This window comes from Caretta caretta, chromosome 6 (assembly GCF_965140235.1).
Source record: "Caretta caretta isolate rCarCar2 chromosome 6, rCarCar1.hap1, whole genome shotgun sequence".
Lineage (NCBI taxonomy): Eukaryota > Metazoa > Chordata > Testudines > Cheloniidae > Caretta > Caretta caretta.
The window spans coordinates 25,690,073-26,843,505 of NC_134211.1; the positions used below are offsets into that span (position 1 = coordinate 25,690,073).

Here is a 1,153,433-nt window from a genome sequence, read left to right on the forward strand (position 1 = left end):
TACGGGGCTGCTCTAAAATGCACCATTGACAAAGAGCCTTTAATGGACCCAATGCCAATGGAGGATTGGTTTGTCAAAACAGAGTTCCACAACACCCTGTGCACCCCCCTCTCTACCATCCCAATAAACCTACTTAGTTGGACTGGGAGTGGGCACAGACGTAGGACCTGGCTACCATGCATTTGCACCAGCAGGGATTTCCCCTCAGGCAGGGGACTGCTTGGCATTTTGTGGCCTGGGGTCACATCAAGGGGTTGTTATGCCATTGGGAATCTGGCCCAAAGAACACAATACAAGTTTCAGTTACAAGTTGTGTCTGACAAAAAGATAATTCCAAGTAGAGCAGGAATTTGCATATTAAAGCAGTTAGCACAGACAGACATTTTAGAAGTTTGTCTTTTTGCTCTTTTTAAAAAAAACACTTTTAATTATGCTCTTCAGCACTAAGTTCTGCTTCCCAGTTCCCTTTTGACATGTGGATCTTGCTCTTTAAGAACCTGATTCCTCTAGCACTTGTACATTCCTAGCTAGAATATTAACAAGCCTCTCTCAAACCAACACTTGGATATGCTCCTATCATAATGAATGGATTCAGTATCTTGGTTTTCTTTCAGTAACAGAAGTTTACATGAATAGGAGGGAGTCGGGCCAGTGCTAATTATGAAAAAGCTATTTTTCATATGTCATACTTATGCCATGTCTTCTTATTACTTTCTCAGATTCTGACACTGAACAATGTTTTGCTTTGTTTTTGTAGGTAATGCAAATGGACCAGAAATTGAACCTCATTACAGATATGCTGCATCACCTGGTTTCCAATCAGCAGGCTGGCCAAAGCAGTAATGAATCATCTCAGAGAAGCAACCCTGTTAACTCAGATCACTTCCTCCCTAACAACACCCTCCCCACTTATGAACAACTGACAATACCAAGAAGAATCCAAGACGACATATCCTGATATGGTAGAAATACAGGTGGTTGTTTTTCCCCTTTTTAAATGGAACTGAAGGTTGTGAATCTGGAAAGAGTTAAATTTCTCAGCCACATGGAACACACATGACTACTGAATCAATGTTTCTAGCCTCCGAAACACTCCTTCCAATGACAGTCACTCATATCAGATGAAGGTTTATCAACCTAACACACCTCAAGGCCTCTGTGCTGTGTTGTACAGCACAGTACACTCTTAAGTTCCATTTTTATTTTGTTCAAGAACAGTCGAGTGCAATTTATCATGGCACTGCAAGACCAAAACAATATAAAAGGCAGGCAAAATTGCAAGGAATTTGTGGCTCCTTTTAAAGAAAAATAGTAATACTTGAACTTAGATAGCAATGTGTGCATTCTGTTTATGAATCTACTGATAGCAATATAGTTTTACTAGTTAGATTTTAAAGCAAAATGGGGTAACATGTTGATTTTATTGTATAAACATACCACTGACATTCTAGAGAATGACAAACCGCACAGTTAATTATTTTCTTTTTCCTGTTACATGAACACTTACCAGATAACAACTAGATTTTGTTTTTAATCTGTTTTTCTTCAGGGAAGAAGTAGTGGTTAATCTGAAACAATACTATTTATAGAGGACAGTGCTATAGATTTTTTAAGATACGAAGTTTTCATGGGAGAAGGATAAAATATTGCAATGAAAAAAAATAATTATGCTTTCTAGAAAACTGCTGCCAAAGAGTTTATATATAAATGTTAACACAACTATCTAAATGTGCTTGTCCAGAAAGATCTTTCAAAAACGAGTGTTCACTGCTTTTATATTTTTCTATATCTAATTTCTGTAGCATTATTTCCAAAAATGTTACAAGTAAATACATGCAAAAGTCTAAAGCAACTGGATCTTGCTGGTCAAGTGCTTGAATCCACCAGTTATTGGGCATCCACAGCTTCCATAGGAACCAAGGCCCCAATCAGAAATGCATCTCTAGTCGGTACAGCATGTAAGCACATACATTAAATCCTTAAGCATGTTTTTTCCTGACTAGGGATAGACTTAAGCACATGCCTAAGTGCTTTCCTGAATCAGGGACTCAAATCACTCAGCTCTCAACAGGAAATACTCAACACCCCCAAAGCCTTAGGCCATAATGTAGGGGACCACGGCCATTAAAACCAAAGACTCACATTGACTTGGTCATTCAGGCTCCAAATCCCGCTTGTCACACTCATACAAGTAGTCCCTGCTGAAGTCAGTGGGCCAAATTCTGCCCTCATTTATGCCAGTGTAAATCTGGAGTAACTCCACTGAAGTTAATGGAGTTCCTCCACATTTATTTTTGTATTAATGAGAGCAGAATTTGGCCCACTGTGACTACTCACATGAGTGAGGTGAGCAGGATTTGGACTTAGGTGACTTAGAGTGAAATTCACCCCGTACAGAAAGCCAGCACAAAGCCTATCCACTTTGAAGGCTTCAGTAGGACTTAAATGGTGCACAAGTCTTGTATTGGCTCTCTAAATATGGATGAAGTTCACCCTGGTTGAGAGAGTGACCAAAAATGGTGATTACAAAACAAATATTTAGGCCAAATTAATGACTAGGTTTATTGCAGGTAAATGAAGAGGAGGGTAGATGGGTCACAAACTCTTCTACTGTTGTAGCAATAGATATAAAAATCAAAGATCTGAATATTTAGTCCTGTACATTTGAAAGGAATTGGACTGTATTGCAAAACTGATGCCCCACTTAATATTACATAGTTAACCTCACCACACTTTAACATATGAGTAATATGAAATACTTGTGCATATCAATTGAATTGAGCTCACAGGGTAGTATAGGTAATAGGTCTGGGTTTTGTTTTAAACATTTCATCTTCTAATATGTTTTATCTCAGTTGGATTATAGAGCAAAGCATACTGTATCTCCTTATACCGATTGTTAAAATTATTCAGTCTTGCTGCTATACAGTAGATCATTTTAAGGGTTTAGAAATTTACAGATGTAAACAGGGACTATTTCTGGGCATTATGTTTTATAGAAATCAAAAATAATTGTGATGATTTTGAATTTGTTTTTTTAATGAGGTTCACTGTGTAATTTCAGGTTATTAATCTGACTGTTAATTTCCTAATAAAATACAGGACAGAGATGCTATGCCTTTGATTTGTTCTGAACTCCACAGACTTGGTACATTCCAGAAAGACTGGTATTTTTTCTGGGTCCGTCACCATGGTGTGTGCATGCCTTATTTGAAACACAAGATCTCAGTAAGAGTGACCAACCTCCATCCTCCTGTTCTGCCTGCATCTTAAGTAGAGAGCTGTGAAAACAGGATTTAATACGTTGAGAAGACACAGGCAAAGAGACGTGTCCTGTTGCTCTTTCTAAAAGCAACCAGGTTCGTGCTTACACATATTTCCAGAGGCACAGGGCTGCTACCAAGGAAGCTCTGCCACCAGCACCCAAACCTTCCAAGATCATATCTTCATTTTCTTTCTGGCAGGTAAACCTCAGTACTAATAACATTGAACACAACACATTTCATGCCAAAGGATCTAAAAGCCATCACTTTACACACTGATGTGTGAATGTATATATTTCAGAAACCACGTTCACCAAAATCCCGTTCTAAACTCTTCCTAAAAGATTTCAAACCTTGCAGTGGTTATTTCTCAGGTCTACAACTAGCTATTCCAGATCTGGATCCAGTCATTCCTTTCAGAAACACGGTACCAGCTCCTAAATCCTTTCTGACTTAACTCTTCATTCTGCAGGAGAGTGTGTCCTTCTAGGAGGAAGACTGATATCTTTTCCAAAGGAAGCATGGGGTCAAATAACCATTGACATTTAGGGTCCTAGTCATTCTTGAAAGATTGCTCTGCCACTGTAAAGAGGCCTTAAAGGCCGGAGGCAAGTAAAGGGGATTAGTGTAAAAGAGGATCATGTCCAATTTCTCCTCCATTTTCCCCACATCTGATTTTTTTTTTTATTCCTTCAGAAGAACCACCCAAGAAAGAAGAGATCATATTTTGCTGTCAGTTATGCCAATGTAAATCTAGAGCAACTCCTTTTCAGTGAAGTTACTTTGGATTTACACTGCTGTAACTGACAGGAAAGTGTCGCCTGACAGTTCAGGATAATTTGGATCTCTTTATGATTTAAACCATCTATCTTGGTTCTTGGGCCAAAAAAAAAGGTTCAAAGACCCAAACTCATCATTGAACTTCGTATAGACCAAGTATTTTGGAGAATTGTCTTCATGTTGAAAGGGAGTAGCAGGAGCAGATGAACTTTTATGAAACAATTTGTTGATATCTTTAGTAATAATAAGGAAAATTACAGGCAGTACTCTAATCATATAATTGCATATAATCATTGAGACGTCTGAACTGTTTTTATTAATGATTTGATAACTTGAAGTGACTTCTTTATTTGCCATAGTTCATACATTTTCTGATAAGTCCCCAAGATCAGTATTACAAACTACTCTGGATAACAAAAAATACACTCAGATTGCTTAGAATTTGTATAGGACCTTATGCTTTTTCAAAGTCCAAGATGAGTTTCCTCCTCAGGAATGGGCCACATTCTGGCCAGTCAGAGTCCCCTTTTGTAAAGATGGTCAAAATTGTGACAAGTTGTTCCTGAAAAGGGCACATTTACAGGACTTGTGATCCCAAAGATAGGCACTGCAGTTCTTACTGAAGTATACTACAGTTGCCCCGATCCACCCATTATTCTTAATTCAGAGCCACAGTAAACGTGATTTTTATGCCCACTGGCCAGCTGTACACATTCTGGATGGGAACCACTTTTCACTTGCCATGCATAACTTATTCTAGCTGTGGTTTGGAATAAGGAAGTGAGCATCCTGACGGCAAAAATGGACTCACCAGATGAGTACTTTCACCAATGTTATTCATGGTATGGTTGGAGAACGCAAGTGGAGGATGGGCATGGCCTTCAGTAGCTGGCCACAATCTTCTGGAGTGCTCTCTCCGATACTGAGACCTCTGCCTCAGATCTCCAGCTGAAACAGATAGGTAAGTGGCAAAGCAGGAAGAATGTGAGTGTGTGGAAATTCCTGTACTATCCACATTGGTTCTACATATTCAGGGAAAATAGCACCACTTGAGCAGAATACAAATGCGTTATGTCAGAGGGTTCCACCACTATTTCATTTATAGGTGTTTGAGGTGCATACAAATGAAAATTTACCCGTGGTTTTTAGGTCGTGTAAGAGTTCTTCACCTCAGCCATGGCTCTGCCCCAACCTTTCCCTTTTCAGAAAGCCTCTTTGTCACTTTGTGTTCAACTGGCCAAAATTCAGGACTGATTCTAATTGGGAAGATTTCCAACATAATCTTCCCTATCTGACATGACTATTGTTGAATGTGATTTATTTGTTTCTGAGCAAATAGTGACAGATTTTGAAAGGACCATGGATATTAGTTGAAAAAACACACCTGAGCCACACCTCAGACCGCCCTGCGAACTCCAGCAGCAAGGGGAGCCAGTGCCAAGCCTCAGACTGCCCCGCGAGCTCCAGACGTTACTGGAGGAACCAGCCCCGCAGCCACGGGAAAGCACCGGGCCCTCATCGCCAGACGGTCCAGCATGGCCCCCGAGTCCATTCTGCGGGACGCTGCCTACGGCAGATCTCACGCTCCAGCAGCAACCGCCCAGGCAGCAGCCACTCATAGAAGGACCAGCGGTGTCCCAGCAACCCCCGAGCCGGACCGCGGCTCTCCGACCACTAGCAACGCCAGCATCCCACCAGAGATCCCACCCCAGCACCCACCTGAAGGGAATCCCGACTCATGAGATAAACGGCAGGCCGACCACGCAGGCTTTGAGCCAAAAGCTGTACCAGGCAAACCTCTCCAAAGCCATGAGGGAGATCCTCGACGGGCCCTCGCCCTACTGCATGATCCCATCTGAGCGTCTCTACAGCTACTTCAAGGATGTATTCGACCGCACAGCCCAGAATGATGCGCAGCGCCCAGAGTGCCTCCGCCCCCTGCCCCGTGTCAACGAAGCAGGTGTCCTGGAAACTGACTTTACGCCCAAGGAAATGATGGCCAGACTCTCAAAAACAAAAAACACAGCTTGTGGGAAAGACGGCATCCCCTATAGCCTCCTGAAAAAGTGAGATCCCAGCTGCCTGGTCCTCGCCACAGTCTTCAACCAGTGCAAACAATTCTACCGGACTCCCAGCTCCTGGAAGAAGGTCATGATGGTACTGGTGTACAAGAAGGGTGAGCAGGATGACCCCAGCAACTGGAGGCCCATCTCCCTCTGCTCCACAATGTACAAGCTCTATGCCAGCTGCCTGGCGTCGAGGATCACAGAGTGATCGGTGAGAGGGGAGCCATCAGCTCCACCCAGAAAGGCTTCATGTCCTGCGAGGGCTGCTATGAACACAACTTTGTCCTCCAAACCACCATTGAAACAGCTAGAAGGGCGTGGAGGCAGTGCACTGTAGCATGGCTCGACCTGGCTGACACCTTTGGGTCCATGTCCCACCACCACATCTTTGCCACGCTCCAGGAGTTTGGGATGCCAGAGAACTTCCTCCGTGTGATCCGAGAGGTGTACGAGGGATGCAGCACCACCATTCGCTCAGTCGAAGGGGAGACCGCCGAGATCCTGATCCGGAGAGGAGTTAAACAGGGCTGTCCTCTCAGCCCCATCATCTTTAACCTCGCCATGGAGCCGTTGCTGTGAGCGATCTCCAATGGTGCAGATGGCTTCTCAACCTCCATGGTGAGAGGGTGAGTGTCCTGGCTTACGCGGATGACCTGGTCCTGACCGCGGAGGACCCAGAGAACCTCCAACATATGCTAGATGCCACCAGTCGAGCTGCCGATTGGATGGGACTCCACTTCAATGCAAAGAAGTGCGCATCTCTCCACATCGACGGCAGCAAAAGGGACTCGGTGCAGACGACAGGGTTCCAGATCCAGGGCGAGCCCATCATCCCCCTGGCAGAGGGACAGGCCTACCGGCACCTCGGCACGCCAACGGGTTTCCGTGTCCAGCAGACACCCGAGGACACCATCCAGGTGATCTTGCAGGATGCCGCCAAGATCGACACCTCCCTGCTAGCACCGTGGCAGAAGATCAAACGCCCTGAACACCTTCCTGATCCCCCGCATTTCGTTCGTCCTAAGGGGATCCGCCATGGCGAAGGTACCCCTCAACAAGGCAGACAAGATCGTCCGCCAGCTGGTGAAGAAGTGGCTGTTCCTTCCCCAGAGAGCCAGCAACGAGCTGGTCTATATCGCCCACAGGCATGGCTGTACCAATGTCCCCCGCATGGGTGACCTGTGTGACATCGCGGTGATCACCCACGTCTTCCACTTGCTGATGTGTCCCAACACTATGGTAAGGAACATTGCAGCAAACGCCCTCCATGACGCAACAAAGAAGCGGATCGGCAGAGCCCCCTCCAACCAAGACACCGCCAGCTTCCTGAGCAGTTCCCTGGATGGCGAATGGGGACAGGACGGGCACAACATCGCTTCACTGTGGTCCCGCGCTCGCAATGCCACGCGTCGCCTGGGGAAGCGCATCGGCTGCCGCTGGGAGTGGTGCGAGGAGCGCCAGGAGCTGGCAGTCCTGGTGCCGCAGATCAGGTCTGAGGACAACACCATCGTCACCCCGAGCACCAGGGGCATGCTGGAGAGGACCCTGAAGGCAGCCATCCACTCGCTGTACATGGAAGCCCTGAAGCGTAAACTGGACCAGGGTAAAGCCTTCGAACTGACCAGCAAGTGGGACGCTAGCAACCACTTCCTTGCCGGTGGCGGCTTCACCCGTTTCGCCGACTGGCGGTTCATCCACCATGCCCGGCTCAACTGCGTCCCACTCAACGGAGCCATCCGCCACAGGAACCTAGACAAGCGAGACCCTGCCCCACGTCCTGTGCAGCTGCAAGCCCCATTCCGGAGCCTGGCAGCTGCGCCACAACACCATCCAGACCCACCTAGTGAAAGCCATCGCACCACGCCTAGGAGAGGTCGCCGTAAACTGCGACATCCCCGGTACTGACAGCCAGCTGCGACCCAACGTGGTAGTCACCGACGAGGCCCAGAAAAAGATCATCCTCATTGACATCACAGTCTCCTTCAAGAACAGGACCCCGGCCTTCTGCGAAGTCCGAGCTTGTAAGCTGGAAAAATACGCCCCCCTGGCCGACACCCTGAGAGCAAAGGGCTATAAGGTGCAGATGGATGCCCTGATCGTCGGAGCCCTGGGCGCTTGGGACCCCTGCAACGAGCATGTGCTGCGGACCTGTGGGATCGGTCAATGCTACACACGGCTCATGCGGCACCTCATGGTCTCGGACACCATCCGATGGTCCAGGGACATCTACATCAAACACATCACCGGCCACCGACAGTACCAGGCGGTGTGAGCCGGTACGACATCGTGCATCCACTATGGGAAAGGGACTGAGTGGCTTTTTCCATTGGACCATATGAACTGGAACCATAAACTCACTGAATTTTAAATCCCACCAAATGAGGGTAGATCCATCCCCATCATCATATCCGCTCATTATACTCCACACCTGAACATAGCCATTATATGGACAGCGTATCCCCATGTCAAGGTTCCTCCCCCACTCTGAACTCTAGGGTACAGATGTGGGGACCTGCATGAAAAACCTCCTAAGCTTATCTTTACCAGCTTAGGTCAAAACTTCCCCAAGGTACAAAATATTACACCCGTTATCCTTGGAATGGCCGCTACCACCACCAAACTAATACTGGTTACTGGGGAAGAGCTGTTTGGACGCGTCTTTCCCCCCAAAATACTTCCCAAAACCTTGCACCCCACTTCCTGGACAAGGTTTGGTAAAAAGCCTCACCAATTTGCCTAGGTGACTACAGACCCAGACCCTTGGATCTTAAGAACAATGAACAATCCTCCCAACACTTGCACCCCCCCCTCTCCTGGGAAATGTTGGATAAAAAGCCTCACCAATTTGCATAGGTGACCACAGACCCAAATCCTTGGATCTGAGAACAGTGAAAAAGCATTCAGTTTTTTACAAGAAGACTTTTAATAAAAAATAGCAGTAAATAGAAATAAAGAAATCCCCCCTGTAAAATCAGGATGGTAGATATCTTACAGGGTAATTAGATTCAAAAACATAGAGAACCCCTCTAGGCAAAACCTTAAGTTACAAAAAAGATATACAGACAGAAATAGTTATTCTATTCAGCACAGTTCTTTTCTCAGCCATTTAAAGAAATCATAATCTAACACATACCTAGCTAGATTACTTACTAAAAGTTCTAAGCCTCCATTCCTGTTCTGTCCCTGGCCAAGACGACTACAGACAGACACAGACCCTTTGTTTCTCTCCCTCCTCCCAGCTTTTGAAAGTATCTTGTCTCCTCATTGGTCATTTTGGTCAGGTGCCAGCGAGGTTACCTTTAGCTTCTTAACCCTTCACAGGTGAGAGGAGCTTTCCCCTGGCCAGGAGGGATTTCAAAGGGGTTTACCCTTCCCTTTATATTTATGACACCCCATATCTCAATGTCTGTACTTTGACCAGTTAAACTTTTACCCCCAATCAGGGAGATTGCAGATTATGTATTCCTTACGCCACCAGCTCCTAAACCGAATTTCGCACCCCTTGATAATCTGTACCTTATTCCCTGATAACCAGAAACTTTTATGCTTGAACTCTGTACCGTTTTCTTTTTATTTCAACATTATCTTAATAAAATTATTAAATCTGAATGCAGGGGTAGTGAAATGTTTTTATCAGTGGTGTTGTCTTTATTGTCTGAGTAAAGGGAAGCAGAACTGTGTTGTCTCAAATGAGGAGGTCACCCTCAGCTAAAAGGGCCTCATTAAGCCAGGGGCTTGAATGCCAGACCCTTGTGAAAGTAGAGAGGGGTGGGAACAGGTATCCCAGCCAGGAGGAGTGGACTCTCCCTAAGGGTTCCCAGTCTGGTTTAACCTGTTCTTCCCCACTAATCAAAGATAGAGATAAATAGGCTCCATTAGGAGTCTTTTGTTATTTTAAGTGCTCAAAAGACCTGATAATCACTTGTGGTGGGACAGTGTCTCTGTCCAGCCTCAGAGCTGAAAATCACTAAGAGACTGACCTGCAGAGGTCACAGCAGAGAGACAGGTGCAGAAGGTGACCAGTGAGTTGAACAGTGGCTGGCGAGGCAGCCAGCAGAGAAGAACCGTGGCTGGTGCAGTGGTCAGCCAGAGTAAGTGCTCAGATGGCAGAGCAAGCAAGATGCCTTCTTCCCCGGGTCGGAGGTGAACTCACACAACTGCACCTCTGAACCCTGGGTCCTCACTGACCAAGGACAACTGCCATGAGTGGGGTATGGTGAGGGAGCAGAGGGGGGCACAGAAAAGGAACTTTTGCTGGTAGAACTCAAGAACACAAGGCCATACATACTTAGTCTGGGGTGGGTGTCCTGCTCATAGTTTAATGATTATGAATCTTGCTTGTGGCATTTCCCTAATTAATGTTGGCTGACTTCCCTCCTTTCATTAAAAGTTTCTTTTCTAGACTCGGACTCTGTGCTTGCGAGTGGGGAAGTATTGCCTCTCAGAGGCGCTCAGGGGTGGTGTGTAATTTTCCCAGGTTACTGGATTGGGGCTCGAACTGGTTCTGTGTTGTATTGTTGAAAAGGAACTCTTAGATATTGAACCCGGCCCTGGTTGCTGCCGACTCCACCTGGCAGAAGGGTAACATATATAATCTATGCTACCTATAAGAGACCTTTGTTACAACAAAAAGCAGGTTTAGATCTATAACACTATATCACACTTTCCTCTTGTTTTTCTGGCTGCCAAGGCATGCCATATTCCTCATCAGTAAATTTGTTGATTAATCTTAGATATGCTATAGAAAAATGCACTTTTTGCAGATTCAATTACAAGGAAGTAGCACCCAATGTGATTAAAACATGGTTTGATCCTTCATATACTACAAAACCGAACCATGTTTCATAAATTCATAGAGTTTAAGGCCAGAAGGGACCATCATATCAGCTTGTCTGACCTCTTGTATATCACAGGCCATTATATTTCACCCAGTTACCCTGCATTGAGCCCAATAATATGTTCGACTAAAGGTTGTCTTCCAGAAAGGCGTTCAGTCTTAATCTGAAGACATGAAGAACTGGACAATCCACCACTTCCCTTGCTCATATATCTTTCCTGCTCTCTGTTAGCTTGATTTTTTAACGTATTTCCAAAGAGTGGTTTTTAAAAATAAGAGGGGAATGAGTATAGAGACATTTCATAGTCTTCTGCCCTATGTTTGAACTCTGTTGGCTGCTGTCTTGTTGTAACCGACTCCCATAATAGATGGGGCTGAACAGCTTGTGGTTGTAAGGGACTCTGGGTCCTTATCTCAACTAGCGATCAGTAATGACTGTGGTTGAACTAATTGTATAAGATTGGTTTAAGCAAAAATGGTTCGTTGCATTCATGCTAGCCAAAGTGAATTGTGTTAAGAATGCTTGCAGATTTGCCTCATGGCTACACTAGCTCTGTCTTAAACCATATTAGCTGAAATGCCCTGTGGGTTCTTATTCCACATTTCTAGCTCAGTTTCAAGAAGCAATGCATGGTGGAAGATTTTCAAGATCACTGGTGCATTGTGGGACAGTAGTACATAAGAATAGCCATACTGGGTCACACCAATGGACCGTCTAGCCCACTATCCTGTCTTCTGACAGTGGCTAATGCCAGATGCTTCAAAGGGAATGAATAGTACAGGGCAATCATTAAGTGATCAATCCCCTGTCATCCAGTCATCCCCTGAGCATGGGGTTGCATCCTTGACTATCTTGGCTAATAGCCATTGATGGATCTATTCTCCATGAATGTATCTAATTCTTTTTTTAATCCAGTTATAGTTTTGGCCTTCACGACATCCCCTGGCAATGAATTGCACAGGTTGACTGTGTTGTACTTTCTTTTATTTGTTTTAAACCTGGTGGCTCTTGTGTTATGTGTAGGGGTAAATAACACTTCCTTATTGGCTTTCTCCACACCATTCATGATTTTTTATGAATCTCTATATCCCGCCCCCACTTAGTCGTCTCTTTTCCAGCTCAATAGTCCCAGTTTTTTTAATCTATCCTCAAATAGATGCTGTTCCATACACTGAATCATTTTTAAAAAGAAAAGGAGTACTTGTGGCACCTTAGAGACTAACCAATTTATTTGAGCATGAGCTTTCGTGAGCTACAGCTCACTTCATCGGATGTAGCTCACAAAAGCTCACGAAAGCTCATGCTCAAATAAATTGGTTAGTCTCTAAGGTGCCACAAGTACTCCTTTTCTTTTTGCGAATACAGACTAACACGGCTGTTACTCTGAAACCTGAAATGAATCATTTTTGTTGCCCTAATCTACCTTTTCTATTTCTGATGTATCTTTTTTGAGAAGGACGTCCAGAACTGCATGTAGTATTCAAGGTGTGGGCATTCCACAGATGTATATAGTGGCATTATGTTGTTTTCTGTCATATTATCTATCCCTTTCCTAATGGTTCCTAACACTCTGTTAGCTATTTTGATTGCTGCTGCATATTGAGCAGATGTGTTCAGAGAACTATCCACAATGACTCCAAGATCTCATTCTTGAGTGGTAATAGCTAATTTAGACTCCATCATTTTGCATGTGTAGTTGGGATTATGTTGTCCAATGTGCATTACTTTGCATTTATCAACATTGAATTTCATCGGCCATTTTGTTGCCCAGTCAGCCAGTTTGAGAGATCCTTTTGTAACTCTTTGCAATCAGCTTTGGACTTAGTAGAGGACTAGTTGAACTGTGGCAGCTAATCCGTCTCCATGCTGGCACTGAACCAATGGCAGTTCAATCATTATTAATCCCCGTTGAAGCATTATTAGAATGGTAGTTAGTGCCCTTGTAAACTATTTGGAGCACTTTTTGTAAGTGGACACAACATGTTTTAAAATAGTTTGGGGAAGTAAATGTTACATGGAAAGCTGCTCTAGTGTAGACAAGGCCTTGGTTGTATACTGTTCTTCCCCATTTTTTAAAGAAATTCAACAGAAAGTTCATACATGACAGAAAAGAGTGGTTTTGGTTTTGTTTCCCTTGAAAAGGTAACAGTATAATCTAGCAGATGGGGGACTATACTTTGACTCAGGACACCTGGGTTCTATTCTTGGTTTGACCACTGTGTGACTTTTGGGGCAAATCATTTTGTTGTTTACCTTTGTTGCCCTTCCCACCCTTTATCTTGTCTGCTTAGATTGCAAACCCTTCAAATCAGAGATTGTTTCTTACTATATGGTTATTCAGTGTTTAGCAAAATGAGGTCCTGATTTCGGCGCTTTTACGCACTACTGTAAGACAAATAATAAAGCAAAAGGCAATTCAGGGCCTTGCTCCATGCAAAGTCCCTATTATTTTGAGATTTGGTAGTTGCAGAGTTAGAAGTGCTTCTGTCAAGATGACCATTTTTTCCCCTTCCCTTTGACAGAAGAATCACAAAAAAGAACAAAATCTAGACATTTTCACCTGGAAAGTTTTCCCCGTTATAAACTGGGCCCATCTCAAATAAATTAATGGGCAAATGCAGTGTTCAAATACTAGAAACAGCAGAAATAGCTTGATATATTAGTCAACAGATTAAATAGCCATTTGACTGCAGCAAGTTAACACCTATTGTTGCTAGCAGGCACCTACTGTTGTTTTATCATCAGTTCTGAGGAAGATGGAGATATTCCAAGGCCTCCACTCCCACCGCACCTGGCTGGAAAGTTTTGGGCAAGCAAATTGCTTCTTAAAAACAAACAAAAAAGGTAGAACAAAGGAAGAATTTTTTCAGGAATTTTAAGAGTAAAACTGAAAGTAGTTTTAAAATAACTAATGCTCATATCCCCCTGCTGAGGTAGATAAGTATTATTCTTTCCAGTTTACTGATGGGGGCGGTGTGAGGGGAGAAAAAAAGATGCAGAGAGACTAAGGGCCTGATCCAATTCCTGTCTGTGGCCCCAAATCTGCAAAAATTTAAACATGTGCTTAATTTATTACGCTTGCGTAGTCCCACTGACTTCAGTGAGATTATACACAAGCATAAATTAAGCATGTGTGTAAATCTTTGCAGTTTCAAGGCCTATGACCACAGGCACCGGCTTCTAATTTTCCCTGGGGGTGCTCACCCCCCGCTCAGGCCCAGGCTCTTCCTCCACTTCACCCCTTCCCCCAAGTCCCCACCGCTGCCTCTTCCTGCCCTCACTCCACCCCCCAGGCCTGCCCTATCCTCCGCCCCACCTCTTTTCGTCCCCTCCCCTGAGTGCATCCCATCCCTGCTCCTTCATCTCCCTTCCAGTGCCTCCTGCATGCCACTAAACAGCTGTTCCGCAGCATGCAGGAGTCACTGGGAGGGAGAGGGAGGAGTTGATCAGCAGGGGCCAGCAGCAGGTGGAAGTGGGGGGTAGGGGGGAGTTTGGTTGCCAGTGGGTGTTAAGCACCCACTAATTTTTCTCTATGGGTGCTCCAGGTCTGAGCACCCACTGAGTCAGCGCCTATGCCTATGATGATAAGTGTCTTTCCATAGATTTAATGGAAATTGGATCTGGCCCTACATGACTTCCCCAAGGCGACAGAGAGATGTGAACTCATAAGTACAGTAACTCCTCACTTAACGTTGTAGTTATGTTCCTGAAAAATGCTACTTTAAGTGAAACGATGTTAAGCTAATCCAATTTCCCCATAAGAAATGTAAATAGGGGAGGGGGGTAGGTTCCAGGGAATTTTTTTTCACCAGACAAAAGACATTATATACATATACAGTATAAGTTTTTAAATAATGTTAAACAAACAATTTAATACTGTACTCACCAATGATGATTGTGAAGCTTGGTTGAGGCAGGGGCGTAGCAAAGTTGGGGCACGGGGTCTTGCCACGCTCTCCCGCCCGGCACTCCTGCTGGGGAGTGGGGTCAGGGGCTTGCCTGCTCCCTGGCTGGAACGCCAGGCAAGAGGAGCGGGTCAAGCCCCCGAGCCCTGACCCCGCTCCCTGGCAGGAGCGCCGGGTGGGCGGATGGAGAAGGGCAAGCCAAACAATCTCATAACGGAACATTGCACAACTTTAAACAAGTATGTTCTCTAATAGATCAGCAACCTAATAACGAAACAATGTTAACCAGGATGACTTTAAGTGAGGAGTTACTGTATTTGGCTCCCAGTCCTGTGTTCAGACTATTAGATCACACCACCCTCATGGACCTTCAGCACTCTCAAGCTGTGGCAATTAGAAGCACAGATATTTTCTTTCCAGCCTCCCTGATCTCTCATTGATCCATTCAAGTCTATCAAAATAAACATGGGAAAATAGATCCTCTCAAACTAACTTGATACCTTTTTTTATGAAATTCCAAGTTTGACTGATAAAAGTAACAGTGTTGACATAATAGACTTCTGTAAGGCATTTGACTTTGGTACCATATGACGTTTTGATTAAAAAGCTAGAATGATATAAAATTAACATGGCACGCATTAAATGGATTAAAAATTGGCTAACTGATGGGTCTCAAAATGTAATTGTAAATGGAGAATCGTCATTGAGCAGGTGTGTTTCCAGTGGGTTCTGGAGACATTGGTTCTTGGCCGTACGCTATTTAATATTTTTATCAATGACTGAGAAGAAAACACAAATTCATCACTTATAAAGTTTGCAGATGACACAAAAACCGGGGGAGTGGTAAATAACGAAGAGGGCAGGTCACTGATTCAGAGTGATCTGGATTGCTTGGTAAACTGGGCACAAGCAAACAATATATGTTTTAATATGGCTAACTATAAATGTATACATCTAGGAATAAAGAATGTGGGCCATGCTTACAGAGTAGTGGAATCTATGCTGGGAAGCCGTGACTCTGAAAAAGATTTGGGGATCATGGTGAATAATCGGCTGAACATAAACTTCCAGTGTGACGCACTGGCCAAAAGAGCTAATGCAATCCTGGGATGCATAAACAGGGGAATCTCGAGTAAGAATAGAGAGGTTATTTTACCTCTATATTTGGCACCAGTGCAACTGCTGCTGGAATACTGTGTCCAGTTCTGGTGCCCACAATTCAAGAAAGATGTCGGTAAGTTAGAGAGGCTTCAGAGAAGAGCCACAAGCACAGGCGCTGACCGTGGGCAGTGAGTATAATAGGCCAGGGGAAGTTCTGCCTCCCCTGGCACTGCCACGGCCACCGGACGCCAGGTTGCAGGGTTTTGGGGGGAAGTTTTTGCTTTATTATGCCCTGTGCAGGTTCCGGGGTGGGTGAGGAGGTGATATGTGCTATTCAGCTTCCCAGGTTCATCAGTAATCTCCCTGGACTCCAGAGAAATTACTGATGAACCCAGGAAGCTGAGTAGCAAATACTGCCTCCTCAGCCACCCTGGAACCTGGATGGGGAATATGAAAAGCTTCTTCGGACGAGAGCGAGAGGCTTTTCCCTGCAGCGGCTTGGGGTCTGGGGTGGAGAGGCGTGCCGCGGCTGCAGCTGACCCAGGGCTCCTCCGGTGGGGGGGGGGGGGCTTGGGGCACCTCCGAGCGGGGAGGCTCTGGGCTTTGGCTGGCCCAGGGCTCCTCCAGCTGAGGGTGCGGGGGTGGAGGTGCTTGGGACTCCTCCAGGGGGTGGGACTTTTGGCCCTAGCCACAGGGGAGGGGTAGTAAGTCTCAGGGCTTCAGCTGCGGGGGTGGGGTTGCAGACGGAAGGGGTAGAGCCAGGGCCTAGCCTCTGTGAAGGGGGGCTCCACCTGACACCCATGGCACTGACTTTTGTTTTTGTCAATGGGTGCTCCAACCCCGCTCTGCCCTGAGGCCTCGCTTCTGCTCGCCCTTTTCCCCCAAAGACCCCACCCCTGCTCCGCCCCCACCCCACCACCGCTTGCTCCTTTCCGCCCCCTCTCTCAAGGCCCCTCTGCCTATCGCTCCTCTCTGCCCCCTCCCCTGAGTGCCTCATGCCTGCTCCTCTCTGCCCTCTCCCCCAAGACTTTCCCCACCTGCCCACCGCTCGCTCCTCTTCGCCCCAAAGGCCCTGTCCGCCCACTGCTCGCTCCTTTCTGTCCCCTCCTGCCTTAAGGGCAAGTGACAGGGGAGGGAGTGGAGAGGAGCAAGTAGCAGGGGGCCTCAGAGGGAAGAGGCAGAGTGGGGTGGGGGTAGGAAGAAGTGCGGCATGGGTGGGGCCATGGGGAAAGAGGCCGAGTGGGGTCAAGGTGGAGCATGGGTAGGGCCAGAGTCCATGAGTGCTTGAACCCCAGAGCACCCATGGAGTTGGTGTTTATGGCCACAAGAATTATTAAAGGATTAAAAAACATGTTTTATGGTGATCGACTAAAGGAGCTCAGTCTATTTAGCTCAACAAAGTGGTGACTTGATTACAGTCTATATGTTTCTACTTGGGAAACAAATATTTAATAATGGGCTCTTCAGTCTAGCAGAGATTATCCAGTGGCTGGAAGTTGAAGCTAGGCCACTTCAGACCAGAAATAAGGCATACATTTTTAACAGTGAGAGTAATAAACCATTGGAACAATTATCAAAGGTTGTAGTGGAGTCTCCCTCACTAATAAGTTTTAAATCAGGATTGCATGTTTTCTTTAAAAATATGCTTTAGGAATTATTTCGGGAAAGTTCTATGGCCTGCATTATGCAGGAGGTCAGACTAGATGATCACAATGGTCCCTTCTGGCCTTGGACTCTATAAATGACTGGAGTGCACACAACAAAATCCTTCAGCACAAAAGGGAGGTATTTTTAAAACTGCTTAAAAATTCATCCAGAATCAGGCAATCTCCCGCCAAATCAGTGAGATGAGCTAATCTGCACCTTGCCTACAGGGGTACGTAACCTTAGGAACCTTCTCTTCCCAGGAAACATGAGCACTAAGCAAAACGAATGTCCAACTGCCCTACTGTTAAAATCCCTGATCAACCTATTCAGCTCTAAGCCTGAGTACTAGCAGGACCGGCTCTAGGCACCAGCAACACAAGCAGGTGCTTGGAGGGGCACATGTCTAGGGGCAGCATTCCGGCACCGGCCATGCTGCCCCTAGAAATGTGCCCCCGCCGCCCCAGCTCGCCTCCGCCCGCTCCCCTGAGCACGCCGCCGCCGCTCCGCTTCTCCCCCCTCCCTCCCAGGCTTGCTGCGCACCAAACAGCTGTTTTGCGCAGCAAGCCTGGGAGGGAGGGAGGAGAAGCCAAGCGGCAGCGCACTCGGGGGAGGCCGCAGTGGTGGAGCGGAGGCGAGCTGGGGCGGGGAGCGGTTCCTCTACCCGCCCCTTACTTCCTGCGCTCCCCCCAACCCTCACTCATGTCCGCTCCTCCTGCTCCCCTGAATGCGCTGCCTCTCCCTCGTCTGATAGGCAGGGGGGAGAAGCGGAGCGGCAGCGTTTTTCAGGGGAGCAGGCGGAGCAGAGGTGAGCGAGGGCAGGGGGGGTTGCGGAGCCGCAGGAAGCGGGGGGGGGGGAAATGTGGCATGCCCGGGGAAGGAGGCAGGGCTGGGGATTTGGGGAAGGGGTTGGGAAGGGGTGGAGCCAGGGGCGGGGGGCACAAAAAAAAAGCGGGGGCGGCCAAAAATTTTGTTGCTTGGGGCTGCAAAAATGCTAGAGCTGGCCCTGAATACTAGACCATCCCTCTTCTCCCCAGCCTTCCTGATCTCACATCACACTCCCTTCAAGTCTATCAAAAGAAATCAATGTGAGTTTGGTGCCTAGGTGCTTTTGAAAATCCCACTATGCACATTCACTCATTAAATTATGTGCATAAAATGTCACACATTGAACTGCATAGAACATGGCAGCTGTGACTAGGGGACAGTCATTGCACATGAAAGGAGGCAAATTCAAAACTGGTGAAAGTACTTTTTCCACATAGCTCTCAACCTGGAACTCATTGCTCCAGGATATCATTGAGACTTAGATTCAAAAAGGGATTAGCCACTTACAGGAGCCATAAGAATATGCAGAAGAAGAATAGAAAAAACTAAAATAAACCTCCAAAAATAGAGGTTTGGAAGGGATGCAAACCTGCATACTTCAGGGCATAAGCCACACTCTGGATACTAGGGGTTAGGAAGAAACTTTCTGTTGTGGGAGGTTAGCCCATGGCTGTCTACTGCAGAATTTCTTGCACCTGCCTCTGAAGCATCTGGTGGAAGACACTCATCTAGATGGCCGATAGGTCTAATCCAGTATGGTGGTTCTTACCCCTTTTTGACACAAGTGGCTAGGCACAGTTCAGGGCCCCAGGGATGTTCCAGTTGGGAGTAGAAATTTATGATGGAATCTGGCATTTTCTTTGTTGCAATCTTGTTTATTTACAAGGAATGTATGAAGTCCTGATTCTCCAAATGCAAGAGATTCCAAAATCAGGATAGCTGCTTTGCTTACAGCCCCAAGCTTCTTTAGCCAAAAGCTCTCTTTAGGCTTCTCCCAAAGACACCCTACGATTACAGGCTCCTGCTTAGCTTTCTTGCTCTCCCTCAGTCTCTCTGTTTGTAGTCTGCCCTCCCCCAGTAGACTTTTCTACACCCATAGACACCCCTGCCCACCTGGGCAGAACAATACCCAGTGGAACCCCTTGCCTATATAGTGCTAGTTTCTGGGCAGACTCCATTATGCCTTGTTTTAGCTGTGACCCTCAACTGTCTCTTACAACTATCTTAAGTGAAAGGTCTGTTCACACATCAGTTTTAACAAGGTTTTAACTCAGCCGACAACAAGGTTTAACCCAGATTGGAGCACTATGAATGACAGTGTGCTAAAAGTGGACATGGCACTGCTAGGAGTTCCCGAATCAAAATGGCTATGCTAGCAAGAAAGAAAATGGAGGCACGGGTTAGGCATGTTAGACATGTCCATGCACATTATCCTAAAACAGTATGTTCTTCAGTGTGAAGACACCTATATTACTAGTGATGGAGTGCTGCCAGAGAAAGGAATTGGCCCAAAGAAAAAGCATTGTCCAAGGTAGGCAGAATGCTCACATAACTCTCACACTGGCAAACCCTATGGGGAAAAGCTTATCAGCTTGACATGAGGCATTATACTCTCTTCCCATGGTTTTTGAACATAGGAAGAACGAATACATAGAACTGGTCCTGAAATCATTCCGGGAAGTTCCATTTTCTTCAGCATAAGCATTGCTCTGGCAAACTGCCCAGGGATTTAGAATCAGTTAATCCAGCCTTGGCTCTCCATGGCAGGCACCCATGGAACAAAGAAAATAAAGCTTCCACGACCCTGTCAAGTTTCTGGTAAATCACTCAGCCAGGTGCAGAAGTAGAATCTGCAATCTTCCACAGGCTTTGCTTGGAACAGAGAGCAGCAAATCTTTCAGGGGTGAATAATAAGAGTCTTTAGTAATTTCCTTGCCATAATTTACCATATGCATAAATATAACTAAGGCTCTATTGTCTCCACATTTTGCCTAGTTTTTTTAAAAGCCACTTGTGCGGAAATATTTTGTAGATGTTTTCTATTCCTAATAGTTTATCGTGTCAATATGTGGCAGCTCTAAAAGCTTCTGCTATTCAGCAGGGTTTTTTGGTACATTCATTTCCTTGGTCTAGCTTCCAGAACCAGAAAAGTTGACATCTATCTTTTGGGTTTTGCTCTGAAAACAAACTCTCTATCATTCCCCTGGATGTTATTTGTCCGTTTTATTAATTATAATGGAACACGTTTTATTATTATTAACTATTCTATTCAAACCAACTTAACAATTCCTCTGCACATTGTTTTCATTTGGGAGGGGAGTTGGACACTGACCATCTTGTGGATGGTGTTACAAAGACGTTGCTGGGAGGAAAAGCCATTCAGTTTAGTCCCACTTTACATTTAGGCTTGAAAATATATTTTTATTGGTAAATGTGAGTAAATTTCACCATACACATGCAAACCGAGAAAATATTTCCATCAGTGATCACTGAAATTTACAGATAGGCAAAGTAAGCGAAATGCTGCTTGAGAACTTAGAGTTTGATTTGAGGATATTTTCTTTATATATTTTGACATGTGATGTTGACAATTTGTGTTTTAACAGTTATAATGCTTAAACTTTTTGAATCTCAACATTTAGTGTCATTTAATAATTATTGTCTCACTCTTTCCCCCACAATTTCCCATAACTGAACATTTAAATAAATAAAAATCAAAAAAGCTTAAAATCCATAATTTTGCACAGTTGTGAACATTTTAATTGATAACAAAAAGTGCTGACATATAAACATCAACAGTATCTATCAAAATTATACAAAAGTAAAAACTGAATTCTGCTAAGCCTATTTATATTAAGCGTACCCCGATAAATGATTTAGAAAGAGTTAATAAATAGGAAATAGATGATATAAACATACTATAGACATGAGCAGTGTTATAGTTGTCCCTAAGCACATGAGTCGAAAGTGCTATAGATGATTATAAACCATGATCAAGAGCAATCTGTAGGATTCTACCATCAATTACTATAGATTAGCTGTTTATTAAGAAATCTGTTAGTTTCTAAAAGTTTAATAAATGATATCTATAAATGTATTCTCCATAGAAAGTGTGACCCAGTTTTTTCTTGTGGCCCTTATGCTACACATCCAACCATTGCCCTCCTTAAAACTCTCCTGTGATGCCTACAAAAAACTTGACAGCAGTTGGGTTGCTGGTGTGCAGAGACCACTGCCCATCATGCTGACCAATATTGTCTCATTGTTTTCTTGTACTCCCCTGTCTGTCTGTATCCTTCTGTTGTCTCATGTCCTATACTTAGACTGCAAACCCTGTGGGGTAGGGGCCATCTTTTTGTTCTGTGCCTATGCAGCAGCACTACGAAGTCCTGGTCCATAGGTGCCAACTCTGTGGGTGCTCTGGGGCTGCAGCACCTGCAGGGAAAAAATGATGGGTGCTGAGCACCCACCGGCAGGCCCCCTATAGGCACCTCCCCCTCTCTCCAGCACCTCCTGCCTGCCGGCGAGCCCCACCATTCAGTGCTTCCCCCTCCCTCCCTCCGCAATCAGCTGTTTCGCAGCGTGCAGGAGGCTGGGGTAGTGGGGAAGGAGCCAGGATGCAGTGTGCTCGGGGGAGGGGGCAGAACTGGGCAGGAAAGGGGTGGGAGCAGGAAGAGACAGCGTGGGGGGTGGAGCCTTGGGGGAAGGGTGGAGTGGGGGCGGGGCCTGGGGCAGAGCCAGGGGTTGAGCGTCCCCTTGCACAATGGAAAGTGGGTGTCTGTGTCCTGGTCTATGACTGGCGCTATAGTAAATGATAATTTCATCCCATTTCTCTTTTTTTATCACCTCATAGATGTTATTTCCCCATGGTGACTTTTTTAAGTGTTAATTCAAAATATTCCTTCTCGTCCTGGCTTATCTGGGTAGTGTAATGCATAGTATATAAGTGGAAGAAAATGCTTAACCTACATGTGTGTACAGTAATCATAAATAGCTGGATGAAGATTTGCCAAGCTGTATGGGTCCAGGTGAGCACAGCAGCCATGCATAGAAATGGCACATGCATAAAAGCGTGCATGGAAATCAAATAATTGTGCAGGATGCTCCCCTGCCCTCAGGAATATGGAAGCTTCACAGGCATTAGATGGAGCACAAAGTAGAGCAGACAGCAGCAGCTCTGAAGTACACACCTAGGCCACCTTTGCACTAGCAAACCTCGTATCTGTAATTCTCCACCAGTGGTAGCTAATGGAAGCTGTAGTGTAGATAGGCAGCGTAATGTGGCTGCGGCATAATGGTAGCAGGTATAACTGTAGTGGAGATAGGTAGTGTAGCGTGGCTGTAGTATAGTGGTGGTTGATGCAGTGTAGATAAATCATGTTGTGGTAACTGGTAGAAACTATCGGGTAGATAAATCTCAGGCATTTTTCACTACCTACAGAACTTCAGGGTCAATCACTCTCATGGAAAGGAACAGCAGAATGCCACAGGGGCAGTTGCAACCATGCAGCGTCTCCTCTATCTCTCTACAACCTAAAAAGAGGGCTCTTTCCCCTTTAGCCCCTGTGGAGATCCCCAGCATGCAACCCAGCCAGCCAATGTATCCAGGGTCCAGGATTTGGCCGATAGTGAGTATATAGAAATTTTAGATATTGAAATGTCCACATTTCCAGACATAAGCAAAACAGAGGTTGAGGATATTAATTATTGTAAGTTAGTGGTTAGTGAAAAAGAAGTTAGTAGAAATGATGAGTTGATACTACTGCAGTATTGAGGTCAGTTCCACAACAGTCAAGCATTAGCAGCACATAAAACTTGTGGTGAACGAGGCCTTTCGAGTCAGATTGAAGTTAAGCACATGCATAAGTGCTTTGCTGAACACAGATGGATTTAAGCATGAGCTTTACTGCTTTCCTAAACTGAGACGTTTCACTTCTGTAGGGAATGTTGTAGGTAGGGCTGAGATGGTCTTTCCATAGTAAATCTGACTTTCAAGTACTTGGAATGTTCTTAGTACATTTCCTTTGGGGCTGCAGTTTTTCAGGCTCGTGTTCTCAGACCAAAGGGGCTTTTGTTTTTTAATGTTTGGTAAAAATACATCCAGATTTTTTTTTTTAATCTACTGAGTTTGGGGCGTGCAAGAGGAGACTTCCGTGATTTAAAAATTGTTCACGCTATTTTTGTTGTTGTTTTTGATGTTTGAATAACACAAGAATGGTTGTGTTTTAAAACTTCACACTTCACATGTGCATAGTCCTCCATGAGGAGCATTTGTTTAAAAAAATATAGCTGAGAAATAAAGACGTTTTGGGCCACTAGCACACATTGGGCCTGGTATCACAAGGGGCCTTGATCGAAAGCCCATTGAAGTCAATGGAAGGATTCCAATTGATTTCAGTGAATCTTGATGTTCAGATCCATTTTGTCATGCACACTACATTCCTCATTGATAATTAAACAAGCATGCTGTGGGGAGCAAACCCTGTCCCCAAAGGCTTTGCCTGCAATGGAGCCAATGTGATCAAGCTGTTCAGGAGGAAACAGAATATAGGGGTTGTACATCCCTTGTCCACCATGAGACCTACCTCTGTCAGGGTTCCCTGCTCACCACCATGCAGCAGGGATAAGGGGACAGCCCAGAAGAAACATGTGGGTATGACCAACGGATCCACTTCTGTGTGGATCCAGTGGCTCTTTCCCTGTCCAGAGTACGAGGAGTAGGAAGTTTTACAGAGACTACTGTAGTCTTGAGGCTAGCTGTGGATTCCTCCCTCTCCCACCCCTGGAGATCTCCAGTGTACACAACCCAGCTGCTCAGGCAGGGTCCAGGGAGAGGACGTGTGGCAGTTATCCAGATGTAGGAAGCTGCATTTTTCTCTCCTGGGCCCTGATTATATTCTGCTGGGTTATTAATCATAGTTGCTGCCTTTTAAAGTCCAAATCACCCGAATGTACATTTATTCAAACCCAGAAGTCCTTCCATAAGGGCCTGCATGCAGCTCCAGACTCATAACTGCCCCAGCCTGTGTGCACCTGCAGCCATTATTTCAAAGATTTTAAACACATTTATTTCAGTGGTTTCAAATGTGTGTCTGTTATTTCAATGTGCAATCCAGCAGGCATTTTATTCTCCCAATTTTTTCCATATTTGGGGGGAGGGCAGTGTATGGATGGGTTGCATATATATAAATATATCTCCAGCAGGCATTTTATTTGAGTTATAGATAGCCTGATTAGATTAGATACACCCACCAGAAACACCTAAAATGTAAGTTATTGCAGCCTTAAGGCAAAGAATGTCAAGGAGAAAATATAATTCACTTTTTGTAAGTTAAAGGTCCCACCCACCAGCACAACCATAGCGTGGCGAAGCTGTGTGCTGGGGATCCCTTTGGGGACTGAGAAAAAGGATCCTCTCCTTCCAGGATTCCACAGGATCCACTCTGTGGTTGCGACCTCATCTTCAGAACTGCACCACAACTGGCATAACAGCTCTGGAGGACTTTGTTAAATGGTATAATTTACAGCAGCCCAGGGACTGGGGTCAGAACTGGGAGGCAGAAAGGTGGTTTTAAGTCCCTTTTCCCGGTCCTCTTCCTCCACTCAACACAGAACCAGAAGAACACAGAATCTGGCCCACAGAGAAGAGAGAAGGATCTGCTGCATAGGATTTTTAAGAGTATTACAGACCACTGAGAGCTAAATTTCGTTCTAGGATGACTTGTGTGTGATTAACTCCCACTGAGTGTGTCAGAGGGCAAAAATGCCCCGTATTATGTGAATATGGAGCCAAATTCAGGTTTCCTACAACTTTCCACTGTCCTGACTTCTTTGCACTGAAGCTCTCAGCTTTACTGTAACATTAAAGCACATTTTAAGTACTGAATCTTAATTTTCCTTCAGGTTTCCCCACGCCCATGAGTTCACAGGGACCTGATCCTTAGCCCATTGAAGTCAGTGATTCTTTCCATTGACTTTAGTGGGCTTTGGAGCAGGCCCATGTGGGATTATTCCTCTGCCCACGCCTATTTGCACCTTACCTACCAGACATGTTAGTCATCGCTGCTTGGTATTACACATACCCTAATTAAAATTTCCTTCCTCCATCAGTCACCCAAACTACGATTCTGATTTTTTTGTGTGCCTCCTCCCTCCCCCACCCTGCCTGCTCCTGGCTGAAATATAGAACAATTCCTGGAAAGGAAGAATTATTCCCCCCCCCACACACACACCATCACCCCGCATGTTGTATAAACATTGGTACACAACTAAAGGGAGGAGGAGAGAGACTTTAAAGAACATATGGCTAAAATTGTTTTGAGGGCTTCAGATAGTAAAGGAGTGATGAGGTCTCCAGAGGGTTTTATTTATAAATGATAGACTCCTGAGAGAGAAATAATTGCCGCTCTCCCATGCGTAAAAATGCAATTCACCTGACATAAAACCCAAGGATAAAATTAGCTAAATGAAAGTCAAATATGGTGACTGTATCAGGAATTTTTTTTTCTGAATAGTGAATCATTTTAAATGTGGTCTCCCCCCTTTCTTGGGGTTGGGGGGGGGAGTGCCTTCAGTCTGAAAGAACAGATGGTGCCCTGCTCTGCCTTCTGAAGTGATCTGTAGTGCACATTCCTTTACTCTGTCCTCTCAGATAACTGAGTTATACAGCACACGACCATCTGGTGTATGACACATCTTGTGTCCCACAAACAATGCCCCAGCAAACCTCTTCAGGGGAGAGGTTAGTTTCTACGGTAACAGCAGCATGTGCAGTTCTAGGCCTTATTCAGATTCAGGCCTCCTCACTTGTCTCTATTCTTTTCCTTGCTATTGTTGTCACTTGGGCTTTTGCTGCTTGGTTACTCAGAGACTGACAATATCCGTGAGTATTTTGTCCCCAGCCCAGATACTATTGTCTCCAAATTTTGTTTCATTATTTATGTTTTCAATATCCAATGGTTGACTGAAGCATCTGCTGTAGAGTGATAAGGCAAGTGCCTTTTTAGAACGAGGACTTTGCTGCTGCCTAATGACAATGCTTTGAATTATTTAGGTTGTGGTTGGACAAGCCTTTGCGAAAGGCAGCATTTCCATGAAACGCTGAGGTGGCTTATTTTAAAAACTTTTATTTGCTGTATTTTTAGGGACTTGCACTATTTATCCAGAACAAAAATAAAAGCAGATGATGTATTTTCATAAGTTTCCTGTGGAAACAGGTCAGTTCACTGACTATGAGGTCCCCAGATTATTCGTGACTCTGTTTGACACAGATTTTTTTTTCCTTTCTTTCTGTTTTTTTAGCTTCTTCAGAATAACCTTTTTTTAACGCTGTTATCCTTCGGTTGCTTAAATAACCAATCTCTAGGTTATCATCAAATGCAAACGCCATAAATAATACATGACCCTGCCCTATGAAAATCCAATTTTAGCAAAGTACTCCAGAAAGGTTTGCCAAAAACATTAGCGATAGCAAATAAAAGCTTTTGCTGTCAATAAGAGCCCGGTGTCCCACACTTTCCTTTATATTGTTGCAGATTAGTTGCATTACCATCATTGGCTGTCCCTAACTTGCCCCAATTAAGTAGACTCCAAGTAACTTCCTAAATCCAGATGGACTCCACTACTTATTTCATATGGCAAACTGAATGTAGTTGTTTTTAAAAAATTAAAACATTGGAGATGAGGCCTTGATTCAAGAAAGCACTTAACCTCATGTTTAACTTGATGTCAGTGGAACTTAAGCCTATCTCAAAGTTAAGCATATGAAATTATGTGCTTTCCTGAATCAGGGCCTGAGTGACTTTAAAAAAATATTCTATACTATCTGTCTCAGTTTAAGACAGTGCATATTAAAGCAAAGTGACTAAGTCAAGGAAATATTATTAGAAACCTAACAATGGAAGAGAGAGGTTCTCTACATCGGTGTTAAAGAATAGTTATCTCCATCCTCTATATAGATAGTACAGCAAGAGTGGCAGCTGTGTGCATACTGGTTCCATTTTAATTCCCTATTTTCAGTCATTCACAAATTTCTAAAGCTTTTGCCTCTCAAAGTGAGATGTTCACACTGGTTTACTTGCGTAAAGGCTTTACTTAATTTTATTTTTTAAAGTTTGGGCCAAAATGTTTCAGTCAAATTCTTAATATGAGGCGGGCAGAAAAAAAAATAATTTTCCTGTCAAGAAAAAATCTTTGCAATCCTGTTTAGAACAACTCTACAGCCATGAGAGTTGGGAGGCAGAAAGTTAGACTATGGTGTGGGGATAGTCTTCTTTGAAGGGAAGTGCCTTTGAGTATTCCAGTGAGATCTGGTTTTAATTTGATTAGTTTGGAGTCTTTTGGACATTGCATGTTGCACACATGCCATGCCTTTTTCACTCCTTTTGTTTTATTTTATTTTTATTTTTGCTAGGCTCACAAAACAAACAGCTAGGGAAATATTGTGGCAATTGAGAAAAGGCATGTGATCATGAAAGTAAAGACTGTATCAGAATGTATATGCAGGAAGGGGTAGAGATAAGTATGGACAGGATCTTTGTTTATGAGTTGATCAGAGATATTCAATGGAAGGAAGAAAGGGCTGGAAATATATCAGGCTTCTATAGAGTTGGACAGAATTTTTTATTTTATTTTTTTTGCTAATTGCAAAATGTGCTTAGCATTTGTGTTGATAAAGGGAGATTTGGAAATGTCCATGTAGGGGTGATGGCTTCCATATTGGCCAACACACCAGGGATTCAACGGGGGACCTACTGCTACCGCTTCAGCTAAAGAGCGAAGACTGTAGCTGGGACTGTAACAAATGTGTATCCTCTGTGGATTGGGCACAGCAGGGAACCTGGAAAACAAACTCACCAATGGGTTACGCAAGTACAGTTATGTCTGCTGGATGGTAGCCAGATACTAGAAAGGAATTAATTAGTTAGCAGAGTCTTCTCCTTCTCACTGCCTTGACTGTGTGTGTGTGTGTCCTTCCCACATCCTTGACTTCTCGGTAGGTGGGGTTGTCCTTCCCACTGCCTTGACTTTCTGGGTATGTGCGTGCATGAGAGAGGGTTCCGTACATTATCACAGTTCCAGTTTGAGCTGTGGACCTGGTGGTGCATAAGCGATGAAAGGTGAGTCAAAACAGAGCCTTTTTTGATCAACTGGTAGGAGCAGAGTCAGCCTTGACTTTGATGGAACCTGTGCCAAGTGAAATACAATGGGCTGAGCCAAACCCTGGTTCCAAACACTGGAAGGTTCAGAATCCAATTCCCAACATAAATGTTGCTGCTCAAGCCCGTTATTGTGTTTTGCCATAGTTTAGAACTTGTTGCAATTTTCCAAATTTTGATTTTTAATGGCACGTTTTGTTGAAATTTCAATGAAGAACAAGAAGAAAATGTCAGGATTTTTGTAAATGTTTTTTTTTTCCAGCTCTACTATTAGTTAATCACTGTGATTCTTAATTGCAGTACTTCACATTTGTAAATGACTGCAGTGCTTTTGCCACTCTTTACTGCCCTGATCTCTCTGAACCATACCAGTGTCTGAGAGACTGATTCTGATCTCACTTAAACCAGCATATGTCAAGAGTGGATCTGCTGGGGTTAAACCAGTGTGAGAGAGATCAAAATCCAGCCAAAGAGGTTTTTTAACACTGTACCTCAAATTGCTGCTGTTCTTTAAACTGTAAAAGTTTTCTGTAACCTACAGACTCATTTTTCATTCTTCCCAACTCCCAATTACTGCAATCTTAATAAAACGGAGAGGGGCTATTATCATTATTATTAATTATTCATAACACAGTTGCACTGATCAGTCCCAGCTAAGAATGAAGACTCCATTGTGATAGGCACACATAATAAGAGACAGTCCTGGCCTCTATAACTTTACTGTCTAAACAGAAAAGGTAGACAAAGGAATTATCATTATCCCATTTTACGGGTGGGGAACTGAGTCTCAGAGAGATTACGTGGCTTGCCCAAAATCACACAGTAAACCTTGTGGCACAGCCAGGGATAGAAGCCAGCTCTCCCAAAGACTAGTCTAATGCCTTAACCCAAAGGCCAACCTTCCTCACTCTTCCCAGGCTCTGGGGCAGATGATCAGTGTAGGGAAAGGAACAAGCAGCCTTTCCTGCCTCCTATGTGCCTTGTTCAAGGGCCAAGGACAATTGTAGTCCATGTACTCAGGAGTGCACAGGGACTGCCTCTTCTGTGCACAAATAGGAAGCAACTTGCCCAGTCAGGGACAGAGATATGATCCTGCCCCTCTTCCCTTAGCACTTTCCCAAATAATTAACATGGCAGAGGCGTGCATACGGACAATCTTCCTGAGGCACAATCCCTCCCCCTAGTTCCCCTGTGGCAGTGCGGCTCTGCACTGCCCTCAACATGGGCCTTTGTGTTTGGCACACAATGTGATTGGGTGTGATTATAAAAGTAAGTCCATTTTGGTCTCAGTTCAATAGAGAAGGAAGCTCCTTTGATTGGAAATCTGCTGCATTCTTCCTCTTCCATGAATATAAAGGAGACAGCAATAAACCATCCAGTATCAAATTAGTATGGTCATCTGATCTGTGTTCGTCACTAGGAAGAGGTGATCACTCAGCAAGATCAGGGTAATCCCAAAATGAATGCCAGATTGAGGGGAGGCGAAGAATATCAGAGAACTTCGTACATCACCCAAGATGCTTTGCCCATAATTATCTCTAGGATTAGAGAAAAGATGATAACTGGTAAGATCACTAAATTTTTTACCATGAACCTAACATATGCTTCTTTGTGGGGAACTGGCACCCTCTCCCTTTATCTGAAAGGGAGATATTAGCAATCTCCACCACCACCAGACCAAGCACCTCCCCCCATTTACTAGCCAGGAGGAGGATGGGTCTGACTTGCAAACCACAGATCAAAGCTTCCTCAGCACCTCTAGAACTTCAGTGCATGAAAGTGACTAAAGTGAATAAAGGTGACCTAGAGTACATGTTCCCTTTGTCCCCTCCAGATAAAGAATTGCCATGGTGAGGATGCTGTATCAATCTAGTCCGACTCGAGTTGAACTTGTTTCACAGTTCAATAGATTCCAAGACCAGAAGGGCCCATTTAATCTGATCTTCCTGTGTAACGTAGGCCATAGAACTTCTTTCCGTTAACTCTGTGTTGAGACCAATAATTTGGGATTGACTAACACATAACTTGTGTTCGTCTAAAGCATATTCTCCAGAAAGGCATTCAGTCTTGATTTGAGGACTACAAGAGAGTGAGAATCCATCAGTTACACTCTTGTTGCTAAAAATTTGTGCCTTATTTCTAATTTGAGTTTGACTGTCTTTAACCCCAGCCATTGATTCTGATTCTGGTTATGCCTTTCTCCACTAGGTTAAAGAGCCCTTTGGTGTAGGTAATAATCCTGTACTAGCAACAATATGGAGCATATAACCTAATAAGGGCATTGTTCTGTCTGCAAAGAATTCCTTGTGGTGAGAAAAAGGCAAAGGTAGACACATGATGTGATACAGTAAGATACAAGTTTAATTATCTCTTCTGACCGATATTGTACCTGCAAATTCTAGATGTCTGTTTGAAACCCTGGTAACTTTAGCCGCTAGGCCTTGTTATTGCAGAATCAGGTAGGTGTTTCTCACAAGGAACTTGCATTGGTAATTTTTTTTTGGGGGGGGGGGTTCAAGCATTGCTGATAAGGCATTGTGGTCCTTAAACTTTCTCCATATGTATTGAGGGTAGGGTGGGGTGGACAAAAGGGGAGCTTACACTGCAGTGCAGCTGCCTACGTTCTATACATGCAGTGCACAAAGGACTCCAGTGACCAGGGCTGTCAATCAAGCACCTTTTGCTAGCCCTAAATTCACTTAAAAATATATATATATATAAAAGAGTGTCGAGCAATCAGCTATCTAACAAGACACACCATGGGATTTCGGCATTAGAATGAGTCTCTTTGCTCTGTTTAAAGAAAAACAAGACTGGAATGGCTGTTGTCCCTGTTCACTGACCAGAGGAGGATGCTGCTAAGAGCACAACACTTGCCCTGCTCTTTTGTTTTGTGTAATGTTATCAAGAGTCCCTGGTCCACTTTTAAGCCAAGTATGCTTACGGAGAGTGTCAATCAAGTTGACTTAAACTTTGGCACCTAAGATAGTGCGGAGGGTCATGTATATCAGCTACTTCCAAAGAAGGCCAACTGCTGATCTGAGTAAGGTTTTTGTGATTTTTAACAAGAGGAATTTGAGAGCCAAAAAAAGAAGACTCAGGCATCAGTGTGGAAGAGAATCTATCTAAAGAAATCATTTAAAATTTACCTCATCTTTAGTACAAATGCTCATCTAGGTTCTGAGTCCAAAAATATCTATTGCCAATGGAAACATTTTTATTTCTCCTGTGGGAAAGGAGAGATCAGCTATTTTCCTGAGTCAGACAAATCCTGAATCTCACAGGTAAACTGTGGGGGCTTTAACAGTATGTTACAGGTCTGTCATTCTTATTTCTACATATATCATCCTAACAGCTTCAGATCGGCTGTTGAGAAAGTGACAGAGATGAGAGCCAGGTGCATCAGGCAAAGAACAAGAAATCACAATCTGAGGAAGCAAGTGCTATTTATTGCAAAACTCTTAATCCAGTGGGCTGAGTTTTCAGTCTGTCAGTACTGCATTGTGGGGCATCTGAGTTTCAGGGTAGTCTCCATCCCTAGACTCCAAGCAGGATGCTCATCTTTAGTGGAGTGCTTTGCTTTGCTCTTGAGTGGCCCCCTCTAGTCAGCTCAGGAGTGGTATTGCTGGCCTCTAGCTCAGTGGTTCTCAACCAGGGGTACGTGTACCCCTGGGAGTACGCAGAGGTCTTCCAGGGGGTACATCAACTCATCTAGATATTTGCTTAGTTTTACAACAGGCTGCATAAAAAGCACTAGAAAAGTCAGTACAAACTAAAATTTCATACAGACAATGGCTTGTTTATACTGCTCTATATACACTATACACTGAAATGTAAGTGCAATATTTATATTCCAGTTGATTTATTTTATAATTATGATAAAAATGAAAGTACGCAATTTTTCAGTAATAGTATGCTGTGACACTTTTGTATTTTTATGTCTGATTTTGTAAGTTTTTAAGTGATGTGTAAGACAAATCAGACTCCTGGAAAGGAGTACCGTAGTCTGCAAAGGTTGAGAGCCACTGAGTTAGCTCTTCTGGCTGGAGGAGTAGGCTGCCCCAAGCTGGAATCTTTGAGAGAAGGAATAATGGTGTAGTCTAGATTCAAGACTGCCCTTGCAAAAATCAAGCCCAACCATTTCTGCTGTAAATCCAATTCCAAAGAGTGTTTCTGTGTGCGCACTCTTTCTCTCTCAATCAAGGCCATAAGAACCTTCATGAGCTGCCTGTGAAGATAGCACAATTCTTAGCACACTCCACCTTCAAAGTGCTGCATAGACGTTACTCACGACATCTCTGCGAGGTAGGTAAGGAAGTGTGATCATCCCCATCATACAGACAGGAAAACTAACACACAAGGAAATTAAATGACTTACCCAAGGTCACATGGGTAGTCAGTGGCAAAACTGGGATTTGATCTCAGAAGTTCCCGGTGCTGTAATCAGTCGTCACTAGACCATGCTTCTGTTCACTTGACCAGACCACTTCTCACATGCAGATGAAATATTGGCCAGTTGTATATAGCATCAGCTTTAACTAAGCGCACAGCAAATGGATTCTAAGTAGAAGAGTTTATTTTTTAGGTTGTCTGGGGGACATGGATCACTGAAGGATGGGAAAGGCAAATTAAATTAGGGAGAACAAAACAGACTGCCATGCACAGAAGGCAGGAGAAGGCACTGAGATACATACATAGGGGACAGACTCCCTTTTTAAAAGCCAGATACACAATTTTATTTTTACAAAGCCTGAATGTTCCTGTTTTCATATTTACACCAAAGAGTCAAGAGCACAGTCTGTTTAATGGGGGTGGAGGGACAAGCCATGACATGAGGCAGGATGCAATTTGCATCTAAATAGGTTTTAGAGATGAGAACGTGTTCAGAGGAAAAACAGTTATTGCCAGTTCACAAGACTTATTTTCTGATATCATTGTGGGAACCAAATGAATTGCAAAACATCTGCAAGGTCCAAAGTGTCAATTATGCCTTTATGTACATGGGGGAAACGTCACATGATTGAGTCAGTCATTGGACATGGTTGATTGTAAGTTTTTATCCACTGCATAGCTTTAAAGCTTCAGTCAACAGTCAGGTTAGACAATGGGACTGTCAGAGAGAGATGGATCAGTTCGGCCACTCATAGAAGGAGTTGCTTATTGGCACAGAATACGTCCGCAGTGGTGGACAGCTTTGTCATTTTGTTTGTGCATATCCTGGCTGGCTGGTGCTTCTAAAGGTCTGTTTGAGATCTACACATCTGTAAGTGGCCAAACTAAAAGCTATGAGCACACAAAGAAAGCATAGATATCGCTTGGGATTTTTAAAGGTAATTGCCACTGGAGTTCTCTTTAGAAGATTCTTAATTTTATTAAGCAAAGTGCAGGTCCTTAATCAGATTTCTTTCCCAGTTCACTGGCAACAAATTCAAGGAGTAAAAACAAACAAAAAGCAAACCTCACAAAAGGATCTTCTAGAAACATATAAAACAAACTCAGATGACCAACTTTCATGTTTCATAGGAGCTCCCGAGCCGGAGATTGGTTTTGAAAGATCCATATGGGTACTGTATGTGCCAGACGATATCTTTGTTTGAATGGCTTGTGTGCTACAGTTTATGCTGAGCAGCTCAACAAGTCTCAACAATGTTCTTTCTGGATTTGCAAAACTTGCATTGCTTCTTAAGCAGACTTTCAAATCCAGCGAAGTATGAACCAAAAATAATTGTGTTACTACAGTTAGCATCTGCAACAACAAAAATCTGTAGCCTGAGAAATTGCATTGAAATACCATTGGCACATTTTCCAGCTGTGCATTGTGCTTAACTATTAAGTATTTTGATTCCTATCACCAGTTTTTGTTGCATTGCACTGCACTTTAGCTAATAATAGCAAAGTTCCAAAGCACATTGGCATATTCTGCAGAGTCCATGAAGCTCGGGTCGCCCTTCCTCAGCTAGGGGAAGTATGTAACCCACACACCTCCTGAGTGTCCCATCTAGTGGCACTGAGAGAGAGATTAATGAGTCTGCTCTACAGCTTTAGCTAAGGGGCACATGGCTTTTAGCTCATGCTGCAGAGGCTCATGCATTTAGCTCCAAAGGTCCCAGGTTCAATCTCACCCGCCGATAACCGGAGATCTGTCGGTGTTACACTACTGCACTTGATCCAACTCCCACAGCAGCCACTAATCTTCTTCTTTCACTGCTATATATTCCTGTCTAAAGTTTGAGACCTGCAATACACAACTCTAGGTGGACTGTCAGGATGCACTCTGAACTGGTATCCCATCCAGTAGGAATCACTTTCAAGTGCAGACTGGACTGGGTAAGAAAGAAAAAAATGACACTTTGAGATGAAGGGAGTACAGCTCTGTGTAAGCTTGAAAGCTTGTCTTTTTCACCAACAGCAGTTGGTCCAATAAAAATGTTACCTCACCCATCTTGTCTCTCTAATATCCTGGAACCGACATGGCTACAACGTTGTATATGGGCGGCGGGTATCATAGGCAGGGGAGGCCTAGGGGGGCCCCTACCCATGCTCCTCCCCCAAGCCAGACCCCTCCTGCAATTCCCAGCGCTCTGCCCTGGCTGGCTCAGGCTGGCTGGGGCTGGCCAGTCTGCGTCCCATAGAGACTCAGGGCGGCTGGTGCTGGGGCTGCGCTACCCACCAGGTGCTCCGACCGCGCTGCCCAGTGCTCTGGGGCTGGCCACCCGGTGCGCAGGGGCTGGGGACGCTGCGGCTGTGCCGCTGGGGGCATGGGTGCCCAGTGCACTGGGGCTGGGGCCCACGGTGGGGGTGCTCTGGTGGGGGGGGGAAGGGGGCTAGCCTCCCCCAGTGGCTGGGTCACCGGCTGCCCATTACACTGTATACAACGATTACCAATGTATTTGTTACCCAACACACATCTGTGGTAAAGATATAACTTAACTGTTAATACCAATGCCATACAACATTGTTTTTTTAAAATGGGGGGGGGAGCAATGGAAAATAAAACAATTTTATTTGTTAATACTGTTGTGCATCCTTAGGTCTTGGCCTTCTCCCCCACCCCCGACTCCCCTGACTCATTCAGCAGCCCCCACCTCAACTGAACTGGTACTCTGATTTGTTATTGGTGAAAGGCCGATGGTATTGATTTACTCTGCTGTATCAGCAATATCAGTGAATCAATGTAAGTATCAACGTTAACTATTTCACTGCTGATCACATAGCAGAAATAATGTGTTGATGCCACAAACCTAAACGGCCTGCCATGGCTTCCCAGCTGTCAAATGCCTCCAATTCTATCTGGCAATGTCTGCAAATCTAGTTAGGTACTGATAATATAAAAATATATGGTATGTGGAAAACTGGAAATGGGGGTGGACAGGGTAGGACACTGAATTTAATATAATAAAAGCACTACTGTAAATTATTTTATACTTTTTTTTCATCTCTAACTCATTGAAAACCTGCTGCAGAATTAAAGACCAGTTTGCTGTAAAGTGCACAGAGCCTTGATTACAACACACTGAGAAGCAATAGCTTGACTGTATGGAAACTGAAACAAATCAGTGCATTTCCCTTAAAAATAACTGTCCCAGTATGACATCCTTAGGGATGGAAATGTGGGTCATCACACAATTCTAGATGATTGGTCCAAGCAAAGAGACAGCTGATCTGAAAACTAGAGAGCCAGAGCAAGTGTCTTTAATTGTTTTAGAAAGTATGCAGCCAAAGCTGTAAATTATATTGTATTATAATTATAAAAGATAAAATCTATTATCAATTGCATGAACTTTCATGTTAGTTTAACCTAGTCTTTTGTGTTCCGTGGATATATAGATAGACAGATATATAGATAGATAGATATATTCATTAATGAAGTTTCAGATACACTTTCTAACAGATTTTATCTTTAGAGAAGCTAATGCCCATAATGAAATTACTGATGACTTTCCCCACCCTCCCACTCTGGACTCTCTCGTTATTGGCCAACAAGGAATTTCCTACCCTGCAAACCAATTATATACTGAAATATAATTCATGTGCACACACATGAAAACAAGACAGTTCATTCTGCATTAAAATAACAAGGGCCTGGCTTAAATTTATAAAAGTCAGGAAATTCAGAATAAAGGGTAGGACTTTGCCCTTACATCTGCTGTGGCTAGTTATCATGGTCAATGGGTTATGTATAAAGCCAACTGAAAAAAAGCTTTGGGGTTAGTTGTTTTGTGGCGACAAAATTAGCTTAAGAACCAAAATGAAATAAATCGCCTGCAGTGGGAGGGAGCCAAATAAATCTTCAAGACCGAGTAAAAAGATTGTACTATCAAAATGTAGAGGTAATCTATACTACTGAACAAAAATAGGTCACCCCAAAGCATATGGAAGCACTTGGGTAGATTGCACTCCCAAAAAAGCATAGACAGGGATTGTGTGACATGGATTTATGTATAGCATGCACTTATGTGTATCATACTGGTTAGGATACCATCATGAGATGAATACACTGGCTTAGTCTTTAGTGTGAGTCCATGGGCTTACACCAGTGATGAATTTGGCTCCTCATTTTCCAGGGGTTCCCAGTATCCAGAAGTCATAGCATCACTGTAGTATACTGTTCTTCAAACCAACATAGACCATGAAAGGTACCAATCCTGCTAATGTTACCTACTAGAAGTGATCCTGCTGAACCCAATGATATTGTTCGTGCAAGTAAGGGTGTTGAAGGACTGGGCCCTAATGCTGGATAAAAATCTAAAACTGCTGACAGTATTTAACAGTTAAAACTCTATTGCACTGACAGGCTTCTTAACATGAACAATTACCATGCCTTATGTCCATGTCCTGCCACCTATGAAAGGTCAACAGAAGTCTCCAGTTCTGGTGTGTGGGACAGTTTCCTGTCATGGACATGCTGTATGTAGGAATATAGGAGTTGCCATGTTGGTTCAGACCAGTGGTCCATCCACTCCAGTATCCTGGCTCAGATAGTGGTCAGTGCCAGATGCTTCAGCAGCAGGTGCAAGAAGCACCACTGTATGAGATTATGGAATAAACTGCCCATAGAGACTTTTTGTGATGATTCTCTCTGTGTTAGAGGTTGGCTTCTGTTCCTTCCATACTTTTTGTTTAATACTTCTATCTCATGTCCTGTAACTGCAAATGTTCTCATTATCCATATCCAGTGCCTTTTGGACTCCTGCTAAACTCTTGGCCTCAGTAGCGTAACATAGCATTAAATTTCACAGGCTAATTTGTGTTGTGTTTAAAAAAAAGAAAAGTGGTGGGGGGCGGGGGGAATCTGCAGCAGAAGTCTCTGTGCAGCTATGTGATAGTGGTGGGGTACAGTAGGAGCGTAGCCAATGGATCAACAGCTACTTAGATCCACTGGCCAAAACCCACTGTGGTGGGACGGTCAGGGATAGTAGCAGAGTGATTTGAACCTCTGTGACCTTCTGAATCACACAGTCAGCTAGATCTTAGTTCTGGATTCCCTGCATTAAGTGGGTGTTTTGACTAAGGTAAGAACTGTAGGACTGAGGGAACTTTGGGACACTTTCATCAGGAAAACTGGCAGCAAATTTTCCGTGGTTATTTTGCTCACTGAAGTCTTTGCTTTGGATGTGCTCTATTTTGTAAACCTACGTAATAAATAGCTTCTATGTAATAGGCTTCTCTGGAATGTGGGCCTGTGTTTACATTAAAATCACTTGCCTCTAACTAAACATACAGAGAAAATGCTGATGCCTGACATGTATAGACAATGACCCCCTGTTAACCTTTGTGCTTAGTTAGAGTTTCATTGGCCAGCTCATCTGTATGCTGCCTTAAGTACTACCATGGAAAAGGTAATAAACACATTAGTGCACCAGAGATAACGCATTGTCAGCAAAATAAAAAAAGTGACCTTTCCTGCTGCTGCTAGTTTAGCACTTGTCTGAAGGAGGAACATCTGTTTCCCAGTCACAGGTAACTTAGTAGGAAAGGGGAAAAATAGAATACACCTTTCAGTGTCAGTGCAATGGGGCTGGGGGTTCATTTAATTTATGAAAATGCAGCGTTGTTCACTATGGCAGTTTCCTCATCTTAATGGTCCTTGGGAGCTGTCCGCCAGGGATGTTTGCCCCAGGCAGTGCAGCTCATTCAGTTTCCTTAGGAGAAAACCACACTCTGGGATGTTAAAGAAGCACTGCTATCCCTGATGTCATCCCCCAGTAACCTAGTGTAGTATATGGTAGAATCACACACTTTGCCCTTAGGCAAGGGTTTGGTGGTCCCATAAGTGCGATATGAGCTGTTGCTGAGGGTGAGACTGTTGGTGAGGATCAGACTATGTCTCAGCAACTGCAGAGCAAAGCTAGGCCAGGCTGCAGGACAGGAGCAGGGTGATAGTTTGGTCTTTTTCGTAGAACTTCTGTTTTTCTAAATATTGGAACAGTATTGTAGTTAACGGTGCAACTATTTGATCCTTAATCTCGTATCACGATGAGTATATAATCCATCACTACCTGGTGCTTTACCATCTCCAGAAACTTGCTTCCCATTGGTTCAGTAACTGAAGGTTCCTCCAAGTCACTGTCATTAGGACACAGAAACGCTGTCGTCATAAACATATTATTAATATTTCTCCTTTTCATATCGAGATGCACAGATACAATTTAGGTCAAGATTTTCAGAAGTGACTAGTGATTTGGGGTATTTCAATTTTTGGGAGCCCAGCATGAGACAAATGATTTTTAGAAAGTGCTGAGCATGTACCCTCTGAAAAGCAGGCCAATTTGAGAAGTCCCAAATGAGGCAACCAAAATCACTGGTCACTTCTGAAAATCTAGGCCTTCATTTTTCCACCATTTCTTTGTAAATAACCAATTAGTCCTCAGCAATCCTGCTATTGGCCTCACTCATTCTCCGGTATTTTTCAGGCCTCTAATATGTTTAAAGAATCTCTTATTTTTTATCTTAATAGATTTTGCAATTATTTCCGCTTTATTTTTCTTCTTTATTCTTTGAATACCCTTTTGATATCCTCTCTTTTTACTCTCTTTTATTATCAGTGTCACTGTTTTTTACTCTCTGTTGTGTTATTGTTTTCTTTTCATTCATAATTCACTTAAGTGATCACAGATCCATGCTAGTTTTAGAAAATATTTGTTTCATTTTACAAAATGGTATATACTCCCCCTGGATCAACTCTGCTACCTGTCTTAAACTTTAGCCAGATTTAATCTGTAACACCTTTTACTAATAAATATTGTCTAATATAGCCTTCATTTTAACAAAATAGGTCTTAAAAGTTTAAAATTCCTGTATTTCTATCAAAATCCATCCAAAGATCAAAATGTGGAGTCTTATTAAATTGTGATAATTATTTCCCATATATCCATCATAGTATTAGCATTACATTCATTTCTAAGTCAATTCACTTATCTTCTCTAAACAACTAAATTAAATTTAAATTCTGAAGTTTAGGTATGACGAGACTCCCTCGCTATAATGGCATATAGCCTATCTGTGACTGCTAGCACAAATATCTCCAACGGCCAGTGATGGGACACTAGATGGGGAGGGCTCTGAGTTACTATAGCAGATTCTTTCCCAGGTGTCTGCCTGGTGGGTCTGTCCACATGCTCAGGGTCTAACTGATCACCATATTTGGGGTCAGGAAGGAATTTTTCCCCCAGGTCAGACTGGCAGAGACCCTGGGGTTTTTGCCTTCCTCTGCAACATGGGGCCTGTCTGGGTCACTTGCAGGTTTAAACTAGTGTAAATGGTGGATTCTCTGTAACTTGAAGTCTTTAAATCTTGATTTGGGGACTTCAGTAACTCAGCCAGAGGTTAGGGGTCTATTATATGAGTAGGTGGGGGAGCTTCTGTGGCCTGCAATGAGCAGGAGGTCAGACTAGATGATCATGATGGTCTCTTCTGGCCTTAAAGTCTATGAGTTGCCTTCAACACATATTTATATAAAAATGGATCGTCCCTAAGGGTTACTAATTCTTTTCTCTTTTAATTAGTAGATGCTTAAATATTCTACTTGATCTATGGCAAATTAAAGTCCTCAGATACTTCTGTGGTTTCTATACCAATGTGAGGTGCCCAATTATTTTTTCTGTACTCCTGAACTTGTCTGGTGGTACCAGTAGTTTCTGCAAAATTTAGGCTTCCAATAATCCATTAAAAAAAGAGGGCAGGGGTATTTCTAGCCCTGTAATTTGAACGTGACATTCCAAATATGAAATGAGTGTGAACCAATGTAGCGCTGTCTTGAGTCTGCTGAAGGCAGACAGAAAGAAATGGTTGAATTTTCAAAGTAGTCCAGGGGTCTTAGCCACACATCATTCACTAACGGTACAATGTGGCTAAGTCCCCTGGACTGCTTTGAAAATCTCAAGCAGTAGTTTTAATATTAATGCAGACTTGCCCCCTTATCTCAATGGTGAGTTAATTCTGAAGAGCAGTGGTGAAAATGTAGTGTTAACATTAACCATTTCACTGCTGATCATTTCAGCAGAAAAATCCAGCTACTGTGAGAACACAGACAGCACACGTACTTTTATTTTTCCCATTCTAATGGCACCAGCCGTTCCCTTCAGCGTTTTGTAACTGTTATTAAAATCCGCTGTGTTCAGGTCAGCACTGAAATAAAAACTATATCTTTCCAGCACCGAAAGGATCACCTAACCTGTAGTATTATATAGGTGTTTTAGGCATTGTGGCTCAGTTGAGAGACTGACTAATTATTTCTTTTTCTATGTTTTTGCCTGATGCACAACTTATACTGGATGATAATTGGAAGATCCTTAATAAAAGAACGGTTCTATTTGCAGATCAGTTACTTTTTTGCCTTGCTCATAATCAAAGGTAGCGTTGACTTACTGGAGGGGGTCAAGTCTAAAATGGCCACTAGTAACAACAACACTTAAACTTTTTTCTCAGACATTAAGGTCCCTAGTTCTGCAATTGACAGTTCATGCACAGACTGCAGGGCTGTGCATAGAACTCATTGAGAAGCAGCATGGTCTAGTTAGTGGATAGGGCACTAGATTGAGAAGCAGGAGACCTGGGTTCTATTATTGTTCCTGGCACTGAGCTGCTCTGTGATCTTAACAAAGTCACTTTTCCTCTCTCCCTCTGTTCTTCTGTTTCCCCTCACACTCTTTGCCAGTCTTGTCTGTTTAAATTGCAAGTTCTTAGGGGCAGAGACTGTCTCTCATTCTGTGTATATACAGTGCCTAACATAACGAGGCTCCAGTCTTGATTGTAGCCTCTAGGTGCTACTACAAAACAAATAATATTAAATAAATAACTGCTTGGAGCTCTGTGCAGGAGCAGCTGTCTGCACACGGGATTGGGGGTGGGTATCATTTTGTTTTTCTTTTCTTTTCTTTGTAAAGCCAACAGAAATTGCAATGTTTTCCATACTGAGTTTGTGCTCTTCCATGCTGCAAATGTTCCATTTCCCCTTATCTTCTGAACAAAGCTCATGTTAGCATTTGGGGACGGGGTGTTTGCTTTCAAATTCAGATGGCATTATTGTCTTATCTCCAAACACTGGGCTTCTACATCATCAGATGTCAGTGTGACTCCATGTATATTTTTAGACAGCTGCTGTGGCAGAGCCAGTAGAGGGAGCACATACAACATTGTGTTTTTGTGGACCCCGGAACTGCACTGGCATTTCCCATCTCAGTGATGAATCTGGTAGATTTAAATTTAAAATAGAAGTGAAATATTTTTAATCTGAAGAACATTAGTCTGTAACAGTTTTTGTAGGGGTCATATTTGGCCCTATAAACCTTAATCTATATATTTTATCTTTGTTTAATTTTCCATGATGTCTTACCTTGTGACGTAGTTATGATGACCACTCATATAACAGGATTCATCTTTTGTATTTTAGCTAAGAATTGAAAAAGGGATTTCTTTGTTTTCTTTAACTGCATTGAAAATATTTGTGAATAAACATGTTGCTTTAAATAGACTCTCCTTTCTAAGAATATTATTATGGAGGTTTGAATCCCGTTTTGTGTAGATAGGTTTACATTTACATATTTGACTTAGAATGCGATAGATGACATCACCATTGTCCCTACTTGACATGTATAGTAACACTCTAGAAAGTCTATCAAACTGCCTTGAGTGATGGGGAATGGGGAGTGCTAAACAACAATCTTGTGTCCAGTTCTTGTGTGCTCTTATTATAAATTGTGGCTATTGAATGCAAGTGAGAGTGATCAAAATAAAACCAGACCGGATAATACAATTAAAAGTTATTACTATAGACCTGGCTATTATCTATACATCTAGCAGTCGAAGTGGGGTAGGTGCTTTACAGACACAAAATAAGACCTGCCCCAAACAGTTTATGATCTGAGGCCCCAGACCTGCAAGCTGCTCCATGTGGGCAAACCCCTCTATCTGCACAGAGCCCCACTGACATTAGTGGGACTCTGCACAAATCCATTTTGCAGGATTAAGGCCTAAAAAAAACAATACGGGTGACATCATTTCTATTGCATTTGTCTGTTTTCCTTTATTATGTTCTATCCAGCCCTTATCTATTCTTTATTTTCTATATGCAATTAAAAAGTGTTAGTTGGGATCTCTCTCTCCAGAATACAACTCAGATTTTCTGGCTGCTTTCTGTAGAAGGCTCCAGGTGTTCCCCCTAATTAATTATGAGTGTGCAAGTGTCTTAATGTATAAATTGCCTGTCCTCCATTCTGACACTCTTTTCTCCAAGCAACTGCAGCTTGCAACAGTGAAAGAGCTAGAAGCAGGTAAGTCTAAATAAACATTTTAAAAGGAATAAGGAAAGAAATAAAAGAGGGAAGAGGGCAAGAGCTGTAGGGAAGGGAGTGGGCGTTCTTAGTGGTGGATTAAGACTAATGGGTTTTAGATCCAGCCAGAGTCCTTTTTCTCTTCCCTCTCAACAAACAAACCAAAGACTCTGCCTCCCCTGTCAATGCTAATTCCTGCTCTCTAGTTCTCTCATGTAACTCCTCACCCTCTTCCCCACCTCTCCAAATCTTCCTTTGTGGATTCAAGGGCCCTTTCTAACCCAGGCTTCAGACCCATGGATCCTACCATAATTTATTCCTCAACCAGCCTCCTCAGGCTATCCTGCTCACTCTCATATTAGAAAAAAAAGTAGTGATGCCATGACTCCATTATGATTTCTGAGATGGGAATAATTTCTGACACAGGAGGCCAAGGAGTGAATGAACATGGAGACTTCATTGGCTTGTACTGTTGCTGTCTTGTCCTGTCCTGTGGCTAAATAGATATCTTCAGTCTCCAGGATATCCTGGTGTCCAACACAGAGTGAGACAGAAATTTAATTCCTTTGGAGATGGTCTCCTACCACGGATCCCATTGATACTGTAATTCCTACTATGGTGTGGGTCTTGTTTATAATACTGTTCTCCTGAAGTAGCTAAAACACAAAAGTTTACACTATTCCACAGTTCAGGAGCCTAGAATCCTAGAAATGTAGAGCTGGAAGCATGGTTCAACCAGGGTTTGGGCCCATCTACCCTGCAAGACTGAACAGGTAAACACTATCAGGTTGTTACTGATGGTATTTACAGCAAAGATGGGACCATTCTGTCACCTGTATTTACTCTGGGCAGGAGTGCAAGCAGGTTGGGTTCAGATTTCCAATCTGTATTGGGAACAGAAGTAAAAAGAAAAGCTTTGAGGCACACTTCCACCTGTACAGTTTACCTTTAGAGTTTGCTGTTCAGCCCCTGTTTAATACTACAAGTAACACAGGATAAACAATGAACCATGTTAAACTCGATATAACTATACAGAATCTTGGAACGCTGGAGTTCAAATAGACTGCTGTATCTGTTCTCCCCCTTCTGCTTCAATTATTATTCAACCACACGTACACATCTTTGAACATTTCCTTATTGTTATAAAAAATCCAGATTCACCTCTGTCTAAAGTCTCTAAGTCACTTCTTTGTCAGTTTTACTGTAATTCTTGCCCTATTGTATAGTACTTGCTATTTAATAAGATGCAATCAACTAACTGGTTACAGGCTGTGTTACAAATCAGATTACCCAGTGGGTTAGTCTATAGCATTTCGCACAACTGTTGGGGGAAAAAAATCTGGTACATATTTGACAGATAAATTATGCTAACAACCATGCTGGCAAATAGTCCTCTCAGATCCGTGCTTGATAACTGGTCTTAGAAGTGTCTGTTGCTAGTTCATCAACAACTAGCATGGACAGGGCATCTAAGCCAATGCCTTCAATAAGGCGATCCAATAAGTGAGTAGCTACTGCTGTGTTTAACAACCCTTAACATTTGTCTTGTACAGATAGCATATTTTCTCATGCCCTTAGAATCAGTTTTTTTTTACACAAGAAAATTATCCTGTGTCCAACATAGTCAAAATCCCATCAGGCATACCATAGACCTTGCTGCACCCTCTTACAAAGAGACTACTTCTTTCCCCTTGCTATAGCCCAGCAAGGTTACCTAGCTTTTCTCTTGAGGGATTGTCAGCCTAACAGCTAACCAAACCATCTTAGACCTATTTTACATTAACATGAAGTAAACACAAGGACATGGTGAAAAGACAATTAAGATCCCATCCTCATTATGAAAAGCTACCAGGTTGTGGGACTCAGTTACACAACAAGCGGTAGTGCTCACTGTGGTTAAAATATTTCGACTTTAGTGTATAGAAAGGACCAAGCCATACATTTACCATGTTCCTGAATTGGGCTCTAGTCTTGGACATTGCAAACAAGGGCGCTACTAACATGGTTTCAAGTGTAGTACAGAAAGAGACTCAGAAAGGAAAAGCAGGAAAGAGAGCTTATGCTTGGATGTCTAGAGCCATCTGCCACCACAAAAGTACAATACTGGATTCTTGAAATGTAAAAATAGATCTCAAAAGAGACATGTTTTAATGAACTGAAGACAAAGAAACATGTTTGAAATAAACTGAAAACAGAAGCAAGGTTCAAGGATCTGTTTGTTAAATGAACACCCAAAGCCAGAATATGTTTTTACTGCTGGAGAATGCTGTCTGTCTGGTTTGTGCTAAAGACCCGGTCTCTCTTTGGGATGCATGTGGGAGAAGGAGGGGGTGAATGGCAGTTCTTGTTTGTCCTTTCTTGAGGAATCTAATTATGTATTAATTGATTTCAAAGACTGGAATAGTAATTCCCTAGCAAACACTGGCTTGGCGACATTGTTCAATTGTATCCTCTTTGTTCTTGTTTATAATTTATTCACCTCTGCGTAAAGCGTGTTTGTGATTTTTATTTCTATTTAGACTGAAAATCACAAGTATGGAGGTTTTTTTTTAAATGTAAACAACAAAACAAAGTTGCAGCACAAGAGGGAGGTATCTGGAGCACCAGGATGGGCCTTTGATTTTAGATTGTATGCTTATAAAGAAGGAAATGGGAAATAATAAATAGCTGGACTTGCATATTCAGCCATGTTTATCAGCATCTGTAACTGAAAGAATTACTTTTTAACTTGCAACTTGCTGCCAGAATGAATTGGAATAACCTGAAGCATAAAAGGTTTCCACATTGCCACTGTGTGCCTTAACCTTATTCATGCTTCAGTCTCCCCGTCTGTGAAATAGGAGTGTCATGAAGTTTAACTAACAGGGATGAAAGGCGCTAGATAAATTCAGGTGGTTATTTATTACTCTCATGGCTGGCCTTAGCAGTTTTTGCCAGACAAGCCTTTGAAATATTTTGCCACTCACCCTCTCCACTCCAGCAGGGTCATCATCCTCCACCTCAGATTTATCCATTTCTCTCTCAACTATCTCTTCCGCTTTCTTCCACAGCAGTGCGGACACCTGAAATACCCTCTTTATGTTGATCCCATAAGATCACTATCCTCTGCTTCAAATGCTTCCTCCAGACCTACTTCTAATGTGTCTATGAGCAATTAGCCAAGTTGGGGGGACACATTTATTTACGGGGGAATGGGAAATGTCAGCTGTAAAATTAGATCTGGGGTCTTCCTAAAAATCAAGAAACCTCTAGCAATGTTTTTTCTGTACGCCTAAGTCCAGCCTTTGGGGGGAGCACGGGAAGGTACAATGTGACCTCTTAGGAAAAATCAGCGCCAGGCTTTAAGCCTTGTGGATGGGTTTGTACCGGTTATGTTTTGGAGGCTTTTTATAGGGGGGGCTAAAAATCTGTTTTTAAATGAAAGCTGAGATTCTCTTTTATGGTTCTTGGTCCATCCTATTAGAAAACTTGGGGCAGAGGAGTGTGTGCCTGTGCTTAAACTCTAGGGCAAGCCCAGCTCAGATCAACCTGCAATGTGTCTGAACTGCTGCCTGGAGTAGTTCCTTACCCCGCCTCTGTAGGGCAGTGTGTACACACACACCAAGGCAGAGGAGTTTGGGGACTCGCCTCCATCCCCTTGCCTTTCCCCCTCCCAGAGCGGCTGAGCCACGAGTCTCCTGTCATTCAGCCTTCTGCCCGGCTGATCACTGTGAAAAGAGCCACCCTGGTGACAGAAACACATGAATATTGACTGCAAACAAACCCAGGGAGAGCGGCACCTGGGAGCGCCAAACACGGCCCCGGGGGGGGGGCGGAGAGAGCCGGAGAGGCAGTGACTGAGCGCTCCCACCTGCAGGGCGAGCCAAGGGGGCAGAGACATGCGGATCCCAGACCCATCTCCGTCGGGGGGTGGGGGACGCCCCAGGGGCTGCGGCACGCTGGCTGGGGCTTCTTGGGTGGAAGCAAGCTCGGTGCTCTGGGGGAGGAACCCTGCCTGACTAATAATCCGCGTGGAGCATTTCCATGAGGCTGCGAGTTGCAATAAGGCAGGGGATTGGGACCGTCTAAATCCAAACCTCCCGCTTCACAAGTGGAGGCGGCCTGCTTACGATCTGCCCCGTCTTACGGAGGCGGCTTGTTCCTGCCCTGCACATTTCTGACTTTCTCGAGATCTTTATTTTATCGATGAATGGCGGAGTGAGGGGGGGGGAGCCGAGAGCTGTCACTTTTTATTTCCTCTGTGTGCTCGAATCAGTGCTGGTAGCTGAATCTCAAGGCCCCTCCGAGTGATTGATGATTTCTATGGACGGCTCCTCTTGAATTGCTTGCAGGAGTAAATTGCCTGCTATGGCCATTTGCTTTTGTTTCTCGGCCCGATCTGGAGACAGACAGCGCTTCTGCCTCCCCTCCCCCCTCCTGTTCTTTAATCTACCTGCTGCAGCCCCGGAGTAACAGCAGCTGAGTATATATTGCTGATGGGTTATAATGGGGCTATTCCCCAGGGGGAGGAGGGTAATAAAGAAACACGTTGTATTTACAAGTTTCCCTCTTCTGGCCCCCTTCATCTCTGGGGAGAGGGTCTGTTTTGAAATTATTTTTCTCCCTTGCACCTTACCAAGTTGTCAGTGTCAGGAGCTTTGATTTAACTTTTGAAATAACTTAAAGGTTTCTTTAGCTTGCAGGCAGGAGCCATGGCGGTGGGGCAGTTGTTTGCCAGCCCTGAGGGTTTCAGACTTCTCTTTGGAATATGAAAATTCCCCGGCCCCCCTTTTTTTCCCCCTAGCTCCAGTTGCTTTTACAAACTTCCACACATTGTTCTAGGGAAATGATTCTTGTTTGCTTTAGAAATACACTTTCAAGCCACCACTACCCCCACAACAGATCAAAACTTTAATAAACAGCATCTGGAGGCTAATAGATCACCAACTGCCCTCCCACTTCCCCTCTGTCTCCCCCATTTGTATTGTTTGGTGGTGGGGCTATAAATTAGGCCTCGGATGGGTTATATTTTTCCTCTTGTAAAAATTAAATTAATTCCTAAAACCCAGCAGTATCCCAGAGCATTTCCCTGGGGGAGGGGGGAAGGCCCCAGGCTAGAAATTGTAGCAGGTTTATCAGAACCTTAGAGCTCATTTAAGCCAACCCACTATTAACCGCCTATTACAGAGAGGTTTAGTCTGTGTGTGTGTGGGGGGGGGGGTTAGTGCATATTTAAATGGTTGGCGTTTCCTCCCTCCCCCCAATCGCAGACAATTTTGATGAGTGGGTTTTTGTCCGGATGGTTTGTAATGGTGCCTGTTTTGGGGTGTCCCGGGGGGTCCGGGAAGCTTTAATTCGCTCACAAAGGCTCATTTGCAGGTCAATGCCATGGCACACTCGCCTCTCCCCTTTGCCTAAATCTCCTTTTGTTCCCCATCGCCTGCTCCTCATGCCAGATGGCCGCGGAAAATGCTAATTTTTTCTCTCCCCCCCCCCCCTTTGCATTTAATTGCGGCCCTTTGCAGATGGGGGCTCCGGAGTGTGTGCTTCATTCAAATGAAGTTTGCTTTTTGGTTTCCAGGCACATTTCTTAAAGTCCGATCCGAGTCAGGCAGGGATTAGTTTGACAGGGAAGTGACCAGATTAAAATCAGCACATGAGATCTGCTTATTCCCTCCCCCTTCCCTTTTTAGCCTCCCCCCCAAAAAAAATCCTCTCCCTGAATTGGTGCGGATGGTTGTGGTTGGGAACCAAAGAGAACCCAGCCGACCCTTGAAAGCAAGGCAAACGTCCATGAAGAATTCACCTTCCTGGGATGGGAAAAGTGAAACTTTTTTGCTTAATTTGTTTATTATTATTGGCACCTTAGAGACTGACCAATGCATCCGATGAAGTGAGCTGTAGCTCACGAAAGCTTATGCTCAAATAAATTGGTTAGTCTCTAAGGTGCCACTAGTACTCCTTTTCTTTTTGCGAATACAGACTAACACGGCTGCTACGCTGAAACCTTTATTATTATTATTTATTATTATTCTACAAAATTAGGTTCTGAATGAAAATAAATGATCTGGCTCTTTAAAAAATATTCTTCCAAGAAATAGGATTGTTTCTTTCCTCTTGCTGAGAAAAGGGAAGGATAACCAGCAAATTTGAGATTTTTAAGATTTGGGGTGCTTCCATTTTTGAGTGCTCAGTGTGAGACACTTTGTCTGTATCACAGGGTTGGAAGGGACCTCAGGAGATCATCTAGTCCAACCCCCTGCTCAAAGCAGGACCAATCCCCATTTTTTTGTCCCAGATCAACTTAACAGCCCCCTCAAGGACTGAACTCACAACCCTGGGTTTAGCAGGCCAATGCTCAAACCACTGACTTTAAAGCAGTGTGCTTCGCAGAGGGTGGGTGTTCAGCACGTACTTTTAAAAGGGGTGTAAATTTTCAGAATCTCAGTTTGGGCTCCCAAAATCACTTAGGCCCAGGTCTTCAAAGGTATTTAGGCACCTAACTTATATTGAAATCAACGGGAGTTAGGCACCTAAATATCTTTGAAGATCTGAGCCTTTCTCTCTTGGAGAATCTCAGCCATCCTTGTCCGCTAGATTAGAAACAGAAGGGTCAGGTCCTCCTTTTATGACAGTGTAAATGCACTGGCTTCAATAGAGTTGCTCTTGATTTATACCAGTAGAAGGGCCTGATCCAAAACCTTTAAGTCTTTCAGTTGACTTCAGGAGGCTTTGAATCAGGCCCTAAATGAGAAGACAACTGGTCCAAAGATGCCAGTGGAAAAAGGCTAAATTATGGCAGAGATTAAGGCTTGGTCTACACTACCAATTTGTCAGTATTACTACATAGTTATACTGACTTAACCCCCGGTGTAGACAGGGGGGCTTCTCCTGTCGACATAGGTACTCTACCTCCCCAAAAGGCAGTAGCTATGTTGACGGGAGAAGCTCTCCTGTCGGTGTAAGTAGCATCTTCACTGAGCGCTGTAGGTCGTAGGCAAGCCCTAACTCTCCAGTTTAGGTGCCTAAATCCCAGTTTGGGCTACACCATGAGCCACAAAACTCCTGTGAAACCGACAGATACCTAAACTTTCTCAGAGCCTACATTGTCAGAGTAAAATTTCTCTAGGAGCCTATGTTCCTGCCTCTGGGCATGCACAGTGCTGATTCCCTGTAGAAAGATGCCCATCTCCTGTCTAAGCCACAGAGCAATTCATGAACTAGGGGAAGATTGGAATTCACCTGCCTAAATTGTGTGCAGCCCAATCTGGTAGACCTGTTCGGAGGCTACCCAACAAATTGCACCCCATTCAAAATCTGGGGAGAGGAGGAGAAGGTGGTGATGGTGCCCATCTTACCACTCTTAGCTCGATGATCAGAGCACTCATCTGGAATATGGGAAACCTAGGTTCAACTATCCCCTCAGGCAAAGGGGAGAAAGGATTTGAGCAGGGGTCTCTCACCTCTCAAGAGAGTGCTTTAAGCACTGAGATATTCTCCTGTAGGGCTCCCTGAATCTCTCCTGTTGAGGCTATTCCACTGTGAATAAAGAAATGAAGCAAGGGGACCAGACCTGGGGTCTCCCATCTCCCAGGTGGCTGCCCTAACCACTGAGCTATAAATTGATTTTCACCCAATGAAATGCTTTCTTAGGTACCTATCTCTCCCCATTAATTGTATGGGGAATGTAGATGCCTAACTCGGCTTTGTGGGTCACAGTGTTGTTCCCGTGAATTTTTAGGCTCTTAAAAGTTAGGCACTGTGACATTCAGTTTTCCAATGCTTACGTTGTTTAGTGGATCCAAACCTTAACTTCTCTAAATTCTCCAATCTGAAATGGACTAATACTTATCTATTTCACATGGGAGTTGACTTAATTAGATCCTCAGCCTCAAAACACATAGGCAGGTGTTTGAGTATGAGTAGTCCCAATGACTACTCAGGCTTAAAGCTAAACACCTGTGCACATGTTTGCAGAACCAGGTGTAGTTAGTTTGTAAAGCACTTTGGATTCAAGGTCTAACAAAAGTGTAAAATGTTATTTGGTTCTACTATCATCCTTTGGGTACTAAAACTCCTGCTACAGTGATTTATGGCAATGGGTTGGATTTAAGAAAAATGGCAGTGATTCCATCATCCACTAAGAGGGAAAAAATGTACTTTTACTTCATTGGGGTAAGGATTTGGCCCAAAGGGACTGTTGTTTAGTGAGGTTATTGCTATGTAATAAAATTTTGAATCTTAGTACTAAAATATGTTGCCCTTGAGTGTAACCCCTCCCCCCGTCATCATCCTCATTGCTGCTAGTGGTTGAGAATCAGGCCTTCATTGAATAGATATGTTAAAAATGAATGTTCAAATATCATTCAATATTAGTGCTATGTATATGTATGTTTTAATGTCTAAATACCTATGCCCTCAAGAATAATTAACAGAAATAATTAAAAGCAGAGAAGTACAGCAAACAAAGTTTTAACCCTATGTTCCCCCAAATCTTTACTGAAATATTTTGCATTGATTTGTTTACTATTTCGTTTGGGAGAATACTGCTTATTTTAAGTTACAATTCTCTCTCTAAGAATTCAAGAACATTTATTTGCTTAAAGGCTGGCCGGTAAAAAGGCCCCAAGTCTAATCCCTTTTCTGCTACACACCAATGAAACTTAGCAAACTCTTTGACGATTGACTTCTTCACGTGGAAACCAATCTACTGCGACTGAAAGTGAAAAGAGACCATTGCTTGAAGGGGGGAAGGGGGAAAAACCTCTGAAACTCTGTTGTGAAGAAGTCGTTGTCCTTGGCCTGTGTAGTAGCGGCAACAGCAAAGGCTTTTTGATCCTCAGATTTGTAAACTTGTAGACATAATAATGCCATTTCTCTAGTGTTAGCAGGTGTCCTGTCTGGAAGTTGCTGCCTCAGCCTCCAGCAGAGCTGGGAATTAGAAAATTGTCTGTCTTTTCTGAACCGTGAAGTGCTTCTCTAAAATAAAGGCCAGGTCAGATGTTAAAGGGACATTCTTGTCTTCTGAAGCCGAAATAATCTACAGTCACGTAGAGAAATGAAGGCATCCTCCTCCCAAAATGGTCAATCTCTTTATCTGCCATTATATTTCCTTGAGTTGGGGAAAACTCTTTCCATTCTCTGCCATTTCAGAATATTTCCCTTCAACCAATAATCATCCTCCAGCTCGGTATTTATTTGTCATAGAGAAATTATTATTTTTCCTATTGGGCTTCCTCCATCCCTGGCAGGATATTTCACGGAATATAGACTGTGCTTTTATTTTTAATCATTTTTTTCTGTCTTCTTTTCCCCCTCACCAACTTCTATCGAATCCATGAAAAGATTTGTTTCATGTGGTGGTTAAAGGGATTTTCATAGTACATTTTCAGAGCTGCCACAGATAAACTCCAAAAAACTAAACAAAAACAAACCCCACCCTGTTATTTGCACTTAATTTAAGTTGCAACAAATGTTGTTTGACAAGATACCTTTGCCATAGGAAGGCTGCCCAACATTTTGCATCAGAAGACCCTGTTTTCAGCTGCTTATAAATTTGCTTTAGAGCAGAGACTTGAAATTTGGTGGTGGCCTTTGTGTCAAGGATGTACATTTTGCTGTCCTTATGAAAATGAAAGACTGCATCATAATGCATATGCACAGGGGGAGAAATTAAGGTTGCATGGACAACCTTAATTCTGGCATTTCCTAACTTTTAAGTGCTTGACTTTGCAACCTTAATAATATTCTTTTAATGTTGCTTGTTTGTGCATGTGCACTATATCATGCAAATAGGGTTGGCAGAAAAATCCATTTTTATAACTTCAATGGAAAATATCAATGTTTATTTTTAAGCATTTTTTCTATCTTTTTAAATGCACAAAATTATCAGTTTTAAGCTTTAATTTGTTTTTCTTTATTTTAAATTTTCACAGTTGTGGGAACTTATGCAGGGTGCCAATAATTTAATGACCAGACACTGAGATTCAAAAAGTTAAAGCATTATAAATGTTAAAACACAAATTGTCAACATCATATTTCAAAATATACAAAGTAAATAGCATTAAATCAAATGCTGATAAGTTCTGAAGCAGCATTTTTCTTTCTTTTCCTATCTGTAAATGTTGATGATTATTGATGGAAATATTTTTTTTGGCTTGTGTGTGTACAGTGAAATAGACATTAACAGATAAATATCTAATTCTTCCAAGCCTATGTATAAACATTCTCTTTTGGGTTTGCATACGTGAAGTGGTGTGGTTATCTCTGACCAAGGTCTTCAACTCAAATGCTGCAGAATCACCCCCACAAGGAATAGCTCAAAAACGCATCTGTAAAGAGCAACACAGCACTGTAGAAAAATACTTGACACTTTGCATACTGCAGTACCTTCCATCTGAGGATCTCAAAATACTTTGCAAATATTAATGAATTAATCCTCACAATACCCATATAAAGTCACTAAGTATTATTACCTCTATTTTACAGACTGGGAAATTGAGGCACAAAGGGTACTTCCAGCAGTAAAAATCTGGGGTATATCTATTTATTTTGAAAAATTCCTCTGAATGTAGCCCCTGGCACTGAGAAGTCACATGCACAAGATCATACAGAAAGTCAGAGCCGGGGTTAGAACTAGAGCTGAGTTAAATTCATTGACCAGAACTTTTTTTAGTGAAAAATGCAGATGTGGCAACACTAAAATGGTTTTTGCTGTATTGTTAGTCCTGAAAAGAAACTTTATTAACAGAAGTTGAAATATTTTATATTGACTTTTTCAAAACTAAACATTTCAATTTTTTTATTCAAAACTACTTTTTGTTTAAAAATTTCGTTTCATTCTATTCATTTGTATTTTAGTGCTAAATTGCTTGAAATCTAAATGAAATATTTGGGCTTGGGTTGAACAATTTTTTTTACTATTTTGAAGGGCTGTCAAGCGATTAAAAGAATCCTGATTAATCGTGCAATTAAAAAAATGCGCTGTTAAACAATAATAGAATACCATTTATTTAAATATTTTTGGCTGTTTTCTACATTTTCAAATATATTGATTTCAATTACAACACAGAATACAAAGTGTACAGTGCTCACTATATATTTTTATTACAAATATTTGCACTGTAAAAAAACAAAAGAAATAGTACTTTTCAATTCACCTAGTACAAGTACTGTAGTGCAATCTCTTTATCATGAAAGTTGAACTTACAAATGTAGAATTATGTACGAAAAAAACTCCTGCATTCAAAAATAAAACAATGTAAAACTGTAGAGCCTACAAGTCCACTCAGTCCTACTTCAGCTAATTGCTCAGACAAGCAAGTTTGGTTACAATTTGCAGGATGCTGTCTACTTTGTATTTACAACATCACCTGAAAGTGAGAACAGACTTTCACATGGCACTGTTGTAGCTGGCGTCACAAGATATTTATGTGCCAGATGCGTAAAGGTTCATATGTCCCTTCATGCTTCAACCACCATTCCCGAGGACATGAATCCATGTTGATGGTGGGTTCTGCTTGTTAACAATCCAAAGCATAGTGAACCAATGCATGTTCATTTTCATCCTCTGAGTCAGAGGCCACCAGCAGAAGGTTGATTTTTCTTTTTTGGTGATTCGAATTCTGTAGTTTCTGTATCTGAGTGGTTTCAGAGTAGCCGCCGTGTTAGTCTGTATTCGCAAAAAGAAAAGGAGTACTAGTGGCACCTTAGAGACTAACCAATGTATTTGAGCATAAGCTTTCGTGAGCTATAGCTCACTTCATCAGATGTTAGTCTCTAAGGTGCCACTAGTACTCCTTTTCTTTTTGTATCTGAGTGTTGCTCTTTTAAAATTTTTGAAAGCATGCTCCACACCTCCTCCCTCTCAAATTTTGGACGGCCTTCAGATTCTGAAACCTTGTGTCGAGTGCTGTATTTATTTTTAGAAATCTCACATTGTACCTTCTTTGCATTTTGTCAAATCTGCTGTGAAAGTATTCTTAAAATGAACACGTACATGAAAGGCTGTTACAAGGAGAAGAGAGAACAATTGTTTTTAACCACTGAGGATAGGACAAGAAGCAATGGGCTTAAATTGCAGCAAGGGAGGTCTAGGTTGGACATCAAGAAAAGCTTCCTAACTGTCAGGGTAGTTAAGCACTGGAATAAATTGCCTAAGGAGGTTGTGAAATCTCCATCATTGGAGATTTTTAAGAGCAGGTTAGACAAACACCTGTCAAGGATGGTCTAGATAATACTTTGTCCTGCCATGAGTGCAGAGGACTGGACCAGCTGACCTCTCGTGGTCCCTTCCAGTCCTACGATTCTATGTACTGGGTCATCATCCAACACTGCTATAACATGAAATATATGGCAGAATGCAGGTAAAACAGAACAGGAGACATACAATTCTCCGGCCAAGAAGTTGTCACACATTTAATTAACGCATTATTTTTTTAACAAGCATCATTAGCATGGAAGCATGTCCTCTGGAATGGTGGCCGAAGCATAAAAGGGTGTACAAATGTTTAGCATATCTGGCACATAAATACCTTGCAACACCGGCTACAAATGTGATAGGCGAATGCCTGTTCTCACTTTCAGGTGACATTGTAAATAAGAAGCAGGCAGCAGTATCTCCCATAAATGTAAACAAACGTGTTTGTCTTAGCAATTTGCTGAACAAGAAGTAGGACTTAATGGATTTATAGGCTCTAAAGCTTTACATTGTTTTGTTTTCGAGTGCAGTTATGTAACAAAAACATCTATGTTTGTAAGTTACACTTTCACAATAAAGAGATTGCACTACAGTACTTGTATGAGGTAAATTGAAAAATACTATTTCTTTTTTCATTTTTACAGTGCAATATTTGTAATAAAAAATAAAGTGAGCACCGTGTACTTTGTATTGTGTTATAATAGAAATCAATGTATTTGAAAATGTAGAAGAACATCCAAAAATATTTAATAAATTTCAGTTGGTATTCTGTTGTTTAACAGTGTGATTAATTGTGATTAATCTACAGCCGTACTGTTTTGACTTGCTGAAAATTTTGAAAAATTCCAATTTCAGGTTGACCCAAAAATCAATTAGTTGTGTAGCTCTAGTTAGAATCCAGGGACTAAATTCCACTCTTGATTACGCCAGTGCAAATGATTGACTTCAGATTTATTCAAGATTTCCAGTGTATGGAGATGAGGATTTGGTCTCCAGTCTCTCGACTCCAAGTTGTGCTCTAATCAGTTGACTTGATTTTGATCCCATTACACCACTGTAATAAGACTTCAATGGAAATACTCCTGATTTATCAGAGAGATCCGAATTAGGCCTTTCAGACCAGATAGACTCCTTTAAATCTACTTACACCCATTTTCCAATGTGAGTGCAACATCCTCTAGTGTAACTTGAGTTCTGCTGAGCCAGAAAGTGTTGGTTGCCTGCTCGAACTTACACATTTTTCCACCATCATTTTAGTTACCTTCCTTTTCTCTGGACCCTTGGATAGTGCGGCACACCAACTGAAAGAGCTGCTGAATCACACACAAAGCAGCTAAAAGATCAGACCTATGGAAAGTAGCTCATGTTGCAGAATCAGACTTGCAGAGGAGAATCACACCCAAGACAGGCTGTTCGAATGCTGTAGAATTGTACCAGCAGAATCAGAGCTGCAAAGCAGCAGCTCCAGCCCAAATGCTATAGAATCAGATCATTTGAAAGCTGCCCTAATACTTCACAATCTCACCCTCAATGTATCCTCTCTCGCGCCTTAGTTTTGCTTTAACACACAGTAAATGTACAATTAGAAAGTCTTTCTCATTATAATCTTGCACAACTGAGAGAACTTTTTCAAATCCAAAAAGTCTAGATAAAAAGAAATAATCCTCCCCCCCCCCCTCACACAGCTGAACTAAGAGCAATTATTTATTATGGAACCAATATGTAGACATAGGGGGTCAGATCCTCAGCTGATGTAAGTAGCTCTGGCTTTTCAGCAGCAGATATATCTTATTTAAGAAACAACATAAGGTATCATGTAGCATTTTGTAGCATAATTTTTATTAAAAATTGAACCATTCTTTAATAGTTTTCCCAATGAATTCAGCCAAAGCCGGGCTTCCGACAGCATCAGGCATGCATTTTCTTGGACAAATGTTGTGAAAACCCAACTTTTAATGATGTCTGAGTTCTTTAGCTGCACCCTTCTTGCAGGAACATGTTCCATGGTTCAGGACTCCAGTGTCATAGAGCTGCCATAATGCTCAGTAACCTTTTGCAGTGTACTTTGCATCCTCACTTGTTCGGATGAGGGACATCATTCTCTATTGCCAGGGAGCAGCATGTTTGTTAGCATACCTCACTGCCGGGACTATACGATGGCCTCAACAGAGAGGACGGATGGTGTTGTGTTTAAGAATTCGACTGAGATTCAGGAGATTTAGGTTCAATTCCTGCATTTGCCAGAGTCTCACTGTGTGACCAGGGGCAAGTTACTCAACTTTCATGCCTCAGTTCCCCATCTCTAAAATAGAGATAATGATACTTCCTTTTTCCCCGCTCTTTGCTTGCCTTGTCTATTTAGAGCAGGGATTGTCTCTTACTATGTGTAGCTAATCTCAGTTGGGCTCTCTAGTTGCTACTGACACTGTAATGCAAATAATGAGCGATTTTAAATCGAGAGAGAGATAATATGCCCTGAAACATGTTTCCTGATGTGGGTTAAAATGATTGCAACACAGCTAAGCTGGCCAGACTAGGAAAATGACTCATGTTTGGCAACAGGTGTCAAATACAGGTCCTATTGCACCCTCTCTGCCAGCTGTCAGGGTTGAAAAGTCTGGCCACTAATGTTTAACAGGTGCTGCAAGCGGTTTTGGTCCTGTCACAAAAAGGCTAGATCCCTTGTGGAATGTGGGATCAAGCAGGGTTATGCAGTGGGTGTTGAAAACAGTTTGGCTCAGAGTTTGTGGATAATAGTAATTCTGTTTCAAGGAAGATTTCAGTATTTTGACATTTGGTTGAGTTCTGATTAGGAAGGAAGACCAAAATTTTTGAAATTCTCAGTGAAAGGGACACCTCTGAGGTCCCCGATTTAGGGGCAATCCTCCTGGAAGCCCTGGGGAGGTGGGCCCTAGAACACCAGACTCTCCAGAAGCCCCTCCAGTGGATTGCCAAGAAGCTGGGTGGGTGAGCTGGCAAGAAACGAGGCAGGTTTCATAGGAAATTTATCAAAATCTAACAGTCTTTGTGGAACATTTGGATTTTGACAAATCAGTAAATTCCAACCAAAAAAAAAACCAAACAAACAACTTTCATCAGAATTTTACTGACCAGCTCTAATTTGGCTTTGTCTATGTTAATGGCCAAACCATTTTCAGCCATACTTGAGAGGTCTACAGTTGAAATCTGGATCAACTTCCTTGTGCAGCAAGGACTCCAGTATAGATGGGGAGGCGGGGAAAATATTCAAACATTTTTCAATTATTTGACATTTATAACATGCTTAAACTGTATTTGAGACTAGGTTTGTGCACCAGTAGTAGTCTCAGACAGTTTGTCCCACTCCACAATGGCTGGCCAAAATGTTAAAACCATTTAAAGGGGGTTCTAACTACTAGAAATCTAGTCAATTTAGAAAATAGAGCCCTGGGACTACTTGTGTGAGAGAAGGTTTTCAGAATCAGGATGCATGTTATATAACTCTGATGGGGGTAGGGACAATCTATAGCACCAGTTTGGCTACCAGAGTTACGGTTACGGACGGGGGGGGAGAAATCCCTGTCCATGATGTCAGGCTAAGCAATACTAAAAATATGCTAGCCATAGTCCTATTTGAATACTAGCTTGTTTCTGTTTAGTGCTCCAAGTAGAACAGTGCCTATACTGCCTTGTGCTGCATTAAACCAACTAGTTCCTGTTCATGGTGTTCTGGAAAAGGTGGCTGCTTTGTTGAAGAAAAAGCATGTAAAGCATCCAGGTCATGCTAATATGTATAAAGATCCCGGCATGATCCAAAAGGCATTATTCCCACACCCAGTCAGTCAAACCAGGCACTGGCATGTGGTTCTAAATTTTAGGGGGGTGTTTATGTAATATATAATAAAATGAATGGCTTGTAGATGCATCGTCCAGTCACCCATGCAGAGAATGGAGCTACCTGCACACATACCAAACATGTGAGCAATACTCTATATATAGTTTCTTTAATGTCCCAAATCTACTTAGCTTCTTCATGCTTGGCCCTGGGCCCAACCCCTTTCCTCTGTCTCTCCTCATAACCCCCACATGTTGGAGGTTGTTTATTATTTGTACTATGGTAGCACTTAGAGGCCCAAACAAAATCAGGGCCCCAATGTGCTAGATCCTGTCCTTACATGTGTTTGGGAGACAGTTCCCTCTCCCAAAGAGCTTACAGTTGAAGTAGAAAAGAGAGTGGGAGAAGAAACAGAGGCATAAAGAGATTAAATGACCTGTCTATGACCCAGTCTCCCCCCTGGCTCCTTATCCAATCTGTTTTTCCTCAACCTATAGGCTCCCACTCCCCCTACCTCATTTCCCTCCCTCTTCTGTAGTCCTGGCCCAGTCTCCTCATCCAGCCAGTTGCAGTCTCCTCCCAGATCCCAATTCCCAGTCCCAGTTTCTGCCTACATCCCCCGCTCTCTAGTCCTGGTTTCCAGCCTCCCCCACCGGGCTCCTTGTCCCGATCTTTTACTCCTGCCTCTCCACAGGTTCAGCTTTTGTCCCCTATGCATTTGAGTCAGGCAGCTTCTTCCTCTAATGTGGCCTGGGCCTAATTGAAAGCACAGGAGAGACAATCTCCCTGCTCTCAGTTCTGGTGCCCAGACATGGCACAGTTTATAGCAGCTCAGAGCTGCAATTGCAGGGAAAGTCAGTTCATTCCAGGGCTGGAGCATGCTTGGTGTAGATGAAATCTTTAGGGAATTTAGCTACTAAAATCTAAGTCTGTTGAACATATGAAAAATGTGATCTTTCAAAGGCTTATAACTTGGCCAAATTTGGGTGGATTTTCACCAGCAAAAGGCTGACACATTCCTGACACAAAGGCCATCCACCTACCAAATTTCAAGACCCTTCCTCAAAGCATGAGGCTGGTAGAACTTTTCAAAGAACAGTTAAACAGAATTTAAGATGAGCAAAACAATTTTTTTCCCCCAAGTCTCATTCTTGGAAATGGCTAATCTGTTTTGGTTTAACTTTCCCCAAAATATTCAGACTCGGACAAGGCACACAGCATGGAAAATTTCAGCTCAGTTAGTTTGATGAAGTCAAAAGCAACAGAAAACAGGGTCTTATTATGGGAAGTGTCAGGCAACCTTAAAAATAGGTGATGCTTTCTGCCATGCCCACACTAAACACCATTGCTTTGTATTAACTCCTTTTCTTTTAGGGCCTGAGCCAATGTCCATTGAAGTAATTAGTACTATTTATTTGTATTATAGTAGTGCCTATGCCCCCTCAAACTGAGATTGGGGCTCCATTTTGCTAGGAACTGTAAGAGAGGGACCCTGCCCCAAAGATAGCTTACAATCTAAATGGACAATAGGAGGGAAAATAGGTAGGGTGACTTGCCTGAGGTGTGTGACAGCGTGTCACTGTCAGGGTGTGGAATAGAACAGAGCTCTCCTAAGTCTAAACAGCAGTTACCTACCTATCCGTTGTTTTCTGTATGGGAGACTCTTCATTGGGAATCTCTCCAATTATCTCAATAGGGGGTGGATCAGGCCTTTACATATTACTATTTGTGTCTGTGAGTGGAGGAGCCACCTTGATATGTGCTCGCACAGTGGAAGAGTAGAAAGTAACATAGATATTACCCTATCCTTAGGGATCATCTTTATTGTCATTTTGAATTTATATTTAAATTTTGGGAAAGAAACACAACCTCAATTTTGTAAGAATGGGGCCAGTGAAGAAACATCTGGTGTTTACCCTATATTCTGTGGAAGTGCAGCAAAAGCTGGCTACTTCATTCAAGCAAATCCAGCTGCGCTCATCTAATTACTTCTTTACATGTAGGCAGCAGAACGGTTTTCTATACCTATTTCTTTTTCTTTACCTGATCATTAAATTTCCCTCTTGCCTCAGTTTTTTTAAATGCAATCAGCATGCCAAGAAATCTGTCACCAAGGCGGATGATACAGTTGGTGTGAACTGGATGCTTAGGAAGAAATTTTCTATCTTGATTCTTGAATGTAGGAAGTTTATTCTTTAAAAAATTGAAATTTTTTTGTGTTATTTATACTGAATGTTTCTTGCTCATTGAAGAGAGATGATTCTTTGCTTAAAGGTGGGGAAATGGCTTTTTTTTTAAAAGTGATATAAATACAACAAGGTTTGGGGAAAACAATCAAAGCTCTTCAATAATTTTGATGTAAAAGGAAGCTTTCTAGAGCCAACCATTTCCACTAACTGAAATATTTTAATTACTAATAGATGTTGCAATCACTGCTAAAGATAACGCTAATCCTTTAACCTAGATAGTTGGCTTTATGGGTGAAAGAGCGGTGTCCAGAGCTGGAGAGTCTGCCAATAATTGCATTTCATAAAGAATTTTCTCTAACGAGTTTCTCTTTAATTTCCCTGCAGTGCCGTTTCCCTTTCGCATTGCACTGCAGGATACTCACTTAAGGGTACTCTCAATGATCGAATCGCTGAGGTCTGAAAATAATAAACCCCTTCTCCCAGTTCGCATAGTAGTAAAAGTGCACCACCGTTTTAGGAAGCACGCAGCCCTCTGCACTGGAAACCTGAGCGATTTCTTTGGGTTGCTTTGCTCTTCGTTCTAGGTTCAATACAGCTCAGATAAGCATCTGACTTCGGCCAGGATTTGCACTGGATAAACAATTTTATGAAGAGCCTGATGTTTGTTTCAAAAAAAAAATCTCTCTCCTAGAATCCAAGCTGGAATGGTTTTTAGGGTAATTGTTTGGCAATGGGGATTAGAAATCTCCCCTGAATTTCCCCTACGTATCCTGGTGATAAAGGGCACTTTAAAGTCCCTCTCACAGTGAATGAGCTCCAGTTAAATATTTCAAGAACTTCTTTACATGGTTTCCTCTGATGCATGTACTGTTGGGACATCTGTCTTCTATACCTAATAAAGTAGTCTAGATTTAAAATGAACTTCATTGGATTGCTTTGAAACTATAGGCACATATGGCTCATAATTAGCTGGATATCTCTTATAGTTAAATGATTTTTTTCTCTCTCTCTGCCCATTCGCATCAATAATAGAAGCAAACAAAGTTCCAATTGTTCCCTGTTGCGGGACATTATGTGCCTGAATAAATGGATGTTGGCTGTGTCTACATGGATTTGCCATATGGCTACAAAGGCCAGAAGAATAGGGGCAGTGTGCTTTGTGATGGGAATAAGAAGAAGGCAGTGCCAAGCTGGGTGGAGCAGGAGATTCTAAAGGAGAAGCAGGGCTGCACACCTTCCAAAAGATAAGGACTGGGGGGGGGGGGAGCAAAAATAAATACAAAAAATATTTTCTCTTTTACCACAAACGCAAGACCAAGTCATTCAAACAGAGGGCCACTCTCACTGGTTGGGTACAGGCCCTGCCGGGAAATTAAAATTGCATGGTGGGGGGGGGGGAGGAGAGAGAAAGTCGGGACTGGAAAATTCATAAAAACAAAGACTGACTAGACTCAATTCTGTGTGCGCGGAGAAACGCTCTGTGGTGGATTCTGTACAAGTGAGCGGAGACGCTCATTGTGCCTCTCCCATTCTAGCGCTCCAAGCTTTTCCCAGCGCTTCCTGCTAGCAGTCCTTCGAAACAATTGCGTTGGGGTAAAGAAAATGAGCGTTTAACACAAATAAATAAACTCCCTTGAAACCTCCAACGCTTTCTGCCTTGGGGTGGGTTTTTGCACCTTTGTGCAAACTGTGGCTCCGCCATACGAGGTCTTTGAAGGCTACACAGAGTATGGATCTTTCATTTCAGAAGGTCCTATTATTAGTAAGACGCGGAGACAATGGAAGTCCCAAAGGCACCTGCTTCCATGAAAGCAAGAGAAAAGCCCATAAATCCTGGAGGATCCAGCTGCCTCCCTCCGTGTATTGCTGGCTTTTCATAAGAAAGGGAAAAGCTTTTTTTTCTTTTCTTTTCTTTTCAAAGGAGAAGATCGTTTTGAATCAGGACCCATTGATGCAGGCACCATAAAATCTAGTTCTGATTAAGTGATCATCTCGTTTTGAGGTAATCAATGTTACGCACGGGGCTCGCGTGATTGACTTTGAAATAAAGGTGATTGCCTTTCGGGCAAAACGTGCTGGCCGCTGGAAGCTTTATTCCTCCTCCCTGGCATCGTGAAATAGTGGCTTTGATCGCTAATAGGAGTCAGGGACTTGTCCGCACAACCGCTGCAGGAGTGCATGGCAGGAGGCTGCAAAGCATGTGAAACCGCAGTCCTCAGCCAGACGGACCGCGGCGCTTGTGCTATTTGGGGATTTTGTAGGGGGAAAGGAGGAGTGTTTGAACGGAAGCCGGGCCTAAACGGGGGCTGGGGGAAGGAATGAATCGGGAACGTCTCCTTCTCCTGACTGGGCAACCCGGATCCTTCTGCCCCGGATTCTCTCCGTCCTCGGCCCCTGGATCTCTTGCTCCTTTCCCGGGTCTTTGCCCTGTCTCCAAATCCTTCTGTGCTTCCCCAGCTCCCCACACAGTGGATCAGCTCAGCTAAAGCTTCCTTCACCGCCAGCCACTTTTCTCCCTGCCTAAGGTTAGCCCAGGATTTAAAACTGCGCCCCTCTCAGCTAGCGCTGAGACATTAATTGGGGAACCGCAAGTTTCAGCTCAGCGGTATAAATCAGCAGCTGGATTTAACTTGGGGAGAGGGGCAGGACAGAGATTTCAATTCGCCAGATTAAATACAGCGATGTTTAGAGGGGAGGAGTCAAAAGGGTCACTAAACCACTTATGAGTATTTTATAGGTACATAAAGGCTAATATAATCCAACCTCAGAAATTACCGTAAAAACCAAAGGAAATTCAGCTGCTAAAACTCCATGTAAGCGTTACCTTAAGAGCCTGCATTAAACCACATGGGCAAGAGATTTCAGATGGGAAATGTGGGTTGACTCCTCATTCCTACGTGTGAGTGAAACTGTTGGAAACCTGGCTGGCATTTGGCCGTCAACTCTGTCAGGTCCTTGGTAGTCTACAACGTTAAACCCCTGCCTTTGCAGCCTCTTCTATGCTATTGTGTTTGCTTGCACCGATATTGACAGTTTTTAAAAAAAAATTATCAAACGTTTACTAGGAAAACGTACTGACCACACACACCCACTTTCAAACTAATTTTTTGTATAGTTTACCTAATTACACTGAGCTACAACTTGTGTGTGTATATGTTTTCAAGTTATGTAAGTGCAGAAAATCCTGAAAATAATATCCAGCCATTCAAAACTGGTAAATCTAAATAATTTAAAGAAAAATTAGTGACAATTTATATATATATATATATATATAGTCACAGAATACTATGCCCGGAAGGCTTTTTAGACCTGCTTTACAACCTTCCTTCCCACCCCATATATATATATATATAGAGAGAGAGAGAGAGAGAATGCTAATGCTGCCTGGATTGTGAGTAATTTCCATGTGTAGATTTTAAAGTGGGGTTATTTTGGTAATAGTCCCCCATGTTTTCAACCTCATCAGGGCTGCAGAGGTAGTGTACTTAATTGACAATAGGTTGTGATATTTGTCCATTTTTGTGACAAAATAGGCAGTAAAATGTTAATACTAAAATGTTGATTTATGGCTTTTTAATAACTAGACCCTATGTTATAGTTAACAAGCACGATTGTATGTTACCATTTCTATTACAGACTATATTTTTCAGGATTTATAGCTGACTCATAAGCACATAGTCTCGATTTAAATTGCTATACCAGGAAGCACTTTCTTGCAATTAAGATGTTGTGTTCCAATACAACAGTGAATCAAATACAAGTTAAGGGTTTTTTGTTTTTGTAGTTTACAAAGCTATTGCTGGGCATGTGGTCTTTTGATGCATACAATACTGTGATGCCAGATAATGCTGTGTAAAATTTTTTAAATATATAAACTTTCCAAACAAGAGCAGAAAGGCTCCATCTATTGTGTCAAAGATTAAGAACTCCCTAAATGCATTGACACAGCAGAGGAGCCACTATGGTTTATCATGCTACTGATCTGTAAATAATGGGTCACTGGAAGATTTTTGAATCAGACCATTCAAATCCTTGCAAATGGTGTGTGGGTGTGTCAAAGCTTGGCACACGGTAGTGGTACTTGAAGCGCCTGACAGTGTCATCCTACAGTTGCACTTTGGGCAGATTTAACTGCAGCATAAGTGGGTTTAAAAAATAGCCATTAGAGCTAATTTTATATGGATGGCAAGATGCTTTACAAAATAAATATCCCTCCCCACAAAGAGGGAGCATGAAACAATGCTAAAAGGCATTGTATTGAACATAAATTCAGTCTTCTCCTGAACTAAATGGGCCAGAACTTTGTCTAGACCTGTATGTAAATGTTATCTATATGAATTATAAAAGCAAGGCTTGAGGGATTGTAACTTTTTGTTAATGTAGTGTATTTTAGATTCTGCGAATCAGATAATTGGTTCATGCTAACTCCAGCAGTGGCTACAACCCTACTGGTTTAGAGAAAGTTAAACTCCTCTATACCATGGACAGCTAATCAACTGTGTACTTACAGTATATGGGGGAATAGAATTGTGCCTCTAACAATCTTCACCACTAGAAAAAATCTGTTATGCTACACAATACGTACGGATGAGGCACTGAGACACAAAGTGTTTTTTAAATATTTATAGTGGCTGGTGGGGTGGTGCACATTTTTATCCTGAGATTCTTTGTACCACAATCCTTGTGTTCTTTGAGCACCTTACTTTACAAAGGTATGGAAATTGGCCTTGTTTTGTAGTGTCCCCCTGCCCCAGCAGCTGTGGAGTGTGAGAATGAATGAGTTAGTGGAATGGAAAGACAGTTTGAGTTCTAAGGAGTAACTTTAAGCTTACACAGGTGTTTTCTAATGTTTGCAAACTAGGGCATTTTCTGTCACTTGTGTTCCACTAGATGTTTCCTTAATACGAATTAACAGCAATAGATTTTGGACTCCTTTTTTTTTTTTTATTTGAACTTTGTGGCATTATTTGCAATGGCAGTGGTACAGACCGGCTCAGGAACCATTGAAACAGATGTCTTCAAGTAAAAACTAAATTTTTTGATTTATAGCTACATTTTGTGAATGCAAAAAAAAAACCCACTATAAAAATAAATTTACATTTTGTAAATAAAAGCAAATATAGTGCCCTTTGGCTTAACCAAAAGAAAAAAAAACAAACAGCCTATTGGGTATCAACCAACGTTATCCACATTTGACATAAATAGAAAATATAAGTTAGTATAACTCTTAAAAAAAATTTGTACAAATATACATTTTTTTTTTTTGCACTGAGAGATCAGCAAAGGTTAAACATTTCATATAAATGACTTTAAAGCTTTACACTTCTGGCCAGTGTACTCACATTAGGCATAATACATTTATATATAAAACGCAATACATTGCACAGTTGTAAATTAACACTGCTCCGTCCGTGGCTGTAGTCAGAGCTACTCTCACTACATGCAGTTCCTTGTGTGGGAGAGGGTGTAGGGAGCCCAGATCTTAATCCTCCTTGCTCCAGCTCCCTTGAGAGTTGCCCCTTGCCGAAGCGTGGGCAGAACAGCCGCTGGGCTCCGCGCCTCCAGAGACGAAGCAAAATCTCCCTTAGGGTGTCATAGTGCAAAATCTGAGGAGAAAAGGGGGGAAGGGAAGCGAAGCGAAGCAGCCCTATGAATTTCAGGAACATCCACTGAAAGTAACCGCGACTGCTGCTCCCAGCAGCCACAGACAGAGCCCCCGGCGGCCACAAAGTAACTCAGCCGACCCCGCCCCATCTGCCCCTCCATCTCGGCGAATGAGTCAGCGAAACCAGCTCCTTCCCAGCTCACCCATCAGCGGGGAGGGGCTTGCACAAGGGCGGGGCGGCCCCGGCTCCCCCCGGGGAAGTGGCTTCCCGTGTGCGTTGGCAGAGGGGGGCGGCAGCCTGGCCCGCCTTCCAAGGGGACCCGCCCCCCAGCTTTTGGTGAGATTCAGGCCCCGCTCCTGGGTTGGCGGCGCGCACGCCCCGCGGAGAGGCGTTCCGTGGGGCCCCGCTGCGCAGCGCCAGGCCGGACACGGCCCTCGCCCCAGGCCCGGCCCAGCAGCACCCTCCCGAGGCCCGCCCCGCCGCTGGGCAGCAGCAGCAGCCGCCCTCCTCCTTCTGCCGCCGCGGCTGGGTTTTGTGGCTCGGGGGGCCGCCCGCCCGCCCGCCGGGGGCTCGCTCTGGTCTCCGGGGAGGGCGCTCACCTGGTTCACCGCAGCCGCTTCCGGGGCGTCTGCTCGGCGGGCACGGTGGGCGCTGAGGCGGGACACCCGCCGGGATGGTCGCAGGCCGCTTTGGAGTCCCCCGGCCTTTTCCGCTTGACAAAGAAATCTAGGGACCCAAGGCAGGAGCGAGGCGTTACACACACCCACGCACCCCGGCCGCCGCCGCCGCCGCCTACCCCCCAGGGGCGGCCCCCGCGGCGGGGACGGACGGACACACGAACGTGTTCCTGCAGCAGCCGGGCCCCGCCCTGCCCGGGCCCCCGCATAACAGTGCGCACGGGAGGCCTGGCGGCTCTTGACTCCCCCTCTCTGCCTCGGGGGAGGGTTGCAGCTGGGTCGGGTTTGTTTACTTCGCCGGCCCGCAGCGCGCAATGTGCTGTGTAAGCGTTTCCCCGGCCGGGCGCCGAGCCCGGCCCCAGCGAGCTGCGCCGCGAGCCTTTTCGCGGAGCGAGCGAAGCCCGGGGCCCTTTAAACCCCAGGGGCAGGCAGGGGGATTGAAGCGCAGAGAGCCCGACAGGGGGGAGGGTTGCGCCCGTGCCGTGCGCGGGGCATGCCCCAGCCTTACCTGTGATGTGGGCTGCGCTGGAGGACGAGACCCTTTTGAGCGCCGCTGGCGCGCAGGGTGCGGGTTTGATTGTAATCCCTGAGTAGTTGTTGAGCTGATCGGATCGGTTCTCCTGGTTGAGCCGCTCTTTACCCCCCGCGATAGTGCTTTCCAGGGCTGCCGTCTTACCCTGGGGGCTGGGGGAGGAGGACGCGGACACCACCAGCTCCTGGTGAGGGTCCCTGGGGTTAACCCCCGCGGGAGTGTCCATGCCCCCCAGAGCTGGCTTGGACCTGACCAGCAGCACCGGGAAGCGGCACCTCCCGACCTGCAGCGTCTCCCGGTAGAAAGCGGGCACCGATCCTCCTTCCACCTCTTCCCACTGCAGCCTGCCCGGGCCGTCCAGCGGGGTGTCGGTCTGGAAGTTGTAGTCCCACCGCCTCTGGTCATCCTCGCTGATCTCCCGTAGTTTGCTCTTCAGCTCCCGGCTCAGCTCTTCGTGATCCACGGGGCCAAAGAGGTTCCGGCAGACCCCCGTGCGGGCGTGCAAGGGGAAAGTCCTGCGGGCGGCCAAGCGCTCCAGAGCCGAGGCGCTGGAGAGGTGCACGTTGGACATGATGGTCCTGCTGCTTCGCCCAGGGAAGGCAGGGACCCAAACGTGGTGCTCCTGGGGAGAAAGGGGCTGTGATTTCCACCCGTCCCCGCTCGATGGGCAGCCAGCACAACCAGCCTGGAACCTCGGCAGTCTGCTGGTGAGCCTGGGGCTGCCTCGCTTTTAAAGCCCTCACCAAGTTAGAGCAAAACATCTATTAGCATAATAGTATTTCTCTTTAATAACACTGCTGCCATTGGTGGAGGCTCCACTGTCCCCTTGGGTGTAATACCTCGATCTCCGCTCCCCATTGGCTGAAGGAGAAACGGTGGCGGGGCGCCAAAAGTGGCAAGATCCCTGCCATTGGTCAGCAGGACCTGCCAGTCTGAGTTATATAGTGGCGATTGTGGGGGGCGGGGGTTGAGATTTAAAGAGAAGGGAGGTTGAGTAACGTGATACCCAGCCTGCAAACAGGTCCCTGCCCCCTTTGTTTGCAGGCAGCGGTGGCTGGTGCTGCTGCTGTGTGATTGCTTTTTTTTTTTTTTTTACATTTAGGAGCCAGTCACAGAATGGAGTCGCTGGGTTTCCGGAGGGAGACGCTTAGATTTGTTTAATTTGGGCTTTTTAAAAAGGCAAGTGGGTTTAAAAGAAAAGGGTTTGAAGAAATCTATATGGCAGTATGATGGACAAAAAGTTGTCAGGAAAAACTAGTACAAAACAAAGCTTGATGTATGTAGATTTCAAAACAAGGGAAAGGATGTTTTTTAAAAGGCTTTTTTTATAGTCACTTGGAAGTAATAAGTTACTAGACATGTTTTTGCTTTACAGAGTAGAAGCATTGCATATGAAAACCACAGCTTTTTTGCCTGTCTTAACTTTAAAACCCATATAATACACACACGTTTGTGTGCTGTAGATGAGCTAATCTTACTATTGTGTTGCCAGGAATCAGCTGACTTGTCCTTTACATTTTCTGCCGATCGTTGCAATCATTGCTTTTTGTTGTGATGGGGGAGGGGAAGAGAATCTTACAAGGTGCTCCAACCAGAATGGGCTTTCTTTAATGCTCCTCTGCACAGAAGCAAACAAGGGAAAAGATCAACTTTACAGTGGTTTGCAGGTTAGGGAGCACTCTTCTCACTCCTACACATTGCTACTGCCTCTGTGAAGCCTGTGCTTTTGACTGGCTCAGGGGTGGCCAACCTGAGCCTGAGAAGGAGCCAGAATGTACCAGTGTACATTGCCAGAGCCACAGTAATACATCAGCAGCGCCGCCCCCCCCCCATCAGCTCCCCCACCCCTGCTCCCAGCACCTCCCACCCACCCACCAGCAGCCCTGCTGATCAGCACCTCCCCCTCCCTCCCTGCACGTCCTGATCAGCTGCAGGAGGCTCAGGGGAGGGGGGCGGGAAAGGGTGGAGTGGGGGCAGGGCCTGTGGCAGAGCCAGGGGTTGAGTAGTGAGCACCCTCCGGCACATTGGAAAGTTGGTTCCTGTAGCTCCAGCCCGGGAGTCGGTGCCTGTACAAGGAGCCGCATATTAACTTCTGAAGAGCCGCATGTGGCTCCGGAGCCACAGGTTGGCCACCCCTGGACTGGCTCATCTTTTTTTGCTGCTTTCATAAGAAGAGTGAGGAGGATGAATGTTTAATTGCATGTGAATGTGGTGTTTGTGAAAAGTGTCCATTTGAGTGAGCAATGGAGACTTGAAGTCCTGTCTCTATCCAGCAAACAGGTACAGAGCAGGAAGCAGTTAACTGTTGCCTCTCCACCCTGATAAGGGGGAGCATTCTTCTTAATGTGGCAGAAGATGATTCAGTTTCCATGTGCCCTAGACCATTGGAGAGCTGATGATCAGTACTGAGTTGGGCCAGACTGGAAATGGAAAACTAGAGGTGAAAGGCTCTGCATCTCATTATCAGTTCCAAGAGCCAGGCAGTGCCCTTGAGCAGAAGGAAAACCTTTTCTTTTAAACATTTTTCTACCCTTTAATCCCCACTGCTGTGAAGCAGCGGGCCTCAGATCAGCCATTGAGGCCACTGGGTTCCAAAGCCTTAGCAGTGAGGACGTTGGCCACATGGAGGGTGAGCAGACAGTGAGGTCATTGGTGGGTAATGCCTCCAGTGTCACTTTGAATGTGGAGACAGTTCTCAGATTGTCAGATGTCAAGGCAAGGCATAGAGGCCACTCATTGCCATATCTCTAGTGTTACATGATATCTGCATCCATAAGGAGAGGCTGGAAATGTCTGTTGTCCTCACTCAAGTCCCTAGACTCCTATGTAAAGAGAAATATTCAACATCCAAGTCCAGTAAGGGTCACAGATGTGATTTGAGCAGCACAGAGCCTGCCAAGGACATATGCAATGCTCCTCCTCAGGCTGAGGAGTAAAAGGAGGCTAAAGGCAATTTTGACCCCTTGAATTCAACATTTTCTGATAACCAAGGGACTGGCAACCCTGCTTAGTGATAAAGGTCAGCAGTTGTTTAACGTAAAGAAGCTAAAACAATTAAAGTCTTCAGACTGAAGACCCCTAATATCCATGTAGCAACTTTATTTACTATTTGGTTGTGCTAGTAGGTAATGTTGTCAGATGAAGACACAGATGACCTTTCCAGGACAATATAGGAATCATACAGGAACATGACCAACTCATGGTACATATGGATCAGTCCTGTTAGGATCACAGGAAGGGTAGGATAGTTCCCATAAGGGATACAAAGGTAATTTTTAAAAGATGTCTGAAGAGTTATGGCCTTGTCAGATATGCTTGAATGCTTAAGTAAACGAGTGAAACTAGCCAGCAGTAGTATTGGAGGAAATGTTACTTCATGGGTTTTTCCTCATTGAAGTAGACTCCAAGAAGACCGTATTCCATTTGGAAGATGGTCTGCAGGCCAAAGAGAAGCTGTTCAGTGAACAGTTCATACAAAGGCTATCTTGGTTCATTGGCACGAACAGTTCACCTCATTAGACAACATCGAAGCGTCAGAAAGGTTTTTGATAGGGAAGAAAGAAGCAGAGGTTGCTCACCAGCAAGGCCTTCAGTGGCAACAGATGAACCCAATATTATTTCCCTTTCCTTAGCAACCTTTCAGGGGAGCTTCATGAATGGGTTGATTGAAGCCAGTTCAGCCTCAGCCTACAGATGAGCATTATATGGGTATCCTTTTCATCATTAGTCCACTGGCAAAAAGGGGCAGGATTCATTCTCCCCCTCCTTCTCCTGCACCCCCAAGACTTGAAAAAAAACTTATCAGTGATTTATGAGCCCTGCAGACAGTAACCAATCTGCAGATCTTGTTCTCAGAAACCCTGCACCAGAATTCTTCCTTGCACTTAGTTTCACTAAGGCAGAAGCTAGTTTGCTCTACAGCGAGAGAGGTACATTCAGCAGGTGCTGCCTCCATTATAAACCTTTCTCAGCAACCTGTTTCTGCTTGGAAAGAAAACAGGATCATCTGACAGAATTACATATTCTGGTGGCACTTTAGAGACTAACCAATTTATTTGAGCATAAGCTTTCGTGAGCTACAGCTCACTTCATCGGATGTTTTTGCAGATACAGCCTAACACGGCTGCTACTCTGAAACCTGTCATGTACTGGTGGTGACCTATGTCAAGGGTAAGGATTCTTTCCCAAGGAAATTAGATGGTGTGCTTCATTCTAAAAGACCTATGCCTGGTATTTCTGAGTGAAGTACGCTCTGAAGTTTTTACAATCCAGCAGAGACAACAAAGGCAAGTAGTTCACTTGCTATAATTCTTTCTGATATTAGCCTTTTGGTGCTTCACCAAAAAAAAAAAGAAAGAAAAATCATAAAAGTGATGATGGTAGCCTGGGGTTGCACAGTGTATTTGCACAGATAAGGAACATTTTAAGTGGTGTTGTAAGTTACCTAAGGACTAGAGGCTTAGTTATAATTTACAAGCAGTCTCTCCTTACGCATTTCCAGAATGTAGTGTTTCGGAATGGGATAGTATCCCTTTAAATAGTTTGTGAGACCTCTAGAGGTCTCTGTGTTCTATATTTTAAAAACCAGCCACAGCAGCACGATGTATAAGTAACTAGACCTTCTGTATATTTAGTAAACATGATATTTGGAACCCCACTGTGTCTGTATGATTTCTACATATTACTTTGTTGTGCGAAGAGCAAAAGACAACACTGGAGTTAACATTTCTGGGCTTGTTGATTCCTCCCAAGGACTGCTAAGACTTCTGTCTTCCAAGGTGTGAAAAATAAGGAAACAATGAGAAGCGTGTTGCATATGGATTTGGTGTCAGAGAGAGAGATTACCAGATTCCTAGGCCTTCTCTCTGCTTCTGTCCAATCTTCCCAGGCTGCCTGTACCATCTTGAAGTTGGAAAGGGGTGTTTGGGTCAATTGGATAAAGTACAGGGAGAAAAATCCCTCTATTTCAGTGGTTCTCAAACTAGGGCCGCCCCTTGTTCAGGGAAAGCCCCTGGCAGGATGGGCCGGTTTGTTTACCTGCTGCGTCCACGGGTTTGGCCGATCGTGACTCCCACTGGCCGTGGTTCGCCGCTCCAGGCCAGTGGGGGCTGCGGGAAGCGGTGCAGACCAAGGGATGTGCTGGCCACCCTTCCTGCAGCCCCCATTGGCCTGGAACAGCAAACCGTGGCCAGTGGGAGCCGCGATCGGCCGAACCTGTGGACGCGGCAGGTAAACAAACCGGCCCGGCCTGCCAGGGGCTTTCCGTGAACAAGCGGCAGCCCTAGTTTGAGAACCACTGCTCTATTTCTTCAGACCAGAGAAAACTCGAGCAGTGCTGACAACTACATATTCAGACTTGGAATAAGGAGGTGATATTCCAGTCAGTCCAAGACAGGGGTCTTGGAGGGAACCCAGAGGACCGTGCTAGAACTCTTAGCAGATTCATTCAACAGTGTGATGGGAGAGGGCTGTAACTCCATTGTTGTTTTCTGTGCCCAAGGTTTCATACAGCTGAAGGAATCACCACACACTGTGCAGACAACCATTCATGGCATTTAGAAGATCTGGGAATTTTCTCTCAAAACCCAAATTTCAGCCAACATAGAAAACGTTCCAGGGTTATCTAACACAGTAGTGATTTACATGTTACTTCGGGGATGCTGATATTTACACCCATGAAGGGAAAGTGTATTCATCGATTGCCCAATGTTTGGGCCTGTGGGGGCAGTCTCTTCACCTTCCATTTCACCTGTCGGCTGAAACAATTGTATGGCTGGAGTCCAGATCCAGTGGCTCTGGGGGTGGATGCACACCTGCAATAAGACAGTTACCTTCCCTAACCCCGCTCCTCACATCCCTTTGTCATGTTGTCTTGCATTATGACACTCTCATTACCCACATGTATCCACATTATCCACATTAATGGAGAACATCCTGGCATGACCTGACACGCCCATGCTTTTCTCATGAAAGTAAATTTAGTTTGCTGAATTCATAGACTGTAAGGCCAGAAAGCATGATGATGAGCATCTAGCCCAGTGATTCTCAAAGAGGGATACACATATCCCTGGGGGTATGCAGAGGTCTTCCTGGGGTACATCACTCATTTAGATAGTTGCCTAGTTTTACAACAGGCTACATAAAAGGCACTAGCAAAGTCAGTACAAACTAAAATTTCATACAGACAATGACTTGTTTGTACTGCTCTTTCTGCGATACACTGAAATGTCAGTACAGTACAATATTTATATTCCAATTGATTTATAATTATATGGTAAAAATGAGAAAGTCAACAATTTTTCAGTAATCGTGGGCTCTGACACTTTTGTATTTTTATGTCTGATTTTGTAAGCAAGTAGTTTTTAAGTGAGGTGAAACTTGGGGGTACGCAAGACAAATCAGACTCCTGAAAGGTAGTCTGGAAAGGTTGATCTAGTCTAATTGTTTGTATAACATAGGCCATAGAATTTTACCCAGAAATTTCCTGCTATTAAGCCCTTCAATTTTGGTTGAACCACAGCATCTCATTTAGAAATTTCTAGTCTCTCTGTTTCAGGAGAAGAAAGTATTCATAATACTTAGAATAATTAAAGTGCAGTGATGGTCTGAACAACATCTAGGTAGGAATGGCACATTTTTACCACAAAGACCTGCACCCTGCGTGTATTCAGAGTCATAAACTGTGTATTTATGGGGACAAAAATACTTTTTTAAACTGGCTTTTACTTCTGTTAGCTGTGTTGGCTCTGGAGGGCTATGGGAGAGAGAGCTAGACTCTTTTCTGCCTCATGCATCAAAACAGTTGTGAATACATAACTTTTGTTACTTATGACTATTTCTGAGTGAGAGAGAACCCAGTTTGTCAGAACCCATGTTGAGTTTTCTGGGCTGGCAGTTAGGGGAAAAAACTCTTTACATTGTAAATCAAGGAAAATTGATGAGAAGTCATTAAGACAACAAATATAGAACACAGACCCTGTTATTTTAACAGTCGCTTTTTGTTACTAAACTGCACTTTAACCTCCTCAGTGGCCATTTTGACAGTATATTTGTATAAGTAAGATGAACAGATCCCAATGATATATTGTCACAAAACAACCAACCAGTCTTCCTCCTTGTGAAGATTCCAAAAGTAGTCATCTTAGGCATGAATGGTTTAGTTCTGGAGGCACAGTCAAATAAACAAGCAAGTCTTTAGACTGTCAAGTTTAACAGTATGTCTACGCAGCAAAGAAAAATCCAGGGCTGGCACGTGCCAGCTGAGCTGGGCTTGTGGGGTACAGGCTGCAGGGCTATTTCATTGCTGTGTAGACTTCTTGACTCAGGATGCAGCCTGTAAGGTGGGAGGGTCCCAGAGCTTGGGCTCCAGTCCAAGCCCAGAAGCCTACACAGCAATGAAACACTCAGCATGAGCCTGAGTTGGCTGTTTTTCTTTGCCATGTAGACATACCCTAAAATGCTTATGCTTCAAGCTACTTGTCAAGGGTCCCTATTATGTGTAAAGTTACTGTATTTATCCAAAATGCATTGTATACGAAAACTCCAAATATGAAATAACCTGACACACAATACTTTAATTTAAAATAATTGTATCAGCTAATGGAATAATAAATATTAGTTGTTTGTCTATCATATACTCTTTTAGCACTATGCATACATGCAGGAATAATTTGCAGTTATACATTTACATCAATAACATTTCATTGTACCCCTCTGTCTTTCTTGTCCTGCTTAAAGAAACCAGGCAAAACCAAAGTTCAAATACAAGTAAAATATTTAGTAGACGTGGTCAAAAACTTTTCATCAAAGGTTTTTTGAACAAAAAGATGCATTTGGAATTATACAAAACCTATCATACTCAAAACTTTCTGATTTTGTGATGAAACAATTAAAAATTGAATTATTTTGATTTGAGTTATATGGAATCAAAACAAAAACATTTTAGTTTGGTTTTAAAGTGGGGGAGGAGGAAAACCCACCTTTCCTTTTTGATGCCGTTAGATTTGAATTGACCCATTTTGTTTGTTTCAGATTGCTTTGTTGAAAAATTGGAAAATTTCATGGAAAAAATTCAAGCCTGATGAAGTTTTTCATTTTATTAAAAACAAAAAAAGTATGGCAAATGATTTCCTTTTAAGGTCAGCCCTGATATTTAATCCTATTGGAATCCACTGAGAAACCTCTTTGCTCTTTATTGTTAACTGGTTAGTTAAGCTGGTTTACGTCATCAGTGGAGAGCAAAGCAGCTAGTGAATCAAGCCTAGTCTGTTGCACAGTCCACTAATGCAGCTTTGGCCTTAGTAGGCTCCCCCTTCTTAGTAATACCTTTTCTTTTAGATTCATGACATTTAATAGATAGGAGTGATTGTTAAGTCCAATAATGCTCTTGCAACCTGGCCTGCAGCCATTACCTTAGAATCTTTAATAAGTTCCAGGATTCTCTGTGTAGCTTGTTTTTTTCTGTGTATTCAGCAAACCTTACTGGTATATGTTGTGAATTAGAAAGCATGATAGAAAGTAATAATTTATAAGCAATGCCTCAGACTTGTGGTATGTTTACTATGGAAGACGGCACTTTTTGTTGACTTCCTATGTAGTCATCTTTGACTGGAAATGAAATACTCCATTAATTATTAATTTGGTTCAGTCCTCCATTTGTGTCCTTCCTCACCAAGATGTCACTTTAAAATATACCTATATAATTTTTTGAATTCTGTTCAAAGTGGATTTGTTGCTTTTTTCCTACTATCTTCTGGGGTGAAAATAATTGACTCTAACCGTTACTGATCTTTGTCATTCCTCACACTAATCTATTTTCAATTCAAAATCTAAATTCTGATTTTTAATGTTCACTTTGGCCCTCTACTTTTCTTGTACCAAGAAGGTGTTCTTTTTTGGCAGAATTGTAGGATGATCATTTCTTGTTTGGAAGCATATTCTCAAGTTTAAGTAAAACACCATGTTTATGCCAGATGTGCTAGTAACTCAAAGTCTTGTGCCAGTTCTGCTGGAGACTTTTCATGTAATCTATTGTGTCAATTAAGCTTCTTCTTATTTATTATATTTCAGGTGTATTTAGACGCTCTAACTGAGATCAGGGCCCCATTTTGCTACTCATTATAAATTCTTATAGTGAGAGACAGTGCCTGCTTACAGAGCAAATAGACAACACAAGCAAAGGGTAGGAGTGGAAACATAGGTGAAGTGACATGCCAAAGCACTCACAGCAAGTCAGTGGCAGGGCTAGGAATAGACTCCAGGGCTCCTGGCTGCTAATGCAATGCCCTTCCCATTGGACTATGCTTCCTGCCTTTAAATTATACTCCTGCCAATTCAGCTTAGTGTCCATACAGTTGATTAGCATAGACTAATATCTGATAGCTTTTCCTGCCTACCTTTTCAGACATCATGGCTCCCAGTGCCAGTATTTACTAGGAGGTGGGGGATCTTGTTCTGGGAGGTTAGATTCAGCAAATGGCTGCTGCTTCTGGTTTTACATTATTTTTTGACCAGAAGTGTGAGCTCAGAGCAGGGCTTGTAAACTGAGCACGCATGATGTGCTCTGGCTCTGTTCCATCCCAGGCTTATAGTGGGTTCTGACATACTGTCAACTTTTAAAGATATCCTGCACTTGACCTTGTTTAAAAGGGATTTGCTGCTGACAAAAATACTGTCAAATGCAGGAGTAAAATCTCAGCCTGGATTCCAGCACTCTAACTGCCACACTCAAGGAAAACAAAATTTTGGCCTACCTTCCCCACTCCCCGCAACCCCCCTGCCCAAAAAGAAAAAAAAAAGGAGAGAGAGATATGAAGCTTTCTGAGAGGAATGTATGTGAAGAGGAATCCTGATAAATATTCTGGAGGGCAGAGATGTGCAAGAACTTAAATCAGATATCACAAAAGATCCATTTTATTTTAGTGCCTGGAGTCTGAAGTCCTTTGTTTAGTCACAAAACTAATAAAAAAGTGTAAGCTGTGTGCCGTTTGCATGCAAGGATAGAATTATAGCCACGAGCTGTTTATTTCCCTTGTCAAACAGCATCTATCGGTGTCGCCTTCTATCCCGGTCAGGTGGTTTAGATGGGTTATATTACACAGGTGATGACAAAATTTGGTGCCAGGATAGGAGGGGGAACATTCTGTGTGAAGGATTATGGTTAACTGGGCTGTGAGGGTAAGTGTCAGGATGTGCTTCATAGCCTTTGTCTTTAGGTAGTTCTAACACAAATTATGTAGCTTTCCTTTGTTACGATATTAATATTATTTATTCATTATTATTGTTTATCATTCCTATCAAAGAATTTGTGCTATGAATTGGTACAAGGAGCCTCCAAGGATTATGTCCCTGTTGTGATTTCTACCAGTGCAGCCGGCAGGAAAGATAGGGAGCAAGTGATCACCTTCCACCCTGCTCTGTTTGTTCTAGCTCAGCGGTTCTCAAACTGTCAGTCGGGACCCCAAAGTGGGTCACAACCCTGTTTTAATGGGGTCACCAGGGCTAGTATTAGACTTGCTGGGGCCTGGGGTCACATCCCAAGCCCCACCACCTAGGGTCAAAGACAAAGCCCAAGGGTTTCAGCCCTGGGTGGCAAGGCTCAGATTACAGCCCCACTCCACCCCCTGCCTGGGGCAGAAGCCCTTGGCCTTCAGTTTTGGCCCCACCAGGCTTTGGAATTGACACCCCCCCACCCCCTGCCCAGGGCAGCAGGTCTCAGGTGGGCTCAGGCGTCAGTCCCTCGTCCTGGTGTCCTGTAGTAATTTTTGTCGTCAGAAGGGGGTTGCCGTGCAATGAAGTTTGAAAACCCCTGTTCTAGCACCTAGGGTTTACAGAAGCTGCATGTCGACTGGGGGATCGGAGAGCTTCTCCTGCTTGAATCCCCCACACTGAGGCTGAGACGTCTCTGATCACAAAGCTACTTTGAGCGCCTGGACTGGTTCCATTCGGTTTCTGAAGCAGAAAAGAGAAGGGACTGCTCCTCCAGGGCACAGATTTTTTAGAGCCGGTGGATGATGTCATGTATCTGTGGGGCGATGGCGCCCTCTGATGTCCAAAGAACCTTTAAAGGGTATTCTCCTCATATACTGCTCTGAGTAGCTGTGCAGAGTAGAGAGAGGACACTGTAATAACTCACCTCCGAGTCTCTGTTACAATCCTGACTTTCTCTTCAGACCCCACCTGGCCACAATCAGTTTCACTTTCCTCTCTGTGTCGCGTGGCACCAGATTTGTCTTTGAACACATTTAAATGCAGCCATTTTTATTTGACCAGCACATCTAGAAAGCAAGAGGTGACTTAGAGGTGGAGTTCTGGATGCAAGTTATATTAGCTGTGCTGCAATAAGTTACCCTTTCCCAATGCAACCCTGGCACCGTATCAGCTGGTTGTCAAGAACAGCAAAGGGATACATTTGTTTCACAGTATTTCTAACACATGCCAAAAGTTCATCTCCGAGTCTTGGCAGGCTTCCCTCCAGTGTATTTCCCATCCCTATTCATTCACAGTCAGTGTTCCTCCTGCATATTAGAATTCTGGAGCATCTCCTTGGCTTGTGCAAGAACTTAACATGTACTCCTCTTCCAATCTCTTGTACAATTCCCACCGGTGTCAGCATGTAACTGCTAGAGGATGTCCTTAGATCTCATCAGAGGAGTACATGGATACACTGTAGGTATTGAAAAGGTAAAATTGTATTTCCATGGTCCTGTTGGAGTTGGAAGGGTCACCTCTTAAGCACGTAACAAGGAGCCCTTTCTAAGCTAGGGGGAGACAAAGAAGCAAGATAATATTTTAATGACTTATGCTTCAAAAGCAGTTTGAATTTTCTTCGGACTCTGCAAGCACATTCCCTTTTGCCTACAAAGCAAGTCTGGCAATTTTCAGGCCAAGCCATTTACCAAACTAAAGTTTGGGCTGTGGGGTGGTAAAATAGGGTTTTATAATGAAATCTGGTTTAAACCTTAACTAGGTTAAGTTATCGCCTCTTCACAATATATTCTGTAATATATACTGTACATGCATTGGTCTGTTACACACTACAAACTCCGAGTATCTGTCTATTCTGGGAACAGAAACCATGCTCTGTATGTGAGACGTCCTGTAAGTTGACCAATTATACCTGCCATCTAAAACAACAACAATTTTTTTAATAAGCCAGCTCAAGTGGTTTCCAACTGGTTCTAAGAAAAGTGAAATTGCCATATTCCTAGTTAAAACAGAGAGGAGAGAGAGGATACTATGAAGCCACAAATAATACTATATTAAACTAATGCGATGAGTCACTGTTTTAAACCCACAAATATTATTTCTGTCTGTCTGTCACACATCTTGGATTAGGCTAAGATGTAAAGGGCTCAGTTTTGAGGTCCTTGGGCCCTATTCAGAAGTGCTGGTGAGTGTAACCCTGATGAGGCATGTATATGTAATGCCTCTCAAGTAGGCAGTGGAATCCAGGAGAAACCTAAGGCTTTGTCTGCACTAGGAAAATGTTAGACAAATATATGTTTTCTTCCACAGTGGCCCATATTACACATTTCCCCAGCTGTTGTGCGATTTTCTGCACAACCTATTGCCAGTGTAAATTTCACGGAAGGCTAACTCCAGGCTTTTAGCCGCTGGACTTCAAATGGGGTTTTTGCCAGAGTAAGAACTACAGGATAAGGCACGAAGATGTAATCATCCCTTCATGCAGACATGAGATGAAAGGCACACGTTCTTGCCACTCTCTTATACAGGACTGCAGGTGCCCTTCTGTTCCACAGAGAGCAGTTTTCCCCACACAAACATACAGAAAGAACCTTTATTCATTGTACCTCTTCTGCAAGTAGTCCCACTGATTCACTTGAGGCAGTTTGAAGAGAAAGGCATGACTCTGTGTGAATAAGGGTGTCAGAATCTGGCCTAGAGTGGACTATAACATCCACAGTAGTCTTTTATAAAGAGAAACACACCTCCCACTGATACTCACACTTTCACTCACACACACACACACACACACGCAATAGCAGATTAAGACGTTTTAAGAGGATGTAGTAGAAAGACCTTTAACACAAACTGGATCCTTTATTTCATCATTCAGCATTACTGCACTGAATGTTTTTAAAATAAAAATAAAAGCAAAGATGACCCTATTGAGGTCAATAGCAAAAGTCCCGTAACTTCAATGGGGCCAGGATTCCACCCTAGGATCTTTAGAAAATGGTGGATCTGAATCCAGATCTTTCAGATTGGGCTCTTCTTTAAATAAAAGTGAGACAACTGGTCATTCTTGGTATGCTGGAGCCATAATATAAAACAGCTGAGATAATTTAAACTGATAGTTGCCTACTCAAAGTGAGTTCTAGTTTGAAAATGATTGTGTAAAAAATAACATCCTGAGGTTCTATGTTTATTGTGATTTCTGGATCAAATGTGCTCAGTTTGAAAATATAACTAAATATTTTTCTAACTGCCAGCCCTACAAACGTAAGCTGGATTCTTTCCTTTTATTGCATCATCAACAGTAAGCAAAGGTTCTGCTGGCCAAATTAAGAGCCTCAGAGATATCTATGCAGTTCTGCTGTCTTCATACTATGTCCCCAATGTCACCTGAGCTGTCAGTGGGTTGGCATGTGTGTTAGTGATTGGAATTTAGCAAGCAATTCTATAGATAATGCACATTTGGGAAAAGAATCCAGCTCATTTTCATGGTTGTGCTGGTTCTGCTGGGCTAACAGGAGTGAGAATGACTAAAACTTTATTTTTGTCTTTAAACTCAGCAGCTGAGAATCTGAACAGATGCAAGGAGCTGATCTGTTGAGTAAGGTGGTGTCATTTTTGCAGTGTAGCTGTTCAGACCAGAGTCGTACTTTAAAAGGTTGGTAGTGTTTGCATTTGAGCTCCCTCTTTGAGGCAGCTTAATGAAGCCAATTCTGAGGCTATCTTGAAGGCTGTCAGGAAAGTGAGCTACGTTAATACGTCTTGCACAGCGCTCTTTGCATGCAGCACTCTTTTTGTAGCTAAGGTATTTGCAAAAGATGTAGGTCCAGACCTGGTGTTTATGGGTTATTTGTAAAAAGCTAGCACAATTTGGACTGGACTTTGCCAGACTTGTTTAATTTCTGGGAAGTATATAGTACGCTACGTTTTGATTTTTATGTCTTTGATATAAAGATTTGTGTTACTGCCAGAAGACGAAAGACGGAATTGCAGATTTAAATGACAACTTTGCTGTATTTGTGTTATTTCCACCCGGTCCATGGTGTAAGAAAGTAAATGAATGCCAAGATGTACTGAAACTGGCAAGTTCAGCCCTAGCATGTGTATGCACCACTCCATTATACCAGCCTAGGATGTGGCCCTGAGAGTTTCCTTGAATTAGGCATTAGTAACAGTAAAAACCTTCCGTAAACAAATATCATAGCAAAAAGCAATTGGCACATCTCAGATATAACTGAATATTGTGAATTACAAGCCCTTCCAGTTGCTGTAGCCAACTTTGTTTGGGGCTAACAAATTCTTTTGCTCAGATCTTTTTGAAAGTCATATTTTGTGTGGGTTTTTGCTACAACACAAATGTTTGAATACTTTTATAACCCACAGTAAGTGAGTGTGGATCTTTTTCACCCTCTAGAGCAGGGGTGAGCAAACTACAGCCTGCGGGCCACATCCATCCCCCCAGCCGATTTAATCCGGCCCTCGAGCTCCTGCTGAGGAGCGGGGTCTAGAGCTTGCCCCACTCCTGCACTCCAGCCGGGGACTGGGGTGGGAGGGCCGCTCCGTGTGCACATGCTGCTGCTCTGCATGGCTCCAGGAAGCAGTGGCATGTCCCCTGTCTGGCTCCTACACGTAGGGGCAGCCAGGGAGCTCCGCACACTGCCTCCGCCCTAAGCGCTGCCCCCGCAGCTCCCATTGTCCGGGAACTGTGGCCAATGGAAGCTGCAGGGTCAGCGCATGTGGATGGGGCAGCACACAGAGCCACCTGGCCACACCTCCACGTAGGAGCTGGAGGGGGGACCTGCTGCTGCTTCCGGGAGCTGCTTAAGCGCCACCCGGAGCCTGCACCCCTGACCCCTCACACACCCCAACCCGCTGCCCCAGCCCTGATCCCCCTCCTACTCTCTGAACCCCTCGATCCCAGCCTGGAGCACCCTCCTGCACCCTAAACTCCCCAACCCCACCCCAGAGCCTGCACCCCCAGCTAAAACCTCATACCTTCCGGTACCCCAATCCCCTGCCCCAGCCCGGAGCTGCCTCTTGCACCTTGAACTCCTCATTTCTGGCCCCACCCCAGAACCCATATCCTGAACCAGAGCCCTTACCCCCTCCTGTACCCCAACCCCAATTTCGTGAGCATTCATGGCCTGCCATACAATTTCCCAACCCAGATGTGGCCCTCAGGCCAAAGGGTTTGCCCACCCCTGCTTTAGAGGCTGGTCCACATAAGCAGTTAATGAGTCTACTAAAGGGAATTCATCCTTTAGCTCAAAAGAGTGGAGAAAGAGGCAAAATTCACCCATCATAAAAGGGTTCATGGAGGGCTCCAGTGGCTGTTCTGCAGATTGGATGGGTTATGTGCTGTGGATCTGACATGCGAGGGAACTCTACAGTGGAACTTGCATAAGTCAGGCCACAAGCATCCCTGTTTCAGGGCATGTAGACTGTGCTGGACTAAGGGTGGTGACCACAGCAGGATTGCATAGCTGACCCCTGGCTGTGGGTTGAAGGACTGGGTTCCATTGTCCCCAGACCCTAACTAGCTCCCGTACACAGGGCCCATTTATTCAGGGTTTATGCTGGAGAGTTAATTTCACCCAAAAGTGACCTTGGATGCACAAGGATTTACAGCAACACATTTTGCAGTTCTTAATGACTTTTTGCAGAAACATATGATCAGAAACATTGAGGATACTTCCATAGTTTGTGCTCTGCATAGAGTATTGGGACCACTCACTGACAGAGAAATTCTTGTTTATATTGTTCTGTTGGTGGTTTTTTGAATGTTTATGTGTTATGAAATCAAGCAATTGTTTGATTCTGACACAGGAAAATTATTTTGCTAAACACGGGAGCCTCAAAACTGGCAGAAAATGTCTCAAACTCCCATTGTTTGTAAAATGAAGTGTGTGCAGAGAAAATCTACAGCATTCCTGCAGCAAACCACAACAAGGGTCTTCATACAGCCCAGATCATTTACAGTTCTCTTATAAATGATCATAATGGCTTAAATGTTATTTAAATGATAAACAGCTTTTGCATTCCAGACATTGCTGCAGTTCCAGAGAGGGGCTCTATAATACTAGTCTGATGAAATATTCGTATATTGAAGGAAAGTTTTTAGGTTTTATTATAGATCAGCTTTAGTCACAGTATACATACATCTTACACTTCTCTAGACTTCAATCATCAAAACTGGGCTTTCAGTATGTTGTGTGTGTATTCTGGACCCCATGGCTTCAACCAGTGTCTAGTTGAGATTGGGGTATGGATGAGAGTGAACTGACTGAAGCTCAACCCAGCAAGACTGAGGGGCTGGGGAAAGCAGCCAGAGGAGATAGCCGAGGAAATATCAGTCCCATTGATTGAAAGAGTACATCTGCCATTAGTTACTAGTGTTTGCAGTTTATTGGGGATTTTAGACCCCTCTGCCCAGCTGCTGTTTGACCATATTCAGCAGTAACTCAGTCAGCTTTTTGCCATCAATGACTAGCTAGGAGGCTGCAACTTTCCCTTTCAAATGAGGACTTTGCCACTGTTATCCATGCTTTTGTTAACTCTTGATTAGACTAAGACAATGTGGTCTACAAGGGGCTATGTCTTGAAACCATTCAGACACCGAAAGTGATGCAGACCACAGTGGGTCGTTTATTGAGTGAGGCATTTCAGTGAGAGCATGTAAGACCAGTGCTCCAGGAGTTGCACTGACTTCCCATCAGATTTGTGGTGGAGTTTATGATCTATAAAGTCATAAATGGCCTAGGATCAACCTACCTGAGACCGTACATGCAAATGCTTCTGTATGATGCCACACACATGAGTAGACCCATGTAAATTTACACACACACATAAGCATGTACAGGATCAGGACTATAAATAGAAGAGAGAAAAGGGACCAACTCATTTAAATATGGCGTAAGAAAATGAAGTAACCCCATTTCATACCAGAGCATATTAGAGCAATATCTGGCACAGTATGCAAAACAGAAACACTGAGCTAATTATTTTGTTGGCATCTAATTAAAGCTACTTATTCCTCCTATTAAAAGATACATACATCTTAGATTCAGACCCCTTTCAAAGCTATTTAAGTAGTTTCATCTTATACTACTTGTTTGTGATTTATTTTGTTTGTTTGTTTCTCTTTGCAAAACAGTGTTACATGGAATATGTAAGGCTTGGCAGGACACAAACACATCAATGGCTATCCACTGCAGCTAATGAAGTTCCCAGGTGTCACGACCCTTCATGCCACTCCCTCTTTGACTTCAGCAGCTGAGAGAGTGAGATTGCCTCCATGCAATGGTCTTCTCACTTAAAAATCTTTGTACACAGGCATTCATGCATCATAGAAAGGAAGTCCAGTGGCAATGGGGAGCATGTGTGGTGAAATGTCTGGTGTAGATGAACACTCACTCAAAGTCACAAACCTACATGCAGATGACCTGGGACTCTGGTCATTCATCTTGACTCCTGGGTAGCAAAGATATTCAGCAACACCCCAAGTGACTGACCAGCCCTTTTTCAGAACAGCACCATTCACCTAGTAAAAGAAATGGGCTAGAAAAGGTGCCCAAAATATTGCCATCCCAACTATAGTCTGGCCAGTTTACCTTGGTGTTAAATCATTCACACAAGTTGTCTTTCTAAGAAAATGAGTCTCACTGTGGTGACATGGAACATATGGACTCTAGGGGACACAGATAACAACACATCAAGACCTGAAAGATGCACAGCATTAATTGCAAGGGAATGTGCGAGGTACAGCATCAATATAGCTCCCTCCAGCAAAACCAGACTTGCACATGAAGGCTCCATAAAGGAGCTAGGAGGTGGCTATACCTGCCTTTTGGAAAGGGAAACCAGCATAGGAAGAGAAGATTTATGGCAGTGGTTTTGCAATTGGAAACAGCTTCCTGAAATCACTGAAAGACTTATCTGTGAGCAAAATGAATACCTAATGCCTCTACAACTTCCCATTGGAAAATTACGATTTGTGACTCTATCAGTTCTTATGCTTCAACCACGAACAGTATGGAAGACACAAAGAATGGTTCTGTTCTGATTGGATGAAATAATGAAACCTATACCCAGTGAAGACAAGTTCATACTTCTGGGAGACTTTAACAGCAGAATTGGAAAAGACTATGAGGCATAAATGGTGTAATAATGACCAGTGGAGTCAGAAGAATGACCAACAATGGTCTCCTCCTACTCAGCAAGTGTGCTGAGCACAAGCTCACTATTACCAGCCCAAGCTTCGGACAAGCCAACAAACATCAAATCTCTTGAATGTATCCAAGATCCAGCATAGTCACAGCAAAGGGTCATGAAGATCACAAAAGCAATGTGAGGAGCAAACTGTTGGACTGATCACAGGATGATCAGAGCCATTTTTAATTTACATGCTGTTGCCCCTTAGTGAAACAGTGCTGAACAGATTAAAATTGAATATAGTAAAGCTGAGTCATCCATTTCTTCAATAAAACTGAAGGGAAAACTTAGAGGAAAAATTGGACAGCATTTACATCATCACTCAGTAACATACTCAAAAAGTGGAATATATTCAGATCAGCCATCCTTCAAGCCTCAGTAGAAATGCTAGGCAAAAATCAAAGATAGCACCAGGACAGGTTTGATGAAAATGACGATGAAATAAAAAAAATCCTTAAGGAAGAGAATGATATATTTGTCTTAGCAAAATGACAAAGAATCAACATCAAAGATAAATCCAACTACCTGCAAGCACAGTCTCAGAGATGGCTTTGTGTCCTACAAGATGATTGGTGGGAAACGAAAGCAGAAGAAATACAGCATCACACTGCTAACAATACAAAGATGTTTTATGATTCCCTGTAGGCCGTTTATGGTCAATCAAAATTGGGACCAGCTCCACTGAAGAGTTCGGGTGCATCTATCTTAATCAACGACAAGAGAGGCACCTCTGAAAGCACTTTACTGAGCTACTCAACCACTCCTCTATTGTCAACCCACAGGTGCTAGAGGAACGGACCCAGCACCCCATATATGAAGAAATCACTCAGCCAACTATCACTGAGGAAGTGCAAAAAGCTGTCAAACAAATTGTCAGGCAAATTACCTGGCAAAGACAGCACACCAGCTGAAATCTTTAAACTCACAAGTCCCAAAACTCTCTGCTATCTACATGAAATCATTAAGGATATCTGAGAAGCCAAGGAAATTCCACAGGATTTCAAAGATGCAATCATAGTTACACTATAGAAAAATAAAGGCAACAGATCTGACCGGGGTACCTACCGGGGTATCTCCCTGCTATCTGTAGGTGGTAAAATCCTTGCCCATATTTTGCTCAGTTGGCTTGTCAAAATGGTATTGGAGCAATTTCTACCAGAAATCCAGTGTGGATTTAGATCAGGTCAGAGCCACACAAATATGATTTTTATTGTGAGACGGATTCAGGAAAAATGTATTGAACAAAACATGGAACTGTAACCTGTTTTTGTTAGTCTTAAAAAAAAAAAAAAAAAAAAAAAAGTTTAGCATTGTGCTAAGAAATGGCCTCTGGAAAATTCTTGAAAAGTTAGGCTGCCTCACCAAATTTGTTAACATCATATGTTAATTCCACAAAGATATGACTGGTAAAGTACTCTCAGAGGGTGCCCTTGTTAAACCATTTCTCATACCTAATGGGGTGAAACAAGGCTGTGGACTGGCACCTGCCCTTTTTGGTTTCTTCTTTGCAGCTATTCTGAATTATGCAGTGGACAGTCTTCTAAAGGGCATCTACATAAAGTACAGAACTAATGGAAAGCTCTTCAGTCTCCAAAGGCTTATTGCAAAGACAAAAAATTTTTAAGAACTCGTATGAAAAACCCTTTTTGCAGATGATTGTGTTCATGGTGAAAGTGACCTACAGCTTGTCTTTGACAGATTCTCAGAGACAACTAAACGGTTTGGGTTCTCACCATCTGCCTGGAAAAAACCTGAAGCCTTTTTTCAACCAGGTCCATCAACCTTTACTACTGAGCCAAACATCACCATTGATGGTGTAGAACTAAAGAGCATCAATCACTTAACATATCTTGGCAGTACCATCTAAAGTGATAGTTTCCTGACCCTGGCTCAAGAAATATCAAATTGAATACGAGAGGTAACCCAGCTTTTGCAAGTCTTCACCATTGGCTACTCAACCAGCACACCACCAACAGTTAACAAAACGATAATGTACTAGGCAGCAGTGATAGCATCCCTTATATATGGTGTGAAACATTAAGCAACTTGAAATTTTTCCCATGCATAGTCACTGCTCTGTTCTAAAGGTCCACTGGCAAGACAAAAATCTCACATATTAACAAAACCACCCAGCATCGAGGCAATAATCTTCAATGATCAACTTAGATGGACAGGTCATGTTATCAGAATGGGTGGTGATAGATTCCTGAAAAAAGTTGTCTATGACGAGTTGAAAATCAGAAAGCGCTAGGGGATGGTCAACGGAAACAAATCAGACACCACAAGCCGAATCGCATCTATTACAGTACAAATATTGATAACTTTGAAGATACAGCCAAGGACAGGCCTGAATGGAGAGCAACTATATCAGTAAAGGCTGTAAACACTTTGAGGAAGACAGACGCAAAGAACTGATTGAAAAAAGGACCAAGCGCCATCCCAAGTCTTCAGTGGGAGCCTGCACATTCTTATGTGACAATTGTTCACAATCTTTCTCCTCACAGATTGGACTATACAGCCACATGAGAACACACATGGTGCCATGATATCATTGTTGAATATGACAACAGCCATGCTTGGTGATTTTTGTTTCTCGCTGCAGTTGAGATTGTACCAAATGTCATTACTGAAAATGGGTTCCAAAATATCTTCTTGTTGCAAAGATACATCAGGCCCAGCACAGTTCTTATATATACCAATGCAACACTAGGGTCAGAGGCCCTGCCACATTTCCTCCTGCTGAGTTGTTCCTTACCTAGCGAGTTGTCCCACTGATTACAATTGAACTATGCACAGAGTAAATTATAAGTTTGTTTACCTGCTGCATCCGCAGGTTCAGCCAATCGTTGCTCCCACTGGGAAGCAGTGTGGGCCGAGGGATGTGCTGGCCGCCTTTCCCACAGCCCCCATTGGCCTGGAGCGGTGAACCGCGGCCAGTGGGAGATGTGATCGGCCGAACCTGCAGACGCGGCAGGTAAACAGACATACCTGGCCCGCCAGGGGGCTTACCCTAGTGGGCCGCGTGCCAAAGGTTGCCAATCCCTGGGTTAGGCTTTGGACTGGGACTTGGAAGAAGATCTGAGTTCACTTCCCAGCTCAGCTACAGACTTCCTGTGTGAGCTTGGGCAAGTCACAAAATCCTTTGTTCCCCATCTGTAAAATGAGGACGACAATCCTTCCTTTCTCCCACCCTTTGCTCTTGTCTAGATTATAAACTCTTTGGGCCGGGGACTCTCTCTCTTACGATGTGTTTTGTTCAGCCCCCAATGGAGCCCCAGTCTCAGATGGGGCTTTTGGGCTCTCCCATTAAAACGTTAATAATAATCATAGCTGAGACACAATGTGATTTGTAGTTTAATATGCAACGTAACAAAGGACTTACCGAAAGAATGAACAATAGTCGTTTCCATTCTACAAAAAATGTACAAGGCAGAATAAGCACACCAGTATTGTGTAAGAACAAATTATAAATAATTGCTCTTTGCAATTGAATACCCACATAGAAAGAGCCAAAAGAAATCTGCAGCCACTGGGAGTCTGATTTAATTGCCGATTTGGACTGTCTCTGTAGTTTTTATGAAAATCCCTGAAGCCTGTGTTTTTTTGTAAACTAAACATGGCTTTTCTGCTGGCCATGTGAGTTCTTTTTCCATTCATTAGTGAGCTGCCTTTTTTCTTTTTTAAACACAATTAGACGAATAAATCAGTCAACAAACATGGGACATAACTCTGGCAATATCAGACCATATACCCTCTTGTTTGCTTAACTATATAAATCTTTCACCATATTACAAATGAGACCATTTCAGTCAAAGATGGGGGGACTAATTTAAAGTGAGTAACAAGAGCTCGCTCTCACAGCATTCTTGGATGCTTATTAGGAGAATGTTTCTTGATGAGGAAGCTGCCTGTACTCTGTCCCCAGAGAGAATTGCAGAGGACCATTTCCTTTCTGCTGCTATTCTTAGGATGTGTATCAGACCAGACGAGAGCCCATGACTTTGAAGGACCGCAGAGTCAAAAACCTCCTTTTAGTAGTTAACATCATTAAAGCAGTTTAGCATATACTTTGAGTTTGTTTTGGGATATTTCTCCCTCTTGTCCCTTCCTGGGTGCTATCACATGGGATTTAAGGAGGTAGAACTTTGAGGATAAGTAACAATATAATTGTCTTCACTGAATCTTTTTACATCTAAACTGTATATTTGACAGTGTTTAAGCAACATACTAATATAATAGTTCCTTGACTACTGGTCCTTGCTCTATTTTGAGGTCTTAAATGGTGCAGGGGCGGGACAGCCAGAAGGGAAAGCAGCTTTAAGCTATTTTCACATTCCATGTATGCCCTGTATTTAGTGGTCCATCAGCATTTTTTCTGGCCCTCTGCATAGCGGGTGGATTGCACCCAACCTCCTCAGCGATGCTAGAGATAAGGCTGAATAGTTCCCGTACATGTTAAATTGACAAAGGAAACTTAACCTGCTTAATAAAAATTGCTATCTACTGCTGAACAGAGGAGACTGTTTACAGATTCCTCACAATTAATTTATTTAAGAATCTAAAGAACCTTCCCCCCCCCCCCCACCAACCCTTTTTAAGCTAACATTTGATTTCCAAGCAGTAGCTTTGCTGTGGACAGATTCCCATATCCCCAATACACTCTTTTAGAAAGCCTTGATTCTCACAAGAGACTTCAGTGGGAATTCTGCCTGAATAATAAAAAGAGTCATTAAGCTGTGAAAACCCTTGTTTTGAAGATGTGCTTTGCTTTCCCACTCTTTGTGTTCTTCCAGCAATTGCCAGGTAAACAAACATCAGGAAGGCGGCATTAGATAGACAAGTCATTCATCAACACTGTAAAACACATCTCAGATAGCTTTCATCAGTGAATACAATGAGGGATAGCAGTCAGCACAATCCGCGTAGTATTCACAACAGATTTGTCTTCTGTCTTTTCCTTCCCTCCACCTTCACCTTCTCAACCCATCCCACCCCTCTGAGTGTATCTGTTCGGTACTAGTAAGTCCTTTTCCGTTTGCTGTAGCAGTCCATTTATTCATGGATTAATGGCACTGTTAATAATAGAATACCATTTATTTAAATAATTTTCGATGTTTTCTACATTTTCAAATATATTAATTTCATTTATAACACAGAATGCAAAGTGTACAGTGCTCACTTTATATTATTTTTATTACAAATATTTGCACTGTAAAAATGACAAACAAAAGAAATAGTATTTTTCAATTCATCTCATACAAGTACTGTAGTGCAATCTCTATCATGAATGTGTCACTTATAAATGTAGATTTTTTTTGTTACATAACTGCACTCAAAAACGAAACAGTGTAAAACTTTAGAGCCTACAAGTCCACTCAGTCCTATTTCTTGTTCAGCCAATCTCTAAGACAAATAAGTTTGTTTACATTTACGGGAGATACTGCTGCCTGCTTCTTATTTTCAGTGTCACCTGAAAGTGAGAGCAGGTGTTTGCATGACACTTTTGTAGCCAGCATTGCAAGGTATTTAGCCAGATATGCTAAACATTCGTATGCCCCTTCAGCCACCATTCTAGAGGACATGGTTCCATGCTGCTGCTGATCGTTAAAAAAAATAGTGTGTTAATTAAATTTGTGACTGAACTCCTCTGGGGAGAATTGTATGTCACCTGCTCTGTTTTACCCGCATTCTGCCATATATTTCATGTTATAGCAGTCTCAGATGATGACCCAGCACATGTTGTTTGATTTATAAACACTGTCACTGCAGATTTGACAAAATGCAAAGAAGGTACCAATGTGAGATTTCTAAAGATAGCTACAGAACTTGACCCAAGGTTTAAGAATCTAAAGTTCTGTCCAAAATCTGAAAGGGACAACGTGTGGAGCATGCTTTCAGAAGTCTTAGAAGAGCAACACTCAGATGCAGAAACTACAGAACCTGAACCACCAAAAAAGAAAATCAACCTTCTGCTGGTGGCATCTGACTCAGATGATGAAAATGAACATGCATCGGTCCACTCTGCTTTGGATCGTTACTGAGCAGAATCCTTCATCAGCATGGATGCGTGTCCTCTGGAATGGTGGTTGAAGCATGAAGGGACATATGAATATTTACCACATCTGGCACGTAAATATCTTGCTACACTGGTTACAACAGTGCCATGTGAACATCTGCTCTCATTTTCAGGTGACATTGAAAACAAGAAGTGGGCAGCATTATCTCCTACAAATGTAACCAAACTTGTTTGAGTGATTGGCTGAAGTAAGACTGAGTGGACTTGTAGGCTCTAAAGTTTTATATTGTTTTGTTTTTGAATGCAGGTTTTTTGTACATAATTTGACATTTGTAAATGGTATTCTATTATTGTTTAACAGTGTGATTAATCATGTGATGAATTTTTTTAATCGCTTGAAAGCCCTAATCTTTTTTAAAGTGTGACAAATTAGTTATCACATGCTATCAACAATTATCTAGTCTACTAACTCTAGTAAGGTGCTTTCAGATAAAACTGCTATGCTTCTCCAATGCCAATTCTTCACTAACATTACTACTACAAAGGATCAAAGAATTAATTAACAAGATTTCCATTTTATAGTGTCATTGGCTTCAGTGGAAGTTTACAACTCGGTAACCAAGAGTAGAATTTGGCCCAGTGGTACATCTGATTCTGTAAGTTTCAGCCAAACATATTTTTCTCAAACTGCTGTTGACTCTCAGCTAAATTGTGGAACCAAATTCACCACTGGCATAAGTGTGTGCCACGCTACTTGGACTTCAGTGGAGTGGGGCTTTCTAATGCCAATGGTGAAGTTTGCCTTTTGCCCATAAATTCCACCGAAAGGTAGCAGTTCCAGGGTCAGGATTACAGCCATATGGAGAATGGGAAAAGAGATGCTGAGACTTTTTTGTCTCTGACTGTTTAACTGATTTAATCTCCCTCCCTCACTTCATCTTTTTAAATTAATACAATTAATTCTTTGATGTTTGAATATTGTCCTGTGTAAGGAAGTCTGGGTTAACTATAACAGAGATTCTGCTGACTTGAGCTATATACTGGATTTAGTTAGCATGCACAATAGATGCACTGGTTTTGGATGATGCATACCCATCATTCCAAGCTTGGTAAGAAGAATTTTTCCCTGGAAACAAGTTAGTAATCATGCAGTGTGGCCCATTAGCAGGGCATCTGATTTCAAAGGGGTAGCATTTTAAAAATTCATGTATAGGATGTAGTATGTAGGAAGTTGGAAATGTTAAGGTGGATAGGTTAATGAAATGTAAGGCAATCTTGCAAACACTTACTGACTCCAATAGGGCTAGTCACAGGAAAGCATATGTGTGTTTGCATCATCAGGGCAAAAAGCTTCACCACCAAAACTTCAGGTGGAAAAACAGTTTTTCTTGTACTTAGTTAACTGTAATCCATGAAACCTCCTTTTGCAATTTGTATTAACTAGAATGATTAAACTTGTTGGAACAAACTACCAAGGGAAGCGGTGGATTCTCCATCCCCTTTTTTTTTTTTTTTTGGTATGGCCTGTGTTATAACAAGGGGTCGGTCAGACTAGATAATCATAATGGTCCCTTGTGGCCTTAAGATCAATGAGAATGGGTCAACTCTGACCATGCTGAAGAAAGAGGAACCTTTCCTCCACAGTCAGCACCTACTATGGCTTCTTTAGTTCTGCAGGCTCTTCTTATAACAATGTTAATAATAAAGCAGCCTTTCCCCAAGCCACTTTTCTGCTACCAGGTGCTAGGAGCACTGTCTGATAATTCAGGGTAACTAGACTATGGAAGTACTGTCTGTCAGGGAATATAACAAAACCCACCCGCATGAGACAAAAGTGGGGTGAGGTTATACTGAAGAAAAAAGGGATGGAAGGAAAATGGCTTGCAATACCGTGTGTGTGTGCACACACTCATAATAAAACCCAGAGCTGGTTGAAAATTTTTGAATTAGTTGTAGGGGGAGGGGATTTTGTGGGGTTTTTTGTTTTATTTTAGTTGTTTTTTGCTGCTGAAAAATGACCTAGTCTTAAAAAATAAGAATTGCAATGAAAAAATTCAGGCCCAAATAGGGGGTTGGTTGTTCGTTTGTTTTTTAATGTTTATGCAAATGGTTATTGAAAGTTTTAGTTTTCAGAAATCAAAAAATCATAAAAAATTTTTTATACAAAAAAAATTCAATTGTGGTTTTCATTTAAAAATAATATTGGGGGAGGGAACCCATAAAACTAAAAAGGGGTTAATTTGAACCACTTTAAATTGAAAACAACTGTGACATTTTAAACAAAATTAGCTTTTCACTTTTTTTAACAGCTCTAATAAAAAATAAGTTTTTTGAAGGATAAGTTTTATATACTTTAAGTGGTCTGAGATAGGTGCCAAGGTAGACTGAGTCCCACATTATAAGGGCCAACATACTCAATGTACCATCGTGACATCCCTACAGAGGCAAGGCCCAAGGATAAGATCTGAGACAGAGCAAAAGACTTTAGGCCCTGATCCAAAGCCCATGGAACTTTTTCCATTTATTTCAGTGGGTTTTAGATCAGACCTTTAAAGATCAACAGAGCTGGTTTGAAATCAGAAAATTAATCTGCCACTCTGTGTGTAGCCACTGTGAAAAAGTGCAGAGTGGGAATAAGTAAAAGCAGGAAGGTTCAGCCTCAAATTGATTCAGCAAAGGCTTAACTTCATGCACCAGACTCTCCGCCAGTTCTTTAAGCCTCTTTGTCTCTCAACCCCACATCTCTACCCCAAGATCTGCTCCTTCCTTTCCCCACGCCTCTTTCCTCCTTCTCTGTTTTCAGCAAAAACTGATTTTGCTGAACCCTAAATAAGACTGTCTAGGGCTAGGCTGTGAATGAGAGGATAGGAGAGAGCAAACATGAGGGAAGCTACATAGAACTCTGAATGTAAAGATCCTGGGACTTGTGTCATCCTATCAGTTGTGTGGGTACAGCCCCTGTTGCACTTCAATAAGAGCTGGGTGTGCTTGTTTAACTGGCATGGTGCTCAGGGCCTTCTCCATTAAGGAAGTGTAGGATTATTATCTCTGCCATCTCCCTATTTGTCATTTACTACCTGGGTGAAGTGCTCCATCTACTGACAGTGTTCTAGGAAAAAAGAAAAGGAGGACTTGTGGCACTTTAGAGACTAACAAATTTATTTGAGCATAAGCTTTCGTGAGCTACAGCTCACTTCATCGGATGCATTCAGTGGAAAATACAGTGGGGAGATTTATATACACAGAGAACATGAAACCATGGGTGTTGCCATACACACTGTAACAAGAGTGATCAGGTAAGGTGAGCTATTACCAGCAGGAGAGCGGGACGGGGAGGGAGGAGGGGGGAGAAAACCTTTTGTAGTGATAATCAAGGTGGGCCATTTCCAGCAGTTGACAAGAACATCTGAGGAACAGTCGGAGGTGGAGGGGGGGAATAAACATGGGGAAATAGTTTTACTTTGTGTAATAACCCATCCACTCCCAGTCTTTATTCAAGCCTAAGTTAATTGTATCCAGTTTGCAAATTAATTCCAATTCAGCAATCTCTCGTTGGAGTCTGTTTTTGAAGATTTTTGTTGAAGAATTGCAACTTTTAGGTCTGTAATCAAGTGACCAAAGAGATTGAAGTGTTCTCCAACTGGTTTTTGAATGTTATAATTCTTGACGTCTGATTTGTGTCCATTTATTCTTTTACGTAGAGACTGTCCAGTTTGGCCAATGTACATGGCAGAGGGGCATTGCTGGCACATGATGGCATATATCCACATTGGTAGATGTGCAGATGAACGAGCCTCTGATAGTTTTCAGAGGAACAGCCGTGTTAGTCTGTATTCGCAAAAAGAAAAGGAGTACTTGTGGCACCTTAGAGACTAACCAATTTATTTGAGCATGAGCTTTCGTGAGCCACAGCTCACTTCATCAGATGTTTACCGTGGAAACTGCAGCAGACTTTATATACACACAGAAATCATGAAACAATACCTCCTCCCACCCCACTGTCCTGCTGGTAATAGCTTATCTAAAGTGATCAACAGGTGGGCCATTTCCAGCACAAATCCAGGTTTTCTCACCCTCCACCCCCCCACACAAATTCACTCTCCTGCTGGTGCTAGCCCATCCAAAGTGACAACTCTTTACATAATCAAGTCGGGCTATTTCTGATGTGATTAGGCCATATGATGGTGTCCCCTGAATAGATATGTGGACACAGTTGGCAACAGGCTTTGTTGCAAGGATGGGTTCCTGGGTTAGTGGTTCTGTTGTGTGGTGTGTGGTTGCTGGTGAGTATTTGCTTCAGGTTGGGGGGCTGTCTGTAAGCAAGGACTGGTCTGTCTCCCAAGATCTGTGAGAGTGATGGATCGTCCTTCAGGATAGGTTGTAGATCCTTGATGATGCGTTGGAGAGGTTTTAGTTGGGGGCTGAAGGTGATGGCTAGTGGCGTTCTGGTATTTTCTTTGTTGGGGCTGTCCTGTAGTAGGTGACTTCTGGGTACCCTTCTGGCTCTGTCAATCTGTTTCTTCACTTCAGCAGGTGGGTATTGTAGTTGTAAGAATGCTTGATAGAGATCTTGTAGGTGTTTGTCTCTGTCTGAGGGGTTGGAGCAAATGCGGTTGTATCATAGAGCTTGGCTATAGAGAATGGATCGTGTGGTGTGATCTGGATGAAAGCTGGAGGCAGGTAGGTAGGCATAGCGGTCAGTAGGTTTCTGGTATAGGGTGGTGTTTATGTGACCATCGCTTATTAGCACTGTAGTATCCAGGAAGTGGATCTGTTGTGTGGACTGGTCCACGCTGAGGTTGATGGTGGGATGGAAATTGTTGAAATCATGGTGGAATTCCTCAAGGGCTTCTACAGGGCAGGATGCTCCCTTCCCTTGTAAAGCTGGGTGGAAAGAGAACATGGACCATCTAGTCATGCCTCCTTGTGGGGCTGGAGGCTTCACATTGGTAAAGTGGGAATGATCGCAATGAGCTGCATTATCTGGAGATCTGTGGGAGATATCCATGAAGATCCCATGGAACTGAGGCCATTCTGATACCTCTCAAAAAGCTGAACCCACAGGGCCTCCTAGCGGAGGTGTGAAATCATACTGATAAGCAGTAGCTTTTGATGCATTTTGCATTGTAACTTACTCTGACTTCAAAGAGGAACAAGCCAGACAGAGCGGCTTGCTCCTCAATTCATTGACTCATCCAAAATTAGCAGTTTTGAATATTGAAAATCTTGGCCTCAGAGCTTAACTTTAGGTGTAACCTCTTCAGAGTCTTGTCCCTTCGGTACCTTGATCTACAGGCTAGACGCGAAAACTGGCCTCTCATCTCAGTTCCTTTCTTAGTGCCAGTAAACATCAGGTCAATCCAAAGTGCACATAGGGAGACTGCATACAGACTCCTTTTGGCAGTGCAGTATGGAGCACAGCTGTGGGAGGAGTAGTGGGGTGTGTGACCAAATTTCTTTGGTAGCCTTTACATAGACTGTTTTCAGCTCCAATTTAGACATGCTGATCAATCAACTCACTGAAGATTTTTAAGTGCAGATCGGCAGCTTTTCCTGTCAGCAGTAAGTAATTACATGTTCTTTGTCTGGACTGGATTTCTGATGGTCTCAAAATCTCTAAGACAGACTTTTGTTGTTAATTTTACTCGTATATTGAGTATTATAATTTGTTCACAGTCCCCTGTCCCATTATACTCTCAACCAGGAAGTTTGTTTTACGCTGTTTGCTGCTCTCTTCCAGGAAATTCAGCTGCTGAAGAACCAATTCTTTCATGCTCAGATGAGTTGAATGTTAGCACCAATCTTCCACAAAACTGTCAGCCTGTAAGTAATTTCCTCTTCTTCTGTGACAAATGTGACCCTGGTTGTATAGGGGTTTGACTCTACTTGAGCACGGCGTTTACAATATCAGAGTCAATAACCATGTCTCTTCTCTGTGTTGCTTTCAGCTCTTCATGCTGCAGCTTATTTGGCAAAATATGGTGTTGCTCTGAACTCTCTGACTATGGTAACACCTCCCCCTGTAACATGAAACCTCCCTATTTATTTGTATTGTGGTAGTGTTGGCTAAGACCCCTGTCATGGGCCAGGGCCCCATTGTGCGAGGCTCTGTACAAATACAAAAGAATGGTCCCTGCTCCAAAGTGTTTACAATCTGCCTCCCCAACAGTTACAAGAACCATGACACCCTCTATGGAGCCAACCCTGCAAACACACACAGGTCATTTTACAGATGTGCCATTGTCACCGTTTATCATGAGTCTTGCAAAATTTGGTATTTTTCTTAGAGCCTCAGCTCCTGGAGTCAGGTAAATGAGGTCAATTTCCAGCCTTTATTGCAGGAAAAAAGCTATAAAGTGTGACCCTACAGGTTCAGAAATCAACAGGTAAATAAAAAGAGGCCAAAATCTTATTGTTTTTAAAATTATGCGATTTTTTTAAAGCCAATCTTCTGGGCTTTTGGGGACCTGACGGGTGAATTTTGAACACTTGGGGTTGGCAATCCTGGACTAGTTTCACTGACTTCGGTGTCAGTGAAGTCACATGTGAGTGTTTGCAGGCTGTGTGTTTGTGCAGCTCCTACCACAGCGGGGTCCTGGCTTGCTGCAGGATCACCAGCTGAAGTTTTATGGCCTCTGTTCTGTAGAAGGTCAGACTAGACCAGTGTTTCTTAAACTTTGGAAAACTTGAACCACCATTCAGGAAAATGAAACCATTACCTGCCTTGCAATCTCCTCATGTGTTGTTAGTCCTCATCTCAATCTACGTGACATCCACCTGGCTCCTTCAGCCAGTCCTTTATGCCCCACCGGAGGGCTGCACCCCGCATTAAGGCTGGACTAGTAGATCACAGTGATCCCTTCTGGCCTTAACATTTATGAATACATCACTGATCCCAAATCTGGGCCTCTGGACCCCATGGTAATCTAAATATTAAATAATAACAAGCACACATGGCATATGTCAATCTACTAACTACCATAAATGGGCACAGCCATGACTAAGTTAATAAGAGAGTACCTGATCAGCCATTTGAAACCTTAAAAGCATGGAGTAAATGCACTTTCTCATTGGAGTCAAAGCTCTGAGTTGTTGGCTCTCTGTCTTCCCTCAAGATCACAGGTTGCCCTTTACGTTCCCTTTTAGAGCCCTAGGGTCCAGTTCTGCTTTAGGTGTAGCTGCAGATTACCTTCCATGTCTATGAGTGAGAGAGCAGGGCTTGGTCCAGTGTCTGCACAGATCCATTAAAAGTAGCACAAAGACTCAGGGCTTGAATGTGATTCCACATCATGTTTCATTTTCCACTTTTTAAAATCAATACTAATCATGTTTATTTTGGCTTGCCATTTTTTGTTTTTTAAAAAGGCAGCACTTAGAGAAGCCAAAACAGTCAGCTGAAAAAAAGTGGTGACTCAACATACCAGGGGTGGGCAAGCTTTTTGGCCCGAGGGCCACATCTGGTTGGGGAAATTGCATGCAGGGCCATGAATGTAGGGCTGGGGCAGGGGGTTGGGGTGTGGGGTGCAGGAAGGGGCTCAGGGCAAGGGGTGGGGCAGAGGAGGGGTGCGGGATGTACGAGGGGGCTCAGGGAAGGGGGTTGGGTGCAGGAAGGAGTTCGGAGTGCGGGAGGGGGCTCAGGACAGGGGTGCAGGGAGGAGTGCACAGGGGGGCTCAGGGCAGGGGGTTGAGGCGCAGGAGGGGTGCGGCAGGGGGTTGGGGTGCAGGAAGGGTTCAGGGTGCGGGTTCTGGCCCGACGCTGCTTACCTGGAGCGGCTCCAGGGTGGCAGTGGCGCGCACCGGGGCCAGGGCAGGCTCCCTGCCTGCCTGCCCTGGCCCCACGCCACTCCCGGAAGCGGCCAGCACCATGTCCCTGCGGCCCCTGGAGGAGGGAGGGCAGAGGGCTCTGTGTGCTGCCCTCGCCTGTGAGTACCTCCCCCAAAGCTCCCATTGGCCACGGTTCCCTGTTCCCAGCCAATGGGAGCTGCAGGGGGAGGTACCCACAGGCAAGGGCAGCGCACGGAGCCCTCTGCCCCCTCCCCCTTCCAGGGGCTGCAGGGATGTGGTGTCGGCTGCTTCCGGGAGTGGCGCGGGGCCCATGGCACCACGGAGGCGGCAATCCCATGGGCCAGATCCAAAGCCCTGACGGGCCAGATCTGGCCCACGGGCTGTAGTTTGCCACCCCTGCAACATACCCTTAAGGTGTTGACGCAGTAACAATTACAAAGTGAGGGACTGTTGTGCTCTATAATTTTAGCCCTTTGGTACTGAGTTCAACTGCAGCTGTGCTGGGATTCTAAAAATGGCCTTCTTCTTTAACACTACAACAGTTCTGTTTAATCCAATGGTTAAGTCGAGAACAAGAAACATGAATGAGATTCCTTGTCATTAAAGTGGTCCACTCTAATGTCGGGATCAAAGATAACACAGAAGGTCTCCATTTGTAAAAACGAAATAAAAGAAAAAGACTCAGCAAAACACAGTGACTCAGCAGCTTTCACGCCCTTAAGCCTCAAATTGCAAATGTGACTTTTGCACCTTGCATGTAAATGAGCTTATGTGCCTAGCTAAAAGTTCCCTTTCAGGTTACATTTCAGCCTGGGCAGTGTGCATGAATGAAGGGGCCAGCTCTGGAGGAGAGAAACAGAAACTGATATTCAAGAGAGTGATCTTGCAGGACCAGAACAAGCCAGAAAATATGATCCAAAAGCAGCAAGTGATCCGGCTCACTTATCTGATCACAGCCATGGACCTAACCTGCTTGTTCATGCAGATTGGGATCATTCCAGTGAGTACCATTTGAGTCTACTTTAATAGACCAGACCACTTTCTTTCAACACAGACTATTCAGTTTTTCAACAACATTAGAGGAGACTTTCTACCAGGAAAGAGGGGAGAAAGTTTAGATCTGACTAGAAAGTCAGATGTAAGTGAGTGTATTGGCCTTTCACATGGCACTCCATGTACATTCGGTGAATAGATGCACATAACTAATGACAGACAGACAGTACTTAATTTGTACCAGGGCTTATCAGGCTGAGCCCCAGCACGTCGAGGCTTGGCAGTTCATATCCCCGGGACCTTTGGGCTTGCCGTGTCAGTTATGAAATTGCTTGAGCCCTGGCACTTCTTTCATTACCAATTAAGCACGGCAGGCAGATGATTATTTTTTATATTGCAGTAGTGGCTAGAGGCCTCTGCCGGACGTGTGCTGCATTATGCTGGGCCCTGTGCAAACACAAAGTGCAGTCCCTGCTCCAAAGAGTTATAATCTAAAACACAAGCTGTAGTAGGTAGGTGAACTAACAAGCAGGCATGGGGAGGGAGCATAGGGTAACAATAATAGAATATATTAGCATAGACTGCTTTGTGCACAGTATGTATGTGTAATAAGCCAATCAGGAGCCTGTAATCACAACACGCCACTTGTCTAGTGGTTCTCGGGTGGCAGCTTTCTGTAGACACCATGCAAGAGGTGAATTTTAAGGAGGGATTTGAAGGTTGATAAAATAGTGGCTTTACAGATTTTGACAGGGCACTTTCCCCACATGTAAGAGGCTTTGTGGTAGAGAGAGCAAAAGTGTTTGTGGAAGATTGCAACTGGCCCTGTTGTCCAAGTAGAGGTGGGGATGGAGGTTGCATTAAGACAATAGGACGGATTAGTTATGGCAGGGCTGAATTGTGAAGGTGTCTGCATGGAAGGCCAAGAAATCTGTGTTTGATGCAGTCCAGGAGGCGGAGTCAAGGGTGGGTCTCAAAAGTGGTGTTGGTGTGATCAGAACAATGAGTCAAGAAGATGATCTCTGTAGCAGCAATTTCAATGGCCTAGAGGGCACAGAGTTGCAGATGCCAAAGCCAGACTGGAGGATGCTGCGGTAATCAAGTTGCAGGTCATTTTAAAAGGATATTATCAAGTAAAAATGTAGTTCCCACTCCACTCACAGCTCTGAGCTCTTCCTCTTATTTTTCTTTTCCTCATTTTTCTTCTCTCGCCTGCTATGAGAGCTCTCTCCCATCTCTGTGTCTCCAGAGACAGTGCACTCTGTGCCCCCCTTTCATAAACCAATCCAACAGTGGCTGCTCTGTTGCATGGTCTCTTAGTGCTTGTCTGTGGGTGACTGATGTAATCACGCTGGGCTATGAGACTAAGTAAAACTAACTTTCCACACAGAAGGAATTCTGACTATTCACCAAGCTCTCTCCAATACAAAGATTAAACCCACAGAAATACCTGTGCTAGATATATTATTTGCTTTACTCTTTCAGCGGCAGTATTCTCAAATACTGGTTGTAATAAATAGTGTGTAAAACTGTCCAGACAGTAAAATGTCTTGCATTTATAATGTCCCTCTAAATACCCAAGGATGGTGAACTCACACTGGAGTATTAAGTGTTGGCTGGCTACAAGTGTATAGGCTGGGCTACAAGAAAGAAGCTGTTTGCTGTAGTTTGAGTGATTTTCTACATATGTACATTTTTAGGCAAATTAATTTTATGCAGTGCACAGTATCACAGCATGAACAGTCCCAGGATATGCCATATGGCAATGCAAGGTGGCTCTCTCATTTACAAAATGTGTTTAGTGTATTTAGTGGTAGTGAAAGTGTCAGATTTATAGGGCTGGTGACTCTGTGCACAGGTGGTATTAAGTGCTTTGGAAGCTTCAAAATGTTACTTTTGCATTAAACATTACAAAGCAAAAGCCTGAGTCTGAGGCATCTGTCCCTTGGGCACAAGGTTTTTTAGGGTGCTTCCAGCTTTGGGATGTGGAGGGGACTGGTAGTACAGATGCCATTTTGTTTATGTGATATTTGCTGTTAATGCAGCTTGCTTGATTAAATAGGGTGTCATGATGACGTGATCCACAAGATCCTCCTGTGTGGTGCTCAGAGTGATGTGCACTTCATATCCAAAGGCAAACGAGGGGTAAAGTTAAATCATCCCCTTCAGCATTAGCTGAGTTGTTAAGAACTTCCTTGTCTGCCTCAAAATGCCAGTGTGAAAACAGAGAGACAAGGTGGGTGAGGTAATATTTTTTTTATTGGACCAACATCTGTTGGTGAGAGAGACAAGCTTTCCAGCTACACAGAACTCTTCTGCAGGTCTGGGAAAGGTACTCAACAGTGTCACAGCTAAATACAAGGTTTCAGAGTAACAGCCGTGTTAGTCTGTATTCGCAAAAAGAAAAGGAGTACTTGTGGCACCTTAGAGACTAACCAATTTATTTGAGCATGAGCTTTCGTGAGCTACAGCTCACTTCATCGGATGCATACCGTGGAAACTGCAGCAGACTTTATATATACACAGAGAATATGAAACAATACCTCCTCCCACCCCACTGTCCTGCTGGTAATAGCTTATCTAAAGTGATCATCAGGTGGGCCATTTCCAGCACAAATCCAGGTTTTCTCACCCTCCTGGATTTGTGCTGGAAATGGCCCACCTGATGATCACTTTAGATAAGCAATTACCAGCAGGACAGTGGGGTGGGAGGAGGTATTGTTTCATATTCTCTGTGTATATATAAAGTCTGCTGCAGTTTCCACGGTATGCATCCGATGAAGTGAGCTGTAGCTCACGAAAGCTCATGCTCAAATAAATTGGTTAGTCTCTAAGGTGCCACAAGTACTCCTTTTCTTACAGCTAAATACAAGCTGAACAAAAAGAAAAGGAGTATTTGTGGCACCTTAGAGACTAACAAATTTATTTGAGCATAAGCTTTTGTGAGCTACAGCTCACTTCATTGGATGTAGCTCATGAAAGCTTATGCTCAAATAAATTTGTTAGTCTCTAAGGTGCCACAAGTACTCCTTTTCTTTTTGCGGATACAAACTAACACAGCTGCTACTCTGAAACAAGCCGAACAGATTGTTTAGCATAAGTCGTTAACACATATTTCAAGGGACAATTCAAGGTGAAGTGACCCGTTAACGCCCCTGTAGTCAAGGGAGTTTGTGGGTTACAGATCGTTATTATTGGGGCATTTAGTGCACTGGGTGCACTTCATTTGTGGCTTTTTACAGCAATGTGCGTGAAACCAGGCAATCACTACACACTGAAAAATGATAAAAGACAAAAACACCCATATCCGCCATGGGGGAACATCCTCATCCTCAAAGGAAACCTTGCACAACACTGGGAGCTTAAATGTATAACTCTGTGCTAGACACTAAAAATCATGATCTTAATACAGGCACTGGATTTATGGCTTATTACAACAACTGATCCCCTCTCCCTTTTTGTCCTGTGACTATAGGGATGTTAACCGGCCACTTCACCTTGAATGGTCCATTAAAATATGTGCTCGCTACTTATGCTAAACCAGTGGTTCTCAAACTTTTGTAGTGGTGACCCCTTTCACATAGCAAGCCTCTGAGTGTGCCCCCCCTTATAAATTAAAAACACTTTTTATATATTTAACACCATTATAAATGCTGGAGGCAAAGCAGGGTTTGGGGTGGAGGCTGACAGCTCACAACCCCCTACCCGTAATAACCTCATGACCCCCAGTTTGAGAACCCCTGCGCTAAACTATCTGTTGGATCATGTATTTAGCTGTCACACTCTGAGTAGCTTTCCCAGACCTGAAGAAGAGCTCTGTGTAGCTCAAAAGCTTCTCTCTCTCCCCAACAGAAGTTGGTCCAATAAAGATATCACCTCACTCACCTTATCTCTCTAATATCCTGGGCCCGACTCAGCTACAGCAACACTGCATGCAATAGTGTAAAAATAGAGAGCCAGGTCCACAGCTGATGTAAATTGGTGACTTCAGTGGAGCCCTGTTGATGTACGCTGGCTGATGATCTGGGCCAGAGACTTTTGATTTTTATCAAATAACCTTTATATTCCTCATGCTATATTGTATCTGTGGGCAAGCAATGTGATTTTTATTTTGAACGGATGCACATGCTCACTTATTACTATAGTAGTCCTGTACTTACTAAGCTCTTTAACATTCAGAAATGTAACATACTTCACTTTTTCTCCGCTTTATTTAGTACTTGGCAAAGAGCCTGGGATTGGATTCAGTTGGATTTGGCTACCTCCAGACAACCTTTGGCGTTCTGCAACTTCTGGGAGGTCCTATTTTTGGAAGGTAAATAGGAACCAATCTTGTGAACCTTCCATTCCTGGGGAAGATCAGAGTTATTTATTTTTTTAAATAAATCTACTTCATTCCTCATTCTGAATCTTGGGAAATATTTTAAGAAGCTATTTGGATTTACTAAACAGGCTACAGAGAAATAAATATTAATTAAAACTATTGTAACATATAAATGGCTTTTGTATTAGTTATTTCTCTAAATTTGATTATTTGGATCCAGACAGTGTGCTTAGCCAAAACATTTAGTTTTGCAGAGCTTGCAATCTAATGCCTTAATCCTGCAATCATTTACGCATATAAGCAACTTTACAAACATTGGCAGGACTGGGAAACCCAGAAGATGAGTGTAACTTGGCCTTTTTTTTTTTTTCGTTATTAACCAATGTTATTAATAAATAGTTCTAGTGGAAATCATAGAATTTCTGTGCCTGATTCGGATCTTATTTATACCGGCATTGCACTATGTCACAGCAAATGACTTCAGTGCAGTTGCTCCTGATTTACACTGGTATCAGTGAGCTTAGAATCAGGAGGACTCTATATTTACAGTTTGAACAGCCCTAGCAAAAGGAAGGCAGGGGAAAGACTTGAGGATCTCCTGTGTTTCTGCCTCTGAGCAGTTGCAGGAAATTGCTGATATGGGATACGTACTCCTGCTCCAAATAGAAGAGGAGATGGCCTTGAAAAACCTAATAGATATGGAGAATATACAGCAGATAATAGATTATCCCTGTTCAGAGATGCACAAAAGGAGAGGCAGAGTAGTCCAGTGGGTAGGGCATTGGACAGGGATGCAGGCGACTTGGGTTACATTCCTGTCTCTGCCACTGGTCTGTTCAGTGACCTTGGGAAGGTTGCTTTTCTGAGCCTCTGTTTCCTTTACCAGCTCTCCAGGGCAGGGACTATTTCTTGCTTAGCACAGTAGGGCTAACAGGTGCTAATAGGAGAGCAATAATTATTATGAATAATAATAGTCAGTTTCCCTACCAATACAGCCCAGAAATGAATTCCTTCTTGTCCACAAATCTGAGGTGGTGTTAGTGGCATAATTCAAGTGATTTTTTTTCTATAAATGTACAAATGTATAGAAAGTAATTCTGATCTGGATCTGTGAAAAGCGGGTCTTCAGCGGGTCCTGAAGCTCTGTTCTTTCTCTGTGGGTGGAATACCTACTCATAGCAATGAGAGATGCATGTAGGGATGAGGGGAACAAAATACAGGGGTCTAATTAGAATCAGATCCTTAACTGTTGTAAATCAAAGTAGCTGTGCTGAAAGCAAAATTTGCTGTGCAAATCTGAGATTGAAACTTCACCCAGGGTGGTACTGTGAGAACTGTTTGTCCCAATGGGGAAGCAGATATATAAAGGGGAATGCCATATCTTAGCTAAAATGCAAAAATGAGGAAATAGAGATTCACAACAAATCCACTAACTGCATTTTTTTCAAACCTCAGAGTATGAGAATGAGTCAGTTTTCCTTGTATCTGGATGACTTTGCTTAAAACTAATGTGAAGTTGCAAGCACTGACGCTGCTAGATTTTTTTTTCTTTAAAAAAAACTCCAGATCATCTCATGAACTGGTCTCCTGGGATTACAAACAGCAAAAACCCAAATTTACTGAGGGCTTGTCTACACACACAAGTTGCACTGGTTTAATGTAAATCAGTTTAAAATCATCTCTTAGTGAAATCAATGTGTCTTTTTTTTAGGCCACGCCTTACTTGATTCTCTGCTTCCTTAGTTTAACATAACTCATTTTTGTGCCAGATCACAATTTTTTGATAACCTTAGTAGAAAACCCAAACAAAATGAAGATTAATTGAATCTTTTAAACAGACAGCCTAGTAGGACCTAGCTTGTGGTGACTTATGCCTAGTCACCAATAACTGTTTCTCCTGCACTCTCAGGCTTTGTCTAGACCAGGATTTAAAGGTGTGTGTGGTTAGGTTTAAAACATTTTAACGCACATGTCTGAAAACGCTAGCACCAAATTTTAGACTGCATTAGGCACTATGTTATCTGAAAGGGCGTAACACCACACTGCTAAATCCTAGTCCAGACAAAGCTTCATACTTCTCACAGGGCCACATTTTCAAGTGCTCAGCACCCACGATTGGGGCCAGGTTTTCAAAAGTGAAAAATCTGATCAATGTGGGTGGGTGGGATGACAGTATAGCATTGCCAGCCTGGATGTACTATATTTACAATTGCTAAAAAGTTCCATTTCTAAAATGCTGCATAATTTATATGCTAGGTTTGCTGACCAGTATGGCACCCGAGCTGCATTAACTCTTTCGTATCTCTCTGGATCTGCCTTCTTTCTGCTACTGTCCATCTCCACCAGCGTCCCACTTCTCTTCCTGTCCAGAATTCCATCCGTGTTCATGCATGGGCTACCAGGTAATGACATGATAAGATGACCCGAATATTGGGCTCTGTATTTTCCAATCCATTTGTAGAGCCTGACTCTGCAATTCTTTCTCACACGAGTAGGTTAAAGTCAGTAGGACTAATAAGGGTTGCAGAATCAGTCTCTGAGTAGTTGGGTTTTAACAACATGAGGCACCATGTTTAACGGTTAGAGGAGGTTGTTGGGATGCCTGACAACAAAATTCTATTCCCAGCTCTGCCACTGATTTCCTGTGTGAGCTAGAGCAAGTCACTTATGTGATCGGGTGCCTGGGATAGACCACACTGAGAATGCCACACTCAGGGCAGACTGCAAGAAATAGGGCAGACAATCCTCAAAACTGGTGGTTTATTCTATAATTAGGTTCTCCAAGCCAGTAACAAAAGAGCTTCTGCAGTACAACACTGGTTAACCAGAAGCCAAACACAGTTCCCTTTAGGCATTCCAGTCCTTGGCTCCCGTCCAGACAACCTAGTCTAATATAATGAAAGGTTATCGAAAACGAATTTCACCATGTGTGAGGTTCTTACTCATTCCAAAGGATGAAAGACATATCCCCAGGTCAATCTGAATCTCAGATCTTATCCAAATATCACATTCTCAGTAAACTAATTAAAGATTTATTCATAGAAGAAGAGAGTTATAAATGGTTAATAGATCACATACATACAAATGATTGCAAAGTCCTTATATCAGGTTTGTAGCCGTGATGGAATAGGCTGCTGGTTTGTAAAGTCTCTCTGGTAACGTCCAAAAGATTGGAAGGTCCTCAGACGGCAGTTCAAGATGCTCTTTTTAGTTGTAAATCCACAGTCCAGAGAATTAGAGCAGGAAAGAGGCAACATGGAGGTCTCTCAGAGGTCTTTTATATCCTTTGCCATGTGCATGGAAATTTACTGTCCCAAACAAAGCCTACAGCCAAGTTCACAGAAAGTTACTGGCCCAAGATGGAGTCCAGGGTCATATGTCCTTACATGCTTTGCTGACTCACAGGGGCAGCCATTGCCCATATTCTTTCTGAGGCATCCACTGGAAAGGCTTACTGGGCAGGATAAATTTCTTCAATGGCCCGTTGTGAGCTGTGTGTCTTTAATGGCCCATCAACACATAGCTGTCTAGTCCTGATGCAAATCTATTTGGAGAGTGTCACCCAGAAACAACACACATGTTGGAGATACACATATATAGCCAATAGTCATAGCTTTAGATACAAAGATGATACATGCATATAAACAGGATAATCGTACTTAATAAATCATAACTTTTTCCTTAACCCCATACTTTGTGCAAGATTTGTTGCAATTGTCTAACAGTAAAAAGAAAAGGAGTACTTGTGGCACCTTAGAGACTAACCAATTTATTTGAGCATAAGCTTTCATGAGCTACAGCTCACTTAATCGGATGCATACATCACGAAAGCTTATGCTCAAATAAATTGGTTAGTCTCTAAGGTGCCACAAATACTCCTTTTCTTTTTGCGAATACAGACTAACACGGCTGTTACTCTGAAACCTAACAGTAGTAACAACAATTATACAAATGGTCATCTTTCGTACACACAGCATCACAACTTAGTCTCTCTGTGCTTCAGCTTTCCCATTTGTAAAATGGAAGATGACAATGCTAACCTCCTGGCCTGACCTGGCCACACCACACCACAGTGTTATGAAGCTTAACTTGTTCGTGTCTGTGAAGTGTTCTGAGGCCCTCATATGAAAGGTGCTCTAGAAGTGCAAAGCATAGTTTATTATTTTTACTTGGGCTTGAAAAGTTTCACTGATATCCACTTGCTTGAGCTCTAAGCTATTTTACTATGCCCCCCCACCCCAGCCATGGATCTTCGTTCCCCCCAATAAACCAATTCACCCCCAGCACCTCTCCTTGTGCAGTTGCCATTTCCGCTGCTTTCCTGAATGGACGTAAAGCTCTCTGCTTCCCAGCATTTTCATCCATCTGGGCCCTATTCTTTTAGATTTCCTCCCCCACCCCATGCTTTTTAAGGAGCCACAGCTCACAGGCTATTTTGCTCCATGCCCACCACTAATTCTGTTAAAAGTATCGCTCCTCCAGCTCACACCCTCTTAGAAAAAGAACTAGATGCCTGAGCTGCTCTGCTCCCTCCCAGCCTTCCTGTTAAAGGAACAGCCGCACTTGAGCAGCTCCTCCCCCTCTACCCCAGACAGGAGGTCAAAAGCTCCCTGGCCCCACTCATTGCAACTTGCAGTGGGTGAGTGGGTTTTTCCATTCCCTGGTTTTATGACAGAGGTAAGAGCTGTGTCTCTTTAGCAGACCAGAATTCATTCCAATGGAATAAACCGTATCAATAAAATAAACGGCATATGTCCTTCACTGCAGTGCAGCCATTTCAAATGTCTCAGCTGCATTCACCGAAGCAAGAATTGTCCCAGAATAATTTTTTAGCAACATGCGGTCACACACGGCCTAGCAAATTGCACGTCAGCATTAGTGAGTACCTCAGACATGGCAAGCTGCATTACAGTGGCTTTCATTTGCACCATTCCATTCTGTTTTGCTCCAGCCATTTGCGTCCAGTAAAAACCATCAGGCCAGATGCTCTGCTGGTGTAAATCTGCGTTGCTGATGGAGTATCGCCAGTGGGGGTAACGTGTTCATGTGGATTACACCGTGTTCATGTGGATTACACACAGCTGGTTTAAACCAACGGAGGTCTTCACCCCCATTAGCAGTTGGTCCACATAAGAGGTTCTGAGTCTCTTCCTTCTCCTGACTACTGGACTCTGGGCTGAATCCACAAAGGGTTTTAAGTGCTTAAGGGTATGCCTACACTACAATTAAAAACCCAAGGCTGGCCCATGCCAGCTGACTCGGGCTGTGGGGCTATTTAATTGCAGGGTAGATGTCCGGGCTTGGGCTGGAGTCTGGGCTCTAGGACCCTGCGATGTGGGAGGGTCCCAAAGCTCAGGCTCTGAGCCAGAATTTTTACACTGCAATTAAACAGCCTGTGAGCCCAAGTCAGCCAGCATGGGCCAGCCACAGCTGTTTAACTGCAGTGTAGACATATCCTAAGTCTCTTTGTTGATCTGGCCCTCAGGCCTTAAGCACAAATAGTAGAAGTTTGTGCTTTTAGATGAAGAGGTCCTGGGGTCAGTTCCCATTCAGTGGGGCATTGCATGAGGATCTGGCTCAGTGTCACAAGGCCTGACCTCTGGGAAAGCTCTGTCATTTGCATTTGTGCATGGTCACCTCAAGGAATAGATTTATCATTCAGACACCAGAATACGTTTCTTTTAGTTCAGTGTTTCTTATTAAGTTTCTTCAAATATCTGTGTAGGTGCTCAGATGGTCATTACAGATCTGACTACTCATGCTGAGCGTGCAGATGCATTAGGGAAGCTTGGACTTTGCTTTGGAATAGGAGTAATCATTGGATCATCTCTGGGTGGGACACTCAGCACAAAATTTGGGTAAGTGGTTGAGTTGTGTTTTACTTCTGTCATGCAGTTATAACAATTCATTCAGCTGCTGAGGGGTATTTTGTTCTCCCCTCATTTGATAATGTACAAACATATAACTCTTTCCTTATTCTTTGGGTGCAATTTTCAGCTGCCACTGCCTGATCTTGGGGCCAAATCAGCCCCTGGCACCAGTTAGAGCAGCCACAGGGTTTCTCTAACTTGCACTGGCTAGAATGGTCCTGTATTTCACTGGTCAGGGATCAGCAGAAGGCAGTACACTCCAAATCTGCTCCCTATCCTAGAATGCTTTCCATGCCCAATGGTCCCTGTACCAAGGGTCAGGAAGGGTTGGCAGCTCTACACCACTCCAGGATAACCCTGTGCTGGGGAAATACTCAGCCCCTTTGTGCAGCCCTGGTGGCACAAAATATCTTAAGGGCCAAGGATCAATCACTTTTGTCATCTGTTCCACTGTGTGTCACTATTTCTTGTTTTAAATAAGCCTAGTTGTAAATCCCCATTTCTGCAAGCTGGGCTAATATCCATGTCTCAGTTGCTCTAGAAGCAGCAATTATTAAAAAGTTAGTTAAAAGCTACAAGCAATCCTAGTCCAGGCTCTTGTCTTGACCCCGTAACTCCCTAAGCACTGAGGGCTGTGTGCATTGTGGAGCAACTTTACCAGTGTATTAAGTGCTATTTAAAAATGGTGTTGGTATAGCTTTAAATCTCAAGCAGGGTGAGGCTCACAAAATCACAACATTCTTAGAGGGATGCTTCATGTAATGTGGGACCTTAGGGAGGAGAGCAGAGCTTAAGAGGGCCTGGAGAGGGGGAGTGCGACAAATGAGGCAGTCTGCCCCCTCCAAAACAAGGATGAGTGAGTGTAACCCAAACTTGTCAAGTCTGATCGTTCCCAGGGCTCCTTCTAGAGCTTCGGGTAAACCCAATAGACATCTTTAAAAGTGTGTCTACACTTGCTGCTATAGAAAACCTTGATTTTTTTTTTTTAACAAGTTTGATAGTCTCCATTCAGTCAGGACCATCATGATCATCTAGTCTGACCTCCAGCACATCGCAGGCAACAGAACCGTGCCCACCCACTTCTGTAATAAATCCCTGCATGTCCTTCGGAATTAAGCACCTAAATATGTTTGAAGATCTGGGCCTTAGTCTCTCTGGGCCTCAGTTCCTGCATCTGTAAAATGGGGTTCATAGTCCCTCCCTGTTTCATAGGGGTGTTGTGAGGCTAAGTGCACCAGTGATTGTGAGGTACTCGAATGATATGATAATGGGAGCCAGATAAGTACCAAAGATAGCTAGATAGTCTTCCAAGTGGGAAAATCCTTCTGGACCTATTCTTGCATTCTCCTCCCGGTATAGCAGCCAGCACCGTTTTTCCTCAGCATTGTCCTCCTCCACAGTCACAAAAAAGAAAAAGGCCTGTATTTGATAAGGCCTCAGACTCTTACCCTTCGCAGCATGCTTTGTTAAAAGAGGTTGACAGGCAGACCTCCCTTCTCCCACTGTTTCACTGGAGCAAATTATCTGTGCACCCGTGGTGTGAGTTCAGTTCCCAGATAAGAACCAACTTCTTGATCTTTTCCACAGAACAGACTGCTCTAGTCTGATAGCACTAGGGAGGTGAGAGGTGACTCATCTTTCTCTCAGGAGGCAGAATGACCCAAGTTCCCATGATTCTTCCACATGTATTCTTAAATATTTTATGTGGCGAAAGAGTTAACAGTAGTTGAGAATTCTTGTTACTAGAAGAAATCAAAATTGCTAATAAGTCTTTCGCAAAAAGAAAAGGAGGACTTGTGGCACCTTAGAGACTAACAAATTTATTTGAGCATAAGCTTTCGTGAGCTACAGCTCACTGCATCGGATGCATTCAGGGGAAAATTCAGTGGGGAGATTTATATACACAGAGAACATGAAACAATGGGTGTTACCATACATACTGTAAGGAGATCACTTGAGGTGAGCTATTACCAGCAGGAGAGCGGGGGGGAACGGGGACTTTTTGTCGTGATAATCAAGGTGGGCCATTTCCAGCAGTTGACAAGAACGTCTAAGGAACAGTGGGGGGTGGGCGGGGGAATAAACATGGGGAAATGGTTTTATTTTGTGTAATGACGCATCCACTCCCAGTTTCTATTCAAGCCTAAGTTACTTGTATCCAGTTTGCAAATTAATTCCAATTCAGCAGTCTCTCATTGGAGTCTGTTTTTGAAGTTTTTTTGTTGAAGAATTGCAACTTTTAGGTCTGTAATCGAGTGACCAAAGAGATTGAAGTGTTCTCCAACTGGTTTTTGAATGTTATAATTCTTGACGTCTGATTTGTGTCCATTTATTCTTTTACGTAGAGACTGTCCAGTTTGACCAATGTACATGGCAGAGGGGCATTGCTGGCACATGATGGCATATATCACATTGGTGGATGTGCAGGTGAACGAGCCTCTGATAGTGTGGCTGATGTGATTAGGCCCTATAATGGTGTCCCCTGAATAGATATGTGGACACAGTTGGCAACGGGCTTTGTTGCAAGGATAGGTTCCTGGGTTAGTGGTTCTGTTGTGTGGTGTGTGATTGCTGGTGAATATTTGCTTCAGGTTGGGGGGCTGTCTGTAAGCAAGGACTGGCCAGTCTCCCAAGATCTGTGAGAGTGATGGATCATCCTTCAGGATAGGCTGTAGATCCTTGATGATGCACTAGTTGGGGGCTGAAGGTGATGGCTAGTGGCGTTCTGTTATTTTCTTTGTTGGGCCTGTCCTGTAGTAGGTGACTTCTGGGTACTCTTCTGGCTCTGTCAATCTGTTTCTTCACTTCAGCAGGTGGGTATTGTAGTTGTAAGAACACTTGATAGAGATCTTGTAGGTGTTTTTCTCTGTCTGAGGGGTTGGAGCAAATGCAGTTGTATCCTAGAGCTTGGCTGTAGAGAATGGATCATGTGGTGTGGTCTGGATGAAAGCTGGAGGCACGTAGGTAGGCATAGAGGTCAGTAGGTTTCCGGTATAGGGTGGTGTTTATGTGACCATCGCTTATTAGCACCATAGTGTCCAGGAAGTGGATCTGTTGTGTGGACTGGTCCACGCTGAGGTTGATGGTGGGATGGAAATTGTTGAAATCATGGTGGAATTCCTCAAGGGCTTCTTTTCCATGGGTCCAGATGATGAAGATGTCATCAATGTAGTGTGAGTAGGGGTGTTAGGGGACGAGAGCTGAGGAAGCGTTGTTCTAAGTCAGCCATAAACATGTTGGCATACTGTGGGGCCATGTGGGTACCCATAGCAGTGCTGCTGATTTGAAGGTATACATTGTCCCCAAATGTGAAATAGTTATGGGGTTCAGCCACCAGGTTTGCCGTGACATCATCGGGGATACTGTTCCTGACGGCTTGTAGTCCATCTTTGTGTGGAATGTTGGTGTAGAGGGCTTCTACATCCATAGTGGCTAGGATGGTGTTTTCAGGAAGATCACCAATGAATTGTAGTTTCCTCAGGAAGTCAGTGGTGTCTCAAAGATAGCTGGGAGTGCTGGTAGCGTAGGGCCTGAGGAGGGAGTCTACATAGCCAGACAATCCTGGTGTCAGGGTGCCAATGCCTGAGATGATGGGGCGTCCAGGATTTCCAGGTTTATGGATCTTGGGTAGCAGATAGAATACCCCTAGTCAGGGTTCCAGGGGTGTGTCTGTGCGGATTTGTTCTTGTGCTTTTTCAGGGAGTTTCTTGAGCAAATGCTGTAGTTTCTTTTGGTAACCCTCAGTGGGATCAGAGGGTAATGGCTTGTAGAAAGTGGTGTTGGAGAGCTGCCTAGCAGCCTCTTGTTCATATTCCGACCTATTCATGATGACGACAGCACCTCGTTTGTCAGCCTTTTTGATTATGATGTCAGAGTTGTTTCTGAGGCTGTGGATGGCATTGTGTTCTGCACGGCTGAGGTTAAGGGGCAAGTGATGCTGCTTTTCTACAGTTTCAGCCCGTGCACGTCGGCGGAAGCACTCTATGTAGAAGTCCAGTCTGTAGTTTCAACCTTCAGGAGGAGTCCATCCAGAATCCTTCTTTTTGTAGTGTTGGGGTAGGAAGGTCTCTGTGGGTTAGTATGTTGTTCAGAGGTGTGTTGGAAATATTCCTTGAGTCGGAGATGTCGAAAATAGGATTCTAGGTCACCACAGAATTCTGTCATGTTTGTGGGGGTGGAGGGGCAGAAGGAGAGGCCCCGAGATAGGACAGATTCTTCTGCTGGGCTAAGAGTATAGTTGGATAGATTAACAATATTGCTGGGTGGGTTAAGGGAACCATTGTTGTGGCCCCTTGTGGCATATAGTAGTTTAGATACTTTAGTGTCCTTTTTCTTTTGTAGAGAAGAAAAGTTTGTGTTGTAAATGGCTTGTCTAGTTTTTGTAAAGTCCAGCCACGAGGAAGTTTGTGTGGAAGGTTGTTTTTTTATGAGAGTATCCATTTTTGAGAGCTCATGCTTAATCTTTCCCTGTTTGCTGTAGAGGATGTTGATCAGGTGGTTCCGCAGTTCCTTTGAGAGCGTGTGGCACAAGCTGTCAGCATAGTCTGTGTGGTATGTAGATTGTAAGTCTTTGTCCACTTGATGCCACTGTTGACCTGCAGTCATTCTTCTCATGCTGTAGTAGTTGGGTTCCATACATGACAGTTATAATCTCTGTTCATATTGTTTGGTTTTATTTTGATGAATCTGGGCACCATTTACTTAATTAAACATTTAAGCAATTTAATTAAAAATTCCATTTTCATGAACTTAGTGATTCTTCAGGATATTACTGAGGCAAATAGCTTAGAAAGATGCACGAAAGGTTTGACATTGATTTGAGTAGGAGCCATATCTACAGTTACACTAAATCCACTACGAGGGCTAGAAATCCCTTTTCTTCAGAACACTGAGGGGCTGATTAAATTCTCACTGAAGCCAGTGGAAGGATGGCCACTGATTTCAATCGGCATTGGATCAGGCCCTTAATAATCAACATCCGAAGTCAGGAAAATCTTTTCCCAGTAGTATAGCACTGCAAAACAATGTGCACTCTAATATGCTTCCCAGTGTCAAAGACTGGATACTCTACATGGGCCATGACCAGTTCTGGTATTGAAAATCCTATTTTTTGTCTACCTTCCTTTGGTTTGTGTTATGCTTCCATTTGTCTGCAGTTGGCACAGTACTATGAATTACTTTTGACCTTGATAATATATATAGGATGACAAAGCAGTAGAAAACATCATGTTTGATATTCTATGGTACGGTGAAAGTGCTGCTAAAATCTCTGTTCTGTATCTACATATTGGCAGCATTCATTTCATTTAAATGGCACAGTCAATCAGTGGAACTCATTGCTAGGGGATGTTGTGAAGGCCAAAATTATAATTGCGCTCAAAAAAGAATTGGATAAGTTCATGAAGGATAGGTCCATCAATGGGAATTAGCCAAGATGGTCAGGGATACAACCCCATGCTCTGAATGTCCCTAAGCCTCTGACTGCCAGATACTTGGACTGGACAACAGGGGATGGATCACTCAGTAATTGCCCTGTTCTGTTTGTTCACTCTGAAGCATCTGACAGCCACTGTCAGAAGACAGGATACTGGGCTAGATGGAGGGTCTGACCCAGTATGGCCGTTCTTATGTTAGATGGCTTTGAAAAGAACCTCAGTTGTGGCTTTTGCATCCTTACAACTTCAACCCTTCAACTTCTTAATTCTTTGTGGTCTTTGCCTATAATTCAGTTCTACGTATTTGAAGCTATGATTTAGTATGATCCATTGTTCAGCAGTTATACAGTTCAATTGAATGAAAATTGGGAAAACCTCTAATTCAGGGGTTGTCTGGATCTGAAAGGGCAAATAGTTGTCACTGGATATGGATGTGTGATACTCTTGCATGCTCATAAGTGGACTTTCTCACGCAGTGTGGTCAGTTTGTCTTTTCACAAGCATTAATTGCCAAAAAGCAAAAATTGTCATAGATTGTCTGCTTTAATCATGACTGTAGGTCATGTGCACTTATATAAACAGAATGCCAAATTTGGATGGAACCTTCCTTTAGGGGAAATTGGCAGGATTGTGGGTTTTTCATTTTCCTTTGGGTATCTCTCAGCCCATTGTTTTCATGTCATTGCAAGTGTGTATCTGGGGACATTGCTGGACTTATTTAACTAGATACTTGTGTGGCTCCCAGCACTTACTATACAAACACCTTTCCATCTTGTGCTTCAATGCCACTTTTTGTCTGTTTGTCAAAAGAAGTTTTCATATCTACGATGCTTTTCATTCAGCACTGTCAGCCCTGGTTTGAAAATGTCCCCTAACAATATACCAGCTATTAGTCCACATATTACAGTACAGAAGAGGTGTACTTTAAAAGGGAAGGGATTGGAACACACTTTTGCCATACAATGTTTTGCCGGTAATGCACACTAGAGGGCACCAATGTTTTGAAAAGATTGCTGGAATGCTCTGCTCTCTTGCCAATATGGGATGTCCTGAAAGGGCTGACTTCCAGGGTTTTCTGCTCTGACTTCAGACTCCTCATCCCTTTTGGATTCTGAGAGGAAAATTCTGTGATGCCTGTCCCTACTATTTGCTGTCATGTGTTGCCTGAGTTAGACTGTTTTCTCTGCTCATTTTGCTCACAATACGAAGATTTGAATCTTCAAGGTCAAGACTTTAAAAAGCAACATTTTTCAGGTCTTGGGTGCCCAACTTGAGACACTTTAAAGGGGCCTGATGTGCAGAGGACAGGTGCTCAGCACTGTCTGAATAGCAGGCCTCTGAAATGTGTCTCATGTTGGTCACCCAGAATCACTAGTCACTTTGGAAAATCCTTGACCCTTATTTTTTGAAAACTTTGGACTTATCTACACATGGTTATATCTGATTAACTTCCCCTGGTTAACTCCATGGGTGGACACTCTTATTCAGGAATACAAGTGCTCCCAGAGCAACACAGTGGCCAAAAGGGCTAAAGTAATCCTTGGATGTATAAACAAGGGACTCTTGTCTCTTGAGTAGGAGTGGAGGGGTTATTTTACTTCTATATTTGGCACGGGTGTGACCGCTGCTGAATACTGTATCCAGTTCTGGTGTCCACAGTTTAAGAAGTATGTTGAAAAATTGGAGAAGGTTCCGAGAAGAGCCACAAGAAAGATAAAAGGATTGGAAAACATGCTTTATAGTGATAGACGCAAAGTGCTTAATCTCTATGTGTCATAACAAAGAGAGTTAAGGGTTGACTTGATTACAGTACCTACGTGGGGAACAAATATTCAATAATGGGCCCGTCAGCCTAGGAGTTCGAGATTTAACAAGTTCCAGTGTCTGGAAGTTGAAGTGAAACAAATTCGGATTGGAAATAAGGTATACATTTGTAACCATGAGGGTAATTTAACCATTGGAACAATTTAATAAGGGTTGTAGTGGATTCTCCTTCACTGGCAATTTTAAAATCAAGACTGGGTGTTTTTCTAAAAGAGATGCTGTAGTTCAAACAGGAATTATTTTGGGGGAAGTCCTAAATTCTGTGTTATACAGGAGGTCAGACTGGATGATCACAATGGTCCCTTCTGGCCTTAGAATCTATTAATCTAGAGGGAGTTAATAAGGAATAATTCCGTGTGTAGACAAGCCCTTACACTAGCAAAGGTGAACTGGAGCCAGTTCTGGTAAAATCACTCCTCTTTGATTTCAGCTCTTATGGAAATCTCTTGAAGTTGTTGTTTCACCTCTATCCTATGGAGGGCAGCTTTGGCTAATAAGTCTGTCTTAGTAGCTGGCTGCTCCTTGGCATCTATGTGGGAAACATACTAGCAAGAACCTTATCCAAGGCCATAGGGTCCGTGACACTAGGAATAATAGTCTGATTTTTAAACAACATGTTTAGTGCCGGAGAAATGTGCTGAGAGACTGCCCTCTTATTTATTCACAGGCTAGCTACATCACAGGCTATAAGCATGAAGTATAAACTTTCCCACCCTGTGCCTCAATCCTGACCCAGATGTGTGCTCTAAAGATGAGAGAGTAGTCCTGCCTCTATGCTAATTCAATCATTGTCCCTGCAGCTGAGGTAGACGACAATTGCTAACTGTGGTGGTAAATTTTGCAATGTGAACACTTGTCCAGTAGCAACTGAACGAAGACCACCAAACAGCCTTCTAAAAATCACTACAGACCTCGGCTGTGTTTCAGCCATCATCTTTGAGGTGCAAGGCTCCATGTCCCATTACAAATAACACAGCCATCCATTACCATGGAAATACATCAGTCCAGTTAAATCCCACCGACTGGTTCCTAACCGTACCCCAAACCTCTTCACGCCTTGCTCTGGCAGTGAGGTTGTGACATATGCTAAGCAGTTCTAGTACACTGTGTCCTCCTAACACTCCCCGTTGGTAAGAGAAGGCTCCAGTTGTATTTTTATTGGCATAATCACTTAAGCTTTCACAAGCTTCATTTTTTAGAGAAAAATGAGCACAGTCCCCTTGCCATTAAGGAAAGTGCTTTGTTGTGATATCACAGAAGAAGAATGTAACTGGAGTTTTCTGCATTTCCCTCCCCAAAGCTCGCCAATGTTCTCTTTTTGCTGTTTACAATATTATTCATATTTTTGGTGGTTAAATATTTGTGTGCTAGGGAGGGAGATGGAAATAATTGGCCCTATTCCGCAACTCGTATAATCTGGGGTAGGTCCAGTGTAATCAATGCTGAGGATCTAGTCCATTATGCTTTATACTCCGATAGCAACTTCAGTTTGTGCTTCTCAAAGCACTTTACAAACATTAATCAATTTATCCTCGCAACACCCCTCTGAGATAGGGAAATAGTTTATCCTCATTTTGCAGACAGGGAAGTGGTAGCACAGAGAAGCAGAGTGACTTGTTCAAAGTCTCACAGGGAGCTTGAGGCAGGGTCCCGCTTCCTGACCCCCACCCCCACCCCAAGTCCTAAACTGGAGTCAGAAGCCCTGTGTCTGCTTCTCTGCAAAATGAAAAATTTGTTTACTTATCACCTAAACTGCATGAAGCTGTAGCCAAGGAGCTGTGATGGTTAGAACTGGTGGTGGCTTTCCAGTGTCATCTGGATGAATCTCTTGTCACTTAAGGGATCTGCTACTGTATCACTTTGCTGGGGATTCTCACCCCAAGCACAGCCCTTCCCACCCACCTGCATACAAACAGTATACAAACAGGTGAAGCGTGGCTGCCGTTTAGCAGCAGCCAACAATGCTGTACAACAGTTTGCAACAGGAACTGAAGAACGTTCTACCACTGGAAACATGGGACAGGACAGGGGTTGCTTTTAGAAGGTAATCACCCAAATGAAACGTTAGCTAAAAGACAGTGGTCTTTAAAACAGTGACTTGGGAAGGCCAGACCCTCAGCTGGTATAAATCAGCATAGCTTCTTTGGAGCTAGGAAGATTTACACCAGCTGAGGGTTTGGGCCAGGTTCTTTAATTACGATGAGCAGTCGAGCTTTACGTTCCTCAGAATTGTTTCATTTTTGTGTATTGTTTTTTGCTAAAGTCTTTTTCTGTTCATCTACCAACTAGATTAGAACTGAGTAAAACCAGGATATAAATGCCTAGATGGAACAGGGCAGGTTGGTTGCATAATATTTTGTTTCAGGGCTATTGAGTTAGTATGAAAGAATGAGGTGGGAATGGTTTCCAAAGGTGGAATGATGAGCCTGGGTAGTGCAATTACATGGACTTCATCCCTTCTTCTGAGACTGTAATTCATGATGACCAGTCTCTCTTTTAACAAGATCATAATGAATGATCTTTGTTTCATGACCCTGGATTTGTCTGCTTTTTACTGAAAGGGAGAGGTTTCTTAATCTTAGTGACTTGTTTTTAGACATAAATGTCTTGGAACAATTATTCTGTTGAATTCAGGATGTTCCTAGCCAAACCCCCTTGGTCTCTTATTAAATGTTATTGCAGTGGGATTTTGGCTTTTTTTTTTTTTTGCCAAGCTATTCTTCTTCTTCCTCAAGGGGGAAAGAAGGAGGTTGTTTGCCTGCAGTAGAGAATCATATTTCTTTCCCGTAACGCAGCTGAACAATGTTCCTATGGGGAATTTTGTGGAATTTCTCATTGCTTCTCGCTTGTGCTGGAGGAATGGAAAGTCTGTGGGTGGTTTAAACAGTTGAAGATGGGAACCAAGAATTGAACATGGCAAAGGGTCATGGGCCTGCACTCTATTTCTAGACAATAGTGACCATTCTGGCAGCTGGAATCTCTCTTGCTCACTTCCAATAGGAACCCTGGTATTTCTCAGCCTGGGATGATGATGTTGATTAGCCGAGCAGCTTGCGTTGGTGACAACTGGCACAAACATTCCTTTGTTCTTTGTCAAGCAACTTTGGAGGGTAAGTTCCTTGTGGCTGATGTCCAGTCTGCCAATAAATTGTATTGTACTGGCATCTCAGCGCAGGCTTGTCATAGTAGTTCCTGCTCCTTGCCACTGCACAGGAAAGGGGGAGTGAATAATGGGCTGTTTTGTCAAGTGGAACTATGATTGGAGTTGAAATAGAGACGCCTTTGGAGCTGAGTTAACTCTTCAGAGACTGCAAACACATGCAGTCTCTCCTCCACAGCATTTATTTGGCTGGCAATCAGGGCAAACCAGGATCCTAAGGGTTAAAGTAATTTGCACCAAAGTGCAAATCTCTCTCCCCTCTCTGTTCATTTTGCATGGTGATGATTTGAATTTTAGAGGCTGTGGTCTCAATATGACTTTGGGGGCCGCATTAGTCCTAGCCTTTTGGGGAAGAAAACATGAGTAGCGTCAGCTCTGGCCTCTTGGGCTAGGAAAAGGAGACGTGAGGGCCGACTTCTTTCGGGGGCAGTAAATGTCCTTGCTTTCGAAGCCTTTGCTAATTAGCATGGGGAATAATAGTACACCGTAATGGTTTAAAGTATCAACATCTGTAACCATGAGGTAAGACTTGTGTTTGATTAAAGCAGCTTAGAATGTAGTCATGGGCAGAGAGGGGCCTCCTGTCAACCTACTGCTGTCTACACTGAGGATTAGCTCAGTATAACGGTTACTGTCGAGTGTGGATGTTTCACCCCCTGAGCTACATAGTTGTACCAACCTAATTTCCTAGTGTAGAGCAGGCCACACATTAGAGTTGCCAGCCTGGCTGTGCTGAGTCTGAGGGGATTGCCTGCCTTCTCCTCTGTAGTCCACACACCTGCTGACAGGCACCCCTCCCTGTTTCATAACTGACATTTCAGATAAATGTTTCCTCTTTTCAGGGAGCTACCCAGCATGAATGAGGCTAAGTGCAAGATAAGAGACTGCATCATTCATTCATTAAAAACCTAGCTCCTTTGTGTGGCTGTTTAAGTTCATGCAATGAAAAACCCACATGCAGTGGCTGCAGAAACACAGCACCTCTCCTAGCAAGAGAGCTCACAATCACGGCAACATTATGCCTATTTCTTAAATAAGTCCCACCCTGGTGATTTTTACAGTCCCATCTATGTCTTTGATACTGTACAATACAATTCAGCTTTATTTCATACTGTGTCTTTCAGACTGCACCCCGAAAAGGCATCAAATGCTATCCAGTAATCCAGTTTGAGACAACAGCCGGTGAGGGGAGGAAAAATTAAGAGGGTGTAGGCAAGGGAGACAGAGCAGAGATGGAGTTGCAACATTTGGATGTTGTTCTGAATTTCAAACCCCCACATTCTGTCCAAAGTTCAGTTGCAGGGTTTGGTGTAGGCTCATCTCGGCTGGGAGGAAAGAGGTCGTCAACTGAGATTTTTAATAGCCCAGGGCCACAGAGGGAACCAGTGTCAGCACTGTGATTAGAGCTCAGGAGCCCTAGGTACCCAATCTTGTGGTCACACTACCCCTCTTGGTCTGGGTAACAGGTTTGAGTGGAAATACCAACCTGGCTGAACCAGGTCTGCCAAGCTGAACCCAGATATTGCATGGGTTCTTTTGGGCACAACATGGTGATGTGATGTTCGCTAAGAAGAGCCTGCTGTCTGGTGGGAGCGGGCAAGGAGAAGAGAGCAGGCCAACTCTTTCCTTATGTGGCTGGCTCTCTTCTGCCACCCAGGCTTCAGAAATGGGATACACCAGGGTGTGGGTATGTTTGGACTGGTGTCATCATATAGATCAGTTTGAGTTTTTCCATCCCTAGTATGCTTGAAAACTAGCACAGATTGTATGCCATGCTTTCCACATCTGTGAATATGTTACCTACCTAAGTGTATCTGAAATCATTCAAATGGTGCAATACCAGTCAACAACATGGGAGATCCCAGCCTGGCTCTCAACCCCTGGAAAGTAAAAAGCTGAGTTGTCAGTGAGTGCAGTCCTTTTCACTTCATCGCACGCTGGGTGTAGTTAAAGGATCTGTGTACCCTCGACCTATCCTCTGTCTGGGGTAAAGGTGTTGCATTGTAATTATATCAGGGGAAGAAAGATTAGGAAATGGAGAGAAATGTGCCAGGGAGTGAAGGGAAAGGAGAACCCTCAATCTTTTCCAGCCTAGGCCATGGGACAGGAAAGTCCTGCTTTGCAAAATGGGGGTGTCATGCTTGTATTCAGAAAGTGAGTGGATGGAGGATGAGTGTAGCAATCTTATTTTAGTGCAGAGGTGGGCAAACTACAGCCCGCGGGCCACATCCAGCCTGTGGGGCCGTCCTGCCCGGCCCTTGAGCTCCCAGCCGGGGAGGCTAGCCCCTGCTGTCCCCCCTCTCCCGCAGCCTCAGCTCACTGCGCCACCAGCGTTCTGGCCCGCTGCTCCTGTGGGGGAGCACGGTGGCTGCGAACTCCTGCTGTTCTGAGTGGCATGGTAAGGGGGCGGGGAGTGGGGAGGTTGGATAAGGGGCAAAGGGTTCCGGGGGGGGGGCAGTCAGGGGACAGGGAGTAGAGGGCAATTGGATGGGATGGGGAGCAGGGGAGGTTGGAAAGGGCGTGGGGTCCTGGGGAGGGTTGGGGGCAGTGATGAGCTGCCAAAATCTTAACTTCCCTCCTCACCCCATGAGGGGGTCGTTGCCCACCCCTGCCCCCCGGGACTCCTGCCCCATCCACCCCCCTCCCCTGTCTGCCCCCAGAACCGGGCAGGAGGGTCTCGTAGGCCATCATAGTGGGTGCCCACCCCACCCCTAAGAACCAGAGGTACCTGCCGGGGGGCAAGGTGGGGAGTCCCGGAGGTGCTTACCTGGGGCGGCTCCCAGGAAGCATCCAGCAGGTCCCTCTGGCTCCTTGGGGCGGGGGAGCGTAGCTAGGGGAGGAGCGGCCGCTCCCCCACTGATCACATCAAAAGTGGCACCTTAGGCGCCGACTCCCTGGGTGCTCTGGGGCTGGAGCACCCACGGGGAAAATTGGTGGGTGCAGAGGACCCACTGGCAGCTCCCCACTCTGTGCCTGGCCCCAGATCACCTCCTCTCCACCTCCGCCTCCTCCCCTGAAAGCACCGCCCTGCTCTGCTTCTCTGTGCCCCCCTGGCTTCCCACGAATCAGCTGTTCAGCGGGAAGCCGGGGGAGGCTGAGAAGTAGGCAGTGGCTTCCCGCTCAAGCCCAGGGAGGCGGAGGTGAGCTGGGGTGGGGAATGGTTCCCCTGTGTGCCACCCCCCCATTACCTGCTGCGGCGCAGGCGGCCCTCCTCGCCCCCCCGCCCCAGCTCACCTGCGCATCCCTGGTCCTGAGCAGGAAGCCGTGGCCTGCTTCTCAGCCTGCCCCGGCTTCCCGCGCGAATCAGCCGTTCGGCGGGAAGTGGGGTGGGGGGACAGATAAGCGGGGGGGGGGGGGCAGAGAAGCAGGCGGCAGCTTCATACTCAGGCCGAGGGTGGCGGAGGTGAGCTGGGGCGGGGAGCAGTTCTCCTGCACGCCCCCCCTCCCCTGGGGTTACCTGCTGCAGCACGGGCGGCCCTCCTCGCACCCCCACCCCGCCCCAGCTCACCTGCGCATCCCGGGACCTGAGCAGGAAGCTGGCGGCCTGCTTCTCAGTCTGCCCCGGCCTCCCGCGTGAACAGCTGATTCGCGGGAACCCTGGCGGGGCGGAGAAGCAGAGCGGGGGCGGTGCATTCAAGGGAGGAGGAGGAGCCAGAGCGGAGGTGAGCTGGGGCTGGGGGTGGGACAGGGAGCTGCCGGTGGGTGCTCTGCACCCACCAAATTTTCCCCTTGGGTGCACTAGGGCTGGAGCACCCGTGGAGGTGGCGCCTAAGGCACCACTTTTGGCCGGTTAAATTTAGAAGCCCTTTTAGAACCGGTTGTCCCTCGCAGAACAACCGGTTCTAAAAGGGCTTCTAAATTTAACAACCGGTTCTAGCGAACTGGTGCGAACTGGCTCCAGCTCACCACTGGTTGGGGGGTGTGTGGATGGGGTTGGGGCAGTCAGGGGACAGGGAACAGGGGGGGTTGGATAGGGGGTGGAGTCCCAGGGGGGCCTATCAGAGGGCGGGGGTGTGGATAGGGGTCAGGGCAATCAGGGGACAGGCAGCAGGAAGGGTTGGATGGGGGGGTCCCGGGGGTGGGGGTCCCGGGAGGGGGTGGTCAGGGGACAAGAGCAGGAGGGGTTGGATGGGTTGGGGGTTCTGAGGGGGGCAGTCAGCGGGTGGGAAGTGGGAGGGGGCGGATAGGGGGTGGGGGCCAGGCTGTTTGGGGAGGCACAGCCTTCCCTACCCGGCCCTCCATACAGTTTCGCACCCCGATGTGGCCCTCGGGCCAGAAAGTTTGCCCACCCCTGTTTTAGTCCCTAGACTCCAGCCAACAGTCAGTGTGTTTCGTAGGTTTCCTTTGCTGAGTAATTATGATATTTAAGCAGCCTCACACCTAGGCTTTGAAAATGTAGCGTCTCTTGGAGGTTATGGATCACACTCGGGTATTTATCTGGATATAGCTTTCAAGAAAACTATGTCGATAGGGCAGCAGTTGTGAAGCCTTGTTGTGATGGAAAGAGCTAGAAACCTGGAAATAATAAAAATGTAATTAGAGAGGATTATATGGAAAGACCAAAATACTCCTGGCTGGATTCTGGTCTGAGGTTGATGGGAATAGCATGCAAATATCAGAGAGTACTATTTAACCCTCGATATGCAGGCTGTGCAGTATTCCCCAGTGTCTACTCGTTACTCACTAGAGCTACATTTGGCCTTCTCACGAATGGAAAATGTCATGACTGGACTGCCACTCTGGCAGTGTCGCTAGGGCTCAAATGGAGGGGAAAATACTGTTTCTTTGTTAACGCAAAACAGCGAGGAAGGATGGCCTTGTGACTCAGGCACTGAACTAGGACTTGGGAGATCTTGGATCGATGCCCATCTCTGCCACAGACTTCCTGTGTAACCTTGGGAAAGTCACTTAATCTCTGCTTCCGTTCCCCACCTGTAAATGGGGACAATAATACTTCCTTTGTGTATTTAACTGTAAACTTTATGGTGCAGGGCCGGCCTTTTACTATGCATGTATGCAATGCCTAAAAAAATGGGACCTTTTTCTCAGTTGGAGCTTCTACATGCTACGTAATACAATAATTACTACCTGAGAGGGAAGGAGAGAAGTTGAACTGGGAGTCCTCCTTGTTGAACATTTAACGTTGGAGGCTCAGTTGTTAAATGGCAAAGCCTCCTTGCTGCTATCCAATTCTTCTTTCCCTTTTAGTCCACTTCTGTTCCCAGGTTAAAGGCACAGTAGTATTTGTATAAGAAAATGAGAAATGTGTGACCCTTAGTATGAACTGCATTCAGCTTGAAGGGCTCAGCAGAGGGTTTTGTTTCATCACGATTCCCTTGTGAAAAATTCCTGTTGACCAATACACCAATACAGCCTTTAAGAACTGTGTATACCAAAGGTATGTGAAACATCCAGACCGTGAATACTTTCTTTGCCGTTGGGGGCCAAAGAGGTTTCTGAATGGCTTGTCTCCAAGATCACCAGAGCGTGTAGTTCCTGTTGAAGCTTGTCTTTCACCTGAATAATGACATGTCAGACCAACAGGAGGGGGAAAAAAAGTGCTTGGAGGTGTCAGGAGAGACTCACTCAGTGCAGCGTTTGTATTGCAAAACCTCTCACTCCTGCTGTGGCCAAATCCTGCCCTAAGCTGAGCTGGTGCACTGTGGGGAAGAAGATGTAGGAAGTCTCCTCTCTTCCCCCAGTCACCGTGCATTCACATAGCAACAAAGACAGGATTCTCACCTAACTCAGCTACAAGGGGCGGTGAGTGGTATGGGCCCGTGGTGCCCGTGCTCCAGGAATATTCAGAGCATGGGGGCCTGGCTCCACCAATGTTCGGGGCCCGGTCTCTCCCCCAGCCCCACCTGCCACCCCCGCATGCCTCCCCCAGAGCGTCTGCTGGCCCTGCCTGCCTGCCTCCCCCAGAAGTGGCTGGCACGTCCCTGAGGCCCCGGGGGGTGGGAGGAGTATCCGTGTGCTGCCCCCACCCCGAGTGCCAACTCTGCCATTGGAACTGCAGCCAATGGGAGCTGTGGAGGCGGTGCCTACAGGCAGCGACGTGTGGAGACCTCCACCCCTCCCCCCCGCCTAGGAGCTGCTGCTACAGGGGTGTGCGGGTTGCTTTCGGGAGCTGCCCGAGGTAAATGTTGCACCACTCACCCTCTCGTGCACCCCTGCCCCAGCCCAGAGCCTGCACCCTGCACCCAAACTTCCTCCCAGAGCCCACCTCCTGCACCCCAAATTCCTGCCCCAGCCCAGAGCTTGCACCCAAACTCCCTCCCAGAGCCTGAACCCCAACCCTCTGCCCCAGCCCAGATCCTGCACCCAGCACCCAAACTTCCTCCCAGAGCCTTAGGCAGGTGGGGCGGGGGAATGGGACTTGGTCCCATTCTGGGCCCACCAAAAATTATACAAATCTGCCGCCCCGTCAGCTACTGTGGTCTCAGGGACATCATGGCCCCAAGGAAGTGGGATCCAGGTAGACTGTGTGACCATACTCTCAGCTGGCTAGCAGACCTGCTACTGTGCCATGCTCCCTTGCAGGAGCATACTGTTCTGTTTCCAGTGCTCCCTGACTTGCCCTGAGCTATCCTGCCCTGCCTTAGGAAGGAGGCTCTTGAACTATTCATTAAACCTCACCACTCCTCCCTGTGCTGCTGAAAGTAAGGGCCGGATATCACTCCTTACCCTCTGTCCTCTAGCGTATCGGGAATGGCTGGTGTTTTAGCACTGAGCATTACCCCACTGTGCAAGGGGTCTTCAAACTACAAGTGACTTGATATCTCGTGAATGTGGGAAAAGGCACAATGGAGTAGGGTGCAGTTTCAGGTTAAATTTTGTTTCCTGGCTTGTGTAGATTTGGGTTTAGCATAGTCTAAGGCGAGGGTTCTCAAACTAGGGGTCATGACCCGCCCTCAGAGGGGTGGCAAGATTATTACATGGGGGTTGTGAGCTGTCAGCCCCACACCTGGTGGGCTGTCAGCTGGAGCCCCACCACGTACGGGGCTGTCAGCTCGGGATCCCCTCCCCAGCTCCATTCCCAATCCCCCTTTGCCTCCAGCATTTAAAATAGCGTTAAATGTTTTTAAATGTAATTTATAAGGGGGGTTGCACTCATGTTGTATGAAAGGGTTTGCCAATACATAAAGTTTGAGAACCACTGGTCTAAGGGGGTGGCTGCCTAAGAAGCCACATATTCAAGCAAAGCCCTTGGATAACAGTGAGGTTATTCTCATTCTCTCCCTCCTTTGAGCCAGTATACAGGCTTCTGGAGACAACTGGGAATTTAAATGTACCTGCCTGAGATGGAAGGGACAGGGACACTCGGGAAGGAACTGGCACAAAGCAGGGATTGCCTGAGTTGCTGGCAGTGGCTTGGTGGAAGGATGGGTATGGAGTGATTATGAAGGCAGCAAATCCCAACTTTGCATAAGGTAGCATTACCCCCGTGGCCATCATTTTCCCACATTTGGAATTGCTGTCCACTTCAGTGCTGCAAGCATCCCGTCCCTCCTCCACATCTCTCTGCAAAACCCACTTCTCTCTGAAACCTTCCTTCACCAGTCTTTCCATTTTGGATAAATACAGTAGCTTTATACTCGTGTTCTCTCCTCTCTGTCAATGTGTGCATCAGTGATGGTTCTCGGGTCACTGGACTGAGTCACCTTCTCATCCCCCCTTCCTCCCACACCAGGAAGACTTGTTTGTGCATAACTGGGTATCCGCTTCCTGACACCGCCCGCCTGTGAGCCTCACAAGCACTCTCCTCTGGGCTTTGCCAGCCCTGACTTTAGCTTGCAGACTAACAATAGGTGTACCCCAGTCCCAGAGTTCCTTTGAGGCAGTGGTTTTCAGACTGGGGTACGCGAGCTCTCATCGGGGGTATGCAAGAAAAATCCTGTAATGGCGCACAACGCACTTTATTTAGTAAGACTTGGCAACCTAATCATAGGTGTATTATGACCCTATCTCAGATGGGGGTACACGGTAGACTACATTATTTGGAATGGGGCACACATCTTAAAAAGTTTGAAAACCACTGCTTTGAGGCATTCCTTGTAGCGTCCAACCTCTTATACACTGAACACTCACCCAAATACCAGGTTTGCTGCAGGGCCGCCCAGAGGATTCAGGGGGCCTGGGGTCTTCGGCGGTGGGGGTCCTTCTGGTCCGGGTCTTCGGGGCACTTCGCCAAAGACATGGAGCGGAAGGACCCCTCGCCGCCCAATTGCGGCCGAAGACCCGGAGCGGCGGCGGGTCTTCAGGGCAGGTCCTTCACTCTGGGTGTGTTTGGCGGCACTGAAGGACCCACTGAATTGCCGCCGTGGCGGATTCCACTCTGGGTCTGAAAATTCTCGTGGGGGCCCCTGCGTGGCCCGGGGCCTGGGGCAAATTGCCCCACCTCCCCCCCCACCGCCCGGGTGGCCCTGGTTTGCTGTCCCAAGGAAATACTGTACACACTAACTAATATGAGTCAACCCAAGATCAGCACTTTGCATGACACCATTGCATGGAGATATATTGATGGTGAAAACAAAAATAAGTTTATTATGAAAGATTCAAGTGATAGTGAGTTAGAATATTAGAAACAACAGGTTACATACAAAACAAAATCATAACACACTTTCTAGAGAGTCAACATAATTATCAAGATAACTTCCTGTCTAAAGAAGTTTATCTCACCCAACATCTTTTGTAGAAATAGCCACCAAGGTTAGCTGAGATCCCATTTTCATGAATGTAAATCATAGAATCAAAGAGTATCAGGGTTGGAAGGGACCTTAGGAGGTCATCTAGTCCAACCCCCTGCTCAAAGCAGGGCCAATCCCCGATTTTTGCCCCAGATCCCTAAATGGCCCCCTCAAGGATTGAACTCACAGCCCTGGGTTTAGCAGGCCAATGCTCAGACCACTAAGGTATCCCTCTCCATAGTAAATGCACCACCCATTTACTTCCTAGGAGCAGGATAAAAGTGGTGTGTCTTCTTTACCTTCTACTTCTATCCCCAAAGTTCATTGTTTGTACTCAGGGGCAGGCTTAACCACCTGTGGCTTAAATTTCCTGTGTGCTGCTTCCTTGCTGATTTCACATCTCTCCATTGACTTCATATGTAAATAGTATCCATTGTGTTAGTTTACAATGCTTAATTTACCTCTCGACAGAGATAGAATAAACATCTTTTGTCCGACAGGAAACCAGTTCGTCAACTCTGCCTTAACACAGACTTTAAAACATATTTGTCCAGGAGAGCTGGCTGTATTTTAAAGAATCCTTATTGTGGTTACAGGGACAAACCATCCTGATGTGTAGAAACAATAGTAAATATGGCAGGCGACCAGCTTGGCTTAACAGTGAAATCCTTGCTGATCTTAAACACAAAAAAGAGGCATACAAGAAGTGGAAGATTGGACAAATGACCAGGGATGAGTATATAAATATTGTTCGGGCATATAGGAATGAAACCAGGAAGGCTAAATCACACCTGGAGTTGCAGCTAGCGAGGGATGTTAAAAGTAACAAGAAGGGTTTCTTCAGGTATGTTGGCAACAAGCAGAAAGCCAAGGAAAGTGTGGGCCCCTTACTGAATGAGGGAGGCAACCTAGTGACAGAGGATGTGGAAAAAGCTAATGTACTCAGTGCTTTTTTTGCCTCTGTCTTCATGAACAAGGTCAGCTCCCAGACTACTGCACTGGTCAGCACAGCATGGGGAGGAGGTGGCCAGCCCTCTGTGAAGAAAGAAGTGGTTCGGGTCTATTTAGAAAAACTGGACGTGCACAAGTCCATGGGGCCAGATGCGTTGCATCCGAGAGTGCTAAAGGAATTGGCGGCTGTGATTGCAGAGCCATTGGCCATTATCTTTGAAAACTCATGGCCATCGGGGGAAGTCCCGGAAGACTGGAAAAAGGCTAATGTAGTGCCAATCTTTAAAAAAGGGAAGAAGGAGGATCCTGGGAACTACAGGCCAGTCAGCCTCACCTCAGTCCCTGGAAAAATCATGGAGCATGTCCTCAAGGAATCAATTCTGAAGCACTTAGACGAGAGGAAAGTGATCAGGAACAGCCAGCATGGATTCACCAAGGGCAAGTCATGCCTGACTAATCTAATTGCCTTCTATGATGAGATAACTGGTTCTGTGGATGAAGGGAAAGCAGTGGACGTGTTATTCCTTGACTTTAGCAAAGCTTTTGACGCGGTCTCCCACAGTATTCTTGTCAGCAAGTTAAAGAAGTATGGGCTGGATGAATGGACGATAAGGTGGATAGAAAGCTGGCTAGATTGTCGGGCTCAACGGGTAGTGATCAATGGCTCCATGTCTAGTTGGCAGCCGGTATCTAGCGGAGTGCCCCAAGGGTCAGTCCTGGGGCCGATTTTGTTCAATATCTTCATTAATGATCTGGAGGATGGTGTGGATTGCACCCTCAGCAAGTTTGCAGATGACACTAAACTGGGAGGAGTGGTAGATACACTGGAGGGTAGGGATAGGATACAGAGGGCCCTAGACAAATTGGAGGATTGGGCCAAAAGAAATCTGATGAGGTTCAACAAGGACAAGTGCAGAGTTCTGCCCTTAGGATGGAAGAATCCAATGCACCGCTACAGACTAGGGACCGAATGGCTAGGCAGCAGTTCTGCAGAGAAGGACCTAGGGGTGACAGTGGACAAGAAGCTGGATATGAGTCAACAGTGTGCCCTTGTTGCCAAGAAGGCCAATGGCATTTGGGGGTGTATAAGTAGGGGCATTGCCAGCAGATGGAGGGACATGATCGTTCCCCTCTATTCGACATTGGTGAGGCCTCATCTGGAGTACTGTGTCCAGTTTTGGGCCCCACACTAGAAGAAGGATGTGAAGAAATTGGAGAGAGTCCAGCGAAGGGCAACAAAAATGATCAGGGGTTTGGAACACATGACTTATGAGGAGAGGCTGAGGGAACGGGGATTGTTTAGTCTACGGAAGAGAAGAATGAGGGGGGATTTGATAGCTGCTTTTAACTACCTGAAAGGTGGATCCAAAGAGGATGGATCTAGACTATTCTCAGTGATAGCCGATGACAGGACAAGGAGTAATGGTCTCAAGTTGCAGTGGGGGAGATTTAGGTTGGATATTAGGAAAAACTTTTTCACTAGGAGGGTGGTGAAACACTGGAATGCGTTACCTAGGGAGGTGGTGGAATCATCTTCCTTAGAAGTTTTTAAGGTCAGGCTTGACAAAGCCCTGGCTGGGATGATTTAGTTGGGGACTGGTCCTGCTTTGAGCAGGGGGTTGGACTAGGTGACCTCCTGAGGTCCCTTCCAACCCTGATATTCTATGATTCTATTCTATGATTCTATATTTTCGGTATATATACATAAGTCCTTACATAGTATCTGCACATACATTCCACAATGCTATTACTGACCAGTATGATCCTGGCTTTCATTTAAGACCTCACATAACATTCTTGGTGAACCAGAATGCACGTACCAGAATCAGGACATTCCTGTAACACACTTTCAGCTGGCATGAAGGAGTTATTGGATCATAGCACCTCATCCCACCACATTGGAGCTGGGATGAGGTGGGCATGTGTTAGACTGTAACTTCATTAGAACAAGGACCTTTCATTTTACAGACTTGTAAAGCACAGTGCATCTCTATGCCCCACATAAGTAAAAGCAGTGCCCCGGGTTTTCAAAAGTGATTAGTGATTATAGCAGCAAAGAATCCTGTGGCACCTTATAGACTAACAGACGTATTGGAGCATAAGGTTTCGTGGGTGAATACCCACTTTGCTGGATGCATGTATTGGAAATTTCCAGAGGCAGGTATAAATATGCAAGCAAGAATCAGGCTAGGGATAATGAGGTTAGTTCAGTCAGGGAGGATGAGGCCCTATTCTAGCAGCTAAGGTGTGAATACCAAGGGAAGAGAAACTAAGCAGTTTCTCCTCCCTTGGTGTTCCCTAGCCTGATTCTTGCTTGCATATTTATACCTGCCTCTGGAAATTTCCATGATATGCACCCTACGAAGTGGATATTCAACCACGAAAGCTTAAGCGCCAATACATCTGTTAGTCTATAAGGTGCCACAGGACTCTCTGCCGCTTTTACAGATCCAGACTAACACGGCTACCCCTCTGATATAGTGATTACATGTGCCTCGATTTCTGGATGCCCAAATTAAGACACCTTAGAGGGGCTTGATTTTCAAATGGTGAGTGCCAGAAAGTGCTAAGCGAAATCAGACCCCTTTAAGATGTCTCAAGTTAAGCACCCAAAATCTGAAAACTACTTTGGAAAATGTTGGCCAACATACAGTTTTTGTCTCTCTTACATATAGTATTACTTAATGTTTGATTTGAATAGTTTTTTTCATATATAAATAATCCTTTGTGATCTGTATACGGTATTAGCTTCCACATTCCCAGAACATATTCCTTTGTTTTCTGATGTCCTAGACCAGTGGTTCAAACTTTTTTTCCTGCAGACCAGGAATTGAAAATTGCTGAGGGTCTCGGCGGACCACTTAATGATCTTTCCAAATGTTGTTTGTACCATTACGTAACTATTGTAAAGTGCTTTGGTAAAAGTGCTATATAAAAAAGCCCTTAATAATAATTAACGTTCTTTTGTTCTACAAATAAAAGCACACAGCTCATATTTCATATCAGTAGTTTTACCTTTCTAATGCGATGGATGTGCCCACTCTCCCCTGCCACAGCAGCCCGCGAGCTGGGGCTGGGGAGGAGGATCATCTCTCCCTGGCAGCCACAGCCCTGGAGCTGAGGAAAGTCACCTCTTTCTCTGGCCGCCGCAGCCCTGTACGTCACAAATTCCCCCCACCCCCTCTTCTCACCCCACTGCCCCCTCCCATCTACCTCCTATTCCCCCCAAGGCCACCACCTCACCTTACATGTGAGTCTTCTCCAGGGTCCAGGCACCTAATTAGTGGACCCATGCCTGTGCGGCTCCACTAATTAGGTGCGTGGCCCTTCATTGTCTTGTGTCGGCCACCCAGGCACGAACCTGAAAGGGAACTATCCGCGGACCACCTGAATGGAGCTTGCGGACCACTGGTGGTCCGTGGACCACAGTTTGAGAACCTCTGTCCTAGACGACAACATTTGGATTGAGATTGTGTCACTACAGAATGTGGCTTTCAGGCCTTTTGAGTGTGCTCCGTTTCATTTTTACTAGATTTGACTATTTTTTCTTGTTACCTACGGGCCTGATGCAAAGCTCATCGAAGTCAATGGGCGTGTTTCCTTTGACTGCATTGCACTTCATATCAAGCCCTAGGGAAACGAATTTGTGGTGTCAGGGATGAAACAATCCATAAGCTTTAGAAAAACTTGCAGTGTATTTTTAAAGAAACTATAGCAACAACAAAAGTATTGTGGCATTCCATGCTATGGGAGATGAGAGTCAAATACTGTCTCTGGATTTAAAAAGGACTTGTGCCACTAAAAACATTTGTGTCTTTAAAAGCTGAGCCAGTAAGAGAAAAAGAGTCTCATGCTTCAGAGCTGAACCTTATTTTCTGCAGGGGTCAGGAAGGAATCTTCCCAACATGCAGAATTGTGCAACAGATTAAGTGTGTCATGAGTTGTTTGGGGGGAGGGGGGGTTCTTTCTTTTTTGTGCTAACCTCTGAAATATCATGTGCTGACCACCATCACATGATGCAAGATAATGGATGGGCTGATCCTTTATGGCAAATCCTTCCTAATAAGATGCTAGAAATATCACCAATCTACCAGGACTTACTTTTCATGGTAGAAGGATACCTACTTCTAAAAGCGGTTGCTGGTTGAAAAGAAAAATTGAAACCATTTGGGGAAAACCTTCAATACATTTGAAAGAGTTTGTACTATTAATATGTCCACACCTTGTTGGTTGATGACATGTAGAGTACATCCATACACAGCAAAATAAGATGCTCAGCAACGAGTCTCAGCCTGGGTCAACTGACATAGGCTTGCACTGTGGAGCTAAAAATAGCAGGGTAGATGTTTCTGCTCAGGCTTGAGCCAAAGCTCTGAAACCCACCAAGGTGGAAGTTCCCAGAGCCTGGGCTCATCTGATCCCGAATGTCTACACTGCTCTTTTTAGCCCCTCAGTGCAAGCCCTGCTAACCTGAGTCAGTTGACCTGGACTCTGAGACTCACTGCCATGGGGTTTTTTTGCTGTGTAGATGTACCATGTCTCATGATTGATGACGCTCAGTCTCATGCCTGACACCACTCCCGGGTGTGTTCTTATTGCATAATTCTATGTGAACTTTTGTGTCTAATTGCTCAAGTGTAATTTGTCTATATTTCCAAAAGTTGTATCACTTACATTTTTCACCTCGGTATTGCACAACAAACTTTTCCATTTGCAGTCTACAGGTCTCAAAGACTCGGTGAAGACTTTCCTGTACATCTGCAGAGAGCTTGGATTTTCCTGAACAGGGGTCCATTGCAGATCGTTATCTAATACAATAACTAGAAATAGTCCTTGGTCTCAGAACATTTGGCACATAATGATGAATGGACCAGGTAGCCATGGAGCTAAAAAGGCAGAGGGCTTCAGCATATGCATCTGCAAAATTTGCAGTCACACGGCCTGGTGCATGCAAATACAAGCATTTGCAAACGCCCCATTGAGAGGTTGCATTCAGAAACTTGTGCCAATATGTACTAATGCTAGATCAGAGGGGAGTCTTGATGCCCAGTTGAGTGTGCTGAGAAACATGAAACTAAAAGAACAATAGAAAACTGAATTCAGCAGTCCAGTCACTAGAGAGCCCTAACTTAATTAGTGTAACAGGACCCAAGGTCCAATAACATAAACCAGATTGCCAATAAATCCACCACTAAATGTCTACAAGTCTGCTTTTACATAGATACATGACAGCATTTTGCCTGCCAGCCAGGAGCAGTGCTGTGTGAATAGAACACTACTAAGGATTTAAAATGTAATGCTAAATGGGTGGTGAAACAAATAGATGACAAACCTGGACATTTTTTAGCCCTGTATCATTATCTATTTTTAGACTTTGGAAATGAGCCATTCAAGCGTAAATATTTAGTCAGGCACTGCAAGCTCTCTGGAATGCCTGACTATCTCCTGACAGGAGCAGTTTTATGGCAGTTAGGCTAACTTTTATTTGCTAAATGTGACTTTGGTGTTTGAGAAAAATCTAAAATGCAGAAGAAAGGAAAACAAATGAGCTGTGGGCGAAGTTTAACAGCAGGCACGAGATTGTTTGCCTTATTAAACATGCAGAATGGTACAAAAGGAAGAGGTCAGTGTACTGATATCACATCCCTGCTATTAGTTTGAACTCAAATAGTGAGCGTTTCACATCTGGTGGGTATTGTGGCTCTGATACAGAGCTGAATCGTGGAGTCAAGATCCAACAGGCAGACCTGAGAGCAGAGTTTTGCCTTTTGCTTGAGGCAGGGTATTTTTCTTTGATGCGGAATTGAAACTAAAGCTCTCGTTTGCCACGTCAGCACATCTAAGAGCTATATATCCCTAGGTCTCCCATTTAAATCCTAAAAAAACAGTATGCAGAGAAGGCCTTATCCATCAGTTAATGGTTCATCCACATCTTTGAGGTAGCTGCATTTGAGCGTCTTATGGCCCTTTCAGACAAGGACACAGCCAGATTGAATGCCACATGGCAACTTTTATAGGACACATTAGGGTCACCTGTAGCTGTAGCTCAGACTCGTTGGTGTTATGGCACTTTCTATAGGTGCAAGCCCATTGTTTGTTACTGTAGGGCACTATTCCTCCTGTAAGGTTCAGCGGCCTCTTTCTGGGTTGTGTATTATGTGACATGTTTCTTTCATGAAAGTTTACTTAAAATATATATTAAAAAACACCTTACACCATAGGAAAGTGGGTGCACATAGCAAATAACTCATTTCAAAGGAAGGTATTTCAAAGGTGAAATACTTAGTCACAGCACCAGATCCTCAGCTGGTGTATCCAGTGACTCATAGGGTTGCCACCTTTCCAATGGCCAGTACCAGCCCTCTCCCCCTGCTCCACCTCTTCCCCTAAGGCCCCGCTCCTGCTTTGCCTCTCCTCCCCACCCCCTAGATTAAAGAAAAACAGACATCAGGGCTTGTCAAATGGCACCCGGACACAGCCGAAACCTGGACTGTCCAGTTGAAAACTGGATGGGTGGCAACCCTACTGATCTCAACAGAGCTATGCCATTTGACACTAGCTGAGGATCTGACCCAGATCTAATACTTTGAGGTACAGTGGGACAAAATAAAGGATGTTTGAGATAGTAGGTGGGCTACAAGCTTGAACTAGATCCCTAACTGCATTGATTCAGCAGATTCTCTCATTACCTGATGCATTATCAATAGCTTATTTTCATTCTTGTGACAGAGTTTTGCGATATAGATCATCATTTATTTTCCTGTAAGTTTTCATTAGCTCCTGGCCGCGCAAAGTGGATGTTAGGCAATGGAATCTTCTTACAATGAAATGATCCATTTCGGCCCCCTTTGCCCTCGTGGGGGAACTGTGTTTAAACACTCGGTTTAAAGGATCAGCGTGGTTGGGCCGAAATTCTGTTGAAAGTAGATTAAAGCCCAAAGCTCAAAACTTGGATCCAGATTTTGAACATCCAAGTTTTTGATGTTTGAATCCAGAGTTCTGGTTCAGCTCATTTGAGATAAGCACCAGTTGCAAAATTTGGTTCTGGGTTCAGTTTATGACCTGCTCACCAAAGCATTCCTGAGTGTACAGATACTTGGATCATCTCTAGTCAGACATACTCGTAGAAGCTATTTTTTCCCCTAGGCTCCTATGCCTTTGCCCTGCCTACAGTAGGCCTCTATGCTACACTAGAACATAGTTTGCTAGGCACCTTATTTGAACTGTGTCCAAACAACTGGTTTCTTGCAAGAATAGATGGGCTGATGTGAAAAGCACAACCGGCAGTAGTGAAACTCAGTGGGATTTGGGCACTGAACTCCCATTTGTGCTTTGGAAAATATACCTTGTACGCAGAGTTGCGCTGTATCTGGAGCAGCTACCTGTCTTCACTCTGCTAGGCTGAGGGAGCATCAGCAGCAGCTACCAAGTTAGGTCAACTGAGCAACAGCAACCACCACCTCCTTTTCATTCCCCCCACGTTAGCACCCTGTGAAGCTGGGAAGGGTGAAAACCAGTCCAGCTGCTGTCTGCAGCTGCATAGATCCAAGAAGAGCCGTAGAGCCATTAGAAGGGCAAGAATTGCATCTCTTCTCCTAAAACTGGCGCTTACGCACCTTTCACGCTGTCCATTTTGCCTCGCTTATAAAATATGCATGCTGTGGGAGCCAGACTGCAGCTCTGACAGCCTGTGGGACGTCTCTTCTCCCCCCCAGAGCTATGGAAGGGAGCTCGGAGTCGGGAGAGAGGGGGCTTCTTTTTATCCCCTGCATCTCTTCGCTGTCCCAGAGCCACAGCAGGGGGACTCCTTTCATCCTCTCTTCTGGCTGAAGGAGGAAGGTGCAGTAACCCGGTTGGAAACACATTACTCCACATCTGCCAAGTAGATGATGCCGTTGCATTATAAGCCTATTAACTTTGGAGCCCATTTGGAGTGGAATGAAACTTCGCTCTGAGCAGAATGAATGTCCTTTGATGTGGATTGTAGCAATTTGGGACTTACCATTTCACTTCCCTGTTGGCAGCATTCCACTCTGTCTGAGTTCCCTACAGGACATGGTGGATTCTCCATCACTTACCGTCTTTAAATCAAGATGGGATGTCTTTCTAAAAGAGATGGTGTAGCTCAAACAGAACTTATAGGCTTGGTTCAGAAATTATTGAGTGAGGTTCTTTGACCTACTGTATGAAGGAGGTTAGACTAGATAGTCATAATGGTCCCTTCTGGCCTTAAAAATCTATGAATTTAAGATCTGTCCATCTTTAATTTTAAAGGGTAGTCTTGGGTTTGGCAAGAAAAGAGGGACAGACAGAAGAGTAGCAACATTTTTCTTGCCTGGTGCTAGGCTGGATCTCTACTTCTGAGCCAGCTGATGCAGGAAGCATCGCAGAAGTGACCGTCTCTGTTTCTGGGGTATACCTGAGCAGCAGGTCTCCTTGGGGGAGTACACCCTCTTCTGGACCAATCTGTAGGTCGCTGGAATGTCTTCAGGCAATGTTGTGTAGTGCCGGGGTCTCAACCTTTCTTTCTGAGAGCCCCGCAACATGCTATTAAAAACTCCATGGCCCAGCTGTGCCACAACTGTTTTTCTGTATATAAAAGCCAGGGCTGGTGTTAGAGGGTAGCAAGCAGGGCAATTGCTTGGGGCCCCATGCCACAGGGGGCCCCGCAAAGCTATGTTGCTCAGGCTTCAGCTGCAGCTCCAGGGGTTTCATCCCCATGTGGTAGGGCTTTGGCTTTCTGCCCTAGGCCCCAGCGAGTCTAACACTGGCCCTTCTTGGTGGCCCCCCTGAAACCTGCTCACGGCCCCCCAGGGGGCCCTGGTTGAGAACCAGTGGTGTAGCGCAAAGGGCGCTATCCTCAAAGTCAGAGGGCTGGTTCTCTGCCAGTGTCTCACAGTGAGACTTGCAGAAAGTCAGTTCTCTGCACTTCCATTTCATCTGGAAAATGTTCACCCACCTCTGCAAACTGCTCTGAGATCCACAGATGAGGAGTGTTAAGTCCTATGATTACTTTTGTTTCATGAAGGAGATTGGTGTCTTCTTTTCTTGCTCAAAAGGATATTGATGTGCCAGGCTATGGAGTGGGCAGAAGTTAAATCCCCATTGTACTTCAGGTGAGGTTTCCAGAGTGAACTCCAGTAAATCTTCAGTTTGCAAGTGACCCTCGTACAGGCAGTACAGTAAAATCTCTCTGAGATAGAGTCTGGGCTGTGCCTCCTGGAAGGGGCCTGGGCAGAGCCCAGGGGGCGGTGGGGCAAAAGTGTTTGTAACCAGGCTTGTGCTGCACTGATTCTGAGCCAGCTGGGGACTGAAAGCACCCCCTGGTATAAATCAAAAGAGGCCCAGGAGTGGTCAAATTTACAGCAGCCTTACTTGGGCTGCGTGGACCCTATGCACTATGGAGGCTCGTCCTCCCACCCCAGCATGGCCTTTATGCCGGGGGATGTGAGCGTGACAGTAAAAAGCCACTTATGACAGCCCTTCACTGCTTGTGCAGGAGGGGCGTTCTCCTCCCAGCTCCTTTAAAGCCCCCTGAATGCTGGCAGAGTGAAGAACTGATTTGATCTCAGACTTTATATGCTGGCTTTGCATCCTATTTAGTCTTGCTTATATGCCATAGGCAACAATACAAGTGTGTGGGTTACTGGAAGCCATTCAATGAAAGGAGGGACCCCAAAGGACGAAGACTACAGGTGATAGGTGCTCTCTGCCAGGCTTATTACCGAGATTTTCTCTGAGGGGGCAGGAGAGGACTTACAGCATCATTCTAGTTCCCTTTTCCTCCCAGGCAGTCGTGCCTACCTGCCAAAAAGAAATGACTAACTTTTTTCCCTTGAAAGCTGATGACTAGCTGGATGCAGCATGAAGTGGCGCAATTGTTCCTGCTATGCTCTTGATTCCCGCTAATACTATCAAATCAAACAGGAAATTATTTCTGGATCAGCAACGCATGTTGAAACCCAGCAGATGCAGATGCTTACGTAACCATGGTTTCGGGAGACTTCAATCTCTATTGCTGCCAAGCTCTAAACTTCCTACACCAGTGAGACATGGCTTCCCCATTCCCAGAGAAATGAGCAAATACCCATCGGCTTAGGTGGCCAGTTTTGACTCAGAGGCCATCGCCTTTATGACGTCTGCTTCAGAGCTGCACAACTCCCTGGCCACTTTCTTTTGTAACATTGGAGGCCAAACTACCTGCTTGTGCCCCTTTAAGTCTGTGCTAAACTCTCTTTTGTTTTGTTGTTTTAAATAACGGCCAGCAATACACATACGCTATACCCGATTTCAAATACTATTTTGAGAAGGTCCACCTGAAAGGAGGCTTTATTCCGTAAGCTGTCTCTCCTGGCTGTGAGATACATGCATATTAAAAGCTAAAGGGGTATGCTGTATTTTTATATGGTTGAAATGTCTCCGTGTAATGGTGAATCATCGTAATTTTACACCAACAGCTTTAATCGCTATACTGAGTGTCCAAGTAGCAGCCAATGTGTTGGTTGCATCTGGTTGCCTGGCCCTCTAGCGGTAGCACAGCTTGTTTCGTGTGGATGTGGTTGCATCCCAGTTTGGCGTCTGCTTTGCTTCCAGGCCAGTAGAAGCTGAGTGAATCATGCAGCAATATTTAAAATTCCCTGGGGAAGGTTTAGGTTTCCCACATCAGTTTGTTGCTGCCACGGGATGTGGGGAGAAGAAAACGTGCTCCAGAGGAAACTTGACCTCCTCTTGCTGTGCAGTTTGTGTTTGGGTGCTGTCTGCCGTGCCTCTCGGCCTTTACGTTTCCCCCTTGGCTGTGCCCCAGCCATGCACAGGCAGCGTCTTAGCATCTGCTGTGACACATGAGTACCTCTGTCTCTGCACAGACTTGTCTGAATCCTTAGTCTGGTTTTCCTTTTTTAGCAAGATGGAACTGGGGCTGCGAGCCAGAGCGAACAGCCAATGAAATCCACAGTGGCCTAAATAAAGCAAAGTTGGAAAACAGAAACATTAAAGGAAATAACAGCCAAGTGATTTAGTTGGGGATTGGTCCTGCTTTGAGCAGGGGGTTGGACTAGATGACCTCCTGAGGTCCCTTCGAACCCTGATAGTCTATGCTTCTGTGATTAAGTGGAATAAAATACGACAGGGCTTAGCTTGTGCAGAATAAGGGCCTGATCCAAAATCCACTTAGCCCCGGGAGTCTTTCCATTGACTTCAGTGGGCAGCAGATCAAGCCCTAAGAGCCTCAGAAAACCCTAGCTCAGCATAATATAATGTTGGGGATCTGTGTACTGCTACATAGTTCCCGGTTTCAGAGTAGCCACCGTGTTAGTCTGTATCCGTAAAAAGAAAAGGAGGACTTGTGGCACCTTAGAGACTAACAAATTTATTAGAGCATAAGCTTTTGTGAGCCCTAATAAATTTGTTAGTCTCTAAGGTGTCACAAGTCCTCCTCTTCTTTTTACATAGTTCCCATTATTGTCTACGTCCTTTGATCCTTGGTCTACACTGTTGTGTTCTATTAGTTCTTAAACTGCTACTTTCTACCCTACACAATTCATTGTGGTACCTAGGCATGTGCCTAACTTTAAGTACATGAGTAGTCCCAATGGGTTAGATGTGTTTAAACACTGGGTTGTATCAGGGCCTGTAGTGGGGTGACTGCATTTCAGTGACTGGTGAAGTGATTCTGTTGGTCTGTAAAGTGTTTAGGGATACTTCGGAACAGAAGGCACTGTAAAATAGCATTATTAATATTGATGTAGGCTGTCTTTTTATTTGGATTGGATGTTTAAAAACAACAACAACACACAATGAGAAGTCAATCAGCTTGATGCAAATAGGTTTTAAACTCCTTTCACCAAACTACAAGTGAGGAACTGAGTCAGCTCTGAGAGATTTCAAAAGCAGCATAAGGATATAAAGCTTTTTTGTTTGCTGTCTTATTATGTCATCACTTAGGGATGCAAATGTCACCCCATAAGAAGAAAGACCTTTCACATTTCTGCCTTGTTCTAGAAAATTCTCCCTCTCGTTATTCATGACCAGGGACAACTTCATCTGTATGTCCGCTTCCTAACTGCCGTATAATGGGGAGAGAGTGAGAAATTCACTGACACTGTGAAGAGGAAAAAAAATAACACATGAATCGTGTAAAGTATTTACTGTCTTCTAGTTGGATAATTCAAACCTCATGCAACCAGACTATAATTAGAAACATTGTCAGTTTTACATTACTACAGTGAGAATTGGTTTCTCTCTCTAGTTGTTTAAGTTTGTGCCATTTTGCAATCTGAGACAATAGTTAAAACAACCCATTAGATCATCAAAAATCACTCCAAATATTGAGGTGGGCCTGCTATATCAAATAATAGTTTAATTAAGGATAAGAAAAGAAACTGTTGATTCACCTCTCACTTCTAGACGCCCACTTCAAATCCGGCCTGCCAGGTGAATGGCTGTGAGAAGATTTGTCCATAGGCTGTTCAGTGACCTGTGTCACGAAGGTCTCAGTCCACTTCCTACTGGCCAAGTATCCACAGCACAAAGCCGTTACCACAGTTGGCAGCAACTGGCATCCTTGTTGGCAGTATCAGCAGAAAGAGGCTCAGTATTAATGAGGCAGTGTGGAGAAACGTATGTGGTCGCTAACCATTCTCTATACTACTTGTGTGGAGAAACCAGGGGCCTTGCTCTGCAAGGCTGCAAAGCGAGTGCTTTTCAATGGGTTCTCTGCTTGGTGTCTCCCTCTAGATCACTCGTTTTGATCCTGTGACTTGCACCCTAGCCCGGTAGGTTCTGTCATTTGGTTGCCCGTAATCGGTTAACTCCAGGGTTCTCTGGCCTCTCCCCCATTTGAGAGGGTAAGCTTCTGTTGTGCAGGTGAGCTCCACCCACCATTCTGGGATTGAAAAAGGAAAATAACTTTCAAGGGACTCTGCTTAGTGTCTCCCCTGGATCCCTGTTTGGAACACGTGACCTCGCTCCTATTCCTGGTTGTTTTTTTAAATTATTATTTGTCACCTGCCATTTAGTTGCTCCTTGGGTGGGGAGGGGTTGTTTTGTTTTGTTTCCCCTTCCCTTTTGGTGGGTCTCCATCCACCCTTACAAAGGTGCCTAGTGTCTTTCAAGGGGTTCTCTGCTTGGTGTCCCCCACTGGCAGGCTTTTATTACATGTCTGACCTCGTCCCAGTCTATGTTTTATTTCTTCATTAGTGGATCTGTGTCTTTGTGTCCCTTCCCCTCTCCCTCTGCGGAGGAGGTCATTGTTGTTTAGGTGCTGGGCCTGCCCCCCTCCACAGAAGTCAAATAAGCCAGCACCTTTGAATGGGACTGAACTGACTAAAAGACAAAAAATCTTAACCCACTTTTTGGTATAAGTTTTATTAATAATTCACATTTTATTTATGGGTATTTCTATGGTGCTCGTCTCCATAGTATCTCAGACCAAGATTATTGATACCGAAACTTCATTGTTAAATTAGATATCAAAACTGAATTGGATCTTGCAACCCTACCGCCTAGCCGTAGGGTAATATTCTGTAGCCTTAGGGGACAATATTACTGTGGGTACTACAGTGGGAGAAAGTAACTACAAACTTTGATGGGGAGCCATGAATTAAATATGCCTTCCAGTTGAGAGGGATAACACCTTTCCTTGAACGCAGTATGAAATGCCTGAAGCAGAGCTTTTATTCCTGTGGTGATATATGACTAAAGAATAGCTGCCGTGGAGCGTTTACTTTCTTCCCTCGCCTTATCTCTTGGAATTGTTTCATTTCCGTTTCAAGGACGTTGCTGTGCGGCAACAGATTAAAACGGGTTTTCTTGTCTCTTTGAACTTTATCTTGGTCTGAGGAATGAGGATATAATTGTAATGTTGCTGGGGAGTCTGGACCAATCAGAGAAAGGGAGCTAGACATGTTGAGGCATATCCTGACCAGTCGCTCCCGCTTGGTTCTTTTCCTTGCAACCAGCAGCAATGACTGTGCTGTCTAGTGGATGCAGCCCCTGAGTTGGGGGGGTGAAGTTTCTCAATGATGGGAAGAGCGATTCATGTGCCATGCAGGGACAGAGCAGGAGGCAGCTTGCACCTCTCCTATTCAGGGGTTGTGGAGGCCAGTGAAGCCCCTGGCACAAGCTAGGGTAGATTAAGTTGTGACCCTTCTTCAGTAGCCCCTATGGGGCCTTGCTGAGGTACAGAATTGCCAGGGTACAGGTCTGCCCCGGCTATGCCACCTCCTGCCCCTGACATGCTGCCTGTTCCTCCAAGCTCCCTGAGCTGCATCTTGCGCCCAGGACTGCCCTGGAGGCACTGCAAAGCTGGCTGTGTGCCAAGTGTTAGGAGTCACCTGTGCTGTGGAAATCCCCTGAGGTGGGCCTTTCATCTGCCTTACAGCCCCTTTGTGCCAACATAGCTGGCCAGAGCAATGAAGAATGGGGATTAGCTATCCCCATATTCCCACCCCCATCCCACCCAGTACACCACAGCCACATTACGCCTTCGAATTGTGCAAGTCTCTTAGTCACATTAGCTCTGACCTTCAAGAGGTGCTTTTTTCTTTTGGTCACATTACAAGATCAGTTCTGCTGTGCACCTGACAGGGTTCCATCTTAGCTTGCTTGTCCCACTGACATACCTTTGTAACTTTGCTCTGTTTCCGTGTGTGGCATTCGGCCTGCTGCAGATTGAACCTCTTGGCAACTGTTTTTCATATTCCTCTGGATTAAGTTTTGTTGCCAGGTGGTGATCTTTCTGTAAAGCTCATTTTTATAGTGTTTCCACTTAACAACCTATAGATCTATGAAATGAGTTAAATACAAACATCCCACTAACTTAAAGCAACGGAAAAATAGCCTGTTGTATAACTTGTTGCTCCAAATGCTATGGCATTTTGCTTTAAGGCAATCTAATATATAGAGCTTGTTCCCCGTATCTGGAAATGCTGTTTGTTTTCATTTAATTGATGTTTGGTTTGTACAAAACTGCCTTTGTCTGAAGCCAGTTTAAATACTAGCTATGATTAAATGTAAAGATAAACTCATTGATATTAAACTTACACCACTGTACCTTTCTCCTGGACACCTTGTCTCCTGCTGCTAACTGATGATTTATTAAAGACAAACTGCTTTGATAAAATCTAGTACCTTCCTGACACTGATTAATATCACACCTACTGTATACGACTCCGGTGTCTGCCATTGGGAGCTGCCATTTTGTGGCTCCTTCCCAATAGGACGTCTAGTCTGCTGACACTGTGCCAGATCTTGTTAAGTACTTGAGCACCCTCAACTCCATTTGACTTCAGCCCCAGTCCTTCAGGGTGCTGAGCTTCTCGCACACAGAGTGTCTTCTGACCATGGTGACTCCTTGTCTCCCAGAAATGCGTGAGAGGAGCAGTGTTCATCAGGACTGGAGAGGGTCCTAAGGCATTTTTAGCGCATCCTCTTAATATTTGTAGGACTGGCTCAGACAGGAAGCAGAGAATTGTGAGATGCAGGGGCACACAGCCTCCAACTGATTCCAGGGGTCCCTAAGGTTTCCTTGGGATCATTTTAGATTTGTGAGCAGGCCTCAAAGCTCATTCTTCAACTCCACCCCTAAGAGGATGAATGAGGAACTCTGCAAGGGGAGCCTTATTAAGAAGGACTCCCCTTAACTGTCTCCTGCAGACTTTACATTACAAATGTGTTACAAGGCTTTAACCATTAAATGCATGCACTGCCTGTATATCTCATTAGCTTTGTGGCTGGGTCAAAATCTAAAATGGATTTTAATGAAGGGAAGGAAAGAATAGAGAGGAAGGCAGGGTAGGGCACTAACCTAGGACTTAGTAGATATAGAGGCTTCCTGTGTGACCTTGGGCAAATCACTTAGCCTCTTTGTGCTTCAATTCCCTATCTGTAAAATGGGGAATAATAGCACTTTCTACTTCACAGGACTGGTGTGAGGATAAAGACATGAAAGGTTGAGATGTGCTCAGGTACTTCAAATATGTTACAAGCTATTATAAAGAGGATGATCATCAGTTATTTTCTCTGTCTGCCCAAGGTAAGACAAGAAGTTTCAGCCTTAATTTTCAGCAAAGGAGATTTAGGTTAGATATTAGGAGAAACTTTCTAACTAGAAGGTAGTTAAGCTCCAGAATAGGCTTCCAAGAGAGGTTGTGGAATCCCATTGTTGGAGGTTTTAAGAACAGGTTGGACGAACCCCTGAGGCTGTTAAGGATCGTCTAAGGTTTACTTGGTCCTGCCTCAATGCAGGGGCTGGACTAAATGACCCCTCAAGTTCCCTTCCAGCCCTACATTTCTATGATTCTACTACAGTAATGGGGGCTGTATAAGTACCTAATAGAGCTAAGAAAGAAAAACATTGTACAAGGATTTTTGTGTTTATTGCTTGGAGGAACAGTTTTTCCCTGAAAATATCAATATAGGATTGGATAGTGTGGGCTCCATCACATGCTTTTCCTAGATCTTATCGCATTAAGTTGGTGTGGGGAAACAGTCCTGGAGAGCCCTGACCTAAGTTCACTCTAAGATGCGTGGCCTTGCAGCAGGCTATCAAGGGCTGCGCCTCTACCCCGGCCCCGGAGCTGCCCTGGCGGGGGACAGAGAAGGCTGAGGGGAGTCCTCTCTCCCCACTGCATCCCCAGGGCAGCCTGCACCCCCAAACCATCATCTCCAGCCACACCCCAGAGCCTGCACCTCAAGCCAGAGCCCTCACCCCCCCACACACTCCAACTCTCTGCCCCAGTCCTGAGTTCCCTTCCACACCCCAAACCCGTCATCCCTGACCCCACCCCAGAGCCCTCACCCCCCTACACCCCAACCCCCTGCCCAAGCCCTGAGCCCCCTCCCACACTCTGAACCCCTCGGCCCCATCCCCACCACACATCACCTCCATATTGGTGCACATAACAAAATTAATTCCGCACATGGACATAAAAATTTAGAGAGAACGTTGGCCTTGACATCCTTGTATTACTTAGCTACCCCTTCTCTTCCATTCTGTACAGCTGTACTTATTCCAAGCTCTTGGAAGCACTCTAGAGTCCAAATTTTCAAATAAATGCATGCTGACAAAAGGAGCAATTTCACTCACTGTGCCCAGAAAAAGGCTTGTGTGTAAAACTGTAGTGAATGTGTGGGCAAACAGGTGTGTAAGTGCCTGATCAGCCCATTTGCATTTTTCAGGCACAGTTGGTGCACCAGCCTTTAAAAAAAAAAAAAAATCCCTAGAAATGGCTGAAATTGGAGAGTTCACAAGATATCACCATTCACAAGCATCAATCTGTTATCATCATTCTGGCGCTAGGTTCAAAAAGAATGGCCAGTCACTGGCTTCTATGGTTAGTTCTAGATTCTACCCTTGTAAAGTACAACCATGTGATAGATGTGTGGTAAAGAAATATAATTCCAAAGTGGACATGTTGGGTCTCTGGCTCTTGAAACAACAGATTGATTGAAATGCAAATCTGATAAATACAGTGAAAGCCCGATGTACCTGAGGCTGATTTCTTTGATCGTGGACCCTATAGATATGTCCATTAGAGGCTTCCAAACTGTGCTGGGTGGAGCATAGTGCTCACCCCTCCTTTTTTCCAGCTGCTAAATTACAGTTAAAAACAACAAAAAATACTTCGCAAACATTTTTCCATATCAGCAATTGTTGCCACAGGAAGGTCATTTGAACATGAAGAGGATAGGAGTAGCTCCTCAGAACGGGAGGGGAGGTTGTCCATGAGGCGGTCTCGCTATTAAGATGAAAGAGGCTGACAAGTCCTCGTGTACAGAGTACTACAGCATAATGCAAATTACACTAAGTGGTGTCCTTGATGGGGTTGTCTCAGTAGAAGGGTCAAGGACTGAACAGGCTACAGAGAATGAGTGAGCCTCTTTCCCCCAAGAAATTGTACCTCCCGCTGAGAGTTAAGTGCATTGGTGTTATGGTTGAAGGAAAGATTGTAATGCCATTGCCTACTCTGTGTCACTCTGTGTCTGTTCTGTGCCTAGAGGATTTTAGTTTCCATGGCAGCACTGAAATCCACTTAAAAATACAGCAACAACATGCAGCAACTCTGCAATCACACCTTTGATTGCGGTGGACTTTACTAAATCTCTTCTCAGCTGACCTCTACAAGGTGTACAAGGTAACTTCAATGTGTGTGTGTGTGTGTGTGTGTGTGTGTGTCTGTCTGTCTCAGGGCTGTCAAACAATTTAAAAAATCGCAATTAATCACAAGATTAAAAAAAAAGTCTCAATAATCGCAGTTTTAATTGCACTGTTAAACCATAATAGAATAACAATTTTAATTTATTATAAATATTTTTGGATGTTTTTCTACATTTTCAAATATATTGATTTCAATTACAACACATAATACAAAGTGTACAGTGCTCACTTTATATGATTATTTTTATTACAAATATTTGCACTATAAAAAAGATAAACAAAAGAGAGAATATTTTTCAGACAATTCACCTCATACAAGTACTGTAATGCAATCTCTTTATTGGGAAAGTGCAACTTACAAATTGTCACTCCGGGCGATGCTCTGGAACTACTCCATATGAAGCCAGTCAGGACTCTGGAGGAGCATGCCTCCTCTCTGTGAGCATACTGTCTCCAGGGCAAGAAACTTATACAGCTTTGACCTTCCTGAGTCTGACCTCGGAGCATTCAGCATCCCCTTCCACACGATGCGCTTCCCACAGCGAGTCCACACAGGCAGGGCTCCTGGGGAAGCCAGTGGGTCCTGCACCCCAATTCCACAGTCAAACGTGACTCTCAGCCAGCCAGTAAAACAGAAGGTTTATTAGACGACAGGAACACAATCCAAAACACAGCTTGTAGGTACAGGAAACAGGAGCCCTAAATCAGGTCCATCTTGGGGCCAGGGAGGCCAAAGCCCCGTCTGGGCCCCCCTCCATTTCCCCAGCCAGCTCCACACTGAACTCTCCAGCCCTCCTCTGGCCTTTTTCTTTCCCAGGCCTGGAGGCCACGTGATCTCTTTGTTCTCCACGACCTTCAGTTGGCACCTTTGCAGAGGAGGGGCCCAGGCCATCAGTTGCCAGGAGACAGGGTGTTGGCCATTCTCTGTGCAGACAGCATCACACTGGCCCTCTAAGGCTCTGCAACAATCACACAGCTTATTCCACTGCCTAGATACTTAAGAACTGCATAGGGGAAACTGAGGCACACATACAGTATTCAGAGAAAACATTAAGAACATTCCTACTTTGTCACACAAATGGAGAATTATTATTTTTTTACATAGCTGCACTCAAAAACAAAACAGTGTAAAACTGTGGAGACTATAGGTCAAAGCATGAAGAAGCCTATGAATGTTTAGCATATCTGGCACATAAATACTTTGCAACACCGGCTACAACAGCATCTCGCATTTTCAGGTGACATTGTAAATAAGAAGCAGGCAGCATTATCTCCCGTAAATGTAAATAACTTTGTTCAGTCCATCACTAAGACAAAGAAGAAGTAGGACTGAGTGGACTTGTACTAGGTGATTAAAACTGTGATTAATCATGATGATTTTTTAAATCTAGTTACCGAATATACTCGTTCATTAGCCCGTTCGTTTATAAGCCGACCCCCAAGATTGATAGGTAAAAATAGTAAAAACCGTATGATCATTTCATAAGCTGACCCTATATTTCAGGGGTTGGCAAACTTTGGCTCCCGGCAGGGTAAGTTGCTGGCAGGTCGGGACGTTTTGTTTACCTGGAGCATTCATAGGCTCAGAGCCCCTCAGTTCCCAGTGGCCGCAGTTCACCGTTCCCAGCCAATGGGAGCTGCGGGAAGCAACGCGCCACTTCCAGCAGCTCCCATTGGCTGGGAACAGCGAACTGCGGCCACTGGGAACTGAGGAGCTCCATGCCTGCAGGCATTCCAGGTAAACAAAACAACAATATATTAGATATTCAATTCAATGATTTTATAGAGTTTAAAATAATCAAATTTTGGTGTAGACCCGTTTATAAGCCAACCCCCGCTCTTTGATGGTCACTTTTTTACCAAAAATATTCGGCTTATGAACGAGTATATACGGTAATTTGTTTTGTGTTAATTGCATGCATTAACTGTGCTTCATTGGCAGCCTGCCTATCTATCTATCTATCTATCTTATTTCATTGTTTTACTAGATATTATTATTATTTATTATTTACTATAATAAGATGGCCAAAAGGAAAAGATTCCGTTTGAGGTTCTTAGTCTTTCATTAAATAGAAAGTATTTATGCTACCAACTGGGGGAAAAGTAATGCTGAATTGCCAGTTGGCTAAACTCACAAATATCAAATGCAGAGCAATCTGCTTTTTGAATATATTTCACACGCAGTAGCCATCATCACTATGGAATCAGACAAACAAAATACCCAATTGGAAAAGCTCTGTAAATATAGTAACAGAAGGGACCCTTATGGCTAGAACATAAAGAACCTGTCCAAGCAGGCAAATCTTACACCTTAATTAATGGTTGCACTCTTCTGCTTGTTTAAATTAAATGACTCACTCTTTTTATGCAATGCCTGCTTCTGAGGTAAAACTGAAATGGCATCACCTGCTGAAAACACTTCTAAGGCTATGTTTTTGCCGCAGAAAAGGTTTTTTTATAACAGGTTAACACTCTCACTGCCAAATCCTAATGGAGACAAGGCACAGGTAGTTTTACCTTGATGTAGCTAATTGAGATCATCCCTAAGCGAGGGGGGTATAAGAATGACCTCAACTAACTAATCAAGGTAAAACTACCTGTGCCTTGTCTCCACTAGCATTTTATATTCAGATTGCTATCTTAGTGTAAAGTACATTGGTTTTGTTTGTTTGTTTGTTTTGTTTTTAAAAAGAGAAAACATAGTTTGGAAATTTTATTCACTTGATTGGAGTCCGGTTGAGAGAGAAAATTCAGATTTCAAAGAGGGACATTCAGAGGCTTCACAATGTACCTTTTAACCGTGGGGATCTATGGTAGGGGAAGAGCCATTGGCCATTATCTTTGAAAACTCATGGCGACTGGGGAAGGTCCCGGACGACTGGAAAAAGGTTAATGTAGTGCCCATCTTTAAAAAAGGGAAGAAAGAGGATCCTGGGAACTACAGGCCAGTCAGCCTCACCTCAGTCTCTGGAAAAATCATGGAGCAGGTCCTCAAGGAATCAATTCTGAAGCACTTAGAGGAGAGGAAAGTGATCAGGAACAATCAGCATGGATTCACCAAGGGCAAGTCATGCCTGACTAATCTAATTGCCTTCTATGACAAGATAACTGGCTCTGTGGATGAGGGGAAAGCAGTGGACATGTTGTTCCTTGACTTTAGCAAAGCTTTTGACAGTCTCCCACAGTATTCTTGCCAGAAAGTTAAAGTATGGGCTGGATGAATGGACGATAAGGTGGATAGAAAGCTGGCTAGATTGTCGGGCTCAACGGGTAGTGATCAATGGCTCCATGTCTAGTTGGCAGCCGGTATCAAGTGGAGTGCCCCAAGGGTCAGTCCTGGGGCCGGTTTTGTTCAATATCTTCATAAATGATCTGGAGGATGGTGTGGATTGCACCCTCAGCAAGTTTGCAGATGACACTACACTGGGAGGAGTGGTAGATACACTGGAGGGTAGGGATAGGATACAGAGGACCCTAGACAAATTGGAGGATTGGGCCAAAAGAAATCTGATGAGGTTCAACAAGGACAAGTGCAAAGTCCTGCACTTAGGATGGACAAATCCCATGCACCGCTACAGACAAGGGCTAGGCAGCAGTTCTGCAGAGAAAGACCTAGGGGTTACAGTGGACAAGAAGCTGGATATGAGTCAAGAGTGTGCCCTTGTTGCCAAGAAGGCCAATGACATTTTGGGGTGTATAAGTAGGGGCATTGCCAGCAGATGGAGGGACGTGATCATTCCCCTCTATTGGACATTGGTGAGGCCTCATCTGGAGTAGTGTGTCCTTTTTTATGCCCCATACTACAAGAAGGATGTGGAAAAATTGGAAAACATCCAGCAGAGGGCAACAAAAATGATTAGGGGACTGGAACACATGACTTATGAGGAGAGGCTGAGGGAACTGGGCATGTTTAGTCTGTGGAAGAGAAGAATGAGGGGGGATTTGATAGCTGCTTTCAGCTACCTGAAAGGGGGTTCCAAAGATGTTCTCAGTGGTAGCAGATGACAGAACGAGGAGTAATGGTCTCAAGTTGCAGTGGGGGAGGTTTAGGTTGGATATTAGGAAAAACTTTTTTACTAAGAGGATGGTGAAACACTGGAATGTGTTACCTAGGGAGGTGGTGGAATCTCCTTCCTTAGAAGTTTTTAAGGTCAGGCTTGACAAAGCCCTGGCTGGGATGATTTAGTTGGGGATTGGTTCTGCTTTGAGCAGGGGGTTGGACTAGATGACGACCTAAGGTCCCTTCCAACCCTGAGATTCTATGATTCTAAGAGCACCTAATTTTACATAAAAACTGCCATACTGAGTCAGATTTGGGGTCCATCTAGTCTGGTATCTTGTTAACAAAAGGGACCAATATCAGATACTGCAGAGTAAAGGTCAAGAAATCCTGCAGTAGGTAGATGTAGGATAATCTGTGTCTCAGATTGATTTAGCTGGTATAAAATTTGCATCCCATCCATACCCTTGTTGTGAGCTGGATCTTGCTTTGTACTGAATATAGTCCAAATCATTGTAGCAAAAACTCAACCACATTCCTGCCCTGCTGATATTACGAAGTCTGTAAGAACCCTTTCTCTGAAGCACATTACTTTTACGAGGTCTGTGATGGTTAACAAAAGTTTCACCTCATTAGTCGATCTTTTACCATTTACAGCATTTTATGAAGTCAGACATGTTGTAACATAATTAATCATTATGTGTTCGGTTATGAGTCACTGGATAAGCCATAGCTTACCTTCTAACCAGGCAGTACGTGGGAGTGCTTACACAATGGCACACCCAGACTATCTGAATAATGTGCCATATGGCTAACTTGTGAGAGTAGTTTGTGAGATTGTTAACAATAATAATAAAGGTTTCAGAGGAACAGCCGTGTTAGTCTGTATTCGCAAAAAGAAAAGGAGTACTTGTTGCACCTTAGAGACTAACCAATTTATTTGAGCATGAGCTTTCGTGAGCTACAGCTCACTTCGGAGGAGGTATTGTTTCATATTCTCTGTGTGTATATAAAGTCTGCTGCAGTTTCCACGGTAAACATCTGATGAAGTGAGCTGTAGCTCACGAAAGCTCATGCTCAAATAAATTGGTTAGTCTCTAAGGTGCCACAAGTACTCCTTTTCTTTTTGCGAATAATAATAAAAAAACTCCATATTTGCAAGTTGTACCATCCACTATGAAACTGACATCACACAGATAATATGACAAACCATTCCAGTCAGAAATGTTCTTGCATATAAAATATGTATAGCTAAATAGTAATAATGATTTGCATTTCTATAGCATCTAACGATCTCAAAGACGTTACAAATACTGACCAGTTAAGCCTTGCAATCTCCCTATGAATTGAGCCAAAAGAGTCACCTGAGGTGACACAACAACTGTATTGGATTTTCTGGTTGCACACAGGTACACTTTATTAATACAAATAAAATGTCTGCAGGGAAAGATGCACCAGGAATTTGAATTTTAATAATTGTAATAGTTGGAGAGTAAAAATAATCAGAATTCCAGATCAATATATTTTACCTTGGAATGCGTCAGGTCTTATTTAGACATCAACATTATTATTGTTAATTGTAGCACTTACAGAACCACCAAGCAGTGGGACCCATTGTGCTAGGCACTGTATAAACACTTAAGAGACACTCCATCCCCCAGAAGCCTACAGTGCGAATAGGCAAGAACAGACAAAAGGTGGGAGTATAGAAACACTATTATCTCCATTTTACTGGTGGGGAACTGGAACAAAGAAGCTACATCTACACAGTGATGCTAAACCCACGGTTCGCCCAGGTCAGCTGACTCAGACTCATGGATCTTAAAAATCTGTGTAGACCAGGGGTGGCCAACCTGTCGCTCAGGAGCCACATGTGGCTCTTCAGAAGTTAATACGCGGCTTCTTGTATAGGCACCAACTCCGGGGATGGAGCTACAGGCTCCAACTTTCCAATGTGCCGGGGGGTGCTCACTGCTCAACCCCTGGCTCTGCCACAGGCCCTGCCCCCACTCCACCCCTTCCCACTCTCTCCCCTGAGCCTGCCAGGCCCTCACTACTCCCCCTCCCGAGCCTCCTGCACGCCATGAAACAGCTGATCGGGAGGTGCGGGGAGGGAGGGGGAAAGCGCAGATCGGTGGGACTGCTGGTGGGTGGGAGGTGCTGGGAGTGGGGTGGGGGAGCTGATGCGGGGCTGCTGATATATTACTGTGGCTCTTTGGCAATGTACATTAGTAAATTCTGGCTCCTTCTCGGGCTCAGGTTGGCCACCCCGGTACAGACATTCGGGCTTCTGCTGGAGCCTGAGTTCTGGGACCCTTGGATGTTTACACAGATTTTTTTTTAGTCCCACAGCCCAAGCACCCGCAAGTCTGAGTCAACTGTGACTGGTCTTTTATCCCCATGGAGACATATCCAGAGAGACTGAGTGACTTGCCTAAAGTCACACAGGAAGCCTGTGGCAGACTTAGGAATTGAACCCAGATGTTGAGTCCCCCGTTCAGTGTCTTAACCACAAGACCAGCCTGTCTTGATCCTTGCTTGGTCTCTCTCTCTTCCGTACATGGAGGATGAAGCAAGCAGATATAACTGAGAGCAGAGGGAGGTCTTTGGTTAGCCAGCTGGGTAAAATTTCTTAGGGAGGGAAGTTTATTCTTCCGTTTGTTGTAAATGAATTTAAATGTGCAGGTGTTCTTCTGTGCACAGATAAAGAAACGAGCAGAACTGTCTAAGACACACCAGCGGGAAAAGCAGTAATAACACAGGCAAGTGCCAGCTTTGAATTAGCAAAGTATCATTTTCTGAAATGTGGTCTTTTACCAGTGCCGCGTGCATGAAAATAATTGACACTCAAGATTAATGACACTGGATTATGGGCAAAATGTGCAATCCACCCACATCTTATTCAAGTGTAACTGATATGCCTCTTCCTGCAATTAGCAGAGTTCCTCTGAAGAGCCCTGCTTTGGATTCAAGCAGTAAATGGGTTGGCAAAGACACGCTGCTCTCAGCTGCCTTGGGGAATAGCATTCTCCCAAGCATGCCACAAATATTTCATTCATTTGTCAGAAAAGCAGAGGATGTGTTATACTCAGGCTTTTTGCTACAGAAGAAACCAATTATCTCAACCTCTTTTTATTGTTTTGATTTCCTTTCTAGCAAATGCTTGTGGAAGGCATGCAGCCTCGCTACCACACCACCCCTAAGATACTCAGCCATTTATATCAATTCATACAGACTATCCTCCATGTAGAGAGAGCCTCTGATGAAAGGCCCTATGCGAGTGCCAGTGTATTAATTTAATATCCTGTACTGAAATATAATGTTCCGTATAGACACTCAGACACAATGGACCCAATCTTGGCCCAGGCTAGGACCTTTTTGTGCTGACAGCACAAAGGACACTTAAAGCTGCCCTTTAAGGATACAGCCCTGTTTAATACAGCCCCGTTAGTTGTGATCTAGTAACCTGTGTTGTTCCATTCCTGCCCCAGTTCTGCCACTCCACTTCAGTTCTAACTTGCAGCATCTAGTGTTTGAATCCTGTCTCTTCCCCTACACACACCACACTAGTGCACTACAGTGCTGATCTGTAACACCCATCCTGTTCCAGGTCTAAGCTTCTTATGAACAGAGGCCGCCAATCTTAGATTTTTAAGACTTTTGGGCAAGGCTCATGTCTACCTCTGTGTTTGTTCAGTGCCTAGCACAATGGGGCCTTGATCCTGATCTGGGCCTTTGGACGCTACTGTAAAATCAATATTGAATTATAATAGTGTCAGATTGCCTAAGATTATGAACAAATGGCTACTGCAAAATGAACCGGGCCATCTTTCGGTCAAATAAATATCCTGAGTAAGCTAGAATACGGCTGCCACCAGAAATAAAGAATTGTGTAGATATTCACCTGAGGACTGTGAGTAGCTCGTGGTATATGGGTGGGTGCTAGATTTCATAAGAGCCAGTCTTGGATGTGATCTAGTTCTCTTCATGTGCGATAAAAAGGCTTTTACTCCATTCACTCAAGGTGACAGCCCAAGCCAACAGCTGTTTTCTGGTTTTTTTGTTTTTGTTTTGTTCTTCACATCAGGTGAGGAGGAATTAACAAATCCCATCACTCCCTCCTGCTTCTGGTGACTGGGACAAGCTATGCATTGTAACTCTGAATTGGAGTTCAAATATAGCGCATGTGGCTGAGAGAGCTAATGGGGACATGTCTGTGGAGGAGTTGTGATGAAAAATCAAAGGGACCCTACTCTTGGGCAGCATCTGAAAAGTGGGCTGCAATGATGCAACGTGGGTAAGGCCATTGGAAAGGGGCAGTTAAATGCCCCCTGCCCTTGTGACAGGTCCACCACCACAATTTTCTGATGTGAGTTAGAAGGGAGATCCCTTTCTGTAGCAAGCCCCCACCCTCCCCGCAAGGCTCTGCATGGCACTTAATGCTGCTTTAACTAGCATTAATCCCCACTCTGTCTGCATGCCATTCTAACAGGAGCATTTGCTTAGGCGGGGAGGTCAGGAGGAGAACACATGCCATTTTCTAGTCTTGCTTTTGTGTGAAATTCTCCCTCTGGGGACAGCCAAGTCCGAGTGTCAGAATTTCCACTGCATAATCCCACCTAAGGGGGAAATTTGGCCATTAGAGAAGCATGAATAAAAGTGGTGTGAGTGCAACTGGCTGACCTGTACTGACACATTAGCATGAATCTGGCAGCCAGACTGGTTTTCCTCCTGCCCCCACCATCCCTCTGTGGAGAAGATACGTTGTAACAATATATGTACTTTGGATGGGCTAGCACCAGCAGGAGAGTGAATTTGTGTGGGGGGGTGGAGGGTGAGAAAACCTGGATTTGTGCTGGAAATGGCCCACCTGTTGATCACTTTAGATAAGCTATTACCAGCAGGACAGTGGGGTGGGAGGAGGTATTGTTTCATATTCTCTGTGTGTATATAAAGTCTGCTGCAGTTTCCACGGTATAACATCTGATGAAGTGAGCTGTAGCTCACGAAAGCTCATGCTCAAATAAATTGGTTAGTCTCTAAGGTGCCACAAGTACTCCTTTTCTTTTTGCGAATACAGACTAACACGGCTGTTCCTCTGAAATATATGTACATGATAGTCCCAGACATTGGGTGACATTTTCAAAAACAAAAAGAGGCCATCTGCATTTTTTTTTCTACCCTTAACAAAAAATTGGGGCTTTAGGTTCAGGCTTTGGGTGACGCTTTGTGTCGGTTCATTTGTCTGTCACAGGCATCTTAGCTATGGTGGGCTGATCTTTGAGGTTAAAGTTGAGCTACATGGACCAAAGATTGGCAGAGTAACAGCTGTGTTAGTCTGTATTCGCAAAAAGAAAAGGAGGACTTGTGGCACCTTAGAGACTAACCAATTTATTTGAGCATGAGCTTTCGTGAGCTACAGCTCACTTCATCGGATGCATACCGTGGAAACTGCAGAAGACATTATATACACAGAGACCATGAAACAATACCTCCTCCCACCCCACTCTCCTGCTGGTAATAGCTTATCTAAAGGGATCATCAAGTTGGGCCATTTCCAGCACAAATCCAGGTTTTCTCGCCCTCCGGCCCCCCATACACAAACTTACTCTCCTGCTGGTAATAGCCCATCCAAAGTGACCACTCTCTTTAAAATGTATATGATAATCAAGGTGGGCCATTTCCAGCACAAATCCAGGTTACACATTTTAAAGAGAGTGGTCACTTTGGATGGGCTATTACCAGCAGGAGAGTGAGTTTGTGGGGGGGGAAGAGGGCGGAGGGTGAGAAAACCTGGATTTGTGTTGGAAATGGCCTAACTTGATGATCACTTTAGATAAGCTATTACCAGCAGGAGAGTGGGATGGGAGGAGGTATTGTTTCATGGTCTCTGTGTATATAATGTCTTCTGCAGTTTCCACGGTATGCATCCGATGAAGTGAGCTGTAGCTCACGAAAGCTCATGCTCAAATAAATTGGTTAGTCTCTAAAATAACATCCTCTTGAATTAAACCTTAGTTTCTCATCCTCCACACATGCTAGTTACTGTAGTTTTCACTGATCATGGAGTCATTAGGCATATGCTTGGTCTTCCATTAATGAAGGGCTGGTCTGTCCCCTCTGTTTTGTAAAGAACACGGACATATTACTTGGAGAATGATGAAATTGTGACATTGTTACAGTGCTTTTTTTTTTTCCTTTTTGCTTTTAGCAGAGTGGATTTGTGTTCAGTGACCCTCTTTCACCTACAGCTGTCCCCTCGTTCAAGCCTTAAGTGTTTGAGCAGATAGTGCTGGAACACAATCAAAGGAGTAGTTAAGTCTTCTTAGAGCACTTCAACGAATTTGTAGCTGTCATGAATGAGAGCTTTATGCAGCATTGTTTTGAAGTAGGAGTGAGTCACTAAAAAACAATTTGAATTTTTTTCACACTCAGCTTTAACTTTATTAAGAAAAAAGGAAAGGGGAAAAAAATCCATTTTCTGGAGAGACATGCCTTGATCACTGAATCCTGAAATGATAAATGGGAACGGCAACCTTCTACAAAGAAATGAACTATGGCTCTAAAATTTAATTTTGCAGTGATACACAGATTATACACAGCACTTTGCATTCAGAGCCAGGAGCAGCTGTTGGAATGCTAAGCAGAAAGTGACTGAACTTACCTTACTTTACATGGACCCAGACTTCAGTGAGCCACATGCATGCTTTCGTTATCGACATATTTTTGATGTTGAAGCTATTGAAAGGGAAAGACTAAACTTTAGCCTACAATCCATTTGATTCCTTGAGGGATAGCGTACAGTACATCTCCTTCACTGCATCATCCCGGAAACTCGGTGTATTTTAGGATTTACTGTTATCTTAAAATGTTTACAGATGCTGCTGAGGCGTTACATGGAAAGGAATTCAACCATTTTCATACAGCATTGATTGATAATATTTTCTTTTGGGTTTAATTCTTTTACCATGACATTACTCCTTGATCGTAAATACGGTCGTCAGTTCTGTTTTCGAGCTTGTATAAGGACGGGGCTTCCAGATGGAAAACCATTTCCTCCCACCAATGGCGCATTATGAACTGCCCCAGGCTGCAAAACTAGTCATGTAATATAAATGTTTACAGCAGGCTGACTTAGTTTCAGCAGTTTACACAAAATATAAACAGTGTGTCGTACGTGCCTTGTAAAGGCGCTTTCCCCCCGGTTAGTTACTGCATGGCCGCTCAGCATATGCCTTGTACCTCACGCACACCTCTTACCACATGTTGAAATTATTATGAATCAGGCACTGAAGTTTATTAAAAGACGTCATCCCAGGTTGTGATGTAGGATTTCCACCCAGAATCCACGTAGGACACTGCAAAGACAGGATAGGACTTGATGGATCTGGTTTCTAAACACAGAGCGCTGCTTCAGATGGAGGAGGAACTGGTGGGGATGTATTCAGACATTTTGGGGGGTCTCCTTCCAGAAGGTTCTCCTTTCCGTCCTCCTCCTCCTCTCGCAGTCGCAGATACAGCAGAGGAGGGAAAATAGTGCATTCAAGATCAAAATGCCTACCTGTCTCAGGCAAGAAAGACCAGTTTTGTTGCACTATAACCATTGTTTTATGGACTGTTGGCCTTCAAGTCCCCTCACTAAGCATTGTTCCAGTTGAGACCAGCTCAGCGCTGCTCCTATTGGCTCAGCCAGGGTGAGGCATCTTTTGAGCTGATCTGGTAGAACTCATCATGCAAATCCCAAGAATCCTCCTGGCTCAAATGTAGACAGTGGTAACATAAGGGGTAAATGTTCAATGAGTCCAGTCACTGGACAGAGATTCCACTGATGGCTGCAGGCCTCCCACCTTCTCCTGAGGAGGTTCATGAAGGAGAGAATAATGTGTCCTCGCTTCCTCACAGGCCCAGCTCCAGTCTTCAAGTCCAGAACACTTCAAATTGGTAGGACAATAGGGCTTGTAATATCTCTGTGAGTTTTTCACAACATGATGTAGCTAAAGTGGAGGGAAAAGGCTTCCCTGACTCAATCACCATTCCTCAAGGAGCTTGCTAAAACAGCCTGTCCCCAAAGCTTCCGATAGGTGACCCACAAAAAGATCAAGGGTGCAGAGACAGGTGCTGAGACTTTCACAGGGTTGTTTGCAAATGGCCAGGAGGAATTAAGGCTCCAAAGGCAGCTAGAAACTTCATAAAATTACAGAAAACAGAGGTGGAAAAGACTTACTAGAACATCTAGTCCATCCTCTACTAATATAGGGGTCTTTTCTAGAGCATTTGTACCCTCACAGGGTGAGGGTCTGGTCATAGCCCAACAGAAAAATTATAAAGCATATTCTTAGTCTACAAATAATAGTAATTGCATCTTAGTTACTTACCTAACGTGTTGTTTAATTCCAGGGGCCAAATTCTCTGCTGGTGTAACTGGGCACAGCTCAGTGGAATTTTGCCCATTTCTGCCAACAGACAATTTGACCCCAGGACTTCAGTCCTGGTATGTTTGCAAAGACTATTTGTCAGTTCAGTCCCATGGGTTTTATGTACAATGCTTCCAGGAATAAGTGCACACACCCAATATGCCTGGGCTGTTGCACACTCTACCTTGTCACCTAGCAGTGTAAATAGTCGGGTATGTCTTGGTAGCCTGGTATTTCCATAATCTGCTCGGCTGCCTCCAGTCTTCACCTACATAACCCACAGAGCAATCATCACAAACTGTTCAAGCACAACGAAATAGCAGTCATTACCCTTGCACTGCTAAAAGAGAATGGAACCTTTCATGGGGATGAAAACTGTGCCAGGTGACTGGGGAAGCTGAGAAGGGTGTCAATATTTACTTCCCTGAGTACACAGCAAAATGCCACCCTGTGACTATTTCTCTTCCAAGTCAAAGGCTTGATTGAAACAAAGAACACCCACCAAGTGCCGAATTTACCAGCAAGCTGAAAAATTAATTCTGGAAAAATCTAAGGCTACAGCCAGAACTTTCCCTTCTGTTTTGTTTCTTATTTTCATAGTTCTGAGCAGACCCTGCATTCTGTGCACAAAGAGAGCTGTCACTCATGTTTATCTTTTTGATCCAGAGGTATCCAAAATGGACTCTGGATGGTCCATGGAGCACCGGCATGTCCCATGGTGCTGTTCTCAAATTTATCTCCAGTTGCTAAATTGCAATAAAACACAGCTATAAATACATTATGTTCCTTGTCTCACTTTTCGATTAAACCAGTTGTGGAAGTTGACACAGGGATGTGGTTAGATTGTGAATGGGAAGGGGAGACAGACTGTCAGATCATGGAATGGAAGGGGAGGTGGCCTGGCCGACAATTGCTCTGTTAAAATGAGGTCCAGTTCTGAAAAAGTTTGCTGATCCTTGGTCTAAACTATCTACTGTATCAACCCACATATTTACAGGGTGCTCACTGGAATGTTCTCATTTTGAAATAACCCGATCCAGCTACACTGAAGTAATTGGCAAAACGTCAATTGACTTCTGTGAGGCAGGATCAGAACTCTAGAGAATAAGCTCTTTGGAGCTGAAATGTCAACTCTGATTCTGAGGGTACAAAACACTGGTGAAAGGAACTATGCCCATCTTTTTCAAATGTGTAGATTTCGGCACCCAAATCCCTATCGAGGCACCTAAATAAGGGGCCTAATTTTTCAGAAGTATGGAGCAGCTGCAGTTCCTAATGAGATCAATAGATTCAGAGTACATCAAAAAATTAGCCCACTTATTTAAATGCTTAAATTTAGGCACTTAGGAATTAGGTAACAAGATATTTAAGTCTTTCATCTCTGGGTCACCAGTTTAAAGACCACCCAGATTGGTAAAAACTGTAGGTAGTTATCATCTGATGGCTGTTTTGTGACTTATGTGAAATGAGTTTGTGGATCTCAGCCTGGCTTCTAATGCCCAATCACTACAACTGGCATCACTGTTGTTGGTTTCATTGGAGAAGGCAAGGGTTGAGTGGGCTCTGAGACTGCTCTGCTCCTTTCTCCTCTAGAAGTCATCACCAGGTTCCTCTGTGTCAGGGTTATGTTAATGGTGTGGGTAGGGGAAGCTTTCAAAGCTAATGTCTTTCGGTATATCTTATGTTGGAGGTGCCAGTCATGGCTCCGCAGTCAAAGTTGAGTTCATGTTATGTTATGTATGAAGAATGCAGCCATTCCTCCCCAAAATTACAGTGCTTATCAAATTAATTTTCTGAAAATTTAGAAATCTGTTGATTTATTAATTAAAATCAATATAACTACATAAAGAGTTCAATCTCTTGATCTGTCGATCCGCCAGTCTTCATGGGCACTGAACTCACTTCCTCTTTTGAAAAAAAAATCTTACTTTATATAAGAAAAATAATGTGAGATGCATTATAATGCGCTCAAGAAATATGTTAGCTACAGTTATGGAATCCATCCCCTCCACATGAGAAAAAATAATGTAGCTATCAACAAGAATGGTGTATCTTCACCATTTTTTTCAAAAAGGGGCAAAGATACTTGGAAAATTAAAAAATAAAGTGCCAGAAAGAAGTTATGGTTTGAGGGTGATATTTTCAGAGGCTTCTAAGTGACTTAGGTATTTTTGGATAATCTTACTCCTGAGCTTTATATTTTCCTGAATGAGTTTTCAGTTTTTGCTACAGAACTCTGAAATCATTGAGTTTAGCCTTGTACAATTCCACTTACTCGTTTGCTTAAGGCAAGTCACTTTTTGAGGGGTGGGGGGATGCTGGTGTGTAAAATCTCTAGGGGTTTGCTTTTGTTTGGGGGGGGGTACCCCATCATCATGGCAAAGAATTGGTGGGTAGATTTGGTGCTTGAGTTGGTTTAGTACTTTGTTTACTTGATTTTCAGAGGGAAATCCTCCATTTTTACTGACTGGTACCTGTCTTGAATCTTGTTTGGAACTTGAAAATGGAACACTGGCAAACAAGATCTTATAAAATCTCTTGCTAAAATCTTAACACAGCAAATGTTTGATTTTGTGGTCCGGGAGAACTGGTTGACATAATAAAGTCAGTGTAACTCTCTGCAGTATGTCTGTTTACATGAAGATATTATTTGAGGTTGATATAACTAATAAATACAGAACTAAAAGATTTGTTTTATTTGTGCAGTTGCTACCTACAGTAATGCCTATGTAGAATTTGTTCTTTGATGTTTCAAGGATTCAGATGAATACACTGAGCTGTCCCATTTTTTAATTTTAATAATAACAATGGAAGTTCTCAGAATTATTCAGGCCACACTTTTGTCTGTCTAGGAAAAGACCTGAGACTTATACAATTAGTACAGCTCGTTATTCTGTGAGGGAGCTCATGGTTATTGCTGATATCTCATGACATCAGCAATAACTGGGCATTAATGTGGCTATCTACACCATCATAAAAAGGCATGCTTTGCAAACTACAGCTACTTCATGTTGTTTTGGCTCTTGTGTATTCTTTGGCAGAATATTCCAGTTACTATGGATGAGTCTTGCTTCGTACAGTTCATGTGTAAGTCTATGTAGACTATTACAGAACCTGAAAAGTGATCTAGGGTAACAGTCACTCCTGTTCAGAGGGCCAGCGCAATGCCATTGCATCAGTTAAGCTCTGTTTTCCTAGTTTCCAAGGCCAGAAGGGATCATGGTGATCATCTAGTGACACTGACCACCTGTATGACACAGGCCATGGAATTACTGGGTGAAAGTCTTGCATCAAGCCTACATCTTGTGGTTGGGTTAGAGCATATGTTTTAGACATCCAGTTTTGACTTAGACTTCAAATCATGGAGAATCCACCATATCCCTTGGTAAATTGTTGCAGGGGTTAATTACTCTTACTGTTAAAAATTTAGCACCTTCTTTCTAACCTGAATTTATCTAGATTCAAATTCCAGTCACTTATTATGCCTTTGTCTGATAGATTAAGGAGCTCTCTAGTATCAGAAATCTTCTCCCTATGAAGTTACTGTGACATTATACTCCATATGATTCTATGAAAATATGCTAATGTGTGTGAATATAATGACAGGTTTCAGAGTAACAGCCGTGTTAGTCTGTATTCGCAAAAAGAAAAGGAGTACTTGTGGCACCTTAGAGACTAACAAATTTATTTGAGCATAAGCTTTCGTGAATTTATTTGAGCATAAGCTACAGCTCAGTGAAAGCTTATGCTCAAATAAATTTGTTAGTCTCTAAGGTGCCACAAGTACTCCTTTTCTTTTTATGAATATAATGTAACTGGAATATGCTTTGTGCAAAAGGCTTCTTGTAAGGAATCATTACAAAGCTTATAATCTACTTAGTGTGTTCATCCTATTTGTATGAATGTATCATTCTTGTATCTGAAACTAGGAATATAAAATATAACTCTGAGGTCCCATTGTAGTTATGCAAAGTATGGGCTATTAATAGTGGTTTAGAATCTTGATGGCTCCCATCAACTAGGACAATTGACTGTAGATGGCTCTGTTTACTTGCAAGCCTTCCTGTGAGTCAGACCATGAATAATGAAGTCTTGCGGTCTCGCAGGACATATGACCATGTCACCTGATACTGGAATCCCTCTTAAACCTGGTGCTTTTCCATTTAGGAGGGGTAGGGACACAAAGAGACAAAAGATTCCCGCCTTGTGCCAAAGGTATATAAGGGGGTGAAACAAAACAAAGGAGGCTGCAGTCACGAGAAATCCCCTAGCTACCACCTGAGCTGAAACAAGGACTGTACCAGGGGAAAGGATTGGGCCCAGACTAGGAAGGAGTCTAGTCTGTGAAAGAAGCTTATTGGAATCTCTCTGAGGGTGAGATTTATCTGCATTTAGTTTCCTACTGTATTTGGCTTATACTTGCATGTTTTATTTTATTTTGCTTGGTAATTTACTTTGTTCTGTCTGTTATTATTTGGAACCACTTAAATCCTACTTTTTATACTTAATAAAATCACTTTTTGCTTATTAAGTAATTAAGAGCAAGTAATTAATACCTGGGGGAACAAACAGCTGTGCATATCTCTCTATCAGTGTTATAGAGGGTAGACAATTTATGCATTTACCCTGTATAAGCTTTATACAGAGTAAAACAGATTTATTTAGGATTTGGACCCCATTGGGAACTGGGTATCTGGGTGCTAGAGACAGGAGCACTTTCTAAGCCGCTTTCTGTTAAGTCTACAGCTTTTGGGGGACGTGATTCAGACCTGGGTCTATGTTTGCAGCAGGCTAGCGTGTCTGGCTCAACAAGGCAGGGTACTGAAGTCCCAAGCTGCCAGGGAAAACAGGCTCAGAGGTAATCTCAGCACATCAGGTGGCAGTCCCAAGGGGGTTTCTGTGACCCAACGCGTCACAGTTACTTAAAGATCAATCTCAAGTCACCTCTTCACCTTCTCTTCTGAGAGCTTAAGTGGTGCTTAAGCAAGTATTGTTGACTTCAAAATGATAATAATCAACACTGTCCTTCCCCAGCCACAGAAAGCTGTCTCAAGCGTTTCTCAAATGCGGCCATGGCAGCTGGGTGTGGCCACTAGGGCCTTTTCTTGTGGCCACAGTCTCCTGGCCGATGATTGGGGGTGGGAGGCAAAGCAACGGCCCCTCCCCTGGAGCCGCCAGTAGTGGTTGTCCCCCCATGGAGATACAAAAGCTGGAGGAGCATGCAGCCACTGGCAAGCTCCAGCCACGGGGCTTCAGGCTCCGTTCCCCAGCTGAGTGGTGGTGGGCTCTGGCCCTGAGCTCACCACCTCCCACCATCACCCTTGGCCCCCACTGCCTGCCCCAGTGCCCCATCGCCCCTGTCCCCCACTGCCTGCATACTGACCTCTCCATTTAGGACTTAATTTGTCCCCAGGCTTGCCGGGAGTGAATAACTCTGCTGTGAAAAGTGATATTAATGTACAAACTTAGTAGCTAAAAAAAAAAAAGCACCAAAAAAGCAAAAGAAACAAGAAAAAAGTCAAGAACATGCAAAGCACCTGATTTGTGTTTCTATTCTGTTTATGTCCAGTAAAGAATAGAGACAACTGTACATTATTTTTGAGTCTGCAAAAATCCGTACATGCAATTCCAATGATACATATGTACATGTGTATATTTATTTGTTTTGCCAAAAGTTAATTAAGTATTTTAGGGGAAAATGTCAGAGTGGCCTCCAGCAAGAGTTGGTAGCCACATTCTGAGGCCACCAAAAAATTTGTTGTGAGAACCGCTGGGGAGCAGTCCCTGATCTGTTAACAACATCCCACATCCCAGCAATATACGGGCAGATCCAAAATAACAATAACTTGGGCCATTGGTGGTTGAGTGGAAAATAGTTTTGCTTTATTTCACTCACTGGGAGCCTTTTAGTTGCGGGCATCTTAAGAGATGACATAGGGTACCAATCAAAGGTGGTAGTCTATACCTGTTTCTGGACAGTGAGTGACAAAGTGGTTACCCTAAGATAAATAGACGGTTGGTTTCTTTAAAATGATGTTTGTCATCTTACATGGATCCTATCTTGTGGTTTTGCATATCTAGTGTCCTAGCTTCGGTGTACTCGTTGGACTAGATTCTGCCACCATTACTCTTGTTCAGTAGGATCTTCCTCCTGGAGGATTCCCACTGAAATCAGGTGGGCTTCTTGCAGAATAAGGCGCTACTCGATGTTAATAAAGGTGACAGAATTTGGCCCACTGTGGGATTGGATTGATCATAATTAACAATTCCGTTGTTTCATTTGAGGATCTCTAAGCAGCTTTGCCAAGAAAGCAATTTTTTCTGAGCTTTACAAATTAAAAAAGCACTGTGTTAATGCCAGTTATTAATACTCTACTGTAACATGGTTTACACTAAAATCCATCTTTGAAGGAATTACATGGTCAGATCATGAGCATTCAAATAAGGCCTCAATCCCGAAAACACTTAAGCACATGCATAGCCTTACTCACCATGACTTCATTAGGACGATTACTATTATTCGTATGAGTAAAGTTAGGCACATGCCTAAGTGCTTGTAGGATCACAGCGTTAGTCCTGTGTAATTCAGTCCATAGTATGTATATCTTAATTACTCTTTCTGTTCACAGCACATACTTTCCGTCATATCTTGCGGTAGTGGCAAGTCTCATAAGTGCAGTGATAGTAATGACCTGTATCCCTGCTCACACCAAACCAAAGTTGAAGGAACAAGCTACACAGCAGCGTGAGTGTTTACCTTTTCTGGCAACTTTTCAGCGCTATAGGAATGTAGCTCGACAGTTTTAAATGCTAAGTGCTGATCCCTCACCCTCATCTGAGAAGACGTGGCCATGGTGCCAAGCATGTATCAAATGAGAAGGGTTTTCTTGACGATGATGATGAAACCATCGAACTGGTGTTCACTTGGAACCCATTCACTGCTTGAACGCAGATTTCCAGAGGCCTAAGCTTGTGCCATTATCATCTGCTGTGCAACTTGGCTGCTCAAACAGTTCAATGGCATGTCCCCCTCCGCGTAGGAGCTGGAGGGGGGACATGCTACTGCTTGCAGGAGTTGCTTGAGGTAAGCGCCTCCCAGAGCCTGCACCCCTGAGCCCCTCCCACGCCCCAAACTCTGCCCCAGTCTTGATCCCCCTCCCACCCTCCAAGCCCCTCAGTCCCAGCCCGGAGCACCCTCCTGCACCCCAGAGCCTGCACCCCCAGCCGGAGCCCTCACACCGCCCCCCACACCCATGCCCCAATCTCCTGTCCCAGCCCGGAGCCCTCTCCCAGACTCCAAACCCCTCAGTCCTAGCCTGGAGCACCCTCCTACACCCCAAACACCTCATCCCCAGTCTCACCCCAGAGCCCTCACCACCAGCTGGACCCCTCAGCCCCCCTCCCACACTCCAACCCCCTCCCCCACCCTGAACGCCTCATTTCTGGCCCAACCCCAGAGCCCACTTCCACAACCAGAGCCCTCACCCCCTCCTGCACCCCAACCCTAATTTCATGAACATTCATGGCCTGCCATACAATTTTCATACCCAGATGAGGCCCTCAGGCCAAAAATTTTGCCTACCCCTGTTTTAAAGAGTCCTTTGAAGCTCATAACACTTCTTAGGGTTTACAGTATTCATGTTTCCCCCCTAGAGATATGGCATACAATCCCACAATTATACATAAACATTTGCACTCGTGACTGCAATGAACTTCTAAGATACTTAAACGTAATTCAATAAGGTTTCACTTAATCCAGTAAGGTTTGTCCAGGATATTGCAGGAAATTGCCATAGCTCTAACAGTTGCAACCCAGTTTGTTTACAGAAGTGCTCAATTCTCCACTGACATACACCCAGCCTCTACTACCCCGTTAAACTTAGTTTTCTCTACTTCAGAACTCTCTTCAGAGGATTTTTTTTAAAACCCACTAATGCAAAAACAATAATTTCAACCATATGGATTACATTCCAGTAAACTCTTCAGATAACACGAAGGCCACAAAACCAAGAATATTTACAGCGCAGCCTGAAGCCCCATCCTGAGCACCGATTCCCCACTGTACATAGGTGACTCTAGCAAGGGGATTATTGTGCATAAAAGGCCCAATGTGCAAGACCTCCACACTCGCAACTCCCCTTGGCTGGAATGGGAGTTCTGTGCATGGTGGATTATAGAGTGGACAGCATCTTGGTCAGTAGTGTCAAGGGTGGAGTTTCAGTTGCTATAAATCAGTGACTTTGATGGCTTAAGGCTGATTTTATACGAGCTGAAGATCTGGCTTGGGTTATCTTTTCTTTAAAGGTGTCAGACCTTGTCATTTATTTCTGTGTGGTATTTTATGGTGCACCGTCTTTCAGACTTTGGTTCTATGTGCAGTCTTCACACACATTTTCCAAGTTGTACCAGTTGTGATACAATTTGGAAAATCTGTGTGAAGCTAAAATAAAAAAAGATTTGGGACAGGTGAGAAGGTGGAAATGTCATGAGAATGTCCCACCATGTGACCAATTATAAGGGCTGGAGGGAATGCTAAAAGGGAAAGGGCTATAAGTTTTTGAATCATATGCAGCATTGTCCTCTCCAATCAGCTCTGCCTGTCACTGACCCACACTGCAGATGTCTATTGGATATTCTGCTTTTGCTCTGCACACCAGCGTTGCCCTGGTGCTAGTGGGGTTCCATGCACATAGAACCAAACCCAAACAGGCAATGGAGAACCATGATGCAGAGAAGAAGGAAGAAATTTTCCCTGTAGAGAGTTGGTTGTGAGTGTAATAAGATAATGTATCGTTTCTTGTTTCCTGCTTCTTGTCCTTGTAAATAGACTGTTATTCTGTCTGTCATTTTCATAGGCACATCGCATTCCAGCAGTGTGTTTAGTCTCAAGGAAATCCTACGCCTGCTGAAGCTTCCGGGAGTAAAGGAAGTGTTCTTAATCAAGGTCCTTTCCGGACTCCCTACAGGTAATTCTCTGTGATCATCGCAGTATTTAAAATGACAAGTATAAAGCCAGTAGATTTGCTTTTCATGTGTATCTGAAAGCCCTTTATATTTGGTCATTGATGAAGGAGAAAGGAAGCAGGACTATTTTTTTTCTGCTGGAGCTATTCCATATTCAGCATTGCATATTCCAACACAGGCCACTCACAGTTATATAGGGTCCAAATCTGAAGTTGAATTTATAACAAATTTCCTGCCACGGGTTTTCTGTGTGACCTTGGGCAAATCATGTATTATCTCTACCTCACTTCCCCATCTGTAAAATGAGGATAAGGAAACTTTCTCTCTCCCATCCTTTGTTTGTCTTGTCAATTTAGTCTGTAAGTTCTTCAGCTCAGAGACTGGGCTAGACTGTTTGTGCAGCACCTAGCACAATGGGACTCTGATCTCAGCTGTGGCCTCTAGACATTGCTGCAATACAAATAAAATAATAAGAAAATAAAGATACATTTTCAACAATGAGAAGAGAGATTGCTGGACCAGCAGAATTCATTCATGACTGGCTGCATTCATTTATACATACGTATAGGGGAACTGACAGCTCTTATGACTTCCCCTACTGTTGACTGTGCTGTTTATTAATGTATATTCCCCCTCCTCACTGAATGGTACAACCCTTTCTCCTCCCATATGTTGTGTCAGGAAGCTGCTGTGCAAGTACAAAGAATCTGCTCACCCTACTACTTGAGATGTAAGGAGAGGGTCAGAATCTAAAGCAGTGGTCACAATCTTTTGAAGGGGACAGACCCGGAACTCAGGAAGTGATGAATTGAATAATCTGGTGTGCCTTTTTCACTTGGAGACTCTTGAGGGTTCTTTTTGCTAAGTGTGCAAATGATTAGTACCATCCCTCTGGACCACGCAATTTCAAGGCTTCACTTTTGTGTGCCGAAAGACTTTGGGAAAGTGCCAGTTTATGAACACAGGAACTGTGTTAGGTGGATGTGTGCACAACTTTTGCAAACTCTCAAAAAAGGAGGCGGCCCTTTTAAAAATGATTCTTGATGTCTAAGTAACATTAAACTTAACTTGCATATCAAAGCAGAATTACTAGGAGTGGCTGAAAGACAGAGATGGCATTTCAGCCTGTCTGGGCTTGATAAAATGTTTTTACTATTCCCTGGAAAGTGTCCTGGTAATGTAAGAAACAAGACTCACTGTCTTCTACAGGAATCTGTGAAGGATTTCTAAGTAAGGGGTTTCTGCATTTCTCTTTTTGCACGCACTTGGCATTGACTGGAGATGCTGAGTTCTGTGCAACTTAACACCCCTGTCCAAAGAAAACCCACTGGAGAAAAGAACGGTATGCAAGTAACGCCAAAGGAAAAATGCAATTCCCTTAACTCTTCCAAAAATATTACTTGCCTTTAACTACACTCACCTAATGGAAAATTCATAGAATTAATCTGTTTTACAAAACAGGCAGGACTGTAAAGTGATATTTTTAAGGGGATTCCTAATTTCAAGGTGTTGGCTCATGGTATTATTTTTAACTTTTAAAATGTCACTGTGTGACCCTGAGGCTATAATTCTGTACAATCTGCAACATAATGGCTCATATGTACCACATTTAGCAGCTTTCTTCCAAAAGAATCCCCAGATGCACTTTATATCTCGGTATTAGTCACCCACTGCCAAAATGCATCATCCCATAGGGTGGAACAAGCAGCAATGTACCATATTTACAGGGGAAAACAAAGAATAACAATGCTATTCAAAAACTAAAGGGGAAATGTTAGGAAGGCAAAATATAATGAATTAAGATAGGATTTGGACAGGACACAGTGGCTAATATTCTAACACTTAAAAAAAATATCATGTAAACTTTTAACAATCCTGAGTGGCCAGGGTCCCATCTTATGTTTCATCGGAAAAACTGTCCCTCCAGAAGCACAGTGCCACACTGGGAAAGTAGCTGGCTGACACAGAAGAGCTCTACCTATTAAATCTCTAGCAACACATGACTTCACTTTTCAGGTCTCGCATCAAGTTACTGACCAGGTGATTACAGCCTGAGGCGATTTGGCTGTTGTCCACTTATTCACACCTCACTGCTTGAGGCTAAACTCTCATTTACCTTCATCTCACTTCTGCAACCATATAATTATATTAGTTAATTCAACTAAATTACAGACCTGCTTCTATTTACATTGTAAACAAGTTTCTAATGTATATAGAGGCAAGTTGGCAGTGGTTACTCACTAAAATTAACTTGTGTGGGATCATAAGTACCTTCCTAAGTAAGGTAAATTTAAGGCAGGGTGGTGATGGACAGATAGGCTGATATAGTTTGGGTACCTCTAATAGTGGGACTATCTGCCAGTCTAAGAACAAGATGGGGTATTTTACTACATGACAGTGCTTCATTCTCAACTTAAGCGGGGGGAGGGGGGGGAAGAGGGGAGGGAATGCCCCATTAAAATGGAGTATGTAAAAGAGAGAGAAAGCAAAACAGATCAAGGGTAAAATGTTCAAAAGTGTCTTAGGGTCCAGATTTTCAAAGATATTTTGGTGCCTAAGCATGCAGATAGGCTCCAGTAGGATTTTGCAAAGCACCTGAGCACCTAACTCCCATTGAAATCAAAGGGACTACAGCACTTATTGAAAATCCCACTGTTTGCCTATCTGCATGTTTAGGCACCTAAATACCTTTGAAAATTTAGCTCTAGGTCATTACATCCAGATTTTCAAAGCAGTTCAGCTCCCATGTAGGCACCTAAATAAAGGTCAGTTTTTTAAGTTTTAAAAAATGTCTTCTGGAAGTCTGGCCCTGACTGTAGTGCTCAGCTCCGCTGAAAATTCTGGCCATAGTGAACACACCTCTCTCCCCACCCATAATGCTAGCCAATAGCTGTTAAATATACTGTCTAGCTTTACATCGCAAGCAGTGCAAGGTGGACAGTGGATGGAACTTCAGCAGCCATCTTAGTTCTGTTGGTCAGCCAAGACAGAGCACTGGAAAAGTTATGAACTGATGTGGTCAATAGGCCAGATGTTTATTTGTAGTGAATTGGTGTAGTTCCACTGATTTACACCTACTGAGGTCTAATATGTGTGACAGTATGCTCTGTACAAAATAGCCTTTAGTTAACGTCTCCTTTTTGTGGACTTCCATTGAAAAATATATTTCCCTGTCTAAATGCCTCTAAAGCTACAAGTGAAAATAATCCAGTTGTATGCTTGTAACAGGTGGACAAAATGAACCCCTGTGACTATACAGCATTATAGACAGATAATTATAATCCTTCTCAGCGTCACAGGAAATGTGGGCAAAATCCTTCTGCTGTAGCTGGGTTAGTGAGTTGTTGGTCAGCGGTGTGTGTGTGTGTGTGTGTGTGTGTGTGTGTGTGTGTGTAAAATACAGTAAATGAAAAGCAGGCCCACTGTGGCCTGAGGCCATCCATGCTTCTTTGACTGCCTCTCTGTGCTGACAACATTAGAGATGCATGAGAGACAAACTCCCCTGCCAATTAAGTCATTCGCCCTGTGCACAGTGAAACCACTGTATTTAATCTCCTGCCCTAGACTGTTTCTGGGACGCCAAATCCAATGGTGAAAATCTGAAGTTCGGCAAAAGGAATAAGGAATTATCCCCTGGTTACAATCTTGCCTGAACAAAAAATGTTTTTCTTGTGCTATCCTAAAGGTTAGCATGTCTGGCCTAATAAAACCATGCGAACTGCTTCCACTAATCAGCATGGTTGTATCTAACTTCCTCAGTGTTATATTTTTAAAGGTAATAGTTGAACTGGTTAAAGATTTTTTTTAAAAACCCCAAGTATATTTGTCTGCTTGTCTGCATTCAGCGTTAATGCAGAGCAACTCCACTGTCTTTACATCAATGGTAACTAAGCAGGGTCTGGCCCTTTACTTGCCCTATAAATATATTCCGAAACCCCTTAAAGATATTTTCTTTTTAATACACTCTGTAGGTTTGTTCCTGATTATGTTTTCCATCATCTCTATGAATTTCTTTGGGCTAGAGGCAGCACAGACTGGATATCTGATGTCATATTTTGGTGTCCTTCAAATGGTAAGTGGACGTGACAATATAATCAGACCTGCTGTATCTGTCATGTAGCAGCCAAGTGCTCTCAGGAGAACCTCCAGTTTTTAGCTAGATTCAATTAGCGCATACGGGCAGGTCTACGCTATCACTTATGTTGATATAACGTATGTTACTCAGGGGTATGGAAAAAGACACCCCCTCTGAGCAACGCCAGTTACAGCGACCTAAGCGCTGTCCACACTGATGCTATGTTGGCAGGAGATGCTTTCCTGCCAACATAGCATCCACCTCTAGTGGACGTGGAGTAATGATGCTGACGGGAGAGCGCTCTCCCGTCGGCACAGAGCGTCACTGGTGCAGCTGCGCTGATATAGCGCTTCTAGTGTCGGCTAGCCCTGAGACACACAGCCAATAGCAGGCAGGACTTTGCCAAGGCCTGCAAAAGCTCCAGGAAGTGAGCGGAAGAAAGTCCCACCTGCTTCCTAGCTAGTATCTAATTATGCACTTCATCACCTTTTCTGGTGCAGCACATTCAGAGTGCTTCAGGCAGAGGAGTACCATTAAAGCCATTTTGGGTAATACTTGTGAAATGTGATTCTTGGCTGTGGAGGGCACTGGCTAGATCATTTGTCTGGAACCCAGAAAATAATTATAAATAAGCATTGCTTCCACACTTTCCGATAGTTGTCGAGAATGGAGTGTCTCTAGAAAATATTCTTCCACTTGACGACTTTTGTCATTGAGTTTTAGGCCATAGTGTTGACCTGACAGATTGTCCTACAGCAAAAGTGTAGCTCTTGCTCTAAACTCGAGGGGCCACACCCTTAGCTTGTATAAATTGGCGGAGCTCCATTTACTTCAGCAGAGCTCTGCCAGCTTACGCCAGTGGATGATCTGACCCAGTATTTTTATAGGGGCCTTGAATACTGAGAGAGGAACCCTATCTACTCTGTGGAAATGAGCATGACTGACTAGTGCATTACAAACCCTGTAATGAGGGAGAACTTGTCAAGGAAATACAGCCAGTAGGAGAGGGGAGTGAAGAAGTGGGAAAATTCAGCTATGCTAGTTGGTAAAGGGGACAAAATCAAATGGTACTGTACTGTCCCAAAGTTTTCTCAGAAAAGAGGAAGAGACTTAAGCAACTGCAGAAATGTCAACAGTTAGTTTATAGGTAAAAATGAGAGTTAAGTTCTACCCTAAATTATCATCTTGGGGTTAAAGCATTGAACTGGGGCTTAGGAAATCAGAGTTCAATTCCTGCCTGTGCCACACCGTTCGTGTGGGACTTTGGAGAAGTAACTTAATTGCTCTGTGCCTCAGTTTCCCTATCTGTAAAATGGTGGTAGTGTAAAATAGCTATGATAGTTCTTTTGTCTATTTAGATTGCAAGTCCTTTGGCAGCGAGGACTGTCTATCACTGTGTGTCTACATGGTCCTTATGATAATTGGGCTTCAGTCTTGGTTGGGGTCTTTAGGTGGCACTGTATTTCTGATCCTGATAATAATTGGATTTTTATGCTAACCAAGGATCTGGTCCTGCAAATAATTACTGCTGGCTATAGTGCTTAATAATCAGGCATAGTCCCACCAAAGCCAATAAGACCATGTCAATTAGTAAACTCTATACCCAATAAGTATTTGCAGACGTTAATTTTTTTAACTGAAATTATGTTTAATCAGCCTTTTTGGTAATTATTTTCCCATCCATGAAATGGAACTATGCTGCTTCATTGAATGTATCCTTGAATGCATCATTCTATACATCACAAATACCATGGGGTTTGTGGGCTGCAGTGAGACTTCATTTTTTTGTGATGTCCCATTGTGGGTTATTGGCATTGAGCCAAAAGCACCAGGAAAATTCTCTAGGGAAGCAAGAAAATAATGTTAAAACTAATTCCTGTGCTTTCCCAACCCTACCCCTCCACCATCCTGATTAGTAAAAGAATCCTGTTCATAAATCTAGGAACAGCTCACGTTTTATTTTTTTACTTTGTAGCTCACTTTTACAAGTTTTAGATAAGTGGGACCAAATCTTAAGCTGATGTAAACCTGTGTAGCTCTACCACCTGAGAATCTGGCCTAAAATATGCTGATATTTAGCAAGAATTGTGTTTTCTCTTCAGATCAGGTCTTTAAATAAACCAGTCCAAAGGTATCTGATGTAGACAGTGGCCATAATGGAGTTAATTTTTTAATTACTTTCTACTGAGTTTATTGCAGGTGTGCTGTCTGTCCAGCAGAGCCCTTTTGTTTGTGTACCTGCACCTTTCTTTAGATTGGCATTTCAGATATATTTGTTTCTGTGGTATAATGTTGGTTGATACTGTAAGCATATGTGTGTGATTAAGGTGCAAGTGAATTCCACCTCTCTAAATGAATGAATGCTGATGAATAACTGCTGAATGGACTCCCTACTTCACTGAGTAAATTAAAGCTTTATTCATAACAAATGTAATGTACTTTTCAGTAAACCACATCGGTTTGATCCTCAGCTACAGATTAGATTTCTCATTTCCTTATTTTGCTCTCTATAAAATGTCTGTCTAACTTGCTTTGAGGAGCTCTGCAGATTAAAGATGATGCAGGAGACCCCTTTTATCCATATGTAGGATCTATGGACCTGTGCTTTGTTCATTTTCAAGGGATAGAGTAGAAAGGTAGATGCTGATATCACAGAAATGAATGGCAGGGGGGACGGAAATCAAGCAGTGTTTACTTTAAATCTCTCTGTGTATATTAAAAACAAAATGGTTTAGTTATAAGGAAAGCCAAACACACACACCCATTGTGTCTCAGAAACAATAAAGCAGCTGGTTTACTGGGAAGAGAACAGCATTTGTGGTTTGCTGTGTTCTTAGCACACATTCCACACACGCAGGGGCAAGAGAAGGGTGCAGATTTGCGGGAGGGAAGCAAGTGATGGTATGGCCCTTATCCACCCACCCAGCCCCCAAAATGCAATCAGATACAGCATTACCAGTTCTTGCAATTTTATTGTGAGCCTTGTGATATCTGAGGCCTTTCTTAAAGCCTCGGCTCTTGGAGTCTTGTGATTGCAGGAGAATCTCAGGGTTACAGGGTTTTTTTAAAGTAGTTCCTAGCTTTCATAGAATATGAGGGTTTGAAGAGACCTCAGGAGGTCATCTAGTCCAACCCCCTGCTCAAAGCAGGACCAATCCCCAACTAAATAATCCCAGCCAGGGCTTTGTCCTTAAAAACTCCTAAGGAAGGAGATTCCACTACCTTCCTAGGTAACCCCAACCTAAACCTCCCCCACTGCAACTTGAGACCATTACTCCTTCTTCTGTCATCTGGTACCATTGAGAACAGTCTAGATACATCCTCTTTGGAACCCCCCTTTCAGGTAGTTGAAAGCAGCTATCAAATCCCCCCCTCATTCTTCTGTAACCCTTCTGCCTGTCAGAGTTGGCAGCAACAAGGGCTGGGTTCAGTATCTAGGGGTTCCATTCCAATAACACAATGCAAAACCGGCTTGAGCCCCCGCCCAGTGACCTGGGACAAATATATACCACTCCCGCTGGGCGCCTCCAAGAGGCAATACTTCCCCTCTCGCAAGCACATAGTCTGAGTGTAGCAAAAAGCCTTTTAATAACAGAGAGAAACAATGTGGCATTATGTTGGGGAAACACCACCAACAGGATTCATAACACAACCCATGAGCAATTGGGGCATGTCCTTTCCCTTTGGTTCTAGAGTCCAGCAACCCAAAGTCCCAAAAGTCTCACGACCTAAAAGTCTCTGTCCCTGGTCAGGGCAGCCCCAGAGTTCGAAAGTTTATCTGCAGGGTTTTACCTCCCAACCTGGGTGGAGGTGGGGGGGAGGGGGGGCAGGGGTTAAGGGGCAGCTTACATGGTCCAAAGCTGATGGTCCCACCTCTCCATGGGGCGCTGCTCTGCCAGCTGCCCCATGAGCTGCTCTAGGCATCCAACAAACTGCTCTGCTCCACCAGCCACTCTGCTTGCCATCCTGCAAACTGCAATACTCGGCTCTGCTAGCTGCCCCGCAAACTGCTCCACCATATATCTTCAGGCTCCCCCACTACTTAATACAACACTCAGTGATTTCAGCTCTTAGTAAGTTTAGCTCTTTTGTGATTTCAGCTTGTAGTAGGGGAGCCTCAGTGCTGATGCACCATTAACCCAAAGTGAATTCAGCTCAGCAGCCTGTAACTGGACTCCTAATGGAATCAAAATTAGCTCTGATATTCCACAGTGGAGAGAGGAGGAAGTGCAATTAGCATGTAAGGCCCTAACCATGCCACCAAGTATTAATGCCTGTCTCCAGCCTCTCTCAATTCACAGAGTTTTGGAACCCATGTCCCTTGCCTAGCGAGTGCTACTTAGTTGATGGCGAGTCCCTCCATCATAACAAAAGGCCAAGTACAGTTCCACTGTCCTTGATTCCCATAATCAGGGTAATAATTTATTCTTCCTGCCCCAATAACAGAGACACCGGGGATCCCACAGCAGCCAAAGTGACCATTTGGGCAGCTATGGCCTCATTCTAGGCGGGGTGGGTGTGCCTATGCAAATGAGATCAGCCCCTAAAGTTCTTTTCCACAACTTGCCACACTTCACCACCAGATGTCAGGGTGGAGCTCATCCTGACTCTGCTTACACTTCTCTTTTGCAAACTAAATAATCCCAGTTCCCTCAGCCTCTCCTCATAAATCATGTGCTCCAACCCCCTAATCATTTTTGTTGCGCACCACTGGACTCTTTCCAATTTTTCCACATCCTTCTTGTAGTGTGGAGCCCAAAACTGGACACAGTACTCCAGATGAGGCCTCACCAATGCCGAATAGAGGGGAAAGATCACGTCCCTTGATCTGCTGGCAATGTTCCTACTGATACAGCCCAAAATGCTGTTAGCCTTCTTGGCAACAAGGGCACACTGTTGACTCATATCCAGCTTCTCATCCACTGTAACCCCTAGGTCCTTTTCTGCAGAACTGCTGCCTAGCCGCTCGGTCCCTAAAATATAGTCCTGTAAGGACCTGGGACTTAGAACCTGGGTCTGCAGAGCCTGCCGTGGCCAATATTCCCACAATGCCACCAGAATACCCTGGCTGCAGTGAAAAGTTTCAAAATATGATCCCCCATGGCTCAAAATCTGGAAGGCAAATAAAAAGAAGTAATGTTGAACTCAAGGTTTTTAAGCAAATCTCATGACTTTAGAGGTGTGACCCCTGGTTTTTGAATCCTGGTGGTTGGCAATACTGATATTTTTCCTCCATACAAAAATGATGGTTCTGCCCCCCCCCCATCACCTCCCACAGGGAGTGATGGTTATTGCCCCCAATCCTTTCAAAAACTGATAGGGTCCTCTTCCTTCCCCTCCCCCTACCTCAAGATATTATACTCCAACTGTTTATGCTGTCTTTTTTTTTTCTTCGAACATTTCTCCCTTTTTTAGCCTGCAGCAAGTGAGAAGTGGAGGCATAAATAAATACCCCCCCCCCTTTCTTGGCATCACTCATCCAGTTCAAGCACTGGCCTAAAGCATTAGGAAAGGAGATTTAAAAATAGCCTTGTGTCAATCTAGGGGGAGGATATTTGGCAGAAAATATTTCTCTTGTTGCCTATCTCTAAAAGAGCAATGAAGAGCGACTCAGGGTACATCTGCATTTGAACTGGACGGTGTGATTCCCAGTTCTCCTAGACAAGCACAAAGCTGACCAGCTGGTAAGTAATACGTATAGCACCTCTGTGTAGGTAGCTTGTTCAAACAGTGAAAGTGAATCATAGAATCATAGAATATCAGGGTTGGAAGGGACCTCAGGAGGTCATCTAGTCCAACCCCCTGCTCAAAGCAGGACCGATCCCCAATTAAATCATCCCAGCCAGGGCTTTGTCAAGCCTGACCTTAAAAACTTCTAAGGAAGGAGATTCCACCACCTCCCTAGGTAACGCATTCCAATGTTTCACCACCCTCCTAGTGGAAAAGGTTTTCCTAATATCCAACCTAAACCTCCCCCACTGCAACTTGAGACCATTACTCCTTGTTCCGTCATCTGCTACCACTGAGAACAGTCTAGAGCCATCCTCTTTGGAACCCCCTTTCAGGTAGTTGAAAGCAGCTATCAAATCCCCCCTCATTCTTCTCTTCCACAGACTAAACATGCCCAGTTCCCTCAGCCTCTCCTCATAAGTCATGTGTTCCAGTCCCCTAATCATTTTTGTTGCCCTCCGCTGGACTTTTTCCAGTTTTTCCACATCCTTCTTGTAGTGTGGGGCCCAAAACTGGATACAGTACTCCAGATGAGGCCTCACCAGTGTCGAATAGAGGGGAATGATCAAGTCCCTCGATCTGCTGGCAATGCCCCTACTTATACATCCCAAAATGCCATTGGCCTTCTTGGCATCAAGGGCACACTGTTGACTCCTATCCAGCTTTTCGTCCACTGTAACCCCTAGGTCCTTTTCTGCAGAACTGCTGCCGAGCCATTTGGTCCCTATTCTGTAGCGGTGCATGGGCATCTTCCGTCCTAAGTGCAGGACTCTGCACTTCTCCTTGTTGAACCTCATCAGATTTCTTTTGGCCCAATCCTCCAATTTGTCTAGGGTCCTCTGTATCCTATCCCTACCCTCCAGCGTATCTACCTCTCCTCCCAGTTTAGTGTCATCTGCAAACTTGCTGAGGGTGCAATCCACACCATCCTCCAGATCATTTATGAAGATATTGAACAAAACCGGCCCCAGGACTGACCCTTGAGGCACTCCACTTGATACCAGCTGCCAACTAGACATGGAGCCATTGATCACTACCCGTTGAGCCTGACAATCTAGCCAGCTTTCTATCCACCTTATCGTCCATTCATCCAGCCCATACTTCTTTAACTTACTGGCAAGAATACTGCGGGAGACCATGTCAAAAGCTTTGCTAAAGTCAAAGAATAACACGTCCACTGCTTTCCCCTCATCCACAGAGCCAGTTATTTCGTCATAGGAGGCAATTAGATTAGTCAGGCATGACTTGCCCTTGGTGAATCCATGCTGACTGTTCCTGATCACTTTCCTCTCGTCTAAGTGCTTCAGAATTGATTCCTTGAGGACCTGCTCCATGATTTTTCCAGAGACTGAGGTGAGGCTGACTGGCCTGAAGTTCCCGGGATCCTCCTCCTTCCCTTTTTTAAAGATGGACACTACATTAGCCTTTTTCCAGTCATCCGGGACTTCAGAGCAGTTAGTGAACAGCTAACTAGTCAGTATGAATGAGAGCCTCCCTGAATACTGTAATGCTGCTTCAAAGAACAGATCCAAAGATCCAAACTGGATTTAGTGCCACTGAATCACAGCATTGGCCACTTAGGGTTTGAATGCATCCGATGAAGTGAGCTGTAGCTCACGAAAAGCTTATGCTCAAATAAATTGGTTAGTCTCTGAGGTGCCACAAGTCCTCCTTTTCTTTTTGCGGATACAGACTAACACGGCTGCTACTCTGAACCTACTTAAGGTATGCTGACACTGTATTTCAAAACCTGTCGCAGCAAGTCTCAGAGCCCAGGTCTACAGAGGTGGGCTAGTGGGGTTTGGTCTAATGCTCTAAAAATAGCTGTGTAGCCAGCACTCTGAAGTCACGGGTCAGGCTGGAGCTTGGTTTCTGAAAGCCATCTTCCACCCCGGTCTTCAGACTCTGAGCCCGTATCTTTGCACAGCGCTTTGTAGAGCCGTAGCACAAGCCCAAGTCTCTGGACCCAGGCTCTCAGACTTACTGCCACAGGTCTGAAAACAGTGTGTAGACATACCCATAGGGCCACATCCAGGGACCCAGTGCTTAGCCCAGGGGAGAACATAATCCTCCTTCCAAGGTTGTAGAGCAGATGCAGAGCTATTCCTTGGAGCCTGATGGAGCCTCGCAGCACTCCTGTGGCAGAGGGAGGACTGTACTAGCCCCGTTCCATCCCTACCGCTTAGTAAGTAGATTCAAAGCCTTGATCAGAATCTTGTCATATCTTCAGCTGCTCCTTGGGTCACAGGGAGCCTCTGCAGTGCCGGATTTTCTCTGCTATGCAAGAGGGGTGCATCCCTTCAACAGCCCTGTGAGTCCAGGCTCCCCAAACACACAACTTGTGCAGTATAACTGCAGCCAGGGAGCCTCCCTCGCCTGTGGTGGTCTGACTCACTTTGCCCCTTAGCGTCACTCATATTTGTTTTACCAATGAACAAAACTTCAGCAGAGGCCTTACACTGTAAGTTTTAATGCAGCTTGTATCCAGTTGGTGGCATGATTGGCTCTGACCACAGATTGTGTCCTCACAATCCCATGTGGTTCATACCTGGTTAGTGACCATTGTCTGGTATGCTGCTGTCATCTTGCAATTGCTTTGGCACACCTTTTCTTTTACCATAGAGAAGGGAATTCCCTCCCAACACCATGTGAGCCTGTGCAACCAGTTTGGCTTAGACTTCCTTCCTTCCCCCTCTCTCTGTGCTGTAGAATATCAAAGAGTGCATGGGCCCAGGTTGTGCTGGTGAATGTCCTCTGGGCACACTCTCCCATGCGGAGACACTATAGGATAGCTGTCATGATTTTCCCACAATGCACTGATATAAACTACTTAGGCAAGTGCAATTCAGCCCCGGTTGCAAAGCAGAACGGTAGCAGTCTGAACTCAAACTGTGTTTGTTGTAAATGGGTCAGATGAGTGTTACACAAACACAGCTGGTCACATGCCAAATGGCTAGGGTCAACAAGTCTCATTCCAGCATTGTCTTCAGTGATACACTATTGTGAGGACTACTGATTCTCTTGCCTTATTAAGAAGCCACACTTCCAGGCCACGTTTTTAAATCCAACTGTCTCGCTATACAATAGTATCTTAAATTATCTCTAATGTATTGGGCCTCTTTTCTTAATCCATAGCCCAGGGCTCTGGTGCATCTTCATTCCGAGTTTTTCTTTAAAATGTTAACAAAATAGATTTATTTTAAAAAGGCGTCTTCTAAAACTTAATGAGGGAATCTGCCCCAATCCAGTACTTGCAATCTGATCAAAATGAAATGTTCCATGTCTCATAGAGCAACACCCATCAGAGAGACCTCTTTGGCGTGAAGCTTGTATATCATTAATTGGCTCAACAAATAAGTTAAGGTATCAAATTATCTCATCCACTTTTCCTTGGTGTCCAGCTACAAGAGCCAGAACCTCAGCTGGTGTAACTTGATGCTCCACCAGTTGAGGATCTGGCCCAGGAATGTCCTCTCCAGAAAACCTCAGTAATGTGGAGTAGTGGATAGGGCACTGGACGGGAGGAAACCTTCGTCCTGTTCCAAGCTCTGCCACTGACCCATATTTTGACCTTGGGCAAGCTGCTTAAATGTTCTGTGTTTCAGTCGCCCCACCTGTGAAATGAAGGTAATGATATTTACCCTCTTTTGTGAAGAACTTTGACATCTACAAATAAAGAGCATTATGTAGGCCTGCTCAATCCCCCATTGAAGAAGTCTTTCCACTGGCTTCACTGGGCTTTGGATCATGGTTTCTAACAGCTAGGGTAAGTTGGGTTGTTTTAACTTTTTTTTTTAATGGCAGCTTAGAATTTATTTTCAGCTACATCTGTTCCCAGTTAAGCAAAGATCACAGGTTAATAGCACAGGATATTGGAAAGTGCTGTGCAGCTGTAAAATAAAGCTAAGTGATGGGGGAAAGGGGGAGAAAGTTGAGGCCTGGGAAAAGGAAGAGTGAAATCAGATCAGAAAATGAGAAGAGGGTTCTGGAATGCAGTGTCTTAAAGGCAATGAAAACAAAGAATTATTTGACTAGGAGATGAAGCAGCCCCTCAGGAACTAGATATGACCAAAACTGGAATTGCTGAGGTCTGGCAATTAGGTGAAAGTAGCGCGGGTAGCTTAATGGAAGAAATCCAGGGGTCTAGAGTAATAGGGAAGTTGTGATATCCTGATGATGTGTAATTAATTGTGGTTATGCCAATATAAATCCAAATGGGAACTTCTGATCAAAGATAATGAAATGAGGTCAAGAGTTTTGCAAGCAGCCACCTCCACGCTACTCAGCTAGTGTCGGGGAGACTCCCTAAAACCTACAATATATTACAGCAGGCATAGAGAGCTGATCACTGTAGGCTATTTAGTCAAGGGCTTGGAGTGCCTTCAGTAACACACAACCATTCTCAGTCAGGACTGTGTAAAATGATTCTGATTTCAGAGTGGTCTCATCACAGAAAAGATGTGAACAAAACCCCCTTCAAAGTACATTTACTGAGCCCATGTCTACACTAGGAGTGCTTTATACTATACCGGCAAAGTGGTTCTAGTGGGGATGCAGTTTATACCAGCATATGCTGGCATAGCATATTCCACCCCTCTCCCCACCCCACCGAGCAAATTAAGCTTTACAAGTAAAAGCACACTTTTTTGCTGGTATAACTACATCTACAGCAGGGGCTTTTGCTGGCACAGCTGTGTCTATCATGAGTCATGTGCCTAACCGACACAGCTATGCCAGCACAAGTTTGTAATGTAGACCTGGCTCCTATGAGAATTTTTGCTTGAAGGTGTAAATTTTATCTCCTTTCTCTCCAGAGAGTCATTTTACACTGCACCATTGATTGCAGCTGGCCTGATAGGAAAGATGTTAGGCTCCAGTTTTCTATAGAGTTGTAAACATCAGTATATGGAGAAAGTCTAGGCAGTGGTTCTCAGCCAGGGGTCTGAGTTAGGCACCCTTTCCTTTCTGAGCCGCCCCCCCCCCCCGGGGGGGGCCGTGAGTAGGTTTCAGGGCGGCTGCCAAGCAGGGCCAACATTAGACTTGCTGGGGCCCAGGGCAGAAACCAAAGTCCTGCCGCACGGGGTTGAAGCCTGGGCTTGGAGCCCCGCCACCTGGGGCTGAAGCCGAAGCCTGAGCAGTGTAGCTTTGTGGTGACCCCGGTGGCATGAGGCCCCAGGCAATTGACCTGCTTGCTACCCCTAATGTTGGCCCTGGCTTTTATATGCAGAAAACCAGTTGTTGTAGCACAGGTGGGCTGTGGAGTTTTTAGAGCACGTTGGCGGTGGGGGGGGGGGCTCAGAAAGGAAAAGGCTGAGAATCCCTGGTCTAGGGCATGATGCTGTATCTGCTCTGAACATGCTGCATGAGGATTAGACAAATGAAGCACCTGGAGTTGCTGGCAAGTAACTGATATCTAAGCACCAGATGTGATTTTAAAATTAAAGGGTGGGGGGGGGGAGTTTACACATACAGACAAACTGGTCCTTTGACTAAATTTATCTCTTCTTGTCAAACAAATTGTATCTCCAACTACACCGCTTCGGGAAGCAAGAAGTTGTTACGGGATTATTCGAGAGACCGTCTCTGGGAGGAAAGATTTACATTATGTATACTCTGTCTGTCCCTCTAGCTTTCTCTTCTGGGCAACAAACGAGTAAAGGATTGGGTTTTTAATTATAGACAGGTACGCCTGCAGAAAATCTACCTGATGAAAGAGGGTTTTAAGAAAACAAACATGAAGTTCTTCAGTTTCCCCGATCTGAAGAATTTAAGCCAGTAGAAAAGATGAATGACACCCTGGAGCTTGCAAAATATAAAATATTCTGTATTCTTTCAGGCAAGATGCTATGGTCAGCAGTTTGGGACTCAATATGCGGACCTTCCCACCACCACCCAGCATCTTGATATGCTTCCCTCAATCTCACAAACATTAAGTAGCGGGTTCAAAGCAAAAGGTGTTTGTGACAGGAAGTTGTGACCATCTGATAAAGTAAAAAAGCAGGCTTTACTTACCGACATTCCCAGGGCTTTGTACAGACCCTGAAATTCAAGGGGCGGAGGGCCTGTACTAAGCCACACTTTCCTCTTTTTGTTTGTTTGTTGTTGCCCTGTGGCTGCTGATCTGGTTTGTGAATGAGTCGCACGTACACCCAGTGGATGTTCAGTGTTTTATAGATGACATGGTACCTGCTGATCTTCTGTAGAGTGCAGGTGGATGAATCCGTGATTGTACAGTTCTCCCCTCGATCCGCTGACAGAATTGGAGCTGTTCTGGAATAACTTCTGTATACTGTATGTTGACCTGATTATTGGGATGTCTACTGTATGAGCACAGTGGTTTAGTTAATAAGGAGAATTTGTTCAGAGGAACCAGACTAAGATGTAGGCAACCACCAAACTGTATGAAGAAGTTAGGCCTGCCCAGGTTACTATGGGGATAGTGAATCTTTAGGAAAGGTAGACATATACTTAGACTGTGTTGTTTTTTTCTAAATGCTCTGGATGGCATCCACAAAGAGGCTTAGGTGTTGCAACAGTGAGCATCATAGTTAGGGTTGCCAACCCTCCCAGTTTGGCCGGGAGTCTTCCGGAATCGGGCTTGATCTCCTGGAGACTACTGACGCCAATCCGGGAGATTTTAGGCTGCTAAAAAGTCCGGCAATGCAGCAGGGCTAAGGCAGGCTCCCTACCTGCCTTGGCTCCGCGCCGCTCTCGGTAGCAGCTGGCATGTCCAGCAGCGGCTCCTCGATGCAGGTGTGGCCAGGGCGTCTCGCCTGCTCCCCTGCCCTGAGCTCCGATTCTGCAGCTCCCATTGGCCAGGAACGGGGAACCACAGCCAATGGGAGCTGCAGGGGAGGTGCCTGCAGGCACGGGCAGCACGCAGTGCCACCTGGCCACCTCGAGCCTAGGAACCGCTGCTGGACATACCTCAGGTGGCTCCTGGAAATGGCGGCAAGTGCCACAGAGCCGGAGCCCACACCCCGAACCTCCTCCTGCGCCTCAACCCCCTGCACCCCTGCCCCAGCCCTGAGCCCCCTCCCCCCCACACTCCCTCCCAGAGTCCGCACCCCCTCCTGCACCCCAACCCTCTGCCTCAGGCTCAGCCTGGAGCCCCCTCCCACACTCCAAACCCCTCTGCCCCAGCCCAGAGCCCACACCCCTGCCCCAGCCCAGTGAAAGTGAGGGTGTGGGAAAGCGAGGAATGGAGGGAGCAGGGCTGGAATGAGCAGGGGGCAGGGCCTCAGAGAAGGGGTGGGGAAAAGATGTTTGGGTTTGTGCAAACCCCCTCTCTAATGCCCCTGCTTCCTATCCCCTGAGTGCCCCCCCACCTCCTGACAGGCCCCCCAGGACTCCCACGCCTTATCCAACCCCACTGTTCCCTGTCCCCTGGCTGCCCCAGAACCTCCACCCCATCCAACCACTCCCTGTCCCCTGACTGCCCCCCGACTGCCCCCCAGGACCTCCTACCCATTTTTTCACCGCCGCACGTGTGCTGCTGCCACCCCCTTAGCAGGGCGCTCAGCCCTGCTGCCCGCACGGCGGCATGGCTGCAGAGGAGGGGAGACAGCGGGGGAGGGGCCAGGGGCAAGCCTCCCAGGCCAGGAGCTCAAGGGCCGGGCAGGATGGTCCCGCGGGCCATAGTTTGCCCACCTCTGCACTGGACTCTGGGGGTGCATCTACACAGTGAGCAGCACTGAGTCCCGGAGCTACATCCTTGGGCTTGTGAGGCTTGTGCTATGGAAGAAAATAAAAGCTAGGTAGACATTCAGGCTCAGGCTCTGAAGTTTAGGGAGCGGGGTGGGCTAAAGAGGCAGAGTCTGAATATCTACACAGCTATTTTTAGCACTGGCCTGTAGCACTGCAAGCCCAAGTCTGTAATCCTGTGCTGAGACATGCTGCTTTGGGCAGCTGCTCGCTGTGTCCACCTACCTTGGGTCTCCCACCTCCCAACTGGGTGCCCTAACCACTGGACTAAAGAGTCATTCCCTCTCTCACCCAATGACTGTTGTACTGTGGATAAATACTTAAATTGCAAATGGAGCATGGAAGTTAGAAAGAGATTTCACTGCTTAAAAGTATTTGCTGGGAGTTTCCAGATCAATATTTCCACTGGCGGTTCAGCGGCTTATCTGTCTTTCAAGAAGAAAAGATAAAGCTGTTTCACCTATGGCATGTGTACACAGCCATGGGCGGCTCTTGTAATTTCACTTGCAAACTATTTCCTTCCTCTTTTGTTCACTGATGACAGACCAGATTTCTGCAAGGTCTCTTTTCACAGTACTTCAAAGGACAAAGGTTAGCACCATATGGGTGAGAATAAGCCCAAGAAAAACAGCCCACGGCATGCTCTTTAAAACAGAGGCTACATGCAAGGAAGGAGCTCAGAACACAAAGATTGAAATAATACTGACGTTCAGCTGCTGCTTTTTCAGTGCCATAAAGTCAGGTTTCAGAGTAACAGCCGTGTTAGTCTGTATTCGCAAAAAGAAAAGGAGTACTTGTGGCACCTTAGAGACTAACCAATTTATTTGAGCATAAGCTTTCGTGAGCTACAGCTCACTTCATCGGATGCATACTGTGGAAAATACAGAAGATGTTTGTTTTTATACACACAAATCATGAAAAAATGGGTGTTTATCACTACAAAAGGTTTTCTCTCCCCCCACCCCACTCTCCTGCTGGTAATAGCTTATGTAAAGTGATCACTCTCCTTACAATGTGTATGATAATCAAGGTGAGCCATTTCCAGCACAAATCCAGGTTTTCTCCCCCCAAACAAACCCCCACTCTCCTGTTGGTGATAGCTTATCTAAAGTGATCACTCTCCTTACAATGTGTATGATAATCAAGGTGGGCCATTTCCAGCACAAATCCAGGGTTTAACAAGAACGTCTGGGGCGGGGGGGGGGGGGGGGGGGGGGGGTGCTAGGAAAACAAGGGGAAATAGGTTACCTTGCATAATGACTTAGCCACTCCCAGTCTCTATTTAAGCCTAAGTTAATTGTATCCAATTTGCAAATGAATTCCAATTCAGCAGTCTCTCGCTGGAGTCTGGATTTGAAGTTTTTCTGTTGTAATATCACAATTTTCATGTCCGTAATCGCGTGACCAGAACACTTCAATCTCTCTGGTCACGCAGACTCCAACGAGAGACTGCTGAATTGGAATTAATTTGCAAACTGGATACAATTAACTTAGGCTTGAATAAAGACTGGGAGTGGATGGGTCATTACACAAAGTAAAACTATTTCCCCATGTTTATTTCCCCCACCTCCACCCCCCACTGTTCCTCAGACATTCTTGTCAACTGCTGGAAATGGCCCACCTTGATTATCACTACAAAAGGTCGTCCCTCCTGTTCCCCCCCCCTCCTGCTGGTAATAGCTCACCTTAAGTGATCACTCCCCTTACAGTGTGTATGGTAACACCCATTGTTTCATGTTCTCTGTGTACATAAATCTCCCCACTGTATTTTCCACTGAATGCATTCAATGAAGTGAGCTGTAGCTCAGGAAAGCTTATGCTCAAATACATTTGTTAGTCTCTGAGGTGCCACAAGTCCTCCTTTTCTTTTTGCCTTTTTAAGTAGATCAGCAAGTTGAGACAGCCCCTGCTGCCAGCACGCTCCCTCCGTCCTGAGTCCTGCTCCTGACCCCTGCTTACCCCATCTCCATAGAGCAGGGGGCAGGGGCACACCCTGACATTAGCCTCTCTCTTCCTGCGCTCCCCCCCACCACCAGCAAGCAGGTGGCTCCTGGGAGCAGCTCCAAGGCAGAGGGCAGGAGCAGCACATGGCAGTGGGGGGCGGGACAGCTGAACTGCCGGCAATTGGTAGTCTGCTGGGTGGCTGCTGCACAGGGAACTTAGGGGAGCTGATGGGGGGCTGCCGGTCCACCCTGGTTCCAAGCCCCCACCAGCTAGCTCCTATGGGCTGCTCTTCCTGCAAGCAGTGGACAAAGCAGGCGGCTGCCAAACAGCATTATAAGGGAGCATTGTGCAACTTTAAATGAGCCCCATGTGCCCTAATTGATCAGCAACGTAACAGCGTTAACTGGGACAACTTTAAGTGAGGAGTTCCTGTAGCATATTTTCATTGTGAGGGATGTCTCAGGTTCCATATACTAGTGGAAGACTTTGGGACAGGACAGCCTTTTAATTCTTGCTGTGCATTTAGCTCCAGTCACCACAGCAGGAGAGAGATAAGGAAGAGACAAACTGAGGCAGGGAATGGGCTGAATTTGTATGGTGTAACCCAATTAAATAAAGGCGCACTCTTGGTTCCAGTCTGAGAAAATTAAGGCTTGCATTGATCAATGTGAAAAAGTGAGCAGCTCAAATTTCTAATACTGTATTAGAAACTCACTGTGGCTGAGTCAGTCACCTGGAGATCAAACTCCAGATCTCATTACAATACCTGTTGGGTAAGCAGCTGTGACTCAGCAAAGCTGCAGGTCTAATCCAGCAGTGACAGGCCTTCGTGGCATGCATCTATCTCCTTGAGATTTGATTAGTTAGACTGGAATGTTGCAAAAGGCTAATGACTGCACACTTTTAAAAAGGTACGCCTAGAGAAGCATTACTCAGCCACTTCTCCTCCCTCCATTGAATGGTGCCACAAATTGGTTGTAGCACTATGATCACCTCACTAACCACCTCCTGCCATTGCACAGCATGCTTTGTAATTGGTCTCCCTCAGCCTCTTTCTAGTGAGTCATCCCTATGCCCGAGCTGGTGAGCACTGAGGTCATTCCCTGAAAGTCCTGTGATAGGCCCATGCCAATCAACTGGCATCCCCAAGCAAGGGCCTAACCAGATGACCCCAAAGAAGGTTCCTAATCAAAGCTGCAACTTTAGTCTGCTTGGTGGTGCTGCCTTGTTGGGAGAATTCCCAGCTGCCTGGTAGCTCTGACAGTGGTGGCTCTGACAGTGGTGTTTAAATTTTTTCCCTCCCGCTCGGGGTGGAGAGTAACCAACTCTCTCACTTTTTTCCAGTTTTAAAACCCATAGCAACACATTTTTTATGCTTATAAAAGACACAGGAAGAGAAGGAAAGGCAAGTGTGTTCCTCCTCCTCCCCCCCCATCAAAGTGAAAATTTCAGGAAAAAAATTGCAACATTTATCAAAATGAAAAATTTCAACCAAAATGAATTATATGTCGTAAAAATGTTCATGTTGGTATAAAAGGCATTTTACATCCCCCCCCCCCCCCAAAAAAACCAACTTCATTTGAAAGTTTTGACCAGTTCTAGTAATAACACAGTTTAATGGGAAAATCCACACCCTAGAGGATATCATGTATCTTTCTGGCAGATTTGTGTAGCTTTATCATTGGAATACAAAACTTTTAAACCCATTTAAACCCTACATAGAGGTCTTAAGTGACACACAGGTTTTATGCTGGTCCTCTGCGCAGGGTAAATTTAATCTAGAATGCATTTTATAATACAGCACTTTGAATCCCAAATGCCTTCCAGGTCCAAGTGCTTTACATACACTAATGAACTGTGTCTTGCAACCACCCACTGAGATAGTGACCTACACTTATTCCCATTTTACAGATGGGAAAACTAAGGCATAGGCAGTCAGTAGCTCACTTACGGTCACACTACAGAAGTCCTGACTCCCAGGTCCTTGCTTGAAACACTGGCAACAGTTCCACCCCTATAGCTTGCCTGATAAGATATTTCATATAGTACTTAACATATATGTGTGTTTGCTCTTTTTCTAGGTTGTCCAGGGTCTGGTAATTGGAAGACTAACAAGTCGCTTTACAGAGAGGAACCTGATCATGTTGAGTGTTTTAGTCTTCAGTGGAGTGGGCTTTGCTATGGTAAGAGAAGAGGTGGGATTTTTAAAAGATCCTTAGGCCTGGCCTACATTTAAAAGTTACGCGGGCGTAAATATATTGATGAGGGGTGTGGGTTTTGGGAGTTTTTTAACCAATATAGCTATACCGGTAACAGCTCTCGTGTGGATGCAGTTATATTAGTGTGATTAGTATGACTTATCAGCATAATTATCCCCCTTCCCCCTACATTCGTGGCTATTCTGACGTGAAGCACCTTTTTAACCAATATAGCCATGCCCATGTTAGAGAGGTTGTACTGCTTTAATGAAGTAAAGCAATATGGCTTTGTAGCCTAGACAGGCCCTTAGTGACTTAGGGTCAAAAGGCTCATTGACTTTCAGTGAAACTTGTATTCCTAAAGGGCTTGTCTACACATAAGTTATACTCTCAGCCTATACTGGTGCTGTTAACTCAGTACAACCCTTAGTGGATGCAGTTATAGTGGAATAAAGGTACTTCCTATATGGGAAAAGGAATAAGCTGTATTACTATAAGAAAACTTTATCCTGCTGGAAGGCCTCATCTACCCAACAGAGTTTGCTGGCATCACACGCACCCACCCATGCCTGCTGTTCCATACAACTATGCCAGCAAAATCCCCAGTGTAAAAACAACGGGGCTGACAGAAGTGTGCTTCCGTCCACTTAGCTAATTCAGGGACATTACCGTGCTGTCAGAACTACTGTTGGCTTATGCTGTGTCTACACTAGGAGACTATGCCGGCACAGGGATACCAACCAAGGCATTGCAATGTAGATAAGCCCTAACTGTGACCACGCTAGGGGTTGTACTGGTATAACTCTTTTGGTAAACAAAAACAACAGTAACAAAACCCCACAACACATTCCCCACACACCTAACCCAAAGAGTCATACCAGTACAAACCATGTTGAGAACAGGCCTGTGTAACTTGATGCTTTTGAAAATCTTACACTCCGTTTTTGCTTGGTTATGTTTCCTGAATGTCTCTGAAAGTAAGCGAAAGTTACAGGCAAAAAACCCACACTTCGACAAAAGTTAGCTGGTGATATTAGGGGTTGGTCATTTTGGTTCGTTGTTTTTAACAATCAAGATTAGTGCCTTTTTGGAATGAAACATAGAACACTTTTTGTGTACCTCAGTCTTGAACTGCCAAGACTCCAGGGTGCATGAAGTCTTGGATGAGGATAACAGAGAAAAATGACAATAGATTCAGCTGTCGGCCTTTAGAAATTCACTGAATGGTTTGGCCTTGAACCCTCTAACTAGCATTTGATTATTGTGTCATGTTGCAATGAAATGGCTGTGTTACAGTGGCAAAAATGACAAGTCTCTTTCACATACCTGTTACACTGTAACCTTGTATGTAGGCACAGAGGTTAAGTGACTTTTCCAGGAGGACATATCAAATCCATGCCAGAGTAAGGAATAGAATCCAGGTCTCCTGACATCCAGACCTATACTTGAGCTATTAGGCAACACTGTGTCCCCTATACAAGTTAGAACACAGAGCTATGAGCCAGGAAGTTCTGGAGTTTTAGTCTGAGAAAGTAAACCATCGTTTCACTGGGTGACCTTGTGCCAAGTCACCTGATTGCTTTGTGCTGACCTGTCCTTCCACCCAGAGACTGCATAAGAACCAAATTGGGTCACACAAAAGGGGTGCAAATCACCCTTTCCTTGCTCAACCCAGATAAAATGGCCTGTCTTAGTAAGGCTTCCTAAGCCCTACCAGCCAGAGAACTGAGGAATCAAAATCATGAGCACAAAATCCTACATGGGGTTGCATACTGTGCTGCCATAAGTCCAGCATACCATTCATCATCATCATCATCACACACAGCTGGCCTGAAACAAGCCTAATGGATGAACTTCAATGGCACCGCCAGAGATGCAGAACCTGAGTGGAGCCCAATTACCCGCCTTAGTCTTGCTATCTCAGGAGTGATGGAGCAGGTTGACGGAAACATTTTAACATTCCTGTCCATGCACCAGACTTTAATTACCTCAGAAGCTTGAGAAATGAGTAAAGGCAATAATGAGAACATCATGAGCCAAGCAAGACGGCATCTCTCATTCAGACTCTTTGTTTAGTGAATTTGTTAGATGAGGTGTCATTTAAAAGACTTGAAACCCATCCAAAGCAGTAGGAGTGGGATGCATGCATTTATTGGGCATGTTTTGAGTAATAATAATGAGGAAGACTAAAAAAGGAGTAATTTAAAGAGCATAATTTAAATTTCCTCTGGACAGATCACAGTGTTGTTGCAGGGCAGTGCACATAACTGCCCCACTTACTGTGGATTAATAAGCCATGGTTGGAAGAAATCCAGCCCAAAGAAGTTCTTACTAACTTTGTGGGGGAACTGTGCTGTGAATTCACTTCAGAGCTGGCAGTTAGGACATGCCTAGGGGGCTTGGGACATCCTGATGGACCTGAGAGACAAGGGTCAGGAATGACTTCCTATGACAACTATTCATAGGAAAATACAGCTGCAGTCCTTTCCACCCAGGAGAGCTTATTAAAAAGTGCTCTGTTCAAGGGGCTGCCAAGACAACATCTGCATGCGGGGTGGCTTTTCATAATGGAGGTCCCGACAGGGATGAGCCTTGTTGAGGCAGCTTGTCGCAGTGTCAGGAGGGCCCTGGCTGACCCCAGCACTCAGATTACAGATCTGGGCTCATAAAATGTTTATGACTTTAATTCCCCCTTCCTCCCTTCCAAGAATGAGCATTAAAGATAGTTCAACTTAATTTTTTCCTCCTACTATGTACTTGCTATTGTTGGCCTGCCAATGGATGCCACGTGTGCAAAACAAAGCCTTTTCCTCATGAGTGGAAGCAAGTAGAGAGAGCAGATGTTTGAAAAAGAAACCTAAACACCTCCCTGGAAGGGTTTTGGCATGTAGCACAGGAGGTGCTCTGTGGGGCTTTTCATGACCTAAGAGGATAATTTTGCAGCTTGAAAGGAGTCTAGATGATGGGTGCCTATTACCCGGGGGTTGAAGATGGGGCAGGGGTGGGCCAGCTGGGAGACGTGGGGAGTTTGAACAGCTGGGATGAGCATTCAGTGGTCAGAGAAGATGATGCTTCTCATTTGCAGGTGTGGGAAGGCTTACGCGTTAACAGGGGGTCTGGGTGGTGGTGCAAAAAGGTTTGTCAGTCAAATGAGGGATGTTTTCCTCTAGGGGGTGCCTGGTTTTGACTTGTCCTGCCCCTTCTCTCCTGTTTCCCATCCATTTGCCTTTGAGCCCCCATCCTGGGACCCCAGGCACAACCCTCCCTATCTGAAAAATAAATCCCAGGTTTGGCAGTCATGTTCATACTGGGGCCTTCCAACCCTGATTCCTATAGGGCCTCAGTGGGGGAAAGCACTCTCCCCAGCACTCCCTCTGCTTTTAACGGTCATTCCCCACTTTTGTTGTTTGTTATTGAAGGGCCCGTCCAGCATTTATCATCTAATGCAGGAAGCCATGGTTCTGCTCCATCTACTCCCTGCTGCCTCCACACTGCCCAAGTGGCAGATAATTCCTGTGGGTCAGGGGAGTGTTAAAGCTGCATTCTCTCCTGAGATCCCTGCATGAGCTCTGGAAGCATTTGCTCTAGCAAAGTAGCTCTTATTATCCATCCACTGGTCTGAATATTTTGTGCACCAAGGCTATATTCTGTAGCCCTGACTCAAAACTCAGGCAAAGGTCCCATGGAAATTAAGGCACCTATCTACCTTTGCCTCCAGACAGGGGTTGAATATATACATACTTTTTAATCCAGTCAGGACAATGTTTTAAACCTCAGCATGAGTAGGTCATGAGTTAGGTATGTTTCTGGGCTTGTTTTCCCTCTGTAACCAAGAGACGCTGACTGGATTTTATGAAAGGAAAACCCATGCAGGATGATCCAATGAGTAAAACTTCCAGCTTAACAAAGGATATAAATGATCTCCAGATGACAGTAAAAGAAACACACCTCGAAATTAAACATAGGATAATAGAGTTCCAGTACAGAGTGAGGGAGGAGGGGCATTAATTTCCTTTCCGTGCTCCAGAGAAATCCATTCATTTGACCAGTAGGGATTGTGAATGAATTCAGAGCTGGTTTAGCCCCACTGCATAAGAAGTTTATTCTTGTACTTTTGTTTAAGTAATAAACTTCTGAAATGACGTCTCTGCTCAGAACATGTGCAATAAGAAAATTGTTACACTCACTAATTATGCTCATTAATGTGTCCTTATTAATGTGGGAGACCCGTTCCAGATTACTGAATTCAGTGAATTCATTAGCAAGTATACTGACAAACAGGATTAGCGATCCCAAGGGTACAGTATTACATAATGTACTGTGTTCATTTATTTTGACAAGCAAAGTTTAGTTTTAATTATTTATGATGATGCTTTATAATGGGTGCTGTAGAAGCCTGTTTTGTATAAGTAATGAGAACTTAATGAGACTGCACTACAGGCCCCTGCTATTAAATTTTTCCTGAGAGGTGGAGCACACAGCCTGGGGGAAGAAGGGGGGATTGTGGGAATTATCACGCTTTGTGAATTAGCAAAGCAAAACTAGATGAGGTTCTACATGTTAATGTATCGGTTACAGTTTCTTACATATACTGAATGTTTATAATACTGTATTCAACACAGATTTAACACAAGTGATTTGAATGGGTTGGATCTTCTATTGGTGCAAATCTGTTTTGCTGCATCAGGGCTTCACCACTGTACACCAACCAGGAGTCTAGTGCACTATGTACTTATGAAAATCCAGGTAGGATTGTATCTCGTGCTGCGCAGGAGCTGGCTTTCTAATAGACAGGGTATATTTTGTTCTGTCACTCAGGTGCTGATGACCAACGTGTTCCATTATTGCGTCATTGCTCTCCCCATGGTATTGGCACTCTGCACTATGGGCATCATTACAGACAGCATTCTCACCAAGTCCGTCCCTCCTTCTGACACGGGTAAGACTTGTTAAAAGACGAGAGATTTTTTTTTTTTTTTAATTAGACAATCTTCACGCTCAGACTCTGGGCCTTGTGACTTTTAAAGCCCGAGGTTTCAAGCTGTGAGCTGGCATGTGCATAAATGCAGCTGTGCTGGTGCTGTGCTGCCAACCACGACTTAGAGCGTTGTGGGAAGAATGCCGAGTTCCCAGCACATCCCGTCAGGCATAATTTGACTAAGAACAAAGCGTAACCTGTATTAGTCCCGCATCTCTGCCAGCCAATGAACGCTGGTCAGAAGGAGCAGGACTAGAGTTACAAGTGAGCCAGCGACCAGCATCAATTGACGACAGCATAACAAGAGGCAGAGTCCTGCAGCCTTTACTTAGACTGAAATCCACCTTGCTGCAGAGGATCTGTGCAAAGCTTTACTTATGCTTAAGGCTTAGGTGAATCACAAGGCCTTGTGTCAGCCCTCTGCACTTAGGACAGCGATCCCAAAACTTTTCACCTCATTTCCCCCCTTCCCCGTGTCCGTGCCCCCCTCCCCCGGAGTGGGGTCACGGCTCTGGGGGGGGGACATGGACAGGAGTAAGAGGGCTGAGGCTGGGGTCACAGCTGGGGGCAGGGCCAGGAGCCCCCTGAACTCTCCTCTGCGCCGCCCCAGGTGGGCGCGCCCCACAGTTTGGTCCACTGATTTAGGATTAAGATTAATAGATTTGGCCCTTGAAGGGGCTAGGATAAAAGGAAGAGCTACAATATTGGACAGCTAGTTAGCTTGAGTCGTATCTTAAGGTTGTCACACTTCATAGCACCCTTGCCACACTGCTGTAGTGTGGTTGTGCAGCTTTTGTTTTACACTAAGGCACATTTCTGAGAAACATGCCATTCCCTGAGAAATCCTGTTCAAACAACTGCATGTAATTTATGTCAGAAACAAGGATGAGCAGGTACAGGATGAACAAAGGACTAGCTTGTACAATATTGACCAAACACTCCATTTTTGACTGTACGTTCCTCATAGTCATTCAGGCTCTTGTTGCCTGCACTTCCACTTGCAAATACCCAGCCATATGTCTGGATCCAACAAGGAAAGGTCCACACAGCTTTCCTGTCACTCAGGTGCTTCTTTTCATGCAAAACCAGGCTATGGGACACCATGATAAACAATAAATGCTCAGAATGGAAACATGGTAGCATATTCTTGTAAATGAGGGGCCCTGTTCAGCCAGAGAGTCACCATAGATATGAATCTTAAAAGGAGTCATGATTTCTGTGTATTCTAATAAAGGAAGTGACTGGCCACCACCCTATTGGAGAGGAAGGGTCATGGTCCTGAAAAAGTCTTCATCATCTGAATGTCCGTGCCTTCCCTCAGTGAAAGAGTTCTCCCAGGATGCAGGGCTATACATATTGTACCAACATCAGCATGACACTCTGAACCTTCCTTTCCACAATGGTAGCGGGCAACTGAGAGGCTGCTAAGCCCAGCAGACTCCTGGGTTTTGCCAAGCAACCTTATTGTCCTATCTACACTGGACAAAACAAAGACTCCTGCCTAACAGCCTCGCTGTTCTATGTGAAGACACAGTGAAACTGCTGATGGTCACCCACAGAGCCAGCCACCCTAATCCATACACCCCTCAGAGGAGCAGCTACAGCTTTGGTTGCAGCTGGTTATAATACTTTTACTTAAGCTATTTTGTGATGTTTCCTTGTGCTGTTAAAAGAGTTGTTGCATTTTGCCATAGAAGAGGCTGTGGTTCAGTGGTGGACATGTATATTTATTTCCTTCAGATGTGGCCAGAAAATGTATGCACACATCTGTGCTGCCACAGCAATGTTCTGGTAAGCCTTCCCTGGCCCCCACCATCTCTGTCCAAATTATTCTTGCTCGAAGTAGAGGGTCCTTTTGTGTGGAATGGGGCATATTAAGATGAGTTAGTGCCTATCTGCAGGTGGTGCTTCTGCTCTCTTAAGCCCTGCCTCCATGGCTCCACTCCACAAATATCTGTGGAGTCGTCCTCTTTTGGGAGCTCCATAACTGGTCCAGTCAGATTCTATCCTGCACTCCCCACTCCGGCTGCAGCTTTATGGGCAGGTGTCCATACAGAGCCCAGTTGAAATTTAACTCATAGTTTGTGCAGTCTGTCAAAGGTTGTAAAGCACTTTGGGATTTTTCTGGATGAGAATGTCCCATTGTTAGCCTGATTTAAGGCTGAAATCTACCCAGCATACATTGTGAGCACTTTGAGCCATTGAATCTCTGTTAGAATTTAATTTGTTTGCTAAAACGTATTTAGTTCACATTGAGCTAAGGACAGAACTTTCCAGGACTCGATTCTGTGTGAATGAAAATCAGGAGTTTCAAGTCTTCAAGAAATGTTTGAGGGAGAGCAGTGGAGGAGGGGCAGTAAATGGCATTTAAACATAGCGCAAATCTGGAAAGCATCCAGACTGCTCTCAAAAGGCTTTTGTGAGGAAAAATGGAGCATGCGTCTCTTTCAAAGCCCAGAGGCTAACTTCAGTCACAAGTGAGCATGAGTTTAGTGGTCTCTTCGTAGTCTTCGTTTGTTTGCGTACATTATTAGGTCACACCCCACACCCAATTCAGCAAAATTGGCAGTCTCTGCTGAAGGACAGTGGAAGGGGTGGTACTGCAACTTAGGACAAAGGTGCACTTGCAGAGGTTGTATGGAGCCCAGAACTAGCCCATTGGGAAGTGTTGCAAGAAAAGATTGTGTGCATTTGGAGAGCTGTGCATGGGCCCAGAACTGCAATGGCAGGGGATCTAGTAGGTTAGGATTGAGGTGCATTGGCAGACTTGTGTTTGGGCTCAAAACTAGATTGGCAGGAGGTGCTGCTGCAGGTCAGGATTGTAGTTCTTTAGCAAAAGCATGAGGAGGTCGCAGTAAAAGAGGGGTCCTGAGAGTCATTCACTTTCTCAAGTAGGATTTTGTTTTTAAAACTTTGTCTCAAGGCAGAGGCAACAGTGAAATCAAGAGTATCTGACCTAGCAGAGCAATTTCAATGTGTAAGATGTTTCTTTGGAGTACCTGTCTAATGTAGTATGGGTGTCTCCCAGAGAAACAATGCTACTAAAATGCCTGCCACCCATTTCTGATCTGGGGTGACACCATACTGTAGCCGTTCCACCCACATTCCAGATAAAACTATTGTCCCAACTGTACAAATGTTAAATTTACCCTACAAATTAGTCATTTCTATTTGCATTTGTTAATAAATCTCTGCCTTTTAATAGCTCTTAAGCTTGATGTGATATTGTGACATTAAAGCTTTTCACATCAAAAACACAGAAAGTGGAGTTAGCCTTGAAGATTTTCAGTTAATTTAAAGAACTCGTATTCGCAAGATCGTTCTATTCGCCAGTTCACCTTGAGGAACTCCCTTGGGAATTGTGTCTGTCTTGAGTCTCGCTGAAGGAATCTTCTGAAGATCTTTTCATTAAGAGGCCTATCCTATATTGTCTAAAACCAGTTGTTGTCTTTCCATTGATCTTAATAAGCCCTGGGTCAGGCCTTTATGATAAAGAGGGGACTCGCCCCAGATTAGAGTGCTCCTCTTATCAAAGAGCTGGAAGACTGGATAGAAGTTAGTGGAAGCCGATTGTCAAGTGAGGATTTTCTTCTCCACTGTCACCAAACATTAAAGCGTCCCTGTCCTTCCCAAATAGGCATGGGTACGGATTACCACTTGCTGAGATCATTCAGATCTCTGCATCAAATCTTGCTTTCCCAAAGTCATTTCCTAATGGGGGCTGATGTGTTTCCCACTCATTTTTTTACCAGTCACTGGGGCTTTCTGTTGAAAGAGTGGACTGGAAATGATTTCTTTCATTTTCCTGTGCGGTTTTTTGTTTTGTTATTTTTTTCTTCAAAGTAGAAAGGGATTTTGCAGCATGCTGGAGTAACATCATTGGCATGGGAGAGCTGGGTGGGAGTACAGGCTAGCCCCGATTGTGACCTGTCAGCATTAAAATCCCTGGTGGAACTCAATCTCGCTTCCTAGAATGGAGATGTTGTTTCTGTGCACAGGTCCGGTTTAGGGGGCTCACTGGTTTATGGATTGACTTGTATATTCAGAAGTAAAGCTCACCATGGAGATTAAACAAATTGATCCTTAAATCCAGAGCCAGTCTCCAGCACTGTGGCATCCCCAAACTTTTGGCAGCCAACTTCTACTGCTGCATTGTGTGCTGTGCTGGGGTAACCCTGCTCTTGTGCTAAGTAGGGGAGCCCTGCTTAATCTTTCCTAGCCTTGTGTGGCTCCCCTCCTGCTACAGAGCCTACCTCCCCTCTTTTCATAACCAACCTTCTTCCTCCGTTGCTCAGACTCAGCTATCAGTTGACTGGTCCAAAATATGCCACCTCCCTGATTGTTCCCTGATCATTGAATTAGGCTGCATTGTGATCTGAGGCCAGCTGTAGGACAACCCCATTAACCATAGCATTGTAACATGACATAAATCAAAAAGAAGGGAGTTGGGGCAGTCCAATGCAGCACAAAGGTGCAATAGCTAAACTAAAAGGGGATTGAGAAACCACTGGCCCCAACACCTTTCACTTACAGAGGCCTCTGGGCCCAAGCCCTGAAGTTTACAGAAGAAGAGAGGTTGGGAAGACTGAGGTAGGAAGATGGCTGAATCAGCAATCGTAGGCAAGGCAGGTAACTGCGTAGGACAAGGAATGATGGGTGGCTGGGAGGGGAATAAAGGAAGGGAGAAGGAGAGTGGGCCACTTGTAGTGAAGGGAGAATAGCGAAAGGTGCAAAGATGCAAGAGCTTTGGGGGAAGGGTAGTGTGTGGAGAAGCCAGAATAAAAGGATGAGAAAAAGTTTGTGGATTTGAATTTATGCAGCACTTGGCTGCTTCTACATTGGACTGAGCTGTACAGAGCATTGCAGATGTTTTTGCTAATGTACTGATCCTCAGACACTTGTTAGGCAGTTAACATTCTGAGAGCAGTAAATTCAGATTTCAAACTGCCTAAAGATCAGAGGTGGTTCGTACTGGAGGATCTAATTTGGAGCCATCTGGTTCTTTGGGAAACAGAAATTATCTTTCAGCAAAATAAACCTTTCAGAGGTGCAGACCTGGAGCCTGAGCCTGTTTAGATGATGGATAGCTGATTAAACATACACACGCAACCCACCCACACACCACAAAGTGCCAGCTCAACTGTTGGGAGCCAGTTTGGCTGCTGTATATAGTAATTAGTTTAGTTCAAATGCCTGGAGGGGAAAAAAAATGTAGAAGTTGCCCAGGAAGCTTGGTGGCTGTGTGATTGCTCCCACTGGGAGAGGTCAATTTTGGGGATCCACCCAGCTCATTGATGGGGAGCAGTACTCAATGTCTGGCAGAAAAAATTTTCGAAGACACACACGCATGCTACTCCCCCTCCTATTGACTCCCTTCTCAACTAGCATTATGAATAGAAGTACAGCAGGCTTGGATCTGCATTAGACTGAGGACTGGTCAGATTTCCTCTAATTCACACTCCCCTAAAGACTTTTGGACTCAGTTCTGTTCCAGTTACATGGTCCTCCATCACTTTATAACTAGTAGAATCAAGTAGTGCATTTGTGCTCACATTTAGCTAGGCAGGGCCTCCATGTACGGTGCCACACCTGGCAGCAGGATCTTTATGTAAAGTCAAAATGCCTACATCCAGAGTTCTCTCTCACCTGTGCAAACAGCAAAACAAACATACCAATATTTAAAATGGTCAAAATGTGACCAAAGTCTAAGCTTAGCTCACAAGCTGCCTCCCTTCTCCTTCCCTGATGTCCTGTTCTAAGGCTTTTCATTTTGGTGCTATACTGGTTTTCCTATATGAATAGCAGGATAACGTGCCTGCACCCTACCACATGTGCTCTAATATTCCATGTCCATTCATCTGCATGTGCACATGCAAGTGGCCCTACTTTGCCAAGTAGTAAGTGCTTTCTTTTTGCCTGTGGCTCCTGCTCCCTTTAAGCTCCCAGCATGGCACAAGAATCTGGTGGAGCTGGATACAATGCATGTGTTCATTCATATTGAAGCAATCTTGGTTTGTGATGAGGCTTTTTTAGGGCATCATCTTTTGAACAGACTAGTTAGAACCCAGCCTCCCAGAGCCAAGTTGCTATACTGCAAATCCTTAACATCCCATATCCTGAGCAAGAGGACAAATTGTGATAGGTGGTTTTAGTAAGGTGGAGATGCACTAGTAGTAGCTGTCTCATCTAATTATTGTATTAGAAAAGTCTGATCTTCCAAGCTTTGCAAGTGACAGAGTACTAAAGTGTAAATTACCACACCCTTAATTAAATAAATGTTCCCAGTTGCAAGCCTAACTAAGAGGACTACTTCCAGAATCAGAACCTAGCTCCCAGTATTGGGCACTGAATTCTTTCTTGAAGAGTGCAGAATCTGATTGCCCTTTACTACAGTATTCCTGTTGTGTGAACACTGCAGTGGAGAGTTGAGATGGCTCACAGTGGAAGTTACACACTTCTGGAGACACAGAGTCCATGTAAATTATGTCTGTTCAACAAACTGTCATTAAAGCTTTGTAATTAGAATTAATCTGTAGTTTCTGTATGCCCTTTTTCTCTCCCCTCTTCTGTAGGTGCTATGCTTGGGCTATGTGCATCTGTTCCTCCCCTGACACGGACCGTGGGCCCAACACTAGGTGGAATTTTGTACAGGATGTTTGGAGTCTCAGCCTTTGGTTATTTGCAACTGACTGTCAATATAGCTCTGTTTTTGTATATTTTTAATAATAAAGTACCCCAGAAAGAGGAGAGAGTTCAGTAATCCAGGCTACATGTAAGTCTACTTTATCTACAAAAACTAAAATGTGCAATGTTTATATATAGATTATATATCAGGACTTTTGCCTCCATTAACCCAGATTGAAAATAAAATCAGCCTTAAACCAGCACTATGCATTTCAGCAGCGTATACAGTAACTTTTGCTATTGAAGCAGTTTACAAAGCCTTAGTAAATGATATTCCACACCGTTGATAGTTTGCAGACTCTTCTGGGCTCCACACATAAGTGTGTACTACACAATTACAAGAGGTAGGACCCTATCCTTGGTTGATGTAAATCAGCCTAGTTCCATTGAAGTCAATGAACCCAATGAGGATACAGCCCTCTCTCTTTAGGAGTAATGTGGAGGTCAGGTTGTTTTTACAGTGCTTAGCACAATGAGGCTCAGATCCTCATTTAGGCCTCTGATCAATACAACAATATCAAGTGCGAATAGTTACAGAAGTTCCAGCAACTGCATTTCAGCCACCCCCACTTACAGGTGTGGGTCTATCCTCTCTTACACTGTAGAATGGAAGTAAAGGCAGGTCATCCAGATTTTTTCAGACGTGGTGTCCTAAACACCAGTTGAATCCATATTTAAGTCATGCTTTAACCCCACCTGGAGAAAAAAGAAACCCACCCCTCTTTAGGAGGGTATTCCAGGTTGCAGTACAGGTAACTGAAAAACCTGTAGGTTCAGGAAACCTAAGTACTGTATCCTGCTTTAAGGCACAAACCCCTCAATGCAGAGCATTTCTTCCCACCAGCCTATACATAGGGGATCAGAACCAAGACTTTCTTCAAGCTGGTCCAACCAACAGATAGCTGAAACCTATTTCATCCAGTGGGAAAAAAGCAGCTAGTCCATAACTTATAAAGCCTCCTAAGTAGTTTATAGCCATAGCATTTCCCAGTTTTTGGATGAGCAAGCACTTCCCTTTTGAGCCACACCCTCCACTAGCTCTTTATTAGAACTATGCTTTAATTGGCCCCTAATTAACCCTCCTACATGCTGTTCACAGGATAATCTTTGTAGTTTCCACCAATACTCTCTGGTCTCCTTCAAGCAAGACTCTGTGGAAGTCAGTGGGAACTTTACCTAATTAAGGATTTCAGTTTCAGACCATTAGTAAGAAACACTACACAGGAAAAGTCTTACAAGGAAAAATGCATTTGGCACTGAAACTGAGTTGCACTTCCCCTTTCTAGCTGTAGAGAAGGGATAGCTGTATGTTAACAGAATTTCTCTCAAGGAAATGTAGATTAATTAGTGACAAGTCTCATAAGACCTGATTTTCATAAGCACGGTACCAAGAAGTTCAGCTATTTCTCCAACCCCTGGGCTCTGCAAAGTGTCCTAAGAAGAAGCTGATAAAACAGTACTTCCTGCCTCTGGTTAGGCTGGAAATCCCTTGAGAACAGCCTCTTCCATTCAGCATGGCTGATCCTGGCTGGATCTAGAAACTGAAAAGTTGCGTTTAGAGATGTGAAATAACAGGGAACTTATTATATAAACCTTTCCAAACCCCTGAGATTATATAGATTGGTCTTTATTTTGTCCTGAACCAGTTCAGTTATCCCTCTTCTTCTGGGCTAAGAAAGCAGGGGGTATTAGAGGAAGCATTCTGGAAGGCACTTTTGTTCTGTAACTGGTGACTGCAGGTGTTCTTGCACCTTCTTCAGACGCAACTAATCCTGACCATTGAATTCTGGATTAGACGGGCCAGTGGTCTGATACAGTATAGCAATTCCTAGTTTAGATGCAACTGATTTTCTGCTTGGAGACCAATTGAAGCAGGCCCTTTCCTAGAGACATGTCCGTTTTCTGTTATTAAAGCACATGAGTATTTTTATTAACAGAAGTGTCTGGATACATTAGTATAGCCCTATTTCCAGATGGTGTCTATGAACTATTATTCTGCAACCTGCACCAATAAACATACTGCACCGCAGTGTATAGTAATAAAATGTGAACATTTCAAGTAATTTATTTGGAATGGACACATTAATGCAAAAGCAATATTAAGACATCTGCTTAAAGACATTCATCAAAATAAATACATATAGATACCACAAATAATTTAAACTGGGTTTGTTTTGCACCAATGGGTGCTGAATATTCTTTGCATCTCATAAATAGATGAAAGGAGTTTGCAAAGCTGTGCCACTTAAAAACTTGCTGAAGCTTCACCAGAAGTCCTTTTGAAAGAGTCTTTGGTTTTTAAAATGCATCTTGGAGCGAAGCTCAGGGCTCTTTGCTCAGCAGCCTCAAACTTGGAGGAAACTCAACTGTTCCCAGCCACCTTCTTTGCTTTCCTTCATTGGTACCCTGTCCCATTTCAGTCCAAGACATTCGATCTGGTTTATCATCCAGCGGTATATTCTAAAAGAGAGAAACAGAAAATAAGTCAGAAGTGCAACAATACAGCAATATTCTTGTGGGGTAAGAGCCTACGGGAGTTTGGCACTCATATTTAAAAATCCCAGCCTATATACAGAGTTCCTTAAAGAAGCCCCTGTTAAGTGTCTCTCCACATTTCCTCAACTAAATGGCATAATTATTAAATTGCTCTTGCTAGTTAGTAACCATGCAGAGTATCACCCAGAGATCCCTGGTAGGCAACACTCACAAAAAGCTCAGTCTCCAAAATGGAGTGCCAAGTCTACAACACGTCAGCGTTCTCTGCTGGCCAAAGTGGCTTAAGGAGCAGCTTTGGTGCTCGTCTAAAGGCTAGTATTACGTTCCAGTCAAAAGCTGCAGCATGAAAAGTCAATGTCCACTGCTTGAATTATGTGGGGAGGAAGGATAAGGGGGTGATTAATGAAAGCCTGAAACAGGCAAACCTATTTAATACAACACAGCCCACCCAGTGTTTTGAATAAGACAGAAGTGAGGTAGCCCCTCAAAGTAGTAAGAGGGCCTGGCCTCCCCAGTTCAAGCATTAAAACCCAAGTCAGCTGCTGCTGAGTGCCTCAACCACAGGATGTGAGTGTCTTCCCAGGGAGACCCAGCCAGTGTCAGACCCACAGAAGGAGGTCCCCAGCCCAAGAGAGAGAGTAGAGGCAGGCAGGATCCCAACAGCGATTCTCCTATCCCCATTATTGCGTCCTTTCTCCTCTTGAAAAATGGAGATATTTTGCCACACTAGCTACTAGACAGTCACTTCTTATCCCAGGCCGCCGGATGCTGAAGTGGCAGTAAAACGATCCCTAGTGACTTTCATAAGAAGCCACAGGCATATTGATGCTTTCTGGGAATCATTAAATTGCACTGCCCAGCAGGGGCCGCTGTGGGGCCAAGTCCATTCAACCCCTCCAGGGCCGACCGGCTCGGCTAATTCCATCCGCGCCTCCGCCTGCAGGCGCCAGGGCTGCGTTTCTAGCCGATACAAGAGTCTTGGGGCCGGGGGGGGGGGGTCTTTAAGCCTAAGGCCGGGTGGTGCCGGTTCCGTCCGAGCGCTACGGGCGGAGCCGGCCGAGCCCAGGCAGCTGCGGTGGGAGTCCCCGTGAAAAGGCGGGAGGCGCCCACGTGCTCTCAGGGGCTGGCAGCCGCTGTTTAAAGGCCGGGAGCAGCGCTAGCCTGGAACTGGCGGGTGAGGGGGAGAAATGCCTCCCGCGCTAAGCACGTGGCCAGCTCGCCGGCCCGCGATCTCTGCCCGCCCGCCCCGCCGCCGGCCCCGCTGCACCCCGCGCAGCTCTGTGGAGACGGACTGAGGCGCAGCGCAGCAGCCCGAGCTCTGGAAACGGAGCCCGCCCGAGCCTTTTGCCAAGCCCCGCGCGGGCAGGCTCAGGGGCGCTGATCGGACCCCCCCACCCCACCGCCGGGGCTCACCTTCCGCCGTACCTCCTGCCGCCCCGCGGGCTGCTCAGGGCGCCCGGGCCAGGCGCCGCTCCTGGCTGCCGGCCGCCGGCTCCAGCTCTTGGCGGCTCTTGAAGTCCTGGATGGCCCGCTTGTTCTGGAAGTCGATGAGCGCCATGGTGATGGAGGCGTTCCAGCAGCTCTGGTCCGGGCAGCGGAAGTCGATCTCCTTGCGGTCCGTGGTGACGATGGTGAAGTAGATGTACTTGCCCGTGCGCTCCACGCAGTCCACCTTGAGGATGGAGTGGAAGCCCAGCTCCTTGCCCCGGGCGCGCTTGTGCCCGTCCGGGAAGAGGCTCAGGCTGTCCTTGGTCAGCACCACTAGCTTCTTCTTCCAGAACTGGAAGAGGCTGTCGCTGCGCTTCTCCAGCTCGCCCTCCCGGATCACCTCGCCCGGCATCTTCATCCTCCGCTCCGGCCGCGCCCGGGCTCCCTCTGCGGCGCCTTCTTCCCTGGGCAACGCGCTGCGAGCCGGCGAACTCGGCAGCGGCTCCGGCTCCAGCTGCAGTGAGCGAAGGGTGCTGGATGAGGAGCAATTTATTCTGGTGAGTCAGCGCCTGGCTCTTCCGGTGCCACTCCCTCCCCAGCCCTGCTGTCACCCACCCCCGGCCTCCCGAGCCCGGCCCTGTCCCTCCCCTCCCCGCGCCCCGCCTGTATCCGGCACCTCCTCCCCCGCTGGCCCCAGGCCACCGCCGGCACACTGCCTTCCAGCTCCAGGCCGGTTCATCTCCCACCGCCTCCTGCATCCCCGCCCCCTCCCTCTTCAGCCTCTTCCATGACCCCCTCTCCTCTCCACCCCTGTTCCCTGCCTGGCCTCCATCAACCCCCAGCCTGCCTCTCTACAGCTCCCCTTCTGCGCCACTCCCTCGCCTCTTCCCCCTTTCTTCTACTCGTTCCCTTCCCCCAGCCTCCCACCTGTGTCAAGTCTCCCCCATTCCCTCTGCCCCCCCCTCCGAGTTGCCAGCCCTCCAGGATAGTCCTGGAGTCTCCTGGAATTAAAGATTAATCTTTACTTCAAGACTGTCATGTGATGAAACCTCCAAGAATACATCCAACCAAAATTGGCATCCCTCCCCAAGCCTCTTCTCTCTTCTTGTGTGTCTCTCCTTCCCTCTACCGCTCCCCCCCCCCCCGTCTGCCCTCCCCCGACCCCTCTATCTGGCTAACCCCTCACCTGGCTCCTTTCTCTCCCACTCTTCCCCTTGCCTGCCCCCAAGCAGTGACTCTGCTCAGGAATGCAGTTGCTGCCCAGCCCATAGGGTGACTCAGCCCTGCAGCGGCCTTTGGAACTTTCTCAAGGCTTCAAGCCTCTTCCAGGCTGGGCTGAGCGCTCAGGCCGGATGTTGGGGGATGGGGAGGCACCTTAACCTTAAAAGTCACCAGACCGGCTCTCTGTCCTGGAAACCTGTGGGCTGAGGTTCCTGATTTTTGTCCTCCTGACAGCCAGGTATCTGGGATCCTCCCCAGCTCACATGCCAGGAGGGACAAATGGAGAAGGGCTCTAGGCTACTTCTGCCTTTCCTGGCCATGAAATGTTCCACCCGCCACCCCCCAATATGTCCAGGGCAGCCCTCCACTCACCTACCTAACCTATTTCATCTCTCTGCATTTCTGAAGTGCCCATCACCACGCTATCTAGGCTTTCTCTATTAAGCTACATTAAAGAATGCACGACACTTTCTCACATTGGAAGCTCTTATCTTCTATTACAGCACTTTGATCATCCAAGGCCTAGATCTTATAATTCATCAGACTGGAAAAGTCTGCTGAACTCTGTATGAAACCCACCCACTCCACGCACAATGAATGGCAGGATGAAGGCTATCGATCCGCTTTTGTGCAAAAAGCTCCATTTTCACCTGGTAGTTTGGAGAGAAGCGTTTTTTTTCTGTTTCATGTGAAATTTGCTTTTGGCAGGCATTTCTGAGGGCAGATTCAGCAGCTTGCAGAACAAATTGCATTTTAAACTATAAAAACTAAAGAAATTGAAACAATTAGGAAGGTTAGTTAAGATTTAGTACCTAAATGATAGAGTGATGGGTGCATCACAAATGCAAGTAGAGGGGGTCCAAAAAAGGAAATGTTTTGTGTTTTGTTTATTTTGACGACACCCCCCCCCCCATGAAATTGTCCATTTTCCATCCTTTGAAAATTTTCCGTCCTCTAGCAGGCAGAAGTTGGTAAAACACCTTGAACGTGAACAGTTGTGTAAATGCCAGGTATTAATTATTATCATTACTTATTAAGGTATTCTGAGAGGCCTGATTAAAAGGGCTATTGTCAAGGCTAAAATCTAGGGGTTGGATGGAGGCAGGCGGGAAGGGAGCAGTACTTTCCCACACACCACTTACAAAATATGCTACACCCCTGTGAATGAGATTCTGCTACAGTAGAATATGCACAGGGGTGGCAGGTTTGTATAATTTTTTGGTGGTGCCCACACTGGGTCCAATCTTGCCCCCCCTCACACACACACACACACTTGCCTAAGGCTCTGGGAGGGGGGCTGGGTGCGAGAGGGGTGCGGTCTCTGGGATGGAGTTTGGATGCGGGCTCTGGGCTGGGGCAGGGGTGCGGGAGAGGGTGAGGGGTGCAGCGCTACCTTGGGCGGCTCCCGAAGGTGACCCGCACACCCCTCTGGCAGCAGCTCCTAGGCAATGGGACCAGAGGGTCTCCGCATGCTGCTGCCTGCAGGCACCGCCCCTGCAGCTCCCATGGGCCCGCAGTTCCTGGCCAATGGGAGCTGCAGAGTTGGCGCTCGGGGCGAGGGCAGCACACGGAGACACCCGCCTCCTGGGGCCATAGGGCCATTCCAGCCGCTTCCGAGAATGGCATGAAGCGAGGCTGGGCAGGAAGCTGCCTTAGCCCCACTGTGCTGGTGGCGGCGGCCGGGAGCCCCGGGGCCCTTTTAAATTGCCCGGGGGCAGCAGGCAGGGCCTGGAGATGCCTCGAGGGAGGCGCACAGGGGCGTCAGGCAGGGCTGGAGGAGAGACCTGGCCATGAACGTAGGTGGAGCTGGGCCCCTGGGCCCCTGAATATTCCTGGAGCACGGGCACCACAGGCCCATATAACTCTCACTGCTCCTGAATATGCAGATGTTCAAAATATGATTGTGCTGCTACTTGGTTCCACTGTGCTCTTTGAGCTGGGCTTTCCCTCAGTGGGATTGGAATGTACCCCGCCCCAGATCTCTGCTAGGCCCTTTGAGCTTGGATCCTTCTCAGCTGGGGAAACAAAATAACTGGTGGTATAGCACCAAAATGAGAAGTCACTAACAGTAAATTGTGCAGGTCTGTGATCTTCCTTCTTCTTTCTTAGGCCTGGTCTAGGTACAGATTTTACACCAGTACAACTATGTTGGTTGGGGTGTGATTTTTTTAAATTTTCATTTTATTTTATTTTTATTTTTTAAATCAACAGAGTTCTATCATTACCACCCCTCGTGTGGACATAGTTATATTGGGATAAAGGTGCCTTACACAGTACAGCTTATTCTCCTGCCTGTGTGGCTATACAGCAGTGGGTCTCAAACTTCTGTACTGGTGACCCCTTTCACATACCAAGCCTCTGAGTGCAAACCCCCACCCCCTATAAATTAAAAAAACTTTTTATATTTAACACCATTATAAACACTGAAGGCAAAGTGGGGTTTGGGATGGAGGCTGACAGCTCGTGACCCCCCCCCCATGTAATAACCTTGTGACCCCCTGAGGGGTCCCAACCCCCAGTTTGAGAACCCCTGCTCTACATGTCTAGCGATAGCAGTATAAAGCACCTTTATACTGATATAATTATGTCTGTGCTGCGAGGAAGGTGGGTTGTACCATTTTAATATAGTTAAACCAGTATATCTTTTGTATGCGGATAAACCCTTAAATAAGGAATGAAATTTGTTAACAATGTGGAGAGTGAATTACCATCACTGGGGATGTGATTTAACACCACCTCACTGAGATTCCTAGATTATAAAGTCAGAAAGGACTTTGTGATTATCTAGTCTGACCTGCTATATAACACAGGGCAGGGCCTGCCTGAATTAATTCCTGATTGTTGAATGGGGCAGTTCATACCTCTGAGAGCTAGTATTTCAGACTCTCTGCCAACATACCAGCTCTTTTGAGGCTTCTTTGCAATCCTAAAATCTAGAGCAGTGGTTCTCAACTCTGGTCCACCGCTTGTTCAGGGAAAGCCCCTGGCGTGCCGAGCTGGTTTGTTTACCTGCCGCGTCCGCAGGTTTGTCTGATCGGGGCTCCCACTGGCCGCGCATGGTTCGCCTCTCCAGGCCAATGGGGGCTGCAGAAAGTGGCGCGGGCTGAGGGATGTGCTGGCCACCCTTCCCGCAGCCCCCATTAGCCTGGAGCGGCGAACTGCTGCCAGTGGGAGCCACTATCCGCCGAACCTGCGGATGGATGCGGCAGGTAAACAAACTAGCCCGGCATGCCAGGGGCTTTCCCTGAACAAGCGGTGGACCAGAGTTGAGAACCACTGCTCTAGACATTTAGGTTTTTGTTGTTGTTTGTTTTTTTAAATGAAAGCTAGAGAAAAAGATCATAGATCCATTGATGTAACAACATGGCTTATGGGCCTGTCGTGGCTGTTTTCAAGCCCTGGCTAAAATTTGACATAGCTAATGTTAAATGGCAGTAAAATATGTAACAATTTTTATTTCATATTATATAAGCCATGGTGAGAAGGGTTTTACACAGCAAACTCTCCCCCCCTCCCCGCCCCCGCATCAAAAACTAAAACATAGCTCTTGGTTCAGTCATTGCAGTAGGGAATATACATAATTTTCCTCTGTCTTCGTGAACAGACCTGTATTTTTCTTTCCCACTTATGCTGACCACCTTCATCACTTTATGTGGTACTATGATTCTTGTCAACATTTCTTTTATTTCCAATACAAAAAAGTAGAGCAGGCAAGCACAGCAATGAGTAAGTGTGCATGTGCTACAAATGGAAAGTAGAGGAAGTTTTAAACTGACCCATAATCCTTATCCTCCTCTCACCCATTGGGACCAGTTATTCTAACAGATGGAACAAACATTTACATAAAAACCTAAGGCACAAATGGCAGTGTATGAGTGATAACAGGTGATGCGTTATCAATTGCTGTCCTGACTTTCCTCCATTTGTTTGGCTGGTAAGTTTTTTGTTTGACACCTAGCATTACTTTGGTGTTTGCCTATTTGTTTTCCTTAATGTAATATTTATTTAAATTCCTTAATTGTTAGTATTATTTATCCTACCTAACAGCTCCCTTTTCTTAACATTAATAGGACATTAAACGGCATGCCAGTAGTCCCCCATTACACAACAGGCTTCCATGGCCTTTGATCCATAGGTCATGGTACAGTCTGTCACTTGATCAGTGTCTGTTTTAAATTAAATATAAAAGATTTTGCATATTAAAATAAAAGCATATAATGCACTGTATTAATGCTGTAGTTATCATAACATTTGAATGGGCCAATATCAGACAATGTCTGGACCTGTTGCATTCCCCAAATCCTGCTGAAATCAAAACAATTCTACGCATAACTGGGTTCTACTGCACACAATCTGTCACTGGCTGCATGTGACTGCTTACCAAAAGGCTTTTCACAAAATAGAAACATGCTTTGGTTTTGTTGCCTGCTTCACCTTTACATTTTAAACAACGCCATAAACAGTATATCAAAGTTAAGTGTAGGATTTTCCTTAGGGAGGGAATTCCCATTTGGGATGCTCAGCAGCTCGAAAATTCAGCCTTAATTCAGGAAAGCACTTAAGCACATGCTTAACTGAAATACATTTGCTTAAGTTCCACTGAAGACAATGGGGTATACCAAGTATCACTGCTTCTCTGAAGTGGGGCCAGGATAAAGGTGAAAATTTGTAACAAGCACTTTGTAGTTGCTTCAGATATGCCATTTCAAAAATCACGTTTAATCAATTATGCAGCCTGCACAGCTTTTCTTTCCACACATATCCCCTAGCTTTTTGAATGAGCTATATTTCTTGACATTTTTAAAGTAAATGCTTTCAGGGTTAGTTAAAGTGAACGTGTTCTGTGTGACTCTTTGTTCCACTGAATACGGCAAAACTCTAGTGGGGCCAGGATTTCACCTTAAGCATCCACTTGTTGCAGCTACCAAACCCTTTCCTATGCAAGTGAACTCCCCAAAGTGAATACCAGTTTCTTTTTGATGTCTTTAGTAAAGTGCACCTCTGCTGTTGTGCTGGTCCCTGACACAATGTGACTTCTAAGGCCTCACAATGGCCTAGCGGGAATTAAGTGGTGTTTGTGCTGTCCCTCTGCACAGGGGTGAATTTCACCCCAGCGGTGCTGATTCTTCTACCTTTACTCATAGTGAGTAGTCCCTTACTATGCAAATAGTTCCACTGATTTTAAACATGAGTAAGGGCAGCACAATCAGACCCACAATAGGGAATACATGTCTGCTGCACATCAATACACGTTTTAGCAGATATTCATTCTGTCCCTGAAATCAAATGTTAGTGCTTCTGGCTTCAAAGGCGATACTTCTTTTATGGATGAAAGATCCAGAATACTCTTCTACTATCGATGATTCAGGAGGAAACAAAGTATGCGAGTTTATTGTTTTTCCTTTATTTCAGTGCTGAGAATAATGCTCTAATACTAACTAACCTCTGTGCCACGATAGAAAACTATGTCCTATGTGAACATAACTTAACTCATGGAGCAACACTAATTGTACAAGGCATTATCAAAATCCATAAAATGGCCAGGCTTCTGCCCAACAGGAGTTCATAGTCTACTTTGTAAAGCTACAACACAGACTAATAAGGAGGATGGAGCGGGGGCTGACTGCAAGTGGGAGGAGATCAAAGCTGGGCAGCTAAGCACAAGGCAGTTTTAAGAATGGCTGTGAAGTAGGAGAGGGAATTAACCTTGCACACAGGAAATGCAACATTGCTCCAGGAAGAGAAGAGCGGCCTGAAAAAGACATCGAGTCAGCAGTGGGAAAAGGAGCACCTGGGAGGAAGGTTCAAATAACATCAGGCCTACAGGAAGGTACATGTTTGCACATACCCTACTTCAGATTTCTAAAAATAGAACATGTACTTGGTTTTCAATGACCGGTTTCAGAGTAGCAGCCGTGTTAGTCTGTATCTGCAAAAAGAAAAGGAGGACTTGTGGCACCTTAGAGACTAACAAATTTATTAGAGCATAAGCTTTCATGAGCTACAGCTTACTTCATCAGTGAAACTCACTTCTGCAGATACACACTCAGTACTGCCTTTCTGTTTTCTTAATGGAGTTGTTTCCCACGGGTTTGTCATTTTAAAAAGGCAGGGCCTCGCCCAACTGGAAATGTGTATATATAACGAAACACATACAAGCAGCATGTTGTCATCTTGTTGGCACTGCTAAAATGAAAAGTGAACAATAAAAGCTGTTAGGACAGACATGACGGACACCTGAGCTAAAAAGAAGCCCTATTCAATTTGTCCAAGGTTATTTGACTCTTGCTTAACCTTCAGAAGTCCAAGCATAGGACTAGAGTCAGTCTATCCCAGGGGTCTCAAACTCAAATGATCGTGAGGGCCACATGAGGACTAGTACATCTGCCCAAGGGCTGCATCACTGACCACCACCACCCACCCCCCGCTGCCCCAGCCCCTCCCCTACTCCACCCCTTCTGTGAGGCCCCGCCCCGCCTCTTCCCACCCCTTCCCTGCCCCCATTCCAACCCCTTCCCTGAAATCCCCACCCCAACTCCACCCCCTCCCTGCCCCCAGGGGGGTGCAGGAGGGGTTCAGGGTGCGTCAGGGGGCTCAGGGCAGGGGGTCAGGGTGCAGGATGGGTTCGGGGGGCAGGTCCGGCCTGGCGTGCACTGGGGGCAGGGCAGGCTCCCTGCCTGCCTGCCCTGCCCCTGTGCCGCTCCAGGAAGCAGACAGAACCTGCGGGAGGGGAAGGGGGGAGCACAGGGGTCTGTGTGTTGCCCTGGCCGCTCCTCCAGGTACCTCCCCTAAGCTTTCATTGGCCGGGAACGGGGAACCTGTGCCCCCTCCTCCCCCCCGGTCCCGGCTGCTTCGCGGAGTGGCGCGGGGGCAGGGCAGGCAGGAAGGGATCCTGCTGGGCCGGAGCCGCTCTAGGTAAATGCTGCGGGTGGGGGGGCGGGGGTGCCACGGGGAGCTCGTGTGCCGCAGAAAATAACCCAGCGGTCTCTGTGTTTGAGACCCCTGGTCTATCCCATCTCTTTATGAATTTGGATAAGTCACTTAACTTCTCTGTGCCTCAGTGTGTGACGTAGACAACAGTAAAGTAATACTTTATTTAACTCACAAGGGAGTTGCGATGTATATAATTAGTTATATGTGAAGTGCTTTGAGATTATTGGATTAGAAGTGATTTCGTAACAGGAACTTTACACATTTTTAAATACATCAGTTTTGTGTCTATGTAAATGCTACTCTATACTTAAAACACTATGGCAGCACAGCTGCTCTGCTGCACCAATGTGGCCCTTCAGCGTAGATCCTACCTTTGTCGATGGGAGAGAGTCTCCTGTCGGCATCGATATTCCACCTCGCCGAGAGGCAGTAGCTAAGACGACAGAAGGATTCTTCCATCAGCCTAGCACTGGCTATACATGGACTTAGGTTTCTTAACTACACCAATCGGGGTGTGGATTTTTCACACCCCTGAGCGGTGTAGTTATGCCAACTTAATTTTCTAGTGTAGACCAGGCCTCCGTGTGCTTGTTCAGTAGAAAGTGTGGCCTTTTGCAGCACTAACCATAGCAGGTTTCGGCTCAGAATGGACAGATCTGCTCAATAGAAAATGTGCTAGCCCCTGATCATGAAATGAGACTCCAGTGGGATTACTCACAGTGCATAAAGTTACACACAAGTCTTTGCAGGACTGGGGTCCTAGCTTGCGATCAATGTAAATTACAAGAACTCTTATTTTTATGTAATATTGTCATGTCAATTAACACAAAGCTTTTAGGTAGAAGTAACAGGCACACATGAGAGGGCATATTGGAAATTATTGTTCCTAAAATATCAGTATGTTTTTGGCATTGAAAAACGTTTCATAAAATGGGTATAAAAACTTTTATTAATTTTTAAGACTAGCTTTTAAAAAAGAAAAAGCCATTCCTGATGGCATGGACTCTATTAGAACCACAACAGGTTGTATAGTTTAACCCAGTCTGAATAAATCTTAATGATACAAGCCTCAGCAAGAGCAACAGAGAACTCAACAATTTGAAAGGAAATGGGAACCAGTAATCAATTATTTCAAAATAAATAACAGCCTTAACCCTGCTATATGGCTTTGCTGTCACCTAACATTAATAGGTGTAATACCTGTTTGGCGTAGATTTAAATTATTGGATAATGAAAAAACCATGTCATTGCTACTTACTATAATCTATTTTAATCAGAGGTTAAAATATCAGGCTGTGTGAGCTTTTTTTTTATCAAAAGGCTTTTGTTTATAACAACGTAATGTTAATTTCATTTTCAGTGCTTGGGGTAGCAAATACAATGCAGCTACTTATCATTAACTGGTACAGTACAATCTGGATTTTTCCAAATGTCATGGGGGATTTAAATAGATTTGGCTTATAAAGGGAATTTTCATGTTGGAGGACATGACCGTATTTCAGATAACAGTAAATTTGGGATAACTGCAGTTCAGATCATCACTGCTGGAGTGGATACGGGAAATGTAAGGCTGCTTTTTGGCTGAGAGAGAAGCCCATTGTTTCCCACTTTTCTACTCATCATTCAGGGCCTGTAAACTTGATATGGGAATTTGTTTCTTTACAAGACTGAGCTGGGTTTATTAGTCTTATATCTTCAACCATCCATCATCTCAAGCCTCTATGTCTACAGTATATAGAGTACTATAATGTAAGTACAGTAGTTGCCATTAAATAGACAGCATTAGCCACATTCAGCATTATTCTGTATTCCAAGTATAGTGGAAAACTGCTGTATTTTAGATACAATGTCTGAGAACTCTTGGCAAATGCGATCTGAACTATAGCAGTTTGTCCCTATACTTAGATTAGGAAATAACTGTGGTAACAGGTAAGAAGCATTGTAACTGTTGGCAAAAGTTTACTTTTCAGCAGAAGACATTGTGAAACATACAGACATTCATTCAATAATATATAATTTTGTTTCCATGTGTGCTTCCCCTAGTTTAACACACACTTTTTAAAAAAAAAAAAACTTCTCCGTTATCTCATAAATTAAATAGCAAGTCACCATTGTCTTTGACCCTCACACATTTTAAGAATTCCCTGAAACAATCTTCTAAAGCAATTTTTGTTCTGCAGAACAGCACGATTTTAAAAAGTTGGTTATATACTGGGACCCAAACCATCTTCTATTGAAGTCAATGGGGAAAATCCCATTGAAATGCATGGGAGTGTAGTTTGCTTTTACTGTTGTGAATTTGGTGTGGATGCATTATTCATGAACGATGAAAGCAAAAGTGTGTTATGTAGGTCATCCCACACAACTGCCCATAAAATCTTTTACTCCCCACTTTATCACATATTTTATTTAATGGATATTAGAAGAAAGGTATTTTTGTAATAGTTTTAGAGTTTTAAACACTTATGGTGATACTCCTTTTTGCATCCTTCTGCCTGCACAACCTGGTTGCCTTAGCCCTGGTCTACACTGGGGGGGAATCTATCTAAGTTACGCAACTTCAGCTACGTGAATAACATAGCTGAAGTTGACATACTTAAATCGACTTACCGTGGTGTCCTCACCACAGTGAGTTGACTGCTGCCGCTTCCCCGTCAACTCCGCTTGCGCCTCTCGTGGAGCTGGAGTACAGGAGTCGACGGGAGAGCGCTCGGGGGTCGATTTATCGTGTCTAGACTAGACGCGATAAATCAATTCCCGCTGGATCGATCGCTGCCCGCTGATCAGGCGGGTAGTGTAGACCTACCCTTAGTTACCAGGAGTCCTAGTAAGTAAAGCAAACCAGCTATACAGGTGGTGTTGTGAGGGGGGTGGGGAAATAGCACAAAAAATAGATTTTTCTGCTGACTGTAATGTGAGTTCAAGGCTGCTATTTTGTAACCTGATAGTTTTTAGCCCTAAGAGGCAGATCCTCAGCTGGTATACCTTGTCTATGGAGCTATAACAATTTGCAACAGCTCAGGATCTTCCCACAGGCTACATACCATTCAGCTATGATACCCAACTCTCCAATGGGATACAGCATTGCATTGATTTGTAGGGGTTTTCTGGTCCACACCTCACTAAAAATACTTCGGCCAAGAACATCAAATTCAGTATTTAGCCACTGATTTTAATGGCAATTAGGCACCTAAATGCCTTCAATGGCCCTGTCTCTCCTTCCTATCCCAGGGGATACACATAACCCCCACTGACTGCTCTAGAAATTACTCACATTCCTCAGGGCCCTGTAGTTTCTACCAGGGTAATTTTTAATCCTTGCTTTCAGCTCATCTTCTGCCTATTTAAGACAAAGGACCTGAACTTCCTCTCACATTAGTTTTGTACCTGGTGAAACACCATTCATTGCACTGGAGTTACTCCTGATTGTCATTGGTGTAAGTAAATGGAGAATTGGGCCCAGCTTATCCCTCATCCCCATTTTTTTCCTTTTTTTTAAAGGGCAGTTGTGGAGGTGGGGGCAGGAGGAAACTGCTCACGGGATTGGAATTACGGAAGTCTCATCTGAGTTATGTTAGTGGGCACAGTGCAAGCGAGAAAGTTTAAGGTGAAAAGTGAATGCAGTTTATTCCCTGGTTTTCAGTTTATTCCATTCTTGGAGAAACAAAGGTATTTATTCCTTGGTTCACATGGCCAGTGTAGCATAAATAAATTAGTGTGTGTACACACCTCATCCAGTGCACTAGATGCCCCAATAACAAGCCACTCAGTACACTCTTGAGTGAACTCTCACAGAAAAATGATAAAAGACACCATATCACCCATGGATGACCATTTTTCCCAAATGATCACTCAATATCTGACCCCTCAGATGGGTCAGGCCTGGGAGCTTAAATGCATAACTTTGCTAGACACCAAAAGTCATGGTCTTAATACAGACACTGGATTTATGGCTTATTACAACCATCTGTAAACCCCTAACTGCCCCTTTTGTCCTATGACTGCCAAGCTATTAAGTAGCAAGACAAGGCAGGTGAGGTAATATCTATTATTGGACCAACTTCTTCTGAAGAGCTCTGTGCAAGGTCAAAAGCTTTTCTCTCTCACAAACAGAAGTTGGTCCAATGAAAGATGTTGCCTCACCCATCTTGTCTCTCTAAAATCCTAACCAGCTACATCACAACTGCATGTGAGCTATTAACTGGCCTCTTCACCTTGAATGGTCTCTTACAATATGTTTTAACGACTTACGCTAAACAATCTGTTCCACTTTGTATGTCACTGTGACACTGAGTGCCTTTCCCAGGCCTGAAGAAGAGCCCTGTGTAGCTAGAAAGGCTGTCTTTTTTCCTCAACAGAAGCTGGTCCTATAAAAGATTCTTACCCACCTTGTCTCGCTGTATATGCACACAAAGAGATAGAAATGCAGATCAGAGCATGATGGCTGACCTCCTAGAGCTTTTGTGTTCAAAATAATATAAGTAAATGTAATATAGACATGATGATTTCTGTGAGAGTTGTGAATGTTTGTTAGTAAATGTCTTTTTTTTTTTAATTTCAAATTAATTAAGGAAAAACCCATTCCAGAATATATCTAAATAGTGTTCAATTATATTTTTCTTATAGATCTTCCCGTTCACAACTGATCTGAAAGACTGCTAGCGGGTGAGGTAGGAGATACTTAATATTTATTTAATGAATACAGTGATTTAAATACCTGTAGACTGAATCTTTTTGGATTTATACACTGCAAAAATCTGATTTTTGGCATCATGAAAACAAGGGAAATGACAGCAGTTTATTTGCCCAGCCTTTGAGAAGTTCTCACTCTATACACATCAATGCATTAATCAGCAATATAAAGTAGATCTTATTGCTTAATTTATTAATATTTACCTGATGTAGATTCTTTGTTCCTAAACAGTTTTTTAAATGATTCATCGACGCTAATCAGAGGTGTCACTATTATATACTGTAAACTGCTACGCTGTAATTCAACAGTGAGGTAGGGCTGGGAAGAAATGTGCCATTTCCAGTAAGCTATTCCTTTCTTAGGCTTATAGCTAGATCTTCTTTGTGATGTTGCTTAATAATTTTGATATCCGGCTACAGCTTTTGATTCAATTTTTCAACCTGACCACAACCACAGCCTTCAGAGATGACAGAGCTGGATTATAATGCTTCCCCATAGGATGGGCCACTGACTCCCTACTTATCCTAATAAAAACAAAAAACCTGACTTTCCTTCTGCTTGGAACATGCCATACAAACCCCATAGCCTTACTAATGCTTTCCTGAGATGAACAAGGTATTGGTTGTTTTGCAACCCCACAGAATACATTGAAAACGTACTCTTGTTTAATGAGATCAGGAAATGATTTAACTGTAGCTCACCATTTTAAAGTGATATCCCAATATGTTTAGTCTCCAAGGCCATGTTTATTCAGTATAAATATTTGGGTACATTTATTTTACAGGAACAGTAATAAACAGCTTTGACTTCAGTGCTGGCTCTGCCCTTGAATGCATAATTAGTTCACGTTGGTTAAAAATCATGCCAATTGTTTTTCTCCAGACTGATAACTGTTTATGACTGTGGTCTGCTGTTCAGGGTTACAGCTACAGCATTTGCTGGAAATTACTGTAAAAGCTGGGCAATATAGTAATAAGTCGACCGCACATGCTGAATTAAAGACCCCAAACAGTCTGCCCACAGTATTCTTGCCAGCAAATTAAAGAAGTATGGATTGGATGAATGGACTATACGGTGGATAAAAAGCTGGCTAGATTGTTGGGCTCAACATTAGTGATTGATGGCTCGATGTCTAGTTGGCAGCCGGTATCAAGCGGAGTGCCCCAGGGGTCGGTCCCGGGGCCGGTTTTGTACAACATCTTCATTAATGATCTGGATGGTGGGATGGATTGCACCCTCAGCAAGTTTGTGGGTGACACTAAGCTGGGAGGAGAGGTAGACACACTGGAGGATAGGGATAGGGTCCAGAGTGACCTAGACAAATTGGAGGATTGGGCCAAAAGAAATTTGATGAGGTCCCACAAGGACAAGTGAAGAGTCCTGCACTTAGGACAAAAGAATCCCATGCACTGCTACGGAGTGAGGACTGACTAAGTAGCAGTTCTGCAGAAAAGGACCTGGGGATTACAGTGGATGAAAAGCTGGATATGAGTCAACAGTTTGCCCTTGTTGCCAAGATGGCTAATGGCATATTGGACTGCATTAGTAGGAGCATTGCCAGCAGATCGAGGGAAGTGATTATTCCCCTCTATTCGACACTGGTGAGGCCACACCTGGAATATTGCATCCAGTTTTGGGCCCCCTACTACAGAAAGGATGTGGAAAAATTGGAAAGATTCCAGCGGAGGGCAACAAAAATGATCAGGGGGCTGGGGCACATGACTTACGAGGAGAGGCTGAGGGAACTGGGCTTATTTGGCCTGCAGAAGAGAAGAGTGAGGGGGGATTTGATAGCAGCCTTCAACTACCTGAAGGGGGGTTCCAAAGAGGATGGAGCTCGGCTGTTCTCAGTGGTGGCAGCAGCAGATGACAGAACAAGAGGCAGTGGTCTCTAGTTGCAGTGGGGGAAGTCTAGGTTGAATATTAGGAAAAACTGTTTCACTGGGAGGGTGGTGAAGCACTGGAATGGGTTACCTAGAGAGGTGGTGGAATCTCCATACTTAGAGGTTTTTAAGGCTTGGCTTGACAAAGCCCTGGCTAGGATGATTTAGTTGGTGTTGGTCCTGCTTTGAGCAGGGGATTGGACTAGATGACCTCCTGGAGTCTTTTCCAACCCTAATCTTCTATGATTCTGTGAAAGTTATAAAGTTAGCTATCAGTTTTATTAGCCATAGGTGAACTTCAAGATAAGCTCAAATAAGTGCCTCAAAGACTGGGCACTTATCCAACCCCTTGAAAAATGATTCTACCTTCTTGGATTCTGCAGAACTGGGGTGGACATCTCACAGGATCTGGTGATCCTGTGCAATTTCCAGGATTTTCTGCTTCTGGCTAGAGATAGCAAAAGAAAAATTTCTCAAAATGTACGCTTCCAGTTGTGGCCAGAACCAGGAAGTGCAGAGGTATATTCTTTCTCTGTTTCCTTTCTCTGCAGATGTTGTAAGATGACAGGCCATGGGGCTGGTACCATATTTAATTTTCATTATGCTGCTACCAGTGTAGTTCTCTCTTATGTACAGGATATGGTGGTATGCCATGTTTAAAGACAAGATTTCAAATTCCTCTATCCCCTCTCTTCTCCAAAGGTTGATGCTTTCCCCTTACTTTAATGTACAATTTTCATGCCCAGTAGCTGGCTACAGTGTCCAAGCTCCTTTAAGTAACATTTTAAGCATAATAGTTATAATCCCCAAACCAGTCATTTTAGCTAAAAAATAAAGCAACTGAAGTCTCCATTAGTAGAAGGGACAGCTATAGATGCCAATCAAACTAACTGGCAACACAAAGGGAATGATGGAGTGAAGCTGTTAGTTTCTCAAGTCATGCTGGGGTAATAAACATATTTGCTGCTATGCAGAACAGCAGTTGCATCCAGTGGATCAACTGCAGCAGCTGTCCAGCCAGTGGCAGAAAGTAAACATTTCAAACCAGTTTCTAAGATGATGGAGAAGCTCAGGAGTGGAACGGATTGAGGTGGGACGAGAGGTAAATCTAACATTTTTCTGTTTGTTTCCCCCATCTCTCCCAAATTTGAATCCCCTCCCCCCCAGGTGAACTTTCCCCCCACAGGTGAACTTAATACGTTTGAGCAGTAGCTCTGGCATCTGGCATTTACAAGGCCCAGGTGCCATATGATTGCTCTTATCCATTGTCTTTTGTTTCAGACTCTAGGTGGGTAATGCAGGTTTGGCTGCTTTGCATTACTATGTTAATATTTACTGATAGTGCAACTCGAACAGGTTAGCCCCTTTTTTCCTCTGTCAGTTATTTGGATTCTTTCTGAACAGCTGGCCCCACCTTGGTAAATAATACCAAAAGCATCTCTAAGCATGTCACTGGCTTAAGTTCTGCTGGGTGATCCTAATTGTTCTGATGTAATCTTTCGTAACTTAAGGGCTAAAAAATGTAGTTATCGTCAGTGCTGAGGTTATTCACTTTCTCACAGTCCATGGGATATGTCTCAGCAGGACTTTACTATATATGGACTGAATCATCTAAGGGCTGAATCATCTAAGGTGAGGAAGGGACAGTGGGAACAAGTCATAAAAGGCAGATGTCACTTTTTTTTGTAAGAAAGGGGAAATAACTGTTAGAAGGCCACAGCAACTTGATGATTTAATGTGAATAGTTCGAGATCCAAAAAGGCATGGCTGAATCTTGTATGAAATGATGTATGTAAAAAAATCAAGACCGACTTCCTGCTTGTGTAATTCTTATGTAGCACCATCATGCTGCATTTAGAGACAGACCCGTCCCCAAACCCCAGAACAGATACCTCCCTATTTCCCATTCTCAAAACAAATATTGGGGAACTTCTCATCTGGATTCAAATTTGGTGGCTGGCAGGCTGGCTTACCCCATACCAAAACCCTAGTACCAAACACCTCTAAGCTTTCAAAAAGTTCTGGCCCAGATCTGAACTTTGTGGCTCAAGGTCCTTTCCTGGCCACTTTGGGACCTGAGACTGCCTGGGAAACAATATGGAGCATAACCACTCAGTCCCAACAAAATAACAATTTCTCACTCTAGGAAAGTCTCATAGACTTTAAGATCAGCAGGGACCATCATGATCATCTTGTCCCTTGCTTCTCAAACTGAGGGGTGGGCCTCTCAATGGAGGCATGGGAATGTGTCAAGGGAGGCGTGAGCTGTGTGCTTTTTTTTCTTTTTGGTTGAGAACTGCTCTGGCTGTCAGCCCCAGGTGGCTGGATGAAGGAGACAGCGGAAACCCCACCGCCCTGGGGCTGACAGCCAGAGAGCCCCACCACTCAGGCTCTCCTCCCCACACCCCCCAATCCCTCCCCAGGAGGTGGCTGGGCTCCAGTTGTCAGCCCTGGGCTGGCAGCAGCAGCACAGAAGAAAGGGTGGCCATGGTGCGCTAAGTCCGCTGTGAAAAGCGACACTGACAGATATCCGTTTTCACATCACCACCCAACCTTACTTCTGCGCTGCTGCTGGTGTCGTGCTGCCTTCAGAGCTGGGAGCCCCGCCAGCAGCCGCTGCTCTCCACTCTGCCTTCAGAGCTCAGTGGCGGTACATGTACTTGGGGTTTGGGGGAGGAGTAAATGACTACGGACAGGAGGCCCGATCGAATACGTTTGAGACCCACTGATCTAGTCTGACCTCCTGCACATCGCAGGCCGCAAAACCTCACCCCGTCTCTCCTGTAATAGACCCCGAACCTCTCGCTAAATTACTGAAGTCCTCAAATCATGATTTAAAGACTTCAAGTTACAGAGAATCCACCATTTACACTAGTTTAAACCTGGAAGGGACCCGTGCCCCAGGCTGCAGAGGAAGGCAAAAACACTCCAGGGTCTCTGCCAATCTGATGAGAGAAAATTCCTTCCTGAACCCAAATATGGCGATTAGTTAGACCCTGAGCATGTGGGCAAGACCCACCAGTCAGACAGTTGAGAAAGTATTCTCTGAGACAGTGAGAAATGTCCCAGGAAAAATCACCTTCTAGTTAGGATGTCTAGGAAATCTATTCTGAGGTGTATAAAGCCTGCAAGGCATTTTTTGTGAATGGAAAAAGATTGTGTCCTTTAATCAGTGATAAAGCAGGAAGGCAATAAACATAGAGGAAATGGGCATGTCAGAAAAATAACCTTAGGTCAGGTTCTGCTCAGATACCCTGGTGTAAATCAAGAATAATCCCACTGAAGCCAGTGCAATTAGTCCAGGTTTACACTGCTGTGACTGGCAGCAGCATCTGGTCCCTTATATTCATGAGGATCTAAGCTAAAGTCATTTTTCAATGTCCATCATTTAAGGCTGTGAGTGGGTGATGAAAACATCAGCTGCATGCACTAAAGTACTGAGTCTCAACATTACCCTTTTCTGGTTTCGAAGGTCACACTTACCTGAGCTGCAGTTTTATGTATGGGTGATTTTCTCACCAATTCTCTCACTCCATAGTAAAAACCTCCCATCTCTGGCGGTGTCATTGGGGCTGATGTGTTAACAGTTTTCTCCTACAGAAAAAAGTTTTTAGTTTTAACCTTGACCTCTTTCAAACACTACTTATTTAAACCTGACTCACCCTATATCTAGTCAGGAAATGTGCATATGGCCTAAAACCATACAGTTCTACTGATCAGACCATATGAAAAAATTATTCCTCAGTGGTGACTAACTGTTTGCGAGAAAGAGGGGAAAAGGTGATCTTGCGGCACTGAAGTAATACAAATCAAGAACCCAATCCTTTGCTTTCAGATCTACTGATGTTATTTATTTATTATTGTGCACTCCATTGACTTCAGTGGGAGTTTGGAAGTCAGAAATGCAGGATTGGGCCTCAAATCAGTAAACACATAAAATGTACATACAATGAACCTTTTCTTCTAACTGATCTTCTTGAAAGTATAATACAAAAATGTAGAAAGACATCCCCTTGCTCTTTAATCTGTGAATACTCCAACATTTTCCCTTCATGTCACAAAAGTGCAGATTAATAACCCAAAAGCAATGGATTTTTTTAAAAAGAGGTATAATGTACTTAGTCTATAAGCTCTTTGGGGCAGGGCTGTCTTTTTGTTCTGTATTTGTACAGTGCCTAGCACAACTGAGCCCTGGTCCAGGACTAAGGACCCTAGATGCTATGGTAATATCAATAATAATAATTTCTGTCACTGGTGGAAATCTAATATAAAACTAAGCAGTGTGTACCTGAGTGACTCTGATAGGATTATCCAGGGAAGGAATCAGGCTTATGTTGGAAAGACAGTAACCAGAGAGGTTAATTTGGAGGGAAATGTGATACTGTATCAAAGTCCTTACGAGAATAAAGCCTTGAAACTCCCAACTACTTGTTTACTTGGGGTGCTTGACCCATTGTAGTTCCCTGAGGATCAGAAAGCATTAATAAATGGTCCTCTGCTTAGCTGCTCAGTTATCATTACTGGATGGTGGAACAAAGAACCTCCAAAAAGAGCGGAATGAGTTAAGCACCTGTGGTATGTGGCTAGAATGACTAAGTAGCTTTCTCATTCGGTAATCCTTATTGTAAAAATGATCAGTCATAAAATGGAAGGAACTGGCCACATTGGGAAATACCTATGGGAAGCTAATAATCTGTACCTAAGCCTTCTGTTCCAGCAGGAATTAAGGAAGCTGTGTGCTGTGGGTGGGGTGGGTATGAAGGCTGGGTGGAAGAGGTACTGAGCCAGCTAAGAAGGCTGGGTCCATGTGATTGAAGTGTTACAGTGCTCAGGAAATGCCGAATCCTTTTGATCCTTGAGCAGTTTATGTATCACTGAAGAGACTCATTTTATTGAGAGGGTTACAGGTAGCTGTAATAGTAGGGGAACATTCACTGTGGTACATGTATATACACACATTACTGTATCACTTAATTGCATCTCAAAAGAACTTCGGAGAGTCAAGATAAGTTGCTCTGTACAGTCCAACCTACCCTTTCTGGAGGCGATTTCTCTACAGTTATATCAGTAATGCAGAATATGTGGCAACACACAAATGCTTTTCATGTGGCCGCACAGCTGTTTTATCACCTGCAGTTTATTTAACTATGCTAACTTTCTGAACTGACTTGGAACGTAACTGGAAGTTCTCAGTGGGCGTTGGCTTGGTCAGATACTGGTAAAAAGGTGTCACTGAATGGGTAAGAGAAGGCTAAACATTTACTATAGCAGTTCAAGATGTGACTCCCAAGGCCTGATCCAAAGGCCACTGAAGTTAATAGAAGTCTTTTCATTGATTTCAGTGGGGTGTGGCTCAGTTCCCCACTGATCACATGCCCCTGGAATTTTAAAGGCACATCACATTGTGGACCTCACCTTTTTACATATCTTAGCACTATGCAAGCTGATAAGAGAAGGATGCTGACCTCTTATCTCTGGTGACTCATTAATTCCTCTGCTTTTCCTATGCTTTAAACTCAAGTTCTCCCTGGTTGTTCTTTGCTGAATCCACTTAAATGCTCTAACTAGTAAACACAAGAAGGAAGGTTTCAGTAGTGGGGGCTCAAAACCCCACCACCTTCCACAGATCCCTCTCCACACAAAAATAAAGCAGGTCTCTCTTCAGCAGACACAAATCACTCATTCAATGAGTTGCTTATTCATTCTGGACAGCTTCAGCTGTCCCTATTAGAATGGAAGGCCTTGTCTGGAACATTTTACCAGTAATGCTGATATAGTTATATTGAGACCTGTATATCAGTATAACACCCTGTGTGGACACTCATATTTAGGTATTATAATGGCTTTGTGTGCTTTAGCTTAAAGTTAAACCCCTCCCCAGATGATATAAGATAACTGGAAAATGGCCCCCTTATACCAGAATAAGAATACCCACATGGGGAGTGGGGGCTATACGAGTATAACTGTTGGTTTAAATTTGCCTCTTAAGTTGTACAGAAATAAATGCGTTCATGTATCCAAGGCCTAAGGCAGCAATTCCAATGATGAAAACTCAGAGGCCGGTCCTCTTGCCTGAGGAGCAGCCTGATGCATCACAATTAGGTGTCCAAATATCAGGGTACTTCATCAGGGCTTGTCCATCCCCACTCTGCTTCTAGCACTAGGAAATACAATCGGGTGCTGTGATTAGCGGGCAGGTTTCCCCAGGCATTTATGGTTGTTCTCAACAGGGGGTTAGGAGAGAGGGGAAGGTGACTGAAAGAATGGACCCAGATTGCATTTCCTATCACTCAGGCTAGGAAGGAAGAAATGCCAAACCCCTGACTCCAGGAACCCCTGCAGTACAAATAGAGCCTTACTAACCTGTTTCCATGGCATCTACTCTAGTTTCTAGCAGCCAGATTTCGATGTCCTTATAATGAGTACCACCTAATGCCACAAGTAGTCCCATTAGCAACAAAGGAAGGAACCATAGGTAACAGATTTATGTTGTTTAGAATACTATTGGAAGATCCTCTGATACTATGGTAATGGGCACAGTGTAAGAACCTGAATAGCACAGACCAGAAGTCAATGGAACTAGCTGCAGAGCAAGGTGCCATTGGGTGTGAGTAAGGGTGGCAGAATCTGGTCCAAAGTGCCTTAGTCAGCATTGTTATTCCTAGTCACTTCGAATTGGCTTTCAGGAAATCTCTCTCTGACTCTTCTGTGGTCCCTCCGCTTGAATAAGATGCTGCTCAGTTGGCACTCTACTCACAGGGAGCCCTTGTGTTAAACCATTCCTTTGTGCATTTTTTGGCATTATTTAAATGCTATTTTTAGTGCTGATGGAAGATGCCAGATGGACACCCTTAGACAATGAAGTGTACATGGCAAGTGCAAGCTTCTCCCGCTGTCCCATATACCCTGTGTGCTGGAGGGGCCCCACCTCCTCTGGGGAAGGGTCATTCAGTCTGCAGGCTAATTCTGCCTTTGCCTTCTCTGCCAAGGCAGCAATGGGGTGGGGGTAGGGGGTGTAGGGACCTGTCCAGTACAAAATGGACTTAGCCTGCTGAAAGCTGATACATGAAACAGTTTGGTCTAATGGTGTTTAAACTGGCCTAGGTTATATGAGAGCTCATGGATATTCATGGCAATGGCTGGAGCTAGGCTTGCTATAGGCAGGCAGCATTCAGATTTTCCCCACACAGATTTTCCCCACACAGCTCTTCCAATGCATTTCAGTCCTGCCCTGCAACATCCCTGTTATTCCAATCTGTCAGCTCCAGTGTAGTCTTTTGTACAAGGTAAGCTGGGTCACACAGGAACAATGAGGTGTGTTAAGGATGGGTATAGTATCTTCATAGACAAAAATGAATGAGTTGCTAGCTGTAGGGGCATGGCTGTCTCTTTGTGGATGTATAGTGCCTAGTACAATAGGAGTCTGATCTTGGTTGGGGTCTTTACCATAGCCATTACCATAATACCAACAATAATAAATAAAAATCAACAACATTGGAGAGGTCAGCAGCAGGACACTTTCAGGTGTAAGGAAATATTTCTAGGTCGATCAGGGAAAAATTTATCTTGTGCTGGGCTCTACTGTAGCTGAAATCTGGGAAGAAAGATCATTGCAAATCTGAGACTGATTAATATGTTGCTTTCCTGGAAGCTCTGTACACCATCCATAACAATGGCATGTCCATCCAGAATTTACACACAGACAATGTGACACCATTCACTTATTACAAGCACTAGTGTATCTTTGAATTGCAAGGCTCACTTTAATGCATCAGGTGCTTGAGCCTTAGGCCTTGCCTACACTGCCACTTCACAGCGCTGCAACTTCCTCGCTCAGGGGTGTGAAAAAACACCCCCCTGAGCACTGTAAGTTTCAGCGCTGTAACATGCCAGTGTAGACAGTGCAGTTCCCAGCACTGGGAGCTACTTCCTTCATGGAGGTGGGTTTTTTACAGCGCTGGGAGAGCTGCCGCGGTAACGCTTTAATGTTGCAAGAGAAGACCTACCCTTAGATATGCAATAGTGCCAAAGCATCCCTTACATGAGAACCCATAACCTAAAATGGTTTCTCTTCAGCAGCAAGCGGTACTCTTCCTTAAAAGGAAAAGAGTTTACCTGTAGCAATCGTTAGACTCAATGGATCAAACATCCTCAACTGGTGTAAATCAGTGTTGCTCCATTGCTGAATGGAGCTTCAGGCATTGGGTGAACTTTTCCTGGGGTGAGTTAGGTGAGTTCTCTACAGCCATTTTCCTCATGCATCTCACACTGCATTGCTGACTCTCTGCTCCTCTCAGCCTCAGATCTCCTTTCTCTCTCTCACACATACACATCCCATTGTAAAACTAGGCAGAATGAAAACCCATCAAAGGCCAAGTCTCGAGCCCTGGGTGGAGAACACATGCACTGTTGGGTTGCCAAGGAGAAGTAATACACACCCACACCAGAGAATGCTTGATGATTCATACCATTTGCACAACTGTTCAGTGCAGTTCTTGCCCTTGGGCGAGGGGTTAGTCATAGAAAGCCACCAGAACTCCAGGAGATGGTCTCAGGATTTTACCATGTACTGGCACAGGGCAGTTTTGCCAGGTGGTGACAGTCCCTTTGGTTTCCTGTGCACAGACCATCATGTAATTCCAGGAGCCAAGCCAACTTTCCTTCCTGGCTCACCACCAGATATCTCACCCAAAGGAAGCAGATGCTCTCCACAGCTGGAGAGCAGCCACAGCGAGTGCTCTTGCCTGCCTAATAGCCATTAGGTGGTGGCCACCTCTGCAAAATGACCACAGTTGAGTTAATGCCAAGAATGTTTCCTCCGCTTTTCTAAGACATCTATTTATTTTATTGATTTTTCACACACACACACACATCCCAGTTTACACCAGCAGAGGACTTCCCGCCCCCACCCTCCCAGCTCCATCAATGCTGTGTGCATGGCTTTGCAGAGAGACCACACAATCTTGTTACTGTGTCCACTGTCTCGTCTCCCCCAAACTGATGTGTTGTTGTCCATGTTTCATTTGGATTGTAACCTTTTCAGGTCAGGGACTCTATGCTATTTATTTGTAATGGGAGATGCCCTGCTCGCTTCTGGACTTTGTAAAATAAAATGATCATCCATCTATTCAAAATTCAGCATCTCACCCACACAGCAGAATCTGAAAGATAAACCATGATGCTGCGGTCTCAAGATGCTAGCGCAGCAATTAAAACAGCAACAAACGTGCCACAAACCAAAAGCAACAACAAGCTAGATGGCTTCAGATCCCTGCACAGAATTATCCCCTGCCCCAGCAGACCACCTCACCACAACACAATGTGCAGAACTAAGACAGATGCTCACCAAATATGAAATCAGTGGCCATAAATAAAAGGTGGAAACTGGGCAGAACAAGCACAGTCCAGACCCAGAGAAAGGCAGTAGAGTAACTGTGATTAGGAAGAACTTCATACTGATAGGCAAAGGATTATGAGAAAGCTACTTCCTCAAATTATCTTGAATCATAAAAGATATTTCATCAAAGAGCAATGAGAAAATAAATGAGCCTAACCCTGGGAGAAAGGAGAGAGCTATATGACAGCATGCTATGTAGCAATGAATCTGCAACTGGTTCAGGACTGGATGGTGCTGCTCAAACCCCAAACAGCAGGTAGCCCCATACTGAGCAGATAGTACCTACTGCTCACAGACAGCTGAGGGGTGCATTTTTAAGGGAACATGTAAATGGCATGCAATGCTGATAAAGTCTCCTTGAACTGAGTTCTTTGTTCCACCAATGTCTTCCCCCTCCTTCAACCTCTCCCTGGCAGGCAACCAGGGCCATCCTCAGCCATACGCAAAGTACGCAGCTGCATAGGGCAGCTCCTGGTGCCCTGTGCAGCTGCGTGCTGCTCCAGCCCCTGCTCCGGCTCTTCCCCAGCCCCTGCCCCTGCTCTGCTCCTGCCCCGCCCCCCCCCCCTCCTCTGAGGACTCCAGGAGCGGTCGGGCTCCCTTCACTCACCAGTAAGTGGAGTGACCTGGCCCCAGCCTGCTCCGCTTCCCTGGCTCCCAGCCCCGCTGCCGGCGAGTGCTGGGGAGTGGTTCCCCCCCAAGCCTGGGAGCCAGGGGAGCGGAGCAGGCTGGGGCCAGGTCACTCCACTTCCTGCAGGAAGTGGCTAGCCCCCCTTCCTCCCCATCCCCCACGGAGGCTTGGGGCGGGGCCCCCCCCCCCCACCCCGGTGGAGGCCTGGGGCAAAGCCCCACACAGCCCCCCCCACGGATGCCTGGGGCCAGTTCCCTGCCCCCCACACTCCTCCCTGTGAAGGCTTGGGGCCCCACACAGCTCCCCCCTCGGAGGGGCTCTGTAGGGCACCAAAATAGCTCGGGACGGCCCTGCAGGTAACCACGTGGAATTTGTTCAACACATGGGAAAATCCATTCCAGTAAAATAATCCCACCCACTGAAACTTTCATTGCAGCCTCAGCCCCTCTCTTCTCTGGCACCCCTTCCATTAGTCCTGTTTAAAAAATTAATATAGGAACCCTTCTTGTGTCCGGCATTTTACAATTAAAGATGGGCCTCAGCTATAAAGATTCAGATCTGAACTCCGTCAAAGTTTATCGGGGCTCGGATTTGTAGGCATCGTTATTTGCACAGCCGTGACAGTTGCTTTAATTTGACCCATTCTAGCTAAGCTTGAAGTCCTGGCCCCAGTGAGGTCAGTGGGCGTTTTGCATTGACTTTGATGGGATCAGGATTTCAGCCAGGGACGGTTGTAAAGCTTGAAACAGCATCAAACCCCAGAACTGAACTTCAAGGTTGGGAGGCTTTGGGATTTCAGCTGTTGCATCTGGCTCAGCTCTGAATTTGCTTCCAATCAGATATGAAAAGCAGGTTTGATTTTATGATGATGATTTTGAAAGAAACCCTGCTCCTCCATCTGGCACAAAACTCAAAGTCCAAGTGGCAGGATCTATATGACTCAGCCCACCCACAGAACAGCTTCTGAGACTGTTGAAGTGTGTTTGTATAGCATGTGAATCAGTTATTTCAAGCAAAGTACCTTGTACCTGATTTTTCTGGCTCTGCTCTCATGCTAATCTATGGCTCATATTGGCAACGTAATACTTGTTTTATGTGCAACCTGTTTCAAGGATGATTTACTGAGACCCAGTGATATGCATCTGGATGAAGTGGGAATCAAATTACCAAGGGCCCGGACTTTCATCAGAGCTCCACTGCGCTAGGCCCTGTACAAACACATTGAAAGAGCCAGGTTTTAGCTCAAAGAACTCTTACAGCCTAGCTAGACCTGGCACACTAAGGACAGATGGGGAAACAGAAGTACGCCAGGCCAAGTGACTCCCCCAAGGTCACAGAACAGCTGAGTGGCAGACCTGGGGAACAGAACCTAGATCCCCTGATTCTGTCCAGTGTCCTATTCACTGGATGAGGACATCTCTGGGATGGGGACTGTGCTGTCAGAATAGCTTCAGGATCATATACGTTTTAAGCCAATGGGTACGTGTGATCCAAGGAAAATCTTTGTTATGAAGGGCCAGATTCTGCCCTGGGATAAATGCACAGTAAGGGAACTACTCAGCGTGAACAAAGGTAGCAGAAGCAGGCTCTCTACGAGGCGGTATTTTGGTATGTTACAGAAAGACCTATTTCTGCAGCATATTTTCTATTCACAACTGCTGCCAGTGCTGGGCAGCTTCATGGTCTAATAAATCCTGGACTGTCTAAAGTGGCTGTGCCTTGTGCCCAACCCCACTGAAGTTTAGGGCAAATCCACCCCTGGCTTCAGAGGGAGGAGACTCAGGCCCAGTGTAATAGCTTCTGTGAAGGAACTGCCCATTGACACATTGAGGGCGAGGCATTCCAACAAAGACTCCTTTTATTTCCAACAGTAGGACGTCATAAAGTGACGACATATTTAATAGCAATACGTGGCTTGGGAATCCCAGTGCAGGAGAACAGTCACTGGTTGAAATAAATTTGTTAGTCTCTAAGGTGCCAAAAGTCCTCCTTTTCTTTTTGCGAATACAGACTAACATGGCTGCTACTCTGGAACCAGTCACTGGCTGAAGTTCCGAGATGATAAATGTCGTGGATTTTAATAAATATACAACTAGGAGTGGCCTCAATCAATGACTGATGAGATTGTTTGTTTTTCTGCCAGCTGATTATATATACTTTACCAGATAAAATAGTAACAGTGTCACTTAGTTAGTCTCCCCAAGGCAAGATACTGGCAGGACTGCAGGAATATTTTAAGGGTAAGAAGCAGATTGTCAGCTGGTGTAAATCAGTATAGCTCTATAAATGTCCATGGTGCAGCCCTGCCTCGCTCTCATTGTGATGCGCTGGGTTCTAGAACGCTTCGGTTGGTTTGGGAACACGGATGCAAGCAGGGTACCTCAACGGCAGCCCAGGAGCATACAACACAACCTGAGAGGAGGGTGCAGGGATGCAAAAGGAGCTTTAAGCCCCCTTTGTGCTTTCTTGACTCTGGCACAGCTGCATGGTTTGAAGGGGGAGCTGCTTTCCCTTCTCAGCTAAAGCAGAGAGCCCACCCCCCCTCCTCTCCCTGACTTTGGCTAGCAGCACTCCCCATCCTCCTGCATTAGTGAAGTGAGGCCTCCCTGTCCTGTTTCAATCTTCTTCAAAAGCTGAGAGCTGTGTGCCAGTCAGGGATTATGGAAGTACAGGGAAGCTCAGCCATGCCCCCTACACACCCACCAGGACTGCAGTGAGGGCGGGTCCTAGACTTCCCATAGATGTTAATGTCAGCAGAGACTCCACACACATTAGGAGACCCTTCAGAGCTGTGCTGAGCGAGTGGTGCAGCACAGACAGCTGTAATGCAAGAGAGAATCTGGGCAGTAACGCCTAACAGAGACCAGCTGCTGTGCTTCCTCTGTGCTACCTCTAACCCTCTCAATAAAATGAACAAGCAAGGAACAAAATGACAGTCTGGATTACGTTTCCCCCTAGGGTGACCAGATGTCCCGATTTTATAGGGACAGTCCCGATTTTTGGGTCTTTTTCTTATATAGGCTCCTATTACCCCCACCCTCTGTCCCGATTTTTCACACTTGCTGTCTGGTCACTCTATTTCCCCTTCATGTTTGGTCTTAACAAAGTAACATACTGTACCTGTACTAGGGTCAGAAACAACCAGGCGCAAGACACATAAGGAAGAATTCTTATCTTTTCTGCTGGTTTGAAGTTACAGGACAGAATATTGGTTTTTAACGCTGTAGTTTTAAAAAAGTGTGCTAAAATGCTTTGAAAGAAAAACTTCAGCCACCCAAAGAAGGCTTTGAATTAAAATTATGGAGCCAAATCCTGCTGTCTATCACTAGTCAGCCCTTGCTAGGGGACACAGCCTGAGTACTTAGGTGGCGATGAGTGTAATCCACATGGATTAGCTAGGCAAGAGCTACCTCTGGAATGGTAGCTGTGATTACTTGACGTTCGTTTTTCAGCCACGAGCACTGTCAGTTGTAGAGCATTCCAGCCCGGGTGTGGCAAACGCAGCCAGGGAGACAAAGCTGGGCTGCATGCTGTGTGGAAACCTGTTTGTGCTCGTTACTGAACACTGCCTTTTTAAGAAAGCTTATGATAAAATATCAGGACAGGGCTTGACTTTCCCTGCCCAAGTCAGGCATGAGTAGAAAGCCATGATTTTTTTCAAGGCTAATTATTGCTGAGTGAATAGGTGCACAATGCGCCATATTTTTAATGAATGTGCTCTCTTTTTCACTCATGGAGTGTCTGTCAGGCAAAAACAATTGCCCGAAATATATTTGTTATGCAAGTGCCTTTTCACTTTTTATTTGTTAAATCATGGGTTGATCACAAATACTCACTATCCTGTGTCTTCACAACTATTTGAGCTGGGGTGGAGTGGGGGGTGGGAAGAGGCAAAGGAAAGGTGGAGCCTCGGGGGAAGGGCCAGAATGGGGGGGTGAGGCCTTGGGGCAGAGCGGGGGGTGGAGCACACCAAGGAAAACTAGAAGGCTGCACCTATTGTCCCATTCTGGTACTACTGTCACCCATCTGCTTAACTACATTTCTCAGGGGAGTGACATTTTCACATCTGAGCGAGGTAGCTCAGCTGACCTAACCGTTAGCGTAGAACAGCTCTAAGAAAAAAGAACATGGCAGATTATGTGTAACAGCACCGCCTGGTGACACCTGCCATAAAGGTGCCAGTTTGTATCAGAGTAACTGGCACCATCATTATGAACAGTGAGATTGGCTGATACTGAAGCCAAGATATTCAAGCGTGACTAGGTATGTCCAATCTGAACCATCAAAGGGGTGGGCCTGATTTTCAGAAAGTGCTGAGCATCCACGCTCTGAAATTTGGCCCTTCTAAGGAGACTCAGGGTGGACACCCAAAATCACTAGTCACTTTTCACCAGCTGGGTCAATAGCGATGACATCAGCTCAGCCAAGTATAAGTGGTGAGGACTCAGGGGCTCTGTGCTGGGGGAGGCTGGAGATCCTGTAAAGCTTGCTTCTTCTTGAAAGTGAACAATTCCCAGCCCCAGAAGGCCTGACCACAGCCTGGACACACAAAGCTCCCTGTTGGGCTAGGAACACAGTTTAAAGGTGGGGCTTCCCTCTCCCCTACCTCACTTAGACATTGGAATTATTTCATTGTCTTGCTTCATTAAAGCAAAGTGGAGTCAAGCTGACATGGGAAGAGGCTCCACCTTGTGCAGCTTCCAGGGAAGATGAGAAAGCTCATCGCAATTAAGGTGTCGGTTTGCTTTGCCTTAGTCCAACCTTTTAATCATTGTTGGCTTTGAAATTCAACTCCCGGTTAAATGTAGTTTTCAGGCTTCTTGCTCTCAAGCAACACAACCTACTGATTGAGCAGGGTCAGCCATTCTCCACCCTGACAGGCAGGGTGGCACCTCCACCACTATGGGAAAAGGGGGATGGAGCTGCCTGCTCCCGCCCACCAGTGTCCGCTTTGGGCTAAGTTGCTCATCTCCACTCATTAACCTTTCCACTGCCAAGGCTAAGGGGCCGTCACGTCTACTGGCAATGCTGCTGGTGCTGGTGCACAGAACAGTGATGAAAGACCCCAGGCAACGTGCAAGAAAAGCTGGGCTTCCAAAGGGCTTTGATGGCGTAGAGCCCAGACCAGCATGTGCCCAGCTCTGCCAGCTAGAGAGCACTAGGTTAGTTTTTATTATAGTAGTTGTAGTTTTAATTATACAGTACAGGGCTTGTCTGAGAAGGCCAGGTTCTGCATGGCTGAAAGTTTTAATGGTTGAAGTGGTACACACTGGAGCCAGTTGTCAGTTATGCTCTGGCCTTTTTACACAGCTCTAACATGCAAAGAGGGCCTTAAAGTGAGTCCCCCTGAGAATACCCTGGGCCAGATCCTCAGCTGATGTACAATGTAGCTCCACTGAAGTCAACTTCCACCAGCTAAGAACGTAAGCTCCTGTGTACGGAGGACCTCCCCAGCCAGTGTAGAGCACAAGTCAGGTCTATACAAAAGCCCTGCTCCTAATCTGTCCCCTTGGTGTAGCGGGATGGTCAGGGACAGGGTTGGATTATATTGTGCTATAGCAATTCTGTGCTTCCCAGAACACAGTGGGAGTCATGGGAAGCAAAGTAGGTTAGAATAGTTCTGAGGCTGCTTGAATTTACACAGGGAGCCAGGCAGGACATCCGCAGACCAGAAGAGTGATTTAAAGGCACCTTCCGCCAGTCCTGCACTTTCCTTGTCCCCAAGTGTAGGAATGAAGTAAGTGAGAATCAGGCTCACGTATTCTGTAATCCCCTCTAACCAGGTCTCCTTGTGTAATGTGTTTGAGTGACCCAGACGCTCGGTACAACCTCAACGGTACAGCTCAAAATACTGAGCAGGCCTTTTCCTCCCTAATATAGGGGCATCTAACATACATTTATTGAGAGAGGAATATTTAATGACAACTGCTTTCTTTTAAGAAGGTAACATTATTTCAAATGCAATGGACCGGCAGCTAGGTTAACACGAGCCGAAATGACACACATCCTTCCTAAAGAAATCCCCTGGCATTTTCTACCAGATCCGGCAGGGAATCCAGCTCCGTCACTGACTCAACATGTGGCCTTGGGCACAACCTGTAATCTCCCTGCCTCAGTTTCCCAATCAGTAAAATGCAGATACTGTAATACTTAGCTGCTTCTGGTGAAGCTTTTAATTAATGCTTGCAACGTGATTTGTGCTCCTCAGATGAAAGGCACAGCAGAAGTGAAAAGTATTACCCATTTTTATTGGAGTCCACCTGACACAATTATCCACCCTAAATCAACTCCATGTCAGCCTCCTAAAATAAGGAGTGTAACATTCTTGCAATTCCAGTTTCTGGGCTAACTTGTCCACCCCAGGACCCTAGGATTTGCATAGAAATCATCAATGAGCTTTTGGTGAGCTCTTGCTGCTGGCTCTGGGCCTGTGGTCCAGCATCCACCAGGGAAGGGGAAAGGTAAAATTACCACAACCCATTCTAACATCCCAATAGTTGAGCAAGCTAAGATGCCATCCGTTTCAGTAGATACTTTGCAAGCGTGAAGGACTGGAGAACCTTTGTGTGAGCATGGCCATGAGTCCAACAAACCTTGCACGCTAGGGTTTTTTTGTTTTTGTTTTGCTGGTGTGGACATGGCCTAGATGCAATGGAAAACCACAAGGCAGAGGATTTCCTCAATTTAATTGTGTGCTCCAGCCTCATTCTTACCCTTTCTGCTTGTAAAAATTCCCTTCACAACTTAAATGGAATCACTGTTATCTTGACAAAGTCTTTGAAACCAGCATGAAGCAAAGTACAGCATGAGATAATTCATACTCATTCCCCACTTCTGCTCACTGGGGCAGGAAGCCAATGCCTCAGCCTTTAAATGCCAATCTTATGAAAACATGAACGGTTTTTGCATAACTTCAGCATCTCAGAAACATCCAACAGTTTACCTGTTGAACAGGGGTGGCATGAGGCTTTGTTGATGTGCTTGTAGAGCACAAAAAGCACCCCTGTGACATACTAGCTAGTGGCTAAAAGGAGTACTTGTGGCACCTTAGAGACTAACCAATTTATTTGAGCATGAGCTTTCGTGAGCTACAGCTCACTTCATCGGATGCATACCGTGGAAACTGCAGCAGACATTATATACACACAGAGATCATGAAACAATACCGCCTCCCACCCCACTGTCCTGCTGGTAATAGCTTATCTAAAGTGATCATCAAGTTGGGCCATTTCCAGCACAAATCCAGGTTTTCTCACCCTCCACTCCCCCACACACAAACTCACTCTCCTGCTAGTAATGGCCCATCCAAAGAGACAACTCTCTTCACAATGTGCATGATAATCAAGGTGGGCCATTTCCTGCACAAATCCAGGTTCTCTCACCCCCCTCACTCCCCTCCAAAAACCACACACACAAACTCACTATCCTGCTGGTAATAGCTCATCCAAAGTGACCACTCTCCCTACAATGTGCATGATAATCAAGGTGGGCCATTTCCAGCACAAATCCAGGTTTTCTCACCCCCCCCCCCCCCATACATACACAAACTCACTCTCCTGCTGGCAATAGCTCATCCAAACTGACCACTATCCAAGTTTAACCAGAACGTCGGGGGGGTAGGAAAAAACAAGGGGAAATAGGCTACCTTGCATAATGACTTAGCCACTCCCAGTCTCTATTTAAGCCTAAATTAATAGTATCCAATTTGCAAATGAATTCCAATTCAGCAGTTTCTCGCTGGAGTCTGGATTTGAAGTTTTTTTGTTTTAAGATAGCGACCTTCATGTCTGTGATTGCGTGACCAGAGAGATTGAAGTGTTCTCCGACTGGTTTATGAATGTTATAATTCTTGACATCTGATTTGTGTCCATTTATTCTTTTACGTAGAGACTGTCCAGTTTGACCAATGTAAATGGCAGAGGGGCATTGCTGGCACATGATGGCATATATCACATTGGTGGATGTGCAGGGGAACGAGCCTCTGATAGTGTGGCTGATTTAAACTTGGATTTAAACTTGGAGAAAGCCTGGATTTGTGCTGGACATGGCCCACCTTGATTACCATGCACATTGTAGGGAGAGTGGTCACTTTGGATGAGCTATTACCAGCAGGATAGTGAGTTTGTGTGTGTGGTTTTTGGAGGGGGGTGAGGGGGTGAGAGAACCTGGATTTGTGCAGGAAATGGCCCACCTTGATTATCATGCACATTGTGAAGAGAGTTGTCACTTTGGATGGGCTATTACCAGCAGGAGAGTGAGTTTGTGTGTGGGGGAGTGGAGGGTGAGAAAACCTGGATTTGTGCTGGAAATGGCCCAACTTGATGATCACTTTAGAAAAGCTATTACCAGCAGGACAGTGGGGTGGGAGGAGGTATTGTTTCATGGTCTCTGTGTGTATATAGACAGGTTTCAGAGTAACAGCCGTGTTAGTCTGTATTCGCAAAAAGAAAAGGAGTACTTGTGGCACCTTAGAGACTAACCAATTTATTTGAGCATGAGCTTTCGTGAGCTACAAGCTCATGCTCAAATAAATTGGTTAGTCTCTAAGGTGCCACAAGTACTCCTTTTCTTTTTGTGTGTATATAATGTCTGCTGCAGTTTCCACGGTATGCATCCGATGAAGTGAGCTGTAGCTCACGAAAGCTCAAGCTCAAATAAATTGGTTAGTCTCTGAGGTGCCACAAGTCCTCCTTTTCTTTTTGCGAATACAGACTAACACGGCTGTTACTCTGAAACCTAGCTAGTGGCTGAGCTGGTGCAATGCAATCGCACTCACAGCCTGCTGCACCATGGCTGGGAAAAGGTGGTTGAATGGGAGTAAGGCCACAAATATCAATCGCGTGCTGAGCTAGGTACGCTAGTACAGAGGTTCGCACGCTGTGGGTTGGGTCCCCAAAGTTGGTCGTGACCCTCCGGTTCCAGTTAGGTGCCCTGAAGCGTCAGCTCACCAATCGCAACAAAAATCCTAAAGCCATCCTGGTATGAGCACAACGGGAGGAGGTGAGGTTCAGTGGTGCACGACTACTCATGTTTCACCCAAAAATGCTGTGGCTGCCTCTGATGGTCAGTGAATCAAATAAGCTCAAAAGAGATTTTTTTTTTTTCCAAAGTGAAAAAAATTGCAATAGGTTTTGAGTACAAAGATCACTGGATTCCTGCATCACAACCCACCGTACTTCTTTTCAAAGTGAGATTCGCTGGGAAGGGTTACTTGCTTCATGAACCAGAAGGAATTTCAAGGAAGTAAAGACGACAAGTGACAGCAGAATTATACATGGCACCTAACCCAAAACACCAGAAGCCTCGCTTCCTGGGAGCATAGACCTGGCTGTCCTCACTGGCATTTAAGGGCCCATGCACCCTGGGGTTAAATTGCATAATTCCTAAACACAGAGGCCCAGCTTGTGAGCTGTCACACAAAGTATTCCACCTGAAGTCATTGGACCACCCAGGTAACTGCTCAGCATTAGAAGAACGGGACTCACAGCCAGGCCTTTAGGAAGAAGCCACACAGAGCTTCTCTAGCACAGCTCCTTTAGTGCTGGATCCAGGCAACAGCTGACTGGAGCTGAGGGAGCACCTTTCACCTAGCTATTGCTACAGCCGATTACGCCTGGCCAGTGCTCAGCTCTGTGCAGTCATCCTTGGACTAGCCTTAAGTACCAGGAGGAAAGTGTGACACTGCACCCCCCCCCCCCATATTCTTCACGGTGCTGTTATTGTGCTAGGATTATGGCCTAATTATGATTCGTTTTGTGCAAGATGAGTCATGTGAGGTGTCTTTGGAAACGTTATGAAGGGCTGAATAGGCTTAGCCTATTTGTATGCATGCATCATTTTTGTATCAGAAGTTATAAATACTGACTATGTATCTGTACTCCAGATGTAGTTACACCTGGGTAATGTCCACAAGACAAGATGCATTCAGGCTAGATAGCTGGTTGGGAAGGGTCTATTCAAAGAAATGAGCCATTAGGTTAAAAACAATAGGCCTTAGGTGAAGCTGATCGCCCACCTGCTGAGCCTTCCTGAGAATGCTACAGACAGCCTGTGAGTGATGGCTGCTATGACTCCACAAGAACATGTGACCAGGCCACATGAAGCTGGACTCCATCTTGGGATGTCAGTATTTTGCCACAGACTGGGCTGTGAACCAAGCTTTCCAAAAGTTATATAAGGCAGGGCATGACATCATCTGTGGTTCTTCACTCCCAATGCAAGACGACACCTGGAAATACCTGAGGAACAAAGACTGAACTGGGGGAAGTGCTGGACCCAGGCTAAAGGGCTTTCTAGCCTGTGTATGAAACACCAGGGGTGTCCAATGCTGTAAAGCAAGAACAACTTGCCCTTTAATGCTCTGCAGCCTGCTTGTATCATTTCTCAGGGTGAGAATCTGCTAATTCATATCCAATCTATTGGCCAGATTTGACCAAGGCAGGACTGTACTGCTCTGGGGGATCTTCGGCTGGGAAGCTGGTGGTTAGCTTGACTGTGTGTAACTGCAGCTGGGTGTGTCCCTATCTGTGTGAATGCTGGTGAAAGTGTAGGCTGGAGGGCTTTGCAGCTTGTCACAGCAGCACAGTGTGAAAGGGACCCCAGGCTTGGGGGGGGGTTCAGTGGTACCCCAGTTCCAGGTAGCACCCGTCACAAAAAGGTTTGTCCATCTTCTGTTTTTGGTGAGTACTATAAAGTTGATAATCGCTGAGCGCCATGCAAAACAACATGGAGTGTAACCAGAAACTTAAAACTAACGGTCGTGAATACGCAGCAGACAATGCTTTTAGCGATTGTCCTGCTGCATGGTCCAGGTGTTATCTTCCTGACACCAGCCTTTCTAAACCCTGAGCCCAGCAGGTTTTAAACAGTTACCTTACTGCGTGTTATCTTACTACTTTGTACTGCAGACACAGTTAGGCCTTGTCAACACTTACAGGTGAACTGCACTTAGAACCAGCTCAGGTGCCACTGTTATTAACCGCCACTCATCCTAATAATGATTCCATTTTCTCATGTAGAGAAAGCCCATCTTTTTCTCAAGGTGCTGCTATTTGTCCTATTTTATTCTAAACAGTAGTGCATTTGAGGCTGAGATTGAAAGCAATGCATTTGGGGAGTTTTTCACCTTTTTGAAGAAATGTCAGAGGCAGGTATAACTTAATTGGCGCTGCTTTGCATTAAAACGTCTAGAACAAGTCAGTCTGCCCTTTTTTTAGCTCGACACCTCCCCATATAAACTCACGCTCCTAATTCAGAGGGGTACATTCCATCATTAAGTTTTGTCAAGAATTTGGATTAGCACCTCCACTTCTAGGTTTCGGCATAAACTGATGCACTAGATAGACAAATATGGAACTCTTCGCAATCGGATGACTTCCAAGCATGCCCAAAGTAGATGCTAGAGTACTTCTATCATGCTTCCATTTTATATTATTGCCCCTCCTCAAGCTCCATCCCCTTTGCTTCGCTCCATTCATATGGAATGGTTGGTTACATTTGTAGGTTGTGTTGCTCTTATAACTAACATGGTTTTATAAACTGAGAGTGTTCATGATATTGAACTTTATTAGCATATGGATTTAATCAAGACGAGCCTTTCTCTAGGCAACCAAAGACACTATGAACCAAACTTTTCGTCCCCTCACCGAAACAGAGGATGCAACATATAACGATACAGACCATAGAGGTGGAGTTATATGTGCAAATCAAGTAACCACATGCAACTGCCAAATTATGTGCAATTTTTTGTTCAACATCTATGAGTATTTGTATCTACATCCATTTTTAGAGGCTGCTCAACATTTGTTTCATAAATGAATGTTTGGGTCTAACCTCTTCGAAAGAAAGCTCAAAGCAGAACTGCATTCACTGTCCTAGTTGCTTCCTCCTCCCGAAACTTTGATATGGCACACATTCTGTAACACAAGGCCATCTGCTACAAAGCAAATAAGCCAAATGGCAAGATCAGTACCCAAATAACCCTTGGTACGTAATGAAATTGAGCACCTGCAGCCCTTTGAGACATCTGACTGTTGCACCAATGTTAAAGTGTACATAGTGAGCCGAAGGAGAGCACCCAGTTAATGGTAGCATCCCTATTGCCATTCGCTGGAGGAGATTGAGCTCCATGTCCTAGTATCAGACTACATTCTCCTTTTGCCAAAGTCGTTCTTGTGGCTGCATGATGCACCCTACCTACAGTGGTACCTTTTGAAAGGTCGGCCAATTGTTTTGACTTGTGTTGAATAATCACATCCTCTCTCCCCAAATTGCACTTTTCCTACACTACAAAGGCAGGATCTTCCAGTATTCCTTTGTGCTTAACTTTCATATATTGTTGGGGGCCTGGGCAGGGAGAGAAGAGGATACAACTGAGGATGGGGTATTTTAATAAAGCATTATAGTCTTTTGCAGAGAAAAAAATGTTGAGTTAGTGTGTTACATACAGTCAAGCGAAGACCATGCTTGGTGTGCTTTTATTAGGCTGGGTTTGGCATCACAAGCTGTACAGATTCCCACAGTAAAAACCCTAGAGTAATGTGAGTTGTGTAGGAGGTGAACATGCTGTTGGGTGGAGAGTAATTTTCTTGTGTAGGCGAGAGGTGAACCAGCAGAGCAGAAAATTGGGCTACGAACAAATCTGGCAGTCAATGAACAGCTCGCTCTGTGCAACAAGCTTCATCAGCACCAACTTGTGGGGGGTTGATGGTTTGGACACTTGTCCCATGTGAGTGACTGTTTATTATTGGAGAGCAGGAGGCTGCCACTTCCCCCAAACAGCACTGCCTTCTGGGAATAACTTTGGGCTTCCGTCCACAGGCTGTAAGAGGCTAGAACTGTTTGGGATCACAGCATGCGCATGTGACGATATCAAGTACAAAGACCTCTCTTAGTTCACTGTTAGTGTTACAAAGATAGAGAGTCTAGGAATGCTAAGAGGCTCCCATTTATTTTCAAGGTATGTCTATGTCACTAGTTAAACTTTATGTGAGCAACGTGGCTGTGGAGTCTGCAGCTCTCAACGTCCCCAGTGGCTTTGTAATTTTACATGGAATGTTTGCATTTAAATGGTTGATCTGAATACATGGTTCCATGGTTGTGGACTCACCTAGACAGAAAAAATGTTTAAGTTTTTATCTGCTCAGACCAATGGTGCATCTAGGCAGATATCCTGTCTGCAACACGAAAAGGGAGACGGTGCTTCAGACAAAGATGTAGCGTGCTTTAACAGCCAATTACATAACATACTTATGAGAAAATTCATCATAGCCTCAGGCAGTCAATGCTCTGGTAAAGTCTTGAAGCATAAACTTGTTTACTCAGCAACAAAGCCTGCCACCAGGCATCTGTGACCCCAGCCATCCACTCTGCCCTGGCTCCCTACCCAGTACAGAGTCATTGTCAGGGTTACAGTCCTCCGTGTTCAATTCCCTGCATGGAATTGGCCTGAATTAGAATGGTCCTCTCTCACAGGAGGGAACACCTATCGCAGCACTGTTTAATTGAAACACGGGACTTGAGAGATCATTTATTCTTAAAAATTACACTAGAAGTGCTCTTCCTACCATGATAGATAGTATAGCTACAAATGTCAATTTAGTCTAGCTGCCGTACCTGGGATTTTTTAAAAATTCCCTACTGAATCTTTTTCTTTAATCTTACATTTTTTTGCTTCACTATTTTCTGGTTATAGTTAATGGAACACGCCTCTGACTCCTGGTCCTAGCCCCACTGAAACTAGTTTAATACATCTCTTTAAACAAAGTTACATGTACTGTGAAAATGAGATTTTTACTGCCATTGTTGGTTGCGCACAGAGAGCTATTTGGCCCTTGTAGGTAAGCTACTTTAAAATGACTTTGGGATAAGGCAGAACCGTGGTCCCTACAGTGGCAATCTACAGGTACTTACACAGAAGATTACTTATTTTGTTGAATAGAAGTTTAGAATTCACTAATCAAATGTACCAAGATGCTGCAACAGGAGATTTTTCTTCACCCACCTTGTCTTTATTGAAAATGTTCAGAGGGTTTGTGTTAGAAGTGGTAGATCTCCCTTCTGACTGGACTTGGACCGTAGCTCTGATCTGGTCTAGCAATTCCTCTATCAGATAGCAAAAACCTCGTAAGTCAATCACAATAATTCATGGCCCCGTCTCCACCACTGCAGGATTATTCCCTGTAGTATATTTTTTAGTGTTTTGCCCATTTGAGATTTTTGTCTTGGATTTCAGTTCCAAAGTTGCCCCAGCTGCCTAAAGGAATCTCCACGTCCTTGCCCAGACTCCTGCTGATGAACATGACAGTAAATGAAAGCCAAAGGATATTATTGCCCACTGAATACACTCAGCCAGTTGCATGCTATAGAATTTCAGGCATTTGGTTCAATATTAGATGGGAGAATTGGTCCTCAGAGGACTAGCATACAAGCTTACAGCTTTGTTAGCCAGCTGAGTTACTGCTGATTGTTATTCCTCTCACCCCAAATAACTCAGGAAAAGCTGTACAATATCAAGTACAAGTTTTCCAGAAGGTCCAATATTTGGGCTGAGAACAAGCACAATTAGTTTTGGCCCTAAAATTAGGCTTTTCAAGGATTAAAGGCTGCGAACATTTTACAATGGAACTCTGTATACTTAACATACTACAAACAATGGCAAAATTCGATTTCTCTTTTGTTCTCAAACTCTTAGTGTACCCTATGTTAAAAAAAAATTTTCCCAAAGAAAGTTCAAGGCCAGAATGGATCTCTATGTTTAGTCTGACCTCCTGTACATCAGACACCACTACATTTCAGTTACCGTTATATTGAACCAAACAACAGGTGTTTGACTAAAGTATATCTTCAAGAAAGACATCTGTCTTGATCTGAACACAGCAAAAGCTGGAGAATCCACGATTTCCCTTAGTAGTGTGTTCCATTGATTAAGCACCCTCACTTAAAAAACTTAAAAGACTTCAACTTCCAGCCACTGGCTCTTTTGGACCCTTTTCTGGTAGATCTTAATTCCTTTAGTACCCTACTATTTTCTCCCTATAAAAGGTGGTACTTAAATCTGCAGACCTGAAAAACTTGCACACAAGAGTCCAAAGAGAGTCATCTCAGACTTGATAACAGTAAATAAATCTTAGCACACCAGGGAAATTCCTGAAGACAAGAGTGCCAGTATTCAAAAAGGGCAAGTGAGATGACCTGGGTAACCATAGGCTGGCTATATTGACCTCAATCCCAGGCAAAATAATGGAAGGGCTGATAAAGGATTCAGTTAATAAAGACCTAAAGGAAAAGAAGATAGGTAATGCAAGTCAACATGGCTTTAGGTTTTGTCAAACCTCATTTCATTTATTGAGATTACAAGTTTTGCTAAAGGTAACTGTGTAGATGTAATATACTTAGACATTAGGTGTTTGAGTACTGCACAACATTCTGATTACTGATATTGTATAGTGCACACTGATGGCTTGGAGCAGGCTAATGATATCTCAAAGTAGTTGTCAGTGGGGAAATCACTGAATGGGGGTGTTTCTAGTGGGGTTCTGCTGCTATTCAAAATTTTGATCACTGATCTTCAGGTTAACATAAAATCACTGCTGATAAATTGTGAATGACAAAGATTGTCAGAGAGGTAAATGATGGACAGGGGAGTTGTATGGAGGGATCTGGATCACAGCAGAAGCTGGGTCTTTTTTTTAAATGTTTTTAATTCAGCAAAATGCAGTTCTACATCTAGGAACTAGGAGTGCAAGCCATACCTACAGAATGGAGCCCTGTATCCTGGAAAGCAGTGACTCTGACCCCTAAAATCCTTGTGGACAAGTACCTCAGTATGAGCTCTCTATGTAGCTGTGGCAAAACACCTATGCAATTCTTTAGCTGTATAAACAGGAGTAGGAAGGTGATTTTTACCTCTGTAGAGGGCATAGGTGAGACAGATACTGGAATACTGTGTACAGTTCTACATTTGTCTATATTTTTAAAAAGATAGTGAAAATGGGAGACTGTGCAGAAGAGAACCACAAATGATTTGAAGACTGGAGAAAATGCTTTCTACTGAGACTTAGAGCTCAGTCTGTCTTTTTTTTTTGATAAAAAGAGTGAGGTGACTGGATTACAGTGTGTAATGTTTGTTCCTAGCAGATGTTTAACATCCTGTTACCCATGGATAGAAATTACTTCTTTACCCAGTATGAGTACATCATCCTGCTTCTTGCCACCCAAAACAATTTTTTTTAAAAAAACCACCATACTTGTGTTTAGCATGAACAATTTTACCATCTCCATCTAGTAATGGCCTAAACCATTTCTAGGATTTCTTTTGTTTCTAGCATACTTAAAGACATCAGAAGAAAATCCATGGCTGGCAGAGATAAGGACAAAGTGTTTTCAATATTGCATAGCTTCTAATTTTATATTGCTATTTCCCATTTGGTATATATTGCTTTAATTTCTAATTGCAACCTTCACTTTGCCACTCTATCAGGATAGGCTTTTATCCAAAGTTGTCCTACCTGGATAGTGGAATCATGGGGGTTTTTGGGGCCATTTAATAAACCCTTCTTAAAAGAACTCCCTAGTCTCTCTTAGTCACTCATTTTTAACATACACATTTCATCCATGATGCATAAGCAAGAAACAATGGTACTGCATGGTTCCTTATGTGCATCAAGCTTGCTCCATTTTGCAAGTAAACACTTCTCTGCTAGCCCCGTAGAACTTATCCTGGGCTGTGGTGGACTATCAAGTTGGGTTTCCATCTCGTGCATCACTGGTAACAAAGTGTGTCCTCTGGCACCCATGCAACCTCAGTCTATAGTGGGCGTGGACAGGTGATGCTGAGGGAATAACCTGCCCTCCAGAGTCTTTCCTGCTGGTGACTGGAGGAAAATATTCAGCTGGCATGTCAGAGCCCAAGGTGAGACTTCTGGCAGTTAAGAAAAAAATCTGCCAACTGAGTAAGTTTGATTATGCAAATGAGCAAGACAAAATAAAGAACCCTTACAATCGCATTTTTACAAGGTCACTTTTTATGAGAAAACTTCAGTTCAATGCAGGAAAGTCTGACACTGCACACCATAGTCTTCACAGTGATATATGATAGGATTGTGGCATAATTATGATGCATTTTGTACAAGGTAAGTCCTGTGAGGTGTCATTGGGAAAGTTATGAGTTGCTGAACAGGATTATCCTATTTGTGTGCATGCATCATTTTTGTATCTGAAGTTATAAATATGATTATGTATCTGTACTTCAAATGTAGTTACACCTGGATAACGCCCGCTAGACATAATCGCCTCAAACCTTCTCTAAATATTTGGATTTAGAGTAAGAAGCTGAACACCCATTTTTGCCCATTTGGCACACCTCTTTTCATACTGCATACAGAGGCATGTAAAATAGGAAATCAAATGGGTGTGTTCAGTTAATACAGGAAAAACGAACAAGACAGGCATCGCTTTCCATGTTTCACAACTTTAATAGAATATTTATTAACTATTCTGTACAAATTGAAAACACCGTATTAAGTTACAAATGTGTAAGGTAAGGCTGGAGCACTCTCTACATGCCTGGTCACAGTGTTGATACAGCTGCTATTCAGCTGCTGCCAGAGGTTGGCATTGGATGCTTAAACTAGAAATGTGCACCTGAAATTCTGCACAACAACATAAGGTAGCTTTGAAGACTTCAGAGTTTTAAACAAAACAAGAAACTGTGGAACAGAGTAATTTGAGTGTTGCAAGTAAAACAGAACTTCAGATTTACCGAGTTAAATTTTGTTAATTTATATGTTCAGAATGAAAGCCTCTCCCAGGCTGGATATTAAGCAGTAAGACTACTGGAAAATTTCTGGTTCTTTGGCTGCAACTCATTTCCATCAACAGCAATAATTTGGCGTGTATGCTTATGCTTTTCCCCAAAAGAGCTGTCATTTTGAAACATGTTCATTTCTTTTGTCTACTACCTTCAGAGAGACCAAATCAAAATTTTCCTTGTACAAGTACCCATATTTTATGCAAACAGGAAAATATTTTCAAGTATATTAAAAACTATTAAAAAAGCACTAATTCAGTCAAAGTACTTACAAACATGAATAAATAAATAGAAAGTGAACTACATAAATCTCAAATGACATCCCCTTTAATGAAGAATTACTTTTATTTAATTGGCTTTACTGAGAATAAATATGACATTTGAAGCTGCTCAAGCACTAGTCTGATTTGTAGGTTGCAGGAAAATTTTATATTAAAAAAGGAGAACTACTAGCAAAAGTCAAGTCATGTTGTTGTATTTGTTTTAGCTATCATAAATTTAATTAGTTTAGTTTAGCTTCTCAGCACATATGCTATTCCACAATTTCAACATTTACCCAGAAAATGGATAGTCTTTACATTGTAGTTTGGACTAAGTTTGGTCTAGTTCCCTATGAAGAGGGCAAAAGGCTCATCAGAAAGCCTACAGATAATTATTTAGCTACAGTGTACCAAAGGCTGTAGAGTGTGCTTTATTTAAACCTCATACTTCCCAAATGCAGTGAAGATACCACTGTACAAGTTAAGCAAAAAATAAGAAAACGAAAGAGTTAGTGAAAATCATGCACCTGAAAACAAATTAATTTTAAGCATTGTTAATAAGATTGTGCTGCAGCAATGGAATATCCTGAACTGCAGGCCAGGTATCCAAACATATTTGTTACAAGTTGTTCAAATATCACTCTGAAGTGGTATTTCCTTATTATTGTTGTTTGCACTCAGCAGGTTGGCTGGAATCTTTCTGTTTGGAGAAGAAAAAAAAAAGTTAAAAAAAGGAAGAAGCCTACAATGGTAGTTCACTCCAGGCAATTTGGTCATGCATCCTTCATAGGCAACTACATAGGTTACCACCAAAAAAGTCTACTGGGGAGGAAAGCTACAGGTAAACACGGGCTAAATCATGAAGTGCTTAACTACAATTCCCATTGACCTACAGTTGCTCAGCACTTCACAGATTATTCTATTATACTTGTATTCTCTCTACCATTTAAGAACATAACTGCCATAGTGGGTCAGAACAAAGGTCCATCTAGCCCAGTACCCTATCTTCTGACAGTGGCCAATGCCAGGTGCCCCAGAGGTACAGATGAACAGAAGAGGTAATTCTCAAGTGATCCATGCCCTGTTGCCCATTCCCAGCTTCTGGCAACATAGACTTTCAAAAACAAATTCTCGAGTCCACATGTAGGCTCTTAAATAAGTGGCCCAGATTTCAAAAGTGCTGGAGTCAATGGGAGATGCAGGGTCCTCAGCACTTTTGAAAAAAAATCAATGCACTTGTTTTTTCAAGTCTTGGGCTCTATGTTGGAGATGATGGAAAATATTTATTTAACAGGCTGTGTTCCCCTCAGATGCCTTCTGCATCACTAGCCAATAACTACTCAACCATTTAACACTCATTCAGACACTTCTTGCCAAATGTTAATCTGATCTATCAGAGCATTCAGAAAGTAAAAGCACCTATAGCCCTACAACAGCATAGGGTTTGAAAAAGCCTTGGGGAAAAAACTAACAAGAAAGGTGCGTTGATTAAATGCTCTAACTGCTTAGCTTTACTTTTTTACACAACATAGCAGGATATTTTAATCTGAGCATATACTTCCCTTTGTTTCTCTCATTACCCATGTCTACTCTAGATATAGGATTTGTGTTTTTATTGGTTTTCTGGTTTTTTTTTTTTTTTTAAACACAAACACGGCTTTGTTGAACTCTACAGTAGTAAGGAAAATAGCTCTAAGGAAGACATCTTTCAAGACAATGTACCACTCTGACTGTAAAAATGATTTATACTTGTTAACTATTCCAAATCTGAACATTTCATATTGTAAAAAAGGAAGCATAAAGAATAAATGTTATATTAATTATTCATCATCAGGTGCCCAAGTGCCTCTTCCTAACTGTCTGGGTTTCCAAAGGACACAGAAGTTAATCAATCTGCACGGATATAGCCTCAAACATCGGGTGCCTACCCTGTCAAGAAGGAATCCTCATACACTCAACGCAGCAACAGCAAAGAAATATTGTTTTGTTTTTTAAAAAGCCTATTTGACAGATACTACTTGTAATCACATGGTACTACTGTTTGATTAGCTGTGGATAAGAGGGAGAACATGAACAACTTCCTAGCCATCAAAAAAGCCTATTTTGGAAGTAAAGAACATTTCATTAAACAACTGCTTTATAGTGGAGATAAATATCAAGTCAACAGACAGCAGTTTGTCATTTCAAATAGACAGCAGAAATGTCAGTTAAGAGAAAGATTGTATAAATGACATAATCAGAATTGCAAAATATGGCTAAATTTAACCCAAACACTTAACTGATGAACCTGATGAACTAAAGATTGTTTACAACATTATAATGGTTTAGAAACTATATTTTAATCCTACTTTAGATCTTTTTAATATAACAGCCTTTAAGCAGGTAGGAAAGGGAAGTAGTGATGTTACTGCTTCAAAGAGAAAAACTATTTTATTTGTTTTATTCATGAAGACAAAACCCTTGTGTATTATATTTTCTAATAAACTATTTATTATCTATGTTTTGTACCACCTTACAGCAATAAAAACATTTCAAAAATAAAATGCTGTTGCATAATTTCAACAAGATACATGAAATTGCATATATATTGTAAAGTTCCCTCTGTAGTAAGTGTCACATGTTAAAACCTAGATATTGTTCTAAATGCTATTCCATCACACTGAAAATCTGTTTGTATCTCTCTAGGATAGTTTTATTTTTCAAGAGACAGGAATACAGTGCTTTGGGCAAGGATGTAAAAATCACCTAAATCTCACAGTCTTTCAATGAACTCTCTTAGGCACTTAGACGCTTAAATCCCATTTTAAAAGGTAGATTAGGTGCTTTTGAAAAATTTACCTGTTAAATGCAATTGAAATATAAATGATCTAAACCCCAGTATTTCACACAGTAAATAGCTTTATTTGCCTGCCTCACTAAATCCAGTCTCCAAGCACAGAGGGAAAAAAAATATGGTGATAGATTACATATAGAGCATATTCAGAAGGTTAGCAGATCTGGTTCTGCCAGACTAGGAAGGTCCAAGACAATGCACCTTTTCATAGAGAATACCCTGCCAGTAGGGACCCACATCCAAATGTGGGGGAATGGAGGGTTGGTTTATCTTAAGCATCTTCACCATCTACATCTTTTGAAGTATCATAGGGAGCAAAGTGATCTCTTAAAGAACCAGGACCCAAAGTATTTAGCGCTTTCCTTTACTCCTTGAACTCCACCAGTGCAGATCACATAGCACCAGTGGTTTGCTCTTGAGTTAAGGCTCTCTTCAGCAAGCTGACAGAGATGCTCTCTAAGTTTCACTTTCCAAAATGGTCTCAATATGTAGCCCCACACAGAGAACATTACACTAGTCTAGCCTTGAAATGACAGAGGCATGGATAGCTGTACTAAGGTACATAAAACCATCCAAGTTGCACTTGCCTTGTCAGGTGCAGACGGAAAGTGATCTTCTTTACAGATACAGTTGCCTAGGAATCCACTAGCAGCCTAGGAATCTAACAATACCCCCAAATTGGGAAGTTGTTACGAATTGCAGCTCTTCTTCCTGCTACTGGTCTGCCCTGAGCCCCCCTTCCCAGTCTGCAGCCTCTTACCTCCTATGTGGTCACTACATGCAGGCAGGTTTGCTGGACAGTAGCATGTGCTGAGCACTACTCACAGGCAGGTTTGCGAGGCAGCAATCAGAGAAGACAAAACCCAGCACCTTCCTTCCCTGGCTGCAGCCTTGAAAACCTCCCTGCAGGTGGCACCTTTCTTCCAGGATAGATTGCTAATAAGTGGCACGCTGTTGCTAACATCAGGGGGTAGCTGTGTTAGTCTGTATCCACAAAAACAACAAGGAGTCTGGTGGCACCTTAAAGGCTAACAGATTTATTTGGGCACAAGCTTTTGTGGGTAAAAAACCACTTCAGATGCACCTGAAGTGGTTTTTTACCCACACAAGCTTATGCCCAAATAAATCTGTTAATATCTTTAAGGTGCCACCAGACTCCTTGTTGTTCTTGTTGCTAACATCCAAATCCTATTAATACAGATGCTAATGGGATGAGATTGATTTCCAGTAAAACACTGCAATTAACCAGAAGTAGCTAATATCAGGATTACTATTAAGCAGAATCTAGTGTAGTTTAAAGAAAAGGTTAAAGGGCATTTGACTATACCCTGTAAGGGAACATGTATTTAATAAGTGGCTCTTCAAGCCAATAGAGAAAGGTAAAAACGTAAGTCGACCTATATTAGGCCAGATTACAGCCACCACAGTAATTTACTGCAGTGGTTAATGTCCATACTACCCTTCCTCACCAGGAGCACTTCCACTGACCTAAGAAGATCAGTGTGGGGAGCTTAGAGCTCAGGATCTTGCCTCCCTGCTCCCTGAAGAGAACCTCAGGGTCCCGGGGCAGCAACCTGTCTCCCTGCACAGGAGGACTTTTTTGTCAATTTCACAGCTCCAACATGGAGCCGTGAAATTGACAAGAATGACAGCCAACAACCAATGTAAATAATGCACTGTCTACATAGACACTGCGTCGCCCTAACTACACAAACATCACCTCCATGAGAGACGTAGGGCTTGAGTTACGTTGGTGTAGGGCACTCGCTTCGGCAGGAGCAAGGCTGTAGCGTATACACTGACACAGGTTGATATAAACTGCCTTACGTTGGCCTAGCTGTGTACTATAGATCAGAGCTGAGTTATTCACTGAGCTCTACATTCAAGGAGTGGTCCTCTGCTTTACTTGTAGCTCCAAATTTGCAGTGTGTTGGGGAGGAGGGGAAGAACAAGACAGATCCAAGACACTGCAAACTTCCCTGGTCAAACTGCTTTCCCGACTTCTGTACATCCCCAAAGCATTGCAGATTAAATGCTTTTAAAACTATACCCTTTCAGAGCACTGAACTGATATACATTTAAAGTCCAGCAAATATTTCAAGTAATGTCTCTGCTCATTAATAATAAAGTAATAAAATTCTGCAAGTTAGTGTCAATGTCTTGATTCCCAATCCTTTGATTCATATTAGCAATACGTTTATTCAAAAGATATGACTGACTGTAGATGCAGTCATTCACCTTTCCACCACTGTTTAATGTTATCTTGTCTCAAACAATAGATGTTGCTGGTTGATTCAAAGAATATTCCACTCCTCCTCTCTAAATTTTTACCAGTCTTTTTCAAGAAAGCGCCCAGTGTTATACAACGGAGTAATCCATTTTGTTCCATATTCTGGACTGACATGCATCTCGGATAGCTGGTCATCCACTTATTTCTGTGCCCTTAACAGCAACCTGGTCACCAGCTATTGTGGGATCAACAAAAGGTAGTGAGCACTAAATACTTGTTCTCAGAGTCAGGCACAGCAAGGAGAAAACCAGGCATTTAATCAATCACTGGAAGCTAGACTACACATTAGGAGAGTTAACTAGCTCCCCACCACCCCCAAGGCTCAGACATCACGTCAAGATGTCAAATCTTGATGATCCTATTATCCCTCAATAAGTCACCCAAGGTGTGATCCTAAGGAATGGAGGAAAAAGCAAGCATCAAACAAGCGGTAAGTAACTTCACAGTAAATGTATGTGAGGAACTGTGCTAGAGTATGGGAGTTCTTGAAAGATTCCAGTCATCCTATATACAGAAGACATCTTTCACAGGTCATCAAAAACAGATTTGCTGCTTAGTATTGGAGGCTTCTGCCAAGGTTGCTTTGAAGATGGAGCAAGTATTTCAAAGCATCAACTGTCATCCTCTCAGGAGGGGAGATTTCAGCCCTGGAGTACTGACAGAACTATGCTAGTTATCTGAATTTAGCTAGTTAGCTATCCTTCTCCCCTCAACGACATCATACTCACGCCTTCAACCAGTAAGCGGACAAGCGTCCTCCAAGGCACCCAGTGTACCAGTTACAAGACAACTAATTGGCTACTTATACAGCCTTTCTAAACCTAACACCTTTATACAACACCAACCCTTTGCACACTGCTTTACACAAGTTAAAGTGACATGGCTCTGCCTGAACACTTTACAACCTAAATTAGACAAACTTAGGACATGTGGGTAGGGAACAAAAAAAAAACAAAAAAAGCAAATCAAAGCAAGAAAATAAAGTATATCCTGATATTTATACAGCAAATGAGCTAAGGTAAGAAGGGAGGAGTAGACAGCACAGGAATGGAAGTCAGTGGACAATTAGGCAAAAAGTGGATTTAGGAGGAGAGATCTGAAGGAGAGCAAGGATTCTTGGTGAACAGAAACGGAATGCCTTTCCAGGCATAGGGAACAGAGAGTGAATAAAAAGGAAGGCGGCAAGAAGAGTCGGCCAAGTGAAGTGGATAAGATGGGAGAAATGGAAGATAAACTTTTTGTACTGATAGGATTGGAGCCTTGCCAATTTAAGTTTTATTCTGAAAGATGGGGAGCCCCTGATAGGGAGATGAGAGTTGGGGAGTCCAGGTGAGCGTGAGAGAATATGACATGAATGAATTTTGGCAGTGGGGGTCGGGGCTGGTTTTCAAAGCAATTAGATTTGTAGAGAACAAATCACAAGATAAGCTCAGTGCTGAGGTTGAGTGATAGGAAGTACAGTGGAGTGATCAATCACAGTCAAATCCAGGGGTGTGGGGAGAAGGTTAGGCAGAACGAGTCCAGTTTGTCATGTGTTTTGGAAAGCAGCAGGACAGCTATGAGGAAATAGAAAAACAGAAAGACACAAGCCTTAGGAAAGAGAAGTAACAGGTAGATTTGAGAAAATCCCATGTGAGCAGACAAGATCACTCAGGGCGAGGGGGAAGAAGGGAGCACTGGAGAACAGGAGAAAGAGGATCCAATGAAAGCAACACCAAAGGAAGGATCAGTGAACTAGGAAAGTAAAGAATCACAGAAGCCCAAGAAAGAAGATGATCTCCGGAGAACCGGGTAGCCGTCAGAGACAGCAGAGATTGATTATAGATAAGACACCTAGATTCAGAATAAGTCAGTGACTCATGAGGAGAGTTTCAACCAGAGTGGAGAAGGAGCAAACTAGAGGAGAGAGTTTGGAAGTGTGTTGTAAATACAGATCTATCAATGAAAACCAACTAAAAGTCACACTAAAAAGACACAGTATAAACCCAGGTACAAGAGAAAACATCTTTGTGACAAGTCTCAGAGGTATAAACTTGTGTCCTGAGAATGTTGTATATTCAATATGTAATGTTACCTTGGAGTGCTACAATGTAAGCATAAATTTGCAATAGGGAGGCAAGGAGATAATCTAGGTACAAATCCATTCTAAGGAGATGATTCACAGGTATCCAGCCACAGATTTCTCTCTACACTTTTCTGAACTGCAAATGAGGCCTAAAACTTCAGTTTTGCCTAATTTTTTTTTTAAACCAGAAAGGTAGCTATAAACAAACCACATTGCATGGGCTACACATTGGAAGTTAGGTATGAATGGAATTCCACCTTACCTAGAAATGTATGAATGATAAACAGACTTAAATTACACCTAAATGGAAAAAAAAATTGAAAGGAACTGTCAGCATGAAAGAAAGTGAAATGTACAAAATTATACAGGAGGCAACAACTGCAACGTTCCGAGATAGCTTAAGACATGGTTCTGCAGAATACCACACTCCACAGGGCATGCTATTGAAGACAGATCTGCATCTCCGCAAACATGTATGGCCACTGTAATTAAGAATACAGTAACTGGTATGATTCTCCCCTGAAGTATCTTTGACACCATTACTCCAGTACTAATAGTTTTTAATTCTCAGCTAACCCATCATTGCCCTCCAGCTCTCTGTTCAGGAGAGCCATGAAAATGGAGTGTGAAATATTGTTTCTGCAAGTGCTACTCTTTCCCTGTTCAAACAAATATTTCATCAAGAATACAGACTTCTTTTAATACTGTACTTACTATTGCCTTTTACAAGAGACAGGACTGATTCCCGGCATGGAGGCTAAAAGCATTTAATAGTAGACTCTGCATATTGTGATAAATTCTGGAAGGCTTCGTGTATCAGTACCATGATCTCAAATTGCAAGTTTTATATACTTATTGCCATTAAAGAAATGGAAAGATGCTACTTTAATAGCAAAATGAATAAAACAGTCTCCTCCCCTTTTCATTAACTTTAGTTGCTAACTGTCCGGGTGACTAAATTATGGCTGAAAACTGAGTAAAAAGGGGGAGCAGTGCCCATATCTCATGAGTTTTAAACTAAACCTTATATTTTGTACTAGCTTTCAGCTTTTCTTCAGGTTAAACACAATGACATGATGGCAGTGTGTGGGATTCAGCAAGGCAACCACAATGAAAGGAGCAGAGTTACTATAGGAGAAAAATAGATAGAGCTAGCAAACTTGTCAAAGAAACTAATTCATTCTAAAACTAGACTTCAACTGGTATAAGATTTTTACCTACACATCCTGTAAATTGATTTCTTTGGAAATATTTAAATATTGACCTTTAATTTTACACAGGAAGGTGGAAAACATATCAATCACATCTGTTCCCCAGTGCAAGTAAGTGAGAAAGTTAACATGTCAAATAAAAACGATTACTTATGCAATTTATAACTTAAGGAAAATATTTAAGAAAGTCTGCAGTTCAGAAGTTAACTCCCTTCACAATACAAAAAGTGTAAAAGAACAGGAATGAAGAGAATGATCACGACATAGTATCCTGATACGTTGTTCATGGTTACAGTTTGTACAATTCTAATGTACTATAAGTATATATGCCCAAACAAAAAAACTAACCTTAGGATCACTCTCTGTATCCTCCTCTTCCTCTCCCTCCTCTTCACCTTCCAATTCCTATGATAAGAGGAAGAGAGATTAACAAGAATTAAAATTAGATTAAAGCAACTGCTTACATTGCACAAAGCCAACTATACAGTGCCTTCTATTGCATTCCTCTGTGTGTGTCAGCTGTGAAAAATAAATCTACTTGGGTTGGACGAGACAACCAGTCATCTGGTCCAGAAAGTCTCATATGTCAGTGTGGATCTGAATGTAACATTTCTGTGGAAGTTACTGCAATTGTACAGGAAAAAGAAAAAAAAATTAAAAAGTTGTGCCTGTAACACAATTCTGAGTTTTGTACTTCTGGAAAAACAGCTAGCGGATCAGTCTGATTTTGTTCCTCCATTTCAACCCTTATCTTATCTGTTTCTTTGAACAGTCATGTGCCCCACACACATGCTTCTTTACTACACCTGGATCCTTTCCGTTCCTCCTCTTGCACATGCCTAACCTCAAGTTGTAGTATCTTGATGGAGGCAGATAGGCTAGCTCTGTCACATCTGCTTTTACAAGAGTTAAAGCTTTTCACTGCAAAAAAAACTAGGACTCCTATGGAAGCAGGGGAAAAGGAGGCAGCATGATGTGACCTGCCAGGTCAAAGGAGGCCACCAGTCTAAGCATTCCAGTACTTGATTGGGTCATATTACCATGGCATTGTTATGAAAAAAAGAGTCTCAAGCACATCATGGTGAAAGGGGCAAAATTCAAATAAATAGTTAATATCTGTCAAAGGCACTGATTTGTCCCCAATGTTGCTTTTATATTCATTTTAGTGCAGAGATTTTGTACAGAGCCTATCACTATGTTTTTGCTCCAGAAACACTGGAAAAAATTGAGCACAGTGGTTGCCATAATACAAAACTGCCTGTGAACCTAATTAAACCCTTTATAACAATTCTTAATTAAAAGGATGTATTTAATTTTTGAGGACCAAGCCTCATCCCTAGAACAGTTAAAACAGACAGTTCACAAGTCTTGTCCAGCGTGTGTCCCCACAGCATGTTAACTCAGATTGCATTTCCCATTAGCCTTCCTTACAGCCCAAGGTTTAACTTGATAAACAGGTACACAAAACATTTTTCAGTGCAATGCAATCTTCGCATCTGCCCACAAAACAATTTCAACATTAAGTCATGGTTTAAAATAAATGGAAGTGACAATCTCCTTTGTCAAATATTAAAGAGTTACAACTGTATTTTGACAGTGCAGCTCAGATACTGAACATAATTGGAATGTGTGCTTTTATGGAATATACCTATGGAAAAAATTAAAATCTGTATAGATTTTACAGTTGCTTAACATTAAGCTATAATGACTATTTTGTAGAGGAGTACGAACATGGCACCATGAAATACACACTTCCTTGTTTGTCCTATTTGGGGCTAGTTATTACTATTTCAGAAAGGAGAATATGGATTAGTAATCTAAAATCGACACAATAAGCATCTCACCTCCTCTTCTCCTTCCTCTCCTTCTTCAAACTAAAACAAAAATAAAACAGGTTTTCAGAATGTTTTATGCAATTAGCTAAAATAGGCATAGCACATGCAAGCACTTAGAGTACCCTTCAGATAATCTCAAAATGCTTAATTTACCTTCTAAAGCACTAACCCCATTTTACAGGCGTGGATGGGGATACACAGAACTAAGTAATTTGCTTCAAGTCCTACACAGAGTTGGTAACAACAGAATTCTATAATCAATGTCTCCCAACTCCCAGTTTATCCCGTTCTCCCACTCATTGTAGCCTCTAAACAATACTGCCTCCATGACAATTGTCATTTAATCTTATATCAAGAAGGGTGACACCAAATCTTGAATATAGCTTTTCAGACATGTGTAGTATAGTAAGATATGCAGTTTCACTCAGCTCAGCAAGACAATGATTGGGGTATAATCATTAGAAATTATATAGACAGAGAATATACGTTTAAGTAAAGGAAGAGCCACAAGCCCTACTTTTAATTTACAAATTGAACTCATGGAATAAATACAAATAATGAATATGCTTCTTGAATAATGTACATTTTTTAAACAAACTGAACATTCAAGCAGCATTAGGGAGAAACTTAAGAGCAAGAAATTTACAAATAAAGGATGCTATTACCATCTTGTGACTAGTATATTTATACTAATGCAAGTTTAAGCAATATACTGGTGTTCTTTTCGGCTGCGTTTTTTTGAGTATTCAGCATAAGTGATTTTACGTTATTTTTTAATTCGGTTCTGTTTGAAGACAAGATACTACAAAAAATTCTCATTTCAAAGCAGTATTTAAAATTATTTGCCTAAACCAAACTGGTAAAGGCAATACAGTTTAGAAATACACACATCTTTAAAGAAAAAAGGCCAATCCTTCCTTAGTCCAGAAGCTTTCTCTTCTGCCTTGAGCTAGTGTTTTAAATGCTATATTTCCTACTTCCTCCAAAAAAGTATGAAGTTGCCCACTCAAGGAAACCAAATTCTAGATGCTGTATTGCTTCAGAGGTCCAATCAAATGTGCAGCTACAGCTCAGCAAGCACAGTCATGGCCTGGATCAGTTCTGTGGGCTACGCCAATAATAGGGATACTGTGGTTGTTGCCTTGTCCAAAAGAACCCCCTCTACCTGATTTCAGAAGTCCTAGGCAGTCAATGGAAGGTTTAAAAAAAAAAAAAGGGGGGGGGGGAAGGGCAATGTGACCCTATTCACTGCATTCTCTGAGTGTATCTGATTCTGATGAGTAACTTATTCCACGCAAAGAAAAACCAATTCTACTTTTTTATTTCATTTGAGAAAGTAATGGTATTACTATTTCAGCCACAAGTATAAAGACATACAAGACAGGTGAGCAATATACATACGTTATCATCATCCTCTATTGCTTCCCCAGTGAAATAAAGTACAGCACGAGGGACTATCCTTTCACGGAAGAAGTGCCCAATTTCAAAGTCTGTAGCTAAAGTAAACTCTGAATCTTCATCCTGTAAAGCAAGTCAATCGGATTTTAGAGAATTACTACTGGAAATGCAACACTATGCAGACATAATGCTGTTCATCATGATTCAGTGATATCCTGTGGCCAACGTGACCTCTTACCAAGAAGGGCTGTTGTAATACAGAGATATTGGGGATGACGTGGAAGAAATGGGCTACTGGGGAAAGTGCAGGGGCCAGTGAAGAAAGTATGTTATTTTAAATGAAGCTGTAGCTCAGATTTCTTAGTAGGCAAAAAAGTCAGACTAATGGAGAAATTTGTGTGTGATCACTGATGTATGCATCTGAGTAAAGCCTAGGAAGGGGAGCTTTAGGACAAAAATATAGTAAAGAGATTTCAAATCTTGTTAAAGTGAGACTTACCAATGACTCTCCATCCCCAGACACTACAAATAGAAAGAGGAAAAAAATTTCATGTTACGCTGAAAAACCCAGCCCATCTGGTTGTTCAAGCTTGAAGAATGCGCTATGAGAAGGTTTCTGTTCTTACCAGTGTTGTGTGGATTAGTGTTTGTTACATTAGAATTGTAAAGCCTGCGGGTACTGTTAGCATTACTGAAAGGAAAACAATTCAGTTTCAGTCCAAGACCTCGTCTATACTACAGTTTTGTCGACAAAAGTCAGTTTTTGTCAACAAAACAGTGAAGGTACACACAGTACAATGTTCCATCCACCAACAAAACTCTCCTGCTTTGCCAACAGATAAGGAAGCAACAAAGGAGGAGCAAGGAGGACAGGTTTTGGGAGGTGCTCCAATCCTTAGAAACCAAAAAACAAGAATGCAGGGCATAGAGAAAGGCTTTAGAAGAAAATTATAAAATAGCCAGGCAGGACAGAAAGGAGAGCCAGAAGCAAATTTTAATGGGCCAGGAGCAGATGATAAAAGTTATGGAGGAGAAAACGGAGATGTTGACGTCCTTAATCACACTGCAAGCAGAATTCGTGTTTGCTCAGCCCCCCACACTGCAACGAACAAAGAACTACTTTCCATGCCTTCCCCAACTCCTCCCACACATTCCTTGCAACTTCCCGACCTGCCCCAGTACGCCATTCACTCCCCCTTTTTGGACAGCTTCCAAAATTATTGCAACTACACACAGCCATAAGAGCCTACAGTGCCCTTCATTTGTTTCTTCCTTCCCACCAAGCCTTTTGTGTGTATTGTTAATCGGTATTTAATAAAAACACACTCTGAAAGATAATCAATCTTTATAATTCTCCCATACATGCGAATACAGACTAACACGGCTGTTACTCTGAAACCATACATGGTGGTTGCTGATTAAGTTAATATACAGTGGCAATCTGATCATTTGCCGAGTATAAATTGTGGTTAGGAATTACCAAAATTTTCATGCAAGGCAGCAAGTTAAAGCATGGCAGAGTGCTGTAGAGAAAGACATTATTGGAGCTCATTGTCAAAATGGTGCCTCAAAGCCTTCCTGATTCGAATAGCCTCCAATTGTGCCCTTGTAACAGCCTTGTTTAATGGCTGCTCAAAATCAGCTGCCGGGCGATCCACGTCCACACCAGGGGAACTTTTCACCCATAGCCTCACCAACATTATGGAGTACACAGCAGGCTGTACTCCTGGGGGAATTTTACACCAAAAAATTAAAAGTTCTGCGCACAATATTTTACAATTCTGCATATTTTGTCAAAACACCACACTATAATCATACCAGTTTCAATTATTTTGGTAATTTTTTTCAAAATACCTGTCAGCAAGTATGTCTGTAACAATACAGACCACCAAAAAGATTCAGGAAATGTTTTTTGACAAATAGATTCCTTACTAGGCATATTAATATAGAACTGAGTAATAATTCATTTAAACTACAGTATAGAACCATATTTCCTGTACCCCTCATAAGCACTGCAAAGGCTTAGGGGAAATCAGGGGTAACGGAGGAGCTGTTGTACTATTGATGTACTCCAGCGCAAGATGGTCCAGGGCCAAAATTGGGATGTGTGTGCCATCTATCACTCCGCCGCAGTTAGGGAATCCCATTACCAAAAACACATCTACTATTTCACGCACATTGCCAAGAGTCACAGTCCTTTGTAGCAGGATGCAATTAATGACCCTGCACATTCACGATAATGCAGCCCCAGCGGAGGACTTCCTGATTCTAAACTGATTTGTGACTGATCAGTAGCAGTCTGGAGTTGCCAGCTTCCACACAGCAATTGCCACACGCTTCTCCACTGAGTGGGCAGCTCTCGTTTTGGTGTCCTTGAGTTGCCATGCTGGGGAGGGCTCTACACACAGTTCCAGGATGGTGGCTTTCTGCATCCGGAAGTTCTACAGCTACTGCTCGTCATGCTAGACCTGCATAACAATGTGATCTCACCACCCAGTGCTTGTTTCCCAAGCCCAAAAGTTACTGTCCACCATGTGCAGCTGCTCTGTGAATGCCAAAAGTAATGTGCATCTTTCCATGGCACACAGCAGGTCAGGCACCTCCGATTCTTGTCCAGATTGGATGCTCATGAGATACTGCATGACCAGCTGCAATGTGTTCATAACAGTGATCACAAAAGTAGAGAGCAGTGCAGAATCCATCCTTTCAGACACAGATGGTGAGCACACAGTCAACGGGCTGTTAAAAAATGCCGTGAAACGCAGTGAGAAGCCCATAGAATGATGGGACAGAAAAAACTACATCATGGGACACTGAGCCATCATCCATGATGCACTGCAAACCATTCCGCCTTCCCACAACTCCTAGCTGCAGAAGGTGGCAAGTAGCACAGTGGAATAGCTACAAGAGAACTGCTCTCTTTGTCTATGTTAGAGCACCAACCGTGGATGCGCTCTCCCAACAGAAGGAACATTGTGTGAACATGCACAAGCGATGTAATACTGGTTTTTGATCATCTGCATAACTTGCATTGACAAAACTCAGTGTCGACAAGGCCTAAATCTAACCCATGTTAAATTCAATTTAAATGTCACTGCAAATCACATTATAATGAAGATATAAAAGTTATAAAATTTAAATTCCTGCACTGCCATTCCTATGTGGTCACATCCAGATGTTTGCACAGGGAAATGTCACTTCTGTAGAAAGAACATTGGGTACTTATGGCATACGAAGACTCAAGATATACACTTTTCAACCAATGCCATCTATATTTTATCTCTGCATTAACACTTGACAAATTAAATACCTTGATTTTGTTACCGCCGTTCCAGAAAATTAAGATCTTTTCCAAGAAGTATTTATATACTGATATTAGCTACAAATTAAGGCCTCAATCCTGTGATTAATACTGAACAGGCAGAATCCTGCATCTACTAGAGCCTCATTGACGTGCAGCAAGAGTTCTCTTTGCATGAGCAGGGCTTAAGGTGCCTGCGTTTCAAAAGTGGAGAGACTGGTTATCATTTAATGAGACCAAACACAAGCAACAGATTGTGCACTAGCTCCCACTCCAGAAGTGACAATTTGGTATAAATCAATTCTCACTTGCACATGGGGAGCATATGAGATGCCAATGTACTGCTCTTCAGAGTCTAAACTTTTGCCACTACTGTCTTTGTTGATAATGACTTCAGCAAGCCAAGATGAAACCCTGCTTGATGCAAGTAATTAGTGTATTACCGCTATATCTAAATTTATATCTGCCTATAAATTAGGGCCGTCAAGAGATTAAAAAAATTAACCATGATTAATTGCACAGTTGAACAACAGAATACCATTTATTCAAATATTTTTGGATTTTTTCTACATTTTCAAATATATTGATTTAAATTACAACACAGAATACAAAGTGTACAGTGCTCACTTTATTACAAATTGTGCTGTAAAAAAAAGAAATAGTATTTTTCAATTCACCTCACCTCTTACAAGTACTGTAATGCAATCTCTATCATGAAAGTTGAATTTACAAATGTAGAATTATGTACAAAAAATAACTGCATTCAAAAACAAAACAAAGTCCACTCAGACTTACTTCTTATTCAGCCAATTGCTCAGACAAACAAGTTTGTTTACATTTGCAGGAGATAATGCTGCCTGCTTATTGTTTACGTCACCTGAAAGTGGGAACAGGCATTCACATGGCACTGTTGTAGACGGCGTGGCAAGGTATTTACGTAACAGATGCTCTAAAGATTCATATGTCCCTTCATGCTTTAACCACCATTCCAGGGGACATGCGTCCATGCTGATGACAGATTCTGCTCGATAACAATCCAAAGCAGTGCAGACCAACACATGTTCACTTTCATCATCTGAGTCAGATGCCACCAGCAGAAGGTTGATTTTTGGTGGTTCAGGTTCTGTAGTTTCCACATTGGAGTGTTGCTCTAAGACTTCTGAAAGCATGCTCCAGATCATCTCCCTCTCAGATTCTGGAAGGCACCTCAGATTCTTAAACCTTGGGTCAAATTTTGTAGTCATCTTTAGAAAGCTCACCTTGGTACCTTCTTTGCATTTTGTTAAATCTGCAGTGAAAGTGTTGTTAAAACGAACAACATGTGCTGGGTCATCATCCGAGACTGCTATAACATGAAATATACAGCACAATGCAGGTAAAACAGAGCAGGAGACATACTATTCTCCCCCAAGGAGTTCAGTTAAAATTTAATTAGTGCATAGTTTTTTTTTAAAATGAGCATCGTCAGCATGGAAGCATTTCCTCTGGAATGGTGGCCAAAACATGAAGGGGCATACGAGTGGTTAGCATATCTGGCATGTAAAAATAGTTTGCAGTGCCAGTTACAAAAGTGCCATGCAAATGCCTGTTCTCACTTTCAGGTGACATTGTAAATAAGAAACCGGCAGCAGTATCTCCCATAAATGTAAACAAACTTGTTTGTCTTAGAGATTTGCTGAACGAGAAGTAGGACTGAGTGGACCTGTAGGCTCTAAAGTTTTAGATTGTTTTGTTTTTGAGTGCAGTTATGTTTCCAAAAAAAAAATCTACATTTGTAAATTGCACTTTCACAATAAAGAGATTGCACTACACTACTTGTATGAAGTGAACTGAAAAATTACTATTTTATCATTTTTACAGTGCAAATATATGTATTAAAAATAGTGAGCACTGTACACTTTGTATTGTGTTGTAATTGAAATCAATATATTTGAAAATGTAGAAAAAATTCAAAAATATTTGAATAAATTTCAATTTGTATTCTATTGTTTAACAGTGCGATTAAAACTGATTAATCGATAAAAAATTAATCGTGATTAAAAAAATTAATCGTGTGAGTTAACTGCGATTGACAGCCATACTATATTTACACACATTCCACGTGCAAGTATTTTCTATTCCAGACATGAACTATGTATTATGAATAGGCATGGCAGAATTCACGTTTAATTTTCTTTGTATAATTGAAGATGTTTGAGTTAGATTTTCAGTGGCACAAAAATTATAGGGACCACCACAACATATGAAAATATGTATTAAATCTCCTTAAAATCAAATGCTAAGAAGTTCAAGCAGCTTTTTTTTTTTTTAAACTTTGCCTATTTGTAAATTTCAAATCGGTGAAAATAAATGTTTTCATTCATTTGTGTTTACACTCTGAAATCCACATTTACTGACAAAAATCCAATCCAATCCTTCCAAGCCTAATTATGAAAGACTTGGAGAGACTATACAACATGTGCTGGTGCTACCAAGGGATTAACCAGGCAGTTTACAAAAGGAGACATGTCTACCAAAAAAAACCTATGACCATTTTTGATCAGTGCATCATCTATGAAGTTCACATGATGAAACACTTCTCAAAAACTCACATATTTAAAGAGAAGGTTGGAGGTTGCCATCAGAGACCAATCTCAGATGGTTGGACTCTTATTTACAATCTAGTTAAGTATAGTTTAAAATATTAAACAAGTCTACTTTTTTTTTTTTTTAATACCTTCCAACTTTAGCAGTCTGCAGCATTAGGAGAACATATGTGAGAATTATGCATACACTGTATTAAGCGAAATGTGTGCCATTTTCTTTGACCTTACAGCTCACCAGTATCAGTTTGCCAGCACCAAGATTTGTAAGGCATTTGAAGGAGCCACATATTTACTCCAGACAGACAGAATACACACTGGTATAACTTGCAGAAGAAATTTCTCTATGTTAATACAGTTCAAACCATCTTGAATGACATACAACAGTATGTAGTGGCCAAACCTGCAGCCCAGGCTAAATCCTCTTTGCATCATAACAGCACAAGTGAAACTTAAGTTATTGAGCCACTGGGAATACTCCTATCATAGGGAAATCCTCTAAAGCCAGCTAGCTCTACACCAGCTGGTCCTGCTCCAGAGGCAAGTTTAGGACAAGTGGTGATGTAGCTGGAGTGTGTTCCAGCAACCCTGGGGTCAGCAAAATGGTCTCCAAAGCACCATTCCAGCCAGCATAAGTTTGACCCCTGTTGCAATCTAGAGAAGCCACAGGGGTGCTAATGTGGTCTTTGGATACCCCCAGGGTCAAAGTAGAAAAGTAGCATAATGCCAAATCTGCACTGCTTTTCAGATTATGGAGCTCTGGCATGCCAAAGAATCTAGCCTACTATATTTATATCCTCCCCAACATCCCAAATCCAGGTACAACTCACGCAATTTGTGATTGTCTTGTTTGAAGAAAGTGGATGTTTATATAAAAATAAAATAATGTTTGGTGGCATTACTATTTATATCTTACATAATGTGATAGGTACTTATGAAAAGCCCCATATAAAGAGCAAGGTATTATTATTACTCTTATTACTATGGAGGTTTCAAGGTATACAAATAGGTGTTCCAAAATATCAAATAGAGACCAAAAAAGAATGCACATAACATATATTAGGATATGGCAGTCACAGGTATGTATTTTATCTCTCTGTATGGCAGATAAACATAACTGCAGAAATCCCCCTGGTGCAAACAGGGCTTACTACCCAGAAAAGGGAAAAGAGCACAAGGCCTCTTGAAGTGCACTAGCAATTTTGCTTAATTTGGTCAGATTAGCACTTGGATACAATGATAGGCACTACAGCAAACCCTAACATAATTACAGGGTGAACAGGATGTAACTACTGAAGACTTAAGTGAGATTGGTCTATTGAACAGAGATTGGATGTGAAATCTTCACACATTACATCTAGAATAGAAGTATGGAGCCACCCTGTGGTAAAAAGTAAAATATCCTTAAAACTAGTAATATTAAGAACATGGGCCAGGCACAATATGCTAACAAAAGGAGTCCTGTCTACACTGTTCTTCAGCTAATAATTCCCTGTAGAATTAGCTTATTGCTAAATGAGTTACTCTAGCTATAGTTATAGTCAAGGCAAAATCTGAGTTTAGTTATTAGCAAATAACAGCTTTTTCAGGCTAATAAATAGCACTTGTTTCAGGCTCCAGATATTTACAGCGTCAAAACTAGAGTGACAACACCCAGTCTGTTTCAGTACTCTAAAACTCCCCCAATATAAATCCCACTGCTTAGGACTGATATAAATATCTTCAAATGAGTGGCTAAATGTTACCACAGTCACATCATAAAGGCAGAACAACATATAGCCTAAATATAGCCACTGTGAAGAAACTACTTTTGTAAAAACAGAGTTTGGGTAACTGCAAAAATCCAGGTATTTTTTGCTGCTCAAACAAGCTTACCTTTTATGGGGCTGAAGAAGTTAAAAAAAGAGTCATTGGGTACTTGTTTGGTAATTGTTCGAACTGTGCCTCGACCCTTGTGTTTCTGCTTCTTCTTGATTGTTTTAACTGTAACATTTTTTCCTTTCTTCCATTCAATAGTACACCTAAAAACAGCACAAGGAATAAAGGCTTTAATGCAAAAAGACATTTGGGGGAAGACGGGAAATAAGGCATTTAGTGCAATAAAAATCGAGGCATAGATAATTGAGACTGCTTTACAAAATGCTAAACCTATTTTGAACATATTGAATTTATTAATGTTGTAGTTACAAGGACTAATGTTCAGTGTACAAACCAACATTTTCTTAAATGCAGGAGCCAAATATCTGTTCACACCTTTTTGCACAATTCTGTCAATGAAAAGAAGCTATAAACTTTCTGCATCTGGCCAGGTATTTTGTTTTTGTAAGGGAATCCCTAGGTGCTGTCAGGGAATCCCTAGGTGGGGAAGTGGGGGCATGGCCAGAGTGTCACTATGCTCCTGGCACATTCCCTTTGAGCTGCAGGCAGCCAAGCATAAATTAAGAGACAGTTCAATATCTGCTCATACCAGGGATCAGAGTAGTCCCATTGCACCAAGAATCAGGGAACTGTGAAGGAGAGACAGCCATATTTACAGTCCCCTGCCCTAGTCGTGTACAAAGCACAGCTTGGACTAAACAACCAAAGAACTGAGCCCAGCGTATACTAAACGAGAAACTGCTTGCTGTTCCGGTCCTTGCTGCCAGAACGTCACCTGACTTGGTTCTCCCTGCACCTCAAGTGAGAGGCTATATCTAGATGAAGTTTAGTCATGACTACTGGTACCACTGAATGAGCTGCAGCATAAACAGTTCTGTCCTAACTGAAACAAACCTTTAATTAAAGGCTGCTTGGCACACTTAGCCAACAGTTCAGTGGCCAAAAACATCTTGTTCCACAGATGGTCTCACAGAACAATTTGATAATTAGCTGTTACATGGATAGGGTCAATGAACAATTGCTTTCTTGCTCTACTGATCCCAGTAATTAAGCGTGGGATCCATGAATGTACTTAGGCACCTAAACCCCTGACTCAGGCTATGTCTACAGTACTGTGCTAAGTCAACCTAAGTTACACTACTCCAGCTACGTGAGTAACGTAGCTGAGGTGGATGTAGTTTAGGTCGACTTACTGTGGTGTCTACACAGCACTGGGTCGATGGGAGACGCTCTCCCGTTGATTTACCTTACGGTCCCTTCATTCCTGGAGGAGTACTGGAGTTGACTGGAGCGCGCTCTGCCATCGATTTAGCGGGTCTTCACTAGACCCACTAAATCAGCCCCCAGTGCATTGACTGCAGCAGCGTTTCAGCGCTACCCTACGTAGTGTAGACATAGCCTTAAACACCTAGTCTCCCATTTCAGCACCCAAGTTCCAGTTCTGGCTCCACTGCGATCCACAAAACTGCCATCAAATCCTGTAGGCACCTAAGCTGATTCGGTGCCTATGTTTTTCAGAGTCAAAAGTTTCCTACTGCATATATTCTTGCCTATGAGCATGCACACTGATGTCTTCTTTTAGGTGTCCAGACACCCATCTCCCACCTAAGTCCCAGAACGATTCACAAACATGGGAAGACAGGTGTTCAGCTGCTTAAATCATGTGTAGGGCCTGATCCAGTAGGCAAGCTCAGATGTCACCTACCAGGTTGGACTCCATTCAAAATCCAGCTGCACGACGATGAGGAAGGGGTGGTGCCCCCTTAGAACTTTTAGTCCAGCAGATAAAAGCACTCAGCTGGGATGTGAGAGACCCACTTCAATTCCCCACTTTCTACCAGAGAGTGGGAGAAAGGATCTGAACAGAGAGGTCTCCCACCTCTCACGAGAGTGCTCTAGCCATTGACCTATGGGATAATCTGAAATGAAACACCTTCCTGTTGAAGCTGTTGCACTCTGAATAAATAAGGAAAGGGTTATTGGAGCAGGGGGCCTGGACCCAGGATCTTCCACCTCCCATGTAGATGTCCTAACCACTAGCATAAAGTGTCCCTCCTACTTTCTCTTTTTTCTACCAGGGGACCCCTGCATCAACTGTTTCCAAATATAAATGTTTGCTTGCAATATTCTGAACACTTGAGGCACGTTGGCAGGGTGCCTTAGTTTCAGCACACTTGTCAACATACCTCAATCTTCCATGGACCGTGTCAAAAAAGACTTAGAGGATAGCTCATACCTGACTAGGTTTGGAAGGATTACATTTTTATTAGTAAATATTGATTTTGCTGCACACACAAATGGAGAAAAAAATTGCCATTGAAAACAAATTACAGATAGCCAAAGTAAGAAAATGCTATTTGAGAACTCCGAGTTGGATTTAAGGATATTTAATTTGTGTATTCTGACACCGATGTTGACAATTTTTGCATTAATAGTTATAAAGCTTTAACTTTTTGAATCTCAGCATCCACTGTTAACTTATTGTCTGATCCCCCCCCTAATTTCCAACCACCGAAAATTTAAATTCATAAGAATCAGGAAAAGATGCTTAAAAATAAATATCCAATTTCTTTTAATTATATAAAAATCAAGTTCTGCCAGGCCTACACGTGACTATTGAAAAGTTTTTTGTTGAACTTCAAGAATGCTAATTTAATGCCAATTGTGATTGTAGTGTTTGTGAGGCAGGCAAATGCCCAATAAGGACTAGACCGAGACCAGCCATTAACTTTGAACCAAAACAACTTTTAGCCACTACCTTCCTGGACTGAATTTGAAAGACCTGTATCCTCACTACTAATCCCTTGAACAGGAGAGGCACAGTTTTAAATGCATATTATATTCCATCTGCACAGAATAAAACTGTTAGAGTTTACTATCTATACTACCAGCTTCATGCTTTCATCCACAAGATTTTTTCCTAGTATCAACCATTACTAAGATAAAAAAATAGAGTCCGGGAGAATACAGACTAGAAGCTCCAAAAATATTTTTAAAACAAAGATTTTCCTTACCCCTCACAATCAACTATTTCAGGGCCTTCAAATGAAAAGGGATCAGTCTTGTCTGGCTCTGACTTCATCTTGTAGGTTTTTGTCAGGACTGAATTAGTAAAGTAGTCATTGGGCTCGAAGTAGAACTCTAATGAGAAAGACTAAAAGAAAGGTCCATTATTGTTTTAAACTATACCCGACTTTAAAAAAAAAAAAACACACAACCACCACCACCACAAACAGTAAGATGACCAAATTCTGAACCAATACAGGTAAGAGGAAATTGAAAGAGCATGTGTTAAATACGTATCTGCTGACTACAGTAATGATTTTTTAAAGTACAATAATTAACAGAAATAGACTTGGATAATACTTTGATCCTCTTTTTAAGAGGAACAGGCTTTGCATCTTACTAAGTTTGTAAAAATAAAAAGGTGAGGGGGAGACTTGTAAACTCTGCGGAGTTTATACAAACTCAGCCTTGGCTCTAAAAGTCAAGCTGAGTATCTGTCACTAGTGAGAACCGGGGGGAGGGGGGGCGGCGGGCGAGAGAATGTTGGCAAGTAGTAAACTTGCCAGAAAATGCCTTGTGGAGGGATACAAACAATCCTCAAATTCAGGTTTAATTAATTTAATAGTTGTGGCTGAAAAAAAAAAAAAAAATGGGCATGAAGGAATGGAATCTTAAAAAAAATCAAAACTGTTCATTAAGAAACAAAACATTTTTGTATTTTATTTAAAAATTTTTTTAAAAATTGCAACAAACACTTATACAACCCCACTGAATACTCATGTTACATGAGATAACTGATGGCCATTTTGCCAGCAAAAATCTTACTATTGTTGATTTGTGAGAACATTTGCAGGGCTGGCAGTGTTGTGCAACTAGAAGCAGATCTGAAATGGAATTAGACAACAATGGAATGCCAACACCCTTCCCTCCTCCAGAAAAAAAAAAGTTAGTTTTCAGAAAAATACTACAGAATTAAGAAATCCAGATATATAAAAAAATAAGAATGAAGTTATAGCAATACTATTTTGTATGGCATCATTACATCTCTCTTCAGGATAACAAATCAGAGCAATATATTAAATGTTCTTTGACATGCGTATAGTTTGAAACCTTCTCCAATTTATTTAGAAAACCACTTACTGAAGTGATATTCTGAAAGTGAATCACTAGTTTGAGAGCATAGCACCTAGCTACAGGATCCTGATAGTTAAGACTGGAAGACCATCTCCCCTACAAAATGTGACTAATTTTGCTAAATATTGAAGACTAAGATTTATTGAGGTCATTTGTGAGCAAGATGTATCTGACATTTAAAATAAACTGAACAGAACAAGTTATAGTATGAACATGACTCCTCAGTATCAAGGTTTGATTATATTCCTTTAAAAACTGCCTTTCTTGAACTGCAGCAACTATGCTAAGGTCACATTTGGTCCAAAACAAAAATTACGGATAATTCCATTAGTTAGTTTGCAGCTTATGCCTCTGAAGCAGAGAAACTGTTTTATTAGAATCTGGTAATTCATAACATACTGAGGCAGTGAGTACTTTCTGCAATGAAAAAAATCCCAAGTATTGAAGTTACACACAATGCTGTTACTATTACAAATTAGTGACTCATTTTTCAGAAAGTCACTATTATAAAAGACCAGAGAGCAGTTTTCCTGTAAAGTGGGTAAGAGTTTCAGTGTCTTTTTATGAAGTTTGTCCCAAAGCTAGAAGAGACATTGAGTTTGTCAGTCTTCTATTATTGGATTTAATGTAGCACTGGAATGGAACCCATTACCAGAAAGATACTGTCAACAGGTTACGAACAGTGCAAATGGCAAGAAAAGAAATTGATTGGTAAAATCTGACCAGCCCTAAAAACCAAGTGTAATTGCAATTTTGTTTAAGCTATTTTAAACCACAGAAAATTAAGCTGAGTGACAGTATGACATTATCTGCAGAACAGAAGAGTTTTTATTAACATTCTCTGAACTACACTTTAAGAAGTTTTATTTGGATTAAAAAAAATCAGAACCCTTTAAAGGGTTTGTTTCTGTGCTCAAACACAACCCACCAAGTTTGGGATCTCCTGGTTGTATCTTAGGTTGGCAGGCAACAGACCATTGTGCATATGGTATTGTATGCCCCTCTGTGAAACTCACTTGAGCTCTTGTTTTATTTTACAGAGCCGGGGCACCTCACAGAATGAAGTCAAATTATTCTCCAACTCTTGTAATCATTAAAGCTTTTGGGAAAGTCCATCTTTTTTGCTACTTGTCCTGCAATGAAACAAGTCTGGTGTGTACACACACCTTTTATCATGGACAACTGCACTGTCACAACACTCAACAATATAAACAGTCACACAATGAAGTGTGAAGAGAGGCTGTGAATAGAAGTTAAAATATTTTTGAGGAAAAAAATTACAGACTAAAGTCAGTTTGCAAGGATTAAAAAACCCAATTGAGTAATTTATTCGACAAACATCCCAGTGTAGCATTTTCAAGCCACAGTAATGTATTAATGCATAAGAACCAGAAAGAAGTTTACTCTGTGGTAGCTGAGAGAAAACAAGATTACTTGTAAATTTGATTTTTCTAAAAATATTCTGACAGGACCCCTGGTCTCAGCTACCTAACAAAACAATGTCAGCTCTAAGCTCTTAGGGTTTTTTCATTTAAGAGCAGTGATAGTAGGTGGAGCATTTGCAAGGCCCTCTACTGGCCAGCCTGAGCCAGCATGAGTTTGACCATTACCCTTAGAACACTGTAGTCAGTTTCAACTTTGCAGGAAGAAAGCTTCCTCCCTGCCATCCATCCCCTTACAAAAAATGTAAAAACAGGGTCAACGTGCAAAAACCAACAACATCGTCAAGAAGTCTGAAGGGACATGAGCAAGAATCTTGTCAGAATGATACTATCAAAAAAGCAGTTACAGGCAAGTACTTTTGCCTTCTCTAAAGAAGATACTCCAGGAATGAAATTCAGGGGGATGGAAAGAAACTTCAGGGAGGTTGTGGTCTCCTCCACCCCATCCCACAAAAGATTTTTTTTTTTTTTTACAAACAGACAACAAATAGGCCAGGGGTTCTCAAACTGTGGGTTGGGACCTCAAAGGGGGTCGTGAGCCCATTTTAATGAGGTCGCCATGGCTGGCTTAGATTTGCTGGGGCCAAAGCTGAAGACCAAGCACCACCACCCAGGGCCAAAGCCAAAAGAGCATGAGCCCTGGATTTCGGGGCTCAGGTTACAGGCCCCCCGCCTAGAGCAGAAGACTTCTGGCTTCAGCTTTGGCGCCGGGGTACTGGGGCTTGGACTTTGGCCCTTCCTATTCAGGATGGTGGGGCTTGGATGGTCTCGGGCTTCGGTCCCTTCTGGAGTCGCGTAGTAATTTTTCTTGTCAGAAGGGTCAGAAATTTGAGAACCCCTGAACTAGGCCAGCCAGTGATGCCTGAATAGGTATTTTAAAAACACACACAGAACAAAGACCTCCCCAAAATATCCAGGATAACACAGGTAGCCTGAAGGATGTACCAGTTAAACAACAAACAACAAAAACCACACACTCATGAGATGTTTAGCCACTTTAAGTAAGGGACACCCTGAAAGAATAGGAATTCCACAGTACAGAAATCCAAACAAGTACAAAAACAAGTTATGCGGTGTTAAGGCACCAAAATGGGATTTCCTTATGGAAACTGAATGCAAGCAATTATGTTTTGCAAATGTTGCTGCCTTGCAGATGTCCATGACAAATATCTTTGAGACAAGCAGTGCTTGATTCAAAAGAGGATTGGCATGACCTACTGTCAAGGCAATGACTTCTATTATAATAAAAAGAAAAGGAGTACTTGTGGCACCTTACTCTCGTTACAGCGTGTATGGTAACAACCATTGTTTCATGTTCTCTGTGTATATAAATCTCCCTACTGTATTTTCCACTGAATGCATCCGATGAAGTGAGCTGTAGCTCGCAAAAGCTTGTGCTCAAATAAGTTTGTTAGTCTCTAAGGTGCCACAAGTCCTCCTTTTCTTTTTGTGAATACAGACCAGCACGGCTGCTACTCTGAAACCTATTATAATAAACGGTCTCAAAAATTGTAGATTTACAGTTGAAGTCCATGAATACTCTCTAGTGTAGTTGCCAAGACTTTCCTGATAACCTAGATGTTTTAAAGTTCGATCATGATGAGCCAGACATACTGATTTAAGTTAATTTCTGAAGGTAAGCGCCAAATGACTCCCTGCATGTGCTCATTTATAAACTCCACTAGTAGTTTAGCTTTTTCCTTCCATAGATAAGATTGCACTAGAAGCTTGACAAACTAAAAAAAAAGTGAAGTCAGTACACATCTATGCAGCAGCTAGGAGGTATAATTCCCAGCTCAGGTAGACTTAAGCATGCTAGCTCGGCTTAAGCTAGAAACAACAAATAGCAATGTGACCATGGAGCCATGGGTTGCAGCTCAGGCTAACCACACAAGTATGACTGCAGCAGGTTGAGTGGGACTACTTAAATGGGTAACAAACTGCTGTGGCCACCCAGCTATTTTAGGCATTAGCATGAGCTTAGCTAGTGTGTATGTATGTCTATTTGAGCTGGGAATCACTTCTCCCAGCTGCTGTGTTGATATTAACTTTAAGTGTATATTTATCTGGAAAAAAATGTTTCTAAGTGCAGTTTAAAAAGTTTATATAAAAAAAAATCTTTCATTCAAAATTTTGTATTTTTCCATCTCTACCATATTTTTCATTACTGCTTTAAATTAACAACTTAAGTCACACTGATTTCCATTTTTTATTTTGGGGAAGGTATAGTTTTTCTAATGTGATGAACAGTACACATGATTCTTTTTGAATAACATTCACTAAATATGGCATAAGTAGCTGTTTCAATTTTTCAATACAAAAATTAGTTCACTCTTTTTAAACCTAAGTAAAGGGGCAACAAGAGGAGGTAGAATAGAGTTGAAGGTGATGATAAAGACTGACTAGACTACAAGACAAAGGGCAAGAAAAACGACTACAAATCTGTGCTAAGAACCTGAAGCTTGGAATCTTTAGTCAGAGCAGTATACCCCATGTCTTCACACTGATGGCTGTACGCAGGGAGAGATCAAAAACATATTGAACCATCGCCCGTCGCTACTGTGTGCTATTTTTAAAAAAAAAAAAACAGACAAAACACCACACAAAAAACAAACAAACCAAAAAACAAACAATACATACCATAGGCTGTCCAGGTTCAGAAAATTTCACTTTAATATCCTGCAGGTGTTTTAAGATTGGTTCATCATATTCCTAAACAGAAAGGGAAAAAAGTTTGAGTAGGCAGTATTTCGAAAAGCAAATTTTAATCTAAATTAGCTCACTTCAGAGCAGTGAGCTATGTAGAACCTAGTAATTTGATCACAAGTTTGTGATAAATTTGAAATTCAGATCCAAGTTCTCTGAAGTTAGTTTAGAACTGTCATTTGCCAAATTCTCATTTGTTGAAATCTGTCATCTTATCTTTGAAGTTAAAGTTGCCATCTCCTGGGGTAGCATGTGACTGAAAATTAAACTTCTTGGAAGATGAAAAATCCAATTACTACTTCCACTGCGAAGCAGAGGCATGACATGACAGATGTATAAAAATGACTGGTTTTAGGGGATTATTCCAAAATATTAACAGAAAGTTAATAGGATAAATTGTATAAGGGCAGAATGCAACAAAATGTATCAAATATACAAATACAGTCCAATACAGGGAGGCACAGCCTCCCCTAACCGGCCCTCCATACAATTTCCGAAACCCAATGTGGCCCTCAGGCCAAAACAAAAAAAAAAGTTTGCCCGCCCCGACCTAAACCTTTATGAAATAAAGTGGCAAAAACGTATGGGAATAATTGTTTTGTGAGTAGAATGTGAATATATGCTCTAATGGATGCAGAACTAATTGCAATACCAGTTTCCAAACAGCTTAGATCTTATTTATCAAAAACTTTCACTTAGTAACAAACAAAGAACCAGGTAAAGGATTCGCAAGAACTGCAAGCTCTTGGTTACTCACATCTTCCTCAAGTATCATCTAGTAATTGGGGAAAAAAAGCAGGTGAAGTTAGCTTTTTCAAATGGAATTAGCTTACCTGTACTAATTCACTTAGCATATCTACATTTCTAAAGATTGTAAACCAGAAGTCTGGAATTCCTTTGGGATTTGACTCTTCTGCTGCGGCTGCTGCTTCTTTCTCTTCTATTACTACTTTGTTTTTGAGGTCTCCCTATGAAGTAAACATAGAAGTGTTTAAGGAAAGCACAAACTCTCCATAATTAAGAGCCTTCCACACTTAGTATAAAAAACGACAGTAAAACCTCAGAGTTACAAACTGACCAGTCAATCACACACCTCATTTGGAACCGACAGTAAGCAATCAGGCAGCAGCGTGCGTACACATGCATGCACCAGCAAATACAGTACAGTACTGTTTAAACAAACTACTAAAAAAGGAAAGGGAAAGCAGCATTTTTCTTCTGCAAAGTAAAGTTTCAAAGGTATATTAAGTCAATGTTTAGCTGTAAACTTTTCAAAGAACAATAATGTTTTGTTCAGAGTTACAAACAACCTCCATTCCTGGAGGTGTTTGTAACTTTTAAGTTCTCCTGTAGATGCTTAAAATGCTGTCAGATTCCTGAAAATTGTGACTTGAAAGTTCATTCTTAGAGATGGTTTTAAACCAAGACAGTCAATTCCACTTACAAATCACATCAAACAGATCCCATGTTGATTTACAACTGTCTTTCCATATTTGTAAATTTTAAAGTACTTACAACTGCTGCTGGTTTGGCACTAGTTTAAAGTGCTTTCAATTTACATGGAATTCTTGACAACAAGATACAAACAGATAAGTTTCCAATTTCACTCGCTATACTCAGGTTTTTTTTTTTTTTAAATACACTAAAATAATAAAACCTAAAGACAGGTACATGCCTAAACTAAGTGGATGTACTGTTCTACAGGGCAAGACATAGACCAATTCTCTGTTTGTCATTTTCACTGTGCTTTGCCTAAAATTTAAACTGGTAGCTTGTGGGGCAGCGACTGTCTTTCCAAGTCTTCTAGGAAAGACCTGGCAAACTTATGGCTGCTATAAAAGTCATGACAATGTAATAATGAAAAGTACCTACAGAATATGCTGTCCAGGTTCTTCTCTTTGGGGTACAACTCCACAGTCTTCAAATATATTAAAAGATATGAAAGCTGCTCGTTGTATGTTGAGATTTTTTTTTTTTTTTAATACAGAACTAAAATTCAGCATGGGATTGTGCTAATACATGCCCCTGCTACTGTGCCCTCATCCAATACCACAGCAAATCCAGTTCTTGATCATGAAGAAATCTGCTGCTTTGCACTCCCACCACTAGGAAGCATCACCAGAAGCTCTTAAAATTGCCTCCAACAAGATCTGCTATTTGAGTGATGAGTCAAGAGCAGGGAACAGCAATTTATTACTACTACCAGAGGATCAAATTCGGGCAATATTTACAGCAATTCATAAGATTAACTGAACTTGTGTATATACATAAGAATAGGTAAAAAGGAAGTCTCAAAGCACTACAAACTTCAGTTGCTTGAGGACTGCTGGAAGTTACCAAAAGGTGGTCCTCAACACATGCCAGTAATTTCATAAACTGTTGCCACTCATCCCATAGATTTAGACACCTTGTCGTTTGTGCTTGTGGTAGTATTGTGGATTACCATCAAATACAATGACTAGTAAATATAGAATGAGGGTAGTATTAATTTTGCAAAGAGATAAGAATGACTAAAGAAAATGGAGAACAAGTCAGGAAGAAAGGAAAAAGTGCATACGTGCGAAGAGTGAAAAGCAACACAAACTTTTTAAATTTAAAGACATTTCTTCCCCTCAGAAAGGTTTAAAAAAAAAAACAAAAAACTTTGAGAGTTCCTAAAACTCATTAAATATAAATGTAATGTGCTGAAGCTATAGAAGAGCCTTCTTAAAACTAAATATTTTCTACAACACAGAGAATATATAAAGATCCAGCAGCCAGCATGCTTTTTATTGGAATAAAACTTGCTTTTACAATACACTTTACCAAAGTATGAGCTATCTATTTGTCAAATCCATACTCATAGTACTAAAAGCTAGTTATGTCCCCCAAAATAAAGAACAGCCAGCTAGCTAGCCAGCCTTCTCTTAATTTGGTGATTTATGTAGCACTGGAATGGAACCCATCAGCAGAAAGATACTGTCAACAGGTTACGAACAGTGCAAATGATAAGGAATAACAGCCATTAAACAGTATTGGTTGATGGCAATATACTGGTGTAAAAATTCAGTAAATTTCTGAAATTTAAATTTTAAATGGAGACTTTGAGGCCAGAAGTGACCACCATGATCATCCAGCCTGACTTCCTGCATACTGCAGGCTACAGAACCTCACCCATCCACTCCTGTAGTAGGGTCATAACCCTGGATGAGTTACTGAAGTCCTCAAATCTTCATTTAAAGACTTCAAAGTTACAGAGAATCCACTATTTACTCTAGTTCAAACCTGCAAGTGACCAGTGCCCCAAGCTACAGAGGGAGGCAAAAAACAGAACAAAAACAGGCTCTCTTCTAACATGACCTGGGGAAAAATTCCTTCCCAAACCCAGATATGACAATCAGTTAAACTCTGAGTATGTGGTCAAAATCCATCACTGACACAGATCTGGTAAAGTTACCTGTAGTAACTCAGAGCCCTCCCCATCTGTTGTCTTGTCTCCAACTGTTGGAGACATTGTCTACAATGGCATATGGGCAAGCCACGACTGCTTTTAGCAATCTCATCATACCATCCCCTCCACAGACTTACCACTTTCAGCCTTAAAACAGATTAAGTTTTCCCCCCTCCCCAACTCCCTTTAGAAGGCTATTTCAGAACTTCACAGGTTTCTATCCATCCAAGTAGTGTCTAATTTCAAGCCTGATCTTACTGATGGCCAGTGTATATCCATTTGTTCTTGTGCCAACACTGGCCCTTAACTCCTCTCCCTTCCTGTTATTTAAATTAAGTCTTCTTAAGTATTTTTGCTTACATGAAAAATTAAAAGCAAACTGGATTATGATTTTAGAACACTGAATAAAGTTTGGATTGGTCTATGTAAACATTTAGTTCACAGCAAGCTAGAGTGAGAAGCTACGCCACACTAGCCTTCCGTGGACTAACTATCTGTGTGGACCCTGCTGACACACATTAACAGTTTGATAATACGCTTTAATCTTGTCCTCTTTGAAAAAGGGGGAAATAAAAGAGCATTAACAAACTGTTAATACATGTCAGCAGGGTCCACAGACAGTCTATGGTGGGCTCGAACGGGATAGATTAAATTCACAGCCCAACTTGCCATGAACTAATTGTTCATGTAGACAAGTCCTATATGTCATTGTGTTCAGTCCAGGCATGTGCTTATTACAAGAGTTCTATACGAAATCTAGATTTCAGAGAGATTAGATTTAAGATAGTATCTTTCAGGCTATATAAACAAAATTAGTACTTTATCAAATTTTCAGACTAATCATTAGTTTCTACTCACAGCTAGTTTTTCTTCCTCCTCATTTTCACTGTGCCACTCTGACTCTGCATCTGTAGGTTCAGCCTCACCAATGACAAAGTCCCTTCTCTGCACAAAAGAATTATACATTTAAGGGAGAAAATATTAAAGCAGTAATTAGCGGTTACTCTGAACAATTCCCTGGGATGCTATAAAAGCCTGGGCAAAATTACTGCCTCTGGCAAAATACAAAATTAATTCTCTCATAACGACTCCCAGCTTGCAAAACAATCCTCAAAAAAAACCAAGGAAAACAACTGACTCACTACTAGGATAGATAAGTATCCCTGATTATTAGGGTAAGAGCATGAAGGTAACAGACAACTTATTAGGGTGGTTACCACATATATTAACAGTAAGTTAAAACATAAATGAACAAAACAGAACTAGATTTACTTATCTTTAAAGTGAAAACAATAGAAGTGAAAGTCACAATTGTCTGTTTTGTACTTACTACAATTTCATTAGGTATCACCGAATGTCAGCAAAAATAACTTTTAGCTCACGTACTTTGGCTATAAAAAAAAGTTCCATCAAATACAGTCTCATTGTTCCTACTCTTGCATAGCAGTTGGGGTATGTCTGCAAATAAACCACAATAGCAGTGCAGCTGTGCTGCTATAGCATTTCAGGGAAGATACTACCTACGCTGACGGCAAGGCTTCTCCCATCGACTTAGCACGGTCTACAGTGGGGGTTAGGTTGGTTTAACTGCATAGCTCAGAGGTGTTGAGTTTTCATACCCCTAGGTCAGTATAACTGTCGCTTAATTTCCTAGTATAAACCAGGCATTAGTTTCACTTTTGCTAGAGATCCTTACACACAACAGGGGAGCAGAAAAAGTTTCATACAAAAGAGCCAAATCCTCAGCCACAGCAGAGGATCACAGCACTGGAGAGGAAAGATGGAGACTGCAAAGATGGTATGAAGTTCACTTTTTCACTGGCTCTGTACCAGACAAGTCCTCAACTTAACTTTGGAGCAGCCTAATGGCTGAAGTTACACAGGCTGCCAACACCACCAAGAGGCTGAAAATGCAGCCAGAGACCAGCAGGGTTTAGTAAAAGCACCAGCCACATTCACTTGGCCAAAAGCAAGTAGAGCTAGTGCAAAACCAGTATACTAGCTCTACGTCACCAGAAGATTCCCCAACACTAGTATGAGCCTCCTTGAGCCAGATTCTGCCAATGCTCCAGAGTAGAGAAGCTGTGCTCCATCTGAGAATCTGTCCCACTATCAAAAACTGGAGTGTTTTTTATATGGTCAATGTCAGGAAATTCACGGCCACAAATACACTTCACATTTAAGAGAAGTTCAATTATAATCCTATCGATTATACAGAAAAATGCATTAGCTATGCAAAGAAAAAGACGACACGAACAGATAGAGGATGAAATTGTCTCCAAAAAGAGTTCATTATTATTTATATCTAACATGGTAAACGTTTTTAGCCAAAGCTAAAACTGAGGTAAGAACCAAAAGTTGACATTAACAAGCAGTCTGTTGTACTAAAGAATGTTCTCCACCAATTAAAGGAATTCTTCTGTCAAAGAGAAGAATCTTTGTCTACTTTGTGTAGAGGTCTACATTTAAGAAAAAATGTACACCCCCCCTCCACCTCCTGAAAGGTTTTTGCTATTTTCTCATTATTGAATGTAAACCAAAGAAAGCGTGACTTATGAATATGGTCATAGCATCAGTTTGGTTTGTATGTTGTTTTGGTTTTTGAAACAATTTTTAAAGCGAGGAGGCTGGGATCTAGAAAAGTTGCTAAAATGTACTATCTAGTACAGTTCTAATAAACCCAAGAGCCGAAGTATAGGATATGCTATATACCTTCTTTTATACCCAGTAACAAGTTCAGGAATCTGACAGGGATTTTCCAGGTATTGCCTTGTTTTGTTAGCCCGTTTCATTCCTTTAGGAGGTTTTGTTTGTTTTTTAACATATAGTCAACTTGTCTGCATGCCAAACCTTGCAGAAGAAGATCTAACTGGCTGACTGATGCTGGAGTAGTGATATCAAAAACATGCTTTAGATATGCGATTGCATCTGCTATAGAATCCTGAAAATGGACAAATTGTCTACAAGTCTTCGAGTTTTTAATAGAATCAGAGGAGTAGAAAAGAGTGCTTTACACAGCTCTCCAGCAGTTCTCCTCTTCAGAGGTACTAAAGGAGTAATTAACTCCAGCCTTTATCACTGGAAGTATAGTTTTTACAATATGGAACATCTAATAGGATGAGAAAAGAACAAGGGCTAGAGTTCTAGATTGGTAATCCAAGCTTTGCTTTAAGGCAGCTGGAGGGAAAAAAAATACAGGGAAAGGAGAGATAATTTGTTTCTATTTTACTCTTCTCTATTTACAACCAAACAAAGGAAATTAGAGAAAACAGCAATTTTGAGAAGATTATAGTCTTCCTACCTTATCGAAGAGGGGTTGATAGAGGGCTGCATATTTTCTCTCTAAATCATGAACTTCTTCATAAAATTTAGCTTCTATATGGGCACACTTCACCTGGAGTTGTTTCAAGGCATCAATTCTTCTTTTTACTGCTTTTGGTAACCTAGAAATAAACAGCTCTAAGTCTAGAAGGTTAGCTTCTTCACATCTAATATTCATTGTACATTATCCTGATATTATAGCTATACTCTTTAGTCATAGGAAGGTTTAGTTTATTCATAAAACCCCCCACACATACACATTCCTTTTTTAAAAGGCATTTAAAAGCTTTATAAGAATCCTTTCTTATCCATGTTGTCCTTGATACTATTATCTTCCATCCCCTAGACCATCAACCTCCCCAATATTTCAGATGGCAGAAAATAACTTTTTTTTACATCCAAGTTTGTGCAATTACAACGACCCTTCTATGGAAAATGGTGTATTTTGTAGAGAAAAGCATGTATTCATGGGCTGTACCCTGAAATACACCTCTACCCCGATAATAACGCGGTCCAATATAATGTGAATTCAGATACAACACAGTAAAATAACGCTCTGGGGGGCGGGGCTACGCGCTCCGGTGGATCAGCGCATCAGTGTGTTAAGAGTGTCGGGCCAGGGCCGAAGGATGGATAATGGGGCCATGGGGGAGAATGGGAACAGGGGTCGATTCAGACATGCAGGGGCAGCGTGGCGGGGCTGCAGCAGGACTCACCCAGGCTGCAGCGACCTGGGGGTGGCTCATGGTTGGAAGATCATGCCCTAGCCCGGGTGCCTGCAGCCAGAGGGAGCAGGTCTGTGCTGCAGCCCAGACCCCAACTCCGTGTCCTAGCCAGGGGGTGCTGCACGCTCCGCCGGGCTGGGCGGTTTTGCCACCGCTTCGCTCAGCTCCTGCCTCCCTCATGCTCCCCCGCCCGAGACCCTCTGCCCCTACTAACAAAAATGATTTAGTTTGCAAGTTTACAAACATTTTTATCCTAAAGGAATAAAAATATATCTTTCCTTGTAAAATTTCAAAAGCACATTATTCCTTGTACACTCTAATCCCTCTACTCTGACATAACGTGGTTTCACCTAGAACGTGGTAAGATTTTTTGGCTCCCGAGGACCGTGTTATATCGGGATAGAAGTGTATATAAATATATACATTGACAAAACAAAGGCCAAATTCCCAGATACGAACCAAACCTCCAAAAGCTTCCCTGAACAGATTAGCCTGTTCTCACACAGAAAGAAAAGTTCCAGAAGTATTGAACCTTCACTTTATATCCTAGTACTGACCCTAGAGAACTCAGTTCTAAAAACCAAACATAACCCAGTGAGAAGACAGATGATGATAGAAGCAATCTGGGCCCTAGTCTACACTACGAGTTTAGGTTGAATTTAGCAGCATTATTTCGATTTAACCCTGCACCCGTCCACACGATGAAGCCATTTACTTAGACTTAAAGGGATCTTAAAATTGATTTCTGTACTCCTCCCCCGACGATGGGATCAGCACTGAAATTGACCTTGCCGTTTCGAATCTGGGGTAGTGTGGTCGCAATTCGACGGTATTGGCCTCCGGGAGCTATCCCAGAGCGCTTCATTGTGACCGCTCTGGACAGTGCTCTCAACTCAGATGCACTGGCCAGATAGACATGAAAAGGCCTGCGAACTTTTGAATCTCATTTCCTGTTTGGCCAGCATGGCAAGCTGCAGGTGAGTGCAGATCTCATCAGCAGAGGTGACCATGATGGAGTCCCAGAATCGCAAAAGGGCTCCACCATGGACCGAACGGGAGGTACGGGATCTGATGGCTGTATGGGGAGACTAATCTGTGCTATCAGAACTCTGTTCCAAAAGACGAAATGCCCAAACATTTCAAAAAAAACTCCAAGGGCATGAAGGACAGAGGCCATAACAGGGACCCGCAGCAGTGCCGCATGAAACTTAAGGAGCTCGGGCAAGCCTACAAAAAACCAGAGAGGCTAACGGCCACTTGGGGTCAGAGCCCCAGACATGCTGCTTCTACGATGAGCTCCATGCCATTCTAGGGGGTGAAGCCACCAGTACCCCACCCCTGTGCTTTGACTCCGTCAAACCTACCCAAGGCAGGCTCCCGGACCTGCCACGCAGAGAAGGGACCTCTGGTGAGTGTACCTTTGTAAATATAATACATGGTTTAAAAGCAAGCGTGTTTAATGATTAATTTGCAGCCAGTACAGCTACTGGAAAAGTCTATTAACATGTCTGGGGATGGAGTGGAAATCCTCCAGGGACATCTCCATAAAGCTCTCCTGGAGGTACTCCAAAAGCCTTTGCAAAAGGTTTCTTGGGAGGGCAGCCTTATTCCATCCTCCATGGTAGGACACTTTACCACGCCAGGCCAGTAGCATGTAGTCTGGAGTCATTGCATAACAAAGAATGGCAGCGTATGGTCCCGGTGTTTGCTGGCATTCAAGCAACATCCGTTCTTTATCTCCGTGTTATCCGCAGGAGAGGGCTATCATTCATGGTCACCTGGTTGAAATACGGGAATTTTATTAAGGGGACATTCAGAGGTGGGGGGAGGGGTGAAGTGATCATCCCAGAGAATTGGATGTGTGGGGGGGAGGGAGGGGGTTTAAGTTGGTTTGTGCTGCACTTTAACCTGAAAACTGCAGCCCCTCCTTTTAAACTGCCAACCCAACAGCTGTTTGGTATGGGAAATGAGGGCACTGCTGTTTGAAACCATTTCCAAGTTATGAAGGTTAAAGAAGCCGAAAGACTGTGACTTACCATGGCTGCCTGCAAGCCGAATTCTGTTGCTCGCTGGCCCTGCGTGTGCGATCTCCCACACCAAACCGGCAGACCCTCAATATAAGAGGCAAAATGCGACCTTGTACCGAAGGCACATGTGCTATGTAATGTTAACAGCAAGGTTCAGCCTGAAAGAGTCTACCCATTGTTCTCTAAAATGTGTCTTTTTAACTACTACTCTCCCCCCCACACACACACAGCTGCAAATGTTTCAACGCTAACACTATCATCTCCTTCCCAGAGGCTAGCGAAGATTAGAAGGCAGAAAAAAAAAAAAAAAAAAAACCACACTGGTGAGGAAATATTCTCTGAGCTCATGCAGTCCTCCCACACTGAAAGAGCCCAGCAGAATGCATGGAGGCAGACAATGTTAGAGTCCAGGAAAGCACAATGTGAACGCGAGGACAGGTGGCGGACTGAAGATGATAGGTGGCATCAGCTTGTTGACAGAAAGCAGGAGTCAATGCTGAGGCTACTGGAGGATCAAACGGATATGCTCCGGCGTATGGTTGAGGTGCAGGAAAGGCAGCATGAGCACAGACCCCTGCTACAGCCTGTGTAACCAACTGCCCTCCTCCCCAAGTTCCATGGCCTCCTCACCCAGAAGCCCAAGAACGTGCCCTCCTGTACTCTAACCGCTCTGGTGTCTGGCTGTGTGTAATCAGCGGCCAGGCGATTTGCCTCAACCTCCCACCCTGCCATAAACATCTCCCCCTTACTCTCACAGATATTGTGGAGCACACAGCAAGCAGTAATAACAATGGGAATATTGGCTTCGCTGAGGTCTGAGTCAGTAAACTTCGCCATCGCACTTTTAAACGTCCAAATGCACATTCTACCACCATTCTGCACTTGCTCAGCCTATAGCTGAATAACTCCTGACTACTGTCCAGGCTGCCTGTGTATGGCATTAAGGGGTAGGCTGGGTCCCCAAGAATAACGATAGGCATTTCAACAACCCCAATGGTTATTTTCTGGTCTGGGAAGAAAGTCCCTTGCTGCAGCTGTTGAAACAGACCAGAGTTCCTGAAGATGCGAGCTTCATGCAGCTTTCCCGGCTATCCCGTGTTGATGTTGCTGAAACATCCCTTGTGATTCACCAGTGCTTGCAGTACCACTGAAAAGTACCCCTTTCAGTTTATGTACTTGCTGCCTTGGTGCTCCGGTGCCAAGATAGGGATATGGGTTCCATCTATTGCCCCACCACAGTTAGGGAATCCCACTGCAGCAAAGCCATCCACTATGACCTTCACAATTCCCAGAATCATTACCCTTGGCAGCAGCAGCTCAGTGATTGCGCTGGCTACTTGAATCACAGCAGCCCCCACTCCAAATTGATTCCTGACTGACCGGTAGCTGTCTGGCATTGCAAGCTTCCACAGGGCTATCACCACTCACTTGTGACCTCTGAGGGCTGCTCTCATCTTGGTATTCTGGCGCTTCAGTGCAGGGGAAAGCCAGTCAAAGTTCCATGAAAGTGCCCTTATGCATGCAAAAGTTTCGCAGCCATTGGGAATAGTCCCAGACCTGCAACACTGCGGTCCCACCAATCTGTGCTTGTTTCCTGGGCCCAGAATCAGCATTCCACGGCATGAACCTGCCCCATTATCGCCATGATGTCCACACTGCCGGGGCCCATCCTTTGAAAGAAGTCTGTGTCCATGTCCTCATCACTCTCCTCACTGCGCTGCCATTGCCTATTCGCCTGCTTTTGCAGATTCTGGTTCTGCGTACGCTGCTGGATAATGCGCGTGGTGTTTAGAACAGTTATAACTGCTGTGGTGATCTGAGCGGGCTCCATGTTTGCCGTGGTACGGCGTCTGCAGGAGCGCAGAGTCGCAGCGGAAGCAGCGAGTGGATGACAATGCTGACAGCAATATGGCGCCCACACGGAAAAAGGCACGAAACAATTGTTGGCTGTTGCTTTCACGGAGGGAGGGAGGGAGGGGGGGGGGAGCAAGGGGTAGGCTGGCAGTAGATGGTGCAGTATGACTGCTGGCCGTCGATGTCTCCTGGGTGCTCGTGGTGCTGCTGGCTGGGACAGCAGCCTGAGGCAGAATGGCCCCCTCAAGGATTGAACTCACAACCCTGGGTTTAGCAGGCCAGTGCTCAAACCACTGAGCTATCCCTCTGCAAATATTCCAGGCAGGATTGAATCTCCATTAGATAAAACTTAAAGAGAATGACCTGAGTCACTCCCATGTCTGCCCTGGTAGACCTCACCAAGGCCAGCCAAGAGCACCCAGGAGACGACGAGGACGGCTACCAGTCATAATGCACCACCTGCTGCCACAAGGCAATGAGCTGCTGCTGTGTAGCAATGCAGTCCCGCATCTGCCAGCGCCCAGGAGACATATGGTGACAGTGAGCTGAGCGGACTCCATGCTTGCCGTGGTATGGTGTCTGCACGGGTAACCCAGGAAAAGAGGCGCAAAACGATTGTCTGCCGTTGCTTTCATGGAGGGGGGCGAGGGGGCCTGACGACATGTACCCAGAACCACCCGCGACAATGTTTTTTGCCCCATCTGGCATCGGGATCTCAACCCAGAATTCCAATGGGCGGTGAAGACTGCGGGAACTGTGGGATAGCTACCCACAGTGCAACGCTCCGGAAGTCAACGCTAGCCTCAGTACTGTGTATGCACTTCGCCGACTTAATGGTCTTCAGTGGGGACACACACAATAGACTGTATAAAATATATTTCTAAAAAAATGACTTCTATAAATTAGACCTAATTTCGTAGTGTAGACATAGCCTCAGAGAAGTGATCTAAAACCCAGTTAAGGGGAATTGAAGTTTGACATAAAAGCCAAGTCAAGTTAAGAAACTAAACACTAAAGTGAACTACTCTCCTATCAGGATGCAATCTTAAGTTAGTAGTTTGTGGAACTGATCTAGGACAATGTGTGTCATCCTCTCTAAGATGTTGGCCATTGCACCATCTATTAAAGCAGCAACACTCCTTACTCTGCCATTTCTATTTTTCTGACTAAATAGTAAATCTGGTCTGTTATTTTTTCAGTCTTGCTGAAAGTCTGATATGCATTGTACTCACGTTTCAATATAGCTTGAAGGAGTGTGAGAGGAATTGTCAAGTCGCTCCTGCAGTGCTGCTAAGACTTGTGGATTTTGCATGACTTGATCTGCTAGCTTTTCTATGAAAATAAAAACATTCTTAATACATTTGGATTGATTTGGTGCTATATTAAATATTTTGGTAGCACCATTAAGCAATATTATTGAACCCCTGGATCATAACTATAATCACTACTGTGCTGAACTGTCAACAGCAGTAAAATTGGTTCAGACTCAAACCAGAAAGAGAAGTGATATTGATGGGCAGGAGAATGCATATGGAGAATCCCAGAATCATAGAAATGTAGCACAGAAGGGACCTTGAGAAGTCATCAAGTCTAGTCCCCTGTGCTATGGCAGGACCAAGTAAACCTACACCATCCCTGACAGGTGTTTGTATAACCTGTTTTTAGAAACGTCCAATTATGGGAATTGCACAACCTCCCTTTGGAGCCTATTGCAGAGCTTATCTATCCTTATACATACAACATTTTTCCTAATTTAAATCTCGCTTCCTGCAGATTAAGCCAATTACTTTTTATTCTACCTTCGGTAAACATGGAGGAAAATTGATCATTGTCCTCTTTATAACAGCCCTTAATATATTTGAAGACTTATCAGTCTTTTCTAAAGCCTAAAAAATGCCCAGGGTTCTACCCCCCACCAAATCTGTCTCTCATACAACAGGTTTTCTAAGCCTTTTAGATTTTCTGTGGCTCTCCTCCACGCTCTGTACACTTTGTCCATATCTTTCCTAAGATCTGGCATCCAGAACTGGGCACAGTACTCCAGATAAGGCCTCACCAGTGCCGAGTAGAGTGGGATAATTACCTCCAATGTCTTATATACCACACTCCTGTTAGCACACCCTCGAATGATATTAGTCTTTTTCATAGCTGCATCACATACTTGATTTTCATTCAATTTGTGATCCACTGTAACTCCCAGATTCTTTTCAGTAGTACCACCACTTTATTCCCCATTTTGTATTTGTGCATTTGAATTTTTTTTCTTCCTAAGTGAAGTACTTTGTACTTCTACTTATTGAATTTCATCTTGGGGAATTCCGACCTTTTCTCCCATTTGTCAAGGTCATTTTGAATTCTAATCATGTGCTCCAAAGTGTTTGCAAACCCTCCTAGCTTGATGTAATCTGCAAATTTTATAAGCACGCTCTCCACTCCATTATCTAAGTCATTAATGAAAATATTGAACAGCTCCAGATCCAGGACTGACCCCTTTGGGACCCCACTAGATATGCCATCCCAATTTGACAGCGAACCATTGATAACTAATCTTTGAGTACGTTCTATCCACCAGTTGTGCACCCACCTTATAGTTATTTCATGTAGACCACATTTCCTTAGTTTGCATATGAGAATGACTTGAGGATGCCAACTGCATCTTTTCCAGTTGAGAAGCATGGCCAACCTTTGCAATCAAGGTTCAGGGCGTGGTGGATTCATAATATTCTCTGAATAGCATCTGGAACTTGCAAGTTTTCTACCCTCCATTTAAGCCTGGCTAAAGAGCTTGAGCCAGTCTTAAAAAGGAGGTGGGAGTGGGAAGAGAACAGAAAACTGCTGTGTTATATTTTTGGCCAGGCTGCAAACTAACTGGGCTGTCCTTGAAAACTGTCAAAAGCTTTGAGTAATGCAGAATGTAGCAGCCCAGCTTTGAGCATGGCAAGGTCCTATGAGCACTGTACTGGCCATTGTTCATTTCCAAATACGATTCAAGATTCTGGTTACAATTTACCAAACTCCTCAGATGGTGTGGAGCCAATTACCTGAAAGATCATGTTTTCCCGTGTCCCACTATGGGAGTTCAGATCTATTGCATTGCTCCCAAAGTTAAACTCTCCATGGGAAGCAGCAAGGTACTCTTACCAGAAAAATCTATGCTTTTTAACTCTCTCCCTTTAGTGGCCTGCTCAAATTTAATAAGCTTCACACGCAATTTAAGACTTCCAAAGCCTTGGAAAGATTTTTGATTCAATTTAATAGTAGGGATTGGAAGCCTGATATGAAGCATGTGGTTTCCACTGCTGGCCTTTAAGCATAAAAGCCGCTTTTTTAAAATATAGTTTTGAAAGCATTTAAGTGCTTGGTGCTGGCCCAAATGTATTTCTAAATTTACCAAAAACACCTATGAAAGAAATTTAAGGTTGCAAAGCACCCAGATTATGCAATGCCAGTATTAAGGTTGCCTGTGCAACAATTTTTCTCCCTCCTTGTAACCATCTTTTACGTACTTGAAAAGGTATCTCCCTCCCCCCCAAAATCTTCCATCATAGGTCATGTTTTCTAGACCTTTCATCATTTTTGTTGCTCTTCTCTGGACTTTCTCCAATTTGTCCCCATCTTTCCTGAAGTGTGGTGCCCAGAACTGGACACAATACTCTAGGTGAGGCCTAATCAGTGCGGAAGATTACTTCTCATGTCTTGCTTACAACACTCCTGCTAATAAATCCCAGAATCATGGTGGGTTTTTTTTTTGGCAACAGTGTTACACTATTGACTCATTTAGCTTATGGTCCACTATAACCCCCAGGTCCCTTTCTGCAGTACTCTTTCGTAGGCAGTCATTTTCCCATTTTGTGTGTGCATAACTGATTGTTCCTTCCTAAATGGAGTACTTCGCATTTGTCCTTATCGAATTTCATCCTATTTTCTTCAGGCCATTTCTCCAGTTTGTCCAGATCATTTTGAATTTTAATCCTATCCTCCAAAGCACTTGAAACCCCTTCTAGCTTGGTATCATCTGCAAACTTTATCGGTGTCCTCTCTATACCATTATCTAAATCACTGATGAAGATATTAGCAAAGCCAGAGCCAGAACAGATCCCTGTAGGACCCAACTCGTAATGCCCTTCCAGCATGACTGTGAACCACTGATAACTACTCTCTAGGAATGGTTTTCCAACCAGTTTTGCACCCACCTTATCGTAGATCCATCTAGGTTGCATTTCCCTAGATTGTTTATGAGAAGGTCATGTGAGACAGTATAAAAAGCTTTACTAAAGTCAAGATACACCCTGCCAAAGAAAGCTATCAGGCTGGTTTGACACAATTTGTTCTTGACATTTCCATGCCGACATTTACTTGTCACCTTATCTTCTGGATGTTTGCAAATTGATTGCTTAATTATTTGCTCCATTAGCTTTCTGGGTACAGAAGTTAAGGTGACTGGTCTTTAATTCCCTGGGTTGTCCTTATTTCCATTTTTATAGATGGGCACTATATTTGCCCTTTTCCAGTCTTCTGGAATCTCCCCCCCTTGTTCCATGACTTTTCAAAGATAATCGCTAATGGCTCAGATATCGCCTCAGTCAGCTCCTTGAGTATTCTAGGATGCATTTCATCAGGCCCTGGTGACTTGAAGATATCTAACTTGTTGAAGTGATTTTTAACTTGTTCTTTCCCTATTTTAGCCTCTGATCCTAACTCATTTTCACTGGCATTCACGATGTTATACGTCCAACCACCACCAACCTTCTTGGTGAAAACCGAAACAAAGAAGTCATTAAGCACCTCTGCCATTTCCACATTTTCTGTTATTGTTTCCCCCCTCCCCCCATTGAGTAACAGGCCTACACGGTCCTTGGTCTTCCTCTTGCTTCTAATGTATTTGTAGATGTGATGTACACAAAAGACTGTCCATTTTAAAATGTTCATAACTTTAAAGATATGCAACTAATGATCTTCAAACTTTGAAGAAACTTGCCAGAGCTTTACAAGCCCAGTCTGAAGTTTCTATTTTGTCGTCATTTTATTTAGTTGCAAAGTGTTCTCATCAAAGATAAGGGTTTTCACATTTGAACAAAATTGGATCAACTGATTTGGTCAAAACTTAGAAATGGCCTCTCAGCCTTAACTACGGGTCACTACCAGAGCCTTAAATATACACATGCATACACAATTTTGGATGTAAACACTTCGTTGTATAGAAAATGATTTCAGTGTACAAAAGAAACAGGAGGCTTACCACTACTAGCGTAACCTTATACAGTTACTTACTATTCACACTTACCTTTTTTATCACTTGCATGTTTAGCAGCTTCCACAGAATCTGAGGCAGCATCTTCTGCTTTACTAAAGAAGCCAAAGTTAGATTTACACACCAAAAGGTAACACCAGCTCAATATTTGTTACTACATCTAATTATGAAATTACTAAAAGTATTTTATATTACATATAAAGGAATGCTGTTTTTAAAGTATGATGCACAGCAAAAGTTTAAAATATGCAGATCCCATTAAAAGACATCTGTTGTCATCAGTACCTTGTGCTCAGATGGCTGAGACCTGGATATCAGAGTTTGGATATCAAGCTAATTGTTTTCTCTCATAAAAGAAAGAAGCTGAGGGAGCTGTAGAGTCAGCACCTAACTCCTTGTGTGGAAGGTTCTCACATGAACTGAGTGACCCTGGAGCTGCATGCATCCTCCCTTGGCCAGGAGGATGTTGCAACACAAGGCACTTGAGAGTGCAAGGCTTATTTGATTTTCATATAAGAGTGGGGAGCAATCCAAACTCTTTAAATGGTGAGGGAAGGAGAAATAGAGGTAAAACTGATCATTCAAAGCCTCTCTGTACAGGAGAATCTAAAACAGAACACCCAGAAAGTCCTGCGAGAAGAAGAATTTCAGAAAAGCATATTTGGGGATTTATTAAAATTTGGATAACCTAAATTCAGGGACAATCAAGGTTTACGTTTACAAAGAAAAAAATAATATGAACCCCTTAAAACCAAATTCTGGGAGATGTGCTGGCTATAAAAGCTTCCCCAGCAACATAATTTAGACTTGAAGGCGCAGAGAGGTCAAACGTAAGCAGGTATGTCTCTTAATACCCGCAGTGCAGACTGGCCTGTGTCAGTGGTTCCTTATCACACAGTGTGAACCATATCTTATTAAAAGGTAATCTTGTGAAGCATCTCCACTGCCGTTTGCGCTCATGTAGACTACTTCCTCACTCATTCACAACCACATAACAACCCTGTTGCAGCTACAGCAATTACTTACACAGAAAAGTGACACAGAGAAATGGAAGTATTTTAGCCATCTTTTACTCAATTTAGCTGCTGTAGACAAAAAGGGACCAGCACCATGTAGCTAGTCAGCAAGTGCTCCCCATGCCACTGGTGGTTCACAGACCACAGTCTGGGAATCCACTGAAAAAATCATCTCTAAATTCAAATGCAAGGAATGTGTTTTTTACCATTTTCATAAGCTCTTGTTTATTAACTAGACTGTAAATTCTTCAGGGCAGTGTGTTCATATGCTTGTAATGCACAATATGTAAGGCCCTACTTGAACTGCAGGATGATTATCAAAAAAATTGTGGCCAAGTTGCAGACAACCCATGGGAAATTTCGGAAAAGTAATAATGGTCCATATTATTTGTGGTCCATTACTTTTCCGCTGTTGGCCGCCTGGTGCTCCTCCCACTGTCAAAACTGCTTTGGAAGCCTAATATCACGGAAATTGCGGATTCTGCAATATCGCAAGTTAAGTAGGGCTGTGATACACTAGCAGCTATGAAACTTAGAAAGTAAAAAAATACATGCCAGATGCAGTGTTTTATATTATTTCCCTACTCATATGTACTGAATATATTTCTAATTAAATAATCAAAGAAGACACTCTGATTACCACAGTTAGAGAAATCTGAGAATCAGATTTGCCCTAAAGATGGTAAAAAAAGAGAGCTGTTAGGGCAAGTTAGTTAAAGCTGAACCTTTGCTATCAATATGTAAACTTTGTTTCAGAGACCAGTGTATTTTTACTAAAAACTCTAGTTCACAAACTTAGTTTTAGAACATTACATTTTGGTGGAAGCAAAGTCCTTCATGTGTAGGAATAATGTTATGTGCATCACGTCCAGCTATCTACAAGATCAAGATTATATGTTCTTTCCCCTCAGAAATTTAAAATATAAGCAACATCTTATTAGTACAAAACAGAGTAATTACACAGGGGACTCACTCCCAACTGAGGCAAGAGCAATATTGGGACTCTACAAAAGCATGCAATCAGAAGAATTAAATACAGCACAGGGCCTCAAAGCTCAGATTATTTCCCTATACCTGTAAAACCTCGGATCAAGAGGGATTTTTTCTGAATCGCAGTAAAAGCAGTTACTTTTAACAAATTAGAAAAGAGTTGCAATTTCAGGTTGTCTTCTAAAAAAACAAAACAAAAAACCTATCTTAACGGCAAACTGAAAAAAGTACTTGTACCACTTAAACTACTAAGTTGATAAAATCACTTCCTTGTTTCTAAATGTCCATCTAAAATTTAAGATAATTGTAATATACTTTATTCAGAGTCTAGACAATTACTCCTGGGGGAATTCTGCACCATGGCACATGCGCAGAATTGATGTCTCCTGCAGATTTCTTTGCTTCCCTGCAGAAAAATGACTTTCTGATGGGGGAAACAAAAGGAAGCCACAAGAGCGGTCATGCAGCCCTCCCCAGCAGTATGTTTCGGGTGCCCAGAGCAGCTGGCAGAGAGGTAAATCCCCAGTCCCGCCCCCTGCCCCACAGTGAAGACCTGGCAGGTGGCTCCTTCCCTGTGCTGGGCTCTGCTGCTATTCCCGGCTGGGCTGGGCAGAAGGGGACTTCCTCTTCCCCTGCACAGCATCTGGGGTTGGGTCAGACCCACCCGCAGATTTCTCCCCTGGCTGTAGGAAGCTTTGCAAACTCCCCTGCTTCCTGCACCCATCGTTCCTCAGCTGCAGGGAGTGAGATCCCTGTACAGGGAGCTGCTTCCCCTATCCGCCCAACCCCCGTGCAGCCAGGCCCCTTCATACCCAGACTCTCCTGCTGAGCCTCACCCCACCTCCCGGCAGTCAGAACCCTCCGATCAGCCCCACTTCCCCTGCACTGCCCCGAGCCCCCCACACCCAGATTCCCACTCAATCGAGCCCCAACTAGCTGCACCTGGATCCCCTACTGGAGCCCCACTCCCTCCCAGCATCTGGACCCTCCACTGAGCCCCACACACCCAGACCCCTCTGCCAAGCTCTATCCGCCCTGCAATCCAGACCCACCCCCGTTGAACTCAAACCACCTTCACTTGGACCCCCCACTACAGAGTCCCATTACTGTTGTACCCAGAACCCTCCAACAAGCTCCTGTGCACCCAGATCCTCCACCAGGTCACCCGCATCCAGATTGCTCCACACAGAACCCTCTCAACCCACACCTGGATTCCCCCACACTAGGATCCTGCCATGCCTGCCCACAACTGGCATGGAGGGCCAGGACCCTGGGCTGTTTCTATAGGGCTGGCCCTGTCCTTGCACTGTGTCATGGTTGGGTTCAGCCTCACCGCTGAGCCCGTGTGCCAAAGGAGGATGGGGGGGGGGTGTGTGGAGGCTGCACAGTGATCTCCCACCTCTGTGCAGCCAGTGGCCTGTGCTCCCCAATGCCATGCTGGAGCCTCCACATTTATTTGACAAATAAAATTGGCAGATTTTTGCAGAATTTTAAAATATTGTGCGCAGAATTTTTAGGTGCAGAATGCCCTCAGAAGTAGACAATACTAAGAACAGAGTGATTTTACACATGACCATTTGTGCAACATTCTTCGCTTCCCATGCACCAATTCATTTTCCTTTTTTGTGGGAGAAAGCATTACATGTTCTGGCTAACCTTCTCTATTTTTGATTTGCCAAGTTTCATGAAAGAATCACATACTAAGATACTGGTGAGCTCTGAAGATAGGTAAGTAGCAAATCATTTCTGTTTAGAACAGATATTGAGAGCATTCTGAGTTACCTGTTATCTGCCATCTGTATGCTTGTATCCACCTACAAAATAAAATATAAAATGTTTAGGAGACAAAATACTGTTATATAAAATTATCAAAATCTGATTAAAACCTGAAGATGCTTGCAATAATAGCTGCAGGATCTGCTAAGGAAGTGTCAATATACCAACAGCCATCAGCAGGATCTTATGTACTGTACATCTTTCACTGGACTACTCACACCAAGCATCACATCTGAATGTAAGTTTATGAGCAGCTGTTCTATGATGTGAACTCATGGAATATTTGTTTTTAAATGGTTAAATAGCTCTTTACATCCCTTAAAAGTATTGCAGCCTGTAATTTGTTCCTCTGGCATCATAAAACCTGAGCTATATACTAAAAACAAAAGTGTTAAAACCTAGGTTATGTATCAGTAAGATAGTTCTATTTGGTAAACCTCCTATATAGGTTCCCTGCTCCTTTTCTAAAAAAACGTATTTTTTCCTCTTCTGTTACCCAGTACTTAGTCATCTCATTCACCTCCTGTCCCAAACAGGAGTACACATACATATTCTTAAACACAAACCTGACAAAGGGCAGTACAACTAAAGAGCTGAAATACTCCTGACTCAGAAGTTTTAATGATCAAGGTTTCCCTTTTTCCCCACTTCCTAGTCTTTTCCTCCCATACTCTTTCCTAACTTGAGGAGAGAAAGCATGCAGTATTCCAGCATTTCCTTCTATCTCTTGCCCCACACTAAACCTCATACCTGGCCCTAAACACCAGTTTATAATCTTATTCTGTCTCTGACCCAATGACTATTTGCATATTCATCCCAAGTGGAATAGCTTCAAAAGGAGCTATTTAGGGAGCCCTACATAAGAATATCCCACAGCTCAGCAATTAGAACACTCTCCTGAGAGGTAGGAGTCCCTTGTTCATATCCTCTCCCTTCATGAGGCCAGGAGGTGGTGGTGGGGACTGAACCCAGGTCTCCCACATTCCAGGTATGTGTTCTAACCAATGGGCTAGAAGTTAAGGTGGGCACCACCCCCCTCTTCCTCCTTCAGCAGACCGATTTTGAATGAAACCTGATGTGGTATGCAGCCTCTGAGGACACCTACCTTATCAAGCTCCGTATGGGAGCTAGGCAGGAGAATGCCTATCTTCCCCTGGTTCGTGCACTGATCTGAGGTTTAGGTTCAGGAAACCTAAAGTGAGGCAGCAATGCGTGTGTCCAGAAGCAGAAACTTCTGCACCTAGAGAATGTTTACCCTGAAAACTCGAGACACCAAGTCTAGGCCCCTACAGAAGTCAGTTGGAGTTGTGTGTATCACAGTAGAGCCTACAATTGTTACTTAGGAGCCAAAGGCTGGGATTAGGTGCCTAAGTACCTTTGTGGATTGGGGCCTAAGGCCCAGTTTGACTGTTGCCATGTGTCAAGCAAGCTCTGAGGAAGGCTAATGTCCTACATGGTAGGTATAAATTAACATCAAGACAACAACCCCTGCTGCAATATTCTAGTATCAAGCACTTACATATCTCCTACAAATTCAAGGTGTCAGAATTTAGAAATTTAGGGCATTCACAGAGTCCAAGGCCAGAAGGAAACATTGTTACCAGCTAGTCTGATCTCCGATATAACAGGCCACAGAACTTCCAAAAAAATTTCTGCAGCATATTTTTTAGAAAAAACTTTCAATCATGATTTAATAATTATTTCTGATGGAGAACCCACCACTTCCCTTGGTAAATTGTTCTAATGATTAGTTATTCTCACTGCTAAAAATGTATGCCTTATTTCCAGTCTGACTTGGTCTAGTTTCAAATTCCAGCCATTGCATTGCATTATACCTTTCTCTGCTCCCAGGGGTTCTCAAACTTAATTGCACTGCAACCCTCTTCTGACAACAAAAATTACTAATGACCCCAGGAAGAGGGACCAAAGCCTGAGCTAGCCTGAGCCGCACCACCCAGAGCGGGGGAAGGAGGTGTCCAAAGCCAAAGGGCTTCAGCCCCAGGTGGGGGGGCCTGTAACCTGAACCCTCTGCCCATGGCTGAAGCCCTCGGGCTTCAGTCCCAGGCCCCAGCAAGTCTAACGCCAGCCCTGCCAAGCCCATTAAAACGGGGTTGTGACCCACTATGGGGTCCCAACCCACAGGTTGAGAACCGCTATGGTAGACCGAAGAGTCCATCATTAAATACTTATTTTCTGTTTAGATACTCACAGACTACAATCAAGTCACCCCTTAACCTTGTCTTTGTTAAGCTAAATAGACAGACTCAAGAGCTCAGTCACTATAAGGTGTGATTTCTAATCCTTTAACCATTCTCATGGCTCTTCTCTGAACTCTCTCCAGTTTATCAACCTCCTTCTTGAATTTTAAGCACCAGAGCAGGACACAATATTCCAGCATCAGTTGTACCAGTGCCAAACAGATGTAAAATAACCTCCTTATTCCTATTCGAGATTCCCATGTCTATGCCTCCAAACATTGCAGGAGGTCATGTTAAGCTAATTATCTACCAAAACCCCCAAATCTTTTTCAGAGTCACTGCTTCCCAGGATAGAGCATTCCATCCTGTCAATATATATGTCTAGGAACAAAGAATATAGACTATACTGACTTTTAGCCATATTAGACATCGTTTGCTTGAGCACAGCTTCTGAAACAATCCAGATGGCTCCGTATCAGTGACCTTTCCTCTTCATTATTTACCACTCCCGCAGTGTGTGTCTTATCTGCACACTTCATCAGTGATTTTATGTTTTCTTCCAGGTCATTAATAAAAGAGTTAAATAGTGTAGGGCCAAGTACAGATTCCTGCAGGACCCAATAGAAACATAATTATAAATGGGAAATATCATGAAATGGATATTTTGAGACCTATTAGTTAGCCATCTCCAAATTCATTTAACATGTGTATGTTAATTTTATATCATTCTAATTTTTAAATCAAAGTGTCATGGGGTCTTAAGTCTAAGTATATTAGATCAATACTATTATCTTTATCAACCAAACTTGCAATCTCATTAGAAAAAGATATCAAGTGAGTTTGATAGAATCTATTTTCCATAAATCCATGTTGATTTGCATTAATTACATTACCCTCATCTAATTCTTCATTAACTGAATTTTATATCAGCTGCTCCATTATCTTCCCAGGAATCAATGTCAGGCTGACTGGCCTGTAATTAAGGCTATGTTTTAGTCATGGTATTTTTAGTAAAAGTCATGGACAAGTCACGGGCAGTAAACAAAAATTCATGGCCCATGACCTGTCCATGACTTTTACTATATACCCCTAACTAAAACTTGCACGGGGGGCTGCGGGTGCTCGGGGGGGGGGCGAAAGACAGTCCAGGGGCGCTGGCCCAGGACCCCATTGGTGCTGGAGGTGGTTAGCGGGGGCTTCCTACCCAGCTCCAGGTGCTGCAGCTCCTAGGCAGCAGATAGGCCATGGGGCTCCACACACTGCTCCTGCCACAAGCACTAGCTGCGCAGCTCCCATTGGCCGGGAACCGCACCTCCCCATCCCTCTGCCCCTCCCACACACCCAAACTGCTGTGCTTCTGAGCCAGCACCGGCTGCTACAGAAGTCATGGAGGTCACGAAAAGTCACGGAATCCGTGACCTATGTGACAGACTCGCTGCCCTGCCTATAGTTACCCAGGTCACCCTGTTTATCCTATTTAAAATCTGGCACAACATTAGCTTTATTCTAGTCTTCTGGAACTTACCCAGTGTTTCAAAACTTATTGAAAAAGGACTTTCAAACAGAGCTCTTCCAGTTAGAGAAAACTTAAGAGACGCACAGGAATCAAAAAAATAGTACAACTTTTAAAAAAAGCTCTTCCTACAAAGATCACAGAATTGCCTGTGATTGTCTTAGGTGTTGAAGGGACAAATATTAAAAGAATGTTCTTGAAGAGTTAAGTATGATAGAATCAGGTGTTTTCAAATGCAAGTCAGACAACCAATCAGAGTGCATTTCAATGAGAAATTAAGTGATATCACGGAGTCTCCATGTTTACTGCCATAATTATTTCCATGATAAGCAAGCTCAGTTTACAGTTTTGTAACAGTTGCCACTCAGATATTGGAACTTAGAATCAAGAGAGTTATTTCTTGGGCATCACCACCAATAAACTTTGCAGGACAAGTTATGGTCATTAGTGACAGAATATTAAAACAAAGAAGAACAAAACAAAAAAACCCCACCTCACTAGTCCTAGGAAACATGCTGCAATTAAAGTCTGCCTGGTGCAAACCAGACACAATACAGGTTAGTTGAAGCAGCATAGGAATGGAAATGATTGGGGGGTAGGGGAGGGTCTCATCCCATGTAGGGCCCCAAAACAAAAGTCAGCCACAGAAGAGAGGGCTTGTTCACCCCTAATGGGCACAGCTTTGAAAAAGGTCCTGCAAGCTTAACGTCAGGAGGCACCACCCCACAAGAAGGAATGCATTTTGAAAAAGAAAGCTTTCATTTTGTTGAAATAAAGGTTTTCTAGTCCTTACAGTTGCATGTAAACCAATGCACAGAGGAAGAAGCTGAGCCTTCTGCACTGGGAAGAGTGGTAAAATGAGGCCCAGTCAGGACCAGACCACCCCTCCACTCAGTTAGCCCCTGGATCCAGAATTGTGCAGGGGAGAATCCTCCCATTCTGGGTGCACTAGGACTCAGGTGGTGCCTCCCGTCTCCCACCTCATCATGGGGGTTCTGTAAGAGTCAGCCCAGAGACTCCAGCCAGTAGGGGAAGAAGCAGCCAAAAAGCCAAAGCATACCTTTGGACCTTTGCACATGCTCTAATAAATTTGTTTGTCTCTAAGGTGCCACAAGTACTCCTTTTCTTTTTACAGATACAGACTAACACGGCTGCTAACTCAGAGAACTTTCTGTAGTTCTGTCTGGACTTGCTCCACCCCTGAGTTCATTGGCTGTTTATTCTAACCCTCCTAACTCCTAATCCCACCCCCATTCTCACAGTCTCTTCACCTAAACCTCAATCCACACCTATCTAATTTCTTACCCCTTTACTCCCCCCTCTCCTCCCTTCCCTCTTATTTCCATTTAGATTATCCCTTCCTAAGCAAACACACACCCTCAAAAAGGAAACAAACAGCATAACCACCATGTCTAATGCCACAGAATCATAGAATATCAGGGTTAGAAGAGACCTCAAGAGGTCATCTAGTCCAACCCCCTGCTCAAAGCAGGACCAATCCCCAATTTTTGCCCCAGATCCCAAATGGCCCCCTCAAGGATTGAACTCAGAACCCTGGGTTTAGCAGGCCAATGCTCAAACCACTGAGCTATCCCTCCCCCCTCGATCACTCTACTTGTTTTATACCCACATGTGCATGCAGGTCTTGTTGAATTAGACTGTAAGCATTTTTGTAAGCAGGTACCATCTATTGTTTCTACAGCACCTAGCTCAATAAGCCCCCAGTCTTGGTTGGCCCTTAGGCATCAGAGCTACCCTTAGGGGATGGCAAATTGGGGCAACCGCTCCAGGTCCCACGCTTTGGGGGGCCCCACAGGCTGGCACCACCTCCCCCAAAAACAAAACACACATCACAGACCATGAAATCTGGTCTTGTGTGCTTTTAGCCTATACTATACCAATCTCATGGGGGAGACTAGAGTGTCTCAAACTGAGAGAGGGTCCTGACCCAAAAAGGAGTTGCGGGGGGGGGGGGGTCACAAGGTTATTTTAAAGGGGATCATGGTATAGCTGCCCTTACTTCTGTGCTGCCTTCAGAGCTGAGCAGCTGGAGAGTGGTGGCTGGGGGCTAGCAGTGCCCCGCCAGCAGCAATGCAGAAGTAAGGATGGCAATGCCATACCCATGCCACCCTTACGTCTGTGCTACTACCTTCAGAGCTGAGCGGCTGGAGAGTGGCGGCTGCTGACTGAGGGTCCAGCTCTGCAGACAGCAGCGCAGAAGTAAGGGTGGCAATACCATACCATGCCCTCCTTTCTTCTACTCTGCTGCTGGTGGCAGCTCTGCCTTCAGAGTTGGGCTCCCGGCCAGCAGTCGCCCAGCTCTGAAGGCAGTGCCACCACCTGAAGCAATGCAGAAATAAGGGTAGCAGTACCACAACCCCTGCTACAATAACCTTGTCACAGCCTCCCCCTGCAACTTTTTGGGTCAGGACCCCTACAATTACAATACCATGAAATTTCAGATTTAAATAACTGAAATAATAAAATATAGAATTTTTAAAATAGTAAGACCGTGAAATTGACCAAAATGGATTGTGAATTTGGTAGGGCCCAACTCATGGATAAACCAAACCACAGAGAAAAGTTACAACTTCTGTGTTAAACGTTTTATACATAACTCTGTAGGCAGCAACCAAGTATCAACTTTAAATTCCTACTGGGGAAACTTAAGAGGACTAAAAATAGGGACTAGACAGAAATTCCTTAAGCTGGTTCACATGACCTCTTCTTTACCCATATTTAAACTCCTTTTAAAGGTCTACTCTTGCCACACAGCAGGCAATAAGTCAAGGTGACTTGTATAATTTAGCTGTTTTCTCCTTCCCCTAGTGTCTCTATACTTGTTCCTCTGCCCTTCTGCTGTGAGCGTCTCAAAGAGCAACGCCCAGCCCGCTTGAGGCTATTCAATGCGGCTAGCAACCGAGTAGGGTAATCAGACTCTTCCGCACTCGCTCAGCATGCCTGGGGAGAGGCAGCAGCGCGCACGGGGGAAGGGGCGCAGAAGAAGCGAACCCCCTGTCCAGGGCACGCGGAGAAGAGACGGGGTGGCAGGGAGAGGAACAGAGCGGTGGGGAAGGAGCGCCCCCGGGCCCCGGCCTCCCCGCAAGGGAGCAGAGCGGAAGCACGCGGGGCCGGGGAGCCTCACCCCAGGCCTACCGATCACTCAGGCGCCCCCCACATCCGCCCCGCGAAGCCGAACTTTCCCGGCACAGCGAAAGAAGCTCCGCGCAGCGATGCCCGCTCTGAGTTAGGCCCGCTCCGCTCCAGTAGGGAGCCCCGGGCCTCCCACGCCACTCCCGGAGCCCCACCCCAGGCTAGGGAGGCCGCTTCCGCCCGCCCCAACCGCGAACGGGGAGGACGGGCGGGCCTCGCTCCCAGACAGGGGGCCTCCCGCGGCTAACGCTCCCCTCAGCCTCCCTCCCAGCTACGGCTGGGAAAGGACAAGGCGCCCGGCCCGGCCCCAGCGACCCTCACCTGCCCGGGCCTCGCGTCTCCTCACGGCCCCACCAGCGGCGCTCAAGCTCCTCTCAGGCAGACTCTCTCTCTCGGGCTGCGCTGCCGTCAAGAAGGCCGCTTCCCATTGGGCGACGCTCAGGCAACCCGCACAGTAAAGCCCACCTCGATTGGCCGGCAAGGAGCTACAGCCACAGCTGTGCACGCGGGCCATGTTGACTATCCGGCGCAGGAGCGCTTAGCCAATCAAGGCGCGAGGGCAGCTCGGTGTGGGCGGGAGAAAGGGGCAGGGAGGGGCGCGCGCTCGCGGCTCCGCGCGCGTCCGGGTCATAAGGGGCGGGAGCATGGGCTTATAGCTGCTGCTGTATCTTTTACTTCATACATCTGGTGAAGTCGGTTTTAGCCCACGAAAGCTTATGCCCAAATAAATTGGTTAATCTCTAAGGTGCCACAACAACTCCTTGTTTGTTTTTTAACTAGGAAAAATACAATAGTATAAAGAAAAGGAGTACTTGTGGCACCTTAGAGACTAACCAATTTATTTGAGCATGAGCTTTCGTGAGCTACAGCTCACTTCATCGGTATGCATCTGATGAAGTGAGCTGTAGCTCACGAAAGCTCATGCTCAAATAAATTGGTTAGTCTCTAAGGTGCCACAAGTACTCCTTTTCTTTTTGCGAATACAGACTAACACGGCTGTTACTCTGAAACCTACAATAGTATCGTGAATCAGTAGGATTTAGTTACCACAGCTTCTGAGGTTGATGCTGTAAACCCTTACTCCTGCTAGTGGCCCTACCCTGCAGTGAGTGGCACATATGCAGTGCCCCAGTGAGAGCATAGATTCCTGTGGGATTAAAATTATCTGACTTAGAGCCTGCAGGATCAGGTATCTAAAATTTGGACCTTACTCGTTTTTAGTGCAATTTCAATGCATTTTAGTGATCCATTTCTGTTAAGCCAAGTGTTAAGATAACCTTATATAAATAAAAAGAAAAGGAGTACTTGTGGCACCTTAGAGACTAATCAATTTATTTGAGCATAAGCTTTTGTGAGCTACAGCTCACTTCATCGGATGCATACTGTGGAAAGTGTAAAAGATCTTTTTATACACACAAAGCATGAAAAAATACCTCCCCCCACCCCACTCTCCTGCTGGTAATAGCTTATCTAAAGTGACCACTCTCCTTACAATGTGTATGATAATCAAGGTGGGCCATTTCCAGCACAAATCCAGGGTTTAAAAGACCGTCGTGGGGGGGGGTAGGAAAAAACAAGGGGAAATAGGCTACCTTGCATAATGACTTAGCCACTCCCAGTCTCTACTCAAGCCTAAATTAATTGTATCCAATTTGCAAATTAATTCCAATTCAACAATCTCTCGCTGGAGTCTGGATTTGAAGTTTTTTTGTTGTAATATCGCAACTTTCATGTCTGTAATCGCGTGACCAGAGAGATTGAAGTGTTCTCCAACCGGTTTATGAATGTTATAATTCTTGACATCTGATTTGTGTCCATTTATTCTTTTACGTAGAGACTGTCCAGTTTGACCAATGTAAATGGCAGAGGGGCATTGCTGGCACATGATGGCATATATCACATTGGTGGATGTGCAGGTGAACGAGCCTCTGATAGTGTGGCTGATGTTATTAGGCCCTGTGATGGTGTCCCCTGAATAGATATGTGGGCACAGTTGGCAACGGGCTTTGTTGCAAGGATAGGTTCCTGGGTTAGTGGTTCTGTTGTGCGGTATGTGGTTGCTGGTGAGTATTTGCTTCAGGTTGGGGGGCTGTCTGTAGGCAAGGACTGGCCTGTCTCCCAAGACTTGTGAGAGTGTTGGGTCATCCTTCAGGATAGGTTGTAGATCCTTAATAATGCGTTGGAGGGGTTTTAGTTGGGGGCTGAAGGTGACGGCTAGTGGCATTCTGTTATTTTCTTTGTTAGGCCTGTCCTGTAGTAGGTGACTTCTGGGAACTCTTCTGGCTCTATCCATTTGTTTCTTCACTTCCGCAGGTGGGTATTGTAGTTGTAAGAATGCTTGATAGAGATCTTGTAGGTGTTTGTCTCTGTCTGAGGGGTTGGAGCAAATGCGGTTGTATCATAGAGCTTGGCTGTAGACGATGGATCGTGTGGTGTGGTCAGGGTGAAAGCTGGAGGCATGTAGGTAGGAATAGCGGTCAGTAGGTTTCCGGTATAGGGTGGTGTTTATGTGACCATCGTTTATTAGCACTGTAGTGACCAGGAAGTGGATCTCTTGTGTGGACTGGACCAGGCTGAGGTTGATGGTGGGATGGAAATTGTTGAAATCATGGTGGAATTCCTCAAGGGCTTCTTTTCCATGGGTCCAGATGATGAAGATGTCATCAATATAGCGCAAGTAGAGTAGGGGCGTTAGAACAACGCTTCCTCAGCTCTCGTCCCCTAAGTCAGCCATAAAAATGTTGGCATACTGTGGGGCCATGCGGGTACTCATAGCAGTGCCGCTGATTCGAAGGTATACATTGTCCCCAAATGTAAAATAGTTATGGGTAAGGACAAAGTCACAAAGTTCAGCCACCAAGTTAGCCGTGACATTATCGGGGATAGTGTTCTTGACGGCTTGTAGTCCATCTTTGTGTGGAATGTTGGTGTAGAGGGCTTCTGCATCCATAGTGGCCAGGATGGTGTTATCAGGAAGATCACCGATGGATTGTAGTTTCCTCAGGAAGTCAGTGGTGTCTCGAAGGTACCTGGGAGTGCTGGTAGCGTAGGGCCTGAGGAGGGAGTCTACATAGCCAGACAATCCTGCTGTCAGGGTGCCAATGCCTGAGATGATGGGGCGCCCAGGATTTCCAGGTTTATGGATCTTGGGTAGTAGATAGAATATCCCAGGTCGGGGTTCCAGGGGTGTGTCTGTGCGGATTTGATCTTGTGCTTTTTCAGAGAGTTTCTTGAGCAAATGCTGTAGTTTCTTTTGGTAACCCTCAGTGGGATCAGAGGGTAATGGCTTGTAGAAAGTGGTGTTGGAGAGCTGCCGAGCAGCCTCTTGTTCATATTCCGACCTATTCATGATGACGACAGCACCTCCTTTGTCAGCCTTTTTGATTATGATGTCAGAGTTGTTTCTGAGGCTGTGGATGGCATTGTGTTCCGCATGGCTGAGGTTATGGGGCAAGTGATGCTGCTTTTCCACAATTTCAGCCCGTGCACGTCGGCGGAAGCACTCTATGTAGAAGTCCAGTCTGCTGTTTCGACCTTCAGGAGGAGTCCACCTAGAATCCTTCTTTTTGTAGTGTTGGTAGGGAGGTCTCTGTGGATTAGTATGTTGTTCAGAGATATGTTGGAAATATTCCTTGAGTCGGAGACGTCGAAAATAGGATTCTAGGTCACCACAGAACTGTATCATGTTCGTGGGGGTGGAGGGGCAGAAGGAGAGGCCCCAAGATAGGACAGCTGCTTCTGCTGGGCTAAGAGTATAGTTGGATAGGTTAACAATATTGCTGGGTGGGTTGAGGGAACCATTGCTATGGCCCCTTGTGGCATGTAATAGTTTAGAAAGTTTAGTGTCCTTTTTCTTTTGTAGAGAAGCAAAGTGTGTGTTGTAAATGGCTTTTCTAGTTTTAGTAAAGTCCAGCCACGAGGAAGTTTATATGGAAGGTTGTTTTTTTATGAGAGTATCCATTTTTGAGAGCTCATGCTTAATCTTTCCCTGTTTGCTGTAGAGGATGTTGATCAGGTGGTTCCACAGTTTCTTTGAGAGCGTGTGGCACAAGCTGTCAGCATAGTCTGTGTGGTATGTAGATTGTAATGGATTTTTTACCTTCAGTCCTTTTTGTACGATGTCCATCTGTTTGCATTTGGAAAGGAAGATGATGTCTGTCTGTATCTGTGCAAGTTTTTTCATGCAGTTGATAGATTTCCACTCCATATGGCTAAATGCAGTGCCTTGCATAATGACAGGTTTCAGAGTAACAGCCGTGTTAGTCTGTATTCGCAAAAAGAAAAGGAGGACTTGTGGCACCTTAGAGACTAACCAATTTATTTGAGCACAAGCTTTCGTGAGCTACAGCTCACTTAATCAGATGCATACTGTGGAAAGTGCAGAAGATCTTTTTATACACACAAAGCATGAAAAAATACCTCCCCCCACCCCACTCTCCTGCTGGTAATAGCTTATCTAAAGTGATCACTCTCCTTACAATGTGTATGATAATCAAGTTGGGCCATTTCCAGCACAAATCCAGGGTTTAACAAGAATGTCTGGGGGGGGGGGGGTAGGAAAAAACAAGGAGGAATAGGTTACCTTGCATAATGACTTAGCCACTCCCAGTCTCTATTCAAGCCTAAGTTAATTGTATCCAATTTGCAAATGAATTCCTTATATAAATAGACACCTGCCTTTTGCTGCACCACCTGAATGTGTATGATCATAAAGATAGATGGGAAGGATAATGGTTAAGGCAAGCTCTGTTGCAGGCTTCCTGTATGAGCATGGTGAGCTCACTAAGGGTGCGCCTGTCAGAAGTGCTGATGATCCACAACTTTAGTTTAAGGGAGGGGGAGCCATGTTGGAAATCAGTCCAGAAGGCCTGAATGTGACACACTGAAGGCATGGCTACATTTGCAGATGTAGAGTGCTGGGGGTTAAACCAGCCTTCGGAGACCGACCGCAGCAGGGAAAACGCTGCTGAGTGTTTACACTCTCAGCTGGAAGCATACTGTTATGGCTACTTCAGCAGCTCTTGCAATGCCACAAAGAGCAGTCCATTGTGGTAGGTATCCCAGCATTCAAGTGGCAGCAACGTGCTTTTCAAATGTGGGGGGTGAGGTGGAGTGTGTTGTGTGTATGTGTGTTTTTGGGGTGCTGAGAGTGTGTCAGCATGCTGTCTTGTAAGTTCAGACCCCTCTCCCCCCCACCTCTCTCTCTCTCTCTCTCTCACTCACAGCAAGCAACATTCCACACTAATGGCTTGCTTTGTCCCGGGTAAGAGCTATCAGAAACAGAGCTTTGAAAGGGCATATTCCCATCCCTACAGCCAATTCCAAAACCATGATAAGAGTGGCCATTTGATGTAAGGGGATTATGGGACGTTTCGGGAGGCTGATCAAAGCGCAGTAATGCAACATAGAATCATAGAATATAAGGGTTGGAAGGGACCCCAGAAGGTCATCTAGTCCAACCCCCTGCTCGAAGCAGGACCAATTCCCAGTTAAATCATCAACACCTCCTTCATACTGACGCTGGGGCATTTCAGCCGAGTTGCAACAAGTGTTATGCTTCTCGTGGAGGTGGATTACCAGGAACACTCCAGCTGCAGAGTTCAGGCACTCTGTGTGCCTTGCCCGTGTGGATTGGTCGTGAGTTAGGGCACCTGGGCCTACTGTAATGCGCTCTAACTAGCAAGTGTAGCCAAGCCCTGAGTGTCAAGTACTGAACAGTTTGCACCTGCTTTTTAGAGGTGCCGTATACCTGTACCTTCATTGATTTCATTAGGTGCGGTCAGTGATCAGCAGCTCTGAAGATCAGGCCCTAAGAGTCTAAAAATTGAACATTCAAAATTAAAGGCATCTAAAGCAACTTAAAACATCCTACATGTGTCCAATTTTCAGAAAGTGCTGAGCTCCCAATCTCTGAAAAGGAATCTTCTTTAAGGTGTTTCAAGTTGGGCACCTAAAATCAATAGTCACTTGAAAATTTAGGCTTCAAGCTTTGTGTCTTTGTTTCTCAATCTGTAAAAACAGGTATGATTCTTTCCCATTGTGAAAATTAATTGACTCGTGTTTGTACAGTGCTTTGCAAGCTTAAAGTGCTAAAAGTAAAAGTAAGGGTATGTCTTCCCTAGCCATGGCACCAGAGCTGGGAAGAGAGCTCTCCCGGCGCTATAAAAAACCCACCCCCATGAGGGGAGTACAGCTCCCAGAGCAGGTGCACTGTCTACACTGCCACTTTACAGCGCTGAAACTTGCCGTGCTCGGGGGTGTGTGTGTGTGTGTGTGTGTTTTCATTGTGTGGCAAAAATATTTAAACCTTAAACATCTGTGGGCCTCTCACTGGGCACTTCTTTTACAAAAAGAACTGATTCAATCACTCAATCCTCCTGATTAAGCCTGAGGTTTTAGTAATTAATCTCCAGAGTCAGTTACCACATAATATAATTACTGATTAGATAGGTATCTTGGATGAATTCAGTTGATCCAGGGATTTAAAGATACAGCAATAAGTGATGAAACAACAGTTACATTAAGTATTAATACTTTAGTTAGAGAAATGAGGCTAATGAGGAAATAAAATTCAAAGAGCTGAACTACTGCATCAATCCTGTAAGTTTGGTAAAGAGAATTCAATTTAACATGGACACAGTCAGTCAGTAGTGTGCGTGTGTGTATGTGTATATAGATATAGCATTTGCTTACATCCTCTTCCTGTTCACCCAAACTGACCCTTTCCAGTCACTAACAAGTATATGGGCCTAATTCTCTTCTCAATTTCACTGGCTTTACTCCAGGGTAATTCCATTCATGTCAGTTGATTTTCTCTCAGTTCTCACTGGTATAAGTAAAAACAGAACGAGGCCACATGTTTCTCTGACTCCCTGCAAATCTCAAATAATACAGTACTGTAGAGAAAGGAGGATCTGCAGAGGTCCCAGAAGGTGTTCAGGCATTCCCATTTAAAATTTCTGTTCAGTTGTTTTATGACTCAGGGCTGTTTTGGATTCTTCTAGATCTTTATGGCTGTTATTCATAAAAGCTCTGTAGAAGTATCCCCAATACTCTGCTAAAAGCATTTTTCAAATAAATTATTTTGTGCCAGAGCTTGTTCCCATTGAAGTCAATAGGAGTCTGCACTTAGTGAGTGCAGAACCAGGCTGTTTATTTTTATTTCAAAAACATGTCTATTGCTGTTAATCAGATTTTGTTCTAACATGGCATTCCTTGGGGAAAGAATTAATTTGATGGATGTGCAAGGGTGTATTTAACAATAAAGCAGTTACTACTGTAAACGCTACTACCCCTACTTTAAATAGGCTGTGGACAGAATGTGTAACAGCCAAAGTATTGAGGAGGACACAATCTTGTAATACTTATTCTCTCTTCTACAAATGTTAAGTAAACTAGTACATTTCTAGTACTCTGTCTCCTTGGGTGGTTGTTCAGTCCTCTCCCTCAGGTTGAGACCCCAGGATATATGAATTATTGTACTGACAGTTGCCTAACCTTTTGTAACATGCTGGCACATTTCTAGGACTCTGCATGGGGAAGCAGGGTCCTTCCTTCAAGTGATCCTGCATAAACATTAGAGATATCTTGCAGAGTCACCTTGGGGCTGGAACAGCTGCGTCCGGTTTAGATATATATGAGGAGTAGGAGCATTTCTTTGATGAAGAAGGGACAGTGGTCTTGCAGGGGAACACTAGCAACAGCCAAGCGGAGAGGGAAAGCTCGGGCTGAGTCTTTTTGTATTTCAGTTATCAGTAAAGCCAAACTGTAGGAAACCATTACGTTTGGATTTTGGGTACAGTGTCTGTATACTCTGGAGAAATGGGAAAGCAACGTGTGTTACTACCTATCAGCTATACTAGTACAGCCCCAGACATTGGGAACTCAGGCTTTTTTGGATAGCAATCAGGGCCAGCCCACAACATTTTGGCACCTGAGGTGGGGAGCTCAAATGATGCCCCTATGCCCCCTCGCTTGGGCCAAAAACTTTGAAAAGTCTCAATTCTGCCTTCTTACTGTTCTACTCCTCTCATGGTACTGCTCTGCTACCTACCTCAATAAAGGAGACCTAACAACTTAAAATGCCTTGTTCAAAAATTTTAAGTAACACTTAACTTTCAAATGCCTGAACAGCAAATGTCACTTTTGTCTGATTATTCAAACAGATAAAAATGCCAGTGTTTACTATGCAGAGTGGTGCTTTCCGTGCCTTCGTGGTTGCGAAGATTTGAACTGCTTCCTGTTGAAGGTCCACAATCTGGGCCAGCTCATGCTCTACTGAGATTGTTGTAAGGCCGACCAGCCTCTCCTGTGTCATTGTGGAGCGTAGATGTGTTTTTATTAACTTCAGCTTGGAGAAGCTGCTTTCTCCACTGGCAACTGTTACAGGAAGTGTTAGGGCATTTGGAAAGAGGGTGGTCATCTTATTTGTGCACATATATTCCAGAACAGCCTTTGGAGTTGATCCTGCTGAAATGTATATTGAAAGGGCTTTCAGTTCATCACCTAAATCACTCGCATCAATATCACGCATGTCATCATGTGTCAACACAGTCTCTAGTGCCCTGCATTGCTGGTGTAGGTCTTCCTCAGGTATAGTGAGGCGTTTTGGAATATCATACATCATCCCAAATATACTGCTGTGTTCCTTGAGCTGCATGAAACGTTTAACTGACTGTATTGCACAGTCTAGCACCTGGTTAAAGAATTCAACTTTGAATTATTGTTTGGGGTCTCTTATGGGATTATCCCGTGCCTTGTAATCAAAATGTCTTCTTCGGTGATTCTTGTGTTCTTGAATGGGTGGGAAAATAGCTTCAGTGTGAAGTTCCTCTGCCAACTTCTGTGCACTCTTCAGAATGTTTTGAAATCCACTATCTGACTGGTAAGACTGTAGGTATGACTTTACTTTGTCCAGTTGTTCCATTACTCTACGTATCAAGGTCAACACCTTGGAGTCTCTTGCTTACAACATTTATTTCAAACAGTATGTCATGCCACAACACTAAGCCACACAGAAATTTGAAGTTATGTATGTTTCTGGTGATTCCATTTCCTTCTGCCACTGTTCTCCCACGAACAGTTCCTGTCATAGCATTATCCTCCATAAGGGCAACTATGGCATCATCTATCTTCCCAATTTGGTGTTTGGTAGGCTTTATCGCCTCCACGCGACTTTCCCATTATGTGGCACTCGGAAAGGATGTTCTCAGATGTTGCTTCAAAATTTGCCATCGATGAGTTGGTGTAGAGAAAAATACATAGATGCTTTGAATTACATTAAAAAATTCAGCAGCCTCACTAGAAGCTGATGCTGCATCACTGATCACCAAGTTCAATGAATGAGAACTGTATGGGACAAAAAAAGCTCAAGGGTTTAACTCTCGGATCCATGTCTGCACTCCTCTGTTCTTTCCTCTCATGGTGGCACCATTATCGTAGCCCTGACCTCTCATGTCAGCTATCGCAATTCCCGTATCTTCCAGCTTTTTAAGAAGCACATTTGTCATACCACCTCCTGTAGTATCATCAGTGTCAATAAATTCTAGAAAATGCTCTGACAGTCACCATTGCAGGGACATTTTCACTAGATTCTGTTGTTGTTACAAAATGCACCATGAAATGATATGCACTACTCTGTATGGCTGATGTCAGTTGCGCAGTCTAGAATAACAAGGTAATATCTTGCTGACTTCAGATCTGCCACCATCTTCTGTTTGACTTTTGTTGCCAGTAACTGTATGATCTCATTTTGAGTTGTTTTTCCAAGGTAGTGGTGTGTGTACATTTCTTGGGTGGTGACTCTTCTTAGATGCTCCTGGAATACAGCATCAAACTCAGCCATCAGCTCCACAATTTTAAGGAAGTTTCCATTGTTTGGCACATAGAGCTTATCTGAAGTGCCACGCAGTGCTAGGTTTTGGGTAGCAAGCACTCTCACAATGGCAATGAGCCTTTTCAGAACATTTTGCTCTGCAACACTCTGATGCAATCGTCTCTTGATGCTGATCATCTATGGTGACCTTTAATCTTAGTCTCATCTCAAACTCTTTCCACCTATGGAATGCTCTCTGGTGATTTGCTGCCTTCTCATGGCATGACAGATTTCTAGCCAGATTTTTCCAGTCCTTTGTTCCTGTAGAATCCAATGTGGCTGGAACATTAGACTGGAAGAGTTTGCAACAAAAACAGTATGCAGTATTCTGGGTTTTTGAGTACATAAGCCATGGCCTCTCCACTTTGTCACCACTGGGGATTTCACACCAGTAAAGTGTTGGATGGAAACTTCTATTTTCATTGTCTTTGGGGAACATGAAGTTTTTCACTTGCTGTGGCCCATGCAGTACAAGGAAGTCCCTCAGGCTACAGTCTTGGATCATCTAGACTTAAGGAACTAAACTCAGCAGCAGCTGTTTCTTGCGCCTCCACCACACTCTTCTCTGATCTACACTTTTCTTCAGGAATGTGCATGGTTACATCCATTTGAGATGGAGATATGGATGCTGAAGTAGCTGCCAGGTCACCTGCACTCTAACTGGAAGATCAGGCATCTCCTCACCACTCACATCCGCACTGGGGCCAGAAGGCTCACCGTGACCATTTGCGTCTATGTATCTCAGGAGAGCTCCTTCCTGCTCAGACATCATCTTGGTAAACCTCCTATGTTAAATTACATAGATTACAGGATAGCTTGAGGGATGCTGAATTTCCAGTATCTTGAGGCACATGTCCACTATTATTGATTGATTCTATCTTCTAGGAATGCCTTGTACTATTGAAAGGCAGTGCCAGACATTTCAGCAACATCCCTTAGTCACTGCTACAATATCTTATGCATGGTTCATTGTGTCAAATTTTGCTGAGAAGCTCTATGTGACTGGCTGCTATTTACAACCATCATATCATTCATGCTGCCAGAAAATTAATCTCTACCATACAAGGTAATGGTCCTAGGCCATCATCATGGGGTCATCGCTTGTGAAGGGTGCTGGGTTTTACAGGTTTCCAGCAGCAATGGCAGAAGCCCAGCAAGAGAACTGGTTTTAGGGGTTCCCAGCAAAGAAAGGTGAATCTAAACAGGTGTTGCCTAGTTTATGCACAGGAAACAAATGTCAACGAGAGTATGGGGTTACCTTAAATTTATTCTATCATATGTAGATAAGCATGATGAGAGACACCGCGTCATGCATTGCTAAACATATCTTGCTGAGAAACCTATTGTCCTTATAACAGTGTACACTGTTAGAAACGTCTGTACTCTAACATTACCCCTTTAACATTATTTATGAAAGCATTTTATGTTTGTTTCTCATTGCCCACCAAATGGTAGTAAGGAAGGCCTTAATGTTCATTGAGATGACAATGCTTTAGACAAACAATATTAAATGCCCCCCCCTCTTTTTTTTTCCTTGTTGTTAAATGTTTAGACATTAGGCATTCTGGTAAGTTAGATAATGTCCCACAGGAAAACCACTATTTAAATTTTCTATTTAGGCCATCCATTCTGCAGTTTCTTTTTTATTAAGAAAAGGAGTACTTGTGGCACCTTAGAGACTAACAAATTTATTTGAGCATAAGCTTTCGTGAGCTATAGCTCTCTTCATCGGATGCATTCAGCGGAAAATACAGTGGGGATATTTATATACATAGAGAACATGAAACAATGGGTGTTTACCATACACACTGTAAGGAGAGCGATCACTTAAGGTGAGCTATTACCAGCAGGAGAGCGGGGGGAACAGGAGGGACAACCTTTTGTAGTGATAATCAAGGTGAGCCATTTCCAGCAGTTGACAAGAATGTCTGAGGAATGGTGGGGGTGGGGGAATAAACCTCCTGATTACAGGACAGGCCCAACAAAGAAAATAACAGAACGCCACTAGCCATCACCTTCAGCCCCCAACTAAAACCTCTCCAACACATCATCATGGATCTACAACCTATCCTGAAGATGACCCATCACTCTCACAGATCTTGGGAGACAGGCCAGTCCTTGCTTACAGACAGCCTCCCAACCTGAAGCAAATACTCACCAGCAACCACACACCACACAACAGAACCACTAACCCAGGAACCTATCCTTGCAACAAAGCCCGTTGCCAGCTGTGTCCACATATCTATTCAGGGGACACCATCATAGGGTCTAATCACATCAGCCACACTATCAGAGGCTCGTTCACCTGCACATCTACCAATGTGATATATGCCATCATGTGCCAGCAATGCCCCTCTGCTATGTACATTGGTCAAACTGGACAGTCTCTATGTAAAAGAACAAATGGACACAAATCAGACGTCAAGAATTATAACATTCAAAAACCAGTTGGAGAACACTTCAGTCTCTCCCCTCTCCCCCCCCCCCGGTTGTAGCTCACCTTAAGTGATCACTCTCCTTACAGTGTGTAACACCCATTGTTTCATGATCTCTAAGTATGTAAATCTCCCCATTGTATTTTCCACTGAATGCATCTGATGAAGTGAGCTGTAGCTCACGAAAGCTTATGCTCAAATAAATTGGTTAGTCTCTAAGGTGCCACAAGTCCTCCTTTTCTTTTTGCGAATACAGACTAACACAGCTGCTACTCTGAAACCTTTTTTATTAAGGTCACCTGAATTTGAAGTAGTTGTGTTTTAACATATACCCCTCTTGCAATGTAGATTATCGCCAGACACCAAGGACAAGGTTTTAGAAGTGTCCAGTGATTCAGGCATACACAACTTGAAATTTGCGTTCTCAGAATGCTAAATTCTCAATCTCTGAAAATCGGAACCCTTTAAGATGTCTCAGGTTGAGCACCCAAAAATTGAGGCATCTAATCACTAGTCACTTTTGAACATCTTGTTTGAGCTATAGAATTCATGTAAGATGGAACACGGGACTGAAAGCAAACAACATGCTGGGTCTTTAAAGACGCAGTCATCTGTTTGTTTAAACACTGCAAATTCTAATGTTAGATGTCTTTAGTTCAGTAGAGTGCAAAACTGCACTGTCCCAGGAGCAGACCAGATTTCAGAGTAGCAGTTGTGTTGGTCCGTGTCCGCAAAAAGGAAAGGAGTACTCCTTTTCTCGGAGCAGTCCGGACAGTGAATTTTAACATTCACAATTTTTCCCTTGCTTCCATCTTGCTCAGAGGAGGTTAAGTTATTTCACTCTTATGTGGAGCACCTTTGTTCCTCTGGACAGTGAGGGGTGGGCGAGGAAGAGCAGGCCTCTTCCCACTGTCTAGCCCTGACCATTCTCTCCCCACCCACAGTTCAGAGCAGATGATTCGCCCCTGCACTCATCTCCATGACTGAAGTCAAAAGCTGAGCTGGGCCAAGCAGGGAGGAACCTTCTTGCTCTGTTTGGCCAAGTGAGGGCTGTGACAGTCCAGCTTATGGAAATGACTGTTGCTTATACCATAGATTTATTTGTCTATATTTGGGGTTTTGAAAAACTGCAACAGATGCATCCTACTTGAACTATTTATGGTACTTTCTGCCTGTGTAATGTCATTGAAATAATTTGAGAAATATTTATGGTTCTTACTGTGGGACAAATTGATTAGCTTTGCTGTAGGTCTCAGTAAGTTCTACTTGTTGTGACATTAACTATTCCAAAGCACAAGCTACACTGGATATTAGTTGGCTAAAGAGCGACATGCATGAGAAATTACCCAGGGGCCTGAAGAAGTTATAACAAGCAGCAAACCCACATAGGTTTCTTGACTGAACACTGTCTTCCCCAAGAGAAGTGTTCAATATATAATGATTGTGACACAAACATCCTACAGGCTCTTTTTATTTTTAATAATAAAATTTTATTGACACTCTAAACTTGATGATATATTAATCCAGGTAAACAAGTATTTTTAGCTTGACCACAGTAGAACATGTAAACACAATATGAGCATCAATATATGCTCTTTACTGTTCCTATAATAACCCAGCTCTCGCCTTTATTTTAAAAAAGAAGAATGTCCTGGTTTTGTTCTCAATTTCCAGTTCCATTCTGAACCATTTGTAGATACTCCTTGTACAGTTTTTCCTGTGCTTCATAAAGTTTCTTCAGTTTCTTCATTTGTCCTTTGCTGAGTTCTTTGCCTTCTGTATCATGGGTAGGAAATCCCTGGAATATTAAGAACACTAATATCTTAGAAATTTTCGTCCAGATACTTTGTTTGACTTTGGTCAATCTGATAAATTCGTGGCTAAATTTTATCACCTCTTTCCACCAGAATCATGCATTACTGATAGAAGGGAGTAACAGCATAATTAATATAAAACATTCTAAATGAATGAACATAGCACCATAGTAGAGGGCTTGTGTAAATCAGGAGCTTTAGGCCACTATTCAAGACATATCAGCTTATTATTAAGCTCCAGATTTTAAAGCAAATGCAATAAAATATTCTAGGTCATACTGAGACTGCTCTTTTCAGCCCAGATCTTATCTCCCCATGATTTGTGCACAGAGGGTCATCCATGTGCTCATTACCACTTCTGCACGGCAGGGGCTCAGCTGCCTACATAGCACCATTCCTGCTCGCCTGCAGAGGGCACTCAAGGGTTCACATTGGGGAAGGAGACTGGGGGGCAATGTACGTTGGTTTAGTGCTGGTCCAGCAGCTGTTACTCAGAAAAGGTAATACAATTACCTTTCCCAGATAGCACCAGCCTTCACCCTCCAGGGAATGGACAGAGAGAACCTGTTAGCATGGTCCAATGGAGCTGTGCTGTCAGGGAGAGGGAGAGGAGGCACAGTGGACAGAGTCTCCATGCAAATGGTCTGGGTCTCCAACAGATCCCCTGAATCTGCCAGGTTTTGGAGTGAGAGGAAGGGGGAGACAGGGTGTGTGCGCAATCTTTGCCTCCCAACAGGAAGTTTCTGCAATTTAATCTTTAAGAAGATTTCTATCCCAAAAGTCATAGAAGTCTTGCCCAGTAGCAGGATGGCCATGTTATGGAAACCCTCTAAAAGTTATGGCTCTTACATACACCCTTACACAGGACATCAATGTGGTACAATTCAGTGAACACTTAAGAGCATGAACCTGCTCCCATCAAATTAACTGGTAATGCACTATTGACTTCAGTGAGGAAATGATCAGGAATTTTAGTCAGTTATTAAGTTCTTATTTTTCAATTGGCATAAAGAAAATTTCCCCATGCTTCTTACATTTTCATCAAACTTGGAGTATTTGTCAAGCTCTGATTTAAACATTGCATGTGGTGGAATCTTCATCTTTGCCAGTTTTGCTGCCTGCAATATAAAATATGCATTACAACTTTACAGTTAATTAGCATCCTAACGAATTACACTGTCACTTGTCCTTTTCTGAAAAGCTGTCCCTGGGTGTACATTAATTGATGCACGGAACATCTAAATTGCAAATCAAGGAGACCCACATCACACTTTTCCATTATGTGGAGAGAAAGGAATCATCAGTGAGGGACAACTCTATATGAATCTTGAACATATCTGTCTGGGGGAATAAGTAATTAATTTAGTACTTTGTTGCAACAGTTAATCAGTTAGAATCCAATTAAGACAAAAAAACAACAACCCTGCTACAGCTCAAAATAGTCAGCTTATGTGGTGCAGAAGCCAGATGTACTTTTTGTTTAATTTGAGCTCTTGTTGTATTTTAGGTACAAACATAAAAAGTAAGCTATTTGGCAATGAGCTCATTGCAGATGTTTCCCTATGTCCAAGCAGAAATCCTATTGATTTGAATAGGGCTCCATGCAGGTTGTAGCAGGATCAGGGCCCAAAATAACTAAACCATATTAAAGGAAAATTAAACTTTGGTTTTATTGAAAATGGTGGCTTCTCAAGATCATTAAAAGCAATGAAATCATAAACAATTTTAAAAAGAATGGATAAAGCTATTTGGAGATTCATGAAAAGGAAACATCCTATTTAAAGACAATTTTCCCTGTAGATCATACTTTGAAGGTTTACTTTCCTGTATTGCATTACTAGTGCAATTTGCATGGAAATAGGATCTTTGCTCTTCAAGAGAGCATCTGGCTCCTGGTGCTTATTCCTCACCTGGAGTCTTAAGCCTTTGTGCTAATCACAATTAGATGCTATGGAGATGAATGTGTCTTCACAGAAAATTAGACTCAGGTGAAGCATAAGTAGCAGGAACAGATGGACTCTTAAGGAAAAAGATGCTGTTTTCATGCATATCTATACAATAATAAAGAGAGGGAAGAAAATATAATTGACACAGGCAGAAGCCTGTTTAAGTTAAATGTTCCTGAATTGCCAGAGCTCTAAAACTGTTGTGCATGCTGTATCCTACTCACATCTATTCACTAAAAAACGTGCTACAAGGTATTTTAAGAAGCACTTACCATCTCTGATGGCCCCATCAAAACAAAACAAAACAAAAAAAAACTTACCACAAAGTCTGAACAAAGACCTGAACATTTAAGTGACCTAACTTGTAGGCACAAATAATTGTGAACAAAAAACTGCCCACCCCATTAATTTTCACTCACCAAAAACAAAAACAACACAATTTAAAAATGGAGGGCCAGCTGAGGCTGGACTGAAAATTCAGCCCACAGTGTATTTTTGCCTGAATAAGAATATAGCCATTAACGCACATCTTCAAAAACATAATGCCCATTTTAATGTATGTTAAAAAGATATTTGAATATTTACCTCCTGTTCTTGTTTTTTCCTATATGCTTCTTCTTTCTTTCTTTTTTTCTCCTCTTCAATCTATAAAAAGTCAAATTGAAAAACAGCATTACTTAATCAAAATTAAACCATTGCAGTAGGTTATTTCTTACTAATGTCAGCTAAGTAGCTCTATGTTTTAGATATCTGATTATAGACAAAACTGGTAATGACACCTATAATTATTGTTGCTCAATGCGTCTATTATAAGACCCTGTTTTCAGTCGCGTATACCTTTGCCAAACCAACTCTTCACACTGAAATTTTCCCTGCCTGGTGTCTGCCTCAGCCGGAATATTTTTGGGAAGTTTCAACAGAAGTGTTTCAGCCATTACTCAGAAAGAGATTAGGGATCAATACATTATTAGGCCCACATTAAAAAATCCTTACAATTGTAATTGAGACGCTCTAGTGCGCCATGGTCCTCCATGCTTTGAAAAAAGGGTTTGAAATTTGGGAGGAAGGTCATCTTTGTAACAGGATGAGCCTTTTGCTATTCCTATGGGAAAAAGCTGTCCAAATTTGGCCAAGTTATGAATCTCTGGAAAGTCTCAGTTTACACATGCTCAGACTTGTTAGAGTCTGACAGCTAAATTCTCCAAAGATTCTTTCAGTACTGAGCATACTTCAGCAGGGGAGATGTATAGTCTAGCCAGGGAGCCCAGGCCACAGAAAAGAATGAGAGCACAAGGACCTGAACTGCAACTCCCATGCAGCACTATGACATTTCCTAATCAATATATTAACGTTTTTGGCTAAAACCTTTCCGTTTCTGATTTTTTGCCAAAGAGTCAAAAACTTTCCATGGAAAAAACACAACAAAATTTTCCAAACTAGCTCTAGTCAGTATGACTCCAAATGATGGAATTGCCATTTTTTCACTTTATTTTAAAACAGAGAACGTATACACAAAAAATTACATTAAAAGACTATTAAGGTTGCAAAGTCAAACACTCAAAAGTCAGGAAATCCTAGAATTAAGATTCCTGTGCAGCATTAATTCAGTCACCTTGGGGGTGTGCATTATGATTCAGTCTTTAATTACATGATCACATGCTATTTTTTCCACAGGAATCCTGCCTCATTCAGTGCTACATTAATGAAGACTTAGCAATTTCATTCTGTTTTTATCAGCAGATGTCAAATCAGTACTGCTAACTGTATGGAAATATTTACCTTTGTTTTGTATTGACAAATAAATAAGAATACTTTACTCATAGGCATTACTCTACCAGGGAGACAAAAGAATAAATACGTCATACCCAGCACATCATAATTGTATAAAGCCTTTTGAAACTTGAAAAGATATTTAAATCCCCCATAGCATACTTTCAAGCAATTATCTCAAATTCCTTTTCTCCAGTGCCACTTGAGTTCTGCTATCAATTTGGGTGTGCTATTTTCCATTTTGTTTGTGTTAAAATTGCCATTTCTCTCACAAATCAGCAAGGAAATATGTAATGTCAATAAGAATGTGTGTTTTACTTTACATGTGCAAAATAATATAATACACAAACTAGTTTAACATGAAAGAATTAAAATAATTTAAAACCTTTTTCTTTTCTTCTCTTTCTTTCAGTAAGGTCTCCCTGTCCACCAACTTGACCACAGTTGGGAGTCCTGGAGAAACAACAAAGAAAAATAAACACAGAGCAGTTCCAACACTTATACGTCTGGTACCACAAACGTTTCTTGAAACACATCCTGCAATAGTCTTTTCAAATTGTATTACTAAGTTAAATGCAAATGCCACCAAAATGACCATTTAGAAATGACTGAGGAGCTAAGCACTGTACAAGGAGATGCAAACGTACATTTTATCTGAATGCTTTTGAAAGTTTAAAAACTAAATCTGTTAAAGCTCTGTGCATTCAGTAAGATTGACAAGGATTCCTGATTATTCTTGATCATATTGACATTTTTCAATATCTTAAGAAAAGAATTCACCAAATTTTAGCAATAGCTACAATTTACAATACAGGCAGACAGTTTGTTACCTTCATGATCTTCAAATCGAACTCCAAGCTCAGGAAGAATGTCATCTCTAAGAGCATCACTCAACTGCAGTACTTCAGTTACTACAAGGCACAGAAAAATTAGAAGTTCTGATATTAGTTTAAAATGAAAATTTAGTTCTCTTCCACGCTGCAAGTAATTTAATGCAAGTAAAATATTACTACAGTTAGACCAGTTTCTTTTATTTCTTTACTTGTTTGTTTATTTAAGTGATAGATGTAAGTAAGGTTACAAGTTCCTTCTTCCTCTGGCTCAGTGTAATCTCTTGACCCTGTGAGACAGAGAAGCATGTTTCTGCTAGATAGACCTGGAATTTGTCAAGATGCTGCTGCTACTCCAAAAAAACAACAAGATACCTCAGCTCTGTGATGTAACTGCTCAGAGGCTCAAGAGTCTCGCAGTTGCTGTTAAACAGACCTCCAGTCATGTGGCATTACAATGCATGATTTCTAGCCCTAAATAGAATTCCTCATCTCAGCATTTAAAGAAAAGACATTTTGTGAAGTTAGCCTTTTGTACCTTGTGAATTTGTATATTAAAAGTATTTTAGCACCCTACTAATGACTTCTTCACCATTCCATACAACGATGAAAAATAGCAACTTTTGGTGTCCAAATAGTTCCTCTAAGAACGAGCCTAGGAATTGCCATACTATAGATCTGAGGTCCATCTAGTCCAGTATACGGTCTCAAACAGTGGCCAAAACCAGATGTTTCAGAGAAATATGTAAGAACCTCACGGTAGTCAGATGTGAAAAAATCTGCCCTCTCACATTAGGTCTCATCCAGGTCTCTAATAGTTAGACTGACTTAAGCTCTGAAGCATGAAGTTTAATATCCTTTCCAAAATGATGATGTTGTAATGACTTTAGATCTTCTGGAGATCCATATAATTGCCCAGTCCCTTTTTAAATCTTGCTAAACTGTTGGCCTCTATGACTTCTTGTGGCAACGAGTTCTACAGTCTAATTATTCATTGTGTAAAAAATATAATCCTTTTATTAGTTTTGAATTTGCCATCTTTTAATTGCATTGAATGTCTCCTTACTCTTGAGTTCAGAACTCAAGAGACTTCCTCTGTACCTTTCAGTACTGCATATATTTTGATCATGTCCCCTCATTTCCTTTCTCATTAAAATTATCAAAACCATTTCTTCCTTCACTTGATTAACTATTTAAACAATTTTGTAAAAGTGGAGCTATAATTTGAATATTTTATACACAAAAAGCTATACTCACTATTTTTTGCCAGCTACATCTAGTTATCTTCCAGGATGTCACTAATAAGTATAATTTAAAAAAATCACTGCAAGTTATGTAAAAAAACTGGTTGTCATGACCGTAAGTCTCTTTCACAGAGGGCTAACTCAACTACACATGGTGAAACTGAGGATATATTTTGCCTAAATGTTTACTACCATTATTATTTGTAATGCAGCAAAGCCCCAATCAAGGATCGGGGCTCTGTTTTACTAGGTGCAGCATACATGCAATAAAACGACAGCCCCAACCCCAAAGAGTTTACATTATACATTAATGATGTGACGCAACAGATGGATGAATGAAATATACAGGTGAGCAAGGAAGGATGGGTTAATAGTAATATACGTTCTAAAGACTTGAAGCACATCACCTATGTAGCTATCAGTTGATCATGTCAGTCAGGGGAAATAATTTAACATGCTTTAGTTTTAATTAAAGAGATTTTTAATCAAGAAATCTTAATTGCTGGAGCTTGAAATAACATTTTTGTTCAAATATATTTTGAATCTCCAGCCCCGCCTAATCAAACATATATTAAGGCTCTGTTAATGTCCACTTCCAAGTGCCTTAGTCAAATCCTCTAAACCCTGCTGAAGAATCTAGCAATGAAGGGGGAAGAGAAATTTCAAAGACAGGCAGCTTAATGTTTAATACTGAATCACTAATTCAGATAAATATTTAGCAAATCTTTATAGACATTTAGTTTCTAGCACAACATTTTGGAGGTTAAATTAAAAGCATGTTTTTTTCTGGCAGGATTGCCTGAGTTTTAGTTTTGGCTCGCAAAACAGGAAAGTGCAAACACTACTGAAAGAAACCAGAGCTGACCAGAACGAATGCAACTACACAGAGCTTTATTTTAGCTTTTTATATATGAAAAATCTCTAGATATTTAAGTGCCTTTTTCCATTATTACTGTTTCCTCTCTACTCTCTCTTTCAGGCTGATTGCTAAATGAATGAAAACATGGCCTTATTTCATGGTAGCATTTCTTAGTAGCTCTATTTCCCATACTGAATTGCGGTTTCAGAATTTCTCACAGCAGTGTTCCCTAAAGCAGCATTTCCTAACCTAGTCTAAGATGGTGCGGGGCAGAGTGGAGTGGACAAGAAAGGGTTCAAGGCAGTTGGAAAAGCTGCACCCTGCCTGGAGCCACTTGACTGCTCTTTGTGAGTTTATTGCTGTGATTAATGCTCTAGGAAAATACTTGAGCCTCTCTGCTCCTGTGATGTGTGGTCCCCTAATAAAAATAGCCACAGGAGTAGGTTGTGTATAGTACTGTAGATATAGGAAGCGGTCTGTCACACTAAGCATTGTGTTTGTCTTCGCTCTCATAACATAGCTCTGCTGCAAAAGCAGGTGTCCCAGCAACAGAAAGCTATCAAAAGATGCCTCATGCCCCAATTAGTTTGTAGCCTGCTGATGAGTGGCAGAATGAGTTGGAAGGGAAAAATACACTAAAACTTCCCCCAAGGAAAAAAAAAGTAAAAGTGAATAAAATTGGAAGAAGTAAAGAAAAGGACATCACAAGAAAGAAGGGGACGAGGGGAAGAGAGAGATGAGGAAAAGAGAAAGTAGACAGAAATTAGAAGGGACACAGCAAGGAAGCTGAAGTTAAACAAATTCAGAGTAGAAATAAGGTGCACATTTTTTAACAGTGAGGATAATTAACCGTTAGAACAATGTATCTAGAGATTTGATAGCTTCTCCATCATTTGAAGTCTTAAAATCAAGACTGGTTATCTTTTTTAAAGGTAAACAATGGCTCAAACAGAAGGTATGGGCTTGATGCAGAAACTGCTGGGTGGACTCCTATCCTGTGTTATGCAGAAGGTCAGACTAAATGATCAGAATGGTCCTTTTTGGCCTTAAATCCTGTGAACTCTGCCAAGACATGGCATGAGAGTATGTAGGGAAGTGCCAATCCACCTACCTGTTGCCTGAGGTTTTCTAACAGGTGAAATCAGGAACCACTGCCCTACTGAATCACATCTATCCCACCTACACACAACAGGACAGTGGAGAAGCTATTTTCCGGTATCCTTCCAATATCACACATTTTCAAAGCTGTGCTAATAAAGGCACGGGCCATTTCTATGGAAAATCTTTCCCAAAGTGCTTTTCTGTTCATTATCCATTTCACTCTAGCCTTCTCCAAGTCAGTCACTTGCAGAAGCACTGACTGATTTTAGGAGAATGTGACTTAGCTGAATTGGAAATTGGCTAGGACAGCACGGCTAACATCTCTTTTCTTGCAGAAGTGCCATTGGATGTTAATGATCACAAGTAATCAGGGTCTCAGATTTATTATTCATGCAAAAATAGAAGTAAAGAGAGGAAAACACTACATGTATTTACTCAGAAATAAAAGAAAGTGATGAAAAGAGGAAATACATTGGTTACTTGAGAAGAAACAGAAGTGGTTCACACACCAAGAGCAAATACAAACATTAGAGCTTCTGGATGTATTTATGTTGCTGTCAATCCAAATTTAGTATCCTTGTTTGATTCACAGTAAGTATTTTTTCCTAGAGGAGGCTGATGGTGACAAGATTACTTGGGTCAACTTATATCATGAGTTTTTAATAAGTAGGTTCTTCCCCCCCCAGTAAATTGTTCTTGCACCCATGTTTCAGTAGGTTCAATATACTAAACAACACTTCCAAGTAGTTCTTGGTGGATATGTTGTATAAGAAACACTAACATTTGATGATAATTCTCAATACCTTGCACATACCAGGGAAAGTCTTCAGTATCAATTATGAGGCTTAGATACGGGAATCAAAGTATGTAATTGGGATAATGTAAGCTATTATTTTAGAGGGTCTATTTTCTTCAGTTATTCACTGGCACATATAAGTGCAGATACACACCTCCTCACTGTCTAAACTACTAAAATCAGAGTCCTTGCCTTTGCTTGGTGTTATGAACTTGTGTCTCATCTGTTCTTTGCTTGAGGAGCTGGAATCAACCCTGGCCTTTGTGTGTATATGAAAATGTTCCATTTTAAGAAGAACTGTTTGCTTTAGTCTGCAGTCTATCTCCAGTGAATTATTTGTTTTTCTGTATCCTGGCTAGGTGGGCACAGCCGGCCAAATTCATCCTTGGTGTAAGTCTAACAAAGTCAACGAGTGAAACCACAGATGAGTTTAGCCCATTATCTGTTAATACTAGAAGGTGTTGACAATATCTCGTGCATGGAATTAATATGATAGATCTACTGAATGTATAACAAAAGCAGTATCTGCTTGAGTTATAAATATTTACCAGTCTGAACCTATGAATAATTAAATATAAGAAGCAGGAGAAATTCTTCAGGGTAGAGGAGAATGAGGAATTTATACATGAGAAATTCTTAATTTATAAGAGAAGGTTATCAACTGGTGCCTATAGAAGTGTCAGCATAATGGCTTCATGCACTGCCTTAGGGCTGAACTGTGCCAATTCTCTATGTTAGCACCATCCCAGCAAGAGGCTTTAACTGACAGTGGGGAACTTGTTTTTGGATCTCAGTTGCACCAACTGTAAGTTGTCACTCTCACCAAAGATTGATGTTGTCCACAGAAGGGAATGGATAGGAAAACCAGATTTGGTGCGGTCTCAGTGACACTGTCCAGGTGCACATTGTTGATTAGGAGTGAACCAGCTGCCAGGCAACAGTCCTGTGGATGCTCCTAGCCCATTCTTCACATCCGCTGTGAACTTCAAGGTAGTGGGTTTCAGAAGCCAAACAGAGCTGGGGGCAGGAACTAGTAAAATCAATTGTTTGTTTGTTTTTTGTGGGGGGGGGGGGGAGAGTAGGGGGGAGAAAGAGCGTTAATTCATAAGTCACCCTGAAAGATTAAATGAGCAATATACATTATAGCCAACAGTGAAGACAGAGGATGCACAGTAAAAAAGATGGAGGCATAGTTCTACTTTTAGTCTATCTGATATATTAGGAAAATATGAGTAGGTTCTCCCAACTCTGTTCTGGCTGTAGAATAGGGAGAGACCCACCATCTAATAAAACACTGCGACAGATTCCTTAATACCAAGATTTCAGTAATGGAAGACTTTACAGTAAGGTAATAGACTTAGCGGGGATCCAAGAAATAAGAATGAAGTTAGAAATATAGAGGACAAGCAAAAAAAAGAGTCAATGGTGTTTGAAAACATTTGAATAGATGTTTAGCTTTAACAAAATTATTCTCTCGCATTAAGAACGCCTGTGACAGATCAGAAAATCTGCTATAATGTGTATGATTTAAGAGGCAGAGATACAGGAACTTTGCAGTTGCCCAAGTACTGAAACAAAACCTAAAGGCACATGATGTGAAGTTACTTGACACAATGGGATGAGTTAAAAACTCACCACTTTTCCTGGATATTATTAAAAGCATTTTATTTAGAGTCATTTCTGCCCACTGTACACCTAGCAAACACCATTGGTATTTTTCTTTCCCCCATTTATCATCATCAATAGAAACATTCACAGTTAATCAAGACTCTACTAAGAATGAATAATGCAGGTTTCCGATTCAGATGTCTGCCAGTCTTGTAAATGGATAAAGACTTTTTTTCACATGATGTTTGAATGTCCTACAATTAGGGCATTCTGGTTGAAGACAGAGTTTATTCAATAATGTTTGAATACACACTTTGGTTATAGCTCCCTCTGGTCCTCTGACAAGATTCCCAGATCACAGGTGCCCGAGTTGTGGAATGCTTTGTGGATTGCCTTATTGGCAAAAAAGCTGCATTTATTTTTATAGTTAGTTTTATAAAAGACTCATACCTATTAACATAAGAGTCTGGGTGCATTTACAAAATTAAAACACTATTATTCATATTTAACATTATCCTGCCAGCAATTAGCTATAAAAAAAAAGAAGAAATCCCCTTAATTTACAACAACCCTAATTAAAAAGAAAGTATAAACTCAGAGGCAATGTTCCCAACCACTAATCAAAACCATTTTAAAAGTTCAATTTCAAGTAGAAGCCCTATAAAATTAACAAATCTGAGTTCTGTTGGATCAACAGGGTAAATGAGTTCCAGAGCTGGGTTTCTTCTCCTGAAAATATACTACCATCAGCCCCTAGATATTCAAACCTCAACTATTAGAGTGTGAATCAGCTGATCTCAACTGCTGAGGTTTTTTTGCATAAAGAAAAAATAAATTTTATGTATGTTTCAAATAGTAAAAGGCACTCACTCATCTTGTGAGCTGAAGAACTTTAAAAAAAAAATCAAAATTAAAATACATAAAATTTGAAACCAGTAAGACTATTTTGTAAGATCAACTACGCCAAAATAAGTTTGTTGATTATATCTGAATGATCACATCATTGGAAGCATTTTTGTGTTTGTAAGATATTTATTCTGTTTGTTCTGGCTAGTACGTTTCAATATGGTAACAGAATTAGAATTGCTTGCTAGCTATTATCAATCTACTCAATCAAAGGCTTTTTATTTTAAAAAAAAAATCAATATTTCCTATTTTGACTCTCTCTCAGTCATGACATTAGTTTAAAAAAAAACAGTATCAAATATACGTTGAAGATGCATAAAAACCCAAGGGGAATAGTAGGCAGAACAACAAGAAATCCAGTAGGAGCTCATCAACAAGCAAAAGCAAAAAGAGATTAATAGAACACCATTTGTAACACAATACAGTTCTGTTGCCAAATCACGAAGCAGCATTAAAGCTTCCAAGGAGAAGAAAAAAGTCCACAACAACCTTCAGCAAACTCCCCTATGAATACTCCAAAGAGATCACAAAATACTATCTGGGGATTTGTGATCAGACTATGCTATCAAACCACGAAGAAACAACTCAGCCTGTTTGTACTCAAAGTGGTTGAAGGTTCCAATAAAAGGAATAATTACAATTTACAATTTTTACAATGTGCACGCCCTTCAGGACAGGAACTACATCTTCTTTTATGTTTGCAATCAATTAGCACACTGTGGGCACTACAGGAAACAGAACATTCATACTCCTCGTGTTCCCTCTCCCAATGATAGGAAATTCTGAATACTTTAACAGGTTAACATGAACATATCTAGAAGCATCAGAAAAGATAATCATAATTAAAAGGACACCTGGCAAAGATTTAAACCAACTCTGGTTTACTTTTGTATACACAGAGAAATGTGTATAGGTACAGATAAATATGCCATTTTTATTCTCAAAGCAGAGACGCTATTTATGTAAATCAGATAATCAAAAAACAACATTTAATTTTTTCTCCCCCCCTCTTAAAATCAGTTACAATAATGTTTGAAAAAAGTTAACCCTTACCTTTCTTTTCTCTGGCAATTTGTCGCACTCCTTCTCTGAAATCAGACAATACTTGTAGGTATGGCATCACTGTAGACTCAAGCTGTCGAACAAAACATTTCTATGATTAGTTAATAATTTAGATTCAAACCATTCAAAAACTGTTTCATATGTATGCACTTATGGGGTCAAACTCCGCTCTGTTCTTCTCTGGAGCTAAAAGGGATATAGTATAAAGTAGAAGCTAACTCTTCACGGTAGATCCTCAACTGGTGAAAACTGACATAGTTCCACTGACTTCAACAGAGCTACGACTATTTAAATCAGTTGAGGAACTGCATTTCATGTTTAACATTCTGTATCACTGTTGTAAGACACACACACACAATGTTCACTATGCACTTGGGCTGAAGTTTTTCCTCGAACCTTCAGTTACTAGTACAGTATTTATTTCCTTTCAGTGTCTCCAAGGAGAGAGAGATGATTTGCATCATTAGGCTCTGCTATGGCAATAAAGTAATGTTAAATAAACTCAGATAATACCAAAAAAAAAAAATAAAAAACACGACACAGGAAGACTCCTGCTTGCAAGGCTAGTGAAGACCAGTGCTTTGTCTGGGGAACAGGAACTGTTGCTGTTCACACAACAGCACCGCACCTGTGTGAGACTGGAGGTGAACGGAGTTCTTGAAAATGAGTGGAAAAGGTCTTGGGGGAGCCCCAACATCTGTGTGTTAGGGCTCCTACCCAGTTAAAAGGTGGAAATGCCTACATGAAATGAGTTGATGGGCTCAGTCCAGATCGTCATGAATAAGAATCCACACTACAAAAACCACTATCACAACTGCTGGCAGTCTCAGCAGAAAGACCAAGAATGGTGCAAGCCATAGAGAATGAACAACACTCTTGTTCTCACTATCTTTTTCTCACTGAAGTTAGCTTGTGGTACATGAGCAGGGTGGCATGGGGAACCTGCACTGCCACTACCTTTGCTGTATTCTGTTCTGTGGATACAGATGGAGGAGTTTGCTTTCCAGAGTAGCGAAACTTGCAACATCACTAAATTCACTTGAAAACCTAAGTCTTCTAGAATCTGGGTTTTTCAGATTGCAAGGTGACAAGAATGGATTTTGAATGAATTACTGAACCGCAAGGGGTTAGCACTGGATATATACTAGTCATTATTTTTAAAGTTTTCAAACAAAGACTACGCCTTTGTTGAGAGAGTGCCTGTTTCAGTTTTTACTCATCCCCTCATGTTTAGTCATGGACAAGAAGAATGTGGGCCTGAACAAAAGCCCACTGAAATCAATGGAAAGACTCCCAGTGACTTCAAGAGGCTATGGATCAGGTCCCAAATGAAGTAATTGGACATTCAACTGGATAACTTCGCTAAGAAGAAGACGACTAAGACGAAGAAAACCTTGAAGGAAAGCTGCCAAAAGATTCAAGGAAAGTAGCAAATTTAAGGAGGACACTGTCAAAAATCAAATAATTAGTAATATACTGTAATGGATGCTGGAAATGAAAGCCTATTTCTTTAAAAAACAAAACTATAGGCTTGTTCATATGTGCTTGGCTGATGACATTCATTTTTCATATTTAAAATTGCCAGAGTGTTTGTTTACAAAGGAAGAGACATAAAGAATTACATGGATTTTACAAACAGATGTTAAAACCCCCTCCACCATCAGCTCATTTTGATGCCTCCTAACCTTGGCGGTATTTAACAGTGAAAGGCTTTGTTTGTTGTTCCGCACTAATGCCAGTCCTTCTGCAAGGCACATTTGCTTTTAGCATTGTGAGGACTGTTTAAAAAATAAATTTTTAATCTCACCTATGAAAGATTACTAACAAGGTCCTGGCTTTTCTGCCGGAATCTGAGATAATGGTGTTTGCTAATGCTGACCTAAATTAGAAATCCAATATTCATGATTTCTGATCTGGAACAGTACCATTTTCTTCACACAGCCCTCTCTCCCATACAGTCTTGGAAAAGAGAAAAAGGTACAGACCTCCTAGTAAATGTTTGTTTAGTCCACTGCTATAGCACTCAGTGCTACAGCAATGGGGACCATATGAATACCTAGCTAGACAGAGACAGAGTCTGGGTGTTCATTCATTTGCCTCAACTCCAACACAGGAAGTTCTTTTTCTTGGTGAGTTAAAATGGGTGGTGTAGTTTTGTTTTGTTATTCTATACAAAGAAAGATAGGATATTCTGTGAATGTTTTCATTGCTATTCTTTACAGGAAACAGAAAATATTTTTCTAAATGTACTTCACTTAAATCTGAATGGTCTCATGTGACCATGTTTCGAAATGCTGGCATCAGATGTCGTGCTAAAGGAAAACACTTTAAAGATATAGTGCCATTTTTCAGGTTAGATTTTGCTCCAGTACAAAGACCATAATCATTGGCCTCCCCTCACTCTGGAGCATTACACTCCTATTCCCCGCCAAAGATTGCTCCTACATGACAGAACTTTATCAGCATCCCCCAGAAGGTGTGTCTTAATTGCTCTCAGCAGAAATACCTCACTGCAGTAGTACTGCTGGATGAACAGAACAAGGCTGCCTATAGACGCCAGACAAATGTTGTTCCTTTAACTATCCATTAATTAACTATTATGGGTTACAAAGCAATCAGAAAGTGAGACTGAAATCAAAATCCAACTGCCTCCCTGCTGGTTTTTGGTATGCTTCAATGAGTCCTAATCAGTGTAATTTTGTGTTTTTATTTGTATAAATAATATTAATACATGTAGTTACTTGTAATGAGACTTATTTTAGCAAGTACTATATGTAGTCAAAAAAAAAAAAAAGGAGTACTAGTGGCACCTTAGAGACTAACCAATTTATTTGAGCATAAGCTTTCGTGAGCTACAGCTCACTTCATGCACCCGATGAAGTGAGCTGTAGCTCACGAAAGCTTATGCTCAAATAAATTGGTCAGTCTCTAAGGTGCCACAAGTACTCCTTTTCTTTTTGCGAATACAGACTAACACGGCTGCTACTCTGAAACCTGTCTATATGTAGTCAGAATAAGTTAGTAGAATGTACTCTGTTCTCCACTTACATTTATGTTTTGGCCATTTCCTCCAACAGGGAATCCAAGTGCTTCATCACTTTCTATGGCACCAAAGATCTAGTCAAGGAAAAGGAAATTAAAGACACATTCATACGACAGAAGATATCTGGAGGCTAACCAAAATCAGACATACTGGTGTTTGAAGAGGCCACAAGGCTCATCTAATCCATATTCCGGCATCCTACGAGGAGATTGCTCTTTATTCTTAAAACATCCTAAATAGTTGACAGTCAAATGTTGCCTTAGGTGATGTTGATTGCACAACTTCACTGTCAACTATCCATCCACCAAATGCAAATTAATGTAAAACAAAATTATAAAGAACTGTATTCCCCCCCATACATAAAATGTTACGATTTTGTTTTTAAGCAACTGGCTCTTTAGAATCCAGCAAGATCTACAGAATGACTGTACTGATCCATACATGTCTGGAAAATATTGCCGTAGCAGCTGCGTAGTGTGATGGCAGCTATTCTTTTTTAATTTAATGTAAAATCTCACTACCACTTACCTTTAACATCTGAGTGAGAAAAGAACTAATACTTTCTAGCAGCAGTCTGTTTGGCATTTGCCTGGCAGTTTTCTTAGCAGCAATATAGGAATTGCTCTGACTGACTAAAGATCGCATTTCTTCCAAGACAGTGCGAGTGTCAATGTTGTCACACAGTGCTTCATGAATGGCTGCCTTCTTGTCGTAAAAACTAAATCAGAGAAAAGCAGACAAGTTTACAATGATATTATCATTATAACATTAATGTCAAAATTCGTGTGCTCCAATCAGTACACTGGAGTGCTTCCATAAAAGGAGCAAAAGTGGGGGAGGTGGGGGGGGAAGGATTTCCCTTTCTTTGGTCATAGTTGATATCTGAAGAAGGAAAAAAAAGATGATTAAGAGACAGGTGTTGGTGTCCATGATATAGGTGATTTTGTTAAAATATTTTACCTGCATTATAAAATATTGATTCTATACTGCTGCCAAAGTCTCAGAGAGGGTGGGTTATCTGACAGGTAATAGTGACAGGACAAATCAGACCTAGCATATATTCAGAGCTCACTTTTCTGTATGTTTGCAGAAGCAGTACAATTCGCTTGTTCAGTCTCTTCCCTTCTTCACTGCTTCATTTTAATGCTGCTTACTCTCACTGTGTGCCAGCTGAGTGTTCTGTTGCATAAATTCCTACGCAATGCCACGATTTAAGGAAACTTGTTTTGAAGCTACATGTTATGAAGCCACTCCAAGCAGGTATCATGAATAAGGCTACGATTTAGTCATGGGTATTTTTAGAAAAGTCATGGACAGGTCATGGGTAATAAACAAAAATCCACAGCCCGTGACCTGTCCCTGACCTTTTCTATAAATACCCAACTAAATCTTATCTGGGGGGCCCCGGAGCGCTGCTGCTCTGCAGGACCTCTGGGGGGGCCCCTGGGGCCAGCCCCTCTGGCTGCTGCTCAGGCCATCCGCAGGGCCAGTGGCACTAGCCACTGCTCGGGTGGTTGCTGGGGCCAGCAATCGGGGGCCGCTGAGCAGGAGCTGGTGCAGCTGCCCCCGGGTCCAGCCGCACCGGCAACTGCTTGGGTAGCCCCTGGGTCCAGGAGCAGCCAAGTAGGGGCTGCTCTGGCCGCCCCCAGGGCCACTACTCGGGTGGCCCCCAGGGCCAGCTACCCGAGCAGCGGCTGGTGCAGCTGGAACGTCTGGCTGTGGGGCTGCTCCAGCAGGAGCCAGTGTGGCTGACCCCAGGGCCTGCTGCTTGGGCGGCCCTGGGGTCAGAGGTCACGGAGGTAGTGGTATGTCATGGAATCCGTGACTTCTGCAACCTCTGTGACAGACACACAGCCTTAATCATGAACATTTCCATGGAAACACTGTTTAAACTGTTCATGAATTGATTTGTAATACATATGGTATGTGTCCCCCATTTCTTCAGGCAAAAATAGAGATTTAAGGAAGTAGTTTTTTTATTTAAGATCCAAAAGGGCATTATCTACTCGAAAGAGAAGGGAAAGGAGAAAGAAAAGGAGGTGGAGAAAGACAAGTAAAAGGAGGAAGGAAATGCTCTCTTCCCCCAATACTTCTCTTTTTCCTGTTCCTATCCTCTTTCTCCCTCCTGTATCTAGTTCTCTCCTTTCTCACTCTCCTTTACTCCTCTTTTTCCTGTTCCTATCCTCTTTCTCCCTCCTGTATCTAGTTCTCTCCTTTCTCACTCTCCTTTACTCAATGTTTTCTATGCTTTGATTTTTTTCCCCTTTAACAGTCAATTTGCCCCACCTGCCTGCTATACAAAGTTGAAAATCCAGAAGCAGCATTATCTGCTACTAAGAAACAGGTACCCGTCTTTCCAGCACTGCGGACACAATGACTCTGGTAATTCCCAAGGACACACTTAACTATATGTTGCTTTGACTTTAAAAAGAAGAATCAAATCATGCACTGTTTAAATTACAGCCACTGAAGTAGGATTTCATTAAAATGTGAAGGATTATCATCTAAATGGAAAGAGACCATAATGTCAATATCACTATTTTGTTTTACTGGATTGAGGGTAAGGTCAAAAGTCAGAAACTTCTGAGTTCTTATCGTTGCTCTCTGATTTTGGGCAAGTCACTTAACTTCCATTTGTCTCAGTTTCCCCATAGCACTTTGCATTTTCAAAGTGTTGTAAGTGCCAAGTATTATTTTATTAGTACAGTCGAAACACATTACATTAGCGTGATCTGCCCCTTCTCAGATAGTTTCTTAAGTATACACCTGATAGTCACATAACCTAGAGGAGATTCAAAACAGAAAGAAGTTCCCTTTCAGCACACATATACAGAGTGACATTCAAAAATTAGGCACCCAAGTCGCATGAATTTCAATAGAAGTGATGTGATTAATTCCATGTATTGTATGCTGAAAAATACCTAATAAAACTGTTGCAAGGTTAAACGCATCAGCTTGTAAAGTACTTTGAGATTCTCAGTGGAAGGTTGCTGTAAGAGCGTAAAGTATTATTAGATCCTTTTTCAAGAAAAGGAAATGCCAGTTAGAAAAATGGGAATCTTAATTGTGCATATATAAACGGCTATTAATGCAGAAATTAAAAGTAGCTCACTCACCTTTTACTCAGCTCTGTTTCTCTAAATTCCCATTTTTGAAACTGGCCTATCAAATCACTAGGAGCCCGAAGGATATCCTTTACATTTAAAAAGAACTCCTAAAAAAGAAGGATGCAGTTTGAAATCAGCATAACTCAGACAAACCTGTGTTTACTATACCAAAGTAAATTTGCAGTTAGCCATTTTAATACTTGTGCCTAGATACAATTTCAGCAAAGATCTGCTACAGACCTCCCAAAATAAGAAAAATACACTTATTTTGCATTACCCACTGTATTATATTATGAGCGTTAAGCTGCTCTTTGTCAAGGTTGTGACCTAACACAACATATTAGACATTAACAACAAACCACTGCAATTTAATTTCTTTGAACTATGATCTTTTTAGTTTGGAGTCCCTGTAACAATCTTGTCAGTTGTGGACAAAATGAGGTAATGATAACTTACATTGGTTATGAATCTCTCCTTTGCTTACTGTATTTCAGGTTGTGAAAATATGAATTGTGTTGTCTGGAAGAAAAGTCTTTTTGTTGTGTTTCTGATTCTAGTACATAATGACTTTCCTTCATTAGACTTGTGTATTTCCCTAAAGCAACAATTCATTCTAGTGTTGATGCAGTAAGTAATGTGTATTGCTTAATGCTTTTACTATCACCACAATAAACCGACTATCATTAGCAGTAACTGACAGACCAAAACTAATTACACAGCACACTTTAAAAAACAAAAAAACAGTGCGTCAAGTTACCGCTCATGAAAAGGCAAGGCTTAGCTGGAGCAATCTGAGTTGCTCGCAGTGCACAGGCCCCATGCAAGTTTTTCCAGACAGCTCTGCAAATGCACCTCAGCCCTGACATGCACCAGTCTTTTTATTCCAGGAAGAGGCCTCACTAAAGAAGATATTTCTGTTGTGCAGAACTGTGTGGTGGTTTTCAGATGTGTGTAAGTAGGGAAAAGGAGTAGATACTGGCAGTGATACTAAAAATATTTTTTTTAAATGAAAGACACCAGATATATTCAGCAGAATGTGTGTGATTCTTGTGCCACCTCGATAGCTAATTATCTCTTCATATTTTTCTCACCACTTTAGGTATTATTGGCATAAAAGGAAATATGTATTTCACTAAGACAGCATTTCTGGAAGCTGTTAGATTGGGCTCGTTTTCCTGCCCACACAATAGCGAAGGGTCTCAGATTGCTGCATGAAGAATTATAAATAGAGAGTAGCAGCCTTAACTCAAAAAAACGTAAATAATTTATAATTTTAAATGTAGTTATACTGGATAATGTGCTACCACTCTTAAAATCAATTTTTATTTGATTTTCCACAATACACAAAAAATGTCATCGTATTCACCATAGTCGTAGAAAAATGGGCCCAGCCCTGAGAAGTGTTCTGAGCTCTGAGTTTCCACTGAGCTCAGTGGAGTTGAGTGCAGTTAGCTCCTTTTGGGATTGGTTTACATTACTGGGGGATAGGATAGCACAAAGTTTAAAGAATAAAGAAGAAGAGAGGAAAGCTTGCTTACATTCAGGAATTTCTCATACTGAATAGCTGATTCCATGGTGTTTTTTGAATAATCCAGCGTATCCTTCCAAGAGTGCATCAGGAAAGCCAGCCGTAACTGCCGTGCTATTAGGAATTAGGAATTTTAAGATGCAGATGGAAAATCATCATTATCGAATATATTTATATGACTCCAAAATGATAATATCTGAGCACCTCATCATCTTTAATGTACCTATCCTCACAATGTTGCTGTGAGGTATGGAAATACTATTGTCTCCACTTTATAGATGTAGAATGAAGGCACAGAGAAGCAAAGGGCCAGATTTGTAGAAGTATTTCGCTGCTGAAAGAAGCAGATAGGTGCCTAGTGGGATTTTCAAAGGCACTTTTTAAAATCCACTCCATGTCTATTTCCATTTTTAAGAGGTTAAATGCCTTTGAAAAATCTGGACCTCAGAGACTTGCTCAAGATCACATGGGAAATATGTGGTGGAGTATGGACTTGAACCCAGGTCTCCTAAGACCTAGGCTAGTGCCTTAACCATCCTCTCTTACCCACAAAATTGACTTAGCTTGAAATTGATTCCAATGCTCTATATTCCTAAACTACTGTAATATGAACGAAAAAGAATCGTTAAGCACAAATTCAGTTACCAAAAAAAAAAAATACTGAAGAACCCAAACTTGCCAATTCCCATTTTAATCAGGAAACTTATACAAGAAATAATGTTCAATTTATGGCTTTTTTTAAAATTGCTATTTTTCTTGGCTTAAATTTTCTTTAAAAATACATTTTACAAGCTTCTTAAAAAGTGTTTCTGCCACAAATAAGATTTTACCTGTATGTTTCTTCAGTGCATCTTTGATAGTAATGAAGTTTTTTAAAGATTTAGACATTTTACAGCCAGCAATTGTTAAATGACCAGTGTGCAAAAAATATCGAACCCAGTGATCATTTTCAAAGTATGCCTGCAGCAAAACCACAAATAGAAAGGATAAGTTTTTTGTTTTTTTGTTTTTTTTAAAAACAACAGCACACGTCCACACACATAAGGTTTCTGAACAGGAAAAAAATGTAACAAAACAAAACCACCATGATGATACAAAAAGGATTTTCTGAAGGCACATTTCCTAAACATGATCAGGAATCACAAAATGTTACTCTTTTAAGAGCGAAAATATGTTCAGATTATGCCCCCAATTCTACAATTGGATGTGCAATGACACATGCATCTGCCTGGAGCTCCACTGACTTCAGTGGACTCCACATAGATGCAGACTCTCACTTGTGCAGATCCAGCTGCAGCACTGGATTCCGTGCAGGTACCACATGAGTATTTTACCTGAGCACAGTTTTAAATAAAAGGAAAAAAAAGAAGCAGGATTTAAATTAAGAGAATCTGATGACGTGCTGGAGTTGATAAAACCTCATTAGACAGCGACAAAATATAATTTCACATTAGTTTAATGAAGTCTCCCTTTTATTTAGATTATTTCTGCCTTTTATTTTGAAAAAGTTTTATTCTTTTCATTAAAGGGATTTTATCAGCTTTAAAAATAATTTCTGCCTGAAACATTTGTACCTACTGTAGTTACAAATACCCAAGATTACAGTAACCAAAGAAAAAAGGAGGAAAAAAAAAATTCTGTTTTTCAGTTTTTTTCCTTTGTGCATTCATCACCACACTGGATATGATCAACTTCACTATTCTGTTGACAGTCACCAGCTAAGAGAAACTACACTTTAAGAGTTTGGGGTTTCTGGGCTTTTTTTTTTTTTTTTTTTAAGTCTCAGTCAAATCTAAAAATGGTATAATTTTTGTATAATAGAAACTAAAGACAGATGGTGAACATGTCACCTACCTCAGACTGTGCCAATTCATTGTCATGGTGAGGGAATCGAAGATCAAAGCCCCCTCCATGAATGTCCATCGACTCTCCCAGAATGGATCCAGCCATAGCAGAGCATTCAATATGCCAACCTGGACGGCCCTGTTTAGAGATAAACAAGTGATTTCAGTACAGAGTTATTGTTTTTTTACAGAAACCCTTCTTAGGAGAAACTACTTTCTACCCACACCTTTGTCTGTATCATTCCCTCATTGGTTTGTCCACTAATAAATACAAATAAATTAATATGACATAGAAGTATGAGGGAGAACAGATTTTTAATTATCATCCTTGATATAAGAATAGTGTTGAACTTCAAGATCTCCCATACTGTGATAAATCATACATGCCAAATGTATCTATGAGCAGATGAATATACAGAACACAGTCCTGGCCCCTCGAATGCAATACTTTATTTTGAAAGTATTAAAGTAATGGTTTTGTCTCTCTTGACATCACAAGGGAAAGCTGCATTTATTCTCGGGGTTATAAGTCTTGGAACCCTTGCCTTAAAGTGAGGCATTCGTTCTTATGCAAACTACTTTCAGATGAGTGGAACCTTCTCCCCACTCATTCCAACAGGCATTTTGATTTGAGCACAGAATACTGAACTGAAACTTTGGGAGGTTAATAATGGGAAAGTGGACAAGGTAGACCGATCCCCATGTTTAGAGGTACATTGATAATATTGATTTAATGGACAACATTTCTGCACACAGACTTCTATTTGAGAAATGGCTAATAACTGGCTAACTACACTGTATAGGATATTAAATGAACACAGCAATGCTACTGAACAAAGTATTATTGCAATCTCGACTTCATTAAATGCAAGATGAGGCTGGATCATTTGTTGTACAGGCTAGTACAGATGATATTCATAAGCTGTAGAAAGATTAGCTTCTGTATTATGTGTGTGGTTTGAACACACTGGTCCTTACCTTTCCCCAAGGGGAGTCCCATGAGGGCTCTCCTGGTTTGGAAGATTTCCACAAAGCAAAATCATTTGGGGAACGTTTCTCACTCAAACGATCAACTGAGATACTGAGGTCACCTGTCAATGGAGAAAACTTTGTACATATTTATACTGTCTTTAAACATTAGCGTTACCTACTCCTGGTTCTGCTGTAACTTTCAATGCAAAAAAAACAAACAAAAAAAAACCCACACTAAAAATTTACAACTGAAAAGAGCAATCCTTTGCTTCTTGATTAATCCTTGGCCTCTTCTGAGACTACCAACAAAAGTGTTAGTTGTGAAGCTTCTTAAGCCCTGAAATATGTGATTCAACTGCTACTCTCTCTCAGCATTCATAATTACAGCATTACAACCTCCCGTGGCCCCCCAAATGTTAAGGTTGCAAATTCAAGAAGTCAGAAGTTAGAAAATGCCAGAATAAAGGTTGCCTGTGCAACCTTAATTCAGGTCCCTTTTGCATATGCATTATGATCTGTTCTTTAATTACATGATCACATACTATTTTTTCCATAGCATCTCTGTCTCATTCAGGAGATGACACAGGATGGATGGTAATCACTGAACGTGTAGCTATTCACTATTTCTTTTTATCCTTATCATTCAACACGTGACCCCATGTACTATTTATTGCAGACCATTCAAACCTTGCACTGAATATAGAATTATTAATTTCCTCATGGGCATCGTGCTTTGTTGCAAATTTTAGCATCACCCTCTACTACAAGTTTTAATTAAAAGAGGGCTGCACCCATTTAGCTCAGCACAGTAACATGAATATTTACAATGTGAAGGACAGTTCTCAATATATAAAAGTAATTTACATTTGAAGCCGGCAAGTTGTAACAAGAGCTGATCCAATCCCAGTGCTGGTCACTGATTTCAGGAAAACAGCTAATTTGTAGAGCTGATTGGGAATTGTTCAACCAAATGTTTTTATATCAAAGGCTGATTAATTGAAACCAAAACCTTTTGCAGGAAAGGGTCAATTTTGACAAATTTTTAAGACTCAAAATTGTTGGAAGAAAGTTTCATAGTTGTTGAAACACCCTATTTCAACATAGAATGAAAGATTCTGGTTTCCCAGTTCAAAATGACTTTTTGTTTCAAAATTTAAGCTAGAATAATTTTTTTAAAATATAAAAAATGGTCGAAATTGAAATGTTTTGACTGATGCGAATGGATTTTTTTTTTCCCCTTTCAGATTTTTGGTTCATAACATTTTTTGAGATTGACTTCTTGTCCTGACTTGGGACAGAAATTTGTTTCAAAATCTTAAAATTGTTTGCAAGACAGGAAAACTGTTTCCTGCCCAACTCTACTCATTTGTGACTCCAAAAATAAAGGAAGTGCAATGTGGAGACTACAAAACTTTTCCATTCTTCTAATGGGCCTGAACCAAGTCAATGGGAATATCTGACGTTGTGCATGCTGATAGCAACTTAAGTGAATATTGATTTTATTACCTTCACCCTCCTGAAGAGCTCTCTGATCACCTACAGCTTCAGGAACCAACTTAGCATAGGAGTGTTTCTCAGTGGCATCAAACTTCATTGTATCAAAGTAGACAGACCCATTTGATACATAACTAGAAGGTTAAAAGAATTTAACAAAACCTTTATCAATATAAAACTAAAACTCAGCAATAAGTATCTCTATCCATCCTATATAAGATCCTCAGCAGGACTACTTGAAGAGTATTGTACTGTTCAACATGAGTAAGGGTGACAGAATTTGGTCCTAAGTTGTTAAAGTGCATGGTAAAAACTTTAGGTAAAAACTGTAAAAAGCCAAGGTAAATATGTCCTAGGAAAGCCAATTAAAATTAAATTTGTTAAATAAATATTTTAGCAAGATATAAAAAGGATACTATTAGATATTTCTCCTTTATAAATGTTAACATTTCCTCCCATCTTTTGATTGTCTGCAATAACATAACAATTACAAGTTACATTTATTTTCCAGGTTGTTTGCAGTGTTGTTATAGCTGTGTTGGTCCCAGATTATATGACAGAGAACGTGGGTGAGATTCCTTTTATTGGACCAACTTCTGTTGGCAGAAGAGACAGAGACAAGCTTTCAAGCTACACTGAGCTCTTCGGGTCCATTAAAAGACATTACCTTACCTACCTTGTGTCTCTCATTTATTTTCCAATCAATTTTGTCCTCCTCTATTTGGCCAATTTATTTTGTCATGGTTTTAATGGGTCATCCTTGGGATTTCCCCCCCTCCTTCTCTGTTTCAAAACCACCAGCAGTGTGCACCACTCAGAGCACAGGGTCAATTTTCTTATGGCTTGAGCACAGGCATAACTGGAAGTTTTTCAGCACATGTATATTAGACACCCAATGGCAGTTTGAGCCATAGTGTATGAATTTCTCTGCTGTTCTAGAAAAAACAATTTGCTTTTTAAACTGTTTAGAGTAAGATGTTTTTGTGATGAAAATCTTTTCATACAGTAAATCTGTACCTGCTTAAGCTACAAACAGAAAAAGTTTTTAAGTCAGGATGCCTGGATATTTAGGCACCTACATAGAAGCAGCTTGATTTTCAAAGGTACTAAGCAACAGCAAGAGTTGGGGAAGTCGATGGGAGAAGCAGATCTGCACATGTGAAAAAAACGAAACCACTTCTACTTAAGTGCCTAAATAAAGATTTAGTGGCCTATTTTACACTTCCATTTCTAAAAATTGTTGCCTAACACTATGGGTAAAATCCTGGTCCTGTTAAAGTCAATCAGAGTTTTACCATTGATTAAATGGGGCTGTAATTTCACCCTATATTTTTATGATCTGAAGTCTCCGTTTGTAAAAGAACATGAAAACCACAGTAACAAAATTTTTTTTAAATCAGGTTTGAGAATATTGCTTGGGTGTGAAGGAACAAGCTGATTAGTTTTATCCCAAAGAAACACTGCTTGAATGTAGTCTTTTGTACCACTGCTTACAGAAACAAAGTAAGATGGCTCCACTGTATATTGCAGAACTATTATTTCAGTATTAGAGCTTTGCTTTGTTACACAATAATTGCAGAGATAATTCTGTAATGTTGCACACAACCCATAAAGGCGCTTACCCATAACCATTATCCACAATCTTTTGAACAAATGCCACAATTTCCGGTACATATTCGCTGACCCGAGTTAAGACATCAGGAGGTAACACCTATGGATAAAGATAAAAGGGCATTTATATATACTGCATTTCACACCACTTTTCATGCCAGAATCTCAATTAAACCTCATCCTCCTTGTGAGGTAGGTAATAACTATTTTATAAAGATGGAAAAACTGAGGCAGAGTTAAATGACTTGCTCAAAGGAACACAGCAAGTGGCAGTCAGAAATAGAACTTAGGTGTTCTAATTCCTAGTTTCCTACTGGACCTCTTTTCTAAACTTCTTATCCCATCAGCCAAGTTACTAAAGGTCTGGCTGCTGCAGGAGATGAAAGTTATTCAGTTTGTGGCATCTCTGGCTGGGCAGGAATTATTCCCTACCATGTTTCTGAGCTACTCATGCTAAATGCTGATGTTCGTTGGCAGGGCCCCTGGTGATGCAGTTAGTGACCCCAGCCACGTATCTCAAATTCCAGACTCAGCCTGGGACAACAGGATGGGGAAAGGCAGAAATTAGCAACATTTGAGGAAGGAAAATGGACCTTATTAATGGGCAAGGGAATGAGACACCCACCCTGATGAGTTTGCCCAGTTCATGTCAAGGGGAAGGGATGGGGTGTAGATATGCAGTACGAAGTGCCTGATCTCCACATGGCAGGAACTATTGTTAACATGATCAGTTGCAGGGTGGCTACACTGGTGAGAAGAGTACAGCAGGGTCTTAATATGCTGATTTAATAACTACCAGTTCATTGCAGGTTAAAGATCATCAATAAGGTGGTGGGCTAAGGCCTTCGATCACAATCGAGTTGCTGAATTTTTTTTCAGTGCCTTCTGAGGGTGCAGCCAGCAATACACATGTCTGGCACATACAACGTTCATAAAAATGGAACAGCTTGTTTACTTACATTGAGGGCTTCCATATCTTTATGATACTCCTCTTCCCAGAATTTGGGGAGGTTAGAGAATATGGAGTTGTCAGTCACCTGACTGCCAAACTTGGAGTCTAGCCACTCGGACAGCACATCTTTTGCTTCTTCCAACAATTTCTATGAAAAGAAAATTATATACATATAACCGTTCAGTGCAATACAAATCTAGAAAAAGTCTTATTTATGAGCCTAGACTGTAATGCCTTTTCATAGAAAATATGTTTTCACACTTAATTCGCCTGGGCATGAATATTCCTGCACCTATCATTCTTTGCAGCCATGTAGCCTTCCATGTGCTTGGAGTGAACAGAAGATGGGTACATAATTTACATCTGGAGAGTCTTAACGGTGTTCTGATAAAAGATACAGAGAAGTGCTGAGGGATTTGCATTTTGCTGAAGAGAAATATCATGCAAATGAATACAGATAGTTCAGTAAAAAAAGTGCTCCCTAAATATCATTCAGCCTATTTTCTCTTTAGTTTTCCATTAACACTCTAATTACACCATACATTCTGAAGACAGATATATAGAATCAGCCTAAAAAGAACACCTACTTTGGTGACGTAATAGATTTATTTTTAAAAACAAAAACATTTATAAAGGCACCCATCTTTTAGTAGTTGGATGAACTTTACATAAGTTGGACCAAAAAGGATGCATTTCACAAAGGCAGGGAGCACACAGTCTGTGCCCCCAGAGTTATTGCACCAAACAGCTTGAAAGAGAGGCAGTACCATCCAGGATTCTAATTACCAAGAGAAATTAGTTACAATATCTGTTGTGTTTACTGGGGCTTATCCAAAGGACAATGAAGTCAATAGGAATCTTTCCATTTATTTTGCTCAGGCCCTCATCCAGAGGAAAGATATTTCTGAAATAATTTGGAAACATCAATTCGGTGAACAAGAGGCATAAAATACTTGAGCAGCACAGCAATAAAACTGTCAAAGATATTTGCATGTGCGCTGTGGACAGAGCTGTATGTACAACAAGTTATGGCATGAATCCCTCCCCAAGACAGAAATTCCATGAAAGAAGGGGAAAGATACGAGTCTGTTTGTGGGGGAGAAAATCCTTTACAGAAAACTGGAAATAACTGGAAATAGCAGCTATCAAAAAAGAAGATTATGAGGAGGTCCGAAGCTGGTCTGAGTGGCATACAGAAGCTATTTAATTGAGCTCAGTGATACAATTTTATCGCATTGAATGTTAAGTATTGGGAAATTCTCAGAACATTTATAAAATATGTTTCAGAAAACTGTTACAAGCCAATGAGATCTAAAATCCATTCATATCGACCTCAGCATGTTTGTTGATCTCTTCTCCAGTAAGTTTCTTTTGCACAGCTTCTTCTAGATGTTCCACAGCAGACTTCACTGCATTCTGAATTCTTTCCAGCATCTGCTTTTTATCTGGATCAGTGGTGTCATTTAACATAGCTGAAAAAGGCTACATTAAGAAATGTTCATGAAATAATGTACAGTGAAAAAAAAATCAATCCAAGAACTTTAACTGGATAACAGAATTATTGGCACTTTCTTGGCATGTTCTGGTGTGCTACACGCGCAGCTTATTCAACGGCTGTATATTCCTCATGTAAAATATGTTCTGAGCACATAATTCCTTACTTGAGATGAGTAGTATGTTTCCCCACATGCAGTCAGATTGAAATCTATCAGACTACTCAGAGAATAATATACTGCTCAACATCAGTAAAGGAGCAATAAGGCGGCCACTAGTTTTAACGGTCCAAAAGGATATGGGAATATAAAATTCCATCCACATTTGACTGTCTAAATCTGAATTAAACAGCTACATCACAATACGTGTTCCTTGTAGATAGTGGTTGTTTTTAACCTTTACAACATTATAACTATTTAGTACTTTCCCTTAATCTCAATGCTCTCTACAAAAGTGAATAAGCATGATAATCCCCATTTTATAGATGGGATAAATTTCCAAGCACAGAAAAGTTAAGTGACACGTTGGTGACAGACATAAAATGCAAGCCCCCTAGCTCCCAGCTCTGTGCTTCAACTCATAAGGTTGAGAATCACTAATTTTTTTTTCAATTCATGAAGCATAAAAAGGCCAAAAACTCATCCTCAACCCAGTGCATCCCCTAAACTGTAGCACCAAAAGCTCAATGATGTGAATGGCACAGTAGGCCGTATAATTCATATTCAAACTTACTCCATAAAGAAAGTCTACATAAATACTTTTCATACATGGCCTTTCCTTAAATTTGTGTTTTTATTTGTCAGAAGCTCAAGTAATATTGCAGCGAACATCTGAATTTTCCTCAAAATAGTACACACATACATACAGATTACATGTTTGGGGACAAAATTAAGCATGCATTTTGCACATGCAATTCTATGCCTAAAGCATCAGAAAAGTCTGGCGCAGATTTAAAAAATAGTCAAAAATTCTACAGATGTGAAGATGGCTGTTTATTTCCAGTAATATAGCATCACAAGTTTTCCTGTGGATGGTCCTGATTCAGCAAGGTACTCTAAGCAAATGTCTAATTTTAAGCACATGAGCAGTCCTACATAATCAGTGGAACTCCCCAAATGCTTAAAGTACCTTACTGAATCAGAGACTAAGTTATGAACAGAGGAAAACTATGAGCTCACCTTTGAAGCAATTTGAACATCTTCAAATAGCTGGACTGCAGGTGGCTTCTTCTCTCTATATTGTTCAAAAAGATAATTTTGTCTTGCTCTCTTAATGATCTACAAGGCAAGAATATTAAAACATATTTCTAAAAAGGGCAAAGTCCAAATACCAATGTATTTTGCTACTACATACTTTAGCAGGACCCCTCTAAATTCAACAAGCTACAAAAATTACATATCTAATTAGCACCACTGAAGCACATCAAATAAAGTAATCATGAAATTAAATGCATTAATAACCAATAATGAAGCAGGCCAGTAAAATAAGTTACCTTTGTAAAAAGGACAGTTAATCTTCATGGTCTATAACCGCATTCACTTATACATCAGCTTGGAAGGATTAGATTTTTAAATTGGTAGATGTTGGTACTGGTTGATTTCATCATGCACACAGAAACGGACACAAAATATTTCCAGCCATGATAATCAAAGTTTTTTAAACACAGGCAAGTGAGAAAAGTGCTGCTTGAGAACTTAAGAGTTTGATTTAAGAGTATTTACCTTTGTATACTTTGATATCTGAAGTTGACAATTTTGGTTTTAATAGCTATAGAGCTTCAACTTTCTGAATTTCAACATTTACTATCATTACTGTCAGTAATTCTTGCCTGACCACCCCGCATTGTCTGGCTCGGCCCCTCCCACAACTGAAAATTAGAAATGCTTCTAACTCACAATTCTGTACAACTGTGAAAATTTAAAATTTGATTAAAAAGGGGAAAATTTTAAAAATAAACAGATACTATTCACTGAAATTATATACAAAAATTGAATTCTGCCAAGCCTACTTGTACACAAAAGCAGCATGGATCTAAATTACTAGATGCTTTGCTAAAGTCTAGACAGTATACTAAACCTGAATGAGATCCAGTGACTGAAAATCAATGTCTTTGTGACAGATATTAGAATCAGGCTACATAGTGCAATTAAAGTTACTAGTCTAGATGTCTAGCCTTACCAAATTGATAAAACACACTATATGCATACTGACTCCGAATCCCTGGGCTTGGTCAACTTATTGTCATTTAGATGCACCTTTAAAGACACCTTACCTTATCATCAATATCTGTAATATTTATACAATAGAAGACATCGTATTTAAAGTAATCCCTCAACACTCTTCTCAGGATATCAAATGAGATGTATGACCTAAAAAAAATTCAAAAGACAGAACTTACTTTTACTTAGCAAATACTTCATATACACATCTATTATATGCAAGAACTATGTTAATGCAGCACTGAACGAGATTTTAAATCCCAAAGTCAGTAAATTCCCAACTGAAGTTCCCATAACAATATTAACTTTCCCCCCACTACAAACAGGCTTTTCATTGCATAACAAATATAAATGGTAATTTTCTTTTTCCATCTTAGAGTACCCGAGTTGTCATCCAGCAATATGTCTAACTCACTGTACTTGGCTTGACATATTCCTAGAGATTTTCAGCTTTGTTATTTAGTTGCTTACAATATGAACTGTTTGCTTTTTATCCAAGGAAGAAACTCTGTGGTACCTGGCATGTCCCATGTGAGAAGCATCATATACTGTTGGGCCACAGCAATACCATGTCACTTTTTTGCCACTCTGGGGCTGAAATACATCCTTAAATGGAAAGAAAGGTACAGTGAGCAGAAGAAATTGAAGACATAAGGTCTTGGAGCAGCAACATCAGGAGCACAGGCATGTCAAGCAAATATGATTATGGATTAACACACAACAATTACACTCTCAATTTTACTGTAAGAAAAAAATGCTAACTTCACGACCTAAAAGAGATAACATAGTTCATTTTTTTTCATTAGCTGCAGTCTACAAAATGTGATATCAAAGTGTAGACAGCCAGATGGGTCAGATCTTCATTTAACCCTTAGCCAATATTACCCATGCATGCAAAGGGAAGAGTGAGGCCTCGTTTACAAGGAGACATTTTTTCGGTATAACCTGAGGTGAGAATTTAAATCAATATAGTTACAATAGTATAACTCTCAGTTTGGATGCTCTTATTCCCATATAAAAGAATGGCTTTTTTGGATTTAGCTTATGGTGCTTAAGAATGTTTATTTAGCTTAAAACCTAACAAACAAAAAAGGTACTCATACTAGAACAACAATGTCCACATGGAGCTGTTATACCAACACTGGTAAAACTCTCTCATGTAGACAAGCCCTAACAAGACAAATTCTGATTTGGTTGTGTATATGATGTTGTATTATGTTATGGGCTCTTGGGTGATGGAAGGCTGCAGTCATATACTATACCTGGAATATAATAGCACTTTCTATGTTTACAAACATATTTGACTAAACTAGGTATCTTTGACACATATTTAATAAGATTCAGCAAAATGATACATCTATTTAGTATGTCACAGAAGCTTGCGAATAGATATGAAAGCCATTTAAAAAAATGTCACTGGTCAATTATATTTGCATCTCTACAGAAAACCCTGCAGTTTTTTTTCATTCATTCACCTTGTTGCGCGTGAGGCTGTTGTAGAGGCAGAGTTTAGACTGTATTGTTCCTTCTGGGGAAGACCAATGGGGCTGCGTACGTTTGCCTTTACCTAGAAAAGAACGTAAAGACAACCTCAAGAAACTTCTAAAGATCATTATAACAGACATATGGATTTATAATAAAGGATTTTCCACGTTACTGCCTTAAATTATTTCAAAAGGAAAAAATGTTTTTATAGGATGTACAGAAACAGCTCCATTCAAAGTAGCCCAAACTAATTATATTACGTAGACCTTCCCATAAAGCTAGTACAAGTTTATTTTCTACTCTCTTGCTTGCCATCAGTTTATATCCCTTTTCAAATTATAAATCTAAAACATAGAAAAAAACTGCAATACAGTGTACATTAAAGCATGTACAAAGATTTTGAAATTTAGTCAATCATTGAGGTAATTAGGTTTTCAAAAAGATCTGTAACAATTTATCTTTGTAAAACCATTGACCCTAATAAGACTGCATATCTTAAAACTCAGGTAATACCTAGAAAAATTTCCACAAAGTCCAGAGTCAGTATTGAAGAACACATATTTAGTGGGAGAAAGAGAAAAGGGCAGACAGCATAGCTCAGAAAGAACTTCGCCCTTTTATCACACACAGCTTCTCTGAACATCTTCATTTACTACAAATACATATCTAAGTGGAGCACATTCAATAGAAGGCACAATCTAGTCTTTGATTTATTTACTGCAGGTAGCAGAATCATTATGGTAAAAGAAGAAGTATGATAAATTGTGGGACAAAATCCAGCCCTTATCTGAGGGTACTGTTCTGAGGAAGGAGCAAGGAGGAAGGGGCCAGAGAGAGGATGAAGATCAGTGTAGTACTAGCTATAGTTCTAACATTGTGTAGAGCAGATCAGAAAATGGAATTTCCATACTGTGGGAATTTCCAACTTTGAGTAATCTGTTTTCATTTCAAATCAGAATGAAAATTTGAAATTTCTAGTACAATTAAAACAATGAAACATTTCAATAATGTCAAAATACAAAATATTAAGTAGGATATTCAAATATATAAAATTATAAGTATAAAAGTCAAAACAAAATGAAAATGAAACAAAAAAGTAGAAACACAACAAAATTCCAATTGAAATTGACATGTTCTCATGAATCATTTCAATTTCAATGAACTTGAATTTCCCAACAGAAAAATTCTGTAGAAATTTTTCTGAACAGCCCTAATACAGAGCTACCCTGCTTTTAGATAGCAGGATGGTTCAGGCCAAAGCACTGTAATGCATTGCCAGGCAATATTTAAGACCCCTTTAAAAAGGAGCATATCATATGTCCTAGCTTACAGCGTGCCAAATGGGAGGCGTGGACACACCTCTAAACATGATTCTTTGAGGATGCAGTGTGAGCCCGCTGGAGTGCTGGGGTAATAGCTGGGCACAACTCTCAGCATTTGTAAGGCAGGAAGGGTGCCCTGCTGCTTGCGCTGAGGAACTGGAGGGATTAAAAGGCTTCATATACTCCCTTTTCCTTGCCCACCTGCACATAAGCACTGAGCAGAACTGGACTCTCTCTTTTCCATTATGCTTCCATTAGGTATTACACCTCTGATGTGCTTAAAAAACAAGTAGCAACAGAGTATCATCTCCTCCAAGAAGCTGCTGTGTGCTGTGCATCTGGCCTCCACGCTCCATACCACCTGTGGCTGTATTTCAGTGATGTGATGTGTGAATATTAAGTTAACACATTAACTTACATCAAAACTGGAAGAATAACAGCAAGACAGAAAACTGAGAAATACAACAAGTTTTCCCTCCCCATTTATTTCAGTATTGTTGTTAAGAATTTATATGGGATGCAATTTACCTGCAACTAAAATATTATCCAATTGTTTGTAACTTGTATTGTCAAAATGGCTTTCATGTTTTGTCTCTCAGCATGCCCATCATTCACTCAGTTTCCCTGGAAATATCTTCTTTTGTGTATTGCAACTGAGAACCACAATAATCAATTGCAAAAAGTGATTATATATAATCAGTTCATATATAATTCCCACTATCCTTTTGAACAATTGGGTAACTGGAAAAGAGAGGCTTAATGTAATACCCTGACCCAGACAAGGATAAAATATTATATTGGTATACTGTACACGGAGCTGTATCATTAGTTCTAAGTATTTTACTGTAAATGAGATGTAAGTTAACACATACCTCAAGTACAAAACCAGCCTATCCATAAAGGAGTCCAAATACCAGAAGACAAATGTTTACTCTTAGATTTACAAAGGTTACAATGACATGGATTACTGTGATGAAGGCAACAGCCAAATTAATCACAGAAGAAAAAAGATCCTATGTGCCAAAGCGGTCAGCTCACAATCCAGGAGCAATGATATATAGACTATAATGGTAAAGTTCAAACATACAACTTCCAATAAAAGATCAACGTACAGTTCCAGCCCATTCATCTATATGCTTCTTCCCATCACTTTGGTCTTCTCTAGGTTAAGCCTAAGCAAGTTTGTTCTCATCCACATCCCTAGCACTGTTAGACACTAAGACAATACAAAGAGCAATATCCAAGTTCTATGAAAAGGCACTGCAGCGCTGCATATCATCTGCCTACTGGACACTGTAAGACATAGTATCTCACAATCTTTACCAGCAGCCAGACAGATATCTTAAAAAGGAGACCTTGGGAGAAGGCAGATTAATTACCGCCCTGTAAGATTTCTCAGACAGAAAGGCACAAACCTACAGATGGGCTATCCTATCGCCACCCATGAAACTCTGTGGGTGGATCAACAAACACTTATAGTTAGTGCTATCAAAGACTACTGCCAGAGCCAACAAATCAGCCCGGGAACCTTCACGGTGTCTGTTGGTAGGTGTAGTCAGTCAACAAAACCAAACCTGTCTGTGCCAGACTAACAATTAACACCAGACTGGTAGGCATTCACAACACGTATGATGACAGGATGCTACTGGGGTTAATGCAGCACCACCTTCTCAATAACCTTGATCAAAAAAGATTGGGTGTTAACATGCAGCTATTGAAAAGCATTGTACAAGAGCTAAGTACTATGAATAATATAATAACTATTACAGGACTTCTTGAGCAGGGACCTCACTATAAAGCATTTGTTTCAGGGCAGCTGGCGCATAGGAAAGCATCAGAGAAGAATGACAAACTCCCAAGAGGTTACAAAATAACCTAGATTAACCAGTTCACATTTCCTCACATGAACAGTAATTGTTTAATTACCAAGGAAAAGCTACATTCTTTTCAGAAATGTTAATTTACCCTGTTAATAACACAGTTTACATTACTATAAACTTGTACAGTATACAAAATCTGTATTTCTGTAACCCTTTGCAAAAAAACTGAATGGCTCCAATTGACTGGACCCTCACACAGTCAAAACAAAAACTGTATACATCTGTGACAGAATAGGATTTTTTGGTAATATTTTTTATGACTCTTATGTGAACCTGTTTCCCGCTTACTTTGCATTGGGGGTGGGAAAAGGATTACGTTTGCTCTCAAGGCAGACCAGGAGACACGGGGAGCAGGTGGAGTGTTGCTTAGCTGTCTAAGCGGACTGAAAGGGTTATTACAAATATTGGTCAACGCTGATTGACATCCATGGACAACCCGCAAAAAACAATGGAAAACCCAATCACCAACACACTGACACCCAGCAACCATCAACCCAGACCCCGCTCCCCAGCAGGACTCAAGGGCCAGCTTAAAACGGCTGGTGGGCCAGATCTGGCCCACGGGTCATAGTTTGCCCACTTCTGGCCTAAGGGGTTCTTGATTTAATTTGTAAAACTGATCTGTCTTATCAATTTCAGTTAGCTTCTGCTTGGGAAAGTTATAGGCTGCAGCAGAGACACTGGAGCTGTCTGCAGATTCAGGAAGCCTTCAGCTGGTTCACATTCAGTAAGATTTCTTTGCAATCCTGAGAAATGTACGTAAATGATAGTTTAAGTTCTGCAAGATCTGCTGTTTTAGGCTTCCTCTTGTTAGCTAAAATTTCATATTTGCCAATGGAATGTGGATGTAAGTCCAAGTAAAATTTTGTGTGTGTGCGCGCGCGCGTGTGTGTGTGTACTGGAAAGCAGTTTTTTTTTCTTGCTGAAATATTTTATTTTAGGACTTAACAATTTAAGAGACACAGACTGAAAATTCACTAGCCGGCTGTGCTTCTGATGAGTCTTAAATAAAAATGATCCATCTTAACAGAAAACTGAACAGAGTGACTCACCCACTTAGGAGCAAGACAGTGACTAGTGATGATCACTCTTATTCAGATCACAGTGCTAAGTTCCTGCATACTGTGTTACTGAGTTGTTTATAGAAGAAATGTAATCCTCTAATAGAGATATTTACTACTTCTTAATAAAGAATTAAAATGCACATGTCTGAGTTAGATGTTTTGCCTGGAACTGACCCTCATGATCAACAAAAAGATTTTTTGTCTTGGTAATAGTCTTCTTTGGGGATAGTATTAATTGGACGTTTGAATTAATTAAAGACTAAACTTCATTAGTCTGCCATTGTCATTGCATTTATATTCTTTCTGTCCTAAGTCCTTAGTGAAAACATCGGTTAGTCACTCAAAACAGAACTCTGCATTCTTAGGAGCAATTTTATTGTCGTAAAACTGTGGATTATAGCAATTAGATTTAAACAGCAGTCACCTTTAAAGACATTTATTTTCCTCCCAGTCTCTTATTTTAAAGATGCAACATTTCAATAAGATTCTAAATTTGTATTAACTGTAACTATAAGTCTGTATTCTTGTTTGCACACCAGGTACTGTGCTACAAGCATGCCACAATAATCCAAAGATTGTCTCCTCTTTTAGCACCACCAATCTTTTGTTTTGTTCTCTTTCATCATTACCTTCTGTGGGAGTCTCTGCATATTCTTGTCTTGGGATGGGAGGTATTTTTAGCTTTCTTCAGAAGTGCTCTTGGGATAGGTCAAAGTGTTTTTTGTATGAACTCTCATCTGTCCCCAAACCTGGAGTTTTCAAATGTCTAGTGCAGTGAATTGCCATATTCATTATTTTCTTTCAGATTGAATTTCTCCTATTTTTGGCTGCTTGTGCTTCTAGCGTTCATAGGACTAAATAGTGAAAAACAGGCAAATGGTAAAATTGCCCCATTATTTTGCTTAGGACAGAACTTTCACTTGTACCAAATAATAACAGATTCAGTGTTGGTTTTGTCTGAGAAATTTGTAAACTCATCTTCCTTGTTGTCCCAGCCTGGTCTGTCCTGCTCTCTGGATGGACACTAGTCTGTTGTAGTTCATAACTTTGCTAGACCCTAGAAATCATGGTCTTAATAAAGACATTGAATTTATGGCTTGTTACCACAATCTGTAACCTACTAGCCCCCCTGTCATAAATATAAAGGGAAGGGTAAACACCTTTAAAATCCCTCCTGGCCAGAGGAAAAACCCTTTAACCTGTAAAGGGTTAAGAAGCTAGGATAACCTCGCTGGCACCTGACCAAAATGACCAATGAGGAGACAAGATACTTTCAAAAGCTGGAGGGGGGAGAAACAAAGGCTCTCTCTGTCTGTGTGATGCTTTTGCCAGGGACAGAACAGGAATGGAGTCTTAGAACTTAGTAAGTAATCTAGCTAGATATGCGTTAGATTCTGATTTCTTTAAATGACTGAGAAAATAAGCTGTACTGAATGGGATGTAGATTCCTGTTTTTGTGTCTTTTTGTAACTTAAGGTTTTGCCTAGAGGGATTCTCTGTTTTGAATCTGGATTACCCTGTAAGGTATTTACCATCCTGATTTTATGGGGGTGATTCTTTTTACTTTTTCTTCTATTAAAATTCTTCATTTAAGAATCTGAATGCTTTTTCATTGTTCTTAAGATCCAAGGGTTTGGGTCTGTGTTCACCTATGCAAATTGGTGAGGATTTTTATCAAAACTTCCCCAGGAAATTGGGAGGATTTTGGGGGGAAAGACGTTTCCAAACGGGCTCCTTCCCAGTTATATACCTGTTAGATGTTTGGTGGTGGCAGCGATAAAGTCCAAGGGCAAAAGGTAAAATAGTTTGTACCTTGGGGAAGTTTTAACCTAAGCTGGTAAAAGTAAGCTTAGGAGGTTTTCATGCAGGTCCCCTCAGCTGTACCCTAGAGTTCAGAGTGGGGAAGGAACCTTGACACCCCGTTTCTGTCCTTTGACTACAGATGTATTAAAGGGGCATTTTACCTTGAGTGATCCTGTGTTAATTACTTAAGTTAAATTATCTGTTCAATCTCGTATTTAGCTCTGACACTCTTAGGTCATATCTGCACTACAAAATTATGTCAACCTAACTTTTGTTGGCATACAGCCACCGCAGTTATTAAATCGCTTATGTGTGTGTGCACACTTGGTTCCTTGTGTTGGTGGAGCTCTTGTATCGATTGTATTATCAGTGTGGGGCATTGTGGGATGGCTTCTGAAGGCCAGTAACAGTCGATATAAGCAACACAACGTCTGAACTGACACTGCGTCAACCTAATTACATCGACTGTGACTACGCCACTTGGGGAGGTGGTGTTACTAAATTGGCATAGAGAGGCACTTACGTCAGCAGGAGCCAAATGCACGTGAAGATGCCTCCACAGCTAAGTTGACGCAAGGCAGCTTACATTGACCTAACCCTGTAGTGTAGACCAGTGGTTCTCAACCAGGTATCTGGGGCACACTGCGGGGCCGCGAGCAGGCTTCAAGGGTCCGCCAGGCAGGGCTGGATGATTTAGTTGGGGATTGGTCCTGCTTTGAGCCGGGGGTTGGACTAGATGACCTCCTGAGGTCCCTTCCAACCCTGATATTCTATGATTCTAAGAGGGTTTCCCCACTTCTCAGCAGGGAAGCTGAGCAGAGCCCCAGCTCAAGAACAAAGGACTAAGAGGTGTGATGGGGGAAGGATAAGTGTGGGCTCTGGAAGAAGTTTGGGAGCTCGCTCATCTGGGAACAGACTAAGGAAGGAAGTCAGAGAGAAACACAGAGCCTGAAAATGGAGTTCACTACAGCTTGACTGGTGAATTGCTCTGGGCTGACGAGAATGGACTATGGTTTAGCCTTTATATCACAATGCAAACCTAAAGACTTTCAGTGCTGTGCATCCAGTTGACTAATAAACCCTGCTGTTTTGAAACCACTGTTTGAGTGTCACTGCAAATACTGTGTGATGTGCATTAGACCCTGAAAAGTGTACAAGTCCCTAACCTGGAGTCTATCTCAGCTGGACTTATTCAGTCAGGCTTATGGTGTGATGCAGAAGCGCTGAAGCCCCAGCAGTTCATTCTCAGGAGATGGTGAGGCTGTATGGCCTACCCTTCAGGAAGAGTGAGACCCCCTGGGGGATAGCACATTGAAGAGGCTCCTCCAAGAGACTGCTCCTGTGGATCTATGACAAATGTCTTATACCTAATGGTTAGTTTTTTTATTATTATTAAAAACACTGATAATTGATTTCTGTAAGCGGAGAAAATATCAAATAAAACAAATAAGGAAATAGCTTCACTATTTCAAATACCTCTGAATCCATCAATTATGCCACATTACTAGCTACACCCCAGTGTAGAACTTTGTGGTAATTTGCTAATGATGTAATCTGGAGTGTGTGTTACACTGCTAGTGACACATTTCCGATCACCGAGCAGGAACAGGTGGAGTCACTCTGCAGTGTTTTTACTCCTTTTAATTTGGAAGGACTCAGAGGGTAGTGATAGCAATTGTGAGCTCCAAGAACCCTGTTACATGAGGTGTGATGGGTTCCATTCTGTTCCCTCTCTTATTTATGTGAACATAAGGTTACTAGGAGATTTCATAAGGAGCCAAGTGCTATGATATCTTCAGTACACTAATGGCACCCAGCTTTCTGTTCATCTGATAGAAACAGCCACATTTATCCTACCATCGACCTTGGCACAGTTATACATGATTTTGCCACCTTGAAACTAAGTTACTGTAATACTTTCTACATGGAGTTACACCTTGAGAACATCTGGAAACTTCAGCTAATGCAGAATGAACATAGCATCTGTTTAAGTGAAGCCTCATATCAGAAGCACATAATGTAGTGTCACTGGAACTGTACTAATTGGCTGTGGGTTTCCAGGTGGAGTTCAAGATGCTGGTTTCCCCTTTTAACTCCTAAACTCTATGGGATCGCGTTACCCAAGGAACCACCTCTTCCACAGTTGTGATCTGCAGAGACACCTAACTTCCGTGGTATTAAGGTGGGGGAAACTGTTAGCAAGGTGCTCTCAACTAGCTAGAGGCATAAAGGATAACAAGAAAACATTCTACAAATACATTAGAAGTAAGAGGAAGACCAAGGACAGGGTAGACCTGCTACTCAATGAGGGGGAAAAACAATAACAGAAAATGTAGACGTGCTTAATGACTTCTTTGTTTCAGTTTTCACCAAGAAGGTTGGTGGTGACTGGATGTCTAACATAGTGAATGCCAGTGAAAATGAGTTAGGATTAGAGGCTAAAATAGGAAAAAAATAAGTTAAAAATTACTTTGACAAGTTAGAGGTCTTCAAATCACCAGGGTCTGATGAAATGCATCCTAGAATACTCAAGGAGCTGACTGAGGAGATATCTGAGCCATTAGCGAATATCTTTGAAAAGTCTTGGAAGACTGGAGAGATTCCAGAAGACTGGGAAAAGGCAAATATAGTGCCAGTCTATAAAAAGGGAAATAAGGACAACCCAGGGAATTGCAGACCAGTCAGCTTAACTTCTGAACCCAAAAAGATCATTGTCTAACCTGCTCTTAAAAATCTCCAAACACCTGTCAGGGATGGTCTAGATTATACTTAGTCCTGCCATGAGTGCAGGGGACTGGACTAGATGACCTCTAGAGGTCCCTTCCAGTCCTATGATTCTAATTCTGGAATTTGCTTTCCCCCTTAGTCTGCCAGAGCCCAGATTTGTCATACTTCTGGACAATCTCCAAAGGCCATCCTTTTCTTCCTTGGCCATTTGAGGATGAGGGGATATTGAAGGGTTTATATTTATACTTGCTGCTGGTTTGATTATTAGAGTGTCTGCAGTCTGTTATATGGGATTTAAATATTGTTTTGATATTGTGAAATTTAATATTGTGTAAAATCACCGATAGGATAGGTGGGCAATTGTTGAGGTTCTCTGCAATCAAAATAAACAAACAAACAAACAAAACGTCTACTAATCTGTAACTTGCCCACCAATTCCATGTCACTACTCACTTGTCAGAAGTTTACAAGGTTCAATTTTTTCATTGCTGCCACCATAGATTGCTTCTATATGCCTGTACCACCGAACAACATGGAAATGCTGGTCCATAGGTGGCCTCGAAAACTGTCTGAATACCTCCACATCTGCATGTGAAAATGTGAACCCCTGGATATAACTACGAGTGCTGAGGTACTTGTCCAAAGCCTTCAGCCTGGCTTCCTCTTCACTAATGCTCAGAATGAAACTGTAATTGGAAGCTGCAAAGACAGAGGTACAGGACATATGGTCAGAACTAAAGTAAAAAAGGCATCTTATGACCAAAAATATATCCCAAAGCTATTAGGGCAAATAATATCATTGAAACAACCAGATGTATACTAGAAATTGACAGCAAATTTGAGCGAAAAATATTTTGTCAAATGTAATGAACAACCATAAAAGGCTGTTCTAAATGGTCTTTTTTTTTTTTTTTTTTTTTTAAATATTAGGACAATTTTTTTACATGGTAAATTTCAGGGGGAAATCATGGCTCAGAGACAAAGGCACAGACCCAGGTCTTTTGCATGAAAACAAAAATACAATGTATAACAGTTATAGAGGATCTTCCATGCCTAGTGGGTTTAATCAGCACTTCACTCTCTTAGTCCACTAAAGCCCTCATCCCACAAAGATGTACACATTTATGATTAACTTTATGCACTGTGAGTAGTCATATTAACGTCAATGGAATTACTCACAACATATACAGATTGTACTTAAATCTTTGCAGGACTGGGGCTTAAGTGTGGGGTCCTAATTTGATGCCCACTTTCCCTTACTTGCTCTGACTCTCAGATGTTTGCAGAATGTTAAATTACAGCCATCGGTGCTACTACCTGCATGTCCCCTGCATCAGTTTCTTTCCTCAAATGTGTATGTAATATGCATTAAAATGAACAGGAGTTATATTAATGGACAGAAGAGATGGCAGACTACCTCACATGTACCCCCATTCTTTCCTCTGACTTACTCAGCTCATCTTCCATCATGCATATGTAAAACAGGCTTTGTTTTATACAGTTTATTTTACAAGCACTAAGTAACTTTTTTATAATTAAAAGAGCATAGCACATTTACAAAGGGAGAAGTTCTGTGGTTTGGGAGGCACACTCACAATAAGGTACTGTATAGCAGAGTACCAAACTGTGGTCCATGGGCCACCAGTGGTCTGCGAGCTCCATTTAGGTGGTTTGCAGATAGTTCCCTCTAAGTTGCATGCCTGGGCGGCTGCACACAACAAAATGAAGGGCCACCCACCTCATTAGTGGAGCTGCGCAGGCTCACATGTAAAGTGAGGTGGTGGCCTTGGGGGAAATAGAGTGGTAGGGGGCAGCGGGGTTAGAAGAGGGGGTACGGGGAATTTGGGATGTGCAGGACTGCAGTGGCCACAGAAAGAGGCAACTTTTCTCAGCTCCAGGGCTGCGGCTGCTGGGAAAAGATAGCCCTCCTCCCCAGCCTCAGCTCTGTGGCTGCTATGGCAGGGGAGAGACCCCCCTTGCTTCCCAGCCCCAACTCGGGGCTGCCATGGCAGGAGAAAGAGGGCACATCCATTGTATTAGAAAGGGAAGACTACGGATATTAAAATGTGAGTTGTTTGCTTTTATTTATAGAACAAAATCACATTTATTATTATGTTATTTTTATATAGCGCTTTTATCCAAAGCGCTTCACAATAGTTAGCTAACGGTACAAACAACATTTGGAAAGATCATTAAGTGATTCGCTGCGACCCTCAGCAATTTTCAAGTGGTCCTTGGGGGGGGGGTGGGGGTGGAATTTGAGAACCACAGCTGTATAGAAAGCATTGTGATTTGCTCTCAGTGGCAGTTATAAAATCTGTGCTAGCACTCACATTAAGTCCACACAGCCTTAAATCTTTCCCTAACAATTTAGCACTTTAGAGTGCTTTCCATGTTCAAAACACTGTACAAACATTAACGAACTGTCTCGTGAGGCACATAAGTGAAAAGGAAAAATTAATATGTACTTAGGATCATACAAAGAGTTGGTGTCAGTGCCAGGATTAGAACATGAGTTCTTGTCTCCAAATCCCATGTTCCAGGCCACTAAACCAAGTTTTTATTTCTCAGACAGTATGGTAATCTTGTTCTACAAGGGAAGTTTCCATATAGCTTCCGTAGCACTAAGCTTATTGAAAGGAAAAACAATAGCTACAAGTGGGTGTGGGAACTCTGAAGGTGGGGGGATTCTTCCAGATGTGTGTAGGTATCATCAGCTGAGACTGAGATTTTGTGTGCGGCCCATTTCCTATGGGGAACAAAATAATTGTTTCGCTTTAATGGAATATTTCAGCGGTTCATTTGGTTCCTGCAAATCATTGGAAGCAATGCAGAATAGTGGCAGTTAGAATTATAAAACAAAGAGGAAAATATTAGCCAATTACACTTCTAAAATCATATCTAATACTGCATGTATTGTCTATTTACATCAAGCAACCTTTTGAGAAGACAGTAATATAGAGAGATGATATATAAATGCTAGTGAGATAACAAGTGTATTTGACCCTTTAAAATATACACAGGATGTAATGCCAGATGTTTCAAGTTTAGTGCAATGAACAGAACCAGTCACAGAAAAATCATAGTCACAATAGTTGCTTTGCATACTTAACACACACACACACAAAAATCAAAGAGTCAGCTCAATGCACTAAAAATCTCCCTCAAATTTAAGTCAATGCAGTATTATCCATGGTGGATAAGAAGTAAAAAGAAAAATGGATGTGTGTAGTTTTAACTAGACAATATGTGCAATCTTATAAATGGGATTAAGATTGGCCCATGAACTTAATTTCTCTCTAAATGGTTCATGTTTGTAAATATTGGAAATTTATTCTTATCTCTAGTAGATGTTTACAAAATGAAACATTCATTAATGTAAAATGTAAACTGGTTGATCAGTTTGAAATCTGAATGGCCAGATGAGCTCCATGATATATTGTGTGTATGAAAGATCAGGAAAACAACATACTCCCTAGGAGAAAGGTTTCAGAGTAACAGCCGTGTTAGTCTGTATTCGCAAAAAGAAAAGGAGTACTTGTAGCACCTTAGAGACTAACCAATTTATTTGAGCATGAGCTTTCGTGAGCTACAGCTCAGATTCATATTACAACACATAAGTCTCAAAAAAACTCTTAAGGAGGCAGCACCACTCTTTTTGATAAGTATTATTGCAGGTGTGAACTTTAACTGATTTAAGGAGACTTCGTATGTCTGAGTAATGATCTTTTTCCTCCACACCCTAAAACCATTTGGAAAGGGAAGTTGTATAGTATCCTGTGTCTCCTGTTTACACAAACCCATCAACTAACTGAGAGATACAAAAGCACATGTGTCCTTCTGAATGCAAGGGAATCTAGATGGCTCAGGGGATTGTTAATAAGATATGGTCTTTTACTGTTAGGTTACTTGCTCAAACTCAGCCAAAACTCAACAGTCGTTACAATCTAATGATTGTAAAATACATGTAAAATACACTAGTTTCTGTCCGGTTCATCCTGATGGTCAACAGCTATACCAGAAGTCACCTCCACATTTACTATTCTTGGTGGCAGTCCCAAGTACAAGTGAATTAACACAAAGAATAAAACATCCCCCTCTCAAACTCATATGTGATCCTTCCAGAACAAGGTTGAAGCATATTAGTAGGCAGAATGGGAATGATTGCACTGCTAGTTTTCATGCCATATCTTTTGTACAGACAGAACACTTCAGATTGGAGTGATCAGAACTTCTCAAGCAAAAAACAAACCACCACACCCATTTAAAGCCTGAACTATTTTAATTAAAAAAAAAAAAATTGGTGTACCAAGTTCAAATCTGATTTATACCACAATGAAAAAAAGCCCACCATCCTATTTCTCACTGTATTAATGTCCATGCTGAAAAAAATATATAAAATAATCTATTAGTATTCAACAAGATAGGCAGCTTCTTCTCTACAGAAGAACAAGAATGCTGTAGAAGCACTAAACACAGGATTAAAACTCGTCTGATTGGAATGATCCATTGGCAATTATTAAATCGCTCAATGGCAGCTCTCTCTTTTTAAATATACACTTTGAACATCAGTAGTTGAGATGCAACACAAGTGAGCTGTAGCTCACGAAAGCTTATGCTCAAATAAATTTGTTAGTACTCTAACAAGTACTCCTTTTCTTTTTGCGAATACAGGCTAACACGGCTGCTACTCTGAAACCTATTAACATGCAGCAAATCTGAAATTTCCCCAGTGTTAAAAAGGTTAGCACCACTTAGCTTCACTGCAGAGACTAATACGGTGCTACTTTTTGGTATGCTAATTAATATAGGTGTATGAACCCTCCATGTGATATAATTGTCAACATGTTCTACTTTCCATATATGGAAAATTATAACACCTAATGCTATATGACATTGTGGCCTTGTATGGAATGTTGAAATAAGACACAAAGCTGATGATTAAGACATATTAGTTTCTACATACCATTTACATGAAAGATTAAAAAAGAAAAACAACCTTGAAATCTTGTTATGCAATACATCAGTTAGATAGCTTGACTTAAATGATACCAATGTCATCAGTGTCTCACTTTTGTAAGACAAGAATCCCACAAACAAAGTGTAAGGCCTTTATGCTGTCAAAAACATTGTCAGCACAGCAGGGATAGAAAGGACATTAGACAGGAAGAGGATACTCACACACAAATATATGGGGATCCCTTACTTCAGGGGGGTACCAGATATTTTGGGCTCAACACATTCAGTGGAGTTCCTCTAACATTGTTAGTGATTTGTACAAGCCAAATGGGCACAGTTTGGGAATCTCTGCAGCAGAGAAGATTGCTGTCTGCAAAGGCTTTTGCAATCGGAAATGATTACAAATATTCATACCAATTCATAACACTCTTATTTTATATACAAAAAAAAAAGACACTGTAAAGGTCTGGTTCTCTTCTGCATTCTTTTGGGTGATCTGCACTTTAAAAATAGTACTTATAAAAGTATAATGTGCTGTATTACTCACACCACTTCAGATTACTTGTTCACCATTTCTGCTGCCTGTTTACATTTTGTATATTACTCATCTTGGTCACTGAAAAGATTACAGGAGCCTTGCAAAAATTCTGCTCATCCGAGAGGAATCATTCCCCCGCCCATTATCCTCAGCCACATGGTAAAGGTGGATGAGTAGATTTGGTGTCTGGCTTACTACATTTTCATAACAATTTTGCAACAGCTGGATGAAAGAATGTACACAAATAGAATGGAGGGCATAGAAATTCATTCAGATAAATAGATGATATTTCAATGCAAATGATGTATATTGGGGGCATAAACTGTTTTCTGGCAATAAGGATTGTAAGATGGGAGGCTCAAATAAAGCAGGAGCTACTGTCGTCAGTTTCATTTTTGTTTTTTTAGTCATTTTCACTTTCAAATTCTCCTTAACTAATACAAAGGTTAGGTCTACACTGCACACCACTTACAGCAGCCTGTAGGATATGTGCAGTTACATGCCACAGTGAAAAGCAGACTGTGTACACACTGTGGTGTGTAGTTACATGCATCGATGAAAGGTTCTGGCAGAGGGGAGGCTGTGAAGAAAACCTCCAGCAGCTCCCTCACTCCATGCGCCTTTCCCTGTGGTGGAAAGTCTCTGCAGCTTCCTGCAGCAGAAAAGGGCTCCAGCAGTGGGGAGGTAGCGGGACACGACATCACTAAAAATAGCCCTATAAATAGAGAGGCACTGCTTGGGCTGTAGAGAGCCATGTAGGGATAGAGCTGAGTACGTCCCAGAGCGTTCAGTCATGCCTGTACTCTATTTGCCTAAGCAGTGCCTCACCATCTACACTGCTATTAATACCCGCGCTAGGAGGGCAAGTAGTGTATGTATTCTAGACACTGCATGTGCAGTGTAGACTTACCTAAAGTTACAGTACTTTGGTGGAACACTGGAGGAGAATACTTAAATTCAAAACAAAAATTCATGAAAAAATGTTTAATGTGATTAGACTATGCAAATATATATTTTTAAGTAAAATAAACTTACATTTTAAAGAACTAAACAGTGGACTTTTAAGCAATAAGTAATACTGGTAGCCCTTATAATAAACTTAACCAAAAGTTTTCAAGAAAGCTCATGCCTTGATATTTCAATTAATCTTATTTAAGCTATTGAAAATAAATCAGAAAACAAAAAGGTGTACTGGCAGCCACTTCATAAATATAAGAATATTATTCTTACTTGTAAAACAGAACTACCAGTAATATTTTCACTAAGTGTGGAGGGGCCATCACTTTGTTTTATGTCTGTACAGTGCCTTGCACAATGGGGCTGCACTACAATATATATAAAAAGAAAAGGAGAACTTATGGCACCTTAGAGGCTAACCAATTTATTTGAGCATAAGCTTTCGTGAGCTACAGCTCACTTCATCGGATGTGAGATTATATATATATATATATATATATATAGTAAATAATAACTTAAAAGCGCAAAACTCTGAACTGTTCTACTAAAATAAACCCTGATTTTTTAAAAACTTGGTGTTTTTAGAAGATTGGAAGGACATCAGATGCTCCCAGATAGAACACTGTCAATTACTCCAGGAGCACCTGAGCTGTTGCTCTCATATTAATTAACAATGTCCTGCATATCCATGCCCCATATTTAAGCATGACTTTTTGGTGATGTTGGATAAAAGAACTCCTCTTACAAAACCAAACATTTTTATTTAAAAACCTTCCCCTGGAGAGGAGGCTTCCTGAATCGTAAGAGACAGAAGGAAGGAGCACACAACATGATACTAAACTGGGAGGAGTGGTAGATACGCTGGAGGGGAGGGATAGGATACAGAAGGACCTAGACAAATTGGAGGATTGGGCCAAAAGAAATCTGATGAGGTTCAATAAGGATAAGTGCAGGGTCCTGCACTTAGGACGGAAGAACCCAATGCACAGCTACAGACTAGGGACCGAATGGCTAGGCAGCAGTTCTGCGGAAAAGGACCTAGGGGTGACAGTGGACGAGAAGCTGGATATGAGTCAGCAGTGTGCCCTTGTTGCCAAGAAGACCAATGGCATTTTGGGATGTATAAGTAGGGGCATAGCGAGCAGATCGAGGGACGTGATCGTTCCCCTCTATTCGACATTGGTGAGGCCTCATCTGGAGTACTGTGTCCAGTTTTGGGCCCCACACTACAAGAAGGATGTGGATAAATTGGAGAGAGTCCAGCGAAGGGCAACAAAAATGATTAGGGGACTGGAACACATGACTTATGAGGAGAGGCTGAGGGAGCTGGGATTGTTTAGCCTGCAGAAGAGAAGAATGAGGGGGGATTTGATAGCTGCTTTCAACTACCTGAAAGGGGGTTCCAAAGAGGATGGCTCTAGACTGTTCTCAAAGGTAGCAGATGACAGAACGAGGAGTAATGGTCTCAAGTTGCAGTGGGGGAGGTTTAGATTGGATATTAGGAAAAACTTTTTCACTAAGAGGGTGGTGAAACACTGGAATGCGTTACCTAGGGAAGTGGTAGAATCTCCTTCCTTAGAGGTTTTTAAGGTCAGGCTTGACAAAGCCCTGGCTGGGATGATTTAACTGGGAATTGGTCCTGCTTCGAGCAGGGGGTTGGACTAGATGACCTTCTGGGGTCCCTTCCAACCCTGATATTCTATGATTCTATGTACCACAATATGGCTCACATGGGGAGATTGTAGGAGCTATTCTGTAGAACAGGTCTTATGTCAGGGGTCTGGAATGCAGACTGTCACTCCTTCGCTTTTAAACACAACCACGTGTGCCAAGTTTATCCCTCGGAAACAAACCCTGTACTGCACTGATTCTTATAATTTGTAGAGCCCATCATTAGAAGAGTCTGTCCCACTGACGTACAGTACTATGATTAACGAACAGGAAAGAAAGCAACTTTAGGAGACAAAGAAAAAGGGACAACATGGAAATTTAAGGATATTTAACCTATATGACAGCCACTTACATATCAGTAATGGTACTTCAGGCTTGTATTGCTGGTACCCCAAGTTTTGCCTCGTACAGTAGTAAGTCATCTCACCGTGCTACCACTAACCCAACACAGTTGCCTCAGAAGCTTGGGATCCATATGACTTGTTACAGGATAGCATCTTTTCTAACCCTCCAGGGTGTCGTTTCAAAGGCACAAACAACAGCTAGGCACCTAGGGTAGTTAGGTAACTAAATGGCATTTGTGCCTTTGAAAGCTGAATCTTTAAATCCAATATCTTTAAATTTCTCAGTCCCAACAACTGACAAGCCTGTGTGTCTTACTACTGCTGATTTATAGGGTAGAAACATACCCGAGTGACCTTCACATGAGCTAAACTAGGTCGCGGAGCTCCCGAAACCGCACAGAATTCATACTGCCCCTTCCTGACATATCAGAAAAAAAGGAAACATCTGATGCCACAAACCATGGCTAGAACACACGGACCTGGCCTTTGCAGGCTCACCGCAGCTTAGAACAGGGCATCCCAGGTCCTGCAGGAGCAAGGTGACAACGTCCCAGCACAGCACCGGTTTGATTCAGTGCTAGGATAACAGAGAGCTGCCAGGCCACATGCGGGCAGAGCGACCCCTCGGGATGAGCCGGAGCCGGACGGTGGCACATCATGACACCCTGCTGCACCAGGGTGCGGTGACATCACGCTCCCCCACTGTGCCCCAGGCAGTGACCTCATGAGCCACGGTGACGGCGGGTGGCGGTGACATCACTACCCACGGCTACGGGTGCAATGACCTCACGGCACGTTGCAGCAGCAGGGCGCTATGACATCACTGCGCAGCCCCTGCACCGGGCGGCGAGGACGCCGGGACACTGCGACCCGTTGCCATGGCACGGCGCACCTGCCCGACGGGACCCCCACCGGCCCTGCACCTTGAGCGGCCTTAAAGGGGCCGCGCCCGCCCGCCCGAGCCCGGAACCTGGCACTTACTGGGCTCCCCGCCGGCTGTCGCCATCCTGCTCCTCCTCCTGCTTCGTTCTGCCGCGTCTAGCCGACTCTTCTCACAGGCTGATGCAAGACCGCGTCCGGATGGAAAACCCTCACTCCGCCTCTCTACGACACTTCCGGTGACCGCAGGGTAACCGGGCAACGGGGAGAAACGCACCTCGGGGGCCAACGGAGTCACGTGACGGAGGGGGGGCTGAGACGCCGGTACTAGCGCTTGGTGCGCGTGCGCGAATGGGATTCACCGGTCTTCTCTGGCCTTGCCTGCAGCTCTGGGAGGCGGGGCTTGTGAGGTTCCGCCCCCTCGATCAGCTTGGTCCCTGCAAAGAGGGGGAGGGGCTGGCAAGGGAGGCTGAGCTCCCCTGTCCCTGCAAGAGTTAGAGTCTGGGAGCTTCCCCTGCCCTGCTGCCCCTCCCCACTGAGCCAATGTGGGAAGGCCCTACACACCCCCCAAGCCAGGAGGCCATGTTCTCTGCAGGGTGGGGAGTGCTGCCACCCCCAGCATGCTGAACCCCATGAGTCAGACTCCCTTCTCCCCCCAAAAAACTTGATATTGGCATAAAATAATGAGTTATAAATAATAAAATCATGGGTTCTTTATATTTGCCTTCTGGCTGCTAAGCCTTTAGGGCACCCTCAGGTCACATGTGCAAGGCAGCTTCTCGCCACAACCACAAAGGCTAGAAACGTGCATTTATTTTAAAACGGAAGGTGGGAGTCTCTCTGAATCAGGTTTCAGAGTAGCAGCCGTGTTAGTCTGTATTCGCAAAAAGAAAAGGAGGACTTGTGGCACCTTAGAGACTAACCCATTTATTTGAGCATAAGCTTTTGTGAGCTACAGCTCACTTCATTGGATGTATTCAGTGAAAAATACAGTGAGGAGATTTATATACACACAGAACATGAAAAAATGGGTGTTTATCATGCACACTGTAGGAAGAGTGATCACTTAAGATGGGCTATTACCAGCAGGAGATGGGGGGGGGGGGAAGAAAACCCTTTCATCAGATGACTCCAGGAGCGGGGGCTTTAAGGAAAACACCAACTATCATAAGAGTCAGGATAAAATCACACAAGAGTTGACACCACAGAGAATTCTAATTTCTATTCATCCAATTGACCCATGCCATCATGGTTGCTATATTAATGACACAGCTGCTTAAGGTAAGAGCTGGTGGAGGCTGAATTGTAGAAGGCACTTGGCTGACTATAGATATTCTGTGTACAGAAGAGAACTGTTGTAGGCAGCCCTAGCACTGCAGGAATACTTCAACTCTGCAAATCCAAGCTGAAAGCCTGGGTTCATATTACATAGCTGAAAATTAATACAGATAGAAGTCAACTGGACAGATGCACCTTAATTAAAATAGAGGAGTTAGATGCAGTGCAGCAGGTTTTGCCACATTCTGAGGGATCTAGCATGCCAGGGTCATTGCTAGGAAGATAAGGCAATGCTCTGTTCAAGTATGACAGTTTCCCCATTTTTTTGTGAAAAGTTTATTCAAATCCAGATTTGTACTTATCTGCTCTCTTCTTCCAGCTCATCAAGAAAACATGCATGAGGTCTGATGTTGCACTCCATGTTTTATGAAAATATGCTTATGAATGTGAATATAATGTAACTGGAATATGCTTTATGCAAAAGGTCTCTTGTAAGGTATCAAAGGTTATAACCTACTGAATCTATTCCTATTTGTATGTATGGTTCTTGTATCTGAAGCTAGAAATATGAAGTATAACTCTGAGGTCCTATTGTAATTATGCAAAGTGTAGGCCATTAATGGTGGCTTAGAATCTTGATGGCTCCCATTGATTAGGATAATTAGTTGTGAATGGGTTTATTTACCTGCAAGCCTTCCTATGTACCTGTGGGCCAGTCCATGGGTAATGAAGAATGAGGTCTCACAGGACATATGACCACATCACAGGATACTGGAATCCATCTTAAATCTGGTACTTTTCCATTTCGAAGGAGGGTGGGTACCCAGAGAGACAAAAGATTCCTGCCTTATGCCAAAGCTGTAAAAGGGGGTGGAACAGAACAAAGGTGGCTGCCAGTCATGAGAACACCTCTGCTTTCCACCTAAGATGTCTGCTGGAACGAACAAGGACTGTACCAGGGGAAAGGATTGGGCTCAGACTAGGAAGGAGTCTAGTCTGTGAAAGAAGCTTATTGGACCATCTCTGAAGGTGATGATTTTACCTGTAATCAGTTTCTTAATGTATTAGGCTTAGACTTGCAGGTTTTTGCTTTATTTTGTTTGGTGACTTATTTTGTTCTGTCTGTTATTACTTGAAACCACTTAAATCCTACTTTTTCATCCTTAATCACTTACTTGGGGTTCATTAATAAACAAAAGTGATTAATACCTGGGGGAGCAAACAGCCGTGCATCTCTCTCTCTCGGCGATATAGAGGGCGGACAATTTATGAATTTACCTTGTCTAAGCTTTATACAGAGTAAGGTGGATTTATTTGGGGTTTGGATCCCATTGGGAGCTGGGTATCTGAGTGCTGGAGGCAAGTAAGCTGCTGAGCAGTTTTTAGTTAAAGTCTACAGCTTTGGGGGCATGAACCAGACCAGGTTACAGCAGGCTAGCATGTCTGGCTCAAAGGGCAGGACTCTGGAGTCCCAAGCTAGCAGGGAAAACAGGCTCAGAGGTAATTCCAGCACGTCAGGTGACAGTCCCAAGGGGGTCCCTGTGACCAAACACATCTCACAAGGAATCTAGTTTAGTTTGTTTTATCTAAGAAGTGGGGATGATTCCTAGCCAACATTATTAAAATTGCTTTCCCTTCCTTATCTATACTTGTCTGCCTTGGTAATCAGATACACAGCTGGTACAGATACATTAGTGCAGCTAAAACCTTAATGCACACAGGCCTAAAAGAGGCCATGGTAAACAAATTGTGAATTTAATCAACAAGCCATCCCTGAAGGGTGTGGGATATTATACACAATCCCATAACCACCACGAATAGTCACTAATCACTTCTTCAATTCAGTCCAAGGACAGGAAAAAGCAGACTATTAATCTGGCTAGCTCAATGTATTTAACTCCCTAAAACAGAATTGCTCCAGTACTACTAATATTATTTTTAAAAAGCACAGTGCCCAATTACTAAAAAAATCTTCAAAATTAGAGAGAGAATGAGACCGAATATTTATTCATAAATGACAGCACATTTAAAAGAGTGAAAAATCTTTTAATAGCAAAATATAAAGTACATCATAATAGGTATGAAGTAGAAATTCAATTTGCATAATTTTAAGATTGGACAATAAAAATACAGCATTTAAGAGTACTGTTAAAAACAGATGTATAGGCTGTTTATTGGTAAGCTGAGCCCATTCAAACAAAGCCAAATGCAAAGTTATACATCTAGGAACAAGAAATGCAGACCATACCTACAGAATGGGGAACTGTCTCCTGGAAATCAGTGACTATGAAAAGGATTTAAAGAAACAGCTGAACATTAGCTTCCTGTGTGATGCTGTGGCAAAGGGCCAATGTAATCTTCGGATGCATAAACAGGATAGTGAGTAGAGTAGCGGGGTGATTTTACCTCTGTATACAGCACTGGTGAGACTGGAATACTGTATACAGTTCTGGTGTGCACACTTGAAAAAGGATGTTGAAAATTTGGAAAAGTTACAGAAGAGAGCCACAAAAATGATTCACGGGCTAGAGAAAATGCTTTACAGTGGATGACTTAAAGAGCTCTTTCTTCTTATCAAAAAGATGAGGTACTTGGATCAGTATCCAAGTCACCTTCATGGGGAGAAAATCCCAGGTACTAAAGGGCTCTTTCGTATTTTTCCTTTCTCTGCTAGATGAATCATGGCTAGAAGCTAAAGCTAGATAAATTCCAATTAGAAATAAGGCATAAATTCCTTACAGTGAGCGCAATTAGCCTTTGGAACAAATTATCAAGGGATGTGGTGAATTCTTCATCTCCTGATGTCTTTATTTCAAGACTGGATGCTTTTTTGGAAGATAAGCTTTAGCTGAACATAAGTTATTGGCTCAGTACAAAGGTAACTGGCTGAAATTTAATGACCTGAATTATAGAGGAGATCAAACTTGATGGTCTAATGCTCCATTCTGGCCTAAAACTCTACAAATCTCTTCATATTACAGTGTTCTCATAAGTACATTCTTCGCTGCATATAAAAAATAAATTAAGATTCTGGATGTTGTTTGGTCCAGTTTATCAGTGCAGATAATAAAATGACAATATGCTTCAAAACCTTCAATGACAACAAATCACTCCATCCAGTCACGGTGAGGTTCCCCTTACAGTTCTCATTTCCCAAGACATAACAGTATTCAAAGTTTATTATATAGTTTAACATACACTTATGTTCTTTCCTCAGCTGAACATGAAAAGGGTACCCAAGTTTATTTAATGTATTACAACTCAGGACACATTCTCAGTGAACACAGCAACTTGAATCCTTGTCTCGTTTAACAAATGTCAAGTAGAGTCCTGTAAGATACATTTCTGAGACTCCGCTATTCTAGAGGACACGAGTTGCAGTGAAGATACCTGAACTCATTTCTCTATTTGTTTTACCAGTAGTTTTTATGTTGATATTTTCAAGTTTTCTTAAACCAACAATAAAAAAAAAATGGCAATATGCACTAAAGCAAGGTTGTGCATAGAAACATATCTATAGAGTTTACAGATCCTTTTGGCTTTGGTTTTTTTGTTGATAATAGTATACTCATTAGTCTTCGGCCTCTAGTATAGTTATAATATCCTTACTTATTAAATGGTTTACTATGTTTTCATGAGACCTTCTAAGTCCTATATTCCATAGGCTATCTAATAATTTAATAATGGAAGCCTCATTTCCAAATTTGTTTCTCCAAATGATTAACATCTGATAATTTTGCTCTTCAATATTTGTTGGATGTTCAAAAGTTGTGTTATATATTTCATTATCTGTTAGATGAGTTCTCATAAACATGTTCCAGTTCCGTGATGGCACTTCTTTCATAAAATAATAAAAACTGTCACTTAGTGCTGGGGAAAAAAAAAAAAGCGCATTGAATATTTTAAAATGACCATTTCTATAGATGCCTATGTACACTTGTATAGGTTCTCAGATAAATCCAGGTCATTTGCCATTTTACTACCTTTCCCCTTTGTAGTTTAACATTCCTTGGCACATAATTTGATTTAAGAGCTTAAATAAACCCTTGAGAGTATTTCAGCAATATACTCCATTTCCTCCCACACTGCATTGTTGGCCTATACGGTATCTGTTCAACCAGCTACTGATAAATTGGGAATACAAATAGAGAGGTATGTTTTACTTTGCATGGCAGCTATCTGTAGAAGATGAAAAGCACCATTACATAGACTTCAGAAGACATCTAAACCTGAAATTTTCTTATGCCGTAATAAAATCATAACTGATTTGTTCTAAATGTAGTCATTTTATTCCTTTAATATACAATTTAGGTCTTGTCTACATAGTATGGCACTGTGCAGCAATGGGGTATGAATTCCTATGCGCACCACCGTATTGCATGGTAACTGGCCCACGTAGATACTGCTGGCACGCGCTAAAAGTTCCTTAATGTGGGTCAAATTGCACTATGTTAACGTGCATTAGGGACTTTTAGTGTGTGCCAGGGGGGTCTACATGGGCCAGTTAGTGTGAAACAGGTGCACTTTAGAACTCACACCCCTCTGGTGCACATCGCTTTACCATGTAAACAGGCCCCAAGTGTAAGACAGGAGCAGAGAGTATGATTTTAAAATCAAGTTGTACCCATATATTTTATGGAATCTGATTAGCATGACCTGAACTGTTTTACATTAAAAACAAAAACTCATGTATACTATTGAAAGTCAATACAATAAAAAGATTCAGTTCAACAAAAGTGGTGAAGCCTGTCCTAAGTTAACACCCAAGGAACAGGTAACCAACTGGTTTCCTATTCAAAACCATCTTTTTAAAAGGTCAAAGATGTCATTATGCATACTTCAAAGTGGTCTCTTAAGATGGGAGATCGTCTATTGAAGATGCCCTTTGTACAGATTTCACTGTAGTTTTAAGGTCCTTGTTCACTTTTGATGGCTTTCTGATCACTCTTAGCAATTAATTTTACCCACCCATCTACACAACTATCAGTATGATATAGTTTGCCAAGGTAAGACTGATATCACCAGTACCCTCCATCAGAACATGGTTTACTTCCTTCAGTGCCATACACTATACTAGTTCACTGGTATCTGATACACCCTGGCATTTTATTTGTTTGAATGGTAAAGCTGCAGTACAAAAAAAAAAAAAAAACCCACAACACAAAACAAAACACACCCCTCTGTGTCCTTACATGGCATGCTACGGATTACACTGCTGGTACATAAATGGACCTTTTACTAGAGCATGATTAGCTCTAAAAAGCTACTGTTCCTAAGGTTACTGACACATATTCATGTTGTTAAAGATCACTATTCAGAGTATATGATGGGGGTGGCCTGTGATAGCAGGAAACTGGACGCTGCGACCCATAATGTAACTTCTAGTCCTATGTCTCATGTCCCTAGGAATACATTATGCAAAAGAGATGTCCTTCTGTATAAATAGTTATTTGCTATGAAATGTATGTGGGGGGGTGCGATGAGGTTTTTTTTGTTTTGTTTTTGAAGCAGTTTTTCAGAAGTACAAAAATAATTAAAATGCAGCAAACAAACAATCTGCAGTTTAGAAGTGCTAATACAGTAAGCAGGACAAAATTTTTGTAAACATTTATACAAATATCTATTTTCTCATTCAGCTATGTACAATGAATTCAGACAGTCACATTTTGCCCAGTACTCCGCTGACTATTACCAATTTTAGATCCCTAATAAGGTGGGCTATTTGAACTACTCACCTTCTCGAGAAAGCTCTTTAACTTTTATATGAGGCCTGGCTTCAGAATCCCTGACCTGCAATATAAACACCCATGTTTATTCAAACAGAAAACATTTTTTGCTTATTTATAATCACTATCCTTGATCTGGTGATTTGATTTCACAGTATCTATAAGGTAGGTCTGAGAATTCAAAAGTTTCACAGAATAAACTCAAGTTCAAACACCTGAATAAAACTGCCCAGCCAGAAAATCCAGCTCTGCCACTAGCTAATAATCCCTTAACAAGAAAAGTGTCTTCCCTGTTGGTACTAAGCAGTGGAAAGAAGAGTATAGCAGTCACTTAATCAAACAATGTTTCTAGGTTGACTGGATGAGTGATGGAAATTTCTGATACCACCTCAAACAAACATCCAAATTTAAGATAATGCAAAAGCATATTTCATATCCTTTTGGGGGGTGATGGGGGTCTATTTTATTACCAAATCATTCTGCAAGCCAGGGAGCTCTAGATGTTAGAAGAAGCAGCTATTACCTTTCTTCCATGAAATTACACAACAGATTTCATGACACACTGAGCATTTCCCACTTACCGTCTGAGATACGGACATCCCACCATTTGACTGTCCAGGGTGGGAGACAAAATTGGGCTTGTCTGGACGCTTGTTTGGTGCTGAATATCCTGCAGTCCTGTGGTAAGACTCTTCCCATGAGTTGTTTTCACCATTTAGAAGTAGGCCACTTCTCTCAGAAAATGCAACACTGGTATCCTCAGGCAATTCATTTCTTAGTAGAGAATCAGGACTATTAACTGCTAAAACTGGTGGACTCTGAACAGAGTTTTGGATCTCTAAAATGGGTGCACTAGCATTAGCATTCTCCATTTCTGGTGCAAAGAAAATTTCAGTGCTATCCTCCGACTCCTGTAAGGAATAAGAGTGACTTATTAGAGAGTGCTAATTAAGAGTGCTTTATTAAAGCATACATAGCTTTGTAGGCAAGCTCTCAAGAACCTTGCAGTGCAGGGATGGCCAACCTGTGGCTCCGGAGCCACATGCGACTCTTCAGAAGTTAATACGCGGCTCCTTGTACCGGCACCGACTACGGGGCTGGAGCTACAGGCGCCAGCTTTCCAATGTACCAGGGGTGCTCACTACTCAACCCCTGGCTCTGCCACAGGCCCTGCCCCCACTCCACCCCTTCCTGACCCCTCCCCTGAGCCTGCAGTGCCCTCGCTCCTCTCCCCCCACCCCACACCTCCTGAAAACCACGAAACAGCTGATTGGGAGGTGCAGGGAGGGAGGGGGAGGCACTGATCAGCAGGGCTGCTGACATATTACTGTGGCTCTTTGGCAACATACAGTGGTAAATTCTGGCTCCTTCTCAGGCTCAGGTTGGCCACCCCTGTTGCAGTGGAAGAACATTTCATACTTAATGCCTCATTGTGAGCAAGACATCCCACATAAAAATTCAGAAGCTACAGTGTTAACAAGTGACAAACAGGAGCAGCTTTAATCACTAGACCTTTACAGAATGGCAAAGAAGTTACATGTGAGCTTCTGTAGTTAGGCAAGGAGAGAGCCACATCTGTTGAAAATAGGATTTTTTTTATTTTTCTTTTGTTTAGGAAAAAAGGCTACAATAACTCCCTTATCACTAAACTACACTCTCCAACCACGTAACCAACCCCATGCCAAGTGGGCTGAGGGGCAGGGAGGTGAGCTAGCCACATTTGGTATTAACTCTGAAGTTTAACAATTGCATTTTAAAATGTAAATATTAACTATTTCACTGCTGATCATTTTAACAGAGAGATCTGCTCTGGGCCTGTGAGAACCTGAGCAGAATACTTCCACAGCTCTTACCACTACCCCAGTTTAACCCTCTCTCTGCATCTTTATCGTAACCTATTACTTTGCTAAGCCTTTACAGAACACACAAAATAACCCTGCAAGTTCAGAACAAAAACAATGACAAAACACAGCTGGGTGCTTAGATAGTTGAGCCACTTATGATGGACCTCAACTGTCACACACAGTTTAAAGTGACCGACTTCCCTAAGGCATCTTGCAGAATTGAGGTGGGGGTGTTTTTTTTTAAATTTGTCCTAGAACAGCAGTTAATAAACAAATGCCTTTGAACTGTGTCTCTTACTTTTATTTAAGTAAAAGTCTGTATTAAAAAGGTAACTAAGACAGTCTTATCTGTGCCTTCCAATGATATCTAGTATTAAACTTTAACCCAAATATAAAAATTGAAGCTCCTTACATACCTAATGGAGAAACTGAAGATTTTGCCAAAATTCCCTACAAATTACAATTTTTCTTAAGCAGGTTGTCTTTAAGCAAGATGTGCAGTTCTTGGCATGTCAATATCACAGTGATATTTACAGCTGCAGTATTCCAAGCAGAGCAGCAAAAATGATGGGGCTATTATTTATCTGTATTGTGACAGTGTTCCAAACACCGAGCATGGATCAGGACCCCATACAGAGACTGACTCACAAGCAGAGATTAAGGGTAAAAATCTTGGTCACTTTATGAGTTCTAACAACCTCAAATGGAACTACTCGTGTAAGAACACCAGTTATATTTAAAGTGAGAGAAAGAAGCTAAGCATTTACTAATGGTTGGGTGCTGAGGGAGGATATAACTATTGATATACATTTGAAGAGTGTAAACCCCTAATATGTAAGCGGAACTATTTAAGACATTACAAGAGGATATAACTAGAAATAATGGTATGTAGTTAATGAAATTAATGAAAAAGTTAGGTTATCAGGAAAGGCTTCCTGACAGACATATTAGAGCTCTAAAATATTCTTCCAAGGGAGGTACTGGAAGCTCCATCATATCGGGCATTTAAAACTAAACAAGACACTAAAGAATACATTATATGGTAGAGAACAATCCAACATTAACAGGAAGTGAACTAGATGACATAAAAGTTTTGGGTTTTTGTATGAAGTGAAGAAAAGTGTTCCAATACACAACAGCAAGCAGGGCAGAGAAAGTGACTAAAGGTGTGCATCATCTATAGTTAAACAGTTTCAATTTAATTTAAAAGAACTTTTATGCAATAAACATACAGGTAAAAGAAAAGTGGCATGTGTCCAAAGGAAACTTACCACATCTTTTTCTGCATCTTTGTTTTCTGAAACGTATGAAGAATATAAATTAAAATCTCTCTACTAAATTATATTGTTTAAATATAGCTGAATTAGTATATTGGTTACATTGAGATTGAGAATCTGTGTCAGAGAGTTCTGCAACCAGAAGTTTAAATGTAGGTAACCTGTAGAGCAGGCTGACAAGTTCAAGGAACTGAATGACTTCCTTCTGGCCAAATCTACTGGAGCACAAATGGTTGGGGCATACTGTACGTACTAGATAGATATTAACAGAGTTCTATTTGGGGTCTAGTTCCACTTAATAAGCCCAGCCAAATTCCACTTTCCAACAAATAAACATTATCTTTTCTGTTAATTGTAGTAATCTATTGAGATTCTATGATCTTTAAAATGTTTTAGGCCTCAGTTTCAAAAGCTAGTCAGAGACCTGGTTTACACCTGAAACTTAGGTCACCACGCTATATCACTCAAGGCTGTGAAAAACGTCATGCCCTGTGCAAAATAATTAGATCAACCAAAACTCCTGCTGTAGACACAGCTAGGATGGAAGCAGGCCCGCTGACAGCAATTCCGGGCCCAAGGGCAGAAGAGTCAATGGGCCTCCAAGCACACACAAGCCACGCCTGCGCGGACACGTCTGCCCGACATTTGGGCAGTGCTGCACCTGTGCTGGCTGGTGCCCAGCGAGCTGCCGGCTGTGCTGGCCGGACATGCTCTTCTGGCATGGCCAGGGCTTTCACATGCCTGCCCAGCAGGGTTGCTAACTCTCTAATTGCACAAACCCAAAGATCCTTGCCCTGCCTCCCTCCTGAAACCATGCCCCTGTACTGCCCCTTCTCCAAGGCCCTACCCCCTGCTCACTCCATCCCCCCTCCCTCCGTTGCTTGCTCTCTGCCAGCCTCACTCACTTTCACCAGGCTGTGGCAGGGGGTTGGGGTACAGGAGGAGGTGTGGGGTCAGGCTCTGGGAGGGAGTTGGGGTGCGGGCTCTAGGCTGGGGGTTGGAATGCAGGAGGGGGTGCATGCTCTGGGAGGGAGTTTGGGTGTGGGCTCTAGGCTGGGGCAGGGGTGCAGGATGGGGTGTGGAGTTGGGATCTGGGAGGGAGTTTGGGTGTGGGGTGCAGGCGCTTGGTGGGGCAGGGGTGTAAGAGGGTGTCAGTACTTTCCTTGGGCGGCTCCTGAAAGCGACTGGCACACCCCCCTGGCAGTGGCTCCTAGGCAGGGGGCCCAGTGGGTCTCCATGCGCCGCTGCCCACAGGGACCGCCCCCGCAGCTCCTATTGGCCACAGTTCCCAACCAATGGGAGCTGCAGAGTCAGTGCTTGGAGCGGGGGCAGCGTGTGGCAACCCCCTCCCCAGGGACCACGGGGACCTGCCAGCTCTTTCCGGAAGCAGTGCAGCAGCTCGGAGCGAGGGCAGACAGAAGCCATAAGGACAACCTCAGCTTTTACTTCGTTTAGCTTTGGAAACTTGAGTCTTTGTGTATCTCAGGTTATCCATGGAAAGGAATTTTAATTACCTTTATTTGTTTTATTATATGATATCCTTTTCTTAAGGAAAAGAAAAAGAAGGCACCCAACCACAAAAAGAACGAACATAACGATGACCCCACCAATCCAACCTGCAGCATTCGCAGTCCCTGCAAAAAAAAAAAAAAAAAAGCAAGCAAGCTTGAAATACTAAAGCCACTCATAAGACAGTTGTTTTTGCAGTGTAAGAATGTTGATGCTGCAGATAAAAATGGAGACCAACGCCTGTGAAATTCAGCAGTTTGTTACAGTGAAACCTCTAGTCTCTGCCCCAAGAAAGCCACCATCTCTCAGATATTAATACACCATTAGGGTATCTAGGTGCTGGTGTGTGTCGGTGCAAATTAAAAGCTAGTAGAAGGGCATCTACAGGCTCTACAGGGGAAAAGAAATTCAATACATTTTATATCTTTTCAGATTTATGCCACAATACAGATATTTTTCACGTTTTAATACTTAACTGAGTATTTGAAAGGCATGCTACCTATAGCTTTAAACTGTGTGAACGTGACACTTTGGAAAGGCGCGTCCACTATGTAATCCTTTCCACCAAGACAAGTCCCCTGTGCTAGTTTAAATATCACCACAAATATTGGTTGGTTACACAACTCACACTTGGAGAGTCTTTGTCTCCATCTAGCGGCTGCTAGTGTGAATTACGTGGGCTCGTCAAACACTTAACAGTAGGATTTCAAAGCCTCACTTTTATACTCTGCTTCTGAATTACCTACAGAGTCAGAAAGTCATCAGACCTCCCTTAGCATAGTTTATACTGTACCTATGGGAGGATGGCCACACTCCAGGTCAACTGTAGCATTGCATTTTTGTACAATTTCTTTCCCTTCTGGGCACCTAAAATTGATGATAAAAATATAATGGTTACGCAATCCAATCTGTACTCGTGCTAACTCCTACTCTCAAGGAATAATTTATATACATGGACAGAATGTGCAAATTAAAAAACAAAACAAAACTGTCTTTTCTCACCAGTCACTAAGAAAGAGTGCTTGAAAAACAGAAGAAAAAAGGATGCTAGAAGATTATGTGGCAGCACAGCAAAAACACAGACGCCCACGGGGAGAGATTAACGTACACAAATATTTATTCAAAGGGAAAAAATACTGAGAAGAAGTGTTAACTAATCACGTACTTAATTAGTCTCCTTCAACAGTTGGTCCCTTGTTATAAAATTCTGGGTAGCTTGACTGACATTAGCTGTCCTGACTGGTAGCCGTCCAAAGCCTATTCAAATGTGGCAGGTGAAGGAATCAGGAAATGTTTGTGTACAGGCAGAAGCCTCAAACAGGACAGCAGTACGTTCAGTTCTAGGCGCTGATCCTGCAAACACTCAGGCATAGGTTTAACTTCAAACGCACGAGCAGCCCCGTTGACTTCAATGGGATTATTCACGTGTCGAAAGGTAAACATGTGGGTAAGCATTTACAGGAGCTAGGTTCTACTTTTGACTGTACTATATGGAAGGCAACTGCCTAAATCGGATCTTATACGTACTTTGACTTGCACCTGTAACACATCTCACAGTCCTGAGTCGGACAGAAATAGCCTGGCTTGCACTGACATTCAGTATCGCTCATCGAAGTGCAGGTGTTCACAGTTACTTGATCTGAGAAAAGTAAGTTAATCATATAAATTACAAATGTAATCCAGCTGAATTTGCAATTCCTTTTCTACCAAGCATCAGTTATTTAAAAAAGCGTAAGTGTTTTTAAATCTATGAAAATAAGAAAGGGGATTAAGACAACAGATTTTTCTGCGGAACAAAGACCACCAAAGCTTTTGCCCAAAACAACCCAACTGTATTTACAGATCAGCCCAAGCTTTGTACTATACCTTCTTTGCACAGTTTACATCGAAGGCATTCATCTAGGCCATTTGCATGAGCAGTATAATCCTCTCCATCTGTGCAAGGGTAACAAATTCCTTCTGTATGTGGAACCTTGCAGTGTTTACTAACATAAGTGCCTGTATAAAGGGAGAAGCAGAAATTCAACACTAAAGCTGTATATCTCGGGTAGTATTAGGATACAGTTAACTGTTATTCAAGCATACTGCAACATGACTCCTTTCAGCCACTCTCCTTGCAAGGAGTGGAGCTGAATGAGATTAAGTATACACAACAAAACCAGGAAGAACACTTAGACGTCAGTGGCCAGATAACATTAGAAAAAACACATAAATAACTAGTAATAAGAGGCCAATAGGCTTGCGGGTTTTCCTCCTCTATAGATAGAGGGGAAAATGTTTTACAAAAATTTCCATCAATAATAATTCCCTGTTTTTTTGTCATTTTTCTGAAATATTCTACTAATAAAGATGCCTGTATTTTTCTTCTCCAAAAGGAAGGTTTTAGCAATAAAATAATTGTTTCAATGTTTTTCTTAGTTCTATTTGGACACATATTCACATCCCTATTTATTAATAAGCAGTTTGTCATAGTTCAGCACCACTAACAGTTTGCGCTCAGAACAGGTTAGGAATAGATTAGTGAAAGTGCCTCAGGTGAGACTGATGTGGTAAATAAAGTATAGGGGAGCTCATACAGCTCTAGCTAACGCTCTCTCTCTCTGAAACCAGTGTCATTAGCTCCTCACTTTGAGTGAAATCCACCCCACATGAGGCCTACACTGCACTTAAATCTTACTTGTGGCTCCGCTCTTGCAGTTCATACCACATGGGTGAACTGTTGAGAGCGCTCAGATAGGCCTCTGTGCCCATCTGCTATCAATTGCACAATCAGGGCCTAAGTCCTTAAAACAGGGCTTAAGTCACATTCAAATAATGTATATGCCTTGTTCAAGGTCTCTGTGCAAAGGCAAATTTGACACTTGAGTACTAAATTCACTCACAAGGTTTAGAAAATCCACAGGGCAAACCTGATGAGATTATAACAAATTGAGGATAGAATTCGCTTAGCTTTGTGCCAAGGAGCAAAGGGCCCTATAAAGAATGAATGAATTTTACACCCATCTCCAAGATGGACATGCATATAGTTTACAAAATAAAGAAAAGTTTTGCATGTTGATTTAAAATACATAAAATTTCTGCTGACTATCGGTACCGAGTGTTTGTATCTGACAAAGCATTATTACGATTAGGTGATGCTGGGGGAATAAAACGAGTGGTCAGGGCATTGGTTCAGTTTTCAAGAGTTCAAACAAAGCTGTTTAACTTTGAACAGCTTCCTTCAGTACTGACGTAGACTCTGCCTTTTATAGCATGCCCACGTTTCTTGACCGACTGCCAAGGTCACCCAGGCACACCCTATTTAGTGGAAGGTTGGATACCATTCCGAAGTGAGCCGCACCGCTGAAGAGGAGGAGGAACAGCATAAAATGGCCCTCTCTGGCTTTTGCAAACATGTATTGTTCTCTCATTGGTTTTATCTTACAGCACAAAAACCAACCAGTACAATCATCATCTCTGAAAAACGCTTTGTTAGCCAAGTGAACTACAGATCACTAAGTGCTTACCAGCAGGACAGTATTTACAGCAGCAGTCTTGATGCAGATATTCTCCATCACCACAGTTGTGGCTGCTGGGCTCGGCTCTACTCTCAGATATTGCTGATGATTGAACCTATGGAAAATACACTGCAATGTGTCGAATCAACAACCCCCCACCCGCCCCCATGACATTGAACATCCTGCAGCAAAAAAAACCTTCAGGATCAGACTTCAAAGAGAAACTGCTGAGCTTCAGTTCATTTGTAAATTTGACACCATCAGCTCAGGATTAAACAAAGACTGTGAATGGCTCGCCAACTGCAAAAGCAGTTTCTCCTCCCTTGGTGTTCACACCTCAACTGCTAGAAGGAGGCCTCATCCTCCCTGACTGAACTGACCTCGTTATCCCTAGCCTGATTCTTGCTTGCATATTTATACCTGCTTCTGGAAATTTCCACTACATGCATCTGACAAAGTGGGTATTCACCCACGAAAGTTTACGCTCCAATATGTCTGTTTGTCTATAAGGTGCCACAGGACTCTCTGCCATTCTCAGTGAGAGGCCTATGGACATATTGGGTTATTCTAAAGACTTCAACAAGAAATAGAGGAAACACAAATTCCCTCTTGCTAAGCTTTCAAGTCACAAGTAACTGCAACAGTTCAGTAAGGGTAAAACAGCATGATAGGGGCATGAGCAATTTAAAAAAAAAAAAAAAAACACCACCAAAACCCATCACACTATAATCTCAAGGTGGGCTTTGTTTTTGCAAGAATGCTTAAAGATTTTTTTTTTTTTTTAAGATAAGGCCTGTTCCCTTTCCAGCGTATAAAGGAAGCCTGAAAGGAGTTTTGGGGTTTTAAGATTTTCTCCCCTCCCACAACTGTGGAAGAGTCAGGAATATCAAGTTTGGTCTTTCTTGATTTTGCAGAAGGACCCACAGGGAAGGCTTGAGAGCAGGTCGATTGTGTGATCTAGTACCTCAGCAGAAGGAGCAACAGTGTTAACTCAAGTTAAATAAATGTTAAAACAAACGAACAAAAGCAACATGAAAGTGTTTGATGGTGTGACTAGAACTCCACATCTCTTTCACTATTAGCTCTCATTACCATTGCTTTAGTTCCGCAGTCTTCCAGCCTACCAAGGACCTCAATTTCCAGTATGAAAAAACAAGAGGGAAAAAAAAGTATCACAACTTTCACACAACATACAGAAGCAAAAAGGGGCAACCCCCCCCCAACTTCCCTCTCTTTACGGATGACCTATACTTCTCCCTGCCTTTTTGTACTAAATATACAGTACACCCACATCTCAGGCCCATAACACACACTCTACTGGATCCCTAGCAAAAGAAAAACTGCTACTAAATAAAATAAATAATAAATACACACTTCGGTAGTACCTTTCTCCTGAGGATCTACATGTTGACTTTAAAAAACACATTAATTAAAAGTCCTTTCAACATCCTATGCAAGGAGACGAATATTAATCCCTACTTTACGGTTAGGTAAACCGAGGCACAGAGCTGTTAAGCAATATGTCAATGACTCATGATTTTGATTTTCAAGAGGAAAGATGGCCCAGGAGTTAGTGCTCTAGCCCAGGATTCAGGAGACCTGGGTTCAATTCCCTGCTCCAACACAGCCCTCCTATGGCACACTGAATGCAGTGTGTGTCTTGCGGCTGGTCTATGCTTCAGCATAGACACTTCCTACAGCAACAGGAAGGGTAGTTAATCCACCTCCTCAGGAGACAGTAGTTAATTTGACAAAAAAATTGTGTCTCTCTGTTACCTTGTGCTCCTCCATATGTCTGTTGGATGCATGTGTTTGTCTCATCACATAGTTAGATTGTAAGCTCTTTGGGGCACAGACCTTCCTTTTGTTATGCGTATGCTATACAGAGCAGAGCAAAAGGAGTTCCTGATCCCTACTTGGAGCCTCTATAGCAAATACAAGCAACATAGCAAAGCCAAGCTAAATCACAGCACGAACTGTGAAAACAGAATTTAGGAAGTTTACATTTAAAACAAAAATAAGGGACTATCCATTTCTGACCCCTTCCACTGATCGATGCTTTATCAAACCCCTCCTTCTCTGAAAGAGCTTTCCTTTCTGAAACATGTAGGATCAAGAGAACTTAGAAGTTCTCCTTTTATCACTGCAACAGCTACAGAGCTAGTAATAGGCTCCCCATGACACCCAGGAAAGGGCCAGTTTGGCATTCCAGAGTGCAGCACTGTGGAACCAAGGGCAGGTTGAGACCAAATCTAGGGGGTTGCTGGTCTGAGCCCAGATTGCTTCTGTGACTCAGATGTGTCTGATTTATGAAAAGGGAAAGGTGTGAATATGGCCAGTTCCTGGAGCTGGGAGGGCATGCATTGTGTCCTGGCAGGCTAGCACACATCACTGATGTCTTCTACAGCTGGGAATTGATGGAGAAATGGTCTCAACACTTGTGATTAAGGGCCAGGCCAGGATTAGGAGAAGCCAATTTCTTGTTTCATCTCCACTGATTAGCAATCAAGCCAGCTCCAGACACACCTTTGCTCTGATGCAGAGAAAAAACCGAAAACTTTGATATTCTCTCCTGGTCCCCTATAAAACCAAGCCCACGTGACTCATGACTAAGGTTACCAACCAATACTCCAGAATAGTCCTGGAATCTCCAGAAATTAATGATTCATCTTTAGTTACAGATTAGGTCATGTGATGAAACCTCGGGGAAGAGGTCCAACCAAAATTGGCCACCCTCCTTACGGCTCAGATCCGCATTTCAGGGGGTTAATGTCTGTTGTTTGAAAAGTTTTTCTTAAAGCCAGAGAGACCCATCTCCCCCCCCACACACACTCCCGTCCCCCAAACGCAGGAGAGATTGCACCGGCTGCCGGGAAACACCTGGCCGCAGCGGATTCCGCTTCCCCCTCCCCCAAACCCTTTTCCGCCCCCCAAGCGGTGTCGCGCCCCCGGCGCCCAGAGACGCGCCCGGAGCCCGCAGGCAGGCGGAGGGAACGATGCCGGGAGTTCAGCCAGCCCGACCGTGGGCCGAGGCAGGGCGCGGGCAGCCGGCGGGCGGGGCTGGGCGTTCCCCGGCTGCTGCTTGCAGGGGCGCGGGCAGCCCCCCTGCAGTGCTCCGGTGCCCGGCGATCAGCACGGCCCGCTGCCCCCCCGCACTCACCCCCAGCAGCAGGAGCAGCAAGAAGCTCCCGGCTCCCATGGCGCGTCCCGGGGAGCGGCTCGCGGGGCCCGGAACCACAGGACCCGGCTCTCACGTCCTGGGCGGAGCCTGCGCCTCTCCGGCTGCTGCCCCTGATGTCATTAGTCACCCTAGAACCACCCCGCCGGAAGGGCGCTGAGCCAGGGCGCTGGAGGGAGCCTGTCCCGCTCCCCTTCCCCGGCTCCCGCCGCGAGCACCAGGGGCCCCGGCTTCCACCCCTGCTTTTCTCTGCATAAATAAGGGAACACAGTTCTGAGTGATTTTCTTTGGCGCCCCCCTTGTAACTGCATCAAACAGGCAAAATTAAGGATCCACTCGCCCCTCCCTGCTTTCCTTAATTTATAGACAGCCCCCCTCCCACTCCCTGAGCGGAGGGTCTTAACTTAAAATTGCCTTCCCTTTTTCCATTATAAGTATCCTGGCTAATATGATGAATTCCTGGGGTAAAAACGGCACCTGGGGCTACTGCTAGCCCAAGAACACACGGTGGAGGGAGCATTTTTTTTTCCAAACATCAGAAATCCTTCTTTCTTAAACAGACCCATGAGCTAGCCTTTCTGCTGAGAAAACAGTCCAAATGAGGAGGGTGTTATATACTGAATTATACACTGCCTTTAATGAAGCCTATGGGCTTGTGTCACTGCTCATAACTATGGATAAGCCCACAACCCTATTAAGAATAGGGGCACCATCATGCTACATGCTGAATGCAGGTGTAGACAGATGCAGTCCCTGATTCAAAACAATGATAGTGTAAGAAGCATGCTGCAGTTGGGTTAACTGGGCCACCAATGCCATGTCCACACTTAGGGAAAAGAAAAGAAAAAGTGTTAAAAGAAGATAGGACACATTTTAGTTTCACTTTAGGGTAGCTGGTTGAAATGAACATGCCTACTTTTCCCTAGTGTAGATGTGTCCAGAAATTAAGTCACAGCATTGTTGCTGAGAACTTTTCACGATGCAGAAAAAATGCCCCAAATCCAGGGTTACAGCTGCTTATAGCTGCAGTGAATTTGACCCCTGACCTTTAAGGTCAGAGCATATTCACTTAAAAAAAAATTCACCAGATACTAAATAGTAGCTACTTTTGTCAGATAGCAAGTACCAAACCTGAGAGGCAAAGATATATTGATCTCACATTACCTTGCTATGGCTCATGCAACTGTGATGTCTGTGGGAGAGGCCTATCATAGAATATTAGGGTTGGAAGAGACCTCAGGAGGTCATCTAGTCCAACCTCCTGCCCAAAGCAGGACCAACACCGACTAAATCATCCCAGCCAAAGCTTTGTCAAGCCGGGCCTTAAAAACCTCTAAGGATGGAGATTCCACCACCTCCCTAGATAACCCATTCCAGTGCTTCACCCCCTCCTAGTGAAATAGTGTTTCCCAATACCCAACCTAGACCTCCCGCACGGCAACTTGAGACCATTGCTTCTTGTTCTGACCACCCACAAAACAGGGTCATTAGAGTATAGGACTCAATATGACCAGTTGTCTAAGGTACTTATATGGCTCCCATTGCTGGAGTATTGGAGCACCTCACAATTCCCCATTTTTACAACTGGAAGGGAGGAAAGAGGCTAAGTGACTTACCTAAAATCATTCAAACAATTCAAACACTTGTGGCAGAGCAGGGACTTGGAACACCAGTTTCCTAAATCCTAGATTAGTGCCCTAAACATTAGACCACCTTTCTCCTCTTCTTTATACACTTTTAATCTCCTCTTTACAAATTAAAGGCCTAATGCAACTCCCATTAAATTTAATGGGAAATGGCTCAGGCCTTAAAGCCACAAATCTTGCAAACTCTTATGCAGAGCCAACCCACAAGAGGACAGTGAGCTGTATTCTTTTAGTCCTTTTTGCACATTAATCTCAGAATTGTGTATTAAATGCCAAGCAGTTGCACTTGTACATTGCACTTGAAAACAAGGGGACTTCACAGCAGTTATTGATAGTAGGATTTGTACTGCAAAACTTTTATTATGGATGGGCGACGAGCTGCTTCCCACTTCTAAACTGCATGAGAAGATAAAAGCACACTAAAATTCCCCAATAGTACTTTTCAGTTTAAGCAATTCCTATGGACATATCAAGCAATTGTGAAGCACAGGAAAAATGGTAGGCAAGGCATTGTTTCAACTGTGTCCATTTTGTCATTTAATGCGAGGGATTATCCTCTGTGAAGGTGGAATAAGTAGTGCAATATAATGCCATGGCTTTACTCTGATCATGTCTGCCTACACTGGCTAGCCCCAGAAATAGTAAAATCCTGAGATTTAAAGGTGTGTCTCTTCTAGTTTGCATGGAAGGGCCTTGTACTTTTACCTTCTAAGGACCTGCGCTAGATGCTCACAGATGACCATGAGAAGTATTTTCCATCTATGCTATACACTAAAAATGGCTCATCTCCCATGCCCGCTTGAATGTTCCCTTTCTGATTTCCATCTACAGCAATTGCTTGTTGATTATAATCCATCTGCTGTTTTAGAAGAATGTATGGGTTTGTTTTTTTTTACACTGGAATAATTTTGATCCCATGTGGGGAAACAGTGATAGATTTTGGAGACTTCCACCGCGTACCACTGCTGATGTGAAATTGGGGTATGTAGGTAACATTTCATTGGCTGCATTGCAAATCTCTTTGTAAAATTCTTTATATTACTGCTAATAGGACTAATAAAAATAAATAATAGGTTCTAATGGAATTCCTTGAGGGTGCATATTGTTTCTTAAAGTGGAAGAGTTCCAACAACTTCAAGCATTTGCTTACTCAGCACCTGCTAGTGGCTTCCCAATCAGCACCCCTGCCCTTTGAGTCAGACTGTTCTTGACATTCTTTTCCAAAATGTATGTCATAATCCTGTCCTGAAGACATAACACTCCTGCAAAAGAGAACAGGTTTCTATCAGCACATTCTTCGCTAGTCTAATGCAAGGTCTGGAAAGGAGATAAACACAAAAATATGAAAACATAAGAAAAGGGCACAGACAGCATTGACAGACGGGAGAGACCAGACAAGTGCCTGCTGCTGAAAATGAAGAGCTTGGAGGTAGGTTGTTTGGAATGAACACTCGTTAGAAAGTGGACGCTGGAACTACACTTGTTTGTGAAGCAGGTAGGCCAAGATTTTCAAGAGTGATTAGTGACCTTGGGCGTCCAGACTGAAACATTTAGGGTATGTCTTCACTAGCAACGTTAAAGTGCTGCTGTGTAGTCACGGCAGAGCGCGGGCGGAGTAGCTACCAGCGCTGGGAGAGCGGCTTCCAGCACTCATGCACTGTCTACCCTGGCACGTTACAGTGCTGAAACTTGTAGTGCTCAGGGGGGTGTTTTCACACCCCTGAGTGAGAAAGTTGCAGCTCTGCAAAGTGGCAGTGTAGAGAAGGCCTTAGAGATGCTTGATTTTTAGAAAGTGCCGAGTTCCTGCCCTCTGAAAGCTGGCCCCCCTCATGGATATTAAGGCAAGAAGGGATCATTCTCATCAACTAGTCTGACCTCTTGTATGTCACAAGCCATAGAATTTCAGTTACCCCCTGTATTGAACCCAATAACTTGTGTTTGGCTAAAGCATACCCTCCAGAAAGGCTCTAGTCTTGATTTAAAGACCCGAAGAGATTGAGAGTCCACCACTTCCCTTAGTAATTTATTCATAACGTTAATCACTTAGAATTTGTGTATAATTTCTAATATGAATTTGTCTGACTTCAGCTTCCAGCCATTGGTTCTTGGTATGCCTTTCTCTGCTACATGAAAGAGCCCTTTAGTACCAGGTTTCAGAGTAGCGGCCGTGTCAGTCTGTATTCGCAAAAAGAAAAGGAGTACTTGTGGCACCTTGGAGACTAACAAATTTATTTGAGCATAAGCTTTTGTGAGCTACAGCTCACTTCATCGTATTCTTTCCCTGTGAAGGCATTTTTCAAGAAGGTGCTAACTACCGTGGATCTTTAAGGTGTTTCAGCAAGACAGACATCCAAAAATCACCTGTTGCATTTGAAAAGCATGGCCTAATTTGAGAGTCAGACAAATGTCAGATCATAGAATTTTGCTATTCCCATTCCATGCAAGATAGAGAGCATCTGCCAAGCATTTCCATGAACCCCATCCATGAGCTGTTGCTCCTCCTTCAGGGAAGAAGACAACTCATTGTGTCACTCAGAACTTCGCATGGAATGCTTCTCTCTTCTGTGTACATACGGTAGCCAACTGTACATCTATTACTGTATACTATCTATTAGGAAAGCACGGCATAACTGCTACAAAATGAGAAAAATCCCAAACACAAATAATCTATCAAAGAAATTGTCATTGAAAGTTCGGTGTAATTTTATTTCAACATATCAAGCACAAACAGGTTTCCCCTAACTGGGGAACATGACAAGGAATGTAGTTAAAAATTTGGAAACATTTACATTTAAAGTTTGCCAGTCTGGCACCATCACTAAGTATTTTAAGGCTGTATATATAGCAGTACTTACCACTTGGAACTACTTCAGGCCAGAAAATAAAGGCTTAGTACTGACTGCAATCTACAAAGAATATTGCAAATCTTTTAAAAAATGGTGTAAAATAGGAAGACTGTTAACAGAGTTAACAACGCAGTGGCAAAACCCTTACCCTTCCTGACCTTTAATAATAGATGTGCCTACGATCGAACACACATACTTGCTCCCTCTCCAAGGGGGCAATGGGAAATTTCAGAGGAATTCTGTACAATTCTTGTGTTATTATAATATAAAAACAGCCATATAGCCAAAAAAAAAGTGACCAGGATTTATAAACAAATATGTCTGACATTTGATTCAGTGGGTCTAGTTCAGGACATTATCGGCTCTGTAACAGAATGAGGAGCTTTACTGAATGATTCCCATTTCCTAAAGGTGGCAAACTTTAGGAAATCGTGCATATTTACAATCTCTGTGCAGTGGAGTGTCATGCACATTTTCAAGTCCAACTGTGTGTGTGTCAACAGCAAGATCCAGGAGAAACCATGACCAATAACCAAGTGGTTGGATTTTTGGACCGTCTGATGTTCCCCTCCCATAACTGAATGTACCCAACAGACATCTTGAAAATGGACAATAAGAACCCTTCCCACCTCCCCCAACCCTTAGAGCTATAAAACAAAGCAATGGAACCATTCTAAAACCATGTGGATGTTTGCCATTATTGGGGCACCAATACTGCTTGGTAATTATGGATTGCATCAGAAAATGACAAGACATAGAAAACAAATTGCACAATTAAAGCTACATTTGGCTTTAGCATTAAGGCCCGTACAGGTAAAGAGGTCCTTGAAGATGTACATGTAAAAAGGCAAATGACAATCTGAAGGAACTAAACTCTGTTGGTTCCCTGGGTCCCCTTTTAGCCTGGCTCTTTCTTCCATCTCTGCTGCGTTGGTTTTAAAGTGCTTGGTGCCTCGATGGGCTCCTTGCGCGAGTGTCCCCCTCCTGCAGCCAGTAACTTTTATTGCTGCCATACGTAGTGCTTTTATTTGAAGACATAATTAATGAACAATTGACATGTAAGAAAGACGCAAATGAGAAACCAGCAGCGAGAGTCCAGGAGGAGGTTTTCGGAAGAGGCTTTACTGTAGAAAGATTTTTTGTTCAGAGCAGTGAGGTTTCTGAAACAACAAATAATAAAAAGAAAAGGAGTACTTGTGGCACCTTAGAGACTAACCAATTTATTTGAGCATAAGCTTTCGTGAGCTACAGCTCACTTCATCGGATGCCATTTGCATGTAGGAAAGAATTTTACAGATATTCTTCCCTGCCCCTGTCCGCCCTGGACACACATGAACACTCAGCTACAGTTCCCAGTACTGGAGATCCTACATAGGCAAGACTCCCCATGGCTTAAATTTACAAGCCTGTTTGACGAGTACAGGATTGGGCCCACGTGCTTTTCTCTTTTAACAAAGGAATAATATTAATATGTCCTTTCTCCTATCCTTTGTCTATCTTTTCTATATAGACCATCAGCTCTTTGGGACAGGGGTTGTCTCCCTATGTGCATGCACAGAACCCAGCACAATGGAGCCCCGATGTCAGTTCGGGTCTCATGGTGCTACTATAATACCAACAATTATTCTAAAAAAAGGGTTGATTCCCATGCAACAGAAACAGTAGGAACAGAATTTTCAGAAGGGCTCACCACCTGGAAAATCTGGCCCTCATTGTGGAACAGCCCAGGTCGAGCTCAGGCACCAAAATAAATGGCTGGGTTTTCCAGCGATCTCAGCATGGGCTGTTCAGGGAATCTGGCCCTCTCACAATGGGGACCGCCGGGTGCCAAGCACTTGTGAGGCTCAGTACCCCCAACTGGGGCCAGGTTCCTTGAAAATCTAGCACTAGGAGTGAGAAAGGCAGCAAAGGCCAGAGTGCAGTGCAAAATTCAGGAATTGCCAACTCATTCTAAGACACTAAATTCTGGGTACTTGTGGCACCTTAGAGACTAACAAAAACCTAAATTCTGGGTACTTGCCAAGATTTAGTAACTCGAGGGAAGAATAGGTTTCTTGGCCTTGTCTACTGAAACAACATAATCTGCTGCACTTTATTCAAGCCTAAACAAACTCATTAGCTTTCCAAAGTCATCAGGAGGAGTACTGCCATTGGAAAAATCTTTACTAGTCTTGTCAAACAGCCTAAAATAGAATTAGCTTCCCAAAGGGTGTCTGAATGGTCACTAACCCTCACACTCCTCCCTCTGAGCAGTACTTTTTGGAACCATTCTGATGGACAGAATCAGCCTTCAAAGCCAGATGGCATGAGGCTGAGAAGGGAAGGAGGGCACAAGACATCTCCTCATTCTTGCATCCCCTCCACCCACAGCCAGACAATCCCATTCCTTGGCCTCCCGTGAATGCAGGGACTGGCTCCCTGCCAGCATGTCAATGGGCACCAGCCACCCCAAACATGGGAATGAGACAGTAAGCCTATGGCTCCACCCAGAGGCACCGACTTCCCCAGTTCCCAGGTGGTGCTTGACCCCCGCTCCGCCCCGGGCCCCGCCCTTACTCCACCCCTTCCTCCAAGCTCCCACCCCAGCCCTTTCCCCATTCCACCCCCTACCCCCACCTCTTCCTGTCCCCACTCCTCCCCTCCCTCAACACCTCCTGAACACTTCTGCTGAACAGCTGATCGCAGCAGGCAGGAGGTGCTGTGGGGGAGGAGGCGCTGATCCATGAGGCGACCGGTGGGTGCTGAGCAGCTCCAGCCCCGGAGCACCCACAGAGTCAGCACCTAGGACTCCACCCACTTATGCACCCGGAGACTCTGCTGACCTGGCTCCTATTCCTGCCCCAGTGAAGTCAATGGGAACTTTCCAATGGACTTTATTGGACCCAAGATCAACCCATGGTGCACAGGAGAATGAATGCAGCCCCCTATATGGTATGTAGCAGCAGCCATGTTTCCCCCTGCATGCCTGGGAGCTCCATTTCCTTATACTCCTGCAGGGATGGGGTGGCAGCACCCTGACCCCGAGGCAAGTCAGAGTATAAAAGCCATAATGGACCCCTGCTGAAAACATGACCATTTCAGAAGGTGTAGCTCCAGTTTGCCAGTGAAGTAACCAGGTGTGATCACCAATCTCTCAGACATGGTATTAAACAGAGACCTTATTGAAAGCATGAACTGAATCTGTCAATACCCAATTACAGGCCCTCAGGCCTCTGTTTCTCCTGCAATGACTGAGGCTGTCAGAGGAGAAATAGTGAAAGCAGTGCAGTGAGATCTCTGTGCAGCTCCCTTCCTACCTGGGGTTGCAAGTCAAATGTAGGCATGTTGGGTTCCTTGACAAATAGGGCCTTCTATGGCCAGCTAGCAATCACACTTCTAGCCAGTACTCTGGTGAGCTCCCCAGATGTCTGCATCTATGCAGTAGGTTTAAGAGCTGGAAGATCTGTAATGCTCCCAGATGGGGCTAAGAGAAGATCCTCTCCGTGTTTTATGTGAAGGCTTACTAAGTCTTTTCTGGATTTTAATAGGATACTTATTGTTATACCTTGAAACTGCACCCCTCTGATTTAACCAGACTCCAAAGGCTGGCTCAGAGGAGTTAAACACCAAAGGTTATTTTGGTCCTACTGAGATCATGGTGCTAACAAATGCAAATCGCTACCTGTGTATGTCCTGCTGGGCTTTCTGTAGGGATAAGACAGTCATGTGGATTTCCTTCAGGTGATTCATTTCCTTTCCGCACCGAGTACATGGACTTTCAAAACCTGCGGCAAACCATTGAAGGGACAAACAGATTTACCACACATCTCTGGTGATTGGGAGACCTGTGACACATGCCACAAAATCCCCCAGCAAGTGAGCAGCTGTATGCAGTGAAGTACTTCAGATAAAGGACACCACTAACATGGAACTTAATGCAGAATGGAATTTTCATCATGAAAACCAAGCCCCAGAGTGAGGCTGATATGAAGTCAGACTGGTAGTACCCCCTCAGCGCACAGAACCCCTGACCACCAAATATCCCTAGCTTCCTCCTTTGTAGGGTGAGCGCAATTATACAGTGGTTTGCAAACCCCCTCCCCCGCTCTCTTCATCTTCAAGGGCACCTTGCTAGCCCCTTCAACAAAACTTAACGGGGAGGGGGGGGAGGAGAAGAGTAGTGGAAAAGTAGGCCTGCTCTCTTCCTAAATCTAGTGGCACTGAGTGGTCGCAGTGCACATTTCTCTACAATGTTTCATGCCACAGAAGTGATTGATATTGCTAAGTCAGCCCTCGGGAAGCCCTCAGAGGCACAATAGCCTGTCACTGACATGTGTGTTACTACTAGGAAGGAAGGAAGGAACGGACAGAACACAGAAATAGTGAGTGAGACGTATTTCTAATACAACAATCAGTAAAACAACGTCAAAGGAAGTCAATGGGCCAGATTTGGACACCAGTAATGAGACTGGGAAGTACCTTAGCTCCTCAAAGGAATAAGGTGCTAAATTTGAGCAAAGGTATTAAAATCTGGCCCAACGTTTGCCAAGTACTTGCCATCATCGTCTGACAGTTCCTGCACAGACTCTGGTGTTGAACAGCTGCTCTCAGTGTTCTGGCTGTGGTTGGATGGTTGGTCACTGGTTTTACGACGCCTGCATTCTTTCGCAGATCTCTAAATCAATGGGCATGATTAAAAGGAACACTGTCAAAAATTTGACAACAATTTGACTAAGTGTTATCCCGTCTGGTAGGGAACATTTTCTGGAATCTAGGAGTTTGATCATGAGGGGGACTGAACACTTGCTCAGAACCTCTCAGGATCAGATCTGAAATATCTAATTTAGAGAGAGAGAAACACACACACACACACACACACACCCCCTCCCCTCCTCCCCAAAAAAAAAAAATTCCCAAAAGCTAAGATTTTTCAGTAACCACAAAATCCAGCAGGCCAAATTCATCTCCTGGTGTAACTTCAACAGGCTTTTACCAGGGATGAATTTGGCCTGCTGGATTTTATGGTTCTCTTGCTGGCTCTAAATTATGCCACTAGTGTACAACAGGGATGGGCCCAGACCAATAGCCCAGATCTGGATCCAAATCTCATGAGGGAGATTTTCAAAGGCACCAAAGAGATTTTAGGAGCCCAAGTCCATTAGGAGTCACAGGTACTTGTGTTCTCATTTCCCACATGCTTTCGAAAGTTCTACCCCATCTCTCTAGAACGGGAGAACCAAAGCTATATAGCCAAACACCAGGGAACACGGAGTTTGAAATCCCAATCCAAACCTAAACTTCCCCAAATTTCAGAGGTGTGCAGACCATTATAAAAAGGCGTGAGCTATGTATCAAGATCCAGGTTCAGGATTTTGGTATGGGCTATATCTAACTCATATTTAGCACTTCTATATAGCTCTCCACATTTCAGAAGCACTTTACAAACCATAAATAACTAACAAGAACAAAGCAGGGATGTAGATATTGTTCCCTTTTACAAATGGGGAAAGTGGATAGACAGAGATTGCCAGGCTTGTCCAGAAGGAAGGAAGTGACAGAGTCAGGATTAGAATTTGAGTTCCAGGGCCTCCGTCCTCTGCTCAGACCCCTAGATCACATCCAGCCTAAAGAAGTGCTTTGTAAGTATTGAACAGTAAAGTTCAGTTCAACCCCATTCACCACCCAACATAAGAAAATAATAAAAGTTTGTAAAATTATAGCAGGGAAGATATCTATTACAAATCACACAGTGTCAATTAATCAAGGATTCTGATTTTATTTGAGATGTAAATAAGAAGTGTTGCCTATACCAAGCTCTAGGTGTTCTAGCATGTAATTAGTATTACAACAAATCCCAGCACAATTACAATGATCCTTCAAACAGGAACTCACCCAGCCAGCCTCTTACCAAAAAAATATTAGCAGATTAGCACCAGGAAAATATCAGAGGCAAAGTACAGCTAGAGAAACAAGCCTCTAATGGCAGAGGCAGCCCTTGGATTTTGTGGTGTCTAAGAAAACATGAAAAAATCAGAGCTGAGCACTTGATCAAAGAAATACAGGTATATGAAGAAAGATGCAAAGAAGAAAAAAACTTCCCAGAGAGGGGCTTTCTGGCTGAGTGATGGTTACCTTGTGTCGTATAACTTGGTTGTTTATACACATGGTTTTGTGGGACAACATCCTTGTGGATAGGTGCCTCTCCATGGTTTGAAGTATCCCATCTTTCTCAAACTGGGCAATGTCATTTAGAGGGTCCCAGGGTCTTAAACTTTGGAAGCAAAACGAAAGTATTAAAAAACAGAACCGCAGCAGGTTTATTAAAAGCAATGCATGAATTCCAAACACACAGGAGCAAATATTTAGCCGTGGGCTTAATGGGTGTACCCACAGAACTGGGGTGGGGGCAATTAGGCATTTATGAACATAAGTTGCTTCCATCCTAGCCCATCTGGGTGCCTCAGCCCCGAGCGAGACAGAGAGGTAACAAACCTAGAGTAGGAAGGCAAGGAAGTCTTCAGGTTCTCCAAGTCCTTGGTTTCTTTTCTTTGCCAAGGCTGCTAACAAGGGTGCTTATGGAGAACCAACTGCGGTGGAGGTTTTGCAATACGGATGCGTCTTCAGCAAATTGAGCTGAGACTGACAACTCAGATCACACAGACTGCTAAACCTCCTGCAGCTGGTAACACACCTTCTCATCACTACAGATCTGTCCTCTATTTGTACCAATACACAGGAGATATTCCACTGATCTGTCTACTCCTTTCATTTGAAAGGACTGCATGTTCAAGTACTCACTGGGGAGAATTCAGGAGGAAGGTTGCCTGATCAAGGTGCAATCTGGTCAAGAGCAAGACCAGTGTTCCCAAGCATCAGATGGAAGTGCAGCAGGCCAGTGTATGCCGTATGCATGTAGCACTTTGTATTTCTGACTGGAGCCCAAGAAGCAATGTCTGCACTTAACCCATTATAGCCACACTTATAACTATACATGCTTCGAGTCACTCACTCTTCATATTTGTAGTGCCATTCGTTGGTAGCAGCATCGTGTCGGAAGAGCAGTGGCTTCCACTCCGTGCCATTCTCCTTCCGCTCCCGCGAAGCGTTCCTCTGCTCTTCTTCCAATATAAATTTCTCCTGAGTTGCCTTGTGTTGATCTCCTTTGTTTATTGCACTTGTTACATGCTGCCAAAGTCTAGAAATAAACAGGGAATCAAATACAACGGCCTCAAAACCAGCAACACACCCAGATAGCTGGAGCCTTAAAAAAATGTTTGTCTAGTCCACTGAGAGGCACTAGGAGAATAATAATAGGTTTAGTCAGCCTGAGCTTTGGCTTAAAATGGACTTTTATCAGGAGGATGAAAATGAATACAGCATATAAAGACCACCTTAAGAACTGGCCACCTGAACACTAAAGATAGTAAGGCAGTAGTGCGTAGTTGTCTGAGGCCAACAGTAAGTTTAAAAGGTGACCATAGTAAAAAGGAAAACCTTTTGTTGAACTGGCCCTTTTAACTATTTAAGTCTAGGAGACAGAGATTTGAGTCAGAGTTGCCTTGCAACCAGGGCTAAATTCTAGGAGTTTATGTGGGAAAAAATGCACGTGAAAGGACTGCAGCTGTATATGCAAATTGGATATTTGCACATGAAAATGTCTATTTAGATGGTCTAAATAACCAATTAAATATGTAATTTGCTGATTTGCACTTGCAAACACCATAAACTGAAGGCACAAATGTAGGCGTCCAATTGCATGCATATATTTTCCTGTGCAGAAGGCTTCTAACTTGTAAGATTAGGCCCTTGATATTTTATTGACACTCCCCCCACCCCCATATTATTTCCTTCACCTTGGAAACACAAGTCAAATTGTGCCTCCCTTTCCACTGGAATCTAATAAATAATTCTGTTGCACTCTAAGCTTTAAACAAACATTAGTAAAGGGCTGAATAAGACTTGAAACACTGGTGAGATGGATGGCCATCCAAAAACAGCAGGGAATAATCTAGTGATTAGATTTTTACTGTTTCCTCTCTATGTGGGTCTTTCACATAGCAACAGGGGAGAGAAAGTTTTTGTTTTTGTTTTTTAAAAAACCTACACACATGCAGGAAAGTGATTCTACAAGCACAATAATTGGCCTAGAGACTTCCAGGGCAGGTGCAATATCCGAAGCTACCCATTGTTCTGTGTGGTTTTTGTCAACACAAGCTCTTGCCACGAGGACATGCAACACCAGCAAAAGCAGCCAAGTGTGCAAGTGCTCCACCATTTTAGCAACGGTGGCAGCTGTAAGATAGCAAAAGTTCCGTCACCAAACTTTCTAGTATAGAAATGGCCTCATTATCTGAGATGAGTCTATTTTAAACTGAGGGTGTTCTTTAATTTATGTTTGTAAAGCACCCCAAGACCCTCAAATGATACGGCATCTGTGTTCTAGAACTGTCCTCAGGTACACAGGTGATGGCATATTCCAAACACCTAGACTAGACAGATGTGCAGAGTGTTAGCTTTTTTATTTGCTCCTTGATGTGCAGTTCATGTGCTGAACTGAGAGCAAGTAGGGCTTTCAGGCAATCATGAGGAAGATGTGAGCATATTTAGTATTCTGTGGACAGGATGGGGAACATACGGCAGAACTCTTGGAATCTGAATCCTATGATTAGAGCACCCAGGATTCAGCAGAGACAGAGCAGCACACAGCTGAAAACTGCCAGTTGTCTGTCTGCTAGAAGCAGCTCAACTACAAGGGCCTACCTAGGGGATTGATGGGTTTGCACCAGATTAGCTAATCTGAGAACAAACACTCTCAGAGGTCCTCAAGGTTTTGGTGGATCAGTGGCTTTGTTTGGGTCCTCAGTGAGCTAAGTGCTGTACATAACATTTAGGAAGAGACACTACCTGCCCCACAGAGCTCGTAATCTACATAGACAAGACAAAGGGCTGGAGGCACAGAGAGGGGAAGTGACCTGCCCAAAGTCACCCAGCAGGTCAGTAGCAGAGCCAGGAAATGAATCCAGGACTCCAATGTCCCAACCTAGTGTTTCATCCATGGGACCATTCTGCCTGCCAGTAGCAACTCAGCCCTTGGTTTCACCCTCTGCGTTCTAGATTTCTGTTTGACACTGGCCAAAAAGAGGTGCTGGGGTGGTCTGCTCATTTGTACAGAAGATTTGCATAGCAAGTTTTCCAGTGAACATATACGTGTTCCTTAGAAAAACTAGAAGCACAAGGTGCATTGCTCTTGCTGAGTTACAGATCAAAGCCTCCCTGTATCCTAGGACTCCCAGCAGCTGAGATGGGAAGATGGCATTTTTAGAACAATGACACCATTACCCTTGTTCCAATAAGTCTGTGAGAAAAGGAAATGGCCTCCAGCTTTTTAGAACCTTTTACAGGGAAAACTGCCCATTCTTCAGACCTCAGAGAGAAGTACTTCCAGGGTTAGATCTGAACCAGACAAAGAGATAGCAATAAGAAGCAAGTTTAAAGCACAAAGAGCAGGGAATCACATCAGTGGAGAGGTGAACAGCGGTACCCTCTACCTTGTTTTTTTGTTAGGGAGCCTATTGCAGTCACTGTAGATAACAGTGCAGGCAAAGGAAGGCAGTGGAGTCTAGTGGGTACAGTACTGTCCTGCGAGCTAGAAGACCAGGGTTCCATTCCTGGTTTGGCCACTAACCTGCTGTGCAACCTTGGGCAAATCAGTTCACCTCTGTGCACCTTTGGTGCAGAGACTCTCTCACACTCTGCATTTGTATAGTGCAGTTGTACAGGACAATGGGGCCTCTAGGCACCACTATAATATGAATAGTAATAGGTGTGAGCCTGTGTCCAATAGTCTTAGCCTCTTGATATCTTGCAAAAATTAGTTTTTGGACCCTGGTCTCCACTCTGTTATACTAGTATATTACTGGTATAACTGCACCACACATCAATGTAGTGAAGAGTTAGGCCCAGATTTTTAAAGCTGTTTAGGCACCAGTGTGCTCAGCATTGCCTGACTTCATTTTAGGAAGAGATTTAGGCTCCTGGGAGTTGACTGTCATGGCAGCATCTAAACAGCTTTAAAAATCTGGGTCTTCAAGCCTTTATTCTGAGGCTCAGAAGCAGCAGGAAAAACAAATTTTGTGACAAGGCCAGTTTTCTCCATCCCCTCAGAGAGCTGCAGATTCTATACAATCTGAGGCTTTCCATGCTCTGCTGCACAACAGCATACGCGTCACAGACTGCAAAGCTTACCCATGGGCAGGTGATATTCAGGGCTGTGAGATGAATAGCTGATTCAGTATTAGACTGCAATTCATTCACACAGCAACCACCATAACAGCCATTTCCCTCTGCCCCCCAAATACAACAGGTTGCACATATTAGACTTTGGCATGCTGAAGGGGGTCAGCCAGCTAGGCAGCTTTGGTGATACCCTGGTAAATAAAAACTACAAACTATTTGCCCCAAATTTGGAGAGATTTTCTTTGTTTTGGGGCGCAGGCGAATTATCTTTCACAATGATTTTTTTAAACAGTCTATGTTCTTTTGAAGTCAGCTTTATTCATTCGGTATTTAGAGCACTGCATGTGGACCTTATTGGTACAGTACTTTCATTTCACAGCTATTCCATTGCAATGGAGGCCTAGAAGTTCAGATGGCATTTCCTGACGTGCCTGCAAAGTGTGCAGGGGAATTCATTTCCACGCTGCCCCTGCATTTATGTATGCGGAGGTATATTTGCGTGTGTAATTCAGGTAGGCAGTTTCCTGATCAGTGTGTTAAATGCTGGGTTTTATATGTAAAAATGGTGTCTGCATTGGTGGAGGTCAATTGATGATTTTGGGGCTTACACATCTAAAGTCTCTTAGATTTTCAAAGCCAGAAGGGGCCATTGTGATCCAGCAGTCTGTGTAAAATTCTATGGCCTGTGTTATGCAGGAGGACAGCGATTCCTGTCTCTAGTCTAACAATTTATGATTGAAGCAGAGAACTTCTTTTAAAAAAGATATCCAAACTTGACTTAAAGAACTCCAGGTGAAGAATCTATCATATCCCCTGGTATTCAGTTCAGGTTATAACAGAGATTTCTTTTCATGGTCTCTGGAGTCCTGAAAAATGATCTTATTTTACTTGACAAAAAAGAGTGGCCTCTACCATTTCTGAAACCTAGGACTTGGTCATGCTATCATTAATACTCCTTGGAAATATTACATCATTGCTAATACACAAGGAACAAAAAACAACATACAGCAGGGAAATATGCACAGGTTAAGCAAGGCCATAATCCTTCCAGCATCTTGCTGGAGTCTCAGGACCCTCGTATTTAGTTCCAACTGTATGAAGACCAGCGGGAAGCTCAGCAGGCTGGTTTCCAGCAACCTACCCACCTCTCTGATTCAGAGTCTGTTTGCTCTTCAAATAGCACAATGTGGCGTTTCAGTCTTTGCCGCCGCACCTCACTGGTTGGGTTCCAGAATATTTCAGTGTTCCCATTTTTCAGGTCATTTATATACACTTCCCCATCCTGAGAGGGAAAATGAAAGGCAAGGTTTAGTGACTGCAGGAACACACAGGCAAATAATCCTGAGGAACACTGGCAGAAGGTTGGTGCCAGGCTGGGGAGTGGCACTTAGTTCGAAGGTCAGTACCCTCCCTCCAGACAGGTTCACTAAATGTTTTCTGAAAACTATCCAATTGGAGCTGGGAGTTTACTGAAAATAAGAAACACTGGCCAAGTTCATCAGAGGGCAAAAGAGAATGAACCACATTCATCCCTGCTGACCACATGTTCATCCCCACAAGACCATTTATATAGGTGCTAACAGGGCCCCCCTCAGTTTAGTATCTGAACACAAATACAGGAACCAAAGCTCAACATCAGGCAACCTCCTCTCCTTCTTTACCAACCCTTTCTCCCTATCATCACTGCTGAAACCAAAGGAAAATTGCACAGCAGAGACTACAAAACCTCACAGTGCAATGTTAACAGAAACGGGAAATGTACCATGTGAAAGGGGACTCCGTTCTTCAGATGCCACCACCAGCCTTTCATCCACATTGCTTGTCAATTTATTTGGCAACTAACTACTAACAGAGCTCCACCGCTTACAGACTGATCAGGTGATGTCTTAGAGTCTCTGCCTCACTAAGTGAGTCGTAGGCCTGCCTACAGACGAAGCAACACCCCAAACAAAATGAGCCAGACTGGTAATTTACACAGCATATAGTGAACAGTGTGACATCCACGAGGCTGGAGTGAGTTATATATTATCGCATTTGCTGAACAGCATGAAGGTTGATGCCATTCAGCCATCTGAACATAGTGTGAGTATTGTCCATGCCATGTTTAGATCACGGATAGTTATTGCACCCATCACTGTCTACCCACCTGTCTCCCAGCTGCTTTCCTTCCTACGCAATGGACCTTGGTACACCTATAACTTGCTTCTTAGGCTCAGCTTCATTCCCACTTTATGCAAAGCTCCCAGCCACTTTCTGTCACTTACAGCTCCTCTTTCATCCCACACAAAGTCCCCCAGCCTCCTCCCCACCTGCAGATTCCTTCCAGAACCTTAATCCCTTCCACAGCCCTTCTCAGGTGAGACAAGATCTCAGTCTGGGAGCCAATCCCCTGGCTGGGGAAGAACAGAGGAGTTGGTTCCAAGTCAGGATAACAGATCCCCAAGATACTCTCCAGCTGTGGAGCTTGGAGGAGGCAGGTGCTAATAGTCTGAATGGCAGGTTTATAAAATCTGTATTTAGAAGCCCATTAAAAAAACCAGGTGCACATCTTATAACAAGTGGCAGGTGCTGACAGCTTCCATGTGTACATCATAGCCCAGAGTCTAGGGAAGCTTTGGAATTTGCTTCTTGACCAAGAACCAGCTCTTCTCCTTGTCTCCTGGGGATTGTGCTCCCAAAGCATGAAATCACCAGTGGCTCCTTTAAATTATGGGAGGTGGATGGACAAGAGAGAGAGATTTTGCATGATGCTGGAGCAAAGCAGACAGAGTTCAGAGAATAGGCTGATATTCTTATTTCCTGAACAACAACATCTCCTCCCCCTGTGCCACCCCAACACACACAGCACCAAAACCAAAGAGCATCTTACAGATTTGCTCTCTTGAAGCCATGGAGTTTACATAACACATTGTGCAAATTGTTCCTTGCAAAAGGCAAGGGAGGAACAAATTGTTTCAGGGTTGATGAAACCCAATTACAAATGCAGGAAGCCGAGCGGCACGCAAATGGATGGCATTAGACTCTAGGACAGCATGACTGTTTTATGTAATATAATCAACTGATTCACAGAAAACAGCATGGCCAATGTAATCTATAATCCAGCACTACTCAAAATTGCAAAGGCGCACAAAGTGGTGATTAGAGTTGGAATTGAACATACACACACCCTGCCCCATGGTGAAGAGTGAATACATTCTCACTAAATTTCAAATACAGGTTAACATTGCATTTGAGGGGAAGGATGGTCCAGAGGTTGGGGTCTAGCCTAGGTCTCTGGAGATCTGGGTTCAATTCATCTACAGACTATGGCATGACCTTTGCCAAGTCAGTCTCTCTGTCCCTCAGTTCCCCATCTGTGACATGGGGAGAATAGCACTGCCCTACGTCAGAGGGGTGTGGTGAGGATAAACGCATTAAAGATTTCAGAGGAACAGCCGTGTTAGTCTGTATTCGCAAAAAGAAAAGGAGTACTTGTGGCACCTTAGAGACTAACCAATTTATTTGAGCATGAGCTTTCGTGAGCTACAGCTCACTTCATCAGATGTTTACCGTGGAAACTGCAGCAGACTTTATATACACACAGAGAATATGAAACAATACCTCCTCCCACCCCACTGTCCTGCTGGTAATAGCTTATCTAAAGTCATCAACAGGTGGGCCATTTCCAGCACAAATCCAGGTTTTCTCACCCTCCACCCCCCACACAAATTCACTCTCCTGCTGATTGTGAGGCATTCAGAGACACTGGTAATGGAGGCCAGACAAGAATCCTGATCAGCTTAGGGCTGGCAATTTGCCAGCTCTTGTCTGCTGCCATCAATATCTGCTCTGGGCTGATGCAAAGATCACTGAAGTCATTGGAAGGACTCCCGTTAATGCCAATGGGCTTCTAGAAGTGCAGGTACTCAGATTATAGTCACCTGCACTTAAGTCTGATGAGGTTACCAGAGCTTTAAAGACCAGAGGTAGTCAGGACCTCTGTTTTATGTCCCATTGAACTCCATCCTCCGCTGTTAACTACGAATGATGTGGGGTAAGGCAGAGATGTTAGTGTGGAACCAGGCTCCATTTCAAACAATGAGAAAGTAACAAAATGCTCTTAAAGTTTTCAAGCTGTAATCCTCTCCCTCCCCACGACCACACAGAGTGTTGTTTTTTTTTTTTTTAAATGTTAGCAGTGCAGATTAAGATGTGTTACCCAGTGTCCATCAAGGCTTGCTAACACTTCTTCTCCTGATTTAATCTTCCCAGAGATTTGATTAATGCTTGTGCTGCCACCAAAGAAGGGCTGTTGAGAGGAAAAAAAAATACAAACTGGAAGAGAGCCAAAAAACAAACAGTACATAAGAACAAAGCTGAAAATTTGTCAGATTTCCAGTGTCACTGGGAGGAAAGACAAGAATTCTGGCATTTATACCCCTTACCAATGTGCCCCATCCTATCTGCCTCTGATACTGAAGTCGCTGTAGCAGACACAAGGGAAGAGGGACAGACTTTCAAATATATTAACATCCAACAATGTCTATGCTGGGAATTTGCCTCAATTTCATCCATTGGTGTCTAGACCCTGATCTAGCTTCACCCACCAGTGCTAACTCCTAGTGCAGACAGAGTAAACTCCTCCAGAATTAAGTTCGTAATAGTGCAGCTTAAGCCGCATTTCAAGCAGGTGTAAACAGCAGCAATACAAATAGTGGTTTTCCCCGTTTATAGCAGGGTTTTGAACCAGAGCAACTATATCAGTGTCTGGCCACCAATGTAATGGGTGCAAATCCTCAGTGTAGACAAGGCTTAAGTAGGTAATGCAAAAGGGTATTTCCAGAGATTCCTTAGAACAATATAAAATTCCTTTTCGCGTTGCACCTGGTTAACACAGGAAATGAAGGCAATAGAGTGACCAGCTGCTCCATTTCCACCACCCAATGATATTTCTTCATCAGTTCTAAATGCTGCTTTTCAACATTGTTTGCAAGTTGGAGCTGCACAGGATTATTTTATACTGTAAAACATTCATTACTGCATCATCCATGAAAAAGGATTCTTTGGTAATTAGCATGGCAGGAACAAACATATGTGATCCACCAGAGAACAGGCAAGCATCCAAATTAACAAGGCCACAAATCACATCTTTAATTGCTCACAAGTCTATTGCAAATGTGGCTAAGGCTCTAAGAAATAGCCATAGTATAGTATATGTAAATATCTGACATGCAAGCTACAGTGACCTCCCCAAACCAGATTTGGGCCATGACAGACAATTTTTAAGCCAGTAAAGGCAGGGTCTACACACATTTCAGGGTCATAAGCATTAAGTTATATCAGGTACTTGGAGTTCAATTTTATATGTAGAGGGCCTGATGCAAAGCCCACTGAAGTCAATGGAAAGACTTCCCTTAACTTCAGTCTTTTCATGGGCCTGATGCAAAATCCACTGGTTTGAAACCCAATGGCAGCCCCACTGCTGAAAAGGTATTTGAGGAAGCTATAGTGAACTGTGTAGCTTTTCCAATACAAGTTGAAAACAGTAAAACATTGTCCTTCCCTGCAGAATCCCGCAGGGAGAATTTGTAAAGGATTCAGCATTCACCGGAAATCTGTAACAATGCACCAGCTCTGCCCTAAGGGATCTACCCTACCTTGTGAGGCCTGTTGCCATCACAACTCTACTCCTTTGTATTTAGTTTGCAGCTAGGCAGAGACTGTTCATCAGAATACGAGATGAACTGATGCTTTGTAAAAACCAATTTGAGTGTCTCTGAAAAGTGACAGGCCACTGCCCTCTCCTTTAATCCTTCCTGAATGCCCACTTCTATCAGGATGCCTACAAGAGTCCCCAGTGTTGCCTGAAAGCCACAAACTTTGACTTCACAGGTGACCTAAACTGAAAGCACAAATAACTGCACCCACGAAAATAGAGTCCAGGGTCTGAAAATCTGGCCCTAAGGGCACAGCTATACTTCAGCGGGGAGTATGCTTCCCAGCATGGGTAGACACACAGACACTAGCTCTGCTTGAGCTAACATGCTAAAACCAGCCGCGTAGCTGCGGCAGCACAGAGCAGCAGCTCGGGCTCACTGCCTGAGTACCCATACTGCTGCTACGGTTCGCATGTTAGATGCGCAGGCTCTGCTTGAGCGGCCTACCTGCGCTGGGAAGCACAGTCCCAGCTGCAGTGCAGAAGTAACTTGGCCCAGGTCACACAGCAAATCAGTGACAGAGTTGGATGTAAAACTCAGGTCTCCTGACTGCTGGCCCTGTGCCTTAAATCACAAGGCTATGCCTCCTCCCTCACTAATGGGAAGTCCCATTATAAGATTCTTTGTGTGATTCCCGGATGTCTGGCACTGATAAGAAAGAACTGGAGGGTCTGAGACAGATCAAGGGCATTATGTCGATTACCTTGAGCTTGAACTCCAGCTCTGCCCTGTAGCTGCTTTTCTCACATTCGATAGTAACTTTCCCTCCAAGCTCCATTGTCATGGTACCGTATAAAATTCCTAAAACAAAACAATAGGATGTGATGTTTGCAGAGGCAATGGGCTGGTTTCTAAATTCAGACATTCTTATAAATTCATAGATTCCAAGGCCAGAAGGGATCCGTGTGCTTATCTAGTCTCACCCCTCCGTAACACAGGCCACAGAACTTCTCCCGAATAATTCCTAGAGCAGATCTTCTAGAAAAACATCCAAGTCTGACTGTAAAATTGTGACTAATAGAGAATTTCACCACAACCTTTTGGTAAATTGTTCCAATTGTTAATTATTCTCACCATAAAAAAATATATGCCTTATTTTCAGTCTGAATTTGTCTAGCTTCACCTTCCGGCCATTGGATTATGATATACCTTTCCCTGCTAGATTGAAGAGCCCATTGTTAAATATTTGTTCCTCATGTAGATACTTACACAAAGCAATCAAGTCACCCCTTCCCCTTCTTTTTGTTAAGCTAAATAGATGGAGCTCCTTATGTTTAGCACTGTAAAGTATATTTTCTAATCCTTTAATCTTTCTCATGGCTCTTCTCTGGACCCTCTCTCCAATTTACCTTCTTGAATTGTGGACACCACAATGATGTTTAGTCAAAAAGGCATGAATTCTACAGCAAAGGCCTGGGATTTTTTAAAATTGGCCATGTAACCTAAACATAAAGCATCCACTCCTGTTCAGCTTCTCCACATGCTCTCAAAACCCTGCAGAGGGGTTCCAAGATGTTATCTTTAGAAAGAGATCAGTCACTCACAAGTGATGATACTAGCTGTAGGATCCTGAAGGCAGAGAGGGGACACAGTTTCAGAAGTGCTCAGCACCCAGCAGCTCCACTTATTTCAGTGCCTATTCTGGAGCTGAGCTCTTGTGAAAAGCCCTGTGAGTTGCAATGGATAGGAGGGGGAGGACTTTAACAAAAGGATTCTGGGCGTTCTCTTCTGGTAGACAAACACTCAACACCATCAAATTAGGCCTGAATAAACACAGGGAGTGGCTGGGTCACTACAAAAAATAATTTCCCCTCTGTTGATATTCACCCCTTCTTGTCAACTATTGAGAATGGGCCACATCCACCCTAACTGAATTGGCCTCGTTAGCACTGACCCCCCACTTGGTAAGGCAACTCCCATCTTTTCATGTGCTGTATATTTATTCCTGCTTACTGTATTTTCCACTCCATGCATCTGATGAAGTGGGTTTTAGCCCACAAAAGCTTATGCCCAAATAAATGTGTTAGTCTCTAAGGTGCCACAAGGACTCCTCATTGTTTTTACTGATACAGACTAACACTGCTACCCCTCTGAAACCACTCAAGTTAAGCTAATGTGAATTCCATATTTTTGCATGCTCATCACTGTGTGTGTGGAGGGAAGGGGGAATATGTACTTCTTCTGCTGGTGCTGTAAAAAGATAAAGACTTTATGCATGCATATCTCAAAAACAGCATAATTTATAAAAGCTGAAGTTGTCCAGGTGGTTAATCTTCAAGGAAGGCTAGTCTCCAGGCCAAGAAAAGAAAAAGTGGTCTGAGCTTCTGAAAAATTGGCTTTACTCATGCAGACCAACATATCAAGTTTAGCATTATTAGGACAAATTCTGTATTTAGCTACAATGTTGAGTCAGCAGTAGCTCCACTGACTACAATGGCATTACTGCATATTTGAACTAGTATAAACAGAGTAGATTTTGGTCCATACTATTTACATACAATATTGAATAGTAACCTCATTGTGGGTTTGGGCTGCTATTTTACTGTGGAATTTACCTACACAAAAGTGGATTCAGGGTGAAATAAATAATAAATAATAATAATAAAAATCCCCAAGTCTTTCTTAAAAAGCCAGAGAAGGGCATTAATTTAAGCTTTGTACTTTAATATCAAAATTTCAGTTATAAATACTCAAAAGCCAGGAAGTATAAAAGAAAATGTTCATTGTCACCTCACCCACAGTGCACATGACATATTCTGGATTACTAATTTCTGCATAGTGTTGATAGAAACATGCAACAGACTAATTCTGCCCTTAGACATGCTTAGCAACATCAAATTACTTCAGTGAGAGTTGCCATACCTCTGTAACAAATGAGTGTTGTGTAATCCCGTCACCAGTACAGGGCTTGACTGTTGTAACTATCAATGCATTTAGTGTCCACTGACTTCACGTGGGTCACATGAGAGAGCAGAACTACTGCAGAACTGAACCCAGAGTCATTAGGATCCCATAATATTATTCTGCCTGCTTTCTTCAGACATAATATTTGAACTCAGTTCACATCCTACCTTTACAATGGGCATATGGCATTGTAATGATGTAGTCTTCACCCCTATTTAGAAACGTAAGCTTGGCTTTCCCATCCAATAATGCAGAAAGTGAGTTACCTATAGATATAGGAGTACAGATTAGCATACGTGAATATTTGTAAAACAAACGTCTAAGCTAATTCACTCATTTTCCAGTTCTTAAAAATGAGACTTCAATTTAATGTAGGATAACTAATTAAATGAAATAAATAAACCCTATTGATTCAGGGCATAATCCAGCCACTAATTAATGGGAGTAGAAACCTATCTTGTGGGTAGGTTATTTTAAAATACTCCACTACAGGGATTCTTGCACCTTCCTTTGAAGCAACAGGTACTAGCTACTGCCAGAGAGAGGAAACTGGACTTGGCAGACTGTTGGTCTGATGTGGTAAGGCAATTCTTATGTCATTTAGAGCTCAGTGGATTTTTTCCAAAGCCTTTATTATATAAGTTCTTTTAATTAGGTATGATTCCGAACAAGCATGCCATAAACATTGTAAGGACAGCAGTGACTGCTCACAAATTCCAGCCAGTGTAAACTACTTGATGGATGTTGTATCATATGACAAACTAGTTTAAATAATTACATTATCTTTAGGCCCCAAAGTAGCAGTGTCCTTTTACATATTCATATCTGCAGAGTCTGTTGTGGAACTTTAGGGCCCCATTCTTAGAAAGTTGAGATCAGAGGCAGTTGTGTATTTACACGTGCACACAAGTCAGGTATTTTGTGTGCACTAATGGGTATATGTAAAAGGCCTGATTTGTGAATACAATTGTGGTAATTGCACATGTAAAGCAGGTGTACAACTGAACACCCACAAATCCCTAAGAACCTTAAATTCTGGAGAAATCAGACCCTTACAGTCCTACAGCTCTATCTGAAAAATGCAGATGTGAAAAATCTGAGCTGAGATCTCGCTGCCAATCTCATCTTGAAGAATCATCTGAGTTGTGAAGAATTGTGTTGTGGGCTAAGTTCTGTACTTGCTGACATGTACAACCTTACTTAAACAAATGGGCTTGTCACGTGTGTAAATGAGAGCAGAATTTAGACCTCTACCTATCATTCCGTGTGGGCAACACAATTGAATTATTTGAATTTTTGCCAAGAGACGCCATAGAGCATTGCTGTTTTTGTAGATGACAGTTTCCCCAGCAAGTGTCCATTTTGCCCTGCTTGGAGGAGGTAACTGGAAAATCCAGTGGGAGCTCCAATGACATTTTAGGCTATACTGCTGACATGGACTTTATTTGGGCATTTTCTTTGCTCTTAATCTTCACCGTCCACTGGCATGAGTAAGAAGCCCATCAGAGGAAGCAAAAGAAACCAGCATGTAACCTTAAGGGTGTTTAGGTTTGAGATCTTACCATAAAACTTGGACTTGGCGAGAATGCTGCCAGTAATGCAGAACCCATCCTTCCTGTTACTGACGTGAAAGGCTGACACTGGTGGGTGATGAGATACCTACAAGGAAAAAAGGTAGCTCCGTGAAACTCTCAGCTTCCTCCATCATTAAAATAATTACATGCCCAGTTCAACTGGGGATTCAAAACCCTTTGGCAGCTTTGAAGAAGGGAAGAAAAAAAAAATCAGCCTGGCAGCCTATGTCATGAAGGGCTAAATCCCTCACATACCGTCTCTTTCATCCATGAAGAATAAGGGGCTAATTCCCCCATTTACACTGGCTGATGTCAGTGGGGCTGGACTGGTGTCAATCAATGCAGAATTTGATCCAATGTGATTCATACCCTGTGTAGACGCAAACCATACTAACTTGAATAGTATTCCATTAGTCAGAAGCGAGTGATGTGGCAGGCAGGAAAAGAGGCTTTATTAAACAGTCTGAAAGGCCAGTGTTACATGTTGAGCCTCTATTATTTGAATGGCAGCAGCCTGGCTCTGGTTTACATTCCTGAGCCTCTGGTGCCACAAACTAGATAGATCCCTGTTACAACTTGTTCTTTTTCCAGTTCCACTCATCATATTAGAAAGCAGCACAGAAGGATTTTAGCTGTGAAAAATCTCTAAAAAGTGTACATTGAAGCAAATGGCAAGCTAAGGAAATCTGGAGAGGGGAAAAAAAAAGACTAGTTTATGGCCATAACCTATTCTATATCCCTGTGCAAAAGACTCAGTCTCAGAGAAGGAGTACGAAACACTGTTGCTCACCCATCGGTTCAAGCAGTTCTAGTGCTTACAAAAGTCTGGATTGCAAACAAAGTTATTTACCTGTTCCGCGATGTAAAACGTGTGACTGTTTGTCTGTGGGTGAAACCAACAGCAGCGAAAGGTCTCTCCCAAAATGGGGTTATATGGCTTTTTTATTCCCTATAAAATAAAGACACAAATCTTACACACACACACACACACACACACACACAGCTATGGGAATATTACAGCACAGAATGCACACCTGGGAGTTGTGTTGTTCTTGGTGTGGACATGGCCCCAGGACCCAAAAGTTACTACCAATGAAAACTGATTATCCAATCTTACAAATGGGGAAAAAACAGAAATAGAGCGATCAAGTGACTTTCCCACGGTTCTACAGCAAATCAAATGGCAGAGTCAGTGACAGAACCCCAGCGCGTCTGATTCTCACCCTCTGTCTAGTCTAACCACTTCCACCTGATGCACAGACTGATCTATAGCCTCTACTAACTTGGACATTGAAATCTATTGATGAAAAGAGTTACATTGTTATTATTACACACAGCAAGTACATTCAGATACAGAGATCTAGCAATATGTTTTTAGCACTTGAGAAAAAAAGACTCCTGATATTGCACCATAAGAAGAATTGACCCCAACAATTAAACATGGTGTTCTCTGTGGCACACGACCAGCCCTAGCTTCCTTTGTCCAGTGCAAGAGAGCTGAGCCCATTTCTGATAACCTGCTGCTATTCCCTGCTCCCCCTGCCCACCATATCCCCCGTAAATTCAGTTTTAAATAAGTAAAATGGTAAGAACAACAAAAGGAGAAATGAATGATCAAGAGAAAGGCAAGAAAATAAATCCAAATTATACAAGCAGTAAGTTTGAATGTTTATTATATCTACAAGGTTTATGCAATGTCTTACCTTTGGCTTCTTATAAAAGCCTGACAAATACCATCTCAACACTTGCTTGATTCGACTGTATGGATCGTCTTCGAGCGCAGCTCTGTGGGAGAAGGGACACAGGACATTTACTCAAAATGCTTTTTGTACCATTTACATGTCTGATTCATCACTGTGTGACTCCAATCTAATTCCAGTGTAATGCTATTGATTTTTCAGCATTGCACCAGCATAAAACTGAAGTAATGCAGTGATGAACCAGGCCCTACATGTCTTGACAAACACTATGCTGCTACTATTGAGGGGGAAAGCACCCCTGCCTCCCCCCAGTGGATATTGGTTTCTTAGTGGTGTACGCAAGTCAAACACACAAACTGTGGGATTTCTTGGAATTGACTAGCAGGTGTGTGCCCCACTAAAAATCCCAAAGCAATAATCTCATCTTTAGGGCAATAATTGGCTTTAGGGTTGCCACTTGATCCGAAATTGTGTAGAGGTCATAAGATAGTAACTGGTCCAGTCCTATCACTCAAAATCAACCAACACCTTTAACTTCTTGGGAGAATCAGAAATTTAGCACTTGCCTGACCACTTTAAATCTTCCCAGTTTTAGATGGAGCAGGAAGTGATCATGTGATGAAACTGTCCTCAGTGTATTTCCAACCAGATACAAAACTGGTAGTCTACTGAGAAGTAACATCCAGACTTCAAGATGCTTATCTGAATAAAACCTCCAACCTTCCTGAGGTTCACCTAACCATCAGTAAGAGCCAGGGTAAACACAGCCACCTAGCAAGCTGCATCTTACAAACGGTGTAACTGGATCTCGACAAATAAGCTTGAAAATGCCCTGGGATTTTAAGAAAGGCTGAAGGCAACAGAATAAATAATAATAAAGCACAAACCCATCCATGTAATGTTATGAATGAATATTGCATAATTTCAATTTGTTAGAACATACCCAGCATGCCCATTCAAGAGGCAAAATATTTATTTTCCTCCACTCTACCCTCCAAAACACTGCTCAGTTCAACAGAGTCAGAAGAAAAGCCCCTATTTATCTCCAAGTGCCACTAATTATATTGGTTGCAGGTGGTGGCAGGTTTGCTTAAACATATTCTCCTGTAAACTTTGTCCAAAAATCTCTTTCCACAGGTACAGCAGAAGGTGGAGTAGTACTATTATAACAAGCTTATAATAAATAACAGAACCTCTGTCCATTCCAGCCCATACTCGAGGGAAGGGTGCATAGGAAGCTTTGTCCAGAGTTTCCCGTTTTCCTTACTCCCCCCCACATCACTGGTTTCCACGGGAACAGTCTGTTTTTAAAGGTCACTGATGTTGATTCCTAACCTAATTTACATCTACACAGATCAAACTAGAGACTCATGCATTATTTGTGGGACTTCTCAAGCGTACAAATGGTCCAGCCAGAAACAGACTAATGCTCTCACACATGTTCACAGAGCTGGGAAACACATCCCTGCTAAGCCTGCCATAAGTGCTGCTTACTGGGAAAGTAGGTCAGCATGGTAGTAATAATCAGAGAGTTTGTTGAGGAAAGAACGTGGCTCCAGGATGAAGGTGGGCAGAACCACGCGGGACAAGTCCATTCCAGGCCGCAGCTGCTTCAGCAGAATCCACATCAAGCTCTTGTTTTCTTCCGAGACCGTTTCTGTTTGAGAGGATTCACCCGTCTAAATGAAAGGAGAAAAAGTCAGCACAGAAAGCAACGGTTAAAGCAAAGCACATATGCCTGGATAGCCCAAGGGGATTGAGAATGGTAAAACCCTCTATGAAAACAGTTCAAACCTGCCTTAGGTCTACAGGGAGCAAAAGTCATTACAGTGCGTAACGGTAGGTTGTGTAGAATGAGTGGTATTCTCACTCTTACTCTGGACAGAAAATAAAACGACTGCAAAACCCACCATGTTGTTGACAAACTTAGCAGAGGGACCAGTGACCGAACAGACAATGGAGAGTGGAAGCGGTCCTTCACGATCAAAACATACAATGGGGCAAGTGGGACACAGCTTACACTGCCGTGGCCCTTGTGGAGGCAGTCATGTGGAATTAATCAAGAACTATAGCCTGCAGGACTCTCAATCAGCATCTTTCACCAGCAGAAGTCAGGGACCACGTACTGCTTTCAGTTACACTTCGGTTTTTCCTTTGATTTCAACAGAATTACATGGATATCACTGAACAGAATGCACAGCCCCCTCAAGCAGCAGGATTAGAAGTTATACCGTGAAGTTCAACATTGCTATTAGTTATCAGAGCTAGTACACAAAGGCCACCCTGGGCATTAGAGTTAAATGAAGAAAGGGAACATAATGGTCTATTTATCTCATCAGGATTTCTGCTGCTTTTAGTGGCCCACGCAAAAGATTTCTACAGGGGAGTGAAATAGGTCCATTTCTGAAAATGCAATTTAGTTCTGGGGAGCAATGTGTTTTTACACCCTGCAATGGCCAGATTCTCAGGTGGTGTAAGTCAGTAGAGCGAATATACACCAGCAGCTGAGAATCTGCTCCCTCACTTCTTGCATTAGAGCAAGGTTTGGAAAAAGGGAAAAGTAGTATTTTAGAAAACTTGGGAATGAGGAACAGTGAAACTTTTTTATTATGTTACCATCCTTCTGGTGACAGAGACTCATGCAGCTTAAGCCTCAGAGAAGAAATGGAAACCACTAGAGAACTTATTACAGTAGTGCTAGCTAGGACTTGATAATTCTGAGTCTGTCAGCTTGTTTCTTATTTACCCAGCTTTTCAGGTGTGTATATCTTGGCAATACAAATTAATTCCAGATTGGACTTGATATACAAGGATTTACCCGAAGAGTGAGTCATGAGGGGAAGGGGAGGGAGTAGGGGAGAGAAGCTTTCCTACTTCTTATCTTAAAGCTTTCCAAATGAAGTTCTTTTTGCTGTCAGTCCATCTTGTAAAGATGTGTAATTTTTGATACTATGGGACAAATTCTGCAAGCAGGAATTTTATTCCTGCAACGGGTTTTGTGCTGCAGATTTCTAGCACAAATATGGAAGCTTAGTTAAGGCAAAGCTGAAAGTTAGGTAGAAGTGCATGTACATACCCCTCAATTGAGCTTCCATAACTTTGCTGAAAATCTGCAGAACAAAAAAAAAAAAAACAACCTACAAAATTTGGGCCATAGCATGAAAAGTTTATACATCCTTCGTAGGGTAGAAAGCATGCACATATTTTAGGAGGATTATGTTGTAAATTGGCTACTGCAGCTCAATATCTCAGAACCATCCCAGTGCTGATAATGAAGTGTGGTATTGAAGGGAGGGGTGTGCTTCACTCGGTAGTGGCACCATCTAGTTGAGATATTACACCGAGGTCCCTTTCACCTGTCTCAGGTGCAAGTCCAGGTGGAAAAAAGATCAAGCATTCTCTCTAAACAGAAATATGAAAAACAGCACCCAATGATCAAAGCAGTGTATGAACAATTTGAGGGCATACTGGGTGCCAAATTTGCCTGCACAATCTGCTGCCAGTATTTATCTCATTTTAGGCTACACTCAGCATGAAAGGTGCCACTCCATACAACCAAAGTTTATTCCATTGCACTGAGCTTTTCCTATAGCTTAGGTAAACTTATTTAGAATTAAAAAGGGCACCACATACTTTAGTCAGGTGTACTCTCCACCACTGAATGGAGCAATTACAGTCAGCTGGGTCAAAAATCCACTTCTTCAAGAAGTGCCAAATTATCTACCCTGCTAACACCTCCATGACAGTCTATCATGTGACACAGACACGTTTTAGAAGTGGTCTAAATACCAATTTCCATGGACGGAATTAATTTCTCTTTGTTCCTGTGCATATTCTTACTCTGGAGTCATAATACTTTGTGTTGTAATTGCTTGCTGTACGTTAGGATTTGAAGGGAGCAAGACACAGCAGGAGCAGTGACCAAGCAGAAGAATGGCTGCCCCTGAACAACCTTTTTATTTATTTTTTCTTCCAGTCATGCCTCCTTAGCCATAAACACAGATGGGAGGTCTCAAGCCATGAGACAGAGGCCTTGACTACACTGGGAGTTTGTCATGGTTCTGGCCACCAGTGTAGCTGCACTGATGCAACCTACTAATATAGACCGGTAACGCCACTATTTGCACCTGTACATAGCTTATCTTTGCAAGAAACCAGGGTCCAACTGCACTGGTACACGTCATGGCTTGTAGCTATTTACCCCATCTATGCTAAAGGTTTGGACTGCTGCAGCTACAGTGCTGTCTGGCCAGTGATGGCTGAAATCAGAGTAAATCCCCAGGGCAGACATCTCTAGAGCAGAATGCTTCTCTGTGATGCATCAACAGGAATTTAATTTAATTGTTTAAACAGTGGGCCACATTCCGATTTCAGCTTTCCTGGTGTAAATCCAGAGTAACCCCTCTGGCTCCCAGCCTCCTCCAGCTGACTCTCGTCCAATGCTGTCAACTCCACAAGCTGCTCTAACATTATCTTCATCAAAGAAGTCACAGTGACAAAGCCAACAAAGGCCCTCACGTTGGACATGAATGCATTCTAATGTTAAACAATTTGAAAAATGGATTCCTAAATGGCAGTTTCACGTAGGAGACCAAGTGGCTCAGATGTTCATTAGGACACACAAAAGGTTCATTTTGTGTAACGTGAATAAGAAAGTCCCATATCTTGCAGCGGGCAATGGACTGAAGCATCCTAATTGGTGAGGATACAGGCTTGGAATCAGGGCCATCCCTAGCTATTTTGGTGTTCTACGCAGCCCCCACCACGGAGGCCTGGGGCCAGCTCCCGGAGGCCTGGGCCCCAGGCTGCTCTACTCTCCTGGCTCCCAGGCTTGGGGGAGGGTGGGGAAACTGCCCCCCAACACTCGCCAGCAGCGCGGCTGGGAGCCAGGGGAGCTGAGCAGGCTGGGGCCGGGTCGTTCCACTTACCACTAGGTGAGTGCAGGGTCGGGCCTGGCTGCAATCTTCAGGGGAGTGGGGGCGGGGGCTGGGGGGGGGGGAGCAGGGGCCTGGGGAAGAGCCGAAGCAGGGGCTGGAGCAGCAACCAGCTGTGCAGGGCACCAGGAAATTTGGTGCCCCAAATTTCCTGGTGCCCTACGCAGCTGCGTGCTTTGTGTATGGGTAAGGACGACCCTGCCTGGAATGATACCTCCCCTCCCGCAGTGTAATGAGCTGTGGCAATGCTATATAGCTCCTTAATGCAATGCCCAGTAGAAGTGCTCACTGACCCTGGAAACATGCCAAGGGTCAACAGGGGAGCTGCTGTTCGTAACACGCCATTACTGAATAAGAACAATTCAACAAAATTTGGCAGAAATCTTCAGATAACATTACCTGTAAAATATCTGAACTCACAGAGCAGTTTTCGACTGTCCTGCATCCAGGAGGCTGAATACAATGGAGAGATGAACACTATGAACCCAGAGATATTTCAGTGGAATAGATAGAGTTCAGAATGCTTTTTACCTCCCCAAATTCCTCATAGATCTGCTCCATATAGGTCGTCCCTTTCCTTTCCTGGGAGATATCCCCATGGATTTCAGACTGGTCACTCTCACTTTCATTCGTCTTCCGGCTGTTCTCATGAGTTTCATTCTCAGACTCCTCTATGTTGTCTCTCTCAGACTTGTCCGAAAAAGCATCATTTTCCACGTGGTGATTTTCCAGGGCTGATTCATTAAAACTGAAATACATGGTTTGTTACATTGCTCAATTTGATTTATGAAGCCAGATTATGAAAAGCATTTTAGCTAATATGAAAAAAGCCCCCAGGACTCAAAATAAGGCTTGCAACCAAAAAGAGTGAAGGACAACAGCTTGCTGAGTGGTTAGGTCTATACCATAGGAGCGGTAAAACATTTAGGTCACAATTCTCCTCTCAGTCCACACTGTGGAGCTCCACTGCGTATCTGCATTTGCCCCATGAGAAACTCCTATTGGCTTCAATCAAAACTCGACATACAGAATGAATGCAAAAAGGCAACAGTGACTGCTTCTTCAGACAGAGATCTGCAGGGTGTCTCAGAGAAGAGAGATTTTTGCCTGCAGAAGAACCAGCCAGTAGCACATAACATGTGGCAAAGGCAAAGGACAGCAAAAAGGAATACATTCTTTTCATCGTCATCACCACCACCACTACTATTCTACTTCAGTAGAGGAAGATGCTTAGTCAAAACAATAAAGGTCAAAGGAACATTCAATGGTAAATTTACTACTGATAAAAGGAAATGCTGCCCCCCTTCCATGATGCACAATTAACCTGTGGAACTCATTGCCACTAGATATTGACAACTCCAAGAGCTTAGCAGCATTCAAAAGAAGGATTAGACATTTATGTGGAAAACAAGACTATCTAGAGTTCTGGTTTTTGTTTACTACTATGAGTTGGAAAGGATATAAGCCTTCATAATTCAGGGCATAATCCAACCTCCAAATAAAGAGGGTTAGGAGGAAGTTCTTTGGGGCAGGTTATCCTATGAATTGCCAGGTTTCTTGCACCTTCCTTTGAAGAAGCTAGTCCTGGTCAATGTCAGACAGGATACTAGCCTAGACGGGCCACTGGTCTGACCCAGAGTGGCAGTTTCTATGTTTCAAAGTAAAACTTAGTGCCTAGTGCTCAGTTATTTTCCATATTAATACTTAGTTTCTCATAGATAAGAAACACTATTACTTTAAGTTTAGTTAATTTAAAATATGGCAAGGAAGGGGCTTACCACTCAGTCAATTAAGGCAATTCTACCAAATCTCACAGAGTTTTCTTTTCTGTTCATGAACCCAATGTTTCCCCCCACCCCTTCAATGGGTTATAAGATGGCAAGTCATCTGTAGCAACACAGATGTAACTATGTTCCCTCCAGCTCAGAGTCATACTCTGGGTCTCTGTGCAATTTAGAGTGCCAATATAAGACTCCCCCATGGAACTGTTTTATTGTGATATGGCCCATGTCTCTGTGACCAAGTGCACCCCTGCATCCACACCCTACATACTCTTGTAATAATCTTTGTAAAAAATATGCCTTGTGAAGTATCATTTGAAAACTAGTAAGTCACTGATCAATAATATCGGTGACATGTATGTAGCAACATTGTGTGAAAATGACAGGTTTCAGAGTAACAGCCGTGTTAGTCTGTATTCGCAAAAAGAAAAGGAGTACTTGTGGCACCTTAGAGACTAACCAATTTATTTGAGCATGAGCTTTCGTGAGCTACAGCTCACTTTGAGCTGTAGCTCACGAAAGCTCATGCTCAAATAAATTGGTTAGTCTCTAAGGTGCCACAAGTACTCCTTTTCTTATTGTGTGAAAAGTTATAAAATCCACCCTGTATAATGTTAAAGGTACATGATCAAACTCACATAGTTAAAGGGACCTGCTCAATCTCAAGCCCCAATTGGGCACAAGTGTCAAGCAGGTCTTAAACAAAAGAATGTTTGTGGTTACCTCAATTTGCATATAAACTGTAAACAGAGTCTTCAGACACCAAGAGAGAAAAGAGAGGAGACAAAGAAAATCTACATCTCAGCAAGAAAACAACATGAAGCATCTTCCCTCAACAGATATCTACTTGCTCTCGACTGAAAATAACTTTATGAGGGGGACTGAAGTATAGAAGTGAGGGTCCAAACACCCCACGGTATCTCTTGCTCTGTCCATCTCCCTCTTTGCATTTAAGAGGGCAAAAGATACGGCCGCTGGACTTTGGGGGAGGGGTCCTGACCCGAAAAGGTTGATCGGTTATGCTGTTGGAAGAATGTGGTAAGGACTGTACGTTGAATGAAGTATAGTTTGTTAAGTTAGGCACTAGGAAGCATTTTATATTGATTTTTCTTGTAACCATTTCTAACTTTTATGCATCATTGTTTGTACTCACTTAAAAACTCTTTGTAGTGAAATAAACTTGTTTTATTCTTTAATTGAAAACACACTGGGTTAGTCAAGTTAAATTGTCTGGGTAATTCCATTTAAGGTGGCAAGCTGTGTATTGTTCCCTTAAAAGGACAACGGACCTAATATCTCTGGACTGTCCAGGAGAGGACTAGCCAGTACAGAACACACACTAGGGGAGATGGGGGGAAATCTGGGACTGGGTGCATGTCAGGTCACCCTACAGGAGTAACCACGGTTGGTAAAAGCCAGATTGTAAGCGAAGTGTGGCCGGCAGCCTGCAGTTACACACAGACACTCAGGGTGTGGCTTCCATGCTGGACGGCTGTTTGTGAGCAGGCCCAGGATGGAGCTACTGCTGTAAGGCATTGTAAGGCACCAAGATTGCAGAGCAGGGGTGACAGAGTCCCTCACTAGCCTGGATTGCACTCTGGAATATCACAGACTCCTATGAAGCCTCCATGCAGTGTCTTGTTTTATATCCTTGGGAATTATCCCAGTGTGCAATATCAATGACTGTCTTAATTTTAATCAGTAGGTGATATTGACAGTAGAGATCATGATCTCTTGAACTATGCAATTTTACTAGCATAGACAAAGCTTATTAGGTTTCATCTTGCGAATCCTAAGAGGCACACAAGCTCTATGCATAATTTAAATACACGAGCCGCTCACTTACAGTAACAAAAGATTTTCTGCATTACCAACGTATTTCAGAGAATCAAAGAAAATGGAGATCGAAGAGACTCATTAGGTCACCTAGTCCGTCTCCCAGCCAAAGCAGGATCTCTCTTAAGTATATGAGAATGCTTTGTCTAGTTTTAAATGGCTCCATAATGGGTTTTCCCACCAGCTCTCTTTGGAGACATTGATGTTTTGATTCTATATTACTTTGAGAACTCGCTTGTGGTTATTGTGAGCTTGCGTTTGTGTTCTCTCTCTCTCTCTCGAATTGGTGTCAGATTGTCAGTGCCCATTTAGGCTCCCATATAAGGGCCAGGTGTTCAAAAAGTGCTCAGCACCCAACAGTCTCCATGGCAACACCGCTGGTCAGATTTCTAGAATAGCCCAGTACTCAGTCCGTTGTGCTCTTTTGACAGTCTGGCCAGTAGCGTCTTATACACGTGGGAGCTGTTTTTCAAATCTCTATATTTAAATGATAGTTTTTCGCAATAATCAATATGATTATAGATTTAGGGGCAGAGGATTAATGGCTATTACATTCCAGCACCGATGCTCTGATATTATAAACTATGCAGCTCCAATGACTTCAGTGCCAGGATCAGGCCTCTGTGTTTTGTTTCAGACAATGACTACCAGGCATGACGACTGAAAAGTTAATCTGAAGTTGAGTTTAGTGTATATGTGAATTTAAGACCATAAAAGAAGTGGGGGTGTGGAAGGCAGGGGATGGTGAGAGATGTGGGAGAGAAAGGAGGCAAGAGATTATCCCATTATCTCACAGTGCAGATACTTGCTGGTTTGGCAGATCATTTGTTTGTTGCTGACAATTCAGGCTTGATTTATTTTCTTTGGGGTCAACAATCAACACAATTTGTCATTGTTCTGCATTCGGTTGTTATGCTCCCTTCCCTTGTGAAAATCTTCTCCTTGGGATGTGTGTACTTGAGAGAAAGGTTCACAATATGGGCTAGTGTCAATGTTTGAGAAATAGCACATGCTTAAATAAACAGCATTTGTAAAAAGCCCAACATCTGTTAATTATGATCTTCCTTTAATTTGTGAGATGATTTAAACTTTCTGCTGGGGCACATCTTACTCCTTTTGTACTTCTGCTCTTTCCTAACCAAAAAAATCCTTCTGCAAAGACACTTTTCTGGAATTTCAGTTATTCCAGAGCAGTGGAACAGGAGGGAGTTAACTCATCTAAAATTCCCCAATTAACAACTCTGTGCAGTACTTACCACATCAGCCTTTTCTACACGCCAAACCTCAATATACTCAGAGCTATAGCACTACTGTGGGGAGCACAAAGGAAGACACATGCTATTCAGCATGAACATCAAACTTGACAGATGGGGAGAATGAAATGGAGCCACGCCATTTCAAACAGGATCATAAAAATGAAAATTAAAAAAAAAAAATCAGTAAATACATACATTAAAAACAAAAGCCAAATTATGACCCTGATTCAAAATCCTTTGAAATCAATGGAAAGGCTCCAATTGGCTTTAATGGGCTTTGGGTCAAATCCCAAATGCAGAGCTGTAATAACAGTGTTTAAAAGCAGCAGAAGACCTTCGCTCGCTCAAACAAGAGTAAACCCTTTGTTTCAGGGCTATGTTACTGTCCTCCATCCACGTGTACTGTATCAAAAGGCAGATTAGAAGTCTCTATTCCCCGTAAAGCCTCACGCTTAACATCAAGACGGATTTGTGCAGTGTTTTAGCCACCAATTTCCCATTTATTTCTAGGGGAGTCGAGAGGCTGTGACCCTGCAAGGTGCTTTGAAAGTTCACCCTCTTTTCCATTATTAAATAGATTGATTTTTGCTATTGTTGTCTCCTCTCTTTTTCCCACCAATACAGGAACAGAAATAGCAAGGGGAAAATTACAGTATTGGCTCAAGAGAAGATTTTTCCCCCAGGGGGAGCGGCGGCGCCCCCCCCCCCCCCCCAATATAGAACATCTGTCTCCATTTTATTTTTTGGCAGAGTAGTTTGACTAATCTGAAGATACAGTTAAATGTAATTAACTGGTCCTCTAATAACAGCATGCCAACTTAATTGGGCAGGATTCCCTGAAGGGAAGACATTTAATCAGAATGAATGAGTCCCTGTGAGTGGCAAACCAAGAATCTCCTCAACACTTGGATAGCTGGTTTTCCACATACTCCCTCCCACCCCATTTTGCACCGCTGCTGCTGCTTTGGGGGATTTGTGCTCTCGTTACGTAGCTGCCAAATTCTCCAAGCCTCAAAAAATTGAGAAAAACTGAATACCGTGGTAGAGCCACACAACACACCAGAACGGAGAGCGAGCTACACTGCACGCCAGGCTCTGAAGAGGGTTAGCACCCAGAAGTATGGCCAAGGGGCTGAGCTCTTTTGAAATTCTGGCCCTATGGGAAGCTGCTAAGTTCAGGAGGCCCAAGTAGGGCCCTTAAAATTCAACCAATGAGCAGAGAACAGAGTAGCTGTTGTAGATGCACGATTTATGTTTGAGTTAGAAGCTTAATGCATTCTCTTCTTTACCCTATACTTTCTATTAACTGCAGCTGTGGGTCTGAATGCACATTCCCAAGGCACCATTTTCCTTTCTGATCCACAGACACAGTAGTGGATTTATTTGTGGCATGACATCATAATGGTGCCCCTCAAGAGAAGGGGTGGCATATGGACTGTGAACTATCCAGGGTGGGGCCAGTCTCTTTTACTTATCTGTACAGCACCTAGCACAATGGGACCCAAACCCTGGTTGAAGCCCCTAAGGACTAGTATTATATGAACAAACAAGCACAAACATACCCTCAGACAAAACTGCAGTAAACGCCAATAGCATTTCCATTACCAGCACACAGTATCTGATTTTACAGTCTTACACAGGATTGGCATATGCACATAACTGAAGAAAGGCACAAACTCTCTACCACAACATATATCTCAGTGTTTCTTTTTACTTAGAACCTTACAGTCAACCAATCCCCATTTAAAGGCTAGCTACACAACATTCATTAGTTCACTATCAACTAAAAGGCTCTCAGTGGAGGCATTATTATTTGTATACTTATTCTTAAGAAGAGAGTAGGAGATCTGAGACATCAACATCAAAGGACAGACCCATAAGATAAACACATACAAGCACAATTAAATCTGCAAGGCCAAGTAATACATCTGATTTCTTGCTGCTCTGTCTCACGCCATGTTATACCTTGGGGAACTAAAGAAAAGAAAAGAAAAGAAAAGAGAGAAGAGAGAGGAAAGAAAAGGAAAGAAAAGGAAAAAGACACTCGGATCATTGTTTATGGTGCAAATTATAGCTGGGTATCGAAGAAAGGTCTGCTCAGCACTGAAGAATAATGGCAAGCATAAAGTGCTGAAAATACAACTGCCCTGCAAAACAAGGGAACTGCACATACATTGCTGCTTTGGGTCACCGAGCTTCTGACAAGTCTGTGTCCTGCCTTGTGATTAGCAAAGATGCTTCCACATTCTGAAAAGGACCTGGATTCTCCTATTGTTATAATATTCTTATATTCACACAACTCAGAGACAGAACCAGGCTGTCTTTATGTTCAGTGTCCTATCCTCTAGACCAGAGAGATTTTTAAGGCAACCTATCTAGCTTTAAGGTGCAGAGAAAACCCTTGTGTTTACTCCAACAGTCTTTAAAGTGAAGTGCTAGGACATGCTGCTATAATATTAGGAGCGTGGATAGCAAGATGGTGGCAGTGACTTTTTTAATGAAAATTTTAATCTTATGATGCAGTTGGGGAACAGGCAGGAAACCACGAACTCACCAACTCAGTGGAGACAGCAGTTACGAAACTATAGCCATGCAGCATGTGCGCTCTCCTGACTATAACACAGTACTACTATTAGCATGGAGAGAACATCACTATAATAAAAAAAAAATCCAGACTCATGGCCATATCTACCAATTGGTGCCAGATGCTAGAGTGGGTATGTCCAGTTAGCATACTCCATTTGTTGGCTGGACTCACTGGTAGACTGATACGCTTTACATAGGTTATCCCCACCCCTACCCACCATCAGCTTCAACAGACGTTTGGCCCAACTAAGGCAATATGGGTCCTTTGTTATGCACATTCACACAGCTGGAACTCTAATCAAGCTGTTCATAGTTTGTCGGCTATAGGACAGCACCCAACTGAAAGCTATTCCCCATCCCCCGCAAAAGACACCCAGATGTTAGTGATGGGTGTGGTATAAGAACCCAGACAGAGTCAGACCTTGAGACAGGTTAGTCTATAGCCCCTCACCAAGCCTGTGGTGGCTAGTGTGGATTCTGAAAAAATAATATGGTTAAAATGAGTCAAGTATACAAACCAACCGACACCTTTACATGTACAATAGCTGAAAGCATAGTCTTACTGGAAGAGCTCCTGGTCAGAGATGGTGGCTGTGTGCAACAGGTTATACAGCCCAGCATGTGAAGAATCAGAAGAGCAGTTCAGGTCTCCATCCTTCCCCTGTTTGGAGGTGCTGAGTCGGAAGAGACTGGAGCAACGCAGGGCAAGTTCCAGAGCATCCAACCAACATCGGCCTGTAGAACAACAGGACTTGTCAAAGCATAGGAGGACAGAGATGACAGCAAAAATATTCGTCTAAGGTTTCTCAAAAGCTTCTCATTTGGGAGTCAAGAGTTCTAATTAATTTTCACTAATAGAGACATCAGGTAGAGTACTTTAAAGATTTAAATAGCTCAGAGTCTCCACAGTAGCCTAACAAAAGCAGAGTAAGTATTAAGATTTATATCGTTTTACATTCAGTGCCCTTGTCCACCTTTCTAGGTGTTGAGGTGTCATTCTGCACAGAAGTCCCAGAACCCTGTTCAGTTCTCCATGTGATCATTGAAAAGTTATTAGCCCCCAAAATCATGATCAGGCTGCTATCATCATAATTAGCAGTAACTCATGATGAGAGCCAAATTGTCAACATTTGCAAAGTGACGAAGACAAATATGAAAGCCCACGGGGTCTATTTATTGAGTTCTTTTCTTTTTTCCATTATTGTTTCCCTTCTTTCTCTCTGCCATTCTCCCCCCACCTTTTCCTTATCCCTTTAGGTGAATTTGGTAAAAGTCAATAGTACTAATGAAGCAAGAGCACTTATCTTAATCTGCATCTCTCATAATTCATATTTTGGGTCTAATTTACAAACACAGGCCCCATGCCTGCAACTTCTTAAGTGTGGTTAGACTACTGCTCTTGTGCGGAGCTTCCAATAAGCTCCGAGGAGTCCAGCAGTCAGCCGGCACACAAGTTGCAGGATGAGAAGCATAGGGACCTTAACTGAGCGATCCCTCATTTAAACACGCCACTCCACATGTAGTCATGGAAAATGAATACTTAGATGCTGAGTGTTGATCTGAGCATCAACATTCAGGATATGCATGGAGACTTTTAAAGGCACTTGCATATTGAGGAAATGGGAATCTTCAACTTTTGTTTTGTTTGCCATTAAACAATTACCCTAGTCTGCTTAGCAGAGAGACCATCTGTATTTTTGAAAATTAAAATACGTATAAACAGGAAGAATCAGACTCACTGATGGGCTGTGACCCAGGGAGCCCCTCAGTGACAACCGGCAGAGGGCACACCATACCATAACTCATTCATTGCTCCAACTCACTGTTAGAATCTGTAACTAAAAGGTGTCCCAGAAAGGTATCCTATGCACACTGGTAACATGCTGGTCATTAATATCATCGCATATATATGTATGGGGTGTTATACAAAGAATACTAGATGTGTGCTAGAAATACGTTCTTAAAATGTGGATAAGCCCAGCCTGTTCTAGGCAAAGGAAAGCTGTTTTGCCAGCTTTACAGTCTCTTCAATGTAAACTGAGCAAGGTGAGGCTAGAAACAATGGAAGCACATTTACAGACAAGGTAAACAAAGCAAGCAGACTAGCAAGTGGGAGAGATGACCACTTCATGATCACAATGGGGGATGGAGATTGTACCCTAGGAAGCCTTCCTGGCTCCTGAAACAGCGACAATGGGCTTTCAGCCAAGGGGGCCGAAGGCTCTGCGAACTATTGATGAGAAAGCGACTAAGACAAAGATTAGGAGGACTTGTGGCACCTTAGAGACTAACCAATTTATTTGAGCATGAGCTTCCGTGAGCTACAGGGTGCCACAAGTACTCCTTTTCTTTTTGCGAATACAGACTAACACGGCTGTTACTCTGAAACAAGACAAAGATTGTAATTTGCTGAAGTTTTAGTCTCTAGAAAGCGTGTTTTGTTTGCAACCTTTCATCTCTTTTCCACTCTTCCTTGAAATCACTTAAACCTATGTTCTTTATTAACAAAGTTTTTCTTGGTTTATTACAAACCATCTCAGCTCTGTTATAGTCAAGGGAAGTGTGGGTCTTCAGGTAACCTAACTTCTGTGAGTGTCCAGTGAGAGGAACTGGACACTGCAGAAAGCCATCAGTGGGGAAAACTCTGGAATTGAAGGGGTAACAGATTGCTCCCTGCAAGGCAAGATTTGGATTGGTGGAGTCCTGAAGAGTTTGCTGGCAGGGTGGACAAGCTGGTGCATCAGGGAGCTGACACATTGTTTATCAGCAGCAAAGCTCACTCTTCCTGAGGCAGAGTGGTAACACAGCGGCTCAGAATTCTGGGTGACATCAATAAGAGATCACAGAGGCCAGGACACCTGGCAAATTTGCAGCACATTCAAGAACTGAGGTATCAAGAGAGATACTCCATAATTTCTAACATGTACAATAGAGATCTTTTTATGCATCTCAGATTACATTACAGAATAATTAAAAATGTATTTGAGAGGCTGTAAAGAAAACAAGGGCAGACATAGCAATAGCAGTGGAAAATACTGTAACACATGAATTTCATGTTTAATTTTACTGTGGATCAAATCCCACTCTCAGGATGCACTGCCATGCAGGAAAGCAGATGCTTAATTTCAAGAACAGACTTAAATCTCATTGACTTCAACCGCTTTCATAAGCAAAATCTCCAGTGGGAAAAACTTCCATTGACTTTACCAGAAACCAGGCCCTGTGAGGACAGAAAATAGAGCTCAAAATAGGTCTGGGTCATTTGTTTACAAAAGAAATATTTATAATTCTACAATGTTTCTATGTTCTGATGAATCACTTTTTATAAAAGGCTACAGAAGAGTGGTAAGAGAAAAAAAGGAATGAAGATTTTGAAGAATTCCAGTTTAATACCAAACCTTAAAACATCAGAGCTCAGTAATTTAGTCTTATTTCATCTTTGAAATTCCTTCAGCACTGGCTTCCTGTTTAATAATACCATGCATAATGTTTAATAAATGCTTAGGCAGGGTCAGGACTGCTGTAATTGATTTCATATTATTTTGTATTTTACAAGTATTGCATATCAAATGCTTTACATGCAGAGATTTATTCTCTTCACGCTACATGGAAGATTTACAAGGATAACTCATCAGTGTTAATGGGTGTTCTGAGCACAAATACACCTCCCCCCCACACACACCTGACTCATCGAGAATCAATTTAGTTTACTCCATGTGTGGAAAATGCACGGTAATTTAATCTTTTATGATTCAGTCTTATGGGATGGAAACTGCAGTAGTTTGCCATTAGGAAACACTGCGCATGCTATATTTGTTGTGCATTTTGTTCAGGCCAGGATTTTCAAAAATAGGAGTTCAAAAGCTAGGAGCCTATGTTCAAATATAGACCTGGAATGTGGTCTGGTTTACACATCAGCAGCTCCCACTGATGACAATGCTACTTATTTAGGCCCCAATTCAGAAAAAAAGAACCACCAATGCGTGTACTTAAAACCTACTTAAGTCAAGCACATGCTTAAGACTCATTAAGAGCAGACATGGCTTTAGGCTCCCAATAAGGATTTAGCACCCAGATTTACAAAAAGGTATTTAGACACTTCTGTAGCTCCCACTAGGTGCCTCTCTGCACCTTTAGAAATCTGGCCTACAAGCTTGAATTTAGCGAACCGTTTTTGAAAAGCTTTGTTAGGTGTTTCTACATTTGAGCATTAAGACAATGTCATTCTGAAACCCTACTCTAACGAGCATCTATTATAATACACTGTCCTGAGTTAGCATTCAAACTTGCTACTCACCCACAAAGCATATCAATAATATTCAAAGTATGGCCACTTATTCACTTTAAGCCAAAAGTGCATTCAAGAGAGACAGATCAGGATAAAAGGACTATAGCACAGCCCCCTGTCCATCGCGTGGTGCTGTGAATCTCGACTCAAATACCTGTCACAAAGTTAGAAGTGAAATGCAGCCTTTCCTCTGCAAAGAAGAAAGGGTCCATTCTGTGTAAGCTAACCACAACTGTGTGCTAATTTCAGTGCATTACACTGAAAACATACCATCTATAATTTTTAGGACTTGCAGGCTAGATAAACCTGTTGTATTACTGAAGAGCTGAACAGAACAGGTCATACTGAAGTGATACTACTTCTTTTGTATAATGACAGGTTTCAGAGGAACAGCCGTGTTAGTCTGTATTCGCAAAAAGAAAAGGAGTACTTGTGGCACCTTAGAGACTATTCTCTGTGTGTATATAAAGTCTGCTGCAGTTTCCACGGTAAACATCTGATGAAGTGAGCTGTAGCTCACGAAAGCTCATGCTCAAATAAATTGGTTAGTCTCTAAGGTGCCACAAGTACTCCTTTTCTTTTTACTTCTTTTGTGTATGCCCACGCGTGTGCACACACACTTGTGTGTGCACACGTGCAATGAAAATGAAAGGTTTCTTTGTAGTCTCCTGTTTGCAGGTACTGCTGCTTTGGCTGCTGTGGTGCTTGCAAGACGGGTCCACATTGCCATCTCACATTGAAATATGGAAAAACAGCAAGTGATCATGTCATTAAAGGCAGCATTAGAGTGCATATGTACACTGGGCCCACATTAAGACTGCACAGGCAACTTTAATTCTGGCATTTGCTAATTTTCCAGTGTTTGACTTTGCAACCTTAATAATGTTCTTTTAGTGTAGTTGTGTGTGGAAGATTCACACACACACACACACACACACACACAGACCCCCGGGTTGAAGGCCATGAATTGATTCCTTAAGAGAGGCTGGGCAATGTTAGATAAGGCGGTTCATACCATGACAGTGCTTAAAGGCTAGAGAGGTCTGCTTGGCGCTTTTAAAATTGTAACATATTCAACAGTGCAGTAAAAGTTTTCTAAAGTCAATAAATAAAATGTGCTCTATTATATTTGCAGCGGACAGTGTTTTGCTCGAAGCACAGGCTAAGATGAAAGAATATATTCTCTCTAACTACAGTAGCTGGCAGCATTTGTCACAGGGTTTAAATGCTGATTATTAAAATTCTGAAATACAACAACTCCTTTATGATAGAAATTATGCAAAAGGTATATGTTGCTTCAAAAATACCCATATCTTCCCCTCTCTGGAGCAACGGAATCTTTCCCAAGAACTCTCTCAAGAGTCGTGTAAGTGTTTTGAGCTTGATCTTGCTTTCATTGAAGTCAATGGGTATTTTGTCAAAGAGCGCCGGGAAAGACCCTGATTACAGGACCAGTTAGAAAGGATGGATGGAGCTGAAATTCAGTAAAACCATCAGGACTCCACTATTGAATCCTGGCCCACCAGGTCCCCAGGTGGCATCCTTAGCACCACAGCAATGTGCTGAACTACCGCTATTGACCAACAGCCTTAGTGCTAAAGGCCTACAGCCCTGCAGCAGCCACACCCCAGGCCCCTGATTGGCTGGACAGAGAGCACTCTGATTGGGCACCTGGACTATATAAAGACCCCAACAGGAAGAGGGAGCTGTTTGAGCAACTGGTTGCTGTTTAGACCACAGTGCCTTGTCACCTCACCTGTCCTTGCCTCCCCAACCCACTATCCTGGCCCCTTGGATTGGTTCTTCCAGCTACTGACCCCTGCGAGAGTTCCAACCATTGCTCTGTACTGCCTGTAATACCAATTGACTTTCCAGCTACCCCCGACCACCTGCACACACTTCACACCACCCCTAAGCCCACCTCTACCACCAGGCATTATAAACACAGACCATTCCCTTACCCTTTTCATTCACAGCTGACCCAGAGAGAGACAGCTACCATAGCTGGTTTCAGAGGAACAGCCGTGTTAGTCTGTATTCGCAAAAAGAAAAGGAGTACTTGTGGCACCTTAGAGACTAACCAATTTATTTGAGCATGAGCTTTCGTGAGCTACAGCTCACTTCATCAGATGTTTACCGTGGAAACTGCAGCAGACTTTATATACACACAGAGAATATGAAACCATACCATAGCTGTATATGTACACTGCAGGTAGAACTAATCAAAACCAGCAACACTATATTATGAAGAATTTGTCATTTTTGGATAAAATGTTTTTCAAAATTTTAACTAGATCTGATAGTAGTCAATAAGTGGAACGAAAATCCATGCCTGAGAGAAGAAAAAATTCCGATAACTGAAGTGTTAAATGCTAAAACACTAAGGCCAATCCAAGACTACAGCAAGTGTATTTTGGATAGACACCAATTCACTTTTGAAATTCCAGAACAGTCATTTGCAACCTAGGAGAGGTCCTAGTGGATTACATAGCACAATGATGAAAGAAAAGGAGTCTCCCCGGACTTCTGGCACTGGCCTTACTTATGCTCCATCTCTGGCACTCGTGTGCATAATTCTGCAATTGTTGCAGTAAAAACAGTAACAATTGATTAAGCATTTGCAATAAAAATAGAGAGCTTGGGGGAAAAAAAGTCAAACATATTGCAGTACAGCAAAGGCCCTTTGTTTTCAGTTTTTACTGAAAAATTCTTGGCTTTTAAAAAAAAGCTATTATTCTGTTTTTACTGGATTTTCACATAAATTTTGGACCACTCCTGAAAACCCTGATTATGTTAAGCAAATCCAGTCCATTACGTTAGGTAGATGTCTTAGCTTATCGTTAACAAAATCTGTTAAAGTAACACAATGTAGTGGAAGATGTGCATATACGTGTACACACGTATACATACTGTTAATGGACTATGCATGAAATAAACCACAGCATTGAACTGCTTTTACTTTCAGTACTCCTATTTTTCTTTATTTGTTGCTTTTTTCTGTCCTCCTGTCCCCCAGTATTAACGCTGATATTTACCCAGAAAACTGGGAAGTTAATTTTTTGCACTGATTTTCACCCATTTTTAAATATTTGTAACAGACACTGAGAAATACCTGGGAAACTTTAAACAAAATAAAAACTGAAAACCAAGGATGTTGGGTACAGCTATGTTTTTATTTGTATTCCAAACTACACTCCCTAGTAAAAGGGCCTAAGCACGGTAACGTGGGCTTGCATTTATTGCCTTGCCCTGCAATACCACAGCTTAAATTTGATGCGAAATATTCTATACATTTCCCCAGGCCTTTTGGCTCATTAGGCGTGGTGTCCGGACTAACTCTTAATGGCCATTTGAGACAACTAATGAAATACGGCCACGTATATTCAAAATCACTACCGCCCCCTGTGAAGATGCTCTAGACATAGCTCATGGGTGCACTGCTCATATCAAGGAAGATTTGATGCTACAGCTCTCAAAGCCGCTGCTACAGCTCTTAAAGCCTGGGGCTGTAAATTTGGATGGGAGCGAGCGTGCAGCTCAAATAATCACTGTTTTTTTTTTTTCAAAGGGGAATGAATGATTGAACAAAACAAAAACAAAACAAACACCAATGATCCTGAACATCTCTCTAGCTCTATTCAACTCTTGGTCACAAAACACTGTAGGCAAGTCCTACTCATTCAACAGATCTATAACCAGGCTAATCAGATATTTTATAGGAAGGTCATCCAATTAGAATATTAGCATCTTTTCATCTTTGAAGTCCTTCACAAACATCAACTAATATCAGTCACACAATCAAGATGACCCTAGGTCTTCTTCATGTTCTGCAATATATGATAACAAATGGGATAACTGATGTTCTCTCAGTGCTCATCATTAACTCCAATGTAAAAATCTGCTTTAGCCCGAAGCTTATTGCTGTGCACTAAAGTTTCAGTCTGGGAGCACTTTTTCCCCTCATCCACAAAATTGTGGACAGAGGATGGCTGGTCTGAATCCCTTTTCCTGATTTTATTTAGAAGTCTTATTACCAAATGGCCATACAATACTCCAGACAGTGCATCATGAGGGGAATATCACACTTCTTGGGTGGTTAAAGTCATTCAGTTTCTGGCCTTGCTCCTCACACCTATTTGATTGATGCCTCTAACAGTGAGCCAACAATGTATTGTTATCTGATAACTGTGTATTGTTTACAAAAAAAAAAAAAATCACATCTCGAACGATGGAGAAGACCCTGATTTCGTTCTGCTGTTGAACATTTGAAAGCCTATGTTTTCCGTTGACTGCCTCCCATTTTGCTATAACCTTTGGGCATCTGAAAACCTGATTTGTACCTACTAATCATTCTTTGGTGATCTAGAGATTCATAGATTCCAAGGCCAAAAGGACCATTATGATCATCTAGTCTGACCTCCTGTTTAACACAGGCCATAAAATTCCCCCAAAATATTTCCTTCTGAACTAGAGACGGTCTTTAAAAAAAAAACAAAAAACAATCTTGATTTAAAAATTGCCAGTGATGGAGAATCTACCACAACCTTTGGTAAATTGCTCTAATGGTTAATTGCCCTCACGGTTAAAAATTTACACTCTATTTCCAGTGTGAATTTATCTAGCTTCAAGACACAAAGACATGATTCCTCTGCAGGTGCAGAGTTTGGACTGAAGCTGGTTAAAATCCAGGCAATTTTAAACCATTGCCAAGTCTTAACCTCTAGCAATGTGCTGTTTTGAATGGTGCTCACATGGCACAGGAAATGTAACTTACACATTTTATTTCCTCTGACACCTCTGTACCAAACTGTGAAATCTATTTGGTCTTGCAACCTCCATCTTGAATTGTAATCTTCATTGTGACCATTTCGTAGAGTAACTTCCAGTTTGGATTAGAGCAACCATTTTTATTAGGGGCTTGGCACCTAGTTGAATGTCTATGACTGAGAAGCCATCAGAGAGCAATCTACGGCCATCCAAGTTGACTATTTCAACCACCAGCCCGTCACCCTGGGACAGTGAACTCTCTTCAGATAAGCCTATCTGAAGGAAAGGGCTGGAATTTTGTAGCTGGAGCACATGGGCAAAACAGGGACAGACTGTACTTCAGAAGGGTTTGAGTGAGCAAGAGGCTATCCATTGCCACATAGCAGAACACAGGGAAGAGGGACTATGCCTTGCCTGAAAGGCTGACCAGACCTCTGGCTCAAAGAAGAGGTAAATTCAGACTCGGGGGAAGGTGCATCTCAGGATTATGTTATTTGAAAAGATCTGCAACTCTCTGGTTCTTTCTTAAGAGTAAAAGTGGTTGTGGGTAAGAAATTCCTTGACTAAGCCTGTATTCCTTGTTTGCCTGCTACACTGTCCATTAAAGGGTTAATTGAGACTCTCAGAGTTCCCAAAATGAGGTGGAATTTTGAGGGCACATGTATAAGCAGCTGAGGCACTAGTTTTGGGGATTAAGGGAGACAGGCTGCGGAGGCCCACATCCCAAGGAAGGATGGCAGACATAGGGCCTACGTCTTGGAGTGTGCCTTAGAGTCCAGAGTTAGGAACAGTGACCTGACTCTACCCAGACCCAGAGCCTTAGGATATGTCTACACTACGAAATTAGGTAGATTTTATAGAAGTCGATTTTATACAGTCGATTGCGTATGTCCACACTAAGTGGCTAGCATCAACTTATGGAGTGGTGCACTGTGGGTAGCTATCCCACAATTCCTGCAGTCTCTGCCACCCATTGGAATTCTGGGTTATGCTCCCAATGCCTGATGGGGCAAAAACATGGTCTCGGGTGGTTTTGGGTACATGTCGTCAGTTGCCCCTCCCTCCGTGAAAGCAACGGCAGACAATAGTTTCGTGCCGTTTTTCCCGTGCAGACGCCATACCACGGCAAGCATTGAGCCCGCTCAACTCACCGTCACCACGGCTGTTGTGTCCTGGGTGCTGCTGTCAGCAGACGGTGCAGTAGGACTGCTAACTGTCGTCATCCACCGCTTCCGCTACAACTCTGCTCTCCTGCAGATGCCATACCACAGCAAGTATGGAGCCCGCTCAGGTCACCATCACTGCTGCTGTTGTGAGCATTGTAAACACCTTGCGCATTATCCTGGAGTCAGTGGCGGATTAATGATTTTGCCGCCCCTAGGCCCTGAAATAATTGCCACTCCGCCCCCGGCCCCCCCGCCACAGCTCACCTCCGCTCCGACTCCGCCTCCTCCCTTGAGCGCGCTGCTGGGTCCTGCTTCTCCCCGCTACCTGCCAGTGCTTGTGCACAAAACAGCTTTGTGGAGGGCAGAAGAGGGAGGAACGTGGCACACTCAGGAGAGGAGGTGGGGCCGGGACGGGGATTTGGGGAAGGGGACCAATAGGGGCAGGGAGGGGGTGGAGAAGGGAGGGGGTTGGGGCAGGGCCAAGGGTGGAGGGCGCAAACCAGCACCAGGGGAAGCAGCCTCTGGCTGCTATTATAAATTTTCCGCCCCTGGCCTTGGCCTTGTTGGCCTAGGCGTTAATACACCGCTGCCTGGAGTATATGCAGAACCAGGCTAAGAGACACCAGCACGAGGAGGATTTTGATGAGGACATGGACACAGACATTCCTGAAAGCACGGGCTGTGGACATCATGGCGGCAGTGGAGCTGGTTGATACAGTGGAACGCCGATTCTGGGCCTGGCAAACAAGCACAGACTGGTGGGACCGCATAGTGTTGCGAGTATGGGATGATTCACAGTGGCTGCGAAACTTTTGCATGTGTAAGGCCACTTTCATGGAACTCTGAGTTGCTTTCCCCAGCCCTGAAATGCAGGAATACCAAGATGAGAGCTGCCCTGACAGTTGAGAAATGAGTGGCAATAGCCCTGTGGAAGCTTGCAACACCTGACTGCTACCTGTCAGTTGGGAATCAATTTGGAGTAGGCAAGTCTACTGTGGGGGCTGCTGTGATCCAAGTAGCCAATACAATCATTGACGTTCTGTTATCAAGAGTAGTGACTCTGGGAAATGTGCAGGTCATAGGGAACCCCATTGCAGCAAAACCATGCACTAACTGTGGTAGGGTGATAGAGGGAATGCATATCCCCATCTTGGCACCGGACCACCTTGCCAACCAGTACGTAAACCGCAAGGGGTACTTCTCAATGGTGCTGCAAGCACTGGTAGATCACAAGGGACATTTCACCGACATCAGCGTGGGATGGCTGGGAAAGGTGCATAACGCTCGCATATTTAGGAACTCCGGGCTGTTAGAGCAGCTGCAAGAAGGGACTTACTTCCCAGAACACAAAAATTACTGTTGGGGATGTTGAAATGCCAATAGTTATCCTTGGGGACACAGCCTACCCCTTGCTCCCATGGCTCATGAGGCCATACACAGGCAGCCTGGACAGTATTAAGGAGCAGTTCAACTATAGGCTGAGCAAATGTAGAATGGAGGCTGAGCAAATGTAGAATGGTGGTAGAATGTGCCTTTGGACGTTTAAAAGCTCGCTGGTGCTGTTTGCCGACTAGGTCAGATCTCAGCACAACCAACATTCCCACGGTTATTGCTGCTTGCTGTGCGCTCCATAATATCTGTGAGATTAAGGGGGAGACGTTTATGGTGAGGTGGGAGGTTGAGGCAAATTGCCTGGCATCCAATTTTGAGCAACCAGACACCAGGGCAATTAGAAGAGCACAGCTAGGCGTGCTGCACATCAGAGAGGCTTTGAAAAACAGTTTCATGACTGGCCAGGCTACGGTGTGACTGTTGTGTGTGTTTCTCCTTGATGCAAACCCACTCCCCTTGGTTGATTTTAATTCTCTGTAACCAAATCACCTTCCCTCCCCCCTTCGAAATAAAGTAACTATTGTTTTGAAACCATGCATTCTTTCTTTATTAATTAAAAAAAAATGTGAGATAAATGACAAGGTAACCCGAGTGGGGTGGGGTGCGGGAGGAGGGAAGGACAAGGCCACATTGCTTTTTGTAGCCACACTACAAATCAAACTGTTTGAATGACAGCCTTCTGTTGCTTGGGCCATCCTCTGGAGTGGAGTGGCCAGGTGCCTGGAGCCTCCCCCGCCCGCGTTCTTGGGCTTCTGGGTGAGGCGGATATGGAACTTGGGGAGGAGGTCAGGCGGTTATACAATGGATGCAGTGGGGGTCTATGCTCCTGTTGGCTTTTCTGCAGCTCCACCAGATGCTTCATCAACCCTGCATACCCTCTTCACGCTCACTTAATGCTTTCCTGGCGTCTAACACTGAATGCCTCCATGCATTAAGCTGTACCCTATCAGTGTGGGAGGACTGCATGAGCTCAGAAAACATGTCATCGCGAGTGCGTTTTTTTCACCTTCTAATCTGCGATAACCTCAGGGACAGAGATGATAGCCGGAGCATAGAAACATTTGCACCTTCGGGGGAGATTAAAAGGGAGAGTAAAATTTAAGATGATACATTTCTGAGAACAAAAGGGATACTCTTTCACAGTGAATAAGCAATTCACAGCGAATAAGCAATTCACAGCAGACAGCACATGTGCTTTAGGTACAAGGTCGCATTTTGCCTTTTATATTGAGCACCTGCCATTATGATGACATCACACACGGCTGGGCAACAGAATTCGGTTTCCAGGAAGCCATGGTAAGGCAGAGTGTACATGGGGTTGGCTTCTTACACATAAGATGTGGGAATGGTTTCAAACTGCAGTGCCATCCTTTCCCATAGTAAGCAATGGGTTGGGTTTCACATATAAAAGGAGGGGCTGTGGTTTTTGGGTGGATGTGCAACACTCACCTCCCCCCACCCCACCACATGGCTATTATCTGGGATGATCCCTGCACCCCTCCACCTGCTGTGTGGCTATTCTCTGGGATGATCCCTTTTAGCCAAGAGCAAACAGCCCAGCATGAATGGGGTCCTTTTACTGTTCCCTTAAAAAAATTCCCCTATTTCAACCAGGTGACCAAAAATGATAGATATAGACCGAATGTTGCTTGAATTTGACCAAAACCCAGGACCATTCGCTGCCATGCTTTGTGCTGCAATGATTCCAGAATACTTGCTACTGGCTTGCCATGGTAAAGTGTCCTACTGTGGAGGACGAAATAAGGCAGCCCTCCCCAGAAATCTTCTGCAAAGGCTTTCAAAGTACCTTCAGGAGAGCTTCATGGAGATGTCCCTGGAGGATTCCCGCTCCATCCCCAAACATGTGAACAGACTTTTCCAGTAGCTGTACTGGCCGTGAATGCATCCCAATTCTTCAGGGCAAATCGAACATTAAACACTATTGCTTTTAAACCCTGTACTTCTGTAGTTACAAATGTGTACTCACCAGAGCTGCCTTCTCCGGCTTCAGGGTTGGGGATCCCGCCTTCGGAGGATATTGGGTCCAGGGTGATGAAAAGGTCCTGGCTGCCGGGGAGAACGGATTCACCACTTGCCTGCTGCGCATTCTCCTCCTCCACAAAATCCTCCTCCCTGTTGCTTGAGACTCCCCCCTTGCAGGTGTCCACAGACAGTGGTGGGGTATTGGTAGGGTACCCCCCTAGAATGCCATGCAGCTGATCATAGAAGCGGCATGTATGGGGGTCTGACCCGGAGCGCCCGTTTGCCTCCTTTGTCTTTTGGTAGGCTTGCCTGAGCTCCTTAACTTTCACGCAGCAATGCTGGGTGTCCCTGTTGTAGCCTCTCTCCATCATGCCCTGTGAAATTTTGGCAAATATATTGGCATTTTTTCTTTTTGCTTGGAGTTCTGCCTGCACAGATGCTTCTCCCCATACAGCAATCAGATCCAGTGTCCCCCTTTTGGTCCATGCTGGAGCTCGTTTGCGATTCTGGGGGGACTGCATGGTCACCTGTGCTGCTGAGCTCGCCACGCTGACCAAACAGGAAATGAAATTTGAAAGTTCCTGGGGCTTTTCCTGTGTACCTGGCTAGTGCATCGGAATTCAAAGTGCTGTCCAGAGCGGTCGCATTGGAGCACTTTGGGATAGCTCCTGGAGGCCAATACCGTCGATTTGCGTCCCCACTACTCCAAATTCGACCCAGCAAGGTCAATTTTAGCGCTACTCCCCTCGCCGGGGAGGAGTACAGAAGTCGATTTTAAGAGCCCTTTAAATTGACAGAACAGGGTTGGTTGTGTGGAGGCATCCTTTTTAAAATCGACCTACACAGCTAAATTCGACCTAACCCCGTAGCGTAGACCAGGGCTCAGAGACATGAAGGATCGAGTGGTTGGATCCACTTACAACAGTCCGTACAGAAAGGGGGATTGGGCCATGTTAGGACAACTTCTATCAATACACTAAAGCCACTCACAAGAAGAAATCTTCACTGTGTAGCTTATTTACATAATGGCTAGTCTCCAGAATAAAATTCCTTTACTGGAAATGTCAAGAGAAAGTCCCTATATTTGTAGACGTTGAGCCTTGTGGGCTGTTTTGACCTTCCAGAGGTCTCCAAATACAACCGTATGTGACAAAACAAGACAGTCAACAGATTGCTACTGGACTTTATGGAATGTGAAATTTACTGTGGATTAGTGGCACTTCCATGGGCTGTCCTTAAGCTAGGGCCCTAAATCCTATCAACAGTCTGTCACAGATGGCGCAGCAGAAAAATGTATTCTGAAATTGTAAGAGGAAAAATAGGACACCAAGCTGCTGATTGTGATATAGATGAATGTCTGGACTGTTCGCTAAACCTATCATGTAACTCAATACTCTAGAAAATAGGAATTCCTCATGAATTGCCATTAACATTACCAAATGTTCTCACTAGTTATTAGCATGAGAAGATGTGTTGAGAAGGACGTGATCAAGGCTGCAAGGAGACTGATTCATGATCCATGAACACACTGTAAACATATACTAACATTATGCAATGGGAAAGAGGCTATCTGGGTCTATTCATATCCCTAGCTCATTTTGCTCTCTCCAAGTGCCAACCTTCTTGACTGGCTTTTATCTGTAGTTGTCCAATGCATTAAACAAAAACTGTTTGTATGCAAGTGTCTCCTAAACCCCCTTATGGCCTGGTCTTTTCTTACCTTCAGTTCATACCCCTTTATATTTTAATCTGTCACCATTTGACCACTGTCCTGTAGCTTACAGTGACTTAAACACAATCCTCCTTGCCCCTTTTTAAACTCAATCCATATTGAAATGAACATTTCTCTACTGTACAAGGCACAAGTCCCTACTTTGTCTGCCCCATTTTATTCAGGACTCTCTCCAGGCAACCGTTCCCCTCCTCTGTGACACTGACTGTACCAGTTTCATGTCATCTGCCAATGTGACTGCAGTGTTGTGTATTACATTTTCCAAATTATCAATACAGAGTATGGATCTTAACAGCGATGCCTTTGGCTATTTATATATCTCCTTCTCAATCCTTATCCATTTATCACTATTCACTGACTTCAGCTGCCAAGCCAATATTTTATCCACTAGAAATTTCCACAATCAGTACCCTACTCATTAATGTTTCATGCTAACATCTTTTGGTGCGATATTGCATCAAAAGCCTTCACGAAGGCCAATAACACACAGGTTATGCCTGTAGCTTCACCTCTGTCAACTCTCATTGACACCTCCTTGTAGAAGTTGATGAAATTTGTTAGGCATGACTTCCCTTCTCCAAATCTGTGCTGACTGCCCTTCATTATTCTTGTAGCCGTACAAAAGCATTCTCATCTTTCATCCTTAATCACTGTTTCTAGACTCTCTGAATGGAGATGTCATATTTCAGGTCTCTGGGTTCTTGCTTTTTCCCTTTTTTAGGGGTAAGAGATCACATTAGTTTTTCTCCAGGTCATATGCACCTGTTACATGTGAAGAGGCAAAAATCTCAGGTACTAGCTGTGATTTCACCTGAATGGTGTAGATCTGCTTCCTAAGGGTCCTTACTTAGCTTTGAACTTAAAGATATGCTACAATAACCCACTATTTTAATCCCTTGGTTATCACAAATTCATAATAATTCATTTGGCAGAAAGCTTAGAAAGGATTCTAAACACTGAAAACCCCTCAGGGAGGGGGATTCTGGCCCTTTTATCCCTCTGGCATACAATATATCAGAGCATATTGTGGGTGTGCCAGAGGAATAGGGCACAACGGGAGCAAGTGCTTTAGTCTAGAGATTCCCAACTTCTCGGAGGCCACAACTAGATGGTGTAGGTTAGAGCATCCCTGAGTCTGCTCTAACTTACACAAGTATCCCACAGCAGCCCTAGGGATAAGAGGAACATAAAGATGGCATGCAGCCATCACCCTTTGCCATCTTGGACCTAAAATTGTAGTCAGATGTGGAAAAGCTTTTTCCAGTTTGAAGTCTTCTTTTAGAAGAATACTAAAATGCTAAGAGGTAGTGCCCTGTTAAACACCAATTTTCCTTTAAAAACAAGCACACACCACAGAGACCACACTGCTCACATTGCATATCTTCAAATTAAGTTAATGGAATGGCAAGTCACATTGATCTCTAAGGACATAGCAGCTTTTAAGGCTTGGATAGATAGTAACTGAAGTCATTCCATTGCCTCAAAAGCCTGAGGAATAGTTCTGTTTGTTTCTCTATCAGATGGGCTGACTGAGATTTGAAATTCAGATATGCTTGCCAAAAAATATAAATAAGCTTTAAAAAAGGGTGCGTGTATTATAATCAACATACCTGTTTCTACATAGGAGATATTTAGAGTGAGGTGGCATTCTGTATTTCTTTCCACAAATAAGATGAGTGGTAAAATTCAAGGGTGGTGGGGGGGGAAGAGGGAAGGGACAAGGGAGGAATAACCATATTCAAATTAAAACCTGCACTCTTTTGGCTTTCCACCTAATTTCACTGCAGTGAACATGCACTTCTTCCCATCAAAAATGCCTTTCCCCCCACCATGAATAACTCCCTTTGCCCAATGGAAGAAAGGGCAGCAGGCACAGACCCAAAGGGAAAACAAAAGAAATAAACCAGATCTCTGGAATGCCTTCTCTTAGATTTGCTGGTGCGCTTAACCATGTTCCAAGTGCACCACCAGAAATGCATTCAGCAGCCCCAGTGTTTCATTTCACACCTATCAGGCTGGGAGAAACTTAACTGAAACAAACCTTTAGCCAAAGGACTGTTCATCTGAAGCCCACTGAAATAAATGAAAAGGCATCCATTTACTTAAGTAGATTTAAAATCAGGCCCAAGGTGCATGGATGGCCACTTAGGTGCCCCTTTGGGGCAGGCAGAAAATGTCTACAAGGAGCAGTAGAGGTTAATTTGATATGGCCAAGAATTACAGTACTTTGAAGGTCAACTGGAATGAAAACATGTTTTTAATCTTCTTATCTACTTACGAACCACTGCTTTTCTGTAGTCATTACAGAGTTAGAGAGATTTCCACATAGCAAGCTGGCATGTTTATCATACATTGACCTACATACACCTCCCTTAGTTTCGTGGATTCTAGAAGAAAGGCAGATGTGGATCCACTGGCGACTATTTGTGCTGACTGCATTTCTATCCCTGCAACAGTAACTTAGGGGGAAGGATGGGTGGAAAGACCTCTCCTCACCAACACATTTTCTTCTTTGGGCCCCTGCCTAAAGGAGGATCCAGGTGGATGCCCTACATATTCCCCCCTGTCTTATTTCAAGGACTATCTATAGAAAGAATGAATGAGTGTAAGACCAAGTTTTCTGGACTCAGGAAATTGAGTATTTGGAGCATAGCCCCATGAAATCAACACATGCTTCCTTCTCAAAGCTCCAGTGAAAGTGGCAAATATCTTGAAATTTCTCATCTTAGGCAGGGGATAATCCCTTCCTGATCCCAAATTTGGTGTTCACCTCCCTTCCATCTTCTACATGTCTGTTGACTCCGCACTTTTCCCTCCATCTGCAAGAGTGTATCTTGTTCCCAGACACATGGCCAATCAGTCCAGAAAGGTGGCCATTGAGTGATCCATCATCACCCAGCAGTATGTGGAGCATGTTTGTGACCCACCTGAGCTCTGGTGGCCCTTGGTGTGAAACCCTCAGATTCACACCTGTGCCTGGATTTCCTAAACATAGTATCCATGTGCTTCCAGGTTGGCCAGCTGCGGTAGATTGTTCATGTAGGGTGGGATTTTCAAAGGTGAAAGTCAATGAGAGTTGAGCATTTAATTCCCTTAAGCATCTTTGAAAACCCTAAGCATAGTTCTCAGCAGCATCTAGACAGGAGGAAGTTGCACCTTCAGTCAAGTCACAATGTAGCGTACAAACCTTTTATAGGTTTGTAATTTTGTTGTAGTACATACATCTCTCCACCTTCTATTCGGGGAAGTAAAGATGACGCATCCACGATACCATGATACATAATACTAGTAACTCAAATAAATCTGTATTTTGTCACTGTGTGTGTCGATACAGATGGATTTATATATAAGCAAATATTTTTAATTATATGACTTGGTACAAAACAAAATTTGGAAGACATATGCCTAGAAGAAGAATAAATGCACACATGAATTAGAGTTCGAGCTGGATCCCTCACTGAATCAGTCATGTGAAATCTATTTTGCTTTCTTTAAATGTTGGAGAAGCAATTATTTATATTAGAGTAGAACCTATAAAGCCCAGACGGTGTGAAGTGCATAACACAACAGGGCACCAAAACACACAATAAAAGAGTGCCTCTGCTCTAGAAAGCTTACAACCTACACAGACAAGAATAGGAAAAAAAGTATTATCTCCATTTTAACAGAGGCACAGAGAGTAAATGACTTGCCTGAAGTCACATGGAGAGTCTATGGCAGAACCAGGAATTTTACCCACATCCCATCCCCTGCTCTGCTGAGTCCAAACCAAGTGTCTAAGCCATAAAACCATAGCCACATAAATCCTTCCCCTTATGCATTCCCAACCTTTATTTTCCTAAATAGGAAAGAGACACCAGAGAAGGCACTCTTGAGCTCCCAGGATCAAACTCTTATTTTGGATTCATGACGAACATTCCTATCTGTGGAAAAGAAGTGGAGAGAGAGGAGAGGCAGACCAGAACTCACCATCTGATTCCGAGGCTGCTCTGAAGATCAAGTAGCTGCTGGGAAGAGGCTGAGTGATGGAACCAACATTCTCTCCCTTTGGGCCCTAGAGTCACACAAACAAGAAAAAGGTAAGGCAAAAAGGAGGCTGTAACAGTTCTGTGAATTTTTCCCTTTCATGGGCCAAGTGTATTTGTGAGGGGGAAGAAGAGGAACAGATGGAGTAATTTAGAGAGATCCATTAGTAACCAGGATATTCCAGCCACTGCTCCAAAGTAGTAATAAGACGTTGACGCAAGTCTGGCTCAGCCCAAAGACCGATTTATTGTCAGTACCACTAGCAATGTAGAAGTATACCCCCAGAACTGAAGAGTTTTGCTCCTTTAGCTTGTGAACAAGCCTACAGAGAAATGGAAAAGAAAAACGTGCAATTACTGCATCTCTTACACAAGACTTTTCAGCACAGCGCTCGCTGCCGAGTCCATCTGCAGTATTGCAACACCAGTGGCAAAAAGCCTCAGCTTTCCTCCATCACTGGAAGAACAGCAGGTGACACTCACACCTCAGATGGTGGCATCAGCCTTTCCAGCAGGCTGGTGCCACGAAAGCCGGTTTGCTCTTAAATTATTCAGTTAGTCCTGCTAATGCTAATGTAAATCACTGTGTGTTGTCCCGTCCTGCTGTTGGCTTCCGAGTGCCTTGCATCTCTCTTTCTGCCAGTGTTAGAGGTGGATAAGCTTGGAAGTCAGCAGATGGGGATTGGAGTGGCCCAGTGCAGGCTCCTAACCTGAATCCTTCACTGGCTTCGTGTGGCTGACTGAGGGATAAATTCTGGGGCATTTCAGTGGCAGCTTTTCTGAAAGGCCACAACTGAAAGAAGGAAGAAAAAGAGAAGGATATGGTGCTTTGAAAGGTGAGCTAGGAGAGGGCATGAAGGCTTCACTGTAACTAGGTGTTCTGTAGTGCAATCTCTCTCTCTAGAAACACCTACCTCATGGGTTCTAAGCAGAGAATTACTTCAAGGACACAGAGGAGGGTTGTTTTTTTGTTTGTTTTTTTTACTGTGCAGTCTGCAGCTAGGAGGCAGACACTGACCCTCCTTGGGAAGGAGCATAAAAAATTCTCACAAAGGCAGACTCCAGCTAAGGTTTCCTTGGTACAAAGGGAAGAGTACATTCGCTATTACACCCCTTCAGGGGAGTGTGCATTCTCTCATCCGTGATGTACATTTAAAGGCAACAGCTATGCCTGATTGATGCACAGGTGTGCAAGGGGTTGGGTTGGAGGCTACCTCTGCCCTCCACCTATATGCAGCAGGACACAACCTGGCTATGGACAAGGGGGAGCCTCTTGCCTCCTGGTTTTCTATTTCCAAAGTGACACCCTTAGTCCTCTGTTCCCTCCCTTCCCCACCAATGCACTGCAGGATAAATCACATTGCAAAGAAACAACATAAGCAGAATTTCCTTTGAGAACAAGGATGACAAATAAATTAGTCACTGTGTAGTAGGAGACATCACTGACTTCTGCACTTATTTATTCCACCTGCAGTTGGCCTAAAACAGATCTCTCCAAGGCCCCATTCAAAGCTGTATCTTTAATTGATAGAAAGCTGTGAACACAGCATTTGAAAAATGTTTTAGCACATGGATGTAAGGTAGCTTTTTCCATCTCTGCAGACATCTCCTGCCTGACGTAAGGCTTCATATCTCCATATCCATATCCCATCCTCTCTAACAAACTGTTTTCTGTTTTCTCTGTGCACCATACTGCACCAATTTTTATCCCCAAAATTATAATTCATGCGGTGGGTGGGGAGGATCTGACTTTTTTCAGTGAGTTAAGAGGGACCCCCTGAGCCCCAAACTCATACTAGAATTCTCCATCATTGCCTGCTACTCTCAATTGCTCCTGTGAATGAATGTCTGGCAGATGGATTGTGCAAAGTTACCTGTATTTTTTTTAAGCTGTTTGTAGGGCTGGGAATGGGAAGAAGGGCAAGTCAGAAGATGGAAGACATCTTGATATGGACACGGATTTGACAACATGTCCAGTAGTTTGCATTCATTCTCTCTGACCCAATTTCTAATCCCTGGGATTTCCAGGCTCTGCAGAGGCTTCATTTACGGTCTTCCTCTGCCAGGGAAATGACAGGTCTTTATTACTCATCAAAACAGGGAGCACCAAGAAACACTCCTTTCACGAGGTGCTTGAGATTTAGAAACCAAAAACATCTGTATGGCGATTTGATATGCAGGACTGGCAAAGTTGGGATTTGATAAGTGATCCGCAGCCCAGCCCCTCAAGACATTACTACTGACATTGATGCAATCAGGCAGCATTCCTTGTGACATTTTTCCTTTCAGGAGCTTTCAGCTGAATGAGACTTTGGAGAATCGTTGATAACACCATAGTATGGATTTTCAATGCACACATTGAAGCCTGCCTTATAGGGGGAAGCCCACGAACAGATGGTGCAGATCCAGGGTACTGACATTTAAAAGAAGAGTAGATGGCACAACGTTTCAAGAGACTTTTATGCAAGTGGAAAAATATTACAGTGACCAAATAATGGTCTGTCAGACAGATTTAGTAGTCTCACACGGGTAAAAGGATCATGACACTGAGACCACTCTTAACCGCCCCCCCCCCTTAACAATTCTACAGAGTAAGTGAAGTTTCCTATCTGTAAAATAGGGATAACAATCCTTCCTTTCTCCCACCTTTTTTCTGTCTTGCCTATTTAGACTGTAAGCACATCAGAGCAATGACTGTCTCTTACCATTAATGTACAATGCCTCGCACAATGGGCCCCAATCTCAGTGGCAGCCTCTAGATGCTACTGTAATACAATTAATACAGGGAAGTCTTTGGGTCACTCATCTTCAGGGCAGTGAAGGGCATCACCCGAAAAGGATACGTTTGTGGTTCTAAAAAAGGATTGGATTTACGTTACCATGTCAGAGAGTAAGGACTCTGGAAGAATTATGAAAACCAAAAAAAGTAGTTAGTCGATGCATACGCGGAAGCTACAGCCATTCAGTATGTCGTTTTTAATTTTACTTTTGCTTTTATCACCAAAGACAGGCATTAAAAATACGATAGAGAGGTATCATCCACGTGGATGAAAATGAGCAAAACAAGTTTGGGCTGGAGATTAGAAAAGCGTGCCTAACGGAACGATCTAAACGATAGGAGCAGATTGTAAAAGTTTCCCAAGGAACGTGATAGATGCGCCATCACTTCAGTTACTTTAAAAATAAAATCTAAAGGGGGAGGGGGCTCGTTCAAAACAATGGGTGTATTTGTTATTTTATTGATTGATTTCAATTTCACAGGTACCTACACTGGATTATTTGCTGCCATCGATAGGTGCCCGAGTAACTGAAACAAACAAACATTCCCACACTGTGTTGTTCATCCAGTTAAGTCAAATGAAAAAAATCTAAAAGTGTTTCAGGACAATAGGATGATCCAATACATTACCACAAATCTAACCACCTGACTGCTATACAGTGCATCCGTACACAGCCCCAAAATAATCACCATACTGGCATTATCTGGTACTCTGCCGTAGCCTGAGCAGGCACAGACCCAAACTACACTCCCATTATAAAGTGGTTTGAAGATACTGCCAGAATCATGCGGGGAAGGTCTCTCAGTCACTGCTTGTGGTGTAGAGAGAGAACTTAAGATCTCAGCGCTGTTAATTTAGCACCTGTCAAAAGCATGAGAACAGACTGGGCATTTTTATTTCGTTATGAAGCAGGAATGATCACATCCTAGACGAAAAGCAACCAACTTTAGAGAAGCTATTTATGTTCACAAGCCTAGTGAGCCACGTAAAATGAAGCGAACTCTCTATCCAGGCAAATGATTCTAATTTACAGTGTGGAAGCCAGTCATTTTTATCAAAAAGCATTTAATGCAAATCAGCTGGTGCTCTTTAAGTATGGGTTACACGGACATTTAGAAGGTGCATGCCCTAACAATATTATTGAAGTTACTAAATTCAGCGGTCTTTCACCCTAAATACACTGGTAATCAATTGACAGGCACCTCAGAGTTTGAGATTCTGTTTTAGTTTAAATTAAACGATAGCCCATTAAACTGAGTTGATGAACGCGACTGTAAATGCTAGTCTAGACAGCTCCACAAACATTTGTTCTAGGGCTTACGGCTGAGCCCTGGGGTAACCACAAATATCTGTGTCGTTTAACAAATGTTAGTGGAGCATCCAGACTAGCATTGACAATTGTGTTAACTGGCAAACAATTAACTAGAGTTAAAACCCAATCACAAATTCTAGTCTAGACAATCCCTACGTTTCAGGATCCGTCATCTTGTTTTAACAGGCAGTGGGAATTCTTGGCCACATCTTGGTTCCAGTATTATAGATAATAATTTTAACTTGTGCTGGAACAAAGAACCCATCTATAATTCATGAGAAGCGGGCTCTCTTTGCACCATTAGACAAAACCAATTTACACTAGCAAATGCTCCACTGGTTGCCTTACAACAGAGGTGGGCAAACTACGGCCCGCGGTCCACATCCAGCCTGCGGGACCATCCTGCCCGGTCCCTGAGCTCCTGGCCTGGGAGGCTCGCCCACGGCCCCTCCCCTGCTGTCCGCCCCTCCCCCACAGCCACGCCGCTGCGCGGGAAGTGCTCTGGGCGAAGGGGGTGCGTGCTCATACAGGGCAGCATGTCTGGCTCCAGCGCCGCTCCCAGACATGCTGCTCTGAGCAGCACGGTAAGGGGGCTGGGAGTCCTGGGGGGCAGTCAGGGAGCTGTTAGATAGGGGGTGGGGGGGGAGTCAGGGGACAGGGAGTGGGGGGAGGTAGATAGGGGGTCGAGTCCCAGGGGGCGGTGGTCCTGGGAGGGAGTGGTCCAGGGACAAGGAGTGGGGGCAGGGTTGGATGGTTGGGGTGTTCTGAGGGGGGCGGGAAGTAGGAGGGGGCAGATAGGGGGCAGGGGCCAGGCAGTTTGGGGAGGCACAGCCTTCCCTACCTGGCCCTCCATACAGTTTCGCACCTCGATGTGGCCCTCGGGCCAAAAAGTTTGCCCACCCCTGCCTTAAAAGTATGCAGTGAAGTGACATAAAATAAAAAACAGTATTTCTGGCAGCTTCAGCATTTACCTGCTGTCAGAGTGCAAACAGCTCCTTTGACATCAAGCAGTTCATTAGAGATGGCCTTTTGCTGCTCTCTTGGTGTTCATCTTGTGGCCCAAAGTGGCTGTCACACACAGCAATCCAACCTGGGGGGTTCCTAATACACAGTTCAAATGCAGCATCCCTAATATCCAGCTCAAGATATCCAAATGAACTACTCTGACTCTAAAACCCAAATATCTCATGATTTTCTTGTTTTCCATAACAGCGTTCAGGAAAATCCTTTCACTTTTTAATATACAGAATATAATATATGTATTTTATATGACTCCTTTCTGTTGGGTCAGTCTTGCTGAAGGAAAAAGCATTCTGACACCACAAGATGCTTCCAATTGCAAAACCGTACTACTTTCTAATCCAGAGGTGGGCAAACTACGGCCCGCGGGACCCTCCTGCCTGGCCCCTGAGCTCCTGGCCCGGGAGGCTCGCCCCCCTCCCCCGCTGGCCCCCCCCGCCCCCCCGCAGCCTCAGGGCGCGGCGCCCCCGGCACAACGCTGTGGGTGGCCGGGCAGCACAGTTGCAGAGCCGCGGCCTGATCAGGGGCGGCTGTAGTCCCATCAGCCACCAGTGTTCCAGGCAGCGCAGGAAGGGGGCAGGGAGCGGGGGGGCGGGGGGTTGGATAGAGGGCAGGGGAGTTGGGGGTGGTGGTCAGGGGACAGGGGTGTGGATAGGCGTCAGGATGGTCAGAGAGCAGGGAACAAGGGGGTTGGATGGGGCAGGGGTCCCGGGGCGGGGGCAGTCAGGAAGGAGAGGGGGGGTTGAATGGGGTGGCGGGGGCAGTCAGGGGACAGGGAGAAGGGGTGGTTGGATGGGGCAGAGGTTCCAGGGGGCAAGTCAGGAGTGGTGGGTCCAGGGGTGGTGGATGGGGTACGAGTCCCGGGGATGTGGGGGCTGTCAGGGGACGGGGCAGGAGTCCCAGGGAAGCCGTTGGGGGTGAGAAGCTGGGGGGGGGTGAGAAGCTGGGGGGGGGGGTGGATAGGGGGCAGGGGCTGGGCCATGCCTGGCTGTTTGGGGAGACACAGCCTCCGCTCACCAGCCCTCCATACAATTTTGGAAACCCAATGTGGCCCTCAGGCCAAAAAGTTTGCCTGCCCTGTTCAATTTGTTCTCTCTCACTGCACTTTTCAGATGAATTCAGTTGACCTCTGTCTGCTCACAAGGAACTGTTGTGGTGATGGACAGCAAATAAATGACAGCTTTCTTGGATGCAGGACATGAACCAGATGAACAGAAACTTGAAGGCTGAACAAAAGCCAAGTGGTAGGTGAACTACAATGCCTCATACACCTTTGGCACAAGACCGTATAGTGCAAAGAAAAAAGAGTCAAGACACAGACTGAGGCTAGGCTAAAACCCTTGTGAGGAAACAGTAGCTCTTACTCTTTGTTGCTGAGGTCCATTTAATTTTCTACCACTAGCTGGATTCAGTTTAGCAGAACTTTATCTTACAAATAGTTCCTTTGACTTCAAAGTGACTACCCATGAAGCACAGTGAGTAAGGTTGTCAGAATCTGGCCTCATACATCTGCTCTCCCATTTTTGCCAGACCCTTTGGTGCCAGAGTAATGAATGCCATCAGCCCTGGTACATGACTCCTTCCAGGCATCTCTGCTATGCTGGCCTCCCTGCAGTAACATCATAATCAGCAATGCCTTGTTTAGGCTGGTAATATTTCTTAGGGAATTTATATCTGCAATAACTCTGTACAGATGCTATTTTTAATAGTGGAACAGAGTCAGAGTAGCTAAGAGCTTTTTCTTCAGGGCATCAGACAGATGTTACGGTCTGTAAGGAGTGGGGGCATCCTCCTTAATCACAGCTAATGGCAAATGCTGTTTCATCCCACCTTAGAGAAATAAATATATTTCTTTAAAACTTTGGGTGAGTTATTGATATCATAAGTTTCCAGAAATGCCACTCTGCATATCACTCTGATGCCTAAAACGTCTGCACAGTCAGCGAGAAGTGATGGAAACAGCTATATGCATGGTTAAGAGCTCTTTTTGTTCAGAATATCACCAGGCTGAATCATCACTGAGTTTTGCAGTCTGCTACTGTCCAATTGTCAGTGAGTTTCACGTAATGAATTATACCTTTGTGGTGTAAGTAAGGCATGCATCTATGCTAAGTCAAGAGTCATAGATCATATAGATATCACATGTAACTCAACCAATCACCACGTTTATTCTACAGCTAATTTGCACGCGACAATTTCATTGGTTATATGAGGGAGGCTGAACAGATGGTGGATTACTTGGTCCAAAACTGACACTCACATAAAAACACAAGTGTCCCAGTACAAACCGTCTTAAACATAAATCAACACAACCAGCACACACAATAACCGCAAACACACAGATCCCCTCACCATAGCATGTATCCCACATTCACCACCCACACAAGTCTCCCAACACAACCCCCGCATAATAACCCTAAATATCACTCTGAAGCCTAGAATATCTGCTGCGTCAACCTGAAGTGACGGGAAGAGCAATGAGAATGGATGAGAGCTCTTTTTGCTTAGAATATCAGCAGGTTCAGTCATCACTGGTATTCCCAGTCTGCTACCATCCAGTTTTTAAGTTCTCAGCCATTTTTGGCTCTCAGCCTCCCCATGACTTTATGAATTATACCCATGTGACAGCACAGCCTTTCAGCTACTAGTTAAAAAATATAAACTGCAGGATCTGTATCTTTCAGATGGGTGGAATCAATTATTGGTACTATAGTGGCACCTAGAAGCCCCAACGGAGATCAAGATTCCGTTGTGCTAGGCACTGTACACTGTCCCAAACAGCTTACAGTTACAACAGACAAGAGAGACTAAGGATAGGAGAAAGGAAGTATCGTTAACCCCATTTTACAGGTGAGGAACTGAGGCACAGAGGGATGAAAGTCACACAAAAGAAGTTTGTGGAAGAGCCAGGTTTTGAACACAGATCTCTCCAGGCCCAGTCCAATGCTGTAACCACAAGACCAGACTTCCTCTCAATCACAGAACATTAGAGCTGGAAAAGACCAGATCAATCATCCATTTCACCTCGCTTTGCCAGGGCAGATTGTCTCTTGTTCTGCACTGTACAGCACTTTAAATTCTACCTAACCCTCCCACATTCAGCAGATTATTCCACAGTCTAACACATCTGACTGTCAAGGAGCTTTTCCCTGTATTCAGACAATCTTTCCTCCTTTCTTTAATTTCAGTCACGTATCTATGCACCATAAATTACACTTATATAGCCCACCTCAATAGCTCCACATTCTTTTGATCTGGTATTAAAATCAAATTTAATTTAATCAAGTCCCTAATTTGCCTTAAGTAACGTAATCTGTTTTACTAGGACAAGACAAAGCTGCCCTTCCAGTCTGCTGGGAACCCTGCTTCCCCTCCCCAAGCATATCCCCCTCTGCCTCAGAGAATTTGTTGTTTTTTTTTTTTTTTTGGGGGGGGGGGGGGGGAGTTGTTCATCTCAGCACAATTGTTACCTTCACAGCCCAGATGGACTGATCCAAAGGGTGGAAGAGTTTAAAACAGAAGCCATCCTTTTTGGAGGGTCTCTCAATCAGCTCACAGGAATGGAGCAGGATGGTGCCCACCCACTGACCGATCTTTGGTGTTTTATAAATCAGCAGCACTCCTGGTTTCAGAACACACCACAGCTTGGTCCAGCTTTTCAGGGTCCCACGGATCTGGGAGGGAATTAAGCAGAGATAGTTCGGGGTTGTTTTTTTTTAAATTCTTAAATAAAGTATTTTAATCCAGTACAACGTGTTCAGCATGTGCCTCTCTCTCAAAGACAGATTTTGATGCCTTTATTTATGCTGCCTAGCACTGTACTCCTTTCGTAGTCTTGTCAACTTCAGTAGGCGTATTCATGGAAGAAGATATTCCACATGAGTCAGGATATCAGAATCTAGCCCTTACCATTTTGAGAGTTCACAGCCCCCTTTTATTACACACAGACAGACACTTATTTTTTAGTTGTTGACCACATGAGAATGATTTGGGGACAATGCTGATGGACATTTCAATTCGGCCAGTAAGTATTTAAAAGGTTATGTCTAGGCTAAGTGGCCTTAGAAGTTACTGTAAAGATCCGCTGTGGGAAACCACAATTAATAAGTTTAATCAAATATCCTCATTTTGTGAAGCACCTTTTCTGACTGGTTTACTTTTTGGTCATGCTCAATGCAAATTCTATCTCGTAGGCAACACATGAAGTCGGATAGCATACATTGCAGGTCAATGGATTCGGCTTTAGCCATTTTGAGGGTAAAAGAGTGTACCAGTAAAGTGAGACTTAGCTCTTCTTGCCCAACACCACACATGGGCTGAACCTCAATATGTAACCCTTTTGTTGGGGTTGCTGCTGTGAGAATACATAATAAATGGCTTGCTGTGGAGCTGAAGTTGTTTTAACAGCTTCGAACTCCTCAGGATAAAACTTTTTGCACATGAAGACAAATAATAAAATAAATCCTAAATGTTGTACAAAGACATTATTAATTTTAGTTCTCTAGCAGACTATGCTGTCTCCAGTCACCTAGAATCCACTGCTGATCACGAACAGCAGTGTTCACATTTGTAACAAATATAAATAAATCCTATTGTCTCGAAGTCCATAATTTAAAAACAACAACAATTTTGTTTTGTAAGTGTCTGAAACGGGGGGTTTATCATGGAAAGGGCACTGCAAACTGTAGTTAAGGGTCAGTTGTTGTTGTAGCTGTGCTGGCCGCAGAACACAAGAGAGACAAGGTGGGTTAAGTAATATCTTTTATCGGACGGAAGATGGTCACCTACAGTGACAGGAATCAATGTTCCTATGATAAATCAGCAACGCTACACAAACATGGACGTATTTGCTAGTCTCCCCCATCCACATCCCACAATTTCAATCAAATATTTGTTCTGTGGTGTATAAGTTTCAGGGCACAGTGATAAATTGTCAATATTCATATATCTTTGGACAAGGAGCAATTACATTAGTCAACTGGTCCAAAGTTTGTTCTGTATCAAACGAAAATCAAAAGCTTAACTGCTACAAACTTCAAACATCAATGAAACATCTTGTATCTGTCTGCTTAAAGGCAACTGCCATATCTCTTCCTTGTGCAGTGAGTTAACAAAGTTTCTTTGCAAGGAGAACAAAAGGGTGGGGAAAAGACCTGCAAGTCTTTCCAAGATGGCTGCTGAGACCTGGTTCCCGTTTCATTCTTCTCACTTTGCCAAGTGACCCCAGGCTATGTGACTTACAGCATTAGTAGCATATAGCTTCAAGAAATGGAATCACTAGACAAGATTAAGCAGGGTATTCCCTATTCTCACAACATTCGACTTTCCCTCAGACCCCCAAAACAGAAAAAGATGAGCACTGGGGACATGATAATCTCCAAGGCAGAAGCCTGGGATGGAAGACTGAGAGGGGAAAGGTGCTGAGACTTCCACTCATCTCTTCATTCTGAGATGCCACATACTCCCACTTCAGTTCCACAGAGATTGTAAAATGACTTTACTGATAACTGTCAGGAGATGCAGCAGGAGCCATGTATATTCTCCTTGACCTTCTCGTCTGAAAGGTAAATGCAGTTTTTCCCCAACTCCCAAAGGGGAAGGAGACTGGCATCCAGCAACAATGGGAGGCAGACATTTTGGGAAGGAGAGTGGAGGGAGAAACACAGTGGGGAACTCAGCAGCATCACAGGGACAAGAAGGTCAGACAAAACCCAGCCTTTTGGTAAAGTAACTCTTAGAAATCAGTAGGCAGAAGAAAAATTATATTTCTCACACACACACGCATACACACACGTGGAGAGGGGATTACAGGAATCAGTTGTGCACTGAACAGAGCTGGCTTCTAGGTTCTGGCCAACAAACAAAGCTCGGGCAGGCAGGGTGCAAATGAGCATTCAGCTAAGGCTGGTTGTTACACGAGCCACTAAGTATGGACAGACCACAATGGCCAAGGCAGGGAGTGGGAAACAACTTCAATATCCTGGTTGGAAAGAGTCCGATTGATGGGGTACTTGCTTTGAAGCTCATGCAATGAGAGTCAGGAAAAACACAACCCATACACCTATAGCAATCATCCACCTTGGATCCAACCCCCTTTATGTAGAGTATCAAAGAGGCTGAGAACCAGGAAAGATTAGCAAGAAGAGAATTCTGAATCCAACTCCTTAACATATGTGGGGAGAGGATCCAAAACTGCTGGACTTGGGGTAAACATGCTACCTCCAAGACACTGGATGAGCAGGGCAGTGGAAGGGGCAGATTTGACCAAAATGGGATGTGGTTTGCTCGTTTCCCAGGGGATTCTGCCATTTCACTTATAGAAATCAGCAAGGCCTTTGTGGTTGTCCTTCCCTTGAAGTTCTAGCTCCTTCTATTTGAGGACTAGAATGGAATCCAACACTACTTTTCAGTTAGCTACAGGAATTCTCTTTTCCCTACCTTGGTTCAATGTGATTCCTGTCTGCATGTGAAAAACTGGACATTTGATTTTCTTTTTCTACTGCATTACAGTTCTGTGCCTGTTTGGGACCCAACAAAAGAACTCCTCTAGATTGAGAGAGCTTCCAGAGAAGGTGGGATTACTTTTTAAACTACAACTCAGGACAGAACTAAGTGAAGCAAGTACTTGAGAGAGGATCTGAATGTCTTTGTTCCAATTCCAGTGGGGTTGACTGAGTGAAAGCAAGCAAGTCTTCTCCGCTCACTCAAAGGAGGATGCTCTTGGTACTACTGCATAAAACCCAAAATGCTACAGGATTTTCTCATCCATTTATTTATTCCTCCAGCCTCAGAAGTGATGTTTTGCATTAAATACCTTCAGCCAGTCTGCCATAATCACCACACTGGGATCCTTTAGAGCGCTGAAGAGTTGCTTGGTGGCTCTTTTCTTCTCCTGTCTGTAATTCTTCTTCTGTACCTGTTTCAGAATGGAGAAAATAGCAGCTATAAACATGTCATTTACTGCATGCTTTACTTAGAGAAGGAAGGCAACTTCTTACATAAATGTATCTGGAAAAGCAATTTATTGTGCAGATAGAGCCCTCATGAAACTTATCAGGCCTCACACAGGTTCCCTAGAAATCAACAAAATTGTATGTTCTAGTGACAAAAGTATAAGGGAACATAGAGAGCAGCCAGGATATCAAGTATCTTCATTGATAGCAAAATTCTACAAGAGTTCTTGATTTAATGTTCTTCTTATTAAACTTAGTTCTGTCAGTTACAAAGGTTACACAATCTGCTGTCGCCCTGCCTACAGAGTGATGGAGGCAGACTAGGGAATCCCTGTGAGAAGCTATGCAGAAGCAGATTGGAATTGAGGCATATAATCACATTTTCACCTAGACTAAATCTCCTGGAAAGCCATCCCTCGTGTAGACAAATTGAAACCTTTGAATCACACTAGGTATAAACTTGGCCACTTGCTTTAGATCAACATGTCAGGCACTTAGGGTGTGACACCTGTGCAGTGGTGAGCAAGCAGTGGTGTCATATCGATGTCAATATTCAAGGTTTCTTTCATTGTGTGGATCACATAGGTTATACCAGAGGGGCTGGCTCTACCATGTGGGCAGAACTGCCTATGGCAGCTAAACATTTATAACCAAGGTACTTGAATGTAGGGAACAAGGTACTGATATTTCCCAGTTTGCTGAAGGCAGCAAGAAGAGCCCTAAAGCTACTACCTACAATAATAATAGTAGCCCCTTATGCAAGACTGGTTTTATGAACCGCCTTCCTTACCCAAAAGCACCAGCTGACCTATTGCTTTGGGACGGTGATGAGAGCCAACTAGATGGTGTTAGAGCACACTCTGTGTGTTACTAATAAGAGCTAAAATGGATTACAATCCTCCTGTTGGTCGAAGGGCTCTGGAATATATAGGTAACTGTTTGGATGCATGGTGATTGTGTCGTTTTGTTCTAATTACAGAATATTAACGACTCCCACATGGAAGACTGGATACAGGAACAAACAGTTCTGAACCTGCAATGACCAAAAAAGAACGAGCAGCTTGATGGGTCATGGGAAATAACACTCAGAAGTAAAAGGAGAAGTAGTTTATGAGATTTTTTTTTTCTAAAAACTATCCATATTTTCTAAAAGGAAATAGCTTGGTGAACCACAGCCCAAGGCAACCTTTATTGTTTTGTACATACCTTCAATGTCTCCTTCTTAGTAAATTTGGCTGTGGGAGATACACACTCTTTATCAGACCCATTGCAAAGCTTATACTCAGTCTGAAAAATAAAAGAGGAGCAATGTGTTAATATTAAAATGATTAAGTGAAATGCTTTAATGAAAAGTTGATTACATCTTCCAGGAACCCACTGAAGGCAGATTGTAGACTTCATCAGCACAACATTAGACAAACTCACTCAGGAAGGGCACGTTTGTAGTGTAATCTGTGAACTTCCTTTTACACTTACAATTACTTAGAACTTCCCCCACCCCACCAGGTCTCTACACAATTTCCCATTGCAGATTCCTATCTGTAAACAATCCCATTATTCTCACTCTCGTCTTTGAAAACAACTTGTCCCTTCTTGGATCACAAATTTTAGGACATTTAACATCCTGAAGTAAAATTGGCTTTTCCTGATGACCATCAATTTTACCACCACATGTTTTCAATAGTCTTTGTGTTCAGCAGAATTTCAGTCCTCAAGGAATCTAAGAGGACAGAAACTGCTTGCTTACACACAAAGTCTCTCCTTCAGGTTAGGATTGCATGCACCTACTTCTCTCCACTGCATGAACACTACAGCCCATCACTTACATTGAGAAGTAGAATTAGAGAAGAACTTGACATTTTATTGCTTCTTTTCCTGTGGTTTAGCTAATGGAAACAAGGAGAGTTAGAAGCATATGTTCAGCCACTGGCAAATGGTCTGGAGACCACATTTTGAGAACTGCTGCAGTAACTAAAGACGAGGGGTTTGACCCCCATCTGGAGTATTTGAAATGCAAATTCCTAACCAGTCACTACTTTCTATAGGGTGGGGAAAATAAGTGCAAAAATTGCAGTTTACAATATGGACAGAAACACTGTCTAACCTATTACAGGTTCTTAAATACTTGCTTTTGGTATTCTTCCACTTGAAAAATAAATAAATTATAGTAGTAATAAATAAATACACACGACACTTCGAAATGAAAACTTGAGTAGTATATAAATATCTTTTTTCTATAAATAGGTTTGACCAACAACATTACAAGAATTTTTATTAATTAGCCTCGCTCAGAGACCATTCCTGGGAAATTCTCAGCTTCTGCCTCCACCCAACTATTCAGTGTTTTAATTTTTCTGGAAGGCCATGTTCTCGCTCTCTAGCTGCGATGCAGTCTCTTGCATGTTCTATATTGACTCCACACATGGGCCACCTTCTGACAGGCACAGGATTTACAACAGAGACCCATCCTGCAGCTAAGACCTCTACTAAAAAGTTAGGTGCGCATAACTAGATCATTCAAGGCTGTGAAAAATGTCATACGTTGGCTTAACTACATCACACAGGGTAAGCCCTAGTGTAGATACTGCTAGATCAGTGGAAGAATTGACCTAGCTACTGCCCCTTGGAGAGGAGGATTTTACTACAGTGATGGAAGGGGTTCTTCTGTCAGTATCTACACAACAGCAAGTGGCTTCAGCATTAAAGGGGTCTGTAGACACACCGTTACAGAGAGAATTCTGCCCTTAGAGTCTGTGTCACATTTCAAAGGCCAGCGTTACACATTTGAGAGCTACACGATTACATTTTTTTTTTAAATGAGGAAACTTCTGTAAGTGCCAGAAGGCTTTTTGGGAGAGAATTATCTGGGATTATAAAAACCATTATGTTTTTAATAAGACCAGAGAATTAGCCTCTAAAAATTGTCAGAAGAATTTTATATATTTATTTTGCACCAGTGTGCAAATGCCATGTTCTTGAGATGCAATTATGAGCCAAACATTGGGGGGAAGTGAAACACAAGGGATTAAGTACAAAGAACACTTCAGCCTGGTGAAGTGAGGAAAAATGAGGAAAATTAGGTCAGCATAACTACATCGCTCAGGGGGATGAAAAGTCTTTTGAGGGGCATAGCTAAGCTGACCTAAGTGCCAGTGTAGACTGTGCTAGGTTGATGGAAGAATTCTTCCACTGACATCACTACTGCCTCTCTGGGAGGTGGATTACCTACGCCAACAGGAATATCCCTCCTCTCCACAAAGGTAGTGTCTACACTAAAGGGCTGCAGCAGCGCCTCTGTAGCATTTTAAGTATAGACAAGCCCTTTCTGTACCCATTAGCTACAGTAAAGAAACAAGAAGTCACAGTTGGTCATCAGGTTCTGGGAAATCCTCCTCAAATAGGTATTTCTAAATAAAATATCAGACATTCTTTGTATCCTATGAACTGAACATTACAGGCTAAACTCACCCCTGGTGTTAGTGCAATGACATCAAATCACTGACACCAGGAATTACATTTGGTCCAGGAACTGCAGCTGGCTTGCGTGACTTTGCTTGGAGACAAATTCAGCCAAGCGATCAACATTCGTCCAGTGGTGAGCTGGAGCCGGTTCGCACCAGTTCGCTAGAACCGGTTGTTAAATTTAGAAGCCCTTTTAGAACCAGTTGTTCCGCGAGGGACAACCAGTTCTAAAAGGGCTTCTAAATTTAACTGGCCAAAAGTGGCGCCTTAGGCACTGACTCCATGGGTGCTCCAGCCCTGGCGCACCCAAGGGGAAAATTTGGTGGGTGCAGAGCACCCACCGGCAGCTCCCTGCCCCACCCCCAGCTCACCTCACCTCCGCTCCACCTCCTCCCCTGAACGCGCTGCCCCCCCCGCTTCTCCGCCCCCCCAGCCCCAGCTCACCTCCGCCTTCTCCCCTGAACGCCGGGACTCCCCACCTCGCCCCCCAGCAGGTGCCTCTGGCTCTTCGGGGTGGGGTGGGCACCCACTACGGTGGCCCACGAGACCCTCCTGCCCCGTTCTGGGGGCAGTCAGGGGACAGGGGAGGGGGGTGGATGGGGCAGGGATCCTGGGGGGAGGGAGGGCAGGGGTGGGCAACGACCCCCTCGTGGGGTGAGGAGGGAACCCATTGTTAAGATTTTGGCAGCTCATCACTGCATTCGCCCCAAATTATGTGACTCTAGCCCTAAGCTCCCTATCACCAAGAATTGTTGCCACAGCAGATCGTTATTTTCATGATTAAACCAGGGCTGAACACTTATGCCCACCCAGTGAACCTGGTCATGGCAACTGTCTGAGGTAAACTGACTAGGGGAGAGGTTTAAAAGGGCAAGCCACTGAAGTAACTTCAAATCCAGGATGTTTTTAAGAGGCCGGCACAAGGTTTCTGTTTATTTCAGAGGCTGTACTTCCATCTCAATGCATGGGGGTGCCCCACCATAATTTAAAAAAACAAAAACAAAATACTGTGTGGAGGAGAGAACAATATTGTTCCAAGTACTGGCGCGGAATCTTTAGGGGTTTGGTTAATATTCAGAGTACAGCCAATTATATTTGTCTGAAGTCATCATCATCCAAGGACCAGCCACAACTGCCTGTCTTACGGAGGTGATTTTAAACTACGGATCAAGCTAAACTGGACTTGAAGCCTGGGGGGGGGGCGGGGATTCTTTTAAATGGTCTCAAGACAGTAGGCTATTTGTTGGAGAAGTTCTTTATTGCAGGTTTCTGAAATTAAATGTGTTTTTATCAAGTTTCACTGCACACTTTTTTTAAAGAGTCTGTTGCCACCCCCACTCCTCCTTGATGCTTGTGTGCGTGCCACTGGCTGGATTTGCTTAATGTATATTCTGAACAGTAACATAGAATCATAGAACCGGAAGGGATATCGAGAAGTCTTCTAGTCCAGTCCCCTGCACTCATGGCAGGACTAAGTATTACCTAAAGCATCCCTGACAGGTGTTTGTCTAACCTGCTCTTAAAAATCTCCAATGATGGAGATTCCACAACCTCCCTAGGTAATTTATTCCAGTGCCTAGCTACTCTGACAGTTAGGAAGTTTTTCCTAATGTCCAACCTAAACCACCCTTGCTGCAATTTAAGCCCATTGCTTCTTGTCCTATCCTCAGATGTTAAAGAGAACAATTTTTCTCCCCCCTCCTTGTAACAATTTTTTAGGAACTTGAAAATTTATGTCCACCCTCAGTCTTTTCTTCTCTAGACTAAAAGAAACATTTTTTTGCTATCTTCCCTCATAGGCCATGTTTTCTAGACCTTCTTTCTTCTCTGGACTTTCTCCAATTTGTCCACATCTTTCTTGAAATGTGGCCCCCAGAACTGGACACAATACTCAAGCTGAGGCCTAATCAGTGAGGAGTAATGGGAAGGGAGTTCACAACAATTTAATGACTGACAACAAGAACAAGTGCCAATCATCTTCCACCCTGTCAGATGGTAATCCTCTCACATGCTGCCTCACTTTCTGCAGGAGAAATTCTAGGCATAGGGGAAAGAAAAAAAACCCCAATACAGCAATAGCTTTTAACATGCTGACATTTTCCGAACTGCTAGCTAAGTAAGGAGATAGGATTGTTCTCTATAAATACATCAGAGGGATAAATACCAGGGAGGAGGAAGAGTTATTTAAGTTAAGTGCCAGTGTGGACACAAAAACAAATAGATATAAACTGACCATCAAAAAGTTTAGGCTCAAAAATAGGCAAACATTTTTAACCATCAGAGGAGTGAAGTTCTGGAAGGGCCCTCCAAGGGAAGCAGTGGGGGCAAAAAAAAACAACTTAACTGGCTTCAAGACTAAGCTTGATAAGTTTATGTAGGGGATGGTATGATGGAACTACCTATGAAAGCACGGGGCCTACCGGTGACTGGCACCAAAAATCCCAAATAGCTGGAGACAGAACACTAGATGGGGAGGGCTCTGAGTTACTACAGAGAATTCTTTCCCAAGGATCTGCCTGGCGAGTCTTGCCCACATGCTCAGGATCTAACTGGGGTCACACTGGGGTCAGTAAGGAATTTTCCCCAAGCTCAGATTGGCAGAGATCCTGGGATTTTTTCATCTTCCTCTGAAGCATAGGTCACTTGTAGATTTAAACTAATGTAAATTGTGAATTCTCTGTAACTTGAAGTCTTTAAACCACGATTTGAGGACTTCAGTAACTCAGCCAGAGATTGGGGTCTATTACAGGAGTCAGTGGGTGAGGTTCTATGGCCTACAATGTGCAGGAAGTTGGACCTTGTGATCATGATGGTTCCTTCTGCCCTTAAAGACTATGTGTAAGTGCTTAGGAGAACAAAGCCTTAGAACCTTAAAATGCTATTTGTTCTGCAAGAGACTTGCTATTCTACAAGGTGACTTTCACTGAATAGCACTGGGTTCTTGTTAAAAAAAATCTAAAAAGTACTTTCTCCAGGAAAAGTGGCATTTTAAGACTGCAGTACCATACACAGTAGCTCTCTCTATATTTGCAATCCCGAAGGTGTTGACGAACAATGTACATTTCGCTTAATGTTTAACTTAATTTGATTTCTTATTTATACATGAATCTGCCTTAATAACTTTGATTTAATTTCTTTATTTTTATTAGGTTTAGTGAGTCCAGGGCCATTGCCTCTATGATGACTAAAACACAGCAGCCTTTGTATCATCAAGAAATGCCAAGTATATTTAATAATGTCCTTCTATTATAATGCATTGCTCAGAGTGGTAGAAAAACCCTGGAGTAATTTGTCAGCACCTGAAATCTCTAGGCTACACTCTATTCCCTGTTACACTGGAGTAAATCCAGAGCAACTCCACTGATGTCTCTAGAATTATTCTGGGTTTACTCTGGCGAAAGAGAGAATTTGGCCCTCTGTCTCAGGAGCATGTAAGGAACATTAACCAAGGCTGTGGCTTCATTCAACTGAGGTGCATGGAACCTTTGTCCTTTAAAAAAAAAATAAAATCAATGACAGACCAGTGTCTTCTAAAGAGACAGGCAATTGCAATGTTTTATGTTTATTGGCCTCTAATTTACAAGGCCAGGAGCAAGTTCACCCAGCAAAAGCATTTCAAAAAGCATGCTCAGGCACATAGGAATAGGGGAGGGTTGCTCTTCTTGGTTCTTTAACCCCATCTGTCATTTCCAGGACCGACTGATGGCCTTGGTTGAATGATTTCTGGCTGTATTCTATCCACTCTGAGGCACACCCTTACACTTAATAAAGCCCCGTTCGCCTTGATCTCAGTAACTGTATCCTCAGGTTTGGGTAATAGTTAGCAGTTATCAGGAAATCCTCAATTTACTGCATAAAGTTCTTTTGTGCCCTTTTGACAAGACATTAGTGTTCTCACACTAGTGATCCTACTAATCCAGTGTCTGAATGAACCGAAATTTCACAAACTACAAATGCAAAATGTAACCTGTTGGGTGCAGGACAGCAGCCACTTAGCACATAGGATGTTGGATAACAATGAGAGACATGGTAGTAGTCACTTGATGATCACTGACAATCTGCTCGGCACTGTGGTTATATAGAGAGACAGTCTCTACTCACAGACCTTTACAAATCAGATTTAGATACAGACCTAATAGTTTAGAAACACCTAATAGAGCAATTCTCAAATTGTGGTCTGTGAAATAATGGCAGCCCACAGAGCACTGGGTGCTTTCCTTCTGGTTTCCAAATGAGAGAAAGAACTAGATGTGAGGGGACTCGTGAAGAGCAGCAGCAGCCGGTCAGGTTATTTTTTCATGAAGGGATAAAATGCTCATCAGAAGGACGATGGCTAAATCTTCAGAAAGCACTTCCCAATATTTTCCCCATGTGTTTGCACGTGCTGTAGTTGCCAAAGGGCTCTTTTACCATTGTAAATGGGGGGAGTGGGGGTGGTCCAAGAGACATGTCAAAAGTGACCTACACCATGAAACAGCTTGGGAACCCTTGACCTAACATCAGATGGAGGGTTTTACTTAGAAACAATATGGAATTGCCACGCCATCCTCGACAGCACTTAATCTGTGTTGTCTTCCATTTACCTTAGCTACTATTTGATACCAAGGCTATTTAAGGGCCTGATCCAGATACCACTGGAGTCAATGAAAAGACTCCCATTGACCTAAATGAGCTTTGGATCAGGCCCTTTGAAAGAAAGAATTGTCTCATGTTTATACCGGCCTAGGACTCAAGTCATCTGCATTCCAGTGCCAGCCCTGCCATAACCTTCCTGTGTGACCTTGAGCAGGTCACTTAATTCATGTCTCAGCTTCCTAGTCTAACATACTTCATGGTGATGGTAAGGAAAAATTCACGAAAGAGAGAGAGAGACAGACAGAAGTACTCAGATACTACAGTGCTGAGCACAATAGAAAAGCCGATAAAAAATAAAATAAATAAGATGAAGTGGCCGTAATATCTCAGAAAGATCGCAATTAAAAAGTTACAAATGTACAATAAGTACAAGTTACAATAACAGACCAAAGCACTAAATCTTACAATAATTTAGTTAAACACTTTGCCCCATTACACCAAAGCACCATAGCAATTATTATAAAGGAAGGTCACAGGTACTGGGTCATTCCTGTAGTGTCATTTCATTCTGGGGGATGGGTTGCACTTTTAGATATAAAAAGTTAATTTATTGTTAAGTACGGGCCTAAAACAACATTGAATTGTATTTCAGGCACTACTGAGAAGTTAGCTACCTTGGGATACTGAATCAGACTGAATTCTGAATAGAATTCTCAAGCAAAGAAATGCTTTCTGCTCTGCTCGGTGTAGCTTTGGTTTCCAGGTTGAGTTATCAAATTACTTGAGCATATCAAGAAAGCAGGCACTGAAGGGATGTTGGAGTTGGAAATATGCTTTGTCAAAACCTTATTCAAAATCCTTTAATTTTAGTAACTCTTCTGCCTCCCTCAGATACAGTAGAGTATGGAAGTATGATCACCATTAACCATTACAGGATAGTGCTATTCTGGCTTAACATGAGTTTTTATTGTTTTTAATGGGAAATTATTTCCATTCAGCGAAGTGCTCAGGAATATTAATAGCTGGGTGCATCTAGGTAATGTACTTGTGCTCTCTTGCTTTCCCCATATATGACTTCCTTTTCCCTTGGACACTAACAGCAAAATCCTAGCAAAATTGAAACTCAATGGCAAAAATTCTGTAGATTTTAATGGCACGAGGATTTCAGCTAAAGTGTTCACAATCACATATCACTGCTTCCACTATGCTTGCAGAGAATCCAGGTGTTCTTTCTACCACATGAATAGTTATCAGGAATGTCCATATTAACACTCAACACTTATTCTGCCCAGTTACTTTAGCGACTATTTTTATATTCATGATTTTTAACATTACTTTCTCCCACTTCATTGACTCCTCCCTCTCCCCTTCCTTTGCATAGCTTCACTAAGTCAACCTGTGTTTTTAATTGCTTCTAACAGGCCAGAGAAACATCCTAAACCATTTGGATTTCTTCTGTTTTCCATGCAGGCCTCCTGTTTGTCTGTGTTCTTGGTAACCCACAAGCCACCCTGATTCTTCTCCTCCACCCATCCCTTTTCTTCCCATTCTGACAACCTCCTTACTACTATTCCTGCAACTTCCCCTGCATTCAGCACTACCAAAAATCTTCCTCCAGGTCTTCAGCTCCCTTCTGACTACTACAATCCCCTCCCCAATGGCTTGCCAGAGTACAAGCAGACTACCCCTCCATATGTGCAGAATCAAGCAGCTCACCTTCCCAGAGGAACAGAAAAGCACTTAACACAGAACTCCACCTCAAAAACCTCCACTGGCTCTCCATTTATTTCAGGAGCCACTTAAAAATGGCTTTGCTTGCTTTCCGAATCTTCCATAAACTTGCGCCAGCCCACCTCACGGGCACAGTCTCTTCCTTCTTCTTGGTCCCTCTCCTTGCCTACCACCAGCTCAGTCTCTGCCCTCTAACTCAGTCTCACCACTCTTAGTATGAATGTTTTCTCCCCTACAACTTCTACCATCTAGAGTCCTTCTTGCATCGTTCCACCTTAACTCACCTCTTTTCAAATTTCATCTGAAAACCAGTCTCCTTTCTTGCCCGAGTCTTAATCGCCCCACATGCTATTTATTATTCAATTCAGCAGCGGTCATCATTCACTCCATGAGAAAGATGCTGTACTGAGACTGAAACTGGCAGAGGAGCCGCAGGACCAATTTAAGCACGGACTGATGGACACTGATGGCACCAGAGTGTGCCATTCTCTGCCTTGTGCTGATTGGCTGTTCACTCCAATCCTCTCCCTCACATTCTCAGCTCAGCCTTATTCCACACCTCCCCCTCCTCTCCTTTCCCCCTTATTTCAAATATCATCCCATACCTTGTTTTTTTATTTAGCGACTCCCCTTTCCATTCAACCCCACCCCTAAATTTTTTTTTTTTTTTAAATTGTGGCATTAACATGATGTTCTCATTACTCACTCTGCTTATGTGTTATACCCCCTTTCCCTTACACTGCCTCTGCCTTGCCCACTGAGACTGGAACATCTCTGAAGCAGGAACTGTCTGTTCCTCTGTGTTTGTACAGTATCTAGCACAAAGAGAGCGGTGCCCCATGGCACCGCTGAAACACAAATAAGGACTACTAATGTACAAATGGAGGGGCATTGTATTCTAATCAGTTCAAATGAAAAAGCACTCCTGGATGACTGTTAATGTAACAGTTACAATGTGCATGTTGCATTAAAATGTCACACACTGTACCAGGTGGAATCTGAAGGAGTAAGTTATTTCCCTCTCCTGGACACGGAAATTTCATATGCATGAGTAAAGCATGTGGATGCTGGGGAGGAATAAAACTCAAGGGTTTCTTCCCATGTTTTGTCGTGTTTTATTCAGCTTTCAGCCCTTGAGACTTCACACCTGATTTATCTTGTCCAGGTAAGTGAGAGCCCACAATGACTCGCATCACCGTGCCTCCTCCAATGGGAGCTGGCTTCCTAAATTGCTCGTGTAACTGGATTGACTCACTGTCACCTTCTGTGGCAAAATGCTGATGAAAGAACAGCAGGAGAGAATATACTCAAATCTTGACAGTGGAAGCTATATTATATAGTACATATCAAATTGTGCACACATTCTGCCCACTTTTGCATGTGAACTATTGCAATAAAATGTCAACAAGAACTGTGTCCTGGCAAGAGCAATGTTTGGAATGCTTGGACTCTTCTCTTTTAAACGATGCTCAGTGAGCACAAAGAACGTTTTGTTCCCGGATCCCGCATCTATCAGATCTTTCTGCCAGCTGAGTCTGGTCTTGATTTCTTGGTTCACTGGGTAAGCGGCAAAAACTTTGTAAGTTGCCAGACTTGTGACTGATCTTTTATAACACTTTTAAGCATAAACGTGGCTTTAATTAACTCAGAAAGGTTAAAGGCACACTGCCACTTGGAACTCAAAAGACTGGTTTAAGACAATGTGGGATTTGTAGAGGCTCTATTAAAGCCAAACTGATATATCATAACACACTCTATTGGTAATTGCGTTGTAATTAAAATAAAGCCAATGGAGGAGGCTTCTAGCAAAAGTTTCAACTCATCTTTCTGAATACAAATCAAGCAATGAAACCAATACATAACAAACTCTAAACATACAAAAAACCCTCACTCCTGAGGAACTAAGCTTTCTAGCGTTGCTGCTAGCCCCTTTAATACATCATGGTACATGTGACATCTGAACTCATGTCCTGTATTAATTGTAGCTGTAATTATGACACTCATGTGGTGACTTAACAGGAACAAGAAACTAGCACTGAAATCCAACTTCAAGATTTTATGGTTAATCCCTTAGAATGAGCAACATTTTAGGTCTTTGCAAGCAAATCATGGGATCTCAACAGATTTCTGGGCACTAAGTAATAGTAACCCTGTGATCAAAGCAGCTGGAAGACAGGAAAGAGATTAATCACTTTGCTAAGGCACATATCACCTTGGTACCGACATTAAAGCACAATAACAGAGCTTGATGATGAAGAAAATAATGAGAGATCAGAGTCTGATGTTAGGTCCAAGTATGAAAGTTTGCATTTAGAGAAAGTTGAAGCTTGGCGGTGGTTTCGCAGTACTGTCACTGCCAGTCATGAGCATTGCCAGTAGGATTGCGATGGTCCAGGCCTGTCCTGGAGTCTCCTGGAATTAAAGATTATGTCACTTGATGAAACCTCCAGGAATATGTCCAACCAAAATTGGCAATCCTAATTGCCAGTGGACAGCAAAGCTAAAAGGCCCTAGGTGAAGATGGGAAATATGTTAAAAATGTTTCGAATAATTAGAATTAAGAGGAAGAAGATATTATGTAAAAAGAAAGTGGTACCTCTTGCTTTTCCTGCTCTTATTGTTTATAATAGAGCATAGAAGCCCCAGCTAAGACCAGGGCCCCATTGTGCTGAACATTGTACAAACACCTGGAAAGAAGCAGTTCCTCCTCCAAACAGCTCACTATCTAAACAGACAGGAAAACAAGTGGGAGAAATGTAGCGCAACCTCCATTTTACAGATGAGGAACTGAGACAGAGAGCCCAAGTAACCCACTTGAGGTCAAACAGGCCATCTGTGGCAGAGTTGGGAACCAAAGCCAGGCCTCCCAAGACCCAGTCAAGTGCCCTAACCACAAAGCCACCTTTCTTCTCCTTTGCAGGAGCCAGTGAAAAGGTCAACAAGCTTTGGAAAAGTACTTATGTCACAGTAACTAAGCTGGAGATGCACACATTTGTAATAAAGCCAGTTAAGCCTGCTGGTGCAAAATAAAACCCAGGAATTCACAGCCTCATATTCTCTGACCAATACTAAGGTTTTTCCTAGGAGAGAGCTTAATAATGCTCCCTCTCCTGCACTGCCAGAAATGAGGTAGGGTGGGATGACTGCTTTAAATTACTCTAGTTCTTCACAACCGGTTTCATCCTTGACTCTGAATTCCCTTTGAGAAGCGTTGTGACAGAGAAGTAGGGGACTTAGTGGGTTGGTAATGAGACACAGCCTTTCATGTCTAAATTAAAGTCATAGGAACAAAGCAAGCCCAGATCAGCAGTGGCTGAAAAGTATGACCATCTGACTGCTGATCACAGCCTATGTTAACGTGGTCTCAGGGCAGTTCCAAACAGACAGGTGTCCAAATCAGAATTGCGCTAACTAGCTGGCCAACTCAGAGAGGCCAAGGATTGGAGATGGAATCTAAGTCCTAGAGAATGCATTTTTGCAACAGCCCAGAGGCACAATTGTGGGGCAGGTGGAGAAGCTTGCTTGCCACAGTACCCGTTCCACTGGCCTGCCTACAATGCTGTCAGGCTGGCAATTTTCACCAGCAGGGAATTCACTTTAAATAAAAGGAATTAACAGGCTCCTTTCTTGAGCTCCCATGCCACAGCTGGGGTGTGCTCTGGCATAATCCCAATGCTGGTATACAGCAACAGCCCCTTTCTACACCACATCCAACCCTTCTCTTTTATCCAGAAAGGCAGGCGAGCAGCTGCACCAATGTGGATGCCAGTCATTAATTCTCTGGCAGGCAACCTTTGTACAAACAGGCTGGTGGGCTGCTGCTAAGAGCTATTGTTTGAGACCCACTGTGAGAGGATCTCAAGACTTGTCGTAAACTGCTTTGAACAGGGTTTTAACCTCCTAAACTTCCCCAGACATCCTGTTCATGCATTCAGCCCTTGGGAAGAGCGGAGGAAGGGATCTGAATGGCTGATGAGGACCGACACTTCAGGTGTGTATTTTATCATAATGGCAACGGTCAGAAAATATCAACACACCTCACATCTACAAACCTGGTTAGGTGTGCCACCTCTGACCAATAGGGTTGACCAAGGGATACGTTTGTCTAATTGTCTGTCTCTCTACTCCCATCACAACTCCCCACTATTTGTGTTTATCTAGTATAGTCACTGTAAATCCATGAAAATTACAATTTGGGTTCTAAAAAAAAGAAAAAAGTGTTTTCTTCTCTATTTATTGCTGATCCAAATAGGATCTAATTAAATAAGCTTTCTTTGACTCACCAAAGGTGGAAGCACTATTTTAAATTTAAATACTAAAAAAAGATGCCCATTCCCAGCTCTAGACACTCTGACAATTAAGAGCCACAATTCATTTGACACAGTTTCTAAACAACGCAACACAAACATCTTAATAATGGACATGGATGCAGTGTTGAATTCACACAGGAAAATGATAAAAAGACACCATATCACCCGTGGGTGAACACTTTTCACAAAGCGATCGCTTTGTATCTGACCTGTCAGTCCTCATCCTCAAAGGAAACTTGACCAACAATTTCAAAAAAGACAAGCCTGGGAGCTAAAATTCATAACTTTGCTAGACACAAAAAATCATGAACTGAATAGAGAGATTAGATTTATTGCTTATTACAACAATCTATAACCCACCCCCACGACCCCCAGCTGCCTTTCCCCTCTCTGTCTAGAGGAACGTTAACAGACCACTTCACCTTTAATGGTCCCTTGAAATGTGTGTTAACTAGTTATGTTAATCAATCTGTTCCAACTTGTATTTAGCTGTGACACTCTGAGTACATTTCCCAAACCTGAAGAAAAGCTCTGTGTAAACTCAAAAGTCTCTCTCTCATCAACAAAAGTTGATCTAATAAAAGATATTACCTCATCCACCCTGTCTCTCTTAGTAACGGGCAGTCAGTCTGCTTACATCATTTAGGTAGGAAATGAAACAGGAAACTAACGACATCTTTCCAGGTCTAGCATGTTCAATCACCAATTTCCAATACTGGGGATGAGCTGAGGCAGCCAGGTTTTGATTTTCAGAAGCCCTCAACATCTAAGTTATAGGGGCCCGGATGCATGTCAAAGGAGCTCTCTGTGTGTTGGTAAAGGAATTCACCTGCCTACCTCCCAATGCAGGATCAGGGCCTTGGTTTGGCAAAAGCAGAACCAGGCCTGGGTCTGACCTAGGTTCCATGTCATCTCAGCCTCCAAAGCTGCAGGAATGGGCTGGATAAGGTTTTCTTTTGCCTCATCTCTAATTATTAGGTGATAAATGCCCCTAACAGCGTATAGGAAAGAATAACCAATCAAAAGCCCGCCTGATGAGCAGCGAAAGCCCTTCTGGGTGTCTGAGTGCTCTGCAGCCTTCACCCCTTATCTAGACACATAAGTCAGAAAACAAGCACTCAACCTGGAAACATACAGCAGGGCAATATTCAAATCCCTGAAACATCAATAAATGCATTTCAATGGGGGGAAAAACCACAAGAATGTAACTGAGAAATCAAATTCTGATTTACATACCATCCTGTTGCCCATTATCTGTAGGCCAGTCCCTTGACTAGCGTGAGTGGCCTAAACATGGACAAAAATAAGCTAAGCCTCCCCGTCACTTTTCTAAGTCATAGGTTTCAGAGTAACAGCCGTGTTAGTCTGTATTCGCAAAAAGAAAAGGAGTACTTGTGGCACCTTAGAGACTAACCAATTTATTTGAGCATAAGCTTTCGTGAGCTACAGCTCACTTCATCGGATGCATCATGAAAGCTTATGCTCAAATAAATTGGTTAGTCTCTAAGGTGCCACAAGTACTCCTTTTCTTTTTTCTAAATCATGGGTTTAATATCAGAGTCTAGTTGAGTCTCCAAGATGACTGGGATTAAAGAGCGTGCAGATCGTAGCTATCAGGTGATTGTGGACAAATCACTCGACCTCTTTCTGGCACTGTCAAGCTATCTGGGAGCCTGGGTTCAAATTAGGAACTCAGCTGAAAAGCAGATGTTGGACTGGATCTCAGCTTGTCTAGGTACAGCAATAGCCTATATACATGCACACAAAGCCATTTTGTACTAAGAAAGGTTACTGTCCCCAGTGCTTTTCCAGAACAGCATCTCTCCCTACTGCTTCTTGATCAGGATTCCACTGTGGAAGTGTTTACAATCTTCTACCCACACTTATAAGGGAGTCATAAGCCCTGGACAAGCCAAATGCATATAAAGGTACATGAAAATGTGCTCTGTATCATAAGAAATCACTTCAACCTCCAGCTGTTTCCTTCGTGCTGTATTTCAATTTCAGATGAAAAACATTTTATAGCTTCATTTCTGACTATATTAAGTTAAAATTATTAAGAGGCTTCTGTTTCTACGTCTAGCTCTGCAAATTAAGTAGAGACTGCCCAAACAAAAATTCCATGTTCAAATTTCAAATCCAGATCCAGGTTCACAGGTTGATCCCATAGCTACATTGAGTCAATCCTGACAGGCAGGATTTTTTAGGTTTGGATCCTGATTTTGAACTCTAAATTCAGGAGTGTTCAGATCCAGGTTTTCAGCTTCGCTTATTATACAGATGCAATGTTTTGATCTGGGATTTTGGCTCTTATTAATTATTTGTACTGCACTAATGCCCAGAGGTTCCATTGTGGTGGATGCTGTACAACGTGATAAAAGTTTTAGGCTCTCCTCCCTGACCAGAAACACGGTTTCAGGGGATGCCTCTTAAATAGCAACCTTATAGTGATCATTATTAATATCTACATTATAGTAGCCCCTTTGCCCCTCCAAGACCCCAAACAATCATGGCCCTATTGGGCTAGGTGCTGTACAGACATACAAGAAGGCATTGATTCATCTGTATCCTTCTAAGTATGCTCTCTTTCATATCAGACGCACACACCTGCACACAGCATTACTGTATGTACTGCCAAAGATGCTCTCTGGAGGAGTTTAAAAATGGAACAACTGATTAATAACCCACACTGCGAAGAGATGCAAATGAGACTAAGAACAATCCCCACAATACCTTACTAATGGAGATTGGAGTCTGTGGAGTCTCATCCTTCAGCACTGACAGACTGTTTCCTTCCATGTCTTTTCCTGCAACAGAGCAGTATAAACAAGAAACTGAGAATTTCTGTGGAAAGTCATGGCTACTCCAAGCAATTACTCTAAAGAGACCACTGCTGACAGAGAGCAGGAGAAATTGTCATAGGCAATAGACAGAGCAGGCAGCTCCAGGAAGACTGCTGCTTTAAATAACCTAGTCCATATGCAAATTAACTTCTGAAAACACATTACAGATTTGCTGTAAGAGTTTCAGATAACAAAGAGCACTATTTAAAATGTTTGGTCTTTTCAATTGTTACTATTTAAAAACTGCATCCAAAAAAAACACTAAAATAAAAATAAAAATGAGTGTTACGGTTGCAAAGTCAAGCACGCAGAGTAAGACATGCCAGAATTAAGAGAGGCTGCCTGCACACTCTTAATTTGGACCCCTATTCATTATGATATGGTCTTTAACTACATGGTCACATACTATTTTTCCACTGGCCTTCTGCCTCATTTAGTGCACAAAATAACCCCCTGGTGACTTAATAAGAAGCTTTTCAATATTTTATTGTATCCTCCTTGCTCAATGCATGGCCCCATACCTAAATGTATTTGACAGTGTACATTCTTTTCAACAAACATTAACCTGAATTATAAAATCTTATAGAAAGAGAACTGTATCTAAATGTAATTAAATAATAAAATAATAAAAGATTACAGGTTTTCTGGCATCAACTATTAAGATCCCCTGACCAAGAGGTTATTGGATACAATAAGAAATATTAACAATAGTAGTTAGCATTTATGTAGGGCTTTATATTTTCAAAGCAGAGTACATATATTTCATACATGTTGAATATTTTAATGTTACAAAATATGTAATTCTATTCAGGACAATTCACTGTCATTATCTACACAAATTCTATATTTTTGGTAAATTGTAATAATGGCCTTACACTAAAGGAAAACTTATAACTGCTACTGAAAAATCCATTCTATTAGACTAGATTATTATTTGTCTTGACACTATTCTTTCCCAAGTCCAAAGTAACTTTGTTTCAAAATTATTAGTGGTTAGGGATTCACAATGCTTGATACAGTAAATAACCACTAAAACTGCTGGCCAAAAGACTCAGTGACAATGTATTAGCACCAGAGGTGTTCGTAGAGAAATTTCCAAACGCTACCGCAGTGTAGACAAGTCTCAGAGACACACACAAAAAAAAAAAAAAAACACAGGGGGAAATCCTGGTGTAGCACTACTGAAGGCAAATGAGAGTTTTGCCACTAACTTCAATGGGACCAGAATTTCACCGAGAGCGTTCAGTGCAGTGGACTGGAAGTCAGGACTTGAAGCTTGATTCTTGGCTCTGCCACAGATGTCCTGTGTGACTTTAGGGAAGTCTTATCACCTTTGTGCCTCAGTTCCTCCATCTGTAAAATGTGGATAGTACTGACGGGGTGCTGTGCATAGTTAATTCATGTTTAGGAATGCTCAGATATCATGGTGATGAAGAATCACAGAAACTGGACAAGTAGTCCTATATATCATACCACTAGTACCATTCCCAGCTTGGGCCAATGAAACAAGTGAGATGTATTAAATAACTGTACAACTAAATCAAGTACAAACTTGGCATGTCAGTAAGAAGTCAAGTCTTAAAAATATATCTAACAGCCATTTAAGAAGCCAAATGCAACGAGAAAAGCAGGCAGGCAGAAACTTGTGGAGGAAATTAAGTTTCTTATGACATTTTTTCTGTTAAATTTTCAGTATAAAATGGGTGGGAGAACAATCTGTTTGATTGGCTGGCTGTATTCATAAACAAATAATCAGAGTTGTGACTGTCAAGTCGATACGATTTCACTGGTCAGAATTGTTGAGGTTCTGTATAGAAAACTGACGATTACAGTCACTGATCAGCAATTCAGAGCCTTGTCACTTTAGTTAATAGTGTAAATGCTTCTCAGAATTATTTAATAATTGCAAAAATGCGCTCTGGACTCAGGATAATGCTGAACCGAATGCCTTCAGCTTCCAGCATCATGGTTACGTGCCTCTGTGATTTCAGACACAAGTCCCTACGCTCCTCCAGCTGTGCAGTGCAGAAGCATTGGCCTAAGAAAGCAAATGCCTCCAGAAAAAAGAGAGGATAGGGGAGGGGGATTTATCTCCATTTTATACATGGGAAACTGAGACACAGGGAGGTTAAGTGACTTACCCCAGGAAACTAGTGTCACAGCCAGGAACTGAACACAGATCTCAGACTACCAATATAATTCCTTAGCCATGAATTCATCCTTCCTCTTAACAATCCTCTTTTCCCTTCAGAATAGGAAGCCAGAATAGCCACTTCATTCTCTGATGGACCCAGCTGCCTTCGCGCTTCATTTGTCATGTGTACCACTTCCCTGTCCTATGCCTTTGAGTTCAATATGCTACCATGGAGCATACCACATCATGCATAATACCACAGATCACAAGAATGCACTAAATTCAAACATAGGCATCAGACAAGGCTGAAGTTGGGTCCTTATTCACAGTTCCTTAGTTGTGGTACTAGCGCCTTATTCATAGGTCCCAGCTCCTTATTCAAAGGCAGTGTCTTGCCGTGTCATATTTAGTCAGGCATGCAATTCTACACCTGCATGCAAAATGGCATCCTCCACACAGCATGACCTCACACATATGCTGCGTGCGAGGTCATGTTGTGTGGAGGATGCCATTTTGTCCATGTGATGGGAGGCTGGATAGAGCTGTTCTGAGGGCAAAGCTGGTCCTGGGGCATGCAATGCATGCCTTACATATATTGACTACACACCACTGAACAAAGGCCAAAGTTGTTTTAAAATAGAGCACTGCAAGATTAAGTTGTTAGAAATTAGTGATTGTGATAAAAATTTAAGTTACTAATTAATTATATATTAAATAATCACTTAAGGAGCTGGGTTTTGACTGGCTGTACATGACAAATTAGGTCTCAGGTCACCTCAAGTGACATCCCTGCAACCATCAGACTGTTCTAAAGGAGCTAGGACATACCATTTTCTGACCTTACAGGAGTGTTGATACTTGGGCCTACACATTTATCCTAATTGTAAACTCAATTGTAAAAAGTATAGGAAAGTTCACAACATGCTAACATTTGTTACTGCAGGTTAGTGTAACAGAAAATCAAGTTGGTTTCGATAACGAGTGTTATAAACAGGCATAAGAGAACCAGACGGAAAGATTAGAGGAGTCCAAACAAAAAGGTTATGTTGATATAATTCAAGGATTATGCTGAAATCATACTTGGGAAAAAGCAGACAATGTTGAACCAGAAATTAATGAACCAATTTTGGTTCGTCGGATACTAGGCCTAATTGGTAGACAAAATGAAGGGAATGAGTCATTCCATCTATCCTTCTCTCTGTGGGTCCTAAAAGAAAGATTTGGGGAAAAAAAAGAGAGAACAGATGGAAGCTAGTAGAATGAGCTTCACCCTCATGGCTGCTACTGCTACTATTTCCTGGAACCCTGCGCCTTTGTCATCCTCTTGTAATAACGGACTGTTGACAATCTTAGCTCCAGCCCATCTCAACTAACTTCTCTTTTCCCCAAAAGGACAGTTATTGCCATCTTTGATACCATTTAAGACCGTGGTTCTCAACCAGGGGTACACAGAAGTCTTCCAGAGGGTACATCGACTCATCTAGATACTTGCCTAGTTTTACAACAGGCTAGTGAAGTAAGTACAAACTAAAATTTTATACAGACAACAACTTGTTTCTATTGCTCTATATATTAGACACTGAAATGTAAGTACTATATTTATATTCCAATTGATTTATTTTATAATTATATGGTAGTAATGAGAAAGTCCGCAATTTTTCAGTAATAGTGTGCTATGGCACTTGTGTGTTTTTATCTGTGATTTTGTAAGCAAGTATGTTTAGGGTACACAAGACAAATCAGACTCCTAAAAGGGGCACGGTAGTCTGGAAAAGTTGGGAGCCACTGATCTAAGAGACTGTCAAAGAAGGGCATTTTTCTTCTAAAATGGAAGGGCCTGGAAGTCCCCTCGTCCGACTTTATCTCCCAACACTTGTCCCTCATTCCCACCTACTCTTCCACACCAGTCACCTTCATAGAAAGCACGTGCTTGTGTAGGGTTTTTTCTTTTTTGTTTTAAAAGTCATTTCAGAGCCTTCTGAATACTCTGCTGTATTTCCCAAAAATAATAATAATAAAAAAAACCCTTTGACAGAGGCAGATTGGGTGGGGATAGCGCTCGGATTAGAGGACCATAACATACCCTGGGAGCCACACAGTTCCTGTGACACAGAAGTTATTTTACAAATAGTTAGCCTCTCTCTGCACATGCACAGTGTAATCCACTGGGTGCATGAGCCTTCTCAGGCACCTAAGTTGAGAAGAAACTCTTTCAAACAACATTTTAATTTGATTCCCCCAAGGGGCTGGTGGGTGCCATGCACTCTTTTGAGGGTAACTCTTGAACACTGGAGATACTGGTGCAATGAGCTGAACCTTGGTTTGATCACTTTTTGCACATAAATAAACATTGCCAGAATGGGTCAACTTTAAGAAAAGTGGTTGCGCTGCCCCTCCCCCCCCCCAACACCAGGCGTATTTTGGGAAACGTGTGGTCAAATGACCCCAAAGTCGAATCCCTAACAGAGCCCCATGACCAATTCAAGTAACCATGCAGACTTTAGAGCACTTAGAGTTGAGCTTTAAATAGAAAACAGGTCTTAACCTTAACAACAGAGCTATAGCTGTGCTACAATTAGATCCATAATTTAAGAGTACTCTTGGATTCCTTGCTGACGCTAAGTTCTCACATAGTGGCAGCTACAAGTCATGCTTTCTCGCCATCTCCAGTTGGCTAGGAGACTCAATCCCATCTCCATGGGCAATGACCCGGCCTCAATTATTCATTCCTTTGTCACCTCTCAGCTGGATTATAGCCACATCATAAACTTGGGCACAAAGCCTTCAGCATTTGGGAAGCTCCAGCTAGTAAAAGAACACTGCAGGGCATCGCCTCAGCAACGCAGCTCCACAAACAGATCACATCTATCCTCTGCTCTCTGCAGTTGCTTCCCATAGAATTTCTAAGCAATTTAAAGATCTTGGTCCTGATCTTCAAGGTGCTCGATGGCCTGGGTTCAGGCTATCTAGAAGATTTCCTAAGATGTGGAACAAAGACTATGGTCAACAGCTCTGCTCCTCAAGCACAATGTAACTCTCTACAATATGAGTAAATCTTGTGAATGCAGTAGGCAGAACTTCAAGCGGGGCTGTTCTCAGACTGTGGAATGAACTCCACCAGGAACTCAGGACAATCACAAACTTCACCACCTTCTATTCCAGGGGTCGGCAACCTCTGGCACCTGGCCTGCCAAGGTAAAGCCGCTGGCGGGTTGGGTTGGTTTATCTGGAGCATCTGCAGGCACGGAGCCCCACAGCTCTCACTGGCCACGATTTGCTGTTCCTGGCCAATGGGAGCTGTGGGAAGCACCGCGGGCCGAGGGACGTGCTAGTCTCTACTTCCTACAGCTCCCATTGGCTGGGAACAGTGAATTGCGGCCAGTGGGAGCTGCGGGGCTCCATGCCTGCAGACACTCCAGATAAACAAATCGGCCCGGCCTGCCAGAGGCTTTACCCTGACTGGTCTGGTGCCAAAGGTTGCCAACCCCGTTCTACTCCAAGTGCAAGGCTCATTTCTTTGACTTTGCCTTCTCTAACACATACATAATAGCAACATGCATGTTTGAATATTAAACAAACCTAAAACCATGCAAAAACAAGACAATTCACCGCATTTGTTTCTATCCCCGGGGGTAGGGGAGGATGAGAAAACAAACACCGAAAGGCAGATGTGTAGTCATGTTGCTTAATATGCTACTTCAAGGTACTCAAATACTGCAGCAATGAATGTGCTATAACAATCTCTCTACAGAATTGATAGAATATATTTTAACCGAGTACTGTATGACATGTTGATTAAAAAGTGAGCGCTATACAATATCAATAAAGCAAATGTTAAATGGAATAAAACATGGCTAACTGACCAGTCTCAAAAAGTTAGTTGTCAATGGGGAGTCATCTTTGAATGGTGGTGTTTCTGTTGGGCTCTGCAGGGATCAGTACTAGGCCCAACACTCGTTCATATTTTCACCAACAATCAGAAAGTAAATATAAAAATCACTCCTAATAAAGTTTGTGGATGACATAAAAATTGGCAGAATGGCAAATGATGAGGACAAAACAGACCTACAGAGAGATCTGGATTCAAGCAAAATCCATTTAAATTCATCAAGAAACAAGGAATACTGGCCATATCTATCAGATGGGGGCTGTGTCCTGGAAAACAGTGACTCTGAAAAGGATTTAAGAGTCACAGAATCATAGAAAAGTAAAGCTGGAAGGAACTTCGAGGGGCCATTTAGTCCAGCCCCCCTGTTCCGAGGCTGAATCAACTATATCTAGACCTTCCCGGACAAGTGTTCACCCAACCTGTTCTTAACAATCTCCAATGACAAGGATTCCTTAACCTATTCCAGTGCTTAACATCCTTGTAGTCAGAAAATTTTTCCTAATATTAACCTAAATCTCCCTTGCTGTAGATTAAACCCATCACTTCTTGTCCTACATTCCTTGGACATTGTCATAAATATAAACGGAAGGGTAAACCCCTTTGAAATCCCTCCTGGCCAGGGGAAAGCTCCTCTCACCTGTAAAGGGTTAAGAAGCTAAAGGTAACCTCGCTGGCACCTGACCAAAATGACCAATGAGGAGACAAGATACTTTCAAAAGCTGGGAGGAGGGAGAGAAACAAAGGGTCTGTGCGTCTGTCTATATTCTGTCTTTGCCAGGGATAGACCAGGAATGGAGTCTTAGAACTTTTAGTAAGTAATCTAGCTAGGTACGTGTTAGATTATGATTTCTTTAAATGGCTGAGAAAAGAACTGTGCTGAATAGAATAACTATTTCTGTCTGTGTATCTTTTTTGCAACTTAAGGTTTTGCCTAGAGGGGTTCTCTATGTTTTGAATCTAATTACCCTGTAAGGTATCTACCATCCTGATTTTACAGGGGGGATTTCTTTATTTCTATTTACTTCTATTTTTATTAAAAGTCTTCTTGTAAGAAAACGGAATGCTTTTTCATTGTTCTCAGATCCAAGGGTTTGGGTCTGTGGTCACCTATGCAAATTGGTGAGGCTTTTTATCCAACATTTCCCAGGAAAGGGGGGGTGCAAGTGTTGGGAGGATTGTTCATTGTTCTTAAGATCCAAGGGTCTGGGTCAGTAGTCACCTAGGCAAATTGGTGAGGCTTTTTACCAAACCTTGTCCAGGAAGTGGGGTGCAAGGTTTTGGTAAGTATTTTGGGGGGAAAGACGCATCCAAACAGCTCTTCCCCAGTAACCAGTATTAGTTTGGTGGTGGTAGCGGCCAATCGAAGGACAAAGGGTGGAATATTTTATACCTTGGGGAAGTTTTGACCTAAGCTGGTAAAGATAAGCTTAGGAGGTTTTTCATACAGGTCCCCACATCTGTACCCTAGAGTTCAGAGTGGGGGAGGAACCTTGACAACATGGAGAACAATCAATTACCATCCTCCTTATAACAGCCTTAACATATTTGAAGACTTATCAGATTCCCGCTCAGTCTTCTTTTCTCAAGACAAAACGTGCCCAGTTTTTGTAACCTTTCCTCAGAGGTCAGGTTTTCTAAACCTTTTAGCATTTTTGTTGCTGTCCTCTGGACTTTATCCAATTTGATCTATGTTTTTCTTAAAGCATGGTGCCCAGAACAGGACACAGTACTCCGCTGAGGCTGCCCAGTGCTGAGTAGAGCATGACTGTTACCTCCTGGTTTTACATACAACAGTCCTGTCAATATGCCCCAGAAAGCTATTAGCCTTTTTCACCACTGCACCACATTGTTGGCTCATATTCATTGCATGATCCATTACAACCCTTATGTCCTTTTCAGCAGTACTACTGCCTACACAGTTATTCCCCATTTAGCATTGGATTTTTCCTTCCCAAGTGAAGTACTTTGCACTTGTCTTTATTGAAGTTAAATTTGTTGATTTCATGTCAATTATCCAATTTGTCAAGATCATTTTGAATTCTAATCCTGCCCTCCTAAGTGCTTTCAACCCCTTCCATCTTGGTGTCATCCACAAACTTCATAAGCGAACTCTCCATTCTACTGTCAACTTTATCAATGACTCGGCTAAATCACTGAATGCGAGCTCCCAATATGATCCTTGGATGTATAAATAGGAGTAAGGAATAAGAGTAGGGAGATGATTTTACCTCTGATTATGGCATTGGTGAAACCAATATTAGAATACAGTATCCAGTTCTGGTGTCCACATTTAAAAAAGGATGTTGAAAAATTGGAGGGGGCACAGAAAAGAGACAAAAATGATTAAAGGACTGTAGTAGAAAATGCCTTACAGTACGAGTTAAAGAGCTCAATGAGTTTAGCTTATCCAAAGGAAGACTGAGATGTGGCTTAATTATGGTGTAAATACCTCAACACTGACAAAATATTGGGTCGTAACATGCTCTTTTAATCCAGCAGAGAAGAAGAACCAATGACTAGAAGCTGAAGGCAGACAAATTCAAATTAGAAAGATGTGTGCCCCATTTAACAGTGAGGGTGATCAACCATTAGAACAAACTACCAAGGGAAATGGTGGATTCTCCATCCCTTGATGTCTTCAAATCAAGAGTGGGTGCCACCCTAGAAGATACATTTTAGTCAAACACAAATTATTGCTGAGCTCAGTGCAGGGTAAATCGGGATGAAATTCTATGGTGTTATACAGGTCAGACTAGATGATCTAACGGTCTCTGCTGACCTAAAAAATCTCTAACTTTATGAAACCCTGTTACTGGCCTGGCTACACACACCCTTTTATCAAAGTTTCCATTCTATGGAAATGTTTGGTGCTATGGTTGTGTCAGGATTACAGACTATAAAAATCTCCTTATGGGGACGCAGGCAGCACCTAGTTATGCAGCAATTTAATGCAGAAATTAATGAAGAAACATCCCTTCTGTGCAAAACAGGGTCTTACACAAGCCCTTAGATATGCTTAAATATAGATATCACTAGCGATCAGTACTAACAGCAGCAACAATGGCTCAATTAATTAAAATATTTTAATTATAATAAATAGCAACTTCTTTACTTATTTTACAATTTCAGAGTCACAGTAAACAAGGGCAACGCATTAGGTCAATTGAGAATGTAATTTCATTAAGAGTATTTCTTATGTATTACATTTGCAGTTAAGTCTGATCACAGAAACATTCAAATATTTGACCCTCTGATTTACATCAGAGATTTCTGTGCAAGATCTCAAGTAAGTTGAAAGAAAACAAGATACATCACAAACTAGTAACTCCTGTATCTTTTCAAATACCATTCACTGATCAGAGAAAAATGAAATGCTCTACTTCAAAAAAATCCTTCCTCTGCAGCTCTTTTCCAAGTAAACGGAATATAGCATTAACATTTAAAGTAATGTTTCAAAATACTGATTAGTTCAATAAGCCATCAAATTATTTGCATGAAACAGAGTCTTTTGAAGCAAAGATGTTGTCCTTATAGCTACAGAGTTGTCAAAACAAGATACCACACTGGGAACCATTTTGCATGTTCCCACAAACACGGTCAAACCGAGGGCTGGCATTTTTATGGTGAAATTTTGGAATGAACACAAAGAAAGTGAGGATATTCTAGCCACAGAGAGAGTTTTCCAAATTCCACTGAAGTGTACCAAGCCACATTGCTGCTGTACGAGTCTCACAGCTCAACTAGCTGCTTCAACTGACTAGAGTATAAAGGCATAAGTAATTTTCTATTTTAGTACCATCAGAAACCACTCAGAGCAGCAGTATGCACTGAGCTAGGCCTTGTATGTTTGCAGACAGTTAATAAATGTGATTATTGGGAGCCAGCTGTGTCCAAACGGGTCTTCATATTATTTTTGTTGTGAAAGGAGCAAATGATGAAACACTAATACATGTTTTTGTATCTGTAGTTTACTCATGTTTCCTGTTCTTCATTCACGTAACAGCAAACCACAGATCCTATAGACTTCATTTGCAACTATTATAATTTCTGTGAAAACATGACAACTGTATTTTGCAACCAATTGGCTGAATATGGCTTTTTATTATTGATTTTATTGACATACCTATTGTACATTTACTAACAAAGAAAACTCAAATCAACATTGGTGTAATAAGTGTGTCATACCAAAATTAAAAGGTTCACCTCTGCGAGTGGCATATCCTCATCTCTTCATGATGAAAGAACTCTTGCAGGGAAGCATCATTTGGGGTGACCCAACATATATTTTGTCACAGCCAGCCAGTCAAAACTGAGCTCCTTGTTCAAGGCCTCTTTACAACACTAAAGTGAAGGGGGGTGAAGGGAGGAGTTGCATTTGGCAGCATATTATGCTGGAATATAGCGTCAAGTTAGTCCCCAATCCAAAAGAAATCTCCAAATCCTGTGCCTCCTGACTTCACTGATGCCTTTGTGAACCACAGTTGGGTTGGCCCCCTACCACACACAGATTTTTGGGTAACTTATGCTCAGTCTACCGTAGCTTAGAGAGCTTCCGGTGAAGTTTCCACATACCCCTGTCCAACCCTGCAGACAGGGTACTCCAAAACCTCACACCCTCAGCTCATACAGAGGAAAGCCACAGTCTGGTAGCCCATTGCAGTACAGTGCCCAGCCCAACTGTGCTATCATGGCTGGTGGGAGAGGGGGAGGGAAGGGAGAGTACACAGAGATCAACCATGCGAATGGGAGCCTAAACTCTCAGTGATCCCTTGCCCTTGGTACCTTTGCTGGCACTTTCCTCCCCACATCCCTACAGTTCTCCCAGGCTAGGTAGAAGTTAGAATGCACTCACACATCTATGCAGTTGCTATACTTAGCTCATTTGTTCTCTTCCATGCAATGGGTCTTTTACACAGGAAGGCAACATATGGTCCATGAGTCCAATTAAACTTAATGGCAGTCATAAGCCTCAACTGCTATTCGCCCCATGGGCATTTATTCTGGTGACATTTATAAACAATATAATTCACACTTTCCCCCGATGTCTTGTTACCTAAATAAAGTCTCTACACCTAGCTGGTATACAAACTAGGAAATTGGATTGTAGGGATTTGTTTCACTAGGTAACTCACATGGTTAAAGGGATCTCAGGTATATCTGTGATTCAAGTTGCCCCTCTCCCATAGCACTATGCAGTCTGGAATTCTCCCCCAGCTGAATATATTCTTCTTGTTCACCCTACTAAATAACATTTATCAGCATGTATCAAATGCTTTGTGTGTCAGCATCTAGGTTATATTGCGTCCTTATGCTCTTCATTAATTGCACAGAACTTCACACAGGAAGATCTCAGTTTTCCAGGTAACTTTAACAAACTATCTCAAGCAGGCTTCTTGTGACACTGCAGAGAGACAGAAAGCCCTTCTTTTGATGGCAGAGGCAAAGGATCTTTGGAAGTTTCCCAGTATCAAACACAAAAAGTGAAAAAAGCAGCAGACCCCAAGAGATAAAACCCCCTCCACAGCAGAAAGCACATTGTCACCCAGAAAAAGAAAAATAAGCAGATACATAAAAGAAGCCAAACGCTTACCAGCTTTTAAAAAAGCAGCAGTTCCTTCCCCGCAAACCACAAAATGACTATATTAGAGCTACAACTCATTCCCTCACAGATTTAAAGGGCTAGCTACTAAGACAGACAGCATGCTGGGAAAGGCTCCTATAAAAGGATAAAGCAAAAGCTCTGAGCTCAGCATTAGCAATGGGTCCAGAAAGATGAATGGCTCTTATTGAAAGAGTAGTGAAATCACACTTTTCTGAGTGCTAAAAACATCCTGGAGAAAGCCTGTCATAATATAGCCTTGTGGTTATATACTACATGTTATGCATTTGAGTTGATACTTTCTGTCTGTTCTGCTATATAGTTGTAATAAATATCCTGACCCTTTCTGGAAAAGTAGCAGTTTTTTGTTTTTTTGTTTTTACTTAAGGCTTACTACCATGTCTTGACCCACAGGTTCAATTTACTTCTCCCTTAGTAAGTAAGTGACAATCTAATAAGCATGACGGATAACTGCTAGGGTCACTTTCTCTTCACGTGAAGCTAAATAAGTGGGGGATAAGGAGCGCACTGATTAGCGTAATACAATAGGAGAATTACGGCTTCACAATCTTTCTGGTATAGCCTATAAATAACTACAGAGCAAAACAAAGGCTATAATAACTAACAAGACAGTATGGAGCAAAACCTGCACTGATGCCCAGCTAGAGTGATCACAATGAGTTAAAATTGCATGAAGTAGATGTCAGGCTGAAATTTAGTTGTGTGTATGGATCTTGGGCCAGATTTACAAAGGTATTTAGGAACCAAAAGATGCACATAGGCACCTGGGATTTACAAAAGCACCTAAGCAGGTTAGGCGCTTAACTCCCATTAAAAGTCAATAAATATTAAGCACCTATCTCCTTAGGTATCTAGGCATTTCTTAGAGTATCTTTAGGCTCCTTACAGAAGTTTTTGTAAGGCCCTTATCCTTGTTCAGCAACTCATGTAGGCATAAATGGCTTGTCTCCAAGGAGACTCGCTGTAAGTTGTACAAAGTTCATTCTGTAGGTAATGCTGCTTCCACATTTCTGACTGTAGTAGCAGTTCCGGTACTAATCCTCTTGTTCCTTTGTAACTAATCATTCAAAGTGCTCATGGGGGGGGGGGGGTTTGATGGCTGTCTCATATTTAAAGTCTGAAAAGCATTCAGGGGCTGTAAAAAAAAAAAAAATCTCTATACCAAGTCTTGTTTTCTCTGATTCTGCAGGAGGAATTCTTAGTGGTTTGGAGTGGGAGTTCTCTTAGCCTGTAATTGAGAGGGTGGGCAGGTGTGAATCTATCAGAAAGAGCTTTTCATCCAAGTGTTTGTCAGGTGTTTTTGTTAAATAGGTGTTCATCAAATTAAAGAAAAAAACTCAGGGTTTTCATCAGCCAGACTAAAAATCCCTTTCTCAATTACTAACCTTTCATTGTTGCTTGTGACGTCATTATCCCACTAGCTCTCCAGTCCTCTCCAAAGTTCTCTGGCAAAGAGAGAACTGATTTTTTTTATATGAACTATTTTCAAGCCTTCTTTATACATAACAAAGAAGTTAAAAAGGGCTTCCCCTCTCCCTTCCCCTTAAAGGGAGCTTTGGATGCATTCACTTGAAAGGTGCAAGGTTTTTAAATTTTTCCCTTAGTTTTCTTTTTATGAGGACTTATTTAGCTAACACTCAAACTTTAGCTATAACTGATACTATACACAGCAATACACTTCCACTGTAAATAGAGTCTGTGTTTTCTGGAGGAAAGTGTTACCCAGAATGCTGGAAATACCAGGGGACTATACTTATATGAACCTTTGGCCCTTTACACCTGCAGGTACGTGCTCTTAGGCAGGTGCCCATAGCATCTGAGATGTGGATCTCCAACACAGCGGAGACCTGTATGTGCCAGCTCTGATTTAAAGAGAGAACATCCACCTGAAGTGTAGCCAATTAAAAATAAATGGTTAATAGTGCTACTCCCCCTTCCAAATTCTGTGGTCTTCCAACCACATCCTACTTTCTTCTAAAAATGGTTTCTCTTCCTTATTGCTATGTGGGGGAAAAAAAACATAAACAAGGGAAAATAATGAAACTGATTCTTCAGTTTGTGTACCTTCTGTAAACAGAGAAATATATCTTTCTCTAAATTCTTTCAGCTACAACAATCAGAAGGGTTATATGTAACAGTAAGCAAAGAGCCAGAAGAGCTATTTCAGTTGATCTCCCCCTTTAAAAAAAAAAACAACAGTACTAGTTTCCTCACTTCAGAGAACCTTTCTAATGTAGTTTGACTGGGGTATAAACTCTGTCACTAACTTTTTACTATATTTATTTACATGTCCTAAAGCCACCCAGGGCTAGTTTTTGGGCTTGTGAAACCTGTTGTCCCAGCTGTGGTAGAGAGCAACTATGACTGACTTGACTCTGTGTGAGAAATAGCTGAACTTCTGCTGATGGTGCTAGGCCACTGCAAGCTCCTTCCCAGCCGGTAACGGGGCTGCCTACAACTTACTTTAGTTCCTTCTCTGAGCTGAGAATACAGCATCTGGACACAAACTTGGGAGCGGGGAGGAAGTGATCAGTGGAAAAGCCTACACAACTAGAGTTTCACAGGGGACAGAGAGAAGGGAAACCCAGACTTCTTCACAGGAGTAGCAGCATCTACCAGAGCCCAGGGGAGGAGGGGAACTGGAAAGGTAATTCCCAGTGAGGAGAGACACCCTATTGCCTCTCGGAAAGGAGACAGAATGAGATACAGAGGAAAAAAGGGAGCAGAAGAAATGGAGTAAAGAGGAAGCTACAACACTCTAGGGGGGAGAGAGCTGGGGAAGAGAGAATTGGGAGTGGGGAAAAAGCAAATATAGAAGATGGAGGAGGAGAGTCTGCTCTTGCAAAGAAATAAAAGGCAAACTTAATAAGTGTTATGGAGATAGAATGAACTGGAAGGAAAAATAAATGGAATAAAAATCCAAGGAAGGAGGACAAAAGTAAGTCTCCTCCATCCCTGGACACACACCCAGAACTCTTAGTTAGAACAGTGTATTAATTTGTGCTTTTTTAAACTGTATCTCTGGCCTACACTCTCCTAAGTTGAGAACAGAGGGGATGAAAGATGGGTGGCTGTTTTCATCACTTGTACCAATGTTGCAGGATCCTCTAGCTAAGCAGAGAAAGGCAACAAAAGCTCTAATCCAGCACACTGCACTTGTTACACACATACACCCGGTGGGTTTAGGCCAGGCCAGTTAGACTGCTCCCTCTACAAGAAGGAAGGAGAAACAATGTAGAAGGCTGACAAAGAGTCAAAGCCTGTGATAAGAGAGGACTTCACCCATGACGTGCTGAGCATCTACTGCAAACCCTCAGCTCCCTTTGGTTTATGTGGGTGTTAAAGAGCACTCAGCACCTCACAGATGAGCTAATTGAATTTTTGAGACTGTTGGTAATTATTCTGCATGGACCCCATGACAAGCAGCTGATCTCCATTTACCCAGCAGCAGAGGAAGCTGATGACAGCAGGAAAACTCTTTGCCTGTGCTCTTCAAAATGTAAGTTTCCTAAAGTTGACAAATAGGCTTCCCAAACTCTAAAAGCTGGCCCAGCTCCTGGGTTGGCTCAGCAACGACAAAGTAGTCTATTGCCAAGGCTTTTTGCTTCTGCCACATCTCTATATGGAGTTGTAGTTATCTGCCATCAAACTTTTGAAAGTGGGCAAACATATTAGGTGTCTCAGCATTTAAATGTTCAGGTGGAGATGTTTGTGGACTAATTTTCAACTGGTCAACACTGCTCAAAATCAGGGCCCAACCTGTCTCAAGCTGGACACCTAAATCAAAGATCTATTTAAATTATGGACTGGCGCTGCATTTTTTAATGGAAAATGCTAGTTTAATCAAAATCTAAATATTTTTCAAAGAAGAAAATTCGAAATGGAAAAAAAATGTTTTAGAAAATTACTGGGATTTTGGACTTTCGTTTTGGATTTCAAAATTTCTTTTGAAATTTTCCTCATGTTTATATTTTTATGTTGTTTCATGACATGTGAGTTGCAGTACTGTATAATATGCACTAGTACAACTGGCATGTCAGGCTGACATGATAGTTAAAATATCCTGTTATTTTTGTTTTATTTTTAAACTCATTAAGGGCAGCTGCTAGTTAAACTGTTTCATTACAACACAAACAGGAGACGTTTCGACCTACAGAAGATAACATGTTTCAATTGGCACAAAGTCGCAGCTGCCCTTAATGAATTTTACAGTAGAACACTATAGCATAATATGACACGTCAATGGTACTACTAACAACCCTACATAGTGTTAACGTATACTGACAGGTTTCAGAGTAGCAGCCGTGCTAGTCTGTATTCGCAAAAAGAATTTCTTTTAACGTATACTCTTAACCCTAACCTAGCACTACTGACAGATCATGAAATAATGTAAAAATACAAAAGTAAGAGAATAAAACTAATGAAATAAAATCTGAAATGAAATTTTGAAACTCTGAAACAACATTCCAAAATCCTGAACACATTTTCCAAAACTGATTTTTTTGTTCAGGAAATTCCAATTTAAGGGACTTTTGATAATAGTTATTTTTGTTCTGAATTGTAATTAATTTTGTTGTTCAAAATGTTGAAATTTGCCCCAAAGCGAAAATTCAGCATTTCGGCCAGGCCTACGATTGACCCTCCCTTGTTAACTCTTTGGTTCCAGATCTGACCTTGTTCTCTGCTTGTGAAGCTCTGAGGGCCAGATTTACAAAGGGGTCTCTTAGGTGCCTGCTGCCCAGTAGAATTCACAGCCCAGAGTTAGGTGCTCAGGCTCTCCCTGGAGAGAATTAGGTGCCTAAGAAAGGGAACAAGAAGCCAGCAAGCTGAGCATGGAGCTGCCTAAGCTAGCCAGTAAACAATGCCACAGAGGAAGGGCCCTCCCTCTACTTGGGATTCTCAGCCATAAGCCCTCTCCTGGAGTTACATGTCAGCCACTTTAGGTAACCTATGCAAGAGAAAGAGGCACCCCCCCACACACACCTTTCCCATGCCATTATAGCCCTATGGCTAGGGCACTTACCTGGGACATAGACAGCCTGTTTTCAAATCTCTGCTCTTTCTGATTTGGAGCAAGATCTTGAACTTAGGTCTGCTCATCCCAGGAGAGCGCCCGAGCTACACGCTGTTCTGGGGTGGGTCTCAATCTCTCCTGTTGAAACTGTTCCATTCAGTATGAATAATTAAATATTCATTAGGCCAAAGAAAAAAGTAGGACAAGATTGACTGTATATCCCAGTGGTTAGGGCATTCACCAGTGATGTGGGAGAATCAGGTTTGAGTCCCTGCTCCACATCAGGGATTCAAACTTGGGTATCTCCTATATCTCACATGCATATACTAGGCACTTACACATAGGCTCATCCCTGATGTCTTTTGTGTAAGGTAGGCATGCCAGCAAGACAGGCAAGAAAATGCTTACTTTGAGAATCCCACCAGGGCTTAGATGTGACAGGAACCAAACAGCTTGGCGGCATCAGGATTTAGGCAGCTTTGCATATGCCCACTGGCAGAAACATCGATGTCTATGCAGTTTAGGCACCTACTGGGGGAGGTGGTACCTGAGCAGTGGTTTTGTGAATGGCATTGGTGCCTAAATGTTGGACTTAGGTGCTGAAAGAGGCAGTTAGATAGATCCCTTTGTGGATCTAGCCCCAAGTACCTTTTTGGGTGCTATATAAATACGAAATATCACCTTGCTTTTTGCAGGTGCTGTATCCTTTTCTCCTGAAATATCAATGTGCTGACAACTCACTGAGGTACCACTAGACTTGATTATTAAATACAGAAATGACAACCACAAATTATGACTTTGCAAAAATATGATTGCTCTCTCATCTAAGGTTAAAGCACATGTTTACAAACTGGAATCTGAAGCACTGTTTGCAGACTGCAATCAGAGAAACATTTTGATTGAGTATTTATTACACACAGCAAATACCAAAAAAAATCATGACTTTCATTTCCTGTAGAACAGATGTTTGCTAGCAATTTTAGACTAAACCTGAAGGAAGTATTGTGAACTCTTGAAGCTGGTGTTACACTTACTGCAACTGAGCATATTGCCAGGAAAAATGCTGAAGATATTTTTGAACATTGGTGAAAGAGAATTTGCATTTGTAACATTTATTGTGCACTGTAGGGTCAAGTGACTTAAAAGTAGTAATCACAATTTGCAAAAGGGGCTGGAAATATTGGGTTCCTCAATTTTTGGGTACCCATGTGATGCCTTAAAAGGATCTGCTTTTTAGGGTGATCCTTTTTAGGTTCCTCAAATTGGGCACCCCAAAACAGAAATACCCAAAATCACTTCTTAAATTTTAGGCCATTCAGTGTTCAACAAGTTCTGAGCCTCATCTCTGAGGCGTGAATGTCCTTCATTCCCACTTAAATCAATGGGAGCGGAAGGCTTGTAGCATTTGGCAGGAGCCGCTCAATACTTCATAGAATTGGGGGCCTCCTTTGCTGAACGAGTTTGATCTCCTGCTCATGCGTCCATATAAAGCTGTTTCTCTTTGTTTCTTGCAGATGCTCTAACAAAACCCACTTACACTCACCCACCCAGAGGATTAGTTCAGTAAGTGGGGTACTGTTTGTTTGTGCATACGCATTGCACTGAGATTTGAGATGATTGAAGATAGGCTGAGAGTAGCATGTGGCACATTCTAAAGCCATGTAGCACGCACTGACCTGGGCTGAGTGGGTAGATCTCATTATCAGCTCCGAAGAACAGATTCCGTGTCAGCTTGCGAGGATCAATTTTCTGAGGGGTGGAAGACGCAGGACAGAGAGAGAACCTGCGACGAAGAAAATTCTCCTCCTTCATGGCATGAGCAGTAGGGGTTTTCTAAAAGGAAGGGACAGAAATAATAACAGTTAACGCCAAGACACAAGAAACCAAAATTTCACAGACAGATGACTCTGCTTTTTCAGAGCTACCTAAGCAGAGCACTGATTCCATTTTTAGAATGCCAGAGAGCTATGCAAACAAACTGCTATATTAGGAGGAACAGCCAAATTCCTGTTCTTCTGACTCTTGGCCATTCACGAATGGTGGGGAAGTGGAGTGACACTGGTACAAACTCCCGTTCATGGATCCGGCCAGTGTAACATCCATTCCTTTACGAGGCTCTGAAGATAACTCCTAGGTAACGGTTACTTCCTGGACCTAGCAAGAGCAGAACACTGAATTGCTTTGCTACCTTTTTTAAAAAGCAGGTTCTGGCTTTAGGCGGCACTCACTGAGACCAGAGTCCAGTCTAGGGTATAAAGAGGAAGACCCCCTGCCAGGATGCTGATATGAGTGTCTTGAGCTGCACAGGGACCGAGCACCGAAAAGGCAGTGTCCTTCCTGCCTGATTTCTTCATACAGCACATTTGAGCAGCATCACGTTTTCTTTCTAATGGCCATTAGATCAGCTTCAACGTTTGACCAATAGGGGTAAGCGCTGCCCCTCTCTTGGGCTACAGAACAGCATTTATCTTCCTGAAAGCCTCCCTGCGCCTCAGTACAAAAGCTGGGTAGTGCTGTGCTATCTACCACCGCGCACCTGAAGCACAGATTATCCTGACTGGAATTAAAGGTTTCTTTTATACCTTTCTGACAAGCAGTTCTTTTTCACTCATCACAATGGGGTATTATGATCATCGCCCTGATTTCTAGGCTTTATTCTCCCTCTGATGTGCAACTGGCGGCAGAGTTCTCATGAGCAGCGATGGGAGTTAACTTTGCCTTCAGAGTTTGCAGAAGGGAATACATAGTATGTTTTCTCTAACAGGATGAATTATTGCATGAGAAAGAGATCTTGGGGGAGACCCACTAGAATTTCAGGGCACTGTTTCCTGAAAAATGGCCTGTAAGTTTGCCCATCTCTTCATGCTGTGAAGTAATAATGTGCCAGCTCTTTGGGGGTTGGACTAGATGACCTCCTGAGGTCCCTTCCAACCCTGATATTCTATGATTCTATGGTGCAACTGAGGATAACACAGCAGAAACAGCTCCCAGCATGATTTAAAGCAGCCTAGGGGCTCTTTAAATTACACTGGCTGAACTGATACCACATGGACCACTGGACTGGCTGAGGGTCATGGGGGATGCTGTGCACTCCAGCCTGCTACTGGGAAAACCGCCTCCCTGCACCTGAAACCCTCCCCACTCCATCGCTGATAGGAGAAGCCTCAACTGCCCCTTCAGGGGAGCTTTTCACTACTGAGGCAGTACAAAGCAGGCAGGGTGGGGGGCAAGAATCTAGCACAATGTGAGAAAACATCCTCTCGTATTTTGCTGGGGTTGTCTCTGGCACCTGCTATGTTGATCCATATAGGAAGCAATTACAATAATGTTTTTTGAGTTAAATAGCACTTACACGGCCAAAAGGTAAGTGTGAGCCAGGAATCTATTGGTGCCAACTGATAATGGGCACCAGAGGGGGTGCATAAGGGTCTGGCATGTACAACCTAGTTCACCAAAGAGTGTCATGTGAGGTCTCAAATAAAAGCCAGTGTCACATGGGTCATAACTGCCATTGCAAAACACATGTAAGGATGTTATGTAGGGAGCTGTGTATATACACTGAAAATTACATTCTGAAAGTCTGTGTCTAGGGACTGGTCACCAGCAAAGGTAAAAAACGGGTTTTCTTTCAGACAAGAAATGTTAATCTATCCCGCTGTTTACATGTCAATTAGGTATTGTACAGTTCACAATGGGTCTCCTCTCACCAGTCTGAACTGAAAGCTAATGAAGGATTTTGTGAAAACATCAAAGAGAGGAAGGTCACAGGAAGAAGTAAACAGTGGAGGGACCCGGGGGGAGAAGGCGTGCACATCAGAGGTCTGCTCACGCATATTTGGTGGACATAGAAGACACTCTGGCATCCTTCAGCTAGGAAGTAAGCGGAGTGAGTTTGCTTCATGAAAAAGGGGGTCTCATCCAGACTTCGTTGAAAATGCTGGTGAAAACTTTGGGTGAGATAAGCTTCTTTAGACAGCGAGCTGGACTTGTTAGTTAAAGTTTAATCTCTAGAAAGCGTGATCTTCTTTATACATTATCATTTGCTTCCACTCTTCATACTCACTGTCATTTGAACCCCTGATCTTTGATAATCAGTTTATTCTTGTTTGCACTATAAATATATATAAGAGCTGTGCGTTTAATAGAGCTTTGTTCCAAGGGATAAGAAATAAATTGCGATGTATTGTTCCTTTCAGGGAGCCCCAGGCCTGGTAATTCTGTGCCAGTTCAGTGGGTACAGGGCTGGACGCTAAAGGGAACATAGGGAGGAGTTGGGCCTAATGCTCCCCTGTAGAGAGAGTGAGGCTTGGAAGGCGGTGCTTGTGTTGCCTGAGGCTGGTGGTTTAAGGGAACTCATGCATAGACCAGACTTTCTTCACACTTAGGGCAGGTGGTGACGAGGTGTCTCACAATCCTGGGGAGTGTCACAGTAAGAAAGATGTTTCCTTTCTTCCCCATGGACCAATTTTAGGGCATGTGAACCAAATTTACTATGCACTATTACAGTGGTTCTCAAAGCCAGTCCACCGCTTGTTCAGGGAAAGCCCCTGCCGGGGCTGGACTGGTTTGTTTACCTCCCGCGTCCGCAGGTTCGGCCGATCGCAGCTCCCACAGGCCGCGGTTCGCCGCTCCAGGCCAATGGGGGCTGCAGGAAGCAGCGCGGGCCAAGGGACGTGCTGGCCACCCTTCCCGCAGCCCCCATTGGCCTGGAGCAGCGAACCGAGGCCAGTGGGAGCCGCGATCGGACGAACCTGTGGACGCGGCAGGTAAACAAACCGGTTTGGCCTGGCAGGGGCTTTCCCTGAACAAGTGGCGGACCAGCTTTGAGAACCACTGCACTATTATATGCATTTTTACAGAAGCAAGGGCAGGGTCATCCAGAACAATGAGTTCAGTGTTGGTCTTGAGTTCTAATCCCACCTTTTCCCCCTGACTCACTCTGTGATCACTTCACCTTTCTTGCCTTTAGTTTCCCCATCTGTAAAATGGGGATAACTTCACTTACCTCACAGACGATGAATTAAGGTCTGTACAATGCTTTGAGCGTACAGAGTTCTCTAAACTGCTAAATATTATTGTTATTTACCCTTCTGGAAAGCGGATGTAAAATGCTAAGGAGTCACAGTAGTAGCATTTCATTGTGACTACTTTGCATGGGTTTCCATGAACACAGTGGAGAATCAGTCCCAGTATTTGCTTTTGGGAGACAGAACAGCTCATTCTTAGATGGACCTGAGCCACAAAGTCCAGATCCAAACTGCTCCAAAGGTTTGAGAGAGTGCTGAGCCAGTGTTTCAGTTTGGGGCCCATTCAGATTGAGAGAATAATTGTATGGGGATGCTGACAGATCCATTTGTTGTGTAAATTTCTACATTCTGACTATAGAGTATTTGGGGAGTAACATTAAATTCAAAGTTAATTTAAATAGAAAGAAAAGGAAAATGCAGCTATTCACATCACATGGAAAAATATTTAAAAATAACATGGGCTTAAATAACTCTTTTTAGAATACTCACACTGAGATATTTTCTGTCTCCATTCCCAGAAAGGCTGTCTGAACTTTCCACCTTTGGAATTGCTTTTAAGATGCCACAAGCAAAAGCAAACCCTTGGCATTTTCTCCCCAAATAACATTGGCCCAGACAGGCCAATTTTATCAAACTGAGCTACAAGAAACCATTCAGAAACATAATGTCCACCCAATGGAAAGAAGGCTAGGGAATAAGTGACAAGCTTTAACTCTATTTTCCATTTGTCTCTTATCACTTGTCCCTTTCACTGCAGAATTTCTCTTTGATTTTTTAATAGAAAGCTGAGAATGTGCATCGCTTCATCTCAGCAATAACACAAGAGACTCATTTCTAGACCTGTGGGCCTGCTCCCATTGAAATCAATGGCAAAACTTCTACGGACTCCAATAGGAGCACTGTTCTGTATTTGCTTAGGCCAGGTGGAATACATTTACTTTCAAAATATTTATCTACCGTATCTACATATTTATGATGACAATGGGGCACATGTTTTATACACTACTGTGTTCTTCATTTATTATTTTGCATCACTTAGCCACAGAAAAACTCTCATTATTATGAAGTTACTCTCTCTTTCTTCCTTATACATACTGAGGGGACTTGTTTGCAGCAAGGACCATTCATGTCCCTGTCAGCTGTGGGAAGCTACTGGGTGACAGTGTACTAACAGATTTCCCTCAGTGTACAATTTGTACAGGCTGTACCCTTTATTTATCACATCATAACCTTGCAACAACAACACATGTCCTTGTGACCATGAAGATTGATTCCTGTTATTCCCTCTAAATAGGGCTCCCTGACGCAAAGCATCTCCATTGCCTACTTGTTCAGAATGCAGCAACACATTTGTCCACTGGTTTGAACTCGTGATCGTATTCGCACACCACGCATTCTCTCTGCTGGCCTCCTTTCAAGTGATGGATTGGCTTCACATTGCTACTGTTGGTTTATAAAGCTCTTAAGGATGTAGTCTGTAGTCCCTGGCTATATTTGAGACTTCACCCTTGAGCCTCATCCTGATAAGCATCTGTCCTCATGCACCATCTACCTTTTAGTGACCCCATCATTGCAACTTAAATTTGACAGGTGACAGGACCTTTTCTGTGTTGGACCCTAGGGTGTAGAAACTCTCTGCGCCAGATTCACTTCTTCCTTATTTTTGGTATAGTATAGAAGACAAATGTTGACTTGGGTTCTTAGAGTATGTCTACACTGCAATTAAAAACCTGCCGCTGGCCTGTGCCACCTGACTCAGGCTTGCAAAGCTCAGGCTAAGGGGCTGTTTAATTGTAGTGTAGACGTTCAAGCTTGAGCTGCAACCCGAGCTCTGGGACCCTCCCACCTTGCAGGATCCTAGAGCCCGTATTGCAGCAAAAGCCTGAATGTCTACACTGCAATTAAACAGCCCCTTAGCCCAAGTCCTGTGAGATCGAGTCAGCTCGCACGGGCCACCCACAGGTGTCTAATTGTAGTGTAAAATACCTCTAGATTTCATTTCTCAAGAATGTGAAGAGTTTGGTTCCCATGACGATTCCTCGGCAATGGGCTGAGATATGCAGACTTAACTTGCAGGAGGCAGAGAATTTTACTCCATTCCCAAGCTCAGTGCACAATACAGTAGAAAAGTCACATGAAATGATTTTGTGTTTGTGTGTGTGTGAACACTTTATTGTTTGGGGTCATTCAAATTCCTTTAGCTAGTTGGGATTACATAATGTATTTGTAATTTTTATAGCTGTCCATAGGTGCTCTCCTGCCTGTTTCTGTCTAGAGTTATATAGCGCTCCTGAGACCTCCGGGTAATACACACTTGCAGGCACCAGAGGCAACGTTTTCAGAACTGACCTGAGTGAGAACTACTGGGTGTTGAGCACATTTGAAAATCAGGCCCTAATTTAGATGCCTAAATATGGATTTAGGATAGGTTACCATACGTCCGTATTTTCCCGGACGTGTCCGACTTTTTAGTTCTTAAATCGCCATCTGGGAGGAATTTTTAAATATCTAAAAACATCCGGGAAAATAGGGACGTATGGTAACCCTAGATGGGAGTTGCCGGAGCCGCGGAGCGGGGCTTGCAGGCGCTGGCAGCGCACAGAGAGCCCTCCCGCAACCCGACCCTAAGAGCCGAGGGACCTGCCGGGGGGCGAGGGGGGGAGTCCCGGCGGTGCTTACCTGGGGCGGTTCCCAGGAAGCATCCGGCAGGTCCCTCTGGCTCCTCCTAGGGTTGGGTCGGGGGACTCTCTGCGTGCTGCTGGCGCCTGCAAGCCCCACTCCACAACTCCGGCAGCTCCCATTGGCTCTTTTCCCGGCCGATGGGAGCCCCAGAGCTTGTTCTTGTGGCAGGCGCAGCATGTGGAGACCCCTTGGCTGCCCCGATCCTAGGAGCCGAGGGACCTGCGGCAGGAGCGGTGAGTAGGTGAGTGGGGGGTGGGGGATGAAGAGGCGAGCGGCGAGGGAGCCAGCAGTGGGCGGGGAGGGTGAGGGGGCTGGCAGTGAGCCAGCGGCAGGCGGGGGTTCTCAGGGCAAGCATGGGGGTTTCTGGCAGGGGAGTGAGGAGGTGAGTCGCAGGTGGCGAGTGGTGACTGGGGGACTGAGGAGTGACTCAGCAAGCCAGCTGCGGGCCAGGGGGTGAGGAGGGGTGCGGTGGTGGGGCCGAGTGGGGATGGGGCGGGACTTGGGGCAGAGTGGGGGTGGACTGTGGGCAGGGCTGACAGCACCCCAATGTGGAGTGTCCTCTTTTTTGAATGTTCAAATATGGTAACCCTAATTTAGGAGGCTAATTTAGCTTTCTGCTTTTGAAAATCCTGGACAATGCATAAGGCTCTGTTACTCTAGTGCCACAGTGGGGAAGGAGAACTGAGGAATATCCATGTCATCTGATCTTTGCTGATCTTCCTGCCAAGAACTTTCCACTGATTTGTCCCTAGGCCTCATTTTCACTCCTCCTCAAAACTGCACAGGAAGCCCCTGCAGACTTGTGTCTTGTGCCATGCTCAGGATGTGCGCCTCTTGCATGAGTTCCCAAATTCTGCCCATCCAACAGCAGTATTGCACTGGTTCCTCCATGTATGAGGTGCTTAGCACCCATAGATCCAGAGCAGATTTTGCCCATGAGAGAAACTTTCACGTATGGAACTCACTTTGCTTCCCACAAATGACATTCCAAACCCATTGCTACTTGAGAGGGGTCAAAAGGGGAATGGCAGGTGTGAAGCCCTTTGAATTTGAAAGGGAGTGCTGGATTTCAATCTCCAAAACTAAACCCACCTCTATTGTTTTAGTTCCAGGTCAGATCCAACATTGGAAGAGGCCAGTTGTGTGGTTCGAATTTGGATGTGGGTGCAATTTCACAAGAACAAGTGATCCTGTGAGATTTCCACCATTCCAGATGACCAAAATCTCATTAAATCAGCTGCTCTCCTGAGATAGGGCAGGGTGTGGGTCCAAGAGGTCAATTTCGATTAGCGCACACAGTCCCTAACTGGGCATGTTTTATATAATTTACTCCTGCCACTGTCCAGAATAATCTATATGAGATGGGAGTGGGGGCTGTGTTTAGACTGTAACCAATTCAGAACACAGGCTCATATTAATGTTGCCTTTGCAACACTGATATATGACCATCTGGACCCAAAAATCAACTGGGGCCTGAATTTGGCCCTAGGATTTCAGCTGAAGAATATGCAACATCAGAAGGGAACTTCCAAGCACAAGCACTCTTGTTTTTTGGGCCTGAACCAAACACCTTGGATTTGGACATTACATTATTGCTATTGGTTTTAGGGGGAGTTGAATTATTTTGAAATCCTAGCCCAGATCTAGATATGTATTTTGGAGCTTGCTCCAAGCTGAAACAACCCCCTAGTTTTGAAAATATGGAGAGTGGGTTTCAAAATCTATATCAGATTAATAGATTTTAAGGCCAAATGGGACCCTTATGAACATAGCCTGATTGCTTGTGTAATACAGGGTGAAGAATTTAACACAGTAATTCCTTCATCAAGCCCATAACTTTTAGTTGAACTAGAGCACATATTTTGGAAAGACATCTAAACTTGATTTAACGACTCCAAGTGATGGAGAATCCACCACATGTCGAGGTAAGCTTTACTAATGGTTAATTATCCTCACTTAAAATTTACACCCTATCTCTAGCCTTAATGTATCCAGCTTTAGCTTCTAGACATTGGAACTTGTCATGTCTTTGGTAGATTAAAGAGCCCTCTACCGTATTTTGTAGGTCAGGCCACTTAAAACATCCTTGGAATTTGTTAACATTATAGATGACAATTTCCTAACTCATAAAAAGTTGCAGCCAGCATGGGGAAATTCTTTATTAGGCCTTGTCCTAACAGGTCAAGAGGAACTGATCACAGAACTAAAAATTAATGGGTAGCTTAGGTACAAGAGATCATGACTTGATCACATTTATAAATGTGTAAGCAGAATAAAGACACACACACACACACAGTGCTTTACTAGGGCTAATTTCACAAAGCTGGAAACAATTATGAGCCAAATCAGCTGTTAGGAAGAATTTTTCAGAAAAATGTGAATGATAATTGGGAATCATTTAAGAACACCATACTAGATGTCCAAAAATCAGAACCCCACAATTGAGGAAGAAGGGCCGTCTTGGTTTAAAAAACCGACCTAATTAGAGGGGAAGCAGAGGCAACAAATGGAAGAAAGGGGAAGTTGACAGTAATTAATATAAATCAGAAGTTAGTAATTATAGAAAACTGATCAGGAAAGCAAAGGGACACAAGGAAAAATCTATGGCCAGCAGAGTGAAGGACAATAAAAAGGAGTTTTTAAAATATATTGGGAACAAAAAGAATCCTGACAATGGCATTGTCCATTACGAGCTGGAAATGGTAGAATTATCAATAATGATAAAACAAAAAAGGCAGAAGTGTTCAATAAATATTTCTGGTTTGTATTTGGGGGAAATAACAGATGACATAGTCTCATCAGATGGTGATGATAACACTTTTTCCATTCTACTAATATCTTTGGAGGATGTTAAACAGAAGCTACTAAAGTCAGAACTTTTTAAATCAGCAGGTCCAGATAACTTGAACCCAAGAATTTTAAAAGAGCTGGCTGATAGCTTGCTGGACCATTAATGCTGATTTTCAATAAGTCTTTGAGCACTGGGGAAATCCCAGAAGACTGGAAGAAAGCTAATGTTGTACCAATTTTTTAAAACGGTAAATGGAATGACCCAAGTAACCATAGGCCTGTCAGACGGACATAGCTCCTGAGCAAGATAATGGAGCAACTGATACAGGACTTGATTAATCATTAAAAGGGAGTAATGTAATTAAGGCAAATCAGCATGGGCTTATGAAAAATAGATCCTGTAAATCTAACTTGATTTTTTTTATGAGATTACAAGTTTGGTTGATAAAAGTAATACTGTTGACGTAGGATACTTGTACTTCTGTAAGGCATTTGACTTGGTATCACACAACATTTGATTAAAAAACTAGAACAATATAAAATTAAATATAAAATATGAAATTAAATGGGTTAAAAACTGGCTAACTGATAGGTCTCAAAATGTCATTGTAAATGGGGAATCGTCATCAATCATGAGTGTTTCCAACGGGGTCCCGCAGGGATCAGTTCTTGGTCCTATGCCATTTGCCATAAGAAAACATAAAATCATCACTGATAAAAGTTTGCAGATGACACAAAACTTGGGGGAGTAGTAAATAATGAAGAGGACAGGTCAGTGATACAGAGTGATCTGGATCACTTGTTAAACTCTGTGCAAGCAGCTGATATGTATTTAAATATAGCTAAATGCAAATGTATACATCTAAGAACAAAGAACATGGGCCATACTTACACGATGGTGGACTCTATCCTTGGAAGCAGTGTCTCTGAAAAAGATTTGTGGGTCATGGTGGATAATCAGCAGAACATCAACTCCCAATGTGAAACTGTGGCCAAAAGAGCTAATGGGATCCTAGGATGCATAAATAGAGGAATCTCAAAGAAGAGCAGAGAGGTTATTTTACCTCTCTGTTTGGCACTAGTGTGACCACTGCTGGAATACTGTGTCCGGTTCTGCTGCCCACAATTCAAGAAGGATGTTGATACACTGTAGAAGGTTCAAAGAAGAGCCACAAGAATGGTTAAAGGATCAGAAAACACCTTCAAGTGCTAGACAAAGAGCTCAATCTATTTAGCTTAACAAAAGGAAGGTTAAGGGTGACTTGATTACAGCCTATATCTACATAGGAACAAATATTTAATAATGGGCTCTTCAATCTAGCAAAGAAAGGTAGAACATGATCCAAAGGCTGCAAGTTGAAGCTAGACAAATTCAGACTGGAAAGACTATGTAAATTTTTGACAGTGAGGGTAATTAACCAGCGGAACAATTTACCAAAGGTCATGATAGATTCTCTATCACTGGCAATTTCTAAACCAAGATTGGAGGTTTTTCTAAAAAATACATTCTAGGAATTGTTTAGAGAAAGTTCTGTAGTCTCTGTTATACAGAAGGCCAGACTAGATGATCATAGTAGTCCCTTCTGGCCTTGGAAGTTATGAATCTCCAGCTTTCCACCATGTTCTTGACCATAAAAATGAGGGAAGAGAAATACAGAGAATATTGACAGCACTGCTCCTAAATAGAATAGTTTTCAAGGTTGCCCATTAGGTGTCAGTAGCTCTTTAAGAGAGTCAACATAAAATTAATGAGAGCTGTGTACCTGGTTCCCAATGTCCAGGGCTTGAACAAGGGGAAACACTCCAGTCACCAAACTGAACCCACTGAACCAAACTCTTATAAAATAGAAAGCAATGAACATGACAGGACCTGGTGTGCCTGGTGCTGTCTTTAGTCCATAAATGAATTCACCAGTAAGTACAAACCAATGAAGAGGCAAACAAGTAAGAATACTGCATAGGCTGTTCAGAGGTGCTGAATGCCCACAGCTTCCCTTGAACTGAATGGGAGCTGTCAATGCTCAGCATCTCTGAACAGCGGGCCCATTTTGGGTGGTCACGATGACTGCTATATTTATAATAGATAAACAATGGCACACGCAGGTGCAGTGAAGCCCTCCGTGATGCACATGGTGCCTTCTGCACCTGTGGAGGAAGATGGCAGAAGGTTTCAGCTTTTAGCATCAAGCTAGGCAGCTCTGTCTTCACACTTTCTGGGTTGCTGATATGTAATTACCAAGTAGCTAGACACTGCACGGACATTATGCTGTCCATACTTTGTGCTAACTGGTGGGTAGATTGGTTTGCTTACTGTCATTTACAGGGTTTAAAATAGATTGGAAATATGCACATCTCTATAAATAGTTAATTAAAGGTCTGGCATAGCCTTTCCTGACTGTGTTAGTGAAAGGGGAGTATTTGATTTTATTCAAGGCTTGTTTCAAGCAATGTTCTCTTTTTCTGGTGATTAAATTTTCTCAGATATTAAATTAAACTATATATTGTATTCACAGTAGTAATTCAATCTCTAGAATCTGCATTGAAAAGGAAGATGAAATGTAAAGAAGATGACATTTCCTGATTCAATTAACTCTAGGAGGCAAAATTTCCATGTTCAGAAAAGCAAGGCAGATTGTTAGCTTATGCATTTTTGCTATTATAGACCCATCAGAGTAAAGATTCAGAATAGTCACGAACCAGAAAACAGTGAGCTATATCTCCAGCTGGTGTAAATCGTCGTAGCTGTTATGACTTTAATTGATCTTTGCCAATTTACATCAGCTATAGCAGTGTGACCAATGTTAAATGTCCCTGAATTCCACTTCAGGATGCTATTCCTAAAATATATGTCTAGCTACAGGATAGAAAATTGGAGAAATGCCCACCTAATCACAGCTCAATAAAAAGAAAGGTGTAGTACAGTGAATTCTGCCTCCCCAGGCAAATTCTCCTCAATTAATCCACCTGTTTGGGTGGAAATATGGCAAAGTACACACCTGATAGCAGAAAAAAGAAATCCAGCATATTGCAGATTACACATAGCCTTTTGTGATCCTGTACCATACTTTGGAGACCTGAACAAATAAAGTTTTATAACAAGCTTCAACACAAACTGCAGCAGGTTGGGTACAAGTCAGAACATGCCAGCTGGACACTTAAGCTTGTGTACAGTATGAGATGCATACCGAGGAGATGAAACTTGTTTGATTTTTCAAGCTTGGGATCTAAACTCTTGCATATATGTGAGATTTGTCTATTTGCTGTCTGTGGCAGGGTGCTGCTGCAAAACACCTAATCAGCCCCTGCCATGCCAGCCCCAACCAAGGGGGATAGATTGAGGCTGGTTGAAAAGCCTTTTGTCTGCCTGGCGATTGGCAACACCTGCCATCCTGATAGGCAGGAGTTACAAAGGCTGGGAAGGAGCCAGAAGGAGGGAGGCAGCCAGAGAGAGAGAGGTCAGTCAGGGAGGAAGGTGGACACCCTCTAGTTGCTTACTGACCCAGTCTGCAGTAGGGGAGAAACCTGTAAGGATTGTATATAGTTGGACACTGGTGGTAGGAAAATGCTTAAAGAATAAAGGACACAGGTGTTGCACAGAACTGAAGTCTCCCTGGACTTATTTGGGAGGGCAACTGGGCCCCAAAGAAGAGGGGCCAGCCATGCACCCTGTGACGCTGTCACATACCAACACACTGGATAGTACAAGTAAAACTCGTTTCTCCCAGCTAGGATGTTCAGAGTCATTCCAACTGTGGAAAAATTTATAAGCAGCCAAGGAAAATTGAATCTTTGAGACTGTCTTTTGATCAACACTCTTCTTCTAACAGCAATGGACTACCTTCCTCACAAGTTATCACAGTTTAGGAGTTCCTCTTAATACAGATTATATTACTAGAATCCAGGTAAATTAATTACAGTAAACCAGACCCTCAGCTGGTGTCAATCATAGCTCCATTCCATGACAACTGACCTCACCTGAGTATCTGGCCCATTGTATTTACACTGAGATTATTTTCATTCAGGTAATAAACTTTGCAGATATATGAATTTTAGCAATAATTACAAGTATCAGAAAGCAAAACCACAATGTAATTGTATAGTAATTACGTGTGACCAACCACTTTCACATATAACCGGCTCAATGTTACAGCTCAGGTTGTAACGACGACTCGTTTTTTAATAGATGTATAATATTCCTTGGGAATTAGCTCAGTCATCAGATAATTGGCTAGAGCCACTTGGAAACTGTTCATGTCTAGTATGGCTTGACCCGGAAGAACATCTTATGAATCACCTTTGGATTGGATAAACATTTACTATGAGTAGGCACTAAACTGATACCAAAGCAATATGGGACTCGGCTTTAGATGACAGAACAGCTTTCCCTTTCCTTTGATTTATCATTGTATCAGTAGTACCATATCTGGTCTCATGCTGGGAAACGTACTGCTTTTCAAGCTATGTCTTTCCATTTGTTGTGTCCTACTTTCTGTTCATTCAGACAACTTTTACTCCCTGGACCTCTTTCCCTTAGCATAGACATTTTAAATCCAGCTTTAATGATGTGAAGCAGGAAGAGGAAGAAGAGAGAGGAGGACAGAAATAACCTTCTCACAACTGCTACTCTTATGACATTTGGTACCACACACCTCCCTAGGCATCTCCTAAGGAAGAATCTCCTTCCTTAGAAGTTTTTAAGGTCAGGCTTGACAAAGCCCTGGCTGGGATGATTTAATTGGGGATGGGTCCTGCTTTTGAGCAGGGGGTTGGACTAGATGACCTCCTGAGGTCCCTTCCAACCCTGATATTCTATGATTCTATGATTCATCCTATGCAGAACTGGGATCCAGTGGCTTGAAGTAGTGTCGTCAGGGGACATCGTTTGATGAAAACAAAATCAGGAATGAATCCTATGCACATTTCCTTTAACATGTTCCTGACTAGGCCAGCCTAAGGCAATCAGTTTTATCAGTGTGATGACAGAAATCTGGAAGAATCAGCCAAAAGCGAATCTTACTGAAGACCGCCCAGGTGCCATCCCATTTTAAGTATTAATTACAGTCTGACCTTAAGCGGGTGGGATGAAAGGGATGAAGAACACCGCAGTGGACCTTATTTTAAATGGCAGGTTTCAGAGTAGCAGCTGTGTTAGTCTGTATCAGCAAAAAGAACAGGAGTACTTGTGGCACTTTAGAGACTCACAAATTTATTAGAGCAAAAGCTTTTGTGGGCTACACCCCACTTCACCGATGAAGTGGGCTGCAGGCCACGAAAGCTTATGCTCTAATAAATTTGTGAGTCTCTAAGGTGCCACAAGTACTCCTGTTCTTATTTTAAATGGATCTAATGTATTTACAGTAAATGTTAACTATATGATCATCCTTTGTTTTGCCTTGAATTAATTGCCATTTCCTCAGTGAACATTACACTGGGAGTTTATTGCTTATCCTTTCTAAGAATTAGAGCTGGGTTTGGAGGGGTCATTGGAATAAATGCTCCAGGGCTTTTACATCCACTTTTTCATTTCCTCTGACCTTTCAACATGTAAATTGATTGTTGTGCAGAAGCCCATTAATTTAACAAAGCACATTACATTTTCCACTTGCATTATGGGACACATTCCTGACTTAGCAATTTTACTGGTTGTCCTTTTGCTAACTGCAGAAATCAGACCTCAATTATCACAATTAAATATAGTATATGTGCATTAATCACTTCTCCTCATAAAAGGGTTCATCGGCAGGTTTCTGCCCTTTAGAATATCACTGACAATACAGCCTGTCTAACAAACTACTCCAGAATGGAGTAAATGGTGGTTTATAGATACCTTTCACTTGATGTTGGTAACAACTTTCTCTATTATCTTTCTTCTACATCCTTCATTTTATTTTCAGCAAATTGAGCTTTTTATTAATGTCTTTCAGGCCCTGATTCAGGAAAGCACTCAGCATATGCTTAATTTTATGTTCCAGAACATGATTAATGTTAAGCATGTGCTTAACTGCTTTCCTGAATCAGATCCTTAGTTCTTTAGTCCTGTGTTATATGTTGACCAGAACACAACTAAAAATGTTGACAATCAAACCACTCTCAGTATAAATCATGTATCTGAATATTTTTTCATTCTACTCATCCCTTATCCATAGGCTACTGTTTGGCATTAGTTAACCCGTGATCTTAACTTGACTTTTACTTTAAATATATGCAATTTTAATAATCAAAATGCAAATTACTAATGCCCCCCCATATGAACCACCAAAATAACACATACAACCAAGAAAACCCATAATGCTATTGGATGAATAATGCAAATGTGATCCCAAGCGGTCTGTTCCAACTTTACACACTTTTATGGCTTCTTGAAAACAGTTTCCAGTAATATGGTTATGACAGGAAGTGTCAGTAAGGCATAAATGTGTGGGGTGCTTTTTTAACAGCTGTAAACTCATTCACTGTTGCACCGCACTTAGTGTAGTTATTTGCCCTAGTGCAAAGTAAGTGGGTGTAATGTGCTACAAATGAAGAAGGGTAGAGCTTTGCATTCCTGTAAATGACTATGCAAGATGATAGTCAACAGTGAATCATGCCCAATATCTTAATTTCAGTCAAACATAGATTATCCAGACTCCAGTTAGACTGAAACTCTTGGTTACCCGAAGGTCAGATAAGTTTCCCAAGGTTGAAGTGTGACTCTTGAGAAGTCCTAAATACCACAACAATGGAATATAGAGCTATCTGGCCTTGGGGAAATCTGCTTTCTGAGTGAACTGGCGTGTATGATCTGGAATCTAAACTCAGGGTTAGGGAAGCATGCACATGGATTTCAAAGCTTGTTGGGCTCAATTATCTGAACCCCGGAAACTGTGAAAGTTATAGGAGTCCAATGAGACTTTTGGATAATCAGATCTGTACTGTACGATATTTCAAATTAAGATGTCTGGAAGAATTAGATTTTATTTTTCTGAAGAATCTATTTATGCTGTATTAGGATACAGATACATGTATTCACTTAAAAACCTAGCTGGAACTTGCAAAACACTGGTAAAGAAGAAAGGCTGCATTTATTGAAGGATTAGAGTTGGGTGAATAACAAAAATAATCTTTGGATTTTTTTTTAATGAATTTGTTTTGAATATGTTTATACTCCTGCCAGCCTTGCTTTCTGCAATAGAGTTTACTGGTACAAATGTTCAAAAAGGGCAAATTCCAGTACTGGTACAGCTAGCATGTCCATGCCATCAAGGAACCGAAACCACATCATGTGACTCACATGGCCAAACGCAACCAAACTATACAGATCAATATAGTACATTTATTACTCATCAAAAAAGAATTTTTTTGAAAAGCTATCAATCAAATACATTTAAATAACTAATACATTTGAGAAAAATATTTTGCTTATGGGTATTCTGCAAACAAGAAAAAAAAGAGGCGAGTGTTTTGAATAAGTTGTTTACTGTGAATTATTGTTCCGCTTTAAAAGAGATACAGTTTAACTTGGGATGAATCCTAAGGGACGCTGGGAAAGACATTAGACACATTACAAAATTAATCACCTTTTTTAAACCCATTTGAAGAAACAATCTTGAAAATGATTTTAGTAACATAGTTATGCTGGCCAGCATAGACGAGAAATAACTATATTAAATGGTCATTGTAAACGATTCTTGAGACTAGATAATAATGACCTGGTCTTGAGCAATTTTCAGCAACCACTTTTTATAACATTGTGTCTATGCACACCTATGCCTGTGTTACCTGAAACTATTTTTCAGCGATGTTCTTGAGAGTAGCTTAAGACCTCTGCTAACTGATTAGGGCAGATGAGGCTCAAACATCCGGGACCTGGATCTGGGCCTCTATTGTCTTGTTTGGCTAATAACATGTGTTCTGCTTTTTTATTTTCTTAAATTAAAACATCATCGAAGTGTAATACAAGGATTCATATGGATAGTGCAACTGACCTGAAGCAATCTGTTTAAAAAGGGTCATTACTCTTGCATTGCTATTATGGGAAATAGCCGATTGTTTACTTTAGAATGATAGATACTATTCTGAGTCATATGAAGTTAGATGGGCCATTCAAAATAATGACTACGGGTCTGATCCTTCTTCCACTGAAGTAAATGGCAACACTCCCACTGACTTCAGTGAGTGCAGGATTCAGCCCCATATGCGCTTTCTGAAGTTAGTAACTGACTATAAAAATGACCTAAGAGTTGAAGGGCTTGATCCTGCACCAATTAAATAAATAGGCGCTTTACTGATGATTTCCGTGAGCACAGGATCAGTCCAAAGTGCAAAGCACTGAATGCACGACTCAGAAAATGTCTTGTCAAAACCTTTTTTCCATCTGACTTTTTCAATGTCAGTACCATTGTTGATAATTCTTTCCACCGGGAAAATTATTATTTGAAGTATGTGCTGTAAATGTGACACTCAATATGTATTTAGTCTAGCTTTGCCCTTTTCATCTTGGGTGGATTTATTGAATAATTAGCAAGTTTCCAAACCTGATTAACAGTATTAATGAGCTGGGTAGCTGGTAAACTACATCCACTTTTGACACACTGACCCTTCCAACAATTATGCACGATTCAATATACACATCCATTGGAGACTACCTCTTTTACAGTCCCCAATGCCCTGCATTTGTTATACCACTAACAATTACCACTGTCTTTCAGCAGCAACCCTTTTAAAGAGCAGTTGACTATATAAAAATGGAACCTTCCTACTGAACAGATCTTATTATTTGTATTATGGTAGTACCCCAACTGAAATTTGGGCCCCATCTTGTCAACTGCATAAACATATATTGAGATCTTATAATGTATAGAAACGCTCTCTGAATGTATCACACTCGTCTTAATTTAGGGCCAGACTATGATATGCTTACTCATGCTGAATAGCACCTTAGTCCTCAAGTACTCCATTGACTTTAACGGGATGTCCGTCGTATAAGAAGCTATACAGATTAGAACAGACCTCATAGGGAAGGTACTATTCAATGTGAGTGAAGTTACCACAATCTGGCCCATGGTAACTATAACACATTTTTTGAGGGTTCCTATTATTTATTGTTGTTCCTGTTCTGCGGCAGGGCCAATGCCGTTAAAAAAGTGAGCTGGAGTTTATTTCTCCATGTGCAACATCAACAGAATTGTTTACTAAGGGTATGGCTACGCTGCAATCAGAGTTATGGTTGTACCCTCAGTAAACTTACCCATACTAGCTTTAATCTAGCTAAAACTGATAAAAGTTGCAGTGAAGACACAGTGGTATGGGCTCCCGAGCAGGTTGCAAAAGCCTGTTCATCATCCTGATTACATATTCACGTTGCTAGCCGGCATCTTCACTGATATTTTCAGCTGTGTTAGCTAGACTAAAGCTAGCATGGGTATGCTGACCCGAGCTGCAGTTACTCCTCCACTTGCAGTGCAGACATAGCCTAAGTTTCGAATTTTAACACCAGTGCAAACCCACTGAAGACAACTGTGTGATACAGATGTCACTGAGGAAAGAATTTGGCCTTCAGAATAGTTATTATTGGTGCTGATGATGATGCATGGGAAGAAAAGAGCCCAGCCAAGGTTGAGTCTGCCAGGATGGCAATTTGCAAAAATACTTTTAATTTTCAAACCGAATTTGTCTCTGGAAATCATTGAGAGACAAACATTGAGTGATAATAAATTTGGGATCCACAATCCCATTTTCACATGGTCACTTCTCAGAGGAGAAATGCATTTTAAATCTTGATTGTGATATTGTTGCTTATTTCAGAAGACATTTCACTTGTGGTTTTGCACAGATTTACTGAATGCCTTGGATATAGTCTATGTTTGCATAGTATAGACTATGCACCCATCCATTCATCTCCTCAAAAAAACTGGTTTTTGCGGGCCTAATTCTGTTCTCATTCACGCTGGTACAACTCTGGAGTAACGCCACTGCTATCAATGCAGATTTGCAACAGAGCAACTGAGAACAGAATTGAGCGCCGTCCATTTGTGGGAAATGCTCTCCTATTTGGCTGAGTTGTGGCTGGCAGGCCCTTAGAGTGGTGATTGGTACCATCTGTTCATTGACTTTGTTTAGAAGTTTTCTTTCTGTGGTCATAGTTCTGGGCCCAAGACTGCATGCCAGTAGGACTACACAAGCGAGTAAGAGTTTGCTGGTTAGTAGCTCTTCAATTCTCACTGACTTCTGTGGAAGTTGAATGAGCAAAGCCCCCAGTAGGACTGGGCCCCTGATTAATACTGAGTATAGGTCAAGTGCTAGCTGGGAAATAGCGGATACATAAGTCATGTGGAAACATTTTTTTTTAAAAATCCAGGAATGACAAATTAACAAAGTTGCCTTATCTTAAACCCATTGAACTCTTAACCCCATAACAGAACTAGCTTCTTTGGTCACACAATTATGTCATTTTCAAGGAACCCAAAACTTCAGGGTCATTTTTGCCTTGCATTTTTCTTTAAAAGAACATATGAACAACATCATTACCGCTACACATTGTTATCTAAACAACATAATAAGAAAGTATCCCCTCTTAAAGGAAGGACCCTACTTTATGCTTTAATGGCATTTAATGAAAACAGAGTACTGCAAGCCGCACTCATGGCTTTCTGCAATACCCACCTTCGCTTTCATATAATTAAATAGAGGAGAGATTATGCCTCAAATCTAGGCTCTCAGCACACCATTACTGGGAAATACCAATCTCATTTTAAGACCTGTTTACATGCTTAATAATGTCTTCTTAGCACCATCCTAGTTGTTGTTGTTTGTAAAGCATTCTTCCCTTGTAACAAGTTATATTCAGAAAAGGCCAGATGTGGACTGTCATAAATATAAAGGGAAGGGTAACAACCTTCCTGTATACAGTATTATAAAATCCCTCCTGGCCAGAGGCACAAAATCCTTTTACCTGTAAAGGGTTAAGAAGCTCAGGTAACCTGGCTGGCACCTGACCAAAAGGACCAATAAGGGAACAAGATAGTTTCAAATCTGGGGTTAGGGGGGAGAGAAAGGTTTTGGTCTGTCTGTTCTGTGTGCTTGCCGGACACAGATCCAGGAAGCAAGTAATTCAACTCCATTAGAATTAGTACGTACTAGCAAGGGAATGCGTTAGCTTATTTTTGTTTTGGCTTGTGATTTTCTCTGTGCTGAGAGGGAGGTGTATTCCTGGTTTTCTTTTTGTAACTTTAAAGTTTGGCCCAGGGGGAAATCCTCTGTTTTCTAATCTGATTGCCCTGTAAGATTATCTTGCATTCTAATTTTACAGAGGTGCTTCTTTTACCTTTTTTCTTTCTAATAAAGTTCTGTTTCTTTTAGAATCTGTTTTTTTTTTGATGTTCTAAAAAAACCCAAGGTTGGTCTGTACTCATCTTGTTTATTCTCAAGCCTCCCCAGGAAAGGGGGTGTGGAGGCTTGGGGGGATATTAGGAGGGAGTAGGAACACCAAGTGGTCCTTTCCCTGAGTTTGTCTAAATCACTTGGTGGTGGCAGCATTACCTAATCCAAGGTACAAGAGAGAATTTGTGCCTTGGGGAGTTTTTAACCTAAGCTGGTAGAAATAAGCTTAGGGGGTCTTTCATGCAGGTCCCCACATCTGTACCCCAGAGTTCAGAGTGGGGAGAGAACCCTGACACTCAAATCTAGGCTCTCAGCACACCATTACTGGGAAATACCAGTCTCATTTTAAGACCTGTTTACATGCTTAATAGTGTCTTCCTAGCACCATCCTAGTTGTTGTTGTTTGTAAAGCATTCTTCCCTTGTAACAAGTTATATTTAGAAAAGGCCAAATGTGAACTCTCAAATCCTGTTGACTGCATTGGGATTTGAAGGCGCTCACAATTTGCAGGTTCAGACCCAAAGGCAGCAAGGCGGCAGTACAATGCAAACACACAGCAGGAATGCTAAAAATATCAGGGAGACAACGTTGAAAAAAGAGCGTACAAGTGTTGTGCAGTCTCACAAAGATTTCCCAGGGCATAGATCAATTCAGGATCATTCACAGGGACTTTGGCTTGATCTGAAAATATGGCAAGTTATCTTTTATGGATGTATTTTCCACCAGGTTTTCTTCTCAGGAACTCCCTGCCATACGAAAGTCAAAGCAGCTGAGACAACAGCAAATTTTTAATTATAAATTTCCCATCAAAATGTCCTGTATATTTCATCCATGCACCTCACTTCATAGAATTGTAAGACTGGAAGCGACCTTGAGAGGTCAATTTAGTCCAGTCCCCTGCACTCATGACAGGACTAAGTATTATCTTAGACCATCCCAAACAGCTGTTTGTCTAATCTGCTCTTAAAAATCTCCAAGATGAAGACTTCACAACCTTCCTAGGCAATTTATTCCAGTGCTTAACCACCCTGACAGTTAGGAAGTTTTTCCTAATGACCAACCTAAACTGCCCTTGCTGCAATTTAAGCCCATTGCTTCTTTTCCTATCCTCATAGGTTAAGAAGAACAGTTCTTCTCCCTCCTCCTTGTAACAACCTTTTAGGTATGTGAAAACTGTTATCATGTCCCCTCTCAGTCTTCTCTTCTCCAGACTAAACAACCCCATTTTTTTCAATCTTCCCTCAGAGGTCATGTTTTCTAGACCTTTAATAATTTTTGTTGCCGTTCTCTGAACTTTCTCCAATTTGTCCACTTCTTTCCTGAAATGTGGTGCCCACAACTGGACACAGTACGCCAGTTGAGGCCTAATCAGCGTGGAGGAGAGCATAAGAATTACTTCTTGTGCCTTGCTTACAACACTCCTGCTAATACATCCCAGAATCATGTTCGCTTTTTTTTGCAACAGTGTTACACTGTTCACTCATATTTAGCTTGTGATCCACTATGATTCCCAGATCCCTTTCCACAGTACTCCTTCCTAGGCAGTCATTTCCTATTTTGTATGCGTGCAACTGATTGTTCCTTCCTAAGTGGGGTACTTTGCATTTGTCCTTATTGAATTTCACCCTATTTACTTCAGACCATTTCTCCCTCAATGATGAGTTATTTCATAGATTTTGTGGCCAGAAGGGACCACTATGATCACCTCTAGATTTTCTAGTTGTTCATTATTATTTTTATATATATAGAAGCCCCAGTCATGAATCAGGCCCCTCCATTGTGCTAGGTGCTGTACAAACACAGAACAAAAACATGGTCCCTGCCCCAAGGAGCATATAGTCTAAGTATAGTCTGACCTCCTGCAGATACAGGCCATAGAATTTCAACTAGTAGTTCCTATATCAAGCCAAATAAATTGTGATTGAACTAGAGTAACTCATTTAGGAAGACCTTCAACCTTTGTTTTAGAGATTCCAGGTGATAGAGAATCCACCAGGTCTCTTGGTAAGCTGTTCCAATGGTGGGGAGAATTCTAGTCTCTTGCTTTCTTGTCTCCTCTTTCATATTCAAACAGGCAATCTAAACGTCAGGGGTCTTAACAGGGAGGGTTGGATAAACCAGGCCAAATACATTTTAAGGAAGTGCATCTATTTTTGAAGAGATCCTTATAAGTCCCTGATCTAGAGTCTCAGATTTCTGGAGTCTGTTGTATACAAGCACCCCTTGTGAAGTAGTAGTTTATGTCTAGCATGCCAACTACACTTACTCTGAAGTGGTGACCATCCATCAGATTCGAATGGAGATTAACACGTACATATATTTTTTTATAAGCCTCACTAAAGCATCACGTTTTCCCATCCCAGTGGCTAAAGAACCACACTGCAGTTGTTTCAGTTTCAGATTTAAAATGACATTTTCTAGGGGAGAAAGGCAGTTACAACCTGCAAAGCACATTTAGGGTGGAATTCATCCTGTATTACCCAAATCCAGAGGAACTGGGCTCTGTGCATGGAATTCTGCAGGGGTCGGGGGCTGGAATCCTCACCCCCCAGTACAGCCCCTCTGCAGCATATGGCACTTGGCTTCTGATCCAGGGTTTTGAGGCTGCTGCAAATATCTACATAAACTTGGATGTATTGGCCCCTCCCCGTGCCCACTCAATCACTCCTTCCACACCAGCCTATTCAGAGCAGATCCAAAGGTCAGCAATGCAGCAGTCAGAGCTCGGGGAAGACTCCCTCTGTGGTGATTTCTCCTCTACTCCTCAGGGAGGGCTCAAAGGAGATTTCCAGGAGTAGAGATCCTGGCGCAGGAGGGTGAACCTCACCCATAATGATCACAGCTCACACACACACTTGACTTTGCTGAGAGCACAGCGAGTTTTCTAGTTATCCAAATAGTTACTACAATAGTACTACTGCTGTCTCTCAGTTACTTCCAGGAGAGCATCCTGTGAGTATTCATCCTTGTGCGCCTGCTGGCAGGCTGCTACTTTCATGGAGCTGGATGAGATAAGTCATTGTGTTACTTATCAACCATAAGCAAAAGCCTGGGAGGATCACAGAAATAATGCAATTATAATGCACTGCACATTTTGTTGCTGAATTCGTTTAGATGAGAAAGGAAGGTCCTCAAGTGATTTAAATATGCTCTGCACAGATTACAAACTCTCTTGTTAACAGTATCAATATATTTCAGTGGTTATTATCTGGAAACATCCGCTACCTAGGGCCTGGATCGGGTTCTTACTTACACCACTCTTATACTGGGGTAACTCTATGGGCTTCAGTGGAGTTACTCCTGACTGACACCAATGTAAGCAAGACCAGGCTCTGGCCCCCAGACTCTCAGGCAGAAAGATGGCAATACAACTCTTTACAAAAAATACAAAGCTGAAAGCAGTGCTAGATTTAGTAGGAGGATCTTTAATATCACTTTAAAGATTAGAGTCGAGCTATACTGGCCCAGGACTTTTATGTAATTAAAAGGAAGGATTTAAGCAAAAAAACTGAATAGTATCAAACTTTGCAACCATCCAAACCCTACAGCATGGAATCTTTGGGTGTAGGGACCATAGAGCTTCCCTATGTAGGCAGTTGAGGATTTTCTGGGAGGAATCCTTGGCTTATCCAGCATAGCATGCTCTATGTCACCTATGCAACTTCCCCAATCAGAGGGGCACATGCCAGTGGAGGCAGAGAGTGTGGCTGGATCGTGCTGTGCTCCTACAATCCCCAAGAGGCTTGTAGGGGCCACTGTAGCAGGTCATAATTTATGCCATGGGACAGATTAGCCTCCATCACCTCCAGGGTCTAGGAAAAATACAAAGGCTTTTCTTTTTTAAATTATCTTTGCCTCCCAAACTTCCTCAGCTGTGCCGAGTAGAGCCTTGGCACAACCAAGGATCTGGTCCTGACCCGTTCAGCTATACTCTGGTTGAAAGGAAGCAAAACACAATGCAGACAGTTACAGAATTTCTTTACCACAACATAAGAGCAGCTAGACAATGCTTTTCAATACAGATCACAGCAATTTATCAAAAAGAGATATGAGCTCACAGGAAACTCTTCCATTATCTCCACAGTGAAGAGGAAGCAGTAGGGGGAACTGGTGAAAGATGACTGACAGTTTGAAGTGGAGTCAGAGAACAGCCACTGTGTGGGTTGCCTGCCTAATCTTTTTTCTATTGCAGGAAAAGGACATTAAGATTACAAAATAGGGGACGGTTGTAGCTGCTGCACTATCACTTTCAGCAGGAACAAAGCACATCAAATGAATATAACAACAGTGACCTAAGGCTAGATCCTCAACTGGTGTAAACTGGAAGAGCTCCAAGAACTCCAACAGAGCTTTGCTGATTTACACCAGCTGAGGATTGAGCCATTACAGTCAAACTCAAATAATTTGGACCAAAAGGGAACCATACCAAAAAGAGCTATAATGTATAAAGATCTATAACAGGGGCAGGGGAGGGTGAAGCTCACAATTCATTCTGGGGACAATTTGGTCTATATTACAAAAGCAGACCCTAAAAATGCTGTTGTTTAACAGTTCCAAACCCAGCACAATTTAGAGTTTCTGGGAGGAATCCCTGGCTCATCCAGCATAGCGTGCTCTATGCCGCCTATGCCAATTTCTCAACCAGAGGAGCACATGACTATCAGACTACAGTACACCCCATTTATATACAGTCCACACACACATATAAACACACACACACATATGTATGTATTTATAGGCACAAAGACTAAAAAAAGACTTGATGGGTTTTGGAGAGAAAAGGGAAGGAACGGAAGAATAAATAACCCTGGTGTGAGGCAATCCCCACGGACCATAATCATATTCAGAGTGGCAGAGGGTCTAACCCAGAGTCTGTGGGAACATAGATTTAATCGCTAACATTCCATGGCTGTGTACATACCGTCTACTCTGCAGACATCTGGCATAAACACAGACTTCTACTACCAGAGCTAAAAGAATCTCCCTTAATTATTTATCATTCCCATCGCAGTAGTTGGTGGCAGGTACAGAATTCATGTCTCCTGAGTACTAGTCCAGTGCTCTGTCCACCATGCCTCTAAGTATTGTTCTTACAAAAACCCATAACAAAGAACTTGGTTTCAGCGATTGTGCTGGTCACTGTACAAGTAGACAACAAATAGCAGTCCCTGCCCTATTACTGTGGTTATAATAGCCTCCGATACCTAAACAGGCCTGATTCCATTCAGCAGAGGGCAGCAGTACACGTACACACCAAAGAAGTAGCGAGTCCATTGTGCTGATAGCGTGGGTGAAGCCAGAGAAAGCTGAACAAGAAGATACTTTAATTTTAACCTCTTCCTCTAGATTACAACTCTTCATTCAGTGCCTTTCTCAGCGAGAATAATAATGCAGTCGACTCTTATCCTTAAGGAAAGCTCTGGATATATTGTAGCATGTATTGTAACAATAATAGGCCCTTTCCTCGGGGGGCGCGCAATGTGCTTTAACAGACATTAATGATGGGATTTAGGTAAGTATTATTGCTATAATATCCATTTTACAGATTGAGAAACTGCAGCAGTGAGGGATTAAGAGTGAGATTTCCAAAAATGCCTCCCCCACTCTTCTCCTACTCTGCTCCAACTGATTTAAAGGAAGCAGAGTTAGGCCAACACTATCTACTTTTGAAAATCCCATTTTATGGGTCCAGATTGTGAACTCAACTGCATGTAAGGGGCAGATCAAGGAACATAAGGGACTCCTTTACTGCTCGCATGGGCCACCCACATTACCTGAAGCTGCAAGGAGGGAGAGCAGCACCCGCCAGCCTGCCAGTGCTACTCCCATCCTCAAAAAGATGGTGGGCAGAACCATAGCTCCATCCCTCAACTGCCAGACTGTGCACTGGAGCCAGTGCAGAGGGGAAAGTTATCTGAACCAGCAAACGAGCTGCAACAGATCACTTCCCCCCGAAGCATAGAGGGAGCAGCAGAGACCAGACTCACTCTTTTATGCACTGAGCCTTAGTGAGCTGGACTGTAGGGTTACAAACCAGCTACAATTGTCTTGCTTGAGGTCAATGGCTTTGAGCAGTTCTGACTCCCAGTACCTTGCTCCGACTATCAGACTATACCCCAAGTAACATATAATGACAAATACATAATGTCTAGAAAATATCATCATCACGCGTCAACAGCAAAGATGATCTTTATTTGTGAAGATCCAAGATTTGAATATGCAAACTGAATATGGAAATGAGCACAAATAATTATTTGTAAAAGGTCTGGTGTTGAGAGAAAGAAAAAAGCTTGGCAAGCACATGTAAAGAAGTATTTCTAATGGGGAGAGTGCAATACAGAGTGTGTGGGAAAGTAATTTGTTTACAGTTTGGAAACTGAAAACATATTGCTCAGCCACGACTTTGCCTGTCTTGAGGTTTTAGAGAAATGTGGTACGACAGGTCCAGAAATGCAGCCTTGAAATGATAGTAACAGTAAGTACGTATGTGAGTTAAATAGGATAGAGGTGTCACTAACTCAACAAGTGGAATCCATTAGGTTTAGGTTCTGTAAACATTATTTTCCTCACCAGCCACTCACTGTAATTATTTCAACAAACCAATCAGCTGATCCCAATACCATCAGCAACACAGTAAAATGCATCCCCAACAGGACAGCATCGTAGTCCAAATGCCCTGTCTTTTCTTCTCCATTAATCATCCCACATCTTCCAAAATGTCATAACTTATGTTGCTCAGGGGTGTGAATAAACCACCCCCTTGAGCAACATAAGTTACATCAACATAAGCGCTGATGTGCACAGTGCTATGTTGGCAGGACAGCTTCTCCTGCCGACGTAGCTTCTGCCGTTTGCAGGGGTGGTTTTATTATACCAACGGGAGAGCTCTTCACCAGACATGCTGCAGCACTGTACGTGTAGACATGACCTAAGACATGATCTACATACAGTTTTTGTAGCTGTATAACTATGTTGGTTAGGGGTGTGATTTTTGACCAAATGTAGTTATACCATTACAACCCCGAGTAAGGATGTAGTTATGCTGATACAATGGTACCTTATACCAGTAGAGCTTATTCCCTTTTCCCATATGGGAATAAGCTATACCGGATAAGAACATTTATTGTGGTATAACTGCATCCACATTGGGGCGGGGTTGTCCTCATTAACTATAACTTTAAGGTTAAAGCAGTACATCTTTTGTGTGTACACAAGGTGTGGGCTTATTCTAGGTCTGATTCTGCTTCCCTTGAAGTCATTGGCAAAACTCACAGTGATATGAGTGGGGGCAGCTTATAGATTTAGGGAAGGACCAGGGCAAAGGGACAGTGGAACTGAATGAGATTTTTGTCTGAGTAAAAAGATCCCAGAATCAGGCGTAAGCTACTTAAAAAATAAATGACCTCTCTATCCCATATCGACAGCTGGAAATTTACCCAAATTATTTAGAAGCAGAGGGCAGTCATAAGGCCAACCATTTATAACATACTAGCTTAACAACAATATCAATTAATGAAGCTAATTACAACATACAGCTGCTAAGATATCTATAAATCCTGCAAACGCAGTATTGCCACTCAACAGGTTTCAAACACAACATTAGAAACATTCAAAGAACCTGGCTTATTAGGATGCTGCTGCATCCGATTTTAAAGGGGAAGGAACGGAAGCAAAGAAAGGAAGGGTGGATGCGAAAGACTAAATGAAGATAAAAAAATATGGGAGTGAGAGGGAAAGAAGATAAAAGGGAGAGAAGAAAATAGAAAGGAATGAAGGACTGAAGAAAGTGTATAGTCTCAAGGGAGATTTAAAGAAAGACATAGGAAAGGCTATGTGCATGTGTAAACCGCACACCTTCTGGGTGTGATGTTCTGTCCCATCTAGCGGCACCAAGACCACTTAAAGAGAAAGATAAAATGAGCCTGCTCTACAGCCTTAGCTTTTAGCTCCTGTGGTAGAAGCTCATGCACTGAGCTCCAGAGGTCCCCAGTTCGATCCTGCCTGCCGACGCCTGGGGTCTGTCGGCATTTCACGTGCAGTGACTCTGGGGGTAAGGGAATTCATCTCAGAATGTATAGTCATAGAGAACAATCTTTCTTCTCTCTCATGATGCACCTATGCAAGGATCACTGTCACTTTTCAGGAGCCATTCTGCCCATTTCCTTGAGTGTGCATACAGGAGGGCTTTCTGTTCCCTTCCTGGGTATTCGTCTCTCCTAAGATCCTTCAACCTTCAAACCATAGAATCACAGAAACTTAGGGCTGGAAGGGACCTAAAGAAGTCATCTACTCCAACCCCATGCACTGTGGCAGGACCAAGTATAGGCAGACAATCCCTGACATGTGATTGTCGACCAAATCTTAAAAACCTCCAATGACGAGCATTCCCCAACCTCCCTTGGAAGACTATTCCAGAGTTTACCTACTCTTACATTTAAATGTTTTTCCCTAATTTCTAACCTAAATATCACTTGCTGCAGATTAAGCCCATTACTTCGTGTTCTACCTTCAGCAGACATACGGAACAATTGATCACTGTCCTCTTTATAACAAACCTTAACAGTTTTGAAGACTATCAGGTTCCCCCTCAGTTTTCTTTTCTGAAGACTAAACATGCCCAGGTTTTTTAACCTTTCCTCATAGGTCAGGTTTTCTAAACCTTTTACCATTTTTCTGTTCTCTTCTGGACCCTCTCCAGTTTGTTCACATTTTTCTTAGTGGCACCCAAACCTGGACAATACTCCAGCTGAGCCTCACCAGTGCTGAGTAGAGCAGGACAGTTACCTCCCATGTCTTACATATGACATTCCTGTTAATACACCCGGAATACTAGTCTTTTTTACAACTACCTCACATTGTTGGCTCAGACTCAATTTGTGATCCAGAGAAGACCTGTACACGCAGAGCTCATATTGGAGGGGGCATGTAGGTATGGAGCATACCACCCACAAGTTGCCATCATGTGTCTAGAATCTCAGCTTTTTTTTTTTTAAAGTAAGTTTCTAACCATGATGGCTTTGTCTACACTTACAAGTTAAATCAGCATAGCTACATCCCTGACCGAAATAGCTGTGCTGACAAAATCCCCAGTATAGACACAGGTATATCAACGGAATAGTGCTTCTGTCCATTGAGCCAACATCTTTCAGGGAGGTGGTGTTCCTACATATAGCCTATGACTCTGGAGAACATTAAGAGAGTGCAAACCGATGCTGTGACATCTGTCTGAGTTTGTAAAAAGCCCTGAGAGGTGTGAACTGCCACCTTCATCACAGTGAGTTTATAACTGTTATGCCCAATGATGATAAATTAATTGTCATCATTGTTAACTACTTCACTGCTGATCAAGGCAAGAAAGAAAGAAGAGAGACTATCCTATTATGAAGATCTGCACAATCCAGTGTGTGGCATCTCATTTTGGCAACTCAAGTAGGAAACACTTGGTTCAGAGGAGAAACATAGAAACCTATCACTCCTTTTCCCCCAAACTAAGCCTTCTGGATGAGTATGCAGCTGCATTTCTGAATTCCCCTCCTTTGGGCATCAGCAAGAGGCAAGACAAGGGCAATGAAAAAGGAAGGTGGAATATGTACTTATGACTATTTCCAGGGTAAGTGAAAAGCTGTAGAACAGCATGATGGCAGAGAGAGCACTAGAACTAATAGGATCTCCCTGAATCGACATTACAGTGAGTCAGCAAAAATAACACGGCATCTCTTTGCAGGATTCTGTTTTTGCCATTTACAGTATATCATTTAAAAAAAAAAGTTTCTTGGCTCACAAAAGCTTCAGACAAACGACAGAAAAGTAGATCAATCTGTAGTCGGAGTTATACATTGTATATGTATTGATTACTTAAGAATCCCCAGTTATCATTTTGAGGGTTGACAGGTTTGTGTTCCAACATCAGGCCCAGTATTATTTATATAGTTGGGAACCCCGATGTGCGCAGTTGCAACTCTTACATTATAGGAACTTGTTTATATTTACAAATAGTTTATTAACACATTTAGCACAGTTACAAACACCCCAACTCAGTAAGGTAGATAAAAATACTACAGAATGTACATATGCACATCCATATACTCACACCATCCCTTGTAGAACAACCTGAAATGCTATCCATCATCTTCTTCATCAACATTATCTTTTCCCTCATTACCAGTGGCCATCGTTCTGGCACGTCCCAAGGACTACATCTCCTTCTCCCCGCTCCTCTAGGCTGGGATGCAACGTTTATAATATGTTATACTGACAACGCTATGTTTGATGCATATTCAGTAGGGGATTTTTCCCTTTTCCTTATTTGCATTTTCTTACCTCATTAATATTGGAGTATTTTTCTTCTGTAGGTTAATATATCCATTATTTCAACTTATTAACATGTTTCAGAGTAGCAGCCGTGTTAGTCTGTATCCGCCAAAAGAACAGGAGGACTTGTGGCACCTTAGAGACTAACACTTTATTAGAGCATAAGCTTTTGTGGGCTACAGCCCACTTCATCGGATGCATAGAATGGAACATACAGTAAGAAGATATATAAATATACATACAGAGAAGGTGGAAGTTGCCATACAAACTGTAAGAGGCTAATTAATTAAGATGAGCTATTATCAGCAGGAGAAAAAAAACTTTTGTAGTGATAATCAAGATGGCCCATTTAGACAGTTGACAAGAAGGTGTGAGGATACTTAACATGGGTAAACTTAAAATAGACTCAATATGTGTAATGACCCAGCCACTCCCAGTCTCTATTCAAATCCAAGTTAATGGTATCTAGTTTGCATATTAATTCAAGCTCAACAGTTTCTCGTTGGAGTCTGTTTTTGAAGCTTTTCTGTTGCAAAATTGCCACCCTTAAGTCTTTTTACTGAGTGGCCAGAGAGGTTGATGAGTTCTCCTACCGGTTTTTGAATGTTATGATTCCTGATGTCAGATTTGTGTCCATTTATTCTTTTATGTAGAGACTGTCCAGTTTGGCCAATGTACACGTACGTCAATTTGTTACTATGGCCCTCTTGTGGTTAGGTAGCTCATGTACGTGTTATATACGTTAATTTATTGCCATGACACTTTTGTGGTTGTATCATGTACTTTTGGTCAAAACTTCCCCTTAAACACTTTATTTTTGGCTCCCCGATATTTGGGGTTTTCTTTGGCTGTTTATCTGTGGTTTATTTGTTTGAAGGTCACAGGCCTCAAGCCTTACGCTAACTTGCTGAAGCTAATGTCTTACAGGATACAGGCCTGTAGGTTTCTTGCATTCCTGCTAAAAATAATGCAAAGCAGAATATAATGCAAAGCAGTAAATATAATAAAGACAAACTAGCCCACTGGGCTACAAATCTTTCCTGTAATTCATCTATAAGGACAAGGCAAATCCCTGCAACAGTGAAAAAAAGTATTCAGTGAATTTTGTAAAGGTCCCAGCCATACCCAAGTTTGATAGAAACCTGTCAGTTGATCTACACTGAGAAAAGGTGCAAGCTCCATTTGCCAAACAGCTTGGAAGTCATTTTCTAGGGGACAGTTTTCCAAGCATCAAGTGGGTAAGACAGTTACAGTGCATAACATGCACATATCTCAGCACCAAACACCAATGCCACAGCTTTCAACACAGGACCACTAATGTATTATTATTATATAAAGAAATCTGATGAGGTTCAATAAGGATAAGTGCAGGGTCCTGCACTTAGGACGGAAGAACCCAATGCACAGCTACAGACTAGGGACCGAATGGCTAGGCAGCAGTTCTGCGGAAAAGGACCTAGGGGTGACAGTGGACGAGAAGCTGGATATGAGTCAGCAGTGTGCCCTTGTTGCCAAGAAGGCCAATGGCATTTTGGGATGTATAAGTAGGGGCATAGCGAGCAGATCGAGGGACTTGATCGTTCCCCTCTATTCGACATTGGTGAGGCCTCATCTGGAGTACTGTGTCCAGTTTTGGGCCCCACACTTCAAGAAGGATGTGGATAAATTGGAGAGAGTCCAGCGAAGGGCAACAAAAATGATTAGGGGTCTGGAACACATGAGTTATGAGGAGAGGCTGAGGGAGCTGGGATTGTTTAGCCTGCAGAAGAGAAGAATGAGGGGGGATTTGATAGCTGCTTTCAACTACCTGAAAGGGGGTTCCAAAGAGGATGGCTCTAGACTGTTCTCAATGGTATCAGATGACAGAACGAGGAGTAATGGTCTCAAGCTGCAGTGGGGGAGGTTTAGATTGGATATTAGGAAAAACTTTTTCACTAAGAGGGTGGTGAAACACTGGAATGCGTTACCTAGGGAGGTGGTAGAATCTCCTTCCTTAGAGGTTTTTAAGGTCAGGCTTGACAAAGCCCTGGCTGGGATGATTTAACTGGGAATTGGTCCTGCTTCGAGCAGGGGGTTGGACTAGATGACCTTCTGGGGTCCCTTCCAACCCTTATATTCTATGATTCTATGATTCTATATCTTCAAAAATAGTAAAACAGATATTATTCACTATCTCCCTTAGCAATACATACACAGATCCCTTCAGAAAGCAAGTGTGTTTACCTGCTCTTAACGCATCAGACACTGGAAGTGGTCCAAATTTCCCCCTGCCCCGGGTTTCCCTTTATCACTAACTTAAGTGACAAGCATAAAATGTAAATGTAAGCTTTTGTTTGAATGTGGCTGTTCCTAAGGTTTTTCCCTGTCGAACATGTTCCCTCTATCTCAGAGAGAGGCTTGAATGTTGGAACTAAGAGAACTTACCTGAACCAATATCAGAGTAAGTCAGCAAAAATAATCCTGCATCTCCATGGAGGATTCTAGCAACTGCCCCCACAATTACACGACCACATCTGCAATCAGCCAAAAGGCCTTATTATTATCAATTATTATTTTTGTTTAATATTCTTTGTATGGTGAGAGGATGTTGTATTTGTAGTCCTGGCTCTTCTGTAACTACCTGCTTGGCTTCTCCAGTTGTCATGCACCAGCCTATTTGCTTTTGCATCATATCAGGGTTACATTGAGACATCTGGCATCACGTGATTGCACACAACCTGACCAGAGAAGGTTTAAAAAACTCCCACTTGTTGCACAGATTTCTCATGAATAACCGCTGTTCAAAACTACTGGAGAGTAAGATAATAATAACTGTAGTAATAATAATAATAAGCAGATAGCATTGCTATATTTTACATTTTCAAAGCACTGTGCAAACAAGAAATAAAGTGAGCATATAAACATCCCATATGCTTGTCAGTACATGGTTTGATGAAACCATAGTACCTGTTGAGACAAGAAGATCTTTCATCAAATCAGAAATTTCAGCAATCTCAGAGACTCTTGCCTGGGGATGCTGCTGAAATCCATGTGGGAGGCTATATTCACATGGAAAGCTGCCCGAAAGAACACTAGAGTCTAATGACTGCTCCTTGACAGGAAACTATTACAAACATGCACGATCCTTCATCTAGGGGTGCCGAGCCTGTACCTATTCCCTCAACAACAGAGTACAGAAGAGGGCATGTGAAGACTCGGGGTCTGTCTACACTGCAATCAGAGGGGTGAGTGCAGCACCTGTAGACATATCCAAGCTAGCTTTGATCTAGCTCGCTGAAACAACAGCAGCAGTGAAGCTGTGCTGGTGCCGGAGACTGCCCAGGCTAGATGCTTGAGTCCGTATCCAGAGTCCCGGGTGGGCTTGTACATTCCGTGTGGCCACCTGTGCTTCTGCATGGCACTCACACCTCTGCCAGCACTGCAGACATACCCTCAGACATTTGCAGATTATTGCCATGCTTGCACTTGGTTATTAATAAATTATGCCGTTGTCCAAGGTTCAGAAAATAAAAAAGCACAATCCCCATCCATACTTGAAGTAGTTAGACTCACATTGTGCGGCTGGCAACCACAGACGCAACACAATCAAGAGCTAGACAGGACTTAATTTGCAGCCAGATTGTGGCCTGGCCTGTGTATATAACCGTATATAAACCCCTCACAAGCATGGACGGGGTTAAGGAGCTGCTTTGGGCTGGAACGGCCCTGCCCCTCCACACCTGCAAATCATGGCAGGACTGGAGGAGGAGTTAAAAGAGAGGGAACTCCTCTCAGACTTGGGCAACCCGAGGAAGGGAACAGGCTGTTGAGCCTCTCCAGCCCTGAAGAGAAGAGTGACATACTGCAGAGCCCCTCCTCGCAGATACATGGTGCAGGACCCCTGAGCAGAGGGGGAAAGGGGACTGATACTTATACTGGAACCTCAGTGGCCTCTGAAGTGGACAGTGATATTCCCAGGGTTTTTCCTGCAGGTTTTTTCTTTTCCTTTCTTCTGTTTCACCCCGTTTACTTACTGCGGGCTGTTCTGTGGTTTTGCAGGGGACCCCAAGAAGGGACGAGACTCCAGAGGCCTCAGCTGGAGGATGGAGCACCAGCCCTCTACAACACCTGCTAGGGTGGGGGATAACTGGACTCACATGTGTGTGTTCCCTGTGTGGTTCCCAGAGGGGGCGCTCTATCATGGACAGCTTTATGATGAGGTGCCCAAAGCACAATGAGGATTTCTCACAACTGCAGCCCCTGCTAGCACCCCTTGGGGCATCAGCTACTTTCACATGGGAAGGAATAGAGAAGTTTCCGCGCAGTGGACACGCTCCCCTGGAGTGTCAGGAAACCCCTGTGGACCCTATGTGATGACATTAGGCAACAGAGGCTCTATTTAGTCTTGGAACTAGAAAGCCAGAGAGCACTACAGGGTCCGGTCTGTGTCCAGCAGCCTCCACAGAGAATTCCCTTTTATATTCATTCCAACAGATTTCTGTCACTTCTCTACCATGATGGACCCTACAGATAGGAGTACTGCACATGAAGGGATGTCTGGATTGGGAGTCAAAGTATACTACCACCAGCCAGCACCTCTGGTGGGCTCTCATCTTTTCACTCAGCCCTCGGGTTGCTTCAGCCCTTGCTGCTGGGTCCCTAGAAAGCCAAAACTCTTCCTGGGGCAGACCCCCCCCCCCGACCTGTTTCTCCAGGAGAGGAGACTGGGTCTACTCTTTTGCCTTCTGCTGACCTAAGTTGCACCAAAGATGAAGGGAGAAAAAAGGTTAAGGTGCTACTCATTGCAATATCACTCCTTAGACTAGTTGCCTTCTCCATCACACACTCACTACATCCTCAGCTTGTACAAGCCGTCTGTTGATGTGCAGAGGGTCAGCCATTATGCCATTCTAGGGCAACAACAACCCATACAGCAGCAAGAACTGCATCAGGTGACCATCAAGGCCACTGAAATCTACCAGTGCTCACCTGTTTAATGTTAAGGAAATGCGCAAGTGTTTACAGGATCAGGGCCATCGTCTCCCAGTCCCAAACCCGAGTTGCTGCGTGTGAGTTTATGAATCTTATAAAGATGGAGTGAGGAATGTAGTGATGTCAGAGCATGGAAATATGGGCCTACTGACATGTGAAAGGAAAGGGCTTATCCACAGGGCTGGATTTACACCTTACACGCCCCTAGGCACAGCATCTTCAGCCCTGCCTGTAGATGACCTTCATGTTGCACACACTTTTAGAGAGGTAAGGCACCCCCAGAACACCAGCGCCCCTAGGCACGTGCCTACTTTGCTTGACTGGAAATCCGGCCTTGCTTATCCATGAAGAATTAGGCCTTGATCCTGCAGTGGATAATGTGCGCGTGGATGGCTGTGCCCGAGCAGAACCCCACTGGCTTTAATGAGGCTCCGTGCTGGTATAGCACTATACCCCACATGCTCCGAGTTGCAGGATTGGGGCCCCGCAGCTCAAAACAATTCTTAAATCAATGCAGGATTTTACAGTTCAACTAAAAATACATGCAGCCGTTTTCTGAATAACGGCCAAGAAAATCCCATCCTGTACTATCCTGTATAGTTCTACCCAGAAACCTCACCTTGATGTAGACAGTTGAAGTGTTTTGATAGCACAAAGGAGAAATGTAAGGCCAGATCCTCAGCTGGTGCAGCTCCACCAATTTATTCCATCTGGAGATCTGGCCCTTAGATAATAAGATGAGATAGATGCAGAAGTGGGTTTGTTTGTTTCAATTTGGCTTTCTCCACTCTATCCTTGACAGGCACACGAGAGACAGGTGGGAATTTTCAGTTCAGGGACATTGGCCCCACCACTCTCTGAAACCTTTCTGGAAGGTACAGAAGCATGGCCAGACCATAACTAAGTCACAAAAATACCTCTCAGGTAACTGCAGAGTTGTTGAAACAATCCAACCAGTGTGCTACAGCAGCCAGCTGTGGTAGGTACAGCAAGGAGAACAAAAAAACATGAAATTCTTCTCACAATTTGGCAACTGGAGTCATTTCCCTTGGAGCCTATAGAGCACGAGAACTGTAAGGCAAAGCAGAGTGACTGTGGCACCCCCAACAACATAAGAGGCCAGAGATCTTGTTATTAACATACTAGACAAGGAGCCTTGGTTTAATTCTTGGGTGTGCCATAGAATTCCTGTGTAGCCTTTGACACTTCGTTTCTCTCTGCCTCAGTTCCCCAGGAATACGGGGATAACAATACTTTTCTCCCAACCTTTGTCCATCTTGCCTATTGAGTCTGTAAGCTCTTCAAGGCAAGGATTGTCTCTCATTATGTGCATATACAATACCTAGCATGATAGGGACCAAATCTTGGATGGGACCTGTAGGTGCTACTGTAAGGTAAATAATAATAATAATAATAATAATAATAATAAATTGCCACTTTTGAACAGCCATGCAATTTCAATGGGAGTTTTCCCTGAGTAAGATCTGTAGCAAATCAGCAGTATTTTGCCCACTTAATTACTATTATTAATCTGCTCTATTTTTCAAATATTAACTAAGCCTCTTCTCAAATGACTTTGTACCCTGTATTCTGTATTCTATTCACACAAATCTGTGTGAAAGTCATTCCCTCGATGGCACAGGACTCACCGCCAGCAAGCAGCCCCGTCACTCAGGTTCCATGTAGACATCATAAAACCGTTTGTACTAGCTTTAATTTCTAGGGCTCAGTCATGATACTCATGTTCTCACAAGTGGTGCTTACACCCACACGATAGTTATGCCAGTGCTCACAGGAGTAAGGGTTGCACAAAGCTCCTGGGCAGGTATGAAAGTTCTCATGGATGAATGACAGTTCCCAATCTCCTCCACAAACAGTGACAGAGCTGAGACAAAGGGGCCCACCCACCACCTTCCCTTCCCACCTCAAGCCCTGAGGAGCAAATGGGCTCAGGAGGCAGGACCCCATCCTTGTTATTCCCCGGAAGTAACAGCTGGGACAGCCCCATCCTCACACACACAGGAACCCCATTTCTCAGGAAGGTGAGAAAAGCAGCTGGAGGAGATGCTTGGGGAAACTCAAGATCTTGATGGGAAATTCCAGAGTCAGCTGCATGAGTAGTGGGATGCTTTGCTGTTAGGAAGATGGGATGCCTGGTGGCTCCTGGGGAAACAGAGTGTGTGTGTGTGTGGGTGTGTGGGTGTGTGTGTGTGTGCACGCAGGGGGTGCTTGAGAAGCTGCGTGCATGTGTGGCAAGATGGCTAGAGGATTCTGGGGCACCTTTCTGGGTTGGGTACCTGGGAGATTATGGGGTTGAAGCAGGTTTTTTCTACTCACCTTCTGTCCTGCCCGCTCTTTCCTGATGCCCACCTGCCACTCCCTGATGGCTGTAAGTCACCAAGTGGAGCAGTGGGACAGGAGGCAGAGAGGCATCTGGTTTTGCTCCTCAGCAGTGGTCCCAGGAATCCAGAGGAATCATTGCTGGGGAATCCCTGCTGACTTTCTTTAGCCCTGCTGGGTGCAAGAGAATCCACATGGGTTTCCAGGCACAAGTGTCACGCAAGATGATTTTCTTAAGTTCTGAGCTCCCACAGCTCCACTTTAACCAGTGGGTGCTATGGGTGCTTGACCTCTAGGAAAATCAGTTTCCAAGTAGTTATTGAGGATATTTGGGGTTTGTTGTTCTTCCTTCAGCATAACCAAAAACAAGCAGTTCCTTAGTCAGGAGTTCGTGTGAAAAGGTGATGAATTTTTGGTTGGCTGAACACAGAGGCATCTCTAGGAGTCCCCTGCCCGCCCTTAATCAGATTAATATATGTCAGCCCCTAGCAGCCTGCAGTCACTCTTACAAACAGTTTGGGAATGTTCTGCTGACCTAGGCAACCACGAGTCCTGTCTTTGTGACACATCTGGCCCTGGCTAGAGGTGATACAATGCTTTCTAATCTGAAAAGGAGAACCAGGGGAGCCTCATTAGCAAATGATGACACCCGCCTCAGCTGTCTCAGACATGATAAAATGAGAAGAAATCCTCCAGTGTTAGGTTTATGGAGAAATACAGCCATTGTTAGTTAGATGTGCTTCCTTTCCCACCAAAATGGTACAGGGTTAAACCAAAACTGAAACCAACTTCTGATTAGTCTGTACATGGGTGCAGTCTCCCTGGTTTATAACATTAGATTAGACTTCTGACTTTGAGTCAGTCAGTGGTGGTTTGCTTGGATCCAGTCCATACAGATTAAATCTTAACACTAATCTTGGAGACTCTTGTTGAAAGTCAATGTCTATATACAGAATATTATTATTACTAATAATTTTATTTCTTAGTTTGATTAGGGACTGTTTTGGTAGAGTACCATTGTACCAGCTTCTTTTATTCTACAAGGGATTTCTGCATTCCCCTGCCATATGCATGTTTACATCCGATGCTTTTCTTTATATGTTTTGTTATATTGTTTGCCATTCCAAAAATTAAGAAACAACTTGATCAAGGGCCTGATCCAAAGTTCTTCAAAGTAATCTTTTCATTGATTTAATTGAATCAAGCCCCCACCCCAAAAAATAAAAGTGAAAATGACTAATGTTTACTAATATAAAATACTGATTTAGTAAAACATACAGAAGCACTGTGCATTTTTTGCTTATAAACTACTCAATCAGCACACTATGTGGAAACGCATCTTCAAGGAGGCTGACTTGACTGCAGGCCAGTAGGCCTTTTAGAAATTTAAGACAAGAAAAGAACAGTTTCAAACTTTGATTTATGCACCCCAGTACGGTTCCTTTTCTTGTACTTCTAGACTGAATGCCAGTGAACATACTTTCAAAGGCACATTGACCACCGTAAGAAAAAAGAGAATAGACACCACCATACAATGGTTCAAATTTGCTGATTCTTGAGCCCACACCCAGTTCAGTAACATCAGCAGTTTCAGGCCCAGTCCTGCGCAGTCTTTCCTCATACGTGTAGTCTCACAGTAGTCAATAGGACTACTTGCATCAATAAAGACTGCGTACACCAATAAGGGTTTGCAGGAGTGGGCCCTTGAACCGCAAGTCTTCAGTTAGTACAGTCTCAATGGTGTATTTTTAGCTTTTAAAATAAGTGACTCTTCTAAATGCCTTTTGAAATAACACAAAGGCAAAAGTGACTCAGGCTTTGAATTTTTTTGATGACCACAGCACCACACGCACACAAACAAAAAGAACCTAAATTCAACCCTGCTTTTCTATTGATTGAGAACGAAGTAGACTTGGGCATAGCTGCTTTGCGCTGTAACCCTTGCCACGTCTTACTGCTGCTTCCAAACTCTCCATTAACTGCACACATTCAGGACTCCACAATTTATAATGACAAAGGAACCAGCCGCTCAAAGGTTAGCTGGACCTTCTTGTACTATTCTCAGCCCAATGTTGGATTAAAAAAAAACAAAAACAACCAAACTTCATTGGGCTATTTTTAAAATTGCTTCTTGTAAGGACACTTACACTTTATAACCAGGGTCCCGTGTACCCTACCATTCCACCAAAAAGTTGTCTCAGGTTTCACGCCTTTCTGCAGAACTGTGTTTCAGAAACTAAGCTTTCATTTTTCAAAAACATATGGGCCTTTATTGGCAATCGTTTGGGACAACCTGCATAACACACCTGGTGACTTTGCTACTTGTGAATAACGCAGCCATTCTAGTCTCACGCTGATAATCATCACCATGAGTTCCATATCTAATCAATCAGATGACTCTGCAGTTTATTATTATATATGATACCACTTTGGATTTGATATATAGCTTTGCACAGACAACTTGGGGTGCAATACTGACTCCACTGAAGTCAATGGGAGTTTTGGCATTGACTTCAGTGGAGCCAGAATTTCACCCTCGCAGTCCAGTTCCTCTGGATGGAAATCATTAATTATTAGGGGCCTGATTCTCCTCTCACATCAGTTTTACAACAGTCTACCTCCATTAGCTTCACTGGAGTTACTCCTGATTTTGCACCAGGGACAATGAGTTCAGAATCAGGACCAAGAAGTATTATAATACATTTCCAGCCACTGAGATTACTATTCATTGCACCGTGCTATGCCACCATGGACGTATAATAAAAATAATAATGAAAATAAGGATCAGTGAAAAGAAGCTGAATGCTACATATGGAAAACCTTGCTGCTTCATTTCTGAAGAAATAACACTGGTGAGAGCAGGCAGCCTGGCAATATGTCATCCTTTCATTATTATGCTAAACCTGGATGCTCAGGACCCTACATGCTTCTAAAAATTAATTTCTTCCAAATATTACCTTTTCTTCACTTATCAATTAATATGGCCTTAGGAAGCAGGATGTGCACAACAGTGAACCATACTTGCTGCTTGGCACAGAGAGCATCTTTGACTAGGCTTTGCAATGTACCGGTAAAGCTGTCTGTTAACAATTTAGCCTATGTTGAAAAAGGAAACTTTCTAAATCAGAGTGATCTCAATTGTCAGCTAATAATAACATTAAAAACAGTGCCCATCCTATAACCACATCTGATACAACAACAGTAGCACAGCTCCACAACTGCAATTCTTAACGAGCACAATCATTCAGTTCTGTGCTAATTTATGTTGCCATGAACTATTTCATAACACTGACATTCTCCCCATTATGTATTAATGCATGCGACACATTTCCATTTCATTACATAGCCAATCTGTCAAAAGTGCCATATCCTACTAGCCTTCAAAGGTACTCCACAGCACATACACAGAGAAATACTGTAGTAACAGGATAAAGAAGTAATGATAATGACAGGTATATTGCGCTATTAGTGGAAAAGTATCAGACTAGAGAGGTGCAGGTTTGGTGATGCAAAGATAGATACCTAAGAGACTTCATGAAAAATGAGGCAATTACAGCCAGTATATCTTGCAGTTCTGAGAAACAAGGAGCCCTGCAGCCATGTAGGAGTGTAAGGAGAACTAGTGTGAAAATAACAAGAGTTATCAGAAGGCAACAGATAAGGGTCAGAGCCCAGAAGGTGTATTAGACAATGATGGGGATGGATTCAAGAGAGTGGACAAAGTAGTTTCACCAACTTGTCTAAACACCTTGTTAAAGCTAATAAATCACTTATCTCTGGATGTCTCTGGCTTACTTACGGCCTGATCCCACAAACACTTTCTAACAGGCTTAGTGCTCACTACTGTGAGTGTGGTTGTAAAAACTAAGTCCTTTAGAATGTTTGCAGGATCGGACCTTTAGGCTCCAATTCAGAAGAGAATTTAAGAATCTGCGTAAATTAATTGCTTCTTAAAAGAAAGCATTTAAGCATATGTGCTTAAATCCCATTGACATCAATGGGGCTTAGCATGTGTCTAAAGTTAGGCATGTCCTTAAGTGCTTTCCTCAATAGGCATGTTTTCCTGTATTGGAGCCTTCGTCAGGAAATATTGCTTTCTGAAACATGTGCTTCATTATAGTGAAATGCCCAAACGATGTACTAAATGTCATTTAATACATACTCTAGTCCTGCCTCAGGGCAGGGGGCTGGACTAGTTGTCCTCTCGCAGCCCCTTCCAGCCCTACATTTCTGTGATTCTATTATTTATACTGAGAATGAATTCCTGTGGCCTGACTCTCCACTGCCTTGCACCTGGCCTAATTATTACCTCCACATAAAATGGATGTAAAAATGATACCAAATCTGAAAAGCAATGTTTTACACTCACTTTTTGCTCACTCTACACAGGTGTAAATTACTTGGAAGTGGAGAATCAGGCTCATTTTTCTACTAAAGACAGACTACAAACAAAGTTTACCCATAGCCTTTATACAGATAAATCATCAGGTGGTGAAACATACATTAAATACTAGAAAGCAAAAGCAAACTCCATGGAGAATCTAGGCTAATACCACAATGTGAGACCTTGAATTACTGTAGCTTTATTTTCTTCGTTCAAAAGTGCTTCAGTGACTTAGGAGGCTAAATTCCATTTTCAAAACTGATGCAGGTTCTTAGAAGCCTAAACCTCATCGAAAATCAATGGGACTTAGGTGCCTTACTGTTTAAATCACTTTTGAAAAATGGCAATTAGGCTCCTAGTATGCTGAAGGATTTTTGAAAATTGTACCCATAGGTCTTAGATGCATGTCTATTTTCCATGACAAGAAAAAAAGTGGGCAAAAGCATTTTTGTTTCCTTTAATAAAAAAGTAAAACTAAGGCAACGTCTGACCTTCATTTGAGCTTCCATTTACGTAAAAGCCAATATGAACCACTGAATGACATTTGAACGCGACAGTGCTTACTCTGTCAACTTCAATCTGTTGCCATTGGACTCCAACAACTGGATAGGCTCCCTCTGGTGGCTAATTCAACATCAAATTCCTTGAAAAAAATATAAACAAAATATAAATCCGGCCATGGACTCAAATCTAGTGGACAGACTGTGGTAGAGATCAGTGAAAGTCCAAAACCCTTTACCTTTTAGCTGTTCTGCATAGGCAGATCCTGTACTTTTGTGGAATCCCTTGCCCAATTTTAGACTCAGACCTATTGTATGGTTCTGAAATGTTTGGTTAATTACTTTACGTTTTTGTGCAATTCTGGGCTTCTGGATTCTGACAAGAAACAGAACCTCAACGGGTGAAATACTGCAAAAAAGCCTATTTTGCTAAGGGTTTTTTAATCCATATTTGGCAGACTCCAGATAATCACCTAAGTATCCAGACTTTGAGGTACTTACCCAAACCCTTTTGAGGTTTACCCTTCAATATCCAAGACCTTATGTCTTTGAAGCCAACAAAGTGTGTGTCAGTTATTTAGATGCCTCCTAACATGATACTGATATTTATGTACATTTTAGAGTTTTTAAAAGGTGGGTATTTAACAGACTACATTAATAGTTTGTTCTGTGGTCAGGGTTTTCAATCCAGCCCATATTTGACCTGATGAATGGAACAGGCATTCATGTTACAGTGTTCTGCTTCTGAAGCATAATGCTTAAAGATCAAACCATTTACTGATCAATCTATAAGAGGCTGAACTATTGTTATTAAAACAGAAAGCCAGGAACTCCCATAAAAGCAAACAGTCTTCTCTCTCCTAACACCCTTGTTTTTCATCAAGCTATATGCTTTTTTAGACAGACAAAAGCTGTGTAGAATATTTTAAAATGATGTCAGCACCACAACAGACCAAATGCTAGATCTCTGGTGCACCCGGCAGTGAGTAATCAAAGCCAGACACTCCTTAGTTTGTTTACTATTAAACAAAGCCTATGGCTTTAATATATTTTCAGATCCACAATGCTTTTCTCTAAAAAAAAAATACCACCTTCAAAAATAACCCATTATAGATAGGTATTATACAGATTATAATGGAAAGTAATTCAATAATGGGACCATGCTTGAAGGAAGGTCATTGGTGAAAGCTAAAAACCATGATAGCATCCCTTTTAAGTAGTCATTGCTGGAAAAAACCCCACCAGGTATCTGTGGCACCAGGCACTGACCTGAATGGAACTACGCCTATTTACATCAACTTAGGATCTGTCCCTATGTGTTTAGTAATGAACAAGGGCTGTTTAAGAGAAGACCGATGTTCTATCCTGTCCATGGAGGTTTATACACTGTCTGTTGCTATAGACAGACAGATATCGTCTGAGGGAGTATTTGTTTGGGTTTCTAATTCTAAACCAAACAGGCAGTTCTTTAAAATAGAGAGCATTTTCCACAAAACATACTGTTTTAAAAAAAATGCAACATAGTGTGTATTACAAAGAATTATGCTCTAAAGACATGCCTGCTATGAACTCTTCTGCCAAGGAAACCTTCCTCTGAGTCTGAGAAAATGATGTTAGAGATACCAGAGATGCTGTCAAGCCATTGAACTGGCTCTGCTAGTGGTCCAGTGGGACTGCCGTTGAGGAGCAACAATTGACTGTGCAGAGTGGTGAAGGTAGGTTGATTATACAGAGGGCCAGGCTGGCTCTTGGATTATTTACTCTTGTGTTAAACAGAAGAAATACATGAATTAATACGAAGGTGGAAGCTTGGTTGGAATTCTATAGCTAGGTGGCAGCTGCAGGGATAAAGGCAAGGAACACAGCATTGCTTTTTGAATCACTTTGTTGCAAGTGGTGTACTTTTGCAGCTATGAGCAGAGCAAGCCCGAGTATGGTATTTTTAGATATGCTATTGTAATATATGCCTGCTCTTGCTTTGGCATTGTGCAAGAGTGGGCAGATTTTTAATAGTGAGAACCAAATGCGTTCGCTCGAGTCTCATCATCTTGCCAAACAGCTTGGGAGATCTCGCTCATGAAAAAGAAGAAAATCTTCCAAGTTTTCATCAGCAGCCAAAGCTGGGAGAACAGCAGCTGGTGTGAACCAAGGAAGCTGCCCACCTTAATTCAAGTGGTAGAGAAAGCTTTAGGGATGCTCAATGCCAAAGTTCCAAACTCTCTGCAGGCTTCCCAGTGTGTTAGGGAATTAAACGAGGCTTCTGAACTGCATACCTGTATTACAAACAGATACACAATGGCAGCTAATTGTCCACAAAGCAGTCTACTAGTCTGCATGTGTTGAGGTGGGTTCCATTCAAAACAATACTTCAGTTCCATATTAGTGATACTAAGAAGACAAAGAAAAGATAAAAAGTGTTCAGTGTCCAATCTTTTTCTTTTTCTTTTTCTTCAGGAGAAGGACTGAAAGCAATATTCCAAGTGAGCTGCCAAAGTATTAATGTCAATTGACGATGCCCTACTAAGCCCTCCTTCACACGAGAAACTCCACAGTCATTTCCAAATTATATGAAATATATGTAGGTACAAGGAGGCTTAAGCCATGATCCAAAGCAATATGGCAGTTAAACCTATCAAAAGAACAGACAGTGAGTTGCTTTACTTTTCCAGTAGGGTTATCGTATAGAGAGATCTAAGACCGTTAGTCTACAGCCCTGCCAATACTTGACTCATTTCACTGAAGTGTCAGGAATACCATGAGTTTTTATTACATTACCCAACTCCCAACTAAGCTATGCAAGATTTTTATTGTTATAATAAATACTGCCAACTTCCTCTCTCACCCCGAACCATCTGTGCTCAGTATACTTCCTTCAGAACCAGAATATACAGTTCCTCCTTCTGGCATAGTTCTTGATGGTTCACCCAAGGCTGGGTGACTCAAAGATCAATAGATAGCAAACATCTGAATGCATTTTTGGTAGCCTATTTTGGTAGTAGTACTGTCAGGTAGTAGAAATATTGCTTCAAGGTATCGGTCCTTATCTCCAAGGCACTCCTGGCCTGGCCACAGGATATCTAAAAGATTGCCTAACCCTCTGTGGTGAAATCTGTGGCTGATAACTCTGTTTCTCTAGCAGAAGAGAACTTTCCACAATGAGGGTAAATTTGTCTGTGCAGGAGACAGCAGTTTCTCAGGGGCCAGTCCAAGACAGTGGGAAAAATACTCCCACAAGAACTAAAAAAAAAAAATCCTGACCAACTAAAACTGCATACACACTTCTTCCCTTGAGACTGGGATGGGAGAGACAACAGATGACAGATGATAGTCACAATCCTTAATGCACTACTGGAAGGCACTCAGATACTATGGTGATGAGTGTGGAATAAGAATCTGTAAAGAACAGAATAGAATAAAACTACCTGGAAATGGCCCTGATTCCCAGAGCCAATGGCTGAGTTTTACCTTTCACCCAAAAGCACCACATTGCACAAGTCTAGTTGACTTCAGACTTTGGCTCTGAGGATTCTTTTAATTTCTCATAGGATGACACACGTTCTTTTGAATTTGTTCTCCTGTTGATTTGGGGCAGTGAGTATGGCAGGGAAACTCCCCTTTCAAAGGGGTTCCCCCACCTTCTGACTGAAGTTTTTTTTTTGCTGGGGGGGGCAGTAAAGGAAGAAGAGGAGTATCTGACACACTAACATAGTACCCTTTCCAAAGGGCTGGAAGAATAGCCTTGTGGTTGAATCATTGGCTTAGTCCTCAGGAATCCTAGATTCAATTCCTAGTTCTATCAGTCTTTGATTTCCTTCATTTGTAAAACAGGGAAAAATAATCTTTCCTCCCACCCTTTATCTGATTGGGGTAATGCAAATTGTAAGCTCTCTGGGTCAGGAACTTTTATTATGTGTATGTACAGCAGCTAGCAGCATAGGGCCCCAATTTTGGTTGAAGGCTCCAGGTGCTATTGTAACAGTATTAATACTAAAATAATCTTTAATATAGATTATTGTTATTATGAGATCTTCATCAACCCTCAGTGCTGGAGTTTCTTGCTCACAGTAAATTAGTCTAGAGGCATAAGGAAGACAAACAGGATTTGACCCTTAGGGTGGGAGTTTCTAAGAACTGGATGCTCAAATCCCTTAGGTGGTTTTGGGAACTGGGCATCCAGTTCCTTTAGGCAGCTTTGAAAACACCACTCTTGGCTTTCATGGTCCAAAAGGCATGGGACATGACCTTCAGGCTAGCAAACACCAGTTGTCCAGGTGCTATTTAGATGTATTGTAAAAAAACAAATAAACTCATTGGAAGCAGTGAGAATAGGAACTCCTGAAAGCACACCCGCCCCTTTGTAGTTGTAAGCACAAGTTTTCCCTTAAAAACACCACTAGTTGTTCTTCACCACACAACGACCTCTCTCTTCTAACTCAGGATAAGAATCAGATTGACTGTCTTCTAAATGTTAAAACAAAAGGAGTACTTGTGGCACCTTAGAGACTAACAAATTTATTTGAGCATAAGCTTTGCTCAAATAAATTTGTTAGTCTCTAAGGTGCCAAAAGTACTCCTTTTCTTTTTGCGAATACAGACTAACATGGCTGCTACTCTGAAACCCATCTAAATGTTAGCTTCTTGAAATCCCCTCATTTCCAGCTTTAAATAACTACTGTATACTACCCAGCATAAAAAAATCATTCCAAAGATCTTTCTTCTAGGCCCACTTAAAACTCTCAAAGTCCTAACTCAAATCTTTAAGGCTATTAGCTCAGGATTCAAAATCTGATTCCTGGAGGATTAAATCCTGACTTAACTTAGTTTTATTCACTGATTTGGTTCCTCAGAATGTCTGCCTGTAGGATAACTTTGTGCAAGTTCCTCAGGAGAGTACTTTGTTCACAGTCTCTTTTCTGCCATCATATTCTGACGCTCAAGAAGCTGCAGCAGGTGAAATAAGTAAACTTGGAAAGACAATCAATAACAAACAAGCCCACTCCTTTTATGAAAAGCGTTAAAGTCACTAGAGATGATGAGATGGGAAGATTTTGTTCAATCAAAAACTGATCCACAATGATGTACTCACAGGATTGCTTTTCACCCTATGTCCCAACAAAGTAATATAGATCTGTGAGGTTGATCTTGCTCATTTTTCTGAGGTTCAATCTAAGTCAGGCCTTCTCGGTGGCAGGCTGTCCTCAGTGAAACTCCCTTCCGTGAGTGGATGATTGGATTCCCTTGTGTCGCTATTTTAAGAACTGAAGTCCTAGTATGAGTCATTTTGTTCCTGACCATTTATCTTCTCTTGTTTCTGCCTATTCTGCACAGATGGGAAAGGGCGGAGACAGTTGATGTTGAGAACCCTGTAACTCAGCCACTGAACCTGGTTTATGATTCTTTATTTTATGTACAGCATCTGGTGCCTTTTTGGTGACAGATGCTTGGTAAATAATTGACATAAACTCACAGAATATGGAAGATGGAAAGCTAAAGCAACTGCTGTCAGTGAAAGCAGAGACCATTCCCATCGGCGCATAAATCTAGCAGAAAATGAGGGAATAATGAAGTCCTCGATACTTTGATGAAAAACATGATAAAAGAAGAAGAGGCCAGTGATTTGTGAAATGTGGATCAGAATAACATACTGGCCACGATGGTGAGTTAACGTACCACCTGAGTTCATAACCTGTCATAAGACACAAATGGCAATAAGTTAGGGGTCATCTGCTGAAAAGGACCTGGATGGAGCTAGGCTGTTCTCAGTGGTGGCAGACAACAGAACAAGAAGCAAGGGTCTCAAGTTGCAGTGGGGGAGGTCTAGGCTGGATTTTAGGAAAAACTATTTCACTAGGAGGGTAGTGAAGCACTGGAATGGGTTACCTAGGGAGATGGTGGAATTGCCATTCTTAGAGGTTTTTAAGGCCCGGCTTGACAAAGCCCTGGCTGGGATGATTTAGTTGGGGTTGGTCCTGCTTTGAGCAGGGGGTTGGACTAGATGACCTCCTGAGGTCTCTTCCAGCCCTAATATTCTATGATTCTACAATCAGAACAGCCCACCTAACAAATGCCACAGTGCAGTGAGGATGTGCATGGCGGGGGCGGGGCAAGTTAACTGAATATTTTCCAAACTAAAAAAAAAAGTATAAATTCAGAAAGTCTAAGTTTGAGCAAAATATCAAGCTGGTTCTGATTTTTATCTCAACTACTTTGGTCACACCCAATGTATACTGACTAACCAACAGAAATTACAAATTGAGAAGACCTATTAGATCATCTCATCCACCCTCTACCAGAGTAACATGGTTCTTTGGAATATATTTTTTTGTGCTTTGTGCAGTCTAGTTTTAAGCATGCCATGTACTGGGGATTCTATCAATGCCTTTGAAAGAGAATTCCTCAACCTTACACATCTCTCTGTTAGGAAGTTCTTCCTGAAATTTAGCCTACAGATTCCTTTTCTTAATTCCATCTTATTATTTCTAGGCATCACCTTAAATAATTCTCTCCATCCTTGGTGTTTACACCCATCATATATTTGCAAGTCACTGATATATTTAATGAATTATTTAACAACATTTGAACCACCACTCATAAAAATAAGCAGACTTGATGTTTAGTCTAATTTGACATATCATTGAAACTGGTGATTTCAAAACACAGGAGCCAGTTCCCACTCCCACTGAAGTCAATGGCAAAACTCTAATTGACTTTAAAAAGAGCAGGATCCAGCACAAGGTAATCAAATGTGAGTGACCATGTGTATTTTAATACACAATGATACCTACTCACTGTAAGACAGGAAATTATCCTATTTTTGCAATGCAGTATTGCGGTGAGCAGACTTTACCACAAGACAAATACTCTCATTTTAAAGTCAGCAAAGCCTTACTCACACAAGTAGCCACTTTGAAGTTAGCGAAGCTACTCATTTGAGCAATGGTTTGCGGCACTTGGCTTCTGCTTTGTACTCCTTCACATGCCATTATAGCTTTGTATAAAACTGATTTAAAAATAAAGAACAGAATGTATAGATAAATTCCTGTTTGTCAGAAAAAAATATACCGAAGGGAAGAGCTGTGTGGTGTTTTAGAATTGTCTGCAACAAGCTAAAAATATACAAGAATAAGAATGTTTACCATTATGGTTATACACATATACAGTGTCATAAAATGCAAAATACTGGGTCGTGGGTTAAGTGTCACAATTTTTCTTTTCTTATGGAGAAATATTCTTGCAATGCTACAGAACATTCATCAGTAAGGTACAGTAAAAAGAGGGGTACGTTTTAGCTTATTAACATGTACTAAAATAAACTGTGACATACTAGAGGTAAACAACAGACAAACCTTGACTGAAAAATTCACAGGCAACAGTACAGTTACTCTAGGAACCCATATGAGATAGGAAATTACCCTGTCGTGAGCCACTCTAGATGGAGGTGAACTATTGAGGAATAATGGAAATCCAGGCTGGAAATATTAAATTCTTAGTGCTCCCATTAGCTGCTGCATCCTGGCTGGTAGTGAAAAACTCACTGATGTGGACTGGCATAGGGAGTGAAGCTAAAGTGTTTATTATCCCATCTCCTTTACTGTTTAGCTCCAGCTGACACCTCATTTGCCTTTTACTTTTCAGTCATGGGAGTTGGAGCTGCTCAGCACCTCTCAGGATTTAGTCCCTAATCCCAATTGTTGGTATTATGAAGCATAGGGTGTCAATGAAAGGTTTTTGCATTAGTTTCATAGGAATTAGGTTCCAAGAATAAAACCAATTAAGTCTATGAATAATGCTGGCTGTACGCTCTCCACAGAGAGAGCTACAACTTTATGATCCTAACTTCTGCCAGCTCAAACAGCATGCTCCTCTTAATACCCTCGTCTCCCTCTGGAATTGTTATCAACAACACTCTAGTTACTGAGCTAGCAAAGGCTCCTCTTTGATCCTGAGACATCTGTGAGCTTCCCTGAATATCCGGTCCATAGCAAATCCACCATAAGGAAGCTTTCAAGATGAAAAAAAGGGCTTCCCTCCTCCTCTCCCACCTCACCTCACCTCCTTGTCCTTAGATGACATTCACACAAATCAGGACTCTAACTTCAAAGTCACATATCTTCCTGGCGTTTTACTGAGTCAGCGCACCAAGTTTGCTTTGTGAATGTGGAGTATTCACAAACAGGAATAACTTTGCTTGTAGAAAAAGACCAAAATGTACAACGTAGTCTAATGCCATGGCAGCTGACTAACTTGGGCCTTTCTGTTAAAGCAAATCTGGTAATAATTATAAGCCATTTCCACACAGGACACAGTCTAAACTCAAATATCATGTTTATTTGTCTAGTCTTAAGAGCTGAGCTTCAACCGTCTTAATTTACTCTCATCACAGGACTTAGACCTTCCTCAGAGCCAAGGCTGGAAATGTATTTAAAGGCAACTAGGAAGTAAGAGACTATCGGGGTGAATGTATCTCAGCATCTTTGCAAATGATCAACAGACAAAACTTCAGCTAGTATAAGTTGTTGCTATGACAACATATGCCAGCTGAGGATATGCCTTTCCGTCTCTTTCCCAACAGCATTTAAATACACACAGCTAAACTAATAACACGGGGCCAGATTGTCAGCTGATGTAAACTGGCATAACTTCATTGAAGTCAATGTTGATTTACACCAGAAGATCTGAAGAATGCTTGGCTGACACTGGTTGAATATGTCCTGTGATTCCACAAAAAACACACAGAAAAACCAAAGATTTCGTAAAATGGGACAGATTATGATAACCTCATTCACATTCTCCTGAGTAGTCCCATTGATATCAAAGAGACTATATGATGAGTAAGATACTACTCAATGTGAGCAAGGGTGACAAAATCTGCCTTTATTTCTGCATTTAAGAAAGAGGAAGTGTTCCATGAGATGAATCTAACAGCATGTGGGGAGTGGATACACATATTAACTCTGCTTTCCTCTTTAAAAAGACAGTAATTCTTAAAAGGATAGATAAAAAAGGAAAATAGATCCCATGCAGCATACCTTGAACAGAGTGTAAGATGCAAACAGTTTTTAAAATACATAAACAATAAAACCATTGGGTCCTCTGCTTTTACACTTTTTCATGTGTTTTGTAACACACAAGTTATATATAGTAGATAGCCATACAGATAAAATCCATGATGGTGTGGCAGAAAAATGATCATCTAGTGACTCAGTATGTTATATCAGCTAGTCTCAGATGCCTAAACTATTCTGTTTTCTTCACATTAACCAAGAGGCCACTTCCCTTCCTAAATGACCATCTCACTCACCATACACTTTCCCTGGGACTATTTCTTTTCAGATAGCATAACAATTATTAAATGTAAATGTCCACAGCAAGTTTCATAGGAACTCCAGAGAGAGAAAGATGATTCTTAAAATGATATGGGCCATCAGTTTGAGGACAAAACAACATATTTTTTCACAGGTAATATTCAAATCTAAATATATATAATATACATTAAACATCGGAAAGAAGTGAACTCCTGCAACACGCACTCTCTGATTCTTTTTCTCAACATCATAGCATTGACAGTTCCACCAATAACACACACTGGAAAATAGCACAGTAAATGCTTAAAGCAAGTAGGAAACATTTCCCTCCTGTTTCTTCTCTCTCAGCCTCATCTCATCTCCATCCATTGCTGGCTTATCTTCACCAGGGCATCTTACGTTCAAACATGACAGGGAGGAGTCTACCTAGCTGATGCGATGCTCACCGTGACTTTGTGGTCAGCATGGACAACAACAAATCATGTTCAGCATGACGTCAGCTAGCCAGAGAGGCACTGCGGTCTTGTGACTAATGTACTGGATTAGGAGTAAAGAAACTTCCACTTCTATTCCTGACTCTGCCACTAATCTGCTGTGTGACCTTGGGCAAGTAACTTCACCTCTGCAAGGTCTCCGGGACAGGAACTTTCTCTTAATATATGTGTATGTGTCATAAATATAAAGGGAAGGGTAATCACCTTTAAAACCCTCCTGGCCAGAGGAAAAATCCTTTCAACTGTAAAGGGTTAAGCAGCTAAATGTAACCTCGCTGGCACCTGACCAAAATGACCAATGAGGAGACAAGATACTTTCAAAAGCTGGGAGGAGGGAGAAAAACAAAGGGTCTGTGTCTGTCTGTGTGATGCTTTTGCCGGGGACAGAACAGGAATGGAGTCTTAGAACTTAGTAAGTAATCTAGCTAGGTACGTGTTAGATTATGATTTCTTTAAATGGCTGAGAAAATAGCTGTGCTGAATAGAATGAATATTCCTGTCTGTGTGTCTTTTTTGTAACTTAAGGTTTTGCCTAGAGGGATTCTCTATGTTTTGAATCTAATTACCCTGTAAGGTATTTACCATCCTGATTTTACAGAGGTGATTCTTTTTTACTTCTATTAAAAGTCTTCTTGTAAGAAAACTGAATGTTTTCATTGTTCTAAGATCCAAGGGTCTGTGGTCACCTATGCAAATTGGTGAGGATTTTTACCAAACCTTCCCCAGGAAGTGGGGTGCAAGGGTTGGGAGGATTTTGGGGGGAAAGACGTTTCAAAACTATGTTTTCTCAGGAACCCAGATAAAGTTTGGTGGTGGCAGTGGAAGTCCAAGGGCAAAGGGTAAAATAGTTTGTACCTTGGGGAAGTTTTAACCTAAGCTGGTAAAAGTAAGCTTAGGAGGTTTTCATGCAGGTCCCCACATCTGTACCCTAGAGTTCAGAGTGGGGAAGGAACCTTGACAGTATGTATAGCATGTAGCACAGTATGGCTCTGGTCGCAGTCAAGCCCTCTAAACTCTACCATCATCTAAATAATAGTTGTGGGTTAAACTCTATTAAGACCGGGGTTAACCATGACTAGCTGACAATGAGGATTCTTGTCTATGATGAATCATCTGTTGTGGGCTGGCTAATTATTCCTCACCATCATTTTTTATACACAGTGGGTTTTCCTAGACAAGCTAAAAGGGAGTCTCCCCAGCTTTTTATTTCCCATCTCCTCTCCCCTCTAGCTTCTTTCCTCCTGTCTGAAACCATGACACACCAAGAGACATTACAGGAGCTCCTCCTTCAGTCCGCCTGCCTGTTGCTCCCCTTCTGTGCCCCAGCATCTCACATTGCTTTGTGCAACAATAAGAAAAAAATTAATCTGCTCAGTCTAGGAGAATGAGAGGAGTGAACTGGAGAGGGATGGAGAACACTATCAGCGCAGTAAAAGGAGGAAGAGGCAGCGGTGGTGGGTCAGACGGCAGCACCAAGAAGTCTCCTACACCTAGAGGAATATCAGCATCAAGAAAACATAGCCAGGATGGCAGCATTCAGTTCAAAATCTTGCCTCACTTTTCTTATCTGGCTTTCTGTTCCATAGAACCTGACCCAGAACTCGCAACAGAAGCATAGGTAAGAGGAAAGCACTGTGCTTCCAGCACAGCTGTGAGACCACGAGAAGAAACATAGGAAAAACGTAACACCCACATTCTGCAGGCCAGACTTTGATAAACCCTTAATGTGAAAACACTCTCTGACAGGAGCAGTCTCAGACCTGAACAAATACATAATCCCATGTGCATATATCCTGGGAATACATACACAGGGATCAATTTTGAGTGCAGCTAAAGTTCAGGAGCCAGATTCTGGCATTAGCCAAAGGCCAATTCAGTCCCAGTCTTGATGGTGCTCCACACCAAAGGTTCCCAACATTTTCCCCAAGGGCCCCTTTGGCATCTTATTGAATGTCCTGTACCCCTGTCACCTTGGCTCAAGGGACAGACCCCCACATAACCCATACGGTGGACCCTCAGGAGTCCCAGCACCCTCCTTTGAGAACCACTACTCTAAACTATGGCCCAGCTGCGACATTTTCCATGGGACTGCACATCAGCCAGGGACTACTGGATGCAACATACTCCAGCCATGGCCTCTCACAATATGTGCTGTGCTTCTTTCCAATGCACCTCCTAGGAAAATAATCTGAGAGGGGGTGCCGTACCGCAGGCTACACTGTTTAAAACAGCCTTTGTACCACCAGAGTGACACATAGGGGCCAAAGCGGGGCTCAGGTTTGAGACCACTCTCTCTCTAGGCAGGTGACAGTTGTTTGTGGAGGCTTCAGATACAAATCTAATAGTTAGGGGTGTGCTCAAACCACAACCTGAGAGCCAAACATCCCCAACGTTTGTGGTGCTTGAGCTGCTGGTCGAAATCCTCCATCTGGTCTATTGACTCAAATTCTGCTCCTAGTTCTTCTGTTTACAGGCAATGCAACCAAAAGGAAGATATGACCCAACAGCATTTTGGTTTTCTCATTTTATAGCCTCATTCAGTTAATTGCCACCATATTCTTCTGGAAAAAGAAAAAAAAAACACAGCAGGTTATTTTGCGAATACAATGCCCCCAGAAGAGTCCCAGCTGATTGGAGCAGGAGAAGCATACAACACACACAGGCCGACATGTGTTTCACTTGAGTGCTTCTTGAAATGGGGTGATGTCTGCTCTATTCCACAGCTGCTGCTGTTCGATAAACAGATGTCACCCAGTAATTTAAAAAAGATATAGCCCAAGCATTCATCTCTCGGTACGACCCTTTTTGTTTGTTTGTTTTCCAACTATATCCCTCTCCTCCTCCACCCAAATATCTGGTACCTGTTGTTATCACTACTGTACTGTGGGATGGGAGGGTCAGTTAACTACAAAATATGGTGCCTTTTTAATAAGAGCTTGTCCTTCGGTACTGTAACACAAAACAAATAGCCATTTAAGGCAATACTAATTAGGGCAAGCTACTGTTGGACACGCTCAGAAATGCACTTTTAAACTTACAAATACATGTACTGTGACAACAATGGCTCAGACAGTGCTATGAAAACAGACACTAAATGAATAAATGCATCAGTCCAGTGTCTAAAGGACAGGTGTCCTCACAAAAACACACCCGTAATGGGTGCTATTTGGCACTCTTGTTGGATAGGATGAGAGGGACATTATCGTTCTAGTGGAACTGGTACCACCACCTATTATTAAGGTTGCCCAGCACTTCCCAATATAAGACCCTGTTATCAGTTGTTTAAACCTTGCCAGACTTGAACTATTTGCACTAACATTTCCCATGCTTCAGGCTGAATATTTCTGGAAAATTTCAGCCAAGATACACCAGCCATTTCTGAAAATGAAGCTAGGGGAAAATATATTGTTTTGCCCATGTTGAAAAATTCTGACCTTTCTTTTGAAAAGCTTCAGCACCCCCATTGTTTGGGGCAGGGAGTTGCTCAGTACACTTCTTAGATTTTAATAGCTAAATTCCCGAAGATTCTGTCTGCACTAGGCAGGCTTCAGTCCGGGGCTGAACCGGACTGATCCTGAGATTGCTGCTTTCAGCTACTCTGGGTTGTGCTGGGTCCAGGCACTGGAACTGACAGCAGGGATCTTGTCTCTCCAGTGCTCTCAGTGACCCCCCTGTTGGGTCCAGGTATCAGCGGAGGAGGAGACTTCTTGATTAGAATGCAGAGGGACAACAGCTTTACTTGTGGGGAGAATAGATTGGGACAAGGAGCCTGGAGTGGGAGATTGAGACTGAGGACCAGCAGCAGGAGGAAATGGAGTGAGACTGGGAGCTGGGGGTAGTCTGGGACTGGCTAAACAAGGAGACTGTGACTAGGATCTGGGGAGGGAAACGGGGGGGAGGCCTGGAAGCCAGCAGGTGGATGGAGATTAAGATTGGAGAAGAATGGGGGGAAGGGAGGGAGCTAGAGAGACTGGAATTGGGACGAAAACCAATATGATAGAACTACCAGTTCACAACTAGGACCTGATCCTACTCACATTGAGCTCAATAACTTCAGTGGAGCAGAAGCTAAGTCCTAGTTCCCTAATAACAAATCCACGACCTGTATTCTCACTCCTAAGGGTGAGCCTTCTAGTACAGGGCCTAGTCTACATTAGAAAATTAGTCCAGGATAACTATCTTGCTGAGGGGTGTGAAAAATCACCCTAGCAGTGTAGTTATGGCAGCCTAGCTCCCTGTGTAGACAACGCTAAGTCGGCAGAAGAATTCTTCCACTGACGTACGTACGCCCCTCGGAGAGGTAGATTAACTACAGCAAGAATCCCTCCCGTCAGTGTCGATGGCATCTACACTCAAGTGCTGCAGCGGCACACCTGGGCCCCTGTACATCTGCAGCGTAGACAAGCCCTGAGGCTTGCTAGCCAGCCAGGGTGAGAACTCCAATCTTGAGGACCGCCAGCCAGCCCTTTTCATAGGCGCTAGGTTTACTAAACCAATGAATCAATCCATCAGTTAAACTGAAGGAATAACGTACTGCCATCCATAGTTGTAAACCCAGTCTCATACCCAATGACATAGCGCCTTAAGCCCCATTCGAATTACCTTCATCCCAGTGCTTTCCACCCTAATACACTGACCGAGATCTCATGGGCATAGCGCCTAGGGGCTCATTACGCACAAATAGCTATCTTTCCACAGCAGTGTGCAGAAGGCACATAAATCACATCAGCACTTCTCAAAGGGACCATTTATGAGGAAATTATCAATCTGTAACCATTAAGGGTTACTGGGAAACAAGCAAACAAAGCAAAAGCTTTGAATTCTCTTGTAGTAACTTTGGGTTTGGATGGCAGGAGGAGGTAGGAAATGGGAGCTCTCAGTGATAGTATAATTAATAAAGATGTATAACCCTGCAGTAAATGAAGAGAGAAAAGCAGCAAGAGAACTACATCAGACAGTGATATACCTAGTACATCTGTTTCAAAGCATACATGTTACCTGTTCATATAAAATGCATCCCAGATAATAACCTGCAATATATAGTCTGAAAAATACTACATTATTATCTATATTGACAGCAGGACAGTTTGCACTTAGGAAGGTAACAGCAACAATAAGACGTTTTAGGGGTGGCATCTAGACAAGTGTATTAGACTGTAGGACTATACCTCTCAAAGCCTTCTGGATTTTGCTGCTCATGATCACCAAAGACTTACTCTTCCATTATACTCATGAGTAGCTTGACTCATGTGATTACTCACATTTATGAGTCATAACTTGTAAATTACTCTTGTATGTAGGTGTCCCTATATATGAAGGGTGCGATTTTCAAAAGCACTCAGCATTAGCCTAACTTTGCTCCCATTAAAGTCAATGGTAAAATTCTCATTGATCTCAAAGGACCTGATACAATTCCACTGAGGTCAATCGAGAGTCCATCTACTTAAAGTACACATTTACTTAAAGTAAAGCATGTTTACTCAGTGTAAATGTACACACCTAAAGTAAATGCATTTCTGGGTCAGTCAGAGTGCTCAGCACCTTGTAGGATTAAGCCTAATGGGCCAATGCCCATGAATAAAGTTACTCAAGCATGTGTTTGCAAGATTGGGGCCCAATCATACATTTGAGCGCAGAATTCAGCCCACTTTGTGTGTTCATTTGAAAGTTCTAGTGTGTATACAGCACAGCACAATTCAGAGTTATTTGAATATGTAAGAACTGAAATAAGCACAGAGCTGTGCCCCTTAGAACACTATTAATAGTTTAGTAGGAAACTATTGAGCTTACAGAGTATGTATTTGTCAAACACTTGTAACTCTGACATTTCTAAACCAACTCTTTTCAGACATGTCCTAGGCACTTGTCCTCACTGAAATATAAGGCCATGTAAACTTTTCTAAATAAACCATTTGCATTACCAGAGTGTGTAAATAAAACACCTGAGAAAATTCAACACTGGTTAAAGGCAACATTTTGTGACATTAAAAAACTCAAAAGGGGCTAAATTTGGATGGTGCCCTTTTTTCCACACCCCAAAAGTGTACACGTTTGGGCTGTGAACAAACATGAGAAATTCGGAAGCAGTGGCCTTTTGGTTAGGTTCAATATGATGTCAGTTTAATGCTGGGAACATGCTTTACCGGGATCTATTTTGCCCTTGTGGGGAGAGGGACTTAACGATCTAATCATTTTTTTATACCTTTTACTCTTATGATGAACTGTGGCTGTGGCACTATATTAACAATGAACTAATCAAGCCCTTGGTTTCACAAACAAGCAGTCCGTCAGCTTGAAACCATATGCACACGAAGCAGTAAAACCAAACCCACATTACTGTTTGCCACGGTAGTTCCAAGATGAAGAAAATGAGAACAACCACTTCTTTTTAAAGGGGAAATTTAGTTTCTATCATAACAGAAGAAGTCATAATTGACCACAGATGTGTATATCTTACAGTAAAGCACTGGACTAATGCCTGAGTTAAACAGAGCTTACACCAGGCACGATTTTGACTCTGTAGGCTTACTGCATTACTTGCCCTTTAAAAATGAAAGCAGTACAAAGCATAAGTAAAACCTTTCTGAGAAATATCCATATAAATATGGTGGGCATTTCCAAATGCACAAGTGGTTGTGTACACGTAGCGAAATGACAGCTCTAAAATGAAAAGCCTGGCATTTCAGAAAATAAGTGGACATTCCCAGAACAACGTTTTGCACAGAATGACAAATTTAAACAAACAGTTGCTGTAAGTTGCTAGATGTGGAAAAATCACTGTGAAAGAGGCTTCCATGTCACACACAAGGGCTGCCCTGGAACAGTAACATGCTCACAGTTAAGAGGTTGAGCTTTAGTTATAAACGTACCTCATGAGCCAAAAAAGTCCCTGGCAATGGTGAAAGGTATTGCGAGGCTAAAGTGCAGCTTAATATTTCAGACCTTTGTTGTGTAGGTATATCATGCTCCCCCTCACAGTCCTCTTTACTATGTCTGCTGATAACGGATCTAATCCGGAAAGAAAAACCACTGACACTAAATCCACCTCTTTCACCAGGCTACAAGGAAATAGTTCTGCATGTAGTGACTGTATTATTTTCCTCAACTTGTATGGCCCCTGCCAACTTTAGGGTTGTAAATCTAGGCTGGAGGTATCCCACAATCCCATGGGAAAACTGCCCAGAACCGGGGCCTCAGAGTGGTGCCAGCCACTTTGGCATACATACCCAGAGGTCAACGAGCCACAACTCATGCCGTGCCATGCCAGCATGGACAACGAGCCTGCTCCAATGCCCACTGAAGTCAACAGAAAGATTCCCATCAACTTCAGTAGACTCTGAATCAGGCCAACAGGGCAGAAGTTCCTGGTAATCCATACCATTGCATCTCTAACTGTTTGAACACACTTGACTTGGAGTTGGATACATGGAATTAAACTCTGTCAATGGATATTATACTGGTAATTTTCTAACACAGACAAGGCTTGGCATGCTCACCCTCTGCTTCTTTGAGGTAGGCCTAGGAAGGGGTCTCATTACCAAATATAGGGAAAAAACTTACCTGGTGTTTGTGTTTAAAATTACCAAGAACTCCTCTGCTTAACTGTAGTGAGGAAAATCAGTTGATAAATGGCAATATCCTTGATTTGTTGACTAAAAGCTGCCTTGCAACATACAACTGGAAAATTCGCACCAATTAATACCGATGCAAAGAGAAAAGAGAAAGCGTTTGGCAAATTAATTGAAACCAAAACAGCAGCAGTTCATAGTACATATTCTACACACTAATGTATTTGTAGTATACCAATGCTTTGTGGACAGTTACGCTGTGGCTCACCAGGTGGTTAAATCTCATGAACCAGGTCGCTTACAATTGTCTGGGCTAGTGCGGACCTCCACAGACATTTGGCTGGAAAGATGCTGTGAACTTTCACTCTACATACCCTATCAAACTTTGTTTTAGATGACAGTTGTTCTATGCAGCTCCCTCAGGTACTGATCTCATTTTTTGCAGGACAGTGAATAATAAAAGCTACAACACTAATTACGGCACACTCAAGTTTACAAAGGCATCAAGACAGACCCATTGTCTACAGAAGTCCAAAACTGCCTGTTGCTGCAAATGACTTGCTTTCTATACTCCCACTGGCAATCTATGAAGATGATTAACGTAGACCCCTTTTGGTACTTGCTTGCTTCGTGACTGCAAGCACTTTCTTCCCGGTTGATGATGTGGATTTTTGGTTTTGTGTGGATGGAATGTAAAAGGAAGGAGTCATTTCCTCTGAATAGCAGAATGTTTGCTTATTCTGACTCATTCTTAACTCAAGTGACTTCAGCTTAATCCAAACAGCATTGGTTACATTCAGAGTTACAACTCTAGTCATTAGAAGCATCTCTTAAAAGAAGAATCTGCTCCTTTTAAAAGGGTATTCTGGGAGTATGTGTAATTCCATGGGAAAGTTAATGATAGAAAGCTAAGGGCTACAAAATCATAATTTCAATGGGGCCACCCTCTGCGGCATGGCAGGGGGGACTTGCTGCCACCCCGCTTCCCGCTCCAGGTCCTCCGGTTGGTGGAAATTTTGATAATACAGTGTTGTCAGAAATGGGTAAAGTTGGGTATCATTTGAAAGCCCATTCTCCCACGAATACAATGGTACTGAACATGAAAAACCTAGAACAAACGGTGTCGATATATATTGGAGAAAAATGTTTAAAAATCAGTGGTTTTTGAATAAACTCTATCCGAGGGATGCATTGCTTACAGCTCTGAAGGCAGCGGCATCGCCAGCAGCAGCACAGAAGTCAGGGTGGCCTGGTATGGTGTTGCCACCTTTACTTCTGCACTGCTTCCCTCAGAGCTGGGCCCTCAGCCAGCAGCTGCCACTCTCCAGTCACCCACTTCTGAAGGCACAGCAGAAGTATGGCTGGCAACACTGTGACCCCCAACAATAACTCTTGCAACCCCACCCCACATGGCCCCCTTTTGGATTGGGACCCCCAGTTTGAGAAAACCTGGTCTCCTCCATGAAATCTGCATAGTCTAGGGCAGGGGTCCGCAACTTTTGAGAAGTGGCGTGCAAAGTCTTCATGAATTTAAGGTTTCACGTGCCAGTAATACATTTTACATTTACAGGGCCCCTGCGATGGAACCCCAGACTTGCAGCGGGCTGAGCGGGGCCGGCGGCTGGGACCCCGGCTGGCAGGGGCCGGCAGCCGGAACCCCAGACCGACAGCGACCTGAGCGGCTCAGCCCACTGCCAGTTTGGGGTTCCAGCCACCAACCCCTGCCAGCCAGGGTCCCAGCCGCCGGCCCCGCTCAGCCCACTGCCGGCCCATGGTTCTGTCCATCCAGGCTGGCAGCGGGATGAGCAGGGCCGGCGGCTGGGATCCTGGCTGGCAGCAGAGTGCCACTAAAAATCAGCTGATGTGCCGTGCTGCAGGTTGCCAACACCTGGTATACAAAAGTATACAAAAGAACAGATTTCACGGTCCATGGTGCATTTTTCACGGTCCATGGTGCATTTTGCATGTCCGTGAATTTGGTAGGGCTCTACGTATAAGAGATATGATTAACATCTATCACACATGTGGTTTGTTCTTTCTCTCATCCTCTTCCATAGCTACACTGATTTCAATGAAGCTGTGTTAATTTAAATCAGCTGAAGATCTGGCCAATCTATAAACACATATATGAGTAGATGAAATTGTCAACAATGGGCCTTATTTGCTACCCAGTTACATAAATTTTATTCCAGTTTAACTTCATTAAATCCAAGAATACTGTGGGAAAAATCTGAGTAATAGAGTGGAGGGTCAAGCCCAACAGAGTTTTGCACAAGCAAATTCAATGAATAGATCTTCATGAGATGCCACATCCGAGGCATTATTTATTCTGTTTCGCTTAAATACAAAGATGAAAATCAACAGCTTGTTCATGACTTTGGCCCTGAGCCTGCAAAGATTTAAACACATGCTTAATGTTATTCATGTGAGTAATCCCAATGAAGTAAATGAGAATACTCATGTGCATAAGAGTTTGCAGGATCAAGACCCTACACATTTTGCTGAAATCCACAAACCTTATCTGTGAAATCGAAAACGACTGCCAATTCAGCATGCGAAGTCAAAGCAAAGCTGTACCCACAGAGCGTTCTGTTCATAGAGTATGTGATCAAAACAGCATCCTTTTAAATCTCAAATATATTGCTGATATTTAGCTCTTGTAGGCACCTTTTCTCTCTCTCACAACCCACACCATATTTAAACGCGGAGAAGAATGTTTATCTCTGTTAAGATTGTGTCAGCATGTTTTGATAGATTTATTTAAGCAAAAAACCCAGATCTTTTACTTTTGTCCTGGTTACAACTATAAAAAGCAACAGAATAAAAATCCGGGGGACAGGGGGTCAACTTAAATGAACATTTTCTAAAAGCTTCTCAAACCCCCACAGGGCTATACATTTCAGGAGTTCCCCCTGAAAACTGAAAAGGAGGACTTGTGGCACCTTAGAGACTAACAAATGTATTTGAGCATAAGCTTTCGTGAGCTACAGCTCATTTCATCAGATGCATGCAGTGGAAAATACAGTGGGGAGATTTATATATGTAGAGAACATGAAACAATGGGTGTTACCATACACACTGTAACGAGAGTGATCAGGTAAGGTGAGCTATTACCAGCAGGAGAGCGGGGAACTGGAACTCTCTTGCCCTTTGTGAAAATGATGAATGATTTAATACCACTGCTACTACCACTATTATTATTATTATTATACAGATAGTTGTGGAGAGAAGTTAAGAGCATTTTATTTGCAAAGCTATATTTAGGGCTGTGTCAGGACTTCCATTCTAAACCCTTATTTTCAGGGATTTAAAACATCTCTGCTTCTAATGTAAAACTCCTCCCAGGTTGAAACTTAGCATACAGATTCTCAGCATCTAGGCGCTTTAGTTTTTCTCTTGAATTTGAAGAAAATGGTCTCCTCCCCTCACCCCCCACTACTCCCCTCGCACTCTGTCTATTCATCAGTGTATCTTTGCTGTTCACTCACACCGTGGGTCATCATTGGTGAAAACGCACTCTCCCCCACTGCTCCTGCCACTGGGAACTGCCTTATGTCTGCCCCAGTGACTCATCATCTATTTTAAACCACAGCTTGAAACATCTTTTCCCATTTGCATATACCTCATAATTTCGCCCCTCTGCTGTTTATTACTAGACTCCGTTGCCAACTGTGTCCACATATCTATTCAGGGGACACCATCATAGGGCCTAATCACATCAGCCACACTATCAGAGGCTCATTCACCTGCACATCCACCAATGTGATATATGCCATCATGTGCCAGCAATGCCCCTCTGCCATGTACATTGGTCAAACTGGACAGTCTCTACGTACACAAATAAATGGACACGAATCAGACATCAAGAATTATAACATTCAAAAACCAGTCGGAGAACACTTCAGTCTCTTTGGTCACTCGATTACAGACCTGAAAGTGGCAATTCTTCAACAAAAAAACTTCAAAAACAGACTCCAACGAGAGACTGCTGAATTGGAATTAATTTGCAAACTGGATACAATTAACTTAGGCTTGAATAAACACCAGGAGTGGATGGGTCATTACACAAAGTAAAACTATTTCCCCACGTTTATTTCCCCTCCACCCCCCACCGCTGTTCCTCAGATGTTCTTGTCAACTGCTGGAAATGGCCTACCTTGATTATCACTACAAAAGGTTTTTTTTCTCTCCTGCTGATAATAGCTCACCTTATGTGATCACTCTCGTTACAGTGTGTATGATAACACCCACTATTTCATGTTCTCTGTGTATATAAATCTCCCCACTGTATTTTCCACTGAATGCATCCGATGAAGTGAGCTACAGCTCACGAAAGCTTGTGCTCAAATAAATTTGTTAGTCTCTAAGGTGCCACCAGTACTGCTTTTCTGTTCAGAGAGAGATCCTCAAGTTCCATAAATCAGCACAGCTCTTTCAACAGAGCAACTCTGATTTACACTAGCTGAGGATCCAGAGAGACCTGCATACATGCATTACGTATTTTAACTTGATATTTAAAGCATTTGGGGATACTGCTCAAATGAAAGACCCAGTGTAAAAACCAGTTATATTGTAATACATCACATGATTATTTATTGTGAGGGAGATGGGGATCTGTTGGCAAGAACCAAAAAAAAAAAAGTTACCAATTTTCTATCACCTATGATAGATAGGATCATTTTAAAAATTAAATTGGTCTGGCACTTGATCTGAACGGAGACCTTTTCCACATTTGAAAAAGGCTGTCATGGGGAACGTTGTGACAGGGACCTGGGGAAGAGGTTCGGAAGATTCTATGGCAAGTGGAAGGCAAGCGATGAGAGGGGGAGCAAGACGAAGTGAGCATTCCGGGGTATCAGTTGAGAGCCACCAGACGAGATGTGACATGAAACACGCTGTTAGCAGAAGCACTAAGGAAAGATTTGGGGGTATAATTGCTGCCCTGTAGCTCATCAATTGTGTTATCTCACTGCCTGAGGAGATTCCAGAATGTCCAGATGCTGCTACAGCTATGTATAGAAGGCCTGGGTCATAGGGACCTTTTAAGCAGCACACAGATAAGACCCAAGAGAGAAAGGGAAAAGTCATGAGGGTCTGAGCAGAGACACAAATAATGCTGTTGTATCGCTTTTAGGGCTGCAGTGGCAACATCAACAGTTAATTCTGTAGGGTAAATAAAGTCACAAAATATTCATACCACACAGGGAAAACCTAACATATTGGTACCAAGGTAAGAACCCAGTCTCTTGGAAGCATTACCAGGACATCTGTGCACACAATTCTGCTTGCCCTTAGGATATGGAACTCCCATTGAAGCCAATGGAAGTTCTTTGTGGCGATGGTTTTCAGAATCGGGCCCTTTGTTTATCCAGATGAGTGTGAGAGCTTTAGCCTGCACTCCTGACAGCTTTCTAGATCCTGTTTCCTGTAACAATTCCTATCCCTAGTTCATCAGCCCCATCTCCCACCTGCAAGGATTTTCAGACTGTACAGAGAGAAGCTGTTCTTACAGTTCTTGGCATGCAAAGTTCTGGAAGATTTTGAATGCACATTTAGACCCTGTTTTTGAAGTATAATTTGCTTTTGCAAGCAAGTTACCTTTATAATCTAGAAAGAAACACTGTGCAGCATTGCTCAGCAAGTAATATCTTCTGGACTTCATAGTTAGTTGGCGACTTATATTTTCTGCCTTATTGTTGAAGACTTGTCAAGAGGAAGGAGAGTAACGTAGCAATCTGAAAACCAAGCAGCTGCAGAGCACCCCACGCATAATTTCCTTTTGGAAGAAGATTAAAATAATTTTGAGTGGTTCCTCTTATAAGACTATTTCTGTGCTTGCGTGTGTGACTCCCAATTACTTCAATAGGATCCCCACATGCCTACTGGAATGCCAAACCACAACGTTCACAAATCCATGAGTCAGACCCCCGCAAAGCGAATGAAATTGACTTAAAAATCAAGAGTTTTTTTTTTACAATAATACATTTTGAGTTTTTTCATACGCATTTTGATTTTGGAGCCTATGAAGATTTGAAAGTTTCCAGTTTCTCTCTGCAATCATGAGTGACCCCATGAATCGTAAAGCTGGGGCTTTAAAGTAATCACCAAATATTGTGGGAATCACAATAAAATTGCAAGAGTTGGCAACATTATCCCTATCTAAGATATGAATTTGGGGCCTGGTCCTGTTCCCATTTAACTCGATTGGAGGTCAGCCATTGGATATAATTAGGGGCCTCAGCCTTTAGCTGTCATGCCAACTTCAAATAGGAAACATGAATGTCCCCAACTCCTTGTTTAGGCCTAAAGTAAAGATATACTTGTTGTCACAAGCTTCTAAAGGATCGCTGACTCTGAAGAATGTATTAAACTTTAAAAATATCTCAAGATGTCTCTGTCTGATAAGGTGCTTCAGAAGTTTTCATTGTTGTGAGCCAAATACAATTCAATAAATCTTTCCTCTTTTATTCTGGAGGGTGGGACCCTGAATTCTCGAACTACTGTTTTCTGGCCAAAAGGCAGGGAAGGCACAAGGACAGAGCATCATTAGAAACTGTATGAAGTAACAGATCAGAAAAATGAACTGGAACAATATGATGGAGACTTCCAGGGCAAAAAAAGAGTCTTGCATTTTACAATGGATAATGGAGGTAAGCAACAAATTTAATACAAAGACGCTCAAACTGTGACCTGTGGACCATGGGTGATCAGCAGAGCAATTAGTGGTTTGTAAAGTTTTAGCTCGTCACATGGTGCTGGCTTCACCTTATTTTCAGCGGCTAAATCACATTAAGAGAATTCTATAAATATATTAAGTAAACGCTTTCCCACGTAAACAATTTCAGTAATTGTCAACGGGAAGCAATACTGTCATGAATGGAAAAAGGAGGTGGAGCGTGCAACCACAAATGGGAGGGAAAGTGGTCTATGAGACAACCTCTGTGGTTAAATGTGATCCACTCTATGAGCACATCTTAGAATTCTTGACTTAATAAAGAACTGTAGTACTAGCTTGGAGATAACTAGCACAGGGAAGAGGTATGGCTGTTGAGTTTTGATTAATTTGCAAGTGTTTCACAAGTTCCTCAAGAAGACCAGAATAATTTTTAGGACTCAGAAAAAAAATCTGTGTGTATTTAGATCATATGAGGGGAAAAAAACAACAAATCTCAGTGCCAATGTCATTGCTTAAAATAAAAGGAACATCACTGTTCAAAACAAAATGATCTGAGCTGAAAATGAATGCATGTTCACCTCAGAGATAGAGGGCAATAAAGAGAGATCAAAGCTTTTTATTAAACTTGGACAGTCCCTGAAAATGCCTTTGAATTAAAAACTTGAAGAATTTACATAGTACAAGGAGAGTGTGACAGAATGTCTATTAGCTTTAAAAACATAATAACTGGCATAAAAAGCTAGGGAAGTTTCTTCTTCTGAACAACTCATTGAAGTTCTTCATTAGGAAATGACCTAAAATAAACTCCATCTCTGCAACTTATCAGATAAAGAAAATCTATTCAGCAAAATATTTAAGCATACACTCATATCCATCCCTGTTCACTAAAGCACAGAAGTATGTGCTTAATTTTAAGTGCATTCCATTATGAACAGTTGAATTGGAACCTAGTAGATTAATCTGCAACTCCTACATTCTGGATGGATCCTGGAATAGTAGTATAGCTCCTAAGCCAAAGCCCATTGAAGTCGATAGAAAGACACCCAGTGATATGAATGGGTTTTAGATTTGAACCACAAAAAAACCAGAATGGAATGAATAATTGATTGTAGACAATGCACAGGAACCGCATCAAGGGCTGTCCACTGGTCTCTGCAACAGTCTGGTCTTTGGCTAAAGTACTTTCTTCCTAAACTCCTTTCTGAAGGGTACTTTCTTACCTTCAGTTTCTGCTCCATCAAGGCCCAGGATCACGAGTATGTTCAACCCCCCCTCTCCTTCCCAAGTCATTATAGAGGCTTTGATTTACTTTTAGTCTCGTCTATCTCATGTATTATGATGAGTACTGTTGTGTTGGTTGGAAAAGTCTATGGCTTTAATTTAATTTAGTTTTATTTTATTTCCCTCCAGTTTGTACATGCATTGCACAAAGCAGAGTGCCTATTTTTTGTTCCTGGTGCTCTCTGCCACATTTTAAAAACACAATTATACAACTAAACTACTCCAGTTACCTCCCTTCACCGAATAAGCAACATAGATTATACACCAGTCAACAACCTATTTCCCATCTTAATGAATGACATGGTTGAGTACTGTAATAAAGTGACCTTTAAAAATAATGAGGGACTATGGTAAACTTAAAGATGATTTTCTTTTTTTATAAACTATTTAAGTCATCAAGAGAGAACAGTCTATGAAAATGATCCAAAAACTACCGAAGTCAATAGGAGTCTTTTCATTTACTTCACTGGACTTTTGATCAGTCAGTAAATCAAAATCTACAGTAAAGACCTGATCCTGGACCACTGAAATCAAATGGGATTTTCAGTATTTACTTCAAGGGGTGCAAAGGTTGAGTCTTGAATGAATATAGCCTTGAAGACTGTAGTTTGTCAAGAACCTGGAATGAAAAGATATCACAGCCAAAATGGCAAAGCTAGATGCTTCAATTTAGGATTCTAAACCCACCTAAATAAAAGTGGCCTGATTTTCAAAGCTCCTATTGACTTCAATGGGAATTGCAAGAGCTCAGCACTTCTGAAAACCGGGCTGCTTCTATTTAAAGAAATATGGATGTTGGTCTGCGTTTAGGTGTCCTGCTTTAACGATCTAGTCTCTTGTTTTTCCTGGTTAAAAGTATTCTGAGATTGGGGTGTTGAAATGTAATATAAGGGTCAGCACTGTTATACATTTACAGCATTGTTGACTCTCACGATTTTATTGCGAGACTCATGAAATCTGATGTTCTTCTTAAGGCCACAGTTCCTGGAGTTATGTGATTAGACAAGCATCTCAGCTTTCATTTAAAAGAAAATGTAAGTTTATAGCCCTAATGTTTGCACAGAAAAGCCAGAAAAGTGAACTGAATGAGCCCTAAAGACTCAGAAACCAGAAGGAAAATGAAAAATCTATTTATTCTTTTTTTAAAAAATCCTCGGATTTTTATGACAATCTCATAATTTTTTGAGTGGTTGGTGTTGGCAGGACAGTATTTTCTATTGTAACTGGGCCTGTAAGAAAAAGAGTAAGCAGTCTTGATATATTAAAAGAAATTCAATTAAAATACTGTTGTGCTGGAACCAAAACTCCAGGGAAAAAAACCTATACAATGAAATATCATTGAGCCCTTCTGCATGCTAATTGTGCTTTTCAGGAGGAGGCATTTGGAGAGCTGTAACGTTTGGCTTGCTATAAATGGGTGAGGAGAGCATTTACTTGCGCACAAGGCTCAAGGCTTTGGCAGCTGCTACAAACTTGTTCAGGGAGCAAGTCTGGCATTTGCATTCCTGGGTACGTCCAGAGGGAATAAAACATGCTGACAAGACTGAGACGGCAACCAGAAACAAGCGTGAAAAGCCTTAAGCCATCCCCAGAGCACCTGCATGAGCCATGGACCTGACAGCATACAGATCAACCCCATCACCAGAAAAAGAAAGACAGTCAGATCAGCTGAAAATGGGTAAATGCAATGGAGAAACAAAGCACATCCACATGGGTTATTTTTAATGTAAAAATGTCCGCATTTTATTTTTTTAAAGGTGACCATTAAGATTTAGAGCAAGAGTAATTTTTTTATGAACATTTTTGACAACTGCTCTAATTTTAAGTACAGTATAACAGCAATGATCATATTTCCTGCCTTATCAGATAAAGAAAATCTATGAGGCCTAATTCTCGTATACACTAAGGATGCTTTATGCCACTCTGGCAGTGCAAGGAGGACTTAAAGTGAATGTAAAGGAAATTTACTCCCAACCTTAAGGCCCCTTTGCACAGCCAGAGTAGTACAAAGTGGTCTCAGTGTAAGTGAGAATCAGGCCCACTATACTGAAAAGGGACTAAAATGCCTTTAAAATTAAGGACAATGGATAGAAATAAAAATAAAACATTCTATTGTGGCCCTTCAAAATCCTTTACAGTAGCTAGTTAACAAGAAAAACTGTATATGGTCATAAATAATGAGCAGAAAACATAAAAACATGTAGATTTAATTGCAAATTAGCGTATTTTAAAACAAAACACGGTAGCTGAAAATCAGTTCCTTTAGTTACCTACTAAATTCACCATTCAGGGTTCTGAGTTTTACCTGCCTCAAACAGTGCTGGCAAAGCAGGTCAGTGGGCTGCTATAATAATGTCTACCATAGCAAGGGAAAACAGATTGCTGCACTCAGGTCTTGATTGGTAAAATTCCTTTCATTTCACCTTTTTCCTTGTAATATTTAAGGGCCTGATCCTATACCCATTGAACTCAATGCAATGACTCTCATAGACTCCAATGAGCATGGGATCAGGCCCTAAACCTTCACAAGTGTTTGGGTCGGCAGGGGGTGTGGCCCATCCTGCACTCACGACCTGCATCACAGGTAATAGTACAAGGGAGACGGCAGCTGCTGCAAAGCTGCCAATTCTCTCACATAGATGAATGGGAAATGCGTGTGGCAGTGGTGGGCAACCTGCAGCCCATCAGGGTAATCCGCTGGCAGGCCGCCAGACAGTTTGTTTACATTTGCACAGATGCCCGCAGCTTCCAGTGGCCGCGGTTCTCCAATGGGAGCTGCGGGAAGCAGCGCGGGCCGCAGGGATGTGCTGGCCGCTGCTTCCCGCAACTCCCATTAGCCAGGAACGGTGAACCGCAGCCACTGGGAGCTGTGGGTGGCTGTGCAAATGGAAACAAACTGTCTGGCAGCCCGCCAGTGGATTACCCTCACGGGCCACAGGTTGCCTACTACTGGTGTATACCCTCGAATCTGGCTCCCTCCTTCCCCAACATGTCAGCTAACACTGCTGCTGAGCCAGGGCACTTGGGGGAAGTGATCTATGCCAAGTATAGGTCTTCCTTTCCAGAGCATAGGGGGAAATCAAGGAACCACAATACGGTTCCAGCCTGTTCTTGAGGTGGTGCAACTACATGCTGCCCTTTGCTCAGGGCTTGTAGCAAAACCATCCTATAGCCTTTAATGAGTTGAGCTATGATACCATTTTAGTATTCACTGTTTCTTTTTAAACACGTCCATTCTCCGAAATATTTTGGCATTTCAGTGTTTATTTACTGTATTGTATCTGGAAATATTCCTGGTTTATCCCACTTCTACAGCAGGGAAATCACAATTCGTTCTATCCAGCGTATTTGAAATCTGCAGTAGACACTTACTATAAATCCTGATCACATTTGCCCATCTCTGCTTCAGACGTCTTGCCAGTTTCCAAGCAGAAAGCATATAAAACATGACTTGTAGGCTTAATAGTTAACTAATAGGACAGCGAGAAAGGTCTGCATTAGATCAGTGCAGAAGGTGCTGCACTTTATTGCCTCATTTAGGAAAGATCTGTTCCTTTGGGAAGCATGGTAGAGAATCCCTGATAGTTATTACTAATTTGATAAGACATTTAAAACATCTCTCTCTCTGTACACTGACAGCTTTTGCTGAAATTATCGCCACATACATTTTCTGATGAGCTTGTGCTCCTCTCTGCAATTTTGAAATAGACCACTGCATTAACAGCTCTGAGACAGATTTAAACAGCATGAAAGCAATAGCAGTGGAATTGTAGGGGTGGTATTTAAGAGCCATCTGAAATGATATCACTGATATCTAAACTTCTCTCACAAAAGGACCTGTGTAAAATTAAGTATTGGCAATGAAAACTGAAGTCAGGATTTCTTTGCTTGCTTAACAAATAGCTGGGCTATTACTAATATTTGACAAGAGAAACTTCAATGAAACAGAAATGTGGTGAACTGTGGAAACATACATATTAACAGTATATCCATTTCTACCTCAATGCCTGCATTTCAATAAACCTGCCCTCCTTTTGCTCAATGAAAAATCTGGAAAGTTTCCACAGTGATACACACCTGATTACTGGATAAAAGTCTACAAGAAATTGACATTTTTCCTGCACATAGGTATTTCTGAAACTCTTGCTGACACCCATGTGCATCAGAATCAAGGTTGTGCAGTAGATCAATGTAAGGTCCGTATCTAACTGAGGGGGAAACATTCTCCCCCAAAATCTCAACTTTAACTGAAGAGAAAGGATAAATTCTGGCCCTTTACAGTGCAAAAAAACCTAGAAAACGGAAAGCTATGTCCCTAGAGTTGAAAACTTGTCATGGTGATTTTTCCTATGGTTTAATCACAGTCCCCACAATTGCCAGGGACAGGTTTGGGGCCTGTAGGTGTAAGTACCCTTTTGTTTTTTTCACCCAGAAGGCCATTTAACAGTTCTGTGGGAAGGGGAGGGAGTGTGGACTAAAGCTAGTGAGGCTAGACCTGCTGCAAGCAAGGAGAACAGAGACAATGCAGGGAGCCAGCCGGGGTTAAAAGATAATGAGGTACTCAGCACCAGGTGCTGAAGGCTGGAGAGGCCTGAGAGAGGTATCTGAAAGGAGAAAGTGGGGAACATAGAATTCTATTGGCTCTGCTGGGAAGGAGACACCACACCCCCACCTGCATCCCTGGATCGCTCGATGCTCAAGCCACTGATCATTTTTTCCATCCCCACTCTGCTGCCACTTCAATGTTCCTGCATCCTGACAGCCTCCATCTTATTAAACAAATGCATGGAGGTGCAAGTGACTGTCAAAACTGATGTGTCTCCATCCTGCTGTAAAGCTCCAACAACCTCACTGCATAACAAAAATAAAACGTGTTGCATTTGAACAGTAAAACCCCCAAAGCCCTGTGATTTTGAAACTGGAGTTAGAAAAGGATGGAAATATTATTATTATTATTTAACTTTTACATTACAGTAGTGACTACAAGTGAGCCAGGTCAAGGCCTGATGATAGCAGAATCTGTACAAATATATTGTCAGTGACAGTCTCTGCACCAAAGAGATAAGTAGAGACAGCTACCGGAGTCTCTTTTTATTGTGTGTAGGCCCTCTGGAATCCACCCTCTCCCTTCCGAATGCCTGCCCTGCAGGCCCTGTGTCACCAATTAATCATGTTTTTTGTGATGCTTGCCAGCAGTACCAATCAGTGCCAATTTTGCTGGTGGTCTGTGTGATGTGGATACCTGGCATCTAGGCAGTAGCCTGAGGATACCAGTTCATTGAATGCTGGCCAGCAAGCAGCCAAAGTATGGTTCTTTGTGGTCCCTACTAAACTGGGTTGTGATTTAAATTAATGATCTAGAAATTAAAGACGTTTAGCAGCCTCCTGATCCATCCTGTCCCCAACCCAATGACTCTTTCTATTCAGATTAGAAACCACTAAAAAAAATGCCAAGTCCAGAAAAAAAACCAAAAAACCCACAACTTTGCATTCCAATATAGAGTTGTACCAGACAGTGAATACTTCTTGCCATTGGACCAAAATAGCTCTGAACAACCACACAAAAGGAGAGTGGATCTTTCCTTTAAAGTCAAGTTTCAAATGGCCTCTGAAGTTCATCACCCTCTGAACTGCCTCCTACTCTTTTATGCATCCTTCAACAAGATTCCTTTCAGCATCATTTCACCATTCACATTCTCTGTGAAACTAAAAAGAAACCTTATTAAGGGAGGGGGAATCAAAACACAAAATGTAATAGCTTACTAATATGTACAAGGTCTAAGCCAGCAGTGGAGGATTAGCCACTGGGGCAACGGGGCCCATGCCCAGGAGCCGCAGCCAATTGGAGGGGGGTCTGGAAAAATGGGCACTCTGACCTGCTCCGCCCGCCCAGCACTCCTGCTGGGGAGCAGGGCAAGCCCCCACGCCCTGATCCCACTCCCCGGCGGGAGCAGCAGCTAGGCAGAGAAGGGCAAGCCCCCACAGCCCGACCCTGCTCCCCAGCAGGAGTCCCGGGTGTGGGGGCAGGGTAAGCCCCCGTGCCCCCACCCCATTTCCTCGGCAGGAGCACTGGGGGGACTGCAGGCAGAAGGGGTAAGGAGGGGCCCCCGCTTGCTCTGGCCCAGGACCCCATAAAACTGTAATCCGCCTGTGTAAGACAGCTATTCTAGTGCAACCTGGGAACACTATCCTAACAACCTGAAACTGTTAGTACATAGTATCTGTGGCTGTGGCTCATTTTACTGCAGCATAATTCCACTGTAAAGTTGCTGGAAATCACTCAAGTAAATACCATTCTCCTCCTCCCACAGACTCCTGACCCTCTGAGGCAAGTGCCAAATCGTATTTCAATGCTTTCTGGTTATGCTCGTACGTTAGAAAAGTCATGTGAAGAACTACTGCAAAAACAAAGATATGTGCACAAACATATGCATGATGTACAAGAAGTCTGAAAGATGCTAATTGTTTGTTACACTGTGTTTGTCGGAATTCCCAAAATCCCATCCTAGCAGAGCTCAATAGTATACTTTGTGATGGGGTGTACTCTCCACACCGGCCCTGCAAGAGCTGAATTAGGCCAAGAGGGCATGATCAGCCAATTAAGCTGCAAATGGGGGAGATTTAGGCTGTGTGGACAGAGCTAATTAGAAAAAAGCTCACCTTTGAGGCGACAGGCAGGGCTTCTATAAAGCCAGAAGGCCGGCAACAGCATGTAGCAGGGAGAAAGCTGGCAGTTTCACACACAGAGGTAAGGGGAAAAGAAGCATGGTAGGAAGGAGTCCAGGGGTCAGAGCAGTCAGGCTGGTATAGATGCAGTCCTTAACTGTTCACTAAAGGGCCCTGGACTGGAACCCAGAACAGAGGGTTGGTCTGCGTTCCACTGCACCATGGCATTGCTAAGGGCAGTGGATATGAAGACTGTTGGAGTCGCTGCTGGAGCAATACTGTCAGGACCGTGGGTTTGAGAACTGCCTAATGCTGCTTGTGGAGAGAAACCTTGAAAGACCACCCTGGAAGAGGAAACCACTTAGTGGCCTGGCTGGATGGCCGAGTCACGAAGAGGAAGCAGCAGTTCTTGGAGGGAGAGAGGGGCTGTAGACACAGAGAGAGAGAGATGGCGTGCAGCCACAGGAAGGGGTGTTGGCCTGGCAGCGCTAATCCCCAGAACAGCCAGGAGGAGGTGCCATTGAGCAGTGAGCAGAGCACTCTATCACATACTTCTCCATAAATGATGAGAGAGAAATGGAGAGAGAATTGTGAGGTAAAAGAGTTCAGCTAGCTAGACATGAGGCCACCTGTGACTGAAGCTTCTATATCTGTAATATTGATAAAGAAGGTTCCAGTTCTGAAAGTCTAGATAAGCACCTACATATACAAGACTTTCATTTTGTCAGCCATATAGAAGAGAAAGATTGGCTGCATGCACGCAGCACTTTTCTAGTTCTATTGGTAACTGAGCACTCAGCAAAGGAGCCAAGTACTAGTACAAGACCCTGATAAAAGTTAGAGGTGGCTTTATCTGTTTAATTCCATGACTCCAAACCACTGAAGTATATGGAAGCCTCACAAACAAGGCCTCCGGCAGTAGGAAATCACTGTACCATGTAGCAGCCCATGAAATGAAGTGTATCTGCTAGCTCTTAAAAAGGGCATTGACCCTAATTTTTATAATTATTTTCTTACTGTTGATAACACAGCCACCTCAGAAGTCAAAGCTGCTAACAGGGAATGGGGTTTAAGTATGTGGCATGGAATTTTTTTTTAAGGATTTGGAATTGCAAAGGATAATGTAAGTGAGGAAGTGATAACTTCTAGAGTATGAAATGCTCAGACAGCCTTCACCAGAGATGCTCCCTGAGACTAGTAGAAACATGTCCATACTGTTTAAAATAAACACAACCTGCCTCTCGTGTTTGGTGACTGGTAAATAAGAATACTTCTAATATACAAGATTCCAAGCCTTTGGGTCCCATTGTCTAAGGGAATCATATGGAATCCCAGAATTAGGGCTGTCAAGCGATTAAAAAATTTAATCATGATTAAATGTGCAATAAAAAAATTAATCACGATTAATCAAATACCATTTATTTAAATATTAGAAATAATATTTAATAATAGAATATCATTTATTTAAATATTTTTGGATGTTTTCTACATTTTCAAATGTATTGATTTCAATTACAACACAGAATACAAAGAGTAGAGTGCTCACTTTATATTTATTTTTATGACAAATATTTGCACTCTAAAAACAAAAGAAATAGTATTTTTCAATTTATCTAATACAAGTGCTGTAGTGGCATCTCTTTTTCATCAAAGATGAACTTACAAATATAGAATTATGTACTGCATTCAAAAATAAAACAATGTAAAACTTTAGAGCAAGGGTGGGCAAACTACGGCCCAGGGGCCACATCCGGCCCTCCAGATGTTTTAATCCCACCCTCGAGCTCCTGCTGGTGAGCGGGGGCGGGGTCTTGCCCCGCTCCTCACGGTTCCCGGAAGCAATGGCATGTCCCCCATCCGTCTCCTACACGTAGGGACAGCCAAGGGGCTCTGCACGCTGCCCCCACCCCAAACACTCCCCCACAGCTCCCACTGGCTGGGAACCAGCCTGAAGCACCCTCCTGCACCCCCAATCCCTCATCTCCAGCCCTACCCCAGAGCCCACACCTCCAGCCAGAGCCCTCACCCCCTTCCACACCCCAACCCCCAATTTCATGAGCATTCATGGCCCGCCATTCAATTTCTATACCCAGATGTGGCCCTTGGGCCAAAAAGTTTGCCCACCCCTGCTTTAGAGTCTACAAGTCCACTCAGTCCTACTTCTTGTTCAGCCAATCGGTCACACAAACAAGTATGTTTACATTTGCAGGAGATAATGCTGCCCACTTCTTGTTTACAATGTCACCTGAAAGTGAGAACAGGCATTCGCATGGCACTGTTGTATCCAGTGTCGCAAGATATTTACTTGTCAGATGCGTTAAAGATTCATATGTCCCTTCATGCTTCAACCACCATTCCAGAGGACATGCGTCCATGCTGATGACGGGTTCTACTTGATAAAGCAGTGGGGACCACCCCATGTTCATTTTCATCATCTGAGTTAGATGCCACCAGCAGAATGTTGATTTTCTTTTTTGGTGGTTCAGGTTCTGTAGTTTCCACATCGGAATGTTGCTCTTTAAGACTTCTGAAAGCATACTCCACACCTCGTCCCTCTCAGATTTTGGAAGGCACTTTAGATTCTTAAACCTTGGGTGGAGTGATGTAGCTATCTTTAAAAATATCACATTGGTACCTGCTTTGCATTTCATTAAATCTGCAGTGAAAGTGTTCTTAAAATGAACAACATGTGCTGGGTCATCACTAAAGACAGCTATAACATGAAATATATGGCAGAATGCATGTAAAACAGAACAGGAGACATACAATTCTCCCCCCAAAGAGTTCAGTCACAAATTTAATTGACACATTATTTTTTAACGAGCATCATCACATGGAAGCATGAAGGGGCATATGAATGTTTAGCATATCTGGTGCATAAATACCTTTCAATGCTGGCTACAAAAGTGCCATGCGAAAGTCTATTCTCACTTTCAAGTGACATTGTAAATAAGAAGCGGGCGGCATTATCTCCCGTAAAAGTAAACAAACTTGTTTCTCTTAGCGACTGGCTGAACAAGAAATAGGACTGAGTGGATTTGTAGGCTCTAAAGTTTTACATTGTTTTGTTTTTGAGTGCAGTTACGTAAAAAAAAAATCTACATTTGTAAGTTGCACTTTCATGATAAAGAGATTGCACTACAGTACGTGTATGCGGTGAATTTAAAAATATTATTTCTTTGGTTTATAATTTTTACAGTGCAAATATCTGCAATAACAATAATGATATGAAGCGAGCACTGTACACTTTGTGTTCTGTGTTGTCATTTAAATCAATATATTTGAAAATGTAGAAAAACATCCCAAAATATTTAATAAATTTCAATTGGTATTCTATTGTTTAATAGTGCGATTAAAACTGCGATTAATCACGATTAAGTTTTTTGAGTTAATCACATGAGTTAACTGCGATTAATCGACAGCCCTACCCAGAATTCTTGACATGTTGCTCTTCTTTTGGAATTAGATATGAACTCAAACAGATCAGGAGCTTCGGAGAACAGGATTTGAAGGAGAATGCACCAATTGAAGCATGTGTTAAAGAGCTGCAGTTGTTTGTGCAGGTTCTAAGAATCAAATTCCTTCATGAACAAAGTGAAAGAGGCACTGAATAAATCAGCGACTGGTAAAAATGCGATAGCAATGCTCAGTTTTATTTTATTAGCCAAACATTAGCTACTAAAAATCTGAAAAAAATACTGTGTCCATATATGTCTACAAATACAGACCTGGGTTAATGCATTTACCCTCAAGTGTTTTTGAAGGATAAACACAATGAAAACGTAAGTAGGCTGCAAGCTTATAGGGCTGCGGTTAGCATCGTGCTTTAAGTGGGAGTTAATTTTTGAAAGCAGTGACTCTTACCCAGCCGTTAGATGTTGACGCCAAAGGTGCAAAGAGTCATAAAAATACATTGTAATATTTTAACTAAGGATAATCTTTAGAAAAAAATCATATCAAATCATTCAGTGACTCTAAAACATATAGAAGGGGACATTTGGCCTCCAGAGCTGTATACATAACACATTACATGCTACATATGTCTCTGCCTAGGGCCATCTTTTCCCTATCAATCCAGCTCAGGGGCCTGATTATCAACTGCACTGGGATATCTTTGGTGCAGAGAGCTGGGGACACGAGGGAGCCTGTTGTAGCTCCCTGATTCTCAAGCTGTCCAAGCTCTCACATCTGGCACTGAGGTGAATTAGAGTAGCCTAGGTGCTCTTCTAATTTACAACAGCTGGCTATGGTCCTCAACAGTTGAGAACTGCCATAGGAGAGCTCCACTCCACCCTCTTCTTATCCTGTTATGCTCCCTCCCTCCTAGGACACTTCCCCTATACCAGGCTGGCAATTAGGGCTGCCAACCCTCCCGCTTTTGCTGGGAGTCTTTTGGCTCGGGCTTTGCAAAAAGTAGCTAAAAAGACTTTCTAACCTGAAAAAGCACTGTAAACAGTCATCAAAAGGCAAACATTCTGCTGAAGGCTGTTTCACCTGGAAAAAAACATTTCCTAGAAATTATATTCCATTTCTCTGCTAGTCACAAGCCTTTTTCACTCTATAGCTAGAGAGCTGGTGTGCTGCGACTGCTGCTTATTCTATTAACCTTGAATGTTTCTGGGTTACCTTGCTCCTTCCCTCCATTTGTTTGTGTTATTCACCTGTTGTCTCTCATCACGTGCTAAGATTGTAAGCTCTTTAGGGCAAGGGCTGCCTTTTTTTTTTTTTACTAGGTGTGTACAGTACCTAGTACAATGAAGTTTTGATTCCAGAGCAGAGCCTCCAGGCATTACCACAATATAAATAAATAACAGTAATAATCCCGTATACTAATAGTAATCTATGTCAGTAGAGCTCTGTTAAGTTGCCGAAACTGACAACTGCATGGCAGAAAATAAACAAAAACAAATATACAGAATGAAATGGAAAGGATTAGAATGGCACTGAAACTTCCCCTTGAATATTCCATTAGACTGGATGTAAACTCAAAACTCTCAAGTCTTTGAAAATCATGTTTCCTAATGTAATTTCTTCTTCCAAAAACTGATTAAGCCATGCATTCCAAGAAGCCATTGCAAAATGCTGATATTTGATCTTTGTCTCTTATTACACACCGATATTAGTATGTTTCTCTGCGGTATAGTATGTGGGGGAGGGATAGCTGGGTGGTTTGAGCATTGGCCTGCTAAACCCAGGGTTGTGAGTTCAATCCTTGAGGGGGCCATCGGGGGGAATTGTGCCTGCTTTGAGCAGAGGGTTGAACCAGATGATCTCCTGAGGTCCCTTCCAACTCTGATATTCTATGATTCTATGTGTATAGTATGTATGCTGCCTAGCCTGGTAAATGAGCATAAATCAAGCAGGCAAATAACTGAGTATGCAACGCTTTTTCCTTCAATTATCAGTAGCAGTTCCATAAACCAATAACAAGCATAAGACAAGTGAGCATTTTTATGGGTGTTTAGGTACGAGCCACTTAGCTATGTCAGGACAGACCAAACCAAAACTCACGAAGTAGTGCAAAGCAAACTGTGTTTCAGAACATGGACAGCTCCAGTTCACAATGGCTGTTCTTTTAAACCGAGCACAGCAGATTTCCCCCCACAAACCATCCCCTGAATGATAGCAATTACTTCCCTCAACCTCTGTAAGACTCTGATCCCCAGGTGATTTAGGAAAGATGTACAATAGTTTTACTTTGGGCTATATTGGGTCATTGATTTTTAAGCCACACTCCTCATTGACTGCTGTGGGGAGTTCAGTTTAAAAATTCCAATGGCACAATACAGACTACAGTCTGCAGAACCAAGCTAATGACTGGGAGGGGGTGGGAGGGAAGAAGAAGAACATGAGTGAGCCTTGTGTGGTGTTGATTTAAAAGATGAAAAGGGAGCATTTTACTTCATCTGTGTAGTGGTGGTAAGACCACGGGGCAGTTTTCAAATGGCTGCAGCTGACATGAGTGCACAAGGGAGAATTTTGATCAGGATCCAGAAGAACTTAGTAGAGCAAGATAGTCATCTTATGGTACATTCAGGATCTGACTCTCTGCCAGCCAAATGTAAATGAGCCAAAACTTCAGTAAGGTGCCATCACCAGACGAATTCCTAGCAGTGGCATTTTATACACCATTAATTGGGCATCCAGAGCCAAAGCACTTGATCCTGCTGCTGTTGATTTCAGTGGAAATTTTGCCATTGATTTCAATTGGGAGCAAGCTCAGGCCCTGATTTTTCAGGTTAGGTTAAGTATCCAAACTTTTGGGGAGTTTATCTGAACACAGCTTCTCTGATGTTCAATGCTATTTCAACTCAGAAATTTGTGAGCTTCTTTTGAGGCTTCTGTTCTCCACCTCACATACACACAAAGAAGAAATGTTGATAAAGCCTCAAGTAAAAATTACTTTCTTTGCTAAAATGCTATTCTCGAAAGATGCTGGGCTCACGTCAAATGACCTTACTTTCTGAGTAAATGGCTCAGTCTTAGGTGCCGCAGAGGAAGCTTCTGCTTATCCAGAGATGCTAAGGGCTGCTTCTTGAAAACCATCCCCACCTCATTCTGAAGCACTGACTGGATTACGCAGCCAAGTGTAATGAATGGAAATAAAGCACAAGAAATGGAAACAGTGGCCGATCACTTTTCTTTATGCTAGTGGTAAAATAAAATATGTATGGGGGCAGGGAAAACTCATGTCTCCCCTTTACTTCGGTAGATGAACTGTTTTGTTCAGCATTGGCATCCTCAGGGCCTTTTCTATTTACTTCTCTTCACAATCCAAACCATTATGGAAACTGTTCTTTGGGCAAGGAGCCCCAATTTCTCTGTCCACCCTCTCCCCATCCCCCCCCCAGTTTTTCTTTTGCAAGAATTGTGCACCTTGTTATGGCAAAATATTTTCAATTTTAACATCTACCTTCAAGACCCCATGTTGCAGCTATCATGTGAGAAAGACTGAGGCCTGGTCTACACTACACAGTGAGGTTGACATAAGCTGCCTTATGTCAACCTAATTATGTCAGTCTACGCTTCAGTCTTGTCCCGCCAGTGTAAGTGCCCTACTACCCCAACATAATAACTCCATCTCCATGAGAGGCATGGGGCCCGAAGCAGTTTCTGTAGATAGAGTTACTTCCATTGGCTGTTAGCGCTCTTGTCAATTTCATGGCTCCAGTGGAGCATGAAATTGACAAGAAAGCCCAGAACCTAGCTGGCCCCCTGTTCCACTGGAGAGCTGGGTGACTGGACCCAGCTCCTGGCAGGGAGCTGTGGGGGCTAGGGTGAGGGGAAACAGCCAACCGGGATCCCAGAAGCCTGTGGGGCAGCCGGGCACCCAGCCAGGGAGCTGCCAGCAGAGCTGAGACTGCGCTCTCAGCTTCCCACACTGTCCCCTTATGTCAATGGAAGTGCTTCTGGTGAGGGGACACGCTGCCGACCGAAGGAGGACATGCACCTCCAAAGGAATTACTGCAATGGCTGTATGTCGACCTAACATAGGTCAACTTAAGTTTTTAGAGTAGACCTACCCTGAATGGGGCTCCTTCCAGTGAATTCTGCTGCTTAATTGCCTGGAGGAAGGAATACTGAGCAATGCAGTGTATCCCCTCCCCCACCCCTGAAGCAGCAGAACGCACAAATCCCAGCCCCTGATGTTTTAGGATTTGACTGTGCACTACTTACGCACGCGGGTGGGCCACTTGCTCACATGAGTGGTTCCGTTGGCTTCAGGGGGGCTGCTTGCATGAGTAAGTGCGCCTGAAAGAGAGGAAGGGTCAAACAACTAGCTCCTAAAGAACAAGAGACAAGGGGAGTGGGAATTTAATTCACCGTCCCTATTATTCAGGAACTTCGTTTCCCCCTGAATAAGGCTTTGTCCTCTCCATCTCCTGCGTCCTAACAAACTGACCCACCTGCTGCGAAGGTACTTCCAAGATCGGCTATTAGGAAGACATGGGGTGAGCATGCCGCAAAATGCTCCAAGAAATGGAAAGAGTCTCATCTGAAGTGTTGCCAGCTGCTGCCCAGATGGGAAACAGAAGTCTCAGCATCGCTCCTGTGCTCAGATTTCCTGTGTGGCATCACAATGTGCTACTGGCAACAGCCCCTGGGCTGGAAGTTTAAGCGTTCCTGAACAAAATGAGGAGTACACAGGAAAAGCATTCTGGTCGGGAACCACATGGGCAGCTTGGATTTAATACGATGTCTGGCACCTGAGGATTATCAAAGGTGTATGCAAAGCTCTCCATAGCAATAGCAGGCTCCAAACACTTACTTCTCACGAGAGGAAAAAAAATCAAGTATTTTTGATATCACTACTTAATGCATTTCAACATTTCTGAACCCTTAAAGTACATCTCGTTGAACAAAGATGCTCCTCCAGATATCATGGAGAAACTACTCTTCACTCAGCAATTCACCAGCTGTCTGTGTTTCCTTGATCCATCCTGTGGTAACACTGAGAGCTGCAAATAAGGAAGAGGAAGACACAGAGAGAAAAGCAGGGGAAGCAATGCTCTTTCAAGCTTCCTAGTAGAGTATAGCTCTGTTGATGCCAGACTTTTCATCTCTCAGTACAGACAGGCTCAGTGGTATAGCTGTCAGATTTCCAAGGTTTCCATTAATCATTTCCCTAGGAGTTCCATTCTCAATGGCTTCATATTTCATGGGTGCAGGGAATAGACAATTCAAGCTTTGCAGTACATCTTCATATGGGACCTCTTGCTGCTGATGTGACAATACACACGTGGACTGCTAATTAACCAGGGACCAGTCTGTACCACTGCTGAGTACCCTCAGCCTTCAGAGGAAGTTTGGATCTGTACCCAAACTTTGGTGCTCATGCCCATACCTATAATTAACAGGGTGCAGTTCTAGCACAAGGGGTCATACTGTCCATCAAGGTTCTTATAGCGAGACCATCACCATAGTATGTGAGTGCTTCAATTTACCCCAGTTTTAAGGGAGGTGGCAGGAACAAATCAGCTCTTCCTCATCCGTACCTTTAAGACGGGGTGGGCAAACTTTTTGGCCCGAGGGCCACATCGGGGTATGGAAATTGAATGGCGGGCTATGAATGCTCATGGAATTGGGGGTTGGGGTGTGGGAGGGGGTGAGAGCTCTGGGGTATGGCCAGAAATGAGGAATTCAGGGTGCAGGAGGGGGCTCCAGGCTGGGGCAGGTGGTTGAGGTGCGGGGGGAGTGGTGAGGGCTCTGGCTGGGGGTGTGGGCTCTGGGGTGAGGCTGGGGATGAGGGATTGGGGGAGCAGGAGAGTGCTTCAGGCTGGGACTGAGGGGTTCAGAAGGTGGGAGTGGGATCGAGGATCAGGGCTGGGGCAGGGGGTTGGGGTGCAGGAGGGGATCAGGGGTGCAGGCTCCAGGTGGCGCTTACCTCAAGAAGCTCCCAAAAGCAGCTGCATGTCCCGCCTCCGGCTCCTACATGGTGGCACGGCCAGGCGGCTCTGCGCGCTGCCCTGTCCTCAGACACTGCCCCTGCATCTCCCATTGGCCGCGGTTTCTGGCCAATGGGAGCTGCAGGGGCAGCGTTTGGGCCCCTCCGAACCTCTCGATCCCCCTCCCGCCCTCAGAACCCCTTGGTCTCAGCCCGAAGCACCCTGCCCAGCGGGAATTTGAGGGCGGGATTAAAATATCTGGGGGGCTGGATGTGGCCCCAAGCTGTAGTTTGCCCACCCCTGCTTTAAGATCTATATATCTGAAACGTAGTTTTTTCACTCACTGAGCTCTCCTGTCCTGGAAGAGACCAAATGCACTATTCACTGTACAAATACAAATATTAAATTGCGGTTCCAGTCCTTTTTCTTTTTATTATATTTTTATGCCCAAACAATATGCTTACATAGGAACATAAGAACGGCCATACTGGGTCAGACCAAAGGTCCATCAAGCCCAGTATCCTGTCCTCTGACAGTGGCCAATGGCAGGTGCCCCAAAGGGAATGAACAGACAGGTTATCATCAAGTGATCCATGCCCTGTCACCCAATCCCAGCTTCTGGCAAACAGAGGCCAGGGACACCATTCCTGCCCGTCCTGGCTAATAGCCATCGATGGACCTGTCTTCCATGAATCTATCTAGCTTCCTTTTGAACCCCGTTATAGTATTGGCGTTTACAACACCCTCTGGCAAGGAGTTCCAGAGGTTGACAGTCCGTTGCGTGAAAAAATACTTTCTAGTGTTTGTTTTAAATCTGCTACCTATTAATTTCATTTGGTGGCCCCTTGTTCCTGTATTATGAGAAGGAGTAAATAACACTTCCTTATTTACTTTCTCTGTATCATTCATGATTTTATAGACATCTATAAAACCCCACTTAGTCACCTCTTTTCCTAGCTGAAAAGTCTTCGTCTTATTAATCTCTCCTCATACAGAAGACATTCTATATCCTTAATAATTTTTGTTGCCCTTTTCTGAATCTTTTCCAACTCCAATATGTCTTTTTTGAGATGAGGCGACCACATCTACACACAGTATTCAAGGTGTGGGTGTACCATGGATTTATATAGAGGAAATATGATATTTTCTGTCCTATTATCTATCCCTTTCTTGATGATTCCCAACATTCTGTTCGCTTTTTTGACTGCCACTGCACATTGAGTGGATGATTTCAGAGAACTATCCACAATGACTCCAGGAAATCTTTCTTGTGTGGTAACAGCTAATTTAGACCCCATCATTGTATATGCATAGTTCATAGAATCATAGAATATCAGGGTTGGAAGGGACCTCAGGAGGTCATCTAGTCCAACCCCCTGCTCAAAACAGGACCAATCCCCAACTAAATCATCCCAGAGGGCTTTGTCAAGCCTGACCTTAAAAACTTCTAGGAAAGGAGATTCTACCATCTCCCTAGGTAACGCATTCCAGTGTTTCACCACCCTCGTAGTAAAAGTTTTTCCTAATATCCAACCTAAACCTCCCCCACTGCAACTTGAGACCATTACTCCATATTCTGTCATCAGCTACCACTGAGAACAGTTTAGAGCCATCCTCTTTGGAACCCCCTTTCAGGTAGTTGAAAGCAGCTATCAAATCCCCCTTCATTCTTCTCTTCCGCAGACTAAACAATCCCAGTTCCCTCAGCCACTCCTCATAAGTCATGTGTTCCAGTCCCCTAATCATTTTTGTTGCCCTCCGCTGGACTCTTTCCAATTTTTCCACATCCTACTTGTAGCGTGGGGCCCAAAACTGGACGCAGTACTCCAGATGAGGCCTCACCAATGTCGAATAGAGGGGTACGATCACATCCCTTGATCATCCCTTGTAGGGCAATGCCCCTACATATGCATCCCAAAATGCCACTGACCTTCTTGACAACAAGGGCACACTGTTGACTTATATCCAGCTTCTCATCCACTGTAACCCCTAGGTCCTTTTCTGCAGAACTGCTGCCGAGCCATTTGGTCCCTAGTCTGTAGCAGTGCATGGGATTCTTCCATCCTAAGTGCAGGACTCTACACTTGTCCTTGTTGAACCTCATCAGATTTCTTTTGGCCCAATCCTCTAATTTGTCTAGGGCCCTCTGTATCCTATCCCTACCCTCCAGAGTATTTACCACTCCTCCCAGTTTAGTGTCATCTGCAAACTTGCTGAGGATGCAATCCACACCATCCTCCAGATCATTTATGAAGATATTGAACAAAACTGGCACGAGGACCAACCCTTGGGGCATTCCACTTGATACCGGCTGCCAACTAGACATGGAGCCATTGATAACTACCCGTTGAGCCCGACAATCTAGCCAACTTTCTATCCACCTTGTAGTCCATTCATCCAGCCCATACTTCTTTAACTTGCTGGCAAGAATACTGTGGGAGACTGTGTCAAAAGCTTTGCTAAAGTCAAGGAACAACATGCCCACCGCTTTCCCCTCATCCAAAGAGCCAGTTATCTCGTCATAGAAGGCAATTAGATTAGTCAGGCATGACTTGCCCTTGGTGAATCCATGCTGACTGTTCCTGATCACTTTCCTCTCCTCTAAGTGCTTCAGAATTGATTCCTTGAGGACCTGCTCCATGATTTTTCCAGGGACTGAGGTGAGGCTGACTGGCCTGTAGTTCCCAGGATCCTCCTTCTTCACTTTTTTAAAGATGGGCACAACATTAGCCTTTTTCCAGACATCCGGGACTTCCCCAGATTGCCATGAGTTTTCAAAGATAATGGCCAACGGCTCTGCAATCACATCCGCCAACTCCTTTAGCACTCTCAGATGCAGCGCATACGGCCCCATGGACTTGTGCTCGTCCAGCTTTTCTAAATAGTCTCGAACCACTTCTTTCTCCACAGAGGGCTGGTTGCCTCCCCATGCTGTGCTGCCCAGTACAGTAGTCTGGGAGCTGACCTTGTTCGTTAAGACAGAGGCAAAAAAAGCATTGAGTACATTAGCTTTTTCCACATCCTCTGTCACTAGGTTGCCTCCCTCATTCAGTAAGGGGCCCACACTTTCCTTGATTTTCTTCTTGTTGCTAACATACCTGAAGAAACCCTCTTGGTTACTCTTAACATCTCTTGCTAGCTGCAACTCCAGGTGTGATTTGGCCTTCCTGATTTCACTCCTGCATGCCCGAGCAATATTTTTATACTCTTCCCTGATCATTTGTTCAGTCTTCCACTTCTTGTAAGCTTCTTTTTTGTGTTTAAGATCAGCAAAGATTTCACTCTTAAGCCAAGCTGGTCGCCTGCCATATTTACTATTCTTTCTACACATTGGGATGGTTTGTCCCTGTAACCTCAATAAATATTCTTTAAAATACAGGCAGCTCTCCTGGACTCTTTCCCCTCTCATGTTATTCTCCCAGGGGATCCTGCCCATCAGTTCCCTGAGGGAGTCAAAGTCTGCTTTTCTGAAGTCCAGGGTCCATATTCTGCTGCTCTCCTTTCTTCCCTGTGTCAGGATCCTGAACTCGACCATCTCATGGTCACAGACTCCCAGGTTCCCATCCACTTTTGCTTCCCCTACTAATTCTTCCCGGTTTGTGAGCAGCAGGTCAAGAAGAGCTCTGCCTCTAGTTGGTTCCTCCCGCACTTGCACCAGGTAATTGTCCCCTACACTTTCTAAAAACTTCTTGGATTGTCTGTGCACCGCTATATTGCTCTCCCAGCAGATATCAGGGTGATTGAAGTCTCCCATGAGAACCAGGGCCTGCGATCTAGTAACTTCCGTGAGTTGCCAGAAGAAAGCCTCATCCACCTCATCCCCTTGGTCCGGTGGTCTACAGCAGACTCCAACCATGACATCACCCTTGTTGCTCACACTTCTAAACTTAATCCAGAGACTCTCAGGTTTTTCTGCAGTTTCATACCAGAGCTCTGAGCAGTCATACTGCTCCCTTACATAGAGTGCAATTCCCCCACCTTTTCTGCCCTGCCTGTCCTTCCTGAACAGTTTATATCCATCCATGACAGTACTCCAGTCATGTGAGTTATCCTACCAAGTCTCTGTTATTCCAATCACATCATCATTCTTTGACTGTACCAGGACTTCCAGTTCTCCCTGCTTGTTTCCCAGGCTTCTTGCATTTGTGTATAGGCACTTGAGATGACTTGCTGATCGTCCCTCTTTCTCAGTATGAGGCAGGAGCCCTGCCCTCTTGCGTGCTCCTGCTCGTGCTTCCTCCCGATATCCCAGTTCCCCACTTACCTCAGGGCTTTGGTCTCCTTCCCCCGGTGAACCTAGTTTAAAGCCCTCCTCACTAGGTTAGCCAGCCTGCTTGCGAAGATGCTCTTCCCTCTCTTCGTTAGGTGGAGCCCGTCTCTGCCTAGCACTCCTCCTTCTTGGAACACCATCCCATGGTCAAAGAATCCAAAGGCTTCTCTCCGACACCACCTGCGTAGCCATTCGTTGACTTCCATGATTCGACGGTCTCTACCCAGGCCTTTTCCTTCCATGGGGAGGATGGACGAGAAGACCACTTGCACCTCAAACTTCTTTATCCTTCTTCCCAGAGCCACGTAGTCTGCAGTGATCTGCTCAAGGTCATTCTTGGCAGTATCATTGGTGCCCACATGGAGAAGCAGGAAGGGGTAGTGATCCGAGAGCTTGATGAGTCTCAGCAGTCTCTCCGTCACATCACGAATCCTAGCTCCTGGCAAGCAGCAGACTTCTCAGTTTTCCCGGTCGGGGCAGCAGATAGATGACTTAGTCCCCCTGAGGAGAGAGTCCCCGACCACCACCACCTGCCTCCTTCTCTTGGGAGCGGTGGTCGTGGTAGTTAGGATTATGTTTTCCAATGTGCATTACTTGCATTTATCAACATTACATTTCATCTGCCATTTTGTTGCCCAGTCACCCAGTTTTGTGAGATTCTTTTGTAGTTCTTCGCAACTTTGCTGGATGCTATACAGAACACAAAATGAGGTCAGTCCCTGCCCCAAGGAGCTTCCAGTCTGGATACAACAGGTGCTGAGAAGCCCCAAGGAAGGGGTTGAGAAATAACAGAGTGTTTTGTTTGATAATGCAGATCAAGCAAAAGTAAATTTACTTTTGACAAGATTTCAGTAATACGAACCACAACTGAGGATGCCAATTTTGGTTGGAGGTATTCCTGGAGATTTCATCACATGACATAATCTCTAATTAAAGATTAATCTGTAATTCCTGGAGACTCTAGGGCAATCCTGGAGGGTTCACAACCATAATCACAATAGGACTGCATTCACAGAGCAAAAGAAAACACACTTACGTTGAGGTCTGAGCATAAATAAAATGGTAAAAGTACACTCTGGGGGCCTGATTTTCAAGCGCTTAACAAATGGGACCAGATTCTCACCAGAACTCAGATCGCACTTAGGCACCTTAATGAGAGCCAGATTTTCAGAAGTGCTGAGTGCCCTGCAGTTCCCCTTGCAATGCTAATGGCCAGATTTTCAAAGGAGCTGAGCTCATCTGAAAATCTGGCTCCTGAGCATGGGGGCCGAACCTTTCTGAAAATTCTGGCCTCGCAATTGCAAAAGTATTATATTCTTAGCTCCTATTTCCTTGCCTTTAAACCGAATGTAGAGTCATGTTTTCAATCAGTTTTTAACAGTGTTTGGCTGAACAGTGAGGGTCAAACGGCATAGCAAATGGCTTAGCTCCTTAACTCAATCTGAGCCCCACTGAGGATGGAGCAGTAAGCCAGATGGAGCAAAGTCATACATTTTCCTGGGTGTTGTGCAAGGCTGAGTTGACAAGCAACAACTCAGACTACCCCAACCTGCTTCACCCCAGCAGGACTGACTTTCTACTTGCTAATTGCTGAGGTAAAAAAGGAAGCTATTTAAAACAAAATCAATGCAGAATAAAAAAAATAAGATCAGAGTGTTTTTCCCCCGGTGTGTTCAGCTTATTGCTTCCTATCTAGACAAGAGAAGAGATGCTCCATCATTATCCATTAGGAGTTCAGTGAAAACCTTGTCATTTGATTAATTGTAAATCAGCTCACATTACATCAGCAATGGGATGTTCTGAGGTTATCAGTCAATGTTACTGCATGTTCTAGTGAAATGTAAAATGAGTCAGCCTGACCTTAGAAAAATGAGGACACTCAAGCTGTTGGTAAAACAGAACATTTTCAAATTATGCTAGCACTGAGCTTTCCCTGCTCTGTATGAGAATTTGCTTCTATGGATCCTATACGTGACACATACAGCCCCCTATCAGGTACCAGTCACACAGCACATATGCATAAAATTCTGCTACTGCTGTTAACTGCAATGCACTGGGGCTGACTGATGCAGCAGTCTTTCCAATGACTTCAACTGGTTTTGGACCAAGCCCCAGCAGTTGGTGGCATTTTCCCCTAGAGAATCTGCCAGGGTGCAGCACTCACATTCCCCAAAGTGGTTTGTCTGTTCCTGAACCCTACCACAGAAAGGAGCACTTTCCCCAAAATTGTTCTCTAACTGCATCATATGCAAGGATCATCTTCCATAAGAGCAGGCACTCAAATACCATGATGATGAGCACGACAGAAAGGCCTGCAAACATATACACTTTCAGAGAGTCTGTGCAAGGTTGTAGAAGTGTAGCTCTAAGTTGAATCAAACAGGATGTGGCAGGATGGCTAAAACTATGCCCAGCTCTAAAAAGGTATGAGCAAATGGTGAAGGAGTGAATTCCCATCTCAAAGCCAGGGTGAAGAAAAAATGTAAAAATCAAGGATTTAGAAGTTACAGTGCAGTGTATTAACTACCCCAAGTATGCTGGCTCTTTTCCTCAGAAACATATTTGCAATATGTGTTGTATTTTTCCTCACTGGAGCATAGGTCTTTTAATCTCTTAGGGTCTAATCATGCAAACTGGTCTATGTGAATGGGCCTTACAGTAGAATTCAACAGGACTCTGCCTACACGTCTGCTCATGCAGATTGGATTGGAGGATTACAGTTTAGATTGTAAACTAAGGACTGTGTCTACCCCCGGAACAGGACACTGATTTCATAGGCAGTTGCTGAGCATTACTGCAATATGCACAATAAGTAATATCTATCTTGCCAATGAATTCATGTCAAGATCAACATAGTACCTCACTAATTAACACACATTGAGCTAATGAAGGTCCATCTAAATGTAGTTTTCATACTGTTTGCACATGGAGAAAAGGTCAGTCTCCAACAAGCTCTATTCATTGTACTCGATAGAAAAAGATCCTCTTTTTGCAGGCCAAACTCAGAAAATCTCTCTGTGACAAGATGCTGTTTTATTTAGCCTCTTCCCAGAAATATTTGTTCCCCCGCCCCAACACACACACACACAGCACTCTGGAAATAGAACCCTTTGTTCAAATTCCAGTTCTTGGAAATATATGCAGATATTTGAAATGGGGACTTGAACAATGTTTCTGAAAATGACACTTCAAACTCAGTCAAAGTGGCCTCTCTCACCCTCCTCTGGATGTCGGATACCCTGTCATTTAAAACGACACAGCTGCTTTACTCTGCTCAGTTGTTTAAAGAATAGCACAGAGCTGATATTCGGCCCTCTCCCAAAGATTAGGAAATATACCTGTTCGATGGAAATAGGGGTTGGCCATCTTTCCAAGGGAGTGGCACATGGGCGAACATTCATGGAGCTTGCCTGAAAGAGCAAGGGAAAGGAGAACAGAAAACCATCCCGCCTGCCCCCACCCACTGTTCTTAAATTAAATCAATTCACAAAATCCAGAAGATCACAAATCTACAAAAAGATATATGTACATGCTTAAATTAGAGATGAAAATCTGCCCTTCCCGGCGTACTTAGCTGCCAAGATCAGCGTTTGGTGTCGTATGTTTCTTCTGCAATACTCGGTGGCATTAACAACACTCAAAGCAGCATAAAGTGTGATGCTCTGTATGCTGATGTGGCAGTCACAGAAGAAGCACAAACACTGAGCTGAAGTCTTGACAGGTTAAAAACCTTCCAGTTCACACAGTACATTCTCCAGAAGAAACGTGACAGAGACATACAACTAAACTAAACCAGGGCAGCTGTCAGTTGGGGCCAGATTGTGACCCCTTTACTGACATTGGTGAGCAGTTTATTCACACAAGTAATCCCACTTTATTTATATAAACAAACTCTGCGAATGATTCCAGATTAAGAAATTAATTGACAGGACACAGACGAGGCATTTACACCTTGCCACTGAAACCTTTCTCTGTCTTTATAGTCAGTATTTTCCCACTAGTGCCTCTCTACTCAGGGGCCTCTCTTACTGTGGACAACACCACCTATTGCAATGGCCTTGGAGCACCTGCAGACTCCATTACCAGTGATGAAGAGTCCTCTCCAGATTTAACAGTGCAGGACATTAAGCCCCGATTCAGCAAAGCTCTTAAGCACGTGTTTAATTTTAGGCACCTACTTAATTTCCATGGACATCAAGCACATGTGTAAGCGCTTCACTGAATCTGGACGCTAACCTAGGATTCCTTCCTTCTCTGGGACAATCTTTCCTATAATGCACATTGACACCACTCCCTCCCCGCCAGCCAACATTTCTGGATCCAGATCCAGAAATCGCTCACAGTCAAGTTATTTTAAGTCCCTGAAAGGGGTCTTGAACTGAGGGTACTTAGAAAAGCTCAGCTCATGCTGATGTAGACCACACCACATTCTCATGCATAATCCGGATAAATGTGGGCTACACAGAGGAGCCACTGCAAGAAGCAAGAATCCACTCTACGAATCCAGTCATTTAGAAAGACACTACTGCTGTCCCTAGGCTATATTAGCAGCTCCAACCCCTGTACAACCCCAATAAAGGGCTCTTAGGTTTGTGGAGCTGCATAGCAGCTGCTCCCCCCTCCCCGCTAAATCTTTGCCATATCCATAACCCCACAATACTGCAGTGCATAGCGACACCGTGGAGTAGAATTCCACCCCAGGCCAGGTGAATGGAGCTTCCTGAGCATTCTCTCAGGGTATGTCTACACTGCAATTAAGCACTCGCTTCTGGCCCGTGTCAGCTGACTCAGGCTCACGAGGATCAGACTGCAAAACTGCAGTGTAGATATTTGGGCTTTGGCTGGAGCCTGCGAGCTGGAACCTTCCCCCCACCCCCGGCAGAGTCCCAGAGCGCAAGCTCCAGCCGCAGCCCGAACATCGAACATCTACTCAGCAATTTTATAGCCCTGGAACCTGAGCCCCGCTAGCCGGAGTCAGCTGACACGGGCATACCCCAGTGGCCCACCCCACCACAACAATCTGATTCAATTTAAGGCTTCTTTTGTCTACATGTGAGCAGGAAGGAGCATTTAGTCCTTATTGAGCCCAACCACTGTGAGCTGGCTCCTTCTAACTTCTTAACCACCCATCCTCTTGTTTCTGGTGGCAATTACACTGTGTGTTCTAAAGAAAAATAAACTTTTTGTGTAGCATGCATGAAAAAGAAGACAAAAAGCCTATTTTAGGCAACAAAGGCCTGACATTTCAAAATGATGGATTTGTGGCCTTTGTAAGGAGCTAGCCTTGCTATTTCCAGCCCACATTCTAGAGCAGTAGAATTATTCATACAAATTTGCCAGCTCTGGGATTGCACTTGTGTGCTTGGCAGTTATGGAATATTCCAGGATTTCCCAGGTTGCTGAGTGGACACATTCTAGATGCACTTGCGATGTGTGGAAGATAATGACAACCCATTCCTTGAGGGCTTGGGGATGTGCAGATGGCTACTTTTAAGAACAGGAGGCCAACAGTGATAGTATTCTTTTTTTTTTAAGTCTATTCTCTTTTTGAATAGATCACACCCGCCAGGCCAGCAAAATGCAGGGAAAAAACAGCTATGCACTGCATGGTATTTATAAAGAATTTGACATTTCCTCAAAGCTTTTGTCTGTCTAAAGCATAAAGACCAATCTGTCTGGAGATATGCTTTATCCAGTTTGCATTGTCCTCCTTTGTGTTGCATCGGTCACTTCACCCAGGCTATGCCATACAGTCTGCTTGGACTGTTTACTCTCTGGGGCAGAGGATCTCCAGCTTAGTAGCTTCCATAGAGAGATGGTCCATGAAAGAATCTCCCCTTTCGTCATGACCGCACAGGTCACCATCCCTTCCATTCATGATTGCAGAACATCCCTATGACAGCTGATTACATAGAAGAGTAATAATAGGAAAACATTTAATGTACTTTAATTCTTTTTTATTGAGGTTAGCAGCTGGAAATAAGGCAGAGAGCAAACACAATGCAACTAGCTAGCTCTCTAGGAACCACCAGAAAATGCTCTGCCCCATTGGTCCCTGGACCAGAATTTGAGGATTTCTGATCTAGAGACCAGCAGAAAATGCCTACAAGGGTCCTCTTTAGATGTGCTGATGCACCACAATCTCAGTAGCAGAGATGGGCCAAACCATATCTCAAGATCTAAACTAGAACTTGTCTCCACAGTGGGCTGAGCTAACAGACCCAATATCAAAACACCTCCATTCTTTGAGAAAGTTGGGATCTGGGACCAAACCTGGATTTTGTACATATCTGCTCCATATGTACAGATTGGGCCCATATCTGACCCATATGGTACAGTTCAATCCCCCCTCTGCTTCATACCTACTAGCCAAATGAGTCCCTAGTCAGGAAGGGTAGGCCCTATTTATTTTTATTTTTCAAAATGCTTTTCCTTTTAATACATACTCTCTCCGAAGATCTCTCCTCGAGTAATGTAGTTATAGGGTGTGTCCCTATGCATAGCCTTTCAATGTTGGCAGTTGTAAGTGTAGACATAGCCTAAATATGTATAAAATGCCATGGACTAGATCACCCCTCCCCTGGGAAAACTTCCAGAAGGAGGTATAAGAGGGAAACTTTTGCCCCATAAGTCATTCTCTCCGTAGATTAGGGGTTTGTCCTTCCCAAATAACAGATTGGGTGTGTAGTCCCAACAACACAGGCCTCAAAGTCTACAGGAGCCTAAAGCCGTCTTGTGTGGATGCCCTTAGAGCTGGTAGGAAATTTTTTTCAACAAGATGTTGGGTTTTTTGGTTGGGAAATGCTGATCGGTTGAAACTGAAACTGTTCACAGAAATGTGTCAGTTTGACACAATCTTAATTGGTAAGGTTTCTCAGGTCCAGAATTATTGTTGATGGTGGGCTTTTGTTTTTTGGCAAGGAGTGGGGAGGAGAGGCGAGGAAAGAGAGAGAGAGAGACTCTATAGCCTATTGGTTATAGGGTACTTACCTGGGATGTGGGAAAGACAGGTTTAAGTCCCTGCTCTTAATCAGGCAGACTTGAACCTGGATCTCCCACATCTCTGGTGAGTCTACTTTTTGTTCCAATGCAGAACGAAAACAAATGTTGAAACCTGGAAATTTTTCAAAATCAGACTCCTTGTTTTCCAGCCTGCTCTAGATGTCCTTTGCATTTATACCAGCTCTGATGCCCCCTGCAACCTGGACCCTGGCAGCTTGACTCCATTGGCAGCTGGCCTCTGCCTTCCCCAGCTCCCTCCTGTGTTCTCCAGCATGGCACAGGCAGGAGAATTATGCCTCTAGTGTGAGCTCACTGGGGGAAAGGGCCCCAGCACCCTCTTCAGGGAAAACCACAATTCTGTCCTCTCTGTGTAGCCTTGGATAAGTCATTTTAATGTCTCTCTTATTTCCTCTTCTGCAAGTTAGAGGCAATACTTCCCTGCATCACTGGGTGTTATGGGATTAATTACTGAGTGTAAAATGCTTTGAAGATCTAAAGTGCTATATTCAGTAAAAGCCAAATATTATTATCAGACAAGTAGGGTTTTTTTAAGGCAAAATATGGAACTGGTTATATAATTTAAACGAGGTATCTTCAGAAGCCACTGTAGTGCTTCAGCATAGACGCTCACAGCAGCGGCAGGATGGGTTCTCCCATTGCAGTAGTTAATCCACGTCCCCAAGAGGTGGCAGGTAGGTCAACGAAGAATTCTTCCATCCCACCTGGCACTGTGTACACCTGGAGTTAAGTTGATGTAGCTACATCTCTCAGGGGTGTGGATTTTTCACACTCCTGAGAAACGTAGCTATACCAACGTAAGTTTCCAGTGTAGACCAGCCCTTAGGCTCCATTCCTGTGAGTTAATATACAGGAGCTGACCTCTGGCCCAGCGTGGAACCCCATGAAGTCAACAGTGCTCCATGCGGGTGCAGGAGTCAGTTGAACGTTCGAGATGGAACATTCTTTTTCATATAAGTATTGTGTCTCTATATGCATACACATGCATTTATACTTCCAATTGTACTACAGAATACAATATGTATGGTACTATATCACATAGATGAATGTAGTATTTATATTCGATGTTGAATATCTCAGTGCTAATATATATATGAAAATGTGCCTGACTGAGTACAACCAGAACACTTAGTGGAAGTATAGGGCCCATGAGGGTTAGGGGCCTCTAGCTATCACATATGCTATCGAAAAGCTGGGTATGATATTATCTTCCACAATATGCAATCAACAATGATAACACAATTTACAGCATATTTTAGAGCACAAAACAGACCATTGATTTTTCTCTATGCCCTTCGCACCAATTACAGGGGAAACATATAACCTAAATATGAAGTGAACTGAAAATGATTTCACAGGCACTGAACAAAATGCCAGGGGGACATGGTGTCTGGTTAGATAGAAAGAAGGCAGGGATATAGAGAGGAATGACCTTGTTCTGCACAATAGAGTAATTCATATGGATGAGCCAGATCCCCCAAATTACAATGTACTTGGAAAAGAATCGTATTATGAATGCAGCTCAGCCCCCACCATTACAAACACTGAATCAATTCTATTTGTTAAATGGGAAAAAGTGGATAAAATAAAGCAAGTTGTCTGTCTGAGCGCGACCGTTCTCCAAACACGAAAGGTGTGGTGGCACACTCAGCAACAGCCTGAGACGGTTCAAATCAACACAGCTCCACTGAAGTGATGGACTTACCCAAACATGTCAGTTGAGGCTCTGGCCCCAAATACTCCTTTGGGGTTACGGGTAATGTTTTTCTGTAATACTTATTTTCCTCCAGCATGAACTGTCTGTCCCCAGGGAGTGCTATCACCTCTGCTGTGTGCGCGCCTGCATGCATTCCGTGTGAACTCGCTGCTGTGTTATGAAATACACAGAGTTCAGTCCCACCTCTGTACTGCCAAAGATGGAGAAGTAGAGGCCCATAGACTCTACCCTGGGCTGTCCCCTTTGTACAGCTGAAGGGATGGAATCTGATGCTATCTCCAGTCTCCCGCAGCAGGTACAGAGCCAGAATAGCTTATGTCACCTTCCTTTACAGCTGCTGGTGCAGAGATATATTGTGGTGAGGACAGTCATGACACTTGTGAGAAACAGATGCAGTCAGAGCACTTTCCTCACCTACTGGACAGTCCCTTGGGAACCACTGCCAGCTGGCACAGATTAAAGCAACTCTCAGGCTATTCTAACCTGAACCAGGACCAAGTGGAGAATCAGGGAGTCTCTAACTGACTTCCCTCCTATCTGCTAACCCATGTGGAAACTCAATGCAGCTGACAATCTGGCCGAGAATTAAGGACACCCTCTACTACGCCACAGGAGCCTGTCGGAGGAGACAAGCGGGGAGACTAAAAGATTTTTTTTAAAGTTTCACGGTTGCAGCCAGCACTAAGTTGCTCCAGCACATCCGCTTGGATGTGAACTTGACCATCTCCTTCCTCAGCCCAGGGAATACTGGGAACAATGATACATCTACAAAAAAGCTATATAATTGGACATATCAAACCAGCCCAACTCATAGCAGTGTAAATGACTGCTGCCTCTAGGCTAGAATAATGTACACACCTTCCTTTTTCCATCTGCCACCAACAAAAGTAGTAGAGAACCTCCCTACCCACCACAGGTCTGCTGTGTCAACACAAATAATCACAGCACAAGATAGTACCAAGGTATTTGACAGATAAACATGCTTTCCCCTAAGCAGAGAAGGACATCTGTGAAAGGCTCATGAAATACAACAGCAGAAGTTGCCCATTCCCTGAATAAAACAGTACAGCCCAAAACTCACAGAAAATACAACAGCACATGAATCAAGGAAAGTGCTCATACAATCCTACAGATAACGAAAATGCTTATCACTCATTCCAGCTATTGCCAAATACATAGCAACTCATTCCTTTTGAGCCCATCCCCACATCCCGGTCCATCCCCTTGGTCTGCCTGGATAAGAATGATTGATCATTCATGCAATTATTATTATTACTACTAAATATTGCAGTTGTGCCTAGAAGTCCCTATCACTGATCAGGGTCCCATTGTGTTAGACTCTGTATAAACTGATCCTCAGAAAGCTCACAGTGGAGGATGATAAAAAAGGCAAACAGACAAACAGACAAATGGGGTTGGATGGGATTGGTGAAGCTGTATGAGTACAATCAGGCACAGCTGCATAAGTAGTCTGAGTAGTCAAAATGGCCACAATTAGCCACCAGTTTAGCTATAGACTGACTCCTCCTTTACTATTACCAAAGTTGGTATGCAAGCTGTCAGCCTGATCACTATAGCCCTGATTCAGCAAAGCATTTAAACACATGCTTCACTTGGAACGTGTGCTTACGTCCCATTGCAATCAATGCTTTAACGAACAGGGATGGGGTTACTCATGAGCTTACAATTAAGAACGTGTTTAAGAATCTGCATTTTCTCTCCTCTCCTCCAAAAAAGGATTTAAATCTCATCAGATACTTTCTATTAATTGATCAGGACTGGGATTTTTCATGAGAGCCTAAATCAGGCACTCAAATCCTATTGACATTCATTGGTAGCGCCTAACTCCCTTAGGCTCCTTTGAAAATCTCAGCATAGAAAAAGACACAAAAAATTGTATGGGGTTCAGAAGCTTCCTCCTTTTCTCCCCACCCTACTCCAACTCTAAAGCAACATAAGGGACCCTTACTAATTCACATTAATGACTGGGAGACAGAGATCATGTATGACTAGATGTTACAAATCAATGAGTCTGTAAACAAACAATTAAAACAGCTGCGACAGTGCGTTGTGAAATGTACTTTGCTCATTTATTTGTTAAGTTTAGCATTAGTTGTTTAGGAGAATATCGCCAACTCCAAGGGGCTCAAAAAAATCAAGAGATTGTGTTAAAAATGAGATTAAAAAAAATAATAAATGTGGGGTTCCTTTTCATGGCCTGCTGAATTTCAAGTCATTAGGTTACAGTAAAATCACTTTTTCATCCGGGAGGATCAGAAATTTATTTTTTCTTTTTCCTTTTATTTTTTTTCCAATGAAAGCTGAGACCCTCATGTAATCCCATGGCTCCAGGAAATATGTCTTAAAGAAAGACACGAAATATCATGAGACTTGCAAAAAAATTTCAAGAGTTGGCAACAGTGAATACTTCACAAAATACTGCTAAATTCTCTGTAGTGTATTTTTTAACAGCCTTGAAGCCTTGACTATTACCCTCTGCTATTAAAATTTGGCTAAGAAGTGGGAAGAGATGCTGTAGTTTTTTGTGCAAGTTAGCTAAGTGTGAATTGCAGAGATTTAATTAAAAAACCCTATACAAACCAACAATTCCTGTGCATAATGCATGTTTTAATGGCAGGGGGTTAGACTAGATGACCCTTGCGGTCCCTTATATCCCGTCCGTTCTAGGTCTATGACACTGTCTCAACCTTGACTCTACACATTCCTGGTGTAACTCATATTCTTGAAGGTGGTTTTTTAAGCATAAGTGTCTGTGTTCTATTGTTTTTAATTCTAAATCCTAACTAGATCTCTTCTTAACAAGGCAGTTCCAAATTAAATGAATAATATGAACTCTGCTTCCTGTTATAGCAGATTGTCCGTAATGGTTTTAGAGGGGCCTCTCCCATTAGACATCCATTGATTGTGGGTTACAAGCTGGCTTCATTTAATTTCTGAAAGGTTGCGGCACCACTTTTGCCCCATATAAGGGCTCCATGGGGGGAGTGTGGGCAGGGATGCCACAGAAATGGTTTCTGTGCCCTCAGTCAGCACTCTGGAGCAGCAACTGTCTTTTCATTATGTGTGTGTACAGCGCCTAGCAAAATGTGGGCTATGTTTGAGGCCTCTAAGCACTATGAATAAATAATAATAATGAATCCCTATGATGGTTAGAATGCACAGTAGCACAGTGTCTATACCCCGCCTATATCCCATTAAAGGTAAAAGGATGTATATGGACACCTCAAGAAAATACAATGCCCAACAAGATTCTACACTTCACTGGCACCTTGGGACGTGATTGGAAGGCAGAAAGTCAAGCACAAATGGAGAAGGGGCCTTGCCTTGAATTAGCCTCAATACTGTGGAGATTGGCTGCTCTTCCCTTGCTGCTGGAGGACATCTACGTCAGTTAAAACTAAGATCCCCCAAAGATCATTATATCTCTTGCAAACATTGAGAATCAGCAACGTTAACCTGCAGCCACTTAGGGTAACACTTCTGCTGACTGCAGTGGAAATAACTGAAATCACCACTTTACACTATGTGCTTTTTGGACAAAGAAGAAGAAACAGGTGGGGGGATGATTATACTGAAAGAATTGTTCAATGACAATTAATCCATGTAGAACTAACTTCTCTGTGGTACTGTGCCAAGATCAGTATTCTGTGCTCTGCTCACTGAATGCAGGTCAGCTCTGCAGATTAAAGCTACCTACTGGAGATCAGCTTTCTTGCATAATTTGAATCAGAGATATTTCAGCTCTCTCAGTCATTCACATGATAATTTTAGACAGATAAGCAAGACAGCCTCTTACATCCTGAAGAATTCAAAAGCACCTAACAAATTACAGACACACCCACGACTGAAATCAGCTACCTCTGGGGTGGAAAACAGTACAGACTGCACAACAGGAAGGGAAGAAGAAAGTGTAAGATGTACAGAGTAGGAGACCTACGTGTTTTTTAGACAAAAGACAGATCAGGCCATTGTTTGCAGCCCAACCACCGACATTTCAGCATTCTCCATGCTCCTATATACAGAAGGGTTTGTCTACAGAGAGAAATTTACTGGCAGAAGTATACCAGTATAATTATACTGTATATCACTATAGCCCCGTGGGCACTAATTCTGGAATAGAAGTGCCTTTTCCTAGTTTAGTTTATGCTGTTTCCAAAGCAACGTAAGCAAAACTGGAAAAAGGCACTCTTGTTCCAGAATAAGAGTGTCCATATGGGCATTTATAGCAGCCTAATGCTACCAATACAGTTCTTCTGGTAAATTCCCCCATTTAGACAAGCCCTAATTCCCCTGATTTACTTCAGATGGGAAGTTAACAGTATTGACACTTAGTGAGGGGGAAATCTTGGGCCAAATTCTGCCCTCATTTATACCCATTTCTCCCCGCTGATGTCAATAGGATTGTATGGGTGTTGTTAAGGGTAATGTACAGTGCAGCCAGAGAAACCCATTCACAGTACAAATAACAAGATGTATTGGTCCTACAAAACCCTCTAGCACCTAACTGATTAACTATTTACATATATGCAGAGAGAGCATTCCTGTAACAGGTATAACTGAGGGCAACATTCGGACCTTTAAGTTTATGAATTTCTACCATAGCAAAAAACGAAAACCAATCAAACTAATTTTGTCATTTCCTCAATGTATATCTCAATCTTGTCCCATGTGCTTTGAGGAAGCTGTCTAGAAATGGGAAAGAAAAAAAATCCAGACTCCCCTGCAAATGGGAATTAATAATCCCCACTATCCCTATTCCTCTCCTTCCATTGTGAAATAGGAGCCACTGTAGTTGAATATACTCAACATGAATGAATGAATTCAATGAGTCAATGAATGAGTCAATGAATTCAGTCTGGTTGGAACTGGGCTAAGTTATCTGATGTTTCTGACTCGTGCTCCCCCTCTGGAGCCTGAACCCATACTAGGACACGCAAGGCTGCTCTTTGCATAGAAACCTGAGTAGCCAATTCACCCAAAGCTACTCTGAAGAACAGAGGCCACTGTGCGTGTCATAGGGTGTTGTGTAAGACTTGTTACATCACGGATGACAGGAAAAGTGGACAAGTTAGAGGTGAGTCAAGGCCCTTATGGAGGTTCTGCACGTCCAACCATGCAGTTATGGAGGGATTTGGGAATCTGGCAATTACATCACCTCCAGACAGTATTTCAATAGAATTAAAAGCTGCATCCCTAGTTTTCTCCCCCAAATATCCCTATTTATAGCTCTGAAATGTTGGCAGATGTTGAAGCCTAAGTCTGAAACTACCGTAATGTTTTCCTGTGGGGAGCAGCATACTATGGGGAAGTGGAAACAGAATATGGGACGATCAAGGGAATCCTCTTACAGGCCCCCTTATACAGGAGGGGATGATCTGGGTTCCCTAACACACTGGTTCTCAACCAGGGGTACATCAACTCAACTGGATATTTGCTTAGTTTTACAACAGGCTACATAAAAAGCACTAGCGAAGTCAGTACAAACTAAAATTTCATACAGACAATGACTTGTTTATACTGTTCTATACACTGAAATGTAAGTACAATATTTATATTCCAGTTGATTTATTTTATAATTATATGGTAAAAATGAGAAAGTCAGCAATTTTTCAGAATTAGTGTGCTGTGACACTTTTATATTATGGTGTCTGATTTTGTAAGCAAGTAGCTTTTAAGTGAGGTGAAACTTGGGAGTACACAAGACAAATCAGACTCCTGAAAAGGGTACAATAGTTTGGAAAGGCTGAGAGCCATCACTCTAAAACAAGCTGTCTTTAGAACAGGATGCTTAACAAATAAATAAACAAACAAACAAACATTTTAACTTCAAACCTTTATGCATTTTCCATTAAGTTTCTGTAAGTGCACACACACACACATACACATGCTTACTTTGAAGCAGCAGGATGGACTTTTAAACCATTTAGATATGAAGGACTGGTAAAGCAGCCCTGAATGTGACTACTAGTCTCCCAGGGATGCCAAGACACTGGGACTGCTTTTTCAAGCCTGACACAGATGGTGCATCATTCTAACTACAGTATATTTCAGTGTTTTATAATCCAGCAGCCACTGCCAGAACTGACAGGTGCAGAGTCCCAGCACATATGATGCCACCATTGAAAAAAAAACAAACCCCACTGAGCTACCCAGGAGTGCTTTGGATAAAGTCATTGAAATAGCAAGCTGGCACATTTTGAAAGCAATCCACTTTGAGTAGACCTGGCTTCCCTCCGACACCAATTAATAGCAACACGAAATCCTTGACTGCTAAATGTGGAGATTCTCCCCATTGAATTTACACTTAATGACATCTCTCAAGGCTAAGCAATCTCTAGGAAACATGACGCATTTATCAAGGAATTATGTATGTTGTTTCCCCCTTTGGAAAGAGCTTCTGCTCAGCTGCATTTAGAGGATTGTTTGGAACCATGTACAATATGTATGTCTCCTGTTTTCCCCCTGCATCTTTGTGGTGAATGTAGCTTTGTAACTGTTGTCATTTTGTTTTCTGTGTATTGCACCTCCAAAGGCCTAGGAATCTTCTCTTGGCTGAGGCAGCTGCCATTTTGGGAGGCAGCATGTTATTGAGCTGACTGCTCGTTCACAAAGACTTTACTTTCGTTCTTTCCCCTTACTCTAAAATAAAAGGCATTCCAACTGAGAAGTATAGTTGCTTTTTTTTTTTTGTATAGACAAACAGAACTCTCACTATGTTCACTTCAACGGCCACAAACAATCCAAACCTAAACCACTCCCACCTTTACCATGTAAGGCACATTTCACTGCCCCCAACTCACAGTCCCAGCTGTTTGTCCTGCCCTTCTGGATGGACATGGCACATGATTATCTCCATCAGTTCCATCTCCAGCTATTTTCAACTCTGTCAGCATAGCTGGTGCTATAATTGAGCTATAACCCTGTCTCCAATGCCATAATTTCAGTATCGTTAAAGGCCATTTGGATTTGCCAGGAAAACATTACGGTAGTTTCAGACTTAGGCTTCAACATCTGCCAACATTTCAGAGCTATAAACAGGGATATTTGGGGAGAAAACTAGGGATGCAGCTTTTAATTCTATTGAAATACTGTACTTTGGGAATGAGGGAGCTTCCTGGAAAGACAGCATGGAAAATTATGAATTCATGGCAACCTGAAAACTACAGAGAATACAGTTAATTCTCGGGATTTTTAAAATGCCTTAATGCCTTGTTTTCCAAGCACAAACATTTGCTCACTTCTTTTTTGTTATTGTGGTCACTCCTCACTTGCTTTCCGCTGCCCACTTTCTACTGGGGATAAATGCAATAAGCCAGCACCATTGCAGCACATAAGTAAGAAGCTACTTATGAAAACTGCTGCAAGCCTTATCTGCATTCATTTGAACCAATTACCAGTCTTTTACCAAAGCTGCGGATGGCTGCACCTTCCTTGCAAGCAAGGCATGTTTGCTTTAAAAAAGGAATATTCGAATGCCACAATTTGAAGGAGAAAACTTTTTTCTTGATCTTTTTATTGCCTGCAGACTGCCAGCAGATAATTAAAGTGATGTAAGAACAGTAAAAGAAAGAGAGCATAGAAAATAAAAAACTTTTATTGCCTCAGAACAAACCAACTGTCCACACCCTTTCCAGGAAGGTACCTCAGTCTTCTGCAAAGGCTGTGACTTACAGCTCTTGGTAGATAAACAACTGAACTGGAGCTCCTCATATGATACCATGGATAAAAAGGGATAACACAATCCTTGGATGCATACATGGGAGAATACGGAGCAGGAATAAGGAGATGATATTACCTTGATGTGTGGCATTGACAAGACCATGGCCAAAATATTGTGTGATGTTCACCCTTTAAAGACAATACTGAAAAATTGGAGAGGGCTCAGAGAAAAGCTACAAGAATAATTCAAGATCTGTGAAACACTGTACAGGGAAAGACTTAAGGAGTTCAACCTATTTAGCTTATTGAACAGAATGTTAACAGGCAACATGATCATGGTCTATAAGCACATACACAGGGAAAAGTTGTCAGATAGTAGTGGGCTCTTTAAACTAGCAGTGAAATATCCCGTGGCTGAAAATTAAAGCTAGAAAAGGCCAAACTGGAAATAACGTGCAAATTTTTAATAGTGAGGATAATTAACCACTGGAACAGATTACCATGGGATGTGGCAGATCCACCATCACTTGAAGTCTTTACATTAAGGTAGGATGTGTTCCTAAAATAGATGGTTTAGTTCAACCACAAGTTGTTGAGTTTTATGCAGGACATGCTGGGTGAAATTCTATGGCCTGTGTTATGAGGCAGTCGAACAAGATGATCGTAATAGCCTCTTCCGGTTTTAAAAGCTATATTACATGTCTTTTGAGAAACACCAGTTCAAATATGGGAGTTCTAGCCTTTCGATTGGTTCTCATTCATTTACAAGGAATGCATATAACTAGAGTACACTCCTGAGCTCTAACAACTCCATTCTCAGGCACAATGAAAGCAGTGCATATAACTCACTGCAAAACAACTGATAAAGCACTCAGTGATGAGGAGGTAGCACTGTTGAAATGGCTGAACATCCCTAGCCCTGTAACACTGCATGTATTCGCCACTACCTCTGTTGAATTGTTCCGTTTAAAAATGTCACAGCAAAATGGCTTTTAAACTTTTTTATTGTTTCATTTTCTATTATGCATTCCAGTGCTTCGTAATATATGGTATTGTTATTTACAATATTGAGTGTCTCATCTGCAATGTACCCAGCATAGAATCAGTCACCCATATGTCTACAGACAGCACTAGAATTGTCCACGAACCACTCTAGAATACAATTCTCGGTCTCCTGAGGGCACCAGATATATTTATAATTACACCTCAACTCATTAAAGAAATGTTATAAAAGCTAGTTTGAAATGTATTTATTTAATCCTCCATTTAGTTTTTACTCACAAGGTTAACAGAAAGACAAGAATATCATCTGATGATTTTATCACTGGCTTTATAGAGAGAGAGCAAACAAGTGTATTGTGATGTGAATATATTGAACAGACTAAGGATGGATGAATCAGCTGTAACAAGAGGAGTCCTGAGCTTTCACTCAGTCCACTCAACAAACCACTGAAAGTCAACAACCCAATAAAACATTTGAACAACTTGTTTTTCCTCCTTACTTTTAAATTGCAAATACCTCTAATCCAATTCAGGTTTATATATATGACCCCGGCCTTTCCAATACCACAATATCTGAGCATCTCTCAGGGTATTTGTGGATTTACTCTCACAACACCCAAGTGAGGTAGAGCTGGTTTATATTTTCTTTAAATGGGGAACTGAGGCATAGAAAGAGGAAGTGATTTGCCCAAGGTCACAGAGGAAGCCTGTGGCACAGCCAGGAACTGAATACAGATCTTCTGAACTTAAGGCTGCTGGCTTACCCTCTTCACTCTATCTGGGACCACATCTACCAAAATATGGTGAGGAAAACTATTCTTGGGATATTTCCAACCCATCTAGAAGCAGATCCCAGAAGTATCAGAGACAAGCATATGACTACAAGCTTCCATACAAATATTGCAGGCCAGAGAATTTGGGACAAAGATACGAACTTTTGATGCTGATCTGAACTGAACCTCTGAGCCTTTTGAAGTTCATCCAGGGCCAATATGGACTTCATAGTAATTAGGTGAGAAGACTTATATTGCTTAAACTTTTTTAGGCTGGGAACTGGAATGCGCAGCAGATTAGTAATGCACTGCTGAGCCTTTAACCTCTAGGTGACCGATTCAAATCCAGTCTGGTGGTAGTCTGTGTGAAATAAGGGAGTGTTCTGAGTATAATTCCTAGAAAACTAGTGTCCATATCATGAAAATCACCATGGATCAATTTAATGGCAGTCCCAGCAGAGAAGCCAAGTAATGGATGGACGTGGAGAACATTGTAATAAAGCAGAGACTAGACACTGTGGTGATCTGCACACTAGAAGTATCAAAGGTTGATAGACAGAGGAGCAATCCATATGCTCCCAATGACTACTTAAGCTCAAAAAGGGTTGAATGAAATTTCTCCCCCAAGTAATCATTTTTAACAACATGAAGAACTGGGCTGCACTTGCAGCAGTTCCTACATCAAAAAACTTAGAACTGAGTTCCTGCCATTTATTCTAAACATGAAATAAGAAAGTGTATTTGGGATGCAATAACCTGTGATTTTTAAAAAATACAGTTGTGGTCTAAACTGCGATTTGGATTATGCATCCACTCAAGGGAATAAAGGATGGGTGGGGTTCTTACTCCCCCTACATCTCTTCGTAAGTTATCTGGACCTTGCGTTCAGGTACACAGGCGTGCAGTGCCTACCGATCTTCCCTGACAAAACAGATGGTTGGGGACTGGGTGTGAGGGAGAAGAGAAATGAATGGAGCCAAGGCTATACCACCAGCTGTGCTGGAATAGGGGGTCAAGGTGTTGTAACTTTCAACAGCAAATTACAGCTTCCCCTGGAGCAAAGGGGAAGAAGGAAGGGAACTGAGCCTCAGAGATGCCTCTCTGAGGCAAAGTGCCTCCTGAAGCATTCCGAGGACAGCACTCCATATGCAGCACCCCTGCTTCTGGGCTGTGCCTGAAGGTATAATATAGCCTTTTAGATCTATTTCCAAAGCCATTTTCACTTTGAGTGCCTGGTGATTTCCCTTTAAAAACTGCCACCTCCCTAGGGCAGAGCACAAAGTTTTAAAAGTGATGCGATATCTTTTGGGAATCAGTGTTGCAGTTTATTATTGGGGAAACTACACTATGAAGTCCCACACTGGTCCAAATATGCTTTCACAGTTGGAGAAAAGCTTCCTTTTCCAGCCTTGGCTACAGTAATACAGCACAACTATTCATTACCCTCATCACGGAAAAGGCCCTCTCAATTTAGTACTTAATATAATTATGGCAAATTAAAAGTGTTTAGAAAAGGAAACTCTTTCCTTTCCAGAGCTACTACTTTACCTCTCTTAAACCCTGTCACTTGAAAATGGGCCTACGTATTTAATAGAGTGACCTTTCTTTCTTGTTTCCGCTCAGTGAGTAGACAACTCAGACGTTAGCATGGAGGAGGTTTAAATTCTATTTCTGAATTTAATGTTACATGTCCAAGAGAATAGCAGCACAATGTTCCCCACATATAGCTAAGAAGGCTTCAGTTCCGACACCGAGACAGCTGTTAGAAGGCAATTTTCATCTCACTTGCATTTGCTCACATTGACCTCAGTTAAGTTTCCCCCTTTTCACAGAATCATAGAACTGGAAGGGACCTCGAGAGGTCATCTAGTCCAGTCCTCTGCACTCAAGGCAGGACTAAGTAATATCTAGACCATTCCTGACAGGTGTTTGTCCAACCTGCTCTTAAACATCCCCAGTGATGGAGATTCCACAACCTCCCTAGGCAATTTATTCCAGTGCTTAATCATTCTGACAGTTAGGAAGTTTTTCCTAATGTCCAACCTAAACCGCCCTTGCTGCAATTTAAGCCCATTGCTTCTTGTCCTATCCTCAGAGGTTAAGAAGAACAATTCTTCTCCCCCCTCCTTGTAACAACCTTTTATGTACCTGAAAACTGTTATCATGTCCACTCTCAGTCTTCTCTTCCCCAGATTAAACAAACCCAATTTTTTCAATCTTCCCTCACAGTTTGTGTTTTCTAGATCTTTAATCATTTTTGTTGCTCTTCTCTAGACTTTCTCCAATTTGTCCACATCTTTCCTGAAATGTGGCACTCAGAACTGGACACAATACGCCAGTTGAGGTCTAATCAGCATGGAGTAGAGAAGAAGAATTACTTCTCATGTCTTGCTTACAATACGCCTGCTAATACATCCCAGAATGATGTTTGCTTTTTTTGCAACAGTGTTACACTGTTGACTCATATTTAGCTTGTGATCCACTATGACCACCAGATCCCTTTCGGCAGTACTCCTTCCTAGGCAGTCATTTCCCATTTTGTATGTGTGCAACTGATTGTTTCTTCCTAAATGGAGTACTTTGCATTTGTCCTTATTGAATTTCATCTTATTTACTTCAGACCATTTCTCCAGTTGGTCCAGATCATTTTGAATTTTAATCCTATCCTCCAAAGCACTTAATTGAAGAAAGGATTCAAATTTGGCTACAAATAAAAATGTGTATCTTTGAAGTATGAGCAATTTCAGACTAATGATGTGGTGTTAATGTGGTTTTCCTTCAAAAGATACAGGGTGATATCCTGGCTCCACTGAAGTCAATGGCCAGGATTTGACCCACAGTATCATCAGTGAAACATAGAAGCCAAGAGGGGGATGGATATATATATAATATGTTTGTATGCCAGTTAACTGCATGATATTAAACTATAAGGGCTCAAAGGTCCTGCAAACCTTTACTCACATTTGTAGTCCCTCCTTAGGGAAGAGAGCCCATTAAAGTCAATGAGACATTCCATGTGAGTAGGATTTGTAAGACTGGACTCCGCGCTAGCTGGTTTTGCACCACAGAAGGCTGTGAAAATCCCAAAATGAGAACTTTCCCAGAAGCCCAGCCCATCTTTAAAGCAAGTAACTTGACAGCACTATGGGAAAAAATGATAATTTGCCTGGAAGCAGCTATCCAAGTGACACTCTGAAACATGGTGATTAGGTGTTTTCATAAAGAAATAAAACATTGGCTTGTAATATTTGAAGTGCTATTGGAAATATCATTTTTGACACAGTACGTTGATACCGGTCATAAGAGGAAATGTCCTTATTGCTACCATTGTTCAACACTTGACAGAACATTACCAATAATTAGCAGCAGCTCTCTATTAACTATGTGTCTTGTAGATAACAACGAGGTGCATGTTAACACAATGCAATCACTTGAGGACAGCTTTATAGCAGAGAACAACATATTGTGCTTTTCTGGGAAGGGAAATTTCAAGCACTGCGGGGATTAGTTTGGTTAAACTGCTTGAGTCACACCGTCCGTTTGTTGTATTTACAGCGTTGCTCACTTGCTTTTCTCATCTAGTCCCTACCTACTTTATACTCCCTCATGAAGATGTACCTGGTCATAGAAAGGGCAAAATTGGAACAGTTGCACAATCTCTCCCCTCATCTGATCGGCAGTCATTATTCTCAAAAAAAAAAAGGAGTAATTGTGGCACCTTAGAGACTAATACATTTATTTATTTATTCTGTCTCTTCTCCATCATGAGGCGCATTATAAATAGTGTAAAACAGATACACTGGACCAAGTTAACTGGATTTACATCAGGCAGGTCCATTATAAACAGAATCGCAAACACAAATATTGTACTTTTCTGACCCCAAACACCTATGTCCCTCTCTGGACTGACAATAGTAGAAATCTGTTTGGAATGCAGCTCAAATTATTGGCCTGGCCTGCTAATGCTCCAACCCGAATGAGATGAATTCATTGTTTGGAGAACGCCTTCTTAACCTAAGTAAGGATTTTCCCCTTTATGAGATTTTTTTTTAAAGCTAATGTTGTTCAAAGCTGAATTGACTTTGACTCACATATAAAAGAAAAAGGTCACAGAATCAGAAGAAATCCACATATAAAATAAAAAGGTCACAAACTTTTTTCCCCCACAGTGAAGAAGAGGGGGAAAGGTTCTTAATATCAGTTACAGACTTACAATACAGTGTGAGGTTTCCTTTTAAAGCAACGTGGCAAGAGAAAGCTGAGAGATTCATCTTATAAAATGTAAATCTGTTCTACTTGTGCTTGTGCCAGGAGCTTATCAAAATGAACCCACTAGTCCAGTAGTAATTCCAGTGGTAATTTCACATCAGACTTCCAGGGATTTTGTGGATCATTCAGCAGCCTTTCCTCAGTGAATAGCAACACATTTGCAAAGATGTTAAAAAGCCTTGGCTCCTTAGAGTCACATCCCGCTGCCTTAAAAAAATTATTCAGGGTATGTGCCAGACAATTTTCAAGACAGGGAGAAATTGTTCCTTCTATTTTGCCAAGATTTTCCATAATGACTAATAGCTAGCCACACCATGCTGTACAGCAGAGTTCCCTAACCCTAGTGAAGGAGACGTGTAAATTGTCTACCAACAGACTAGAGGACGGTGTCATTACAATCAAAGAAAAGAGCAAATCAGCTGAACAGCTGCCACACTGGCTTCTGATTTTTTTATTTTTATTTTTTGGTGTGGTCTCACTTGGCACTCACCTACAACTAACAAAAATCACGACCTCTTTGTAGCACTGAAAAAAACCCCAGCAGCTACCGGAGCTTCTACTGGTACTGCGTTAGCGTGGGTGTAAAAATATTTTTAGATTAATCTTGACTTTCAATTTGAAAAAATAACCAGCTAACAGCGTTCAGATTGTTATCTCAGGATTTTATTTACATGCGTTCCTCAAAACCACACAACCTCCACTATAGCTATACAAAAAAAATTACTGCTTTTAGCCACATTCTGCATCAAGGACTCTTCTGATGCAGAAGTTGTGCAGACAGTTACCACGTGTTGTATCTTTATTTGGGGAGAAGGGTACTAATTAAGGGAAGAGTTAATTGAAGAAGGATGGTTTTATGGTTAAGGCAATTGACTGGGACTCCAGAGATCTGAATTCAGCTCCCGGTTTTGCACCATGCTTCCTGTGTGACCTAGGGCAAGTCATTTAAATTCTTCTGTGGCTCTGTTCCCCATCTTGTAAAATAAAGATAATAATCCTTCCTTTTCGCTACCTTTAGTCTGTTTGACTGTATGCTCTTCAGGACAGAGAATGTCTCTTAGGCTATAGCCACACCAGAGAGCTTACAGCTCTGTGCCGCTGAAACTTCACTAGTGTAACCGTTCTAAGCCGACAGAAGAGAGCTCTCCCATTGACTTAATCTATCCCCAACAAGTGGAAGTAGGTATGTTGATGGGAGAAGCTCTCCTGCCAACATAGCACTGTCCACATTGGTGCTTCGGTTGGTGTAACTTATGTTGCTCTGGGGGTGGGGGTGGCTTGTTCACACCCCTGAGCAACATAAGCTACACTGACATAAGTGGTACTGTAGACATAGCCTCACTGTGCGTACATACATCTCCGAGTATAACGGAGTCCGACTCTCAGTTTGGACTTCTAGGCACTAACAGAATACAAATAATTGAATTACTATGATTTCTTTGGGGGGATTTTTATAGTAAATGTATTTGATTTTTCCTGTTTAATGAATCAATACTGAGCTCCGTAAGTGTACCAGTGATAGTCGATGCTAATTAAGGCTACATAGTATTTCCAATCTTAACACTCCCATTCCAGGGCTGATTGCAGTGTGTTACTTTTACTCAGTAACACAAATATTATATCGTTCAAATGGAAACTGAATTGCTGCAAAACTGTCACTACACTAGAGTTGATTTACAAAAGGGCAGAGTTTTGTTTTGAATATATTTCATAAACATTGAGAAGGCTGCTTTAAGCACCAAGAAAACGTTATTGATCTTGGCTCATAGCAAAGAATTACAAGAGATTCTCATATCTTAGAGAGCGAAAAACTGCATAAGAACAACTTGCACCCGTCAAAGGTGCTGTACCATGAACATTATATTTTATAACTGAAAAAAAAAAAGAATCCCAAGCTAAGACTTTGTACGTGTTAGTTTTCAGCCCAGAGCAAAATTTTGTCTCCACATTACAAAGCCCACAAACCAAAGGGAGTACAATGGAAATATTGACACAACCTCCACTATAGCTATACAAACATAACACAAATAATCTGAGATTTCAGAGCACTCCAAAGGGAAGGCTCGGTCTCCAGAACAATGGGTACCTTTTAGTTTATCTTTATCCACCTTGCTAATTAAACAAGTAGCCTGGCAATTCTGGCTTGGAAAAATCCTCTTTCATCCTTACGAAGGCCTGAAGTCATGTAGAGGCAATATTAACAAACATATCAGTCAGATGCTACAAATTCTGCAGACTATTCCTTCTTAATCACCCAGTTTCCTTATGTTACACAGATACCTGCACACACAGTATCTGGATCCAAATACAAGTACTATAAAAGGCCTTTAGACAGTATGTGGGAATAACTGATATAAAGTCTCGGTCCCTGGATCCATCTTTAATGAAGCATTCTAAATCTGGATATGTTATTTCAGGATTTTTTGTTTGCATGTTCTCTCACTTGGAAGCTGGGCAGGAAGGAAAAAAATGTCGCATCCATAGATCTTTTTTGTCTCCTGCCATCTGCAAAGTGGCAGCTGACGGAACTGTCTGAAACAGTCTTGTCAGAATGCTGGCTGGAAATTTACAGTATGCTAAAATGTTTCAAATTATCATCATGGCAGCAGAATGTGGGTAATAAACTTTGCAGTCAGGAAAAGTGTACTTCAAGAGAGTAACTGATTAACAGAGATTCAGAAGCGAGAATTAGGAATATTTATAAAGTGGACACCAAGATGACAAAATCAGGGCAGCAGGCATTTCTGCTTAGTGGAACTTTGTTTGTTCTCTGGGGTCTACACTTTAAGAGCTCATCCTACAGAGCAAGAGACAGAACGTGGAAAAGTTTGGAGGTGCTGAGCACTGTTCCTTAAGTGCTAAGGAACTTAAGGTCAACAGCTGCCCAGAGTGTGCTGAGAAGAGGGTGAAATTCAGCCATACCATTCTGAGCCAGGTTTGTCCTCTGACTTTCACACAAAAATCTAGAGGAGTGTCGAGAGGCCAGTTAGGTACACAGCAACCACATTGCTCCATAAAAATTACTACCAGCTTCACCCCTAGTCGCTTCTTGTAGCAGTGTGCTCAGTGTCGGGAGTCATGCATTCTGGAAAGCACAATGCAAATCCCAGCACAGGCAGTCTGGAGAGCACCAGCCATGCGTAAGAACAGCCGCAGTTCGAGATGTGAGGGTAAAACAGGCCACTGTAATTCCTTTCCAAAAGGACACATTCTGATTGCCAGCTACCCTTTCTTAAGATGTATCTTGTTTTCCTTTACAATCTCCTTAGTAACCACTGCAGGAATGTGTACACACCTGAAATGTGCTGCAAGAGACATCTTGCCACAGAAAGCGGAGCCATGAAAATCAGCAGTTTTCACTGAGCAAATCCTGTGATAATGCACACAAGGCAGAGAGGTAACACTAATGAAGAAAACCCCAAATTAGGCTTCTTGCCCTTTAACAAAGTGACTATAAATTGCAGATACGGTGGCTGGAATAGCTTTCTACTGGCTTGGTAAATCAGAAGCAGGTAAGCACCATGCCCAGGATACTTGGTAGTGGCTTAATTTGTGCTGCCTCCTAGTTGCCCTAGAAGAGTGAGGGCCTGGTCGAATAGCCACTGAAGCTGATGGGGGCCTTTTCATTGACATGAATGGATCCCCTAGACAATGAGTCAGTTGAACGCTAAATCAGACTGATCTAAGTAAATACTGTAGCATAATATAAAATATGCAGGACTAAATTCTATCCTGGAATGCAGGTACTACTGATTTCAAAAAGATCCCCCTGGGTATATTCAGGGGCAGAATGTGGCATTAACCTGAAGGTATTGCAGATTCCAAACCATAAAACCTTTTCCGGAGCTCTTCAGAGAGACTCATCCTCTCTTATGCTCTGTCCAGTAACGCGCCTTGTTAAACACACAGCCTAGTAATAGAAACTGAAATTCTGTTCCTCTCTCCCACTCAGCTCATGATTCAATGTTGCAATAAAACATATGGAAATTAAACGTAGGGGCCATAAAAAGAATACAGAAGCAAATCCTTCCCTCAGCTATGTTTGTGCAACCCACATTGAATAAATCATCCCATAACCTCAGTACATTTACACAAGACTGAGGTCTCCAGTTTCCAAATGAAACCCAGATTAAGGTGCCTGTTTAAATCCTATTTTGCTGAATCAGACAGAATGTATCCTTGCAGTCCATGTGGGGCAGAGGAACCACAGGGATGTAGCTTCCAGCCAACAAAGGGACAGGAATACATTGCAAACCCCACAGATTTATGACCCAGTTCAGATATTATCCTTCACCTTCACCTTCATTCCAGGGTCCCTCTCACCAACAATGGCTGAGTGGCTGCCATTGTTTGCCCATTCCCAGTGCAATCTGTGAACCACTGTCAGAGTTTCACCAAGCCTATAGGGAAATGCTTTGGGCAGCATTAACTGTCTGCAGGTTTTTGGTGAGAAAAAGCCTACCTGTTGGAGAGAGAGGGAAATAAGGTTCAAAGGACAGCTCCCCTCCCCACCAGGCACTTCCCTCCTCCATTGCCTGGCCTTGCCTTCTGAGAATTTGTGTGTCAGGGAGAAAGATGCGGGGAGGAAGGGCACCCCACAGAGGGGAAAATAGTGACTATGTGAACCTCTGCAGCTTTGTTCCTTTCTGCCCTGTGCTCTGGGGTGAAATGAATGGGCCAGAGTGTTGAATTTGAGTTGGGTGACATGAATGTGTTGATGGTAAAGGTTAGCGATTCGCTAGTCCCACACTGATCTCTATTACTAGTTTCAGATTATTCTGTACAGCACTTTTAGTCTTCAAAGCAATTGACAAATATAGGTCCTGATCCTCCAAACTATTAAACACATGTTTAACTTTAAGACCATTTACTTCACTGGGACTAATGCTGGGTTTAAACTTAAACACAGGCTTAAGTATTTGGATCAAAGACATAATCTACCTACCCTTCATATTACAGGAAGTGCATTGAAAATGGGTCCCACCAGCCAGACATAATGTATTTTGAAAGGAAACTATGTCACTTACAATAGCTCTCAATTCCTTTTGCCAAAACTGACAGTCTGTTCAAATCCACCTCTAGCTCTAGTAAAAAGGTGCTCTGAGTGCCTGATTGATTAGTTGTTGGAGAAAGAGTTGAACTACAGTATTCTGACTTTTCACTGCTCCCACTGCTAAATCCCAAAGTGCAACAAATGCACTTTAAAAACAGTAATATGCTGTGTGTGTGCTGGCCTTGGTGAGCCATTTCACAAGCATGAGTAAATTTAGCCACTACGCATTTCAGATCTTAAAGATTTTTGATTATTTTGCTAGTTGAGCATTCCAAGCTCTTCTAATGTATTTCACATTGCCTCCTTAGCTCTTGTTTACAGATATATAGATATAATTTTGTAGGTAGCTAAGCTGTGCTGTCAGAGAACAAGATATAAATAGCCGGAGTTTAAATAAAGATCTATTGTAACAGCGGACCTTTAGGTTAAACTCATTCAGAAAGGAAACTATTCTCTTTTATATACAGAAGTGACAGCTAGAATTAGTATACATTTCACTTTCAGCACAAACACAGCCTTTCCTAGGATGTAACAAAACTGTGATCTGGATAAACAGGAAAATTCCATGGTCTGGTGTTTGTACAAATAGAACCACTATGGGGTACTGATTCTAAGAACAATTATATTCTCTGGCATATGAATGAAAACAAAAGCAAATGCACGTAATTGTGCAGTCAGATGAGATCTCATTTAAAACAAAAAGAAAAGACTGAGTTGTTCTGTAATTATGTTCTTCTTAACACAGTGTCCCAGCTTTCAATGAGATTTTGTTTTCTTTTGTTTTCTGTACATCTTAACTCAGGCAAAATTCCTAGTGATTTCAATGGGGATTTTTGCATGAGTAAGGAATGACAAGTCAGTCTCCACAGGAACTGAAACCTCAGTTTCGCCAAGTGTTTTCTTAGAAGTATGGCTTCTAATTGCAAGCGTGGAACTGTGGACATTTTATTTTTTTTTAAAGACAGCAGTGATGCTATGTTGCTATGAATGACAAAAATGCCACAGAAAAACAAGTGCAACATTCATTTAATGTGTGAAGATAATGGCATCATAAAGCAAGTATTGGTGCATTTCTTGTCTGATTCACTGGGGAATGGATACATGATGCATGTTATATGCTGTCTACACGGGTGTTATTATTATGGTCTATTGAATTTTTGTGAAGTGCAGCTTAAATATTTGTACCTGTGCCCCATGCAAAGGATGGGTAGGCATTTCAAAAGTAAAGTATTATACAAATTAATATTCCTGAGGCTTCTTTGCAAATGTTAATTTTCTGCCTGGGGAGGATTCCCATATTTTCAAAGAAATAGATCCCAGTGAATGCTGAATGCTCCATTGTGTGGGTGCATTTCGAGAAGCGCAGACTCTGAACGATGTGAGGTTGAGTTCACAAGGATTTAACTGCTAGCATTGGCAGGATTCAGTTATTACTACTGCATTAATAAAAGAGAGGTAAAACTGTAAAATCTTATCTTCAACAGCACGGGTATTGTTCGTGGGGAGGGGGAAGATCTGCCCGTTCACAAGGCATTAGAAATCTCAGCTATCTCAAATACACACACACACACACACACATTTATGGCCAGCAGAAAGGATGCCTTACCTTCTCAACGCGTAATCTTTGACAGCTCGGGCCGACAGAGCCCCTGCCCCAAATCCTGCTGGAGATCAGTGGAGCAAATTTCCCATGTCCTTACCGCCTCCTCCTCACCATAGTAAAAAGTTCCTCTGAACACCTCTCCACCGGGTGTCTGACATGATGCCCAGCTCGGCGGTGGCTGCCAGCCTCCCTCCCCCGGTCTTGGATGTAAAGATCCTTCTGTGGGGCCAGACACGTTTCCTCTGCCCCCTCCTCCGACCTGTCACCGTCACCAAGTCTCTCCCAGGCACGGCTCGGTGCCCGGTGGGCTGTGCTCTGTCAGTGGCAAGCAGCCCCCTGCCTTTCCCGAGCAGTTGTTGCTCCCCTTGCCCTAAACCCCTTCAGTCAAAACACACTGGCTGTTTGCGCGTTAGCCGGCCTCCGGAGCTGCTGCCCCTTCCCGGTCCTAGTCGGAGGGGCGGCAGCGGCGACAGACAGCGCGGAGGAGAGAGGCATTTGCATTAGAACGCCGTACAGCTGTTCGAGGGAGTCTGCAGCAGGAAATACCAGAAGACTTATCCAACTACATTGCAAAGGGGGGGGGAGCTTCTAAAACCTGGGCAGGATCATCGAGTCCTGGATTGGATTTTAACATGGTGTTTGCCCACTTTTCTAATTGAATGGGGGAGGGAAGGGGGTTACTTTACGTGAAAAAATAAAATAAAATAAAATAATAATAATAATAATAATAAAAAAGCCATCAGGAGCAGATCAATGTGTAGCAAAGAGGTATTTACCCAGGAGTGCCGGGTATTGCTCACCGAACGTGGAGCTTTTAGCACCCTAATAAACCCTCCTCTGCCCTCTCTTCCCCCAGAGTTTGAGCCTTTCTTTCTCTTAGACGTTCAAAGCCCGCAGAACAGAATATGGGAGCAGGCGTACGCAGCCAAGGGACATGCTACCCCCTGTTGGACAATCAATCTCCAAAAGAGGCATTTAATTCAAATCTGAAACAACTGGGGAGGGGGGAAGCAGAGGCCAAAGTAAAAGGAAGCCAATGGCGAAGGTCTTACCAGGAACAATAACTTACCTATGATTTACACGCCGCTTTACTCTGCGAAATACACAGTTTAAAACCCTCTCTAATCCGGCACTCTCTGGTCCGGCAACATCCATGGTCCGGCATGATTTTAGTTTCTGGTTTTTATGCTTTCATCTACTTATTTCCTTGTGCCAACACAATACAATTGTGTAACGCCACTAACACGGTGTGATGAAGACAGCCGGCAAGCCTTGGCGAGGCTGCGTTGCAAGCGTTGTTCCGTTCATTCGCCTCGGCGAGATACAAATAAAAAGAGACCCGCTGGCTACAATACTGGTTCGGCAATTCTCTGCTTAGGCACCGGTCAGGTCCCGAGGGTGCCGGACTAGAGAGGTTCAGCCTGGAGAATAACCCTGGAGGTGGAGGTCATGTAACTATCCTGTAGCAGGCGTAGTGGAGAAGACACCGCTTTAAGCTGTGTGCATTGCCTGGTAGCAGCATCACCCAAACCTGGCCAAATGACACTGCCTGCCCAACGCTATCCCACATGGTCTCCTCGGGCTATGCAGTGAATCACGCTCTGAGAACAGGCAGGAGTAGTGACACAATGGCCATTCTTATTCCACCAAGGGCTTGACAGAGCCCTGGCTGGGATGATTTAGTCGGGGATCGGTCCTGCTTTGGGCAGGGGGTTGGACTAGATGACCTCCTACGGTCCCTTCCAACCCTGATATTCTATGATTCTATGATCCAGCGTAGGGCTCTGATTCAGCATAGCACTTAAGCACATGGTTAAGTTTAAGCATATGAGTAGTCTCACTGAAGTCAATGAAAAAAAGAAAAGGAGGACTTGTGGCACCTTAGAGACTAACGAATTTATTTGAGCATAAGCTACAGCTCACGAAAGCTTATGCTCAAATAAATTGGTTAGTCTCTAAGGTGCCACAAGTCCTCCTTTTCTTTTTGCGGGTACAGACTAACACGGCTGCTACTCTGAAACCTGAAGTCAATGAGGTTGCTTACATTTTTAGGTTAAGCACGTTTGTGTGTTTTGCTGAATTGGGGCAAAAATGCAGCAGGGCGTCCCCAGGAACTAGAAAGTCTTTTAAACACCATTACTTAGCTTGTGAGTCAACAGACATATTACTAATCTACAGGCTTCCAGACACAAATGATTCCTTAAAGAACTGATAGAGATACTGACTTATATGGCAGGGAAGTCCCCAAAGCTCATTGTCTTGAGAGACCTCAGCATCCATGCTATGACACCCCTGATGCTATGGGCCAAAAATCCATACTGGAATCCACTCTAGGTCTCCTACAAGCATTATCCAAATTTAAGCATAGAGCTGGGCATACCCTACCCCTAGTCACATTTCCACTGAATACAGAGGACACAAAAAACACTCCTATGTCAAGGACATAGGTACACATAAGAACTCGAGCCTCAGAGCAGTATGACAGAGTACCATCCTGGTCCACTGCTCCTAGATCCCATCTTCTCAAAGAAATCTATGACTGTCCAACTGGCCAAGTGGAAGATCTGGTGAAACCCTAGAATCATACACTGAGCACAGCTATAGTTACACAGACATCTAAACAGCACTCCCCTTCCCATCACCCTGTAAATCACCATGGTTTTTTGATGATGAAGAAGGAGCAAAGGAAATTTGAACATCAATGATGGAAATCACAGGAAGAAACAGACTTCAACTCAAGACCTGCCTGCAAAAATATCATTTTTCTCCTCAGTCATCACAGCGACTAAATCATGACCAGCAGAACTTCATAAGTGGAAAATCGTTCAATCAACCCTAATGGCCATCTCACTACCTGGGAAGCTTCACAGTCTGAAGAGCTGCCAACCGATTTCATGGAGAAGATACCTGACTCTAAGATGATCTCCCCAGACATCAGGAGGCATAAACCAAAGCCAGAACTATCCTCTCACTTTCCAGTCTTTGGCCCATTCATATAAAAAACACATCCTAGATGTACTACAGGGAATCAAAACTACCTCATGTGACCAGGTCTATGACCCTCATGTTAGTAAGACACCTGAGATCACCAGAGCCTTCTCCTGACGAGAGCTGAGGGAATAACTGATTTTTAGTTTGGGAGCCGAACTGAACCACCCCCCCACCCCCCGCACAATTGGTTTGGTTCCAACCTGAACTGAAGAATTTCAAAAAAAGAAAAGGAGTACTTGTGGCACCTTAGAGACTAACCAATTTATTTGAGCATAAGCTTTCGTGAGTTACAGCTCACTTCATCGGATGCATACTATGGAAAGTGTAGAAGATCTTTTTATATACACACAAAGCATGAAAAAATACCTCCTCCCACCCCACGCTCCTGCTCGTAATAGCTTATCTAAAGTGATCACTCTCCTTGCAATGTGTATGATAATCAAGGTGGGCCATTTCCAGCACAAATCCAGGGTTTAACAAGAACATCTGGGGGTGGTGGGGGGGAACAAGGGGAAATAGGCTTGAATAGAAACTGGGAGTGGCTAAGTCATTATGCAAGGTAATCTAAGTTAATTGTATCCAATTTGCAAATGAATTCCAATTCAACAGTTTCTCGCTGGAGTCTGGATTTGAAGTTTTTCTGTTGTAATATAGCAACTTTCATGTCTGCAATCGCATGACCAGAGAGATTGAAGTGTTCTCCGACTGGTTTATGAATGTTATAATTCTTGACATCTGATTTGTGTCCATTTATTCTTTTACGTAGAGACTGTCCAGTTTGACCAATGTACGTGGCAGAGGGGCATTGCTGGCACATGATGGCATATATCACATTGGTGGATGTGCAGGTGAATGAGCCTCTGATAGTGTGGCTGATGTTATTAGGCCCTGTGATGGTGTCCCCTGAATAGATATGTGGGCACAGTTGGCAACGGGCTTTGTTGCAAGGATAGGTTCCTGGGTTAGTGGGTTTGTTGTGTGGTATGTGGTTGCTGGTGAGTATTTGCTTCAGGTTGGGGGGCTGTCTGTAGGCAAGGACTGGACTGTCTCCCAAGATTTGTGAGAGTGTTGGGTCATCCTTCAGGATAGGTTGTAGATACTTAATAATGCGTTGGAGGGGTTTTAGTTGGGGGCTGAAGGTGACGGCTAGTAGCGTTCTGTTATTTTCTTTGTTAAGCCTGTCCTGTAGTAGGTGACTTCTGGGAACTCTTCTGGCTCTATCAATCTATTTCTTCACTTCCGCAGGTGGGTATTGTAGTTGTAAGAATGCTTGATAGAGATCTTGTAGGTGTTTGTCTCTGTCTGAGGGGTTGGAGCAAATGCGGTTGTATCATAGAGCTTGGCTGTAGACGATGGATCGTGTGGTGTGGTCAGGGTGAAAGCTGGAGGCATGTAGGTAGAAATAGCAGTCAGTAGGTTTCTGGTATAGGGTGGTGTTTATGTGACCATCATTTATTAGCCCTGTAGTGTCCAGGAAGTGGATCTCTTGTGTGGACTAGACCAGGCTGAGGTTGATGGTGGGATGGAAATTGTTGAAATCATGATGGAATTCCTCAAGGGCTTCTTTTCCATGGGTCCAGATGACGAAGATGTCATCAATATAGCGCAAGTAGAGTAGGGGCGTTAGGGGACGAGAGCTGAGGAAGCGTTGTTCTAAGTCAGCCATAAAAATGTTGGCATACTGTGTGGCCATGCGGGTACCCATAGCAGTGCCGCTGATCTGAAGGTATACATTGTCCCCAAATGTAAAATAGTTATGGGTAAAGACAAAGTCACAAAGTTCAGCTACCAGGTTAGCCGTGACATTATCGGGGATAGTGTTCTTGACGGCTTGTAGCCCATCTTTGTGTGGAATGTTGGTGTAGAGGGCTTCTACATCCATAGTGGCCAGGATGGTGTTATCAGGAAGATCACCGATGGATTGTAGTTTCCTCAGGAAGTCAGTGGTGTCTCGAAGGTAGCTGGGAGTGTTGGTAGCGTAGGGCCTGAGGAGGGAGTCTACATAGCCAGACAATCCTGCTGTCAGGGTGCCAATGCCTGAGATGATGGGGCGCCCAGGATTTCCAGGTTTATGGATCTTGGGTAGTAGATAGAATATCCCAGGTCGGGGTTCCAGGGGTGTGTCTGTGCGGATTTGATCTTTTTCAGGGATTTTCTTGAGCAAATGCTGTAGTTTCTTTTGGTAACTCTCAGTGGGATCAGAGGGTAATGGCTTGTAGAAAGTGGTGTTGGAGAGCTGCCGAGCAGAATTTCAGTTTTTCTCACCAAAATGAAAAGAAAGAAAAACCTGATTTTTTTTTTCGGTTTTTAAATTTCATTTCCAGTCATTTTGGGATGTTTTTCATCTTCTTTTTAAAATGTAGCTACATTTCTAAACACAATACCATTTTAATATGAAAAGTTGAAATGTTTTGACTTTTGAAATTTTGTTTCAATTTTTTTTTCAACCAAAACGCTTCACTGAATTCAACCCAAATTCTCAAATAGTTTTGATGCTCTGAAAAATGTATTTTTCAGCAAATTTCCTATTCACAGAAAAAATGCCATCAAGCTCTACTCCTGACAAAGGGACAGCAGAGTACAGTCCCCATTTTTACCTCTATATAGGCTACCTGAAGGTAATTATGGGCTCAATCCTGCAAAGTATAATGCTCAGTGCTTTGAATTCAGTGGGACTTTTTCACAGCAGTAACCACTGTGTTCAACAGTAAGCGTCCGCAAAATCAGGCACCCTGATATCAAGGGAGTGAAGAGGTCCACCCCTTTCCAGGAGTGAAAGACAATTCAGATTCTATTTTAACTCCTTCTTGGTAGTTTTAGTACAAGCCAGATCTGTCTTTATGTGCATTGTAAACTATTCAGGGCGGGGATAGTGCCTTCCTTTTTGTACATTTGTGGACGCTACTGCAAACAAACAAACATAAGCATGCATGGCATGGCATACTAATTTAAGGCCTGTTGTTTTACCTACTGGAGTCAATGGCAACATTCCCATTGACTTCAAAGGCTGCAGGATCAAGCCCTTAGGCACAGATAGCAGTTTTGTGTGGTGTAGAGGAAATACAGAGACCAAATCCAAAATGAAATCTTGGAAGGAATAATAACAATCTCTTGTGCTTATACTATCCCTTTCATTCAAGGAAATCAAATTGTTTTCTATACACTAATTAAATAAGCCGCCCAATCTCTTCGAGATAGGTAATTATTATTATACATGGTTATATTTACACTTGTATTTGTACTTAGTAATTTCAGTGAAGTTCTGCAAGGGAAATTTTGTGTGGAAATACCAAGAGGACTCTGTATGGTACAGTCAGGCTTCTTCTCTTCCCACTCACTCCTAACTTGTTCAAGGCAGGAGGTCCCTTTTCTCCATTGCTTAGAATGTCTTCTCTCTCCTCCTACACACCTCATCATGTTCTACAAAAGACAGACTTGGGGTGAAATCCTGATCCACTGAAGTCAATGGGAGTTTTGACTTCATTTTCACCCTTACCTGCTAAAGTGCGGCAACTAAAGAAGAGAATGCAGTGTTTGGCACTCTGCAAACATTATCAGATTTATTCTCACAGCAGCCCTGTGACATGTGGTATTATTCCCATTTTAAAGTTGGGAAAACCGAGGCACAGATGTGTACTGCCCCATGCTTAAACCGACAGAGCACACAATTTAATCAGTTCACCTGCTTACAATTTAATCTTATACATGATTAAAACACTCTCCCCACAGGTTTACTTGCTGATCCCTGTACCTTTTGTCCCTAACTACCCCCTCAGCTCCTTCCCTCAGACTGTCCTCCCACACACGCACCCTGGATCTTGTTTGGGTGAAATGCAAACATCCATCCATTTCCGATTGTTACACAAGACTTGTATTTTATGCTTTTCTGATCTCACAATGTACCCAACATGGAACAATTAAAAAATGATTGTGGACACAATCCTCATTTGTAAGCATGCTACAAGCTCGTATGTATAATTACAAAGCAGATTAGATTCTGTAAAAGTAACCAGATGTAAATATTGTTCCCTATTAAAATGGAATCTGAGAACAACAGCTCTGTTGCCATATTTATACCACTATAATTTACACAAGGCCTCTGCAGTCATAACCATATTGATCTGACACCACAGTGGGTCTTGCCAGCAATGAAAGTAATTTGTCCTTTAGTTTATAGCTGATCACGGACCAAAACCAAGAGTCATTTAATCATTTCACTATCCATAACACAGACATATAAAATTAATGAAACAGAAAGATTACAATTTTACCTTTAAATGTTTCCTAATGCAGAATTCATTGGCTAAAATGTTTAATGCCATAGCTGGACAGAGAAGTCCTCGTTAGCAAATATCATTGTGCCTCTTCAGAGCTCACTAGTAAAAGTGAATGCTAGAACTAACACATTTGCTCATTTTGGAAAACAATGATATTGCTAACTAGGGCTTTAATTGCAAGGTTGCTAGAGCGGTTCTCTGGGGAAGTTAGAAAAAATCCCACAAACAACCCCCTGGAAGCCTCTCGAGACAGAGAGAGGCCTCTTGCGGCAAGAGGTAGCGGAAAATTTTCACCAACCGAATGCTGATGAAAACTGGAGCCTTATTTAGCAAGCCACACAGTAACTGACAAATATAGGGAATTCAGCTTTGCAGAGATTCTCTTGTCATACTGCACAGCATAAATGCAGCATCGTGAAGACAGCATACATGGCAACGTGCAATCATGAAAAGCAACAGAATCCCATAGCAACTTGTGTTTTGATAATAAAGATTGCTATACTGTCTACATTGTGTGCGTCTCTCTCTTGGTGTGTGTTTCCCTTTGAGATGACAAATTATGACTGGGCTTTCTCTGGCAACCACAGGCCATTTTTCTTGAGTGTTCCATTATTAATAACTCTTCTTCCAACTTGTGTGCTCACATAAATGGTACCACAGGGCAGTTCCTGGTTTTGTTTTCTTTTTACACTCGCCCTTTGAGTTGGGGGATGACATAATTTTAAGGTCTGGTTTAAACTTCACTGCTACATCTCATCTATTTTTCCAGGGTCCCACGAGTGTAGGTAGTGTACCTGTAATGGTACCTGAGTGACACGTTTGTGTTGGCTTGGGTTCAACTTAGAAAATATTGCGCTATAACTGACAGGTCTTGGCAATGTAGCCATTACCCAGAGCTCCAGGTTTTCAATAGAGCAGTCCTGGACAACATGGAGTGTGCAAGTAATCTAAGGGTTATTCTGGTTGAATCACAGCAATGGTCCAGAGTGGCCTTCACCATCTAGGATAGCATTACTTGCTTATGAATTTATTATGATGGCCTAACCACAAAAAGGTTCAGAAGTCTGAGATGGTTCTGATACGCCCCTACAGAAAAGTCTGAGTTCTGTTTTATGTAGGAATTGTCAGACTGGATCAGATCCAACGTCTATCGAGTCCAGTAGCCTGTCTCAGACAGTGGTCAGCACCAGATGCTTCAGAGAAAGGTATAAGAGCCCTGCAGTAGGCAGCTGTGGGGCAATCACATTAGGTCTCAGCTGATCTCTAATGACTTAATACCTCTTGTGTTAGCATAAACAGTTCTAATTCTGGATACTCTTCCTATCCATATAAATGCCCAATCCCTTTTTTAAATCTTGCTAAGTTCTTGGCCTCAGTGACTTCTTAGGGCAATGAGTTCCACAGTCAAATTACAGGGCATATGAACCAGTATTTCCTTTTATCAATTTTGAATTTGTCACCCTCTAATTTCATCGACTGGCCCCTCGTTCTTGTGTTACGAAACTGGCAGAACCGACATTCATGATCTATTTTCAGAGTAGCAGCAGTGTTAGTCTGTATTCGCAAAAAGAAAAGGAGTACTTGTGGCACCTTAGAGACTAACCAATTTATTTGAGCATAAGCTTTCGTGAGCTACAGCTCACATTCATCGGATGAAGTGAGCTGTAGCTCACGAAAGCTCATGCTCAAATAAATTGGTTAGTCTCTAAGGTGCCACAAGTACTCCTTTTCTTTTTGATTCATGATCTAATTTCTCTGTACCATTCATTATTTTATATACTTTGATCATGTCCTCTCATTATTTTATCATGTCCCCTTCCTACAAGCCCTACTAAATCCTAACCTCTGCTCCATGAATCTCAACAGGACTCCATTTCAACTTCCTCTCCCCAAACCCTTTTTCCTTCTCCTGAATTCCAAACAGGTATCTTGTTATGTATCTTCAATGAGATTTAATGGGCAGCAGGTGCTTCTTGTTTTTTGTGTTCTCTCCCTGCTCTGTGCCCTGGCCACCGCAGTCTTCAAATCCCATGTGTGCTAGGGCTTAAGCTAGTGACTTCTGGTTTGAGGGTTAGATTGGTTCTTCCAGCATGGTTTGCACAAACATAGAGCTCAACCCTGCTCCCTCCAAAATCAAAGGGAGCATTGCCATTAATTTTAACAGTAGCAGGATCAGTCCTTTTTTTCTTGTTTCTCTTCTGATGACCAGTGATAGTAAATGAAATACAATTGGTCTGTTTTCATTTCTTATAACAATCGGAGATGACAAGTACCGCAGAATGGTGCCAGCAGGGCTCTGATGTTAACAGGTGGATCAAAGGGTTTGCTGGCCATTCATTCTCCCTAGCAGGCCACCCTGTTAACTAATTCATGGCATTGGAGTAGATTGTGCACCTGCCCACACAGCAAGAGGGAAAATATTACGATAATTGCTGAATGATACTTTTTCAGAGAAATATATGGGGTAGTGGATAGCTAGAAAGCAAGGGTGATCCTGGAATCAGATAAATAGTGCAACCCAATCTGGGCCAGACTTCAAGAGCCTTACTGGAGAGATGACATAAAAATGCAAGAGTTTAATATTTCAAAACATTCCAGAGTTCTTGTTCTTTGTGTATTTTGAGTTAACTAGAACTCAAACCAGCATTAATAGAACAACGATGGACTAAAGCGTATATGAATGTGATCTCCCTGCATGGCTAGATTAGATTTCAACATCAAAATCAACAGGGATAACTAACATGCTCCTGAATGATCCTAGATTAGATATTTCCCTAGTACAAAAGGTAAATCTCCATGTGAGGTCAGATTTACAAGACTCTTTTTTTTTTCCAGTCTATTTCCCCTCCTGCTCTAGAAAAGTTTTAGAGCAGATGCTAACAAGATTAGTCTGTCTGAAGCAAGTACTGTTATAAGATACGTTTCAGAGTAGCAGCCGTGTTAGTCTGTATTCGCAAAAAGAAAAGGAGTACTTGTGGCACCTTAGAGACTAACCAATTTATTTGAGCATAAGCTTTCATGAGCTACAGCTCACTTCATCAGATGCATGAAAGCTTATGCTCAAATAAATTGGTTAGTCTCTAAGGTGCCACAAGTCCTCCTTTTCTTTTTACTGTTATAAGAGGCACTTACAGTCAGTTGTTCATAAACTTATGACTTGGGACTCTCTTTATAAATTACTTGATTAACAAACCAGATATGTATAGTTTGGCTCTGATTTATTAATCACTTGACTGTCTTTTTAGACTAGCATTTTGATTTTCAAACTATTGAATCTGGTTATTGTCACCTGAGCTAATGTGATTGATGGGTCAGTCAGGTCAGAGATTGACAAATCTGATCCATCTCTAGCTTTTCAATAGCACAAACCATATTTCTGTGTCTGCTGCTGCTTCCAATTATTATTAGAAGTGTTTGCTCTTATTTTTGACCCCTTTATCTTTCCTGAATCTTTACTGAGGCACGCTAAATTCCTGTAACCTCTCACATACCTCTTGCTCTCAGACTTTAAATTGATCTTCTGCCTCCAGCAGAGATTAGGATAAGAATCTGCTTCACTGTTATAATTAATCTTGAGGCTGCTATTATTGTTGGTGCCCCACGTGAACAGAACACCTGCTATTGCCACAGGGATACGGAAGAGTTCAGAAAGATAAAAGTTTCAATAATATTCTCGACAGCCTAGAAAACTGCTGAAGGGCAGCTGGCTTACTGGTCTATCTGCATTTCAGGGAGGCCTGTATTATTTCTTAGGATTTATATAGGGGCACCTGTCTAAGGTCCCTGCTGCAAATTACAAGCACAAAAATAAAAAATTAAATAACAGTGCCCAGCCCCCAACAGAACACAAAATTCCCTTCCACAGCACAGATCTCACCCCATGAAAACCCACCATCAGCCCAAATGGATACACCTTGCCATGTGCCATGAAGGTCAATAGAACCAGGCTGTTTTTTACCTGTGGAGGGAGATAACCTCAGAGCCAAGGGTCCCTCTCTTTTGAACCCATGGAAATCCATCTTGAGCATCTCCACTGATCATAACTGTGCAGTAAAGCACAGGGAGATTGGCAGTCTCTCAAGTAGAAAGATCCCAAACCACAGTTCTCTGGGGATGGCTAGATTTACCTAATACTTGACTCTGAAATAGGGTAGAATTTGATGGTCACTGTAGAATCCTGTAAGTATTTTCTCCATTGCTGGTAAACAAGATTAATAATGTCTCAGCTGTCTTCAAGCCTGATGCCTTGTACTGCCCCACTGCCATTTGTTGTTTTTCTCCAATAATGCAACAACTCTTGCTGTGTTGCATGACTCTCTGGGAAACTCACATCTGGATCCATGCTAATTTTCGCAGATTGAATGTTGATAAAACTAGGGGGAGAGAGGGATGAATGGGGAATGATCAGGAGGCTGACTGAGGTATGGTAGGAGGAGAAATGGTGCTGGGATTCAGGTTATCAAGCAGAACATCTGTTTTATGTATCTATAATAAACTGTGGGGAATAGTCTTGTCTTTGCTTGCAGTCTTTTTACCTGCTGAATGCTTTTGTTTATTAATGTCTTTGTGCAGTGCCCAGAGCATTGGATGGATGTTTAATAAACCCAGATAAATAAAATAAATATATAGGGAACATGCACACCTTGGCTACCAGAAAGCTTACTATGGGAGCCAATGGCCTGATTCTCCAGTGGATTACATTGACACCCTTTTTTAAAGTCAGCATTTAGAAGTTGACTTTCATTAAATGTAATGACCTTCCCCCATGCCTTCCATGATAGAGGAGCAGCTGTTGAAATCAGGTGGGTTCCTAAGAGGGGACACCTTCTAAACAAAGATATAACAAAGTAGGCTGATTTTCACCTGCGAGAAAATGTAAATGAGACATTTTGAGAGCAGCAAACCGTTTGGGTCTCCCAGCATGATTTCCACATACTAGATTAAGTGAGGCTGTGAGCCAAGCGCTTACAGTCATGCAGGCAAAAATTTATCTGTATATTTCCATTCAATTACTTTAACAGATAAAATCCCACTGTACCTTAAAAACTATACTTTTTGAGGTCTGAAGATAGTTTCTCTCCCTGGAGTTCCCTGGTCTGGTCTTGAGCAATAGACTCAATATTTATCTTCCTCCATCACTGGAGCTTCAACTGTCAACAGGAGAGCAGACCTAGTCCCCTGTCCTAGTCCATACAGTAAGTGCCCCCCACCCAAAAAAAACCTTTAGAAAGCATCTCTCCCAGGAAGGGAGCTGGTTCTCTGGGGATCCAGTAGCTGGAGCCTTAGGAGTCTGGTAAGCGGCCCAGCAAGCTAAACAGAAGCTGCCACAACAGCAGACTATAACAAGCCTTTCCCAGAACCCCTGGGAAGCAACAGAGATTGGTGCAGGGTTCACACAGCTAGAAAGCTGAATAGCAAGATGCCTGAATAAGGCTGTCAGGAGCACAGAGTCAGCAGCTCTATAAGGGTCTGAAAGGGGCATTTACCTTTAGTAATCATGGCAGCCAGCATGGCCCGGACACGAGTATTAGTTTAAGGAAGAGTTTAGTGGATCTGTCTGGGTGCTGGGCCTCCAGTTAGATGAACTATGGCACTGAACCCAAGCCAGTGGGGCCTGCAGGGATGGGGGCATGCTCGTTGCTTTTCTGGAAGAATGGACAAAAAGGGGACCTGCTAGGCCTGAGAAGTTTCAGCCTTCTTTTGGACACCTACCAGAGGGGAGCGTATCAGATTTGTATCAGATTAAGCCTAATTGTAAACCACAATTCTAAGATATTAAGCCACTGGGCCTATGGTATTTGTGATCTTTCTTGACAGCCTCCGTAAATTAGCCTTTCATTTCAGTGAAGCATCGGAGTGACCCAACCCACTGGGCGCAAGAACCTGTAAGGCCTAGCATCTAAATTGCCTTCAAGTCGTGGAACACCTGATGCACTACTGAATTTCTGAGGAAGTAAGGGTGCTGTGACACACCAGAGACCCCATCACATGGGGACATTTACAGCAACCACCACGATGGTGGGGTTGAGCTTCTCCTCCCCATTAGTCCTCTGTGAAGCCCAGTGGTAGCTCTCAGTGAAGTCTGTTTACCCCTACCATCACATCTACAGGCAAATACCATGCACATTTAAGAAGAACATAGGAGATATTGGTTATTTTTATGAATATTATGTGTACTTCTATTTATTTGATTCTTATCATGCTGCTTTCATAGAATCATAGAATATCAGGGTTTGACGGGACCTCAGGAGGTCATCTAGTCCAACCCCCTGCTCAAAACAGGACCGATCCACAATTAAATCATCCCAGCCAGGGCTTTGTCAAGCCTGACCTTAAAAACTTCTAAGGAAGGAGATTCTACCACCTCCCTAGGTAACGCATTCCAGTGTTTCACCGCCCTCCTAGTGAAAAAGTTTTTCCTAATATCCAACCTAAACCTCCCCCACTGCAACTTGAGACCATTACTCCTTGTCCTGTCCTCTTCCACCACTGAGAATAGTCTAGAACCATCCTCTTTGGAACCACCTCTCACGTAGTTGAAAGCAGCTATCAAATCCCCCCTCATTCTTCTCTTCTGCAGACTAAACAATCCCAGTTCCCTCAGCCTCTCCTCATAAGTCATGTGTTCCAGACCCCTAATCATTTTTGTTGCCCTTCGCTGGACTCTCTCCAATTTATCCACGTCCTTCTTGTAGTGCGGGGCCCAAAACTGGACACAGTACTCCAGATGAGGCCTCACCAATGTCGAATAGAGGGGAATGATCACGTCCCTCGATCTGCTGGCTATGCCCCTACTTATACATCCCAAAATGCAATTGGCCTTCTTGGCAACAGGGGCACACTGTTGACTCATATCCAGCTTCTCGTCCACTGTCACCCCTAGGTCCTTTTCCGCAGAACTGCTGCCAAGCCATACGGTCCCTAGTCTGTAGTGGTGCATTGGATTCTTCCGTCCTAAGTGCAGGACCCTGCACTTATCCTTGTTGAACCTCATCAGATTTCTTTTGGCCCAATCCTCCAATTTGTCTAGGTCCCTCTGTATCCTATCCCTGCCCTCCAGCGTATCTACCACTCCTCCAAGTTTAGTATCATCCACAAATTTGCTGAGAGTGCAATCCACACCATCCTCCAGATCATTAATGAAGATACTGAACAAAACCGGCCCCAGGACTGACCCTTGGGGCACTCCACTTGATACCGGCTGTCAACTAGACATGGAGCCATTGATAACTACCCGTTGAGCCCGACAATCTAGCCAACTTTCTACCCACTTTATAGTGCATTCATCCAGCCCATACTTCTTTAACTTGTTGACAAGAATACTGTGGGAGACCGTGTCAAAAGCTTTGCTAAAGTCAAGAAACAATACATCCACTGCTTTCCCTTCATCCACAGAACCAGTAATCTCATCATAGAAGGCGATTAGATTAGTCAGGCATGATCTTCCCTTGGTGAATCCATGCTGACTATTCCTGATCACTTTCCTCTCGTGTAAGTGCTTCAGGATTCATTCCTTGAGGACCTGCTCCATGATTTTTCTGGGGACTGAGGTGAGGCTGACTGGCCTGTAGTTCCCAGGATCCTCCTTCTTCCCTTTTTTAAAGATGGGCACTACATTAGCCTTTTTCCAGTCATCCGGGACTTCCCCCATTCGCCACGAGTTTTCAAAGATAATGGCCAATGGCTCTGCAATCACAGCCGCCAATTCCTTTAGCACTCTCGGATGCAATGCGTCCGGCCCCATGGACTTGTGCACGTCCAGCTTTTCTAAATAGTCCCTAACCACCTCTTTCTCCACAGAGGGCTGGCCACCTACTCCCCATGCTGTGATGCCCAGCGCAGCAGTCTGGGAGCTGACCTTGTTCGTGAAGACAGAGGCAAAAAAAGCATTGAGTACATTAGCTTTTTCCACATCCCCTGTCACTAGGTTGCCTCCCTCATTCAGTAAGGGGCCCACACTTTCCTTGGCTTTCTTCTTGTTGCCAACATACCTGAAGAAACCCTTTTGGTTACTCTTAACATCTCTTGCTAGCTGCAACTCCAGGTGTGATTTGGCCTTCCTGATTTCACTCCTGCATGCCCGAGCAATATTTTTATACTCTTCCCTGGTCATTTGTTCAGTCTTCCACTTCTTGTAAGCTTCTTTTTTATGTTTAAGATCAGCAAAGATTTCACTCTTAAGCCAAGCTGGTCGCCTGCCATATTTACTATTCTTTCTACACATCGGGATGGTTTGTCCCTGTAACCTCAATAAAGATTCTTTAAAATACAGCCAGCTCTCCTGGACTCTTTTCCCCCTCATGTTATTCTCCCAGGGGATCCTGCCCATCAGTTCCCTGAGGGAGTCGAAGTCTGCTTTCCTGAAGTCCAGGGTCCGTATTCTGCTCCTTACCTTTCTTCCCCGTGTCAAGATCCTGAACTCAACCGACTCATGGTCACTGCCTCCCAGATTCCCATCCACTTTTGCTTCCCCCACTAATTCTTCCCAGTTTGTGAGCAGCAGGTCAAGAAAAGCTCCCCCCCTCATTGGCTCCTCTAGCACTTGCACCAGGAAATTGTCCCCTACATTTTCCAAAAACTTCCTGGATTGTCTATGCACCGCTGTAGTGCTCTCCCAGCAGATATCAGGAAGTAAAGTCGCCCATAAGAACCAGGGCGTGTGATTTAGTAACTTCCGTGAGTTGCCAGAAGAAAGCCTCATCCACCTCATCCCCTTGGTCCGGTGGTCTATAGCAGACTCCCACCACTACATCAGCCTTGTTGCTCACGCTTCTAAACTTAATCCAGAGACACTCAGGTTTTTCTGCAGTTCATACCAGAGCTCTGAGCAGTCATACTGCTCCCTTACATAGAGTGCAACTCCCCCACCTTTTCTGCCCTGCCTGTCCTTCCTGAACAGTTTATAACCATCCATGACAGTACTCCAGTCATGTGAGTTATCCCACCAAGTCTCTGTTATTCCAATCACGTCATAATTCCTTGACATCACCAGGACCTCCAGTGCTCCCTGCTTGTTTCCAAGGCTTTGTGCATTTGTATATAGGCACTTGAGATAACCTGCTGATCGCCCCCCATTCTCAGTATGAGGTAGGAGCTCTCTCCTCACAGACGTTCCTGCCTGTGCTTCCTCCCGGTATCCCGCTTTCCCACTTACCTCAGGGCTTTGGTCTCCTTCCCCCGGTGAACCTAGTTTAAAGCCCCCCTCACTAGGTTATCCAGCCTGCTCGCAAAGATTGAGCCCGTCTCTTTGTTAGGTGGAGCCCGTCTCTGCCCAGCTCTCCTCCTTCATGGAACACCATTCCATGGTCAAAACTTTGCTATATGGGTTCCAAAGAATCAACTCCTGCAGGAGCTCACTGCATCAGATAACCCTGTCACCGGTACTTCACGGACAATTCAGTTATCAATGCCTTTGAAGTTTAGCACTGATCACACTGGGCCGAAACTGCTGGCATGGGACAGGCGAGGGGGCGTTCAAGCAGGAAAACTAAAACAAAAAACTGCAGAGCAGATAAAAACCTGAGCTCAGTCACAGTCTTCAGGGAAACAGACTGAACCCCAGTCCCTAATAGTAGGGGTACTTGGAATAAATGGGGCCTACCTAAGCTTTGACATAAATACTAACCTTTAAGTAAGACAGATGCATATAGGCTTGTGATATGCAGAAGGTCAGACTAGATCTGGTGGTCCCTCTGGCCTTAAACTCTCTGAGTCCTATGAGGCCTTTTGTTATTTTAACCCTTTTCTCTGAGTACTGTGCTTCTGTGGATTTAAACAATATTTTGTTTTGACAAAGTTGTTCTGCGTCATTGCATTTACCTACTAAGCGCAACCAGTGAGGCGTCAAAGGTGCAGCTTACCCTGTAACTGTGACAACATTTTTAAAAAATATTAAAATGCCAGGACCAATGGGCTAAATCCTGCATGATCCTGAGTGCCTCCATTCCTTGCTCTCAGCACCATAAAGGGGCAGCACTGCAACCCCAAGTGTTCACAGTAATGAATTATAAAAATAACCCTTTGGTTGCTTTTCATTTTACTGCTGGTTTCTCATATGTTAGGATGTATTGACTTCACCTTTGCTAGTTTTTTCCCACAACCCTCAGGGCTAGAAACATACTTTTTAAAGAAGTGCAGAGAATTTCAAGCAGACTCTTGAATCCAACACCAAATATTCCAAGACATGCAATAAAATGAGGAGAGTTTGCAATGCGGCAGGGAGTACATGGCAGATTGCACCACTGAGCTCCCATGACTCTGACAACCAATAAAAAGACAAGACACACTCTCTACTAGCTTTGAGCTTTTGTATGACAGAGCCATCTCCATGACTGCACAGAACCTGAATTTGTACTAATTGCTCAAGTTCATGAAGCATACAAGTTCAAAGTACTATTATTTGTATTTACTTTAATGTAACTGCAGGATAGCTAGAGAGGAGCTGTTGATTAGATGAGCTTTGGAGGAGACTAGATCTCAGGCCCTTTATTGATCTCTAAGCTGCCCAGAACGAGAGTTGCGGCAGGACTCGATTATATTAAGTTTGTCACAACCGCTGTTCTTTCTCACCTCCCACTACTCTCCACTGGATCCCCTGCTTGTTAAATGCTGCAAGGAACAGATCAGAATAAAATCTTTTCATTAAGCTATTTCAGGAGGCAAATAATTACACTTAAATATGCAATCATAACCTTAGAGACAGTGCGTGACAAAACCTTAAGTGACCTTCAGCAAGAGTGTACAAAAGTTTCATTACAAAATTAGAAACTAAATGAAGTTTACCTGGTCTGGGGTTTGGTCCCAAACTCAAAGTTCACCCCATCTTCATGAAAAAGTTCTTTAAGCTTTGCCAAGGGTCTGAGGAAACCTGAGCCAGCTTCTGGTCTTGTAGCAAAACTCAGAACTTCATACAGTTTTTCTGCAAAACCAGGTGAAATGCAGTGGTTTCTGAATCAGCCAAAAAGCTCCTTGGGAATGTCACTGAGTTCAGGAAAAAGAAAAAGAGTACTTGTGGCACCTTAGAGACTAACCAATTTATCTGAGCATCAGTTGCATCCGATGAAGTAAGCTGTAGCTCATGAAAGCTTATGCTCAAATAAATTGGTTAGTCTCTAAGGTGCCACAAGTACTCCTTTTCTTTTTGCGAATACAGACTAACACGGCTGTTACTCTGAAAACTGAGTTCAGGGTTTCAGCAATACCTTTGCAATGTGGGTTCTGTAAAAGCCAGAGTAATCCTATAAATCTATATTGATCTTGAAAAATTCTACTCACTGAGGGGATGAAATATTATTTTCAATGGGCAATTTACATTTATGTCCACTCTGCAAGCAAAAGGTGTGTTTGGAACTCACGGCAGCTACTCAGCTTAAAATAGCAGTGAAGACATGGCATCTCAGCTTGTAACTTGGAATATTAACTTGAGTTCAACCCCAGGCTCCTGATAGTCTTTAACTTGAGCTGCTAAGCTGAGTTACAAGCTGAGTTGCCATGTCTCTACTGCTATTTTAACCAAAGTTAGTTAATGTGGGTTAGAAACACACCTTTTTTTTTTTTGCCTAGACCGACCCTAAAATACCATAGAGCAGACCCTTAATGGAGTTATGTAAATTTACAATCAGCTGAGGATTTGGCAATTTTATCTTATTATAATCATGATCTTGCTAATTCTGGGCAAGTAGATTTTGTGATTAGGCTGATAAATTGTCATGACAATTTTGCAAAACTTTATACATATAATGTACATATGTGTCTGTCTACACACACACACACACTCTCTCTCTCTCTCTCTCTCTCACACTCTTCCAGAACAAAGTCTTATTTGTCATGTCTTATTTTCCATTCAATACAGAATGCATCCTGGGCTCCTTTTCTTCTTTGCATGAATCCCGTCAAATGACGTTCATGCTATTAACATGAACATTGTTTCAAAAAGTGTATTCTGTGAGTGTGTACAAAAACTTACAGCACAGCAGGAGGAAGAATGGCCTTATAAGGAAAGCAATGTACAGGGATTCAGCAAATCTGGATTCAGTTCCGGGTTCTTCTGCAGACTTTCTGTGTAAGGAGTTTGACAGAGGTCTTGCACTCCAGTGATCCCTGGAGTACTTCATAGGGACCATTCCTGCCAGAATGAAGATTTAGGGTGCCAAAAGATGCAGACTGGAGATAGGACTCAGGACATGTAGGTTCAATTGCCAGCTCTGCCACAGTCTTCCTGTGTGAACCTGGGCAAGTCACTTAATGTCTGCATGCTTCAAAGTTCCTCATATATAAAATGAAGATAATAATACTCTCATCTCTTGTCTATTTAGATCGAGAGCTCTTTAGATCAGTATTGGTTTCTTACTTGCAATACCTAGAACAACAGCACCCCAATCTTGGTTGGGGCCTCTAGGTACTGCTATTCTGATATAATTAATAATATGGAATTTCACTAAAAGACCCCTTTTGCATGATTTATTGTAGATATTCTAATTTTTTTCTGTTTTTCAAATCTCTTTTGCAGGGTTGTCATTTTTTCCAAGTACTAACGAGCACATATAACAAATGCCCTAGTACAGCAGCCTCCGAAAGCCAAGGAAGTTGCTATGTGGAAGAGTTGCTTTTAGAGACAGGAAAAACAGCTAGAGAAGTCTGTTTCTAGAAAAAGAAACTGCTAGGGCCTTGCAATAATATATTATGTATACTGGCAGAGCCAGTCCCTGGGACACAGTGCGTGAGAGACAACCTTATTCATGATACAATTCAGCAGCAAAAACCATTAGGTCTGGAAACAGAAGCAGTACAATTTTCCTTTTTTTAAAAAAAGTTGGGAGGAGTAAGTGTGATAGGAACCTTCTAGAAGAAGAAAGAAGCGGGAGTGGTAGAAATTCTAGGTCAGTTTACTCAAAGTGTGGGGTGAACCCCCTCTCAATTGTTCTTCAGCATTTCAGATCTCATTCTTTTTTAAAAAGCAAGTCTTGACCTGTTATGGTTGCAAAGTTGTAAAGAAAACTTTCAAAATGTAGAGTTCAGAGGAACAGCCGTGTTAGTCTGTATTCGCAAAAAGAAAAGGAGTACTTGTGGCACCTTAGAGACTAACCAATTTATTTGAGCATGAGCTTTCGTGAGCTGATGAAGTGAGCTGTAGCTCACGAAAGCTCATGCTCAAATAAATTGGTTAGTCTCTAAGGTGCCACAAGTACTCCTTTTCTTTTTGAAAATGTAGAGTATAACTGATGCAGAGATGGCTACCTGAGGGCTTGTCTATACAGGAGATTTTTCCAGTGACACTGGTCTAATTATACTGTTAAATTTATACTGTTACAATTCCACATGGGCGATCTTATTCTGGAATAAGAATAGCTTTTTTTCCAGTTTAGCTTAACGGCTTTGAAAGTGACAAGCTAATGTGCCAGCAATGCCCCTGTGCCATGTACATTGGCCAAACCGGACAGTCTCTACGCAAAAGAATAAATGGATACAATTCTGACATCAGGAATCATAACATTCAAAAACCAGTAGGCGAACACTTCAACCTCTCTGGCCACTCAGTAAAAGATTTAAGGGTGGCAATTTTGCAACAGAAAAGCTTCAAAAACAGACTCCAACAAGAAACTGCTGAGCTTGAATTAGTATGCAAACTAGATACCATTAACTTGGGTTTGAATAGAGACTGGGAATGGCTGGGTCATTACACATATTGAATCTATTTCCCCATGTTAAGTATCCTCACGCCTTGTCAACTGTCTAAATGGGCCATCTTGATTATCACTACAAAAGTTTTTTTCTCCTGCTGATAATAGCTCATCTTAACTAATTAGCCTCTTACAGTTTGTATGGCAACTTCCACCTTCTCTGTATGTGTGTATATATATATATATATATATATATATATATCTTCTTACTATATGTTCCATTCTATGCATCCAATGAAGTGGGCTGTAACCCACAAAAGCTTATGCTCTAATAAATGTGTTAGTCTCTAAGGTGCCACAAGTACTCCTGTTCTTTTTGTGGATACAGACTAACAGGGCTGCTACTCTGAAAGCTAAAGTGGAAAAAGGTCCTCTTATTTCAGGATAAGACTGCCTGCATGGGGAGTTATACCAGTATAACTATAGTGGTTTAAAATATACTTACATAGTTTCCCCATGTAGACAAGCCCTGAGTTTGCAGAGAGTCTGAAACAACACCTGTGAGGTATAAACTCCCCGTTCATTTGAAAAGATGCTAACTCAGAGGCCAACAATGATATTTTAAAAGTCAGTATGGTTAACTATTTCATTACTAATCAAAACATGTAAGAAAACTGGGGAAGTATCATATTATGAATGGCTGCAGCAGCATTTTCTAGAATGTGAGGCATGAAGGACTAGCCAGGGATGCAGAACATGCATAAATTAAGATAGTTAGGTCTTAACAACATATGGCAAAGTTGCAAGCTGGTGCAAGTGATTTTATTTTCTTGAAGGTAGGGCTCAGCTTTCAAAAATTGGGGAAACACTGCTCTAAGTAATACTCACATGCTAGACTGGCACTGTGGCCTGGCAAAAGTGGTTTATTAAACACAGCAATAGCTGTGTGTTCTTCAGTAGTTGGAATCTGTTTAAAGCACTGAGAGAGTGTTCAAATAAAGGCAACATGTGGGGGAGGGGGAGCAGAGGATCAACACCAAAAAAGTGAAGATGAACTGGACTGTCTGCTGAACTTATTGAGCCGTACCAAAATTACACACTGAGGAAACCATATAACCTTATCTTGATTAGAACACCTTTCAATGAACATAGCATGTAGTATTGACTGCTCTGCGGGACTTATATTCTACTTTATTTGAGGACTTCTGTGAGCAACCTTCTCTGAGGTTTGAGAGACTAATTACTCCCATTTGGATCACCTGATTTGAAGAGCTTGATTAGGAATCTCCACTATGTTTTCATGTAGCTTTGAAATAAGTATACCTGGGTGAGCTGAGAATAACCATAATCTCACAAAACAGACGTGCCATGCCACAGAATGGATTCACCAACATAGGGGGCACACTTAGAGCACCGGGAAAAAAAAGAAGTCCATCCCACATCTCCAAGAAATTTAGGTCTATATTGTATCCTCCCTTGGGTAAAACCTGAAGGAAGGGGTTAAAGGGCCCAGCAAACTCTATGAGGGAGTTTCTGACAAAGGATCCCTGCAGGGGAGGACTCAGGGATACAAACTCCCCATGTGCATGCCACCACTTACCCCCATGCAGCATTCTGTTGTATTGGGGGCCTTCCGAAGACATTTCACCCAAGCCGCATATTTATAAAGGAATTTACCTGACCAGTGAGATTCACACACACACGCATACACAACATAAGCAACATTAAGAAATTTGCAAATCACGTCCCCTCAACTTGCAGCTCAACAGCCAAACTGTCTACTCTACCTAAACTAATTAGATAGACACAATGCCATCAGAAAATTGCCTCATTTTGATGATAGGGAACACAAAGAGATACACGAGATAGTCACTTCAAGCATTTTGGCATCCATGGTAGCCTTCCTAGATGAAAGGCAATTTCAGTAAAAGAAATTTATGAGTTTGAAAGTTTTTACTGTCTCAGTTATAAATCACATGGCAGGACAGAATGGAAACAGCTGTCCATCCACTGGCTCTATTTAAGCCTTTAGCTCAGCATATCTGAATATCTAAAGTTCTGTGGACCCCAGCACAGTTGTAAAAGAAACACATGTGAGCTTCACTGAACAAAAGGAGACGGACAGCTAGGTGATAACATGGCCCTACAACTGCAAGGAAAACATTTTGATTCTTCTCTTTGCCTCCTTTCCAATAGTGTTTACCTTCTACTGGGGTGTAACTGGAGAATGAACAAACTGAGAAACACAATCTTGACTAAATATTCATGTGCAAACTGTTGTGAGGCACGCAAAATTAGGCTCCTGAGCCTGGAAACCAACCCTTAATCATATAAATACTCTCATGGACCTCAGTAGAGATTTTTTTTTTAACCTGATTAAGGACTATTCTTATGAGTAAAGGATTGGCAGGATCAAACTCTAGACTTATGCTTCAGCAGCCTTTTTGCTTTCCTTCCTGTCTTTAACACAAATTTCAGCTCAATGACTATGAATTTACCTAGCTGTAAAAGCAAAACACTGCTTTGGAAGGGCAAACTAGAACTAAGTGTAGTTTGTTTTTTAAATAAGAGACTAAAATGTACAAAAATAAATAAATCTGGAGTGAAGACTGAAAAGTCTATCAATATTTCACTCCTATTGCTCCTTAAACGATTAGTGAGTACTATTGTTGCTCCTTAGAATGTAAAAGTAGCTGGATTAAAGAAAAATGTTTCTAATCAAACTCCAAATGTCACGGAATTCTAGAATCGGATATTGGAGATTGAAAAAAAAATCTATACATTTTATACCTACTCTTCTCCCTCACTCTGTTAATGCAGAAATGTTCCAGTATTTTCTCTAGTCTTTGATAAATTTACCTCAGACCCCCAAAAGAGCCTGGTACATGCTACCCATTTGCAGCATAGGACTTCAAGCCTCCAGTGCCAAACAGCTGACAGTCCCAGTAACAGAGCTGCTGATGGACCACCCACTTCTCAGATCCCCTAAGTCCTGCCACCCTCCTCAGCCATTCTTCTTCCCCATCCATCTGTGGTCTGGTGCAGCATCCCTGGCTTCAGCTGTTTTGAATGCCAGCTAGCTTGTGAATGCCCCAGAAGCCTTTGCATTCATTTGGCAGCCAGGAGGTGAGGTCATAGTGTGCAAAAGTGAGAGGGGGTAGTCACCAGTCAGGAGGGAGTTAGAAGGGGCCTCACATATCTTACTTCACATAGGGCCTTGCAAATCCTTTGCCACATGCCAATAGCCTGCACATTTTTATTTTAATGGAACAAGCAAAGCTATTGGACAATACCAGGAGCACAGAATGTGCTAAGGGCACAAAGAGACTGGAACAAGGAACTATTTTTTTCTTTGCACTTCAGTAACCTAAATAAAACAAAAGACAACTTGTATTTTAGGTGGTTTTTTTTAAGTGTAGAAATTTATTTATAGGGAAGTTATAATATAAACTACAGGAAGGAGACATTTCTAATGAAAATGTGATAGGCTTTCAACTCTAGCCACAGTTGTAAACTCCACTATATCATAGTGGAGATTTCCATTTGGACAGATCCCGAAAGACATTTTTCTGAGACTGTTCAGAATAACTTGTGCATTTAACTCTTCTTTCCATTTCACACTCCATTTGTACTGATTAATGCTTGCATTCTGGATGGATGAAAACTGAAACAGATGTTATCCAGTTACAATGCCATTCCAATAACCCCAAGCTAAAGGCTGAAATCTACAGCAGATTAGTGGCTGAAATAAAAAATGGATACATAAAATGGGAGATATGGGTGCACATGCTCTTACAGGTTTTATTTCAGTGGATAACAATGCAGAGTAAGATGAAATGGCAACATTCTAGTACTCAAAACCTACAACTTCCTGTCTTCTGGATAGCTGTATATTGCAACAGATCTTTTAACAGAAAGTTACTTTATAGACTTTACAGTGTGGTAAAAATTGAATGTTCTGGGTTTTTAAAAAAAATCAAAGTGACAACAATAAAATAATATGCAGCTTTTTTGAAAACTTTATCAAATTAGCCAGAAGATACATTTATATTTTTACCACATAGATGTACTTAGTTACAATATGCTGCAACCCGCAAGGATACGGATAGGAAAAATATTCTGTCAACATTCAGTGGATTTCATCAATTGAGACACCTCTGAGCATCTTTTAGATGATTAGGAGCAGATTTTGCATCTCCTTCCCCATGGACGTGGAGGTCTTCAGAGGAAATGAAATTGGCACTCTTCTGCCTGGCAGAGAATAAAATATGGGGAGTCCACGCAGGCAGTATAATGTGGTACATAATAACCCTATAGGATTTCCCACCATGCTGTCATGGAGGGAAGGATGGGCCAGGACAAATGGATCTGCTACTACCTGTCTCTTGCTCCTCTTTGGCACCTGTTTCAGCCTGTCCCTTCATACTATTAATCAATATTTAAAGATCAATGCCTGCCCTACATACATAAAAACTCTTATGACCACTGCTGGCCTCTTAGGCCTGATCCTGCAGTGACAGCCACTCAGGCAGTCCTCTGCACCCTTGCAGAGCCCCGCTGTCACATAGGCAGGTCTCATGGCAGGAACAGGGCCTTATCTATTACCTTCCCCCTCATTCCTTTGTCTCAGATGCCCCTCTCTTTTTTAAAAATTGATGGGTGTTCCAGGGTAGAGCTGTCTGAAAAACAGGAACAATAATTCCTGAAAATTTTGTTGAAACCTTCCTCCTCTTTAACTGTTTTGGTCAACATTTTAAAATGTCAACAAAAAATGTCATTGAAATGTTTTCAAATTTGGATTATTTCTGGTTTTTAATAATGTTTTCATTACATTGTTGGCCAGTGCCACAAGTATGTCTGCAGAAAGGTGAGGTTATAGGCTTCTATACTGAATTATCCATGATTCATTATCGTTATAAACCAGTTTGGCACTATGAGATGTGCTGTATGCAAATAAAAAGGCCTGAAGATAAAGACCCAGATGCACAGCTAGTAGAAATCATTATCGTTCCACTGAAGTCCAGGGTCTAATACTGCTCTCTTTTAAACAGAGGAATTGCCATACTGGATCATTGCCATACTCATTGCCATACTGAGGTCCATTGCAACCAGTATTCTATCTCAGACAATGGCTAAAACCAGATTCTTCAGGGGAAGGTGTAAGAACCCCGGAGAAGGCAGTTGTGGGATAATCTGCCTCCCCCATTAGGTCACATCCTGGTCCCCACTAGATAGACAGAGCTGGAAGGGAAATAATATCTAAGAAGCTGCATTAGAGATAAGAAATTTCTAAAGAAAGAATCCCCTTTCTGCAACCTCCAAATCTCATTTAGATTTCTTATGCAGCCCATAAAATGACTTAACTGAGGAACAAAGCTAGTTTGAAGGACCAAGCAACTCATTTCCTGAAGGAAAATCTCCAGATCTTCAATCAGCAGGTAGCTGCTAGAATCCCCTGCTACACTCATGCTTATTCACTTTTCTCATATTTTTGCAGCGATTATCATTAGATTTCAGTTTCTGAAACAAATATTTCATTGTTATTAATTTTCACCTATCTCTTTGCCCTATAGTGACACCTGCTGGGAGAAAATGAACCAAAACAAACTCACTTCTTCCCCAGCTGCTATTTCAAAAAAATGGTAAAGTTGGATATTTGGGAGTGGCTGAGGTTCCCAAGAGGTGCTAAGCCTGTGTAAAATCCCAACAAAATTAATAACAGTTGCAAGATGCAGCTGCAGAAAGTGTTTATTTCGTAAAGAATCAGTAAACACTGACGTTTTTATCACATTCTGGTCATTTACAAATTGATTAAAATTGACAATTGGAAAAAAATATAGAAATATCTAGGAGTTGGTCGGGCCACACTAATGAAAATAACAGAGATGATGGTGACATGTAATAACAAAAAATAATACTTTCCACTCCTAAGAACTGTGGCCCAATGCTTGCCTGAGGACCAGTCTTGGTGCTGCCTGTCTCACACCTCAGCCATAAACTCCAATGATTCTACGCCACTATACAATAACTGAGGATCTGGCCTGAAAATATTAGAAATATCTAACTTTGCTACTTGTCCACTACATTTTAAATACCCCAAAGGTTGTGGTCTATCAACTACGAGTTTGACACTGTTGGGAATTTTCAGTTTGCCTGGTGTGGAATTCATTACACTAAAAACTTTGTAAATTTCAAACCAGGAGCCTAATTCGCTGCTGCCCTTTGCCTTGAGTAGCCATTTATACCAGTGCAAGATGAATGCAAAGTTGGTGTAAAAATGCAACTTTTCTGGCATTTTAGAGTTTTACATGCACTTCACCCTCATTTTGCACTGGTATAAATGATTATACAAGGAGCAAGGCAGAGGAGACCTAGGCCCTGACTAACCAAGAGAAATTTGCATTGATATAACAGTGATATAGTTACACCAGACCAGACCACTAACATAGAGGGACAGTACCAATGCGGTCAGGACTCCATTGCTCTGCCTTACTCCAGTGAGTTACTGAATTACGTCACCCCAATGCAAATCCCTCAGAGACACTACATCTACATTAGAATCTTGCACTGGTGTAACTTACACCAGTGAAAATTGTCCTACTGTAGACAAGATCCAAGGGCTTTGGAAATGGCATGACAATTAGAAGATGAAAACAGCAGGGCTTTCCTCATAGAAAAGATCTAACTAGCATTAAGTGTCTGGAGCTTGGAGATGTATTGGTGATAAATTGAGTGTGCTATACAGAAGTGAGAGATACAGAGGGTGTCTGTTACTATTATTACACAATGTGATTTATGGCCATTTACAACCAAAGCAGAAAGCTGTCATTCACGACATCTTATCTAGATTGGTGCATTTATGGGACCTGTTTCTTTGATAAAAGGACTCTAATGTAAACACAAGAAATGTATGAATCATGATCAGTTGTTTTTTTTTAGACTAGAGATGAAACTATCTGGACAAATACTTTTGCTACTGGCTCCCATCCATTTCTTCCCAGTAGCAGCCAACTGGCTGTACTCTTTGTCCACATGAGGTATCCCTATTAAGTACATGCACTGAACCTATGAAGTGTCAAGTTAACTGCTGAGAACTTGAAAAGAATAGAAATCCCTTTCTGTGTACGTTTGATTTTAGGTATTTCAACAGCTGAGAAACATGGATCTCCACAATGCTCCTGTATCAGTCAGATGCAGGTCTCTGTGTCAAGCCTCAAAGTGCAAAGAGGGAATGTCACAAAAGTGATTTACGTATGCATGGGGCTTCTGAATGGGAGAACTCTTGGTGAGTAGATGGAGTCTGTTTACATTAGTGGAGGCTCCAGCCCTGGGTTTTGAATTGTACAACGAGATGAAAGATTTCCTTTTAACATTTCACTCCTGGTCTTTCTAACTACAGGATTATCTATCATCCAATAAACCTGAATCCTCAATATGCATTCTGGGCCCAGTCCTGAAATCTACAGTTAAAGTTATGGGGCATTTTTCCTGGGTAAGAATTTAACGACTGGGGTCTCTGAGTATATCGGAGCCTAAATACTTTAATATCCAAGCATTGTTTGTCTCCCGCCCTGTAAGGTTGAAAAGGGTATTTAAAATTGCATTGCCCCCCAGCAAACAGCCCCTTTTGCCAGGATTACTGACAATGCTATGGTACTTAGAGCTAAGAGCATTTAGGCAAAAAGCCTGGGGTGCAAACTGCAAGTATTTATCTTTTTTTTTTTTTTTTTTAATTTCCTGCTATGCTGTAGCCATGGAAGTTTAAAGGGAGATGGCCATATGATTATTATTAACCTTTTATATTACAGAAGCACCCAAAGGCCCCAGTCATCATTGAGACCCCATTGTGCTGGGTGCTGTACACAGAATAGAATCTAAAAAACCCCAGATTTGACCTGTTTTACAGTTGTTATGATCTGGTGAGGAATGTTCTCAGGGGCATCTGCATATATTCTTTTTAATCCTCTTTGCTCAGTTCTCCTGGGAATGGTCTGATGGAGAGATCGCTCCCTGACTGCTGTCCTCACAGGCTAAAAGTGCACCCTGGAACTTGAGCTTTCAACACTTTAGGGGCCAAATTACACCTGCTTTTATTTGGGTGAGCTAGAGGGAGTACAAGGTACAGGGAGCCTCTTTCCACTCTCCAGCACATGTGCACAGGAAGTAAGTCACAATTTGTCTACAGAAGCTGGGAAATACAAGCAGGGGTTCCAGAAAGAGCTGCCTGCAGCATTAATGGACCCAGAGTAGATGTGTGCTGGTGGGACAAGTGCTGTTACCACCAGTTTCAGTGGAGAATCCTGATCTGGTCACACGTTAAGCCCACTTTGTACAAGTGGTAATGACTATACCAAGCACAAGCCAGTGGAGAATCAGGATCACAGGCCTAGTTATTACCACAGCTGGCAAGAAATATCACTCACTGTAAGCTGCAGCCAGAATATAGCCCAAACCTCACATGAAACACCAAACCTAATAGTAAGAAGGAAAACTTGGAGCAGGGACTTGAACGTGGGGCAGGGACCGAACCCAGGCAAGTACCCTGACCACAAGGTTATTGGCTATGCTAGGGTCTCACTTGTTTTTCATGAAAACTTCAAAAGGTCTCAGTTTCATCCCACTGTGGAACAGCAAAAACTTTTGAAATCGCTAAAACTTTTGTGGGATGGGAAAATCATTACCTACCCAGCTGTCTATATCAGTGCTACTCAAAGTGGTAGTCCGCGGACCTGTGCCAGTCCGTGAGCCATCGGCTGTCGGTCTGCGCACACATTGGAAAAAAAATTGCCAATCGCCCACATCAGATAGCTTGAGTAGCACTGGTCTATATAATGCATGGCATGACAAACATGGCTGCCACAATAAACTGAGTCCTTCTCGAGGGTGAATGGTCTAACGCAGGGTGCCTGGGATTCCAAGTCGCTGATCTGTGGGGCTGTAGAGGGCTACATTGTGAACCGTCACACTACCGGTAGTAATCAGGTCATAGGGCCAGATCCCATACACACACCCTTCAATAGCCAAGACTCTAACTGAAGTCAGTGGGAGTTTGCCCAGAATCAGCAAACAGGATTAGGCTCTGTGCCATGGAAAACACTGAAGTAGTGGAAGACTAATAAAAACATTCTAATCTGGGTGGGTGTTGTGAAACCCCAAAGATTTAATCCTCTTGTTAGTACAAGTCACTAAAACAGTCAAGCTGGCTGTACTCAGCCCCTGTGAAGAGAGACGTCATCTGGTTCAGACATGCAGAAATCCTACAGAAACATTGCAACAGGAGTAATGGCCCGTCACCACTAAAGATGATGGTTGAAAAACCCTCAAAACATTTAAAGCCTAGGTTTTTCTTTAAACATCAATCTCTTCTGTGCGTCCACAAGAAATAAAGCTAAATGAAGATTTATCATCCAAAAATGAATACCAGCAGATACTGTAGGTCTGGAGAGATGAAAGGGATATTCATTAGATACACTCTATTTATTCCACCCTTCAACCTTTGGAAATCTCTAAAAAGGTAGTGGTATGAGAGTGAGTGAGTGTGTGTAAAATAATTCAGTCTTATTCCTACCACATTGTGGGCCTGATTCTCCTCTCATATATACCAGTCAAAAGCCTTGACTCGGGAAAGCACTGAAAGCAAATGCTTAGCTTTAAGCACAGGTTTAAATCCCATTGAAGTCAACAGGACTTGAAAGTTAAGCACATGCCTCAGTGCCCCCTTAAATTTGGGTCTGAATCAAGAGTAACACTATTGAAGCTAATGTAGTTATGATAGCGTAAAATCAGTGGAGGAACAAAATCAGACCCTGTTCGTTGAAAAACTGATTACTGCTTTGAAAACATTATAGCTCCCCTGAGCTGTTCGGATAAGCAGTGTTACCCTTTCCAAATTATATTACACCCCACCTCCATGAAACAAATACAAAGAAAATGTATTCATGGCCACACATTGCTCTGGATTCCTTTGGATAACTCTTACTGACACCAAGGGGAGTTCTGCTGCAATTTGAGCCCAAAATATAGCCGTAAATCCAGACAGAAAAGCTTAAAAATATGTAATGAAAGGCGGTTAAGTTGATTGAAACAGCCACACACAGCTCCTGATAATTGATAGGAGTTAATCAGCTCACCTGAGATGCACAGTCTCCTTCAGGAAGCATCAGTTCCAAGACATCCAAACAGATGAAGGTGCATGCACAAATCATAAAGACCATAAATCAACATGGGCTTAAGTCCCAATGAAATTAAAGAGCTCATAGCACTGGTGTTCAGCACCTTCCTGGATTAGGCCTTAGCACTGCTCTTTTCAATGAAGAAGAAAGTGGCATTTTCTGGCACTGACAAGACCTTGGCATGACATCCAAGAAAACTGCAGTGGTTTAAAAAAAAACAAATTACCATCCTGGATCATTCAAATATATTGATTTGTCACTGCTTATATTTTCTAACAAATAGCACTGCAATTCATATCAAGGGCACAGACATGTACAAACACTATTTGATGTATAAATTATAAAGCAAGAACTTAAAAAAAACTGAATTAAGGTTTTAAAGTGATTTTCCAATGGAATACTTATGGCACTGGAATTTTGCTGAACATTGGAACCGGGTCCTGGTCCATCACTAGGGCTCCTATTTGTACCGCAGTACAAATAAATATAGATAACATCCAAGACCTTTTTCACACAGAAACCCCCCACAGGGTTTGCTCACCGCTGTGTATTTTAGTGTGTATGTGGGCACTGTGAATGTGAGCACATATGAGTGAGGTAAAAGAATCTGATTGCAAGGACAATGACTGTGGAAGATAAGAGACTGTACAAGTGAGAGAATGTTGCATGTGTGATAATACACACATCCCTGTGTGGCTGTGAGAAGAATGCATCTGTATAAGTCAAGTAATTGCAGATGCATATGACAGTCTGAGAAGTACGTATAAAGCGTGTATAGCCAAATATTATAGTTAAAACAGCGGGAAAAAATCTTATAGTAAGTTAGTCTACATGTAATTAGTTGATGTCATATGTAATTAACTCTGCCCTAAACTCCGGGGAGGAAGGATGGTGGTCTGGTTACAGCACTGCATTGGTATTCAGAAAATCTGGTTTCAGTTTCTCACTCTACCATAGACTTCCTGTGTGACTTGGGGAAAGTCAGTTACGTTCTGTGCCTCAGTTCCCCTCTGTAAAATGGTAATAAACAATTCTCCCACCTATGCCTGCCTTGTTTGTTTTGATTGTCAGCTCTTTGGGACAGATCATATCTTTTGATACCTATTTGTACAGCGCTACTGTCGCAAACATAACAACAACGACCTTTTCAGACAGTAGTTGATATTTATTAGACAAGTTAGTTCTAGATGTTTGAACTTGAGTTGTGCTGCCATACAGCATGATTTAGAGATGAACAATAAGAGCTGTGCTTTTGAACTGTTCAAACTGGTTTGAGACAGATACCTCAAATATCGTCTTGATATCTGCTGTGATCTTCCTTTGTCCTTTTCACAAACCTGACACTTACCTTCTAAAATTAGATCTAGTGTTGCTAAAGTGCAGCCAAGTGTCAGAATCAAACAGATTCCCAGTGAGATCAGCTACTCCCAGGGGAGGATGCTTCATTTCATGCAAAGCACGTGGAGGCTACCATGAACGGCTCTGACGAGAGATGGGTGGGGGCACAAGAAGGCTGCATTGTCAGGGACATGCTGACCTTTCGTTCAAGTCAAGAGGGCTGTTGCCTGGCACACCGAGCTGGAAGGATCAGTTTGTCTTCTGCATAAGGGGGATGGTAGTTATTGCTTAAAGACTTTATAGATTCTTGAATGCAGAAAGCTAAGTGTAAGCAGGAGAAGAGTCTCTGAAACTGTACAGACTCAGTGAAGTGAAAGCCATTTCTGGCTTCCAGGCTACGAGGGCCAGGGCCAGCACTTCACATGTGACTGCACAGAGCTTTTGTTCTCCGCAGGGACCTCAGTTTATCAGCCTCTGCGACAACCTGCCTCCTTTTCTTCCCATGAACACAAACCTTGTAAAATAAGCTGTGAAATGAAAGTGCCTCCTACTTTCGGAACTCCTCTTAGCTACCCCAATACTGAAAAACACCCTGCCCCTTCCTCACTTCCCAAAACCCTCCTGCATCCACCCGCAATGAAAGGTGCTAGTGGCTGCCAGCTGTGAGTCTTGGATCCAAAAGCAATCAGAGACCTCATCAAAGCCAATGGGTGTACCAGGCACTTTCCTTCAGGCTCTGCAGGAGCAATCAAGCACCTTTAAGTAATAAGACAGTTGCAAACAATGGAGGCTACCACCCAAGGACTAGGTCGCATGGCAGATCACAGCTAGACTGTGTGGAAGGAAATGTTTCTTTAGTTGCAAATGTGGCAGCTGGGATATCAGTTTGTAGTCTGTGTGTGCTGGAAGCAGAAAAAGCCTGGAGGATTGGAAGCATGATCCTGAGACGAAGCTAAGAGACAGAGGAGATCTTCTTGGGCATGGAGCTCACAGAAGCGGCAGGTTCAGAGGATTTCTGAGCAAGGAAACTGCCTAGTGTTGTTTGTTTCTACTGTGTTCAAGAAAGCGGGAGTCTGTGTACATTTTTGAGTAATTAAGATTACACCAAGGATATACTTTGCTTGTGTCATCGAGTTCTCATCCTAACAGAAACAGCCCAACAAGGCCCCACATATTGGCTAGCCACTTGGGTCAAAGGGGCAACATTAAACTTCTGCTACCAAACAGTCCCACCCCCTAGTTCTGGGCTCCTGCATGTCTGATTCAATCATGGTCTTTGAAACCTAAGGCCAATCCTGTGCAGAGAGCTCTTCAGGCCAGGGCACTGGCAGGGAACTTAGTGGATGGAGTAGAAGCCTCATGATTACAGTCTAGACAAGTGTCCTTTTCTCTTCTCAACAAAGCAAAGCAGGGGCATAATAGGAACAGGATGGATTTTTTTCCCCCTCTTCTCTCTTTTGTCCAGTTCTTTTCCTCCTCGCAGTCTTGCTCACCTGCTCATTCTGCTACAAGTGCCTCAAACCACAACAGTCAGGAGCTTATTCAGATCTTTCTGGCTAATGTGCATCTTTGCTTTTGCTGTGGACCACCTCAGAGTTCACCGGAGATGCTTTTCTGCACAGCATCCTGTTGTTTGAGTGGGTGAAATGCACAGCTGTAGAAACAATAAAAACCAAATGCAGAGGCAGATTTCCCTTTTCTGGTCTCTTTTAGATCCCCACAGTTCTCTCTGTCAACAAGCCCACTATGTTTGTTTGCCCATGGAAAAGGAGGAGGTCTTGACACTCTTATGACTGGAGTATAAGATAAAACCGCCCTTTGGGGGCTAGTGTGTGTAGTCACATGAGAGGACAGGGGAAAATAAGCTCTTTTAGGGACTCCTCAGTCAGAAATGAAACATTTACAGCCAAGAGTGGTGACAGCCCCAGAGAAGGACGTGTAGGAGCACCAGAGAGAAGCAATAGCAAAACAAAGGAGGAAGGCTTCACAGAAGTGCATCGGACAAGACAGACAAACAGACAGGAACAACATTACAGGCCGCCCAGTATCAACTCGGGTGTTTCAGATGACGCCTAAAAACATTAGTGCAAATCTTGCCTCAAGTGACGGCATGCATCTGCTAGCCTTTTTGGGGTAAAGGAAAAAATGCAGCACCCTTGGGGTCAGATTCTTAGCTGGTGTAAATAGGGATGGCTCAATTGAAGTCAGCTTTATACCATCTGAGGATCTGGCCCTGTGTAAGTCACTGTCTCACTTGCTTATTTCTAAAGGCAAGCCAAAGGATTTTTTCTTGACTCTTATTGATGCCACTAGCCCCTGGGTGAGTTCTAGAGCTGGTACCTGAAAGAAGGGTTTTGTTCTGTATTTTTGTTTCTTTGAAACTGCGGTTCCCCAGAACATGATGCAAAAAACCCAAGACATTTTTGTCTCTAATGCTAGTCGGCGGATTCCTCATTTCAGACTGAAACACATTGTGAATGAACCTTTTGATTACTCTAGTTCAGCTCTGGCAACAGGTACATGGTCTCACCGCAGTCTGTCACCCACCCGTTCAAGTTGGTGTGTAAACAGGAAATTAATGCAGCTAGGCTAGTGGACATCTGAAGCTAGTACTTTACCAGCACTTTATTCTGCATGGTGAAACCCCCCTACTTGAATCAAGCCAGCTTTTCTTGTTTGTAAAACAAACCTTCCCACCCCTGCACTATAATCTCTTCCTGCAGCCTGAGCCAAACTAGTTAGCAGAAAATAGGACACAAAGAAGTCATCTCTTTCTAAAATAGTAGGGGACCAGGCCAGACCAGTTACTTCCCACAGCAAACAAGATTAGGTTTCCAACATATTTCCATACTTGAGTACTGAGGCCTTAGTACTTTAGTACCCATTCTGGATGTACATACTTTGTACATGATGATATAGAGGGTTATAGAGGTTATACATTAGTATAGTTAATGTCTGTTCAAAAATTCCTATTTAAATATTGAATTTGGGTGGTATTTCTAAGCAGTTCCAGAAAGTTCCCCTACTATAAGTTGTAGGATCCAACAGGGAGGTTTGAAACATCTGTCTTGCCACGTCAACTGGGGACAGTGCCCAAAAACACAGTCATTAATCAGGTAACCCAATTCATTTAGCACCCAAAACTGTATGGGTTGGTAATTACATACTGATAAAAAAAAAATCTCTACACAAAAGTGTGAATCTGTGTGTACTGCTGGAGCACTTGTTTATTCATTAACGATCACACCACTGGAGTTAACTTGCTAGATTTTAAGCTCTGTGGGGTATAGACTTTGTTTTCTTTCCTGTGCATAAATGAACCAATACACTTTCACCACTATAATAATAATAAAATATTGCCCATCACCTCAGCAGCCCTATCCCCAGCTAAATCTCAGCTTCCTGCTTACTCCTGCACTTCCTTTCTCAACTCTGAGCAATCATAGGATACATAGTGACAGGTTTCAGAGGAACAGCCGTGTTAGTCTGTATTCGCAAAAAGAAAAGGAGTACTTGTGGCACCTTAGAGACTAACCAATTTATTTGAGCATGAGCTTTCGTGAGCTACAGCTCACTTCATCAGATGTTTACCGTGGAAACTGCAGCAGACTTTATATACACACAGAGAATATGAAACAATACCTCCTCCCACCCCACTGTCCTGCTGGTAATAGCTTATGGGAGGAGGTATTGTTTCATATTCTCTGTGTGTATATAAAGTCTGCTGCAGTTTCCACGGTAAACATCTGATGAAGTGAGCTGTAGCTCACGAAAGCTCATGCTCAAATAAATTGGTTAGTCTCTAAGGTGCCACAAGTACTCCTTTTCTTTTTGAGGATACATAGTTTAATCCCTGAAGCCCACACTACGCTATTGTTAGTCTTTAATAAGACTCTCAATACACTGGTCTTCTGTAATGCTTGCCTCCATTAATGCTCCTCCACAGCCCTTCCATGCCATCTTATGGCTCTTTGCTAGCACACTGCTCTGAACAGTACTTAGATATTCTCTACTATCCTTTATTGTATCTAAAATTACACTTAAATAGCAGATACCTGAGTTCACTGTGGACTCAGTGTCTACTCTGAAAACTGGAAGACACGGCTCTCCAGAATTCACAACTACTTTGAACTTAGTTTCACTCATTTTACAGCTAAATGCATTGCCAATAAGCCATGCATAGAGCATTCACATTTACTCCTTGGCAGAACATGTCGTGCTGAAGTAGAAAGCTTTCGTTTTTGGCTGTCTACTGTGGAAACAGCTGTGTGCTGAGGCTAATGTACAGATGAGCGTGGAGGACACATTCGTGCCAAAAGCCTTAGGGGCCATCATGCTGAATGTATTCAGCACCTCTGATACTGAGCCAATGGTGACATACATCTATTTCTGAATATAGTGGCTGAGCATTTGTAAATCTTCAGTTTCCAGGCTTAACCTTCATTTTAGACGAGAGGACAATAATTCCATTTTGTGGCAACTTTTGAGGTCTCAAAATGTGTTTTCATTCCGCAATGGAAGAAAACCCCCCAAAATGTTTCTAACATTTTAATGAAAAGAGAATTGTGTCATAGGCAGAGAGGGTGTGTGAGAGTGACACTCTATGGTACTAGTTTTGTAAAGGCACTGCTCAGTTCAACTAAAACACCACTTTACTCACAGGACTGCAGGCTGCGAACTTGCTGCTTTATTTAACTGCATCACAACAGAGTGGGAGGGGGAAAACTCCCACTTAAAAAACAGGGAGTAAAGAACAGTAGAGGATGGCTCCATCCCATAATACTTTGGATGACCCAGTTAATCCTGTCATGGCCACTTTACTGCAACTAAGCTGAGAGGTCAGAGACCCAGGCTTAAGTCCCTGCTCTGATTGATTCAGAGCAGATTTTCCATTCTAAACCAATTCAAATCAGGCAGAGCAAGAACTTGAACCTGGTTTTCCCACATCCCAGTCTCACACCCTAGGTGCTCAACAACTGAGCATGTGTGTGTGTGTCTCTCTCTCTCTGTCCCCTCCCCCCAAAACCTTCCCAACTAAAGTTTCAAGGAAACCAATTTGCCTTTGACAAGACAAGCACATTTTGCCAAAACGTCACATAATGACAGTATTCTGACTAGTAGTAACCATTCTTATTCTTGAGATAATGGAAGAGATGGCCTGGTGTTTAGGGTGCTGAATTCTATTCAGCAAAATATTTGTGTTAATTATTTATGGTAGCAGTTTCTTTAAGGCTCCAGAACTGCAGTGAGGCTTTGTCATTGTCTCCACTCAAAACTAAAGCCAACTTTTGTGAAGGCAGTCAATGATTTTGAGTGCTTCAACTATAAACACCTTGGGCCTGATTTTCAAAATTTCTGAGTATCCACAATTCCTACCGATTTGTCAAAAGGAGAGACCTGGACAACATAAATAAAGTAATCTCTTATACTGCTTTATTATCTTGCATACATACTGCTGCTTGTTTTTCTTGCAGGAAAATCTACTATAAACTCACTATAGTATGAAATTCACCCTATGCAGGGAGCCAGGTCAAGACCTATGTACCATCTAAGTTCCACTTACACCCTCTTTTGAAGGCTTAAACAGAGATTTTAAGGGATGCTTAAGTTTTGTGCTGGCCTTCTGCACAGCGTTAAATTTCACCCATAATACACAGCTCTCTCAAATACACAAAACCTTAGCTCTTAAGAACTGCCTTTGAGAGAGGAAGCACTGTATTATTCTAGTGTCAGATAGACTGGCTAGAATAAATGAGGGCTAATGTAACTAAATCTATGAAATATAAAAAGATAAAACTACATCCCAGTGCTACTAAAGATATAATTAGATGCTGTCACATGGAACTGTTAAACAATAGAAACTTTTCAAAAACAAATCCTTGGGCTTTCAATAGATATGCCTTTTCAATCACAGATTCTTTTAAGAGGTGGCAGGTTAAATGATTGCAACACAAATTGATGGAGACCATAACAGTCACTTAACATTGCTGATATTGATTCCATTTCATTAGCTGGTATGCATTTTATATCAGCCAATAGGTTTCATCCTCCTTTAGGCATTTATTTAAGAGAGCTATAATATAGATAATGCATGGTGGGAGCCTACGTCTAAATATATTTTAAGAGATTTTTTTTCATTTGCCAGTATGAATTTTATTGATTTACTAGTAGTGAGAGCAGAATGAGACCACACTATTTCTGGAATCTAAAAGCATCTGGTTCTCATTGTTAGAAACAGACTCCACTGATGTGTTTGCTACAATCCTGTTGCCATCCAAAGAGAATGACAGTGAAAGCCATTAGAAAACATTTATAGTCCAAAGAGTGTCAGAATGTGTGTAGCAATTAGAATATAGCAGGACACTTTTAGGTTCTGTTCCCAGGAGTTAGTTTTCCCAGGGTTCTATTCTCTGTCCTGCTACTCACTCGCTGCCTAACTGTGGTCAAGTGACATATTCAAAAATGGACTCTAATTTTGGAGTGTCCAACTTTAGATAGCCAGGGACTGATTTTTAGAGATGCTGATCCCCCACTGTCACCATTAAATGTGAGTAGATGCATCTGTGCCTATAAAAATCAGTCAGAAATAAAGGCATCCAAAATTAAAAGTCCATTTTTGAAAGTTTGGCCCTTGATCTCACCTTTCTGTGCCACAATTTCTAAACATGTAAAACTGGTATAATACTCATGTGTAGCAATGGGGTGTTGTGACAATTAAGAACAAATTCCACTTTAAGTTATACCTGTGCAATCCCACTGAAGTCAACTGGTGTAAGTGAGAACAGAATTTGGCCTTTCTTCATAAAGTACTTTGACGTTTTTGGATGAATGGCAGTAATATATAAGATTAACAACAAGAAGCAATGACCAAAGGCAACGTATCCTCCCTAAGTGCTTGGAGTTACTGAGTGGGCTTATATAGTAGACAAGTGGATATTTAAGTAGAAGAAGAACATTTAGAATTTGTCAGCATTTTGTCTATTTCATGGGTGATATAAAGAAGTATTGGGGAGATTGATGTATTTTAGCTGTAATATGGTAGAGAGATTGGCTGTCAATACAAACCATATAATTTTAAAAAAACTTCTGAATGCTTTTAGGACAGATTGTAAAGGAGCCTATTGAAATTCTGATAGACACTTTTAATTAAGGAATAAACTTGGATAAATGTGGCAACTGGAAAACAGAAGGGTCAATTAGTTTCTAATGCCACCTGAGATCTCAAAACACTTTGGAAACATCAATCAAGCTTTGCAACAAATTTATGAGATGGGGAAATATTATTACCTTCATTTAAAGATAGGAAAACTATGGCACAGACAGATTATTTGACTTGGCCAAGATCATATGGGGCAGAACCAGGAAAAAAGGGTACAAATGTCCTAAATCCAGGATCTTTGCTTGGACCAGAGGAACATCTTTCTTCAGGGAATGAGCTAAAAAGGCAAGAAAGATCCAATAAAGTGATTAAGGGACACTGATGTAGGTCTTTAGGCAAATTATAGTTAATGAGGTCTGTTAAAAAGGAAACATATTAAGATTTCAATGGTGATCAGGATAGGAATAGGAATTGTGGAATAAATAAGGGAAAATGCTTATTTTTGCTGTTTTCTCACAGTAAAAAGTTGAAATACACACAAGTTAACATTGTTCAGAAATGAAAACCATCTAAGAAATAAAGGAAATAATATGGCACATAAGACTATCCTACATTGTTCAAAGAGACACACAGAGATTCACATCCATGGCTCCCATTAGCATCAGTAGAACTCACGTAGCTACTGTGCAGTGCAAGTCTTTGAGATTCTAGTCTGCTAAAACTTAATCATCACAGTCTTGCCAGATCTCAGAGTCTTCTTGAGTGCAGGTGCAAAAGGCAGTAAGGAAAAATAATCCATGTTCTAATTAAATTCAGTGCTAATATGAACTCCAGCTGTGTATTTTTGTTAACAAAAGACTGATTATGCTTAGCCCTTTTTAAAAAGCCTTTTAAAAATAAGTGTATATGTTAAAGAGTAAACAATAAGTCTCTGAGTAAACTCACTAATAACTTCTATAGCTTTAAAATTCCACTGGTAGGATTTTCAGACACTCAGTGTTAACCTAACTTTGCTTCTCATGAATATTTTCATTGCCTTTAATGGGAGCAGAGTTAGGCCAACGCCAAGTACTTTTGAAAATCCCACTCTTCAGTGTTCCACATTAAATGTTAAATGCATGGAAGGAAGAATCCCATGCACTGCTACAGGCTGGGGACCGACTGGCTAAGCAGCAGTTCTGCAGAAAAGGACCTGGGGATTACAGTGGATGAGAAGCTGGATATGAGTCAGCAGTGTGACCTTGTTGCCAAGAAGGCCAACGGCATATTGGGCTGTATTAGTAGGAGCATTGCCAGCAGATTGAGGGAAGTGATTATTCCCCTCTATTCAGCACTAGTTAGGCCACACCTGGAGTATTGCATCCAGTTTTGGTCCCCCCACTACAGAAGGGATGTGGACAAACTGGAGAGTCCAGCGGAGAGCAACAAAAATGATCAGGGGGCTGGGGCACATGATTTACGAGGAGAGGCTGAGGGAACTGGGGTATTTGGCCTGCAGAAGAGAAGAGTGAGGGAGGACTTGATAGCAGCCTTCAACTACCTGAAGGGGGGTTCCAAAGAGGATGGAACTAGGCTGTTCTCAGTGGTGGCAGATGACAGAACAAGAAGCAATGGTCTCAAGTTGCAGTGGAGGAGGTCTACGTTGGATATTAAGAAACACTATTTCACTAGGAGGGTGGTGAAGCACTGGAATGGGTTACCTAGGGAGGTGGTGGAATCTCCATCCTCAGAGGTTTTTAAGGGCCGGCTTGACAAAGCCTTGGCTGGGATGCTTTAGTTGGTGTTGGTCCTGCTTTGAGCAGGGGGTTGGACTAGATGACCTCCTGAGGGCTCTTCCAACCCTAACATTCTATGATTCTACTACTGATAGCTGGCCATCAAGTGTAAAAGCTCATTGACCCAGATCTTCACGAGGTGTAAATCAGCATATCTACACTGATTTCACTGAACCTGCACCAGATCACACCATAAGAGGATCCAGCTTATTCATAGTGACCAACGGTCAAATCCAGTCTCTAATAGCTTCCACAATGAAGACCTATGAAAAGTTCATGGGCCATCTGGATTTCACATCTGCACAAGAAAGCATTTGACCTAAGAGCCATATGTGGCAGAGGCATCTCAAGGATGGAGTCACACAGAACCCAGCCTGACTGTCATATATATTGCCAGGGCACCGAGGGATGCTGTTTGGGACAGCACTGAACATGCTGATAGCCAGCTGAGGAGAGACTGAACAGGCCACATGGCCCGACTTTGTCTCTCAGCTTAGCAGTGGGTCTGACTAAGCCAAAGATTTCCTCTCCATTCCCAAAGCCATCAGGAAGGAGCTGGGGAGAGCTCATTCACAAGTCATGATTAAAAGAGATTCAGTCCTCGTCTCTTTACCTCCCTCTGTGGAGGCCCACAGAACTGAGACAGGGGCCCTTCAATCCAAAAATCAGGCCCCTTCCATGGTAATATGAAGAGGTGTAAGACTTTCCCAGGGACCTCCTAAAATGTGTAATAGATTTTTTCCATTTCCCCTTCTGCCCCAAGGCTCCACCTGGGAATTGCATGAAGATTACTGCAGACCCGAAGGCTTTAGTAATGCCATGCCCCCAGCAGAACTGAGAGACTGTTACCAGAGATGAGTAGGATCACTTGAGGTGGAAAGACAAAACCCCGTGACAGAAGGTCCTTCTCTCCACGAGCAGTTCCAGGCCCTGGTCTCCTCCTCAGATCCACTGCACACTGGGCCCAACCATCCTCAGTGTAAGGGGACTGTTGCCCCTTACTAACATTCAGTGGGGGTGTTTTAGTTGCTAGCTCCCAGTAGTAAAATGGGGGAAGGGTCGATGGGGAATCAGGACCCTGAGACTGACAGTCCCCAGGAACAATGGGGAGAGGCCAATGCTCAGGTCAGCCTGAATGACAGGGCGGGCAGGCTAATCCAAATGGTCAGGGAGTCAGGAGGCCAGGGAGGTCCTGTCCTCCACGTGAGCTGGAATTGGCTGAGTCAGACAGAGTGGGGCCGAGCTAAGGAGAAAGCAGGGGTGCAAACTGAGCTGGGGAGTAGAGCTGGGCCAGACCCAGAGAGAGCAGACCCTGTCCTGGGAGCAGAGCTGCAGCCCCAAAGCCAGAGGCGCAGCCCAGAGAGAGCAGATTTGCCCTGGGAGCAGAGCTGCAGCAGCCAGAGCCAGAGGGGCCAGAAAAGCAGCCCATGAAGCAGGTCAGTGCTGGGAGCAGAGTCACAGAAGCAGCCTAAAGAGCAGACCTGTCCTGGGAGAAGAGGAGCTGTAGCAACCAGAGCCAGAGGGGCCAGAGAAGCAGCCCAGGGAGCTGGAGGCAGAGCAGCAACCATGTTGAGGCAGAGTGGAGCTGGAGTTGGGGCTGGGGCTGGAGCAGTCCGGAGCCGGGTGTCATGAGCAGCTGGGGAGAGCAAGGGGGGACCCTGAGCAGTGGGCCCAACACAGGGAGACACCTCAGCCAGGAGGTTCTGCAGGCCAGACTCGAAGGGGGATTGGTAACCCTGACAGGGTGGGGGCAACGCTGGGAAGAAGGCCCCTGCCACCTAGAGACTGTGGCCACCACCAGAGCAAGTGTCCAACCCACAGCATCCCTGCAGCACATCCAGAGCCTGAGAAGAAGGCCTGGGACTTACAAGGAACAGACTGTGAACTGCCCTGACGTTCTAGAGACACTGTTTGTGATATTCCCTGCCACAGAGCGGGTTGATGTGTTTCCTTTAACCTTTCCCATTTCCCCTTATTCTTTTTAAAATTAATTGTTAATTAAATAACTAGCATTTGCTTCAAATTGTATGTAATGCTCAGTGGGTCAGAGAAGTGCCCAGTGCAGAGAGAGTACCCCGGAGTGGGGACATCCTAGCCCCTGTCCTAGGTGACCACAGCAGGGTTGGGGGGTCAAGCCCCCCAGGAATCCTGGGCCCAGCCTTGTTGGGGTTACAAGGACTCTGCCAGACAGGAGAGTGGAAGGGGAGTCCTCAAGGGCAGGGAGGCCACAGGGTAAAGGAAGCGGGAGCGAGGACTCAGATCGTTTCGCTAGCCCACTTCACCGGGGTAGTACAGAAGCCAGGAAAGTTCCCCACAATAGCGGGACTATTCCCCCGCTTACATCAGGATCAGCCAGTACAGCCTGCAAAGACTTAGAGACCCCACACTGCCACATTAGTTGGAATCAGGATTGGGCCTTAATTCATATCTTTTGTTTCAAAATGGAGCTTTGTTACACACTGCTTTTGAGGACTGAAACATTGCTGAATTTAGCATAATAACCGAGTTTCTAGCATGAGGCTGTAGAGAGAGGAGACTTGCAAGTTTGACCAGTAGGGCTAGTGATTTGTTGCTCCATAAAGCAGAGGATATAAACAGAGAAAAGTTTAAAATTAAACTAAAAATACTAGCGAAGTTGGGCCAGCTACACTGATTTACACCAGCTGAGGATCTGACCTGTTGAGTTTATCACAGTTGTGGCAGGGAAAGTTATGCTAGAACTGCTTTTGCGTATCTTATTGAAACCAGGGGCTATCAACGTATAGCATCGTCATACTACTACTGTTCACCACAAGGAAACTCAGGGGCAAAAAGCTAAAGTGAAAACTGATGTTTAACATTCCTGGGCAGAGGACCAGCCTAGCAAGGCATGGCATCACCTGCAAAGCTCAAGCAAAAGCAGCTTCAAAGATATACTTCAAATGAATGTACAAGTTTGCATAACTCCCTCCCCCAGAAATCAATAACCTATTTCTCTCCGTGGTTTCTGGTAGTGCACAGATTTATTTTGGTAATAAAGCAACATATCCACAAGAAATGCTGCACCTTAACTTTGAATTTTCAACCACTGAAGAAGAGTTGAAAGTAAAAAATAATAATAAAAAAAGGAGTACTTGTGGCACCTTAGAGACTAACAAATTTATCTGAGCATGAGCTTTCGTGAGCTACAGCTCACTTCATCGGATGCATTCAGTGGAAAATACAGTAGGGAGATTTATATACATAGAGAACATGAAACAATGGGTGTTACCATACACACTGTAACAAGAGTGATCACTTAAGGTGAGCTATTACCAGCACACACAATCAGAGGCTCATTCACCTGCACATCTATCAATGTGATATATGCCATCATGTGCCAGCAATGCCCCTCTGCCATGTACATTGGTCAAACTGGACAGTCTCTACGTAAAAGAATAAATGGACACAAATCAGATGTCAAGCATTATAACATTCAAAAACCAGTTGGAGAACACTTCAATCTCTTTGGTCACCTGTTTACAGACCTAAAAGTTGCAATTCTTCAACAAAAAAACTTCAAAAACAGACTCCAAACGAGAGACTGCTGAATTGGAATTAATTTGCAAACTGGATACAATTAACATAGACTTGAATACAGACTGGGAGTGGATCGGTCATTACACAAAGTAAAACTATTTCCCCATGTTTATTCCCCCCACTGTTCCTCAGACGTTCTTGTCAACTGCTGGAGATGGCCCACCTTGATTATCACTACAAAAGGTTTTTTCCCCCCGCTCTCCTGCTGGTAATAGCTCAGATCAGGTAATAGTGACCTTACCTGATCACTCTCATTACAGTGTGTATGGTAACACCCATTGTTTCTTGTTCTCTATGTATATAAATCTCCCCACTGTATTTTCCACTGAATGCATCCGATGAAGTGAGCTGAGGTCACGAAAGCTTATGCTCAAATAAATGGGTTAGTCTCTAAGGTGCCACAAGTCCTCCTGTTCTTTTTGCGAATACAGACGAACAGGGCTGCTACTCTGAAACCTAAAAAATAATAATTCAGTTTTTGAAGTTCTCAGGCAAGATATTTTTTCTCAAGATATGAAGTTCTAAGGCAAGATATTGTAGCACGAGGGGCTACAATTTGGGAAAGCAGCTCTGTTTAAGCACCTGTTTAAGTCTTCTTGACTTCAAGTGCTGTGGAATTAAGTATGCATTTAAGTGCTTATCTCAATCACAGCCCAGGTCCTGCATACACAGGAAACTCCCTGGGTGACACTGTAACAGGATCAGCAGCCTCCTGATTTCCCTGTCATAGCCTGGGGTCACTCTGCAGCCCTGTCTGTTTCCCTCTCTTCAGGGCCCATTAAAAACAGCACAGCCCACAATATTTCAAACAAAATTACCCCTTCTGGATGGGGGAGGGTCTAGTTTATTTAATCTTGCACAGTCTCCAGTGGCCTTCTAGACCGCCAACCTTCCACTCTTCGCTAAGGGAACCCCGCAGCCCTTCCTCAGGGGCTTGGGCTGTCTTCTCCATGGTCCCTGTGATTTGCCCTTCACCAGTTCCACTCAGGCTAGCAACAACGTCTGTCATGAACAGAACTCAATAATATCCTTCCCCTAGTAGCCCCAAAACACAAAATCTTCACAACACTTTTAAACTGGTCCCAGTCCAGCCCTTTCTTCCAATCCTGAGGGGTCTGCCTTGTCTCCTCTGATTCAACTCCCACTCCCACCAGGCTTTACCTACCCGGAGCTCAGTCTTCTGGCTCTAGCTTCCAAATCCCCCTGGAATCAGGGTCTTTCCTAAAGGAGCCTCTCTCACACCTTACAGTTTCCTGAGCTTCCCTATTGAAACTTCCTGCTGCTCTTTTCAGGCAGATCACCTCATTTCTCCCACCTTTGACTCATTCAGTAATCGGGGGGGAGGAGGAAGCAACCTCCAGCCCTTAAGGGGCAAGCCACCCTGTTACAGAAACATATACATCACCAACCATTCCATGCTGAACTCTCCCTGAAAGTTTCTAGAATCTTCTGCAGCTCTGGATTCATGCCACTCTTCCCAGCCTGAAACTCTGAAAATTTTACCCCCATATTAACAAAGAGATACTAAGTTGGTGAAGGTTCAGCCCTCCTGATGAATCAGGGCAGTAGTGGGCTGGTTCCCTGCCACACAAAAACGGAGGTATTTGGTAAAGCAGTGAGCCCGGCAAGTTAACATACTTTCTGGGCCAGCAGCCACTAATGAAAATTCTGCCCTCGAATGTTCTACATGATGCTCCTTTTGAAAGCAGTGGGTGTTGCATCTATTCAACCCAGGGCAAAATTTGGCCTAGTGTTTTCAAAATTAGCTCTCTTTCCCCCAGGTCACAACAAAAAGGAGGGAGACAAATGATGGCGAGGCAGTGGTGAGAGAGGAAGGAAAGAGATTATGGGCCCAATGCAATGCCCACTGAAGTCTTTCCATTGAGCTCAATGGATGTATGATCAGTATTATAACTCTAATATACATAATACATGCATTTTTAAAACTCCTCGTTGGTTGTGCTTATGTGTGTTAATACTAGAGATGAGGCCAAATGGGGACTGACATTTTGGGGAAGTCAGGATTCTGTAATGTTTCTGAACAGTATGACTTGAGCCCCTCCTTCTGTACACAGATCTTTAAAGTGATTTTAAAAGATGTGGAAACATTTATCCATTTTATGCCAAAATAAATTAAGAGCACATTTCTTAGTTATGAGCATTTAACTGATCACCCTGTATTTGTGACTCACAGCTAGGATTCAGATTTCCTTGGATTCAGCCACAGAAATAAATGTGCTTCGGGGGGGGGGAATTTATATTATACAATAAAAAAAACCTAAGCAGCATTCGTTCATCCCCCTCCATTCCATTTAGAAAATGAGAAAGTCCAGAGATCAGATGTCTCATTGTGTTCCAACAATGAAAGGGATACGATCTGCACCTCTGACTAGGTTGAAATTCGGATATGCTTCCCAACATTAACTGCATTGATTTATGAGCACCACTGACTAATTCACTGTGCTCAGACACACGGTTTCAGAATGGCATGCACTGTCATATTTAACAGGGCTGCTTACAGAAAGAAAGAGAGAGAGAAAGAGAACTTGGGTGTGTATGACTGATAGTTTTGTGGATGTGTAGGGGAAATATATTGGTTGGCCTTTATGGGCAGTTTATTGAGTGTATTTTTGTTAGCTTATATTAGTTTTATTTTGGTGTCCCCAGCTATGGCGTATGCATGGTTTTTGACTCAGAGACCCTTATATGAACTCCTCAAAAAGTTGGAGTTGGAGAAGTTTGTTTTGCATTCTCAGTGCAAATCCTGATCTTAAACTAACAATTAGGTCATCTCTGCACAAAGTGCTGAATCAGAAACCCAAATGCAAATATGCCTGAACTCCCGGGCTGATTCAATATCTGGATGAATCTAAATCTGAATTTTGCAACCCAGGTTCAGCTCTAAGAAAAAGACAAAGAGCTAGTTGAAGCCAGAGATGTGGTTTAGCTGTCCTGCTCTCTTCTAATCCTAGCTCTGATAATGACTCCTGCTATGGCCTTGTCTATGTGACATCAACCTCTTTGCTAACTAGCTTCTCTGTAAAATGGGGATGAGACTAACCATCTTTGGGGTAGAAGAATTAGTTAGTGGAGTTGATTCATCTCCACTGGTGCAAACTGCACACACACATACCTTGCTCCAGTTGGGGCCGCTCCCCCCGTGCTAGCCGTGTTTGCAATACCAAACTCCCCTTATGTGATGGGAAGTTTTAAACTACAATCAGCGATCTCTCAAGCCATGCTGGTGTTGGTTACCTGAGGATACTCTGATTCCAGGCATCCTGTGGGTGCTGTGGCTTCTTTCCCCTTCTCACTTCATCCAGTGGCATCCATGTTGGGGGCTGTCAGACCCCAGCAGAGCAGAGGGTGCACCATCACAGATCTCTCTCAAAGAAGGCTGGCTGCCATTAGGAATCTCTTGCTGGTGGAATCGGGCATAGCCCAGAGCAGGATCAACTCCAATGTTCTAGATTTGCTTTGAAGATGTAAAGAGTTAAGTATTATTATTTCATTTCTGGATTTGCCACACTGGGTCAGAAAATGGTCCATGAAATATAATGGTCCATGAAATCTAAATCCAACAGTGACCAGACGAATACTGGATCCCTGAGAGGAAGGTAAAGCCCTTTTCATGAACCTGCAGTACTGGAGGAGGAGAGTAGAATTCCCTCCTGACAGATGAGTTGAGCATTAAAACAAAATCAGAAGCTGTTTAAGAGTTTTGATGTCCAGAGCCACTTTATAATGCAGCAACAGATGGTCCAATTAGACAGGCCTGCATGAGCTTCCCAACAAAGGCCTGGATAGTTAATTGACTCGTTTCCAAACTGCTGTATGTTTTCAGCAGTTTGCCCTCAGCCAGGCAGTCTTTTTTAAAATTATATTTTACTTTTTATTTCAGTGCTTAATTTGTGCCTGGGCTGAGCCCCAGCACCTCTAGGCTTGGCAGTTCATAGCCCTGGCACCTCTGGGCTTGCTGCATCAGTTATGAATGTAAAGAAATTGCCTGAGGCCTGGCACCTCTTTCCTTACAAATTAAGCACTGCCTTATTTCCCTGTGGCCTAATCCATTCTGTAATGAGCTAGGCCTCCCCCATCCCTCAGATGGAAAATAAAAAGAGTGGCTCTTGGAGGTTTGCTATTAACAGTCAGAAAAATGACTGTTATTTTAAAACAAATCATGTGGAGAGGCAGCAACTTCTCCATAGTTAATGTTGCATCCAGTTTCTGTTATAAAGCTCTACTTTAGCACACTAGAGTTTTGGCTTGGTCAATTGATTTGGGCTCCAAATTGCCAGATTTATGCTGAAGGGGAAATGAGAAACTCTCTGCATAATAGATGTGGTCTATTTGTGGTCAAATAAAGTATTTATGGGGACTTGCATTTGAGGGTGATCAATAAGTGTCATTAATCTCTATATTTAGGGCCAGATGCTCAGCAGGTGTAAACTGGTGTAGCTGCATTGACTTTAATGCATCTACACCAGTTTAAACCAGGTAGAATGCTGGCCCATAAAGTTTAGGTTTCTTTTTCAGAAAGTTTTGGCTTTTTTTATTTTGTGAGATTTCTGTTGGAAAAACACTATGCATATTGGGTCAAACTTAAGAGTTGGCTTGCCGTGCTGTGATAAAATACACATTCTTTATAAATAGCGAGGAGTCGTTGTGGTACCTTAGAGACTAAAACATTTATTTGGGCATAAGCTTTCATGGGTTAGAACCCACTTCATCAAATGCATGGAGTGAAAATACAGGAGCAGGTATAAATGCATGAAAGGATGGGGGTTGCTTTACCAAGTGTGAAGTCAGTCTAACGACTACAATGTACACTGGTACATTGGCCAAACTGGACAGTCTATACGCAAAAGAATAAATGGACACAAATCAGACGTCAAGAATTATAACATTCAAAAACCAGTTGGAGAACACTTCAACTCCCTGGACCCACTTGATTACAGACCTAAAAGTTGCAATTGTTCAACAAAAAAACTTCAAAAACAGACTCTAACGAGAAATTGCAGAACTGGAATTAATTTGCAAACTGGATACCATTAAATTAGGCTTGAATAAAGACTGGGAGGGGATGAGTCATTACACAAATTAAAAACTATTTCCCCATGCTAATTTTTCCCCTACTGTTACTCACATCTTCTTGTCAACTGTTTGAAATGGGCCATCCTGATTATCACTACAAAAGTTCTTTTCTCCTGCTGATAATAGCTCACTTTATTCGATGAGTCTCATTAGAGTTGGTATAACAACACCCATTTTCCTGTTCTCTGTATATATATCTTCCTACTGTATTTTCCACTGCATGCATCTGATGAAGTGGGCTTTAGCCCACGAAAGCTTATGCTCAAATAAATTTGTTAGTGTCTAAGGTGCCACAAGTACTCCTCGTTCTTTTTGAGATAAATCAATTAACAGTAGGATACCAAGGGAGGAAAAATAATTTTTGAAGTGGTAAGAGAGTGGCCCATTACAGACAGTTGACAAGAAGGTATGAGTAACAGTAGGGAGAAATTACTATTGGGGAAATTAAGTTTAGGTTTTGCAATGATTCAACCACTCCCAGTCTCTATTCAGGCCTAATCTGATGGTATCCAGTTTGCAAATTAATTCCAGTTCTGCAGCTTCACGTTGGAGTCTGTTTTTGAAGTTTTTTTGTTGAAGAATTGCCACTTTTAGGTCTGTTATTGAGTGACCAGAGAGATTGAAGTGTTCTCCTACTGGTTATTGAATGTTATGATTCCTGATGTCAGATTTGTGTCCATTTATTCTTTTGCGTAGAGACTGTCTGGTTTGGCCAGTGTACACGGCAGAGGGGCATTGCTGGCACATGATGGCATATATCACATTGGTAGATGTGCAGACGAACGAGCCCTTGATGGTGTGGCTGATGTGGTTAGGTCCTATGATGGTGTCCCTAGATATGTGGACAGAGTTGGCACTGGGGTTTGTAGCAGGGTTTGGTTCCTGGGTTGGTGTTTTTGTTGTGTGGTGTGTAGTTGCTGGTGAGTATTTGCTTCAGGTTGGGGAACTGTCTGTAAGCGAGGACTGGCCTGTCTCCCAAGGTCTGTGTGAGTGAGGGATCATCCTTCAGGATAGATTGTAGATCCTTGATGATGCACTGGAGAGGTTTTAGTTGGGGACTGTAGGTGACGGCTAGTGGCATTCTGTTACTTTCTTTGTTGGGCCTGTCTTGTAGTAGGTGACTTCTCGGTACCCTTCCGGCTCTGTCATTCTGTTTCTTCAATTCACCAGGTGGGTACTGCAGTTTTAAGAACGCTTGATAGAGATTCTGTAGGTGTTTGTCTGTCTGAGGGATCGGAGCAAATGTATCTTAGAACTCGGCCATAGACAATGGATCGTGTGATGTGGTCTGGATGAAAGCTGGAGACATGTAGGTAAGTATAGCGATCACTAGGTTTCTGGTAAAAGCTGATGTTTATGTGACCATCGCTTATTCGCACTGTAGTGTCTAGGAAGTGGACCTCTTGTGTGGACTGGTCCAGGCTGAGGTTGATGGTAGGGTGAAAATTGTTGAAATCTTGGTGGAATTCCTCAAGGGCCTCCTTCCCATGGGTCCCATTATAGCACAAGTAGAGTAGTGGTGTAAGGGGACGAGAGCTGAGGAAGCATTGTTCGAAGTCAGCCATAAAAATGTTTGCATACTGTGGGGCCATGTGGGTACCCATAGCAGTGCTGCTGACTTGAAGGTATACATTGTCCCCAAATCTGAAATAGTTGTGGGTGAGGACAAAGTCACAAAGTTCAGCCACCAGGTTTGCCGTGATGGTATCGGGGATGCTATTCCTGTTGGTTTGTAGTCCATCTTTGTGTGGAATGTTGGTGTAGAGGGCTTCTACATCCATAGTGGCTAGGATGGTGTTTTCTGGAAGATCACCAAAGGACTGTGGTTTCCTCAGGAAGTCAGTGATGTCTCAAAGATAGCTGGGAGTGCTGGTAGCCTAGGGCCTGAGGAGAGAGTCTACATAGCCAGATAATCCTGCTGTCAGGGTGCCAATGCCTGAGATGATGGGGCATCCAGGATTCCCAAGTTTATGGATTTTGGGTAGCAGGTACAATTACCCCTGGTCGGGGCTGTAGGGGTGTGTCAGTGTAGATTTGTTCCTGTGCTTCTTTAGGGAGTTTCTTGAGCAGATGGTGATTGCTACATACTTTACAGAATTATGGAGCAAAACCATGGCAAAGAAATAACTTGGCTGCATGTAATAAATACATGCAAATGACCACAGCATGATCCTATCCTATTCAAAAAATTAGAAAGGCATTTCCGTGATATCTCTGTATTATTTACTGTTCTTGAGAGATAAACATCATAATTTAAAAAAAATTCAAGAGATCAGACCATTCTAGACCAGTTGGTGTAAGTCAGAAAAGTTCTACGGAAGCCAGCTAAAGCTATAGCTGCACCAATACAAACTGCTAGTGTAGACAGGATAAACCACTAGAAGCCACGATTTGCACAAATGCAGCTTAACCCCAGTATCATGCAAGTAAAAGCAACACTGACACAAGTAGCAGCTTCGTTTTGTCCTCACCAGGGGTTTGCATTTCTGCATCTACACCAGGGGCTATAATCAGGTAAAGTCCACAGTGTATACAAGGATGAGGAATTTGAGGCACACAGAGATGAATGACTTGCCCAGAATCACACAGGGAGTCGATGGAAGCCAGGCCTCTTAACTTCCCGTCCTGTGCCTTATACACAAGATCATACATATTGGGTGGTCATACCATGCCTATGCTTGTCACTGGAGCCAGGAGAAAAGCAAAATCAGAACTTGGTAAGATGCCTGGCCATTGTTTCTCTCATCACCGGCCTCAATTAGATCACTTTGAGAACATAAACATAGATTGAATCACCATTTTTTGGAGCAGAATGTTCAAGAAAAATATTTTTGGAGAGAATGGGGGGTGGGGAGGAGAGAAATGATAATGAGAGAAATTGGCTAGCTGATGGGAAGACATTGAAATAGAACAAATGAGCCACAAATGCATCCATCCAAGCCATGCGATATTATGTTTGTACAGGGGGGAAAGTTGGATTCTCCATATTGGAGCTGACGTTTGACTAAAGGTTAATGCATTAAATCTTTTCCTCAACCACAGTCTTTCATGTCTTCGTCCCTCAGCCAGAAAGGGCAATTCATCTTGTAAAGAGGGCGAGACATTAACTAAATCCTCCATTTAAAAAAAATTAAATTAACCTTTGCTGGCATTTTTCAGGTGGACACAACATTGCATAAGGGCATGAAGAATGAGCAGTTACAGTCCAAACACTGAAACAGTTCAATCTGAAAATCTAATTTCACAGGATTGAGCTGTGTGAGAAAGCTCCCATCACTGGCAAAGCCTGGGAGGGAAGGAGGAGGAAATCAAGTGTACACATTTCTTTTTTTTAGTCTAGATTCAAATTTCATCATTTTTGTCAGAGACCAAGTCTAAACAAACCTCATACCCCTTTTTGTCCTTTCTTCACCATCCCAATTCACTTCAAAATTTCAGTCTCCACTGGCAAAATTTCAGCCTGTGTCCTATTAGCAACACGTTGCAGTTTAGACAAAGTTAGAAAGTTGTCTTTTTGTTGGAAAACCCCACCTTCTATTCACTATTTACTAACGCCACTTGTGAAAATTCTCATCTTTACACATGAAAATTCACATAGTGAAAATATAAGTCTAGGTATAATAATGGCAAAAGCACCAAAACCCCTAGGCTTCAAAGCCCAAGCCACAAAGTCCACGCTTCTATTTTTAGCATGCACCTGCTAGCATGAGTCTGTCTACCTGGGCTAGGAGGCTTGCTCCCAACTGCTGTGTAGACATACCCAATACGGGGAACTTTTTGAATTTTATTGACTAAGGGTTTGTCTATACAGGAAGATTTACTGGCATAACTATAATGGTAGCTAGTTTATGACACTTTGGAAAGGGGTTTAAGCTAAATTGAAAAAAAGGTTCTCGTACCAGAATAAAAATGTCCACATGGGGAGTTATACCAGTAAAAGTAGAGCATTTTAACTGGTGTAACTAGTAAAACTTTCCTATGGAGACAAACTTTTATAGTGATGGGCTCCCCCGACCCCATCCCACCCCGCGCCCCCGGGCACAACATGGAAACTTCATTGTATGTGGTTCACTCTGACTGGAGAGGCAAAAGATCCTTTGCATTTCCCTTCAGAAGTGATGCCAGGACCTCTATTAATCTCCTGAAGCTTCAGTGGATATTTGTGAATGAGGTCTCTGGGTAGCCAGAATTTCACTGCCATAAGAAAATAACTCTAGCAAGACCAAGAGCCAGGGTTTATTTTTTTCCTCCCATGAAGTAGTGGCAACATCGCTTTTCCCACACCACCACCTCTCTACAACCAGAGCAGAAGAGGAGGAGGGGGAGGTGATAATCTTTTAGGAGTGCAGCATTTAATACTCATGTGGGAGGTGATCATTTTTCAAACTTCCAAGGGGATTAACACAGTGGAACAGAGTAAACTGCAATTTCACTAGGAGAGTGGACATCCATTGGAGTTAGTTTAAGAGTTTCACTCTGCCTCAGTTGTAAGTAAAGCTTTATTACAACTAAGTTCACTGTAAGCAAGGTTCACTGTATGCAGACAGTGCAACACGTTGTAAGATACATATCTGTATATTAGCAGAAGAAATGTGCAAGAACACATTTCCTCCCAAAAGATGGGGGATTGCTTGGCAAGCTGTGTGTATGAGAGAGAGGCAGAGAACTGGTGAGGGAAGGCAGCAGACAGCTAGAGAAGCAGTTTTAAGTGTGGTCCTGAGAGGGAGCAGAAGAACCAAGCTCCTTGGGGCACAGGACTGCTGTTTATTTCTACTGTGTTCAGGGAAATAGGACTTTGTTTACAGCCTTTATAAATAAACAGGATTGGACCAAAGAAATACCTGACTTGTACCATCGATTTCTCCTCCTAACAGAGACAATCCAGCAAGACCCCAAATACTGACTAACTCAGTGGTTCTCAAACTTTTTTTTACTGGTGACCCCTTTCACACTGCAAGCCTCTGAGTGCAGCCCCCCTTATAAATTAAAAACACATTTTTATGTATTTAACACCATCAGGCCCTCTCAGAGATCCAGAGAGACCCAGGCCACTTCCAGCTTTTGAGGCCCCTTTCAAACGCACTTTACCCAGCACCAGCCACCGTAGTGGTTTGTTTATATAATCAGCTGATCTGAGAGGACACGTTCATCGCGGTCTAATCTTGTGCCGATATATTTTTATTAATATTTATGAACATTTTTAACTCTTTAAAATGACAAAATCTGTATCAGTTAACAAAAAAATTATGTCTTTTACCAAATCACATCTATTATTTGCCTAAATTTGCAGCTTTAAGCTGAGAGTGTGTGTCACACTTTGGTCCAATAGGGATGCACATAAAAACAAGTTGCGAAACTTATCAAATGCCAAAAAATTAACAAGTGTCTAAATTTGAGGCCCCCTTTAAGCTTGAGGCCCAGACCAATGGCTCTTCTGGTCCCTCCTCTGATTGGCTTTGAACACCATTATAAATGCTGGAGGCAAAGCGGAGTTTGGGGTAGAGGCTGACAGCTTGCGTCCAGTGGTGAGCTGGAGCCAGTTCGCACTGGTTCGCGTGAATCGTTTGTTAAATTTTGAAGCCGGTTTAGAACCGGTTGTTAAAGGGGTGGAAAAGCTCAGGCGGGACGGACAGGATGTGGCCTGCGGGACCGTCCTGTCCGTCCCACCTGAGCTCTCGGTTGGGAAGGCTCCCATGTGAATTTTTACTGACCCAGTGGCACTCTGAGCCTTCGGCAGCAAGTCCTTCACTCACTCTGGATCTTCGGCGGCATTTCAGTGGCAGATCCTTCAGTGCCGCCGAAGACCCAAAGGGACTGAGGGATGTGCCGCCGAAGACCCGGAGCGAGTGAAGGAACCGGTTCTTGAGCTTTTGGCAGCTCATCACTGCTCGCGTCCCCCCATATAATAACCTCACAACCCCCTGAAGGGTCCCAGCCCCCAGTTTGAGAACCCCTGAACTAACTGCTTGGACCAAAGGGGCCACAATATTATCACAAAGGATATGAACTATATGGGACATATTTAATTAAATTATCATCCATCCATCCACTCCGACACCAGGTGTAGAAAGGAAGGAAGCGGAGGGAAGTGGAGCTTGTAACTGAAAATGTGTAAACTACAGACAATGAAACGCTGAAGGTAATAATGAAAAATTTTAGCAGGCTGGGCTTTCCAAGTTAATATTCCCCAATCTTAAGCATCACTGACTGGGTTTCTTGTTTACCTCAGTTTCTGAAAGAGATGGAAGAAATAGTTCCTATATAAAGCAAAACAACTCAACATTATCTCCGTCCCTGATATCAGATAAAATCACTATAAAGCTCCATCCTGTTCTTGCTGCCCTAGTACTTCTCCGACTTGGCATTTGATAGCATGTCTGCACATAAACAGAGTTCTCTTTATTACGGATTATAGGGTGTGGCAGTTATACAGTCCTTCCACACCTGCCTGGATACAAAAACATGGAAGTTCTTGGCCTTTGCTTGATTTTCAGCCTCTTCGCCTCTGTGTGGAAATTTATTATGCATTTATTAGAGGGTGAATAATTCTGTTGTCTGGTCGATCACATTTAAAAGAATCTCTTCTTTTTGTCCTTAGAACAAGAGAAAAGTGGCCGGAGTTCATGGAGTTTGCTTTGCAAAGGGCCAAGCGAACACACTGCATATCTAGCTGGCAGTCAAACTGAGGGAGTGGAGATGTGGCGAGAGCAATCCAAGCTAGCATTGCAGAAGATCCACTGTACATTGAGGTGCGTGGGTTGAAAGAATCATTCTTTGCTCTCTCTTTTTTAAAGCATATTGTACAACTTTGCTCATTCTTTGTCAAAACAAGCAAGGTTTTCTCCACACCACTGCGAAGCTTGTTCCCCTTTTAGGCCCCAGCTGAGGCACTCTACTGATGTGACATCCACACTGAGGGCCACAAATATGTCTTCTTGGATCAAATCTTAATACCTGTCTAAAGGCCTACTTCATAAGCCCATTTAAGTCATTGGAAGGTCTCCCATTGGATTTAGTAGATTTTTGATCGGCCTTAAATGTGACTAATGAGGCTTCAGTCTAAAAAGGGCACCAGGGGGATACTTTTTTCCACATCAATGGCATTCCTGACAGGTCCAATTCCAATTTAAGACATACACACAAACCCCAACGGAATTTCAAAACTAATTGAAAATTAGTGGCCAGCTCTGATAGCTGCATACAATATGTTTGTGAAAAGCAACAGAATATACCACTAGGGCTATTTATTAATAGTGGAAAATAAATGCACCATTTGTTAGGGTGGCAGTATGAACTGAAAAGTGATATTCCAGTTATTATCCCAGTTATTAATCTGGCCTTTTGGATCACACACAGGGAACACACTCCATGTTTCATAGTCAGGCTCCATGTGTTGTGTATTATTCCCGAACTGTACTCACAACACATCAGGCTTCTGAATGAGCATTGGTAGTACGTTTCACATTATAGCTCAATAATATGCTAGTCACAGATTCACAACACACAGTTTAACAGATCCTCTGTTGCACACATATTAATAGAATTAAAATCCTTATGAAACAAGATTACTGCTGAGTTACTCTTTAAATGTCAATATCTCCTTTGACCATTTTAAAGTTTCATTCTGTTAAATACCAAAATAATTTGCAAGACTGCATTCTGAACTCACATATTACAAAATTATATTAGATAAAAGAGCTTTTTTAAAGTGCCCAAAGCACAAAATGATGGAACCCTGCCCCACTCACTGTCAAAAACACTCTAAAAGGACCCCTTTTATTAGGCTCTTTAGTTTAAACTGACCAATGTTCACCATGCTGCAGCATTTGTTTCGGGACTCATCCTCAGCGTACCGTGCACCTGGGAAGGACTGAGGGTTGGGAAGAGTTGTGAGTGTTAAGAGGTGGGAAGTGTGTTGATTTTTTGATGTTTTAGTACTTATTAATTAATCTTTACTCTTTCCTTTCCCTTATCCTATTTTCCTGCTCTCAATAAAATCCCCTTTGTTATACTATTATTTTGGGGTGTGTCATTTCCTTTTTGGGGTTTGTGCTGATGTACTTTATCATTTCATGTGTACTGGGTTTTAGACTCCTTGCTGGCAACAGTAACATTAATCATTTTCCCAAGGGACAGCACCCCTTGTGTCCCAGGCACAGTGATGCGTCACCTTGGGTGGAGGCACCAGGCATCACAAAAAGAACCCAGGACCCAACCCATGTGAGGAGAGGGGGAAAAGCCACTCCAATTAGCAAGCACCGTGTGCCAAAGGTTGCCAATCCCTGATCTAGACCTCTTCGGAACAGAATAGAAAAACATAGTGGTTACAAAATCAGTAGCTGATCTTCGTTAGTGCTCCCAGTATTGCTACCTCTAGTGGTGCTGCACCAGCAGTAACAACAACGGGGAATTGGAAAAGAAAATAGTCTAGTGTGGACATAATAGGAGAGGTGTCATCAGTGGTGAGATGGAGCCGGTTCGCACCGGTTCACGTGAACTGGTTGTTAAATTTTGAATCAGTTTTAGAACCGGTTGTTAAAAATTGTTATGCCTCCCTGAGCTCCCGGCCGGGGAGGCTCCCCTGGCCCCTCCCCCACCTTCCCCCCTCAGCGTGCCACGCTGCTGGCATCAGCGCTCTGGACTGCTCCTGGGCAGCTCGGCAGCTCCTGCCGCTTTGAGCCGCAGGGAAAGGGGGTGGGGCTGCGAGCTCCAGTGGGCTGCGCGGCATCCATACACGCTGCCCTGAGCAGCATGGTAATGGGGCCGGGCAGGGGCTGGGAGGAGGGGTTGGATAAGGGTCAGAGAGCGGTTGGGGGGGGCGGAGGTTCGGGGGGGGGTGGTCAGAGGACAGGGAATGGGGGGGGGTTGGGTAGGTGTGGGAGTTCTGAGGGGTCTTTCAGGCAGGGCCGGTGCAACCACTAGGCGCATCAGGCGGCTGCCTAGGGCGCCAAGTGGTTGGGGGCGCCAAAAAGCAGTGTCTCGCAAATTTTTTTTCAACAGTGGAGCACAAGGCTGCCGCTGCTCCCCGCCTCCTGGCTCCAGAGGGGCTGCCTGCGGCGCGGCCAGTCCCTCCCCTTGGGGGAGCAGCCAGCGGCGGAGCAGGGAAGGGGAGGATCTAGCACGAGCAGCTGCGCCTTCTTCCCCATGCCGTGGGCCTAGCCGAGCTCCCTGCCACCCCCGGGGCTCTCAGTGGCGGCTGCTGCTGCTGCCGGTGAGAGCCCCAGAGGCAACGGGGACCCCGGCTCAGGCATGGGAGCTGGGTGCCTGCACCGCCACTAAGAGCTCTCTGCTCTTCGGGCGGAGAAGCTGGGTGTCTTCTCTGCCTGCAAGGTACCTAGCTGGGCCGCGGGGAGCTGCATGGGCCTGCGGAGCACCGGGGGTTGGGCATGTCCAGTCCCTGGCCTGGGGAATGGTGTATGTGGGAGCAACCCGGGCACCCCTCCCCCAGCCAGTGCCACCCCTTCCGACACCCACCGACCAGCTACCTTCTCCCCTGTGCACCACCCGCCCCAACAACCCACCCTCTCCTGCCACTTTTGCCTCTAGGCAACCTCCACCCGACAAACCCCCCCTCCCCCCTCCACCCCCAGCCAGCCACGGTCACCTTCACCCCTGCATCAAGCTCAGGGACCCCCGCCCCGCCTGCCATCTCCCTCCTGCCCACTCCTTCCTTGTGCAAACCCCTCCCTGCCACCTTCACCCCCCTGCAACAACCCCGGGCACATACACACCCCCGCCTGCCAGCCCCTTGCAACAACCCCCTCCTGCTCACTTCTCCCTTGTGCCACTCCCTCCCTGCCTCTGCATCCCCTGCAACGAGCCCCTTTTGTCTCTGTGCAATCTCTTCCCTGCCACTACACCCTCGCCCCCTCCACCTCTTGGCACATCCCTTAAATCAGAACTTTATAGGGAACCGGTTGTTAAGATTTTGGCAGCTCATCACTGGGTGTCATCATTATCATCTGACATCCCACCTAACAGAAATGTCTGGTTGCTTTCAGAAACTTCGCATATAAAACCAGAGTTGGTCAAAATTGTTTGTTCAAAAACATTTTTAAATGAAAAATGGCCTTTTCCCCCAAAAATGAAAATTTTAATTTCCTTTCAATTTCTTTTTCAATTAAAATCTGAAAATCAATTCTATTTCTCCCCACACGCCATTTTCTCTCCCTTGTTTCCTTTTTCCCCTGGCCCTTATTTTACCACCAAAGGGTGGCAGGGAGAAGCAAAAAGGGAGAAAAAAGTAAAAAAAAGTAAGAGAAACAGGGGAGAAATGTATATTTTTTCAATTTTCATTTTTAGATTTTTGTTAAAAAAAAAACAAACATTTTCACAGAGGGTTTTGTTCTTCAAAGATGACTGGTTTTAAACCAGGTCTATTTATAAATCCTGCACACATAAAACAAAACATCAAGGAAAGACGTATTTTTGCTTTTACAAACGAGAGAGAGCAAGCGATGCAGGAATCATCTTTTACTTAAAGGATATTCTCTAATGGATCAGACATTTTATTCCCCTCCCTCTTGCCCTCAGATTTATTTTTTCCAATATTTGTAACCATGGCATCACTGGTTCAAATAGCGCATGACTTAGAAACTTTCAGCAACCCCGAAAATATGAGGCAATAACACAAGCTGTGAGCTTCTCAGAACAATGACCTTCTCGCGTGGCTGGAAAACACCTAGTGCATTGTGAGTGCTACCATAAACAAAAATACTACTATATAAATACTACTAAAAATACTAAGGGCCTGGTCCTGTGCTCACTGACATCCTTTGAAAAGCTCCCACTCATTTCATTTGGAGCACCTTAACAAAGAGAAAAAATAGCTTTTGCCTTCACTAGCAAGGTATTATTACTTCTTTCCAGGAGCCTCTACAATATACTGTACAAACACAAAGAAGCCTTTGTCCCCACCATGCCAAAGACCTTACACTCATAACAACGTTCAGAGAAATCTTGATCCAAAGGCCACTGAAGTCAGTGGGAAACATTTCATTGACTTCAGTGGGCTTTGGATCACGCCCATAGTGAGGGAAGTGATGAACACAATGTTTTTCCATGTTCATTTAGAGTTAAAAATAAGCGTGGGGTGGGGGAGGAAGTCCAGACAAATATTATACAGCGATAAGAACAAATGGGAAAACGCATGTTTACAAAATTAGAAATTACTATGTTACAGGCCCAGTCCTGCCCATAGGAAGGCCATGGCTTCGAAGGTGCCTAAGGGAGCTTGATTTGGGTGCATAATTGCTTTTGGCTCCTTTGAAAAGCCCAGCTGATTAGTAACTGTATGTGCGGAAATGTGTAGCAAATGGAGCCCATATTTTGACCATTTCTAAGGTCAGAGAAATGAGATACTCAGCAATAAAAGGGTGTCCGGCTGCTTTGGCAATCTCACCTTGCCTGGACAAAATGCAGCTGTCTCCGTCATTTCTGAACCTATAGAGAAATGGGCTGTAGTTTCCTGACAACCAACAGCATTTTGACACCAGAGATATCCCAGCACCACTTCTATACTGCACTTCCTACTGCTGGCAAGGGATTGGGAACAACATAGTAATTTTCCAGCATGGTTGAAAAATTATTTGGTCTTGTGCTACAGACAGGACTAAATTATGTTTTAATCATGTCCCAGTATTGGGCTACAGCACTGGACTTTAGCAAGGACGTTGCTTGTTTGGAGAGCGCTGTTAAACCATGGTTTGCCTATACAGTATGATCAAACCATGTTGCAACAACGTGCCTCACACATGGTAAGAATTAAGAATTACAGTGTAGGTGGGACCCCCAATCTTTCCCTTTTTAAGGGGTAGCATTGTTATTAATTCTACAGTTAGCAGCTTTGTATAAGACTGCATTTTCCTCTGTTCCCCATGCCCTAAAAATACAAGAGCCAGATCCCATCCCCTGCTCTGTCCCCTTTAAACAGCTCTGATGGCACAAAAGGGATGAAAAGGTGATGTAAACAGCCAGCTGTGGATCCCCAGAAGGTTCATAGCCAGTGTAACCGGCCCCATGCCACCGGTTCCTGGGTCCCTGGTGCAGGGGCCTCAGGGCTGCTCTCATTTGCATTGGGAGTTACACCTGCCCCCTGCTGCCCTCAGGACCTCCCACACAGGTGCACCAAGCACAGCTCAAAAGTACTTGAAGAGCTGGCTCAGGATGTTTAGAGACTGTGCAAAGCTATACTTTATTTTAGCAATGGGAATTCTACGTCGTCTCTGCACTGTATTCAGCGGCAATTTGTTCACAGAAATGTTTGCACAAAAAATAAATTATGCTCCCCCAAAGAGTGATAAAACCACTTTCAGAGCATCTTCTTTTTTCCAATACGAGGTGATAAAAGGTTAACTCCAAGAGCTATTAAGAAGTCACAGTTTCCCACACCACTGGCTTTTAGGAGGATTGCAGGCTGTTAGAGTTAAAGTTAATATAAATAGTAGCAATGTTGAAGCAGCAGATCTGCTGTGTTCTCAGGTTTCACTGTAGCTTTAAATATTATAAAACTACTGCAGTATAAAAAGCTGCATTCCTTCAATCTGCTCTAGTGAGTTGGAGCACCCATCAATTCCTTAGGAAGCAATAGTTTTTGAAGTCACTTCCATAAGGAGAATGGTTTGCAACTAATTTAGGTGCAGTGCAGCATCCTGCCACTTTAAACAGAACACATTTGGGGAGGGGAACATAAATTAAAAGCATTTTCTTACTTACTTCTGTCCTATTTTTGCTCAGCTGGAAACCAAACTTGCAAAACCACCCACAGTATCAAACTTCAAAGAAGTTATCCATTTTTTTTAAAAAAGCAAAATTAATCAGCAGTTTTTAGGAGACTGCAGAATATATTATAAACAAGCAACTCTGCGTTTTTGGTTTTTAAGAGCAAAAGGCTAAAGCTTAAGAAAACATTTTAAAATAATTATCTTTCAGCTGTATTTTTTTTAATGGCAAAGCAACATCTTGCAGCAAAGGGGTTAATCAGAGGAGACAAATGCAGTATTTCAACTTAGATAGTTGCAACAGTAATGGAACATTAGTGATGGCAAGTAATTTATTAAGTACTGTACATTTTCACACAATTAAGCAGTGAATGAGACAGACTGCAGCACCTGTATGTTTCATTAAATATTTCAGCAACAATACTATAAAATGTTATATATAGTCTCCTAATATACTCACTGTACAGCAAGGCATGAGTGTTTGTTGTCTCAAAACAAGTCCTTTAGAGCCCTAGGCAGAGCAACCTTCCTTTCATTTTAATCGCAGGCAATCCAGTGCCAGTGGAAAGTGGCCAGACAAGATCTGATTCATCAGCCAATAAAATTGTCTAAAGCTGCCATTCCACAGGAGACTATTCCTCTATCTGCTTTGTCTGTGGGCTCAGCCATCAGCCAGTAAAGAAGAAAATCAGCATTGGAGTGCAGGAAAACACTGTGCTTGATGCAAAGGTGATACTCTCCAAATACCCAGCCCCTCTCAACACTACTGCTGTGCACAGATGTCCTGCCTGGAAAACAACTTGCCCTTGACTCCTCTAGTTAAAATGGATGGAGAGCAATTCTCAACAGTAACAGGGATAAAGGACTCAATCGGTCAAGCAGGTGCTTCATGAACTCAGCATGAAAAGGCAATACAGCAGGCTCTGGATTCACCAGTCCATGCCAGTGTCACTGTTTGACACAGAAGAGGCATGTCAGTCATAACACCGAGGGGGGTGGGCCTAAGAAGGAAATTACAATGAACACAACCCTGGATTATTTTGGGGGGAGGGTAGGAGGCTGTTTGGGGTGGGCATTATCTGTGTACCATTGAAACATCAGTTTCTTTCTAACTTCATCAAGCCGCCAGTCTCTTATTCTCTGGTGGTTTACTTTGCCTCGTGCTCTTTCCAACGGTTCAAAGGAAAGAAAGTGTTTAACAATAACTGGAGTTCTCTGAGCATATTGCTCCTGCAGATCCACACTGCTGGGTGAACGTGCCCCTGGCACACACCGTTTCAGCATGCCACGTACCTCTTGTGGATGTGAGCACTCAGTGCAAGGACAGAAAAGGAGCCTCAGACCCAACAGCTCTCAGGATCATAGTACCAAGGAAGTGGGGAAAGAGAAGGAGCGGATCTGCATAGGCAATGAATTCCCAGAAAATTTTGGCCTTTGGGAACTGCCTCTGTAGATCCCCACCTGATGAGATTAATAAGAAACAGAAAACTCTGAAGAGGAGGGCTGAGGGAGTACTCATTAAATAAAGACTGAAAAGGCGGTCTCTAAAAGCACAATGGGTGTGACTCTGCAGTGCCCCCAATGCAGGAGAATGGCTAACTGCCACAATCTGGTCTTTAGAGTCTTCTGGAAAAAGGTCCTGTATTCCCTGCATTCTCTGGACTTAAGTTCTGTGATACTATCACCATGTCAAAAAGTGATGGAAAATTTTGTGAAATTAGCATTTGGGCTTGGCTTAAATATCTTGTGAAGCCCGAGGCCTTATCTACACTAGGGGAAAAGGGTATTGTCATGGAGTGTGGGGGAGTCCGGGGCCTGCACCCCTCTTCCTGGGTTTCACTGTGACTCTCAGCCAGCCAGTAAAACAGAAGGTTTATTGAACAAAAGGAACACAGTCTAAAACAGAGCTTGTGGGTGCAACCAGGACCCCTCAGTCAAGTCCTTCTGGGGGGCAGGGAGCTTAGACCCCAGCCCTGGGGTTCCCTGCGTTCCACCATTGCGTCACCGATATGTTCTGACCTCATGTTAGCTAATACAAGGCAATATCTTAGTGAAGACAAGACAGCCTGTAGTTTTCATATATATATTAACAGGTCAAGAGAAACACTAGGCTATGGCTTCATTTCCAAAAAAAGGTGCATTTTGACAGTGAGATAGCAAACCTACATTAGCTCTCTTGCAGTAAAATCCCAGTGGAGATAAGGCTCTGTAGTTTCTACCTCAGCATAACTAGTCAAGGTAAACCTCAGGTGGGCAAAGGGGGGCGTGTGTGTCATGTTGACCTCAACTAGCTACCTAAAAATAAAAACTGACTGTGCCTTATCTGCATTAGGACTTTAGAGCAAAATAGCTCACGCGTGATAGCTATCTCACTGTAAAATCAGAACCTCTCTCGAAATGAAGACATAACTCTAGGCTTCCCCTTAACATTTACCTTAACCAGCTACCATGTGTGTAAGCTACCCCTGCCTTATCTTCACTAGGCTATTACCACCTGTTAGCTAGCACATGGTAAGAACACATCTTTTTCCTAGTGTGAAAAGCTGAGAAAGCTTGGACTTTGCATCTTGAAATAGAGAGAGATTTTTACAAGGGGGCATTTTGTGAGGGAAAAAGGATTACCGCAGAACAGGGTCAACAGGACTTCCTTTAGCAATAGTTTCTGTGTCCTTTCATATGGCAGTACCTTTAGTCTTCTGTTTTGATTCTTTGCATAATTTTCTTCTTCAAGTGAAACCTTTATTCTCTTTAAGGGCTTGTACTGGGCCCCTGCTGGGGAACAAGAATCAGAGTTCAGCTGTCCTGGGGCTCTGGTTGCAATACAGTGCTTAGGAAACCAGAGGGAAAAGGTGATAAAAAGATACAGCTCATGGTGAAATGAAGTAATAGCCATCTTATTTTTAGAGCACACAAGCTGAATCCAGGTGCCTAAGATTTGTAATCTGAACCCAAAGGGTACTAATTAACGGGCTAAGCATTAGGGGTCAGATACTCAGTTTATGTAAATTATCATAGTCCCATTGAAGTCAATGCTGATTTGCTCCAGCTGAGGATCTGGCTTTACATTGTCATTTGGAGAACATGGGAGTTGATTTTTTAATGCTACTGTACACAATGTTCAGTACCAAGACTTTGCAAGTAGCACTGCCAGCCTGAGGGAGATTATAAAATGGGAGGTACCCCAAGTTGTGTGAGTGTGTGTGTGTGTGTGTGCTGGTTAAACAGGCCTCATTCACAATGCATTAGACAAACAGTACTACACAATGATGTTTCCACTGCAATTAGGAGCAGGACAGATGCTTGCTAGAGGCAGCTGCTTTACATGAAGCCTGGGAAGTATAGAAGGGCAAGTATCTTAATGAGCCCATATAGCTTTCAAAAAGAGTAGGAAAAGATTGACCATGGATTACTTGTTTGGCGCATAGGTCTCTGCACGGGGGAGAGTGTCACCCTGTGTGCTGAAGATGTCTCTTTCTGGGTGTTACAGGTTGGGAACCTCAGTACCCTGCCTGGTTGTGCCAGACACACTAGCCTGCTACAAACGCAGACCCAGGGTCTGAACCACGTCCCCCAAAAGCTGCACGTTTAACTGAAAACAGCTTAAGAAGTGCTCCTGTCTCCAACACCCAGATACCCAGTTCCCAATGGGATCCAAACCACAAATAAATCCATTTTACTCTGTATAAAGCGTATACAGGGTAAACTCATAAATTGTTTGCCCTCTATAACACTGATAGAGAGATATGCACAGGTGTTTGCTCTCCCAGGTATTAATACTTGCTCTGGGTTAATTAATAAGTAAAAAGTGATTTTATTAAATATAAAAAGTAGGATTTAAGTGGTTCCATGTAATAACAGACAGAACAAAGTAAATTACCAAGCAAAATAAAACAAAAACACGCAAGTCTAAGCCGAATACAGTAGGAAACTAAATGCAGGTAAATCTCACCCTCAGAGATGTTCCAATAAGGACAGGCTAGACTCCTTCCTAGTCTGGGTCCAGCAATCACTCACGTTCCCAGGAAAGCTCAGATGTGGATTGAAGTCTCCCAAGGTCCACTGTTAGCTAAGTACTCCCCATTACTTGAATAACCCTTTCACACTATGTTGACCAAATCTGCCTTATGTGCTTCCTACAGCAAACACTTTAAATATAAGCATAGAGCTAACGCTCATAACTTCAGATATAAAAATGATACATGCATACGAATAGGATGAAGACATTCAGTAGATCATAACCTTTGCAAAGATATGTTACATGGCATAATCTAGCATAAAACATATTCCAGTTATGTCATATTTACACTCATAAACATATTTCTATAAAGCATTATAGGGTGCAACGTCACACTGGGCTCCTGTGAACACTCATGGATCCAACAATTTCATAGAGAAGGCAGCAGAGGCACAGACAGCAGGGCTCTAGCTGATTCATCTCCTCCCTTGCAGTGTGGTCTGTACCTCTTCCTTCAGTTGCTCCTTCCCTCATGCTCTTCCCCCTTTGACACAGTCAGTATCGGGTTCTACTCTCTCCCTCTTCTCCCTTCTCATCACGTTTTCTCCAGGTAGTGACCTTTGGATACCACCTTTGTTTTGACGGGAGACTAGCGAAGAGGCTGCTGTCCAGTGTTCTGATGTTTAGGTGCATATTTGTTTTAACCATGGTTACTACTGACCCCTCAGAATGTTAAAAATAACAGAATTTTTAAAATTTAGAGGCAGATCCTCAGCTGATGCAAGGCTGCTTAGCTCCACTCAGTCAATGGAGCCACACCACTTCATGCCAACTTTACCATCTATAGTGGCTGTTTCCTTTTTTGCATTTCTTTGTGAGCAGTTGTATTGACTGTTTACTCTTTTTTGCATTTCCCTCAGCCTGGACAATGAAGTTGAGCTTTGCAGGTTTCATTTACAGTTGTCTTTGCTTCTGCGTTCTTAGTGCATCAGCACCATGCTTCAGCTAAACCCTTTAGGGATGTTGTGGAGTGTGTCTTTAAGAGAGCAGATCATGGCCTGTAGTGGATGGCTCTAAGAGTGGTCACACAGCTTGTCAGTAGCCAAGCCAGGATTAGAATTCAGGTCTTCTGACCTCCAGTCCAGAGCCCTAGCCACTTGGCCATGCTGCCTCTCACTACTGTCTCATTTTTGGAGATGCTTCTCCGAATTCTTGTCTCCTTTTAAATCTTCTGGCCCGCTCAAAGACCCCAGGGGGTAGTGAAGTGCTCTCCAGTGAGAAAGTATGTCCATGACTCCTTCTCAGGACCCCTCACTTGTCCCTTCCAGGAGAACTCATTAAAGGACGTTGGAAGGATCATTACAAACTTCACTTCTCTTTGGGCCAAGATATTTCAGAGCAGTCAAACTGTTTAAAAAACAGACTTTCCCAAGCTAAAGACAGATAGTAAATGTGCTTCATAATGGGCCTGACACCGAGAAACACAGTCTTCAATGGGAACTGTGGTTACACAGTACCTCTCCAGATTGGGCCCTAAGACACGAAGAGGAATTCAGTTAGATTGAGCTGGCATCTCACAGTATTATTTGTTCAGCTTTTTCCCAAAATAGAGCTGCACATTTTACTAGAAACAGGAAATGTGTGTGGATTTTCTCTGACTCACAGAACAGTGGCCAAAAATGCCCTGAGAGCTTCTAATAGACAATGTTTGGTTAACTCCCCCATTCACCACCCACAAACTATAGCTGTAGATTTTAAAGGCATTGGCTAACAGTGTATTCTGATCTTTCTACATTTAGTCAAGGTGTCTTTGGTTCTAATTAATTAGTAACAGACAGTTTAGCAATTTCCTTTTTCTCAGTTATGTTTGTGTGTCCCATTTATTTTTAAACAGGCAACGCCTGTGCAAATCAAGGCAACAGAAGAAAGAAAAATCGGACTAAATTAGAAAGCTAACAGGGCATTTTATCATCACTATTGTGCTAGATGCTTTTCACTTTGGGGTGCTGGAAATCATAACACTGCTGGCCATGCAAATTAGTGCTTCATTGTAACTTTCAAGAAAACAACAGAAATCTTTACAAACACTTCTGCTTCACTTACTCTGGTAACAGATGACCTATTGATTTTTCTATCAAGCATCTAAGGTATTTAGCTCCCCTCCCCCCGCCCCGTTTCTCCCTCTGGCCCAATGACTGTTCCACTGTGGATAAATACTTAAATAGCCATTGGGACAGAGAGAGACACACACACAGTGAGAATGATTCTGTAACTCGGTGGGTATAGCACGCACCTGGGAGGTGGGAGACTCAGCATCCAGTCCCAAAGCTCCAACCACTCTTTCATTATTAAGCCACAGCAGAAAGCTTCAACAGGAGAGATTGAGAGCCCCAGATCAGACTGTCCCTTAGCTCAGAGGGTAGAGTGCTCTCTTGAGAGGTAGGAGCAGGGGTGCTGGAGCAATCTTTATAGTGGGGGTGCTGAGAGCCATTGAACCCTGTATATAATGGAAACCACTTCAAATCAGGGGGTGCTGCAGCATCCCTCCCCCCCCCCCGGCATCCTAGTTCTAGCACCTAGGCTTTGACTAGGGGTCTCCTACCCATTTCTCCCCCTCAGGCAGAAGGGGGAATTTAATCAGGATCTTCTACATCCCTGGTGAGTTCTCTAACCCCTGGGCTGAAAATTATAAGGTGGGCAACACCATCTCCTGCTTCTCTAGCCAGATTTTGAATGGAACCTGATCCAGTCAGTGGCCCCTAAGCACATCTACTAGATTAGACCCTGCACACAAGGTAGGTGAGCAAACACCTATCTTCCCCCAGTTCCTGGATTGCTCTGGAGCTTAGGAGGCATAGAGGCCTGGATGCATGTAGCAAGATGCGGACCCAGAGGCAGACACATAGGTGCCCAGGGAATTTTTACCCTGAAAACCTAGGTGACGAGTGAGTTTAGGCACCTACAGGGTTTGGTGGGAGTTTTGTGGATTGCAGTGGAGCCTTAAACTGGGACTTAGTTCCTAAGTCTGGGGTTTAGGCGCCTGACTACCTTTGTTGATCAAGCCAAAGAGACTAAGGGCCAAATCCTCAGAAGTATTTAGGGTCCTAATTCCCATTTAAATCAATAGGAGTTAGATGGCCTAAATACCTTTGAGGATGTGGGCTTAAGGTCTTATCCAAGGTCACAAAGCAAGTCTGGAGCCTCAGTGTCTAAAACGCTGGAGCCATCTGCATGAAACAGAATTAGGTCAGATGGATTTATCCTCTCTAGCAATTGATGATCAGATTCCATACACTAAGAACCTAGCCTCCCCTGGTGAGGCACAGGATAGGGGAAGAAAGAGGTAACATCTTTGATAATAAAAAGAAAAGGAGTACTTGTGGCACCTTAGAGACTAACCAATTTATTTGAGCATGAGCTTTCGTGAGCTACAGCTCACTTCATCAGATGTATACCGTGGAAACTGCAGCAGACTTTATATACACACAGAGAATATGAAACAATACCTCCTCCCACCCCACTGTCCTGCTGGTAATAGCTTATCTAAAGTGATCAACAGGTGGGCCATTTCCAGCACAAAGCCAGGTTTTCTCACCCTCCACCCCCCCACACAAATTCACTCTCCTGCTGGTGCTAGCCCATCCAAAGTGACAACTCTTTACATAATCAAGTCGGGCTATTTCCTGCATAGATCCAGGTTTTCTCACATCCCCCCCACCCCCATACACACACAAACTCACTCTCCTGCTGGTAATAGCTCATCTAAACTGACCACTCTCCAAGTTTAAATCCAAGTTAAACCAGAACATCTGGGGGGGGGGGGGTAGGAAAAAACAAGAGGAAACAGGCTACCTTGCATAATGACTTAGCCACTCCCAGTCTCTATTTAAGCCTAAATTAATAGTATCCAATTTGCAAATGAATTCCAATTCAGCAGTTTCTCGCTGGAGTCTGGATTTGAAGTTTTTTTGTTTTAAGATAGCGACCTTCATGTCTGTGATTGCGTGACCAGAGAGATTGAAGTGTTCTCCGACTGGTTTATGAATGTTATAATTCTTGACATCTGATTTGTGTCCATTTATTCTTTTACGTAGAGACTGTCCAGTTTGACCAATGTACATGGCAGAGGGGCATTGCTGGCACATGATGGCATATATCACATTGGTGGATGTGCAGGTGAACGAGCCTCTGATAGTGTGGCTGATGTTATTAGGCCCTGTGATGGTGTCTCCTGAATAGATATGTGGGCACAATTGGCAACGGGCTTTGTTGCAAGGATAAGTTCCTAGGTTAGTGGTTCTGTTGTGTGGTATGTGGTTGTTGGTGAGTATTTGCTTCAGGTTGCGGGGCTGTCTGTAGGCAAGGACTGGCCTGTCTCCCAAGACTTGTGAGAGTGTTGGGTCATCCTTTAGGATAGGTTGTAGATCCTTAATAATGCGTTGGAGGGGTTTTAGTTGGGGGCTGAAGGTGACCGCTAGTGGCGTTCTGTTATTTTCTTTGTTAGGCCTGTCCTGTAGTAGGTAACTTCTGGGAACTCTTCTGGCTCTATCAATCTGTTTCTTTACTTCTGCAGGTGGGTATTGTAGTTGTAAGAAAGCTTGACAGAGATCTTGTAGGTGTTTGTCTCTGTCTGAGGGGTTGGAGCAGATGCGGTTGTATCGCAGAGCTTGGCTGTAGACGATGGATCGTGTGGTGTGGTCAGGGTGAAAGCTGGAGGCATGCAGGTAGGAATAGCGGTCAGTAGGTTTCCGGTATAGGGTGGTGTTTATGTGACCATTGTTTATTAGCACTGTAGTGTCCAGGAAGTGGATCTCTTGTGTGGACTGGACCAGGCTGAGGTTGGTGGTGGGATGGAAATTGTTGAAATCATGGTGGAATTCCTCAAGGGCTTCTTTTCCATGGGTCCAGATGATGAAGATGTCATCAATATAGCGCAAGTAGAGTAGGGGCTTTAGGGGACGAGAGCTGAGGAAGCGTTGTTCTAAATCAGCCATAAAAATGTTGGCATACTGTGGGGCCATGCGGGTACCCATAGCAGTGCCGCTGATCTGAAGGTATACATTGTCCCCAAATGTGAAATAGTTATGGGTAAGAACAAAGTCACAAAGTTCAGCCACCAGGTTAGCCGTGACATTATCGGGGATAGTGTTCTTGACGGCTTGTAATCCATCTTTGTGTGGAATGTTGGTGTAGAGGGCTTCTACATCCATAGTAGCCAGGATGGTGTTATCAGGAAGATCACCGATGGATTGAAGTTTCCTCAGGAAGTCAGTGGTGTCTCGAAGGTAGCTGGGAGTGCTGGTAGCGTAGGGCCTGAGGAGGGAGTCTACATAGCCAGACAATCCTGCTGTCAGGGTGCCAATGCCTGAGATGATGGGGCGCCCAGGATTTCCAGGTTTATGGATCTTGGGTAGTAGATAGAATATCCCAGGTCGGGGTTCCAGGGGTGTGTCTGTGCGGATTTGATCTTGTGCTTTTTCAGGAAGTTTCTTGAGCAAATGCTGTAGTTGCTTTTGGTAACTCTCAGTGGGATCATAGGGTAATGGCTTGTAGAAACTTGTGTTGGAGAGCTGCCGAGCAGCCTCTTGTTCATATTCCGACCTATTCATGATGACAACAGCACCTCCTTTGTCAGCCTTTTTGATTATGATGTCAAAGTTGTTTCTGAGGCTGTGGATGGCATTGCGTTCCGCATGGCTGAGGTTATGGGGCAAGTGATGCTGCTTTTCCACAATTTCAGCCCGTGCACGTCGGCGGAAGCACTCTATGTAGAAGTCAGAAGAGTTCCCAGAAGTTACCTACTACAGGACAGGCCTAACAAAGAAAATAACAGAACGCCACTAGCGGTCACCTTCAGCCCCCAACTAAAACCCCTCCAACGCATTATTAAGGATCTACAACCTATCCTAAAGGATGACCCAACACTCTCACAAGTCTTGGGAGACAGGCCAGTCCTTGCCTACAGACAGCCCCGCAACCTGAAGCAAATACTCACCAACAACCACATACTACACAACAGAACCACTAACCCAGGAACTTATCCTTGCAACAAAGCCCGTTGCCAATTGTGCCCACATATCTATTCAGGAGACACCATCACAGGGCCTAATAACATCAGCCACACTATCAGAGGCTCGTTCACCTGCACATCCACCAATGTGATATATGCCATCATGTGCCAGCAATGCCCCTCTGCCATGTACATTGGTCAAACTGGACAGTCTCTACGTAAAAGAATAAATGGACACAAATCAGATGTCAAGAATTATAACATTCATAAACCAGTCGGAGAACACTTCAATCACTCTGGTCACGCAATCACAGACATGAAGGTCGCTATCTTAAAACAAAAAAACTTCAAATCCAGACTCCAGCGAGAAACTGCTGAATTGGAATTCATTTGCAAATTGGATACTATTAATTTAGGCTTAAATAGAGACTGGGAGTGGCTAAGTCATTATGCAAGGTAGCCTGTTTCCTCTTGTTTTTTCCTACCCCCCCCCCCCCCAGATGTTCTGGTTTAACTTGGATTTAAACTTGGAGAGTGGTCAGTTTAGATGAGCTATTACCAGCAGGAGAGTGAGTTTGTGTGTGTATGGGGGTGGGGGGGATGTGAGAAAACCTGGATCTATGCAGGAAATAGCCCGACTTGATTATGTAAAGAGTTGTCACTTTGGATGGGCTAGCACCAGCAGGAGAGTGAATTTGTGTGGGGGGGTGGAGGGTGAGAAAACCTGGCTTTGTGCTGGAAATGGCCCACCCGTTGATCACTTTAGATAAGCTATTACCAGCAGGACAGTGGGGTGGGAGGAGGTATTGTTTCATATTCTCTGTGTGTATATAAAGTCTGCTGCAGTTTCCACGGTATACATCTGATGAAGTGAGCTGTAGCTCACGAAAGCTCATGCTCAAATAAATTGGTTAGTCTCTAAGGTGCCACAAGTACTCCTTTTCTTTTTGCGAATACAGACTAACACGGCTGTTCCTCTGAAACCTGTCATCTTTGATAATGTAGTAAATGTTACTCTTGGCATAGCAGGAATTTCTGAAGTAGAAATTGGATGTATTACATATTATTTAATGTGCATTGAGCCTGGCACTCCAGCAGATGCTGGCTAATTTAGGAACCATTCTGTAACAGCATAATAACCTTCTCTTGATACCTGTGTTTCTAGTAAATTGATGCACTGGAACTGAACCTGAAGCGATTGGGGGGGAAGGGGGGAAGGGTGTCAAAATTTTAGCACAGGGGCACTAACGTTATTAATATAAGAAGTGGTGTGAACAGATCTACTAACAATGTGAAAAAGACCGACTTTATTTAAATAAAAAAGCACTTAGATGCTGCAGCATAAGGACCATGCCCTCTGCTTGGCAGCTGCAGAACCATCCATCAGGGAGGCAACAGCTTAAAATATATAAATAATTTACATTGCATCTTCAGCTGTTTGGAAGGAGAGTACATTTTACGTATGAGGTCAGAACAGCCTAGTACGTGTCACCATGATCCCTTGTTTAAAAACTCTTGGTTTTTTCATTTAATTATAAATCATTATAACACCCATTTTAACTGAAAGGGCTTGCAAGCAAAATGACAGCCTAGGTTTCTGAGTGCAGAAAGCTGTTATTAGAAGACTTGTGGGGGAGGGGGATGATCTGCTGGAAAAAGCATAGACACGGGACATAGGAACTGGGTTCAATTCCCAGCTCAGTCATACATAGTCTTTTTACCCAAAATAATTAGATACTCTCAGGAAGAAGGCCGTACAAATGAACGAAAAATATCAGCACACACATGTTCTGGGATAAATAGTATGTCACATCCCGCTTCACACTTGTTAAAATAAACTTTATCCATGCTGACTTTACTGCTTTTTGTATTACATGCATCATATATTATTTATATTGCTCCTCCTCAGCGTTTTATTATTCATGAATTCCTCCGCCCACCCACTCCCTTCTCTTTCCACTTGCTTGAGGATCAACTGACATATTTAATCATCTCTGAGTCTTTCACCGTCACCCACACTCCAGATCTCAGCCCTGCCCTGCTTCACATCTGTAGCTGAACGCGGGCCTCTACCCAGCAACTGCCAACCTCTCCTTTACAGAGAGCAAAAATGGAGCTCAGAGCAAACCAGACTGTGGGTATGAAGGATGAAAAATATGAAGAGCTGAAGGCAAAATGTATCGGAAAGCAAAAACACCACGCTCGGTTATAAAGCCATGTTATTGCTATTGAAATATGAGCTTCCTATTTTTAATAGAAATAAAGTCCCAGGGCCAGCTATTCCTCTCACTTTAATTGGTGTCAGTTCCACCAACCTCAATAAAGTTGCACCTGATTTACAATGTAATTGAGATCAGCATCAGAGTGCTGCTATGTGATCAACTTTTTAAAAAAATATATATATATATCTCGTCTAATGGTCCTTACACCCCATCCCCCCTTATCACCAGAGCCAGGCAGGTGAGGCTTGCATTGTGCCCAGCAAAGCACAACTCATGATCCAGGCAACTGCAGACCGCTTAGCCTGACCTCAACAGACTATGGGCTTTCGAACAAATTTTGAAGGGAAGAATTATTAAACACACAGAGGTAAACGGAGAAGTAGATGAAATGAAACATGGATTTACCAAAGGTAGCTCATTCCAGGAAAACTTGATATCTTTCTCTGATTAGATAATTGATTTTTTTTTTAAAAAGGGCAACATGGTAGCTCTCATCTATCTGGACATCAGTAAAGCATATGATACAGTACCACGTGGGACGTTATTAGTTAAACTGGAGAAAATGGGGATTAGTACAAGAATTGTAAGGAACTGGCTATAGGGGAGATGATAATGGGTTGGGCTGAAAAGAGAATTATTGGGCTGGAGGGAGGTTATTAGTGAAGTTTCTCAAGGATCAGTCTTGAGACCAATCGTATTTAATATTTTCATGAGTGATCTTGGCACAAAAAGTAGGAGTGTGCTAATGAAATTTGCTGATGACACAGAGCTGGGAGGCATTGTCAAAACGGAGGAGAATTGGAATGTTATACAGGATGAATTATACAGGAGAAACACTTGCGTGTACTAGTTGATTGCAGGATAACTATATGCCACCAATATAATGGGGCCACGAAAAAGGTAAATGTGATCCTAGTATATATCTGGTGAGGAATTTCCAGTAGAAATAAGGAAGTATTAATGCCATTGTACAAGGGAAGACCTCATTTGGAATATTCTGTATCATTCTGGTCACCCAAGTTCTAGAAAGATGAATTCAAACTGGAACAGAAGCAGAGAAGAGCTACTAGGATGATCAAGGAATGGTGAGCTTATCTTACAAGAGGAGGCTAAAAGAGCTTGGCTTGCTTGCCCTAGCAATATGAAGACTGAAAGGGGATATGATCCCTCTCTGTAAATACATCAGGGAGGAACAAGAGCTATTTAGAATCATAGAATCATAGAATATCAGGGTTGGAAGGGACCTCAGGAGGTCACCTAGTCCAACCCCCTGCTCAAAGCAGGACCGATCCCTGACTAAATCATCCCAGCCAGGGCTTTGTCAAGCCTGACCTTAAAAACTTCTAGGAAAGGAGATTCCACCACCTCCCTAGGTAACGCATTCCAGTGTTTCACCACCCTCCTAGTGAAAAAGTTTTTCCTAATATCCAACCTAAATCTCCCCCACTGCAACTTGAGACCATTACTCCTTGTTCTGTCATCTGCTACCACTGAGAACAGTCTAGAGCCATCCTCTTTGGAACCCCCTTTCAGGTAGTTGAAAGCAGCTATCAAATCCCCCCTCATTCTTCTCTTCTGAAGACTAAACATCCCCAGTTCCCTCAGCCTCTCCTCATAAGTCATGTGTTCTAGTCCCCTAATCATTTTTGTTGCCCTCCACTGGACTCTTTCCAATTTTTCCACATCCTTCTTGTAGTGTGGGGCCCAAAACTGGACACAGTACTCCAGATGAGGCCTCACCAATGTCGAATAGAGGGGTACGATCACATCCCTCAATCTGCTGGCAATGCCCCTACATATACATCCCAAAATGCCATTGGCCTTCTTGGCACCATGGGCACACTGTTGACTCATATCCAACTTCTCGTCCACTGTAACCCCTAGGTCCTTTTCTGCAGAACTGCTGCCGAGCCATTCGGTCCCTAGTCTGTAGCGGTGCATTGGATTCTTCCGTCCTAAGTGCAGGACTCTGCACTTGTCCTTGTTGAACCTCATCAGATTTCTTTTGGCCCAGTCCTCCAATTTGTCTAGGACCCTCTGTATCCTATCCCTACCCTCCAGCGTATCTACCACTCCTCCCAGTTTAGTGTCATCTGCAAACTTGCTGAGGGTGCAATCCACACCATCCTCCAGATCATTTATGAAGATATTGAACAAAACCGGCCCCAGGACTGACCCCTGGGGCACTCCACTTGATACCAGCTGCCAACTAGACATGGAGCCATTGATCACTACCCACTGAGCCCGACAATCTAGCCAGCTTTCTATCCACCTTATAGTCCATTCATCCAGCCCATACGTCTTTAACTTGCTGGCAAGAATACTGTGGGAGACCATGTCAAAAGCTTTGCTTTTAGGTTAAAGGACAATGTTGGCACAAGAACAAATGGGTAAAAACTACCATGAATAAATTTCGGCTGGAAATTAAAAGAAAGTTTCTAACGATCAGAAGTATGAGGTTCTGGAACAGCCTCCCAATAAGAGTTAGAGAGGGAAATCATCTAACTAGTTTTAAAATGGAACTTGATAAATTTATGAATGGAATTATATGATGGGGTTGCCTGCGATAACAAGGAACTGGACTTGATGACCCAGGACGTCCCTTCTGGTCCTATGACTATCAAGACTCTGGTTTATCCTTTGATGATTTTCATCATCATCAGACCCCTTGAAAAGCTGCTGTGGCGTGGAAGCCCAGTTTCTTTTTTTTTTCCATGTTAACTTGCCCATTTTGCTAGCTCTTTGTTAGGTTGGGGAGCTGTTACTGCTTGTTACTGTGGCTTCGTATTTCTTTTAACCTGGTGCTGTAGGAAATGATGTCTGATGAATTATGACCCACCACTCCTTCCATCAGTTGTGTTCTTGCTTCTCCCCTCCTGAGGTTTGCAGCTGCCAATAGTTTTTTATTGTTTTCAAATTGCTGACTATTCCCTTGATCTTTTTTTTGCCATTAGGTCTATAAATGAAACTCCATTATTTATTTATCCTTCCAAGATTTGGTACATGTTTCAGTGGGTTATTGGGGATGGCAGGATTGCTCTTGAAGCATTCATTCGTGACATTGGCATCTCTGTCAATTTATCTTTCCATTTTCTAACCTCTCAATCCCAACACAAGCGTTCTCTTGGCAGTCTCTGTGGTACCTGTATACAGAAGTGCTCCCTTACCACAGGCAGGGATATTGGTTTAAACAGCAATATTTCCCCTGTGTTTTGAGGCTCTCTATATAGAAAGATTTGTTGTATACAGCACTACATTCTTCCCCTACCTCCCTGGTTAATATCCAGCTGGTCTGTCAACCTTAGATTCAGCAGTAGTTGTTACTTGTTGGGAGCTGGATATCTTATTGACTGTTCCAAAGAGTCAGTCAGGGAAATCTTGGCTTTGTGTAGTTGCTGCTAATATTTAACACAATGGCAAGTTGTGTATCACATTTGGTGGCTGCACATTAGAGCAGATATGTGCAAGTTCCGCATCTGTTTGCTTGTGTGACCATCCGGCATGTTGCTGCACCAGAGACTCACCTCAGGACTTTGTGTGTTTGTATAGACATACAAAGTCCTATGCACACACAGAGTACAGTAGAGGGGCACCACCACAGTACTGCCAATCCCAGAAATTCAAAAATCAGGAGTCAGAACCCCCAAAATGAGACTAGCACAAACATCATTAGATTTATTTTAAAAATGGATTAAATAATTTTTGAGTTCTCTCTTCTAACTTTGGAACTTTTCCAATGTGTGAGAGACACACATTGGAAAAGTTAGTTAAAAGTTAGTTAAAAGTTAAATGGCAATTAGTGTTGCCATTTTATAGTGAGAAATATGATTTTTGCCACTGCACTCCTACATTGTACATTTCAAGATGTACATTGTCTGAAAGTGTACAAAGATTCAACTGGTGAAAAGCTTAATTTCTTCCATAGCGACCTATCTATGTGAATCATGGGAAATGAATGCTACCACTAAGAAGAAAACTGAAGACTTTGAGACATGGTACTGGCAAGACTCTTGCACATCTCCGGTATGGAAAAGACAACAAAGGCTTATGTTAGAAATATTACTGGAGAGCAGACCCTGCCGGTGGAAATCAACAGGTGGAAAATTATGTACTTTTCCAGGTGTAGAAATGGAAAGAACCTTGATTGATTATCCAATCTTGATAACTTGAGAAAGTTATCATGGAAGGAATAGTTGGTAGGCCACCACAGTAGGGGACAACCAGAAAGGAGATGCATCACCTTCTCGGATCACTGAGAGATCATCTGTTGAGTGCTTGACGCTAATGATGCTAAAAGATTTCCAATATTCAGACATGAATAAATTGATTTTACTTACTTACTCCTACATCAATTACTTTTGTGCTCCGTACCTTACATTAACTTTGCACCCCTTAACCCCAATCAGTTAATTTGGTGTTTCCTAGTTCTCACATCTGCCCCAGTCCCATATCAACTCTACCCACGCAGTCACACAGTAATTCTGCCTACTCCTCCAGCCCCCATGCCCAACCCTTGCCCTAGTATACTTCTGCTCCTCCTGCAACCATGGTGGTTCTTCACCCCCTCCCAGCACTGGGGGGAGGCAGTTCCAAGGGGTTTCTCTTCTCTCCCTCCCTAGGTGTGGTGTACCAGCATGAGAGGACCTGACCCACATTTCAGCTGCTGGGCTTTTTTCCTCATTTGAAAATAACGGCTGCTTCCTCTCCCCCATCCCATATTCAAGAACCTCTCTGTGCTCCTCAGGGGAGTAGGAGAGTACTCTTGCAGCAGCTATGATTGGCTATGCTTTTCCAGGAGAAAAGGAAGTTGATAAGAAAGCCAGTTGGGGAGGTTTTCCCCTGGACATTCTCAACCTCAACTTCCCCTTCTCCCTTGAATAAGTTAGCTGCTTGGGAGATAATAAAGGGAGGACACCTATGAATAGGCACTATTCCACTCCTGGGTCATAGGACTGGGGAGGATGCCAGGCTGGGAATCTCATGTTACTCCAGTTTTTGCTTTGGTTAACTTGCTTCCATTTCTGGTTATAGGCCCTGAACCAACAAAGCACATAAGCATATGTATAATTTAAAGCATTTGAGTAGTCCCAGTGACCGCAGTGAGATTACATGTACTTTAGTTATGCACATGCTTTGCTGGATCGGGCCCCTAAAATCATTCTGTGAATCATAGAATATTAGGGTTGGAAGAGACCTCAGGAGGTCATCTAGTCCAACCCCCTGCTCAAAGCAGGACCAACACCAACTAAAGCATCCCAGCCAAGGCTTTGTCAAGCTGGGCCTTAAAAACCTCTAAGGATGGAGATTCCACCACCTCCCTAGGTAACCCATTCCAGTGCTTCACCACCCTCCTAGAGAAACAGTGTTTCCTAATAGCCAACTATACCTCCCCCACTGCAACTTGAGACACTTGCTTCTTGTTCTGTCATCTGCCATCACTGAGAACAGCCGAGCTCCATCCTCTTTGGAACCCCCCTTCAGGTAGTTGAAGGCTGCTATCAAATCCCCTCTCTCTCCTCTCTTCTACAGACTAAAAAAGACCAGTTCCCTCAGCCTCTCCTTGTAAGTCATGTGCCCCAACCCCCTAATCATTTTCATTGCCCTCCTCTGGACTCTCTCCAATTTGTGCACATCCCTTCTGCAGTGAGGGGAGTAAAACTGGACGCAATATTCCAGGTGTGGTCTCACCAGTGCCGAATAGAGGGAAATAATCACTTCCCTTGATCTGCTGGCAATGTTCCTACTAATACAGCCCAATATGCCATTGGCCTTCTTGGCAATGAGGGCCCACTGCTGACTCCTATCCAGCTTCTCGTCCACTGTAACCCCTAGGTCCTTTTCTGCAGAACTGCTGCTTAGGCAGTCTGTCCCCATACTGTAGCGGCGCATGGGATTCTTCCGTCCTAAGTGCAGAACTCTCTTGGTGCTTACCTCTGCATTTCTGCCTGCATACACACGTGTCACATTAGGAATAAACTAGTAAGAGCAATAAACTGTTAGCTCCTGCAGGTTTTTTGTTTTTTTTTTTAGAAGAGTACTAACCTAAATATTTTTGTTTACATTTGGAATTTTCCTTTGACCCACTTATTATCAAAGCTCCTGTTGCCAAACAGTTTGATGTCACCTGGGGCTATTTCTGAACAATAACTTTTGATATCTTTTAATAACACTATGGTGCTGATTCATGAGGGGGTTATTAGAATATTGTCAACACAGCTCATTTGTTGGCCCAGCTTCCTTACTTGTACTGTATCCAAACTTCAATTAGCACAGCATTCCATTATCAGCATTGCCACCAGATTCATCAACTGTAAAAGTTAAAAAAGAGAACATTAAGTTCCCCCGAGAAAGCCCCCAAGCTTGCATCACATTACTCAGCTGATCTCTTAATTTCCTACATGCAAAATTGAGCTCTTTGTTCTTCAACCACACATCTTGCATCTGCTGCCAAAGGCAATTCCAGCTGGGTGTTGTGGCTTCCGTCTTATGAAATAAATTCTCCTTACGACCATTAGTGCTCTGTGTGCTCATAACAATATTCAGCCTATTTGTAACCCCTTGATCACCACAGCTGGAGCAAACTCAGCAGCTAGGAATTTTCTACCATTGTGTCCTCCTACTCAGCTTTTCCATAACAGTAGCTGCAGGAGAGAAAGGCAGCAGAATGAGGATGAGAAGAAAAATCCTGTGGCTGATTCAGGGAAAGAAGGGAAGGCGCCCACCTGATGGCCTTTTACATGTGGACTGTGGTAGTTTTGTTAAGAGATATTATGGTGTTGAATGCACTAAATAGTTCTGATCCAAAACCAGTGGAAATCAGAAGGAGGTTTTCCACTGCCTCTAGATCAGGCCCGGCCTAAATGGTAGGCAAATAGAGTAATTAGTTATCTATTACTACATGTAAAATTTCTAAAGAACTAAGAGACTTAAAATATAGTTACAGAATGTGTCAAACTAGGAATATGTCTGTATAATTTCTGAATCCTGCATGAGTTCAAGTACCATGTGTGTCTGTGTCAGGCTGCAAACTCCATTGTGACCGTGCAGCCTTTTGCCTTCTCTTATGCTCTATTTGCCTCCATGTTAGGTTGAAAAATTCCAAAGGCTGGTGGCAAAAGAACAATAGAGGGTAATTAAGTACCCAGTTGTTAGAAATCTGTTGAATCTAGACTAAAGGCTGGTCCCTGCCCAGAAGAACTGGTTCAGTGGGGGGAAGGTCACCTTGCCAACAAAGTCATCTGGCAGGAGTCTGCTCATGTGGAGAAGCTGGCAAGGGTGGCACCTGACACAGGGGGATGGAGGTGTTCTGAAAGGGCTTGAGCTGTTCTGCTCAGGGATCCTTTTTCTCTAGTCCATAAAGGATAAGCAACTCAGCATCTAATGCCTCATGGGGCATTGGACACCCTACCTGCTAGGACTCAGATGATTCCTCAAGGACTCCCGAGGGAGAGGTGAGCTAAAGAGTGAAGGACATTGCAGTTTCACATGCTTATTCTTTTGTTTGACCTGTGCTTTAAATGATTAAGTATAAAAAGAGTGTAAAGGTGTTAGACTGTGCAAACCATGTGTGTGTGTGTATATGCTTCACAGATATTGTGTACCCCTGAGAGGGAGAAACTGTAAACCAGAAGCTTCACACCCTTGGGTTGAAGTTCTTGGAGATGTGTGTGTTTAAGTGAGTGAGTTATTGTGGGGGACCAGCACTGGTCCAGGGGGTCTAGGTCAGGTGGGCTAAGGCACTCCATTTCTGAGACAGAGTATCAGACTGAGCATCATTGTCCCGGAAATGTGCCAGAGATGCCAAGGGAGGAACCAGTGATGCAGCTTATGAAGCTCTAGAAGCTTAACACACCCCAGGGGATCCAGAACAGAGAGGCTTGGATTCCCCTCACAGCAGTTCTAGGGATCACTCATTAGGATCTGTGACACATGTACGCAATACCTGGCTCTTTATATAGCAGTTTTCATCCATGCATCTCAAAGCACTTGTCCAAGGAGGTAAGTCTTATTGTCCCCATTTTACAGATAGAAACAGAGGCAGAGAGAAATGAAGTGACTTACGCAAGGTCACACGATGGGCCAGTGGCAGAGATGAAAATGGAACCCAGGTCTCCTGGGTTCCAGTCCAATGCAAGACCCTGATTATCACTACACTGCATGTTGATGATTGCACACTGAAGACTCATATGGCTATGAAGGGGTTAAAGCACACTTTTTATTGTAGATTTATTTATTATTACCCTCCTATCTGTTGATTTGCTTGCTTGCTTGTTTTTTTATAGTCGTCAGAGACCTGTTTGAGCTTCCCCTGCTGGACACTCACCAGGCTGCTGTGCTTGGATCCAAGCACTAGTCATGGCATTTCTGAGCTCCTCTGCGTCTCAGCAGGCTTCAGCCATGGTCTCTGGCCTCTTGGGCACAAACTGTCTGGTACCACTTCCAGGGAATGGAAGCCCATGGTCCAGCTTCCCTCTTCCCCGGGGCCAGTGCTGACCCCTCAAGACAAACCAGTTGTCCAAGCACATGCTCTCCAGAGCTCCACCCTAGTGGGTGCTCTGGTGTATAGTTTAATCCTTCAGGGACATGGGATAGTGGACCTATAATAGTATAAAAGTAAGAACACACAGACTTTGCAAAAGGAATTCTGAACCAATCACATTTTACTCAGACAGCACATGAGATAAGCAGCTGTGTGGAACAACAACAAAACATGAATGCAAATCCCTGCCTCAGCTTCCTCAGCATTCCAAGAGCCCTTTGGGATTTGGTCAGTGTCTGTTCAGGGAGTCCAGGACTTTCCTCAAGCCCCTCCCCTACTCCATCTTACCTTCTGGTTCTGGTCAGTGAGAGAAAGCTACTCAGAGCAGACCTTGTCCTTTTATAGCTTCCCGTGCCCTCTGTCAGGTGACCTCCATCGTCAACCTCAAACCCGCATCCTATGATCAAAGTCCACTGTCAGGTGATCCATTGTTTGGTTACCAACCCAACCGGGAGCATGGTTTTCCCTGGATAGTAGCCAGTTCTTTATCCAAGAGTGCAGCCATTTGAATGGAAGGTCGTTAAGGTTTAACAATCCTCCATTGTTAGCCCTTTGGTAGGTGCATGAATTTCTCCTGACACCTCCTGTGCATTGCTGCTCATTATGGAGGTTACAGAGCCCAGGTGACGGCACAGAACACTTTTCTAATCAAACTGGCCTTCACAAAACAAAATGGAGTCTGCAGATTACTATAGATACATCCAAACGTATACTAATTACAACAGGTTTTTTAATAAAACACTTTAAAATATGCATAAAAGGCACTATGTAAAGTATTCTGACTCTTATTGGTCAGAGACACCTTCATCTCCTCATTGTCCTCTCTACCTTCCTCTCTGCTGTGTCATCAGACCTCACTAGACACTGACTGGACTCTGAGTCCAGTCACTTTGTCCTGTTAGGGCTTTGGGAGACTCTGTGTGAGCATTAGAGACATCTCTTGTCCTTCTCAGAAGTGACAAGGTGTCAACAGTTGGTGTACTGGCCGGTCATCAAGGGAAGGAATCAGAACAACAGGGGCTTTATGGCGGCAGCATGCTTTATTCCACAGCTGCACTAAACATGGTTCGTGTATCCCAGCTTCCAGAGTAGTGAGAGAGTCTAGCCCTTTGTTCTAAATATGGAGGTGAGTTTCAGCCCACACCCAACTCTCATGCATTCCAAACTGCTGGTTTTATATTGAGGGGGAGTTGGCATCTGTTCCCAACCTGTCAACATTCCCTGATGGAACTCCTGCGTTCCCAAGCCTAATTGCTGTCAGTGACTGAAGGGCTCCTGGATACCTAGGGCAACATTTTAACCCCTTGCTTTGCAGGCACTCATGAGTCATCCAGCTTGGCACAGAACTATTCCCTTGTAGTAGCACACTGTGGTTGATAGACGCAGACAGTGCCACCAAGTGCCTCAGCTACAGCCAATGCTGATCACCTTCACCTTACAAAATATTAAGATTTATGCTAGATGTACCAAGAAAGTAAACTCCTTAAACAAATTAGCACACTTACATAAATCTCCAAGGATTTAGGGCCAAATCCAAACCCAGTGAAGTCAAAGAAAAAGTCCTCTTAGTGACTTTTATGGGCATTGAATCAAGCTCTTAGATTGTTTTAGCATAGGAAGAATTGGAACAAGATCTAAACACAGTTTCAAAAAACTTACTTACCAAGGCTTCTCACCACACAGAGTCTAGTTTATACAGAATTAACAACCCTCTCCCAGTCTGCCTGTGCTCACTCAGACTGCTATCAGCTTTGCATTTCTCTGGCCTCGTTTGTGTTTCAGAATCATCTTTGAATATATTACTGATTGAATAAATCAATCAATTCCTCCCTCCCCCCCCCACCCCATGCTAATATGTAGGCATCCTGAAACTGTCACATCAAAGTACTTTTGTCAGGTTTGTCACTAATAATTAAATTACCTCTACCCCAAGTAAACTGCACTTTTGATCAAGACAACACAATTCACTCTTGACAGCCAAGAGAACAGACTATTCAATCATAGTACAGGCAGATGCTTTTGTGATCAGAGAAAATTCACTTTGTTACAGGTAAAAGTTCTTGTCTTTCCATAAAGGAAATTTAAAACTCAGCTATTAACACCTATGACTCTATACAAGTGATTTGCTGATGGAGTTAAAGGGCCACCATCAGTTTAAAATATAGTGCATTTCCATAAATGAGTTGATAATAGTCAGTGATATTACATTTGCCCCTGAATCCCACTTCCAATGTCTGTGTTTGTACAATCCTGTGTTGAAAATGTTTTTCTCTCCCCTATTTGTGTAAAACACACAAACGGAGGAAACCAGAGCCCTGAACCTGCAAATACTTCAATACATGCTTGACTTCAAGTGTGTGAGTAATCTCACTGTAATCACAGTCTGCCCATGTGAATCCAATCACTGGACTGGGGCTTTAGATTGTAAATTCTTTGGAGCAGGAAGCAGATCTTTCTATGGCTTCCATGAAGTGCCTAGAATGCCTTTGGGTGTCCTAAACCAATAAATAGTTTCCTGACTGCACTATATGCCATTGAACACATCTAATATGAGCAGAGAAATAAACCACCAGATGAATCTGTGATTCTAACACATGTTCTGAAAAGCTTCCAGATACCTAGGGTGAAAGAGAGAGTATGCAACATACACGTCACCGCTGGCCTCCACTTAGGACAGTGCTTGTGTTGGGTGTCTAACCGGATTTATCAGAGGCATTTTACTTCTGGGCCTTGTGCATGACTATCTATAATACCACCCCTTCCCAGTGTAGTCATGCAAGGTGAGAGGGGGAGGAGCAGTGCCACCCACAGTTTGGTGCAAAAACTGTCCTGCAGGCTGAAGAATATCCTGCTTCAGGGTCTGTTTGCTGCTGCTGTTTAAAAGAACAGTGTGTACCCCCAGCTAGTGCACGCTGTGGTTGGAGCACATATGCTGGCTAAGTGGGAGATGAACATGCTATCTCTCTGGGAGACTATACACCCACCTTTGAGGCTAATGCAGTTAGGAGAGAGTCTGCCTTGCTGTCAGCACATGGGGTCTGGCTCAAGACACAGTGCAGGATTTCACCCATGCAGTTTCCAGAGGTGGCAACTACATCATTGTAGACACCGCATGACACACCATATGCACATTCAAAGAGGGAAATGCTTTATGATTTCACAAGATCACCTGTTTCTTCGATGCTTAAATCCATCCTTCAATCCTTAAATCCACAAGTGGTGCTTGCCCACTGCTCCCAGGACACATGGAAAGCCAGCCTTGACAATGGCTATGTGGTCGATGAGCTACAACCACTGCTCCTTATGCTGATGATAATTATTTCCCTGCTACCTTGTGTTCCCCGAGTCTGGTTGTTGTATCTTTTTATATATTTAGATTGTAAGTTCTTTGGGGCAGTCTTTTGTCTTTTTGTTGTATGTAGAGCTGCTTGAAACATTTCTGATGGAACAGTTTTCCATCAGACAATGCAGTTTTGCTAAAATCTAAATGCTTCATGCAAAAGTGTCGATTTCACACAAAAAATTGACGGAAAAGAGTCAAAATGAATAATTTTGATTCTCTCATTTCAATGTAAAAATGTTTCATTTCAATAGGATAAAACATTCATGTTGACTTTGTAGTTTTAATTTCATTTAGACTTTATATTATATTAAAGTATTATATTATAAATATATATCTATATAATGAAGTTTGACATTATTGAAGCAAAACATTTCAATAGTCCTAAATACATTTTTTTCCCAATTTTTGTTCCATGGGAAATTTTGAAATTTCCAGTTCAGAACCAAAAATTAAATAAAATAAATAGACTGAAAGGTCAGAGCTACTGGCAGAATGGAAATTCTGTGTTCTGACCAGCTCTAGTTCTGTGTGTACAGTGTAGTATACTGGGTCCTTGGTTCCTGGCTGGGGTCTCCAGGCTCTATTACTATAGAAATAGGTGCCTTGCTCTTGAGGCAGAAATAGAAAGTGCATGGAAAAATAGGTTCTCTGAAAGTTGCTTCTAGGAACTGAAGAGCTATAGAAAACGAGGTGTCAGAATGGTTAATAAAAAGCAAGTCCCTCATTACAACTTGGGAAGATTTAGCACATGATGCAAAAGAAAAATGCAAACGCCATGTAAAGAGGAGAAAGTGAAGAAATATTGTTAGGATCGAGAAGCCAAAATGGATGACACTGAAGCAGAAACTCTACTCTTGAAACAAGGAAATCTCGGTTAAACTACTTCTCCATTAGATTCAAGGGCATGAAGCTGAAATATAAGGAACTGAATAGAAAGTAGTATTAATGCTAAAAGCAAAATGCTCTGCTTAAGGCAGGGAAAATATATATTTTTAAAGATTCCCTAGAAAATATAATAAAGTGTGGAGTAAATCCTCTTGATGGGTTCAGGGAAAGGGAATTGCTGATGCAGAAAGCCCCATGGTTCTGCAGTTCACCAACTATTCTGATCTAATGATAGGTTAATCTCACTGCTCTTCTTTTCACTCGGGACTGACTCATGGTCGCACATATCATCTCCTCCTCCCACACATACACTCCAATTCTACTTCTGCAGCTCAGCATGGGAAAAAGTCAAATCAAGTCCCATTTTAGAAGCTAATGGGTTTCTAGCCCATTAGCATTTACTGATGCCTTTCAGACTCATCATTCAGCCCTGTGTGTTTGAAGATGTGTGTGGAAGGCATAAACTTAGGGTGACCAGACAGCAAGTGTGAAAAATCAGGACACAGGGTGGGGGGGGGGTAATAGGAGACTATATAAGACAAAGCCCCAAATATCGGGACTGTCCCTATAAAATGGAGACATCTGGTCACCCTAGATAAACTGCATCTGGACCTCAGGAGCTATTCTATCTGGTGGAGTCAGATTATTTACAAATTATTATTTGTAATTCAGTAAGGTTTACAGTCCCCAAATGAGATTAGGACCCCATTGTGCTAGGTGTGAAAACCCACAAACTTTAGTTACTGTGTCCTCACTGGTGCTGCACTGATCTGTGTGTGTTGCTAAAACTTCTGAGGGCATAGCCCATGGTCCTTTGTACTACTGTAAACTAAGCTGCAGTACAAAGGACCATGGGAGACCTGCGGGAGAAGTTGTTTGTCCTTCTGGGAACGTGGGGAGAATTGTGGGAAACCATTGCAGGACGATCAGAACTCAAGTGTTCTAGCCTGTGTCCTCATTGGAAACTGGGTGGGTTACCAGCCTGAGCAAAAGCAGCACCTAGGATTTAGCCTACAGTCCAACCAGACCAACTTGCCTGGGTGTAAAGCACCGCTATACTCAGGTGAAAAGTTTGTGCGTGCAAGTAGATTGGCAGGGTATCAGGAGCAACACCTAGGGAAGAGCCTGAGTTAATTATGCAGTGAAGACATACCCTAGGAATTACATTATTTGTAGTGCCAGCTATGGATTGGAGTCAGGGCCCCACTGAACTAGGTGCTGTACAATATGGTGCAAGGTCACCCCCTCAAATAACTGCAATATTTTATACAGTGGAGAATGAAACCAATGACAAGTGGCTATCTCTGGAGGAAAAAGCTTGACATTTCTGTAATTCTACAGAGATGATCTGCATTACAAATACAACCCATTTTTCCCTTCAGCAAGAAAACACAGAGGGACAAAGTCTGCACTGATTTTTATCCTATGCAATTACATTTATTTCAGCATGTTGAGACAGCACAGAATTTGGTCTGCAGATTCTTCATACTCCACCAGAAAAGGTTTAATATTTTCACCACCAGCAGCTGTACATTGCAAGATGCTCATAGCGCTTAATCACATCACTCGATGTTTTAAAATGCATCACTCAGAACATTGTAAGATGTCGAACATAAATTCAAAACTTGTTTCGATTCTGTATCATTCAGTAAAACCAAAATGAGTTTATGTTTCTCAAATGTTTGAGATATTCAGTTAGAAGGCAATATCATTGGTAACAAAATGTCCTCGAGATTCAATTATCAACACCACCATCACAGTAGCATCTAAGGCCCCAGCTGAGATCAAGGCACCATTAAGTTAGGCATTGTACATTCACATCCTAAGGATCAGTCCCTGGTCTGTGGCATTTACAATCTAAATAAAGAAGCCAAACAAAGGATGGGACAAAGGCAGTGTTACAGACAGATATTTCAGAAGGGGAACTGAGGCAAAGAGAGATTGTATGACTTGCCCAATATCACACAGGAGGTCTGAGGTAGAGAGGGGGAACTCAATCTAGATAACTCAATGCCTTAACAATCAGACCATCCTTCCTCTTCCAAAAGGTACTGAATACCAAAGTCCTAATCCCCCAAAACGAAGTGTCAGCAGTGTTAAATTGCAATCCAGTAAAACATTACAATGGCATGTTTTGTCCTAATTGACCAGTAACACTAACACAGTTTTGGCAGACAGCCAGGTATTGCACAATCACATGGACTCTGAGGGTGTCCAATAAAAAAGTTACAGCATATTGATCTCTTTATCTAATAGATGGCCTATTCTAGTTATGTTTCACTGGGAACCAATTGGCCATGTTGCATAGAAAAAATATTCAAAGAAGTGCTTCTCTTAATATTGTTTGGAGCCAGTAATTTTTTAGCCAGTCTCTTATGGTTCACTTTTTAAAATAAATCTGCCTTTCTCAGAGAGACCTGTAGAATTGCAGCCTGTCCAGCCGTGCACAGTCAGATCATGTTGGGATAACTTCGCTAGAAGCAAAAAAAATCTTTTCCAAATTTTTCTCCATGTAATGGAAGGCTAAGCACCTAAATGTGTGTTTGATGGATGGCTCAAAGCAGTGCTATTCAGAAAAAAGCAGATACTTTCCACAACTGCTCAGATTAAAATTCTACCTTAAAATAAATATTACATAAAGAGATTATTCTTATATGAAATGCACATTGATCTATTTCAGTGCTTAAAATATACCTATGCGACAGCTATTATTAGTGTTAGCATAATTCATACCTTCAGTCCCATAAAGACAAGGAAACTGTGTGGGTAGAAGTTGAGGTCACCATATGGAGCATGTTAAAAGGAGCCACTCCAGGCTCAGACGACCCTGCCCACCCACACTTGCAGAGCACTCTCCAGCAGGAGGTAGAGTTTCAGAGGGAGTGAGACAGCTCAGAAGGGGCCTGACAAGGCAGGGAGAGGGACCTACCCTGAGGGCTCCTGAGGAAGGACACTGCAGGAGAGGAAGAGCCCAGGGGGGCCGAAGGTTCAACTAGTACCTGTTCTCTTACTACTTTGTGACACACTGCAAGACTTTGACAGGAGAGTGGGTGTTAGGAAGTGGCCCAGGGTGGCAGCCTTAAGGCACTCCTGGGTGCTGGACATTTGGTAACCCTTACAGGTCCCTGAGCCAGAGCTCAGGCTCCTCAACCAACTCCTCTCCACTCATTAAGAAGGGCACAAAACCCCTCACTTTCTAGATTCCCCCCCACCCTGCAGGGGAAGGAAGGAAAGGATAAATGCCTTTTGGAACCTCTGCAGGGATTGGATACTCAGGGGGGTCAATAGCCAAACCTCATATATTCCTAGGAGCCCCATCACCTCAGGGATCACGAAGACTGAGTGGTAGCCTGACCTCTAATAAGAGACAGACGGCCACCAGATGTGAAGGTGGCCCCAGGGAAAAAGTACAGGCATGGTGAACAGGGGCCAACTGCCTGATCATTCAGTGCTGCCACCAGCAAAAGCCTTCCATCACAGTGAGATTGGCAAAGTCAGGACGTGGGAACAATAGCATGTGACTTTTCGCCTATCATACCCTGCAAATAATGAACTGTGAACAAGCAAAGTGAACAGTTCACGTGCAGCCCTCAGACTGAGAATTTGTTCACAGAAATTAAGTAGTGAACACGTATGAATAACAAATGTGTGCCCAGCAATCAGGATTGGTTTGCAAACACACACACAGAGAACAAAGGGCTGATATCAGAACAAGATTTATTGGCAAGAAATAAGTCAGTCAGGTCCAGCCGAAGTTCAGACTTCAGTAACAAGTGCCACCAGGTTTTTCTCACCAGTCCCCCATCTTTTCCAAGCCTGACCTCGATGTTCAGTTTTACTTAAGAAGATACACTGGGAGCATTGAAATGTGTCAATTTACCCTTTATTTAAAAGGAAACATTTCAGTGCCAGATTGGCGGCTCTGGGGACTGAAATATTCCCTTCATCCATAAAATTGGTTCAATGGGGCAATCTTCCCTATGCCATTCCCCTAATCTACCTCACCTCTGTTGCAAGGGACCACCTCTAGTGATGAGGGGATAGTTCAGTCTCCATTGCCTATTTGTATCCTGGCCTCTTTATCGATTTGCCAATGCAGGATGCCAATTAATAGTAAATGTGTTTTCTACTATATGGAAGCCCTGTAGTGCTAGGTACTATACAGACACAAATAAGAGCTTAAATTCTAAAGAGACAAAACAAATTAAGGGTGGGGGGAGGAAAGAATTATCCTTCAAATCTTACAAATAGGGAACCGAGGGGCAGAGCTTAAGCCATTTGTCCCAAGGCACACAGGAAGTAACAGAGCCAGAAATTCAACCCAGAGCTACTTAACTATGAGACCATCCTTTCTCTCTGCTTGTAGTTTTTGTGAGAACGTATTCACATGGGGCACTGAACAGCCATCAGATGAATGTCATCAGGTTTTTGGAATTACTCCTTCCCGAGCCATGTTCAAACCAACAACAGAGCAAAGATCACAGTGACCTAGTACAGTAAAGCTGAAAAAGCAGCTGCGGCACCATGAACAGGCTACAAGAGAAATGTTGGCCTTTCCCTTGGCATGTCTCACAATGCCCACAAATTATGTATTAGTGGATCAATAAAATGTACCTTATCTTATCATACATAAAGATAAACTGACAGCACGGTAGCACACTATTCACCATAACTTTCTTCAAAGACACTGAATTACATTCCTTGCCCATAAAAACACAGATTCCCAAGACAGAATGGTGCATAGATTAGAGCTGTGGACACTTTACCTTACAGTACTGTAGACGCAATGTATTTATCATCTGTATTTAATATTTAATCAATTACTCGTAACAAGGAAAAGTCAGGAATTTACAATACCTTAAGTTTAGTAGCTTAGACAGTTAACACTATACGGAGCCTCTTAATGTCTCTGTGTGTCAGTTCTCCACCTGCAACATGGGTGTAATACAGCTTTCTTTCTTTCTTTCTCTTCCCTTTGTATGCTTGGTGTGTTTAGACTGTAAGCTCTTAGGGGGCAAGGACAGTCTCTTCTTAGGTGTATGTACAGCTCCTAGCACAGTGGGACCCCAGTCTCAGTTCAGGCCTCTAGCTGCTACTGTAGCTACTGTAATATAAATAACAATAATGCCACCTATTTTGCACGCTGTGCTACATTGATCTTGAATTTGGCCCACCGTTTTTAACTGGTTGAATGCAATTGATGAAACATTAAGTAAAAAAAGAGGCTGTAAAATTAAATAAAAACCCAGGGCAAATGTCTTCCCCCATCTTTAGTGTGGTATGTCTGGAGCCAAGCCTGCAATAAGGCCAAAGTAGAGCATTTCCTACACTTCCTCTCCTCACTTCTCTAAGACTGAAAAATCTATACTGCGGGCCTGATGTGCAAAAGAACTTTGGGGATGTGGGTGGAGATTACTGAAGGTTGAACACAGCAATTCCGATTTAGCTACCATAGTGCTGATGCAGCAAACAAAGGGAAAATATAAATAGCGCCTATTAAATGATCTAAATAGTTGGAAGTCAGTTTATGCCTTAATAATGACGGAATCCAAAGTCAATTTTGTTATATGTAAAATGAGACTAAGAGAGCAGCGTAGAGACCCCGTGGAATGATTTCTTCCTGCAATCCCCACAAAACAGTGTGTAGATGCACAAGAAAATAGTCATTAATAAAACTATATAGCAGAGCCTTGGAGTAGCCAATATATAAAAAAAAGATCTGTACTCCATTCATGCATTAAAAATGCAAAACCTGAGGCAGGAATGGAGTGTGTCTGCCATGAGCCGTGATGTTGTGACCTATCAGGCTACCCCCTCTTCAATCACTGAATACCACACTGTATGTATAGCTTCTTAAAACTGCTGACAAAACAAGTGTTTAGAAGAAATCAGTCATGTAACTCCCAGAAGATCTTAAAGCAACTGCAAAACAGAAAGGTAAATTATCCAGCGATACAGCTATTGTTCAGCTGCCATTTACCAAACAATTTAAAGTAGTTCTAAAATAGAGAGCTAGTTGAGTATTTTTTAAATTTTATTTGCAAAGGGGTCCAAAAAAATGACTTGATCACAATTTTTTTTTTTTTTTTTACATTCAGTAGTTTTGCACTTTCTTCTTTTTTGGGCTATTGTCCAGCAACTCTCCTGGGCTGGGGGCTGCCAGCAAGGGGCAGGAAGATGATTTTAATCCAATCTGTCATTTCCAGGAGAGGGGATTATGCAATAAGAAGGGCTTTTTCTCACTGGGGGAGGTGGGGGGAGGTCATCAGGATACTGTACTGAACGAAAAGAGATGCCAATTTCCTTAGGAAGAACACAGATATTTGACAATCCTTATCTTGTATAAAAGGTGGAGGTTTGATTTGGGGAGGAAGGATGGGCTCATGGTTTGGCACTGGGGTGGGACTTGGAGAAATCTAAGTTCAAATTCCCATCTATGCCATAGACTTCTTGTGTGACCTTGGGTAAATCACTTAATCTCTCTGGGTATGTCTATGCTGCAGTGTGAGCTCAGACTCAGGCTTGAGCCCAAACCTCCCTTCCATCTACACACAAATCTCTGAGACTCAGGCTCAGACCTAGAGTCCTAGGAACCTGTAGGGGTAGAGGGTGTGAGCCCATGTCAAGCCATGACCAAGGGTTCGTGCCTTATTGCTTTGTAGTGGCAACACAGCCCTGTTTGACTTGGGTCCTGGGAGTCTGCCAAATGTAATCCACAATCCCATGGACCAACTTCTTTTGTCCTCTCAATCCCAAGAATCTCCAACCAACTCAGTAGAAAAACAGAAATGACCCCTTTTGGCATACAGCAGCAACTCAGCGAGTCAGCGTTAACCTTTCCATTGTCTTCTGACCACTAAGCTGCAAACACCCCATCAGAAAGCCTCCTGTGTTTGCAATGGAGACTGACCAGAACAAGCCTTTTGCGAAGCACACTGCTTCATGGCACGGGAGCACAGCCTGAGTTTGGAGAATCTCTGGTGCGAGGCCAGCAAACCTGTGAACTTTAGTAAAAGTACCAGGCATGACCATGCATAACAGCAGATAGCAAAGAAGCTGGCAGCTCTGCAAATTTACCGGACCAGTGACCAGCTCAGGAAGCAGATTCAGTGGCTCAGGATTGAGTACCAGAAGACCAGGGACCAAAACTGCACCTTGGGCAACTTTCCGACATTGTAACCTATTTATGAGGAGTTTTCCTGGATGCTAGGCACTGTGCCCAGCACAGAGCCTACTGTGGTGCATGATAACCTGGTCAACCAGGATGGTGCCCTGCTGACCCCAGAATCCAGCATGGGGATTGATGGGAGCCAGTAGCAGGCACCGAGTGAGGACCATGAAGTTAATCTGTGGCTGAAACCGGACCCAGAACACACTTTGGAACAGGATCAGGAGCAAATTCTGGGTCCATACTCAGAGGAGCTGTTTGTTCTCTCCTGAGGAACAGCCTGTTACTGAGCCTGCAGCCGACATGGAAGAGACAGAAGCCATCCTTGAGCCCAGTATGTTTCTGGCTCCAGTTTTGTGTTTATTGCTACAGCAGTGAGAAGGATTTCCACTCTAAGAACCAATGAAAAAGTTAGGAGAAGCCCAGGCTAGCAGCATGTATCCACTAATGGCAGATTGTATCCCTGTGTCCTGGTGTCCCTCCTCCCCCTTACCACATGGAGTTCAAAATGGCGACTGATTAAGGCAAAGTAAAGAATATCTTTAAAGAGTATTTTTACCGGAAAGGCAAAGATTTTTGCGAGGGCCATTCCTGTTTCTTAAAAACAACAACATTACATTGCCATGCCTTTATGTTTGCTGCTCAGTAATCACTCAACGGTCTATGTAGCCATCTGAAAACAGCGAACTGTGTGTGTATTTTGGGGGGGAACGTGATCCATTTTCAAAACTAGTCCATTTCAGTTAACTTTTGTAGCAAAGCTACTGACCAGTCCATCCCCCCACCCCCAACCCAAGCAGTTCTTCAATTTTTGTCAAACAAAACCAGCTTAGATTCTTTTAACTGACCATTGTCTCTGTATGACCTTAATTGCGATTAACCAGGCTGTGTCCAGGGGGGTTCTGTGAACTGAAGCATCCCTTTCACAGTACTTTGCAGTTCCATTTTGAAATGTAACAATTTTTTTCCTTGAAATTTCACAAGAATGAATTTTGTTCGTCTCCACTGAGCTATTTGAGACAATAACTGTCTGTGTCTTCTTCTATTGCAGGCCCCTCGACCTCTGCTGGCTGCTGTCCCTCCACAGCTTGCCCGTAGTGCAGCACAAACCTGGCCCAACGCACTGTCACAGACTCTTTCAGGAGGAAGCGTTTCTGTGACAAACTGATAGTTGAAATTCTTGAGAGGGCCATCAATTAGGTCCAGGACCAGAAACAAAAGGACTTACGGCTGGAGAAAAGGCATGCCAAGAGGCAGAAGGAAAGGCCGAGGCTCACCACAAAGCCCGAGGACTGGGTTTCAGCACAGAAGCAAGCACTTGCTCCGCAGTTCCTGTGGTGGGTGAAGGAGGAGGACAGAGCTCAGCAGAGTGAACTGTCCGAGCAGCTGATATCAATCCTGGCTGCAAGATTACCAGCTCCTGCTGCTTCGCCCTCACCACGGCCTGATTCTCCTGTGATGTACCCTCAGTCCGGAAACAGCTTGGAAAACTCCAGGCCTGGGTCAATGGCCCATACAATCTGGCTCCATGAGTGTCTGGGCAGGGAAGTTAAAGCCCATGCAGCCCTCCATCTTGACCCCCTCTCCTGTGGATTCCTCCACCCATCTCCCCCAGTGCCAAGTGCACAGAAAATGACAAAAAGCAGGAAAGGAGAAAGGGGGAAGCTGGGGACATCAGCGATAGGGGGTTTATGTCATGTTTTCACTTGTTCATGCACTTCTGTTTTTTTGTTCTGGAACTGTTCTTTTGTAACTGCTGTTTGGGTGTTGTAATGGCGTCTCGCCTGCCCGGCAATGGGCAAACGCTGTCCTGTTTTAATACATTTATAAATAAAGCCTTTTATGTCATTCAGAAAGTTTCTTGCTATCACTGAATCTCATCAGACAATCATGATCTGAAATAATAAAGCTAAAACACATGATCAGGAACAATTAGGAATTAGTAACCAAACACTATTCCTCTGTACGGGTAGGTACAACAATATACACTTCACTCACTGCCTCATGTGAATTTATACTGTGAATCATCTCTCCCCAGCCCGACCATTTCATAAACCGTCATGTCATTCAAACCTACAATGCATGGCAATCAAGCCCCGCACCCCTCCCCAAGCACTGACCTCCCCCCAAATCAATTAGCCCCATCCTTCCCACAAGCAAATTCATAAAGGTACTTTTCCCCATCTTCAGCTGGGCCATGTAAGTCCATAATGTGGGAGCACAAAGCATCCCTGACTTCTGTTGCCCAGGTGCATCCCGCTCTAGCTGTGTTAGGTACACTTTCCGGCTAAGCATCTCTATGCAGCAGCTGCTGTCAGAGGGAAATGGCTCATCTCTGGCTTGAGCACAACAAGCCACAGCAACCCATACAGCATTGATGACACCAGCATCCAATGGGGCCATGGACATCTCCAATGGGATTTCAATCTGCCAAAAGCACATTCAACAGCCATTCTTCACCTGTTGGGAGTGTAATTAAACTATTTTTTGCCAGGGCATCTGAAATCCTTGTACGGTTTCATAAGCTGAGACAAAAGGGGATGTTTGGGGGACCCCAGAATAATGGTGTGGGACACTAATGCCATTTATGACAATATCATTTGGTGGAAATAGTGTCCCAGCTTGCCCATGAATGTAGACTCCTGACTGGCAAAAGCCCCCAGAATCATGAACTTTCCCAGCGTGGCCCATGCTGACATTAGTAAATGGATCTCTGTGGTCCATGAAGGTCTGCATAACAATGGAGTAGTTAAACCCTTTGTGGTTTATGTACGCATGAGTTCCTTGAGGATGGCGAACTATAGGCACATGTCCCATCAGTGGCCCCAGCGCAGTGAGGAAACCCCATTCTCGCAGAGCTAGCAATTACTTCAGGAATATCTTTTATGCCTGCCATCTTGGGGTAAACCACATGCCTGATGGCAGGGGTTTCTGAGGCAACCACTTTGCCCACAGTCAACTGTCCAAAACCAAACTGGTTGGCAACGGACCTGTAGCAGTCTGGGGTAGCCAGCTTCCAGATGGCTATCACAACCTGCTTCTGGATTGGCAGGGGTGGCCTCATGACCGTGTCTTTATGCTGGAGGGTCGGGGCAAGCTGCTCATAAAGCTCCAGAAATGTAGCTTTCTTCATGTGAAAGTTCTGAACCCCCTGCTCATCCCAGGTCTGCATAATTATGTGATCCCACCAGTCTGTGCTTGTCAGGAACACCGGTCTACGGAGGGGATCTCAGCTGCTATACCAAGTTTATTGAGCAGCATCTGCCAGTGCAAGTCAGCCATGCCAGGATACTCCTTCTCCTCCTTCTGTTCCATCCAACGCTCTGTCAGATGCCTTTGAAAACACCGCCAAAATGTCCACCAGCACCTCACGGAAGCTCTGTCCCTTTCCTGCCACAGGAGTGAAAGCACAAGCAAGAGAACTCCTTGAAAGGGGGTCTCCTCCACGTTGCTCGGCAGGCTGCTCAAACTTTCTGTCCTGGTCAGGGAGGGCTGTCAAGTTTTCCCACAGTGCACCATGGTCAAAGTGCTAGACTGGCCACATTTCAGGAGGGCACTAGGAAGTCTGGGATATGATCGGTTTGCCTCAGGTCTACTGCATGCTGCAGCATGGACACCAGAGCCCCAGCTTCAAGCCTGTATTAGAAAAATGTTAATGTAGGGGTTAGAAGGCCCTGGGTTCTCGAACACGGGTCAGCTGACTACAATCCCACTAACCCTGGGCTTGCATTACAGTGTAGACCTATCCTCTGTGCCTCGGGTCCCCATCTCCCGCTTGTATGTTGTATTGCTTTGTCTATTCTGAGTGTGAGCTCCTCAGGGCAAGGAGGGTCTCTTGCTGTGTGTTAGTACAGTACCTAGCACAATGGCTCCTCGAGGTGCTTTAAAGGTAGGTCTATACTGCATTCAGAGGGTGTGGCTGCAGCTCGAGTAGACATGCCTGTGCTAGCTTTAATCTAGCAAGCTTGGGGATCACAGCAGTGAAGCCACGGCAGCTTGCACTTTCAGCCTGGGCTAGCACTGAGCAGGCAAAGTCAGCCAGACTAACTAGTAAATAGCGCCATACGTGTTAAGAAAATGATTAAAACCTCTCTGGAGGGTTACTCAAATTTTACTCAAACATATAATTGAGCCAGGTGGATATTACATATAAAAACATAACATTTATTTTCTAAAATTGTTTCTTTACTGTTTTTTAGATACCAAAGCATGCACAAACGCTTGTCATCTTTATTGACACATCAGTTGCATTCAGGAGTGCCGTGAATCCATTAGTGCTAGGAACAACTGTGTAGCATATTGATAAGGATGAGAAATACATTCAGGGTGCCTTGTTCAAACAAGGGCACCTAATTCATAGATTCCAAGACCTAAAGAGACCATTTGTGATCATCTCAGTCTGACTCCTGTATAGCACAGGCCACAGAACTCCCCCCAGCTAATTCCTAGAGCAAAGCTTTTAGAAAACATCCAAGACTGATTTAAAAATCGTCATTGATAAAGAATCCACCACAACCCTTGGTATAGTGTTTCAATGGTTAATTACCCTCACTTAAAAATTTACACCTTATTTCCAGTCTGAAATAAGCTTCATTTTCAGCTTCCAGTCATTGGATCATTTTACACCTTTCTCTGACTGACTGAAATATTTGTTCCCTGTGTTGATATTAAAGACTGCAATCAAGTCACCCCTCAACCTGCTCTTTATTAAGCTAAACAGATTAAGCTCTTTGAATCTATAACTTTAAAGGCATATTTTCTAATACTTTAATCATTCTCATGACTCTTCTCTGAACCCTCTCCAATTTATCAGTATCCTTCTTGATTTGTGGACACCGGAACTGGACCTGGTATTCCTGCCATGGTCACACTAGTGCCAAATACAGAGGTAAAATAACCCATCTACTCCTGCTTGAGATTCCCGTTTGTGCATCTCAGGATGGCATTAGCTCTTTTTTGCCACAGGATTACATTCGGAGTTCATGTTCAGCGAATTAACCTCCATGACCATGACTCCAAATCTTTTTCAGAGTCAATTCCATACCTAGGAATTTAACTGGAGCTGTGGTGCTCAGAAACTAAGACATATATTTCAGATGCTTAAAAATTGATTTAGATTGTCTAACTTTAGGTATCTAAGTTTGAAAATTTTGTCCTAACTTATTATATACCATATCTCTATTCCTGGCTTTTGCTCTGCAGGAACTTTCACAATGGTGAGCAAGAGAATTTCTGTTTCTAGGTGAACACTGCTATTTGAATGATTTTATCTGGAGTTGGAGGTTTGCCAAACTATTGGAAGCTGTAAAGAACATCCTATATGGCTACTGTGCCTTGGACTCTCATATCTTGGAAGTAAGGCCACATTTGACAGCCTGCAATCCTACCACCCTTAGGCAGTGATCCTGTTAAATCTGTGATGCTACATGGGATTAACACCATATGCCACTTCAAAAATTCAGCAAGACTCTATTTTGAAATAACTTCAGGGGAAATAAAGGCATGTCAGACATTGGCGCCCCTGTGATGGATTTGCGATTATGGAGTAAAAGCGAACCTACAATTTCTTAGTGAGTGTAGCGAGTTACAAGCCAGCTGAAGATTGATCTTTAATTCTACAGATGAAAGCGCAGGTTCGATTCACGCCCAACACCTTCCAAAGCTGCGGAAGTTGAGATCTGGATTCCCACTTTGAGCTTGGCTTGTACCATATCTGTGTAATGGCCTTGGCTGAAATGGTGGAGCTAACCAACCCATCAAACCTTGTGGCTCAGGCCCGTCTCTTTATTTACAGCTAGGACCATACAGAAGGATATTGACAAATTGGAGGGAGCTCAGAAAAGAGCAACAAACGTGATGGGAAGCTGGAGAGCTGAAATGCATACATGTGTGACTTAAAACTTGGATCAAGTAAATCACTTAAGCACATTCTTAGCTGTAAGCACACACTTAAATCCCATTGAAGTCAATGAGTCAAAAAGGTGCTTATATGCTTTGTTGAATCAACTACTTTGGGCAGGAGAGGAGGCATAACTCTCCTTCTGAATGGGAAGGGTTAAACCCCCTGGAGAGAGGGGAGTTATTTAGGGTGTGGCAAAAAGGCAGGTTAACAGAAGTAATGGGATAAAATTACTAACCAAGAAGAATGTAGGTAGAGTAACAGGAAAAATGTCCTGAAAGATCTACTTCTGGAAAGAATAATGGTGAAAGAATAATAAAAGAAAGCATATGCCACCTGGAGGCTAAAACAGAGTTTAGCAGGATATTTTTCCTCCAGGAGAGAAAGTAAATATTCTTCAGGTGGGCACAGGTCTTCATCGCTGCTCATTTTAGACCCACCTTTACCATTGTGTAATGCAAACCTTTATTTTCACTGTGCACTCCTGACCCTGGGAATTTCAAGCCACAGACCTGCTGTAACATGATAAAATCCATTCCAAAAATGAGTCACAGATAGTTTAAAGCTTCATTTACGTTCCATAGATACACAGTGCACAGGTATTTCATAAGCAAAGCAACTTTATTGAGAACACATGCCATTATTATCCTTATGCTGGGAATATACACAAGGGGATAAGATCTGTGAAACTTTGGAACGACCAAGTCGGGGATGCCTTCGAGCAGAGAGGCATTTCATCTATGCCCACTTGGAGACTTAGAGGTGAAATGAGCACAAGAAGCAAAAGTGTTCTTGCTTTAAGTAAAAGAAGGGGTGTTTTTTTCCAACTAGAGGAACTAACGTTCCTGCTTTCCTGTCAGTGATTAGGAGATGGATGTCTGTTAAATGGAAACTAAACAAAACTAAGGATCGGTAACTGTGCTCTAAAATCCAATGTACTCATGCTACATGTAAGATTGGCAATGCTAAAAACTGGGGGTGGTCAGTTTTCTGATTAAAAATATCGCTGTGGTGCCTCATGGCAGTTGTAATCCAGTTTCCTTATGTCCCCTTTCTCCTCTGTGGGCTGGGCTCCCTGGTTGGACCATCTCCCATGATACAATTACCTCCATCCGTCCTCTGGTGAGAGTGAGACCACGGTACATCATGGGAGATGTCTGAGCAGGGAGACAGGACTATACAGGAGGATGAGAGCGTGCGGTATCTGAATTGCAACTCCCATGAGGTACTATGGCAGCATTTCCAAATTGAAACATTTTGGGGTTTGATTTTTTGCTGAAGAGTTAACATTTTCATGGGGGGCGGGGGGAGAGGGGAGAGAACTCTACTAAAAACTCGTTGTAGAGAGAGCATGCACCTGTCTCCAGATGACTCAGTCTCAGCAGATCTATGAGTTAACAGTGCCTAGATCTGAACAGCTGTGAGGAAGTGACCAAGCATTACTGTCAGATGACCTTCAACTTCAGAACTGCTTTACCCGTTGGGTCCAAGAGAATCAGAGGCCACTGAACTCTAGGGTCCAAGTCAAGGCCCCTCTCCTAAGAGTTAGTTTGAAAGTTAGGGGAGATTTCTGGGTTTCAGAGAATGTCCTTTTCTTAAAAAATAACAGTTATGTACAATTTTACTGAATTCTGCGCATTCTCTGAGCCACATAACACAATAAACAGAATAGTATTAAAATGAAGTTAAATTATATATACCTAAAAAAGGTAAATTTGGCATCTCTATGAAGATATTTTTAATAATTAAGCCAATGCTAGATAACAGTCATCAGCAACAGAATGATTGTGTATATTGGCTAGTCTCCTGGAACTGTACATTATACCTGCCCTGCTAATATTCCTGCTCCATTGTGCCAACACAGCCTGGCATAGCATTATTGCTGTGAACAGGAATAACCTCAGGGCACTGAAAGACAGGCAGATTATTAAAAATGAAAAAAAAAACCCAACACACAGACAACCCAGCCACATAGTCTACAGAAAGAACTGGCCCGTTAAGTTACTTAGCATACTGGTCAAAGCCAACTCAGAACCTTTGCACCTCTGCCAGCAATGTGATGGTGCTGTTTAGCTTCAAGGGCACAATTTAGTAACGTTAGTCCAATCACGCACACACACACCCCACAGGATCTATGTCTGGATCTTCTCCCACTAATGCATATGGAAGAAAACGCTACTTCTATTGCTTTGACGTCGGATGAGTCAGCCTGGATTTGTCCTCACCTTACTTAACAGTGTAGAGTCAGAGGGAGGTGAGCTTCCCCAAGCCCAGGAGAAGGAGAGGGCTGGGGACTCTCCCTTAGCTCCCCCACCATTGCTAAAGGCAAAGCCTTCCTTTAACCCATGAGCTCCAAATATTAGCCTTAACAACACACAAGCAGAATTCCAGCAGAAGTCAAGACTGGGGGAGCTGTCTTAGACTGATCTGCTGCCTATGACATTGTATGGAGGAACGGCCTTCCTGATCACGCATTCAGATTCATTTTCACATTGTACCTCTTCACAAAATAGGCCCTATCTGCTTCCATTATGTTTCTAGAGGAAATAACAACAAATTGATTAGAAACATCTGTGATTGAGCTGCAGACTGACTTTAGCTTTTCTTGTCACCTACCACAATTTGGAAACAGACCGTGGCTAAAAATGGCTAAAAGAGATGTTATTTTTACAGCTACGGGCAATGCGTGACTCCTGGTTGGCTTTGTAAATGCACCAAGTTCTCTGCAGACATCTAGAATGGGCTGATTTATTAGCTTTATATTTTTAAAACATACATTTGTGATTTAAGAAAAAACAAACTTCTTTCTTAAAAGTTTCTCAATAGTACATTGCCTCCTGCAATCCCAATCACACGCTGTGCATTCTGCAACGGAGGACTTGTCACTTTCTTCTCTGATATTATTCTCATACACAGAGATTGTGCAATTACCACAAGAGTGCATAGGAAACTTACTGTGTGTGATCTCACATCATCCACCCTGTCACACCACCTGTCACATTCATGGGGTTATTATGGGCCATCACAAGATTTTGTGCTGATAAGTCTCATGATGAACTTTGCACTTACTGAGTGCCAATGTCACACCAGCATGGGGGTATGTGATCCTGCTTGTTCAAGATTAACATAACTGAAGGAGAAGGAAACTGGGAATTTCAGAAGAAACGGATCAGGTGTTGGTATTTTATCTATAATTATTTAGCTCCAGAATCAATCACCCCCAACAATCAAGGCCTGAGGAATCATTTTATACAGTTATTTCTATAGCCCTTCCCAGGCATTTCTGTTGAAAGCAGGATACTCATGTCAGTGGATGAGGAGGACTATCCCCACCTTATCCCCTTTGATTATTATAGGAGTAGGTGTTTGAATCCCAGAGATACTTAGGCCCTGAACCAAAGCCCGTTAATTTGAATGGGAATTTTTCCATTCAGTTCAGTGGTTTTTGGATTGGGGCCTTACTCCTTTAACTAGCACCTAGGGCCTGATTTGGAGAACACAGTAGCTACCCGTGAGGTGTTAGTATTAGGCCCTGGTCCTGCAAAGTAATGCACAGACCCCTATCCCTTCACAGAGCCCCACTGACTTTAAAGTGGGTCTGACCCCATGCGTCACATTGCAGGACTGAGGCTTAAGTTAGTGTATTGACTTGTCCAGAACCAGACTGGTGACATGGAAAATTCATTTTAAGTTAAACAGGGAAAAAATAAAGAAACAAAATGGAAAGAGTCACTCTAAGTTAATGCTTTTTAATTATTTTTATATCTTTAAGAACAAACTATTAAAAAATTAAGACAATATGCTACAAGTTTCTGTACAGCTGTATGAAAAACACTGAAATTTATACATCAAAATATTCAACTAAAAGCAACCCTTATTTGACACACATGAACATTTCCCTTTTTAAAGGGTTCCAAATTGAAAAAAACCCCAACAACCCCAGTCAGAAAACCCAGTGTTGTAACACAGTAGAGTTTTGAGGCTGGGAAAGCAGATTACTTTAGGCAAGCACCACCAACAAGAAGCATTGAATGAACAGAATAAAGACCAATAAGACAGTATAAATAGCAACCTTTAGTCCTGAATCAAAAGAAACTAAAGACACAGAAAATCAGTTTGTAGAAGAGAAACATACGCTAGAATCCTATTCAAGTCATCTTGATTAGAGGGAATCTCTAAGATAAAACATTACCTGTAAGACTCATTTCTTCCAGTGGGAATTCCTATGTGGCCTGTCCTATTAGTCACAGTGGAACAATACCCAACTTCATGGATACATCACTTTAAGCATTAATCAACTTTTTCTGTCCACTAAAAACTATAGGGCCTAAGCCTGCATGCCTTGCTCATGGAAAATTCTTTTTGGCCTCTATGGGAAACAGACTTGATTGGGAATAGTGACTGTTTTAGTCAGGCAGGATTGGCCCTGTAATCTCATCTATTGTGTTCTTCTCACATTTAATTCATAAGCAGAGAAATCAGACTCTCTCCTGATTTAGCAGATATATGTCTTGGGAACCTGGAATCCAGAAAAGGCTTTGATTGGACAGAGTTTTTATTTACTTCTTAGGAATCTCTTGACAAATATTTATTCTATTGTTTCCATGATGGAAACTGTACCGAGGATCCCTCTTTTAATCACCTGTTACTGCAACAGTCTATCGTAGGGTGTTTAGACCAAAAATATATAGTCACAGTTATAGCTGGTTTTCTGAGGTTCTGCTGCTCTATAATACAGATGCAGCCACTATATAACTCAGGCGCAGAATCCACAGCACAAACACGATGAGAGACAACGCATTCGCTGCTCTTCTCTGCTACATAAGATTGGCACTTTCTATACCAAGTGGACTCTGGGACTCAAGGAGCTTTTGGGCTGTCCCAGGAATAACAACTGTTGACCAGCCATGCACTTCCATGGTACCCTAAGACTGCACTACCGCAGACAGTAGTAGTATTCCAATGAAAAACGAACAAAAAAATTTCCCACCAATGTAGAGGGGAAGGCCCTTCTCTCTAGTGAAGCCTTCGGGATTTTTTTTTTGGGTTTGGTCTGTGCTGCCAAGCTAAGTGAAGAAGTTGCTGCATTTGCATTTGGTTGAGATCTAATGACACCTTAGAAAGGATGCAGGGTAAAAAAAAAAAAATCCCTATTGCAATTTCCATTTGAGAAGGAGTCTGGTGGGATGGTTTGATTGATTTTAAGTATTTCAGATAAGAAGAAGAAAAAATAAAATAAACACAACAAATGGCTATTATGAGTCCATGGTCAAACTGGTGTGGGTCTCCCTCCAGTTTTCCTTAAATGACACACTTCCATTACCGAATAAGAATGACTGTTGTCAGTACTTAAATTCACAGATGGCCGGATGCCTGGGATTTTTCATTCAACAGTGGATTCTACAGGGCAGCCAGCTACCCATTGTAGTGCCACAATAATTTCCAAAATTTGCAGCAGTTTTTGCCACCTTTGTCATACAAACTGGCCTTCAAATGCTGTAGAACCCCAGGTACTCTGGCTATTAAACCTTCATAAGACTTTAAAAGCTATTTTATGGATGTTCCTGAACTTCATACTTTACAATGCAACCAGTGCACTGATCCAAAGAAGAAAAACAAAACACCCAGTACCCCTTAAAAATAACAAATAAGTCCTTCATTGGTAATGCCTTCATAAGTTTAACATTAATGTACCAGTAAAATAAATCCAAATTAGTCCTTGACATGTAATATGAATATCTAGATTTTTTTTTAAAAAAGGATCAGTTAAAATAGCAGCAGCAGCATGTTGGAAACAATTATAAAACAGTTAAATTATATTTTTGAGATGCACCAAGATAAAACACACATCTCAGTTTTGACAGGCTAAAACAACAGATTCTAGTAATTGATATATACAGTAGATATTTGTGCATTTATTTTTGCTAAATAGAATAAAGCCAGTGAACCTGTTTGGGAGCACTTTGACATGTGAATTCTCAGTCTGAAATTTTCACAGATTTATATATTTAGGGGGAAAAAAATTAAAAAAGAGACAACCTGAGTAAAGCTCTCTTTAAGTAGAGCAATCATTATTCAATAAATCACATATTGCACCTTTAAATAAATCCTTATAAACTCTATAAAACAGAAATATCAGCCAGAAATGGGAGGAGTTGTTTACCCTCTCCCAACTCTCTCTCTCTCTCTCTCTCTCACACACACACACACACTAAAGCTCAGAATGACACACAACCCTTACCCTCCTTTTGCTCTAGACTGAGGCACTGTGATATAAGGCCTCTCAAGGTTCTGATGGAATACAAAAAGGGGAAGATCACTACCAAAATCTAGGAGCGTCTCACCAGCAATATTACTACAGTTAAAATCTATATCCTAATTACAAGTCTCAGTACAAAAATATAGGGCTCTGATTATTTTTGCCTACAGAGTAATAACCAGAAAAGGCACAATTTCCAAATATCAACATCCATTCGTAGAAGGTGTTTGTACTCCTTATAAATCAAAAGGAGCACTAAGGACAAATCACAATGAAGAATATATCCATCAACTAAGTAACCAGGTACAGTAGATAAAATATGTTCCTGACTTTTATAAAATATATTCCACAGCCCACAAGCCAGGTATCTGGATATGAAATCATACAAAATTCTAATTAAAAAAGAGCCTTTGTAATTTGTTATTTTTAATATTTACTTCACTGTTTGTACTGCAAATGTTGTTTCGCCTACGAGTATTGTGAAATTCCCAAGATAAAGCAATTTCCTCCGTTAACTTACAGCTTCTTTTTATACTAACCCACAACTCCAAATGACATTTTTACACAGGCATCTTCAAATTAGATATACAAGACTGAAAAAATAATAAAAGACGCTGTACACACAAATGTACAACAACAGTGCATTTTGTTTTCCTTTGTGCAGGACAGTAATGGCCTCCAAGTGACATTTCTTCCCTCTCTGATTATGTGTGGTAGCCATTTGCCTTCTCAAAACCCGGTGTTGGTCCAAAATTTTCATAGATTGCCATTGCTGTTGTGTTTTGGTAGATAAGGTCTGATTTTTTGTTTCTTTGGGATTTAATAATGTCCAAAACACACTGGTTTAGGAAGACATACTGGTCCTAATGAAAAAAAGAAAAAATAATGAAGGGCATTATAGATTGTAGCAAATACATCATTGTGAGGGTAATTATGTTCATGGCTATACAATGTGCTTTTCAGACACGGGCAAGATGCACTGTGGCACCAAATATTCCTGCAGATCATGTATAAGTAACAGAAAACAGTTGCCCCAAAAATCCACAGCTCGTTGTGATGAAGGTAACATTTTTGATATGGCTAGAAGCAGAAATCTACTCTGAAAGGATTTTACTTCCCCCAAATGTAGGCCCCAATTCTGCAACTGACTCTGTATGGAAAAGTCCATGGCATCTGTAGGGAATCTTAGTGACTTCAACATAGTCCACACATTTGGAATCAGTAGGACCATCAGGTCCTTAATGAAGGCCTCACAATCCAGAAAAGAGGGGTTCATATCCTTTGAAGGAGATTAGAACAAGGGACAGCCGATACACATATCCTTTGCGAAGCAAAGCCGGGGGTAGGAGGCATTTTTTCCTGCATGGATTTAGGCTATGCCAAAGTTCTTATGGCCTCTCACAAAGCCCATGGTGGGGCTTAAACAAACTAATGCTAATGGCAGAAGCAAATGCATACAGAAAATTATTTCAGAAGTCATATTTCCACCTGAAAAGGTCATAGCTACTATTTTTGCAAGTAATACCTAAGAATTGCTATGGTTATTTGACAATACTGTGTTGTCATTCAATTAATCATTCTATTGATGGTCAATGCCCCCGGGGGCGGGGGGTGTCTTTTCTGCTTGTTACAGCAGCAGCAAAGCAGAAATTGAACATAAAGAGGCAGGAGTGTGTAGAGAGAAAAGACCCAAGACCCTTCTAAATATAAATCACAGACTAACAACCTCCCCCCTTGTTAAACTGAAAACATGCTATATAATTTTAAGTAATCTGACAGAGAACTCTTTAGTTGGTTTTAAAAAAAATCAAGTTGACAGTGGTCTTTTAACTGTTTGCTCCTTTAAAAAGCGACCCCATCAAGCTTAATCTATTCAAAGTAAAAAAAGTTCCTGTCATGATGTGGGTGCAGATGGGAGCAAGGAGCTGAGAGAGACACATGTACCAGCAGAGGGAAGTGTTTTATTGGAGGTAACTCAAAGGGACACAGGTAGTCAGCACCATTTCCAGGTGGAGTGAGGCCCTCCAGATTAACTCCTTAAGTGCCTGCCAGTACAGTTTCAGATACCATAGCTGTCCCAGAGTCACCCTGCCAATTTTTGTAGTTTCTTACATTCCTATTTTCCTGGTTATTTTAAACATTTTACTCCCCTTTGTTGCTATATGAAAGACCTACACAAACCACATGGAATATTCAGCCTGGAGAAGCAGTGAAACTGACTATACAGACAATGCTGCCAAACCCACAAAATAAACAAACTGATAAATAGATGCTGCGGCACACTTGTAATTCTGAGAGAGCCTCTCGATCCCAAGTGCTGTGGCAGTGACTACATGGCAGCCCAAATACCTCCCCCTTGCCCAAGGAGCAGAGTCTGTGCCCTGGTCTACACTAGGACTTTAGGTCGAATTTAGCAGCATTAAATCGATGTAAACCTGCATCCGTCCACACGATGAAGCCCTTTATTTCGACTTAAAGGGCTCTTAAAATCTATTTCCTTACTCCACCCCTGACAAGTGGATTAGCGCTTAAATCGGCCTTGCCGGCTCGAATTTGGGGTACTGTGGACACAATTCGACAGTATTGGCCTCCGGGAGCTATCCCAGAGTGCTCCATTGTGACCGCTCTGGACAGCGCTCTCAACTCAGATGCACTGGCCAGGTAGACAGGAAAAGAACCGCGAACTTTTGAATCTCATTTCCTGTTTGGCCAGCGTGGCAAGCTGCAGGTGACCATGCAGAGCTCATTAGCAGAGGTGACCATGATGGAGTCCCAGAATTGCAAAAGAGCTCCAGCATTGACCGAACGGGAGGTATGGGATCTGATCGCTGTTTGGGGAGAGGAATCCGTGCTATCAGAACTCCGTTCCAGTTTTCGAAATGCAAAAACCTTTGTCAAAATCTCCCAGGGCATGAAGGACAGAGGCCATAACAGGGACCCAAAGCAGTGCCGCGTGAAACTGAAGGAGCTGAGGCAAGCCTACCAGAAAACCAGAGAGGCGAACGGCCGCTCCGGGTCAGAGCCCCAAACATGCCGCTTCTATGATGAGCTGCGTGGCATTTTAGGGGGTTCAGCCACCACTACCCCAGCTGTGTTGTTTGACTCCTTCAATGGAGATGGAGGCAACACGGAAGCAGGTTTTGGGGACGAAGAAGAAGATGATGATGATGAGGAGGTTGTAGATAGCTCACAGCAAGCAAGCGGAGAAACCGGTTTTCCCGACAGCCAAGAACTGTTTCTCACCCTGGACCTGGAGCCAGTACCCCTTGAACCCACCCAAGGCTGCCTCCTGGACCCAGCAGGCGGAGAAGGGACCTCCGGTGAGTGTACCTTTTAAAATACTATACATGGTTTAAAAGCAAGCATGTGAAAGGATTACTTTGCCCTGGCATTCGCGGCTCTCCTGGATGTACTCCCAAAGCCTTTGCAAAAGGTTTCTGGGGAGGGCAGCCTTATTGCGTCCTTCATGGTAGGACACTTTACCATTCCAGGCCAGTAACACGTACTCGGGAATCATTGTACAACAAAGCATTGCAGTGTATGTTTGCTGGCGTTCAAACAACATCCGTTCTTTATCTCTCTGTGTTATCCTCAGGAGAGTGAGATATAATTCATGGTCACCTGGTTGAAATAGAGTGCTTTTCTTCAGGGGACACTCAGAGGAGCCCGTTCCTGCTGGGCTGTTTGCCTGTGGCGAAACAGAAATGTTCCCCGCTGTTAGCCACAGGGAGGGGGGAGGGTTGAGGGGGTAGCCACGCGGTAGGGGGAGGCAAAATGCGACCTTGTAACGAAAGCACATGTGCTATGAATGTAATGTTAACAGCAAGGTTTACCCTGAAAGAGTGTAGCCACTGTTTTATAAAATGTGTCTTTTTAAATACCGCTGTCCCTTTTTTTTTCTCCACCAGCTGCATGTGTTTCAATGATCACAGGATCTTCTCCTTCCCAGAGGCGAGTGAAGATTAGAAAGAAAAAAAAACGCACTCGAGATGACATGTTCTCCGAGCTCATGCTGTCCTCCCGCACTGACAGAGCGCAGACGAATGCGTGGAGGCAAATAATGTCAGAGTGCAGGAAAGCACAAAATGACCAGGAGGAGAGGTGGCGGGCTGAAGAGAGGGCTGAAGCTCAAATGTGGCAGCAGCGTGATGAGAGGAGGCAGGATTCAATGCTGAGGCTGCTGGAGGACCAAACCAGTATGCTCCAGTGTATGGTTGAGCTGCAGCAAAGGCAGCTGGAGCACAGACTGCCACTACAGCCCCTGTGTAACCAACTACCCTCCTCCCCAAGTTCCATAGCCTCCACACCCAGACGCCGAAGAACGCAGTGGGGGGGGCCACCGGCCAACGAGCCACTCCACCACAGAGGATTGCCCAAAAAAAAGAAGGCTGGCATTCAATACATTTTAAAGTTGTAAACTTTTAAAGTGCTGTGTGGCATTTTCCTTCCCTCCTCCACCACCCCTCCTGGGCTACCTTGGTAGTCATCCCGCTATTTGTGTGATGAATGAATAAAGAATGCATGAATGTGAAGCAACAATGACTTTATTGCCTCTGCAAGCAGTGATCGAAGGGAGGAGGGGAGGGTGGTTAGCTTACAGGGAAGTAGAGTGAACCAAGGGGTGGGGGGTTTCATCAAGGAGAAACAAACAGAACTTTCACACCGTAGCCTGGCCAGTCATGAAACTGGTTTTCAAAGCTTCTCTGATGCGTACCATGCCCTCCTGTGCTCTTCTAACCGCCCTGGTGTCTGGCTGTGCGTAACCAGCAGCCAGGAGATTTGCCTCAACCTCCCACCCCGCCATAAACGTCTCCCCCTTACTCTCACAGAGCTTGTGGAGCACACAGCAAGCAGTAATAACAGTGGGAATACTGGTTTCGCTGAGGTCTAAGCGAGTCAGTAAACTGCGCCAGCGCGCCTTTAAACGTCCAAATGCACATTCTACCACCATTCTGCACTTGCTCAGCCTGTAGTTGAACAGCTCCTGACTACTGTCCAGGCTGCCTGTGTACGGCTTCATGAGCCATGGCATTAAGGGGTAGGCTGGGTCCCCAAGGATACATATAGGCATTTCAACATCCCCAACAGTTATTTTCTGGTCTGGGAATAAAGTCCCTTCCTGCAGCTTTTGAAACAGACCAGAGTTCCTGAAGATGTGAGCGTCATGTACCTTTCCCGGCCATCCCACGTTGATGTTGGTGAAACATCCCTTGTGATCCACCAGAGCTTGCAGCACTATTGAAAACTACCCCTTGAGGTTTATGTACTCGGCGGCTTGGTGCTCCGGTGCCAAGATAGGGATATGGGTTCCGTCTATGGCCCCACCACAGTTAGGGAATCCCATTGCAGCAAAGCCATCCACTATGACCTGCACATTTCCCAGGGTCACTACCCTTGATATCAGCAGATCTTTGATTGCGTGGGCTACTTGCATCACAGCAGCCCCAACAGTAGATTTGCCCACTCCAAATTGATTCCCAACTGACCGGTAGCTGTCCGGCGTTGCAAGCTTCCACAGGGCTATCGCCACTCGCTTCTCAACTGTGAGGGCTGCTCTCATCTTGGTATTCATGCACTTCAGGGCAGGGGAAAGCAAGTCACAAAGTTCCATGAAAGTGCCCTTACGCATGCGAAAGTTTTGCAGCCACTGGGAATCGTCCCAGACCTGCAACACTATGCGGTCCCACCAGTCTGTGCTTGTTTCCCGAGCCCAGAATCGGCGTTCCACAGCATGAACCTGCCCCATTAGCACCATGATGCATGCATTGGCAGGGCCCATGCTTTCAGAGAAATCTGTGTCCATGTCCTGATCACTCACGTGACCACGCTGATGTCGCCTCCTCGCCCGGTATCGCTTTGCCAGGTTCTGGTGCTGCATATACTGCTGGATAATGCGTGTGGTGTTTAATGTGCTCCTAATTGCCAAAGTGAGCTGAGCGGCCTCCATGCTTGCCTTGGTATGGCGTCCGCACAGAAAAAAGGCGCGGAACGATTGTCTGCCGTTGTTCTGACGGAGGGAGGGGCGACTGACGACATGGCTTACAGGGTTGGCTTCAGGGAGCTAAAATCAACAAAGGGGGTGGCTTTACATCAAGAAGTATTTCAGGCAGGACTTCACGGAGGGTTCCAATAAGAAATGGTGCACCTAAGTTATTGTTCTTATTGGAACAAGGAGGTTAGTCTGGTCTCTGATTGATACAAGGCTAGATTTACCTCGCTGCACTTCCCTGTGAGTGACTGCAGTGTGACCTAGAGGAATGAGTCCCCTGGACGGGGGAGGAGGCAAATGAGTACAAAACAAATCTGGTCTATTTCTTGTTTTGATGCACTCCATCTATCTTTTACATCTTTGGCTGGCAGCAGATGGTGCAGAAGGACTGCATGCCATCCACATCTCATGGCTGCTCGGCAGAAGATGGTGCAATAGGACTGCTAACAGTCCGTATCGCCTGCCTGCTCACCATAAGACGGTTCAATAGGACTGACTGCAGGACTAAAGAGAATGACTTGGTCAAGTCACTCCAAATTTAGTCCCTGCGCCCATGTCTGCCCAGGCGCTCCCAGCCGACGTGGCCAGGAGCACCTCGGACATGACGATGACGGCTACCAGTCGTACCGTCTGCTGCCACAAGGCAAGGGGTTGCTGCTACTGTGTAGCAATGCAGTACCGCGTCTGCCAGCACCCAGGAGACATACGGTGACGGTTACCTGAGCGGGCTCCATGCTTGCCGTGGTATGGCGTCTACACAGGTAACTCAGGAAAAAAGGCGCGAAATGATTGTCTGCTCTTGCTTTCACAGAGGGAGGGAGGGAACGGGGGCCTGACGATATATACCCAGAACCACCCGCGGCACTGTTTTAGCCCCATCAGGCATTGGGATCTCAACCCAGAATTCCAATGGGCAGCGGAGACTGCGGGAACTGTGGGATAGCTACCCACAGTGCAACGCTCCGGAAGTCGACTCTAGCCTCGGTACTGTGGAAGCACTCCGCCGAGTTAATGCACTTAATGCACTTAGAGCATTTTCTGTGGGGACACACACATTCGAATATATAAAACCGATTTCTAAAAAAACGACTTCTATAAATTCGACCTTATTCCATAGTGTAGACATACCCTGTGATTTCACCATCTTTCACTTCAGACCTGTGCAAGAGAAGGGGGGAGTATGTGCAGAGTTCCCTGTCCCCACAGAGATGGAGCTAGATCTCCCTGCTTGACAGTCAACTGTGGAGAACTTTAAAGGAGTAACACAGGCCCAACAGCAGTGCTCCAAAATGGTGCTGCCAGCTGGAATAATTTCCCCCTCAGCTCCCTCAGGCTCCCCCAGCTCACTGCAGGGAATCACTTTTCTCCCAACTCCCCATCCCCTTCGTGGCAGCTCTATGGGTTTTACTATGGTCCATGGCTGCAACTGCTTTCACTGGGAAGAGATAGGGCAGGATGTGTGGAAAGCTGATGATCACAGGGGACTCTGTACCCCTTTAGGGTTTCCATGGGTCCCCGCTGGGCACTCCTTTGTTGAGCTGACAAAAACAGAATTTTGAAATGTTGGGTAAGAACAGGAGAAAGCCTCTGGAGTGGAACATATTTCTGAGCTGTCTATTTACGCTGCCTTTCTTGAGCTATTATGCAGTGATCTTCAGGCACGTTAAATGGAAGAGATTAGCCTTACCTCTGTTTGCACCATTAAAGGTCGATGCATTCGAAGATCATATACTACTCCATACACATCACTGGTGTTATCCATTTCTATTTGCTGGATCAGTCGGTCAATTGCAATGAAAGTACCTGTCCTGCCAACACCAGCACTGCAGTAAAATGACTATGTGTTAGACAGAAGCATGACGGCCTTTCACCTATTATTTTCTCTTAATTATAGACAACCCAGGGCCTGATGCAAAGCCTTTGAAGTTATTAGGAAGATTTCCACTGACTTCAGTGGGCATTGGGATCAAGGCCCTTACAGTCTGTAGGAGTTCTTATTACCATTGTCAGTAGGGCTGCATGATTCCTTCTGGGCTCGCAAAAACCATAAAAATTATACATAAAGTGCTTTGTAAGGCAATTTTTGGTGCTGAATTTTCCAGTCAATGAGAGACCCCCAAAAGGACTACAGCAACAAAACCCCTTAATGAACTGTTTACTGTAGGGTAATGCATTTTGGCATCCACACTGTTTTATTGCATGTCTCAGGTGTACAGCAAAGGGCCCTTTCATATAACTTGGCAGGATGGACAATACACATACATAAATAGTAAAGGTGTTGAGCTTTTTCTACTGCTTGAAAAGAAACACTTTAATATTAAACGTGCTCTTAAAAGGAAGCCAGTGTGGAATTACTGTACCTGCAGTGCACCAGAGTAGGAGAATCTGGGGGATTGTGGCTCATGTTTTCCTGTACCAGATGTCTAAAGTTAATAAGAAGGTCTGTTGTCTCTGGAACACCATGGTCAGGCCAGGAAGTGAAATGGAACTGGCGTACAGAGTGGATTTCAGTTGCATTATTCTAAAAGAACATACACTGAAAGATGAGAAATTAGGCCTCAAAAGAACATCACAAAACAATTATGGTAGGAAGATATTGTGGCTAGTTCAGCATTATTACAGTGCCTCCTGTGAACTGTACACTACTTTCAGGATGCATTATTCAATTGTCTCTTTATGGCTGAGGACACCCTTCGCCCAGATAAACGACTGAAATTCTTCTCTTTTGCCTTTGCCTTTATACTGTGGTCTCTTTAGTGTGTGAGTATGGCCTCCTCATGTCAGCATGGGTTGCAGGATCACAGCATGGGCACTGCACCACTGCTGCTGGTGAGCCCATAATGTGACTGGATCCTGTAGACAAATTTTCATGCAGAGATCCCTTAATCGTCAATGAGGTCCCACACTGGTAATTCATTAGCAGGCCCATCAGAGGGTTCTATAATAGAGCACTGAAAGGTCAAATTATGGGTCCAATCAGCAGATGCACATTCAGTCCCTGACTCCCACATGAGGCCGATTGCTGATACACAGCATGAAACACCTTAATCAGATCTTAGGCAGGAAGGAGACTAGAGCGATCATGTCCCAAATTAAAACAAGCTGTACAATATTTTTCCTTTAGCTAAGTTTTACTTCTGTTGTGAAGTCTGCAGCAGTGATTGCTTTCCCCATTCTGATTTGACTTGGATGGTGAAGTTTCTCTTTCCAGAGATGCAGTAGATATATTTCTACAAACACATTAGAGTCTTATACACCCAATGAATTACTCACGTCTTCCACTGTGAAGTCTCTTATTGTCCATTCTGGAAGGACACACTCTGAGACTAATGTTACAGTAATGTCATCGTAATAGTTGGATCCTTTGTCTGGCCAATATTCCTCACATTTTGTCTAAAAAGAAAGCGATAATATTAGCTATACTGTACAACAGTAACAGAGGAGATTTTTATGGAGTGCAAAGAAAAAGCAAGGCAGAGGAAAAGCAATGCAAGGATACATTGCGTATTTTCCCCTTTTAGTCCTAAATTACAGTCCATCCTAGACTTGAGGACATTCAATAGATAGTTGTAAACCATAATAATCATGATTAGCTTTTGGGAAATTAAGCAGCAAACAAGGTAATATAATTTACTCACTTATAAAAGATTCTAGATGACAATAAGCTTAAAGCAATACAAAACACAATTCCATTCCTGATTTTCATTGCTTACTTATGCTTTAGTGTCATGAGGTATACAATTTTTCTGTGGTATGGACACAATGGGTTACACTGATCATTAATGTAACTTTATTGCCCTGCCCAGACACCCTTCTCTGGGGCTGCCAGCCGCACTCGTTACCCCCCTTGTGATCTTCAATGCCTGCAGCTGATCTATGGCTGCCTCCTGTACAAACATACTGGGAATTAGCAGGGTTGGCGAGAGAAGGAGAAAGCTTGCTCCATCTTCCCCTCTGAGCGCATCCTGTGCCAAAGCAGTTATAATTTGGCCACATGTATGTCATCTGTTAGATATCGATGGCCTGATTCCAAGGGTTCAGAGCACTCACAGCTCCCACTGAAGTCAACAGGAGTCACGGATGCTCAGAACTCCTGATGGTGTGGCTGATGTGATTAGGTCCTCGCTTACAGACAGGCCCCCAACCTGAACCAAATACTCACCAGCAACTACACACCACACAACAAAAACACCAACTCAGGAATCAAACCCTGCAACAAACCCCGGTGCCAACTCTGTCCACATAGCTTTTCAAGGGACACCGTCATAGGACCTAACCACATCAGCCACACCATCGGGGCTCGTTCGTCTGCACATCTACCACTCTGATATATGCCATCATGTGCCAGCAATGCCCCTCTGCCATGTACATTGGTCAGACTGGACAGTCTCTACGAAAAGAATAAATGGACACAAATCTGACATCAGGAATCATAAGATTCAAAAACCAGTAGGAGAACACTTCAATCTCTCTGGTCACTCAATAACAGACCTAAAAGTGGCAATTCTTCAACAAAAAAACTTCAAAAACAGACTCCAACGTGAAGCTGCAGAACTAGAATTAATTTGCAAACTGGATACCATCAGATTAGGCCTGAATAAAGACTGGGAGTGGTTGGGTCATTACAAAACCTAAACTTAATTTCCCCAATACTAATTTCTCCCTACTGTTACTCACACCTTCTTGTCAACTGTCTGTAATGGGCCTCTCTCATTACCACTTCAAAAGTTATTTTTCCTCCCTTGGCATCCTGCTGTTAATTGATTTACCTTGTTAGACTGACCTCATACCTGGTAAGGCAACCCCCATCCTTTCATGTATTTATACCTGCTCCTATATTTTCCTCTTCATGCATCTGATGAAGTGGGTTCTAGCACACGAAAGCTTACACCCAAATAAATTTGTTAGTCTCTAAGGTGCCACAAGGACTCCTCATTGTTTTTGAGATTAGCTAGGTAGTCAGATTAACTTGTTTTTCCTTTCATTTTTACAAAAGACTTGGCTCCTGCTCTCACTGCAATCGCTGAGAGTTTTGCCACTGACTTCAGTGGAAGCATATCAGGCCCAAATGGAAAGTTAATACATTTAAACATGTACGGTGAAAGAGGGACAAAACAGTTGACACAAAAAATACAAATGAAGCAAAGTTAAGGTTCCTTGTGTAGCTTCAGCTCTGGCATTTTCTGTCTGAAGTGGTTAGCCGAGCACCCAGAACGTTCTCAAGAAGGGGATAAAATTGCTTTACACTTTGCTGTCTAAGACACAATTGAACCACAATCCCGTGTTCAAAACCACGAGTGAATCCAATTGGAGGACTGGGGGTGTATTTTCTAGCATTTTTGATGCTTCTGCATTTCTTTTTTTTTGCAGTATTGATTGGATTTGTTGGTTCATCTAGTCAAGTATCCTGTTTCCAGCAGGGGCCATTACCAGATGCTTCAGAAGAAGGCTAAAGAGTTCACACTATACCTAAACCAATTGAGCAATGCTGAACTCCCCTCCTCTCCCCCCCAAAAAGTAATGAGAACATGAAAGTACATGAAATAAATTTCATGCATGTTCTATAATTTTTAAAGACTTTGGAGTCCCAGGATAAACAGGTGCTATATAAACATAATGGTGTTATTTTTTTACTACTTAGAGTTAGCCGATTGCATCTCAAAGGAAAATGTAGTTTTAACAAAAACGTACCCTGCCTTGTTCAACACATTTTGTCAACATAACAATAGCATAGATATTTTTTTCCCAAATCATGCGCCAGAAGTCTTGCACAGTGGTGGGTAAGGGGCCTTGTGCAGCAATAAATTCTTTCTTGGAGTTGTATCCCTAAAATAAAAATAAAACCACATAACTATTTTTAATGATCAGATAAGAACAAAATTTTTAAAGCTTCATATAACTTAATAAGTCTGTCACAAAACAGACCCAATTTTTAATTTTAAATGATTTTAGTAGACTTACAGGCATATAGTTTGCATTAATATAATCATCAGTTGGATGGGTTTGGATCGAAAGTTTAACACGGGAAATGTCATCTGCAAACAAAAAAGTGATTGTTAGGATTTTAAACGTTTTGCAAAATACTATGTATGTTTAAAACAGGAGCCCTGAATAAAGGCTTCAAAATCAATATGCATTTTTTAAATTAGAATATATGTTACTATAGGAATCAGAAATAGGAAAGTTTTATAATCTAGAATAGATTTAGTGAATGATGTCTATAAAAGATAAGTGTTCAGCAAAATAAAATTGATTTTCAGAATATTGAGCAAACTCATTATTTTTAATATGGACTATACAGTATGTGTGCATGTGCATAACAGAGGCAGTTTTCGAATGCCATACAATTTAAAGCACAGAAGAATGAGCATGTAGGGGGTGATAAAGTATAAGCTATTTCATTAGGAGACAGTAGTATACATATATACCAATTTAGAATAAAATACATAGATAGCATTGTAAGATTTCAACAAGTATGAAATAAATAGAATAAATCTAGGGTTTATAGGGCACAGTGCTCAAATGACATCAACAATACAGAACATGAAATTTAGTGTCCTTTAATTTACACCCACAAGTATATAAATGCTTTCTCCCAGGTCTGTCCCTACCAATTATGGTGCCCTACGCATCCGGAGCACCAGCTCCCCCGACCCCCCGCAGAGAGTCTGGGCTGCACTCAAGGCCTGCAGAGCCGGGAGGCAGAAGCTGGAGGGGGCCACTTTGGAGGGCCCCACAGGCCCAGAGCGGCCTGGGAGATTAGCAGGGGGCCTGGCGCCGGCAGCAAGAAGCGGAACGACCCGGCCCCAGCCCGTTCTGCCCCCCCCGTCCCCCCACCGAGTCGCTCAGGTGGCGGGGTTGGGGAAAGGACCACCCCCCGCATGAACTGGGTAGCGGGAAGCGGAGCAACCCGACCCCAGCCCACTCCACTTCCCCCGTCTCAGCCCCAGCCGTGTTGCTTGAGTGGGGGTGGGGGGTTGGGGAAAGGACCATCCCCCGCACTCACTGGCAACGGGAAGTGGAGTGACGCAGCTGGGAACTGGCAGAGGAGTGAAGTGGGCTGGGGCCGGGTTTCTCTACTTCCCGCCGCTGCCGGTGAGTGTGGAGTCGGCCTGACCCCTGCTGCCAGTGCAGGCCCTCTGCTAATCCTCCAGGCTGCGTCCATTGCTGGGAGAAGAGGTGGAATGGGGGCAGGCCGGGGGCGGAGCAGGGGGGAAGACTAAGAGGTGGGGCAGAGGGAGTTGTCCCGGGCCCTACACCCCCTTAGGAATGGCCCTGCCCCTTGCTTTCTCCCATGCTGCCCCTCATTCTTGGGAGGAGCTCCCCGTAAATATCTGCAAAGCAACCTCATTATCCTCCTTCAAATCCCCCTTTGCTGCGATGCCAACAAACAACTTGACAGCAGTTAGGCTGCTGGTGTGCAGAGACCACTGCCTGCCATGCTGACCACCGTTGCCTCATTGTTTCCTTACACTCCTCTGACTGTCTATAGCCATCTGTTGTCTCAAGTCTTACCCTTCGGATTGTAAGCTTGTTGGGTAGAGCTTCATCATGGATGAACCATCAAAATGGACACACGAGATGTGTATTGGTGGAAAGCTGTTTACGTTTTGTTATTGTTGTGGCTTATGGAAATCTAAACAATGGGTATCACAGGTTTATTTATTTTGAAACTCACATCAGTGTCCATCCTGGAAGCACGTGAGCAACTTCTATTGTTGAAAACCTTCAGTTACAAAACTAACCCAACCCAAAGCTTTCAACCAGAAACACAACATGCAAAAACAAAAGAAGTGACTTACACGGCAAGACATTATTGTACCTATTTTTTCCTCTGTTCTCAGTAAGTTCAGCTGCAAATTTAGGCTGATGAATGCCCACTGACCTCAGTTCCTACAGCAAAATAAAGAATTTTTTTTAGTGATGACACTAGTTTAAAGACAGGGCAGAGCCAATCATTGGGATATGCCAACAGTGCTAACACACATGATGTCCCTACAGCAGTGGAAGAATTAGGCCTTGGAGAAATGGTAACAAAATGAACTCTTCTTTTTTAAAATGGAGTGCAAAAGAGAGAGCAGCAAACCTCATAGGGAGGAGAGGATGATTAATAAACATGTACGTCCCACAAATTGATTTTTGAACTTGCTCTAAAATATGCATGACTAACAGTGACTGCATGTTCGCTCAGGCCCTGAGTCAGCAGAGCACTTAAGTATATGCTCACCATTCAGCATGTATTTAAAGTCCCATTGGCTTTCTTGCATTTCTTTGCTGAATTGGGGTCATGAATATGAACTACAGCTGTCAGGCCATATGCTAATTGTGCAGGGTGAGGACCTGTGCACAGGAAGAGGACCTGATTTAGGAACAGGGAGTGGTGTGGAGCTGGTTTGGAGTCGAGACAAGGAGGAGGAAAGAAGGACGATGATGAAGAGGGCATTGAGGAAAGAGGGGCAGGGTGGAGTATATGGCAATAGAGGAGTTGTGGGAGGATACATAACTTGAAAGGAAGGCAGGGCAGAGCTATCTAGTGCCCTGTAAGTTAAAATAAGGAGTTTGAACTTGATATGGAAAGAGACAGGAAGTCAGTGAATGGCTTCAGGGAGGAGGGAAAAGTATTCTGTAGAATAGCAGACAATTGAGCTATTCAATACCTTTCTATAAGTGACTGCATGGACAAATGGCTTGTTTCCTGGTTTGGGGTTCTCTCTAGTTACCTTCAAGTTTACATACACTTTATAGAAAAATATTTATTGGATGTGAGGGAAACAATATTTAGCATCTGCACAGCAACTTACCCCTCTAAAGCCATTTAAGGTACCATAAACCCCAGTAAGGTAGCAATATCAGTATTATGCCCACCCACCCTTTTTGCAAATGGGGAGACAGATAAAGAGTGGGTAAGCGGCTTTCCCAAGGCCACATGCTAACTCAAGTATTGATACATACATGCCCCCAGACAGGTTTAGCGCCACAAAATCTGAAATGTCTCTCTTACATTTCAAATAGAAGGCAGATAAGGTAATGGGTTGTTGCAGATGGGAATTCATTGTCAGGGATATGGTTCTGTCACAGTGGTCACCACCATCTCAGAACCATGAATTTTGCCATTTATATAGACCTTGCAGCTGTGCATTAACAGTTTGTTACTTCACTTTGATCAGCTGCCTCCTTCCCTACCCACCATTATCCCTTACAACCTGCCTTTTGACCCTTCCCCCTTGTAGATACCCCAGGCCTCAACCTCCTGATCCTCTCTGCCCCCAGCTTGCCCGATCCCCAACCCCATCTCTATCCCGTCCTGCTTCAATCCCTGACCCCCTTTCTTGTCTCTCTCCCTAGTCTGTTGCTGGGACCTGATGCCCAACCTCAACACTTCACTGGCAGACCCCATGCTCCGATGCCTCACTCTGGAGAAGCCCCCTCATCTCAGCAGGAAGAATGGCACTGCCTGGTGCCCTGGCCAGCTGCTTGACAGCAATCAGTTCAAGCCTTCTGCATTCCATCCTGCCCACCCCTCCTCCAGCAATGAGCTGAGGAGAGAGACAGGAAAGGGAGTCAGGGAGCAGGTGAGCTGGGGAGAAAGGGGGCAGGGGGATTCAGGACTGGGGAACCTACAAGGGGTAAAGTAGGCAGAGAATAGGAGAACAGGGAACCTGGGGGATGAGAGGGGCAAAGACCTAACCATGCCCCTTCTAAGAGCTCTGCACTGGGGAGAAGAGTCTGCGGGTTGGGGGGAGTCAGAGTAGAAGGGGGACAGGGTCCCCCATAATATGAGCGCTGATTAACCAAGAGGACTAGATCAAAGCGAACTAAAATTGTGAATGCAGGGCAGTAGAATCCACAAGGTTGCAGTGCCCAGAGCATGGAATTATCTATTTTTTACCATGCCTGTGCCATGAATTATGAATAATTTTACTGTAAAAAAAATCATATTCTTTGTATATGCCCAGTCTCTGACAGTGGTCACCTCTTTCTTTTTCCTCTAAACAATGCCTGGCTACTTCCCAAAGAGAAGCTATTTTTTCCCCCACTGTAAAAATACTTAACTGAACTCCATAACAATGGGTACTACATACTTCGTACTCTTCAGCAAATCCACAGTTCGAGTCAGCTTGCTGTTTCTTAAAGTAGGACTCAAAGCTTTCAACTTTAATTGTATTGGATCTAAAACAAACAAAGCCATTCATTTATTAGTATTTGCTATTAGCTAAATAAACCGTAAATTCAGTTAATAGCAGTCATTCATGTTTACAAAATGTGATTTACTTACTTCTTGGGTCTTGAGGAGGGGAAAAAAGAAAAAAAACATGATTAGACACAGCACAGTTATACTTTTACTATATTACTCTTACAAGCTTTATTTTACACTGCAGGACAACTAGACATATAGCACCAATGCTCTACTATGGCCATGGAGTTTCAATGCAATTTAGGAAAGAGGATGTGAAAAGGTGGCATTAAGTCACCTTTGAAAGTCCCTGACCCTGGATTGGTCATGTATTGGGTCAATCTCTTGGTATAACTTTGACTGACTGCCAATGGCCTCAAAGGCTGCTAGGAATCACTGGGATGGCCTGCTCTTACATGGTGTCCGAGCCATTTTATGCCAGCTTTGCACTACCTGAGGTTCCCCCTATACTGGGGTGACCCTCCCATATCCAGCTGTCCTGGCTTTAAGGCTATTTTGCACTGGTGGCTCAGCACAAAGTAGCCCTGTCACAGGGGAGAATCAAGGCTATAGTGGACAATCTTGCTTAGACACAGTGTGCAGACAGGTCCTCTACACATTGCACTTTGTAATCTGGATTATTTTGTCAATGCATAAGAATACAAGGCAAAGCCACCTAAAGGACATGGTCATCTAATTCCCATTAATTTTAACGGGAAGTGGGTGTTCAATTCCATTTGGCAACAGTGAAAGTCTCTACGTAATTATCTTTAGACTGCAGTAGGTTACGTTTGGTTCTCTGAATTCCATAAGGAAATAAAGTGTTCAAAGCTTTAATACCAGGAACTCTGCCACAGCAAATTGTATAGTACACAATTATCAAAGTTCTGAACAAGTCTTGCCAATATTATGTAAACTCAGAAAATAGTGGCTGAAAGAATATTTAACTCACCTAATTGGGGAAAAGGGCAGCTCATTATTTTTTCCATCTTTCCTGTTGGGAAAGGGTGGGGTGGAAAGAGATTAGAAGAATTTATGCAAAACACAAATGAGATTCCTGGCAGAAGCTCTTTCTGTGCCTGTTTCATGATAGTTTTTCATATACCATCTGATCTTGTGCAAGAAGCCCTAACTGCGGCTCCCTTATGCCCTACACTTACAGTAACCAGTAAAATCATTAATAAGAAATATGATCATGAATGAACAATAGACAAGTGTTAGTCTGTTCTAATGGAGTTGAGAAACAGGAAACAGATCCAAGCCTTGTCTACATGGCAATCTTAGCCACTGGTGTTGCTGTACCAGTGCAGATCCCTGGTTTACATTGGTTCAGCTTTTCCCAGTTTGGAACCAGGGTCAACCGCATTAGTAAAAATCATGTTGCACTAATGCAAGCTGAGTCTACACTAAGAATATGCACCAGTGGCTAAAATCCCAATGTAGAAAACGCCTTAGAAATAGGACTCTAAATGCTGCATAATGATTTAAGAAGTCAGACATTTATCCAATGTGTTTACACCCTTGCTGTATGAATAAAAAGAATCTTCACAGCTTCAAAGAAAGCTGCTCTCCTGGATCTTCTACTTAGGAAGCAAGTGTTGGTCAAAAATGGAAGCTCGTGGGAAGGAACAGGAACCAAAACAAGAAGGCAAAGGAAAATCCAAAAAGGCTTCCCTATCTTTTAGTAGCCTTTTAGAATGTATGTTCTGCATTATTTGACTGGTAACATGAGAAGAAAAAGAGCCTTGATGGACTTCAGATTATCTGGAAAAGACTCAGGAATTAGGGACACTCTCAGCACATCTCGGCTTTCTAGAGGAGCACAGCGTCTATGTATTTTCTCACAGACTTACCAGGACAACTTTTGAAAATTTGTCCATTAGATCTTTTCCGCTTAGCCTTGCCATTAGCTCCAGAAAGGAAATCTCAGACCACAAGTTGGGTTCCAGTGTGGCCAATCGAGAAAAAAAAAAAGCCTATATAAGATATCTTCATGGCTTGTCTACACAATCATCTAGTTTGCAGTAAGCTGGGATGTAAACCTACCCCGCACTATCTTGCCATACTCTAACTGTCCCTGTGCACCCTGCTGACACATGCTAACAGTACCTTAATGTGCTGTGATCTATTCTGCTTTGAAAAAATAGCTCAGCATTAACACATTGAAGTACTAATTACAAATGTGCTATGGAGCACTATAGTCTAATTCTGATCTGAATTACACAAATATCAATGTAAATTTACACCAGTGGAACAGAGCAGAATTTGGCTCAGTGATACACTGTCATGATGAAGACTTTGTTTCCACAACAAAATCATCTAAGTGAGTTTGAATGATCTACTTTGAATTATTGTGATATAAATAAATATTTTGTATCTATAGAGCTTATTTTAAAACATTGCTTTTAAAGTATATGAAACAGGAATAGCGCTGGCTTCTGCCTCATTATGAAAAGCATTATAGAAGGGCTAGGTATTTATTATTATTTTTATTGTAATGGTGAAATAATGTGGTGCTCTTTTCAGAAGTGAATGTAACAGTTAACATGGATTTACCTTCTCTGTCTCCAGAAAATGAATCCCACTACAGCAGCTATAACCACAGCACCCAAAATACATCCAACAACAGCTCCAGTGATGACACCTTACGGGAGGATAAAAACAGAAACTTTTCATGAATTATCTATCAAATCAACAATGATCCAACATATCAACAGGCTACAAAGGACGCTAATGTGAATTTCTAATATCAAGAAACAAGAAAAGGATATGGTTAAAGATTTTACAAAAATAAAATGAGTTATCCAATGCTGTTTACAGACTCATAAGCAATAATACTCATTGATTTTTACCCCCACTTCAGTTAACAATAATTAACTATTAGGAAGTGTGACAGGGTTGGGCCAGATGGCTATAGAAGAGTAATAGAAGGCAGATATATTAGCCCCAGGCTAAATAGGTCCCTTTTCCCTGAGTAAGGTAACAGGGAAGGGTTTTTTTTGTTGTTTTTTTTTTTGAAACAGAAAGAAAGTTTATTGGTAACGCTTACAAAATTACCAAAGGAAACAAAACAACTATGCAACAAAACAACGCAATCAGAAGGTATAACACAGCAGCCTTCAGGAGGGAGAAGTGTTCAGGCTAGCCTGGGCCCAGAGCGGGGGGGCTTCCTCGACACTCGTGGTCTTCCACCCTCCTGAGTTACCTGGTGGCCTAGAGCGGGGGGGCTTCCTCGACACTCGTGGTCTTCCACCCCCTCGAGTTACCCAGTGCCGCGCCCAGTGTCACCGATCCTCCCTCTCCTGAGAGTGCCCGGTAAGATGGGCACGGCTGTGGGGTGGGCGGTTTGGGGGGGGGGTAGACACCCATGTATTATAGGACCCCTCCTAAATGACAGGAATGATGGTATCCACAGCGGCAATGGCTGGGGCTGGCGTCTCTCGCTCTTCCCCTCAATCAAAGGGTCAGACAGAGGGAACCGGACGGGGTCACCGAGCAGAGAACCCCAGACAGCGCCCACCGCTCCTCGAAGGCTTCAAGGGAGTCGGTGGACGCCGCCCAGAGGAACTCCGCCCGGATACGTGAATGTACTGAGGATCGGAAAACGGCCCCACAATCGCAGGACGTTTCATGGGCCAACCTCCTCTCTCTGGTTTTATAAATGGCTGTTTTAGCCAAAGCTAGGAGGAGGTTGACCAGAAGATCCCGCGACTTTGTGGGGCCACGGATGGGAAGTGTATAGATAAAAAGGTGGGGGGAAAAATGAAGCCAGAAGCGTAATAGAATATTTGTGAGGAGCCGGAAAAGGGGCTGCAATCTGGCACACTCTAAATACACGTGCGCCAGGGTTTCCCTCACATTACAGAAAGGACAAGTGTCCGGAATGGGGGTAAACCGTGTCAAAAACACGCCCGTGCTCACAGCTCCGTGAAGGAGCCGCCAACTGATGTCCCCGACGGGCCTTGGGACCAAGGTGGAATACAGGCTGGCCCACCGAGGTTGCTCACCCTCCAAAGGTGGCAGGAGATCCCGCCACTTTGTATCGGGGCGGGACACCAGGGTGTGGGCGTGAAGGGTGTGAAGCGTAAGTGTATATAAGTATTTCTGTGGTGCAATTTGAAAGCTAACCGGCTGCAGTTCGTGCAGCCGGCTTGCAGTGAAAGCGTGAGGGGTTTGTTGGGATCTACGGGGTGAGGGCCCAATGGAAAGGTCCGGCGGGCCTGGGGTAAGGGATGGGCGGGGTGCGCCCTCGCACAAGGCTCGGCTAACATAAGCCCGAGCAGCGGGGGTCAAGGCGGCCTTCACCTCCTGAAGTACGCGCTGGGGGGTACGGAGGCTGGAGAGCCCCATGCGCCGAGCGAGCGTCAGGGGATCCAGCCAGTCTCTCCGGTCGTAGTCCAGGAGGTCTCCGACCCTCGTGACTTGCGCCAGGACCAACCTCTGGCGCACCGAGCGGGACTCCGCCACCTGCACACGGAGCTGGGGGTTGTGTAGCAGGGGCTCCGTGAGGAGATCTGCTCCCACGGTGGCCGCCACGGACCTGGTTGTTAGAAACAGTTTCCAGGTCCGGAGGAGGTCCTGGTAGAAGACCGGCAGTCCGGAGAGGTCTCGCGGAAAACCCCTCGGAGAAAGATAAAAGAGCTGCCGGTCATATCGAAGCCCTTGGAAACGGCGCAGGAAGGCGTGCGCCAGTATGCTCCACGCTGAACTACGTGCACTATAAAAGAGCCTCTGCAGGGCCTGGAGGTGGAAAACGCGGACCTGAGTGTACAGACACTTCAGGCCCTGCCCTCCTTCCTTCAGGGGTAAATGAAGAACTCCAACAGGGGCCCAGTGCATTCCTGACCAGAAGAACTCTAGAATCAATCTCCGGAGGTGGGTCAGGAAACCCGGGGCCGGGGCCAGGGTGTTGAGCCGGTACCAGAGCGTGGACAGGACTAGTTGGTTAAGCACCAGTGCTCTCTCTCGGAGGGAGAGACATCGGAGTAGCCTCGTCCATCTCTGGATCCGCTCTATCACCCCGCCCTCTAAATTTTGCCAGTTCTCCGGCGGGGAAGGATGCGTGGCGGAAAGGTAAACGCCGAGATAGAGCAGTGGACCCGCACTCCACCGGATGGTCTGAAGTGCGGGTGGGAGGGAGCTCACCTGCCGCCAGTCCCCCACCGCCAAGCCAGAGCTCTTGACCCAGTTGACTCGGGCGGAGGAGGCTGCCGAATAGATGGCTTGGCATGCCTCCACTCGCGCCAAGTCGCCCGGGTCCTGGACCACGAGGAGTACGTCATCGGCATACGCCGACAGGACCAGCCGCAGCTCCGGCTCCCGCAGCACCAACCCTGTCATCCTCCTGCGGAGGAGACAGAGGAAAGGCTCGATTGCCAGAGCGTACAACTGGCCCGAGAGGGGGCACCCCTGCCGCACTCCTCGCCCGAAGCTGACCGGTTCAGTCAGGGTCCAGTTGAGCCTAATCAAACACTCCGCGGAGGCATACAGCACCCAGAGAAAACTCACAAACTGAGGTCCAAATCCAAACGCCTGCAGAGTGCTCAGGAGGTACCCATGGTCTACTCTATCGAACGCCTTCTCCTGATCAAGAGACAGGAGGGCGAACGATAGACCATCTCTCCGCCCGAGTTCCAAAAGGTCTCGGACTAGAAAGAGGTTGTCGAAAATGCTGCGACCCGGGACAGTATAGGTCTGGTCTGGATGGACCACGTCCACCATCACGGACTCTAGCCGCAGCGAGATTGCTTTTGCTACGATTTTGTAATCCGTGCTAAGGAGTGAGACGGGACGCCAGTTTCGTAGATCGCGGAGGTCCCCCTTCTTCGGCAGCAAAGCGAGCACCGCTCGCCTGCATGACAGAGGGAGGACCCCGCTCTGCAAGGACTCAGCCCAGACGGTGACTAGGTCTGGGCCGAGAATGTCCCAGAACGCGCGGTAAAACTCCACGGTCAGCCCGTCCATGCCCGGAGATTTATTGGTGGGCATGCGACGGAGGGCTTCCGAGAACTCGGCCAGGGTGAGAGGCAGCTCTAGTCGGTCTCGGTCGCCCACGCTGACCGTGGGGAGTTCCTCCCAGAGCACCTCGCAAGCGTCAGGATCGGTCGGGTCCGGAGAGAAAAGGCTTGTGTAGAAGTCACGGGCCCTCCCACACATCTCCTCCGGATCCGTGAGGGGGGTGCCGTCTTCCGCAAGAAGGCAGGTGACGTGTTTCTTGGCCCCCCTCGTTTTCTCCAGGGCATAGAAGAAGCGGGAGCCGCGGTCCATCTCCCGAAAGAGGCGGATGCGGGACCGAACGAAGGCACCTCGGGCCCGGTGGTCCTCAAGGGCCCGGAGCTCCTCCCGCTTCTCCCGGCACGCTCCGCAGAGGGACGGGTCCTTGGGATCGGCAGCCAGGCGCCTCTCCATCTCTAAGACCTCCCGTTCCAACTGCTCTATCGCCGCATTTCGCCGTCGGCTGGTGCCCTGAGTGTAGTCACGGCAGAAGAGCTTGGCGTACACCTTCCCGAGATCCCACCATCGCCGCACCGAGGGAAAGGCACGCCACTGCTCTCGCCAGGCCAGCCAAAACTCCCGGAAGGACATCACAAAGCTCTCGTCCTCCAACAGGCTGTTATTAAAGTGCCAATAGGCCGGCCCCGGTCTCTCTGCACGGAGGGAGACCGTTACAGTGACTAAATGATGATCGGAGAATGGGGCCAGCCGAATGGCGGAGGAGTGGGCCTGTGAAAGATGGAAACGGGATAAGTAAATACGGTCCAACCGAGAGTGGTGTGACCGATGGGCCTCTACCCGGACAAAGGTAAACGTGGAGGTGTCAGCTGGGTGATGGTCACGCCAGACGTCCACTAGGGAGTGATGGTCAACTATCCCTTGGAGAATATTTGCAGCGGCCGGACTCGGTTCGGCCCCTGAGCGGTCCCGTTCCTCGAGGGTGGTGTTAAAGTCCCCTCCCAGGACCAGGCACTCATGCGAATCCAGGGTGCCGAGAAAGTCGGACACCTGCTGATAAAATTGTGGCCGCCTGGAGCTCATTTGCGGGGCATAGATGTTAACAAGATTAACCACGAGCCCCTCCATACGGACTCGAAGGTGCAGCAGGTGGCCCGGTGCAGCAGGTGGCCTCATTGACCCTTAGCACCTCAGGCCGTAGGTTGGGGGAGAACAGGGTCGCCACTCCAGCTTGCCAGGTCGCGAAGTGGCTAAAGTATACCCCGTCCCCCCACTCCAGCCGCCACCTGTCCTCGGCGGCCGGGTCCGTATGGGTCTCCTGCAGGAAAACTACAGAGTACCTCCCTTCCCGAAGGTAAGAGAGCACCTGGGACCTGCGGAGAGCCATCCTACAGCCCCTGGTATTCAGGGTCGCAATAATAAGAGGCGTCATGCGGAGGGCTGGAGGGGTGGGGGCCTCGTATTGACGGGGGGGGTTCAGGGCCCCCGGCGGGTTGCACAGCAACCCATGACCCATCCCGTGGGTGAGCAGATCGCGTCGGAAGCTGCGGGCTCGCTCGTAGGCCGCAGCACCGTGCCTTCCTTGCCCCCTGCCCTCCTTTATAAGGGCCCTTGTGGCCTGGAGGATTTGATCAAAGTCCCCCCATAGCTGAAGAGCCAGCTGTGCCCCTATCGCGGGCGCCACGGGTGTGCTCTAGGAACTTCCGTAGCGCATGCCGCAGCTCATGGGGGGTGGGGTTACAATTCCCGAGGTGTTCCCTGATGGGCCTCTTAATACAGCCTCGTGGTCCGCTAAGGCAGGTAGACAGGGTGCGGGCCACCGACGGGGCGTCTGACAGGCTGGGGTTATTAAATTCATTTCACGCCTTGGGGTGGAGGGGAATGGCAGGGGAAAAATTGCCACTCCTAATGGGTCGCGGCTAGAAAGTGCAAAGACTGCTTCCTGGGGGGAATCTGCGAAAGGCGGAAAGGAAATAACCCCAGGGGCGGCATTAACATTGCAGGAGGAGGGTCCTTGGGCAGGGGCAGGGGCAGGGGTGGGGGCAGGGGCAGGGGTAAGGCTCTGGGGTGCAGGAGGCAAGCAGCTAAAGGAAAGTGCCTCCTGAGCAGAGTCAAGGGTTAAGGGGTAAGGGAGGGGGCTCCCAATAATGCTAGGTGCTGGCTCCATGGTGGTCTTAGCGGCCATGGCATCAGGTGGTGGACCACCTTCTGCAGGGTGCTCACCCGGGAAGGCAATTAGGGGGAGGGAGCATGGGGAAAGGGAGGCTGGGGTAAGGCTGCCCAGCTCGAGGCCAGCCGGCAGCAGATCATCCCCTCCCTGGGTGACCGGGGTCAAATCTAGGGCCTCAATCTCCGCATACACGGGGGAGAGGCCAACTCCTGCCACCCCGGGGGCCTCTCCTCTAGGGCCCGCCTCAACGGTCGCCTCGGGGTCCGCGGGGGGTTCGGGTAGCGTCCAGGCAGAAGGGGCGTCCTCAGAAGTCTCGGAGGGGAGGGTCTCCCGTGGAGGGGGGATTCTGCCCTCCAATGCCAGTCCGTCTTCCCCTCCCGACACCAGCGGATGGATCTCGCTCGTGGCCGTGGCGGGAGGCTCGATAGCAGTGCCTCCTTTCCTGGTCTTCCGGGGGGCTTCCGCGTCGGGTGGATGCAGCGGAGCTCGAGCCTTCCGCTTGCCTCGCTTCCCCTGGACTAGGGTCCAGCCCTCCATAGCGTCATCTGGGGGCTGGTTAGCAGGGGTCGTGTCGGGGGGCGGAGGCGATGATTTAGGGGTTCGGGGAGGTAGCGGTGAGGCAACATGAGGGGCGGGGGCTTCTCCTTGGGGAGGGCCCTCTCCTATACCCGATAATATCCTTGCCACACCCTCCTCCATGGGCTCTGTTGGGTTGGTACTAGCAAGGGTGGAACTCCCTTGCTCGCCTGGGCGTTGTAGGGAAGGTATCTCTTGGGACCGGACGGGAGCAGCGATGGGTCGAGTAGGAGGAGGGTTGGTTTCAGGTGCTGGGCAGCCAGGGGCGTCGGCAGCGATGGGGCCGATGTCCTGCCGGGTCTCGGGGGTTTCGGGTGCCCCTCCCCCCCGGGCCAAAGGGCAGTCTCTGCGGACATGCCCCGCTGAACAGCAGAGGTAGCACCGGGCCTCTCCGGTAGAATAAAAGACCCGATAGCGGGCTCCCTGGTAGGGGACTAGAAAGGACCCCTCAAGCGCCTCTTCGTCACGCGCCCCTGCCGGTGGTAGAAGCTGCACTTGCCGGCGGAACGAAAAAATGTGACGGAGGGTGGGGTCCTTGCAGCCCAACGGGAGAGGGCTGATGACAGAGACAAGTTTCCCCAGGGTGGAAAGAGTGGGTAACAGGGCAGCATTGGGTAAGAAGGGAGGAACGGAGGTAAGGACGAGGCGAACGCCCAGGTCTTCTAATGGTTCTAGGGGGACAAACACCCCCCCCACCGTCAGGCCCCTCTCTACCGCCTCCTGGGCGGCATCCTCCGAGGCTAAGAAGAAAACGACCTTCCCATACATCTTGGAGGCCGCCACAATAGCCGTGGGTCCTACCACCTTCGCCAACGCCTGCACGTATGTCTCCACGTGGGGCGAGGCGGGCACCAGGAGGCAACGGACGCCGTGCTTCCTGGTCAAGGTGGGGAAAGGGCCTCGGCCGCTGGTGATGGTGGCGGAGGCGGGGGGGGGGCGAGATGACGAGGCGGCAGGCAGGGGGGAGCCTGCTGCCGCCCGGGCATACGTCCTGGGGGCCGGGGGAGGGACAATCGCAGAGCTGGTGGAGGGAAACGCAGGGAGGGGCGCCACGGTTGATGACGAGGCCACAGCGGTGGGGGCAGCCCCTGCCATAGAGGGCTCAGTGGTTTTAGCGGGGCCCTTTCCTTTCCACCCGCCCTGGCCCTTCCGGCGAACTGGGGGGGGTTTCCTAGAATCTGGGTGGACGGTGGGTGCAGCAGCAGCAGCAATCACCCTGGTGCCTCCTGCTACCGGTGCCCCAGCAGGGGGGGTGGCAAGTATCTTAACAATAGTGGTAGGGGGGGGACCTTGGGGGTCGGGCAGGGGTGGTGGTGGGGGAGGGACAACTAAATTTGTTGAAGCAGTCTCGCCCCTCTTGTTCCCCGCCATTGTGAGCAGGGAGAGACAGGGAGACACCGGAAGGAGGAGGGGAGAAACAGAGTAGCCCCTCCTTCCGCTAGGCTGCGGGCAGGGAGGGGAAGAATGCCAAGAGAATTAGACTGGGGGAGGGGGGGAAAAAACAAAATCGGGGTCCGGTAATAGGGGCAAGCTGTGGGATAAGCAATCCGGGAGGGGGGGGGCAGACCCACATACATTTGTCCAAAGAGTCTCGGTTGGTCGGCTGTTATGTCTGGTCCGGAAGGCAAAGTTCAAAGCGAACAGCTGGATCCGAAGGGAGATGGCAGGTTGCCAGCAGGGACAGACGGCGGGGGGGCCGTGACAGTTGTAATAACGATGGGGGGGTAGGGGCACTGATGGATCGGGGGTGGGGGTCTCCACACCACACCCTCTGTGCCGCCACAAACGCAAGTAATCACAGTCAAACTCCCCCCCACGAGAGTATAATTCAGAAAATTACTCAGTCTTACGGCCCCCTTCACGATGATTTATAGCTCTCTTGAATTATTTCTTCTGTCTGCTGAAATCTTCTTCTCCGGCTGTGTTGGCTGTGTTCCAAGGCTTCTGGCATGTTAAGAATGTTGTAAAGTCCGAGCTGCTGGCAAAACGGCTGGGTCTGGGGGTTTCCACTCCCCCCTCCGGACAGCAAATTGGCAATCTTCCCCCCCCTCCTCCGGGGGCTCAGCTGAGGCAAATAGCTGCGCCCGAAAGCAGGCGTGGGGGGGGGGGGTGCTGGCGAAGGACGTAGACGGGAAAAAAAAAAACAAAGAATCAAGAAAAAACAAAAAAGCGTCTGGCCCGGTCGGGGGGGGGACTAAGGCAGGTGCAAAAAGTAAGAAAAATCTGGGCCAGGGGGCTTTAGGAAAGAACAGAAAGCAGATAGCTGAGGAGCAAGCAAAAGACGTTCCGTTTCCCAACAGGGAAGGTTCCAGAACAATCAGGAACCTTCTGGAGATAATTAAAACAGGCTGATTAGAACATCTGCAGCCAATCAAGAAACCGTTAGAATCAATTAAGGCAGGCTAATCAGGGCACCTGGGTTTTAAAAAGGAGCTCACTTCAGTTTGTGGTGGGCGTGTGAGGAGCTGGGAGCAAGAGGCACTAGGAGCTGAGAGTGAGAATGCGGACTGTTGGAGGACTGAGGTGTACAAGCATTATCAGACGCCAGGAGGAAGGTCCTATGGTGAGGATAAAGAAGGTGTTGGTAGGAGGCCATGGGGAAGTGGCCCAGGGAATTGTAGCTGTCGCACAGCTGTTCCAGGAGGCACTCTAGACAGCTGCATTCCACAGGGCCCTGGGCTGGAACCCGGAGTAGAGGGCGGGCCCGGGTTCCCCCCAAACCTCCCAACTCCTGGTCAGACACAGGAGGAGTCGACCTGAGCTGTGGATTCAGAAAAACGGCCAAGCTGAGGGCTGCCGTGAAGCTCCAAGGCGAGCAAATCCGCCAATAAGCGCAAGACCCACCAAGGTAGAGCACGAACTTTGTCACAGAAGATACTGTATTCAGAGTGAATAGATGGTGTAAAACAATCAAGGGACAGATTGTCAGCTGGTGTTAGCTGCCATAGTTTCATCCATTTTCCTCAAGTTTTATTAAATCACACACAATTTTCAGAAAGGTGGCTCCATTTTTGTACCTGGATTTTGATTGCAAGGGACAGCCTGAGAAGTTGCATTTTGAGCTATCCAACTCAGGGAGCAAATCAGATAGTTTGAGATGCATCTATTTAAATCTGAACCTGCAATTCATTTCACAAACTGTGCCCAGTAAGAGGAAGGAGAGGTCTCAGCTTAGATGAAAGTATATTCAAGTGTCATATAAGAAAGTATCAAAGTGAAAAGTATGAACCATTAACAATTTAGATTTCTGCTATCTACAGTAAATTTCACAAGCAAAGGACACCCGTATGAAATGAGCTGACCTATAATGTCTGATTGAATAAAAACTTGGAATTTCTGCATCATCGCTCAACTAAGATTATAGTAGTTTTCTAATGGACATTGGAAACCAAGGGCTTGCCTACACTGGCAATTTACAGCGCTGCAGCTTTCTCGCTCGGGGGGGTGAACCCTCCCCGAGCGCAACAAGTTTCAACGCTGTAAAGCGCCAGTGTAGACAGAGCGCCAGCGCTGGGAGCGACGCCCTAGTGACTCGCACAGAGGCCATATTTTCAAAGGTATTTAGGTGCCTAAAGACAGATAGGCATCTATCCCACTGATGCAATTTTGAAAAATACCACTGTGACACTGCACCCCATACTCTTCATAGAGATATTAGTATATGATATAACATAATCATCATGTATTTTATGCAGGATAGGTCATGAGTGAGATCATTGAAAAGGTTATAATTTACTGAATATGATTATCCTATTTGTATGCACGTATCATTTTCGTATCTGAAGTTAGGAATATTGACTATGTAGCTGGATTACAAATTGTGTTTACACACGGGGAACACCCACTAGACAAAAGGCTCTCAGTCTCCATGGCTGGCTGGAAAGGGCCCATTCAGGTTAATGAGCCATTAGGAGAGAACAATAGACCTTAGAAGAAGATTATTGCCCACCTGTGGGGAGGGGGCTTCCTCAGGATGCTACAGACAGCATCCGACTCATGGCTGCTGTAACACTACAGGGACATGTAACCTGGTGTTGGACTCCATCTTGGATACCAGTGTTTTCCCACTGACTGGAGTGGGAACCAAGCTTTGAAACAAAGGGTTCCCGCCATATGCAAAGGCTATTTAAGACAGGGAAGTGACATCACTGTGGTTCTTCACTGACTCCCCTCCCAAAGACACTGCTGGAAAAACCTGAGGAACAAAGACTGAACTGGGGGGAGGGGGAAGAAGTGCTGGACCCCGGCTAAAGGGATTTTTAGCCTGTGAATGGAACACCTGGGGTTTCTAAGCTGTAAGCCTGAACAGCTTGCCCCTTAAGAACTTGCAGCCTGCTGGTATCATCATTTAGGATGAGAATTTGCTAGTCATATCCAATCTATGTAGTATATTAAGCTTAGTTTGCATGTTTTGTTTATTTACTAGGTAATCTGCTTTGATCTGATTGCTATCCCTTAAAATCACTTAAAATCCATCTTTTGAGGTTAATACACTAGTTTTTGCTTTGTCTAAAACCAGTGTATGTGGAAATCATAACTTGGGGCAGAAAGCTGTTGTGTATATTCCTCTCCGCATTGAAGGAGGGAATGAATTTCATGAGCTTATGCTGTACAGTTCCCTGTGCAGTGCAAGATGGTATAATTTTGGGTTTACACTCCAGAGGGGGTGTGTGCCTGAGCAGCTTGGAATTTCCTTAGCTGAAGCTTTCCCATACAGAGCTGATCACAGCATGTGCTCGAGAGCTTGTCACAGCAATACAGTGTAAAGGGAGCCCAGGCTGGTGGGTCAGGCTGGCTCAGTGGTATCCCAGTTCCAGGTGGCATCCATCACACCCCCTATGTACCTATCTGGATCTTTAGGCACTTAAACACATCTGAAAATCTGGCCTAGAGACACAGGAAGTCTGTGACAGAGCAAGGAATTGAACCTGGGACTCTGAAGTCCCCAGCTAGCACCCTACCCACCGGCCCATCCTTCCTCTCTGTAGCTGTGAAACACCTTTAAGTGATGCCAATATCAAGTGTTGATAAGGAACAGCAGTAAGAATGGAGCTAAACAAGAAATACTGGGATTATAGGAGCATGATTCCACCATTTCTTTTCTACATGTCAATCTCTAATTTACAGAGAGTGCAAAAACACAGTAATTGCAATCTCTACTTTACTTATCTCTGAGTCTTCTTGTCTCAGCAGCTTTCCACTCTCATTTTAGTATACCATGTTTTGGGCTTGTTTTGTCATTTTTAATGTTACTGTAAGGGATTATGTAATATATGCATACAAGAGAGTTTTCGTAGAACTGCTCAGTGGTAAATCTACAGACCAACTACATTACAAAATTACAGATAAACAGACCCAAGCCTCCTTTCATTGAAGTCAATGTGTGTTTTGCCAAGAATTGAAATGAGAACACAGTTGGGCCCAATATATGCAAAACATGCAATGCAACATTTTATGTTAGCTTTACCTGGATCCTGGGGTAACGTAATTGCCTGAGAATAAGGTGTAAATGATACATAGCTTCTCTCTTCAACAATACGTCCACCATCACTACTGTTAAATTCAATTTTAGTGAAACCTGCAACACTTGCCCTGATGAGAGGAAGGGAAAATGAAATAGTCACATTAGATGACATTAACAATCTAAGCCTGACAAGCAGTATTTATGATCTGGTGATCCAATTATTACTTAAATTTCAATGGTATACAAGGAAATTACAACAAACAACAAGATAAATACCGGTATGAACCAAGCGGTTCCAGCGGCGCATTGTAATAGCCACACGATGTGGCTGTATTTCCTACTTCCATTACGTATGGCGAACTGTCTGAACGGGAGGAAAAGGCTCTCTTTTGTGTAGCGTTTATGACAAACGTTACATAAGTGTTTGTTTTCTTTTCCTGGAAGTCGTTGTATGTATAACTCAAACTGCTATTTGGAGGTTCAATGCCTTCTGAAAAAACAAATATACAACAAACATAAACTAATGTTTTTGTAAAATTGTATTTTAAAATACAGTGACTGGCTCAAGGGCAATAATAGTAAAGAAAATAACTAACGGTTATGACTATTCCAGCAAATGTGGAATATTGCCTGAAATTAAAGGCTGAGGGCAATATGGACAATCTCAGATACTCTTCACTGTAGAACAATTTATTTATTTTGCCCCCAGAGAATGTCACTGTTTTAATAACCTTTTGGTTTAAATTTTTTAAGTATGCTGAAGACTGAATATACAAACAATTTCTCTGCAGAAAACTACCTGCGCTGAAAGTCTTCTGTACTGAAACTACACTGCACACTGCTGAAAGTCCTTCTCGGACAGTCTTCACTAGACAAATCAGATCATGTTAGAACCTGACTTTGAGGAGCCGCATTAACTAACACAGCTTTGCAGTCAGTGTAGATGGGACAAGTCGTGTTTAACCATGATCAGTTGACACGTACAGGTTTATCACAGCCAGCTGACAAGATGTTTAACACAACTTGCCTGTCACTGGGTGACTTTAAGGATGGCCCTTTCAGCGGATATGGATCCACTCCCACATGTGACACTTTTACCCGCCTCTCCAGGTGAAGAAAATGAGCAAAGTCACATAACAGGCAGGTTGTGTGGCTAAATTAGGCCTTCTGAGGTGGAGCTAAACCAGAAACTTGTAGAGGACGAAAAGGTGTGAAGGGAGATTCCAGGTAGAAAGCCCTGGGAGTCAGTGCTTGGTAGAGAGCAGGGAGAGACTCAGAGAAGCCCAGGAGAGCATGAGGGGTGACAGTGAAAAGATGGCAGGCTAGCGTGGGTCTGGATTTTGAAGAAAGAATTCAGACAGATCTTCAGGAAGGAGGGGCTGTGTCCAGCTTGAGACTGAGGTGGAAGACTCTTGTGTTTGTTTTGGTGCTGGAGACCCTGGAAGGGGCGGACTTTTTCTTTAATGACTTAGCCTTTTGCAGTGACGTGGACCCCCAACTACTGCAGGAACCAAACCAGACTCCGAGGGTGGGTAATCTAGACTGAGGGAAGGAGAAACTAAAGCAGCAGCTAGACCAAAGCCAGACCTGGTAGGCCATGCTACTACATCATCCCTGCCTCCACTAGCTGCAAAGCTGTGCTTAATACTGAGTCAGAACATGACCAGTTAACAAATTGGACCCAATTTGATAATGAAGACAGGCTCTTAGTATGCCAGGATTTAGCGCATAAACCTCAAGAACCTGAGAAGTAAGGGCTGCTTTGGCCTCCTCTTCCTGTTGGGAGAGATTAAAAGAACTGGTCGACATAGACCAAATAGGAGTTGTTTGGGAGTCAATAGCTCCTAGTCCAGAAGACTCAGAAGAAATATTTCCTGTGTTGACTGGACTTGTAATTTGGGACATCAGTAATGCTATCAAGCCATGCAATCACTTTAAGTCAAATTGCTTAAAATAATGTTTTAAACATAATTTTTAATCTAATGTTGTAAATTCCCGGGTGAAGGTGGAGTGGGTAATGGTATAAAAACACCTTATATCACAAAACATGAAGCAAGGTTGTCTAAATACATTAGTCTGTTTCTCCCCATCCCTGCCCTATGTTGTTGTCAAGGAGAGAATTCCTGGATTTTGAAGCAGATTATGTTGCTAAACCATGAAAAAATTATGAGGTAACAATGCACTTCAAATCACTTGCTGTCAGAGATGAGTTAATAGCAAATACACAGAGTTAAATGTTCAAAGTGTTATGTGAGGAGGAAGTAGCTGGCCATTGTTAGCGGAATTTGTGCATATCACAGAAGTGAACCATAAAAGTATCGGACTGGAAGGGATCTCGCGAGGTCTTCTAGTCCTGCACTCAAGGCTGCCCTCGGGCATCCCCACTTATTGCTTTTAAAAAATAAACCCCCCTTTTTAAAGGAAATAGCATTAAATTAATATCTAACAAGAGGTTGCAGAAAGGCTAGGGAAGGTTGTTTTGTGAGCAAACTGTAACAGCTAAAAAACCAGTTATGTGCATGCTACAGGAGGAAATTAGGGCTCACTGAAATCATTGCCTTTAATGGTGCAGGATCAGGGCTCAAGGCAGAATAGTTTTTCTGAAACCCTGCTTGCTTTACATTAGAGCAGCTGATGCTGTTTCTGCACTGAAGAGAATGATGAAAAACAATTACAAATGAATTATATTACAGTCCCAAACAACACAAACCCACCCTAAACTTAGTGTACTAAGATTAGAGACAGTTGAACATTATACAGTTGGAGCATTAAAGTTACACTTTATCAAGGCTGATGAGCCATTTCCTAAAATCTTTTCCCCTCACAGTAAAGCATCTGACGCTGACAAATTGGTATTTCCCTTTTCAATTTCCATCAGTCATGACTAGACAAATCTATTTTCTTGCTCAAGTGAACAAACACAATATAGAACCGTGCTTTGCATGTGATTCAGCTTTAAATATTAGTGGTTAGAGGCATCTGAAAAAAATACAAGTATGTTGATAAAACACTGACATTAACAATGTAATTTTGGGGCAGTCAATTAAGGCAAACTGAGGATACCGGAGTACAAGAAGCTATTCAAGTATCACTGATCATGTAATCACTATTGTACAAGAAAGCGTACTTAAAAAAAATATGGAGGGAAGATCTACAAAAGGAAGCTGCTTGGAGATACATACCCATTGTTAAAACAAAAGGCAAGCTGAGGTATCATTATATCTGTTTATTTATATGTCAATAAAATCCTGCCCTGGGGAACCACTTATTTCAGCTGCCTTCATTTGCAGGAATTAAACATATTTTAACCAGCAAAGAACAGGCTTGCTGATTTCATGAATTATCACTGTGGTTAACCAAGTAAAATTTTTCTTTGATTTTTGATGTTTTACAGGTAATGTGTTTTATAGCAATTCTCCATAGCAAGCCTTATGGCTTCCTCAGTTTCCCATAGCATGTGATGCTGACAGTGTTCATCCTGCCTTTCATCCATAAAATTCCTCCCACCCCGCAATGACAATAGGCAATTATTAGTACAATTGGAAAACAGTGCTTCACCTCCCCCAACTTTCTGACATGTTTGTTGTAATAATCTTTACAGCCTTGAAAAACACCCCAAACTTCAGAAGTTGTTAATTACCAGCCCCTAGAATCATTCTACAAAGAAAAGACACTATACAATTTTGCAGTTCATGTTATTGGCAAACCAATAAGGAAGCTGATCAGATAGCATAGTGGCAACATTGTGAAAGGCCTATGAACTAGACTAATTCAGGCTAGTCAAGTCTATGAGTGAAATCCTGGCCTATGAAGTCAATGAGAGTTTTGCCATTGATTTTAGTTGAGCCAGAATGTCACTCTATGTTTCTGAACAGCAACTGCAAATATCAGGAGTAATTCTTCCCCTTCCACTTAGTTTAGGATCTAAAAAGTTTGTCCCCGATGGATATACACATGATGTCTGATATAATAATAATACATCTGGGAGCTAACATCTTACCTTTAGATGTTGTGATTACTATTGCATAGGCCGTTAGCGGTCCATTTTTTGACTCAAACCTATTGACCTGAATTTTAAAGGACTTGTGAGTGACTGACGTAATATTAGGCTCTTCTCCTGGAGCAGGTGGGTCTGTAACAGAGAAATATTAATATTAAATTAGCATCTCAATATGTGGGAAGGAAAAGGTGAATCAAGGAGAAAGATACCTTATGTTCAAATATCTATCTTCTCCAACTACCTAGGAAAAGTTACAAAGAAAGCCCACCATTTTCTCCCATTATTGCAATTTGCACATTGGGCGACATCATATAAACGCACATTACCCAGCACATTTTAATGTCACTTAAAGAAGCATCTTTAAAACCAAGCAAGCCAACAAAGAAATAGTGTCCCATCCATATAAAAATGCTGTAAGGAAATGAAAGTCCGTATCTTTGATCATACTAGTTCTACAGAGTTAATATATATTATATATATATATATTCTCACACACAACTTTGAATGAAGATAAAGTCTCTCTCTCATAGCTTGAATATTCACATGTACTGTATAATGCTACACATTTTGCATTTTGTAACTTAGAGTTCTTTTTTTTTTTGGCCCTGTACCCCACACCAAACTTTTTACACTTACCCGTGATACTTGTAACACATGTTCTTTCCACTGGAAGGCTTTCTTTCCCACATGAACGGGTTATAATACTAACATTGTAGGAGGTAGAATAATTTAAATTTGTTATAGTTGTATCTAGGTTACCACACAAAACCAGTGTTTCATTGCTCCAGGCATCATTGAATGTATTAATGCTGAAGCCAGTACTGACACCAGCAGGGAGCTCCCACTTTACTGTTAACTTAGGCTCTTTAGTCACTGGTGTACAGTTAAATGAAGACACTGGTGCAGCATCTGCAAAAGAAGAAAACAGCTTAGTGGAACAAACTGGATGGTTATCTTAGGGTGACCAGGTGCCCCAATTTTATAGGGACAGTCCCCATTTTGGGGTCTCTCTCTTATATAGCCTCCTATTACCCCCCCCCCCCCACCTCTGTCCCGATTTTTCACACTTGCTGTCTGGTCACCTTACATTATCTGTTTAATCCACTTAAGGTCCGCAGGGCAGGAGCCCTGGTTTTCATCTGCCTGTGAAGCACCACGTACGTTTATTGTAATACTGTACATAAGTAATAAATATTATCTAGCACCTATTTCCTTTTATGTTCTCTGCTATTTTTCTATTCCCTCTCATCTCTATACCGCATGCCAGTCTTTCTTCCCATGGCGCTATATTCCTTTCTTCTCTGATTTATAGTATACATTTTGCCTTTATTCTCTGACCACTTTTTTCTTTTAACATTCCGAGGTTTAAGAGTTTAGACTGTGTTTAAAAACGCAGAAAAAAGTGCAAAGGAAGAAGCAACTAGCTTGAAAAAAATCTGTCATCCAAAAGGTAAGTGACATTAAATACTTCATGAATGACTGTTCTACAGAAAAAGACTGCTGTTATCCTTACATGGCGGCACACAAAGATCGTGGGCTAAATTCCACTCTGATGCATACCTTCTGCTACTTCATTGGAGACGATGGATGTGCACAGAGTTAAATTTTACTCCCAAATGTCTTCAAAATATTTTGATTCCAATTCTGAGTTCACATACATTGGTATAAAACCAGTGTAACAATACTGACTTCAGACAGGCAAAGTATAAAATACAAAATAAAATAAAAAACATCAGAAATCTCATATTGCATCCTCTCAGTCCCTTCATTTGTATGTTTTCTATCAATGATCCAGTCCTGCAACACCTTACTTATGCCACCAGTCCTGATGAAAAGCCATGTACTACTTGTGTAAGGACTAGTAATGCTCCAAGATCAGGACTTTTGAATGTAAACCTCAGAAGTAGGAACTGGTCTGCCTACATATTGGTAAGGCACCTAGCACACTTTTAGGTGCTAAATAAGCAAATCAACTGTTTTCTATCCAATACACAAAAAACAAAGCATTTAAATGAAAGAAGCATATATTTTTGTAACTTGCCTGTACAGTTAGTTATGTTTTTTCGGTTTCCTTCTGTTATTTTATCACCTGCTTGTGGAAACACCGTGAATGTATAGGAGGTGCCAGGGTTTAAACTGGTAATTCTAGCCTCAAATGTAGAATTTGTGAGTTGATATGTATTGCTTTTATTAGTTAGAGATCCATTTCCTTCTGAGACTACTATGTAAGTGTACTGAGAAGCAGCAGTGTCATTGTTTTGCCATCTTAAGTTTACTTCTGTTGTGTTGACATTTATAACTTGGAGGTCAAATACTGGACTGGGTCCTATTGAAAGAGAAAGATATAATGGACATTAGTTAATAGCTGTGCAGAAAGATTTCCTGAAAGAAAGATACAACAGCAAAACAATTAGTGTTCTAATTTGTAAATCCTCCCTGCATGTTGCCTAATCCATACTATAAAGCTGAAGTATAAATATACACATTGATTACGATCTTGTTTACAAAATGGCATAAATCAGGAACAACTATTGAAATCAGTGGAATTATAACACTATAAGCAAGAGCAGAAACAAACCTAGAGAATTATTACTATTCACAAAGATACAGATGCAAACAGGTGCTTAGTGAGTGCGACACGGAGCCCCATTTGTGGTTCACTCCTCTTTACCAGCAACGTATGTCAGGCCTGACATACTCACTACAGCTAATACACTGTTGTCATAACATGAATCTAAAAGATGTTGTGTAAGTTATTACATACAAAATGATAATACTCTGGTCTCAAAAATCAGTGTGTGGTGTGTACAAAACGTTATAAATATGTGCCAGAATTATACTCTAAAAATGTGCTTGGTAAGCAATGCCTAAACACAATCGGCCCAAGACAAAGGAATGTTTCTTGGCTTATCCGACCAGCCTGGCCGTCAGGCAGAGACAATGAATGTACATTCACATGCAAAGTAAACAAAGCCATCAGGAGGGCATGTGGGGAAAGATTACCACTTTATCTCCACAGAGGATGGAGATTGTACCCCCAGGAAGCCTTCCTGCCTCTCAAAGCAGGGTCAGTGAAATTTGAGAAGATACAAGGAGAGAGAAAAAACCATTTTGGCATCCTTCACCTGAACCAAGCACTCTGAGGTCTGTGAAGGGTCCTGGCCAAAGAGTCTGGTCAGCCATGCTAGAAGAGTGACTGGGTGAAAAACACTTCTTTGAACAAGAGAGTCTGATTTGCTAAATCAGGTTTTACTCTTAGGAGCATATTTTTACTTTTGTTTGCTTGTAACCCTTTCTATCTTTATTCCTCATACTTGGTATCACTTAACCCTTTTGATAAATAAATTTGTTTTACTTTTACTATACACCAATTCTGTGCACTGATTGAAGAGATGGGTGGGTTAATCTCAGTTAAGCTAACAGGCTGCAATATAGACTCTTTAAAGGAGCAACCAAGTTAATGACTTCTGTGACTGTTCCAGGAGAGGGCTGGCACTGCAGAGATGTCTCTGGGGAACTCAGGAGTAGAGGTTTACTGTTTGTTACCTGTCAAGCAAGGTTTGGACTGGCCAGGGGGGACTGGCAGGGGAGGGGGGATATGTGATGGGGCAAGGCCAGATGGCTATAGAAAAGTAGTGGGAGACAGATATATTAGCCCCAGGCTAAACAAATCCCTGTTACCAGGATAAGTAAATGGCAGCTGCTCCAGGTCAATTAAGACACCTGGGGCCAATTAAGATCTTTCCAGAAGGCAGGCAAGATAGCTAGGTTGATTGGGATACCTGAAGCCAATGAGGGGCTGGCTGAAACTAGTTAAAAGCCTCCCAGTTAGTCAGTTGGGCGCGCATGTCAAGAGCTGTAGGAGGAAGCCGTGCTGTTGGAGGAACTGAGCAGTAAAAACCATTTCAGGCGCAAGGAAGGAGGCCCTGAGGTAACGGTGAAGTAGATATTGAGGAAGTGGGGGTTGCTGTGAGGAAGTGGCCTAGGAAATTGTACGCATCCTACTTCCAAAAAGCCAGCTACCATAGCTGCTACTATTAGGGTCCCTGGGCTGGAACCCGGAGTAGAGGGTGGGCCCGGGCTCCCCCCCCCCGCCCCAATTAATCACTGAGACTGGGAGACAACAGAGACTGTGCAAGGGAGGATTGCTTCTCCTCACCTCCCTTGCTGGCTTATGATGAAAATGGCTCAGAAGGCTGTGACCCTTGCCTCTAGAGAGAGAAGGGCTACGTGGAGGGTCACAGAGAGCCTCTGAAGCTAGCGAAATCCACCAGGAAGTGCGGGACCCAGGGAAACAAGGACAGAGGTTTGTCACAACTGCTGTCAAGCGTTGGATCATCGTTCACAGCGTGGTGGAAGAAAGAGGTTAAAAAAAAACTGCACTGGGTTTTTGGAGATTTTTTTGTTTCATTTTGTGTTTGTTTTGTACCACAATGGAGGAGGTGTTAAGAGCTCTGGTACAAGCCATGGCAGCCCAGCAGGAGGCCACCCGGGTTCAGGCAATGGCACAATAGGAGTGTGTGCGGCTACAGCAGGAAACCAATCAATTATTAATGGGCCAGGTGACCCAAGATTGTGCCCTCTTGCGAGGGGTAGTGGACCAGCTGAAGATTCTCACCACCCACGCCCGGGGGTCCGATGGGACGCGAACCCTGAGGGCCACTGGTTGTCTGCCAAAGATGATGTCGGGAGATGTGCTGAGTAGGCCAGCATTCTTGCCCCTTTTTTGTGCGGAGAGGCCCAGAAGGCCTACTTTGTGTTGCCTGCCATGGATGCCATTGACTATACCCAGATGAAGGCAGAGATCCTAGCACGATCAGGGGTGACAGCAGCGGTATGGACCCAGAGGTTCCATGAGTGGAAATACCAGGAGAACGAAACCCCAAGGTCCCAGCTATTCGACCTCATACACCTCGCACGGAAGTGATTACAACCCGAGGTGTGCAGCCTGGAGATTTTGGAGACCCTGGTCATGGACCATTACATGCGGGGACTGCCACCAGATCGCCGCAAATGGGTAAGCCAGAACAATCCGTCCATGTACGATGAGATGATCATGCTGGTAGAAAAACGGTTGACAGCCAGGGAATTGACCCGACTACCCAAGGAAGGCCCCTTTTGAAGCAAGCACCTGAATCTACAGAGAATTCTTTCCTGGGTATCTGGCTGGTGAATCTTGCCCATATGCTCAGGGTTCAGCTGATCGCCATATTTGGGGTCGGGAAGGAATTTTCCTCCAGCGCAGATTGGAAGAGGTCCTGGAGGTTTTTCGCCATCCTCTGTAGCATGGGTCACTTGCTGGACAATTCTCTGCTCCTTGAAGTCTTTAAACCACGATTTGAGGACTTCAATAGCTCAGACATAGGTGAGAGGTTTTTCGCAGGAGTGGGTGGGTGAGATTCTGTGGTCTGCGTTGTGCAGGAGGTCAGATTAGATGATCATAATGGTCCCTTCTGACCTTAATATCTATGAATCTATGAAAAAAACCCAAACCTGGAAGGCTGGGCAGCCAACCCCCCGGGGAGTCCTAGGTGGAAGAAGGGGGCGCCAAAAACCAGCGGGCATCCCAGAAGGAAGGGATTGGCCTGAGTGGGGGGGAACCCTGGGACTAAACCCCCTAACCCCCAGGATAGGGGAGTGATTAGAAGCAATTATAGATGTTATGCATGAGGGGAGTGGGGACACATAGCAGCACAATGTCCCAGCACCGAGGAGCCTATGCAATGTAACCTGGGGGATTGGGAGGTCCCGTGCTCCCTTATCCACCTCGCGGGGGTCGCATTAGCCCCCGCATAATTACACCAGGCCAGTGAGGATAAATGGAGCAGAGACTACAGCGCTTGTGGACTCTGGGAGTGCTATCACTCTCATATCGGGTAAGCTGGTAAAAAGTAGTCAGGTGCTACAAGCCAAATGCGTAGCAGTGACATGCGTGCATGGGGCCGTGAGCCATTACCCCACCATCCCGGTGGAGATAGAGGTTCAGGGGAACCCCATTGAGGTGACCGTGGGCATAGTTCCTAAACTCCCATATCCTGTAGTCATTGGGAGGGACTATCCAGGGTTTGATATTTTACTCCCCGCGGAGAGGCTGAAGGGAGGTGGGGACCCTGAGGACAGCGACTCGTCACTGGGGGAATGTCAACCCCCTATGTTTGCTGAGATTTCTCAAGATCTGTTCTCAGCCCCCTGGAAGACAAAAAAAGAGAGGAAGGCAGCGAAGGCCTTGGGAACCTGGATCCTGACCCAGGGCCAGAAGACCATCCTAGTAGGCAGATGGACACAAGCAGCCAACAGAGAAACTTCCACCACAGAAGGTGAGCCAGAGGCCATGCCCAGCCGTAACAGTAGCGAGCAGTTGGAAGAAGCAGAAGCCGGCCCCTGGGAGCTCAGGCAGGTTAGTCCTGGGAGAGAGACTTTTGGATGAGACCAGGCGGAGGACCCCAGATATGATAACGCCACGAAAGAGGTGGCCGAGATCAATGCGATACCTGTGGATGGGAAGGTCCAGGGTACCGGACCTTACCTTATAGTGAAGAAAGATCTCCTGTACTGCGTGGTGCAAATGCAGGAGCAAGAGATACAACAACTTCTGGGGCCACAAAAACATCAAAAAGCCATACGGAGTCTTGCCCACAGTCACCTGTTTGGAGGACACTTAGGGGTAGAGAAAACCCAGGCACGGATCCTGAAGAAGTTCTTCTGGCCAGGAGTACACGAAGATGTCCAGCAATACTGCACCTTTTGTCCAGAGTGTCAGTTACATAGCCCTCGCCCGCACTTGCAGGCTCCTTTGATACTTCTTCCAATAACAGAGGTTCCTTTTGAACACATAGCCATGGATCTAGTAGGGCCCGTAGAAAAGACAGCTCGGGGCCACCAACATGTGCTTGTTGTACTGGACTATGCAACCAATTACCCGTAAGCCATTCCCCTACGCAACACGCCTTCGAAGACAATAGCTAAGGAGCTAGAACAGATCTTTGCCCTGGTTGGGCTACCCAAGGAGATATTGACTGATCAAGGGATACCTTTCGTGTCCAAGTTGATGAAAGATCTCTGTTCATTGCTCCATGTACAAGCCCTACGGACCACTGTATACCACCTGCAAACAGATGGCCTTGTGGAAAGGTTCAATAGGACCCTCAAGGCCATGATCAGGAAAGTGGTGAGCCGGGATGCGAAAGATTGGGATACCCTATTGCCTTACCTCATGTTCGCCATCTGGGAGGTTCTGCAAGCCTCCACGGGTTTCTCTCCATTCAAACTACTATACAGGCGCCACCCCCGGGGCATATTGGATATAGCCAGAGAAGCCTGGGAAGAGGAGCCAAATCCTGGAAGGAACATTGAGCATGTACTGCAGATGAGAGATTGGATAGCCCGAGTTACGCCCATTGTACGGGAACACTTGGAGAGAGCACAGGAGACCCAATGAACCCATTATAACCACCAAGAAAGGCTTCGACGGTTCCAACCAGGGGATCGGGTGATGGTACTGGTGCCCACAGCAGAAAGTAAACTGTTGGCCCAGTGGCAGGGACCCTACAAAGTGATTGAAGCCGTGGGACAGGTGAACTATAAGGTGCAGCAGCCAGGCCACCAGAAACCAGAGCAAATTTACCACACCAATCTTCTGAAACCTTGGCACGATAGAGAGGCATGCTTAATCACCCAGGAGACCCTTCCCCAGGAGGATAATTTACATGAGCAAGTGAGGATATCACCTGACTTGATGCCGATCCAAAAGATCGAGGCAGCCAACATGATTAATTGTAACCGAGATGTGTTCTCTACAAAACCGGGGCGGACAACTGAAACCTATCACTATATCCGCACGATCCTCGGAGCCAAAGTAACACCGAGACCCTACCAAATCCCAGCAGCCAAAAGAGAAGAAATCAAGGCTGAAGTAAAGAAAATGTTAGGATTAGGTGTTACTGAAGAATCTTACAGTCAGTGGTCCAGTCCAATCGTTCTAGTCCCTAAACCTTACGGTACCACGAGATTCTGTAATGACTTTTGCCGACTGAATGAAGTATCCCAATTCGATGCATACCCCATACCACGCATCGATGAACTGGTTGACTGGCTGGGTAGTGCCCGATTATTGACTACACTGGATCTGACAGAAGGGTACTGGTAGATTCCCCGACCAAAGAAGCTGAAGCTAAAGAAAAGACAGAGTTCTCTACCCCAGACGGGCTATTCCAGTCCTCCCTTTTGGGCTACATGGGGCCCCAGCCACATTCCAATGCCTCATGGATAAGCTGCTGCGCCCCCATACTAGTTATGCAGCCGCATACCTAGATGATGTCATCATCCATATGCCAGACTGGGGAACCCACTTGGAGAAAGTTGAGGCAGTACTGCGCACCTTAAGGTGGGCTGGCCTCACTGCTAATCCCGCTAAATGTGCCACAGGGCTAGCAGAGGCTAGGTACCTGGGATATATTGTAGGAACGGGCATAGTGAAGCCCCAAACGAATAAGCTAGAGGCGATTCAAAACTGGCCCCGGCCGACCTGAAAGAAGCAGGTCTGCGCATTCCTACGCATGGTAGGCTACTACCAACATTTTATTCTCCATTTTGCCACTAGGGCAAGTCCCCTAACCGACCTGGTGAGGGCCCGAGGTCCAGACATGGTGTAGAGGACCGACGCAGCAGAGGGGGCGTTCACAGAACTGTAATGACCCCGTACTCATAGCCCCAGACTTTAACAAGGAATTTCTTTTACAAACAGATGCTTCCGAGGTGGGGTTGGGGGCGGTTCTGTCGCAAATGGTGGGAGAAGACGAACACCAAATCCTCTACCTAAGCAGAAAGCTTCTCCCAAGAGAACAGAAATATGCAGTAGTCGAGAGAGAATGCCTTACTGTCAAATGGGCCTTGGAGACATTGTGTTAGGCCAGCGATTTACTCTTGTGATGGACCATGCACCCCCCCAGTGGATGCAGCGGAATAAGGAAAAGAATGCAAGGGTCACTAGGTGGTTGTTATCGCTCCAACCGTTCCAGTTCCGCACACGGCACAGTGCTGGATGCCACCATGGCAACGCTGATGGTCTGTCACGAGCACACTGCCTGGCGTCCCAAGTTGCCCAACTCTATGGTGTTGAGTGGGGGGAAGATATGTGACGGGGCAAGGCCAGATGGCTATAGAAAAGTAGTGGGAGACAGATATATTAGCCCCAGGCTAAACAAATCCCTGTTACCAGGATAAGTAAATGGCAGCTGCTCCAGGTCAATTAAGACACCTGGGGCCAATTAAGATCTTTCCAGAAGGCAGGCAAGATAGCTAGGTTGATTGGGATACCTGAAGCCAATGAGGGGCTGGCTGAAACTAGTTAAAAGCCTCCCAGTTAGTCAGTTGGGTGTGCATAAATCAGGAGGAAGCCGTGCTGTTGGAGGAACTGAGCAGTACAAACCATTTCAGGCGCAAGGAAGGAGGCCCTGAGGTAATGGTGAAGTAGATACTGAGGAAGTGAGGGCTGCTGTGGGGAAGTGGCCCAGGGAATTGTACGCGTACTATTTCCAAAAAGTCAGCTACTATAGCTGCTACTATTAGGGTCCCTGGGCTGGAGCCCGGAGTAAAGGGCGAGCCTGGGCCCGGGCCCGAGCTCCTCTCTCTTTCCCCTCCCCAATTAATCATTGATACAGGGAGACAACAGAGACTGTGCGAGGGAGGGTCGCTTCTCCCCTCCCTTGCTGGCTTATGATGAAAATGGCTCAGTAGGCTGTGACCCTTGCCTCTAGAGAGAGAAGGGCTACGTGGAGGTTCACAGTGAGCCTCTGAGACTAGAGAAATCCGCCAGGAAGCGCGGCATCCATGGAGACAAGCACAGAGCTTTGTCACAACTAGCTTGTACATACAGTGTAACAAAAAAAGGAGGGGGTATTGCATTATACATCAAGAAAATTTACACTTGTATTGAGATCCACAAGGAGGTGACAGGCAGACCAGTAGAAAGTCTCTGGGTGAAGATAAAAGAGGGGAATAAACAAGCGGCAATGTCATGCTGGGGGTCTACTATAGACCACTAAATCAGCATGAGGAGGTAGATGAGACATGTATAGAACAAACAACAGAAATAACCAAAACACAAGTAATGGAAGCCTTTAACTACTCAGACATCTGTTGGAAAAGTAACAAGGCAAAATACAAAATCTCCTATTCATTCTTGGAATGTACTGGGTACAATTTCTCATTTCAGAAGCTGAAGGAAGTAACTGGGGGAGCAACCATTTTAGACTTGAAACTGAACAGCAGGGAGGAATTGGTTGGGAATCTGAAGGTAGAAGAGTGAAAGTGTTCTTCAAATGATAGATTTCATGATTCTAAGGAAAAGAAGGTGAGAGCAGCAGAAAAAGGACAGTGGACTTCAAAAAACAAATTTTTACTAACTCAGAGAACTGGTAGGTAAGGTCCCATGGAAAGAAAATCTAAGGGAAAAAGGGAGTTCAGATTCTCAAAGAGACAAGATTAAAGATGCAACAGCAAACAATCCTGATGTGCAGGAGAGATAGGAAGAAAAGTAAGAGACTGATATGGCTCCATCACGAGCCCTTTAATGGGCTGAAATATCAAAAAGGAATCCTACAAAAGCGAAAACATGACCATTGCTGAGGATGAGTACAAAAGAATAACCCGAGCACGTAGGAGACAAATCTGAAAGACTAAGGGATTCAGTGAGTTACACCTAGAAAGAGACATAAAAGGCGATAAGAAGAGGTTCTAGAAATAAATTATAGCAAGAGAAAGACAAAGGAAAATGTAGGTCCACTATTTAGCAGGGTAGGAGAGATAACAGACCACATAAAGAAGGCTGAGAAGTTAATATCTAACTTTGCTTCAGTCTTCACTAAAAAGATAAATTGTGACAAGATGCTTAAAACAATTAATATTAACACTAAGGGAAGGAACACAAGCCAGACTAGGGAAAGAACAAGTTAAAGAATATTTAAATACTTTAGATGTATTCAAGTTGGCTGGGCCTGATAGAATTCAGAGTAGGGTATTTAAGGAACTAGCTGAAGCAATCTTGGAACCATTAGTGATTATCTTCAAGAGCTCATGAAAGATGGATGAGGTCACAGAGGACTAGAGAACGGCAGACATAGTGCCTATCTTTAAAAAGGGGAACAAAGAAGACCTGGGGAATTATAGACCAGTTGGTCTGACTTTAATACCTGGAAAGATATAAATTACTAAACAATCAATTTGTACGCACACAGAGGATATTAGGGTGAAAGGTAATAGCCAGCATGGATTTGTCAAGAACAGATCATGCTAAACCAACCTAATTTCCTTCTTTCACTGGGTTACCAGTCTAAGGGATGGTGGGAAACAGTAGACATAATATATGTTGCTTTGTGTAAGGCTTTTGACACAGTCCCACGTGACAGTCTCATTAGCAAACTAGGAAATGCGTTGTCTAGATGAATTTACTATAAGGTGGGTGCAGAACTGGTTGAAAGAACAGTCAAACAGCAGTTTTTAATGGTTTGCTGTGAAGCTGGGAGGACATATCTAGTGGGATCCCATAGGAGTGTCCTGGGTTTGGTATTATTCAAAATTTTCATTAATGACTTGGATTACTGGAGTGGAGAGTATTTATGCATACAGAGTATCACATGAGGTCTTAAATAAAACCCTGGATCATGCTGATCATTTATATGGTTATGAGATGTATGTGCAAATGATATTTAAGGAGTTGTGTATATACTGAAAATATGTTTTGAAGTCTGTCACCGACCAAAGAGAAAAAACCAGAGTTCTTCCAGCCAGGAAGTAAGATGTGTACCTCTCTATCAAATGTAAATTAAGCATTATAAGCCAACACAACAGGTTGGACAAACACCTGTGAGAGATGGTCTAGATATACTCGGTTCAGCCTCAGCACCGGGGGCTGGACTAGATGGCCTCATCAGGTCCCTTCTAGCCCTACAATTCTATGATTCTATAAAACTGACTTTGAGCCTTCAGTCTGTGTGTACTACCAGCTATTTTCATATAGCCTGATCCAAAGTCCAATGAAGTCAGAGGACAGACTCATGAATTTCAACAGGCCTTGGATCAGGCCTAAATCTTAGTGCTCAATGCACAAAAGGAGTTAGGTGCCTAAGTCCCTATTTTACATATCTAAGTCCCAGTTTTGGCTCCCTTGTGATGCACGAAACTCCTGCCCAACCCCTGTAAGTGCCCAGACTTTCAAGGTAATAGTTCCCTAGGCACCTAAGTTTCTGCCTCTGAGCATGCACACTGCTGCCTCCCTCTATGTGTCCAGATACTTAGTCCTGCCTAAGTCCCAGTGATTCACAAACTAGGGGAAGATAGACATTTGGCCGCCAAGTCACATGCAGGGCCTGATGTTCTGAGATTGCCTACTGCATTAGGTCCTATTCAAAACCCCGAGGAGGCAGCAACAGAGCCTACCTTACAACTTTTAGCATAGTAATTAGAGGACTCACCAGGGATGTGGGAGACCCAGGTTCAATTCCCCCCTCTCAGGGAGAGGGGGAGAGAAGAGTTGAGTAGGGGTATCCCACACCTCTCAGGAGCAGTGCTCTAGTCACTAAGCTGTGGGATATTCTGATGTGGGGCTCTCTTAGTTTCTCCTGTTGAAGCTGTTCCACTGTGGATAAATAATTAAAGAGTGACTGGAGCAGGAGCACTGGACCCTGGATCTCCCACCTCCCAGGTGGGTACCCTAATCATTGGACTACAGAAACACATGTGCGCTGTCTCTCTGACCCAATGACTATAAGTATTTATTCACAGTGGGACAGTTATTGGGCCAGAGAACTGTGGAACCAGTTCAATTTCATGTGGAACGTCTGTCATGCTAAACATGACTATCTTTCAAGAGTTCTTAAGGTGAATAACATTGACGTTGTTGCTCTACAAGAAACTCATGCTGCAGTTATAAGCAAGCTGCAAGACACAAAATTCATGACTATGAATGACATGAAGTACGGTCTTACAGATATCTCCATCCTGGAGGAATCCAAGACTATGGGAATTTCTATTGCTGTAATAAGAATTGTACAACTTGACCATAACAAATATCTTCTGTACTCCACACTATCATATTTTAATCAGGATTTTCAGTGACACACAAATGTCTCCTCTCATCAGTATAACCACTGCAAGACCAGAGATACTATACGCGAAGTAGCTTAAAAAAAATCTTTATATGATATTGCTATTGAAGAAACTTGGTTGGGTGGATTTTTTTTCAAATCAGTGTTATTCTAGGACATGTCCCTTTTTAGTTTCATCACAATCTCCACATCTAGTCTACTTCATTTTAGGGTATATGTCTACACTGCAATCAGAGACGTGATTGCAGCATGGATAAACATACTCTTACTCGCTCAGTGAGTAAAAATAGCAGTGTAGATGCAGGGGCACAGGCTTCAGCACTGGCTAGACATACATAGTACATAGCTTGGGTTTCCCATGCTTTTATAAAACACACACACACACACACACTGAAACACCTGCCCCCACATCTACACTGCTATCTTTAGCCATGCTAGAATGGGTATGTCTGCGTGAGTACAATCACACCTCAGACTGCAGTTTGGACATACCCTTAGAATTTATTCATGAGGCCACTCCTTCTGATCATTCTGACCTTTTCCCATTAAGTTGTTTCCCTGAGGGCAGACATTCTAGTTGTGTTTGCCACTGGTGGCTCTCTCTTGTTTAAACCAGTTTTGAGCATAAGGAGATTCCCCTTTCTCTCCTTCAAAGTTACAGGATATGTGACTGTGCACTGTCAAGGACTTTTACTCCCAAGACCCTAACTCAAAGGGACAATGTTTTGTTCAGATATCAGCATCTCACTTTAGTCACAAACATGGCCAAGTCCAGTTCTGGAAACCCACAACTGATTACAATGACTGCATTTTTTCATTGACTACAACAAAATCCAAGATACGGAGGTGTGTCTGCAAGTAGTTATCTATCTTTTGTGTATTGTTTTGCTTGTACTGTAACATGATAATAATTGTATAGTACAAGCAAAACAATACACAAAAGGCAATGGTCATTATTAATATAATAAACAAAACACCTAATTTCAGACTCAATTTGACCCTCTAACTCCTAGCACAATGGGGTCCTGGTTTATGTGTAGGGCTCCTAGACACCGTAGTAATACAAATAATAAATACTAATCTGCCATTCTGCAAACCCCTTCCTTTTGTTTTTTGAAAGCCTCATAAAAGCCCAGCAGCTATCTCTTCAGAGGACTTCTGAACCCCAGCTGTGGCAGATTTCAGTGTGTGCGCGTGCTCAGACAATGTACTCGAGTGTATTGTATGTGTGTGCACACGCGTGTGTGTGCAAGCATGCATTCTACTCCCTCCCTACAAATATACTGAAGTATTTCAGCTCTCTCTGGGTTTTAAAGAATAAATTATTTACTCCTGAATTCTCATCTCTCTGCAGACTTGCCCCATGTTATCCTAAATATGGTAACACACCTAAATATACTGGCCCACATTTTCAAAAGTGACTAGTGATGTGGGACGCCTCAACTTTTGAGTGCCCCACTGGAGACACCTTAAAATGGCCTAATTTTCAGAAAAGCACCGGTTTTCAGAAAATCAGGCATGACCAAGATATTGAAAATGCAAAAATTGAGGCCATACGAAGCACTAGTCACTTTTGAAAATTTAGAATGCTGAGAAGCTACAAAAGAAAATAATGCTTCAGATTGGATAGTTATGCTGTACCTAAAACTCAAACGGTACAGGGAAGTGTTTCTTAATAAAGAAGATGAGGTAAGAATACTGATCGGCAGAGTGCAAATTCAGAAACAGTCAAATGTGGCTCAATGACTTACTTGTATAAATGGATGTTGAATTTGGGTCTCCTTCAGTCTTGTTATCTGCTGCGAGTGGAAATATTGTGAAGTTGCAAAATGTACCAGGATTTAAGTCTGGAATTACAGCTTTCCTGTCATTGACTGTCATGTTCCTAGTAGTTGAAGGTTTATTTTCAATGAGTATCCTGTAACTGTACTCAGAAGCAGCAGCATCTTTGTTTTCCCAGGTTAAAGACACTTCATCTGTACTGACATTGGAAACCTCGATGTTAAACACTGGACTCGGCACTGTTGAAGACAAGAGACAATTATTTGTTGAGGTGTAATTATTTGTGGAATAGCAGTTGTGGGCTGAATGCACTACAGCCTTGCACTCTTAACTCTGAAGTATTAGCGGTGGAGTTTGCTTTCCAACCCCCATGCATTCCACAGGAATTGTCACACTCGGTTATCAGAGTATTCACATGAAACAGTCAAATGTGGCTCAATGACTTACTTGTATAAATGGATGTTGAATTTGGGTCTCCTTCAGTCTTGTTATCTGCTGCGAGTGGAAATATTGTGAAGTTGCAAAATGTACCAGGATTTAAGCCTGAAATTACAGCTTTCCTGTCATTGACTGTCATGTTCCTAGTAGTTGAAGGTTTATTTTCAATGAGTATCCTGTAACTGTACTCAGAAGCAGCAGCATCTTTGTTTTCCCAGGTTAAAGACACTTCGTCTGTACTGACTTTGGAAACCTCGATGTTAAACACTGGACTCGGCACTGTTGAAGACAAGAGACAATTATTTGTTGAGGTGTAATTATTTGTGGAATAGCAGTTGTGGGCTGACTGCACTACAGCCTCGCACTCTTAACTCTGAAGTATTAGCGGTGGAGTTTGCTTTCCAACCCCCATGCATTCCACAGGAATTGTCACACTCGGTTATCAGAGTATTCACATGAAACAGTCAAATGTGGCTCAATGACTTACTTGTATAAATGGATGTTGAATTTGGGTCTCCTTCAGTCTTGTTATCTGCTGCGAGTGGAAATATTGTGAAGTTGCAAAATGTACCAGGATTTAAGCCTGAAATTACAGCTTTCCTGTCATTGACTGTCATGTTCCTAGTAGTTGAAGGTTTATTTTCAATGAGTATCCTGTAACTGTACTCAGAAGCAGCAGCATCTTTGTTTTCCCAGGTTAAAGACACTTCATCTGTACTGACATTGGAAACCTCGATGTTAAACACTGGACTCGGCACTGTTGAAGACAAGAGACAATTATTTGTTGAGGTGTAATTATTTGTGGAATAGCAGTTGTGGGCTGACTGCACTACAGCCTTGCACTCTTAACTCTGAAGTATTAGCGGTGGAGTTTGCTTTCCAACCCCCATGCATTCCACAGGAATTGTCACACTCGGTTATCAGAGTATTCACATGAAACAGTCAAATGTGGCTCAATGACTTACTTGTATAAATGGATGTTGAATTTGGGTCTCCTTCAGTCTTGTTATCTGCTGCGAGTGGAAATATTGTGAAGTTGCAAAATGTACCAGGATTTAAGCCTGAAATTACAGCTTTCCTGTCATTGACTGTCATGTTCCTAGTAGTTGAAGGTTTATTTTCAATGAGTATCCTGTAACTGTACTCAGAAGCAGCAGCATCTTTGTTTTCCCAGGTTAAAGACACTTCATCTGTACTGACTTTGGAAACCTCGATGTTAAACACTGGACTCGGCACTGTTGAAGACAAGAGACAATTATTTGTTGAGGTGTAATTATTTGTGGAATAGCAGTTGTGGGCTGACTGCACGACAGCCTTGCACTCTTAACTCTGAAGTATTAGCGGTGGAGTTTGCTTTCCAACCCCCATGCATTCCACAGGAATTGTCACACTCGGTTATCAGAGTATTCACATGAAACAGTCAAATGTGGCTCAATGACTTACTTGTATAAATGGATGTTGAATTTGGGTCTCCTTCAGTCTTGTTATCTGCTGCGAGTGGAAATATTGTGAAGTTGCAAAATGTACCAGGATTTAAGTCTGGAATTACAGCTTCCCTGGCACTGACTGTCATGTTCCTAGTAGGTGAAGGTTTATTTTCAATGAGTATCCTGTAACTGTACTCAGAAGCAGCATCATCTTTGTTTTCCCAGGTTAAAGACACTTTGTCTGTACTGACATTGGAAACCTCGATGTTAAACACTGGACTCGGCACTGTTGAAGACAAGAGACAATTATTTGTTGAGGTGTAATTATTTGTGGAATAGCAGTTGTGGGCTGACTGCACTACAGCCTTGCACTCTTAACTCTGAAGTATTAGCAGTGGAGTTTACCTTTCCAATACCCTGCAATCGATAGGAATTGCCACCCTGGGTCGTCTGGTCCAGTAGATCTATCAAAAGTCTGACATCCCAATTTACCATGAGGTTTTACATGGGCCATGTGTGGGTGCAGTGAAAGTCACCCTTAAAGAAGATATTCCTTACTCTCTATTCCCACCAGCCCCGGGCCTGCTGCCTGAAAAATAACTCAGTCACTTTCTTATATAGATGTTTGTGGCTTTTGGGTCTCCTTCAGTCTTATTATCCACTGCTTGTGGAAGTATTGTGAAGCTGTAAAAGGTCCCAAGTTCTAAGTCAATAATTACATCACTTGGTTTTCAACGTCTGGCTCTCAATAGGTTAGGTTTTATTTTTAACATATATATCCTGTAACTGTATGTTAAAGTTAATTCATGTGCACTAACATTTGTAACCTGGATGTTAAAAACTGGACTGGGCTCTGTTTAAGAAACAGAAAGAGGTAGTTTATCTTTAGCATGGAAGAAAGAATTGCATAAAGAAAAAAATGTAATTGCAGAAAATGTTAAGAGTTTGTATACTGAGATTGAATTCTGGCAGGGGATTGTATGGAAATGGTAATGTAAGGCAGTGCCGGTCACCTTTACACCACCAGTTTGATTTCAGCTCAGGCTGATGATTGTAAATCACTGTAGCCTGCTGGCTGTTTAGTGACCTGCATGAAAAAAGAGTTGCTAGCCATAGTCCATTTCCGTACACATCAATTCTATACCATATAAGCCACTATCACAACTGGCATCTTTGTTGGTGGTAGTTCAGAGAGACCAACAAGTGAACAGTCATGGAAAATGAACTGGCTCCTTTCCCCTTAGAAGATAGAATGCAAAGGTCAAGGTTGAAGCTTGCTGACAAGGGAGAATTTTGCACTTCCGCTGCCTATAGCATAGACAGAGGACTTCACAGGGATGTCAATTCTGCAACTTTCAGAAGCACACTTCCAGTTAAAATTAAAGCACAATATCACTGGACCAGACTAAAATTAAAGGACCAAACCCTCAGCCCTTTGGGCTGCTCCAGCCTTCCCATCTCCTATTACTGCTACCATGTAAGGGAAATGCCAGGAGGGGGAAGGTGGGTCTGATGTAAGTTACAGTGGGTGCCATTTCAGCTCTCAGCAGCCTCATGTTCAGGAAAACAGAAAGGTGGTTGAGGGCTACCTTTCCTGCACACGTCATCTCTAATTTTACCAAGCATCAGCACAGCACAGCTCAGGAAATCTAACAGCATATCCCTGAATTTTACTTAATTCCTATCTTAATATGCTGAGGAATGAATAGATTTGCTTAACTGATTTTTTTTTTTAAATACTCTGCATTTTCTTCTGTATTGCAATTCATACAAATTTAGGTGTGTAGGGCTCTACAGAAGTCATACATTTATAACTGAAGCATTTCCCTATATCCCTTAGATGTTTTTAACTGCTAGGATTTTCAAAAGGCCAAGAAGGTCACACCAGAACTTGATTAAACAGGGCACAGCATGTCAGAAGTCAGGTTTGTTTGTTCGTTCTAACGAGAAATGAAATTACTGACAATACCAGTAAACATTTCCTACTTAACTTTTTATCCTTAGTTGTCCTAGACAAAACCAAAGCTTTGCTCACCTGGGGTACAATTATCAATGAAGCTCATATTTCAGATTAACTATTGTCTACTGGATTTTATTACTTGAATGTAAGTTACTTTGAATGTAAGTTACTTTTTGAGTGAAATCCTGGCTCCACTGAAGTCAATAGAGTTAGGTGTTTAACAAAACAACTAAGAGAAAGTATTAAATATTCAAATATTCACATTCTTTGAATGGATACACTACAATGATAACATGATTTTAATACATATTTTAAAGTACTTAGTCTCCAAAATCACCAGGGACTTCTAAAATATTTATATGAAGCAATATATATTATGAAAATTCCCCAAGACTCCATACTATCAATGACTGTTTACCTCTCTTATATTGGAAGCAACATGTATTAAAAATGTAAAGAGAAAGTGCAGGATTAGATCATGGAAGTAGCTTGTAAGATAAATTTGCTGGTTTTGGGTTTTTTGTTTAATTTACATAGTGCTTTAAAATTACTGATAAATTAACCAAAAGAAAACAGAATTTACCTTACAAAAAATTAAGAAAATATCTAATTTCCTGTTCATGCCAGTGGTGAGTTGCATCTAGCGTGTCTCAGGGCTCGTCTACATGGTGGTTTAGTCCACACCAGAAGGATGTAAATTTCAGTCCACATTAGCATGCCACACAGTGGACCCTGCGGCACTCACTAAAAGTTCCCTAGTGCACGTTAACATAGTCCAGTTTCGCACAGCACTACATTAGCTCACAGTAGGGAACTTTGAGTGCATGTCAGCAGGGTCCACACACGCCAGTTAGAGTGTGACATGCTCGTGTGGACCTCCCTGGTGCAGACTAAAGCATTGTATAGACAAGCCCTTCTTCTTACTTCTCAGTAAGGGGTCTAGTCTGTTGAAGTTGTATGAATTGGACTTCCTCCAAAATTTACAAATACGTATGCTGGAAATGCAAAACAGGGAAAGGGTCCCTGTAGGGAGCCAGGGTGGCTCCCCTCCGAACCAGAGGGTAAAGAGCCACCCTCTGAGCCTGAGTGGGCGGGGCCAGGCCAAGCTTCCGCCAATCCCCGGAAGGGGAAGGGTGGGACAGGAAGTACAAAGGGCGGGGCCTTCTGCCCAGTGAGGAGAGCACCAGAGAGGGAGACAGACACAGGCTGCTCCCTCGCGATCCTGCTGCTGACCCAGGCAAAGCCCTGGGCAAGGAGGAGCCTGACCGGGGGGAAGGCCTGTGGCAACCAGGGCTGCCGGCCACTGAGTACCCAGGACCTGGAGGGGCCTGACTGCAGCCCGGGCCAGCGTGAGTCCGAAACCGAGGGGGAGCGGGACTGGCCCACAGCGGAATACCCAGAGGAACCGGAGCTGCCCGCAGCGGAATACCCGGAGGAGATGGAGGAACTGGAGCTGCCCGCAGCAGACTACCTGGAGGAGATGGAGGGACCGGAGCGACCCGCCTGAGAGAGACTGGGTAGGAAGTAGCCCAGGGGCCCAACTACACTGTGGAGTGGGTGTGTTTGGTCAGCGGGCGCAGACTGCCCCACTGACCCAGCGGCGGGACCTTCGCCTCCCGCCACTGTTAGGGCCCTGGGCTGGAATGCAGTGGAGTTGGGTGGGCCTGCGTTCCCCTACCCCGGCGCTCCCCTGCCTGAGGGGCGCGCGACTGACTCTGGCCGGCGCTCCCCTGCCTGAGGGGCGCGCGACTGACTCTGGCCGGCACTCCCCTGCCTGAGGGGCGCGCGACTGACTCTGGCCGGCGCTCCCCTGCCTGAGGGGCGCGCGACTGACTCTGGCCGGAGCTCCCCTGCCTGAGGGGCGCGCGACTGACTCCGGCCGGCACACCTTCCTGCTAATTCCCCAATGCCCGGGAGGTGGCGCCGAGGCCTGCCACGGAGACCATTGCTCTCCATCGCCCCTAGGGGCTCGGAGGACCGACCGACGCCTATCACAAGTGGTGGAGAATGCGGGCAGGCAATCCCAACCCCTGTCGAAAGGGGTAAGTGCGAGGGCGCCTCTGAAGCTCCCCTACTGGAAAGATGGAGATGGAAAGGCTTATCAAGTTCCTGGCTGAGAGCCAGCAACAGCAGCAGTACCAACTCGTGCAACAGCTGGGCGCCCACCAGCAGCAGTTGCTCCAAACCCTGGGGGCCCAGCACCAGGAACAACAAACCCAGTGCTTCCAGCAGCTTGCAACCCTGTGGTCGGGCCATGGTGGCGCTCAACCGGAGCGGGCAGCCACCCCGACCCCTCCCGCCCCACCGATCCGTCTGGCCAAGATGGGGCCTGAGGATGACCCGGAAGCCTACCTAGTGACCTTCGAGCGGGTGGCCTCAGTGGCTGGTTGGGCGCCTGACCAATGGGCGGCACTCCTCGCCCCATATCTGACGGGGCTAGCCCAGAAGGCTTATTGTGGGCTCCCAGATGATGAGGCCCGCATTTATGCTCGAGTGAAAGCGGCTATCTTGGATGCCTTCGACATTACCCCGGAAACCTTTCGGCTACGGTTTCGGGAAAAGGTCTACCCACCGGGCGCCAGACCCCGGGCAGTGGCCCAGGAACTGAAGGACGTGGGTACCCAATGGCTCCAACCCGAGCGTCGACCCGCAGCTGAGGTGACAGAACAGGTCATCCTCAAGCAATTCGTGCACATCCTCCCACCCCAGGGGAAGGCTTGGGTGTTAAGGCACCGGCCACAAAGTCTGAGCTCGGCCGTCGCGCTTATGGAGGACTTTCTCAAGGCTGAGGCCCCGACAGGACCGGTCGCCCGCCCCCCAAACCCTGGACCCAATGCACAGAAACTTGAACGGAGGGGGCCCGCCTCCCAAACCAACGCACCCCACCATACCCGACGACCAGAAGGCAGCAGGACCGAGTTTTCCCAACGGCCCAAGTCAACACCACTCTTCGGCCCTGGACACTTAACCCGACCACCAGGCCCCAGCCCACTCTGCGGCCCCACCGGTGCCCCCACGCGGCTGGCGCGCCCAGAGGTAGGACCTTGTTTCTGATGTGGCGAGGATGGGCATCTGCAACGGGACTGTCCTGCAATGGACTGCAACTTTGGCCTGGTGTGCGCCGGGGAGCGATGGGCCCGTCTGCCCTCCGTGGCCAAACTGACAGCTCCCATGGAAGTCGCCGGGGTCCCCATGGTGGGTCTAGTCGATTCGGGCTGTGGGCAGACCCTTGTCCGCCAGGCACTCTTCTCGGATCCCCAGCAGACCGTCGGGGAAGTACGGATTCAGTGCATCCACGGAGATGTAAAATCGTACCCCACGGTGCGGGTCCCCATTACGGTGCATGGAGTAACGCAGTTAATGAATGTGGCGATGGCATCATCCCTCGCCTGGAAGTGGCGGGTCCCCCTCCTGAACTGGTGGACTTTAGCAGAGATCAAAGGGAGGATCCTACGCTCCGGTTTGCCTACGAGCAGCTGGCCCGGGTGGATGGTGAGGTTGTGGAGGCGCAACGCACCACCCAGTGGCCCAGGTTTGAACTCAACCACGAGCGGCTCTACCGCCTTGATCGAGACCCCCAGACCCAAGAGGTCCGGACCCAACTCGTGGTCCCCCGCATCCATTGTCGGGCTGTCCTGAAGCTTGCACATGACATCCCGGCTACCGGCCATTTAGGGCAGGAAAAAACTGTGGCCAGGGTCCTGGCCAGGTTCTTCTGGCCTGGCGTCCACCATGAGGTGAAGGAGTATTGTGCGTCGTGCCCGGATTGCCATCATGCAGCCCCGGCCGGGGTACGGAAGGCCCCCCTGGTCCCGTTACCAGTCGTAGGTGTGCCATTTGAGCTGGTAGCAATGGACCTGGTCGGGCCTTTCCCAAAAAGCAAGGCGGGCCATCAGTACATCCTTGTCCTGATGGACTACACCACCTGCTTCCCGGAGGCCATCCCCTTAAGAAGTATCACCGCCCGCACTATCGCTGCGGAGCTCGTGAAGATCTTCGCAAGGGTGGGCCTCCCACGGGAGATACTCACTGATCAAGGGACCAACTTCACATCTAAGCTGTTCCGCCAGGTATGTGCCCTATTGGGGATTAAGAAATTGCAGACCTCGGTCTACCATCCCCAGATTGACGGATTGGTCGAGCGGTTCAACCGGACCCTGAAGGGGATGTTGCGGCGTTTCCCCACCCAGGATCTCCGCCAGTGGGACCAGCTGCTCCCTCCTTTACTACTGGCGATTCGAGAAGTCCCACAGGCGTCCACGAAGTTCTCCCCGTTCGAGCTCCTCTATGGGCGGCGACCCCGCGGGGTGTTGGGCCTCTTGAGGGAGACTTGGGAACACAACCCGTCCACAACCCAGGGTCTCTTGCAATATGTCTTACAACTGCAGAGGCGGCTGGCGCGGGCAGGCGAGCTCGCGAGGGAGAACTTAAACACCGCCCAAAGAGCCCAGGAGCAGCACTACAATCGGGGCGCCCAGGCTCGATCATTCGGGCCAGGGGACTGAGTGCTCCTCCTGCTCCCCTCAGAGGAATCAAAGCTTTTTGCCCGCTGGCAGGGTCCATATGAGGTCCTTCGCCAGGTAGGGCCAGTAACTTATGAGATTCAGCAACCTGGTCACCGTAAGGAAAAGCAGATTTATCATGTAAACCTCTTAAAACCTTGGCAGGACCGGGAAGGGCTCCTAGTGGCCCCATATCCCCCTGAACCGGAACTGGGGCCCCAACCCCCCGAGGAGTCAGATAATGGTGAACCCCAGCTAGCAGAGACACTCACCGTCGAGCAGCGAGAACAGGCACTCTGCTTAGTGAGGGCGTTCCCCAAGACGTTCACCATGAAATCTGGGCAGACTACGCTCACCTACCATGTGATCCAGATGGAACCCGGGGTGGTGGTCCGAGAGACAACCCAGCCATTGCCGAGGCGAATGCGGGAGGCCGTAGAGGAGAAAGTCCAGGCGATGTTGGAGCTGGGTGTTATTGAGCCCTCCCAGAGTGAGTGGTGGAGCCCCGTCGTCCTCGTACCGAAGCCCGATGGGAGCCGGCGATTTTGCAATTGACTTCCGGAGGGTCAACGCCATCTCAAAATTTGACGCCTATCCGATGCCCCGCGTCGATGAGCTCCTCGACCGGCTCGGGGAGGTCTGTTATATCACCACTTTAGATCTCACCAAAGGGTACTGGCAGATCCCCTTGGATCCCAGGTCCAAGGAGAAGACCGTGTTTGCCACCCCTTCAGGGTTATACCAGTTCACCCGGATGCCTTTCGGCCTACATGGGGCCCCGGCAATCTTCCAGCGTTTGATGGACCGGGTGTTGCAACCACACACGAAATACATGGCGGTCTACCTGGACGATGTGGTCATGAGGAGCATCTTAACCAAGTAGCGGCAGTCCTCCGGGACCTCCGCGTAGCTGGGCTGACGGCCAACCCGAAAAAATGCCGAATCGGGCGGGAGGAAACCACTTACCTGGGGTACACCTTGGGCCGGGGACAGGTCCGCCCCCTCATCGGGAAGGTCCAAGCACTCCAGGAATGCCCGGTGCCGACCACGAAGAGGCAAGTACGTCAATTTTTGGGCTTAGCTGGTTATTACCGGCGGTTTGTACCCCACTTCGCAAGCATTATGGCCCCACTAATGGAACTCTTGACAAAGGACAGTCCCCACCGGGTGCATTGGTCCAACGAGTGCGAGACGGCCTTTCGAACCATCAAAGAACGGCTGTGTAGTGATCCAATACTCTTCAGCCCTGACTTTCATCATGACTTTATTGTCCAGACAGATGCCTCAGGCGTTGGGCTTGGGGCAGTCCTCTCGCAGGAGGTGGACGGGGAGGAACACCCGATTGTTTACCTCAGTCGGAAGCTGTTCCCCAGAGAACGGAACTACTCCGTTGTGGAGAAAGAGGCCCTACCCGTTAAGTGGGCAGTCGATGCTCTCCGCTACTACCTCCTCGGGGCCCCCTTTATACCGGTTACAGACCACGCACCCCTGAAATGGCTCAATACGATGAAGGACAATAATGCCAGGCTGATGCGATGCTATCTCGCTCTGCAGCCCTATGCCTTCACGATCCACCATCGGGCGGGACGAGACAACGCCAATGCGGATTTCCTATCCCGCCTCGGAGAAGGTGAGGACGCCAGCTCCAAAGATCGGGAGCTGGATTTGAGGGGTTGGGTATGTAGGGAGCCAGGGTGGCTCCCCTCCGAACCAGAGGGTAAAGAGCCATCCTCTGAGCCTGAGTGGGCGGGGCCAGGCCAAGCTTCCGCCAATCCCGGAAGGGGAAGGGTGGGACAGGAAGTACAAAGGGCGGGGCCTTCTGCCCAGTGAGGAGAGCACCAGAGAGGGAGACAGACACAGGCTGCTCCCTCGCGATCCTGCTGCTGACCCAGGCAAAGCCCTGGGCAAGGAGGAGCCTGACCAGGGGGAAGGCCTGTGGCAACCAGGGCTGCCGGCCGCTGAGTACCCAGAGGACCTGGAGGGGCCTGACTGCAGCCCGGGCCAGCGTGAGTCTGAAACCGAGGGGGAGCGGGACTGGCCCGCAGCGGAATACCCGGAGGAACCGGAGCTGCCCGCAGCGGAATACCCGGAGGAGATGGAGGAACTGGAGCTGCCCGCAGCGGACTACCCGGAGGAGATGGAGGGACCGGAGCGACCCGCCTGAGAGAGACTGGGTAGGAAGTAGCCCAGGGGCCCAACTACACCGTAGGGTGGGTGTGTTTGGTCAGTGGGCGCGGACTGCCCCGCTGACCCAGCGGCAGGACCTTCGCCTCCCGCCACTGTTAGGGTCCTGGGCTGGAACACAATAGAGTTGGGTGGGCCTGCGTTCCCCTACCCCGGCGCTCCCCTGCCTGAGGGGCGCGCTATTGACTCTGGCCGGCACACCTTCCCGCTAATTCCCCAACACCTGGGAGGTGGGGCCGAGGCCTGCCACGGAGACCATTGCTCTCCATCGCCCCTAGGGGCTCGGAGGACCGACCGACACCTATCATAGTCCCTTATCCATATGCTGTGGCCTTGTTTGGTGTGGGATAAAACTTTTGCCAGGACAAACAAGACTCTTGAATCACAGCTTATGCTCAACAGCAAGCTGTGCAAGTGCAGGCAAAAACATCCTCGTTAGTTCCCCTGACTCCAAATAAAAAGGAATGTTTCCTCAGAACCACCATAGCAACTACAAAAAACCAACAATCCAGACTTTAGCAACTCAGAAATGCTCAGTGATATCCCATATAGACCATCTGGTTAAAATGCCTCTGGGACTTACCAAACATGAATGAGTTCATTTAAGAACAGTGACAAAGCTGGACAACTTGAGTGAAATATAGCACTTCCTTCTGGGCATTTATTCAAGTGCAAACAGCCCCTCAATGCAAGGAAAATTCCTTGATCAAGAGGGCTATAATCTTTATGGATGAAGAGTGCGCTCTCTCTCTCTCTCTCGCACTCGCACAGACACACACAAGGCTATGAAGACTGTGGGATGATTCCCCATTGTAACACACACTCTTGTATTTATTGTAGCACTAGCTTTTATTGTTAATTCTGTGGGCCAGACATTATGTTCTTAAAGCTACTAAGCACCCCAGCACTACTAACTGCAGCAGTATTGCGTTGGCAGAAATCACTTATCTCAGGGCTTGTCTACACTTACGAGGGGATTGATGCACGACGATCAATGCATTGGCAGTCAATTTAGCGGGTCTAGCGGGTCCATCGACTCCTGTATTTTACTGGAGTAAGAGGAGTTGACGGGAGAGTGTCTCCTGTTGACATCGTGTAGTGTGGACCCCACAGTAAGTAGATCTAAGCTACGTTGATTTGAGTTATGCTATTCACGTAACTCAAATTGCATAGCTGAGATTGATTTTTCCTCATAGTGTAGACAAGGCCTTAGACTGAACAGTTACAAGTAGATCAACTAAAATGTAGGGTTTTCTGTCAAAGATGTACAGAAATTTCATAAATCAGACAAAGTGATGAGGTGACAGAGGTTGAAACAACAGATTATCATTTCAGAACGTTTCCTTGAAAGAGGTTTCAATGACTTACTCGCAGGGATGGTGTTAAGATTCGCTGGGGTCCAGGGCAGAAACTAAGGAGCCAAAGCCTGAGCCCCAGTGCGCAGGGCTGAAGCTGAAGCCCAATCATGTAACTTAGCTTTCCAGGGCCCCCTGTGGCAGAAATGCTGGCCCTGCTTACTCATACAGGTCTCTGTGGCAGTGGGGTCTCCTTCAGTCCCTGCAGCTTGTGCAAAAACCCTAACTGCATAAAAGGCACCAGTATTGAATCCCATAATGGTAGCAGTCGTGATTTGGGAAGTGATTTTTTTGGAGAAAAACTTTCATTAACTGCATAGACTATCCTTTAAGTTTACTGAGAAGGCTCATCATTACTGTTTTACCAAGTCAAGGTTTCTTCTCCTGTGGTGATATTTATAACTTTGATATCAAAAACTGCACTGGGTTCTGTCTAGTAAAAAGTATATGTATTAGTACAGCAAGAACATTTGCTGAGAGGAAAACAAAACAATTAGTGCTCCAATATTAATTCACAGAAAATAAATGTGTTTTTACACTATAAGGTTGGAGTTTTTTTAAGACCTACTGCAGTATTCTATAACAGCGATCCAAAAAATTGTCATTTACAATCATGTCTTATTTAGCCCCAGAACTAGTGAATACTAATATTAATTTTATAGGGTAGAGCATGAAATGTCATTTTTGTCATTATGGACATGGCAAGACAAGCTGTTCTGCTTGTGAACATATCAGAGTACACTTTCATGTAATGTCTTTCTAGTGACTTTGCTCTGGAAGTTCTTAATGCCATTCTAGGATTTGTCATAACATGGATTATCATATGCTTGAACTCTGAGCACTTCCCTTACTCCACCTCATGGCCATATTAATGTAAAAAGTTCCTTCTTTTACTATAACTGGCATTCTTCTAGCCGTTATGGGTTAGATTAATCGATATGTTTTGGCTGAGTGCACCACTCTGGTTATGCATCAGCAAAGAAGTACAAAGCAGCTGGAGTGTACCAGTGAATGTAGCTCTGTATCTTTCATATGAAACCATTAAGGAATTACTAGTTTACTTATGGGACACCCAAAACCTGTGTACACTTTTGACCACTCCATTTTACTAATATTGGATTGTGAGGGTAAGTTACCGTAACTGTTTCTCTCTTTCTTCCATGGCCTTACAAGAGATGTAGCCTTCTTATATACAAAGTGCATCTATACTGCCCTTCAGTTATTTTTCTAAATCTCAGAAGTAATTTTTCCAATACAGAATATGGAATAATCTGAAAAAGTGCCTTATAAATGTTAGATTCTGGAGCTAGATTATATAACACTATGGGCAGTAATACAGACAGGCAAGTGGTTGCAATACTAACAATTACAAGAATATACATAAAAGATCATAATTCCAAATTATGCCATTAGAGTCACTCAGTGTTGTCCTGATAGATCAGCCAGATTTATTAAAATGAAACTTATCAAAGGGAATTTCTTTGCTTTAAACACGTCTGATGCTAACCACAAGACTATATTAATTCATAGCCTCCAACAGAATTTTCACACTGCTTCCCACAACCCCTCCTTTTAGCGTCAATCAGCTAATCCACGCCTGGTGTAAATTTAGCAGGGAACATCTTATAATGAGCATTAAGAAGGAAAGGGCAGTTTTGAATAGGAGGATGGTGATGGGAAGTCTTGAGTAACAACGGGGGAAATAGAAAGGGGGCAGCAAGACACAGTAATGTGGCAAGAGGTTAACATTTACTGATAGAGGGCAGCACCCTTAGAACTCCTTAAGGACTTACTGATGTGCTCAGGTAGAATATGCTGGGCTAGGTTTTCATTTATGTGCATATAAAGACTTACTTTATTCAGTCTACTTATGCCAGGAGGCAGTCTGGACTCTGGAGGCCTTAGCAGTAACTTTCCTCATCCACAACTGGGTATTTCCTCGTTGTTGATTACTGATCCCCTTCACCCCTTGGCTCCCTCAGTCCCTTTTCCATCTGAGGGTTTGATCAGCCAGGACTGAGGAGTAGCAGCACTGACCTCCACATCACTCAGATGTCAGGCTGCCTCATTTCTCCTGCCTACATCATTCAGGCTGTTGAAGGCTGTTACCACCAACCTGATGGTCTTTCTAAAAGATACTTATTGCAACTGTGGGAAAAGGGGCCTTGCCGACTGTATAACAATGTAAGGAGAGGGCCCTAGAATACAAGGCCCTCAGCCAACATCATCTGGATATGTGGTACAGTACCATATATATTATAGTATATAAGTAGTTGCAGGAATGATTTGTCACACAAGTATTCCAAATATAAGTCACAATCCAAACACATACTTCGCTAGCCCAACTCTATACATTTGTCCATGCTGCCAGCTGAAGCCATGAAAAGGAAAGCAAAGGAAACTAACCCTTCATAGGTAAAGAGTCTACAACTAGGTGACAGCACCTGCATTCATGAACTGTTGTAAGGCCACATGTTCACAAACGGTTTTCAAAGCCTACTAAGCAGGTAAAGGTCTTTGACATAACATGGTTCAATACTCTGCCAGAAATCAAGGTGGAGCCACGCTCTGCTATGCCATTTGCTTTCTCGTGGTGTAGAGAGGACTTAAAATGGTAAGAAAGTTATAAAATGAAAAGAGACTCCCTCCCACAACAACCTCATGTCACTTACTTGTTGTAATATTTTTGCAGCATGATTCTGTTCCATTTTTAAAGTTGATAATGTATTGTACACCAGGGGAAAGACCTTCTATTGAATTGTTCAGTGGTGAATCCTGGAACAGAGTTCCATTTGTAAAAGTTACATTGCTTATTGTAACATTTTCTGGTAATGTGTCTATGTTGATTTCTGTCTTTGTTGCATTTGCATTTATTGAGCTGCAAACATTAAGGCCTATAGGAAAAGGAAAAATTACAGAAAAATGGTTTCAGAGTAGCAGCCGTGTTAGTCTGTATTCGCAAAAAGAAAAGGAGTTAAACACCTTCACATAATTCTGGTATTTCACTTTATGTATGTGTATTCACTTTTGTTATTGTTTAGGTTTTCTTCAGACTATAACACCACTTTAAATACCGCTTTACTGTTCCCTGCTTTTACATCAGACTTTTTTACTTTGTGTTAATTGTACTGTCGTGTCCAATCACTGGCCATTGGAGATATTTGCTGCTAGCAGTTGCAGATCAGTTACATGCCATTGTAGGCAGTCCCATCATCCCATCCTCTCCATAAACCTATCAAGCTCAGTCTTGAAGCCAGTTAGGTGTTTTGCCCCCACTGCTCCCCTTGGAAGCCAGTTCCAGAACTTCACTCCTCTGATGGTTAGAAACCTTCGTCTAATTTCAAGCCTGACCTCATTGATGGCCAGTTTATATCCATTTGTTCTTGTGGCCACATTGTGAAATTAGGATACTAAACAAAATCATAATAAAGTAATAGATTGGCACTTACAGGCAGCTGCAGGTTTGATCTGAAAATAAAATAAATAATAGGAGTTAGATAACTAAGTACTGGAAGTAAGAAACAGAAATTAAACATCTTCAAATTAACAGCTGCAGAGATAATATATAATCAGATCAAATCTATGTTTGCTAGTAGATATCAAAACTTTTGATATGCAAAATGAACACCCAAAATTTATGGACATACAAAATAGTAGCTAGAAAATACTTATTTAACAGAAAAAAAACAAACAAAAAAATTGCTCAGCTATATTGCGTGCGGGGCGGGGGGGTTATACAGCAATCACAATATTTCAATATTTAATTATAGAAATAGGTATACACAACTAATTTTTTTTTATACTATACCTAAAAAGTTATAAAAGAAACCTATAGGATCTCAGACAAAATACTAGAAAATGTGTCTTAGGGAATCATCTTCCCTTGGAAGGGACGAGCCTAGAGCTAAGAAGTCTTTTCCATCTTTGATTTAAAACATTCTCCCATCCTCCGTATACTACACAATAAGCATTACTATTATGTCTCCATGTGTTTCTGATCCAAAGCTCTCTGAACTCAGTGAAATTTGAAAGATATTTCATTGATAAACTGGAAACAGTTTTAAGAATGTTATTTTTATTGTATATGTTGACATACAATAATTGTCTGGGTGTGAGGGAACTGGGGATGTTTAGTCTACAGAAGAGAAGAGGAGGGTGGTGAAACACTGGAATGCGTTACCTAGGGAGGTGGTGGAATCTCCTTCCTTAGATATTTTTAAGGTCAGGCTTGACAAAGCCCTGGCTGGGATGATTTCGTTGGGGATCGGTCCTCCTTTGAGTGGGGGTTGGACTAGATGACCTCCTGAGGTCCCTTCCAACCCTGATATTCTATGATTCTATGATTCTCCAAGGTTTCAGAGTAACAGCCGTGTTAGTCTGTATTCGCAAAAAGAAAAGGAGTACTTGTGGCACCTTAGAGACTAACCAATTTATTTGAGCATAAGCTTTCGTGAGCTACAGCTCACTTCCTCGGATGCATACTGTGGAAAATACAGAAGATGTTTTTATACACACAGACCATGAAAAAATGGGTGTTATCACTACAAAAGGTTTTCTCTCCCCCCACCCCACTCTCCTGCTGGTAATAGCTTATCTAAAGTGATCACTCTCCTTATAATGTGTATGATAATCAAAGTGGGTCATTTCCCCACAAATCCAGGGTTTAACAAGAACGTCTGAGGAACAGAAAGTATACATTGTCCCCAAATGTAAAATAGTTATGGGTAAGGACAAAGTCACAAAGTTCAGCCACCAGGTTAGCCGTGACATTATCGGGGATAGTGTTCTTGACGGCTTGTAGTCCATCTTTGTGTGGAATGTTGGTGTTGCCCGTTGACAACTGTGCCCACATATCTATTCAGGGGACACCATCACAGGGCCTAATAACATCAGCCACACTATCAGAGACTCGTTCACCTGCACATCTATCAATGTGATATATGCCATCATGTGCCAGCAATGCCCCTCTGCCATGTACATTGGGCAAACTGGACAGTCTCTACGTAAAAGAATAAATGGACACAAATCAGATGTCAAGAATTATAACATTCATAAACCAGTCGGAGAACACTTCAATCTCTTTGGTCAATCGATTTCTGATCTCAAAGTGACTATCCTTCAACAAAAAAACTTCAAAAACAGACTCCAATGAGAGACTGCTGAATTGGAATTAATTTGCAAATTGGATACAATTAACTTAGGCTTGAATAGAGACTGGGAATGGTTGATTCATTATAAAAAGTAACCTATTTTCCCTTGTTTATTCCCCCCCCCACACACACTTTTCCTCAGACGTTCTTGTTAAACCCTGGATTTGTGCTGGAAATGGCCCACCTTGATTATCATACACATTGTGAGGAGAGTGATCACTTTAGATAAGCTATTACCAGCAGGAGAGTTGGGTGGGGTGAGAGAAAACCTTTTGTAGTGATAACACCCATTTTTTCATGGTCTGTGTGTATAAAAACATCTTCTGTATTTTCCACAGTATGCATCCGATGAAGTGAGCTGTAGCTCACGAAAGCTTATGCTCAAATAAATTGGTTAGTCTCTAAGGTGCCACAAGTACTCCTTTTCTTTTTATGATTCTCCAAGAACCCAATCTGCAGCCTTTCAGATAGCAATGCCAACATGCGTGTATGTGTTAGCAAAAGGAAATCCAGGGAAGTGCCTTGCAATTTCTGATTAAGTTGTTTAAGTACCTGCAAACATTTAATGCAGAGTTTCCCAAGCTTTTTTTGCTGCACTCCGCTTTGGAGATTCATCTCCCATGTATACCCCACATCTTTCTAAGAAACTCTGTTTCTTTGGATACCTGGGGTCCAGGAGTCCATCTTGGCCAGGGTCCCCCAGCTTTTGAGCATCCCCTTTCCATGATATGCACTGGGTGGGTGATAGACAGTTGGGCTGCACCCCTTTTCTTGTGTTCCCACCCCTGGGACTCCCCAGAATCACTCACAGGCCACAGGCTCCTTTGGCCCTGACACAATCCCCAGCATGCATGCACAAGAGCCTGTGCAGGAAGGGAGGAATTCTCACAAGGGGACACATGCACACAAGCCTCTGGAGAGGAGAGTGAGCTGACATGCTCCCCACCCCCTGAAGCTGCTGCACAGGGAGATGTTACGCCCCAAACTCCTCCTAGCTCTTCTAGCCCGGCAGCAGCAGCTGGAGCCGCAGGTTTAGCTAGTGAGAGGACAGTCAGGTCCTTGCATCTACTGGATAACCTTTGTGCCTCCCTTCCCAGACAAGGGGAAATGCCCTAGTTTGAAAACCAATGATTTAATGGAACTCACCCATAATTATTTTCTTCTACCACTAGGTGGCAGCAGACAATATAGATTGGAAAATGCACATAAAAGAGACTAAAGACCACCACTAGATGGAGTTCAGCAGGCACATGGCACATAGAAAACAAACTGAACTTTCAGATCCTCATAACCTACCAATGCAAACTGACTGTTTCCTTTGCTGCATAGTGGTAATATATTTTAACAATTACATGTAAGGATTAAACAGACAAAATTATTGACGTGTAACTTGCCTATATGCGCATGAACAGTCCATACAAGTACACATAGATATCGAGTGTAATAAGCCTTTAAGAAAAGGAAGAAAGAAATATTGGAAAAACTAAATAGTGTCATTTATTCACCTCTTGCCCCTACTTCATTTCCATAAAAATCTCAAAATCAAACGGAGTTTTGTAATTCATTCTAGAGTTTGAGGAAATTCTCCAGGCACAGGAAGGCTTCTTCCCAAAGACCTCTGTCCCTGGCATTGGCTAGGATAGCCTCTGTCTGAATGGACTGAGCAGCTGGCAAGCACCTTCCCCTCTAGCATTACTGCCAGATTTATAAAGGCCAGACTGGTCATCCACTCTGATGTGATTCACCCCATATTATGGTAAGGAGACGCTAGGGACCTGAATGAAATCATGCTTAGCCTTGCACTAATGTAAAATCTCATGTAGATGAGGTACTACGCACATTTAGAGAGATTAGTGATTCAGACAAATAGCACATTCGTCTTCTATGGTTCAGGTTTCGTCTCACTTCTTCATGTACTTGTACACTTGCAATCTCTTTCTCTCTAACACCACAGCCTCTCAGAGGGCTAGTCTGGGTTGCAGAAACCACCTGGCCTCTTGCTTTTTCCCATCAGCTCTGCTGGCCTACCAGTTTTAGCTCAGAGAATAAAGGTAAAGATGTGACTTCGCTCATCATCATATCAGAAAGGAAGTTGGCCATTCTGGACACCAATACCTGCCACAGTAAAACTAGCACAGAATGTGGATTCCCCTCAGTCCTGTTCTGCTACATGTTCACCATGACATGTTCCACACACTATTTTAATGTAGTTGGAAAGCTGGTGTGTTCTTACATAATTCTGATTGAATATTCAGTGCACAAAAAAGTTGTCTGGTCCCTTAACCATTTGGCACACACATTTCCCACCTCTATGCAGTGGTTTTCGTCCCTGGCTGAGACTGCTTGTTTAGTATATGGAAATTATCTTTTAGTTCCATATGAGATTAGCATTCACACACTCTTTCCTCCCATTCACTGGAATACCTGCATTTCCTGACTCTGGTGATAAGCCACCTTTGGTCATACTGTCAAAAACACCATATTTTAATTTCACATTTCACCCAAAGTTCTCATCTATGTCAAATATGAATCACAAACATATGGAGCCTGTCACGGGGCCTTCAAGCTCCCTTCCATGTTCACAGATCCCCAAGAAGGGGAGTGCCACTCACACAAGAAACTCCCTTTCTCATAGAATATCAGGATTGGAAGGGACCTCAGGAGGTCACCTAGTTCAACCCCCTGCTCAAAGCAGGGCCAATCCCCAACTAAATCATCCCAGCCAGGGCTTTGTCAAGCCTAACCTTAAAAATATCTAAGGAAGGAGATTCCACCACCTCCCTAGGTGACACATTCCAGTGTTTCACCACCCTCCTAGTGAAAAACTTTTTCCTAATATCCAACCTAAACCTCTCCCACTGCAACTTCAGACCATTACTCCTTGTTCTGTCATCAGCTACCACTGAGAACAGTCTAGATCCATCCTCTCTGGAACCCCCTGTCAGGTAGTTGAAAGCAGCTATCAAATCCCCCCTCATTTTTCTCTTCCGCAGACTAAACAACCCCAGTTCCCTCAGCCTCTCCTCATAAGTCATGTATTCCAGTCCCCTAATCATTTTTGTTGCTCTCCGCTGGACTCTTTCCGATTTTTCCACATCCTTCTTTGGTGTGGGGCCCAAAACTAGACACAGTACTCCAGATGAGGCCTCACCAATGTCGAATTGAGGGGAACGATCACATCCCTCGATCTGCTTGCTGGCAATGCCCCTACTTATACATCCCAAAATGCCATTGGCCTTCTTGGCAACAAGGGCACACTGCTGACTCATTCTCCTCTGCCACCCACAGAACTCAGGCTATGTGAAGCTGGACGGGACAGGGCAGAGTAGCCAGCTGGACTCTTTCAGATTGTTCCCTGAAAGTTTAGCACCATTCATGATCTGCCCTTTAGTTACTTCCTTTCCCATTAAAAAAAAGCCCAGTGATGCCCATGATCCTGCAATACCTGTCTGTCTCTCTTCCTTCTACCCCTAACGTTTATCACCCAGTTAAAACATATATTTAAACATTAATCTAAAACGTGACTTGAAAATGCTGCTTAAACAACAAAACGGGCAACTACCCCAAATTTTTGTTTTGTGAAGAACAAACTGCTCCTCCTTTTTAGTCTAAAAAGTTTATTGTTTTGTGGTTCCCTTCAGTATCACATGCTTCTCCTCATCTCACAATGCCCCTCTAACTTTCCAGGAACACAGACACTAGCCTGATCTACACCTAAAACATAGGTTAACCTAGCTACATCGCTCAGGGTGTGACAAATTCACACGTCTGAGAGACATAGTTAAGCCGATCTATGCCCCAGTGTAGAAATGGCTAGGTCTATGGAAGAATACTTCTATCAACTTAGCTACCAGGTGGATTTACTACAGTAATGGAAAAAAAAAAACCTTTCATCACTGTAGTAAGTGTGTACACTGATGCTTGTAGTGTAGACAAAGCCACAGACCTCACAAACTGAACTGCCCAAAACACAACCACCTTCACACCAGAGAACACCCAAAAAACGACACAGAACATATGTAAGGGTCAGTCTTACCTAACTGAGGCCATGTCTACACTACAGCTGAAGCCGGCATAACATACTGTTGCTCAGTGGTGTGAATAAACCACCCACCTGAGCGACATAAGGGCTCACGTTCACAGCGCTATTGTGGTGGGAGAGCTACTCCCGCTGACAGAACGTCCGCTGTTTGTGGAGGTGGTTTTATTTTGTCTAAGGGAGAGCTCTCTGCCTTCGGCATATAGCATCTTCACCAGACATGCTGCACCGGTGCAGCTGTGCCACGGCAGCACTGTGCGTGTAGACATGCCCTAAATGTCGTAACGACAAGTCGTAAACTAAACTATTCCCTAGCTCCATATGGTTACTGAATGAGACTGTATTTATACAAAACATTTGATCATTATCTCAGAGGATATTCATGCTGAACACCTGATTCTCCTCATAGTCACATCTGATACATTAGAAGCCTTTGCATTTCCCCTTTTCTTTTCAATTGTATTTAATTTATATATTCATATATGGAGCTTCTTTTTAACAAAATATTTGGATTGTGGAGAAAAACAAAAAACCCCAGGAAATAAGCCTTTAGAAACCAAAGGTGGAAAATGCAGTAAAATGAGAGACACTGATCATTTTAGCTGAACAAAAACAGGGGGATGGATAACCAAGCTTTTCATTGTAGTTTCAATGGCCACATCTTTTCATGTGGCAGGTAGCAAGTCTCCGAGCTTGATCAAAGTGGCTGAACTCTGAAGTGGGGTTGTCAACTGTCAAGCACACACTGTTCAAGGCACAGTTGCTCTAGCTGAATTTGGCTCACACTGTCAGGTACCCATTGTAGCGTGGCTGTCCCGGGAACGGAGCCTTGCAATCTTCTTTGGGGCCATCCTGAAATGATGGAAGAAAAGACTGCAGAGGGAAAGAGACAAGAGATGGAGATATGAAGAAATGGGAGGAATGATGCTGATGGAAGAAAGTTCTCTGAGAAGGGGAAAAATAGGTATAAAAAGCTGATCAAGAGTTGTGGCCACTTGCCACGTGGTGACATTAAGCCCCTGTGTAAAATGATTAGGCAACATGTACAATGACTCAGTGGGAGGCATTTTTTTTTAACTCCAGGTTCCCGGAGAGGGGGAAAAAACCCTGACAGCAGGACAACACCTGCTTTACCCACTCAAGTTTCCAAAACAAAACCAAAACAAAGTGGTTTTGGTCATGTAAATACAGGAGCAGGAAGCCATTTGACTGCACATTAAGGGTACTAAAAAATTAAAAATAAAAAATCCTGACCTGACTTCTGAGAAGCAGCTTTATTCTTGTGTTGCCTGCTTTGCGGGCTCAGCAATCGGTATGTGAGGCTATGTCTACTCTACAGACCTTGCAGCGGCACAGCTGTACCATGGCACCTGCACCGCTGTAAGGTCTCCTGTGCAGACGCTCTATGCCCGCGGGGGAGAGCTCCCCCATTAGCATAATTAAACCACCCCCCAACAAGCGGCGGTAGCTATGCCAGCGGGAGAACGTCTCCTACCAACACAGCGCTGTCCACACCAGCACTTCTGTCGGTGAAACTTATGTCAGTCAAGGGGTGGTTTTTTCACACCCCGACCGACAAAAGTGCTAGTGTAGACAGAGGCTAAGCAACTCAGAGGTAAAACCAGGAAATCCATCAGACCCCCATCGAAGATGAAGACTTTTCACACATGCATATGTTCATACTTTCTCCCATGCTGTCCTTCAAGCTTGGGAGGCACTCCCTGTAAATATCTGCAAGTCTTCTACCCCATTATCCTCCTTCAAACTCTTTTTCCGTCATGGCTACAAATAACTTGACCACAGTTAGGCCAGTGGTGTGCCAAGACCATGGTGTGCCTATCATGTTGATCTGTATTGTCTCATTCTTTCCTTGCACTCCCCCATCTGTCTGTCTGTATCCATCTGATGTCTCTTGTCTTATGCTTGGATTGTATGCTCCTGGGGGTAGGGACAGTTTATTTGTTGTGTCCTTATACAATGCCTATACACACAATAGGGTTCTAGTCCATGACTAGAGCTCCTAGGGGCTATACTAAATAATAATAAGGCTACTCCCCACACCGCAATTCCCTCAAACTGTGAACTAGCTAGAAACTTAATTGATGGAAAGAGCACTCTCTTCACACCCAACTCCTTTCCACACCCTATCACCAAAAAATAATATTTCAAGTGTAGAAAAAGTTTTCCTGTAAGAGCGTTAAACTAAAGATTTTGAAAAAAGTCACAATCAAATCATTATGATATTGCAATAGTGGGTTTTCATTTAAGTTTATTATTAAAGAAAGGTGTATCGTCTAGAATGTTTGCAGCTACAGGTCAACATATGCACAATCCCTATGGGCAAGTGGCTTGTTGTTTTCCTGGGACTGGTAACAATGCACAGCATGCAACTCTTAGAGCAGGGAAATTCAGACTCAGAAATATGAAAGAATAACCAAACTTCTTCAAAGAAACCAAAATGCCATTTCACCCCCACTATGTCTGTGATAGGCAGAGCTGAGGGAACATGCACCCATTCTAGTCAAGGGCAACATCTGAGATTAATTCAGTGGATGAAGGATTAAACCCAGAGTAAGGAGAGAGGAGTCAGTGAATACTGATTTGAATTTCAAAGCCATTTGCTGGTTTTCAGAAGAACTAAGAATCCATGGCTCCCACTGACTTCAGTGGTAGTTGTGGATGTTCTGCCCTTCTGAAAATCAGGGCCTTGTGTTTGTGGGGGAGGGGAGTTAATATAACAAGTTATCCAAATGCCACGAAAAAATGTTTAGTTATATAGTACAGTTCTACTGAAGACAATAGTTAATTAATTCCAGTTTTCTGACTTCCACTAGGCCTTTTATGAGTTATTCTGCTGAACCTATTTCAGCTAACCAGTGACACACTTAATCAAATGTATTTACACTACACACACTAACTCCACAAAACAACAAACTTTAACTCATTTCAGTGGGGAACTCAAAATACATTTAAAGCAAATGCCAACATCAACACTTCCCCTCTGATATCTTTGCAGGCATGCAGGATCAGCCCTTTAACAGACCACAGTGACTTCCTCATTTAGTGAGTGCTGATGGGTTTATCTCTAGGTAAAGGTTTCAGAGGAACAGCCGTGTTAGTCTGTATTCGCAAAAAGAAAAGGAGTACTTGTGGCACCTTGGAGACTAACCAATTTATTTGAGCATGAGCTTTCGTGAGCTACAGCTCACTTCATCAGATGTATACCGTGGAAACTGCAGCAGACTTTATATACACACAGAGAATATGAAACAATACCTCCTCCCACCCCACTGTCCTGCTGGTAATAGCTTATCTAAAGTGATCAACAGGTGGGCCATTTCCAGCACAAATCCAGGTTTTCTCACCCTCCACCCCCCCACACAAATTCCGTGAATTTGTGTGGGGGGGTGGAGGGTGAGAAAACCTGGATTTGTGCTGGAAATGGCCCACCTGTTGATCACTTTAGATAAGCTATTACCAGCAGGACAGTGGGGTGGGAGGAGGTATTGTTTCATATTCTCTGTGTGTATATAAAGTCTGCTGCAGTTTCCACGGTATACATCTGATGAAGTGAGCTGTAGCTCACGAAAGCTCATGCTCAAATAAATTGGTTAGTCTCTAAGGTGCCACAAGTACTCCTTTTCTTCTCTAGGTAAACTGGCTCTAAGTTTAGAAATAGCATGCTAAGTTTGGGGGGGAGGGATAGTTCAGTGGTTTGAGCATTGGCCTACTAAACCCAGGGTTGTGAGTTCAATCCTTGGGGGGGCCATTTGGGATCTGAGGCAAAAATTCAGGATTGGTTGGTCCTCCTTTGAGCAGGGGGTTGGACTAGATGACCTCCTGAGGTCCCTTCCAACCCTGTTATTCTATGATTCTAAGTCACTTTCTGGAAAAGCTTTAGTTTTTTCCCCTCTTTTAACCCTGAATAAAGTAGTTTCACTAAAGACGACAAAGAAAAAACAAAATAGGAGAAAAAAAAATCCAATCAGTTGGTGTTCATTATCAGACGGATAATCGACTGAAACCATTCAAGCCTCACACACTATTAGTGTTGCAACTCCACAGAAAGAAGCTATGAAAAAAGTAAAGGCAATCTATATTCATACACTAACACTGGTGGCCTTTGCTTGTGCAGGGCATTTTTAGATATTAAGCATTTATTTTCACTTTGTGTGTATTTAGATTTGACCTCTGACATTTGTAAAAGTTCTCTTATCCCCTAAGCCATGCCCTGCCCCCAGCCCCAACCACAGATCAATCACCACCAATTTTTGGTATTTCCATGGGTTTTTGTGACAAAAATGATGGATTTCTAATTTGTGTTGCAACCATGTTTTTGCCCCAGCTGAAAAAGATATGTAAGACATGCCTGTCTCTTAGCCTTGTAGATAGGCCCGAAAGAAAATTGGAACCAAATGTACTGAGGAGAGGCTCTGTCTCCTCCCTTCCTCGTCCTCCCTACCGTTTCCCTGCATCCCCCTTTTAGGGCAGTGTTTTTCCACTCTCAGTCTCTCCAGGAATCCAGTGACTTCAAGAAGAGTGACCTTAGGGTAACCCGCCTCGTTATCAAGGTTTGTAAAATGGGTGCAGTGTGCAAAACAATGGCAAAATTATCTTTCTGGATAAAAGGGCTTAATTTGATAACCTTAACACTATAAATCAGTCCAAAGATGAACCTTTTATTCACCCAGCCTCCACTCCACCCAAAACTTTGGTGGATTTGATGGAATGAAAGCTGTACTCCATATAACCTAACGTAGTTTTGGTTTCAGAAGAAGAAAGAATCTGAAAATCAAAACCTGGCCTCTTTGAACAATCTTTATTGGGGGGGGCCGGGGGGAGGGAGATTACAGTACTTTGACGACAGAGTTATTTATCACATTGCCATGGACTTGAAATAGCAGAAGTACGTTCAGTTACTGTATAGCTTCATATTTGAAATGCTGTGTAGTAAACCTTGAACTGCGGGAGAGTAAATCAGGAAATAACCCTCACTGAAGCTTCAGTGGGGGCATAGGAAAAATTCCTTCCGACTTATACTAGCATCCATATTCATCTCCCATTACACTAAATACAACAGAATGATTAAACTTTGCAGTGTGGTCTAGATTTCAATATACATCCTAGAAGGGGGCTGATCTGGAATTTTACTTCAGCCAAAAGAATAACACTTGAGACAGTCTAGTACTCCCCCCCCACACACACACACACACCCACACACACAAACACCCACACACATAGCGGGCCTTTGAGAACTACAATTGGAATCTTGCTACTGATCAAAGTAAATATTAAAAGGATAAGCAGGAGCTCAAAATTTGTTTTTTTAATTTAAAAAAATACAAACCCAGAAAGGCCTGTGGAATCTCCAATGTACCTACCACTGAACCTTTGGAGGACCAGGTGACTGATCTAGCAGTTAGCTTTCAGAATATCTATTTCTGTAGAACAGATCTAACATTAAAAAAATGGAGCTAAAATTATGTGAAGAGCTCCCATGGGGGGGAAGGGGGAAATCACGCATTACATCTGTTCCCCTCACCCACGCTCTCCTTCTCCTCAGTCTCAGAAAGGCTCTTTGGAGGCAGAAGGCCACTCCCTCACAAAGCGATTTGGCACCAGGTAATGCTTTATTTGGTTGTGTCTGAAAAATGCATAAACAGCCGGAACATATTAACATGATACTTCCAGAGAGATTTAGGTAGAAGAGACTTGGCTGACAATATGCTAAAGCACTAAAAAGAAATGCTTCACAGCTAACAACCAGCATTTTCCCCAAGAATTAAGAGAAATTCTAATGCTATCCACAACAGCACCAGCTGGTGCCTGAATAATGTTGAATGCTCCTTGTCCTACTGGAGTAGCAGGAGCAGGATCTATTCTTGCCATGCTGACTCACTGCCTCTGGAGTTGTGACACGTCATAGAATCATAGAATATCAGGGTTGGAAGGGACCTCAGGAGGTCATCTAGTCCAACCCCCTGCTCAAAGCAGGACCAATCCCCAATTTTTGCCCCAGATCCCTAAATGGCCCCCTCAGAGATTGAACTCACAACCCTGAGTTTAGCAGGCCAATGCATTAAGTTGCAACTGAAACCCCAAACAGAAATATACCCTTTACAGAGTTTCCCCATTTCCTATCTCCTACACACCTGGGGAAAGCCACTTTTTAGCAGCTACCAAATTATGAGTTATTGTTTAAAAGCCTTTCCCCAATCCCAACATTACTTAAGTTGTCCAATGATGTTACCTCCTAGTGTCCTGGAGTTTTCTAAAGCAACACGCCTGTCATTGACCCTCCAGCACCTCCAATAAATAAATACATAGATAAATAAAAAGCACCACTCTGTAGACAATTTAAAAAGCAACAGTGCTAAATTCATCTTGCAGAAAGACTATATACGTCTTCACATATCAAAGTCATCCTAATACTCCATATACTTTTACATAAGATCTCTTTTCAATGACAGTGCAGTTGAGTTTGTGTCTTGCAACAGTTTGCAAAAGAGAATAGTTTGCTTGTCTGATGGTGACAAGTAATATTTGAAAGAGCTACTTACTAAGGGCCAAACTTGCCTTATTTTCACCAAGCAGACACATCGTCAGTGGGACTAAATTGAGCAATACGAGGCTTTAAAGCAGTACCTGGTAATCTTGTCTTTTATTTATGATTTTGTCAGGTACATGAGTTACAACATCCTTACATGTAAAACTAAAGTTTGCAGAGCCAACTGCCAAAATAAACAAACAATACACATTCCTGCATAGACACCCAGAGTTAGCCCAGGCAGGCACACTCTCTATTACCTGTAAGGGAGAGTGTACAGTGAAAAAAATAAATAGGATCCCATAGTGATGGCACGTTTGTAATGGTGTAAATATCAACAGAAAGAAGCCAGAATTTGCCATACAGCTAACAAAGGAAATACACAAAGGCGTCTGTAGCAGCCTGATTGTCCAGATCAGTTTTTAAAAACATAATACAGAAATGGAGAGCCTTCTTGGAAATTTCCCATCATAGGCTTGTTTCACACTGGACTGTTCACTAAAATCCAAATAAGCCATATGTTCTGTATTCCCTCAATGCATTAATTTTGCAAGTCTACCAACAACAACAAATTTAAAAAAGCAATCGTGTTTTCCTGGAAAGATCAGTTCTTGATAAACTCAGGGTCATATTATCCTGTAAATATTTAACAAGTTTTCCTCCTAATATTTTCCATTTATTTTTTTCCCGTTTAAATGCTAGTGTTCAAATGCAAAATATTATCTGTTTATTACATGGGACATTTTGTACAAAACCTACTCAGTTCTAGTCTTGATTCTCTTGTCCTGGATAAGAAGAAAGTTTGACCTATTCCCTGCGTTTAGCATCTAGACAACCTTCCAGCAGACAAAAAATACAGGAGGTCCCTTCAGTGTGGAGACTTTCTTGCTATGTACTTATGTTTCTGTGATGCAGACCAGGGGCCACTAGAGGCCACAATAAAACCACCAAACCTACATTTGTATGATGAAAAGTTATAATGTCAGGCTGCCATACAAGTTAATGCATTATGAAAGCACATGTCTTAGAATTACTCTGCTAGAATGCATTGGATAAAAGCAGATGCATACCTTGATTTAACCATACATCACAGAAACATAAAAATGTAAGGCTGGAAGGGACCTCGAGAGTCCAGCCCCCTATGCTGAGGACAGGACCAAGTAAACCTAGACCATCCCCTGACAGGTGTTCAACCCATTCTTAAAAACCTATGAGGGGGATTCCACAACCATCCTGGAAGCCTATTCCAGAGATTAACTACCCTTATAGTTAGAAAAAGTTTTCCTAATAGCTAACCTAAAACTCCCTTGCTGAAGACTAAGCCTCATTACTTCTTGTCCTACTTTCAGCAGACATAGAGAACAATTGATCACAATCCTCTTTACAGCAGCCCTTAACATATTTGAGGACTGTTATCAGGTCCCCCTACAATCTTCTTTTCTCAAGACTAAACAGAAGGCCCCTTTTTAAAGCTTTCCTCATAAAAGGTTTAGAAAACCTGGCCAGTCATTTGTTGCCCTCTTCTGGACTCTCTCCAATTTCTCTATATTTTTCCTAAAAAGTGAGGCACCCATACTCCTGCTGAGGCCTCACTAGTGCCAAGTAGAGCAGACAATTACCTCCCATGTCTTACATACAATTCTCCTGTTAATACACACCAGAATATTAGTCTTTTCTGCAACTGCATCATATTGTTGATTCATATTCAATTTGTGATCCACTGTACCCCCCCCAGATCTTTTTCAGCACTACTACCATCTAGCTAGATACTCCCAATTTTGTAGTTGTACATTTGATTTTTCCTTCCTAAGTGAAGGACTTTGTAATTATCTTTATTGAATTTCATCTTGTTGATTTCAGACCAATCTTCCAATTTATCAGGGTCTAACCCTGATAAATTCTAACCCTGTCCGCCAATGTGCTTGCAATCCCTTCCAGCTTGGTGTCATCCACAAATTTTATAAGCATACTCTCCACTCCATTATCCAAGTCATTAATGAAAATATTGAATAGCATCAGAATCAGGACTGACCCTTGCAGACCCCACTAAATACCCTTCCAGTTTGACAATGAACCATTGATAACTACTCTTTGGAGTACGATCTTTCACCAGTTTTGCACCCACCTTATAGCAATTTAATCTAGACCACATTTCCCTAGTTTGCTTATGAGAATGTCATGTGGGATTGTATCGAAAACCTTACTAAAATCAGGATATATTAATCTACTACTTCCTTCTATCCACAAGGCCAGTAAACCTGTCAAAGAAGGAAATTAGGTTGGTTTGGCATGATTCGTTTTTGAAAAATCTATTCTGGCTATGCCCTAAAATGCTATTATCCTCTAGGTGCTTACAAAATGATCGATATCTATCAAACTTGTAATATACATTAAGACTTTACTATTCCCCCCCCCCCCAACTCTGCTTTTCTTTTGTCTAAAGAAACAAATGAACCTGTTGGACTATTATGACTTCACTAGGTCCTTAAGTATCACAAATACCTGAAACAAAAGTAGTAACTATGCACAAATTACTGTGTGCACTCAAATGAAAAGGTTTATCAATTTGAATTTCTCCCAGTGAACATTAGCAATCACTTTCAGAAGCATTAATGTCAGTTGGATCACCTCAACTTGTCCCTTTAAAAATTTCTTCATAACTTAGATTCTTTAGACATACTATCATCTTTGCTGCCCCACATTGCATCCTGTCTCATGCAATATTATTGTTCCCACAGCATTCCAGATGAGGGTTAACAAACAAGTACCTTATATAACAGCACATACCACTAGTTGAGTCTTTGACATGAGCTGTGCACTGAGCAGAGGATTCTTTGGCAGTTGCACCCAATCCTTTCACGAGTAGTTACACTGCATCAGACCTACATTTAACACTTCCTCCCCTAGCTTTTTGAGTCCAGACCAATTATTTTATATTTCTGTTCACAGTGACTGGTGTTTCCATATACCAATGTGGTTATCTGATTGTGCCAACTTTTTTGTTTGTTTGTTTTTTGGTTTGTTTGTTTGCTACGTTATTGACTTGGCCTCAGAATTTCTTAGCAGCAACTTATTTGCTGCATCCTAAATCCTACATTGCACTGTTTTGCATTAAACCTATATGCAAATTTTCTCTGAAATAAAACTAACATTTGATCAACTTTTTCAAAAGAAATCTGAAGTGTTTAGCAATGGCAAAAATTGGAGATCCAAACATCTTCAAACTTGGAGAAATTCCGATCCCAATTTGACCTTTGTCTCTCAGGCCTATCTCCAAGATAGAAACCCTCAGAGAACACTTCCTTATTGTCACAGACCAATGAGGAAGAAATTAAAACCCTCAAATCATTTAGTCTTGCCTTTAATCAACTGTACATGTATCTTGTTTAATGGATTTAAACTTTAGCAAAAGGCAAACAGACTGCTAAAGTCCAAAACATGTAGTATTACTTGGAACAGAAAACAACAGATCCCATTGTACTGCTCCAATAAGTTCATCTTCTTGTGCTCTGGCAGAATGTCGCCACCCTCTCCACCCTTCACCCCTACCCCCAAGAAGAAATTGAATAGCAACAGGAATGAGAATTGGCCCTGCCATCACCCGACCACCCTACTGGCCTCTATGAATAAATTGAGACTTGAAGAAAAGCTAATTCACTGATAACTTGAGTTTTCTTTCATTTCAGAGCCAGTATACATGGCTATAAGTGGTCCATTTAATAGCCACTTGTTTGCTGCGAGAGGCTAAATATAGGGCCTGATTTTGTGGTAGATCTATGGGTGGCGCAGCTGCAGAACAATGAGGGATTCCAGGCCTAACTGGCTGTGAACTTTTAGCAGCGAAATTAGGGTTCATGTTTTATTTCTGCTGGGGTTTCCTTCTTTCCAATCGATAGTAAGGGAGCCTCAGCAGGTTTGTAGGTTTGGTTTAGCTCAGATAAACCTCCAGAAGTTTGGATGTTATTTCAGCCCTTATGTCTAGGAATCAGATGTACATGTGTGCTTGGTCCTGAAGTTGGTAATAATCATATTAATTTAAATAGTTTGCATGCTGCATCCCATATTCTTGCTTGGTTTTGTGCTTTATATTAAAAATAATAAAGAAAACATTTATTTAAAAAAGAAAATAAGCCCTTATGGCATTTCCACAGTCATTTGAATAGATCGGAAATACCATCTAACTAGCCTCTTTGGTATTTCTATATAATTTTAGATTTTTCTATTGCTCCTATCACCACAGTGTGTAAACATGAAGTCTCTTTCCACATTATGGTTCAACTCCAGAAATCCAGGTTAAAGCAAAAGTTGTAAAACAGAAGGTTATTAAACTTTTCAAAGATTTGTAGTAGGATCAGTCTGGCTTAAGTGATTCTTCCCATTTTTATCCAAATTCATTGATTAGTAATCAACATCAAACATCCACTGTGGCATATTATATTTGTATCTAACTCATGGCGTAGCATTGTTTAAATATAAAAGTCTTTCACCTAGAGAAATAATGGATATTCAACATATGCAGCAGATTTTAAGACATGTAAATTCTACTGTTTTTCTATGGGTGTTGGATTTATGAAGGTGATCACATACCTGTATTTTAAAAGGTAGAGAGGATACCTTATTTTTCAACAGATTGCTTTGGTAAAGTAACTTAATGCTACTGAATAATGTGGCTTGATCCAAACCCCTCTCAAATACATGGAAAGACTTCCATTAACTTCAACAGGTTTTACATCAAGCCTTTAGGGAGTAAGGCAATGTCTTACTTTATGTGTTAAAACATATTAAAAAATTAGCAGACCTGTGTATAAGGCTACTGTTGTTTAGCATAAAACAGCAAGTTTCACTGTGGGTTTTTATATTTTGCCAGACTGGAAAACCTAACTGAAATATATCTGGGATTAAGAGAACTATTAGAAACAGATGAGTGTTATTAAGAGTAATTTTATTACATTCATCTACCTTACTCAAGATTACTTCCCCTCAGGGAAAACGAAAAGAAGAGAATAGCAAAGGCTGCAATCCAGAGCAAGCAATAGCTCCCTTTGGCAGTACACCTTGCTGTAGATACACCCGCAGCAACAAGACTTTCCTGCCTCAGTTGTTCTCAGTGAAGAGCGGGATATTGAAAAGGAAGAACAGAGCACAAAAGAAGTAAGATGTGTTAGTCCTTGACATTGTAGAAGAATTTTTAGAGAGTGGGAAAACCAATTTACTTTAGCAATGTTTCTGTTTTTCTGCTCACATTCCTCTGCATCTGAGGAAAGAGGCTGCAATATCCCAAACCTATTTATTCAAAAACTTATTTAAAAATGCCTCTCCAGGATATTTTGGAATCCAAAGGAAAGCCTTCTTATAGTCTACCCAGACCCTACAAAATAATGCTTATCTCCCCACCATCACCACCCACAGGCACAAAGCCTGCTATAAAGGACTGAATGGACCTGGCTGCCAGGGAACCGATCACATACAGTAGAAGTAGAAAGCAAACCCTGGAATACATTGAGTCCACTTACTTGGGACAGTATCCTAGAATTGGGCAACTAAAGATTGCTGCTAGGAGGCCTGGACGAAAGCCAAGAGATAAATCCACATGCCTCCCTTCCCATCCCCTTTCCTCTTTATCTCTTCCCCCAGTCCACCCTCTTCCCTCTGGACTTTGATTTTCTGAATCTTTTGTTTTGTTCTGATAGGTACCATAAAATCTGCATGCTGGAAATATAGCAAATAATATGTGGGAATCCAAGCACAGTGTCAATGACTTGGCCTTTTCTAATTTTTTGATGTAGAATACTTTTGTACTTATTCTATATGTTAGCACCTAGAACATGTTTGGTTTGTTATAAAAGAAGAAGATAGAAAAAGTAAATTATATATATATATATATATATATAAAAATTTAAATGTGTGGCTTGTTAGTTCTCACATACAAGACAGCAATCATTCTAGCATCGGTCAGTCTTCAGCCATAAGCTTTAGTTTCCTGTGATGAGCTCTACTTTTAGTAAGTCCTCAACAACACTCTTCTGCTAGGTAGTTTCTTGTTTCATTCATTCTCTAATTAAATTTAAGACCCCCCCAGAGGGTTTTGTAGTTAAACCTGGAAGGTCACCCTCATCATCTGGCCCAATCCTCATGGCTATACTCTTTGGAACATACAATTTATTGTCTTCTGCTACACACTCCTCAAAGTTGCCTCACCTTGGAAGCACTGCAACTGTGAAAAATATCTCAGCTTCCTCTCCAGCTGCTGTCTATTGTTGGGTTAAATAATGTAAATAACTCCCCTCTTTATCACCAAAACACTGATTAGATCCTAGGAGAACAAGAGCCACTCAATTTATAGAAACACATTTATATTTAGCATATACAGATGAAACCATGCCTGTAATTAATAGTGAACAAGTATTTCCAATCTAAGGATATTTTCCAGTTGCATAACATTTTCTCATACTTTCACCTTTTCACATTTGGTCTCAGCCCAAGAACAATTGTTTTGTTGTTGACCATTTGAGGGGAAACAGTTCTGCCATTTTTGAAGAAAGAAGGTAAGTAAAAACAACAGCAACAACAAAAAACACCACACAGGACTACTGCAATTTAAGAAATAACACTTAAAAACCCAAACAAAAACAGTTTTAACATCTCAAAAAGAGGCAGTACAAACTTGAATTTTTGAACAAAAATAATATCCAAGTTGCCGGTAGGCTTTTGATTGGTCTAGCAATTTTTTTTTTTTTTTTAGATTTTTTAAAAATACTTCTCATATGAATGTTGATTTATTATTATCTATATAATTGGATTCCAGAATTGTCATTCTGAAGCCTAGAATAGCTGTTGAGTCAGTGTGAGGTGATGGAAACAGCTAACAGCATGGCTGAGAGCTCTTCTGGTTTAGAATAATCACTACATTCAATCATCCCTGGGATTCATGACCTGTTACCATCCAATTTTTAAGTTCTCAGCCATTCTGGTCTTTTTCACACTTTATAATTTACACCTATATGACAGCACAGGCTTTCCCCTAGATCTACAATAAGTTTTCAATACTTTTTTCCCAACCTTTCTACTGGCACACTGCATATGCAAGTTGAATAGAACTCCTTACTTAAATGTGTAGGTGCATTTGAAATATGATCTGAGACTTTTCATGGAATAAGACAGGATGGAGAAGAAACTGCCTCAATTCTATATTATGTGCATAATGAATGAAGCACACCCTTGCCTCACTACTCACAAGTAATGAAGACATACCAGATTCATGCTGATAAAACCTCTATAATCACAATATGTTATATGTACACTATATGTACACACATTACAGACCATAATGCATTGCATGCCAGACTCCCTATGTGCATGAAGTCAATAATAAACCTTTAAAGATAGGCTCATTTTCAAGGAAGAAGTACGACACACAGAAAAGTCTGATGATGTATACAGTTGATTCAGCCACACTAAAGAAGTTAAGCAAATAATTGTCCTTCACCATCCTCTGCATACTGCTTACTTGTATAAAATGTGTGGTGGGAGGGGAGGGGAGGGAAAGAGAATTAATGGTAAGTAGTAATAACTGCATTTCAGCCTCTAAAATGACCACTAACAATGTACCATGTAACATATACATGATTATGCAGACTTACACAGTAATGGTAAAAAGAAAAAGAGGACTTGTGGTACCTTAGAGACTAACAAATTTATTTGAGCAGAAGCTTTCGTGAGCTACAGCTCACTTCATCGCTCACAAAAGCTTCTGCTCAAATAAATTGGTTAGTCTCTAAGGTGCCACAAGTCCTCCTTTTCTTTTTGTGAATACAGACTAACATGGCTGCTACTCTGAAACAGTAATGGTAGTTTCATTACATTTCCAGAAAAGATAATTACACATTTGTTTGGTGCTCTCTCTTCTCCCCCTCCTCCTATGCAAAAGGGTTAAATAAACAAGTGTCTAAAAGCTCATTTCCTTGTATCTACTCTATCTTTGGCAAACACAGCTAGTCACTCATTAAAAGATTTACCTAATAATGCCAAGAAACCTTTAGGCAAAATGTGACTAACTGCAAAACAGGTTTGAAGAGAATGCCTGACTTCTACAAGTATAATTACCAACAGGAACAATCCACATAACTTTTACAGCCTATTGTATTATAAAATACACAGAAAAATCACTGTACTGTTTATTACTCTGAACCATATTAGCTTTTTCTGCTCTGTTTACACATATGTTCAGCTCCACCAGTGACAGAAACAGTAGAAGCTGCAGCTTAAGCCTTGTCTTCACTGCTAAAAAAGGTCTCGTTTTTAGCCTCAAGGTAACTACGGTACATGAGCTATCCTGAGATAAAAACACTGTGAAGATATGGCATTTTAGTTCTACTGCAAGGTAAGCCAGGCAAGGTCAAATCCAGGCAAAGTTATAGTGCTGACCTTGCCTGGCTTTTCTTGCAGTAGAACTAAAATGCCTTGTTTTCACTGACTTTTTAACCTCAGGAGAGCTCACACGTGTTCCTTACCTGTAAGGAAAAAACAAAAATGTATCTGTGATGACAACGCCACAGATGGAGTCATCAGATGTTGCTATAGTTTTTAACATCATGTTGATAAGACCTGATCTGGGCAGCAATTGGATGACAAGGTACTTAGTAGGCCAAGTCTACATTATTGCTGTCAATATCACTACCACCAGCATAGTGACCCAGTGCTAGCAACAGTGGGGAGTTTGTGACCTTATGTCTATTTTAAGTCAGTCTCACACTGATTCACGTGGGGTGGCCATCATCTCCTGCTGAAGAAAGAACACAGCTACCAGATCAGGAGCATTACTAGAGGGGAGGAGCATCACAGGTGGGGGAACATTGCTGGGGGAGTGGGGAGGGAACACTACAGTGGTGATGGGAGAAAGATTTCAGACTCAGCTGGTGAGCCACAAGTGGACTATTTCAGGGAGCAAATGAGTGTGTGCATGTGCAAGGAAGGGGACACATACTCGCGAGGCCTGGGAAGGTAGCAGAAAGGTGAATCTCAGCCAGTGAACTAAAGAAGTGTTATATCTAGTTAGGTGCAGATAGCTACCGTGAGTTTGCGTTTGCAAGTTTGTTCCTAGGTGGTTCCCATAGTTTTGAGTCCAGGAACTACAATCCCCAGGATTCTCCAGGGGAGGAGAGAGGTGAGGAAAGGAAGAAGTTCAGCTCTGTGAAAGAGTGATGGGAATAAAACTTACCTTTGCTGTTATCAAGTTTTATCCTAGTCTTCCTCACAGGGGTTCAGGTACAAAAAGAAACTTATGGCCTGAGGAAGCTGTCAGCTATCAGCTATAACAGCCATCACTGATTACTCTGGGGGAAATTCTGCACCAAAAAATTAAAAATTCTGCACACAGTATTTTAAAATTCTGCATATTTTATTTGTCAAAATAACACGATATAACCACACCAGTTTCAATTATTGTAGTAATTTATTTAAAAACACCTGTCAGCAAGTATGTCTGTAACAATACAGACACACACACAAAAAGGTTCAGGACATTTTTGACAAATAGATTCTTTACTAGGCATATTAATATAGAACTTTGAGTAGTTCAGTTGAACTACAATACAGAAACTTATTTCCTGCACCACTCAGAAGCAGTGCAAAGACTTGGTGGAGTCAGAGGTAACTCAGGAGCTGAGGGAGAGGGAAGCAGCCTGGTTGTGAACCTGGAAGGTTGTTGGGTGTGGGTGGGAGAAGTATGGAACATGGGTTTTTGGGGGAGAGGGATTGTTAGGGATTTGGGGAGGTCCAGGCAGACCCTGGCTGACCTCAGCCTCTCCCATTCAGTCAGGCATATCTGCCCCGTCCCCATGTGTCCCTGCACCGCCCCCCCTGCCCCACTTGTCCCTGCACCCCCTACTCTGTCACCACATGTCCCTACAGCCCTTTTCCCCCATCCCCATGCGGCACTGCAGCCCCCCTCCCATTCAGCCTCTGCTCAATGCTGTCACCCCACTAGCCTAGTCTGTGATGCCCCAGCAGCCCCATGTGTCCCACTCTGTCTGTCCTGTCTCTCCTCACCTGGCCCTGCTGTGAGGAATACAGTCTCTCCCCCACCCTCTCTGCCCAAAGTTCCTCTGGTTACTGTCTCCTCAACAGCTGGAGAGAAGCATGAGAGGGAGTACACAAGGTGCGCTGCAACTGATTGGGTGTAGGGTGGTACCAAACCAGTCTAATTACTCTAGTGTGGACAAGGCTTTAACCCAGAAAGCCTGATGAAAGCCACCTGACTCAATTGGAGTTAATTATGAGTGGAGTGCCATGCAGTCACGCACTCTGCTCAGCCTCCAGATGCCATGATCTAGGCAGAGGTCTAGGGAACTCTACAAAATAATGAGCTTCTGCGTTTTAATAAAGCATTCACTTTCCATGACCTGGAACTCTTTTTAGCTCTTCGGAAATATGTTTACTGTACGATTGACTTTTACTTTCATGTTTCTTCCAGCAAATGAATATCTGGCCTTGTAAAGTAAATGCTGTGTTCACAATCCTTTTTGATTACATAGCATTTGACTACATAGTATTTGGTATGTCTACCAATGAAAGGGTTACTAAAGCATCCTCTTTCCAAGCAGAACTGTTTGGTCCTCATTAGCCAAAACAAACAGGAGAGAGTTTGACCTACAATCGCAGAAGCTGAGGGGTTCTGTCCTTGTTTTAAAAAGTTAAAGACAAACCTGGGAGTGTTATTCTGGATGCGTAAAGACTCAGGTTCTGTCAAAGGTGAGCACTGAAAAGTTGTGCCACTCCAGAAAGAAGACTGAAAATTAACAAGCCATTTCTTATCTCTTTTTGTTTCAGCAGCTGCCTTCACAAAGTATGGCTAGGCGAATAGAGAACTGGTGAGTTCTGACCAAGTCCAGAAGCCTGTTGTTAGGGATGCCAAAAATCAGTTTGTTGCACATAGTTACATAAATATTTGTGATAAAGTCAAATCAGAATTTGCCCAATTTATTTAATCAAACACAATAATACTACACATTTTACATTGAGCTGTCATAATACACATTGCACACAGGAAATTACTGTGTATTACATTACAAACAGAAGTGAAGTGAAAAATTATCTGTTTTTATTGAAAAAGTGTGACTTCTCTGGAGAGAGGAAGATAGAAAAAACAAAATAAAATTATCTTTGAACAATTAATGGCCAAAAAAAAAAAAAAACCCACAGAAAGTTGATGACTGGTTGGGAAGAGCTGATGGCTTGGCCAATCATTAATCTCTGAGAATTTGAAATCCCCTGCACTAAGATCTCTATTTCCATTTTAAGCAAAATATTGGTGGGAAAGTTTTCAATAAATCCTTTAACATTTTTCGATCTATTATACACCCTTGTGAGCATATAACATTGCAACGTGCAGGGCATTTTGTGAAAATTTGTGAAGTTTGTGAAATTAGCTAATCAGACCATGTGATTTATCAGGCTTTCATATTTCATTTAATTTACAGCATATTTAATTTTTTTGGTTTAAGAAAGTGATCGATAGTGCTGTCTTTAAATATCAGTGCCACACTGGGAAACATGACAAACAGATCAAAGCATTTATTTTCCAGGTTTCTGAGACCATCTGCTCTGCAGCATATTCTTTACACCATAAATTCAAATTCATGTGCTATCCACTTTGAAGACAGTAAATTGATAAATAATCTGAGGAAAATATTTTAGCCTTTTCATATTTTATCCTGATTTAACAGACAAATTTTCTACACACAAAGACATTGCCAATTTTGAGATTTCTGTTACACTGATCATTCAATATTTTAACATTTACGGTGTGCAAAATGCCACCATTTTTCCCCTTTAGTAAAAAGAAGTTTTGCATTCAGTGCAGATCTTCTAGCCATACAAATGCCATAGAATGTAATTCCTTAATGTGACCATCAGCAGTCTTAAGGCCTATTAAACATCTACTTGAGATCAATGTATTTTCATAAATGCACCATACTATTTGTGAATTTTCTTTCTTTACTATTTTTAACATTACATCAGCAGTACCTGTGACAAGGCATGTAGTTACACCAGACACCAGCAAGTGTTGGTGTAAATGCAAGGCATAAGGCCAGATGCATTTAATTACTTAAGAAATACAGGTACATAGCCGAGCTACATGGCTTGAAGTAAAGCAAAATATTGTTTTCTAACAGATGATCTTCTGCAGAAAGGACCTTAATAAAACATTACAATTTCCTCCTTTTGTAACAGTGGCCAGCCTTTCCCACGACCAGAATATCCTTCAATATGGCAGAGTTCAAAATAACTAAAGTTTCCTTTATTATTATAGGGTGTTTATACTGACTCTTCGATGTCTTCTTTGTGTTTAAGGTGTGAGCTCATCACTTCATTTTTCAGTGCCCCTGCTTCTTGTGTAAAGTTCTCTTTCTTTTAAAGAGCTATAGGTTAAAAACTCCTACAAATCTTTATGATCCCATATGGTTGCATCTGTTTATACCAGGCCTAAATCTCATGGCATTATATACAATGAGCAAGGTTGAAAAGACCAAAGTTTCTCACTATGTATAGTGGATCAAATTCACACCTGGTCCAAGCTGATGTAACTCCATTTTATCCTATAATGAAAAGTGTAGATTTTTGATAGTTTTTAGCTAATACATTTAAAAAGAACCCGGCCACAGTGGGTATGTGCATTGAGAATGGAAGTGAGTAGCTCACATAGAATTGCATCTGCTTATACCAGGTCTGAATGTGGACCACTGTATCATTAACATTTATATTGTGGTAGTGTAACCCACACGCGTCCTGGGTGCGGTGTTCTGTCCCATCTTGTGGCACCGAGACCACTTAGGGCTTCTCTACGCTGCGAAGCGGTCAACAAAACTTTTGTTTTTCATGGGTACTTAAAAAGCCCCCCTGCAAGACAAAAGTTTTGCCGATGCAAGTGGCAGTGTGAACGCAGCTTTGTCGGCAGGAGTGCTTTCCTGCCAACAAAGCTAACGCCGCTCGTGGGGCTGGAAGTATTTTGTCTGCAAAAGTGCCAACAAAGTACCGAAAAAGAATGTTTACACACTCCGACTTTTAGCGACAAGGATGTGTCGACACAGCCTTGTCTCTAAAAGCTGCGTGGTGTAGACAAGCCCTTAGAGAGAGAGAGAGAGAGACAGTTAAATGAGTCTGCTCTACAGCCTTAGCTAACACCCAGTTAGCTTTTAGCTCATGCTGTAGAGCAGAGGTGGGCAAACTGCAGCCGGGCCCTCAGGCCACATCTGTCCCCCGGGACCATCCTGCCTGGCCCTTGAGCTCCTGGCCAGGGAGGCTAGCCTCCGGCCCCTCCCCTGCTGTCCCCCCTCGCCTGCAGCCATGCTACCACCGGGCAGAGAGCTCCTGCTGCTCTGGGGGGAGAGGGGGGTGTTGGATAAGGGGAGGGGGTCCCAGAGGATCAGTTAGGGGACAGGGAGCAGGGGGCGGTTGGATGGGGCGGAGGTTCTGGGGGGGGGTGGTCAGGGGACGGGGAACAGGGGGAGTTGGATAGGGGGTGGGGTCCCAGGGGGCCTGTCGGGGGTGGGGGCATGGATAGGGGTCGGGGGGACAGCCAGGGGACAGAGAATGGGGGAGTTGGATAGGAAGTGAGGTCCCAGGGGGGCAGTTTGGGGCGTGGGGTCCCGGAAGGGAGGGGTCAGGGGACAAGGAGCAGGTGGGGTTGGATGGGTCGGGGGTTCTGAGGGGGGCAGTGAGGGGGCAGAAAGTGGGAAGGGGCGGATAGGGGACAGGAGCCAGGCTGTTTGGGGAGGCAAAGCCTTCCCTACCCAGCCCTCCATACATTTTCGCACCCTGATGTGGCCCTCGGCCCAAAAAGTTTGCCCACCCCTGCTGTAGAGGCTCATGCACTCAGCTCCAGAGGTCTCCGGTTCGATTCAGCCCGCTGATGACCAAGGTCTGTCACTGTTACAGTAGCAACTACAGGCCAACCTGGCCAGGAACCATTTAACCGTTGTAGAAACATATAGTAAATGTCAAACAAAAACCAGGCTGGGTTATGTGTAGGAGGGGTATTGGCATGGGGACAGAGTAATAAAAAACAATAGGTATAAGTTGTTCTCCTTGCTTTCTGTTTAGCTTCCACCATGGTTCCACTGAATGGCAGTGGACAAACTTTAGGAATAAATGTGAAGTTCCTCTGTCACAGGCCATTTGGTACATTCCACTGAATCAAAACCATTCACGGCCTAATGATAGGAATGCTACTCATTACTTCCCTCTATGTAGGGTGGGACTCCACTCCCAAACAAGTCAAAGAAGACTGTGCATCAGTTGGGGATAGTGTTTACTGCATGGTTCATTGAAATTAATGCATCGCTATGTTTAACCATTTATTTCCCATCTTTGTGTACGAAGGACTAATAAAAGTTAGAATGCCTACAAGTTAGCGGAAAAGAAAAGAAATAACAGCCTGCTATTTGTACCAGCCACAGCTACGGTATTCAAGGGCAGCTGATAAATTATAGCTTAATCTGAATCACAGATCTACATTTAACAGCTGCTGACCAGGAGTACATGGGAAGAGCACGTTGGATAAGTTTGCTTTTTATCAGGGGCCAGACACTTTGGAGCCTAACAAGTTTTTTCTGTTTGCCTTTTATAAAGTTTGATGCTTAACTCCAGTTTTAATATCAGGGAGGTTACAATTAATAATTCAGGGGATTTGATGGTTTCACTTCATGGTTTTGAACATTAAAAACTGTATATTTACTGGGGAATAAGGTCACACTATTTTCCACAATTGAGTGATCTCCTGCATCTTTAAGATTACGCCAAAAAGTTAAAACTCCTCCCAATTTAAAGGAAGTGTCAGTCACAGCTCTATTAAGGTTGAGTTGAATTTTCCATTTTTATATACAGAGACCAGCTAACTTCTGCTTTTCTCACCCAATGTGTTAACATCTGGCCATTTGGAGGAGTTCCTCTCAGATATATCCTCATGCTTATTCCCCACTCTGTAGTGAATGGCTTTGCCAGCTTTGCCTACATGAGAGATGACTGTGGAAGCAGAAAGGTGACTCTCCACTCTCTGGCACTGCTCTTTCAATCCCAACTCAGCATCAACCCTTTTGAAGACAAGACAAGACCCAGTGGATCTCAGATATATGGCCTCACTGCCAGGCTTCTGCATGTGTGTGTATCAAAGGCTCCCCTTTAATGCCATTTCCCAGAGTCAGACCATGGCAGATGGCCTATGCCACTCTATGGCAGAGGACACCATATCTTCATAGGTCCAACTGGAGGAGCAGACACTCAGCATGTCACAGGATTTCCAGTTCCCATTTATCTACATGCTACTGCCACAGAGAGAACAAAGTCTCTCTTTTATCATATTGCTATATAAGAAAGTTAATAATTGTTATAAAGGGAAAAAACACAATATTTGGCTTTTTTTTTAAACTTTATTCTATTAACTGAATCCCCTCCATGGGGTATTAAACTTGTGTTTTTTGCAGGCACCTTGATGTCTGATTTGTCATGCATCTACATAATTAAAACAAATTCTTTTTATATTTAAAAAATGGTTATAATTAAAAAAAAATCTTTAAAAATATTTTCACATGGGCACGGTCCCAAAGGACAAGGGGCGAATGCTAAATAAATAAGTAAATAAATAGGCAGATGAGTCATGTTAAACACACATCTTGCTAGAGCCACTGTCTTAATGGGGACAGCAGTTGAAAACAAAACACTGAAATAAGGAAAGAACACATAATACAGAGTTTGCACATGACATATCTCTGGACCGCTTTCCTTTTGAGGAATAAAAAACAAACAAAAACTGCATGCCCTGCAGGTTGTTATTTTATTACAGTTTGGGTTTTTTTAAACCTACAATAGGTGGTATTTTCAAGAGTGCTAAGCACTAATAAGAAAAGGAGTACTTGTGGCACCTTAGAGACTAACCAATTTATTTGAGCATGAGCTTTCGTGAGCTACAGCTCACTTCATCGGATGCATACCGTGGAAACTGCAGCAGACTTTATATACACACAGAGAATATGAAACAATACCTCCTCCCACCCCACTGTCCTGCTGGTAATAGCTTATCTAAAGTGATCATCAGGTTGGGCCATTTCCAGCACAAATCCAGGTTTTCTCACCCTCCACCCCCCCCCCCCCCCCCCCACAAATTCACTCTCCTGCTGGTGATAACCCATCCAAAGTGACAACTCTTTACACAATGTGCATGATAATCAAGTTGGGCCATTTCCTGCACAAATCCAGGTTCTCTCACCCCCTCACCCCCCCACCCAAAACCACACAGACAAACTCACTATCCTGCTGGTAATAGCTCATCCAAAGTGACCACTCTCCCTACAATGTGCATGATAATCAAGGTGGGCCATTTCCAGCACAAATCCAGGTTTTCTCACCCCCTCCCACCCCCATACACACACAAACTCACTCTCCTGCTGGTAATAGCTCATCCAAACTGACCACTCTCCAAGTTTAAATCCAAGTTAAACCAGAACATCGGGGGGGGGGGGGTGTAGGAAAAAACAAGGGGAAATAGGCTACCTTGCATAATGACTTAGCCACTCCCAGTCTCTATTTAAGCCTAAATTAATAGTATCCAATTTGCAAATGAATTCCAATTCAGCAGTTTCTCGCTGGAGTCTGGATTTGAAGTTTTTTTGTTTTAAGATAGCGACCTTCATGTCTGTGATTGCGTGACCAGAGAGATTGAAGTGTTCTCCGACTGGTTTATGAATGTTATAATTCTTGACATCTGATTTGTGTCCATTTATTCTTTTACGTAGAGACTGTCCAGTTTGACCAATGTAAATGGCAGAGGGGCATTGCTGGCACATGATGGCATATATCACATTGGTGGATGTGCAGGTGAACGAGCCTCTGATAGTGTGGCTGATGTTATTAGGCCCTGTGATGGTGTCCCCTGAATAGATATGTGGGCACAGTTGGCAACGGGCTTTGTTGCAAGGATAAGTTCCTGGGTTAGTGGTTCTGTTGTGTGGTATGTGGTTGTTGGTGAGTATTTGCTTCAGGTTGCGGGGCTGTCTGTAGGCAAGCCTGAAGCAAAAGTTCAGCCACCAGGTTAGCCATGACATTATCGGGGATAGTGTTCTTGACGGCTTGTAGTCCATCTTTGTGTGGAATGTTGGTGTTGCCGGTTGACAACTGTGCCCACATATCTATTCAGGGGACGCCATCACAGGGCCTAATAACATCAGCCACACTATCAGAGACTCGTTCACCTGCACATCTACCAATGTGATATATGCCATCATGTGCCAGCAATGCCCCTCTGCCATGTACATTGGGCAAACTGGACAGTCTCTACGTAAAAGAATAAATGGACACAAATCAGATGTCCTACCCCCCCCCCCCCCCAGATGTTCTGGTTTAACTTGGATTTAAACTTGGAGAGTGGTCAGTTTGGATGAGCTATTACCAGCAGGAGAGTGAGTTTGTGTGTGTATGGGGGTGGGGGTGGGGGGTGAGAAAACCTGGATTTGTGCTGGAAATGGCCCACCTTGATTATCATGCACATTGTAGGGAGAGTGGTCACTTTGGATGAGCTATTACCAGCAGGATAGTGAGTTTGTCTGTGTGGTTTTGGGGGGGAGGGGTGAGGGGGTGAGAGAACCTGGATTTGTGCAGGAAATGGCCCAACTTGATTATCATGCACATTGTGTAAAGAGTTGTCACTTTGGATGGGTTATCACCAGCAGGAGAGTGAATTTGTGGGGGGGGGGGGGGGGGTGGAGGGTGAGAAAACCTGGATTTGTGCTGGAAATGGCCCAACCTGATGATCACTTTAGATAAGCTATTACCAGCAGGACAGTGGGGTGGGAGGAGGTATTGTTTCATATTCTCTGTGTGTATATAAAGTCTGCTGCAGTTTCCACGGTATGCATCCGATGAAGTGAGCTGTAGCTCACGAAAGCTCATGCTCAAATAAATTGGTTAGTCTCTAAGGTGCCACAAGTACTCCTTTTCTTTTTGCGAATACAGACTAACACGGCTGTTACTCTGAAACTAAGCACTAATCTAACTCTGCTCTCACTAAAAGAAAAGGAGTACTTGTGGCACCTTAGAGACTAACCAATTTATTTGAGCATAAGCTTTCGTGAGCTACAGCTCACTTCATCCGATGAAGCTCACGAAAGCTTATGCTCAAATAAATTGGTTAGTCTCTAAGGTGCCACAAGTACTCCTTTTCTTTTTGCAAATACAGACTAACACGGCTGTTACTCTGAAATCTGCTCTCACTGAAGTTAATGGAATTTTTATTGCTGATTTAGGCTGATGCCGGGAACTTCTGAAAATTCCCCTCTCTCCCCCCCTCCCTTTTTAATTTTAATTTTTATTTATTTAATTTATTTATGTATGTATGTTTCAAACTGTATGGGTAAAATCCAGGAAATTTGGTTCAAGGAGACAGAAAGTGCATCCTCTGCCCCAGGGAAACTCATCACATCCTATTATGGGGAGGATTTGCTCCTGTAGACTAGAGCAAATGGGTTTTGCTCCATAGGGGTTAAGGCAACTCTAAGGATAAGTGCAGGGTCCTGCACTTAGGACGGAAGAACCCAATGCACCGCTACAGACTAGGGACCGAATGCTAGGCAGCAGTTCTGCAGAAAAGGACCTAGGGGTGACAGTGGACGAGAAGCTGGATATGAGTCAACAGTGTGCCCCTGTTGCCAAGAAGGCCAATGGCATTTTGGGATGTATAAGTAGGGGCATAGCGAGCAGATCGAGGGACGTGATCGTTCCCCTCTATTCGACATTGGTGAGGCCTCATCTGGAGTACTGTGTCCAGTTTTGGGCCCCACACTACAAGAAGGATGTGGATAAATTGGAGAGAGTCCAGCGAAGGGCAACAAAAATGATTAGGGGTCTAGAACACATGACTTATGAGGAGAGGCTGAGGGAGCTGGGATTGTTTAGCCTGCAGAAGAGAAGAATGAGGGGGGATTTGATAGCTGCTTTCAACTACCTGAAAGGGGGTTCCAAAGAGGATGGATCTAGACTGTTCTCAATGGTAGCAGATGATAGAACGAGGAGTAATGGTCTCAAGTTGCAGTGGGGGAGGTTTAGATTGGATATTAGGAAAAACTTTTTCACTAAGAGGGTGGTGAAACACTGGAATGCGTTACCTAGGGAGGTGGTAGAATCTCCTTCCTTAGAGGTTTTTAAGGTCAGGATTGACAAAGCCCTGGCTGGGATGATTTAACTGGGAATTGGTCCTGCTTCGAGCAGGGGGTTGGACTAGATGACCTTCAGGGGTCCCTTCCAACCCTGATATTCTATGATTCTATGATTCCCAATGGGATTCCACAGGTGCTCTGCCAGCAGCAATTCCAATTCTTGCCATCTCACAACACAACACCAAGGAGACATTCAATGAAACGTAAAGGTAGCAAATTCAAAACTGATAAAAGGGAAATGCTTTTTCATCCACAGACACATCGCCACAGGTAGACGCTAAGACTAAGAACTTAGCAAGACTCAAAAAGGTTGTGGACATTTATATGGATGCCAAGAACATCCAGAGTTAGAATAGTGGTCATAAAAAAGAAGTAATAATCTCGAAGGTTATTAAATCTCATGCTTCAAGGTTTAAAAATCTCTATTAGAGATCAGGATGAGAGCTAATGTGGGATAATCTGCTCCCCACATCTGCCTAGCATGAGGTTTCTACACCTTCTTCTAAAGCATCTGGTGCTGGCCACTGTTGGAGAAAGAATATTGGACTAGATGCGCTTTGGTTCTGATCCAGTCTGGCAATTCCTAAAGAAGCTGCTCCATGGGCAGATGTTTCATTCACTCTTTTAGGGCAGTACTGCCTACTTTCAGGGCTCGGCTGGCCCCCGACACTGCTTGTCTCTGTAAGTGAAGTTATGGCTTCTTTGCTCACTGAGGATAGGAGGGGTGAGTTGTGGTTGAGCAATTTCCCACTCTATTTACACTGGTTTAAGATATCCATGAATGTAGCCATATATGCTTTATTTTGAAGTGTTCACTTCCCCCCCCCCCCCCAACTCATTTTGTTTTGCTTCAGACAAGTAATAGGAAAATAGTACTGGAATCCTTGGGAAGCTAAGATTTCAGTAAGCATGTTGAAGCTGGCAACTTCAACTTAAGCCCTCTTTGCTCATGGTCTGTCTGAAGCCTTTGAAGCAGACGCTTTGAAGTGGGCCAGGAACCTCTCTGAACTGGAGAGAGGCAAGTTGGGGGTGGGGGGGAGAAGAAACCCTTTGATTTTTACTCGCAATTGAGTTTAAGTAAAATCTTGCTGTGAATAGAATAAGCACATTAAAGGAAGAGTCACCTGTTCCCTTTGTATGTCCAGAGACACTTCATTCTGCATCACATCTACCATCACTTCAGGGAGATGTTCAGTGGTTGAAACTGAAACAAAAATAATGGAGTCGTGCAGACCCATCCACAGCTTTGTCCCTCGCACTACTATGACTATTGTTTCTTCCAAAACAGAAACCCCAGCCACTCCCTTGTGGCAGGTCCAGGTGCATCCTCAAACCCCTTCCTCCTGTGCTGCAAAGTCTGAGATTTTTCTCTGCTTACCTCTGTGTTTCCCCCAATCCTCCCTTCTGGGTTTCTGCTACTGAGGGGAAAAGTCATGTTAAATACCAGTACTTTCTTAGGGAAATAATCTCTCTCCTACAATACTGAGTCCAAACAATTGTGCGGGAAAGCAGTGTCTTTTCTAGAGTCTGCCTGTAAAGGACCTCTCTCTCTCTCTCACCCTCCTCTTGCAAGTATAGCTCACGACCACTCCCTTGTGGCACCACTCAGAGTTCTGATGTCTTGAGTCTAGAAGCCAAAAATGTGAGGTTAGCTTTAGGATGTCTGCTGCCCCCTACAGTCTGCCTCAGTGGGTATGTCTACACTGCAACGAAAGTCAATGCTTGAGCCCGGGCTCAACCCTAACACCCCTTGTATCTACACTGCAATTGCACTAACCAAGGGTTCAGACCCTGCAGGGCTGGAAGGTCCAAGCTTGAGTTAAGCTAGAAGCCAGGCTTCAAGCTCTATTGCTCTGCAGCGTAGACGCAGCTCCGCTTGACTTGGGTCCCAGGAATCAGCTGGAAGTATCCCACAATGCCATGGGACAATTTCCTTAATCCTCTCTATCCCAACAATCTGCAATCTACTCTACTGAAAACAGACGCCACCCCCGTTTTGCAAGTAGCAACAGCTCAGGTCAGCATTAACCCATTCTCTTCTGATCATCGATCTACAAGCGCACTATCAGAGAGCTGCCTGGGTTTGCAATGGAGAACGAACCAATCAAGCCTTTTGTAAAGCAACCTGCTTCCTGGTAACCTGCAAGGTGGGCAGTAAAGTTTTCCCATGGTGCACTATGGTCCTAGGGCTAGAACAGCCACGTTTGGGGTGGGGGGCAGGCTAGGGACTCTGAGATAGGGTTATTTTGATTCATGTCTGCACACTGTGGTGTGGTTGCCAGAGCCCTAGGTTCAATCACAAGCTAGAAAAAAAAGTCTTAACATAGGGTTAAAATACAATGTAGATGCTCAAGCCCATGGTTCCCTAACATGAGCCAGCTGACTCGAGTCCCACTAACCCTGGGTTTACATCACAGTGTAGACATACCCAGAGTGTCTCAAACAAGCCTGGTACCTGGACGCCTGCAAGAAACAACATCCTATGAGCCAGGCTCAAAAGGAACTTTAATCCTCAAAAGCTTTTTCTTAAAAACAAAAAACAAAACAAAAACAAACCACCAAACATGTCAGCCTCAGCCAGGAGCCACTGAGAGAAAGGAGAAAGTATAAATGAGACAGTAGCATACTGCCTGCAGTATGCATACACTGCTGTCAATTGAAATGTTTGTGGCAAACTGATGCAAATTAGTATCGTTTCTATGGCATTGGATAAGAAACCCAGAAAAATCCCACAGGATCCCAGAATCTGCACTGCAGGGATCCAACACTTTTTGGCTGATAGCACGAGGAATATAACTTTTACTTAAAGTTTTCAAGGAAGATGATAAATGTTTTTATTCTAAAAATAATCAAAAGAATGTGATATAACATGATGACTAATTAACTCACTACACATGGGAGACTTTGTACCTTGAACAACCTACCTGATCTCTGTGGCTATGACACTACCCAAATGAATACACACTGCTCTTCTATGTTTGTTTCAGAATTACTTCCTTCTTCCCCTCCCCACAGCTATACACCGTCAATGCAGGTCCTCACCAAAGTGCCTCATGATGACCTGAAAAAAGAAAAGGAGTACTTGTGGCACCTTAGAGACTAACCAATTTATTTAAGGTGCCAAAAGTACTCCTTTTCTTTTTGCGAATACAGACTAACACGGCTGTTCCTCTGAAACCTGTCATGATGACCTGAGTTCTTGCAGAGTGCTTTTGGCTCAATCCCTGTCCAGCTATTCATTAATATGTAGGAGAATGCATCAAGATATTCTTTCACTATTCAGTTTCTCTTGTTGTTCTTTGTAAACATTATTTCCAGGCCCTTTTGAAGCCTTTTTAAGGAAAAAGTAACATCTTTATACCACTTCCTCCTTTTTTTGCTCCACTAACCCTGCGGTTTTCTGCTACATTCTAAATAAACTCCTGTTCAACTGAGACAAAAAATAGATAAGAAAAGTTTCCTTTAAAACATATTAATAGAAAAGCTGCATTCACATTATGTCAATTTGAAAGGGATATAGTCTCTCATAGGATTCCATAGTCGGAATTAAAGCAAAGCAGAAAACTTCTATGCTGAAAGAAAAACTGGCGTCAATGATAAATGAGAATTGTATGGCTAAATTATGTTGTTCTCCAATTGTAAACCATAGCCCGTTATGTTTTAAAGTGCAAGTTCTGAAACTTATATTGTTATTTTTACAATCGTTTCCACATATAGTGTGAGTTAGTGATTTCCATATCAAATTGACTCAGTTTACAAAAAAAGCTTATTTTAATCTAACTGTCTGTGCTACAAAATTCAACTCTTCTGGTTTGTCAATTTTCACAATAGGGATTTTGTAATTTGAGGTCAGTTAACAATTCTATTGATGCACGAATTGGAAAACCTCCCAATTCATTCGCTTACAGCTTCATTGGCTCATCATCACAGATTCATAGATTCCAAGGCCAGAAGGGGCCATTGCAATTGTGGAGTCTGACCTCCTGTATAACACAGGCCATAGAACTTCCCCCCAAAAATTCCTAGAACGTATCTTTTAGAAAAACATCCAATCTGGATTTAAAAATTGCAAGTGATGGAGAATTTACCATGACCCTTGGTAAATTATTCCCATGGTTAATTACCCTCACTGTTCTAAATATACAGTCTGAATTTGTCTAGCTTCAACTTCCAGCCATGAATGAAAGTAATTAAGAAGAACGTAATACTGTGACTACAGGGGGGAAAGGAATTACTCAATATGTGCAGGAGGCACATCTGTTGAGTAAGAAGGTGCCGTTTTTATATAGCTGGTTCACTGACTATAACCACACCAAGGAAACTTGAGCACAATGCAAGGTAAATTCAGTTCACATCACATTAAAATCAACGAGTACTCTCTGTACAACTTTTCATGAGTGATGTACCCGAATACTTGGAGGCTAATATCTAACTGTATTGTTAAATTTATTCACCTAAATTTAGAATATTGCTGATTATGTACTATACCTATATATGACTTTTAAAACAAACTTTGTATCTGTGGATAATCTAAGCACTATACCCAGCAGTACAGACACTCTTTTCTTAACCAATGTATATTATACATATTTTTTTAACATTAGCTTTAATAAAAATTTTAAATTTGAATAGCTGACAACTTTGGCAAAAGAAAGCCTGATTACTGGATAAAGCTGGGTAATAATATTAAATTAAAATTAGTTATTTTCTGCTAATTAACTATTGAATTAAATTTTTTAGGATATTTAGAATAGCTAGATCCTACCTTGATCTTCAGCCAGCAGTGTTCCTCTTTCTAGGGACACAATAAGTTATGTTTGAATAAAGTTTGAATTAGACCCTCTAACCAGGTCCTTTCAACTTACTTGTTCTGTGATTGTGTACTTAACATGTCATCAACACAATGAGCCAACAAATTGCCTTTCCTTCCTTCCACGCTTTGTTTTTAAAGGGCTTATTGTATTTCTTAAAAGTTTATTTAAGTAAAAGATTTATATCTATGGCTTTAGAAAAAGGAAACTCGTTACCTTTAGAAATAAAAAGTGACTCCAAAAATAAGTCAGTATATATTATTTCTGACCTCGCCATTTAGTAACTTCTTTTTTCCATTCCCTGTAATGTGAGATGAGCACTAATGAAATTTTAAAACATGACAAGTCAAATAGAGATGGCAAAGGAAAGAGAGCAAACATGGAAGCTAGTGATGACATATGGATTTCTTTAGGTTTTCCATAATTTTTGTTCCCTGACTGAGAATATCTAATGTCAATGCAAACTATCAGTTGTGAAAGTAAATCACTTGAAGTCTGCCTGTTTTTGAGTTTGCTGACCATTTGCAAACATGCAGCATTGTTTGTTCGTTTCGCAAAATTTTCATGTCAGCGAAAAACTTTCAAAGCCAAGCACAAATTATTGCAAGTTAAATGAACATCCAAAAAACTGCAAGACACCTTTCCACAGCGTATTTTGAAACCGGAGCTGGGATTACCTACGTTGCATTTCTTCCAATTCTCTGATCAGCTAAGCCTATGCCATGCATACACCAGAGTCAGTGGAAGCTGTTTTGATTCACTTTCCCAGAAGAGATGTCTGCATTGCATATTGTCTCATGGGGGGAGTGGTGGTAGAGGTTTGTATGACTTATTTTCCCCAGCAACTGTTCACAAGGTTTATGAGAATTTTAAAGCTTGTCCGCCAACAGCTCTGGTCTGCGCTCTGCTGTAACGTAGGCATAGTAGCTCACTAGTACTCCTAAGACTATATTGGACTCGGGGTGGGAGGGAACAGGACTAAGTTGGTTAGTTGGTTGGTTGGTTGATTTTAGAGTGCTTTTGTGTGCAGTGTTGCTTGCTAGGTAGCTGCAGTACCACCTGCCTCCCAAGCTGTCACAGAGAAGACTCTGTTATGATGATTGACACCAGGTAAGCACATCGTTAGACACAGCAGATAGACAGGAAAGGCCATGGGATCTGTGCAGCAGGTGTCTGGGATGTTTGCCGATAAGGGGAAGAGCCATTGTCCTAGGAAAAACTCTTAAAATACATGTTCTGCCAATCCTGTTATTGCCACCTCTTCTGCCAATCCTGCTATTGCCACTGTTTGATGCCACCTGTTCTGCCAATCCTGCTATTGCCACTGTTTGATCTGGGCCTGCGTTCTACCTGCCAAATCTAAATTGCATCCTACACATATGCCGCCCTTTGCCATGTTAGCAACAAATGTTGAAAAAAAGTTTTCTTCTCTTTTCCCTTGCAGGCTTGGCAAGCTGTATGGGTAAGGCAGTTCCCTCTCACCACAGGTATGTGGATCTGTAATCAGAATTCAACACTCTTTGTGAATGCAGCTTGGATCAGCTTGAGGAATGACGAGGCCAGTAAGTGCAGGAATGAGTGCAGCAAGACGAGGCCAGGATCAGCATGATTTCTCTCCCTAGCCCTATTTGCCCTCTCCCCCGACACCCAAGAAAAAACACATCAAATGCTATTTGCTTTACCATTGCTGTTCAAAATATTACAAGCATGACATTTCAAACAAAGGGTTTTTTAAAAATATTTCTACATATTGCAGGACAAACAATGACCAATATGCTAAAATACTGGAGAAAAAGTGAAATTTCAGGAGTACACAGAATACCTGAAATTAAGTGTAAAATTTTCCTTTTGATTTTGCATTTTTAAAAAGTCACCATTTATGCTCAAATCTAGTTCATATGTTTAGCTCTAGTTCATATGTTCAGCTAGACTCCCATAAGTTGAAGTAACTTGGATCAAACTAGATAGAACGTTTGCCATGAGGAACAACTGGAGGAAGGTGTTTAAAAAATTGTCATCAAAGGAGATGACAGCTTCAGTCAGATTCATAGTTTTGTTACTTTGTCAGTTCAGAGCACTAAATCTACCAATTAAAAATAAATTTCCCTGATGCCAAGAAAAAACAACAACATGAAAACAGCATATTCAGTTAAAAATGTAACAAACTTTTGTACATTGAAAATATTATGCATTAAAAAGCCAGTATTTTAGTTGGGGGGAAAAGAGCCTTTTGGTAAAATAATTCTTATGTCTTACTGGTTTATTTCCCTAATGTAAACTGGAAAAGGGAGGAATAACCCAGAACTCTGACTGTAGATTCCCATGTTCTGACCCTTACACAAACTCTAAAATTACCAGCTCATGATTTCACAAATCAAAAAGAATGGAAAGCATATTGAATGATACTAAAGAATCTTAGTCCCTCTGACTTTTTGATAGACAGCCAAATATCAGGAGTGATTTAAAAAAGAAAAATGTATATTTTGCACAACGCTGCAGTATAAGCGTTCTAGAACTGCTCAACAGCAAATATGACAGGTAAGATAATGCAAGTCAAAGGATTTAAAATCTATTATGAGGACCACGTCTGACCTCCTGCCTTACACAAACCTCAGAATTTCACCCAGTGACTCCTGTATTAAGCCCGTAATAAGTAATTCAAAGTATTTTGCCAAACCCAGAAACCCTAGGTACTGATTTCAGTGAAAGCATAATATTGTTATCAGTAAAATAAAATAAGGCAATTTCTTAGTACTGTAAAGCAGATGTTCTGCCCCAGCTTGGAGCTGCAGGGTCTGTACTCCTGACTGACTACTGATGTAAAATCAGGAGTGACTCCATTGAAGTTAATGGAGCTACACCGTATAAAACTGGTGTGAGATGTAAATCAGGCCCATAATGTCCAAATTATATTACAAAATTTTCACAAAAGGAGTCAGAGGGATAGCCATGTTAGTCTGTATCAGCAAAAACAATGAGGCCTTGTAGCACCTTAGGCCTGGTCTACACTGGGAGGGGGAGGGGGGGAGAAATTGATTTAAGTTAAGTAACTTCAGCTACGTGAATAACGTAGTTGAAGTCGATGTACTTAGATCGACTCACTGCAGTGTCCTCACTATGGTGAGTCGACGGCTGCCGCTCCCCCATTGACTCTGCCTGCGCCTCTCACCGAGCTGGAGTACAGGAGTCGACGGGAGAGCACTCAGGGGTCGATTTATCCTGTCGAGACTAGACGCAATATATCGATCCCCGCTGGATCAATCGCTGCCAATCCTCCAGCATACCCTTAGAGACTAACAAATTTATTTGGGCATAAGCTTTCGTGAACTAAAACCCACTTCATCGGATGCATGCAGTGGAAAATACAGTAGGAAGATATATATACACAGAACATGAAAAAATGGTTGTTGCCATACCAACTGTAAAGAGACCAGTCAATTAAGGTTCTGAACAACTAAGAAATTCACCTTTGCCTTTAATCTCATTGTGGCAGCTTCAAGGAGACATGAACCCTTAACACCTGCTTTCCACGATCAGTGTCAGAACACTCAATGTAAACCATTTTCTGATCATCGGTTTAGAAGGGCAGAAAACTTTCATTACTGCTGCAATATTTCAACATATGCAGCATTGCCAACTCTTCTGATTTTACCACAAGTCTTGCGATAGTTGCGATTTTCTTAAAGCCCCAGATGCTGGAATCAAAGGTTTGCATGAAAGCTGAGATTCTCATTTTTTAAAACATTTTCTAGCCTTTGTGGCCGCAGTGAGAAGCTTGAAAATGTGAAGCCAGTGTACACTAAAGGCCAAGAAACAAAAGGCAAATCAAAAGACTTCTTTTTTTTTTTTTTTTAATCTCATACCACTTTCTGATTTTGGGGGGCCCAACTTATTATTTTTCGAATGCCAGTGATTGGCAATGGTGCACTGATAACTGATTTTTGTTACAGAGTGTGAAATATTATCTACATCATAGATGTAAAATCCTTTTGTCTCTTCTATAACAAATGCCATGTCTCTTCAAGCTCTGCCTCTTTGTTAGTTCAGGGTCACCTGTCACAATGCAAATCTTTAGCCTTGTCTACACTAGTGAAATTTAGGGGGAGAAATTCCTACCATTGTTATCATTAGTCCAGCTCTACTGATAGTAAACGCAGTCGGGACACTTCGCTAGAGCTCCAGGAGCCATGTCTAGCCTTTTTATCTCTGCATCAATTAGATTTACTCTGCCAAAAGCACAGTATCTGTTCCAGACATCAAATATTTGGAAGGCCAGGCCTGTGAAAGCAGCAGTGGAAGCTCATTGATTATGCAGGCTTTTGTCAAGTGAGTAGAAAGCCATGCTTGACTTCAGTTTGTGTTAAGTTCACAATATACACATTGACAAATTAGATAAAAAAATAAATATTCTTGCCGGAATGTTGCAACGTAACACTACTTTATTTCTCAGAATTCAGAATGATAGTACACAAGGACCCATAAACAGAGAGAGAAAACAGGCTGTTCCCTAAGGCAGACAGGCCCAACTCAAGCTTCAGAGGGGTAGCCATGTTAGTCTGGATCTGTAAAAGCGGCAAAGAGTCCTGTGGCACCTTATAGACTAACGGACGTATTGGAGCATGAACTTTCGTGGGTGAATACCCACGTCGTCGGCCCAACTCACTGCACCTTGCTTTTTTAAGCTAGCTCTTTCCAAACTAGCCTGTCTGCTGACTGATTCAGATGACGCACATCACATGGCTTCCCTCAGAGACCTCCAGCCTGCAAGCAGGATGAGGAAATCCCTCACACTTAAAGTGATCACTTGTAATTTTTAACCAGTTTCTAAGATACCACAGTATGCTTTATTAAAATGTTTAAGAACACAAAAATTGGTGTCTGGTTTCAGCTGCAGAGAGGTCCCTAGTACTATTGTGCTATTTAGACAAATGCTTTCTTGATGAAATAAAGGTGCAGAGTCCAGAGTTTACTCATATTAACCCAAGTGATGAGACACAGAGAATATAATTTGTTTACTTATTGCCAATGGCTAGATATAACCCAAGTACCTTAGCAAAGACCTGAGTGGTTTCAAATAGGGAGTGAGGGAGGTGAAGCTTCCAATCTGAAAGGTAGACGGTTTGCTAACACCTTTACCAGTTGCATGCAGGGTGAGAGCATGTGGCTTGCTGATCTAGAATCCCAGAAGTACCATTTCTGTAACCCACCAGTTATTAACTTCCTGCCCGACTTTTCTCTCTCCTCCCTACACGACACAGCTGAGGGCAAGAGGAGGTCAAGTGACTTGTCTAAAGTCAAACAGTGAATGAGTCACTCAGTTTAGATAGGAGTCCAAGAACCTCCCTTCACTCTAACTAGACTACACTATCTTTGTCAGCACTAGTAAGGCTTCTTTGATGGGGTAGACACATTGCGTGAGCCTCATTAAGAGGTGGCAAGCATTCACAGCTCCAACTGCACGCACCTCTTGTCTAGGTTATTTCCACAAATATTATGATCTGGACGTGGTGCTTCTGAGAAGGATTAGTCTTCAGAGTAAGTATAAACAACCTTCAAGCCAGCAACAACAGTAAAATGAAAGGACCATTTGGAAACCACGTGATGCAAAATATTTGATTAGTTGGTCTGTGTTTGTCGCTGGTACAGCCACTTTGTGTTAACAACAGAAAAGATACATTATGTTCTTCAAATAATTGCTCTAAACACCACCTAGATCAACAGCCATGAATTGTTTGTTTGTAAATAAAGTGCCAACTTCCCCCTGCACAAGAACATTAATGGGGAAGGGAAAATACTAGCCCACTGTTGCAGAGCTTGAAGCCTGCAGGTGGAAATGTAGCATGACTTTTTTAGTAACTTTACCTCAGCCGTCTCATGCACATTAGTATTATTTATTTGTACTGCAGTAGCATCCAGGAGCCCCAGTCACGGATCAGGACATCACTATGCTAGGCGCTGTACACACACAAAACAAAGATGTCACCTGTCCCAAAGACCTTAACATCTAATGCGTTATGATGCATAATGTTTTCATTTTTCTTATGGCAGAAAGAAGAAAAGTACTTTAGGAAAAAAATGTAAGTTTCATTGGCTGCAATAATTTTTTTGTCAAACAAATCAACAGCATCAATATGACCAACAATGTTTACGTAACGGTGAAAGTGCTCAGTGGGCAACAGTCACTGTTGTCCTTCCAACTTCTAAAATAGATTCCAGGGAGTTATTTATTTATTGGAATGGAAGTGGTTGTGGTACTTCAGAGGACTTGGACTAGTAGGTTTGAGAACCACTGAATTGTAGAATGGGGTCATAGGGAAAAAAAGCAAGAGAGATGTTAAAAGTGTTGAGAAGCAGATCAAAGCATCCCTTTAACAGCAGCAAACATCCTCACCACTTCCTTCAGTGCAGAAGTAGAGCAAAAGGCAGGGGCAGTTGTCGGAAATGTAAAGTAGTCTTAGTATCACAATTACACTTCCTATTATCAACAACTAGAAGAGGTTCCAGTGGATTTTTTTCCCTGGAGAACTAGAGCTACATTCTTTTGTTTGAAACAAAAATTTCGCCCGAGGCAGAAATGATCATGATTGGGGACAAAACCTCGGCGTCTAATAAAAAGTTAAAGGCCTGATGCAGTAGTTTAGGAAGAAGCAAGATAACTACTATCAATCTAGAGTTCTAGATAAAAAAAACATACAACGCAGTTTTAGAACCATACAGTGAAATCTTGTCCCCGCTGAAGTCAAAACTCAGATTGACCTGTAGACTTAAAAGAGCCAGAATTTTACTCACAATGCAAAAACACCATTCTTTCTATTGGAACAATTCAGGAAGAATGCAACAAGATCCTTACAGAGAGATTTCCTTCTCCTGAGCCTCTTCCCCCTGGGTTTGCCAATGGGAATGGGGTGATCTTCTCTGGCTCCTGGATTGGCCAAGCTGCATTACTTCAGATTTATACATAAAAATAAAAGGAGTACTTGTGGCACCTTAGAGACTAACCAATTTATTTGAGCATGAGCTTTCGTGAGCTACAGCTCACTTCATCAGATGTATACCGTGGAAACTGCAGCAGACTTTATATACACACAGAGAATATGAAACAATACCTCCTCCCACCCCACTGTCCTGCTGGTAATAGCTTATCTAAAGTGATCAACAGGTGGGCCATTTCCAGCACAAATCCAGGTTTTCTCACCCTCCACCCCCCCACACAAATTCACTCTCCTGCTGGTGCTAGCTCACGAAAGCTCATGCTCAAATAAATTGGTTAGTCTCTAAGGTGCCACAAGTACTCCTTTTCTTTTTGCGAATACAGACTAACATGGCTGTTCCTCTGAAACATAAAAATAAAACTCTGTATTTTGTAAAACTATGGCGGGTGCAATCCAATGTGATGAAAAAGAGCAAATCCACACTAAGGGGAAGTGTCTCATTTCCTCCCATCTGATTATGCTGGCATCACAGAGCATATTGAGAAAGGTGTGAGGACAAATGAATCTTGTAGGTCTCAGAAGGGAGTGGGGAGAAGAAAATAAAAGACAAGAAATGTGGGGGACCTCAGGGGAACTTCCTCCAACCTTTCCCCCTAAGATCTCTGAGTTTCATGGCATGGTTTTATTGCTGAAATAATATTTAGACACAATGCTGTATTTGAATACATAATCAAGTCAGGTAACTTTTACCAAAACTGTTCTACTAAAAAAAGGACCTTAAACCACAGATCGCTGTATTATCATAAAATATTTTCTAAATTCATTAGAATGCTTAGCTATATGCTGTACATTCCTTTTTATGCTGTAAATCATTTTGCTTTTAAATTCTATACAAAGCTTCCTGACATGGTGTATTTTTAATAGTAATTTACCTTCTTTAAAGCTTATTTAAAGGGTTTTTTTGGCTTCTACATTCTGTGGATTTGAATTATGATTATAGCATCAAAGTGATTCGTGGTTCAGGCTGAGAAAGCACTTCCTATTAAACTCTTATTTTCCTTAAATTGAAGTACAGTTCTTAACATTTCATACATGGGTCAGAGGAGATCAATGGGTGGCTTGGAAAAAAGGAAAATTTCACACCTGAAGAGTATCAAGGTGTTCTGCAGACAGACCATGTTTTGAAAAGAAGCTGAACTGAGGTTCAGACATTCAAAAATGTCACGTGCCTGTTAAATTAAAGCAAAAGCATTAATGAAATACTTTTTCCCCCCAATTTTTTAAATAACCCAATGAACTTGCAAAAGAAAAAGATTAATTTAAGGAGAAGCTTGTAATTACACAACAGCCACAAGATTCAGCATTAAAGTAGCTGCAGTAGCAACCTTAGCTGTGCCCCCTTGTGTACAGAATCACAACTGGATCTTTTACTATATATAAGCACATGACAGAGCAAACCAGGTGCAATTCGAATTTTAGCTTAACAGTTGCACTGTCAACTTGAAATCCAGTCCATTTAAAAAAAAAAAATTGTTAAAAGTATTTTCAGATTCTACTCCTATCCATGAATCTCTGCCAGTATTTTTGGCTTCATGATCTTATCCTACTATTTGTCTAGAAGTTTTTCACTTCCTTGTTCCAGTGAGAAACACATACAAGGGGACCAACTGACTGAATATACAGGGGGAACTGTGGAACTGACTACACACAAAGTGTTGTCAAATGCACAGATAAATAAAAATTGTTGTTCTCTTATAATTTTCAATTATAGTCATTTTAGGAGTTACTTTTAACAATAGTAGGAAAGAAAGGACGTTTTAAAGACCACGTCACTTTAATGTGGCATTAAAATACCCCTTTGCATTCATAGTGTTACAGTTCTGTGACAAGTGGCTTACTCAGTTTTTCCACCAGTTTGTGTTTAGAAACAGACTGATTTCTACCTCTGGGCCCTATTCAAGCAGTTTTGCAAGGGCAGAGTTTGGTGAACATAGGGTGACCAAGTGTCCCGATTTTATAGGGACAGTCCTGATATTTGGGGCTTTTTCTTATATAGACGCCTATTACCCCCTACCCCCTGTCCTGATTTTTCACACTTGCTATCTGGTCACCCTAGGTGAACACAGCTCTAAGATACATAAATTGGTCTATGCCTTTCCTACCTTGCAGCATACTCTTCTACTGAAGTTATATCTATATAAACCACAAAAATGCTCAAAATCAAGTGGCATTAAGGACCTGTCTTTGAACCCAGAGAAGCTAGGACATTTCTAAAAAGAGCCTAAAACTGCATCTATAAAAAGACAACATGGAGTTAATGTTATGTTTTGCAGCTATACTTCCTTTCTTAAAAAAAAAAAAGAAAGAAAAAAAAGAATCTCAAAATCCTAGGTTACCAGAAGTGAAAAAGGATTTTTGAATGTGTGTTCATGTAGCCAAAAGGGGGGGGGGGGGAACGAAACATACATAAGCAATGCTGATATCATAAGCACAGCTTGTCACAGACCAAGATGTGGGCATTCAGGCCCAGTGGTCAGAGCCGGAGGCAAGATCCAGGAGTCAGAGCCAGGGTTGGGCACCAGGAGTGAGAAACCAAGCAGGGCAGAAGGAAGGCAGGAACAGGACTGCAGCAAGGCTGGGAAGAAGGCAGGCTCAGCAGCGATCGCAGCTGCAGACATAAGTGTTGAGCAGCTACTGGTGAAAGTGCTATTGTTGGGCTTAAGAGCAATCCTGGCAACACCGTTACCGATGCTGAGTAACGCTGACTTATGCAAGCATTTCCACTGAAGTCCATTGGACTACCACGTGAGTATTACACAGTCATTAAAGTTTGCACAATCTTGTCCTGTACGTTAGAATGAATAATACACAGGCAGAACAGCACCTGCTGAGTCCTAGTAATCTATTTCTATATGTTCTATATGTTGGGGGCTTCTTTGCAGCCCATGTTACATGTGGTATGCACTGTACTGCAAGATAATAATTATAGTTTTCAAAGCACTTGGGGAAAAGTAAGAAAGATTTTGAGGTGGTTGGAGGTGGGAGGTTTGGTGGGGTTTTCTTTCATTCCATTGGCTGTGGGTGGGGTTTGGGTTTTTTTTCCCTTTTGCTATTTAAAATTCAGTGAAGAGAACTTCAGCTAAGGTCAGTGTGTTCTAATGAGCATAGTGGTTAATTCTAGTTAGTTATTAACTTTAATACACATTAACCAAACTGTAAACAAGCTACAGATCAATGTTTCCCATTAAGAGTTTCTTTCCTGAAGTCAGAATGGAACCAATTTGACCGGATGCATCATTGTTGGGGCTTTTTTGTTTTGGTATTTTTTTTAAGAAATGACATCAGTTTGGAATGAAGTGTCCTTTGTGCTATTATTCCCTGGCTGAAGATTCTGTTAGGGAATGATAGTAGCATGTGTTACAAAAACATGCCCACACACATCCCCCACAATACAGCTTCTCGGAAAATTCTCATTCTTCTAAAAGTGAGGCCTACGTGAAAATCAAGCATTATCGACTAATCATTCTAAGCCTTCAGAGTTGATTTATCTGCCAGATTATTTTTTTAAGTAAACTGGACTTTTTAAAAATGAACAAACAACAAAACCAATTAACTATATTTTCAGGCAACTGCCCTCCCAGAAATACAAATGTCTGGGTAAAATTCACTTCTGTGCAGAGAAGCAAACTAGGCCTGTGCACCACTTAAGTCCAATTTAAGCCCTCAAACGAAGGGATCTAAGCAGTGCGTGGCTTTTTGCCCTGGCCCTCTGCATAGGGGTGAATTTCATAGTGTAAAATTTTACCTTTGCAGCTAGATTTTGCCCTAGGTATCATATGATGCATTATAGGGTACAGAGCATCTGGAGCCCCAGGAAAAATTTGGACTCAGGAAGGACTCCCCTTGGAGGGCCTACAGCAGCATAGACAAACAGTACTCCAGTTGACTACCCTTCATAGAGATGCAGAAGGGACATCACTTTATCATCTCAGCAAAAAAAGTACAGACTTTACCCTACTGTTTTAAGGAAACTTCTTCAGATCATTCAGACTTTTACAGAGAAAGTCTACAGTCCAAAAGGCAAGGTAACAAATCTAAAAGAACAGTTACAAAGAAAACCAGAGAGCGTTGTAATGTTGCTAAATATGTATAATTTATGTCCTTAGGGACCCGAAGATTGGAGGGTGAGATATTCCACAGAGAAGGGAAGGTGAACAGAAAGCCTGCTACTGTCTCACGGCTAGTCTACACCGGCAACATTAAAGCACTGCCATGGCAGCACTTTAACATGCCTTGTGTAGTCGCGGCAGAGCGCTGGGAGAGAGCTCTCCCTGCGCTCTAAAAAAACCCCCACCTCCATGAGGGGCGTAGCTACGAGCGCTGGTGCGCCGTGTACACTGGTGCTGTACAGCGCTGAAACTTGCAGCACTCAGGGGTGTGTCGTACGCCCCGTCCCCCCCCCCCCCCGAGTGAGAAAGTTGCAGCATAAAGTGCCAGTGTAGACAAGCCCTCAGATTGGGTGCAATTACAGTAAGATGCAAATAGAGGGCTTGACACTCTGAACTTATTTTTAAAAAGCATTCAAACAAAACTGTTGTGGGTGCTGTCATGTTTTTGCCCCACAAGAGAGAATTTTTAAAAACCAGCAATAAAAGATGAACCGAACTATGGCTAAGACACAGACGTCCTCTGTTGCGAATGCTAAAATGATGCACAGTCTCTGAAAGACAGGCAAAAATGTACAGAGCAATAGACCTTTTACTCCCTTTAACTCAATTCTATGCCTTAATTCAGAGCTGCGCTACTACCCTAGCAATGAGGCTCTAACACTAAATGATCTTACCATCAGTCTGAAAAACTTCAGTGTCCAGCTATCTCCAATAATAGCAATATCAAGACAATGGATTCTATTGAGGCATCTAATCAGGACAGATAGTCATTTACATAGAACATTTTCTGTGACTCTCTGTAATACACCATCTCAAAGACTCGATTCAGACAGCTCTCCTTTCCCACAGACATTATACAGAAAAAGATGTCCTTTAACAGGGAAAGCAGCAATGGTCCCCTCCAATCTTACAGACTTACTAACAGAAGAAAGTAAAAGATAGGATTCTCCTGCCAGCTAAGGACATGCAGTCTTGTTAACCAGAGTGGTTTTATGTTTTTTAAACACATAATGATAGATCATCTTTAGCTTAGTTGAGAACTGAACCTTCTAAATGTATTATTAATTTTGTTTTCATAGGCTTGTGTCATTGAATGGGGCTTGGAAATCCTACCATTGTCCTATGCAAGTTTCACCCTAAATTCACGCATGGACACCTTTTATTAAAACCTTCCACATTCTCCTCTCCTGCATATTGAATTGCTATTTGTCTTCATCTAACGTCAGGGTCCAGCTGATATAACACTGCACTGGGAGTCAGGAGACCTGGTATGAAATTTGCACCTGACCTAATGTCTGACCTTGGGCAAGTCACTTCACCTCTCTCTGCCTGTTTCTTTCCCCATCCATCCATTCTCTCATCTAGTAGATTGTAACACTCTTTCGGGCAAGGACTGTCCTTCACTATGTATACATACAGAGCCTAGCACAGTCAGGCCCTAATATCAGCAGAGGCTTCTAGGCACTACCATAATACAAGCAATCATGAGAGTGTCCTTCCTCTTTTCCACTTTCCTTTCTGTACATAGTTCTAGATTTTGTCACTGTTTTTGTTTAGTGGTAAGTGGCAGATACACTGTTCTTGGAGGTAGATGAACTATCTTTGGTTATATGTAGAGGGGTGGACTCAAAACATAACTGACTACTCTTTACAGTACTTTTCAATAAAACCCTTTTTTCCCCCCCCCAAAATAGTTTAGGGCCTAGTTCTGCTGTCTTTATTCACGCTGACTAGCTCAGCGCGGTTACTTGCAGAAATAATTCTCTGTGGTGGAAATTGGTGCAGCTCGACTGAAGTCAATAGAGCTGTGCAAAATAGGGTACTATTTCTGACATGAGTAAGGGTGAAGAGATTGTCTCTCAGCCTTGGGCTTCCGTCCCCATTACATCTCCTGTCCCATCACCTAGGTTTACCGACTCGTTACCATGGTGTCTGAGTGCCTGCTAAGTGTATCTTCTACTATACAGCTGTGCAGTCTCCGCTCTAACGTACGGCATTCTTCTAGTCATGGCATGACATAGCACGGCCTTTGGCAGCAAATACAGCACGGACACAGCATACACGGATGCAATCTGCCTGAAACAGCATTAGGAAAACCAGAGAGTAAAGAATGCGTTTGCCACTACTGGTTTCAGAGTAGCAGCCGTGTTAGTCTGTATTCGCAAAAAGAACAGGAGGACTTGTGGCACCTTAGAGACTAACCCATTTATTTGAGCATGAGCTTTCGTGAGCTTCATCGGATGAAGTGAGCTGTACTCACGAAAGCTTATGCTCAAACAAACTGGTTAGTCTCTAAGGTACCACTATTACTCCTTTTCTTTTTGCCATTACTGAAGACTTAGCATAGAGTAGATGGATCAAAAGATCTGATCCACACAGGTAGTTCCAATGAAGAAAAAAAATAATTTTTAGATCATGCTCTTCAGTTCACATGAGCTTTTATCACAGCGATGTTAATTTATAAATGAGGCTGAGGGACAGGTTCACATTCACATTCCTCCTCTCCCGTAGACACACACACACACACACCCCACCCCCAGTGTATGCCAACACTGGGCAAGACACATGGGTCTAATGACCCAGTAAATCAGCTCCTGATTCTTCTGCTCCCTACCCCTCTCAGCAGCAATATCCCCACAAGCCCTTTTGGCAATTAATCAGCAGGTGAATGGTCAGCACAGAGCACTACCACTTTTGTGCTTTTAAGTTCCCATTTCCTCCCGTTCTTTAGCATTGGCTCCAACCTGGGAATGTGACCACAGGCTCGACCCCCGGTTCTGCCTCAGGCCCCACCTCCACTCCTCCCCTTTCCCCAAGGCCCTGCCCCGCCTCTTCTCACCCCACCCCTTCTCCCAAGCCCCCACCCCGCCTCTTCCTGCCCCCGCTCCACTCTCGCCCCATTCTGCCCTCTCCCCTGAGCATGCCACGCCCTCACTCCTCTGCCCTTCCCCCCCTCCCCCAGCCTCCTGCATGTCGCGAGCCAGCTGATTGCAGTGGGCGGGAGGCACAGGGAGAGAGGGGGAAGCGCTGATTGGCAGGACCCGCCAGCGGGAGGCACTGTGGGGGAAGAGGTGAGCTCATAGGGGGGTTGCTGATGGGTGCTCAGCACCCACCACTCTTCCCCCCATGTATGCTCCAGCCCAGGAGAACCCACGGAGTCGGCACTTATGAATGTGACTTAATGCCCCTCTAAACATGACACTGGACCCCAGCTTTTGCAAGTTGAGGAAGCAGGTGGGTCAGATAGAAAGCAGCCTTGTAACAATCCTAGTTAAGAACAGCTTCTCATTCTTTGTCCTAGACCCTGATTTTATCACTGTAAGCCACATTGCTAACACTGTTTTTCACTATATTTTGTGTCTGTGAATCAGTTACTCCAGAGCCTCTTCCCTCCCACCCAGTTTATAAATAGCACCAAGTACAATACTAAGTTTGTGTACCAAGACAGAAACTTACCAGTGTACATTAGGATGATGAAATTTAAAAAAAAAAAAAAAAGAGAGAGAGCCCTTTTTAGTTATTATTAGGACTGACTTAAATGGCAGATTCTCCCATTTTATGAACTGTCCAGGTCACTGTATTCATTGCTCATTCCTGCTCAACACTGCTAACAAAAAAAAAAAATCCCTTCAGTTAAGATCCGGTTTACCTACCGGTGCACAGCTTTTATGATTTTGCATATTTTTAGAAGATGAAGATTTTATATGACTGATACTATTTCTAGCTAAGACACACATTCCCATCCACCCCACACTGTTCTCTGGCATCTGTTCTTCATCAGCCCATAAGAGACTTTGAGACCTCATGCATTTCTGACAGTAGAGGTGACATTGGGACTTTCACTAGCACTTATTGACTGATTTACTGGTTGTATTTTGTTAACCAAGAAGAATGAAACTATAAATTCCTTCCTGTTTTCTGGAAATTTATCAGCACATACAAAATATAATTACCTATTTGAACAGGTAACCAGCATTGACTTGCCACAAATCACCTGTTTCGCGGGTAAACAGGAGAAGTGGGGCAGGACTGCATCAGTGAACTTCAAAATTAACAGCAATAAATGGTATGTACACAATACATAGTAATTGTTTTAACAACTAGTGAACTACCGGAGTGAAAAACATGCATAGTCCATGATGAAAAGAGTATATATTAATGTATATAGGATTAGATACCTAGAAGGACTTTGCACAGTATCCATGTTAGATCAATACAATCATAAGCAGTGTATTCCTCCAGCTTCAATGGATTGTCATTTCTTGGCATTTACCATTCAACAGATCATGGCTATGAAAGCATTTTTGGCAATTGCCTAGGATGTGTAAAAGAATTGAAGAAAGTCCCTCCTGTGCGCAATGGTTATGTTGCAAAACAAAAAATCCCTTGGGGTTGTAAAAACCACTTTCTTGCAATGGTGACATGTACAACCTACTGCCCCAATAGTATGAAATGAACTAAAATATTGCTAATAAAAGTTCACCAAACGGTTTCCTTTAATCCAAATACGTCCAATACCTTTTAAGCCAAAATTCTATTCTGGGAACCAGACTGTGCCTAAATATTAATTGCAGCATGGGTGATTCATCAAAGAGATATGGATGGAAAGTATTTCTTTGTATAAGCACTGGATTGTTCTGTAATCTATTAGTTAGCTCTCTGATGCTGAAAGCCTCTACTGTTGGTACCTCAGTCATCTCCTTTGACAAATTATTCCGTTGTCTAATTGAAAGCAATGTTAGAAATAATTTCTAAGCTTCTCACTTAAATGTTCACCTTTGAAAAAAAGATTAATGCAGTTGTTCTTTGCCATCCTAAAATAATTCCCACCCCCACCATCCCATACACCAAAACTCTCATCCCTGTCAAACTGCGGATTTGACAAACAAGTACAAATACAATATTCCTTTAAAGTCAGACAGAGCAAATACATCTGAAGGTAGTTGAGACCCTCTGAAATGAGTCTTTGAACAACCTTAAGCCAGAAATACTGAAAGCAAGCACAGGCAATTAACTTCCTTCTTATCAACTCCAGGGAGATCTCAAGTGTCACAGAAGTTGTAATTAACACCTTAATTTAAATAAAGGCTCTGACAACCCACACAGTAGAAAAGATTATTATTTAGGGAATAGCTCCCATTGCGTGTGAGTTCCAATGCCCAATGACTGACAGAGTTATGTACATGACAAAGGCATGGGTCCCTGATGAACTTCAAAATCAGTATCGTAGGTGAAAACTAGCAGCATTGCAAGATCACTGCTATTAAAAAAAAAAAAAAATTCTAAGTACACTATTTGGTAAAATTTTCCCTCCAGCAAAAAAAAATTACTGTTCATACTTTAAAACCTACAGTTTCAGAGCAATTTGCAAAAAAAAGCCAGAGTCCAAAAAGATAATCTGAACATTTCTACGTGATTCTAAAATAAAATTATTAGTACCAAAACAAAGTGAAACTTGACTGGCAGATGTCTACAACTGTGCTCAATGTGAGCTCCTGCCCTTCTAATCTTATTCAGTTCACATCACTGTCTAAATCCCACTGTCACTTTTTAATTCTCAATGTTCCATAACACCATTCTAATACATATGCACCACAAGGCTCAAACCTAGCAGGCCCAATCATGATAGCATTTCCAGAAGAAGTGATATACTCCTACTAAGAGACACGAACACCAGATACCAGTTAGAATAAAAGGAAAGAATTCAAGCACCATAATACTCTGTTTTCTAACAGAAAACAAGAAACCGCACCGAAGAAGAGAAAGTTTTATAGAATAAATATTAACTATGCAACATTACCTTCTAATTTCCTCCCCCCCTTTTTTTTTGCACTCCACACCAACTAGACACTCCAACGTGTGCACTGTGGTTTTTAGAAATAGTAACAGCCTGCCGTCATATTGGCTTTGAAAAGTATTGCTCTAACTACCATACTTTGTAGTCAACTCAAAACTATACATGCTGAGACAGAGGGTGTGTTTGTTTTGCAAATAACAGTGCATTTCACTTAGGCCTAGCTAGATAAAACCAAAGGGAAAAAAGAACAGCATCCCCATGCAGTCTAAATTTAAATGCAACTCTATAAAATAGATTTCACCCCTGGAGAGAAAGAAGAAACTTCTCTTACTTTTAGAAGGACTGGAAGAGCCTACATAACTTGGTATATCGATTGTAAACCCCACATCTTCTCTTCAAAACACAAAACACCATACACAACTGAGCAATGTATAAACAAAAGTAGCTGCTGTGTATGGATGGTCAGCTCTGCTTTAAAACTTTTCTTCCTGTTGACAATTATTTCAAATGGACGTGTGAACACACTTTATCAACGCAGTGGCTGACGTGCAGAAGCACTGGCGGGGTTCTTTGGACAAAAAACCCTCCTTCCCCCATGATATGCTCTGTTTGCAAGCATCATTTAGTACAAAACCACCCCCATTTAATCTTTTTATCTTCAGACAAAATCTTCAAAGCTTCTCTCAGAAATTGTCTTCAGTTCACAGAATCTCATGAATCCCTTTGTTAAATATGTGCTTTCACAAAAACCATCAAACGCCCACATGCCCTCAGTATACACAACCTCCACGCATATTACTACATTTAATTTTTGAGGGAGATCCTCTGCCTTGGTTTGCCTATCATTTGTCCTGGTTGTTCTGACCAGTTCTTCTGGACAAAGAGGGCCAAAACACTGTTACTGCAGATTGGTTCAATGCTGTTTCTGGGCTGGCCAGATGGGGAGCTGTTTGAGATTAGTTTAAGATGCCTACCCCTCTACCGCCAGCCCATTGGGAACAGAGGCAGCAAGCTTGGTTGCAGAACTTAGATTTTACACTACACTGAGCTAATGCATGGTCAACGTTTTAAAATCATCCTTCCAACAGTGCCACTCGATGCCCCATAATTCCTCCCTCCACAGCACTGCATGGAGGCTCTTGAACTTAATAGCTCCTCCTCGTAGTAGCAACAGTGTTGGCAAGTGTTATCCTCCTGTGGCCTGCACAGACCGCACTGGTGACAGGCCAGTCATCCTGCAGTTTCTAGCTGTGGTGGCTGGCTGGCCAGGTCCCCTGGTCATGGGCCAGGCGGCTACTTGGGGAATCTGTCTCCTTTCATTACAGAGGTGGGAAGGTCATCCCTACCGCAAGCTATCTCCTGTTGCTGCTGTGAGAGAGACAGGAAAGTAGGTCTCCCCATGCTAATGGAGGGGAGGAGAATGAAGAGCAAGGCTCCGGCCCACCTTTACACACACCCTCCTGAAATGCACTGAGCACAGCTCTGCCCCAACCCCTGGTGTAGCACAATAAGGTTTTTCCTACAGTTTCATCCCCACTGTCATTAAAAACAAGCAAACCAACCCCACATGCACCACGACACTTTGCGCCAGTAAGGTAAAGGGGAAAAAAGAATTGAGACGAAGCTAGACACGGTCTCCCACAGTATTCTTGTCAGCAAGTTAAAGAAGTACGGGCTGGATGAATGCACTATAAGGTGGGTAGAAAGCTGGCTAGATTGTCGGGCTCAACGGGTAGTGATCAATGGCTCCATGTCTAGTTGGCAGCCGGTGTCAAGTGGAGTGCCCCAAGGGTTGGTCCTGAGGCTGGTTTTGTTCAATATCTTCATAAATGATCTGGAGGATGGTGTGGATTGCACTCTCAGCAAATTTGCGGATGATACTAAACTGGGAGGAGTGGTAGATACGCTGGAGGACAGGGATAGGATACAGAGGGACCTAGACAAATTGGAGGATTGGGCCAAAAGAAATCTGATGAGGTTCAATAAGGATAAGTGCAGGGTCCTGCACTTAGGATGGAAGAACCCAATGCACAGCTACAGACTAGGGACCGAATGGCTAGGCAGCAGTTCTGCGGAAAAGGACCTAGGGGTGACAGTGGACGAGAAGCTGGATATGAGTCTGCAGTGTGCCCTTGTTGCCAAGAAGGCCAATGACATTTTGGGATGTATAAGTAGGGGCATAGCGAGCAGATCGAGGGACGTGATCGTCCCCCTCTAATCAACATTGGTGAGGCCTCATCTGGAGTACTGTGTCCAGTTTTGGGCCCCACACTACAAGAAGGATGTGGATAAATTGGAAAGAGTCCAGCGAAGGGCAACAAAAATGGTTAGGGGTCTGGAGCACATGACTTATGAGGAGAGGCTGAGGGAACTGGGATTGTTTAGTCTGCAGAAGAGAAGAATGAGGGGGGATTTGATAGCTACTTTCAACTACCTGAGAGGTGGTTCCAGAGAGGATGGTTCTAGACTATTCTCAGTGGTAGAAGAGGACAGGACAAGGAGTAATGGTCTCAAGTTGCAGTGGGGGAGGTTTAGGTTGGATATTAGGAAAAACTTTTTCACTAGGAGGGTGGTGAAACACTGGAATGTGTTGCCTAGGGAGGTGGTGGAATCTCCTTCCTTAGAAGTTTTTAAGGTCAGGCTTGACAAAGCCCTGGCTGGGATGATTTAATTGGGGATTGGTCCTGCTTTTGAGCAGGGGGTTGGACTAGATGACCTCCTGAGGTCCCTTCCAACCCTGATATTCTATGATTCTAGATTAAGGTAGTCTGGGACGTTGGGCACACCCCACAGGTGGCCCCTGTGCAGACACCTCCCAAACAGAGAATGAACCGATGCAGTGCCCTCTTCTCTCTGCACCCTAAGTAGCTGCAAAACAGGGGATGGAGACAACAGACCTGGTCTGCTCTTGTGGTCAGGGTGGGGCTGGTGGCTTCCTACTTGGCTCTCATGGTTTATAGAACTAAGGCATACATTTTGAACAGTGAGTTTTTAATGAACCAGTGGAACAATTTACCATGGTGGGTTCTCCATGACTGGCAATTTTTAAATCCAGACTGGATGTTTTTCTAAAAGAAATGCTCTAGGAATTATTTGGGGAAGCTCTATGGCCTGTGTTATACAGACTAGATGATCACAGTGGCTCCCTTCTGACCTCGGAATCTATGAATCCTGCTTTTCCCTCTGCTGAAGGCTGTGTGCAGACTCAGGCAGGCACAACTGAATCAATTCCATTCAGGTTGAGTTTTCAAGATAACCTTTGGAATAACCATGAGGGTTAGAATTTTTTTAATTAAAACAGATTCTGATGTTGTCATATGATGCCAGGAGCTAGGGGCCTATTGTGCCCATGCCTTAATCTGACCCTGAGATGAGATTTAAAGAGCGCTGGTTTTAAAAGAGGGAGTGCTCCGAATTAACAGAGCAACTCAGTTAAGGAGGACTGCTTACCACCAACCATTGAGCCAAGAGGAGCTCAAGACTGAAAGCAACAACATGTTGCTTCTCTACCTAGCTGAAGAAACCCCTTACATGCAACATAACACAAACATTGGTCATTTCAGTCTGGTAGCTTCTTAAAACAACTTCTGAGCTTAGTCTCCATGACTATGGTATGCTTCTCTTAAAACACAAAGGGTTTATATAACAATGCTTTTCAATTAGTATTTCAGGAACAACTAATTTAATAATATTTTTTGTTTTCCTGTAGACCTAACAAAAGCAAACAAAAAACCTGTTGATAATATTAATAAAAGAAGAAAAGACTACCCCCAGAAATACATTAAGTTTTGACAGGCATATTTTAAGCCAAATACATGTCATATTTTATTCTCTTGCTGCTTATCTCAATGCACAGTTCCTTTTCCTTTAACAAAAATATTCCTCTTTCAAACAATACTTGATGCTAAACAAATACAAGCCAAGTACTAAAACAAATTATTTTGGACACAAAACTCATTTCTGTTCTCCTGCTCTACATTCAGGCAAGCATATATCACTATGTGCCTTGGCTAGTGGTGCTAAAATAATTCTTTACTCTCTTGGCATCAAGACAGTTGACCATGCTTACTCATATATATTCAACACAAGTTTTCTCCTTGAATTACATGGAAGAGGAATGTCCTCTAAACATTAGCACACAGGACTGGGATTCAGAAGATCTGGGTTCTATTTTGCCATTAATTCACAGAGTCACCTAACCTCCTTGTGCCTCATCTTCCATATCTATAAAATAGAGGTGATACCACCTAAATTAGAGGCATAGGTTGTGAGGCTTAATAAATTACTCTTTATAAAGGACTTTAAGATACTCTGACAGAAGGTGCTATAGAAGTAATATTTAACAAACAGTTCCCTCCTCTTGCATGATTTATTTATCACAATCTCATTTTGCTAACAACACTGTTCATCACCATGGAATCAGCTATGAAGTCATAAAACTGGACAGTGACATCACTGAGTCAGAGAACAGTAAAAGGTTGGCTATAAAGGAAGGATAATCTGAAGTCCTCCCTTGTGAGATTTCATTTACACACACGCACACACACGCACACACACACAAAAAGAGAAAACAACCTGCCTGGTTTTAAAAAGGGAAGAGAAGGAAACTCAATCATCAGAGCCCAGTAAGTTTAATGAGAACATGCTAATTTGACTGAATAAAAGCAGTCCATTTGTGAACACGTAAGAGGAAAACAAACATTAGACAACATCCAGTAGAAATAAAAACATTCCAAATTATTACTTTTTTTATAAAACAGGATAACAAATTTAATGCAAGAATTAAAATACAACAGGTCACATTTGATACTAGCAACTGTCAGAGACAGTATACTGGATTAGATGGACCTAGGTTTTATCTGATAGGGAAATTCCTATGTTCCTGTGACATAGTATCTCTCAATTTTATAAAAGAACTAGCTATGGTTCCACTTTACATTCTCATCAGGAAAACAGACAAATGCAGATTAGAAAAAAAAAAACATTTATATGACAAATATACTTAAAAATGAACGCATTAATTACAAAGAATTCAGCAGCAAGGTGGAAGAAATACTGAGTGATATCCTACAAGACCGAGTTCTAAGTCAAATATTTTCATTAAACTACTCAGGTATTTGGTTCCACCTCACTCACTATCTCTGAACACTAACTTGGAAGGGGGAAATAGAGTGTGTTTAGTTAAATTCAGAGCTAAAAGAAAAATACAACACTGAGATTATTAAAGAAATTTGCTGATTTAAAAAAATAAATAATTGTGCACCTCAATAAGCACAAATATTAAAAGAATAGCCAAGTATAGAAACACACAATGGAAGAATACTGAACCAGACATTGGTTCTACAGGCAAGTATCTAGGAGTTAAAAAGGATGATGAATTGAAGGAGTCAACAGTAAGATGCTGTTGCAAAACAGGCATTTGCTATATTGGGTTCTATCAATAAGAGCACCATGTAAAACAAGTAAAGTAATTATTCCACACCACTTCACACTGGTTAGACATCAGTTGGAGTACTATGTTCAGTACTTTCAGACACTTTTTTTTTTTTTAATTAAAAATACAGATAAATTGGAGAAAAATTCACAGGACAGAAACATAAAATATAAAGCCTTGGAAAAGGTTTAAGAACACTGGACATCTTCAGTCTGGAGAAAGGTAGACTGATGGAAGGATAACTGTGAACCCATATATTAAAAAAGGATTTGTATTGAATAGGTATGTTTTAAAACTGCAACAGGAAATATTTAGGTTAAATGGGATGGGGAAGAATAGCTAAGCAATGGAACAAGCTAGTAAGTGAATATGTGAAATCTACTTCAACTGCTATTAAAAGCTAGATTTGACATCCAATGGTCATTACGGGTTATGAATAATGGAGTCAATCCTGCAATAGTGCAAGGGGATGTGCTAGACTAGGAACCATCCAAGCCAAAGGATTCTATGATTCCCACTCACAAAAAGGCCTCTTCCTTTTTTCTTGACTTCCCACTAAGGCTCCTTTTCCCCATTTAGATTCCTTCTGGGGATACTCTCAGATCCTTCTCTCCAACCCTAAGCACATAATGAATGAGGGAGAAAAGGTTTCATTTCTAGAAGTGTGCCAGCAACTCTGTACTGGGTCTTGTCACTGCTCCATTACAGTTGTGTGCTGTGAGGTTTCCTCTCTTCAGAGCACTAGAGATTTCCACAGAGCACTGCTGCGGGTTCACTGGTCTAAATTGAGAACACCCAAATATGGTAGCTTGTTGTGGAGGAAGAACAGTGGCAGGGACAGATACAGAAGCAGGAGGAGAGGTTGCATGGGGTGACCTGGTGAGGGAAGTCACTGAAGTTTCTAACCCATTAATATCACCCAACTTTATTAAGCACCACTTATTATTAAAGTTGCCTGATACTTCCTATTATAAGATCCTGTTTTCAATTGCTTAGAACTTTGTCAAACTAGCTGTCTGGGCTGAAATTTTTCATGCTGTGTGTCTGCCTCTGACTGAATATTATTATTATTTTTAAATATCAGCCAAAACGGTTCAGCTGTTTCTGAGAACACAGCTAAGGGAAAATGTTTTGTCCGTATTAAAAATTCTGGCAATCTTTTCTTTGAATAGGTCAAATGCCTCCATGCTTTGGAGCAAGAACTTGAAATTTACCAGGGGGATGGCTTTTGTGTCAGTGATGTGCTTTTGGCCAGTTAAAATCCATCCAAATGTGGGAGCGTATTCGAGTTGTGTAGAGGAGGAGGCGGTTGTCTCTAGGACCCCTGCTTCATTTGTTCAGAAGCTAGAAGGTATGTAGTAAATGATGCAGGAAATTTCAAGAAGAGAAATTTCAGGTTAAGGCAGCTGAATACTTCTCTCTCTAACTGGATTCCATCCCTGCCCCAGAGTTATGCCAAAAAAACTAAAAATTCTGCACACAATAATATGCATAATTTTGTCAAAATAACACAATATAATCAAAAACAAGGAGGAGTCCGGTGGCATCTTAAAGACTAACAGATTTATTTGGGCATAAGTTTTTGTGGGTAAAAAAAACCCTGAAACCTCCATGCATCTGAAGAAATGAGTTTTTTACTCAAATAAACCTGTTAGTCTTTAAAGTACTACCGGACTCCTCATTGTTTTTGTGGATATAGACTAACACGGCTATCCCTCTGATACATACACAATATAATCACATCAGTTTCAATTATTTTGGTAATTTATTTCGAAATACCTGTCAGCAAGTATGTCTGTAACAATACAGACATCAAAAAAGATTCAGGAAATTTTTTTTGACAAATAGATTCCTTACTAAGCTTATTAATACAGAACTTTCAGTAATAATTCATTTAAACTACAGTACAGAAATGTATTTCCCACACCCCTCAGAAGCAGTGCAAAGGCTTGGCAGAGTCCGGGATAATGGAGAAGCTAAGGAAGAGGGAAGTAATTGCTCGGAAAGAGCCTGGGAGTGAACCTGGAGGGTTGTTGGGTGTGGATGGGAGAAGTATGGAATAGGGTTTGTTTTTTTGCGGGGGAATTGTTATGGATTTGGGGAACCTACCCCATGCAGACCCTGGCTGACCCCTTGGCTCTCCCATTCAGACACATTTGCCCCTGTCCCGCACACCCCATTCAGCCAGGCATATCTGCACATGTCTCCATGGCTGGTTGCGCCTCATCAGCCCCTGGTGGGCAAAGGGTTTAATTGCAGTGTGACCCATCTCACGGCTTCCATTTGCCTCCAGGTCAGAATCAAATATTCTGCTGGGGGAGGGAGACTGTGGGGGACATTAATTCCATGCTTGCACAGTGGCACAGAATTCCCCCAGGGGTAAACCAAATTTTTCATTGGTGGTCACTAACTGTGTGTTCCTCACTTTCCAACTTAAAACCCTGGGGTCTGATTTGCATGAGTGCTGAGCATTCTCAGCTGCAACTGAAGTAAATAGGAACTGTGCTTAGCATTATATTGTGCTTCACATGTTCAAATTATTCTGCAAAAAATCATGTCATAGGTTTCTCGTATTGAGCACCCAAAATTAGTGGATACTTTTGGCCTTAATATCTCTGTGTCTCACTTCCTAATCTGTGACATGGAGAAAATACTATCACTTACTTCACAAGAATTTTGTGAAGATAATATTTGTGAAGCACTCAGATACTATAGCGGTAAGTGTCATAGAAAAGCCAATGAGGAAATTAATAATTTTGCCTTCAGAGCAGAATAGTTTGCAATATAAATAAGGCCTGGAGCCACACATTGAACAGTGAGGCTAAAACAAAATATATAATAGCTGCTCATTAAGTGAGCACGATCCATTCTGTGCACTGAAAGAGGCAGGGGTCTTATGGAAAAAAATAGTATGTGATCATATAATTAAAGACAATATCATAATGCATTAGTTCAAGGGAGCAAAATGAAATGTTACACATGGAATATTAATTCTGGCATTTCCTAACCTTTGAAGTTCTTGACTTTGCAACCTTAGTAATGTTCTTTTACCATCCTTTTGTGTGTGTAATAGTAATATAGAATTGTAGGCACCTCACTTGGGGTTCCGGATGCTACAATAAGTAGTATTGTTTCATATTAGCGAAACATAGTATAATCAATTACCACTGGCCCTCTTCTGCAGTGGCCAGCTCCCGTTTTAGAGCAAGAGGAAAATGCACCCTTTCTAGTGTGTAGTGCGGAACATGGACAGTGGAGTCATATTTCTTCCTGGACTGTGATGATCAGCTGACGCCCTCTAAAGTGTGACATTTATTACACTTATCTTCACATATATAAACTACAAAGGTCATTGGTCATAAATCTACATTAGCCAACCTTTTTTAAAGCCAGCTACAGTCTCCAAATTGATGATCTCATGCAAGAGCAAACTCCACCGAATGACTGCAAACTGGATGAATTAGTATTTCCTTTTACTGGCTTTAAATAGTTCTCAAATTAGGGGCATTGGTCCATATCACTGTTGCCAGTCATAAAAAGAAGTGTGGGGGAGGGGGGCGGGGTGGAAGAGAATTGGAACATTCCATAACCTAGAGGAGAGGGTTTACATGTTAACATCACTATCTTCAATTAGGGCCTGGTCCAGTACCGACTGAGGTCAATGGAAAGACTCCCATTGACTTAAATGGCTTTGGATCAGGACCTTACAGAAATAGCTTTACACTTGCCTTCCATTAATTTCAGTGAGTGGCCCCATGTTCTTACAAGATCTCATCAAGAAGCAAGGGGATTGATTAAATTTTTATTTCACAGATGAATACAGTTTAATTTTACCTTACAGTAATGAAACAATGTGCACACAAGCTCTGCTTCAGCAGCTCCCGTATGTTGCAAATGTATAAAGGTTGCACATATCTGGCTCTTTGCGCATTCTCCCTAGCTCCACCCCATTTCCTTTTGAGGGCTCTTGGGTTTGGAAGACTCTACTTGCATTTCAGTTTCTTAAGAATGCAGGCAGGAAAGAGTCTAAGCCCCAGATTTAACAAACCTTTAAAACTGTTTATTCTCCAAGTCCTTCTGAATTACACCCCTACACATTTCTCATATTGATCTTTTCATTTCTAAAGTGTGGAGGGTAACACCCCCCAGATTTGCTATTTTTATTTTACATCCTTCACACTCAGCTGTGCAAGTGCATATGAACCACAGATTGCCCACAAGCAGCGTTATCTGTATGTGGGACTTATGAAGAGGTTAGTGTTAAAACCACACACAGACACTAAGCATTTGTTAACATAAGATTACAAACAGGTTTGTTTTAATGAATAATAACCTTTAGGGATATGTACAACGTGGGGCCTAAACAGCTTGATAATATCAATTTAAATGCAGTCATTTTTATTAGCATGCTGATTTTCCCAACATCCTACGTCAATATAATAGGAAGTATTTTTGACCTTCATCTTTCAAAGGGATCTATGCAGGCATAAGGGCCCTTTGCAGGTTCAAGGCTATAGTGTGCTCTCTTAGGCTCTGATCCTGTAATGGTTTGTATGCAGGCAGCACCACTACCAAGTCCACTTGAAGTAACTGAGACTTAATGCATTGCAAGATCAGGGGCCAGGTGGTAGGGAGAAATTTACTGCTGTGCAGCCCAAGGCCTGTGCACCACTTAAGTCACACTTAAGCCATTTAAAGAAAAAAAAACTTAAGTGGATCCCAACTTCAGGCTTATCTTCTGCCCAGAGGTGAATTTCCCCTTACAGTATGAGAAACAATCTTTCATCTGTGCCTGTTGTAAGGAAGACCTTTGCTATACATAAATGGGACAAGAATTAATCAATTCACTCAGAAATGAAAAGACAACCCAGCTTTTGTCTGATTTACAACCTATTCATGACCAGAAAGAAGGAATACTTTATTCATAAAAAAGGAGGAAGTAGTTGCAGAGAAGGTTTTGTCTCCAGCTGTCATTTATGACCCTGTTGATGCTCAGAAGGAAATATTTGTGGATATAACGCATCATCAACTTTTATGTTAACTTCCTAAAAATCAGCAGGAAACTGAAAAAGAATTACAGCAGTGCCCAGGGGCTCCAATCAGATCGGGGTCGTATTGTGCTAGGTACGATGCCAATTTGTAATAGTTGCCCCAAATGCTTACAGTGTAAAGGTCACTAAACATGCTGGTTGCAGCACACCAGAGGAGGAAGTGAAGGAGGGAGGAAGGATGAAGGTAACACCACCACCACAAAGCCATGCTCCTTTTGCCTGGCTATGTGTACAATTTGAAACCTGAGTTGACTTCAGGAGACAAGGACCAGAGAGTTGACTTGGGAGCTTATGTAGCTTACCCCCGTGCATGGGAGTTTGTACGTGTTAGCCACATGAGCTAACAGTGTGAAGTTGGGATCAGGGCCTGCCCAGGAGTTATTAAGAAGTATAGCAATCTGACAAAAGAAGAGACATCAGATCAACAGATTCTCTTCTTAGCAGTCTAATTAGAGAAGCGTGGCAATGGTTTTGCATAACTAAGAAACTGCCTAGAAGTGTCTAGTCCCTCTACCGCTTCTTTAGCTTCAGGATAATAACTTTGTTTTTCCCAGCAGGGTTTCTACAGTGGAAGAGAGAGAGACAGAGCTCTTGCCCACTGCTACTCCTAAACCTCTTCAGAGTTGTTACTAGGAACCTCATGTGCCAAACTGGGATTCAGATGGTTCCTTTAGCTGCGTTGGAAGGCAGAGCAGCAAAACTTCCAATTTGAGGAGAGGAGACAGCCTTAAAAGGTCTTTCCTGGTGTCAAAAAAAGAAGTCTTTGCTATCAGGGAAGCTAAGTTAGGGAGCACAATGCCTCCTACCTCTCCCACAGGATTCTGTATTACTGGGGCCAAATAGTCAACCTGACGTTGAAAGTCTCAGATTAACAGGTTACTTCAGAGATCATCTCAGTTGATGATGCGAAGTCCTGGGGGCAAAGGAAACAAACAGAACCCACAGCAACAGTTGGAAATGATACTTGGCACACAAGACATCTCGTCTCCGCCCCCCCCCCCCCCCACACACCCCCTTTTATCTTTTTGTTTCATATTGGAATCTGTCCATTTTCATTCACGATTGAGCAGTAAGAAGCATGCTGCTGGGACCAGCTCTGAAAGCGGCAATGAAGGTAGGCAAGGATGTATCAGGGGTGTGCTCCAACAATAAATCTTTGGCACACTTTGATTGGTGCTTCTTACTGTAACTCACATGATGTACAGATTGACCCAAACAGAGACTGAAAAGAATGAGGTTTGTGCAAGTGGGTGTGTGTACTTGAACTGATTTAGATTTGCCCAAAAGTATGATTTTGATTGCTCATATGCAGTGCTGATTGCTCCATCTACATACACATAGAGGTTAGAGTTTTTGGTGTTTGTATACTTTTAAGAGGAAGACTGAGCCCCTCTTACACAAGTGACCTTCAACCTCACATTAGTAGGGCAAGTCCACAGAATTTGTTCACTTGTATGGAGTAGGGTTTGCTTTGGCAATTGCCCAGAATTGTTTGTGATATTGGGTGATTTACAGTCACTTCTGCTGAGCCAAAAAGGATACATTGTAGGAGCTTTAGAGAAGGAAATGGAGTTTATAGACAGATCAGCCTTTTGCAAATCTAGAGCAAAACAGTTTCATTTTTACTGTGTAGAGGAGGTTTGTTAAATTTTATAATTGTAAAGGGAATTATTCTTACCAGGCCATAATCATTTGGGGGGCGGAGAAGTGGACCGAATACTCTTTACAATACTATTGTACTCCAAAACAATAAATACTTATCAGAGCTCGTCTTCTGTTAACTTCTGGTGCACCATGTACGTCTACTCTGAAACCAGGAAATAGTTCAACAGATGCATACAAAATACGTAGATTGATTCAAAGACAATAGCTAAATACCAGTTAAACCACACACTGTGGGCTCTACGTTGTAGTGCTGGGAAATTAGCACCATTTAGGGTAGTTCCAGAACTTATATTAACCTGCAAATATTTGCTGCTGGCTAACGCTTAGCATACAAAGTCTCAAATTGGTGTCAGTACTTTGCCAACTATAATATAGATGTGTGCGTGTGTGTGTATTTTGTTTCACAGTTTGCTTATAGTGTGAATTACTAGCTTTTTTTCAGTCGACTAAATGACTGCAAAATGAAGTTTAATGCATGAATTGCTTTTTTTAATTAAGATCAACATTTTTAAAGTCCCATTTATTGAATTTTTTTAAATCTATCACTTGTTCTTTTAATTGGGGCCTGATCTTGTTGTCACTGAAGTCAATAGCAAAATTCCCCATTCATGGCACTGGCAGTAGGCGCTTGTCCCACACCCTCGTAATAGTTATGGAGTTGTCTTGATGGACAGCAGAGAGAACTGTATCTTTGCTCTTTGACTACAAGAGCAGTCTTCTGTGGAGGTGAGCCTTCTCTGAGCTCTCAGGAGGGGATCAAAGAAAGACCCAGGGGGAAAAAAAGACTCATAGTTACAGAATTTTGCATCAAACCAATAGAATTATATTTCAAAAAGCAGTTTATAGTTTGGGTTAACCACTACCAGCCAATACCCAGACACAATTAGAATTGGAAGAAAGAGATGGGTGACATTAAGATAGTGACACATTGTGCCATGAAATTGGAGGACCAAGTGAGTTCAGATGTTTCACCTTAAATATGAAATTGCTTCAGGTTTTCTAATATGCAAATCTGTGATTGCGTGAGTGAAAAAAAAGACATTATGTTCAGAAGGGTCAATATAAAAATGGTCAACATGTTTTCGTTGTTGTTGCCTTTGCCTCTCAGCTCCTTTGTTTTGAGGTATCTGCGGGAGATTTCCAAGTGGAAATACTTGATAACTCCTTTGCCCTGTAGGTTTTCTTCAAAAATAAAATAAATAAATAAATAAACAAACAAACAAACAAACTGACAAGCATTGGTGAGGCTTTAATGGTTACCTAACATGCATCACTACAAGTACTGCATTGTTATGAAGAGTACAAGACGTACAGATCCAATCCCAGATTTAACAGCCCCATCTCTCAACAAGGGGGCATTTAAAATTTTTACTGCACTTAACCACGACTCATCACAAAAAGCTATCTAACAGCTCTGGAAACACCATTAAACATATATATGCCTGTTTCAATTATTAACCCAGTTTGTACTTAGACATTTAATCTGTAATTGGTTAATTATAAAATATCCAAGCTATTTTCATTGTTAGGCCATTCATCTTAATATTAATAATACAGCTAACTGAAAAAACACATTGTTTTGTGAAAAGTCTTCAAAACCTAAGTTTGGGGGCAAAATTTAAAATTTTCAAAAAAACACTGACTGCTCTAAGCTGGTTTAAACAAGCTGAAAAAAATTTGCATGAAAACTTCCTACAGAACATTTTCACTGAAATTTTGAAAATTCAGAACTTTTCAATCAGCTCTAATTACATTGTCAGGAATCTTAACAATTTTTAAGAAATGTGTCATTTAGAAGAATTCAGATTTTCATGCTGCTGACTTTAAGTTTCCCTTTACGTCATGTCAAAAGATGGGGGGGAGGGTTTCTATTCAGATTTCTATACCACAGCATTACAATCAGAATCCCACCAATCTAAAAAAGGCCAGATTTAGACCTCAGATAGGTGCCTCTGGCTTCCTCTCTCAAACACAGGTGCACAAAACTGCATTGTACAGTTTATTTGCACTCCTCACCCCTCCCCCAACAAGAAGTTACAGAGACTGATCTTTCCCAGTCACTGTTTCTCTTTATGCAATTTTAAAGCTTTGAGGGAAATATCACTTTATAAAGACTCAGGGATGAGATTTCAGTGCACTGTATGGTCATATTTGTGCAACTTCTCTTAAAGTCGGAAACTCACGGCTAACATGCAGTGCAATGCATTAGAAGTTTACCCTTCAACAGTAACATGAAAGCCAATAAATTCGCACAACGATATGCTTATCTTGTTTGTCTTGGAAAGAATATTTTCTTTTAAAAAAAAAAATCCATGAATGACAAAATTGCAAATACTCATATGTGAGAGAGAGAGCAGAACTATGCACAGAAACAAACCAAGTTTTAATTGGCACTGACTGCTTTTTATGAAAGAGTCATGCAAACTGTGTCAAGGATTACAAAAAGTCGCTAATCCTGCGAGGGGACCAGCAAAACACTGTGTGACCAAGAAAGAGTGTTTTACACAGAGGAAAATCTTGTGTTTTCAATAATTCCTTGAACTACAATGAGATTTAAAAGGCAATTTTGAGACTTGTACATGCTCACCAGTGTTAGTAAGATATTAGAATTCCTGTGTCTGTTGTCACGGGAAAAACACAATTAAACAAAAGAGTCCTTAGACATTTAGAGAAGTTCAGTTATTTTACCTCTCGTTCCATTCTGAAGCATTTTGTAGGTCTAAAAGACTCCTGCAGCACCAAAGAATGCAATCAAGTGTAATCACAGAAGCCTCCCACCCCTCCACACTCAAGTGTTCAACTCCTGTTCAGCTTTTACATTAATAAGGTATAATTATGCATATGGAAATTTACTGTCAGCCAAAGACACAATTATTCTGAAAACACCAGGTTTCAGAACCAGTTTTGAGTGTTTAAGGCAGGGTATGCCTGATATGGTAACAGAATCATTGGTGGGGTTTTGAGTCCATTTTTCTCAATGGTTCATGCAAGCTACTCTTCCTGCTGTAATGCAACTACTAACATCATGACCTTCATTCTCTCCGTCTCTCTCTCTCTCACACACACACACACACAGAGCTGTGGAATCATCTAAGGCTTTGTCAACACTAGCACTTTTGTCGGCAAAACTTTTGTCAGTCAGGGCTGTGGAAAAAAACCACACCACTGACCGACATAGGTTTCACCAACCAAAGTGCTGGTGTGGACAGCGCTATGCCTGTGGCAGACACTCTCCTGCCAACATAGCTGCCGTCGCTCGTCGGGGGTGGTTTAATTATGCTGACGGGAGAGCTCTCTCCCGCTGGCATAGAGTGTCTACACAGGAGCAGTGAGATAGCCATACCACTGTAAAGTCCGTAGCATAAACGTAGCCTAAGTATCCATAGAAGCTACAGACTGGTCTCAAAGATGGATCATGTCAGCTAACCCAAGCCCCTTGCCAGTGCAGGATTGTTCCCCTTTCTATATGGGCTAGCGTTACCACCAATCTAATTTTAAATGTTGCAAACGCTGAGGGGCTTCCTCTATTTTCACTGGGAGATTAGGCCACTCACCAGCAGATCTGGAACCCCCAAAACACCAGTTCTTCCTATTTCAAAATTACGTAGAGAAGCCGGTGCAAGGAAGAGCAGCAGAAGCTCCCTGATGCCAGGGAGAGCAATGAGTTTGTCATACTTTAAGAAAAAATTATCTCACGGAACAGAAAACCTTTACATAAGTAGGAGGAATCCCCGGAGTTTTCTCACAACTTCCAAATCGACTCATTTTACTGCACATGAGCAACAAATCTCAGAGCCAGGGGAAGAAGAGGAACTAATAGACTCCACTAAGGCCCTCAAGACTACACACAGCCACAGGCCCTAATGAGTAAATATGGGGCTGAATGTCTTCAAAACTTGCTTTGGATAAATAACCCCCTACACGGAACACTCACACTAAGGCCACCTTCAATATAACTCTTCAAACTGACAGACAACAACTATCGCAATATTGCCAAAAGGAGCAAGGAATCAACCCCAGAGTAAGTCTCATACAGACTCATCTGCCTTTTTGACACAGATTATAAAATCCTGACCAAGAAAATGGCTAGTCACCTGCCTCCTTCACTCTGGGCCATGTTTAGGGAGAGAAGGCTGAGATAACCTAAGAGATTTGAAATATATACACTCATAATGTGAAAACGTCTTGACCTTCTCTGAATACAGAGAAAGCCTTTGACCAGGCAATATGGACATACAGTATCTACTTGCAATGCTGCAGCAAATGGAATTTAATTCATAATGCAGCTCAAGATCCTGCCTTCAAGTGTTTCCTTCCTAGTTAGCTGGAGGCTCAGAATCAGAACCTTTGCAGCTTCAATAGCCTGATCAGGCAAAACTGTTTCCTTTTTCTCATTACTCTTCACATGACCAAATCCCAGGCCAATATTATGCAAAGAATACGCAGAACAATTTTATGTTTTTGCAGATGACATGCTCCCACGTACCACAAAACCAAGCAACAACAACAACAAAATTAGCTCTTTTGAGTGGCCAAACAAAAAACATGTTTAATGCATCTTTCCTAAGGCCTAAAATAGTGCCATGCATACATACTCTTTCACACCACACAGCCCATGTGCATATCTATGCAAGTGTTGGGAACTAATTTAAGTCATGCTAGAATTTTTTTCTTAATTATTTCAGTTTTGAAATAGCTTTGCACGACAAAAAAAAATAGCATGCATGTGGTGGGGGGAGGGGAGGAGGTGTCAAAGAAAAAAGAGACAGAAGTAAAACAGAAACGGCCAACACAGAACATGTATGTACAAGGTACATCAGTGGGTAGCAAGTGTTTGCTTTATATTGTTTAGGGAAGATGCAAGGTATCCCATCTAGTGGCCACTTTTTTTTCCTCCCAAGGTGGGCCTTGTTAATGTGATTTGAGATATGGGCCACACTCCTCTTCCCCACCTTATTGTGAATACCAAAGAGTCTTGGAGGAACGTCTAAAGCCCTGACCATGCACTCTCTAGTACATAGGCATGGCAGTCCAAGTGTGCCTGAATGGATATGCAAAAAACTGGATCCATCTATGCTTAGTGAAGAGCCTTGGTATAGGCTTCTAGATTAGCAGAACTGATGGGTGGACATCTGTTCTGTTCCTCTCCTTCTGCACACATTTCCTAGATGTCAGATCCTCCATTTCCCCCTACACATTTTGGCCCCTTCTGATCTGGGCATGCTAGGTTATCTTCTTCCCTGATTCCCTAAGCCCTTCTCTCCTGCACAATCCTCTCCTGCTGAAGGAGGACTGCTTCAGTCCTACTGGTAGCCCCACTCCTTGAGCGGGGCTCTTGTTTACTCTCCTCAGAACAGTGGTCCCTCCTTTGTAGAGGCAGCTAGGCTGGCTCCTCCCCATTTCCAGTTACCTTTAGAGGTGTTCAAGCTCTTAGGCCATGTCTACACTTACAAGCTTACAGTGGCACAGCTGTAAGAGTGCTCGTGTAGCCGCGTTATGCCTGTTGACATCATAGAGCTCTCTCCTGTTGACATCATAAAACCAGCTCAGCGAACGGCGGTAGCTATGCTGGCAAGAAAGCGTCTCCCACCGACCTAGTGCTGTGCACACTACCACTTATGCCAGCAAAATTTATGTCGTTCGGGCGGGGGTGGGGGGAGCGGTGTTTCACACCCTGAGTAACAAAAGTTTTGTCGACATAAGTTCTAGTGTAGACATGGCCTTGGTTGCAATTAAGGACCTGAACACCAAGGGAAAGAACCAGCAGCATCTGACCAACTAGGTCTCTGCAGACCACCAGTTGTTCCTACACCACAATTTTGGAATCACAGATTAATTTATTTTAACAGCATTCTCCTCCCACAGGTAAAGCATTTAATTAAACCAGTGGCGGGTTTTAAGGTCACTAGAACTCAAACCCACAATTTCTAACCTTCATCCCATAGCAGATGTGGAAACGCTCCCCCTTAGTACACTGCAATTCTAGAAGGAAGAAGGAAGTGTACAAATTAAAATTACATGGGTTAGTAAAATCCAGCCTTATATGATAAACAACCAAACAAGATTTTATTCATTAGCATTCTCTCTCTCACTTTCTCTTACTTAGTAATTCCAACCAAAAAATTTACATGGCATGAAAATTCTACATCATGGGTGCCTGTACCTAGCAGAGTTAAGGAAGTACTATTAATAGCAATGCTGTTTGCACAGACTGTATATCCACACTGTGAGCCTGCATTGTGATCTCAAAGATGCAGAAGAGGATTTGTGTGTGTGTGTGTGCGCGACTGTAAGAGGCCTTCAGAACATGCAGCATATGCATCATTATTTGCGGTGAAGAGGAAACCATTCTCTGATTTTCTGTCATATTTAAAATAAAGAATTTGCAAAGTATTATAGAAGGAATCAATGTTCTCTGCTCATTGTTTAGAACATTCAGAAGGACTACCATTTAACATTTATTGGGGTTAAGAACAAGAATGAAAGAACTTATCCCAGCATCTGCAGTTCTGCTCTATTCGATGACATAAACAATCACCTGCTTTGGGGGGTAGGGATACCCAAGTGTAACTTCACAGATTTAAAAAACAAACAAACAAAATATTTTACAGCAACAGATCACTCCAAAATACATCCCATAAGGCATCAATTTTTAGTCTCCACAGTTAAGCATTCCCTATGCCTATCTACCTAAGAAGAAGAAAAGGAGTACTTGTGGCACCTTAGAGACTTTCAAATTTATTTGAGCATAAGCTTTCGTGAGCTTCATCGATGAAGTGAGCTGTAGCTCACGAAAGCTTATGCTCAAATACATTTGTTAGTCTCTAAGGTGCCACAAGTACTCCTTTTCTTTTTGCGAATACAGACTAACACGGCTGCTACTCTGAAACCTACCTAATAAGAGTTGGTTTAAGAGCTGATCAAACTTCAAGATGAACAATTCACCCCAGAAATAGAATATTTAATGTAGCAGAGAAAGCCTTGTATTTTTCTTATTTTTTTTAAGTTTAACTGAGCCCTAAATCAGCTTCACTTTAAATCTTTGCTATAGAGCAATTTGCTATATATTTTTATTAAACTCTTATTTTTAAACTGTTTTTAATTTGAAGTGTAAATTAAGTTGACTTATAACAACTCCAGTTTCAAAACTGAAATTTAGCAAACAGTTAATACATAATGCAGTTTATTAGGCCAAAGATATTAAACAAGACTCAACCATAATGGTTAACAATGGCTATTATATTCGTGCAATGCAATGCAATGCAAAAATGGTCCAAATTCATCCCTGCTATAACAGTATTGACTTCAACGATTTACACCGGGTATTAAATGTACCCAATTATGTTTAGACATAGCGAGCCCAAATTTCAAATACTGTGCCCCTAGTAAGACATCCCAATCCTTTACTTGGAAACTCAAATCAACAATTACATCACAATCCTATAGCTAACCTACTGATATAACTTCAGTGCGATTTCTGTGTATGGTAAAGCTATAGGATCAGGTTGCTAGGTGTATTTTAAAGGGCATTTATGCACCTAAGTGACAATGCAGCCATCCAAATGCAGGGTTGGAATATGCTGTCATAGCCCCCACTTTGGAAAACTGGGTCTATGTTGTCAAATCCCTAATGTCAAATATTTAGTGTAATTTTAAAGTTGTTAATTCTCACAAATATGGTCTTTGCTATAACTTAGTAAGTTTAAAAATGGTTTCCCCATTGCAGTCAATCGGGTTGTACAAACGTAACAGCCAGATCACAAAAATTATCTTTACTCATGCGAGTAGCCCTGTTGAAATCAAGTGAGGTAGGACGACTCATGTGAGCAAGAGTTTGCAGAATCAGGCCCTCAGCAAAGACAGGTCTCCGCTATAGTTTTTATTCAAGTATGAACGTCACTGGCATTGTCTCCTCTTCCTGAAAAGAACTGGCTTTTAAACACTACAAAAAGATCAAGAACAACAATTAAGAAATTAAGGTTACTAACTTAAAACATTCTAGCATAGTTCTTGACATTCACAGAAGTGTCAAAAATAAGTCACAAATGAAATGAAGTTATACAAATTTATTACTCTGTATGCAATGGGTCTTTAAAGAAAGAAATACAGAAAGACAGAAAGAAACGGAGAAGGTATATCAGAGCATAATTAGGAAGGTGTCATGATTTAAGGAGAGATTTTTATTAAAACACTGGTCATAAGTTTCAGAGTAGCAGCCGTGTTAGTCTGTATTTGCAAAAAGAAAAGGAGTACTTGTGGCACCTTAGAGACTAACAAATTTATTTGAGCATAAGCTTTCATGAGCTACAGCATTCGATGAAGTGAGCTGTAGCTCACAAAAGCTTATGCTCAAATAAATTTGTTAGTCTCTAAGGTGCCACAAGTACTCCTTTTCTTTTGGTCGTAAGTTAAAACACTGGTCATAAGTTAAGGCCCAGACCCTGAAAGATGATCAGCACAAGCAGATCCCTATGCTAGTGTAGAGCCCCACTGAAATCAATGGGGCATGGTGCAGGCAGATCCCGGTGCAGCACAGCAATGTCAGATTGCAAGGTGGTGGCCAAAGACAGCCCTTGCCCAAGTCTCAACAAATACAAGCTTTTACCATATTCAGGAGTATTCAGATCTAGGAAGGGATATACTTGGATCCCATCTCTAAATTAGTCTTAGATCTCTACATTATTTTTGCAACAAATATTGGGTAATGATTGGAAGGGATTTCAGAGGGATATACAAACAGTATGGGTAGAGGCCTTTTCATTTTTCTGGGATCCAACACTCCAGAGTTGCTTAATCCCCACAGAAGTGGACCATTTCCCTAAAAATTCCCAACTTCTGAAAGGAGATAACAGGGCTGGTGCTCTGTATCTCTCTAATGTCTGAGATATGAACAGTTTAATGTTGATTGACTGTGATAAGCCTTTACCAAACTGGTCACAACACAATGGTAAACCATAGGAAGAGTATTCTTAAAAGAAATGCAAGTTTGCAAGAAATAAATAGCTACACCATGTCTTTTTTTTATAATATCAGGTCTCCCATAGCTGGAAACTGAACTGCAGGCTGGATTCTCGCTCTTGCCCTGCTTTAAAGTGTTGATTTAAGTGAATTTACTCCCAAGTGTGAAACTTGTCTAAGCAAGCAGAGAATCAAACCCCTTCCTGGTCTGGTTCAAGACTTGAAAAGTTTCAGATTCACCGCTGACAGGAAGCTAATAACTGGACTTGGTCTGTGTACTTCACAAGCTTACTGGGCTGTAGTTGTTCCCACTGAATGAGCTAAAGTTCATCTTCAGGCCAAGATTGTCAAAATTGGTAACTAGTGATTTGGGGTCCTTTGGTGTTCAGGTGCCCAACCTGAAACACCCTAGGGAGGCCTGATTTTCAGTAAGTGCCGAGTACCTGGCCTCTGCAGGCCAGGCTCCTTTAAGGTATTTCAGAAGTGGAGCACCTCAACAGAAACATAAAAATAAATCCAGATCACTGGTCATTTTTCAGGGCCTTGCCCTTAAGAGGAACTATAGTTCCTTCGCTGTCAGTGTCCAGGAAACAAGTCCAGCACACTTGGCCTCCAGACACACCCAGCCTCCCTGCCGCCGCCCCCATGACCTAGCAGCGCACCTGCCTGGCTCTGCAGCTTCACCCACCCCGCCCCGCCCGGCCCGGGTGGCAACGCGACAGCCCCCACCCCCTACTGTCCTGACCCAGGCCCCCGCCGGAGTGCGAGCCCCGAGAGCCCCGCATTGCCCCTCCCGCCTCTGCCCGCTGCGGCCACATGGCCGGTCGCCCAGCCCGGCGCCGGCGGAACGGCTTTCCACTGGACCCCGAGCGCGGCACAGCCAGAGACCACCGAGCGCGCGCGCGCTCCTGAGCGAGCCCGGGAGCCCGCCTCCCAGGGCCAGCCCCACTGACAGGTGGCTGGGGAGGGGGCAGTACAGGGAGGGGAAAGGCGAGAAGAGGACAGGTTCCAGGCGCGGGGAGGAGTGCCCTGGGGCAGGCTGCATGGCGGGACGCCGGGGACAGACTACAGCGCCCAGGGGGAGAGAGGGGCCGGTTGCATGCGGCGGGGGATCTGGCAGGGGCGCCCTCCAGCCCGTCCCCGGCTCTCCCAGGGCGCCTTACCTTGGCGAGGCAGAGCAGGAGCAGCAGGCGGAGGAAGAGCTGCCCTGGCTGCTTCATGGTCCTGAAGAGCTCTCCCCGCTGCGGGCGCAGCCACTTAGCCCGACTCCGGCTTCCCCGGGGACATGGCAGGGCTGCGCGCCCCAGCACTCAGCAGCGCCCGGCGGGGTCCCTCCCGCCCCCCGCCTCTCTCTCTCTCTGCGCTCCGCAGGCGGCTGCTTTCTCGCTCCGCCTGCCGCGCGCCCCGCGCTGAAAATGCGGGAGTTCGGAGCGGGGGCAAGTCCCGGGCAGGGTGGAGCGAGATGCGCAGGCAGGACTCCCGGTGAAGCTCGCCTCCTGCTCTGGGGAGAGAGAGAGAGAGAGAGTCAGTCACCTCCCCTCTGAACACTCATCGCTTCCGCTGCTGCCAGGGGGAGGAATTCGCCTCCTGTTGTCAAGGGTTTAAAAGGCCATTTTGCTGCTGGGAAGTTGTTGCTGCACTTCCCCCCCCCAATCTGACATTCCCCCTTTCTGTCTCCCAGCTGGGCTGGACGAGGAAGTGGCTCACTCAAAACTTTTCTAGCCCTCCCACATTCTTTCTGCAATCGACTGGGAAATGGAGCCGGAGAGGGATGTTCTCCTCTCCCCCCTCCCCCTTTCAGTCTCTGAAAAAGGACATTCTTAATGGGGCTTTCTCTGGTACTGCAAACAGCGAGATCTCCGCTTCTCAGAGCACATGGGGCTTGTTACAATATTTCTAGAGCGGAAGATTATGCACAGAACTCAAAGAACAGATTAAAACGAGCACACAGCGGGACGAATGGCATGTAAATATTCTTTGTGATACTCATGAGTTCCCAGAAGCATTGATGTGAGCCCGCATGCAGGGTGAGATTTAACAGGGCTACTCAGTTCTGGAGTATGCTAATTAACGAGATTTTCTTTTCCTCCTTCCCCCCCCCCCCCTTAACGTTTAGATTTATATTTTATGATCATGCAGCATTGTTCAACTGGGGAAACAGGAATGGGTGACAAAACAAAAACTGGTGTTCTGAAATGACTCAGTGAAACACACTTCACCCCGAGGAAGTTATCGGAAATAATTCCTTTCAGCTGACGCTCGTATTTTTTTACCGCTTTTGTAAATGTCTGCGCAATTTCAAATGAACATTTTTATAATCTAATTTACTTCTCAGGGTTAATGTACGTTTTACATTTCATTCACCTTGGACAATGAAAACAGACAAGTTAGTTCCATTTTGGTTTATAGTCAGTTTGGTCTTAATTCCACTTTCAAGCTCTAAACTCTGCTTCAAAGTTGTAATGCTTAAATTAGGAACACTGCAGGTGAATGACTGAATCCACTTAAAATCTATTTTAATTGACTTTTTTAAAGATAAAAACATTGATAAACGTTTTTTCAAGACCTTGTTTTTACAAAATGTAAAATCTTTCAAACACTGAAGCATGTGCATAACTTTACATAGTTTTACAATTCCTTAAAAGTCAAAGGGATTATGCACACAAAGTTCTGTATATGTTGAAGTGTTTCCATGATTAGGGCCTAAATAGATCTGTCTTTATCTTGTTAGTAAAAATGAGGGACTTTCCCTCATTTTTGAAATACCTAGATAACTACTTTAGAAAAGTACTTTACATTTCTTAAGGTACTTCAGAAAAAATGCTTTTTAGTGTAAGTTCAGATATTTGGAGTGTTTTGAAACACAAACTATTGCCTACATAGCAGAGACAAAAATATTATGAATACAAGTATATTATGAATATAAACAAGCATTTAATTAGGCTTTTCATTAATAACAGTCAGGCTAGAGTTAGCAATCATTGTAGGGTAGATAAAGGGGCAGTAATTTTAATGAGTCATTTAGGGGTATCTTAAGATATTTTATATTTGTTTGGTTTTAATTTATATGGACACCACAGCAATATCCAAATAAGCAATAGTTTATAAATCAAAATTAAATAAACAGCATAATACTACCCTACATTTGTATAGCAATTTTGAGAACAAAGGATCTCAAAATCATTCACCAACCGAGTGTTCCACCCTGTATACCTCCTTGGCTTCAGTGAGGCGACTTGTGTGAGAAAAGATCTGCAGGCTAAGCCCAGATGCACAAAAACTGTAGCCCTGATCCTTCAAGGAGCTTCCTGTGGGGGGTCCCCATTGCCCACATGGAGCCCCACTCAAGTCAATTGGGGACTGGGGGGGTCCACCCATGCAAATGTGATTGCAGAACTGGGACCTGTATAAAGGGATCATTTCACTTGCTCCAGAAATGCACCCATTTTGTAAAATTGTTTAGCAGCATATAACCTCAATTTAAAAATCCAGTCTCGCAAACTCTGTCATATGAGAATAGTCCTGCTGAAAGTAATGGGATTTCTCACATGAGAGTTTCCAGGATCAAGCCCTGAATAATTAATCCAACCACTATTGAAATTAATGGGAGTCCCTGTGATGACTTTAATATTAATTTTATTGGGTGTTTACTGGGCCTGGGATGGGGGAGATATCATGGGTTTAAGGCGCTGTTTCAAATCACACACAGCAGGGACTTGAATGCAGGTGAGTGCTATATTGACTATAATGGGATGGGATCTCTCTCTTTCTCTCTCTAGTTTTTCATGAGGAATTACCTTAGGGCATGTCTTCACTGGCCATGTTAAAGTGCTGCCATGCACTTTAACATGCCTTGTGTAGTCACGGCACAGCACTGGGAGAGAGCTCTCCCAGCACACTAAAAAAAACCACCCTCACAAGGGGCGCGGCTCCCAGTGCTGGTGAACTGTCTATACTGGCATGTTACAGCACTGAAATTTGCAGTGCTCCAGGGTGTTTTTTTTTCATGCCCCTGAGTGAGAAAGTTGCAGTGCTGTAAAGTGCCAGTGTAGACAAGCCCTAAGTGACTGATCTGACTTAGGTGCATAACTCCAGGAGCTGGTTCGTGGCTGAGAAACCTGAGCGGGGCGGGGTGGAAGAGGTGGGGAAGGGTATGCCTATTTTTGGCCTATCAGTCTGGCATGTAAGGCCCAGATCAATAAGGTTAGGCACCTAAGGACATCTGGGCCATAAGCCCTTCCCCTTTCCTCTGCAGTTTCTTCCTGACTCTGCTTGCTGTCTTCTGAGGATCTCTTTCCTAGGGTACATCTACACTGGAACTGGAAGGTATAATTTCCAGCTCAAGTAGATATACCTGTGCTCACTCTGATTGAACTAGCACACTAAAAAATAGAAGTACAGCCTCAGCAGCACCAGCATGAGTGACGGGATGGGCGAGATCAGGGGTTCTCAAACTGGGGGTCAGGACACCCCAGGGGGTCACGAGCTATAAGTCTCCACCCCAAACCATGCTTTGCCTCCAGCATTTATAATGGTGTTAAATATATAAACAAGTGATCATCAGTTGGCAAGAGCAAATTGGACAAATACACAGTTTTGGCAAAAAAGTGGGGTGTGACCCCTAACAGGGTGCAGAGGAATGTACGGGAGGGGGAGGGAGAGGAGGCAGGTGGCAATGCCAGCCCTGTGCAAGAGGGAGGGCTTGAGAGAGCGGCTTGGGCTGGGCCAGTCCCACTTGGGCGGGCAGCAGGGTATCTTGGGCCATGGGGGGGGCCCTCAGGCCAGCCCTGCGCAGGTAGGTGGCAGAGGGAACTCGGGCCAGTCCCACACACAGGGAGAAGAGGGGGACTTGGGCCAGCCCCATGCGGTATCCCATTTAACCTTTGGGAAAATGTGGTCACCCTACGCCTAAGTCCCTTTCTGGAACTAGGCCTAGATTAGCGAAACTTCTCTCCTTTCTTCAGAGAGCAACTGAGTGGCTACATATCCTCCTACCACTGGGTGCCAAACTCCCTGCCCCCAAACCTTGTCTGTCTAGACCCAGTTCACCTGTTCTGGTAGTCCCAGCCATGTATAGACTGTCAGTCCTCGCATCCCTAGGCTGTTCATGTCACAGGCACCCAAATAGGCAGAACTTTTGGATCCTGGGAATTCATCTCTCGAGTCTCCAAATTAGCACACAGACAACTGATTCTGTGAAGGCTGGTGAACATATTTAACTTTAAGCACATAAGCAATCCCATTGATTTCAGTGGGAATACTTATATACTTAAAGGTAAGCCCCTAAATTGGGGCCTTAGTTGTAAAGTATGCTAGTAACTGATTTATTGTCTAATTAAGATTAGGTTTATTCTTTACAGATACATCTGAGATTTGAAAATGACTCACTGAAATATTATACACACACATCTAGTGAAAAGGAGAAAGAGAATGCATGATGGGGTGGTATGATATCAAAGGTTTATTAGCATCTGTTTGGGATGACTCACAAGTGCTCATGAAAACAAGTGGGTAGAGCTGGTTGGAAAATCCAAAAGTAAATCCACAAAACATTTTTTGGGGAAAAAAAACTATTACATACAAAATGTTTTGTAGAAAATTTTGATTTTTTTCCACAAAAAACAAACATTTTAATTTAATTTTGATTTTTTTCCTTGAAAAAGTAAAAACAAACAAACAAACATTGAAATCAAACTCTTTTTGTGAAATATATTGATTGTGATGAAACTGCATTTTTCAACAACAAAAAATGGTTGAAAAATTTTGCCCAGCTCTACAAATGAGCTGTGCAGGTTATCCCAAAACCTTCATACCACAGTGCACCGTCCTTTATTCTGCATACACCACCTTGCCCTCTCTTCTGGATGTTTACATGCCTTGGGCATCTGGTTAGCCCCAAAATCAGAAGAATGGAACGGTGGGTGACACCTTCCCCTTCCCTTCAGGTCCTGTGCTCAGTTCATCCAAATCTTGAGGATCAGCTCCCATAAGTCCAACTGTATAAGCTCTGGAGAGAGACAGGAAATATAACGAATATATTTTAATTATAATTAATATACAGCAGACCCTCACTAGAACACAGGATTTGGGATCCATGCGCAGTACCGCATTAATACGGGGACCGCGTTAAAATGAATTGCAATTAAAGTAATTAAATTTGGGATCCATGGCCTCGACCGCGTTATATGCGAATTCACGCTATATAGACATGCATTCTACCAAGGGTCTGGTGTATATTATTTTATTATATTAATAACCTCTAACGTTATTTTCAATAGAGTTTTGTAAACATAATGTAGTGATTTAAAGGTCAGATATCTTGGGAACTTCCAGGACTAGAAGCAAGTGCTGTATGTCCCATTTAAAAGTTGGAAATCTCCTCTTTCCTATAGTATAAAGTCCGTGAGTAAAATCCACAACTTTGAAGTAAATGGCAAAACTCCCATTGACTTCAATGAGGTCTGGATTTCACCCAACATTTCCAGTCCTGTGGAATCATGAAATATCTAATCTTATATCTGTCGCCGGTCGAGGCCTGAACATTGTCCAGCCTAGACCACAAACCAGTGCAATTTTAGGAGGGAAATTCCATATTTGGGAAATAGGAAACATTTTTGTAGAGGTTGATAATTTATAATAAATAGTTGTGGTCTGAAGCTGTTGAGAGGTTTGGAATGGTGAAAGTTGTGCTGATACAGATGCATGAGAGGATAAAGTGCAAGTGAGATTGTCAGAGTTGCTCAATTAATAAAATTTATTACATGGTTATCACCACCACCTATTTCTAAACAGAGAAATATATATTACACATACACACCCACACACCACATGCATAGTGGAGACAACCTAAATGGCATTTATCATTTACTTTTAGCTGTCTGACCTGGACTCTGCCTGCTAATTCATCACAACTGTAAACAATTTGGTTATTACATCCAGAAAATGGGTTAGAGGAGATTTGCAGAGACGATATTAACCTCTGAATTTTTTCTTCAAATCCAATTAGTTTAAAATAGTCCATATGACCAAAAATAGCACGTGCTACTGATGCAAGAGACCTATAGCAAGCATAAAGGGGACAATGTAGCACATGAGATGTCATTCATGATTATCATTCAACAAGGGCAATGGGAGGTAGCTGGCACTGGCCATCAGAAAAACTCATACTGCCTAGGGAATAGAACCTACCCCAATACGTCTACCAAAGGCTATTTCTGACAAAGATTCTGTATAGCAGGAATAATTATTTTTTATCAAGATCCAAATTTTTTAGTCAAGTTATAGTCAACGTTTAGACTCCAGAGAAAATAATACAAAAATAATAACAATAATGATAATAAGTAATTAAAAATATTTTGTGGTCCTTTCAAAAGCATCTGGCGGTCATTGCCAGCCCCAACAGTTCAAAAATCATCACCCCCAAAAATCCTGAGATTTTTTTGAAAAGAGATTACATTGTGTTTTTTGATCTCTTTGGATTTTTGAACTCTCCCTGCCCATCCTCCATGTGAGAGAAAATTAATGATATCAGCTCTCCCCAGTTTATTGAGTAAGATGATTTTGGCCTCTAACTGCAAGAGATCTCAAACCCATTTCTATCCATCCCCCTGCCCAGCAATTAATTCTGTCCCCCAAACTCCAAATTAATCTTGTCCTGTCCCCCAATCCCCATCAATTCTGCCTCCATATCTGCCCTCCATCCCCCACCTCACTTCTTCCTCCCGCCCTTATTTCTGCTGCTCCTGGGGTTTTACACTCCTTTCTCCCATGCCTGGAGGGACTGCAGCAAGGTCCCCTCTGCTCCTTCCCAGATCTAGTGTTGCCAGGAGAGAGAGGAGAGGGGAGATGAGGAGGCATCACATTGCTCACAGAAGAGGAAGGAGGAGGAGAAGGAACCAGGATCTTGCTGAGCTGCTGGAGTCTTTCTGCTCCCTCCCCTCCTATGAAAATGCTTTCAGCTCCTGAAGGTAGAGGGAGAGAGCAAAGCCTGCTTCTTGCAGCAGCCTGGATTGGATGCTTTTCTCCAGGAGGCGAGGAAGTAGGGAAGGCAGCCAATCAGAGTGGGATTTTCCCCAGGCTATGTTGAAATTCTCAGAGGGCTGGAGCATCTGGTGTTATTGGCAGACAGGCTCCAGCCAGGGCTGAAATCTTGTGACTAGAGAAAAAAATCTGTACTGATGGCTTGAACCCCTGGTGAATCTTCCAAGATTGGTAGGTTCCGTAGACCAGCCAATGGGGGTAAATCCCACTTCCCCCTCCAACTCCTGAGGGAATAATCAGTCAGAAACTCTGCAAGATGCAAAGAGTTTCCAGTTCCTTGTGCAGCAATAACATACAAAGGTAAACTGTAGGTTTCAAATGTGCACTCAGCTCTTGAATCAACATTCCCAGGAGCCATGTCTTCATTCCAGATCCATGTACGGAAGGTGCTGATTAAAACCTCAGTTCAGCAAAGCGCGAAAGCAGGTACTGACCCATACTTATCTGTTTAACGCTATCCCTATTCAGCCAAGCAGTTACTCATGTGCGTAGTTTTAAGCACGTTTAAGTCTCTTTGCCTTCTATGGGACTTTGTCAAAAGCTTAGGTGTTTCACTGAACAAAGATAGACTTCTAAACAACTCCATAAACCTTAGACTCCAGTCCTGCAGAAAGATACAGATAAATAGAAATGGCCAAAAGAGCTGGGATAGACATATGGAGGTTTTCAAAAATGGCTGCTGTATAAATACAATTAAAACAAAAGAGAAAGTAATAACAGAAAGAAAAAAGAATGAACAGGAAGGAAGAACTGATTTAATTTTTCAGATCTGCTTCCCCATGAAACATTCTCTGGCTTTCCCCAGGAGACCACAAATGCTTTTTACATATCATAATGCTGCATACCATAAACATTTAAGCTTGGACAGAGTTTCAGTCTTAAATCTGAATTTCCTGAATTAGTCAGTTTAAGGCACATCCTTAATGCTAATTGCATGTCTTTTGTGTACGTATGTATTGTCTTTGAGTGTTTTACTAATAATACTGTAAAAATCTTTAATGAAAGCAGGAGTGCTAGCTTTGAGACACGTGTGGGCTCATTACAAGCTGGTGAATTCTATTCTGGATGTTGTACTTAGGGGGCTTGATTTGAACCTCACATCAGTTTTACACAGGTGTCAGACCTGATTTCCACTGACGTAAGCAAAACTAGAATCAGGACAGTGCCTTCGGTAGGAAAAATAAAACCAAACAAAACCAAGGGCAGATTGTGGGCCAACCTGCATACGGGCAAGGAGATGTAAGATGCCCCCTTGCGCTATTGCATTGCTGGTCCCAGAGCGAGGAGGTAAGAGGCTCCACAGAGCAGCCTATCTACCCTTCTGTCCCCTCACACACACACATATGGGCAGGAGGGAGAGAAGCCTTGACTCCTCCCTCTCAACACACCCTGCAATGTAGCTAAGTCAGCACATCAGAGAGCGTACGCTACACCAGATATAGGCCTGGTCCCACCCTGGAGCAGCAGAGAGACAGGGAGTGTGACTATGAGTCCACTAGTCACAATCTCCCTTCTGGCCTGCTCCAGAAACAGTTCAAATGTCTTTAACAGTCCAGCTCCAAATAAATGTTAAAAGTGGGATTTTGTCAATACAGGCATTAAAGAACATCACACTCTGTTGTGTGAATAGGTATTTCCTGAACTCTGTTAACAGTAAAAAATCCTCCTGAAAAATACTCATGGTTTTAAATTAATTTCTTTAAATAGCTACCATAATCAAACCATATTCTAAACTAGTTATAAAATGCAGTAAATAATAATACTTTGCACTTATTCAGCACCCTCCATTCAAGGATGCCAAAGCACTGTAGAAAGCACTCAGATATAATACAACAGAGATGAGTACCACAGCAATCACTAAATACAAATAAAAAAAACCTATCACTAAATTAAGTCTCACAAGACTTGTGAGGTAGACAAGTATTAGAGACAAGTATTCCCATTTTACACACTGGGAAAGAGTGAGGGAGAGGCCAAGTTACCTGTACATTTCACATAGTAAGTCAGCAACAGGACTCAGATAAGCTAGTCCCCTGCCTTCGCCAGAAAACTGTCCTTTCTCCCTATGGCCCTGATTCAGCGAACGATCTGATTCACAAAAGCATGTGCTTAAGTGAATAGGAATGGAATTAAGCACAAGCTTAAGTGCTTTGCTGACTCAGAGCCTACAGGGGTTCTGGAACAATGTGTACAGTGGGGGTGCTGAGACCTATTGAACTAAACTGTAACTCATATATAATGGAAACCACTTCAAGCCAGGGGCTACTGCAGCACCACCTGCACCGCTAGTCCCAGCACCTATGACAGCCTCCGCTTTTCACAATGCGCTTTGCCAGTGTCCTGGGCATAGGAATCTCTAGAAATGTCTGGTTTGCTAAGGGTATGTCTACACTACGGAATAAGGTCGAATTTATAGAAGTCGGTTTTTTAGAAATCGGTTTTATAAATTCGAGTGTGTGTGTCCCCACAGAAAATGCTCTAAGTGCATTAAGTGCATTAACTCGGCGGAGCGCTTCCACAGTACCGAGGCAAGCGTCGACTTCCGGAGCATTGCACTGTGGATAGCTATCCCACAGTTCCCGCAGTCTCCGCTGCCCATTGGAATTCTGGGTTGAGATCCCAATGCCTGATGGGGCTAAAACATTGTCGCGGGTGGTTCTGGGTACATATCGTCAGCCCCCCGTTCCCTCCCTCCCCCCGTGAAAGCAAGGGCAGACAATCATTTCGCGCCTTTTTTCCTGAGTTACCTGTGCAGACGCCATACCATGGCAAGCATGGAGCCCGCTCAGGTAACCGTCACCCTATGTCTCCTGGGTGCTGGCAGACGCGGTATGGCATTGCTACACAGTAGCAGCAACCCCTTGCCTTGTGGCAGCAGACGGTACAGTACGACTGGTAGCCGTCATCGTCATGTCTGAGGTGCTCCTGGTCGCCTCTGTGAGGTCGATCAGGAGCGCCTGGGCAGACATGGGCACAGGGACTAAATTTGGAGTGACTTGACCAGGTCATTCTCTTTAGTCCTGCAGTCAGTCCTATTGAACCGTCTTATGGTGAGCGGGCAGGCGATACGGACTGCTAGCAGTCGTACTGTACCATCTTCTGCCGAGCAGCCATGAGATGTGGATGGCATGCAGTCCTTCTGCACCGTCTGCTGCCAGCCAAAGATGTAAAAGATAGATGGAGTGGATCAAAACAAGAAATAGACCAGATTTGTTTTGTACTCATTTGCTTCCCCCCCTCCCCTGTCTAGGGGACTCATTCTTCTAGATCACACTGCAGTCACTCACAGAGAAGGTGCAGCGAGGTAAATCTAGCCATGTATCAATCAGAGGCCAGGCTAACCTTCTTGCTCCAATAAGGACAATAACTTAGGTGCACCATTTCTTATTGGAACCCTCCGTGAAGTCCTGCCTGAAATACTCCTTGATGTAAAGCCACCCCCCTTGTTGATTTTAGCTCCCTGAAGCCAACCCTGTAAGCGCCCCTCCCAGCGTCAGAGCAATGGCAAACAATCGGGCATCTGAGAGTGCTGTCCAGAGCAGTCACAATGGAGCACTCTGATGGGGCTAAAACATTGTCGCGGGTGGTTCTGGGTACGTGTCGTCAGGCCCCCGTTCCCTCCCTCCCTCCGTGAAAGCAAGGGCAGACAATCATTTCGCGCCTTTTTTCCTGAGTTACCTGTGCAGACGCCATACCACAGCAAGCATGGAGCCCGCTCAGGTAACCGTCACCCTATGTCTCCTGGGTGCTGGCAGACGCGGTACGGCTTTGCTGCACAGTAGCAGCAACCCCTTGCCTTCTGGCAGCAGACGGTGCAATACGATTGGTAGTCGTCCTCATCGTGTCCGAGGTGCTCCTGGCCGCGTCGGCTGGGAGCGCCTGGGCAGACATGGGCGCAGGGACTAAATTTGGAGTGACTTGACCAGGTCATTCTCTTTAGTCCTGCAGTCAGTCCTATTGAACTGTCTTATGGTGAGCGGGCAGGCGATACGGACTGCTAGCAGTCGTACTGTACCATCTTCTGCCAGGCAGGCAAGAGATGAGGATTGCTAGCAGTCGTATTGCACCATCTTCTGCCAGGCAGGCAAGAGATGGGGATGGCTAGCAGTCGTACTGTACCATCTTCTGCCGAGCAGCCATGAGATGTGGATGGCATGCAGTCCTTCTGCACCGTCTGCTGCCAGCCAAAGATGTAAAAGATAGATGGAGTGGGTCAAAACAAGAAATAGACCAGATTTGTTTTGTACTCATTTGCCTCCTCCCCTGTCTAGGGGACTCATTCCTCTAGGTCACACTGCAGTCACTCACAGAGAAGGTGCAGCGAGGTAAATCTAGCCATGTATCAATCAGAGGCCAGGCTAACTTCCTTGTTCCAATAACAACGATAACTTAGGTGCACCATTTCTTATTGGAACCCTCCGTGCAGTCCTGCCTGAAATACTCCTTGATGTACAGGCACCCCCTTTGTTGATTTTAGCTCCCTGAAGCCAACCCTGTAAGCCGTGTCGTCAGTCGCCCCTCCCTCCGTCAGAGCAACGGCAGACAATCGTTCCACGCCTTTTTTCTGTGCGGACGCCATACCACGGCAAGCATGGAGCCCGCTCAGCTCACTTTGGCAATTAGGAGCACATTAACCACCACACGCATTATTCAGCAGTATATGCAGCACCAGAACATGGCAACGCGATACCGGGCGAGGAGGCGACGTCAGCGCGGTCCCGTGAGTGATCAGGACATGGACACAGATTTCTCTGAAAGCATGGGCCCTGACAATGCATGCATCATGGTGCTAATGGGGCAGGTTCATGCTGTGGAACGCCGATTCTGGGCTCGGGAAACAAGCACAGACTGGTGGGACCGCATAGTGTTGCAGGTCTGGGACGATTCCCAGTGGCTACGAAACTTTCGCATGCGTAAGGGCACTTTCATGGAACTTTGTGACTTGCTTTCCCCTGCCCTGAAGCGCATGAATACCAAGATGAGAGCAGCCCTCACAGTTGAGAAGTGAGTGGCGATAGCCCTGTGGAAGCTTGCAACGCCAGACAGCTACTGGTCAGTTGGGAATCAATTTGGAGTGGGCAAATCTACTGTGGGGGCTGCTGTGATGCAAGTAGCCCACGCAATCAAAGATCTGCTGATATCAAGGGTAGTGACCCTGGGAAATGTGCAGGTCATAGTGGATGGCTTTGCTGCAATGGGATTCCCTAACTGTGGTGGGGCTATAGATGGAACCCATATCCCTATCTTGGCACCGGAGCACCAAGCCGCCGAGTACATAAACCGCAAGGGGTACTTTTCGATAGTGCTGCAAGCTCTGGTGGATCACAAGGGACGTTTCACCAACATCAACGTGGGATGGCCGGGAAAGGTACATGACGCTCGCATCTTCAGGAACTCTGGTCTGTTTCAAAAGCTGCAGGAAGGGACTTTATTCCCAGACCAGAAAATAACTGTTGGGGATGTTGAAATGCCTATATGTATCCTTGGGGACCCAGCCTACCCCTTAATGCCATGGCTCATGAAGCCGTACACAGGCAGCCTGGACAGTAGTCAGGAGCTGTTCAACTACAGGCTGAGCAAGTGCAGAATGGTGGTAGAATGTGCATTTGGACGTTTAAAGGCGCGCTGGCGCAGTTTACTGACTCGCTTAGACCTCAGCGAAACCAATATTCCCACTGTTATTACTGCTTGCTGTGTGCTCCACAATATCTGTGAGAGTAAGGGGGAGACGTTTATGGCGGGGTGGGAGGTTGAGGCAAATCGCCTGGCTGCTGGTTACGCGCAGCCAGACACCAGGGCGGTTAGAAGAGCACAGGAGGGCGCGGTACGCATCAGAGAAGCTTTGAAAAACAGTTTCATGACTGGCCAGGCTACGGTGTGAAAGTTCTGTTTGTTTCTCCTTGATGAACCCCCCCACCCCTTGGTTCACTCTACTTCCCTGTAAGCTAACCACCCTCCCCTCCTCCCTTTAATCATTGCTTGCAGAGGCAATAAAGTCATTGTTGCTTCACATTCATGCATTCGTTATTCATTCATCACACAAATAGGGGGATGACTACCAAGGTATCCCAGGAGGGGTGGTGGAGGAGGGAAGGAAAATGCCACACAGCACTTTAAGCACAGCACTTTAAAAGTTTACAACTTTAAAATTTATTGAATGACAGCCTTCTTTTTTTTGGGCAATCCTCTGTGGTGGAGTGGCTGGTTGGCCGGAGGCCCCCCCACCGCGTTCTTGGGCGTCTGGGTGTGGAGGCTATGGAACTTGGGGAGGAGGGCGGTTGGTTACAGAGGGGCTGCAGTGGCAGTCTGTGCTCCAGCTGCCTTTGCTGCAGCTCAACCATACACTGGAGCATACTGGTTTGGTCCTGCAGCAGCCTCAGCATTGAATCCTGCCTCCTCTCATCACGCTGCCGCCACCTTTGAGCTTCAGCCCTGTCTTCAGCCCGCCACTTACTCTCTTCAGCCCTCCACCTCTCCTCCCGGTCATTTTGTGCTTTCCTGCACTCTGACATTATTTGCCTCCACGCATTCGTCTGTGCTCTGTCAGTGTGGGAGGACAGCATGAGCTCGGAGAACATTTCATCGCGAGTGCGTTTTTTTTTCTTTCTAAGCTTCACTAGCCTCTGGGAAGGAGAAGATCCTGTGATCATTGAAACACATGCAGCTGGTGGAGAAAAAAAAAGGGACAGCGGTATTTAAAAAGACACATTTTATAAAACAGTCGCTACACTCTTTCAGGGTAAACCTTGCTGTTAACATTACATACATAGCACATGTGCTTTCATTACAAGGTCGCATTTTGCCTCCTCCCACCGCGTGAACGGATTTTGGTTGAATGCCAGCAAACATACACTGCAATGCTTTGTTCTACAGTGATTCCCCAGTACGTGTTGCTGGCCTGGAGTGGTAAAGTGTCCTACCATGAAGGATGAAATAAGGCTGCCCTCCCCAGAAACCTTTTGCAAAGGCAGAACCGCAAATGCCAGGGCAAAGTAATCCTTTCACATGCTTGCTTTTAAACCATGTATAGCATTTTAAAAGGTACACTCACCAGAGGTCCCTTCTCCACCTGCTGAGTCCAGGAGGCAGCCTTGGGTGGGTTCGGGGGGTACTGGCTCCAGGTCTAGGGTGAGAAACAGTTCCTGGCTGTCGGGAAAACCGGTTTCTCCGCTTGCTTGCTGTGAGCTATCTACAACCTCCTCATCATCATCTTCTTCGTCCCCAAAACCTACTTCTGTATTGCCTCCATCTCCATTGAAGGAGTCAAACAACACGGCTGGGGTAGTGGTGGCTGAACCCCCTAAAATGGCATGCAGCTCATCATAGAAGCGGCATGTTTGGGGCTCTGACCCAGAGCGGCTGTTCGCCTCTCTGGTTTTCTGGTAGGCTTGCCTCAGCTCCTTCAGTTTCACGCGGCACTGCTTCGGGTCCCTGTTATGGCCTCTGTCCTTCATGCCCTGGGAGATTTTCACAAAGGTTTTGGCATTTCGAAAACTGGAACGGAGTTCTGATAGTACGGATTCCTCTCCCCAAACAGCGATCAGATCCCGTACCTCCCGTTCGGTCCATGCTGGAGCTCTTTTGCGATTCTGGGACTCCATCATGGTCACCTCTGCTGATGAGCTCTGCATGGTCACCTGCAGCTTGCCACGCTGGCCAAACAGGAAATGAGATTCAAAAGTTCGCGGTTCTTTTCCTGTCTACCTGGCCAGTGCATCTGAGTTGAGAGTGTTGTCCAGAGCGGTCACAATGGAGCACTCTGGGATAGCTCCCGGAGGCCAATACCATCGAATTGTGTCCACAGTACCCCAAATTCGAGCCGGCAACGTCGATTTAAGCGCTAATCCACTTGTCAGGGGTGGAGTAAGGAAATCGATTTTAAGAGCCCTTTAAGTCGAAATAAAGGGCTTCATTGTGTGGACGGGTGCAGGTTTAAATCGATTTAACGCTGCTAAATTCGACCTAAAGTCCTAGTGTAGACCAGGGCTAAGAGCTGTGAGTCACACTGCCATCAGGGACATCACATGCTGAAAATGGAAAAGAAAAATTAACAAAATTGGGGGGGGGGTCAAAATGTTTCTTCTACCTACTCATCCTACAGCAGCAATAAATACCACCGCCCAAGTCATTTCCTGGGAATTAGTGGCTCATGGCTGTACCTTAGGGCCATTGGTTCTTAACAGCTGGTCATTAACCATCTGGAAATGCCCTGTACCTAAACTGTTATTGCTTCATGGCTTGCAAATTTCATTTTTGTTTATACCAAGGGCTTTTTAAAAATTCTATATGTGTAAAAGGATTAAGAAGGAGAGTAAGGATTGCTCCTGGACTGAACTTTGTATTCTACTTTCAGCCAGAAGTTAATTTCTACAGCGGAGTCATAGAACCCCTTGACAAGGTTTAGGAGAAAAATATTTCTAAATCCTTATAATCACGTTGTTGAACAGAGGTCTGAGTTCAAGGATGGCCTCAGGCTCCTCTACATCAGCCTGGGAGGAATGTGCAGGCTGCCTTATTCATGGGCACTCAGGAGCCTCTGCTAAGGAGAACTGTTTATGCTTCTACTACTTAAGCATCAGGTGAGAGAGAGGAGGTGAGATTTTAAAAAAAATGTATAAAAGAGAATAGAGTTGCCCAGAATGACAAGGAGAATGAATCTTGCTGATAAGGCTCATCTTGCAGATGGGACTTGCTGTGTTCTTTTCCCTGTCAGGAGAAAGGAACCTCTGTCGAAACAAAAAGGAAAAAGTCTGAGCACAACTATTCTTTAACTGCTTACAAAGCAACATACCTGAGCACAGTATTGTGCTCTATTAATTGCAGTATTGGTAACAAAGATCAGAGCCTCATTGTGCTAGGGGCTGTATAAATACACATTGAGGACCAATTTCTATCTCACAGAGCTTACAATTTAAATCAACAAGACAGCCAGTGTTATTATCACAGTTTTACAGATGTGGAGTTGAGACACAGAGTGATTTAGAGTTTATCTCTCCAAGGTGTTCTCTCTGTGCTCTTGCTTTCCATTGAAGGAGAGCCAAACACACAGGAGTGCTCAGTTCTGGGTAAGATCAAGTCCTAAATGACTTGTGTAAAATGACAGGGTAGGTCAGGAACAGAACCTAGATCTCATGAGTCCTAGCCCAGGAACTTAACCACAGAACCATCCTTCTTCCTGTCAATAACTGTCCAGGGCTCTGAATCAGAAAATGCTATATAAGTATTCTGTCCCATTAGCTATAGCTATAGTTTTGAATTTAGCTTACACAACTGTACCTGACTAAAGCAGGGGCCTGATCCTGAGAGGTGCTTAGCACTGGTGCCTCAAGAGGACACCCAAGTCCCAGGCTGGGACAGGAACTAGCTAAGAAAATCAACATACAAACTGCTCCAGGAATTAATTAATGCTCTTTTCTTCTAATGATTTTTTAAAAAATAATTGTATTTTAGACTCTCTCTATATAAAATACAATTAGTTTTTATATATTGCAGACTTTGGTAAGGGCAGGAAAATGTAATTTTTATACTAAAGTAGCATCAATCTTTTATCCCTAAAGAAGAGAAAAAGGAGGACAAACATATTCTGTTTAGATATTTCCTGTTTTAATGGAGGGTAACACCTTGCAGTCCAGAGTCTATGTGACTGAGCTCATCATGGGCAAGATAAACACTGTACATAAATTAAGATAATATCATGCCGTAGAGTAAATACTAGGTGTCAGACTGACAGGATGCCAGGGTCAGAGCAGGGAGAACAAAAGTATTATCCACCTGCTAATATTGCACACCTGATACAAGAGTCTGTCACAAGTGCAGTCTCTGTGCTCCTTGCTTCCTCTGTGCAGTCTCTGGGGGATAAGGGCCTGTGGAGCAGAAATAGTGCACAGCAAGGAGTACACGGAACCTCTTGAAAAGATGTAGACATGGATGTCTTCCCTCTGTGTGCTGGGATCTCCCTGGGGCAGCATGACTTTACACCAGGGGTGGCCAACCTGTGGCTCCGGAGCCACATGCGGCTCTTCAGAAGTTAATACGCGGCTCGTTGTACAGGCACCGACTCCAGGGCTGGAGCTACAGGCGCCAACTTTCCAATGTGGTGGGGGGTGCTCACTGCTCAACCCCTGGCTCTGCCACAGGCCCTGCCCCCACTCCACCCCTTCCCACCTCCTCCCAGGAGCCTGCTATGCCCTCACTCCTCCCCCACCACCCCCAGAGCCTCCTGCACACCATGAATCAGCTGATCAGGAGGTGTGGGGAGGGAGCAGGAAGGAGCTGATCAGTGGGGCTGCCGGTGGGTGGGAGGTGCTAGGAGCGGGGGGGTGGGGAGCTGCTGACGTATTACTGTGGCTCTTTGGCAATGTACATTGGTAAATTCTGGCTCCTTCTCAGGCTCAGGTTGGCCACCCCTGCTTTACACCATCCTCCAGCATGGAATTAGCTGCTGACTCAGGTGGCTTGTTGGACAAGGAAATGGAGGAGGAGGGAGGAGCTAGAATACACCCAAAGCCACCTTTGTCCCACATCCTGTTCCTGCACTGAGTACTAGGAACAGAGAACAGATTTAGTGCCACATCCTTCTGCTGTACCACCACAAACAGTGCTATTGAAAGACCTCAGAAGCTAAATGTGATTTAGCCTAGTCTATACTGGGATGCAAGATCCCCAAAGCAGGGAGCTGCAGGAAGAAGGGGTTGGTAATTGGTAAATAGCATTCTAATTTTTGAGCCAATGCATCTCTTTCCTTTCTCCCAAAATTCATGTACAGTAGTTAAGAGCATACTGTGATGCAGGAAGTGTCATTTTTCTGATGTATCATAAAACCAATGTCCTGAGCAGACAGAGCCACTTAAAAGACGCCATCTCACTTTTTGCAACAATACCAATGTTAATCCCAGATTTCTGGCTACATTTCAGTTTAGATGGTTATATTCTTTCTATCCAAATTCCCCTGGTGGTTTCAAGGAGTTTTTTAGTTCCTTTTTTTCTTCCTTACCAAAAGGGTTGTTTAAAGTTGTATGTTGTAAAAGAGAAATAGCCAACTTAAAATATTTTTGCCTACTGTGTTTACAAGTAATACTCCAAATTACTATGAGTGAAGGGAATTAAGGAGGGAAAAATCTCTAATTTTTTTCAGTCTGCTTTGTGTACTTTATAGATAGGAACTGGAGAAAGAAAGAAAGAAAGAAAGAAAGAAAGAAAGAAAGAAAGAAAGAAAGAAAGAAAGAAAGAAAGAAAGAAAGAAAGAAAGAAAGAAAAAGAAAAAATGTGAATGAAAAAACAAACTGGCAAACTTGGAGGCATGTGTAGTTCCTGAACTACATTGAATTGATCTTTTTTTTTTTTTAAATTGGCTAGATTTAAACTTGATGTTGCCCCTTTAACCAGTGGTTGTTTTGCCCCCAGTGTTGGATAAATTGATTTCTGGACACAATATAGGACCCAATCCTGAAAAGATATAATCATGCAAGTAGTGCTTACTTTACAAGATGGGGGAAATGAGCCAAAATCCTGCAACACATTCTATGCATGTAGAGTTCAACTATAGTCATGTGCTTCAGTAGAGAGCTAGAGAATAACCTCCTACCCCGAAGTCTCTCACTTTATTAAATCCTCCACACAACACATCCTGGTCTTCTCTAAGAACTGAAGAACCAAGAACCCTATGAGTTAAATTCTGGCTCCACTCAAGTCAATGGCAAAACTCCTACTGACTTCAATGTGGCTGGGATTTGCCCCGGTTAAGTTTAACCTACTTCTGCCATCACAGACAGCAGTTCAGCTTCTGGAATTATACATATTTTTGTTCATTACTTCATTATATGTTCCAAGTTTAGAAGCATAACATGTTCTAATCTGGGACAAAAATAACCAATCCTGCTCTTCCCACTTTCTTCTCCCCATGTTAGAGATTTGAGGTGCTTTCTTGAACCTGAAAATTAAAGTCCTTTATTTATCCAAACAACAAGTACAAGCATGGGGAAAGGCAGTTTGAGCTTCTTCACATGGCCCTGCAAATATGGATCAAGTGGATTACAGAGGGACCACTTCTGGAGCTGAGAGTAGATCACTTTGCATGCTCATTCAGTCCTTGGTCTATCTTTAGAGACTGCCAACAAAGGGTGCCAGCTGTGATGTGGACCCCCTGAAACTAAACTCATTTCACACAGGTTATTGAACTAAGGATTATTCCAAGATCCAGAAACTCTCAGCTGTTTCGAGTTTGGCAGTATTGCAAGGAGAAAGCAGGACCAATTAATTTAGTAATAATAAAATAATAAATGAACGAACACAACTGGCCTATTCCACATCTAATCAATATTACCTTGTACCTGCTGTAACCCAGCATCACTTGGTTTTTGCATAGTAAGGATGTAAAAAGATTGAGGAAGCTGAGAGTGTAACGAAAAAGCTAGACTCAGTCATTGGAATGTTAATATATGTAGACTGAGATGGATTAAGATCAGTAAAATATTCCAGTGACGCTACCTGCTGGATATTGGATGTCACTTGCTACGCTAAACCAGTCTTTTCTGAATTGGAATGGTTTCAGATATCTTGGAAATTACTCCTGCAAAGCAACATGACAAAAAGGTCAGTGACACAGATCACAGAGGAAAACAAAATCTGACATCAAAGAAGTAACAGTTCACATTACATCTAGCGTGGCTGAACTCTGGATTTTTGAATTTGAATCACTGCATCTGTGATACTAATCCCCAGTGATGGGCCCTAATCCCCTTTGTTCACTATTACACATCCTGCTTGACTTGAGATGACGTTTTAGCAATAGAATGTTATTGACTGTGGGACCACAATGCTAGATAGCCTACCGGGCACATGGAGGTTTAGCTGGCTAATTTCTTAGGATGTGATTTTCAGCAGCCATAACTTTCAATGGGAACTGAATGCCTAACTTCCCAAGGCCCCTTTGAAAACCCCAGCTTGCATTTTTACATATTTCAATAAATATCCTTTTTGAAAAATTGTTCCAGTAGTTGGCAGTGAAGTCACAGCCAAAAAGTTGCAGGGCAGTGGGGAGATTTGAGGGGAATTGGGTGGGAGAATGAAACCACCTTGGCAGGCACATCAAAAGCACAGTAAAAAGTCACAGGAGTGGGGACTATTTCATTCTTATATTGCCACAGTGGTTGCACCTACGGATGATTGTAGAGCAGGGAAAGAGCAGCTCAACAGGGACAGAGATTAAAGTTGGACTGAAGCTTGGCACAGAAGCACTCAATTCAACAAACATTTAAAAAATTTAAATACATTAGTTTGGCTGTTTTTTAGGGCTGCTGATTAATCGCAGTTAACTCACACAATTAACTCAAAAAATTAATTGTGATTAATCACAGTTTTAATCACATTGTTAAACAATAGAATACCAATTGAAATTTATTACATATTTTGGATGGTCTCCAACATTTTCATATATATATTGTATTCTGTGTTGTAATTGAAATCAAAGTGTATATTATTTTTTATTACAAATATTTGCACTGTAAAAATGATAAACAAAAGAAATAGTATTTTTCAATTCACCTCATACAAGTACTGTAGTACAATCTCTTTATCGTGCAAGTGCAACTTACAAATGTAGATGGTTTTTGTTACATAACTGCACTCAAAAACAAAACAATGTAAAACTTCAGAGCCTACAAGTCCACTCAGTCCTACTTCTTGTTCGACCAATCACTCAGACAAACAAGTTTGTTTATATTTACAGGAGATAATGCTGCCCTCTTATTTACAGTGTCACCAGAAAGTGAGAACAGGCATGTGCATGGCAATTTTGTAGCCGGCATTGCAATGTATTTACATGCTAGACATGCTAAACATTCGTATCCCCCTTTACGCTTCGGCCACCATTCCAGAGGACATGCTTCCATGCTGATGGGGCTCGTTAAAAAAATAATGCGTTAATTAAATTTATGACTGAACTCCTTGGGTGGAGAATTGTATGTCCCCTGCTCTGTTTTACCTGCATTCTGCCATTTATTTCATGTTGACAGTCCTTTTTTCTTTTCTTTTTTTTAAATTTTCCTTCTGCAGCATTTCCAGCCTAAAAGAGACTGGAACCAGCAATCTAACCTAACTATGTGCTTGGGTGCTTTAGTTGCAAGCACCATAGAAATGTTTGTAAATAAATAACCTGGGTTTCCTGATGTGCTGAGCGCTTCCACAAAACAGGCTGAGTACAGATGGAGGTAGTACAAGCTTCTCTGCTGTGCCCCTACAATGGGTTTCAACCATGAATTAGAAAAACTAACTCTAGGCTGATATGGTAGTTCACTCTCCACACCTAGTTCAGTCATTGGCTTCTTTGCTGTGACGGCCACCAAGTGCAATGAGGATACCAGTCCGACCAGCTCCTTTCAGACAGTCATCTAACAGCCATCAGACAGTATGGAGTTTTGACTGCCACTGCCCTGGGCCTCAGTCAAATCAGTGACCTACCACTGAAAGACTCTAGATCCTGTTATCTGTCCCCTGATCTCTCCAGATCAAAAAACAGGAAATGGTGTCAGTGATTGCTGTTGTTACAATGATGACCACAGGAATTCATAACAGGGCATTGGCAGAATTAATTTCTTGCCTATTTCCTGCACACTTCTAATTAATCCAGGGAATAAAACACAGATTATGTGCTTCCTCTTTTTGCAATGGATATTTTTTCTGTACTAGATTTTGAGTTTATTATCATAATTAACTTATAGTTTTGTGACTTAAATAAATGGGCCTTTGCTAATTTATTTTTTAGTATTGGTTTTAGTATCAATCTTAATTGACATGAGAAAAAAGATTCTATTCTGGGTAGCATCGTTTTCCCCCAGAGTACAGAAACCTTTCTATAAGGTTATATCTTCACAGCGCCTGGGAGGGTGTTTCTCAGCATGGGCAGACAGACATGGGCTAGCTTTGCTCACATTAGCATGCTAAATACATCAGTGTGATCCTAGAGCCTACATCCTAAACCCTTTTACTGTCCTTCCCTCTCTACAAGCGTTCTTCCCTGTGTGGTCATTGTCACCGTGCCTTCGTCAGTCACAATTTAGAATACCATATTCAGGACAAACTGCTGAGAAATAGGGCAGACAACCCCAAAACTGGTGGTTATTCTCCCATAAGATATACAAAACCAGCAACAAAAGTAAATTCCTGTTTCACCACACTGGCTAACAAGAAGTCAGAAAATCAGTGTCCTTAGGCATTCCAGTCCTTGTATCACCACCAAAAACACTAGAATTAAAGATGAGTGGTTATTTAAAACCAATTTCATCAAATAAAAGGTTTTAATTCCAAAGGACCAGCCACATACCCTAGTCAATATATAACTCAGATCTTATCCAAAAATCATGCTGTTGCCAATACTTTAGTTTCTAAAATCTAAAGGTTTAGAAAGAAAGAAAGAAAGAAAGAAAGAAAGAAAGAAAGAAAGAAAGAAAGAAAGAAAGGTGAGAGTTAAAATTGGTTAAAGGAATCAGATACATACAATAAATGCAAAGTTCTTGGTTCAGGCTTATAGCCATGATAGTATAAACTGCTGGCTTGTTAAGTCTCTGGTTGCTTCCAAATCATTGAAAGGTCCTCAGTCCCTTGGTTAGAATGCTCCCAATAGTATAAGTTCATAGTCCAGAGGTCTGAGCAGGAAAGAAGCAAAATAGAGATGTTTCCGGTGCCTTTTACAGCTTCTGCCAATTGAAGAGAAAACCATTGTTCTCCTTAAGGAAAATTATGGGTAGCAAGAAGGTGTTTGGGATCACATGGGCAAGTCACATGTCCATGCATGATTTCGCTTAGACACAGCAGAAGCCATTACCTATACTCCAGATGGAACATTCACAGGAAAGTCCATTCATTAAGTGTAGATAGGTGTCTCCCATGGTCTATCAGGAGTTAAGTGTTCCTTGATAAGCCACTTTATTTGAATAGTCCCTTCAAGATGTGCAGCCTAAATACCTTGTGGGCATTACCACAGGAGCAAACGTATTTGAAACACAGGTATAGAGCCAATGCTTATAAACTTCAAATACAAAAATAATACACACATACAAATAGCATAATCATAATCAGCAAATCAGCACCTTTCCATAGACACCTTCCTCGGCATATTTTGTACAAGATTTGTTAAAATTATATAACAGTGGTAGCAATAATGATCTACATGGTCATATTTTATCAGATATGTCACAGTCATGCTAACTGACAAATTAGGTGTATTTCTGTCTGGTGCTCATGAGTAATTTGGATACGTAAAGGACATCTCGGACCTCCTCAGTCGCAGAATTCATGTGTTTTCACTACCACAGGTGCAACAGTCATTAACACACAGGGCTTTTAGTACAAAATGAAGCCTCTGCTAGTGCCAGAAAAGAAGTTCTGTGGCTTTTTCTGGCAACAGAGGAACGCAGGAGCATGAATTCTTTACCCCAATATGCTATGCAATCATTATGCTCAGCTATGTTTCTTCGGTGGTGAATCAAACAGGTCGAGCTACTCAGAAGAGGCCGAGAGATGTCCGTACATATCTAAATTGCTCCTGAGCATCAAACAGAAATTCACCTAATTTGTCAGTTAACATGGTCACAAAGGAAGAACACTTGAAGAGAGGGAAGGACGGTGAGAGGCCTGGGGATCAACTCTAAAAGACTTGGAGCCTCATCCAACTCCAGCTCCCATTGAAGTTAAGGGAAAGATTCTCATTTACTTTAATGGGAGCTCGATCAAGCCCTGGCATTGGAAGTTAGTGGCCTTTTGAGAGAAGCTAGAGGAACAGTGACAGCTGAGAACAAGATGGGAGGCCTACCCTATCTCTCCTTGCCCATTTACATTTGTTTATATAAAACATTTTTAAAGGTTTGTGCACCACCAAATGTAAATGCCAACAAAAGATGGAGGTTAATTTCATTCAACAAATGCAGACAATCTAGCTTTATCCGATTCTTGTCTGAAGCAGGAGGAATATTTTCTCTAAGACATGACTACAGTCATGACTACCTGGGCAGAAAAGGACAGTTTCCTGAAAGCTCATTCAGACATTCATTTACTGGCAGTACCAGGATAACGTATTGTCGAGAGAAATCTTACCTACAGTGAACTTTTTCTTCAAATTTTACATCACTATATTACCACCAGCGCAGCTCCAGTGATGGTAGCAATGGTAAGAGCTAATGGAGATAAGACCCTTATGATTACTGGCATTTTTAGAAGCATGGGGCCAGGTGTTCAAGTGATATAAACTGGCGTAGCCTCGTTGATTCGAGTGGATTTGGCCCATGTTGTGTAGACTTGCTCTGAGCAGAAATGACATGGTGGTAAAAGTGCTAATGTCTTGTCTATAGTAACACACCCACTGTTCCTACCAGATGGGGTGGGAAATTTTAAGAAAAAAATCTCAGAGCTGATACAGCCACAAAGGTAACATGGCAAGAACCAACATGGGACAAATATCTCTTGGAGTAATATCACTTTGATTGTAGGCTCTTCAAGGCGTGGACTATCTCCATCATGCACTTGTACAGTGCCTAGCACAAATGTGGCCCTGATCCATGGATTCCGACTGTAATACAAATAAAATAATGTGATAGACCTTATTCTCCACAGCACTGCACCTTGTATAGACACTTACACCAATTTCGCTAGGTGTAAATCACTAACAGATCAGAATGGTAGCATTTTACACTCACTCTGCATAGTTGTGACTACAGGAGGTACAAGACAGTGGAGTCACAGGTCTTTTGTTACTATGAAAGGGACAAATTCTCAAGATGGTGTAAATCCACATAGCTCCATTAACTTCTGTGGAGTGATGCTAGTTTATACCATCAGAGGATCTGGCCCAAATATTGTAAGCCTTCCTTTTCAAAGAGTCCATTGCCTGATTAACCTCACAGTTAAGAGTATCTTCCTAATGTCCAATTTGAATTTTCCTTTTCTTGTTTCAAGAGATTATTTACCTCCTTATCTTAAACCCTTTAACCTCAGTCAATAATTCTTCCCTTCCTTCTCGGATCAACACATATCTTCTCTGCGATTTATTTATAACATTCTTGAGGAGGATGCTGGGGTAAGTTACTCAAAAGTCTCAAAGCTGTGGATTGAGACAAACAATATGGTCATCATATACCAAGCAAATAATACTGCAAGCCACAGGAAAAATACAAAGAGGAGAGGAAAACTTACTCCCCAGCTAGGAAGCTATTGAATGTTTAGGGGCATAGTCTGCCCTTCTACAGGATCTAGTTTCATAGAGACTCCCTGCATGTGTATTCAGGGAGGAGTTTGGTAATTGGGCCAGGGCGTATGGCTGCTAAGTAGAGCCTCCAATTCTCCTTCCTCCCTGCATAGGAGGGCACTGAGGGCTACGAAGGCTAGTGCTGCTGTCACCATTTTGTCATCACTCTCAAAATATTTGGTGTTTCTCTTAAAGCACCAAGTCCTGGAGTTGTGATTAGGTGAGAACCTCATCTTTTGTTTTAAACACCATGAGATTCCAGCCCATGTGATTGCAGAGAAAAGCTTGAAAAACAGGACTCTAAAGGATCAGAAATCAGAATGTCAATACATGTATTACTTGTAAAAAAAATCACTTAATTTTTAAGCCAATCACATGATTTCTGAAAGCTTGGGGTTGGCAGTGCTGGCTTTTTGAGAAGCCTTTGATATTGAAATGGCCAGGGATCTGCATTCACTTATATTTTGTACTCTTTGCTGAATTAGGAATACCTTAGGCAAGGCAGATTTAGTTAAAAATGGCTTGCCCAAAATTTGAGGTATGTAGAAAGGGAAAAGAACCCCCTTTAATTTCTGAGCAGACCTGTTGCCATTGCCAACGCCTTGCAGAGTTTGAACCCGTGGACCCAAAGGGCTGCCCTGGCTAGACAGTGTTTTTTGGACAAGGGAAAGTCAGCACAGGTGCTTTTAATTACATGGGGAGCAGTTTGCCAGAAATAGCTCACAGGCAGTTTGCCAGATTTATTTTTTTTCCAAAAGGAAAAGCTAACAGTAAACCTAAAGCCCGAATAATGGAACATAGTAGTTCTTTTCGACTGGAGCTGGCCCGTCCAGAGGCTATTCCGTTTTATTTTCTCTTTTGTAAAACCAGCTGCTCACTTTTCAAAAGAATTAGTCCGTGATCCTTAGAAGCCTGCTAAACACCACAGGCCTGGTTTTCACAGCTACCAAGCACTATGGGTTCTCAGCGTTTCTGAAAATCAAGCCCTAAAGGGCTAAAGGTGCTTTGATTTTTAGTTCTCTCCTGAATAACACTATCAAGCTGTTTTTTTCCGAAGGACCCTGGAACAATGCTGTGCTACTGACACAGATCTGCACCAGTAGCTAGGTCTGTTTGAAAGGTGCATCTGAGAGTGGATTAGAGGTCCACTGTACTTGGGAGCCCTTGAAATGTTGTTGTTTTCTATTTTTTAAACACTTGGGAGGCCCTCAGAAACAGTGGTTTGGGGGCCATATAAGTATCTAGACAGGGAGAGATGTGTAAGAAAGGTGATAGGGAAACCTGAAACCCCCTGAAACTGATTAAGAATGTAAACTTGGCTTGTGGACCCATTTGTCTGTTATTTTTTCTTTTCTCCTCATGCAACAATTTGTTCTCAATAAAACCACGTATTAATGTCACCGTCTGACTTAGGCCATTTCTACGCTACAGAGACTACAGCAGCACAGCTATCGCACTATGACAGAAGAGGTTTGTCACCGGGCCTCCATGGGTCACAACTAAGAATACCAAACTCAGGACAAGCTGCTGGGGAAAAGGGCAGACACCCCCCAAAACTGGTGGTTATTCTTCCATGAGATATACAAAACCAGCAATAAAAGTAAACTTCTGTCTCACCACTTCTGGCTAACAAGAAGTCAGAAATGCAGCCTCCTTAGGTATTCCAGTCCTTATACCACCACCCAAAACACTAGACTTATTGATGAGTGGTTACATAAAACTATTTTCATCAACCAAAGGGTTCTTCTGATCCCAAAGGACCAGCCACATACCCAGGTCAATATATAACTCAGATCTTACCCAATAATCATGCTGTTGCCAATCTTTAAGTATCTAATATCTAAAGATTTATTTATACAAAGAAAGAAAGAAAGAAAGAAAAGAGTTAAAATTGGTTAAAGGAATCAAATACATACAATAAATGCAAAGTGCTTGGATCAGGCTTGTAGCTATGAAGGGAATAAACTGCTGGTCTGTTAAGTCTCTGGTTGCTTCCAAATCACTGGAAGGTCCTCACTCCCATGGTTAGTATAAGTTCCTAGTCCAGAGGTTTGAGCAGGAAAGAGGCCAAACGGAGATGTTTCCAGGGCCTTTTATACCTTCTGCCAAGTGAAGGGAAACCCATTGTTCTAGTTTGTGGGAAATCACAGGTAAGAAGATGGAGTTTGGAGTCACATGGGCAAGTCACACGTCCATGCCGACTTTACTTAGTCATAGCAGAGGACTTTACCCAGATTCTAGTTAGAATGTGCACATGAAAATCTGTCAGGTGTGGATGGGCGTCTCCCATGGTCTGTTGTGAGTTAAGTGTTCCTTGATGGGCCATTTCACTTTAATAGTCCCTTCAAGATGTGCAGGCTAAACACCTTGTGGGTATTACCACAGGAGTAAACATTTGCAATACAGGTACATAGTTAATATTCCTAACTTCCAATACAAAAATGATACATGCATACAAATAGCATAATCATATTCAGCAAAACATCAGCTTTCCATAGACACCTTACTTGGCATACTTTGTACAAGATTTGTTGCAATTATATAACAGTGGTAGCAACAATGATCTACATGGTCATATTTTAATCAGATAACGTCACAGGGCTTTTCATTCATTGTGGGATCTTTGCCTCACCCAGAGATGATAGCTAGGTTGATGGAAACATTCTTCTGGCAACCTAGTTGCATCTATGCCAGGGGTTAATTCAGCATAGCTACATCACTCAGGGCTGAGGATTTTTCTCACCCCTGCATGCTATAGCTATGTCAACCTAAGTTTTAAGTGTAAACCAGGCCACAGATGATGGTCACTGTCTGTTAGGACATAGGCTTGTCTTCACTGCAATGCAAGCTGGAGGTATAACAAGTTTTTCCCCAACAACTGACATCCACACACAAACATTTCTAGCTTGAATTAAGTGGTGCTTTAACCTCAAACTAGCTTGCCACTCAGAAACAGTATGTGTCGGGATGCGAGGGGTGAGTTGAAACTCAAGTGCTGCTGACCCTCAAGTTCCTAATGCAGTGGGGACTCAACCACTCTGTGCTGCTAATGCAAACACACTGTAGAATCATAGGGCTGGAAGGGACCTCGAGAGGTCCTCTAGTCCAGTTCCCTGCACTCATGGCAGGAGTAAGTATTATCTAGACCATCCCTGACACGTGTTTGTCCAACCTGCTCTTAAAAATCTCCAACCATGGAGATTCTATCACCTCCCAATTCAATTTATTCCAGTGTTTTAACTACCCTGACAGTTAGGAAGTATTTCCTAATGTCCAACCAAAACAGCCCTTGCTGCAATTTAAGCCCATTGATTCTAGCCCTAGCCTATGCAGCTCAAAGGTTGTTTCGCAATATGGTCGCTCTCACTTCAGGTAGGCTGCCTCCAAAATAGATAACACGAGCTAACACTGCAATGGAGACAAGCCCTAAGCTCTTCAAGGCAAGGACTGACTTTTTGTATATGTTTGTACAGTGCCTAGCACAATGTGTCTGGGGTCTCTGGGCACTACTACAATACAAATCATGAGTAATAATAATAATACACCTCCCTCTCACATGGTTACTTGCCAACAGTACCATATCGTGTAGATGCCAGGACTCAAATAAAAATCTTAAAACTTTCAAATAAAACCTGTCAAAAGGCAGATAGTCTACTCTTGATGAATACTCTTAGGGGTAAATTTCAGCTCTCAGATCTGTACTGGCGATGGGGAGCCTCTTATCTGCAGTTCAGATCTCTGCTACATATTCCACAATTGATGCCCAAGCAAAGCTCACACTGACGTCAATGGGGGTGTTCATGTGGAACGAATGCAGAAAATTCAGCAGAGATCCCAGCACAAATCCAACACCAGGGATTTATATTAGTGGGACTTGCACACAGGCAAGGAGAAAACAATGTCCAATTCAAGGGGTTTGTTAATTACATGACTGTCATATATACCAGTTGCTCGGCAGAAAAAAAAAGAAAAAGAATAGTACAATGGTCCTGGGGCGTCTAGGCACTACTAGCATGACCTTATATACATCGGTTTCAGAGGAATAGCCATGGGGCTATACTTGTACTTGCAGGGCTCAAGGTTCATTATTTCTGAGACCAGGAAGCAGACTGAACTGTGGGAAATATTTCAGGTTTCAGAGTAACAGCCGTGTTAGTCTGTATTCGCAAAAAGAAAAGGAGTACTTGTGGCACCTTAGAGACTAACCAATTTATTTGAGCATGAGCTTTCGTACAGCTCATGAAAGCTCATGCTCAAATAAATTGGTTAGTCTCTAAGGTGCCACAAGTACTCCTTTTCTTTTTGTGGGAAATATGTGACAGTTAGGGCTGTGCTTTCTGTCATAGAAACTTTTCAGAAAAAGTCCTGAGGTGAGTCATGGAAAAGTTAAGGAAACAGTGTAATAAAAAGCTCAGACAAGCCATGTCTGATTCCCCAAATATAGCATCGTCATCATCGTCATTATTTTATTTGTACTACAGTAACATCTAGAAGGGTCATCCATTGTTGCGAGGCGCTGAACACAAAGAGAGGAAGAGATAGAGCTTGCCCTGAGGAGCTCACATTTGAAGTAGACAAAACAGAGAAAGGAAGCATTGTTATCCCCATTTTATTGATGGGAAACTGAGGCAGGGAGTGATTAAGTGATTTCCCCAAGGTCACTTGAGAAGTCTGTGGCAGAGCCAGAAATTTAACTCAGATTTCCTCAGTCCCAGACCAGGATCTTAACAGGTTTTATTTTTCCCTTTTAGTGCAAAAAACACAAGTCCCTCTACTATGGTACATTGGAGCTGCTGTAATGGAGTTAAGCTCTGTAAACAGAAACTGGCTCTCTAAGATTATAAAAAAAGTCTTTTAATCTCACAAGTGAGAGGAAACAACATCCCCAAGAGTGCACTGGTGTAGTCCCCTGTCAGCTTTGGTCAGAGCCACCATTGACCTCATTGTCAATCCTTAGATGACTCACCAAAGTGTTGACATTGAGCTGTTGCTCTGTCAATCTCCCTTCTGACCCAGCTCTCACTGAACTCTATTAAGTTGTTATGATCACTCCTATCCTCATCCTCCTACATAGTCCCTCAACTCTTTCACAGGCAAAAGTCCCCAAATGTCTCAAGTCATGGCATGGCTCCAATGAAAGCTGTGAGAAAATCCAGGCTTATTTATAACACAAATACCAATATGTACTTGCAACTAAAATGCATGTCCCTTGCAATTTACACTGTAAATAGAAAGGAACAGAGTATTCAGGGTATTGAAATGCTGGTTGTGCTTTACCTTCTCTAGGCTCTGTTTGGGGGGGGGGGAGGGGGGTTTTTTTGCTTCCTCTTTGCCGAAGGTCACACAAGGCGTTGAGAACTGGCCTCATATTCAGTCAGCTGAAATCAGCAAGAATTTAGCAAGAAATCCAGTGTCTGCAATTAGTCTTTTAGGAACCATGACTTGTATGTGGCCTCACAGTAATGCGGGAATAAGCTTTCCTTCCCCATCACCTACATTTGCTGTATCACTGTGGGATTACTGGATCAGCAAAGAAACCTGTAAATTAATAATAATAATAACAATTAATAATGAGGTTTGACATTTTCTGCAGAGTACTTATTTGGCTTGGGAGACTGGGGGTGGAGCGGAGGGGAAGGCGGCGGAGCACGGAATCACGAGATAGAAGGAAGATGACACTGCAAAGTGGATTCCCATCAAGGTGGCCCATAGATCTTGCAGTGGATAAGTTTCCTTCTTGCTTGATCGCCAGATGAAGGAATCTCACATTTCAGTAACTAGTAGTGTGGAAAAGTCTTAGCAAAGGTCTGAAATCCTTACTTGAGCCCTGATCCAATGAATACCTTAAGCACATAGTTAATTTTAAGCACATGAGTAGTCAGGTTGAAGTCAGTGGAACTACTCATGCACTTAAAGTTAAGCAGATTTAAGTGCTTTGTTGGACTGGGGCCTTGAGGTATTCAAGAAAGCAGGAAACAGCCCCTCTGGCCTTGCCAACACTTGGATTTTGCTACAAATTTCACATCATTGAAGTTCATCTCCAGTGGAGAGGTAGCAATGGTGAGTTGTGTTTTGTTGTTGTTCTTTTTGACAAAAGAGTACCTAGGACAAAATTTTCCAAAGCTGGACACCTATGGGAGTTTCCTGAGGTGTGTAGTCTGGGGGGGGGGGGGGGGGTTAGTGGCTCCTCCCCCTCCAGGTCTGTGGGCGGCTAATCCGCCCCACTTCCAGTGGCATTTTTAAAATGGCCTAAGTAACTTGGGAGCCCAAGTCCCATTGACTTTTAGGCACTTTTGAAAGAAGATCCCACCTCTAAATCCAAATATAAGTGGCTTGATTTTCAAAGATGCTGAGTACCTGCTACCCTCGTTGAATTCAATGGAATATGTGGGTGCTCAGCACTTCTGAAAAATCAGGTCATTTCTGTTTAGAGGCCTAAGTATGGATTAAAGAGCCTAACTTCAGGCAGTCTGCCTTGAAAATGTTATTCCTAATATAGGCACTCGCTCTAAAATGTAGTTTAAACAGACTGTCCTTATTCTAATATTGAAATGTTTGTAATGCTCATTTATTTCTCTCTAGCCACAACAAGCAATTGTGTCTGAAAATGAGGGCATTATTTTTCAAAAGTGTCGATAAATTATCTACACTTTAGTTCTGAACCATTTTGCAACCCCCAACAATTTGGCTTTTCACGAAATGGCCAGTTTTGTCTTGTCTGAAACAACACACACAAACCTGTGTTCTTGGTTTTTCTAAAAACTTTGTCCAGTGAAAATTTCTGAAGGTTTTTTTTTTTCATTCAAAAACAGAACCATGTAGGCTTCATGCTCCCCTACCCACAGCTGTTAAAAGATATGTAAAAAAAAAAAAAAAAAAAAAAGATTAAACTTCCCCCTTCCTCCTGTTTTGTAATAACGGTTCAGAAGCATGTACAGATCATGGTCACGAAAACAGGTCACTGCCAAATTGCTCATATAGCTTCATAGGTTAACAAAGTTTCCTGATTTTTTTTTTCTTTCCATTCGGAGTATATTTGCATGCCCAGCTGAAGCACCTTGCCTACCCACTCTGAAATGCATACCAGAAAGTACACATTGCCCATGCAAAATAGAAAAGGTTTTTTCTACCCTCTCTTTTTCCTGCCTAGTGCTCTTGCTGGTTACTGAAAGTTGTTCAAGTCTCTGACTGCTCAGAGTGCTCTGAAAGAACTTTTATTAACAGCAGAAGCTAGTAGGTCAAGGCAGCACATAAACAAGAGGTTTTTTCTTTTAAAATCAGGGTCGCTAAACAAAGGGGACTATTTATTGATCTTCTAAATTATAATAGAGGGCCCTCAGTTTTCTGTAACTTCAGAACAAAAAAATGATGCCTGGCTCCCTTTATGCATAACTCTAAAGAATATTATAGCTCATATGAAAACAGAGAATTTTATCAATATTATTAACAAACATTATCTTCACTTAATGAACATACACAACCTCACAGCTAATAGGAAGAGACTTCAGAACATCCAAACACTAACTGGATTGTTTAATGATATAGTGCAGGGGAATGAGAGTCCAGAGTCAAGGAAAGGAGCAAAAATTGTGGTCATTCCTAAAGAAGGAAAAGATCTTACCAATTGTGCAAACAGACCTATTTCTTTAATTAACATGGATGCTAAAATGTAAGCCAAGGTGTTAGCAAACAGATTGAGTAACACCTTCCCAAATATGTTCACCCTGACCAGTCTGGGTTCCTTGCTGGAAAGCATGTATCTGATAATATCAGAAAAACTCTGAATTTGATCTATAATGTTAATTCTAGTAATTCTTCCTGTGCACTGCTTTCTTTGGAACCTGAGAAAGCCTTCGGCCAGCTGGAGTTGGAGTACCTCCGACAGATTTTGGTAAGATTTGGTTTTGGAATTCAGCAGACGTATTGGCCCCATATACTCATCCTCAAGCATCTGCTTTGGTTAATGGTCTTCAATCCCCTCCTTTTAATTTGTCTACAGAGTACAAGACAGGGTTGCCCCTTATCTCCCCTGTTGTTTGCTTTGGCAATGGAGCCATTTACAGTAAATGTGAAAAACAGCCCCTTGTTAAAGGGCATCAAAATGTCTTCTGGATGAGAACACAAAATAGCTTTGTATGCTGACGAGGTCTTATTAAATTTGCAGAACCCAGAAGTCTCATTAAAATTATAGAACAATTGACTTTGGAATTTGGACAGTTATCAGACTTCAAAATAAACTAAGATAAATCTGAAATTTTAGGAATTAATATTCCTGAATGGGTCACACCAAACTGTAGTTAGTTACATACATTTAAATGGGTAAAGACATCTTTAAAATATTTAGGAATAAACATAGTGAAGAAACAAAAATCTTTTTAAGGCAAATTACTCTCCACTGTGAAATAAGACAATAAAGGACTTGGAAAAATTAAACAAATATGAAATTTCTTGGGTAAGTAGGGTGGCTTTGGTCAAGATAAATGTACTCCCAAAGTTTTTTTTTTTTCAGTGCATCCCTACTGGTACCCCTGACATGACACTGAAAACATGGCAGGGTGTGTTATTAAAATGTGTATGGAAACATAAAAGACAAAGGGTGAGGTCTAAAGTTCTCTATAGATCTACAAAGTGGGGTGGACTAGCTTTCCCTAATTTGGCTTATTAGTATTATTATTATTATGTATCACAATTAAAAGATATGATCAGTTGGGTTAACAATAAACCATCCAAACATTGGGTAAAAGTTAAACAAGACTGGAACCCAAATATAGCTATTCAGCATAATTGTTGGATTAAAAAGAAATTTAAGTCACCGAAAATTAAAATATCACCCATTCATCCAGACCACCTTAGCAGCTTTGAACAACTTTTTAAAATGCCTGTTGCCAAGGCCCTCACCATTAGCTACTTTAATTAATAATCAGGAATTTGTCTCCAGTTAAGATTCATCATATTTTTTCTACCACAGAGTCACTTGGTTGGAGGGGTTGCAGGGAAAGGGGAAACATACTTGCACATGTGGTGGTTGTGTCCAGAAATTAGATAGTTTTGGGAAGAAATTATTTAAAAGATTCAGTTTATGACAAAATGCTGACTTCCTAGAGATTCCCTGACCTGATTGCTTAATGCTCCTATAAAGGATCTACATTTTAAACAGAATGACAAATACTGGAAAATTTCTTTTTTATTGTTAGCAGCAAGACTTTGTATTACACATTATTGGAAAAATGTGACCTCCTCCAAAGGAATTGTGGTATAGTAAAGTATGGACTGTCTTTGTAATGGAAAAGTTTTCAAACCAAGTACATATGCAAGAGAAGCACCAAAAATAGGATAAATATTTGGAAATTGTGTCACCCTTTTTAGCCTACTCAGATGAGGAAGGCTCCCCAGCCAGCAAGCCGGAATCTTGAGCCAGGTTCTGTGAATATTAACTTGATTCTGAGTAAGTAATAAATGATGTAGTATGTTAACATTTTATTGTAATTTTGCCTCAATAAAAAGTTTTTTTTTAAAAAAAATCCGAATACCAGATAATTAAAACAGACAATAGGCCAGATTGTTCTGTCAGTGGCCCTATCAACACGAGAAAAGTTTTTTCAAAAATCCCCCACCATCGCTAATACTTGTTCAGCACCACCATTGGAAGTCCTTGCATATCAGAGCCACCGATTGCCATTAGGTTTTGAGCACTATGTCAGCTAGATCAAGTGGCTCCAATGTTGTGTTGTTCCATTCCTGTGCTTTAAGTCTCAGAAGTCTACTCTAAAGTCCATAAGAGTTTTATAGAGATTATATCACCTGTTACTGAAATGCGGCCTCCTTTAGGGTCCAACATAGCAGCTGTTTGCCAATGCAGAGCCGTAGATCAGGACATGTGGAAGAACACCATATCCACTGCAGGTGTGATTTAGGTAGGGAGAATGTAATAATTACCCAAGTTCGAAATTACCCATTTAGACAAATAATGTTAACTGCTCATAAGATATGCTAGAAGATCCTGTGTTATGCAGAAAGTCAGACTACATGATGAAAACGGTCCAAATGCACCCTGTATTCCCACCCTACACACTATTGTAATACTCTTTATACAAAATATGCCTTGTGAAGTATCATTTGAAAACAAGCAGGTCACTGATCAATAATGTCATAGTGAAATGGGTGCAGCAACATTATATATAAAGTTATAAACATGAGCTGAAATTAGGTCTGAAATGCGTTTACTGGACAAGTCTGGGTAAACCAGTTGCTCAAAGACAAAGGACAAGCTGATGCCTCTAGCCATGCATCATCAGAGTTGATGGACAATCACCTATCAAGTGGCCATTCTTCAGCAAGGAACGGGAGCAGGAACAAACAGATCTGCATCTTAGCAAACAGCAGCATGAAATCTCTTAGACCACAAGACTCCATGACTCCAACTTCACAGCAGGAATTAACTTTATCTAGGGGTAACCCTCAGGAAAATGCATTTCAAAAATGAAACTGGACTATAAAGTGAGGGGCAAAAAACACTCCAAACACTCTCCCTATCAATCTCTCTCTCTTTCACCTAAGACGACAAAAGAAACAAACTTTGGGAGCAAATCCAGGCCTGAGAATTTAGTCAGCAGTATTACTGGGAACATGCGGTAAGGGGTTTCACATTGAACCAAGTCTAGTTTAAGTACTAGAAATTGTTTTATCTTTATTTCTCTTGTAACCATTTCTGACTTCAATGCCTTATACTTGTACTCACTTAAAACCTCTCTTTGTAGTTAAAGAAACTTGTTTTATTCTTTAATCAAAACTAATCCACTGTTGTGTTTCAACTGAACTATGTGGGTAATTCCATTTAAAGTAGCTAACTGTTGGGTATTGAGGAGCAATGGAACTAAAATATCTGTACTGTCCAGGAGAGAGCTGGACAGCTCAGAACACATTTTGGTGGGAAATTCAGGACTGGAAGTGTGTTGGGGTCATCTTGCAAGTAGTAACCCAGGCTGGTGGAAGCCAGAGTGTGACTGGACAATGCTGACAGGTTGCAGTTATACACAGATGCTCAGGTTGTGACCCGTGTGCTGTTTATGAGGGGCCCAGGTTGGGAGCTACAGCAGCAAAGCATTATGAGGCACCCCACATTGAAAGGTAGGTTGAAAGGCACCTCATTGGTCTGGATTGCACATCAGAATGTCATAGTTAGAACTCTGGTTTTCTCTCTGTTGTGGAAGAGTATCTCCAAGACCACTCATGGAAAACCGAATATTAATTAGATCGGGGAGGGAGAGGGACCCCTCACTTCTCAAAAGACTGTCAGACTTTTAAAGCTAGATTCACTCGGTTAAAGTCAAAATAATTGTAAAGCCAAGTAAATGGCTTAACATTCAGTTCATTGATGGGAAAATTCTGCCACAGGCTCTGTACTTGGACCAGTGTCATTTGCCTCTCACTCTCTTTCCTGCATCACTACTGTTGGAGTCTCTACAGATTCTTGGGGAAGAGATTTTTTGTGTGCTTGAGCTAAATGGGCACAAATGACACTGTAAGCTCTGGGCTTGGTTACTTTCCTACTCTAGCTGTACTATTTCTAGCACGGCAAGAGGAGGAAGGAATAGTAAGACCTTTGTGGCGTACAGCAGTATATCACAGCCTTTATTGCTTGGAGGCTGGCACCCCCAGGCATGTTTCAGTTGATAAGGCAATCACGAGGCATTCATCCTGATCTGAATAAGGCATTTAATCTTATGAGCATTGAATCCCATGTACTAAATTAAATTTCCTGCCAGCTCAAAGGCTGCAGTTTTGATACTTTGTGATGCATTATACACGCTTTCCTTTCACAGCAGGAGCAAGAGACATAGTCCCTATAAACATTCCGTCTAAACTTGACCAGCATGAGGAATAGTCCCAGCTGAAAGAGCACCACCAGCAGCCAACAGTGATTACAGTTGCACATAATACAATTTCTTTACCAGTTAAAAAAAACCAACAACCTAGGAAATGGGGAGCACGCAGAACCCCTGCCTGGGGAGTTGCAGGATGACTCTGACCTAGCAGGTGATTGGAAGGTGGCACACAGGAAGCTGGTGGGGGGGTGGGAGGGGACAGAAAAGTGTGGCAAGGCACTTCCTTCACCTTGCCAGGCTCAGCATGTCCCCCTCTAGCAATGTGGGGGCAAGGGGCTTGGAGTAAGTCCAACTCCAGAGAGTTTTTATTCCTCACTCGGGTTTTATTTTCCAATATCTACAAAGTGGGCCTCAGGGGAAGCCCAAGCAGTACTCCTCAGCCAAACCAAAAAAGAGAAAAACTTGTAACACAACAAGGGAATACCTTTCCCTGCCCCCTCTTTGGGGGTTGTCCTATTATGCGGGCCTCTGGCTGCCAGTCCTTCCCCAGCACAGTTCGCTCAGTTGTGTCCTCCACAGAAAGGAGCTCAGCCAATCCCCCACAGAAGACTCTTTGTTTCCCTGCTGTAGCTTGTCCCTCACCTCTTCTCCTTCTCTTGCCCCAGAAAGTGGGGGAAGGGTTAAAGGTCTCAGGCAACCCTTAATTGGATTCAGGTGTCCCTAACTGACCCAAGGTAACCCCTTTTCAGCTCATAGGGAAAAGAACCTTTAGCATTCTAGGGCTAATATACCTGCCTTCCCCAAGTCTGGTGGCTGTCCGGTCTGACTTTGTCACAAATGCAGGTATTCACAAGAAGCCCCTGGTGAGCTTTGCTCAGACAAGCTACAAAGTGTGCAGTACCCTAGTTAAAGACTGTACTAATGCATACATATGAGAGGCCAAATTAAGCTTGCATGAGCACCATAAATCTGGCCTTTCCTAACTTTCAGGTGCTTGACTTCACAACCTAAATAACAGTCTCTTAACATCATTTTTGTGTAATTATTATTCATGTTACAATACACCCCCAGGCCTCCTCTGAGATCTGGACCCCATTGTTCTAAGTAATAAACACAGAGCAAGAAACATTCCCTGCTCCAAAGAGCTTACTGTCTGAAGAGACAAATCAAAGGAAAGGAAACAAGGTGAAGTGACTTGCCCAAAGTCACACTGCAGTTCTGTGGCACAGTTGGGATAAAACCCATTTCTCCTAGAGCAATGCCCAATCCACTGGACCTTGTTGTCCATCTCATTAATACTGCTCCTATATTATCTTTTCATGAAAACAAGCACTATGAGAGCTTTCTCAGGGGAAGTATGAGACTGGGACTGGGAAGTACCCAGAACAGGATGGCTATTTAAGAAGTGACCCACAGCATGAAATAACTGGACAACCACAGTTCTAAGTTAACATTACTCTGCTTAGGTCTCGTTTTCTATTAATCTGTTCGTCAGAGCATATCATCTCACACACTGTTTAACTTCAGGGCTTTGTTCTTCATTTGGAAGGAATCACATACAGCTTAAAATTTCAGCTGTAGTTTAAAGAGACTTCCATTCTCCACACTGTGGATTTTGGGAATGTTTCTGCTCAGCTACCTATCCACGCTGAAAAGTGCTTGTCTATCATATTCTCTTTTTGGTGCTTTATTTGGTAAGAACCGGGTTTGCCAACAGACCTACTGCTAAGCTGTTTAGCATGGGGGAGAACTATATTGTTCACACACTTCTCTTTGACACACACACATTGCCAGCTACCACTACAGATCTATAGATGAGGGGACAAAAAAGAGCCATCACTAGGCATTCTGTCAAAAGGATACTTGGCTGTTCACACGTAAGGGGCAAAGAAGATGCACATGTTGTAATGATAGCCTGAGATAGGAGTGACTTGAGCAACTTCATTCTACGCCTAGCTGCGGGATGGAATAGCCACTCTTAACTTGCACCCCTATTCAGCAAAGTGCATAAGCTTGTGATTAAAGCTGAGCAGGTATGTAAGGGCTTTCCTGAATTAGGCCTTTAGGGATAGATCCTACTATGTGTTAAGCATCCTCAATTTCCACTGATGCCTCATTTCAGTGAGTACGTGACTGAAAAAACTGATAGTTATATATCTCAGTTCTGAGCTTTTATGCCTGGATTCAAGAAGATCCCAGCAACATGGGTCAACTAAAGCTAGACAAACTTTTTTGCAATGAATAAATACATTCTGTTGTGCAATGACCTTGTTTTAAAAATGAAGCTTTTCACATACACACACACAAAAATTCAACTTTAACATAATATTGTGTTTTTCAGGCAAGTTTCCATGGCATTTTTGTTAATTTTGTAAATAAAATTTTAGTTGAAATGGTGCTGAAATCATTAGCAAACTTTTTTAACCTGCTTTTTTGCTAAATGAAAATGTCCAATAATGAGTTCAAACATGATTTTGATAAAACATTTGATTAAAAAAATCAATGACATTATCATGGAAGCATTAGGAAGGAAGAGAAAGGGGGCCATTTAGAGCCTATGAAATGGAAATGGTTTCAAAATTTTGAAATTGTCCCCCTAAACTGTTTTTTGACCAGCTTTAGTCACAACTCTGTTCTATCCCAGATCTTCTCAATGGACATAGACTGTCTTGCATCAGCTAGAACTTGTATCATTGACCTGCAGGCAAGTAACAGCAGCAGAAGCTTGCCTTTTTTCAATTTAAATCAACTCAAAAATATTTTACAGGTTAGATTCTCTGCTCAGTTACAGCACTGCAACCTCTCCAGGAGGAAAGTTTGTCCCACAGCCCTTAATTCTGTCTATTACCCAGTGTCCCAACTTCTACCTAGCCTCCCCATTGATCATGGTAACAAAATATTCTGTTGGAAGAAGAGCACAAGCTGATATCAAAAGGAATTAACTGTGGATAATCAGCAACTAGAGCTTGGCAGAAAATCTAGTAGCGTGTTCCATAGTAACCACACAGCTCAAAACTTATTTTTATTAACACTGGAAAAGTTCATCTGATGACTTGCAAACAACAGAAATCAAGAATACCATCTAAAACAATCAGGCTAGTGATAAGTCTAAAATATATTTTGCTTGGAACAAGTATTTGTTGAACCACCTCTTACTAATTATGTTGACAGTATTCCAAGGATTTATCATTTCAGTGTGGTGGGGGATTTCAATAATCCTTTCCCACCTACTTTGGGAACTTTTATTTTCAAGCACCAAAGATGATGCAATTTGATGCCTTTCTGAGCTGCATTATCCATTTATCACACTCAGTATTACTACTGTGCAAGCTATGAACGTCAATAACATATGGCAAAATTAATGCAGCACAACCTTGAATTGGAGATCTGCCTCTGTTCGAGACGTTGCAGCAGAACAAGCAGAACGTCTCCAAAGAATGGCAACTGCCCCCTCTGTACCAGTGGGCATACATCTCTGAATCACTGATGCCTGTGTGGTTCTTTGCAGTAGGTATGCGGAGCATTCGGTTTTGTTTATCTACGCAGGCAGTCATCAGAAAGGGTTGGTTGAAAGTTTTCCAGTGACACTTTTTTCAACAGAAAAAGTATGTGTGTGTGGGGGGGGGGGGCGGTTTACTAAACAAAAATATTCACAGAAAATTGTTCTTTCCCCTTGAAAATTTTTGAGTTTTCATTTGAAAACCTTTTTTTTTTTTCAGCTTTTGGCAGCTTTTGGCCAAAAATGTTTGGGGTTTTTGTTATTTCAATGAAAAGTTGAAATTTTCTGTCAGGGGTTGTGAATGAGTTCCTCCTTCAGCTCCTGGAACTGGAAGCCCACGTTGGTAAGCCCTCTGGATGAATTAACCAGCATATATAGAGTACCTTCACTAAGCATCTTTATTATTGTTCATCCTCAAGGTATATCACAACGTAACAGTTATATAGAACCCCATCCCTTTGTGCTCCCTGGCTCAGCTTTTTATACAGCTTGCTTTCTTCTCAGAGCTATCTAACTGGTGAGTTAATTGCCTTTTGAGTTCATCAGGCTCCCTACAGGTGTAAGTGATCCCTTCTACCCTTCCAAACCCAAACTACCTAAGTGCCTCCTACTCTAACTACACCCAGGGCCTTGGGTGTACGTCTCCACACCAATTAAACACCCACCACTGGCTTGGGTCAGCTGACTCAGGCTGCAGGGCTGTACAATTGCTGTATAGATGTTTGGGCTCAGAGTAGAGCCCGAGTTCTGGGATCCTAGTGGGGGGGGGGAGGGCCCCAGAGGGCTGGGTTCCAGCCCAAGCCTGAACATCTACACAACAATTTTTAGCCCCATGAGCCCAAGTCAGCTGACCCAAGACAGCCGCAACCAAGCCACGGGTCTTTTACGCCCATGTAGATGTACCCTAACTGACCAAGGTGCTGGCTTCCAAAGGGCTTGATTTGTAGCTGCTAATGGCAGCCTGTCACAGGGGGCAAAAAACCTACTTTGGGGGCAAATCTATATAAATACTCCAACTTATACCATGCTGCCTCCTGATTTTCTGCTATAAGGGTTTCTTTGGGCGAAAAACATATCTGAGTAAGAAATTATGAGTTGCAATAAATACCTGAACGTGACAACATGTGTGTGGCTGCAGAAAAGGCATTTGCTTTTCAGGTAAGGGAGCTTCTGCCTTTGTTCTCCCTGTCAATCCAGGGTCTGCTTGAGAGAAATAACCCCAGGATATTTCATAGATAGCAGTGTCCTGATGGTGGAAATTCTGCTTCTAGTTACAGTGGAACAACTACGCTGATTTTAGCTGGGTTACATCAGTGCAACTCAGAACAGAATTTGGCCCACTAACTTTATACAGCAATATTTGGCATGGTATATAATACAGTGTGAGAAGACAATAAACTGCTAACCACAATTAAAACCGAAGCTTATAGTGCGATGGTAGAAGGTGAAGGGAAATTTGGTGCAGGACATTGAAAAGGGACTGAGCAGGGTTTTGAATTATTTTTTTCACTTTGACTAGATAAATGCTTGAATAAAACTCTCTAACTGCAACAGGATTTTCTTCACAATATATCTTGGAACTTAGCATTTATAAAAGAAAGAAATATATAGGAGCAACAGTCTCTCATAAAAACCTTAAGCTGCCTAGTTTTGTAATATACTGATAAAGGGTACACAGCAGGATGTGTTATATAAGAGAAATAACACAAAATTTGAATTTGACTCGTACTGAGTAGTATCAAGATTGTGGAGGAAGCTGAAAATCTCATTTCACAAGGGATCACTGATGCAGACAAAACCCATCTATTATGTAATAGTTAAAAAAAATAATGGCTAGCCTCATAGCTACTCCCAGGGTGTCCATCTGGATTATTCTCACCAGATGTCTGAAGGTGCGGTGTGCTTGTTAAGCCTACCTGGGAATGTTCAGCACACTGCAGAAACTGCATGTGAAGACAGTACTACTGCAACTGTGCAAGCAAAGAGGGATGGAGCACATTGGAGTACTGGTCCTCCCAGAAATCACTGCAAAGGAAGTCTGGCCTTCTGGTTAAGGTCCTGGTTTGGCATACAGAGCCTGTAGCTTCAAATTCTCGATGTGCTATTGATTCTCTCTGTGATCTTGGGCAAGCCAGCATCTCTCTTCCTGTTTCGCAGTTCCCTGCTTGGTCCAGGCACAGATTCTGGACCAATATGACTATTTTGGTAAAGGGTATTTTTTTAAATCAAATAGTTATATCAGTACGGTTGCAGTGATACTGGTATAAAAGTGCCCTATATTGGCATAATTTATTCCTCTTCCCATACATGAATAAGCTGTACTTATAAAAGGTATGCCAGCTTTATATTGCTGTTACTGTGTCCACTCTAGGGAGAGTTGTTCCACCTTAACTATACCGATATAGTTAAAGTGGTACAACTTTTATGCCTAGAAAAGGACTAACTCTGTAAAACAAACAACACAAAACCCATTTTGAATTCTCAATCCATAAGTTGCATTCCTCTGCCTGAGAAAAGGATGGACAAGTAGCACGAGAGTTAATATCAGGAAATAATAATAACACTAATACTTTGCTAATTACTCTTTTCCTCTGCACTCGATCAAGAGAGAGATATGACTGCAGTTCACAAAAAAAATAAATAAACGCCAACAATTTATGTTAAGAATAAGAGGATACATCTGTTTCCTTTCTTCTCCAGATCAACTCATGCTCGTCATCATAGGTTTGCTGTATTGAAACTTGAATTTTTTAAGGTAAAAGCCAAGGGTCAGTATGTTTTACACAATGAAGCTGCAGAATATGTATAACAGCGTTTCATTATGGCACTTTGAATGTGACAATGCAAAAGGATTTCCAAATGTGGAAACTCCTAATTACAAAGAAACACCATTAAACGTCACTGCAACTGAGATACTGGGGAATTGGCTGTCCAAAAAATTCCTTTTTCCTCTAATACTAAAATAAAAAGACAAGTGTACTATGTATTTAATTAGCCTCTACACTGACATTTGACTTCAGTGAAACTATGCTGATTTACAGCAGCAGAAAAGGCAGCCCCAGGATTCAAAGTTCAACTTCTACACCAGGAAGTCTTTTTTATATTTGGGAGAGATTTATTATGATAAAGAAAAAATAAATATTAGGGATCATTTAAAATGCCTGTTTTTCACAGCAGACATCATTCTCTCTATTAACTGTGTTGCACGAACAACTAGAAGGGGGCATGCCTGTCCCACCTCACAACCTATTACTTTCATTTTAATATTATTTTACAGTAATGCATGAAGATGTAGGTGCTGTACATACACATAGTAAGAGACAGGCCCTGCACCAAAGAGCTTACAGTCTAAAACAAAAAAGATAGACAGACCTAAGATCTCACAGGATGTATATGACAGAGCTAGGGAATGAAGCCAGAACTCCTGGTCTCCTATCCAGTTCCACAATGTGGAATGTCATCTCCCAAGGTCCACTGTTAGCTAAGTACTCCCCATTACTTGAATAACCCTTTCACACTATGTTGACCAAATCTGCCTTATGTGCTTCCTATAGCAAACACTTTAAATACAAGCATAGAGCCAACTGAAGACAAAATGGAGGAATTTCCAGGAGCTTATATAGTCTCTCTCTTGTGGGTGGAAACCCTGGCTCTCTCCTTCTGTGTAGAATTACAGCTACAAGGTGGAGTTTTGGAGTCACATAGGCAAGTCACATGTCCATGCATGATTCAGTTCTCTACAGGCCGAGCCATTGCTCACATGTTAGCCCGAACGTTCCCAGGAAAGTTCAGATGTTAGCCAAGTACTTCCATTTACTTGAATAACCCTTTCACACTATGTTGATCAAATCTGCCTTAGGTGCTTTCTACAGCAAACACTTTAAATACAAGTATAGAGCCAATGTTCATAACTTCAGATATAAAAATAATACGTGCATACAAATAGGATGAATATATTCAGTAGAACATAACCTTTGCAAAGATATGTTACATGGCATATCTAGCATAAAACATATTCCTGTTATGTCATATTTACACCCATAAGCATATTTCTATAAAGCATTATGGGGTGCAACGTCACAGATTCATCGTTAGCAAAGTACACACACCCCTTTAATGATCTGCATTGATGCACATCAGGATTGTATAGATGTTGCAAATAGAATGAGAATATACTAGTTCAATTCAGGTGGAGTGCTAACTGAGGCAGCCTTCAGTGTTCTATGGCACATACTATGCTACAGACTATAGAGATTTTGCAAAATAACAGCATGATTGACCACTTTTCTTCAAAGAGAGCTGCTTTCTGTACAAGGCCTCATGTACTCTGTTCTGTAAGCAGTCACTTTTTTTGTTGAAGGAAAATCATTGCTCCAGTGAAGGACTGGTCTCTGATAGCTATAAGTAATGGGTGGCATTCACAAAGGTATTTAGGTGCCCAACTCAGAGTTAGGCACCTAAATACCTTTCTGAATTCCACCCTACATGTTTACTTTTTAGCTAGATACAGTTAAAATCTTATAATAGACATTGGAATCTTTGGGGCCAGATTTATCCACAAGAGGCAGAAAGCTTTGGCTCACATAGAAGAAGGTCCTAAAATATGACATCCTTGGTCCCACAGTCCTTGTCCCAAAATGTATTTGTTCCTGTGCATTCCCAGGAAGGATAATAACAACATGAAATGGCATATTGGCTGGATCACTATCCTTTCGACGTCCCCCTCATCCTGGCTACAGACCTTATCCATCTTGCTCTCCAACTTCACAAAATACTTCTTCTGTGGTGGTTGTGTAACGCCAACAGACCCCGGTTGTCGGAGGGCGGGATCAAACCTGGGACCTCTGGGACTTAGTGCACGAGCCTCTACCGCATGGGCTAAAAGCAAACTGGCTGTTAGCTAAAGCTGTAGAGCAGACTCATTAATTGCTTTCTCTCTCTCTCTCTTTAAGTGGTCCCAGTGCCCCTAAGATGGGACAGAACACCACACCCTGGAGGTGTGTGGGTTACAGTTGCACCTCTGAGGGTATATCTACACTACAAAATTAGGTCGAATTTATAGAAGTTGGTTTTTTAGAAATTGTTTTTATATAGTCGATTGTGTGTGTCCCTACACAAAATGCTCTAAGTGCATTAACTCAGCGGAGTGCTTCCACAGTACCGAGGCTAGCATCGACTTCCGGAGTGTTGCACTGTGGGTAGCTATCCCACAATTCCCGCAGTCTCCGCCGCCCATTGGAATTCTGGGTTGAGATCCCAATGCCTGATGGGGCTAAAACATTGTTGAGGGTGGTTCTGGGTACATGTCGTCAGGCCCACCCGTCCACCCTCCCTCCGTGAAAGCAACAGCAGACAATCATTTTGTGCTTTTTTTCCTGAGTTACCTGTGCAGATGCCATACCATGGCAAGCATGGAGCCCACTCAGCTCACTGTCACCATATGTCTCCTGGATGCTGGCAGACATGGTATTACATTGCTACACAGTAGCAGCAACCCCTTGCCTTGTGGCAGCAGACGGTGCAAACAGCCTGAAAACCATTGTCAACATGTCCGACGTGCTCCTGGCCGCCTCGGTAAGGTCGGTCAGGAGCATCTGGGCAGACATGGGTGCAGGGACTAAATTAGGAGTGACTCGACCAGGTCATTCTCTTTAGTCCCGCCAGCAGTCCTATTGTACCATCTTATAGCAACCAGGCAGGAGCTGAGGATGGCTAGCAGTCCTACTGCACTGTCTGCTGTCAGCCAAAGATGTAAAAGACAGATGTAGTGGATCAAAACAAGAAATAGACCAGATTTGTTTTGTATTCATTTGCTCCCCCTTCTCTCCCTCCCTTCCACCGTGAAATCAACAGCCGACAATCGTTTTGGTGAGGTCTGTCAGGGGCACCTTGAAAACTTTAATAAAGATTCAGTCCTGCCTGAAATACCAGAGGGAGGAATAGCTTAGAGGGTTGAGCATTGGCCTGCTAAACCCAGGGTTTTGAGTTCAATCCTTGAGGGGGCCATTCTGAGTAACAGTTGTTTTTGTTTCTCCTTGATGGAAGGCCACCCCGTTTGTTGATTTTAATTCCCTTTAAGCCAACCCTGTAAGCAATGTCGTCAGTCGCCCCTCCCTCCGTCAGAGCAATGGCAGACAATCATTCTGCGCCTTTTTTCTGTGCAGACGCCATACCACGACAAGCATGGAGCCCGCTCAGATCACTTTGGCAATTAGGAGCACATTAAACACTATGCGCATTATCCAGCAGTATATGCAGCATCAGAACCTGGCAAAGCAAAACTGGGCAAGTAGGCGACGTCAGCACGGTGACGAGAGTGATGAGGTCATGGACACAGACCTCTCTCAAAGCATGGGCCCTGGCAATGTGGGCATCATGGTGCTAATGGGGCAGGTTCATGCGGTGGAACGCTGATTCTGGGCCTGGGAAACAAACACAGACTGGTGGGACTGCATAGTGTTGCAGGTCTGGGACAATTCCCAGTGGCTGCAAAACTTTTGCATGCGTAAGGGCACCTTCATGGAACTTTGTGACTTGCTTTCCCCTGCCCTGAAGTGCATGAATACCAAGATGAGAGCAGCCCTCACAGTTGAGAAGCAAGTGGCAATAGACCTATGGAAGCTTGCAACGCCAGACAGCTACCAGTCAGTCGGGAATCAATTTGGAGTGGGCAAATCTACTGTGGGGGCTGCTGTGATGCAAGTAGCCAACTCAATCAAAGATCTGCTGATATCAAGGGTAGTGGCTCTGGGAAATGTGCAGGTCATAGTGGATGGCTTTGCTGCAATGGGATTCCCTAACTGTAGTGGGGTGATAGACGGAACGCATATCCCTATCTTGGGACCAGAGCACCAAGCTGGCGAGTACATAAACTGCAAGGGGTACTTTTCAATAGCACTGCAAGCACTGGTGGATCACAAGGGACATTTCACCAACATCAACGTGGGATGGCTCGGAAAGGTACATGACGCTCGCATCTTCAGGAATTCTGGTCTGTTTCAAAAGCTGCAGGAAGGGACTTTATTCCCAGACCAGAAAATAACTGTTGGGGATGTTGAAATGCCTATAGTTATCCTTGGGGACCCAGCCTACCCCTTAATGCCATGGCTCATGAAGCCATACACAGGCAGCCTGGACAGTAGTCAGGAGCTGTTCAACTACAGGCTGAGTAAGTGCAGAATGGTGGTAGAATGTGCATTTGGACGTTTAAAAGCACGCTGGCGCAGTTTAGTGACTCGGTTAGACCTCAGCAAAACCAATATTCCCACTGTTATTACTGCTTGCTGTGTGCGCCACAATCTCTGTGAGAGTAAGGGGGAGACGTTTATGGCGGGGTGGGAGGTTGAGGCAAATCGCCTGGCTGCTGGTTACGTGCAGCCTGACACTAGGGTGGTTAGAAGAGCACAGGAGGGTGCGGTGCACATCAGAGAAGCTTTGAAAATCAGTTTCATGACTGGCCAGGCTCCGGTGTAAAAGTTCTGTTTGTTTTTCCTTGATGAAACCCCCCACCGCTTGGTTCACTCTACTTCCCTATAAGCTAACCACCCTCCCCTCCTCCCTTCGATCACCACTTGCAGAGGCAATAAAATCATTGTTGCTTCACATTCATGCATTCTTTATTCATTCATCACACAAATAGGGGGATAACTGCCAAGATAGCCTGGGAGGGGTGGTGGAGGAGGGAAAGACAAGGCCCCACAGCACTTTAAAAGTTAAAACTTATTGAATGCGAGCCTTCTGTTGCTTCGGCAATCCTCTGGGATGGAGTGGCTGGGTGGCCAGAGGCCCCCCCAGCGCATTCTTGGGCATCTGGGTGAGGAGGCTATGCAACTTGGGGAGGAGGGCGGTTAGTTACACAGTGGCTGTAGTGGCGGTCTGTGCTCCAGCTGCCTTTCCTGCAGCTCAACCATATGCTGGAGCATATTGGTTTGATCCTCCAGCAGCCTCAGCATTGAATCCTGCCTCCTCCCATCACGCTGCTGCCACCTTTCAGCTTCAGCCCTCTCTTCAGCCCGCCACTTACTCTCCTCAGCCCACCACTTACTTTCTTCAGCCCACCACCTCTCCTCACGGTCATTTTGTGCTTTCCTGCACTCTGGCATTGTCTGCCTCCATGCATTTGTCTGTGCTCTGTCAGTGTGGGAGGACAGCAGGAGCTCAGAGAACATTTCATCACGAGTGAGGTTTTTTTTGCCTTCTAATCTTCACTAGCCTCTGCGAAGGAGAAGATCCTGTGATCCATGAAACACATGCAGCTGGTGGAGAAAAAAAAAAGGGACAGTGGTATTTAAAAAGACACATTTTATAGAACAATGGGTACACTCTTTCACGGTAAACCTTGCTGTTAACATTACATACGTAGCACATGTGCTTTCATTCCAAGGTCGCATTTTGCCTCCTCCCACCGCGTGGCTAGCCCCTCACCCCTCCCCGTGGCTAACAGCAGGGAACATTTCTGTTCAGCCACAGGCAAACAGCCCAGCAAGAATGGGCACCTCTGAATGTCCCCTTAAGAAAAGGACCCTATTTCAACCAGGTCACCATGAATGATATCACTCTCCTGAGGATAACGCAGAGAGATAAAGAACGGATGTTATTTGAATGCCAGCAAACATACACTGCAATGCTTTGTTCTACAATGATTCCCGACTACGTGCTACTGGTCTGGAGTGGTAAAGTGTCCTACCATGGTGGACGGAATAAGGCCGCCCTCCCCAGAAACCTTTTGCAAAGGCTTTGGGAGTACATCCAGGAGGGCCGCGAATGCCAGGGCAAATTAATCAATTAAACATGCTTGCTTTTAAACCATGTACACTATTTTAAAAGGTACTCTCACCAGAGGTCAGACACCTGGCGGGTCTGGGAGGCAGTCTTGGGTGGGTTCGGGGGGTACTGGCTCCAGGTCCAGGGTGAGAAACAGTTCCTGGCTGTCAGGAAAACTGGTTTCTCCACTTGCTTGCTGTGAGCTATCTTTCTCGTCCCCAAAACCTGCTTCCATGTTGCCTCCATCTCCATTTAAGGAGTCAAACAACACGGCTGGGGTAGTGGTGGCTGAACCCGCTAAAATGGCATGCAGCTCATCATAGAAGCGGCATGTTTTGGGCTCTGACCTGGAGTGGCCGTTTGCCTCTCTGGTTTTCTGGTAGGCTTGCCTCAGCTCCTTAAGTTTCATGCAGCAGTGCTTCAGGTCCCTGTTATGGCCTCTGTCCTTCATGCCCTGGGAGATTTTGACAAATGTTTTGGCATTTCGAAAACTGGAACGGAGTTCTGATAGCACGGATTCCTCTCCCCATACAGCGATCAGATCCCGTACCTCCCATTCAGTCCATGCTGGAGCTTTTTTGCGATTCTGGGACTCCATCATGGTCACCTCTGCTGATGAGCTCTGCATGGTCACCTCTGCTGATGAGCTCTGCACTCACCTGCAGCTTACCACGCTGGCCAAACAGAAAATGGAAATTCAAAAGTTTGCGGGCCTTTTCCTGTCTACCTGGCCAGTGCATCTGAGTTGAGAGTGCTGTCCAGAGCGGTTACAATGGAACACTCTGGGATAGCTCCTGGAGGCCAATACCATCTAATTGTACCACAGTACCCCAAATTCGACCTGGGAAGGCCGATTTCAGTGCTAATCCCCTTGTCGGGGGTGGAGTAAGGAAATCGATGTTAAGAGCCCTTTAAGTAAAAAAAAGGGCTTCGTCGTGTGGACGGGTGCAGGGTTAAATCGATTTAACGCTGCTAAATTCAACCTCAACTCCTAGTGTAGACCAGGGCTCAAAGAAGTAGAAGTATTTTTGGCAAACACAGTCCTCCTTCAGGGCTCAATCCTTCAAGGTGCTGAGCCTTCTGGCCTCAATCCAGAAAAGCATTTAAGCTTCTGATTAACTTCTTCATGTATTAACTTCAGTGGGATTGCTCCCGTGCTTAAAGCTAAGCATGTGCTTACAGGCTTTGCTCCTGAAGATCACAGCACTCAGCTTCCTTGCAGGACTGAGCCCATATGAACTATAACTGCTATACTTGTCTGAATCATCCACCTGGCCCTGCATGTTATAGTCTGTGTTTTTTTCATATTCCCATAGCAGGCGAATACGCCATTAACTTCTGACGTTACCATTTCCTAATTATTATTTTCCAGAAGTTTCCTATCAACTCTGTTCCTGATCTATTTCATGTTTTCCCCCTTCATCGAGGGCCTAATCCTGAGTGGGCTGGGTATGGTGCTTACTGTTGACTTCAGTGGGGCTACTCACTCCAATAAGGCCCAATAATAAGTATTTGCCGGACAAGACCCTTAACAAACAACTTCCTCGTTTCTCTTCTGTTTTGATATTTGATCCTTCTCCTTTGCATTGACTGTAATTCAAGCACCAAAGAACAGGGGCTCCCTCAGCAACCAGCATAGCGCAGCAGCAGTAGCAAGGTGCCCTCGCCTGGTGAATAGGCTAATGCTGTGATTAACCGAGTGTTATGAAGGTATTTCAGTATTTAATATTGGAGGATGCAAGAGAGAGAGAAGTAAGAGCCCCTTAAGGAGGCTGGAAAGAAAAGAAAATTTGCAAGGTACAAGAATATATTTTAAAAAATTGTTTAACTGAGGACAAATTTGATATTAAAAATTGTTAATGGGGGAGAGGGGTCACGGGCATGAGAGAGAGAGAGAGACCTCCCAGCCCATTCCCCATTACCTCCAAGGATATATTTTTCTAGATTTAATCTCCTGTTTTCTCCTTTTCTTGTCATCACAGAAGTATGGCCAATCAAACACTTTCAAAATTTGTGCACCAGTCCTCCAAAAAATCACAAGATTGGCATAAAAAAACATGAGATTGTTAAAAAATACATTTGGGATCCTCTTCTTTGTTTTCTTTTTTTCCCCCCCTTCTATTTTTTGAGGCTTTGGGTTCACATTTTCCAGTTTTTCTCCACAATCACTAGGGCTGGAAGCTTACTCTTCATTTCAAAATGAATGCTGAGGTTCCCATGCAAGCCTTTCTCCATGACAGAAATATCACAAGACTCACAATGCAATTATGAGAACTGGCAACACTCCTGTGAGGAGTGCAAGAGCCTGGGTCTTCATCCAGCACAGCACTCAAGCGCATGCTTAACTTTAAGCCTGTGAGTAATCTCATTGAAACCAGTGCTATGACTCACCTGCATAAATGCTTTCCTGCATCAGGCTGGGTCCCAGCACATGCTTCTATAAATATCACTTCCCATTAACTTGACTGACAAAGGCTAATTCTGAGATTGATACATCCCTTTTCCCAGATACCATATCATGTAACTGGACCAAATATGCCCTATGCTCTGGCTTTAACCTCAGAACCCTGTCTCCTTAATATCTTGACCCTTACAAAAACGCATTCCACCATGCTGGGTTGTGTTTGCCTAATGACTTTTTAGGAGGATTTCTGTGAAATACTTTGGATCCACTATGTGTTGTAGTGACAGTATATCTCACACAACATGCATATTTATTTGCTAAAATGCTTCGCTTTCCACTAAATGGGAAGATCAGTAATAATTTGTTCCTACTGAAGTTTAGAACCTAGACCCACAGTTTGCAAACATAAATGTAACTAGAGATGGCCAGAAGTGGGATATTTGGCTTCCCTAGACTACCTGTGGATACCTCAAGCACAGTATGTGAGCCTGCCAACTTTTATATCATTCCCAGCATGTCTTCTTCCATTTGAATGATGAGACATCACTGCCTCCATTCTGAATCACTGGTAGATTCTCTACCATTCTGTGACCTACTCTTAGGTCAGGCATTAGTCAGGCAGAGCAACTTTAAATTCCTGTTCATTCCACAACAGCGGCTAAACACAGAGTCAGGTTAAAATGCTAGTCCAAAGGGTGGCTGAACTACCATTATTATTAATTACTACTACATAGTAATGCATCCGATGAAGTGAGCTGTAGCTCACAAAAGCTCATGCTCAAATAAATTTGATAGTCTCTAAGGTGCCACAAGTCCTCCTTTTCTTTTACTACATAGTAGCGGCAGCCCATCAAACATTAGACATTGTGTTGTTAATGTTGCTGTGTCACATTGCAGTGCAACTTAGACTCATCACCTCCTAACGCAATGTCACAATAGCAGGTTATTTCTGTGCATGCAGTTGGAACATAGTAAAACTGTCATCTCTGTCTCTCTCCCCTGCCCCCAGTTGAACTTGGACAGCAGAGTATTATTACTATTTGCTTCATTTGGTCAATTCAATATTTTTTTTCACCCCTCTATAACTGGCGTTAACATGCTGGTATTCTTCAGGCAGGGCAGCGTTACATGGGGCTTGGCCTCCAGGCAAGGATCTTCCCATTCCACCTGGAATAGCAAATATGGTACTAGTAAGGATCCCAAGAGAGAGGGAAGGAGAACTTGAAGGGCTGTCTGAGAGGGTAGGTTAAAGGATGATGCGGCATCTTAAAGCTAAGAGAAGGGAACAAGTTTAGCAGACGCCGGGAAGTTAAGAAAGTTAAGTGCACAAAAATATCCAGTTTAGGGGAAAATTGTGCCCCCTTTGTGCCTGCATCCAAGACCTTTAAATTGACAGAGCTGCCCTGGGTGCAGGCCACAGAGAAGCTATGTAGAGGGACTCCAGATACACATGCAATGTGACACTATTCTGCATTATCTCTCCATCCATATTAGGCAGCTGCAAGCAGGAGGAAGGGCAAGTGCTTGTCCCACAATTCTGCAAACTACACAGATCTACCGCCTCAGGGCCCCCCACCTTCCCCATAAGAGCACATAGTAGGTCAAGGCCACTACTGTAAACCAAAAGTTATAGTGTATATTGCTGCTCTGTGCATTGGATCCAAGTTGGAGGGTCGGATTCCATCACTACCAAGCCCTGAACAGTAGTTCGTCCCCCACACAAAGACCAGGCTTTGCAAAGGTTGAGAATCTGGCCCTCAAGCTTTTATAATTATGATTTAGAAGAAAAAATGCAGGGAGTGACACACCAGTTTTTTACAGCATGATTCCCAGTGGTGACTCTTGTCCTTTCACTTCAAGTGATGCTATTAATGAAAGCCCAGCCAGTCCCAGTTTGCCTAACATGAGAAGACAAAATTACAGCTACTGAAGCATGTATCAGAGTAGCAGCCGTGTTAGTCTGTATTCGCAAAAAGAACAGGAGTACTTGTGGCACCTTAGAGACTAACCAATTTATTTGAGCGTAAGCTTTCGTGAGCTACAGCTCACTTCATCGGATGAAGCATGTAAAAGAGCAACAGAAAATCAAAAACTACTCCACAGTTCCTGTAATCTAGCGATGACATGGTGACAGCTTTGAATTGTTTTGTAATATGTGAATTATTCATGGGCCTACAGTCTGACAGACAGATTATACCACCACACTGATTTTTATTTTTAAATGTTTAACAGATAAATCCTTTGAATCAAGAAAATGAGACAAGGCTAAGAGAGATTTTGGCTTGTTTTGGGGTGGGTTTTTCTAAAAAAAGTCTGCTGCCATAATTTTGGCTATTAAAATAGGTATTAATTGCGCGGTTATTAATGTTACTGGTTGGCCTGCACTGAAGTCCAGATTATGGTACTGTTAAATTAGAGGAATTCCTGTTCCGTGGTGTTGTTTTTGGCTGGTCCACTATTATGGGTTTAACTTCACATGATGCATTTTCTTCAGTGCAAATTTCCTTCAATTCATCAGCAGAGATGCTGGATGAGGTTATGGATGTGCCAACAATAAATTAACAGAATGTCATGGACATTCTCTCAAAAATTGTTCTTATTTTCTAGTTGTTGTTTCTTTTATGCCACTCCCCAGACTATGTCTTTCCAACCCTGCAGGACTGGTGTCTGGAGTGTACAATCCTAGAGAGCAGCAGACCAACCCAAGCCAGGCAACAACAATCTAATTATATGACAGAATAGAGGCCCTAGGCAGCTGAGATTCAGGAGCAAACCTGTACTTAGTGGTTAACATATACGCTATTCCTGGCTCTCTCACAGACTTGCTGAGTGACTCTGGGCCACTCATGTAACTTCTCTGTATTTCAGTTTCCTTATCTTTAAAATGGAGTGGATAACAATACTTACCAGACAGGGGCTGTTGTGAGCTTTAACTCATTGCAGGAAAGTGGTCTTATGATTACGGTACTGGACTGAACCTCCCAAGACTGAGTTCAGTTCCTGACTGGTCACAGACTTCCTGTATGACCTTAGACAAGTTGCTTAGGCTCTCTGAGCATTAGTTCCCCCCACCTCTGTGTCACCCTTCTTACCTCAAAAGGGGTGATGTTCATGAACTTATCCTCACATCTGTGGAGTGCTCAGTGACGTCAGTGGCAGGGACTATGGAAGTATCTAGATACCTAGATTTGCAAAATGCTTTGAGATCCTCAGCGGGAAGCTGTGAACTATTATGCACTGTTATTATGAAGGTTCTGTTTTCCACTTATGTAACTTCCTCATCTCTGCAAACATGCCTTGAATCACTAGGATTCTCTTCCATCTGACAAAGATAAATGATCTTGGTTACAGATGAAAAGATGTCTCCTTTCATATTTTTGGAAGAGACTCCTCGCTCAAAATTTTCAAACGCTGATGCCTGAAGTCTCCTAAAGCCATAATTAGATACCTAAATAAAACTGGCTGGATTTTCAGAAGTGTCAAGCACCTACAAATAATACCAAATTCAATAGGAGCTGCTAGATATGCAACACTTTTGAAAATCAGACCACATATTTACCTGTTAAATATGGATTTCAGATCCTAACTTTAACCTTTCAGATCCTAATAGATTACCCCTTTGATATCTATATGCCAAGAGTTTATAAGAAACCTCAGAGGTTACTAGGATGCTAAAATTCAGGGTCAATAGCACCAGAAAGATGGCACTAAATCAGGGATGTATGTAAGATGTTATGACACAATGAGTGACACTCTGATCCATATACAGTATATCATATATCATTTCTAGGCCACTGAAGAGGATAAACCAAAGTGCACTGTTGTCAATTGGATTAAATTAATTTTTTCAGATACAGCCATAAATTTGAACAAGGTGCCTCTTAAAAATAAATGTAGATGAACTAACTTTAGTGGTTGAATAGTTGTGAAATAACCCAGAAACTCACCTGTGGAGTTGTGGAGCTTAATAGAGGTAGGACATTGCTAAGGTTTATGAAATCCAGGCAAGGTCAAGACCACACAGCAGGACTGGAAACAAACAGGACGTTTAAGAATTAGCTACCTGGAAGAGTCAGCTAGATCTCAGTACAATGGAGAAACAGTAGGTAATAGTAATTGTGTAACATTGTTAAGCCATTAATATGAGTAATAACAGGTAAAATACTTGAAGTAGATACTTTTATTGAATAATGTTTCCATTCTGCACAACATTGTTTTCATTAAGGGTCAGGAATGTTCTACTGTCCAAAAACTTGAAAAAGGGAGTTTTGCGGCCTGATCCAATTCCCCCTGAAGCCAGTGGGAGTCTTTCTATTGACTTCAGCTGGAGTTGGATCCTGCCTCTTGGGAAAAGGTCTCTGTCAGTAAAATCCTTAAGAAGTGTGGAGAAAGGATGGAGGGAGGTAAAGGTGCTAGACATACAAATGGAATAGATACCATGATGGATGACAGCTGAGTGATGTATGGCTGCTACAGGTCCCTCACAGTGACTCCCATCTGCCATCTCCGTGGAAACACTGGAACAGTTGCTGCTGAGATCCAGTGAGAGTGAAGGGGTAAGAAAAAGGGAGGATCGCAAACCCCTCCCCACTGTCACTTCTCTCGGGATTGACTCAAGATTCGGCGTGGGGGGATGGGATGAAGTAAGAGGCTCCAGCTCAGTAAATACCAGAGCAGGCAGAATTCTCTCACTGAGGGAAATGGAGAAATCTAGGAACAAGCTTATCAGTACAGCTAGTGTGTGCACATGTGTGCTTGCTGGGGATTGAAAATTTCACATGAAAAGTTTTCATTTCCCCCCCCCTTGTTTTTCCTTCAAATTTCAAAATTGCTGACCAAGTGGTACAGGTAGGTAGTGGAGAAATGACATTAAACCAAAACTTTTCACAAGTTTTTTAGAATGTTTTTACTTTTCAAATTTTGATGACATTTCTAAATTCAAAAAGTTTCTACTGGCTCTACTTAGTTGGCAATCAGAAAAGTCTGGCATTACACAGGGAAATCCTGTCTGACCTATATGGTGTCATTAAAAATGTGCAGAGATAAAGATGTGAAATAAAATAGGATTGAGCTAAAGGGAGCTTGTTATTTTACTTAGACTGGAAGTTCTTTGGCAAAAGGGGCCATGTTTTTATTCTGTGTTTGTACAGCACCTAGCACAATGGGCCCCCAGTCCATAACTTGGGCTCCTAGGTGCTTCCACAATACAGGTAGATAGATAAATAAATAGTTGTGTCTGAGTGCAAAAAAAGGAGTTAAACATAACAAACCAATATGACTCTCATCCCTATTAATTCTTAGACAAAAATCCTCAACTATCATAAATAGAGAGGATTTAAAAATGGGGAGTTTTCACAAGGTTTTTTCCACCTCGTTTTTGGGTGAGATTTTTTTCATAAAATTTAACACAAATTTCAAATTTTGAAAACTTCTGAGCAACTCTCTTAATCAAAATGCTGCTGAAAATCTTACTTCATAATAATACTTCTTCGTGAATAGCCAGATTCGAAGAAACACATAAATTAACAAGACCCATAAATTGCAGCTTTGAATCAGTTACAGGGAAAGAAAAACAGTTAGGTGGGAAGAACGTCATAGATATATAATTATCTTCTACAATGAAGTCCATAAACAATTGCACTCAATTGCTCCATTTAATGTGACAACGGGAATATAAAAGCTTGAAATTCCCCTTTTATATGTTTAACCTCTGACAAAAAGGTTAAACACTTTTTCCTTAGAGCTACCATTTCCTGAGTCACATCAGGAAGTGCAAGAACTATACAACTCCAGATTAATGTCTTTGTTTGCTGTCATACTAATTGTAGAATGCATTGCCATCTGAATCAGAAAACTAAAATGACCATTTCTTGGTATTTCGGCCCCAGAGTGGGTCAGCAATACATTCTGTGATCATCTGCACCTGTAGAAGAGGACAGAGATGCTGAAGGGAACTGTCACTCAACAATAAGGAAAGGAGTACTTGTGGCACCTTAGAGACTAACAAATTTATTTGAGCATAAGCTTTCGTGAGCTACAGCTAACTTCATCAGATGCATTTAGTGGAAAATACAGTGGGGAGATTTATATACATAGAGAACATGAAACAATGGGTGTTACCATACACACTGTAAGGAGAGTGATCACTTAAGGTGAGCTATTACCAGTAGGAGAGCGGGGGTGGGAGGAGGGGAACCTTTTGCCACTAACCCAGGAACCTATCCTTGCAACAAAGCCCTTTGCCAACTTTGTCCACATATCTATTCAGGGGACACCATCATAGGGCCTAATCATATCAGCCACACTATCAGAGGCTCGTTCATCTGCACATCTACCAATGTGATATATGTCATCATGTGCCAGCAATGCCCCTCTGCCATGTACATTGGTCAAACTGGACAGTCTCTATGTATAAGAATAAATGGACACAAATCAGAAGTCAAGAATTATAACATTCAAAAACCAGTTGGAGAACACTTCAATCTCTTTGGTCACTTGATTACAGACCTAAAAGTTTCAGAGTAACAGCCGTGTTAGTCTGTATTCACAAAAAGAAAAGGAGTACTTGTGGCACCTTAGAGACTAACCAATTTATTTGAGCATAAGCTTTCGTGAGCTGGTAATAGCTCACCTTAAGTGATCACTCTCCTTACAGTGTGTATGGTAACACCCATTGTTTCATGTTCTCTATGTACATAAATCTCCCCACTGTATTTTCCACTGAATGCATCCGATGACGTGAGCTGTAGCTCACGAAAGCTCATGCTCAAATAAATTGGTTAGTCTCTAAGGTGCCACAAGTACTCCTGTTCTTTTTGCGAATACAGACTAACATGGCTGCTGCTCTGAAACTCTACAGTAAGGAAGATTTTAATAGTGAAAAACAGTCCTCTTTTATTTCAAGCAGCTGAGATCTATTTTAAACATGTCGATCAATGTTAGTTATGACAATTCCCTTGGCAAGGTAACAGGAAAGTTCTCAGAACAGAAAATGGAATATCTGTGAAAGTTTTCCATATTTTCCATTTTTTGACCGAAAGATACTTCAGGCCAGATCCTCAGCTGGCATCAACAAGCATAGTTCCATTGATGTGGCTGATTACCACCAGGTAAGAATTTGGCCCTCTACTACCTGAGGGTGTGTCTATACAGCATTTTGGAACAAGCCTCCCAGCCCAGGCTGACAGACTTGGGCTAGCAGGGCTCACACTAGTGCTCTAAAAATAGCTGTTTAGACGGCACTTTGAAGTTAAAGATTTGGGCGGGTAGAGACGGATCTCCTGCCCAAGCTGCCACTTCAAAGCACTGCCTGATCAGCTATTTATCAAGCACTAACACGAGCCTCCTTAGCCTGAATCTGTTGACTCCCATCCAAAATGCTAATCCTTATTTCAGCAGAGCTGATTTTCAGAAGTGCTGAGCACCCACCGTTGAAGTCAACTGGAACTTAAGACACTCAGCACCTTTGAAAATCAGGCCTTTAGAGCCAGGCTGTGCCATTTTAGTTTAATGCCCTAAGTAGGGGTTGGTGGGGAGTTACAGGGAAGAAGGAGATTTGGGAGTGATTGTACCGGGCCAAGATCCCTGCTACGTAGGGGCAGTAAATTGTCTGTACAATCTAGTACACAGTGGGGCAGTGTAGGTGTGCCTCCTATATGCCCCATTGGGGATAATGTGTGGAGGAAGCCGTCCTTGTGCTCCCTTGAGTACAGACGCACAGGGAAGGCTGCTACCCGTGAAGCCAACAGCCCAATTTGGTTCCCTTCTAAGTACAGTAATGGCACTGCCCAGTCTGAAAGCTGGCAAGATGACAGCCAAGTTGGTATGGCTGCAGGCCTCATTCATATGGTGGTGCTGATGTAACATATGAACCGTGTCAGGACATTGCAAGGGAGAAAGTCTGTGTTGAGGGAATTGTTATATAACGATGAAGCCCCATAAGATAATAAAGCTAATCCTTGGATGTGATCTATCCCATATGTCTAAACAATGAAAATACCCTATTATCCATAATTGCTAAGATCCAGTGTAACCACCCTTACACATGTGGAATAAGTTCTTCACTCCATAACTAGTCTCACTGAAATCAGAGAGACTGCAGTTAAAGTAAAGTGAGCGGAATCCAGCTCCAATGTAGTAAACATTTCCCTCCAGTACAACAGAATCTGTGTTTGAAAAATAATAACCATGATTTCTTTGAGTTAAGCATTGGATTTAAAAATGGGAGTGGTGATTAATGAAAGGATTGAAACAGCTTGCACACTTCAAACTACAGAAGGGCCCAAGCTGTAAAATTCAGATTCAGATTTCAACACTGTCCCCCCGCCCCACCACACACACACACACACACAAAATCCTTCAAACAGTGAGTTTTATATCAGATCCATCTCTAAAATTTACTACAGCAGTTGTAATAGAAATACTGGATTTTCTGCACAACACTCTGTGTTGCTACCAGCCATCAGGTGGCAGTATAATTAATACTAATAATGTGTAATAGTAGTAATGGATCAAAAAAAATGCATTATCTTGCCTTGTTAAAGTGATTATACTCCAGACTCTTGCATATATTTTATTTATATAAAATTACACATTTACTAATTCTAGCAACTATATGACATTCTGTGCTTGCTATGAGTCCCTATTTATGGGATTGCCTTTTGTTTTAAAGTCAAGATGTTGTTCAGGTGGATTATTTCAGTGGGGGTAATTGACACCGCATTCAGCATTAGTCTGCAAAACAGATTTTGTTTGTTTAAGACAATAGGAGTAGCTTGTAAATTGTCAGAATGAACACTACTTCACCCCTGGCCCCTCCATACAAATGAAAGGCTCCGTGCACCTTCTGGAGATCCTGTGTTGTGGGGAAGGGTACACCTGGAAGACATATGTAGATAAGGACCCCTTGACCAATACCCCCAACAGAGGGCAGACATTCCAGCCTACTGGCTAGAATAACATGCACAAGCATTCATGCTAAATGCACTTGGTGTGCTCACCCAACTAGGGGTCAGAAACAATAGCCTGTAGCCTGTCTCTCCTCTCATCAGGAGTAACTCCACTAAAGTCAATGGAGTTATATTGATCATGTACATCTCAATGGCTGGAATTTAAAGCCAAACAGATTCAAATTAGAAATAAATTACAAATTTTTAACAGGGAGAGTGATTAACCATTGGAACAAATTACCAAGGGAACGGGTGGATTCTCTATTTCTTGATGTCTTAAAATCAAGACTGTATGCCTTTCTGGAGGATGTGTTTTAATTAAAACACAAATTATTGGGCTCATTACATTGGTAACTGGATGAAGTTCTATGGCCTGTGTTATATAGAAGGTCAGACTTTGTGATCTAATGGTCCTTTCTGGCTTTAAACTCTATGAATCAATGAAAAAACAGGTAAATGACAGGAAATACCCTACAATACTGTTTCTCTTCTATGATTGGATGAGTGCACAAGTTCGTTTGACGCAAAAACTTGCAACAAATGCCTGGAATTCACTCTCCACAAACACTTTTTGCCAGTAAAACTCAAATCACTTCAATGTTCACATGCGCCCCCCTAGAAACAAGGAATAAACATCCTTGAGATTCTAGTTTCATTGTTGTGTCAGTGCTGCTTGTTCCCACTTCAGGTTCCAGGAAACTTGTATCAGTCCATTCAGATCCGTGTGAATCACTGAGCCGCAACCGTGCCTCTGGGTCTGCAATAAGATTCGACTGGTAGGTGCAAGAGGGAAAAGTGAGGGCAGAGTGACATAAGAACATAAGAATGGCCATACTGGGTGACACCAATATTCATCCTGGCTTACGACAGTGGCCAAAGCCAGGTGCTTCAGAGGGAATGAACAGAACAGACAATCGCTGAATGATCCATCCCCTTTCATCCGCTTCCACCTTCCGGCAGTCAGAAGCTAAGGACACCCAGAGCATGGGGTTGCACCCCTGACCATCTTGGCTAATAGTCATTGATGGACCTATCCTCCATGAATATATCTTTTCTTTTCTGAACCCCGTTTTAGTTTTGGTCTTCACAACATCTCCTGGCAATGAAGTCCACAGGTTGACTGTGTGTTGTGTGAAAGAGTACTTTTGTTTGTTTAAACCTGCTGCCTATTGATTTCATTGGGTGACTCCGTGGTACTTTTGTTATGTGAAGGGATAAATAACTCTTTTTCTCCATGCCATTCATGATTTTATAGACCTCTGTCATATCCCCCCTTAGTCATCTCTTTTCAAAGCTGAAAAGTTCCAGTCTTTTTAATTTCTCCTCGTATGGAAGTTATTCCATACCCTGAATCATTTTTGTTGCCTTTCTCTTAACCTTTTCCAATTCTAATATATCTTTTTTGAGATGGGGCAACCAGAACTGCATGTAGTATTCAAGGTGTGGGCATTCCATGGATTTATATAGATGCAATATGATATTTTCTGTCTTATCATCTATCCCTTTCCTCATGGTTCCTAACATTCTGTTTGCTTTTTTGACTGCTGCTGCACATTGAGCAGATGTTTTCAGAGAACAATCCACAATAACTCCAAGATCTCTTTCTTGAGTGGTAACAGCTAATTGAGATCCCATCATTTTGTATGCATAGTTCGGATTATGTTTTCCAATGTGCATTACTTTGCATTTATCAATATTGAATTTCATCTGCTATTTTGTTGCCCAATCACCAGTTTAGTGAGATCTCTTTGTAACTCTTCATAGTCTGCTTTGGACTTAACTGCCTTACATAGTTTTGTATCATCTGCAAATTTTGCTACCTCACTGTTTACCCTTTTTTCCAGATTCATTTGTACATGAGCTCTTTCAGACTTCAGAGTCTTTGAGCTCATGTGTGACACAATTTCACACACAGAGAGACACAAACACCTTCCCAAACAAACTTTGAAGGGTCCACACAGTTCTCTTTGTTGTTCTGTGAAGAAAATCCACACATTTACCACTAATGAATTATGGCCTTTGGTATGAGATTATTCTATGAAGCTGTACTTATTCTACTGTAATAAATTATATGCAAAATTGGATGATTTCTTGATGTTGGTTTGGAAAACTTTATCTGTTGGGTTTTGTAAAACCAAATCAGGTCTTGGATCTCATTTTATCCAATTTTAGGGAGGACAGAGGTTTCAAGCACATGGTTTTGATTTAGCGTATCTCTGTCTTTAATACAGGAGGGCAAAAAAGACTTGCATTTGATTTTGCTAAATCTTGGTCCTCTGCATTTTGTTTTGCAAAACCAGAACTGAAATGGTTCAGACCCAGACCCAAATGCATCAAGGTAGGGAAGTTTGGATAAATGGTTTAGATTTTGACCAATCTCTAGTTATATTCCAGCAGTAATGAACACACCACTAACTATAAAGTTCAGTACTACATCAAGTAATCCTGATAACCTGCATAAAAGGGCTAAGATGTGTTACTTCCAAACCATGACATTTTATTTTTGGTGTTTCATCATTATTCATTCACTATTCTATTCAATGAAGTTGATCTTGATGAATATATTTGACATTCATTTGGCTCTCTCTGTACTTCAATTAAAATTGAGTTATAATTGACAATTGTTGTAACTAATTGAAACAATGCTGCCTTTTTCAATCACATACCATATTAATTACAGAAAACATTAAATAGGTTTTGTGTCTGTTCATTAATATATTACATAAAATCCATGGAGCAGAAGAGGGATTCCCTCTTTCTCTTGAAATAAGAGGGTTTTTTCCCCCTGCAATTTGAACACATGGGGTGGCTTATGAGTGTTTATGAATTTAATGTATTTATAAGTGCCCACCTCCAAATGACACTGCACTTAAAATAATTCAATGGCTTATATGTAAACTAGGCTCAATGGCCCAGCTAGCAAAGGAGAGGCAGCTAGTCAAGAGAATCCCAAGATCCTGTATCAGGACCATGTGTAGAAGGACAAGGCAAACTAATTCCTTCTGACTGACCACTAAAGAGCTCCCAGTCTGAACCACTGGGCCACTTTCATCCCTTGTGTAAAGCCAGTGGAATTACCAGGCCCTGCCCAGCACCCATCCTCAGAATTCAGGAAGGAAGACAAAACTAGCTAGTTCCTTAATATTGCCAGACAAAAAGTGTGCATTCCAAGCAGGAGGAGACTGAGAAGGAACAGATTAAGAGCTTTTTTTCCTGGGACCCAATCCCCAGAGTGCTCAAGGAAGAGTAAACTTGTGGGTTTAGGCTGGGATTTTCAAAGGAGCCTGGGTGAATCAGGCATCCAGCTCCTTTGGAAATCCCACCAGTGAGTCCCACAAGTTCTGATTTGTGTCCAACGTTGTGATCCTCAATCTAGCCCCAATCTAAACTTGACTGTCTCTATGTTCTCTCGCCCCTACAAGTGACTCCACTTAATTATACCTCAGCAAGGAAATTTGGTGAAAAAGCAGGTCTTGCTGAGAACTACTCTGTTTGGTCCCAGTTTGGGCATAGCACTTAAGGATTAGTGTCTTTGTATCCTCCTACTCTCACCTCCATTTTATGTGCTTTGATTGCCCAAATGGCGTCTGTCAGGTGACCTCCCTTTCTTCTTCTCAAACAGAATGTGTTTTGCATTGCATTTAATGAATAACTCGAACCCAACCACCTCCGCATCTTATCAATCTATTTTTTTGCATTTCTTTTCATGGAACATGACTCTTAAGCTCCAATTTCCAAAACACCTTATTTGATATGATATTGTACTGAAAGTAGATTTCTAAATTCTCTGGCGCAGGACCTGTGATCTGGTCAACTGTCTACTGAGGCACTTTAAAAAGAACAAACAATGCGGAGGTATTTCAGTTGAACTGAACCTCTAAGCTGTGTTTTCCTGGAAAAATATATTACAAAACAGTAACAAATACAGCTGTCTGGTTTTTGTTATGGCTCAAGAGGCAGGAAATCTACCTGAAATTAGTTCAACCCACAGGATTCAAATTCTGAAGGAACAAACACTAGTACTGGAAACTACCAAAAGTGGTATTATAGTATCTGTCCACTTTTCACCGCCTCCATGTTATCATCTTAGGGCCAGCTTCTACTCTCTGTTACATAAATTTAGATTCAGAGTAACACCATTGATTTCAGCTGAGTTACTTTGCATTTATGCCCATGTGTATCAGATAAGAACATGGGCCTTAGTCAAAAATGGAAATGTTTTGGACTGGGAGTCAGGACACTTGGGTTCTATTCCCAGCTCTGCCACTGACCTGCTGGATGACCATGGGCAAGTCACATCATTTCTCTGTGCCTCAGCTTTCCCCCTCCCTTTGTTTGTCTTGTGTATTCAGGCCCTGATTTCGGAAAGCATCACTATTCAGGTCAATACTTAGCACATGCTTAACTTTAAATATGTGCTTAAATCCCACTGAAATCCTGAGCAGGGATGGAATTATGCCTGTGTGTAAGTGGTTTCCTGAACTAGGACCTATGACTTTAAATGTTTTGAGCCAAGAACTGTTTCTCACTATGAGGGTATCCAGTGCTTGGAGCAAAAGGGTCCCAGTCTCAGATAGGCCTTGAAGTGCTACTGTAATACTAGTAAGTATAATAATTAATGCATGAGTCTGGTTACACTTTCAAAAAATCTCATCTCACTAAATAGGCCAGGAGAAACACCCCTGCTCACTACATTGGTCCAACACCCGAATCATCCAATGTTTTGATGGCGCATTTACATCTTTCACAAGCTTTTTCTTTTCAAAGCCTTCTCTGCCATTTTGCAGATTCAGTTCCACAACTGAGGTGAGAATGCTGCCTCCTTGATGCAGACTTATGGACATTGTGTGCACTTTGGATTTTAACATGTAAATTCCTGGAGAAGGAGAAGTGTTGAAAATAAAATCCAAGAAATCATTAGGGAATAAAGCTCAGGAAATGTCATATTGATTTAGTTGGCAATTTTCAAACAAACACACATTCACACTGTGTTCTGACTATAGCTGAAAGATTAGTAAGTAAGTATGTTTGCTTAAGATGCAGTTGAATAAGTATGGTATTACTATTTATATTTTCCATTTAGTATCCCCTGTCCAAGCAAAACCAATTGTTTGCAGCTCTTAACTTGGACACTATATCATTCCGTCAGCAAACAGTGATAACTCTTGGGAGACAAAATAAAACAGCAGCCAGATAGATATCACAGAGAATGATGCCTCCTTGGGTGAAAGAATGGTGACATCTGCAGAATTGCAGTAGTACTGCAATTCCCCTTGCCCTACTGTATGCAGATTGAATTTTCAATCTAAGGACAAACAGTAAAACTTAATAAATACATGAGTACCATAACTCATGGTATTGGTCCTTCCTCTCTGCAGCCCTGTACAACCTCATACAGTCATTTACACCAATGTAGAGTGCAAAATGCTACTGAATCAGAATGATAGCTTTTCAAAAACATTCGGCACTTGTGTATAAGAGTACAAATGGTGCAGGGCAACGGCAAATCAGGACCATTCAGTCTAAATGAATAAGAACATAAGAATGGCCACACTGGGTCAGACCAAAGATCCATCCAGCCCATTATCCTGTCTACCGACAGTGGCTAGTGCCAGGTGCCCCAGAGGGAGTGAAGCTAACAGGTCATGAGCTCTCTCCTGCCATCCATCTCCACTCTCTGACAAACAGAGGCTAGAGACACCATTCCTTGCTCATCCTGGCTAATAGCCATTAATGAACTTAACCTCGATGAATTTATCCAGTTCTCTTTTAAACCCTGTTATAGTCCTAGCCTTCACAACCTCCTCAGGCAAGGAGTTCCACAGGTTGACTGTGTGCTGAGTGGAGAAGAACTTTCTTTTATTTGTTTTAAAACTGCTACCCATTAATTTCATTTGGCGGCGCCTAGTTCTTATATTATGGGAACAAGTAAATAACTTTTCCTTTTTCACTTTTTCCACACCACTCATGATTTTATATACCTCTATCATATCCCCCCTTAGTCTCCTCTTTTCCAATCTGAAAAGTCCTAGCTTCTTTAATCTCTCTTCATTTCGGACCCGTTCCAAACCCCTAATCATTTTAGTTGCCCTTTTCTGAACCTTTTCTAATGCCAGTATATCTTTTTTGAGATGAGGGGACCACATCTGTACGCAGTATTCAAGATGTGGAGGTACCATGGATTTATATAAGGGCAATAAGATATTCTCCGTCTTATTCTCTATCCCTTTTTAATGATTCCTAACATCCCATTTGCTTTTTTGACTGCCCCTGCACACTGCGTGGACGTCTTCAGACAACTATCCACGATGACTCCAAGATCTTTCTCCTGATTAGTTGTAGCTAAATCAGCCCCCATCATATTGTATCTATACTTGGGATTATTTTTTCCAATGTGCATTACTTTACATTTATCCACATTACATTTCATTTGCCATTTTGTTGCCCAATCACTTAGTTTTGTGAGATCTTTTTGAAGTTCTTCACAGTCTGCTTTGGTCTTGACTATCTTGAGCAGTTTAGTATCATCTGCAAACTTTGCCACCTCACTGTTTACTCCTTTCTCCAGATTATTTATGAGTAAATAGACTAGGATTTGTCCTAGGACTGACCCTTGGGGAACACCACTAGTTACCCCTCTCCATTTATTCCTACCCTTTGTTCCCTGTCTTTTAACCAGTTCTCAATCCATGAAAGGATCTTCCCTCTTATCCCATGACAACTTAATTTACATAAGAGCCTTTGGTGAGGGACCTTGTTAAAGGTTTTCTGGAAATCTAAGAACACTATGTATAGAAAGCATTGGTTGGAAGGAGCAGACATCTTCTCTTCCATAAAATCCCAACTTTCTTTTAAGCAAGTTTCAGGAAACTCATATTGTTATATCAGGCACTACATTTACCAACCAAAAACAAGAGACATAAAAAGGGCAGCATAATATATGGTCTACCTTTTCTTTGCTATTATCGGCTCTTGACAAGCAGAATCAGACTGGAATAAACTGGAAAAAAGCAACACCCAGAACACAATCACTGGAACCTGGCAGTTCGTCATCACTCTCCATCCAAAATCTTCCAACAAACTCAAGCAGGACAAAATACAGCTGTACACGGAGAGTAATACAACACGAGACTGTATATCTTACCTCTGTGGTTTTATCTGAAGCAGATGTATTTGCCTGCATTCAAACCAATTTACTGGCGCCAATCTCTCAGGCAAGTATTTGTATCCTTCAATAAAAGCTTGTCTTTGTCCTTACAAAGAGAAATCTTACATTCTATGTAATAATTAGAATCAATACAAACAAAGAGCCAGGAGGCCCAAAGTTAGCTCCCTAGATGTTAGGAATCAGAATTTCCTATCATTATTATTATTTGTATTTATTTTCTAGAGGCCTGAACCGATGCCCTACACATATATAATAAGAGCTTACAGTCTAAATAGACAAGGCAAAGGAAGGGTGAAAGGGGCTATTACATCTCCATTTTATAGACGGGGAACTGAAGCACAGAGAGGTTAAGTAATTTGCTCTAGTCACACAAGATATGTATGTCAGAGCATGAAATTTAACTCAGATCTCTCAAGCCCCTCGACTGCCTTAATCACAAGACCATCCTTCTCTAACCCAGTGAAAGCAATTTTGAGTTTCTGACAGACCATTTAATACAGTGGGCCTCTAAGGGCATGTCTACACTGCAATTAAACACCCATGGCTGGCCAGGTCAGCTGATTCAGGCTCGTGGGGCTGTAAAATTGCTCTGTAGATGCTGGGGCTTGGGCTGGAGCCTGGACTTTAGGACCCCACAAGGGGGGAGGAACCCGGGCTCCAGCCCAACCCCCAACGTCCACACCACGATTTTTAGTCCCACAAGCCTGAGGCAGCTGACCTGGGCCAGCCGCAGGTCTTTCATTCCAGTGTAAACATACCTTAACTATCATGACTAGACTGTGCCCCCTCCAGAGAGGCCATTCCATGACCCAGGCAGAAGGGGCTGTTGTAAAACAACTGGAGGCACTTCCTCCCCCAGCTGGCAAGAGGAAGACTGGGAAAGTGGGTTTATTGTTTTCTAAATGTGTATTTTGGAATGGTTACTTATGCAGATTTAAAAGTCCATTTGTGACTGTTCAGTGCCAGCCCTTGGATTCATAGTCCCTGCTGTCAAATATTTATAGTGTTCTTTTGATCTAGTGCCTTGAAGACAGATATGTAGGAGATGAGGGGAGAACTGGCACAGCTGTCTTTTTTTATGGTGTATTTGATTTATATAAACAGATAGAAAAGACACTCATTCAAAGCCCTAGGCACCTTTGACCAGCAGCAACCTCCACTGCATGCAGCAGCAACCAATTAGACTTTACAGCAGAAGGGGGGAAAAGGGAGGAAAATAACCAGCCCTCCAGAAAAAAATTAACCATTAAGAAATGTCCACCTTCTCCAAAGCCACCGGAATAGCTGAGTGTGATTGAATGTCAGCAAATCTGCGCTACTTTGGAGCAAGGTAGAGCAGGATCCAAAGGCAAGGAGACGTCATGGTGACCACCCTGCCAGCAGCTTCCTACCAATTCAGATGCTCCTTTCCTTCACGTATACTAATATATATCTACTCTAGTGGTTATTTCAGCTGAGCCGCAAGCACTTAGGAAATCTGCATGGGGAGCTTTCAGAAAACCTGACTACCAAATGCTCAAGCAACTTGAATAGCCATACATCAGCTTAAAAAAAACCCCGGGACTCTAAATTTCCTCTTCTATCCTTAGATGAGCACCCATATGGCTCTTGGCACCTGCCTGCACTACTGAATATTATTGGTTTAGTGCGCAGACACTGCCCTTGCCTGCTTTCCATTCCACTTCTGCAACATTCAAACATGAAATGCGAACATTTGTTTCACTGTCACTGTAAAAACAGTGACCAAGTCCCTCTCCTCCATCCCATCTCCATTCAAGGCTTTTCTAACAATTCAAGTGCAATTCAGGAGAGATTATTGTAATCTCGTCCCCCTTTTTCCCCTGCACCCAGAAGGCCATGGCTGCCTCATGACAGGATTCCTGAAGTGCCTTGAGTGACTTTGAGTGGAGGGTGTGACATTAAGACCTGGTCCACACTAAAAAGTTAAATCAGCCCAGCTATGTCGCTCAGGGGTGTGAAAAATCCACAACCCTAAATGACATAGTTAAGTCAACCTAACCGCAGTGTAGACAGTGCTAGGTCAATGGAAGAATTCTTCTGTTGCCCTAGCTACCGCCTCTCAGGGTGGTGGATTAATTACAATGACAGGAGAAGTCTGTGTCTACACGCTGCAGCGTTTCTAGTAAGATGTAGCCTTAGATATAGGAAGAACAGCAGCGAGGTTTGGAAAACTCCATTGGCTTGGTACCTTGCTGAGGACTGAGGACCCAGACAGCGTGGTCACCCCGTGTCACAATATACAGAATTACAGGCCTTCTTGAAATTGCTCAGATCCCAGCTTTGCCTCCCTTCCTTTACCAAAGAACACAACCAGTTTGGACCTTATCTAGCACACTGGGACATCTAGAAGCTAAACAGTGTGCTGCAGGTAAATAGATACCCACATTCTGCCTTGAAATTCCTCCTGGTTTTCTGCCAAAACCAGCTTCCAAATGCTCTGTGTAGTCACAGGAGGTCCTTGGAAATCTCCCTGCACATGACTTGGCCAAGGTTATCCAGGAAAGGCCATTCACCTCTGTAGGCAGAGGTTTGTACAATTCTCTTACCCCTGTATCTGTGGGGCAGCTGTTCTCAAAAGTAACTCAACCCAGAAGAGGGAGAGCTGGTGTACTCCACAGGCTACATGTTGACTACATGCAGTGTGTCCCTTGCTCATGGATAGTCCATATAAAGGATAACAGTCTACAACTGCTACCAGCTAACAGAATTACTCCTTTTATTCCAAAAGGAAAGGCTCATGGTTCGGAGCTGAAGGTCCAGAATTCTATGCCTGCTGACAATATAAGTTGCTGGAATCCATGTGACTTGGGTGCTGAGTCTTCCGGAGAGCGAATGACAGAACCCAAAACTTTTGGACCTGTACTTTAACCATCCTTCCATTCCTGAGAAATGACCATTTCCTCCCTATAGCTCTGCATTTATTTTAATAATATTCTTTTACATTTTGTATTTTTTTAACTTTATTCTGTCACTCATTCTGTGGGGTCCCTCATTGATTTCAGTAGCAACTATGCCATATAAGGGTCCAAGGAATTGCTCAAATCCTCTGATGCTACATGATCTGAGCATTGCTCCTACCCTTTGATATAGTAACATGCGCTCATGAGGTATTTTGAAAATCTGCTGTTGGATAGGCCTACCCCACAATAGTTAATCATTTTTATCACTACATGATGAAGCTACTTGATTAGAGCTGCCGGGAATTTTCCATCAAAATGTGTTTTCAATGGAAAATGCAGTTTCCACAAAATTGAAAGTTCCCTCAACAAATTTTGATTTTACCAAAATGTTTCAGTTGTCTATCAGGAAAACCAAAACAGAATATTTTGTTTTGGGAAAACCCAAATGAAAACAGTTCAGTTTGTTGAACCAAATCTAAGTGTTTTGTTGCTTCAAGTCACTTCAACATTAATTTGTTCTCTTGAGCTGCAGCAGTGCCTCATGGAAGCTACAGCTTGCGTGCCTCATGCACCCATTCTCCTCTGTGGAGTGGACTCTCTGGCTGGACTACATCTCCCAGGACTCACAATAGTCTTGTTGCTAGTTGAACCACCATGGTGCATCATGGGAGTCATGACCATAGTGCATCATGGGAAATGTAGTCCAGCACCCACACTACAACTCCCATGAGGCACTGAAGCAGCTCAGGGTGACATAAATTAATATCAACCTGAGACAAACCAAAATCTTTTGATTTGGTTCAATAAACCAAAGCAAAACATTTTGGTTAAGGAATGTAGAAATGTTTTGGTTTGACATTTCCAAACCAACATTTATTGGAACTTTCCATTCTACAAAAAAATTCAATATTTTGACTTTTCATCCTGATTTTAGATTAAAACAAATTTTTAAGTATTGGAATTTCACATGGGATGCCGATTTTTGACCAGCTCTGTTACTAAATATTAGAGAGTGGGACTGAGTCCTAAGTATAAATAAGCAAACCAGAGTTAAGTAGTGTTATCTCAATTTACAGATGGGGAAATTGAGGCACACAGAAGTTAATCTATGACCTGCCCAAGGACAGTCAGCAAGTAATTGTCAGAGCGAGGACTAGAAGCCACGAGTTCCAACTCCCTGTCCAACGCTGTAACAATTAGATGATGACGCAACCCATGATAGGAACCATATAATAGGGCTAGGTGGGTGTTGGAACACTTGTAACTGGAGACAACTGAGCTAACAGTGTATAGTCTGTGAAATCAGAATATTTTAAAAAATACTTTTTCCAGCCCACAGAGGAGAATTGTATTGCTCCATACTCCTACAATGCATTGTACTGTATTTCTTCTTGTTAATACTGTGTCAACAGTTTGTATAACACTCCTACTAACACATCCTTAAGTTAGAAGTAGGAAGTAAGTAATAATCCAATCAAGTGCATCTCTTGTGTTATTTTTGTGTGTGCATGTAATATATTAGTGACGTGTGACTGCTCTGAATCAATAAGAGAGATTAGATTGCTTGGTTGCTGAGCAACATTACACAGAAATTAAAAGTTGCCCTTTTGTTGCCGTCTTGCTTTCAGAGATATTTGTGTCAATAAATATAGGTTTCTGCACCTTATAAGAGAGCAAAGACCTATAGCATTGAAATTACAACTAGGGGAGCAAAACACATTGCAAACTTGTCAACCTTAGCAGAGCTACTTTAAAATACAAATTGACTCCTGCTTCATTGTCACATTGAGTGGGCTCTTCTTCTGAGGCTGTGTAGAAATGAGAACTAGGGAAGGGGTCTTTCGAATGATGGTTTAGAAAACAAACCAAAACACTTAACCCTTCTGCTTCCCAAAAGCTAAATCTCCCCAATAATCATTTGAACACACCTAGCTACAGCTGACTACATGAGGTGCAGGACAGGAGATAATCAAGCCCTTAGGTAGGTTTACTCTGGAAACAAAGACCCAAAGCATGGCTGCGGCTGGCCCAAGTCAACTGACTCAGGCTCGCCAGGCCCAGGCTGTGGGGCTAAAAATTGCTCTGTAGATTTTCAGGCTCAGGCTGGAGCCTGGGCTTTGGGACCCTCCCCCTTTGCAGGGTCCCAGAGTTTGGGCTTCATCCTGAGCCCCAACATCTACACAGCAATTCTACGGCCCCACAGCCTGAGCCAGCTGACCTGGGCCAGACGCAGGTGTTAATTGCTGTGTAGACATACCCTAAGAATCTACACAGCAAAAAATGTCCTGCAGCAGTGAGTCTCAGAGCCTGGGTCAACTGACTTGCACAATGGGCTAAAAATAGCACTGTTGATGTTCAGGCTTATGCTGGATCCTGGGCTCTGAAACCCAGCAAGGGGGAGGGTCTCAGAGCCTGGGCTTCAGCCCGAGCCCGAATGTGGACGCTGTTATTTTTAGCTCCGCAACCTGAGCCCTGAAAGCCCACGTCAGTTGACCTGCGCTCTGAGGCTACGCCCACACAGCAATTACACACCCGCTGCTGGCCTGGTTCAGCTGACTTGGGCTCGGGGTGCAGGGCTGTAAAATTGCTGTGTAGATGTTGGGGACTGGGCTGACGCCCCAGCTCTGGGACCCCGTGTTGGGGGAGGATCTCAGAACTCGGCTCCAGCCTGAGCCCAAACATCTACACAGCAATTTTTAGCCTCGCAGCCTGAGCCCCTGTCAGCTGACCCAAGCCAGCCCCGGCCATGCCCCGGGTCTTTTATTCCAATGGAGACGTATCTGAGCCTCGCTGCTCATGGACTTTTTTGTCTGTGTAGACAGACCCTTAGAGCCAAATTCATTCCAGATATAAGTGGACACAGCTCCAATCAACTTCAAAAGGAGCTGCCCCTGCTTATATCCCCAGAATCCCTGTGGTAAATCATGAGAGCTGGCAACACTGCTTTGGACTTTGGCACACGGAGTGCTCTGAGTAATGGGAAAAATTGCTTTATCCGTCTAGGTTCCCATGTGGCCCTCATCACTGCAGTATCTGAGCATCTCACACCTATTAATGTATATATCCACACAACACCCCTGTTAGGCAAAGCATCATCACCTTTCTATATCTGCAGAAATGAGACAGAGATATTAAGTGACTTTTTTACGGTACCAAACCAATGCTGTGTCACTACAGGGAGCTCAAGCCAAGCCTCCAGCATCCCAGTCAAGTGCCTTCACTAAAAAGAGATTTCCTTTCCTATTAGCAGTGGAAGGAAAAGTCTAACAAAGGCACCGAATAGAAAATATCCAGTTGCAGGATACTGTAGTTTTCTGCAGTGACATCCAATGATCCACATGATGAAAATTAAACAGGAACATGGCCAGATGAGGCTGTTTTATGTATGCTTCTGAATGTGCTTCCATTTGAGAAAGTTAAAAAGAATAAGTACACATGCCGATGGTCCAGCTGGGTTCTCCCCACCTCTGCAGCTTTTGAAATATCTGCCACCTTCCTTTGTCAGTTTGTTGTGTGCACAGCAGATTAGAATGCATTTGCATTTTTGAGTACTGTATGTTAGATGCTTCTGTGATTGAGATACAGCCATTGTGAAGGAGTAAAGATGTAGCAACATTGCTTAAAGGTGACTTACACAGGGGAACAAAGTAGGTTTATGATGTATGAAAAAGCCTGGATAATGGTAAAGAGTTTAAAATTTTCAATATAAACTCTGGCCTTTCCAGTTTTTGCAGCCATTCTCCTTGGTGAACCCACACAACTGGAGTGAGAGCTTTCTTAGCACATAAGAGGTGAACTGAAACCGTTTTTCCCCCCAACAGTTTATCAAGCAGTCAAATAGGCATTAACAAAAAGGGGGAAAAAACAAAAAGTTTTCATCAGTCTGCATAAAAATTGCTTCCACTCTCAATTAAACAAGTTCCACTTCCCTGGAATACAGTCCTTCTTTGGAATATGGTTTAATTGCCACCTGACGAAGCTGGAATTTATTATAATACTTTTATGATTCCTGTGCGTGCTTCAGTTTGCGTTGCCACTCCGCAGGGGAAAGGGGAGAAGAGTTAAGTCTGATCTTGGGGACAGCACAAAACATGAGATGGGGGCAGAGGTGAAAGTAAGCCGGTACGGAGTGCCAGGCCGGACCGACTTCCCCAGACTGGCGATTTAAAGGGCCAGGAGCTCTCTGCAGCGGCCAGAGCCTCGGGCCCTTTAAATCGCCTCCCGAGTCCCGCTGCCGGAGCCCTGGAGTAGCGGCAGCAGGACTCCGGTGGTGATTTAAAGGGCCAGGGGCTCCTGCCGCTGTGGGGAGCCCTGGCCCTTTAAACCGCCGCCCGAGCCCTGCTGCCACTACCCCGGGGCTCCAACAGTGGGGCTCGGGCGGCGATTTAAAGGGCCATACCAGTGCAGAATCAGAAAGAGACAATGGAAAGCCCCAGTGACCAGAACGTTCACACCTACCAAACGATGATGAAGAGGAATGATGATTTCCCCCCACCTCTGAACAAGGAAGCTGGACAGAGAATAAAGGAATGACAGCAGGGGATAAAGTGTGGGCTTCTGGAGGAAGCTGGCTCTGCTTTCTCCTGAGTAGATAAAAAAAAGGGAGAGAGAGAGAGTCTGAGATGGAATCCATTACAGCTTTGCTAGCTCATGCTCTAGTGTTGCCAGAATACACTATGGCTTAACTTTTGCCTCTCTTTGCTAACTCAAGGATGTCCAGATTCTGTACGCCCAGTGACTAACAAATTGTTAAAGGCTGCCTGTGTCACTGCAAATATTCACTGAGAGCATTGTGCCCTAAAGGGGGACAGTACAAGCCTCCTGCAGGGCTCTGGCATGGCTGGATTCACAGCAGGGAGCCATGGAAAGAAACAGGGTTTGTTGGTGCCCGAAGGCCTAGTCTTGGGGTTTGTCTACACAGCAAATAAAAACCTGCAGCTGGCCCATGCCAGCTGACTCGGGCTTGTGGGGCTGTTTTATTGCTATGTAAACTTCCAGGCTCAGGCTGGCATCCAGGCTCTAGGACCCTGTGAGGTGGGAGGGCCCCAGAGCCCAGGCTCCAGCCCAAGCCCAGAAGTCTACATAGCAATGAAACAGCCCCACAGCCCGAGCCCTGTGAGCCTGAGTCAGCTGGCACAGGCCAGCTGCAGTTTATTCTTTGCTGTGTAGACAAACCTCTGGAGGCCAAGGGCCTGCCCTGTGTAAACTTTTAGGGTTTGGCACACAAAAGGGGTCACTTTCAAGGGACTGGTTACAGGCTGGGGCATAGACCAGACCCTGTGAATCTGTGACACCACCATTAACAACCCTCATGCTTGTTTTCCGCTTTGTTCTGTCTCCATGATTTTATGTCTGCCACTGGGTCAGCAGGGATCCCGCTGCAAGACACCAACTGAGACACAGTCAAGCTGTAGCCAGCCATTTGCTGGCTGCCCCGGGCTACTTCCTACCTCCCTGGGGTTTGGTACCTCTGGCCTCCACAGGTCCTCAGGGTAAACAGCTGAAGTTAGTCCCAGCAACTCCTCATCTGCATTCGTCTCCTCTGGGGGCAGGGCATGGCAGAGCGCACGTTCCGCTCCTGGGTGCCACAGCAAGGCAGAGGCATCCATCTCCTCTGCTGGCTCTGGGCCAGTTGAGCTGCAGAGTCCACCCTTTATACTTCCAGCCCCGCCCTGGTACTTCTGGCGAGGGGAGCGGGGTGGGTTTGGCTTTGCTCACCAAGAGGAGTGTAGTGCTCCCTCGCTCTCCAGTCTGGAGGGAGGCCCCTCTGCCTCACTACAGGGACCCAGCTATTACCATTCTGGAACAGACCAGTGGTCCACCTAGTCCCAAATCCAGTATCCAGGACACTTCAAAGGAAAGCAAGAAATGAAATAAAAACAACTCCCTGTGCCACTCCCCTCCAGTCCCATAATGCACTCAGTTGTGCAAAACTTTCTGCCTGACCCCATCTGGTGATCAGGCGGTACCCTGAAGCATGAAGCTTAATAGCCTCATAACTTGTACCCAGAATAACTGCAGATTATATTCTTCTTATTCATACATGTCTAAATTTTAATCCTGCCTTTGAATTCTTGTGCCCTCGGTCCATGACATTCAATTCCTCATTTTATTTTGATTAGTAAGTCTTATTAGTGGACTGTAGTCATGTAAAGCCTTTCTTTATGAAATGAGGGTAAAGCACAAATGTCAGGTTAAATTCTGTACTGATTAACTTGCCAAACCCACTCAAAGTCCCTGAATTTGGCTCAGTGTTTTATAACACAAAATAAGAGTTGCAGGATTTAAGCTACATATTGTGCAGTGCACAATGGTAGTTTTGAAAACAACAAAAGAAGAATTTCAAACCAGGGTATTAGTACAGTGGTTTACAGTAAAAACAGTATAGTTCTACCAGAGAACGTTATCCCATAAAACATCTGCTGTGTCTGTCCTTCATGAGTATTTTATTGGCCACACTTAAGTAATCTGTTTTTTCTTGAGGAAAAAGCTTGCCTTCTCATTTCAGTTCAGGTGACTTTCCAGACTGTCTTTGAATTCTGTACTTTTAATTGCACTGTAGGCCTTATGCTTTTCAATGCCCTCTACTGAGACATCTGTATTTGTCTACTACTCTATAATATCCAAGCAGTAAGTCATATAAACATTCTATGATTCTGTCCATGGTACCATCAAAATCTGTTCTCTGTCTTGCAGTATACTGTGTATAAACTTTACTGAATGTAACATTTTGTTCACGCAGAAATATTAAATTCAAGGACAATCTGCTCTGCTAAAGAAAGGAACTGCTCACATGGGTTGGTCTGAGCTATGCTCCTGACCTTGACTTCTGTATTAACATTCTACATATTCTTAAGCTTAAACCAAAATAAATCATAGTATATTATGGCTATTTGTGCCAGGAAGGTTTTGTATAATCTTTAATAATAACTGAAAAGTAAAGAGACTTGTATATATAACGAGGACTGAGGAAATGAACAAATGCGCCTTGCAGAATGAGTGAAGTATCATGTATTCTTTGAATAGCACAGTGAGAAAGTGGTCAGTTACCGTAGAGTCTGAGAGTTGTACCACTGCATTTTAGGCCACGTAGTGGAGAAATGATACAACTGCATAAGGAAACATCTGACTGGGCTATGGCAAAGGTAAGCAATAGTTATCTTTTGTATCCCCTGTTACTCTTCCATTGTTTATTATTGTTTTGTAAATAAGCAGAACATGAATTCCCAAGCATCTGCAAACCAGAAGTCAGTGTAACTTTTGAGCATGTCTTGGAAAACTGGGCTTTGACACAATGGTCACAAAGAAAGGGCACTCCTGTTATTGGCAGTTCAATAATGCTGAGTGACAATGAGACTGTGACACAATATTAACTAACAGAATTCAAAGGGAAAGATCTAAGACAGTTTCAGGTGCCAGACAGAAACAAGCTGTAGAACTTATGCCAATCTCGTCTTACTATGTACAACGTATAGGTCTTCAGTTTCTTGATCAATTAAATGCTTTATTGCAAATAAAGGACTCCAAATATATTTGTGTCACCCTTCCACACTAACTCATATGTATACAATAGACTAAATTATGCACTGGCTTTCTCTCCCTGCAACCCCACTGACACCAGAGCAAGATTTGATCTTTTTTCTATCTACTGAAAGCATTTAGGAGACACCAAGATGCTGTTCAAACTGAGAGAATTCTATTCCACAGAAAATAAGCTATTACTTGCCAGAAACTGATCCCATAGGAACCATTGCTGTCCATATACTTGGTACTGTACCACTACAGTTGACAGTGGAAGCTGAGGACAATACTGAACTCTATTTATCTGTCCAAGCCATGTGGACTGCTTGAGTAACATCACTGGAGAGGCCCTTTCTCAAATGAGCGGCTATTGCACCCTTCAATCCATGCTTTTGTACAATTCTGGCTTTTATAGGAATGATCTGATTTTTATAAAAATATTGCTGTATTCGATTTATAGACCAAATGAACATGATGCCTCTTGCTCAGACAGGCACTTGCATTCTGGTTCCAGGGGTGGTTTTTGATAGTCATTCTTTTTTCCCTCCTGAACTAGGAAGAGAAGACTAATGCATTTAGATACTGGATGGTTATAACTAGGAAAGAATCTCCAGCCATGCCCAGATGTTTAAGACTCAGCTGTCTGAAGTGTCTATGGAATCTGCCTCACAGCAATGCATATTTCAAAATTGTTGTTTACTAATATTTGCAAGAATACAGCAGATGTGAAAAATCAGCTAGGGTGCAGTGAGCATTACAGAAGGCCATCTGATTGCTTCTCTACAAAGGAAGCATTTGTTAGAAACACCTCTAGCTATTTGCTGGCATCAACATTGTTTATAATGCAGAGGCCTTTTCCATAGTGACAGCCTTTCCATTATAACTGTGATTTCGACCCCTCGACTTTCTCTCTAAAATGTTCGTGACTGCCATCAGACAACAAATTCGTTTGTGTGGAGAAAGCAGGCAGAGGAATTATATTTTGCCAATTCCTATCTAATTTGGCTATTTATTTTTAAAATCTGGGGCATATAACAGGATACAGAGGCCCTTTAAGCCTAGAAGGGGCCAGAAGACCCTGTTCCAGGAACACTGGAATGAACAAAGGGACAGTAAATGGCCAAAGCCAGAAGAGAGGAAGCAGTCCCGGGGAATTAGTAGTTAGATGGGAAAAACCCAGGATATTGTCCCTTTAAGGGCCCAGAATCAGGAGCCCCTTACTGTAGGGTGGGGCAGGAGTCCCTTCTCTCCCAGACAGTTGGGAGGAGCTCTCTGAAGAAGGGCAGGAAAAATGCTGCCTTCTCCAGAAGAACAGGGGAAAGTGTGGCCTGGCCTGGCCTGAATTTGATTCAGACGGAATGGTGGTGTGTGGCTGAAGATGGTGAGGTGGGCTGAAGGAGCAGGATGGGTGATGGGCTGCAGCTGGCCCCAACCGCCAGCTGAACATTGAAATTAACAAAGGAGACAGAGAAGGGGGAAGAGAAAGTTGCCATGGGCTATGAAGGAGAAGCAGCAGGGGATGCGTAATGGTCTCAGATCAAGGGGGGGGAAAGACTAGCTATATCAGGATTTGAAGAAGAAATGCATAGAATTGAAAACAAAAACAGGATAAACATTTTATATGTGTCAAATCAGTGACAGAAGGTGGGAAAATAGGAGATATTAACCCCCTGAAAATGGCAGAATGGATAAAGCGAAGCGTTGGTGGCATACAATGAGCTAAGAAAATGCAGGGTGGAAATCTACTGACAGAATGTACATACAAGAAGCAAGCTGAAATATCTTCTTAAAACTGTAACCTTAGGGAATTTTGCAGTTACTTGTGAAGTGCCTCGATTCAGTGTAAGCAGTGTCAGGATGAGCTCCACCCTGACATCTGGTGGTGAGGTGTGGCAAGTTGTGGAAAAGAACTTCAGGGGCCGATCTCATTTGCATAGGCACACCCACCCTGTCTAGAATGAGCCCATAGCTGCCCAAATGGTCACTTTGGCTGCTGTGGGATCCCCAGTGTCTCTGTTATTGGGGCAGGAAGAATAAATTGTTATTACCCTGATTATGGGAACTGTGCTTGGAACTGTACTGGGTCTTTTGTTATGATGGAGGGACTCACCATCAACTAAGTAGCGCTCACTAGGCAAGGGTCATGGGTTTTAAAACTCTGTGAATTGAGAGAGATTGGGGACAAGTATTAATACTTGGTGGCATGGGTCCCTTGATGAGGGCCTTACATGCTAATTGCACTTCCTCCTCTCTCCAGGATGGAATATCAGAGCTAATTTTGATTCCATTAGGAGTCTAGTTACAGGCTGCTGAGCTCACTTTGGGCTAATGGTGTACCAGCACTGAGGTTCCCCTACTACAAGCTGAATTCACCTAAGAGCTGAAATCACTGAGTGTTGTGTTAAGTAGTGGGGGAGCCTGAAGATATATTGTGGAGCAGTTTGCAGGACAGCTGGAGTGCCTTGTGGACAGGCTGGTGGAGCAGTTCGTAGGACGACGGGAGCTGCTTGTGGGCCGTGGAGCTGAGCGAAGGAGTTTGTGGGGGGGGGGTTCGTGGGGCGGCTGGCGGAGCGAAGCGAAGGCCTATGGAGCTGTGGGGCAGTCAGCTTCAGATCATGTAAGGTGCCTCTTACCCCCGTCCCATCTCCACCCAGGTTGGGAGGTAAAAGCTCCGCAGATAAACTTTCGAACTCTGGGGCCGCCCTGACCAGGGACAGAGACTTTTGGGTCATTGGACTTTTGGGACTTTGGGTGATTTGGGGTTGCTGGACTCAAGAACCAAAGGGAAAGGGGCATGCCCCAATTTGCTTGGGGTGGGTTTTTTTGCTCATGGGTTGTGTTATGAATCCTGTTGGTGGTGTTTCCCCAACATAATGCCACATTGTTTCTCTCTGTTATTAAAAGGCTTTTTGCTACACTCAGACTATGTGCTTGCGAGAGGGGAAGTATTGCCTCTTGGAGGCACCCAGCGGGGGTGGTATATATTTGTCCCAGGTTACTGGGTGGGGGCTCGAGCCGGTTTGCATTGTGTTATTGGAATGGATCCCCTAGATATTGAACCCGGCCCTTGTTGCTGCCAACTCTGACGGGCAGAAGGGTTACATCAGCAAGAAAGGTTATGTATAGAATGCTGCTAGGATTGTCTAAGGATGATATTAAAAAAATGTAGGAGAAAATATTGTTTGTTAAACATGTACGTTGTAGGAGAGAGGGAGAAAAACAGACATCTATGGCTGTACATATAAAACTTAGATGTGGGACACTTCCAGATAGGATCCACATGGGGTATCAATCTGTGTGGGTTAAACTATATATTGCCCCCTTGTGAGGTACTATAACTGTCAAAGGTATGAACATGTGGCAGCCATTTTGTAAGAGAACAATGAGGTGTAGTAAACATGGAGGAAATCACTCATATGAGAACTGTGTAGAAGGAACAGAACCTAAATACAGCAATTGCAGGAGAAATCAGAGTGCAGCATATAAAGGATGTACAATAGCAGAATGAGCTAGAGAAATAGAAAAAATTAAAATTATTACAAAAAATATTAACTGCGGAGGCTACCAAAAGGTACCCACTTGTAAGCAGGGGAATAGTCCTGCTATTGTGGGGAACTCTCCTGGCTTCTGCACTACCCCGGTGAAGTGGGCTAGCAAAAGGAGCTGAGTCCTCGCTCCCACTTCCTTTACCCAGTGGCCTCCCTGCCCTTGAGGACTCCTCTTCCACTCTCCTGTCTGGCAGAGTCCTCGTAACCCCAACAAGGCTGGGCCCAGGATTCCTGGGGGGCTCGACCCCCAACCCTGCTGTGGTCACCTAGGACAGGGGCTAGGGTGTCCCCACTCCGGGGTACTCTCTCTGCACTGGGCACTTCTCTGACCCACTGACCATTACATACAAGTTAAAACAAATGCAAGTTATTTAATCAACAATTAATTTTAAAAAGAATAAGGAAAATGGGAAAGGTTAAAGGAAACACATCAACCCGCTCTGTGGCAGGGAACATCACAAACAGTGTCTCTGGAAAGTCAGGTTCAAGTTCACAGTCTGTTCCTTGTAAGTCCCAGGCCTCCTTCTCAGGCCCTGGTTGTGCTGCAGGGATGCTGTGGGTTGGGCACTCGCTCTGGTGATGGCCACCCGCTCTCAGGCTCTAAGTGGTAGGGCCCTTCTTCCCAGTGTCGCCCCCGCCCTGTCAGGGTTACGATCCAAGTCTGGCCTGCAGAGCCTCTTGGCTGAGGCGTCTCCCTGTGCTGGGCCCGCTGCTCATTGCACCCAGCTGCGGACTGCTCCAGCCCCAGCTGCACCACTCGGTCTCAGCGCTGCTGCTGCTCTGCGTCCAGCTCCCTGGGCTGCTTCTCTGGCCCCTCTGGCTCTGGTTGCTGCAGCTCTGCTCCCAGGACAGGTCTGCTCTGCAGGCTGCTTCTGTGACTCTGCTCCCAGCACTGACCTGCTTCATGGGCTGCTTTTCTGGCCCCTCTGGCTCTGGTTGCTGCAGCTCTCCTCCCAGGACAAGTCTGCTCTCTCTGGGCTGTGCTTCTGGCTTTGGGGCTGCAGCTCTGCTCGCAGGACAGGGTCTGCTCTCTCTGGGCTGCTTTTCTGGTCCCTCCAGATCTGGCCCAGCTCTGCTCCCCAGCTCAGCTTGCACCCCTGCTTTCTCCTTAGCTCGGCCCCACTCTGTCTGACCCAGGCAATTCCAGCTCACACAGAGGACGGGACCTCCCTGGCCTCCTGACTCCCTGGTTAGCCTGCCCGCCCGGTCATTCAGGCTGACCTGAGCATTGGCCTCTCCCCATTGTTCCTGGGGGCTGTCAGTCTCAGGGTCTTGATTCCCCATCGACCCTTCCCCCTTTTTAGTACCGGGAGCTAGCAACTAAAACACCCCCACTGAATTTAGTAAGGGGGCAACAGTCCCCTTACACACTGTAGAAAATAGAAAAAAGACAAAATACTCAAGAGAAAAGTACAGGGGCTGGAGAACACACCTCTGCTCAGGGAGGAGAATATGAGAGGAATGGGATATGATGTTTTGCTTGTGGGTAAAAAAGTAGTTTATAGTGTTCCTTATAGATGTATTTATCTGTCCCTTGAAGACGGGGGAAAAAAACGTGAAAGGATCAAAATCATAGCAAATGCAGGACCGGCTCTAGGCACCAGCAAAGCAAGCACGTGCTCGGGACGGCACATTTCCGGGGGCAGCATTCCAGCCATCCTTTTTTTTCAGGGCAGTTGTGCTCTTGGAGCTGCGCCACTTAGACGGGGTGAGGGCTCTGCGCCCCCAGCCGCAGCGGGAAGGGGAAGCCCCAGCCCTGGGATGCTGAGCTGCCAGGGCCCAGCCGCTATCTGGGGAGGAGAAGGCGAGTCCTGCCGCGGAGCCGGGACTGCACTGCCTCATCTGCTCAGTGGCTGCTGCACTGCCTTGTGCCTCATATTGGGGCTTCTCTGCGTGGGGGAGGGGGTAAAGCCCCTGCAGGTGTTGGGAAAAGGTGACATCACTCCCTCCGCTTCCAGCACCGCCTGCAAGCCCCAGCCCCACCTGAGCTTGGGACGGCAAATTTTTAGCTTGGGGCGGCAAAAAGCCTAGAGCCGGCTCTGAGGAAAAGCAGCAGAAAAATATTTAAAGATAGACAACTTCTCAATAGTCCACAGTCACGCAATTTTAAACGAAGGACACAATACAGCTTAAATAACATGGTCTTAATGATCATTAGCTGGAATGTGCATATTTTAATAATGTGTGGACAGGAATTTAAGAAAGCCTTCTTTGAAATGGGAAAAAAGCCTGATGTAATATGTGTGTAAGAAACATAGGTTATAAGGAAATTTGTGTTCAATCTACCGAATACAATATACGGCAGAGGAATTGAGAGGCTACCGCGGGGGGGAGGGTGTCTGCATATTTATGAAAGAGGGAATTAGTTATGTCAAAATGAATATGCAGATATTAAGTTTTGACTATAAAACTATTGAGATTCCCATGCAGAACATACACACATAGAAATGAATAATGTTTATAATCCAGGTAAAAATAGTTATTTTAGAATTAGAAAAACTAGGTAATGTCAAAAAAACATTCATAATTTGTTGAGACTTTAACAGTCACAATGAGCGGGGAAGTAAGAAAACTAACCTAAATGGTAAATGTTTAGAATAATGTATTGATATGCATACCCTGAATACAGGAGCATCTGCTTGATTTAATGGAGTGGATGGATCCTTTTCTGTTCGGATTTGGGAATTGCAACAAATAATGACGAGTAAATGCATCTGGGAAATTCATAAAGAAGATGGAATGGGAAGTGATCACCTCCCTATGCTTACTGAGTAACAAGGCAGAGGAAATCTGAAAAACACAAAACTAATTCCTAGCTGGAATTTTTGGCCTTTTCAAGAGTAAATGTGATGTGTATTTGTGTAGTAACTACACAAGTGGCAATTTAGGAGAATTCAGTAATAATATAATAAAAGGAATTACAGCAACAGCTGATCTGGCCATCTACAAAACATCAAACTGCCCCCAATTTACAAATCCTGATCTCTCGTGGAATGAGGATTGAAAATTAGCAATCAAGAAAAGAAATAAGGCATACAGGCAAGCAAAATACATAATGAATAATAAAGACTTAATGAGTTAAAAAAGATGTAAGTAAGGTAGTGGCACAAAGGATTATTAAAAAAAAAGATAATAAAAGGCAGTTGGAGAAATGTCTGTGGGAAATTTAACAAAGATTCAGAGCTTTCAGAAATATAGCAGCAATTTCAAAGAATTAATGGAATTCAAAGTAAAAGTAAATGTATGCCTGGTCTTATCATAAACAATGAAACTGAGGTCTCAACTTAGGGTAGGCAGACATTTTAGCAAAAGAATTCCAAAAGATCAATAGTGACATTGATCAAAGCAATGAGTTTTGTGAGGGGAAAATGGAGGTTTATTGGGGAAAACTGTGAAGTATTAAATGGCTTGACAGAATATACTGATGATATGTTAAACAAAAATTTTAGTGTGCAAGAGCTTATTGCAGACTTTAGAAGAAGGAAAAATACAGCTCCAGGTAAAGATAATATAAGTTGAAGCATTTCATAACACTTGTCAGAAGGAAGTCCGAAGATTATATTGAGGCTATATAACAATATATATATAAGAAAAAGGACTTCCGCCCATAGAATGGAAACAACCACTGGTGTTCCCAATTAGGAAACCAGGCAAGCTACGTACAAGACCTAATGCTTATAAGGCCTATTGCCCTCACACTATGTATAGGGAAAATCATGAGAAAAAGTCATAAATGTAAGACTACTGGAATCCTTGGGGGGAAATGATAGAATAACTGAGGTACAAAGTGGTTTCAGAAAAGGAAGATGGACAACTGACCACCTAGTGAGACTAGGAATGGAGGCACAAAAAGCATAAGGAGTAAGAATTTTATGATAACTGTCCTCCTGGACATTGAACAAGCATATGACATGCCATGGAGGGAAGGCCTCCTATATAAACTAGCCAAAATTGAAATAAAAGGGAGAATGTTTTGGGTGATAAAGGACTTTTTAAGCGACACAACTATACAAGTCAAAATGGAAACACCTTTATCAAAAACGTACGCATTTACAAATGGAACGCTCCATATAGATCATTAATAAGACCAGTTTTAGACTTTGGATACCAAGCCTTTGGTTCAAAAACAACTTTAGAAACTTGGAACTGCTTCAGACCCAAGCTCTGCAATTGGCATGTGGTACAAAGGTAACACCAATGTGCGTACTGCAACTAGCCATTGGAGGAGCACCTATGAAACTATTCAATCTAATCTTTTGGGCAAAGGTAAAAGGGAAGCATGAAAACAGAAGTATACAACAGATTTATGAGACTTGCTGGAAGCTTAGTGGACAAAAAAATATATGGCTTGCCTCATACTATCAGGGTCAAAAAATGGGTAAAGGAGATGTGTAAAAAAAGAAAAAATCATTAGTTCTCTCACTTTAAGTCACAGGAAATAAAATTACAGATGGACAGTTATTTCCCCACTTGTGGATTTGGAATTATATGAAAAAAACAAGAGAAAGGAAAAAAATATTAAGCCCACTGAAAATTCTGAATTTATGAGAAATGGGGCCAGCTTTGCCAAGTCTATAGAGACAGATCAAAAGATGACAGCACAGATAGAGTGGGAACAGCTTTCTGTGTTCCTAGTCTTGGAATCCAGAAATCTAAAAGGCTATCGAATTATGTGACTCTTCTGATGGCTGAACTAATAGGGATAAGGTTGGCACTAACCTGGCTAAGAGATGTGTGACCAGCTGCATCTGTAATTGTATCTGATTCCTTGTCAGGTATTATGACTTGGGAAAGCAGAAATTACATAATAAGTAAAATAATGTTCCGAATTACGGAAATAATGCAAGACAGTATCTGTGTAACAACAGCATGGATTCCAGCACATATCAGAATATCTGGAAATGAGAGGGCTGACACAGCAGCAAAACAAGCTCTAAAAAACGAGGAGGTGGATATTGGGATACTCTTAAGTAGACAAGAATTTAAAAGTGTGGTCACGAATGACAAAAGTTTTAAGATGTATGCTCAAAAATCAAAAATAATATTCTACTCCACAGTCATGACCGAAAAAGGGAAGTAGGCACTTTTAGTAGGCATTTAGCAGGTCATTGTGCCTTAACTAAGTTAAACTTACTAAAAAGACACGAAGACAGGCTGTGTAATGTGTGCAAAACCAAAGAAACTGTTGATTCTGTTCTATGGCATTATGAGCAATATTCTATGGAATGAAAGTTTCATTATGAAAAATTGAGTCGGCTTGGAATCAAAGATTTTTCCCTAAAGGGACTAGTGAGAATGTCAAAGAAATGGAATACTGAGAAAAAAACAAACAAAAAACCAAAAACCCTGACTATGTTTCTTTAAGGAAAGTAGACCGAGTGAAAGGATATTTATAACAAACAAAACACTTGGCTAAAAATGAATGAAGAAAGTGGCGGTCATAGCCTGTATGATGAGGCTGCTGTAGCAAAAAGCAACCATAGGCAAAGAACAGGGAAGGATGCTGAGAGGCGAAGGAAGCCAAAGCTCCAAATAGAAAGGGCTGGGTCTAGTGGCTCTGTGAAGAGCAAACTGGGACACAAGAGCTCTGTACCAGGTAGAAGAGACAGAGCTGAGTAGGAATCTTTGTTCATGGTGATGGACTTTACTTGTGGGACTTTGAGAATAATTTTTGAACGGTTTCTATGATTAAACTGGCCCCAGCTGTGTGTTGGGGGGAGGCTAGCCACAAGAGAGACCGCACGTGGGTTGTAAAGGGCCCTGAAGAAGTGAAGAAGAGAACAGGCAAGTTGCTGTGGGATCACTTCTGGCAACGTGGAGATGCTCAGAAGGCAGTTGCCTGGTTACAGGGCACTAAATATGAAAAAATATGCAAGCCTGACACTTACAAAGTTGGGCCTAGAAAGCAGCACCTAAATCCCCAGGCACCCTAGTAGAGGTGATCTCACAGATGCCAATGGAATGCGAGGATGCTCAGCACATCCTAACTCTGGCAATCTTCATTTAGATGCCTAAAATGGATTAAGGGGCTCCACTCTAACCACCAGGGATGAAGTCAGTGGTAAAACTTCCATTTTCACCTGCATTTTTGGCTGGTTTGATGAGTTTTCTAAGCCTTTTTTTTTTTTTTTTTGGTCATATCGTATCTACAAAAGGAGAAAGAGCTGACATTTCCAGTGTGGTTTATGGTTCGAAATGATATATTTGCACACCTTCTGTAATAACAAGCTCATACTGCTCAGTTAGGATTGACGCCCTGTTGTGCTAGGTACCATACAAAACACATAGGACGATATAGTCCTCACCCCGGGAGTTTACAATGTAATTCAAAGCAAAATATGCCAAGTGACATTAACAAACAGCAGGTAAAAAAGCACAATAGAAGTGATAAGATCTAACAGTTATAAGGTTAATAGTGCATATAACTTGAATGACCTTGGGCTCATTAGCCAAATTTTTCAAAAGCATCTAGTGATTTTAAGTTGTTTTGAGTTCTGAGTACCTGGCTTGAGACACGTTAAATATGTCTGATGTTCAAAACATGCTGAGCATCTGCCCCCAGAAAATCAGACTTCCTTTGAGAAGTCTCAAGTTGGGCACCTAAACATTGAGGCGCCCGAGATCACTAGTACTTCTGAAAATGCAGGTGCTGATTTTTGTATTTATCTGTTAGTTCTCCAACCTAGTCTACACAGACGACTGCTAACTCCTGTACCTATTATCAGCTTAAAAATATAAATGATCTTTACATCACATGTGTCCTCCCTCAACATACACATCCTTTCCCCTGGGATGCCTGTCAATAGGGACCCAAGCATTCTCCCACTCTTTCTTGTTATCCAGGGTTGTGTCCCTGCAAGTGTCAGATACCAGGGCTAGAAAGTCCACTGACTCACCAATGAAATAACAAAAGCACCATTTTGATTTCCCCTGAGCAGCCTAATGCAGCATACTAGGATTTTTGCATCTGGGAAGCATCTTAAGGACTGAAATCAAGAGTCATCTTGCATGCCTTCCTCCCCTGAAGGTGAGAGTCCCTGTGGTAACTTTTAAATGTTAAATGGCTTTATTTTCCACTTCTGCACAGATTGAGGTTTTTATCCCACATGAAAATGACTACTTTTAAAGTTTCAGAAACAACCACAAGATCTTCAGCCTTTTGAAGACTGTGCTCATCCCAAAAAGCTGCTGGAAGTGACAGAAGCTGAGAGAGGGGAAAGCCCAAGGATATACACTATATGTTGACAGGGACAGTACTGTAAACAGTAATTACTAGCTGAAATGCTCTTTCTTTCAAAATGTCCTCTCTGAAGGTGAACTATGAAACAGAAGCAAATGCTGGTTGGTTTTTCCATTTACAGCTTTCTTATGCTGGGTAAAGATGTCACCACATCAACTTTTTAAAAAGTTTTTTTCCTCCTGTTTTTTTTTTAAATGTTTGAAATATAAGGAATATCATGGTAACCATGGTATCCTCATGACATCATGGTTACCATGATAACAAAGCTGGAATAGTGTCATCAGACTTCCTTCCCCCAGCTATGTGTTGTGTTTTATATTTAATTGAGCTGGCCAAACCCCTCGACCAGCCTGCAAAAAGCAGCCCTACTTCACTTCATCGGTAATGTCAGGAACATCTTTATAGCTTATAAAGGTAAACTTCCCTCTGTTGCGTCTTTCCACTTTAGCACAGTTAGTTTAGGACTAGCGTTAAGGTACCATCTACATTACAAATGATACTGTGAAATACCCAGGTGAGGGGAAAACCATGTTGTAAGAGAGTCCCCTGAGACACCTGTAGATGTAATGCAGATGGGAGCCACTTGGCAGCATGTTTGTAAAATGATGGTTTGGTGTGCACTTGCCAGGCAAACTCTGTTTAAATTATATTTAAAAGCAGTTTGACTAATACAGCTTCCTTGCCAATGAGCAGGTTCCTCCGAACCAAAGGCCCCATCCTGCAATGAGCATTGCATAGGCTTAGCTCTGACCCTTCACATAGCTCCACCGATGGGAAGGGGCCTGCATGGGAGTGCAGAGACCCACCTGCACAGAGGTCATTGCGGGATCAGGGCCTATGTGTACCAGTGGGCACTGAGACCGGGGAGTACTGGGGCTAAAGCTGCACATGATTAATCTTCATGTTTCTTTTACAGCACTCTGTATTCAAAATAAAAAACTGGTGGGAGGAAAGAGGAAGAAGTTCCATGTGGTCTGGTTGCTGTGAATGCCAGAGTGACACACTCCCCTGAGTAAATCAATATTGCATGGCAAACGCTGCCGTCACCAAAATTGTGCCCTTTAGTTTATGTAATATCCAAAAGCAGTTACCAGCTATTTCAATAGCAAAGGATTTTCCTTTATTACAACAGTCAGATATTATTCATTTCATTATAGATAGCAATAAGCAAACTGTAAATTCCCAACCGCTAGTTTAAGTACCTTTCCCCCCCTTAAAGTTCTACAAAGTTCAAGTTCCCTCCTCCCAACACAATCCTTTAATTTTATATTTAACCTGAAGCAAGTATGATATACTAGGTTTTAATAATCAAGCATTTAGATAATTGAATGGGTGTATATTAATTGAAAAGGGAATGATTTTTTTCAGTTCCAGTAGAAAAATAAAATATTTACAAAATTAACAAGCACATCCATAAGTGCAGTGTGTTTTAAGTCTCACCCATGCACTTTTATACCTGGGGGCTATCTTCACACCTTGTCTCTGTAGCTTTCTTGGCATTTATATGCATCATATGAAGACATGTATTTCTCTTACAAATGCAGTTTGTTTTTGCCTCATACAACCTACTGTGGTCTCCCTTCCTTTCCTTGTCTTGGCATAGGTGCTAATATAAGAATGTCAGTGCAGAAAAGAAAGACAGGCCAGATCCTCAACTGGTGTAGTTTGTCATAACTATTCACTTCTTTGAAACTACCCTGATTTACACCTGCTGAGGTTTTGGCCCAATGTGTAATAACGAAGAGTGAGGTCATGGGGGAAGATATGAAGAGTACTAGAAGCCAGAGGCCAACTCAACAGCCAGTATGTCAGACAAAGTTTCATACAGCAACAAAATTATTACCCTTTCTTCAGCACTTTATTTAACAACACAACACAAGTCTTCCACACACTCCATTAATTCATTTCTGAAAGCCAGGATCTGCTGCCTGGTCTCTACCTAAAGTCTCTCCCTTCTATCCCTGCAGGTATTTCCTACCAGATCTTCTACCTGCCTGGGGCAGAAAGCTCCCCCTGCATCTTTCTCTTGACCCCACATCCCCGACTCTAAGGGTCTACTCCTGCTCCTATTGACTTAAATGGTACAGCATCAGGCCCTGACTCCACAGCCTTCCTCTCATAGGCAATGATGCCTCTGAGCCATCACTACTGATCACCTGATTCAACTGGGCAGCCAAGGTCTTGAAACAGGGCTGTGGGTTGTACACATGAAACCCAGGACCAGTGCTTTATTATAAGGGTATTTTAGCGATACAGTCCGCAAAGTATGACCACCTTAGGCATATTTCCATTTGAAAACTAGCTACAGAGCAGAAGCTTTTAGTCAAATTTCCACCTGATTCAGCATTATATACATAAAAACATTGTAACTTGCATTGATATTCCATATTCCATTAATGACATTACAACATTTCCATGGGGAAACCCTGGTGTACAATTTTCCTGAAATGCTAATGATACATACTGGAACAACAAAGATGAGTGGATTTAAAGAAAAAGTTACTGCAAGTTACAGTGTGTTTTCATATAATTATGAAAAAAATAGTGTCCAGTAACTTACAGCGAAGGTACTGGGGAAACTTACCTATAAAAGCCAGAGCCATTTTGTATACAGAAGATTGGCAACAAAAAAAAAAAAATACTCACAATAAACCTGACAGGTGACATCTCATAAGCCTAACCAAATAAGTCACAGCCTACAGTTCTCTTATGGAAAACTTGGGAAACTCCTTGTAGCAAAGAAATCTCAGAGACATGAGGCGCCTGTACCTACTAGTTACAAAAGATTACAGGGGGGCTAGAGGTGCAGGCGCAGATTCTCAATATCCTCTAGGCACAGCAGATGTGGGAGGTGTTGACCTTGAGGCCAATAGTATGTTGGCCCTGGTGTAGCTTAGAAAATCTTCAGGGAATGCAAGTATGCCAGCTAGCTATCATCCCCATGGAGATGTACATTAGGCAAGGACTGCTGGAGTACAGAAGTGCTCCAGCCATGTCTTTCCCCCTCATATACGTTACGCTCGGAGTGCAGGGACATAGGCACAATCTACCTCAGCTATGTGCCACCTGGCCTCTCTGGCTGGCTTTAGAGCTCCTTTGCACCCCTAGATCAATAGGAGAATCTGGCTCATGAGACAGGAAAAAAAAACATAGGGCTTCAGCCAGGGGCAGCGAGGCTTGGGCTTCGCCGCCCCCGGCCCGGGAATGTGTAGTAATTTTTGTTGTCAGTAGGAGGTCACGGTGCAATGAAGTTTGAGAACCCCTGATGTATGCTACTAATGCCCCACAGAGATTCCCAGCAAAGAAGATCCACCTGGGATCTAGCATATCAGGCCCACAATTTCCTTTAACATTGGCTGAACCTCAAACAGACTCACATTTTAGAGTCAGTCCAAGTTATTTTCGTGCCATATTAGATACTGAACAATATGGGAGCTCCTGCAGGAATCATTAATAGGAATCATTTGCTAAGTGAAAATTCTAAACAAGGTACAAGTAGTGCATTATACACCAGTATCAGATGTCCAGCTCAAGAAGGTTATTCAAGTTGGGACATTATTGGAGTAGTCCACTAGTAAAAGCCCATGCCTTTTTTATCATTTATGAGTCCAGTTTCACCCCCTACATCAAATCCTGACTCATGCTGCAGATACCAACTAGCAATTCATTCTTCATTGGGGAAATCACTAGGATTTTACTGACTGCCAGAATCCTGTATCACAAAGTCACTCTCTGACTCAGAACAAGGTCTACAACAGCTGTGGCAGTGATATGTACTGTAGGTGAGTCATACTGAAATGTTAGCATGAACATGAACCTTATAACCCCCGGACAAATATCTAAAGTATTACACTGACCCATCTATGTTATAGTGATGCATTTGTCATGTTATAGTAAAGGGCTTGTCAACATTTTATGATGTACTTTGATAATAACTACTGCCAAACTTTAAAAACTAATAATAATAATATATTACTTTAGCATATGTCATTATGTGAATCCCTAATTGCTTTATAAACTATGGATCAGAACCTCGGCTGATGTAAATTATTTGGTGTATATTGACTTCAGTGGAGCTAAAACTGATTTATACCAGCTGAGAATCTGGCTCTATATGACTACAGGCAGGAATCAGTTTACACACCACTGAATGCGGCTACCTTTGGGTGCAATGTGGAAGATCACTCAACAACATTATATGAGAGTTTAGAAGAAAAAAATGCTATCTTCAATTTAAACTGTAGGAGAGATATAGGTTAATAATATTACTAGTGTTTCCATTCAAGGATTCCAAATAAGTATTATTAATAAATAAAAATGCTAAATTTTAACCCAAGGGTGCTTTACAAATATTACCTATACCTCATGGGCCAAATCCTTTGTTGGTTTAAATTAGTGTAGCTCTCTTGACTTCAGTGGACCACACCCATTGAAGTCATAGCCCCAACACACCCCTAACATCTCTAAACTTAGGTAAATAAGTGATGTGCCTGAGTCAGAATCCTACACTATGCAGGCCAAAGCTTTGGGGAAGTTCTGATCTGCAAGTGAGTCTTTAGCAAGCATTGTTATATTCTTTTCACAAATGGCTGAATGGAGAAATATGGTAGTTAAGTGGCTGCCTAGGGTCACAAAACAAGTACAAGGGGTCACCAGTATACCTCTCCCCCTTATCCATCGTTTCGCATATCCATCAGTTATCAATAGGGGAACGTGTTCCGATTCACATCTGTCCCGATCCACGTATTCGCCATTTGCAACTTACTTGCTTCACCTTTTGCATCGCTTTTCTGTAGGTGCTTAGCATCCAGGGGCAGCCAGTGCCCCCCTTCACCCTCCAGCGGCTCCCATCCGCCAGCAGCCGTCAACTTCTCCCCCTCCCTCCCAGCGCCTCCTACCTGCCACAATCAGCTGTTCAGCGGCATGCAGGAGGCGCTGGGAGGGAGGGGGAGGAGCGGGGACAGGGTATGCTTGGAGGAGGGGGCGGAACTGGGTGGGAAGAGACAGGGAGAGGGTGGAGGGGCCAGGAAGAGGAGGGGCAAGGGTGGAGGGGGGGCGGGCCGTGAGTACAGTACTGTACAGAACACTACTACCCATCATGAGTGGAAAATGAGTTCAAAGTGTTAAGAGTAGGCCTGTGTTTAAGAGGCAACATAAAAGTGTAACATTAGAAGTGAAATTAGATGTTATAAAGCGTATTGAAAGAGGTGAGTGTGCAGCTGACATTGCTCATATTTTCAGCTTGCCTGCTACGACGGTACGCACAATTTTTAAGAGTGCTGATTGAATTTGTGAAAGCGCTAGAAGTGCTATGAAATTTTCATAGATGAAGATAACAAAACAGAGAAGCAGTACAATGGAGAAGATGGAATGTTTGCTGGCTGATTGGATTGATGACCTCCATCAAAAGAAAATGCCTGTGAGTTTAAGCTTGATTCAGGAGAAGGCCAGAAGCCAGTATAATGATTTAAAGGAAAGAGAGGGAGAGAGCTCAACAGCAGAAAAGGAGATCTTCAGTGCTAGTCATGGGTGGTTCCGCAGATTTCAGAAGCATGCCAAACTACATAATGTAAAACTCACAGGAGAAGTGGCTGGTGTGGATGAAGAAGCGGCTGAAATGTTTCCTGCGTAGCTAAAGAAAATTGTTTCAGAAGGTGGCTACTCTCCAAAACAAGTTTTTAACGTAGATGAGATGGGCCTCTACTGGAAGAAGATGCTAATGAGGACTTACAGTTCTCATGACAAGAAGACTGCTCCTGGATTCAAGGCCTCCAAAGACAGCTTAGCCCTTCTGCTTGGGGGAAATGCAGAAGGTGATTAGAAGTTGAAGCCCTTGCTTGTCTATCACAGTGAAAACCCAAGAGCAATGAGGGACTATGTCAAGTCTTGTCTCCCCGTAATTTGGAAGTTGAACATTGCCTGGATGACATGCAATATTTTCGTGAGTGGTTTGTAGAGCATGCTGTTCCGCAATTTATGGCTTACTGTCAGAAGGAAAATTTGGCCTTTAAGATTCCCCTTCTGCTAGATAACGCAAGTGCCCACAAACTGGACTAGGAAGCCCTCTGCCTGAATGTCAAGATCCTATTTTTGCCACCCAACACCACATCGTTGCTGCAGCCTATGGACCAGGGTGTTTTGGCCACATTCGCGGCTTATTACCTACGGAGGACGTTCTCCATGCTGATTAAGGAGACAGCAGGTGAAGGAAAGCCCAATGTAAAGGAGTTTTGGAAGTCCTACAACATCTTGAATGGCATAGAAAACATTGACGCATTGTGAGAAGAGGTCACTTCGCAATGCAATTCGGCGCCATGCATGGCCAGATGCTGTGCACAGCTTTGTGGGATTTGATGCCGTTCCTGCTCTCCGGCAAGAAATCATCAAGTTGGAGAAGGATGTTGGCTTCAAGGAGGTGGAGAAGAAGGATGTAGAGTTGTTGTTGGAGTCTCACACTGAACAACTGACAAATGAGGAACTGATTGAGCTGCACCAACGACGGATATCTGAAGAAAGCAAGGATGATGATGACAACATAGAGCAGGAAGCCAGGAGTCCGACGACAAAGAATCTCTCCCATTTCTTTGGATTGCTGTATGCGATGATCGAAACCACATGGACCACTGATCCTTTTCGTGAACCATCTGCCAAAGTCTTCAGGGCTCTCAATGATGCAATGGCTTGCTACAGAGAGATCTATCCATCAAAGATTCATGCAGGAGAGCAGACGTCGATATAATATTTTTTTAGGACTTCTGCAACTGAAAAGCCAGCCATGGAAAAGCCAGCCCAAGAAAACCCAGCCGCCACCCCTACGTAAGGTACTGTAAGCCTAATTGACACTGTTTTATATTGTTTATTAAAATGTTCTATGTGTTTGAACGGTGTTTGTAGGGTTCTACCTTATTTTATTCAATGTTTTATGTGTAAAATTTGTGCTGTATAACCTGTCATTGTAAAAAGGCGCACTGTTTAGGTGAAAAGAGCATTGTCATAGACAAGTGTGGCAACACTGTGAACTCATCTCCCCCCCTTATTCCATTATTTCTTACGGGGAAAAATTCCCCGGTATTCATTGTTTCGGTATCCGTGGCCCTTTCAAGAATGCAACCCTGACGTATACTAGGGACCCCCTGTAGATGTCAAAGATGGAGAAAGAACCCCATCCTCATGGCCTCAGTTCCCTGTTATAATGTCTAGATAAAACTTCTGGATCAGATATTATGGTCCAGATCCTCAACTGGTGTTAAATGATGTAGCTCCATTGAAGCTAAGCAGATTTACATCAGATGAGGATCTGGTCCTGTGTGTCTATCTTAGACTTGGATGCTGCAATAGATACTGCACTGGTGGGCAGCTGCACTATGCAGAACCCCATAGACTTCAGTAAGGCTCACAACATAGCACTCCACCAATTCATTAGTTTGCAGAACAGGGGCCTTAATGTGTAATGTTTGTCTCTGTTTGTGAGAGTGCGTGTACCTGTAATCTTTTTGTGCATAGTGTATGTGTAACTTGTGTCTAATATCTGTGAATATGTCTGTCTGTCTCCCTCTGTGTTTCTCTCTCTCTCTCTCTGCCAGTAATGTATGCATGTCTCCCTTTGCCTGAGTGTGTGTAATTTACATCAGGTATCTTTATATTATCTACATATGTCTGTCTGTCTGTGTAACATGTCTGCGTTGTGTGTTATGTGCACATTTTGTCTACAGTGTATATGCCGGCCTGTGGATGTGCTCAACCAGGACACACACAACTGCAGTAGAGGCTGTTGCTGCTCGAAAGGGGGGCGCTCCAGATACTCTGGCTCCCTAGGGGGCTGGAGTCTTTTTCTCCCTGGCCGCCCCCTGCTCCTGGGCGCTCCTGCAGGCTGAATATTTCATTCATGCTTTCTCCTTCGCCATCTCTCTCTCCGATTCAGGGAAAACGTGTGTGGGCGGCCTTTGAAAGGCTCCCTGTCAATCAAGGCGGTGAACTGAAAAGAAAGAGAACGAGAGAGATGGGGGAGAACAGCTTTAAGGGGGGTGGTGGGCGGCTGTTGTCGCTGCTGCCGCCAGCCTTGCAGCTCTTCCCAGGGGCATCTGCATAGACAGGGGGAGTGATTCCTGCACCACAAACCTGCTCGGGGGGGTAGGGGAGGGGGGCACCACCCCACATTCATCACCTGCTGCGAAACCACCTCAAACAAGGAAGGGGGGAAACTTCCCTTTAGCGGGTGCTCTGCCTAGCTAACCCCCAGGGCCCCTGGCTGGGCTGCCTTTGCCTTTCACAGGGGAAGGCAGCTCTGCAGCATGCAGGGTGGGTTGGGGAGCTTTGCACGGTGTGCTGGGGGCTCTGCAGGCTGTCGAGGGGCTTGGGGCGCACTGGGTAGTAGGGTGGAGCGCTGCAGAGTCAGGAGGGTTGAGGTTGCAGTGTGTAGGGAGGCTTCCCAAGGTGTAATAGCGTTGAAGGGGCTTTGGATTGGGTAGGGGGATGGGGGTTCTTTGCAGCCTGCAGTGGGGTTATGGAGCCCTTGTCCTGTGGCGGGGGTGGTGGTGGTTGTGATGCTTTGTACTATGTAGTGGGGTGGGGCTTTAAAATGTGGAGGGGGTGGGTGGGTGCCCTGAAGCGCCTAAGGGGTTAGGGAAGTTTTGCATTGTGGGGATGGGTGTTTTGGTTGTTTTTTTTTTTTTGCAGTTTCCAGAGGGGTGGGGACGAGTCAGCGTTTGGGGGCTGTGCAGGCTCGGGGGCTGCAATGGGGGGTGGAGCTCCGCCGTGCTAGGGGGACTGGCCGCGCGCGGCAGGGTGGGGGGCTTCGCCGCCTGCATGGAGCCGGGGCGGACGCGAGGAGGGGGCTGTGCGGTGTGCAGGACACACACACATGCCCTCGCGTCGCCTTCCTCGCCCGGCTGGGCTGCGCTCTCCTGCCGCGTGAGTGAGGCGGGGGCTCTTTCTTTGTGCGCCCTCCGTACCTGAGCGGGGCGGGAGGGACGGAGCCAGGCTGGGGGGGGGGGGGGCGGCGGCGGCGGGGGGGGGGCAGCATGCATAGCAGCGGCAGCGCTGCAGGGAGCCCTGGAGAAAGGCTGGGGGAAGGAGGCGGGCGGGGGGGGGGGGAGGCTGGTTGTGCAGCGCGGCGGTGGCGGCTCCCAGGAGCGACGGGACCAGCGTGCGCTCGATGGTGAGAGGCGAGCGAGGGGCAGGATCGGGCCGCGCGGGTTGGTTCAGTTCGTGCGCGTTCGTCCGGGGTGTGTGTGTCTGTGTGTGTCTGTGTGTGCAGCCGCTCAGCTCCCCTGCATGCCTTTCCCCCCGCCGCGTCCCAGCTCCCGTCTCGCCCTGCTGGCTGCTCCCGCTGCTCCACCGGGCGCGATGCACCCGCAGCCCCAGCTCAGGCAGGGCTAGGGACCTGGGGTGGGGGCTGCGTTTGGTTCATCTTGGAGGGTGAACAGCCGCTAAATAAATGAACCCCGCTGGTGTTGAGTGACGGGGGGAAGAGAGAAAGCCGGAGGTGCGGGGACATTGCTCCGATTTCCACGCATCTGGCTGTAAATCTGCAAGCAGCATTGAAGGCGGCCGTATAGATTCCGAGTGATCGATAAGACCCATTTTCTCCATCTCTGTTTACATCCCCTAGGCACGAATACTTAGGGGACTCCGGTCTCCCCCCACCCCCCCGGTCTTTTCCAGCTGCGAGCAGGAGCTGGGCTGTTGTTGCGATGTGCAGAGGGGGTGTGTGTGTGGGGGGGGAGTGTTTTCAATAGAAAAATCAGAAGTAATGCGTTAAAAATACAAAACAAACCCAGGCTAATCTAGTTGTTTAACGGATCTTTCTGGATGAACATAATGCAGCTGGCAGGACCCAGGGTTTAGGGGAAATTGGTTTCGAATCACGTACTGGGTGGTTAACCTGATAACTACTCACTGCAGTAAAATATTAACAATAGCAACAGCTTTGCGATGCTCTCCTGGAATAATGCTGCCTTTCGAGCTGATGTGACAGCCAACGCCATGGTAGACTATTACTTTCTACTAGATGGCAGTGCTGAGACCTGTATAGTTAATGTAGGTAATGAAGTCCTGGGAAGCTGGGGACTTTTGTGCAACTGCAGGTCTGTGAGGTGGTTTGTTTGGAAGGGGTCTTGGTGGCACAAAGCAGAGAATGGAACAAAACAGTGACTGTGTGTAGCCAGTTTGTTGGCTTGTTTACAGTTAAACAGTTATTAAAACTTTCTGATTTTTCATATGGTTATCTTAGCATATATATGTCTCTTTCTGTGAAGGTTTCAGAGGAACAGCAGTGTTAGTCTGTATTCGCAAAAAGAAAAGGAGTACTTGTGGCACCTTAGAGACTAACCAATTTATTTGAGCATGAGCACTTGATGAAGTGAGCTGTGGCTCACGAAAGCTCATGCTCAAATAAATTGGTTAGTCTCTAAGGTGCCACAAGTACTCCTTTTCTTTTTTCTGTGAAGGGTAATTCTTACATCGTATTTGGGAAAGAAGAACAATTCAATATTTTAGATCTCTTGCATTACACGATTATTACCACATTACATTCCTTACATTGATTTCATCAGAGGGATTCTGCTTGATAGCAGCTGAGGATCTAGGCCCTTTCCATGTGTTAGATTAATAAATGATAGATTTCAAAGAAATGTGTGAGCAATACCCTCTCTTTGTTTCTTGATAGCCATGTGTAGTGGGACAGCATTTGTTGGTGTGAGCTGTGTATTCAGATCAAACAGTTTGAGAAAATATTTCTTGCATGAATCATGCATTCACGGTCACATTCAGATCTCTAATACTCACAGAGGTCTCATAGACTAAAGCAGGAATTGTTCATACATCACTTAAGGCAAAATTTTGTCCTTCATTATAATATTTGAATAAAAAAATAAACTTTTCCTACACTTGTTTTTTGATATCCCATTATGAACGCAGAGACGAGCACAGAGTGCAGCACTTTAAAAGATATTTGTATCAGAGCACTGGGATTAAAAGGTTTATAGTTAGAGTCACTTCCATTTATGCCTCAGAGGTCTGATTGTGCTCCAGTTGCAATCAGTGGGCACTTTGCCATTGACTTACTTGGCCAAATTGGAACCCACAACCCTGATGCTACAAACACATATGCACCTGATGAGTCCCACTCATTTCAATAAGTGTAAATACACGAGCAAAGTCCAGCATTAGGACTCCAAGTGTGTAACTTTGTTTTGCTGAAATGAAATAGGAGTAACCTTTTGCAGTAGTGATCTTTTGTTGATAGCCACTGTCCAGGCTGAATATAGCATTACTGCCAGTAATTTAGGGTCTGAACTTTTAAAGAGTGTTCATTCCTTTCTTACAATGCGATCTGCAAGCTAGATGTCATACGGGTGAAGCAAGAAAGTTTATTAGCCTTTAAACAGCAGCCACACACATTCATGGATACACTGTTAGACTAAAATGAGATATATATATTCTCCAACTAATTAAAATAAAGCCATATCTTTTACTAAAATGTCACTGGTGTACTTTATTCTACTTTATTTGAGCCCAATCCCTTATATTTCCGTAAGAGAAGGACTACTTTGTTGGATAGAGTTTAAAAAAAATACAAAGAAATAAAAGCAAGCCAGTCTTCATGTTTCTTAACTTTGCAGAGTGCCAGAGCTCAGTTGGTTGCTTGACAGGAGGAGGGCTAAGGGCTAGCCATGGAAGATGCCTGCGGAGGGTTTGTACCACCCCTGCATGCTATCCTCCATTTATCATCTACTCCTGCAGGAGTGTTGCTGTGACTATTTACATGTGTTTTAAGTAGCATCTATAGGCCCTTAGAGAGAGCTGTATCCCATTGTGCAAGGCACTGTACGGGCACATGTTAAGAAAGAGGCTGGCCCTAAAGAATTTACAACGTATACAGACAGGACAGACACAGGAAGTATGTTTATCCCTATTTTTACAGATGAGGTCTGAGGTGAAGAGAGGGGTGATTTGCGTGAGGTCACATAAAAAAGTCTGGGTGGAGTCAGGAATTCTACTTCTGAATCAGAGTCCAGTGCCTCAGCCACAAGAGCAACCTTCCTCCCTGTTGACTTCTTGTCACGCCCATTCTAGCATGAGCAGGAAGGGGCAGTGCAGGTGATATTTTGAAGTTCAGTACACAGATCCAAGTAGCTGCACCTTGCACACCAGGTAGAAATTGCCTACAGACAATGTGCACTTTGGCAAAGCACCATTACAGCCACTGATACAAGTAAATACAACTGGTGGCCTCAATAGATCTATTAGAAATACCTTAGCTAGGTACATACTCCGATGTTACAATTGGCAGAAAATACACTGGCTCATTGATTACATGCAGCTGTCCAACAGTCCGTAAGCTCCTCTCTCATATCCACTTCAGCAGCAATGCGCTGCTTTTACACCCAAGTCCTAGAGCTATGCATGACAAGAAAGATGAGAATGGTGGTTATGTGTATGTGCCACTTGACTGTATGCCTCCAAATTCCTGTGCCATACCTTTGTAGTGCATAGGAGCTGTTTTTCCAGCCTGGGAGCTGCAGTATGTTGTCAGGATAACTTGTGCTGCAGTGTAGCTGTTTGGCCAGTAGGGCATAGGGAGTAGTTGCTCTGGGGTCCTTTCCCAGGTCCTTTCAACACCTGATATGACAACTCTTTGTTCTCCATGGTGTGGAGCAGTTTGAGGATGTGTAAATGACAATGAATTGCAGTATACCATGTGCATGTTAGTCGTCCCATCCCTAGGGATCTGCAGCACATTCCTCTGCAAAACCAAGAGGGATCCTTAATAATTAACTTGTATTAATCTCTTGAACTCATTTAAGTCATTCAGTTTTATTTGAAAATGCTTGTTTACTGCATATGCCTTATCTCAGTTGGAAATCTTTTAAAATATCTTAGTCTTGAAATGTAAGAGACATTTATTTTTAATTTGATGTTTCTCTCCCCCAAACTGTTATTTGTGAAATCAGTTGCTCCTGAACTAGAGTTAATTAAAAATCTTATCAGTCGAGAATAGAATTCCATATCATAATAGAGTGCACTTTCCAGACAGATCCTGCACTGTGAAGAGCTACACATACTGGAGGTTTACAATCATGCGTAAGAAACCTCCTACTCGTGATTTTGATTTATAACATCTCAAGGGATCAAAATAAATGTATTCCCTTCAGTCTTTGTTTATTAAATAGCATGTACAATGAGCAAAATCTGCTCTGAAATTCAGGCCCTTATCCTCCACTACTCCCTTCTGCATTGCTGGGGAGGTGCAAAGCAGCCATAAAGCTGAGTTAAACTACTCACGCAGGCTTCTCTTTGAGTAAGGGGATTCTCAGGATGCTGGAGAGGTGTCATAGTGACTCCAAGACACACTCAAAGGCTGGGGCAACTTGAAACGGAGATAAGTGGCACAGGTTCAGAGTATCTGCACAGGGGCTGGGTGGCATCACGGGGTTGTAGCTACAACAGTTCAAAAATTTCTACTATAAGCAGACTTCAGGGCAACACACCTTACGGGATTTGCAAGCCTTCATATTTTGGGTTTTTTGTTTGTTTATCTCTGGCAAAGTTACTGAAATATCCACTGTGTAGATTGCTAGTTGGTGCAGTCTTTCCTTACAATGTTAGTTCTTCAACTGTTTAAGAATTCTGCTATAGATTTAGTTTTGTTTTACTCAGTAGAATTAAGAAAACAACTCAGTAAGTCTAAGATCGTATTGAATGGAATAGTAGACTCAAAAAGTAGCAACACAGGGCCATTTGAATGCAGAGTTACTTGCTACTTTCAGAGCCTGATCCAAAGCCTGTAGAAGTCACTGGAAAAAAAAATCCTCTCCTTGGCTAAGATAGAAACTTCTGTTCCAAAGTAAGGTTTGAGAGTAGCAGTCGTATTAGTCTGTATTCGCAAAAAGAAAAGGAGTACTTGTGGCACCTTAGAGACTAACCAATTTATTTGAGCATAAGCTTTTGTGAGCTACAGCTCACTTCATCGGATGCATAAGTGTCCACAAACAGACTTGCACCAGACTAACTACATTGGTTTTGGAAAGTCAGTTTAGTTTAGTTAAATCATTGCAAGATTTGTGTTACACTAGTTCATAAAATTCAAGAATTGGTCTAACTGGCCTAAAGGGCAGATTCTCATTTACACTAAGGCCCCTTTCAGACCAAAGGGGGCTTAATGTATATGAGAATAAAACTGCATCCAATGAAGTGAGCTGTAGCTCACGAAAGCTCATGCTCAAATAAATTGGTTAGTCTCTAAGGTGCCACAAGTACTCCTTTTCTTTTTGCAAATACAGACTAACACGGCTGTTACTCTGAAACCTGAGAATAAAACTGATATGGATGTGGGGCTTTAGCTGTGCAACTTCTTTTAGGATTAAGATGAGCAGTATTCCTCTTACTGTAGACAATAAAAGGTCCAGTGCTCCCAACTAACATGTGACAAGCATTTTAAGCAATAAGACACAACAGGCACTGCATTTTTGGATGATTACAGCATACCTCCATTGGTATTTGTAAGACACAAGGCAGAAGGCCAAGGAGCTTTAATCACCTGGGAAGTGCTATACTTGCCTTGAAATGCAGTGCCTGGAATGGCTTGCTTCCATTACGAAATGGAATTTAGACATTTATGCAAAAATGGGTATGGAAAAGAGAAAGGCGAATTTACTGTGTATTCTAGACCTGGAGGTGAATCACACTGACAAACTGTCCGAAATTTCATTGTGTGTCAAGACTTAGAGAGAGCTTTCCTAATCATTCAATCATGGAGAAAGTCAAGCCTTGTCTGTACTAGGGATATGTGATAAGTTATACTAGTTAGAAACTTAAAGAAAAGGGAGAAAAATCAGTTTGTCTTCATTATAACAAATGCTTATTCCTGCCCATTACTCCCCCCATTTGTACTGTCTTTTACAGGGAGAAACCACTACTTTAAAGTTTTCACAAGTAGCATAAAATCTTCAGGTTGGAGGAGGAAAGTTAGTGTTGCTTTTGGCTGGTAGCTTATCTCCTTTTAGTCTGAGTCTCTATCTTCTTAAGACAAATGCACACGGAGAAGAGAGAAAAGGATAGCAAGAGACAGGAAGATACAACTTCTGTCTGAGGCTTTAGTTGAGTTATTGGAAGACCACAGGCACAGCACGTGATCCAGTTAGCCACCCCTAGACTTTGGCTTTATTCCCCTGGCTATGGAAAGTGTTTGGCTAAGTTGGTCTGAGATTCCTCTAGCCAGTCTGTTAGAGGCAAGTATTGAGGCCAAGTTGCTCAGCATTGCTTTTGACTTGCCAAACTGGTCACAGCAAGCTGTTACAAGGCTATATTTGTCCTGGTTTGCCACACTGGACTTTTATTACATAGATGATAAAGAAAGGTAAGGGTGGAAATTGACACATTAGGATTGGATAATGGCTTTAGGTGCACATCTTAGGGGTTGTTTAAGACAAACCATGGAATTGGTGATGTCACTTAGTTCCCTCTCTTTAGCTGCTCTGCTCAGAAGCTTTTCAGGATCAGGAAGAAGATTACTGGCATGATTGTAAATCCAGAGGTCCCAGCATCTGATTGTGTTAAGGCCCATGGAGATAGTGATGCTGGTTGAAGTGCTAAGCATGACGCTACCCATAATGGCCCTGCCACCCTGAGTCCATTGCCAAATGATCTCAGTGAAAGCAGTGTCATTAATGGGCAGCCTTGTCCCATCAGGATTACTCAGTAAAATATTTCTAATGATCTGTGCATGGACACTTCCGACCGTGAAAATTCTGGTCTGTTGCTGTATCAATTTTATATCTTCAATATAAGTCTGAAAGATGTCCATTCTTTGATTCCTTTAGTCCAAACAAACCGCAGCTCACCCCATTCTTTTCACCCCACTCTTTCAACAACACATTTGACGTAAGATTGTATATAGTTTAAAATGACCTTCCTTTCACCTACTTTGGACAATTTGAAATGTTAACCAATAGTAGGCTTTAGAAAAACAATACAATAAAACCAACCAAACAACAAAAGCTAATCAAAACCCTCAGTGCAACTCTTAATGTCAGCAGGCTAAATTTTACCCTGGTTTATACTCCTGTGCAGCCACTTGGCTTAATGGATCCAGGTGTGTGCATCTGAGGGCAGTGTTTGGAGAAACTGGTTCACTGGAGATAATCGAGGCTTGGATTAAGGGGGTACAGTTGAAATGAATTAATTAGATTAATGTAGTATATAGAAGAGGGTGCAAGAACTCCTCTTGCCAGGCCTGACCTTGCATTCCTCACAGCATAACTCCCACTTAAAGTCAGTGTAGTCGTTTCCTGTTTTATTTAGCCTCTCATCCTATGTAGGCTCTTTACATCTTCTTCTTATTCTGCTTAGCTTCGCTCACACTCTGCCACTGCTTTTTGTTTGTGGCTGTGATGTAGGAGTCAAATTTGTCCCTAACTTAACTTGTGGTACACTCAGTATAAGTCATTTCATTGCCACAATTTGGTTTTAGGTTTGAAGTATTTCCATTTTACAAGATATTTGAAATCTGTTACAGCAGGGTACATGCAGGTGGAAGCATAGGTGCTGGGGGTGCTGCCGCATTCCCTGGCTTGTTTCCATCATATACAGGATTTACAGTTTATTTCAATGGCTCTCAGCACCCCCACTATACAAATTGTTCCAGCATCCCCAAGTGGAAGTCAAACAAACTGGTAATTGACTCTTCCTCTAGGCCTATTTCAGTGGAACAGTACATGAGGAAAGTACCAGACTAGTTGCCCTCTTCAAGCCCCAATTTGCATTAAGCAACAGTTTTGTTTGTTTTAAATGTGTTGATTCAAAATCAAATAAGGATATCAAAGCGAAAAAGCGTCAGTTTTCCTTGACAATTTGTGCATGTGTAATCTGCTGTCTTTCAGAAGGTTGGTAATCTGTTCTTTGCCATGCGAACTGCAGGATCTTTGGGGCAGAGACTGTCTTTATTGTATGTATGTAAAAGGCTTGCCACATTGGGGCCCAGATCCTGAGCTGAGGCCTATAGGGTGCCACTGCATTACAAATAAATAATAATGTCCAGAAAAGGCAACAGTATTGTAAGTCACTGAGAAAGTACCATACAGTCTCGCCCACTGCAGAGTACTCATTGGGTTAGAATAGTACAGTACTTGTTTTTTGCAGGACATTTGTCCCAGTTCAGATTCATGTTCCCATAGTGATATGCAGGATGCAGCCAAATCCTGTCCCTGTGATTTTGAGTAACTCTTATAAGACCTGATTTAGAAATAATTTGCACATTACGGTTAATATTCTAAATGGAGTGAATTCTGGCATTAACACATTTGTTTTTGTATTCATTTTAGGTTAATTTACTTCTGATAGAATGATCATTGCTAGCCTGATCTCAGGCATTTCTAGTGTATCCATCACTACAGCATTTAGATAGTATGGGTATACCCTTATTTATCCCCATCAAAAAGTTTTCACAGACACAGATATATACATTACCAGGAACTCCTGGTTCTGAAACAGGCTTACCCTAAGGGCATAAGCAACACTCTTGCAATATGGATTGATTCTGATCTGTTGCACAGCAGAAGACAACCAGCACTTTCAGAATAGCCAAGTTAGTCATTGCATTGTAACAAAACCCTGAAGGCACTTTTCCAAAGGCAAGTGAGAATGTGCCATGGGGCTGGCACAGCACATGGGGCTGGCACCCATAAAAAATTGTGGAAGGGCACATCCTTTTTATGGTCTAATACTCATGCAAATGCTGTACTCTGATGTGCCACAGGATCTGTGATTTATTTTGAAAGCTACAATTAAAGCTACTAGTGGGTGATGTGAAGTGCAGATAATGCATCTTCAAAACACATTACCATTTACAGACAACCTCTTTAGGTCTAACTGCTGCACATGGCCTTGCACTGGAATTTTGCTGGTATCACTGGTATATACAGCCGGTATGCTATTTAAACAAGATGAAGCAAACTGTAGTCCCTGTTCATACTCTGGAACATGACACTGGTACAGACCAGTCTGAATCCCATTGCCTAATTCTACCGCTCAGGTGTGTCATTTATATGTCATTAGATTTACACTAGCACTCTCGGTTTGGCTCATAGACTTCTAATAGATCAACTTTCACTGAAAGCACTAAATAGCATTCACAACTCGGATTACAACAAGTCAGCAGTTTGGTGCAAGGTAAGACTATTCCTTTTAAGGAATGGATAGAAGATAGTTTCCCTGAAGTCCCAGAGCCTGGTGCTGCAAGCATAAGATGCTACTGTAGATTTGTCTGAAATAGTAAGTCTCAGAATAACAAGATGTCCTCAAATTTCCACAAGTAAAGTTATTAGATTTGAGAAAAAAATTGATATTGGGCCAGATGCAGCGCTTCTCACCTGTGCAATGCCATTGGGCTAAATTCCAGTCAGTTACACTAGTGTTAATACAGAGTAACTAAGTCAACTTTGCTGGCCCAGATTCTGATCTTATTTATACTGATGCAGTTAGACTGACTGCCTTAAAAACTGTTCTTGCCTAAGATCAGAATCTGGACCACTATTTTAAACATGTATTACATCTTAGGAAAAATAGTAAAAGAGCAAGCTAAGATACATGAATTTTTAAGGTAAACAATATAACAGGGGTTTGTTTCATCGGGGCAAAGAAATCCCCCTCTAATAAAAGTGAAGCTTCAGGTGCAACAGATGTGTGTTGGGGAGCGGGGGTGGAATTGCAATTTCCCATAGTTACTAAACTGCCCACATCATGAAGAAACTGTGTCAGCTGTCACCCTGATCCTGCAGGCTGCTCCATGTGGGTGATCTCTGCATGGTCAGATGTTAACATCAGTGGGGCTCTTTGCAAGCACAAAGGCCGGCCACTGGGGAGCAGTTTGCAAGATTGGGGTCCTATGACAAATGAAAAGGAAAACAGCATACTGCCGGTTGTAGCTCATGTTAAATATAGAGTACAAAAATAACACCACACATGGCAGATTGTTAAGTGTTAGAGGAAAAAAATCAAAGTTAATACTTTCCACTGAACATTCAACGTAGTTAGTGGGTTTAGATTCAACCATTTTTAAAAGTGCAAGAATTACATCTCGAGCTTCCATTTCCTTTCACCTTCATCTTAGGGTTTATACACTAGCATCAACCATGAGGCGTGAATGCAGAAAACAACTTTACAACGCATGTTTCTATTTGTAAGTCGGCAAAGACCAAATCCTCCCATTCTAGTCATACATGCCTATTACCCCAAGAGAGGCAGGAAGACAGGTATATTTGGCGGGGAAACTTAGGGCTTGTCTACACAGGAATATTTACCAGCAAAACTATACCAGCATAATTATAACAGTACAACTCCCTGTGGTGACACTGAGTTACTGTCGTATATATTGTTATAGCAGTAAATTTCCTTGTTTAGACAAGTCCATAAATAGAATCTCCTCCTCAGATGGGGAAGTCATGTCTAAATCCAGAGAAGAACTGCAGCAGAGTCCAGTAGTAATACCAAATACTGGTATGAGAACAAGGACCACCAAGACACGAATATCTTGTAAGAGGCATTTACATTGTACTTTGTTAAACAAAATACAAGAAATTCGGGGACCAAATCTCCACTGCTTTGTATGATGTATATTTATTTAACCATTTTGCACAACTGTAAAATACTCTCCAGTCAGAATGGTTGCCGTTTGCACAGATATGAATACACAGTGTGTTGTCAGTGCAGTGGAGAATCAGGCCCATAACATTTGCACGTCCCCAGTGTGTAAAGCTGAAATCAGCAGACTTAGCGCAAGGTAACAGATCAGAATCTAGCTTGATATTTTGCATTTCCTTTGTCTGGGATGCCAACTCTCTATTCAACTTCAAGGGATCAAAATCAGAGGTGATGTGAATGGTAGTGTAAGTTACATGTCACTAAGGGTTAGATCCATCCTGCAAATGGATGTCTGAGCCGTGAGATGTTCTGCAGGGTGCATGAAAGTAAATTTGTTTTTAAATAAATGTTGAATGATTAGAAGTGAGGGGCATGCGAGGGATGTTGCAGGAGAAGCTACCATGGGAGGCTGAAAGGAGATGTGGAATAATAGAAAAGGAGTACTTGTGGCACCTTAGAGATGAACAAATTTGTTTGAGCATAAGCTTTCGTGAGCTACAGCTCACTTCATCGGATGCATGCAGTGGAAAATACAGTGGGGAGATTTTATATACATAGACAACATGAAATAATGGGTGTTACCATACACACTGTAACGAGAGTGATCAGGTAAGATGAGCTATTACCAGCAGGAGAGCGCGGTGCGGGGGGGACCTTTTATAGTGATAATCAAGGTGGGCCATTTCCAGCAGTTGACAAGAACGTGTGAGGAACAGTGCGGGGTGGGGGGGAATAAACATGGGGAAGTAGTTTTACTTTGTGCAATGACACATCCACTCCCAGTCTTTATTCAATCCTAATTGTGTCCAGTTTGCAAATTAATTCCAATTCAGCAGTCTCTCGTTGGAGTTTGTTTTTGAAGTTTTTTTGTTGAAGAATTGCCACTTTTAGGTCTGTAATCGAGTGACCAAAGAGATTGAACTGTTCTCCGACTGGTTTTTGAATGTTATAATTCTTGACATCTGATTTGCGTCCATTTATTCTTTTACATAGAGTCTGTCCAGTTTGGCCAATGTACATGGCAGAGGGGCATTGCTGGCACATGATGGCATATATCACATTGGTAGGTGTGTAGGTGAAGGAGCCTCTGATAGTGTGGCTGATGTGATTAGGCCCTATGATGGTGTCCCCTGAATAGATATGTGGACACAGTTGGCAACAGGCTTTGTTGCAAGAATAGGTTCCTGGGTTAGTGTTTTTGTTGTGTGGTGTGTGGTTGCGAGTGAGTATTTGCTTCAGGTTGGGGGGCTGTCTGTAAGCAAGGACTGGCCTGTCTCCCAAGATCTGTGAGAGTGATGGGTCGTCCTTCAGGATAGGTTGTAGATCCTTGATGATGCGCTGGAGAGGTTTTAGTTGGGGGCTGAAGGTGATGGCTAGTGGCGTTCTGTTTTTTTCTTTGTAGGGCCTGTCCTGTAGTAGATAACTTCTGGGTACTCTTCTGGCTCTGTCAGTCTGTTTCTTCACTTCAGCAGGTGGGTATTATAGTTGTAAGAATGCTTGATAGAGATCTTGTAGGTGTTTGTCTCTGTCTGAGGGGTTGGAGCAAATGCGGTTGTATCGTAGAGCTTGGCTGTAGACAATGGATCGTGTGGTGTGTTCTGGATAAAAGCTGGAGGCATGTAGGTAAGCATAGCGGTCAGTAGGTTTCCGGTATAGGGTGGTGTTTATTATTTCATGTTCTCTGTGTATATAAAGTCTCCCCACTGTATTTTCCACTGCATGCATCCGATGAAGTGAGCTGTAGCTCACGAAAGCTTATGCTCAAATAAATTTGTCAGTCTCTAAGGTGCCACAAGTACTCCTTTTCTTTTTGCAGATACAGACTAACACGGCTGCTACTCTGAAACCTGGAATAATAGGGAATTTTTAAATAGAGCTGTTTAAAGATTAGAAAGTGATTTGCAGCTCTTTTGGCAAAGGCAAAAAGCATTTTTGTTCTGTTCTTTAATAGCTGTCCAATATTTCTATTTGCTGCAGAATTCTTTTCAACAGTTCTTTTTTTTTTAAAAAAAAAAGAAATATTTGACTCCCCTTTAAATATCATAAATAAGAGTCCTAAAGATTTATTTATTTATTTGTTTGTTTGTTTTTGGAAAATCCCACTATGTGACGATGCTGACCCATCAAAACTCTGGCAGGTGGGGGGCACAACCACCCAGAAAAACAGACGAAACCCTACACATTTAGCAGGACAACCAACTGATTTTTTTTGGTTACAAAAATCATGTTTTTTAAAGTTTGACAACTTTTAAAGACATTTCAAGGTTTAATTTAAAAAAAATCTGTTTTAAAAAGACCTAATTTTGATTGACATTTTTCATTTGAAGTATTTGATCAACTCCAGTTGTATACCTTCTTGCACCTTCTTTCTGGGAGTTTCTGTGGCTACAATCCCTCTTTTGCCTCTAAGCATGTTCCAGACACTAACTTAGAGCCCATCCTGAAAAGACTTATGCACGTGCTTAACTATAAGCAAACAAAATAGTCCCATTCAAGTCAATGTGCCATTCACATTGCTAGAATTAAGCAGATTTGTGTAGGATCAGGGCTGTAGTTGCTTATTGTACAATTGCTTACATCAATCTATTTACCTCTGAACTGGGCCCAAGCATATGGAAATCCTTCTGTTATGAGTTATAGGTATTTGTCTTACCTCTATGGCTTTAAGTGAGCTTATGCCTCAGCTTCTGCTCACCAATCTCCGATCACCCTCTGCTGGTAGAGAGTTTGTGCCTCACTCTCTAGGAATGGCAGGCCCATTCTTGGTGGTTGGGAGTGTGGCCTTTCAGCCCAGCATTAGAGTCCACCCTGTCTGGGATAGCAAAAGGTCAAAGTAAGCAGAAAAACACAGTCATTTGCTCAGCGTTCACCTTGGTCTTGCTCCTTGATGCAGGGAGCCTTCCTACCACCCTCTCTAGAAGCCCTGCAGGTGCAAGCACCAGGCGTCAAACCCACGGTGCTGCTTTCATAGCAAACTTCTTCCTTTTGGTTTTTCTCCAGGTCGCAATCTTTACCGCTTCAATGAAGTGTTTTATTCCACTGAATCTCTTGCCCCTCCCCACAGTTCTTTTCCCTCTTGCATCTTCAGGCCTTGAACAACCTGCACCTCTCCAGGGTTTCTGCCTATTCAGGCCTCCTTTTTCCTCGCCCCCCCCGCCCTTTTTACTAGAACACCCCACTCCTTGCCTCATCCCTGGACTCTTCAGGACAGGGGCAGATGTAGCCTCTTGATTCGATGGGGGCACTATGCTAAGATAATGGGGGTTGAGGGGGGGCGGTAAGGGAATGGGGAGTCCGAAAGGGCCCAGGACTGTGGGGTCTCTACTCTCCCCATGGGAATGGGGGCTCTGCCTTGCATGTGGTCAAGGGCTACTCCCAGTCCCACTTCTCTCTGAGCTCTGGCCCCGCTGTTGGTGAGAGCAGTATCCCCAACCCGGCTCCTACCGCTGCACTCTTGGCCTGGCAGGTCGCCTTGGGCCTGGCGCATTGATGCCAGCAGCAGCAATAATAGGATCTGAGCCCAGCTAGAGTGGGCAAGTCACTCCCTGCACTATCATAGATTCTTAGATATTTAGGTCAGAAGGGACCATTATGATCATCTAGTCTGACCTGCACAATGCAGGCCACAGAATTTCACCCACCACTCCTGCGAAATACCTCTCACCTATGTCTGAGCTATTGAAGTCCTCAAATCGTGGTTTAAAGACTTCAAGGAGCAGAGAATCCTCCAGCAAGTGACCCATGCCCCATGCTACAGAGGAAGGCGAAAAACCTCCAGGGCCTCTTCCAATCTGCCCTGGAGGAAAATTCCTTCCCAACCCCAAATATGGCGATCAGCTAAACCCTGAGCATATGGGCAAGATTCACCAGCCAGATACTACAGAAAATTCTTTCCTGGGTAACTCAGATCCCACCCCATCTAAGATCCCATCACAGGCCATTGGGCCTATTTACCATGAATATTTAACTACCAAAACCATGTTATCCCATCATACCATCTCCTCCATAAACTTATCGAGTTTAATCTTAAAGCCAAATAGATCTTTTGCCCCCACTGCTTCCCTTGGAAGGCTATTCCAAAACTTCACTCCTCTGATGGTTAGAAACCTTCGTCTAATTTCAAGTCTAAACTTCCAGGTGGCCAGTTTATATCCATTCGTTCTTGTGTCCACATTGGTACTGAGCTTAAATAATTCCTCTCCCTCTCTGATATTTATCCCTCTGATATATTTATAGAGAGTAATCATCTCCCCTCAACCTTCTTTTAGTTAGGCTAAACAAGCCAAGCTCCTCGAATCTCCTTTCATAGGACAAGTTTTCCATTCCTCGGATCATCCTAATAGCCTTCTCTGTACCTGTTCCAGTTTGAATTCATCCTTCTTAAACATGGGAGACCAGAACTGCACACAGTATTCCAGGTGAGGTCTCACCAGTGCCTTGTATAACGGTACTAAAACCTCCTTATCCCTACTGGAAATACCTCTCCTGATGCATCCTAAGACCGCATTAGCTTTTTTCACGGCCACATCACATTGGCGGCTCATAGTCATCCTATGATCAACCAATACTCCAAGGTCCTTCTCCTCCTCCGTTACTTCTAATTGATGCGTCCCCAGCTGATAACTAAAATTCTTGTTATTAATCCCTAAATGCATGACCTTACACTTCTCACTATTAAATTTCATACTATTGCTATTACTCCAGTTTACAAGGTCATCCAGATCCTCCTGTAGGATATCCCTGTCCTTCTCTAAATTAGCAATACCTCCCAGCTTTGTATCATCCGCACACTTTATTAGCACACTCCCACTTTTTGTGCCGAGGTCAGTAATAAAAAGATTAAATAAGATTGGTCCCAAAACCGATCCTTGAGGAACTCCACTGGTAACCTCCCGCCAGCCTGACAGTTCACTGATGGTGGGCGCCAAACAGAAGTGGCAATGTGACCTCGTGTGCTGGCCAAATTTGAGTGAGGGGGTTTGCAACCTGGTGCCTGGGTTGCAGCGCACCATTAGAGTGGCAGGACAGAGTATCTCTGCAGATTCCTGGAAGGCAGTTTCCTGTGCCTTCTCTGTCTGCGAATGCCGAACAGAGCCAGGGGGTGCCAAAATCAATCCATCTCACAGTATTCCTGACACCAGCTAGAGTTGTTCGTAAATTTTCATAAGCATTTCAGTTCTTTCCCACCACCAATCATGACACCAATGCCTTGTTTAAATATTTTAAACCAATGGGGCAGGAGCAAGACTGAGGCATGATCTACACAACAAAGTCAGGTCAACGTAAACTGCCTTGTGTCGACCTAATTGTGCATGTGTCTACACTTAAATTTGTCTCCCACTGATGTAAGTGACACATGACAGCGACGCAGCAACACTACCTCCCTGAGCAGCACTAAGCCATGGTTGGTGTAGTAAGGTTGACGCAGTGCGAGTGTAGACACTGTGTTACTTATGTTGAGCCTAACAGGCTTCAAGCAGCTGTCCCACAACGTCCAACACTGGCTGCTGTGGTCACAATTGTGAACTCCACTGCCCAGGGCTCATACTTACCGGAAGCCTCCCCCCACTTTAAATCCCTATAACATTTTTAAATGCCTTTTCCTGATTGTCCAGCTTGGCGAGCACATGTAGCAGCTCTCGTTTATTGTGTGCCTAACTGACCATGCTGGCTACGCACTCCAGATGCTCTCTGACCTGGAGTACAGAGGAGATATTGGATCTCCGGGGCCTGTGGAGAGACGAGTCTGTGCAAGTACAATACGGAGCAGCTGTAGAAACATGGACATTTACGAGCAGATTGCACGGGGGATGCAGAAGAAGGGTACAACAGGGACCAGCAGCAGGGCTGCTTGAAAGCAAAGGAACTGTGTCTGGCACATCAGAAGGCCAGGCAGCCAGTGCTGAGCCACAGACCTACTACTTTTACAAAGAGCGGCAGGCCATACTTGGTGAAGACCCCACTACCACCCCGCATATGGCCGGGGAACAAGGAGAAGGTGAAGGAGGAAGAGGAGCAGGATGGGGGCCTGCATCTAGTGGGTCCAGCTATGCTGTGAGCCAGGACCTGTTTGAACTCCACCGCAGTCCAGTCAGTCGTGGCAGGCGAGCCCGATGCAGTGGAAGGACTCTTGGGTAAGTGTGTAAATGTATTTCCCATTAGAGTGATGGCACCCCCAACTTAACAGGTCACAGCTTTTGACTTTTCATTAATTTACTTGTACTAGAGGAGGTGGCGATACAGCTAAGAGAAGTAGCGTTATCTGCTTTTCATTCCGCTGTAGACTTAGGTAAGGGGGAGCGGGGCGTGCAGAACACTTTGTTTATGTACAATGGAATGTCCCTTGAATCCTCCTGGGAGATCTTAATGGAACTTTCATGGAGGTACTCTGCAATCCTCTCCTGAAGGTTTGTAGGGATGGCTGCCTTATTTCTTCCTCAGTGGTAGGATGCTTTCCCTCTCAAGTCAGTGATAACTTCAGCAGGCACCACTGCAGTAAACAGGCTAGCAGCATACAAGCCTGGGCAGCTTTGGGACATCATCAGCAGCTGTGCTCTCTCTGCCTTTATTACCCTGAGGAGTGAGATATCAGCTAAAATCGCCACTGCCTGTGGAAAATGCTGCCGGTATTCAGAACCATTGCACTACACTCATAGTTTCAGGCAACTGAGCAATTCCTTCCTCATTTCCCTCACCCCGGTGGGCCATACTCACCATGGCTGGAGCTGTGAGTGGTGCCATGCACAAGCAGTCCGAAGCAGAAGTGTCAATAAGCATGTCTAGTTTAGAACTTTAGGGGAGCAAGGGAAGGGAGTTCTGAATCTTAACTTTCACTTTCCATTGTGACCATACTGACAATGACACCTGTGTTTATCTGCAGCTTCTGCTGTTGAGGCCTTGAGGGGCTCCCCCTCTACACCTGTGGAATGCCTGAGCCAGATAAGGAGGAGAAAGAAGAGGACTTGGGATGACATGTTCAATGAGATCCTGCACGCCAGCGCTGCATCAGACTGTGAGCAAAGGGCCTGGAGAGTGAACATTGCAGACAGCATGGAAAAGGAAAGAGCAGAGAGGAGAAAGTCCCAGCAGGAAAAGGAGTGGGAGATGCATCAGGACATAATGGGGCTCCTCCAGCAGCAAACACAGATGCTGTAGGCTCTTATGGACCTACAATCATTGGCTTGCCTCCCTTTGCAGTCCATGGAGAACTTCTTTGCAGCACCTCCCTACACCTTCCATAACATTACACATGACATCAGAGGCCACTGCACTACCCCTACCAGTCCACTCCAGGGGACATTATGGACAATAACAGCTTCTCATACGTTGACCTGTGAAAACCATGGTTACTGTATATGTAGGTAAAATGGACATGAATATTTTTCCCCTTGTTTGGTTATGTTCCATTAATATATTAAGTTTTTAATATATTTGCTTTTAAATAGCACAGATTTTTTTGAACTGGTTTTGTTAGTGAATAAATTCCATTGTTTGGAAAATAATTCGTCTTTATTAGTTCACAACATATGCTGCAAAGTGCCTAGCAATTTTGCAAGCACCCACTTACTTGTTACTGTACAGTGTGACACAACTCATAGGATCAGTGACAAACAGCGTAATAATCATAAATGTGCAGAAAGCACCTCAGAATTAATAGGTGCATTGTCAGTGTTATATTCATAGATTTACACCAAGCACCACACAATTCGTGACAGCCCCCAAAACAGCAGGGCCATGTAAAGCACAGTACACCACAACACATTACTGTGATTCACAGTTAAAGTGCTCTTTCAAAGCCTCCCTGAGCTATGTAGCTCTGCAGTGAGCTTTCCTAATAGCCCTTGTGTCTGGCTGTTCAAACTCAGCAGACAGCTGCTTCACGTCCACCCTGCATCCCGGCAGAAATCTTTCCCCCTTTGCTTCACAGATATTGTGCAGAACACAGCAAACAGATATAATCATTGGGATGTTTTATAATTGAGATCCAAATCTTGTGAGTAAACAACACCAGCATCCCTTCAGTCTACCAGAAGCTCATTCAACTGTCATTCAGCACTACTTGCTGACCCGGTAGTTGAATCTTTCCTTGATGCTGCTGATGTGACTGGTGCACAGCTTCGTGAGCCAGGGGAACAAAGGCTAGGTTGGGTCCCCCAGGATCACTGTTGGCATTTCAACATTGCCAAGGGTAATCTGCTGGTCAGGAAAGAAAGTCCCTGATTGTAGCTTTCTGAACAGTCCTGTGTTCTTAAAGATGTGAACGTCATGCACCTTCCCTGACCAGCCAACCCTGATGTCAGTGAAGTGTCCCTGGTGATCCGCCAATACTTGCATAACCATAGAAAAGCAGCCCTTTCTGTTGATGTACTTTTTGGCAAGGTAGTCAGGTACCAAAATAGGGATATGCGTGCCATCTGTTGCTCCACCACAGTTTGGGAACCCCACTGTTGCAGACCCATCCACTATGTCATGCATGTTGCTGAGAGTTACAGTCCTGTGTAGCAGGAGATGATTAATAGCCTGCACATTTGCATGACAACAGCCCCTACAGTGGATTTTCCAACTCCAAAATGATTTCCCGCTAACTGGTAGCTATCTGGCATTCCAAGTTTCTACCATGCAATCACCACTTGCTTCTCCAGTATCAGTGGAGCTCTCATTGTGGTGTCCCCTGCTCTGGAGGGCTGGCAAGCTTGGCACACAGATCTAGGAATGTGGCCTTGCACATCTGAAGGTTGTGCAGCCACTGCATGTCATCCCAAGCCTGCATTATGATGCGATCCCACCAGTCAGTGCTCATTTCTCAGGCCCTGAAGAGGTGCTCCGCCATCTGCAGCTGTTTTGTGAACACTACCAACAACCTTGAATTGTTTCTCGCTGTGTCCCACAGCAGTCTGTTCTCCATGGAATTGTCATGTTCCCGGTTTATTTGGTTTTTCTTATGACTCTGCAAACACCAGAGGATTGTGTGTCCTGTGCTTGCAGTGCTCATAGCAGAACTGCAGATCCGTGCAGGCTCCATTCTTCTGTCATAGATAGTGGACAGCAAGGAGGGCAGCACGGGTTCATGGAATTTTTCTAAAAGATGCAAAAATTATGGAATATAGATGACATTCTGGGATGGAGACAGTTGCATGCTAGGAAGTTGAGCCCTTGCTTCCAGTCACTCCTACGTGACTCATTTCTGCTTTATCATGAATTGCCAAAACTTCCCAAAAGATACTGCTATGGATGGTTGCACACTGGGATACGTACCCATGGTGCACTACACTGTACATCGACCCAAGCTCTCCTGGTGAGTATGCCCAACTCCATCACAAGGAGCCAAGTATGCATGCACACAAGCAATATACCAACTGTGGTGGCTTCGTGCTGGCATAACTTGTGTCAGCCAAAGTTTGTAGTGTGGCATGGCCTGAGTATATGTCATCACTGCAGAACTAACTCAGGCATTGCCCCAATCCCTCTCTTGTCCACACACAAAAACCTCTCACCTGAGTTTGTAGGGAGGATGCAGGCTAAACCACATGCGTGCTGCTAGTCCTCCAGTGCCTTCCCATAGTTCCCCCTGTGTGCTCAGAAAGACATACAAGTTCTACCACAGGCCACTGGGAAAGAAACATGGAGTGACTCGTCTTACTGCAGCACAAAGAAATATGGGATGTGCCCCCAGAAGTCCTCGCAGCACACATGGGTGAGGACACAGTAATTCAGGTTAGGGCTTTGCAGTGTGGCTACTCACCCCTGGGGCAGGCTAACCTGAGTGCTCAGACCCGCTGCCGATCATCTGAGTTAACTCCGCAGTGAAGGCTTACCTGACTTGGATTATAGACTAGGATGTTATATGACAAGCACAGGACAGAGGTAAACCTTTTCCTGAGGTTGCCACCCTACTTGAAATTCATAGGAAAGTCCCTACATTTACAGAACTGATTGAGGCCCTTTGTGCTATGAAGCAGATTATTTTAAGTTGTGGGCTGAAATCCTAGCTCCACTGAAGTCAGTGGCAAGATTCCCATCCAGATTCTTGATTTTCTACCAGCCCAGCTCAATAGGGATGAAAATTGTTGTTCCCATCTAATAGATGTTTGGTGGCTCCTCAGTGAGGGGGGGAAGCTCACCCTGTAGATACAGATAGGACTTCATTACAAGGTTGTCTGGCTGACACCTTTTACTAGCACTAAATCCATGCATGGTTTATTTTTAAAACTGAACTGTATGCTCACGTGAAAAGTATTTACAAATGTGTTCATTAAGGGTATGTCTACACTGAATTAAAAGACCTGTGGCTGGCCCTGGTCCAATGACTCGGGCTCGAAGGTCTCAGGCTGCAGGGCTAAAAATGGCTGTGTAGACGTTCAGACTCTGACCAAAATACAGACTCTTTAGCCTGTGTTCCTGCAATGAGATGCATGCAGGCACACCCCTACACCTGTGCAGAACCCCATTAATGACAATGAGACTGCGTGGGCATCAGGTTATGCTTTCCTGCTTCTATTGCAGGATCAGGGTAATTGGACAAGCCAAGATGCTTATAGCACCCCAAGTATCTTGGTTCCATCAGCTCCTGCAGGAGAGAAGATGTTTTGCCAGAAATGTTGATTACCGCCGTACCTTAGCTCCTGAATACATAATGCTGTGTTTGAATGTACTGCAGCCTCACAAAATTCTGCTCACTCGATTTTTTTTATGGGTAAGTAAAATATAATTAATATTTCCTCCAGCATCGTCTGCCATTCTGCTGAAAGGGAGTCGTTTGGTGCCTGGGCTAGTAAATTTTGCTGATGGTTTTGCAAAGCTGATTTACTATTAAAACAAGAAGGATTTGCTCCCTCTCTCTTGTAAATCTTTACTTGCCTTGACTTGTTGAATATTGTTTTCTTTAGCATAGCATCTCCCAGTCAGACCTGCAATAACATCTGTTCTATAATTTTTTGTTTCTGTAACAATGCACTCTGCTAGCCTGGGGCCAGGGATTCTCCATCTCATCGAGAAGCTGAGCCTTACTACTGTCAGTACGAATCACTGCCACCATTCTGTTACAGTCACTGACCATTGTGTCTTGTTCTTTAAGTTTGAGAATGGCAAGCAAGGGAGGTGGAATGGTTTCAGCTAATTGGCTTGTTTAAGTCCCTCTTAAACATGGAAATCAGAGAACATGAATGTTTACAAGATGAAACTCTGGGAGAGCCATGAATTTCTGAAACTGTGGATGTGATTTTACCTTGTTGTGAAGCTGTGGGAGCTCCGTTAATAGCTGTGACAAATCCTGTGACTAAAAAGCATATAACTACTTTAGCTTTAGTTTATTCTGCTGCAGCCATCCACTTGTGCCTTTGAAAATCTTCCCCCTCTATTCTATTAAACTCAGATCTGCAAATGTGCCCAAGCACCTAACCCCGGGGCTGGTCTACTTACTAGCTGTATGTAAACCTAAGTTACACTACTTCAGTTACATAAGTTATGTAACTGAAGTCGACGTAACTTAGGTTGACTTACAGCGGTGTCTACGGGAGATGCTCTCCTGACGACTTACCTAACTCTTCTTGGGGAGCTGGAGTACCTGAGTCGATGGGAGAGCGCTCTGCGATCAACCTAGCGGGTCTTCATCAGACAGACCCGCTAAATCGACACCACTGCATCGATTGCAGCAGTGCCGATCGAGCTGTGAGTATAGACATGCCCCCAGACTTAGGCACCTAAGTCCCAGTTTTAGGCTCCACTGTGATCCACAGAACTCCTCTTCAGCTGCTGCCAAACCCTATCGGTGCCTAAACTCACTCGGCGCCTAAAAGTTTTTGCAGTAAATGTTCCCTGGGCTCCTAAGTTTCAGTCTCCTGGCATGCACACCGCTGCCTGATGGTATGTGTTGGGGCCTCTATCTCCCAACTAAGCCCCAGAGCAGTCTATGAACCAGGGGAAGACAGGTGTTTGCCTGATCCAGCGGGGCCTGATCCAGTGGGCATGCTCATATGTATTGGGTCCCATTTGAAAGTGGGCTGCTGGAGAAAGAGGAGGTGGAAGTAGTGGTCTTATCACTTTTAGCCCTGTGCTTGGAGCACTCATGTGGGATTTGATACACCCAGGTTCAATTCCCCACTCAGGCAGCAGGCGAGAAAGGATCTGAACAGGAGTGCTCTAACCCTGTGGTTCTCAAGCAAGGATACATGTACCCCTGAAGGTACGCAGAGGCCTTTTAGGGCATACATCAACTCATCTAGATATTTGCCTCGTTTTACAACAGGCTACATAAAAAGCACTAGCGAAGTCAGTACAAACTAGAATTTCATACAGACAATGACTCGTTTATACTGCTCTATTTACCATACACTGATATGTAGGTACAGTATTTATATTCCAATTGATTGATTTATTATTATGTGGTAGAAATTATGTGGTAGAAATGACAAAGTAAGCAGTTTTTCAGTCACAGTGTGCTGTGTGTGATACTTTTGTATTTTTATGTCTGATTTTGTAAGCAAGTAGTTTTTAAATGAGGTGAAACTTGGGGGTAACACAAGACAAATCAGACTCCTGAAAGGGGTACAGTAGTCAGAAAAGGTTGAGAGCCACTGGTCTAACCACTGAGCTATGGCATATTCTGGTAATCTTGCCTGTTGAAGATTAAAGAAAACGTGAGAATGACTTTGTAGCCTGGTGGTTTGGGCACTTAGGTTGGAGATCCTGGGTCTAGTCCCCCTGCTCCAATTGCTTTTTCATTATCTGTCCTCAGTGGAACAACTTCAACAGGAAAGACTGAGGGAGCCTCCCCCGCCAATTAAAATGTCCCACAGCTCAGTGGTTAGCACACTCTCCTGAGAGGTGGGTGACTCCTATTCATATAATTTTTCTCCCTCAGGCAGAGGGGAAGCTTGAACTGGAGTCTCTCTCATCCCAGGTGAATGCTCTAGCCACTTGGCTAAAAGTTATAAGGTGGGTGACATCCCTAGAACTACCTTCTCCTCTTCTGGCCACTTTGGGGAGGGGGGCGTGCCACGGGCGGTGTGAGGCAGGAGCTTCACTCATTCTCACAAGTAAGGACTGAAGTGCCAAAGCCATCTGACTCCAGCAGAGCGTTTCTGGTTTCACAAGCAGAGATAGGCACCTCCCTGCAGCCCAGACTTAGGCTCCTATCTCCAGTGAGAGGAGTGGGGCTTAAAATGTACTCCTCTCCTGGGCTTTTCCTATTAGTTAGCTTAGGCAGCGGGGCCACTGACAGCGCATGGTTATGGGGGCCACTGACACATGATCCCTGCAGGCACAAGGTGCTGGAGGGGTCTTGGGGGAGGCTGCTGTCCTGGTGGGGCAGAACAGAGACCCCTGGCTAGGGCTGCAAGAGGAGGAGGAACACAGCCCCCAGCAGGAGCCATTCAGTAGAGGAGTGACCTCCCCCAATAGTAATGGGCTTGTCCAGGTCATTTGACACCCTACAGAAAATTAAATTAAAATAAAATAGATACAAATCCAGAAAAAAAGGTAAAATATAAAAATAAAATTTTCCATCAACATTAAAAAACTAAAAATTGAATTCTGACATGCCTGCCTATAACATATTTTGTTCATCTTTAGTATTCTGTCCCTCTCAATCACATGCACTGTAATGTAGTCTCGTCCTTTATCTCTTTCCAGCCCTAAACGTGCTGTACAATTGTGTAGTATGGTTGGTTAACAAGGGAGTAGTAATGAGTTACAGTGTGTTTCGCCTCCAGATTGCTGGTGTATATCCAGCTCAGATTGTCAATGGCCAAAGTTTGTTACCATCTGATGGATTCTGAGTAGTCTCTCAGTCCACTTCTTCAGTGGAGACATCACAAAACATCCTGATTACAATTGGTACCGATTGCCTCCCTATTGGCTGTCTCAGCAGAGAAGGCTAAGGACTGGATAAGCTTGGAGACAAAACTAACCCCTCATCTCTGGAAGTGGTCCCTTTGGGTCAGGGTCGAGGCATGTTCATAGAGGTAATATGAAAGAGCTTTCATGCTGTCTGCCTGTTCTGTGGGCAAGGCCTTGACAGCCCAAGTGAGTAAGGAATGACTATCACAGTCACTGACTGAAGCCAGAGCCAGGATCTGGTCCCTCTCCAAAACTAGTACATGGACCATACAGTAGGACATATAGACTGTTCACTTTTGCCTGCAAATACAGTTTTTTAAAAAATTGGATTTTCCCACCTAAATATCTAAAAATCTCCTGACTCTGTCTCCTGGCCATTCTGGCTACAACTCTCATGTCTTTATTTTTCAGCTGCCACAGTTATATCTCTCCACTCATCTGACCATGTCTCTCATCCCTTCCATCTGCTTCTCTTATCCCCCTCTAGCCCCAGTTGTCCTCTCCACTCTCCACTGTGTATCTCTTTCACTCTCACAAAGTGCAAAGATCCTGATAACAATACTTTGGAGTAAGGAAAATAGAGGCTCTAAGAATTCCCCCCCCCCCAAACATAGAATTACAAACTGCAGACTTTTTGTCCCTCAAATCGTTTCAAATTAGCAACATGAGCAGCAGTAGCTAGTGGAGATGGTTTCAGTAAAGATGGATGTTCCCATCAAGTAAGAGGCAGTGTGAACCTAGATGCTGTAAAAGTGCCTATATTTTTGGCTTCTGGAGACTCAGACACAGCAGATTGTCCATAACCACAGTAATCAGCTCAGCTGTGAAAAGTCTCTTGTTATGCAGAGCATAGAATTAGTGGCAGCTGATGGTAGCAACAGATGCAAGTAGGTAGGCAAAGACAAGAAGAAGAGTGGATATTAGGAATGCAGTTCAGAACCTCAGAAAAGATTACAATTATAGTGGTAAATCAGAGGTGTGGCAAGATGCAACATGAACACACAACCAAATAATGCAGGGCACTGTACAACCTACCATAAGTCAAGCCACCAGTGTGATATCATCTGCTGATGGATAAACTTTCATACACATAGAGTAGAACTGTTGCTATTTAGCAGACTGATGCTTACACTTTTCGGCTATCTGCCTGGTTTTTGGGAAGGTAGGTGGGTATATAGTTAACTACAGTTATTTCATAGAAAGAGAGTGAGTGATGTCCATGCCCTCTGACACTAATTATTAAACTGAACTGTCTTCCTGGTTTCTGAACTGGTGAGTAGAAAATTTGGGCTAGAAATTGGCTGTACAAGTGCTGCAGTGTGCAGTTTCTTTAGTGCTTAATCGAATTATGACATCTGTTGGTCTTTGTCCTTCAAAAGTTCATTCAGTGGGCTAGAAGTAGCAGGAAGGGACAGGTGCTGCTGGTGGGCTTTAGTAGTTACGATAATTTTTCTCAGGTTGGTAACCAACAGCAGCTCATGTCAGCACGAGTAGAAGTAGTGATAGCTTGCCACTCCTGCTCAGACTTGGCTGATAAATGCTGAGCGTATGAGAGTGGGTGCTGTAGCACTGTTTGTGGCCAATTTCCCTCTTGTGAGTGCCTCTTCGTTATGTTTGACATTTTTGAGACTGAGCTTTGTTACAGACTACGACAGTGAATTGGGGAGCTGAGACTTCATTGAGATTTGGAAAACACCAACCAGTGGGAAAAAATGGATTTAGTAGCCAGTTCTTTAGGGACTTTGAGATGGGATGAAATGAGATTAAAGGTTATAACAGAATAGTCAAACAACATTTTTCTCTGTGCCTTTCTTTCCTGTTATACCACTTGAGGGTATGAATATGACTTTTTCCCATTCTGATCATGAGATCAAAGCCCGAACCAGTGTTTGGAAAATTTATTGAACCTGAAATTATCGGTAGTGGGCTCTCAAAGTGATTCTAGCCAAGACAATTAATGAAGTATTGACCTTTAAAATGGCATTTTACTGGATATGATTGTCATGTTACTTTCTTCCTCACTTCAGTTGCTACATGATTTTAGCAGCTGATATCTCACAAACTGCTGAAGTTAGAGATTAATCCTTATACCATTAGAAAGCTAAGATCTAGTGCTGTCATCAGATGATGTAAAAGCATTGCTTGCTAGTCTTGGTGATATGTAAGATATTGGATGTTAAAACTGTCATTGGTCCTTCACTCTAGCAAGGTTTTTTGACACTTGTCCAAGAATAAGTCTCAGCTTCTAAGTAGCTTAACTAAATGTAATAAAAGGTAATTTCAAAAGTGACCCAAAATGAAGCTTGAGCCCGTTCTCATTGAATTTAGTGGCAAAACTCCCATTGATACCAGTGGGAGCAAGATCAGGCCCCAAATGGTAGTTTGCTGATGCCAGGCCTTGCCATGTGTATTAGGTACTTCCCTGTCTGAAAGGATCTTGAAATGTGGCCAACTGGCAAATCCCACTGTTATGTAGTGATATGCTTTCTAACTAGTGCCAATATTTTTTTATTGCAGTCAGCTCACTTTGTTTTTGGTGCTACTGTTTTCCTGGAAAAATTCATCAATATTTGAAAAAAAAAAGCCCAACGGTAATGTGAATAGACTATATGGGTACAGTAGTGATATGCTGATATTTTTGTGTACTGTATTAGTCAAATTAAGGGATCCAATTCTGATATCTTTATTCATGTGGAATAGCACCTTATTTTGCAAATTGATTTCAGTGGGGTTTAGCACTGATTGATTTCAGTGGGACTCCTTGCTCCCAATAGGAGTTTTGCCATTGACTTTGATTTCAGTGGGTATTAGGTGCCCAAGTGTCTGTAAATCCCACCCTGAGGTGCTGATCCTGCAAGGTATTGAGCACCCTCATTTCCCTGTGAAGAGAGTGGGAAAGGAGGACACTCAACACCTTCCAAGATTGGTCTAAATGTTGCCTTTTATTGTTACTTTAAAGTGTCAGAAACCAGTTAAAAATCCTTTGTTCCTTTTTTGTTACTTAAGATAGAACTTAATGTGATTAAGGGTAGAGGAATCTGGCCCATTAGATGCAAATACTAGTGACTTTAACAGATCTGATTATGTCTAAATCTTAACCTGCTTAGGGATGGAGTTGCTACTTAAAATCAATTTATTCTGTGTATAAAGTTAGTCAATTTCAGGAAGCCTATTTATGGAGAGACAGTTTCCCAAACCAAGAGTTGAGTCATTCTAACCACAATTTAAAGCCTGTCATGCATCAAGGAGTGAAAGGAAGAAGAGTTTGGTTTATAATATGATTTCTAGTCAATAATCTTCACTCTAGGAAGGCAACAATCCTGCCTTGCGAATGCTATGGGTGCTGACTTTAAGGGGTTTTTCATGCAGGTCCCCACATCTGTACTCTAGAGTTCAGAGTGGGGAAGGAACCTTGACAGTCCAGCATCACATAGGAAGTCTTTAGGAGAGGGCAGTCCTGAACCCAGGACTCTTTCTGAGTGCTAGGCTAGCACACCAGCCACTGGACTATCCTTCTTTAAATAAGAAAATGGCAAAACTCTCACTGACTTCAGGATTGGGCCATAGAGTTCTTTCCTTGTTCTGTCGATAAACAATTTGAATGTTGGCCATGCTGCCCCCACCATGAGCACAATGATGAATATTTGATGAGTTAAAGTGTTTAGACAGTAAACAGCTTGCTGGGAGCCCGGTTCAGTAAATTGCTTACCATTTCCTGCAAGGGGCTGAGTGCCCTACATTCTTATTGGCGATGCTGGGGTGCTCAGCACCTTACATGCTCAGCCCTTGCCTATGAATTTGAAACTGTAAAATCTTTTTTTACAAAAACACTATCAAGATTCCAGCAAAATAGAGTATAGCACATATAAATATTACAAACAGCCCAATACCACTTCTGTCAAGTATAAAATATACCATGAATGCAAAAGAGCCCTGCTATGACATGGACTTTATATTTCATAAGATGTCTCAATGGTATGCCGTGTATATGGCTCTGATCCTCTCCATTGATGCCAATAAGAGTTTTGCCATTGACTGTGATTTCAATGGGAGTTAGACACCTAATTTCTTTTCTGAATCCCACCCTGAGGTGCTGAGCATCCTCACTTCCCTTTGAAGAGAGTGGGAAAGGAGGACACTCAGCGCCTTCCAAGATTGGGCCAAATGTTGCCTTTTATTATTATTATTATTATTCTTATTTATTATTATTTCAAAGTGTCAGAAACCAAATAAAAAATCCTCTGCTTTGTGCTATCCTCAAACAAACAAAAACCTGAACCAGAAGCTATATTAATTTCAACCTTTTTTTAAGAAATATGTTATATAAAGACATTGCCTCCTGGACTAAAACCCTGTATCGTGTATATTGTGTTTCAGCAAGTAATGAACTGTTTTGCTGAAGTATAATTAGGGATTTATAATGGAAACGCTGGTACAACCTTAACTATCCCATTGCAAATGTGACACTATTAATTAAGGGATCTCTGGGGTGCAGTACGCTCCTTGGTGAATTAGCCTGGTGGAAATTTATTGGCAATTTGCAAATTGGTTTCCAGTTTTGTTTTTAGCTTTTCCCTCTTATTACTGTACAAAGGAATTTTGATTCAGATAATTTGAGATTCTGTTTTACTTTACATTTCTCTTTCATCTCCGCTAAAGAGCACTCTCCCTCCCCTTTTTTTCTTCCATGCCTTAGGTGAGGGCTGTGGCATCTGATGATTCAGCTGGGGAAATCCTGGAGATGTGGTATAATGACTGTATCCTTGGTAAGTCTATTTAGTGCCTGTTTAGTATTGTAGGAGATTATTGCCCTGACCTCAACAACAGGCCAAATTCTGATCTCAACTCCACGTATAAATCTGGTATAACTCCTTTGAATTAAGAAGAGTTACTCCCCATTTACACTGGTGTAATTGAGATCAGATTCTTGCCCAGTAGCATTGTGTAACTGGTACCTAGCATTTATTCTATTAGCAGACCTAGAGTAAGATATAAATAGCTTATTAATGCATTGTGTGTGTGTGTGTGGGGGGGGTTAGATTGCCTCCTCCCATAGAAAACCCTCTGGAGGGGGATGAAGTTGGAGAATGAAAGACCACAACATTCTTTTTGTGGAGTTTCCTCTGAATCAGCTTGTGAGGTGGTGTCCGACCTCTCCCTTGTGGCCTCAGAATATGTGCTGATACTGTGAGGTCCCCGTGGATCTGATGGAAATCACTGAAGGCCGAGGTTTATTTGTACACTGTCACTGTGCGTTCTCACTGGCTTTTGAGTCCCCAGCCCTCCCTCAGCACCCTGTCAGCAGTGCACAGCTGCCTGCCTGCCTGCCATTTTCAGTCCTTCCACAGGGGTTTTCATAATGTGGAGAACTCAATTTACTTTTAAGTAGATTCCCCATTAGGCTGGTGAGTGAATGCTGTCTGCAGCCCACACCATTCCCATGCATGGATTTCCTCACCCTATAGAAAGGTGGGGGTCATGCAGGAAGAGTGGCAGCCCATCTCTGCTCAGAAAGGGAGCCACCCACTCTAAGGGAGGATTCTCTCTGCTCAGCAGTCTTACCAGGAAAATCTGTCCCTGTGTTATTCTGATACACAATTAGTACTTTAAGGATGGCTTTATCATGATTTGAGCCAGTTTTTTCCAGACCTCCTGTATCACCAAGAATTTTGTTTCCTTTTTCAGCATGATATAGGATTTTAATCATCCTACTGAAAATATTTTGTACCCCTTATGGCTTGCCTAGGCATAGAGTTATTCTTGAAAAACTATATGTGGATACTCTTATCCAGAGTAAGAGTCCCTTCTTCCAAAATATCTTAATCCACTTTGGAAGTGGATTAAGCTAAACCAGAAAAGGCACTCCTATTCCAGAATAAGAGTGTTCACATGGAGTTATTCTGGAATAGTTATTCCATTTTAAATTCACACCCTACCTTATTCTGGAATAAATTTAATGTGTAGACAAGCTCTTAGATGCTTATAAACCCCTGGAATGCCTTAAACCAGGGGTTCTCAACCTTTTTCTTTTTGAGGCTCCCCCAACGTGCTATAAAAACTCCACGGCCCACCTGTGCCACAGTTGTTTTTATATAAAAGCCAGGGCTGCTGTTAGGGGGTAGCAAGCAGGGCAATTGCCCGGGGCCCCACGCCACAGGGGGCACCACAAAGCTAAGTTGCTCAGGCTTCAGCTTCAGCCCCTGATGGTGGGGTTCGGGGGCCTCGGTTGCAGCCCCATGAGGCGAGGCTTTGGCTTTCTGCCCTTGGCCCTATCAAGTCTGATGTCAGCCATGGTTGGTGGACCCCCTGAAACCTGGTCACGGCCCCCCCCAGGGGGCCTCGGACGTCTGGTTGAGAACCATTGACTTAAACTATGACTGTACTGATGAGTGTAGAAAAAATTCCTCCTGCATTGTTGAGGTTAGATATTTCAAAAGAGCTTGGCTTGTATTCTGGCACCTAAATGAAGAGCCTAAATTTTTCAACGCCGTGCAATCACCACTGTTTTCAGTGAGAGTTGTTGGGTGCTGAGCACTTTCTGAATACCTGATCATTTCATTTAAGTGCCTACTTAGGGAGTGAACTCTTTTGAAAAATCTGGCCATTATAATGACTGGCCTCTTAGTAGTGGGACCATTAAAATGCATCACTTCACAACCATCATACCTCCCCAGGCAGTTTTACAGCCCCCCCAGCCCCGAAGACAGGCACAGATGCTCATTAGCCATGGAAGCTATTTTTGTTTAAATTTTAGCAAGTTACCCCAGCCAGGCACTCACTTAGGAATGGCATATCCTCTTCGCTATGGGCACACTGTGATAGGGTTGGTTGCTACGTGGATAAATTTGACTAGCAACTCTTAAACTCAACTAATGTTCTTTGGAAGCATGAAGGGCCACTGGCTACCTACACTCTTGCCCCTCTGTTGGGAGGTCATTGTGCTCACTCATTTCAATAGGAAGTAAGAATCAAGGGATCATGCACCCACAGTCATGTGTGCTGGCAATAGAGTCTTCAGAAAGATATTTACGTAAGAATCAGGCAGTTAGTCCAGAGTGTAATGGTAATTATTGCAACCCTCTCCCAGGGAAAGAATAGGTGCTTTCAACTTGTTGATTTTACATAGGAAGCCCCTCATTGTGTAGGATTTAAAGAAGTAGTGAACAGGTTCTGGGCTCCTGTCAATAGTGAGTCCCTGCAAAGAATAAGATAGCACGTGGTCACAGTTGTGAACAGCAGTATGAAAATACCTGTTAGCAGAACGTAGGTAGGCAAGTAAGAAACAGGCAGGTTCCCTTAAAAGGTAGTCTTCTATGGGGGTGGTGTTAGTTTGCTCCGGAAAGCCCTTCCCACAGCTTACTTTGCCTGCTCAGAGGATGCTCAAAGATTTGAGCGTAAGCCAGTTGGTGGAGAGGCCTCACTAATGCTAAATATCTCCATGAATGCTTTGGCAATACCTCTGAGTATATGCTGAATACAGAATTACAGTATTTCAGCTTCTGTACATGGACTAATGAGCATGTGACCTGTTTTTATCCCTTGTATGTTGTTGTCGATCGTAGGCCATATTCTAGTTTCCGTGAAAGAAACTTTTAGCTGCTTGTGTCAACCTTGAACTTCATGAGCTGCACTGCAGAAGTTTTGCATATTAGGAGTGAAATTCAGTTGAATTTCCATGAATTTCCTCCATGCCACTTAAGCCCAGTAATTGCCCTGAGTGACATGAGGTGAGGGAAAAGTGATTAGCTGGCACAGGGGCCTTGACCTCTGCATCACCTTTAGACAGGCTAGTGTGGAGTGTAGCATTGAGGATGAGCAAGGGGTAAGGCTACTGGATATGCAGTTATGTGGATCTAGCTGTCTTAATATTTCTCATAAATGTCCCAGGCTGGGGGATGTGGTAATTTTGCTTCCCAGCCGTTTTGCACTATATTTACATAAGGCCCAGCTAGATGAGCCCATCCTAGAGCCCTTAGATGTTAGAGGTAATATTTGCAGATTATATTGTGACCTCTGGTACCAAATGGCACTGTGGCAAGAATTTTGTCCATTGTGGCGGAGCATGTGTTTTAAACAGAAGCAGGAGGTTTCATTTCCTCTCACACACTTATTTTTCTTACATGAGAATCCTGGAAAAATGTAACTGTGCAGTTTGCGCCATCCTCGTGAGAGCAGAGGTGCTTGGGTGGAGACAGCTCTTCCACGTGGCTGTGAAAACAAGGGCCCAGATTCCGCTCTCAGTTATACTGGTGTAACTCTGGAGTAACCATTGTTCCTGAGATTGAAGTTCTCCATTGGAGTTCCTCTAGATTTACACAAGTTGTAGCTGCAATTAGAATCTGTCTTGGAGCTTATCTCACCAGACTTCTGTGCCTCCAGTAAATTGACTGCCAATTAACTTGAGGAAGTTAACATGTTTGGAAAGGTTGGTATGGACCCTCCACACGTTTGATCCAAGCTGTTTGTTTTTTACCTTAAACTGATCCCTTGGGTAACCTGGTAACCTTTGTACCTTTGATCAAACATGGGCGGGGGAGAGCACCCACATTGGTCTTTACAAATGTGTTAACTACCTCGAGTTATTAGGCAATCAGTTAAAGAGAGGTGCAACAGTCTACTGAAGATGTGCCCTCGCTGTGTTTACTCTGTTGCTTCCGTAGCTGAGACCCTGTTACTGCTCCCCTTGTTTCCTCTCCTGCTGATTCCACTGCACACCCTTTATCAGGTTTCAGAGTAACAGCCGTGTTAGTCTGTATTCTCAAAAAGAAAAGGAGTACTCGTGGCACCTGAGAGACTAACCAATTTATTTGAACATAAGCTTTCGTGAGCTACAGCATCCGACGAAGTGAGCTGTAGCTCACGAAAGCTTATGCTCAAATAAATTGGTTAGTCTCTAAGCCCTGGTCTACACTAGGACTTTAGGTCGAATTTAGCAGCATTAAATCGATGTAAACCTGCACCCGTCCACACGATGAAGCCCTTTATTTTGACTTAAAGGGCTCTTAAAATTGATTTCCTTACTCCACCCCTGACAAGTGGATTAGCGCTTAAATCGGCCTTGCTGGCTCGAATTTGGGGTACTGTGGACACAATTCGACGGTATTGGCCTCTGGGAGCTCTGCCAGAGTGCTCCATTGTGACCGCTCTGGACAGCACTCTCAACTCAGATGCACTGGCCAGGTAGACAGGAAAAGAACCGCGAACTTTTGAATCTCATTTCCTGTTTGGCCAGTGTGGCAAGCTGCAGGTGACCATGCAGAGCTCATCAGCAGAGGTGACCATGATGGAGTCCCAGAATCGCAAAAGAGCTCCAGCATGGACCGAACGGGAGGTACAGGATCTGATCGCTGTCTGGGGAGAGGAATCCGTACTATCAGAACTCCGTTCCAGTTTTCGAAATGCCAAAACCTTTGTCAAAATCTCCCAGGGCATGAAGGACAGAGGCCATAACAGGGACCCGAAGCAGTGCCGCGTGAAACTGAAGGAGCTGAGGCAAGCCTACCAGAAAACCAGAGAGGCGAACAGCCGCTCTGGGTCAGAGCCCCAAACATGCTGCTTCTATGATGAGCTGCATGCCATTTTAGCGGGTTCAGCCACCACTACCCCAGCCGTGATGTTTGACTCCTTCAATGGAGATGGAGGCAATACGGAAGCAGGTTTTGGGGACGAAGAAGAAGATGATGATGATGATGATGAGGTTGTAGATAGCTCACAGCAAGCAAGCGGAGAAACCAGTTTTCCCGACAGCCAGGAACTGTTTCTCACCCTGGACCTGGAGCCAGTACCCCCCGAACCCACCCAAGGCTGCCTCCTGGACCCAGCAGGCGGAGAAGGGACCTCCGGTGAGTGTACCTTTTAAAATACTATACATGGTTTAAAAGCAAGCATGTGAAAGAATTACTTTTCCCTGGCATTCGCGGCTCTCCTGGATGTACTCCCAAAGCCTTTGCAAAAGGTTTCTGGGAAGGGCAGCCTTATTGCGTCCTTCATGGTAGGACACTTTACCACTCCAGGCCAGTAACACATACTTGGGAATCATTGTACAACAAAGCATTGCAGTGTATGTTTGCTGGCGTTCAAACAACATCCGTTCTTTATCTCTCTGTGTTATCCTCATGAGAGTGAGATATAATTCATGGTCACCTGGTTGAAATAGAGTGCTTTTCTTCAGGGGACACTCAGAGGAGCCCATTCCTGCTGGGCTGTTTGCCTGTGGCGAAACAGAAATGTTCCCCGCTGTTAGCCACAGGGCGGGGGGAGGGTTGAGGGGGTAGCCACGCGGTGGGGGGAGGCAAAATGCGACCTTGTAACGAAAGCACATGTGCTATGTATGTAATGTTAACAGCAAGGTTTACCCTGAAAGAGTGTAGCCACTGTTTATAAAATGTGTCTTTTTAAATACTGCTGTCCCTTTTGTTTTCTCCACCAGCTGCATGTGTTTCAATGATCACAGGATCTTCTCCTTCCCAGAGGCTAGTGAAGCTTAGAAAGAAAAAAAAAAAACGCACTCGAGATGAAATGTTCTCCGGGCTCATGCTGTCCTCCCACACTGACAGAGCACAGACGAATGCGTGGAGGCAAAAAATGTCAGAGTGCAGGAAAGCACAAAATGACCGTGAGGAGAGGTGGCGGGCTGAAGAGAGTAAGTGGCGGGCTGAAGAGAGGGCTGAAGCTCAAATGTGGCAGCAGCGTGATGAGAGGAGGCAGGATTCAATGCTGAGGCTGCTGGAGGACCAAACCAGTATGCTCCAGTGTATGGTTGAGCTGCAGCAAAGGCAGCTGGAGCACAGACTGCCACTACAGCCCCTGTGTAACCAACCGCCCTCCTCCCCAAGTTCCATAGCCTCCACACCCAGATGCCCAAGAACGCGGTGGGGGGGCCACCGGCCAACCAGCCACTCCACCACAGAGGATTGCCCCAAAAAAAGAAGGCTGTCATTCAATAAATTTTAAAGTTGTAAACTTTTAAAGTGCTGTGTGGCATTTTCCTTCCCTCCTCCACCACCCCTCCTGGGCTCCCTTGGTAGTCATCCCCCTATTTGTGTGATGAATGAATAAAGAATGCATGAATGTGAAGCAACAATGACTTTATTGCCTCTGCAAGCGGTGATTGAAGGGAGGAGGGGAGGGTGGTTAGCTTACAGGGAAGTAGAGTGAACCAAGGGGCGGGGGGTTTCATCAAGGAGAAACAAACAGAACTTTCACATCGTAGCCTGGCCAGTCATGAAACTGGTTTTCAAAGCTTCTCTGATGCATACCGCGCCCTCCTGTGCTCTTCTAACCGCCCTGGTGTCTGGCTGCGCGTAACCAGCAGCCAGGCGATTTGCCTCAACCTCCCACCCCGCCATAAACGTCTCCCCCTTACTCTCACAGAGCTTGTGGAGCACACAGCATCAGTAATAACAGTGGGAATATTGGTTTCGCTGAGGTCTAAGCGAGTCAGTAAACTGCGCCAGCGCGCCTTTAAACGTCCAAATGCACATTCTACCACCATTCTGCACTTGCTCAGCCTGTAGTTGAACAGCTCCTGACTACTGTCCAGGCTGCCTGTGTACGGCTTCATGAGCCATGGCATTAAGGGGTAGGCTGGGTCCCCAAAGATACATATAGGCATTTCAACATCCCCAACAGCTATATTTTCTGGTCTGGGAATAAAGTCCCTTCCTGCAGCTTTTGAAACAGACCAGAGTTCCTGAAGATGCGAGCGTCATGTACCTTTTCCGGCCATCCCACGTTGATGTTGGTGAAACGTCCCTTGTGATCCACCAGAGCTTGCAGCACTACTGAAAAGTACCCCTTGCGGTTTATGTACTCGGCGGCTTGGTGCTCCGGTGCCAAGATAGGGATATGGGTTCCGTCTATGGCCCCACCACAGTTAGGGAATCCCATTGCAGCAAAGCCATCCACTATGACCTGCACATTTCCCAGGGTCACTACCCTTGATATCAGCAGATCTTTGATTGCGTAGGCTATTTGCATCACAGCAGCCCCAACAGTAGATTTGCCCACTCCAAATTGATTCCCAACTGACCGGTAGCTGTCTGGCGTTGCAAGCTTCCACAGGGCTATCGCCACTCGCTTCTCAACTGTGAGGGCTGCTCTCATCTTGGTATTCATGTGCCTCAGGGCAGGGGAAAGCAAGTCACAAAGTTCCATGAAAGTGCCCTTACGCATGCGTAAGTTTTGCAGCCACTGGGAATCGTCCCAGACCTGCAACACTATGCGGTCCCACCAGTCTGTGCTTGTTTCCCGAGCCCAGAATCGGCGTTCCACAGCATGAACCTGCCCCATTAGCACCATGATGCATGCACTGGCAGGGCCCATGCTTTCAGAGAAATCTGTGTCCATGTCCTGATCGCTCATGTGACCGCGCTGACGTCGCCTCCTCGCTCGGTATCGCTTTGCCAGGTTCTGGTGCTGCATATACTGCTGGATAATGCGCATGGTGTTTAATGTGCTCCTAATTGCCAAAGTGAGCTGAGTGGCCTCCATGCTTGCCTTGGTATGGCGTCCGCACAGAAAAAAGGCGCGGAACGATTGTCTGCCATTGCTCTGATGGAGGGAGGGGCGACTGACGACACGGCTTACAGGGTTGGCTTCAGGGAGCTAAAATCAACAAAGGGGGTGGCTTTACATCAAGGAGTATTTCAGGCAGGACTTCACGGAGGGTTCCAATAAGAAATGGTGCACCTAAGTTATTGTTCTTATTGGAACAAGGAGGTTAGCCTGGCCTCTGATTGATACATGGCTAGATTTACCTCGCTGCACCTTCCCTGTGAGTGACTGCAGTGTGACCTAGAGGAATGAGTCCCCTAGACTGGGGAGGGGAGGAAGCAAATGAGTACAAAACAAATCTGGTCTATTTCTTGTTTTGATCCACTCCATCTATCTTTTACATCTTTGGCTGGCAGCAGACGGTGCAGAAGGACTGCATGTCATCCACATCTCATGGCTGCTCGGCAGAAGATGGTACAGTACGACTGCTAGTCATCCTCATCTCTTGCCTGCCCGGCAGAAGATGGTACAGTACGACTGCTAGCCATCCTCATCTCTTGCCTGCCTGGCAGAAGATGGTACAGTACGACTGCTAGCAATCCGTATCGCCTGCCTGTTCACCATAAGACGGTTCAATAGGACTGACTGCAGGACTAAAGAGAATGACCTGATCAAGTCACTCCAAATTTAGTCCCTGTGCCCATGTCTGCCCAGGCGCTCCAGCTGACGTGGCCAGGAGCACCTCGGACACGACGTGAACGGCTACCAGTCGTAGTGCACCATCTGCTGCCAGAAGGCAATGGGTTGCTGCTACTGTGTAGCAATGCCGTACCGCGTCTGCCAGCACCCAGGAGACATACGGTGATGGTTACCTGAGTGGGCTCCACGCTTTCCGTGGTATGGCATCTGCACAGGTAACTCAGGAAAAAAGGCGCGAAACGATTGTCTGCCCTTGCTTTCACGGAGGGAGGGAGGGAAGGGGGGCCTGACAATATGTACCCAGAACCACCCGCGACAATGTTTTAGCCCGATCAGGCATTGGGATCTCAACCCAGAATTCCAATGGGCAGCGGAGACTGCGGGAACTGTGGGATAGCTACCCACAGTGCAACGCTCCGGAAGTTGACTCTAGCCTCGGTACTGTGGAAGCACTCCGCTGAGTTAATGCACTTAATGCACTTAGAGCATTTTCTGTGGGGACACACACACTCGAATATATAAAACTGATTTCTAAAAAACCGACTTCTATAAATTCGACCTTATTCCCTAGTGTAGACATACCCTTAGGTGCCACAAGTACTCATTTTCTTTTTGCACCCTTTATCAGTGGCCCTGGGGGAGACACACACAGCATTCACATGCCCAGAGAAGGAAAATCTTAAAAGAACAAAACAAGCAACTACGGGTGAGCAATTGAAAAGAAAATCAGCCTCTGTCATGTTATGTTATAGGAGTCTTGAAGATTCAAAGATCCTCCTCATTTGTACTAGATAGTAAAGGCTCAATTGCCAGCCCTTTATAGGTGTGGAGCTACAATGGAGAGATTGTGCCGAGGGTACTCTGTCTTCCTCCGTCTGCTCCTTGCAAGGTGTGTGTGTGTGTGTGTGTGGAAGGTAATATGGGAAAGCAGTCTGCTCCGTTCATGGCTCTGCCTTCTCCATTGAGTCCCAGGAGGAACAGGGGTGAGCAGTCCCTTGTACGCCGTAGAATGCAGGTAGCATAGGGGTTGCTATTGTGTGTAGCCCTTCCACAGCACGCTTGGACGCCTTGGACGCCCCTCCAATCCTGCATTCCCATGCAAGGGCTGCAAACAATCTGGTCCCCAGTATTTTACATTTATAGTGTAGGACATATTGTGGTGGAATCCAGCATACTTGTTTAGATTATATACATACAGCACAGCTGAAATGCCAGCAGCTGTGTGTGGAGAACAGCAGCCAGCACACAACCTGCTGACCAGTCATCTCACCATTACCTTGTCCTCCCCCGTCTGTTTTCTACTCATGCTGTCTCACATTTTACACTCGGACTATAAACTCTTCAGGGTAGGCACTGACATTTTGTTATGTGTTTGTACAATGGGCCTCTGGGCCCTCCCACCATACAAATAATACTTAGGTAGGCGGTGCACACTTCCTAGCTTGTGTAGGCTGAGCTTATTGCAAGCACCAGGGTCCCCCTTCTCCCTGCCCCATGGATGAGGTTCTCTGAGGGATCCTGGCATGGGGGAAGAGGGGCATACAAAGCCAATAGTGGGGGGAGAAGGAGGGTATGGGAGCAGACAGAGCCCCGGACATGGGGGGGTAATGGGGATTCACACATTGTCTACATCCTCTCTTCAGGAGCCGTGGTCCTGCTCCCGGCTCAGGGGGATGCGGAAAGGGGTGAGGGAGGGTGCGAGGTACAAAGTTTGGGGACCACTGCCCTACTCTATAGACAAAGGCAGAGGTGCTTAAGGCTGTTGTGTGATATAGGGATGTACAAATTTAACCGGTTAACTGATAAGCATCAGTCTTATCGGTTTCAGTTCAGGGTTAACGATTAAACTCCGCTGCCGGCTGGAGCACAGGCCCTCACGGCCACCTGGGGCAGCAGCCAGGAGGGACCCCGAGTACGTGGTTGGTAGCGGAGTCTCAGGTGCAGGGCTGGGACCTCGGCCGCGGGGGGCCGGCAGCGGGGACCTGTATAAAACGTGGGGGTGCTGCAGCACCCCCTGCACCCATAGTTCCCCCGTTAAACGTTTCACCGTGTAACCGACAAAATTTTAATTGGTTACACGGTTACTTTTTTTAACTGCTATTTACATCCCTAGTGTGATAAAGAGCTGGCAGGGGCTTTATGTGTCCCCCATTTCCCCTTAGTTTTCCAGTTTTCCTCAAAAGTTAGTTGCCTAGAACGTTCCCTGAATCATAGAATTGATCAGACACAGCATTCAAAAAGTTACTCCATTACAGACAGACAGACAGAAATGCCTTTGAGTTGAGTATAAGGCCTTCGGGGCACAGCCAGTAACAATTAGATGGCATCAAAATGATAACAAGCAAAAGGAATCTTTTGGCCTAGACCCTAAACTTTATGAAATATGGCCCAGGAGCGCATGTTCATGCAAAGCAGAGAGTACCTCACTGTTTTAAAGTCTCATCTGAAAAAGTCACACGTGCATTAAAACGTTAAGGTACTCAGTTTATATAAATGGGAAGAACGAAGGCTGTGTTGAGCCTGTTGAGATTAGGGTTGCCAATCCTCCAGGATTGTCCTGGAATCTCCAGGCCTAAAGATTAATCTTTGATTAAAGATTATGTCATATGATGAAACCTCCAGGAATACCTCCAAACACAATTGGCAACCCTAGTTGGGATGCCACATCAAATTTTATTTATGCATAGCTCATTATGCCATCCCTTCCACTGTACCAATGTATGTGGACCCCCATTGACTTTAAAAAGGACATGTTATGTGTCTGGCATGTACTGAATTCAACAGGACTCTGCAAAGGCACAGGGGTCTGTCAACCCATATGGATTCTGTTGCTTTCTTGGGGCCTTAATCTATAGTGAATATATAGTTTTACTTCAAGCACTACATTCAGCTGCTGAAGCTTTGTACAAAACTGAGAGCAGGGCATTCAAAACAAAAAAACTGAGGGCCTAATCCAAAACCCACCAAAGTTACTGGAAGGATTCACATTTACTTAAACGGGCTTTGGATCAGAATTTAAATTAGGCCCCAGTTAAGGAAAATATCCCTATTTGTGACACACTTAAGTAGATGCTTAAATCCAATTGAAGTCAGTGGGATTTCAAAAAGAAAAGGAGTACTTGTGGCACCTTAGAGACTAAAAAATTTATTTGAGCATAGGCTTTTGTGAGCTACAGCTCACTAAATTTGTTAGTCTCTAAGGTGCCACAAGTCCTCCTTTTCTTTTTGCGGATACAGACTAACACGGCTGCTACTCTGAAACCAGTGGGATTTCAGTATATGCTTAAAGTTAAGCACGTGTCTAAGTGCTACCCTGGAAAGGGGATGAATTTAAGCACACATTTAAGTACTTTCCTGAACTGGGACTTCACTGTAGACCAGTCCAGCTTCCAACAATGTATAGTTACAGACACCTTAACCTGAGGGGTTCCGGTATCTCTGACTGATGCGTACGTAATGAAGATGTAAAAATACAATAAATTGGCAATCATCTTTCTCACCATGTGAGAAAGCAAAGAGATTGTGCCAATCAAATATGCACATTAGATGACTAAGTGCTCCCACACTTTCAGTGTAGGCAGGGAATATGCTATGCTGCCACATATGTGCACCAGACACATACCAAATGCTTTTTATTCTGACTGTTTTGTTTTGGGGGTTTTTTTTAGATGAGAGTTCAGCTCACTGAGCAGGATGTTTATCTCTGTGCCTGGAAAACAATATTGATCATAATTTTTAATGGACAATAGCGTTTTTAAAACAGATAACCAATATGGATGCACCCTGAGTGACATCAGTACCTAAAGTGGTTGATATAAATGTTCCTCAGGAAAGATTTGAGCATCACGCTTAGCATTTGAGTATATTAGTAAGTACTGAATGAACTTTTTTTTTCTATCAGAGGTGTTGCTGGAGACGGGAAAGTTTCACATGTAAGCCATATGATTTGGGTTTGATTTTCTTTCCTTGATAAATATATGTGATAAAAAAACCTAACAAAGTTGTATTAAGGAAACTAATTCCATCTAATTCTTGCTCAGATATGCGTATATGAGACAAAATATGCATTCAGACACTACTAGGCCTAGTGCCAGAGAAATAGCTCTTAATAAATACCCATACATGGTTACAGTTATTTGAATTACAGTAGCACCCACAGGCCCAAACCAAGATCAGGGCCCCGTTGTGCTAGAATATGTGCTAGGCACATAGTATGAAACCATCCTTGACCCAAAGAGCTTACAGTTTAGACATGCAAGGCAAATGGGGCAACAGAGACACAGAGAGGTGAAGTGACTTGCCCAAGGCAGCACCACAGGTCAGTGGCAGAGCCAAGAATGGAACCCAGGTATCCTGAGTCCCAGTCCTGTGCCTTAACCACTCGATAATAATGCCTCTTAGATAGATAGAGTGATAGGGAGTATGTGACTAAAAACCAGTAGCCTGTGGTCAAAAGGAGGGCAGATCTGAGAGAGACTCTAGGAAGAGCAGACCTAGGAGTCAATATTCCATCAAAAATGTAGGGGCCAGTCAGTGGTGTTGGAACTGAGAGTGCTGCCACACTTCGTGCCTTGAAGTAGTAATAACAAACACCAAATACACTGTTTCCATCATCAACACCCCACTATAAAAATTGTTCCAGCTCCCCTGGGGCCAGTCAAGAAAGTGCCAGTGAGGAAGCCAGGCATGGAGTGTATAGAGGCCCATGGAGGGAAAGAGCGGGAAATTTAGGCTGCAGAGCACACGTGGCTGGGAACCCACAGTAGAGTGTGTATGTGGATTCCTCATATACCACCACACCATGAGTTGGTGCAGTAACCCCTGGAGGAGCTGAATAGATCCCAGTGTGGCTGAAGACAAGGTGAAAGAGGACAGATCTTCAGAGGGAGGGTTGTACCCTGTAGAAGATCCTGGGGTAGAAAATTTGGTTTGGAGTTTATATTGGACTTAAACCCCTGGAAGGGGTGGAGTTTTGGACTTAACTGGAGGGCTAAATAATTGCAAGGACCTGATAGCACTGGGAGCTGGTGAATGACTGACACTAAGGGGAAACTGAGGCAGAGAAAGGGTCTGATGCGTGGTTTAGAGAGATCCTTCTGCACAATTCCTATCCAGCAACACACCTAACCCCACACTTATAACCCATTTACTTCAGTAGGACTTACCATGCTTAAGTGCTTTGCTGATTCAGGGCTTCAAAGGAAAAGTGGGAGAATATTTCTCCAACAGCATCTTGTGCCATAGTAGTGGTGATGGTGATATGTATTATAAGCCCCACAGGACTTGTTTCCATAAGTTGCCTGTGCAACGACTGTCTTCCAGAAACGAAGACTTCTCCGTTCTTTCCAGCAAAAGGAAAGAAAAGAGTAGCAATTGCTAATCCTCTGCTGCCATCTCACTTTGTGAAATGTTTCCTCTTTGCTAGGTTTGCATTAAAATTCTGTGTAGCAGTGCTTGCAGGTGTTAGTGTCTCTTAGCTACTCCTGCAGAGCCAGAGCGTGTGTGCGGATGGCTGCATGTACAATTGTGTATGTGCACGGGCAGAGCCTGGGGCTATGTCTACACTTAAACCGCTGCAGCGCTGTAGCACTTCATTGTAGGTACTCGTTACGGTGATGGGAGGGGTTCTCCTGTCGCTGTAGTTAATCAGCCTCCCCAAGAGGCAATATCTAGGTCAATGGAAGAATTCTTCTACCGCTGTCTATGCCAGGGGTCAGGTCAGTTTAACTATGTCACGCAGGGTTGTGGATTTTTCACATCCCTGGGCGACATAGCTGGTTGACCAAACCGTTTGAGTATAGACCTGGCCTGAGTTGAAGCTCCCAATGAAAAATCAATCCAAGATCTTAAAATATGAATTTGTGCTAGTACGGTGCACTGGGTGAAGGTAGTTCTGCTTCTGTGAAATATTCTAAATAGGCTTTTTAGTATTTGGCTGTCACTATGCTTGAGTCTCGCAATTCCTTAATAGTCCGTTCGCCGTGACTTATCCTCCAGAGGTTTCAAATACTACAATAGAAAGTGGGCTGAATTCTTGTCTAACTTGGAGCCTGACCCTGCAAACACTTATGCACATGAATAACTTTTCTCCTGTGTGTAGTTAGAACTACTCACGTGAGTATAGTTAAGTACATACAGAAGAGTTTTAAGACACTGTGGCCCTGTTTTTTAAAATCACGGGCTGCCTTTAAAATTCCATTTTGATTTTAAGAGTCTTCTCATACTTACAGGCACATAACAACAGCAGCTTGGCATATCTTTCTGATTTCCTGCTACTATGGGAATGTCCATTCGAGAAAAGCTGTGTATGGGCCAGCCTACCTGAGCTAGCCCCAGTCCAGTGCTGTAACAACAGCGGTGAAAACAGAGCAGTGTGGGCTTCAGAGCAGGCTACAGAGCCAAATCCATACCCAGGGTCCATGCTGGCCTTGTGCTATCCGCACTGAAGCCCATGTGGCACTGTCATCACGGCGGCTGTTACCTGTGCTAGGCGGAGCTCAGGTAGGCTACCCCATGCACAGCTCTTGCTGTGTCGACATGCCCTGAGGACTCCCACACATTCAGATATGCCTGAAATTACTTATGTGGAATGCCTTCAATATCAATTTGAAACGTCAGTCAGGTCTTTTAGTGATTATGCACCAAAGCAGTAGAATCAAATAATTGTGAACAGCTGAATTTCTTCTCGTTTAAGTCAAAAATGGGAGATATGCATGTTTTTCCCTCCCTGTAGTTAGTCTTTAATTATGACGTGCTGTGAGTATTGTAAAGGCCAATATATAACTCATACTATGGTGTCAATTTGTGTAGCTCCACTGAGTTCAGCAATAGATCTGGCCCAGTTATAATTGTGTTGCTTTGTAAAATCAGAGCCGGAGGAAAATGTTAGTGCTGGCTCTTCTTATATTTTTCCTGACGTTAAAGGCCTGATTCCCCACTGCCTTGCACCTGGGCTAGTCATTTATACCAGCGCAAAGTGATTTCAAAGTGGGTATAAAACTCTACTGAATCTGAATGGTTGTATTTCATGCCCACGTTGCACCCATGACAGTGACTACATAAGGCGCAAGAGAGCGGAGAATCAGACTCTGTGTCTTCAGAGACATTGCTGAATCAGACAGCTTTGCTTGCTTGCTTTCCTTCCAGTACACTCAAAATGTGTTTAAAATGGGCAAAAAGTCAGGAGCATTTAGTGGGGGGATTTTTGAATGGTCTCATCCCTTCAAACTAGTGAAAATAAAAAGTGTGCCTATATTGCTGGGGGGAAATGCCTAATTCCAGAGGGCATATGAGAATCTGCCACAGATGCCAAGCAGACAAGCAAAAATAAGATGCAGGGACTGACAAGGCACATATATTAAAAGCCAAATTATGACTCTTACAAGACAGGTACATCGGGGATAGGGGAAAACAGCATTGTGTCTAGGTGCTAGGGAGAGCCAGTGAGAGGCAGCTCTTGCTTCCTATACATTGAAAAGTGTGTAGCCAAGCTTCAACCCGAGTGCAGTCATCCCTATGCTCAGAGATCAGAGCCACCCACACAGATATATCTCCTTCAGGGGTGCCTTCCTGAACACACACAATTCTTGGCCAAAGGAGCTCTGGGACCAAGGAGGGACCTGATACGTCTTCAGATATCTTAAGGGCTGTTACATGCAGGGTTGTTATAGCCTGTTGGTCCCAGGTTATTAGAGAGAGACAAGGTGGGTGAAATAAATGTCTTTTATTGGACCAGCTTCTGTTGGTGAGAGAGACAAACGTTTGAGCATACACAGAGCTCTTCTCCGGGACCTGAAAGCCAACAGAAGTTGGTTCAATAAAAGGTATTAATTACCTCACCCACTTCTTCTCTTTAAAGGCTGTTACAAAGAGAATGGGGATCAGTTGTTCTCCATGACCGCAGAAGCTAGAACAAGAAACAATCAGCTTAATCTGCAGCACAGGGGCTTTGGGTTAGATATTAGGAAAAATATTCAAACTATAAGGTTAGTTAAGCTCTGGAATAGGTTACCAGGGGAGGCTGCGGAATTCCTGTCATTGGAGGCTTTAAAGAACAGGTTAGACAAACAGCTGTCAGGGATGGTCTAGGTCAGGAGTCTCAAACCTGTGGCCCGCGGGGTTATTTTCTGCGGCCCGCCAGCTCCCTGCAGCCCCCCCATCATTTACCTAGAACGGCTCCAGCCCGGTGCGAACCAGGGGCAGGGCAGGCTCCCTCCCTGCCCTGCCCCCACGCCACTCCGGGAAGCAGCTGGGACCTGGGGGAGGAGGGGGCACAGGGGTCCGTGTATTGCCCTGGCCACTCCTCCAGGTACCTCCCCCGAAGCTCCCATTGGCTGCGGTTCCCCATTCCCAGCCAATGGGAGCTTCGGGGGAGGTACCTGGAGGAGCTTTAGGGCAACACACAGATCCCTGTGGCCCCCCGCCTCCCCTCACCCCCCCCCACAGTTCCCGGCCGCTTCCCGGAGTGGCGCAGGGGCAGGACAGGCAGGCAGGGAGCCTGCCTCACCCTGCACCCCTCCTATACCCCACCCCACTGCCCTGAGCCCCCTGCCGCACCCTGCACCCCTCGTGCACCCCCTGGAGGCAGGGAGGGGGCGGAGTTGGGGTGGGGATTTCAGGGAAGGGGTTGGAATGGGGGCAGGGAAGGGATGGGAAGAGGCGGGGCAGGGGTGGGACCTCACGGAAGGGGTGGAGTGGGGGCGGGGCAGCAAGGAGAGGGTGGTCAGTGGTGCGCCCCTCGGGCCAATGTACTAGTCCTCATGTGGCCCTCGAGGTCATCTGAGTGTGAGACCCCATGTCTAGATATACTTGGCCCTGCCTCAGCACAGGGGGCTGCAACAGATGACATCTCAAGGCCCCTTCCAGCCTTACATTTCCATGATTCTGTGAAATTGGCACTGATAGAAATACCTGTGTATTGTGACTGTGATGGTTTACAACATATGACTCTATTAGGGCTGGTTGAAAACTGTTCTGAGAAAAATTAGGTTTGGGTCTAAATGAATTTTTTGAGGAGAAAGTGTCTGCCTGGAAAATTTTGACATTTCATCGAAAACCAGAACACCTGCAAACCAACAATTTTTGGCTGAAAAATACAATATTTTCATTTAGTTATGCTGATGTAATGCCTCATGTCCCTATTCTCGTTTATGGACCAGGTTCCCATAGAGGAGAGCGTGGTGCATTGTGGGAAATGTAGTCTGACTACGGAGTAGTTTTCAGCCATAATATTTCAACTTTCTCCTGAAAATTTTTAGTGCTTGAATTTTGGTTGAAAAATCAAAATGTTCCTCAGAAATATCCTCCCGGCCATTTTCTGACCAGCTCTGAGGGCAATAAATATGATACATAGATTGTAAATGTGTCCTACATATAACTTTGCTGCTCTCAAAAAATGACATTTGAATGATATTTAACGTACAAGTCATGTGCAGAAAACATATTCCTCGCACTGAACCCAGTGTGCCCGTGTGGTTCCTTCATGTTAAATTTGTTGTGAAACAAGCATAGATTAATCACTAGATTAAAGCAAGAGCAGGTATGTCTACAAGAGCTACAATTACACCTTAAATTGTGGTGTAGACACAACCAAAATTTCTTCTGATTGCCCCTGTCATTGCCCCTATCCTGGGTAGCGGCACCAGGATTCATTAATGCTGTGACTTCCTGCATTCGCTGAGGTGATTTCAGAGTGCCTTTTTTGGTGCCTTTCTCACCACTTTATTCTGCCTGACTCTTTCCCTTTGTACCCTGGCATGCCCGCATGTTTGTGGCCTATCTTAAAAGTGTATATATCTTTAAAACTTAAATCTGCCTAACAATACAATCGCAGAGCCAACTTCCCTGCACTTAGGCAGGCTTTGGCCTGTTCCTTGCTTATTTGGCCCTGATCCTTCTAGCCTTGAGTGGAAGGAACTCCCTTACATGTCAGCAGGTGCTCCATGGGTGGAGTGCTTTCAGGATCTGGCTCTTTGTACTCTGGGTCCTGCTCAATAGAGATCTTTCTGACTGGGGACCTGATCCAAAGCCTGTTGGAGCCGATGAAGAGATTCTCACTGCATCAGATGGCTTGGGAGCAGGCTGCAGATTAACTGGGGCAGTTCTACAAGCTTTAGATGTACAATGGTGTAACAAACACATACAGATCTCCAAGGCAGAGCAACTGTATCAGCTTGATACTGCATAAGGAGTATGACACTAGCCCTTCTTACAGTACCAGAAATTAGCAACGTAGTAGGGGAAAGACTGTGGTTTATTAGAAATTAATTGCTTTCTTTTCACACTCGTCGTTTTCTTTTTTTGCTTGTCGTTGCACAGCATCTCAGGTTGCCTCACAAAATCTCCCACATTTGTTGGAATTTCATGTCTTTCTTGCCTGAATCAGACTCCTCTTTTCAGAACCCCTCCTTGTGGTACATGTGAGTTGGCTGGGCAATAGGCAGTGAGCTCTCATAGACCCTGGGCAATCCTACCGGCTTCCTGGAGATTGAATGGGGTGGTTGCAGTTCAGGCATTTTTATTTAAATGGGAGTTTTGTCTGCATTAGAATAGTGGGAAAGATTGCTCCCTTTGGACACCTTGCACATAGATCACCCCCTCATTACCTGGAAACAGAGAGACTCAGCTGCCTCCATGGCACATATCCCCCACCCCCAGGCCACATGGAGAACTTTGCATCATCCAGGTTTCCACGTGTGGGGAATAGGCAGACTGCGGCAGGCCAGGAGTGGGGGAGACAGGTGCATCACCACCAGTCCTACCCCTGTACCCCCCAGAAAAGCCAAAGGAAGATCAGTTTCAGCAGCAGTGAGGAACCACTTTAAATTGTTCTCCTGGAAGTAGTGCTGCTGGGAAATACTTGCCAGGGGAGATCCTGGGAGAGCTCAGAACCATTAAGAGGCACAGGGACCATGCATGGACCCTGCCATTCCCAGAGATCTGTGTGATGGGTGGGCCAGATCCAAGGGGTTTTCCAAGGGGAGGCAGACCCCTTCTGCTGTGGAATAATTCAGAGGAGAATCCTGTGGAATTTCCTAGCGAGTGTACAGTCAGTTTCATGAAGGGACAGGATCTGGATCTGAATAAGGACTACAAGAGTTGACCAATAGCCAGTAAGAAATACTGATGCTAATGTCAGAACCTTAAACAGTTTTTCAGCTCCATAATTTAGTTCCCCTGCTCCCACCTGCCCCAGATCAGTGACTTGATAATACCATGTAGTCACACATCTCATACTTCTTCAAATGTTGGTCCTTATGCATATTCCAAATGTAGGTGTGCATGTGTTCCATACACTTGAGACCAGAGATTTCTAGCAAATAGTGTCTGTTGGTCTGCTCCTGCTCAGTTGTTCCTCTCGTGCTTTGAACCCAGGATATAAGGGCAGGTGCCTTTACAGTTTCTTCTTACTGATGCCTGGACTGAGTCAGAATCCTCTGTGCCCAAAAGTATCTTTGCACTGTCTTCGTACCTTTAAATATAACTGAATATAGTTTCTAGTATTTTTAGTGTTTTTAGTCTTCTAATTAGTTAGTGAACTGGGAGTACTCAAGGCCGACCCCCTGTACATCACATTTCATAAGGAGAAGGTTTTCCTTTGCCTCCACTCAAAATTCACACCTAAGGTAATTTCTGAGTTTCACGTAGATCAATCTATTTATTTAATAATATTCTTCCCTTAACCACATGCTTCCAATGAGGATAGGAAACTTCACCCTCTGGACGTCAGATGAGCTTTAGCGTTCTACCTACAAAAAACTAAACCAATTAGGAAAACGCATACGATATTTATTGGTATAGCAGAGCAATTGAAGCACAAGTGTGATCTACTCAGAGGCTCTCTAAGTGGATCTCTGGCTGTATCACTTTTTGTTATCAATTGGTGGGTCTGCTTTTCCCAGATGTGTTGAGGGCACATTCCACTAGAGCACAGGCAACCTCAACAGCCTTACTTCAAGAAGTTCCTGTATTGGAGCTCCAGCCATACCTTCACGAAGCATTATGCCTTAGCCCAGGCCTCTTCTGCAGATGCAGCTGTTGGGACAGCAGCATTGCAGATATCTATATCAACTGCGCCTCACACCCCTCTCCTGTTTGAATACTGCTTACCAGTCACCCACATGTGGAATACACATAGGGACCGGCATTTGAAGAAGAAATGGAAGTTACTTTCTTATAACTAGAGATTCTTTGAGATGTGTGGTCCCTAACTGTATTCTACTACCTACCTTCGTTCCCATCTCTTTTGGATCCTCTCTGATTCATGGTAAGAGGAGGAACTGGAGAGCCTTTGGTCAATACCACACCTTACACCAGTGGTTCTCAAACTATTGTATTGGTGATCCCCTTCACATAGCAAGCCTCTGAGTGCGACCCCTCCTTATAAATTAAAAACACTTGTTTATATATTTAACACCATTATAAATGCTGGAGGCAAAGCGGGGTTTGGGGTGGAGGCTGACAACTCGCAAGCCCCCATGTAATACCCTCATGACTTTCTGAGGGGTCCCGACCCCCAGTTTGAGAACCCCTGCCTTACACCCTCGCTTTGAAGCATAAGGGGAACAACTGTACAGGGGTGGACCAATAGACTCTACTTGCTAGAAAACTCTGGTCTCAGGCACATGAAGTGCATGCATATCCACATGTGCAATACAGATATGGAGTACACATCTCAAAGAACCTCCAGTTACAGTTGTGTAAATTCCATGTATCACCCCATAATATTTCTTTTCATGCCTATAATGTAATAAATCCCCACTTATGCCTGAAAGACTTAGATTTTAATTTTTTTTATTTTAGGATTCTAGAGTGTAAACCACATAAGGACATAAACTATCATCTCAAAGGGCCGTGTGCCAATCAGACGAATCCTGGAGGAGATTTTGCAAGGGTTTACCATGTGACTAAGGGTACTCACTGCATGTCAGATGGTAAGTACAGAAGTTAATCGTTCATTGCATCACAATGACACTACAATACTGGAGGGGAAAAAAATCCAACAATATTCTTTTTGAGAATTTGTCCTAATTTTACTGTGGAATAAAGGGGACAGGTAGAGAGGAAAGGGAAGAAAATGAATGCAGGTTGTACACATCTTCCAAAGCCCAGTTAACACAGAAAGAGCCCTTGTTGCTTTTTTTCCAGTAAAGGACAATATTCATGAACAGATCATCAATCCTGACAGGTCCCACCTTTCAGGAAGTATCTGTTCATCTTTCATGTTAATGCTGGGCTTTTCAAAGGCCCATAAGGGATTTAGGTACCCAGATCCCATTGAAATTGGATGGGATCTGGATGTCTAATTCTCTGCACCTCCTTTGAAAATCCCAGCCTAAATGAACTTCATGGGCATCCAGTGGGTTTTTAGACTGTTCATCATACTTGTTAATGATACTGTGCTGAACAGTTGTTAAATGACTTAGGACCCAGTGGTTTAGGTGCTTGGCATTCTCAAGTGGCATTGGAGTCAATGGGAGCTGAGGGTGCTCAGTGCCCCATCAGAAGTGTTTAGCACCTTGCAGGATGAGAGGCCGCTGAAGTCAGTGGGAGTCTGTGGGCTTTGAATCAGGCCCTTAGAATAGTAAATCTTTTTTTTTTTTTTAAGTATTAAGTAGAAGGTTGATTTAATTTGCTGGAAATCTGATATATTTGCCTTCCTGTTGCATCATAAATATGCTTTTATACTTCCATTAAATCAGCTTTTTATAGTACTCTGTAGGCCGAGCTACCTTGTATTCAATAATCCATGGCTGTTTTTATGGTACAAAAGTACTTTCAAGCTATGTGAATATGGAATCTGAACATAATTCCATGTTGAAAATGAAGCTTGTGGAAAAGGGGGTAATGTAATACTATACTGGAAAATGTTTGGTGGGAAAAATAATTCGCCTTACAAGAACAAGCTGGTCAGGTAAATGGGATTATTCCATCCACATTCTGCTTATCTCATTTCAGAAGTGATTTTTTGCAAGAGGTGCTGACCTCTCTTTTTTTTACATAAGAGTCCTGAGCACGCATAAGATAATTTCTCATGCAGATATGTCTGATTGATCCTCACATTCTCTGCTGAGAACTGGGATTAGGTGACAGTTTGGCCAGTTGAAGATCAATGTATTCAGTGTTCACTTGAGGGCAGGAAGGAAGTATCTCATAATGTCAATTCACATCACCATGCTAAGGCTTGCTCTTTGCAGCCTTTGCAGTAAGGACCTGATCCAAAGCCTTTTGAAGCCAATGGAAGTCTAGGCACAAAAACCTCACATTATTACTGTTCAACATTTATATAGTGGAGCACCTAGAAGCATCAAATAGGTGGAGGCCCCATTGTGCTAGACCCCTTACAAATATATAGCAAATGGCAGTCACTGCTTTAAAGAACTTGCAGTCTAAATGTTGGTATCTTTGTTAGTTTTGCCTGAATAAGGTTGTAGAGTTTGGTGTTGTCTGTTCTAAACATCCTTAAATTATTTTGTGTTAATTTCAGAGAGTGGTATACACAGTTCTGCTCACAACTCCACTCCTATAACAGACACAAAATAATATTTAAAAAACACTGTGTAAGTTCATATCTGGTGTAACTACACTGAAATCAATTGAATTGCATCAGGGATGAGTTTGGACCATTGCCTATACAAAAATCACATATTTAAAAATAAATATTAGTGTTTTCCTGTGTTACTTACAATACCTTCTATTATTAAGACAAAAAGATGTAAAAAAATCAAATATACAGTCCTTTTAGCCATTTATGATGTAGTTTACTTTTTGCATTTTTCTTAGCTTGGACTATAAAATGAAACTGACCAGTTTCACTTTTATGTTCCAGTTAGTTTCACTTTCTGCTTTGTATGCACCAACATAATGTTGTGGGTTTGGGGCTCATAAAACTGCATAAGGAATAGTTAAATGAAAATAAGTCTTAATTTCATGAAAACCCTTCTGTTCATATGAGGCTTTGTTTCCCCTTCCATTTTTACTTACCATAATTTAAATTTTGATCCTGAACTAAGAAGAGAAGTGCCCCAAAATTGGATTCTGTTTGTCCTAATTAATTTTCTACTCACTGTGGACCAGATTGTGACCCCTTACTCCCATTGGTGATCACACAGACAGTCCTATTGACCTCACTGGAATTTCTTGGATGTGTAACAGCGTACGGCGAGTAAGGGTTTGTCAATCTGGTCCTATGTGCTTACACTATTTCTGTTTCAGAAATAAAATAAAGCAAAACACACTTTGGAACGAATGCTTGCTGCTTGGGGGAGCAAAGAGGAAGGAAGAAAGATCATTTTTATTACTTAGTAGTTTGATGAATACAAATATAGGGACTGCTCATTTAAAAATGAGCTTTCATTACATGGGCATTCCATGATTTCATTATGGCAATTGTAAACAAGAGTCAGCATTTATAATGAAGGCTCCATTCAAAAGGACAGGTTCATGCTTGTGAAATGTATTTGCATAGTAACATATCAGTGGAGTTTGGCTAACCATATGTTTGCATATGGAAGTCAAATAGAACCATGGAAAAATCTACTTTTTCACCATGAAAAAGAAAATCAACCTGTTTTAATGCAAGATTTGCACTTTGTCGTCGTCTTCTTTTTTTTTTTTTTTTGTAAAAATCAATCATGAAGGAGCAGCATCCATAGCATACTGGGTGATGCTAGTGGAGGTTCCAATGAGAACGCAAAAGAACATCGGCACTCAAAAGGAGTAACTCCTGTTGGCAAGCTTAATATTTGTAACATGAGGGTGACACACCAACAGTGAACGTTCTGCATTTGTCAAGATTTTGAAGCAGAAGTGGTGGCACAGTGGTTAGTGCATGAATCTGAATCTCCTGTGTGGGAATGAGAGCCTCCCCTGTGGTATATTGGTTAAAAGAGTTGGAGAGATTATAAAGTACTCCTTCCTTTCTATGCATAGCCCCTTCCAGAGAACAGTAAATGATAAGGGAATTGACTCGGTTTTCTTCTCTTTCTTTATCCCATGCATTAATCAGTTTATTTCTAGTTTTCTTGCCTTAAAACTATTTATTCTCCATGGGCCTGATCCTTGGCTATTGTAGACTGGCGTAGTTCCATTGATGCCAATTTAGGAACAGGTCCCCAATGTGTTCTTATTTTTTATCCAATCCTTAATTAGTGGCAATATAAGAATTACACTTAAATATTGTCTTTGTTTGATGTCAAACATCATCATACCATCCATACCAGGGATAGTGCTACCGGTTTTGATTTCTAAAGGAGACTAATAGAATTAGGTGCCAACTCCCCTACAAATTCGACACCATTGAAAATGCCAGCCAGAGTGTTCTGCACTGAATTGGATTCATTTTACTGATAAACCATCCAGGTTTATTTTTTTCCCTTTAATAATAATTTTCTTTTAGATCACAATAAAGAGACTCCAGCTCTTCACATTATGCCACTGAGAAGGAAACCAACGATCAGACCATTTCAGCAAACCCTGTTGAGTTACTTTAATAATTTCTTTGGAAAGAGGTGTGAACTTGGCTTGTTCTGTGCAATGCTGGCATTTTACTGCTGGTGGTGCCTTTGCACCTTTGGATTCCAAGCTGCACTAAGAACTTGCTGCTGTGCGAGAAGGCAAATAGGAATGAACAGTTTCTGTATCCTAATCCTCCCTAAATATCCATTGAAGATGGTCCTTTTCTTTCCTGCAGGTGCTTCCTACCCTGCCTCTGTCTCTTATTTCCCATTGCAACAGTGGAATCATTAACATTTTTTGCTGTGTATTTTACAAGCTTATCCAAACTGATTGAAAGATCAAGTGGTCTCTTGTCTGTTTGATAATGCTGTCTTGTGTCTACGGGAGAGGGATTATGGCACGGTGGCTGCTATAATGAACTGACATAGAAGGCTGATGAGCAATACATTGGGTTTATATGTTCAAATTCACTGATTGCACCAGTTATTCTTTTTGTTTTCAGTCTTTGTACATAAACTGAAGAATATCAACAGTACAATTAAAGATACATGAAGAGGTCAAACCTGATCCCGAAAAGGGAATTGAGGCAAACATGCTTGCTTATCAGGGAGCTTTCTAGATGTTAGCAGAAGTAGGTAGTGTATTTAAAAGCTTGATCTTGCAGTCCTGTCTCAGGCAAAACTCTCATTGGTACCAGTAAAGACTGAAGGATCTATGTTCAAAAATAAAACAAAACAAAAAACCCAACAATATTTGACAGCCTCTCAGGGCAAGGTTGCAAAGATGCAGCAAAATAATCTTTTCTTTTGTGCATCCAGGCTACCACAGCTCCCAAGAGAATCTTAAGGGGCCAGCTCATCTAAATTTCTGTCGCCATTCATAGGGCACCCTTGACATAGTCTCCTGGCTCTCCACAGGTCTCCCAGTGCAAAACTTTATCTTCGGAAAGGTCAGTCATAAAGATAAAAGAGATCCAGGACACAGCACAAACCAGACATCAGGGTACACCATGTCATGGCATATCTTGCAGCTAGATGTGTCGCCTCTTTAATAAGACCATGCTCCACCTATGTGGGAATGTGATAGAACTTATATCATTCCCAATTCTGGGTAGTTTACATGTACATAGGAGTTGATATCCTGCAATGAGACCCTTGTCGCTTTCTTGTCAGTGACGTCAATAAAGACTCCATGCCTAGCAAAGGCAACACAGAGTACATATTCTGCATGAATATGCCCCATTCATAGATACGCCCAGCTTCCCTTCCACAAGTGTTCAGGTGAAGGGCTGCCAGAGACATAGGAGATGGGGGCAGGGCTTCTTACTGAGGCTCTGAGATCAGGGTTGAAGCAGGGAAGTTCTTGTTTGCTGCGCTTTTGGCTGATGTTTGCTTTGTGTGATATGAGATATTGCCTGTTGCTGTGTTTAGTTTCCACTCTGGTTATGCCTCCTCTCTATGCTTGTCTTCTATAATGTCTTTTTTCTTTGTTTCTATTATTTCCCCCTCTCTTCCCTCCCTTCCTCTGCTCTGTATCACAAAGCTTATCCTCTTTTCCTCATTCCTCCTTTTTTTTCTTGAGCCTCTCCATCTTCTCTTGTCTTTTTTCTCTGTCTCATTTTTTTCTTTTGCTTCTATGTTTGTTGCCATAGTCACTTTTCCCTAACACATGCCCTGTTCTTTCTAGTGAAAGCATAAAAATGACCTTCAAACTTTAGTAGGAGGAACATTTTAGACTTTGAATAAGTAGAGAGTGGACTGTCTTTCAGGCATGCAGCTGCACACACTAAAGACCTGATCCAAAGCTCATCGAAAATAATGGGCGGACCCCCACTGACTTCACGGGGTATTAGACCGGGCACTAAAAGGTAGCATACCTAATTTGTGTGCATATTCATCACCGTTATATATTTATTGATCAACTGGGAAACTGGTTAATTACACGCCGAAACTAAGAACACAACTGCATATCAAAACTGTCTGAAAATCAGGTCTGTGCAGGCTTAAAAATATATTAGTCATTTTTAAGATTAGGGTCTTGTCTGCATGGGACAGTTGCAGCAATTTAACTTAAATCATTTTTAAACCAAGTTAGTTAAACTGGTACAAAGCCTGGTTGGAGCCTCTTATTCTCATTTAGGAGTGGTTTATTTCAGTTTAGTTTAAATCTATTCTTAAGCAATTTAAGCTAAACTGCAATGAGCCTGCTTTAAACCAAATAAGAGTGTCTACTCAGACTTTTGCACCGGCTTAACTATCGGTTTCAAATCACCCCTTTAGTTAGACCGGTGCATTTTCCTCATGTTGACAAGGCCTAAGCCCAGAGAAATGTAATCTCTCTTCACTTTTCTCACAGATCAACAGCTCGTGATTTCATGTTTTCCCTCTTGAGATCTCAGCACCTTACAGCACAGGGAAGGATAAATCTCAATGGGAAGATACATTAATAAAAATTGCATTGAGAGGAGGGTGGGAGGGGAAGGCCTCCCCAAGAATGAGAGGTTTTAATGACGGAACATTTTCCTCATTGTATCACAGCTATAGAAGAGGAGGAGGAGGAAGCCAGAGACTGCTCTATCTTTGTACAGATTCTTATCTCCTTCCTCCCACTCTTGATGGGTACCTATTGCTAATCGGGATCTGCTATGTACATTCATGGGGAAGAAGCTGATCAAAAATATCAGAGTCAGCAGTGGGAGGCCAGAATGTGTCTGGTTCTGCACAAGCTGGGAAGTGGGCGAAAGGAGCCTTCCCCACTTACAGCAGAGGCCAGCCACAATCTGGAGAGGGAGTGCAGGCACTGAGCCTGCCTCGTGCCAACAGGGGCAGGGTAACGCCATCTGTCCCAGAGGAGCTGACAGGGTATGGAGGGGAATACATATGCTGCATTCACTCCCTGGCTGACAGACGATTAGCTGCAGTATGCACTCTTTGGGAGCTCCTCCTGTAGCACAAAGATAGAGCAGTCTCCTCCTTTGAGCCACCGTGTTTACCCAAGTAAGGCAAGGCATGTAACTGAGAGGAAGAACAGGTGGAGAAATCTGCCTTGGTGCACCTTTCCCAGGACTGATAAGATTCTGACTGAGCGGTCAACCAGACACGTAAACCACCCAAAATTCCCATGGATCTCGTGAGAGAACGTGACCCTGTTACTGGACTAGACGAACCTCAAAAAGACAGAAGTGGGGAAGTAGGTAAACACTACAGAATCTGATTATGTGTACCACCTTGTTTCAGTCTTTGTCATAGAATCATAGAATATCAGGGTTGGAAGGGACCTCAGGAGGTCATCTAGTCCAACCCCCTGCTCAAAGTAGGACCCATCCCCAGCTAAATCATCCCATCCAGGGCTTTGTCAAGCCTGACCTTAAAAATCTCTAAGGACGGGGATTCCACCACCTCCCTAGGTAACGCATTCCAGTGCTTCACCACCCTCCTAGTGAAAAAGTTTTTCCTAACATCCAACCTAAACCTCCCCCAATGCAACTTGAGACCATTACTCCTCGTTGTGTCATCTGGTACCACTGAGAACAGTTTAGATCCATCCTCTTTGGAACCCCCTTTCAGGTAGTTGAAAGCAGCTATCAAATCCCCCCTCATTCTTCTCTTCTGCAGACTAAATAATCCCAGCGCCCTCAGCCTCTCCTCATAAGTCATGTGTTCCAGTCCCCTAATCATTTTTGTTGCCCTCCGCTGGACTCTTTCCAATTTTTCCACATCCTTCTTGTAGTGTGGGGCCCAAAACTGGACACAGTACTCCAGATGAGGCCTCACCAATGTTGAATAGAGGAGAATGATCATGTCCTTTGATCTTTTGGCAATGCCCCTACTTATACAGTCCAAAATGCCTTTGGCATTCTTGGCAACAAGGGCACACTCTTGACTCATGTCCAGCTCCTCATCCACTGTAAGCCCTAGGTCCTTTTCTGCAGAACTGCTGCCTAGCCATTCGGTCCCTAGTCTGTAGCAGTGCATGGGATTCTTCTGTCATAAGTGCAGGACTCTGCACTTGTCCTTGTTGAACCTCATCAGATTTCTTTTGGCCCAATCCTCTAATTTGTCTAGGTCCCTCTGTATCCTATCCCTAACCTCCAGCGTATCTACCTCTCCTCCCAGTTTAGTGTTATCTGCAAACTTGCTGAGGGTGCAGTCCATGCCATCCTCCAGATCATTCATCAAAATATTGAACAAAACTGGCCCCAGAACCGACCCTTGGGGCACTCCGCTTGATACTGGCTGCCAACTAGACATGGAGCCATTGATCACTACCCGTTGAGCCCGATGATCTAGCCAGCTTTCTATCCACCTTATAGTCCATTCATCCAGCCCATACTTCTTTAACTTGCTGGCAAGAATACTGTGGGAGACCGTATCAAAAGCTTTGCTAAAGTAAGGGAATAACACATCCACTGCTTTCCCCTCATCCACAGAGCCAGTTATCTCGTCATAGAAGGCAGTTAGGTTAGTCAGGCGTGACTTGCCCTTGGTGAATCCATGCGGACTGTTCCTGATCACTTTCCTCTCCTCTAAGTGCTTCAGAATGGATTCCTTGAGGACCTGCTCCATGATTTTTCCAGGGACTGAGGTGAGGCTCACTGGCAAATGCTGCAGTACAGGAAATGTGATATTTTAGGAAAAAATTATCAAAATTCCTAAGAAACCTCGCAGCCACCATTGAGGGTTTCACACTTTTATGTCCTACTGTCAGGAAGTGGCAGCTTAATTTCATTAACGAGTCCATTAACCTTTTGCAGTCACATTTGCATATGTGGAAATAGACAAGCTTATCTGTTGTGCTTTGTGTTTGTTCCATGGCATATTCTATTCTAGTCAAGTTCTGCTAGCATACTATTCAATATCTAAACCTCTCTATACTATATTCTATCCTGTTCAGGTTTTTGTATTACACTCCTTGCCATTGTATTTGAGCACCGGTGAGCAGTATCCCACTCTGTTCAGGTTCTCATACAGTGCCCACCACTGTGCTATTTCCTATATAGTGTATTCTATTCAGGTGCACCATACACCTTACCATACTATCTGAGTGCCTGTATACTGTACTCTATTCTATTCTATTCAAACATCTTGCAACCCTTGCTGTGCTAACCAAGTGCCTGGGTACTATATTCTATTCTGTTCAGAGTCTTATATGTCCCCACAGTATGCAAGTGACTATCTAGTTTCCCAAATATCTTGTTTTAATTTATTTTCAACTCAGATTTTTAGCAGAGAGAATTTATTATTTTAAAAAATAGCAATTGCACCTGGAAGTGAATAACCAAGATGATTTTTATTTTGTCCTTACAATAGAGGCTACACGTTGTTGGCTATTGCTATTATTGAGCTCTTTAAGTGAGAACAAACCTAATACCCCCCCTCCAACACACACAAACAGACATGCCCCTTTTTATAACATATTTATTCATTAAACATACGTTTCTTTTTGAAAGACAAAAGCTATTAGCACTTCAAAGTAGAACGCTTTTTTCACTGCTTTTCATAGAAACAGTGCCACAGTGTTATGGAAAAAAACCCATTAACATGCCAAATTTAATTAACTAACTAAATATTCCATTAAAGCTCTTTTCTGTTCCATCAGTTTTGACAATAGGTATATAAATACAATATGTTGATGACTGACCTTCAAACTAGTGTTTTTGCTTTGTTAATCTCTGCTGTGGTTTGAATACCATTGTCCCGTGTGCACAAAAAAGCCTCCTACCTACGGAAGCTGGATGGATGGCTAGATGGGTCAAATGAGGGAGGTCAAATCCTGACATTCTTACTCAAGCAAAATATCCTCTGATGTCAGTAGGAATTTTGACTAGATGAGGATGGAGGTGTCAAGCTTGCAAGAGGCTGGATAACTCCTGCAAGGTGCTGGATACCATCAAATCCCATTGGTTACTCTGGGAGTTGAGGGTTATTATAGTAAGCTCTTCAGGGCAGGGATTGTCTCAGTATGGGTATGTTTCAAGCTGGGGGGTGGGATGTCCAGCTTGAGAAGACATTTTCACACTAGCTCTCATCAAGCTGCTGCAGCTATATTCTGTTTTGAGCACACTGGCTCAATGAGAGCTAGCATTTGTATGTCTCCCTGAGGTGGGAATCACACCCCCAGACATACCCGTTGTTATGTGACGTAGAAATGGTTACTTTTGTATCTCCCTCCTGAACTTCGCTGTGCTTTCCGTGCTGGTCTGGAGGATCTAGGCCTGGGTCTTCTCTGCATGACTTTAAAGATCTTATGGCACCTCCATAAGAGCAGGGGTTTGCTCAAAAGTCCTTGATAAAGTTCCATTATCCCATGGTGGTTCTGTGTTCCCTTTGGTTGCCACCTCTCTAATCCAGAGGCTGCTGCATTTTAGTGGTGCTGCATGTATGTAGTTTGTAAGGCCCGCTGGGGTCTGTTGATGTGAAAGGCAGTGCCTTTAAGACAATGTTATATTTGCCTTAAGCAAAAGGACTTGCTATTTCCCTGGTCAGTCTCACTTTTCCTGCTTCTGTCTGTCTGAAACAGGCCATGGCACTTTTACTTTGAAAAGAAATAAACAGTGGATCTTTATTGTTCATTTCTGTCACAGGGTGACTGGCCCTTGAAAGGGAAATTGGTTCAGCCTCACCTGTGGGATACTTAGCTTACCTCCTCAGGTAGAGAAAATGAGCAAAGTCACATAACAGGCAGCCATGTGGCTAAATCAGAGTGTAGATTACTTTGACCCATTAAACTTTTACCCCCAATTAGGGAGATTGCAGATTATGTATTCCTTACGCCACCCTTTCCTGAACCGAATTTCGCACCCCTTGATAATCTGTACCTTATTCCCTGATAACCAGAAACTTCTATGCTTAAACTCTGTACTATTTTCTTTTTACTTCAACATCATCTTAATAAAATTATTAAATCTGAAGAGAAGCGCCTGAAGAGTGACCAGGAGGAAAGAAAGACTCAATATAGGAAGCAGTGGGAGTTGCTGATAGATAAAGAGTAGTGAGAGGTTCAAAGAGTCTGGGAGTGGCATGGGGCTGAGAAGAGAGACTCTGAGAAAGAAGGGGCTGTGACCAGACTGGGAGGTTGGGTGATCCAGAGTGTGGAAGGAGAAACAGAGGTAGTGGTTAGCACAAAGCCAGACCAGGTAGGCAGTGCTGTTACAATTTCCATTATGATGTCACTAACACCAGTGATCCTACTTTTGCTGCAAAAGGCCCACCCAATGGGCTGAGCTCCTCAGCTAGTGGGAGTTGAGAGCGCTCAGGAAAAATTGGTCTGGAGCTTTCAGGACTGGGCCTCAACTAAAGAAGAAAATCTTGGGTGGGGGCTTGTCTGAAACTTCTATTTATGCCCCAGGGTGAAGGATGGGATTTTCAAAACCAGTCAGTATTGGCCTAACTCTGGTCTTATTGAAGTCAACTGTAAAGCTCCCACTGGGAGTAGGAGTAGGGTGATGTAACTGCCTCAAATGTCTGTCCGTGCAAATGGAACATTCTGGACAGAATGACAGGAATAGTTGTACTGGTGAGAGGTATAACTGAAAGATGTCCTGGTTCCCACTGATACAAAACTGTCACCTGGACAAAGCAAGTAACTGCCCACCAACACACTAGCAGCATGCCAAGATAGCAGATGAGTTGCATATGCTTAAAAATATAATACACTTTAAATAATGCAAAAACTTCAGAGGGAATGACTGTCGTAGTGTTTTGATGTGGAAGCAATGAGCTGGGACAGCCATGTATGTATAAGAATGTGATCTGCTGTGTTTGGAATGAGATGAAATGTTGAAATCAGGTGCTCCTGAAAATAAATTGATTAATCAAGGAGGCCTGAGGAAAACAAAGGCATTTACCAGCAGTCCCAATCATACACTAAGGAGGTAAAACTGAGCTGATAGGCTTTTATGGCCATCTCTCTATGAATCTATCTGCCCAGGTGCTTATTCTGGTGTCTAGCACTGTAATAGCTGAGCACTGCTTCCCCAGTAGTGTGAGCAGTTCAAGGACAATACTTCACTTTTCTATTCTCAGGAAGAAGAGAAACATCCATTCTTTGGACAGTGCCCTTGGGGCTTACAGTTAATTTTAAGGATTGGTTCCCATAACCTGCCTTGCTCATGAAAGAATGTCTTTGGAGTGAAGGTAATTTTTGATGGTGACTCAGCTAGTGCTTCCTTAGGTGGCTTCAGGGAGGTAAGAAGGCATTTAGTAAGCCAGTTTATACCCCAACGAAATGTCATCAAAAGGTCCATTTTCTCAGCAGGGTGAGAGACGGCCCCATCACCCATGTGCATTAAGGTGCAAAACCCACTACTTCCCAACAGCAGAAAGCTACTTTCAGGCCTATTGACCAGTAGGCAAATAAATCACTAGGAAGTTAGAAACAGATGCCATTTATCCTGTATCACTGCTTAGACGGAGAGTTTATTTTTTATAAAACACTTTCTTTTCATCAAGCAAAATAACAATAGTAACACAAATACAAAATACACTTAAATTGCAGTCTTTAATTTGTGTGAATGGGCTACTGTATTATAAAAGTTTTTTTTTAAATTAAAATATTCCACACTTGTGATTACATTAAATATACCCTTAAGTGTGTGTCTGCCAAAAGGATAAAGATATAAGTAGTATTTTATTTTGGGCTATCCTCTTCTAAGGGTATGTCTTCACTATCCACCGGATCAGCGGGCAGCGATCGATCCAGCGGGGATCGATTTATCGCGTCTAGTCTAGCTCTCCCGTCGACTCCTGTATTCCAGCTCGGCAAGAGGCGCAGGCAGAGTTGACGGGGGAGCAGCAGCAGTCGACTCACTGCGGGTAAAGACACCAGGGTAAATCGATCTAAGTACCTCGCTTTCAGCTATGTTATTCACGTAGCTGAAGTTGCGTAACTTAGACCAGGTCTAAGAGTAGAACTTGGCCCTATGCATCTACATCTACATCTGTACTGTTGACAAATCTCAGTAACGTTATTTTGTCTCCATTAAGCTGATTTGTGGACAGTTAAAGCTGCAGCTCTTTATTTTAGCTATAGAATTATAGAGCTTTTCCGTGTGTTTCCATTTTCAGAATTAAAGAGAGAGGTTGCTAGCTAGGACTGGTGTGGGAAAAAGAACACAGCTGAAGGCCATTTATTGCCCGTTAACAAAGCTTAGAGCACCCACAAATTACTCCCATGTATTCCAAAATCTTCACGGAAAAAAAACAGGGAAACAAAGAGAGATGTATCTTTTTTTTTTTTTTTTTAAATTAGACTGTAGTTAATTGTTGGTCAATAATCAGAAGGACCCTTTGTGAGCTGTTGAACAGAAAAGGAAGGAAGGTCCTTGTGCAAAGACAAAAGAAGCTTTGAACAGAGCTCTGATTGAAAGATGGCAAATGCTAATTATGTGTGGGTGTGACAGAAGTTAATATTCACTGCCTCTGCCCACCAAGGGTCTACATTCACTTTTTAAAAGAGCTGTAATTTGACACCACATTTAATATTTTTATTTTTAAAGCAAAACTAACTTAAGAGGCTCCAGCTGTTAGAAATATCATATGCTCTAATCTGGTATGGTTTCCAAGGGGAAAAAACAGGACAGCCCTTAGCAACAAGTCCTGGGTTTCAGCCTGTAAATATTAACAGATCCTATTAAGAATAAATCTCTTGCTTACAGGATTTGAATAATCAAAGTACATTTTATATATGCACACATGGGGCTTGATTCTGTTCTGCTTATGCTAGTATAAATCAAGAGTGACTCCAGTGAGAACAATAGAGTCATAACAGTGGACCACCAGTGTGGGAGGAGAATCAGACCCACAGTATATGATGTAATGGCTAGTCTATCACTGCTGTTTTCTGACTGGGTTTTTACTCCTGCTGCTGCTCTTACCATTTGTATCAGCTAGTGGAGTTTCTTCTTTAGCCTGAAGTGGGAGAAGCCTATAGTTTTGGAGCAAAAAGCCTGATGAGGGCCTGACTCTTCTCTCACACAAGTATAGCCCCCTCACTTGTGGAATTACTCCTGTTTACAGTGGTGTAAAGGCTCAGTATTTCACGCAGAGTGCTGTCTGTGAGCAATGTAGCTGCTGACCATGCTGTCTGTACTGCATGCATGATGAACATGAATTTGTTACAGATGGGCAACCTGGTGGGCTGATTTAAATAATTTAGTTTGTTACTAGATGGGCTATGGGTATTCACTACTATGAATGCCATGTGGGTGGGAGCACTCAGTGTAATTTGTGAGGGGGAGTGGCCCTTTAGAAGGACTAGGCATGCCCAGGAAGGACATATTCAGCAGTATCTAGTGCCATCAGCCCGGGGGCCGGGGCGGGGGGGGAGGCCTAGCTGTGTCTTATTCTCAACCTTTGGTGAAGCCAGGTCTGGGGGCACATGACCCTGGCGGCTACATCCTTCCCCTCCCAGGAAGGCTGTGTGGATTAGGACCTGTAATGCAAGATGCAGTTTTTCAGATAATCTGGATTGTTTGCAATGGAAGAACAATAAGAGGTTTAGGGTGTTGTCTTTCAGAAATCATGTTTTTGTTTTTTTTATGTACAATCTGCTAAACAACCTGAAATGATCCCTTTAGGGGAAAAAAATAGGTGGGAGGGAAGGCATTTTAGGGCTTGTCTATACTGGGAATTATTCTGGAATACCTACTCCTGATTAATTCAGTGCGTGAACACTCTTAATTCTGAATTACTTTAATTCACTGGAATAAGAGCATCCACGAGGGAGTTAATCAGGAATACTTCATCTGTTTTAAATTCATACCCTTGTTTATTCTGGATTAATGTTCATGTGTAGACAAACCCTAAGTGTAACATTGCCAGACAGAGGATCCTAATGGAAACACTTTGGGTCCATAGAGCCCAAGCATACTTTCAAGCTTGTAGGCTGCACAAAAAGCAATACTGAGCCCAGAGTCCCAGCATTATCTCAGAACAGATTCACTTTCCCATGGGGGAAAAAAGCACACTACACTCTCTTTTGAAGTGCTAATTGTGCTAAATAACACAGAATCATTATCCAGGTTTTACCAACCCCCCAGTTTTCCCTCTAAATACAAACAATAATACTAAGTTATGAATTACTCTGAAAATTAATCAGAGTTGTTCTGACTCAGTATGAAAAGTCAGTGAGTTTCACAAGTGATGTTTCAGAACATTGATTAATAAAACTAGGAAATGTCTGGACATTTTTTTCCTCAATGACCTACAAACTGTATTCTCAAGAAATCTCATTTAAACAAACAAACAAACACCTACTGTCTTGGTAATCTAATGAAATGTATTTTTCTTTTGCACCCAAGAAGAATTGAATCAAGAGAGACCTAAACCTGACTGAAAGCCTCTCTCTGTAATGATTTTGAATTCCAAGTTCACCCTTTTGGCTTAAGTTGGTATGTGAGTGGAAAGGGGATGGCCCAACAGATCATTCAATATCTCATTGTGCTATCATGCAAGACACCAAGGTTTGGAAACCACGCACACATCTTGGGCTTCACTGCAAAAAAAGGTATGTTTTTGCAGCAGTATAACTAACGTGTGTTAGCAATCCTGCTGTGGAATCCTGTTGTAGACAAGGCACCCGTATGTTTAACCATGAGGTAGCTAGATGAGGTCAGCACTGTGCTTCCCCGACCCCACCAATCTGTGGTTGACCTGGTGGTAAGACTACAGTGCCTTGTTGTTACTAGGATGTTACCGTGGGAGGCTAACACGCATTAGTTGCGCTTCGGTGAAAACATACCTTTTTTGGCAATGAAGACAAAGCCTTAGAGTGCCAAATTCTGTGCTTAGATCTGCAAGCATAACTCCTGTGGAAGTCAAGAGGGAGCTATGTGAGCACATCTGACAGCAGCATCTGGCTTTGAAGAATAGCCTCTGTCAAGTTCACTTCCCAAGTTGTTCCCAGTGAAAAAAGGATTACTTCTTAACTCTACTTCCTCCTTCTGCCACCTAGGTGCTCAGGGAAAGCGTAGCTTGACAGAGATAGGGATGAGAATGAGTTTTGGAAGTGGAGTGCCATACCCAGGCCCTATGGCGGTGGGATGTACCTTCATTGGGGAGCAGAGGGTCCTGCTTCCTTTCTGGATGTGTTGGCCTATTTTACTGTCTTGTCATTTAACACTGATCCTTGCAGAAAAGACCTTGCTGAGTGTAGTTGTATTTTGTTTTAATCCTCTTGGGTCATTCCGCTGTCCTGCTGTGATTTATTGCCCTGTAAAAATATTCTGGATAACCTAATTCTGTTAAGCCTGTGGGGGTTATTCCATGCTGATGAGAATCTCATTCAGCTCTTTGTAAAATGTTACTCCATTTCTTTAGTTTCTCATTGAACTGGCTCATCAAAAGGAAGAATATGATGGGCCTGATCCTCGTCTTATGAGTGCAGGGAGCTGCCCCCATGGCTGCATATCTGGGCTAGGAGCCTTAATATTCTCTCAATGTAGTGTAATTTACAGAATTATATCTCACTGACAAGTAAAAAGGATCAGTTCCAACTCTGTTCTGTATAGAGCCAGTAGGAAAATTTCTACAAACACAAGACAAAGCTTTGACCAAAACAAAAAATGAACATTTTGAATGTTTTTCACAAAAATTGCTCCCTATTTTCCAAACTCCTCTGTGTCATATGCGCAGGGGAACATATACAGCCCTTATTTATGCCTGTGTAACCTCACTGCAGTGAATGGAGTTGCATGGGTGTGTCAGAGGGCAAAAATATGTCCCACTGTCTGTACTTTGAGTCTAGAATGGTGACACTAATGTTCTTTAGTGCCTCAAAAGGAAAGATACAAGCAGATCTTGCTTGTAAGCTAAAATGCTGTGCCGTGCTCTGAGTCAATTTAATTTCACCCTTGTGTCTCAACCAGTGGGAAGTATAATGAATAGAAGTCAATCTGCTTTGTATGTGTGGCTAGAGGTTTTAATGAGGTTCCCCAACCCCCCACCCCAAGTCAGGACTCTTCCCTGTATGAAAGCACAGAGCAACAGTTTGGGGAGCATTACTGTCTTCGGTTCTTGCAGTCTCCCAGCTAAACAAATTAGAAACAGAATATTTTTACACTTGCTGTGTAATTTGCATCTGTGCTGTAAATGAGATAAATGTCATTTGAAAATGACAGAACAAAATTAAATCTTTGCAAGACTGTGTTAACTGATATTGCTCTTAATTAGTATTGGGTGAAATGTTGACATGCTTTACTCAGTTTTAAACAGGAAAACTCACATTGGGTTTCAAGGGATGTTTGCCTAAGGGCTGAGTAAAAGGTCTCAGGATTTTACCGTTGGGGCCAAATTTAGGCTTCTACTCCATTTGCTCTGTGGCAGCTGGAAAGCCATTTTTAACTGGTTACCTGGGAAATCCCTTTGTGGAAAGGGCATCTTTCCGTTGGCCCCTAGTGTGTGGGGTGTTATCCAGAGAGCCTCTGTGCTTTGGCTACCAGAACAGCTCCTTGGGGCCATGAATAGACATAAAGTAGAGAAGCCTTTGGACTAGGGCTGTTGGTTAATCGCAGTTAACTCACGCCATTAACTAATAAAAATTAATCTAGATTAAAAAAATTAATTGTGATTAATCGCACTGTTAAACAATAGAATACCAATTTAAATTTACTGAACATTTTTGGATGTTTTTCTACATTTTCAAATACATTGACTTCAGTTACAACAGAGAATACAAAGTGTACAGTGCTCACTTTATATGGTTATTTTTAATTACAAATATTTGCACTGTAAAAATTATAAACAAAAAACATAGTATTTTTCAGTTCACCTCTTACAAGTACTATAGTGAAAGCTCTTTATTGTGAAAGTGTAATTTACAAATGTAGATTTTTTTTTTGTTACATAACTGCACTCAAACACAAAACAGTGTAAAACTTTAAAGCCTACAAGTCCACTCAGTCTTACTTCTTGTTCAGCCAACCACTAAGATAAACAAGTTTGTTTATATTTATGGGAGATAATGCTGTCCGCTTCTTATTTCCAATGTCACCTGAAAGTGAGAACAAGCATGTGCATGGCACTTTTGTAGCTGGTGTTGCAAGGTATTTACGTGCCAGGTATGCTAAACATTTGCACGATTAATCACGATTAATTTTTTTAATCACTTGATAGCCCTACTTTGGACTGGTCTCATTTACATCAGTGTCGCAGGCTAGTCATTTACAGGAAGTTAGACCCAGCCTCACTTGTGATGGCTGGAGATTAGATGGCCTTGTTTAATTATTAAACCAAGCTGGGAAGGGTCATGGGATGCCTACAAAAGGCTGTGAGAGCTCAGCTAGGGAGAGGGAACAGCTGAAAGGTGCTTGGGTCCTCTGGCAGGTCCCGGAAAAGGGTGGTCTGGTAGGGAACTGTAGGGAATTGTAGAGTTACAGGAAGGAGGATGGCTCTTATGATTGGCCCTAGGAGAAAGGAGATTCCCAGATGGAGAAAGCCCAGAGTCAGTGCACTGTAGGAGAACAGCAGGAAAACTGAGAACTGAGCCCAAGGAGAACTGAGAAGATCCTTTTGTTTATGTTATACTTGGAACTGTTGTCTTAAGTTTTTACCAGCACCTTGTCAGGTGATGCAGAGAGAGACTACTGCCTGGGAGAGTTTCCCTGGGTGGAAACTAAGGCAGGGTGAATAGTGCCATGGTGGTCCACAAGGGGGTGTTGCTAAGGCTGACCGTACCACACAGAGATTGGATCAATCTCAAACTTGTCCCCGAATCTGGGGGCTAAAGGTAGTGAATAGACACTGTTCCCCCAACCCCTACTCAAAGCTGCTTTCAATGAGATTTAGACTCCTAAGTCATATTTGAAATTTTTATCCTTAGTGTCTCAATTCCCCATTTTAAAAAATTGAAATAATAATAGTGCTTTCCTACACAGAGGTTACTGTGAGAATAAATGCATTAAAGATACCATGGTAGTGGAGGCCACATAAGTACCTAAGGTAGGTAGAAAGAGAGACTTGGTGATGACCTAACAAGTAATCACTCTGAACACTTATGGGTGACAGAATCTGGCCCTTAATTATTGGGCCAAGTGATGTCCTCTGTTATTGGGCCAAGGGATGTCCTCTGTAACTTTAGAGAGATCACATAGGTGTAACTGAGGGTTGAATTGTGGCTATTATGTTGAAATCCTAGTCAGCACAATCCTGTCTGACTCATGCTCATTATGAAGGTTCAAATGTCCATAACTGCTTGCCCCTGATAAACGGTGAAATGTCTCTGAAAGGATGGTGGGTAATTGCTGTTGTCATTTTAGAACCTTCCTTAAAGCTTTAGAATGAAACCTTTGCGTATAGCCTCCAACAATAGAGACCACCAGGTTGCCAGTGCAAGTTTGTTCCCTTCAGTATATCTTCTAGCAAAGTTAAGACTCTGAAGGGGGACTCAGGAGCTCTAGATTCTATTCTCAGCTTTGCCACAGACTTCCTCAGGCAAGTTATCCATGCTCTGTGTCTCAGTTCCCCATCTGTAAAATAGGAATAATACTTCCTTTCTCCCACCCTTTCTGTCTTGTCTACGTTGATTGTACAACGGTTGGGAAAGGGATTATCTCTTACTATGGGTGTATATGTAGGTCCTAGCACAGTGGGGCCCAAATCTTGGTTGAGCACCCTGTAGTACTAATACTATTAATAAAAAATAGTGCTTTGCTCAAGGCTGGAGTTTCCATCATTTCCCTTGGAAGATTGCACAGCTCTATCAATTTCAATGTCAGGAATATTTTTTCCCTGGTATCTATATCTAAAAGTTCCCATTCTATATTGCATCCTTTTACTCCTAGTTATTCCCCCTTTGTATCATCCTAACCTTTAAACCTTTGTATATTGTTGGGAACATAGAATTGTCAGACTGGATCAGACCACCTGGTTCATCTAGTCCATTATCCTGTCCCCAATAGTGGTCAAAACCAGCTGCTTCAGAGGAAGGTGCAAGAAACACTGTAGTAGACAATTATGGTAAAACCTGCCCCAGGAAAAGTTTCCACCTAACCTCCAATCCTTAGAGTTTGACTTACGGCCTGAAGACTTCTATCCCTCCCAAAATTCTTGTTTGTTTTTTTAATATTGAATACACTGGAGATTTTCATTATCCATATAAATGTCTGAACCTTTTTTTAATCCTGCTGCTCTCCTTGGCCTAAGTGATGTCCTATGACAATGAGTTCTACAAGTATGATGACTGGCGTGCATGTGTATTGCCTTCCTGTTCCTGTTTGTTTCCTGGTTCCTGTTCCCTGAATTCAGTGCATGTGTATGTAGCGTTGGGTGTGTGCAGTTACTCAGGGACTGCTGCTACATACCTGCCATTTGGACTGTTATGTTTTGTTCAGACTGTTGCTCTGTTAACTGGTTCATGGTTATTACATGTTTTGTTTGACCACCTACTTGCGTGTCTGCTTCTGTTTGCTCGTGTTTGGAGATTGCTGTTCTAGGGAACTTCAGAGCATAACAGGCTAATAGTGCACTGTTTGTAAAAATATTGCCATCTTGGGTTTTGAGTTTGCTCAATTTCAATGACTGTCCCCTGGTTCCTGTATTACCAAACAGGGTGAATAGCAGTTCCTGATCTGCCTTCCCTATACGATTCATTCATGTCTCCTATCTAAGGTAAACACTCCCAATCCTTTCAGTCTCTTTTCACATGAAAGCTTTTCTATGCCCTAAATCATTATCATCACCCATCTCCTTCCTCTGCTGCTGCTCAGTGATATGGGTATCTGGTGCAATGGAATAAAGGGTCACAATCTGGCTCTATTGGCAATTAGCATTGAACCCCTGGTGGAAGGGTGTGTGTGTTTAATGAAATCTTGTAGGCAGTCCTATAAAGTGGACTAAAGCTAGGTCTACACTGTGAGCTAGAAGTGTGATTCACAGCTTGCATACATATACTGGGCTCTAACTCTCATTGAAATAGCACGAGTATAAATAGTAGTGTACCCGCAGTCCCATGGGCAGCGGAAGATCGGCTTAGCTATACTGAGTACGAACTTGCCTAAAACCAGTAGGCATGTGCTTGGTAAGGCTAAGCCATATCTCCACTGCCACTGCCCATGCTACTGCAGCTACACTTTTATACACATGAGAGCTAGTGTGAGGATCTGCAAATAGGAAATCACACTTCTAGGGGCATGGCTACTCTAGAAACTTCAAAGTGCTCCCGCGGCAGCGCTTTGAAGCGCGAGTGTGATCGCGCGCGAGCGCTGGGGGAGAGCTCTCTCAGCGCCCCTGGTAATCCACCTCCCAGCGCTTGGAACCTGTCCACGGTAGCGCTTTAAAGCGCTCAGACTTGCTTCGCTCAGGGGGTGATTTTTCACACCCCTGAGCCAGCAAGTTAGAGCGCTATAAAATGTAAGTGTAGACAAGCCCTAGGTTGTAGTGTAGCCGTAGTTAAAGATCGGATTTTCAAATGCACCTGACTTAGGCTCCTCAGTCAGTTTTAAATTTTTTTACCCTAAATGATTTTATGTATTTATTAAAGGCCAGAGTAAGGCCCCCCAGTCCTTACCCACTTTGAGTAGCATCCGGCTCTTGGAGGAAGGTACCACTCACCCTGAATAAGAGAGGCAGAGTGTGGCCCTAGCTGTAAATGAAATGCAGGCTTTTAAGGCCTTAAAAGCAGTTACTGCAAAAGTACAGCAACTGCCTCTTCTCAGACTTTGTACTAAGCATTGAATCTATGCATTATGAAGGAAATGAAAGGTTTGCTTCATTCTTTTCAAAGGAGTTTTGATGTGTGCAGGAGTCGGCTGTGTTAGAAGAGCGTACATTATGTTTGTCAAAGTGTTCATCAACAAATAGGCAATGTGAAAAATGTTCATTATTAGCACATATCATTGCTGCTACGGCTCTTGAGAGGAGGAACCGTACTCAGCCATAAAAATCTGCTCCAGGCTGACAATTTGCATTCACTTCAGTTCAGCCCAGAAATGAATAAATTGCAGATTCTAAAAGAAATTAATTAGGCTGTTTTTAACAAAAGAGGACCCCTCTCCCGCAAAAAGCAGCACCTTTGATCCAGATACTGTTTTGCTTTCCCCTAACTTAACTTAAAAGAAGAAGGTTGCATTGAAAAATGTATAGCGCATTCACTGCTAACCAATGACTGAAGAACCTGATCTTGCAAACAAATTCACACATATTTAAGTGTGTAATCTCATTGACTTCCGTAGAGCTACTCACAAGCTTAAAGTTAAACAGATGTACGTGTGTTTCCTGGATCATGGCAACAGTGAAGATGTGCCTTAATGCATTAATAACCATTATTAGGGAGGAAAATACTAGGTTAACTCCAGAAAAAGTTTGAATCATTTTGAACAAAAGATGATGTTCTTTATTTGTTTACAAAACACATTTGAAAATGTCTTTTATAATCACTTTATATATACCAACCCAGGTATCACACCAACCAAATGCATGTAACTGGAATTTATATAGCTAATGAATGTGTATCTTCCCTGCAAAAGTACAGGATGGGTTTGTGTTGACTTCTAAATAAAAATAATTGTCATTTGCATTGACATCTGTTCAAATTTACAATAGATTAATGCTATTAAAATGTAGAAGAAATTATTATATTCTGGTTTTTAGTTGTCTATTTTGAATACTAAAAAGTTAACTCCATTTATAACTATTTTATAATCAATTGCATTTCTTGGAAGAAAAAGTATGGCTCATTTCAAATAAGATCTTGTAGAAATCAAGTGACATCCTGGGATAAGAAACTAGAATGACCGGTGCAGGAAATGAAATCAGATATTACAGTGGAGTAGTAATCATGACTGGAATACAGGTATTGAAGGGTATGTGCTGTTCAGGAAAGGCAGAAATAAAGGTAAAAGTGGTGGAGTAGCATTGTATTTTAATGATTAGGTAGACAGTAAAGAAATTAGAAGTGATGGAATAGATAAAATGGAATTTGTTTGGGTCAAAATCACTTTGGGGAAGAAAGGTAATATAGGGTCCACTGGGATAGTCCTTGGGGTCTACTACAGACTCTCAGGATCCGATATGGATAGAGATGTCTCTAATATTTTTAGTGAAATAAATGCTACTGGGAATTGTGTGGTTATGGGAGACATTCATTTACTAGATATAGATTGGAGGACAAGTGCTACTAATAATGGTAGAGACCTTATGTTCCTGGAGGAGATAGCAGATAGATTTCTTCACCAAATAGTCACTAAACCAATAAGAGGTGATGCTATTTTAGATTTAATATTGATAAGTATCAAGGACCTCATAGAAGAACTGGTTGTAGAGGTCAACATTGGTTCAAGTGATCATGAGTTAATTCTATTTAAATTAAATGGAAGGATAAACAAAAACAGGTCTGCAGCTAAGGTCCTTGATTTCAAAAGGGAAAACTTTCAACAATTAAGGAAATTCGTTAGGGAATGGACTGGGTTGAAGAACTCAAAAATCTGTATGTGGAAGAAGCTTGGAATTATTTTAAGTCAAAGTTGCAGAAACTATCTGAGGCCTGCATCCCAAGCAAGGGAAGGAATTCATAGGGAAGGGTTGCCGACCAAACTGAACAAGCATCTTGAAGAGAAAGCAGAAAGCCTATAAGCAATGGAAGAAGGAATGGATCAGCAAGGAAAGCTACCACTTGGAGGTCAGAAAGTATAGAGAAAAAGTGAGACCTGCAGAAAGCCAAAGACCTTGCAAAGGAAAGTAAAATCAGTAGTAAAAGGGTCTTTAGCCATATAAATAAAAAGAAAACCAGGCAAGAAGAAATGGGACTGCTAAACACTGAGGATGGAGTGAAGATTAAAGAAAATCTAGGTATGGCCCAACACCTAAGTGAATACTTTGCCTCAGTTTTTAATAAGAGTAATGAGGAGCTTCAGGACAGTAGCACGGTGGCTAATGGGAATAAGAGTATGGAAGCATAAATTACCATATCCGAGGTGGAAACCAAACTCAAACAGCTTAATGGGACCAAATCGGGGAGCCTGGTTAATCTCCATCTAATAATATTAAAGGAACTGGCACCAGAAATTGCAAGACCAATAGCAAGGATTTTAAATGAATCCATCAAGTCTTGATTGTACCATATGACTGGACACCTGCAAATATAGTACCTACATTTAAGAAAGGAAAAAAATGATCCAGGAAACTACAGGCCCATTAGTTTGACCTCAATTGCATACAAAGTCTTAGAAGAAATTTTGAAAAAGAGAGTAGTTAAATGGTAAATGATAATTGGGTTAAAATATAACATGGTTTTATTAAAGATAGATCATGCTAGACAGGGTGGGTAAGTTAATATCTTTTACTGGATCAAGTTCCGTTACTGAGAGAGACGAGCTTTTGAGATTATACAGAGCTCTTCTGGTATTCCCAATATGGAGGAGGACTGGAATATCAGACAGGAAAATTTGGACAACTTTGAAAACTGGAGTAATAGTGCAAAGTGCATGGTCATGAATTTAGGGACTAACCACAAGAATTTTTTGTATAAGCTGGGGATTTATCAGTAGGAAGAGACAGAGGAGGAGAAAAAGTTGGGTGTATTGGTCTGTCACAGCATGACTGTAAGCCACCAGTGTGATGCAGCTGTGAAAAAGGCTTCTGCAATCCTAGGATGAATCAAGTGAGGTATTGCCAGTAGAGATCGGGAAGTGTTATTACCACAATACAAGGCACTGGCGAGACCTCCTCTGGAATACTGTGTGCAGTTCTGGTCTCATATATTTAAGAAAGATGAATGCAAACTAGACCAGGTGCGGAGAAGGGCTACTAGGATGATCAGAGGCCTGGAGAACCAGTCTTACAGGAGTAGACTTAAGGAGCTTGTCTTATTTAGCCTAACAAAACGAAAGACAGGGCAACAAAATGGCAGATGAAATGTAGTGTCGATTAATGCAAAGTAATGCACATTGGAAAACATAATCCTAACTATACATATACAATGATGGGGTCTAAATTAGCTGTTACCACTCAAGAAAGAGATCTTGGAGTCATTGTAGATAGTTCTCTGAAGTCATCCACTCAGTGTGCAGCGGCACTCAAAAAAGTGAACAGAATGTTGGGAATCATCGAGACAGGGATAGATAATAAGACACAAAATATCATATTGCCTCTATATAAATTCATGGTACGCCCATATCTTGAATACTGTGTGCAGATGTGGTCGCCCCATCTCAAAAAAGAATGGAATTGGAAAAGATTCAGAAAAGGGCAACAAAAATTATTAGGGGTATAGAATGGCTTCCGTATGAGGAGAGATTAATAAGACGGGGACTTTTCAGCTTGGAAAAGAAGCGGCAAAGGGAGGATATGAAAGAGGTCTATAAAATCATGAGTGGTATAGAGAAAGTAAATAAGGAAGTGTTATTTACTCCTTCTCATAATACAGGAACAAGGGGCCACCAAATGAAATTAATAGGTAGCAGGTTTAAAACAAACACAAGAAAGTATTTTTTCATGCAACGCACTGTCAACCTCTGGAACTCCTTGGCAGAGGGTGTTGTGAAGGCCAATACTATAACGGGGTTCAAAAGGGAGCTAGATAGATTCATGGAAGATAGGTCCATCAATGGCTATTAGCCAGGATGGGCAGGAATGGTGTCCCTTGCTTCTGTTTGCCAGACGCTGGGATTGGGTGACAGAGCATGGATCACTTGATGATAACCTCTCTGTTCATTCCCTTTGGGGCACCTGCCATTGGTCACTGTCAGAGGACAGGATAATGGGCTTGATGGACCTTTAGTCTGACCCACTATGACCGTTCTTATGTTCTTATGAAAGAGGAGGGGAGATACAATTGCTCTCCATAAATACATCCGAGGGATAAACGCCAAGGAGGGAGAGGAGTTATTTAAGTTAAGGACCAGCATTGGCACAAGAACAAATGGCTATAAACCAGCCATCAATAAATGTAGTCTTGATATTAGATAAAAGTTTCTAACCGTCAGACGAGTGAAGTTCTGGAACAGCTGTCTAAAGGGAGTAGTGGAGAAGAAAAATCTAACTTGTTTTAAGACTAAGCTTGATAAGTTTCTGGAGGGGATGGTATGATGAGATTGCCTACAATGCCATAAGGCCTATCCACAACTGCTATTAGCAAATATCTCCAATGGACAGAGATGGGCCACTAGATGTGGAGGGCTCTACACAAAAGTTACTACACAAAATTATTTCCCTGGTATCTGGCTTGGGGGTCTCACCCATATGCTCAGGGTCTTAACTGATCGCTATATTGGGGGTTGGGAAGGAATTTCCCCCCAGGTCAGAGTGGCCGAGACCCTGGGTTTTTCCACCTTCCTCTGCGCCATGGGACATAGGTTTTAACAAGAGAAAATGGTGGATTATCTAGAACTTGAAGCTTTTAAGTCAAGATTTGAGGACTTCATCCAGAGGTTTTGAGCCTATTACTGGAGTGGGTGGGAGACGGTTTGTGGCTGCGATGCACAGGAGGTCAGACTAGCTAATCGTGATGGTCCCTTTTGGCCTTACAGTCTGAGTCTGTGATGAGTATCTATTTATTGTATTACCTCAGCAATGGTACAAAGTTGAGTGTAAACCATAAAGGGTGGTTCTACTCTGAAAAAAGAGTATGTACATTTGCATCTTCTTGCTCAGCGTATTTGGTCCCTGTGTCACTTCAGAGTCACATAATTCATTTTACAGATTAAAATAATCATTTACTAGTTTTTAACTCCTGTTTAGCTCTTCCTCGTCAATGAGCTGGATTCTTTACGGGCTCATAAGTGTCCACAAAATTGTTAATAGAATTCTTATCTTTATTTTTTGAAGAAGGATTCAGGGGCCCTTGGACATTTTAGTTATTTTAGGAGTACCTTTCCATAAAGATGGCCTTAGGCGGGATGTGATCTGCCCAGATAGTATTTTTAACCCGTCATCGTGCTATCTTCATTCAGCAACAGTCAATTACTAGGCAGTGGCTCAAAAAGTTTTGGAGTGTAGAAAAATTACAGCCTGATGGAGAGCTTTTGTGATGCAGAGAACACAGGGACAAACTCAAGGGCTGATCCAAAGCTCATTGAACTTAATGGACAGACTGCCCTCCCTTTGGAATAGGCTCTCAAGCACTAGAAATTAAAATGACTGGTTGGGAATCTGCTCAGGCTTGCAACATGCTAGCTGGGACTGTAAGAAGAGGGGGAGGCAGTGTGCCATTCCATCTGATTATTTTTTTCAGTACCCCTCTCTGGCAGCTTGGGTTCCTGTTCTTGCTTGTGTCCCAGCATACCGTAAGAATGGGCATGGGTGAATGAGAATATTTCTTCTGACTTGTTTCAGAGTAGCAGCCATGTTCGTCTGTATCTGCAAAAAGAAAAGGAGTACTTGTGGCACCTTAGAGACTAACAAATTTATTTGAGCATAAGCTTTCGTGAGCTACAGGTCACTTCATCGGATGCATGCAATAGAAAATAGAGTGGGGAGATTTTATATACACAGAGAACATGAAACAATGGGTGTTACCGTACACACTGTAACAAGAGTGATCAGGTAAGGTGAGCTATTACCAGCAGTGGGGAGGGGGGAGCTTTTTGTAGTGATAATCAAGGTCGGCCATTTCCAGCAGTTGACAAGAATGTGCGAGGAACAGTGGTGGTGGTGGTGGGGGGGGGGGAATAAACATGGGGAAATAGTTTTACTTTGTGTAATGACACATCCACTCCCAGTCTTTATTCAAGCCTAAGTTAATTGTGTCCAGTTTGCAAATTAATTCCAGTTCAGCAGTTTCTCGTTGGAGTCTGTTTTTGAAGTTTTTTTTGTTGAAGAATTGCCACTTTTAGGTCTGTAATCGAGTGACCAAAGAGAGTGAAGTGTTCTCCAACTGGTTTTTGAATGTTATAATTCTTGACATCTGATTTGTCCATTTATTTTTTTACGTAGAGACTGTCCAGTTTGACCAATGTACATGGCAGAGGGGCATTGCTGGCACATGATGGCATAAATCACATTGGTAGATGTGCAGGTGAATGAGCCTCTGATAGTGTGGCTGATGTGATTAGGCCCTATGATGGTGTCCCCTGAATAGATATGTGGACACAGTTGACAACGGGCTTTATTGCGAGGATAGGTTCCTGGGTTAGTGTTTTTGTTGTGTGGTTGCTGGTGAGTATTTGCTTCAGTTTGGGGGGCTGTCTGTAAGCAAGGACTGGCCTGTCTCCCAAGATCTGTGAGAGTGATGGGTCGTCCTTCAGGATAGGTTGCAGATCCTTGATGATGCGTTGGAGAGGTTTTAGTTGGGGGCTGAAGGCGACGGCTAGTGGCGTTCTGTTATTTTCTTTGTTGGGCCTGTCCTGTAGCAGGTGACTTCTGGGTACTCTTCTTATGCTCAAATAAATTTGTTAGTCTCTAAGGTGCCACAAGTCCTCCTTTTCTTTCTTCTGACTTTGTTTCTTTTTCTCCCCTCCCACCCTTCCCATATGAAATGGCAGGTGGACTGAGTGGGAGCAGTGTGAAAATGAAGTGGAGAGAGTGTGTGACTCAGCAGTTGAGCTGGGAACTTCTGAGCAGAAAGTCAGCTAACTGGGCTCAAACACTCAGGTGCAAGATTCCCATTCAGTTCCCCCAGAGATTAGGATAGACCCTTATGGATTAATGCACCGGAAAAAGTGGCTGTTTGTTTTTCTGCAGGCTTATTTACAGTAGAGAGGAGGAACACAAAATGGTTGGTTTGTTCTCGGAGTTTGTACAGAAACTCACAGAGCAAAGGAAGGATGTCCTGGTGGTTAAGGCACAGCCATGGGTCTCAGGAAATCTGGGTCCAGAACCTGGTCAAGACACTTGATCTCTATGCTTCAGTTTCCCATTTGTAAAACAGAAAATAATACTTCTGCTTATAGGTTGATCCCAGTTGGGAAGCCCAGGCACTGCCTTTACGCTAAAACTAATTAGTATATTTTCTTAAATTCATGCTCTGTACGGAAGATGCTGTGATTTCAATATGTTAGTAATTACATAGTGCCTAGCATGATGAGGCCATGACCCTACCTAGGGCCTCTGGTGCAATTAAAATATACAAATAAGTGGTAATAATACATTTATGTAGTACTAATGGACTGACAGCACTGTGACACCTATTCGAATCTTGCTCTCTGAAGTGCTGTCTACCGTGGATCTAAAATCCAGTTCCCTTTTGCTGCTCCCCACACACAAAGAGAGAAGAGTGACAGATTAAAGGAGTTGGCGGATGTGATTGCAGAGCCATTGGCCTTTATCTTTGAAAACTCATGGCGATCGAGGGAAGTCCCGGGCAACTGGAAAAAGGCTAATGTAGTGCCCATCTTTAAAAAAGGGAAGAAGGAGGATCCTGGGAACTACAGGCCAGTCAGTCTCACCTCAGTCCCTGGAAAAATCATGGAGCAGGTCCTCAAGGAATCCATTCTGAAGCACTTAGAGGAGAGGAAAGTGATCAGGAACAGTCCGCATGGATTCACCAAGGGCAAGTCATGCCTGACTAATCTAATTGCCTTCTATGACGAGATAACTGGCTCTGTGGATGAGGGGAAAGCGGTGGACGTGTTGTTCCTTGACTTTAGCAAAGTTTTTGACACGGTCTCCCACAGTATTCTTGCCAGCAAGTTAAAGAAGTATGGGCTGGATGAATGGACTACAAGGTGGATAGAAAGTTGGCTAGATTGTTGGGCTCAACGGGTAGTGATTAATGGCTCCATGTCTAGTTGGCAGCTGGTATCAAGTGGAGTGCCCCAAGGGTCGGTACCTCGGGCCGGTTTTGTTCAATATCTTCATAAATGATCTGGAGGATGGTATGGATTGCACCCTCAGCAAGTTTGCAGATGACACTAAACTGGGAGGAGAGGTAGGGATAGGACACAGAGTGACCTAGACAAATCGGAAGATTGGGCCAAAAGAAATCTGATGAGGTTCAACAAGGACAAGTGCAGAGTCCTGCACTTAGGATGGAAGGATCCCATGCACCGCTACAGACTAGGGACCGAATGGCTCGGCAGCAGTTCTGCAGAAAAGGACCTAGGGGTTACAGTGGACGAGAAGCTGGATGTGAGTCAAGAGTGTGCCCTTGTTGCCAAGAAGGCCAATGGCATTTTGGGATGTATATATAGGGGCATTGCCAGCAGATCGAGGGACGTGATCATTCCTCTCTATTCAACGTTGGTGAGGCCTCATCTGGAGTACTGTGTCCAGTTTTGGGCCCCACGCTACAAGAAGGATGTGGAAAAATTGGAAAGTGTCCAGCGGAGGGCAACAAAAATGATTAGGGGACTGGAACACATGAGTTATGAGGAGAGGCTGAAGGAACTGGGATTGTTTAGTCTGCAGAAAAGAAGAATGAGGGGGGATTTGATAGCTCCTTTCAACTACCTGAAAGGAGGTTCCAAAGAGGATGGATCTAGACTGTTCTCAGTGGTAGCTGATGACAGAACAAGGAGTAATGGTCTCAAGTTGCAGTGGGGGAGGTTTAGGTTGGATATTAGGAAAAACTTTTTCACTAGGAGTGTGGTGAAGCACTGGAATGGGTTACCTAGGGAGGTGGTGGATCCTCCTTCTTATACAGGTTGACTGTGTGTTATATGAAGAAGAACTTCCTTATGTTTGTTTTAAACCTGCTGCCTATTAATTTCATTGGGTGACCCCTGGTTCATGTATTATGTGAAGGGGTAAATAACTCTTCCTTATTCACTTTCTCCACACCAGTCATTATTTTATAGACCTCTGTCATATCCTCCCTTACTCATCTCTTTTTTAAGGTGAGCAGTCCCAGTCTTTTTATCTCTCCTCGTGTGTCAGCTGTTCCACCCCCCTAATCATTTGCATTGCCCTTCTCCACACTTCTTCCAGTTCTAATACAGTAGGACCTCAGAGTTACAAACACTAGAGTTATGAACTGCCCAGTTAACCACACTCCTTATTTGGAACCGGAAGTATACAATCAGGCAGCAGCAGACACACACAGACAGAAAGACACGCACACACAAAAAGCACAAATACAGTACAGTATGGTGTTAAAAGTAAACTACTAAAAAAATAAAGGGAAAGCAGCATTTTTCTTCTGCATAGTAAAGTTTCAAAGCTGTATTAAGTCAATTTTGAGTTGTAAACTTTTGAAAATACAACCATAGCATTTTGTTTAGAGTTACGAGCAACCTCCATTCCCCAGGTGTTCATAACTCTGAGGTTCTACTGAATATCTTTTTTGAGAGGAGTTGACCAGAACTGCATGTGATAATCAAAGTGTGGGCATACAGTGGATTTATAGAATGGCATTATGACACTTTGTCATATCATCTATCTCTTTCCTAATGGGTTCATAACATTCAGTTAGCTTTTTTGACTGCCGCTGCACATTGAGCAGATGTTTTCAAAGAACTATCCACGATGACTCCAAGATCTTTTTCTTGAGTGGTAACAGCTAATTTAGACCCCCATCATTTTGTAGGTATAGTTTGGATTATGTTTTCCAATGTGCATTAATTTGCATTTATCAACATTGAATTTCATCTTCTATTTTATAGCCCAGTTACCCAGTTTTGTGAGATCCCTTTGTAACTCTTTGCGGTCACCTTTGGACTTAACTATCTGGAGTAATTTACTATTGTCTGCAAACTTTTCTCCCTCACTGTTTCCCCACTTTTCCAGATAATTTATGACTATGTGGAACAGTACTGGTCCCAGTACAGGTCCTTGGGGGACCCTGCTATTTCCCTCTCTCCCCATGAAAACTGAGAGGTTTTAGAGTAGCAGCCGTGTTAGTCTGCATTCGCAAAAAGAAAAGGAGTACTTGTGGCACCTTAGAGACTAACAAATTTATTTGAGCATAAGCTTTCGTGAGCTACAGCTCACTTCATCGGATGTTTATTCCTACCCTTTGTTTCCTACCTTTTAACCAGTTACTGATCCATGAGAGGACTTTCCCTCTTATCACATGACTGCCTCCTTTGTTTAAACCCTTTTGGTGAGGGACCTTGTCAAAAGCTTTCTGAAAATCCAGGTACACAATATTCACCAGATCACCCTTGTCCACATGTTTTTGACCCCCTCAAATAATTCTAATAGATTGGTGAGGCATGATTTCCCTTTACAAAAGCCATGTTTGCTCTTCCCCAACATATTGTGTTCATCTATGTGTCTGATAATTCTGTTCTTTATTATAGTTTCAGCCGATTTGCCTGGTACTGAAGTTAGGCTTACTGGCCTGTAATTGCCAAAATTGCTTCTGGAGCCTTTTAAAAAATAGGTCTTATATTAGGTATCTGCCAGCTATCTGGTACAGTGGGTAGATTTAAGTGATAGTTTATATACCACAGTTAGTAGTTCTGCAATTTCATATTTGAGTTCTTTCAGAACTCTTGGGTGAACACCATCTGGTCCTGGTGACTTATTACTGTTTCATTTATCAATTTGTTCCAAAACCTACTTTATTGACATCTCAATCTGGGACAGTTGCACAGATTTGTCACCTAACAAGAATGGCTCAGATGTAGGAATCCCCCTCACTTTCTCTGTCGTGAAAACCCAGGCAAAGAATTCATTTAGCTTCTCCACAATGGCCTTGTCTTCCTTGAGTGCTCCTTTAGCACCTGTCATCTCATGGCCCCACTGATCGTTTGGCATTCTTCCTGCTTCTGATGTACTTCAAAAAATGTGTTGTTAGTTTTTGTGTCTTTTGCTAGTTTCTCTTCAAATTCTTTTGTGGCCTGTTTAATACTTTTACACTTTACTTGCCAGAGTTTATGCTCCTTTCTATTTTCCTCAGTAAGGATTTGACTTCTAATTTTTAAAAGAAGTCTTTTTGTCTCTAACTGCCTCTTTTACTCTGTTGTTTAGTCATGGTGGCATTTTTTGGTGCTCTTACTGTTTTGTTTTGTGTGTGTTTTTTTAAATGTGGAGTATACATTTAGTTTGAGCCTCAGTTATGGTGTCTCCATGAAGTTTGCTGGCATTTCACTCTTGTGACTGTTCCTTTTAATTTCTATTTAACTAGCCCCCTCATTTTTGGGTAGGTCCCCTTTTTGAAGTTAAATGATACTGTAGTGCAGAGATCGGCAACCTTTGGCACACGGCCCAAAAGGGAAATCCCCTGGCGGGCCAGGAGAGTTTGTTTATCTACAGCATCCGCAGGTTTGATCGATCGCAGCTCCCACATCCCTTGGTCCACGCTGCTTCACGCAGCCCCATTGGCCTGGAGCGGTGAATCGCGGCCAGTGGGAGCTGCGATCAGCCGAACCTGCAGACGCTGCAGGTAAACAAACTGGCCTGGCCTGCAAGCGGATTTCCCTGATGGGCCGCGTGCCAAAGGTTGCCGATCCCTGCTGCAGTGGGTTTCTTTGATATTTCCCCTTACAAGGATGTTAAATTTAATTACATTATGGTCGCTATTACCAAGCGGTTCAGCTATATTCACCTCTTGGACTAGATCCTGTGCACCACTTAGTACAAAGTCAAAAATTGCCTCTCCCTTTGTGGGTTCCAGGACTGCTCCAAGGAGCAGTTGCTCCAAGAAACAGCCATTAGGGAGATGAGGGAAAGACGGAACAGAGCAGAAGGAGAAAGGGAGAACTTAACTAGATGTGTGAAAGAGGGCAAGAGACAACATAAAACAAGAAGAAAATGAGGGCGGGAACATGCCACCAGCAGATGCACTCACTATTTTCAAATCTAAACTTATTTCTTAATCTCTTAACCACATCTTCAAAAAAGCATACCTTTTTGGGTCAGCTTATTCCGCCCTGTGGCTCATCTGCCATATTCCACCCCAGAGATGGTTGCATTTCACTGGGGGGGATTGATTCCTACAGTATAGGCAGCTAGAGCAATATGTCCACACTTGTCTCGTGGCTGCACTCGAACATTTCCCATTGAAAGCCCATAGTTAACTTAATAAACTCATTTGGGCTCCTGTAGAATGAAAGGCTTTAAGAGTTCCTTATTATTATTTCATTTTTCATGTGGTTTTTGATCTGCTGTTAAATGGCTTCAGGTTGTTCTGCAACTTCCCTCTACTTGAAAGGACTCTCAGTTCATTTTGATTCTGGCTTTTGTTTCTCTTGACGTTTTCTTTCTTTGCTAGTCATTAGAGATGATCTCAGACAGCAGCCTCAAATTCTAGCACCAGTAAACATGAAAGATGGATTGAGACCTCATCTTTGTGCCTATCCTTATTCACTGATAATGCCCACTTCCCTACATTACAATTTCTACATCTCCCCAGAGATCACGTGCCATCCCCACTACTGAACCTCTTCCACAGCCTGCATACTGTGCTGAGGACAATCACCTACTAAGGTAAGTTTGGATGAAGCTAAGTCTGGGTCACTTAGCTTCATCCAAACTGCCACTTCTGGGGTAGCTTAATAGCAAGGAAGGCAGTTTTAAGGATGAGCACAGGTATCTCTGGATTGTCATCTACCACACCAGCATCTGGCCAAGCATTTGAAGTCTTTCATTTTTGGAGCTAAAAAGGGATTTTTCTTTTTTGTTTGTTTGTTTGTTTGTTTGTTTGTTTTTCCCTTTCAGAAGGGAGGAGGGGGTGAGATAGATATTGCTCCAACAATAGACTGAAGAAAAGTAAGTGGGCACTTTCTATCTATAGGTGCATTTATGTAAGATCCTATATTCAGGGTTCCAGTGTGTCACACAATTCCACAGCTGCAGAATTGTGTTCTAAGTCTGAACTTTAATTTAAAAAGGTAAAATCTTTCTAACCCTTTCTGATGACATAGATAGCATGGAAAAGGGAACCAAGTCTAAGCAGATCATGTGATATCTTCCTGTGTTTGCAGAGAGCCTGAAGCAATGGTTCTGAAAGCTATAAACTTCCCCATTCCTCTCAATTAGGGTGTTAACCGTGAAACCCTAAAGGTGGTAGATTAAATCCCAACATTGTTAGTTATTTCAGCACTGATCATTTTAGCAGGAACATCTAGCTAATATGCATATGCTGCCATCCCAAGCAGATTCACTGAGTACTGAAAGTCTCAACTGTACCCTACACAACTATCAAAACTTCTAGTTTCCTTCCACCCTCCAACTTTTATGAGGCATTAGGTGTTTTCAGTGCAAAAATGAGCAGAATATTGAAAACTGAAAATGTGAGGACAGTGTCAAATAAACGGAATTTAGTGTCAAAACAAATACGACAGGGGATTCAGCACCTCTGAAAATCAACTCTCTGGTATACATATTGATTCCTTTTTGGGGAACTTCTTTTTCTCTGCAACTGAGACAGTAATCAAAGCCTGTTCCAGCCTCTTGTTTAGAATAATTATCATTGTCCTATTTTATTTCTTCTTTAAATCCCCTTCCCCATCTTTATTTTATGCTCCAACTGAAGCAAAGTGTTGTAGTTAACATTATAAATTGCATGAAGGAGTGTTGAGGGAATTCCATTGGCTTTCAGTTAAATATCAAACTGGCTTAAGAACTGCTTTGATGACTTACAGCATAAAGTGATGCACAAATTGGGACATATGGATTTATCCAAGTTGTTTCCAGTGTTTGAACCGAGCTGTCTGATCTTCTGAAGTGGGTCTCTTGGTAGTTGCACATGACAGGCTTACTGAACAAGTGCTTTTGATTGCTCTGTATGCTAAAATCTGGACTTCCTCCAGAGAGGATTTAAAATGTTGAGTCGAGTTCATTTAAGTCAGGGCCCCTGATTGAAAACCACTGCTCTAGAACAAATGGAATGAGACCATGTAATTAAAGACTGTCATCACCTGGTCAACACACAGATTAGCACTGAGTTAATTAAAGGTGTGTTTTAAAATGGATATAGTTAAATCAGCACAAAAGCTTGCATGGACGCTTCCACTGGTTTATATAGGTTTATCTGCATTTGGTACACTTTTTCAAAATTGATTTTAATTAGAGTGGTGTAACTTCTTTGCATAGAAAAGGCTGACCTTAATTCTGGAATTTCCTAACATCTGACTTCTTGACTTTGAAGTCATAATGTTATTTTAACGTACATTTTGTATGTAATTTCCTAGGTTTTTATATAGAAAACTGGAAAATAAAAATATCCATTCTCTGGTACCATATTGTCTCCCTACATAAGTTATCAGCAGGGTTTGAACCTAGGACTTTTAGGTGAAATCAATGGGAGTTTTATTAATGTGAGAAATACAAGGCTGTCACTTTCAGATGTGGAGCACCCCATGCCAGGTGCTGAGCACTCTTAGCTCGAAGTGAAGTCAGTGAGTCGTTAAGTGTGCTGAGAATCTGATAGGAAATTGTCAGCACCTCCCTAACTCCTACTGATTTCAATGGGAGTTACATGCCTAAAAACCTCTGATGTGGGCTCATCTCTTGTTCTCTCAAACGGGCACCATAAGATCCGCACTGTCCTTCACTTGAATAGGAGAAGAACAGCCAGATAAGGGAGAATAAGAAGCTTGTGACTCTGTCCTCCACACAGTATTCTGTTTTAGAAGGCAGATAACATGCTTCTATAAAATCTTATCTTCTGTGTTTAAGGTCAGATCCTCAACTGATGTAGATCCACTGTTCTATTTACTTTAGTGGAGCTGTGGCCAATGGACACCAGCTGAGGATCTGTCCCAAAGTTTGCAGTTTTTGGATCTTTAGAAAAATAAATGATGAATGATGATGCATCCTGAAGGAATCTTAGCTTAGCAAACCACAATGATAGCCCTTTTGTGGCCATTATCCTATGCTGGTGTGCTTGGCTTAGGATTTGTTGCCATGGCTATGGTCTTGGTCACAGGGCAATCTTTGGGCTTGATTCTCTACTAATGTACACCAGTATAAATTAGGAGTAATTTCATTGACGTTAGTGGGCCTGATTTCTTGCTGCTTCACAGCCTGTGAATTCAGTTACACCTATACAAAGTGGGGATAAAATGCTACTACTCTGTGGTTAGACAGTCGGCTGGTGTAATTTGGCATAGCTCCATTGAGGCCAATGGCACTGCACCAATAGTAATCAGCTATCAGAGCAAAATCAGACCAGTCTATTTATTACTTTTGCTACACCTAGAGGTTGCTACCAAGATCAAGGTCTGTGTTGTGCTAGGGAACTGTACAAATATATAGTAACAGACTGTGTCTGTCTTGACATCTTGCAGTCTAAATAGACAGGACTGGCAATGGGTAAGAGGGGAAACAGGCAGAGAGATATTAAATGATTTACCCAGCATCATACAGCAGGTGAGTGGCCAGAGCAGGGAACCAAACCCAGGGCTCCTTAGAAAAAAAATGAAGAAGAAAAGAAAGATGCAGCAATGTAAATGAGAATTTATTAACAACAAAGCCCCAGGTTCCGTTACAACAGAAATAAAAGAAAAATAATTTATCCACCCACGCTTACTTTTTCTGACGAAGGTAAGTGAATACTGCTGTACTAATAGAGTGTGACGCTTGAATCTCGAGCTGCACTTAAGGATGCAGAACTGAGAGGTAACCAACATCTTTACAAAGATAATATTCCTCAAAGCCTCCATGACGGCTGCAGAGTTACACTGCTTTTCATTCCCTGCACATGTAATTTGCATTTGAAGGTCTCTCCAAGCCAACAGTGATGGAGTCAATTGATGAAGCTGATGGACAGCAAGGACAGCAAAGAGGGAAGGAACAATCCCAGAAAGCCTCACCGAGAACTCTGCAGCATGGCTGGGCTGCCTGGTGGAACGGATTAACGACAGGACGCGGTGTATATTTGTTCGCCCTCTTGCAGATATCGGTAAGGCACTAGCATACTTTATAACTAGCTCAACATGAAACCCTAATTTTTAAAACTGTTCTTGTTGTTAGAGATTTCAGTCATGTGTTGTCGTGTAATTCCCAGCTGGTGTCAACTGGCATAGCTGCATTGAAGTCAGTGGTACAGTCATCATTACTACAATTACTGTGCATCACAGGCCACCCTCGCAACCTTAACTCTGCCCCTCTGCATATGCCAGCCTTCCATCGCCCCCTTTAACCACCCTTCTGCAAACACCCCTTTGCCAGACTGCCTTCTCCCAACACAGCCAACTGCTATACCAAACATCCATAATGTTGGGGAAGAATAATCTGGTTAAGTGTGCGAACGGGGTGGGGTGGGGATAGAGTTAAGATTGTGGTGCATGGTATGTGATATGGTAATGGTAAGGTTTGTGCTTCTGTGTGGAGGAGTAAAGGGTATGTACGTGTAGGTGGCTTAACTCTTCATTTTCTTGTTTTGGGGGGTTGGTGCCAGCCATGTTGTGAGTAGCAATCCTAACTGCTTGAAATGAATTTTTTGTGTGTATTAACATATATATGTGTTTATATCTATATGTATATCTGTCTTGATATAGCAAAAGCTTTATACATTTATAAGAGTTGTGTTACTGTGCATTTTATGCATTCTAATATTCTTGAATTCTTAATGGAAGCCTAAAATGCTCTCTCTCTTTATTCCCTTAGCCAGATTTTTGCTGGTGTAAATCAGCGTCACTCTGTTGAGCTCAAGGGAGCTACACTGGTTTACACCAGCTGAGCATCAGGCTCGCTGTCTTTTTATTCTGGTTAAGCTGCAGCATAGAAAATACCTGACTTCTGAAAGTGAAAATGATGATCAACATAAAATCAATGAGAACTAAATTAGTTAATTATGCAGTCTTGAAATGAAAATGAATGTTTGTCTAATGAGGAATGCTTATGATGTATTATCTGATTGATTTCACAGCTTTTCTGCGTGATGTTATGGTACAGCGGTTTCGGGACAATCCCAACAGCTCAGAATGCCTTTGACCTGCTGTCCTACTTGCTAACACCATTTGAACAGTTCATCTCAGATCCAGGAGAGGTAAGTTTGCTTGTTTCTCTCTATTGAAGTGCAGGGCTAAGGTCAATAGCCTTGAGTAATCATTTTGGTATCTTCTTGGATTAAATGTATAAAAATATGTACTGTATTAAAACATGGTGATTGCTGTGCTGTGTATCTGCTCTGGAATGGAGAAGAACTTTCTCCGGAAACAAACGTCTATTGAATTAGTCTTTAAAAATCCAAGGCCAGATCTTTTTGGCTCTGCTATTAAATCAGAATGAAGACCTTTGCACCTGCTTCACAGAGAAGTAAAAGATTACATAGGGAGCAAGGCAGGGGAAAATCAAGCCCATAAGGTTGACTTCACCATAAGGGAAGGGCTAGAACTCAATTTCTGAAGGCAAATAAAATATCTTAGATTCTGCAGTAGCTGATGGAGGCTCACAAGACTCACCAGAACAGTTTACCAACTCAATTCCAGCCCTCATTTAGAAACATAGCGGGCCAGAATCTGGCCTCGGTTATACCCATGCGTCCCCACTGGAGAAGATGAATGTAACCTATGTAATTTCATTAGAAATGTGTTTTAAATCATTAGCCTCATGATAAATAAAAGTAATTCTCCTGATTATTTTTTAGAGCATTTTAGGCTGTGTTTACATTAGAAAAATTTGCATTGGCAAAACTATATCTATGAAACCTCCCCAGTGCAAACTCCTAGCGTGTGACACCACTCTAATGCGGGATTTACACCAGTGTGACTTAATCTGGTGAGTTACCAGTATAATTACATTGGTGTAAATGTCTCTAATGTAGACAGAGCCTTAGGGTGTGTCTACACTGCAGTCAGAGATGTGATTGCAGCATGGGCTGGTATACTTGCACTAACTTTAGCTAGCATAGCTAAAGCACAGGCTAACAATGAGAGTATGTACCCAGGGTCCCTAGCGTGCTTGTACAGCCCATGCTGAAGTCCATGCCAGTGCATCTTTGCTGATATATTTAGCCATGCTAGCTATACCAAAGCTAGCCCAGGCATGTTGACTTGTGCTACAGCCAATTGCCATATAGTCACCCCCGTATGGGGCTACAATGATCAGCACCTTTGAAAATCAGGCAAAAATATTTACCATGTGAGTGTTCAGAGTCATGGTGCATAACTTTTCTAGTAGTAGCTGTGCAATGCATATGGGGGATCTGACTGCTTATATCAGGTGCTTAAAGTACAGTGGAGACTGCTTTCGGTGTTCCCTGAACAATGTTTGTGAACTTGGATATTACCTGGCCTTTCGTTTGTTATAGACAAGTGCTTTTATATGACTTTTTCTCAGTTGGATTCATTGTGCATAATCAAAACTCCTCCTGCAGCAGGAGGCACTTAAATTATCTGCATGTTATTTGCAGTGTAATTTGTCAATCACAAATTAATTGTTCAGCCCAGAAATGTCCTGACTTACGTGACTTTAAGTAAAAGTAAACATAAGGCAGGTTGAGTATGGAGGAGTGTGATTCTCAGAATGCAGCACAATGAGACGACAAGTCTGAAAGTACATTCGCCTGCAAAAAAGCCCAGCACTCCTCTCCAATTTTTGAATAGAAACATTTGGTAGACATACCTGGTCTGTTAAATATGTGTACATAGAGATTTCACTCCGTTTAATAAAATCACTAAAAATGACATAGGTAGTGTAATGATGCTTACTCTGTAATATGGTAACATCCTGTTACATAGAAAGATCTGATTACTATATTCCCATATAATGTCTCTCTAACAAAAGCTAACTATTGCAGTGGTTGTTTTGTTTCTGGTATTTACATGGCAAGAATTTGTAAACCTATTAAAACTTCCTAAATAAATAGTTTAAAAAAATACTACAAGTTTGCATACGCACAGATGTTCATGCATATCATTGGTTGTTATTTATTACAACACCATTCCCTTGCAAAAGAAAGCTTTAAAACAGTAAAGAGGAAACAATCTGCTAACGTTCAGGAAAGTGACTCTTCAGCATGGATCTCCTTAGCTGTACTTAATGAGCCAATTCTGTAAAAGCCTGGCTTTATTGAAGTCAGTAGGAGTTCTGACACTTGCTTCAGCGGGGCCAGGATTTCATCTCTGATCTTTTTGCACTTCCGTACTGGGCCAAATCCTGCAGTCCTTATTCAAGCAGAACTCCTGTAGAAGTTATTGGGAGTTTGGGATTTTGTTCCCATTATTGACTATCATATTGAGTGAAAGTCACCCCTGTGCAGAGGGCCAGCATGAGGCCTATGCACTACTTACTGCCAACTTAAGACCTGCAGATAGCACATCGTGCAAAGGCATGGATTTCGCTCATGGTGCTGTGAATAGACATAGCACTTTACATAACATGTAAAAAAACCCAAGGTTTCTGGATCATAGAGTTTATGCTAAAGAAACATGGCATTATAAAAAAACTTGTGAAATGAATACCAGGAACAATAAGTAGAGTTTCTCACATGTTCCCTTATGTCCTATCCCTTAATCGCTCTGTGAGTTGTTGTCATTTCTGTTGTTTCACAGGACCTGACCAGAGTTGGAAGCATTGCGATGTTATATTTCCTGCTGTCCTTAGTTTCGATAGGATTGTTACTCATAGGAACTCTGGTAAGCGACCGTATTAGAAATCCAATGTTCTTATTGAACAGTGCTAAATGGATTCACACCCTCTTGCAGTGTGTTCTTACAGGGTGTCTCATTTACTCTGAGTTGTTTGATTTCAAAATAATACCTTTGGGCTGTTTCCACAAATTACTGCACACTTTATGTAGCAAAAGTGTGGAGTGCACTTTCCCCTGTTCGGTTTCCTTGATGAATGATGTTTCATCAGATCCCTTTATTTCCTCCACGCGCAGGTGGAGAATGTATTCTTACATTGAACAGGAGGGTGGAGTCCAGCAAAAGAAGGATCTAATCTTACTTCCTTAGCAGTCAATTGCAAAGCACCCATTAACTGCAGTGGCAATGGGAGCTGTCCCATAGCACTGAAGAAATTTGGGGCTGTATGCACCTATATATGTAAGTCAAGGCCCTACCTGCTTAGTAAGATCAATCACGTCCCTACCATTAACGTTCTGTTAGCTCTCAGTCAGCTGGGAACAGAGGGAGAGCACCCTGCCCGTCTCCACTGATGGTGTAGCTGGCATGAAAGCATGCGCTGCCTGAAAAATCTAGGAAGAAGTCTTTGTGATTCAGGGGACTCCAGTCACACACCGCAGGGTGCCAAGGCCCTAGTATATTTTTATATTGGAGATAGGGAATGAAATTCTTGAAAATAGCATTTACAAATATGGAAATGCTGAGAGACAATGATCTTGTGCCCTTTCTGTAATATACCTTCTGACTGCCCAGGAGGTAACAACAGTTAACATGCATGTGGTGTGCGTGAGTAAGCATTGTAATGCAGTGTATACCATCGTTAAGTTCACTTTGGGGCAATATACTGCTGAAGGGTTCTGCTTAATGTATCAGGCTGAATGTGCTTTTTAAAAGCATGCAGAAAGCACAGTAAATTAGTGTTAATACCTCCATTATTCTGATCACTAGTGTGGGCAGTGAGGTTAGCCTGGCTGTGTAATTTTCTACTTTTTTGATGCCGCTGTTCTTTAGCCAGGTGTATTGTGTGATCAAATAATAAACTTCTGACGAGTGGTGCAATTGCACTTATTAAAGTACAAGAATTGGACTTTTCATCTTCTCTATGAACTGTGTGAAGTTAAGGCAGTTTTACAGGGAAACACTCCAAGCTGCATTATGAGGTAAATCAGAATAACAAGGGTGCGATTTCCCTAGGGAAATGTATCTAACCCGTTTGTAGGTGTGTTAGAATGTTATGGGGCGCCTTTATAGTCAAGTCATTTATATCACATGAGTTAACTCTAAGTAAAAGTTCACTGTGCGCAAAAATTCTGATCTCATTTTTACTGCTGTAAATCAGGAATAACTCCATTTAAGCTTAGAGTTACTCCTGATTTACACCTGTGTGAAGGAGAGCAGAAGTTGGCCCAATGCAGTCACTGTAATGTGTTGAAGTAGTCTGGGACTTTTGTGTAACAAAGCAATTTCAAAACAGAGTCTCCTGGTTTACTATAAACTAGATGGGAATCCTACAAGTCGGCTGTGAATAATGGGCAGTGCAGGGTTACTGCACTGGGCTGAATTTCACTGTTTGCTCAGAGTACTCCACAAACACAGACAAGTCACAATGCAACTCCTTCTCATGCCAGGTCATACGGGTTTTACAGTTTGAACAAATCTGCTGTTACAGGCATTTGCAGAACAGCATCATGGAAATAAAAAGCTTACTTACCAAGAAATGGGAAAATAATGCAAACAGTGGAGCTTGGCAGTGTTCCTAGAACCCCAGCTTGTAGGAGAATGACAGTTTTATCAATCGGTTTTTCTCTATCTCCCCCCAGTCTCCTCTCAAACTAGGCTCTTCCAATTGCTTTTTCTGGTTCTTTAACCATGATCTCTGCCTAGAAGGGATTTGCATAGGACGAAGGCTAGAAGGCGATGTTTTCCAGACAGAGAAGTGCATTTACGATGAGATTAGTTTTGACCAAAGAAAGAATCCTGCATACTGTTCTCCCAAGAAAGACAGAAAGGGAGAGTGTGATGATCTTTAAAATTCTGGGGCCTGATCCATCCCTGCACTGATGCTAGTGTCAAAGTCACAGACAGAGGGGAGGCAACTTATGCATCCCTTATTCAGGGGCTGTCCTAATTTATGCCCCTGCTTCACTGGCATAGGCAAGGGCATCATATTGCCCAAGTCCAGGTCTGCCCCAACATGCCTCCTCTTGCCCTTAGTCCAACCTTCCCACCTCCAGCCCACGCTTGCCCTAGAGTACCCCCTGTTTGCAGTGGAGGCAACGAAGATCTGGCAAAGCTGACTGTGCACCTGGCGTACAGGGTCCCTGCACTGGGGGTATTCCCAGAAGAGTGCACCTCATGTCTGCCCTGTGGCCTCTTTGTAGTAGCACCTCCATAGCGCAACAGCAAATTGGGCACCTAGATTCTCCTGAAGCAAGGTTTATTCAGCTCTTCCTTCTCTGCAAGATGGTACATAAACTGAGTGCAGGCCCCTGCGCGTGGGGGGTATCTTACAAATTACACCTTCAAAACTGAGGTCCTGTCTGCTCTGTGTGCACATTAAAGATTGCCTGAAATCCAGAGCCCAGCTCATCCCTATGGAATATTAGAGTTCATAACTCCAGAAAACGTGTCTTTATTCATTGCGTAAGTTATGACGCCCTTTCCTGGGAATCCTGGCTGTGATGCAATGTTACCGAACACAGTGATTCTCAACTGTGGACGTGGACCAGCTCTAGCCTAATGAGTCGTGACTGGGGCTTTTGTAAGCGGTGCAGTAGGCTTCCCTCACTACCTGAGGACTAGATTGTGCCCTGATACTCACCCCTGCAGAAAAGGCCGGCACAAAAGCCTCTAGAACTTAAAACCAGGGTTACGATTTTCCAAACTGACTTGATGAATTTATCGTTTATTAATTTAGTTAAAATTCTATTAATTTTAAATGTCATGTAATTTCCTCCAGTCTCTTCATGATCCTTATTCCCCACATGCCTTTTCAGCCTAGAGGAAAGCGCCTTTGTTTCTAAAGCAAGTTCTTGTGTTCCTTTGGGTTTCCAGCCCATTGAACCACTGACAAACTCACCCCTACCTGGTTGGTCAGCTCTGCACAGGAGTCCGTCATGCTTAAGAGTTGCCTAGGCCTTGAGCAGGGCCCTCTGCAGAGGTGATTTACAGATGCATACACACACACACTGCCTCTGTGCAGTGACTGGGCACGTTCATGTTTCCTGTGGTGCCTGCAGCATGCGGACGGCTCCATACAAGTGCCCTGGCAGAGACATCCCAGAGGGGGCAGCGGGACAGGTAGGCAGCAGAGAGCAACTGAAAAGTTGTAGCGGTGAGTGGTTTGGGGGACTCAGAGAGGAATTTTGCCTTCCTGAGTTGGGCTGGCTCCACATCACCTCCAACATGGGTTTAAGGCACAGCGGAGAGCCCTTAGTGTTTAGCTTGTGACCGTGGAGTTTAGGCTGCTCATTAGCATATGGAGGGCCCCAGCTCCACAAATGGGTTAGAGCATGCACAGTGGCATCAGAGGTGACAGGCACTGGCTGGTACACAGGTACTGTTGTCCAAAGCAGTCCAGAGCCTCTGGTTTAACAGGCTGTGTGACGGGGGCTCAGTCACCACGCTGGTGTCCCCTGCTGGCCGTCTTGGGGATTAGTGTACACCCTCTTCCAATGGTGCTTCTCTTGCTGTCACGTCTGCCCTCTGACCCGTATCACTCCAGGGCGTCCTCTTCATGACACAGCCCTCCAGCTGTGTCACCATCTCTGCTTTCCCCTTGTGGGGTTTAGAACAACAGTCCAGCCACTTCCCCAATGATGAGTGGGGGGACCAGGACTGCCCGCTACTCTGGGTCCCAACCCAGGGTCCCTGTAGATGGCAGCCATGTGTTACGTCCCCTCCAACTTCTCAGTACATTTTCCTGGGCCACTTCTCCACAGCCCCAGCACCTTCTTTACCTCATGGCCTCAGCATGTCAGTCCTAGCAGTCAGCCAGGAGTTCCGTCTCACTCCCCCGTTCCCTGCCAGCACTGCTCTGTCCATGGTGGTAGCTTCCATCCACCTGCTAGGAAGTAGTCCTCCCTCCTTACGCTCCAGGCAGTGATTGACCCTGCTCTGCCCTGTGCTTCTTCTTATATGGGCCTGCTGGGCCCAGATTGACTGCCCCAAACAGCTCTCTCCTATTGGCTGCTTCCCGCACAGCCTCCCTAGGGATCTACTAACCCCCTACATGCCAGTGTGGGGCAGATGCCCCATCACACACCCTTACCCTCAAGCCTGCAACCCTTGGGGGTAGGGATGCCTCTTGCCCTGCACGTGCTAAGCTGCACCCGCAGGTTGTCCCTCTCTTGCTCTACTCCCCGCAAGAGGAAACAGATATTTTCCTTCTCTTCTTTAGCCTACCGTGCCTGGTCCTTCTGGAACTCTGAGTTCCTCTCCGTTATTTGCAGGGCCTCCTTGGATCTCTGCAGAGCCTGCTCGGTAGCTACCAGTCTCCCCTATAGCTCTTTTTACCTGCCTCGCAGATCCCCAAGCACCCACTCCTCCAGGGTCTAAGACCCTACCACAGCCTGTTCTGCTTCAGTGCAGTTCCCTTATCTGTTTGGGCCCTTTCTGTCCCAGTCATCTTATCCACTTCCTCCTTATCCCGCCTTGCTGAGTTTGGGAGATGACTTCCTGCCAAGGACACATGGGGATGGGCGGAAGGGGGCTGCAGGGTCACATGGGGACAGGGCAGATATGCCTGACTGATTGGAAGAGGCTAGGGGTCAGCCAGGATCTGCATGAGTGAGGCTCCCCAACTCCCTAGCAATCGCTCCCCTCAAAAATGCTACTGTTCTTCAAGTGCTTGCTCATGTCCATTCCATATTAGGTATGTGTGTGCTTGCCACGTGCACCAGTGCCAGAAGTTTTTCCCTCAGCAGTATCCGTAGGGAACCGACTCTGGTGCCATCTGGAGACGTGCCCCCATGGCGCGGTATAAGGGACACTGCCGGCTCCCCCACCCTCAGTTCCTTCTTGCTGCGCTGATGGTGCTGGAACGTCCGCTGCTTTGGGTAGAGCTGTTCCATTCTTTGTTCTTACAAATTTTGAAAACCTGTAGTATAGTTCGTAGTTAATTAGTTACCCTTAGTAGTAGTTCTCAAACACTTCATTAGTCCTCAAACACTTCATTAGTCCTGAACGGGACTCAGCCAGGGGATGGGGCATGCCCTGGTCCCCAGGGTTTAAGCCCTGTGATTGCTGCAAACTACCTATGTCCATCAGCGATCCACATACCAGCTGCCCATGGCGCTTAAGCGAAGGGCACATAGTGACAGGTGCCATATCTTCAAGTTCTTTAAACCTAGGATGAAGAAGGAGCGCGATATCTGTCTGAAAGCGTTCCTAATGGAGTCGGCACTCACTCCGGCACTAGAGCAGTGGTCCGACTCCGCACCGAGCACTGCGGCCTCTGTACGCAGTGCTCCGCAAGCACCTTCCACGAACCGGCACTGGTCGCCCTCCACGACTCCGGTCAAGAAGCTAAAAAAGACTGTGAGGATCTCCTACCTCCCATAAGAGAAAGAAGAGGGCAGGGGGCAAGCCATGACCTATGCTGGGCAGCTCAACGCCCCCTTCAGGAAGTTAAGCCCCAGCTCACGTTGAGCAGTGCAGCCCATCCCATGCCTTGCCTGTGACTCCGGATAGCGGTGTGGGCCCCTGCCAGCTTCAGGTGCCGTTGATGCCCGAAGCCCTTCAAGCAGTTCAGGAGATCCTGATGCTCCCAATGCCACCCACACCAGCTCCAGCAGTATCCCGGTCTGGGGGAAAACCCGCTTTGGGACCTATGCATGTGTCCCCGCCTCAGCAGCACCGTTCGTCATCGAGAGGGGCGTCCCACCATCGTTCGCCTGCCCGCAGCCACCACACCTCAGGACTAGAGAGGCAGGCTCAGCGGGGTCACCAGTTCAGATGTACCTCGCCGGTAGATTGGCACAGACCCTCTGAGACACGCACCACCCGGCAAGAACTCCCGGACTGTCCCCGACTGTCTCCAGGGGCCCGGTACTGATCACGAGACTGATCAAGGATCAGAGATTGCAGATTGCCAGGCCATCATCATCCGTCTCCAAGCAGTAGGTTGCTCTACTCAGGAAGATCTTCCTGACAACCGGCCCATATTAGCTCCCGATCCCATTGGACATCCCAGTACCATTTGAGTAGCATGAGGCATGGATTGCTGGGTGTCCGATGCAGATCTACCAAAAGCCATGGGTCCTCGAGATCCCGAACAAGACGCCCATCTCACTCAGACAGGTTGGCTTCGGGACACAGTGACCGACACCGATTGGACAAGAGCCACCGCTCCGCCCAGTCCTGGACTCTCAGTACTGACTACTCTGTTTATACCTCCATCTTGGAGCGAGGTTCCCTGCCCACGGGACAAGCCCTGATAACCTGCAGGGCTGCCTAGATCATCAACATTGAAACCTGTCTCATGGCCCCAGGCGGAGTGGCCAGTGCCATGGTACCCGTGGAACCCGTCGGGGTTTGCCCAGCCTTCCCAGGCTGCCTGCTCGGTGTTGGGAGCCTCCGAGAGGCCAGAGGTATCCCATCCCCCTCCGGTGCTCAAGCCTTTGGGTGGGAAGACCGCATAGGTCCAGGGGGACCCAGGAGAGCAAGCTTCTGGACCACCAATGGAAACGGAGGTTCTTGTGGCACCGGCATTGTCCTTGTTGTCGCCACACAAGGCTATCATGGGGCCCCCTCACCCAGTTCCTTAGGATGTCACCCAAGGTGCACCAGGAACTTTTGAAGAGGGTCACTTCCAACCTGAGGCTTCTGGAAGAGCACTTGGACTCTCTGTTTGATGTCCTCAGCTCCTGCCAGGGTGGCCCTACCCCTTCATGAAGGGGTTTCCAAAATCACTAATGCTGTGTGGCAGACCCCCTCTTGGGTTGGGGTGCTTACATGGGCAATCGCATGGCACAAGGCTTCTGGACTCTATGGGAATCCAGAATGCATATCAGTGCACTAAAACTCCAGGCAGTCTGTTGAGCCTGTGACACCTTCCTCCCACTCATCCAATCCAGATGTTGGATAATATGACAGTGATATTTTATATAAGCAGGGGGAGTGAGGTTTCTCCCTCTGTGCATAGAGGCAGTCACCCTCTAGAACTGGTGCATTAGCCATCACATAACCCTGTCAGCAGTGTATTTACCAGGGGTGCAAAACTCCCCAGCGGACTGCCTGAGCAGGTATGAGTAGGTCTCATTATGACCCCACCCTACATTCATACCTAAAGTAGTTTCCAGGTTTCATATGATAATCCACTTACAAATATTTTATTCCAAAACCCCATGTCTCGCATGTGGAGAGACAGCTGCATTCTCTAGAGGTCTGAAGGGCTTTGGCCTTTGCAACTGCAAAGAACAACGGATGTTTGAAAGGCACCTAAACTGTTCGTTTCCATAACAAGAGCCCAAGGGGTCAAGCTATATCGATGCAGAGACTTTCAAAATGAATCTCAGATTTATTATCCTTTTGTAACCAACTAGCTCCTATTCCTCCTCCCTAGAGAGAGAGGGCTTATTCCACTAGGGGACTAGCGCCTTCTGCTGCATCACTGAGAGATGGTATCTTCTCAGAGACATGTAGGGCAGCTATTTGGAGCTCTTTGCATACCTTCATGAGACATTATGGTCTGGTCCATTTGTCAGCTGCGGAGGCAGCTGGGGGGACAGCAGTACTACAGTCAACTATCACTTCTGCATCCCTGCACCCACCTGCTGCCTGACTACCGCTCGTTAATCTCCCATGTGTGGAATACGGACAGGGGCCGTCACTTGAAGAAGAAATGGAGGTGACTTACCTGTAATTGGAGATTCTTTGAGATGTGTTGTCCCTCTGTGTTCCACTACCTGTGTCCTCCATCCCCTCTGCTGCGGACTGTTTGAACTGCAGTAAGACTGGGAAACTGGAGAGGCATGGATGCCCATTCCCTTTCAGTATTTGTAACCCAAACCAGCCCAACCACCTTTTATGCTCTCTGTTTGGCATGTGTGGGCCAGTGGACAGTCCTTGCAAAAAATTCCAGACTCAGGTGCATGGTGCACATGTGTATCCCACGTATCTTGAAGAACCTCCAGTTACAGGTAAGTAACCTCCATTTGTGCGTACATACAAACTCCAGCTCCATCACCGGTCATCAGCTGGATGTCAAGTTACAAACATTATCACTATCAAAACAAAATCCCATTGGCTGATCTTGTTGGGTGTCATATATACAATATATTCCTGAGGTTTGGGGGAAGATTTCACTTGGTCTCTCCATTCCACCTTCTTTGCCCTTCTCTCCCCTATGATGATCTCTTTGGGTCAGGTTTGTAGCTGATACAACCCCTTGCTATGCTGAATACAAAGGAACCATCTGGCAGATAAACTTCTTAGGCTTGAATAAAGACTGGGAGTGGTTGGGTCATTACAAAATCTAATTTCCCCGTACTGTTACTCACACCTTCTTGTCAACTGTTTGAAATGGGCCACTCTCATTACCACTACAAAAGTGATTTTTCCTCTCTTGGTATCCTACTGTTAATTGAATTGTCTCGTTAGACTGACCTCCCACTTGGTAAGGCAACTCCCATCCTTTCATGTGCTCTGTATTTTCCACTCCACGGGTCTGATGAAGTGGGTTCTAGCCCACGAAAGCTTATGCCCAAATAAATTTGTTAGTCTCTAAGGTGCCACAAAGACTCCTCATTGGTTTTTCTTGGAGGGAGACTGTGCACCAACTCCACAAGATCCCCAGAGGGGGGCAGCCAGAGAAGGGAAGTGTTCACATGACAGGCGCATATGTTCTAGACTGTGACAGCGTGCATAACAGCCTCCAACTGTCCTTGATTAGGAAAGGCTGAAGTCATCTCCCCTCAGTCCCTGTGCCAAAGTGAATCTGCCCCTTTCTGTCTCCCCCCGCCCACTTTTCTGCCTAAGGCTGGAGCATTTTTGATCAATATACTCAGTGTACAGCAGACCCCCCTACCCCGCCATAACAATTTGGGCTGTCATTCAATTGAGAGAGGAAGGAGGATCTGTTGGTTAAAGTGCTAACCTAGGACATGGGAGATCTGGATTCTATTTCCTGCTCTGTCTCAGACTTCCCTCTGTGACCTTGGGAAAGTCGCTTAGTCTCTCTGAGCCTGAGTTCCCTATCTCACAGGTAGGGGTAATATCCCTGCCCTACTCACAGGAGTGTGGTGAGGATAAATGCTTTAAAGATTGGGAGGTGCTCAAACATTACACCCTGATGGGGGCAATAGAGGTCCGTAGAACTGTGGCATTTGCGAGTTCCAAAAGCGAACTTTGGAAATAATAACGAGTTCATGCGTCAAGCCAAGCTTCAAAGGGCACTGTCGATTCATATTTGGCCCAAAGTTTTTCTAAAACATAAGGCCAATAGAAATGTTTCCATACTTTTTCTTTTAAATAATTGCCATGGAAACAGATATGTGTAAACAGATGCCCGTTCCCTTTCAGTATTTGTAACCCAAACATTGCAGTGCAGTGCTAGTGTGTGTGAACCTAACATTGAAGCTGTCTATAAGCAAAAGTGAAAACTTGTTTCATTAATTTTCATTGTTCAAGCTCAGAGAAATGCCAAAAGTAAATGACAAGTATGTCTAGTGACAAGAAAATTGGCTTTTAAAATCCTTTCTGAGTTAATATTCTAGGTCGTTGTTTATAATGTAAGGAAAGAAACTTGATTTTTTGACAGTGCACGACTTTCACATTTGACAGTGTCCCTTTAAAATAAAGAAAACCAAGAAAGGCTTTATCCTGCAAGATGCTGAGTGCTTTCAGACGCCCACTGGACTCAAAAGGAGTCGAGGGCACTCAGCATGCGAAAGGAGGAGTGCAGCACTTTGCAGGACCTAACCCCAAATGAGTTTGAGTTAGAGTTAGATTGTTCCTAGCCCTGTGCAGTAGAGACCGGCTCAGCCCAAGACCCAGATCCAAACATCTCAGGACTTTGGCAAAGTTCAGATCTGATCTCAGACTTTGCCACTAGGGCCTGTTGCTAATTGGAAATAAATCCAACCTAATGTTCCCAAACAATATAATCTGCCACAGCATCTGTGTAAACCAGTGTGGCTGGGATTTTCAGAGGGGCCTAACTTCCACTGGAAGTCAGTACGCTGGGGGAACGAAGCCGTAGGCTTAATTTAGGAGCAATGAAGTTTCATTAACAAAACATATTAACAATAATTGGTGCCTGTGCATTAGTCAGCATCACTCAGAGAAATGGGCTTAATGCAAGAATTATGGGTGAAATTCTATGATCTGTGCTATGCAGGAGACCAGATTAGGTGATCATAATGGTCCTATGGTACAGTCGTCTTTAAATTTGCGCCATTCTCGATCCTTCCTTTTACTATAGACATTTAATTTAAGATATTTATTTCACATAATTTAACAGAATTTATTATACAGCTTGTCTTGTTTAAATCAGATTATTAGATTGCAGAAGAGGTTTCTATCACTGAAATTGGATGCAGGCCATTATGAAGCGCTTAACGGCCATCAGAAACCGTTGTAAAATGGGGGTTTCATGAAAAACAAATGTGAGTTTGGATATGAATTTGGGATACGGTGCCAGATCATCGGAGATTAAGGTTTAGGAAACTGGTATTTACTTGTTTTAAACCCAACCAAATCCCAGATGGACAGCATCTAAATCAGGGAAGGTCATAATCTGTAGATTAACAGAGTTTTGTTAACACAGTGAAAGTTGATCAATTAAACAAAGGGACAGTGATTTCACATTGGCATGTATGTAACAGTCACAAGCATAGAATACTTCCACTGTGTTCCAGAGCGAAGCCTGATGGGCTACAGGGAACACTGTGCCTGGAAGCAGAATTAGAATAGGAAAAGGTGTATTCTTGTGATCTGTACAGGAAAGTTCCTCTTGTATGGAACTCTCCTGTTCTCTTTAATGCAATTCAATTTTGCTGGGGCATAATGAATGATATTATTGCTCAAAAGGTGTATCTATCTTTAGATTTACAGAAAATCTGGAAATACATAGATAGTTTTAAAACTGTTTTTGTTTCCTCCAGATTTGGTATCTTGTGAAAACCCATCCGGATCCCCCCTTTCCCCTACCAGAGGACAGGCGTCAGTCTGTGAGCCGCCAGCCTTCATTCACGTACTCAGAGTGGACAGAGGATAAAAATGAGGATGATTTTCTAGATTTGGATCCAGTGCCAGAGACGCCGGTCTTTGACTGCGTGATGGATATTAAAGCAGAGACGGATCCAGCGACTCTGACAGTTAAATCAGTGGGATTGCAAGAAAGGTAGGATAGTTCTGATGGAGAGCCAGGCATTTGGCACAAGTTGTATAGAGTTTAGACGTTCTGAATGGACCAAATTGGTAGTTTCACTGTATGAAATTAATGTATTTTGTTTTAAAACATCAGTTCTAGACTGAATGGCTATTTAATTTGCTCTTTGTTTCTAGGACAGTCACAACTATGAGATATATAGTGACTTTTGTTTTATCATTATTAACTTTCAGTACAAGTGTTACCAAATCTCATTCATAATCTGTGTTTGTTGCCTTTAGAAAACCTATTTGTATTTGGTCAGCCTCTTATTTTTGTCTGTATGTTTATTTTGTTTAGATTCTGAAAATGGTAACTGTATATTATAAAATCTCTTTGATCCTGATATAAGACTCTCTGTCATCTTTTCTACTGAACGGCTCTCCCATACTTTATTTCTTCATTTATTTCTTCATTGTTGTCGGACTGGTCGTTTCCAAAAATAAATTGTCACACATCTGGCTACTCGTAGTAATTGTGTTATAAACGGGCCATTCCCCAAGTCAGTAACCTTCTTTGGATTGTAAACTAATAGACCCACTATGGATTAATTTACTGCTTGCACCAGCTGGGGAAGTTGTGTTTCTGCTAGAGGGGATTCACTCCTGGGGAAGGGCAACTTTACAGTGGAAGGAAGGAGGATTATATGTCAGAATATCAGATATTCATGGCATAGATTTTTCTTTCTTTCGCCCATAGCTCTGTACTTCCATCACACAAAAAATTCAGGCTGTGAGAGGCATTGTTTGGAAAGCACAGGTGTCCGACAAATATTTGGACTTCAGGATGTGTAGTTGGGAGTCTGGAAGAGGTTTTTGAGCATTCAGTTGGCCTGAATTATGTCTGAGACTTTCATCCCCAGGATTATTTGTTTCATTCTGACAATCTAAAGACTAAGTGCATGTTTATGAGAGAAACAGGGCTGCCTTCACATACATTGAAATACATTCAGCACTTCTGTTCACTGCAGCTAAGGCTGAGATAAAGATCTTTTCCCCCTTTCTCTTCATCTCAGTGTGGGCCGCAGCCATCGGAAGCCTGAGTTTTATCAGTTTCTTCACTGCCCGTAACTCTTTCTCTTTCCTCCTTTTTCCTATCAATTGTGTCAGTCAAACAGAGGGATCCTGAGGATGGAAATCCCATCCAGGGGAGCTCTGCAAAACCCTGTTTGAGGGCCAAGATAGTGTGAATGAGAATAAGGTCATTTAATTATGCTACTGTAGTAAGCATCTCCCATCTTTATTCCCATGTTTCAGGCTTTGTCAGAGACACTAGCTAGTAGTTAATTCATTCATCTGAAGCTGAAAGCAGGATGCACACGATTTAAATCAGATAATTAAAGTGTGTCTGACCTAGTGAGTTTTCAGAGCTCCAGGAAGTTGCTAAATGATATACAAAATTGGGGTTAAATAAGTGGTTTCCGTCTAGCTGGGTTTAGAGTAGTTTTTGCTCTCGCAGTTTAATGATTTTGTTGCATTGTTTGTCGTGCGTGCCATCAAACTCCTTATGTTGCTTTGCTCTGTAAAGTGACATTCCAGTGACCTAGGGCATGACCCCTTATCTACCCAAATCAATGATCCCTTTGCCATTTTTTACAGGAAGAGCAGGTTTAGGCTGTGAAATAACAACACGGTCACTTGTGCATTCTGCTGTCCCCAATTACTGTCCATACTTACTCGTAAACACATAGGTGCTGGAACTAGGGGTACTGAGGGTGCTGGTGCACGCCCTGGCTTGAAGTGTTTTCCGTCATACACAGGGTTTACAGTTTGGTTCAGTGGCTCTTAGCATCCCCACTATACAAATTGTTACAGCATCTCTATATAAAAAGACTCATCGCTGCTCTTTTGTCAGGGGACACATAGCCAGTAAGGAGGATACGAACTATTCCAGTTTGTTAGAAGTAGCTAATGTCAATGTAGATTTTTGCGGCAATAATAAAACTGTCAGTGGGGAAGGAAGGAAGTGACTGACTGAAATCCTTTCACTAGGAGAAATATGTACAATTGGGATGTAAAATAACCTTTTATTCCCAACAGAAACATATCTTGGGAAGGCAAATCTCTATTTCAAATGTGTATTATACTGTAGCACAGAGCAAGGAAGTGTTTGTCAGTCTTAGTTTTTATGCTATTTTGTTGAATTATCTATCCACCCTTTCTCCCAACCGCTCAAAATATTTCCACCCCTTTCTTTTCCGAACCATTTATGCTGGAGAAAAGAACCCAAGTATCTAAGGGCATATGGCACTAAATGCTAGTTCTTGAGATGGGGAAGGAACTCTACCGAGTCACCTCCATCCCTGGAGGAATATTAATAATACGTTTGCATAGCATCCTCCCATCCTGAAAGAACCAAGTCACTTGAGCTGTCACAGCAATACAGCCACTTCTGGGGTGGAGTGTGACAGTTACTTCACAGTTCACAGCAATGCTGCACAATACTGTAGGATGGGAAGTGAAGAGAATACTGTTTCTATCTGAAACAGCAGAGGAGAATTTAATTAGGCAAAACATAAATGTATGAACTGGATTTGAGGAGGATATGAGTAAACAGGCCAAACTCTTCTGAAAAGTGCCATTTAATACTCCATGACTGTAAGTGTTTAGGGCCTCAGTTTTGTGTCTCATCCAAGACCATTCCCCTCTGACTTTGTGTCATGGCTGCTGTCCTGACAGAGAGCTGGGCAAGACTTCTTTTGGAGACTATCAGCGCCATTCCTTAATTAGCCAAAGGGCAGTGATCCATGCAACTCCTTCTGCCCCTGTCTTCCTTGAGGCAGACAAATATACATACTTCCTGGGGCTAAGGCATCTGCCTCCATAGTAGCCCCAGACTCCGCCAAAGGAGAAAGCAAACATAAATCTGCTGTATAGTTGTACAAAGCCTTACAACTAGGTCCTAGTAATCAGCCTGTTGTATTATTTTTAACACAGATTCAGTGGTGGCATTTGGATTTTACTGTTGAATGTTACGTGTGAACTTGGCAGAAATTTGTGAAGCCTTTTAAAATTGAACAGATACTAATCTAAAATCAATCAGCAATCATAAATTCCGGGGACGTGATAAAGCTGATCTCTCGGTATCACTACATCTACAAGCAATTTCATTTTGGCTCTATCATTCTGTTACTTGAATAACCTGTATAAATTAGTCATTTCTACACTCATGGCACTCATTTTTATCATTACTGTTAACCTGCTGGGACTTGAGGTTGTTTCCCCTTGTAGGGGTTGTTGATATTTTAATGGAGAGAAAAGCTCTTCAAGCAGAAAGATGATCCATTTTAATGGATCAGATTTTCCTACCCGAACTCACGTTGAATAACATGTTATCCTTCCTGCTGTTCCACTGAAATAAAGTGGTTTAATGATAAAGTGGAATTCAACATGAGTAACGAGTCAGAATCTGGCCTAAAGAAAACTATGGCCAAAATTTTCAATATTGTACCTAAAGCTAGGTAGCTCGCTACATATTTAGGTACCTAAATAAATGTGATGTGATTTGCAGAGGTACTGCAGCTTCCCTGGAATTTCCTGCTCCACATCTTTGAGAATGAAGTCACTTCTATTCAGGTGACTAAGTATTGGTAGAGGTGCCTAACTTTAGGCATTCGAGTTTTGAAAATGTTGGCCTGGGTCTACCAATACCTTCACTCCACATCAGTGATAGCCTGACTAGTTGCTTGAGCTCTTGTCTACAACAGAAAAATTACCCTTTCCTGACCAGTGGGAGTCAGCAACAAATGCAGCGAACCAGTGCTGCACATTTGTCTATGCCTGCTGCTAAACTGCCGTAGCACTGATTCAGCTGCTCCTATTGCTGATACCTGTTGTCAGCAACAAGTCAGTTGTTTCTATTCTAGACAAGCTCTGAGAGTTCCAAAATCTTCACTGCACCATCAAAAGCACCATTGTCTCAAGGAAAGCAGATAAAGGCCAAATGGGAAAACATGTTTTAATTAATGCAGAGTGTTTCACATAGCCTTCATAACTGATGTCTTCACTTGGGGCTGTGTTTTGCAGGAGAGGTTCAAATGTTTCACTCACACTGGACATGTGTACCCCAGGCTGTTCTGAGCAAGTCTTCGGCTATGTGATGTCACCAAGAGAACAATCAGCCCGAGAGTACCTACAAACGGCATCAAATATTCTTACTGCAGAGGAGCTACACAAGAAAGCATTAGATCCTTTCATACTCCAGACAGAGTTTTTTGTGAGTATTTTGACTTCTCAAGTAGAGAGAAGAGTTTGTGGTATCTGAAAAATGGGACATTGCCACCTCCTGTGACTCTCTCGGGAATTTTCTATAAGTTCTTCTGGAAGACCAAAATAAATAAATACGCACTCCAGTTCCTTCAGTGAAGAGCTTTATTAAATCCCCAAATTTGTTACACTTGGAAATGACTGGATTAGAAGGCTTTCAGCTATCTTTTCATTTGCAGTCCTAGTCTTGGTAATGAAGATCTAGCTTTGTTTTCAGAAGCCTTTTTCTCACCATGTTACTTCTTAACAAAAATTTCACAGTTTTGCACTAGACTAAAGAAAAAGAGTCAAATTTGCTTTGGGTATAACTCTTGAATCCCAGAGGGTTACCCCGGGCATGACTTCAGCCTCGTATATCCACTTTACTGGTGGATACTCTGTACAGAGTTGCTCTTCTGAATTGTCTGAAAGTTATCCAGATGGGTGAAACATAGGGTGTTTGTCCCACTTAACAAATGCCACGGAGAATTTGCACTAACTATCCTTGTCATCCACTTAGAAAATGTTCATTAGATATTAGCTGCTTTTTCAGTTGACAGTATGAATCTGAAGTATCTTTCCCTGACTTCATGTATCCACTTTTATTTTTGGGGAGCATTGTGACTCTGCTTTTAGTGGAAATACAAACATCACATACAAGTAGAATTGGAGTTTTTGAGCAGCCTTGTGAAAAGACCGGCTACGTTTAATTGCAGTTAGCACAATGGCTTTTCAGTTTCTCTGCTCTTTATCCAAGCTTCTGTCCTAACTGCTCGATTCTCCACTGTCATGCAACTTGTCATTTGTACCTGGGCAAAGTGAGCGCAAAAGGATAGTATGAGTGTGAGTGAGTGGAGAATTCTGACTTAGCAGTGTATTATGCCCACTTTACATGAGTGAAAATGACTGTGCAGGATGCTAAGCAACAGAGAATCAGGCCCTTTGCTTCACCTGCACCCAACTTCTTGCCTCTTTTCATGCCAGGGTCTTTCAGTGCACGCAGGTAGGAACCGCCTAAGTTAATGCTGACCCAGTCTGCATTCTCTTAAGCATGGAATCCCAGCAGAGTGGCAGGAAGATGATGCTTTGCACAGCTGTTGTCCCCAGAGCCCACCTACTTCCTGACCTGACAGAGAATCCATGGAGGACCTTTTATGGAGCAGAGAAAGGAATGGAACAACACCTCAGAGTACTCCCTTTCTATTTCCCTACACCTGCAGCTGCTGGGCTTTCTTCCCTTTCAGAAGCACAGGCAGAGAAGACATTTTGGGGCACAGTTTCCAAACAGAAGGCCAGACCCTTGTGGTCCTTACTCATTTTTTACTCAGTTTTCCTTCAGTCCCACACTCTCTTTTGAGGAAGCACTGAGGAAAAGCTGATTAAAGACCTTAAGATTTGGCCATCAGAAAGGGCTCAAAAGCGATAGGCTAAAGAAAACAGGAGGCAGACAAAGCATCTGTCAAAGGAAAACCATCAAGCCAAATCCACTTTGTGATTCATCACTGATTCCTTGGTGGCTGTGAGTAATGTAATTAGTTATCACATTACTCTGGGGGAGGAGCACAGTTGTCACTACTGAGGCCAGGTCTTCACGTAGTTATACCCATACAAAAACTATGTGGGTAAGAGGTGTGATTATTTTTACCAGGATAGTTTATACCATTACAACCCTTGATGTGGATGTAATTATGCAGGTATGAAAGTGCCTTATACATAATATGATATAATGTCCTTATACCTTTCCCATATGGGAATAATCGGTATAAGCACCATAATATCAATATAGCTATGTCTACATGAGAAGAGTGATATCTCTTTAACTATTCCGGTATAATTAAAGCAGTTCAACTTTTGTGTGTAGACAAATCCTGACTGTTTAAAAATGAAACATTTAATAATGGACAGTGCTGTTTTAGAGGAAAGTAGTTGTTGAGATGCATCTTTGCTGAGGAAGTGCCTGAGCTGGCTACTGTAGTCAAGCTGGGCAAGTCAAGAGTGAATTGTTGTAGCCCATGTGGCCTGCCCTATATTACAGGTTAGTAAAGTGATATTAAAGCTAGTCAAAAATGTATTTTATTTTCAGTGGGGCAAAAATAGAATTTTTTTTCCATAAAATGTTTTGTCAAAAAAAGATTTATATGCAAAAATGATGACCAGCTCTGAATAATAAATAAACCCTGAACTTGTATGCTATGTGCTCTCAGTCTGCCTCTTACTCGCATGGCTAGAAATGTTCGAATTCATGGTGGAGAAAGCATCAAATTGTGTGTACGCTTTGAAGGGAAAGTCAAGAGCAATATCTGCTGGTCCAAGTGCTGAATGGCTTAGGGCTTGTCTTCCCATATAGCAGCGCAGCTTCAGCGCGTTAGCGAAGATGTTACTGTGCCGACAGGAGAGTTTCTTCCATTGGCGTCGTTAATCCAGCTCCCTGAGAGCTATCTACATGAGGTGTGAGGTCAGTATAACTACGTTGCTCCAGGCTGTGCATGTTTCATGCCCTGGAGTGACGTAGTTATGCCAATATAGCTCCGTAGTATAGACCTGGCTTTAGTTTTTACTCACGCAAGCAAATTCCCCTTGACTTCAGCAAGAGTTTACTGGAGTAGTGAGTGAGTAAAACCCGAGGAAGACCCTTTGGATTTTGCCCTAAACAGTACACCTGGAAAAGGTGGAAATTAGTCCCATGAAATGTTGGGGCTTAACAAACAATTTGTTTGTTAAGCCCCAAAAGTGTGCTCAGTGCTGTACAAGACACACAATGCGTACAGCTCTTGCCCCAAAGAGATTAGAATCTAGCCCAGAAAACAGAGGAGCACTGAGGAGACGAGAGGAATAAATAGCATGGGCTGGGAGTAGATTTGGAATTGCTATTCTTACTGTTCAGTTTTATCATTGTTTGTGGCCCTTCCTGTGGATATCTCAGATGGGGATATTCAGTGCAGAGATGGGGTGGAGGGTGTCATGATGAAACGGGAAGAGAACACTTCATTAATAATAGCTGCCATCTTGTCTGACACACCAGAGATAATATGGAAAAAATCATGAGGACTGGAAGGAGAGAAAGAAATGAATGAGATTGCGTAAATGGCATCATCAGCAAAGCAGAGGTGGATAGGAGTGGGGAATGGATGTAGTAAGAGACAAATGGTTGGTGTCAGCCAGAGTGGAATTTTACAGGGCCTTCAGAAGACAAGGACAAGACACTTAAATTTGGTGCAGCATACAAGTGGTGGGAGCTAGTGAAAGGATTTGCTCAGTTGGGTGACCGTCAATCTGACTGGTAAGGAAGGTCACTTGAGCAGCTGCATTTTGAGTGATTACTGTGGGCATCCTGGAGGCTAGAGAAAAGGAAGTGCTAGTAATAAAGGTGGGAGATAATCAGGATGAGGACAAGTGTGTCCTATTGGAACAGAAAAGGGATTTAATTCATTTTCCCATGTTTGGGGAAAATTGTTATCAACAATGATTTACAAGTTGTCAATTTTTCCTTTTATTTGACAGATTAAGAGAGTGTTGATTGTAATAGGGATTGGGGAGACAAAGTATGATTTTTTTTCAGTCTTTTTATAGCTAATTCTTGGATACATTATAAACAGAATTCTAGCTAATAAAACTGGCTGCAAGAAGAGTGAAAGGGTCAATTGCATTACCAGTTCCAACTTGCTCATCTGTCCATCTGTCAGAGTAAACACCTCGACCTCTGCATTCAGTTCCCTATGGGACCCAATAGGAACTGATTTATGAGGTTTTTTTTTCAAAATTAAATTGAATAAAAGCATATAAAAATGTGGCCTTTCTGGTGTATTCTGGGACATCATCTCCCCAAAATCACTGATGGTAAGGGACAGGGAAAGCAAGGAAAACACATGGCTAATTGCAAAATAATTAGGTAAAGCAAAGATCAGCAAAACTGCATTTGCAAAATAGCATCAACCATGAAATATGACCTCCATTCTAGCAATGTATTTATTTTTTAGTTGGGTGCTTGCTAAGGTTGAAGATTACTAACGCTTTTTCCACCATGAATTTGAGTTAGAGGCAGGCTGAGAGCACCTGGAGTAGAAAACTCAGTGTTTAATTTTAACAGTCTTCTACCTTTTGTTTACCCACAGAACATATTAAACACAGAACCAGAACAAGCTCTGCCTTTGTGCCTCTATCCTGTTCTGAAGGGGAAAAATCAGGGTCTGAGGGGAGTTTAGTCTCTGTGGTCACATTCAGTCCTTGGTCTCTCACCTGAGAGTGCTTTACATGGCTGTGCATCCACTATGAATTGATCAACTAATTTCACATGCTGTAGCCCACTGAAGAGCAATCAGTTGGCTCCTAATGAAACCAGCCTGAGCTCTGAGATTTCAGTCTGTAATATAGATGTGAAAGGCTCCATAACCCATTGCTAATTCTCTTGTTATTTCTCCCTGTGGCTGTTTCTGATAAAGAAGTAGCCCTGTTAAAGCTCATTTAAGAAATTACTATTGTTATGTAATATTTATATCATGGGTAGAGCCCAAAGACCCCACTGAGGATCAGGGCCATGCCCGGAAGACCTCACCCTCTAAGGGCCAGTTAGTGACTTGGCCTGCACACCTGTGTAAGGGAGTAAGAACCTACCCCTGACAGCCCTGTGTGAGCTACCTGGACCTTGGGTTTAGTTGTGTAGGAGAGGTAGGTGCACACACAGTATCTCCTTACTGTCCCCCCTCCCAGAGAAGGTGGATGGGGAGGGGCAAAAACTGAGTGGTTCCTTTTTTCCACTCCCCATTCCCATACTACTGACTAGTGCAGGTGAGCTGTGATGGAGGGTGTTGTACTTTGCAGATACAGGCCAGCAGCAAATTACTGACCCGGTTTTAACAAGGAGGAAGAAGGGGAGGGATTGTGACTCAGAGGGGCGTGTCTGAAGTACGGTGCTTCCTGAGGTGCTGCAGCTTACGCACCATCCTTGGCTTACATTTATGCCTCAAGTCACAATACACTTCTAAGAATATTAGGAGCGGAAATAGCGCCATTCTGTGCACCACTCACAGCATTAGTCATCCGGAACATTTTTTATATTCATGATTTCGAAAAAGAAAACCGTTGACACAAAAAGGAAACCATCAGTCGTGCTTTGGTGGTAAATTGCTAGAACTACTATACCATATGTCTCAGTTGACTTAATCTCTGCTACTCCTCCACAGTCAAGACGTAATGGTTTTTTCCCCCTCGTGAATCTATTAATATAGTCTATTGTGCATCTTCCAACAGGAAATCCCAATGAACTTCGTTGATCCAAAGGAATATGATATTCCAGGATTAGTGCGGAAGAATCGCTACAAAACAATTCTCCCAAGTAAGTTCCAGACCTATTTTGTCATTCTGCAATTCGATGACGCAGTATTTAGTGAAGTCTCAGTATCCAGTATTTGCTTAGTTTCTTGCTTTTGGTGGAATGAATTTCACAAATCCTCTCCAGGATACTTCGGCTAGGCTAAAGCTAACATTGAGCAAGGGTAATGTTTTCAAGAGCATCCACGTCCCCTTTTCATTAGAGACTAAGGCCTGGGCGGGGGGATCGATCTAAGGTACGCAACTTCAGCTACGAGAATAGCGTAGCTGAAGTCGACATATCTTAAATCGACTTAGAATCACTTACTTCGCGTCCTCGCAGTGCGGGATCGATGGCCGCCACTCCCCCGTCAACTTCGCTTCCGCCTCTCACTGTGGTGGAGTTCCGGAGTCGACGGCAGAGCGATCAGGGATCGATCTATCGCCTCTACACTAGACGCGATAAATCGATCCCCGATAGATCGATCACTACCTGCCGATCTGGCGGGTAGTGTAGACGTGGCCTTAGGTGCTTAAGTCTTATTGAAAGCCAATGGGATGCAAGCTCCTAAATCACTTTTGAAAATAGGAATTAAGCTCTTAAATTACTTAGGTGCTTTTGAAAATGTTGCCCAAAATCTTGATGCTTTATTCAGGTTTTACTTCATTTCCTCTGGTAAACTCGTGTTTAAGGGCTAAATTCTGACACCCTTTCTCATGCTGAGCAGTATTTTACTATCCAAGTGCTTCCTTTGAAGCCAGTGGGATTACTTGAGTCATAAGGTGCCATAAGTCATAAGGGCATTGGTCTAGTGCCCTTTAAAGTCAATGACAAGATTCCCACTTAAATCACTGTGTGCTGGATTGGGCCTAATGTGCTTAGCACTTCTCAGGATCAGGCCCCAAGTGAAAAATGAATAAGGGCCTCAGGATTTGGCCCAGTCTCTTCAAGAAAATATAATACATCTTTCTTTTTTAAATGTAAGGTTTTTTATTACTTATAGCCAAGAATGGAAATTTTGAGAAACATTTTGCTTGGGATTGATTTTACAGCCATTATCGTTTTCCCCTCTGTCACACTTAAAGATAGTTTGGAAAGTGATACAATTATAAGATGTCGTGTCTGAATATTAATGTTTTGACAGATCCTTCTCTTTTCTCTAAGCCATTGTCAGATAGATGCCGCCATCAAGTTCTGTTGCAGCTTTGTTAGGGAAGCCCAAATGGTTCAGAGTGCTAGTTAGGCTCAGATAAATAAGTATCCAGAAATTAGAATCTGATCAACTATGCAAATCACTTTAGTCTGCAAAACTGGAGTGGAAATCTGGCAAGAATAGGCTTTCTCCTGAAACCCCCAACTCTTAAACTTCCAGTCTGAGTCAGAAATCCCATATAGATACCCCTTCTGGGACCAGAAGTGTTAAAAACACTCAGCCAAACATTTCAGAACCTTCGTCCTAAAACATACTAACGGTTGGGTGCCTTATCATTTCTTTCAAACTTTACATTAGTTTGGACATTACAGCGATGATTTTCAAAAATGACTAGTGAATCTGAGTGCCTCCATTTGGGAACCCAAATTGATATACCTTAAAAGAGCGTGATTTCTAAAGGGGGCTGTCCAGCACTTTTTTGAGGATTGGAGTTCTTTAACGTGTCTCAAGTTAAACACTCAAAAATGGAAGCACACAAAATGGCTAGCCACTTTTGAAAATCTTGTCCTATCGCTTTTAATGAGGTTCCAGTTAGCTTTTCCCCTGTGCATTCAGTAAGTGCTTGGTCGTTCCTCAGGCTAGTTCTCTTGATGCTAACTTCACCTCAGTCTTACAAAATCTGGTAATGCTCATTTCCATTGCTGTGAGCCATCTAGATGGGAGGACTGGCTCCCACTCTAGACTGATGATAAATGTTAACAAGGAATTTATCCAGAGGAAATCAGACTTTTCCACTGACTGGAATAAAAATCAAGAATTTCAAAGTTTTGGGGAGTCTTTTTAAGGGGTGAGGGTGTGTTTGATTTTGGAGATGTGTCAAGCTAAGCAGATTAATTTGGCTGTTTCACAAACTGCTAAATTTGCATGTTGACAGAAAATCTGAAACCTCTTCCCTTATGGAAAAGTGCCACAGAATCGAATAGAAAATGATCATTTTTCTATAGTTTTTTGGATTATCTTGTAGAATGTAGGATATGTAGAATCTTGTAGGATATTTTATCCTTGCTATGGAACTCCATAGAGGGTCAAAATCTAAAAAGGAAAGATATTATATATCATTCTCTTTCAGTCTTTTTGGTTCTAAGCAAAATTTCTAGGCAACCATATTTAATTGTATACAGCCACATTGCTTTCACTCCTTATTAAATTTTGTAAGACTTTTCAATAAGTGTTATTGTTAGGGAGGCAGTGTGGCCTAGCAATAGAGTACTGCGATGGGCCTCGGGTGAACTGGGTTCTATTCCTGGCTCTGCCACTAGAGCAAGTCGCTTCATCTCTCTGGGCCTCAGTATCTCCATCTGTAAACTGGCATTAATGATACTAACCTACTTTGAGATTTACTGATGAAAATTTGTATCTATGAACTAGGTATTATCATCTGTCACTTTAATTTAAAAAATCTCAGCCTGGGGAGATCCTACTACAAAACCTAGTGTAGGCTCAAAACACTCTTAGAAAAGACTGTAGAAAAATAACTAACATTGTTTTGCTTCTTTGTGCTGTGAGTGTATGACAGTACTTTAAGGAAAGGAGTACTTGTGGCACCTTAGAGACTAACCAATTGGTTAGTCTCTAAGGTGCCACAAGTACTCCTTTTCTTTTTGCGAATACAGACTAACACGGCTGTTACTCTGAATTGGTTAGTCTCTAAGGTGCCACAAGTACTCCTTTTCTTTTTGCGAATACAGACTAACACGGCTGTTACTCTGAAATCTGTCAGTACTTTAAGGGACACTGTCAACTTTGGCGTGGTCTGCGCACTGTTTTTATACTGGTATAACTATTTCAGTTATTGGTTGGGGGTTTTTTTTGTTTGTTTTTTTACCAAAATAGTTATACCAGTATAACTCCTCCTGATGTGGATGCAGTTACAATGGTATAAAAATAGTTACGGTGGTATGGCTTATTCCCCAATGAATATGACCTGGTCTACTCTAGGAAATTAAGTCAGTATTACTCTGTCACTGAGGCCTGGTCTACACTACAAGTTTATGTCGGATTTAGCAGCGTTAAATCGAATTAACCCTGCACCTATCCACACAACAAAGCCATTTTTTTCGACATAAAGGGCTCGTAAAACCGATTTCTGTACTCCTCCCCAACGAGGGGATTAGCGCTGAAATCAACATCGCCATTTCGAATTAGTGTGGACGCAATTTGAAGGTATTGGCCTCCGGGAGCTATCCCACAGTGTACCATTGTGACCGCTCTGGATGGCACTCTGAATTCGGATGCATTGGCCAGGTGTACAGGAAAAGCACCGGGAACTTTTGAATCTCATTTCCTGTTTGGCCAGGCGAGCTCATCAGCACAGGTGACCATGCAGAGCTCATCAGAACAGGTGACTATGCAGTCCTAAAATTGAAAAAGAGCTCCAGCATGGACCGAACTGGAGGTACTGGATCTGATCGCTGTATGGGGAAAGGAATCCATGCTATCAGAGCTACATTCCAAAAGACGAAATGCCAAAACATTTCAAAAAATCTCCAAGGCTGTGAGGGACAGAGGCTACAGCAGGGATGCAACACAGTGCCGCGTGAAACTTAAGGAGCTCAGACGAACATACCAGAAAACCAAAGAATCAAACGGATGCTCCGGGACAGAGTCCCAGACATGCCGCTTCTACGCTGAGCTGCATGCAATTCTAGGGGGGGCCGCCACCACTACCCCACCCCTGTTCATCTACTCCAATGATGGGGTACTTTCCGCCATGCCTGAAGATTTTGCGGACGGGGAAGAGGAGGAGGAGGAGTACGAGCTTGAGGAGAGCACACATCACACCGTTCTCCCTGACAGCCAGGATCTTTTTATCACCCTGACTGAAATATCCTCCCAACCCAATGAAGCCGGAGAAGGGACCTCTGGTAAGTGTACCTTTTAAAATATAATACATGTTATAAAAGCAAGCGTTTTTTAATTATTAAGTAGCCCTGAGGACTTGAGATGCATTCGTGACCAGTACAGCTACTGGAAAAGTCTGCTAACGTGTCTGGGAATGGAGCAGAAATCCTCCAGGGATATCTCCATGAAGCTCTCCTGGAGGTACTCTAAAAGCCTTTGCAGAAGGTTTCTAGGGACAGCAGCCTTATTCCATCCTCCATGATAGGACACTTTACCACGCCATGATAGTAGGAAGTAATCTGGTATCATTGCATGACAAAGCCTGGCAGCATATGGTCCCGGTGTTTGCTGGCATTCAAGCAACATCCGTTCTTTATCTCTCTGTGTTATCCTCAGGAGAGTGATATCGTTCATGGTAACCTGGTTGAAATAGGGGAATTTAATTAAGGGGACATTCAGAGGTGGCCATTCCAACAGGGCTGTTTGCCTGTGGCTGAAAAGCAATCCTCCCCGCAGTTAGCCACACGGTGGGGTGGGGGGGGCATTGGCGCTGAACTGTTCGCGTTTGGCTAGCAGGGATCTTCCCTGATACCAGCCATGTCGTGGGGTGAGGGGTAAAGCAATCACCCCAGAGAATTGGATGGGGTGGGGGGTTAGTTTGGTTTCTGCTGCTGCACGTTAACAGGAAAACCGCAGCACTAAACGGCCAACTCAACATGCTTTGCTTGGTATGGAAGAGGAGGGCGCTGCTGTTTTGAAGATTGCAGAAGCCAAAAGACTATGGCTTACCATGGCCGCCTGCAAACCGAATTCTGTTGCCCGGCCCGCGTGTGTGATCTCTAACACCAAAGCTGCAGGCACTCAATATAAGATGCAAAATGCGACCTTGTACCAAAATCACATGTGCTATGTAATGTGAATAGTGTTGTTCACTGTGAAAGAGTATAGCCATTGTTCTGTAAAATGTATCTTTTTAAATACTTCACTCCCTTTTTTTCCTCCAGCAGCTGCAAATGTTTCAAGCCTCCCTCCTCCGTCCCAAAGGCTATCTCAGATAAGGCGGCGAAAAAAACGCACGCGCGATGAAATGTTCTCTGAGCTCATGCAGTCGTCCGGCACTGACAGAGCTCAGCAGAATGTGTGGAGGGACACGATAGCAGAGTACAGGAAAATAGCCGATGAACGTGAGGAGAGGTGGTGGCAGGAAGATCAGAGGAGGCATGAGGCAACGCTGGGGCTACTGCGGGATCAAACAGACATGCTCCGGCGTCTGGTGGAGTTTCATGAACAGCAGCAGGATCACAGACTGCCCCTGTTTAACCGCCCTCCCTCCTCCCCAAGTTCCATAGCCTCCTCACCCAGACGCCCAAGAACGGGGGAAGGGGGAGGCTCTGGGCACCCAACCACTCCACCCCAGTGGACAGCCCAAGCAACAGAAGGCTGTCATTCAGCAAGTTTTAAAGTGGCCTTTTCCTTCCCTCCCACCCTCCTCCCACACCCCATCTGAGCTACCTTGTGAGTTATCTCCCTATTTTTATAATCAATTAATAAAAAATACATGTTTTTTAAATGATAGTGACTTTATTTCCTTTGCAAGCAAGCTGTGATCGAAGGGTGGAGGGCGGCTGGCTTACAGGGAATTTAGAGTCAACCAAGGGGGCGGGTTTTCATCAAGGAGAAACAAACAGAAGTGTCACACAGTACCCTGGCCAGTCATGAAACTGGTTTTCAAAGCTTCTCTGAAGCGCAGCGCTTCCTGCTGTGCTTTTCTAACCGCCCTGGTGTCTGGCTGCACATATTCAGCAGACAGGCAATTTGCCTCAACCTCCCACCCCGCCAAAAACATCTCCCCCTTACTCTCACAGAGATTGTGGAGCACACAGCAAGCAGCAATAGCAGTGGGAGTATTGGTTTCACTGAGGTCTGAGCAAGTCAGTAAACTGCGCCAGTGACCCTTTAAACGTCCAAATGCACACTCTACCACCATTCTGCACTTGCTCAGCCTATAGTTGAACAGCTCCTTGCTACTGTCCAGGGTGCCTGTGTACGGCTTCTTGAGCCAGGGCATTAAGGGGTAGGCTGGGTCCCCAAGGATAACTATAGGCATTTCAACATCCCCAACAGTTACTTTCTGGTCTGGGAAGTAAATCCCTTCCTGCAGCCATTTAAACAGACCAGAGTTCCTGAAGATGCGAGCGTCATGAACCTTTCCCGGCCATCCCACGTTGATGTTGGTGAAACATCCCTTGTGATCCACCAGTACTTGCAGCACCATTGAAAAGTACCCCTTGCAGTTTATGTACTGGCTGCCCTGGTGGTCTGGTCCCAAGATAGGGATATGTGTTCCGTCTATCACCCCACCACAGTTGAGGAATCCCATTGCAGCAAAGCCATCTAGTACGACCTGCACGTTTCCCAGACTCACTACTTTTGATAGCAGCAGCTCAATGATTGCGTTGGCTACTTGCATCACAGCAACCCCCACAGTAGATTTGCCCACTCCGAATTGATTCCTGACTGACCAGTAGCTGTCTGGCGTTGCAAGCTTCCACAGGACTATTGCCACTCACTTGTGAACTGTGAGGGCTGCTCTCATCTTGGTATTCTTGCGCTTCAGGGCAGAGGAAAGCAAGTCACAAAGTTCCATCAAAGTGCCCCTATGCATGCGAAAGTTTCGAAGCCACTGGGAATCATCCCAAACCTGCAACACTGTGCAGTCCCACGAGTCTGTGCTTGTTTCACGGGCCCAGAATCGGTGTTCCACGGTATGAGCCTGGCCCAGTAACACCATGAGCTCCAAATTGCTGGGGACCGCGGTTTTAGAGAAATCTGTGTTAATGTCCTCATCACCGCGCTGCCATCACCTCCTCGCCTGGTTTTTCAGATGCTGGTTCTGCATAAACTGCACGATAATGCACGAGGTGTTTACAATTGTCATAACTCCTGTGGTGAGCTGAACGGGCTCCATGCTTGTGGTGCTATGGCGTCTGCTCAGGCAATCCAGGGAAAAGGGCGCGAAATGATTGTCTGCTGTTGCTTTCACGGAGGGAGGGTTGACTGACGACATTTACCCATAACCACCCGTGACAAATTTTTGGCCCCATCAGGCATTGGGAGCTCAGCCCAGAATTCCAATGGGCAGCGGGGACTGCGGGAACTGTGGACTAGCTACCCACAGTGCACCGCTCGGAATGTCGATGCTTGCCACGATACTGTGGATGCACTCCACCGAATTAATGTGCTTAGTGTAGAAGCACGCACTTAACTTTATACAATCTGTTCCCAAAAACCGACTTCTGTAAAATCGGAGTACTTTCGTAGTGTAGACATGGCCTGAGGGATGTGAAAAATCCAGTTAAACTGACTTAACTCCTGGGATGGTGAGCATTACGTTTATGAGAGAATTCTTCTGTCGATCTCTTGGGGAGATGGATTACCTATGGAGTGGATTACAGGAGGGGTTCTCCTGAAGTGCTACAGAAGCACCCCTGAAGAGGTGCTGCTGTAGTGGTTTATGTGTAGACAGGCCCTAAGATATACCAATATAACTGCATCCACTCTAGCACGGGTTGTATAGCTTTAACTATACCAACATAGTGAAAATGGTGCAATTATTCTGTGTAGATAAGGCCTTAATTTAAGGCCAAAAAATAAGGTTAGGGATAGAGTTTATAAAACCAAATAGGGCAAATCTTGAGGTCCTAACACAGTTTTTACTCAGTCCTTACTTAGGCAGAAAGCCTCACTGAAGTCATTACTTGTTAACACTATTTGCTAAATAATACTTTAATGCACGTAAAAATGAAATTAATGCAAAAGCAAATTACAGTAATGTAGTGAGCTTGCATACGTTACATGAAATTTATCTCAAAGCTTAGACATAGATGACATAGTCAAATGCCAAGAATCATTCAAATGCTATTGCAGTTATAAATGATGAACTACCCCTCTACTTAGAGCAGTAATATTAATTTAGTAAGATATTTAATTTTGTTGCATGCAAATATCTGTTGATAGTTGCACACTGAAAGTAAATGCAGTGATATATACACACATTTCAATCAGAGACTCCCCAATGCCCCCTTTAGAGCATCGCAGGTATCTGTTGTGGCGACTAATGAATATGCCTGAGTAATTAGCTGTATTACTAAAGGTTAGAAAACGATCTTAAAAATCTTTTACTCCTCTTGACAGATAACTATTAACTCTCTCTTTACACACTGTAGATCCTCACAGCAGAGTGTGCCTTACCTCAACTGATCAGGATGATCCTCTTAGCTCATATATCAATGCTAACTACATCCGGGTAAGAGCTCAGCAGTCCAATGTACCTGCATAGACTGTTTGCAACTGATCATTTAAGAATAATCGCCATGTCCATTGGCTTCTAAAGACCATCTTGTTTTTTGGTTTCTTTTTCTGTCTTGTTTTTCTATTATTGGAAGCAGAACCTCAGAGCGCAACTGTAAAGGTTCTGGTCCAATAAAAACAAGATATTTGCATTTTTTGACATGAAGTTCCCTGCCTCACTGGTCTGATGCAAGCAAAACTCCCAGCAAAGTCAATGGGAATTATGCTTGCAGGATTTGACCTAGAGTTAACACCAGGCTGTTGTAGCATGAATCAATCCCATTGCCATAGTATTGCCTGCTGCTTGTGTAACCTGAAGTTGTACCTTCTACCTTGCCTGTGTGTGTGTGTGTACGCGCGGGAGGAAGAGTGCACGTGAGCACAATACCTCTTGGATTGATAACTGTTGACCTGATACTGCAGACTTTACTCAGGCAATAATCCCATTGTAGACAATGAGAGCTTTCCCTGGGTAAAGATTGACGTGTCCAAGCATGTGCGTGTGTGCGCACACTGTGTGATAGTGATTTATTGTTGCTTTGTTGGCAGGGCTATGGAGAAGAGGAAAAGGTATATATTGCTACTCAGGGACCCATAGTTAATACTGTCAGTGATTTCTGGAGAATGGTGTGGCAGGAGCGTTCTCCCATCATTGTCATGATTACCAATATAGAAGAGATGAATGAGGTAATGATATTACATATGAGCTATGTCTCAATCCTCTATTGTAGCAGGTATTTCACAGGACAGGTGCCAGACCCATGGAAATAAATGAGTTGGTTCAGTGACCAAAGTTTATCGTGCTTTGCAGTTACCTTTTTTGAAGTCATCGCTGAAGGTTTCAAAAGCAACACCCCCACCAAGTTCAAGACCTATTAATTTTTGTATATGAATACCTATAAACAATAGAGTAATAGAGACTGAACCTCTTTATCCTGTATTTATTTTGGCTTATCTTCTGCATCCTTTTTCCATTAAGCTGTCCTTGCTTCATTAAACATACTATGTCTTGTTATAATGTTAGTTATGTTGAGAAGCAGTTAAAGATGATTTGTATGTGGAGGACTGCCCCGGTTGTTTATCATTTTGGGGAAATGCTGTTAAAATATTGCAACCATTAAGATGTTCCAAACTTTTTTGAATCATCCCCTGCTATAATTGGTATTTATGAGAGTTAACGTCTGTGGTTATAGAATGTATTTCTACCAATCCATCCCATACAATTCTGTCTGCAAAGTTCCAGACTTCCAGAGTTTGCATCACCACTGTTTTGGGATCCTGTGGCCAGTATTATAACATTATTCCACAGGATCCCAAAACAGTGGTGATGCAAACTCTGGAAGCACAGGACTTTGCAACACCAACGTAGAAACTGTGAGGCCAGAAATAAGAGTGGGGTAAAATTTTCAAAGTGCCCAAATGATTTAGGAGCTAATTTTCTAAAGTGTTGCAAGGCCTACGTGATTTAGACAGCTAAGTCCCATTTTCAAAAGTGATTTAAGCACTTTGGACCATTGGTTTTGTTGAAAGTCACACTTGAATGAGACTTAGGCTCCGAAGTCAGTTAGGTATTGCAACACTGAGCAGAGCAATGTCTACATACCTTTAAAAATCTGGGTCTGAAGAGCCTAGCTCCCATGGACTTTCAATGAGATTTAGGGCCAGATTCTCAAAGGTATTTAAGCACCTGAAGATGCAGAAAGGTGCCTAGTGGGAGTACCTGTGTGCCTAACTCCCATTGAAATCAATTACCTTTAAAAATCTGGCCCTAAATTCCTAGGTCACTTTAGAAAATGGGACTTAGACTTCAAGATCACTTAGGCCCTTTTGAAAATTTTACGACCATACACTTGAGAAGGAAGAAGAGACCAAGAAGCGATCATGTCCTTCATTGTCTTCTCTGCTCTGAAGCTTTCCCACTGTTGTTTTTACATCTGGGTTGTACCACTAGAATGCAAAATAATCTTTAGCGTCAGTGTTTCCTGTTATTCAACACCGACAGACTATCCCACCTGTCATGTCAGCCTCAGGAAACACTGCACGGCCATGCTACCGACACAGTAGTGACGCTGGCTGCAGCATATATCTAACATAGAGAGATACTGAGTCTTTCCTGATACCTGTGGTATCAAAAATTAAATGGTTCTGTGGGATTCAGACATAAATATAGGGTAAGCTCTTCCATGCCAATGTCTTCTATATTCCCTTTTTTTCTAATACATATTAATATATAAATATCAGGTCTCCACAGTGCGTAGATTCAGAACTAAAACCTTTGTTCTGCTATGATGCTAGTAAGGAAGTCTTTGTGCTTCTGCTATACACAGTGGCTTTGCTAACGTGAGGATGAACAGCTCAGTATCCCAGCCCTCTGTCACATCTAATCCAAACTGACAGACAGCCCACAGAAATGTGTGGGCGATCCTACTCCACTCATTTCAGCAACATAACGTCTGTGCTATTGATAGCTGCTGGCGCATTTGACGCTTTTTACCATGGATTCTGCAATTTAGGAGGAGGGGAAAAATTCAGTCTGCGTTCACAGTGACATAATGGGCCACGTTTGTTTCTAGTGTGAAGTGGCACGGCTCCATTAATGGAGCAGCAGCCATTTACACCATAAGAGAATTTGGCCCAGCAACTTTTCAAGACACTTTTTAGTTCTTGGCCCTTCCCTTCCAGCAGATTTTTTTTTAACTTGCTCACAAAGTTTAAGGTTAAGGGCCAGATTGTGCTGGATTTTGCAGAAGGGAGGGCTTGCAAGTATTCTCTCTCCCTTCACTTATGTGGGTGCGCAAAGACCTCCCACAATAGCAGCCCCTGTACTCTGGGGAGCATGCGGGCTGCTTGCTCTCTGCTTTATCCCTGGGGAGCCATTTGTTCAGAATTGACCCCCCTCCACATTGGTCCCTGGAATAGGCTTACAAGGGGAGCAATCTCTGCTGATGTGAAGAGGGCCTACTCCGTGTGCACGGACAGCCCCAGGAGAAATTGTATCGGTGAGAGACAATCTTTCCCAGTACTTTCCCTGGGAAGTTTTTCTCTCCATTACCTCTCAGGCAACACTGTGGCACAAATGCCATAATATATCCTTAAATGTGGACTATAGCTTCAGTTATTCAGACTGTTTGAGTTACACTGAATGAGCCCATAGATTTGGCCAAAGTGATTTAGCAAAACTAAAATCTGTATTCTGACACTTTCTTCCTTTTTGTTCCTTTGCTTTGATGTAGGATCTTTTCCCATTTTATAGTGGGGTTTTGAACACACTCTATATTCCAAAATTATTTCCATTCATGTCCTTTTGTAGGGAAAAGAAATGCAGCTTATAATTTCAAATTCAGAGAGCAATGGCTCTTTATTAGAGACAGAAAAGGTGTACTGTACATTTCCATATCCGTTTGTGCACAGCACAGAAATATTAATGATCAAAGAGCAGATTATTTATGAATATCAGTTATTATATAATAAAAATGAATAGAATAGAATATTAATAAACCCTGCTACATTTCTTTCCGGCTTCCCAAATGAAATTTTAAAATGTGCATATACATCACATGGTGCACACTCACAAATCAAGTTTTATGCACATGAGTGAGGTAGGTAATTGCACATTGGATTTTAACCAGGTGACTGCAAAGAAGACTACCTGAAACTTTGGCCCCTATATTTAAAATAAAAAGTTGAGTTGCATCCTGTTATAGAAACATTCTGCGTCCTGATCCATCTAAACATGCACTTGGCACAGTTTCTGCATAGTGAAGGGAACCACCGTTGGTGTCTCCTTAAATATATTTTATGTTGCATGCAGAAATGTACAGAGTACTGGCCAGAGGAACAGGTCACCTATGAAGGAATAGAAATCACAGTTGACCAGGTCATACAAGCAGATGATTACCGATTAAGACTCATCACCCTGAAGGTAAGATCGCTCAGATGTATTTACAATAGCGTAGAAATTCAAAGCCTTAAACAGGACTGTTCATGGAGAACTGAGTACAAATCGTATCCACTGTGCACTACTGTGCATATATCCCTTGTCGCTACTGCATTTGTGATGCCCCTGATCAGATCCCAAAAATGTAAACAATCCAATAATAAAAGCAGTCGGAGATGTAGACAGTGAATGCATACAGTCTAAAGACTTTCAGACCACTTGTAACAGGAATGTGTTCATTCACTGGAAGAGACCAGTGAGTAATTCTGTGCAAGTGTCTTCTGTGCTGACGTGCTAGTTTGGGGATAGTGTCTTACCTAACTTTGAACTGGCCTTTATAAGTCATACTAAAGACATTGGCTTTAGGTTAACATCATGAACTTAGTGATGATGTTGTATGGAGTACAAAGAATTTTATGCAATATGGGTCAGTTCCTCAGCTGCTGTAAATTGGCTTCGCTCAATTGGCTTCCCTGGAGCTATACTGATATATGCTAGCTGAGGATTTGGCCTTATGTGAGGTTTTACATTTTCTAGGTTGTGTAGAGATCTCTGGAAGCTGTTAATCTTGGAAAAGCTTAAACTGTGCTTCTAGTCTTCACATTAACATTATTAAACTTCTTGTATACTATTGTGTTTGTCAAATTGTTGGGTGCAAAATGTTATATAGAAAGCTAAGATGACTTTTGTGCCACTGAGAATATGCAGTAGAGCTGGGAAGGGAACTCAGGAATCTCAGTCTAATGTCCTGTCCCTCCTAGACCATCTGTTCTACTCCTTTGGCCTCTGTGTTGTCTCCTCCCCGTTTCCCTCAGTAATGTGTCCACCGATCTATTTAGCAGTTGCTGGTGGTACAGTAATTCCACCACTGCTCAATGCGGCTAACCCTTTTTTGATCTGTATCATCCTTATTATTCTGTTAAGCAGTTAGGTGAACTAGCACTGAAACTGCTTAAAGGAAATATGCTACAGTAAACAGAATAAAACTGCTGGTAGCTTGTTGAGCACTTTTCCACCACTACATCCCCAGAGTTAACTTTTCTAATTACGGTATCCTTTCTGTTAACTGTTTGAAATAAAACACTTAGATTTCCAAACGAATAACAGCCATGCCACCATGTGAATACTGAATTCCAGCACATAATTATTTTGTTAAATACTCTATTGCTACCTGATCCAGGATATCACCATCCTATTTTACAACTCACTAGGTTCCATGGTCTCAAGGCATATACTTAAATAGGAAAAGTCTCTTCGTATAATCTTCACACATCTTTTCATGTATCAGATCCAGCCCTGAACTCAGTATAGCAAAGCAGAATTGCTTCCCAAACTGCGAACAAGCCTCCTTTCACACAAACAGCTTTGAGTCTCACCAGCCATGTGCTAATATGCAGGGAGCCGGCTTATGAAACCCTGTGTCTGGATCAAGAGCATGGAGAGTCTGTCAATCATGCATTTGGCGCAGAGGATGAGTTGAAGATCACACTCTGAGACAAGTGAGAAGGGGAAGGAAAGATTACTTCCAAGCATGTACAGACTTGCATAATCCTTAAATACAACCATGTCTCAGACAGTGTGACACAACAGAAAGAATAAAATTGAGCCAAAGTCCATTTGAGTCCCCTTGTCTCACAGACAAGGCTTTTGTTAATTTCACTCAGCTACTGCAGCTATCTCAGTGAAATTGACAATCCCGGTCAGGGTGCAGTGTCCACAAGGTTATTCAAGAATTGTGGTTAAATGCAGCAGTTTAATACTAGCGATCAGGGCCGATCAAAATTTTCCCGTCAGAACTGTTTTTTGACAGAAAATTGAGTTTTCAGCCAAATAAAATTTTTCGCAAGACATGTCTGTCTGTTTTGCATGGAAAAGTTCAACAAAAAAAACAAAAGCACAAAAAGTTTTCAGTTAAGAAGCACCAGGCAGACTGCTTGGTGGGCCGGGAGCCCCAGACTTCCAAGGTTCAATGCTCCTGGGCAACCCCGCCAAGCACACTGTATAGGGCCACAGCTCTGGGAAAGCTCCTTCACATGCACTGTTCCTGGGCTGGGGACTCCAGGCTTACCAGGGTCTGCGACTGCAGGGCAGCTCTGCCATGCTAGGGATATCAGGGTTTCCAGACTCCCTGCCGTGGAGCAGAGAGCTTGAAAGTCCTGGGAATCCTGGCTCTAACCAGGGCTTGGCTCCTGGGTCTGCACAAGGGAGCAAAGAAGCCCCGAGAATCCTGGCAGTGAATTCTTAAGGGAATTTCTGCTTTGTGAAAAATTTAAAAAAATGTGGTTTTGTTTGGAAATCCTGATTTCAGCCAACTCTGCTCAGACGTGCATTTAGTGCAGGGGTAAATCTGGCCCCTTTTATGTATATAGTTATGTAGGATTCTACCAGGGAAAAAATAGAATTTTAAAACCAAATTGTGGGTTGGGATCAGGGATGTCTGATAACACCAGCCACCCCAAGGCAGATGAAAAGAGGTGGAGAAAGCAGGCAGCAGATATACAAGGAGAGAGGACTAAAAACGGTTTAAATTTATAATCTATTTCCCTTCAGGAAATGAGAATGTTATGCTGACACACATGACACTGAAGTTTTGATTGGCATTGCTTGTGTCCAAGCCCATAGTTCCTTTCCCATACAACCTGTTCCTTTCATTCATTTTAAGGTCACATCCCCACTTGGTTATCCAACTCAGCAACACTTCAGCTTTCAGCATCAGTGGGACAGTACTAAAAAAAACGAAGCTGGTAGGTGAATGGTTCCAAGCTGCCAGAAGAGAAATAAAGGAGCTGTTTAGTGAGATGTCATTGTCTGGGACTGTTCTTTCATCATATAATGGCAATAATGCCTGTCACTCTGGACCCATACTTACGATAAATGGCATGGTAATGAAAACCATTACCATTAATTGCGCCACATTCTCCAATGCCATGGACATTCTCCCTTAGATAGAGGTAGGATGTTGCAGCATCTAAACTGATTAGAAATTTAATGTGATCCACCAACTGCAGAGACTGATGCGCATTTCTCAGCAACAAGGTTTGAGGATGGTTTATCATAATTCTTTCAGGACACAGGTCAGGCCTTAGCAGGCTTTGGGAATTCAGAAACAAATAAAGCAAAAGGGAGAAAGAAGCCTTTTTCGTTTTAAAAGGAACCTAACAAGGGTCTAGCCACTGACTGATTATCCCAGCTTTAGCAGTAACATGATTCTGGGCTTTGAACCACCAATTAAACCTTGTTTCTTCCCAACCTAACCCCACGCCTCCTGAATCTCAATGAAGCATAGTTAAAAGAGTATTTTCTTTTCAGTAGGAAAGGATGTATACAGTGTCACTGAATTCAGGGTTCTCTGATTGGAAAGTTTAAAATTGGGAACAATGTAAAAAAAACTAAATGCATCTTGAACTAGTGATTATTTTTTTCCCATCCCCTGGAAGAGTAACTTCACATAAGTATTCTTGTTTCTTTTCTTCTGGCATTTGTGTTTTGGAACCACTGTTTTTCATAATATTTGGAATCTGTTTTCAAAATGTAGTTATAAAACTAGTGCTCTTAACTGCCATGGCTTGGCTCTCAAGGAGCCTAGGGTGCAATTTTAAAAATGCCAAATGACTTAGGCTCGTACATCTCATTTTCAAAAGTGACTCTAGGCCCAGATCCTCAAAGGTATTTAGACAATTAACTCCCATTGTTTTCAGTGGAAGGTAGGAGCCTGAATACCTTTGAGGATCTGGACTTAAAGTGCCCAACTCCCACTGAAAGTCAGTGAGACTTAGGCCTAGATTTTAAAGGTATTCAGGTGTTTCTCTGCTCAGCTTTGCAAATCCTAACTGCCTTGAGAGCCTGTCTCATTTTCAAAAGTGACTTAAGAGTTTCAAGTCCCTGTAGTGAGGAGGCATGGCCTCCCTCAGAGAATGACAGGGAGGGACCACAACACGCCCTCTGGTGGGCAGAACCAGGGGAGCCATGTCTGCCCCGCCATAAATGGAAGGGCGGAACAGGAAGCAGAAGTTGAGCTGGAGCTGTCACGGGAGACAGATGCATCCCGCCTGCTGCTGGAGCCTGCAGAGGAGCTGCGGGGGTTGCCTCCTGAGGACTGGCCAGAGCTCCCAGGGTTGCTGGCCGACTGAGACACCGAGGAGCTGCTGGGGCTACCGGCTGAGGACTGGCCGGATTTCTCCCGGCCACCAGCCGACCGAGATGCCAAGGAGCTGCTGGGGGCTGGGCCTGCTGCCTGAAGACTGGCCAGAGTTCTCCAAGATGACAGATGACCCCCTCAGTACAGAGGTACCAAATTCCAGGGATGTAGGAAGTAGCCCAAAGGAACTAGATGACTGGTTGAGTGTTGGCTGGATACAAGGTCAGCATGTTGCTGGCGGATCCCAGCTGACCCAGTGGCGGACTACTCTGCCACTGTTAAGGCCTTGGGTTGGGATGTGAGGGAATTGGATGGGTCCACATCCCCCTACCACCCTACCTTTGGGGTGGCAGCACCCCCATCTTTGGCCAGGAGGCCTGTGGTACCCTACTGTTCAGCCCTGCTGGAGCCCCTAGACTCTGCTGGTGCTCACCCCTGCCGGAGCCTCTAGACTTCGTTGGTACTCGACTTTATCTGGGGCTCACATACTGCTTAACCACTCTGCCCTGATTGCAGGTCAGAGCCTACTAACTATTTGCAGCCCTGCCCTGGCTGACGACAAACTGCCATCCTTCTCAGACAGACGGAGCACTGGGTGCAGCTAATTCCTCCCTTTTGAGCTCACCTTTACAGGTACATGGCAGCGAGGAGGCATGGCCTCCCTCATAGTGTGACAGGGAGGGATGGTCATGCAGCCTGCAGTCCCATTGACTTTCAGTGAGACTAAGTTTCCTTAGTGTATACATCACTTTTGAAAATAAGACTAAATTAATTAGGCATTGCAATGCTGAGCAGAGCAACACTTTTTAAAAATCTGGGCCTTAGGCATTTTTGAAAATGTTACTCCTAGTTCTTAGTCTGAAACCAAAATTGCTCTCCACTGCTTCCTTAAAACTCAGTCAAGTGTTTAAAGGAAGTCTGTGGAAGCTAAAGGTTACTTTCCTTGGACGCTTTCCTGCCTTTTGAAGAGAATTATTCAGCCAAATGCTGGCTGCTCCAGACAGTCTCTGCAAGGCTAAGCCCAAGACTTTGAGGCTCGCTAGCTCCATTTAGCACCTCTGAAACTTAGGCCTAAGGTGGGTTGTGTTGATGCCCAAAAACTTGAGGCCATAACTAAAGGCACAAATCTCGCTTTCCTCAATGTCTCTGAATGTCTTGCTGTGTGTGTGTATATTATTATTTATATAAAATATACAACAGAAAGGGTAATCGATCAATTTATCTGAGAGTCTATCAAATACTTCATTAAAACAATTGTGTTATAAACCACTGTAGCCTTCCTGAATGAATCTGTCAGGAGGAGAGTAAGATGGCTGTAGACTGGTATAAAGGAGACATCATTTTGCACACAACTCTTGGTACTAATGTGGAGGAGCTGGGACAGAAAACTCTGAAAAAGGACATGAGAGTTTAGCAGGGTTTTTAGTGAATTTTTTTTAACAGTTTGCTCAAGTGCAGTAGTGAGCCTTGAAATCAGAATTTCTGCGTTTTGTGGCTTTGTGTGTGGGTGCTCGTTTTCCTTTCGCACTGGTTTACTTCTGCTGTTCTCACAGGGTGTGGCTACACTGCATTTTGAAACTCACAGCAGCAAGGATCTATAGACTTGGGCTTGCGCTGTGGCACTAAAAATAGCAGTGTAGACATTGTGGCTCAGGCTCTGAAGCCCCACCATCCTCCCTGGACTTCAGAGCCTGAGCCTGAGCCTGAACATCCACACAACTGTTTTTAGCCCTGTAGCACAAGCCCCGTGAGCCCAAGTCTGTCGACACAAGCTCGGAGACTCGCTGGTGGCATAGACATGCCCAAAGAAGCAGATTGTCATAGTTTATCAGTTTTGATGAAGAATCTTTGAAAATATTTGCAGTAGTGTACTAATTTTCTGTATAACTGGGTCACAGAAAGGTGGTGAAGTAAGAAACCTGCGACATTACTGGTATACATCCTGGCCAGACCAAAAGACACCAGATCAAGCACCAGCCCTCTTGCAACTGGTGCGGGATGTGGAAGAGGCCATGCAATGTGCAGAAGAAAAGAATGCCCCAGTCATTGTCCACTGCAGGTAAGTTAATGCTGTATTATGTCTCCATGGAGCTCTGTGACATAGAGTGTCTTAAAGACCTAGCAGAGAAAAGAAAAACTTCATGCAATTGCAAGGAAACAGGATGAGCATCTCCTTAAACGTTTATTTATAATCTGTAAAAAGAAAAACTGCTTTATCACAGGGAAATTCAGTCTGGGAGACATATGCTGGAGGTATCATGCAGCCACTAGTAAAATATCCTTGGAGTTTCTAAAAATTATAATTATAATTTTATGACACAAAAAGTATTGCAACTGACTTAGGGCAATTCTATATTAGATCTCATGCTGATGCATAAAGAGGAATTGATCACTGAGCTAACAACTGATGGTGCCCAGGTACAAGTAATCAGGGAGCTATTACCTCTGTATATAATTAATTGGAAAGTGTTCTGAAAAGAGCTACAAGAATGATTCATGACAATCATAATGGTCCTCTTTGGCCTTAATATCTGTGAATCCGTGTATGTCTCACTGAAATCTCATGGTAGCTTTCACAGGCAATACTGACCCCAGTCCACAGCTTCATATTTTGCTTTGCATGCTTGTTTTACTCTCTCGCCTACTGCTTTGTCTTTCCATCTCCAGTAGCATACTGGTGATTTTTGGAAATGCAAGACATTTGGTTCATTTTTCTTACCTAAGTATTAACATAGAGGGTAGTAGGCGTCTAGAGAATTTTATATGACAGCTGGTGACTAGAGCAGTGTCTGATTTTTTCAGATGCCCTTTTGGAAAAAATATATGCTGTGAATGTAGTAAACTGTATGTATTCAAGATTAGGAAGTGTACCAAACCTTAGCCTATGCCCTAAAATGTGCTGAATCCCACAATTCCCATTGGCTTCAGTGGAAGGTGCAGGTATTCAGCAGCGCTCAGGATTTGATCTTCTAGGAGAGCATAACCACTGCAAAGATGGCGATACTGTCAGCCCTCTTAAATACAAAGTAGTAAACCTTTTAAAAAATCAAACATGAGCCTAATCCTGAAAGTATTCTTAATAACAAGTACATGTTAAAGGTAGGTTGTCATTCCTAACATAGACCTGTGGGTAAGGCACTGGACTCAGAAGACTTGGTTTCTATTCCTGCCTCTGCCACTAACCTGCTATGTGACTTGAGCAAGTATCTTTACCTCTCTTTGCTCAGTTTTCCAATCTGTAAAATGGGGGTGCTACTTACCTTCTTTTGTAAAATGCTTTGACATTTATGGATGAAAAGCATTGTAGAAGATCTGTATATTATTTGTTATTTGTATCAGTGTAGCATCTAGAGAGCCAACCAACCTCCAGGCCTCAGTGAAATAGGTGCTATACATACACATAGTAAGAGACAGTCCCTGCCCTGAAGAGTTTCCCCTCTAAATAGACAAGACAGACAAAGGATGGGAAATGGGATGCAACGTGGAAGTAGAAGGCTGGGAATTGAGGTATAGAAACAATGACTTATCGAAGGTCAGACAGGAAGTTTATGGCAGCACCAGAAATTGAACCTAGATTGCCTTAGTCTTGGTCTATGCCTGAAAAGTAAGATCGTCCTTCTTCCTTTGTAGTGCCTGCATTTTGTCATTTTAACCATGTTCCTGCTACAGCTTAACACCATTTAAGCACAGTTATTGCTAGCCCCATTTTCCTAACCAGCTTGGTCAGGAATTTCTCCCTGAAAATTTAAATAACGTGGTCAAAATCCTGTCTTTAGTGGTCAGGGAAACCATGCTGGAACTTTGCTAGCCACAGCCATATATAAGTCCAATTGTTGCCTGAACACTTGTTGCCAGTGTCTTTGCACTATGATTTTAACACTGTTTAAATGGATGTAGGTTCTCTGGAGATTGTGAAGGGTAATTATTCCTGAGACTGCTCACTTAATTAGTTAACATGCAGAAGTGTTGTCAGCTTTGCTGCTCATTCTTCATGGTGGTAGTAAGAGGAGTTCACAGCTTCTCTTTGCCACAATAGCATAGCACATGTGAGAACAAAATCATCTCTAGTCATTAACCAGGGCCTGAAACAGATATACAGAAAAATGTCTTTACATTGATAACAGAAGAGAAAAATCAGTGGTTTCTTTAGTGGTGAATTGTTGTATCCTGCACAAATCCAGAGAATTGTGAGATTCCAGATCTGAATGACTTTGGAAGTGGCATCAGACTTACTGCGTGTGTTGCTGTTAGTCATAATTATTTAAGCAATATTTGTCACAGCATGTATGAATGAAAACTCATCTTGAGACGTGCACACCTGGGAGATCTTTCAAACTTAATCTGACCAAGGAATAATGGTTATTTGTATCTCTGTTATTTAGGGTATGTCTACACTGCAATAAAACACCCATGGCTGGCCTGTGTCAGCTGACTCGGGCTCACAGGCCTCAGGCTGTGGGGCTATAAATTGCAGTGTAGACGTTAGGGCTCAGGCTGGAGCCCGGGCTCTGGGGTGTTCCCCCCCCCCTTTGCAGGGCCCCTCATCTAAGTGCTAGGTTCTCTTGAAAAAAATAAGCTCATGGTTACAACATGGTTTGCTGTGTCTGACTGTCCATTCCACACATTAGTAAGTAATTGCTTCTGAGGGGGAGGGGGCAAAGTACCTACTCCCACTTTATTTTCTAATCTCTTTTCTACATGGAGGCCATCCCTACTCCACCATGAGATATTCTCAGCTGACACCAAGTTTCTGTACTTGGCTTGCCTCATCAACAATGAACCAACCAGCTCCTAGGTGGTGAGGGAAGGACCAAGGTTCAGAGTCATGGCAGGCATCTTTCAATCCCTGTTTCACTGCGGCCCTGCATTCCATAGGAGCACCTCCATCCCATTTTACATCAGACCCCTGCCGCAGTGGCATCACCCCCAGCCGCAATCAGATGTGCTGCTTCTCAACCAAACTGAGCGGTGGACCAGCCATTGGCATACACCTCACAGCATTCCAGTCCTTCCACCTTCCCGTGTGCAAAATGAAGGTCCATGCCTGGGATTCAGTCTCTGATCCTCTGTTTTGTAGCATGATGCACCAACATGAGGTCATATCTCTTTTTCTTTATAATGTGCATCACTAAAATTCCTTTGCTGCTGAATACAGCCTTTTGGGGAGAGTACCTGTTATTTTTTTTCATAATCATGAAATATTAGCAACATCTAATACTCTGAAACATGTCAAGGGAGTGAAACTACTATCTATGAGATTTCAACAGACACCATCTTAGTGCTCAGAGGCTACAGTGATGATGGATTGATAGGCCTAACGTGGAAGACCACTTTACTATCTTGTACAGTACACCACTGAAGCTAACTAGAGCCATGCAAACCTTCCCCATGCTACCATAGAAAGGCAGCTGGGCCTAGTGGATAGAGCACTGAACTGTGACTCTGGAAACCTGTTTCAGAGTAGCAGCCCTGTTAGGCTATATTCGCAAAAAGAAAAGGAGTACTAGTGGCATCTTAGAGACTAACCAATATATTTGAACATAAGCTTTCGTGAGCTACAGCTCACTTCATCGGATGCATCCTGGGTTCTTTTCCCAGTTCTGCTCCTGGGTCACCTTGGGCAAGTCACATCGCCTCTCTGTAACTCATTTTCCCCATCTTTAAAATGGGGATAATGATACTGACCTCCTTTGTAAAATGCTTTGCCATCTACTGATTAAAAGTGCTGTATAAGATGTATTATTATTACTTAAGTCCCAGTGAAGCTAATGTCTTTTATTAATAATTAGTAATGATTTTTCCATACACACGCCCCTAGGGATGATGGGAGATTCTGTTTATTTGACACATTTGACAGCAGCCTCCGTACATTATAAATTAAATTTTAACATTTTTCTTTCTGGGTTATTTGCCCACACTTTTTCTCCTCCCCAGTGCAGGGATTGGGAGAACTGGCTGCTTTATTGCCACCAGCATTTGTTGTAAACAGTTGAAGCACGAGGGGATAATTGACATACTGAGAACAACCTGCCAGTTACGGCTAGACAGGTAAGAGAATTTTCTTCCTTTAAAAAAAAAATTTCCACATGTTTAAGGGGGAAAAGAAACATGAAGGGGGAAAAAAGACAAACCTTAGGTCAGTGGATAAAATTTTCAAAAGTACCTGAGCCTAAGTAGTGGCTATGAGTCAAGTCCAATTGACTTTTAGTGAGACTTAGGCTTCTAAGTCACTTGGGCCTAGATCTCAAAGGTATTTAGGTGCCTAACTCCCAGTGAAATCAATGGGAGATAGGTGCCTAAACACCTTTGAAGGATTTGGGCCTTAGATACTACTGAGAATTTTAAATGGCACCTCTCATCTGTGCTATGGTATTAGCCTGTGATACCAAAATTATCAAATCCCAGCAGCACACGACAACCCCAACAAGTCACAGTGGGGGCAGATCTTCAGCTGACATAGCTGCCTTGACTTTAATGGAGTTACAGCTGATTTATTTTAATGGAACTACTGCTCATTTACGCTGACTGAGGATCTGGTCCACAGTTATAGCTAAAAGAATACGGCTGAGAGGGCCATTGCTCTCAGAATCACAGACCGGCACACAGCTGTGAGGATGGAACACCAATGATGAAGAAAATGAACATAGTCTAGCTGGAATCGCAAGCCTCAGTGGAAGAGCACTGCAGTATGGAAGCTGCTGATAGTGTAGGCTGGGCGATGTTTCTTTACGCACAGGCAAGAGATGTTTGCAGACATGCGAAAGGAGATGCAAAGCTCTCCACAATCAAAAGGTTTCTGTTTAAGGGCTTCTCATCATGCCAGTTGCCTTTGGGTTTGACTACGACGTGGAAGGGCCTGAGTTTTGCACCAGAGAGATTATTTTTCTTCTCTCCTTGATTTGAAGCTCTGTCAAAACGTGTCCCCATGCTCTCTCTAACGATAATAATAAATGGAGTGAGGGGAAGAAATGTCATGAAAAATATATCAACGTTCTTTAAAAAAATGAATGAAAAACACAACCCCACGCTGAACCTTATTTCAGGCGAGTCGTTCTGCTCAGTGGGAGGCAGAAAATGAAATGCTTTTCACTCTGCTGTGGTCTTGATAGGCAGAGACCTGCAGAGGTGCTGGGAGTTTGGCTGTTTCAATGAAGGTCAACCCAGACAATGAACGGTCACAAAAGAAAAAAGAAAACATTGAACAGAGCCTTGGTTTGTCCGAGCACAGAGAGAGTCGCTGGATCTGAAATGCCCTCCACTTACTTATGTCTGAGCGTAATATGGGGGGTGCATTTCACAGCCAGGTAGCCACAGGAATGAGAGCGGAAAGTGTCCAGACAAACACTGTGCTTGCTACAAGAGGTACATTTTTTAATGCTGGCCTGTGGGGATGGGAGTTCAGAAGAAGAGGAGGGCACAGCAGGTATTTAAATGTGCCTAATACCTACTGCTTCATCAGAGGGGGAGCAAGACCGGGGCCCTGCAGGAGCCCCCGATACATTGGGAAAGATCAGGCTGGGAGGCCTGCCTCTCCTCTGTCCCTGAAGGTCCCTTCGTGGGATGAGGGTAGGGGACAGCATTATGAATCACAGGAGAGAGGCCTGATGGCTAGCAAGGTCCTGCTGCTTCCAGGGAATGGGGGGAAAGGGGCTAGCAGCCCCTTTTAAACCATCTCTCCATGTGTCTGTCTGCTGCCACCACCGCCCCTCTGGCCCCGTGTCTCGTTGTGGCCTCAGGAGCAAGCACATGGACGGCGGCAGCCACTGCAAAGGAGCATAGCAGACAGCAACCTCTTTGACCCATCACCATTATACCAGTTGAGTCGGCAGAGAAAACCAGTTGAGCAGGGGTGGAAGAGCCTCCAGGGACATGGTGGTGTTGGGGGATGAGAGGTTGGAATGAACATTTTGAGCAAGGGAGGTGAAAGTAGGAAAACACTACAAGACATGCAGAACAGTAGCCCTACGACGAGCGTTGGCACTAAGAATCCTCCTCTTGCGTGTGAACAGCAGGGAGCATCTTCAGACAGTCAGTGCCATGTCCAATATCTGGTTTGGGGAAGCTAATTTTACTGACCTGAAATAACAGACACCAGCACCGGGAAGGGGAGGCCTTCCTCAGGCCCATTCTGGAGTCTGGCATTATAAGTGAATGTGATAAAAGAGTAGTGCAGTTACCACCCGCCTGGACTTCTGACCTTTGCTATCTGCAAAAGAAGTGCCCTCTTTTGCCATGGAGGGAGAAATCCTTTTGCCACAATAGCTGCAGAAGGCCCTAGCTGGAGTGTCACTACACTGGTTCTTTGACTGGAGAGAGACTGCATAGAACCCCTGGTGGGTAGGGGCAATACACACCTCCGTGTGCTGCTGCTAAGCACTGCTCCATGGAAGAACAAATACTTCTAGGGTAATGTCATCAGTGGATCTGTGACTACACAGCAGTAGTTCCTATTAAAGCCAGTGGGGTGTTTTTCAGCTTGCTGTCAGGTTAACGGGACAAAGATTCCTTCTCCCTAGGTCCCTTGCAAGGGCCTGTGTATTGGACTTTGTACAGGAGTCCAGCATTTGGTCCGAAAAATAGTCGACGTGACAAAGAACAGGCTGAGCAATGCTTCCTGCATCCCTTCAGCCGGTGTTCAGGGATGTTGGGTACCTTCTGTCAGTGAAAAAAACGTGTATTTGAAAGGTCTCTGTGGCAAAGAAGGGTGAAAATGTAGATTCTCGAGTCTTTGCCAAAGCTTGGACAGTGAACTCATGATGTGTGGGGAGGAGTGGGGGAAGGGAGGAAGCAGCAGCATCGCAGAAAATGAGATAAAAGGAAAATCATTTCCTGTGGTCTGAAACTAGATGGCCACCCCACTGCTTCTGTTGCCACAACGTCAGGGTCCAACCTAGCTGTTAATGGAATTGCATGGGGAGTAATCACCGGATATGACTAACATTCCTTGTGTGTCACAGCCTGATGGAGATACATTTTCAGTGCTGTGTGCAGCAGAAATGCGGTGCACAGAAACACTCTGAAGCAGGCGAACAAAGATGCTGTTCTAAATAGAGCAGATTGACAAATAGGTATGCTCAGCTGGTAATGGGGTTTCTTTGAAAGGGTGCAGCGTGTGTTCCCCACCCCTGCCAGCTGGTGCAGGGGTTGTGGGGGGACACATGACACCACCATCTTCCTGCCGACTTTGGAGCATCTGCCTCATGCAGTGATTGCACTCCTTGAGCTGCTTGAGCAGAGGAACTGGGATTGGGCATAGCCACTACGCAGGGAAGTAAGGGAGGAGGCCACTTACGTACAACCTCGCCCTACGATTACAATGAGTGTAACAGCAAATCACGTTTCTCTTCTTGCCTAGTTATAGTATGGGTTCGGGTGAACTCGGTTTTCATTTCAGGTTTTCAGTTCAGTTAGACTGAAAGCTGAGTGAAGCCCAGATTTCTATGTTGAAAGTCCTTACTAATCAGGATGTGGGTGGTAGTCAGCTCAGAATCTGAGCTATTCTCTGTTGAAATGTCTTTGCCTAGTCTGAAATCCTACTGGCACTTCCTGGTTTACTGGAAGTATTCTGGAATGCATCATCCTGTGACATCAGAGAGAGAAAGAGAGAGGAAATCTAATTTACTGCATGGGAGACAGTGAGACCCAGTTGATAGGGCACTGGTTTGGGATTTAGGCGACCTGGCTTCTGTTCCCAGCTCTGCCATTGACCTGCTGGGTGACACTGGACAAGTCCCTTAACTTGTTTCCCCTCACGCCTGTCTTGTCTATTTAGACTGCAAGCTCTTTGGGGGCAGGGACTGTCTAACTATGTATTTATACAGTGCCTAGCATGACTCCTGTAACACATAATAAATTATGATATTGTCAATGAATTAGGGCCTCACTGAGAGAAAAGCAAAGGTAAAACTTATTTCTGTTCTGAATACCTCTCATTTACTGGTTAGCAGAGGCACTTGGGGCCAGATCCAAATGCAGTGCAGTCAGTGGCAGCTTTTCCATTGACTTCAGTCATTGGGCTTTGGAATAGGCTCTTGGAGCGTAAATCCATTTCATTTTAGCTGTGCCATTCACTATTAAGTGCACTGTTTACATGTAACAAAAGGACTGTTTCCCTCCCCTTTTTTTCTGCTTTCCTTTTCAGGGGAGGAATGATCCAGACTTGTGAACAATATCAATTTGTCCACCATGTCATGAGCTTGTATGAAAAACAGCTCTCTAGAGCAGCAGAAGAATAAGCTTTCATGATATTCCTAGTGGTTAAAACCAAGAGAACTCTTGACGGGAGTCAGCTATATTTTAGATCTGATAAGAGACACATGGTAACTTGGCAGTCTTTGTTGAAGATATATATATATATATATATATATATTTGTTTTACTTTGATATTGCTTTCTTTTTGCTCTTGTTTGCATCAACTTTTAAGAGCTGAGATACTGCTTGTCTTAAACATGTGGCAGAACATAATCACCAAAAAAATGGCTTATTTATACTGTAAATAAGAATAGTAGCTTCATTTGTTACAAAATCAAAAAAAAAATTCACTAGCTGTCTTGAGTTTGCTGTTTTTAAAAAATGATTTAATTGCTAATAGATCCAAATACAGTGTGGAACTCTTTGAAGCTGTCATGCTGAAATATGTATGGTATGTTGACTAAGCTTGAAATTAACTTTTTGCCTTTTTCTGATTGTTTTTACATTTTAAACTACCGAATACTGTGTATATCATAAACCTTCTGAGCCTCTGCATTAAATGATTCAAGTTGATTCATATTGAAATCATGTTTTACACCTCATGTTTGCTTGTGAAAAAAGAAAAATTCCACAAAATGTAGCAGAACCAAGGGAGGGGAGAAAAAACAATTCATTGACATGAGGCGATTGCCACTTCTTTATCTCCAATATACCATGGAATCAAGAAAAGAATGGAAAAGTATGGTGACCATTAGAGATGAGTCTGAACCAAACTTTGTGAGCATTATGTGAGCCCCCAATCTTTGTGAGCATTATGAAATCTTAACTTGGATCCAGATCTGAATTTGGCAAATAGCCTCTCTTTATGAGCCAGACCAAAATCCATGATACAATTTCCCATGAATTTTGGGGTGTTTTAACACAGATTCTGAATGTTGTGACTTGAGCTCTTCTCTAATGAATACATAGTAAAGGAGGTCACGTGTGCACTGTGAAGTTAGGTTGAGATTTTCAAAGCTGTCTGAGGCCTGGTCTGCACCAGGAAGTTAGGCTGATATAACTATGTTGCTCAGGGGTGTGAAAATTCCACACCCCTGAGTGACGCAGTTAAACCAACCTAAACCTGACTGTAGACAACAGTAGCTCAATGGGAGAATTCTCCCATGAACCTAGCTACCGCCTCTCAGAGGTGGAGTACCTGTGCCAATGGGAGAAGCTCTCCCTCTTCACTGAAGAGTTACAGCTGTGACGCTGCAGTGTTTTAAGTATAGACAAGCCCTGAGAGAATGTCTACGCTGCAGTTAGGTGTGTGATTGCAGCACGTTGGACATGCTAGATCAAAGGTAGCTCGAGTAACAATATCAGCGAAGCAGCAGCAATCACCTCCTGGTTGCAGTGTAAACATACCTTAATTGATCTGAGTGCCCAGTTCTCATTACAATTAATGGGAACAGGGCATCCAAATCCCATAGGAAGTTTTGAAAAACCTCAGCCTTAATATGTTGGCCAGTGTTTAGAGATTTGCCTTTGAAAATCAATTCAGACTGTCACTGTCTCTGGTTCCTAAAACCCCTGATCCGTGCAGCAACAGTTCCCTTTAGGCAATAGAGACTCTGCTGCTCTTGGCTGTGTTCTAGGCCCCAATTCAGCAAAGGACTCCAAGCATGCACATCGTTACATACATGCTTGAGTACTTTACTGAGCATGGATGGACTTGACTATGTGAGTTAAGTGCTTTGCTGAACTGGGACCCTAGTGAACAATTAAAGCTATCCACAACTTTTTTTTAAAAACAAAAAACATTTCTAGGAAGTGCTGAAAATTCTGAGAATTTATGGCACTTGTTGATCAAGAAGGGATCAAAAACAGCATTCAGAACAATAAGGGCTTGCGCCTGCTCCCACTGATGTTCTGCACAGGATCGGGCCTGAAGAGCTGTGCGTATATACAACTTACTGTGTCACTGTGGGGAAAGCTTTCCCAAAAGTTCAAGACATGTCTTCTGTTGGTTCAGTACCTGTGTTTACCTTGTATCCGTGCCTCTGTAAAAATCCTGTCAGCAGGGTTTGCATGAATGTGGCAAAATGTGTTATCTTTAAACCACTTGATTTTATTGCTGTATTTAAAATATTTCCTTCAGTGATACGCTAACCGAGTGAACTGGCGTTCTTTTTTTAAAAACTGTTGGTAGTCATTAAATAGAGCAATAAACTTAAGCATTTTGAGCATAACATGACTGTTAGTTTTATGTAAAACTTACCAGGTATCCTACTCCCCTTGCTACCAACTTTTTTATAAGGGTGACATTACCCTCGTCCAATGACCCTTTCATAGAAACAAGCATCACTGATGGTCAGAATGGCATTGTAAATGGAAACTGCCCCTCCCCCTCCAAATAATGTTTTAAGATGTTTTGTGCCCTTCAATTCAAACCAAGTAAGTGAAGAAAATGACATGTTTTCTCACGATTTATGCCATGCGTCAAATAAAGAATATTTGTTGCTGAGGGATTGCGATGTGGGTATGGGACAGTAGCTGAATCTAAACATTTGTCTCTTTTCTGAGGAGAATTCCTAGTAGAGAATCATTCCACAGCAAACAAAGTAGGAACTACTGTAAATAATGCTCCATAAGATCAACACAGAGGCTTAGATGCTCAGCTGGTGTAAATCAGTGTAGCTCCATGGACTTCAACCTAAGGAAGACTAGCCTGCTGCTCACTCCTGTTTTGCATTAATAGCATGCTCTGAGGGGCTCTTGAAAATGTACGGCCAGTTTCACCAGTGCATTTTCACTGCTTTGCATCCATTCATTGATACAAAGCAGCCATAAACCTGGCTTAACTGACTGGTTCAAATGGCTTTACAGCTGCTTTGCATCACCACAGGCAGAGCATTCTAGTTACTCATGCCCAAAATGTTCAAATGGCTCATGAGATGGTATTTTGTTTTACTAACTTGGCACTAATCCGCCTATTTATTGCTTGGCCTTGCCATAATTAACATCATTCACATATTTCTCTCTCCGGTTATAAAGTTTAAGAACTGAAGGGACAATTAGATAAGCATTTGAATATAGCAGAGGAAGGAGAGCTCCTGTATAGGGAAAGGTGTTTAGAATGGGCAGGATTACTTCTTTCCTGCTACTTAATAGGTTGAAATCTTTAGCTGCCCTGCTAAGGACAGGGGGAACTCAGCTGATAATGGGCACTACCACTTTCCTTATTGGAGACACTTTATCTAGTGAAAAACCACAGGCCTACCACACTTTTACCTCCCTGCTCCACAAAGTTCAGCAGGTGGTCTTATATCAGAGACCTCACTTAGCATCTGTAGTGCACAGTGTTTCCCATAGGACCACAACAAATTCCTGTGTCCAGCATGTGGTTTCGAAACACACCAAAAATTATTTTTCTCAGCATAATCAGCGGTAGTCTTTCTTCTGTCTTGTCATGTGAGCAGTTCCAGCTTGTGAAACGTGGTGTGAATGGGGCATGAAGACTGGTGGTGAGGAGGGATCTGGGTTGTGCTCGTCACTCATTGACTTGCTGTATGACTTTGGGCAAACCACACCTCTTGCTTCAGTTTCCCCCCAGCGGTAGAATGAGAGTGATGATGCTTTTCATCCTTTGTTAGGTGCTTTGAGATCAACAGATGAAAAGTCCTATGTAAGAGCTAAGTAAAATGCTTGAGATTGAAGAGGTCTGTAAACAGCAGCTTTATCCATTTCGGCATCCATTTCAGGCAGAGACAGCAGGGGGAGCAGAGGTACTGTGTAACTTGCACATGGGCAATCTTATGAGGTGCATGTTTGAATCTGGATTGGGTTGTAAACCTGAGAACTGGGATTTCAATGTTATGGCTGGTGACATTTTTATCAGGGGGAGATGTTAAACAGAAAATGAGAGGTTAAATTTACAACTTCTTAATCATAACTGGGTCCTATTCATTGGTGTTTTTAAGTGAAACTAATATTTTGTATTTTTGCTTGAAAAAAATTAAAGCATATTTTATGTGAGGTTAAACTCTCTTCCCCACCCTGCCAAGCCTAAATATATGTGTATAATTTCTGACATCTGCGAGGGTAAATGCGAGTATATGGTAATAAGGGGCAGCTCAGGATTCCCGGAGAGAAAAATAGTTTTGCGGCATTCAAAAAAGAATTAGAAATGCAAATGAGTGAAAGTAACATTTGCAGCTGTACTTGTGAGGGCAAAGCATTCTAAGGGCTGACAGTCCTCGTGCTTCAGTGTGCATGCTGATTGCCTTCTGAGGTCAGGAAGGGATTCTTCCCCTACCCCAGACAGTTGAATGCATTATACTGTGATAGAAGGTGGAGTACACTTTCCTCTCAGACTCCAGATACATTAGTACAATAGACTCCACATTCCAAATGGAATTCAGCAGCTGGATGTGAAATTCACTTCCATGTAGATGGCCTACACAGGCCACGTACGGTACATCTTCACTGGAATAGAAGACCTGCGGCACAGTTGCAGCTGGCCCAGGTGAACTGATTCGGGTTCAGGCTGCTGGGCTAAACATTGTTACGTAGACTTTGGGCGTAGGCTGGAGCCTTGGCTCTGGACCCTCCCCCATCCCAGGGTCCCAGAGCTCAGGCTCCAGCCCAAGCCCAAACATCTACATGGTAATTTTACAGCCTTGCAGCCCAAGCCCTGCAAGCCAGTCAGATGACCTGGGCCAGCCACAGCTGTTTAATAGGTGGGTAGACATACCTTTAAGGCCCAAAAAGGCTACTTAGTATTATGTCCACTTTACTGATGGGGAAGCTGAGAAGCAAAGAGAGGTTAAGTGACTTATGCATAGCTCTTTCAGTGCTTGCAGTATGGCTTGTAGTATCTGAAAGAAAGCTACTATGTTGATGGTCTGCTGTACAAAGCCCTAAGATAGATATCCGAGTAGCAGCCGTGTTAGTCTGTATTGGCAAAAAGAAAAGGAGTACTTGTGGCACCTTAGAGACTAAATTTGTTAGTCTCTAAGGTGCCACAAGTCCTCCTTTTCTTTCTAAGATAGAGAGAATGCCAGTATCCTGACTTCCAGTCCTTTATTCTCTCCACCAGACCCTGGTGTTCAGGTGCTGCTTTTCTTTGTCTCGTCTCACTCTCAGGCTTCTCAGAATGCAAACAAGGAACCACGCTGCTCCATTATTATTCTAAAATGTTTATTGTCACTGTTTTCTGGGCATTATTCCTGCCCTCTAGAGTGTGTCCTGCCAGTCCCCTTCCAATGTGATCAGCTTCCTCCGCTTCCCCTTTAACGTCAGTACATCTTTGAGTCCACGAGACAGAGAATTCCTGCAGCAGCATGTGTCTTATTACAGAGATTTCTCTTTTGAGAAGTTGTAATGCTTCCCTGAGTCAAAGTTTTATTATTATGTCTGACTTGAGTTCCTCTGGTCCCAGTGGCAGCTGCAAGTCTTCTGCTTTCTTCTTATAAGGCAAAGGCTTTTTGCAACAGCACTTCTCTCCGGGGATCAAAAGGAAAGAGTCCGGCACGGCCCCTCCTGCTCTAATCCTTCTCCTTTGCATGCTTAAATGGTGTGCCCCTGGACTGTGCATACGAAAAACGGATGTAAGAAATGAAGACGCTCTGGCATATTGGTAGATATCCATTGAGCAAAGGAAAGAATAGCTTAGTGGGGGTTCTTACATTGTAGGGTGACCAGATGTCCCAATTTTATAGGGGCAGTCCCGATATTGGGGGCTTTTTCTTATATAGGCACCTATTATCCCCCATCCCCTGTCCCGATTTTTTACACTTGCTATCTGGTCACCCTATTATATTGCCCATATCAGAGGGAGAGGAAGGGGAGGGAATGTGTTCTAGTAATTAGAGCAAAGGACTGGGAGTCAGGTGATTGAGGTTCTATTTCTAGATTTTATACAAAGTTCCAAGTTTTTCAGAGATAGGTAACTAAATATGTATTCAGGCACCTAACTAAGTAGCCAGAATTCCATGAATTTCCCATTTGAAAGCTTTGGAGGTTTTACGTGCAAGTCATTTCTCTCTGATGACCTTTGGAAACCAACTAGTGATGGAGATTTCTTTGCATTCAGGTCTTTGTTTTGCTAGGCTCCTATACTTTTAAAAAGTAACGGTGGGTTATTTCCCAGAGTCCTCCTGGACCAGACTCAGCTCTCATTTACACCTAGCATAAATCCAGGGTAACCAGTCTAACAGCACTTTGAATGGACATCAAACGATGATAAGGTGTGGTCGCTACTTCAGCCACGGCACAAACAAGAGGTCTAGTCTGGATCCTTTGGAATGGAAAGTGCTATATAAATGTAAGGTGGTTGTTGTTGCTGTTACGTATTTATTATTTTAGCATTTCTATTATTATGTCAAATAAAACAAAAGAACTAAATGATTAGATTCTGCTACCTTTACTCATGCTGAGAAATACCCTGTTCTGGGAGAATTCCCACTGATTTCAGCAGGATTATTCCTTCAGTAAAGTACTACTCCACATGGAAGGGTGGCAGAATCTAGAGTTTATTGCTGAATATAAAAGGGTAGATTTTCAAAAAAGCTCCGTTCCCATTTTCAGAAGAGCTCAGTTCCCATTTTCAGAAGAGCTCAGTTCCCATTTTCAGAAGAGCTCCGTTCCCATTTGGACACTTAAGTCAAGTGGTCAGGTCTGTGAACAACAGAAGCTGCTAGGCGTTGAGCACTTTTTAAAAAAATCTGGCCATTTCATTTAGGTTGTTCAATGAGTGCTGAGCTTTTTTGAAAATCAGGTCTCTTATTTAGGTGCCTTAAGAGAAGCTCTTGGGTGTTGAATTCTTTTGAATATCTGACCCCAGATGTTTTATATTTAAAAACAAACAAAATAAAACAGTTAAGTTGAATATAAAAAGGTATCTGAGCTTGGTCAAGATCTTGAAATCACACCCTGACATATCTTGAGAAAAGCTCCAAGAAGCCATCTCTTTGACCTTCAGACGGGTTATTCTTATTATATAGCCATCCTTGCCCTTGAGATTTTATCATCCTATTCCTCCAAGCATGTGAAACTGCTGAAGTCAGTGTAATGGATGTAACTACATAGCCCCCAAGAGGCCAGTATGTATTTAAAGTTTGAACTACTTAGATCCATATTTGTCCTGTGCTGAGGGACCCAGCTGTCTTCCTGAGACTGGAACTCTCTACAGTGCTTCACATCAGCCAAAGGATACAGAAGGATCCACTGATGGTCTGAAAACTCATAGTAGGGCTCAACCAGGACCGTGGCAGCTTGAAGAGAAGGTAAACTTTACATGAATAAATATTGTCTGTAATGTTAAAGCATTCGATATTCACTAACTGTCTTTGCTGTGGGTATCTGGGGTGGCAAAGAGTTCTCTGATATGATTAGCTTTATTTTAATTTTTGTTTTGTTCACTGTTTTGGGGTGGGAGGATTGACAGTTAAAAAACAAGGAACCTCATGAAATACCACCTTGAAGCACCATTGCTTGAGGCATTTAAAACTAGGCTTAAAAAGCTTTAGAAAATATCCTGTAGGGAATAATCCTACACTAGCTGGAGGATGGACTCGACAACTTGATCTTCAGTGACTGACACAAAATTACCATTCTTCGCACTGAATCTTTGTCACAGGTACTTTAATGGTGTTGGCCATCCATTTCTCAAGACCCAACTTTACTTGCAGATGTTTAATAAGATGCAATCATCATAAATATGGTGAAGTAATCACACTAGAAAGAATGAGCAAAAATCACCTCTGTGTGGTGGGGTTACCCAATTTATATATGGTCCCCATGATTTATCTCTGCCCCGAGGGAAAAGGATTTGCCTACACTGTCATTTTGTATTCTTTCTTGCTCAAAGACCTAGATACAAATTGAGCCCTGGTGATGGGCAGCAATATATGACAGTAAATGCCTTATCTTTAAAGTCCGATATTTTGGGCCTTTGAAGCTGGTACTAGTCCCACAGAGAAGCAAGTCATCTCTAATGGTATAAAGCTCTGTGCAAAGTAGCAGACCTTAAGCAATGACATTTTTATGTATAGAAAAGTTGTCGCTGGCCTAGGATTGAAACTTTCTTCTTCTTTGGCTCAGACAAGGGTAATTTGGAGGGAGAGGCAATTCCATATTTGGGAGGAGAGGAGGAAGCATTCCTGTGGAGGTTGATTTTTAAACAATGGCAACTGTGTGAAGTTGCTTAGGGTTTCGAAATCTTAGAATAAGTCCCAAGCCGTATGGCTTACCAGGCAGAGGAGCAGGTGAGGTGATCAAAGGAGTGTGATAAATAAATTTCTCCCATTAGCACCTCTGGGGCTGCAGCACCCACCAGCCACAGCTGTTGGGCGGAACTCCCAATCAGCTGTTTGGAGGCTTGGGGAAGGGGTTGGAGGAAAGTGGAGAGCAGCGAGCAGTGGGGGCTTTGGGGAGGGAGTGGAGTGGGGGCGGGCCTCAGGATGGAGTGTGGGTGAAAAAGTGAAAGACGGAGCCTATGGCTTCCAGTGTAAGTGAGAGTAAAATGTGGTTTTTCCCAGTGTGTTTGGTATTAGAAAGAATTTCCCCTTTCCTATCCTTTGCCCAGTCCCATCACCTGTGCCAAAAAAATATTGTATGTTGGGAAGGAAAGGGTGGGAGAAGAACAAGAGATGTGAGGGGAAGGAAAACATTTAATGTGGTCTATGAAAGCAGAAATCTTCCTTCACCTCCCTCTTAACAAGCTTGTTGTTTCCAGATAGTCACAACTTTTCCAAATCCTATCAGTAAGACAACGTCTGAGTAGAACAGAGAAAGCCACAGGGGCCGAGGGAACTCTGGGGAGGTACTGGGGCTGGAACTGTGCCTTCCCACCTGTCCTCTACCCACAAGGAGTCAAGCGAATCTTCCCTCCAGTACAGGCATAGTGATGCTAAACTGGCCTCCCTCACACACCCTGGGGACGGGGGCAGGGTGGGAGGGGGCATGTCAGTGACAGGAGGGGGATTCACCCTTAGCCCATGATGCTATGGAGATTCTGGACTTTGAGGCAGCCGATGGGAGGCCGCCACAAATTAGAGCATCCCTGGAAAGGCTCTCATTTATGCTGGGAGCCATCTTGTCCCCGCTGGCAGCCTAGAATCTCATGCTGTGGTGAGGTATATAAATCCCACACTAGAACTGAAGAGGTTACGGAGCAGTTTGGGTCCCAGCAGGGACTCTGCCCCTTCCCCCCAACCTTCAGAGCATGCTCCTGCTGGAGGAAGGATCTAAAAAGGAATCAGACAACTCAGATGGGGGTAAGCGGGCGAACAGGATAGATCTACCCTGAGAGCTCCTGACCAAAGCTGCCACAGAAGTCTCCACTGGGGAGCAAGGGACTACCAGCGGAGCCCAGCTGGGCTGATGGTTCAGTTACCCTTTTCCCCCATTGCTATTTTAAATTGGACTTTGAGACTGCAGAGGGGGGTGGATGGTAGGAAGCGGCCCAGCAGGGCAGTCTTGGGGCACTCCCTAATGCCTGTCATAGTTTGCTTCTCAGAGCGCCCTGGGTCAAAACCTGGTGGAGTGGAAGGCCTGGGCTCCCCTTCCAACCTCCCAGATAGGAGCATAAATCTCACTTCCACCCCTCCCGGGTGTAAAGAGAAGATAGAGATGTTGGATCCTCGTGGCAAGGATAAGCCACCTACAGGGGCCAAGTGATAGAGTGAGGGTCCTTCCAAGTTGTAAGGATGCAAGGCCCTCTACAGTTCATTGGACACTGCTACCCTGAAAGGGGGAGGGGGAGTTGAGCTAAATTGGTGACCCAGACAGAGGGCTGAGTTGCCGCCCACCAAAAGGTAGGCCATCCCACTACTAGAGGAGTTGCCAACAGGTGGCATCAGAGACTGAGAGAAGGAAATTTGAGTGACCAACGACATAACCACTAGGCGATGCCACCGAGAAGCCTGCTCCGGTCACAACTAGTTGCCTAGAGGCAGCATCAGAGACTGAGAGGGGAAATTGAGAGCCCAATGACCTAATCACTAGGCAACATCACTGATAAGTCTGGCGTCTGGTCACACACAGTCATAAAGGTGGCTTAAAGTTCCCCTTCCCCATGGATTGTGCCTTCTGTCCTGCATCCCCTGGAGGTGTAACACATAATCCCAACCCACACCAGACCAGGTCATTGTTCCAGGAAAACGGGGTGAGAGGAGATCAGGTTCCAGATGATGGTTCTCTGACATGATTCTTTAACACCACAAGAGTGTGTCAGGGACTTGGGGACCTATGTTCTAGTCTTTGTTGTATATCGGTTGCCAAAGAGGACTTTTAGCACTAGGGAAACAAAACATAAGGCGTTAATGGTACCCAATCTTTGGGCAAGCAGAGGGAGAGTCAATCATCCTTCCCACTCCTACAGTGCACTGGGTGGGCATGACCAATAGCCATTGTGATCGCACTAATGCAAGGGTTACTGGACTCTAACACTGCTGTTGGTATGAGAGTTGCTAGCAGGAGCAGAAAGAGGGTTTGGCCTCCTCTCCATGCCTCGCTGAGGAGGAAGCGGAATACTGCACACTGTTCCAGGGTAGTGCAGTGGGTATGCTTCCTACAAGCTCCTTTCAGTGGTGTTGTGTCTGCCTGACACACTGCTTCCTGCAGCTCCACCCAGGGCATATGGTCCTGCCTGTCCCCTGCTGCAGGCTGTGGGATGCACCCAGAGTTGAACTTTCTGCTCTGGGCCTTGTTTAGGGAAATTCTGTCCCTCCTTCTCTGATTCACTCTTTAAAATTAGTGGATTAAAAAACCCTGAGTAAAATACAAATGAATAGGCATCAGGGGCCTAATCCTGCTCCCGTGCACATCAGTGGCAAAGCTCCCATTGACTTTCGTGGTGCAAAATGAGGGTATAAGTGCCTAATTACACGAACAGTCTTTGTTTCAGTGGGTGGACTTCAGTGAGGTTACTCAGGTTAGTAAGTGCTAGTTACATGAGTGAAAGTTGCAGGGACACACCCTAAAACCTTTTAATAAATGGTCAGAGCTGATGCAGTGCAGCGTAGTTTATGTTCTCAGCCAGCTCCTCAGCTAAATCGATCTAGCTGAAAACACCAGTTACGCTGGTTTACACCAGTTGACGAGCCAGTCCTTAAAGAATAAATAGCTAAAAGCACTCCTAGTGAGGGAAACAGACAGGAGCACAAGCTCTGGCAAGTCATGTGTAAAAGTTTTAGAAGTTAGGCCAAGAAAGAATTTGAAGAACAGCTGGCTAAGGATATAAAAACTAACAACAACAAAAAAGTAAGTATATCAGAAGCAGGAGGCCTGCCAAAGAGTCAGTGGGGCCATTGGACAATCAAGGTACTAAAAGAGCACTCAAGGACAAGTCTGTTGTGGAGAAGCTAAATTAATTTTGTGCATCAGTCTTTACTGCAGGGGATGTGAAGAAGGGCCCCACACCTGAGCCCTTCTTCTTAGGTGACAAATCTGAGGAACTGTCCCAGACTGAGATGTCAATAGAGGAGGTTTGGGAACAAATTGATAAATTAAATAGTAATAAGTCACCAGGACCAGATGGTATTCACCCAAGAGCTGTGAAGGAACTCAGATATGAAATTGCCAAACTACTAACTGTGGTATGAAGCCCATTGCTTAAATCAGCCTCTGTACCAGATGGCTGGAGGGTATCTTATATAGTGCCTATTTTTAAAAAGGGCTCCAGAGGTGATCCTGGCAATTAAAGACCAATAAGCCTAACTTCAGTACCAGGGAAACTGGTTGAAACTATAATAAAGAAAAAAATTATCAGGCACATAAGCCCAATATGTTGGGGAAGAGTCAACAGGGCTTTTAACAAGGGAAAATATGCCTCACCAATCTATTAATGTTCTTTGAGGATATCAACAAGCATGTGGACAAGGGTGATCCAGTTAATATCTTTCAGAAAGCCTTTGCCAAGATCCCTCACCAAAAGCTCCTATTCAAACTAGGCAGTTGTGGGATAAGAGGGGAGGTCCTCTAATGGATCAGTAACTAGTTAACCGATAGGAAACAAAGGGTAGAAATAAATGGTCAGTTTTCACAATGGAGAGAGATAAATATCAGGGTCCCCCGTGGACCTGTACTGTACTGTTCAACATATTCATAAATGATCTGGAAAAAGGGATGAACAGTAAAGTAGCAAAATTTGCAGATGCTACTAAATTACTCAAGACAGTTAAGTCCAAAGCTGACTGTGAAGAGTTACAAAGGGATCTCACTAAACTGGGTGATGGGCAACAAAATGGCAGGAGAAATTCAGTGTTGATAAGTGCAAAGTAATGAACACTGGAAAATCCCAACTCTATATACAAAATGATGAGGTCTAAATTAGCTGTTACCACTCAAGAAAGAAATCTTGGAGTATTCCTGGATAGTTCTCTGAAAACACCTGCTCAATGTGCAGCAGCAATCAAAAAAGCGAATAGAATGTTAGGAACCATGAGGAAAGGGATAGATGATAAGACAGAAAATATCATATTGCATCTATATAAATCCATTGTATGCCTATACCTTGAAAACTGTGCAGCTCTGATAACCCCAACTCAATGAGGATATATTAGAAATGGAAAAGGTGCTGAGAAGAGCAATGAAAATGGTGACAGGTATAGAACAGCTTTTGTCTGAGGGGAGATTAAAAAACTGGGACTGTTCAGTTTAGAAAAGAGATTAATAAGGAGGGATATGATAGAAGACGCTAAAATTATGAATGATATGAAGAAAGTGAATAAAGAAGTGTTATTTACCCATTCGCGTAACACAAGAACTAGGGGGTCATTTGATGAAATTAATAGGCAGCAGGTTTAAAACAAACAAAAGGAACAACTCACAGTCAACCTGTTGAACTGGTTTCCATAGAATGCTGTGAAGGCCAAATGTATATCTGGGTTAAAAAAAGAATTAGATAAATTCATGGAAGATAGGTCCATCAATGGCTATCAGCTAAGATTGACAGAGACGCAACCCCATGCTCTGGGTGTCCTTAAACCTCCAACTACCAGAATGTGGGACTGAACGACGGGATGGATCACTCAAAATTGCCCTGTTTGGTTCATTCCCTCTGAAGCATCCAGCACTGACCACTGTCAGAAACAGGATATTGGGCTAGATCAGTGGCTCTCAATCTTTCCAGAGTACTTTCAGGAGTCTGATTTGTCTTGTGTACCCCAAGTTTCAGGTCATTTAAAAGCTACTTGCTTACAAAATCAGACATAAAAATACAAAAGTGTCACAGCATACTATTTCTGAAAAATTGCTGACTTTCTCATTTTTACCATATAATTATAAAATAAATCAACAGGAATATAAATATTGTACTTACATATCAGTGTATAGTACATAGAGTATAAACAGGCCATTGTCTGTATGAAATTTTAGTTTCCACTGACTTCACTAGTGCCTTTTATATAGCCTGCTGTAAAACTAGGCAAATATCTAGATGAGTTGATGTAGCCCCAGGGGTAGATGTACCCCTGGTTGAGAACAACTGGGCTATATGGACCATTGGTCTGACCCAGTATAGCCATTCTTATGTTCACTAATTTTGACCAAAAATGAAGCATCTTGGAGCCTTCTGAAATGAATAATTTCAAAATCTTATCCTTTTAGCCTTTGGGCTGATAAGTGCTGAAATTGTTCCTCTGTGATAGTCCACCACAGAACATTATCCTGATTTGCTGAAAAAATACAACCGCAGAAATGGTAGTGAAAGGCCTTATGTCTGAGCGGATCAGCTAGGCATGTTTTTTTTTTATTCTGAATCCCATTCTGTCTCCCCTTTCTCCCCACCAAAGTTCACACGCATACTGAGAGGTGCAGAAGTCGAGATATTTTCATCATGGCAACCACAGTAATGCAAATGGAAACCAGGGTCCAGCAACATCACTCCATTAAAGTCTCCAGCTCCCAGATGCAACGTATATCTCAGACTGTGGGAGGCAAGTATCATTTCAGTCTCTGGAAGCTGATACAACCCCAAAGGATGTTGTCATGGCTTTTAGATTATAAATTTGGCTAACAGAGAGGTCTTTCCTCATAATGCTTGCATTTCTGACTGCATGGAGGAGTATGGTTGATCCAAATCAGTCCATGGACCAGGCTAGATACCACAGGCAAAAAACAGGCCTTAAGAGGCTAAAACCCAATGCAAAGTGCATGACAACAATAGTTATTGAAACCTCTTCATGGGACTTTTGATAAGCAGGTTTTCTATAGTCCTCATATTCATAGTCTATGAGTGCTTCACAATATATGATGTATTTATCCTCACAACAACCCCTATGAGGTAGGGAAGTGCCATTATCCCCATTTTACAGATGGGGAACTTAAATCTCAGAGAGACTAAGTGACTTGTCCAAAGTCACACACAGAAAGTCTGTGGTGAAGCAAGGTCTCAAGTCCCCAGGGTCACAAGTCCCAAGGCTAGTGCCCTATGCCCTGAACCAGGCTTCTATCCAGGTTTCAGCTGATCTAAACCATTTTCAATATAATTAATTTATGTTGGGGGTCCCTCCCCCACAAGAAATAAACACCTCAAAAACCACATTTCTGTTCCTCCTGGCTAATATATTTTTCTTCGAACAGGGGAAGTTGTTTCTAGGAAATCTTCTACCACGATGGAGTCCTTCAGCATGGTGACACGCTCCTTTGAGATCCCTTTAGGAGAAAGCATCCCTGAATTTGTGGAGAAGCCTCATCCACTGACAGCCCCTGAGGGTAAGCAGCACCCCATTCCACTGAAAAGTCACCTCATTACCAGGACACTAAAGATATAACATTTCAAAACAGGTGCCTGAAATGGGCTCACCAAACCTGCACGTGTGGGTGTAAACAGGGCATTGCATGTGCAAAACATGTAATTGAACACACAAAATGGATAACTGTTAGGACTGTCAAGCGATTACAAAATTAATTGTGATTAATCGTGTGATTAAAAAAATTAATCGCACCGTTAAATATTAATAGAATACCATTTATTTAAATATTTTTGGATGTTTTCTACATTTTCAAATATACTGATTTCAATTACAACACAGAATATGACGTGTACAGTGCTCACTTTATATTTATTTTTCATTACAAATATTTGCACAGTAAAAAAACAAAAGAAAAAGTATTTTTCAGTTCACCTAATACAAGTACTGTAGTGCGATCGCTTTATCATGAAAGTTGAACTTACAAATGTAGAATTATGTACAAAAAAACCTGCATTCAAAAATAGAACAATGTAAAATTTTAGAGGCTGCAAGTCCACTCAGTCCTACTTCTTGTTCAGCCCAGACGAACAAGTATGTTTACATTTGCAGGAGATAATGCTGCCTGCTTCTTGTTTACAATGTCACCTGAAAGTAAGAACAGGCTTTCGCATGGCACTATGGTAGCCGGCATTGCAAGATATTTACATGCCAGATGCACTAAAGATTCATATGTCCCTTCATGCTTCAATCACCATTCCAGAGGACATGCGTCCATGCTGATGACAGGTTCTGCTCGGTAATAATCCAAAGCAGTGCAGACCGACGCATGCTCATTTTCATTATCTGAGTCAGAGGCCACCAGCAGAAGGGGTTTTTTTCTTTTTTAGGTGGTTCAGGTTCTATAGTTTCTGCATCAGTATGTTTGATTTCAGTTACAACACAGAATACAATATATATGAAAATGTAGAAAAACATCCAAAATATTTTATACATTTCAATTGATATTCTGTTGTTTAATAGTGCGATTAAAACTGTGATTAATCGTGATTAATTTTTTTAATCATGATTAATTTTTTTGAGTTAATTGCGTGAGTTAACTGTGATTAATCGACAGCCCTAGAAACTCTGCATGCAAATGCCTGATTTCATTTGCAAATGCCTGCCCTGTGTACTCATCCATTTGGTCAGATATATATCAACTATTTATTTTTAGGGCCTTGCCCTGCGCACATTGAAGTATATGACAGAACTCCCGTTGACTTCAAAGGTGCAGATCTGTCCTTAGTGAGAACCAAATGATGCCTGCCTTCCTCAGGCAAACCTCCCATCTGGGGAAGTTTTGCCTAAGTAAGGCCAGCAGAACATGGCCCTTGTAAATAGACGAGTAAATAAATAAGTTTTCCAGTCATCCATAAGTCTTCTAGGAAAAGCAGAGTATACAAGATATGAATGTCTAATGTAAAACAGAAAGAAAGACTTTTCAAGTCTTCAGTGCCCATCTTTCACAAAAAGGGGACAATCCCATTTTTACCTTTTCCTAAAAGTGCAGATCATTTTTAATGAGCCAGTATAACCCGCAGTATAACTCCACTGGAATCAATAGAGTTACATTAATCTGACCTTTTCCAAAAAGGAAAAGAGGTTTATACCATTAAGATGACCCCAAGTAATTTAGGCGAGTGTAGAGAAACTACATAATGGATAAATGTTGTTCCTTTTTAATTCCTCACTCTAACATTTCTCCTCCTGGAATTTCAGGAGACAAAGCAGTATTTCGAGCTAAAGTGAAAGGTAACCCCAAGCCCAGTGTAACATGGAAAAGAGAAAGTGGGATACCAATAAAAGAGGGTTCAAAAATGTTTTTTGACAGTATCAATAAGGAGTTTGTGCTAAAGGTAATGCATGTTTTTTACTATTTTTGGCTTGTAACTGATTGTGTTATCATTATCTCTATACAAAAGCACTACAGCATTCTTCAGCAATGGTCTAAGACACCATCATTTGCCATAGTCCTGCTGTAAGATTTGGGGGGGATTGCTCATGATGTGTAGATGATGACATTCAGCCCTGTACTTAGCGCAGGGCCTTGATAGTAAGCACTGACCATTTTCTGTGCTACTTATTTGTACAGGGTCTAGCACTCTTGGGCCCTCATTTTTCATTGGGGTTGCCAGGCACTACTGTAATGGAAATGATGATACTAAATAATGCTGATGGACAACGTACGTCCCATTTCAGCCCTATTTCATATTTGGGGTCATTTGCAACAGAAGTTCTGCCCTTATGTCCACCTTCCTGCATCTCTCCCATCTGCTCTGTCCTTGTCCCTATCCTAATTCATGTCATCTTTCAGGCAGTCCTTTATGCTTACCAGCCTGCCAGCTGATGTATGCCAAGCTCCTTCCCGGTCCTCTTCCACAAAGCTCCCTCGTGAAAACCCATCTATTCCTTGGGCCTCAAACCCCATGCCTGGTAGCTGTCCTGTTCTTTGTTGGATGCTCTCCATGCTGGATATGCATGGTTTTGGTTACATTCATCTCTGTGCAGAGGGCCTGTGCAGAGGGCCCGCCTAAAGGACAGAGCAGGAAAGAAACTCAACTGTTTTTGCTGATAAAATATCCCATTTCAGGCCAAGAACCATTAAATCTAGGGCCTGATCCAAAGGTTATTGAAGTCAATTTAAAGACTCCCTGCCCCAGATCCTTAAAGTTAATTAGGCACCTAAGCTCCACTGACTTCACTAGGCTTTGGATCAGGTCGCTAGTGCTTGACCTTAATTTCCTTAATCACTTGAGTAGGGGTTGCAGGATTGGGCTCCAAGATTCTCCCTCAAGCGTTTCTATTTTCAAGAGATGATTTCATAAACTCGTGTTAAAAATAGGGTTTAAAAATAAATACATAATGGAATTCCTGAGTCCATTTCAATACATTTGAGCCACTAACACTTTTGGTCTCTTGGTCCATGTGTTTCTTCTTCCAGCTGGAGTCCCTTGCCCCAGATGATGCTGATAACTACAAGTGCATCGTTTCCAATGACCATGCTGATATCATCTACACTGTGTCCTTGATTGTGACTGAAAGTAAGTGCCCGGAGTCCAGCTTGATTAATAACTAGACTAATTAATTAAGAATGAGATTTGGAAGGATCCAATTAGCTCTTTTTAGGAATCTCAGTGAATGCTTGCTTCCAAGAGAGTTTTCACTACCAAGTGAGGAAAAAACTACCCTGCTGTAATGCTTTTTATTTGTGCAAGATGTAATGACTGTAACAGTCGAGATTTAGCAATAAAATTAGGTTATTTGACCATTTTAATATTTCTCAGATTTCTTGCTATCTAATTTCTATCTGTGATACTTATCTCCCCCCCTTCCCCGTTTGTCTGAGTGCCTAACAATCTATGGAGAACTGAGGCACACAGAGACTAAGTAACCTGCCCAAGGTCACACAGGAAGTCTGTAGTGAAGCCAGAAACTGAAATTGGTTCTCCTGAGCTTGCAGCTAGTATTCTAACCACTGGACCATCCTTCCTCTCAGAGCAGGAGTGATATTCACCCCACATAGAGGGCTAAGAAGGCTTGGGGTGGTGCAGAGGACTTGTGAGGGTGCTCTGAACTGAAGAGAATTTCACCTCAAGCACTAAAAAGCAGGCAGATCCCAACATATCTACTGTCCAGTTGGGCAATCAGGTGCATCTTTAAACTCCTCTTCCACTTCACCCCTGATGTGTTCCTGTGCACCGCACTGGGAGCCTTGTTAGCCTTTTTGTAGACACACTTGTCACCATTCCCGTTTGTTCATTTTGATTATTAACAATGACAATTTCCCCATCATTTTTTGGGGGGTGGGAAAGTGATGCTTATGGACATTTACCTGTGAGAAGCCAACGTTTCCATGGCAAACATCTTGCACAGCCATATGGGAGTTCTGGGTTTGGTAATGAGTTCGGCACTCTCCTTGTCTTGGTCCCTCCCTTCCCCAAGGGTAATAGTCACACAGCGCTTTTGGTTAGCTCCATTTTATTCTTATGTTGGCTTGTCAATATGCAGCGAGGAGATGTAGGAGCCCCAGAGCCCTGACAACAGCACGCACAGCTGGCACTACTAGGATCCAAGCATCTCCCACAAAGCTGTGACTTCCAGAGGGCATCTTACCTCAGAAAAGGCTCTACGGTCATTCCCTCAGAGAAGCAACAGCATTTCCCCTCCACTACACAGTTTGACCAGTGGATCCACCTAATTACATATCGATAGCCCATTCTGTGCCTCATACTGCAAACTTGTAGACATCTGCTGTCAATCACTTCTCTGTAGAACAGGCTTAGGATGGTGCTCAAATCTCCCTGCATAGCGTTTTTATGTCTTCGGCCTGTCCAGCAGCTTTTGAGACTTCCTGAAGGATTTGCATCAAAGCCATGGAATCCCTCTTGATGTTATTTGTATTGTTATTTATTATTACGCTTCAGCTGAATGAATACAGGTAGTTACTTTGGGATTTGTTTTTTCAGGTCAAGAAAAGTTGGATTTCAAAAAAATGCTTAAAAAAAGGTGAGGAGTTTTGTCTCTGGAGGACTTATGTATTATTTCTTTATTTTTATTTCTTTATTTCAATAAGCTGAGCTGGGTTTATCTGGTGTGCACTGAGACACTAGGCCATTTCTACAGAGACATTTTACAGAGCAGAACAACAGCATGAGCAGTGCAGGGAACTGCTCAAGGCTCCCAGCTTTGGGACGGCCATGTTCAGACTCAGTAACTAACAGGTCAGCCCACTCTTCCCCTCTGGCCTCAGCACTGGAGGAGAAGGCAACTAACTCCCAGCAGATTCTCTGACAGCGGTGCCGGGGAATTCTCCCCTCCCTCCTTCCAGCAGTAGGGGAGACGAATATCCTGCCCCTTTTTCCCCACAAGCGGGGAGCCCCATTCGTGTTTGGAATCCTACCAATGGGAAGTCTGGCCCTACAGCTTCCACAGGCAGGAGTCCCATCACATCCAAAGCTGTAGAGGTGAGAGGCGCGTTTGTCACTTTGAAATATACCCTGCATTATATGGGGTCTATGCGCAGGGGCCCTCCTGCTCCAAAGAAGAAAGCGAAGGTGACTGATGAGAAGGAAATGCTTGAGATCCTCTCCAAGGTGCCAAAAAAGGACTTTGAGAGGGTCTGCATGGAATACGGCTTCACCGACTTCCGTGGGCTCCTCAGGAAGCTAAAGGAGATGAAGAAGAAAGTGGAGGTTGAGGTTAGTAATGCCATCAGCTTTCAAAACACCTTGAACATGCATTTCTATTTTTGTGTCTATAATGAACAACACTCCTACGCATAAACCACACTACAGTAATGGCCTTCAGAGGCAGCATTGCTGAACACTTTACAGAAAGTCAGCTGTAAGCCAAGGAGAAAAGGATTTCATTAGAGATGGGCCTGGAAAAAAATCCACATCCAAACAAATTAGCAGAGGAAGGACAGTTCAAAATCCAAAACTGGATCCACATCCAAGTTTTGCATCTGGTCCTCTGGCTTCAATTTTCAAAGGGGCATAAAGTTATTAGGTGTCCAAATCCCACTGAAATTCAGCAAGGATAATGTGCCTTCAGCCCCTTTAGAAAATAACGAGTGTTGTAAGAAGAATTCTCATTGTAACAAAAGCTTCCACTTGCTCAGCCAGAATCTTTTCTGTATTGTTGTTTATTATCTGTATTATGACAGCACCTAGAGATTTTATCCAAGATCAAGGCCCTATTGTGCTAGATGCTGTAAAACATAAACAGTCCCTGCTCTAAAGGGTTACTGTCCAACTAGAGAAGGGAGACAAGGGACATATTAATATCCCATTTGCAGAAGGAGAGCTGACACACAGAAAAAAAATTAAGTGGCATGCCCAAGGTCATACAGGGAGTCTGTGGCAGAGCCAGACATTGAACCCAGCTCTGCTGTGTTCCTATTCAAGTGCCTTAATCCCAAGGCCATCCTTGCTCTCTGCATGCACAAAAAACAATACCAGATGTCCAGAAGATGGAAACAGTATTGCTTTTTGAGTATCACAAATTCCAAGAACCAATGCGAAATAAAAATAATAGTAAAAAAATCTATTATTAATGGGAACAAAGATCCAGTCTACTTCAAGTTGTGGGAAGCAATACAGATTTCTGTTATATTTCTTCATAAACTGATCTTGCAGGCAGTCAAAGTTCTAAAACCTCTTGAGGATGTCTCAGCTAAAGTGGATTCCACAGCTATATTTGATACCATTCTGGAGCTGAAGGACCCCAATACTAAGATGACATGGTATAAGGTAACCTCCCATATTTCCTTTGGTTTGACTAAAATAGGTGGAGGTACTGAGATTCAATCTGTCAGTGTTACTTAACTCAGGGCTTAGCTATTCTAGCTGCACATTCAGTTGTGGGTGGGGAAAGGTGGTAAGAATGCTGTGTATTATTCAGTGTCCTGTCTGACAGGGTCTGTTTCAGGGGTGTACAACTAGTCCTACTCCTTCCTTTTGCTTTAGGTAAAGACACTGGAGTGCTACCTCTTTGGTAAAGAATCCCTCTAGCACAGATTCCCCTGTTTGGTTTCTTTTCTTTTTAATTTTTACTAATCCCTCCAACTGCTGACCCTCCATTTATTTTGCCTGCAATCATGATAAGTCAACTCCTGATGTTTTACACAGTCAGCATAAACCCACAGCGAAATCAGTGCCAACTAAAGACTAAGCAAAAATGAAGGGCCAGATTCTGGCATCCTTTCTCACATTGAATGATACTTTAAATTGCAAGTCAGTGCATTGATTTCAGGGAGACTGTTCACAAAGTAAGGTACAAAGGAAATAAGAACACCAGAATATAACCCTGAGTAAGGAGTTGCTATGGGTTAAAGACTCTATGTTCTTGGTCACAATAATTACCCATCTCAGCACTACATGATGTATTCTTCTAGTAGCCTGTTACAGCCTCTGAAAGGCTGACGTGCCTGGGCAAAGCATCATTGCTGATCACTGATTTCTATCTGAAACTGGTCAGTAGGCACAGAGATTGAGGACAATTATTGTAGGGTTTACCGTGCAGCCCCATTGCTGGCTAAGCTGCTGGACAAGCTCCTTAAACGTGGTGTTGTACATATTCCACATGCATCTGTGTTTCTTGGAAGAGCCTTTCAAAGGTGCCACATTGTCAAAGATGTCAATGTTCTCCTTTTCAGGGTAATGATCCCTTGCGTATTCAGTACTGCCTAGGAAAATATGAAATAAAGCAGATGGGTACAAAGTATATGCTGTACATATTAAACGTGAATGAAAAAGACTGGGGCACCTACAGTCTAATTGTGGCTGACAAGAAACTCTCAGCTCAACTGAAAGTGATAGGTAATTTTTTATTTTTAAATGCATGATAGTGTGTATGTCACGATGAAACTGAAGATTACGTACTTAAAAGGACACTGTCAAGGTTGGTGAGTCAAACTCGAACCTATGTATCTTTTTTTATATCTATTTGCAACATCCATGACTCACTGGTCTTTCTATCCTGAAACAGAAACCCACTACGGTACATGTCCTGATCAACCTCACAAAAACCACTGTGCACATATGATCAAGGGATGTACATCTGAGATGGTAAATTTCAGCATGAAGCTTGGTTATTATACACAATAGGCCAAATTCCCCACTGACATCAATGGGGTTGGCTGGGATATGAGTCAGCAGAGTGTAGGGGGAAAGATGTAAATGATGAAAAACACCTTTAAAGTGTCCTTTTAATGGAAGTGAACCATGCTTACACAAAGTCACCAGGAATGGAGGGGAATGCACACACCCAGAGAAGATTGGAGACTTTTCTCCATTGCTAGTCCTTGCTGTTGCAGGACAAGTGTGTGGTTGCAGTTTCTCAGGAAATCATGGATCCTGTCCATTTTGCATACAGCAACAAATCTGCCTTAAATTACTGCCCAAATCATCAGGATAAAGACTGCCGCCTTCCTTACCCACAGTACTCCTGTTATGCCCCTTATCTGCCAACTCTTTCTGTTGTAGCTGGCCCATCTCCTGGGGACATGTTCTGCCACTAGTACTTGTGTTGGGAAGTATCTTATTTTGCTACTTGTTTTCAAGAGGACCATAGGAAGAATAAGGTCCTCCTAATGCTGTCAGTTCTCATTCTTTATTCATGAAAGTAAAATATTACACTATGTGTCAAATACAAGTAGATGCATTTGGCACAGGTTATCCAGTAGGGTGACAAACTCCTCTTAGGCCACAGAGTGATCATGGAATGCTCTGTTTCTGAAATGGCAGCCTCGGGGTGTCTGACCTGACTGCCGTCTCTCTGCGTGGCAGATGGTTCCAGATGAAACACAAACTCCAGGAAGGTTTCTGGATCTTGGCTGCACTGACCTGAGGCCATTTGCTTTACAGCAGGGGTCTCAAACACACGGCCTGCAGGCTGCATGTGGCCCACGGAGTTATTTCCTGTGGTCCGCCATAGCTCCTCTCACCCCATGCCCCCCCCCCGCCTCCAACCCCCCCAAAATGCACCGCATCCCCGCTCCTCCACCTACCTCCCAGTGCTTCCTGCCACCAAACAGCTGTTTGGCGATGCTTAGACTTTCCAGGAGGGAGGGAGAAGGAGCGGGGACGCAGCATGCTCAGAGGAGGAGGTGGAGAAGAGGCAGGGCCGGGGCGGGGATTTGGAGAAGGGGTTGGAATAGGAGCAGGGAAGTGGCGGAGTTGGGGCGGGGACTTTGGGGAAGGTGTTGGAATGGGGGCGGGGAAGGGGTGAATCCTCATGGAAGGGGTGGAGTGGAGGCGGGGCTGTGGGCAGAGCGGGGGCTTTTGTTTCTTTGTATGAAAAGGTGTCAGTGATGCGGCCCCCGGGCCAATGTACTAGTCCTCACGGGGCCGTCGTGATGATTTGAGTTTGAGATCCCTGCTTTACGGTGACTAGAATAAAGGGGAGAAAAAGAATAGGAGTAAGGCAGAAGAACTGGACTAAGAAGTAATGTGCGCACTGGTGATCAGCTTTGTAGGAAAACTTTCCATTTTTATTAAGTCCCAGGGACCACGATCAGCCATAGCATAAGTGGACACAGGTCTCTGTGAAGTTAATCACAGGTGTGCCAGCTTATATTAAGGATGCATATGTCCCTGTTATCTCCATGCAAAAGAAATCAAAATGGTAGTGCCCAGTTCTCAGATGGTGCAAATCAATGTAGCTCTATTGACTTCAATGGAGCTATGTTGATTTACTCCAGCTGAGGATCTGGCCCAACACAGTGTAGGAAAACCCCCTACATTTAGGAACAAATTTAAACTGTTAGCATGACTGTTTGTCTGTCCACATCTTAACAGATGAGCCCCTAAAGTTCCTGGCAGAACTGAAGCCACTGAAAGTGACAGAAAGGCAGACAGCAGTGTTTGAAATCCGCCTGTCCAAAAAAGTGCCCAATTTCACCTGGAAGTTCAATGGGAAGGAGCTGAAGCGGGATGACAAATATGAGATCATCACATCTGACGATGGATTAACCCACACGTTGAAAATAAAGGACGTTCGGCCCAGCGACATTGGAGAATTTAGCGCCCAGGCTGGGGATCTGGTGCAGAAAGCGCCACTCTTCATTGAACGTAAGTGATGCAGGGATGGCATGCCTGAGCAATATGTATGTAATCAAACCTTTCACATGGCAGCAGTTGAATGGGGGACCTACAGAGATGAAAAGCCCCGCTAACTCCATTAGCTGAAAGTAGTAGCAGACTCATCAAGTGCTTTTGTGGATCAGTCACTGAAGGGGACAAAGACCATACTTTTCTGTTGTGGATTCCATAGACTGTAGGGAATTTTAGAAGAAATCTCTCAGGTTCAGAAGGCACAGTCCCTATTTCATGGAGATTTAGCTATTGATCATTGTCCAACTGATTTGATTTAAAACAGAGGGCAAATGCATAGGGAAATTTGAAGGGAAAGAGAGGAGTTTACCAGCAAAAGCACAATAAGACTGAACTTATTGATTACATGAAAACAGAGAACAATCAAAATGGAGCAAAGAAAAAAAAAAGTATTCAACTCAGAATCTGCCGCATTTCAACAGAAGAGGAGATGATCCCCTGTGTATGTTTTGCATTAGTTTAAGGCTGCAAAGCTCTTCAGGGATCTTGTGCAAATGTAAGATCAGTGCTATCACCAGTATTGTGGTAACCGTAACCAACACCACAATACCTTGGAGTCCTTTCTAATATTGTTTTTGGTGAAAGAGCTATCTCCATCGCCCTACTCATGTGTGCCCAGTACTTTACCCTCCCAATCTTTCTGGGATTCCTGTCCATGCTACTCCAGGCCCTCAGCAAAGGTTTTCAACCTACCCTTCTCAGATGTGTCCCAAAATGCTTTGCTGTCATTACCAAGGGGCTTCAAATAGAATCAGCATCATTGTTTTGGAGGCATTTGAAGAGGACCAGTTGCAAACAATGAAGCAAGTCCTTTTTGGTGCAACCATAGAGTTAAGGAATGGGAGCCAGCCTCTCATGTTTCAGTTTAGGTCTCCACCCAAAGACTATTACATGAGGCACCAAGGTTTTATACTCAGACAGCCGTGCAGTTTGCACCATACTCATCAGGGAAAATATGTCACCTACAGAAGCGGCAGCCATCTTGGAAGTAAAGTTCTAAGCTTGGAATCTCTCTCCCCCACAACAGCATATTAATACCCCGCTGAGGTGATACTAACAGACCCTCTCTAGCCTTGATTTCTAAGATTATTCTGCAAATATGAAATTTCATACTGCTGATCTCTTTACCCTCCCTCTTTCTCAAGGAATTCCAATTAAATTTCTCAGCAACCTGAAGAATGTCCGAGTCAAGGAGAAGGGGAAAGCTTGCCTGGAGTGTGAGCTGACCTCTAAAGATGTTACGCTGAAGTGGATGAAGGATGGGAGGGTGATTGAGAGGTCTGACAAATACAGCATGACACGTGAAGGGAAGAGGGCAGAGCTAATCATTGATGATGCTGAGCTGAGTGACTCAGGAGAGTACACAGTGGTTGCTATGCAAGATAATGACCCAACAGAGTACTGCAGCACTGCCAATGTAACAGTGGAAGGTAAGGGCAACTGGGTCAAGAGCATGGTTTGAATTGAGAAGAGAAACAAACTTTAATCGTGCTGCGCTGTTCTACGTTACAGAGATGCTGTCTTGTCTAGTGGTTACAGCAGGGGACTTGGCATCAGGTGACTTGGGTTCTGTTTCTCACTCGGCAGTGTACTTGCTCTTTGACATGGGGCAAAATCACTTAACCTCCTTGTGCATCTGTTTTCCTATTTGTAGAGCAGAGATAATAGATAACCATTATCTGCTAAGTGCCTTTCTTTGATCCAAGATGCTATATAAGCATAAAGCAGTAGATTAAGACCTTGCATACAGGCGTCTGAAACTCACAAGTATTCAGTGTCTCTTTGTGATTTTAATCAGTGTGAGCGTAAGGGAGTCTTATCCTGATACTTTAAAGTGTCCCACGCAGCATCTGATTGCCTCCTGCCTAGTACCAGTAGTACATAGGCCACAGTTTCAGGAGATCACTGATGTAAATATTAATGATCATTATTGTTACAGGTTTCAGAGTAACAGCCGTGTTAGTCTGTATTCACAAAAAGAAAAGGAGTACTTGTGGCACCTTAGAGACTAACCAATTTATTTGCGCATAAGCTTTCGTGAGCTACAGCTCACTTCATCGGATGCATACTGTGAAAAATACAGAAGATGTTTGTTTTTATACACATAAATCATGAAAAAATGGGTGTTTATCACTACAAAAGGTTTTCTCTCCCCCAACCCCACTCTCCTGCTGGTAATAGCTTATATAAAGTGATCACTCTCCTTACAATGTGTATGATAATCAAGGTGGGCCATTTCCAGCACAAATCCAGGTTTTCTCCCCCCCAACCCCTCCCCCCACACACACACACAAACCCACTATCCTGTTGGTAATAGCTTATCTAAAGTGATCACTCTTCTTACAATGTGTATGATAATCAAGGTGGGCCATTTCCAGCACAAATCCAGGGTTTAACAAGAACGTCTGAGGAAGGGGGGGGGGGGTAGGAAAACAAGGGGAAATAGGTTACCTTGCATAATGACTTAGCCACTCTCAGTCTCTATTCAAGCCTAAGTAAATTGTATCCAATTTGCAAATGAATTCCAATTCAGCAGTCTCTCGCTGGAGTCTGGATTTGAAGTTTTTCTGTTGTAATATCGCAACTTTCATGTCTGTAATCACGTGACCAGAGAGATTGAAGTGTTCTCCGACTGATTGTTATAATTCTTGACATCTGATTTGTGTCCATTTATTCTTTTACATAGAGACTGTCCAGTTTGACCAATGTACATGGCAGAGGGGCATTGCTGGCACATGATGGCATATATCACCTTGGTAGATGTGCAGGTGGACGAGCCTCTGATAGTGTGGCTGATGTTATTAGGCCCTGTGATGGTGTCCCCTGAATAGATATGTGGGCACAGTTGGCAACGGGCTTTGTTGCAAGGATAGGTTCCTGGGTTAGTGGTTCTGTTGTGTGGTATATGGTTGCTGGTGAGTATTCGCTTCAGGTTGGGGGGCTGTCTGTAGGGAAGGACTGGCCTGTCTCCCAAGATCTGTGAGAGTGTTGGGTCATCCTTCAGGATAGGTTGTAGATCCTTGATAATGCATTGGAGGGGTTTTAGTTGGGGGCTGAAGGTGACGGCTAGTGGCGTTCTGTTATTTTCTTTGTTAGGCCTGTCCTGTAGTAGGTGACTTCTGGGACCCACCTGCGGAAGTGAAGAAACAGATTGATAGAGCCAGAAGACTAAGGAGAGTGATCACTTTAGATAAGCTATTACCAACAGGAGAGTGGGTTTGGGGGGGGGGCAGAAAACCTGGATTTGTGCTGGAAATGGCCCACCTTGATTATCATACACATTGTAAGGAGAGTGATCACTTTACATAAGCTATTACCAGCAGGAGAGTGGGGTGGGGGGAGAGAAAACCTTTTGTAGTGATAAACACCCATTTTTTCATGATTTGTGTGTATAAAAACAAACATCTTCTGCATTTTCCACAGTATGCATCCGATGAAGTGAGCTGTAGCTCACGAAAGCTTATGCTCAAATAAATTGGTTAGTCTCTAAGTACTCTTTTTCTTTTTATTATTGTTACATGAACATATATTGTAATGGTATTATTAGTCCTGTAGAATAAACTGCTGTCTAAAAAATTCGATGGAAAGAGGCAAAGCCAAAAAGGGGAAAAAACTCAACATAACCCAGTTGCATGCACCTGGTACTTCAGCCTAAACCAGAGTCAGTTTTTTCTGAGTTCTAGTGGCCTTTACCATATTCAGGTGACTAATGGTAGAGGCAGGTTGGCTTTGATGTATACCGAGCTTCCTGCCGTAAAAAGTGTTGTCTCATAGAAGCCCATCTTAGAAGAACCGGCACATAGAATGAATGGATAAACACCTATTTCCCCCACATAAAGCCAGACGGTGAGGCAGGGCAGAGGCAGTGCACAGACTTGTCATTCAGGAAGGACAGGCTCAGAACAAAGCTCAGTATTCATAATCCCAGGAAGGATGGAGAGACCAAATGCAGCACAGGTTTAAACAAGGCTAATAGGGGGCTTGGGCATACTCTGAGAGGGGGGCACGACCCCACCCCCACCATGACCCTGCCCATGGACCAGGGGCTTCACCCCTGTTTGGGGTGGCAGTGGCAAGGGACACCCACACAACAGCTGGGCTGGGCACACCACCCTTTCCACAGACCACTGCTCCTCATCTCCAGGTAAACGGGGGTCTGTTCCGAAAGGGGAAGGACTCTTCCCCACCCACCTAAGCAGAGGACTCGGGGTGAGGGGGAAGGAGACTCTGCCAATACCACCTCAGCAGAGCCAGGCTGGGGTGGCAACAAAGCCCTTCGCAATGCAGTCTTCTATCAGAGTAGTTTGGCATGGTTCCTCCCCGCCCCGCCGTGCCCGAGAGCATGATGTTTCAGAGTTAACAGCCCTTTGAAATGAATGTGGCGATTCACTCCTTTACAGCTATTGTTTCAGGCTCCCTGCAGACTCAGGCAGGGGTCACTGCATGGGTTACACACGGGTCATCTTTTCAACATATCTTTGTGCAGCCATGAGGGCTATGAAGAGAATGGTTTTAAAAGGAAAACTCAGATTCCTGTGCCATCATGTGCCTATAGAGACTATCCCTTAACCTGGCCCTGGGTTTGTGGAATGTGCCCGCTCATGTCAGGTTGAATTTGGCTCTTGGTCTTCAGGGGAACAGAGGGAAGAGGCCAACACAAAGACTGATATATGAGTGCCATCTACAGGCCACTTGTTAGAATGACATAAACAGCATCTGCAGGGCTGGCTGTGTATTCCATCCTCCTGGCTAGGGGAAGGTCAAGGGTATATTTTAGCTTCTCCTACTTCTTCAGTCAGAAAATTGGGGGCGGGGGGGGGAGAGATTTCACATGAATAGGTGTCCTGATGAGCTTTCAACTACTCTGGCCTTTTTAAAACTTGATTTAAAACCCATCCCTTTATAAAGACCACCTCCTTCCTATTTTCCAGAGGGGGCAGGTCAGAAGCAATGAATTTACCCCCAATGGCCTTTGCGCACTGAGGAGAGATTTCTTAGAGAGACATTCTTTCCCCCGTTTCTTGGGAAGCTTGACTGTACAATCGCTATTGGCATATCAGCCCCTTCCAGTTGTCCCCATCTCTCAGCTGTGATATATTAACACATTCACCTGTCCTCCTTGTTGGCAGATGTCTCTGCCAGTGGGTTTCTCTGCTCCCTTTTCCCATCATAAAATTGAACTTATCAATTAGAGACACGAGCCAGTGTGTGATCCTAGTAACTGTCTAGTTGTTTATCACAACTGAACCAAACACCTTTATGGTATGAGGTTTATCCCTTGCTAATTCTGTGCTTTGGTGCAGAAGCGCTTGGTGAGTCAAAGTTGTTTTTACTCACTGTCCTTATTCACTTATTCCTTACTCTCCCTGGGATTTTTTTCAGAGAGATTTGCTACAGTCAAGAGCGGTATGTCTGATGTTCAGGCTCCAACTGGGAACCCAGCAGAGCTCTGCGTTGTCCTCAATGATGAGAAGGTAGAGGGAGTTTGGCTGAAGGATGGCAAAGAGGTAAAGAGTTTATGTTGTAATTAGAAAAATTAAGGGCTGGAAAAACTTAGTGGGATTTTTGCCTGAGTAAGGACTGCAGGTATCGGCCCAGTGTTGATAACTTGGAAAGGAACCTAGAATAAGGATGGACAAACTGGTCTAAGTCTTCCCAACTCAAATGGAACCTCTCTCTTCTTTATGTTTTGAATCCCTTTAGCTTGGCACCCACCCTTTCTTTGTTTGTCATCTATCTTCCTCTGCCAAGTACCCCAAAAGTCATTGGATCACTCCCTTCCCACACCTTCTAACCAACCTTCTCAGCCTCTCCCTCTCTCTCAGGGAATCACATCCTTCCCCACAGGGTCAGCAGGTCCCACTCCCTACCCACCCCAGGTCATCAGCAAATTTGGCAATGTATCCACTGGACACCAAGGTGCTGCCCCAGTCAGATTTCATGTGCAGAGTGGCTCCCCCAGTGAGAAGCACTGATCATTCAGATCCTCACAGTGAATACATAACACCCGACACTGACACTCTTTTCAGCCAAGAATCACAAAGCATTTTACAAGCGTACAAGCCAGGATTCCTGACTCTTTGTTCCTTGTTCTAATCAGGCCCTTATAGTCAAGAATCTCTGATTAGGTCTTTTGTAAGCTGCCTTAATCTTCCTTTCAGATCACGGATATGACAGGGATCCAGATAGTCAAGCAGGGAGCTGTCCACAAATTGATCATTGACAAAATGGGAGAGGAACATGAAGGGAAGTACACGTTCAGAGCCAAGGGGGCAGAAAGTGAGGCCACCGTAGCCATTGCAGGTACTACCTCCTTTCCTTAACACTACTCACGAATCAATCATTTGCACGTGTCGGATCCAATTTCTAACAGGCCTCCTTCCTGGGGCCTGTGACATTTGCAGTCTCATCCACTTGTGTGTGCAAAACCCCATTTCTTGACACACAAAAGGCCATTTGCTCACGCTTTAATGGGAGTAAATCAGAAAATCATTTTAAGTGGCTAGATTTAGGAGCCTATCTTTACGCATCGCAATTTGAAAAAATGTGGCCTGAACCATTTGTTGAGTATTACTCCTGTAGGAACAACAAGAAAAATCTTCTAGCAGGAAAATATTTTTTTTGCCTAACTCTTGGCAGGCAGGTGGCGCTAACTGAGCTCTTCAAACTCCCTTCACTTTTAACATAGCAGTCAGCCTGCCTCTGTCCTTTAAATGAGTGGGGCTCAGACTGGTGATTGTTACTAAGACATCGGGCAGAGTGTAGCACAAACTAGTTACTAACATATGAACATTCCAGATTGAAAAAAATGTAACTGAACTCTGTTTAACTAAAAACCTACACTGAGTAATTTGGTTGGGGCTGTAGATCGTGACTTCTTTTGTTCAAAAAAGGATTTTTTTGACAAAAAGTGGCCTTTTATAAATGAAATTTTTCATGGAAAAAAAATGGTTTCTAAAAGTTCTGGTTGTATGCACAAAAAATGAAAACAGAAATTGTTTCGCTGTCAGAGGGGAGATCAGTTTTTCATTGACAAACAGGACAATTTCAGCAAAATATGTTGTTTAAAATTATGAAATCTTTTTTATAAAAAAATTGGCAGAAAATACTGTTTTCCAACCAGCTCTAGTGGCAGACGTATTCTGCAACATTATTCATAGTGCACAATACTTTTCTATTCCCGTAGTACCTTACTCTGCAAGTAGTCTCACTGGTTTTATAGAATCACAGAACCATAGGGTTAGAAGGGACTGCCAGGATTATCTAGTCTAACCCCCTACCAAGATGTAGGATCCCTATGGAACCCCATTTGAGACCTCCTTCCAATCTGACATCACTCCATGAATAATTACTCATTGTTTGCAATTGCTGAAGCAATTATGTGTGTACTTAATGGATACATAATTTCATAGTACTCAGTAGAATTTGGCCCTTGGTCAGGAGTATCACAGGGATTAGCCTTGTGCCTTGCAGAGCTTAGAATCACCACAGGATTTAACCTTCAGTCCTCTGGAACTCAGGAACTTCTTGAGACTGATGCTCCCTGGAGGCCCCTTGTCTCCTCTTCTGCTGAGCTGGACAGTCTTGGGCAAGCCAGATAGGTCTCTGTACGGTAATTGGGAAAACCGGAATATCTGAATCCAAAGGTAGTGAATATACTGGGAGCCCCTCAGGACCTTCATAAAATCAGGGATTCTACCATTAAAGAAATTTGAGGGTGAAGGAGTTAAGGCCCTGAACAATGCCACTGTGGCAGGGGAACTCACTAATGCATTAAAAGCACCAGAGTATCTTTGTGGCTGCAGTTATTCATGTGTCTTTTTTCCATTTTTTTCCAAGATGTTCCTGTCATTGACCCATCTGTGCTGGAGGTTTTGGCGGCACACCCAGTGACTGTGAAGGCCGGGCATACAGCATACATCAAGGTCCCATTCAAGGGAAAGCCACTGCCAAAAGTCACCTGGTTCAAGGACGGTATTGAGGTGACAGAGGAGGAGAAGGTTGTGATGGAAAAAGCCAGTGACTTTGCAATGCTCACAATAAAAAACTGTGTGAGAGAAGACAGCGGAAACATTATGCTGAAGCTGAAAAATGATTGTGGTTCAGCTATTGCTAATATGTTTCTCAACGTTGTTGGTAGGTCCTGAACAAATCATTTATAGCAATTCACTGGTTCTGTAGACATGTAGAGTTGTAAAGGTGCAGTCTGAGGCCACTGTGGGTCCAAAGCTCAGAATCCCTGCATGGGGGACAGAATGTGACTCAGAAGATCAGCTGGTGTAAATCCGTGTAACTCTAACACCGATTTACACCAGATGAGGAGATAGCCTTCTAAATACTGGCCATCCACTCACTGTTTATCTCCCAATGTTGCAGACAAACCAAAACCACCACAGGGTAAAGTGGAATTGCTAGAGCGTACGGGAAAATGCATTAAAATGAAATGGAAAGCACCCAGAGACAATGGAGGAAAGCAAGTGACCCACTTCATCATTGAAAAGAAGACAGCTGGGAAAAAGTCCTGGATCAAAATTGGGGAAACTGACAGCAAACACACCACATTTGCCACTGATAAGGTGGAGGAAGGTAAAGCCTATCAGTTCAGAATCATTGCTGTCAATGCAGAAGGTCTGAGTGATCCACTGGAGACAGAAGAAATCTTTGCTGGGGAACCTATTGGTAAGCACCTGAGCATTCCAGAGCTGCCATTTTCAATGTGGCTTTATTTTTGCTCCTTCCCTCCCCCACCTCCCCACCCCTAAGAGGACATTGTCTCTTCTTTGACTTTCTGCACTTCAGAGTTGAAAGCTCCAAGAAGGGCAGGCCCTTTGTAACCATCCCTCACTTGGTCTGACAGTCGGTTTGAACCAGGGACAATGTCCTTTGACGGCAAGCAGTAGGGTATTATGCATGGCAGGGCTGCTTGAAATTTGAAATTTTTTCATCAAATCAATTTTTTGACAAAAATGGGGAGTAGGCGGGAAGGGACTAAACTATTTTTTTAAAGTGTCTACTTTCTATGCAAAATTTAAATTAAAAAAATGAATGCCCAAAAACAAAATAATTTTTTAGCCAATAACTGAAATATTTCAATTCTGAAATGCTTTCAGAGTGTCTCATGAGATTTGTAATGTAGACATCTCATGCTCCCGTTCTCTTCTATGGACCAGGATCCTTAGTCTAACTACACTTCCCATAATGCACCACACCCATCTGACTTGCTATCATTCACAGTCTTGGTGCATCCTGGGAGATATAGTCCAATCAGGAAGCTCAGCCAACATAAGAGAATGAGAGCCTGAGGTGCTGGAACTACAGCTTCCAATAGGCAATGTGGCAGTATTTCAGAATACAAATATTTCACTTTTTGAATGAAAAATTTCCATTTTTTATTTTTCACTGAAAATTTTAAATTTTCCGTGGAAAATGTCATTAAAAATTATTTTCCACATTTTAAAAAAAAAGTTAACTGACCAGTTCTCTGGTGGAACTTCCAACCTTGGCTATTCTTGGAGTGCTTGCTCATGTCCATTCCATATTAGGTGTGTGTGCTCCGGTGCCTGAAGTTTTTCCCTTAGCAGTATCCACAGGGGACCCTCTGGAGCTCTGGTGCCCTCTGGAGTGGCACCTGCATGACGTGGTATAAGGGGCGCCACCGGTTTCCCCCACCCTCAGTTCCTTCTTGCCGCCAGTGACAGCGCGAGAACATCCATTGCTTTGGGTAACGCTGTTCTGTTCTCTGTTCTTGCAAATTTTGAAATCCTGTAAACTAGTTATATATAGTTAGTAGTTTCTTAGTTGCCCTTAATAGTAGTTCTCAAACTCTTCGTTAGTCCCAGAGGGGACCCAGCCGGGGGTCAGGGCATGCCCCGGTCCCCAGGCTTTAAGCCCTGTGATCGCTGCAGACGGCCTATGCCCATTAGCGATCCACATACCAGCTGCCTAAGGTGCTTAGGCGACGGGCACATAAGTTACAAGTACCATATCTGTAAGTCCTTCAAACCTAGGATGAAAAAGGAGCGCGATATCTGTCTAAAAGCATGCCTAATGGAGTTGGCACTCACTCTGGCATCAGAGCAGTGGTCCGACTCCACACTGAGCACCGTGGCCTGCATGTGCAGTGCTCCCCTGGTGCAGTCCACGAGCTGGCACCAGTCTCACTCCATGGTTCCAGTCAAGAAGCCGAAAAAGACTGTGTGGGGAAGATCTCCTACCTCCTGCAAGGGAAAGAAAAGATCAGGAGGAGAGCCAAGACCTGTGTTGGGCAGCTCAACATCCCCCTCGGGAAGTCGGGCCCCAGCTCAAGTCGAGCGGTGCAGCCCATCACATACTTTGCCTGTGACTCTGGATAGCAGTGCAGGCCCCGGCCAGCTTCAGGTGCTGTCAATGCCTGAAGCCCTTCAAGAGGCTCAGGAGATCCTGACGCTCTCGGAGCCTCCCTCATCGGCTCCTGTGGTACCCCAGTCTCAGGGAAAACCCACGTTGGGACCTATGCATGTGTCCCCACCTCAGTACTACTGTTCCCCATTGAGAGGGAAGTCCCACCAGCGTTGGCCCGCCCGCAGCCGCCACACCTCAGGACTGCAGAGGCAGGCTCAGCAGAGCCCTCTTCGGTCCCCATATTGGGGGCACCAATCAAGGGACTCAAGGCATACTTTGCCGGTAGATTGACGCAGACCCTCTGAGGCACTTGCCACCCAGCAAGAATTCTGGGACCAGCTCCGACTGTCCTCAAGGGCCCAGGACCTATCCTGGGACCGATTGGACACCAGAGACCGCCGATTGCCAGGCTGTCATAGCCTGTTTCCAAAGGGAAGGTCGCCGTACTCAGGACAGTCCTCCCGGCAACTGGCCCATAGTAGCTCCCGTTCCCATTTGATGTCCTGGTACTGATGGAGTAGCGTGACGCATGGCTCACCAGGTATCGGACGCAGATCTGCCACATGCCATCAGTCCCCAAGAGCCCAACCAAGACCAGGCGCCGGTCGGACAAGAGGCACCACTCAGACCAACCCTGGTTGCCTGGTACTGACCACTCCACTGGTAGCTCTGGCTCGGAGCAAGGTGATACTTACCTCGCTGCGGTGGTGGACAGACCGCAGAACAGTCCTGGAAGGGGTTCCGTTCAACAACCCTGTATACTCTATCGAGTTGATGTCAGATGCCTCGGACCTCGGCTCGGGGGCGCATATCGGCATCCTCCAGACTCAGGGGATGTGGTCCCCGAACGAAGTGCGGTTGCACATAAACATCAAAGAGCTCCGAGCAATCTGGCTGGTGTGTGGCGTCTTCTTGCCCCATCTGTCAGGTAAGGTGGTACGAGTCCTAATGGACAACACAGACTCCATGTTCCACATCAACAGGCAAGGGGGCCAGTGCGCGCATCGACCCTCTGTCAGGAGGCACTCCGTCTATGGGACTTCTGCATCAGCCATGAGATCCACCTGGAAGCCTGTTACCTTCCTGGCCTGGTGGACCAGCTCAGCAGGGACTTCTCCTCTCACCACAAGTGGTCGCCCCATCCAGAGGGAGTCTGCATGATCTTCCAAAGGTGGGGAACTCGCCAAGTGGAGCTGTTCGCTACCAGGCCGAACAAGAAATGCCACCGGTTTTGTTCTCGGCAAGGTCTGAGCAAGGGCTTCTTCTCCAATGCCTTCCTCCTGTCGTGGTCAGGGAGCCTGATGTACGCGTTCCCTCCAATTCCACTCATCAGCAGGGCCCTGGCAAAAATCAAGAGGGATGAGGCGCAGGTCATCACGATCACCGCAGCGTGGCCTCCCCAGCACTGGTTTGGCACACTCATGAGCCTGTCAGCAGCCCCTCCCTGGCCCCTGCCCAACCGACCGGACCTCCTCTCACAGGACCATGGTCGGCTCCTGCACCCCAACCTCATGTCCCTCCACCTCTTGGCGTGGATGCTGCGTGGCTGAACCCGGAGGAGCGGACCTGTTCAGAAGGAATCCAGCAGGTCCTCCTGGAAAGTAGGAAGCCCTCAACTAGACTGACTTACCTGGACAAGTGGACGAGGTTTTCCTGTCGGGCATCCGAACGGGGCATCTCTCCCTTGTGTTCCTCCATACAGGCTGTTTTGGACTACCTGCTCCATTTGAGGAACCAGGGCCTGGTACACTCTTCCATTAGAGTGCATCTTGTGGCCATCTCTGCTTTTCATCCGCCAATCCAAGGACAGACGGTGTTTTCCCATGACATGATAGTCAGATTCCTGAGGGGACTTGAGAGACTCTTCCCGCAGATATGGGCCTCTGTCCCCCAGTGGGATCTTAACTTGATCCTCTCTAGGCTCACTCGCCCACCCATTGAACCACTGGGGCCCTGCTCCCTTTCCCACCTGTCATGGAAGTTTGCATTCCTGGTGGTGGTGGTGTCAGCGAGACGGGTCTCTGAAATTAAAGCTTTGGCCTCAGAACCTCTGTACACGGTCTTCTACAAAGATAAGTTTCAATTGCGTCCCCACCTGGCCTTCCTACCAAAGGTGGACTCCACCTTCCATATGAACCAGGACATCTTCCTCCCAGTGTTCTGTCCCAAACCGCACAAGACCAGTGAGGAGAGGCGTCTTCATGCCCTGGACGTCTGGAGAGCCTTGGTGTACCAAGCCTTTCCGAAAATCGACTCAACTCTTCATCGTTACAACGGATAGGATGAAGGGTCATCTGGTGTTGTCACAGAGGTTTTTCAGTTGGATCACCTTGTGCATAAGGACCTGTTACTACCTAGCAGGGCTTCCGCCGCCGCCGATTGTCAGAGCCCACTCGATGAGACCGCAGGCATCTTCGGCAGCCTTCCTGGCACATATCCCTATCCAGGACATCTGTAGAGCCGCAACATGATCCTCTGTCCACACGTTCATGGCTCATTATGCCATCACTCAGCAGGCCAGGGACGACGCTGGATTCGGCAGAGCTGTGTTGCAATCTACACGTCCGTGAACTCCTACCCACCTCCAGGGGTACTGCTTGGGAGTCACCTAATACGGAATGGACATGAGCAAGCACTCGAAGAAGAAAAGACAGGTACCTTTTCCATAACTGGTGCTCTTTGAGATGTGTTGCTCATGTCCATTCCATGACCCGCCCTCCTTTCCCACTGTCAGAGTTTCTGGCAAGAAGGAACTGAGAGTGGGGGGAGCTGGCAGCGCCCCTATGCTGCGCCATGTGGGCACCACTCCGGGGGGCGCCAGAGCTGGTCCTCTACGGATACTGATGAGGGAAAAACTTCTGGCACCAGTCCATGTGGCAAGCGCACACACCTAATATGGAATGTACATGAGCAACACATCTCGAAGAACACCAGTAATGGAAAATGTAACTGTCTTTTTATCTGGCACCTCTTTCATTCAAAATACTTTACAAAATGTTATCTAACTAATCTTTATGGCACCTTATAAGGTAGGTAAGTAAGTATTAGTATTCCCAATTTATAGATGGGAGAAATGAGGCAGAGAGGGTAAGTAACTTGTTCAAGGCCACACAAAAATCAGTGTCAGACCTAGGATTAAAACTCAAGAATTCCTGGGTCCCAGTCCTGTGCTTTTTGACCACTAGGTCCGTGGAGATGTACAGCATTATCTTAGGAACAAAACATAAGGCGATGACATTTTCAGGTCTTTACTAATGAGTACTGTCTGCTGCTGAATCCCCAAAAATGAGCTGGCGAAGTAGATAACAAAGCAAAAGCTTTAGAAAGGGGTTTTTGGCAATGAATAAACCTAGAGGTCCAGATCACTCTTCCTGGCCTCTTGCTATCTGTTGTTCTTACCAAAAGAGGTTTTGCAGTGGAGCAGTAGGTGATTCTGATTCTTCTGTGCTGAATCTAACTCTGTCTAGAGCCTCCTGGACTGGCATCTCAACCTCAAGTTACAGATGTTACTAAGGAAGCTGTCACTATCACCTGGAACCCTCCAGCACAGGACGGCGGCTCCCCAGTACAAGGATACATTGTGGAAAGAAGGAAGAAAGGCAGCAACCTTTGGGTCCCAGTTACCAAAGAGCTAGTCCAAGGTCAGATACCTATTTCCCTGCACCGTGCAAGGGCAGAATGAAAGCTAGAGAGGACATGAGATGAGACACTGACGTTCTGATCACTCAAGCAAAGGGACAGTGTTGTCTAGACATAGCACATGGTTTATGAAGACCAGCTACAGATACTAAAGTCCAAATTTTCAAACACGGTTGCCTGAAATTTAAGAGCTAAATCTGCGTTTAGGCACCTAAACAGCTATGGCCTGATTTTCAGAGGTGCTGAACATTAGAACAAATTGGAGCTTTGGATACTCGGCATCTCTGAAAATCAGGACATTTTTATTTATGTGCCCACATGTGGATTTTGGTGCCTACTTTCAAGCATACACATTTGAAAACTTTTCCCTGACTAACCCTACTGCCTTCCTCTGTTTTTGACCAAACTTGATTTAAGTAAGTAACTGAGTTTGTTATCCATATGTAATGGTGATCATTTATGATATATGTAAATCACAGCTTATATAACACATTGGAAACATTTATGTCAACCACATCTGAATAACAAGACTTTTGGTCTTAGTCATCTTTTATTATCGTGATTCTTTCTTGGATTCTTCTATCTCATTCAAAATTTTGGATTTCCTTATTAATTCAATGGCAATCGATTGATTGATTGAAGGACCAAAATTAATTACTGTAAAGGGTGGAAGCTGTGTTTAATTTTAAAACAAAATATTTGGTTCCAGAGGTTTTGACCAAATTGAGTGGAAGATCTATCTGATGAGTCTTTGGTGGCCAGATTTCAATAGTCTTAGTCAAATTGATTAGTACAATGGGACTGCTCATGGAAAAAATACTACCTAACATGAGTGAAGGCATCAGACCCTGGCCCTGAATTAAGTAGAAGGAACTATACTGGCAAATTATACATTTTTCCTGTGTTATACATTTAAGGCACATTTGTGTGTGCCACAGAGGTTCTCCTTGGAATCCTTGTGGTTCCATTCTGCAAGTGAGGTGCATGACTGGATACACGGAGACCATCATAATTCATAATGTTCCCCCCCAAAAAAAAAATTTGAGCTGAAATTTCTCATGCTTAAGCCTCAGTTCAAAGGTGATTTTTATGTATTTGTTTGTTCTGATGCTCACTTGGGAATTCTTTTATGTGTGAAGGGACTTTCCCTAAAAATTATGAACTGTCTACACACTTGTGACATTTCCATCTTTAGATACCAAGTTCAAAGTGGATGGATTGCTGGAGGATACAGAATATGAGTTCCGTGTTACAGCTGTGAACCGTGCAGGGCCTGGACATCCCAGTGTGGCTTCAAACTCTGTTGTTGCAAAGGACCCCATCAGTATGTTTCTTTTATTACTTATTCCCTAGTTTTCTTAAAGCTGTTTCCCATGACGAGACCCATATTATATGCAGACAGCATGCCCAGACCAACATGATAAGTTGCTACCGTGCTTAGGTGCTTTCTGTACTGGGAGGCTTTCATTCACTTCCTGGTATTTGTACTCTGCCAAAAGTCATAATGCAATTGTTCCATACCAGTGTAAATCATTTCTGTTTAATGGACTTCAGCATACTACACAACTGTGCTCTGTGGGGTGATCTCCCCCCACACCTCACCTTGAACCTTTGGTAAAAGAAGAAGAAACTTCTGCAGAATTAGCAAAAGATGGTTGAGCAAATTTTCCAAAGCTTAGTTTGCAAATCTGTTTTTTCATTGGCAAAAATGTGGGCCTAATCCTGCACCCGTTGAAGTCACAGCAAAACTCCCAGTAACCTCAGTGAGATCAGAAATGGGCTCTGTAACCTGTTATGATGGGCCAGTAGGCCCATATACCATCTCTGGGTAACGTAACATCCATTCCATACAGCCATGTAACCAAATCCATTTTTAAACCAAGTGGTTGCCCAGTACCCAGTATATAAATAGTTTAAACTGTGTAGGGAACTGGGGAGCTTCTGTAATGGTTGCAGGAAGGGATGTCAGTAGCTGTAAGTAGTTTAGAAAAACACTGGAAAAGTAAGAGTCAGTGGAACTAGAGGGGAGATCATTCTTCCACCTACATAGAGCACTAGGTTAAATAGTTCCCCAGATCAGAAAACATTTCGGTTCCTTCATATCAGAGGGCTGCACTACAAAATGTCACAGCCAAAGATATTGCTCCCTTCATATTTAAAGATTCACATTATCTCAGACAGAAAGCTGGAGAATGCTTCTTGAACATTCCCATCCAATCCTTGCAGCCCACTGTGAACATTTATTATAGGGGTTCTCAAACTGTGAGTCGGGACCCCAAAGTGGGTTGGGACCCCATTTTAATGGGGTCGCCAGGGCTGGTGTGAGACTTGCTGGGGCTCGAGACCAAAGCCCGAGCCCCAGGGCCAAAGCCTAACATCTTCAGCTCTGGGTGGCGGGGCGCAGGTTACAGGCCCCCCTCCTGGGGCGGAAGCCCTTGGGCTTTGGCTTTGACACCCCCCCTCCCCACCCAGGGTGATGGGGTTCAGGCTTTGGCCCTCCCTGTCAGGGCGGCAGGGCTCAGGCACTGCTTGTTACTGAAGTCACACATCATATGCTGTCATGTGCCCCTAAAACTCAGTCTTACAGGGTATAGGAATGTGCTCATACACCTCAGGAGCAGTACCTTGTGACAGTGTTCAGCACTTCCTGAAAATCAGTTTCCTTTAAAGTGTCTCAAGTTGAGCACCCCCAAAAAAGGATTTGGTTGAAATCACGAATCACTTCTGAAAATGTAGGCCTGAACTATGGGGTTGGTGCAGAGATAAAGGTGAGAATCCCTGGTTTCGGTACACTGTGTTCATCAGCAGTGTGCTGTTGCTGTTTCAGAGCCTCCAGGAATGGTGAAGGGGATCCATGTGGTTGACTCTTCCAACTCCAGCATTTCCTTGGCGTGGGAGCAGCCAGATCAAGGAGACTTGCCCTCAGGATACATACTTGAGATGCGCGCAGAGAACACCAAGGAATGGACAAAATGCTCGAAAATCCCAATCTCCGGCACTAGCTACACTGTGGGAGGCTTGCAGGAGAGGCAGAAATATTTCTTCCGAATCCGAGCGGTGAATGAAGCTGGTGTGGGAGAACCAGCAGAGCTAAAGAAAGGAGTTCTAGCTATGCCCCCTCCAGGTAATCTCCAGAATATCCTGTCTGGATGCAGGACACTTCTGTCGCTCATTCATTCATGAGTCAGTGTGTATATTTTAATAGCCATGGTTTACAAAGCTTCACAGAGTGACTATTATTTAAGCTAATGCTCTTTGCAGGTAATAAAGCTTTTGTTAAAGGCTAGATGAACATTAGCGTGTAATCCAGTTGTCCTCCCTGACAATCTGCCAGCGTGACTGGTTTGTAATGTCCACAAAAACTCATGCCAAATACATTTTCACTAGGGGCTTTGCCCATCAGCAAGGAGAATCAATGAGGGATCTGCTTTTGCTTAGAGAAAACCAGCTCAAATATATAGAGTAAAATCCAGCTTTTCTAGCCTTTTCAGACTCATAATGAAGATTAATTAAATTAAATGAATGAACTTCTCCCAGAAAAAGCTATTAACAAATGCTCTTTCTGTTCTGTGCAGTGGTTTACTCCAATATAAAGGGACACCCTCAGTGCGAAGGGTCTTATTTTTTGCTCATATTCTCAAGTAATTTCACTTAGAGTTTGCAGATAAGATGTTGGCAAGTGACATTGAGCCACAGAAGCTCTTTGTAGAGTCCTGGAGCTGGACTGATAGCTATTCTGCCACACTTCCTGCTAGGGCTGAACTATAAGACTCTTTCACAGCAGTTCCTGAAATCTCCAGCTACCGCCCAATTGGCTGCAGCTTCTTCTGTCATCAATAGTCTCCCATGTCAGCTATTGTGATTGCAGAGGCAATTCTCAGGGAATTCTCCCTGCTGCCAGGGATGCTCTTAGATGGGTAGATAGTAATGCCTCCTGATGGGAGAGATGAGTAGATAGTGTACTGATCAGTAGCAGGTAAGCTATCATAGTATTGGTAGTGCCCATCTGCGATAGAGACTGGAACAGAGACACAGATTACTGTTTTTCCAACTGGGTAGTGAAGAGTGACAGCCTGGGTTCAAATGAACAATCAGGTGGCACTGTGATAACAGACAACATGGAGGTAATTGTATTGTCAAGGGGAAGACTCCAGAGGAGCCCATCACATCTTGAGAATAACTGCTGAGGTATCTATCATAAGTATCCCTTCGGAGCCCAGTTATAAGAGGTGGCAGTTCAGACTTTTATTGTTTAGCACTCATGGGTCGTGAATTTGTTTTTACTCTGCTAGTTAGGAAATTCAAACAGCTTGTCTCTGCGATGTTCCCAGGGGACAGAGCTGCCTGAAGAGGTAGAAAGACTAGCAAGGTAAGATACAGAACTCATGAGTCATGCTACATTGCAGTGATTTCCATCAGGAATAAAGACATCTGGCACTGACCAGGGGAATGTCAGAAGACAACACCCAGGAGAACAGCACTAAATTAGAATATCTATTAAAATCAGCTTTTCCTTTATATCTTCACTTCAGAATTGCACTAATAATCTTGATACTAATTGTTACTTCTCCTAAAAGAGAAACACCAATCTAACCTCAGATTTACTGTATGACCAAAACAAAACAAACTGTGGTAGGAAATAGGAACCTGCAGTGCTGTAACGATGCGCACATGTAGTTTGATGTGAAACAACAGATCTGCTTTCAGCGTAGCGGGAGTAAGCGGTGGGCAGTTATTTTTAAGGTGGTTAAAGTGGTAATTTCAAGCAACATAACTTTTTTGGCCCACAGGTTTCTCACACTAATCATTTTGAAATGGTAATACTTCCTCCCCCTTGCAACTTGGTTTAAAAGAATATAATTGACTCTTCTGATTGAGACCTTGAGTGTCAAGGAATAAATATTCCTCACCTAGTTGCATGCCCCTAAAACCTGAGAGGGCAGGAGGTAGTGGTGTTGAAGGCACATAGTGATAAACCCCTTACATTACAGGACAAACAGTGCTGTAATAACTCAAGGCTCGATTTTGCAATCCTCACATTGGCGAACACCTCTTCACACAAGTGGTGCCATTAACTTCAGTGGGAGCACTTGTGTCAGTGTTGACCCATCTAGCCCTCACAACCATACCCTAACACTTGTTCATGCAAGCTTTGGCTTCTGTTCAATTTAATTACTGCCTTGGTGGTTTGAAGAGAAGGGCAGCTATGATTAAAGTGTATTATTTACTCCTATTTCTCAATTCCTTTTTGATAGTAGAGGCGCAGCCTTTCTTTAAAAATTGCATGGTAAAGGAGTGGCTACTGATTGGCATTAGCTTCAACATGAAAATATACATTGTCTGTTTCCTTTCCTGTACGTACGTATGTATGTATGCATGGTTCCCTCTAGCACTAATGAGCCCATCACTGCAGTATCTGTACATAATTAAGAGTAGCTTCATTTCCGCCAGTAAAAGGAACAGACTCTCAATCCCATTCCCATCTTATGATTCAATTATTAACTTAATTTCTTAGCTGCCTTCTGTGGAAGCTAATTTCAAGGACTGCTTTTCTTTCTCCCGTCATGCTGTTTTCACCGCACAGTGCTTAAAACAGCAGGCCGATAGCAGGGAAATGGCTTTGCTCAGATATAAGGCCTCTAAGATTTTAATTATTCTCTCTCTCTCTCTCTTTCTCTGTTTTGGTGGTGGTTTGTGTTTTGTGTTTTAGCCTGTCCGAAGTTTGATCTAAGTGCCAAGCTGAAGAGTCATATGGTGGTTCGTGCTGGGACAGCCCTCTGCATTCATGCTGCCTTTACTGTGAGCTTCCTTCTGCCCTGCTCTACCTCTGGGAAAGTCTGCATTGAAAGTTTTCTTCGGTGTCAACATTTTATCATACACATAACCCATTTTCCTCCTTTCACAGATGTGGGACCTGGTCACCCATGGCCACCTCACATTTCCACTGTAGGTGCAGTGAAGGTAGCAGGGAATAAGTACCCAGTATATCCCCACACTGCAGGTGGGCAGGGAAGCAAATGGACAAATCCTTATCTCCACCCCATCAGTGTACTCGCCAGCACAGCTGAACCAGTGTGGGAGTAGGTGAAGCAATCTGCTGCTGGTCAAGACTAATGGCTGATTACTCACTTCCATGAGAATGAGGGAACACAGAAGGCATTATGACTCTCTGAGGCACAGTTCCTTCCCCTGGGCTTCTAAAGTGGTACAGATACATGCCTCAGGGCTAGATATAAAAGGATCATTTGGCCCTTTAAGGGACAAATACTTCTGCTGGCCTTCCTCACAAGAACAATCACACTGACTTAAGGGGGACAGTTTGCCCAAGTAAGGCAAGTAGGATTTGGCCTGTTGGCCGTGCAGCACTTTGGATCTGTGAAGCAGTGTGTAAATGCTGACTGTTTTGGGGCTCGGTTTTATAGGCCTTCCTCGCACTCGTGAAGTTGATGGGGCTATTCCCAGGAGTAAGCACCTACCAGCATGAGAAAGGGTTGCACAATCTAGCCTTCCGTAGTGTGGGTTTGGGTAGGGAGTTAATATCAACCCACCCAGAATAAGCACTAACAATTACTAGGAGAGACCTATCATTAAAATTTGTGTGACTTCTGTTTCATTAATCACAGTAGTGCAATATTATCTGATTGAGATGCCACACACACCAGAGCTTTATGAATCCTGTAATCTGTTCTGCTCAAATCCATGCCAGAGAACGAAGCTTTACAAGCAGCATAAAGAAGTGTTGTTAATAAGGGTGCACATGATTGTCACGTGGGGCCAGAAAGGGGTTTTTTTCAACTCCGTAATTGCACAGGATACGACTTGTGGCTGATACACAGTCAAGCTTTCCCATTTGTTCTGATGGCTACATCACTGTGATGGTCTCAAGGTATTTTATTGTATTGTACTAAAGCTCTCAAGAATGTTCCCTGTTAGGAGCTGAGAGGCACGGCATGCTTTGTAGTGGGGACTTAATGTGGGCCACGTATTTAGTAAAGGAAACATTACGGTTTATGGCTTCTAAGGCCAAGCACCTGCAAAGCTTTGAGCACCCTCGATCTCTACTGGGGGTAGTTAAGTCAGTGGGAGCTCAGGGTGCTTGTACCTCATAGGACGTGCTCAGCACCTCACAGGTTTGGCCCTAAAGCCAGAGTAACTTCAGTGGTGACAATCAGCGGGAGCGAAGGGCTGGCAGGAGCCGGCCCTAAGGCAGGACTGCAGGGGCATTTGTTCTTTGTCAGCTTGAATTCACTGCACTAGAGGAGCTGCGATTTCCCCTGGGGGAACCTCTTGGTGCACTGTCTAGAGCTGAGGTGTTATCTCTATTGCACCAGCCGTTTCCTCTGCTTTTAAAAAGTGCTTGGAGAAGATTAAACAGGGATAAACTTTAGCCTCAAGGTTATGTTGGAATCCCTCCAGCTGAGTCAGTAGAGACCACTAGATCAAGTGTAATGCTGGGGGAAGTCTGATTTTTTTTTAACCTATTTGAGAATCTTAGCAACATCATCATCTTGAAACAAAACTAAGGGTCAGATCCTCAGCTGGAGTAAGCTCCATTGGCTTCAGTGGAGTTATGTCCATTTACATCAGCTGAGCATCTGGCCTAGTACCAGGAGAGCATACATTCCCCTGGTATTTCTACTGCCAAAATTCCCTGGGAGCGCTCTCCTTGGAGTATTTTGGGTGATATCAAGTTGATATCCAAGACACTGTTATGTTAAGTTCAGAGCTATCTATTGTATACTGAAAGTTAAGGCCACCATTATTTTTTACACATTTATCTCGGGCAGGGTTCCCCTCCACCAACTGTGACCTGGCAAAAAGACGGAATTCTGACAAAAGGGAGAGAGATAATCACCAAAGGCAAGAACCACTCCCAGTTCCTCATCCACAGCACCAAGCGTTTTGATTCTGGTGTGTACAGGATCCTCCTTAGGAACGACTATGGTGAAGCCCATTATGACATCCAAGTACATGTGGCAGGTACAGTATATCAAAAGCTCTAGCTTCCAGGCTACAACTGGGTTTAGTCAGGTAGCCAATTAGTCTGCCAGGGATTTCAGGTTCTTAGGGCTGGAAAGGTCCAAGGGAATGAAATTTAGGAGTGCACGTGCAGTACCAGAATTTGCTAGACACACAGTGATTTGCATAAGCAATTCAAAAGGCAGCAGCTGGATTGAAAAGGGTTTGCTTCGAGAGAAAAAAAATAGAGGGGTGGTCCTAAATAAGAGAAACAAATACCTAAAGGTGTGTCCTATTTGTTAGATTCCCCACGGCCACCGAAGAATCTGCAGCTGGTTGAGGAAGTGCCGAACACCGTGACTCTGAAATGGGATCACACCCCAGATATAATGGACGATGGGCATGCCCATTACGTCATCATGAAACGTGATGCTAGGACTGCCACCTGGTTCACTGCAGCTGAAAAAGTCTACAGTAACAAGTACACCGTCACAGCCCTGGTCCCAGGGAGGAAATACTTTTTCCGAGTTATTGCCCGCAATGACATTGGAGACAGTGACCCTCTGGATTCCAAGGAGCCCTGGCACATCTCTAAAGACAAAGGTAAACATTAGAATAGATGCATGTACAGGCAGGAAAAAGGGTGCTCTTGTAGATAAAAACTAAACTGGGACTTGGGAGGTCTGGCTTCAATTCGCAGCCTGGTCACAGACTTCCTATGTGACCTTTGCAAGTCCCTTAACCGTTCTGTACTTCAGTTCCCCATCTGTAAAATGGAGACAAAAATATCTCCTTTCTCCCACCCTTTGTCTTCTCATCTGTGAGCATGCAATCACACTGGGGCCTCTTGGTGTTACCTAGAGTCATATGCATAATAATGATAATAATATATTCTCTCTGTGCGTATGTGTGAATAGAGGGTAGTTGTGTCTTGACATGAGAGAGTTCTCATTTTTTACTACTAGGTTTCCCTCCAACTCATCCCTGGATGGATTCAGACAGTTCCCAAAATGAATAGCAAAAACACTTAGAGGCATAGCAGATTTTTTTTTTTTAAATTTTACCTCTCTTTCCCCTCCCTCCCTCCCCCCCCCCCCCCAGGCCAGTTTGCTTCCCTCCACTCTTAACCAGTGTGTTCAGGCTTAGTGGACGAGATGATGTCCTCATTAGAGATGGGCTCAAAACAAACCCCCAGAGCTGAACATTCTCTCACTCAAGGGAAGCTCATATAAGGATCATAAGTGGGCAGTATCCCCACAATGGGCCAAACCAAACCCCACATCCAGACACTTGGAGATCGTTAGAATCCAGATCCAAACTTTGTCATGCAAGCCTATCTCTAGTTTAATAAGCAGGACATTAGCACAAAACAACCAGGCAGGTTGGACAGCTACTGATAAATTTTCCACGGAGCATGTGCACTTTTTGCTATAATGTTTCCAATCTTGTTAGTACTGTAGATGTCACACAGATGGTTTATAGTCATATGTGTATTTAAAGTCAGTCTTTCTCGTGCCATATAATCTAGACACAATCATGTCACTTCTCTTAAAGTATTTCCATTGTTTTAGGGTGTCAGCAAGAAAGAAAACTTCCAACTATAGCCATGATAGTGTTCTTTTCTTGGTTCTACTCCAGGCCTGATTTGAATCTCATTTACATTGCTGTAAATATGGACTAACAGTGGAGTTAAATCCATGTTAATCAGGGGTAAATAAAAGAATCATTAGGTTTTCTGTGCCTTGGATCACTTGATAACCATTCTTTATGCAGGATAGCAGGACACAGTTGCAGCAGAGAACTACTCCCTACCTCCCATTGAAAATGACTGACAGTCTTCAAGTTGTACATTTTGAAGAGAAAAGTAGACAGACTTTGCTTTATTGTCACAGCCCAAGGGTAATAAGAAAAGCAGCAAACTGTGCTCTGAGAATGAAGTCGGTGTAACTGAGAGCAGAATTGTGCCCTTTCATATTAAATTTTAGGATCAAGGAATTTTACCCAGCTGGAGTCTCCTATTGGTGGGAAAAGTAGATATATAAAAAAGAGAGGTTTTTAAAAATGCTTTTTTGGTGATGGCTGAAAAATGTAGCACATTCCTGCAATGCACACTGCCATTTGTAATACAGTCTCCTTGACTCTCTACAGCATTCTGCATACTGCCAATCCCCCCATGCAAACTATGTAGAGATGTAATGCTTCCACCCCAAAAAAGTTTACATACTTCAGTTGACAATCATGTGTAATAATTTATTATCATGATTTGCATTTCTAACATACTGTGTCATCCAAAGATCCCACACCTTTTTTCAAGGTAATGACGTTAACTAGAGAAATTACGCATTGCAACATCTACATGAAGCAGAAAAATCGGACACCTTTTTACAGATGGGGTCCAAAGAGGTTAAGTTACTTGCCTACAGTTGCATGGAAAGTTCGTGTTTAAAGTTGGAAATAGAACCCAGAGGTCCTGACTCCCAGCCCGCTGCTCTCCCCACCAAACATGCTGCTTCCTGATTTGTATTTATAAGTGAAGAGGGCTGGTGGAGTGCTAAGAATAATCCTATGAGACATGCTACTCATTCCCTCTGCTCTTCACCTAGTGTTCCCTAGCTGGGAAAAAGAAACTCGGGACTGAGTTTTACACCAGTGTAATTGAGTTGATTGGAGTCACTACTTGTGATCCATACCAGTGTGGAAGGAGAACCCAGAGGGGTACAGCTATCTGTCTGGAGGTATGCACTGCTGTTTTACACATTTGGAAGCAGATCTCTTTATTTCCTTTGTAGAGCGTTTCAGTGCCAACTTGAAGGAGTATCACGAGAAAGACTGGCGCCAGGCCCCCCATTTCATTGCGCCTCTGAAGAACCATGCAGTTCGCCGGGGCCAGGACTGCACCATGAGTTGTGCTTTCCTGGGCAACCCCCGCCCGGTGGTGACATTGTACAAAGGCAATGTGAACATCACGGCCAATTCTAAGTTTTGGTACAACTCAACAAGTGGCGTCTGCACACTGATGATCCCCACCTGCAGCTCCAAGGACAGCGGAGACTACACCGTGGCCATTGAGAATGAGCTGGGCCAGGAGAAATGCAGCTGCATGCTGACTGTGTATGGTGAGTTGAGTTCTCAGCCTCCATCTTTCCATGGCAACGATTCTCCACCAGCCGTGTAGCTACTGATTTGAAATCTCTGACCACAATATACTCCCATGATCTCTCAGCGTAAGCATGCTTACTGCACTGGGTGGGCCAATTTCATCTGGCCCCAATGAATTACACCATCTTGATCCCCTGCATATACCCCAGTTGGGGGCAGAGGCTATCTCCCTCTGTGGGGATTTCCTGCCAGGGCAGGATAGCTATATGTTACACTGGGAGCTTCACCAACAGCATTCATTAAGGGAACACACTGAATGGGCACTGACCACTCCCTCCTCACTTAGCACCATAGGTTTTTGAGCTATGCTGTCCCCCATCATTCCTCACTTCAACCTTCCCTCTCTGTTGATTTCACCGCCAGGGCACTGCATGGACTTTGTGCCAGTTTCCATGGGTGTGGGCCCTGGGCTGAGTCGGACCCATTATGATCACCAGCAGAGCAGGTGTAGTTAGCTACACATTTCTATGCAGTGTTCATGAAAGAACTGATAAAGAGCAAAAATGATTTTGCCAGTTTCCATACAAAGAAAGCCATGTTTACCCTATGGGGATTATAGTAGCATAGCTATGGTGCTCTAGCTATCCTGGCCTAACCCCATAGCGTAGGCGCATCCTGCACCAACGGAAGTGGTTTTTTCCATCGGAGCACGAACACCATGACTCTGAGCAGTGGTAGCTAGGTCGATGGAAGCATTCTTCCTCCGACCTAACTGTGTCTACCCTGGGGGTTCCATTGGTATAGCTTTCAGAGTAACAGTCGTGTTAGTCTGTTTTTGCAAAAAGAAAAGGAGTACTTGTGGCACCTTAGAGACTAACCAATTTATTTGAGCATAAGCTTTCGTGAGCTACAGCTCACTTCATCGGATGCATACTGTGGAAACTGCAGAAGACATTATATACACAGAGACCATGCATCACTCAGGGTGTGGGTTTTTCATACTCCTGAGCAACATAGCTATGTCAACGTACATTTTCAATGTAGACCAGGCCTTAATCACATGTTCTGGGGCCCGTGACGTTTCTGCACCCATGCAGGGGCTAGCAGCTTGTGACAAAGTTTAGCACATGAAGTCAGTAGAGTTTCTCTGAATTTACTCTGCTGGAACCAAGAGCACAATCCAGCCCAAGATCTTTTATTTTTCAAATTTGCATTTACATGGCAGGAAGGTCACTGGGATAGATAAGAGGCCTGATTCTGCTATGCTTTGCACACTGTGTGGGCATTTTCACAGGTGCAAAGTACGTGTAAAACATTTCCAAATCAGAATGGTAGTGTTTCACACCCACTTTGCACTTGCTTTGCATAGGTGTAAATGGCTTCCCAAAGGGCAAGGCACTGGAGAACTGGGCCCAATCTGAAGAACATATTTTCATATCTGGAAATAGGTCTACTTCTACCTTAAGTTAAAACAGGTGTAGCTGCCACTGAAGTCAATAGGAATTGTATCCAGCCAACTGAGGGCAGAATCAGGTACTGTAGCAGAGCGGTATGAAATGTCATATTTTCGCTTGGTGAATGGAATCCTATTCCTTCAAGAATTCACACAATGGATCAAGGGCAAAATATGGCTATTTCTGGGAGAATAACAGATTTGCACTGCACACATGGCAAACCTCCACCTTAGAGCAATTCGCTTATGTGCTCCGAGAATGGCATCTTCCCATTTTCACAGAGTTTTGCCTTCATTTTCTGTTGTAGAGAAAAATTCAAGGGAAATGCTATCTCTCTTTTTGCACAGTCCTCTCCCAAGCTCCCTGGCTATTTCTTTCTGTTTTCCCTGGTGGTGAGAATGCTCTCCACCTCAATAGGGCTTTTACGTTAGGTTGCAGCAGGATAGTTTGGCTGGGAAGGTTCCCATTGTGTTTATCCTGTGGAACTAAATAATTCTATCTGCATGTAGTGATGTTGTAGCACTATGCCCCAACATCACAATGTGGAGATGCAGCATCATTGTGTCATGGTCCCCAAATCTGGGGACTCCCTAATTGCTCTGCAGGATGATCTCACAGTGTCGACACATCAGACCCATGAAAATCATCTGAGTCCCATTAATTTCAGCACAGGTGGCAACTCTCCCAGGAGGCTGCTTCATTGTAAGCTTGACACGTCTATAAATCACCATGGGAGAATTAAAGAAAATTGAAGAGCTGCCTCAAATGGGAAATATTTAAGATGAAGAATTCGCCTCCATCCTTTGTCTCAGTGGTAGTATGGAAACAAATGCCTTTATTTTACTATGGGGCTTAAGTGCATTTCTCTTGAGCTCTGTTCTCACCAAGCATAAGCCCTGATGCCTCATGGCATGTCATCGCTCTCTTAAATGAAAGCTGAGAGACATGTTACCCAGCATAGAAACTGATATACCAATAAGGAGAGGCTATATTTGGATGGATCTTTCAGTGTTATTTTTGTAGGTGACCATTGCTTCGGCACAGCTGGCTGACACATGCTGATGATATCACTCTGAAGTTTCAGTTCTTTGTTCTCTACTTCTAATGGAGAAGTAACTCAACCTGAAATAATGGCGAAGAGTGATGGTTACTCTCCATTTGCTATTCCAAATTAGAGTTTTATTTTCATTTAGATTTTATATATATATATATATATATATATAGTGACAGAGTCAGGCCAGATGGCTACAGGAGAGTGATAGAAGGCAGATATATTAGCCCCAGGTTAAGTAGGTCCCTTTTCCCTGGATAAGATAACAGGGAAGGTTCCAGAACAATCAGGAACTTTCTGGAAACAGTTAAGGCAGACAGGCTGATTAGAACACCTGCAGCCAATCAAGAAGCTGCTAGAATCTATTAAGGCAGGCTAATCAGGGCACCTGGGTTTAAAAAGGAGCTCCCTTCAGTTTGTGGTGCATGCGAGGAGCTGGGAGCGAGAGGTGCAAGAAGCTGAGAGTGAGAAGGCGTACGACTGGAAGACTGAAAAGTACAAGCATTATCAGACCTCAGGAGGAAGGTCCTGTGGTGAGAATAAAGAAGGTGTTGGGAGGAGGCCATGGGGAAGTAGTCCAGGGAGTTGTAGCTGTCACACAGCTGTTACGGGAGCCACTCTGGACAGCTGCATTCCACAGGGCCCTGGGCTGGAACCCGGAGTAGAAGGTGGGCCCATCCCTCCATCCCTGCAACTCCCTACTTGATACCGGAGGAGTTGAACTGGACTGTGGGTTCCACCAGAAGGGAAGGTCTCTGGCCTGTTCCCTGATCCACTAGGTGGATCAGCAGAGGCTGCAGGTATTGTTCTTCTTCTTTTCCCCATGCTGGCCAGCGACGAGGCTAACTGAGTGAACGGCAGGTTTGAGACACGAAAGTGGCCAAACTGAGGGCTGCTGTGAACCTCTGAGGCAAGAAAATCCGCCAAGCACAGGACCCAGCAAGGCAGAGGAGGAACTTTGTCACAATGTATATTGTGTGTGTGTGTGTGTGTGTGTATATACAATATACACACATGGAGCACTCCCTCAGTTACATCTGACCACTGCTGATCTCACAATGAAAAGAACGTTTGTTCCACTTTGATGAAAAGTAGAAGCTGACTGCAGCTCATGCCTGGTTTTAGTAGTATTTTGGAGACTGATATAATTTGGTGCAGAAATCACTGTTAACATTAGTTAGCTGCCCCCTGAGGAGACTCAGCAGAAAAGAGGAGTCAATGTGCTGTAGAGGCCAAACTCCACCCCCACAACCCACAGAGGGGCTGTCCTTGCAGGTCAGTGATGAAGCACATTGGCAGGGAAGTGTGAGAGAACCTAAAACTGCTGCCACCCATGATGTACCTCTTCTGCAAATATATAGGAGACTTCAGAGCTGTCAGTCTGGCCAAGAACATACCCTCCTAAATAACTCTGTCTGATTCTGTCTGATTGGGGGGCAAAGGAGAGATCCTGGAGGCCTCCCACCTCACACTCCATCCTCTCATGAATGTTTCCTCCTGAGGTCAGGCATTAAAGTATTATTAAAACTCCTTAATCAGTCCGAAGAAGAGATTAGTAAGTAGAGTCCAACTGCAGGGATGGTTTCTCCCTCTAATTGTCCTTATCTAGGGTTAGGTGTCAGTTATGTTTTCAGTGGAAATGGGAGCGGTCACAGGGTCTGCGCTGGCTGTGATATTCTATTTTGGGAGCAGGGGGAGGGGGGCTGATTGGCCACAATCTATCAGTGTGTAGTTGTGTGTGTGTGTGTGTGTGTGTTTAGGCGGTGGGGAGGTGTTAATATAGCTCAGGAGTTCACCTCCACCTGGGAGTGTCACAGAGCTGAGAAATTTACTCCAGCTTGGAAGTTTGGTGTGGCTCAGATGAGCTTAGCTTGGGAGCTTAGCTTGAACTTAGCTTGGGAGCTTGTCCTACCTTTTGGAGTTTACTCCAGCCCAGAAAGTCCACCACAGTTTCAGCACCTTAGTTTGAGTTATGAGTTCAGCCCAGACTAGGATCTAGAGCTGGAAGGTTTCACTTGCGGGTTTCAGTTGTCTTTACCTGTGTGCTCCTAACATTCCAGATCACTCTAGGATAAGGGTGGCACCCAAGAAGAAGAGGAAACATTCAAATGCACATGTGAACACACTGATCTTAAATATTCATGGAGCAGACCCTCAGAGTACAATTTCTGTGCTGACCAATGATGGGTCTGGCCAGAGCCGGATTAATGCAGGGGCTTTAAGCACCGCAGCCCAGGGCCTCGGGCTAAGGGGGCCCCACAGGCTCGCGGGCCGGATGCAGCCCGCTGCTTCTTTTCATCTGGCCTGCATCAAATCTCTGTGCCACGGGCCGGACACCAGTCCCCGAGCCTCAATTCTCTGCCCCAGGGCTGGAGCCATGAGCGCCGGCTCACCGATGTGCCCCTGTGGCCCCTAGTTGAGGGGCGTTCAGGGAATCTCTGCGCGATGCCCCCACCCCCAGTGCCATCTCCGCAGCTCCCATTGGCCAGGTACCACAGCCAATGGGAGCTGAAGGAGCAGTGCCTGCGGGCACGGGCAGCATGCACTGCACAGAGCGGCCTGACCCCTCTGCCTAGCAGCCGGACATGCCGGCCACCTTGGGGAGCAGAGCAGCATGGAGCCAGGGCAGGCAGAGATCCTGCATTAGCCCTGCTGCGCTGCTGACCAGGAGCTGGCTGAGGTAAGTGCCTCCTGGCCGGAGCCTATACCTCCTCCTGCACCCCTACCCTAGCGTGGAGCCCCCTGCTGCACCCAAACTCCCACCCAGAGCCCATCCCCCGAACTCCTGGCGCTGAGCTCATTTTGTTCAAACTTCTAGGGTGTGAAATAGCTTTGGACTGAAACAATGCCCAGAAAAATTCAGCCCCAGCGTGTTTCATTTGAGACAGTTATGGGCAACTAGGAAAGAGGTTTTAATGGAAACTGGAAATCGTTCAACTGCCATGTTTGCTTACCATGAAAGTCATGGTAGAATAATATTTTGCATTTATGTACTGGTGTGTTTTAACCAGGGAATCTCTCTGTGCTTTCCAAAAGTACCATAGTAAATGACGCATGGTTAGTCAGTTGTCAATGGTCATAATGATGCCCCCTTGCCCTCTCTCTCTCTCTCTCTCTTTTCTTAAAGATAAAGATGATAAAAGCCTCCTGGACTCAGTGACTGAAAGTCTTCAGAAGTCAAAGCACATCATGTAATCAGCAGACCCGGATCCAAATTCATCCAGTCCAGCATGCGGAACAATTCAAACATTTCTGTGTAGTTTGACTTAGATATGCATGGCTCAAAACAGCAACTGCACTATCTTCTATAGTGATTAATGAATCCAAATGCCAAAAGGTGGGGCCTTCACTGTAGAAGGGCCGTTTTAATGTTTCAGTACTTTCTTCCACATAGGCAGCTTCCACATGCTAGTGTGTGTGAATGGTAATATTTCCAATACTGGATGAAAATGTATCTTAAAAATAAAAGGAGCCACAGACAATGAGAGTTCTGCTTTGACTTCAATGGGAGGAGAACTGGGAAATATGCATTAGTTATTGTTACTTTACTGCAGTACTTAGAGGCCCCAGCTAAGCTCATGGCCTTGTTGTGCTAGACACTGTACAACCATACAGTAAGAGATTGTCCCCATCCCTAAGAGCCTACACTCTAATCTAAATAGACAACACAAAGAAAGAATTACTGTACCCATTTTACAGATGGAGAACTGAGACCCAGAGAGACTGTGACTCACCCAAGATCACACAAGCAGTCTGCAGTCAAGTCAGAAATAGCATCCAGTCCTCTGACTGAGGCCCAGTCCAAAGTCTTAACTATAAAAGGAGAGGTTACTTATCTTGTACAGTAACTGGTATTGCTCAAGATATTTCGTCCCTATGAGTGCACCACATAAGGATATATATGTGCCCATGCACTCCTGAGCAGAGATCTTTGTTTTGTTAGCAGTGTCCAGGGGTCTGCACCTGCACCATACACTTCCTTGTGCTCCAGTATGAGGGCGTATAGGGAGGCGTGGGCCCACACAACTCCAGTTTCTTCTCAACCTCAGAGCATGGTAGAACTCCAAAGCAGAGGGGAAAGGAGGGTGGATGGTGGAGCTCCAATAGGGACCAAACATCTTAAAGAACTCCAGTTGCTGTACAAGGTAAGTAACCTCTCCTCCTTCAAGTTATTAGCCCTATGAGAGCTCCAAGTCAGGAGACCCCTCTCCTCTCCCCCTGCTCCTTCCCCCCGAGCAGTACCTCAATGAGGAGGAGGATGCTGAGGAGGCAGATTTAGTACAGAGTGTAAAACAGCTTCACCAAAGGCTGCTCTGGAGATATATATGCAGGCGTAAAGCTGCAAGAACATGTGAACAGAGGACTAGTTGGCTGCCTTACAAATAACCTTGATGGGTACCTTTCTAAGTAGTGGTGTGGAAGTGGCTTGAACCCTAGTTGAATAAGCAGTGACTTTAGGACGGGGGGTGCATTCCTAAGGACTCATAGCATGCAAGAATGTACCTGAAACCCATTTAGATAGCATCTAGATGGAAATAAAGTGACCCCTTGTCCTCTTGGCAGAGAAATTGAAGAGCCTGGTGGAATTCCTGAAGGGTTTAGTTAGTCCTGTGTAGGTAGAAAGTCAGAGCTCTTCTTACATCCAGAGTATGGAGGCTGGTCTCTTCCCTCAAAGAGTGAAGTCTGGGGTAAAAGCCCAGTAGTTGGATGTCCTGATTGATATTGAATGCTGATGAAACTTTAGCGACGAAGTGAAGGTGGGGACGCAGGATAAGGCTTTGAAATCATCTGCGTAGAATGGCAGAGTATGGTTGCCGCATGTGGGAATGAAGGGGATGGTAGTGCCGCATGTGGGAATGAAGGGGATGGTAGAAGCTCCTGTTCTTCTGGTGGAAGGATGAGGGGGGCCCTGAGGTGTTGGTGGCCGAGAATCTTAGTGGGTGCTCTTGTGTGAGGGCAATCTGTAGACTTAGTCCCCAAAAATCCCATTGGGGAGGGGCATAAGGAAAAGGAGTAGGGCCCCCAGGGTATTCTTGCCATGGCTGATGGTCACCCATTGGCTGGTTCCTGGGGTCTTGTCCTCAGGAAACACCTTGAAGGATATAGGGTGGAATGGGTAGGTGATGGAGCCTTGAATGGATACTTCTGAATAAGTGTTACCTGAATACCATGTTCAGTAAGGTAGCAGACCTGAGAGACTTCTGTCTCGAGCCGCAGGCAGTTGAGAAGGAACTGGAGTCCTGTAGGTCTTCTCCTTCCTATATGCCCTCAGACCAGAGTACAAGGAGGCATATGGTGCAGGCATGGCCCAATGGATGGTGCTAACAGCAACAAAATATCTCCAATCCAGAGTGCACGGGCACATATGCCGCCTCATGAGGAGCAACCATAGGGACAACAACTCAGAGAAGACCCGTCCTTCCTCTCTGTAATACAATATAATGTGGTTTGTTTATTCCTAGCTAGCCTTTTTGTTAGGTAATACTAAATAAACAATATGTATTGAGGCACAACAAAAAGGTTTAAAGATGAACACAGCCGGGAAGCTGATACAAAATAGAACATGGTGGAAAGGCTTCCTTTGGCCCCATCATCACGGTTGAGCTGACAAATGGGAATCAAAGAAAGATTATTATGTAAAGGACTGCTCCTGCAAATAGTATAACCCATGTATAACTCTATTTATGGGAAGAGCCCCACAGATTTCAATGAAACTACTCCTGGGTATGC

The 1,153,433-nt window shown here is 43.3% G+C and overlaps 12 protein-coding genes, 2 long non-coding RNA genes and 2 other non-coding genes across 40 annotated transcripts in view; 7 read left to right on the plus strand and 9 right to left on the minus strand.

Annotated features, from left to right (window-relative positions):
* Positions 1–3,110, plus strand: part of KCNQ1 (potassium voltage-gated channel subfamily Q member 1) — a 533,253-nt gene extending 530,143 nt beyond the window's left edge. For all 3 annotated transcript variants that reach the window (XM_048852582.2, XM_075129328.1, XM_048852583.2), the window contains one exon: positions 758–3,110. In XM_048852582.2, coding sequence (XP_048708539.2) covers positions 758–958 — 201 coding nt within the window. In that variant the 3' untranslated portion in view covers positions 959–3,110. The remainder of the gene's footprint in view (positions 1–757) is intronic.
* Positions 3,111–66,456: 63,346 nt separating this feature from the next.
* CDKN1C (cyclin dependent kinase inhibitor 1C) lies at positions 66,457–68,920 on the minus strand. The gene is made up of 3 exons (XM_048855176.2): positions 68,326–68,920; positions 67,740–67,866; positions 66,457–67,140 (listed from the first exon to the last, which is right to left on the minus strand). The coding sequence occupies exons 1-2, from the start codon at positions 68,918–68,920 to the stop codon at positions 67,745–67,747; spliced, it is 717 nt and encodes a 238-aa protein (XP_048711133.2). The 3' UTR covers positions 66,457–67,140; positions 67,740–67,744.
* Positions 68,921–68,930: 10 nt separating this feature from the next.
* SLC67A1 (solute carrier family 67 member 1) lies at positions 68,931–204,856 on the plus strand. 4 transcript variants are annotated; one of them, XM_075129331.1, is made up of 12 exons: positions 68,931–69,056; positions 98,514–98,596; positions 101,345–101,558; positions 105,769–105,866; positions 108,132–108,277; positions 111,601–111,733; positions 169,006–169,121; positions 171,232–171,342; positions 175,312–175,412; positions 192,875–192,976; positions 197,810–197,930; positions 204,542–204,856. In XM_075129331.1, the coding sequence occupies exons 2-12, from the start codon at positions 98,562–98,564 to the stop codon at positions 204,727–204,729; spliced, it is 1,365 nt and encodes a 454-aa protein (XP_074985432.1). In that variant the 5' UTR covers positions 68,931–69,056; positions 98,514–98,561; the 3' UTR covers positions 204,730–204,856. The 4 variants fall into 4 exon arrangements, with proteins under 4 accessions (XP_074985432.1, XP_074985434.1, XP_074985435.1 ...); XM_075129333.1 differs by having other exon boundaries at positions 101,356–101,558; XM_075129334.1 differs by lacking the exons at positions 111,601–111,733; positions 169,006–169,121.
* A 1,829-nt stretch (positions 204,857–206,685) lies between these two features.
* PHLDA2 (pleckstrin homology like domain family A member 2) lies at positions 206,686–209,166 on the minus strand. Of its 2 annotated transcripts, none has more exons than XM_048855179.2 (2): positions 208,563–209,166; positions 206,686–207,113 (listed from the first exon to the last, which is right to left on the minus strand). In XM_048855179.2, the coding sequence occupies exon 1, from the start codon at positions 208,993–208,995 to the stop codon at positions 208,597–208,599; it is 399 nt and encodes a 132-aa protein (XP_048711136.1). In that variant the 5' UTR covers positions 208,996–209,166; the 3' UTR covers positions 206,686–207,113; positions 208,563–208,596. The 2 variants fall into 2 exon arrangements, with proteins under 2 accessions (XP_048711136.1, XP_048711135.1); XM_048855178.2 differs by having other exon boundaries at positions 208,575–209,110.
* Positions 209,167–220,246: 11,080 nt separating this feature from the next.
* LOC142072490 (uncharacterized) lies at positions 220,247–253,944 on the plus strand. Its single transcript, XR_012668885.1, has 3 exons — positions 220,247–220,338; positions 221,358–221,401; positions 253,236–253,944. It is a non-coding gene; the product is annotated as an uncharacterized LOC142072490 (long non-coding RNA).
* On the minus strand, positions 250,787–306,806 carry NAP1L4 (nucleosome assembly protein 1 like 4). Of its 5 annotated transcripts, XM_048855175.2 has the most exons (16): positions 306,658–306,804; positions 299,479–299,510; positions 295,724–295,785; positions 291,672–291,771; positions 285,814–285,955; positions 283,371–283,457; positions 279,916–280,050; positions 279,017–279,088; positions 273,809–273,948; positions 270,792–270,937; positions 263,533–263,555; positions 263,037–263,156; positions 261,645–261,674; positions 260,149–260,205; positions 258,852–258,889; positions 250,787–252,101 (listed from the first exon to the last, which is right to left on the minus strand). In XM_048855175.2, the coding sequence occupies exons 2-15, from the start codon at positions 299,490–299,492 to the stop codon at positions 258,884–258,886; spliced, it is 1,134 nt and encodes a 377-aa protein (XP_048711132.1). In that variant the 5' UTR covers positions 299,493–299,510; positions 306,658–306,804; the 3' UTR covers positions 250,787–252,101; positions 258,852–258,883. The 5 variants fall into 5 exon arrangements, with proteins under 5 accessions (XP_048711132.1, XP_048711130.1, XP_048711127.1 ...); XM_048855173.2 differs by lacking the exon at positions 258,852–258,889; XM_048855170.2 differs by lacking the exons at positions 250,787–252,101; positions 258,852–258,889; positions 260,149–260,205; ... (1 more) ...; positions 263,037–263,156; positions 263,533–263,555 and adding an exon at positions 264,362–267,622 and having other exon boundaries at positions 306,658–306,805.
* LOC125639261 (small nucleolar RNA SNORA54) lies at positions 275,503–275,622 on the minus strand. Its single transcript, XR_007357442.1, has one exon. It is a non-coding gene; the product is annotated as a small nucleolar RNA SNORA54 (small nucleolar RNA).
* LOC125639262 (small nucleolar RNA SNORA54) lies at positions 281,941–282,066 on the minus strand. The gene has a single exon (XR_007357443.2). It is a non-coding gene; the product is annotated as a small nucleolar RNA SNORA54 (small nucleolar RNA).
* A 13,306-nt stretch (positions 306,807–320,112) lies between the features above and the next one.
* On the minus strand, positions 320,113–370,727 carry CARS1 (cysteinyl-tRNA synthetase 1). Of its 2 annotated transcripts, XM_048853961.2 has the most exons (23): positions 370,577–370,724; positions 361,580–361,825; positions 352,321–352,412; positions 351,363–351,451; positions 350,899–350,995; positions 349,805–349,903; positions 348,465–348,614; positions 347,140–347,280; positions 346,192–346,280; positions 344,582–344,703; positions 343,082–343,194; positions 342,114–342,242; positions 341,090–341,219; positions 340,270–340,373; positions 338,741–338,838; positions 336,153–336,342; positions 335,630–335,698; positions 332,573–332,654; positions 325,006–325,086; positions 324,561–324,628; positions 322,991–323,050; positions 321,494–321,577; positions 320,113–320,443 (listed from the first exon to the last, which is right to left on the minus strand). In XM_048853961.2, exons 1-23 carry the CDS (start codon positions 370,599–370,601, stop codon positions 320,309–320,311), a joined length of 2,493 nt encoding a protein of 830 aa, XP_048709918.1. In that variant the 5' UTR covers positions 370,602–370,724; the 3' UTR covers positions 320,113–320,308. The 2 variants fall into 2 exon arrangements, with proteins under 2 accessions (XP_048709918.1, XP_048709919.1); XM_048853962.2 differs by lacking the exon at positions 361,580–361,825 and having other exon boundaries at positions 370,577–370,727.
* A 3,050-nt stretch (positions 370,728–373,777) lies between these two features.
* LOC125638618 (tumor necrosis factor receptor superfamily member 10B) lies at positions 373,778–389,010 on the minus strand. Of its 2 annotated transcripts, none has more exons than XM_048854635.2 (10): positions 388,766–389,010; positions 385,615–385,720; positions 383,975–384,106; positions 383,636–383,747; positions 382,902–382,975; positions 382,114–382,233; positions 380,594–380,619; positions 378,060–378,389; positions 377,488–377,542; positions 373,778–375,622 (listed from the first exon to the last, which is right to left on the minus strand). In XM_048854635.2, exons 1-10 carry the CDS (start codon positions 388,802–388,804, stop codon positions 375,324–375,326), a joined length of 1,293 nt encoding a protein of 430 aa, XP_048710592.2. In that variant the 5' UTR covers positions 388,805–389,010; the 3' UTR covers positions 373,778–375,323. The 2 variants fall into 2 exon arrangements, with proteins under 2 accessions (XP_048710592.2, XP_048710593.2); XM_048854636.2 differs by lacking the exon at positions 388,766–389,010 and adding an exon at positions 386,698–388,425.
* A 4,104-nt stretch (positions 389,011–393,114) lies between these two features.
* OSBPL5 (oxysterol binding protein like 5) lies at positions 393,115–613,337 on the minus strand. Of its 6 annotated transcripts, none has more exons than XM_048854696.2 (24): positions 611,883–612,424; positions 532,230–532,403; positions 494,430–494,586; positions 475,987–476,060; positions 460,382–460,462; positions 459,037–459,138; positions 455,693–455,896; positions 447,055–447,139; positions 428,321–428,492; positions 420,830–421,046; positions 420,698–420,751; positions 416,859–417,043; positions 415,368–415,449; positions 414,515–414,613; positions 413,653–413,749; positions 412,258–412,356; positions 409,890–409,987; positions 407,689–407,778; positions 404,636–404,772; positions 400,264–400,449; positions 399,387–399,525; positions 397,812–397,929; positions 396,937–397,039; positions 393,115–394,435 (listed from the first exon to the last, which is right to left on the minus strand). In XM_048854696.2, the coding sequence occupies exons 3-24, from the start codon at positions 494,563–494,565 to the stop codon at positions 394,300–394,302; spliced, it is 2,694 nt and encodes an 897-aa protein (XP_048710653.1). In that variant the 5' UTR covers positions 494,566–494,586; positions 532,230–532,403; positions 611,883–612,424; the 3' UTR covers positions 393,115–394,299. The 6 variants fall into 6 exon arrangements, with proteins under 6 accessions (XP_048710653.1, XP_048710654.1, XP_048710656.1 ...); XM_048854697.2 differs by having other exon boundaries at positions 532,230–532,406; XM_048854699.2 differs by lacking the exons at positions 532,230–532,403; positions 611,883–612,424 and adding an exon at positions 612,949–613,337.
* Positions 613,338–716,275: 102,938 nt separating this feature from the next.
* PTPRJ (protein tyrosine phosphatase receptor type J) lies at positions 716,276–859,278 on the minus strand. Its single transcript, XM_075129335.1, has 24 exons — positions 858,796–859,278; positions 783,327–783,345; positions 782,550–782,771; positions 769,893–770,162; positions 769,415–769,684; positions 768,937–769,206; positions 768,459–768,728; positions 767,981–768,250; positions 755,168–755,452; positions 753,763–754,035; positions 753,127–753,258; positions 749,403–749,616; positions 749,130–749,254; positions 737,521–737,608; positions 735,917–735,958; positions 735,067–735,075; positions 734,873–734,960; positions 732,593–732,683; positions 730,752–730,825; positions 730,482–730,616; positions 728,064–728,183; positions 727,151–727,311; positions 726,478–726,613; positions 716,276–719,664 (listed from the first exon to the last, which is right to left on the minus strand). Exons 1-24 carry the CDS (start codon positions 858,850–858,852, stop codon positions 719,506–719,508), a joined length of 3,780 nt encoding a protein of 1,259 aa, XP_074985436.1. The 5' UTR covers positions 858,853–859,278; the 3' UTR covers positions 716,276–719,505.
* Positions 859,279–956,504: 97,226 nt separating this feature from the next.
* Positions 956,505–1,098,018, plus strand: PTPN5 (protein tyrosine phosphatase non-receptor type 5). Of its 7 annotated transcripts, none has more exons than XM_075129341.1 (15): positions 956,585–956,654; positions 985,915–985,984; positions 1,007,214–1,007,344; positions 1,044,343–1,044,524; positions 1,045,494–1,045,613; positions 1,048,120–1,048,203; positions 1,059,300–1,059,538; positions 1,063,591–1,063,780; positions 1,069,057–1,069,141; positions 1,077,398–1,077,477; positions 1,078,071–1,078,208; positions 1,081,333–1,081,443; positions 1,087,495–1,087,655; positions 1,091,531–1,091,644; positions 1,095,738–1,098,018. In XM_075129341.1, the coding sequence occupies exons 3-15, from the start codon at positions 1,007,335–1,007,337 to the stop codon at positions 1,095,829–1,095,831; spliced, it is 1,608 nt and encodes a 535-aa protein (XP_074985442.1). In that variant the 5' UTR covers positions 956,585–956,654; positions 985,915–985,984; positions 1,007,214–1,007,334; the 3' UTR covers positions 1,095,832–1,098,018. The 7 variants fall into 7 exon arrangements, with proteins under 7 accessions (XP_074985438.1, XP_074985439.1, XP_074985442.1 ...); XM_075129342.1 differs by lacking the exon at positions 956,585–956,654 and adding an exon at positions 956,834–956,901; XM_075129337.1 differs by lacking the exon at positions 985,915–985,984 and having other exon boundaries at positions 956,505–956,654.
* Positions 960,765–974,884, plus strand: LOC142072491 (uncharacterized). Its single transcript, XR_012668886.1, has 3 exons — positions 960,765–960,827; positions 972,998–973,516; positions 974,263–974,884. It is a non-coding gene; the product is annotated as an uncharacterized LOC142072491 (long non-coding RNA).
* On the plus strand, positions 1,072,303–1,074,741 carry LOC125639210 (uncharacterized). The gene is made up of 2 exons (XM_048855886.2): positions 1,072,303–1,073,194; positions 1,074,176–1,074,741. The coding sequence occupies exons 1-2, from the start codon at positions 1,072,762–1,072,764 to the stop codon at positions 1,074,676–1,074,678; spliced, it is 936 nt and encodes a 311-aa protein (XP_048711843.2). The 5' UTR covers positions 1,072,303–1,072,761; the 3' UTR covers positions 1,074,679–1,074,741.
* A 2,446-nt stretch (positions 1,098,019–1,100,464) lies between the features above and the next one.
* IGSF22 (immunoglobulin superfamily member 22) lies at positions 1,100,465–1,151,185 on the plus strand. 2 transcript variants are annotated; one of them, XM_075129343.1, is made up of 23 exons: positions 1,100,465–1,103,055; positions 1,109,566–1,109,709; positions 1,110,356–1,110,487; positions 1,112,227–1,112,363; positions 1,113,449–1,113,548; positions 1,114,974–1,115,013; positions 1,115,531–1,115,705; positions 1,116,645–1,116,758; positions 1,117,664–1,117,826; positions 1,119,807–1,120,079; positions 1,121,267–1,121,551; positions 1,125,504–1,125,628; positions 1,126,283–1,126,424; positions 1,127,961–1,128,257; positions 1,128,498–1,128,800; positions 1,133,969–1,134,142; positions 1,135,336–1,135,464; positions 1,136,968–1,137,264; positions 1,139,851–1,139,939; positions 1,141,928–1,142,120; positions 1,142,403–1,142,702; positions 1,144,889–1,145,215; positions 1,150,831–1,151,185. In XM_075129343.1, exons 2-23 carry the CDS (start codon positions 1,109,610–1,109,612, stop codon positions 1,150,896–1,150,898), a joined length of 3,963 nt encoding a protein of 1,320 aa, XP_074985444.1. In that variant the 5' UTR covers positions 1,100,465–1,103,055; positions 1,109,566–1,109,609; the 3' UTR covers positions 1,150,899–1,151,185. The 2 variants fall into 2 exon arrangements, with proteins under 2 accessions (XP_074985444.1, XP_074985445.1); XM_075129344.1 differs by lacking the exon at positions 1,100,465–1,103,055 and having other exon boundaries at positions 1,109,200–1,109,709.
* The last annotated feature ends 2,248 nt before the right edge of the window (positions 1,151,186–1,153,433 follow it).

Bases quoted from the DNA above. Each gene is read 5' to 3' on its own strand.
- PTPRJ (XM_075129335.1), bottom strand. From the start codon at position 858,852: ATGAAGCAGCCAGGGCAGCTCTTCCTCCGCCTGCTGCTCCTGCTCTGC. The intron at 753,259-753,762 runs GTAAGTGTAAAA...TCTCTGTTACAG, and splicing joins ATGTGTTACAAGTATCACGG to ACCCACCTGCTCCAGGAGAA. The intron at 727,312-728,063 runs GTGAGTAATTCA...ATGTTCTTTTAG, and splicing joins GAGACTTCACAGTGGAAGAC to AATAATGCAACTGAAATCCA.
- CARS1 (XM_048853961.2), bottom strand. From the start codon at position 370,601: ATGGCGACAGCCGGCGGGGAGCCCA. The intron at 352,413-361,579 runs GTGAGTAGTGAC...GTTCTTTTCTAG, and splicing joins ACCTTGTAAACTTCTGACAA to GTAAAGGCAAACGTACGCAG. The intron at 346,281-347,139 runs GTAAGTAAACAA...CTTTATCCATAG, and splicing joins AAGATATGGAAGCCCTCAAT to GTGTTACCTCCTGATGTCTT.
- PHLDA2 (XM_048855179.2), bottom strand. From the start codon at position 208,995: ATGAAGATGCCGGGCGAGGTGATCCGGGAGGGCGAGCTGGAGAAGCGC.
- IGSF22 (XM_075129343.1), top strand. From the start codon at position 1,109,610: ATGGCAACCACAGTAATGCAAATGGAAACCAGGGTCCAGCAACATCAC. The intron at 1,117,827-1,119,806 runs GTAATTTTTTAT...ACATCTTAACAG, and splicing joins AGCTCAACTGAAAGTGATAG to ATGAGCCCCTAAAGTTCCTG. The intron at 1,134,143-1,135,335 runs GTCAGATACCTA...TTCCATCTTTAG, and splicing joins TACCAAAGAGCTAGTCCAAG to ATACCAAGTTCAAAGTGGAT.
- PTPN5 (XM_075129336.1), top strand. From the start codon at position 977,911: ATGCTTATAGCACCCCAAGTATCTTGGTTCCATCAGCTCCTGCAGGAG. The intron at 985,985-1,044,342 runs GTAAGTCTATTT...TTGCATTTGAAG, and splicing joins GTATAATGACTGTATCCTTG to GTCTCTCCAAGCCAACAGTG. The intron at 1,078,209-1,081,332 runs GTAATGATATTA...TGTTGCATGCAG, and splicing joins ATATAGAAGAGATGAATGAG to AAATGTACAGAGTACTGGCC.
- SLC67A1 (XM_075129331.1), top strand. From the start codon at position 98,562: ATGTTAGCACCAATCTTCCACAAAACTGTCAGCCT. The intron at 111,734-169,005 runs GTAAGTGGTTGA...TTCTGTTCACAG, and splicing joins ACACTCAGCACAAAATTTGG to CACATACTTTCCGTCATATC. The intron at 192,977-197,809 runs GTAAGAGAAGAG...TCTGTCACTCAG, and splicing joins GTGGAGTGGGCTTTGCTATG to GTGCTGATGACCAACGTGTT.
- CDKN1C (XM_048855176.2), bottom strand. From the start codon at position 68,920: ATGTCCAACGTGCACCTCTCCAGCGCCTCGGCTCTGGAGCGCTTGGCC. The intron at 67,867-68,325 runs GTAAGGCTGGGG...TTGGGTCCCTAG, and splicing joins CAGCGCAGCCCACATCACAG to ATTTCTTTGTCAAGCGGAAA.
- LOC125638618 (XM_048854635.2), bottom strand. From the start codon at position 388,804: ATGGGAGCCGGGAGCTTCTTGCTGCTCCTGCTGCTGGGG. The intron at 385,721-388,765 runs GTGAGTGCGGGG...TATTTTCCATAG, and splicing joins TGCTGCTCCTGCTGCTGGGG to GTTCAATCATCAGCAATATC. The intron at 383,748-383,974 runs GTATAGTACAAA...TACTTTTCTCAG, and splicing joins ATGTAAACTGTGCAAAGAAG to ATCAAGTAACTGTGAACACC.
- NAP1L4 (XM_048855170.2), bottom strand. The intron at 285,956-291,671 runs GTGAGTACAATG...GTTTATTTCTAG, and splicing joins CCTTCAAGCTATATTGAAAC to GTTACCAAAAGCAGTAAAAA. The intron at 267,623-270,791 runs GTAAGCTTGTTT...CTTTCACTGCAG, and splicing joins CTTCTTCAGCCCCATAAAAG to ATTTAACAAAATGCAAAGAA.
- OSBPL5 (XM_048854699.2), bottom strand. From the start codon at position 494,565: ATGAAGGAGGAGAATTTTCTTCGTCGCAGGTTCTCTCTCTGTCCTGCG. The intron at 412,357-413,652 runs GTAAGATCTCAA...CTATATCTATAG, and splicing joins CGCCAAGTCCAAGTTTTATG to GTAACTCACTTTCTGCATTA. The intron at 397,930-399,386 runs GTAACCATCACT...CCATTGATTTAG, and splicing joins ACCAAGTTATACGACACAAG to AGATCTGCGAAAGAATGCAG.
- LOC125639210 (XM_048855886.2), top strand. From the start codon at position 1,072,762: ATGCTATCAGAGCTACATTCCAAAAGACGAAATGCCAAAACATTTCAA. The intron at 1,073,195-1,074,175 runs GTAAGTGTACCT...TTTTTCCTCCAG, and splicing joins AGCCGGAGAAGGGACCTCTG to CAGCTGCAAATGTTTCAAGC.